Source organism: Pseudogymnoascus destructans (assembly GCF_001641265.1).
Source record: "Pseudogymnoascus destructans isolate 20631-21 unplaced genomic scaffold scaffold_11, whole genome shotgun sequence".
Classification (NCBI taxonomy): Eukaryota; Fungi; Ascomycota; class Leotiomycetes; order Thelebolales; family Thelebolaceae; genus Pseudogymnoascus; species Pseudogymnoascus destructans.
In genome coordinates this window covers 182,304-1,168,637 of record NW_020167530.1, presented here as the reverse complement: position 1 = coordinate 1,168,637, position 986,334 = coordinate 182,304, and the positions used below count along the sequence as shown (strand labels likewise).

The window sequence follows — 986,334 nt, the reverse complement described above, 5'->3', positions numbered from 1 at the left end:
TTTTTTCTAGTAAAATCCAGTCTCATCTATATTGTAAACATCACAAGGTAGGTATTTCGCTTTAACTGCTCAGATGTTGTCCATCTGCTGTGTTACTTCTGTTGTGATTTCCATAGAGCTTGCCTCTCCAACTTTTCTTTAGCGGTAGAGATTATGTCTTTTCTTAAACCTTCAAGCCATCCTTCACTCTATGTAGGGCAATCTTGTCTGTGGTATTCAGCACTCCTAATAGTCCAAACAGTCAGTCTGGAAACCTCAGACTGGACTGTTAGTCGGTCCGTCATGGTCAGACTGGACTAGTCGTCAGTCTGTCATGGGCAGACTGGACTGTTGGTCTGTTCATTATCGTCAGACCAGACGGACGGTCTGGTCCGTCTTTGCCAGACTGGACTGTTGGTCCGTCCGTCATCATCAGACCAGACTGCAGTCCAGACTGCAGTCTGGACTATTAGTCTAAATCACAACATATGACTTGTAGCCTTTGCTATCTATGATTCTACCTCCAAGCTCCCCTATGTCATCTCCACTGTGTCTGATCCCCCACCGCTCTCATCGTGCCCCAATGCATCAGAGTGGTTGAACCCAGCAGCTGCATCGACATAGCGACACTAGACTCTGCAATTAGCTGACGGTAGTCCTCATGAAGGAGAAAACTCACATCTGATGGGACTATCAAGGCGCTGCTGTCCCAGGAACGTAGACATTCTATGAGATTTAAAGTTTCAGCGTCCATAGCTCCTCGCTGATCGGTTACCGTAAGTTTTGATTTCGAGAAGAGTCGCTCTGTCCCAGAAGACATGGCTGCAATAGAAAGAATGTCAATGGCCATCAATGACAAGCTAGGGAATCGTTTTCGCTGGGCCACCTCCAGCCACCATTTCAGCGGGTCTGGCGTCATCACAACAGGCTCACGGCAGTACACTTCGTACTCGTCATCGTCTGTGTTGAAAATAGTCGCCTTCTGGTCATTCATCCACATTTTGTACCCATTTAGTCGCCTCGTAGTTGGCTCCTCTGCTAAGCCTGGTCGAAGAACCGGCAAGGAAGAAGTTGATTTGTATGATTGCCTCCACAGCTGCCCTACCTGAGATTTAGCTCTCTCAATCCATTCCGTCTTGTCTTCCCAAGTCTTCTCCATGTACGCCCACTTGAAAGAAGGGTTTATGGCTACTGAATAGACTGGAGAGTCTTCTGTCAATTCATAGTAGTCGGCCAGTTTGGCCCAAGCAGTCTCCATCATCGTAGCCAAGTGGGGGATGGTGGTGGCCTCCCTGGCAGCCTCGATGTGGTGTAGGAGATAATCCATGGTGGGAAGAACGTCAGCGATGGAATTTTGAACGCCCTCGTTGGCCATTGTCGCGTCGTGGAATGATTCCAGAAATTTGTGAATCTCAGCCAAAGTTACCCAATCAGACGGAGTTAGGGCATCCTCTTGTAGAGCAGGCTATTGTGCGCAAAATACGGTGATAGCTTGCCTGACTTTAGGCCTGAGAGCCCTTTCAACCATTTGGTACCATGAATTCCAACGAGTGTCATTGTCACACCATAGCCTGAGGCCGTCAGTGAGAACAGTAATGTTACGACGGAACAAGAAGGCTGGCCAACTACAGGACAGGAAGGAGGGAGGTCGCATGAGACCGGCCCTGGTACCTGGAGGGGCAGCGGGGAATAGTAGTTCCGAAGGTATCACGTGACGGACTCGCAGGATGATGAGAAGAGTCCTAAGAGTCCAGGACTCTGAGGACTCGAGTGAGTTCCCAGGAGTCCACTAGGCACGTGATGGACTCGCAGGATGATGAGAAGAGTCCTAAGAGTCCAGGACTCCGAGGACTCGAGTGAGTTCCCAAGAGTCCACTAGGCACGACGCCACTATATAAGTAGATAGTATTTCCTTAGATAGGAGCTTCGTGCTCAACTCAATACAGTATTTGTTATATACTAGTAACGTGTTACTTGAAGCCTTTGTGTCTGATCCCCTGCCTCCTCTGATAAGTAAACCTTTACGCAAGAGAACCTCTGTGTCTTCTATCGTTTAGAAGTCAGCGTTACACTTTGAGCACCACTTCTACGAGGTACCGGCTTACACACAAAGCAACATGTCTGTCGTCAGTTCGAAGGGGAAAACCCCCACCACGCCAACTTCGTCTCAGAGGTCTAAGCCTGAGAATGAAGAGATGCCCGATGCACCCACCGTCAATGAACTCAAGGAAACTCTACGCGTCAAGTTGCCCGACACTTACTCCGGCAACCGAAAGGAACTTGAGGTGTTTTTGCTACAGGTCGAACTGTACCAGCACTTCAATGATGAGAAGTTTCCCACCCAGGAGAGCTATGCCCTGTGGACTGCGTCCTACCTTAGGGGGGAAGCCCTGCGATGGATCGAACCATTCCTCAAGGACTATTTCAAATATGAAAGTACCAATGGAAGCATGACAACTACGCAGACTATGTTTGGCAGCTGGAATGGATTCTGTAAGGAAATCCGACGCATGTTCGGAGATATCGATGAGATTAAGACCGCAGAAGACCATCTGTTTGCACTTAAGCAGACTGGCAGCGCCCTCACATACTCCACAGAATTCCAGAGATACGGCAATCAGACAGGATGGGACGCCAGCGCACTCATCAGCCACTACCGACGTGGGCTGAAGAGCCATATACGTATGGAACTTGCCCGTTTGGAACAACAACCAACGGACATGGTAGCGCTAATCGAACATACGGTCCGAATCGACAATCGACTATACGAATTCCAGAAGGAACGTCGGACCTATGACAAGCCCAAGAAAAGTTACCCCTACCGGGGAAACGAGGGCAGACGACGGGATCAACACCCGCGAGACAACCGTTGGTCGGACCCAATGGAACTCGATGCCACGTTCAAACCTGGACGACCCCGTGACCCTAAGAAAGACAGACAATTCAAGGAACGACTCTGTTTTAACTGCGACAAGCCAGGCCACATGGCCTGAGACTGCAGACAGCCAAAGAAAGGGAACGGCGGACGCAAAGTCGGCAAACAACTCAATGCCACCTGGACAGGACAGTTGAACGCAACGTTTGTGAGCAAACAGGACTGGGGAATAAACGGCGAAAGCACCCCAGAAGACGAGAGCTCAGATGAAGGGTCGGAGGCGGAATCGTTCACCGTCTCGGAACAGGAGACCTTCAATGAACTCGCACCTACGGAACCAATGAGTCCACGGTGCAAGAGCGTAGTAAGACGCATGGCAAAACACGCCCACGCGAAGATTAGGGCCGAACGAGACAAGCCCAATGGCCAGAGGAGAATCCCCATGCTTAAAGACCTCTACGGGAACCTGTTACAGGAACTTCCGTTAAAGTGCAAGGTGGACGACTGCAAGGATGACCTCTGGAGATACTACGACCAACTAACGAATACCCGCAGGCTGCTTGGCACGTCCCAAGACGTAGCTAAGTTGGAAGCCCAAGAAGCGGAAGAACTGGAGAAGGATGTCGAGCATATGGCTAAACTGAAGTATATGAAAAGCGTCAAACTTTACTACCAGGACCGCAGGAGAGCCCTGAAGAAGTACGACGAGAAAGCCAGAGATATGCTCCGACGGGAAAACGCGAGACCCACTCCACGCATCGAAAGGAGAGCCATGGAGCAACTAGACACGTTCTCCACGCCTCCGAGGGAAGATAGTGCATGGGTGAGAGGACAGCAGGAACTATCAACGACAGACGCAACAGAGACTGATCATCCCTGGCACGCGTATGTCTACTGGGAGTATTGCAGCGAAGATGACTGCAAGCTCCACTGGAAAAAGAAACACCAGAATCAGTTGTTTCCCCGATCCTCGCCCAGGATACACTTCAGAGACGCAGAGCAAGTTCACGCCCTCAGGCGAAGCCAGTCTGAAGGGGACTTGCCTATCAAAAGCGAACAGGTATACAAGAAATACCCACATCTGCTAGACGAAGCAGAAGAGCGAGGGAAACGATCTCCCCAAGGACCACCATTGGAAACGGATGAATACTATCCTTCCTCGGACGAGTCAAAAAACTAGGAGTCCTCGACGGTAGGCCACCGGCGAGCGACACGAAGAGGCCTAGTACAGACCAGCTATGCGCCACGACGGGCAGCATGCAACTATATGTGGTCGCTAAGATACAACAGCGACACCTCCGAGCAATGATTGACTCAGGAGCGACGGGCAACTTTATGACAAAGAAAGTAGCAGACACGCAAGGTTTCAAGACGCAATTGAAAACCGAACCATACCCGTTAATGGTCGTAGATGGAGAACCCATCTCGACTAATGAAGGAATGGTGACCCACGAAACGGTCCCATTGGAAATGGTCATGCTACACGGGCACAAGGAAACGATTCAGTTTGACATCGTGCACATGGACAACCATGCGTGCATCCTTGGTGTGCCATGGCTCAAGAAACACAACCCCCAGATCGACTGGTGGAACGAGAAAGTTGTGATGAGCCAGTGCGCGTGTGAACAACGGACGGACACACGACAACGGGAGAAACCCTCCCAGGGCCGGAAGGAGTTATGTGCAACCTCCGAGCTTGATGACCTAGCCCAGGCATCCTCACCGACGAGTATACCGGTGGAGTACAAGGAATACGAGCAATTATTCCAGGAAGGCCCTAAGAACGAGGCGCTTCCTAAGCACCAACCATGGGATCACGAGATACCTTTGGAGAAAGACAAGAGTCCACCGTTCGGACCAATATATCAGCTATCGGAAAAGGAGCTGAAGGTACTTAAGGAGTACGTCGATGATAACCTAGCGAAAGGATTCATCAGACCATCCACATCACCAGCAGGAAGTCCGGTGCTTTTCGTACCAAAGAAAGACGGCTCCCTACGGTTATGTGTGGACTATCGAGCGTTGAACAACATCACAATCAAGGACAGGTATGCCCTGCCGTTAATCAACGAACTACACGATAGATTTCAAGGAGCAAAGATCTTCAGTAAGCTAGATCTGCGAGGAGCATACAACCTGATCCGAATCAAGGCTGGGGAAGAGTGGAAAACAGCATTCCGCACCCGCTATGGCCTATTCGAGTATCAAGTCATGCCCTTTGGGCTAACAAACGCACCCGCATCTATGCAACGACTGATGAATGATGCTTTGCACGAATACTTAGACATCTTTACCATTGTCTACTTAGACGATGTCCTGGTGTATTCAGCAACCAAGGAGGAGCATGTCAAGCATGTCAAACTCGTCCTGAAGAAACTAAAGGAGTACAGCTTACTCCTCAAACCAGAGAAGTGCGAGTTCCATAAAAACCAAGTCGAATTCTTGGGTTACATTATTGGAACGCACGGCATCAAGATGGACCAAGCAAAAGTAACGGCAGTGTTGGAATGGCCAACACCGACCACGGTCAAGGAAGTGCAAGCCTTCCTAGGCTTCGCCAACTTCTACCGAAGATTCATCTCGGGATATTCCAAGGTAGCTCAACCACTCACGGAGCTTACCAGAAAGGATCTCGAATTCAAATGGACGGACAAGGCAGAGGCTGCTTTCCAGGAACTTAAGACGAAGTTCACGGAAGCACCTATCCTTGCTACATTTGACTCTGCAAAGAAGATCATCCTCGAAACGGACTCTTCTGACTTCGCAATTGGAGCATGTCTGAATCAACCAGACGAGAACGGTAAGTTCAAACCAATCGCGTACTACTCTAGGAAACTGTCACCCGCGGAACTTAATTACGACATCCACGACAAAGAGCTACTGGCTATTGTCGTTGCCTTTGAGCAGTGGCGAGTATATCTTGAGGGATCCACCTACCCTGTGCAGGTATGGACGGATCACAAGAACCTCATATACTTCACCACGACCAAGGTTTTAAACCGCAGACAAGTCCGCTGGGCAGAAACCCTCGCAGCCTACAACTTCACGATAACCTATCGCAAGGGCTCCGAGAATGCAAGAGCAGACGCTCTCAGCAGACGGACCGACTACGCCAGCCCAAAGGAAGAAAGACCTAGAGCAATTCTGAAGAAAACAGATGCAGGAATACAGTACAACGAGTTACTAGCGACGATCTCAGTCATCGAAGATACAGAACTCGAGGAAAGACTCAAGAAAGCTTACGCAACAGACGAATGCGCCAAGCGAGTCTTGTCCAAAGTCGAAGGCGACTTCGCCATCGACGAACAAGGATTGATTCGATACAAAGGGTTAGTGTATGTCCCAAGTCAAATGAGACGCCCGCTGGTGCAAGAACAACACTCGTTACCAGCACACGGTCATCAGGGAGTAACGCGAACCTTCGAACGAATCACCCGACACTACTACTTCCCAGGTATGAGGAAGCAGGTAGAGACAGTGGTAAGAGAGTGCGACATTTGCAGCAAGTCAAAATCCAATAGGCATCTGCCATACGGACAACTCAAGTCGACACCAGTACCAAAAAGAGCGTGGAAATCAATAGCTTTGGACTTCATCGTCAAGCTTCCACCCTCCAAGGACCCGTTAACAGGAATAGAATACGACTCTATCCTCGTCATCACGGAAAGACTCACGAAATATGGGAAGTTTATACCATATCTAGAAGCTAGCGATGCCGAGGCGCTCGCATATACCTTCATTCGAGTCATATTAGCCGATCATGGGATGCCAGAAGAAATCATCTCAGATAGAGACAAGCTCTTCACTTCGAAATTCTGGAAATCATTGATGGCGCTACTGGGAACAAATCATAAGCTGTCAACAGCTTTTCATCCCCAGACAGACGGCCAAACAGAAAGATTAAATCAGACCCTTGAACAGTACCTGCGAAGCTATGTCAATCATCAACAGGATAACTGGGTTCAGATCTTACCCATCGCACAGTTTGCATATAACAGCGCGATGACAGAAGCAACGAAAGTCTCACCGTTCTTTGCCAATTATGGCTACCAGCCAGAAGCATATAGGCAACCAAGACCGGATGAATCACGAGCTGAACAAGCCCTGATCGTGGTGGAACAACTGAGATCGTTCCACGAACAACTTGCGACGGACATCCAATTCTTAAATGAACGATCCGCCGCATACGCAAACAAGAAGCGCAGTATGGAACCTGCCTTCAAGGAGGGGGATAAAGTATACCTACTCCGGAAACATATCAAAACGAAACGACCAAGCACAAAGTTGGACTTCAAGAAATTGGGACCATTCAAAATATTGAACAAAGTCAGCTCAGTTAATTACAGACTGCAGCTACCCAGGAAGTCTAGACTACACCCGGTATTTCATGTCTCGCTACTGGAACCAGCAAGAGGAAATACCCCAGTTGCGACCGACACCGAACTCCAACCCGAGAATGAGATAATCGAATATGAGGTCGAAGCGATCCTAGACAGAAGGTTAGTAGGACGTCGAGAAGAGTTTTTGATAAAATGGGAAAATTACAAACCTACGGATAATTCGTGGGAACCAACAAGGAACATCAGCAAGGAACTGCTGGAGGAATATCGACGCCGCCATCCGCCAGCCATTGATCCCAAGATGCAGGGGAGTAGGCCAGTGGATCGGAGGAAGCGGGGGTCCCGGTTACAGACGAGGAGGCAGCGCTAACTGCCTGTTCCTCGGCCTCAACAGCGTCACGCTTCTCAGCAGCCACACGTTCGGCCTCCTCTGCCGCATCAAGCTCGTCGAGGGTTTTCAAACCTCGCCGGAGCATATCTTTACCACGGGTTCGGATGAGGCGTTTCTGCTTCCGCAGACGAAGTAACTTCGAAAGGGTTTCTTCCTCTTCGCGATCCAGGCGATCCTCCTCCCGTTCGAGCTTCACCCAGTCGGGATGCTCAGGACCCATACAGTCACACTTTTCTTTCAAGTTGCGACGAACGCACTCGGCGCACCGCCGTGAATCATTTGGAGACGACACGCAAGTAATGTTTCGCCTCACGCAGTTCGAGCAAGAATCCATTTCGGGTAGTTCGTATCCGTGGTTCTTTATTCGACGGACAAGATCGTTGCGTTCCTGGAGTTTGCGGGCAGTGTCAGTAGGCATGTTGCATGTTGAAGGACTCGCTGAGGAGCAGCAGAGTCCCGGGGACATGGACGTACTTATAGGATTCGAGACGAATGCCCAGGGGAAGGGAGCGAGTGTTACGACGGAACAAGAAGGCTGGCCAACTACAGGACAGGAAGGAGGGAGGTCGCATGAGACCGGCCCTGGTACCTGGAGGGGCAGCGGGGAATAGTAGTTCCGAAGGTATCACGTGACGGACTCGCAGGATGATGAGAAGAGTCCTAAGAGTCCAGGACTCTGAGGACTCGAGTGAGTTCCCAGGAGTCCACTAGGCACGTGATGGACTCGCAGGATGATGAGAAGAGTCCTAAGAGTCCAGGACTCCGAGGACTCGAGTGAGTTCCCAAGAGTCCACTAGGCACGACGCCACTATATAAGTAGATAGTATTTCCTTAGATAGGAGCTTCGTGCTCAACTCAATACAGTATTTGTTATATACTAGTAACGTGTTACTTGAAGCCTTTGTGTCTGATCCCCTGCCTCCTCTGATAAGTAAACCTTTACGCAAGAGAACCTCTGTGTCTTCTATCGTTTAGAAGTCAGCGTTACAAGTAAATGTTTGAAGCCTCTGGGGGGTCCAAGTGATATAGACCACAATATTATGAAGCTTTCCTATCGCCCCTCGCTTTCTCCATTCCTCAATCTCCTCTTCGGACGGTCCACCATAGGAGCCTGTCGTCTGCGGCCGTTTTCCTATGAGAAATTCCATCACGGCCAGGTTTATGATGTGGCCGGTACAGTGAAGCCGGTGAGGAAGAGGGTCATAGAAAACATCAAACTCTCACTCTAGTTCATCCGAGACCTTGTCAACCCTTGTGTTCATGTTGCTAGCATTGTCCATCATGAAATATCCAACTTTTGTAGCGATTCCATATTCTCGTATGAACTCCATGATGGCTTCAGGCATGTTTTCTCCACTGTGTTCTCCTTCCAGCTCCTTAATCCTCACCACAAGCGATTGTAAACTGTGATCTTTGGTTACGAATTAAACTGTGAAACCAATGACCCCCAAACCATTCGGTGAAGTCCAATTGTCAGGAATAATATGGATCAAAGAAAGAGCATTTTGCAAAGCTCTCTTTACAAACTTCTTCTTGTTTTCATAGCCCCATTGTAAGTCGGTTTTAACTGTATCGCCAGACCTTGGAAGGAGATCATCGGCAGCTGGACGAAGATAGCGGATGAAGTTACGAAAGGCTGGGTGTTCGACCTGAGCAAAAGGGAGACTGCAAGCTACTGTGTAGCGGCAGTATAGTTCACACAGAGTGGCTTGGTCAAGCGCATCCTCCTCTACTGTCACCTTGCGTCTCTTGGTAGAGGTCAGGGTTTCTTTGCTCAAGAAGGAACTGATGTCTCCAAGGCAGCTTTCTGTAGCTTCCCGGTGGATGTCTTGCCTCTTAGAGAGCACAATTCCAAGCTGTTTACGCAGATGATCGATGATAGTGGACGATCCACCAGAGCAGTTGTACTTCTTGTCTGCTTTCTTCCTGTCAAAGCAGGGTTGGCAATACCACCATTTCCTCTGTTGGAATCAACCCAGGCAGCTGGTATATTCCTGCCCTCTTCTAGTCGACAATGTTGCCAGATAGGGGATGTCTTGTGGCGGGGGGCGCTAGGATTTGAAGATGAGGAAGCTGCCGAAGAAGAAGTGGCTAAGTTAAGGTCAGAATCGTCCAGACGGCTATTACAGCCAGAAGCACTACTTGAGAGATCGCCAATAGAAGACATGACTTGTGATAGGTTTTGCAGTAAATTGTGGCTGCACACATGTTCGATTCCATCACTGGCACCGTTACTGGGCCCAAAATATATACTGATGATGAAAAATAAACACTCATACCGTCACGTGGACAGACGTATTTACCTCTAGCTCTGTAGGTTGAAATTACTTGACCGAAAAGCTCTTGCACTCTCTCTCTGAGCCAATTGAAGTCTAACCACTGACAGGAATTGAGAATCGCTAAGCCCAACAGGGCTAGCATGGTTACGATGGCGTTAGGGGCCAGGCTTCAATTGGCTTGGAGGACGTGCAGGAAAATTGGGACTATTAGTCTGACAGTTGGTCTGAGATCATTGGACCAGACGGTTGGTCAGTCTGTTTCAGTCAGACCAGACCATCCGTCCAGTCTGACAAACATAGACTGGACCAACAGTCTGTCTGATGGACATAGACTGGACCATCAGTCTGGTCTGTAAAACGCAGACTGGACCGATAGTCTATGGACTATTAGTCTGGACTGCATCAATCGTAAAGCCATTCTCTAAGAGCTTTCTCTAACACTTCCCATTTTGGTTTCCTTGTCTTCTTGGTATTATCAATGCTTTTGTAGAAGTAGTAGTGTCAAGAGAGGTGTATTTTGAGGATAGTATTTCACTTGCAGTCGAAGAGCTCAAAGTATGTCCATATTGATCATTCTACCAAGTTGAAGCATCTGCTAATGTCTTCTTTGTGCTCTGAGTTGTAGGATCATAGTACCAAGCTCGTAAAGCTTGCTTTTGTGCATTCGTAATTGAGATTCGAGGCTTTTTGGGTGGTGGAGGTGCCATTTTCTATACCGGAAGTTAAGGATCTTGGCCGGAATTCAGGTATAAGGAGGTTTCTGGTATTGCCATACAAAATTCGCGTGATTGTGGGAAGGGGTTCGGTATTAGGAGGTTTCCGCTATAGCCGAGTCCGCTATAGGCAGTGATTACTGTACTACTCTTCATACTAGTAGTTGTCATTCCCTCCTTCCTTCCACTAATTCTTTGAGAATCCAACGGCAAGCTAGACTACTGTTCACTTCCCCTTCTCTCTTTCTCTCTTTCCTTTCTGCCTGCTTTCATTGCGTCCATCTCTGTGAGCGCTCGTACACAGGCCGTCAGATCGTTTTTTATTCCACTACTCAAAAGGTCCCCGTTCGATATTACTGCATTTCTACCTTTTATCTCCTATGTCGTCGGATAGGTCCCAACATAGGTATCTCCATATGTGAATTCGTCGGCTTTAACTCGACACCTTTTGTTGAAACGTCCACAGAGGCCCCCCTGTTACCAGATGCGGATTTGCAGAGGGCAGAAATGGACGAAACAACTTCAGCAGAGCAGCGGTCTGCGACCCAGAAGCTGCTCAATGAGTCTCGCCAGAATCAGCCTGGTTCGAAGCCAGGACATGAAGCCCATCGCCCATACAATCTCGCCATGCAAAATAAGGATCCCCTCCTCATTCCTTCCGGGCTGAATAGCATGCTGTGAATACTACCGAAACTGGTGACATTGGGATTTTTTCGATCAAGCCTTCCAGACTTCCTCGCCATCCTGCAATCACCAGGGCGGCAGGCAGAACAAGGAGCAACGGTAGCAACTACCGCCGTGCGGAATCTCAACTACCATACCATGGGCCCCGGGTATTCAGTTTGCCCTCCACCATTGATGACAGAAGTCGACTACCTTCATTCGGCAGAGATGCCACGTCAGAAGTTGCATCGTTATACGAAAACTCGAGTCAGAAATCCTCCGAAAGCTCAAAGATCTTGGAAGATCAAGACAGACGTTCATACTCGATGAACGTTTCTTTGTTCTCGGGATATAGGCTCACAAACCCTCACTCTTCTACTAGCCTCAGCAGTCAGATGGACCCAAATGATGCACAACGGCCACGATCTTCATTTCAGTACCCAGTCAGGCTGAGAAGGCCTGGCTTTCGGCCCAGTTCACCCGCACTTACTGACGGAGGGGCAGTCGATTACAATCGCCGAGTTGAGATTCAAAGAGAAACCGGCAGTCCGAACTGCCAGAGAACTGCCAGAATGTATCACTGCGCCCTTTATCACTTCGCTCAGATGTAAACAGATCCACACCTGCGGCCACTGGACAGAGTCTTTCGCCACACGGTTTCAAACGCATACCAGTGATCCAACGAGATGATGCACCCCGCGAATGTTCGAATCATATCGACACACCAGAATCGCCATCAAAGTCTAACCTGAGTGTGGCCTCCAGTAGCAATTCTCATTTACCCACTCGCACAGCAGCATCTGTCCCAATCCAAAATAAAGCTCGTAAACCTTCCCCTGTATATTATGATTATACGGAAGACTTTAATGAAGCCAGGGAGGTGTAATGCCGCAGAAGAATTGGAGGGCATTTCGCCGCCACCCTTGTTGAAAAAACGATCCACGAAGATCGGGAGCTAAGCTCAGACTGGTCATATCTGTCTATGACTGATTTAAAGGGGCGTGGTTTCCTCGCAAATGAACAACTTTTATTGCCACTTGAATATACAAAGAGTCTATCGAGCCAGCCTGCCGATATTTCATATGTTGGTGGGGGCAAGCTACTACTGCAAGATGACTCGGAGTCAGTGCCAGAAAATGCAAAACACCACAGGTCATTGCCGGGATCAACTAAATCGCCTGCCTTGAAACACAACGTAGGAATCACAAAGTCCAATCAAAGCCCATCACAAACATCGAAACAAGCACCAGTACGGAAAATTACAAGTTGAGAAACCTTGTTCATACCGAGCCAGAAAACCAACCCAGCGAAGCGGTCGATGAACCCACCTTGAGTTATAGTTCATCTTATGCCGTATCTCCACGTTTGCAGCAATTGTTTGGCCCTCCTGGCGGCCCCGTTCGCACTTATACCGAGTCCGGCTTGCCGATAAGCAGCCAAGGCGCTGCGATTCATGATGTTAAAAGGAAGCCTCTCAGTCGTGAGGTATAAGAAAAAGATAAGACAGACAGCGACGAGAGATTTATGAATAAGTTAGATCTGGTAGCGCCAACACAAGCTCCACAAGATCTCGAGACAAGGGCAACTACCCCTATTCTTCAACGCTCGATATCAGCACAGAACAAGCGCGACAAGTCAAGTCCGTATTTCCGAGCAAGGCCCAACTCGACATCTTCAACACAGCCGGACATTATACCAGAGGTTTCAATGTCTTCAACCCGGCCACGAGATTTCTCATTCGATGCACCGAGTCAAAATTATGCCGAGTCGTCAGATGCCAAGAGCAGCTCCATGCCTCTTCGGCGTTATAAACACTCCTCCAAGCACAACCAGATGGAATTCTCGGCCAGAAAGTACAGGAGCGATGGCAGCCTAGTGGTTCCAAGAAGTGAATTCATATTCACTCAAGCTTCTGGAAAAAGCAACCAACATAGGAATTCAGGGGTTTATTTGGGCCAGGCTGGACCTTTTGACAAAGTCCCGTCTTCCGGAGGCCGCGACAATTTTGGCACAGTCGATGTTGTGTCTCCGATTCCAATTCACCCACACCAGCAATGTTTGGCCCCTCTGACAATGGATGATTCCGAGCCGCAGGTAGGGCGAACAACACAACATTTCTTTTCGAAGTTTAGACTAAAGACGCGAGCTTCTACTGTTCGAGCGAAACCCTCTCCTCCAGTTACTCGGCGACGGGATTTAGATGAGAGCTATCCATTGGATGACCGCCGGCGGGATGTCCAACTCACTGCAAATTTCCCCAGACCTGACAATTTAGCACTAAGGCTCAAACTGAAGGTTGCAAGAGGTATCGTCTTTAGGAACGGTGAGGATCAACAGAGAGGCTGCAGTTCAGGCAGATTTGGGGGGTTCGGAAGTATTAAGCCCCGAGGATTTGTTTACACCGCCCGCAAGGCTCGCAAGCTTATTTCGTCAGGTCAGTCGCCATTTTCGACCGAAGGATGAGTATGAGGAGATCAAAGCGCCAGAGGCAACTGGCGTTGGAGAACTAGGTGAAACCGAGCTCCCGGTTATTTCGAGTAATCCAGAGCAAGCAACCGGTGCAGAGGCTATAATGGACGGCCCCTATCCCCAGATTCTTCCGAGGTCTGATGCGTTCGTTGGCTCTCCTTCATTGCCGTACCCTCTCGTATCTCGAGAGCCATCTCAAGATAGAATGAGTCCAATAAACTCTCAAAGAGCCCGACAACTCCCACATGGTGCAGCAGTCATGCCAGCTGATGTACAGCCGGGAGGAACCCAAAGCTGCTTCTGTGACTACGGTTCTCAGTTGGAGGAATCCAGCAATCTGCAAAATAATATACCAGGTCTATGGGCCGAACAGCCCATCCAACATCTCGGAACAGGAAGCAGACAAGCCTCCGTCGGCGCCCCGTGGAGGACAGGAGACGCATGGGATCAGTTCCAAGCCCCTGATTTTTCCGAGATGGATGATGAGTCTGACCTTGACCCTACTAGACCATCTCATAAATTGAAGACTACAGTTAATGGCTGGTTAGAAGACATCAAGGCAAAGATGTTTAGTTGTGGGAGGTCTCGTCGTTGAGTAGGCTTATTAGCACAAACAGGCCACTGCAAGAGCTGGTATTATGGCCCGGTGTTGACTTATCAATTGACTCTATAAGCACATATTTGCCTGTATTATTCTTTTGTAGTGTGCTCATCAGACCGGTTGATGGAAAGGGGCGTCTTGATAATGATCAATTCCGACGGTAATGCTTTCGTTTAACCAAGGTCTCTAATGTTATTACATTAATATTTCTCGCATCGATCAATTGCCTGAAATATAAGATATTACGATCAAGTTTATATGTGAATCCGTTATATATGTTCCGGCCCAACCGTGAACTGAGCTGGTTCATGAACTGGCCGGCCCAACCGTAAACTCATGGATGGCTATGAAGATTTGAGTCGCTACTCGAAACGATGATTAAGACAGCGATGTCCATTGTGGATGCAGGGCGGATTTGCAAGATTGGAAAGGGTTGAGAAGATATTTGGTGAACTAGGCCCGACTAGCTTCGCGTCTGAAGAGAGATAATAGGCAAACTGAGAATCAGATGACAGCGTGTCAAAGCAGCAAGAGGAGCAGGAGTGAGTCTGAGGTGGAAGTAAACGCGTATTTTTTACACTCAGCCATCCTCAACTTACTCAATCCGCCGTGTTGCGTCGCTCTGCAAGTCCTTGCTAATATTCCTGTGACTATTGCCTACCCTGTTCAGCTCCGGTGCCGGCGATCCCTTCAAAATGCCTCAACAACGGATTGCATTACAAGCTCCGGACTTGTATTCATCGCCCAGTCGGAATTTCAGGAACTGAAAGACGTTGCTCGTAGTCATGATATTGCTGGTCCATGCTGATGACTGTCATAGACCTCAGAACGCCCTCGTTGTCCGAGAGAGCCTGGATATAACACAGCGGGTATCCAGTGGGTCTTTACTTTAATTGGAACGTATATTGCGGAGAAGGTGTCAAGTGTTTTCAGAAGACCGTGTGGAATGTGATCCGTGCCGCCGATCAGGTATTCGTTGATGATCTTCTCACTGAGTACCCTACGTCAGGAACCAGAGTGCGTAAGTCTCGATGGTACTCGAGTAAATGATTATGGTCGGCGTAGATAACATTGTAAACCGGTGATGCGTTCTCTGGATTTAAGGCTTGGGCTCCAGAGACGTGTTTGTAGATTAGCATTCGTCGTATGTTGACCCATACTATTACTGGAAATGCTCGTTTGAAGAATATGAGTCTGTGTGCATTTTATCTAGACGCTCTGTCTCTTGCTCCGCGTTAACGAAGAGGTTCTGCAAGTCTACCTTAACCTCATCTGAGGCATAATATTCAGCGGATGTCTTCGTGGTGTGATTCAACAACTTCGTGTATCTCTCAGCTGTGACTTTACCAGCTATGGCGTTAGCCGTACCGCGGCGAAAGTTATATGGCCGAAGAACAGCTTTAAGGTCAAGACGCTGGCCCTCGACACTTGCGGTCTTCGTGGAGGGTCACAACAGTAGATCTACTCTGTGTTAATTATTGGCGTGGAACAAGGCGAACAGAGTACCAACCTCGCAAAGTTTCTCCGTCCCTTCGCAAGCCGGAGCCTTAATTTCATATATTAGAGATGTTCCTACCTTGTATTTTAAGGAGTCATTCGATTTAGCATAAGCCGAAAAGACTACTATAGTGCCTAGGCGAGCTCTAGTATATGCCATGATCTGTATCAAGAATACAATCTGAGATCGGTAACGAGGATGCTGGAAGTCATACGAATCGTGAGTCTACAAGTACTGCAGGAGTTGAAATAAATCAACTGAATCAACGAGGGTCTTTCTCTCTAAGGGCGTCTTCAACGCCGTGTGTGTTGGCAAGCTCCGTTTCGATGTACTAACAGGTTGTTAACATTGAAATATACATGGAATGCAAAGCTTACCCCACAGACACGCTCGTTGAGCACTTTCGGTATGTTTGTTCCTGTCTCTTGATAGATCATGGCGCCCAAGTCTCGCAACCGGTTTTCATCGAGACTTGTGTAGGCTTGCTTCTCAATGTGCCAATGCTAGTTTCAGCATACCAGGCTATGAAATTCTTTAGGCGCCCAGGAGTTGGACAAGGAGACCCCCTTGCGAGACATTTCTCCCCGTCTAGGTGTAACGGGGTGGTGATGACCGACCGTTACAGTATATATAGCGTGTTGCGCGCTAGGCCAATGTTCACATGGTACCTGTTGGGGTTAAACATGATACTTATCATGAACGGGTCTACTTACTAGCACCAGCGTTTCTCCAAGTGACGATAGGATTTAATTGAAGGCTGTGTAAGCTGTTTGCGGTGAGTTTGACTCTGGAGCCTCTGTTCCCTGGCTAGAAGTTGGTTGATTCCATCGAAGCCATGCTCCTGAGTGTTTTGCAACATTGTCTGAAATGTAAACACGATGACTTGGGCTGTTTTAGAAAAAATGGAATAAATTAAATCTCAGAATAAAGAGGTGTTGGAGGTGAGTGGTCAATGAACCAAAGGTCGGGAGGTTTTGGGCGAGTAATCGATCAATCTCGGGACAATCAACCTCTGGACAGCCGATTTACCGTTTCCGGGATTTGGAAAGCCGACTTCCAACATTGGAAAACAGAGGGCTTTGTCTGCCTTGCATCTTTCTATTTTGCGATGGCCGTGTACGTTTGGCCGTTTCGTGTGGTGGTGTTGTCAGATAAAAGCAGCATTGGCCTTGGAACCGTTCACGCGATACAGCAATTGGTTATCAAGTTTTCCATCAACAGAAATCTCAAAGTCGTTGCATTCAGCGACCATCTCCGGCAGAGATGCCCAATTCTCTTGAGTCTATGGTCGTATGTGACGTTATTCTCGTCGTAGAGTATATACAACTCCATACTGCATACAATAAGTTGGCTAAACCGGCGGCCGTCTAGGATTTCATGTCTCGAGGTTGTGGCATTACGGCTACAAGTTGAGTCACGGACAGTCATTTTCACAACATAGCTGGAACGTGATTTGTGTTTCGCAACTTCCAGATTCTGGTAGACTGCATTTGTGTGCACCTATCTATGCATTGCAACGGTCCAATAGCTCGCTACTGACCACCATATCCTGAAACACAGTATGTGATCTGTTACCTATTGAGAATATATCGAGTCTTTTTCTTTCATGGTTTTTTTGGGGGGGGGGTACAGCCTTTATCTGTGGCCTTGCCCTGGTAGATCGAAAGTATAGCAAATAGATATTGTTACTATCGATTCCAAGGGCGGTACCGGATGGAGACGATTCCGCAATCCGGTGCTGGCGGCGCCAAGTTGGCTTCTCCGGCGAAACTGTTGCCCTTTTGCACAGATCTGATTTGGGTTCAATAGAAGAGCCCTCCGTTTCATGTGTCCAGTACATCAACATCCAACTCCTCCATCATAGACAGGGCTACAGACAAGCTCTCCATGAAGCCATTGACGGCAACACGAAGCATTCTGTTCGTCGTAGCCTTGTATTCGGTGCGCAGCACAGTCTTGTCACAATTCGCATCCGACGTCGGCGCAACGAGAGTCAGCGTGCGGCATACGAGCGCAGATAGCTCCTTGTCAACCTGTAGGGCCTGCAACGCAAAGGAAGCAAGGCGCTCAGTCGGCAGCGGGATGTCAATGACGCTGTAAAGATGTCAGAGGATATTTTATTTAGTGTGGTTCAAGATCTGATCTGCCTTACAGCGAGCAAGGAAACTCTGGGTCCACGGCGACAGCCATAGTAACTCAAAGTATAGCTGAAACTCGGGGTCGTAGCCTGGGCGACTGGTGGTGTCGATAATGCAGGTTCGTGGCGGCTCAAAACCCCGCGGCACGGACCAGACAATTAGAGGCGTTGCTATGACAAGCGCACCCGCTTAGCAGCCCGGCCTATGATTGGTTGAATTGAGGGGTAAACAACAACATATGGCCAATTGGGGCAGCGTAGGCCTAAACAGTGCTTCTGGATTATTCGTATAATAATAGAGAGGCACAGTCCAGTCTTCAAAATACCAACAAGACGACTTCTACCAACGATCTCCTGTATTTACTCTCTCGCCCAGCTATATACTTCTTCCTTCGACATTGAGAAGGTTGACGAGTCTCATTCCTACTCCAGCGACGAGTTCAAGCTTCATATTCCTGCTCCATATCGAAGATAATGTTTGGTCAATAGCACGTTGCCACATCATCACGCCTGCCATTCCCTGGCAACTAGAAAAAGCCAATACTTCCTTCGCGCAACTACTATACACGAGTCGCTCCTGCTTCACTTGCTGTTTGAATCAAGCAACGAAACGTATAACACAGAGAGCCTGGCAGTCGCACTGCCTTGAATCTTGTTTACCAGCACAGCAATCTAATCTGCATCATGCCTTCTACCGTGCGCTCCCATTATGGGCAGATCATTGAGTATATACCAGGTAAGCATTCCAGAATCGCTCCTTCCCAACATGTGTCTCTGTGGAATGCCGTCGGCGCCATATTTCTCCCATGCCCTGGTTTGCTCTCCACCGTGTAGATACCATGGCACGGGAGCATGTTAGATATCGCCCCCCGTGCCATTTAGTATTGCAGGACCATCATTCACTATCCAAGTATTTGTTTGGTCTTAAATGGGTCCCTCAATATCCGACACCGAGACCCTCGTTGCTGGGCGCAAACAACAAGGGCCCGAATCATTGCTAACGTTTCTGCCAGACCGTTTATACCTAGCATCCTACACATCTACCCCAGGACCCGACACTTACTTCCCATATCACGACAAACAACCTTCGAGGCGATCCCCGTCAAAGCGCTCATGCAGGGCTATTGATGGCCCGGAACCAGTAGCAAAGGACCAGAACCCACCATGCTACTTCTCTGTTGACGATACCCTGCTTTACAATGCTTTCCACCACGACTTTGGACCATTGCACATCGGACACCTGTACCGCTTCGCCGTCCAATTCCATGATATCCTTGGAGCGCCCGAGAACAAGGCGAGGCCTGTGGTTTTCTACAGCAAAGCTGATCCCCGCAGTATGTCGAGTCTCCATGAATCGCATGGAATGTTGTTGACAATAACGTTCTAGGCCGCGCAAATGCCGCTTGCCTCCTCGCATGCTACATGGTGTTGATCCAGTCATGGGCTCCTCATCTTGCTCTTGCGCCGATCGCTCAAGCCGATCCACCTATGATGCCTTTCCGCGACGCTGGCTACAGCCAGGCTGATTACGGCATCACCGTTCAAGATGTTGTTTACGGCGTGTGGAGAGCGAAGGAGGAGGGATTCTGCGCCTTACCACAGTTTGATCTCGAGGAATATGAGAGGTACGAGCGTGTGGACCAAGGTGACTTCAACTGGCTCACTCCCGACTTCCTTGCCTTTGCTTCTCCCCAACATACACCTGTGGCGCCAATCGCCAAGTCATCACCTTTGTATGCTACCCTTCCCTCGACATTGGACGAGGTGGACGCCCACCCTACACTCCCCCAGCCATTCAAGAATGTGCTCACACATTTCGCCGAGCGCCAGATTGGCCTTGTCGTCAGGTTAAACTCGGAGTTGTACTCTCCCTCATATTTCACAGCTCTGGGTATCGAGCACCTCGACATGATATTCGATGACGGCACTTGCCCACCGTTGACAACTGTTCGCAAATTCATCACCCTGGCCCACGAGACCATCACTGTCAAGAAGAAGGGCATTGCAGTCCACTGCAAGGCCGGACTTGGACGTACTGGATGCCTCATTGGCGCATACCTCATCTACAGGTACGGCTTCAGTGCCAACGAGATTATTGCATTTATGCGCTTCATGCGCCCCGGGATGGTGGTCGGGCCCCAGCAGCATTGGCTTCACTTGAACCAAGGCACTTTCCGCAAGTGGTGGGAGCGAGAGCAGTTCGAGATCGATATGCGCGCTCAGATCGAGTCGGAGATCAAGGCCAAGTTGGCCGCCGCACCAAGCACCCCCACAAAGGCCACCCAAAAATTCCGCCTCAACAGCGCACAAGTTGCCACCCCTCCCAACGGCATCCAAAACAGACGCGCTCCTCTCGGCGAAGTCGACAACGAGCGCAACAGCCTCGGAGTCCAAGAAGACTGCCTCCCTGCTCCCACACCAGGCCAGCCACGAAAGGGCAGCCGCAGCGGTCACGACAGCCACCACCCCTACGGCCGCAACACGGGCAGCTACGGCAGCTCCGAGGAAGCCAACGACGTCAAGCGCGAGACGGAGATGATCTCGATCCACCGCCAATCCGTGCACGGCGAATCCGAAGACGAGGAGTGGAACGTGCGCGTCCGCACCACGTGCAAGTCGTCGCGCTCGCCCGCTCGCAGCGAGGCACGCTCCGTCAGCCAGACTACCACGACTATATACTCCGCCATCGACAACGATAGCAGCAACGATATTGAGAATATTGGCAGCGGCTGCCCCAAGACGCCCGGAAGCATGAAGTCGGGAAGCGGATCCCAGACCATCGGCATGAAGGTTCGCGGGAGCCCGAAGCGCGCTGACTCGCTCATGCGCGACAAGGCGCCCGCGGGTGTCCGCAAGGCCAGCAGTCGCGTCGGGAGCGTCAGTTTGACTGCTGCTACGCGCAAGGCGTCTGGCATCTAAGCCGTCTGTCCGGTTGTTAGGGAGGCATCATCTGCTCCCTGGAGTTTTTGTTCCGCATAGAAAGTCGACGGATTTGCACTGCATTGTTGTCTGTGTATACGAATTCCTGTACGTCGTTTCGTGAGCCGGTAGTTTGCATAAGAGAAGGGCGTTTCATAGGCATGGGCATAAGTCATCGTCTCCATAGCTAGGCGGGGGCGCCTAGTTTTTATTGCGTTTGGGCGCAGCATAGTGTGGTTTGGTTGTTTTGTTTTCAGCTTTTGGAGTTTGGGAACTGGGCCGGCGTTTTGATGTTATGGGGGTTGTGTTGTTTGGGTTTTAAGAAACCATTATTGGTGTTTGGGTTTGGTTTGGACTATTACTGGAGGATGAATGATGATGAGGTTGATGATAGAGATTACTAACCGAGAAGACATCAATGAAAGCACAAATTCATGAATTCTATTTACTATATTTGAAGTTGTGATTGTTTGTTTGTATGGGCCAGGAGTGAATTTTGAGTTATGATGAGACGCGAGAAGTGGCCAGTCACATGTTTGTATGCATGCCATACATGATATTATCGACGTACTCAAGGGTCAACAAACATATCACAATGGGCATAATTATTGCTACTCATTGACTGAACGTGCAAATGCTTTTTTTTATTCATAGTCTGTCTAAGTGAGATAGAGACGCCCACTCGGGTAGTAAGACCTCTATACCCCGCCGGAGATTAAAGAAATCAAGGAATCTTTGTCTTGTGTGTTTACGCTTGATCGATCGAGAGAAGAGAGAGCGACAAAAAAGGTTGGGTGGAAGACGCCATCGGCCAGTGCAGGGGCAAATTCTATTCTTGACAAACTAGACAAGGCCAAAAAAGGTAACAAAGATGGCCTTGAACGCATTAGGGGCCTCCATCACAAAAGTATAGCGCGCGCAAGATTTTCTGTGAATGAACCTCCAAAAAGCTCCGTCGTTTGTGTCGATAAATAGGTTATGCGAAAACGTGCTAAAAGCAACCCCTTTACTTCACAAGTAACCCGCATGACCGATCAGGAACGCCAGCTTTTGTCAATTTACTCGTCGGCCTTGGCCTCGGTAGGTGCTGGGGCGGCAGCGGCCTCAGTCTTCTCCTCGGCAGGAGCGGCCTCGGCGGCTGGCTCGGCCTCAGAAGAGGTCCAGAGGGTCTATATTTCGTTAGGGGCAGTTCACAAATGTAGGGATGGGTGTAAACAAACCAGGTTATCCCTTAAGAGTTGCATGATAAGAGTGGAGTCCTTGTAGCTCTCCTCGCTGAGGGTGTCCAACTCTGTTTCTTGTGTTAGTTACCGCCAAGAATACTGTGTGATACAAAAGCAAAACATACCAGCAATGGCGTCATCGAAGGCCTGCTTGGCGAGGTGGCAAGCCTGGTCTGGGGAGTTCAAGATCTCGTAGTAGAACACGGAGAAGTTCAGGGCAAGACCAAGACGGATTGGGTGTGTTGGTGCGAGGTCAGTCTGGGCAACCTCGGTAGCGTTCTTGTAGGCCTCGAGGGACTTGTCGGCGGACTCCTTGCGCTTGTCGCCAATGGCGAACTCAGCGAGGTAACGGTGGTAGTCGCCCTTCCTATAGTCGATCGCGTCAGCTGCTGTCAACGTATCTCCAGAGTGAATTCTCACATCTTGTGGTAGAAAACCTTGGACTCTCCGCTCTGGGCAGATGGGATCAAGTGCTTGTCAAGAACCTCAAGGATATCCTCGCAAATCTTGGCGAGCTCGGCCTCAATCTTTTGGCGGTACTCCTTGATGAGAGTAACCTGGCCGGCATTTCCCTTCGACTCCTCCTTTTGCTCAATCGAGGTGACAATTCTCCACGACGCGCGGCGGGCTCCGATAACGTTCTTGTAGGCAACGGACAGAAGGTTGCGCTCCTCAACCGTGAGCTCTTGATCTTCAGAAGCGACATTCTTCATGTTCTCGACCATCTCTGTAAACACCACAAGTCAGACGACGATAACGCGCCGGACCTCGTATAGAACGACTTACCTTCATAGCGCTCAGCCTGCTCTGCGAGCTTCGCAAGGTAGACAGAATCTTCGTAACCCATTTTTGCGGGGATTATGCTGTGATCAGAATACGTTAGTAAATGATGTACTGACGTTTGTTTGGAAGGCCAATATGGCCGATAAGCCTCGTGCGGGTTACGTGGTGTTAGGTGTCGCGCTAGATGCGTCTAGGGCAAGCTGGACGGCCAGAGGTGAACATGGACGATTGGTGTCTGGAGGATGGTCGAAAGGAATACTGGCATCCAGCTAGATATAGTCGGCTTTGTGCTTGTGGTATGCCGTGCAGCTGATGGTATGAGAGGACAAGGTGCCAGGTATGTGTGTTACCCCTCCATGGTTCCCGTGCCGAATGGGGTCGTCGGGCATCACAACAACGGAAGCGAGAGTCGCAAAGCCGCGCTGACAATGATAAAGCGATATGTCGATGAGGCGCTCCGGATGGCGCAAGATATAGGGCCCATTGAAGGGTAATGTTGTTGTCCGATGGAATTGGGTTAGGGGAGGGCTTGGGGGGTGAAATGGCGGATAACGATCGCCAAGCAACAACAACATAAGGAGAAAGTGCTTACCTGTCTTTTATAGAGGGGATGAGAGGTTCTAAACGAATAATGAGGGTGATCAGACAGAAGACGGATCAAGGCGAAGGTAAAGTGAGATTATAAAGCGTGTCAAGGGGAAATATTGTGTATTTTGAGGTTTGGGTGAGTTGAGGTTGAAGCAGGTGGGAAGCGGATGGAACAACCACCTCTCGCTGTTTTTGGAGCTAAACCTAATAAGGAAGGGGTAGTGTCGATCAAAGGAGTGAGGGGGGATGAGAGCGCGCACTGTGGTAGGAGCGCAATCAGGCGCTTCTCCAAAAATTAAAGGCATGGGCATATCAAATCGCTATATTTTATTGGAAATTGTAGGTATTTTAAATTATTTATTTCTATATTTATGTCTATATTTATGTCTATATTTATGTCTATATTTATGTCTATATTTATGTCTATATTTACGTCTATATTTATGTCTTGACGCGCTGTACATGGCCGTCGGGGAATATTCCCCGTACACTACAGTACGGGGTACAGCACAATACATAGGACGAAGGCCACACCGGTGTGTTACTGGGTGCTTGCTGGGTTCTTGCTGGGCGATACTGGATACACCTCCGCTGCAATTCTACACGCACACCCAATGACATACTCTACGTATCACCACCCGTCATCCAATCAGGTGACCCTAATATACCGCTCAGGGTTTCTACTCTACAGCATACATCAATCACGTGACTAATATACCGCTCAGGGTTTCTACTCTACAGCATACATTCACGTGACAAATATACCGCTCTCTACAGCATACATCAGTCACGTGACCAACATATCCGAGCTTGCCCGTTCCGTTGCCAAGGAACGAGCTCAAGCTTATGAAATCGGCTCCCAAGGAAACCTGCCTCCACCTCTACTACCTCATAACCATATCCCCAACAACAGCACACAATCACAAATATGTTCCGCCAGTCCATCGTCAAGGCCACGCGCCCCGCGACCCGCGCTTTCGCAACCACTGCCCGCGCCATGGGTGCCGGTGATACCGGTGCCGTCCGCCCAACTGGACAAACGTGCGTTGCATCATCACCTCCCTCAGATCGATGGAGCTCTTGACTAATAAGCTGCGGCACCTACAGTGATGCGTTCCAGAAGCGCGAGAAGGCCCAGGAGGATTACGCTATCCGCCAGCGCGAGAAGGAGAAGCTCCTGGAACTCAAGAAGAGACTTGAGAAATCGCAGGATCACATCAAGAAGCTCGAGCAGGATATGTGAGATTCCCCTTTGCAACCTTACGGATCCTATAATAGAGCGGAGTGCTGACGGAGTCTCTGTTGTAGTGATGAGTACACCAAGAGCCAGGGCGGCGAGCAAAAGTGAGTATGCCGCGACACCCCCACGGCACGCATTGGATACACTGGGCATAGCTGAGGCTTTCTCTCCGTTTAGCTGAATACCGATCTCCGTGGCGCCATGAGGAGTTGAGTTTGGAGGAGGAGGATTCACGCGTGGCTGTATTTAAATAGTTGGTAACGGACAGAGGTCCTATTGTGCGGTGCATTAACAGTGTACCATCACTGACAGCCCTCGGCCTGTGTAACTCTCTACTGGTCCCATATACAACTCTCACCTCCCCCCACGTGGTACCTGCGGCCGAATATCTTCCTGAATAATACAAATTCTTCCACTCGCAAATACATGAGCAAAAAATGTCTACTCCATACCCTCTTTTGGGAAAAAACTCCATATACCCTAATCCTGTCCCCGTCCTTCCTTCGTCCTTCCTTCGTGATGACCACCCATTTCATGACCACCACCCATTACCTCCTGCCCAAATACGAACGGAGCATCTCGTGGGATGCCTCGGACTCGTTGTCGCCGTGGATGCTGGCGCCGAGGCTGCGACCCTCTTTTTGAGCGGCTGCGACCTTGGCTTGCAATGCAGCGGCGTTCTGATCAATCCATTGGAGTTGAGACAGATGTCCGTTGAGGACCTTGACGATCTGTTGTAGCTGTATGGTGTTAGATTGTGCAGCCAAAAGTTCACATAAAATCCAAAACTTACCGGATCATCCGGCTTCCCAGCCTTGCTCAAGCTCGATGACGCCGTGTTGATTTCCTGGATCATGCTCGTGAGATCCTTGCCCATATCATCCAGACGTCCCGCCAGCTTCTCAGCCAGCTTGTACATGCGCTCACGCTCCTGATCCGGACCCTGCAGGTTATCGCTCGATCCCAGATTCCTGTTGAAGAGCTCATCAACGTCCTTCTCGTAGCGATCCAGCCAGCCCTCCAGCTCCCCCTGCATGTTCTCCACCGCAGTAAGCTGCTTCTCTACCTCGGATGTAGCCCTCTCCGCCTCGAACGTGCTGACATAGAGCTTCTGGATCTTATCACCGTTCTCAACCAAGAGTCTATCCCAGGATGCAACCTTTGTTGCCTGCTCCTGGAAGTCCTTCTGGTACTTGGAAAGGTCGCTCGCCCACCTGTTGATGATCTCGTCCATAGTCCTGTTCTTCAGACGGGACATCTGCGGCGCAGGCCCAGCGGTTGAGACATTTGGGTTGATTGCCACTGGAGCTGTAGCTGCAGCAGCTGCGGGCACCGTCGCTGGTGCGGCCGTAGAAGGGGTAGCTCCTGAGATGGCAGCAGGCTTAGCACCAAAGAGACCAGTAGCAGGCGCGGCACCAACTGCTGCAGTGGGCGGCGCGGCCGCTGATGTCGCTGCGGTGGCACCAAACAGAGAGCTGGCTGCTGGGGCAGCAGGTGCTGGTGCAGTGGTAGATGCAGGGGCAGCAGCAGCGGTGGTAGCAGCAGCACCACCAAAAAGGCCACCAGCCTTAGGAGGCGCAGCTGCACCTCCGCCAAAAAGCGAAGGGGTCGCGGTAGTTGCAGCTGCAGCTGCGGGGGCAGAGGAGGCTGGGGTGGTTCCCGTGGGTGCCGCAGCGGTGGTAGCCGGAGCAGCTGGGGGCTTCGCGGCCATGGCGCCCCCGAAGAGTCCCCCGGTTGCTGGTGCAGCAGGCTTCGCCGCGCCAAAGAGTCCTCCAGGAGCTGGTGCCGCGCTCGCAGGTGGAGCCGCAGCCGCAGCTGGCTTGGGGCCACCAAAAAGACCACCACCAGCAGGAGCAGCGGGTTTATTCAAACCACCGAACAGAGATGGCGCCGCTGCGTTGCCACCTGCTGGTGTACCAGCTGGGGTTGTAGATGAAGGGAAGCTGGACATGCTGCCAGCTGGTTTGTTTGGAGCTGGTGTAGTTGAGCCAAGAGTTGGAGCAGCAGCTGGTGCACCTGCGGATTTGCTTGCGGCGCCAAAGAGGTTGGCTGGTGCTGCAGGCGTCTCTGGCTTGCTCGGGGTAGGGAATGAGCTGGTGGTCGGTGTAGAGCTGGGTGGGTTCTGAGTTGCACTCTGGCCGAAGGAGAAGTTGCCAAAGGAGGAGGGCTGCTTATTGGCCTGGAAGCCACCACCGAAGAGTCCACCAGCTGGAGCCGCTGCCGGGGTCGCACCTGCAGTGGCGCCAGAAGTAGTTGCCCCGAATAAGCGGCCAGCAGGAGCAGTGGTTGTGGCTGCAGACCCAAACAAAGGCGCGGATGCGGCTGGCTTCGCAGCGCCTCCCCCGAACATATTCGACGGTCCTGTCGAAGCTGGCGTAGCGCCAAAAGAAAACCCACCTGGCTTTGTCGTAGCTGCAGCACCTCCACCCCCAAAGAGGCCACCTGAGGTCTGTTTGTTATCCGTGGCGCCTGCCGTAGGCTGGCCAAAAAGGCCCGTCGTGGGCGCGCCCGATGACGCTGGTGTGGTTGATTGTCCGAAAAGGTTGCCACCAGTTCCACCTGGGGCACCGAAGCTGAAAGACATATTGGGCGAGATTCGTCCGTTGAGCTCGTCGAGGATGGCAATTCAGCAAGAGCTATGTCGCCGAAGAGCTTATTGTCATGTATTTCGTTTGTTTCGAGGCAGAATTCTGCAGCGCACAGGATCCGGGGCGGACGCAGGTGGGCCAGGTGCGTGAATTCGTCCTCCTCTACAGATCTGGACGCGTGCGTGGGGTTGAGAGGAAAGCGTCGAGGGTATTAGACGTAAAACGTGATAAACCAAGTGGTAGCCCAGATAGCTTTTACCGTGAGGCGCGCAAAGCACCCATGGGTCGATCATTGGGGATTTAGCGAGCCTCATTATTTTTTGGCACCCAGACCACAGCCCAGACCCCCCTCGACCATACACTTACTTTTTATTCACCGATACATCTTGAGCGCTTCCATGGGCTAGAGTTCTATCTACATTAAAGCCTTCAGTGCCCCCAAGGACGATAGTTTGCGTCCTTCGACGCCGCTGAACCCACGATGGCCGAAGACGACACGCAAGCAACGCTGGCCCCCCCTTCCCCTCCAAGCCAGGCCATCGAAGACCCCGGCGCCCACGAGCTGGGTGAGCGATACCCCTCCCCCCACAACCAGTCCATACACATAACTAACACCCCCTCCAGAATCCTCCGACTCCGACGACCACTTCTCCGATGCCCGTAGCGACCGCGCGGCCTACTCCCGCACCGCATCCCCCATCCCCACGACCCGGGTGGAGCGAGTCGACCACGAAGCCAGCTACGGCGAAGTCCCCGGGACAGCAGCCTACGACCAGCGCTCTGAGGACGCCCGACCCGACGAAGTCGCCTTCGTCGAAAAGAAATCCTCCTCTGCCACCGACCCAGTCCCTCGTCTTCTGACGCCCATCCCACAGACGGTGCTCGAAGAGGCCCCCCCTTCCCCCATCCGGGGCCACGCCCACAAGCCCAGCACGCCCAAGGTCTACCCCGCCGACGCCCAGCCCGACCGCATCATCCACACCCCGGATTCTGGGGCTACTTCAGCAGAGGAGGAGGGAGGAGACGTCTCAGGTACGCGGCCGCGCTCTCCTACCTCCCCCTCTGCGCCCAAGTCCGAGACAAGGTCACGAACCTCTAGTGCCGCCAGACCGCCGTCTGTGAGCCACGCGCTACCCCCGCCGGGCGGCGACTACGACGCTGACGCCGACGGTGATGAGGATGACGAGGATGCGGGCTTCGGCGACGACTTTGACGATTTCGAGGAGGGGGACGAGGACGCGGAGTTTGGGGACTTCGACGACGGGTTCCAGGAGGCGGGTGCACAACCTGTACAGTCTTTACCGCAGATAGCTTCTTTATCCCTCGTAAGTGACACACACACATGCATGCACTGCGCAACCGTCCCATCCCATCCCCCAGCACCCCCCCAACTCCCATCTGCCACACCCCCCCAACCCACCAATCCTACTAACACACCACCACAGCCCCCCCTCTCCTTCGACACCCTCGACTCCCCCGCCGAAGTCCACGCCGCCACAACCCCCTACTTAGACACTCTCTTCCCCCCCTCTCCCCCCGCGGTCACCACCGCCCCACCAACCTCCCTCTTCCCCACCCCCCGCTCCGCTTCCCTCTGGGCCCAACTCAGCGCCCCTCCCCCTCTCAACCCACCAAACTGGCTACGCTCTCGCATCCGGCGTCTCTTCCTCGTTTCGCTAGGTGTGCCGATCGACTTGGATGAAATCCTCCCAGCGAGCAAGCAAGCGAAACTCATCCTCCCATCCACCGCCTCCCCACGCACCTCCTCCGACGCGCGACTCGGGTCAGTGGCCAGGTTACAGGGTGACAGCAACGGGAGTTCCGCCTCCGTCGACTCCTCTGGGAAATCGAAGAGGCGGCGCGGGCCGCCGCCAGCGCCGGCGCTGGATCTGGGGGCCGCGAGGAGGTTGTGTAGTACGACTGATGAAGCGCTAACGGGGCTGAGGGATGCGGAGCTGAAGGAGCATGTTGAGGTGTTGGAGGGGTTGAGGGGGGCGGCGGAGGGGGTGCTGGAGTATTGGACGAGGAGGACGGATGAGAAGTTGGGGGATAGGGAGGCGTTTGAGGGGGTGATTGAGAATTTGGTGCAGCATGCTAGGAAGGTTAGGAAATAGGGGGTGTGGTGTAGGTGCTGTAGGTTGTGAGGGTGGTGGGGTTAGCTGGGCTATCTCTGCGCTGGATGGGGTGGTGGGAAGGAGTTGTACGATGGAGGTGCATGGCGGGAGTTTTTGTTTTTCTTTATATCCTGTACATGAGAGCGGCGTTAGGGATACCAGAGGAGACAAGAGTTAATACAACACTCCCGATTGCAAATACAATTTTCTGGCTCTTAGATTGCTTGCTCTCGTGCCTTCTACGTGCTGTCATGCTGTCGTATCTTCTACGAGCTATGTCGTCTCGTACACCAGGATTCATGGAGTCTCTGAGTTGCAAATGATTATATATTTCTAACTCATACCATTGATTAACCCCCTGATATATGCCGTAGCTTCTACAAATCATCTATATCTACGTGTCATCCGTATCTTCTACAAATCGTCTATGCCTTCTACGAGCCACTCACGCCTCCTACGTGCCATCCACACTATATCCTCCATAAAGAACCATATCCCTACCCCATACCCGCACCCACCTCGGCGTCAACCATTTCTCATTCGAGATGCTACGAGGGGTATAGCAGAGTAAACTAGGGTAGAGTAGAGTAGAATAGAGTAATGCCCCAGCCTCTCTTATAGCGGAAGCCCATAGAACACGACGGCAACGATTTCTAATTCCAGACATTACTCACAGCAAAGTAGAGTAGACTAGCCCCGCCAGCCCCCCCCCTCCTCTGGCGGAAGTCCACAGAACACAGCGGCAACGCCGACTAAGCCGCCTTACCTGCCGCCCTCTCAACGAACATCTTCACCCCCCTCAACGAAAACAAAACAGCCACCTATCTATCATAGATCATAGAAAGTGTCGAGGACAAAACGTCGAGGACGACGGCACAATGGGCACAAAGAACTTCGAGGTCAATGGGCGAAAGGACAAAGGACGCGCCGATCTAACAATGACGACGACGAGGACGCCGAGAAGAGTTCACCTCGTGGCCGAGCTGAAGGTAACTCACCCCGTTCATGAACTTACCATCACCCCCATCAGCAACTTACCCTTCCTCATCTTCCTCACCCTCACTTAGATTACGCAACGCCGATCACGAAACAACAACATGATCGATCACAAGCACACAACAGAGCATTCACCAAACACACGAACCAGACGAACGATCACCAAGCCAAGCCAAGCCAACGTACGAACAAACGAACGCCAACAACAGCACGACACAACACAACAGCAGCACCAAAGCAAAAGGAAACAACCTTCATCAAATTTTCTCAATTGATCTGTTACCACTCTCCATTCTCAATTCATCCCGATCTACACCTTCACCATCCATCATCCCTCGAAAGAGCACAACTCAAAAGAAAAAAAAAGAGAAGAAGCCGCAAATAGGCCGTCCGTCGTATGTTAATCCCTGAGAGTCTAAAAACTTTTCTTGTGTGTGTGTTGATTCGTTTTGGCGTGAGTTTGGTACTGGAAAACGACGACGACTATGATAAAAAACGAGATTTCCGAAGAGAGAGAGAACGAAAACTAGTAGTAGGTAGGTAAGCTGCGCGAAATCCCGTCGAAAGGAAGAAGAGACACATATATTGACCGATCCATCAGATAATTATGTTTCTTCGACAAATGGCGATGCCACAAACTCGAAAATCACAGGTTGGAATGAAGGCCCAAAGAGCTCCGAAATCAAACCAGAACCGAACCTCAAGTTAGGCGACAAAGCGCCGCGAAGAAAACAGGATGGCGGCAAAAACAAAAACACCCCTCGACGGGACAAGCCAGCAAAAAGAAAAAAAAGCAAGCACAAAAAACCAAGCACGCAAAACATTTTGTTACTGATCCGAAGCACCCCCAGGTCGTCGTCGCGTGATAAAAAGAGCCCTCTAATGCACTTTTGTACATAGGCCGTCGTTAAGTTAATGCAGATCCCCGCCCATCATTTGACAAGGCAACGCTAAGAGTAATAAACGGTAGCTCCAGGCAAGTCGATGAGCAGAAGTGAAGCCAGATCAAACAGGCAAGCCAAGTGCAAGTACGCCGGTGAGTGCTGACTAACTAACTCCATTCGCGAGAGACACGGAAGAATCATTCATGCTTTTACTGGATCGGTGGTTAGCAAGACAACTTTCTGACATATTTCACAGGGGTTTTCAATCTTACCTTAAGAGGAGCAAAGTTTCCATAGGGGTGGGATGGTGGCATGCCCATGCCCTGGTACTGTGGTGGCGGTGGAGCCGGTCTGTAGGGGGTTCCAGCGGGACCAGAGTTGTTCTGGGAGCGTCCCCAAGACAGGCGAACGCGGGAGTTCCCGATGGGGTAACCCTGCATCTGGTTGATGGCCATCTCAGCGGCGTGGCGCTGGACGAACTGGACGAAGCCGCAGCCCTTTCCGGGTGGGATCTTGACGTAGGTGATCTCCCCGAAGCCCTGGAAGAAAGAGCGGAGCTCGTCCTCGGTGACGTAGCCAGAGAGGCCACCGACGAAGACGGTGGTGTTGTTGGGGTCAGTGAACTGGTTCATTGGCTGGGGGGCACCGTAGTAGCCGATCGGGGGAGCTCCCATGGAGTACATGCCAGGGGCCATGTTGCCTCCCATTGGGGCGCCAGGCATACCGCCCATGGCACCAGGTGGTCCACCACCGCCGGACTTGTTCTTGGGGGTTGCGGTGGAGATACGCATGGGGCGGTTGCCGCAGTAGACGCCTTGCATCTCAGTGAGAGCGCGCTGCTGGTCTCCCTCATCGGAGAAGCGAACGAAGCCGTAGCCACGCGACATGCCGGAGATCGGATCAGTCATGATCTTGGCAGACTTGCAAGATGGGAATCTGGACTGGAAAAGCGAGACCAGGACATATTCGTTGACCTCTGGGCCAAGGTCACCAACAAAGATAGAGAACTCGGGTCCTCGGTCATCACTACAATGATAGTCAGCAAAAGTCTCAAGCAAGGTGTTAAACACGGGGAATAAGGACCGAGATTCTGACCGTCTATCAGCGAGCCCGCCACCGGAAGCCCAGTTGAGCTTGAATGGGCGCGAAGTGTTGGGAATCATGGATCCGTTCAAGGAAAGAGCCTTGGCAGCAGCCTCAGGCGTGGTGAAGTCAATGAAGCAGTAGCCGGCGTTGCTAAAATGCTGTTAGATCGGAAACAAGGTCAGTTGGCAGGATTGGAGCTTACCCAGAGAATTTGTCACGGATCATTTTGACGTTGACCTGCTCGCCCATTCCGAACCAAACGCTGCGGACGAAGTTCTCATCGATCCATGGCTCCAGCTCTCCCATCCTATTGGAGGTTAGTATGCATGAAGGACAAAGGTCTACGCTAGGCGTGGGGTGAAGCAGATTCAGGGGAATAAAGAGCTATCAAGCTATTATTCTTGAATCTGTACCTTCACGCTGAACGAACCCAACCTTGCTACCCCTGGGTATCAAGGTCGTGTATGGCCCAAGATCTACACCAGGAGGGGGAGGAGGTTCAACTTACCAGAGAGTGGTCTTGGAGTCAGCAGCGCCAGTCGATCCACCTTGGCCTTGCTCCATAGCACCTTGTCCCTGGAAAGGGGCCTGGGCATCGGAGCCCTGGGGAGTTTGTTGCATGCCGGGCATGTTCTGCTGCATGTTTTGGATCGGTGGCTGACCCTGGGTGAGGCCAGTGTTTCCGTTCTCGGTGAACTGAGCAGGTTGTCCCTGCGAGGGATCGAAGCTTGGGAAAGACATGGCGTGCAAGCTTGATGGGTTGTTAGGTTTGTCAATGGCAATAAAGTGTTTGTGCAAGATTGGAAAAGGTGTTGTGAAGGTGAAGGGTGGTTGTGTGGAGGAAGGGAGGAAGCGTCGAAGGAAATATTCTGGGCAAAAAGGTAAGCCTGTGTGACGCGTTGTGGGGTTCACGGCAAGGCATCGACGACGACGGCGAGGCACCGACGGCAACCATTCTTGGGGGGATGGGGCTGGGAGTCACTCTACAGCAGCCCCACGACCTCACTTCGATCGCACTCTTCTCGGCGCATTGCGCACTGGCGGAATGGAGCCAGAATTATCACATAGATCTCTCCTACTTGGAGACAACATGTCATGGACAGCATGGGCAGCATTTATCGAGGACAATTGGGACTTCAATCGCACCGTACGATGACCTCACTCAAGGACAATGCAGCCGGGCAGGTCATAACTTTATGGGGGGAGAGCACAGGGTGGGACGCGCAAACAGCAACTACTGAGCACTCCTGTATATATTGGGGGGGGCATGATCGAGATGTATATGCGCACTTACCTCAAAGAAGCCCTTTAAAGCCGGTAATTCGTTGTCGTAGTCGGAAGGTTATCCAGGAGGAGAGCGAGTTTCGGCGGGATAAAATATGTGCAAGGTTTCGAGAGCTCAGTGGGGAAAGTTGTGGTCGAGAATATTAAAAACCGGCAAGATTTATACGTTTAGAAGGACCTGAATCGTGATCGTAAAGATTTGAAGAAAGGCGCAGATGCTAGTAGGTAGCTGGGACAAAGCCGAATGGAAAGTTCGTTTTTCTTTCGGATTGTTGGTTTTGGGGGAAAGCAGTTTTGGTAAAATCAGTCCGAACAAGCGCGACGCGCAACCCAGACACACGAAAAGCACACGAAGGAGCCGAGTGGGAACCTTTTTTTTTTTTTGGCTGGCTGGCTGGCGGCTTGGAGAATTTGTTTATCGGAAGGAGAGAAACAAATATAATAATAGAGCGCACGCGCGACACACAAAGATGTCAAAATAGGGAAGAGTGAGGAAAACGGGCGGGTGGGAGGCGATGGGGAGTGGAAAGAAGAGAAGGAAGAGGAGGAAAAGAAGGAAGAGAAGGAAGAGAAGAGAGGTAGTAAGGTGGGTGGTGGAGGAGGTGGGAGGTAAGAAGAGGATAGAAGGTGGAAGTAAAAGTTTCTGGGTGTGTGTTGTGTGGTTGTGGTGTGGTTGTGGTGTGGTTGTGGTGTGGTTGTGGTGTGGTTGTGGTGTGGTTGTGGTGTGGTTGTGGTGTGGTGGTGGGAGGGTAGTGGGTGGGTGGTGGGTGGTAGACAAGTATGTAGTGGGCTGGCTAGGGGGTGGTGCAAGTAAGGTAAGTAAGGTACTTTTAGTGTGGTCAGGTGTGGTTAGGTGTGGCAAGGTGTGGTAAGGTAGTGGGAAGGTAGTGGTTAGGTGTGGTTAGGTGTGGTTAGGTGTGGTTAGGTGTGGTAAGGTGTGGTAAGGTAGTGTAAGGTAGTGGTTAGGTGTGGTAATGGGTGGTAAGATGGTGGTAAGATGGTGCTAAGATGGTGCTAAGATGGTGCTAAGTTGTGTGGTAAGATGGTGGTAAAGATAGCTATTTTAGAGGAAGGGAGAAGGGAAAGGGAAAGAATTGGCTGTGAATTGACGGCAATTGAGGTGGGCACTTTTCATTGGTTTAGACGGGTTAGATGGGGTTAGTGATGTTAGTGATGTTAGTGATGTTAGTGATGTTAGTGATGTTAGTGATGTTAGTGATGATGGGTTTGGTGGCTTTAGATGGGATAGCTGGAGAGAAGGGAAGGAAGAGAGCTAGACGCCATGGTTCGTGGGCATACCTTGCGCAGGTTGTCGAGGTACTCTTCCATACGATAATATATGGACAAGTACACAATTGCCATGTTCGTGGTGTGTTCTCAGGCCGTGTCTGTTTGGTTTCAGCCGCCCAAGATACCGCACATCTACTTGCATCCCCCCCCAAACCTAAACAGGAGCTTTGACGTACTGTGAATTCCTGAATGAAACCAATCTCCTTTGCCCGCGCCCGCAAGCTCCATTCGTCGTCATGTTTCACCTTCCGGCCTCGGGTGCCTGAGAGAGGTGAGTAGGATATCTTACTCGCGCGCACATACATACCTGCTAAGTGCTTGCCAACGCTCGCGCTGTCTTGCATATATCGCTATTTATGTATGCTGCCCGACGCCCGTATGCGGGTCTTTTACGAGGTTATTGGTAACCAACTGTCCTGTACCTGCTCTGCGCCGGATCCATGCATGAAGGCACGATGCCTGTAGGAGAGGTACAGACCAGGAGTACAGGGAGTACAGGTACAGCCAGCCTGTCTCAACTGGTTGTACCTTGAAATTCTTGAAATTCTGGGAGACTGGGCCCCCGCCCATACCCCGAACCGAAGCAAGCTCCTAAACCTGCCCATAAGCCTGTCATAAACCGAGTAGAAAAAACAGAAAAGACACACAGTTCCAGCCGGTCATGGTTCACTGTTTCCCACTAGATGACATAGCACATACAGTAGTACGCCGTAGTCGAGTAGTCGACGACTCCGCGGCCAATGGCTACATCCCCTCCAGCGCTGGCTGATCAAATGGCTGATCAAATGGCTGATCAAATGGCTGATCAAATGGCTGATCAAATGGCTGATCAAATGGCTGATCAAATGGCTGATCAAATGGCTGATCAAATGGCTATCAAATGGCTGATCCGTAGCTTCATCAACAGCTTCGTTTAGGGCTTGGCTTCGCTCGGTCGGTGAGGTACCTGTCAATAGTCAGCTAACAGCTCAGTCGATAATAAATTGATAAATCGCATGGTCAACAACAACCCCATGCCACGCATCGCCCGCTACACACCGGTCAACCACCAAACAGGAACGCCGGAAAGATGATCTATCCCCCCTCTACTTGATGTCAAACCCATCGTCCACCGATCCCATCCCATCCCATACTGTACCGTCGCATCCCCCATCCCCCCATGCATCCCCCCATGCCCTCCCGCACCCCCTCCCCTCCATCCCATCGCACATCGCAGATTGGCACATCGCATCGCGATTTCATGCACGTCATCTTCGCACACAACGCGCACCAATCAGCTCCTCTGAGGGCCTGCCTTCCTGCATCGCAGATTATCTACCCGGAATAGAAATCTGCAGATAGCTGGCTAGCTAGCCGCTCCCGTAACGCGGGAGATTTTTGAAGACCATGCAACATAACTGTAAATTTAACTGTAAATTTAACTACGATCAACAACAATACATGACCCGCTGTCGCTCTCGGATCGTTCCCCCGCTTCTTCTTCAATATACTCGTCAATTTCATCATCCAAGGATGTGCGCTTATCCTTTGTTTTGTGCTTTTTCTTGCTTTTTCTTGCTTTTTCTTGCCTAGGTTTTGTGTTGTTTTTTACTACTGCATTACATAATTCTTGTGTAGAAACATAAAAGTAACCCTTTAGAATGACCTTTTTCCCTTTCGTACGTATAGCACGTCGCTTCACTACTAATCATAAGTTGTTAGCATTAAGTTGGTGGATAATACTACGTGCTTAGAGTTGCTCTAACGAAACTGAGTTTTTAGATATGTCTACACTAGTGTTAACAGCACCCTCCACCATTAATTGTAGTTGTAAGGAGCGCATTTGTAGTGCGTAAGGTCGTACCATCTAGGGGTAAACTATTAACAAAGACTTAATTAAAAATATCATACAAATTTGGTGTTTCTAGTTAGTTAACCTCAACTAATAGCTCATTATAGAGTAACAGATGTAGGGATTAAACGGGAACAAGCTAGCACTATAGTATGCTAACTTAATATTCCAATAGTTACATACATTAAGCCGTGCCTATATGTATGCCTCTATCCATTTATACTTTTGTATGCATGTAAGTTATGCTTAGTTAAGTAGGGAGAGCACTGCTATTAGACGCTTTTTTAGTAGGCTAAATATCACAACATCTAACAGTTGTAGCAAATGTAATGTATAAGGGGGAAGCATTAGTAATACAATGTAGTTCTATAAGTAATGTGTAATGAAACTTCTACTAATGTGTAAATCGTAGCTGTTACATATAATAAGCTAGTGTTAACCATCTGCTTTTACATGTAATGTTAGCTTAAAGATGCATTTTAACCACTCTAACCTATAGAGGTTGCTTATCCAACCTTTTGTATTTATAGAGATTAGTTAATGACTATAGGTAGAATCCACAATTAGAGAATTGTAACACTACTTACTATCTAATAGGATGCATAGAGGTCTCTTAGTTAAGGTTTAACTTAACAGAGGAGGCAGGCGATCAGACGGCCTTCTAAGTAACACACTACAGTATGTAAAGAATACTATATTGAGTTGAGCACAAAGCTCCTATCTAAGGAAATACTATCTACTTACATAGTAGCATCGTGCCTATAGATAGTTAGATAGTTAGGATAGTTAGAATTATCTAACTATCTAAACTATCCACTAGATGAGTCATGCTACTACAGCCTAGCCTCGTGACTAAGTCATGTTATGTAGAATTAAGTATAATTTGAGTAGATTCCATTATCCTAATTAAAAACCTAGATTCATCTATGTTAACATAATGCACAAGTGAGCTGATAATATAAGCACAAGTGAGCTGATAATATAAGCAAATTGATAATTCCACCTAGAAACCATCTATAACCTACATGTAGCCTACGACTCTAGTGATAATGCCTCTACGAAAGAGCTTTTAATTAGCTCAAAACAAAGGTCGAATTACCCTAGCTATTCAAGCTTACTAGAAAGGGCAATTTCAAAGCCTAAAAGCTGCTATAGATGCATATGATATTCATTATGCAACTACTCATAATCGTCTTCATAGACGCATTGCGCAACACGACTTACGGTCTACAAACCTCAAACTTACTTAGAACGAAGAGTCTATCCTAGTCTAATGGATAGTATCTATGGATAAACGTGGCCTATTACCTCAAGTTAATACTATGCGACAAATGGCTAATTTACTCCTCTAAAAATGCATTACTAATCAAGTTATAGATTCTACAGATCTTACACTTAGCTGTAATTAGGTCTGTAACTTTGTACAACGCCACAAAACCACCCTGAAATTGTGATTCAACTGTAAATACAATTACTAACAAGCTCTATGTGAAGATCCTATAATTATTCACAATTGGTTTTGACTTGTACATAATACTTAAGCAAAGTATGGTATTATAGATGTGGACATTTATAACTTTAGTAAGACAGGTTTCTAAATGGGAGTATTACAACTATAAAGATAATAACAAGGTCTAAAGGAGCTAGACGACCTGTTACTATACAGCTAGGAAATCGGGAGTAGGTTATAGTCATTAAGTGTATCGCATTATACACATCGAATATTCCTATAATGGTTATATTTAGAGGAAAAGAGCATTTATCAACCTAGTATTCTACAGACTTGCTACATAACTAGACAATTAGAGTTAGTGAGAAGGGCTAGACAAATGATATCCTTAGACTTACGTGGCTTATAGACGTATTTAAGAAGTATACAAAAGACCATATAACTAGAAAATACAGGCTCTTAATATTAGATGGCCATAGAAGCCATAATACACTAGAATTCCACTTATTCTATGTAGAACATTCGATTATTACACTCTATATGCTACCGCATTCCTCGCATCACTTACAGCCTCTAGATGTTGGTTGTTTTACAGCTGTAAAATGAGCTTATAGACAGCAGATTAAGGGCTATATACAAGCTGGCCTAAACCATATCAACAAGCCTAACTTTCTTACAGCATATAATGAAACCTAACAAGAGACTTTAATTCTAGATAACATCTAAAGTGTATTTGCAGCTACTAGCCTTATTCCACACAGTCCTAATCGTGTACTCGAAAAGCCCCACATTACTTTACAGATGCCAACCCCACCTATAAACCACCTAATAGCCTTAAGTCCTTGGAATCCTAAGACACCTCATAATATTCAAGAGTTAGAGCGTTAAACAAAGACAATTAAGGAGTATATTTAGTGTTATCATAGAGCCCACCAAGCCCTATAGTGTAAGGACACATGGCACCCAGCTCACAGTAATAGTGTTATGATATCAAGTGCGCCTTGCAGCTCAGTAAGGGTTCAGGGGTGTGGGGAGCTTTCCGGGGTTGGAGCGAAGTTTTCAGTTGTGGAGTGAATTCTCAGAACTGGTCTTGCTAAAGAGAATTCACTCCACAACAACATAGCTGTATATAGATCGAGCCACTGCTCGAGTGCTCCTCTTCTCTTTCCTTTCTTCTCTAGATTGAGTTTAATTCATAATACCCAACTGGCGCCCTATGCCTTGGTGAACCGTGACAATATTCTTCGACCAAATCAAGTTCTTCCTTTGACATATTCTAGAGTGGTGCATATCCCAACTTTGCATCACCTTCGAGTTCAATATGATGGTCTGAAGGTCGATGGGGAGGTAGCTTGTCTGCTGCCATTTTCGAAAAAACATCCAAAAATTCATGAAATTCCTTCGGAAGGATCAGTTGAGGGTCAATTTCTTCAGTTTTGGTCTTGTTCTTGTGCTGGATTATGTCCTTCATTGATATAGCAAAGACTTGAGCTCCTTTTTGCTTCATGAGCATTCGAAATGGTGCTGCACCAATCATTGCTATGGTGCAAGGTTTTGGTTTTTCCGCTTTCGGAGAGGTTCCGGAGAAAGCATTTCTTTGGCTTTCTTCTTTGGCCTTTGTCTTTTGCTTTTCGTAGGCTCTGTTTCAAGGGCTCGATCTCTCCAGTGAAGAGGACTTGATCATTGATCATATCAAGAACAACTCCATGTTGCTTCATCCAAGCTTTCCCGAGAATGATGGAATGTTTTCCCAGCGAAGTGATGAATAATGGACATAGGCTTTTCACATGCTCTCCCACTTGTAGTCGAGGATATATAGCATGTGTGATAGCAGGGGCAGCCTCTCCATTGAATCCTTCAACTTGTTTTGGCTTCACAAGTTCGACTGGGGCTATCCCTTCGATTTCACATATTCTTTCTGCATCAGCAGCATTAATGAAGTTCCCACCTGTGGCACCAGTATCGATCAATGCATGGACAATAGTTTTGTATTTTCCCATTCTACAAATAACTAAGAAAGGGGTGTCCGGATCAAAACTTGATCTTGAGGAAGAAGCTGCAATTCTGGCTGCACTACCTCTAGTGATGACTTGTCTAGAGGCTATTTTTTTCGAATCAATGATAGACTCAGCTGTAGATACCTCATTCACTTGAGCTTTGAGCTTCTGGGGACAGTCTCGAGCTCGATGTCCATTTTGTTGGCATATGAAGCATTTCCCAAGTTTCATGAGCATTTCTTTTGCTGGATCTTGATGCAGTGGTCAATACAGCTTCTGTGTCTTGTTTTGCATGTTCGAATCCATTGTAGGTTGGGGGGACTGAAGTTCGAAGTGCCTGGCCCTGATTTTGAGTTTGGCCCATGTTGTTCGAAAATGACTTTGGCTTCCTTTTGTCTTCTTGTTCCTTGATCCGCTGGATGTTCTGGTCGATGAGCATGCATTTCTTTGCAAACTCGTAAAGTGTAGTAGCTCCAACTTCAGCCACTAAGGCTTTCTGCATCTGTTGGTTGACTTTGAAGCGCAAGTCATCCAGCAAAGTTTCTTCAGAGTAATCAAGCTCTGTCGTGAGCCTTTGGAACTCGGCCCAGAACACTGCAAAGGTGTTGTTTCTCTGATACAGCTTCCGATACTCAGTTTGAGCTGTGTGCCTTCGATCGGGATCACTGAAGACTTTTTCCAAAAGTTCGAGAATTTCTTCTGCTGTCTGCAATTTGTTTGTAGAGTTTGGTCGAAGCCTTGGATTGACATGTCGAACTGCCAGTCCTCCCAGTCGACTCTGAATGTAGCTCATTTGTAAAGTCTGTGTTGGAAAATGATCAATGTTGGCTTCGAGCTTGAGGCGAATTTTCACAACCCAGTCTTCAAATGCTGGCTCTATCCCATCTGTGAGGATTGGAGGGTCTGGAATCCGAGCTGACAGTCGACTGTGAGAGTGGTGTCCTGGTTCATTCTTCAGAGCTTGTTGGGTTTGCTTTTCAAGATATTTCTGAATTGTTTGTTGCTCTGTGATTTGTTGCTCGTTGCTCTGGATCAGTTCCTGTAACTGGAGAATGGCATCATCCTTTTAAGCCAGTATCGAATTCGAGTCCTCTGCTAGGGCCAAATAGTCCTGAAGAATGTTCTTGTGCAAAGTCCATGCCATTTTCTGGTTGGTGACAGATAGTTTCTGGAATTCATCAAAGGTTTCAACATTCCATTCAGCCTTTTGATGTCGATTTGCAAGTATAGATTCATGTCTCTCTTGAGCTGTTTTGCCCAGAGTGTGAAGGAAGGTTTCGGATTTGAAATTAGGATCATGAAGTTCATTGGTTTGGTTTGCAGAGCTTGGAATTGATGCTCCTTCTGCCAGGGATTCCTGGTCTTGTTCTGGATCATTTCGAGCTGCCATTGCAGCTTTTTCTTCAGCTGTATAAGCCATAGCGAGTTGCTATTTCAATTTCGGTTTATATCGTCAAGTCAGACACATATTGCCAAAGGCCCTATTGTGCAGTTGTTGGCCGTAGGAGCCACTCGAGAGGAGCGCACTTCCCTCACAGTTATATCCTTGTCGAGGGAGCATTGTAAAAGGTCTGACTTGCGAAGGTGGTGTGTGTGTGTCGAGCTGACTGTCGAAAGCCAACTTTGAGGGGTTGCCTCGAGATCGTCCTGGAATCGACTTCAGGATAAGGTTTCTGGTTCTGGGGTTTTCAAAGAGTGGATTTCGATTTCGATTTCAGAAGAGGGTTAAGCTCAAAGAGCAGGAAAAGAGGTATAAGAGAGATTGAGTTTTATGTCACAGTTCACCAAGGCATAGGGCGCCAGTTGGGTATTATGAATTAAACTCAATCTAGAGAAGAAAGGAAAGAGAAGAGGAGCACTCGAGCAGTGGCTTGATCTATATACAGCTATGTTGTTGTGGAGTGAATTCTCTTTAGCAAGACCAGTTCTGAGAATTCACTCCACAACTGAAAACTTCGCTCCAACCCCGGAAAGCTCCCCACACCCCTGAACCCCCACTCGAGCTGCAAGGCGCACTTGATATCGTAACAAATATGTCTTCGAGTACTTGCCAAAGGGGTTCATTGAAGCAAGCAAAGCCCCATACTCTTCACCCATTATGTTTGTGAGAAAGCCAGGTGGTGGTCTTCAATTCTGTGTCGACTACAGGAAGCTAAATGCCATAACGAAAAAGGATCGATATCCCATACCACTCATTGATGAAACGCTGTGTAATGGTGGGTGCACCAGATGTGAGAATCTAGCCACCCAAGGAAGGGATGATTTTACTAATAAGACAACACACTGTCTTAGGAAAAAGAGCCAAAGGGTTCTAGCTTAAGAGAATCCCATAGAGCCATCTCTTGGGTTCCTAGCCTATAGGAAGTGAAAGGTCCAAGGTCAGAGTACCCCTATAACAAATTATGTCATAACTTAACCAATCTTGTGGGTAACTAAGGAGCGATGACGTGTAATGAATCATAGAGGGTTGTAGAAGCTTCTAGAGCTATCGTTCATGTTCCTAGGCCTCTAGTTGGTAGATATGCCATGTGGTAGTATTGGCCCACCCCCTTAAGGAAGAGATTTTTAATAACTTGTTCAATGAGTGTCCAAATGATATGCTGTGATGTATGTAGCATAAACAGATGTAGTAGAAGAGTTTGCAGCAATCGTTGAGTAGTATTGCTCTTGTTGTTGGTGTGATAAGCCAAGATATGTATGGTGACTTGTAGGTTTTAAGAGGAGATTTCTAAGTTTGCTCTTGAGTTTGATAGCAAACTGAGTGCAACGAATGTCAGTATGACAGTAAGGGCTAGTTTAGTTGGTTTATAATAATATATACAGGTTATAGGTGGTTTCTAGGTGGAATTATTAACTCGCTTGTATTATCAGCTCACTTGTGCATCATGTTATATGTGTTCTCTTACATAATCTAAACTATTAAACCACCTTAGTGTATATGTTAAACCATGCTATAAGCACTAGTTTCATCATGTGTCTATTTGTATAGCCTTAATCTGTTGCCTAATAGTGACTTATAGATAGGGATGCTATTATATAAAGCGTGGTACCTAGTTTACAACTAACGTGCATGTATAACGAAAGTGCCAAACAAGCGAAAGTGCCAAAATATCGCGACTACCCCATAAGAATTGTGATAAATCCACCATAACAATATAAAATAATTAAAACTACTCGGAGTCCTCTTCCTCAGACCTGTCTATTACAATCTACAAGTGCGCGCATTGTGTCCAGTCTCACCACACTTGCCACAGCGACGTGCATGGGTTTCTTCCCTTGGCTTCTGACCACTACTTGCCCTTATTTCTTGCTCTACTTGCTGCACAACGTCCCTCTCGTCCTGTAGCTCCTGTGCTACCTGTTGACTAAGTGATCCTCCTTGCTGTAGTCGTGTTTTTTTAGCTCTCCGGCGCTTGCTTAGCACTTCATTTGCCTGTCGCAGGTTTTGGTTCTCTGCTTTTAACAATGCTAATTGATGCATTATTTGCGATGCACCCTTTGTAAACTGGTCAACAGCTGCATAGATTGAGGTTGGAGAGCTATTTTGATGATGCGCAATTCGGTTTTTAATGAAAGTAGACTGTGATACAGCTTCAGTTGGGTTATTTGGTGTCTGAGAAACCCATGGTTGAGCGGTGTTTGGGCGAGAGGTTGGAGGTGTTGGCGTCTTAAACCTCGTCAAGTGTAGATATTACACTCTCAGGGCTAAATGGAAGAAGCCCAGCACCTCGGAACCCTCCCTGAATATTGCTTTCTGTCATTGCAATGTTAAATGCAGCGTGGAAGGCAGGAAAGAAGTCATCCTTAGTAATGTGAATAATATGAGCCCGCATCATATCTTCAATTTGCCGACCGTAAGCTCTCCTTAATGGGCCAAAACAGCCAACATCAAGTGGTTGGAGTATATGGGAAGAGTGAGCAGGCATACAAAGCGTAATAATGTTGTGTTCTTTGCAGTACTCCTCAAACTTGTCTGAGTGGTGGCTCTCATGACCATCAAGGACTAACAAGCGATAACCACCAACACTCCAGGGCTTTGTGTGCTTCTCAAAATGCTGAATCCAATCCATACCTCTCTCGTTTGTAGTCCAGCCATTTGCAGTAACAGCGATTACCCAATCTGCTGGAAATCCGCTATTCTCATACCAAGATGCAAGGTGGTTTTTACCTGCCACAATGACAAATGGCGGCACTGCCCAACCTTGAGAACTAACGCCTTGGATTACTGTAACCCATTCCCGATTGCCAGGCTGCACCTTTTTTGCCTTTGCCCGCCCATCTGAGCTCGTTACTACCGTTGCGTCGCTTGAGATGACGCCCATCATAAACCCAGTCTCATCAAAGTTGTAGATATCTGCATTGTTGATGCCATACTTTAGAATTGTGTTCCATACAAGCTCAAACCAGCCACGAATGACTTCTGGATCTTCGCACTTAGCCCTCTGGTAGTCGTATTTTCGCTGGAAGCGTGTCCGGAGCTCTACATGGCGCTTAACAAAGTTTGAAGCCCAACGTGACCCGACGCGTGGCGCGTCGCGTGTTGCAAGTAGTCGATTTGCCATATCTTCAACAATAGACAACTGAGGAGGGAACCCTTTAGCAGCTAAGTCAAGTATATACTGAACAAGAACTGATTCCTCTAGGTTACTTAATTTCCGTAAGTTGGCTTGGATATCGCGTCGTGAAGGTACGCCTTGTAAACGGTGACGTAGCTTGCGGTGGTCTACGGAATAGATCCTAGCTGCAACTCGAAGGCGCAAATTTGGGTCGCTTTGCATAGCTTGGATAGCTAGCACTAATTTGCTTTCATCATTTTTATGGCGCATGTTTTGTTGTGGAGGAATTTAACATTTAGTTGGGGGGGTTGGTCACCGCATGATTTTGGCACTTTCGCTTGTTTGGCACTTTCGTTATACATGCACGTTAAGGGTAAATCATAGTTAGGGTAGGAGCAAGTTTAGTATCACGTTGTTGAAATTAAGTAACTAATGCAACTAGAGTTCTTTAGCTGTTTCCTTCAACAACCGATACCCTAGGGAATAACTGCTAATTGTTAGGATTTTAATCCACTTAAGAAGTATCTTCTCTTCCATGCCTAATAAATTCTGCTGTTGCTAGCGGGCTTAGGAGCGTGTTAAATCTCTGTTAACACAACGTGTCATAGAACTCTTAGGCAACCCTAGCACTTTCTTAGCGTGATATGTGTTCTTATACTTCCTAGATTGGATGTCTAATACTGCCTAGGCTATTAAAGTTTCACGCTTAGCAATCTCAAGGCTTTTACGGTGAACCATTGTTAAGTTATTCAGGAGTCGGTAGGGTAAATCCCCCACGTTACACGATGACTTACGTTACGTATAGGGAGTTGGTGGTTTAGCTGTGGAGCTGTGGTGCGTGCTGTTGCTACTTTGCGGCGGGCCGAGATATACAGTACTAGACCACTGCTATTAACTGAATTCCAATTTGACACGTAAATCGCGCCACGTTGTTACGATTATAGCTTATGGTTGTTATGGTTGTTATGGTTGTTACGGTTGTTACGGGTGCAGCCTTAGCCACCAAGGCTACAACCGCTAAGCGGACAACTGTATATTACGAGGAATAGCCTCACCTTCCTTCCTTCTTCTTCTTCTTCTCTCTTTAGATTCAATCTAGCTTATTATTCTCCGGACTGGCTTCTTGACCTCCATGACCATCGTAACACACGTAACCCACCCCTCCTTGTACAACAACCATAATTATGCCACCAACTCGGAGGGCTTTGGCTCTAATTGATGGGAATCGACAGCCTGGTGGCCAATTAAGCCCATAACAACGTGGGCAGATTATTGGGAGGCAGTCAGAGGGTGCAACACCTACTAAGATTGCACACGACCTAAACCTTGACCGAAGCACCGTACAATATACAATTGCAGTTGACTCAATACGCACCGAAGGCAAGAGCCTACCCTATACACCACGGGGAAAGTCATATATAGAAGCAGAGCAACGCCTTATACTCTGCCACGTATGCCTAAACCCAAAGGATACATACCAAGAAGTAAAGGATGCTTGTAATGTTGCTTGCTCAACATCAACTATAAAGAGGATACTACAAGAAGCAGGCATAGGCAATTGGCGTGCAAAGTGTTGCCCTTTCCTACTGCCAATACATGCAGCGAAACGGCTTGCATGGTGTTTAGCACGGAGGAATTGGACAGCAGAGGATTGGGGTCAAGCTGTGTGGAGTAATGAGTGCTCTGTTGAGCGGGGGCAGGGTAACAGGATCGAGTGGTGTTTCCGCACACCTGCTCAGAAGTGGCAGCGGGAGATGATCCAAACCTACAGTACAAATAAGAACATGAAGATCATGGTTTGGGGGGCCTTTTGAGCAGAAGGCCAGAGCAATTTATACCTTATAGACCGTGACTTTGAGTCAAAGAAGTTTGGATATACTGCAAACTCATACCTTGAGGTTCTAGAAACAGAACTCCTCCCTGAGGCGTGCATTCAAGCAGACGGGTGGCATACAAAATACTAGAATGCTCATTTTTTATACTATATACTATAGGGGCTTATTTTGTAGAGCTTTCAATTCTAATTACAATGGATCGATTTTTACATCTATCGCTCTAAAATTGCATATGTTACGAGCAAATTAATTATCTACGTTCGGTGGCTTCGCGGGTGGTTTTGCGATTCGGTTAATAGCAGTGGTCGCTGACTGTCTCTCTCGAGCAGCTTCATCGACCGACGACAACCGCCATTTCTTACCGTGCTGAGTCAGAATTCTAAGCAATTGGCCGTGAGCACATGTTCTGGTACTGGTCGTATGTGCAAAATGATAGGGTATGGCACAGGTTATCGGCTTAACCAATGACATCTCAGCCGAGGTTCGAGATGCCACCTCAAGGGTCTGTCTTTCAGCCTCACTATAACTGCCCAAACCTCATAAACACACCCTATCCTCACTTCTCCCACCTCCGCCTCCCCCTCTTCATCCCCCCCAACCCTCCCTTCTCCGCCTGCGACCCAAACCCAAAATGACACTTCTCCACTGCCTCCGCGCCTCCCTCCCCGACCCCACCTCCCCAACCTCCACCCTCCCCCTCATCGCTCTCACCTCCCTAACAACGCTCTCCCTCCTCCACCTCACCCGCCTCGCCCTCTCCGCACCCCCGCTCACAACCCGCGGTCCCACCTCCACGCTGCTCCCGCGCCTCGACCAGGCGGCCCGCGATGCTCTTTCGTACCCGCCTGATATCTTGCCGGGGGGGAGGGATGTCGATACACCGGTATGCTTCCTGTCCAGCCTTCCCAAAACGATCCGATCTGATCTGATCCACTCTCCCGTTACTCCCTGAGATAGGCAGAAGGAAACTGATGAGTGTATAGTATGGCTCGATAAGAGTCCACGAATGGGGTCCAGAAGACGGCCCCAAAATCCTAATGGTGCACGGCATCACAACACCCTGCCTCGCGCTCGGCGGCCTCGCCCGCGGCCTCGTCGAGAAGGGGTACCGCGTTATGCTATTTGTACTCCCCCCCTTCCGCCCCATCTCCTCCCCCTCCCCCAATCCCCCCCCTTTTCCCCATCCCCCGCTAACACCCACCCCAGGACCTCTTCGGCCGCGGCTACAGCGATACCCCCACCTCCCTCCCCCACGACCTGCGGCTGTACACCACGCAACTCCTCCTCGTGCTCTCCTCCTCCCACCTCTCCTGGTGCGTCCCGGGTGGGTTCACCATCCTCGGCTATTCTTTGGGGGGCGGGATCGCGTCTGGTTTCGCGTCTTACTTCCCCCATCTCGTGAGTAAACTCGTGTTACTCGCGCCCGCGGGGTTGATAAGGCCGCAACATATGAGTTCGAGGAGCAAAGTCCTCTACTGCACCGGACTCATCCCCGAGAGCTGGCTTGTGTGGTTGTGTGAGAGACGGTTGTTGGCTGGGCCCATGTACGCGAAAGAGAATAAAGCACCTGCTGAAGTCCTCACCGCCGAGCTGCCAGGCCAGGAGGGGGTGCCGAACCCGGATTTTACGCCCCTCTCCCTAACCCGCCCCCACCTCACCGTCCCGGAGGCCGTGCAGTGGCAACTACGCAACCACCCCGGCTTCGTGCCCGCATTCCTATCTTGTATCCGCTATGCGCCCATAACTGGACAGCAGGAGATTTGGGAGAGGCTGCGCAGGGGGAGGGAGGATGAGGTGCTGCTTGTGGTGGGGACGGAGGATCCGATTGTGCTTCCTGGGGAGGTGAGGGAGGATGCGGAGAAGCTGCTGGGGGAGGGGAGGGTGAGGTATGTGGAGGTGGAGGCGGCGCATGATTTTGTGGTTACGGATGTTGGGGAGGTGGTTGGGGTTGTGGTGGAGTTTCTTGGGGGGGGAGGGGAGCAGGTTGAATGAGTAGACTTTTATTACTTTCGTTTTTATATAGAGGGTGGAGGATAGGGGTGCGTTTCATGTATGAGCGGAGGGAGCGGTTGCGTGTAATGGTTAGAGGGTGGAGGGGTGCGTTTCATGTATGAGCGGAGGGAGCGGTTGCGTGTAATGGTTAGAGGGATGTGTACGATGATAGAGGATAGACGTTGGATATATATTTATTTTATCTCTCTTCACCAACTGCTCCTCACAGCTATAAAGCACACCGATAATAACCCCCCCAGCCCTTCAACGCAGCAATGTATATCTCCCTCCCAAAACGCCATTCCCATACCCCCTCCCAGCCCAACCAGTCTAAGCACCATACCCCCCAAAACACACCTCCCTATGCACCCCCAAACACTCCAAAGCACAACACCTCGTCCCACAAGCCATACACCTCACCCGTCCCCAATACCCACAAACCTCACAGAACCTCCTTCCCTTCACCCTTCCTCCTCCTGTTGCCCCATCAAACCCCGCCTTAGCTTCCAAATACCCCCTAGGCCGCTCCGCTAACAAGGTCTCGACTTCTGATGACGTGGGCATACTGGGGATCCGTGAGCGCAGGAGGGGGTCGCTGTCGCCGGGGTGGGGGGTGAAGCGGGGGGCGATTGCTAGAAGGGTTCCTGTGTCTGCGTCGGGCATGTCTGTATCCTGTTGGGGTTGTGGTGTCTCGCTTTTGGTTGGGGAAGGGGTGGAAGTCGACCCAGCAGCGAGGGAGCGGCGCTTGTATTTGCGTTTCGAAGATGGTGCAGTGGGAGCTGGGGGTGGTGTGGCAGCAGCGGCGGCGGTTGTGGTTGTGGAGGGGACAGCGGCGGCGGCAGAGGAAGGAGGGGGGGCGAGAGTAGCGAGAGCTTCGGCGTCGGAGAGGTGGTTTGCGAATGTTTTTTGGGATTGGAGGATTTTGCGGACGGCGGGGGTTACCTTGCCGTGTGTTGCTTTTGTCATGTTAGCTTCTATCTCATCTCTCTTAGTTTTCCCATCAGCGCGCTTCCCCCCTACCCTCTCCTCCACTCCCAGCCTCGGGAATCACGGCAGGTAGCAAAGGCGCGCAACAAGTGTAAGAAGGATGAAGTAGTTAAAGGAAAGACAAAACTCACCCCTCCCCGCCCCATCCCTCCCCCTAACCACCACCGGAATCGGGATACTCACCTCCCTCCCCCCCCCCTCCCTCTCCAATGCCGCCAGGTCCCTTGCGATTTTCGCATCCTGCCTGGCGCTCTGATCGTGCGCGCTGGCGGTGTGGCGGGCGCGTTTGCGGGAGGCGGGGGCCGCGGCGCTGGAGAGGGTGTCGGGGATGTAGGCCCAGCCTGCGGAGGCGGATTTGGAGGTTGGGAGGTCATGGACGCCGAAGAGGTCCATTGTTGTGTCGTTTACGGGTGTGATTGTGGTGGTGGATGGAGAGGTAGAGGTGGAAGGGTGGTAATGGGGGATGAGGTGGGAGGCGAGGCTGTGGGAGGGAGTTTTGGTGACGAGGCTGAGTGGTGGGTAAAAGTTATATAGTAGGGGAAATTATTGGGATATAGCATAACATATCACAGCAAGGCAACGTAGAATATACACGTCAAGGTATCCATAGAGATCATATACAATCTCACGCTCAAATCCCCATTTCGCTACAGTCCCATCAAGCCGCTGAAAACATTCGCTATTTCCCTCCCCCCATCACCACCTTTCCCATCCCAATCCAGTCCAGCCCAGCCAGACCTCTCCATGACATGTATCTCCGCCATATACACTGTCCACTGGTTTACTTCCTCCTCTCAGTATTATCCAGCTTCTCCTCCAACGTCTCGACGTAGGCGTGCACGCGCTGCACCGCGGCTTGTAGGGACTAGAACACCATCGTGTTAGCTATAATCCCACACATCAAACTACCGCACTGCCTCTCTCTCTTCTCCCTCTCGCTGCGAAAAAGAACAGCCGTAGTTGGTGGGGCGAAGGGGGGGGGATGGGGCCAACATACGTATATATCCTCCGTCAACAGCTCATTCGCAACCCGATACTCCTCAAGGACGTAATAATACACCCCCGCGCCCGTCAAGGAGCTACCGAGGAAGAATCCGAATAACCTATATCCCTCATTAGCCTCTGCCCATCCACTATCTTTCCCCCTCTTCCCCTCCATCCACCACCCATTCCCCCTATCCTCCCAATCCGCGTCCACCGCATCATCTCCCTCGCCACACCGCCCAAGCGCAAGGGACAGGTAGCAAACGGGAGGAAAAGAGCGCAAAGAAAGAAGAAGACTCACCCCCCACGAAAAGCACCAACAGGCTTCCTAACAGGCAACGATCTCCCCTCCTCCGCCCTCCTCGCCGTCGTCTGAAACGCGCGGGCGCACCTCGGTGCAGCTGTTGTCGCGACGCGGCGGAGCGCAGCGGGTGTGAATGCGCGGGACGCCATCGTTCTCGTAAAGCTTTGATCGCGCGGGTATCGTGTTAATGAACTGAGCGGGTGAAATCGTGAGCTAGGTATTGAGGCTGTGAGTATGCTGCTGTATAAAAACCGATGCGGTATGTATTTACTGGGATTCGGCTTGTGCGCTAGTGATGGGCGAGGAGGGATGGATGGTACTTGGTGGTACTTGGGCGTGGGGGTCACCACACGCACGACCTACACTAATGACTGATGAAGGGAGGTGTAGGCGAGAATACAGGTGTAGGCGAGAATACGGAGGCGGAGCTGTTGGTATGGTGTGGTCTGGGTATTTCGTGTCATGTTGGTGAGGATGTGTGAATAGATATTCAATCTATCTGTTTTGCAATAAATCTTGATTCATCGAATCGCTATGTGCTAATCGCCTTCAACCCGCCAGGCTAGATAGTATTATAATACACGAACACATTTCCCATTAACCACCCCCCAAAAACGCCCGCAAAAAACACATCAAACTTTCCCCAAACCAAACCATTACCATAATAACCATTACCATAATAACCATCACCCATCAACCATCTCTCCATTTCCCAAGACCGCCCAACCTAAGTCTCCATCGCCCCCGCCCCCTGCTGCTCCGCCAACGCCTTCTCCGCCCTCTCCGCCCTCCTCGTCGCCTCCTCCACCTCCCCCCTCAGCGCCTTAATATACTCAATAGCATGCTCCACCGTGCTCGCCTTACTACTACTACTCTGCTGCTGATTCTTCCCCCCCCCCTTTTCTCCCTCTCCACCCTCCGCATCTCCACTCCCACTCCCCGCCGCCGCACTCCCCGGCAAAAGCGTCGCAATCTCCTGCAACGCGGAGTTAATCCTATTCCTCCTCCCCTGCTCCGCAATTTTATGACTCGTCCGCTTTGACGTCAAGTTGGTGCTCAACTCCGTCGGGTACGAGATACCGGGGAGATGGGTTCCCTCGAGGATATTCTGGTAATTCGACTTCGTCGCCAACAGCAGCGAGGCCGTATCATCGCTGATCGAGGGGCCCCGCGTCATCGGCTTCAGGCTGGGCGAGATGCGCGGGAGCAGCGCGGGGGAGGCGTGCACGGATGGTGGGCGCGGTGCTGAGCCGCGGGCGGCGAGTTTGGGAGTTTTGCGGGGGGGGGGTTGGATGTTGGGTTTGGCGTTGGGGGTTGAGGTTTTATTTGCGGGGAGGGCGTGGGGTTTTTGTTGGTGGTATTTGAGGTGGAAGTCGTATCGCGGTCGTTGAGGGGTTTGAAGGACGGCGTGCGGGAGAGGTCGGGGGTGGGGAGGGATGCGGCGGCACTGGCGTTGTTGTTATTTTCGAGTGTAGCGGCCATAGGGGGTTCGGCGTGCGGATTCGCGGCTTCGGGGAGGACGAAATCTTCCATTAGCTGGTCGTCGCCCTGCTCGGCGTGCACGCTGAGTGATGGTGAGGCCATGGTCTCCTTGTTGCGCGGGATGCGCATTAGGGATGCCGGGGTGGCGGGGGACATTGCTGCGGTGCCGGAGATGATTTGTTGCACGCGCGGATGGCTGTTTTGCGCCGTGAGGTAGGGGGATTTCCTGACGGAGTTGGAGGAGGGGAGGGGAGGGGGGGCCATGTCGGAGAGATGCTCGGGGGAGATGGAGTTATTCTCCGATGAGGAATCTCGTGGCTGAGGCTGCGATGGCGAGTTCGTCGACGCGCGCCTCGCTGCCAGCGCTGGCTCGACGAGCTCAGACAGCGTCTCGGCTGATATCGTGGTGCTTGTCATTTTCCTTCTCTGCGCCTTGACGACGGGGGACTGGCGGACTGCCCGCGTAGCACGCGGCTTGGCGGGTTTCCGGCCCCCCGCGATGGAGTGCTTGCGTCCTGGGCCGGTGGAGTTGGCGGGCGGGGGGAGGAGGTCGATGTTCATGTCTGAGGGGGAGGAGGCGGAGGCCTCGGCACGGGAGGTCGAGTACATGGAGCTGTACTCGGTGTGGGCGTGCAGGGCGGGGGAGCTGAGGGGGCTGAAGTAGGCGCCTGGGATGGTGTACTCTGGGAGGCTGAAGTGAGTTTCCAATGGGGTGACGGCGGGGGAAACGAGGGGTGTGAATGCGAGCTTTTATTTGAGTTAGTAAGATATTCGGAAGGGGTGTACTTCAAGTTCTCCATACCTCCTGCTCCCTCAGGCGCATCTGATAAGAATCAAACATCGCCTGCTGCTGCGAATCGTGCTGCTGATGATACAGCTGCCTCTCCCCACTGTGCATCTCAATGCTATTCGGGGTGGGCGGCACAACACGATTGTTGTGTGGGACATAGTAATTCTGATGCTGCTCCTGCACAATGCGCTGCTGCTGCTGCTGGCGCTGCAACTGGAGGTACTGGATCTGCGCATCGATCTCGACGAGGCTGTTGTCCGGCGCCGCTGCGTTCTGCGTGATCACCGGCGAGGGCTGGGTCATCGCTGACATGGTCGCGCTCGTCGTAATTGGCATGTGGTTCTGCATCATCCCGTGCTTCTGGAGATCCATCATCGCGGCCTCATTCCCCATTGTCGAGCCCATCGCATCAACGCCCCTCTGTCTCATAATCTGCGCATGCTGCTGCTGCTGTTGTTGCTGTTGCTGATTCTGCTGTTGCTGCGAGGCATAGTCCTGGAAATTAAACCCCACCTCGTCACCCATGCCATTGATCCCCAAATCGAGAAACTGAAAGTCATCCTGCGAAGGCGCCGACAGCGTCGGATCGCTGCTCTCCCACGGCGTCGTCGTGTCCATCATCGTCGTGGAGTCGGGTGTGGTGGTTTGGGTGGGTGCTCGGCGTGGGGGGTAGGTGGGGGGGGGGCGGTGGTGGTGGTGCCGTCGCAGCGCCGCGAGCGAAGACCCTTATCGAGCGGCGGTGCGGTTGTGGTGATGGGCGGCCTCTGCCTGTCGACTCGGCTGCGATTTTTCCTCGGGGACGGCGACGTAAGATGGATTGCGGCGGTGGGATGGCGACGGTATGTATTGGAGACGGGTGAGATGGAGATGCGGCAGAGCTTTTGACAGAGGGCTCTGATCGGAGGAGATGCGGCGGGCTAAGGGTGTCCACCCTGGAGACTATGGTTGAAAGTGGTAGAGTGGGAATAGTGGGAATAGCGAGAAGTGACATACTGGAGACGATATTGGGGCGGGTATCTGCAAGTCACTTTTGACTAACCCCCACATCTTTCAATTGCTACATTGCCACTAGCTAGCTAGGATGAGTAGTAGTGTAGTTCGAGGATTTAATTGTTCCGACGCAGGTTGTTTCCAGTGGCTTCAGATGAGTTGTAGATGTTTGATGGTTAGTGTTGGGGAATAGAGGGAATAGAGGGGATAGAGGGGATAGAGGGGATAGAGGGGATAGAGGAGATAGAGGGGATAGAGGAGAAGGATAAGTATAGAGGAGTATAGAGGAGTATAATATAGAGCGAATATTCCTTCCGAGTAACCCGTAACCCGTTATTCCCGTTTTTACCAGTCATGTCCATGTCCATGTATAGAGGAATATAGAGGAGTATAGCCATAATTCCCATATAACCATCCCAAAACCTGCAGTACAAAACCTGCAGTATCGGGTGCAGCAGCCGCGTCTATATAAGAGGAAATGCCCGTGGCCAGTCTAGGAAATGGCCAGTCTAGGAAATGGCCAGTCTAGGAATTTGGGGGTCACCGAACGGTAGTACTAACTGCTAACTAAAAACCTACAGCAATTCCCACCCACTCACCCACTCACCCACCACCCACTGTCCGAATCCCCCCGTCGGCTTCCCTCCCTCTACCATCCCACGTAAGTAACCCACCCCCCCCCCCAAAAAAAAACTCGATAATACGTCTATACTATAATACATTAACGTAAGTGACGGTGTAATGCGGGGGGGAACTGGGTAACGCGGTGGATTTACCCCACCAACTTCAGATAACTTAATTGTAAATAACTCAACAATGAATTGTCGCGAACACCTGGGTATTAGAGCAATTTAGCAACTGAATGAATTACTGTCGCACTTTTAGCGTGTGACAGTAACCAAGGCCCCTGCCCCTCTATTCCCAAATCAGCGCTAGGCTCTCTAGACCAAGAAATTGCCATATATGGCAATTTCTAGTCAAAGGCGCCTATACCCTGCCATCACCACTATGCCCGTCGACCCTGACGATCAGCAGGGCCGCCGCCCTTAATGAGGCACTCGCAAGCCCTCGTTGCGAGGCACTTAGAAAGCCTCATTGCGAGGCACTTAGAAGCCCTCATTGCAAGGCACTTAGAAGCCCTCGTCACGAGGCACTTATAAGCCCTCGTCGCGAGGCACTCAGAAGCCCTTGCTAAGACTGGCGCTAAGCGTTAGCACACAAGGAGGACGAGGGGCGGGATAAGGGGGAGGTGCTCCTGCTGTTGTTGCTCGTCGCAGCAACAGCCTAGGTACCAACGATGTATCGTCGCCGCCTAATTGAACAGCAGCAGTAGCGGTTGCTACGAGTGGTTTACCAGCTAGTGTTCATTTATGAACACTAGTCGTTCTGCCTAGGGGACCTGCCCCTAGGTAATCCGTAGCGCCTGTTCTGGTTCACAGAACAGGAACTACGCTAGCTGATTCCCCTGCTCTGTATCAAGGAGGTGACTTAGCAGAGACGTCTAGCACTGACTGTTACGATGGTCACGGAGGTCAAGAAGCCAGTCGGAGAATAATAAGCTAGATTGAATCTAAAGAGAGAAGAAGAAGAAGAAGGAAGGAAGGTGAGGCTATTCCTCGTAATATACAGTTGTCGGCTTAGCGGTTGTAGCCTTGGCGGCTAAGGCTGCACCCATAACAACCGTAACAACCGTAACAACCGTAACAACTGTAACAACCGTAACAACCGTAACAACCGTAACAACCGTAACAACCATAACAACCATAACAACCATAACAACCATAACAACCATAACAACCATAACAACCATAACAACTGTAACAACCGTAAGCTATAATCGTAACACTGACTATAGAGACTGCTCTCTGCGTTGTCTGTGCTAGACTGGCCTACCTAGGCTGCTAGGTCAGCCTCTGTCATGTCTTTAGACACTCTTCTAAGGCCTAGCTTAGCACTATGTTTAATGACATAGTGCTATTCCTCGCAGCCTAGTTTAGGCTGACTCTCTAGTGGCACTACTAGTTGACATACCATTAGCTAGCAGAGTTTACTACTAGGGTCGAGAGAGTCTATAGGGAGAGGGGGGTCTAGGGCTTTATAGATGGCACTTTCCATCTACATTACTAGCTACAAGGCAATGTGGCCTAGAGAGCTGTGTTCTCTAGGCACAAGCGCCTTCATGGCATTAACTAGCAAGCCATCTATACCCTAGATGGCTTAATTAGCTTGCTTGTAGGGCCATTTACTAGCCTAGTTAATGACTAGGCTATGTAGTGTAAGTCTAGCTACCACGTAGCTATCTATAAGGTAAGTCCCCCCTTCCCCCCTCTTGTAACTAGTGCTAACCTCTTAACAGATCATAGAGGGTGTTGAAGGAGGAGGTTGCTCAGACTGATTGGTTGGGCGTGTGGCTCGCCAACTGAATCGGGTTGCGGACCACCCACAAATAGTGTCATACTGACATTCGTTGCACTCAGTTTGCTATCAAACTCAAGAGCAAACTTGGAAATCTCCTCCTCAAACCTACAAGTCACTATACATATTTTGGCTTATCACACCAGCAACAAGAGCAATACTACTCAACGATTGCTACAACCATCTATGATTCATTACACGTCATCGCTCCTTAGTTACTGGGCTGATATTATCACATAGCATATCTCTACAACCCTCTATGATTCATTACATGACATCACTCCTTAGTTACTGGGCTAATACTACACATGACATATCTCTATCAACTAGAGGCCTAGGAACATAAACGATAGCTCCAAAAGCTTCTACAACCCTCTATGATTCATTACACGTCATCGCTCCTTAGTTACCCACAAGATTGGTTAAGTTATGACATAATTTGTCTATAGGGGTACTCTGACCTTGGACCTCCTTTTACTTCCTATAGGCTACGAACCTAAGAGATGGTTCTATGGGATTCTCTTACGTCGACTACAGTTACCAAGCCTGGTAAGTCATGGAAAGTCTTGGAAAATGAGAGAACTACATTCCTTTAGCATAAATAGGATTGCCCTTTCCTTAAGAAAGGGCAAGCAGACAATACAGTAAATCGACTATCACATACTTCCACATCTTTTCCAAGCTTCCAAGCATTCATCTTGTTACTCCTTGTTTCTGAAAAGTCAGTGAGGTGTTAACCTCTGACTTACCCCTGAGTTCCCAGAATCAACATTTGTTGCAACTTGTCTGAACCACTTCACTACATCACACACCTGATTGCTGCGTTGTGGAATAGTCTAAGCTACAACCCTTTGGCTCTGTTTCCTAAGACAGTGTGTTGTCTTAGTAAAATCATCCCTTCCTTGGGTGGCTAGATTCTCACATCTGGTGCACCCACCATTACAAATAGTTCTGTAGATAGCTTCACTCAGAATAACAACAATATTACACATATTCCAGTGAACTGTTGTTCAACTCAACTTGATGACTTATACTACCGCTGCAAGTGATATCATACACTTCAACAGAGGGTCACAAGACCCTCTATGTCTTTGGCAACCTAGCCTACTTAGCTGCCTTTAGCACTACATGCCCGTTTAAGCATTTGCTTAGGCATTTTAGCTTAACTAAGGAGTAGTAGCAATGGAACACTACTCTGTCCCCTGCTAGGATTGAGGTTAAGAGAGTCTTTGGCTCTGTCTAGCAAAGTGTAATGGTGGGTGCACCAGATGTGAGAATCTAGCCACCCAAGGAAGGGATGATTTTACTAAGACAACACACTGTCTTAGGAAACAGAGCCAAATTGTAGCTTAGACTATTCCACAACGCAGCAATCAGGTGTACAATGTAGTGAAGTGGTTTAGACAAGTTGTAACAAATGTTGAGTCTGAGAACTCAGGGGTAAGTCAGAGGTTAGCACCTCACTGACTTTTCAGAAACAAAGAATAACAAGATCAATGCTTAGAAGCTTGGAAAAGACGTAGAAGTATGTGCTAGTCGATTTACTGTATTGTCTGCTTGCCCTTTCTTAAGGAAAGGGCAATCCTATTTATGCTAAAGGAGTGTAGTTCTCTCATTTTCCAAGACTTTCCATGACTAACCAGGCTTGGTAACTGTAGTCGATGTAAGAGAATCCCATAGAACCATCTCCTAGGTTCCTAGCCTATAGGAAGTAAAAGGAGGTCCAAGGTCAGAGTACCCCTATAGACAAATTATGTCATAACTTAACCAATCTTGTGGGTAACTAAGGAGCGATGACGTGTAATGAATCATAGAGGGTTGTAGAAGCTTTTGGAGCTATCGTTTATGTTCCTAGGCCTCTAGTTGATAGAGATATGTCATGTGTAGTATTAGCCCAGTAACTAAGGAGTGATGTCATGTAATGAATCATAGAGGGTTGTAGAGATATGCTATGTGATAATATCAGCCCAGTAACTAAGGAGCGATGACGTGTAATGAATCATAGAGGGTTGTAGCAATCGTTGAGTAGTATTGCTCTTGTTGTTGGTGTGATAAGCCAAAATATGTATAGTGACTTGTAGGTTTGAGGAGGAGATTTCTAAGTTTGCTCTTGAGTTTGATAGCAAACTGAGTGCAACGAATGTCACCTTGCTGGTCCTTGACTTTCCCACCTCAAGTCTGGTCCTAAATACGTTAGTATTATAAGTAAAATCAACGTTAGAAAATGAAGCTATATATATATTATCAACTGTATAGTTATATATAATAATGAATAACGCTTTTACCAACCCCTATTTGCAATATCAAGTGCCTATAGCACAGCCCTAGCCTACCTAACTCTGCCTCATAAACTCTCAACTGATACTGCTAGCGAACATTAGCTTGAATTGCCCGAAACTAGTGATGAAACTAGTGATTCTACTATCTCAAAGGCTTTAGCTTAGAGTAGCTAGGCTAATGGCATTATAACATCGAAAGGGGGGGGGGGGAAGGGGCTTACAATAGACCAAAGACAACAATTCCTGTTACGTTGCTTATAGCCACTAGTGTTCTCTATAGCTAGCAGCCAGCCTCCCTAGTAGCAGCCACCCCTAACTCCCTATACTAACACCCCTAGCAGTAGGCCACTTTAGCATCATAATTCATTATTACAGATAGATCCATTTAGCAGCTTATAACTAAGGAGGCAGAACACTTACTAGGTTCAACCTATAGCTCTGTTAGAAGAGTTATTACCAGTCTTATTTAAGAGTGCTAGAGTGAAGTCTCACTATGGCTAGAAGGAAGAAGTGGTGAAGAAGATCCTCCTACAATGCAGTTGACTAGTGGATTAATATCGTTAATATACAGGCTAATAAGGAATCGATTCGGGACATAGTAAAAGGGATGAAGGAAGTAGAAACCCAAGCGTCTATTACATGGCGAACTGCTTAAACTACCTAGTTCTCACATCGAAATTTATTGAACTCAATAGAGTCTTCTATTCCGCCTTCTAAGTCAATCCTCTACGACTCTATCCTCTCTGATTCTTATATTTCCAAGTCCCCTACGCTGTTAACTTCAGCTTCTTAACTAAGACAAAAGCGGAAACAGCACACTAAAGACCCCCCTCTACCCTCTTATAAAGATGTGATCCTCGAAATAGCTTAGAGTATTGTAAGGACTACTAAGCTTTTAGCAAGCGCTAATGCTGCTAAGTGGTCAAACGCAAAAGCTATCGAGAGTGTTGAATCAAAACTCTAAGAACTACATGTAAGATGTGAGTCAAATACTACATCTATTACAACAGACACGTTAGAGTACAGATGGATAGAAAGGGATATAATATACGTGTATATAGTTTATAATGATAAATACTCTTCTATTAATAGTAGAAGCACTACAAACCGTAATCTAGATGCTAATGTGTAACAGAAGTGATGTCCTAAACGGAGCGCTGCTGAAGTGGCCTAGTGGCTAGATGTGAGTGGCAAGACCCCCGACAAGGCTATGTACGAGGCGGCCCAGTCCAGCATTCTCGAGGCTGCTTGGCGGGCGTTCACATGCACATCTAATATCGAACTAGGGTCATATCTCCCTCCCTCTAACTAGGTTGTCAGCTGGGTGGTCTGGGTGGGCTTCCATCCATTCTAGTAGGTTGAAAATGTCATCCCATCTCATTTCATCTGCATGTTATTTCCCTGCACGGCTGGGCCGGGCGGGGCGGGAGGTTTCGTAGTGAGCGGGAGGGAGGAGGCGATTGATAGTGGGGGAGATGGGAATGCAGGTACAGGTGAAGGTCTTCGGAGGTACAAGGAAGAAGGGGATAGGATAGGACAGACAAAGGGAAGTCACGATGAGGGAGGCACTTTGGTGTTGGGTTGGGTTGTTGGAAATATGTCTCTTCCCGCCTCCATTACGGATCCACCGTAGTAAGGAAGATATGTAAGTGTAGGCTACAGTAATCTCTTCCATCTACTATCCAGCGCCTACATCTCATCTCACACATCTTCTCTCTCTTCTCCCCCGACACTGTATTCGCCCCTCTCCCATCCTTCCTCATCCCTCTCCCATCCACAGATTCTGGTATGCCCTGGACCCAAGCATCTGGTATTCGCCCCCTCCGTATCTGCAAGCCCAAACAAACAAAAAAAGCGTAGCCAAGTAACAAGAAAAAAACAGAACAACACAGTTGTCAGATCAGCCAGTCAGGTAGTTGTTAAAAAAACTCCCTATGATACCCATACAAATCATATCCATCATAAACTCCATACACAAAACAAAAGGTGTAACTCCAAACTCCTCCCCCCCAAAAAAATCGAATAATTATCCCCTGTGATCCCGCATCCAGATTCCCGCTTTCTCAGATTTCGCTCGCTCGCTAGAGTGTGCAAAGGCAAGGACGGATGCGCCGAAAACTATGATATCGAAAACCTTGCGCGCGCCGCTTCGACATGCTACAAAAAAATGTGGGCGCTCAAAAAGTGTGTGTGTGTGTGCGTGAGGTAAAAGTGTCGGTCTAAAGTTGCTTTTTATTCCCCCTTGCCAAAAAAAACCCGTTTCGACAAGAGAGAGTGTGTGGGCGTGAGTGAGTGAGTGAGTGATTTATTTCGGCGGCAGCAGCGGTGAGGGCGGTAAGAGTGACAGTGACAGTGAAAGACATTCATCTGCCTGCCTCCTCAATGCCTGTTGTCCCCCAGATTCAACCAACTCATATCCGTGGACTGCTCATTCAGCCCCTGATGTCCACTCCTCCCCTCCACCATCGTCGCGCGCGGCGTCCCATACTGACTCTCCGTATACGAGCTACTCGCCACGCGCTCCCCCTGATTCCACCCCCTCTCTCCTCCCACCGGCGTCCACGTCTGATGCTCCTCATTAATACTCGACGCCACCCCCGGATATGCATCCCTCAGATCGCCATAGCTCGACACGCTACTAACAGCCGAGTGCGGACGCTCGATCTTACCCGACATCCCCTCCTCCAAGGGTAAATTCCTCTCCTGGTGCGCGATCGTCGGACTCCCCGAGGCGACCTGGCTGAGGCGTCCCTTCTGCGACCCTAAGTTCAGCGGAGGCACCATGGCGGATTGCTGGGTTCCCCGGGTAGAGTGCGCGGTCTCGGAGTACATGGAGCCCTGGTCGGACTGGGAGCCGTATGTGGCGCGTTTATTGCCGAAGCCGAGGACGTTAAGGGCGCTGCCGCCGGACCAGTAGCGGTTCCATCCTGAGCTGCGGCGGGTGCTTCCTTGGCGGTTTACGCCGCTTCCGCGGGGTCGGGGTGTTGGTCCCGCGTTTGAGCCGCCGACGACTGGTGGGCGTTCGGTTCGTGCGTAGGTTTCGGGTACTGCGCTACCCTGGGGGATGGGCTTGCTGATCGTGTTCTTGTAGTTCTTGTTGAAGTTGCTGCTAGCGGTGCTACTATTGCTGCCGCCTCTTCTGCCGAGAGCCGGTTGCTGTGTCGAACTAATCTTCCCCATCAAGATGGTCATTGATGAATATGAGGCTTGTGAGGTCTTGGGAGCATGTTCCTGGTAGCGTTTGGTAGGGTCGAAGCGCATTCCACGGTCTGCAAATTCCATCGGGTCTTTCTCATCGGGGATACCACTCGCTCTCCTTTGGTGGCCCGCTTCGGCGAACACGCGCTGCTTGCGCCTCCTCCTAATGCAGAAGAGTATGGCCAGCACTATCACAACAAATCCTCCCACAGAGCCAATGATAATTCCCAGAAGTCTGCGTCTGAGTTGCGAAGAAGCTTCTGCAGCTACTGCTGCACTTGAAGAAGCTGCTGGAGCTTCTTTGGAAACTGACGTGGGCGTGTTTTGAGTTCCGATCGGAACCTGTGCCTTGGATAGAAGCGCAGCCGCGTTTTCCCACGAATTCTCCCTTGCCTTGAATATGGACAAGACATCGTCCTTGTTACCCCCGGAGATGATAATGCGATCGTCCGCATCTTGTGCGATTGAGTATTTGGTGCGTGTGGTTTTCGGGGCAAGTGATACGTTATATGGTGGCCAATCCGTGGCTGTGAGGGTAGCTCTCTCAGCAATGTCGCGAACTTCGTTGGAACTCCGTGATTTGAGGGCTTTGGCATTGGTCATGGGTTTTCCATTCTGGTCAACCAATAGCATTCGGTTCACCGAATTAGGTGACACAGTCATATCGAACGTATATAGACTTTTGCTTTTATCATCGCCGTTGACAATGGCAGTCTTCACGGTCCCGTCACTCTTCAACGGGGCGTCCAGTGTGATTTTAGAGTCCTCCCATGCCAACATCGGGTCGGTGGTTTGCTTGAACAACATGACTTTCGTGTTGGCGTCGCTTCCTCCAAGCATGGCAGCTTGGCTATCGGACCAGGTAAGTAGCATGGGCTCAGTTCCTGGTGGGGCGATTGATGGGAAAGATCGGACTTCATACGGCGCTATGGTCGAGATGGTGAATGATTCCGAACTAAGCTGCTTCGTGCCATCTTGATTCCCAGCATATATGAATATCGAGGATGAAGCATTGAGGTAGATGGCGTTGTGGTATAGGCGGTTCTGCGTTACTGCCGATGAGAGCGAGATAGACTCCCAGGTGCTATCTTGGAAAATATATCTTTGGAGGCCTTGATAACTCGTCCCCGATGCATTTGCGCTTCCTCCGACGATGTAGAGGGCCGCTGGCGACGACGCATTATGTGAGGTGGCTTGCACGCAGACTGCTCCGGTCACAGAGACGCCTGCAGGTAATTGCTCCCATGAGGCTCCCTTATCTAATGGTAGTGCTTGGAATGCGTCGGCGGAATAGGTGTAGAGGGTATTGTTGTAGATAGTGGAGCAGCCGCTGAGCGGGACTGCTGGGACGGGAAGTGACATCGACATCGTATATCGACGAGAGGGTGTATAATCTCAGCTGAGATATTCCGCAAAGTAATAAAATCGGGGGTCGTGTATATCTATTGGAACATGGCTTTGGCAATTTGGCAACTTCGCAGGATAGTCAGTGTAAAATGTCGTCCTGTATCCGAGTAAGGGAGGTCGTTCAAGGTGGAGGGAGTTCAATGTTTGCTCCCGGAGATGAGAGTTCGAAAAATTGGATCCCCAGGTCGTCTATCAATGTGTACAATAAAGAGGCTGGCTTCGGAGTCGAGTGTTTGAAGCGGGAGTGAGGGCTTGTTTTCAGTTGATTCAGCGAAGCAGAACACACGGCCGAAACAATCGATGTCTTCACCTGCAGCACGACTCGGCGTTGTCTTCGAGCGAAACGTCGTTTAGAAACCGGAGGACGAGCTGATCCGTCAGAGGATCGGGAAGGGTTGTTCCAATTTACCCGACGTCGTGGAAACAGAGGGAGATGTCGATGGGCGAGGATGGAGGACCGACTGAGGAAGGTGATGCAGGTTCTGGAGATGGTCGTGGAAAGTTGTTTCGGCAGGAGCACTATTTCCCAGGATCTTGGGGATGGACTATTTCACAAAACAGGTGGGCCGCCTCCTCCGAAACAGCGGGCGCATGTGAGCGGGTACGAAGAGGAGTGGGAAACGTTGGGTTGGGTTTCTGTTTGTGATCCTCGCTAAGTCTCATGTCACGGAGTAAACGCTGGGAGTAGTTTCGAAGCCGAACAGTGCTATGAATATCGCCGGTAGCACGGTTTGATGGTATAACGGCGGACAGAAGTGACCTTTGTGAGTGAGGCCCTTTTCCCTTAACTTAGCTCAAGCGTGAGCTTTGAATTGATACCATAGATACCTGTAGCGCAGGCGGGAAGAGACCCTTTTCGAGCAGGTACCTCGGCGGTATACGAGGATAGCACTACGTGACTGGGTAACTCGTCCTCGTCGACTGGGCGGACTGTTGAGCACAAGACTCGTACTTCTCACCAATAACGCTGGTAGACTGGTACAAGGAAATCAGCCAGGAAACGCAGGAAACGCAGGAAACGAAGGAAACGCCACCAGAAATCACCAAAGCACGACAGGATTGGGAAAGAGAGGAGCATATCTGTAACGACACTAGCAGGGTACGGCCTGCTAGTCAGGGGCTGATGCTGGGAAAAGAGAGGTGGCATGGCTGGGAAGGGCTGGGATGGGCCGCTCGACATCACAAACTGTGGGAGCGTTGTGGGACCGGCGTGGGACAGCGGGACTCGTGGAGGCGGCCTGTGAGTGGATGGGAAAGAGGGGATGGTACATCCACTTGTATGTGTCCGCCTGCATGTGACAAAGTACCATCTCCACTCCACCTATCCCCAATCCTGGCAAAGTACCACTGTGATCACATCGCGGCAGCAACGCGACAGGAACCTGACAGGAACCTGACGGGAACTGACAGGAACCTGACAGGAACCTGACAGGAACACGAAAATGCAGTCGTGGAGACTGTGTGGTATAACGCTCCTCCTACCACACACAGACAGCACCACTCAACAACTCCCTCTTGGCCCTCCCATCAGCATCAGGGCTTCGTTTCCCCAGGTCCCTATCCAGTCTTCCCTGCGCTCCCATTCGCTGTGTCTTTGGCGCGGACCTTCTCTGGTCGCTCTCATCACCTTTGCTGACCGGCCGGTGCTGTGCTGCACGCACTCCTTGGGTTACACCTGCTGCACGACGGTGCATATGGAGCAGTCTCTTGTCTCTTGCCCCTCACAGCTTTCTCACTCAGCCACATCTACCTCGGATAGTTGAGGGAGAGAGGAAGAGGGAGATAGTGTGAGGCACCCCACGACCTTATTCCGCCGGATTATGATGACGACGTCCAACGAACGCATAAAGCATGACAAAGTCCAACAAACTCGCAGTGTCGTGTAGAGTGAAGTGGAGCGAGCGCCTATTCTCATCACCAGCAGGTCAGACATGCTAACATACTCTCGAGTATCGGGGGTTGCCTATACTATACCTGCATCCAGTGACCGGGCTATCTATCGGCCATGACGTGCGGCCACCTCATCATGAACAGCTCGCCAAGGCACCTACTTAATTGATCCTTCCGCTCTCTCAGGATCAGCCCCCATGGCAGCCGCCCATCCTTCTCGACTCCATCCAGCTGATCTAAATAAAGACAAGAGGTTTCGTTTTGCCGCTGACAATCTTATCGCTGGCGCGTATCATCGGTGGGCGCGCATCATTACTCTATCACTTGCTAGCTTCGTTTCGCGGCGCTTAAACGATATGGTCACGTGCTTTTCAAAGTTTGGCTCGGAGATCCTACAGTATGTACGAAACTACCCTAATCCATCCCAGGCAGAATCAGGCAACAACGTTTCAGGATGTTGTTGCCTGATTCTGCCTGGTTCTTGGGGCCAGAATCACAGCTCCAAGAAATAGGCGCCTATTGTTGACAAGGGCCTATCTTATTCCGGCGACAATCATTCGACACAATTGTCGTCATCGATTATGAAAGATGAAGAAAGCTAAACGTCACCCTATTTTTTTTTAGCTTCATACCAGCGTAAGAACAACTTCTCTCGTCCGACAGCTGCCTAGTCTACCTGTATCCGGCCCTGGATTGGCTCAAAAAGGCCAAACAGTTGTAAGGACAGTTGTCAGGCCATCCGAGGATCCCGAGCGAGTATTCACCTACTGTATCACATTTCCACTCCACCGTGATGGCCTCACGATATAGTCCCCCGACCCCTCCAAACACCCTCCCTGCAACGCCCACGATGCCAATGCTCAGTCCCATCCTCCTGAGCTGCCTTCTGGTAGCGGGTCTCTACGTGATGTTCACCTGGCACAGCGCCGAATCCGCGCTCTCCAACCCCTGGGTCCCGCCACCCGAGATCGACCTCTTCGTGCAATGCATCAAGGGCAATGATTCCGAACTCGTATCGTACGCAAGCGCGCTCATTACCGCGACGCCGCTCCGCACAAGCGGGCGGCACATCCTCGATGCGGATGATAAACCCATCAAGCTCGCGTCGGTGAATTGGTACGGTGGGAGTGATGAGCTCTTCGTGCCCTCGGGGCTGGATATACAGCACCGCTCTGCTATCGCGAGGACGATCCGGAAGTTGGGGTTTAATAGTGTGCGATTGCCTTATTCAGACGAAATGGTCGTTACCAACCCTCGCATCCCCCCGTCATTGCTCGCCGCGAACCCCGACCTCGTCAACCTCCGCGCCTTAGACATCTTCGAAGCTGTGATCAACGCCCTCACGGAGGAGGGTCTGGCGGTTGTGGTTAATAACCATATTACGCATGCGACGTGGTGCTGCGGCGCCAATCCGTGCGATGGGCTGTGGTACAACACGCACCTGCCGGCATCCGCATGTCGGATCCACCAGTCCGAGTCGGGATGGGTGGACAACTGGGTCACGGTTATGGAACCGCATGTGAACAATCCCCTGGTCATCGCTGCGGATTTGAGGAATGAGGTCAGGGCGCTTTGGGGGACGATGAGTTGGGAGAGGTGGGCGAGGGCGGCGGAGAGGGCGGGGAATAGGTTGTTGGGGATGAGGAGCGATTGGTTGATTGTGGTTGGAGGATTGGGCTCGCAGAATTTCCTGAATGAGGTGAGGGAGAGGCCAGTTAGGCTAGTGGTGCCGGGGAGGGTGGTGTATTCGTCGCATGTGTATAGTTGGTCGGGGTGGGGGAGTCGGGATGGCCGGTATGCGAAAAGGCCGTATGCGTCGTTTGTCAAGTCGATGAGGGAGAATTGGGGGTATCTGGTTGAGGGGGACATTGCGCCTGTGTGGGTTGGGGAGTTTGGAGCACCAGCGAAGCCGGGGGAGGGGGATGCGAGATACTGGCGCCACTTGATGAGGTATTTGAAGAAGATTGATGCGGATTTCGCGTATTGGGCTATCAATCCCAGGAAGCCAAGAGATGACGACGAGGAGACGTATTCGTTGGTGGAGGATGATTGGGAGACACCGGTGTTGGACTACAGGATGAAAGATATGCTGGAGTTGATGAAGAAAAAGCATTGAGGCTTGCTTTTGTGGCTCGCTCTTCCTTCTATGTGAGAGCTGAGGGAGTTACGGTTCTAAGGCATGGAAGGTTCGCATTTTGTACCACCGGACGACCTTACGATTTGTGCTGGCTGGTGGGGAGAGGTAAATGCACTTCTCCGTGATTTAAGGCGCTTATAGAGAACAAATTGTAACAGAGGTTAACTTAATCTTACAAGATTCTTCATTCTCCTCTTCGGTAGCAGGGAACCGGCCACGTCTGCATAAAATAGCCGGAGCTCAAGGCGGGTGCTGAGCTCAAAACGAGCCTTCCGAGTTAACCCCAGCACCCAGCCTGACCTACTACCAGACAAGAAATATGCCCGACTTATAAGGATAAAAATCCCAGCCCTGTTCAATTGAATCCTACAGCTACAGAAACCTCACACATAGTCCCCAGGCCAGAAGGATATATATGTTAGTCTGGAAATTATCTTTATATCAAGGCTTCACTGCAATTACAACCAAGATGTCCCACCAGGATCCGACGTCAATCAGCCTCGTCGCCAGCCTCGTCGCCAGCCTCGCCCTAGCATCACAAACGCGGAAACCAAACTGACGATTCACTCTACGACCCCAGATACACTTTCTACCAACAGCTTCTCACCAAAGCATGCATCTAGCTCGCTATGAGTCCGCGCAGCGGTTTCGAAGAAATCACCGTGAAGCCTCTGGGCCACCAGAGCGGACGTGATCGTGTAAGTTACTCCTCGTAATTTCTGCATGTAACCTTGGAGGTGCGATGCATGGACGACGCTGAACTGAGCTGATGAGTTGTGATAGTACCCGAGGAAATATGTGGATGATAATGATATAGAGATCCCACGATGTGCGACGTGGGGTATGAATCTTACTGCGCTTTCGCAGGTATATAATGTGAGCAAGCCCTCATCCGTCAAACTGTGGTCGAATCTGTGTTGGAGCCCCTCATCTTCTGGTCCAGTCTTGCCTCGACGCCTCAACAAGTCTCCCCTCCCACCCATGAATCCCCTCACTAACGCACCGTCAAAGATGTACATCGTAGCCTACGGCTCCAAAATCCACATCTACAAACCCACCGGCCCCCAACAATTCCTCGCCACCGAACCCCTTCTCATCCTCGACCTCCCCTCCACCCCCGAAGCCGACGCCCTCCGCGACAAAGACGCCTACAGCACACACAGCATCAACCATCTCATAGTCGGCAACCTCGGCACCCGTGAGATCATCCTCTGCGCCTGCGCCGACGGCGACGTCCTCGCATACTACACCACGCCCGTCTACCGGGCCACGCTCACCACTCCCTCCACGCCTCCGTCCACTCCACCCTCCAGTACCCCTCCACTCACATCGCCACAACCAGCCTCCTTCTTCCACGAAAACGTCAGCATCAGCGCCTGGGGCCTCGCAATCCACTCCCAATCGCGCCTCCTGGCCGTAAGCTCCAACAAGCATGAAGTCCAAGTTTTCGCCTTCGCGCTCTCCTCCGCCGCCCCCTCCCCTTCGCGCCCTCATTCGCCATCCCTCTGCCGCCCCTTATCCAACTTCCCCTTGATCTCGCCACTCCCCCCCTCCCCGCCATCTCGCTGCGACAATTTCCGGCTGTGCTTACGGTTGGGGACGCGGGGGGATAATATCCCTTCCATCGCGTTCACGTCGACGCCGGGGGGAGAGGCGGATAGTGTCGTCGCCTCGGATATTAGGGGGGCGCTGTGGTTTCTCTCGCTTTGGGATTGGGGCGTGCAGACAAGGATCCCTACGTCGCCGGGGGGTGTGAATTGGCGGCGCGAGCCCCAGGGATGGGGGGTGCTTGTGCTGGATGACAAGTTTGGGCGCGGCGCGAAGGAGGTGGAAGAGGCGTTTGGATGTACACCTGGGGACAGGGAGGGGGAATGGGATATCAGTCGCTCGATTGCGGTGGTCCGTGGTCAGAGAGTTGGGGCGAGGGAGAGTGTGGATGATTATCCAGGGGGGTTTTTTGCGTGGGGGTATGGGGCGGGAGGGGGGTTGGATGTGACGGATGTGGAGGGGGTGGATTTGGGGCTTTATTGGGGGGATTTGTTGGATGCGGATGAGATGGATGATGAGGATTTTGATGGGGATGAGGAGATGGATGGTGACGATGATGACGAGGAAGAAAGCGAAGATTCCGCAACCAACTCACCCACCTCACCTCTTCCCGTTCCAGTCCCACCGCATCATCTCATACTACATCTCAACAGACACGCATTAACACTGTATCCTCCGACGGGCAGAGCGACATTCTGTTCCCCTCTACTGCGCCAGGATTCTTCTCATGCGTCAGCCCCATTCGCCCACCCGATGGAGTTCTACAACCGCTTGAACATGGCGGTGCCAGTGCACGGGATTAGTTGCGTCGTGATCGGGTCGCAGGTCGGAAGGGTGGGTATTGTGAGGATAATGAAAGGGGGCGTTCGAGAAAGCAGAGGGGGTAAGGAGGGAAATGAAGGAAAGACCAGGAATGGAGAAAAGAACGGGAATGGAGGAAAGGACGAGAATGGGAGAAAGACCGGGAATGGAGGGAAGAAGGGCGAAAACGGAGGATCTATACCCGCAACAACAATGCGACTCGAAACCATCCTCCCCCTCGCCTCCCAAGAAGGCCGCAACCGCGAACGCCCTACCACAGGACTACACGGCGTGGCTGTCTCGCCAATGCCGGAGTGGTTACCTGGGTTGCAGGGCTCACTTGGTGAGGGGGGTAATGGGGGGATAGCGCGGAGGAGAAGGGGCGTGAAGAGGTGGCGAGTTATGATGCAGTATTGGGATTTGAGCGTACTGAGTTATGTGATTAGTGATGAGCGGGCGTTGGGGGCGGAGGGTTTATGAGAAGGTTGGAGGGGGAGTTTGGGCGCGAGTTTTGGGTTGGGGATTGAAAGGGGAATTGGGGATAGGGGCGGTATTTTGGGAGGGATATGTATAATGCTATATAATCCAAAAAATGTTCGTTTTAAGGTCACGGTTAGACATGGTAGAAGCATGCGTCTACCGTATCTATAAAGGTGGCTGGCGTATCTTTGCATGTATGAGTTACGGATTATCCCCCTCCAAATTACCCCCGCTGATCCACCATCTTCGCCCTAGAGCAAAGCATAGCACAGCACAGCAGGAAGTCACATAACCCTCAGAACAGATTTAGCGCCATGGATACAAACATGACTATAAACCATTCAGCGAAGGACACTCAAGGAGATTGTTTTCGATAAAAGCAACATCCACCTTCAAGCCAAAAACATCCCTGAAAGTACTGTCTGACGGCAAGTAAGGGGCAGAAATCGTGATGTCTTGCGCCTGTAGAAAGCGTGGTGTTGAAGAAGGTGATCTGCTGTTGATCACACTTCACGCCGCCGGCAAAGATGGGCTGGTTCGTTACATTGACATAGCTTGAATGGAGTTTAGCATAACACTTTAAAACAGGTTTGGGCATATGTACAATTCAAGTGGCCGCGGGCCAACCGATGGAAGAGCCTTGGATTTAGTTTTGACTACCGCGCTGTCGCTCTCGTTAGTGTATGCGTTTAAGAAGATCTCCTACCCCCTCCAGGAATGAGCGAAGGTGTAGGAATTATTTTCTCGTTTAAACGTTGCCATATGCCTCGGATCCTTCGATTGCAGCCGTATTCGTCCCTGTGAGGATGAGATATTTCCATAGACGAAGCTTGAGCAACCATCTCGAGCAGGTCTACAAATGGGTAGAATATGTGAACGGACTTCAGTCTGTGAGTTAGGGGCAGGTTTGGCAAGAGTATGGAGAAGAGGTAAACTCGCTTGGAAATCTGGTATAAGCTGAGTCCCGTTCAAACCAACGTCGTGATCGAGGATTGACCGGATGATTAGCTGATACGAGGGTTGTCAGTTACTCTATTTTCAATGCGCATTGTGGCACTCTTGTTTACAGGATACATAGGGAATCCCGGCAACGCGGATTTAATAGCCTTCTTCGGAATGCCATATTGGGATGGGATGATTTCCTGTGCGAGCGAATACGGAATTGGAACCACAGCGATCGTGCCGTTTATAGTTCCGGACAGAAGTTGGATAAAGAGTGCCGATTGGATTGGGCGCAGAATCAACAAGGTTTTGGGATGATGGTGAAGTCGTGGGAGCCGCGAGGGCAGTCGCACATAGCAGACACGCGACTTGGAAATTAGAGAGATGCATTTTGAGACAAAATACTTCGTAAGAACGTATGCACAAGCTTTGAAAAATAAGAATGGGCTTGAAGATGATGTTGTTGAATTTAAGACGCATATACTCTAGGCTTTTATTATAAATGGCTGGGGAAGTCGCTTCAGCTGAGCTATATTCACATCGTACAGCATATATCATGTAAGAACTAATACCAATTAGGCTAATTAAGGATCAAATCAGCTCCTTCAGCTAAAAATAATCAGCCTTATAATGGTTTTCTCTACTAATAATAAGCGGCTCTTTGCAGTAGAGGAGCCTTGCTCTCATAGGTATAAGGCTGTAGCCGTGTCAAGTGTTATCAAACGTCTTATATTTACAGAAGTCATAGCTGTTATTGATAAAGCCCTCTATCGATTTGCGACGTGACGCCAGAAACCCCTCATCATCCAGGTATCGAACTCTGTAATATGAGAGCTGCCCGCGAGCATGATGAAGTTTGTTTGACCAGTAGGTGTCCAGTCATAGAAGTCATCGAACCCCATTGTGTGACCCTGAATGGTAAGCACTCCAATTAGATAGCAAAAACTTACAAACTCATGTAGCCAAATGTGCGGATTGTCGAGAGCAGGCAAGAAATACTCGCGCCCAACACGTTGGCCCCAGTCACCACCAGCACCGCCATCCATTCCTGCTGTGAGCCAAAGAGACACGTCATAGTGGTGGTCAGCTCCTCCTGGATAGGAGACATAGTTGTTATCTTGGTGGAAAAAGCGACCACAGCGGGGGTCACACTCCGGTACACCGTCTTGATCTGTCATGGTATAGACGTCGATGCCAGAGGTAGAACCTTGGAGGAGGTTCGTGTTTCTAGCCGCCCACCCAACTACACCGACAGGAATGTTGTCGTAAGGCCAGCCCATGAACCCAGTGAGATTGTCGGTCCATTTCTTGACGTTTGTCTGGAGAGAGCTCGCAATGGCTGTGCGTTGAGCCTCGGTCACAGTGGCACTAGAGTCCCAACGGACATGGAAGTTGACAATTTCATAATAGATTTACTTGGTAGGAATAGCACACCTAGTAGGAGTAGTTGAAAAATGGGACAGAGGAATGTAATGCCTTTTAATAAATCCCCTCGTCGCATTAATTTCAATTAGGGAAGGGGAATCGCGAAACGGAAGAATTCCTCAAGTTTTCTTGCTTCAGTCGTGGGACATAATCTATAATTTTGATTTAAGTTCCACCGTAGATAAACCCTCATTAAGATGGAACTGTTGCCATGAGGTGAAGATGGATTCAAATTGCGGGGAAAAGAGATGGAGAGTCTGTCTGATTAGTGGAGCAAGTTATTTGTTTCAGATGCCCACTTTAGAAAGTTTAACTAAACGTCAGGGGTTGATTATTGCCTGTTCTCCTGCCTTGGCCAAAAGATTATCAAGAAGGGAAGCTCGGTATATATCTGCCGCGATGTAATATGTTAAGGTAAGAATGGAGCCTATGGAACCAGATGGCTACAAGGCATTGCAAATTAGCGGCAATAGGTAGAAAATTGAATAAACGGCAATTTACCTCTGCGAGATACTTCATAAAGGATCTTGTCATCGTAGAGTGGGAGGGGTTTATATCTAACCTGATTGCACCTGTGCCGATGGATGCCGCTGCAATGTCGGACTTAGCCTGGATAGTTTCATATGCTTCAGATTATCCTCTGCTCCCTAGTAGACTCCCCGATCCTATCAAACCTAAACACGATTCAACTCACGTTGAAAATCTTATAAATTCGCGTCGGAATTGGATACATCTGATGAGCGTCAAAGCCTCCCATATATGTCACCAAAACAACTGCATGGGTTGATGAAGGAGGAGTTACAATTGTGTCAGGGCAATGAACTGCTGTGGGGGGTGAGCTATGCGTGCGCGTCAAGAAAGGGGAAAGAGGGGGTCGATGGTGAGATAGAGACGACAGCAACAGCAAAGGCGCAACGACAGTAGAACCGACGGCAACAGCAAAGTCGGCAGCCCGCCCCCCCGTCTCCAAACCGGCATACCAACGTGCCATCACCACCACGATGCCAAACCCCGCGCCCGCACAGAACAACCATGGGCCAGGGGTCACCAGAGGAGGTAGATCCTTAGTCTCTGCATCGTGGAGTGGGAAGGGTTTATGTACAACCTGCGCACGCCGATTCCCCATAGATGCCGCCGTGGTAGCTGCATGTGTTGGTATAGATAGTTTCATATCGCCATAGATTCCTCAAAGTCAACCCCCATCCCATTGAACCAAACTCCAAGCACCATCACCAAACAAGGGCCGAGCAGCCTATAAATTTGTAGCCACCGCAGTTGTAGAATCACAAAAAAGAGATGAAAGATACCATCGTCTCAATCCATAGAGGTAGCGAGGCGATGCGTCTTTGATGAGATCGAGAGGCGGAAGAATGGCTCTGCGAATGCGTTGTGTATGGCGCCGACGGCAGTGATGAAGGAGTAACGGTGTGGATAGGGGTATTGACAAGAAAAGTGTAATGACAGCAAAGTGATAACGACGGCAGCAGCCAACAAAAATGATAGAAACAAGAAGAACGCCCTCAACCCGCTACCCAAGTATTCTCCAGATGGAAATGTAGGCGTTCTGCTCAGCCAAGCATGTATCGATGTGATTCTGCTGTCACGTTGTTATCCTCGGTTTGCGGCATCTGGATTTCCATTTATCCTTCTCGGACGCTAGAACCGCGGGGATACTGGGAGAGGGGATGGATGGGACTATAATGCATGGTGCCTTGAAGCGCCGTATGAAGGGGGTGGAGGAGATGTCAGGTTGAGAGGGTGATGAGGTCTGGGGAGACGGGGTATAGAGCGCCTATGGCTTTTGTTACCACGAGATATTATGTAGAGGGGAATGGATAGGTGCTATGGCCCCGAAGTTCGTCGTCCGGGTGATGTTTGCGAAAGGGATAGGGGTATGGGGAGGACGTGGATAACAGGTGATAGCAATAAGTGATGCACTATAACCTATGCCCCTGATCCCACCACAAGACAAGACATCAAAGACCCCAAAGATCACAAAGATCACAAAGATCACAAAGATCACATCTTATAGACAGTAAGGTACCAAACGGTGCAAATGTGCTCGTACAGCTGTGTCATGCGGTCCCTGCTAGCGAGTGAGAGGTAGTGTGAGAGGGGAGGGGGTGACAGCAGACTATCAACGACAGTAAGACCCGTATCGACAGTGAGGTATTAATGACAGTAGAACCAGCAACAACAACCCGTCATCCCCCATCCACAGCCCGCCCTCACTCAAAACCCCAACTCACCGTCCCAACCCACGACTCAGTGTCGTCAGCCACCCCACAGACACCAACTGGGTCCTAGGGGTCACTGTGGTTGACCTGCCTGTTGCGAGTGATGCTGGGGGGGGGTGAGGGGGGGGTTATACAAACCTGGATCGGATCGGCGGATGATGGAGAAGGGGGGAGGGGTAGAAGGGGTTGAAGAGGGGATGGATAGCTCGGTTTAATACGTGATTCCCACGATTGCTGCCGGGGGGTTACCTATATAGATATTAAATCCGAACCCCCCCTCTTCTTCTCTCCCTCCCCTCTTACACCGTTCCCACCGCAAACCCCCGTAAATCCCCAAGCATGAAAAGAACCCCCTCCCTCTCTCCCACTCCTCTCTTTCCACCATCTAACAAGAGGAATAATTCATAGACGGCGTATCTGTGGACGGCATGATAGCCACGACTACAAAACGTTAACGGCTGCGTCCTGCTCCTCCGCGAGAGAGGGGTTGTGCGAGAGGGCGGGATGGGGTGAGGTGAGGATGGAGTTGTGTTTGCGGCCGTGTCGGTGAGAAGGGGGTGACAGGAGGGTATCAACGACAGCAGAACCAGAAACGACAACAATAACCCAGTGATAGCAACACCCCCTCACCACCCTCCATCCACCACCCATCCATCCGCAATCCTACGCTTAACAACTCACGAATACTCCAACTGTCCCAGAGACCCCACCTAGGGTCTTCTGCCAGGTTGATGTGTGCCTTGTCTGTTTACGTGAGGCCCGGGGGGGGGGGGGGTGGTATTTATACAACCCAAAGCAGATCGGTTGTTGGTGGTGGGGGAGGGCCGGAGGAGGGGAATGGGGGATGTGGATGTGGGATGGTTCATACAATTCCTGCGTTCTCATATTATAACACGAATAACCACCCCCATCTTCCGCCCCCTTTCCCTTCTTTCTCCCTCTTCCCTCCTACAAAACCATCCACCACCCCCTCCACGCTTAAACCAAAACCTCGAGTATAAAAGCACCCCCCCCCCCCCCCAACTTCTCCTCCTTCCCAATTTTATTTCGCCAAACTACTACGACAAAGTTGAACAGAAACTGGGCAGAAGTACGGAAAAGGGGTGTCGGAATGGGTGTATATGTATGGCTGTCCTGTCCCTAAAAGCGGGGCGTGGGTGGTGATGGTGTGGCGGTGATGGGAAAAGGGGGTGACAGTAGGGAGGCAGTGACAGCAGGGTACTAACGACGACAGCATATATAACGACAGTACCCTGTCGAAAGCACCCCCTTCACACTCTCTCCACTACCTCCTCCTCACTCACAACTCACGACCCCGCCACCCCAACTGCCCCACATCCACCCCCACCTGGGTCTTCTATCGCGTTGATGTTTGACTTGTCTGTTGTACGTGGGGCCGGGGGAGGGGGTATTTATACAACCCGAACCAAACCGGCTGTTTGTGGGTGAGACGCGTAGGATGGGGTGAGAGGGGATGGATAGGTTGTTCGCATGATTCCTACATGGAGTGTGAGTGATGCCTCGATATAAAATTCAAATACCCTCCCCCCCTCTTCTCCCCCCTCTTCTCCCCCCTCTTCTCCCCCCTCTTCTCCCCCCTCTTCTCCCCCCTTTCCCCAAAACCCCAAGTATAAAAACAACCCCCCCCCCCAACTCAAACCTTCACCACAGAACAAAAGCGCAGTTAAGAATGCGCAATTAAGAAAACGTGGCTGGGATAGGGAAAGCGGTTTCGGAATGGGTATGCTGCTGTGTCCCCTCCCTCCGGGAGGCCGTGACAGCAGACTCAGAAACGACAGCAACACCCCACCACCGAACCATCCATCCACAGCCCCGCCTCCATCTCACACTCCACACCCCACAACCCCGCGCAGCCCAGCTTAGCACAACCAACCCCGCCCTCACACGGTCAACCCTGTATTCACCAGCCATACCCCTGTTCGACCTGTCTGTTTCGAGTGATACCAAGAAGGGAGGCGGGCCCGCCCTGCTGTGGCGCGTGAAGTGGGTGTGGGGGATAGATGTGTCACGGCACTGCGGGGGATGATTGGATTTTTGATATTAATTTGATTTGTGTTTATATTTCTAACTTCTCCCCTCCTGTTCCCTTCCTCTCCACGTCCAATTTCAACTTCCACTTCACCTCGCTCGTATGCACGAGAGCGACTGACTGTGCTTTTGGTATCTTGAACAAAACGAAACTCCCTTCTTCTCCTTTCCTTTCCCCTTCCCAGGATATATATTTGCAACCGGTTCCCCAAACATGCTCCCCAACCGATCCGATAATGAAAATGATAAAAAAATGCCAGGAAACTTTGCGTAGATGGCGATGATGATGGAGAAAAGATGGCGTATGATGATGATGATAAGAAAGAACACCCGCTGAAAAAGATCGAAGACGCCCGTCCGTACTCGCACAGAAAATGTACAACTCCCTCAAGGTCAGATAGTGGTATCACCATCTACCCACTCCTCCTCCCCTCCACCCCCCCTCTGCTCCCACTGCGGTCACTCTCACTCCCCATCTCAACCTTCTCATTCATCTCCCCACTCCCCACCGCAACACCCTCCTCCAACCCCCCCAGCCTTCCCCCAACAAGCGTCCCCTGCGTCCCAACCGCCGAGCTCGCGCTCCCCTTCGCCACCCCCCCTCCCTCACTCCCCCTCCTACTACTCGCATCCATACCCATCCCCGACGCGCCCGACAGTGACGCCATCTCGCCGTGTTCGGGGATACCGTGGCGGTCGGAGGGTTCGATGCGTTCCTCGACCTGGCTCATCCCCTCTTTTGCAGGGGTCCAGGCGAGGTAATCACGGCGGACTTCAACGTAGTCGTATGCGAATTCACCGAGTTGATCGTCGTCCATGCCCAACAACTCCGCCGCCTCATCGGCCCTGAGTTTCAAGCCCGGCACGAAATTAATGGTGTAGGCGAGTATAGCAGACATGAGGAAGGCGTAAGTTCCGCAGGCGAGGATGTACGCGACCTGGATATAGAGCTGGCGGTAGTTATGCACGAGCCAGCCGCCGGTGAGGACGCCGGTGTTGACGCCGTCGAGGCCGATGATGGTGGGGGTTGCGAAAAGGGCGTTGAAGAGGAGGCCCACGACGCCGGCGATGCCGTGCTCGGCGAAGACGTCCATGGAGTCGTCGATTTGGATCCAGAATTTGACTGAAAGGGCGATCCGTTAGCTTGTGTTGTTTTGAATGGGAGGATTGAAGGGGGGGAACTACATACTCTTCGTGGCGAAGTTAGCAACGACGCCCGTGACGACGCCGAGGAGGACGGAGGCCCAGAGTGGGATGAAACCCGAAGCAGGCGTGGCGGCGACGAGGCCAGAGATGCAGCCGGAACACCACCCGACCATAGACCACTTCCTTGCCAAGCGGAAATCGAGAAGACACCATGTGGCAGCCGCCACCATAGCAGTCAAGCACGAGTTCCAACATGCCATAACCGCTCTCAGATTCGCACCAAACGCACTCCCGCCATTAAACCCCAGCCATCCAAACCACAGCAACACCGTGCCCAACGTAATGAGCGACACGTTATGCGGGCGAAAGTTAAGCATCATTTTCTCCTGACGCTTTCCGAGGACCATACTGTAAGCCAACGCGGAGCAGCCGGAGGCGATCTCGACGGGGCCGCCGCCGGCGTAGTCGAGGACGCCGTATTTGAAGGCCCAGCCGTTGGAGTTCCAGATCCAGCAGGTGATGGGGCAGTAGACGAGGGTGGCCCAGCAGAAGGTGAAGACCATGGCGGGGATGAGGCGGCCGCGTTCGGCGACGGCGCCCATGACGATTGCGGCGGTTACGGCGCAGAACATCATCTGGGGGTTGTTAGTGCGGTGTTCCCATGTTCTCTCTCACTGTGAATAGTGGAAAGGGAAGAATGGGGGAGGGGAGTATACCTGGTAAAACGAGAACAACAACTCCGGAATCAACGGACTCCCCGGCGACGGCGCCCCGAGGGTCTTCATCAACCCGAAGTGCTTCAGATCACCAATAAACCCATTCGTCGCACTCTGGCTGAACGCTAACGAGTATCCCCAGAAATACCACTGAAACACAATCACCGAGAAACTGCCCATACAGGCCCAGATCATGGAAAGCGCGGACTTTCGACGCGCGAGCCCGGAGTAGAGGAACCCCAGCCCCGGGATCATGAGAAGGACCATGCAGCAGGCGACGAGAATGAAGGCTTGGTCGCCGGATTGGTACCATTGGTTTAGGTTGGTTGTTGCTGCGGGGGTGTGAGTTTTTGCTCGTGTTTTGAGGGGTACTTTGGGGGAGGGCGTACTGCTATCTCCTCCATCGCCTTCGGTGCCGTTGAAGGGCACGGGGGGTCCAATGCCGGTGTACGACATGTCTGCAGGCGGATGCCCTCAGAGAGGACGCGTGGGGTGTGAAGTGTTCGAGGTGGCGCTGGCAGGCTTTTGCGTTGGAGATTGAAGAGAGGATTCGTGAGGTGAGAGGAGGATCAAGTGGCGGGATGTGTGTCGGGTGGAGAATTGGGGGGATATATGTATATCGTGTGCGTTGTCGTCCTCGTACGGAAGAAGTTGCAGTCGTGGGGATATTTTTCTTCTTCTTCTCAGGGTAGTTTCAAGCAGCAAAGGCAAGTTTCAATATGGCACGCGAGGATTGGAAATGCAGCAGTGTGGGAGGAGGGAGGCGGGAGGAGGAGGGAGGAGGAAGGTATTTAGCCCAGACCCCGATACCCAACCCAGCCACGAATAGAACATTGGGGGCTGGCTGGGTCTAGGTTCCTCACCCTCGCCGTGGCATCTGTGGGGTTTTCCGGACCGCATATGATGCAGTGGGTTTCCTTTTCTTTTTCCTTTCCTTCCTTTCGTTCCATGTCCCGGTGTGCCCGGAATCGGTAGTCGACGGGATGGGGTGGGGGGAGGGGGGGGGACGGATGGGGGTTTTTTGTGGGTAGGGATGGGGGATGGGGATTGGGAGGGGATGGGGATGGGGATGGGGAGGGAAGAGGGAAGAGTAGAGAGGTAGAAAGGGCAGGGAGGGATGGCAGAGGACAGAGATAGAGATGGAAGGAGCTAGAGGGAGGAGGGAGGAGGGAGGAGGGAGGAGGGAGGAGGGAGGAGGGAGGAGGGAGGAGGGAGGAGGGAGGAGGGAGGAGGGAGGAGGGGAGGGAGGCGGTTAGTAGGGGGCGGTTAGTCGTCGTTGGGTGTGGAGAGTTGGAGAGTTGGAGAGTGGAGAGTTGGAGAGTGGAGGGGTCGGTCGCAGCCAATGGGCGGGCGTGTAGCGGCTGATTAGAGACGTGGATAAGGCTACGACACTCGTCCTGTCGAGAGATTAGCATTAGTGTAAGCTGAGGGTAAAAGTAGAGTAGTAGTCGTCTAGTAGTAGTCGTAGTAGTCGTCTAGTAGTAGTCGTCTAGTAGTAGTCGTCTAGTAGTAGTCGTAGTAGTCGTCTAGTAGTAGTCGTCTAGTAGTAGTCGTAGGCAAACAGTACATTACTTCCTCCTACAAAATATACCATCCAACAAAGTATCTTCTCGTTAGCCCCGTACTACTTTCGCTGTACGGAGTACGTAGAGAAAGGAAAAAAAAGACGATGCGGCTGGGGGGCGAGGACAGGGAAGCTTATCTCTCTCCACCCACACACAAATAAGCATTTCGACCACCCGGCGCCATCGATGCCCGCGTCGCTTCTAGAATGGGATGTCGTGTGTACTTGGGGTGTGGGTGTGATGTGGCTGTGATGAGGCTGTTTTTGTGTGGGTGGGAGGGGTACACCAGGGGTACAGTGTACTTTTTTCCTTTTTCCCTTTCCACCCGCAAATTACCCCATTGAAGATTGAACCGAAATATGACTGTGTCGAGAACTGTACTGGATACTCTCGCATCATACGCATCGCCCTCACAGAAGGGAGGTACACTGTACTCTATCCGGCACTCTCTCTTCCCACAACCACAGTGGACAAGGCGCCCCCCCCTTCCCGATCCTCCCCGTCCCCCCTCGCCACCAACACACCCGACCCCTCCCGAACCTCTATCTCCCCCCCTGTCGCCTCCGTAACTCAATGCTGTCATCACAGATAAGAAACCACGCCGCCCCTGATCCCCTATCCCCAATCAAGTATAGTTGGGGGTGCTAAAACGAGATGGCGCCCCAAGAGGGGGTTAGTCTTATCGCCGGCTTGGCGTTGGTGAGCAGGATTTGCGCGCGTGGGAAGAAGGCACGCATGCTACGAGCATGACGACGGATGGGATGTGTGCACGTGAGTGCTTACAGGGGTGGATGCTGTCACTGCACTCTGCTGAATCTAGCCACCCAAGGAAGGGATTTTACGAAGACAACAGTAGCTTAGACTATTCCACAACGCAGCAATCAGGTGTATGATGTAGTATTGCTCTTATTGTTGGCCAAGATATGTATGGTGACTTGTAGGTTTAAAAGTTTGCTCTTGAGTTTGATAGCAAACTGAGTGCAACAAATGTCAGTATGACATGCTGCTGGAGCGAGATCAATAGGCACTTCAGTATCGTAATTTGAGTGTAGCAGCGTAGCAGCTTTAGCCTAGATAGGAAATGATGTAACTGTAATCCTTGTGCCCCCCCTGTTGCTACTATTTCCTAATGTAGTCTAAAGCTAATTATCTTGCTGCTACACTATAACAGCTTAGGTCATTAATAAGTAAAACCTAACATCAGAAAATGAAGCTATAGATACATTATCAACTGTATAGTTATATATAATAATGAAAAACGCTTTTACCAAACCCTATTGCAATATCAAGTGCCTGTAGCACAGCCCTAGCCTACCTAACCGCTGCCTCACAAACTCTCTACTGATACTACTAGCAAACGTTAGCTTGAATTGCCCAAAACTAGTGATGAAACTAGTGATTCTACTATCCTCAAAGACTCTCTAGCAGCTACAGCTCAAAGTGCTTTAGCTTAGAGTAGCTAGGCTAATGGCGTTATAACATCTGAAAAGGGGGGGGGGAAGGGGATTACAATAGACTAAAAGACAATGATTCTCTGGCTTTATGTCTAAAAAAGTGATATATATAGCGTTATTACAGATAGATCATTTTAGCAGCTTATAACTAAGGAGGCAGAACACTTGCTAGGTTTAACCTATAACTCTCTTAGAAGAGTTATTACCAGTCTTATTCAAGATCGCTAGAGCGAAGTCTCATTATTGCTAGAAGGACAAAGTAGTGAAGAAGATCCTCCTTCTTCATATAATGATGCAGTTGACTAGTGGATTAATATTGTTAATATACAGGCTAATAAGGAATCAATTCAAGTCATAGTAAAAGGGATGAAGAAAGTAGAAACCAAAGCATCTATTACATGGCGAACTGCTTAAACTACCTAGTTCTCACATCAAAATCTATTGAACTTAATAGAGTCTTCTATTCCACCTTCTTGTCATACTGACATTCGTTGCACTCAGTTTGCTATCAAACTCAAGAGCAAACTTGGAAATCTCCTCCTCAAACCTACAAGTCACTATACATATTTTGGCTTATCACACCAACAACAAGAGCAATACTACTCAACGATTGCTACAACCATCTATGATTCATTACACATCATCGCTCCTTAGTTACTGGGCTGATATTACCACATAGCATATCTCTACAACCCTCTATGATTCATTACATGACATCACTCATACTACCACATGACATATCTCTACCAACTAGAGGCCTAGGAGCATGAACGATAGCTCTAAAAGCTCCTACGAACCTCTATGATTTATTACATGTCATCACTCTTTAGCTACCCACAAGATTGGTTAAGTTATGACATAATTTGTCTATGACATAATTTGTCTATGACATAATTTGTCTATGACATAATTTGTCTATGACATAATTTGTCTATAGGGGTACTCTGACCTTGGACCTCCTTTTACTTCCTATAGGCTACGAACCTAAGAGATGGTTCTATGGGATTCTCTTACGTCGACTACAGTTACCAAGCCTGGTAAGTCATGGAAAGTCTTGGAAAATGAGAGAACTACACTCCTTTAGCATAAATAGGATTGCCCTTTCCTTAAGAAAGGGCAAGCAGGCAATACAGTAAATCGACTATCACATACTTCCACGTCTTTTCCAAGCTTCCAAGCATTGATCTTGTTACTCCTTGTTTCTGAAAAGTCGGTGAGGTGCTAACCTCTGACGTATCCCTGAGTTCTCAGACTCAACATTTGTTACAACTTGTCTAAACCACTCCACTACATCACACACCTGATTGCTGCATTGTGGAATAGTCTAAGCTATGACCCTTTGGCTCTTTTTCCTAAGACAGTGTGTTGTCTTAGTAAAATCATCCCTTCCTTGGGTGGCTAGATTCTCACATCTGGTGCACCCACCATTACAAGTTACCAAGCCTAGTTAGTCATGGAAAGTCATGGAAAATGAGAGAACTACACTTCTTTCCTTTAGCATAAAGAGGATTGCCCTTTCCTTAAGAAGGGCAAGCAGGCAATACAGTAAATTGACTATCACATACTTCTACATCTTTTCCAAGCTTCCAAGCGTTGATCTTGTTATTCCTTGTTTCTGAAAAGTCAGTAAGGTGCTAACCTCTAACTTACCCCTAAGTTCTTAGACTTAACATTTGTTACAACTTGTCTAAACCACTTCACTACATCATACACCTGATTGCTGCATTGTAGAATAGTCTAAGCTACAACCCTTTGGCTCTATTTCCTAAGACAGTGTGTTGTCTTAGTAAAACCATCCCTTCCCTTAGGTGGCTAGATTCTCACATCTAGTGCACCTACCATTACATTTCTAAAGACGTTTTTAGAGTAATAGCTTGTTTAAAGAGTTGGGATTTTATAAAGGAACAAGAAGAGGATCTAGAAGAGGAATTTATAGCTAAATTAATACTTTAAGTAGTATTTAGATAGATTAATATATATTTGGTTAACGTGGTTTATCAGTATGTCGGACATATCAGTACCTCAGACACTTTTCATTGGCATTCTACTTTGAATATCAATAAATCAACCATAACATATTAAATTAACTATAACTAAGCGGAATCAGATGAACTAGACATATCTATAGCTTCTTGACAAGTTCGCGCATTATGACCAGCTTTTCCACAGATCCCACAGCATCGCCTAGACGGTTGCCCCTCCTTGCGACTACCCCCAACCGCACGTACGTCGCGTCGTACCTGCTCATCCACATCCTTCTGTGCGATAATAGCCTGTGCATCCTCTACTATAAGTGCACCTCCTTCACGGACACGAGCCTTTTTAGCCCTGCGGCGTTTGCTAAGGGCTTCGTTGGCTGCTCGAAGGGTACGTACCTCAACAGACAGAAGGGTGTTCTCATGTGCTAGTCGCTCCGTACCCTTTGCCAATGCAATAACTGTCCCGAAGAGTGGAGTTGGCGAGCTTCCTTGGTGACGGGCAATTCGATTTCGAACGAGGGTTGTTTGTGAAAGAGCTTCAGTTGGGTTGGAAGGGGTCTGGGAGACCCAAGGGTTGGTGTTGGCAGTAGAGGGTCTAGAGGGAGTTGGAGTCCGTAACCTCACGTCAAGCTTTGAAAGCACTGCTTGCGGGTCGAAAGGCACTAAGCCAGCTCCGCGGAACCTGGACTGGGCGTTTTGGGCTGTCATGGATTCCAGATATGCTGCTCTAAAGGCGAGAAAGAACTCGACCTTGGTAATGTGGTTGATATGAGCCCATGAAGGTCTCAATCTGCTGACCATATGCCCGCTTCAACACACTAAAGCACCCGACATCAAGTGGCTGAGTTAAATGAGACGAGTGGGGAGGTAGTCCAAGAGTTATAATGTTGTGTGCCTTGCAGTACTCTTGGAACTCGTCATGACTCTCGTGCCCGTCTAACACCAGCATTCGATATGGACCCCTTGCACGAACAGCAGTATGTTTGTCGAAGTGTTTCAACCATTCTAGACCCATCTCATTGTTTGTCCATCCATTGCTTGTCAGTTTAACAACCCAGTTGTGTGGAAGGCCGCCGTCTGTATACCAATTTGCAAGATGATTCTTGCCTTTAACTACCAAAAATGGAGGAATACTCCAGCCGTCACTGTTGATACAAGCAATCGCTGTAGCCCATTCCCGATTCTCTGGCTGAACTGCCTTACCTCTGCCAAGTCGATCTGCACGGGTAACAACCATTGCAGGGCAAATCACACCCATCATAAACCCAGTTTCGTCAAAGTTATAGAAGTCGCAGTCCAAAACACCATATTTTGCCCTCATATTTTCCACTAGTCGAAACCACGCGCCAATTAGTTCAGGATCTTTGCACAAGGCCCTTTGGAAGTCGTAAACGCGATTAAAACGCGTCTTTAATTCTGGACGTCGTTGTACAAATCAGTGGGCCCAGAGCTTCCCGACGCGCCTCCCTCCACGCGATTCGAGTATAAAATTTGCCATATCTTTTACACCAGCAAGCCGGGGTGCAAATCCTCTTGAATCCATATCAAGTATATTCCGAATAACCACCTCCTCTTCTAGTATAGTTAATTTCATCATTGCAGGCCGGCGTTCGTAGACAGTAGTTCGGCCGTTCATTCTGTCGCAGAGTGTAGAATGAGGTACTTCATAGAGCTTAGCAGCCTTCCGACGACTTAGATTTTTTGATGTTCGGATAGCCTCGATAGCTAGAATGATTTTTGCTTCTTGGGTAATCACTGACATAATAAAAGGTGGAAAAAACGCGTTGTGAAGTTAGAGGGTAGGAAATTCGGGAAAAGTGTCCGAGGTACTGATATGTCCGACGTACTGATAAACCACGTTAGATAATTACTTGGCCATGTGATTCTAACATCATGTGATAATCATGCTTATGTAATATTTGACTATTTGAATAACGTACTCCACAAGCGAGCGGCGCACACAAGTGAGTGGCGCACGCATCACGAATTCTATAACTCTAGAGGTTAATTTCACAACAATACAATTTATTAAACCCTATAGAACTACCCTAATTAGAAACCTCCCTTAATGGACACGTACGGGCAGTATGCGCGAGTGATTTACACATACTACACGTCCGTGGTGCACGAGTTTGTGGCTCTGTAGGTTGACCTGCAACCCTACCTACAATATCTATATCTGCTGTTTGTAGTCGATCTAGGCCCTCCTGGACTGTCAAAACACCTCCTTTAGCTACATACGACCTCCTTACTGCTCTCTTCTTCTTTTGTCTTTCATTTTCCGTCCGCAATTGCTTGTTTTCCTCCGTTAGAAGAGCCGCATTATGCATAGCCATTTGACAGCCTTTAACTAGCTGCTGGAACGCCTGATCTGTAGGACTTGATAAACCTGCTGTACGACGTTGAATGCGCCCCTTAATTGCTGTAGCCTGAAGCTCTAATTGACTAGCATTATGAGGCGTTTCGGGTACCCAACAGTCTTGTAGGGCAGGAAGAAGCAGAGGTGGAGTTGGCGTCCGTAACTGAGTATTAAGCTTTGACAGCACTCGTTCTGGGTCGTACGGGACTAGACCTGTAGCTGCAAACCCACTACGGAACACATTAAGGGCCATATGTAATGGTGGGTGCACCAGATATGAGAATCTAGCCACCCAAGGAAGGGATGAATTTACTAAGACAACACACTGTCTTAGGAAACAGAGCCAAAGGGTTGTAGCTTAGACTATTCCACAACGCAGCAATCAGGTGTATGATGTGGTGAAGTGGTTTAGACAAGTTGCAACAAATGTTGAGTCTGAGAACTCAGGGGTAAGTCAGAGGTTAGCACCTCACTGACTTTTCAAAAACAGAGAATAACAAGATCAATGCTTGGAAGCTTGGAAAAGACGTAGAAGTATGTGCTAGTCGATTTACTGTATTGCCTGCTTGCCCTTTCTTAAGGAAAGGGCAATCCTATTTATGCCAAAGGAGTGTAGTTCTCTCATTTTCCATGACTTTCCATGACTAACCAGGCTTGGTAAATGTATTAGAAATCAAGTGCGACCCACAACTAGCTTGCTAATCATGTAGTGAACGTAAGAGAATCCCATAGAACCATCTCTTGGGTTCCTAGCCTATAGGAAGTGAAAAGGAGGTCCAAGGTCAGAGTACCTATAGATAAATTATGTCATAACTTAACCAATCTTGTGGGTAACTAAGGAGCGATGACGTGTAATGAATCATAGAGGGTTGTAGAAGCTTCTAGAGCTATCGTTCATGTTCCTAGGCCTCTAGTTGGTAGATATATGCCATGTGGTAGTATTGGCCCACCCCCTTAAGGAGGAGATTTTCTTAATAACTTGTTCAATGAGTGTTCAAATGATATGCCGTGATGTATGTAGCATAAACAGATGTAGTAGAAGAGTTTGCAGCAATCGTTGAGTAGTATTGCTTCTGTTGTTGGTGTGATAAGCCAAGATATGTATGGTGACTTGTAGGTTTGAGGAGGAGATTTCTAAGTTTGCTCTTGAGTTTGATAGCAAACTGAGTGCAACGAATGTCAGTATGACACCATAGACTCTTTGCGGGCCGAAAGGTAGGCTGTAAGGAAATCCGGTTTGTCAATATGGTTTAGTCCAACCCGCATATATCTTTCAATTTGTTGTCCGTATGACCGTTTTAGAACCGCAAAACAGCTAACGTCTAATGGCTGTAAGAGATGTGATGAATGCGGCGGCATGCAAAGCGTAATAATTGAGTGCTCGGAACAGAATAGGTCAAACTCTGGAGTCGAATGGCTCCCGTGTCCGTCGAGAATAAGAAGCCGATAAACCCCCTTCGTACGGTCCTTTGTATGCTTCTGAAAGATGTCCGTAAGCCAAGCAAGGCCTAGAGAATCGTCCGTCCACCCGTTTTCACTAACTGCAATTGTCCAGTCTAAAGGCAAAGTGTCTGTGTACCAAGTCGATATATGAACCTTGCCCTCAAAAATAACCATTGCTGGCAAGCTCCATCCGTCTGAAGATATTGATTCAATAACAGTAACCCATTCGCGGTTCCCTGGCTGTACGCAAACTGGCTTGCCAGCCCGCTCAGAACCTGTAATTACCTTCGCGGTCGTGACTACTCCCATTTGAAACCCAGTCTCGTCAAAGTTGTAGATGTCCTCCTCTTGAATCCCATATTTAGCAATTGTATTCCATACAAGCCGAAACCAGTCCCGAATAATCGTAGGATCTTCGCATTTTGCCCGCTGATAGTCGTATTTACGGGTGTATTTTGATTGGAGGGAGTTGTGTCGTCGTACGAAATTATAAACCCAGTTCTGGCCAACTGTAGGAGTCTGATCCTGGTCTGCGTCAGTCCGTTTTTGAAGAAGTAGATTTGCCATTTGTCGAAAGGAATTAGCTCTAAGTGGTAGGCCTCGTTCCTCCATAGATAATATCCATTGGATAAGTGTTAACTCCTCAGTAGCTGTAAGTTTGAGGTTTGCGGACCGTAAATCGCGTCGCGCGGTCCGTCCTTTAACGCGCGCCCGCAGAGTGGACTCAGGAAGATCGTACGCGACCGCAGCACCTCTAACACTCGTAAAATGGCCGTTTTTATAGGCTTGGAGTGCAAGAGTCATTCGACCCTCTTTGTGGATTAATTGCAGGTCAATTGGTTGAGACATATTGATTTAAAGGATACTATACGCGTTAGAATTCGTGATGCGTGCGCCACTTACTTGTGTGCGCCGCTCGCTTGTGGAGTACGTTAGTCATGATTATTATGATTATTTGTGCTAACCCTGTTAGGACTGAATTCCTCTTGCACGATAGAGGTGGCGGGCAATCGCCTAATATTGGAGCTTCGAATGCCTCAAAGAGGTCCAGCAAGCTTGGCGGTTTTTTTTGGAGAAATTGTGAGTGTACTTCAACTTTTCGACTCTCTAGGCGATGGGTCCTGTTTTCCTGACACCACATGCCAGCTAAGATACCTTGCACTTCTTCTATATGAAGCTTGAATTGATAATTCTTGTACCATTCTGCATACAGCCCGTCACATCTGTCTGAAGCGGACTGTCTGTTTATTAGAGGCATCGAATTCTCAGATGGTAGCCAAGGGTGTCGACATGGCCACTGTGAAACCAGGGAGCCTCGACACAACTTGATCTGATTTGATAGATCTTGTCATAGGCTGAGCGCAAGTCACTCCTCCACTTGGTATCCTTTTTTGGAACCCCTAGCAAATTTCGATGGGTCTTTGACGAATTGTCGACAGCAACTCCTCAGTGCCTGTTCAAGCTTGGAATGTATTGGGCAATCGTCATTAAGATTGAACGTAGGATGTTGTGGTGCAGGCATCTCTTGAAATGCATTTGAAAAGGCAAACGCTCGAGTAGCTCGTAACAGGCAAGGCCCAGCTGACCCCCCTTTTCGGGTCAGCTGAGCCTACCCCTAATGGTCAGCTCACCTGTGAACTCTTTGTTTGTGGGGGGGGTCAGCCGAGGATTTGCCAGAAATGGGGTGCGTCACCTGAGGTTGGGGGGATGGTCGGGTCACCTACGTTCTGCTTTTGCGCGCCTGTAAGTTGGTTGAGGGGTGAGCGGATAGGGGGGGGTTTATACCAAGTCCAAACCTAAATTCACTGCGATAACTATCATAGCACGGCTATGCGGGGTTCCGATACATCCTCAAGGGTTGGAAACCTTTGTTTGTTTAATGCTGCATGATATAATGTTGGTCTACAGGTTCTAAGAAAACTACAGCTGTCCAGTACACAGCGAGTTTCTTGGAAATGTAGGTGTTGTGTGCGGATGGATGGTGTCGAGGCTATATTCTCCATGGGAATGAGCAGCAGATCGATAAGGCACTCTCCACCACGACTGCCGGCTATGATAAAAGTCTCGCGAAGAGCAGGAAGTTGCCCGCCACGGCAAGGAACAACTTGAGTCAGAGACGACTGAGCTAGAAGTGCGACTCCAAAATCCTCGCCTGATTATCCCTCCTCCCACAGTTGGCCCCTCCGTGAGTAGCGTACGTAGCTGGCTCGAAGATGGTGAGAGATGCGTTCCCATCGCTGTGTCATCACGGTAGATGCTGCTGTTAAGAGATTGTCGCTGTCGTTGCGCCCTGACACTACCGTTATGCTGTTGTCAATGTTGACAAATGATGGAAGAGCGGGAAGACGAGGATGACTGGAGCGATACTGACCCGTTGATTTCCTGGCGGGTGACCGACCAGTTAGTGGTTCTGGTCGACCAGCGGATGCCTTTATGGCTGCTCTAGTAGAGCTGTGATGATCTTGTCATGTTGGAGGATGGGGTTTTATATGCATGAAGGGGGGGAAAGGGGGGGGGGGGCATTACACGGCAAGACGAAGACAGAATGATAGACAATAAACATAAAATATAAATTCGATATACGCTCAAGGAAACTATTTTATACCCAATCCCCTTCTGCAACCGCGAAAAAGAGAGGGCCCAAATGCAGGTATCCACCCAACGCCAGCTAAACAAAAAAAACAAAAAACAACCAATATCTTTAACACATCCCATCCATCCTTCCTTCCACCCATCCGTCATCATCATCAAACTTTTTCCTCCTCCCCCATCACACTAAATTTCACTCCCCATCGCCGAACTAACCGGGATACTAACTCTGCTCACATTCCTCCCCCCCCTCATCCCAACACTCGACCCGGGCTCCCTCGGCCTGGCAACGAGCACCTGAGCGGGGCACACCACAATCTCCTCCTCTCCCACCCCCTCATCATCACCCTGCTTCACCACAAGCGGGAACAGCACAACCTGAACCACAGCGCCCTCCTCCTCTCTGTCCTCGCCGCTCACCTGCGGCGCCCCTCTCGAACCGCCCGCGCTGATCTTCTCGCTCATCAGCGCAGCATTGAAGGCGACCTCGCGCGCCAGGTCGCCGTTGGCGTCGTACTCTGGCTGAAGCGGTGGGAGCATCATGTACTGCGCGCGCTGAGTGCGCATCTCAATGGACAGATTGACAGCGACGCGGACGACGCGACGGAGCTGCACCTGGATCTGCTCCTCTAGGTTGGAGGGCGGCGGGAGGATTGTACTCAGGGTCTGGAAGATGGCCTGGACGACAGCCTCGGTGTCCTGGTCGCGCTGTGCGGCGAAGGCGGGACGGCGCGCGAGCAGGGAAAGCGTCGTTGCGCGCCATTGATGGACTGCGGCGGGCGGGCCGACTTCGAGGAGCATCTTCTCGAGGGACTTGAGCTTCTGGCGCTGCTCGCGGTCCATGCCGAATAGGTAGCGTGTGAAAATGTACTCCCATACCATGGTCATGGTCATGGACATGAAGATGTCTCGGCGGCGCACGCGGTCGGCGAGGTAGTCGTCGACATCGGAGCCGTCGAGCACGGCGTTGTCCAGCCGGTCGATAATCTTGTCGTTGCTGATCTCCGATGTCAGTCGGCAGGCGCGCATGTCGCTGAACTTGGAGAAGCGCAGGATCCACTGCGATACGTGCTCGCAGAGTCTCTGGCAGGCGTCGTCGAAGTAGTCCTCGTTGCGCACCACAAGGAAGGAAGCACCCTCGGACTTGGATTTCAGGATCTGGCGCTGCATCCCTTTGATCTGCTCGCGCGCTGAATCGAGCTCGTTGCGCAACTGCTCAAGCTCGCGGTCTTTGTCTTGTAGCTCTTCCTGAACCTTGCCTTGTATAATCACTGCCATGCCTTCGGATAGATTTCCGTGCGCGTGTCGCTCTTCTTCAAGCTCCCTAGTAGCCTGCGCATGCTGGCTCTCAAGTTGGGTATAGCGATTATCATGTTGCTGTCCGATCGTGACATTCGCGCTCGTAAGCCCCTCATTGATCTCCTTCAGTCGATCAACCTCTTTATGGAACCAGTCGAGCGTGCGCTTCAATGTATCGATTTCTGCGTCGCGGTCGGTGAGGTCGGAGGTCGCGCGCTGCGACTGGTGAAGGTTGGATTCTGCCTGTTCCTTGGCCTCGGCCAGCATGCGATTCTCTGCTGCTAATTGTTCGAGCCTTGCTTCGAGGTCGATGACTTGCATGCTCTGTCTCCGGCGCATACTGTGTGGTCGGGTGGGTGACCTTGGCGACCCAATGCGCCCTTCGCCGTAGCCATCCTGCAGATCATCAGTATTTATTTCATACATAGTACTATCATCATATAAACTTACGTAGACGTCAGCCATGTCCTTCAGTCGGACGCGGCCTTCGTTTGCGATGGGGTTGGTGATGTCGGAGGTGCTGGGCCCTACAGGGCTGTGTCTAGCTTCCCGAGCTGCCTCGTCAAGGTTCGGCTGGCTCCGTTGGCTCAGAGACCTTAGGTCCCCGCTAGTCTTGCGGTCGCTACGGCGCAGCGGAGGCGTGCCTGACGAAAATTTACTACTGGTCGCACTCACAGGTCGACTTCGCACCTGATCTGGCGTATGAAGACGATTGATATCTGGAGTTTTGCGTTCGCTCACGCTTCGTGGGGTTTCTATGCGATGCGGAGTTGTCATACGTTTGATCTCACCAGACGATCTGCGAAGTTCGGGGCTATCAGCGGACGACCTGCAAATGTCGGGACTACCAGCGCGAGACAGCTTGTCGTAGCCTCTTGCAGCAGCCAGACCTGCACCTGCGGCTCCAAGTCCAATAGCAGGAGGTGGGAAACTCAAAGGCGTAAGTCGTGATTGTTCCTGAAGCTTACGGGACTTTGGTCTGTGCAGGTCCACGGTCTCATCCGCATCATTCACAGGTGGCCATGAGAGACGTGCGAGTGCGTCGTCAGACACTGCTGCTGGGGTTCGTGGGGGAGACGCCCTCCTCTCAGGAGTATGGCTACGGCTCCGTCCTTCAATGTGAACACCGCTGTCTCTCGTATATTCGTGATCTGCTGCAAGCGACCGTGAAGTAGTTATTGGCGATTCGGCCACGTAGGCGCTGTCGCGATTGAAGTCATCCATACTACTGTCTCCAAGAGGTATGTGCTCCTGAGGTGCGGTGTCGGAAGACTTCTTATAGTCGGTGCTATCCTCCTCGAGCACGACAGGTAGCCGGGATGGAGTGTGCCATTGAGGTTCAGGACTCAGATAGTCAGATGTAACGTGCGACGGGCTACCAATCTCTCTATCCGCTATGACATGCTTTGGAAATGATGGGTGGGAAAGCTCTTCCAAAGCTTCTGGCTTTTCTTGCTGATGTATCGTGGCCATATGCTCGGGTTTCGATTCGAAATCTTGCAAGTCTCTTGATGCGACGACTTCTGGGAAATCTGCACCATCAATAGATCGAGATCCTTGCAGGTCGTGCAGCGCGTCGACTACCACTTGAGGAACTGTGGTATCTCCTGGATATTCCGGCATATCAAGAGATCTGGGATCTTGCGAGACTTCCCTTGGTACCTCAATAATGTCGTGGGAAGATTTGTCTTCTGGCGCCTCTGGAGCTTCGACTGCATGTTTGATTGCTGCGCCGACTCCAATAGCTCCAAGGGCTGCTGCTGCTCCAACCATAGCTTCGATTGTGGAGTTGTCTTCTGCTGCCTGTGGTACTTCAACCGACCTGACATCTTGAAAGTCTCGTGGCGCTTCGGCTGCCTCATAGATAGGTGAATTGTCGAGATCCTTAGGTTTGTCATGTTGAGAGTCTAGTGTCGCTGCTTCAGACTTGAAAGCCTGCGGCTCTTCGTCGTAAGTTTCGTAATTTGACTTTGGCGTTGCAGAAGAGCTGCGGTTTTTCTTGCCCTTCTTTGACTTCTTACTGCCTGATCCAAATTCAGCCTGTAACTGCTTCGCGAGAGACAGCTGGTCCTCATCGTAGCCAACCTGGAAGCCATCGATAGCTCTTGGTTGTGGATCACTCTCAAAGCTTTCGACTTCAACGGGTGTAGAGGGCGATGAAACTTCGCTTCCACGAGACTTCTTCCCCTTAGACTTCTTACTACCCGACCCATACTCAGCTTGCAATTGCTTTGCGAGAGATAGCTGGTCTTCCTCGTAGCCAACCTCAAGTCCGTCGAATGCTCTTGGCTGAGAAGCACACTCAGTGTTCTCAACCTCAGCAGTCTCAAGTTCGATAGGTGTAGATGGCATTGAGCCTTGGCTTCCGCGAGACTTCTTCCCCTTCTTAGACTTCTTGCTGCCTGATCCGAACTCGGCTTGCAGTTGTTTTGCGAGAGATAATTGGTCCTCCTCGTAGCCAACCTTAAGGCCGTCGATAGATCTTGGTTGCGGAGCGCTCTCGAAATACTCAACCTCAGCAGCCTCTACTTCGACAGGTGTAGAGGGTGCTGAGGGTTGGCTTCCGCCGCGAGACTTCTTCTTGGACTTCTTAGATTTCGCCGATCCTGATCCGAATTCCGCTTGTAATTGCCTTGCTAGAGCCAACTGATCTTCCTTATAGCCAGCCTCAAATCCGTCGACAGTCTTGGTTTGCGAAGTAGCTTCATCGTTGAGGTCTACAGGGGGAGTTGACACTTCGCTTTCGCGGGCTTTCTTCGCTTTCTTGTCTTTCTTCGAAGATTTCAGTGCAAACGTCTCCACAATAGGCTCCTCAAATTCTGTGGGCGCAGATTGTTCGTCGTGGGGAGAATAAGCAGGTATGTCGACGACCGTTGGAGCGTCTTCAGTTAAATCTTCGGATGGCTCAGGTGTGCCCTCAACCTCGAATGCTTTCTTGCCCCTTTTCGCCTTCTTGTCTTTCTTCGACGGCTTCGGCGCCCATTCTGGCTCAATTGGCGCTTCGGATTCGATAGGTGCATCAACGATTAGTGGAGCATCTTTCGTTAAGTCTTCGGATAACTCAGGTGTGTCGTCGACCTCGAATGCTTTCTTTCCCTTCTTCCCTTTCTTGTCCTTCTTTGGGGGTTTTGGCGCCCATGTTGATTCGATTTGCTCGTCGGGTTCCGCAGCGTCGATTGGAGGAATGTCTTTCGTTGAATCATCAGCAGTCTCCGCAACCTCACTGGCCCAACTTAAGGCTTGAACTTCCTGTGCTTTCTTCCCCTTCTTCCCCTTCTTGTCTTTCTTCGATGGCTTGAGGGCGAACTCCGGTTCGGCCTGCTCTTCGGATTCTGCAGACGCAATTGGTTTGCTGTCAGGAGCACTTGCTGGTGCGTCGACGATTAGGGGAGCGTCTTTCATTGAATCATCAGCTTTCATTGAATCATCAGCTGTCTCCGCGACCTCATCAGCCCAACTTAAGGCCTGGTCTTCCTGTAGTTTCTTCCCCTTCTTCCCGTTCTTGTCTTTTTTCGATGGCTTGAGGGCAAACTCCGGTTCGGCCTGCTCTTCGGATTCTGCAGGCGCAATTGGTTCGCTGTCAAGAGCACTTATAGGTGTGTCCACAATTAGGGAAGCGTCTCTAGTCAAATCTTCAGACTGCTCGCACGTGTCCTCAACCGGAGTTGAGGCCTGGTCTTCGAATGCTTTCTTTGCCTTCTTCCTCTTCTTGTCTTTCTTCGAGGGGTTGAGGGCAAACTCCGGTTCGGCCTGCTCTTCGGGCTCTACAGGCGCGATGGGTTCGACTTCAATAGTACTAACAGGCGCATCGACGATTGGTGACGAATCTTCAAAGTGTTGAGCTTCTGGGAGGGTGGACTGCTCGACGATAGTGTCTTCAATTGGCGCCGAAGTTTCGCCTCCACGAGCCGCCTTCTTCCCTTTCTTGTCTTTCTTGGAGGGTTTTAGCGACCACTGCGGTTCGATCTGTTCTTCGGGTTCTACCAAAGGCGCAATTGGCTCTTCGTCGAGAGCAGTGGTGGGCGCGTCAAGGACTGCGGGGGCGTCGTTTGCTGAAGCTTCAGATGGCTGTACTTCAGGAGCGCTGAGTGGCTCTACAGCAGTATCCTCAGTCGGAACACCGCGAGACTTCTTTCCCTTCTTGTCTTTCTTTGATGGCTTTAGCGCCCATGTTAGCTCGAATGACTCTTCGAGTTCTGTAGAGGGGACGGTCTCAACGGCGGTGGGCTCAACGATGGTAGGCTCAACGATGGTGGGCTCAACGGTGGTGGGCTCATCACTGAGAGTACCAAGAGAAGTTTCGATGGGAATATCTTTTGCCACGTCTTCCAAGGGCTCTCCCTGTGGTTCTGGAACAGTATCCTCTTCAAACAGGCCGCGGCTCTTCTTTGCCTTCTTCTTGTCTTTCTTTGAAGGCTTCAGCGCCCATGTTGGCTCTTCAGATTCCGCAGCGGGTGTAGGCTCGACAACGGTGGGCTCAACGGTGGTGGGCTCAACGGTGGTGGGCTCAACGGTGGTGGGCTCAACGGTGGTGGGCCCATCACTGAGAGTACCAAGAGAAGTTTCGATGGGAATATCTTTTGCCACGTCTTCCAAGGGCTCTCCCTGTGGTTCTGGAACAGTATCCTCTTCAAACAGGCCGCGGCTCTTCTTTGCCTTCTTCTTGTCTTTCTTTGAAGGCTTCAGCGCCCATGTTGGCTCTTCAGATTCCGCAGCGGGTGTAGGCTCGACAACGGTGGGCTCAACGGTGGTGGGCTCAACGGTGGTGGGCTCAACGGTGGTGGGCTCAACGGTGGTGGGCTCAACGGTGGTGGGCTCAACGGTGGTGGGCTCAACGGTGGTGGGCTCAACGGTGGTGGGCTCAACGGTGGTGGGCTCAACGGTGGTGGGCTCAACGGTGGTGGGCTCAACGGTGGTGGGCTCATCACTGAGAATACCAAGAGAAGTTTCGATGGGAATATCTTTTGCCACATCTTCCAAGGGCTCTCCCTGTGGTTCTGGAACAGTATCCTCTTCAAACAGGCCGCGGCTCTTCTTTGCCTTCTTCTTGTCTTTCTTTGACGGCTTCAGCGCCCATGTTGGCTCTTCAGATTCCGCAGCGGGTGTAGGCTCGACAGCGGCGGGCTCGACGGCGATGGGCTCAGCGGCAATGGGCTGTTCAATTGTGGGTTCATCGCCGAGAGTAGCAACACCGAGAGCAGCAGCACCAAGAGCAGCAAGAGGGATTTCGACGGGGATATCCTTTGCGACATTATCTAAAGGCTCTGAAGCAGTGTCCTCCTCAAATAGACCTTCGCGGTTTTTCTTCGCCTTCTTCTTGTCTTTCTTAGACGGCTTTAGTGCCCATGTCGGCCCAGATGGCTCTTCGCGTTCCGCCAAGGGCGTCGATTCATCAGCTGTGAGCTCGTCGCGAGAGGTTTCATCGTCGAGAGTAGCAGCGGGAATTTCGATTGGGGCCTCTTTCGCCATTTCTTCCAAAGGCTGCTCTTCCTGCTCTAGTGCAGTATCCTCAGCTGGACCTCCGCGACCCTTCTTAGCCTTCTTCTTGTCTTTATTTGATGGTTTGAGTGCCCATGTAGGCTCCGCTAGGTCTGATGGCTCTTCGGATTCCGGAGCGGCGGTAGGCTCAGCGGAGATGGACTCATCGGGGATGAGCTCCTCAAGAGTAGGCTCATCACCGCCGGGAGCTGCAATAGGAATGTCGAAGGGGGCATCCTTGGCCAAGCCTTCTAAAGGTTGTTCCACAGCAGTATCCTCAAATAGACCTCCACGAGCCTTCTTAGCCTTCTTCTTATCTTTCTTTGATGGCTTCAGGGCCCATGTTGGCTCAAATGGCTCTTCGGATTCTGCAGCGGGAACGGGCTCTTCAGCGGCTAGGTCATCAGAGGCGGGTTTGTCGAGAACAGGCTCATCAAAAGTTAGCTCGTCGCCGATAGCAGCAACAGGGATGTCGACAGGTTCTAGAGGTTGTAGCTGCTGTTCCGGAGTAGGCTCGGGAGCGTTTAATGTCTCTGAAGTGGTATCCTCATCAACGAGGTCTGCACGGCCCTTCTTTGCCTTCTTCTTGTCTTTTTTCGACGGCTTCAGCGCCCATGTTGGCTCTGATAGCTCTTCGGATTCTGCGGCGGGAGGGGGCTCGTCGAAGGCGGCGGTAGCAATGTCGACGGGAGCTTCTCTAGTTATGTCTTCTAGAGGCGGTTGTTCCACGGCAGATTCTAGGGAGTCTAGTGGCTCTACAGTAGTGTCCTCCTCGACTGGACCGCTGCGGCCCTTCTTCGCCTTCTTCTTGTCCTTCTTTGAAGGCTTTAGCGCCCACATTGGTTCCGATGGTTCTTCGGGTTCTGTGGCCGGGGCAGCCTCGTCAGTTGGACTAGCAATAGGAGCATCGGCGAGGACATCTACGGCAACATCTTCCATAGGCGGTTGCTCCGCAGCAGATTTGGGAGCAGAAGATTCGGGAGCAGCAGATTCGGGAGAGTCTAATATCTCTGCAGCAGTATCCTCGACAAGACCACCGCGACTCTTTTTCACCTTCTTTTTGTCTTTCTTTGAGGGCTTCAGCGCCCACGTTGGTTCAGTTAGCTCTTCGGATTCCGCAACAGGGGTATCATCGGTGGCCGCAATAGACATGTCGACGGGAGCATCTTTAACTCCGTCCTCTAAAGGTTGTAGCTGTTGTTCTATTGCAGTATCCTCCTCAACTGGAGCTCCGCGACCCTTCTTCGCCTTCTTCTTGTCTTTCTTCGAAGGTTTCAAGGCCCATGTTGGCTCTGCTGGCTCCTCAGATTCCACGACGGGGGTATCGGCAGCTGTAATAGGAATATCGGTATTGGCGTCTCTGGTTGCGTCTTCGTAAGGCTGTAGCTCTTGTTGCACGACAGGGGTTGGCTCGTCGTTGAGAGCTGTAACAGGAATGTCGGCAGGAGCATCTTCAGCTACGTTTTCTAAAGGCTGTAGCTGTCGCTCTGAAACGGACTTAGGCTCGTCACTGGGAGTGGTTGCGGGAACGTCGACAGGAACATCTTCAGCGACGATTTCGAAAGGCTTCGGCTGTTGTTCCGAAGCGGGGGCGGGCTCATCACCGAGATCAGTAACAGGAATGTCGACGGGGATTTCTTTAGCCGCCTCCTCATCTTCCAAAGTCTGAAGGTGTTCTGGTTCCGGAGCGGATTCGGGCGAGTTCGATGGCTCAGTAGCAGTATCGTCAACCAGACCTCCTCGACCCTTCTTTCCTTTCTTCTTGTCTTTCTTTGAAGGCTTCAGGGCCCATTCCGGCTCTGCGACTATATCTTCAGCAGGCTGTATTGGTTGTTCGCTATCGGCTTCAGGAAGAATAGTCTCGGCAACATTGTCCTCGACTGGGGTCTGGTCCCCGCTACCCTTCTTACCCTTCTTCTTGTCCTTCTTCGAAGGCTTCAGGGCCCATTCTGGCTCCGCGACGAAATCTTCGACAGGAAGTTCCTCTGGGGCAGGCTGAACCTCTTCGGCGCGCTGTATCTGTTGGTCGCTCTCAACTACGGGAAGAGTAGTCTCGGCAGTATTGTCCTCGGCCAGAGTTTGCTCCCCGCGACCCTTCTTGCCTTTCTTTTTATCCTTCTTCGAAGGCTTCAAAGCCCATTCTGGCTCCACGATAAAATCTTCAACGGGAAGCACCTCTTTGACAAGCTGGACCTCTTTAGCAGACTGAGCCTCATCAGCTGGTTGCACCGGTTGTTCGCTTTCGACCTCGCGAACAATAGTCTCTGCAGCATTGTCCTCCACCGGCGTTTGATCTCCACGGTTCTTCTTGCCCTTCTTCTTGTCCTTCTTCGAAGGCTTCAAGGCCCATTCCGGCTCGGTGGCGAAGTCTTCAGCAGGCTGTGCTTCGTCGGCAGGTTGTGCTTCTTCAGCACGCTGTAGTGGTTGTTCGCTCTCGGCCTCGGGAAGAATAGTCTCTGTAGTATTGTCCTCGGCCGGGATTGAAGCTTGCTCGCTGAAACCCTTGTTAGCCTTCTTCTTATCTTTCTTAGAAGGCTTCAAATCCCACTCTGGCTCGGCAACGAACTCTTCCGCAGGCTGTACCGGTTGTTCGACATCACCCCCAGGGAGGATAGTCTCTGCAGTAGTGTCTTCAGCCGGAGGCGTGGCTTCACCTCCGCGACTCTTTCTCCCCTTCTTCTTGTCCTTCTTAGATGGCTTCGCAGTCCATTCTGGCTCCACAGCAAAATCCTCAAGGGGCTCCGGCGGCTGTTCGATATCGGCCTCGGGGAGGATAGATTTTGCGGGAGTGTCGTCGGCTGGAGTTGAGACGGGGTCTCCGCGGGATTTCTTCGCCTTCTTCTTGTCTTTCTTAGATGGCTTCAATGCCCACTCTGGCTCTACCGGCTCCACAGGAATGCTTGGTTCGTCCGAGATGCTTAGGTCTCGAGAAGCGCTTGGCTCTTCATCAAAGGTAGCAATAGCAGCAGTCGCGGCGGCTGCAGCGGCTGCAGCCAGTGGCAGATCACGACTCAAATCTTCGGTCGGCTGCTGCGGTTGCTCCTCAAGCGTCTCAGGAAGGGCGGCCTGCTCTGGGGTTTTCTCAACGGGTGGAGTCTGATAACCTCCCTTCCTAGCCTTCTTTTCCTTCTTCTTGTCTTTTTTAGCCTTCTTTGATGGGGTAGCGCTCCATTCGTCGACAGGCTCAGCTTCTTCTTCCGCTGCGACCTCGCGCGCTGTGCTGTCAAATTGGGCCATAGGAACGTCCATTACGTTTATATCTCTAGTCACGTAGCTCTCGCCTTGTTCTTCTGTAGTACTGCGCTCCTGTACAGCCACGCCGTCTTGATCGCCCGACTCATCTTGAGTAGGATGCTCCAATATGATATCATCGATGCTAGAGTGCTTGATCGGAGTTGTCTGTGGCGTTGGCTGGAAGAGATGAGAGCTACGGTTGCATGTATCAGGCTCTATTGGAGTCGGCTGCGGTAAATCGTCTACCTCTCGAGATGTCTCATCTTGTTGGCCATCAGCGTGGGTGGTAGGATCGCCAGCTTCCTGAACAATAGCGTCCGAAACCTGAAGGTCTCTATCATCGATCGGTGTTGCTGGGCGGCTTTCGGGAAGCTCAGGAAACTCGTGTGGCTCTTCGAATTGATCCGGAGAATGAGGTCTTTCGATACCAAAGGCCTCCTTGACTTGATCAGCCTCGGGCTCCAGTGAAACCTCCTTGGATACTACATCACCATCCTTGGCAAGTGGCTGTTCAAGCGGATCCAAAACTGATGTTGGCTCCTCCACCGACGCCGGCAGCTCCTCAACTCTCTCCAGAGAAGCCTCGCGACTCTCCGGTAGAGCCGGCAAATCAGCAACATCATCCGATCTCGGTGAAACCACCGACGCCCTCGCGGAAGCAAGCGACGACCGGCGACTATACACAGCATAGTCGGGCTCTATCGACCGCGGCCGAGTTGGCCTCTCCTCATCCGATAACAGCGACTCCCGCCTCGCAGCATCGAGTAGGAATAATGGCTTGATCTCGCGCGAGTTGTCCCAAGAGGTCGGGCGCGCCTTTGTTCGGGAAAAGCCCGGTGAGTCCATGGCAGGACTCAGCGGTGACATGAGTGATGATGGGCGTGCAAGGCCTGGGGTTAGAGGGGACGCGAGGGGTGAGGGGCGCGGAAGTCCCGAGGACGAGGGTGTTGAGCGATTGACCAGCTTGAATGTTAGGGGTACTGCGCTAAGGCTAGCAGCTTTGCGGTTGGGCTTGCGCGACTCGGTTTTGCGCGGTGTGGAGGGGTTCTTGTCATGGGCGGCGAGGCTTCTGTCAATGGGAGCAAGATGTTCTGTGCCTGGCGGGGAGGGCGGGCGGCTGTCCGGTAGAGCAGGAAGGTCGGTGGAATGGTGCGGATCTGGGGTGCCAGGATCGCTTGGGGGCAGAGCGAGGAGGTCCATATACTCCGGGTCGATGGCTACACGGAATGGCCTCTCAACGATCTCCGGATCGACAAAGTCGTTCGGATACGGATCGCGAGGAGCGTCCGCTGCAATGTTCTGTGGCTGAGATGCAGCAGGAAGGGATCGAGCTGCCGGATCGTCCTTACTGTCACCATCATCGGCTTGGTGTTGTTGATGCAGAGCAGCGGCCACCGCTGCAGCACCGACAAGGCCGACACCCGCGCCAAGGGTGCCGGCATTAGCTAAAAAAGAATCCTGTTCAGAGGCCTCATCGTCGGCTATGCCATTCTTCTGTTTCTTCTTTTTCTTTTTAGACTTCGTGGTGCTAGCCCACTCGTCCTCCTCGTGTGCCTCGTGGCCATTCCCATTGGAAATGCCGTTAGAGCCCTCAATAGGAGAATGGCCATTGCTCAAGTCGTACGCCTCATCAGCGCCAACGAGCTTGACAGCCTTTTCGCTCTCGCTAACATCGGATTTGTTAGACGAGCCTCCGAAGAATCCAAAGAAGCCACTACCCCTAGACTTCTTCTTAGATTCCGACGTCACGGACCTGGTGTCATCCTCAACAGGCTCAGACACAACGCTTCGGATTTGGGATCGGTCGCTGTCCGCATTGCCCCTTGACTTGTCCTTCTTCGATCCCTTCCTCGAAATGGACTCCTGAGCATCTTCGAAGACTTCATCTCCGCGCCTTGACATCCTCTTCGACTTCTTTGGCGCGTCCCATTCGTCCACTAGGCCAGCAGTGGCATCGTCGTGGCGTAAATCATCAAATGCATCGATAGGAACGGAAATCTTCGTCGCTGGTACCTCTTCATCATCGTCAGGGTACCCAGCGCTCTTCCGGGACTTCTTGGATTTATTACTCTTCTTAGAGGTCGAGAACTCGGCAAATTCGTCAGCCTCTTTTGGAGTTTGGGTGCCAGGGACTTCGGTTTGCTCAAGCTCTAGCTCGCGATCTCTCGCCAGGTTCTCTGCTTCCTTGTCGAGTCGCTTCTGCTCCTTCTTGCTCAGCTTCTTCGTGAAGGCGAATTCGTCTGCCTCTTTATCATCCTCTCCCTGTGATTTCGAGGTTTCTGGCTCCTCAACGATGGCGTGGAGACCTTCCCCTGCCTCCTCAAGCTCGATCTCACGGTCGCGTGCTTGCTTCGCTTGTTCCTTCTCTAGCTTCTTCTGTTCTTTCTTACTTAGTTTCTTAGTAAAGACGAACCCCTCCTCCGCTTCTTTGAATTCGTCCTCTTGTGGCTCCTGAACCCAAGCCTTAGGTTCTTCCACCGCACGACTACTCGCAGCCTCGACTTCTTCGAACTCCTTATCTTGTGCCAGTTTCGCGGCCTCCTTGTCCAAGCGCTTCTGTTCTATCTTGCTCAGTTTCGGCGCTGACTCTTCCGCCCCCTTAAATTCGTCCTCTTGATGCTCTTGGTCCCAGGCCTCAGGCTCTTCGACGGCATGACTATTCGCAGCCTCAGCTTCTTCGAATTCCTTATCTTGAGCAAGTTTGGCAGCCTCTTTTTCTAGCTTCTTCTGCTCTTTCTTGCTCAGCTTCTTGGTGAACTCATCAGCCTCTTTGAATTCGTCGTCCTGCAGCTCTCGGCTCTGGACCTTGGGCTCTTCGACGGGATGGTTATTAGCAGCCTCGGCTTCTGCGAACTCCTTGTCTTGAGCTAGTTTCGCAGCCTCGGCCTCTGCCAACTCCTTCTCCTCGGCAAGTTTCGCGGCCGCGGCCTCCTTCTCCAACTTCTTCTGCTCCTTCTTGCTCAGCTTGGGCATGAATGCATCGAAGTCGTCAAACTCGTCCCGTATCTCCTCCTGCGGAGCCCCAGGCACCGCGATTCGTCCTCGGTCAAAGAACTCGGGCACTTCCCGAGCCTCTTCGCCCCAGACTTCCTCAGGCTCTTCGACGGCACGGCTATTTGCAGCCTCAGCCTTAGCGTCTTCGAATTCTTTGTCTTGGGCCAGTTTCGCGGCCTCCTTCTCAAGCTTCTTTTGCTCCTTCTTGGTCAGCTTCTTGCCGTAGGCGAACTCGTCAGCCTCATCTTGTGGCCCCACGACTTCATGCTCCACGACAATCTGCGCCATCATAGCTTCGTGCTCGCGCTCCCGGGCCGCATCCTCCTCCTCCTGTGCCAGTTTCGCGGCATCTCTCTCCAGCTTCTTCTGCTCCTTCTTGCTCAGTTTCTTCGTGAACGCGAAGTCATCAGCCTCATCGGTGCGCTCCCCGACAACCTCGTGGTCCGCAGCAGTAGCAGCAGCTTCGGCCTCGGCCGCTTCAAACTCGCGGTCCATTGCAAGCTTCGCAGCCTCCTTCTCCAGCTTTTTCTGCTCCTTCTTGCTCAGCTTCTTCGAGAATGAGAATTCATCGGTCTCGTCGGCGTGCTGCTCTGGCTCTGCAACCTCGCGCTCCCCGGCATAGTGATGCGCCACTCCCGCAACGGCAGCAGCTGCTACTGCAGCGACCGCGGCAGCCTCAGCGCCGTCGAACTCGTGATCCCTGGCACGCTTCGCCTCCTCCTTCTCCAGTTTCTTCTGCTCTTTCTTGCTCAGCTTCTTCGAGACAGGAAACTCCTCCTCGTCAATCTTGCGGCTCGCCTCCTCTAGCACAGGCCCATCGCTGGGTCCGCTAGGATGACGCTCATAAACGCCCAAGTCCGTGACCGTCTCCGAGAACGGCTTGTGGTACACCACCGTTTCGACATCCGATCCCGGCGGCGATGAGCGCCTCGCGAAGCTGGAGTCGTTAATCACGATATTCGGATCAAAACCCGAGTCCTGAAGTCCCGCCGCGAGAGTGGCAGCGAAGTCGATGTCATCATCAAAGGCGCCGGGCATGCCGCGGCTCTCTACAGCGGCGGTGGGCTTGGGGCCAACGGAGGGAGGGGGGCCGGGGTCGCGGTGGTCATCTCTGGGGAGATCGCGCTCGAGGCTAGCGTCACGGTCGTTGGCATGCTCGGGCTCCACGGTGATGCCGCGGTATTCGAAGGGTTCGGCTGGGGAAGCGGGGGCCTCGGCCGCGCGCGCCTTCTCTTCTGCGGCCTCCTCGGCCTTGATCTCCGCTGCGCGTGCGATGAAGGCACCGCGGATGTCTCCCCAACGAGAAGGCTTCTTCTTCACGGGTTCCGGCGCGGCAGCTTTGTGGATCGGATCGGCGGCCTCATCATGGGGCGTTACGGGTACGAAGCTCTTGACTTCATCTTCGCCCCACTTGACGCCCTTGGGTTCTGATGGAGAGACCGTGACAATATCGCGGTCTGAGATCTCGCGATCTTTTGTCTCAGGAGCCGCCTTGGCGCCACGGAGCTTCTGCGCCTCGGGTGTGGGGGTGGGATAGACGAGGTTTAGGAGCGGTCGGGAGAGGCCCATCGTGGCTGGGTCGAAGGGGCCTTCGATCTCGCAGCTCTGCGAGGCGGGATATGCGCGGAGCACAACGGGAGAGAAGGTCGGCATGTCCTCGGGGTGCATGACGTGGTCAAGCTCGAAGTCAGCGTTAGGGCTGTCGTAGGGACCCTTCTCCTTGTCCTCGTCGTTGTTTTCTGGCGTCACAGGACGCGGTGCCGGTTCCTTGGCAGCTGCCTTGTTCGCGGCGGTGGTCTCGCGGTACACGCGGTCGGCGTCTTCTTGGATGAGGTCGCGCTCTCGCTCGGTGCTGGCGGAGTAGGACTTGCGCTTGCCCTTCTTAAACTCCCTCTTAGTAGGGCTGGAGTATTCAGCGGCCGCAGCATCACTTGGTGCTGCGGACGGCTCGTCAGTTACTACACGAACGACCCGTATCTGCTCAGGGGATTTCTCCCTCGAACGGCCACGGGTCTCAGAGGGTCCGTCATCGCGGGCTGTTGATGCGGCCGGGACTTTCGAGGTGCGCGCTCCTCCGCGAGCAAAGCGAGGCACTCTCTCCACCGTCACGATATCAGGGGTGTGGCCTCTCTCAATCGTGGACCCGATATCAAGGTTATCCATAGGCAGCTCAGGCGCGCTCCCAAGGGCTCGTTCAGGAGCCTTCTCAAGAGCCCTGGCCGAAGGCCCATCGGCAGCTGCCTGACGCGATTTGTGGGGCCTGTCCGCGATCTCGAAAGCGTCGTCAGCAACCTGGTACTGGAATGGGTCGGGACGAGTGGCAGATACCAGCTGACGAGAGGTACGGGTCTCTTCGCGCTCCTCGCCACGGCGGCGCTCACGCCTCTCGTCTGGGCGGTAGTCGCGCTGCTCATCATCACGGCGGGAGTCTCGCAGTCTATCGCTCTTTTCGTATCTCTCCGACTCGCGACGGTTCTCGCGGCGCCTTTCACGATCGTCCTCAGGTTCGCGCACCTCCTTATTGCGTCGCTCGCGTCGCTTCGCTCTCTCATAATCGTCTTCATTTCTACGCTTTTCGAGTCGGTTGGCCGCCATCCCAGCAAGTGCAACCCCAGCAAGGCCCGCACCAGCGAAGGTCGCGTAACCCCCAGAGTCTCTCTTGCTCCCAGATTCCCTTTTACTCCCAGAGTCTCTTTTTCGAGGTGTAGAGTCCACATGAGCTGGGATAGAGGATTGTTCGTAGATAGTTTGCGAAACAGGTGTAAATGGCTTAGGTTGTCGTAGGGGTAGAGAGTCAGTGCGTGATACATTGTAGATTGGTCGGTCCTGGACGGACGCGACGGACCTGCGGCAGGCGTCAAAGTTAAGAGGGTCGTCCGTAGGCATTGGGAAGACGTGTTGTAGAGAGCCAGAGCTTTGGGCACTTCCCCTGCGGGCGGGTCCAGCAGTAGGAATATAGCCATCATCCTTTCCACGTAGACTCGGTGCTGGCGGTGGCTGCTGCGGCGACACATAGCCAGTGTCCCTCGCGGCAGAGGAAAATGGTTCCGGCATAAATCCTCCAGGAGCATTGATGTCGACCTCTCCGAAACCGACCGGCCTCGAGAGGACGCCATTCAGCGAGTTCTGCGGACCGAAGAGCTTCGGGTCCACAATGGTGCTCTTGCGCTTTACGGGCATTGGAGGACGCGGACGTCCCCAATTCCACGTGTTCTCGCCGCCATATGCAAGCCCCAAATCCACGCTGCTAGAGGAGCAGGACTCGTCGTCGCTCGCTGACTCCCAGCCGTCCTCATCCGCACCATGGCTAGGTTTCGACGACCCAAGTCCACGGCTAGACTCCACGCCCTTAACCCCAAGCCCATGTATCCCCGAGTCCTCCCTCTTAATATGCACAACTCCCTGTTTCCGCGCCTCAATCAGGTCCATGCGGTTCTGTTTCCTCGCCAGCGCAGCCAATCCCGCGCCGACCTCTAGTATTTCCGTCTCAACATCCTTCTCCTTGCGCTTCTTCCCCGGCGCCCGGCCCGCGGGCGCATATATGCCGCTAGTTTTGCGCTCCCTCCTAGAACCGTAGGGCGACACGTATCTCTCCTTCCGCTTCTTCAAGAAGCCGGTTCCGTACGCCAGGTTGCTGTCGACTGAGCTACTTGACGAGTTTCCCAGCTTCATGGACGCGCGGCTTCTTTGCTTCTTGACGCGGCGCCGTCTGTCTGGGGCTGCGAAGAAGGACCGGAAGAATCCCACGGCTGACCGGCGCTGAATGGGCGACCTGCGCGAGATGTCGATGTAGCTCGAGCTGGAAGACGAGACATCCCCGCTGCTGTAGCGGCGGGGACCGCGCAAGTTCAGGTCCTCTTCCGGCTCGGCGTATATAGGTGCAGCCCTGGTATTCGAGTAGATTGGCTGTGGTTGTGTTTGTGTTTGGAAGCTTTCGCTGCGAGCGGCGTCGCGGCGGTCCTGTTGTTTTGATGGCGAGTCTCGTTTCTTGCGGCGGGACCCTGAGGCCTCGCCGCGCGTACGAGCGTCGGCCATCGTGGTGGCTTAGTTGTGTAGTGGCGTGTGCATTAGCTGTCGGCGACGAGCTGAAGCGACACTGTGAGTAGATATTTGCGATTCTGTCGGTGAGGTGATGGTGAGCTCAAGTGTTTTGTGGTTATAGGTGATCCACTCGGAATGATGAGGCTGGGGGTCAAAGTCTTGGCGGCAACGGGAGGAGCTGAGGGATTGTTTCGGTTGGTGCCAAGCATGCTCACTATGAGTTGTCCTACATACTCCGTACTAAATTTGCACTCGACGCCTGAATCACATGATCTAGTAGGGGTATACAGCATGGGCGGCTAGAAGATCTGTTTACAGAGTACAGTACAGTATTCAGGCTGATATTGATGCGTTATCGGCCGTCCTTGATTGATATTTTGAAGGTAAACAAAGGCACCAAGCTATCCCCAGGGCCCCCGTTTGTGTACCATGGTTCTCACAGGGGCGGGACGACCCCTCTGTCCACCGAACAAATAATATCCGCTATGGTACACAAGTATCTTCAACAGCCAGGTACGAAAGTCGGATTATAAAAAAGTTTCATTTTTTATAGTAAAGGGGTCCAACCCAAGCGATCTGCTGGGACAAACAGGCTAAACTGAAAAAACCCCACGGTTACATCAAAGTGTCTTACATCGGGCATCAACTTGTCTGTAGCGTGGTAAAAACTCAAAACTCGGTCTACGCTACGTACGTGGCTGTAATTAATTCCATATTTTTCTCATTTTTCGACTCAACGTCGCGGCCCATGGCCCACCACAACGCAGCAAACTATTAGATCCAACTCATTGGGCGTAGACACCGGACTCAGTAAATGATCACATGAACTCCTCTATAATGGTGTATTTGGACCTGCAGCTCGAGTGATGTCAGGTCGCAGGCAATCGACAGAGACACCATAATGTCTGGTTGGGCGTGTAATTCATCGGCGCACTTGCGCTGACCTGCTACATAATTTCTTTGGATCACATGTATATGAGCCAACAGTCGATACCATCGACTAGTAAATTGGACAGATTTTATATTTGCTTGGAAGGCGTCGAAAATCGAAGGGGGATTAGGACATGAGTACCGTACAACTCGGCCGATACTAACGAATGGACGCTATCAACCTGGAGCAGCGCATATCGCTATGCGGGGTTCTCAAGATGAGGACCAGGAAAAAGAGGGCATCTTCGCCATGAACAAACATTCCCAGCAGATTATGGGCAGTTTGGTTGCGGACGTGTCTGTTGTTGAGGGCAATAGAAGATTTTCAGTAGAAGACGGTTGAGGCCGTGAAGGCCGAGTTCGACAAAGAGCTAAGAAAGCTTCGAAACCAGCTTTCCGCAGAAGTAAACCAGAGCACTGAGATTGCTAGACTTTGTAAATGGTGTATACTAGAAGCATATCAGATACCGGGAATCTAACGGCAGCGCAGAAGCCAGCGATGATTTAAGTGGCATGACAGCAGCACCGGAACGACAGCAAGATAGGAGCGACAGTATAATATCAACAACAGCAGCACCAAATAACGGTAGCAGAATAACCCTCTCCATCCGGCAATGCTCCGTTCCGTCGGCCGGCTTCCGCATACGCTCGACTTTCTTGTCTAGCTGCGGGAGAAAATCAGATACTCTCTTGATCGACAGCTCACTTGGGTGTAGTGGAGATGGATCCGAGTGAAGATGATGTGGAATGCAGAATTATAATGCTAGGAATTGTGATCATAGGTTGGCGGCGGTTGCCTGTTTATTGACGGTCTGTTTACAGCGGTCTATACCATCGCGCAATGCGTCGCACAAAAGCTGTATAGGTAGTAACAACGTAGTCTATGGGATATCACCGGCGATGTGCACCGTCGATTACAACCTAGGCTACTGTAAACCCTAACAACCCCAAGCAGAAATAGGTAAATTAGGCCTAGATAGGTGCATTTACTAAGTTTTCAGAATGAATACTGGGGAAGCTTAGTTATCAAAATGTCGCCTAGTCCATTGCCGAGGCAGCTCTGACCTGGCGCCTTGCTTATGACGTCGTTTCTGGCTTACAAGGCTGAAGGCGATAATTACTGATATTCAGCCGCTCAGATATTTTGCTGGGAATTGTGATATCACTTGGGAATCGCGAGTGAGATACCTGTGACGTGAAGCAGACTGAAGGTTTTTGGGGTTAAATTCAGTGGGAAGGGGCATACGACGCGTACCTTGCGGGAGCTTCGCTAACTTATAGCTCATTGATATCACCACAGAGACTCCTGGTGGCTTTTCCAGCGTAACGGAGTGAACCTACAAAAACATACTTACATCGCACGCCTCGGGCAAAAGGCAAGGTAGGATGACCACCTCCATCCTACCCTTTGATATCCCTCCATTATTCAGACTTCTAGCACACGAATTCAGCCGCTCACTGGCGTACCTCCTCCTTCCGCTCGCACTGCTCTATCTCTCGCTCTACTTCAGTTTTAAGGGATACAGGCGCGTCTATGGCGTGCTCACGCTCGGGGCCCTCGTGGGGTTCGCGACGGTGACATCAGTGGTGCCAATAAGCTGTCCGCCAGCAGCGTCACTGATGAATTTCGGAGGTGCATTCGCAGCGTCCCAGTCCCACTCCAGCCACCCATGGACTCTCCTCCCCTCCTACCAAACTTAACTCTAGCTAACACGCTCCCAAGTCGCAGTAGGCGTCCTCAAAACCCTCGACATCTTCGCCCGCCGGCACCACCCACGCACCTACGCCGGCTCCTCCCACCTCCCTCCCTCGCTCCTCGCACTCCTCCTAACCACTGAGCTCCGCTACGAAAGCTTCACCCCGAACCCCATCCGCGTCTCGACCTCCTCCTTCAGCGAACCCACAGACCTCGCCCTCCATATTGCCGCCTCCGCCGCGCTCCAGATGCTCCCGCAGGAGCACGCGATCATCCTCGCCTTACAGGTTCTCTTGACGATTTACATCCTCTGGACAACACTACAACTCATTTTGCGGTACCATGACAGCCCACCGCTCTTTGGTCCACTATACCAGGCCGATTCGCTCGGAGGGTTCTGGGCCAAAACCTGGCACAACGCGTTCGCATCACCGTGCACCTCCCTTGCGTACCACCCCGTGCGGCGGGCGCTATCGCGGGTTGGACTACCGATCGATGCGGCGCGGGCTGGAGGCCTGGTATCGGCATTTGCGCTTATGGGAGCGTTCCACGTCTACGCGCTTTCCCCTCTAATTGCGCGCGAGGGGCTGCGGAGGGTGTGGTGGTTCTTTGTTGGCAACGGGGTGGCGGTTGTGTTTGAGACGGGGCTTTGGGGGAAGGAGAGCTCGATGGGGAGAGGGAGGCGGAGGGGGAGAGCGGTGTTGGCTTGGGCGCTTGAGGTGGGTTTTGCGGCGTGGGTGGTTAGGGGGTGTGGGGTTCCGGAGGGGCTGGGGGGAATAAGATGGGGGGAGGTTTGTGACGTTAGGCAAGGGCCCGTCGGTATTGGATGGCCCGGGATGTGAGATTTGCTGTTTGGAGAGGGGGTTGTGGTGCTTGGATTGACTTGGGTTTAAAGCCTGGGTTGGAAAGCGTAGATTGGATTCATGGAATAAATAGTTTCATCGATGATTTCTCACGGAGGACGAAGCAAGGGCCAGACAAATGGCCGATGCGTCATAGCATTGGTTTGCCTACACAAAGGGGAGGCGAGAGACATTCATAGACACTAATAGAGTGATATTTGTTTCAACACTGCCATAAATTCAGACCGTTCATGAATGGTCGAGGCCGCCGTGAATTTAACCAGACATAATTATCACTCACAGCTAGCCTTACAAACAAATCTAACTACGTTTATAGAATATACAGCAACCCTTTAATTACGCATCTAATAAAATACTCCATTTAGCAATGTGGCGGCCTGGAGGTTGCAAAAGGCACCTTCCGTTGCTGTAACGTTCGCAATGGCGCGAGCACCATGGCGTAATGAGCAGCAAAAACCGAGTCTTCCAACTTCAAATCAATTATTAACTATAATACAACTGAGCGTACCAAATTCCGAGTCAGGCAAATCATTAACAAGTAGGTCCTCCTCAATTTCCTCGATAATACTGTCTTGTTCAACCCTTTATGCCCGACCTTTGCCCTTGTTGTTACGGGTCTCATTTTCAATCTGTAAAACTGCCGACTAGATTTCTTAAGTACTCGTTACAATAACTCCTTTCAACACTACTCTTTTGCCTCGCTTGTTAGCTCTCCGTACAGGCAGAACACTTTGCGTATCTTGTAGCTCCTTTAATAATAATGTGTTTTGCGTTCTTAAAGTTTCAGCAGTACCTGTAAGTCGTGAGATATATTTGTGTGTTAGAGAGTCGTGCACATTTTGAGCTTGCAACATCAAATTAAGAGCTGCGTTATGCGCAACTCCGTACTACTCGGCAGAGAGCTAAGGAGCAATGAGGGATGGTTTGGTGTTCGTGGAGGTGGTGTAGTGGCATTTGTTGAAGTTGTAGAAGAGCGGGTGTGTAAGGTTAGCAAGTGTTTATATGCATTTTGAGGAATGTTTAAATACCCGCTCCTAACCACGCACTGTGAATGTTGTATTGTGATATCGCTCGTAATCTTGCTTTGTAGTACATTTCTATCCATTCTACCTTTTGTATATGCCTTACTCCAACTCGTGAAAGTTTGTCTGTCTCATTTACAAGCGCAGTCTTATATATACAACGCACTGTAACGGTTGGCACCCCGTTACAGGCCCAAACACCGCAACATCTAGAGGTTGAAGGATATGTGAACAATGAGGCGGAAGTATAAGAAGATCGATGTTATGTTGCATGCAATGAGCAATAAAGTTTGTAGAAATGTGGCTGTCATGGCCATCTGCAATCAAAAGCCGCGGTTTGCCATCTGCAATTTCACGGGTTTCGGGCTCAAAGACTTGTTGTAACCATTGTAATCCATGGACGTTAACGTCCAACCCTTCGTACTAGCTGAGATTTGCCAATAGGAAACGTGCGGGTTCGTAGACCAAGTGCTGTCTATAGTTGTAGCTTTGAAAATCACAAGTGGCGGCAAGACGCGTTTATCTGCAGAGATGCACTTAATGACCGAGTTGATACGCAACTCGCTCGCCTAGTTTTCAATACTCCTACACCCCAATCTTAATCACAGCAAACACATCTGTGCCTTTGATTTTCAAACAGCTGTGCAGAGGGTAATAATAGAACCTGTGGAGCTCCGGGTATGCACGTAGTACTTTATTCCCATCTTATAACCGGTAATCCTAGCCTCCTGCATTCCAATCCTTTAAATCCGGTAACCCCCTGTTAGCTCAACGTGCCTGCATTTCATCGTAACAAACATCATTAAATATAAAAAGCTCAGCCGCCAAGAGGTAAATATAATCCAGATCAAATCACAACACCCAAATCCCACCCAATCGTCGCAGACATAGCAGAGACACTAGACACTCCCCCTTCCCACACCCCCGAGAAGCCGTCGCTGTCCTCGGCATGGACAGCAACAACCGCAACCTTTTCGAGTCAGCATGCTTGAAGAACGAAGACATGACTATAATCATTGGCCCTGCCACTATCTCAGGCTGGCCCACGATCAACGAGTTCTTTGACAAGGTCTTCGCACTGACTACTACGCACATCACGAGTAATATCCGCGTTGAGCTAGAGGATGGCGCGGATACGGCGAAGATGACTGCGCATGCGCTATCGTATCATGCGAGGACGGAGGATGCGGTTAAGATGGAGAATACGTCGTATACGGTGGGGAGCTTGTATGATATTGATCTTGTTAGGGATGGGGGGGATGGGTTGTGGAAGATTAAAAGATGGGAACTGAAGAGTCAGTGGACTACGGGTGATAAAGCTGTTCTCCATGGGTAAACTTCAGGACGTCACCATTTAAAATTATGAACATTACTCCTAATGTTAGTTGGAGGTCTATCATAAACGTACCAAGTAAGAATATATATATAGCTCATGTTGAGTTGTAAGGAATCATTTTATATTATATTCACGATGAGAGATCCACGGGAAAGCTGGAACATAGTTGTTTATTCTTTTTTTGAGATCTTTTCTACTACCTTTTCTATGATACATACTAGAGTATACTATTCTTCCCTGCCGGAGAGCAGCCTCCATAAACAGACTGGCCTGTGGGAATCTATCATTATTCGCGAAAACACCCCGCTTTCAACCAGCGGACGAAACCCGCGCTTATAATATCACACAACCGTTCGTAACAAAACATTATATATCATACATAACCTCTACCTCTCCCTTCTATTACGCTGCCGGTGCTCCTTCCCTCGTTTCGCACGGCTCTTCTCCTTGGGCAGTTCAAGCGGCGTATCCTTCACCAGCTCCATCATAAGCCCAAGCATATATTCATCAATCGACCCCACCGGGCGTCCCCACGCATCCAGCTCTTCCTCCGCCACCACCACGCCATTAACCATAATCTCCGGCGCGGGCGTCGCCCCCATCGCCGGTGTGCCGGTGTCATCCATCGGCGTGTCTGTTCCCGAGGCACGTGGCGTCGGCGCAGTAGTGACAGCCTTCTCAGCGAAATCCTCCACATCGGCCTGCGTCTCCTGCGCCGCGGCTTTCGCAGCAACGACATCCTCGGTGTCTTCTGCTGCCTCAAGCACGCGCTGCACATTAGTGCTGTTATCCGGGCCACCAAGGACGCGGTCCATAGCTGCGCTGGCGGCCGCGTCGGCGCCTAGGAGAGACGTGTCGGCAACAACTTCTTCGGCGGGCTTGGTGAAGTAGTCTGTTGTAAAGGCGCCCTCTTGGATGACGACGTCGTCGAGCATGCGCTTCTGGTTCGCTTTGCGCAGGATGTTGGCTTCGATGGTGTGCTCGCTCACGAGACGGTAGATGTGCACGTCGCGCGTCTGGCCGATACGATGAGCGCGGTCCTGACACTGCTTGTCCATCGCTGGGTTCCAGTCGAGGTCGTAGAAGATGACCGTATCGGCACCGGTGAGGTTGATACCTAGACCACCCGAGCGAGAAGACAGGATGAAGGCGAGGATGCGCGTGTCGTTGTTGAAGCGATCGGTAAGAATCTGACGCTGCTCGATCTTGGTAGCGCCGTCAAGGCGGAGATAACGATGGCCGTGGATGTTGAGGAATTGCTCAAGAATGTCGAGGACCTTGGTCATCTGTGTGAAGATAAGAGCGCGGTGACCGCCAGCCTGGAGCCGGCGTAGTAATTTGTCCAGGGCTTGTAGCTTTCCGCAATCGTACTGCAGAAGTCGCTTGTCGGGGAATTGGACGGAGAGTCGCATGCGTGCTTCGTGGAAAGGATCGGGCTTGTCGCGGTGAGGCGCAGTCTGGAAGTATTCCACACCACGGCGAGAGAGCAGCACTGGGAGTGCGTCGGGTGCAACGATGGGAGGTGTGATACATGCGAACTTTTGGATATAGGGTTCGAGTTCCTTGGAGCGTTGCTCTAGCGTTAGAACCATGTCCTTCAACACGCTCGACGACTTCCAGATCCACTCAAGCACTCGGTCTCGTCGGCTGGGCCGCTTTTCGAACAATCGAGGGTTAACCCCGAGATCAAAGCGTTTGACAAGGCCCTTGCCATACATCGGTTTTGCTTGTCGCCGTAGAGCATTCAGGTATACAATGTGCTGTAGCTCTTCAAACCGACTCCATCGCGATGCGCTTTCCAAGAATACAAGATTTGATTTGACAGTCGACGGGTCCATATTTGACATTCCATTTTGAGCACGGAGACGTTGAGCTTCACGCATGTCCATCAGAACACGCTGAGCCGTCAGCATATTGCTGCGCTCGTTAACCGCCAAGGATAAATGCTCGTTCCTCGTAGGCACCAGATTCAAGAAGCCCAAGCTCACAGTGCTCATCGGATCTTGCCATAGAAGTTTGCGACGGACTATGAGGTCTGTGACCTGAAAGCTAGCAACGGCCGACTTCTTCATAGGAAACGAGCTTAGGATAGGCCGTTCTAGAAAGAGATCCGGGTGGTTGCAAACTTTTCTGAGCTGCATAAGACAGTTGATAATCGACAGGTAGTTCCCCGAGGCGAGAGTTTCGCGGGTACCAGACCTGCTCAAAAACCCGTCGTATAGCTCCCTTTGCCGCCTAGATAGTCGGCAGTACTCGACATGTTCATACTTGGCTGGCATTTGCTTCTCTACGTCCGCTTTCATTCTCCTAAGAAGATACGGGCGAAGGACTTTGTGTAGCTTGGTGATGATAGCGCGAGCCTCATCATCCATTGTTTCACGCCCATTCTCAAGGATCTGCTCCTGCGGTTTCTTGAACCATTCCGAGAACTCTTTTAGGTCTGCGAACCCGCCGATACCTTGCTCCGTGCCGTCAGACGGCATCAGGAAGAAGAGCAACGACCAAAGCTCAGTGAGGTTGTTCTGGAGCGGAGTTCCGGTCAAGAGGAGCCGAGCCCGCGTGTTAAACGTCAGAAGGGTCTGCCACCTCTGGGAGCGGAAATTCTTGATGTTATGGGCTTCATCCAGAATCATGTAATGCCATTTCCGACGTTTGAAGACCTGTTGATCCTGTAGGACGAGCTGATACGACGTGATGCAAACATTCCATGTGTCCACATCATTCCAGCCCTGACGCTTCCGTTTCCTTTCCTCTTGAGTGCCGTAATATGCGAGAATTTTGAACCCAGGACACCACTTCTTAAACTCCATCTCCCAGTTGAGCATGACACTTGTCGGGACAATAACCAAGTGAGGGCCCCAGACATGATGCTCGCACGCCAAATGGGCCAGTAGTGCGATGGTTTGGATGGTCTTGCCGAGACCCATCTCATCTGCAAGAATTCCATTCGTATTATTTGCATACAGCCCCGCAAGCCAATCTAAACCATAGTGTTGATATTCTCTCAGGGTTCCCCTTAGTAAGAATGGCACTGGGGTTTTCAAGTTCGATGGTGTTTGGGGGGCTACGCTGGGTGTAACTGGACCGCTAGTCTGGTCTATGGACGAAGCTGACTCGGCATCTGATGGTTTCGTCACGGAAGTCCTTGGGGTGAGCTGAGTGCTGTGATCTGCGCTGGCAACTTCGCCTTCGGCCTCGGAGGTAGCATCGACGTTCATGACTTCGGATAGAGGGTGTTGTGGATTGTCATCTATCTCCGCTCTCGCCTTCTCTTCCTCATCGGTGGCAGGAGCAAGAGGTGATTGGGGATGAGACGCATTTGGGATTAACGACACCTCATCATCCTCGTCGAGGATACCTTCGTCTTCTGCCGCAGCTGATGGCGTGGATGGTGTTTTATCCACGCCCATCTCTGCTAGATCCGAAGGTGCAAGGAACCCCAAGAGACTGACATCTCCTTGATCGTCGCCGTCTTCCTCCCATGCATCCTCCTCTTCCTCATCGCTGTCTCGTTCATCATCACTTGACCCCATATCGTCATCCATATCGACTGATTCGTCCGTTTCATCTGCTTCGGTTTCACCGTTGATATTGCTGGCCGTGTCTAATAATACATATACGTCGGATCCTTCTTCGTTCTCTCCGTCCACTTCCATGCTCACAGGGGTTTCCGGAAGACTGGAGTACTTCTGTTTCAATTCTTCCAGCGTTAAGTGCTCATCACCCCCTTTATCTTCAACGTCGCGTTCTTCGTCAGCTTCGGACTCTGATGATGACATATTACTGTCACTTTCGCTGTGATTTTCACCGGCTTGATCTTCTGCCGATAGACCATGATCATCTTCGTCTTCTTCTTCTTCAGAACTGGGTACATCGGAGTCCTGGTGAGCACGCCGTGCCTCCAGCTTTTGTGTGGATAGGTCGACGGCTTCGTTAAGAGCCTTGCGCACTCTGACCTGCTCCTCTGCCTCCCATTGCTTGAGACGCCTCTTATTCACCTCGGCCTTGACATTGTCCCAGGTGATTTGCATTACCCTCACAACAGACCTATATCGTAATTCGACTGCTTTTTGCGCCTCTGCCTCCATTTCTTCGAGAGACTTAGGTTGCTTCCTATGCCACCCATCCCTGCAAGCTTCGGCAAGGCGCTTCGCATTGCGCTTGTGTTTCTTGTGCTCCTCAACCATTAGTATCCTGAATTCCGTCACAGCACGGACTAAGTGGTCTTGGTGAGAGTACTGTCTTGGTATGCGCTTGGTGCTTTCTTGCTCTTCTGGCCTGTATGCGGATGAAACTTCTTCACTTAGGACACCACCCGGCAAGGCCGCGTCTTCCATTCTAAGAATTAACCTGGCTTCTCTCAATGCCATCTCATCTGTATACCCCACATCATCTTCCGCAGAAAAGAGCCCCCCTTCCTCGATAGGTTGGTTGAAAGCATTTTGTACATATTCCTGAAAAGTTGGATATTGTTTCGGTCTTCGAAGAACTAAATCGGGGTGTACGTGTGGCAGAGTCGGCGGCTTAACCTTAAATCGGATACGGGGCGATTTCGTCTTGGACTCGGGGCCATAGCCTTCTGGTGCATCTTCGTCATTCGGTGTCTCCTTGGAACGGATATCCGACGCCCTCGCAGATCGGCGTATTGTCGTTGGCTTGCCCCCAGGTTGGGACATACGTTTCTTGTAGGCTCTCTTGACACGTACGGGAGGTGGCGACTGTTCATTTTCGCTGGCCTCCGGTTGCGACGCTCGTTTCTTATATGGTCTCTTGACACGAGCTGGTGACTGCTCATTCTCGCTGACCTCAGGCTGAGGCACTCGTTTGTTATACGCTCTCTTGACACGGACAGGAGGCGATCCTTCATTGTCGCTCAGGGCGCGTTGTGACCCCATTTTCGGTGGCGATTTATGCGCGTAGCCTTTCCCTAGCGAGCTTCCCAGCTTATTATTCGAGATATTTGTATCATGATTGCTATTCGCTGGCAACGATTGCCTCCCCTTACTGAGCTTGTCCGCGAAAGAAGTTGTCTGCGAGGCATGTCGAGTTTGGCGTTTGTCCGATGGAGGTTGTAAAGTGAGAGGTAACTGGTTTGTCCGACTGGATTTTCGTTTTCCATCTTGAGTGAACGATGAGGGGCCTTCTGCAACTATCTTTTTCCAAGGTGGCGAGTTGTCCTTTTTACGCGTTAAGCTTGATGGCGTGCCTTCACTGACTCTGCGCCTCTTGGTAGGTGGTTCGTTATTCGCAGCGCTTTCATCGTGTCCATTCGTATTCGGCGTCGTTTCATCATCGGGTGAAATATCTAATGTAGCCTGTTAAAATGTTTGTGCTTCGTGGTTATTATACCTTCGTTGATGTGGAAATGCATACCATGAATTGCTTGATGTTCCGTCGTCTCGGACGTGATCCCCGGCATTTCTACGTGGTGTGCGCTCGACACTACCGTGTACAGAGCGAACCATGCATTTGTAGCGCCAAAACTGGCATCAATAAATGCAGACGGCTTCAAATATTCTTCATGCGAAGTCTGAGTATGCACAGGGCAAAATGTCGGTTGTTGTTGCCTTCAAGGTGATTATTTGACGATTATGGACGCGAGAGAAATCTAAATGGGGATGAAGTAAGCCGCAGATCGGGATTTAGCGAATCTAAGCTAATCGCGGACGACGACATAACCACTACTCGTCGAACAGTCCAGAAAGGTGCAAATCGCAACAGCCTTCAGTCCCACAACAGTATGTCGACGCGCCATTGAATCCAGCTATCCATTGCTAACAGCTTGAATAGATGCTCTCACGACGTATTGGTCGCATCCAACGCCTTGGGGCTGTCGCCCAAATAGCTCACCCTGCGAGCGCGATCCAAAAGCGATGCCTCTCCCAGGCCGACGTTGAGGATCCGAACATGGTCAGTCCACTCGAAACGATGAGTTTTACGATATTGTTAGTATTGAGACTGATTTTTCACCTACAGAACGGAGGCTACTTGAACCCACCACCTATCAAGCGCCAGTTTCGCGACCCCAATGGAGATTGGTGGGATAAACAACAGCGTCGTAACTACGGCGAGCCAGTACATGAAGACGATGACATTCTCGGTCTGTTCTCTCCAGAGGAATATACGCACACCAAACCGGCTACTGCCTTCTTCCAGATCGGCTGCTTCATCACCGCAGTGTTTGGACTTTGCGGAGTAGTTTACGTTCTTTACCCGGACAAGCAATCATACCCGAAGGAGTATGAAGGAGGATTGGAGAAGGAGCTCGGTGGGCCAGGAGTTACTAGGGTAAGTCAAATGTGCAATGCGATGTTGAATACAAAAACTAACTTCAGTACAGGCACGAAAGGCAGGAGACCCATACCAGTGATTTAGGACCTGACTGGGACTGAATGTATATACACCAATGCAATTACCAATTACCAATATCACCAGGCTTTGTTACGTGCTTTGAAGAGAGAGATACGTAAAATATGAATGGCATTCCATGGCACCTTTGTATCAAATAGGCAGTTGGAGTTACTGTCATGAATGGAAACGGTAAGAGCCCCAATTTGCAAATCGCGATTCGAAGAGCGTTGTCCCATCAGAAATGTTTGCCAGCGCGGATGAACTGAACTAATATCTTCATTGAAGCCAAGCGCTTGTCAAAGAAGTCTTGGTTGTTTAATTGGGCTTGGTAAATTAGTGTGTTCATAGCGATTCTAATTTAAGTAAAGTCGTTCAATCACCGAGGGCTACAGTCAATAAGCTAGTTATTCACGAATGAAGCCAGGGAGGTAAATTTTCACGTTTGAATTTCGTATCACCGTGAGCTATACACATTCCCTCTTCATATCTTGGGGTTTTCCATCCTACCGAGCTACGCATATGCTGCTACGGCAAATGTCAGAGTGCTCCTTCCTCGCCTTACCTCCTGGCACGAAGGCGGAAGGAGCGAGGGGACGTTCGTCCTTCCCCTTAGTTATAATTCGTGACGCCTTCAACGATAACCTGGCTCATCTTGATCGACGATATCCTTTTCCATCTTCAGTTACATGAGCGTCTCCATTTATGTTACTTTTCCAGCCTTGATTTTACTTCTTTTTGTTTGACTAGACATCGCGGAAAGCTGCATTCATCATTCAGACCAGTGCCTCTATTGCTGGACACAGTACATCATGCGCTACCAGAACTGGGACGTCCTCCTGTTCTCGGACAAATCCAAGGTTCCGATTCAAGAGTTCAAGACTACGTGCCATGTTATCCAAGATTCAGGTAAGGCAGATGATGGCATAGCATCTTTACTCGTGGATGTTACATTCCCACCACAAAGGGGAGATATGGCTAACCGCCTCAACGCAGAATACCTCCCAACGCAGGGCACTCTGCCATTGCTTCCAACAGTCACTTCATTCCTGCCGGCTCTAGGACAAGGCCAGAATTTTCGACTATCGATTCACTCATGGGAGGCACCGGAGCCGAGTCGCTTTGCGCTCAACTTCACCAAGGAGCCAGGTCTCATCATGTTTGAAGCCCGGGTGTTTATTGACGGCCGACTGGCGGGGTGAGCTACATCGTTGCGAGTATAGGTCAATAGTACTGACATAGATGGCTACAGGTACAGATATTTGGGGCGAGACGGCCCATGGCCAACAATCATTGAAACGGGGATAAGTGAGTGCTTACCATCCATCCTCCCACAGAGATCCATTGCCTCACATTTGAAATGAACACACTGACCCTGCCAACTATCTAGACGTTAATAAGAACGGGGATCTCGAGCCCTTGAGGTTTCCTGAATTCCACCAAGAGCTTCTTTCCCAGAACTATTGGAATGCAGGTGACGACCTTGGGCGAATCAAGATCATTATTGCAGAAGGCTTACACCGCGAGTCGCCAGCAATGTCATTTGATCGTATCAAGAATATTGTGGCCTTTTCGTTCCAGCACGCTCCTTTGGGTACGTGATCATTCCCGCATGAGTGGCATGAGTGTCTCACAGAGTGACACTTTGTATCAACCATTTGGCTGACTTGATACCTTTCAAGAGGTTCTCGAATCTTCAAGCATTGCGTGGCCAAATGCAGAAATGTGGCGCCACATTTCATTTGTTGCAGGAATGTTACCAGGTGGTAACGTTCCAAGAAAGTCCAGTGAGGGCGCTGTTGAAGCTCACAGCCACTCTCCACGACGAAGGTCCATTTCCTTAGCTCGGCCACAGAGGCCTCCCCCGGCCATGGGCATGATGCTCCCTCCGGGGTTGCCGGTTTTCCCTCGCCCTGCCAATTTCGATCCGTTCACGGAGCGCCGAGCCACTCAGTGGCGGCAACCATCGTCGGCAGACGTGTCCATGCCGGATTATTCCAGTTCAGTCTCGCTGGCTAGTCATAGTCGTCAGTTCACGGACCCTATCTCCAGCAACAAACCAGAGCCGCAACGATTTCAGTCCTTGGAAAGTATCGGTGCTTTCGAAGGCCTCTGTGAAGCACTGAAGCCAAGCAATGTCACCAAAAAGAGCGTCTTAGGAGACTCAGATGACGTCAGAACTTCTCAAAATAAAGCATCTAAAGTGCCAGATGACCATCGGTCTAGTAAGTTGGATACTCTTTGTCTCGATATATTTGCTGAAGCAAAAATAGTCAGGACTATAGCTGGCCAGACCACGCCTGCCACAGTACCTGAATCTGGTATTTCCGGAAGTGTCAAGAGCAGGAAAGAGAATGCCCAAGATTCCCCGCTTCCAAGAGAAACTCTATCCGAGGGAAACAACTTCACTTTTGGCGCCTCGCAGCCATCGTCGGCGATTAGCGCGGCGGAGCACAAGAGGCAGCGCGTCGTCACGCCTGCATCGGTAAAGGCTATCGATCAGGAAGATGAACCGAAAAACTCGATAATGAGGAAGATCTCGCAAGGATCGGCAGGGCGACGTGCTCTTGGTGAGCTGCCGAATGTCCTGTGATTTCTTCAACGCTACTCGACTGGTAAAGGCAGCAATGCAGCCCACGGGTATTCGGCCTGGTTAGCGTAAAGTTCGATAAGGAAAACGATCAAAATTAGAGATGTGGGTTTTATTAAGGAAGAGGGGAGACGGTGTAGTCTCTCCTGGATTACAGTGGGGTGTTTTCGGAGGGCGGGTTGCACTACTTTGTGGTAGAATTCTTCGTTATTTGTATTTCTTATTGCCTCGCTCTATATCGCTCTGGGAGGTATCATAGGGATCCGATCCGTCGATCGGTCCGCGTCCACAAAAAAAAATCGTTTCTATTCTTACACAAACTTTCATTCATTCAGAACCGCGCGCAGTTTGACCCTCACACCCATTCACATCCACCACCACGTCGGGGCCTCCCACCTCCCTAGCCGCCCCTCACTGACGACCGCCTTTGCTGCTCTCTCCCTTTGCTCCTTGCTGCTTGCTGCCTGTCCGCTCCTTGCTCGTGATCATTGCTTAGAATGAGGGGTGGGGGCTTCTATCATCGCCGCCTTGAGGGATGGAAAATGGATGGTTTTGCGTAGTATAAAAAAAGGATTTGTGTGGGTGATTTGACACTCCCTTTTTTTGGGGGTTCTTCTTTCTTTCTCTTTGGATTTTGCTGTGGGGGCCTCTCTTCGCCCGCTCCCCCCACGCTCAAAAATACACACACGTGCGGTCTATAATCGTCGTGTTTCCCTTGCCTTTCGCCCTTTCCTTCTCCGTTCCTGCAATCCCTGCCTCCCATTTCCTCCCGCCATTGCTCACTATTCCTCCCTATCCCCCTCCCCTACGTAACAGAATCGAATGTTCGAAAGTAAAACCAGAAGTGTGTTAAAAGTTCACAAAAAAAACCCAAGAAAAAATATGGAAGCCGAAAAAAAGGAGGGGACCGGGAATATAAAAAAAAGAAACAAAATGTTCACAGGTAACGCCGCGCCCTTGAACAGGAAAAACATAAAATCAAAATGTGTTGATCCCTTCTCCCCCGTTCCTCCCATGATGCAAGAGAAGCCACAAAGGGGTGCTGTAAAAGGAAAAAATATATATGTTGTTTGTTCATGGTGGTTGCCCCATTTGGTATGGGCCGTTTGCAATGCTTTCGAATTCCTGACGTTTGGCGGAAGGGTTTGGTGGTGATAGTGGGTGTTATGAGTGTAGTAAGGATCGGTTTGATTTGTAGGGTATTGTTTGGATGTAGAATTGGAGTTGGGTTCGAGTTTATTGACTCGTTGTTCGGCCGTCACGTTCGTTTCGCCTCGTTCGTCTCGTTGTCTGACTTCTTGCCTGCCTGTACGCTTGTCCGTCTTCCTCGGCACCTGTCTGTTTGCTAACACGAAAATGGTTGGGCTTGCGTGTATGTATGTAAATATGTGGAGTTTTGATATCTTCGCGTGCCGGCGGGAAAAAAATGGGTGGTATCAGGGCATCATGGCAGGGAGGCGGCAGGTCAGGCCGGGCCAGGACAGGCTAAGGCTAGACAGGAGCGACAACGTCTACGCTTCCTACTTCTTCCTGTTTCCAGAGCCAGTAGCGGTGATCTTGGAGGTGGACATGAGGTCGCCAATGTACTTCTGGAGGAACTTATTGTTCGAGTCGAGCTTGTCGTGCTCTTCCTTGACCGCCTCTATGCGGTTGTAGATCTCGAGAAGCGATTCTTGGAGGAGCTTCGCGTGTCTAAATTAGGAACAAGGGGTTAGAGTGTAATTTTTAGGTTTTGGGGAGGAAAGGTGACAAAAATATAAATCCTGCAGCAGGGGAGAAGGGGCAGGGCAAGGACTGACTGTGAAAGCTGTGCTCTAGCCTCTTGGCTCATCTTCTCCAGATCCTCGCTGTTCCTCCTCGGGCTCATGGCCCTAGCATCGTCCTCATCGAACACCTCCTCGCCCTTCTTTAGCTCAACATTCGGTGCATCGCGCGGCACAATGATAGTCCCGCTGCTCTTTCTCGTGCCGATCTTGGGTCTTGTGGCTGTGGACGCGGAGGACGCGGCGTCGCTGTCTGTTGCGGGTGGGCCCCCTTGGGAGAGGCGCCGCGGCGAGGCGGGAGAGGAGGAGGCGGAGGAGGTAACTGCTGTGTCGGGGGGCTCACGGGCGGTCGTGCTGCTGGTGCTGTGTTGTGCTGTTGTCGTCATGCTGGTGCGGTGACGGATTTAGAGATGGGACGGAGAGAGTGCTTGCTGTGTTGCTGCACAGGGCGTTGGCGTCCGGTCTGTGATATGGGATCGGTGAGGGTTACTCATGTGTGAGTCTGGGGTGGTTTTGGTGGCCCGGGGGGGGGGGGGGGGGGGATTTCAGGATAGTGGGCCAGTTGGGAGGGTGTGTTTGAAGGCCAGTAATATTTGGGGTTGAAGAGGCGTGATATAAGTTGGAATGGAAGTTGGGCTCAATGTCGGGAGTCGCTTGTATATCTGGATGCTGGATGTCTCTGCGTGTTGTCGTGTATGTCGTATGGGTGTATGTCTCGGCGTAGAGAAGGTCGAGCTGGGATTGGGAGAAGATGTGGACGTGGGATACTGAAAAGAAGGTTGAAGGTTGGATTGTGGATGAAGGTAGAGAAGGATGGGAGAAGCAGTTGGGAAGAAAGCCGTGAGTGATGGTGGCTGCCTGCCTTCTGGCGCACTGTAGGTGTGTGAGTGGAGGGGATGGGGTAGGTTTCTAAGAAGTAGTGACGGGCAGTTGGGGTGGTGCCTGTAGGTGTGTCTGTTCTGGGTCTTGTCCCTGTGGAGGCGGGTTGCTGGTGGTAGTGTGGGCATTTAGTGGGAAGCCGGTGGGTGGGAGGGGAGGTTACAGACAGACGCGGGCATGATGGTTTTTGACGTACGACTCAACAACCCTTTTACCTTTACCGTGTTCAGACATAGCTACATACACTCATATATCTACACTCTACGCTACAGAATGGCTTCTACGCTGCTACACTATGTATGTACAAGACGGCTACTGACCACTACAGAACGACTACGAGTAGTGTCTCTATAGGTGACAACAGTCTCCCCTCCTCCATACTCGTACTCTCATACTGACGGGACTACAAGAACAGACGCTACAAAAAATACATACCACACATACCTAAACTACCGCTTCCACCGAAGTACCAGGGGTATGTAGGATGAGGAACAGCGTGTGGGCGCGCGCGCGTGAAGTGATGCTGAGTGTGGACTGTGTGGACCCTTGGACTTCGGGAGCGCCTTGGCTTGGGAGCGTCATTCGGTAAGGGGAAGCGGCAAAGAGGGAAAGAGGGAAAGAGGGAAAGAGGAAAAGAGGGAAAGAGGGAAAAGTTGGGGCGGTGGGGAAAAGGCCCTACTCGACTACACCATACGCCTTCCCTGCCGAACCTGCACCGTGCAGATCAAGTGATCCGCACGGTGCATCATGGGGTCAGTTCGGAAGTTCGGAAGAAGAAGCAAATGGGTGAGAAGAGTCGGTGGCACGGAGCGTGTTCGGCGTGTACTCAGTGCGTCCAGGATGCAATGCGGTGGTGGCCACAGTGGCGGCTTCCTTCGTTCGTTCGCCCTTGTTCATGACGACGCTGTTGAGGGATCCCAATACAGCTGATACGAATTATAGGGGTGGGGGGTGATGCGGCTATGGGCGGCGAAAGAAATACTTGCTGCAGTCTTGGATACGGATACAGTATGTGTACTACCTAACAACTACTATGGTAGGAAAGTTACCTGAGCCATACATATAGTATGGGTAACACAACGCCAACGCCAATGCCAACGCCCCAATGCCAACACCAGCATCACGTCCTGCCTGTGGTTGCCATTCTGAGTAAGGGATAGACACCGATCTGCAGAAGTACCCACAAGTCAAACTAGTCAAACTAGTCAAACTAGTCCCACAAGTCAAACTAGTCAAACTAGCATCGTCATCGCAGGTGTAGTTCGGTCAAAGAAGTTGAAAACAGAACAGGAGACGAGGCTCGTCACTCCACCCTGCCAACCAACAGCTTAAACGGCGTCTCCTCAGCAAATCCACCACCCCTCCTTGCTAACCCGAGTTAGACAATGGAGATATTTCTCTTCCTTCCATTGGCTCCGCGTGACAGGACAGGAATGGTCGGCGCCAAGCATGCAAGCGTCATATCATACCATACCAGACTTGCTTCATGCTTCATCGCTGCCTCCTGACACAAGCACTCTTGAACCCCATCGCCCGTCGCCGGCCATACACGATGCAGGGAGGCTCAAGCACCGCCAAAGGACGCCATGAAAGTCTTGCTCGGGGCGTCGGCGCAGGCAGAATCGCCAGCCTTGGCAGGCGCCTGACGATGCACGCAGCGCTGCTTCATCCCGCCAGCGCGGCCGCCGTGATCGCCTCTTCCGTCCAACCCGTGGGACCGAAACACGCAGAGGAACATCTGTGTACCTCGGACGTTGCGGGTTAAGACAAAGGCGGGCGGCCCAAAATAGGCACCTGAGCATGGACTACTACTGTACCGAGAGAGGAGATCTGAATCTTGACGGCCTTTCTCGCTAATGGTGGGTTAATTTCGGAGATTCAACTACGGAATCACTAAACGAGCCGGGCTGTGGGCTACGGCTAGTTGTTTTGGGCACCAGACCTGGTGGTGGTTTGGTTGTTGGATGGGGTACGGGCCGGCGAGTACGTACATAGAGTACGGGCCGGCGAGGATGTACATAGAGTACGGGCCGGCGAGGATGTACATAGAGTACGGGCCGGCGAGGATGTACATAGAGTACGGGCCAGGGCAGTTATAGGCCCGTCGAAGTGAATTGTGTGTGTTGGTGGTGGGTTGGCGGTGGGTTGGCGGTGGTTGGCGGTGGTTGGCGGTGGGTTGGCGGTGGGTTGGCGGTTCACTTTTTAATAATAATAAGGCAGGCACTTCACAGCAACGATGTACCTACCATCCATACTCTACTGTACGTAGTGCTGAAGTACTACTGTATTCCTTTAGCGCTTTAGCGGCAGAATAACCATCCCATCCCCCCTAGCCGTCCCCTTGCCCTTGAGGCTCGCACGAGCACGATTTACGCAGTGCAAGTGTGTGGGTGGTGTAGGTGGGTGCGATGGTTCGCTTACCGTACTCAGGATGGTGTGCGAGGGTGTCTCCACACCGGTGAGGAAGCGGCAGGGGGCTCGCAAGCCCGGGTTTGTGGGAAGGGAGGTGAGGTGGTGCAGGTGCAGGTTTGCAGGTGCAGGTTTAGGTTTGCAGGTGCAGGTGCAGTGCAGGTGCAGGTGCAGGTGTGGGCTTGGCAGTCGTCGACTTTACACAGATATAATCTCGGGACCGCCTGTTCGCTTCGCTCACAGTCAGAGGAAGCGAGTGTCCCCTCTCACGGCAAAATAAGTAGGTATCTTCACATAGAAAATTATATAGAAAGGTGTGTCTTCTCATTTATTCTGCAACGTGAAAACTACACTCTCCTCATCACTTTCATCAGAACCATTATCTCCTATTATATCTACTACCTCTATTTGCCCAACTACCCCTTCTGCTTCTGCTTCTGCTTGTGCTTGTGCCTTTGCTTGTGCCTCTGGATCAAGAATGGGAGTCGAGAGCTCAATTGCTATAAACTCTTTTACTCAAAGAAGCTGTGCAACCTCCTCCTTTCGCTCTCGCTCTCTCTTCTGTGCTTTAATCCCAGCTCGATGTAAAGCCTTCTTTGCTTGTGATGCTTCTGCCTCTGCTATTCTAGCAACTTGCTTCTCTTGCTTGTTAACCTCCTTTTGTGCCTTTTGATGAATCCTAGCATGTGCATAAGCTGCAGTTAAAGCACCCCTAAATTGAAGTGTACGATGGCTTCTGCTTTTGCGATTTTGACTCCCTTGAACTTGTCCTTGTAGCATAGAATAATCAAACTCTCATATTTAAGCATCTGCTAATACTCCCTCTATCCCTTGTAATCAAGTATGAAATTGCTGTTTTGACAGGCTACTTAACAATGGAGTAAACTTATCTTTCCATACTTGAAGTTGCTTCTCTAAATTCTTTAACGTAGGTAGCAAAGGTTGTGTTTCATTCTCTTGTAATGGCTTTGAGTTTTTCTAGATTTTCACAAGAGAAACTACACTATTCATAGGCCACATTCCTGCCTTTTGGAAAGCATGAATGATAGTTTGAGGTTTGAAAGTATCTGTTATGATGGTCACAGAGGTCAAGAAGCCAGTCTAGAGAATAATAAGCTAGATTGAATCTAAAGAGAGAAGAAGAAGAAAGGAAGGAAGTAAGGCTATCCCTCATTATATACAGCTGTACGCTTAGCGGTTCACTGTAACCTTAGTGGCTAATATAGGTACTTGTTACCCTAATTGCTAGTAGCCGTAAGCAGTGATCATAACACTACCCCCCCCCTTAGATGTCCCATTGCTAGTTAGTCATGGACTTCTTGTAGAAATTCTACCTAAACGCTTTCTAGTACCTATATTCGGTTTTGATAATATAGAAGCCCTTCTTTCGCCTCGTAGTAGGCTAGAGCTATGTCTGGACTATCCCATTCGTTGTTCTGTAGTCTTTAGAGTGTGTTGGTGCATAGTGGATCTTGTAGCTATACAGCTTGGATATTGTTGTAGATGCTTGATCTTGCTGTAGAATCGGTGCTAATTGAGCATCTTGTGTAAGGACACAGGGCACCCAGCTCACAGTAATAGCATATGAGAGTGCGAGTCGGAGGCTAAACGGATGCTATCCTATAGATCTACTACGAAGGATACAAAAAAGATGATGAGGAACCCCGTTGGGTCAATTTCCTTAAGTACCCGAAACGGGTCCGACTTGGCTAACCTGCCCTAACTCTCCCCACGTGACCGTAACCTGCCCGACTCCGATCCCTTCCATCACTGAGGGCGGAGGCATCCTTACATCTTGTGTCTGCTCTTGACTTCAGAGTTCTATCTACTATACTAGTTCTAGGTGTAGTTTTGTCATTAGTAGCATTGTTTAAAGCTGCTGCTTTTGTCAGTCGTCCTCCTCATTACCTTCTAGTTGATCCCCTAGCCTACAAGTAAGGGCATCTGCTTTCCCATTCTGTTTGCCAGGTTGGTATGCAATTTGAAAGTTGTAACGAGAGAGAAACTCTGCCTAACGAGCTTGTCGCCTAGTAAGCTTCTTAGTGCTCATAAAGTACTCAAGGCTCTTGTGGTCTGATAGGACTTGGACTGGCATTGCTCTGCCTTCAATCTCTAGTCTCCATGTTTCAAAACACTGAATAATTGCAAAGAGCTCCTTGTCATAGATCTTGTAGTTGCATTCTGCAGGTTCCATTTTCTTAGAGAAGAAGGCAACTAGATGTAGGATTCCCTTGTCATCTTTCTATGACAGTACCCTAGAGAAAATAAAATCTAAGGCATCAGCTTTAACATAGGCTGTCTTCTCTCTTGAGGTGGGAGCTTGTCTATAGCCTGTTTTAAGAACACATCGAGATATTTATGGAACTCCTTTAGGAGGATCAGTTTTGGGTCAATTTCCTTTTTTCCTCCTTTGCTTGTTTAGCAAGTATATCTTTAAATGATATTGCAAAAACCTTAGCTCCTTTCTGCTTCCGAAGCATATTAAATGGTACAGCTCTAATCATTACAAAGTGCATGTGTTTTTTGTCTTATAAGGAGGTTAGAGGGCTAGCTTGTAAGCTTTGCCATCTTCGATTTGCTTATCAACTTAGGGACATGTAGTTTCTAGTTTTTGAGTATTTGTTAGTGTAGTGTGCTAGCAATGACCTTTAGTAAACATGACTCGATCATTGACCATATTAAGCAGAACTCCATGTTGCTTCATCTAAGCTTTCCTAAGAATAATAGAATGTTTCCTAAGAGTGGTGATAAATAGAGGGCATAGACTTTTAACATGGTCTCTAATTTGTAGTCGAGGGTATATAGCATGTGTGACTATAGGTGTAGCAGCTCCATTAAATCCTTTAATGTTCTTTGGTTTTATAAGTTTAATAGGAGAGATGTTTTCAATTTCACAAATTCATTTTGCATCAACAGCATTCACAAAGCTTCCACCTGTTGCACTGATATCCATTAAGGCTTGTATGACAATTTGATTTCTTCCTATTCTGTAGGTAGGTAAGAACACTGTTACAATGATTAGAGCTGCACCATTTAATATGCTTCGGAAGCAGAAAGGAGCTAAGGTTTTTGCAATATCATTTAAAGATATACTTGCTAAACAAGCAAAGGAGGAAAAAAGGAAATTGACCCAAAACTGATCCTCCTAAAGGAGTTCCATAAATATCTCGATGTGTTCTTAAAACAGGCTATAGACAAGCTCCCACCTCAAGAGAGAAGACAGCCTATGTTAAAGCTGATGCCTTAGATTTTATTTTCTCTAGGGTACTGTCATAGAAAGATGACAAGGGAATCCTACATCTAGTTGCCTTCTTCTCTAAGAAAATGGAACCTGCAGAATGCAACTACAAGATCTATGACAAGGAGCTCTTTGCAATTATTCAGTGTTTTGAAACATGGAGACTAGAGATTGAAGGCAGAGCAATGCCAGTCCAAGTCCTATCAGACCACAAGAGCCTTGAGTACTTTATGAGCACTAAGAAGCTTACTAGGCGACAAGCTCGTTAGGCAGAGTTTCTCTCTCGTTACAACTTTCAAATTGCATACCAACCTGGCAAACAGAATGGGAAAGCAGATGCCCTTACTTGTAGGCTAGGGGATCAACTAGAAGGTAATGAGGAGGACGACTGACAAAAGCAGCAGCTTTAAACAATGCTACTAATGACAAAACTACACCTAGAACTAGTATAGTAGATAGAACTCTGAAGTCAAGAGCAGACACAAGATGTAAGGATGCCTCCGCCCTCAGTGATGGAAGGGATCGGAGTCGGGCAGGTTACGGTCACGTGGGGAGAGTTAGGGCAGGTTAGCCAAGTCGGACCCGTTTCGGGTACTTAAGGAAATTGACCCAACGGGGTTCCTCATCATCTTTTTTGTATCCTTCGTAGTAGATCTATAGGATAGCATCCGTTTAGCCTCCGACTCGCACTCTCATATGCTATTACTGTGAGCTGGGTGCCCTGTGTCCTTACACAAGATGCTCAATTAGCACCGATTCTACAGCAAGATCAAGCATCTACAACAATATCCGAGCTGTATAGCTACAAGATCCACTATGCACCAACACACTCTAAAGACTACAGAACAACGAATGGAATAGTCCAGACATAGCTCTAGCCGCCTACGAGGCGAAAGAAGGGCTTCTATATTATCAAAACCGAATATAGGTACTAGAAAGCGTTTAGGTAGAATTTCTATAAGAAGTCCATGACTAACTAGCAATGGGACATCTAGGGGTTAGGAAGATGATGCGAGTTGTTAAAAGGCAGTATTACTACTAGCCTCGAATGGACAAGACTATCATCTAATACATCAAAAACTGCCATATCTACAAAAGGTCAAAACCTATAAGAGACGCATATAATTGACTTCTATAACTAATTCCTGTTAGAAACCAACCATGGAAGGACATATATCACTTGATTTCATTATAGGATTACCATTATGTGAAGGAAACAATGCTATCATTGTTGTAGCTTGTCGATTAACAAAAGAACGTCACTTCATTCCGTGATTCCTAGGTCAAGAAGGCACTATAGCAGAAGCCACAGCATAGTTACTGCTCTAGCATATATGGAAACACCATGGCCTGCCAAATTCAATTATTTCAGACAGAGGCCCCTAGTTTGTGGCTACAGTATAGAAAGTCTTATGCAAAGTTTGGAAAATCATAACAAAACTATCTACAGCATCCCACCCTAAAACAGATGGCTAGACTAACAGGGTTAATATAGAGCTAGAACGATACTTACGATCTCATGTTAACTACCTACAAGACAACTAGGTTGGATACCTCTACATTGCAGAATTTGCAGCAAATGCTCTTCTATCAGACTTAACAAAAGTTAGCCCATTTTTTGCAAACAAGGGTTTTGAGCTAAGAATGAGCTTCGATATAGAGAATAGCGAGTTCCAAACTACCTTACAAGAACATAAGGACATAGCTTAAAGCATGAAAGATATTTGGGAATTTCTACAAGATCAAATTACACTCTCTCAATCTCAGATAGAGACTATAGTGAACCGGAACAGAAAACCTTCACTAAGATATCAAATTAGAGACAGAGTATGGCTATCTACTCGAAATATCAAAACCTAGAGGCCATCTAAAAAGCTTGATTATAAGTTGGTTGTAATGGTGGGTGCACCAGATGTGAGAATCTAGCCACCCAAGGAAGGGATGATTCTACTAAGACAACACACTGTCTTAGGAAACAGAGCCAAAGGGTTGTAGCTTAGACTATTCCACAACGCAGCAATCAGGTGTGTGATGTAGTGAAGTGGTTCAGACAAGTTACAACAAATGTTGAGTCTGGGAACTCAGGGGTAAGTCAGAGGTTAACACCTCACTGACTTTTCAGAAACAAGGAGTAACAAGATGAATGCTTGGAAGCTTGTAAAAGACGTGGAAGTATGTGATAGTCGATTTACTGTATTGCCTGCTTGCCCTTTCTTAAGGAAAGGGCAATCCTATTTATGCCAAAGGAGTGTAGTTCTCTCATTTTCCATGACTTTCCATGACTAACCAGGCTTGGTAAATGTATTAGAAATCAAGTGTGACCCACAACTAGCTTGCTAATCATGTAGCGAATGTAAGAGAATCCCATAGAACCATCTCTTGGGTTCCTAGCCTATAGGAAGTGAAAAGGAGGTCCAAGGTCAGAGTACCTATAGATAAATTATGTCATAACTTAACCAATCTTGTGGGTAACTAAGGAGCGATGACGTGTAATGAATCATAGAGGGTTGTAGAAGCTTCTAGAGCTATCGTTCATGTTCCTAGGCCTCTAGTTGGTAGATATATGCCATGTGGTAGTATTGGCCCACCCCCTTAAGGAGGAGATTTTCTTAATAACTTGTTCAATGAGTGTTCAAATGATATGCCGTGATGTATGTAGCATAAACAGATGTAGTAGAAGAGTTTGCAGCAATCGTTGAGTAGTATTGCTTCTGTTGTTGGTGTGATAAACCAAGATATGTATGGTGACTTGTAGGTTTGAGGAGGAGATTTCTAAGTTTGCTCTTGAGTTTGATAGCAAACTGAGTGCAACGAATGTCAGTATGACATTGGTCCATTTAAGATTCTAGAACAAATTAGACAAGTGGCATATCGGCTAGAACTACTAGCAAGTATGAAGATACATCCTGTTTTTCATAGCAACTTGTTAAGACTTGATTCAAATGATGCATTACGAGGCTAACACCATGAACCACCACCTCTAATTATCTCTTATTATCATAGAAGATGAACTTAAATGGGAAGTTGAAGAAATCCTTGATTCTAAACACCTACAGAAGAAGTTGTTCTATATAGCAGCATGGTGTAACGCTGACTTCTAAACGATAGAAGACACAGAGGTTTCTTGCGTAAGGTTGACTTGACAGAGGAGGCAGGGGATTAAACACAAAGGCTTTCCAAGTAACACGTTACAGTATTGTAAAGAATACTATATTGAGTTGAGCACAAAGCTCCTATCTAAGAAAATACTATCTACTTATATAGTGGCGTCGTGCCAAAGGGATATCTGTGGATAACATGGATAACATAATATCCATGATATCCAATGTTATCCATCACCTGATATTCCATGGATCCCCGTGGATAACATGGATAACATAATATCCAAGATATCCAATGTTATCCATCACATGACATTCTGTGGATCGCTGTGGATAACATGGATAACTTAATAGGGCAAAAGTTTTATATACCCGGTAAGTTCATAAATAAGTTTTATATACCATGGTGATTCTTACTAAGCAGGAAACCACTCAACGCGCTCGGCGCGTTGCCTCCCTCCCTCGCGTTGCCTCCCTCACGGTTGCTCCCCCTCGCCGTCGCCCTCCTTGCTGTCCCAGCTGACTCGCTAGCCGCTGCCCTCACTGAGGCACTCGACGACTCTTCGGAATCGCGAGGCATCGGAAGTCCTGAGCTCAGCTCAGGCCCACGAGGATGGCTTCTCTTGGCGAGCTGACCGTTCCTATGAACGGTCAGCTCTACCTCGACCTAGACGCCTGGTCGAGAGCCCTTAACGACTGGGCCGAATGAGGCCATCAAAAGGAGCGACAGCGAGGGGGCGACGGCGAGGGGGCTACGGGAGGCTACGGGGGGGGAATTGGGGGGTTTTTACTGGTCGCAGGGGGTTTCTGTCATACTGACATTCGTTGCACTCAGTTTGCTATCAAACTCAAGAGCAAACTTAGAAATCTCCTCCTCAAACCTACAAGTCACCATACATATCTTGGCTTATCACACCAACAACAGAAGCAATACTACTCAACGATTGCTGCAAACTCTTCTACTACATCTGTTTATGCTACATACATCACGGCATATCATTTGAACACTCATTGAACAAGTTATTAAGAAAATCTCATCCTTAAGGGGGTGGGCCAATACTACCACATGGCATATATCTACCAACTAGAGGCCTAGGAACATGAACGATAGCTCTAGAAGCTTCTACAACCCTCTATGATTCATTACACGTCATCGCTCCTTAGTTACCCACAAGATTGGTTAAGTTATGACATAATTTATCTATAGGTACTCTGACCTTGGACCTCCTTTTCACTTCCTATAGGCTAGGAACCCAAGAGATGGTTCTATGGGATTCTCTTACGTTCACTACATGATTAGCAAGCTAGTTGTGGGTCGCACTTGATTTCTAATACATTTACCAAGCCTGGTTAGTCATGGAAAGTCATGGAAAATGAGAGAACTACACTCCTTTGGCATAAATAGGATTGCCCTTTCCTTAAGAAAGGGCAAGCAGGCAATACAGTAAATCGACTAGCACATACTTCTACGTCTTTTCCAAGCTTCCAAGCATTGATCTTGTTATTCTCTGTTTTTGAAAAGTCAGTGAGGTGCTAACCTCTGACTTACCCCTGAGTTCTCAGACTCAACATTTGTTGCAACTTGTCTAAACCACTTCACCACATCATACACCTGATTGCTGCGTTGTGGAATAGTCTAAGCTACAACCCTTTGGCTCTGTTTCCTAAGACAGTGTGTTGTCTTAGTAAATTCATCCCTTCCTTGGGTGGCTAGATTCTCATATCTGGTGCACCCACCATTACAGTTTCATATTATGTAGGGTATATAAAACTTATCACGTCAAATGCAGGGTATATAAAACTTTTGCCCAACTTAATATGTTGTAATATACAGGGGCTACAGTAAGCGACCACACGTAGAACCACGAAAAACTCTGCCCTTGCGGCTTGGAGCCTCTTATTTAGTCAGTATCGAATACATCGAATTTACTCAACAGTTATGAGCCCGGAGTAACTCCAAGTCGCTAAATTGATCAATATATACAATCACAGAGCCTACGTACACCCTAGACACCATCATAATGGCAACAGTAAATAGGGTAGGGGTGGTCCTTACATCTCCCAAAGACTGGGATGAATGGATCGAGACAATAAAAACAACATCAATGAAAGCTGGAGTATGGAGGTATATTGACCCGAACAATATTAATCCTCCTATTCTAGAGCCACCTACTCGTCCTGCCCCTAGCTTTGTGCATGCCGCAGCACAGGCAGGCCAAGGGTTTGCAACATATTCATCTTCGCAGCAAGCACCCGCAGGTGTGGCAACAAGAGGACGATCCTCTGCACAGCAACCTCAGCAGTCTGTTGAAGACCAACAACAACTTTCCTCGCAACTGATGCCAATCACATATGCGAGTTTGACCAAAGATCAAAAAGAAGAACTTCAGAACCTAAAAGACGATTACCAACATGATTGTAAGATGTGAGAGAAACAAGAGGAAGCCATCCAAGGCATCTGCGCAAAAATACAAGAGTCAATCAAACGGGACTTCCTCCAATATACATATGGCTGTGATTCAGCACACGCGATGCTTGTGAATCTGAAAACACGCTTCGCACCTACCGACTGTGGTAGAATCGAAGAATGGAAGAGTGAGTGGAGAACATTGCAAAAGATACCAAAGAGGTCAACTGTCGATGATTGGCTTCTCCAGTGGGAAACAATTTTTGAAGTTGGTCGCAAGCTACAAGTTGCTGAAGTCATTGGACATACACCGATCTTTGACTTTTTAGGTGCAATCTCTTCCTCGTCACCACCATTTGTCTGTGATATGAGACTCATCGACGAGTCAATGACATATTCTCTCATGCAAGTAATCACTGAGTATAGAGCTTACTGTCGGCAAACACAATTCTGACAGAAACCTCGGGGGGAGCATGGAGTCTTCGCAACAATGGATAATAGTGGAGAAAGTAGTGACAGAGTCTTTGCAGCAACAGACAGCAATGACAATGAACCTGCAACACTACAAGGCCACACAAATAGAAATACTTCTGCTAGACGATGTCCATGTGGATCAAAACACAAATGGAGAGATTGTTATTACATTGTTGAATCAAAAAGACACAGTGGATGAAAACCTAAAAAAGAAACTGAGATGAAAGTGCGGAACTACATTGCAGAAAGACCATCTTTCCAGTCTATAATTTCCAACTACTTGAGCTAGAATGGATCAGGGGACAACAGTCTGCAAGACAGTACAACAAACCCCACGGCACTCACAGCCGTGTTCCCAGCATTTCAAGTGTCGCAAAAGCCATCATCAACTTATGAGCTTGCACGAAGTACAATCCTTGATTCTGGAGCCATGGTGCATGTCTGCAATGACCGTGCAAAATTCCACAAATTCAAAAAGTGTGATAGTGAACATATCTCCTCACAGGAGATCAACGGGTGATAATTGAAGGATTTGGTTCCGTGAACATTGATGTTCAAAATAGCAATGGTCAACCAATAACTATCGCTCTTGAGGAAACAGCCCTTGTCTCCACTTTCCATACATCAGTCACATCACTGCGCCGATTCATCAAGAAAGGCGTGCACTGGAACACGAAGACTGAATGCCTCACATACAGAGGCAAAATATTCTGCAAAACTCCGATGATACACAATCAATGGGTTTTAGAATACAAATAGGAACAAGACCAGGAATCCCTGGCAGAAGGAGCATCAATTCCAAGTTCTGCAAACCAAACCGATGAACCTCATGATCCTAATTTCAAATCTGAAACCTTCCTTCACACTCTGGGCAAAACAGCTCAAGAGAGACGTGAATCTATACTTGCAAATCGACATGAAAAGGCTGAATGGAATGTTGAAACCTTTGACGAACTCCAGAAACTATCTGTCACCAACCAGAAAATGGCATGGACTTTGCACAAGAACATTCTTCAGGACTATTTGGCCCTAGCAGAGGATTCGAATTCGATACTGGCTGAAAAGGATGATGCCATTCTCCAGTTACAGGAACTGATCCAGAGCAACGAGCAACAAATCTCTGAGCAACAAACAATTCAGAAATATCTTGAAAAGCAAACCCAACAAGCTCTGAAGAATGAACCAGGACACCACTCTTACAGTCAACTGTCAGCTCGGATTCCAGACCCTCCAATCCTCACAGATGGGATAGAGCCAGCATTTGAAGACTGGGTTGTGAAAATTTGCCTCAAGCTCGAAGCCAACATTGATCATTTTCCAACACAGACTTTACAAATGAGCTACATTCAGAGTCAACTGGGAGGACTGGCAGTTCGACATGTCAATCCAAGGCTTCGACCAAACTCTACAAACAAACTGCAGACAGCAGAAGAAATTCTCGAACTTTTGGAAAAAAGTCTTCAGTGATCCCGATCAAAGGCACACAGCTCAAACTGAGTATCGGAAGCTGTATCAGAGAAACAACACCTTTGCAGTGTTCTGGGCCGAGTTCCAAAGGCTCACGACAGAGCTTGATTACTCTGAAGAAACTTTGCCTTCAAAGTCAACCAACAGATGCAGAAAGCCTTAGTGGCTGAAGTTGGAGCTACTACACTTCACGAGTTTGCAAAGAAATGCATGCTCATCGACCAGAACATTCAGCGGATCAAGGAACAAGAAGAAAAAAGGAAGCCAAAGTCATTTTTGAACAACATGGGCCAAACTCAAAATCAGGGCCAGGCACTACTTCGAACTTCAGTCCCTCAACCTACAATGGATTTGAACATGCAAAACAAGACACAGAAGCTGTATCGACCACTGCATCAAGATCCAGCAAAAGAAATGCTCATGAAACTTGGGAAATGCTTTATATGCCAACAAAATGGACATCGAGCTCAAGACTGTCACCAGAAGCTCAAAGCTCAAGTGAATGAGGTATCTACAGCTGAGTCTATCATTGATTCGGAAAAAATAGCCTCTAGGCAAGTCATCACTAGAGGTAGTGCAGCCAGAATTGCAGCTTCTTCCTCAAGATCTAGTTTTGATCCGGACACCCCTTTCTTAGTTATTTGTAGAATGGGAAAATACAAAACTATTGTCCATGCATTGATCGATACTGGTGCCACAGGTGGGAACTTCATTAATGCTGCTGATGCAGAAAGAATATGTGAAATCGAAGGGATAGCCCCAGTCGAACTTGTGAAGCCAAAACAAGTTGAAGGATTTAATGGAGAGGCTGCCCCTGCTATCACACATGCTATATATCCTCGACTACAAGTGGGAGAGCATGAGGAAAGCCTATGTCCATTATTCATCACTTCGCTAGGAAAACATTCCATCATTCTCAGGAAAGCTTGGATGAAGCAACATGGAGTTGTTCTCGATATGATCAATGATCAAGTCCTCTTCACTGGAGATTATTGCAACCTCATTCTATACCAGATCGAGCCCTCAAAACAGAGCCTATATCGAAAAGCAAAAGACAAAGGCCAAAGAAGAAAGCCAAAGAAATGCCTCCCCAGAACCTGCTCTGAAAGTGGAAAAACCAAAACCTTGCACCATAGCAATGATTGGTGCAGCACCATTTCGAATGCTCATGAAGCAAAAAGGAGCTCAAGTCTTTGCTATATCAATGAAGGACATAATCGAGCACAAGAATAAGACCAAAACTGAAGAAATTGACCCTCGACTGATCCTTCCAAAGGAATTTCATGAATTTTTGGATGTTTTTTCGAAAATGGCAGCAGACAAGCTACCTCCCCATCGACCTTCAGACCATCATATTGAACTCAAAGGTGATGCAAAGCTGGGATATGCACCACTCTCGAATATGTCAAAGGAAGAACTTGATTTGGTTGAAGAATATGTCTTCGAGCACTTGCCAAAAGGGTTCATTGAAGCAAGCAAAGCCCCATACTCCTCACCCATTATGTTTGTGAGAAAGCCAGGTGGTGATCTTCGATTCTGTGTCAACTACAGGAAGCTAAATGCCATAACGAAAAAGGATCGATATCCCATACCACTCATTGATGAAACGCTGGCCCAAGTCATAGGAGCAAAATATCTCACCAAACTGGACATTCGACATGCCTTCAATCGAATTCGAATGCAGACAGAAGAAGATGAAGACCTCACTACATTCAGAACTCGATTTGGATCCTACAAATACAAGGTCATGCCCTTCGGACTCACAAATGGTCCAGCAACATTCCAGAGGTACATGAATGAAACCCTCATGGATTACCTCAACCAATTCGTCACCGCATACATGGATGACATTCTTATCTACAGTGCTACTCGAGCAGAGCATACAGAGCACATAAGGAAAGTCCTACAGAAGCTTCAAGAAGCTGGACTGCAAGCAGATATCTCAAAATGTGAGTTTTTTGTCCAAGAAACCAAATTCCTAGGACTCATCGTGGGAGTCAATGGCATTCGCATGGACCCTGCAAAGGTTTCTACTATATTGGAATGGCGAACTCCAAAATCGCTCAGGGATATGCAAGCTTTCATTGGATTCTGCAATTTCTATCGAAGGTTCATCCGAAATTACTCCAGCATCATGAGGCCATTGGTGAACCTTTGCTTGTTCGATCTGGTGATCAGCAAAGAGGTTGCATTGGCTTATTGCGAACTCAAAAACGTCATGCTAGAATATAAAATCGAGTTTGGGTGCCAGAAACCATTCAGGTGGACTTGTTGAGAGAAGTTCATGAACAACCTTCTATGGACATCCAGGAGCTGGAAAGATGCTGCGAGTCATGAAACAGCACTATTACTGGCCAAACATGGACAAAACAATAATTCGATATGTCAAAAATTGCTATAGTTATCGAAGATCGAAACCATATCGAGATGCCTACAATGGACTTCTACAACCAATCCCTATTGACAGTCGACCATGGATTGATATATCAATGGATTTCGTGACAGGATTACCACTCTGTGAAGGGAACAATGCTATCTTGGTTGTTGCATGCAGGTTGACGAAAGAAAGACATTTCATTCCGTGTTTTGCTGGGCAAGAAGGGACTACTGCAGAAGCTACAGCACAGCTCTTACTTCGACATGTATGGAAGCACCATGGTCTACCAAACTCGATAATATCAGACAGAGGTCCTCAGTTCATTGCAGAAGTCTGGAGTTTGCTCTGCAAAATTTGAAAAATTTTCGGCCAAACTTTCAACTGCCTTCCACCCAGAAACAGATGGACAGACTGAGTGATTCAATGCAGAGCTCAAACACTACTTGCGAGCTCATGTGAACTATCTTCAAGACAATTGGGTTTCATACTTGTGCATGGTGGAGTTTGCTGCCAACAGTTTGCCATCAGATGCAACCAAGACAAGTGCGTTTTTTGCGAACAAGGGCTATGAACCAAGAATGAGCTTCGATACAGAGCAGCAAGCATATCACGAAGCCAAACAAGAGCACAAGAACATAGCTCAGACGATGGCAAAGGTTTGGGAGTTTCTGCAGGATGAAATCACGCTCTCGCAAGCAAAAATGGAACATTTCGCAAACAAGAAAAGGAAACCTGCACCACGCTATCAAGTGGGAGACAGAGTATGGCTTTCAACTCGAAATATAAAGACACAGAGGCCATCAAAGAAGCTAGACCACAAGCAAGTGGGACCTTTTGAAATTCTAGAGCGAATTGGGCAAGTTGCATATCGGCTCAAACTTCCAAACAGCATGAAGATTCATCCAGTCTTTCATGCCAATCTATTAAGACTCGACTCGAATGATGCAATCAAAGGGCAGCAACAGGAACCAGAGCCTCCAGTCACCGTCAATGGCGAAGAGGAGTGGGAAGTGGACGAAATCCTCGACTCAAAAGTTATTCGAAAAAAGCTTTTCTACAAGGCAGCTTGGAAGAACTATCCACCGGACGAGACATGGTATACTGCAGAGAGCTTCAAAATTCTCCAGAAGTTACCCAAGCATATCACAGAAAATACCCTCAGAAACCAAAATGAGAGCTGGAGACAATTTTTTTGAAAATGGGATTTCTTGATCAGGAGATCAACTCTGGAGTAGGGGGGGTAGTGTTATGATATCAAGTGCGCCTTGCAGCTCGAGTGGGGTTTTAGGGATGTGGGGAGCTTTCTGGGGTTGGAGCGAAGCTTTCAGTTGTGGAGTGAATTCTCAGAACTGGTCTCACTAAAGAGAATTCACTCTACCACAACATAGCTGTATATAGATCGAGCCACTTCTCGAGTGTTCCTCTTCTCTTTCCTTTCTTCTCTAGATTGAGTTTAATTCATAATACCCAACTGGCGCCCTATGCCTTGGTGAACCGTGACAAGTTGAATCTTGGGTCGCAGATAGTAGCAATTGACGAGTGGCTTGAGCCTTGATTTGTCACAAGGTTATAATAAGTATCAAGCTTATTATATGACGCTTTATAAGCTGCGCTAATTGCTGCTGTTGTTGATGGAGCGTTTTCCATTGCCTTAAGCTTATTTAAAAGCCGTAGATAGTGTGGAATACAGACGTTCAACGTTGGATAATTATCTGCTTGAACTTGCTCTGCTGGTTTGACAAATATCTTAAAGAACGCCTTTAGTCCATGTAACACTTGCCATTCTATTGATGTAATGATAATATCAAAAATCCATCATTTGCGAAGCACATAAAGCATTGATTGGCTGCTCAAGCTTGAAAGCGTTCTCAAGCATATAATATGTTGAGTTCCATCGTACAGGCATTGAAACCACCTGAATACCCATAGCAGATGCTTGTACTTTCAATGCATCTTTCCATGCTCGATGGTTCCAGAAGACATAGATATAAGAACCGTTGCCACTTCTTCTTTATTAAGAACAAAGCCTTGAGTATGAGCTAAGCCTTGCTTAAGCCTATACAATTCCGTTTGTTCTGATGGTACAGCTTTTAACATAGTTAAAGCTGCTTGAACTGCAAGGTTTATAATGTGTGCCATGCATCGGACGTCACCTTCCTTTACTGTAAAGCTCCATCATTGCTGTATAGAAATGACGCTTGTGCATGCCCCTATTTCAAACTCTGCGAGCATTGCTGTATTGTTCGATGCTTCTAATAATTGTAAAGACTCCGCTCGTAATATCAAAGTCGTCTGTAACAGCTTGAAGCTGCTCTGCAAGATATTCACTGGAATGAATGGCTCCTTTAGATGTATGATATCAAGAACACAGTGCCGGTGAACCTATTCGTTATTTATCCAATGAACAGTTATCGCAGAGTGCTCTGCACCATTCATTGCAGACTATGAATCAGTCGTAAGTGATAACCGTCCGCCCTTTACTATATGAGCCTGGAGTTCTATCTGTAGCTTCATACGGTGGTTGCAGAATGTCTTGTGTAAATCGCACATTAAGGAGCTCATTGATATAGCTAATGTTGAAGGGCTAAGCTGGTGAATAAGCTGACAAAATGAAGGCCGATCAACCAGACTCATTGGTAAGTTATTAGATACAATAAATGCAAGTAATAACTCTCTATATCGAGAGGCAAGAACGGATCCTCCTACTCGAGGAGTAAAGAATTGTTGGGCATTTCAGGCTGTTCTCATATTTGTAATGGTGGGTGCACCAGATGTGAGAATCTAGCCACCCAAGGAAGGGATGATTTTACTAAGACAACACACTGTCTTAGGAAAAAGAGCCAAAGGGTCATAGCTTAGACTATTCCACAACGCAGCAATCAGGTGTATGATGTAGTGGAGTGGTTTAGACAAGTTGTAACAAATGTTGAGTCTGAGAACTCAGGGATAAGGGATAAGTCAGAGGTTAGCACCTCACTGACTTTTCAGAAACAAGGAGTAACAAGATCAATGCTTGGAAGCTTGGAAAAGACGTGGAAGTATGTGATAGTCGATTTACTGTATTGTCTGCTTGCCCTTTCTTAAGGAAAGGACAATCCTATTTATGCCAAAGGAGTGTAGTTCTCTCATTTTCCATGACTTTCCATGACTAACCAGGCTTGGTAACTGTAGTCGATGTAAGAGAATCCCATAGAACCATCTCCTAGGTCCTAGCCTATAGGAAGTGAAAGGAGGTCCAAGGTCAGAGTACCCCTATAGACAAATTATGTCATAACTTAACCAATCTTGTGGGTAACTAAGGAGCGATGACGTGTAATAAATCATAGATGGTTGTAGAAGTGTTTGGAGCTATCGTTCATGTTCCTAGGCCTCTAGTTGATAGAGATATGTCAGTGTAGTATTAGCCCAGTAACTAAGGAGTGATGTCATGTAATGAATCATAGAGGGTTGTAGAGATATGCTATGTGGTCATATCAGCCCAGTAACTAAGGAGCAATGACGTGTAATGAATCATAGAGGGTTGTAGCAATCGTTGAGTAGTGTTGCTCTTGTTGTTGGTGTGATAAGCCAAAATATGTATAGTGACTTGTAGGTTTGAGGAGGAGATTTCTAAGTTTTCTCTTGAGTTTGATAGCAAACTGAGTGAATGAATGTCAGTATGACAATATTCAGAGTGCCCTGCGAATCCTGCGAACTCTGACTCTGCAAACTCTGACTCTGCATACTCTGAGCACGCTGTAGCAATGGAGTTCCTGGTTTTATAGCTTCGTATAATGCAGGATGCATGCTTTCAACATGCCTCCACAAATTACTCGTGATATTCCATGATAAAAACTTCAGTTTTGGCTTATAATTACAGCCATCTTGCATACAGACAATCTTCATCGTTGCAGGGCTGGTGCTTAACAATGTCCTACTGAATACATTCTTTAAGAACAATGGTGACTGAGTATTTGGGAGTTGTGGCCGTATTTGTAGTAATGGTAGAGCTATCGACGGCGAAGACTCGAATGGAAAAGGGGGTGGTAGACGCTGAATTTCCTCATCTTCGTCACTTGGAATTGCTGATAGCTCAGAGTCGCTCATTCTGGTAGAAATATCAATTGGTATATTATCTATGGATCTATTTCTACAGATCTATCTATGAGGGTGGGGTAAAATCTTCATAGCTTGGCATCCTGGGCCGTGCTTGCCAAGGACTCGAATAGTATCTGAGTCTTTGGCAAATACTTGCCGAATACCCCAATTATAGCCCGAATATTGCTCATCGCCGAATACTATTCGAAAACCACAAATACTAATACTATTTTGGGGAACACTGCCTGCTGGTGACATCCCTCAGGTGGGTTTCCTAGTGATAAGACTGTAGTTAAAATGAAAAGGCAGGTGCCATAATTGGCTCTGGTTCATAAGTGGCTTTGCCTATGACTTTAGCTTTAACGATAAACAAATAAAAGCCTTGCCCCCAATGGTCACAACTAAAGTTGTCGTCTCTCTGTTTTTTTTAGTTATTACTTTGATAGATATGCGGTATTACAAGCATATGCAATGGCTTGGTTTAGCTATAAATGATGGGGACATTCTCCTACAGAAACCAGGTCAGAAGGCAGGAAGTGAGATCGTATTGCAAGACAGTAGGTCTAGGCTGGAGGCCTCCTTCTGAGGCTTCCAGCTCCTTATATCCTATATTTTTACATGCCCTAGTTTACCGAGCCCTAGTGGCTCCACTGCCAGGCAGCCCCTGAGTTCAGGGCGGCCTCACATGATGGGCCGCCTTACAATTGCCTCCCCTTCTGCGGGATTGTCCTCAATTCCGAGGCGGCAACGAGTATGGCCTTCTGCGTTTGTTTGGGCTGTTCGCCCTAATCCTTGGGGTGGTCGCTAGGCAGGGTGGTCCCGTGACCCCCCTTGGTGTCAGTTGGTTGCCGCTCCATAGGCGGTCGTGCCCTTCTTTCTTCTTACCTTTTTCCTACACCTCCCCGATCGTTTGACCTTTGCTTCTCACTCTCGCTCTCGCTCTTCGATCTTTAGTTGGTTGAGCTTCTATCCAGGATCTACACCTTCTTCAGTGAGTGTGTCCTTCCTCCTTTTCTTTCCTTCCTCAGAGGCTGTTCAGAAAATGGAGGCCTGAGTTAGCTTCGGTGCGCCACCAAGTCGATGTTTACACTGACCACCGTTCGCTAGAATATTTCATGTCTACCAAGGTTCTCACCGCAAAGCAGGTTTGGTGGATGAACTACTCTCCAACTTCAACTTCTGCATTACGTACACCACGGGCAAGAATAGCCAGAAGGCAGATATTCTGAGCCGAAGAGACCAAGACTTGGTAATGCAGCAGAAAGTCAAGCTTGATAGTAGGGCGAGGGTATTGTTAGGTCCAAGCCGCCTGCACCCCCGAATCAGCACCGAACTCGCTGAGAGCTACATAGCATCCATTAATTCGATGGACACCCCCAAGCCCCATGTAAGGATGCCTTCTCGTCTCTCACTCTAAGGATCAGACTCTGAGTAGCTGCGGATCACGTGTGATCATTTGGGCGGGCTAACCGAGTCAGATGGGTTTCGGGTACTTGAGGGAAATGACTCACGAGGTTCCCCCTGATCACGTGTGATCATTGGGGTGGGCTAACCGAGTCGGATGGGTTTCGGGTACTTAAGGGAATTGACTCACGGGGTTCCCCCTTCATCTTTTTTGTATCCTTCGTAGTAGACCTATAGGATAGCATCCGTTTAGCCTCCGACTCGCACTCTCATATGCTATTACTGTGAGCTGGGTGCCCTGTGTTCTTACACCCCAGATGCCTTTTGATTTAATAGAGGCTTTATGTGAGGACAACAGAGAGTCGTTTACAGAGACACATGTGAAACACCCCCTACCTGACAGGTTCGCGTTGAACGGCTGGCTTCTTCTATACAAAGGCCGGCTATGTGTGAACCATTACACTGAGCTATGTACGAAACTAATCTGAGAAGTGCACGACCAGGTGTTGGTGGCACATCCTAGCGGCCAGAAAACCTATCAATTGATTGCCCTGAAGTACCACTGGGTCGGGATGGAGGCGGATTGTTTGCACTGTGTGAGGAATTGTGTGACATGTCGGCTTTCTCATACCAATGTCACCAAGCAACAAGGATTCCTACACCTGCTGCCCATACCCGAATATCCTATGCAACACCTCACCATGGACTTCAAGGAGTTCCCAAGGGACAAGCATGGATATGACAGCATCTTAGTGTTTATGGACCGACTCGGAAAGAGTTCAGTGACCATACCTTGCTACAAAACCACAACTGCCCGGCAAATGGCACAATTGTTCATCGAATGGATATACCGATTCGGACACACTCCGGAGTCGATTGTAAGCGACTGCGGACCCCAATTCGTATCATCCTTTTGGCAGGAGTTCTGTCAAAATATCAGTGTTAAGGTTAAGCTGTCGACTGCCTATCATAAGCAGACCGATGGAAAGACAGAAATCATGAACCGATACATCGATCAGAGACTGAGGCCTTTCGTATCCCATTACCAGGATAACTGGAGCGAACTCATCCCCATAATGGACCGCGTGCAAATGACACTCCCCCATGCATCCATTGGCATGACCTCCTACCGACTCAAGTATGGAACCGATCCGCGTACGAGTTGGGATTGGAAAACCTCGAAAAGCACCAAACCGAGATGAAGCCAAGGCGGTTGCAGACTGAATGCATTCCGTATGGGTCCATGCAAAGGAAAACATGTCAAAGGCACAAGAAGAAATGTCTAAGCATGCAAATCGATGCCGAAGGGCCATCGACTGGGATGTAGGAGATAGAGTGTACCTATCGACCAAAAATTTGAAGAACTCTCGCCCTAGCTGCAAGTTGGGCCAACAATGGGTTGGACCATATATGGTGTTGGAACGGATTGGGCACGCGTTTCGATTGGAACTACCTACCAGTTCTCAAATACACGATGTGTTCTCACCAGACGTCCTCATGAAGGATCCGAATAACCCCCTACCTGGTCAGGATCCGCCTGAGCCTAGCAGCGAAGTGATAGATGGCGTAGAGGAATGGGAAGTGGAAAAGATCCTCACCATGAGGCTCTGACGGAAGCAACTACAATACCGGGTTAGTTGGGTAGGATACGATCCGGACCCGGAGTGGTACCCAGCATCAAACTTCATGAACTCTCCCCATAAACTCAGAGAGTTTCACATGGAATACCCAGATTTACCAGGACCACCTCAAGAACTACTCGGATGGGTAACAGCATGGGAGGCGGGCGAGGACAAAACTACGATCACGCTAGGGAAGACAAAGTGGAAGAAATAGAGTCGTTGCTATCTACGACTCTAAACTAAATACCCTCTGAGCCAGGGCGCACTCACCACCATAACCCTTGCGGGAGTCACCCTTCCCAAACGTCTCACCGGTGTCACAACAAGCGGCTACCACCATGAGAGACGAAGGATCGAAGTGACCCCATGCGAAGGGCCAGGACCGAGTCCCCTCCGACACAGGGTCTTCCTCCACCTAGGCCCCGTAGGCCGCCCCAACTTCTCTATCCTCCTCCCCCTCCTTCCTCCCATCACCCCGAGTCGTGGCGACCGCATGAGCGGCAGCGGTGGGCAGTTTGCCCACAGCAGCCACCAACTCCCCCAGGAGAGCCGGGATGCTCTCCTGTTCCATCCGCAGACGGCGCAGCGACGACCGAATTTGCTGCCCAGAGTCAGCACCGAAACAACACAAGGGAAAGGGGGTCTACTCACGGCAAGCCCCAACTCGAGGGCAGCCCGAGTGGTGCGTGCCTCCTTGTAGAGGCCACGCTCTGCCTCGGAGCGAAACTTTGGGATGCTCTGGGTGGCCAGGAGGGTCACCCGATTTGCCTCAGTGGCGGCGGCGGCGACATCAGCGGGAATAGGGGGGTGGCCTCTTTGGCAGCGTGGAGGGCCGCAAACTCTCCCCCAAGGAACCAGGGCAGCTATTCCCACCAAGATCAGCACCAGCCAACCAACCCCAACACCGAATCCCACAAGAAAACCTACCGGGATGCAAGCCGAGTGCTGCGCGGTGCAGTACCGGCACTTGGAGCTGGCCGCGGACCAGACGCAATCGTGAGATTGGATCCCACAGGCTTTTGCCTGAAGGCAGCGCAGACAGAGCACTCGGAACGCAGCCGAAAGGGCCCCAGAGGGTGTCGGAACCGGCATTGTTAAAGTTGGAATTCTGCGAATCCCGTCACCCAGCACACGTTGTCACCCATGCACCAACACGTTCCCATCACCTACTCGTTCATGTGGATTGGAAATATCTATCCAATTTATTAGTACACCGTCAAACAATCCACAAGAAGGGGTCACTTACCATCCTCAGAGGGGTGGTCGCTGGCGTTGTTGTTGGAGACAACAAGAAGAAGTGGATGCGGCTGCGTACTCATAGTCTGGCTTACAACAATGAACTCCGAATCAGGTTAGCGTGGCCACTTCTCCTTTTATACGTAGGACAGTTCAACCCGAACGCTTCGCAGATGCGATTCGGAGTCCACTCGGACCATCAGGAATGTACCCCAGAGTGAACAAAGCAAACTCTGGTTTCGCACACTAAACGGAGTCGATACGGCACAACTCTAGCATGACATACAACGCACCTTCCCGACACGGCACATAAACAGGGTTGTTACAGATGCAATTACAAACAGAATTCCTGCCAACATAGAACGCTCTTCTCACAGATACCATTCAGAGATGTTGCGGAAATGATTCTCACAGCGTGTTTCGCAGACAAAACACTCTCTTAAGAGGGGGGGTAGTGTAAGGATGCCTCCGCCCTCAGTGACGGAAGGGATCAGAGTCGGACAGGTTACGGTCATGTGGGGAGAGTTAGGGCAGGTTAGCTGAGTCGGACCCGTTTCAGGTACTTAAGGGGATTGACCCAACGGGGTTCCTCATTCTCTTTTTTGTATCCTTCGTAGTAGACCTATAGGATAGCATCTGTTTAGCCTCTGACTTGCACTCTCATATGCTATTACTGTGAGCTGGGTGCCCTGTGTCCTTACACTGTCTACCATTTCACTATCATTATAACTAGTATATCGCTATAACCAAAATAGAATATATTATGTAATCTATGTATCTAATGTCCCCTGAACTAATGATGCCTGCTAAATGCCCTTAACTGCTGATTCCAACTGCTCTAGTGTCTGTAAATAATCAGAAGAAAGAGATTCTTGGCTTTTAGCAAATCCAATCAATATATGAAGAGCTTGTTTAGCATCAGCCATTAAGTACATAGGCTGTAGAAACTGATCATCGTCTTCTTCATCACTTTAAGTAGTTGGTAAACCTAAATGCTCTTGTTGTTATGATGGTCACGGAGGTCAAGAAGCCAGTCTGGAGAATAATAAGCTAGATTGAATCTAAAGAGAGAAGAAGAGGAAGAAGGAAGGAAGGTGAGGCTATTCCTCGTAATATACAGTTGTCCGCTTAGCGGTTGTAGCCTTGGTGGCTAAGGCTGCACCTGTAACAAAATCGTAACAACTGTAATAACTATAACAACCATAACAACCATAACAACCTGTAAGCTATAATCGTAACACTTGTAGCACTTCTTGTAAAACCTCATCTTCTCCTACATTCTGCTCATCCTCTCCATCATCCATCTTCGTCAACAGGGTTAAGAAAATTTGCAACTAACATAGCGTCTTGTATATTTCCTGCTTCTATAACCTTTTGATATAGCTATGTAACTTCATGAGGCATAATTAGAGTAGGAAGTGAAATAGGCGAAGAGACAAGTGTTGATTGCGAAAGCAATTGTAGATTGTACTATTTGTAATTTTGTTATTCTAGCTTCGTAAGATCTAATGGATTGCAAGGTGTACATTCATTAACGATAGAGGATCTACATTTAAGTCGAAGGATTGTAAGATATATTATAGCCAATGTTGCTAGTAGTAAGCTTTGCAATTCTGAATAATCCCTTGATCAAGAGGCTAGTAGTGACTTGTACTATTAGCAGGTAGCTAACATATTCAAATATTTAATAGAGGAGGACAAAGCTTAATTGTGGTATAATAGGCAGAGAAGTTGTCCATTATAAAAAGAACTTGTCATGTTGTGCTAATATGCTAATAAAAAGCTTAAAGCCACTCTGTCATAATCATTATATTCATCTAAGCTTTCTTATTCCACTGCCATTACCGTCCTATTATATGAACTAATACAAATTGCAAAGCGCGTGGTGTTTTAGCTTTGCTAATGAACTAGACTAGAAATTGATCTGTCTAGTTGCATTAACACAAAAGACAAGAGAGACCCAAGACTTGTCTTTCTTTAAACCAGCTTGATGTTGTGATGAGAGGCCTCGAGAGAGCATCATCCTCTAATAAAGGCCACTCTCGTCTATGCTATAGATATCCTCCTCTTGATATTCCCCTGCCATAGTTTGTAAGGCTCTCACTTCCTCTTCTATAGAAGCTAGGATAGATAAGGCTTCTCCGTGTCGAACTTTTAATGATATCTTAAAGCGCTTCTTAAATCCCTCAAGCCATCTAATGCTGAACTCTAGGACTGGCTTGCTAGAGTGTTGTAGAAACTAGCGCTATATATCTCTTGCCTTTGTTTGCAGAAGCTCTCTAGTTGTAAATCCCCCTCTTGCTTTAATACGCTGCTGCCATGTAAACAGAACCTTCTCTAAGTCAGGCTAGAAGCCTTCTCGAAGTCGCATGCCTTGTGGTGTATTATCTCGTCGAGGTGGGAGAAGCGTAGACTTAAGGATTCGGAAACAGTTGACTGGCTACGTTTGTGATTGTATTCGTAGAGGAACCATTCGATGCATTGCTTCTGTGTAGGCTTTAGGTGCTGTCGATGTGCCTAGCGACGAAGGGCGCGCCTTTGTTCTAATTTAATACTGTGCCTCTGGCTCATGATCCTAAGAATACGTCAGACTGGATATAACAATAATAGGGTGGAACTGTAACGATTATCGTAGTATCGTAAGTTGTGTGGAAATAGAATTGGTTCCGAAAAATATATCGCTATATCAAAAATATCGTTGTATCCAGGATCGTTATAACTGGGGTTGACTGTACCTCCATTGTTGCTATTATTACCATTATCGCATTATCGCACATTTGCCCCTCTGACGTTTTGTTTGAGAGAAGTTTCATAACAGAACAGGAGCAGCCGCAGCCTCGCTAAACCCAATCTGACCCCTGGCCCTGCTCACCTTCGCAACCACCATATACCCGCCAAACCTACCCCCAGCCGCCGCTACGAGGCTGGACCTGACGCAAACGTAGCAAAGACGAGGAACCTCCCAAACGGGCACAGAAAAACCACCCAGCACAGCTCTGCTCGCGACGCGCGTGCCTTGCCTCAAACGTATATTTCCTTCTTCAACATCCCCGACCGGTAAACAGCAGGCACCAGCAACAAACAGACGCCCAACCTTCCCCGCGCCCACCCCCCACCATCCATCGGCGGACGACACACCACAGAGCCCCCCCCTTCCTCCCATTGCCGCGATGTCGACGTCCTCGTCGCGCTCGGCGCGGGGCTCCACGGCGCGCCGGCTGCCGCGCAACATGAATGGCTCACTGTCCGACCGCCTCTCGCGCACCGTCTCGCGCTTCATGCCAAAGGTGGTGACGTACAACGAGAGCTACACGTATGCGCTGCGCGCGGCCTTCCTGCATCACCTGCTGCAGCCGCGCGCCAAGCGGAAGCAGTACCTGGCGGCGGCGCCGAAGGCGATCAGCCACCGGGCGTCGACGATTGGGGATCTGGTCAAGGACTTCTCGTCTGGGGTTGGCTCGGCGAAGAGCGCCAAGCTGCCGCATGGCTTTATGGGGCCGCTGGAGAAGCGGATGACGGGCGTGCTGATGATGAAGGAGCGGTTGCCGGGGTATAATGATCCGGCGGTCAAGAGGAGCTTTGCGGAGGCGTATACGGCGTTCACGGAGGCGACGTTTAGGAGGCGCATGGAGCAGGAGAGGCGCGTGGAGGATTTGGTGCTGATTTTCTACTCGAATGCGGTTAAGTCGCTGCAGAAGGGGAAGTCGCCGGGGGATGACTCGTGGAAAAATCTGCTGGATCGACATGTGGCGTTGTTTCTGAGGTTGTTGAGCAATACGATGAAGGATCATGGGTATGATAAGGATAGGCCAGAGCTGATGAGTCGGCTGGCGACGCTTGAGAAGAAGCTTCTGACGGACGACCAAGACTTGTCGTCTGGTGCGGGGCCTAGCGATTCGTATATTGAGGTTGTTAACCCGATCAGCTACGATGTGAAGGATATGCCGATGGTGCAGGTTGTGGGACGCATATTTGGGATGCGGAACTCGCAGGTGCAGTCTGATATCGATGCGAATAAGAAGTTCTGGACGGAGGAGGTAGCCCTGACGGAGCTGAAATCGTACCAGCAGTGCATCAACTCGCAGTCGGCGCGCGCCCTCTCCTCTAATGACTTTGTTGTTGACGAGGGGTATCAGGCGTGGAAGAAGGCGGAGAGTCATGACCTGTCACAGATGATGCTGGGTATATTACACGTCAAGCCCGAATTGGCCAAATCATCCTCGGCGAGTACTAAGCCTGGCGCTCTACCGACGACTGGGCTCAACAAACCACTGCCTACTATTATACCCATGCAACCAGATGCCGGTTATTATAATACGATTTCGAGCCCGACAGAGCGCACGTCACGATCATCATTTAGCCAGACGCAGCCTGGAGATATGGGCGGCTTGTCATTGAGCGATGAACCGTCTAGCCGGCTGTATCTCGAAGAAGTCAGCTTCGTGTATATCCCTCCGGACCCACGGGCATACTACAGATCCATACTCATGCACGCTGCTACATACGATCAACTACATACAGAACACAATGCAGAGAGCGGCGCCCCCGCACCTCCGCTTAGCATGCAATCCCTCGAACTCCTCACCGAGCTCGCGATTAGATGGCGCGTCCCGCAGTTCTCTCGGCTGATCCTCTACCTCGACGTCTCTGTGCAGCGCTTCAAGGACCGGGAAATCGGGCTTGAGGAGCTCGATGCGGCGTTTGAGATGATTAAGAACCCACCCGCAGAGACCAAGAAGTCTAGCACGCTCGCACATGCGGGTGGACTGCAGTCCATCGACCGCTCGCACTGGACTATCAATGACCTTGCGCTGTATCGACATACGCTTGTCAGTGTCCACGATTCGCTATTGCGGGATTTGTATGATGTTCTACAACACTGCTATGACTCGAAGCCGCCGTCGGTGGGGCCGGTGATGGTGATTCTGGAGAGCCATATTTATAACGACGAGTGCTTCCAGCAGAGCCCGGAGCAGGTGCAGGGTTATAGCGAGCAGCTGGATAGGGGGTTGAGAGAGCAGGCAGCAGCGGTTTACCGAGGATACCTCGAGGCCGAGGTGCCTCAGAACCAGGAGGAATGGCAGTTCTACCACGTCGTGCAGCTAGGCAAGTCGGTGGTGAAGCTGTGCACTCGGATCCAGAAGCGATACAAGAAGAACCCGGAGTTCATGGGCGTCAACCCGCTGACGGTGCTGGTGGAGACGGTGTTCCCGAGCTTCGAGAACGACGCAGCGGACCTGATCCAGCGGATCCTGAACGTGGCGCACGCCAATAACTCCGAGGTCGACCTAGAGGACGGCTTCGCGCTGTATAAGGAGCTCGTGGAGATCCGGCGCATCCACCAGCAGGCGCTGCCAGACGTACCGTTCGCGTTTCACATCGAGGACGCGCTGGCAGACTTTGTGTGGCGCTGGATCAACGTGGCGGACGTTAAGATGGTGGATCTAGTCGATCAGGCGATCCTGCACGACAAGTTCGAGGTGCGCTCGGAGAACCCGACCGATAACGAGCGACACAGCGTGTCGGCCATCGACGTGTTCCGGCTGTTCAACGAGACGACGGACCAGATCTTCCAGCTCAACTGGGACGACGATGTGCATCACGCCAAGTTCATGACGGCGCTGTCGAAGTCGTTCGGGGTGGGCCTGGCGCGGTACTGTGAGGCGCTCGAAGAGCGGTTCACCAAGGAGATGAACCGGCTGACTCCCGAGCAGGAGGCGACGGCGAAACAGTCGAAGCAGGACCGGTGGATGCAGCTCGCCAAGGATGCGTGGAACAACAAGGAGAAGATGGAGCCGTTCCAGTTCAACCCGCAGTCGCTGGTAAAGCTGAACAACATCGAGTTCGCGGTGCAGCAGCTTGACAAGCTCGAGAGGATAATGAATGTCGACGCGTGCGCCGAGGTGCTGCAGCGAAATATCACACCCAAGGAGCAGCAGCAGATGCGCAGGCCGAATAAATACGTCTTCACCGTCAAGATTGTGGAGGGCGAGGACCTCAAGGCTTGCGACACCAACGGCCTCAGCGACCCGTACGTCATCCTCGGCGATGAGTTCAAGAAGCGCCTGATGAAGACGCGGGTCGTGCCTAAGAACCTGAATCCCCGCTGGGACGAGTCAATCGACATCATCGTGTCCGGCCCCGTCAACATCGTCGCTACGATCTGGGACTTTGACACCTTCGGCGATGACGACCTGATGGGTCGGACGTCGCTCAAGCTCGACCCGTCACATTTCTCGGACTACCTCCCTAAGGAGTGCTGGCTCAACCTCGATACGCAGGGGAAACTACTTCTCCGCATCAGTATGGAGGGTGAGCGCGACGACATCCAGTTCTACTTTGGCAAGGCCTTCCGGCTACTCAAGCGCACCGAGCGCGACATGATTCGGAAGATCACGGATAAGGTAAGCCCTCCCCCCCCCCAAAACCCATCCAGAGACCCCCCGCTAACCCCCACCCACAGCTCTCAACCTACATCAACCTCTCCCTCTCGCCCGACGCCCTTCGCAGCCTCCTCTCCCGCGGCATCTCCCTAACCAGCATGTGGAAAACCCGCCATTCCCTCCCCCCCCACCCCTCCCCCTCGACATCGAAAACGCCCTAAAACCACTCTTCACCTACTTCGACGACAACTTCGCCATCATGCAGCAGACGCTCACCACCGCCTCCATGATCGCCGTCATGACGCGGCTGTGGAAGGAAGTCCTCCTCGCCATCGAGGCGCTGCTCATCCCGCCCTTGAGCGATAGGCCGAGTCCGCAGAAGGCGCTGAGTAGGCAGGAGGCGGATACGGTGTTCTTGTGGTTGGAGCTGCTGAGGGCGTTTTTTAATGCCAGGGATGAGGAGACGGGGGAGGCGATGGGGGTCCGGGATGATGTGCTGAAGAATGCGAAGTATCATGAGCTGAAGCAGTTGGCGTTTTTCTACTTTGATCCCACGGACTCGCTTATTAAGACGTCGGAGCGGATGGCGTCTGCTACTGCTGCGAGGGCGCTGGCGCAACGCACATCCCTCTCTTTGCCGCCGGGGAGTTTGGGACCGTCTCTAGGCGCTGGTTTGGGGAGCGCGACCAGTTTGCGGAGGGGGAAGAGTATTATGCTCTCTAGGAATCTAGGCACGATGAGGCAGGCGAAGGAGGAGAAGAGGAGAGAGGCCCAGGCGGATCCGAGTGATGATGTTATCCTGAGGATTCTGCGGATGAGACATGAGGGCGTGGCGGTGGCGTATTTGAGGGATAGGAGTCGCCAGCGCGAGAGGCTGGCGGCGGCGGCGGCGGCGGAGTCGATTGTGAGACAGAGTTTGGGGGGGGAGGGAGGTTTGGGGGGAATAATTTGCCGAGGAGGTAGGGAGTGATAGGGGAAAGGGGAGGGGCGTTTGTTGGGTTGGAGGGATGGGTTCCCCGGGGGGGGGGTTTCATTGCATGCGGGTTGGATGGAGGCGTTGTGGCGATACCATTGTCTTTTGTGTTTCCTGATGGGTGGATGATAAGTTTTAGCCAACGTGTGTGAAGCGGAGTGTTTTATGTGTCGATTGCAGGCAGCGAGCCAGCGACTGAGGTTACAATTAGGTAGCGAATGAATGAATGGATGAGTGGAATCTATCATCAATAACGCGGTCTATATATCTATAGCCATCCCCACACCAACACCAACGGCCTGTCCCTACCCTACCGTCCCCAGTACCCTCCCTCCTCCACACACCCACCACCTCTTCCCCCTGGACCCCTGGACCCCTTCCCTCCAACGCACCAACGCACCAACCCTCATTAGGCAAGGCTAAGCCCCATCTTGTCCTAGCATGGCTGGGGTGGGTTTAGGCCTGAAAGGGCTTAGGCAGGCTTGAAAGGGCTTAGGCAGGCTCTGGTGGTGTGGGGAATTGACGTCATGGAGGTGGAGGGTTGGATGGGGAGATACTAGTGCGTGCGGGCCATGGCGGGTGGTGATGGACCCCCTGGGTTTTGGTGGTTTGGTGGTTTGGTGGTTTGGTGGTTTGGTGAGAGGGAGCTGGTGGTGAGATGGTGAGGGTTTTTCGGGTTGCGACAGTGCACCCCATCCCCCAAAGAAAACGGCCCCCCAAAGAAAACGGCCCCCCAAAGAAAAACCTTGCCCCTTGCCCCCCCCCCACTCCACCCTACCGCCCTACCGTACTTTGGCCTTCCGTAGTGGTTGATGATACTGTACTTTTTACTCCGGTTTAGCGCACTGTTAGCCTTCTGGGTCTACCCTAATTCACTGTACGCGGTCCTTTTTGACTCTACACTCGCTGTATGTACATGGCACCACAGCATTGGCGCCATCGCGAACAGAGACGACCCTTCAAGCTGATCGAGTAGACTTGAGGATATTCACAACACTGCCTCTACGCCAGCCTCAGAGGATCCCGTCTCTGTGCTGTGCTGTGCTGTCCTGTGCTGTGCTGTGCTGTGTTCCCGTTGTGTTGCCCTGCCTTGGCCTGGGGACTACTTGTTCCTTCAATTCCCACTCCTGCCTTCGCCAAAGAGGCCTGGTCTGCCGCCCATCCCCCCCACCGATTCGGAAAAGGGCATTTCCTCCCCCCGGCAGCCTCGCGTTCCCTCTGTACAATCCACCCTGCCACAACCGGTGCGCACGCCTGAACACCAGGTTTCCACGACGACGACCCACGAAGAAGACGAAGAAGAAGACGACCGACCGACACAGAGACGACGAACCGGCTGCTTTCTTCGCCTCTTGCCATCTACCCCCATCGACTGGGCTTAGGCTCGATCGAACTTGACGATACCACAACTCGAAGAGAGAGAGACACCGAGAGAGACCGTAGGGGCCCCTGCTTCCGTGAGGCGAGTGAGCCGGACACGGGTACTGACATTCGAGGTGCAGGGTAGAAAGACTTGGACCATCGATCTCCTACGAACAGAGCGGCAAAGGTCGGAAAGACGACGACTCGCCGAAAAGTACCATCGCGAAAACAACGAAACATCCCCCGCCCCCGACAGACAACCACATCACTGCAAATTTTGCATCATCGCCTAGCCTTTGTGGCAGGTCATCCATCGTTCGGACACCATGACCGACGATGCGGCACTTGCTGCTGCGACCGCCTACATCCAAAGCCTGGCGACTTCGTCCACAGGACTTTCAGCCTTGAAAGCATCCCGTAAAGATGCAGACACTAATGGCATTGAAGAGATCCACCTGCCCGGCTCGTCGACGACGGCCAAGCACGCCCTGGAGCGCGAGCTGACATCGCTCGCCAAGCGGGTGCGCTTGCTGGAGTCCAACGTCGCGGCGTCCAAGGACCACCTGCCCGACACCCCGAATGATAGCATCGACTCCTCCCCCGCCAATGACATTATCCCGACGGCCTCGACGAGCGCAGCGCGTGAGAAGATCGTGTCGACGCTGCTGGCGTCGCGGGAGAGCCCCGCGGGTCAGAGTACCGTCACCTACACCAAGCTGAGCAGCGAGCAGCTGGAGGCGCTGCGCGAGCACGTCGACCACCAGTCTGGGCAGCTCGAGAGCCAGAAGCTCGAGCTCGCGAGCGTCAACGCACAGCTGCTGAGGCAGAAGCAGCTGCAGGAGAAGGCGCTCAAGGCCGTCGAGGTCGAGCGCGTCAATGCCCTCGAGCGGGAGCTCAAGAAACATCAGCAGGCCAACGAGGCCTTCCAGAAGGCGCTGCGGGAGATTGGAGAGATTGTCACGGCTGTCGCGAGGGGTGACCTGAGCAAGAAGGTGCAGATTCACTCGGTGGAGATGGACCCTGAAATCACGACGTTCAAGCGCACAATCAATACTATGATGGACCAGCTGCAGGTCTTCTCCAGCGAGGTGTCCCGTGTGGCGAGGGAGGTCGGAACGGAGGGTATGCTCGGTGGACAGGCACAGATCAGCGGCGTGGACGGGACGTGGAAGGAGCTGACGAAGAATGTCAATGTTATGGCACAGAATCTTACGGATCAAGTGCGTGAGATTGCCGCGGTCACGACGGCTGTCGCGCATGGAGATCTCACACAGAAGATTGAGAGGCCCGCGCAGGGAGAGATCTTACAGTTACAACAGACTATCAATACCATGGTGGACCAACTCAGGACGTTCGCAGCAGAAGTTACTCGCGTCGCACGCGATGTCGGCACAGAGGGTATCCTCGGCGGGCAGGCAGAGATCGAGGGCGTCAAGGGCATGTGGAATACGCTGACGGTTAATGTGAACGCCATGGCGAACAATCTCACGACGCAGGTGCGCGACATAGCAATGGTTACGACGGCAGTCGCCAAGGGTGATCTCACGCAGAAGGTCCAGGCCGAGTGTAAGGGTGAGATTTTCGAGCTCAAGTCTACTATAAACTCCATGGTGGATCAGCTACAGCAGTTTGCGCGGGAAGTCACGAAGATTGCGAGAGAGGTCGGAACGGAGGGTAGGCTTGGTGGGCAGGCTACCGTGCATGATGTCGAGGGCACATGGAGGGACCTCACCGAAAACGTGAACGGAATGGCCATGAACCTGACGACGCAGGTGAGAGAGATTGCAAAGGTCACGACTGCCGTCGCCAAGGGCGACCTAACAAAGAAGATCACCGTTGAGGTCAGGGGAGAGATTCTAGATCTGAAGATTACTATAAATACCATGGTGGACAAGCTGAGTATATTCGCCTTCGAGGTGAGCAAGGTGGCGCGAGAGGTCGGCACGGATGGTACGCTGGGCGGCCAGGCCAAGGTCGAGAACGTGGAGGGCAAGTGGAAGGACCTCACCGAGAACGTCAACACCATGGCCTCGAATTTAACGTCGCAGGTGAGAGGTATATCGACCGTCACGCAGGCCATCGCGAATGGCGACATGAGCCAGAAGATTGAGGTCGAGGCCGCTGGAGAGATCTTGGTGCTCCGTGAGACGATAAATAACATGGTTGACCGTCTGTCGATCTTCAGTAACGAGATCCAGCGCGTGGCGAAGGATGTTGGCGTTGACGGAAAGATGGGCGGACAGGCAGATGTGGCGGGCATTGGCGGCAGGTGGAAGGAGATCACGACGGATGTCAACACCATGGCCATGAACTTGACGGCGCAGGTGAGAGCCTTTGGCGACATCACGAACGCGGCGACAGATGGCGACTTCACAAAGTTGATCACGGTCGAGGCGTCGGGTGAGATGGACGAGCTGAAGCGCAAGATCAACCAGATGGTGTTCAACCTGAGGGAATCGATTCAGAGGAACACGGCTGCCAGGGAGGCTGCCGAGATGGCCAACAGGACCAAGTCCGAGTTCCTTGCCAACATGTCCCACGAGATCCGAACGCCCATGAACGGTATCATCGGTATGACGCAGCTGACGCTCGATACGGACCTCACGCAGTACCAGCGTGAGATGCTGAATATTGTGCACAACCTTGCCAATAGTTTGCTCACAATTATTGATGACATCCTTGATCTGTCGAAGATCGAGGCGAACCGGATGGTGATGGAGGAGATCCCGTACTCGGTGCGAAGCATCGTGTTCAACGCTCTCAAGACGCTCGCCGTCAAGGCCAACGAGAAGTTCCTCGACCTAACGTACCGCGTCGACAGCTCGGTACCTGATCACGTCGTCGGAGACTCGTTCCGTCTGCGCCAGGTCATCCTGAACTTGGTCGGGAACGCTATCAAGTTCACCGAGAACGGCGAGGTCAGCCTGACGATCCGCAAGGCGGACCAGGATAACTGCGAGCACAACGAGTACGCCATCGAGTTCTCTGTGTCGGACACGGGTATCGGTATCCAGGCCGACAAGCTGGACCTGATCTTCGACACGTTCCAGCAGGCCGATGGATCGATGACGCGCAAGTTCGGTGGCACAGGTCTGGGACTTTCGATCTCGAAGCGCCTCGTTAACCTGATGCGTGGTGACGTGTGGGTCAAGAGCACGTACGGCAAGGGCAGTTCCTTCTTCTTCACGTGCACGGTGCGCCTCGCAACGTCGGACATCAGCTTCATCGAGAAGGCGCTCAAGCCGTATCAGGGCCACCAGGTGCTGTTCATCGACAAGGGCGAGACGGGCCACGGCAAGGAGATAATCTCCATGCTGTCGCAGATTGGTCTCGAGCCTGTGGTTGTGGAGTCGGATAGCCACACCGACCTCATGCAGGCGGGCCGCCCGGCCAACCACCCCTCCAACTACGACGTCGTCATCGTCGACTCCATCGAGACGGGTCGAAGGCTGCGCTCTATCGACGAGTTCAAGTACATCCCTATTGTGCTACTGGCGCCGGTCGTGCATGTTAGTCTCAAGTCGTCTTTGGATCTGGGTATCACGTCGTACATGACGACGCCATGCCAGACCATCGACTTGGGTAATGGTATGATTCCCGCGCTGGAGAACCGCGCGATGCCATCGCTGGCGGATAACACGAAGAGCTTCGATATTCTGCTGGCGGAAGACAATGTTGTCAACCAGAGGTTGGCGGTCAAGATCCTCGAGAAGTACCATCACGTCGTGACGGTGGTGGGTAATGGACTGGAGGCGCTCGAGGCGATCAAGCTGAAGAGATACGATTGCATCCTTATGGATGTGCAGATGCCTATTATGGTATGTCCCCTAGCCCCTTTTTCATCCCCCCCACCCCCAGAAAATTACAGCCCCCCCCCCCAGCCCACCACGAAAAACTAACCCTAACCTTCTCCCCAGGGCGGCTTCGAAGCCACCGCCAAGATCCGCGAATACGAATACAACATCGGCACGACACGCACCCCCATCATCGCCCTAACCGCTCACGCCATGCTCGGCGACCGGGAGAAGTGCATCCAAGCCCAGATGGACGAATACCTCTCCAAACCACTCAAGCAAAACCACCTCATCCAAACGATCCTCAAATGCGCCACTCTCGGCGGGCAGCTCCTCGAAAAGGGCCGCGAACCCCGCCAGTCGACGAAGGAAGAGAGACCTACCAAGATCGGACCGCCAGTGAAGGCGCCGCAGCCATTGAGCCCGCTCAGTCCGGCGGCGAAGAAGAGGGCGGAGCTCAAGTCGGGGGGGAAGGGGAATATTCCCGACGAAAACGGCAGCAAGACGGCGCGCCCGCAGGGCGCGAGTCCGAGCCCGGGACCGGGGAAGGGGGAGGCGGGGAGTCCCACCAAGGAACAGGATGATCCGCTAGCGAGGGTGAGTAGCGTTGCCGTCCGCCCCGCCGCCGCCGCAGCAGCCACGGATCGCCGCCGCCGGGAGACGGATGCTGCGGCTCCGTCGGAGGCTGCGTCGGCTGCGAAGAAGAGGAAGGTTGGCTAATCTCTTGGGGTTGCTTGTTGTAGTTGTTGATGCGCGCGCATGGTAGTTGAAGAAACTGGAAACTGAACCTCCCTTTGTTTGGAGGGGCGGAGGTTAAGTCTTTATCGAGCGATTATTACGAGCGAACGGAACGAGGCTGCTACTAGTTATGGGGGAGGAGGGGCATTTTTATTCGAGACGAGGACGCGGTGAGCGGGGAGGGGTGAAGGGTGGCAGGGCGTGCGTGCATGTCATCTATGGCGTTTTTACTGTCGAATTCTAGCGGGGAAGGCAGGGGTGCGTGTTTGGTTTTAACCCTTTCGAAACGGGAATATGGAACGTTATGGGGTGGGCGGGGACGGCTAAGGGTGGGGGTCTTTCTCGTTCTATTTTCCTGTGGCTATTTTGTTGGTGTTATTTGCTGTTGCTGTTTTGATCGATTTTTGCTGTTGTTGTTGAATGTTGTTCTGTGCTGCTCTTGCGTAGTTGTTTTATTGCTATTTTGGATGCTGAGGTAATCTAGAGGATGGAGGGGAGGGGATGGATTATATACCTGATATTAGCTGTGGTTGGTCGTCTGGGGGAGGATGGGATGGGGGGTGTGGCATCTGCTTTCGTAGCTTATGGGTTGAATGGGCTTTATGGCTCTGTGAGGAAGGGGGGGCAGACAGATTATTATTGTACGGATTATTATGGGTTATATGGGTATGGATGGATAGGGAATATGAAATCGTTCTGACTAATTCTGTCTCCCTCCCCCCTTTTCATCGCTGTGAAGCTCGTGTCTTTCCCGTATTGGTTATCTAGAAGAGGGTGGGTGTATAGCATCTCACCGTTTCCATATCTCCACCCCCCCCCCCAAACCCCGTCCGTCGACTCATATCCTATAGTGCTCGAATCTTCCAAACGCCATCTGTTCGCCCCACTCCCCGCATCCCCCACCAGAACGTGTCACTGCCTCCCCCAATCCACACACGGACAAACACGGACCTACTCTACCTAACACCGCAAGCTCGGAAAAACATTCTCAGGTAAGACCCTGAGAAAATCCCAACCAGATCTGCGCTATTACGGAGTCTAAAATTCGGACAGTGTTCGGCGGATCATATCCGGATTTAATCTATAGTTGTCACGGATAGGATCATGATCCGCTCAACATTTGACGGATAGGTTTATCAGACTGCCGATCAGAAGTATGGGGTGGGAATCCTTCAGGAATAAATTTACGGAGGAAACTCTCCCTAGCTTATATGACTGGGATCGAGGCTTGGGTGTGAGGGGAAGCTGTAGTTCATAATCACCAGACGTTATGTTAGGTCTCTTAATGGCAGCCATCCTATACTATGGGTATATCATCAGCAAAACTGGTTTTCCATACTGAGAAGAGGTATTAAACGGAAGACTTGTTGGCACATGCTTGCGCCTACCAGTCCCAGTTCTCGTGTCTTATTCGGTCCATATCTGTCATTTCATGCTGGACCGGCTCCAATTTCCCCAGGAAGCAAAAGGTTCAATTTGGAGTCGGTTGGTCTTGCTTGTGTGGGCACGATGCTACGTCGTATAAAGCATGGTTTTAAGTGCCAATATATTTGCAGCGTGGCTTCAACGGGGAATCATTAATGTCGCTTTTTGGTGGATCTGCTCTCAATTGGTTGCAACCACGACGATCAACTAACGGCCCGAAGCCGCGAACGATGGATCGTAGATTTAAACGGTGGTAACGTAACGATCACCAATCAGAATAATGTACATTTACGCAGATGGGATGCAAGTCAGACTTTCTAAACAAGCTTAGTATTTGGGGCCAATGTCGAATATGGTCCCATCAACATACAGAGGTATCCCCCGTACAGAGGCATGATGGGATTCACGAGGTTGCACATAATATTCCTTACTAAAGCATTTGGAAGCAGTTTAGAGTGTCTTTGACAGCCGCAGAAGGAAAGTGTTTGGGGATTTGTGTATACTCTTTAGTCTAACGTTACTCAAAGATCAAACACGAGATAAAAGTGGCTTCCGCAGTTTTAAATCCTTCCATTTCACGCCAACAAGCAAGTCCCTTTGAGCGTAGCAAGCATGTTTCACGAGTTGGATTCTTTATGTCCTGCCGATCGAGATCTTTTCCATCATTTTGGTCACGGACTTCGTGTTGAACCTAGATTCTCTTTGGTTCACCAAGCATTCGAGGATGTCGTTGACACCCGGCCGTCTCTAGTTGCTGCTGAACATGATGGCAACACTGTTACTTATCATGAACTCGAAAGGTTATCCAATGTCTTGGCTAACAACCTCATCCAAAGTGGCCTTGAGCCACGGCAGCGCGTTTGCCTCGTTCTTCAGCGTTCTATTGATATGGTAGTTGCAATTCTTGCCGTAATAAAATGCGGCTGTCAATACGTTCCTCTAGATGGCGGAGTAGTGCCCGACAATGTCATGTCCCACATCTTTGAAGACACACAAGCACAGTTTGTGCTCTGTCTTGCGAAATTCCATCACAAAGTCCAGCACTGTGCTGGCTCTACCACAACGATCGTCGTATTAGATGCTCCTAGAGAAGAGAAGCGCTGCCCCATCTCCACAGAAAGGCCAGCCGTGAGTCTTGATTCATCCGATGGACTATATATCATTTACACGTCAGGTAATGCTCGTAGCTTCTGAAGAGGCGAATTTTCTAACCTTTGAAAAGGAACCACAGGCAAACCAAAGGGCGTTGATGTCAGCCATCAGAATGTAGCCAACTTGATCTGCCTCCCTCCTGGGAATCTCGGTATTAGTAGGGGTACAAAAGTACCGCAACTACTATCGATCTCTTTTGACATGGGCAAGTTCCTCTCTCCCTTGCTATTTAGAACGACGTCTGATTTTATTTGACTTCAGCACAATGGGAAATCCTAGCAACACTCTTAAACGGAGGCACACTGGTTTTGCGTACTTCCAATTGGAATGATGTTTTAAAGCAGGTAGGTACCACGGGTTTATTCCAAAGTCTCTCTACTCACCTAGCTAGGCCAACACGATTATAGCAACGCCATCAGTTCTTCGAAAGCTGGTTAGAGCAGAATATCCTAACATTCAGGTGGTGGCTTTAGCTGGAGAGCCGTGTCCAAAATCGTAAGTTGTGATCAATACTAAAAATAGCCGCAAGCCAATTTGCTGACTTCCAAAAAGGCTGGCCGATGAATGGGCAACGGAGGCCACTCTCTATCACTGTTGCGGCCCAACGGAGGTTACGATCGTGAACACTATGCATGTTCATCAGCCAGGGCATGATTTGTCTATCGGTCAGCCTGTGCCAAACACTGATGTGTATATTCTTGATGAAAACGAAAAACCCCTTCCAATTGGTAGTATCGGTCTCATGTGGGCTGGTGGTCGCTGCGTATCACGAGGTTATCTGAATCTACCAGAAGAAACGTCAAAGAAGTTCAAACTTAATAAGTTTGTTAGTGATGGGTATGAAACCAATTCAAAATTATATTTGAAGTTGTATACTAACTGCTAGTAATAGGTCTTTTATGTTCAACACCGGTGATCTCGGGCGCTGGCGAGATGATGGCACCTTGGAAACCCTTGGGAGAATCGATGATCAAGTGAAGATTAAAGTGCGTTCATCCATCCTTTTGAGACACCGAGCTCCTTCCTAACTATCAACAGGGATTTAGAGTGGAGCTAAGTAGTGTGGCCACTGCAATAGAGGTAAGTCATATCCAGGGCCTGAGCAAAAGCAGCGTCATCTTACAAGGTTGAAAGCAAACACCCGGTATCAATCGAGCCTGTGCAATTCTAAATGACGAAGTCCTCTGGGGATTCTACTCTGGCCCATCTTATGTCGACGAGTTTGATGTAAAGGCTGTGGTTAGTAAATGTCAACCATATTATGCCATACCAAGTCAATGGGTGTATCGACTCGACCTACCCCTTACTCCAAATGGCAAAATTGACAAGCAAGCTCTTTTGGCTTCAATACCTGTCAACCAAGAAATGCAATTAATCGCCAACCCAACTCCAGCCATTCTGAACGATCCAGATAAATACCCCGCTGTCACGGCTATTGAGTCCTCCGACACAGGAGCGAATAAATCCGATTCGTCTACTTCAAGTATGCAGGAGAAGCATCCACTTCCACAAAAATTCGGAACCCACGGAGCAAGGGCGCTGCGTTACCGATTTTTCTCTCTATACCGACGGTTCTTTTCAGTTGTCTTCATAGGCAACATGGTAGCGGTGATTTACATGATCCATCGTTACGCCGTCCAAAGGCCCGGCCTACCAAGTTTAGGAACTGCAACGGCGGCGAATCTATGCACCGCGGTCTTAATGAGGCAGGACCACGTTGTCAACATTTTATTCACCCTCGCATGCTCTGTCCCCACCTCGGCTCCCCTTTTCATACGGCGCAACTGTGCCAAAGTATACCATATTGGGGGTTTGCACAGCGGTGCTGGCGTTGCAGCGACTGCCTGGCTCTTGGTTTTCACCATCGCAGCAACGATTGAGTTCGCCCACCCAGCTGTTCTCGCCGTTTCATACACACTCATAGCGCTGCTTGTGGGAATAGTTGCCTCAGCCCATCCTACATTCCGTGCTCGCTTCCATAACCGGTTCGAGCTGATCCATAGGTTTGCTGGATGGACAGCACTGGCACTGTTCTGGATACAGACCATCGTGTTGACCGACAGCTTGCGAGGCACCACCCCATTAGGGAAAGCCCTGACAAACAGTCCCCGTTTCTGGCTTCTCCTCATCGCCACCAGCAGCGTCGCTCTTCCCTGGCTGAATCTCCGCAAGGTGAACGTACGCCGAGATGTGCTCTCCGGCCACGCAGTCCGGCTCTATTTCGACTACGCAACCCCTGTTGTAGGCACCGCCGTTCGAATCTCCCAGCGGCCTCTGGTGGAGTGGCACGCATTCGCCACCATCGCAAAGCCCAACGAAAAGGGGTTCTCGCTCCTGGCCTCAAATGCGGGTGACTGGACATTAAACCAGATCCAAAATGGCCCTCCAAAGCTCTGGGTCAGAGGCGTCCCCGCATGCGGCGTTCTTCGAATCGCACCCCTCTTCAGGAGGATAGTGTTGGTAGCCACTGGATCTGGTATCGGGCCCTGTCTGCCTGTCATATACGCCAAGAGAGTGCCTGCACGTATATTCTGGTCGACACCCCATCCGGAGCAGAATTTTGGGCCTGAGATCATCAAGGCTGTATATGATGCGGATCCGGACGCGGTGATCCATAACACGAAAACGATGGGACGGCCGGATATGATTGCCATTTCGTATCGGCTTTTGCAGGAGAGCAATGCGGAGGCCGTGTGTGTCATTTCGAATAAGAAGTTGACGCAGATGATTGTGTACGGTATGGAGAGTAGGGGTATTCCTGCGTTTGGGGCGATCTTTGATTCTTGATCAGGATGGGAAACATGTGGACGTGTTCGATTCCGTTGGTTGGTCTTCTCTTAACCCGCAAGTGATGGTATCTTCAAAAGGGCGCATATCATAGCGAACCCACTCTACGTCTCCTTAGCACCTCCCCTCTCCTCACCCCCCTTCACATCTCTACAAGTACTCCAAAAAAACCATCACCCATCTTCAAAAGCCATTCATTAGATTACTCAATTACCAGCGCCGATTAACCGCGCTTTCTCCCCCAGCATCAACCCATCCATCCATGCACTCCGCCCCTCCAGCTATCAAACATCTCATCCCCCTTCTATGAATCTATCTAAGAACTCCCACATGCCACCCATCGCCTCTCCCGCGATACCATGCCCCCTATCCCTCATCACTTCCGTATTACAATGCCCACACAGGGACTGACATGCATCACCACCCCGCGAAACCCAAGACCATGCCTCCCCACGTCTATACAAAATCCGCTCCAGCGAGACAATGAAGTATCCATGCTCTATTACCCCCCCCCTCCCCCCAAAAAACCCTTCCTTCCCCTACTCAAAAAGAAAACACCAACCCCCCCCAACCCCCCACCGCACCAGCAAAACAAAAGCCCTCAAAAAAAAATTACAACCCCAAAAATACAGCTCACCTCTCAAAAACTCCCCCACTCCAGCATACAGAAAAAAGAGAAATTCACAGCAAAGCTCAGAAACCCTCACACGCTCAGAAACTCCTCCCCACTCACAGTCTTCGTCCGCACCCTCCCCACCACCTCCGGCTTGGCACTGACGGCATAAACCAGCTCCTGCGTCCAAAAGTGGCTAAACTGCGCTTGAAGCGCCGGCACGCACCCAAACAGCGGCGCCACCAGGGGCGAGACCGCGTAATCGACCAGGTTCCCGGGGAACTTGCGGAAGGAGAAGACCATGTGCTCCGCGAGCCCGACGGAAGTCATCTCGGCCAGGCGCAGGCCGGCGCCGGTGGCGTGGTAGCTCTCGTAGAGCATGAGGTAGACGGCTGTGCCGCCGAAGCTGATGATGCGGAGGTAGTTGGTCAGGGAGAAGGTCCAGGCGATGTGCAGGGTGTCGGGCCTGTCGGCGGTGATGCAGGTGTAGAGGGAGGAGGCGAGGACGAGGAGGATCATGTGGGTGGGGAGGAAGTGGGCCTCGAAGAGGCGGTGGAAGAGATAAAAGATGCGGATATAGTCGGGGGAGTTGACATCGCCGTGGGTCACGTCGGAGAAGATGCCGTTCTCGGCCTTGCGCTCTTCCATCTTCTCGTCGGGGGTGGGGAGGTAGTCGGTCTCTGCGTTAAGGGTCGTGTGGAGGGGTCTGTAGGAATGCACCGTCGTCTTCCTGTTCTTCCACAGCTTAACCATCTGTCTCATCGCATATCCACTGTCCAAAGCACCCCACATGTGGCGCATAGCTTGTGCATATCTCGCACGGATATCCATGACCAAGCCTCGGTGTCCCTTCTGCCCGCTGCACACACTGGTCTGGCTGACAGGCGACAGAACGGTCCTGCTCGTCAGGTTTCCGTTCAGGGCGAAGAAACACTTCAGGTACATGTGCAGATCTTCTCCGATAGCCTCGGGGTCTGAATCCCAGCCACCAACGCGGTCTACCAACTCCAGAGGTAGAGAATAGACAGAGGTAGGCGGTCTGATAGATGAACAGGCGTATAGGCCAGATAATCCAGCTGCGCACCACAGGATATCGGCAACACGGACGACGGTCGGGACAAGATGGGCATTTCTGTCGAATAAGATAGGTGCTGAGTACAGTGTAGTTTGTGCCAACTCCGGGTACTCGAGATGCATATTAGTAATTAAAGCGGTGTAGTTCGAAGAAAGGTGGCTATCGGCTGTTGAATCTCATTGTTAGCATATCTGCACCCCTTAACAATGGAGTAAAGGGACATACCATCTATTCCAGTAATGATGACATCTCTACGCTCCTCCATAGAATATCTCTCGCTGAGCTTCCGCGCCGCCCATGCGGCGTTGCTACCTTTTCCAGGCGCCTCGCCTGGAATATCACTCGGGTGCATCGTAAAGTAGATAAAACGAAACTTCTTCATATACTCAGACACCAGGCCCATAGCCTTTACTTCTGCGCCAGATTCGCGGGTCTCCATTGCAAGATATACCTAGTAAGACTGGTTAGAACCATTGCCAGTGATCCAACAGTGAGACTGAGAGGACGGGATACTCACATCATAACTCAATCGTGCCTGGGGATGAGAAGCAAGAACATCCAAGGTCTCGCGCAGCCCGTCCACATCCTCCTTGTAATTAGGGATTATTATAGCATGGATGACCTTTTCCTGGTCATACTCAACATCGGTAACGGAGTCGATCATGTCAGAGTCTCCGGCATCACTGGAAGACGAGGTCGAGGCAAGGGATGATGTGAGAGTCACATCACTGGCGAGAGACATGAATGAAAGCCTGCGCGTCGGGCCGTACTTGAAGCGCTGCAGACTCCTGTTGCGCGAAACGGCCTTCACACCGCGCGTGAGGCTGCCCACGGCCAAGCATGCTCGGACAGGGAACATGAGGACCATGGCATGAATGAGGACGGAGTAGTATGCGAAAGCGAGAGTCCAGTAGCCTCCATTTGTAACGGGTGGCGTTGTATTCGAGGCATGGCTCGGCGCTTTGAAATCACCTTGTGGCTTTTGGATATTTTGTTTGCGCGTCGACCACTCGAGGTATAGTGATATGGACAGTAGGGAGGCCAATGCGAGGACTGAGAGGCCTCCCACCCGTCGGGTGGCCCATAGAAATATAGACATTGAGGCGGAGATGAGGAGGTGAGGAGGTGAGGAGATGAGGAGGTGAGGAGGTGAGGAGGTGAGGAGGTGAGGAGGTGAGGAGGTGAGGAGGTGAGGAGGTGAGGACGGCGTGTACGCCGTGTGAAAAATCCGTGTTCAAGATAGGGTGAATAGTTGTCGTCTGGACAGATGTATAGGTGGGAAGGAAGACTCGAGGACAGTCTAGTCTGTGAGAGGTGAGAGATTAAGGTTGCCAGGTGTGTATTAAACAGGAGAGAAAGGTTTATTCGGGAAGCCGCGATTAAGTGAGAGTAAGCGTAGGAAATAAGGTAAGGGGGGGGAGAAAAGAGGTGGAATATTTTGGGTAGACGAGGTCGAGAGGAGGGAGACACGAGCGGGTAAGATAGGGAAGATAGGGAAGATAGGGAAGATGGGGAAGATGGGGAAGATGGAAGATAGGGCCAAGAAGATATTTGGGGGAGGAGGGGAGCTGTTCATAACCCAAGCTTTTCATAGCCCAATCTGGTATTGCTTATACGGGTGGCTTGGAGTCACACTTCTGCTGGGGTGATCCCCTTCCTCACGGTCCTCCCCCTCCCCCTCCCATCTCACGCCCCAGTCACGTCACCGCCGAATACTTCCAAAAGTAGTAAACGGGGGAGATGAGGGTTGGCCAGAAGCTAAGAAGAGTAAACGGGCGTGCTTGCAGGGAAATATGCCAGGTCTAGGGAGGATGAGTAGCACAGACAGTACGTAGCAAGACAGTACGGCGGCAAGCTGGAGTACTATCCCTTCGCTAGGTGGAGTATAGGTGGACTACTCGTATAGCTGGAGTATACCCATAGCCAGCCAACCAAGCACATCTCTGAAGCACGGGCCGTAGGGAGATGGTGAGGAAGGCGCAGCGGTCACGGTTGCCTTCTAAGGGAAAGGGAAAGGGAAAGGGAAAGGGAATGGGAAAGGAATGAGAAAGGGAATGGGAAAGGAATAGGAAAGGGAAAGGGAAAGGGAAAGGGAATGGGATGGTTGGTGAATGCATCTCTGCATTACTCCACGTCTCGTATGCAGTGGGGAAGCAGCAGAATGGAGCGACTCATCAGTGGGGAAGCAGCAGAATGGAGCGACTCATCAGTGGGGAAGCAGCAGAATGGAGCGACTCATCAGGTCCTGCAATCTCGGCCAAGGCAGCGGGGATGGGATGGATGGGATGGATGGGATGGGATGGATGGTGGATGGTGGATGGATGATGGATGATGGATGGGATGGCCCGTTCCCGTGTCTGGTCAGACAGAAGTCATGTCATCTGGTCAGAAGTCAGGTACAAGAAGGTCAGAGACGATATTGTGCACCCACCTCCACCAGCACCAGGCACCGATGTTTGCCCTTACCGAACCAACCTATGGCCATCGCCTTCAATAACTCCCCTTTTCCCCATTGCGTCGTCGATCTCATGCCCCACTACTTACTGTCGCCGAGGGACAAGTTTGACAATCAGCCGCCGCCACAAGTCTGCCAAGCTGTCTTATTACGATAGTCTGAACCTGAACCCACTGAACCCTCTGAACCCACTGAACCCTCTGAACCCACTGAACCCTCTGAACCCACTGAACCCTCTGAACCCTCTGAACCTTGAGGGCCATACTACTACTATATATACAATGCTTGGCATGGCGTATATGGCTATGTTTGACAGCTCTTTGTCAGCATTCGAAGCTGGTATGGGACAGCTCTTTGTCAGCATTCGAAGCTGGTATGTGTACGACATGCGGATCGGAATAACTCATTCTCGTCTCTCATTACAGTACAGTGCAATACAATGCTCTGTCTCTGTCCCCTCCCCTCCCCTCCCCTCCCCTCCCCTCCCCTCCCCTCCCCTCCCCTCCCCTCCCCTCCCCTCCCCTCCCCCTCCCCTCCCCATCCCCTCCCCATCCCCCCATCCCCATCCCCCCCATCCCCATCCCCATCCCCATCCCCATCCCCATCCCCATCCCCATCCCCATCCCCATCCACACACAAGCCTTCCCTAGCGCCTCAACCCCCCCACGTTCCCTCCCCCCTCCCCCCATTGGCCTCTCACGCACCGCCCCATACACCCAATCAAAAACCCACACCCCCCACCCCCCCTTCTCCTGTCAAAATTAAACTTTGCCTCTCCCATCAGATTCCCCCTACTAAAACCACTCTGTGCCCAGCTATTTCTCTTGGCGACACCTATACTAAGTTTCGCCAAGAGCGACAGCTGCCCACCTGCTCCCCTATCGACAAACGAAGGGGCCCATTTCTCAGCTATGACCAGCGCTGGGCGTGGGATGGCAGAGCAAGTTGTGTGGGTGTCGGGCGCAGACGGGCTGAAGGGGTGGGGAGGTGCGGGCTGGGGCGGGCTGGGGAGGCTGGAGAGGCTGGGAGGGGAGGGACGGTCGGCCGAGACCATCTGAGGATGGGGGGGGGTTCTACCACATGTGTCGTTTTCCATTTCCAAGGCGTGTTTGCATGTGGAGGCTGGAGGCTGGAGGCTGCCCGTGGTTATCTTCATCAAACCGCCGTGTATACGGGCGAATGGCTGGTTGGCGGTTTGGAATGGGGTTTCTATTGTAAGTAATAGGTAATAGAGTGGGGAGGGGGGAGGGGGGTTGAGGGCTGTGCTGTGCTGTGCTGTGCTGTGCTGTGCTGTGCTGTGCTGTGCTGTGCTGTGCTGTGCTGTGCTGTGCTGTGCTGTGCTGTGCTGGGCTGTGCTGGGCTGTGCTGTGCTGTGCTGTGCTGTGCTGTGCTGTGCTGTGCTGGGCTGGGCTGGGCTGGGCTGTGCTGTGCTGTGCTGGGCTGTGCTGTGCTGTCCTGCCCTGTCCTGCCCTGTCCTGCCCTGTCCTGTGCGGACAAGGAAGACACCATTGACATGCAGGTATCCTTGAGCTGCGAGGAGACCACTGAAATATATCCCGAACCTTGTAAAGCTTACTCCGTACTTTACTGCTTACTCAACCTGACAAGCTTTCAGAGCCGACGTTTCTCGGCTAAGGCGGCTTCAGGCTGTTCTTTAAGCTGTTACAGGCTGTAGAACAGCTTCAGGCTGTTCTTTAAGCTGTTCTACAGGCTGTAGAACAGCTTCGTATTCACCACAGGCCGGTAAAGGCTACTACACACCCTCTTTCCTTCTCTACGAGATGGCGGGACCGTTACGAGTACCATCCAGTCAGGTCGGGAAGTTCCATTTCACGGGTTTGGTTGGGGACACTTAACCCCACCCATCCTACCCCCAAACACCGCCCACCACCTCCTCATTTAGAAAAAAAAAAAAACAAGAAAAAAACGGCCCTCCTGATCGGCGCAACCCCGCATATCATCAGCCCATCCATCTCTCCGTGCGAAACAACCACTCCTCACACACAGCCCCAAACAGAACCTTACGAGTCCCCCCTGCCGCAGACGGACGGAGTAGGAGTGTGCCAATTTCCCAGCCGCCGGAGGCGTTGTCTTTTTGAGCCATGGTATGGCGCCATGTCGAGTGTGCTAATGGGGTTTGTAGACGAGATGTAAGTTGGAGCATCTTCAGGGTATATTATTCCAGCTACCTAACACCGCATCCACGCCTAACCTCTTATACACCCGCACATCCCATTGAAGCCGTAGCTTATCCATCTGCATCTTGACTTCGTCCGGGCACGGGACCGGGTTAGGCATTGGGAATTCCGTCTTCGAGTCCTCGTACTGCCGTGTAACCATGCCGAGATTACGAGTACACAGCTAGGTATCTTAGAGAGACAGGGGATACCCCGAGAAGGTAGATGGTATTTTGTTTTCGTGCTTACCGGGTCGGTCTTGGGATGAGCTCTTCCTGTCCTTGTCCTAGCAGCGGGGTTGGATTTCGTGCGGAGCATGTCGTGTACCGTGTCAGAGGTTGCTTTTTGGCGATGAATTGCTTGCTCCAGAAATTTGGTAGAGGTCCATGGCCAAGTGCTCCCTCTTGTGCTGTGTGTCCGACACCTCTCTTCTCATTCCTCATGCCCAACTGCACGGAGGCATATCAAGCCCTCATATCGCCATACGACCTCCATCATCCCAGCCATCACACACGCACAAAAGCCACTCTCTCATACCACCTTCCCCCCCTCCCTCCCCCACCCTCAAAAAGCCAAACCCCCTCAAACCTTCTCCAGCGTCTTCTGAATCGGCTTCGCCGCATCAATAAAATTCTCCAACTGCTTATCCAAACTCGCCAAATCCTCCTTCCTCCTCTTATTATCCGCAATCAACCCCTGCTTCATCTTCAACAGCCCCTGCCTCTGCTGCTCCAGCGCCTCCCGCTCCGCATGCTCATGCTCGATCCGCGCCGCCATCAACGCCTCCTCATCCTTCCCAACGTGCGCCGGGAAGAGGGCTAAGAACTCGGATTCGGGGATGAGGGGGAGCTCGAGGTATTTGTGTCTGCGTTGCTTTGCGTTAGTTTAACAAGTTCTCCAGCCACTGCGGAGGAGGGAGGGGGACAAACTCATAAGCCTCACAAGCGGCAATCTCGCCCTGCAAATGCCTCTGCTCGTAATACAGATTCTGCAACTGCAAGTGCAGCCTATCGACCTCCTGGCGCGCCTCAGCCGTCTGTGCCTTCGTATCGCGCGCGCCAAAGGTGGCTTGGCGCTGGAGACCGCGCAGCTGGGCGAGGTAGCCGTTGAGGAGTTTTTGCTGCTTCGAGATCTGGAGGGCGGCGGTGGAGGGGGGGAGGGGCGGGGAGGTTAGGGTGAGGAGGTCGATGGCTTGTTGGCGGGCTTCGCGGGAGGCGATGAGCACGGCCTTGAGGGAGGGGTCGGTGACCACGGTGTCGATTGCCATTTTTGGGGATTGGGGGGGAGGGTAGGCTTGTGTTTGTCTGTCGAGGTAGGTTCTGTAGAACGGTAGGTGGTTTTGTTTGCTGAGATCGTGGAGAGTTGAGGTCGAGGCTGAAGTCAGCCTTACTCTTGTCCGTCCGTCTCCCTTGCCAGAAACGACACATCACATGACAAATTTTCACGTGATGGTTTCTAAATCTTTTTTTTAATCTTTTTGAATTTCCTGGTGGTGGCAGCCAAGTTGGTTACACGTCACATGACTTAGTCGAGTTTTTCGTCCCTTCAAGTCCGAGCCAAACCGCTCCCACTTGCCTCCTTTTACGTGACTTATTGATCATAAGGGGTCTGGGTAAGTCTTGGCTGGTTATTCCGGTCAAAATTGCATGTGCCAACAGATCAACAGGAGGACATATCTGGGAACGGCTTTCCACCTTCCCACTCATTACAACTTAATTAAAGATTAAAAACGTATTCATATTCATTTATATTATATTCATACCAGTACATACATTAAATATCTTTGTCCACTCCACAGAGACCCCACACCCTGTTATCCCCCGACTAAAGATTTTAACCGCTCCCCACTACAAAACGTCCCTCGGGTTTCGAGCCTGCAGTTTATAGTGCTCCTTTTAACGACCACGGCCGATTGACGGACCTCCCCCTCTTCGGACTTCAATTTCCAATCCTTCACGCTGGCTACAAACAAACAATAGCATTCATTACAACGCCCTGGGTTCACATCCCGTGAGTCAGCGACTAGCTTTCGAAGTGGCCTACACAAACCCCTGAGCCAAACATGGCTTCGACTACCGCCCTAGCCGCCGGGGCGGAATGCTCTGTTGAGACCCCCAGCGCAACGACATCGGGCATTGGAGCCCCAACAGTGGCATACAAACGACGCAACTCGTCTTCTCGCAGTGGAAAACTGTCCGTCTCCAGCTTGGATTGGGAGGACGGGCTTCAGTTGAAGGTACATCCCAATTCGAACCCAACGGTCGTCCAGGGACATAGTTAACATTCTCTGTTTAGATTGACCTCTTCCTCGAAGAATTAGAACGACGATTAGACTTGATTGAGGAGTACGGCGACATCGACCTCGATGCCAGCATCCAACGGGCCTACGCGACTTTACAAGCGGTACGGGCACGATGCTCCCAGGTGTCGGAAGAAGTCCTCGACGCTGGCCGCAGGAGGGCCAAGGTCATGGTGGAGACTCTAGAGTCGAGATATCAAAACGCGCTGGTAGCGAAGGAGACGTTTGCTGAGAAGGCACAGACGGGGCTCATCCTATTAGAAGAGATGCTCTGTGAATACGAGGCGCGAGCGATGAAATTCCGGGACCAGGGCTTCTGCAATGCCGCAAACACGGTCATCGAGGGTGGCCGCAGAATGGTCGATGAGGGTATTGGCAGGGCCAAGGTCGCGGTTGATGACAGTATCGAGCGCGCCATGAAAGCGGCAGAAGCTCTGGACATCCGCATCGCCCACGCCGTCTCGCAAGCTAAGAAGAACGGCCTGATCAACTTCCAGGACCTCCCCGCCCCATGGCAAGTGAACCCTCACATCACGCGCGGCTACCGCTTCTCGGAGTCCAAAGTCCACATCCTCCGCTCAACACTCACCATCTCCAACGAACTCGTCAACATCTGGTCGCACGCCATCGGCCTCCTCATCGTCCTCTCGATCGCCTTCTACTTCTACCCCACCTCCGTGAACTTCTCCCTCTCCACCACAGCCGACAAAGTCATCGCCGCCGTCTTCTTCTTCGCCGCCTGCAAATGCCTCGTCTGCTCCTGCCTCTGGCACACCATGAACTGTGTCGCGAACCGCACGCTGCTCGAGCGCTTCGCCTGCGTAGACTACACCGGCATCTCGCTCCTCATCGCCGCCTCCATCATGACGACGGAGTACACGGCGTTCTACTGCGAACCCGTGGCCCGCTCCGTCTACCTAATCGCCACCGCAACCCTCGGCGTCGCCGGCGTCATCCTCCCCTGGCACCCGACTTTCAACGCGAAGAACATGGCCTGGGGCCGCGTCGCGTTCTACGTCACCCTCGCTGCGACGGGCTTCGTGCCTGTGTTCCAGCTAGTGAGGACGCGCGGTGGGGACTGGGCGTGGGACTTCTACGCGCCGATTACGAAGAGTATTGCGGTGTACTTTTGCGGCGCGATCGTGTATGCTAGTAAGGTGCCGGAGAAGTGGTATCCCGGTGCGTTTGACTACGTCGGGGGGAGCCATAACTTGTGGCATTTTGCGGTGCTGGGGGGGATCTTGTTTCACTACCGCGCTATGGAGCATCTCTTTGCGGCGGCTTTTGAGCGCGCGCAGTTGGGCTGCCCTACGTCTTGAATGAGTTGTGTTGATTGGTATGTCAGAGTCAAAAGTACAGTACATATATGATTTGGAGCCAGATATGTTGGAGTGGGGTACTGTATATCGAGGAGATGATACATTAAATGAGGTGAGATTCATTGCATATTCCCGTCTGGACGTGACGGGAACGAAACCTGGCATTCGGCCGCAATTTTTATTTTTATTTCATTTGGGAGTAAAGGCATGGCGACGGAGTCAACTTGTGTGTGGTTGTTGTTTCCTTTTTGGCAAAGCATTTGCATAATAAATAGGGCTGAGGAGGAGGTATAATAGCATAGAGGATTTGCATATCGCATATGAGCCTAGAGAGAGCGCGCCGTTGAGCGTTCCATAGACTATAATTTACAGTTTACATGACACTCATCATATATATGCGTGACATCAAAGCTTCATCTTGTCTAACCAAGCGGGTATATTGGTCTCTAGTAACTCTTCAATGTCATAAGGCAACAAACCCCCTCCTCACACTTCGCGCAGCGAAAGCACCTCTTCATACCCCCAACGACACTCACTCCCCCCTCCTCTTACTCTCCAACAACCACGCCCCTCCCTGCGGCCCACTCGCATCCAAACTAACCGTCGTCTTAAACGCATCACTAAATACCCTAACCAGCATCGCCACATTCCCATAATCGCACTCACTCGTCACCCTCACCCCCTCTTCCTTCTTCACCTCCCCCTTCTCCTTATCCGCTTTCATCTCCGCCCCAGCCCCAGCCCCCACGACCGGCACAGCCTTAACCTCCAAACTCGGGAACGGCAGATACCCCTCCCGCAACGGGATAAGCAGCACCGGGAACCGTAGCGTCGTTGGCGCTATCCCAGATGCGGGGATCTTGAACCCGCCTTTGCGGCGTCCGCCGAGGAGCCAGGTGTCGGAGGGGGCGCGGAGCTCGTAGGTGAATGCTAGCTCGGTGGCGCGGTGGGGTGAGTCGGGGCTGTCCCAGGCGCGGGTGTGTTTTAGTACCAAGGTGGCGGGGATGGGTTGGTTGGTGATGGCGACGAGGTCGTCGGTGGTAGTATCCGCGCCGTGGGGGGAGGGCGTGGTGAGTTGCAAGTCCGCGGTGTGGACGACTGTTATGGACGGTACAGCGACGGGTATAGTGATAGAGCGGCTCTGTGCTATAGTATTTGCTGTGGTGACAAAAGGCGGAAGCGGGATGAACGGGTGCGCAGCGTGAAAAGCGCGGATCCAGGTTGCGATCTGCGTCGGTACGTCGGTGGGTTGCTGGGATGAGGTATGCAGACCGCTGAAGTAGGGGGACCAGTTTGTGTCTAGCAGGGTGGAGGTGAGGAGTTCGCCGAGGAGGGCGGCGCGCTCGAGGTCGTAGGCGGAGAGGCGGGAGTGGAGGACGGAGAGGATGGCGGGGATGATGAGGCGGGTGTATTGGTGGAGGGGGGTCGGTTTTAGGGAGGTGGTTAGGGCGGAGGTGATGGCGTCGTCGATTTCTTCTTCGAGACAGATGTAGTGCAACTTCAGCTGTAGGGAGGATACTTGCTTTTTCTTGCCGCCGGCGGGGATGATTGGTGTCTTTCTGCGGTTGATCCGGTAGAGCAGTGACGCGGATTGCCTGGGGTAGATGACTACCGAGTCCATAAATTCGTCTCCGCTGCAAGCTTCGTAGATATCTGATTCCGAGAGACTCGAGCTGAGAAGTCGTAGAGGATTGGTTGTGGCAGATGAGATGGTAAACTTTGAAAAGAGCGCCTTCCGCTTGAATACATCCTGCACATTGACGCCAAGGGGTAACAGCACAGATATAGTCGGGCTGCAGGCGAGGAAGAATACTTCCTCGCCCACTGTGTACGACATTTCAACCTTAAGCGCAAGTGTGCTTGTCTCCTGCTCAAGGCTAAATGGTAAACTAAGCTTGACGGTTGAATTCGCAGGTAGAGCCCCAAAACGAATAACCCCCGGATTCGATTTCTTCATGATCTCGAGTTCACCATCGAGCACTTTCGTCTCTGCAGTCTGCAAACGGAGGCCTGCTGTCGCGGCGCGGACATGGATCTCGCCACTAGCGACATCATTCCAGCCGGATGAAAATGTAACCTCGAGAGCCCTCTGGCGGTCTAGGTGCAGGTTTTGCGAGGCGGCTAGCTTGGCGTCAAATGAATCCGCGCGTTGGTATAGACGAATGCGGTGACATTTAAAGAAGTCCATGCTTTGTGTCATGGCTGGCGGTGCGCTCTCGGTCTCGTAAGACATTACCATCTTCGACGAGTATAGTACGAGTTGTTTTACGACATAGGTCCCAGGAATAGTAACCTGCGCGGGTGTTAGTGGGTGTCATAGGGCATCCATGGGAATACTTACATTGCTCTGGAATTGTAGCCTATTAATCCCAGGCTTCAAATCCATAGGTTCCTGTAAATCAAGCCAGATATCTCGAGCCTGTCCCGCCGTAACTGGTACCAATCGAGCCTTTGCCTTGTCAATATGCAGGTCGTCAGGAAGAAGATACCGCAGCTTGAGCTGAATAGAGAAGCTATCACGGCCTTCATGATACCTCGCAGCTCCCTCAACCTCGATGCGGGCGAAGAAGTATTTCAATGAGACAGCGAAATCATTCTGAAGAGTGGGAACAATAGTCATCAGCTCCGTGAGATATCCATCAACGGATATATCTTCGAGGGCCTCCAGTGCGTCCTCGTGGCCAAGTTTAACTCCAGACTTTCGAAAATAGTCGCTCTTCGCGTAGCCAGCAGCTTTGGCCAGAAGGTTGATAGCCATCCTGACATACTCATCGTTCCGCTTAAGCTCTTTTAAGCATCTGGTATACATAACCAGCATAGACATCTGTATCTGCTCCCATCCCGATTCACCGTAGAATTGTGCTATGCGGTATAGATATGATGCCGCCCCAGCATAATCATCCAGGTGATATCTCAAAACCGCTAGGTCTGCCATGTTCGCCTGCACAGACTGAGTGTGGCCTGCGACTGAGAAGTGGCGCAGGGCTTTATCCGTTAATATCTCGTACAGTCTGTTGAAATCACCCTGGGTTTCCAACGCCGTTCGGAGAAGCTTATTGTCAATCCCTTGAAGGGACGGCATGCTTTTATCCGCCTTCTTCGGAGAATCTTTGGAGTCAGAGTTCAGGTCAACCTCTTCCATAGTACCAGTTCCACCATTTGAAGATTGAAGCTCCTCCCATCCTACAGACCACTCTCGTTTTTTACCAAGTCGTTCGAGGACAATTCGGCTGAGAAGGTAAATATGAGCTCTGCCAGCAGCCAAATCCTCAAGCCCTGCTTTTAAGAACGTGGAGCTGACACTGGCGTTACTCTCAACCGCCGCCGAGCTAACTCTCCGGCCCGGAAATACGCCAGGGCTTGTCGCCCTTGGTGGCGGATTCGTAATGAGCGACGACGATCTCGCGGGGTGCATCATGGTTTTAGGTTCTGGGATGGTAGCCTTCTCCTGGTCAGGGCCATCTGTTGCACTCATTGGTGCCAGGTTGGAGGCTGGAATAGGGAGAGCCTTCGTTGCTGTCTGAGCCAGTATTTGTTGGGTAACAGAAAACGTAAACGACGATACGACATTGTCAATAGCCTGCACCGTGGCTAGATCCTCGGCTGTACTCGACTTTGCGTCTAGGTTTTTCTCTTTTAATATATACAGAGCAGATGTAATGTCGTCGCGCATAATCCTGCTTATAGACGCGAGGAAGTTGATAGAGCGCCGGCAGATCTCACTCAGAAGAGCGAGATTCTCACCCTCTTCATGCGCTTGGGTCGGTGGATGCCGAGCAACGACTCCGAGAAGAGAAGTCTCACGTTGCTCTTTTAACTTAGCCAAAAGCTCCTCTCTAGATGACAGGGCATTTCCCATGCGTAGGAGTAGGGAGAGCTGTCGAGCAAACAGGTAGCATCGGAAGTCGAATATAGAAATGTTGTTTGCCAGGATAAGCTCACGGTACGGCTTTCGGTCTGCGCTCAGGAGGATCTCATCCTGATCGGCCTCTTGAGCACTATCAGAGCTCTGAAGGTCGGCAGTTCTTTCGGAATCTGATGGGTCCACAGCATCTCCGTTTGCAATTTTCTTCTTGGCCTGTTCAACTTGGCCGAATAAGTCATCCGTATAAGGCAGAAACGAGCCGCCATATTCAGCCCCCGTACCAGTCGCAGCCTGCTCTCTGAAAATCGCATCAAGCCTCACAGCAAGCTCATCATATCCGACCAGCGCATCCTCAACCAAGCCCACACTCTCAAACCCCCTCGCCAGCCCTTCCTTCAGCACAAAGAAAGTGCAAAAGTTCCATCCCGGCAACGCCCTCTGCGCGTCCTTCTCCTTAATATCATCCTCATACTGCGTGACCCGCATATCAAACGAGTCCAGAATCAGCTTCTTAAACTTGGCAATCAGATCCTGCCACGCCGCCTCATGCTCCTGCGCACTCTCCGCATACGACCCCGGTATCGCCGGCACGACTCTCGGCAGACGATCATACGGCACATCATTAACGCCAATCCTGATCTGCGCGACGCGATCCACCGGCGCCTTCGCCGTGCCATTAAAATCCGCCTTCAGCTTCTCGAAGATGGTATTCCCGCCCTTAGCACTAACCCGCGGTTGCGTCGCCGCCGCCGTGTTCGGCACAATGACGTGCAATATCAGGTACTCGAACGCATCGTGGTTCTCCTGCGCGCTAATCTTCGCCGTGCTCTGCGCCGGCGGTGTGTGCGCCTTCACCCACTCGCGGACTTGTTTGCGCGCTTGCACTTTGTAGGTGTCATTGTCGTCGCAGCGGAGGAGCAGGACTTTGAGGTACGGCGTCTGCCTCAGACCGGGGATTTGGTGGCGCCGCCCTTTGACGGGAGCTTGGAGAGGAGCAGGCTTCCCTTCTTCGCGGTCGCGGTCATTGCTTGATTTCCCAAGGGGTTGCGTGCGGAAGCCGTCGTCGTCACTGGTGGTGGAGTCGTTGGATTTGACGCGCGAGAGCTCGGGGCTGCTGGCGGAGGAAGGGGGGCGCGCGTCGGCGGCGGGGACGAGGTCGACGTGGAGGGAGCGGATTGATCTTAGTGGGCCGGCGTGGGATTCCCAGCGTAGTGTTCGGAGGGGGAGTCGAGCCAGGAGGCCAGGCGACAAGAGCTCGTAGACATTGTAGGGGTCAAAGTACTCAACTGTGTAGTAGAGTTAGTGGTGTAGTAGGCGCGGGGGGTTGTGTTTGCTTACCGGTGACCTTTGAGCTTGAAGATGGCTGTTCCATTGCAATCAGCTATTGGGAGCATCAGATCATCTTAGAGACAATCTGTATTCATGGAAGGGGGGTTGTCAATCGGGGTCCAGCCAGCCACAGTCGCGATACTGCCCTAGTAAATGCTCGGAGTGGCAAGGCGGTGAGAGCTCAAGCTCCCACTGCCAAGATAATATATCATTCAACTTCCTCTCCTACACTTCACTTTGAGAATGAGAGCCCCATATTGGTAATAGTTAAATGAATTTATGTCTGGTACGTTTCTAGGTTGCATAGTTACATACGGCATTTTTGTTGCATTTGAACGCTAGTTAATTTGTTCTCATTGATACTAATCCTACTAGACTTATAATAAACTCATACAATAATAATTTCTGGTCATGAGAGAATAAATAATCCTACCTTACAAACTACAATGAAAAGGCTAATGCACCAAGAATACAATAGTTCGTGAATATAAGAAAACTTGTCATCACATCTTTTCGCTAGAAACCATACCCTTCGTTCGTGATCTGTCGTTATACGTTGTCAGTCTATCCCAGTCGTCTCATCATATACTCAATAACAGTCTCTGGCTCCTGCTGTCACCTGTGCATCGTAACCACCTACCTCCCCACCTGAAACACTCTACTCATAGCCGGCAAATCATCCCCCGCATCCATCTCCCTCCTCTCCATCGTCTCCTTCATAATCATCCCCCCCACCTCCGCATTCTCCATCCAAAACAAATGCGTCTCCTCCCCATAATTCTTCCACAACCTCGCCAACATGAAGCCCACACGCGCAAACACCATTTTCAGCAACACATCATTGCTGCTCAGCCCCGCATGCAACTTCCGGCAACACTCCAGCAGAAGCGGCTGCGCAGCATCCATCCCGGCGGTCTCGAGGTAATCGATGATGCAAAGCCGTATGCATGCTTTGAAATTATCGAGACAGTACCGTTCGGCGCAGATATACACGTCGACGCTGAGTTCATACGCCATCAGCCAGGTCCGCATATCCTCCCCATCCATCCTCGGATCCGGCGCCGGATCCGCGATTCCCCTATCCCTCGAGAGCCGTGGCTGGTTCCCATCATGCGGCCGCGGCGGGCCACGACGATTCATTATCGCCCCGGGATGCGGAGGATGGACGCCCATAGGTGGAGGAGGGGGAGGCACACCCCAGACGCCTGGAGGGGCGACGTATCCCGCGTAGGCGCGGCGCAGGGGGGGGGGACGGTTGGATTGCACGCCGCAGTTCCAGCAGGGCGGGCGCTGGTTGTGGTTGAAGCACGTTGAGAGGCGGTCGAGGTTGCGCTGTTGGCGGCGGTGGCGGGCTTGGAGGCGGCGTTCGCTTGGCATTCTAAGGAGGGTTGTTAGTGATAGGGGTGGAGGTGGGGGGGTAGGGAGGTTGGCCTTACGAGTCGTCACTGCTGCTGTTGCCAATTTCGCTGCCGCTACCACTTTCTGATCCTTCGTTCTCTTCTTCGCCCTCTCTCCCTTTCCCCTTTGGGAGTTCCACAACTAGAATCCTTAATTAGCTTTGATAACCCCCTAGACCGTAGAAACTCACCCAATGCATCCGCCGCAGGTTTGATAGGTGAAAATTTCCCTTCATAAAGGTATGCCACCACAAAGCTGAACAAAGCCGGGCCCTCCTCCGGCAGGTCCACGGCCTGCTCACCCGCCTCCCTAAACCGCCCATCAAGCGCATTCCTGAAGAACTCCGATTTCGTGAGGATATCCTTATGTACGTAAAACGTCTCCGCCTCAGGCCCGCACCTGACCGGTATAATCGGCGATTGATGACGCCTAAGAGAGAACATAATGTTAAACCATTTCCACAAGACCCCTAAAAGCCCAACAATATTGCAACAAAACCCGACCCCAAAAAAACCACACCACCCAAACCCCTCCTCCCCCATCGACCCCTAACCCCCCGACCCCTCCATCCCCCTATTTACCCAAAGTAAAAACAACCAAACAAGCAAAGTAAAAAAACACCACTCACCCATCCACAGTCGAAAGCCACAAGTCCCTATTCGCACTAACAAACACCCGTCTCGGCACCTCCACATGCGCCTCATCCAGCACCACCACCGCCGGCACCGCCACGCTCGGCTCCCTCATCGCATCCGCCAACGTGCGCTCCTTGCCTCTCGTAGCGGTAGCCGATGACTCCGCGTGCGGTGTTGTGGTAGTCGACATTCTCTGCTCCCGTCCGGATCGTCGAGCTGGATTCCAGAAATAGGGAAACACTAGAATCTATCTATCTCCCCACCTCACTAAATTAGCCTTGATGATGGGACAAAGACAAAGTAGACCGATAAACCGATGATCCAAATGACAACCAGGCTGCGCTGACGAAGAAAGCTTGTCGTCCCCGCGCTCACCACGCAACCCAGGCGCGCACCCGACGAGGCTCCACGCTGCTGCGGCTCTACGGTGCAGCCAACCAAACCACTCAGCGTCAGCTCACCTAGCTGGTCCAAGCCGAGTGATGGGCGGGCCCGCTGGCTGCCGCGGGTCATGTGGTTCGGTCGTGGGAGCGGACGTTAGTGACGTATATGCTGGGGGTGGGATATCACTTCGGCGGAAGTTTCCGGTATATAGTACGAGAAGATAGTGTAGAAGGAGGAGCCGAGGAGCTGAGCAACCTGCGCCCTCGCTGGGGACAAGGCGGGTATCTGCCTCCTCGCCGCGCACAGGGAGGAGCGTGGCACCTCTCAAGAGCGTGGTGCCCGTAGTGTGATGGCCGTTTTGGGTGAGTGGTGGCTGCTGCGTGCTGCAGTGATTGACTGCATGATAGTGAGGCGCCAATGGGTGGATGGGTGGTGTGTGCAGGCCTTGTTCTGCAACTCTATCTCACAATCACTTTTGGCGGTGGAGCAGTTGATGGAATTGTGTCAGTGTCAGTGTCAGTGTCTGTGTCCGGTTTTTTATTTTATGCAGATGACCTTTTTTTGGGGACGTTGGGAGGGCGGGGGAAAATAAAATGATAGATGATGGATAGGAGGTGAGGGGTTTTTTTTGGAACCGGGGGTTTAGCGATTAGATACAGGATGACGAGTTTAATTTCGAGCTTAAAAAGAGGTCCACGTTGTTAGAAAGTTGTCTATAGTGGAGATAAAATTGATGGATTTTGGGATTGATTATTTCAGAAGCTGTATATTTTAAATTAACTCCTATGTGCCTTCATGGTACTCTGATCTTGGAGTTATAACGCAAGTGATGCTCTCCTCGACAGCGATAGCCAAGACTGGACCCCCCAATTCTCCTCTTCTCACCACCCGTTGATATGGCCAAGTAACCGCGCATTAATCCACCTCCCCTTTACGCCCCATCCCAATACCGGTACAACCACAGTGGACAAGCCAATCCCCAACACCCCGCGTCTGGTCCCCAGTCTGACAGCTGGACCAGCATCCACCATCCCTCCCTCAACATCATCTCAGCTCCACAGGGTTCACAAGTTATCATAGCGACCGGGAAAGCCATTTCCCGGATGATAGTTAGAGGGAGAGGAGTTGGGACGGAGGAATGCGGGGGGGTGGGGTGTTATACGTTTCAGCTGGTCCGGGTTCTGGGTATATTCTCAATGCAAATAGGGCGGACGACGCAACGCAAGGCATAAATGTTGTCTGTATGTGTGGATGACACTTGCGCAACGAGTCAAGAGTACTGTTGTAAGTATTCCATCGCACGCGCGCACCACTCGACGAAGAGATCTCACAAAAAAACAGCTAGGACAGAGTAGAGCAGAGCACAGGATTAGATAAAACAGGGACGAACCCCTCGCTGAAAGCAAGCAAGGAAGTACACGCGTACATTACACAGTATAACAAGATAAGATCCCAATCTCCCCAGCACATAACAAAATTTTCCGTAATATTTCGCTCCTCCCCCTCTTCTCCGCGCGCCAAGCGCTTCATCCCAATCCCTCTAGAATCGTCCCTCTCCCATCTCCACAGCGAATTGCTTAGAAAAGCGCAAACACCATGACCATAGCGCCGAGGAGGCCGCTGCCGCCAATGGCGCTGCGGGGCGCAGCGCCGGTGTGGGTAGCGGATGGCGGGGTGGTAGGCGCCTTGGTGGATGGGGCCTCAGTGGCGCTCGCCGCCTTGGTGGATGGGGTCTCAGTGGTGCTCGCCGCCTTGGTGGTGGACTCGGCAGTCGAGCTGGCCTTCTCGGAGGTGGTGGATGGCGCCGCCTTGGTCGAGGTGGACGCGGCCTTTGTGGAGGAGGTGGTGGGCGCGGTGGAGATCTGGGAGACGTTGATGGTGGTGGTTGACTTTCCTCCGGTGGGCTCGGCGGCGGAAATGCTGATGGCTCCCTTGGCGCCAGTCTCGCTAGTGGAACCGCCTGCACCACCGCTGATGGTGAATGGGTTGGAGTATTGGAATTGAGCATGGTTGGAGTCGAGCTGGAGCAGGATACCGTAGGCGGCGAAGGGGGCGGAGGCGGGGACGGCCCAGTCGAAGTGGCCGAGGGAGCTGTCGATGGAGCCTGTAGTGCCTGTTAGTTGAGCTGCGCCGCAGGATTGGGGGAGGGGAACTTACTGGCGATGGCTTTGTCAGCGATGTTGAGACTCTGAGCATCCTTGCCCTGTATCAGGAAGAGGGTGATAGGCGCGGGAGGGTTACTGGGAGTCCATCTGATGGTGAATGTCGAGCCGGCCGGGATGACCTCCTGGCTGGTTGGTGCGGTGAGGACATTGAAGCCGGGGATTTGAGCGAGGACGCTGGTGGTGGTGGCGAGTGCCAAAAGGCAGGCCTTTGCGAATGAGTACTGCATGTTGAAGAATTGAACGCGAGGTCGATCGGTGTAAAGAGTGACTGGTATCCGAGGATACTGAATGAGCGACAAAGGGCAGAAAGAAATAACAAAAATGGTCAGCGGCGCAGTAAAGAAAGTAAAAGGTTCAGAAAGCTGAAGGCGGAGATGACGACGCCAGTGCAGTATCAGCCCGCCCCCGCAGGGATCCTCTTACGTGAGGGCTTATTGGAAATTGGGTGTACAGCCAGCCCATCGAACGGCAGGTGGATGTTGAAGGGGTCGGACTGGGATGTCCCAAAATAAACGCGTCAAGCCTAGCCCAGGGCAGACAAGAGTGGGAGAAAGTCTCTCAACATTGCACTGCACCAAGCTAGCTTTCGCAGGTGGATGGGGCGAATCATCGAGTGATTCAAGCAACGGCAAATGTTCCACCGCTTACCTTGATTGTGGGCAATGGTGGGTAGAGCATGGATGGACTGAGGTGCATCGCTGACACATCGCTGACACATCGCTGAGACGATAAGGGTCCATCATCATGGTAGTACAGTAGAAGAGTACAGTAGAGCAGGTGCGGCCGGGGGGCGATAAAGGGGGATAAGGGGGGATAAGGGGGATAATGTATAATGGGGATAATGTATAATGGGGATAATGTATAATGGGGTATGCACGGCGAGGTGCATCGGCGGCGCAGCAGCGGCAACAACAGGAGAGTGAGTGGAAGTTAGTGGATGGTGGATATAGTGGACATAGTGGATATAGTGGACATGGTGGACATAGTGGATATAGTGGATATAGTGGACATGGTGGATGACAGTGGACATAGGATGATAGTGGACATTGGATGATAGTGGACCTGAGCCATGGTGCGGCACATTCCGACGCCGACGGGTCTTATTGGATGAGTGTGCCAATGAGGCAGCTGGGGGAATATTTACCCATGTTAACAACAGCGCCCAATTACAGCTATTGTGCCAATGAGGCAGCTGGGGGAATATTTACCCATGTTAGCGCAATTACAGCTAATCGTCTAGTCTCTTAGAGTAGGCCTTACATCTTACTGCTTTGAGGATATCTTACTGCTTTGGAGATATCTTACTGCTTTGAGGATATCTTACTGCTTTGGAGATATCTTACTGCTTTGAGGATATCTTACTGCTTTGGGGATATCTTACTGCTTTGAGGATATCTTACTGCTTTGGGGATATCTTACTGCTTTGGGGATACCTTACTGCTTTGGCGATAGCCCTGTCTAATGGGCCCATCACTGACACTAACGTCAGGAATGGAAGAACTAATTCTCCGCATTGCTTTACTGCCCTTATCTTGCTGATTGCTGACATCATTTCAGCGAAGTCTCATGTTTCCTTGAAGCATACCATCCACGAGTCACATGACACATACATCCTAACAACACACCTATCTGACCTGACTTATGCGATATGGCAATGCAAGGCAGATATATCCTGCATTATAAGACAATAACAAACTGCAAAACCAACTTCCTTAATAATCAAAGTCATGTGCTGGTTATTTCATTGGACGATTGGAAGGAGCGAGACACACCACATCATACAGTCGTAACCTTAGCACCGTTCCTGACCTGACAAGGAAAGCAATGAGGGCTAAGACACGATGCTCAACGGTTTATCTCACAGCTGTCTCAAACACATTCCATAGTCCTCTTCTGTCATTATTTAAATCTAAAAAAAAAAATGCCGTAATGTCTTCATGAGCGACGACTCTACCCCAGATTATTCCCCATCGCCTTCCCACTTGGTCTCTGCCCCGCACATCATCCCTGCTGTAGCTCGGTGGCTAACCAGCGAATCCTCACTCCACAGCACGAACTTGCCAGAGAACCTCCTCGAGACAACCACTTCTGCACTGAAAGACATAATCATGGGCGGACAACCTGCTCCGAAGGCAGGCGGCCAGTATCCTCAATTGTCCGCGAAACCGATCGGACAGCGGATCTCGCGGATTTATAAGGAGCGCATTGATTCCTTTACGGCGGGCGGCCAATATGAGAGCCAAAACCTACGATCGTGAGTTTCTTCAATGCCCGTGATTATAATACTAGAACTGCTACTGATTATGTATTTGATAGTATGCTGAACGAGGCTGTGGTGTCTGGAGAACCCCATATCAAACTATCAGTCTACAACGTGCCAGACCTTGCTCGGCCGCCCTTCAAAGATGCCGTTTCACACGACTTTAAGCCCACTAAAGTCGGCGAGTCTTTTGGCTCGTCATGGTCGACCCACTGGTTTAGAGTGGCCCTCACCATTCCCAAGGAGCTACTGAAAAAGGAGCTTCTTGAGTTACACTGGGATGGTAATAATGAGGCGCTCGTGTGGTCTGAGGATGGCCACCCGTTGCAGGGCCTAACAGGCGGAGGCGAAAGAGTAGAATGGGTTATTCCTGATTCCTTCAGAGATGAAAGAGAGCACATCGTATATGTGGAGATGGCTTGTAACGGCATGTTCGGCAACGCTCCTGGAGGAGACTCCATCCAACCACCTGATCCAAACAGGTATTTCAGATTGGGCAAGGCAGATATTGTCGCTGTTAACGTTCAGGCGAGGGCTTTACGCCTGGACTTCTGGGTTATTGGTGATGCTGCGAAGGAGTTCCCAGAAAACTCCTGGGAGCAGCACAAAGCCCTTCAAGTCGCAACGTCGATAATAGATACTTTCGAGGCTGGCAACCAGGACTCGATTATAAAAGGTAGGAAGATTGCCCAGGAATACTTGGGCGAGAACGTAGATTCTGAAAAGGTCTACGAAACTGGAACTGAACCCCTTGTATATGGAATTGGTAACTGCCACATCGATACATGCTGGCTCTGGCCATGGGCTGAGACCAAAAGAAAGGTCGCTAGAAGTTGGACAAGTCAATGCAACCTCCTTGATTATTATCCAGAGCATCGCTTTACGGTCTCTCAAGCACAGCAATTCAAATGGCTGAAGGAGTTCTATCCATCCCTTTTTGATAGAGTCAAGGCGCATATTAAGAAGGGTAACTTCCAGACTGTTGGAGGTAGCTGGGTGGAACACGACACAAATATGCCAAGTGGAGAATCGCTTGCTCGACAGTTCCTATACGGCCAACGCTTTTTTGAGAGCAACTTTGGGAAGCGATGCAAGACGTTCTGGCTTCCAGACACCTTTGGCTACTCTGCGCAACTCCCGCAACTGTGCAGGCAGTCAGGCATGAAGCGTTTCTTCACCCAGAAGCTGAGCTGGAACAATATCAACAAATTCCCGCACACCACATTCAATTGGGTGTCCCTTGATGGAAGCCAGGTCATCTGCCACATGTGTCCGTCCGAGACATATACTGCGGAAGCTAACTTTGGCGACCTTCGTAAGAGCGTAACCCAACATAAGTCGATGGATCAGGATGCGACCTCGCTTTTGGTCTTTGGGAAGGGTGACGGTGGTGGTGGTCCTACGTGGGAGCATTTGGAGAAGCTCAGACGTTGCAGAGGGTTGAGTGATAAAATAGGCGCATTACCTAGAGTTCACATGGGACAGTCCGTAGAGGACTTCTATGACCGACTCGAAGACCGAATTGGGAAGGGCTTGGATCTCGTCACTTGGTATGGTGAGCTGTACTTTGAGCTTCACCGTGGGACATACACCACCCAGGCGAACAACAAGCGCAATAATCGGAAGGTTGAGTTTCTGCTTCGCGATATTGAGCTTTTGGCTACTGCTGCGTCACTTAAGAATTCGAAATACAAGTATCCCAAGGAGGATATAGATGATATATGGGAGGCTACGTTACTGTGCCAGTTCCATGATTGTCTACCGGGCAGTTCGATAGAGATGTGCTACGACGACTCGGATGAAGTAAGGTCCACCTCCCCTACTACTTGTAACATTCTAATTGAACTCGCAGCTTTACGACAAGGCATTCACGACTGGGCACAGACTGTTAAAAGAAGCCCACAAGGCACTTGGTCTTGAGGACCCTGTAGTCACTGGGGTTAGTGGTGGACTTGTTGCTGTGAATACCCTTCCATGGTATCGTAAAGAGATTGTGAGCATCTCAGCGACCGCGGCCGGCATAGCCTGTGGAAGCGGAACTGCCATCACCGTCAAGCCATTCAAGATCGCCGAAAAGCCAGCTGTGACAGTCCGCGAAGTGATCGAGGACGTCTTCGTCCTCGAAAACGACCAGCTCAGAGTCCAGGTCGAAGGCGGGAACATCACGTCTCTCTACGACCACCGAGCCGGACGCGAAGTCGTCCCCAAAGGCAGCCGGGCCAACCAGCTCGTCATCTTCGACGACAAGCCGCTCTACTGGCAGGCCTGGGACGTCGAAGTCTACCACCTCGACTCGCGCAAGGAGCTCCACGCATCCAGCACCCGCGTCATCGAGAACACCCCCTACCGCGTCAGCGTGCAGAGCGAGACTCGCATCAGCGAGGATTCCTACATCCTAACAACCATCAGCCTCAGCGCCGCCTTCCCCAACCAGCCCTCCCTCGTCGAAATCACCGCCGACGTCGAGTGGAACGAAACCATGCGCTTCCTCAAAGTCGAATTCCCCATCGACATCCGCAACACCGAGGCCTCGTACGAAACGGCATTCGGCATCGTGCGCCGCCCCACGCACTACAACACCACCTGGGACATGGCCAAGTTCGAGGTCTGCTGCCACAAGTGGGCTGATCTGAGCGAGCACGGCTACGGCGTGTCGGTGCTGAACGAGTCGAAATACGGGTTCGCGACGTGCGGGAACGTGATGAGACTTAGTTTGCTGAGAGCCCCCAAGGCGCCCGACGCGCATGCGGATATGGGGAGGCATCATATTAAATGGGCGTTGCTCCCGCATCAGGGGGAGCTGGGGAGTGAGACTGTGAGGGCGGGATACGCGTTTAACAACCCCATGCGCGTGCTTCGCGCGCCGGCGACGGCGGTTGAGGCGCTGAATGTGCTTGATATCAGGGTCACCGGGGATGTGAGTCTGGTGCTTGATACGGTGAAGAGGGGGGAGGATGATGAGGATGTTAGTCGGGGGGAGCTGCCGAAGCGGAAGGGGAGGAGTGTGGTGGTGAGGATCTTTGATAGTTTGGGGGGGACGAGTAGGGGGGTTATTGAGACGGGGTTTAAGGTTAAGAAGGCGTGGAAGACGAATGTGCTTGAGGACGAGGGGGAGGAGGTGGAGGGGGGGGAGGGGGGGGTGAGGATTTGTTTGAGGCCGTTTGAGGTTGCGACGTATAGGTTGGAGGTTTAGACAGTTAGATTGGGATATTAACTAGGTAGGGTGTTGCAAACGGCTTCCTCCTACTAATAGCACTATATTAGCCCAACGTCATACATCTAGCTCACGCTACGACCTTTACCCAGGACGTGCGACGAACAGGCTTAGCTGCAGCTGGCTCAATCGCTGCAATAACTACAAGCCAACGATATGACATTCTTCAGCACTGCCCATACTGATTGCCATCACCCCCTCCCTGGATAAGGCGCACATTCGTCCCCTCCTTGTTAATTGCCCTCGGCAGTGCAACTACAAGAGACCATCCACTGATCTCATGAAGGCGCAGGACCTTTCCACCTCTGTAATACGTCCGGCTGTTAACTGACCAGGAGGGGTCGTATACAGTCATCTACCTACTGTTAGCACATGCTGCCTATAGGATAGGGGAGGGGAGGGGGAGGGGGAGGGGGCTTACGACGTTATTCTCCCACTTAACTACAATGATATGACCAGGCGTCTCATGCTCCTTCCACAACCTCCTCCTCTGCGCTGCACTAAGCGTGCCCTCAGTCCACCCCGCCTGGTCCGCTGCTGCAAAATTAGTCCACGGAGCTAGACCCATGATGACAACCAGGTTGTCTTTTCCCTTCCTCCGCCTAAAAGTATCATGCATGAATTCCCCTAGTTTCCCACGCTCTTGCACTTCGATGTCGAGCTCGGCGTTGGTGAATTGGACGGCTGTTGGGTCTTGGTTCTGTGCGGCTTGGACGCGCTGGACGTGGGTCTCGGCTTTTGTGGAGTTGAGGGATTGTAGTTCCTTGGGGGCACGTTGATGGTTTTGGCATTAGTATTAGGGGGTGGATTAGGGTCCTTGGAGTCAGCATTGGCTATGTCGGCGGCCCTCTTGATCTCGAGTAGGAATGCATCGATGACCTCGAGGCGTGCATCTGCTGCTGGTTACCGGCCCCGGAGGCCTTTGAGGATCTTAAGTGCCTTGTCCCTATTAGACTCGCTAGCTGGGTTGCTTGATGTAGTAGGCGACGTTGATGGGGAGGGTGATGTTGATGAGGTGGGCGTGGTTGTTGTACTGTCCTGCCGCCGCAGGACAAACGGGGGTGTAGGAGAGTGACCGGAAGCAAGCATGAATGTAACCGACATAGGTAGGCAATTTCCAAACATCTGTCGAATCAATATACCCTTTAGTGTAAATTAATATTTAATATGAATATGCACCCCCTTCTACAACTCTGTTTGCTTAATCATAGGTGGAAGCAAAGTGCGTTCGCAGTAATTTTAAAAGTGTGTATTCAGCTTTATCTAAGATTCTGGCGCCGTCAGCTTACAAAACTTGAAATAACGATGAAGCATGTCAATCATACCTCTTTGTTATGCAGTTTCTCACCGACAATGGGATCTGCCCCATGTACGAGCTCTGGAGAAGTCGCTTCAGCTAGTTCTTTGGGAGCTGACTCAGGGGTGAGCTCTGCAGTTGTCGCGTCAGCCGGCTCTTGGGGGTGTGCCTCAGTGACAAGGTCTGGAGCAATCGCTTTAGCTGATCGTTGACGTGATTCAAAGTCGGAATTGGTGCTGCCTTGAGAGGTCGCTTCCGCTGGTTCTTGGGGATCTGCCTCAGGGTCGAGATCTGGAGGAATCGCTTCAGCTGGTTCTTGACGTGGCTCGATGACAGCCGGCGGAACATCTTTCATCTCCACTTCACTAGGTGCAGGTTTTGAGAGATCGTCCAAACCGAGCCAGCCCACTGCATGCCAGTAACTGCCCCATGATGCGGCCCCATCTTGATCTATGCGCGTGAATTGCGAAAATAACTCGTCGAAATCTGAATCGGGGCTGCCCGGAGTAGAGCAATCCTCAGTATGCCAGTTAGGGCACCCCACATCTGACATGAGTTGGCTTTCGCTATCCTCTGATGTCGGAGTTGACGAGACCATGTTGATCTTGTGATGGACTTGAACGAAGGATGACGATGAAGGACGAAGAATGAAGATGAAGGAATTCTTGCTCTTCAGAAGTGGGAGGGCCACCTTCTTATAGAGCTCCTTCATGCAGGATGACTTGGATTTCCAATCACATCATCCGCGTCGATCCGTGTCAGTCTTCGGGGCAGTGCCCCTCCGCAAGGCTCAAGCTTCCAATGATATTTCAGGAGTGTGGTTCGTAGAAACCTACGGGGGCGATGAGAGACAGAACCCCCTTGGCCTTGTCATCCTCACCCATGTGAGTGGTAACAACTGAGATGAAGCGGTGTTTTCAGCTGATATCAGAGGTAACTATGGTCCCTCGAGAACGCTTGCTCTGCCATCTCTCAACAAGATGCGAGGCTCCTTCTACCTCGAACTCCTTTAATCATATTCCATAGTCCCCAGCATCTACGGTGCGAAGCTGCCTTTCGGGGCATCGTGTCTAACAGGGATGTATAGGACAAATGGTGTGGGGGCTAAAGCATCTTGCCACCTCGTTGAGACGTCTTCCGACGTGCAGCTCGAGATACCCGTGGTCCCATACGGTCTGGCGACAGTTGGCCTTCAGCTTCAGGAGGTCAGCGCGGGTTTTGGGGTTTCGGAGACGGCGTCGAAGACGTCGAATGTGTATGTGTTGGCGCCGCTGGCGACTAGCATGTATTTCGCGAATGTGCAGCGGGGGTGTAAGTGAATCAGGTTGTGGATGATCCAGACGATCATTTTGAAGCCTGCGTCATCAGCCCTGGATCGAGCGTGCGCAGGGCTACGTCCTCTATCCCGTCGAAGTACTCGTGGTTAGTCTGGAAGATAAGAGCTCGCCATCTCGAGAGTGTAGCATTTTTTTGTACGGTGAATATCTGGTCATCTCTGTGCCCTGGATGTATCCATACAAGGACACACGTCCTCTAACGCATTCTCCAGGGACGTTGTCTGGCCATTGACCTAGCTCATCTGATACCCAAAGAGCGTTCCTCATCGCGGCGGCGTATCCGTGGGCCAAGAGTGGCTTCTGGAGGGACCTATGGATTAGGGAATACATGGATTGGAACCTCTTCACTCTCTTGCGGGGAGTCGGATGAGATCGCTGCCGTCCCTTGACTTGAGATGCCAAAGGAATTGGTGATAGAAAACGAACCTTCTTTCACATTGTGTTAGAGCATTTAAGGTAGTTTATATATTTTTATTCTAAAAATTCAACTACACTTCTATCTTTTTATTACCTTAAGTTACGTTGCGTACAATTTACTATGTAAAGGTACCTATAATATTTAGTAGTCGCGAACGCATTTTGCTTCCACATCATCTCACGAACGCACTTTGCTTCCACCCATGATTAGTAGTTATGTAATAGTAACGCCACGAAACACCTCCTTAACAATCACGTGTCCCCATATATCTCTACCCCTAGGCATGAGGTGGGCGTAGAGTAGCTTGGGACAAACAGGAACTATCGGTGTGCTGTGATGAACTCGGCAGCGAGCATATGTGATAGTGATGATGCTACTCCAATTGTGATAACCACCACACGAACGCCATCCTGAAAGCTAACAATCACGTGTCCCGTGTATTGTCTGGGCTGGGACTTCCATCCCAGGTCCAACAACGTGACGGCCGAGCCTTCCTCGCTCCTCTACTCTGCTTCTGGCAATCCTGCACCGCAGTTACAGGATCCCGATACACCTCGAAACAACAGGAGCGATTGAAACACCAAAAATAACCCTCCATGAAACTCTAACCGCGTTTCACAGCGACTCCTAAAACTCACGCCCGCATCCCAAGCTAAAAATACCCACCCCTCACCATCCCTGTCCCCGGTCTGCTCCCCCCACACCATTAGCTTATTAAAAGAAACCAATCAGAACGCGCACACGGGATTCTAGCGCCGTGGGTGATCCTGTAGCCGCCGGGAGGGGGGTGCGGGTACGTACCGGCGTGGGACTGGGGGGTGGTGGTGCTGCTTTTAGGGGGTTTTGGCGGGGTGAGCTGGGTGGACTAGAGGGAGGGTGATGGGTGCACAGCTGGGCTGTAGGGACGAGGGTTTTTTTCTTGCGTTTTGTTTGTTAGTAACTATTGGTATGCACAGATGGTTGCTCATCAGGGCCTTGGCTTTGTTGGAGAGTGGAAAGAAGTAATACCAACCGCCTAAGTGTTGAGATATTCCTCCAGTAAATATTCTCTCGAGGGCGTCAAGTATGCCTAATTAAGATATTAAATACTGCATTCGCTCATGGGGGCCTTGGCTTTGTTAGTTATTGGAGAAAAGTAATTTTAACCGGCTAAGTGTTTGGATAATTCTTCAGCAAATATCCCTTCAGGAGCATCAAGTATGTCTATATAAGATAGTAAATGCTGCGTTTTATATCCTTTTGTTATAGCACGCCTCTCCAGAGCCTCATCTTACAACCAAAACGAACCACACTGTTATCATCATGCGGTTCACAACTACCACCCCGCTGGCTATGCTCTAGCTTCTCTTCGCCTTACCAACATTCAGCACGGCTTACCAAGTATGCAAGGCCAACGAAGTCGGTGTTGGCTACACCTATATGGTCAATGATCAAACCCCTCAAGGGGCGGGAGTTCTCTGGATCCAGCCTACAATCTTTGCTACCGACTGTGGAACCCTTGCCAGCAGCCACAAGAGTGGTTACTGTGATATGGGATGGAACAACCCTGCCGTTACTGTCGCCTGTGATAAAGACCGTAAAGCCACAGGCGTGGTCCACAGCGGTCGACACTATGGCAATTGTTATAACCCAGGGGGCAACCGCCTCTGGTAACCAACTATGGGGCTCGGCCCATGAGCTGTATCCGCGATGTGTAAGGACGAGTAAGTAGATGGGTGGTTGTGTTGTGTGTATGCACGATGCTGCGCGCTGAGGGCAAACGAGATGGCGATGTGGTGGCGGTCGCAGCGGGAGCTTGGGCACGTTGCTGGCTGCAGGTATGGTCGTGGGTTGGTTGGTCGAGGCCATGGCGACCGGCTGTTTAGGGAGGAATGGTCGCATATTGGGTTCTATTTACTTGTTTGTTTGGTTGTTAGAGGAGGGAAGAGACAAAACACGATGTGGACGACAGGTAGTTGCTTGATATACGAATCTTCATTTCTGGCGATGTACGGGCATCGAACCCCCCTACTCCACGCAATGACATAGCATGTATGCCTCCCGTTGACCCCCGTATATTCCCCCCCAAAACGAACTCCAAAAGCACACTCCCATAAAACGCCAGCTCCCGCCATCCCGTCCCAGCATACGTAGCATAGGCAGACGGGAGACAAAATACCCCCCTCCCACCCCAACCCCGCCCCCAGCTGCTCAGAGTGCTCCAGGCCTGAAGCCGAGCGTTCCTCGAGCGCATGCGTTGCGTGCGTGGCTCGTTAGAGTGAAAAACAATCCGTTTTCCTTCCGTGTCCGAGAGGTATATAGTTCGATGTGATGGATAAATAAGGTAGTAGATAGTGTGCGATGTGTCCAGCGCATCTTAAATTAATGTGTTGATTTCCGTATCCACGGCCCAAATCCGTGGTAATTGGGCAGTTGATGCAACTTCCCTGCCCGGTATCGATCTAGCGATCCAGTGAGGTTCCCCATAGTCATAGTCGTCTGTAACTCTCTACTCGATCTTCCTCCTCTTCCCCTTCGGCGCCGCGCTCATTCTCGGCGTATATGTGACGGTGCGCGTGACAATCTCACGTATTTGTTTTACGCCGCCACGGCTCGTCTTCGGGCTCCTGACATCGAACCAGCGTCCCTTGAGCGCGATATCCCAGTCGTGAGGACTGCGGGCGCTGAAGGGGGAGCGGATGCTGGTGGCGCTCATAGGGTGTGCGCTGTATGGGTTTGCGCTGAGCGGGGAGCGGGCGTCCTTTAGAGAGAAGGCGGGGGAGGGTGGTATGCGGAGGCGGATGCGAGAGGTGGAGGGGGCGGAAGTGGGGTAGACAAAGGGCGAGGGCGCGGGGGATTTGTGTGAGAGGGTGTGGTCATCGTCGGTGATGGGTGAGACTGAGGTGGTAGAGCCGCCGTCGGAGTGGGCGGCGGAGGAGGGAGTTGTTGAGCCAGACTTGGGCTTGTCAGCTACGACGGGTGAAGCCATGCTCTTGAGGAAGTCGAGGTAGGCGGATGGCGGGGTGATAGGGGTCTTGGAATTGCACTCGATCTTGATGTAGTCGGGAAAGGCGGAGAGAGGCGTGCGAGCAGACCGCGCGCTGAGTTCAGAGGGGAATGGAGAAGGAAACGACGCTGTCTGAGGCGTCTTCAGCTTTGGCAGCGTCGGGCGGGTGGTCGTTGAGGCGACCATTTTGAGTATTCGACTGTTGAAGCGAGTGTCCTTGGGCGTCGTGAATGACTCGGGATGGGAGATGAGGCAAGATGCGAGACGCAAGGCACCTTGGAGCGAAACCGTAGCAGTGGTCCGTAAAGATGAAGTGATCGTGACGGCTGGATAGTTATAGGGAAACAGAGGGGGCGGGTGGGCCTGGGTGAGATGAATGTTTCCCTGTGACAAGGGTGGACCAGGTCAACAAGCTGGCGCAGCAGTGTTTGGAGTATGAAGTAGCGGCCAGATATAGCAACAACGAGGGGCGCAAGGAGCAGTAACGCGGGCAAGTCAGGGCGAGTGAGCAGTGAATGATAGAGGGATCGTAGGTTTGCAGGACTGGTCGCAGTTGGACGCAGGTGGCAACTTTGTTCGTTCAGTTGGTCCCCCTGGTCAAGCGCTGGCAAGTGATGAGGGCGGCAATGGGGAAGGGTATGCGAGACAAGAGCCAATGAAAGGCGATAGTTGACAAGAAACGGTACTTTGCCTCTGCTGGGAAGTAAGCGACACGCCAATCAGTAGGTCGCGAATGGCGCCAGGGTGGGATTGCGGGTTTCTGTTTGTGGGTAGTGGGTCGCCCAGTCGTGTGGGTGCAATAGAGCGCCCGTTGGTTCTTGGCCGCGTTTTAGGTCGAGGGCGAAGGATCTATGATTGAGCTCGATATAGATCTGGGATCTGTTGTTGATTCGTACTGTTGACGCGTTGAAGAGAGCGCGCAAGAGAGGTCGTTGGATATGGCGATGAAGACGAAGACGAAGACGAAGACGAAGACGAAGACGGCAAAGATGAATGTGAAGGCGACGATAATCGGGGAGACGGTGGATGAGGAGAAGAGATCGTCAAAGTGTGAATGTGGAACTGTAGTGTCGAGCTTGAGCGTCGCCTGCAGATACCCGCGCGTGATTGGCCTGTGACTTCCGCGTTTTGCTTGTGATTGGACAGGTCGAGAATGCGTATGTGCGCCAGTACTATACTTGGCACTCAGTCCCCCGGCGGCTAACAACTCTTTGGTCTTTGGGCCAATGAGACAGAAGGTGGTCTGGACGGGGTCTCTGCACTATTTGGGCCAATAATCCAGCTATGTATCGAAGTACGGCCTTGCTGCTGCGCGATATTTTGTGGTTGGAGAGGAGCGTCACTTGTTGGCTGCGCTGCAGTTGGAATTGGGGAGTTGGACAGGTTGGCCGGCGGTACTATCCAGAGTAACTCGAGGGCGTCGTGGCTTCAATGTGGTAGAGGCGTGGCGGATGGAAAAGGGCAACTTTCGTTGGGAGGACGGGGAAGACGGGTGGCTTGAGTGAGGCGAGACAACCAACAGATCCAGCAAATAGACGCTGATCCCGAGTGTACAAGTTATGCCAGAACAGAGTGTCTAATGAGGTTCTTGCTTAGATGTCACAATACTGGGCATTTCCCTTGCTTATGTAGTGTCAAAGTGCCAACTGAGGGCGGCCGTCAAAGTAGGCCATGCAGATAAACAGAGTTATATTTTGGTCTGTGACGGGCGCGAATCAACGAGATCCAGTGTCGACGACCTCCTCGCCGTTAATAGCAGATTGGCGCCAGAAGACGAAGCAGAGCTTCACAGAGCGCGCGGTATCCGGTCTTCTATGGCCCGTGCTCCAACACCAGTTGCCGCCAGCCTCTGTTCAACTCAGAAGCGTGTGTTGGTGAAGATTCAAGACTGTCGTCTGACTGGCTCACGAACCTTCAGCAGAGTTTCCAATAGAAACGCCAACTAGGCTGGCCATTTCGATGGCCATTTCTCAGCGCGCGGCTGCACGCCATCATCTAGACGCCGAGCTTGTGGCTGACAACGAGCGCCATCAGAAGGATTCTTGGCGAATAGCAGAAAACCACGACGCAAGCGCGTAATATCTCGAAGTCTCTCTACTATCTTCCCCTCATTTCCTATAGCAAATCATGCCAAATCATCCAAAACACACGTTGGACAGCCGCCCATCGTCCACACCCACTTCATCGGGCTGCAGATTGAATGATCCATTTGTTGGCAGCTGCGAGTCAGTATCGCATTGTTGGGAATCATGTCGAACAGCGATACTGCCAGGGAGCATCATGGGCATGGTACCAAATTCAACAAGGCCGACTCGCATCATGCAAGTTATAATCCATGCCGTGTGAGTCCGCACGTGTCTTCCATGTTTTCCATTCCTTCAAAAGAATGTACGTTGGTCATGGGGCTTGTCCCCCCCCCCAAAAAAAAAATCCAAACAATTATAAGCAGAAGAGTAAGTAACCTGATCAAAGCCATTGATAAGCTCACCATGACTCCTTAGAAAATCCATGCATGGGCTCGCCGCCTCTCACTGGCCTGCAAATAGCGACCGCCTGCAGAGAAGTTATGGATGAGCTCGTCATCTCACTCTAACCTGATCAGCTTATCAACATCCATGAAATCTGCGTTGTGTAGCCGAGGGGCGCAAAATCGATTTTCAGCCCCCAGAACCCAGATAAACAGGATCTGTAGTGGTCAGAACGAATGGGAATAGAACCAATACTGTAAGAAACGAGCAACTCCTCCAACCTTTAGAGAACAGGATCTGTAGCAGTTTGAACTACTTGGAAAAAAACCAATGCTGTAAGAATCAAGCCGCTTCTCCGAGCCCAAAGCTTAGAAGTCTGAACAAATGCTGTAGGAATAAAACCAATCCTATATGGAGTGAGCCACTCCCCCGGAACCAAAGCTTCAGGGAACAGAATCCATAGTAGTCAGAACGAATACCGTAGGAGTGAAATCAGTATTGCAAGAAACGAGCCGACTCCGGGAGACTTCAGGGAACAGGATGGATGGCTGAACGAATAGGAAATGAACTGGAGGATCAGTAGCAACCTCAACGAATAGGGGGAAGAATCGGAGATAGCAGACCACAATCAACTACGAGATGCAGGCGCCATGTACGCATATACCCAGGTATGTGCTACGCAGACAGGCTTCGGCCAAGACAATTATATTTCTGGAACACGCCCCAGATTATCATCTAGTAGAGCACTACCGGGTATTCCCAGAAGCAACTGTAAGCCGACTTGGCGACTCAATATATCAGCTGCCATGCTTGCACTGTACATGCCACAGATCATCCGCGCGTAGCTCTCAGCTCTAGCTCGCTCTCTCACTCAGCTCTTTTGCCACCCCATCCTGCGTGCATGTGGCGTGACAGGTGGATCGTTCCTTTCCTCCAGGCGGTAATCCTCGTCTGGGGTTGCAGTTGCAGCTTTCTGCCTGAAGGGAAAGAGCGATGGAAGTGAATATTGGGGCGAAAATCATGTTGGGGGAAGAGTCCGCTTCAGTATTAGGTCACTGGGATGAGTCGTTAGCTGGATAATGGAACAGGGTTCGAGAAGGCCGGCTAAGTTGCTGGTGGGGTGAATACTTCATTCTGGGGATGCTTGGAGACTCTAGACCCATTGAGTGAAGACCCCACATCCAACCATCAGCCCTCGGTTTGTCGGATCAATGCACACGCTGCAGTATCCAAAGTACGAGAACACCATACGCATTGTCGTTGTTGAGGTGGTATTCAGTTCTGAGATTGTTAGATATGTTCCGAATGGGTTGACCCAACCACGAATATGCCTGTTCGCGAATGGGTTAGTCGCGAATAGTAGGAGTAAGAGTAGCAAGTAAGAGTAGAAATAGTATATTGATCTAAACTATGTTTCCTACTGTATCAGCTCTGGCCCGCTTCCTCCTAGGCCTATCAACCAGAGCTAATTTTGTTCGAATAGTTAGACCTGATAGGTGTAACGGGTGCCGCCGTTACAGTACATGTGGTATATAAAGCATGTTACGCGTATTCCGGGCGAGCCGGAATACTGTAGTCTTTTTGGCTCAGTGGGATGTAGCGCGAGCGTAACCGTACATCATTACAATAGGTTTCCGCAATCATGGTCATCCTTATGGCAGTGTACGCTACACTGCCTATCCTCTTTATAGCACCTACATCGCTTTGTATTACAAGCCCCTTTACATTGACATGATACTCCTACCTATGCACTTGTAGAAGCCTCTCTTGCAGCTAGCATAAGTGTGACTTCCTTTGTAGAATTAGGAATAATAATATCTAACCATAGAGCTTGCTCTATAGCCCCTAGCTCTTTAGTAGGAATAAGGTGTTTAATAATACTAGATAAAGTTACAACCTTATACCTATAAGAGTAAGGCTCATCTAATATACACATAAAGAGCTGCTTATTATTAGTTGATGTCCTATCTTCTCTTAGAACCTTTAAGGAGGCTATTGCCCTAATATCAAAGTGCTAGATATCATGCTTCTTAGAATACTTCTGCACCATTCATACCCTTGCTTTCTAGGTAGATTATATAACCCTAACCTTAATTCTAGGCTTAATTCTAGGCTAGGCTAAGCCTAGCTCTAGCTCCTATGCTCAAGCTTGCTCTAGGGCTCACTCTAGGGTTTGCTCTAGGGTTTGCTCTAGGGTTTGCTTGCTCTTAGTTTTGCTCTTAGGTTTGCTCTTAGGTTTGCTCTTAGGTTTGCTCTAGGATTTAGCCCTAGGCTTAATTCTAGGTTAAGCCAAGGCTCTATCTTAGGCTCATAGGCGTCAATGTCAAACTACTCATTAATTAGGGAGCTCTAAACTAGTGGTGTAATTTGTAGGTTAATTTCTAAGCTAGCGTCTAGGCTAATACACATTATAATTTAAGAGTTCCCTTAGCGAATTCTACTTATGGTGCTAAATAGAGAATCTAAGACTCTTAAATTTCTATATCTATATTAGTATTAGACTTATAGCATTTCTAATCATACCCTAGTTATAGCATTAGCCTATCTCTTAACCTTCAACTAGGCATTCTTAAGGCCTACCTTCCTAATTCCATTAGCCTTCTCATCTTCCCTCTACATTACTTCTTAAGTAACCTCATCTTCTTTCTCCTTAGTTTCCTAAGCCATGTTGTTATCAGTGTTGCCAATAGTGCGGCTTGGCAGTATATTGCTAGGAAATTCCCATATTTGTTACGACGGAACAAGAAGGCTGGCCAACTACAGGACAGGAAGGAGGGAGGTCGCATGAGACCGGCCCTGGTACCTGGAGGGGCAGCGGGGAATAGTAGTTCCGAAAGTATCACGTGACGGACTCGCAGGATGATGAGAAGAGTCCTAAGAGTCCAGGACTCCGAGGACTCGAGTGAGTTCCCAGGAGTCCACTAGGCACGTGATGGACTCGCAGGATGATGAGAAGAGTCCTAAGAGTTCAGGACTCCGAGGACTCGAGTGAGTTCCCAAGAGTCCACTAGGCACGACGCCACTATATAAGTAGATAGTATTTCCTTAGATAGGAGCTTCGTGCTCAACTCAATACAGTATTTGTTATATACTAGTAACGTGTTACTTGAAGCCTTTGTGTCTGATCCCCTGCCTCCTCTGATAAGTAAACCTTTACGCAAGAGAACCTCTGTGTCTTCTATCGTTTAGAAGTCAGCGTTACAATATTGTATTGCCACAATATGGCGCTAATAAAGCTTGGCAATACAGTATAATATAAACAATATAAACAATATGGACATCACGTGACAACAATAGTGTAGAATATCACGTGTTTAAGTTACCCCTATTGCTTTGATAGTACTACTTATTATAGTACTATTTTTTTGATAGTACTACTTATTGTAGTACTATCAACGCCTGTTATGATGTTAAGCTATAACCTCACTATTTTGCCCTTCCTTTCTTCTTTCTTCTTTCTTCTACATCGTTACTATATGCAAGATCAGTAAGTACGACAATAGTACTATCTATAATACTATTAATTACTATTTTATGTTATATACTAACTTGAAAATAGGCAAATATGGCACCGCCATCAAAGTTTCCTGCTGTAATGGCACAACCACGCATACTAGAAGGCCCTCCTGATATTTCTCTAGGCGACTTTCAACAATTCAAAGGCTCTAGAAAGAGTCAAGCTTTAGCTGAAATGGCTCATTCTCGCACTGTTGTCGCCCTTGCTGCTTGCTCCCACTGCATGAAAGGCACAGTAAAGCATGAGTTTGCTTGCTGCGCTATAAACACTACTGCCCACCCTGATGGCCGCTGCACCAACTGTGCCCACTTTACGGGTACAGGGTCGTGCTCTTTCCTTGGCGCTGCTGGTTCTGGTGTCGCTGCTGGTCGTCCTCCTCCTGCTGCACCCCGTCTTGTCGTCTCTGCGCCCCGCCTCATCGTTTCTGCGGCCCGCCTCGTCGTCTCTGTGCCCTGCCTTGTTGTCTCTGCGCCCCACCCTGTTGGTGCTGCCTCACCAGCATGGGGCCCAGCGAGTTTAGAAGCAAAAGATGGGGGAAATGAGGGAGATGAGGGGGATGAGGGGGATTGGGGGGAGAAGGAGGTAGAGATGGTTGGAGCTAGTGGTGAGAGACAGGCAGTTTTGGGTCTCACTTACCGTGAGGCTGAGGATGAGTGGCTTCGGGCTGGGCGTCGCTGCCTCTTTGCTCGGGAGATTGCCCTAATCCTTCGGATTAGGCGTGATATTCTTGGCACTGACGCTGGCTCATTAGATGCCTTGGCTGAGGCCCTTCGGAGTTATGAGAGAGAGTCCCGTGTTGGGGATCCTGACCTCCTCAAACCCATCCTTCCTAATGGGGATGATGATTTATTCATCATTCCTCAGAGGTCGGCTCCTCATGCTTGTCAGAGTGTAGAGGAGGTAGAGGAGGATCAGAGGTTGTTACGTAGAAGAAGTTTATAGTACTATAGTACTATTAAATGTCACAAACCTAGAGTGACGCTTGTGTAGTTGGTGCAGTTCGTGCAGTTCGTGTAGTTAGCATCACTTGACCTGGCAAATTGACTGTGATGCCTGTCTGCACCATAATACTGTAGACAGTAAGATATTATGCTATAGTATACTATATATAATAATTTAGAAACTAATAGCATTAATATAGAATGAAATAGTAATAGTACTACTCATCATCATCAATCCAAGAATTAGTCGAAAGATTTAGCCATGACTTTAAACACTCTAAATACTCAATAGTATCAACCCCTAGTCGGTTCCTTCAATCTGTAATTGTGATCTTTGCCCCTGAGAATAAACGTTCAGGCTCAGCACTCATTGCAGGTATTGATAAGATATCAAGAGCCATCTTTTGGAGGTTTGTGTAAGGACACAGGGCACCCAGCTCACAGTAATAGCATATGAGAGTGCGAGTCGGAGGCTAAACGAAAAAGTAGTCGCATACCAGACGGAGCTGATACGGTATTACTGCTCCAGGATTTTTTTTTTCCATCTCCCGGCACATCAGACCAATGCGGTTGTCACTAATGCGGCCACGCGCGCAAACCCTACGACAAAGAACGCCGAAGTCACTGACGCTACCCGGAGGGGTTCCAGACTATAGGCGGGCAGTGTGCTTTGCAGACAAAGCACTCTCTTACGACGGGGGGTAGTGTAAGGATGCCTCCATACCTAGATACTCGAAGAACCTGTCTCAGAACTGTTACGGTCACTACAATCATGGAATCCGACTCGGTGGGGTTTCGAACCAGTAGAGGAGCATATAGCGAGTTACACTATAGTGGGGGACGGTAAGTGTATAGGGTTCAGGGCCGATGCAGACCTGTTGCGGTGGAAGGTTCAGGGCTAGGGTTGGGATAACCGAGTCGGGCCCGTTTCGGGTACTTAAGGAAACAGACTCAACGGGGTTCCCCCTTCATCTTTTTTGTATCCTTCGTAGTAGACCTATAGGATAGCATCTTTTCTTTGTTCAATCTCTAGCTTAGTGGTGATGGTCCGAATGAGCACCGGGAGGTATCCGCTACAGGTACGCGTCGAAAGTTCCCCATCGCACAAGGAGGGTGGCTGCGCTAACCCGATTCAGGTGTCATTGTTGTAAGCCAAATCTGAGTTCAGAGCTTCGCCCACTTTCTCGTTTTTTATTCTTTGCTTCACAACAACAACGCCCACAAACTGACCTCCGAGACCAGTAAGTGGCCACTCCCCGTCCGTTTCTTGATCGTCTACTAACTGATTGTATAGGATATCCACAATCTGAACGAACGAGTAGGTGATGGGAGCGCGTTGGCGTGCTGGTGATAACTTGGGCTTGGCTAACGGAATCGCAGATTCAATTCAAAAAGAAAGAATCGAAGATGCCGGTTCCGACTGTAATGGTGGGTGCACCAGATGTGAGAATCTAGCCACCCAAGGAAGGGATGAATTTACTAAGACAACACACTGTCTTAGAAAACAGAGCCAAAGGGTTGTAGCTTAGACTATTCCACAACGCAGCAATCAGGTGTGTGATGTAGTGAAGTGGTTCAGACAAGTTGCAACAAATGTTGAGTCTGGGAACTCAGGGGTAAGTCAAGAGGTTAACACCTCACTGACTTTTCAGAAACAAGGAGTAACAAGATGAATGCTTGGAAGCTTGGAAAAGACGTGGAAGTATGTGATAGTCGATTTACTGTATTGTCTGCTTGCCCTTTCTTAAGGAAAGGGCAATCCTATTTATGCTAAAGGAATGTAGTTCTCTCATTTTCCAAGACTTTCCATGACTTACCAGGCTTGGTAACTGTAGTCGACGTAAGAGAATCCCATAGAACCATCTCTTAGGTTCGTAGCCTATAGGAAGTAAAAGGAGGTCCAAGGTCAGAGTACCCCTATAGACAAATTATGTCATAGACAAATTATGTCATAGACAAATTATGTCATAACATAACCAATCTTGTGGGTAACTAAAGAGCGATGACATGTAATGAATCATAGAGGTTCGTAGGAGCTTCTAGAGCTATCGTTCATGTTCCTAGGCCTCTAGTTGGTAGAGATATGCCATGTGGTAGTATTGGCCCACCCCCTTAAGGAGGAGAGTTTCTTAATAACTTGTTCAATGAGTGTCCAAATGATATGCCGTGATGTATGTAGCATAAACAGATGTAGTAGAAGAGTTTGCAGCAATTGTTGAGTAGTATTGCTTCTGTTGTTGGTGTGATAAGCCAAGATATGTATGGTGACTTGTAGGTTTGAGGAGGAGATTTCTAAGTTTGCTCTTGAGTTTGATAGCAAACTGAGTGCAACGAATGTCAGTATGACAAGATGGATCTTCGACTGAGATGACTGCAAAGCTTGCTGAATCTTGACCCTCTCTTGCTTGTATCTTCGAACTACCCATTCTCGTATAGTACTATGGCTTCGAGGTAAAGACTCTTCACTATTAACATTTAAGAAATGTATTAAGGGCGTTGGACAATTGTGAATGATAATGAGCATCTAGCAATAAGTCGGACAAGTAGCTGCTCAAAAGTTGGAGCATCAAAGTCGGTATCTCGTCGCCGTTTATATGGGTTACTTATTCCACTTGAGAAGGCGCTTGAAATACTCATCTGCATGTTCTTAACTCGTAACTCCTTTGAAGTATCTGTCACTTGGTGTAAATCTGTCAAGTGCTTTGCTGGAGCAGCTGTACCACCCGACCCTTTGTATTGTTTAGTACAATATAAGCATTGCCAAATGCACTTGTTAGCATCCTCTATTAATGAAGGGCTTTTATTGTGTTGCCAAACCCATGAGGTTTGTACTCGTTGGGTTGTTGATGAAATTGAAGGTACTATAGTACTATCAAGATCTAGTTGTGAGGACTGTAACTGGAACACATCGGCATTGTCTTGGAAGCTGCTACTATTAAGAGAAGATAAATTACTAGAATCTGCATTTGTTGAAGCCATAGTACTACTATATAATAGTAATAGTACTACGCGTGCAGAGTTTTCAACGGCACTTATCTACTAGCTTCATAGCTATATTTAACATCATTATCATCACGTGTATTATAATAAGCGATATTGTTTATATTGTTTATATTGGCAATATAATGTGGGGCATATCATATTGCCAAGGAATGAAGGAAGGCCATATCATATTGCCAAGCATATTGTTTATATTGCCAAGACTCGTATTGCGATATATATCGCAATATACTGCCAAGAACCAATATACTACTGGCAACACTGGTTGTTATCATCCTAAAGCACATATGCTATAATGATGTATGGTTATGCTCGTGCTACATCCTACTAAGCCAAAAAGACTACAGTATTCCAGCTTGCCTAGAATACGCATAACATGCTTTATATACCACATGTACTGTAACGTGTAACGCTGACTTCTAAACAATAGAAGACACAGAGGTTCTCTTGCGTAAAGGTTGACTTATCAGAGGAGGCAGGGGATCAGACACAAAGGCTTCAAGTAACACGTTACTAGTATATAACAAATACTGTATTGAGTTGAGCACGAAGCTCCTATCTAAGGAAATACTATCTACTTATATAGTGGCGTCGTGCCTCATGGGTAATCTGGATAGTTGGCGGATAGCTAGATATTCAGGATAGTTCGTGGATAGCTCAACTATCCAATATCCACTAGTTTCTGCAACTATCCATTAGCCCCATCACATGGCAGCCTACCCCACTTCCCACTGTGACTCACACGTCACGTTACTAGGCCCTGGCCCTGTAACCATGACATCATGTTACTATAGCCGTAACATAACGGCAGCAACCCCCTTTAGTCTGTGACGTCCTAGCACAGATGTAGAGGCTTCTAGCTTATCATCTTGTACTTACTTCTAGGCCTATTACTACTTAGGATGCTAAGGTGTGTATATAATAGCTTAAGCCCCTAAGGACGCCCCCTTGTTAGCTAGGTAAAGAATTACACTAATTGCTTGCTTAGCCCACCTAACTAGCAAGCTAATCAAACCCCATTAACTAGGGAGCCGGAATACTCTTGTAATGATGTACGATTACGCTCATGCTACATCCTACTAAGCCAAAAAGACTACAGTATTCCAGCTCGCCTAGAATACACATAACATGCTTTATATACCACATGTACTATAACGGCAGCACCCTGTTACATATGCCCTACTGCCTACTCTAATCCTATTTGCTTAACGATACTCACATGGACTCTATCTCTAACACTGTTTCTTAGTTACTATAATGATTACTATAAAGAAGGTGAAGAGTCTTACCATTTAAGTCTTACCTCGTCCTTCTTTGCCTAGACTCATTCGTCTTGTTTAGTAGGGGTGAGGTCCTTGAATTGCTATATTCCATAGAGCTTCTTTATAGCATAGGTGGTTATAGTAGTGTCTGCCCTCTTTACATTGTCGATCCTACGCTTAGGCTCACCTATGTCTTTGCACCTTTTCTCTATACATTATGTGAACTTATTAGTTGACTTCTTAGCATTAGCCATTAGCAACGTTGCTTTGAATTAAGATAGTTTGAGATTCTTAAGCAGAGGATACATTAATGTCATGTTCTTTTAGGTGACTTGTAATAATCTTCGTTCCTCTAGACTTAAGATACTCCTTAAGGTAATATCTACAATGCCATATTGAATTTCCCTAGTGGTTACGAATGATATTGTAGTTAATAGTTAATAGGTGTATGGTCCTAGACCTTTGAAAATTGTCTACTTGTAGTTGTTATTATAGAGACTAAGGGTGAGGATGGTGTACATTTTGTAAGGATGCCTGTCCCTCAGTGACGGAAAGGATCTGAGTCGGGCAGGTTACTATCACATGATAAGAGTAAAGGCAGGTTAGCCGAGTCGGACCCGTTTCGGGTACTTGAGGAGATTGACCCAACGGGGGTTCCTCTCTTCATCTTTTTTGTATCCTTCATAGTAGACCTATAGGATAGCATCCGTTTAGCCTCCGACTCGCACTCTCATATGCTATTACTGTGAGCTGGGTGCCCTGTGTCCTTACACATTTGAGTTAGGTGAACTTAAGGTCTTAAATTGCTTACTGTCAAATCGCTCACTGTCAAATCGCTCACTGTCAAATCGCTCACTGTCAAATCGCTTACTGTCATGCTATAACAGCGCATTAGATGGTCGTGAAGTCATTATAGTAATATATAGCATCTAATTAATCATTAATTAAGGTTATTTAAACCCCTTGTTTTACATTTTAAGCCTTAATACTAGCTGTATATGGCTAGTATTAAGTACTGAATACATACTGGATCTGTATTAGAATTGGCAATACACACTGACTTAATATTGCCGTATACGATACAGACTCATATACGGCTCGTACATAACCCGTATCGCTAATACTATTTAATACACTGCTTAAGCTGCTAAGGCGTCAAATCCAGAATATAACCGCGATTGCTTACAACATATAAAGAGTCACTAGTGCTACCTGCCATTAGGAACAATCATAGCCTAACCTCGCTTAGTTGTTATATCGCGACGGTCTTGGCTCTTCTTGGCTACGACGAACCCTAGCCCACTTCTCCTCAAAGTCTTTAGCATCTAGGTTGTGGAAATCCGATAAGATAGTCTGCCGCTCTGGTCCTGAGAGGTCATACTCATGCCCATTGACCCCGGCCGTATCTACTAGTACTCCGTTCCCACGCACTCCTTGCGCTGTTGTATTGCTGATAGTAGCTGCTCCCGTAGACCCACGTCTCTCAACGACTGGTGCCCCCGCAACGGCATCGGCGTTACTGCAAACCGATGATCTCGAGTTTTGGAGGTCATTATATTTGGCTTTTTATTTATGTTTTTTACTTCGAGTTCTTTGCTTTCTGATAGGTCTTCGACTGGCTCTTGAACTTGATCGGCGTGTTTCTCGACGCGTCGCTGCCAATGTTCGATTTTTGATTACTCTTCGGAAGGTCTTTCGAGTTTGAGGCTTTGGCAGAATATTTAACATGCTATGGGCCTATGAAAGAGGGGGTTTGGGAATATGTTACCGCACAGGCACAGCGGTTCCCACCGACTAAAATTCTGGAGTACATAAGAGAGCAAAGTTCAAGGTATGTTGACTTTGCGCACGCTAGTTGGCGCGTGATAACCGCTCGCCACAGACACAGTGCCTATGCGGCGGAAAACCTCGCCCCACTACTTTAGAGCCAGCAATCCCTCGACCTAACTCCCCAGCCTGGATCCTCATGATAATGCTGGTTGCCTGTGGGGATCGCAGACGGGCGGTGGCGGTGGAGTCACGAGTCATCCTGGATGTGGTGGTTTGCCCCGCATCGACCTTATTTAGAGTGCGGAGTACGGCGTCGATATTTAGTCTGATGCCATGGAAAACAGTCCATCCAATCGCTTTTCTCTACAGAACCAATGGCTGGCCGCTGTTGGCTTTCGGCGGCCCCAGTATAAAGTGACAGTGTCAACCCCAGCTCCATGTGTGATGGGACCCACCGCAGACTCCACCGACGCACTCCACCCGGCACCAGAACACGCTCGTGATTTTACTATGCTCCAGTGGGAAGAAAATCGCCCTCAGCGGTCTCTGTTGCTATGCGGTCCGCGTGGCCGTTGGTGGATTCCTTCCCCGCATGAATTGAAGGGGCGTTAGGGTGTACTCTAGATGCGATTGCTTTTGGGGTACCGGGGTTGTATTGGGAGGGGCAAGGGGAGGGAGATGCGCGCTCTCGGAGACAACCCCAAAATGCATATATAGTCATTGTCGCCCCTTCCCCTACACAGATAGGTATCCCCAAGATCGGCCATCAACCAGCGTCGCGAGCGTCTCAACCGCCGCCATGCCGTTCTACACTGTAAGCAAACCGACCTTTGAGGTCGCCGGACGCGAGTTCTCGCGCATTACCTGGTGGAATGAACCTGGCATGAGGTCGCTGTACATCTGCCTCGGCGTCGTTGTCTTGACGTCTGCTACAAGCGGTTACGATGGATCGCTCATGAACGGTCTCTAGGCTATGACTTCATGGAAAATGGTGAGCACCCTGCGCTGGCTTTGGCCTTAACCCCGAATACGTCCTAACATACCTCACCAAGTTCGCGTTCCCGATCCGATGAGGCCTCCCGTGGTCTCCTCAACGCCATCATGTCAGTCGGGTCTATCTGCGCGCTCCCAGTCGTCCCATATACCGCCGATATCCTCGGCAGACGTTGGGGTATCATTATTGGCTGCACGATTATGATTCTCGGTGTTGTTCCCCAATCTATTGGTATCAACTTGAAACTGCTCACTGCGTCCCGTTTTTTCGTCGGTTTCGGTGTGGCCATTGCTCATGGAGCTCCCCTCTTTCTTGTTGCGGTGCTTGTCCACCCCCACAACTGTACCTGGTATTTCGGTAGCATTGTTGCATCACGGACTGCATTCGGTACAAACAAGCTGGGACCGGATAATAACTGGGCATGGAGTATCCCCACCATCCTCCAGGCCCTGCCGTCCTGCCTCCAAATGATCTTTATCTGGTACGTTTACCGCAATTTCTCTGGGGCATATTTCCCCCTGCAGTATACATGCTGACAATATGAACAGGTTCGTGCCAGAGTCGCCACGTTTCCTTATCGCCAAGGGAAAGCATGAGCAAGCCTCAAAGTTCTGCTGACGTACACGCTCTCGGCAACCAAGACGATGAGTTGGTGCAGCTCGAGTACACTGAGATCACCGAGACCATCAAGCTGGAGCAGGAGTTCGAGGGTAACGGATAACAGCTGATTAGCACAAAGGGCAACCGCCATCGTCTTATCATACTCATCTCTCTCGGCTCCTTCTCCCAATGGTCTGGAAACGGACTCGTGTCTTACTACATGACCGACGTTTTGAAGCTGGCAGGCCTTGAAGACTCTAACAAGCAGCTTGAGATCAACGATTCCTGAATATTGTCAACTTCATCGTCGCCTTGTTCATGTGCTTCTGGATTGACAAGCTCGGCCGTCGCCCGCTCCCTTACTGCAACTGGAGGCATGCTCGGAGCCTTCATTATCTGGACCGCAACTGCATCAATTGTCGCCAGGACCGACAAGTAAAAACGCAATTCCAGCGCTGCAAATGCTGAGATCGCCTTCATCTTCGTCTTCTACTGCTTCTACAACATGGCCTGGTCTGGTCTGCTTGTCGGGTATGCCGTCGAGATTTTGCTACAGCATCCGTGCCAAGGTATGATACTCCATTAATATGCAAAGCTTGAAACGCCGAAACTAACTTCGCTCTAGGGTATTACCGTCATGTGGCTCGCGATCGATCTCTCGCTCTTCTTCAACGTGATTATGTTTTGAGTGACTTGCCTATTTTTCCAAATAACATTAATCAAGGAAAGGAGAAGGAGGATAAATTTGTTCGCCCTCTAGATTATATACCAGTGATTTAAGTGTAATCAAACAATAGTAGCAATAAAAACACCCCGACGCAAAAAAAGTGATTATCCCACATCACGACAAGCCACAATCACCCACCAAAAGTCATGCCCCCCAAAACCCCATACAAAACCTCCCCCAAAAAACCCCCCAGACCATCACCAACAACCTCCGCACAGAGTACCTTACCGGCGCGCCAAGTATTCGTGGAGGGGTCCGAGGACGGTCTGGGGATCACCAGCCATTTTGGCCGGTCATCCCACGGTCAGTTGGCCCGTGCACCGGTCCGAAGACCGTCCAAAATCCAGGATCAGGCTTCAACCCATACGGTTGAAGCTTTAGAACAGTAGATAGGAAATTGACAGTAGTATGACAGTAAAATTTGCTTACCGTTTGTGATCCTGGGGCCGTTGATGTGATATTGCCGTCGCCGGCCACACTATCATCATGAGTCCATGACGGCGACCGCCAATACTGACTGGAAGCACTCACTCCTCAGTCCTGACACTGTCGGCGTGGAGTGAGGACAGTACTATCACCGTCCTCAGGGTGAGACCAAGGGCGGGCGTTTATGGTTTCCTCGAATGGAACCCATCGTAGCCCTGGATGAGGCAATGGGCGGTCCTGGGACCAGGAGTTGGAGCGGCGGCAAGGAAGCCGCAAGAGTTGAAAGGCACGCCAGCCAAGCAAGAAAGGCAAAGAGGAACTGAAGAATGGCAGACGAAACAGCGAAGGAAATGACAGAGGCAAATGGTGATGGAAACGACAGAGGGAACGGTGGTAGAATCGGTGGTCGAAAACGGCAAGGAGACCGGCGAAGGAGACTGGATGAGGAGACCGGATGAGGAGACCGGATGAGGAGACCGGATGAGGAGACCGGATGAGGAGACCAGTGAAGGAGACTGGCAAAGGAAACGGCGAAGGAAAACGCTGAAGGAAAATGGTGAAGAAGACAGGGAGAGGAAAGCGAGCGAGGAAATTGAAAAATGAGGCCAAGATTCCAAGGGCTGATAGCTTGATAGACACACAGCTATCTGTCATTGGAATCTGTAGAGCTCTTGGGGCCCAGGAAGCCTTCCTTCAGCAGCAGGATAGATCGGCGACGGCGTGGGCTAGCCTCCCATCAATGATGCAACATCTCCCAGGCAATACCCCAGACGCGAAAACTTCCCCGTTCCTTTTCCTCAGTGGCAGAAAGAAGCCCACACCAACAGCAACAACAAGAAATGGATCCCTGCCACGATGAATGGATCTCTAACATCGCCAAATCCTCCCAGGTCAACAGCGGCCACAATGAATGGATCCCAGCTGTGGGCACACAGTTCGAAGTGCCACGAGCGACAGCGAGATCTTCTGGTACCTCTCCAGCCGTGGTTGGTGTCGCCTTCTCCCCTCCAACACTCGGCCTCCCACTGCACTTGCAATCCATGTAGAGGAGCTCCCTCAGTAGGTCATATCCACAGGACATCCTAGCGACAATCCTGGCCCAGGTATCCAGGACCATTCTCTTCGGATCCCAATTGGATTTGGGGGTCTCCCTAAAGCAGCTAAATGCACACCCTTGCTGGCGTTGTCTACTGCAGTAGTTGGCGACTCCTTCAGTTTTCGCGTTTATATGAGGTTTTGAGGGTTCAAAGTGGGGGCCTTTGGATTTTCGAAAAAACGGCTCTAGCATTTCTGAGGGGTGTTTTTAGCCCTGATTTTGGGCTTTTGCTGTGGTCGCCTTGTGGACCTGTTTTAGCAGCTGTCATAGCTCAGTCATAGCTGGCCCGTTGGATTTGATGCTATCACCGGTATGTTTTCCCTGTTTTGCGCAATTCTATTTGTTTACTTTTTAGTGCTTCGTTATTCTGAATTCAGTGTCCCTAGTCGTGGCCATCTACGGCAGATCAAACACACAGGTGAGTTGAAGCTATTGGCCAAGTATTACTCCTATTTTTCCTCTGTCTTATTTAACTGTTTCAAGCTTGCTTTTGTGCTGTCTTTTCTCGCTCTTGCCAACACTCTCTGTTTTCCTCATTTTCCTTTTGATGCGAATCAAACAGCCTTCGATCAAGTTCGCTGTAGCAGACTTGATAGCCCACGTTCAGGTAAGTCTGCTTTATCTTGTCTTTTCTCCTTTTCTTTACTTCCGTTGATCAACCAACAATGCTCAACAGAGCTGGCTTTTCGCAGCTCTGCACGGTTTGTCCCTTGCTCCTCCCCGCCCCTCTCTTGTTTACAACTGCTAACTATCTGGCGCCATGATTGCCCACAGGAATCTCAATGTTCTTACTGCCGGGCGGACCCTGAGCTTCTCGACGCTCTTACGAAGCTTTACACACTGAATATCTCGAACGAAACTTGGAATCCTCGACGCACAAAGGCCGGCGGAACACACCAAAGGATACACTAGATGATAAGACCTAGCGAAGGTCTTGAAAGAGCTTGGAATACAACTTGGCCTGGGGTAATTCGGGATGTGAAGGGGGCGGGGGGTCTGGAGTCGTCCGTTGCCGCTGGTCAAACGGGGAATTACGACATTGGCAAGGGGCGGGGGCAGAATGGGGGGTGAGGGGGTGGTAGATATCTGTATGTAGTAATAATAAGAGTCTCATCTTGATTGCCGGTCTTTTGCCTCGTGAGCTGTCTTCTTGGCGTCTTTTTCAACCCTCCATTCCGACCGTAGGAACGGTCTTTTTACCAATTGGTCTTACTTCGGCCGCCGTTCCAGGACCGCTCCTGGCTCCATCCACATTACGGGTGGTCCGAGCGCCTTTCAGAGTCCCCGGACCGTCCTGGGACCACTCCAAATTTATGTGGCGCGCCGGTAAGGTAATTATCTCCCCTCCCCAATCAACTCCTCTCCAAAACCCTAATCCTATACAGTACATACTGAACCCCCCCCCCCAAAAATAATCACCGCCCCTAATCGTCGGAACCTACTCTATTGTAAGGTCGGTTCCGACGATTAAGTTACGTCGCCCGCACCCATCCCGCCCGCCTGCCTAATCAGTTCCCGAACCGAGCCCAGCCGTAGCTTCCCCATCCAATCGCTCGCGACATTTCTGTTGCGGGCGGCCACGCGCGCAAGCAACATCAGCTCCAGTCCACCTCACGTCCCTCGCAATCTCGACACATCTCATCTCCGATTCTCAATCTCAGCGTATTTCAGTAAACTGCTGTCGCGCGGATTGAATAACGGAGTCGCTGGTTGATTGAGGCATTTAAGTTACGGGCTCGAAAGGAACGACACAGTTGCGGGATTATTGGGCATTGAATAAGAAAGAGCAAGGAAGATAGCAAGAGCAACCAGCAAGACGGCACGATGAGTTTCCTCGGCCTCAAAACGTTCGATGACCCCAATCGGGCGCCTAGCTCGGGGTCATTCGCGACATACATGATCGTTGCGCGTACGTCCTTCTCCTCCCTCCCCTCCCCCTCAAACGAAACCCACCCGCTAACTTCTCCCCCTCAACAGCAACATCCTTCTTTCTCGGGATGCTCTTCTCCTCCTTCCCCTACGACTACCCCCTCCTCTGGACCTCCTCCCCCATCCCCCCCACCTTCCTCTCCGACCTCGAAACCCATCTCCAATTCCTTCACGCCTCCCCGCCTTTGATCCCACGGATCCTGCATTTCCTCATCGCCATCGGATTCGCCGGGTTCCTCTTAAAGCTGTTCAAGCCGTCGGAGGCGAATTTGCTGTTCGATGGTGCCAGTTTGGTCTTATACGTCGTCGGGGTTATCGTTTACATCACGAATATTATTAAGGGGTTGAGGGTGGTGACGAGGGGGGAGTGGGATGAAGTCGTCCAAGTCGCGGATGGGGAGGAGGTGATTGGACGGGAGGATAGTTTGAAGGTGCTTGCGGCGAGTAATACGATCTTGGCGCTGGTGTTGGTGGGTGTGTTGGTGCTGCAGGCGGGGCAGTGGTATGCGGAGAGACGGGAGAGGGAGGAGAGGGCGCAGTTTGAGGCGATGGAGAAAAAAGAGGGGAAGGGGAAGGGAGGCCAGAAGAAGAAGCAGTAGTTGTTTGCGGAGAGTGTACGAGGGTGGGATGCTGGGGTTGTGTTTGTGTATGTGTATGGAGAAGGGGGAGGAGGATAGGGGTCCGGTGGTGCATGGCATGGGCGTGGTTTTGATAGATGTTTTGTTTATTGATCTAATTACCGCTTCTCTGAGCGCTGCTTCATGTGCCCAACGCTGCAATTTTGAGCGAGGTGTCTCTTTTCCTTCTCTGTGCCGTGTATTATGTATGTATGCCTATGTTAAAGCAATAATTAAAATTCCCAAAACGCCTCGTCCATATACTACCATTTTTCCCTGCCCGCTTTCAATGCTCAAATTTCGTAAGGTTTCGACTCTGTAAATGTCGTGTATCGTCGTCCTGTCTAGCACCCCATTCCGGGCATACTGCCCGCCCATGTATATTTCCGCCATGTCTGCCGTCTAGCCATGCGACGTAAATCCTTCATCGGGTCTGGTCTGTCGTATATCGATGCCGTATAAACCTCCATCTTGTCTAGTTCGTGGTCTAGGCATGCCGTATATAATCTCCTCAGATCTATCCAATCCGTGTAGGTCCGTCTACCACACACGGCCTTTCCGACCGTGCTCGTCTATAGTCAGTTTCTCATCCAAGTGTTCTCTCACAACCCCTACCATCACGACACCACCTTCACCTCCGGCGCCCCCCCCTTCGCCGCGGCGGCAGCAGCAACCCTCTCCGCAATCCGTTCCAGCACCTCCCTCTCCCCCTCACTCAACACAAACCCCTGCGGCAACACAACCACCCTCTCCCCCCTCCCCTCTTCCATCTCCTTTTCCACCTCCAACCCCGCCTCCTCCACCCCTCCCTTCCCCAACTCCATCTCCGTCCACCAAAACACCGGATACCTCCTCCCCCCGTGCACATTCCCCCACACAAGCGCCACAACCAACATCGCCGCACACCCCACCTCAATCAGTGCCAACAACCCCCATCCCAGCTCCACAATCTCGTCTGAGGTAACCGCCAACAACGCCGTCGCGCCAGCCGGGGGGTGCACCGTCTTCGTAATGGCCATCACCGCCGCCGCAACCGCCACAGCCAGGGCACCGGCTAGCCATCTCAACCTCTCAAACTCCTCCGGCCCGAGAGAGCGGAAGGCGAGCGCGATTAGGATACCGACTGTAGCTGATATCGTTTGCCCTAGCAACAACGGCCGCGGTTGAGCTAACGGGGAGGCGGGCGTGGAGTACAGCAAAATGGCTGTGGCGCCGAGGGAGGCGATGATGAGTGGGTTTGTGTCTGTCGCCGGGGAGAGGGAGGGAAGGTGGTGGAAGAGTAAAGTGGCGAGGGCGAGGCCGGTGAAGGTCCCTAGGAGGGCGAGGAGCGTTGTGAGGAGCGTTGGGGGGAGGGGATGCGGGTGCGGGCGGTGGCCGAGGAGGTGGGCGAGGGGGCCGGGGAGGAGGTGTAGGCGAGGGGGGGGGATGAAGGGGTTCAGGTGGTGGTCTATGTCGAAGGGTCTACGTGGGAGGGGTGCGGGTGTGGGTGCTGGTGATGGTGATGGTGAGAGCGAGGGTGTGGGTGGGGGGGGTTGGAGAGTGGTTTTTGAGGCCGTTGGGCTAGCGGCTGAGGCCGTGGACGGTGGGGGCGACATGCTCGAGGGGAGCATGGTGAGGGCTCTGATGACATCTGCGGCCTAGTATTTCTCAATCGCGACGGGTGACGGGTTTGTATAAAAAGAAAGAAAAGGAACGCGGAATAGAAGACCCAAGGAAGAAAAGAACGGACGGGTATGTCTGAATATAACAACCCCAGTAGTTGTCTTGGAACAGACAGAAATAGACAGAGTGACCTACCGTAAGTAAGTATGGCCCTCGGTGCTCACTCAGCCTGACAGAAACCGTGGATATAACATCTCCGCGGCACGCAGCCCGTTCTAGAGGGCGAAAAGGGCGAAAAGGGCGAAATGCTCACATCGGCTTGAGTCCGGGATTGGAGTGGTTTTGTGTGGGGTAGCGTGGACAGTGGCCGTTGTGCCGAAGAGGGGTTTTGCCGTGCTCCGGCACTAAAATGCTGGTTTTTTTTGGTAGTGGATGGCGAATGATTCCTTGCATGTTAATTGGCTCTCATCAACCTAATCACATGATCCAAAATATTGTAATCACGTGCGACCACCCCCAACCTACCATCCCATTGGCTCCCATCACCCCAGTCACCTGACCTTCCCTCCCTAACAACCATCTCGGTCCCATCCGCACGTGAAACTCCCCTCCCTCGCTTAGACCTCTTTCCCACTTTTATGCCCCCTTGTACCCGCCAGCCTCCAATTGCATCGGTCCTCAACAATTTTAAGGTTGGGGACGCTAGTGGACCAGCGCCCTCTTGGTGAGTCTGGTGGTGAGTGGTGGGGGTTGGGGGTTGGGGGTTGGGGGTTGGGGGTTGGGGTTGGGGGTTGGGGGAATGAACCGAGGTGGGTTTTTGATCACTCTTTCATATCACGAGAGTGATACGGCAGGTGCAATGGAGAGTAGATCGGGTCAGTTGTTAGCATAGTGCTAGTAGTGTTAGTAGTGTTAGTAGTGCTAGTAGTGCTAGTAGTGTTAGTAGTGTTAGTAGTGCTAGTAGTTAGTGATGCATAGCTCCTGTTGCACATGTCAATCAAAAACGGGCCACACAATTCCGTCTTCGATCCGCGAATCAGGCTGCCGCGTGGTTAGTACGGCGAGTACTCTATGTGAAAGTATCGGATGTATACTCCATATACAGTATCTGAAGGGATGTGTGCCACTTTGTCTGCACTTGTATTATTGCAGACGGTTCTTTTATTCGTCGGTGTGACGCGTCAGCTCTCTTCGACCCAGCCTTGCTGTTCATGCGAGCGATTCATGCATGCCATGTGCTGAGATCCCAGCCCGAAGCGGATGGGTTCGTGGACGAGGAAGTCTCGAAAGTTGAGAAGTAAGGTGGTCTCGGTGGGAGAGAGTTAGGAAGGAGATAGGCTGGTGTTACTTCTCAGCTGGTCCTGTGAGCCATTCCTCTCCTCTTCCAGCCCCAGTTTCGCCACCCTCACTCAGCCCTTTGCAACTGGGCAAATCAAAAATGGGTAGACACCGAGTTTATGTACCTAGAATGGCGTGCAGGAGGGGCCGTCAAGTTCGAAGCTGATGATATGCACTTGTGTACTAGATCGTCGTTAGGCAGCTTATTAGCCAGATTCCAGCTTTCTGGAAAGCTGAGACTATTGTAGACTCCTTGAAAGTCTGCTTCTGGATTTGGGTGAGATCTCCCATGAAGGATTGTAGGTCGTAGGTAATGTCCATGTCTCGTATGGCTGCGAGCACAGCTACTCTATGCCAGTGCTTATAAGGCTGGAGCACTCCCACGTCCAATGGCTGTAAAATATGTGTGAGATGGCTGGGAAAGGTGTATATAATGATGTTGTGTTCTTCTGCTCCAATGATGAAGTCATGGCTTGTATGGCTCACATGAGAGTCGAGTAATAGACCCTTAGGCTACCATTCTAAGAGGCTGTATGCTGTGCAAAGTGCTCTAGCTACCAAAGAGCAAGCTGGCTGTGTAAAAATCCCGAGTCAGAGAGTAGTACTAGCTCCGTGGTACCACGAATCCATATGTATTTTGCCCGGAATGACAAGTACTAGTGGTATGACTTTTCCTACTGCAGACACAGCCTCTACAGTAGGATAGTATAGGCGTCTGGTTTTCAGGACTTGGAGTATAGAGCTCCTTTGCTATTTGTGGTACCATAACTCTCGCACCTCCTAGAATTCCAATCCTAAAGCCTGCTTCATCCATATTCCAAATTGACTCTGGCTCTACATGGCGTTCAAGTACAAACTCAAGGTACTCTTTAAACCAACGTGTAATAGTAAGCTCATCTTGAGCTTTCGTACGCTATAGCAATAGGCTTCATAGTAATAAAGTGGTAGTCTTGAAGCCCATTCTTAATATATTTAGTAAGCCAGCTTGGTGATGGCGGAGGCTGTAGGTGTAGGCTCTAGAGCTGGCAGACTAGAGAAAATATCATATTTCTAGTAGCTCTAAGCCTAGGTAATACTGCTTAAGGATCCATTTCTTAAGGGCTTCTAACTGTGTAGTAGAGAGCACCTTATTCCTACCACCCTTAGGTGGTAGGTCCCGAGCACGCCGTTTAAGGCTCATCCGTAGCCTACAAGCCACTCACGGGCATTTGATATAGGAGTCCCCTCCATTAAATGAATTGTATAGGTTTACAATATAAATTACTATCTACATCTATGGAAAATGTTTTGTTACGGAGTAGCGGTGAACAGACGACTTTTTCTTGTTCGTTGCGTGGTGGAAATAGCGTGGGATGGATAAGTGTAGAGAAAAGATAGCGTGCTACGAGTCGAGTAACTCTACTTCCAGAAACTGTAACTGCAAGGTTGTGCCAAGCCAAAAAGGGAGGGGGGTATGGTGGTACACACATCAGCCAATAAATCTCCCCCACACCCAAACACCCGCCTGAGCTTTTTCTCATTTTGAAGAACGCACCTTCAACCCCATCTCCCCCCTGTCACAGAACCTCTCCTTCTTCTTCTTCACCGTCTGTGAACAGTTTTCTGGGTGAAATTGTAAGTTCGAACCTGCTTTGCCCCTGGCGAGTCAATTGATTCAATCTCGAGATTGGCCATTCGATTAGATCTACCGCTAACGACTCCCGCTAGCCAATCCACAGCCCCGGGTTCCTGAGTTAGAAGCCTCGGACCCAGAAGACCAGACGAGAATCGGACCAAAATTTCCCCAACAAACGCCTCCACGCCCTCCGACCCGCAGGGAGCACCCGACTTATAAAAACATCACCCGCAAGCCCCTTCACCTCCTCTCCAGCCTTTTCAAGCCACCCCGAGACTCACACATACTCCCTCACCATGGCCTCCTCAACAGCCATCCCCCGCCGCGACGGCCTCCGCCGCACCGCCGCCGCCGCCGCAGCAGCAGCCGACTCCTCCCCCTCCACCGCGGACGTGTCTCCCACCGACAGCCCGCGCGCCTCCCCCTCCTCCTCCTCCCTCTCCTCCATGTCGTCCGTCGACAACGATGTCGCCGCCAAGTCCTCAACAAAGCTGATCGACACCTACGGCAACGAGTTCCAGCTCCCCAACTACGCGATGGGCGATATCATCCGCGCGATTCCCAAGGAGTGCTTTAAGCGCAATACCGCCCTGGGATTATACTACGTCGCCCGCGACATCGCCTGTCTCGCCACGACATTCTACCTCTTCCACACTTTTGTGACGCCTGACAACGTCCCATTTACCCCTGCCCGTGCTGCGCTCTGGGCGGTCTACACTGCGATCCAAGGTCTCTTCGGGACGGGACTGTGGGTGCTGGCCCACGAATGCGGACACCAGGCTTTCTCGCCTTCGAAGGTCGTTAATGATACCGTAGGGTGGTTCTGCCACTCTGCACTCCTGGTCCCCTATTTCTCCTGGAAGATCTCGCACGGGAAGCACCACAAGGCTACCGGGAACATGGAGAAGGACATGGTGTTCGTCCCCAAGTCGCGTGAGGTGTACGCGAACCGCATTGCGAAGTTTGTGCATGAGCTTGATGAGTTGACTGAGGAGACTCCCATCGCCACTCTGTTGCACTTGGTTGGGCAGCAGTTGGCGGGGTGGTGGTTGTACCTCTTTGCTAACGTTACTGGACACGATCACCACGAGAACCAGAAGGAGGGACGCGGGAAGGGGAAGAAGAATGGGTATACGACTGGAGTCAACCATTTCAACCCCGCTAGCCCGCTCTACGAGGCTAAGGACGCGAAACTCATTGCCCTGAGCGATATTGGTGTTGGACTCACCATCGCTGCTCTTGCCTGGGTGTCGAAGACGTTTGGAGCGGCGAATATGTTTGTTTGGTACTTCATCCCGTATCTCTGGGTTAACCACTGGCTTGGTATGTCTTCCCCATGAACGAACCCTCCCAAAATACCAATTAAAAACTAACATTCTCGTCCAGTTGCCATCACCTACCTCCAACACACCGACCCCTCCCTCCCCCACTACCAACCCAGCTCCTGGAACTACGTCCGCGGCGCCGCCGCCACCATCGACCGCGACTTCGGCTTCATCGGGCGCCACCTCTTCCACGGCATCATCGAGACCCACGTCCTGCACCACTACGTCTGCACCATCCCCTTCTACAACGCCGACCTGGCCTCTGAAGCCATCAAGCCTGTTATGGGCCGACACTACCGCGCGGATGTGGAGGGTGGGAGCTTGGGGTTCTTGAAGAGCATTTGGAAGAGCGCGAGGTGGTGTCAGTGGGTTGAGCCGAATCAGGAGACGCTTGGGAAGGGGGGGGAGGCGGAGGGGGTGCTGTTTTTTAGGAATAGGAATGGGTTGGGGGTGCCGCCGGCGAAGGTTGCTAAGGCTTAAGGTTGCTAAGGCGAATTGGGGGTGGTGAGGGGAGGTTGAATAATGTGTGTGCGAGGTGGAGAATGAAGGCGAAGAGAAGAAAGGAAGAGGGAGGAGGGGACGCACGCAGTGATGATGAAGACGGGATCTGAGCTTTTTATATGGGGCTTATTTTCGCAGTTTTTTTTTTGTTATACAGACAAGACGGCTGATGATGAAAAGAAAGATTTCGGGAGTTTATGGGAGCATATCGCTTAATTACAGAAACTGCTAAAGAATCTTTCTGATTTTTCGACTGGTATTTTTTTGCCTTCTTCTAAATCGTTTTTTTGCTTGTTTGTCCCTGAGATTTGGATTGTTTCTTTTGGTCTTCTGCTTGTCAGTTTCTTTTCTGTGCAAACTTTTTTTGGACAGCGAGAGAAACACAAGATGTCTGATTTCTGTTTAATGCTCCTTTCTGCGAATGAGCGGTGCAAACGAGGGGTGGATGAGGAGATAGGAGAGATAGAGGGCTAAAGTTGAATAGGGGGAGGGGAACAGATCAGGACTTTCGCTCCGCTCCGTGCCGTGCCGTGCCGAAAGGGGCCGGGCAGGGCTGTGTGGTGTCTTGGGGAGACCGGGAAGAGGGAAGAGGTGGATATATGATAGATGATAGAACGAGAAATTGATCTTTATTTCCATCAGTTGTGAATTTGGCCACCCTACATGTGGCGAGAGTGCATTTTTGCATATGAATGAATGAGTGGGTGAGTGAGGGAGGGAGGGGGGTACTTCGGGGTGTAGAAAGGTGGGTTGGGTTTCTTGCGTCGCGGTGATGTTCTCACCACCCTTTCTTGTTACGATACCAGTTCATGCCGTCGCACTGCTCTCACCTCCCCATTCTCACCGCGTCCACACGGTGACGCACCTTTGCATATGAACGAGTGAGTGAGCCTTCTCGGGGTGTAGAAACACGATTTACTCTTTCGCCTAACGGGGGCCAAGCGTCTCAAACAACCGAGTCTCTGCGAGCTCTTCGAGTTTGTCACCTTCTGTTGCCGTTGAGACTGTCGCGTGCTGGTGGCGAGACAGCACCAAATCTCAACGACAATGCTGAGCCTGGATTACTAGATCCCAATGCCATCAAGGACGCCGGTATACCAACACATACAATATTGCTAGCCTTGAGCAGCAAGGAGCCGAGGGGCAAACTACAGCAGATGCTTGACATTCGTGCCCAAGGGACCTGAATCGCACAGTTTGTATTATTGTTGGATTGAAGAAGGGGTTTCATATTTCGTGCTGCTCAGCGAGGGGAAGGGGAGGGGGAGCTCAGAACAGCTGGTGAGCCTGGAATCAAGGTTTACTTACATATTTTGTCTTGGGGAAAAGTGGGAAGAGTGGAGAGGGGGGAAGAGGGGAGAGGAGAGGGGGGAAGAGGGGAGAGGGGGGAAGAGGGGAGAGGGGGGAAAGGGAATATGATGGACGATAGAATTAGAAGTTGTTCCTTCGTTTTCATTCACTCACTACTCCACCCTGGCATGTTCGCCCCATGGGATATCTGTCTCGATAAGGGTGGCGTGAGAATACACCTTTTCATATGATAAGACTTACAGAGATCGGCGGCAAAGCATTCATAGACTCGGCGGCTAGATTTTTCAACCCCGCGACCATGCAAGGCTCTCACGCCTTCATCAGGTTCTCGATATGGTGTATTTAGACCCGCGATGATGCTCTCGTTACGCCTTCTTCTCGTCGTCATGCTCCCTCTCACCTCTTCCACTTCTCACCGTTCAAAATTCTCTCCACCACCACCCTCCGTACCAACACCTTCATATCCTTACCCTTCCCATCTCGGCGCCCGTCCGAACTCCCCAGACTCCGCATGTTTGACAGACTTGTCGTGGTGCCCGAGGAACATACATACATCCCGCAATTTCTGTTGTTGTTAGACTGAAGCATTGCCTAGGTGTAGACTCGGAATTTTATATTTTCATGCTGCTTGGTGAGGGGAGGGGAGGGGTTGTGGGTGGTAGGTGCCGTTTAAGCGAGCCTTGGCAATTCATCTTGAGTTTATCCTAGCGTTCCCCCTGACCTGTATCCTCGTGAGTCTGCAATCCTGTTTTACTGTTCGGCGCTGGTGTTGTTGTCTCACCTCGGCAAAGGGATGGTGGGGGGTGGGAAACACGGGTCACGGTGGTGGTTTTGGGGTGAGACAGATATCTTGGACGCGTAATAACGCCAGATAGGGGGGGATATATAGTAACTTACCGTATCTTACGAGTACATACATATTGGATTTCAAGGGGGGTGATTGCTTCGATTGCTTTCCCGATGCTCCTCCCATCGCGAGTGGTGCATACCCCCGACCAGCCAATCAGCGTGTCGCAGGACCTGAAAACGCCGCCCTGATGGGTGCTGTGGTTCTCTGGCTGTGGGTCGCTTCAAATCTCGCTAACGCGTAGTACGTACTCCCCTATTCCTTATTCGAGACTAGCTTTCCGCTCGCTTGCCTCCCCTTCGGACCTTTTAGCACGCGCTCACTTACGGAGTACTAACTTACTAACTTCGCTAACTTACGGAGTACTAACTTACTAACTTCACTAACTTACGGGGTACTAACTTACTAACTTCACTAACTTACGGAGTACTAACCTACAGATTTGGACAGGGACAGACACCACCGTCTACCCGGAGCGTTAGCCGCACACCCCCTGATGGTAACGCCAATTTACACGTATTTACTCCCGCTTTTTCTCATTTTACGATTCACCCCCCCCCCCCGCCCCCAAACAACACTACCTCTCCCATAAACACCAGTCCCGGTCCTTTCCATAGTAAACAAGTACAAGTACTTTCTACTCCATCCACCCCCCTCCCCCTTCATCCTCCCCTCACGTTCCTTTTCTGTTCCCTCAATCTGCGGTCCCCCTCTTCTTCCTAACCAAGTCATTTCATTCTTGTCCTCTCCACAATCTCTACCAACTTCCTCACCTCACCATTCTATTTCCACCCAACTGAGAGTCTTGACTCTCTATCACACTCCTTTGGAAGGTCGCTGTCGGTGAATACACTCTATTACACCCTTTGATCAGGAAATTCTTTTCACCTTCAACCTTTCGTCGTCGTCAACTTCACCTTTGAATCCTGAGATCAACAACACCAGCCGCCTGTCAACAACCTGTCCGTTATCAATCCCATCAACCCAATGTGAGTAGACCTTCTCTCCTTTCCTTCTACAGATGAATATGATTCAACTCCATGCATCAATCGCGCTGGATTGTTTTCCAACGCGCAAACATTCTCAATTGCGAACAAAGCGCCTCCATACAACCAGAAACTGACAACTCCTTCTTCGCGTCCAGACCAAAGAACTACACGAACCCTTCACAATGAAGCTCATCACCATCGCCCTTGTTGGCGCCTCGGCCGTGGCCGCGGCTTCCCACCGCCACGTGCATCGCCATGCTCCCCACGCCCACGGCTCCGCTGTCGCCAAGCGCGCCGACAAGACCGTCATTGAGGACGCCGTCGTGACCAAGTACGAGATGAACGGCAAGGAGCTCAACGCCGCGAAGGTCGAGCAGGGTGTCAAGGACGGAATCTACATCCTCATCGACGACACGACCTCTGCTGCTCCTGTTGCAACCAAGGCCGCCGTCGCCGCTGCCGGTGAGTTCTTGGAGCAGAAGAAGCCCACCACCCCAGTGGCTCCATCAACCACCGCGACGCCACCGCCTCCCCCACCGACCACGAGCGCCGCCCCTCCCGTGTCGACCCCGGCTCCTTCTTCGGGAGGTGGTTCCGGTGCCACCGGTATTGATGCCGACTTCCCCAGCGGAACCATCGACTGCGGCCATTTCCCCTCCGAGTACGGCGCTATCGGGGCCAGCTGGCTCAAGCTCGGCGGCTGGATCGGTCTCCAGATGACCCCCAGCTTCACCCCCGGCGACGCCGCGATCCACCTGATCAACACCGGCATTGCTGGAGACAACTGCAGCAAGAACTCCTTCTGCTCGTACGCCTGCCCACCCGGCTACCAGAAGTCCCAGTGGCCCTCTTCCCAGGGCGGAACCGGCCAGTCCATCGGCGGTCTCTACTGTAACGCGCAGGGCAAGCTCGAGCTCACCAACCCCACTCTCGCGAAGACTCTCTGCATGAAGGGAACCGGCGAGGTCAAGGTCAAGAACACCATCGGCCGCAACGTGCCCATCTGCCGTACCGATTACCCCGGCACCGAGTCTGAGACCGTCCCACTTAACACTCTGCCGGGCCAGGAGTATGAGCTCACCTGCCCCGACGCCAACAAGTACTACAGATGGGGCAACGCCGCTACCTCCGCGCAGTACTACATCAACCCCGCTGGATCCCCAGTTGAGGATGCGTGCCGCTGGAACGAGGCGGGTTCTAACATGGGTAACTGGGCCCCGGTCAACCTTGGTGTCGGAAAGGGACCGACTGGTCAGACTTACATCTCCATCTTTGCCAACAAGCCTACCAACCCGGATGGAAAGCTCAACTTCAACTTGGAGATTGTGGGTGATGTTAGTGGGAAGTGCGCGTACATTGATGGCCAGTTCTATAACAATGGTGTGGTTGACCCAAGTGGTTGCACTGTAAGTCTTATTCCCCTTCTTCATATCACTCCACAAAATAGCCCCCTAACACAGCTCAGGTCCTCGTCACCGGCACTGCCATCTACAAGATCTACTAGATTCCTCTCTAGCTTCTTGTACCAACACTTCTACCATCGCGCTACCAGTTCGATTTCCAGTACAGCCATCCCAAGTCTGCTTATTTGTCGAGACATTCCTGAACACGCACGTACATAATAAGATGTCCCTGCAACACACAAACTAGTTTATAGCAGTTACATGAAATGATGATTCTTTCTAAAACACACTACACTGCAATTCGACTCTAATTTAATGCTTCTTGTTTTTTGCTGTTTGCTTTTTTGCTGTTGCGTGTTGCTGTTTGCTTGAACTGATGAGAAGTGTGATGTAGATCATCGACGTGGCATTGTCTGGCGTTTTAAAGATGCGTGGTGCGTTGAGGGGTGATGCGATGGCTGTGGTTTCTGCGTGCTCATAGACAACGTGCTGGGAGAAGTGATGTAGTTGAATAGTTACTGTGACTATTACTATATCTACTCCTCTTCTCCTCCCCTCCCTTCCCCTCCCTTCCCCTCCCCTCCCTTCCCCCCCCTTCCCCTCCCACCTCCATCCATGATAATCGCCCATCCATCCAGTCCTCCATACCCAACATCCCCCTCATCCCCTTACTACCCATACCCAAGCCCGCCGCCATTCCCTCAGTGCACAAATCTCCACATCCCCAGAACCAGATTTCTACTAACTCCTTGATGCGTACCCCCCCTTCCACGAGCGCTGATACTGACGACAAGGGGCACACAGTCTATAATCCTCGCCCGGACACCGACTTTCCATTTCCTGCGTCTCGATCGAAAAGCTGATAATTCATTTTTCATTAGCTGCTGGCTTCTGCGCTTAGTTGAGGTGGCTGTGATTTTTTCTAGGACGGCGGGAGGGGTGCGTGCTGTGCGAGTGGGGGAGGTTGTTGCTGTTGTGAGCTGTTGCTGTCGTTACTCCTGTTGCTGTCGGTCCTGTTGTTATCGTCGGTCCTGTTCTTGTTGCTCCTCTTCCTACCCCTCCTATCCACATCTCTCCTATTCCTACCCCTCGTCCCGTAGTCCCATCTCTCCCACGCCATCACCCCTTCCACCACCAACCCCCGAGCTAAGGTTGGTGTGTAGTAGATCAAGTGTCGGATGCGTAACCACTCTGACACGCGTTCAAATTCGTCTTTTTATCGCTCTTGCACAAGTTATTTCACACCCATCGAACCCATTCTGCGTGCACGGGGAGCTTATCTTGGGCTGAGTTGAATAAGAAACCCCCCCCGACGCCTGTCTTTCCTGTTCGTTCCTCGGCTCTCTCGCCATTTTTTATACCTCAGAGACGGCGTGGTTACATAACGGCGACTTCATTCTCTTGTTGGCTTTGCTAGCTGCACAGACCATTGATGGTGATTATGGGACGCGGGAATCGGGGGGTAGGGGGGGGGTTACGATTTAGGTTTGGATGGCGGGGGTGGGTGGTGCGGGATTGTTAATGGTGATCCTGTTGCTGTTTGTGCTCTTGCTGTCGCTCACTCCTGCTGCTGTCGTTACTACTATTGCTGTCGTCACTCTTGCTATCACCCCCTATTGCTGTCACCCATTTTACCATCCGTCTCCCCTCCCTCTCCCCCCATCCCTGCTCACTCACACACATCCACTAGCACCCCCTCGCTGCGGCTCACATAAAGCTTGATTGATCTGAGCTGGGTTATGACTTTGATGGCAGGGATGTGATATCTTCGCCAGCAAGTCGGCTATATACATGCATCTCGACTACGGATCTCTAACCTGCTGGCAGTGCGGGCGTTCTTCAACAGCAAACAAGATGACAGCACAACAACTGCTGGCTCTATAGTAACTTCAATTGTGGGATATAGGTATATTGGTATACTATAGTAAGGTAGTTTTCCCGCATACTCGTCGTCGTTTACTTCCTGAGGAAGGGGCGTGGGCGGGTAGGTGGGTTCATTATGAATCCACAAGGCTTTCTATTTACTACCACTGTCCATCATACCAGACTCGTACTATTCTCAAAATGAATTTGTGTGACGAACTTCGACGCCTACTCCGTATATGGACGGGGTGGTCATGATTCGTACTGGGATAGTGGGCTGGGGAGGGGTGAGGATGTTCTTGTCGCTGTTATTCTGCTGTTGTCGGTCCTGTTGCTGTCACCCATTCCCCTGTCGCCCCCTTTGTGCCGTCAAACCCACCCCGCCACTGCACCTGCATCCCACCAGCATAAATACAGGCAGAAAAAAGGAGAGAGGAACGTACGCTGCCCCGGTCGTGCACACACTGATTAAACCCGTGGTTGGCATCCCCAACTGCCTGGATATACCACGCGGTGGTGTTTTGAGGATGTGTGGCGAGGATGTGTGGCCAGAACATCGTACAGACGTGCGAGGTAAATAATTATGCCCCCCGCCTCTGTGAGATCCGGGTAGTAGATGGACTTAGTAATTGAGGCGATATTATGGGGAGGAGTTGTTATAACTACACTATCACTTATAATACCACAAACACAAAGGGCTGATAGGCATCGTGCTGGGAGAAGTAAAAGAGTTCTACGGTTACTACCCCTACTTCTATTTCCCCATCCCTCCTGCCACCCCCCACTAAAATAGAAGCTCTCCTCGCCCGCAACGCATAAACTTGATCTGTGGCGTTCTTTCATCTCTTGACATGCGTAAGCTCAATCCCACTCACGCACACACCGATGTCATCTACTGGTATCCCACACACGTACTTCCGCAACATCTAGAACAGCCAGTCCACTATGCGGGGGGGAGAGGCAAGCATATATGTCGCAAGAGTCCGAAGAAGGGTCCTGCAGATACAGGGTCAAGACTTTTACCAGGGCAGCGACAGGTGGAATTCCGCCGTTAGTTCGGAACCACCCTTTCGAAGGCACCAAAGACCCAGACTCGTTCTTCAGTTGGGGTGGTGGTGAAAAGGCGATGGTGGTGAGGGGCTATCGACAGCAAAAGGGGCATCGACAGTAAGAGGAGTGTCGACAGCAACAAGAGTAACAGTAACAAGAACACCAACTAACCTTTCCTTCACAGCTATAGCGTACATGATATATACCTGTTACCGAGCTTGTTGGTCTAGCTTATTCGCATGTATCGTTTCTGCGTGTCGTCGTAACCCTGGTCATGACTGGTAGTGGAAGGACGATTGGGTGGGCGGCAGCTTTATATGCCATGATGCATGGGATTCTGCCATATCGGTGTTTTTTGCACTCTGATTTTGGATCATCCCCTCTTGTGTGCGAAGTTGACGAGGAGGTTACGCCTTACCACAGCAGCTCGAGGTTTGCGTTGCAGATCTACTTATTAGATGCTGTAAATCTGCTCGTGTAGTTGATCAGCAAGTATGTAAGTTATAATTCCCGGAGAAAATCCGTATAGTACCACATACCACAGCAAAGAACTTTCTCGGCTTGCACGCCCATCCACAACACCAAACACGAAATACGTCACATCCAGCATAGCCACACACTCCCTCACAGACGCATAAGTTTTAACTGATTTAATTCTTCTTCCTTCACCCACCATAATCACCGGACCCCGTTATCGGGCCCTACTCGCAGCCGGTCCCTTCGGCGGCTCCCTAACCAGCATCCTCACCTTCCCATCCCCAATCTCATGCCCCTGCGCCAACAGATCCTCCGGTTTCTGCTGCACCTTCCGCACGTCCTTCTCCACATTCCCATTCGCATTCGCATTCTCCTTCCCAGCCGCTGCCTCCGCCCCACCACTCCCACCACTCCCCCCAACACCCCCAACACCCCCAACACCAGCAGCACCCTCCCTCCTCTCAAAACTCCTCGCATCAATCCCCAAAATCCCCCCAACATTATTCCGATCCCCCGGCACCGAAAACTCTCTATACGCATACCTCCACTCCCCCAGGAACCCCCTGATGGCCTTCCCAACCTTATCCTTCCCATTCTTGCTATGGTGTCCCGTCCCCGTAATCGCATACACGGGCCTCGCGCTCGCGGCGTGCTCAACGAGGACCTTCTCCAGGTAATCGACGGCTTCTTCGGGGTGCAGGCCGTGCAGATCGACGTAGACTTCTGCGGTGGAGGTGGAGGTGGCGGAGGGCTTGTTGCGGGATTCGTAGAGCTCGCGAGCTGCTTCGCGGTGCGCTTTGCGCATGAGGTCGTTTTCGGATTGGCCGCGCAGGCTGAGGGCTTTGGCGGCGCGGGCGTCGTTGCGGTTCCATGCTTGTGCGGCACTGTGGGGGGTGTTAGTAAAACTGCCTTCATTTCCTCACAGGATATTTTGTATTTTTGGGACAGGGGTGGGAGGGGGCTTACCTCTGCAAAAACTTATTCCTCAAGCCACCGTGCTTAATAGCATCCGACCTGGCCTTGAGGTACGCCTTATTCGCCTTCTCGCCCGTCTCGAGCCATGGAACGTGCTGCGGACTCGGGATCGCCTGGGCCGCGGCGGTGTTCTCGCCGTTGCGCATGCTGGAGGAGCTGCCGTTGCGGCCGAGCTTCTTGATTTCCTGGCGCAGGGCGCCGGGGCCGGGCGAGGGTGACATCTTGACGACTTCAGCGAGGGAGCTGGGGACGGGTGGCTCTTTGGCGTGGTTGCTGCGCTTGCCGTGGTGCTTTTTGCCTCCTCGTGTGGAGACTGCGCCGAGGGAGGGGAAGGCTTCGTTGTCGTCTAGAGCTGGTGCTGCGGGGGTGTCTCTGGCGCGGCTTGTTGGTCTCGATCTGTTGTTATTCGAGCCGTCGCTTGCGTAGCCCTGGAGGGCCTTGAAACCAGTGGGGGGCGTGAAGCCCATATTTGAGTAGTTAAAAAAAGCTGCGGTTTGATAAGAGTTTCCCCACTGATCTGGCGTTGGAGGCTGGAGCGATGGGAAGCTATTAGGGTCCTGAAATTGTATATTTGGCTGCGCATTTTGCAGCGGTGGCGTGCAGCTGCCGTCGAGGGCTAGGCGGTTCATGAAATGGGATGGGTCATGGGAAAATATGCATGTGTCGCCGGCGAGGCAATTGCCCATCACCCAGTATCTTCAGGGGTGTCAGTATTAAAACCAGGATGGTATAAGGGCTAACTTACTTGCAGATATGGTTGCTCAGGTCGTGACTAAACCGGCAATCCGCACGGAGGCACGACCCAGTCGAAAGCCAGAACCTACAAACGACACCGTTTCGCTGCTGTCCTGCAGGAGTGAGCGGTCTCGCGAGGTCTGGTGTCATAGATTTGCCAATCAATATGGCTTTAATTTCATTCGCATGGTTCTGCTGGTTCACGCTATCGGTAGGCTGCCCTTCCATAAGAGCGGCGATCGCTGCGCTGAGATCGTAGCCATGAATTGCTAACGCTACTTTGAGCTCTTCGTCTGACTTGGTTGGGCCAAGAACTGAGCGAAGCATATCCATAGGGCTCATATCTGTCTGCTGGGGCGGCTGTACAAACTCAGCAGCAGCAGCATTGAGTCCGCTATGGCCGCCACTTGCATTTGAGGATGCGGCAGCAGCAGCAGCATCGTCGTTGACAATCCAATCGACATTATCGCTCCCAAGGTCACCATATATATCTTGTGTCGGGCCCGTATCTGTTGGGAATTCGTATGCATTGAGGCTAGGACTATGAGGTATCGCAGGGCTGGAGAAGTTTAGCCTTGGCGATGGGCGAGGGGAGGTAAAGGGCGAGTTGATGCTCGATGGCTTGTTTCGGTACGACGAAGGCACGAATCCCGGGGGCACCAGGGGGCTGACCCCTAAACGGGGCGACGAGTTCGCGGAGGGTCCATTTGGCCGGGGTATTTGCCATGAGGCGGGTGATGCTCGTCTCAGGACTGTATGGCGCATTAAAGGAGGGGAGTTTGTATTTGTTGAGCTCTCGCGGTGGCGCCAAAGGATATCTAGGATCGCATTTTCTAGGCTGCTGCCAGTGAGGCTCGTCTCTTTCTTTAGAAGCTCCTCGAGCTTATCTGTCTTGTCTTCATCTTCGATGGTTGAGTCCCGGAGGATGGGGAGGCAGAGTTCGTAGGCCTCTTCGGACACCATGGTGCCGGGCCGGTCTTGAAGCTGGGTATTAAAACGAGGAGGCTGTGAGTATTAACAGGGCCGTCAACGGCCTCTGGGTGAGAGTCAAGTTGTGAGAAGAGGTGGTGCCAACCAAGGTAGGAGGTTCACGATGCCCAGGTGGGTAGCTGCGTGGAGGATGTTGGAAGTGATGACGATCGTTGCCCGGAGAAGGAGCCAAGTACAAAAGATAATAGGCCTGTGATGACTGCTCCGTGACGCGACGGCTTGCAGCAGTGACACTATAGTGAAGACGCCGGATATCTCGTCACATTGTCGACATGGACTGTTGGTAGGCGATATAGATAGATAGAAGGTCTGCGGGAAGTCGGAGGGGGTAGCGCGGACAATGCGCGGACAATGCTGGGGGGATGGCGGTGATCTCAGATGTGATGGGCTCAGCTCACCACAATTAGTACATCTCCGTAGGGCCATTTTAGCCGCAGACACCAGGTACTCTCTCACCATCTGTACCTGCACCCCAAAAACCCCACCTATGTGTTTGTTTACTGTGGTACGATGGACAGATGGGGATCAAGAGGACAATTAGAACAAACGAGTATAGTTTCAACAGAGGCATTATTAGTTGTTAGATGACAGCGGGTCTGGGGAAAGGCCTGGAATATGTGATACATGTCCTTTACGGCACAGTAGTAGAGGGACTCGACTCGTAATTGCCGAAGAGGGATACCATACTACAAATACTGTACGCAGGGCGCAGGGCGATAAGTGATATGAATAGAAAAAGAAGCACGCCGGCCGAGAGTCCCCACGAACGGAACACGGGATGTCGTCCTCCCCAAGCATTTGACATTTGACGCAAAGACATCCATGACGTCTCATGTCAGTCAGCCTCACGAGCCTCACGAGCCTCACCAGCCTCACCAGCCTCACCAGCCTCACCACCAATCCACTCCCTCCCTCCTCCATCAGCTCGAAAGTGGAAGTGAACACGATCACACAGGGAACGCCAATCAACCGACGCCTCTCTAAGACATGCATCCCTAATCAGGCCTTCATGGTCCCTCAGGAATCCCCTTTCTCTTAGCCGCCTACGCGCATCGACCTTTTTCGCTCTCGCCCCGTCCTCGTCGTTGTCCTCGACAATTGTCGAAAACCCAACCCCCACGTTATTTCCGAGCGCGACGAACGCTGGGAATCGCATCGAGACGAAAGGATATAAGCGCGACGGCTTCTTCAATGATCTTGTAATACCAGCGACAACACATACAAGGACACCCTCCACCACTCCACCACCAACCCGCCTTCCCCGGCCCATCCGGCGCGCACCTCAACCATGTCAACCCACGACACAACCGCCTCGCAACACCTCCTCCCCTCCCCCTCACCCCCTTATCCCCCTCTCCCCCGGCCTCTCCCCTCGTCTCCCCCCGCCCCTCCTTCTCCCGCCGCCTCCGCTCCAGCGCCTCCCACCGCCGGCGCCCCTCCCTCTCCACCCCCTCCACCTCCACCACCACCTCCTACCTCCTCAAAGCCAAGATCCTACAAGACAAAGCCCTGGCGCTCTGGGCCTCCGCAACCCTAACCCAACGCATCCTCTTCGTCGGCGCCTACATCTTCTTCACCACCATCGGCATCCTCTTCATCGTCTACTCCGAGTCCCTCTTCGCCGCCTTGGCCCCTGTCGCCGTGAAATGGCGCGCCCTCTCCGGCGGATGGCTCATCAGCTTCGCCCTCATCTTCATCACTGCTTTCCCGCCCGTCATCGGCTACACCACCGCCCTCACCATCGCCGGCTTCGTCTACGGCATGAAAGGGTGGTTTATCTGCGCCAGCGCCAACGTAATCGGATCCTACTGCTCCTTCCTCGCCAGCCGCACCATTCTCTCAAAATACGTGCACCGTCTCGTCGGGGAGGATAAGCGCTTCGAAGCCTTCGCATCCATCTTAAAGCACGACGGCATCAAAGTCCTCGTGATGATCCGCTTCTGCCCGCTCCCCTACAGCATCTCCAACGGCGCCATGTCCACGCTGCCCACTGTGCACCCGCTCGCTTTCACAGCCGCGACCGCGATGGCGACGCCGAAGCTGCTTATTCATGTTTTTGCGGGGAGTCGGCTGGCTGCTATTGCCGAGGCGGGGAGCGAGATGGATCGTACGACTAAGATTGTGAATTATGTCTCGATGGCTGTTTTTGGGATCCTGGGCGCGGTGCTGGGGTTTGTGATTTATAGACGGACGATGGCTAGGGCGCGGGAGCTGGAGGCGCAGGCGATTGGGGGGGGGGGGGCGTGGGAGGGGGATGAGGAGGAGAGGGTTGGTCTGGCGGATCCGGTGGGGTTCGATGAGGATGATATTAGTTTGTGGGATAATGATGATGCGGGGTATAGGGATGATTGGACGGATGAGGAGACGAGGGTTGAGACGGATGGGGGGAGGTGAGGGTGGGTTGTTGGGAGAAGGGCCGTGGGGAAGGGGTTGTAGAGATATGGGTGTAGATTGTGGCTTGAAGTGGTGTTTGGGGTTGGCGTTGGCGTTGGTTTGGATATCCCGAATCATCATTGAAAAAGATCGATAGAAGCGGGTTCTGGTTTGTACGGCATTATTATGACAGATGAAGAGATAAACGAAGAAGAATACATATTTCTGCTGTATAGCTACAAATAGACGGTTTAGATGAAAGGTTCTTAGAGAAGTGTACATTAAAGGCTAAGCTAAACAGCTAAATACGTGCGCCGGTCTTCTTCCCATGGAAGCCCCCGTAAGAATCAACGCTCAAACCCATGCTACAATCAAAATAGAATGCTAATCGCTATCAAAAAAAAATCTACGCAACGTCCGCCTCGTTGCTTCCATCATCTCGGTTGGTTGGCCCCAGCCTGCCACTGCTGCATCAATGCCATCGCCTGCTCAACAGGGTATCCGATGAACACAGGCCCTGTGAACAGCATCTGCGGTCCACCGTTATTACCCGTCGTCGTGGCAGCCTCGGGCTTCGCTATGAACGCTGGCTGCGATGTCGGTTCCGGCTGCGGCTGGCTCTCGTATGTTGCGCCGAACCCCGAGTCTTGCGGTGCTACGGCAGGGTGGTCTTTGGGAAGCGGTGCATTTGGGTCCATGTTCTGGCTGAATGGGCATTGCCCCGTTGGCTTCGCCTGAGGGATATCCTCTCGATCAGACGATGCAGGTTCCTCTGTCACTTCTTCCGCTTTTGCGCCGTGGCCGAACGGGCTCACCGGCGCCTGGCCGTCAAAGTCGCGGGTAATGGCGGGGGCGGATGGCGAGGCTTGTAAATCGTTCTCGGTGTAGTGAGGAGCAGGTGGGAAATCGTATGGCACTGAAATACCCCATGGGCGGCTCGGAGACTCGCCAACCCTGACCTCATTCAATGGCCTGTCGTATCGCCCCTCGCGCTCTTCTTCATGCTCGGTAGGGACGTTGACCGTTGCTTCGGCAGGGTCGACGCCTTCTTCACTGACAGCCTTCGCCCAGCTTTCGACCCGTCCGTTGGACCTCTTATCCACTTCGTATTCTTCAATTTCGTCTTGCACAGGTAGCATCGGCTGGTGCTTCTGTCCCAGTTGCTGCAGCATGCTCACCATGCTACCGTATTTTGCATCCAACTTCCTAGCGCCTTCCTCGTTCCTCGTATACCGCTTCACGCATACTTCATGGCTTCGTGGGATTTCATGCTTGTGGGTCTCAAAATATCTTGCGACCTCTTCGGGAGAATGCTGGTCTAGGAAACGTATGGGGCATTTGTTGGAGCCGGCGGCCGATGGAGGCGCGGAGACATGTGTTTCGGCATATAGTGCTGCGCATATGGGATCTGTTGAGTGATGGGGGGTGTTGTCTTCCGTATCGGGGACGGCAGTGGTTTCCTCAGCGGTCTCCATCGCCGATACTTGGCTTGATGAGTCCCGGTTCGGGGCGGGCTTATTGGATTTTTGAGAGAATGGGCACATCAGTTGGCTTTTTCTGCCCGGTACTGTGAAGTCTTGTTCATGGAATGTTGTGAAGGAGGTTCCACCGCGGGAGTTCCTATTGTTACTGCTCGTAGCTATTGAGGCACTGCGATTACCAACGGCAGATCTATTCCAGCCCTTAAGAGAAGCTATGAGCTGTGACGCCTTTCGCCCATCTCTTATAGCCTCAGCCGTCTGCTGCTTGGAGTTTCCGGACCGCCGGGGAGGTAGCGGCACCAGTGACGTTCGGTCCTCTGCATTCACTCGGATGTCCGCGGGAAGCTGCAGCTTGGCTAGAGTGCTCGAGATATCTGGATCATCAGACGGCGCGTACTTGAGGGCTAGAACTTGATACTATGAAGATGATAGTCAGCGGGCAGTCTTCGCAAATATATAAACGTATTCATGGTGATGAAAGAACGGTATTCAGGAAACATGATTGGTTTTTGTCGGTCGTTGTCACCAGAAGCGACTCCAGATCTAGAGCTAAAGTGTCTCATCACATCGTGTGGTTGGGGGGAAGAAGACAAAGGAATGATGGATTATGCATACCTGTTCGTGTGCAAAACGTAGCTTGTGTTCGAGAACGGTCTTCCTATCGCTCAACAGCTGAACTTCGTCAGCCAGAACATTGAAGTTCTCGGTCAGTCTTTTCATGAGCTGATCAAAATCGGTGTCTCTCATGTGGCTCATGATCTAGATAGAAAATAGGACCTGGTTCAGTCGTCCTATTCCCATGTAAATTCGTTGAAAAGAGAGAAGGGAAGGGAAGGAAAGGAAAAGGCGTGGAGAATCGGTTGACGACAATTTGTAGTCCAGTAACTTAGTCTTTGCTTGGCGCCTACGAGGGGTTGATCAAAGTTAGCTTTGCCACTAGAACAGCCCTAGCTTCATTGATAAGCATACCTTACCGGCGCGCCTCATAAATTTGGAGTGGTCCCAGGACGGTCCGGGGACTCTGAAAGGCGCTCGGACCACCCGTAATGTGGATGGAGCCAGGAGCGGTCCTGGAACGGCGGCCGAAGTAAGACCAATTGGTAAAAAGACCGTTCCTACGGTCGGAATAGAGCGATTCAGCAATGTTCGACAGTCGTCGGCTTGACACTGCCTAATCCGGTGATGCCAAGCAGTACTAGAGTACTACTAGATTATATTAGTATTAGAGCAATAGAATCCTTGTTTAGTACTTACCATACCTCCTAATTAGGCAATATCAAAAGTTTGGTGATATTGACTGTATTGAACACTGCTGAATCGCTCGGTGTAGAAAAGTTGGATTATGATCGGTCGTTAGATAATTCTCCCCTTCCGGCCATACCCCCTATGGCGTTCCCTTTGTAATCCCCTATGTGACTAGAGCCCTTTGTTCCCTCTGTAAAATACTGGCCTTTGATAAATTTTTCTACTTCAGTAAGTGCTTTGGAACTGGGCGGGTGGGGGGAGAGGTGGTGGCGTCCGAAAAAAGATACATTGCGGTACGTCTATTGCCATACAAATATATATGTAAATGGAAGTACCTATATGTACCCTTTTGCGACTGCCACCACTGCAAATTACCCCTATTCGACCACCACTTTCGTTATAAAATATCTTTGCGACGTAGCTACTATATTGTGTAAAAATAAAGGAGGTTATAGTAATATAACCTAATGTCGGATACTGAAGAGCTAGAGTTGATTGCTCTTACTGTTTGCGCAGCAGCCTTACTTGTTCGACGTCGTCGCCAGCGCTGATATTATCAGTGGCTTATACGGTCTTTATATATAACTCAACGCCCACAAGCCTGGATTACATACGAATATGAGAAGTTCAACTGGAATCTACGATCGTGGGGTAGTCAAACTCCAGGGCGGGTAGTTCACAAGTTCCGGTAAGTAATTGAATAGGGGTTGAGGTTTGGGGTATAGGTTCTTATACTATTAAGGTTTTCAATCGAGGAAATCGCCCGGCTTGTGCCACTCCTTCAGCTTTATAAAATTGAATGGAGAGACCGGGTAAAGCCAGACTTAGAGACTGCTCTTTGTGTAGTCCTAGCTCGCCTTGCGTATCCAGGATGTTGGTCAACCTGCGCTGATCTTTTTGGGCGGTCGCCAGCATGGCTCTCTACAGTTTTCAATGACGTAATGAGCCACTTAGTACATGAGTTTGAGGCTGTACTCGAGTGGCACCCATACCTTACATACAAGAAGCTGTTACAATTCAAAGAAGCGATTGAAGACAGTGGTGGGTGTGGTCAAATATGGGGGTTTGTCGACGGAACCTTCCAAGGCTTTTGTCGACCAGCAGGAGACTCCGAAGTCCAGCGGCAGTGGTATTATGGATATCAAAAGAAGCACGGAATGCACTTCCAAGCAATTGTAACCCCAGACGGGCTTGTATCGTCCTTAATTGGACCATATAACGGACCCGCAAATGACTGGCGAATATGGCAGGATTCTGGCTGCGTACAGCGGATCCGGCGTACTATAGGAGGAAGAAAGGATTTATATCTTTATGGGGACCCTGCCTACTGTTGTACAGAGGGTATTCTAGCCCCATATACTTGCCCTCGTGGTCATCGATATCTTCCGCAAAAGCAGAAGCAGTTTAATAAGGCGCTATCGTCTGTAAGAATTGCAGTAGAGAACGCCATTGGGTTAACACAACAGTTATGGACATATACAGCATTTGACAAGGGGTTACAGTCACAATCACAGCCTGTAGCTGCTCACTTTAAAGCTGCAATACTGCTGTCAAACTGTTATACCTGTATTCATGGCAATTTGATCAGGACAAGGTTTCTAGTACCACCACTAACAGTAGAGGAGTATCTTTGTTATAATAGCTAGCTACGATATATACTAATTACTTGACTCTATCCAACCCTCTACTTCGTTGATCCCATTGTGCTGTGAGCTCTTAACTGGGATGCTTCGCCAGATAGGCCCATGAAGCGCTTGCTTGTCATACTGACATTCGTTGCACTCAGTTTGCTATCAAACTCAAGAGCAAACTTAGAAATCTCCTCCTCAAACCTACAAGTCACCATACATATCTTGGCTTATCACACCAACAACAGAAGCAATACTACTCAACGATTGCTGCAAACTCTTCTACTACATCTGTTTATGCTACATACATCACGGCATATCATTTGGACACTCATTGAACAAGTTATTAAGAAAATCTCCTCCTTAAGGGGGTGGGCCAATACTACCACATGGCATATCTCTACCAACTAGAGGCCTAGGAACATGAACGATAGCTCTAGAAGCTTCTACAACCCTCTATGATTCATTACACGTCATCGCTCCTTAGTTACCCACAAGATTGGTTAAGTTATGACATAATTTGTCTATAGGTACTCTGACCTTGGACCTCCTTTTCACTTCCTATAGGCTAGGAACCCAAGAGATGGTTCTATGGGATTCTCTTACGTTCACTACATGATTAGCAAGCTAGTTGTGGGTCGCACTTGATTTCTAATACATTTACCAAGCCTGGTTAGTCATGGAAAGTCATGGAAAATAAGAGAACTACACTCCTTTGGCATAAATAGGATTGCCCTTTCCTTAAGAAAGGGCAAGCAGACAATACAGTAAATCGACTAGCACATACTTCTACGTCTTTTACAAGCTTCCAAGCATTCATCTTGTTACTCCTTGTTTCTGAAAAGTCAGTGAGGTGTTAACCTCTGACTTACCCCTGAGTTCCCAGACTCAACATTTGTTGCAACTTGTCTAACCCACTTCACCACATCATACACCTGATTGCTGCGTTGTGGAATAGTCTAAGCTACAACCCTTTGGCTCTGTTTCCTAAGACAGTGTGTTGTCTTAGTAAATTCATCCCTTCCTTGGGTGGCTAGATTCTCATATCTGGTGCACTCACCATTACACCTTGCCTGCTTCAAGCTTCAACTATTTCTATAGCAGCACTTCGATACTACAATGGAGGACGACCAAGCTCCTACAACTACTGCTGAACAGCAGATGCAACAACTGTTTGCCTTTATACAAACTATAGCAAACAAACTTGAGAATTTGGAAAACACCTTTCAAGCCAACACTTCAGCAACACAATCTTCAACTCAGACACATCATACAGAGCTTCCCACAGCTCCTCTGGCTATTTCGAGTACCCCAGGTGCACTTCCTAAAGTGCAAACACCAGATTTATACCATGGAGACAGGAGGAAGTTGAAGGGATTTCTTATGCAACTGGACATCTACTTCACCCTCAGGCCTCATCAGTTCACCTCAGACATTCAGAAGATCTATTTCGCTGCCAGCTACCTCCGTGGATCTGCATTCAACTTCTTTGAGCCATATCTTAGAAGACTTAGTGGCAACAACCAAAATACCACTACACCTTTGATTACCTCTTATGACCAGTTTCAAGAGGAACTTACCAGGACCTTTGGAGACATCAACGAAACTGCTACAGCAGAAAGAGAGCTACAGAAGCTATGTCAAAAGACCTCTGCTGCTCAGTATACAACAGAATTTAGGAGAATCACTTCTCACTTGACTTGGAATGAAGAAGCCTTAGTCTTCACTTACTACCAAGGGCTCAAGAGCTCTATTAAGGATGAACTCAGCAAAGAAGAACGCCCTACAACACTTCAAATGCTTATAGAGAAAGCTGTCAGACTTGATGATAGGCTTTTTGAAAGAAGAAAGGAGAAGAACCAAGACTGGCATCCAACAAGAAATTTCAACAATTACACCTCTACACCAACTGCTAAGGACTCAGCACCTGAACCTATGGACTTAGACGCCTCTATAAAGAGATCTACAGCAAATCCAGCACCTCAGCCTACAGGATACCCTCAAAAACTGAAAAGGGGTAAACTTACCCCTCAAGAAAGAAAACACAGAATGGACAACAACCTTTGTTTATACTGTGGCAAAGGGGGACACAGAATTCAGGAGTGCTATTCAGCACGGGGGAGTGCTGATTCAAAACATATAGCAGCCTCAGACACAGTCACAACTGCTATTCCTGAAAAACTTGAAAAATCCCTAGCAGGCACAACTTCAACTGAGACTATAACTTCTCCCCTAGACAACAAAGATGTGTCGATGGTGCTTTCTCAGAGTCTCACACACCTGTTAATCCCTATTCAACTCCATTTCAAACAACAGGTGTTGTCTACAAGGGCTATGATAGACTCAGGGGCAACAGGCAACTTTATATCTCAAGACCTCATCTTGACACACCAGTTACCTACAATTCCCAAACGCACTCCAGAGTTGCTCCGAGTCATTGATGGAACTCCTATCAGTTCAGGTTCCATTACCTGCAACACCCCAGTACTCAAACTTGAGATTCCCCTAGGAAAATCAACATTTTCAGACACCATCTCTTTAGATGTTATACCAATGAAGTACCCAGTCATCCTAGGTCTTCCATGGCTTCAAAGGCATGATCCAACTATCAATTGGAAGCATTTATCGCTTGGGTTTAGCTCAAATCCTGAGCTCAATACTGAAAAAACCCTTCAAGCCTCAGTTACCCCTATTCAGGTCCAAGACTCAAACTTGTCCCAGATCAAGGATTTTGACCAAACTATGGACGATATATCATCTCTGATATGGGTTAAACCTTTCCAACCTGTCCTGGAGATAGCAGCTACTTCAGATTTGGAGAAATCATCTCAGGAGGTCATTTTGCCTTTAGCATACCAAGACTACCAACATCTTTTTGACAAGGCAAAGGCATCAATTCTGCCAAAGCACCAGCCTTATGACCATGAGATACCACTCGCAGAAGGCTCAATGCCTCCCTACGGCCCTATCTACTCTCTATCTGAATTAGAGCTGAAAACTCTCAGAGAATACCTAGATGAGAACCTTAGTTCTGGCTTTATCAGACCTTCTTCCTCACCAGCAGGAGCTCCCATTCTCTTTGTCAAGAAGAAAGATGGCTCCTTGCGTCTCTGTGTTGATTATAGGGGCCTTAATGCAGTCACTGTTAAAAACAGATATGCTTTACCCCTTATCCCTGAGCTCATAGATAGGCTCTCTTCAGCAAGGATCTTTACCAAGTTAGATCTCAGGGGAGCTTATAACCTGATACGCATCAAGGAAGGTGATGAGTGGAAGACAGCATTCAGAACACGCTATGGTCATTTTGAATACCAGGTAATGCCTTTTGGGCTTGCCAATGCACCTGCTTCTTTCCAAGCTCTCATGAATGATATTCTAAGACCTTACTTGGATATCTTTGTTGTTGTCTACTTAGACGACATTCTTATATACTCTTTAGACACTCAAGAGCATGTTCTACATGTTAGACAAGTCTTAGAGAAGCTATCTCAAGCACAACTCTTTTGCAAACTTGAGAAATGTCTTTTCCATATGTCTCAAGTTGATTTCTTGGGACATAGAATTTCAACAGAAGGAATTCAGATGGACCCTGAAAAGACAAAAGCAGTACAAACGTGGCCTATTCCTTCCAGCATTAAAGAGGTTCAGTCTTTCCTTGGGTTTGCCAACTATTACAGGAGGTTTATACCAAGATATACATCCTTGGCTTTACCCCTTACTCAATTACTTCACAAGGACACTTTGTATCACTGGGATAAGACACAGCAAGATGCTTTCGATGCTCTTAAAGGAGAATTTAAAGAAGGGAAAATGTTACTACACTTTAACCCCTTGAAACCTGCCACTCTTGAGACAGATGCCTCAGATTTTGCCATTTCTGGAATCTTATACCAAGCTCCAAAAGACAAACAAGAAGAGCTACAGCCTGTGGCATTTTACTCAAGAAAGCTATCAGCAGCTGAACAAAACTATCCCATTACAGACAAGGAACTGCTTGCCATAGTATGTTCTCTAAAGCATTGGAGATGCTACCTTGAAGGGGCAAACTATCCTATCACTATTTACAGTGACCATTCAAACCTCTTGACCTTTACAACCACTAAACAGCTCAATAGACGACAAGCAAGGTGGTCTGAACAACTAGGAGGTTTTGACTTTGTTATAAAACATGTCTCAGGGGCCAAGAATCAAAGAGCAGATCTCCTCTCAAGAAGACATGACTACCAAGATTCTGCTAAAACTAGCAATACAAAGGCTCTGCTAGACTCAGCAAAGCTTATAGCAGCATCTTTAAGCAACCCTAGTACTACAGAGGACTTAGGGGTAAACTTATCCCCTCAAGACCAAGTTGCCCCCATTACCTCTTCTCAGGAACCAGAGACCTTTAAAGACTATACACCCTCAGCAACACTTCTTAAAGCATTCAAAGATGCTTACAACCATGATCCCTTTGCGAAAAGAACTTTGGAATACCTCCAGAAGAAAGGTTCCTCTCTTGAGAAAGTTGGACTACAGAATTTCTCAAAAAATCAGCATGGACTTCTCTTATTCAAGAACTATATCTATGTCCCAAGGGATAAACGATTACAGCTACACCTCCTACAGCAGTTCCATGATGCTCCAGCTGCAGGGCACTTTGGCTTTGCAAAAACTTATGAACTTCTAACAAGAAAGTTCTACTGGCCTAGTCTAAGGACTACTCTTCAAGACTATATATCTTCTTGCACTACTTGCAACTTGAACAAACCTACACGGCAAAAGCCCTATGGCCTCTTGCAGCCTCTACCTATACCAGAACGCCCATGGGACTCCATATCCATTGACTTTATAGTCAAGTTGCCTCCTTCTATCCCAAAAGGGGGTGCTACCCCTTATGACTCTATCCTTGTGGTGGTAGAAAGGCTCACAAAAATGGCACACTTTGAGCCTTGCAATGAGACTATCACAGCTTCTGAACTTGCGTGGCTATTCCTCAAGGTGGTCTTTAAATATCATGGAATTCCTGGACACTGGATCTCAGATAGGGGAGCAGTTTTCACTTCAAACTTTTTTAAGGAGTTCTCTAAACTCTTAAACATGGAACAACGCTTCTCTACAGCTTATCACCCTCAAACAGATGGCCAGACAGAGAGAGTCAACTCTGTACTTGAACAATATCTAAGAATTTATACAAACTATGCTCAAGACAACTGGGCAGATCTTCTCCATCTTGCAGAATTTGCTTACAACAACACAGTCTCTAACACCACAAAAGAGACACCTTTCTATGCAAACTATGGTTATCACCCTAGGTTTGAAGTGGCAGAACTGAATTGTCCTGAAAATTTCAAAAACCCTTCTGCTACTGAAAGAATCATCTACCTTAAGGGCCTCCAGGACTATCTCAAGGTTCAAATACAGCGTGCACAAGACGAGCAGGCTCAGGCCTTTAACAGGGGGGTGGTTGCACCACAATTCAAAGTTGGTGATCAAGTCTTTTTGTCTAGAAGACATATCACAACTACTAGACCTTCAGACAAACTTGATACTAAAAGACTTGGACCTTTTAAGATCACAAGGACTATTGGCAAGAATGCTTTCGAGCTTGCATTACCACCTACTTGGACTATCCATAATGTCTTCCATGCATCTCTCTTGTCTAAGGCACAAGAAAGTTCCTTAAGACCACTTCAGTCTCCTCCACCTCCTGTTCTGATCTTGGATCAACCAGAATATGAAGTAGAGTCTATCCTTGACAAAAAGACACTTAGAGGTCAGGACTACTTCCTCGTTAAGTGGAAAGGCTATCCTACAAGTGACAACACTTGGGAGCCTAAGAGAAATCTAAAAAATGCATCTAAGCTCATTCTAGAATTTCTTTCTAAGAAAGCCAACTGGCTAAAGGGCAAGCAGACAGCCAACAAACGTCCTTAAAAGGGGGATCATGTCATACTGACATTCGTTGCACTCAGTTTGCTATCAAACTCAAGAGCAAACTTAGAAATCTCCTCCTCAAACCTACAAGTCACCATACATATCTTGGCTTATCACACCAACAACAGAAGCAATACTACTCAACGATTGCTGCAAACTCTTCTACTACATCTGTTTATGCTACATACATCACGGCATATCATTTGGACACTCATTGAACAAGTTATTAAGAAAATCTCCTCCTTAAGGGGGTGGGCCAATACTACCACATGGCATATCTCTACCAACTAGAGGCCTAGGAACATGAACGATAGCTCTAGAAGCTTCTACAACCCTCTATGATTCATTACACGTCATCGCTCCTTAGTTACCCACAAGATTGGTTAAGTTATGACATAATTTGTCTATAGGTACTCTGACCTTGGACCTCCTTTTCACTTCCTATAGGCTAGGAACCCAAGAGATGGTTCTATGGGATTCTCTTACGTTCACTACATGATTAGCAAGCTAGTTGTGGGTCGCACTTGATTTCTAATACATTTACCAAGCCTGGTTAGTCATGGAAAGTCATGGAAAATAAGAGAACTACACTCCTTTGGCATAAATAGGATTGCCCTTTCCTTAAGAAAGGGCAAGCAGACAATACAGTAAATCGACTAGCACATACTTCTACGTCTTTTACAAGCTTCCAAGCATTCATCTTGTTACTCCTTGTTTCTGAAAAGTCAGTGAGGTGTTAACCTCTGACTTACCCCTGAGTTCCCAGACTCAACATTTGTTGCAACTTGTCTAACCCACTTCACCACATCATACACCTGATTGCTGCGTTGTGGAATAGTCTAAGCTACAACCCTTTGGCTCTGTTTCCTAAGACAGTGTGTTGTCTTAGTAAATTCATCCCTTCCTTGGGTGGCTAGATTCTCATATCTGGTGCACTCACCATTACATTGCTCAAGTAACGATATCATCGTTGACTGGCCTTTTTTGAGTTCTTCCTGGCCTTGCTGAAGCTCCCAGATCTGGTAATCAACTTGCTGAAATTGCAACTCAATACTACTCGTATTAAGTCCTCGTTTCTCACTTTCCTGCTGTCTATCCTGCTGGTCTATATTACCTTGAGTATATCGGGCTTTTAAAAGCTCAACTAATGACTCAATACTAGTCGACGTCCGGTCTTCACCCTGTATATTCAAATGCTCATCTAGGATCATTTGATTATAGGAAGGGGAAGATATTCGCAGGCGCTTCTTGCGGCTTCTTCCTTGACTGACTGACTGGCCACGAGCGGAAGAAGTGCGTTGATAAACTGGCGTTAAGGTTTCAAAAGGAGGCGAGTTGATAGAGCTGACGTCCTCACAGTTATCACTTTGTAGCTCTTCGTCGTCGTCTACGTCAAAGCCTGAGAGCTCCCGCTGTAATGGTGGGTGCACCAGATGTGAGAATCTAGCCACCCAAGGAAGGGATGATTTTACTAAGACAACACACTGTCTTAGGAAACAGAGCCAAAGGGTTGTAGCTTAGACTATTCCACAACGCAGCAATCAGGTGTGTGATGTAGTGAAGTGGTTCAGATCAAAGCCTGAGAGCTCCCGCTGTAATGGTGGGTGCACCAGATGTGAGAATCTAGCCACCCAAGGAAGGGATGATTTTACTAAGACAACACACTGTCTTAGGAAACAGAGCCAAAGGGTTGTAGCTTAGACTATTCCACAACGCAGCAATCAGGTGTGTGATGTAGTGAAGTGGTTCAGACAAGTTGCAACAAATGTTGAGTCTGGGAACTCAGGGGTAAGTCAGAGGTTAACACCTCACTGACTTTTCAGAAACAAGGAGTAACAAGATGAATGCTTGGAAGCTTGGAAAAGACGTGGAAGTATGTGATAGTCGATTTACTGTATTGTCTGCTTGCCCTTTCTTAAGGAAAGGGCAATCCTATTTATGCCAAAGGAGTGTAGTTCTCTCATTTTCCATGACTTTCCATGACTAACCAGGCTTGGTAAATGTATTAGAAATCAAGTGCGACCCACAACTAGCTTGCTAATCATGTAGTGAACGTAAGAGAATCCCATAGAACCATCTCTTGGGTTCCTAGCCTATAGGAAGTGAAAAGGAGGTCCAAGGTCAGAGTACCTATAGACAAATTATGTCATAACTTAACCAATCTTGTGGGTAACTAAGGAGCGATGACGTGTAATGAATCATAGAGGGTTGTAGAAGCTTCTAGAGCTATCGTTCATGTTCCTAGGCCTCTAGTTGGTAGAGATATGCCATGTGGTAGTATTGGCCCACCCCCTTAAGGAGGAGATTTTCTTAATAACTTGTTCAATGAGTGTCCAAATGATATGCCGTGATGTATGTAGCATAAACAGATGTAGTAGAAGAGTTTGCAGCAATCGTTGAGTAGTATTGCTTCTGTTGTTGGTGTGATAAGCCAAGATATGTATGGTGACTTGTAGGTTTGAGGAGGAGATTTCTAAGTTTGCTCTTGAGTTTGATAGCAAACTGAGTGCAACGAATGTCAGTATGACACCCGCGCTCTTTGGCAATAGACTTATCATGACTTTTTGGAGGATTCCTCTGGTATTTCCTCTTTGCTGCAATGGCTACAGAGAGTGAGTCTCGGATATCCTGCGCCCACTGTGACAAAGTTAGAACAGTATTTGCTGCCTCACTTCGCTCCTTATTAAGTCGCTCCTCCTCACCAACAACGTCAATCCAGTTATCAATCTGGACAGTCAATTCGCTCTCGCTGTCTGTCTGACCAGTCCTAAGACTGTCAAGGTATGCCCTCCTCCTTTCAGTTTCCCGGCGTAATACTCGGTGAAGGCTCTTATGCTGCTTGCCGGTTTCCTTCGCAAAGTCCTCTTGAAGATGGGACCAAAACCCAGTCTTGCTACCTGGTCGATACACTTCAGCATTTCGATTTGCAAGCTGGAATAGGACCAGCACTTCAGCCTTCATCAAAGGGGCCATCTTAGTCGGAGAGCCTTGAGGATTGCAGCTTTCTATATGCTGCTGGGTTGAGAGCTGCGATACTTCTGGTGTTTCAGCTTCAATTTGCCCCTCAATCGTAGGCTGGATAGGCAGAGCAGGGCTTGCTCTGCTCTGGATCCCAGCTGTGGGCACACAGTTTGAAGTGCCATGAGCGACAGCGAGATCTTCTGGTACCTCTCCAGCTGTGGTTGGTGTCACCTTCTCCCCTCCAACACTCGGCCTCCCACTGCACTTGCAATCCATGTAGAGGAGCTCCCTCAGTAGGTCATATCCACAGGACATCCTAGCGACAATCCTGGCCCAGGTATCCAGGACCATTCTCTTCAGATCCCAATTGGATTTGGGGGTCTCCCTAAAGCAGCTAAATGCACACCCTTGCTGGCGTTGTTGTAATGGTGGGTGCACCAGATGTGAGAATCTAGCCACCCCAAGGAAGGGATGAATTTACTAAGACAACACACTGCCTTAGAAAACAGAGCCAAAGGGTCGTAGCTTAGACTATTCCACAACGCAGCAATCAGGTGTGTGATGTAGTGAAGTGGTTCAGACAAGTTGCAACAAATGTTGAGTCTGGGAACTCAGGGGTAAGTCAGAGGTTAACACCTCACTGACTTTTCAGAAACAAGGAGTAACAAGATGAATGCTTGGAAGCTTGGAAAAGACGTGGAAGTATGTGATAGTCGATTTACTGTATTGTCTGCTTGCCCTTTCTTAAGGAAAGGGCAATCCTATTTATGCCAAAGGAGTGTAGTTCTCTCATTTTCCATGACTTTCCATGACTTACCAGGCTTGGTAACTGTAGTCGACGTAAGAGAATCCCATAGAACCATCTCTTTAGGTTCGTAGCCTATAGGAAGTAAAAGGAGGTCCAAGGTCAGAGTACCCCTATAGACAAATTATGTCATAGACAAATTATGTCATAGACAAATTATGTCATAGACAAATTATGTCATAACGTAACGTATGGGGTAGTCGGACATACGGGGTAGTCGGACAAAAATGCCCGACTACCAACTCAGAACCTTCATACCTTCCACCATGAACATCCCACAACCATACAGTCGTGCTCAGATTGAAGACAACATCCAAAAGGCTGTCATTGCGCTCCAATTGAAGGAATTCAAATCAATTAGACTTGCTGCAGACCACTTCAAAGTTCCTAAGTCAACTCTTGCTGATAGGATGTCTGGGAAGAAAACGCGTGCTGTAGCTCACGAAATTGAACAAGCTCTATCAAATGCAGAAGAAAATACACTAGCACGATGGATTACACGTCTCACTGCCACGGGTTTTCCTGCAACTCCTATGTTGATCAAGGAAATGGCTGAAGAAATTCGCGTACGACGCGTCCAAATCACGTCTTCTCAAACCACTCTTCGGACCAATCCTACCCCCATAGGCCATGAATGGATCTATAGATTCTTAAAACGACATCCAAACTTTAAAGGGGTCTACTCAAGACAACTAGAGTCTGCACGACATAAAGAAGCCACTCCTATAAAGATTTCAGCTTGGTTTCGTGTTTAAAGCACGAATTGAAGAGCGAAAGTACAAGCCATGCAACATCTATAATATGGATGAGACAGGTTTTGCAGTTGGAGAGACTCAATCCACGCGAATAATTGTTGATTCTACCTTGAAATCCAATTGGAAGGTCACAGCTGGGAAGCAGGAGTGGATAACTGTACTTGAATGCATTGATGCGGACGGTGGTGCTTTACCACCTATGATTATATTCAAGGCTAAGAATACCAATTCAAGTTGGATTCCAAAGGACACCCCTACAAACTGGCACTTCTCAACAAGTAATAGTGGCTGGACTTCAAACAGTCATGGATTTGAGTGGTTGCGGAAGGTATTTGAGCCTGAGTCACGCAAAAAGTCTGGAAATCACCCGCGAATGTTGATTATGGATGGCCATTCTAGTCACATTACTGGCGATATGATTGCACTGTGCATTGAGAATGACATCGACCTTCTTATTCTACCGCCTCATTGCTCTCATCTACTCCAACCACTTGATGTTGGGGTGTATGGACCTCTTAAGCGATTTCATGCTCAGGAAGTAGATCGGTATACTCGAGCAGGAATAAAGTGAATCCAGCGCTCCCACTGGGTTGAAATCTTCCGGTGTATTCGAGAGAAGGGTCTTATACCTCAAAACATTAGAAGTGGGTGGAGGGCAGCAGGTTTAATACCCTTTCTCCCAGAAAGAGTTCTGGCTAACCTTCCACTTCCACCAACCGAACCACCTCGCACTCCTCAAAACTCAACCAATATCACTACTCTGGATCTCTCAATACTCCGAAGTTCTCCTCCAGATGGAACTGAACTAAGGCATGCAAATTTAGTATTTAATTCAAGTATGGCAACTTGTGACTCTCCTGCTTCACCAACTCGACGCTATGCCAAGAGAATGACTAGGCTGGTTGAAAGTCAGAATGCTGAACTCAGCATCCTTCGGAAGGAGGTAAAAGAGTACAAAGAGATACTTGAGACACGAAAGAAAAGAACTACGGGCAAGAGAATTAAGTTGCAAGGCGAATTTGTATTCAGTACCGAGGAAGTGTTGAAAATTGTCCGGGAGGCAGAGTTGAAGTCAACCGAGAAAAGACCACGTGGAAGGCCACGCAAACGGCCAATTGAAGAAGTAGACGAGGAAGTTAAAGAGGAAGAGGTAGAGAACGATTCAAGCGACCCAGAATTGGAATTGGAGGAGTGTGTGGCACGTAGGACTCAGTCAACTAGAGTAGAATAAACTTTTTGTCCGACTACCCCATATGTCCGACTACCCCATACGTTACGTTAACTTAACCAATCTTGTGGGTAACTAAAGAGCGATGACATGTAATGAATCATAGAGGTTCGTAGGAGCTTTTAGAGCTATCGTTCATGCTCCTAGGCCTCTAGTTGGTAGAGATATGTCATGTGGTAGTATGAGTGATGTCATGTAATGAATCATAGAGGGTTGTAGAGATATGCTATGTGGTAATATCGGCCCAGTAACTAAGGAGCGATGACATGTAATGAATCATAGATGGTTGTAGCAATCGTTGAGTAGTATTGCTCTTGTTGTTGGTGTGATAAGCCAAAATATGTATAGTGACTTGTAGGTTTGAGGAGGAGATTTCCAAGTTTGCTCTTGAGTTTGATAGCAAACTGAGTGCAACGAATGTCAGTATGACAGTGAAGCTGGGGAGATTTCCTGATGGGGAATTGCTTTAGCTGGGCAAAGCTGGGGAAGATTTCCTATCGCCTGGGAGGATTTGCTTTGGCTGGGCAAAGCTGGGGAGACTTTGCTGTCGCTCAGCAAAGTTGGAGGGAGATTTTCTGGATGCTGGGCGGTATTGCAGATGATTTCCTGGATGTTGCGCAGAAGGTGGGAGGATTTGCTTTGGCAGGAGGAAGCCGGAGAGAATTTCCACTTTGATAATCTGCTCAGATGATCTGGATGCAAGCTGCATCAACATGTGCAGTTTCCGTTGCTTCAATTTTAGGTATATCGGGAAGCGTAGTAGGATATAGATTGAGGAATTGTTTCGGCAGACTCTCTTCATGGGCAGAAGAGGAGGTTGTGAGGGTCGTAAGGTCGAGTGCAAGGAGGCAGGAGGAGAGGAGACTTGACTTCTGACTCTGAGGAGGCAGCTTCAAGGTGTTTTTCTTGGTGTTGTCACCAGTTTGTGTTCATATTTAGGCAGTGTTGATGAAATGAGAACAGCGCCCGGCTCTATGCGGTATATTTATCTGAGGTGATGCAGTCTATAAAACAATTAGTATAATTCATACTCTTTATCTTTCCTTCAACTTACCTTTGATTCTTGTCGCTGCCTGTGGTGAGGTTAGTAGTGAGGTTGGTGATAGTGGTGATGTGCACACAAGCTGTTAGTCTAGGTCACGTGACTGGAATCTCTGAATAGCTTCAATTCATCACCAACCTTACCACCTCAGCATCTTCACCATATACTAGTTATCGGCAACGTTGCGGGCATAGGTTCCTTTTCACTTTTGTCTTCAGATTTACTGTCTCTAGTAGCAGTAGACGTTTCATGCTCCCATTCTTCCCATTAGTTCAAGTTTTATCGTGGTTACTTTTCTCTAGGTCATTTTAATGACAATGGGCTATGAGCCAGGCCGCCGCAATGGCAAGAAGTCACAGAATAAAATGAAGGCAAGCTACACTCTATATCTTTTGATTATCTCAGGTAATGACTATTTGCACAGCATCACAAGCAAAAGGAGCCATCCTGCCACCAAGACCTGCTCACAGATGATGAACTCCCCTCAACTCTGATGGCCAAACGACACCAGTGCATGATGAGCAAGGCCACAACTATCAAGAAGACACTCCTCCTACCAGCAGCCGCCTCACTGGAGATGAAGTCAACAACACTCTTTTTGTCACACCAGTGACAACTAGGCCAATGCTGAGAGAGGCTGCCGAAGCAAATACTGCCCTATCGAAGAAACGCCACCAGAGCCACACTGATGATCCTAGCAAGAACCCTGGCACAACCTACCCTGGCTATCATAACTGCCACATTGCTGCTGAGATGGAACAGTATGGGAATAGGATCTCAGCCCGCGAAGCAGAGGACAAGTGGACTGAGATATCTGAACAAATTGATCGGGAAGCGCACTTCCTTCTCCTCCTGCATATGAGGCATGACCTTCTTGATATAAAAGAAGATGTCCTGGAAAAGGTGCTCCCAGAGTATCAATCGAGTCAACAGTATATGGGAATGTCCGTGTTGTCCTTATGGAAAAGGTCAAACATTACCGGTATTCACTCATCGAGGATCTTATAGTAAGTAATACATCTCCTATCTCAAATGTAATTTCTAACATATTTACAGCTTCACGTCAAGACTGCAATGAATGTAACAGATGGATCTGGTATTCGTTTTGCACGACCTTAGATGGCCTTGGAGATATGTTTCGTACTCGGTATACGGCTGCAAATTTTTTTGAGGCATTTCGATTCATACACCATTATATCGACCTTGAGAAAAGCAGCAACCTCGCCCAGTACTATGTCAAGGAACTTTACGTCAACGCTTGTGCCCGGACGAAATTGATGATGGACTGGAAATCTGACCCTAATCGAAAGGCTGTTAGCCTACACTCCCGAGAAAGCTTTACGGATTTCCTCCAATGCTTCCCCTTGATTGCGGATTACGATCAGCTCGACAAAGATGAGTTCCACGAGACCTTTAAACGGCGCTCAAATACAAAGGCGCCAAAACCTATCTTGAAGAAACATGCCCTTATTCAAGGACAAGAATATATCTTGAGTAGGGCTTCTCCGCTGCTGCCAAAGTGCCGCAAAGAAACTCTAGTCCCTGGGCGTAGTGCTCGGGCGATAGAGTGAGATGTTTGCCGCTCTTCTTGCGGTTAATTTACACTTGCTTTGGGGGGCATTCTCTTGTGCGCTGCTGTTGGGCTTGTGGCCTGGGCTGGGAAGTTGGCATTATGTTGCTGACCTCCTCAATATGGAACATTTTTGGACTTTGCTGTTCTGGGCTGGGCATTCTAGCTGGATATCTTGGGTTGAGGCATGTTTGCTGTCGGAATAAGAGTGGCTACGGATCACAATGGCATTGTTTGAAGCTGGATCTGGCATGAATACTGGCTATATGATAGAAATAATACGCAATGAAGCTTGATTCCCATGCCTGATTTAACACCTGCTTTCCTGTGCCTGCCGCCTCTCTTCTGTGTTCCTCTGCAGCTTGTGTCGCTGCCGTGATCAAAATGATCATACTCTTGGTGCTCTAGCCCACGCCGTCGCCGATCTATCCTGCCGCTGAAGGAAGGCTTCCTGGGCCCCAAGAGCTCTACAGATTCCAATGACAGATAGCTGTGTGTCTATCAAGCTATCTGCCCTTGGAATCTTGGCCTCATTTTTCAATTTCCTCACTCGCTTTCCTCTCCCGGTCTTCTTCACCATTTTCCTTCACCATTTTCCTTCGCCGTTTCCTTTGCCAGTCTCCTTCGCTGGTCTCCTCATCCGGTCTCCTTCGCCGGTCTCCTTGCTGTTTTCGACCACCGATTCTACCACCGTTCCCTCTGTCGTTTCTACCACCGTTCCCTCTGTCGTTTCCATCACCATTCGCCTCTGTCATTTCCTTCGCTGTTTTGTCTGCCATTCTTCAGTTCCTCTTTGCCTTTCTTGCTTGTAGCGTGCCTTTCAACTCTTGCGGCTTCCTTGCCGCCGCTCCAACTCCTGGTCCCAGGACCGCCCATTGCCTCATCCACGGCCGCGATGGTCCATTCGAGGAAACCAGAAACGCCCGCCCTTGGTCTCGCCCTGAGGACGGTGATAGTACTGTCCTCACTCCACGCCGACAGTGTCAGGAATGAGGAGTGAGTGCTTCCAGTCAGTATTAGCAGTCGCCGTCATGTACTCATGACGATAGTGTGGCCGGCGATGGCAATATCACATCAACGGCCCCAGGATCACAAACGGTGAGCAAATTTTACTGTCATACTACTGTCAATTTCCTATCTACTGTTCTAAAGCTTCAACTGTATGGGTTGAAGCCTGATCCCGGATTTTGGACGGTCTTCGGACCGGTGCACGGGCCAACTGACCGTGGGATGACCGGCCAGACCGTCCTCGGACCCCTCCACGAATACGTGGCACGCCGGTAAGGTAATCACGTGATATGATAGCCAGCAGGGGGATTGTATAAATATAGTAATAAATTCAAGATGGACCCTGAAAGGTTGTGTTACTGTGCAAACTGTATTCCATAAACAAACAGGGAGCCCTGTACTACTAACGTGCTATATCCTGACTAAACCGAGCAATTTGGAAGCATTGGAGTCAGTTGAAATACGAGAAACCAGCAGGCTTGATTCGCCAACGTTGCATGGCCGGACCAATGCTGCAGCCAGGGGATATTACTGCTGTAGTTCTGTAGTCCGCTTTCCAGCAATTGAGATCTGACAACCAACGACGATCCCCGTGTTACTGTGAGTACAGGGCGCGACTATCCTGTGTGTGGTCTACACAGTTACGTACTCCTTGTTCCCCCACCACTTAGCCCAAACATCAAACGCGATACTAGTTGGCAGGGGGTTGAATCCTATCTTTTTGCGCCTACTCACGACTATTCCATGCCCGCGACAACTTCTAATGGCACAGCCGATCATGCACATTGTGGATGCGCCAATACAGCCGTTGTTATGAAGATGGACAATTCTACAACAGCGGCGTCGACGGACATGGCGGACCCCAAGGATGCCAAGCACGCAGCATGCGCTTTTGCGAGCCTCCCGGATGAGATCATAGAACTGTATGTCTGATACGCTTCCATTGTTATCTTACTGATGATATCCCAGCATCCTTTCGACATGCGACCCCAGCTCCTTCGCATCTCTTGTTCTGCTTAATCGCAACTGGCGCAGGGTATCGCAACAAGCTCAACTCTACGCCCAACAGCTGTCTCGATGCCGATCTTATGCGACAAGCCATCGAATTATCGCATTGCCAGTTGACGGCGACGAGCTTCCGAGACTCCGAAAAGCATTCGCACATGAGGTCAAGCGCAACCTCTATGAAGCATATTTACGCCCACAAGAAACGATAATCAAGCTAGTGTCGACGTCTATAAGCTCTTCGGCCGCGTTGCCCGGAGGCGAAGCGTTCCACTTCGCATTCTCTGCCAATGGACAATATGTTCTCGCATATAGCACATCGAGGATCCATGTTCTTCGTTTTGTGGGACTGGATGTCACAGTTGAACGCGAGCTGAAGATCCTGCGACGACCTGCATCAATAACAATACTCGACGATGGCACTATGCTGGCTGTATTATCGATGGATCACCAGGTTGATCTCTACGACCTAAGCAACGGGAAGCCAAAACACATTCGAGCAATTGCCCTGGATCACCATCCTCGTACAATTTCGCTGTCCCCCGGAGGTTCGGTGCTGGCGGCAGCGTATGATGGAGGCATCGAGGTGTACTCTCTGTCAACTACCGCCTTAGCCACAGATAAAAGGAGTGTCAAGTCTGACGCAGCTGATTCTTTGTCATTCTCCAGGGATGGTATGCAACTACTGGGCACCACTATACACTCCAAAAACCCCAACACTGTCATATTAACAGCGCCATACTTCAACCCCGGCGAGTATTCACCGGAGGACAGCATTGGCCAGCTTTGGGCAACGTCAATTCTTTTTCCTAACAGCAGTCGAGACTGTAGCCATGCGGTCCTTCTACCAAGCGCCGCGGACTGTGGCGCAAACTGGACATTTACTTATGACCGAGCCTTTGAAACTTTCCGAGCTGTCCGCATTGACGACCTTCGCAACGGAACGACCTATTTTACTGGACCTGTAGCAGATTCCCCATCGACTCAAAAACTACTTCCCAACACTCTACCCGCAACAACTGGCTCAGGGGATTTGGTTTCTGCCGGGTTTCAAGGGAAGGAAATATGGTGTTACGGTGTCCCTGAAAATCTTGATGCGCCTCCTGAACCAACAGCAGAAACTGACTCGGCTGACTTTGGAACGCCTCTCAGCCATAAAAGTAGCCTTTCCGGCACTGGGCAACGGGAGCCCACCACTGCGCCCAAAGATGCAAACGGCGATAAAGTACCCAAGTGGCAAGAGCTCTCTAACAGATCTCGAAATGCATTCATTGAAGGGCGGCATGTTAGCAGTCTCGACGGAATTATGGCTCTGAAGTGGGTAACCTCTTCACCAGGTACTTCGTGTGAGCGGCTTGTCGCAGCTGCCCCTGGGGGTGTAGGTTATGCCCAAGGCCATGCGTTCGACCTGAATGGCGACGGCATAGCACCAATGGATGGTGGAAGGCTGTTACTCTTGGATTTTGACTACTCTATTGTAAACGGTGAAACGCGAACAATCACGATAGAAGTGGGCGAGAAAGAGCCGGAAGTACTCGAGGAAGAGCAGCGAGATATGGAGACAGAGGTTGCAATAGTTCGCAGGCGAACTGTCGCTCAATCAAGAGGAAATCATCCGGCTGTCCTTCGTTCCACCACAATAGCAGCACGCCCGGAGAGAGGTCCTGTCTTTCCTCTGCCAAGAAGGTTGGATGGGCTGCCAATGTCGGCACTCCGAAGACCGTCTGCCACGAGGGAGGCACTATCGCCAACAGACGAGACTTCGGAAACAGCATCTATGACATCAATAGATGACCAAGAAGCACTTGATGCACCGTATGCACATGGCACTCCTCGCTCTGTGGCAACATTACGACGTGCTGCAACTGCTGCAGCTATAAATCGGGTGCTTCATCCACCTCGTTTTGGGGTAACACCAGGCCCCCAACGGATGCGGCCTGCAGATGGTCACAACGAAGTTCCCCATGAAAGTGATGCGGATAACTGGGTCCCCCCACCACCGCCATATAGCAAAGATGACATACCAACACTTCCAGAGCACCTACGAAATGCAATTCAAGTCGGAGTTACAGGATTGCCAAGCAGCCTTCACCGATCTAGCACTGAAAGGAGCAGCGCGTCGACGGAGTCAAACCCCCTATCCAGTTTACGAAGATCCAGAACTACATATGTTCCAATGAGTAGATCCTCGGCGTCACCAGTGTCATCTCATTTATCCCTCGCCTCACCTGTTTCACTTCCTTTAGCCGTCGCCATACCGCGACCTGCTAGCTCTTCATCTGCCATCAGTTCATCAAGCGATATAGACCGCGAGCCTCAGTCATTCCAGACTCCAGCAAACGCAGATGATTTTGACGACATGTATGATGTTTCTCCCCAGAGGACACCTGAGCCTCCTGCGGCAGTGCCAGTAGCGCCAGCACCAGCCAACACAATTCCTCGTCGACCTGTGCGCCAGCCGGTGGTGACTATACCGGAAAGCCCCGTCATGAGTACTCCTTCAGTTGAACCTATGTCTCCAATCCCACGTCGCGCTATACCAATTCCAACAGTCCAGGATATTAGCGTGACGCCGGATAACTGGGATGGCGATGCTGGTAATGCTAGCAACACCACACCCGCCAACGAAGAGGAAACGCGAACCCTCCCCGAACAAACGGCGTCAACTGGTGGGACACAAGTACGATACGTGAGTATTGAGGCACCCCAAGGCTCACAGTTTACGGGCCTACCAACGCTGTCACCGATAACCCCACTGGATCTGCATTTCCCTCCCAGCCAGGATCCAGCTCCAAAGACAGACATCTCTCCAGATGCCGGCTCGGGAGTACCAGCACCTGCAGAATTAACTCCTGCAGATGTCAACTTACCGAGCGCATCATTGCTGGAGAGACTGAACAGTCGCGCTCAGAGACCAAGTAGCCAGCAACTGGCTAACCACCCAAGAGCTGCCTCAGGATCCTTCCAGCAGCTACCCGTCATCCAGCCACCCGTCATGCATCCAGTCCACCAGAACATGTACCCCGAAGCGCCCAAGCAAATGAACACCGGACTGCCACAATTCGGCCAGACCAGCTTTACAGAATTCGGACCGCCGCCCAGGGCAGCTACCGGGGCGTACAACGCGCAAACGACTATGTCCCCAATCTACTCGCCTCCGTCCCACGACCAAGGCAACCTAGTCGGATACCCCAGCCCATATGGTGACCAACAGCAATTTTTCCCCGGTGGCCTACGTCCCCACATGACGCGCCTAGAGACGATCTACAGTATCAGCTCCAACGGTGACGGGCCGGCACACACGCCCACCTGGCCCATAGCAGCAGGCGTCTCGCGCCGTGCCAGCCGCGCAGGGCGCAGCGCGGCGATCAATATGCAGCAGGCAAAGCAGAGGGGCTGGCGCGGGACGATGAAGCGGAAGGGGAAGAAGAAGAAGGATTACGACGTGGCGAGTAGTGCGGGGTGGACGGATGTTACGACGGCTGGTTATGCGAGTAAGAAGGAGAAGAAGGGGAAGTGTGCCATTATGTGAGGGGATTTTTTTATGGGATAGGCGTTGGTGTGTCAACCTCTGTCCATAGTCGAATATTTCGGTATATGGGATTTAGATAGCTTAGGGGGGATTTGCTACGATGGGAGATACCCGGGATATTGCCGCGAGGCTTTATGGATGCGATATGTTGTGTTATATAGCGCCTCTAGTGAGGCTAGCTCGATATCGAGTATTTAATGAGAAGAATGAATTTTATTGGGGATGAATTTTAATATTCCCTATTAACTACGTTTTCCAAAGCTTTCTCATAATGCCTGACAAGGCTGACATCTTCTACGCTGTCGAATCTGTATGTCCAAATTCCACAACAGAACGATAACAATATCCAAGTACCATTTCCTTGGTAGCGACTGGTTCCTAGCCCTAATACTCCTTCGCTGCGGCACGCTGTTCAATTTCCAGCTCCATTGCCCATGGCAACTACTTCTTCTACTTCAGAAACCTCTGTTTGCAACAGCGCCTTCAGCAGCCGTATGTTCCTCGACGGTAGCTGGCTCTTCAGCAAAAGCACGTTTCTTCGTCGCCAGCGATGGGTTCGTCCACAGGGCAGCTTCGTACGCCTGGGTGGCAGCACTGAGTTCCTGGTGGGTTTTTGGTACCCGTATCTCGGGAAAATCAAAGTCAGATTGGGCCGCTTCTAGTTGCTTGATATGTGCCTCTACTTGCTTGATATGTGCCTCCATCCGGTTGACCTTTTGCTACAATAGCGCGGTCCTGTCCCTCTCAGCACTTCTCGACTTGTCAGTCCCCATCTGGTTGACCTTTTGCCCCAATAGCGTAATTTTGCCCTTCGTGGCCCTTCTCAGAATTGCCACATCCCTCCAGGACGACTCCGGGCTTTGTCCTGGGCGTCTAGGGCCCGGGGGTTTACATCTCGCTCTCCAAGAGGCGTCCGCGTCTGTCTAGCTGGCAGGTCGCTTTCCAGAGTGGCCTCAAGGCTATCTAGCTGCTCCCATGTCATAAGTTCGTCCGTCATGGCTCTTTGCGGCGGTTGCTTCCTTCAGCTTAGTCTCGTATACCACAGCAGGTTCTTTTGCGGCAACAAGGTCTCCTACCGCGACAGCTCTGTCAACCTTGAGGGCTCCCCGCCGACTCCATTGCTTCTATAGTAACTCCTCCTGTTGCAGAACGCCCAGATTAGGCGAGTCCAAATCCATATCGAGCCTCCCACACCCACTAACTCGGTTCCAGCGAAACATACATGAGTAAGCCTCCAATACAGGCTCATTGGAAGGTCTCCCGCATATCGGATCGGCTCTTGACTACCCGAGTGGATGCTACACTGTCCCTTACCGCCCACGGGAGGGTCCTCGACTGGCGGCTGTCTTCACTCAGTACTCTAAGCAGCATCAAGTTCCTTCCTCGCCCGCGACACCAAGTTCCTGATGACCACCATATCGATCCGTGCACGCACCAAGCGTTTTACTTCTAGCATCCTCTGACGCCGCTTCAACCCGCGTAAGGACACCACATAGTTTATCATAGACAGCCGCTCATAGATTAAGCCCCTGGCCAACAGCCGCTGGCGCTGGGTGCTAGTGATGGGCAGGAAAGAGATTTCAGTTGGTGCTGGGAGCGGCGCTCTAGCTGCTATGATGGCTTCGTAGGTGGCTAGCTCTCTTAATAGCGGCTAGCTTTGATGCAGTAGGTTATGTGGAGCTGTCGTCGGGACCGTTCCTCCATTCTCGTATGGTGATTCATGACCCCTCTGCGGCTGTTGCTTCCTCGCGCCAAATCTCCCGTATTATAGCAGGTTCCTCCACAGTAACAGCTTCTCCCATGGTGACAGCTCTATCAGGCTTGAGGGTTCCACGTCGACATAATTGCTTATATCGCTTCTACAGTACAGTACCATAGCTCTCGTCCCCCCTGCATACAAATTATTGGACAATTTCCGTAGGATCCGTAGCAGTAGGTAGAGGACATAAACCGTAAATACAGTCCCGAAGCAGTAGGGCCCGAAGTGATAATTTTGTAATGCATATTCCTATAATTGAAGCTATTCTGACTACTATATATACTGTTCCGGGCCCTATTCCTGTGCCAATTCGTGGCTCGGATCCTGAAACCCTCCTGGTTTCGGTCCGTCCCTAGAGCTTCAGAATCGAAACTTCAGAATCGGAAGATCTAGGATCCGGAGGATCACGAAGCTGACTGACACAGCTTCGGTATCAGGGCTCTGATCCCTGCTTCCGGGTTGAGGATTCAACAAATTAATCGAGTTCAGCCTCGCATCTACACCTTCCCAGGCCCGGTAGAGTAAATATTCCTCGGCGGCGATAACTGGTTCTTCAACCAGGTCTTCCACCTTGGGAACTTGTCTTGGAACGGGGCTTTTCTCTCATTTTCCCATCGCCCGCGGCAGGGTCGTTGACAGTGCAGCAGCCTCCACGCAGTCAGCAACACCAAGATCCCGTTGGGCCCGTAGTGCCTATTGATTGAGATTTGCAAAATCCCTTTCGGCGGAGTATCTTTGATTGGAAAGCAACAAGTTCTGGATCTGTTGCTCTAAAATCTTAAACTGTTTGTTAATGGCCAGCAGCGTCTCACATAGTCAGCTTCATAGCTTCCGTATACGTCGATTCGTTATAGCGGAACGACCGCAAGCTGCGTTTACGGGGATTGGGCTCGAGGCGCGCAAAAAAGGAGGCGGGGAGTGGACGTTCTGCCGCCATGGCGTCGTCATATATGGCCAGCCAGCTGCTCCCCCATTGTTATAGGCTCGTCCACCGTGGGCCTCGCCGCGTCCCGTTGTTGCCTTAGGCGTCTCACATAGTTCACATAGTCCAGTTTCATAGCTTCCGTACACGTCGTCCGTAATAGCGGAACGACCGCAAGCTGCGTTTACGGGCATTGGACCGGAGCGACGCAAAAAATGAGGCGGGGAGTGGATGCCCTGTCATAATGGCGTGGTCATATATGGCCAGCTGCTCTCGAGCAAAGCCCGGGTCCAGCAGCTCCTCCACCGTTGTAGGTTCTTCCGCCGTGGGCTTCTACTATACTGTAGCCGCTTTCTCAGGTTCGGCCTCGTCTACTATAGAAGCTTCTTTGCCGCAGAAAGCTCTCCCGTGTCGATAGCTCCGTCAACCTTAGGTGGCTCCACGCCAACTCTATCGATCTCATCGTCCCTTCCATACGCCAAAATTAAGCGAGTCCAGGCGCGCTCTATAGCTTCCCACCGCCGCCCACTAAACTCTCCCCAGTGAAATCCACCTTAGCAACCCTTTCACCAGCACGCTCATTGGAAGGCCCTCCCACTTATCGATCGAGTCTCGACTCCCCGAGTGGATGATGCTGTGATACTGGTAGGTGGTTCAAACCGCTACGAGTTTTTATGGGTTGTGGCATGGTGTGTGTACCCAATATTTGATCCGGGAGGCCCAGAACAGGACGATTTTTGTGGGCGGGTATCCATGCAAGATAAAAGTTGGTGTGATAAGGGTATAGATGGTTTGTTTATAGGTGGGTTATAATAGCACGGTGACTTATTGTTTTTTTGCGTTTGTGTTTGTTTTGGTTTTGGGAGTGCTGAAGATATATTTTTTGTGATTGGGATTCGAAGGCTTCATTCTTTTTCATCTTCGATATCCAAAGTCCAGTGCGCTCACTCATTTGTGCCTGGACATTTCGCTCTTTACAATTGAACTGTCACTTTAGGCTCGACTAGGAAACCAGCCTCAGCTTGCAGATACGCAGATCATTATAGCTACCCGTCGCTGGTGAAGCAAGTCACTCATTACTCTACTCGGAAAGGAAAGAGAGTCTACAGCCGTCTCTTCGAACGTCCACTTGAAATATTACCACCCATGTCTCGTCCCAAGATGTCCCGCGGACACCGTCCCTCCCCTCTCGCGCAAGAGGTTCACCTGCGCCCCGTCTCAGAACAACCCAACCTTTCCGTTGCCGACCCGATATTCTGGAAGCGCTTCTCAGCCGCAATACACGAGGCCCAGGGAGCCGCCGACATAGAGAATGGCAGAGCTAGGTCAACGAGTGCCAGCACGGGGAGGACTATGGACAAGCATGGGTTAGTTGCATACATACCCCAGATGGTGGGAGCGCGTCAGATGGGATGACAGGGCGGTGCGAGTAAGCTTGACTCAAATGCTGACTGTATTTGCTACAGGGACGATTGGCTGGTTAGACAGCGTCAGAAGAAGCGCCGGTGCCGAGTTATTTCGTGGAGTATTATGCTCTCGATCGCGTTGGTGATCGTAGCGGTGGCTGTTCTTGCATGGTACTTCACCGCCGGGCCTGGAAAGGTGGATGGTGGGAAGGGCAAAGCTTGAAAGAGACCTTTGGGATATATGGGATCATGGTGTTGTGTTCATTGCGTGCGTGCAGATATTGGGTCTTCTGGCACCGGAGTTTGATGGCGTGGAAATATACGAGAACTACGATATAATGATAATGTAAGATAGAGACAAGATCACGTTTTGGATCCAATGTGTGGAATTGGACCCGGTATTTTGCTCGATGAGCGGTCAGCAGGGGGGAGACTGAGATATGCGGCTGAAGTGTGACCTGGAGGATCAGAACGAGTGGATCACCACATCACACTCCTGTGTCACGAATCGAGACATTTTTGCAAATTGAGAAATCATCGTCAATTTGACGCCGTGTCTAAATATAGCCCCCTAAGATGCAGCCTTGTAGGATGGATGCTGACATCAGTTCGCTCACTCGCTGCACGTGTATCCAACTAGGGGATCCGGTGGTCTGACGGAACTCCCCTTTGATGAGATGAGGATGCCATAAATACGTAGATGTGGGATCCATCCTCATCTCGGACTCATCTCGGAGCACGGTCAGTTGGGCTGTGGCGTTAATATCGATGGGCACACCATGGCCCATGCTCGCGCGCTTTTTCTCTGCAGCGGTATCCCTTCCGTCTGTGCCTTCAGACTTTCCCCCTTCAGCCCTTCAGCCGGCTCAAAGGGCTGCATCCTATGACGTTGTTGAGAAGCTATTTCTTTCAAAATAATTTAGAAAGGCGAGAATCCCAATCGGTGCTTTCTGGAGGCAATAACTGCAGGGTGCAAATTAAACGCCACAAGATACTAGGCTTGGTGGGTGGCTGGATCGCTGTTTGACCATCTTCGACCACTTCGACCACGGGATGGCTGCCCAAAGATGTGACTTGGGCACGCCCCTTCCAAGAGTAACGAGTTTTGTTTGTTTGCTGGATCCAGGCAAGGCCTCTTCTTCCCATATGTGAAAATTGAGATAGAGTACCTCCGTGCAAAAATCAACAAAAGGGGTGGGGCAAAAAGGAGAGTAATAAGTAGAATAATAAGTAGAATAATAGAGCAATAGAGTAATAGAGCAATAGAGTAATAGGGTAATAGAGTAGTAATAGAGTAGACCATTCTAAACTCATTTGGCCACAATAGGAAAAGGACTAGTAGGATCTATGGAAATTATGGAAGTTACAGTTTGTTGTTCGTTCCATTTTGCCCCTTTACAGGTGGTATGGTCCCCTTACTACGTATCTTTCTCGGAATAATGATAATCCACCTCCAAATGTCCCTCATCCTGGTTTCTATCAAGGCCAAGCTGTCAAGGAAGCTCGAGTTTATAATAAATAACGCTCCTGTCACCGGTTGCATCTGACCCCCTCATTCCCATTCAACCTCTAAAACTTCAATTCACTCCTGTGTCGCTGATCCCAGCCTCATTATTTACGCTTCAAAATCCTTCGTGCGCTGTTGACATAGGTAAGCTGATCGCACAACACCGCTTTCCCAGCTAAAACTGTCCCCAAGGGGTAGTTATGTAGTTATTGACGTCAGAACCTTGAATTGCATCCGCTGACAACAAACCTTACATAGAGAGTGCGCCCACCAGCTCCAACAAGCAGATCACACCGAAGACAACGCTCCCGAAAATCAACTGTTGATACTCTGTACATTTTAAAAGATGGCATCATTCAAGAGCTCTCTCCCGACTCACCTGAAGCCTTCATCGGCGCTTGGGGGCGGGAGCGATGGCGGACCGGATAGCGTCCCAAGACACCATGGAAAGTCCCAATCACACGTCGTAAGTGTCACTTCCTGTGTATCCTGTTCACCTAGCAATATATCGAAGCCCCTATCTTGGTACCTCGCGAGGTTCAAGCATCCAGGGCAATCACGACATGGGTTGGCCATGCGGGTTGGCTGGGATACAGTGGCGAAGCGATTTGAGGTTTGGGGACTCATTTTGCAAGGCTCTGGGAATCAAGTGATAATTTCCTACGAAGCGATCCTACTTGGATTCGCTTCGCGAATCATCACAGTGGTTTGAATGTAGGGAGAGGAATTGTCAAGCGTCGCACCGGGTGCCCCAGTCGACAAACGTCTTCCCAACGCCCATTCCATAATCTCCAGGTCCCGATTCCACAAAGACGTACCAGAATCGTCATATCAAATCGGACATTCAATAGGACGTTCCTAGATTGGATTCATTCACCAGCCATTCCCTCACCCTGAATCTTCTTACTTGGTCCTTCCGGACGAAGCTTAGAGGTTTCCTTGTCAGAATTGGTCCTACTGCCAAAAATGGCGTTAACAAAAGATCCTGCTATCTACAATAAAGCAATATCCGAACTATCACTGACAGAATGTACAAAACAGGCCTTTGAGAACACATCCACATCAATTGCCGCGAGCCAAATGCGAAACCACCTTAACAAGCTCTCAGACACCGTTTCTGACGAGCAGGAGAAGAAGGTAAGGCCCAGACACACACGGTTTATGTTTCAGCTACTAATCTTGTGTAGCTTTTCGAGACTGAGATGGACAACTTCTTTGCCCTTTTCCGCAGGTATTTGAACGATAAGGCGAAGGGAAGCACTCTCGACTGGGACCGCATTGCGCCCCCTGCCGAGGGCCAGGTTGTCGACTACAACGACCTTGCAAACTCCGAGTCTGTCTCCTTCCTGAATAAGCTGGCAGTATTGAAGCTCAATGGCGGTCTCGGTACATCCATGGGATGTGTTGGACCCAAGTCGGTCATCGAGGTCCGCGATGGAATGTCGTTCCTCGATCTCTCCGTTCGCCAGATCGAATATCTCAACCGCACATACAAGGTCAACGTGCCATTTGTCCTGATGAACTCGTTCAACACCGACTCTGACACCGAGAACATCATCAAAAAGTACGAGGGCCATAGCATTGATATCATGACCTTCAACCAGTCGAGGTACCCAAGAGTCCTGAAGGATTCGCTGCTCCCAGTCCCCAAGTCATTCGACTCCTCCATCACCGATTGGTACCCACCCGGACACGGAGATGTCTTCGAGTCCCTTTACAACTCTGGCATCCTTGATAAGCTGATTGCCCGTGGTGTCGAGATTGTCTTCCTCTCCAACGTTGACAACCTGGGAGCTGTTGTCGATCTCCGCATCCTCCAGCACATGGTCGAGACCAAGTCCGAGTACATCATGGAGTTGACCGACAAGACCAAGGCCGATGTCAAGGGTGGAACCATCATCGACTACGACGGATCCGTCCGCCTCCTTGAGATCGCCCAGGTCCCCAAGGAGCACGTCAACGAATTCAAGTCCATCAAGAAGTTCAAGTACTTCAACACCAACAACATCTGGCTCAACCTCGAGGCCGTCAAGCGCGTCGTCATGAACAACGAGCTCGAGATGGAGATCATCCCCAACAACAAATCCATTCCCGCCGACAAGAAGGGCGAATCCGACGTCTCCATCGTCCAGCTCGAGACCGCCGTCGGCGCCGCCATTCGTCACTTCAAGAACGCGCACGGCGTCAACGTGCCCCGTCGCCGCTTCCTCCCCGTCAAGACCTGCTCCGACCTCCTCCTCGTCAAGTCGGACCTCTACTCCCTCAAGCACGGCCAGCTCCAGATCGACCCCACCCGCTTCGGCCCGGCGCCACTGATTAAGCTCGGCACCGACTTCAAGAAGGTCTCCGACTTCCAGAAGCACATCCCCAGCATCCCCAAGATCCTCGAGCTCGACCATCTTACCATCACCGGCGCCGTCAACCTCGGCCGCGGCGTCACGTTCAAGGGGACGGTCATCATCGTCGCTACGGAGGGAAGCACCATCGACATTCCGCCGGGATCCATCCTCGAGAACGTCGTCGTGCAGGGCTCCCTGAGACTGCTCGAGCATTAGAGAGGCATCGCAGTGCGATTATCTGCTTTTTTTACTCGTTTATAATTGCGGTGCCACCCGTCTCTGACTGCGTTTGTAAACCTGCGGCGGTGAATTAATTCTTTACGTTTTCTTGTTGGGAGCGGATTTCGCACAAAGGGGTGGGGTGATGGGGAGGAGGGAGGAGGGGAAGTAAATAAGGGTGAGGGCCTGCGTGGAGGCCGCGCTGGGGGTGATGCGGTGCTTTTTTGCTCGTTTTGCGCGATTAGGTAGATACTACTGGGCTACGTTGTAGCTATTCAATTTCATGGACTTCCGTACTCCTGCTGCCCAAAAATGTGTATAGAGACTGTGCGTCCTTGTGTCGCTTAACTGCGTATAACTCCTATAAATGGAAAAAGAGGAGCCAGTGATTTATGTTGGTGTTACTCTTTCTGGAAACTGTTGGAATCATTGTCGTCGACAGTGACTAAAGCGCAGTCCTTGTCCATAGCTTCTAGCGGCACGAGCAAGCTATTGCAGATTACGGGGTTTTGAATGCTTTGGAATATATAATTCCCACCCTTCACCCCCAATGCTTCGCTCGCTATGTAAGATATAGAGCTCAGCTCATACCAGCTATCTCAATCTCATCTACAACCCCCCACGCACACAAAGGGGAAACCCCATCCCCCATCCAACCGCACCAAGGTATCCGCATCCAAGCGCACACAAAAACCCCCAAAAAGCGCCCCCTTGGTAACAGCGAAAAAAGTCTACGCTCCCGCGCCAAACTACAGTATTCAACCCCCCCCCCTCTCCTCTCCTCTCCTCAAAAAACAATCGAATCCGTGAGTTCCCAGCACATGTGATATCCCACTCCCCTGAGTGGGTAGGCAGCGCATCTCAGATGTCTCAGCCGACCTCACTCCTATCTCACTCACGATTGCCAGGCTGTACTTTCTTTGCCTTCGTACGTCCATTAGAGCTTGTTACCACTATTGCAGTTTATTTCATACTCCCCCCCCACCCCGCTCACTCTCCGCGCCTCTTAGTGCTCCCGAAGCGGAACACGTGTTTTGTCTCGGAAGGGAGGGCTTTGGCGAAGCGGTCGCGCTCTGTGGTGTTGCGTTAGTGGGGGTGTGTCTCAGTCGGGAGCGGGTAGGATGTGCCGATTGGGGGGGGGGTAAATAGGGGGATACGTACCATCCTCGACATCGAAGGTGACGATGATATCATCGTGCTCGACGGGGTACTCTAGCTGGTCTAGACAAACGAATCCATTTTCTGCGCCCATGCCAGCTTCATCCTGAACCGGCAGGACGAATTTCGCATCCGCGAGCTTGACGCCGTAGTTCCCCCCCTTATTAAACGACTCGAAGGAATCTGTAGGCTTAAGCACGAAGTTCATGCTCTCCCCGTGACTGAACCCTTCAAAGAACGCAACGAGTTGCACAACCCCGTCGCTCTCGAGGAGCTGCACGCACGCTGCCTGCGTCTCCCATTTCTTGTGTATGGGCACGACCATGCGGCGGCGCGAGATGGCGAAGGTAGCAGCTGTGCCAGAGAAGAGGACCGAGAAGCCCGTGATGGCGCGCTGGAACTCGTGCATGTCGTCATGGGTAGCGAAGCTATAGTGGCGCGCTGTAGGCACCTTAGCGACAAGGACGAGGAGCTGTGCCAGTCTTTGCCGCACTTCTGCGGGTGTCTGCGACTCGGTGCAGGAGATGATCAGGTCGTGTTGCTCGGAGCGGAGGATGGTGAGGCGCGGGTGCAGGCCCTTGGTGCTGATGCGGATTTTGAGCTCGCCGGGGGCGAGGACGAGGCGGTCGGTGATGCGGTCTTTGTTTTGGGATTCGGCGATGATGCGGAGGTGGCCGGCGCTTTGGACGGCGGTGGAGTTGAAGTCAGAGCCTTTGTTGTGGATGATGACGTGGAGGGCGCTCCATTCGAAGCTGTCTAGGACCATGCGGGGGACGGCCGTGGACTGGCTTTCTGCGGATCGGGTCAAGGAGAAACCCTTTAGTGGTAGGACTGCGGCTGTCGACTCGTTTGGTCGCTGGCCGCCGATGATGGTGTTGTGGAATGCGAATCGGTCTTGGTTTGTTTCAAACGTTAGACCTATCGTCGCGGCAGGCCCGTCTCCAAAGTATAGATAGAGCGAGGCACCGTAGTCGACCCGCGTGTGCTCATACCGGATGGGCCTTTGGGTCGGGAGGTCGTGAGTAATGCCGCACAGCGACTTTGTATTTGGCCCTGTGGCCACAGCTAGACGGACCCCACGGTGCCGAGTATGGGGCCCGTTAATCGATTTCTCCACGACCACCTTCTCAAACACCCTTACTTTGCAATGTAACGCCGCATCCTTGGGGAAGATCTGGTCAGATGGCTCCTTTGTCGCATAGTGTGCTGATCGAACAGTTGTTTCCATAACAAAGACTTCGTCGCTGTGAGCGAGGAAGCTTGTCTGGACCTTGCTTGTGTATTCATACATATTCCACAATGTGGGGAAGTCCCAAGGTGCGAATAAAACACGCGCCCTGAAGAGCTTTCCGAGCTTGACGTCGATTAAGTCTCTCTTGGTGTCCCATGCTACGTCCTGCCAAGTGGGAGAGCTGCCGTTTCTAGGTTGGATGGCGATGGAGATAACTCCATCCTGACTGGAGATCACAGCGGTGATAAGTTTGTCGTTACGCTCACGCTGAACTGAAAGGATGCACGGTAACGGTTGCCGTATGGGTTCATGTCCGTCTCGGGTGAGGCAGACACCAACCTGTATCCGGCTGTATGTAAACATATTTTCGGTGTCTCCCAATGGCAGCGCCTCCGTTGACGAAATGCTGTCTGGCCCTTTCGGTGATAGTATTGAGGATAGGGGAATCCCGGAGAAAAGTGTCTGAATTGAGGGGTCTTGCCAGGGGTAGTCGACCCAAATTGCCGTATTGAGCCCTTGTGTGAGAATGGCGTCGTTACTATGCGGAGGCATGATATTGTTCTTCTTCATAGATCCAGTCAATTTTCGAAGATTTGAGAATAGTGCCTGATATCGTTCGAGGAGTCTGGCGACATCATCTTGCCCACTCGCTAGAGCCGTTCTTTCAAGGGCCGTGATCTCATCAGAGGATCGGTCTCCGATCTCAGGTCGGTGTGCCAAAATCTCGCTGAGTATCCACTGGCATTTTGCCAAGTCAGCATTGCCTTGCTGCTGTAGGATGTCAACTCTTTCCGAATTTGGTGCACGGCGTTTGGCAACTTGCTCTATAGTACTCCTGCCCCTCAAAAACCACCAAGAAGCGGCCCTTAGTAGATTTTCGAAAGATGATGCGGACAGGGATTCCTTAGACTCTGCTGATAACTCAAATAACTTATACAAGTAGCCGACCCGGCCGGCGAATTCATCCAGCGATTCGTTATTTACCACCGATGGCGCAGGTAGATTGGCTACCAGCCTTGCCATTGACCGAGGTTCTGCATTAATAGGCGAGATATTTTGCGTTGGACCACCATTTGACTTTGGGCTTCTGGCGGCACTCTCGCTATAGTATCCGGGCGGCGGCGAGTTTGAGCTAACATCCGTACCAGGCGATTTCGGTTGTCCATTGAAAGCGTCGGCGACTTGAGAGGAAAATGATTCTAACGGGGTGTTGCTGCCACGAGCTACAGGCCGTCTTTGGACAGAGGACCGAGGGTTTTGCTGATCGGCTATGAGAGCTTGTCCTTCAGAGATCTTCATCTCTTTCTGCATCCTTGCTACGAGAGCTCCATGGCCTGGGTCAGTGGCCGCACCGGTGGCAACCGCTGGTACGCCGTAGTTGCTAGGTACGTTGGCCCTTCTTTGCGAAGCACTTGGTTGTAATATTGGAGCGGCCGGTGTCCAAGGCTGGCCTGCCGGCGCTTGAGCTGCTGGTTGCGACCTTGGATCCTTCGGCGGTTGATTCGATCGTTCTTGGTCGTTCTGCTCATCGTTGCCTCCATTTGGTCGATATCTTGGAGGAGGCTGCCTAGCACTAGCCTGAGGATATGATTGTGCATGTTTCTGTGAAGCAGATATATGTGCCGTCGGGGCCTCCGCCTCGTCACCGCCTTCTCCGATAATTTCAGGATACTTGTCGGTGAAGCGAACCACGAGTCCCTTGTGGCTTGGTCTAGACGGCCTGGGTTCTGGGCGAGCTTGCGACGAGTCTCTCGATTGGATAACCTCAAAAGCCGTAGGCCAGCGCTGGGCGCCAAGGGTATCAAGCTTTGCGAGTTTCGGTGTCGCATTCTGGTTCGGATCGGCTCCATTCATGTGCAACGTGTCGGAAGAGGGACGCTGTAGGAATGAGGCTACATATTCGTCCTGGTTTCCCTTCCTCTCCTGTTTCTTGCCGAACAACCTTCCAACTAGGCGCGCTGCTGTGATCTGCTTTGAGCTGGGTTGTTCATCCATGACGAGACGTCGAGCCGAGCGAGCTACCCAGAGACATTGGTTAGCAAGAAGTGTGATGGAAGGGCGCGTGGAGGAGCGTGGATAGCTAGACAAGACAGATCTGTCGCTTGTTCGTGATATCCAGTGCTAGGGTCGGTGAATAAATAACACTTACTAGCTAGATCTCCATGAGGCAGCCCGTTTTGAATGGGATCGTGTGCCTCGCCCGCAGCAGCGGGGGTCGAGATAAAGGTCGCGTTTGTCAGATACGGAAGGCCCAGCGGGGTATGCGACCATCTCCACTGCTGCGGCCGCCTGTTCTTTTCGCAGCACCGACACCGACGGTAAAAATAATATAAAATAAGTTGGTCGCCCAGACTCGGGCTATGTTCACAACGATAAGCCAGTGCACCAGGAAAGGAAAGTCGTGCGTAGACTGTGACAGGTGATGAACTGACACAGTCTACGCACGCGGTCGTAGGGTATACCACAGTATATATCCATTGTGCCGAAGCCTAACAAATACCATCCATACAAACGTCTTTCTCTTTACTCCATCCTCCGTATAAATCCATTTTCCTTTTCCTCCTCCTCCTCCTTTTCTTTTTCCTTTTCTTTTTCCTTTTCTTTTTCCTTTTCCTTTCCGCCCTTCCCTACCCCTTCCCTCCCCCTTCCCCTTTGCTGTGTTGTCTGTATTCCCATCCCGGTTCATGTTCCGCGCCAAGCAGCTTACTTCAAATCGTGGCTTAGCTCGTTTATAGTGGCGCATTTCGATACAGAGAGAGACTCCACCACAGACACATACTATTGACTCTACTATTGACTCTCACGTCACTCCATCGACCCATTTCCTCCTTCCCAGGTCCCAGGTCAGCTAGGGGAAAATCTCGACCGTTGGGCTCACAACCACGGGTTCTCCATACATGACGTCGAATTGTCCTTGATCTGGCCTCGACAGAGCCTCGCCATTGCCTGCATGCTCAACCGGCCGTGCGCGACGCTGCTCGACTTCGTCCAACGAAACCCATGAGGGTGTTCCCCGAGCCAACTCGAAGCGCCAGCGAATTCTTCGGCCAGAGCGACAATGCGCCCGGAAATCAACGGCATATTGCTCGAGATGTCTGCAGATGTATCCAGCGCCCGCCACGAAGCCAGCCACTTCGAATCCACCGGCGGCTACGATCACAGGCCATCCCACCCAAGGAGATGCGGTATTGCTGACCGCAAGAAGGCCATACGTGCGGTTCGGAAGGCCCCAAGGCGTCGCCTCCTCCAGTATGGATTGGCCTTGATAGCTGCGAGCCTCTGCGTCACGCCTGTTCAAGCTGTTTTGGTCCCGTTTGAAAATTGTCTCCAGCAATCATACATCAACAGTGTCCCCAAGAAACTACAATTCACACCCACGTTCGTGGATGTTTCCTTCGATGCAGCAACTGACCCACACAATCTACGTTTCAAGGTCTATGGGAATGTATCCGGAGCATATACGAACGTCAATCTCCCAACGGGGAATGACCCTGCGTGGTCTGACCCGAAATTTACAGATGGGAAGATAGAAAACCTTCCGCAACCTATTTACAAATATACCACGCTATACAACAAAATAAATGTTCTGACATATCAACCGTGGAGCCAGTTTCTCAACTTCTGTGACCAGTTGGACAATGGAGTCTGCCCCCTTGGACCGGCATTCTCTGCAGATATGTAAGGATACCCATCCGTCTCCTACTATATTTGCATATACTAACATACGATTGTATAGAGATCACCCAGACAGCTTCCCCAATTTCGAAGTATGGAATAGTATGGATTCATCATATGCTTTCACGTCCCTGATTGCTACATTTTTGATCATAAATGGCGACTTAGACCCCGCGACAAATCTCGGCTGCATATCTACAGAAGTGACTCCGGACCTCGGCGGTAGCATCAGCGATATGCTGAGGCTCGTTCCATTTACCGTGCTTATACTGGTTGGAATTGCAACGGCCGTTGCGGGCATCCTGAGCCCCTGGGGCACCACAAATCTCTTCAAGTGGACGACAAACTATGGCAGAGATGCCGACCTGCTGAGATTGGTTACGCCTGGTTTTGGTGACTGCTTACAGTACATTCAATTCGCTGTCCTCACAGGCGGGCTTTCCCTAAGCTATCCCGGCTTCTATCAACCCGTCGTCAGCAAATTTGCTTGGTCAGCGCTCATGTTCGACAAGAGTTTCGTCACGAAAGGAGATGGCACAAAAGCCCTCGTTGATGGAATTTATGTCACCCATGGAACACATGGCCTTGATCATATAAGCCAGCTCGTTGGAATGACGGATGTGACTGATATATGGGCAGGCATGGCCGTGTGGCTATTGTCGATCATAGCAATCGTGATAGCTGTCATTCAAATCGGGTTCTTCCTTCAATGGGCTTTCCGTCGCTTCTCCAGGATCCAGGAGGAAGATTTACGGTCGAAGAACATGCCATTTACCGTCGGCAACGTCATACGCATGGTCTTCAGTTACTTTTTACTACCGATTACCACGTTCTCGATGTTCCAGCTTGTCATCGCTGGAAGCTCTCCCCCAGCCCCAGTAGCTCTAGCTGCCCTACTACTTGTTACCCTCGTCATATTCGCAGGCTGGCTGCTACACGTTGTTGCGTCGAGTAAGCCTCGCTCATTCCTCTTCGACGACCTCAGGACCGTTCTTCTATACGGGTCGCTCTATAATACATATTCGGACGATGCGGCTACTTTTGCCCTTGTCCCAGTGCTACTCACGTTTGTCCGCGGGATTGGTATTGGGGCTGTTCAGCCGTCTGGAATTGCACAGATTGTGCTGTTGGCAATCTGCGAAGTCATCAATATCGTGGCCTTGCACGCATTCCGACCATTCCATTCGCCAACTTCAATGAACGCATACCATACATTCTTCGCCGGTGTTAGGTTTACCTCAATTCTTCTTATGGTTGCATTTGCACCATCTCTCGATGTTTCGGATGGGGTAAAAGCGTGGATTGGTTACTCAATTTTAGTGCTACACGCCATCGTATTGATCTTCGGATTTCTACTCAATGCGTTCCAAACGATAGTCGAGGTTGTAGCTCGCCTGGCTGGCGTCGGAGTTGACGATGACAGTGGTTTCGCCAAAGTCTTTGGCTTGAGACAGCTATCTCGACGATTGCCGCGCGGAGCATACTCGAAGCAGAGCCAGGGCGCGCCGTTAGTCGACCGCAAATCACCACAGTTATCGAATGGTGGCTTAAGGACCCAGTCGGCAAGCAGTGGGCATATACTCTTGGATGGAGCTAGGGCCATTGACAGAAATAGCAGCGCCTCGATCCAGCCTACGAACATGGACGGCTGTAGTAGCTATACTCCAACGACGGCTCAGGATGGAAATGCGTTCCCATTCCTGCCATCCGCAGCAGTCCTAGCAGGACAAAAGGATAGAGGTGCTTTAACCCTCAACACTGTGGACACCTCAGATCCTTATTACCGACCACCTCGAGCCCGTCGACCCACGATAGACGCCTATAGTCCTGGAGCCAGAAGCAGGGGTTCTTGGGCAAGTGGCGATTGGGGAATGAGAAGGTCGAGCCAGCCTGGGTCATCAACTGCAGGCGACCCCTTTGAGGGGCCATCTGCCTCTGGTCGCGAAACCCCCGTCCCTTCATTCATGACCGCCCAGAACCAGCATGCCGACCGCCCGTCCCAAGAACACAGGAGGTCCAAAACGGATTACACGACTCGAGAAGTCGACTTCTACTACGGCGTCCGCGGACCCGCACTCAACGCCAATGTGCCGAACCGCCGACTCCGCACCGGCCCAGTCGACCCCACGAATCCGGTAACCGTTGCCAGCGGGTGGTTCAAGAATCTCCTGGGTGGAAAGACCAAGGAGAAGGGGAAAGGCTTCGAAGTCGTCCGAAGCTCGCGCATGCCTCCCGGCATGGTGGACCCTCGCAACGGACCATCCCCAGAATCTCCACCCGAGGGCATCCCCGTCGCCGCCACGGGCGCCATCCGGCGCGACTTGGACAACGACGAGCCTACGAATGTGGGGGAGGGGAATGAGACGATGGTGGGCGTGAAGTCGCCGTTGTTGCCGAAACACGATGATGATTCGGATGACGATGATTTGGATGAGGGGTTCGAGATGACCCATATCTCCGACGCGCCTCCTTTACTCCCCGAGCTAGATCGCGGGAAGGGGCTGGAGATCCCGAGTCGTTTTCCTAGCAAGGCGAGCTCAAGGATGCAACAGCCGCCGCTGGTGGATGAGGATATTCCGATTCCACGCAAGAGCTCTAAACGCGCGTCTCAGCAGGGCTTACAACCCCCTGATGCGTCGGGACAGTTGTCATTCGTGTCCTCATCCCCTGGTACTTCGGCTCGAGGGCAACACGACGATCAATCAGGCCCTTCACACTCCCGCAACGACTCAGTGGAACCGCCGCTTATAAGCCTCGACGACTCGCTCCTGGGTAATCTGAATGACCACACGCGCCACGATCGCCCGACGAGCATGGGCGTGGTGAGGAATCATAGTATCCGCGTCACGGATCAGGGGTCGGATGTGGATGAGGTGCGGAGTAGCGCGGCGGAGATTGTGAGTCTGAGTAGCCAGCGGTCGCGGGAGACGGGGCGGTCTGGCTGGGAGATGGGATAATAACTAACCAATACTCTACTAACTACTACTACTTGGGCGATTTCTTCTTTTTTCTTCTTCAATTTTGTACATGCGGGGGGATAGGGGGGGGGGGTAAGGGTTCACGAATCTCCTTTATTTTCGTCGGAGAGCGTGGCGGAAGGAAAAAAGTTCTCCTGGGCGCAAAAGCGGGAGGGGATGGGGGGGCAACTTGTATATAATGGTCGCCTTTTTATTTTTTGAGCAAAGCAAGCGGGAGGGAGGGGAGGGATAGCGATTTGCTGGGAAAGGGGGGAGTTATTTTTTTGCGCTGGTGCTTATGAAAGCGACGACGGGAGGTCGTTGTGTGATATAATGATAGGGAGGGGGACGATAGGAGGGATGGGCATGGCGATGGGGTATGGGGATAGAGGGGGCATATACAGTGGGTGCTGGGTGCTGGCACGCGGAATAGCTAGAACCGACGGACCTTTTGTGGTGGGGGAGAAGCAATATATGCATGTACTGTACGTAACGAGGGACAGGATGGGCGGGTTGCAGATTGAGTGATCTAGCCACAGTGTGTAAGTTACTCAATCAAGGACATAAACTTCACCGCCGTAGAGTGCGTTTGCGGCATCTCATCCCTAGGCTCACCTAGGAACTCCATCCGTGCCGCCCTCAACGCCTTACCTCATCCAAACCTAGGCCTAGCGCGGGAGTGCGGGGATTGATTATCCGACCCCAGCCCAGCTCAGCTCGGAAGGTGTTAGTAGTTGTTATGTTACATAGTACAGTAGTGCTAGGACCTTGCTAGGCTGACGGGTTCCACTTTAGGTCGATTAGCGGATGTTGCTGGGAGGGCCCCCCCCGACCTTCATCACGGAAAAACAACATCTGAGACATTCAATTCCAGCTGAAGCGCAATTTGCAACCTCAGCTGTCGCGACATCCCATCCCATCTCACTTCAAAACCCCCAGTTGCCCAGACACGCCCAATTGATCAACACCGCACACCTCGCCCACTCTCCAGCTGGCAAAAAAGCTAAGTAGGGCCTGGCCACATCGCCTGCCTCATTGACGCACCCTCCCCAAACCCCATCACCATAAAATCGGCAACCATGGCGACCGCTGCGCAGGAAGCAGAGATCAAGCAGCAGGGCGCCTTCGAGGCGTCGCGCGACCCCACAAGCCCGGTGTCGGCCGAGGATGCAGAGCTCAAGGCCATGATGGAGAGCAAGAAGGCGGGCGTGCAGGCGTTCTCGTTTGATCCGAACGCGACGGCCGAGGAGAAGGCCGCGCAAGCTGCATCCGTAAGGAGTCCCCGACGACCTGGCGCGCGAATTGACTACTAACGGTGGTATAGCATGTGCCGGAGGGATTCCACCACCAGCACAAGACGAAGGGGTATGCGATTGCGGCGGACATCGAGGATGGGAAGCCGGGCGCGTACGATCTGCCGCCGCCGACCACAGCGGGTGCGATTGAGCCGGTGAAGACTAAGGATGGGAATATAGTGCAGGGGCAGCAGGAGGGCGACAAGGAGAAGTGGGTTGATCGCACGGGATGGGCGCCGAGGTTTGGCAATGGCGAGGATCCTGGTGCCGCGGAGGGGGAGTCGTTCCTTGACCACCAGACGTGGGTGGAGGGGAAGCTCTCGGATAAGTTCTATGGAGGTAAATTTGGTCGATTCGCGGGTTTTATGAGGCTTTTACTTATTTGAGTGCGCAGACTGGTATCACAATACGGCGGTCATTATTTTTGCCTGTTTGGCTTCCTACTTTATTGCCGTCCTCGGCGGTGGATTGGCCTGGGTTTTCCTGATCATGACCTCGTGTGGCACGTACTATCGCACATCGCTCCGCCGTGTAAGGAGGAACGTCCGCGACGACATCAATCGCGAGATGGCTAAGGCTAAGTCCGAGTCTGACACTGAGAGCTTGGAGTGGATGAACAACTTCATGGACAAATTCTGGCCCATCTACGCCCCCGTCATCGCAGACACCATCATCAACTCCGTCGACCAGGTTCTCAGCACCGCGACCCCCGCATTCCTCGACAGCATGCGCATGCGCTTCTTCACGCTCGGCTCGAAGCCACCGCGCATGGAGCACGTACGCAGCTACCCCAAGGCGGCCGACGACACTGTTCTCATGGACTGGAGATTCAGCTTCACGCCTAACGATACCGCGGATATGACCGCCAAGCAGATCAAGAACAAGATCAACCCCAAGGTGATTCTCGAGATTCGCATCGGTAAGGCAATGGTTAGCAAGGCGATGGATATCATTGTCGAGGACTTCGCCTTCTCCGGCCTGATGCGCGTCAAGATCAAGCTCCAGATCCCGTTCCCCCACGTCGAGCGCATCGAGGTGTGCTTCCTCGACCCCCCGGTTATTGATTACGTCTGCAAGCCTGTGGGAGGCGAGTACCTTGGTTTCGATATCAACTTTATTCCGGGTCTTGAGACCTTCATCAAGGACCAGATTCACTCCAACATCGGCCCGATCATGTATGCGCCCAACTCCTTCCCTATCGAAGTCGCCAAGATGCTCTCTGGCTCCCCCGTTGACCAGGCCATTGGTGTTGTTGCGGTAACCCTCCATCGCGCCCAGGGTCTCAAGAACACTGATAAGTTTGCTGGTACTCCGGATCCATACGTCGCATGCTCCCTGAACTTGAGAGAGATTCTCGCCCAGACAAAGATTATCAAGCAGAACGCCAACCCGGTCTGGAACGAGACCAAGTACATCATTATCACTTCTCTTCAAGATTCTCTTACCCTGCAAACCTTCGACTACAACGAAATCAGAAAGGACAAGGAGCTTGGTGTTGCCACATTCCCGCTTGAAAAGCTTCGCGATGTTCCTGAATACGATAATGAGCAACTGGAGGTCCTGTCCAACGGCAAGCCTCGTGGTGTCATTGCTACCACCATTCGCTTCTTCCCTGTTATCGGCGGCGGCAAGACTAAGGATGGAAAGGACGAGCCTGTACCGGAATCGAACACTGGTATTGCCCGCTTCACCGTTTCTCAGGCTAAGGACTTGGATGGTACCAAGAGTTTGATCGGCCAGCTCAGCCCGTATGCCATCTTACTTCTCAACAACAAGGAGATCTTCACCTCCAAGAAGCTTAAGCGCACTAACAACCCTATCTGGGACGGCTGCCACAAGGAGATTCTCATCACGGATCGCAAGTCTGCAAAGCTCGGCTTGGTTATCAAGGATGACAGAGGACTACAGACTGATCCTATCCTGGGTACTTACCAGATCAAGCTGAACGACATGCTGAGGCTTATGGAGAAGGGCCAGGAATGGTACAATCTCGCTGGAGACAAGTCTGGCCGCGCTAAGATGACTCTGCAATGGAGGCCCGTTGCCCTTACCGGCGTTGGAGCAGGAACCGGCGGATACGTTACCCCTATTGGTGTCATGCGCATCCACTTCAAGAACGCACGCGAGATCCGCAATGTCGAGACCGTCGGCAAGTCTGATCCATACGCAAGGGTTTTGCTTTCGGGCATTGAGAAGGGTCGCACTGTGACCCACCTGAACGATCTCAACCCCAACTTTGACGAGGTCATCTATGTCCCCATGCACAACGAGCGCGAGAAGCTCATCCTCGAGCTGCTGGATCAGGAGAACCTTGGAAAGGACCGTACTTTGGGCCAGGTCGAAGTTTTGGCTAGTGACTACATCAAGCAGGGCGAGAACGGAGAGTATCTCGTCTCTGACGCGAAGACGCCGCAAGCGAAGGGTCTCCAGCTACACGGAGAGGGTACCTCCAAGGGCACGCTCAACTTCGATGTTTCCTTCTACCCATGCCTTAACATCGCCGATCCCGAAGATGAGGAGGAGAAGAAGCACACGCGCCCTGCTTCAGAAATATCCGCGACACCTGGTCGTAAATCTATCGAGAGCGTGGCCACGAACCTTACCAAGGATGCTGTTGCTCAGGAGAACGCGAAGGTGAATGGTGACGGCAATGTTAACAAGGACTTGGCCGGCGCTCTCGCACAGGGAGAGCAAGAACAGGAGGACCTGGACGAGGAGAAGATGGCGCCAAAGATCAAGCTCTCTCCCGAGGAACTCCTCAATCACGACAGCGGTCTCGTCATCTTCAAGCTCTTGGAGGCTGAACTGCAAGAGACCAATGTGCATGTGGAGGTCTTGGTTGACGACATGCTGTTCCCGTCGTACTCGTCTGCGGAGGTGAGGACGAAGCATCACACTTTTGACGAGATTGGAGATTGCTTTATCCGTGAGCTTGAGTTCTCGAGGCTTACGATCCAATTGAGCAAGAAGGCTAATGTTCGCGGGGACGACGACGATGATGACAGGGTTGTTGCTAAGCTCACCGGTAACACGATGGATACTGTGAAGCAATGCCTTGTGAGTTATGCGTATCTGGTTTATGTTTGCCCTACTAATTCGTGATAGAACAACCCTACTGTTTTGAAACTAAAAGGCGATAGAGGACAAGTCAGCACCATCAAGGTCAGCCTCAAGTACATTCCCATACAGATGCTCCTCGACCCCAGCGAGAGCTTGAACAACATGGGAACTCTGCGCGTTGATATTCTCGACGGTGTCGACATGCCCTCGGCCGACCGCAACGGATACAGTGATCCATTCTGCAAGTTCGAGCTCAACGGCGAGAACGTCTTCAAAACCCACGTCCAGAAGAAGACCCTGTCGCCAGTCTGGAACGAGTACTTCGAGACCGAGATCCCCTCGCGCGCAGCTGCCGACTTCAAGTGCAAAGTCTACGACTGGGACTTCGCCGGCGACGACGACCACCTAGGAGACGCCAGGATCGACCTCAGCAGCATCGAGCCATTCAGGCCCCAAGAGCTCAAGCTACCCCTCGACGGCAAATCCGGCACCATCCGCATCCGCCTCGTCTTCCGCCCGGCCTACATCACGCGCACCCGCCACGGAACATCGACCTTCTCCGACAACTTCGCCGTCCCCGGCAAGATCGTCACCGGCGTCGCCGGCGTCCCCATCAAGGGCGTCAGCATAGCGGCCTCTGGCATCGGCGCGGGAGTCGGCCGCGGCGCGTCGTTCCTCAAACAGGGGTTTAAGAGCAAGAAGGACAAGAATAACTCCGTCGCCAGCGTGATCGTCGAGGACACGGATGCTAACGGCGCCCACCCCACAGGCGTCGAGACGATCGTCACCGGCGGCGCCATCGCGGCCGCGCCTAGTAGCGACTCCCTCGCCCCGTCGCACACGCGCAATAAGAGCGTGACAGCCGGATCCATCTACAGCACCGCCGGCGGCGCGGCGCCGACGGGTAGCGCGACCATCACGATTGTGTCAGCGGACGGGTACCCGCCTTCCAGCAACATCATGGTGGTCATCCGCCAGCTGCCGAAGGAGAAGCAGGTCCACAAGACCAAGCACATCAAGTCCCCCAGCGGCTCCGTCAAGTTCGATGAGACCTTCTCGGCGGCGTGCAGCGCGGACACGCAGTTCCAGCTGCAGGTGAAAGATCATGCGACGTTTGGATCCGATGAGGTGCTCGGGCAGAGCGTGTTCTTTGTCGATGAGAGCGGGACGCAGCAGGAGAAGATTGTGGCGGCGGGGAGTGGACATGTAGTTGTGAAGAGCAACTTTGTTCAGAGGGAGGAGGTTGGGGGGAGAGCCCGGCGAGGGGGGGGTTGAGGAAGAGCTTCTTGGGGAAGAGGGAGAATGGGAGGGCTAGTAGGGAGGGGACGCCTGTTTAGGGGAGGGTACGATTAAGGGGGGTGTGAAGGGGTTGGGGGGGGAAGGGGGTCCTTTTTCGTGCGATTTTTTGCGAGGGAGAATGGAAAATGGATGAATGGGGTAGGGTCTGGGCAGTGGAATATCCATCGTGTAATTTTTCTGTTCTCAAATCTATAAATGAATTAGGTGAAGGGGTGTGACTATGCGGCACCGGGTGCGGGAGTGCCACCCGTCTGTCTACCGAGTTAGAGCTGTTTGCTGTGCTGTGGGTTTTTTTTGTTTTTTGGGACTACGAGTAAAACATATCCCTCGTTATATGATCTTGTGATTAAACCGAAAGCATAAAATTATTCTAAACATCGTATAGAGCTATAACTTGGAAGGGGTTACGAACGGACCCTACGGAAATCCGGACAGGTGGGTGCGTCATCCTCACGTCCCTCACTACTAGTACTACCACGCCTGGGCCCCGCCGCCAAAACCCCTCCTCTCTCAACAACACCACCCAAAAAAATAACACACAACGCCGCCCGTCTGTCCAGCCACGGCGAACAACACAGTGAAAGAGAAGAGAGACACACCGCATCTGCGGTCAGCAGCTCACCCTCACCGCCCCGCCAAACCATCGTTCCCCGTCATCATGATAGCGGAAATCGGGAAGAAGGTTCTGCTGCCCGGGCACGTCAGGTCGCGCGGCGAGTCGTCTGGTAGTACGTCCCCCCCTTCCCCCCCGTTTCCTCCCCCCGACCCCAAATACCCGCAAAGCTCTCTCTCGATGGCGTATAATATTATACATATTTTCTTTATGCCCGCCCCCGGCGCTGCCTGAGCCCGGCATGGCGCGTCATGGCGGGGTTGTTGGTAGCGTCCTCGGTGAGCTATATCCCCCACCGCCTTGGTTGGTAGTGCCAAGGCGGTGGGGGATATAGCTCACTGAGGACGCCGGGTCTAGGCGGTGGAGTGGAAATTAATTCCACTGACCGCGGTGCGGCGGATGAGTTTTACACATACACTGTTCCTTTTTTTGGTTTGTTTGTGTAGGAAGATATGCTAAAGCGAAGGTGGACTGTAGGTAATCGGAGTAGTGTCGATGAGGGGAGCGTTGGGGGAACGGAGGATGAGAGCACGCTGGTGGAGCCGGAACAGGGGAATGGTGAGTAGTTTTCTGTGCTCTTTTGGGGGAGAGGAGGAGGGAGGGCTAACCGGGGGGGTAGTTCTGTCGCATATTATTTCGCAGTTGAGGCCGGGGGCGGATTTGAGTCGGGTGGTGCTGCCGACGTTTATTTTGGAGCCGAGGAGCATGTTGGAGAGGATTACGAAGTAGGTTTGCCCTGGGATATCTCGGAAGGAGGGGGATAGGGGGGTGGAGCTGACGAGGAGTAGTTTTATGGCGCACCCGGAGACGCTGTTGCCGATGGCTGAGATTGAGGACCCGGAGGAGAGGTTTGTGTCGGTGGTGAAGTTTTATTTGAGTGGATGGCACATCAAACCACCGCAAGTCTCCCCATCTCCTATGCCTCATGGATGTGAATGCTAACTGTCGAGGTCTGCAGGGGCGTTAAGAAACCACTTAATCCGATTCTCGGCGAGACGTTTACCTGTGCCTGGGAATACCCTGACGACACGAAGGGCTACTACATCTCCGAGCAGACGTCCCACCACCCGCCGAAGTCGAGCTATTTCTTCATGGCGCCAGAGCATGGGATACACATCGATGGGTGCTTGAAGCCGCGAAGCAGGTTTTTGGGAAACTCGGCGGCGAGCTTGATGGAGGGCATTGCTATACTGCGGCTTACAAACCATGGGGGGCCAAAGGGGGAGAAATAGTACGTGGAGATTCTGGCGACCCGGACAATGGAGAGAATTTCTTTAGGGGGCTAAAATGCTAACATGTGCGGGAACAACAGCATCCTCACCCAGCCGAACATGTACGCAAGGGGCATCCTCTTCGGGAAGATGAAGTACGAGCTCGGCGACCACAGCTTCGTGCGCTGTCCCGAGCTCGGGCTCACAGCCGACATCGAGTTCAAGACGAAAGGCTACTTCACGGGCTCCTACAACGCGATCGGCGGGACGATCAAGAACGACAAGACCGGGGAAGTGCTGTACGAGCTGAGCGGGATGTGGACTGGCGAGATGGACATCAAGAACGTAGCGACGGGCAAGAAGGAGGTCCTCTTCGACGCTCTGAAGACGAAGCCAACCCCCCCGCTCGTGAGGCCGCTCGAGGAGCAAGGCGAGAGGGAGAGCCAGAAGCTGTGGCATCGCACTGCGCAGGCGGTGATCGCGAGGAACCATGAGGTCGCGACGGATGAGAAGACCGCGGTGGAGGATATGCAGCGGAGGGAGGCAGCGGCCAGGTTGGCGGATGGGGTGGAGTGGCGGCCGAGGTACTTTAGGGAGGTGCGCACTGGGCCGGGGGAGTCGGAGGAGGGCGAGGAGGGCTTGGATTGGATCTTGAATGCTGATATGTATGTTTTCCCCGCGTCTCTCTTATTGTGGCCATCTCGATTTTTTTCTAACGCGCACGAACAGTGACGGCGCCACTCCGGCGGAAAAGGCCAAGCAAATCTTGGCGGTTATCCCTATCCTGCCAGGACAGAATTTCGAGGAGCCCATGCCGATCCCGCCGTCGCGGATGTCGCGAGAATCGGCGCGCGGAGGCAGGCTGCAGGACTTGCAAGCGTTGGATGATCCGTTAGCTGTTGGTGTGTCGGAGTCGAGGGTTCCGGTCCCACCGCAAGTGGTGAATACCAACGCCCCGGGGGACGACCTCATAGACTTCGGACAGGATGGAACTCCTGCGCCGGTGCAGGCTCCTGTTCAAGGGGCTCCTGTCTATTCAAGGGCACCTGTACCCCCACCTGCTGCTGTTCATGGGGTTGTCCACCCAACGGCATATGCACCCGTACCTGTTACCGCTCAAGGTGCTCCTATCCACCCAGCGCCATATGCTCCCGTACCTGCTACCGCTCAAGGAGGTCCTGTCTATCCAACGCAACACGTACCACTACCTGCTGACTTGTTAGCAGCGCAGGTAGAGCAGGGCGGGCGGGCGCAGAGACAGATGGAGTCGACGCTTGTCGAGACAGCCACGGGTGACAGTGGGAAGCCAGGGTCTCAAAGCCCACTGCTTGATTTCCATAAAGACCTGAACCAGTCTCTCAGACGGATTGATTCGGACACGAGAGGCATTGATGAGTTTATCGATGCTGAGGGCTAGGTGGGAGGAAGAGGAAGGTAGGAGGTGGCTGGTGGATATAGTAGGGGTTTGCGGGGCTTGGACGGTAGCATGTTAGACTGTGCTGTCAGCACGGTAATAGGTAGGACAGCTAATCAGGGGGGATGGGACCATGGATATAATCGACATGCAGGCGTTTGTCGGGCTTTCGGCATTGCATGCAAATGCTCGAGGTTTATGAGCGGGTCAGCGAGGGGGCATAGAAGACCAAGTTTCGCTGACCGCTCGCAAAGAACACAGACAGGTTCGCTGCTTTATCACTGCATGTCACTTCAACGTGATGCCAGCCCTGTGAATGAGGGCCCAGGGGTTGAGTGACTGGGCCATGAAAATGTCGCATCATCTGTGCGGAAAAGTAATAGGGGCAGGGGGAGGGGAAAAGCCACAAGGCTCGCTGTTTAAACTTTGCAAATCGTAATTTTTTTTCCATATCCCTTTTGAGTTTTTTTTCTCTCTCCTCCGTTATTTGTCCTAAACCTCTGCTATCTGCTGCCCGTAATTGTATTTGTACAAAATCGTACATGCAATCCCATGCTCCGTAGATTCAACCCGGTCCTCTAAACGCCGAAACAAAACGCTGCCGTGTATCCGCTGAGCATCATGCGGCCCGAAAGCTCAGCAGGGCTCAAGCCATTGTCCCTTCCTTTCCTACACCCCCTCCCCAAATCCTAAATTCCCTCACCATCCCTCCTTCACACCATCCCCCCTTCACACCATCCCCCATTCACACCATCCCCCCTTCACACCATCCCCCCTTCACACCATCCCCCCTTCACACCAACCCCCTTCACACCATCCCCCCTTCACTCTAGTACCGCCTCCTCGTCGGCTCCGGGCTCGGACTCCTCGTCACGCTCCTCTCATCCCTCCCCCTCTCCCTCAACCACTTCCTCGTACTCATATCGAGCTCCCTCTCCAGCTCCGGGCTCGGATTCTTGCGATGGATGAAATTGCAGAAGCCGGCGCGCACGCACCCCTCCCCGGAGTTGAGGCGGCAGCACGCCTCGCGGAAGTCGGTCACGGGGCTCAGCTCGCAGTAGATGGGGCGCGCGGCGTACCAGCGCGAGTTGAGGGCGTCGCAGGCTTTTTGCGCTGAGTCTTCGTATTTGAAGCGCGCGTAGACGTTGCCGATCAGATCTGGGTGGGGTTAGCTTGTGTTGCCTCTATAGACTGGGGGGGAGGAAACTCACGGTCATTATTGTTGTCACAAATGACGACCTCCTCGAGCTCGCCATACTTGCACATCTCGCACCAGAAATCTTCGTAGAACGCATCGAAGTGCATCTGTAGCTGCTTGGCGTCTAGCTTCGCCTTGGGGTCGTAGGCGGGGTTCTGGTAGAGGTTGGGGAGCAGCACAGTTTGCGAGTAGGAGGGCTTGACGTGCTTGCGCGAGCAGCGGTCGCCGTGACGGCAGGCGCCGATCTTGTAGTAGAACGAGCAGTTGACCTTGTCTTGCTCGGTGCCGAAGATGGAGGCGAGGTAGTTGGCCATTGTGTCGGCGGCCGAGGGGTGCTACTTTGGATGTGTGGTCAAGATAGATGGCTTCTGGACAGTAGGCTCAGCGCTGTAGGTGGTATTAGATGGGATGAGCTGGTGTTGTTGCGATCATGGAGTGGGAGGTGGCGGCGCAGATGTGCATAAAGTTCGAGTTGAGCTTTTGAGACAATGTGATGTCGAATTGGGTTTAGCGTATCACGTACCAGTTGTGGTAGAGTAGGTGCATTACTAATATAACGGGCAGTTGTCAGAGTGTTCTAGAAGCGAAGGTCGCGTTTTATTGGCTGTATAGGTACTGCCAAAACCGACTGTATAATTATTTATTGGAGATATCAACCATCTTTTCGACATTGTCACGGATACACGACTAAATACTTATTTTCAGGGTTAGCAATTCGAATATAAACTTGAATACTAGGCTATATTCATATTCATGAATAAAAATTATACACGTATTCATATTCATGAATATATATTTATGAATATTCTTGAATATTTTGAATATAGATAGCTCTAACTAAATTAGGTAAGGTAATTACTATATTAGGAATCGTACATAGATAAGATAAGATAAGATAAGATAAGATAAGATAAGAAAAAAGTCGAAAAATACAGAATGTTGTAGAATATTCTATTAAGAAAGGCATTGCTAAATTAAGGAAGTATTATTCTCCTAAACATTATGAAGAAAAGAATACACCTTTATTTATAGCATTACTATTAGACCCTAGATTAAAGAAGATAGGGCTAGGTAAGTTATATTTACATGACAAGATGAAAAAAGCTATAGAAGCTTTAGAAGATATATTTCAAAGGTAAGTTTATATATTATCTATTTTATAATATATAGGCAACGTAGGTGTATAGCGAATGTCACAGACAAGCGAATGTCACACTCTGGCGTGCCACCGTGACTGTCCCATGAAGCATTACATTTCTCCACCACAAATTATGACTCAAAAACACGATGAAAGCAGGATCATTTTAGCCCTCCAGGCAATGCAAAATGACCCAAAGCTAAGTGCTCGAGCTGCGGGGAATATTTATTCCATTAGCCATGAGAATCTCAGTCGTCGTAGGCATGGCATGCAACCACGACGCGATATTATAGCCAATTCACGGAAATTGACAAACCTAGAGGCATCAGTCCTTGTTCAATACATACTCGACCTAGCTACTGAAGGATTTCCTCCTCAGTTGTCTATTGTTGAAGATATGGCAAATCGGCTACTTGCAACACGCGACGCGCCACGCGTCAGGTCATGTTGGGCTTCAAACTTTGTTAAGCGGCATGTAGATGTTATGGCTACGGTAACGTGACATCATGGTTACAGGACCAGGGCCTAGTTGTAACGCTGACTTCTAAACGATAGAAGACACAGAGGTTCTCTTGCATAAAGGTTTACTTATCAGAGGAGGCAGGGGATCAGACACAAAGGCTTCAAGTAACACGTTACTAGTATATAACAAATACTGTATTGAGTTGAGCACGAAGCTCCTATCTAAGGAAATACTATCTACTTATATAGTGGCGTCGTGCCTAGTGGACTCTTGGGAACTCACTCGAGTCCTCGGAGTCCTGGACTCTTAGGATTCTTCTCATCATCCTGCGAGTCCGTCACGTGCCTAGTGGACTCCTGGGAACTCACTCGAGTCCTCAGAGTCCTGGACTCTTAGGACTCTTCTCATCATCCTGCGAGTCCGTCACGTGATACTTTCGGAACTACTATTCCCCGCTGCCCCTCCAGGTACCAGGGCCGGTCTCATGCGACCTCCCTCCTTCCTGTCCTGTAGTTGGCCAGCCTTCTTGTTCCGTCGTAACACTAGTAACGTGACGTGTGAGTCACAGGGGGCAAGCGGGGTAGGCTGCCATGTGACGGGGCTAATGGATAGTTGCAGAAACTAGTGGATATTGGATAGTTGAGCTATCCATGAACTATCCTGAATATCTAGCTATCCGCCAACTATTATCCACCAACTATCCAGATTACCCATGAGGCACGATGCCACTATATAAGTAGATAGTATTTCCTTAGATAGGAGCTTTGTGCTCAACTCAATATAGTATTCTTTACAATACTGTAACGTGTTACTTGGAAAGCCTTTGTGTCTAATCCCCTGCCTCCTCTGTCAAGTCAACCTTGCACAAGAAACCTCTGTGTCTTCTATCATTTAGAAGTCAGCGTTACAGTAGAGCTCCGGACATGCTTTCAGCGCAAATACGACTACCAGAGGGCTAAGTGTGAGGACCCAGAAGTCATCTGTAGTTGGTTTAAGCTTGTACAGAACACAATTATGAAGTACAGAATCAACGATGCAGATATCTACGACTTTGATGAGACTGGGTTTATGATGGGTGTTATCTCAACTGCTATGGTTGTAACAAGCTCAGATGGCTGGGCAAAAGCAAAGAAGGTACAGCCTGGCAATCGGGAATGGGTTACAGTAATCCAAGGCATTAGTTCTCAAGGTTGGGCAGTGCCGCCATTTGTCATTGTTGCAGGCAAAAACCACCTTGCATCTTGGTATGAGAATAGTGGATTCCAAAACGATTGGGTCATTGCTGTTACGGAAAATGGCTGGACTACAAACGAGAGAGGAATGGATTGGATTCAGCATTTTGAGAAGCATACAAATGTCACGGTTCACCAAGGCATAGGGCACCAGTTGGGTATTATGAATTAAACTCAATCTAGAGAAGAAAGGAAAGAGAAGAGGAGCACTCGAGCAGTGGCTCGATCTATATACAGCTATGTTGTTGTGGAGTGAATTCTCTTTAGCGAGACCAGTTCTGAGAATTCACTCCACAACTGAAAACTTCACTCCAACTCCGGAAAGCTCCCCACACCCCTGAACCCTCACTTGAGCTGCAAGGCGCACTTGATATCGTAACAACAAAGACCCAGAGTGTTGGTGGTTATTGTCTCTTAGTCCTTGATGGTCATGAGAGCCACAACTCAGATGAGTTTGAGGAGTACTGCAAGGAACATAACATTATTACGCTTTATATGCCTGCTCATTCTTCTCATCTACTCCAGCCACTTGATGTTGGCTGTTTTAGCCCATTAAAAAGGGCTTACGGTCAGCAAATTGAAGATATGATGCGGGCTCACATTACCCATATTACTAAGGATGACTTCTTTCCTGCCTTCTATGCAGCATTTAAGATTGCAATAACAGAAAGCAACATTCAAGGAGGGTTCTGAGGTGCAGGACTTCTTCCATTTAATCCAGAGAGTGTGATATCTACGCTTGATCTTAGGTTAAAGACACCAACACCTCCAAGCTCCCGCCCGAGTACTGCACAACCTTGGGTTTCTCAAACACCAAATAACCCAACTGAAGCACCATCACAGTCAACTTTCATTAAACACCGAATTGTGCATCATCAAAATAGCTCTCCAACTTCAATCTATACAGCTGTTGACCAGTTTACAAAGGGTGCATTGCAAATAATGCATCAGTTTGCATTGTTAAAAGCAGAGAACCAGAACCTCTGACAGGCAAATGAGGTACTAAGCAAGCGGAGAAGGGCAAAAAAAACACATCTACAACAAGGAGGATCACTTAGTCAACAGGAAGCACAGGATCTACAGGACGAGAGAGATGTTGTACAGCAGGTAGAACAAGAAACAAAGGCAAGGAGTGGTCGGAAGCCAAGGGAAGAAACATGCCCATGGCACTGCGGCAACTGTGGAGAGACTAGACATAATATGCGCACTTGTGGAATCATAGAAGAGGTGCCTGAGGACGAGGATTCCGAGTAGTTTCACTTAATTTAAGGGGTTGTGGTAGAATTATCGTGAGATTTGGTGCATGCCTGCATTGGGGTGTGACGTTCGCTTGTCTGTGACATTCGCTATACACCTACGTTAGAATATAAGAAAGTATAATATAGATTGTGGTGTTTGACCTTCGGGTTTAGTGTCCCCCCTAATCGGGCAACGCGCATGCACGGGCCTGCTGCCGCTTTCAACTTCTATAAAGGAGCCACTCCCTCCCCCTCCAACTCTGTCCCTCTCCACCGTCGCTCCTTCCCTCCCAACATTCTCGCACCTGCTTTGCTCATTCGTGCGACGCTTGGCCCCCTCCCTCCCCTTCCACACCGCACCGCATGGCCCGCCCAACGGATCCCCCTGCTCAGCCTTGCTGCAGCTGAAAACCCGCAGTGGCACATGAACGCTTCCGCAGAGCCACAACCTCGATTTACGCCCTTTCCACCGAGCTCTCCACGATGGCAGCAAGCACTTTGAGCATCGACGTCTAGTCTTCAGATCGGTCAAGATGCGAGATTGAGCGTTCAAATTGCACCTCTTGCGCCCTTCTTCGTCGCTGCACACATGTGAAGCCTCTTGCGACTGTGCCTTGCGCAATCTGCCTCGAGAGTGCCTTGCGCAACGACCTAGCCAATTGCAAAAATGCCTCGCGGTGACGTGGCAGGCCCTTGCATAAACTGCCATGCTTCACCTTTTCTGACGTTGCGAGCTACAGACACTGTGGCTGATCTTCGAGAGAAGGGCCGATTTGAGACTGAAGCAGAAATTCCTCTTGAAGGCCTTCGCGACCGCGACATCCCTGTGTTGCAAATGGTTACCGTTCACCTTCACTTGGAGGTGCTCATTGGGGAATACTACCGGGATTGCGGACAAATGGATACAGAGAGTGGTCAATCATTGGAGTCAAGCGGGCGGGGTCGTCTGACCTCAGGTGCCGCTCCATCCGGCCTTTACATGATGGGTTGGAGCGATCGCCTTCACAACATGCACAGCCTGGATACAATTCCCCTTTCTGGCAGTAGAGGGGTCGACCGCAGCGCTAAACGTTCAGCTGAGAGTGAGACTACGCTCTTGAGACCCCTCAAGCTGCAGCAGCCCAATCGCCAGAGTGCCTCGAAATACGACATATCTTGCCTCTGTTTGACGCAAACATCTGGTTGGTGAAATCAGGGTCAAGCTTGGGGCAAAAAATTCACTGCCTGGCTGCAGAGCATGGAAAAGGAAGGGTGGTGATGCATGGAGCGTGAAGACCAGGGAATCAAAGGAACTCGCGGATTCTAGTGAGTCCAGAGAGCGGAGCGGCTGTCTGAATCTCTATATAAGCTCCTTCATTCCACTCGAGAGACTTGATTTAAAGACCATTATCCAAATCAGCGTCCTACTCTGGTCAGCATGGCTACCATGAACATGGACTGTGTTGAATTCTATAACCCCAATCCCGCATTGAAGGTCCCACATGCTCAGCTGACAAGGTCAGTGTTAAACAAGCACGAAACGAAAAGCTCGATGGGTTGCAAAGGGTTTCAGACAGCAGCAAGGCATAGATTTCGATCAGACATATGCAGGAGTATGCAAAACCACCACTTGGAAGCTTGCAATTGCACTTGCAGCATTTTTCAGACTTGAAATTGAGCAAGCGGATGTGGTTGGAGCCTTCCTCAATTCTGATATGGACACAGAAATCTTCATGGATGTTCCACCAGACTGGGAAGTAAATGGCAGCATACTGGAAAATGCGCCAAATTGGATGTGCCAACTGCAGAAGGCACTTTATGGATTGAAATAAGCGCCTCGACTTTGGCAAAGAGAGCTTGCAGCATGTGCAAGCGATTATAGCGTATATTGTAATCAAGAGACTGGAATCCTAATTGTCACATACATGGATGATATGCTCATCATTGGCAAACAAATCACAACAATCCAAAAGCTGAAGAAGGAGCTGATGCAAAAATTCGAAATTGAAGACCTTGGGCCAGCAGCATACTTTGTAGGGGTGAGGATCACACGCAACAGAGAGGCAGGAACAATTTCCCTCTGTCAAGATGCATACGTCACAAAGATTCTGCACTGCTATGGCATGGAGAATTGCAAGGCAGTGGACACACCTGTGGCTACAGGAGCTGTAGAAGTCATGATCCCATTTGAGGCAAGGCTTCACACGCAGAAATTGAACTCTATGGATCGACGATTGGATCGCTCATGTACCTCGCTGTCCAGACTCGACCAGATATCTCATATGGAGTCTCTGTTCTGTCCAGATTCCTCTACCAATCCTTCGCCAGCTCACATGAAAGCAGCAGATCGAATCCTTCACTACTTCCAAGGCACAAAGATGCTTGGAATTGAATATGGCATGCAAGGCGATACGCAGCTCCATGGATACTGTGACTCAGACTATGCAAGCGATAAAGCAAACCGTAAATCGGTCCTTGGAAATGCCTTCTTCTTTGCCAGAGGTGTGATTTCACACACTTCAAAGCGACAACAGACCGTGGCACAATCGACCACAGAAGCAGAGTACTACGCACTCGCAAAGGCAGTGTCAGAAGCACTATGGCTACAACAGATCATGAAGCAGATGATGTACACAGGAAATTACATTCAAGCTACGAAGATCTATGGAGACAACCAAGGCTCATTGAGCTTGGCCGAAAACCCCAAATTCCAGAGAACCAAGCATATCGATGTCAAGCACCACTTCATTCAGGAGCACATTGAAAACGGGTCAATTGACCTCTGGTATGTGGAAACAGCTGACATGGTAGCAGATGGATTGACTAAGCCGCTACCTGCCACACAACATGAGAAGTTCATACAGCAGCTTCAGATGAAGGTGATCATGGCCTAGGAAATGGGAATGGCCTCAATTCAGTCATGCAAAGGGGTGTGTTGGAGGAGGAGGTTGCTCAGACTGATTGGTTGGGTGTGTGGCTCGCCAACCGAATCGGGTTGTGGACCACCCACAAATAGTTCTGTAGATAGCTTCACTCAAAACAACAATACAACACATATTCTAGTGAACTGTTGTTCAACTCAACTTGATGACTTATACTACCACTGTAAGTGATATCATACACTTCAACACATAACAACCATAACAACCATAACAACCATAACAACCATAACAACCATAACAACCATAACAACCATAACAACCATAACAACCATAACAACCATAACAACCATAAAAACCATAACAACCATAACAACCATAACAATCATAACAACTGTAACAAGCTGTAAGCTATTATCGTAAACACAAACTGTACAGGAGCTGATCGGATGCCACTTTGGTTTATTAGAAAGGCGAAGAAACCTCGAGCACTCCAGTATATTAATGTTGAAGCAATGGGATGGGAGGTTATTGGCGATGGAACAAGAAGGCTTGGATGAATCAGTTTATTATGGCAGAATGGCTAAGAGCTTTCTATTTACATATAGGCTCTCATAGACAGATTCTGCTAACAATGGACAACTTTTCAGCACATATTTCTGCCGTTGAAACAACGCCTCTGCCCTCAAATATACAAATTATCTAGCTACCAGCAAATGCAACAAGTCAATTCCAGGCCCTTGATCAAGGCATTATTACCTCCCTTAAAGCTCATTATCGTCGACAATGGCTTGCGTTCATGCTAAACGCCTTCGACAACAATGAAGATCCTCCTAAAACTATTAACTTACACCTTGCCCTTCGCTGGATCATCCGATCGTGGTATCACGATGTCTCAAATATGACTATCTACAACTGCTTCTGCAAAAGCACAATCATCAAAAACCTGATCCAACTTCCTCTTGAGCACATTCCGCCTCTTACTGACCTTTACAACCAAGTACAACAGCACGGCCGAATTCATGATGCGATGGACCTTTCAAACTTTCTAAACCCAGCGGAGGAGACAATACAAGAGGGTATACAAGATAGCGAGGGGGATATAGTACTACAAGAGGTCATTGAACAATATATCCAGCCTCCTAATGAAGGTCAAGATGATGATGATGGGGAGGAGCTCAGACTGCCGGTGGTTCATTCTATGCAGGCAGTTCTACAAGCTCTCCAAGTTCTGATTGACTTTACGGAAACTGGGAATAGTGGCATAAGGGAGCTGGCAGTTACGCTCCGTTCTTTAGAGCATATAGAAAGGGAATTAGTGGTCAAAAGGGCAAATGAGGGCATTCAAGGCACATTGGACGTTTGGCTTATGTAATGGTTTGATTACTCGATATTCAGTATATCTCGATATTATCTAGAGGAATTATTATATCGACTTATCGCGTGAGAACTGTATTCAAGAATACATTGAATAATTTTGCTAACCCTGCTTATTTTCCTATATACATAAATATACCACCAGGATATGGAAATTAGCAAGGGTAGCAGAGGTATTATTGCTCCAAACTGTTGTACCAGATCACTTGGAAATTTTGGACCAAAGGATCTTTTTTTTTTGTCAAGTATTATTAGTTCAAGTTGTTTAACGTGGTTTACCACCAAACGGAACATCCCACCAAATGAAACACTTTCCGATAGCATCGCAACCTCAAACCCAATTACTCCACCCTAACACATTAAAATTAACTACACTCAATTGAATTCTCTTCTCCTAATATCTCTTCAACCTCTTGACAGGTTCGTACATTATGCCCAGTCTTGCCGCACCTCCCACAGCGCCGCGAAGTCGATGGACCAGCCTCTACAGCACCCTCCTCATTTGACCTTTTCTGTCGTTTCAACCCTTTATCCTCTTTTTCAGCGATCAGTTTTTGAGCATCTTCTATAGTAAGTGACCCTCCATCTTGGACACGTGTACGCTTGGCTTTCTGACGCTTTGAAAGTGCTGTGTTGGCCTTTCGAAGGGTACGGACCTCCTCTTGTATAAGGGTCATTTGGTGCGCAATGCGGTCTGTACCCTTCACCAGCTGCTTTACAGCTGAAAAAATCGTTGTTGGGGAGCTTCCTTGATGAATTCCAATTCTATTCTGTACAAACTTAGACTGCAAAATTGCATCAGCTGGGGTTTGTGGCGTTTGAGGGACCCAAGGGTCAGCCTCTAGTAGGGGGGATCCAGTTGGTGTTGGCGTCCGTAACTTGATATCAAGCTTTGAGAGAACTGCTTCTGGGTTGTACGGGACTAGGCCAGTACCTCGAAAGCCAGCTAGGATATTTTCAGTTGTCATTGTATGGTCGTGGGCAGCCTTGAATGCAATAAAGAACTCAATCTTAGTGATATGGGTAATAGAGGCCTTAATGAAGACCTCAAGTTCTCGACCATACATTCGCTTTAGTACACTAAAACACCCAACATCAAGAGGCTGGGTAAGATGTGAGGAGTGCGCAGGGAGACAGAGCGTAATAATGTTGTTCTCCTTGCAGTACATATCAAACTGGGCAGATAGGTGGCTCTCATGGCCATCTAGGACAATCATCCGCCAGACCCCTTGTGTTCGTACACGTGTATGCTGATTAAAGTGTTTTATCCAGTCTAGACCTGTATCATTGTCGGTCCAGCCATTTGGTGAGGTCTTGATGGCCCAAGTAGGTGGAAGGCCGCACTCTGTGTACCAAGGCGCAAGGTGATGCTTGCCTTGTACAATCAAGTATGCAGGCACTACAAAGCCGTCTGCACTCACACATTCAATCGCTGTTGCCCATTCCCGATTACCAGACTGAAGCTGCTTTGCTCGGCCTTTTCGATCTGAGCTCGTAACAACCATATTCCCACAGATAACACCCATCATAAAGCCCGTCTCATCAAAGTTGTAGAAGTCAGCATCCTGGATGCTGTACTTCGCCTGCATGTTCTTTACCAGCTCAAACCACTTTCTTATACAATCAGGATCTTCGCAGAGGGCTCGCTGGAGGTCGTACGCACGAGAGAGACGCGTCTTAAGCTTTGGTTCATTGTGTACAAAGCGGTAGGGCCAGTTTTTTCCAACTGGGGGTTCGCGACGCGTCGCACGGAGGAGATTCGCTATATCTCGTACATCCTCAATTCGAGGTGGAAATGCTCGCGAATCTAGGTCAAGTACGTATCGTATGAGCTCCTCTTCCTCAATTGGGGTCAATGGACGTTGTTTGTCGCGTCTACCAGCTCGTGGTTGGCTTCCGTGTATGCGACGGGTAAGTGTTACATGTGGGACCTCATATAGCTGCGCAGCACGTCGGATGGACAGTTTGTGGGGTGATTTGGTAGCTTGAATGGCTAGTAAAACTCGGCCTTCATTAGCTTTCTGAGGCATCTTTTTGTTGTGGTGTGGTGGAGTAATTGGGTTTGAGGTTGCGATGCTATCGGAAAGTGTTTCATTTGGTGGGATGTTCCGTTTGGTGGTAAACCACGTTAATCCACTTTTATAAAATATTTAGAACCCAGCAATCGATTAATATATGCCATGGAGATCCTACAGTATGGTATTATACTTCAATATGTCGACAACTCTGTGTACTACGACTTCTGCTCTGCAGCCAAAGCAGTAAAGGCCTGCAGCAAATCATCTCTTAAATCTTCCCATCCCTCAAGTCCAATGCTAACTCTCAGAAGTCGTCTATCAACTGTAGCATCCGTCATCGTGCGCCACTCAATCAGACTCTCTACACCCCCCAGACTAGTAGCATGGTGGAATAGCTTTAGCTTGCTGGGGAGCTTTCTTGCGAGCTCCTCCTTCTGCATGATGATGCTGAAGACAGGTCCAAACCCGTTCGGCATCTGTTTCAGCAACCATCCATCTTTGATGTCATCTGTCTGCAAGCTTGCATGCTCAATCTTAGCAAGAACTTCGCGAACAGCACTGCTGTTGCCGGAGCTCAGTGTGGCACTATCGCCGACACTGGACTCGGTCTCGGGGTGCAGGGCAGCATTCAGCCATGCAACGAGCTTCCCGGTATTGAGTGCCTGTCTCTCTACACGGATTTCCAGTGTGCGGAGGCTGCGAACTCCCAGCCAACCTTCCATATTCCCCATCACGCTGCCGATCAGTAATCTCTCATGCTTTAGATTGTCAACCCAGCCTTCCTTCACTCTGGCAGGGTTCACTGCCAACACTCCACAGAGCATATCAGAATGTCCACCAAAGTACTTGGTACCACTATGCATAACAATATCCGCACCCCATAAGAATGGATCCTGAAGTGGTGGTGGACCAAACGTAGCGTCCACCGTGAGATAAGCCCCCCTCGAGTGTGCCTTCTCGGCGTATTCCTTCAGGTTTGTAGCATTCCCAGTTGGGTTGAGTGGGGTCTCGATGTGCACGATGTCGCCAGCTTGAAGATCCTCGGCCGGGCAGTCGAGAGGTAGATTTGTTAGGCCCGTGAGTTTCTTATGGATGCTGATGACGCCATGGCAGCCGTGATAGCCCTCGCCAATGGAGATGCGCTTTGGGTTGAGATGGACGAGGATGGCATGGAATGCAGAGAGGCCAGAGGTATATGAGATAGCGGGGCCATTAAGTAAACTAGAGAGGATGGCCTCGAAGCGAGTTGTGTTTGGTGCAGTGTGTCTCGAATAGTTGTGACCCTCAGCCGCCGCTGTGTGCTACTGCCGTTAGATTGAGTATCAGAATGGATAGGGGCTACCTACATCGGCTTCAGTCCATGGAACTAGCTTTTCAGGATCGCTGGGGTATCGATATGTAGTGGAAACATGCAAGGGAGGAGCAACATCTTGATGCCCGCCATTGAGGGCATCGTCCGCATGTATGGCCACCGAAGAGACGGAGAGGCTGGATGTTGCCTCTGGCACAACTACGTTGCTTTCCTTGATGCCCGACATTGCTTAATATTAAGACGATTTAAATGAATCAGTAGGTTAAAAATGTGGTAGTGAATATAATAATACACATATCACCCACGGCTCAAATGTCGAGCTTCCCCGCTATGTTTACACATGGCGGGGCAAGTCCGTCATTGGCTCGTAATTTCGCCTTCTCCGATACAACGGCCTTATCTTTGTCGCCTTTTAAGAATTAATCACGAACCTGATTCCTGAACCTGTTCATCCATTGATTATTGATAATTGATTTATGAGCTATGTGATATAATTATTTGATTTCGAGGTGTAATATTTCCCATAATTTGCAGCCAAACGCTAAATGGGTATGGTACTGATTCCATGTTATAAAAACGGCTAAGCTTTGCCCAGCAAGCTCGAACTCCCAGCCAAAATCCTTCTCATATTTATTCCCCTGGAACAGCTACCCCTGCCATGGAAAGCAAGCTCAAATCTCAGTCCAAAATCATTCTCATACTTGGTTCCTTGCATAAGCTATAAATATTGCTAAGTCAAAGCCGATAGCCCATGCGACACGGTCATCAACTTGTTCAGTGATTTTTCTACTTCTCTGGCACCGGAGTCTGTCATTCTGAGACCCTCATATCGGATTCCGGACTTTGCATAATCGTCAATTGTCGTAAAAATATGCATTGCCCTGCTGACTGATGTAGTTTCAACCGTCATTCGGAGGATTAAATTTTGAGTGGCCAAGGTATCCGGAATCGATTCTAAAGGCAGCAACATCGTTTTGGCTCGATTTAACTCTGGCCCCTGATGCGCCGCCATGGATTTTTGGCGTCTCATTAGATATGCTCGTGGATCGCCATCTTGAAGCACAGTTTTGATTATATTCTCTTGCGCCGACATTCCCTGCATTGCCACATCGCCTGTTTCAGCCTCTAGACGAGCTACAGCAGCGGTTTCTTCTCGTAGCCTTCTGGTGCTTGTTGCTTTCCTTCTTTCAAAATCCATAGCAGCATTTACATCGTCATGAAATACTGATATGCTTGTTCTTGGCAGTCCTTGCGATGGTGAAGTGTCGCCAAGTGGAGTCAAATGGCTCGACTCGTATGCGTTCTCACGAACTCCAGGTACAACCTCCGTGCTTTTAGGAATGATGAAAGGCGTCTTAAATTTTCTCCGGAGCTTTTCCTTCGACCGAATTTGAGTGGGTGGTGGTGACCATGGAACTCCGACTGGAAGGTCTCGAGCGGTTACGAATCCATTTGAGTATGGTGGTTCATAATGAGGCCGAGATAGACCGCCCCCTGTTATGTGGTGGGATTGCTGCGGCTTGGGGCCATGCTGAAGTTCTGCCAAATCATCAGTCTCATATGCCTGTTGTTTGTTTATCCATGTCTCGACCGAACTCTGCGTAGGGCCTGGTCTTGGCTGTTTGCAGATCTGGCTTCCTGTTAATCGGTTGGACATGTCTTCGGTGAGAAACAGATCGTCAGACGAAGCTGGGGGCGTCTTATCAACAGGAGTAATGTATGACCTCAGCGACCTTGGTCTAAGCGTCCTGGAACCCTGAGGTCCACGCTCAGTTGCTGGAGTACTCGTATGCTTCGCGAGGATCCAAGGGTTCAGGGTATTATGGTCACTGTGCTCTAGAGTACTAGGTGGTGATTGTGGCCCACAAGAAGCATCTCTTAACACTTCCAACTCTCGACCCCATGCTTTATCAACAATGGCATCGGCAGTTATATGCCCCTGGATTTTGTTGTTTCTTGTCCCGTAATTGACTCCAGGAGTTTGAAAATCTGTCACGCCCACGCTCTTTGACACCTCCACGCGTTGCTGAATTATAGAATCATGACTCGCAGCAGACTGGGGAGCAGGTAGGCCACTGAAGGCGTCATCCACTGGGGTTGGGAGGGTATTGGAAGAGTATAGGGATTTGAAGAGTCTTTCTGCGGCGGAAAGAATGGCATCCTCATCTTCGAATAGGACATCATCCTTGGCAGGCTCGATATTGGGATCATAGCTGCCAATCGGACATGTAATTCTCAAATATATGAATGGATCCTTTGGAACTTCTTTGCCAGCATTTGAAGCAAATGCTCGGATATGTTGCTTGTAGGAAGACATGACCTTTTTCAGGGTGCCTCGTGTACAAGATACTGGTCTGGAGTCAACTGACGCATAGTGACCGCCTTTGAGTTTTGAGAAGTCCGAATCTGGACTTGGTAGGAAGGCCCGTATTCTAATAAATGAGTTCGCTGTCGTTGTTCCGATTTCGTCGATGGTATCAAAAATTGACGCATCATCTTCACATGGGCTCGCTATTTCGATGCATTGTTTAGCAACATCTTTCCCAGCGACTTGAATTGCGGCCTCCTTGATATAACCTTTGGGATGTGGTATGTATGACCAATTTCCTTTGCCTGTATTTGCCACCTTGAGGGTGAATCGAACTTGAAGCCTCGCCAGAGCGTATGACTGAAGGATGTTCTTGATTTTGGATATTGTTTTTGACGCATCGCTAATGGAAGTTTGCCTTCTGACAGGGAGAGCGGAAAGAAAATTGGATACGCAGACCGTGGTACCAATGGGATGAGAGATAGAAGACTTGCTTGATACGCCTCCAGTGGCCTTGAGTTTTACCACGAAGGCAACGGGTTCTCCTTCTGCTCGAGTTGTGATAGTCACGCTTCCAAGACTGACAGAGCTGGCCAGAGCTTCGCCCCGAAATCCGAGACAGGAACTGCCAACTTCCCTCAATTCCTCGAAATTCCTCAGCTTGCTGGTATGGCCATGGCGTCCAAGCGAGTCGAGGTCTTCTTGGGCTATCCCGTGCCCATTGTCATGAACTTCAACCTTATCAACAGTATTTGCCGATATTATCACGTCAATCGATGTTGCCTTTGCATCAATGGCATTGTCAATGAGCTCCTTGACCAGTGATGAAGGTGTTGTGAGGGCTTGACAGGAGCCCAGGATCCTTGTTGTTGAAGATGGCAGTGGCTGGATTGCCATACTGATGATTTTGGGGCTCAGAGATGCACCAGCATCACATTATATCATTTGGCATTCTACGCCATTAATCTGATAACAAATGAAGGCTTCTAAGAGACTCGATGGCGGTGATAATTATGTGACATTGAAGGCTATGCCCAGTAGAGGTTGACGTGGTTACCCATGGTTTCATGGGAACCTTATCGCATCTGATAAGCCATGTGTGGGATGTGGATGTTTGGTTGACTCGTGGAAAAAACCCGTCCCTTTTAGGTGCAGTACGCTCATTAACCCCGCAAAACCTCAAGACGCTCTTTTCAATACCGACACCACGTCGCGACTTATTACCAGAGCGCTCTGGCTGCGCCGAACGCCGTTTAAACCAAGCTCGCGCCTTTCAATAGCCAGAATGGCCACCAATTCCGGGGCAACCAAATCAAGTAGGATATACGATCATGTCTGGTTGAATGCGCACAAGCTTACCACATTACTACAGTCGGCGAGCAAGCGGGCCCAACTGGCCTCGCTGCGTCTGGAAACGATGCGGCCAGCAAGACTGGCGCGCCTGCAGCCGGTGCCGAGGGGATGAAAGTGAAGAGTGAAAAAGAACGTATGTGCTCCTCGGCATTGTCAAACTCTTCTGGATTTTGCATCTTTGGCACAGTGATATGACTAACTCGTTGCACTTTAGTCGAGAGAGAACGCAAGAAGGCCGAAAAACAAGCTAAATTCGATGCAAAGAAAAAGGGGTCCGCCTCTACTCCTGCTGCAGCACTTTCGAGCAAGAGCAAGGAAAAGAAGGCCAAGGCTGCCGAGAAGGCTGCGGAGGAGACTCTCCCCGAATATGTAGAGGATACACCGTTCGGAGAGAAGAAGAGTATGGCTGGCCTACTCAAGAAAGTGAAATCAGACTAACGGTGCGGCAGTCCTGAAGTCATTCGACGACCCTCAGTATAAAGCGTACAACCCAATAGCCGTCGAGTCCGCCTGGTATTCTTGGTGGGAGAAGGAAGGCTTCTTCAAGCCTGAATTTACCGCGGATGGCGAAATCAAACCGGAGGGAAAGTTTGTTATCGTGGAGCCGCCTCCAAACGTAACGGGCATGCTCCACATCGGCCACGCTCTCGCAAATGCCCTGCAGGATGTCATGATCAGGTGGAACCGTATGCAGGGCAAGACCACACTTTGGCTTCCAGGATGCGACCACGCTGGTATTTCTACACAAAGCGTTGTAGAGAAGACTCTTTACCGCAAAGAAGGCAAAACTCGCCATGATCTTGGGAGAGAAAAGTTCGTCGAAACGGTGTGGGAGTGGAAAGGAGAGTATCACGAGAAGATTAATGCCGTCTTGAGGAAGATGGGAGGATCATTCGACTGGACTCGCGAGGCTTTCACCATGGATGAGAACCTTTCAGCCGCTGTTACGGAAACATTCTGTACACTGCATGAAGAAGGCACCATTTATCGCGCTAACCGTCTTGTTAATTGGTGTACGCAGCTCAATACCGCTCTATCCAATTTAGAGGTGGAGAACAAGGAGCTCACTGGCCGTACTCTCCTTGACGTTCCAGGCTACGAGAAGAAAATCGAGTTTGGTGTTATTATTCACTTCAAGTACCCGATTGAGGGAACTGAAGAGACTATCGAAGTGGCTACTACCCGTATCGAGACTATGCTTGGTGATACCGGTATTGCTGTACACCCAGACGATGAGAGATATAAACACCTTGTCGGCAAGAAAGCTGTTCACCCCTTTATCACGGGCCGCCTCCTTCCAATTTTTGCAGATACATATGTTGAGAAGGATTTCGGAACTGGCGCTGTCAAGGTGACCCCTGCTCACGACCCCAACGATTTTACTCTGGGTAAGAACCACAACCTTGAATTCATCAACATCTTGAACGACAATGGAACTTTCAATGAGCATGGAGGCCCTTACCAAGGCCAGAAGCGATTTGACGTACGATATACGATTCAAGACGACCTGAAGGCTCTCGGCCTGTTCGTCGACAAGAAAGACAATGCTATGAAAGTACCCTTGTGCGAGAAGTCAAAGGACGTAATTGAGCCGCTGTTGAAACCGCAATGGTGGATGAAGATGAAGGACCTCGCCGCAGAGGCTATGGAGGTTGTCAAGAACGGAGAGATCAAAATTCTTCCAGAGTCGGCTGAGAAGAGCTATTATAGATGGATGGAAGACCCACAGGATTGGTGTTTGTCAAGACAGCTGTGGTGGGGCCACCAAATCCCGATATACTATGCTCAAGTCGACGGGGACACTTCTTATGATACTGATGAGAAGCTTTGGTTCGCTGGTCGCACGGAAGAGGAGGCGCTGGAGAAGGCACGCAAGGCACTATCTGGGAAGACTTTCACACTCAAGAGAGATGAGGATGTCTTGGATACATGGTTTTCGTCCGGTTTATGGCCATTTTCTACTCTAGGATGGCCGAATGCAACTCACGACCTCGAGAAGCTATACCCTACGTCGATGTTGGAGACCGGATGGGACATTCTGTTCTTCTGGGTTGCCCGCATGATCTTCCTTGGAAAGAAACTGACCGGAAAGGTTCCTTTCACGGAAGTGTACTGCCATTCATTGGTTCGTGACTCTGAGGGGCGCAAGATGTCCAAGTCGTTGGGTAACGTTATCGATCCCCAAGATATTATCCATGGTATTTCTCTGCAAGACTTGCACGCCAAGCTTCTGTCAGGTAACCTGAATCCAAATGAGGTTGAGAAGGCAACGAAATACCAGAAGACATCCTTCCCAGATGGAATCCCGCAGTGCGGCACTGACGCCCTGCGTTTTGCTTTGGTCTCCTACACTACAGGCGGTGGCGACATTGCCTTTGATATCAAGGTCATCTACGGTTACCGCAAGTTTTGCAACAAGATCTACCAGGCCACCAAGTATGTCCTTGGCAACCTGCCCGCCGATTTCGTTCCCCAGAAGAGCGCAAAGAAGACTGGCAAGGAGTCTTTGGCTGAGAAGTGGGTCCTGCACAAGTTCACGAACGCGTCCAAGGACATCAACAGGGCTTTGGAAGAGCGCGAGTTCATGCGTTCGACAAACATTGTCTACCATTACTGGTACCAGAGTCTATGCGATGTTTTCATTGAGAACTCGAAGGCCATCATCCAGAGCGGTACCGACGAGGAAAAGCTCTCCGCCCTGAACACCTTGTACACTGCCCTTGAGGGTGCTCTTACCATGATTCACCCCTACATGCCTTTCCTTACTGAGGAACTCTGGCAGCGTCTCCCACGCCGCCAGGAGGACAAGACCCCCTCCATTGTCAAGGCTGCGTACCCCGTGTACGATGCTGAGATGGATGACCCAGCCTCTGAGGAAGCCTACGAGCTTGTCCTGGGTGTCTCCAAGGGAATTAGGTCCTTGATGTCCGAGTATTCTCTGAAGGATGAAGCCGAAGGTAAGTCAAGAACTCTATATGCCAATGTAAGCGTTACTAATTATCTCTAGTCTACATCCAAGCCTTCGATTCGACGTCCCAATCTACCGTCACAGCCCAGACCCAGTCCATCAAGTCCCTCTGCGGCAAGAGTGTCTCCACCGTCCAGATCCTCGGCGCCTCCGACTCCCGCCCCGCTGGCTGCGTCCCCTTCTCCGTCTCCGCCGCAGCCGTCGTCTACGTCCGCGTCACCGGTCGCGTCGACATCGACAACGAGATCTCAAAGGCGAACAAGAAGCTCCAGAAGACGCACCAGGGTATTGACAAGCAACGCAAGATCCTCGATGACCCAGACTACAAGGCCAAGGTCAGCGAGGCGCTGCAGGAGGTTGAGCGTAAGCGGTTGGCGGATTTGGAGGCTGAGCAACGTGGGTTTGAGGAGACGATTAAACAGTTTGAGCAGCTTAAGCTGGAGTAGATCATCCTCGAAGGAACAGGAGATATGTTGATATCGTGTCAACTTTTGAAGACGCTACAGATGAGGATAGGTCATAAAATTAGATGCTTTGTGTGTTAATACAATAAAGATGTTAACCAGGAAGCGCGTTCATATCCTCAGTGACAAAACTTGGCCCCTTACACTCGTAGAATACCATATTCTTTGCCGGAGCCCTGATCTTTTAGATACACACAATAAGCTCACAGCGCGCATAAGCTGGCCCAGGTGAACGATTGAACATTAATATGCATCCATTTTCCGATATAAATATATCTATCGATTGCTGCTACTCTACGATGCGAATCCAGCACAGGCACAAGAGAGTGTGAATAACCATAATCCATATAACTTACGCTAATATCCATTTTTAAGGATGAGCTCGCTCCCCGCGATACCCATTAAAACCACACAAACCCCTCCCTGCTATCGAAACACGCAAAACGCCCTGTCAGACAAACCGCAGCATCCGCCGTACAAAAAACATAAAAAATAAACACAGTGAAGGAATGAACGCCCCAAAAAGACAAAATCTGGAGTTCCACCAGCAAACTATGCATCGACACAAATACCCCTCTCTCTCCTCCGCTCCATTACCACAATTAATTATTATTATCATAGTAGTCGTCCCTATAGCTGCTGATGTTGCTATGCGCATTCCACTGCCCGGCCTGTCTCTGTCTCCTCTCCTTCTCAAACTCGCCCCAGCGCTTCATGTTGATCTTGCTGCTGTCGAACTCGCCCTCGTACTCGATGCCGGCCTTCTTGGTCTTCTCGCCGGCCGTCTTGCGCGTGTCGCCCCACGAGAAGTCGTCGAACTTCCAGTAGGCGTAGACCGGGAGTACGAAGTTCCAGATGGGGAGGGAGATCAGGTAGATTAACATCCAGACGACGTAGGACCATCTGTGGGCGGTGAGGACGATCAGGACGGCTGGGAGACCGAGGATTAGGCCGAGGAGGACGAGGGGGATGACTTGAACGGGCTTTCTGACGATGGATATGACGACTGTTTCATAATTAGTACTTGATTTTTGGTGCTGTAGGAATTAGGGAATAACTTACCGACGTAGATAGTGAACGCAATAGCAGCGGGCAGGACAAGTGTTCCGATCAAATCGATGAACACCACGAACTGCATACTGAAGCAGAAAGTACCACATAGATCTCTGACGAGAACCAGTTCCATCAAGTTGTGGATGGTACTGTTAATCCATCTACGTCTCTGAGACAACAATACCGAGAATTGCTCAGGCACAGTAGTTTTGCATACGGCCTGTGGCACAAAGACCTGCTTGCGCTTCGGGAAAGTCCTGAGCATGAGTGTTGAGAGGTAACGATCTTCACCAAGCAACAACAAGTTCTTCTTGTGTAGTGTATCGACCACGTTCTCAGAGTAGTGCTCAACGACGTCAGGGTTGGCGAGGATAGGGACCCAGTAGTTTTGTCCACCCTTGGGTGCCTTGATTCGGTACACACTGAAACATCCAGGGAGACAAGTAACGCCACCAAAGACGGACTCGAAAGATTTGGAGAGATGATGGGAGATGAAGTATTCGAAGACTTGGATGGCTGTAACCCAGGAGACTCTCTTGTTTGCAATCTTCGTCTCACCACACAATCCCATGATCTCTGGGTCCTTGACCATGGCGGAAACCATGTGAGTTAAGCTGTCGGGGAAGACCTTGGTATCGGCATCAACCATCAACACAACCTCGAAGAAGTCTGGTGACATTCCAGTGATTTTCCATAAGCCGTTGAACATCTCGAACTCGAGCTCCGTCATCCGCTCGTCGAACATAACCTTTTGGAGGAAAGACATGAGGATAATTTGCGAGTCACGCTTTCCTCTGTTTCCAGGCTTGCTCTTCGATGCTTCATCGGGGGTTCCGCACTTAACAAGACACATCATGGGCACTCTCTGTTGGCGATCCAAAGGAATTGCCGAGTCGGCGCCATAATCGTAGAATCCAGAATATACCTTTGCCATGTTGTGTCGTTTCGATCCACTTGCAACGGCGACGTAGCTGAAGGCCGGAGCGTCCTCAGGCAGCACAGAGTGATCCTTCATCATGCCCAAGACAATTTCAGGGGTAGAATGTAGCTCGCCCTTTCCTTTGATCATACCATCACAGATAACGAGTATCATCTTGTGGCTGTTGGGGTAATCGGTTGTCGCTACAGAGTCGAGTGTGGTTCTAATACCCTGCTCACCTTCTGAGTAAGCGGTGACAAGGCAGATCGCGTGTGCAAGAGGATATCCAAATGGTTGCCACTCTGGAGGAGGCTGAGGCACGACAGCTTCATGGATGAAGCCAGCAGGGCCTGGCCCGTCGCCTGATACATCGCTCATAACACCGCCATCTAGGTTCGAATTAGGGAAGCTCATTCGGCTATCGTTTTGGCCTCTATACATCGGGTTTGGCGGGAATAGCTGAGCTGCTGAGTTCTGGCTCGCCATAGTCGTCGGTGCCGGCCGTGGTCCTGACTTCTCTCCATTTAGTGTATACGGGCTTGTGAAGCGAGACGTGGTTGGAAGGAACATGCTGCTGGCGCGTCTGCTATTTCTGTCCGAGGAACCAGCAGCAGTGCTGCCGGGGTCTCCCGCAATGCGAGGAGGGGCGCGATAGATGTCGTTTGTCCACTCCTCGATCTGCCTGTTACGTTTCTTTGGATCCGAAGATTGTGAGGTCTTACTGGCCGCATACCTGCGGCTCAAGAACCACTGGAAGTAGAGAGCGAGGACGAATTTTGCTCCAACAATAGAGATGATGAATGCGAGCGCTACGTAAAGCACCACTTGGGACGCGATACAGCCAATCGTTTCGGTATCGACGCTTCCAACCTTGATGATCTGTTCTAAACATTCGGCAAGTTCCTTGTCTCCAGAGGCTTGGAATTTATGTGTTATGTCTCTACCTCTGATTCCTTGGTTCAGGGTGGTAGCCTTGTTGCCGAGGTCGACAAAAATTCGAGGGACAGTAACCTGCGACCCATTAAACCATTTCAGAAGATCCAAGTCCAACACATTCCCAGAGTAGACAGCCAAATTCCTTGTACCATTGTTGATATCATCCCAGGTGTAGTAGACATCCCCCGCAGAGTGCATGCCATAGAATGCAGTTCGTCCAGGTGCGGTGGTATGGCATTGATGGCCAAGGTAGGGTCCGAAGCTCTTCTTTTTAGGATCACTGGAGCCGTCCTGGTTCAGAAGGTTGCATGGGAAGTACCAACCGAGGTTTCCCTGGTCATCACTTGGAACGTCGGATCCCTCTGACTTTGAGATCAAGCCTTTGCACTTTCCGTTGACGTTTTGGAAAAGAAAACTGCCGTCCATGCCTCCATGACTTTCAGGCACATACAAGATATTTGACTGTTCCGGAATACCCATGGCCGCAGGATGACGAACCCCCAATAAATTATACGCTTTGCCGTGGAAGATCATATATCCTTTGTCGACCTCATTTACGCGGAGTCGGGTTGGTGGGTTACCACACACAGTGGCAGTGAATCCAAACGTGAGAAAGCCGACGAAGGCCATGACCATGAGAATAATGCTGATAAGTCCCATCTTCTCCCTCCATGCTCTCTGTTGTTCTTTCGCTGGCTTCCCGAAGCACCTCAGAATAAAATCAGGGCACCAGAATGTGATAATCGAGCAATACACGTTCCACAAACTAGGCGGCTTGAGGACTTCTGCGTCCCTCTGGCGGCGTCTTTCTTCTCTTGTCTGCTTCCTCGACTTGTTTGTGTCACGAGTTAGCTTTGAGGATTTATGGTCCTTTTCGAAGTTGCCGGTGTCTGAACCTTGCATCGTTCCTTGGGATTCCAGAGGCGATGGAGACCCATAGGGACCATCCCGAGGACTGCGCTGATCCGGCTCGCCACTCCCGCCATTTATATCTCCTTGATCTTCTAGAATCGGGTCGTTTCCCGTAGTCGAAGGCAAAACTGTCATATTCGCCGCATGTTGGCGATAATAGTAGTTTGGATGGTCGCGGTCAATGCGGTTTCTCTCAGGGCGGATCAAGCTTCGCTTGCGTTGGAAATCCTGTGCAGCTGGAGTTGCGGGGGTGGGGGACTGAGGCGGGCGAGTATCAGCGGGAGACCCGGCTCGTTCTGTCCGATGTTGTCTTGTCCGTCTAGATGTTGGAGATTGCGAATCTTGCCCAGCATATCCAACTTCGGCGTCGTGTGACGGTTGAGGGCGCCCAGTGGAGCTTCTATACGTATTTCGCCGTTCTTGGGGGGGGAGGTCGCCGCCCCCAGGTCTCTGGGGTAGGGACATATTGCGGTTCTAGAACCTGTTAATGAAACCAGTCAGTAGAAGTCTTCCAGCAACAATCCCCCAGCGCTTGGTGTCAATTTCCAGCCCCCAAGACCCTCCGCACAAACCCCGGATGCTTGTATTTGTGACTGGAGTCGCAGCGTGGTATAGATGCGAGAATACCAAAAAGAACAAAACATATCACTTGAATCTGGGAGAGAACATACTTTAACTGCAAAATGCGTATGACGCTCTTGGAGCTGTTGTTTGTTATGATCCAGGGCGGTCTGGCAAAACCCTTCCTAATCCCGTCTTCAGGAGATGTGCAAGTCGACTCGTAAATCGGAGTTGGTGTCTTTTTGACGAATATTAAGTGCTGAAAGAGATCGTAAAGTTTCGATAGTACAGTGAGAAAGAAGAGCGATGCGCGTTTTACAACAGGCTATGGCGAAAAGGGATACGAGCAGCCGTAACAGCAGCCTCAAGAATGGCAGAACGAGGCCTTCAAACGAATGCAGAGGCCGTGAAGGCTCAATAAGAAATGGTAACGAAGTCGGGCATTGAAGTAATATGTGCGGGATAGCGAGCGACGGTGATGGTGGAAAGGTTGGCGAATTGGTCGTTGTCCAGTGGGATATGAGACGGTATAGTGTGGTGGCGGTACCTCAGCACATGAACACGCACTGCTCAGTGTATTATTATGGACCCACTACCCACACACAAGGGAAGGTACTTTAAACAGTACGGTAAAAGTACTGTAACAACCAGCGACGAGCGGAGTAAGTGCAGGTACCTTTTGTTTTTTTTGTATTGGGCAGAGTTATGGTGGGATGGCACGGCGCGTTCCCACGGGCTCTGGAAATAAAATCCAGTGTGGTATAGTGCGGTATGGGCCACTGTCTCACACTGTGTCTTGCCTCCAGGCCCTTAGAGTTTCTCTTAGACCCTGTGCAAGCCCTAGAACAAATGCTACTCAGGGCCACCATTCACTGTAACCTGAGGCCCGTTAACCCCCCGTCATACTCCGTACAGCATGGTGCTACTGTACAGTGCCCGGCCAACTGGCCCCCTTGTCGATCCAGCTGTGTACCAGACGGTACTGAAACCCACACTGACAGGATACAGTACGGAGCTTTCACAGGGACACACTAGCACCAATACGAGCCTATCATTAGCTAAATCCACCATTTAACCAGGGGGCCGGGTGCTACAGTACGGCGCCAAAGGTTTCCATACGTGTCTGTGCTTTTTCCCATACAAATGACTGTCATTTAGGCGATTCGTGCACAGACCCGTGCGGAAACTTATGGCGCCGTACTCCGTACTGTAGCTCCGTACTGTAGCTCCGTACTGTAGCTCCGTACTGTAGCTCCGTACTGTAGCTCCGTACTGTATTTACGGCCCTTTGTCCTCATTAGTCGATTAGTAGTGCCAAGTTTCCCGAGGCATTCCTTTCCCCCCCGTCCAACGGAGTTGAGCTAGTAACATCGTGATGACGATCAATGAAAGGTAACAGAAGATCGTGGCTGACATTTCACCTCAAGCCCAAGCCCATATATGTAATGCTTGACATCCATCACTCGGCCAGCGTGGCCCTGTTACAGTACACTTGTGTTGAGGCTCTTGTGCGATATGTCTGGGCAATTTCCAGCCTGATCGCTTTGATACCGGACGACCAACGACCTGGAGCTGAACCGTCCCACGGGCCCATCCTCATCGTAGCATTGCCCATCGAAGTCGTAATTTCGTCTCGGAAGATTATCGGCGTTCTCAGACACTTCGACTTTTGCCGTCCGGATATATACCACCAAAAGGCCCCAGCAGGATTGTACTGCCTTCGCCCTCTGTTGGCATTGTTACTATTCTGAGGCAAAACCCTCGATTGGGCCACCAGATGCACAGCGGCGTGCCTCCTTCCTTCGAGGGACAGGAGGATCTCGTATGGACTGGAGAACCTTGTGCGGCTACCCGATGGTCCGTTCCCTCCCCTAACTCCCTCTACTTGGCACGTCTCGGTTCGAATCGCATTATTTAAGATCCGTAGTTTGCGTTCTTTCTGGGTAGCCGAACCCTATGATGTGTCGCTGGAGAGGCAACATCATGACGCGGGATGGCGGAGCGGGGTGTGGGGTGGCCAAAAACACGGTGCCGCTTCACCGATGAAATTGATGTCTTTCCCGATGGTTTTGGTGGTTGCACCCCTAAAAAAAGTCTCAAATATTCGTCTCAATCAGGCCACATGAAACCCCCAAAACGAGAATATTCGGTCTTGGCACCTGGTCATCCGAATCTCCGTACCAGATCTTCTGTCCGCTTCATACCTATGAAGCGGACAGGGGAGTTCCTGTGCCACTGTGGGGGTCCGATGCTCCATCGATGCCTCCACAGGTGACGATTTAAAGGACGATCCCAGAAAAGACGATCTTCTTTTGCATACTGTGCTTTCTGAGACCTTCCCAAGCCCGTTAGAGAGTAAATTGTTTTAGCTCCGTGAGACTGAGAGGACTGAGAGGGCAAAACAGGTATGCGAATGCTAAGTTTCAAAGCCTATGGTATTGGCCGATGGGTCGAGATTAAAGCGGCACTTGGGATACAGTAGTTCGGCGTTTGTTGCCCCCGCTATTGTAGTTGTCTTGGAAGGAACTCCACCCCACCATGGGCCCTGTCTTTTCACGCTGGTCGTCCCCAGGGGTCTCTCCCCGTTCCCCCTCAAAAATCAACACCCTCATCGCCCTCCGCTCTTGCCAACAGAGTTAGCATGTCACCTTCAGTTTTCTCTCTTCTCTTTCTTTTCTCCAACTCCAATTCCCTGTCGCCATCTCTGACCGGACCGATGAACTGTGTAGGTTTTGCTCTGTGATGCAAGTCAGCAAAGTACCCCGTAAGGGGCGGGCGGATTAAGCAATGGATGAAAAGGGATACAGTACATAGAAGTATAAGTGGGACACAATCATACTTTTCTCTCCCTCGAGATGACTGTGGCTTTCGTAAGACGACGTGGAAAGCCTTACAGTAAGGCACCAGAGGCACCAGAAGCGCTGGAGACGCCGCTCAGCCAGTGAACCTGAGCCGCCTGTGGGCTATTATTGGAGTGGTTGAAGCCAAATTCCCACATTGTGAGGTCGCCAAGCCCTTATCCAGCCCGTTCGCGCGTTTTTGTGGCTTTTTTTTATGTTGGCGCCTTTATGTTGTCATACATATTGTCGTAGAGTTCTGTTCGGTATGCAAAGTAGTAGATCAATAGAAGCACAGAATCGAAAGCGTGGACAGCATTAGCACCTCGGCGGCCGTGACTTCGGCGGCCGTGACATAGATTCGCATTTTTTTGGGTAAAAAGTGTGCCTGCAGTGTTGATGATTGGTCAAAGACAACCTCTCTACCTTGTCGCCACTATGCTTAACTGTTATACTTCTGGGCATACGCCTGGTACGCCGCAGTACAAGTTTTCTTAGCCCTTGCAAGTATGAGAGAGACGAGGTGATGGTACGTACGGAGTACTGCTACAGACCATAACTCCCACTCCACTCCACTCCACTGTCTGCCTCCCTCTCAACCTCCAAACTCTCCATCTTGTTTGTCTCTCTCTCTCTCTCTCTGATCTCCTCCATTGTCAGCCTCTTCTATTCCTATCTTCACTCGCTCGCTCTTCCTAACCAGCTGTCCTTTTTCTCTCTCACTCTCGCTCCTCTGAAGACGCGCGACGACACGGGCACTTGGGCTGAATCTGAGAAACCTGGGATCCCTCCGATATTTCCACGAAACCCCCCTCGCCTACAATCGCACGGCACAAACATACAAACTTCGAAAGTGAGATGTTTTCGCTCTAACACCAAGCTTGAATTTGTAGAATTATTGTCGATTGCGAACCCTCAGTCCTCTCTTGGGATATATATAGCTTGTAGGTGATGCTCCACGCGGCGTCCTGGAATGCAGCTAACAAGCATCCGTCACCAGCAGCCCGAGACACTCGTTATTGGCGCCTGTAAACGTCTTCTTGCCGAACTATTTGGCTTTGTTGAGAAGTAGCACGGATCTCGGACATCGTTGACAAAACGACCCCAAGAAAGCCCCGCAACTGCCGCTCGAACCCCCAAGCAACAAATATCTGTGCGGTTTGGCAAAGGTCCGAGCTGCTCAGATCAGTCTGCAGATATAGGGCATAGTCTGCCTTCGCCAGGGTTTCTGAAGCCCATTAAGCAAGGGGTTTAAACGAAAGGAGGGGAACAACATGGCGTCAATACTAGCGGATGTCAATAATCCTTCCGAATATATACCACGGCAACAGCCATCCCCAGGAAAACTACGGATGATGGACTATGGATCGGCGGATAGCTCAAAAGAGAACAACGGGAACGAGAAACCACAAGCCGTTATACCCATGCAGTCCCAAGGCCGATTGCACGATGCTCCATTATCCCCAGTAACGATCAACTTTCAGTCAGAATGGGCAAGACCTTCCACAGCACAGATTGAAACCATGGGCACACAGTTACTAGAGAATAATGGCAGCAATCAAACATCGGAATCATCGAGGTATGAGAATACAGACTCAGAGGCAACCGTTCATGATGTTGCAAAACGGAGGCAATATGGCTCCCATATTGTGGGGAGCCGCCATGGATCACAGCATGGCATATTGTCCAATATTGAGAGCACGGCTTATGCGTCATCTTCCAGCGGCCCTGTGAAGGATGATAGGGAGCAGGCACAAAGTGCCCCAGTTTCTGATGCAAGCAGCACATCTTCTGGGAACAATGTCCAGGCAGCTCCTCCACTACAATATCACCATATGCAAAGGCGATCAGATGATTCCGGAAAGCTTGGCTTTGGCCAGGGGAATGAACTCTCTGTAGGAAATGGGGACAATGGAGCTAATATCAACCGCCACCTGACACCGTCGTCAAATTACGGACGGCGCTCTTATATTCAGCGTCCTGCCTCAGCTTACTCTGTTAATTCGGACTATGGCGCAAGGGGTCGTTCTCCTATCATGCTTTCTCAGTCGCCCAGTTGGTCAGGGCGTGCTCTATCCGCGCACTCTGGAACACCAGAAGGTAGTCGCCCGGCTTCGTATATCGACCTGTTAAATGCGCCGTACCCTCAACCCCCGCCAGTTCCTCATGCAATGTTTGACAACTCGGGGCTTCGGTCTGCCGTTGGCTCTAATGCTTCGCTTCTTAGTACTCAGAAGACACTCGAGATGTACCGACTGAATGTGAAAAAAACGAATGATGCTCAAACCCAATATGCATTTGCTCTCCTATTAATCGACGCGGCGCGAGAAATCGGCCTTACCGAACCCAACTCATCAACTGGGAAGCAAAGCCCAAAGCTTGGCAGGGACCTGGAAAGCCCCTATGTTGAAACGGCTGCTTCTTCGTCACAGGATCTGATCAGGGAAGCGCGTGCTATCCTTCAGAAGCTTGCTGACCGCAGCTACCCCTACGCTCAATACTATCTTGCAGATGGGTACGCCTCGGGTCTATTCAACAAGGGCAAGGAAGACTACGACCGTGCTTTCCCCCACTTCACCGCTGCAAGCAAGCATGGTCACGCAGAATCTGGATACAGGGCTGCATTATGCTACGAGTTCAGCTGGGGTTGCCGCAAGGACCTTCAAAAGGCAGTGCAATATTACAGACAGTCGGCCTCGAAAAACCACCCTGGTGCTATGACGCGACTTGGACGTGCCTGTCTCTCTGGCGATCTTGGCTTGAACAGGTATCGTGAAGGATTAAAATGGTTGAAGCGGGCCACAGACTCAGCAGATCCACAGTACAATGCTGCTCCTTACCACCTCGGTCTCTTGTACGAGACTGGCTATGGAGACGACGTATTCCAAGACGAGACGTATGCTGCTCAGCTTTTCACAAAGGCAGCAGGTTTGGGACATGCGGAAGCTTGCTACAAACTTGGAGATGCATATGAGCATGGAAAGCTATCCTGTCCTCGCGACCCTGCGCTAAGCGTCCATTTCTACACTGGTGCAGCACAGAAGGGACAAGCGTCCGCAATGATGGCTCTTTGCGCTTGGTACATGGTTGGAGCCGAGCCGATACTGGAGAAGGACGAGAATGAGGCGTATGAGTGGGCTCGTCGCGCTGCGGAATGCGGTAAGTACACCAGTCACTTGTATTTTGAAGGCCATTTACTAAACAATAACTCCTAGGCCTGACGAAAGCCGAATATGCAGTCGGCTATTTCACAGAGATGGGCATCGGCTGCCGACGTGACCCTCTCGAGGCAAACGTCTGGTATGTGCGCGCTGCCGAGGCAGGCGACGAGAGAGCACAATACAGGCTCGCAGCCATCAGAGCTGCGGCCAGCGGTGGGATTCCGATGGAAGTGGCCGAGCCAAAGACGAAGAAGGGGAAGAAGCTGCAGCAGCTACAACTTAGGACGAGCAGTTTGGGCGTTGCAAATGGGCCTGCGACGCCAGGTCCCCAGGACTCGACCCCGCGAGGTCTCGGCACGGAGAGCCCAAAAAAGGACGAGAGCCCAAAGAAGGACGACAAGGAGTGCGTGGTGATGTAGGGGAAGTGTAGCGAAAACAGTGCAGCTCCAAGGAGCAGACTTTTCCCGACTTCTGAGGCTCGATTAGGGCTTCGTTTGGGGTAATTCTTTCATGGCGGGTTGGGAGGGGCAAGTGTCATTGGCGCTAGGTGGGGGAGCTTTTTTGGGGTTTGCAAAGTGCAGGAAAGGTTTTTGTGCGAGATGGCATTCATCGGGGGCGCTTGCATGCGAATATGGCGCGACGCCGGGAAGAAAGACGGACAATTGTGCTTGAAAGGGGGAGAATGGGGGGGCGCGAAGCAAATAATAGACGAGGCGCCTCGTTGATTGAAGACATGATTGAACGGCTTTGGGGGCTACTTAATATAGGACAGAGAGGAAAAAACAATATGAATGGATGACGAGGTTAATAGCCTTGCCTTAATTATGCTCTATAGTCTTTGATAGCTATGAATACGGTTATTTCTAAAGCAAAGGGGCGGGTTTCTATTGTTCCATATATATTAGCCATATATTGTCTAGACACTCAACACTCTATCCTTAATACCAGAAACTAGGATGTAGATCGTGATTTTCGGGGCATGTACATCACTGTAATCAAGGGGTAAATTTCGCGCCGAATTTGTCAGAAGCTACTCCAGGAGCGAGGTAATTTAACAGTCCGGAAACCAAACACATAACAAGCTAAATGATATATCCCAGCCCACACGCTACGCTAAACGCCCCCTTAACCCCCAATTTCAAACTGTTATAACACCGCGCCAGGCGCTGCAACTCCACATATCTCAAAAAAATCAAACACCCACCCATCCTTCACAACCCCCACGCACAATGCCCATGCACCGGACACCTCCCCGGCTTCCCCTCCCACCAACTCCTAATACACTTCTCGTGGAAGCGGCACAGACACTCCAACCGCGCCATCTGCACTCCGACTTCGAACTCGTCGAGACAGATCGTGCACTCTGCGTCGTCTACGCAGTCTTTTTCCGTAGCTTTATACGGGAACATCCCCGTCCGCCGCGGCTCGGGTGAGAAGGAGGAAGATGGATGAGCGAAAGGCGAGTGGGATGACGAGCGCGTATGTCCAAGGACCACAGCCGCGTGCTGCGCTTCGCGGAACGCCGTTCGGCCTTCTGGGGTGTTGGGGAAAGATGATATATCAAGAGCAGGCGGCTGCAAGTTGATAGCCTGAGCGAGATTGAGATCGCCCTGAGACGACGCAGATGAGATAGCTGAGTTGGGAGAGTTCGAGCGGACCTCTGGAGGTGATGATATGCTTGAAACCATAGTCGTGTTTGATGGACGTTCATGTCTCGCTGGAACGCTCGCGGGGGACTGCTGGCGTGGACGGCCGCTGTGGATTGCGATTTGGTCCTCGATGCACTCAGTGACGTGGTTTGAGCGCAGGGACTCGAAGTCTAGGAGGGTGCGAGAGGGTAGTTCGCAGTGGCAGACGGGGCATTCGTCTTCTTCGCGGATGCGAGGTATTGGAGGTAATGGTCGGGATGTGTCGACTCCGGAGCTTGAGGGTTGGGGCTGCTGGGGGAAGAATGGGTCGAGTAGTGAGCGGTAGTGTGGCTGGGCGTTGCTGGGAGATCCTGTGGAAGACATTGATAGGCTTTGGTGGCTCTGATGGCGGGGCCCGGGGGGGAGATTTCGATTTGGATAGCGACGTTGATATGACGAGGGTCCTTGGTTCAAGTGGTGGGGCCCAGTATATGAAGATCCGCCGAGGTATGAAGTCTAAAAGGGAATTGAGTTAATACCGAGTTAATAGTGATGTTAACTATGGACTAAACTCACCTGGCTGCTAGATCTTGGTGGGTAGAGACTTTGTGATAGCTGGCGCTGGTGACGGTGAGTAGCGCCTGTTGAGCTGACGGCACGAGATCTTACAGAAGCTGCACTTGCTTGGCGTTCGAGATTTTCCATGTCCTGCTCACCAAATGAATACGGGCGGCTGTTGGAACTCAGGTAGTATGTTGGTGGTGCATCTCTCCACCGTTCATCAGCTGCGGTACGCTGAGGCTGTGGTGGCAATGTATTTGGATCCGGGACACAGGGGTTGCATAACCGGACTTTCGTGCCCCCAAACTGTGGGAGGTGATCTATATCACGACCCGCCAGTGGCGCTATAGGAAGTGTTGTTGCTGGTCCAGATACAGGTGGCTGGACTATAAATTGGTACGGGATCGTTATGCGATGAGGCGAACAATTAGCACAAACAACTCTTCCGCATTTCCTAGTCTGAATTAGTACGTCTTAACTTCTCCCCCAACCTGTTAGGAGTACTTGCCTGCAATGGTGCTTTCTGATAAAAAAGCTGAATTGTGTTCGACAAATAGGGCAGTATGTTACCTCCGCATCAGGCTGCCATCGTGGGGGACCGACAGTATTAGCTGTAGCTTCATCGCCATCCGTGTCTGCTGTGCTTGTTACTATATCATGTTCTGGTGTGCTTGCTACTACATCATGTTCATCTCGCTGACTAGTTAATGGCCTTCCTTGCTCCGAATCAGACTCGCTCCTTTGCACATCTCGAAGGTTCCTGGTGGAGCAAGTTGTTCCATCTGACTGGCCATTATCAATATTTTCAGCAGTGACCGAACCCCCTATGTCTTCCGTCTCTAGGGTCTCCGCTTCGGCGGATGTGGGCGGTTGTGCAGGAATGTCGCCGCCCTGATCCAGGGGTAATGATAAAATGCCGGGTTCCACCGGAGTCGCATGACTGCTTGGTACGCCATTCCCTGCATCATCGTCGGTCACAGTTTGGCCCTGTACCGCCTCCTGATTGCTTAACGACGGTGTTAATGATGGCACATTCGAAGTCGATGGCTGGCTTGCGGGGGGTGTTGGGTCGGCTTGGATGCCCAAGCTTTCATCTGCGAGGCTTAGCCTCTGCAAGGCGGGGCCATCATCGCTTTGTATATCTGATATATTGGCAGGTTCAATATCTGCTCTTATAGGTTCGGTATCTGCACTAGCAATCGCTGGGTCTTCCTCGTCCCTCCGTATAGGCTCAATGTCTGTATTGGCAGCCACTGGATCTTCCTCATTCGCCATCAGGCCCCTCGGCTCCTCCTCTCCCAAGATATTTGGTTCGGCAGTATCGATAATCGGTGCTTGGGGCGGGTCGGCTGAGCCTTCGTCGGCCTGTGTCGCCGACACCTGCAGTCCAATCTCCCTAAACCTGCTGGTTTGAAAGCGGGCTCGCAGCTCCGCTTCGCTAGTCATTAGGACCCAGGGAGCTCGCCTTCCCTATTGTCGTGTTTCTTTAGAAAAGCTTGTGATATGCAGTATTCTCGGCGGACCCTCAGCGCCACTGAGTAACACTATTAAGTACCGTTCGAGGTCGGCTTTAATGGAGTTCGGCTCCCTCGTAATGCTGTAGGCAGCCACAGTGTTAGCCGGCAGCTTCATAGGATAGATAGCAGTGGGAAGAAAGTACTTCAACAAAGCCTAAATAGCTGGATTACATAAATGAATCCCCATAGACCCCTAGTTGGTTTGAGATTCTGGCGATTGTGGTGTAATCCGAGGATTTAGACGCCCCACTACGAGCACGGTCTCTGGTCGTCTCCTGCAAGCCTTTCGACGGCTATCTCCTTATCGTTATAAGATTTAACGACAGATAATAGAATATTCATCAACATATCACAAGGCATTTACGAATATCTCGAACTATGGCGCCAAATATTGTAGGATGTCGTGTGGCTACCCGCCAAGGGAGCGAGGCTTCGGCTGACGTTTGGGCCTTATCGTAGCCTTATCAAACCTTATCAAACGCTAAGGTCTCGCTCACAAAGGTACGGCTACTGAAACTTTACAAGTTCCTGAATAATGCCAATGTCTTCACATCCGTCACGTGGACATGTTATTCTTCTGGCCAATAAAGATAGAACGTGTGAGACCTTTTGACTTTGAATAAAACGAAATGTCTTCTAGGCACTGACTCCTATGATTTTCCGTTTGGGCGGTGAATGTCTTGTACTGACGCTAAAGGTGCACACGGAAAGGCCCGAGTTTGTGGCGAAGTTTGATGACAGTGGAAACGGAACGTTACCTTGACATCCGTTGACATCCTGCCTTTCTTCCCATTTTTTTTGTCATCTTCTGAGCAACTCTCGTTTCTCGTATACAGTTACAGGTGTGTCGTTATTTTTAAGTTTCTGAGCACTTCTTTACATCTGATCCAACAGCCACGTTCATAACGATCTTCCATATCAAAAGCTTATATCCGCAAGACAAAGGGTTGGTGCTTATGTTATAAGGTGTGAGGACGGGGACAGTCAAAGGCACCCAATACTTCAGCTCATAACACTCTTTATTCTGGCCATAGAACCCTCGCTCTTGGGATTCTAGTTATCTCACGGTACTTCTATTCCGTCTATCCGACTCATATCGCCTTCAATGGGTAGCCTGGCTGAGGCATCTACCCTGCCCTTCTGGCAAGTCAATGTCCCTCCGGAGGAACGGGAGGAAGAATGCCCTCCATTCTTACTGAACGCGCGTGGCAAGGATCTAGAGATCCTTGGCACCTCGGAGTATCAACGCATGACTTGGCCTGAGCTACAAGGACATATATCCCAGAATCGTCTCGACGTCCTCCAACGCACGCCTATCGAGCTCCGGCGATACTTTGCTTTCAATTATGAGATTAAGATGAAGTACGGCAGCGTCATGAACTTTGTGCTGGGGGAGAAGCTGCATTGGACACACTCCATTGTGACAGATGGAAAGCCGTTCGAGAAGGACTCGGATCTGTCTATCAAGTGGAATGATTGGCCGTATGGCATCGATGAACGCATTTCTCATCTTGTTGTGTGGACGAAGTTTTCATTAGAAGAAGATCCCAAGATGGGGGGGGATCTGACGGATAGACAGAGGAAGCAAATCGATGATTACGTTGAGAAGACGTTTAGAGTTCATTGTGGAAACGATAATGTGAGTCATTCTCATGCACTCGTCGTTTGATGAAATAAATGAATTAGGGACTTGCTGTGGGATCAACTATTAGGTGATACTAACCTTCAGATAGGTTATATGGTTTAGAAACTGGGCTAGCCTTAAAAGCGTGCACTCCGTGGAGCATTTCCATGTCATGCTATTCAATGCAGACCAGATGTTCCTGGACAGGATCACAGACGGAGATGTGCCAATATCACAGACGGTCTAATGGCCTCGAAGAGAGCGATCGCGAAAGATAATGTGTTTAATCATAGATGATGTGCATAGATTGGCATTGGGATGGATGCCGAAAGAGCAATAGATTAGACTCCTTCGCTATGGATGATGGAAGCAACTTTTGACCATTCTGCTACTGTGGCCTAAAACTAAATAATATAGAAGCAGAATCCCACTCCAAATGCAAAAGTATGTAAGATCTCGCATAATAATACCATTCCCTGACCAGCCTTTGGACTTCCACGACTGTCCAACGTCAGCCTTCTAATATAATGCCGTATATGACCCACCGTTGCCCTAGTGGAAACCGGTCATCTGTTGTTTATGCTTCTTTGGCATCTCGCCTCCGTTTAATAGTAGTAATCTGTTACCAGCGAGACCGGTACTGTTATGTCCCAGCCTGCACATGATATGGATCTGGCTCTCCGCGAGTAGCATCTACTGCAGAATCATTTCGGCTCATCCCTGCATCTGATGGTCTCCCGGATGATCTCCGGCCTGGGCACCGCTGCTATCGCCCGGGAAGTTATCTAAAATCCAGCTATCAAGCCTGCCTTGATACGGAAAAGGGACCCTCGACTCAACGCCTGTGTTCCACGAGAGCCATTCCTCCCAAAGGGTCTTGGAAGTGGTGTCGATCGCAGGATTTGAACTTCGGCTGACGGTCACAATTGGAGCCTCTGCAAACGTTGTTGCGCTAGGTTTAACAAGTGAGACTCTGACATCGCTGAAAGGCTCTCGTGTTGTGTATGGGAAGATGAAGTGCTTGATAATCCGGTTGACGAGATGTGCTGCCAATGATTCAAGAGTCTCGAAAGCGGATTCCTCAATAGACTGGTAAACCGTTAGCATGAGAAATAACCATCAAAATCAAATTATATACCTTCACCACAATCTGTTCCAGTTCATTATAGTGATCTTGGCCCACAACAACATATGGGTCGATTTCAACAGTGGCAATGACCATTTGCTTGGCTAGTCGCTCGTTTGGATTTAAGCCGATCAAAGTGGGAATCTTGATATTCTCGAGCTTCAAAACTGCGGAGTATGGCGCAGACTGGTTAACTCGATTGCCAGGGAGATATCCCGCAGTGATGGTGAGGCTAACGCCTTCGCTCAGGAGAGTACCCTTTGGCAGTCGCAAGGTCATTTCCATTTCTTGTAGGGTGTCCATGCTCAAGAGGGGATGCTCATACAGGGGCCCATCCACAAGACACGGGCATCCTCCTCTGATATATGAGTGTGCGAGTGCTGCATCTGGGACGCTACCGTTGGCGCGTCGTCCGGTGAGATATACGAAAATCCAGTTTATAAGATCAGCTACATTCCAATCAATTTCCAACCCAGGCCAACCTGCGAGGGGTCCTGGATCGTCTCTGTTTGCCCCGCGACTTGACAAGACTTTCAATATTGTCTTACTCAGCGTGCTATAGTTGACAGTTCCGTCATCAAGTCTGTCGTTTTGCGCTGCATAATCGAATCTGTTGCGCAACGATATCTTCGCAGAGAGTAGCATTGGCTGAAACCTGTTGCATCGACCTTTTGGGTCCTTTCCGCCCCAGATATCTGTTCCAACAAGGGCGTTGCTGGCAAGATTTCGCACTTCAATTACAGAGTGGTTGCTTGAGTAGCCCGATGCGATCATTATCTCTCGGTATTTTGTAGCACTGAGAGGGCTAGTTAGGAGCTGCGCACGGCCAGGGCCATTTCGTCCCATCGCGCTATTGCCCTGCTGTCCTCTTCCAACGGGCCGTATTGGAGTTTGTTGTTCCCCGCCAGCTACAAGGGCTTTGGCGTCAGATCGCCGTTTCCTGGCGGGAGGGATGACCGTGCCATCTTCTGTCACTTGCGCGCGTTTGAGCGATGAGTAGATGTTGTATATATCGTGAGGCAATAGATCAGGATTAAGAGTTTGCCGTAAAATGGTTACAGCCTGGCGTGGATGAACACCTGCAAAACATAATTAGAATCTCTACTAGTGAGTCGCGACGCAATACACCATACCATTAACTTGAAGCTCGCGGACTTTTTGCATCGCCTCTTGGTTTAGCCGGCGATGTCCAGAATGCGCCGACGTTGAATCGCTCGGCGGGTGGTTATGTGTTCCATAGAACTCGGAGGGCCGATATCGAACCTCCCAGCCGGCATTGTCCTTCAATTGGACCCCCAAAAACGAGAATTGGCAGTCTGTTCGATGGCTCATGTCCTTGCGTTTCCTCTGGGGTGTGGATTCGTCTTGATTGGGTTGCGCTGGCTTGGGCTTTTTACACCTGTCGCATGCGTACGTGACAGTTTTACGGTCATTATGAGTGGTGCTTCTCAGCTTAACAAAGCACTGGCCAGTACTCCTGGCATGAGTTTGTATGGCATCAAAGAGCTCATCTTCCGAGTTATATATTATCGTGGCTGGCAGCGAGAGGAGAACCGGTGACATGTGGTTCCCGCCAAAGTTATTATTATTGTTCGTGGAGACCACAGGTGTCGCGGTTGAGGGAGATGGCGACGAGGATTGCGAATCAGACTCGGACATCGCTGCGGATGAGGTTCATCTATTGCAATACGATTCTTTTGGTGAAATGGTGGTGTACGGCAGAATCTCGTGAGCCGGAGTGATATAGTGATGAGGTTGGTTGGGATGGGGCTGTCGCGAAGCTCTAAGAATGGGTGATTTCTCCGTTCGACCTGGACAGGATAGGCAGGCGGTGTGTCGCGTGCGCTCAGCCTTGTCAGGTTCAGCCCACTTTCCCTCGTCCACAAGCAGATGATATGCGAGGAGGAACACAGTTACTCAGCAAGAGTTGCATCTTATTTGCGTAGGTCAACTGTGTCAAAGTCGGGCTCTTTGTCCCTACAAAAGTAGTTCTATTGTTTACTTGTAATACTCCTTTACCCACCCATTATCATGAGATTATCAGATAACCTAAAACGAACGCCAGGCTCCGTCCCTACCAAATATCCCTTCATACCATTATTTAGAACGCCGATGCCTACTTTTTATTGTTTTTTGTGCATACTGGACATATCCACGTCCCAACCGGCTCACTCTTTAAACCGACACACGGCCAATGGAACCATTCGAAAGGACATTCGTCGTTGTCGCATGCCACCATATCGCCAAAGCTAACCTTCTGGCAAAGACAGTACTTTTTGTCATCGCTGCCTTCATCTTCTTCACCTTCAAACATCTCCTCGTCGGCACCCTGGTGCTTCTTCACAGGAGGCGGTGTGGCAACGTCGTCCTCGTCTGCCAACGAACCTGTTTCGGCATCACTCAGCTCGCTATCATTTGTGGAAGACGGGGAGTTCTTATTGCCAGTGCGCTTAACGCGACTGAGCCCCGACTTTCCAGGTTTTGGTTTATGTGGTGCAATACCTTGCTTATGAGGGGCAACCTTTTTCCCAACCGTAGGTGCCTTCGGCCCTCCTCGAGGGCCAACACTACCAGCCCTTGTTGCCGATGGAGTCCCGGCCTTTGGCGTTCCAGGACCTGTCGACGCATGCCGAGCCAGCCCGCTTGAATTTGCTGGGAGAGTGCCTAACCCGCCTGTGGTTCGCTGGCGCTTGTTCGCAGCACCAGCTGACGACTCCCGTGACTGCCTCTGGAGAAGAAGAGCAGCTGCTGGAGTTGCAGGTGCAGAGGAAGATATGTGCGAAATCCCTTGCTGGGCCTGAATTTGCGCCGAGCCTACCCTTTGTGCGCCAAGTGGTTGGGTCGTCGGACGAGACGGTCCACTGTTGGCAGACGGCGGAGGCAGCTGGGCTTGAGCCAGCGAAGCTGTGTTCAGACTTGGATGATTCACAGGTGGCTCAGCGGGCGGGCGGAGAAGTGACGGCATATCAGAGTCCGCTGGAAACTCTCCTCTTTCCTGCAGCGACAAGATCTGCAAGTCAAAATTTCGGATGTGCCTATCAAGTGTCTGTTGTGTTTTTAATGCCAGCGCGCATTTCTCTTCCTGTAATATCTGGGCTTTATCGTAGTTTTCGAGTATCTGCTTTCGAAGGACAGCCTCTTTCGGATTTGGTGTAAGGCTTCCATTGGTTCTTATCCATTTCTGAATGCTCGCATCGCGACTATTGATTACATCCATGCACAGTTGAATCTGGCGATCCTTATCGGCTGTCTCCTCTTGCAAAAACTGAAGCTCGGCGGGAAGGTTGGACGCGCGGTTAACAAAGTCGTCGAGGACGGTCATCGGGTCATTTTGCTCTTGCCCAAGCCCTGGCGGCATGTTGTCGAAGTGGGCGTTGATCGAAAGATCGTCTCTAGGCATAATGTGTTAATACCGATAAGGCACTCAAGAGGTCTCTGTGAACAGTGGGAGTGGGGGGATACGTGGGGGGGCTTACCTTAAATCAAAGTCTTTAGGAGGAGTTTGTATAGATTCACTCCGGTCGCGACTGCCGGCGATGGGAGTTGATGGTGAAGAGAAGGAAGTGACGACCGTGAGTGGGACAACAAGTGAGGTACGCAAGGTAAGTTTTAGTTAATCGGACGATTTGCGGGATTCATCAGCCTTGCCGATGGCAAGGGCGGGGAAAACCGAGTGAACAGTCCTCAAAATTATGCAAGCCTATATTTCAAGGCTTCAATCTACCACTCCCACTCTTGCCGCCCATAACTCCGAAGAGGGACTTTGCACAGCTGAGAATTTATGTCTATAATAAAAGCTTGTAGAATTTCTTCCTTTAGTTGAAGTCTTCAGTAACTAGCTAAGTGGAACGTCCTAAGAATTGCCAGAGTCAAAAGGGGACAGTTCACTCGGCTCCTAAAGAAACAACGGGAGGGCTAATCGCGCTAAATAACTTAAGGTTTGGCGTTGACTAGCCGCTTATGGAACCACCCAAGCAGAGTTTCAAGAGATCGAAGGTCGAGTCGCAAGGCACGAAATACATACGACGTACATAATATATCAATATTGCCATCAAGAGAACTTCTTCATCTCGCATCTCCCTGCAGCTTAGTATTGCCGTACCATACACACACCTACACCTCTCAGCCACATCACATTAGACAGATCACAGGGAGTCCCGCCCGCCACAGAACGAATATCACGTGCGGCACATAGACCTGGCGGTGGCGGCGAAGATCGAGGAGGCCTCGCCCAGGAGAGAAGATGGTGATGCCAACGAACACTATTGTGCAGAATTACGGGCCACCGTTTGCAGTGCACGGTGATGTGGACAACCTGAAGTTCTCGCGCCAGATCAAGGAGGAAGCGATCAGGAATGGCATCAAGAAGCCTAAAGGATACACTGTGTCTTGGCACTTAAATCCCGAGATTGAGAGGCATCACTTTGGACGTTCGCATCCTATGAAGCCATGGCGGTTAACGTTGGCGAAGGGCCTCATCACATCATATGGCATGCACTATGCCATGGACTCGTACGTCTCAAGGAAGGCCACACCGGAGGAACTGGCGGAATTCCATACGCAGGACTACTTGGACTACTTGAAGACAGCCATGCCGTGTGAACCGGTTTCATACCCAAGTCATCCCCACAATCTCGGTGGCGACGATTGTCCTATATTCGAAGGCCTGTTTGATTACTGCTCGATGTATGCCGGAGCATCCATAGACGCTGCCAGAAAACTTTGCAACCATCAGTCAGATATTGCCATTAACTGGTCAGGTGGTCTACATCACGCAAAGAAATCAGAGGCTTCCGGTTTTTGCTACATGAACGATATCGTTCTTGCGATCCTGCAGTTGTTGCGCCACCACCCGCGTGTGCTGTATATTGATATTGATGTCCATCATGGTGATGGCGTCGAAGAGGCGTTCTCCTCGACCGATAGAGTGATGACCGTGTCATTCCACAAATACGACAAGGACAATTTCTTCCCTGGCACTGGTCCTCTCAACAGCACAGGCCCAGAAGATGAGCATAACCCTGGCGCCCACCACACAGTTAACGTCCCCCTCAACGACGGTATAGACGATGAGCAATACACTTCCCTCTTCAAAACCGTCATCCAGAGTTGTGTCGACCGGTTCCAGCCTTCAGCAATTGTCCTACAATGTGGTGCCGATTCCCTTGCCGGCGATCGTCTTGGGCCCTTTAACCTCCAAGTCCAAGGCCACGGCGCCTGCGTCGCCTTCTGCAAGTCTTTGCGCCTGCCCCTCCTACTCGTCGGTGGCGGCGGGTACACTCCTCGCAACGTCGCCCGCGCCTGGACCAACGAGACCAGCATCGCTATCGGCTGTGACGCGACGCTGAACCCAATTCTCCCGAATCACACGCCCTACCGCAACCACTTCCGGCAAACGACCCTCTTTCCCACCCCGGATGAGCTGCTCACGGAGAGCCGCTTGAACCGCAATACCCCAAAGCGCATCGCAGAGATCGTGGCGAGTATTAATGAGGAGCTTCGCTTTGTGAACCACGCGCCGAGCGTTCAGATGCAAGATATACCGCCAGATTTAACGGGGCTGAGGGATGAGGTCGAAGATGAAATAAGAGAGAATCGGGAAGACAAGGATGAGGACTACCGGAAAGAGAAAGAGGAGGCGGTTGGTGTAGATATGGAGTTGTGAGGGCCCGGCTAGGCTAGGTGGGATTTTCAGCTGGAGTTTGGGGTTACGGCCACCGCATAATACAGAGCGGGACATGGGGTTGGAGTTGCAACTGTCGTATTTTGTTAGGTCAATATCGTTCATCTAGACTCGAGTTTTTGACAACAGCGCCTCAAGCTATTGGACATTCTTGGCATCGAAGTAGCAAGTAACTGATTATCTTGCCATGACGAAACATAGTATTACTTACTGTAGAAAATTTATTAAAATTTATTGTCTTAATTTAAATATTTACTTGCAGTATTTAAGGTTGGTGGAGGCGACACTTCAAACTCCATTAATGGCTCAACTAGCCTGACATTTTTGGTATTTGCATACGCTTATATGTAACTCTATGCTGCAGCTCCTGCAGACGCTTCTACGTACGTTACAGCCTCCACAGCCTCTACTTTTAGGGCCTCTGTTTTCTGTGTTAAGGCACCTACATCCGCCTGGTTCGCAATGCGGCGTTTGATCTCCTCTACCAAGTTGCTGATCTCTACCACAACGCCGTCCTTATCTGGGTGGTCTTGGGGGAGATGGAGTCCCAACTCCTTAATCTTGACCTGGTTCTTCGCGAACTCATCCTCGCCAAAGATGACACCAAACGGCACACCATTATCCTCTGCCGCCTTGAATTGTTGTTGTAGCTTTGGCTTAACCTTGTACATGAATTCGGCCTTACCGTAGAGTTAGCAAAAGGGCCATTACACAGTGTGGACATCTAGCACGTACCTTAATGCCAGCCTTCCATAGCTGAGCGCAGATGGCCATACGTTCTTGTAAGAGGCCAGTGAAGCCCTTACCACCAACTGCCATTACGTAGACATCAACCTCGTTGTTTCGCACCTTAACATCATTCTTCTCCGCCTCCATCCTTGATTTTGTGATTGAGAAAATACGGTCGACGCCGAAAGATATTCCAACACATGGGATTTGATTCTTCCCGGAGAACATGCCGACAAGGTTGTCATATCTGCCACCAGCGGCAACACTACCGACGCCTACACTAGGATCATTTGATCGGTCCTCTTCGCCATCCGCGCCCTTTGACTTCGATGGCTTCTTGGACGGACTAGGAGGTGCTGCCGTAGCTGCAGATGTTGTAGCTAACGTGACTGGCGCGGAGCCAGGCGCAGAGCCTTCCGTAATAACCTCATATATGAGGCCGGTGTAGTAGTCTAGGCCTCTAGCCAAACTAAGGTCGAACAAAACATTGCTGAGCGCATCAAAAGACTTAAGATAACTGAATAGGAGATCCATGTCTGCCAATCCGGCCTTCATGGATTCGTTGGCCATTAGCTTCTCATCAGCCTTGAGCTTAGTTAATAAGTCGGTTTGTCCCTTTAGTACAACATATTCGCCAATCTTGTCTGCGATCTCTCCATCGAGACCTTTTTCTTCAGTCATCTCCTTGCGTACATCGGCCCAGGGCAGCTTATCAAGCTTGTCAACCGCAGACGAGATAGTACGGATTTTGTCTTCTGGAACACCGCACACCTGGAAAATACCGTCCAAAATTTTGCGGTGGTTCAACTTAATTGTGTAGCGGCCGTCCCATCCCAAGCCAGTGAAGATTTCAGTGGTGATTTTCACAATCTCCGCGTCGGGGAGCATGGCGTCGTATGTCCCAGCAATATCGAAATCGCATTGGTAGAATTCTCTCATCCTGCCCTTGGTCATGGCAGGTTGGTCACGTCTGTAGACCTTTGCTATGTGATAGCGCTTGATGCTCTGGACCTCTCTGTTCATGGCTAACCACCTAGCAAATGGTACCGTCAAATCGTATCGGAGCGAGCAGATTTCGCCACCTTGGTCGGCCAGGTCATAGATGAGCTTGCTATCTTCTCCATATTTGCCAGACAAGATTTCCTTCAGTTCAAATACTGGTGTATCTATAGTGACAGCTCCGTGGCGCTTAAAGACATCCGTAATGGTGGAGAAGATCTTGTCGCGAATGACCATATCAGTTCCCTGCCCTGTATGATATTAGTGACCGGACAAGGCCGCAGACCAAGGAACAGTTACATACAGTCTTTTGTCCCCTTTGGCGTCTTCAGCTCAAACTTGGGAGCTTTCGGAGCTTTGGGGGCTCTAGGAGCCTTGGGAGCCTCGGGAGCCTTGGGAGCCTCGGGAGCCTTGGGAGCCTCGGGAGCCTTAGGAGTTTCGGAAGCCATATCTAAAGACTCTTGAGAGAGTTCCGGTGTTGATGGCGAGTGTCGATAGTGCAGGTAGCTGGTCGTAACCGTAAAAGAAGCAGCTTGCTGTAAAATTCCGTGTCGTATGAAAGGCCGTAAAGATCGTGAGATGGGGTTCCGAAGGCACTTCATTCGAGAGTCATGTCCTTTAAAACGTTGTGGTATTTTGTGACTCGAGCGGTTACTGCAAGGCTGGGTCTACTTTTTTTGATGCGCGCCCAATGGATAAGGTTGTATGTAGCCTGAGGTTTGGGCCCCTAAAGGTCCGGTTACCGCGACTGTCAACGATTTCGCTTCCCGTGACGGAGGGTTCAGTGCCAAAGCTCCACGACGCGCCTAGTGTACATGAGAATATACGCAATCTAAGTTTCGCGGAGACACGCCACTTTACTCTACAACATTGTTTACAACACCTCCAATACATATACGATATCCGTCTCTATGCATTGCCTCTAATAAATATAACTCTATCACTACTCAACAGGCGGTACATCGTTCGCCATGAACGACACGACTCTTCCAAAACTCCCTTCTGCCACGGGACAAGATGCTCCACCAACAGCAGCATCTGAGCGCGTTTTGAGCGACAACGATGTTTTCCCGTTTCTTGTGCATTCCCAAGAGTCAGTGACAAACGGAGGGCCACCAGAAGTCGATAATGGCAAGCTGGCGCGCCAGAAGAGAAGGCGAACAAGGTATGTTTACGACTTAGACTACGCCTCCGGCACACTTTAGAGATGCCCTTTCTTTGAGGGATACGCATTAGAACACCTGCTAACGTGCTACCCTAAAGCCCAGAAGACCAAGCTACCTTGGAAGCAGAGTACAAGAGGAACCCAAAGCCCGACAAAACAGCGCGTCTGGAAATCGTGAAGAGTGTCGCTCTAGGCGAGAAAGAAGTACAGGTTAGTTGGAGGTCGACCTGATGTCCAAATCCGGCGGACACAATCTGAGACAACAACTAACAACATAATCAGATTTGGTTCCAAAATAGACGCCAAAACACAAGAAGAAAGTCGCGTCCACTTCTGCCACATGAGATTGCTGCATTTGGACTTGGTGGCATGGCGGCTCTATCATCCGACCCTATACTCGCCAGCACGTTTGGGAGCAGTTTTGGTAGTAGCCAAGGCTCTGACCAAGTACCAGCCAGCCCCGAGACGGAACAAAATGCCCTTCCCGTAACGCATACGGAGGGACCCGAGCAAGCCTTCCCTGGCACACCGTCCCCAGCGGCTACTTCTGATAATAACCTCCACGGCAGAGGTCCCACTATGGAGGCTTCCCAGCCAACTATTACTCCTCTTAAGGCGAATACTAGCTTCCAATCTTCGGAATCTTTTGATAGTTCCTTTTCCGCTTCCCAAGGGCTTCCTCAATCCTTACCCAGTACCCTCGGATACCTTTCCAATCGTTGGAATGCAGGAAGCTCTTTCGGCAACCCGCCAACCTCGCAAACACCTGATTTTATGACACCCTTAAGGTAACCATCGCTCCTAGGATGTTTAAGTAGCAACTAACTAACTTTTTCTTTAGCTTTGACCCGCAGCTCCCATCATCATGCCCAGAGCGTCTAAATGCTTCAACAATCTCGACGCCCTCATCAAATGTGCGTCTCTCGCTTTCTCTAGACGGCAAAGCTGAGCTTGTCTCAACCGAGCTCTCTTCATCCCCGCCGCGTCCTCAGCAATCTCGCCCATCTTCCGCACTGTCTAGTGCTCGTCGTCATAGTGGTGGCCTCCAACGCAGCCAAAGCACCGCCCTTCCGTTCACCTCCATCTCTCCCCGCGACGCCCCATCGACGCCCTTTGTTCCCCGCCTCCCTACTGGTCGCTCCCGTGACGCGCGCACCTGGGAGTTCTGCGCTGACGCCGAGGCACGCGACGAACTTACCACACAAGCCGAGAATGAGAGCAGTGGTAGTGCAGTAGCTGCCATTAGTCTGATCCGCTCAACTAGTTCTACGGCCCTTAAGTCTAACGCGAACAAGCGGAATGCCCCAAGCGGAAATAGCGAGAAGCAGCGCAATGGAAGTGGCAAGAAGCCTATGCTGGTTAAGGCAGTGAGTAGCCTGGCCGTAATGCAGACTGTAGGCGGTAAACCCCGCAAAAATGCCACGAAGCCAAAAGAGAAGGATGTTGTGGTGCTCGTTCAAAGCCCAGGTGGAGAGAGTGACAAGGAAAACTGGATTCCAGGTGAAGGCAACGAGGGCAGCCAGACTAGACGACCCCTGCCAAGCCACCGTCCAAAACTCATCCGTACAAAGGTACTTGGGAACGCGAAGTCGTTCACGGGAGGGAACAGCTCAAATGTGGGCAGAAGCAGGACTAAGACCACAAAGTCTGTGGAAGCTGAGATATTTGAAGATCCAGAGGATGAGGTTGTTGATGTGGAGGTAGAGAAATTTATGAGGGGCGAAGTTAGTCCGAGTAAAAAGGGGGACTTGGATTGTATCCAAGGACTCCTCAGTCTGAGCCAGGGGAACTGGAGGTAAAGCACTGAGTGCTAAGTGGTAACGAGACGATATGCTATTGTCTGGGTTCTGTTGGATGGAGGTTTGATGTTTGATTCCTGTGTATACTGGCGGTGGTGTTCTGGATAGGACGGTTAGGTAGCATGTTTTGAGTGTTCGGCTCGTCTTTGTTTAATGAGCTCTCGCTTGCGATATAGTCTGTTAGATTCCACGCCTGAATACATGGCAGTCACAAAATCTTAAGATACATATCCGATATAAAATCCCATCTGAAAGGTTACTATGCTATGAGATCCCCTCATCCCAGCGCACACGGGTATAAATAACCGTACATAATCAACGAAGATGCAAATCATGTACCATAATGAAACAAACCGCTCCCCCTTACCTTTCCAATACCGTTTCCTTCCAGTTTACCATTTCTCCCTCCCGAAGACGCCTACTTCCACTCTAAAAGCTCTTCTTCTTAGCATCCTGCTCGTTCGCCTCCGCCTCAATCGCCTTAGCCTGTTCGGCTTCCTTCGTCTCTCTTACTTTTGCCATAACCACCTCCCTGAATATCGACTGCTTCGCAATCGCACTCAGACTCCTCTTACCCTCTGGAGACGCAGGTGGCCAGGGATCCAGGCTCCCACTGGAAGACCCGGCAACAGGAGCAACCGCAGCCGCCTCAGAGTTTTTGGGTAAATCGGAATCTGCAGGTGCCTCGTCTTCGTCGTCATCCTGCATCTTAAGTGCCTCGATGCGGTTTGCGAGCTTGATAATCTCGATACCGCGGCGGAGACGTGCCTTCGCCATGTAGGCTTTGATCTCGGGCAACAAATTGTGGTCGGTGGCGTTCTTGCCGCTGAGCCATGGGTTACGGAGCGCTTCCTGTTACCGTGTCAGTAGTGTCAAACTTCGATACGTGGCGACAGATAGATGGGCATAAGACTTACGGCGCTTGTTGCTCTGGCATCGGGGTTCGCCTGGAGAAGGGAGTTGATGAAATTCTTGGCATCGTCGCTGACGTCCTTCCAGTATCGCTCGTGGAAGACGATCTTCGAACTCGAACACTCCTCAATTAAATCTTGCAGGTTCTCACTGCGGAATGGAGAGTAGCCACATAGAAGAGTATATGTGATGACCCCCAACGACCACATGTCCACGGGCTTGCCATGACCTTTCTTAAGCATGACTTCCGGAGCTGCATAGCCGAATGAGCCTGCCATGGTAGTTAAAACTTCATCCTTAGTGTCAAGCATCTTGGCGATGCCAAAGTCGGCAAGAACAAGGCCTGAGTTGGAATCCGAGGTGAGATAGAGTAGGTTTTCTGGCTTGAGATCTGTTTTTACGTCAGCTTCGTCACAAGTCCCAAGGTGTTCGGATTATTATACCCCTGTGGACGACGTTCTTCCCATGTAAATAGTCGACCGCTTCGATTACCTGGCGTATGGTCTGCGATGCATCCTTCTCGGTGAATCTCCCTTGCTCGCAAATACGGTCGAAGAGCTCACCCCCCGTCGCCAGTTGGGTTACAATGTAGTACTTGTCCTAATTGCCCGCCAAGTCAGCAATGCCTATCAATGATGGAAGTCTGAATGCGTACCCTTGACTCAAACCAATCGACAAATTTGACAATATGCGGGTGGTGCATCTCTCGGAGCATTCGCAGCTCGTCGATCACCATCTGCTCGTTTCCCTTGACATTCTTCTTGAGAATTATTTTAATCGCAACCTTCGTGCCATCATGGCATGTGGCCTCTCTAACGATTCCATAAGTCCCAGCACCAAGAGTCCTCCCAAATTTGTATTTGGACCTGTGTCTGTCGTCAGCGCCGGCCAATTATGAATCGTGGTAGGGCTACTTTTTATCGTACGTCTCAGGCTGACCCTGGATCTTGTTCAACATAGTCGAGACTGTGCCCATGATGGTTAGCAGAGATTCATTTATAAAACCTTTTTACAACGTGGATGGATATGGATACAGGCGGGCAAGTACGCTCGTCTGCGTCACAGGTTGAGTGAGGACAAGGAATGCGACTCACAACTCATTTTGACTTTAGGAGTAGTTGCGACAACGAATCAAACGTGCGAGATAAACTGCAAATGTTGGTGTGGTGTGTGTGTGTGTGCTGTAACTTTTCGTGAGGTGTTGGGCAGTGAGGCCTAAAAGGCGCGTGAAGTGACAAGAGGGTTTGGAGGAGGGGTCGAGATTGGATAAGCCAATGTCCCCAGAAACAGTATGATCCTAAGCGCGCAAACACAACGGTCTACAAGATGGGAAACTGAGATGGGAAATGTAGTTTATAGAGGCCACGTCCTTCTGAGCAAATCCAGAACAGAACTTCTTTTGGTCGTGTCTGCGGTTTATATATACAGTGGATAGGCAAGTGCTCAGCCCCAGCCGCCGCGGGGTTAGGATGTGGCTGTGATCGGGTCGCTCCCTCGATGCTCCAATGATTGCTGTGGACCAGCCCTGGTGGCCGATGAGGAACTCCACAAGGCGGAATTAACTGTGAGACAACGGAGATTCAATGGCCAACTTGCACTTTCTTTACAATTATCAATTTTAAGTGTATAAGTTATTGCATATACATTTGAGTTTATACAAGACATAAGTTTTCCACGCCCGTCATTTGTTTTAACATGAGAGCTGCCCAGCCAATAGGGAGGCTCCAAGCGCCTCAAAAAATGTATGCTTATGTCAGCCTCTGATGAGGAAGTCGGAGCGGTCCTTGGTTGTTACCTTGCGAGTTTATAATTCCAGCTCTCTTTTGCTCCATGGCCCTCTCCAGTATCCGCTGTTGAGTCGTTCTGACTCTACGAGAATTTCTGAATAAATCTGTTGTTTGCTCAGGATCTGATCTAGCACCAAGATATTTTTCGGGAGTCATATCTGAATCTGATTGCTTTGGCGTATAAAAGCTGCGCCTGGCTTGCGCCTCTTTCCTTCCGCTTCAACAACCTCAACTTCTCCCTTAAGTTAAGAAATACACGCAATACCCACAACTTCCTAAAGATGTTATCAGCTTCTAAGCGTCTGGGAAAGGAGCTTTCAAAGGTACGAACTGTTCTATGCACGAACCAGAAGAGACTAACCGACCCCTGCTCGTCGTTCAGATCCACTCGAACCTACCACCAGGAATAAGCTTAGTCGCTGCGGATGGCTTCGCAGAGTGGTTCATGGATATCCAAGTCCTCGATGCGAATCCGATCTATTTGAATCAAACTTTCCGCCTTAAATTCAAGTTTACTAACGCATATCCAATCGGTACACACGCCGCCACTACCCCCCACTTTGTAACAAATACTGACATATCCGTTGTAGAGGCCCCTGAGGTAACCTTTGTCAAAACTGCAGACCGTCCGATCCCAATACATCCCCACATCTACTCGAATGGCTTTATATGTTTAGATCTGCTGGGAAAGCAGGGATGGAGTCCGGTCCAGAACGTGCAAAGCATCTGCATGAGCATCCAGAGCATGCTAACCGGCAACACAAAGCCGGAACGGCCACCTGGAGACGAGGAATTTGTCAGGACAAATAGACAGACGGCGAGGGATGTCAGCTATATCTACCATGACAACCAAGTGTGATACATGTATATTATGGAAGAGGAGTTCAAGGAAGTTATTTACGCTTAGCGCTGAGCAGAAACGAAGCACAGTCGATGTTACTTGAAACCTCAGCATAAATGTATTGCGAGATATTAGGCGTCTATTATTAGACTTCACGAAATTATGATATGAGCCCATACAACCTGTGTGTGATACCTGAAAACCGTGACTTGAAGTTGAATTATATCCGCGGATAAAAGGCCCAGAGGGCTACTCCCAGCATACACGGCGTATACCCCATGGGGTGTGATATGATCCTTCGCTGAATAAAGTTTTGACTGCGAGCCATGATGGTGGTGACAGTGATTATCCTATTCCAACTACCTCGCAAGACCTCATGGAGCATATTACTACGTGAGATCCTCCATGTAAAGGGGGAAGACGGAGGATAGGGCCGAAAAGCCCCCATCTCCCGCCTGGAAATGCTCACTCACATTGAAGATCTCCATCTTGCCATGGCACCTCAGTAAATCACCGACGTGCTAAAGTCCGTTGGGATCCTGGTTCGAGTTTGGGATAGGAATAAGACGATGCGTTACCCTTCCTCCATCCGACACTACCCTATTTCACCCAGACTCGTGAATAACAGGATTCTAGCTCCCGTAAATATCTGTTTGCCGTCTTCTTTCTGTTACTTCTTCCATCCTACAACTATATCCGATACACTCAACTCGTTTCACCAACTTGCATTCACCATCATCAGTTACAATCACCACAAACAACAAGTTTCACAAGAACAGACTTAACCAAACATCATTCAAAAGAAAGTAACAGGTTCATTTATTGGAACATCTGTGGCCAACTGTGAACCAAAAGAAGACCAGAAGAGAAAACTGTGGGCAGTAGCCATCCAGCAGGATATAAGAACCGCGTCAACACTGAAAGGGTTCCAAATCTGACGTCCAAGTGTTATTTTTGGACGACTGAGCATCTGCTGTTGCTTTCTGGACCATCCCGAGAGAGGTTTGAAGTGGCAAAGAAAGAACCCAGATAAGAATACATGCTGACATAGTCTAGGACAATCTGAAAAGAATCTGGACTGAAGCCAAGCCCACTCATTCTCAGCGACAACGGCTTCTGTGCCACATAGTTCAGACCATATTCATATCCCATTCATTATTATCATTCGGTCCAAGTGCCAAATTCGCCATGTGCGTCAAAGAATTCATCGGCTTCAACTGTGGCCACTGTGCCCTCCCCACACTCCGTGGCTGCCCGATCGTTTCTCAATCACCACATTTCCCTTACTGCCGGTACCCTGCTGAGCGCCCTATCATAGTCACTGAGAATTGCCCCTCATGTGCAAGAGTGGTCTGGAACCAGCGCACGCTGGCTAACGAAGAGTCCCACCGGGAGATGCATTACAGACTTGGGAGGGAAGGGTGTGTATTTGAAGGTGAGAAAGGGGGGTGTGAGACGAGGTTTGATATTGATATTGAGAGAGAACTGGGTGGTGGTGGACGACAGATTCAGCATGCGGGATATGAGAGAATGCTGGCACCAGGACAAATGCAGATCATGGAGATGCCAAGTGGGAATGCAGAGAGAAGTGGAGGTGGGGCAGGAGCGACAACGATGGGACGGAAGGTATCGAAGAAAGACCGCAGAAAGAGCAGCAGAGAAATTGAAGAGGCGATCGCGAGGGTAGAAGCCAGGTTCGCCGCCATAAACATGGAATCAAGCAGACATGCAGCGATTGAAGACGCGCTTCGCAGCGCAGGGCATGCCTACGGGGCTGCTCCTGGCGGCCCAGACAATGACCCCGACCTTTATGCCCAGCAGACACTTTTGGACCGTGCCAGTAGCCTGGAAATGGAAACCGATCAGCAAATGAGCAACTACTACCACAACCCTAGGAACAGTTCTGGGCTTGGTAACGTGTATATCGGTCACCAATTTGGCAATGGGGCGGTTGGACATGAGGCATTGCCCGAGAACGACTCAGGTCCTCAGCTGCACGAAGCTCATCTGCCCGGTGAACGACAAGACTGGGTGCAGAATTATATCGGCACGACAAAATATTACCCAGGAGGAGAGCAGTTCAGAGGCGCATCTTGGGGTGAGATGATTGCTAATGTCAAGTATGACCCTGGCAGCGTGGTGCCCAGGGGCCCCAGAGCCAAACAGTAAGTGCAATCTATGGCATAATGCATTTGCAAAGTTTGTACGAAAGTACATACGAAAAACATTACTTACTGACTACTTACAGGGAAAGAAGCATTCGGTTTCGGGGTGCTGCTCAGCAGTTCAGTTCACAGATGTTGCCTTCAAACTTCAGCGACCCGGCTCTGGGCGCTCCAACTGTGGACGGTTTTCACGGTGGTCGGTCAATACTGTCTGAAGGAATAGGTGCAGCCGCACGGCAACCTGAGCCCTACGCACCCCCAGCGGACCCTCTCACAAGTGTTAACCATCCAGTATTTGATGGCCTAAATGAGTACTCTCCACCAAACCGACCATATCGAGGCCCAGCCATTGTTAACAGCGACATGGCCAGCACAGGATATACCTGAAGGGCACGAGTCTGAAATACATTGTAAGTGCACAAAAACAGTCTAGATGTGATGATTGAGTTGCTTGGCTGATGACCTAATAAACACAGATATATACAAATACTCGAACTGTTGCACCATTCTATTTCCCAGCTGTACAAACGCGGCCGGTTGACCTCCTCCACACATCACGCCTCTCTTAACGATCAACTACGATTTGTTAGTATATTTGTACCGCCATATGTGTGCGAAACTTACCCTCTCCGAACACCAAATCCATCGTTCCAATGATCGCAACCGCATCAGCCAGAAGATGGCCTCTTGAAACCTGGTCGAACCCTCCGAGATGGGCAAATCCTGGAGCGCGAATCTTGCACCTGTATGGCCTCTCGCTTCCATCACTGACAAGATAAACTCCCATCTCTCCCTTGGGTGCCTCAATGGCTGAGTAGGTCTCTCCTGGTGGCACGGTATAACCTTTTGTGAAGAGCAAGAAGTGGTGGATCAGGGCTTCCATGTTCTCCTTCATGGCAGCTCTGGGTGGTGGCGAGACCTTGTAGTCTTCCACTCTGATTGGTCCCGCTGGCATCTTGTTGAGGCATTGGTGAATGATGCGGAGGGACTGTCTGAATTCCTCCATGCGGCAGAGATATCTGTCGTAGCAGTCTCCGTTGACACCGACTGGAACATCAAACTCAACCTGGTCGTACGCGTCATATGGCTGGCTCTTGCGGATATCCCACGGTACGCCGGATCCGCGAAGCATAACACCGGTGAAAGACAAGTTCAAAGCATCGGCAGCAGACACAACTCCAACGCCCTTTGTGCGGCCAATCCAGATTCGGTTATCCGTCAAAAGCTCCTCCGTCTCATCAATGCGATCGGCGAACTGCGTTGCCCATTGGTAGATATCGTCGAGTAGGCCGATGGGGATATCTTGGTGGACACCTCCTGGACGGACGTAGGCAGCGTGGAGACGGGCGCCAGACACTCTTTCATAGAATTCCTAACTTGTATATTAGTGCCATTCATATGCAGCGATGACATTAGACATAGAACAAAAATAGACCAGTATCTTACCATGAGCTTCTCTCTCTCCTCGAACCCCCACAAGAAAGGCGTAAGGGCACCAACGTCCATGGCGTGAGACAACACAGACATCAAGTGGTTGAGAATACGCGTAATCTCTCCAAAGAGGGTTCTGATCCACTTGGCACGCTCTGGAATCTCAACATTGAGAAGCTTCTCGACTGCCAGGGAGAAACACTGCTCGTTGGTCATCATGGAGACGTAGTCCAAACGGTCGAAGTATGGCAGTGCCTGAAGGTATGTCTTGTACTCGATCAACTTTTCGGTTCCTCTGTGTAATAACCCGACGTGAGGATCCGATCGCACAATCTCCTCTCCATTGAGCTCGAGAATCAGTCGCAACACTCCGTGAGCAGCTGGATGTTGAGGTCCGAAGTTGACTGTGTAGTGTCTAATCTTCCTGTTCTCCACATTCTCTCCCTCCCGGTGAGTTTCCTCCGGGGTGATATTGGCAGCTATATCAGCATCCCGCGGTGCTGGCGAGGTGAAATTGTCCCCAACAGCTACCAGTCGTGTTGCTTGATATGGCTCCGCGTTCCTCCGCGGTGTCGTTGCGAAAGACCGTGTTGTTGCAGGTGCGGCAAGCTTGGACGAAGGGGATGCGCGCATACACAGGCGCTTTGCGCTCTGGCCGGCGAGCCTATATAAGGAGGATGTCATGGTGATCAATCCCACAGGTAGGCTCACTCCTCGTCGGCAAGATGGAATGGATAAGTCGAGGTGTGGTAATGTGAGCCTCCAATTGTATGCCGATGAAGTGTGGTCGATTGGGTCTAAATTCGACAGCTTCTCATTGGCCGGCAATTGGGACAGGGATGTTGGTCGGCTTATTGCGCGAGTACAAAACATTTTTATTTTTGATACTGATATCGCGATAGAAGCCCCGCCACAACTGTGAATATATCTCACAACTATGGCTCCATATACTCCATCACAAGAGGAACTCCAGCGCCGAAAGGTAAATTTCCCTTTCTAAAGAAGAGATTCAAGTGCTAAGTTGAAACAGGTTGTGGGCATCAACTTAGAGACCGTCGACGATGTCACATCCACCGACTTTCCAGGCCATTACGCTGGGGAAGATCATTCTTGGGACCTAGATCTTTTCAGGAAGAATCTGAAGATACAATTCCACCACAATACCCAATTCAATGCCTCATTTTCTATTTCTGGCATTGATGCGTCAGTTGCAAATGCCTTCCGTCGCATTCTCCTTGCCGAAATACCCACCCTCGCCATTGAATACGTTTTCATGAACAACAATACATCGGTCATTCAGGATGAAGTTCTTGCGCACAGGTTAGGACTAGTACCTCTCAAAGGAGGCAGAAAGGGGCTACTGGAGTTTATGAGGTGGTTCGGCAAGGCGAACGAGGAAGAAGGCACTGAGGCCGGGGAGGCATTCGATTACAACACGATAACACTGAAACTGCAAATCGCATGCACACGGAATCCTGACGCGGCTCCGGGAGAAACGGATTCGAATAAGTTATACATAAACTCTGCGGTTCATGCCAGCGATATCGTCTTCGAGCCTGTCGGGAGACAACCGGAGTTCTTTTCCGGTGACGACACCATCACAGTTACGAATCCAGATATACTTATTGCGAAACTACGTCCGGGCCAATGCATAGACCTTGACATGCACGCGATTAAGGGAATCGGAGCCGATCATGCCAAATTCAGTCCTGTTGCGACAGCCTCGTACCGATTATTGCCAACCATAACTATTTTGAAGCCAATACTTGGAAATGACGCCGAGAAGTTCGCAAAGTGCTTCCCCAAAGGTGTCATTGGGTTTGAGAAGGTCACAAAAGAGGAGGCAAGCACTCCGGGCAGCGGGTATGAAGGCCATGCAGGCGAGAAGAAAGCAGTTGTGAAGGATACGATGAAAGACACGGTCAGCAGAGAGTGCTTGCGACATGAAGAATTCCAAGGCAAAGTCAAGCTTGGCCGCATCAGGGATCACTTTATATTTTCGATCGAAAGCACTGGACAGTGGGACAGCGATGAGCTCTTTCTGGAGTCGATCAAGGCTCTGAAGCAAAAATGTGTAAGGTTTAAGCGGAACCTTTCATTAATGACCAAATAATACTCTCGGATGAGTTGGAAAGGCTGCTTTTACCCCAGGAGCATTTATCGGAGTTACGGGAGCTGGCGTTGGGCAGGTAGATTTTGTAAAACATGCAATCATTAGATTCACCGGAGCTATGATTTGAATCTTGCCATATGTTGGTTTTTTACATTATGCTCTGCCATGCTCATGACTTAAGTGAACCGGTTTTCTCTATGGCAATATCGAGACCACATATCGCTACTGTCTAGTCCCCTATGTGTACTTGATGCGAAATCTAAAACTGACGCGAGCGAAAGCAGGATCAGTAACTGCAATTTCATCGCCCTCGTTTACGAAGTCGCTGACTTTCTTATCGAGATTTGGTCTCGTGGCTTCTTCGAGACTCGCCGGGCTCCGCATATAAAGCGATTTCCCCTCTGCACGAATAGATGGCTTCTTTAACTGTGCGCCAGGAACAATTGCCAAAGCATCAATAAGCTCTTGCAATGTCCATACTTTATCGACCTCTAGGTCACGCGGAAGGTTACCACAAACAGGACAGTCGTCTTTCTTCTCGTGTTTGAATGTGAACGTGTAGATGCTGTCGTTGCCGCTGTACATCATATAATTCTCCTCCATGCCCAACGATGGGGCAGCCGAGGTTGCGAGCTTGAATGCCTCGTTGCAACAGCTTGCGGCGATAATTGCATTTGTGGAAGCAATCGCAGGAATGATGTTCTTCACCACGCCTTGGGTGAGAGAATATGTAACACCACTGATATTGAACTCTTGTGCTCTGGCGAGGGCTTTCCCATGGAGCCACGTGATATGTTTTGGATCATCATTGTCAAGTTTTGGGAATGGCTTTTCTTGCTCCCATGCGATAATATGAGCCCATTCGATACAGTGTTCTGGCTGTCTTGGGATCGTGGCCAACGTGCAGAGCGGCACTGCTGCGCGGGGGGCATGCATATCAAGTTGGCACTCTATACAAGAAGTCATAGTTGGTATTATAACTCTCGATTGGCCCTTGAAACCTAGAAGAGTTTAGAAACGAATGCTTTAATTGGTAATATGCTGAACCTACCTTCTGTCCCACCATCAATCAACGGTTTGAGGCTGTCTGGGTTCTCCTCGTCAAACAGTTCTACCAGCTGTGAATTAATCCACCGCCGTGCCTCAATGCTATCGAGCCCACAAACGACCATCCCAAACTGCATGTAGAAAGTATCATCTTTATCTTGAATCATGCAATTATGGGGCGTGATTCTGACACCCGTTACTCGTTTCATGACAAACTTCGCAGCGACCTCAGCTTTATATTTCCCAACATCGCTATGGCGGAACAAAAACTGGCGGTTCAAATTTGAGACATCTATTGTGTCTTTGGGGCAGATTTAGTCAACGTTTGCTCTGAACGGGATTAGCTGGGACTTACCCATATCAATGACATGAATGTCCTTAAACCCTGACAAGGCTAGGTTCTTTAATATCTCGCAACCCAAGCCTCCAGCCCCTCTTGGTGTTGTAAGCCAAACTGACCCAAACTTAGATATCACCCAACGTACATTACCCTAGAGAAAATGTCAGTACCAAACTGTAGTAGAACATGTCTCACGTGAGTCTTACAATATCTTCATCTGTTCTTGGATATCAATCCTACCACCGCTCGTACTATTGCCGTGTTCGTCGATCTCATAACTTTCATCGGTGAAACCGCCTTGGCCCTTCCTAATGTTGTCGAGGTACTTCCTAAAAAGCGGACAGTGTTAGCATTTCCAAACTGAGGTCGTCCAGAAGCCACGCTACAGAGGTGACCGACCATCGCCCTTCCGAGTGGCTGCTTGAAGGAAGCATAGAAGGTGGCATTTGAGATGCCATGGTCGTCGCCATATTGCCACTAATAGCTTGAGAAGTAGTAGTTGCAGCAAGAGAGGAGGCGGGGTTGTCGTTACTACGAGACAAGGCACCTAGCTACCAGATAAGAGCTCAATAAGCGTTATCGTACACACGCCTAACAAGTACTGCCAAGTTACACCGCTCCCTCCCCACGTAATACGCCGTTGTCCTTCGTCACGTCCTCATGCTTTCAGGGACGTTCTAGATCAACCTCGATAGAGCTGTGATGTAGAAAATGGAGGATTTGCTCACACCTATGAGTACAGCTTATAAGAATATTAAAGAGGATCAAGAAGATGCTTTGGTTGAAACCAAGGAGCGACGGGAAGCTCCTCAAAAGAATGAGTTTCAAGCAAGAAGCCCACGAGAAGCTCTGGAGATGCTCCAAAATGAACCTGACTTTTCGAATCTCATATCAATCCTGAAGTACTTGGACACAACCAACGGCATATCTCTCTCTTCTCCGAGCCCGTTAAGTTCTCAGCTGATTAATGTTCTGGTCTCTGATACTGTCCCAAATTACTGGGCAATCCTCTCAGAAAGGGGCAAGGGATCCAAGGCCTTCAAATACAAAAGAGAGAGAGATTTGCTCTTGAACTGTTTCCGGAATGTTACCGGACTGGGTGCTATATCAGCTCGACTAAACGTCCTGATTGATCAAAGCAAGATCACAACTAAGAAAGGCGATGGGCCGAATTTCGTCCAGTCATTAAGGGACTACCAAAGTGTCTTGGAAGACATTTTGCACGGTAATGCCGTGCTTCAAGGCCTTTGGAAAGTCCTCCAATCTGAGCCTATTTCCAAGCAAGCATCCTTGTGGCGCGAGGTTACTGTGTTGATTGGCGGCAGCAGGTTACTAAATTCCGCTGCCGAAGCCCATAGTATTATCAATGAGTCTAACAATACTGTTGAAGAGACTTCATGGCTTGCGGATGGAGTAAAATATAGCAGATGGATTGCATCAAACATTCAATACTGGGCAAAGCACATAGCATTGGAGTCCGTCAGCCCTTGGAAGCACCTCACAGAACTCCTTTCGAAAAGTTTGCGTCTCGGGTATCCCGGTAAGGAACCATCTCCCCACTAGGTCCCCATATTCTGGCTAAAATGTGAAAAGATGTCATATTGGAAGCTATACTGGATTTAGTTCTTGGAGCTGAAGACGACTTAAAGGTGCTTCAAAAACTTTTGGACGTGATTCCTACTTATGAGCAAAAATCTGTCCTGAACTGCGCTTTGCGTTTACTCGTTAAGCAGCATCTACCAAGCGATCCTAACTATGGCGATGTAGCCTGGTGGCAAGAAGATACCGCTCGAGTCTCTGCGGGAGCAGCTTATTTAAGTACGATTATCAATGGAAACGCGGCACGGAAGGACTTACTTTTGTCTTGGATGACTGGATTGCCTGGTGCTGGTATTGGAGAGCCAATAAGCATCCGACGTGCGGCAATAGCTGTCATTTCTCTCTCCAAGTACGACTTGGAGGCTATTCTGGAAAAGAGCATGCAACAGTTTGGTGACCAACTCTATATCAAGCATACTCCTTCCATGCAGCAAGACGGTGCGAAACACCCCTATCCCTATTGGTGCAATAATTAAGATGTTGTGCTAATGAATATACAGTTCATGCCCAAATTTTACTTCTTTGCGCTGGATATGTGCACCGAATTTCTCCAATGAAGCTAAAAATTCTTGCAAGATCTGGAGTTTATCTCAACGCGGTATCCAATCGCCTATCTGCCTCCTCAGAAAGAGCGCGATTCCTAGGAATGCTAGTCGGTGAAGCTATATCTGGTCTCGTGGATCCTACTGGGAATCAAATGGATTTCAAGATGGAAGAACTCAAATCTCCGGAAGCCCAATGGTACAAAGGCTTAGTAGGTGTCATAGACAGCCTTGGCTCAGTTGAGTCTCTTCGGAAACATATCGCGCCAGAAGCCAAGCAAACCAAACCAAGCCTTCCTCGTGAAGTAAACAAACCAATCCGACTATCTCAGGACTCGTCCAAAATTATTTCTATTGAAGAGGTTGACGACGATGGTTCAGAGGAGGAGGACGATCTGGTCCCGTACACAAAACCCGACTCTGACGGGGAAGATTCGGATGAAGATCCCACCCTTGTTGTGCGGAACAAGCCTACTGCGCCAGTATACATTCGGGACCTTATTTCATATTTTAGGGACACAGAAAATTACGACCGTCAACGATTGGCCCTGTCAACCGCAGCCTCGTTAATCAGACGGAAGTCCGGCTTTGGCACTGAGGTCAAAGACCATGCAGAGGAACTCGCTACCGTATTGATGGGTCTACAGGATAAGTATGACATTGATGATTTCAACGACGTGCGCCTGCAGAGCATGATTTCAGTTCTGCTCTGTGATCCGCAAAGAATGGCAAAGTGGTTCGCTAGGACATTTTTTGACGGCGACTACTCCATATCACAGAGAGCTTCCGTACTCTCAACTATAGCGATTTCCGCCAGAGAATTAGGGGGGCTCAAAGAGGAAGACAAATCACTTACGAAAACAGCTCTGGCTTCCCGCAACAACTTTCCATCAAGACAGCTTCCTCAAGGACTGCACAATATTTATGCAGCAGAAGAAAGCCCGGTTAACTCTCTATCTCACCAGCTTTCTAAAACCATGATACAGCCATTAGCTGCGTCGCTGGCAGATAAAGCTACCGGCCCCGATATTCTAAAAGTCAGAACTTTCTCTTCGCGCCTTGCCGTCGAATCCCGACGAGCTCCACCTACCGTCAACGCCCTCTCCTCCATGGTCGCAGAATCTTTCTTTTTCCCCCTGACCGGGCGGTTCTTTGCACACTTAAAGGCATACGGTGGCAAAAATGTGATTTTTGAGTCTTTTCTCTTGAGCAGTTATCTGAAAACTCTCAGTTTGATTATGCACGCGAGTGGGAGCAGCACTCTGCAGCTACCTCAGATGACGAGTGAATTCTGGGACTTGCTGCTGGCAGTGAGAAGCCACACAATAGGTGACAAGTCCGTGAGGGAGGCAGTCCTCTTCGGCTTCATGACTTTGTTAGAGGTTAATGGAGACAAGAGGCGGCTGTCAGAAAAGCACGGGAGAGAGTTATTGGAGACACAAAGATGGGTCGAGGCCATCTTTGGCTCTATTGGGGAAGGGGGTAAGGAAGAGGAGAGAGCAAGGACCTTAGCGGCTGGAGTGCTCTACAGAATCCGAGAGGTAGTAGAAAAGTACCAGGCGCTATTGATGGGAGATTTGGTGAATTTTTGAGTGTAGAGGAATAGTTGTAGTTACAACTTGTGCACCTCTGAGAAGAAATACAAGTTATGTTAAAAATAAATTTATCAGCGGCGATATCAACACATCTTTATATTTTCGGTTATTTATTTTAATTGCTTTGTTTACATGGAAAGAAATGTTGGCGCGTAAGGAATTTAATTTGGTTAGCAGTGCTGCCTCTTATGTCAAATTGGCCTTCCATCACAAAGAAGTGGCACAATGGATATAAAGTACAAAGAACAGTAACTGAGGTTGACATTTTTCTTCTTAAACCCATGTATTGCTCTAGCAGCGCGTTCTGCGCCGCTTGGTGTGCCAGCCTTTTGTTTTCAATAGTGATGGTGGCTGGTCTTGAAGTCTAAGACATCACAGTAGTCAAGGGCGGACACCTGATAATGGACACGCGGTGATAAACAGCAACACCAATTCGACGAAAACAGAACAACAATTCAAAAATATCAAACAACACCACACGACATCTGCTGGCAATCTCATATCTCTCTTTGTTCCTTGTTTTTGGACCAGCATATGGTCGCATGGCAAACGCATGTCCAGATCGACACTCCATAGCGAATGTGCTCCATTCCGCAGTGGCGTGTCCCTGCATCCTGGCCTCACGACAAAAGCTTCATTGCCGCGCAAATTAACAACTCTACTTGCATCTAGCCTCGAGTACAATGGGACTCATACCTTTGAAATTGGTTGCGGCCCTCAAGCCAGCTGACCTACATCAATCGATGCCCAAAACAACGCCCGTACCGTTAAGAGCTCCAGCCAAACCCGTCCTGCAAGGTCACAGTTCAACGCCGGCCACGTATTTTAGGTCACCAAGAAAGATATTACAAGTCAAGGCAACTAAGTCAAGTTTCCTCCCATATGGGAATGACGAATGGCGAAGCCTTCTAGACGATGTAAAAGAACTTTTCCGGAACGGCCGATATAAAGAGTGTTCAGACCGCTGTGCTGCATCTCTCGAGCAAGTGAGAGGACCTGTAAGTTGGCCCACGATTTTTGTCGACGCGTCTTGCATTGCCCTTCCCTTCAGCGAGATTGGAAATATTTACTATTGCCTATAATGGCCAGTTATCAGATACCTTGGATTATTTGGCCTAAAATCAATGTTATTACACGTAGAAAACGAGATTGACCAAGCTAATGATAATCCAGGTACACCCAGCACATCTCACATACATCTCATTTTACGCCGCGCTATGTATCGCCATCCAAGCACAGTACCTAGAATTACGAAATCCTCGGAAGCTAGTACTGTTGAAGATTTCGCTGTCATTCTATGAAAGATCTGAAGGATTCTTGATGCAGGCGAATACAGAGCAGAACATGTCCCACGATGGCCCTCCGAAACGTGAATATAAGCGCTGGGATTCCGATTCGTCGACTCGGAGCCGGAACCTTTCAGTTGGCTTACCAACATCAACAACGCATACCACAATCTCAGGCTTTCCTCTACCAGACAATGGCTCAGATGATGGATTTAAATCCCCATCTATAACTGGTCGTGCCAGAACCTTGTCAATGGACTCGACAACATCCGACTGTCCTGCCAAAAAGGACTACAAGAATCTGTTCAACAATACCATAAAGCACTACGCGGCAACGCCACCTACGCCGCCTCTCTCACCACTAGAGGATTCACTTCCTGCTAAACGGGAATTGAAACGATCTGGGTCGTCATCATCAGCGCATAGCAAAACCTCCTCAATCGATTCTATACTCGACGAATTTGATTTCTCACTTTCGTGGGATGCAAACTCGCGTCGCTCATCTGCATCATCATATACGAGTATAGCCAGCAAGACGACCACGGAATATATATCCCAGAAGCAAGCCCCCCAGGATACTGCACCTGAACTATATCTAAAACCCCCGCCTCCGCAGTTTCTAAAACCTTCAGCACCGCCACGGCCACGGAAGAGGTCTGGGTTTGCGCCATCGCTTCCCACCATAATATCCGATAGCTGCATCGCTGAGGTAGCTATGGACAGTTCTAGCATTTCCAGCACTGCTTCTCCTGAACGCTATTCTGCTCGGACTCACCCGTTACCTCCATTACCACTCATTACTGAGGACATACCAACCTGTTCCGAGATCCAGATACTTAGCGATAGGAAACCAAGAAGCACCTGGGGAAGCGATACTCAAACACTGAGCAGTCCCATCATTCCACCTCCCAGCAAGGCCCGTAGCCCGGCGCCCACAGCCGTCCCATTTCGCCGGCCTCTACCACCACTTTCACTAGCTGTTCATCAGCCAGTTTCAGGCTGCAGGCTCAATTTCTCCAAGCCTCGTCCAGTGGCTCCGCCTCAGCCTAGTCCAAGGACTTCACCAGAGACAGCTGTAGAAGCCATCTCTCTATTCCTTCTCTCCCAATCCCGTGCTCGCTACAACGCGCACATTCCAGAATTCTATTCGCGGATAAAGTACCACATGATGGAAGTGCGGAAGATGATCGCGGATGTGCAGTTTAAAAAGGCGGCGCTTGAGGCCGAGGGGCGTCCGGTAAAGACGCTTAGTATCAAGGAGCTGAAAGAGGGAACGGGGTGTGCGAAAGGGGTGCAGTGGAAAGTTGATAAAGAGGAAGTTGTGAAGAGAGTTAGGCGGGCGAGAGTCGAGGCTTTGAAGAGGAGGGGAGAGGAGCGGAAGCCTTGGGATGGAGGTAGGTATCAGGAGTTGTGTAAGCTGGCGTTGGAAGAGTTAAAAGAGAGATGAAGTTAATTTTGTATTATTATAGTTAGTATGTAGGGATAATAATTAGGTAGTTAGTATGTACGATTAATAATTGAAAGGAAGATTGGTTGTTTGAAGTCGGTCTGGCTTGGCGCATATTCACAGTCACAACGTATGAGAAGCTCACAGTAGATTCATCAGAATGCTATTTTGGTCTACCTACAGTATCTGCTTTGCAGCAATGTCGAAAACCTCCCATGGCCGAGATCCATCACGCTTTGCCTGGTCGTAGTTGGATATTCATTTCCTCACCGCCTCGACGTGCGTCCATCTCTGCCCGCGGATAACTTCAAGACGTAAACAAAGAAAAAGAAGAATCGTGATAAATCGGATCAGCCCTGAATCTAACAAGCTGACCAAACCCGGAGGGAAATAGATGCTTATATTCGCTGAAGGACGGCCTCTAATATTATGCTGAATGAACAACAGATGCGTTTCGTTAGGGCTGCAGCTGGGCGACCGGCGACATGTTCGGGCAAGCTATCTATAGGTCGGCATCGTCTTCGTCTGGGAGCGGCATCTGGGCAGCGTCGTGCATCTCCTGCTTGTACTGGGCAAGGAGAGCCTCGTCGACCTGGGCCTCGGGTGGGGCAAGAGCAGGGGCAGCGACAAATTCCTAATTCAGTTAGTGTGGGTGCCCAGAAAGCGAGAAAAATGGCGGGGTACGAACGAGAGTGGCGTTGCCAACAAGCTTGCGGGCCAACCACAAGAACGGCTTCTCGAAGTTATAGTTGGACTTGGCTGAGATATCGTAGTACTGGAGGTTCTTCTTGCGGTGGAAAGTGATGGTCTTGGCCTTGACCTTGCGCTCCTTAACATCGACCTTGTTACCGCAGAGAACGATGGGGATGTTCTCGCAAACGCGGATCAAGTCACCTATGGGATAGTCAGAATGGAACGCCTTCGGTTCTTGAGCTCGGGTGTTTGCTTACGATGCCAGTTGGGCACGTTCTTGTATGTGATGCGGGAGGTTACATCGAACATGATGATACCACACTGTCCGTTGATGTAGTATCCGTCACGGAGACCTCCAAACTTCTCCTGTCCAGCGGTATCCCAGACATCGAATTGGATTTGACCCAAGTTCTGTATTCCGTCAGTATCAGGCACAAAGGCTTGATGGCCTGATTCGAGGTCTGATGTGACTTACAGTGGTGAAGCCGAGAGGATGGACCTCTACACCTAATGTGGCGATGTACTTCTTCTCGAACTCGCCGGTCAAATGGCGCTTGACGAAGGTGGTCTGTTTGGAGATTCAGTTAGATTTCATTGTCCAGTTGAGATAAGAATGACCGGTCGGCGCTCCGAGAATGAGGGGTAAAGGCGCCAACGCAGTTCATCCCCCCAAAGCAAATTCAACTAACCTTTCCGGTTCCACCGTCACCGACAAGCACAAGCTTGAAGGTTGGTACAGATGGGGCTGCGTCTGCCATGTTGGCGGTTGAAATGGTAAGTGTGGGGTGATGTAAACAGAGGACGTTGGCGATCTATAGATCTGTGAAAGAAGTCAGTCCTGTGCGACCGGCGCTTTATTTATTGAAAAATCGCCACGAAGCCCTGGAAATGATGCGCTGGTGATATATACCTTGAGGTGGCAAGTTCACTGGTGGACGTGGTCTTGTATGATTTGGTTATCTATGTTTTGTTGCGATGAGCAGGCGGTGGAAAAGCTTAGCGAAGAGCGAAGAACTGATGTAATAATATCACGTGACTGGACGAAGCAAAGCAGCCTTGTCTGACGCAGACATCTAGTAGTACGGTACAAAGCAACCTCACCCATCCAGCTAATTTCTTATCAACGACGTTTCAACACAAGCCCTCCATACCGTGGTGGACCTCACACCATGGACGGCCCTTCTACTTATACGTCTTTCTCTCTGACGCATGTCAATTATGTAAACTGGCCTTATACATGACTTTGCGTGCGTCCGACTAATCTGCTCGTGTTTAGAATCCTCATGACCGTGTCTCGTACCTCTGTGCATGGCTTGCCATCGTTCCTCAGGGGCTCTGCGTTGCATACGCAACCTTGATCTATTCTACTCGTGAGATTGAGATTATTCTCATGTTTGCTGGGCAAATGGCATGTGAGGCAGTTAACTTTATCCTGAAGAGGATCATTAAGGAGGAAAGACCAAAGCGAATGCACGGCAAGGGGTATGGGATGCCATCGTCTCATGCCCAATTTGTGACTTTCTTTTCAGTGCATTTAGCTCTGTTCTTGCTGTTAAGACATACTCCGCCAAAGGCCACGAAAGCCTCGCACACACCAATACCGTTCGCCCAAAGAGTGGCGCTGTCTATAGCTGCACTGGTATGCGCAGGGCTAGTTGCAGGAAGCCGGATATATCTGAACTACCATACACCAAAGCAAGTTCTTGTTGGATGTGCAGCAGGGTTGGTAAGTGCTGTTGGCTGGTTCTGCATCACAACTATTTTCAGGAGGAGCGGGCTCCTGGAATATACCCTGGATACTCCTTTGGTACGGCTGTTTCGAGTAAGAGACTTAGTGGTGGAAGAAGACCTGTCACAATCTGGCTGGGAGAAGTGGGAAGAGAGGAGGGCGATGTCTCATACGCGCCGAAATACCCAAAAGACAAAGAAACGGTAGCCTAGTGAACAATGATGGAGTCAGGAATAGCACCTTCTCAACACAGCCTGGATAACATATGAATGCTGCGTATTGTAATGTCTCGGGCCCTGACTGGTGGTACATTTTTTGCAGAAGAATAACAACAACTCCAACCCTCACGATAGCACTACATGATACTCCAGAAGTCCATAACCCAAACCCCTTCGCTGCGCTACAGAATTGGAAACTTGGTATAACACGAAGAGCGGCAGCCTAAAGTGGAACGATATGGCACCCCAATAAACCCCTGCCCCCCCAGTCCTTTCGTGGAACCAAAGTCAAGTTCAATTCTTGCCTCTCGGCACCGAAACCTCTCGAAACCTTTACCAGAACGTTCCGCTGCACATATGTCAGTTAACTAATCAAACTGAAGAGTGTTTCGACCCAGTCTGTCCAAGAAAATAGGATGATAAAACTCACCCCCTCATTTCCTTGCACGCATTCTGCCACCCTCCTTAACCCATCATTGTTTTCACGATTCACGTATCCGAAATTGCGAATCAAGTCCCCTTCCTTCAACCCCGCTTCTTCAGCTGGACTACTCTCCACAACGCTGTTGACCCTTGCAAATGGGGTCTCCAACACTGGCTGGCACGACCGCGGCGCTTCAGTTGTGTGTACCCCATTGGTGGTTGCTTCTCTCTGTGCATCGGACTCTGGCAGAGGGTTCGCTTGGAGGAACTCGAAGTCGGCGTGGACTGCCTTCTCGATCACCTCCATGAGTGCTTTGTAGTCATTCTTCAGGTATATTATCCGCGAGCGGGTTGTTCGTACTAAATGTAAATATTAGAATGGTCCAAAGATGGTGGTAGGAATGTGCTCACTTTGCGCGACGTCGAGGTCTGCCCGCGGGAAACCATCTGGTGTCATGAGGTTTGTGTTCATATCAACGCCATGCTGGGCATCATTAGCTGTCTGGGAAGCTGCTTAACATAAGATATCTTCAGACTCACAGATTCGAGGACGCCTCCAAGAGCTCTAAGCTCAGCTTCCATAACCTCCTTCTTCAACTGAAGCTCCGACAGTGTGAGCCCCTCAGTCCGTATCCCACCTCCATTCGATGTCGTGGGACCGGACGGAATAGTAGGGGCGTGTAGGTTCTGCATATTTGGCAGTAGCTTCACTTCTGGATAAAATTTAAATGGTAAAGTGGTCGTGGCGTATGGAGGTATACGCCGTGCCACAGCCTGATGGCGGGGTATCGCTTATTGATAAGGAGTCTTGGCATGCTTTATCAAAGGACCCTCAATTGCGCAACCCCACGGGTGACCGAGGGAAGCGATGGGTTCGTCCCACCCACAGTAGTACGATTACATAGACTTTTACTTCTGCCTGACAACAAAAGTGATATATACTTCATACCCCACGACCACTTTACCGTCTAACTTTTACGTTGAGATCTTCCAAGAAAAAAAAAGCTAGAAATGGCGTCCAACCCTCCCGGCAAGTGCTGCACCGTCGGCGCGAAGCACCAGTATGTCCCGCCCTGTCAGCACCCCTCCCCAATCGCCAAAACATAAGCATCAGAACCCTCCCCTATTTTAACACCCCTTTCAGAGGCGAGCCAATCGGCACCCACGCCAGCATCGACAATGGCTCCCTCGATGTCTACATCGCCAAGCCCACGACCCCCAAGGCGGGCAAGGCCGTCCTCTTCGTCCCGGATGTGATGGGCATCTCTCAGAACGCCAACCTCATGGCCGACCAGCTCGCCGCCAATGGGTACTATACTCTGATCCCCGACCTGTTCAACAAGGATTCGCTCTCGAACCCATGGCGTCCGGAGAACTTCAACCTCATGAACTGGATCCAGCACGGCATGAAGGGTGATAACCCGCACACTGTCCCCGAGGTCGACGCTATTATGGTCAAGGCGCTGGACTACCTGAATGAGCAGGGCTACAAGGAGATCGCCGCTGTGGGTTACTGCTTTGGCGCAAAGTATGTAGTGCGTTTCATGTCTGAGGAGAAGGGAAAGCGCATTAAGGTTGGGTATTTGGCACACCCATCTTTTGTGGATGAGGCAGAGCTAGAGGCTGTTGAGGGGCCGGTATCGATCTCTGCGGCGGAGACGGATACGATTTTCCCGGTCGAGGAGAGGCATAAGTCGGAGGAGATCTTGGCCAAGATCAAGGTTCCCTACCAGATCAACCTGTTCTCAGGAGTCAGCCATGGCTTCGCCGTCCGTGGTGATCTGAACATCCCGCAGGAGAAGTGGTCGAAGGAGCAGGCGTTTGAGCAGGCTGTTCAGTGGTTCAACTTCCATTTGTAAGTGCTGGGATCCAAGTTTGGGAGAGACTTGTTGAGTTGGTATAGGGGCACTTTACCTGGCCATAAGGATTACAATGGAACGAAGGGGGTAAACAGCAAGTTCTAATACGATTGCTGAGGCTTGCACAATTTAAATATATATAACGATACAATATGCTTACTTATTAATTCTTGTCCGTGCGTCGTAGCTTCCATCATTCTCCTAATTGTTACCACCGCACTCATCCAGGTACGTTCAATTAAACACGAAAGCGAACATATTAAGAGAAGTCATTCATAATAGTCATAAATCATAAGTTCAATTGCAGTAGCCATAGTACTATATGCTGCTGTACTGTAAAGCGGGTATAAGGCAACTAGTATACAAGGAAACAAGACTCGACACGGTCCCTATATTCAACGCTCATATCTCGGAAGGCCGTCATGATGGCTGGTATATTGTCCGGCATATTCGTCCTCCTCATCCAAAAACGGTGCAGAGGGTTGTGGCGCACTGCTGCTCGCCCCTTCCCCTGCGGTGTCATCAAGGTCTGGAAAGTCCGAAGGCGAACTTGCTTCTGCTTGGAGGCGGCGCCGTTCTAGTTCACGCTTATCGTCGACAGTTGTTGCTGGGGCCTGTGGTTGTGGACCCTCGACCTGAGGAGTTGCCGGTGTAATTGTGTCAGACAAGTGGGCAATGCCATTGAGTGCAGTAGCGGGAGATCTTTGTTGTACTGAGTGGGCTACCGGCCGATAATCATCGTTGTATAGATCGTCATCAGGATCGGGAGGAGCCGTAGGAGTAGGCTGGGGAGGTGCTGAAGGGCCTGCTTCCTCCAGAGGCTGGCTTGGCAACAGGGTTTGTTCGGCAAGACGAACGCGGTCTTTTTCATTAAGGTTTTCGGAGGGCAAGACTTGCGGTGGTGGGACAGTACCCTGGCTATACTCGGGAACCTGGTTCTGGTCCGGTATGGGATGTTGTTCGTCATTATAAGTGTATGTTTGATCGTGTGAGCCTTGCGGCCATTGGGACCATTGTTGGCCGTATTCGTCGCAGTGGTATTCTGCTTCGTTTGGTACTGCATGTCCATTTTGCTGTCCCACTGAGTCGACCGGAGAAAGAGGAGTCGGGAGCGCCCTTTGTATCTCATCGGCAGGCCCCTTCTTAGTTATATTACCCCTTCCTCTCATGCGAGCGCTATCCGTTGTGCCAAGAATGATCTCGAACAAGCAAGCCACAACGCTTTTCTCGCGCCTAATACGATCTGTGTCGACAATATTGCCACCCCAAGCAGCCAGTGTCGGTGCTGTCGCAGTGTCCGTTCCAAGGACTGGGTCGTTGGGGTTGGTCATAGATGGCAAACTAACCATGCCCAAACGTGGGAGGTGTCGATCCTGGCCAGCCAGCTTTCCTCCCAAATCGACCACGACCTCAACGTAATATCTGAAGCTTATCATTTCGCCTGGCACCCCAGTAATTGTAGGGAAGACATCTTCTGGCACCCGTAATGATGTCGTTATCACAGTTGAGAGTGTGACTGGGTCTATCATTATCGGTGCAAGTGTCTGAGACAAATCTTTGCGGAAAACACTACTGGATCCCGCAGAGGTTAAAGATAGTCCGCCCAAGCCTGTTTTGGACTTTGGATAGTATTCTTCATGCTTCAGCCGTTCCAAGTCTTTGCCTTTAATATCCGTAAATAGTGATAATGGCGGCGCAGAGTCTATCCGGCCTTGCCGGTACAGGGTGATGATGATGCCATGCAAACTCTTGATTCGCTTTGTATGCTGGATGGATATTGTAATTGGTATGCTATCTCCTGGCAAACACCCAGCTTTCAAAAGCTCGATTTTGGCAGTGATGGTCTTATTGGGAGCGGGTTTATTCGAGGCCGTGTCAGCTCCGTTACTGACCGGTTTCGACGGTATTGAATGTCCGATAACGTAGCCAGTACTGCTACTGCTAACTACGCTACCCTCACTAACTTCGCTTTGCAAATCGCTATGCAACGGACTTGTGGGGGAGCTCGGAGGGTTGCTGGTAGATGCACGCTGGCTGGCAGATTCGGTAGGCTTCGGCTGCACAGAAGACTTTCCCGACTCTGCAGCCGCTTGCTCTGCCTTGGCGGCGGATCGAATATGCCTCCTTGAGCTCTTCGCTATTGGCTCCAGAGAAATGGTACGTGGTTTTGGAATACTCATGAGGCCAATATCGACTGTTTCGACTAAAGATATCTTACGCTCGCACGTCGACGTAGCAGCGATAGATGTTGGACGCGTAAGGGTAGAGCGAATCATATACGATATAGTTCCCCGTTCAAACTGTGACGCGATTAGTAGGTTGCCTTGTGGCACGCGCAGCATGTGTACTTACGTCGATACTTGACGGCAAGCCTTGGGATTGGAACTGGAGATTGAATTCAAACTCATAGATCCCCGGCTCGAGGCGCCCTTCGCCACAGAGTGTAATCTCATCATGGAACAACGACACATGGCCATTACCGGTGTATTGGGACCTTTTGTTGCTTGTAATATCGACGACGTGGTCGCTGGTAATAACCTCACCGGCTGCTGCAGGCTTTTTCAGGACGCGCACAAAGCCATGAAGAGCGACAGTGAGATGGGTAATCCGGATCGGCTTTACGACGGTGAGGACGACGATGCCCTTGACAATGTCTCCCGGTGAGTACTGGCGATGCGGCTCGTTGGCGCGGATGTGAAAATCGGTAGCATTCCTGGCCCGCGACCGCAAAGGCGAAGTCAACCTCGAAAGGATTGACCGACCGCTCGATGCTAGTCTCGAAGACGAAGTCGTGGGCGAGACATCCGAGTACATGCTATTGTTTTGTCGTTGATGCCAAGTCGAGATGGAAGGTAAGTTGCTTGCCAAGAGATTCTTGGATTCTTGGCTACCTGGATGGAGGAGTGGTGGAGGTCAAACGTGTTGGCCATGCGACACGACAGCAGTGGATTCGGCCCAAAGCCAACAACACGAGCAGGGGGAGGAAACTCTTTTGTCGGGCGCCTGAATGCCGCTGCCACACGACTCCTTGAGATGATCAGACGCTCAGAGAGAGATATATATACACAGGATTTGCGGCGAATGTAACCAAAGCTTATCGTTATTATTATAATCGCATGGTCAATGTGTTAGCAGGCCAAGTTGTCAAGGATGGCCTTGTGTGTGGTAGGAAAACACGTTGGCTGGAAGAGAGCAAGTTAGTGTGCAAGAAGTTTCGGGGGACGGGGTTTTCTAGGCGACGATCTAATACTATGTACTCCGTAGTCTTCTACACCGGTATTCCAAGAGTCGATATCGATACTCTACTGGATTATAGCGCTGTATACTCCGTATGCGCCATTACGCTGTAACAAAGCGCCAGACAGGACCCAGACAGAGGCAGATCCTGTAGCCATGGCAGACACCTAGGGACACAGCGGAGACTGCCCCTCCTCCCTTTCCTGCACCCACAACCAATTGTGGCGGAGTAAGCACCAACTGAGTACGGAGTATCTCCCGACAATACTTGGTTACCGCATGTAATATTGGCTGTTCGTTATTAATTACTGTATCCCACACCAATAGCCGCTTTCCCCTCGTAGCTACTCCTAACACGGCAAATATTAGGATCGGATTATCTCAAGGATCTCGGCCAGCCCCCGCCAACCCCGCCAACCCCTGTCCCATCATCACCGTGCTAGGTGAACTGTTCTCACTTGGGCTAACTTGGATCGCTCCCTCCCTCGCCAGCTGGACCCTTACAACCCTGGTAGGGTGGGTAACCCTGGTATAGTGAATCAGGAAGTCTCTCATGTGCGCGTCTGACTTTCCGACCTCCGGTATGGCAATTTGAGTGATTTTGGCCCCAATTCTGCAGCCTAATATTGAATTGCTCTCTCCCTACGGTTTGGTTACATTTGTGTGGGCACGTTCTTTGTATGGCCGAGAACTCGTGGCGAAACTAAAGCGAACAAGATGTTGAAATAAGATGGGGTCGGAGTTTGTCACGAAGCTTAATCGTCACTGGCCTGGGCTGTCACACACAGGATGGCCAAGTCGCGTTGCTCGCAAGGTATAATTAACGGCCATGGTCAAATCACCCCGCCAAGAATGCGTCCGATGTCCTCACAAGGATTCGATCCCAATTACAGCCATCACCAAATTGAGCCGTCGAAACGTTACTCATGCCATCCAAAGGTCTGAAATGGAGTGTGCACAACAACAGCGATTGCAGCAGCTGTAACTGAACCTTGGGCTGCAATCAAGAAGCCAGTTACTCATCAACAGAGGTAAGGAAACAAGTTCTATCAGCCTAAATAGTTGGTATCAATCCTCAACAAAAGCGATCCCTCATCGGACTTTGCGGCACGAGAACTGCTGATCGTTGCATTCAAGGAAGCTTGCACAAGATCTTAATATTAGCACAACAGCTATCACATGTAGTGCGGTTTGTTCCGTCACGTTTTCAGATCGTCACAGTCCTCCCCCTTTCCTCCGTCCCTGTTCAAAGTTCTTTGAGCCCTTCACCAGGGATATATTCATCTCCACACGTCGATTGCATCACCAGAGCCACCTGCTCTCTGTCATTGGTGAGGTCCAGGAGGTAGCTTCGGATACATTCGAGGTTGTCCGTGAACTGCTCTGCATCATCTTTCAAACTCTGGATCTCCTTTTCTTTGCGAAGCACTTCCGTAGGGTCGCTTCCGCTGTATCCGGCCAATTCCTTGTCCAGTGACGTCGTTTCTTTCAGGAGTCGCTCATGAGCTTCCAACAGTGCCTGCCTATCCATGCCGTTGTCCTCCAACATTTCATCATCTTCATCTCTTTGAGCAGTTTCCTCAGTAATGTGCCTCTTAATGTCGGCAATCAATGTCTTCAGCTTGGTCTCTTCTGTTTGGAGGTCGTGGAGGACTTTCTCCTTGCTTTGCTTCGCGTCAGAGACGAACGCCCAGTACCAATTTCCGCTTCCTATTTTCTCAACTTTGATCAATCCTTCGTCGCTGAGGGCTTGGAGGTAGTCCTTGACTACCATCCCACTGATCGAGGCAACAGCCGGAAGTGCTTTTTCGAGGTCCTTGAAGGAGTGGGCGCTGAGTGATTTGTGGAACCAGTCCAGTATGAGAGCTTGCTTTGCTGCAGGAGGGGCGGATTTGGGAGCCTATTATAAACGTGAGACGCGTTACATCCTTAGGGATGAGATAATTACCATCTTTCCGGGAGGTTCATGGGAGACTTGTGGCCGTGTAGATCGAATACAAATTCTCAAGTCTGGTCCAGGCTGGGTCACATAAAATTGTAACGGGAGGTTCAGGTTCTCAATGGCAGGGCGCAGTAATGGCAGGGCACAGTAATGGCAGTATTCGTGGAAAGTTCCGACCACAGAATATACAGGGCGGCGGTTCTCTACAAAATAGACAAACTAACGTCGTCAAAATGTAAGGTAGCAATATATATCATTTCTTCATATTTCATTGGCTATGAGAGCTTCGCTATACTTTAAAGGGCTTTGATCCTAGTCCTTATTTGATATATCGACTGCCTATCCTTCCCTACATTGCTTGCTGCTTGCCATCTTGTCTCCTACAAATCCTTTGGAGACAAAAGCTCCCCATATTGGACCAATTTGCCTTTGCTCACGCAAATTGACGACCAAGTATTTGACTCAGCCAAAAAAGCCAAACAAAAGGCAGGGTTGCTGGGAGCCGTGGCTTGAAATGAAACGTAGGGCATGGTAGCTATATTGCCATGTTCCAAGCAGTGCATTGGGGAGCCCGTCGCCAATAGTTGGGCGTGACGGTTATGTCGTGAGAATCGTTGAGGTCTTTCCTGTCACTTTCCATGCTTCAACCATTGCCATTCCCCGCCGCTCCTTGCTGAGCACTTTCTTCGACAACCCCAAACAAAACACGGAGCCATAAGCTGCAACCTCTGCATCCTACAGCAAGTTCTCCATCATCTTCTGCCTCTTCCAGATCCTTCTCGCGGATCAAAAATCCACGATCGTCTCCACACCTGCAGCTCCGGAACCAAAGCGACTCCTTCTCATCAAACTCCAGATCATCCAGATCAACAACCTCTACGCCTGTACGAAACCCGTTTTTCTGCTGGGCCCCAAACTCGCACGTCTGCTGGGACTCCAAGGCAAGCTCTCTGTCATACTCTTCACGGAACTTTGGCGTTGATATGATGGAGTAGGCTTTGGTTATTTGATCTACAGTATATGCACTACTAGGTTGTTTATTTGTAGCCTTTGTAGAATCATGGCCTGGCGAAGAAACTTGCTGGACTTTGTCTGGGTGGTGCTGGAGTAGTGATTTCCGGTATGCTGCCTTCAGAAGCTGTGGGGTGAGAAATCTTGCTGCGCCCCGTGAATTGGGGAGCCCCAGGATTTCATAGTATGTAACCATGAAGACAGCACTTTTGGCATTCTATCCCGTGATTTTGTTAACTTGGGATGGTGTTGTGATAAACGGCAGTCCTTGGAGTCAAAAATCGCTCTTTGTGGGTTGAGAGCCTGAGGCATTCATTTTTTGAACGAAAACATGTGGTTTGGTTTAAGATGGAGAGACCGAGGGGGCTTGAAAACAGTAATTTATGACAAGGCCACATGGTAGATTAAGACGGATTTCAAGAGAATGTTGCCATCATGAGCGTGGTGCGGTAACATGCATTATTCTATTTAGAATTTGATACAGATATGTACTACACATCCAACCATTGAAGCTCAGTTGACAAATATTGTGAACGCCATCCTCCTTGCTATGAGCACCCAAAAGGGTACAACAAACATATTGTACAATTTCCACTCCCTCAGATTGATATACACGTAGCTTATTTCGGCCACTTCTTCCATCCACGACCATGTCCTCTCTGCTTATTGTTAGCCCGATATCCTCAAAATTTGTGTCGGATATAATATAGCTCACCTCTTTCCAGGTTTGAATGAGTTGAGGCATCTCCAGCATTGCTTGTCTTCTCTTCTCCAATCTAAATGATATATGTCAGCGGCTTGTTCTCCTGTTCTTCCCATCACCCCAGAAAGTCAAGTCTAGAAGATGGTATTGGGGGTATAACATGCCGTCCCTTCATCTGCCTCTCGCTCTCTTTACCCTTGACACGCTCTCCAACACCGGTTCCCTTAACACGCAGCCCATTCTCCTCTCTTCTCCTCAATCTCTCGGCAGAGCTCTTCACGCTGAATGGCATCAAATCCTCAACCCCGTGGCGCTGTGCCAGCTTCACCAGATCGGCCTGTCTCCGTAACGAAAAGACCGGATCGTGCCATTTGCCCGTCGCCGGGTGCTTGTGAGCTTTGAAAGGGGATGGCGCCGCTTCTTGTGTGAATTCCCCAGTGATTGGAGCTTGTGACGACGATTCTCTCTGGGCGGGAAGAATGGCCGCTGGGGGGTAACGGGCGAAAAATCTGGTCAGCCTCGGAGGAAGCGCCTGCGCAAGTTGGATATGCTTTGCTGTTAATGCCATTGTGAATGTGCAGTGAGCACTGTCGCTAATTGGGGCGCTTTCTGTATGTTCGAGGTGATGTTCAAGATAAATTGAGGAAGGCCGAATACGCGCTAAGACGTTCTCGGCTCCGACGGCCGATCATTTATGAGGCGCATTTACAGCCTTGTCTAACCTTGCATGCCTTCAACATACAAGAACAAAAACACAATCACGAACCTTTTGCGCGTTGCTTCACGAAATTAAACACGGCGCCAGCTATACCACCTCGATCCATTAATTGCTTTGTACATCATTGCCACTGTTGCAGTTCGGCACCATGAGTACATCTCTTAATGGTAAGACGGAGTCCATAGCAAATGGCATAAACGGGCAGGGCGATCCGCCACCTCCACCACCCTCCGATTCTATACCTCCTCCGCCTCCAGAAAACTTCGCTCCACCTCCTCCCCAGGATCTGCCTCCGCCTCCTCCTTCCGAGTCGCACGCTCTTCCTCCTGCTCCACCACAAGAGCTGAAGAAAAAAGCTGGTTGGGGAGCACCGAAAGGCAGGCAGCCACTAAGTATAGAAGAGATACTACAGAAGAAGAAAGAGGCAGATCAAGCTGCAGCGAAGCCGAAATTTCTGTCGAGAGCACAAAGGGAGAAGCTGGCCTTGGAAAAACGAGAGAAGGAGGTCGAAGAACAACGACGGAAAACCGAAGCTGAGCGACAACCTATTGCGGCCGCCCCTAGGCAGGTACCGAATGGCTCTGGAGGATCCGATAGACGCAGAGATGATGATAGACGGGGCCCATCAAATGTGCCAACAGGCCCAAGGTCGATGCGACACGGGGATACAGCACCACCAACTGGCCTATCCGGAAGGAATGGAAATAACGGGAGACAACAAGGGAACATGGGCCCTCCAGATAAACAATCTGCAAATTCTGGAAAGGGGTCCTTAGCTGGAGAAAAGCGGCCCGCGAATGGCGAAAGCACAGAAGCTGCGCTCACTCGAGTGAGATACATGGGAGCGGAAGTAAATCAGTCTACATTTTCGGCCAACAAGAAGAGGAGGCGGACCACTGAGAAGAAGTTCAACTTCGAGTGGAATGCCGAAGAAGATACAAGCCCGGATTATAACCCCATCTATGCACAGCGGGCTGAAGTTAACTTCTTCGGAAGAGGCAGACTCGGCGGATTCGCAGAGGACCCCGAAAGCGGGGTTTTAAAATATGCGAAGGCGCTTGAAGAAAGAGATTCGGAAGCGGGCTCGGCACGCGCAAGGGAGCTTCTTGAGATGGAGCGTCGCAGAAGGGAGGATGCTGGGGGTAGAAACTCCCTCGACAAGCATTGGAGCGAGAAGAAACTCGAGCATATGCGAGAGCGCGATTGGCGTATTTTCAAGGAGGACTTCAACATCAGCACAAAAGGTGGAGCGATACCCAACCCTATGCGAAACTGGGGCGAATCTGGTTTGCCTAAACGGCTCATGGATGTTATTGCGATGGTTGGTTATGACGAGCCATCTGCGGTCCAACGAGCTGCCATACCAATAGCGTTACAAGCCCGAGATCTTATCGGTGTTGCCGTTACAGGTTCTGGTAAGACCGCAGCGTTTTTGCTGCCGCTGTTGGTATACATATCGGAATTGCCAGTGTTGAACGAGTTCACGAAGAACGATGGGCCTTATGCGATAATTCTAGCGCCAACTCGTGAATTGGCGCAGCAGATCGAAGCTGAGGCAAAGAAATTCGCAACACCACTCGGATTTACTTGCGTCAGTATTGTTGGTGGCCATTCTCTGGAAGAACAGGCTTACAATCTTAGAAACGGTGCAGAGATCATTATTGCAACCCCTGGTCGACTTGTCGACTGTATTGAGAGGCGCCTCCTTGTCCTCGGCCAGTGCTGTTACGTGATTATGGATGAAGCAGATCGCATGATCGATTTAGGCTTCGAAGAATCTGTCAACAAGATCTTGGACGCTCTGCCAGTAGGGAACGAAAAACCGGACACAGAAGAAGCAGAAGATCCACAAGCTATGACACAACATCTCGGAGGCAAGGATAGGTACCGACAGACGATGATGTACACAGCTACTATGCCTTCGGCAGTTGAGAAGATTGCCAAGAAGTATCTGAGGAGACCTGCAATTGTAACGATTGGAAATGTTGGTGAAGCTGTCGAAACCGTTGAACAGCGCGTCGAATTTGTCTCAGGCGAGGACAAAAGGAAGAAGCGCCTCAATGAGATCCTGGCCTCTGGAGAGTTCGCACCTCCCATCATTGTCTTTGTCAATATCAAGCGCAACTGCGACGCTGTTGCGAGAGATATCAAGCATATGGGATTCACATCAGTTACCCTCCATGGTAGCAAAACGCAAGAACAGCGTGAAGCTGCCTTGGCTTCGGTTCGCTCAGGACAAACAGATGTGCTGGTTGCAACAGATCTTGCTGGAAGAGGTATCGATGTCCCTGATGTCAGTTTGGTGGTCAACTTCAATATGGCGACGAATATTGAGAGTTACACCCATCGCGTTGGTCGTACTGGTCGTGCGGGCAAGAGTGGTGTGGCTATTACCTTCCTGGGTAATGAGGATGCGGACGTGATGTACGATTTGAAGCAGATGTTGATGAAGAGCTCCATCTCGAGGGTACCAGAAGAGCTGAGGAAACACGAGTCTGCACAACAGAAGTCCACAAGAGGTGGTGGGCAGAAGAAGATAGGAGAGAGCAGCGGTTTTGGAGGGAAGGGCGGGGGATGGTAATTATAAATCATGTGTAATATCTCAATAGATTTACGGGACAGCAACGGAGATCACTTGTATTCACTTGTATTTGGTCTGTCATAATATGTGCATTGGTGATGTAAATAAATTAATGTGCCTTGCTTCCTATACAGATTCAATCAACGCTCAAAAGAGCTATCGGTCTGTTCAAACCCGCGGCTTTATGAAATTAGTCTAGCAACGCCCAATCCTAAGATCAGAGAACGCCAGCATCTCGTCGAGTAGAAGCGTATGATGCTGGAAGATCTTATGTTGCAGCTTGGTTGGATCCCCAAGCCCAAGTTTGAGGGCCTACGGAACTCAAGACACCACCAAAATAAATAAAGCAAACCTTTCAGATATATTTATTGGCTTAGCCAACATAAATAAGGTTTCCGAGGAATCCGGAGTTGATTATTCGATTGCCATTCTCAAGAGGTGTCGTCGAAAAAAATATTTTTATTTTTATCGTCACTCTCGCTTATTTAAGTGGATCGTGGACTGCTTGGGACAACGACTAGCCTCATCTCAGAGGCATTATAAATTGCCGCCGGCAAGTAAACAAACAAATACGTCTATATGCAAATCTAATGATGACTTTATGGCGGTTGCCAAATGAATAATATATGACTGGCGCATCGAAGGTATGAGGCACTGGGCAAGATGGCGACTGCCTTGTTCGCATGTAATCATGTCAAGGACGCAATGCAGGCAGGTGCGACCTTGTCTATAACAATGATATATGCACAACAGAAGGCAGGTACATAGCCAATGTTTTACCAATGCTCTTTCCTTGCTTAAAGTGTTTTTGGGTTTTGTTATTTCGAGGCTACTGCCTCAGGATTGCAAGTTTGCTTTATTCTTTACATCATCTCATCTTCTACGTTTCCTGAGCATACTTCTCATTCATGGAACTGGTCTCGTTGGTAAACCAGATCTTTTTGATTATACATGCTTTTGGTATCTCTTCGTGCTAGTTTTCTTCATCAATGTCATAAAAATGCCGAGATATGGCATTCAGCACGTAGACAGTTCCACTTTATCACCGATTTCTCACCGACAATCGAATCCTATAAACACGTTAAAAGTTGATGATAGACTTCAATCTTCACCTCATGGCTCAACCAACCAAGCTAAAGGAGCCTTGGGTGCTGCCGATGGAATTAACGAAAAACATATCACGCCTCCGAGACGCAGCGATACACCTGATGATGCAGAGGGTTGGGACACTGTAGACAATATTACTGCCATTGGGCTAGCCTTTGGCTACAGCAATACACCCGAAAAAGCTTCGCCAACAAAAAAGAGGTTTGTATTGGAAGAGTTGGAACCGAGACATGAACCTCCCAGTATCCAGCCTACTCGGCCGCCATTTGAGAAGTGGGTGAAAAGCTTCAACAAAAAATCAACACGGAGACACAGGAGAGCGAATAGCATTGCCGGGACTGGAGTTTCTGACAGCGATTTTTATTCCTTGCAATCCAGAAATCGAACCCGACATCGCGTTCGAAAATCTGCATCTGGTTCATCGCTTGGGTTCGTGACGGCAGTGAAAAGTGCCAGTATCAGCCTTGCAAGCTTCAGTATCGCTACAAAATCCCGGAACCGTGGGCATTCCTCGAAGCATCAGAAGACCGACCGTAGCAGTAGGGCGTCTAATATTGGGCCCCGCACTTCTGAAGACAGTGCATGTGTTGCCAGGGGTATAGCCAATGATGTTGCAGTAACGAATCGTTCTATCCGGCGGCGTCGAGTGCTCGAAGAAATTATAAGCACTGAGGAGGGTTATTTTGGAGATGTGAAATTTCTAATGAATGTAAGTCTTGAGTTATCGTCGAAAATCCACGGGCTGATAGGTACCTCATAGGTGTATGTGACTTTTCTGGCTTCAGTTCCAATGCTACCAAGCCTCCGGGCTTCAATTAGTCGAAACTTGTCTGAGATTGTTGAGCTACATGACGAGCTTTTGGGAGACCTTCATCGAGTTGTCCCTCACTCGGAGTACACACAGCCAGATTATATATCTAGTCTCCCACCCGAGAAGAAGGGGCATCATCGCTGGAGGAGTCTTGATGCCGTTCCTGAGAATTCTGGTGACCTTTCGTGGGTGCAGAAAATCCCTGGGATGACAGCAGAAGCCCAAGTCGCTGCTGACGTGGCGAAAGTATTCGGCAAGAGGGTATGTTAAGGATTTCCCTTATCCTCGTTTTCCACAAATTCCCATACGCAAATACGGCCTGAAAACTGCTAACAAATTGCCCATAGATGCACCTCTTTTTTGCGTATGAGGAATACGGAGCGAAGTATGAGATGATGGTTAAGAATGTAGCATCGGCATACAAGACATTACCGCAGTGGGAGGAATATCAGAAAGGTCTGGAGGCCTTGGCGGCTTCTCTGGAGTCAACCAATATCCAAAACGGCCAACCTAACAAATCGTTAACTGTAGGTGATTTACTGGTGAAGGTAAGAAGCTGATCCACCGAAAGGCTGAGTATTAGCCGCAATTGCTAATACTGACTTAGCCTATACAACGTGTTTGCCGCTACCCACTCCTTTTTGTTGAGCTGCTTAGACAGACGCCCGTCTGTGATTGCCCAGAGTCGCACATGGAGATTGAAAAGGTTCTCGTGAGACTACGAGAAATGACATCGGAGATCAATAAAGCAACAGAGGACCCCCTCATGAAGGCAACAATGGAAAAGACATGGCTTCTCCAGGACAGACTTCTAATTCCTGATCAGGTAAGCCAATTCACACAGTTATTATTCACACAAGGTTGATGCTGAGATATCGGCAGGTTGATCCTCAATCCAAAACTTTGATTAGATCCCTGGGGCATGTACATCTATGTGGTGTTCTCCATGTTGCGTGGCAAACAAAAAATGGAGTAGATGGTCAACATATGATAACTTTATTATATCGAGATTGCCTGGTTCTTGCCACCGTTGAAAAATTGGAGGGCGTCTACAATGTGGGTGCAATTATATTTTTCAACGATATCCGAATCGAGGAAGCAGACAATGGGAAAGGTGTGTATTCTGAAGCGTATAACAATTTTACCACCGACATTGCAACTAACTATGCTAGGCATTCAATGCCATACAGCACCATATTCTTGGAAAATAGTGTTCGAGTGTGATCATCAGCTCTCTGAGATTATCTTTAGCGCGTGTTCGTCGAAAGAAGAACTAGAATGGAGGAATCGCCTCAACATTTGTACAAGCCGAGACCATACCGACAGTTGCGACCAGGCCTTTATGACCACAGTATCACTAGGAATCAAGTCGCTAGGGACTGTCTTTGGAAAACCAGGTTAGTATATACCTCAACTATTCACAAAGGGCGCAATCTAAAATGTTAAGGCACTGTTGCAAGGAGGCTTTCAATTCGAAGAGCCACGACAGTTGGACCGAAATCACCTCTGTGCCAAGTCATTATCAAGAATACAAGCGCTACAAAAGACACGGCGGCCCCGTCAACAAATGCAGCAGTCAATAGATCACAATCACTACTGGGGACAAGCCGCATCCCAGTTCTTGCCCCTTCAAGAGCTGAAAGGGTCAGATTGGAGCGTTTACTTTCAGACGTGTGGACAAAGCAAATTCTACCCTATCCGGGAATGTCTGGACGGGCCCGGAGTGAGCATGTTGTGCGCTCCTCGGCGAGCTCCATGATGAGAAAACTAAGCGTAGTAGGCATCACAAGTAATTTCGCCAAACTCTCAGGAAGCGCTGTTAGTCCACAGCATCCCCCTGGCTCACCCGGCGAGGACAATAGCGACAGCAAATTTGCTATTTCAGACAAATGCCCCGGCTCTCCTATCCGGTCTAACGTCTTAGAAACGGCAGCAAACAATATCCAACCGACGACTTCCATCCACGACTTGGACTTGCGCTTTGACTCTCTATTTGATAAAAAGATGGCCACCTTGGCGGCGCCCCCTGTTACTGAGAGTAGTCCCATCGGAACGATGAAGCGCTTGGCGGCGTTGAGAGTGAAGAACGTCCTACAGCCAGACAAAAATCGCTACGTTGCATCACCACCATCAACTCCTCGCAAAATCAGCCTGGGCCGGAAGATGATGAGAAGTGTTTCCGGAGGCAGTGTTGGTGGTCACTCTGGCTCTCCTTTGAGCCAGATTTCTCAAGAAAGTGAAAATCAAACACTGGTAAAGCCAGTCTGATGGATGCAGCTATGGGATCGCTGCTTAGGTATTTTAAAACGGTCTCTATTGTATACCGAGATCTTCGATTGGGGATGGGAGGTAGGAGGGTACATTCTTTGAACACAGCTATACCTCCCCTCGCCGTCCAAGAGTTCTCTACATTGTTCGGGGTTTCTGCAGACATTTATAGAACGTGGCTCAGTTATGCAAATACCCGTGTTATACTCCACCAATAGCAATTATCACACCAAAGACATCTCGAAGATGATAGAAAGTAGAGTAGTGGACCCTGAGGGGTATTGGCGTGTCCTGTCTGCCCCTCTCTCAATAATGACGTAGTGCGCCAAGTTAGGAACGTTCGGCTCACGGCGTCTGGGGCGTGCACGGTAACGATTCGATGACGAAACCATGAACCTCGCAGCTACAAAACCTCACTCAACCCCTCGTTTCCTTTTCTTTGATCTTACTATCATAAACACTTCACATTACATTGAAAACTCAATACTACACTCTCAATTTTAACTACTCCATACTCAACACAATACAAACCTCACCCCACCAACTCCAACTACATATCAAAATGGCTCGCGGAACCGGTGTCCAGTCAAAGGTCCACTACAAGGGCAGCACCGACGACTATGTCGTCTTCGTCGAGGACCCGGCTATGCTGAAGAAGTGGAGAGACGACAAGACCATCGCGCTGGTCGAGGTGGTCGACGCATTCAAGGTCTTCACGACCGGAAAGTAAGTCACCACCCCACTCCTCCTACCATTGCCAATGCGGGGATGAATGCTAATGACATGCAACAGGCACGGTGCACAGGGTGAGCTCAACACGGCCTCCAAGTCGCAGCTTGAGAACGAGTTCGGCACGTCGAAGGAAGACGAGGTTATCCAGAAGATCTTGCAGGATGGAACGCTCCAGGAGTCCGAGGTATGTGCTTCACTTACCCCGCTTACTTCCACCCCCATCACAACCCCAACGCAAGTATACTAACAGTTATGCTCCCAGGCAACCGCCAGGCAAGGCATCACCAACGAGACGATCGGTGTCCGTGGCCAGTTCTAGAGCGCTCGCTGCTGTGACGGATGAATGTACTGTTATGGATGACGTGAGGGGCCCGTCGGGGCTGGGGAGGATGAAGGGAACCATTGATGATCGGTGCATATGAGGCGTGACCGGAACGGCATCGGGAATAGGGACTTCTGTGATGGTAGCTTAGCTTAATTATGGCTATAGTACCTCTTGCAAGGAATAGGGAATCCTACAGTGATTTTCCAATGCTGACGACGTGGCCTTGGTGAAGTCACAGGAATACAATGTACGATGAGTTGGGGATGTGATGCGTTGTTATGCTGTGTTACTTCCATAATCGTTATCAGACACGAACAAGTAACACGGCAAAGATCATGGATGCTGTGCTCAGGGGCTTGGTGAGGTAATTCCTGTGTGTCATGCCCAGGAGGAAGGCTATTAAAGTACCAGCCAAGCCGAGTGTAACCTCTCATCACAGTTTCAAAAAACCTCTTGGTATTGAAGAAATAAACTGCTGCCCTCGCTCCATCTCCACCACGAGAAAGTTGGCGGCCAAAGCACCTCCTCCTTGCTCATTTGAATCTCCCAAGATCGTTCATGCTGAAGTTTTTAATTGGTATTATACTATCTATTCTAATTCCCCATCTGGCCCCTCAACGGCGTCGCAGGCTTTCTCGGTCTCAACATCATCAGTGTGTGACGTGAAGATATGTACCCATTCCCCGCGGGCAGCTAAAAAGACAGCGTAACGCCTCGCTCATGCCCACACAATACACATCCCACGCTCCCAAATATACGCCAAGCACCTCCGTATCCCCCTTTCATCTCGCTATACCTTGCCCGGTCTCCCGCGCTGCGGTAAGCTCCACGGTTTATCAACGACAATCTAGCATGTGTTAGCAACCGCCTCGAACATATGCGCGGAACAGGGAAGCTCACCTCGTTTTCGATGTATGCCCAGAAGTAGACCACGATGCCGATAGTGTAGTATATCGCAGGGTTGGTGGCCTGGTATAGTAGCGCTGCAGAGAGTACTGCGACGGGGTAGACGACCAGTCGCGCCTCGATGCTGCGGTGGAGGGCGGTCTTTGCGATTATGCCGAGCGGCCACTCCCAGGCTGTGATGACGAGCCCCATTATTAGGTTAATGGATTGCAGCACTGGTATGGGTTTTACAGCTCCGTCGAGGTTCTTGGTGAGGAAGTCCCAGAAGATCTTGGGCCAGAAGAAGCCTTCGATTGCGGCGGCTATTTGGTCTGGAGGTTCAGAGTTAGTAGGGTTCGTAAGGAGGCTGTGTGGTTCGCGGAAAACGTACATATAGAGGCAGAGAGGATGATGAGGCGCGCCCAGTGGTTCTTGATAAGCTTGCCCATGGTGTATTATATGTGTATTCCACTGCAGTCCCGAGCCTGCAACGCCTGATCTGCGCGAAGAGTTCAACTGGCGTAATTACAGTGGCTCCGACTCCAAATATAACAGTAGCAAGAATAAAGGCGAAAGTGCTGTAGGCGAAAGAAGTGACAGGTATCCGAACCAGCGGACCTGAGGAGAAAGTAGACTGTAGGAAAGAGAGGCTATGGACAACGACGGCGATGAGTGCGACAGCGTTGCTGGCGAGGAAGAGAGGCCTCTTGGCTCAACCGGCCATGCGCCCTACTATATCACTTCCGTTCGTGCCAGCGAGCGGGGCGTTGCGCGGGGGCGTCCGTGTTTCTGGTACTGTTGCAGGCGGAGGAGTGTGCGCTCGGCTTCGAGGGTTGTTCCGGTTCCAAGGCGCGCGATCGTTAGATGCGATGAAGGATGGTGGTATCGGTGGACTCGAGACGGGACGGGTGTTTGAGAGCGAGGGCTGGTGGTGAAGGCGGATATGAGTGAGTCCACAGTCTATGAATGGTGATACTCGGATGGTGAGAGGTGCTGAAGATGCCGGCGACCAGGAGCGGATGATGAGGAGAATGAAACCAGGGATGTAGGAGGGATGGGGTAAAGATCATACAGAAGAGAAAGAGAGACAGGGAAGGTCAAGTCAAACTTGGGGGACACCCTAAGTTACCTTGTACGTACTCGCACCATGCGCCTCCATTCCACGCACGTACTGTAGCAAACGCCGTGGCCACATGGCGTGGGACCATCGCCGGGCCGGGGGGGGGGAGGGCGGCTAGGCGGTCAATTGGAGTTTGAGAGCTATAATTGAACACACACCACAGAGCGGCCATAATTGATAGTATGGAAAAGCAAAAGAGGGAAGCAGATTACTGGTTTTGTGCATATAAGACGCCGATTGGGGCATTAGTCACTGGGAAGTATGTAGGTCTGTAGAGTGTAGAGGGTATTTTAACTGTGTGACCGTTGATACCGGGGATAAGTGAAGTGAAGAATGGCACGGCTGGAGGTGTCGAGGTGCAGTATGTGCAGGTTGGTGCCGGTCTTGCATCTGATTGGCCGATCGATATGTGCCAGGCGGTTAGGTGCCACAGTCATTGGGCAGTCCACACTCACCGTACCAGTATAGAGTAACTAACTAACTATCGCATCTTCGGAGGCGAGGTAAATAGTGCGCTTTCTTCGTCAATCACTAGATTGTTCCTATAATATGCCTCTGTTGAAGACAAATAATAAGATACTCCTATTGACCACCACATATGACGGAACCACCACCCCAACTCCTCCCGAGGTGCCGCACCAGCTTGGCCCACCCCTTGCCGCGACGTAGCAGAGTCTGGTCTGAGGCAGGTCACGTTTGGAGAGAGCACAGCCCGCAAACCCAGCATATCGAGCGAATCCAGCAAAGCCAACACCAACAGGTTACTATTTCTGTATTTAATCCTTCGGCTGCCTCAATATAACCATTCCTACTGCCACTGTTGGTCAAGGGGAGGCCTTGAACCGCCCTTGGTAAGGGTACCAAAGACTCATGCAGCAAGGAGACATCATCATCTTTTCCGAGGAGCGGGCGGGAGGTGACACTATTTTGGTGCCTCTACTTCAAGAAGGGGTCTCATTGGTCCCTCGCCTCACTCCACCACCCCTCCGCCTTGGCGTGTCTTACAGATGCGGAAGAGCTAGTCAACACAGTAGTATCGCCAGCCACGCCACTTCTTCAGTGGGATTCTGGAGGCGGTCGTCTGTGATGTGATCTGCCATGTGTTGATGGTGATCGTGTCGTTGTGTTGCCCAGTGAGGATGCCAATGGAGCAGAATTAAAAACTTTACTTTATTAAAAGTAGCGAGGGATCCTCGACTTCGGTATTCGCTTGCTGGTGAGAATGGATTGCACTTCCGTTCTCAACTCCCAAGATAGAAGCTGCAAATGGCCCGTGTGACAATGCCGTCGTCACTTCTCAAAAGGTAGTGGCTAATATCGATAATCCTTTGTGATTCCCCAAGTGATAGATACTTTATGTAGCTAGAAGCACATCATACCCCCTGCCATCGTAGTGCCTGAGCATCATCCTCTTCTAGCCATATCTGTTCGAGCACGCAAATATTCCCGTCTATCACATCAGAACCCTGCCAGACTTCACTCAACAACGTATTCACAAAGCCAAAATTCTATAGCTTGTTCCGCTTGTCCCTTGTCCGGCACGTATTCTTTGATAGCGTTTTGACCATCCGCTGCCGTTGCTGCCACGGCCAGCTCGGAGAAACCGTGGAACATATCGCTCAGCACATTCTTGGTGTGCTCCTGGAGCTGCCCTCGGGCGGAGCAGTGTGACAGTATAGTAACGGGCGAGACGGGCACTATTATTGGCTTTGATTGAAGAATCTGGCGCTGGCAGACGAAGATTGCCATGGATAAAGCGCGGAGGCTGTTGAGAGGTATGATGGACACTTCGAGTCTCAGGTCGAGCAAACTTTGCTTTGATTAGCTCATCTGGATGGTTATATAGGTATGAGTCCGTGGATTACCAACATTGTCTGAAGCTTTATGTATGCAGTGAAGCCATTCTTTCCGTCTTTCTCCTTCAATAGGAAAACAATGCCAACATATTGCCCTCCATTAAAGAGACTAAGTCTTTCTACCCTCTCCACAACTCCTTCTTGGGTGTCCAGGTCTGATGCGGATAAAAGCAGAAAGCGCATGGGATGCTGATGTTCTCCAGACCCGTATATCGGGACAGCTATGTCGTGAGTGTTGAGGGTTTTCTCTCCTCGGCGTCAGAATCTTTAACCTCTTTGTCAGAGGAGAGGCATTATCTTACCTTGCCATTTTGGAGCAGGTATGGACAGAAGATTGGACGGGACTGGCTCCCATTGAGGCCGTTTTCGTAAGCTGCTGCAGAACATGGTTTGATGGCACGATGGGAATTTATCCCCCAACGCAACAGGCAGAGTATTCAGATAGATTTTGATATTGAGATGTAAAAGGTCTACTTAATGTAAGGTTATGTGAATAATACGAATGAAATGCACGATAATAGCTTCTTGGAAATGGGTATATATAGTAGGGTTGTCTTATAGGAGCGATTTCCCCAGACAAGACACGAGAACATAATCTGATGTTCCCCAATCGCCGAACTACAAGAGCACCTTGCTAGGTACCCGAGCGGTCCCTTTGCCGGGTTGCCCCAACCATGGGAGAGTCTATGTAATATTATACAAACAAGTAGAGTATATACACCTACGCCTTCTTGCACTACTTATATAAATGTGCAAATAAAGCTGCGAACCTCGTTCTGTAAAGAGTCCATAGATCATGATACGAAATACTATTCGGGTAGCCAAGGTAAACCTTCCAGTTCTACGCCGTTTTTAGCTTCCCTGTAGCTCTTTCACTCTTCAGCAATTCCAAAGCTTGCTCAAGTACATCAACACGAAGTTGTTGCTTCTTCTCCACCTCTTCTAGTTCCGCTACCCTGCGCTCCTCGTCTTTCAGCAGCTCTGCTAATTCAGCAATCTTGACTGTATTTTGATCGGGCTTCGATTTGGATTTGACGTATTCGTATGTAATGAGGCCACCTGCAACGAGCAGGACAAACGCATCGCCCAGGACGTCGGCAAACAAATCGACAGCCTTCGCTTCTGGTATAGGCCTAAACTTGCGCGTCCATATGCTCCTGCTGGGGTCATAAGAAGAGACCTTTTCTTTGGTCCCTGTCGCCGCGGCCTTTGCAGCAGCAGCAGCCTTTGCGGCGGCCTTTTCTTCGTCGGCCTTCACCTGCTCCGCAGTCTTGACTGTCGGCGCCTCCGCCTTCTCTTTCGCTCGTTTCTCCGCCGCCACGTCGCGCATGGAGGCGACGGAGACTCGCATGGTTATTTGGTGTATCGTTTGTCCATATTTGGCTGCTATGCGCCGCAGTGACGGGTGTTCGTGGGCTTGGATCTTAATTCTATTCTATAGCTGGTGTCAGCAACTGCGGTGCATTGCGAGAGGGGGGGATGCACTTACTGCGCCATACTTGGAAATATGTCTAACAAATAAAGATGCAAGTTTGAACAATGGTAAAGGCACCATGATGGGATAAAGGCCTAATGGCGTCTAGATAATGGTAACTGCCAAGGTTTGCCTGGGCATGGATTTTAGACAGTCTCCAAACCGATGTGTTCTGTGAAATGTATGGGAAGCAATTTAACCCGCCCGCGACACAGGTAAAATAAGACAACTATTTCAACTCCATTGCAATATAGATATGGTAAAGAAAGGACCCTGGATAGTCTTGTCGGTAGTAATCTGCTCCAGTTCAATATGCTCCACAGTGGGTATCGCGGTCTGACGTTTGTTATCGGAGCTCGGCATATGTTATGACCGTCAGTTGCTCTGCCAACCACACCGTCCGAACTTGACTGATTTGAAGTGTATCTTTAATCAACAGCTGGTATTGGAATCGGTCTTCAGTAGTTTTTGGCTTCGACAACAAAAAACGACAGCCATCTCGAAGGCTCCAGATTTGCTCAGTTGCAATTGCTTAACGCTTCGCCTAGCTTATTATGCCAACGCTTCGAAAGACCTGAAAACCCAGCCAACCTTGTAAGTAACGCTCATTACCCGAACAGCACGCGATCATGGAGGGGGGATCCTGCATGCCACCGGTAGGATGGCTGTTATATGAGGATATGCGACTGCCACAGCGAATTATTGAGCATATCATCAGGAAGAAATGCGAGGTTGATCAACCATATTACTCTTCTAGCGACTCAGATAGCGAGATCGACTTTGAGCCTCCAAGAGACCCATGGTACCAGGAGATCGGGCCAGTGCACGATATACTCTATCAAGACGATGGGGAGGAGGCCCACTATCTAGCTGGGTCTATTTTTTGCCAGGCCCTGTCTATACCCAGGGACTGTGTCAGGCCTCTGCTTGAAGACGAATCTCACCAGTTGGTCTTTTTTACTAATCAACGAGTTATACAGATATACTGCGCTCACGATTCCAACGAGAAACAGTTGCTTGATAACCTTGCTCGCCTTGATTTTGAATATCACGACCGAGAAGAAGAGGATCAGCTTGAAGAAGACGAGACATACGAAGCTACCACAAAAGAGGCGTTTGCAACTGTAAATTCATATCTTGCTTGGGAGTGCCTGTATCCGGAAGGCATAGATATGGCCGCCTTATCGCCCCTGGATATTAATGCCAATCTCAGGCCTCGACAGGCTGCGCACAAGGAAAGAACCAAAGCCCCGCCAGCCAAAATTTCGTCGAGAGAGAAAGACCATCCCCCACCACCTCCCGCTGAGGTTTACGAGCCTCCGAGTTCTGATCGCCCAAATGGAGCAACATACACAACTGGAAAATTGCTGGGGAAGGGTGGCTTTGCGATTTGCCATGATGGTGTCCTGGCAGGCACAAGAGAGAAGTATGCTCTGAAGATAGTGAAGAGCATCATGCCACAAAAGAAGATGGAGCAAAAGGTAAGTTCCATAGGGGATCCGTTATTTTTAATGAAGCAACTAGCATTCTAACTTACTCGTAGTTTCAAACGGAACTGCAAATCCACTCCAAGATGAGACACGCCAATATCGTTCAATTCCACAGGGCTTTCACCTACCAAGAAAGTACATACATAGTACTTGAGCTATGCCCAAATGGCTCCTTAATGGACATGGTGAAGAAGCGAAGATTCGTTACCGAGCCAGAAGTCCGCTTTTATACAATTCAAATTGCTGGAGCTATCAAATATATGCACTCGAAGGGCATTATTCACCGAGATCTGAAGATGGGAAACATTTTCTTAGATAAAGATATGAACGTCAAGGTTGGAGACTTCGGCCTTGCTGCATTGCTCATGTCTGGGAAGGATATGACTGCGTGCCGAAGAACCACACTCTGTGGGACACCCAACTACATCGCTCCGGAGATCCTAGAAAAGGGAAAAGGGGGCCACGACCATGCAGTCGATATTTGGAGTTTGGGTATTATCATGTAAGTTCCCCCAATATGTCACAAATTCAAGATGCACGCTAACATTTATTTAGATTTGCCATGCTCACAGGCCGCCCACCGTTCCAATCCACTACGCAGGAAGAAATATACAGAAAGGCGAGAGAGCGCGAATACGACTGGCCTTCATTGGACAAAACTAATAACTATATCTCCCAAGAAGCTAAGGACCTGGTAGCACTCCTCCTCCAAAGCCCAGAAGAGCGTCCGGATTGCGATACCATCGTTCAGCATCCATTTTTCTCCAGTGGGTGGGTCCCACAGGAGGAAGAAATGACGCCTTCCCTCAGGGAAAATTCTCCTGACCCAAACCAATTTGCTACTCTCAGCCTTCGCGGAGGAAGGGCAAGCCTATATGCCAGGAATCTAAAGGCCCTTTGCGTAAAGAGTGATGTTGGGCCTTGGAGCACGACTCAAAAGGTGCATTCGAGCACTTATAGGGAGGTTGCAGCAGAAGAGAAGGCAGGCCTTACACCAGCGGTACCTCTGGCAGACAACGTTGTATACCGGCCATTTGACGAGGTAGTATGGGAGCATAAAGCGACTTTTGCACGGGAAGAATCTAGAGCGGAAACCAAGTCTAAGGCATACGACCAGAAACCGCTTACACATCGGCCAGTTACCCTGGCAGCCGCATATAAAACTGTACCACGGAGCTTCGCGGCTCAGCAACGCGCCCAGAACCAGCCGCCAACTATTTCGGCAACAGCTCGCCGGCCTAGAGCACAGGCCGAATCCGGGCCCAGCACACGACGAGCAACTCTTGACCAAGCGTCTGAGGAGGAGCAGACCTCCACCGAAACTAGGACTAGGACAAGAAGAGAGGGCAAAGGTAAAGGCGTTTCCGAGTCAGTCATGGCAACCGAAGCACGTCTAGGCGCAGACATGGTACAGCAGCTGGGGAAATCAAGATCGGAGACTACAGCGCCGGCTGTAAAGTCCTCGTCCCGTGATCCAGGCATTGCTTCCATATTCAGCCCTTCTGAGAATGCTGAATTTCTTCACCGCTCCAAGCCGAAACACGTCACTAAGAGCCTTCAAATTCTCTATACAGAGATCGAACGCACGCTGAACAGTAGATCAGTTGGGCCGGCACTGGAAGGGCCCGATTCCGAGCCAACTATAGTTGTGAAGTGGGTTGACTACACCAACAAGTTTGGATTGGGCTACATTCTGAATGACGGAGGTGTCGGATGCATCTTCAAGTCTCTACCTGTCTCTGGTGATCCGAATACCCAGGTTCCGCCTACTTGTGTCGTCGTTCGAAATGCCGAGAAGCACCTTCAAAACCGACGCAATCCCAACTATCCTGATAGAAACCAGCTTGTGCCGGTTTCAGGAGCGGACATTGAGTTCTTCGAAAACAATGGCGACGAAGGGATCTCCTGTGTTAAGGTTAACCCCCGTGCATTTGCAGCAAGCGAGGAATATGGCGTGGCAGGAAAATTAAGCCGAGGAAAGGACGAGTGGGAAGACAGAAAGCGTGAGAAGATCGTTCTTTGGAGGAAATTCGCAAACTATATGACAGTATTTGGCCGGGACCAAGATCACCCATACGATGACGCCCTCAACAGACTGTCGCTGGATGACGACTCGGACTCCTCGGACCTCAATAAAAGCAACGTGGTTACATTTTATCAGCGTTTTGGCGATGTTGGGTGCTGGGGATTCCTCAATGGTTCTTTCCAGGTAAGCTAAACCAGCCGCGAGTTGCTAAACCATCACTAACACGTCTTGCAGTTCAATTTCCCAGACCACACAAAAATACTTCTTTCGGCAGATGGAACTTGGTGCGACTTCTATCACCTTCCTCTTGAGGCAGCACGCGATTTAGCACTCACCGGCAACTTGCCCAGCGCTGCGCTAGATGATCGCCAACATCTCTCTTTCCCACTACAAGCTTTCTTGAACTTCATGACAAAGCCTTCCACACGCAATGGCATGACAAGTCGTCGCCGCGGCATCCAGGTTGACCCGATGATTCAGGGCATCCCGGCTGCAAATGACTTCCGTCGTAAGGTTGAGTTCATCAAGGCCATCGTTGAAGAGTGGATCACAAATGGTGGAATTGGCCGGAGCGCAATGGAGCCAGAAAGCCGATTGAGGTGGCTTGGAAACAGAGAGCTTGTTAATGTCAAGGTTCCGTTTAAGCACGTCTGGGTTACAGTCGGAGCGTACGGTGGAGATGACCGCCGAGTTGCGTGGTTTGACCCGAGGGAACCAAGCCAGGTTGTGCCAGATATTGAAGCTTGATCGACGTGCGACGACCTAATGTTAATGACATGACAGCAAAGGGCTGGGGTGTTTTTTTTTTTTTTTTTCGACTTTTTCCTTATCATGTGGAGAAGGCGCTGGTTGGCGGAGTATATGGATGCATGGAATTATGGTGTTTCGGAGGCGTTGGTCATTGTTAGGAGTACGAAAGCGCGCATTATTCCGCGAAATGGAACTTCATAGCCTTATATATAGGAATTGATTGTCTCTTAAATTATTACCATATGATATTGGTTATTGGCCTGGTCTCATCACATTGAGATTTGCCAAAAATCAGATCGGTAGATAGTAAATTAATTGAACAAAAATATATCAAAAATTCTCTAATAACGTAAATATCTCGAATAGAAACCTGCCAGGAGGCAGCAAGCTAAATCGCGACAGTCCAGCTATCAAGTTTGGTCTCCAACGTCAGTGTCGTCGAGGTCGCGTCTAAACTTCGGTATGGGCGCTTGGCGCCGCGCTTAAACGCCATCGTCCTAATCAACCTCGAGCAGCTAAATCAACCTCACACATCCCAAACCTCAGCATGAAGCAATTAGCGACCAGGACTACAACTCAGAGCTTTGGTAGATTTATCTGCCGTAGCTGCTCTCACCTAGCACCTCGACAGCGCCGAGGTTATGCAACGGAATCATCACCAGAACTATATGATGTGGTCTGCGTGGGGGGTGGACCAGCTGGTCTAAGTGTCCTGGCAGCATTGAGTATGACCAGCATCTTGAAATCCACTCTGTAACATCAATTGACTTCTTCCCAGGGGCAACTGCCGCCACTTCCGGCCTCAAAGTTGCTCTTATCGAAAGCCAGGATCTAAGCCGAACGCGATCATGGTCGCTCCCGTCAACACAATATTCGAACCGATGCAGCTCCCTCACACCCACTTCCGTGGAATTCCTTGATAAAATTGGCGCGTGGAAGAATGTCAAGCGCGACAGGGTGCAGCCGTACGAGGAGATGCAGGTGTGGGATGGAGTTACAGGGTCGAGGATAGAATTCGACTGGCCGCAAGGGTCGCAGGGCAAAACGATAGCATATATGAACGAGAACCTGAACCTCACATCAGGCCTTCTCAAACGGATTGACGAATTATCTGGAGTCTCGATTTTTGACAACACGAAAGTAGAGAATATTGAACTCGGCCAAGAAACTGAGACGGCAGACCTGCGGTCATGGCCTATTGTTCAGCTCTCGGGTGGCCGGCAAATTGCGGCACGGTTACTTATTGGAGCCGATGGCGCCAACAGCCCTGTCAGAGCATTCGCGGGTATCAACAGCTCGGGGTGGGATTATAACAGGCACGGGGTTGTGGCTACAGTCGAATTGGAGGGTGAGGGATGGGGCGGCGAAGACCGCAAGGTTGCATACCAGAGGTTCCTTCCCACCGGCCCAGCCGCCATGCTACCACTACCGGGACGTTTCTCAACCCTCGTCTGGTCAACGACACCGGGGCGAGCCGCGCTCCTGAAGACATTATCCACCGAAGACTTCACAGCCATGGTCAATGCTGCGTTCCGCCTGTCGCCCGTTGATCTCACATATATGCACACTCTTACTTCCGGCCAGGCCGATGAGTATAACTGGCGATCCCAGCATACTTCTTCTGATACCAATCGAATCCCTCAACGGGTTCTGTCAGTCCAGGAGGGAACAGTAGCCTCTTTCCCACTCAAAATGCGCCATGCAGATACTTATATCGGCGAGCGCGTAGCTCTGATTGGAGATGCTGCACACACCGTCCATCCTCTTGCCGGACAAGGTCTGAATCAAGGGCAAGGCGATGTCGAGAGCCTCGTGAAAACAATCGAGTATTCCGTGACTCATGGACTGGATATTGGTGTTTCCATGAGTTTGGAGAGCTATAATGCGGATAGATATGCCAAAAACCATGTGCTAATGGGCGTGGTGGATAAACTCCACAAGTTGTACGCATTTGAGAGTGGCCCCATAGTGCCTCTGCGAAGCATTGGCCTGAGCGCGGTGAATGCTTTGGGACCTCTCAAGCACTTCTTTATGGGGCAGGCCGCCGGAACTGGGGTGAAGATATTGTAAGAACAAGGGGTATATCAATTACTTACTGTACATCAAATTTGTATTTTTATTGGCAGCCCCGCCAACGGCCGCCTAGACCGGTTGCAACTATACCACAAGGTGTGAATGTATTGTTGGTGCTCAATTAAGGTGGATATGGGCGAGCAATTAAACACTATTCAGATTCCCAATACCAGCCAAGCTCGATAACTCTGGCAGTGATATCCTCTATGATTGCCTGGTTCTCTAGCATTCCTTCGACCTTTTATCAAATCAACATGGTGGTCTCCAGTCACCAGTACATTCAGAGCTTTCCAGTGATAGATATGAATGAAAACAGGCGTTAAAGGTGATAAATTGTTGCCTTCAGTTCACCACCACTCTTGTTTCGTCGTCCATATCCGCAATATTACCCACAGAATCCTCATAAGTCCTTCTAACTCTCGAACTATCGCTAATACCCATTACATCGCACATCATCCCCTTCGTGCCAACAAAAGCAAAATCTTGGAAAATGGACATCGTATTCGGTGGCAGAGGCGACGGTTGCGGGGACCCACGGTGCGAAGCCTGTTCGGGCGGCGGAATGGGTGGTTTCATGCCCCCATTTCCATTTCCCGGATTTGGAATGCCTCCTCCTTTTATGCCATGTGGCCATGGTTGCACTGGTGACTGCCAGAATCCCGGTGGTGGCTTTCCAGGACCAATGCCTGGTGGAATGAACTTCCCGGAGTTCCCACCACCATCAGGCCCGGGACCATCCAACTTTCCCGGCTCTGGGGGGCAGAATTTCCCCGGCCCTTATCCACAACCGACCGAATGGCCTGGCGTTGGTCCCGGCAACTTAGGAGGCCCTAGTGGTGGAGGTGGAGTTGCCGTCTCCGAATCCCCTTATGTATATCCTCTGGGAGCATCCGGCCAACGCATAAACTTGCTGATCGATACTGGGGCATCTCTGACATTAATTTCTACTGCTGCATACAACAAACATTTCCGAGGCATTCCTGTTCGCGCAGACAAAGGATAAACCTCGGAGGCATCGGTGCTGGACTGAGCCCTAGCTATCAAAGATTTAGGATGCCTCTAACATTTGATTTCGGCAATGGAAAAGCCACTGTTGAAGGAGAGGCATGGATTTGTGACAGTGGTTTTGATGTTGAGTGTCTCCTTGGTCTGACCAGATGAGTCTTGAATGGGGTAGCATCGGTGAACCCGATTCCATCATGGTTCAGGGGCACAAAATCCCCATTAATGTTGAATCCAAAGTGGTGCAATACCTAGTTGGCCACCGGAGTGGACGCAGCGCAAAGGGCGCCTGATTCGAGTTGGAGGAAAGCGAAAATAAGGAAGACTGGCAGTGAATGTGCAACTTGGAGGTGTGTCATATGAAATAATATTACAGGGTAACTGGGTTTGCTCACTATGGACGGCGAATAACAGCGATGATTTAAGTATATAAAGCTATACAATTCACTCTATCTGATATATCTTTATTACCTGTTTATCTTCCGTGTCTTGAACGCTTTGCTTTACCTCTACTACGCTCTGCTATTCCACATTCAACTATCCACCTCGATATTCCTTCGTGATTCATAAGAGAGAAGACGCCATGGGCGATATGGGATGGAGCCCAGGTGATGGGTGGGCTTCTGGACCAGGTTGCAACCCCAGACATGGTTCTCACAGACCCGAACCTGGCCACTATTATGGCCCCCCTCGTGGCACGTTTTCCCCAAGGCTTTCAATGGCCCCGCCACGGCGGCCCCCACCAGGTTTCATGCCCCACGGGTTTGGCCCTCCGCCTCAAATGCGGCCATTTCCAGACAGAGTCTTTGATGACTTCGGCGACGAAAACCGCTATGATAGAGAGTTCAGCAAGTTCCAGCGAGGACCTGCTCCTCGTCACAGTTCAGGCCATGGCCTAGGAGATTTTGCTGATATGTTTTGGGGCTTGAATCTCGATCACCAAGGGAGCAGTGGCGGTTCCAAAGGTGGTAATGGTAGCCATGGAATTGATCGTGACCGGTCGAGGGACTCTGAGACTCCGGTAACATTTCCTCTGTCGCTGTCTGGCAAAAAGATCCATTGCATAATTGACACTGGAGCCTCAATGACACTCATAAAGCGGTCTTCCCTGCGACGATATTTCCCAGGCATATCGGTGACACGTGGCGTGGGGATAACTATGTCAGGTATTAGCGGTAAGGGCGATTCAACGGATGAGCGAATAATGCTTCCCCTCACTTTTATTGGAGAAAGGGGGGAGCCGATTCGGGTTCAGGGTGAGGCATGGATTGTTGAGGGGAAGCATTTGGACACGGATATTTTGCTGGGCTTGCCATTCATGAGGGACAATGGAATGCATCTCCAGTGGGGTAGTGGAGCAGGTCGCCGTTCTGGAGGGGATCATGTTGCGTGTAGAGGATCAAGAATACCCATTAGTATTGATTCTTAAGCCTAAAGGAGAACGAGTATGCGAGCGAGACTTTAATGAAATAATACAAATGCCCAAACAATCGCAGTGACCCATGCATGATAATTTACACGGCAAGGGCGTCAGCCTAGGCATGACGTGAGGTGGTTCCAAATCCAAACGTTTCACACTTCACCGGGAAATGGTCAATAACTTAATAGACCCTGGCATATTCAGTACGAACTCAATTAACGTAAAATTTCAAGTTTCATTACACTCAGATGTGAACAATTCCGCTCGCTATCTATTGAACCGTTGACGTTTTCAAGTCAAGTCTTATGAGACATAAACCAAAGGCAAGCCTTATTCTATCAACAAAGATTATAGCCGCCTGAAACCCACTTGGTTCATGTATACTCTCATTATTGACTCAACGTACATAGGCGCCCGTTTCGTAGAAGTTTCCTTTAATGCCAACAAAAAAAACACAATTCATCATCCATGGTATCGGTTTGGTAATATCGTACTTGGATCTCTTTGAGTCTATATAAACAACCATACAGTGCATGTCTCACTCCATCCGAGTGGTTTTTTTCGCGCTGATTGGGTGCGTTTTGGCCTGCAGGGAGAGATTCGGCAACGTCCCGGTAAGCTTCCAGCTGTGTGGTCAGACCACCAAGAAGGCGTTGAAGCTCGCCTGCCATTTCTTCGCTTGTTGATGTGCCCGCCAACGCTCCCATAGAAGGCGGAATTGGCAGCGACGGAAATCGGTCCATGCCGTAGACTACGCCCTGGGGTGTATTCCAGGACGGGGCTGATTGGTGGTTGAACGGTTTTTCGATGATCGGAGGCTGCAAATAATCTGCGTCAAAGTAGTCGAACATCTGTTGGGCTCGCTGGCCATAGTATTGGCCATTTGGCGGGCCATATTGCTCGGCATCAGAGCCGGAGAAGTCAGATATATCTGCTACATCTTGCAGGTTGCTTCGGGCGCGGAAATGGCCTGCAAATCCTGAGTCCCCCGGAAGATAAAGAGAGGGTTCCCTTGGTGCATTGCGGAAACTAGTCGACGCATGGCGTTCCAAATCAAAAGGATTGCCTGAAACAAATTCGTTACTTGTTGTAGAATCAGCGGTAGATGGTCGAGAAGGTTCTGGGGCGTAGTCCGGAACGTATTCCGGTGCGGAATCTGGAAGGCCGAAATCAAGGTCTATCAGAGACTCTCGAATGGATTGTCTGGGGGAAGTGGGTGCAGACGCCATAAAGTTATTAAACCCAACGCCGAGCGGCTCTGTGGGGTGGTGCACTAGCGTTGGGCGACCACCGGATCCCAGCGTGACAGGAGGGCGGGCTGGAGCCGCTGTGTTTGGAAAACGGCTTGTTTCCACGTCTGAAGATGCTGCTGGAGCGGATGGGAATTTCCAGTCCCGGGTGCGACGGTTTGGGTTTTCAGCTGGATGCGATAACGGTTGTCTGCCAAAACCATGCATGGTGTTATCGTCGTAGCTGTATTCAATGTCATCGGTGTTATCAGTATCACTGGCGCGAATTTCTCGGTCAGGTCGGATGGTAAGATCTGGGAAACTTGATAGTCCAGTTTCAGTGTCATGCCCGCCCAAATCGATCATCGTGTCTCTGATAGATATCTGAGCCGTGTCGTCCCTTTCTCTCAGTGGAAGGTCAGAGACTGGCATTACAAAGTCTCGCCCATAATGTATCCTTGAGTTATCCTCGTAGTTGGAGATTGTATTAGGATCGAACAGTTTTTCAAGGGGAGCTTTAATTGGGTTCAATAGCTCTGGCGGAGGGCGGCGTCTGCCACGTTCTCTTGCCTGTTGTTGGCGGGAGGGCTTGGAAGTCTTTTCTGCTAACTCAGTGCTGAGATCAACGGAACTGCCATAAACATTTATGACGTCCTGTAGGTTGGTCGAATCACCAACGGCCTGATCAAACGCAGCAGTTGTGGAGAAATTCCAATTATCCTGATCTTCGCTAGATGGAAACGCATCAGATGGACCTTGTGCGCCTCCCAACATGAAAAGCGACTTTCGAGAACCGCCAGACCTCCCAGTGTTTGAAGGCCCTGACAAGTTCAACAAGAGAATATGCTGGATATGCATTGTTGGTGTTGTAAATATACGGATGCATCTGGACAGATTGATGTCCGGCCTGTCTGAAACACGCTCTTCGAGGCAATATGCCACGATATTCTTCAAGCCCTCACTATACTGGTTCCCCTCGAGCCGTGGGATGTGTTCTTTGAGATAGTCTCCCATTTCAGCGCCATCGGTAATTCCAGATCTTGCGTTTGGGGGCAGGCCTGTGGCCATTTCGTAAGCCATCGATCCAAAAGCCCATATATCAACCTCTTTGCCATAATGTGGGTTTGCGTTAAACAGCTCGGGCGCCATCCAGTTTATAGTGCCTATGAATGTGGATCTCTTATCGAGGGATGTCTCCATCATGCCAGCGACACCGAAATCACAAAGCTGAACGCATCTTCGGTAATGAGGACATTCGCACCTAGCATATGTTAACATGATGTTTAGGTCACAAGTTGGAGGAGAACTAACATTTCAAGTCTCGATGAATGATACCGGCTTGGTGGACCCAATAAACAGCTTCTGCAACCTCTCTCAAAATGGGAATAATGTACCGCTCGCGGAGGCCTTTTGGTGTTGGTCTCATCTGAGGGCTGTCAGCTTTGCGTTCGATACAAGCACAGATAATAACTTACCAATGTAGAAATACTGCCGCCGCCGCAGTACTCCGTTATCATCCACATTGCCTTGCCAACCGGAAGGGCTTCAATCACATGATTGATGTTCCGGGCCTTTGTTTCGCTGAGAAGCTTAAGTGCATTGACTTCTTTCATAAATTCCGAATAAGTATCGGCGAGGCGTGGGTTCAAAGTGTCACCCTCGTCAATATCGATAATCTTGACAGCGACAACCGCGGTAGAAGTCAAGTCTTTCCTAAACAGTAGATTCAAATTAAAACCAGGGCATTTGCGCGGGCGAATTGTAGAAAGACTTAAGCTTTGTAGACTCTCCCAAAACTTCCTTTCCCAATCAATTCCAGTAACATATAATTTGGAGGATCCCGAGAAGATTTCTTGCATTCCTCGATCACACTGACTTGCATTTGGCGTGCATCTTCCACCGCCTTGGTCTTGGTCGACTGGATATCATCCGACTTTGCGGACAGAAAGTCCATCTTCGCGATATTGGAACGAGGTGTGCGGTCACCACGCAACAGCCGAATAACAGTCTCGCTCCTACCGAAAGTAGAACTGCGATCTAAATTGCTCAGGCCAACTGAAGGCGTGGGTGGGGCCAGCCAACGAGATGCAATAGGGGCGGGTGAGGCAGCGCCTATTTGATCGATAACTGGAGGTAAAGCTGTCGTCCCCGTCGGTGTTAGCTGCCTGGTTCCCCGGGAAAATAATGGAGCAGGAATCAATTCTGGGTGTGGCGGAGTCCACCCCCCGGAGGGCATCTGCTGCTTGTCGGCCACTTTGGGGTTTTTACTTCCGCCCATGGTGGTGATAGCGTGTCTGCACAGATTTATGATAATACCGGTGGCAAGACAGTTAGTTGTTGCCTTGCAACAACACACTTCGTACTAGATGGCTGTGGTGGGGCTTCTGAAAGAGGAAGCAAATATGGTTCTTTGGATGAGCATCCACTAGGATGAGGATCAAGAGGGTTCGCAAGAAACTCTATGCTTGTAGAGAATGAAGCACTTGCAACAAGTGATTGATTTAGATGGTTGGTAGATGTAGAGGGGTGTTGTTGTGAAATCAGATAGAGAACAATGATAGTTGTCTTGAGAGTGGGGTTCCAAAGTGGTGAACTCTCTCGTATCATATATGGAAAGCCAAGTAGTATTGATGAAATGTGAGAAGTATGCAAATCAAAGTAGAGAGCAATATGTTTGAAGAAAGTTGGGGTCCGTGGCGTGGTGTAGACGTGGTTTTGTCGGGGTTGTAGATAGAAAGAAGGAATTAGACTCACGACGGAAACTCCAAAATATAAAAACGCTTGTTGCTAGGTAACTAGGCAGAGTTGGCTATTCTACGACAATAATTGGGACACCCGAGCGTCGGGGATGCCATTAGCACTGGCTCTCCAAGCCTTAGTAGTTTGGGCGGGTCATCGGGATACGGTTGCTCAAAACCGGACGGCCATTGTGCTTAAACTAAATCTTTTGCAGGTCAATATAGGCAAAACGATGCATCTACTAGTCGATTCCGGTTGTAAAAACTTAGGTTATGACGCTCACGATGCAGGGTGCTCATTGAGTAGTCGAGGACAACCTACGCGTTTAAATAAGCGTCGAACCCTGCGCAGCCCTAACGGGAAGTTTTACTTCTGCCGCTTCTACCGCCAATTAACGTAGCCACATTGTGTGGGGTTCTATTGTTTCTCCAGATTCGAGGCGGCAAGCGCTTAAATTTACGCTAGTGTACGCCACAGAAGTGTCACATAACAGAACTATATAGTAGGAACGCGGACCTCTACAGGAAGGTTAGTGATTAATCTTTTAATAGACTAATATATTATCTAAAATTACATATAATTTACCTGTTTGTTAAGACCCCACCTCTATACGATATCCTAAGGCCTATGAAAGCCACTCGCGTTGAATATAACAACTTGGTACCACGTTGTGGAATACATATATGCAATTTTCTACACTTAAAGAGAAGTGTGTGTTACATTGATGAAGTTTTTTAAAAGAAAACTAGGATGGAATGGTAGTTGCGTTGACTTTTAGTAACCATTATTTTGAAATTGTGAAAGTCGACATCACAAAGGAATCGAAAAAAATATATATTCAGCTCCCAAGCAGAGTCACAGCATATATCATCAAGGCCACAAAAGAAAGAAGTAGTTGCAAGCTTTGTATTCCTATATAGCCAATTCCCCAGAAAAGGCAATCATTTCCGGGTCTCTGATCATTATATCATGGATATGCCTAGATCTGCAAGTATTAATCAAGGTATAACTCGAACTCCACCAGCACATTCGCCTTCGCTTCAAAACGCCACACTTTTCCGTGTTTCCCATTCCTATACGCTATGCAGTAAAAGTAGATTGGCGTCAATTCGTATTATTTAGCGCCAGCCGTCGACGAGAATAAGTTTAGTTCTCCTCGTCATCCGTTGCTGTGTCGACCTCTACATCGTCGTCGTCATCCCCGCTATCATCTTCCCCAGAATCAGTGCTATCATCTTCTTCTTCTTCTTCATCTTGACGCAGTCCAGGTACGCCTCTCCAAGCCACGTAATCATTCTCGACCCATCTCCGACTCTTTGGTAGCTGATAAGGATCAAATGGGAAATATGCCACAAGCTGGTGCCAGCTCTCTTCTTCGCCATCCTCTGTGGCTACCCCTGTTGAAAAGCCGCTGTCTCTCAATAAGCCAGAAGATGCGTTCCCTGCACCTAATGCAAACTGCGAGAGCCTAATCCGCTTGTTTGTTGCCAGAAGCGGATAGACATACATGAAGCGTAGGTGGTGTGCAATCTTCGCAAACTCTTCCACGATTGATGGGGCACAAATTTTCAGCGGGTTGAGCTTAGAATAGATTGTGCGGTCTAGGAGTTCCTTTACTCCAGCGCGCCATTCCAGGTCCCGGCCAACAAAGTCCTCTTCGTCAATCTCACCCTCTTCGGCAGATGGAGAGACCACAAGGTCACGCCAGCGGAAACAAAATATGTACAGGAGGGCCTGGGTAGTCGCATAAAATGTGCTATAGCGTTGAAGGTCCGGTCCCCGACACGAAAGTTCATTCTCAGACCGGATGAGATCAAGATTAGTGCCGATATAGTCGAAAACATCACGCACAACATGTGGGAGTACATTGGCGCCACGAGAAACGAATGATGCGAGGTATGCTGCAGCGGATTGCTTTAATACAGCCGGGCGGCCAGACTTGAAGGCGAGGTCAACGCATTCTCCTGCAAAGGTGTCGATAAGGTGCTCCGAAGTCTGGGCGAAGTGAAACAAGAGGAATTGGGTATGGCGTGAACGGTATGTCGGTAAAATAATGTTACGAAAGTGAGACAGTAAGGTATCAAACGTAGATATTGCGCTGGAGCTAAGTGGATCCTCAAAGTGCGGGGTATAGAGTTCGAAGAGGGTATCCAGGATGGCATCCATCTTCTCAACGTTCTCGTGCATTGCCTTGACGCGGTTTTGCTCATCGTCCAGGGAGTCGTCGCTCGCATCGGAATCCGAATCGCTGTCGTCCGCCTCGGAATCATCCTCTCCGGTTAAGTCCGAACGATTCGACACTGACTGGACAACTGCTGCAGCCACATCGTCATCCAGGTCAATTTGCATTTGGACATCAATCTTGACAAGCCTTTCCGTGATTAGCGCAAAAATGTCCGACTTTAACTCTGGTGCGTAATCGATGATCTTTATTAAGTTGTTGATGTACGCCATGTGAGCTTTCTTCGACTCATCGGAGAAAGGGAATTTTGCCGCGAGGATGGGTGCGAGTGTCCCGGATGCTGAAGGGATCAGGCGCAATAGATATTTGAGAGCAGTGTGAACGCGAGCCGACAGCTGGGTGCGGTGAACGATGGGGCAGTCGTCCAACCTTCCATTTGAGATGCGCACTGCATTTTGTCAGTTATACTGTTAATCTCGTATGACGGGTCGCATATACATGTAGAGAATTTCTCAACCAGCATAGATAGAACGGTTCCGACATAAGCACCCTGTGCGCTGGCTAGGTTGCTCAGGAAGTTCACATACGCCCTGACGTACGGCTCATCTCTACCAACCCACTCCGACTCCAAGACAGCCCGGACGAGTCCTGACGAGTTCTTTCCCAGCAGCGAGACACAGTTAGTCAAAGCCAACAAATGCGCCCTCATAAGATCAGTCTCCGCTTTACCCTGCGGCCTGTTCTTCGTTGAAAAAACTTCCTTGAGGCCATCGTATCGACAATCGTCCCCTCCGGCTCTATTATGTTCATCTAGCGCTTTCCTCACAAGCCTTCTAACATCGTATAAGTCGGTTGGTGCCTCAGGCGATGAAGTAAAAAGTTGTTCTTGCACAAGTGGGTTGAAGGTCACCATCCTGGAGCGCTTTGCAGGGTTCATAGAGGCAGAGATGTCGTCACCGTCTAAATCAAGACCAGCATCGTCGAGTTTTCGTTTTCCAGCGAGTGCTGATTTTCGCAATAACGTCTTGGTTGGAGTAGGTTTCGAAGCCGACGAGCCTGACGGTTGAAAGTGTGTTGGTGAAGGGCGAACCATTGGCGCCATGGGAGCGCGACAGCCTATGAATAAGAGCCTGACAGCCCCTTACATGAAGCAGTTCAATATCATGAATGTGTATTGTGTAGAGTGTATGTGGCCGCGCCAGTCGGTATGGGGTCCACGGAAGGGTTGAAGTGAGTTTTGTGGTCGCGTGTTAGGCAGATTCGTCGTCAGAAAATGTTCCAAGAGTTTTGTGCGCTACTCTTATCGGGTGTGCACGTGCCTTCACAGTTGACGTGCTGGACTGCGTAATGCGAGGAAGTTTTTGTCGACTGCGTTTTTATTGTAATTTTTATCAATACCTTATTTACTGTATGGATATGTTGTGAATTATGCCGTATAATTTAACTTCGAAACTAGTTTCATTCTTGGTGCTAAATCCTTTTACAGGTACGTTGGGTTTATATTTTATATGTATTTATTGCATCATTGAAATACCAAGAAATTATAAGTATCATTTGAAACATTCCGTATAACCGCCACCTTACACTCTACTTATCCTTAGTAGACCGTGTACACCTAACCTCGAACATACAATCCTATGCTCCCCAAAAGAAAGCCCCGCATTCCTGGTGCTCATTAGGAGCGAAAAGTCTAAATATCGCCGCCACCCATACTTTTGGCCCGCGACTCCCTGTACAGCCAGAAGCGTCCAAATATAATAATTGACCCCTTTTAATCAGCAGCCAGAGACCAGCCAAAGGCTATCCGTACCACATAGAGTCGTTTTTGTAGTCATACACGCCAATGATAGGCAGCATCCTCAAGCGCATATCGGAGAACCGTAATGGCCAAAGTGAGTCGCATCATCTGGAAAAACAGCTTAGTATCCGTCTCCTCCAACAGATCCATTGTGTCCGCCTTGCATGCCGGTGCTGTACAAGCCTCCAAAGCCGCTCGGGTCATGTTCCCCAGATTCTGCCTGCTGGCCTCCAAGGATATTGTTTGACCCCTCGGTGCTGTTGAAGGTTCCTCCTGCTGCATTCACACCGGCTGATGACCCAACTGCAGCAGCTGACCCGAAGCCTTGGCTGTTGGGGCGATTTTGCTGGCTCTCACCTCTAGCCGACTGTGTCTACATCGAAGGATTAGATGAGGTCCTATGAAACAAACTGTATATATTATGACTGATAATAAACGGATCAGGATTATTAATGTGGACCTACTTCGCGGTATTTTGCCAAATAGATCTTCAGGGCCTCAGCGTAATTCTCGAAGCCCAATGAGGTCATGGCGAAAAGGATATCCTCTCCGTTAACAGTTTTTCTCTTTTCTTGGTGGCATTTCTCAGAAGCTATATTTAATTGTCAGCATGGCAGACTCTGATCAAATACAATATTCAGGACCTACCTTCGCTTGTGATGAAGCTAATGAATTCGCTGACGCATTCTTGCATGCATTCTTTAGCTTCCTTTGCAATCTTTGCATTTTCTGGTAGCGCCGTTTTCATGATTCGAGCAACTGGTGCAAAGTTACGAATGTCAGCGTCAGATCCACCATCATTTCTCTTAGACCTAGAAGAGCGGCGCGCCTGTTCAACTGGGGAAGAAGAGTCTTGGGACATTGCTGGGAACCTCGTCGCGGTAGCACATCTGAAGCTCAAGACTTTGCGCTTCAAGCTTGACGAGTGGCCAAATGGGGCCACATGCGCAAATACTGAAATATGACAAATGGAAGCGATGCCAGTAGGGGCGAGCTTAAACGTGCACGTATAGACACAATTGCTCCGCGCGAACAAATCAAAATTGGAGAAGGGGGTGACTAACCATTTGCTATTGGCAGCCATCGGTCCTGCTCTTTCACTTCGAACTCGTAGCCCAGTCCAGAGGCGTGTGGGTCTTGAGAATCCATAGGTCCTTCTCCGTTGCCAGGCGATTGTACTCCTTGTTCAACATCCGGTTCTTTTGGAGGGGATGCCGACATGATGTATATGGATACCTGCAGACTTCGGCTTCTGGCTTCCTTCGATTTCCTTGGTTGCCACGTTGGCTCTGAAGTGTTTGCTTACACGTTGGAATCAGGGCTTGCGCGACTCCTGCACGAAATAGTGGGCTGTGTTGATCGGCCACGAAGAGAAGAGCCGTGTATACCCTGTCATGCACGCTGACTGAGGTCGGCGTGAAGGTGCGGAGCGGGCGAAGTGGCGGTTTAGCTCGCACAGCGTTCAATTCCTATATGCGCGTATCCTGTGTGCGGGAGGAAATGTTACACCGTTGTTTAGAAAGTGGGCTAGAAGCTACTAGACTCGGGCTTGGATGCCCTTGGGATCGGAGGGCTGGGTGCGGTGGTCCTACTGCAAGGTCGCGTCAGGGTCTTGGGCACGAAGCGGTAAAAATAACAAAAGCCAGGGCAGCGGGCAGGCAGCCAGGATAGGGCTTTCCGTATACTACTCACCTGAGTTAAAGCATATAACGCGGCCTGGGTTTGCTTATTTTGATATTCAATCGTAGCGGGTGCAGTTGGGGTTGGCACAATTCTGGCACAATGTAAGTTAGGCTTCGATATTGCGTGCAGCGTAATACGGCGGAAGTGGAACGTGGGGTTGCGCGTTAGACCCGGACAAGAGCGAAGTATGTAGGTCAGATGCCAGCGACCTTTTAGAGCCAGGGAGAATCGGATGAATTGTAAAGTTTCGTTGGACGCCGCGAGGAGAGGTGCAGCACGGGTTTGATGACAATGGGGGGGTTGGCGAGTGTGGAGGTAGCAAGCATGTTCCACTAAGGTAAGGTAGGGAAGTACTCCGTAGTGTACGATGGATCTCTCGGGAATTGACGTCTGCGCCTGGGGAATTGGGGTCCAAGCTTTGGCTTGCGTATAGAGATGTATGCGCTGTGCAATGTTCACACATATTCATTCCAGCTACATATATTATATCCCTCCGTTGCCATGTTCCATGTTTACCACGCTTTTCGCGTCAAGTAGTTGTTATGGTACATACCATACCGAGTCCAAAAATGACGGTTATGTACACACAAACACCACAATGCATTGTTAGAGAGGTAAGTTACGCAGCCAATAGCACCAGTGACCTGCCTAGATGTACTGAGTACATGTTTTCCCAGCTGCACAATGGCGAGAAATGGCCTGTACCTAGTCTTCCCCTGAAGCCTGGAGATACTCCATGTGCGTGAGTGACGGTGAGGGAGGTACATCTGGAATCTAACATCCACCAAGCCGTCATCTCCGAGATTGTACGTAGGGGCTGGCAGTCGCCGACATCCATGGGATGGCTACCAGTCCTCTCGCCTGTTTTTTCGGGGCAATCCTGTCGTCGTCAAATCAACCTGCAAGAGCGGTGAATGGGCTGAAGGAGGCTAACGCACGGTGTGAGAAACAATCGATGCGAGGCTGTGACATATTCCCTGTGACTTAGGAATGAGGCTAATGCATTGTGAAAATGTGACGATTGCGACAACAACTAATTTTTGCTTTTGGAGCCCATGGCAGCCTTGTGATATGGTAGCAATGCATGGTCGGGGCTGTGGTTGGGCAGCGAGACGCTCTAGCCGCTTCAAGGCTGCACTGTGCCAACGCATCAATGCTGTTGGCTAGGCTTATTCTTGACGGGGAGGGCGACGGCCTGGGCCGGCTTGTTTGAAGGATTTGATATGACTGAGGAAATGTGTGAAATTCCGAAAAGTAGATTCCCTTCACAGATTTGAAGTCCGGCAGAAGTTAGTTTTATGATGGCCTTCACAAGCCTTCCAACACGGTGAAGCGTGAAGGGCATTCAGACTAAGCATTCGTCGTAGCTCGTAATGGTGCATGATATTTTTCTATCAACTCGGTCCTTAGTAGTATTGACTCCTGACGCCGTCGCTATGCCTCCACAGTGGCCGTTCTCAGCAGGTCACTGCCTTCGTTCGAAGCTCCGCCACCCTTCAATAGCCCTCGTATCTACTGCTGGACAACCTGGATATTGTTCTTCTTCTACTCAAGGTATTAATATTGGGCTCTTCGACCTGGGCGTGGGTATCAAGGACGACATACCTTCCACTTCTCCATCTCCTCCTGTTGTCTTTTATACGACTTAACCAGATCCTCCAGCACCTTGCCTAAACCCTCAGAGTTGGTCTTCAGCGCTGGCACTACATCCTCAACAGTTCTCTCGATCAGAACGCCGTTGATCATGCGGAAACATTTTCGGTCGCCTGGAAGAGGGGTCAAAGTTTCGAGCACGAGCCTGGATATGTTAGTGGGGTACTCCAAGCCGTCCAACGTCATTCTCAACGCGTAACCATGTCCTTTGACGCCTAATTGATAGGGGTATTCTCCATAATTCCGATATAACAAATAAAGAGACCTACTTGTGCTCCTCAGCTTCCTGTTCCACTTCCCCAATCTTCTGTGCGATCTGTTGGAGGCCGTTTTTGTAGGCGGAGTATTGGTTCTGCAGTTCTACCCCCCACCAGCGTTAGCAATGCTTGTTTAGCAAATTCTGACGTATATGCTGACCTTGCTGCTTTTTAGCAGTTATTTGTGATGCCATCTTTTGGTGTTGATGTTGCTTTACTTGTTGACAGGAAGCCCCAGAAGCTCAATAGCCTAGAGCGGAATTCGCCGCTTTCCCCAAACGACGCTTGGATTTCCGCCCTCAATTCATCGAACCTCGACAACTCTACCATTGACTGTGGCCCAGAACATCGCGTGTCTCACTTAACTCACTACCATAATATCTGCGTTACAAAACAGTCAATATGCATCCTCATCTCCATACAGAGGACAATAGGGGTATGTCCTCCAACTTTCTCCGCCGCGCACAGGGCTCAAGTTTCTAACGGACGATAGCCTGCGAAGATGTCATGAACATGCTCGACGAATGCCATTCTCGTGGATTTTTGTACAAGGCGGTTGGAATGTGCAATGGTGTTAAGAGGGACGTAACTCTTTGCCTGCGCGCTCAGCGTGTGGAGCGGACGGCGGCGAATCGAGAGAAGGCGAGGATAAAGCGAGAGCAGATCAAGGCCATATGGGCGAAGATTGACGAGGAGTCATAAGAACTACGGACGGGTCATTGGCATTGGTGGGAGGAATGGAGGGCGAGAAGGGAGACTATGATACGAATACATTGGGCGGAGTTTGGAAGTCTCATTAGGCGTTAAAGGAAACGTCCAAGCAGCGATGGGATTTGCCAGACTATTAGGATGCATGCAAAGAGCAGTCTCGACTCAGCGTGCGAGGCACTGTACAGTACAAAAGAATAACAACTCCTTCAATTGAATACACATGTTTCAACCTAGGTGCTTCTCCAGCTACAACCTATTCTTATACGCAGTGCCGTACGTAAACAGTCCGTACAGAGCAAGGAGACTCAAACCAATTGGAAGCCCCTTCTGAGTCTTAATAGCGCGAGGAATGGATGAGCCAGCAAGCACCAAGGAGGCAAGGAGGGCGAGCTCGAGCCCATATTGCTGGTTTGTGGCAATGCGGTAGCCGCCTAGGGCGTACTATGAACGGTTAATTTAATCTCATGCAGCATGGAATCATTCATACCAGAGCACCAACAGCAGTTCCAGCGATAACAGATGGCAACGATCCGGTGCGAATGTATCCGGTGATGCCGCCACCTGCTGTGAGAGCCGCAAGCACATAAGCGGGGACTTCGTTGACCTAGCATGGGTAAGTCAAGAGTATATAATTCACATAATTTTCCCTACCATTTTTGCTGCGTATATGTTTAGATACTATGTTTCAGAGCAATCGAAAAAGGTTTTCTAGACTTAATTGTTCGTCGTGGAGTTGATATATCCCAGGTGCCAAGCCAGTGACACCATCCTGGTAGATAAACGCGGCTGTCGCTTCGAAGGTCCCAATGGCGCGGCTACGATTGAGCTTCGTGTCCCCAAGGTACTCTACAGCGTCCCAGACCCCAATTCCAATCCACGCTCATTGAATCATCCCAACTTCCACAACTCTGCCCCTTCTGCTCTTACGATGGCCGCAAAACGCAACGCCCGTGACGTTACTCACTCCCCTCCCATCAACAAATCCGGCACATCAACTCCAACCACGCAAGCGCCCGCCGCCAAAAGTGCCACGTCGAAATCGAAAGATGCGAACCTAAGTGCACAGGAGGTTGCCGTGGCGATGTGGGATAACTACGTGAAGGCGACACCCCAGCGTACGAAGCTGATTGATGTGTTCATGGCATTCTTAGTGGTGGTGGGCGTTCTACAATTTGTGTATTGCGTTATCGTTGGGAACTATGTGAGTGCCGTTCAGTCCGTACGGATCAAGGGAAATTTTACTGATATTTCTTGTAGCCATTCAATGCGTTTCTCTCGGGGTTTTCAGCCACTGTCGGACAGTTCGTTTTAACTGGTATGTGAACCTACATTTCGGGCACAGGTTGTTGAATACATCTAACGTAGTGGATAGCTTCGTTAAGGATACAGACAAATGCAGAGAACAAGGCAGAGTTTGAGTCTATTTCACCAGAGAGGTAATGAAGCATTCCGTGGCGAACTAGAATTGTGATGAGACATGTCGCTGACTTCAGTACAGAGCATTCGCCGACTACGTTTTTGGTAGCCTGATCCTGCATTTCTTCTGTGTGAACTTCATCAACTAGCATAACGATACCACATAGCACACGTGTACGACACATGTATGATTAGCAAAAATTCAAAAAGGCGTTCAGAGATTGTTACAGTGAACCTATCACACGTTACTATTATCTGCTCTAGTGTTATTGATGTTATGCTCCAATCCAATTTATTACCCTTCAATGCTGTCTACCCGCCAAACACGAACGTACGATATCCCCGGGATTCGCAATCTCATACTCCGTCTTAACCAAAACCCGGTAAAGCGAGATGCTGTAGAATGCGGGGCGTTGCGGTTGGATATATAGTTTTAATAGGAGTCTTTGCCTGGTTGGTAGGTAATGTAGCTGCTGTTAGGGAGAATAATATTGGGACAGATTATTTGATTATTTTTGATTTGGGTGTCTTGGATTTATATTTTTATATTTTTTACAATATACATTTCATACGAAGTTCGTATATCATACTGGCAAATAAAACAATGGGTAGTATATAGCAAGCCCAAAATACAAACTTCGTAAAGTCATTACTTCCATTATCACCCATGTCGTCTCAAAACGTGGTCCATCTTTACATACCGCCTTTATTACTGAGATCTAGCGGACCGCTATTCCATTGAAAGTCGTCAAAGGAAATCGGCGGCAGCACCTCCATCATCACCCCGAAGAACGCATCGTCGCTGAAATATTGACCCAGTTGCCCCTCCGCAATCGTCATCCCTACGGCCTGCTCGAAGCCGTCCCCCCCAGATAGATCGTACTCCACGGGTTCATTTGCGCCCAGTACAGGATCGATATTATAACCCATATTGTTGTATCCCTGAGGAGCATGAGCCCCATTCGAGTCGGGGTAGTTTAGTGGCTGACTTGCTTGTTGTGCCCAGAGGCGTTGAGACATGGGTGGATATTGTGTGCGTGTATCGAGACGAGGTGTTTGTGCCGCACTGCTTCCAGTAGCCACTTCGCTGAGAAGCTGAAGCGGCGTGTTGGCCGGGCTAAATGTTTTCTGCTGTTGGTGCTCGGGAGTTTGATGATGATGTTTGGGAATGTTCGTTTTGCCTTGATCACCGGCTTCGGTTGGCATGTTGTTTGCCTTGCCGTTTGTTTGGCGATGAAACCAAGTCTTGAGCATGATCAGTACCATCAGGAATTTTGACCCCGCTCGCGACTTGTTGTCAGCAGCGGTGGCCTTAAACTTATCGAGCAGGCCGTCGAGGTACTGTTCAACCTTCATATTGTTCTTGTCAATCACTTTGCCAAGCTCAGAGCCGGGAGTTGCGGCGGCGAAATGCATCTTGATTAACACAACAACTGCGTATGCAATGCGAACGAAGTGCATAACAGGTAATGCTCTTATAGTATCAACATCAAGGGACATAAAAGCCTCGAAAATTCCATCAATTGAGGTTAGGCAAGTGGATAAAGCCGCAATATGAGTTGACGTAAGGGGCCGCGATGCTTGCTGGTCAGGGTTGTCGGGGCCTCGCAGCTTTTCCTCTGTAAACGGAGCATTAAAAGATTCAACATTATGATCGACATGCATGGCAACCTCATGCATATACAGATTTACAAGATGTTCCGTCATCTTCAACAGGGCTATTACACATGTTAGTATATTCGCTGGAGATATATCAAGCATCGTGGAAGAGGGAGGCGGGCTTACGGTTTTGTATGTCGTTCGGTATGTGGCTACTCCAGTGCTCCAAGTCTCTTTCAAATCCTTTCAAAGCATATTGAACCTTGGGATCCGTGATGCTAACTGACGCAAATGAATCGTCCATTGAGAACTGGGTTCCCACTTCCTCAGCAATATGTTGGCTCCTCACCCACTGACACAGAACTTTGTCCGAAGGCGCTGCGTCAGAGGAGGTTTCAAGAACTTCAACGCATTCGCCCATATATGATGTCCATCGGATAAGATTTGAGCGACGTAGCCCCATGGCAGCATTGCAGCATAAGAAATAACAGCTAACCCACGTCCGTTTCGCTTCCATAGAAGAGGCATCCGGAAATGCGGCTCGGCGCCACAAATGATCTTTCCACAGCGCAGCCATAGACTTTGGTGCCTGGCATGAGCTGTTTTTCTTGCTTAAATTGATTTCAATGGCCATAACTGCCGCAAGATGGATGAGCTGATAGAATTTCAGCTCTTCAAAATGTTCTGGCGGCCAGTACCATATTGTGCTAACAAGTAAGGCCTGGACCAATTCGAGAGTCTTTTCTCCACGACAAATAATCTTATCCGCGTATATCTGCATCACTTCCTTGGTAAACACCATTTGAACTTCTGGGTGATCAGTTGAAGCACCTGCACTCAGTATTGCCAAGAATAGAGTAGGTTTTGATTTGCGGATATCAGCTGCAGTTGTGCCTGGCGGAAATACGACTGCGGGCATGTGTGGAGACATGTCATTTACATATCTGTTGAACAATGCTGTTGCTGACTCCGCAGTTATGACACCCCTATCGATAACATCGGCATATTCATTGGGTGCGTTTGGCCGCGTAGTAAGTGGTGAATTAGTTCCTTCATCACGCCCTGAGATATAACTATTCATGCGATGTGGAAATTGGCTCGTGCTTTGGGTGTCAACTGCTGAACTCTGCCCGCTCGAGTCTCGACCCTCCTGATATTTCCTTTTCTGACCCGCAACGACAATCTGCGGTCTGGTAGCCGAGCCAGAATCCGCCTTATCTATGGATGGTCTGTGTATTCGTACGGGTGCCGCTCTATCGACATCTGGAATTCTGGGATACTGGCGGTCCGGTACTGTCCAGTCGTTTGGTTTTGAGTTTTGAGGCTGTTCACCACAAATTAGCTACAGTATGGAAGAGAAAGCGGGGTATTGTACTTCAGGGCGCGTCCCAAACTGAGGCCCATATCCGCCATTCGTAACTTGCTCATATGAATTTGAAGGGCGGCGCTTGAGTGACTCTGGAGTATCGGTAACATTGTGCGGGATGGTATTGGATCTCGTGGCATGGAGCACCGCTGTTAAGGCGTCTATTTTCTTCTCCAACTCTGCCACGCGGCTGTCGGTCTTCTTATGGCGTTTCCTACTCGGCTGAGTGACTACGCAGTTCCGGTGTGCCTTCGTACATCTTCGGCAGGGTCCCTCTTGGTTGTTAGGGTCAAATTCGCATTTAACTTTCAAGCCTCGACAGGCTTCGCAGGCCCGCGGCCTCTTTAGGTCGTTTGTGCCTTCTTCCGGCGTACCTCCTGCCTGCGCCATGTATTGGTTTGGATCGGAGGCTCCATCGTCGTTGTTGTTAATACCGAAATCACGCAATTGCGGGGTATCTTGTGAGTAATGGGGTTGTTGGGAAGCATCGTATCCAGCAGGGTGATAAAGTGGTGGAAAAGTTGTTGAAGGCGTAAGATCGGCTTGGTTCACAATGTTAGGGAGCGGTTCGGAGGATGCAGTTGGATTCTGGGGATACGAACTTTCCACCTTCTGACCGATGTCAGCGAGGCGGGGATCGATCTGAGGTATATGGTCCATAGCTGTGATGCCGGACTGTCGGCGTGTATGTTCGCCGTTCATGTCCGTTAAGGCGCTTTTGGGTGGTGCCCACGGCGCTAGCCGCATTCCGATGACACAATCCGGTGTAGTGTCGGCACGTGACCATGCCATGAATGAAGTCTTGGAAACTCGCAACTTGTCGTCGTCGGGGTGGCATTCAGTATTTACGAATAAATAGGGTATGTTTTATCCATTAATCCTGCTTAGCAGTGGCCTGAACTGCAAGAATAAACTCAAGTGCATTGGAGGGGTAATAAGGTGCTAATGAAAGGAAGTGTCACACACATCACGCTGCCTCACGAATTACATCAGGCATTCAAATAAATTTTCAAAATGCTATACAGTAGCTGATATTTGGAAAAGCTCAGCCGGAGCTTACAGGGGGTATAATTGCGACTTCATCGCCTGCTTTGATTGTGCCGTCTTCCTCCCCGGCCTCACTCTTCGGTACATCCACGTATTCTAGATTGATGGTGACGAGACAGCTGTCCAATATCTTAGACTTGATGCCCGGATACTTGGCTTCCACAAGATCGAAGAGCTTCGACAGGGAGACTGGAGCCTCAAATTCATCCGAGTCCTTGCCTGTGAACGAACTTGCCGAGGCGAAGTAAAGCAGGTTGAAGCTGCTACCAGCGGTCTTGCTAGACATATCTAACTCGAGATCAAGTAATCTGATGATACAGTAGTTAGCATAAGCTCTAATGAATGTTATCATGCAATTTGAATTGGGGTTGTTCTTGTCAGAGATCTTGTGTAGTAATCGTCTGGTAGCCAAATGGCCAGCATCATGTAATACATGCTATATTTCTTCCTCATACAAGTAAAGTAAGGATGTGGTTTATAGAAGTGGCTTACCTGTTAGCTGGACCCCTGCTTGAGCTGTTGACTTGCACTGAGACTACAGCTCATTGTTGTTGTGGGAAAGAGAAGACGAGTTCACCTGTCAAACGGAAAAAGTTCGGAGGATACCAATTGCATTTTAGCTCTGCACGTGATTGCGTGTCATGAACCGCGAAATGCCATTTCTTGCTATCCGAAAAAAGTTGAGCCCATGAAACACTCCGCCCGTGCTACCTCTCGATACTGAAGCTATACGCTTCCTTTCTTTGCGCCCGTCTCCAATGGGCCACAACAATGCTGTATAGTTATTAGAATGGACGTTTCTCGCAATGTAGCCAAGACCGTGGCCTCGCGGTCTGCGAACTGGACTGCCAGTATAATTAGGACGACTGCGACATCCCCCTCTACTTTTTCTCATTCAACACCACTTTTTAATAATAGGGGGATTGCCACTCTACCCAGTAATGTTCGATATGGCAGACACAATTTAATATATTCGAATACTTACATAGCCATAAACAAGACGTTTTGTCGCAGGGGGCTGCAGACTAAGTCGAGCTTCACAGCCACATCTCAGAGTACCCAAGTAAGCCACTGTGAGATATTGATCGTCTTTGACTACCGACTAATGCATTACAGTTGGCACAGGAAGGAGAAAACCTTGAAGCTTCAGCTGTCAGCGTAGATAATGCGTTGCCATTCCCGAAAGTCCCGCAACCTCCGAAACTACCAATCCGTGAGCGACTCCGCCGCTGGGAAGCTGAAAACGTTTCTGATGTCCCTGTCTTGACCGCGTCCTTTGACCAGGATCATGCCAAACATGGAGAAGTTACCAACCTATACACTCGCCCGGTCGAAGGGGATCAGATCCGAGAGGTTGATGATGGAAAACAACTTGAAGATCCACCTCTACCTTTGTTCGAGGGAGATGATCTGGTGGGATTTGGGAGCGAGCGATCGTTCTTGCTACGAGGAGACCTTGTAGAGCTACGGTTCGTAATAGACTTTGCCTACTGACGCGCCGAATGATGCTAACTACAATCATACAGAACAAGTGACGGCCTTCGAATTGAACTCGCGATCTTCGTCCGAGAATTGGGGATACAATCCCAGTTTTATACCATGTCAGGACGATGGGTTCACAAAGCATCTCGAAATGCTAGATTCTTTGTGCCAAACTTTGTCTCTCCTGAGGAAGTCGACCCTCTCATAGCCTACCTCCCTGATGCGGATGTCCCAGAGGCTATACAAGACAGATTACAGAGCTTTGAAAATGCTCTTCCCAGATCGATCGGAGCCCCACTGCTACAGAAGATGGCCGACTTTGGGCATGAGGCTGATGCTGTTTATCGTGAGAATTTGGATTCCCTTGATAATGCTTATAGCATTGTGGCATTGCCACAGCAAGTACGCCATGTGAGCTTGCCGAGACTCACCAAGGAGATTTTAAAGCTCCCACGAAATATGAACGGCGAAAATATTGCACCAGCAACACTATATGCAGTATACCGCACTATCATGAACGAAGGCATGGGCTTTTCTGTGCAAACAGCCGGGAATACGCGTTCCTGGGGCCGCTTTGAAATTGTACCAAGGAGGATAATCGACAGTATCAAGATGGTCACTAGAATCATAAGGAGTTGGCAAGTGCACACGGTCACTTCAGCTCGCGACGGTGAATCAGAAATTCGACCCCTAGGCCAATTCATGGCTGAATTCGAATCATTTCTCGGAACAGCTCGCCGTGCCATCGACGTGAGCCGAAAAAGCCGTGCCTCGACTATGAGCGGCCAGGTTGGCCCTGCCGGCGCGGTTGTTGATTCGGACGGCCCTGTTAAGTCCATCGAGCAACATTTCGACACGCTTGACCTGAAGTACATCCGGTTCATGAAGTGTTGGGTTGCCTGGGATACATTCTCTCATAGCTCTCCTATGAATGGCATCGGCTCGGCTATATTACGGGCTACGGGGCGATACGATGGACAGACTTTGGATCGGTCAACGGGATGGCAGTTTTTGCAAGAGATTGGCATCATCGCGCCGTGGGAAACGAAGGCATCTTTTGAATTGCGACTGCCAGGGTATGGGTACTATAAACATGCTGTGACCAAGAAAGAGGGCGGCAAAGAACCGGAAGACGCACTGGCAGGAATGCGAAAGGACTGGAAAGAACAGACGGTTTACTGTATTGACGATACAGGGGCTCATGAAATTGACGATGGCGTCTCAATCGAAGCTTCTGAAACTGAAGGTGAGCACTGGGTCCACATACATGTGGCTGACCCAGGCTCCGTAATCGGTCTTGACAGCTACCCAGCGCGAAGAGCAAAGGAAGCCATACAAACGGTTTACATGCCCAACCGAGTTATCCCAATGTTGCCGGATAGCATTGTTCAAGAGAAGCTCAGTTTGGCTCCGAATAGGCCAACGCTGACCTTCAGCGCAAAAATGAACGAGAAAGGGGTGATGATCGACCACAAGATTGCTGCGGGCACGATTCGAAAAGTTGTCTACCTCACGCCGGCTACGCTTGCAGAGCTACTTGGGAACAAGGTTACTGACCCAGAGGAGGTCCTAGCGGTGGGCGACAGCGAGACTATAACAAGCTTCAACGACGGCGTCATGCACCGTGACATGGCCTCCGTGGACAGCCTCTCTGCTTCAGACAAAGCGAACCTGAAGCTGCTTGTCTCACTCGGCGACGCACGACGCACATACGCCTTACTCCGGGGCGGCATCGACCTAAACAATGCCCGCGCCTCTGTTATTGTCAAGATTGACGAAGACATTGATGTGGACTGCTACAACTCCCCACGCAACTCAACCCACGTCCACAGTGACCCTTTCATCTCAATATCAATCCCACCCGCCAGCAATGATGGCCCATCTATCTACGGGCCGGTAACTAACTTGATGACACTCGGGGGTGAAATCGCCGCCGGCTGGTGTTCGGCACGCAACATCCCCATCGTCTATCGAGTCACACAGGCTCACCCCGACAAACCCGACCCAGGAGCCTTCTTCCGGGCAAACGTTCTCCCATACGTCCTCCGCGGCGAAAGCGTGCCCAAGGATGTACAGTCAGCGTACGTCTTGGCCCAAGGTCCCGTACTACCTAGCAGCGTGCCTGGGCCACACGTCGCGCTCGGCGTGGAAATGTACACGAAATGTACGAGTCCGCTGCGGCGGTACTCGGATCTTCTCGCGCACTGGCAGATTCAGGCTGCTCTATTAGAGGAGGCAAAAATAGGAGAGAGCCTAGTTGGGAGCTCACGTGAGGACTATCTCCCCTTTCCTAAAGCTAAAGTTGATGGCCTCATTCCAAAGATCGAGGGGAGGGAAAAAGCACTTGGAGCAGGGAGGCGCGGGGCAGAACGCTCATGGGCACTACAGGCTGTGCTGAGAGCGTGGAAATTTGGGCATAGCAAAGGGTGGAGGGATGAGTGGGAGTTTCGAGTATTGGGCATGATGGGGGGAATGGTGAACGGATTTGTTGATGGGCTGGGATTGATGGCTATGATGGATATGCCGGCAGGCATGGAACCCGACGACATAGGTGAAGGTGATGTGTTCACCGTGCGGATTAAAAAAGTGTCTCCGTACGAGAAGTCATTGTTGATGGAGCCAGTAACGCGAGTCAGCATAGCGGGGTCTGTGGAACAACGCGAGTAGCAAATCATGGGGGACACGGGAAGGAATCTTCAATCAATAAACTCTTCAAGTGACAAACCACCCACATACTATCTGTCAATAGAGCATACATATGATCCGATGTGTCAACTTTCCTTGGGAGCTTCCACTGGATGGATGCTATCTATCTATGACGATACCGGAAACATGTGAGAGGCCCCATCCTTGGAACGGTTTTGTTTACCGTTAGGAACCGATAAATCCTATTTTGTACCGGCGCACAATAGTTTGCATCTTCAGCCCGAAAATCACCTCATGACACGGCACACCATCAGGTCCCCCGCAGCGCGGGTAGAGTCTCGCATCCCATTACCACCGCCCGCATAAACAAGCCGCATAAACAAGCCGCATAAACAAGCCGAATAAACAAACCGCATAAACAAGCCGTATAGGAAGCCGCATAAACAAGCCGCGGATTGCCGATGCTGGAACGGCTGCTGCACGGCGGTGAAACATTCTCGAAGTCCGGCACCTGGTGTCGGCGGCAAGTGGAGCAGCGTACGGATGCAGCAAGAGGGCCTTCGGAGATGGGCGGCCCAATGAAGCTAGCAGGCGCCGAAGTTGTGGGGTTTAGCGCACCACCCCCAGCCCGTTCCCGAAAGCCCAGTCCCACCCAGCCACCACTCTTAGTCGCTGGTGGGTGGCGGGAGGCCTCAGGCCCGAGTTCGTGGCGGCGAATAGCTACACAAAAAAAAAAGATACAACGAGAAAAGCACCGTGTCTCCGCTTGTGTGGAAAACAATAACTCATTTTGAAGCAGAGCACGGGCTCGGGGACAACCAGATGGAGCGGAATGAAAGAGCATTGTGGCGAATATATTCATGAAATCCAATTTCTGTGGCCCCGTCCGAGAGAGTAATATGGGCATATCCACACGGCGGCGGGCCGCTCATGATGCGATCGATACAGCACATACCTTACGTTTCCGCTCCCATCTCTGACTCGAGATGAGATGTCCAGCGTGTCCGTGCTATCATCTCGTGAGAGGACTGGCGAAATCCAACATCACATGGCGATGGCCAGGTCTCCACTTTCTCGCGCAAGAGGCAAAGAAAGGCTCATCAAAACCCAGAAACGCTGTAAATCCAGGGTTTACCCCAAACCCAGAATCAACAGGCTAGTAGAACCCATAGTTTTGGGTGCTCCAGGAGGATTCACAGTGAAGTACTGTACGTACATCTTGCCCGCCCGATAAGCCTGTCGCGCCAGCAGCTTTCGCAAGACTAAGCCATTTGGGGTGCAGATCCATCGACAATGAGGCAGAAGTCGACTATTTGAGATTGTTGAGGCGTTGTTGCGTTGCATTAGGAAGAGCCCAAGTGTCGTGGAAATTTGGCCCGGAGTCCGCGGGCAGGGTCTAGGAGATTTGGGCCTGTAGGGTCACGACATTGCTTCCGGCCGCTCCGCTGATGTGAAATGTTTACGACGATGAGAAGTGAGACGCGGTGAAGGGTTTCGGGGCACGTCCGTCAAAGCATCCGCCACTGTGTTTTATTTCCGAAAAGATGGCGTGCAAGCTCTGTTGGAATGTAAGACTGCATTTTTTTTTTCTCAACATGCAGAGGTGTACCCATTTCCCATGGATCATAAAACACGGCTTGGGATTTCACAGTTCACAACAGGAAAGTTGCTGCAGGTACCATGCAGGCACGGAAGATCAGGTCGGTCAGAGAGGCGGCCCATTCACAGAGGCGGTAAACACCGCGTACCAACTAACGGCGAGCTACAGCTCTGGAATACACAACCAGCGCTGTGCGAGTACTACTCTGGTCGAGCCTCGACTCCAGACCTTCCAGACCGCCTCCAAAGGGACATGGCGCCATTCCCAACTGACGCACTCGCAATAGTTTTTGGCAGCGACCGACAGGACTACTTTAGTATTGCCCCTAACGCCATCGACGATTACGACTGATAGTGGTGGATCCGTATCGTGGCCAGAGAGCGCCCCGGTTTGGAAGTTATACTGTGGAGTCAAATTTCCAAATTTCGCGCTTGCATAAACTACGAAAGTGGTTGGCTGCACGCACACCCACCAACACCATAATTATCGCCGAGGTGGCCCGTGGGTAATGTATTCGTTAAAGCAGCAACGACGGACGTGACAACCATTTGGGGGACACGAAACAATTGGATGAATGGTGATGACGACGGCATATAACACGCTGGTAGGAATATTTTGGCCGCCTCGATAATGTTTCATCACGGACCCGTCGCTGTATCGGACACCCACTTTATCCTATCGTGAGACGATAAGTAAGGTGAATGGTGCGGACGTTAAGAGGGTTCAACTACCGAATAAGAACCTGTATCTGTCAACGTGGAGGTGTGACGAAAGCGACGATCGAAGTCCTGTGACGATAGGGACCAAACGGACCGACGATCGGAGACCCGTACGGGTTAGGTGAAGTGGGAAAGCACCACAATAATGGCACAATAATGGGGATACCCTGAGGGAGAACGTTGGCGAGTTGGCAAGTTGGCTCGCCCTATTCCATGGTTCTGAGGTGACATTGACCGATTGGAAAGTGAAGATCTGTCACAAAAATATCGCGATGAGCGCGGCACATGAAACCCCAACGTTGGAGCTGGGGGGGGGGAGGAACGGGTGTGCCTGGGTTCGGAGGCTTGACTGTTTCGGACCACAGCGCAAACCAGTTACGTGGAGAGAGCCGCTGGTGTCTCCGTGGTTGGTGCTGTCAACTTGACGGATCAGCCAGTCAGGCCGCCCATCACACGAGCGCGGGTCTTGGCTCCAGCAGCAAGGTGGGAAAAACCTCAAGTGTGTTTCTTTCAGTCCGCGCCCTCATGTGGTCAAAGCGGACGAAATGGCTCGAAAGCGACAGCCACTACTTTCGGGGGGGGTTTTTTTTTGGGGGGGGGGAGGGGGGGGGGGCGAGCCAGTTGCGCCCGTAGTTTGAAGCCATACAGGTAAGGAAAAGGAAAAGAAAAAGGAAAAGAAATATCGCCATCGCGCAGCAACAGTGTGCCGTTTTGTACCAAGATTTCCGACGGGATTGGCGTGTGTGTTTCGAATTTTCGTATACACCACACCAACGCAGGCACTTCGCCCACAGACGCGGGGGACGATGATACGGAGTCCGCAGCGACCGCAGCGAGAGTGAGAGAGTGGGCGAGTACTCCGTAGGACTCGTGGCCTTGCGCACCGCCATTGAAGTCAAGCAGTCGAGAGGTACACGGGCTGGAGTGGATGCATGGACTGGGCTCGAGCTACCACCACCGTACATGCATGGTTGGTACACACCAGACAGGGCAAATGGGGCTGTGATTGGGCGAACGGAGTGTCCCAAAGTCTCGCTGGTGTTGGTGTCGCTGGTGTCGCTGGCTATGTGGTGCATCCACTATGGACACACTTCCCGTACCCATAATTGCCGCGGGAAGAGGGGAACACCCCTGCTAAGGAAGGAGGTTGTTGATTGGATGGGTTGTTCTGAATTTAGAAAGCAGGCACGACACGACTGTCACAACCACAACGACTGACTGCCAGTAGCGACGGCCACACACATGCACAAACGACCAACCCACGGCCGCGACGACATATCCCCATATCCCTCCAAGTTGTCCAGGCACAGGATAAAAGACTCGTCCTGTGCAGGAAGCACAATGCACTACTAGTACTACTAGTAGTACTACTACTACCACTACTACTAGTACTACTACTAGTACTACTACTACCACTACTACTACCAGTACTACTACCAGATACTACTCCCACCGCCACACACACACACCCACTGACTGTACTGTACCTGCACCCTTACCCACTTTACATCTGTATCCACTCTATCACCGTCCATACCGATAACCCATAGCATAGCCAGAGCATAGCCATACCCATCCCATACCCATCCCATACCAATCCCATACCCATCCCATACCCTTCCCATACCCTTCCCATACCCTTCCCATACCCTTCCCATACCCTTCCCATACCCTTCCCATACCCATACCCTTCCCTTTACCCATCCTCCCAAAACCCCAATCCCAATCACTTCCTTGACCACTTCCTTGCCCACTTCCTTCCCACCCACACGCCCACCCACCCACCATCACCCCCCCCCACCCCCACCCCCCACCCCCCAGTCAATCCTGTCCCTCCTCTACATCTTTCTGAACACACGAACACCCTTCGTTCTTATCCTTCTTATACCGAGACACTGGTTCTTCTTTTGTAAAATCAATTCTTTTTTGGAATTCTTTCGAGTTGTGCTTATCCTATATAGCCCTGTCGGTCCCTTTCCTGTACCCTCTTTTGGTCCCTCATTCCGTTATCTATCGACAACTTCTCATACATCCCGACTCGCTCACTTCGACACTTCATCTTACCTACGACTTGTTTTCTTTCATCGACTGAGAGAGTGCATCATCGTCGGCCTCGAGTGTTCACGTACATGTATCATCACGACCCTTAACTACTACTACTATTAGACAGTCTCTGCCTCGTGCAAGCTGTTGTCCAGTCACTCCCTTTCACTTCAGTTCAGTTTGCAAATAGAGTCTCTCGGCCCTTCCGTGCCTTGAAACTGCTTCACGCCCTACGATATCTACGAGACCTACTATTCTCGACCTAATATAATCTTAACGACCAACCATACAAAAAATACAATATTGACGATAATAAAACAGGCTTCTCTGGTATGTTGGTCCCTCTGCTGCTCACTGGAATGCGGGCGCCATGAAGAATTCAAGAGACTGACAAACACGTAGCTACAAAATACCATGGATTCCACATATGTTCAACCCCCACCAGTGATGGGACAATCACCGTTCTTCTACTACAACCCGGACCCAAAGCCAGATAACAGACAGCACGGCCACTTCTCGCCTCACCCAAACATGCAGGTGCAGACTTACCAGCATGTGCTGCCTTCGACCCCGACTTACTCGAGGCCGACATCTTCCTGCTCACAGCCGCCGATGCCCATGCAGGTGTTCAATGCCTCCATGCAAGCCTCGATGACCCCAATGGCTTCCCCAAGGCCCATGTACCAGAAGCCCACCATCTTGATCCAGGAGCACAACTCGAGGCTCTATGACTCTGAGAGTCTGGATGCCGATACCTACTACTTCCCATCGACCCCTCCTCTTTCATCGCCAGGAAGTAGCGCCGCTAGCCCTTCAAGCTACGACATCCTGCCAACTCCGTTGGAGCACACTTCCTTCTTCGGAATTGAGAGCTTCGAGGGTGTGAAGGAGGGTTGCCAAGGTGAGGTTCAATCCGAGAACCTTGCTGGCCTCGACTGGGCCCGTTGTGGATCACCACCAATGACTCCAGGTACGTTATTTTTGCTGTGAAGTTGTAGATGCGATTTCCGTGGTGCCAAGTAGCGATACTGACGGTTCGGCTCACAGTGTTTATTCACCCACCTTCGCTTATGACCAACGCTAGCGAGCTCCTTTCTGCGACAGCCTGCCCCTCACTTTCACCTTCTCCCTCCCCCTATCCAAGATCCGCGATTTCAGAACAACAAGACTTCGACTTCTGCGACCCACGAAACCTCACTGTTGGTGCCAACGATTCGCTAAACCCGACTCTATCCATTGCCTTCCCTACTCTTCCAACGCTCTGCACTGGCGACGGGGAGGAGCAAAAGCTTATGTTAAGGGGTGGAATCGCACACAAGGCTGCCGAGAACAACTTCTTCGATTACACCGCACACGCTCACCACGGCCTGCCAATTTTTGAGGAGTTGTCCGATCTCGACTCGGAGGACGAGTTTGTCAACGGTCTCGTCAACTTCCCTGCGACGGACAACGTTCACTTCGTTGGTAGCAAGAGACAGCGCACCGAATCTACTCTTTCCGCCGACGATAGCTTCCTATGCGACAACGACTTTGAGGATTTCGACGAGTCTGAGCAATTTGCAGTTGCCTGCTTGCCCAGCCCACCCTCATCCGCCAGCGAGGAGAGCGACGCTCTCCCCGAGAAGCACAACAACAAGGCCAAGGCAGAGGATATCTACGACGATAGCACTGAGTTTGACGCTATGGTCCGAAGCCGCAAGTTCACTGTACCAATGGACGCTGCTGAAGGAGCACCTGCTCAAGAGGCCAGCGAGGGTCAACAACAAAACTCGACTGCCGCAAGCCAGAGTGGCTCCGAGAATGCGGGCAACAATGCCACTAGCCCAGGCTCTAATGAAGGCACTAGAGCTACCCAGCAGGCACCCGTCAACAGACGCGGCCGCAAGCAATCTCTGACCGAAGACCCGTCCAAGACCTTCGTTTGCGAGCTCTGCAACCGCCGCTTCCGCCGCCAAGAACACCTCAAGCGTCACTACAGATCTCTCCACACACAAGACAAGCCATTCGAGTGCCACGAGTGCGGCAAGAAGTTCTCCCGCAGCGACAACCTCTCTCAACACGCTCGCACGCACGGCAGCGGCGCCATTCTCATGGGCGTTCTCGAGGATGGCGAGCTCCCAAGTGATCACAGGTATGGGGAGTCGGACAGCGAACCAGAGATCCGCAACTACGGCAAGGTCCTGTACCAGGTCGCAGCCGCAGCTCCCGGCAGCGACGGCGATCCCTCCAGCTCGGATTCTGACAGCCAGTCGAGGAAGAAGAGGAAGCGCTCCGAGTAGATCAACTCCAAAATTTGGCGGGATAGGGTATGCATTTACAAACGCGAGCTACGAATCATGACTACTATCGATTCTTCATAATGGGTCGTCTTTTCCATCTTTGGGAATGTGCGATCGATAGGGCTTTTTCAAGTCTCCGGACTACGACGGTGCAGGTGGTGGGAGGTGAACAGTGCGCGCAGTTCCAACCAAAAAGTCGTTTATACCTTTTTTATTTTTCTTCTTCTTCACTGTATTATTTGGGCTTATTAGCTTCACACCTTTTTAGTTCTCTGCTGCGATTTTTGTTTTGCTGTTCTTTTATTTTTCTCGATACCTTTTCTGACGATTAGCGTGATGATGGCTGTTTTTAACGGGATTTGGCTTCGATTTTTTCAAAAGGCGCGAGAAGAGAAGAGAAAGAAAATATCCAGTTTCTACAAAGTTCGCTTTTAGTAGTGCTGGCGGTGGCCGCAGGTGGATTGTAAATGGTCTATATGGCCCTCAAGAGACGGACACTTCTCCTTCAATCCCTTCATTCGCTTTTCTAGTTTCCTTTTTTATTAGTTCCTACAGTCGTTTTAATCTGTGGAGGAGGGCGGGAAGCTGGACGGGAACCCTAGTTTCTGTTTCCATACACGCCCGTCCTCTTCCCACTTTGTGCGTTGATCGTTATTGCTTTTCAAGTTTCGGAATGTTTTTGAGAGAGGAGGTGATGGTTATGGTGGGTGGTGGTTGTAGCAAGAGTCATGTGCTGGTCACTAGATAAATAGCCTTCAGTTAATTACTGATGTGTATACATTTTACATTTAAAACCCTCCTATCTGTCATTGCTGTGAAGTGATTAATTACCTGAGTGAACCCCCGATTGTGTCCCAAACTGCGCTGATGATGGAAGCGGCCCGCTCAGGCACCACCCAGCACCACCTTATCGCCCACCCACAACCCCTCCAAAAATCTCTCCCCCTCCCTCGTCCACAAAAACCACCACCCACCCACGCCAACAATGACCCTGCCACCAAAACCCCTAAACGTCATCGCCCTCATCTCCGGCGGCAAAGACAGCATCTACAGCCTCCTCCACGTCCTCTCCCTCGGCCACCGCGTTCTGGCGTTAGGGAACTTGTATCCCCAAGCCGCCGCGCACGCGACGTCAACTCCCTCCACCAGCACCAGCACAGCCACCTCCTCCACCACAGCGAGCAATGCCGGCCCCACCGCTGATGATGATGCGCCAGATCCAGATTCGCACATGTACCAAACGGCCGGCCATGTGCTGATTCCTGCTATTGCAAAGGCGCTGGGCTTACCCCTTTTCCGGGCGCCAATCGTGGGAGGGGCGGTAGTTGGGGGGAGTACATACGCGCCTCTATCTGGGGGAGAAGGGGGGGATGAGACAGAGAGTCTGCTCCCGTTGCTGCGGGCGATCAAGAAGGCGCACCCTACAGCCGATGCGGTGAGTGCTGGGGCGATATTGAGTACATACCAACGCACACGGATTGAGAGTGTAGCGGCGCGGATGGGCTTGGTGCCGCTGGCGTTTCTGTGGCAGTACCCCAGTTTATCCAAGGAGGATGGAGAAGCGGGGTTATTAGCGCATATGGAGGAAGTAGGCATGGAAGCGCGGATTGTGAAAGTCGCGAGTGGAGGGCTGGGAGAGGGGGAGTTGTGGGTTGATGTTGTGAGTCGACCGGGGAGAGAGAGGGTGGGGAGGAAGGTGGGGAGATTTGGGGGCGTGGGGGGGGTGATTGGGGAGGGGGGGGAGTATGAGACTGTTGTTGTTAGTGGGGGGAGGGGGTGGTGGCATAGGAAGGTTGGGGAGGGGGAGAGGAGGGTGGTGAGTGGGGAGGGGGGGACGGCGTGGGTGGAGTTTGAGAAGGGGGGGGTTGTGACTGAGGAGCGGGAGGGGGGTGGGGAGGGGGGAGAGGTGAAGGTTAGGAAACCGGCATTGCTTGAGAAGTCGTTTGTGGAGACTTTGAAAGCTGTGTTGGCTGCTATGGAGCCAGCATCCAAAGATCTGGGTGCCGGTATCGACGACACAACTACCCCATTCTCTGCGAGCGCAACCTGGAAAACAACAGCCCACCCCGACAGCAACACCTGGACCATTGTCCCTTCATCCACATCCTCGACCCCGCCCACAGCAGCCGAAGCCATGGCCTCAATCAGCACCCAGCTCTCCGCCTTACTCACCACCCACAACCTCTCCATCAAAGACATCGTTTCCACCACCCTCCTCCTGTCCGACATGTCCACCTTCGCCTCCACAAACACCGTTTACGCCTCCCTCTTCTCCGCGCCCAACCCCCCCTCCCGCGCTTGCGTATCCGTCGGCGCCCTCCTCCCGGATTCCGCACCGGTGGTGATGCATATCTCCCTCTCCTCCGCGCCGGCAAGACGCGCTTTACATGTTCAATCGCGATCCTACTGGGCACCTGCGAATATCGGACCGTATTCGCAGGCGCAGTGCGCGCCGCTGTTGCCTGGGAAGGGGGGTGAGGGGGTGTATATTGCGGGGCAGATTCCGCTTGTGGCGGCGACCATGGAGGTTGTTGGTGCGGCGGATCATACGCTCGCGAAGGAGAAGGAGGGGGGTGAGGTGGGGTTGCAGATTGTGTTGGCGTTGCAGCATTTGTGGCGTGTGCGGTTGGCGATGGATGTTAGTTTTTTTGCGTCGGGGACGGCGGTTATGGCGAGGTGTGGGCTGGATGTTGCGAGGAGGAGGGCGATGTTGGCGGGTGTGGCGTGGGGCCAGAGGCATAAGAGGCCTGTCGAGGGCGAGGAAGATGGAGAGGATGAGGACGTGGATTTGTGGGAATTGACGAATAGACGCGGGGAGGAGATGATGGGGGGGGGAAGCAGAAGAAGATGCCATTAGAGTGGGAGAACGTAGAGGGGGAGGAGACGGGGTTGGGAGTGAGTCCGTTTTGGGCGGCGGAGGTGGAAGAGTTGCCGAGGGGCGTGGGTGTCGAGTGGCTTGCTGGAGCTGGGGTTGTGGGGGAGAACGTGAAGGTGCGGTCGGTGGCTTCGGGGGGTGGGAGCGGGGTGCATGAGTGTGTGGTTGGGGGGGAGGTGGTGATTACGACGGTGTTTGTGGGGTATGAGGATGCGAAGGGTAAGGAGTCGGTGAGGGCATTGCTGGGAGGGGTGTCTGGGAAGGAGGGTTTGACGGGAGCGGAGATGGTGTATCTTGATGCTGGGATTGAGGGGTTGTGGGGGGAGGTGGGGGGGAATGTGGTTCCATGCCGCAGTCTTTGGGATAAGGAAGGCACGAGGTTGGGAGCGGTTGTGGTGTTTAAGTCGGAGGTGTTATAAGTGGCAGGTGCCATGGGGCGTAGCTGCCATATCTGAGTCGCATCTACCATAAGTTGGAAATGGAATAAGTGGCAGGAGCCATAAGTCGTTCCTACCGTGTGTCACTAGTCGGTCTTTCCATATGTCGTAAGTCGTGCTTGCCATATACTATAAGTCAAAGCTTCCTAAGTCGTGATTACCATAAAACAGCCTCCTCAGATCGTGCTTGCCTTGAGTAGCTGCCACGAGTCGTACCTGCCATATGTCTCAGGTCGTACCTGCCTCAAGTCGTAGTTGCGCAGTTAGTCAAATGAAACCCGCACTTCAAATCTACGGATTTACACAGCAGATGAGGTTTCTCGTCGCAAGTATCTTCCCATCACCATCATCGCCTCCTCCTCGACCCCCAGGCTCCGTAGATCCAACTCCACATGACGCAGCCCTCTCATCCCTCCCTCCCGTCCCTTTCTCCTCCTATACCAAGCTATAGCATTGTATATAAGTACTCTCCGACCTCTCCGACCTCTCCATCCATAAGGCTCCCACCCATCTCGTTCATCCCCCAGCACAGTAGCGAAATAGAGTTTCGTATCAGCATATCTCCGCGGCTGTATAAGCCGGCTACACATGCCGGGATTCTGCTTACTGAGCCGCTTAAATGTCGTTATTTCCCTCGATTTTGGTGATTAGATAGCAGATGGTATTGATTAACAATGTATGATTCTAGCCCTTTGCCACCAAAACAACGTGCTCATTGCTGCTCACTGACCTAGATACGAATACGGAGCAGATAGAGATAAGAGTACGTACCCACTCAAAAAGCCCAGTAGAAAATAAAGAAGGTCCCACACGAAAATGGGCCACTTTAGCATCGTAATTTGAGTATAGCAGCGTAGCAGCTTTAGCCTAGATAGGAAATGATGTAACTATAATCCTTGCGCCCCCCTATTGCCACTATTTTCTAATGTAGTCTAAAGCTGATACAGTGTAGCAGCTCGGGTCTTGGCAGTCTGGTCCTAAATAGGTTAGTATTATAAGTAAAATCCAATGTTAGAAAATGAAGCTGTACATATATTAACTGTATAGTTATATATAATAATGAACAACACTTTTACTAACCCCTATTTGCAATACCAAGTGCCTATAGTGCAGCCCTAGCCTACCTAACCTACCTAACTGCCACCTTACAAACTCTCAACTAATACTACTAGTGAATGTTAGCTTAACTGCCTGAAACTGGCAATTCTACTATCCTTAAAGACTCTCTAGCAGCTACAGCTCAAGGTGCTTTAGCTTAGAGTAGCTAGGCTAATAGCATTGTAACATTGAAAAGGGGGGGGGAGAAGGGGCTTACAATAGACTAAAAGACAATGATTCTCTAGCTTTGCATCTAAAAAAGCGATATATATAGCATTATTACAGATAGATCCTTTTAGCAGCTTATAACTAAGGAGGCAGAACACTTGCTAGGTTTAACCTATAACTCTCTTAGAAGAGTTATTACTAGTTTTATTCAAGGGCGCTAGAGCAAAGTCTCATTATAACTAGAAGGACGAAGTAGTAAAGAAGATCCCCCTTCTTTATATAACTATAATGCTGCTTCCTAAACAATAGGATGTATAGAGGTTTTGTGTATAAGGTTAACTTAACAAAGGAGGCAGGGGATCTAACATAAAGGCTTTTGTAAAACTAGCATATAACAAATACTATACTAAGTTAAGCACAAAGCTCCTATCTAAGAAATAAATGTCTACTTATATAGTAGCGTTATACCTAGTAGACTCTAAGGAACTCACTTAAGTCCTAGAGTCCTAGAATGTCATACTGACATTCGTTGCACTCAGTTTGCTATCAAACTCAAGAGCAAACTTGGAAATCTCCTCCTCAAACCTACAAGTCACTATACATATTTTGGCTTATCACACCAACAACAAGAGCAATATGTAATGGTGGGTGCACCAGATGTGAGAATCTAGCCACCCAAGGAAGGGATGAATTTACTAAGACAACACACTGTCTTAGAAAACAGAGCCAAAGGGTCGTAGCTTAGACTATTCCACAACGCAGCAATCAGGTGTGTGATGTAGTGAAGTGGTTCAGACAAGTTGCAACAAATGTTGAGTCTGGGAACTCAGGGGTAAGTCAGAGGTTAACACCTCACTGACTTTTCAGAAACAAGGAGTAACAAGATGAATGCTTGGAAGCTTGGAAAAGACGTGGAAGTATGTGATAGTCGATTTACTGTATTGTCTGCTTGCCCTTTCTTAAGGAAAGGGCAATCCTATTTATGCTAAAGGAGTGTAGTTCTCTCATTTTCCAAGACTTTCCATGATTACCAGGCTTGGTAACTGTAGTCGACGTAAGAGAATCCCATAGAACCATCTCTTAGGTTCGTAGCCTATAGGAAGTAAAAGGAGGTCCAAGGTCAGAGTACCCCTATAGACAAATTATGTCATAGACAAATTATGTCATAACTTAACCAATCTTGTGGGTAACTAAAGAGCGATGACATGTAATGAATCATAGAGGTTCGTAGGAGCTTTTAGAGCTATCGTTCATGCTCCTAGGCCTCTAGTTGGTAGAGATATGTCATGTGGTAGTATGAGTGATGTCATGTAATGAATCATAGAGGGTTGTAGAGATATGCTATGTGGTAATATCGGCCCAGTAACTAAGGAGCGATGACGTGTAATGAATCATAGATGGTTGTAGCAATCGTTGAGTAGTATTGCTCTTGTTGTTGGTGTGATAAGCCAAAATATGTATAGTGACTTGTAGGTTTGAGGAGGAGATTTCCAAGTTTGCTCTTGAGTTTGATAGCAACTGAGTGCAACGAATGTCAGTATGACATCTAGCTGTACTCTACCGCTCTATGGCCCGTTATAGAGCTGAAAGAGTATAGTAAGTTGCTAGATCTCACTCATCAAGAACCTATTTATATATAATACAGGCAGAATCACAGGCGGATCACCATATGTACCTATATACGACGACATCTCGGGCTTCAAATTATCATATATTATGCTATATACGGCAGCTAACTACTCTAGGCTAAAGCTACACCACATCGCAGCTGCTACACTCGCGAGTGTAGCAGCTGCTGAAGTGGCCTAATGCCGAGGTAAACGCGAAAGAAAACCCAAGACCACGTCGAAGCCCTTGGCACGGATTGTGTAATTTCGCAGCTTCTGATTCGTCCCCGGGGAGCAGCGTGGGTTTTACACAAGCCAGCTAAGCCGTTCGTTCGCGTTCCATCGCGGACCTTTGTAAGGCGCGCCACGTAATTGGGTGGGTTTGGGGGGGACTCCCAGCTGTGTTTCGGCGGGCGCGGAGAGAGCCGGACTGCGTAAGCCGGAACTTCGTTTCGCTGGCTTTTCCAAACCTTCATCTACAACTTTTGTACATCTGTCAGATCGTGACATCTTTTCTTTCACTCTGTGTGGTCTCTGTGTGTTTTCTTGATATAGTTGATTGAAGGGATTGATACTCTTCTTCTTCTTCTACTTTACTTCACCTTACTCTATTTGAGCTCTCGTCGAGAAAAAAGTTTACCGCCAAAATGGCCTCAACAACCACCCGCACCTTCGCCCGCGCTGCCCTCCGCTCAACCCCAGCTCGCAGCGCCGTCTACGCCCTCCCCCGCCAGGCATTCCGCCAGCAGTCCCGCCGCGGCTACTCGTCCGAGGGCAGCTCCGCGCCCAAGGCCTCAGGTGGCTCTGCGCTCTACTGGCTCGGTGGTCTCCTCGGTGCCGCCGGCGCCGGGTACTACGTCTACGGCCAGCAGAACGGCTTCTCTGCCGCGGCCAAGGGCCCGTTCCAGCCTACCTTTGAGGACTACCAGAAGGTCTACAATGAGATCGCGGCGAGGTTGGAGGAGAAGGATGATTATGATGATGGGTCGTATGGACCTGTGCTCCTGAGACTGGCGTGGCATGCGTCGGGAACTTACGATGCTGAGACGAAGACGGGAGGAAGCAATGGAGCGACAATGAGGTTCCAGCCTGAGGGAGACCATGGTGCGAATGCGGGATTGAAGGCTGCGAGAGATTTCTTGGAGCCCGTTAAGGGTATGTCTAGTTCCCCTATGCTTCCCCTTCCCTCCCTCTATAAAACAGCATTCCTACTTTTGGAAGGGAACATACCTTCATTGGAACACCACGCATTGGCAACGAACCTTTGAACACAGCTAACACCCCCCCAGAGAAGTTCCCCTGGATCACCTACTCCGACCTCTGGATCCTCGCCGGCGTAACCGCCATCCAAGAAATGCAAGGCCCCACCATCCCCTACCGCCCCGGCCGCACCGACAAAGACGTCGCCGCCTGCACCCCCGACGGCCGCCTCCCCGACGCCACCCAAGGCGGCAAGCACCTCCGCAACATCTTCGGCCGCATGGGCTTCAACGACCAAGAAATCGTCGCCCTCTCCGGCGCCCACGCCCTGGGCCGCTGCCACACCGACCGGTCCGGCTTTGAGGGACCCTGGACCTTCAGCCCGACGGTGCTGACGAACGACTTCTACACGCTGCTGCTGGAGCAGACGTGGCAGTGGAAGAAGTGGAAGGGACCGGCGCAGTATGAAGATAAGGCGACGAAGACGCTGATGATGCTGCCGACGGATTATGTGTTGATTAAGGATAAGGGGTTCAGGCCGTGGGTGGAGAAGTATGCGAAGGATAATGATTTGTTCTTCAAGGATTTCGCGGCGGTCGTGACGAGGCTGTTTGAGTTGGGTGTGCCGTTTAAGGAGGATACGCCGAAGTATGAGTTCAAGCCCACGGCTTAGGTTGCTTTGGTGCGTTTGGGGGGGGAGGGATAGAGCGGTGGGGGAATGTTGTAATGGCAGTTGGGTGGTGGTCGAGATCACGCCAGGAAAGGAGCCAGGCAAAGAAATTGTCCAACTCCAGTGTCTCGTCGCCAGCGACTCTCCCTTTGGCACGGCACAGCACGGCACTCCACAGTCGAGTGCGGTACCGAAGCGGGATTCGCGGCCTTGATAGATTGTACTCTGTATCGATTGTGTTTGTTTACCTACTACTATTTAAGATTATCCCCGAACCTGCCTTGCCTCCTATCAGTGCCTGTCTACTTTCCGTGCTACCTACGGAAGGCATCCGGATTAGGACGAAGGGGAGAGTAGGATTGGGAGATGGCAGAGGGGGATCGGCAGAGGACGATTTTGTTTTGGGAGTGGCAGTTTATTGGCACGGGCTTTTGAGCAATAGAGTATGTGAGAGGTGTGATGATGGGAGATGATGGGAGATGATGGGAGATGATGGGAGATGATGGGAGATGATGGGAGATGATGGGAGATGATGGGAGATGATGGGAGATGGCAGGCAGGCTATAACAAGTAAAGCAAGAGCAAGCAAGGCACATGTCTATTCAGTCTTTGTTGGTGGTCATACCCCTGTTGTTGTTGTTTGTACAGTACATCCCCTTTGTCCTTTGTACCCCATTCGTCCTTTACCCCCTCGTACCAACCAACCCACACCCACCCACCTGAACACATACGGGTCCTGCAAGGTACAGCACATGTACGGAGGTATGTACGGAGTACATCCACCATCGCGAGACAAGGCCAAACTCACACAGAGACGGACAAGACACAGTCGCGTACACCTTGCAGCTCACACAGAGACACACCAGAACATGGCACTGCACAGGGCACAGGGTGCATGGCACAGGGCACAGGCACACTGCACCCTGCGTCCGAATATAAACCCCTCCCCCGTCCCATCTTCCAAATCCCACGACCGTACGACCGAAGCCCATACGGACGCGCGCGAACACTACCACCACCACCACCACCACCACCACCACCACCATCCCCCTCCCCCTCCCCCTCCCATGCATCCCCATCCCTCCCATGCCAATCCCCATTGGTCCCCCTCCCCTCCCATGCCAGTCCCAATTGGTCCCCCTCCCCCCCATGCCAGTCCCCATTGGTCCCCCTCCCCTCCCCATCGTGATCATCTAATCTCCCACATCCCCAATCCAACATAGCGCGCTGTCACCCCTGGCATGGCCCGTAGCGCTAGGGCGGCTAGTCAGGAACACGGACAGGGATGGGGATTAGCAGGGTACTGGGCAGAGACACGGTACTGAGCAGAGACAGGGTACTGAGCAGAGACACGGTACTGAGCAGAGACAGGGTACTGAGCAGAGACAGGGTGCTGAACAGGACGCACCCAGCAGGGTTGATGGTGACTTGGGCATACTCGAGTACTTGGGGGTGCTGCTACCTCTCTCTACCTGTACGGAGTACTGATGCATCACACCCAGTTGGATTGCACCCAACACCCCACGAGATTATGGGCCAGGGGGTGACTTGAGCGGTTGCAGGGGGGGCTTGAGCGGTTGCAGGGGGAACTGGCTTGAGCGGTTGTTAGATCTGGGCTGATGCTGGAAAGAAGATGACTGGCCCTACAATCTACGGAGGTAAGTTACTCCATGTCTCCACGTCTCCATGTCTCTCATCCCCCCTGTCCATACCCCCCCCCCTTCCCTCCCATTCTTGGCGAGCCATTTCAATCAAAATCCTTTCCTTCCCACCACCACACACACATCCCTTCCTCTTCCTCTTCCTCTTTCTCTTCCCTCTCTCTCCATCCTCAATCTTCAAATAACCACCGCTTCACTCTTTCAGCGGGCATTCCTTTCTTTCGGCGTACAGTGTAACGACAATATCCCCTACGAATATTACCTTCACTCTTATCGTATTACGAATCCTCTTCAACATGAAGGGAAGCTTCTTCGCTGTTGCCGCAGCTTTCGCTGTCGGCGCCAGCGCGGCCAACCACCACGCCCACGGTGCCTTCCACAAGAGAGGAATGGCCCCATCCGGCGTTGCCGGCGTTGCCGTCGGCACCGCAGGTGCTGTTGAGTCGTGCGGCTGCACCACCCGCTGGGAGACCGTCACCGGCGAGCCAACCCGTATGTCAACACCTCGTCCTGATCTGCTTCCAGATAGATCCATCCTAACTCCTCATTCCTAGTCCACAACCCGCCGCCAACCTCCACCAAGGTGACCAGCAGCAGCAGCGTCGTCCCCGTCCCCACCAGCACTGAGGCGCCCGTCGTCCCCGTTGTGACCGTCCCAGTTATTCCGCTCCCAACCCCATCCCCCACCACCCTGCAGCCAGGAACCCACACCATCCCCGCCACGACCATCACTGTGACTGACGAGACCACTGTCTGCGCCGCCACCTCCACCAAGGTCCCAGCGGGCACCCACACCTACGGCGGTGTCACCACCGTTGTCGTGACTGCCACCACCGTCACCTGCCCGGTCGCCACCGTCAGCACCTCCAACGGCGTCACCACCTCCATCATCGTCGAGACCACCTACGTCTGCCCATCCGCCGGCACGTACACGATCGCCCCCTCGACCACCACCGTGACCGACTCCACCATCTTCGTCTACCCAACCCCCACCACCGTGGTCCCAGGTACCTACACCCACCCAGCCATCACCACCACCATCACCGAGACCGACTACGTCGTCTACTGCCCATACACCTCGTCGGCTGCCGAGCTCCCAGTCCCAACCTCCACCTCGCCCGCCCCAGTCCAGACCACCGCGGCGGCCGTGCCTTCCAAGCCCGTCGTTAACAAGGGCGGTCTCGGCACCGACGGTGACCAGTGGGCCATCACCTACACTCCTTACGACCAGGCCGGTGCTTGCAAGGGCGCCTCCGCTGTCCTCGCGGACCTTAAGGACATCGCATCCAAGGGCTTCACCGCTGTCCGCCTCTACTCCGCCGACAAGACTGACTGCAACGGTCTCGAGAACGTCTCTGTCGGATGCGCCGCCCATGGCCTCCAGCTGATCGTTGGTGTCTACATCAAGGAGACCGGAATCGAGGGCGCCAAGCCGCAAATCACCTCCCTCTCCACCTTCACCCGCTGGGACCTTGTCGTCCTCGTCGTCATCGGTAACGAGTCCATCTTCAACGGTGTCTGCTCTGCCGAGGAGCTCGCTGCCTTCATCATCTCCTCCAAGCAGGTCTTCCGGAACGCCGGCTACACCGGTCCCGTCACCACCACCGAGACCCTGAACGTGCTCCAGCAGCACAAGGGTGCTCTCTGCCAGGCCATGGACGTTGTCGGTGCCAACATCCACCCCTTCTTCAACTCTGCCACCGCCGCCGAGGATGCCGGTATCTTTGTCAAGAGCCAGCTCGACATCGTTGACCAGCTCTGCCCAGGCAAGACCGGTATTAACCTCGAGACCGGATGGCCTTCCGCCGGTATCTGCAACGGTGCCGCCTGCCCCGGCCCATTCAAGCAGGCTGCTGCTATCAAGTCCATCCGCAAGGCTGTTGGTGGAAAGTCCGTCGTCTTCTCTTACCACAACGATGACTGGAAGAACCTTGGCCAGTTCGACTGCGAGCGCAGCTGGGGTATCTCCTCCCTCTTCGACATCGTCGGCGCTGTCGTCGATGGTGTTGTCGATGTCGCTGACTCCGTTGTTTAATAGCGCTTAAGTGATTGAGTGTGTTTTTTCAGTTGGATGGGGTAAGTAAGGTATAGTTGAGATTATGGCTTGTGGGGAGGGTTTTGTAGATGATATTGGATAAGGGAGGATCAGCGGGAGAGTACATATGATGAGAAACATGCGTGGCTACGTTCGGCATGGCATGGAGAAAACCCCTGGGTCTTTAATTAATTCTTCGAGAGAGGGCTCTATATTGTATTGTATTTCTTCGTCGTAATTCTGGGGGTTTGTTGGATATTTTGTTACGCTTCAAAAAACTTGTGGTCCGATGTGATTGTGAGTGAACGGGCAGGTGGTGTGATTGTCTTAATTGTTCCATCGTAAAGAAAGGAGTGATGTTGAGATGTCTGCGTCTAATTTGCGTTGTTACTCTCCCTTAACAAATCGATGGGGAAAGAGCGAAGCATCGTCGCCTTCTGCTCTTTCCTCCTCTGCTCTTTCCTCCTCTGCTCTTTCCTCCTCTGCTCTTTCCTCCCCTGCTCTTTCCTCCCCTGCTCTTTCCTCCCCTGCTCTTTCCTCCCCTGCTCTTTCCTCCTCTGCACCTTCCCCTCCATTATATATACCAAAGCACATGAGATTCTTTCATCCTCAAGAAGTGGACAGCATCCCCACCACTCACTCGACACCAACAGCCGCGTCATCACCACTTAGTCGGTGCGCCTACTTATAGAAAATAAAGGAACGAAGGTATAAACAATACGATGGATGTGTGACGGTTTGATAAGCAACTAATCAAAACCCGGGGGGACGGCTCTTGGCGCTTTTTGCAAGACTGCTTGTTATGTTATGATATTGGGATTCTTCAAAGGAAAATTTCTTCAAAGGAGAATCAGGATATCGGACTATACCTACTGTGTTTCAAACGATCTGAGGCGGATCATACACCTCAGTCGACAATTTACTCCGGGCACCGAATTTCTCTTGCACGATCTAAATGGAGATAACTTGCAGATATGTCTCCCAAAGCGTATAAAGGGATATATGCAGCATTAGGGAGACATTCATGTAGCTAAAATGCTCTCTGTGCAAATGATCTCCGAGTCGCAGAGATGATCAAAAGACTGAGTCGAGGCTCAAGCACGAGGTTACCGCCAAGGATCAGGCAAACCTACAAGTGGGTGTTATGTACTGTGTGGTGAGGGGATAAGATTAAGCATGTGGTTGGTAGTGAGAAATCGCAGCGACAGGAATAAGCAGCGACAGGAATAAGCATGTGGCAGTGAGAAAAACCCCTCCGCAACAAGAATAGCTGCTCGACAGCAAGAAAACTACCTCGAGAAAAGGCACAATCCGAATAACGAGCTTAGAGGGAGGGCGTAGTTGGCGAGTTGGAAAACACTCGGAGAATGATGAGAGTGCGGAAACAAGGACTTCCGGAATCGTAGCAAGAGATGTTTGCGGCGGTTGGGGGGGGGGATGAAAGAGAGAGTTGCAAATGCAGTTCTGTACTGAAATAGGGCGGGCCGTATGCAACAGACGAGCATGGAAGAAAATAATCAACAAACCCAAAGTTTTTCGACTCACCTACCTCCTAACAGTCATCGCACAAGAACATAACAACCACAGCACCTTCAAAGCACAGCAATGTAAAAGACATCAAGTCCATTAAAATCGGCTCCTCAACCCCTAACCCAACATGTCCGATCCCCCCATCCACTCCCCCTATTCCCTCCATCAATCCTCCCAAATCGTCTCCAAATCAATATCCCCCCTCCTCTCCGCCCCACACACACTCCAGCGTTTACTCTTATCCCTCCCAAACCCGGGACTCAGTTTCCTCCCCCTCCCCACCACGGCATCCGATCCCCTCCCCCCATCCTCCTCCCCCTCCACCGCATCCGCCGCCGCCTTGAGCTGCGCGATCCGCTCCGCCTCCAGCGCCGCCTCCTCCGCGTCGGGGGTGTCGGGGATGGTTTCCAGACTCGAGATGCTGGGGCTGCGGGAACGGAGGGAGGAGGGCGTGGTGGGGACGGAGGAGGTGGAGGTGGAGGTGGGGTAGGGGTAGCTGTTGAAGGAGTCGTAGCGCCCGTCGTATCTGCTCGTTGGGTATAAAGGTGATGAAGTGATGGAGGATGGTGATGTAGGGGTTGTGGCGCCGCTGGTGGGGTAGTGTATTGATAAGTTCCTCGAGGGTGATGACGACCGTCTGAGGTGTGGGTTTGAGGTAGATGGTATCAGCCCCGGTGAGCTACCCCTCTCGTACCCCCTCGGCGTCTCCTCCTCCTCTTCCTCCTCCACTTCTTCGGGAATAGCAACACGGTCACTAGTATCGATCATAAGCCCACGATTCGGCAGCGGCGGCGCCACGGGAAACACCTCATCAACCGGCTTTCTCAAAGAGCGATTCCGGTTCGGCGACCCCGCTGGGCTGGACGGCCGCGCAGGTGACCCGATATTGAACCCGACTCTGCTGACGCCCGGCATGGACTTCGCACGCGACATAGGCGGTGTCGGTGTGCTAGCTGCAGAGTGCGAGCGTACATGGCTGCGGGAGTAGGGAGAGATGTTGCGAGGGCGGTAGGCGACGGTAGTTGGGCCCCAGCCGAGGGGGGAGGAGGGCGTGGGGTCGGTGGCGCGGCGGGTGCTGGGGGGTTTTTTGGTCCATGATGGGTTGTTGGAGAAGGGGAGAGTGGGTTGAAAGGTCGGGGCTTCGTGGATGCGGAGGGTTGGGACGGGGGAGGAGCGGAATTCCGACATGCGTTCTGTCTCCGGGACAGGCTCCATGGTGATGTGGTTTATGGGGTTGCTAGCTAGCTGGGGATGGGGTGTTGTCCCGAGAGAGCTGGTGAAAGCATCAGAGAGTGTGTGTCTCAGTCAGTGAGGTCTCTGTGAGGAGTTTGGTGGTGTTTGACGATGGGGATGGATCGAAATGAAGTGGGAGGAGTTGTGTTGAGTAGCCGCGAGGGTTACAACAGCTCGCTCGGGGTAAGAGAGGCTGAGGCTGAACTTCGGTCGCAACGTCGGTCGCAACGTCGGTCGCAACTTCCTTCCCAGTTGTTATGGCGGATTATTAGCGCCTCGCGGTGCAGGAGTTGTCCTTGGCCGCGGTTCTTCGATCTCCGTTGATATGCTCTCTCTTTGTTTGTCTATAGCCGCCGGGCTACGGAAGGGTTTCGGGGATAGTACAATAGGACCCTGGGCCTATTGAATGCATGGCTGAATGAAAAGATGCCACGATGAGGGGAGTTATAGACACGCCGTCTTGCTGTTTCTACAGCATAGTAGTTATATTCATGCGAGGAAGAAATGAAGTTTTTGTCGCATCCGAGGAAGAAGGATCTGACTCGTTGGTTGAGCATCGCCAGCGACCAGTAAGTTAGCCAGTTGGTGGAAGTGAGATGAGGAGGTACTGGCAGCTGAAGTACCGCATCAGCCAATGAGGGTAAGTATATACATGTATTATATGTTGGTACGAAGGTACTCCAGCATCTTAGCGTGTGGGGGTGTAAACGACTAGAGTATCCGTTCCCGTATACCGTATTAATGTCTAATTATATCACGTGATATTCCACCTTAAAGTCCTTATCGCTACCCGTACAAATCTCGGGACAGGACAGACACTTAATGAATTGAATACTTTTGTGCAATCTATATCCCGCTCTCTTATTCCCCCCCCCCCCTTGTTATACAGATTCTTATATCGGATATATTTTATCCTGCATCTCTCATAAACAATTATATTGTCCTGGCTGTGCTTGTGGTGTGGTGACAACCCCCCTGGCTGGGGACGTCTGGTATGTACTACTCGTACTCGTCCGCTGGCGTCTGGCTTCAATCTTCCTCCCCGAATCCCCCAAAAGGCCATTTTGCGCTCAGCTCAATCCACCATCACTGAGTACTCTCGGGCTGACACATGTTCAATGAATTGCAGATGACTAGACGGCTGACGTAGGACACACCACGTTCACGACGCCATGCGCTCTCTTCGTTTTCGACGCGTCAGTCCGCTGCCGACTCTGTTAGGGGCCGTTTTTTTAATAGGCATCATCGTTTTCCTCCTATCTCCCTCCGCCCACGATTCCGCATCATATAACCTCCGAAAAGCAAGCGCTGCGTCGAACCCCCTCTCACCGCCCACCTCGCCCTTCCGCAAGTCGGCCGGCAGCAAGAATGGAAAACGTATCCCTCCGCCCGTCATTCGTTACCAGCTCAACAATGTCACGACGACGAGCACCCCGATAGAGAACCGCGAGACTATCCTCATCCTCACCCCGCTGGCCCGCTTCTACCAGGGCTACTGGGACAACCTGCTCAAGCTGAGCTACCCACACGAGCTCATCACCCTCGGATTCATCATCCCAAAGAACCATGATGGCAACGCTGCCACGGCTGCGTTACAAGAACAGATCACAAAGACGCAGACCGTCGGGCCAGAATCGAAGCGCTTTGCATCAATCATCATTGAGCGCCAAGACTTCCCACCACCATTGGCATCGCAAGATGAATCTGAGCGGCACAAGATGGAGAATCAGAAGGTCCGCCGGGCAGCTATGAGCAGGGCGAGAAACTCTCTCCTCTTCACCACCCTTGGCCCGTCCACCTCATGGGTCCTCTGGCTGGATGCAGATATCATTGAGACACCACCATCTCTGATCCAAGACCTTGCGTTACACGACAAGCCGATCATCGTACCCAACTGCTTCCAGCGCTTCATCAACCCCGACACCAAGAAGCTCGATGAGCGCCCCTACGACTACAACTCTTGGCAAGACAGCGAAACTGCGCAGAAGCTTGCCGCACAAATGGGCCCAGACGATATTCTACTTGAGGGGTACGCTGAGATGCCAACATACAGAACGTTGATGGCCCGTCTATACGAACAGGGGGGGGATATTAAGACGGAGATGGAACTTGACGGAGTAGGAGGCACGGCGTTGTTAGTGAAGGCGGACGTGCATAGAGATGGTGCTATGTTCCCGCCATTCGCATTTTACCACTTGATTGAGACGGAGGGGTTTGCGAAGATGGCCAGGCGATTGGGCTGGTTGTCTTATGGATTGCCAAATTATAAGGTTCGTTCCCCCACGCCGTTCCTCCCCAATTCTTCCGATTTGTGTCTAACAGAGCCCCCTAGATTTATCACTACAACGAGTAAGGCAGTCGGGGACGCCTACGACCCTATTGATAGAGAAAAGAGAAGAAGGCGCTGAAGCCACGGGGTAATTGCGTTGGATTTTCTCCCCGCGTTTCTGTGTGCATGACATGGCATCCTCTGGGAGGCATACATATATGGCTTACGGAGGCAGCCAACGATGACGGAGCTTGCATTTGTATTGTACATCATAGACTGGGATTGCATCTCAGGGGCTGCATGTGGGGGGTGGCACGCTCTACATGTACAAAAAATGAATTGAATTTACTGTTTAGATTTTCCACGTGTCAAGATCTACTATTGCTAATATACATGCATTATGGCGCAACTTCACGTTTTATATTGTGTTTATATCAGCATCATCAGTATTTTCGATTCCCTATTTTTGAAAGAAGCTGCAAATGGGTATCTAGCACTTTCCATTGTACCCTACACTCCCCCCAGCAAGCAAGCAAGCCATCTTCCCAAACCACCCCGCTTCAACCCACCCCGCTTCAACCCACCCCGCTTCAACCCACCCCGCTTCAACCATCCAACTCCTTAACCCTCTTCTCCAACTCCCTCACCCACCCCTCCACCGTCTTCACATTCTCCCCCCCCACCCTCTCCCCCTCCCTCACCGCCTCCTCCACCCTCTCCAAGCCCACCCTCCACTTCTCAATCTCCCTCCCCATCTCTTCCTGCCTCATAAGCGCCTCCACCATCTCCGAATGCGCCCCCGCAGCATCAGCATGCACCTTCCTCAGACTCCTCATCCTCTCCAACAGCCCCGGCAACAACGGCGCCAGCCCCTCAATCGTCGCCAGCGTCCCAAACAAGGCATTTATCTTCGCCGCCTGCTCGTCATCCTCGTCTTTCTCCCCATCAGCAGCACCACCGGGTGTAGCCGCCCGAGCTGCCTCTTTCACAGCAGTCATTTTTTCGGTCTCGGCAGTGAGGGCGCGCACGCGCCGAGAGAGGGCGTCGATGCTGGAGGGGGTGGCGGAGCCGATTACGGATAGCTTTTGGGAGAGGGTTGTTAGGGCGGGGAGGACGGGGTGGAGGGCGGTGGAACCGGCGGGGGGGAGACCCAGAGCGGATTCGAGAGAGGCGAGGCGGGTGTCGAAGGTTGTGATGCGTGCGAGGGTGTGTGTGGGGTCGTAGGACGGCGCGTAGGTCACTGTGTACGTCGCCGGCCCAGCAGCATCAGAAGGCTGCGCTTCTGCAGGTTGTGGTGTCGAAGCCGCCGCTTCAGCTGGTGGTAGAGGCTTGCTCAGCGCTTTTGAAAGTCGCGACGCCGAGCCCTCTTGTCCAGCGACCGGTCTCGCTAACTCCTCTAACAACCGACTCAACCCCACCGCCTCATTCTCCACCTCCCCTCCCTCCTCCTCCCCATTCCCCTCCCTCCCCCTCCTCCGCTGCTCAGCCTCAATCCTCACCTCCTCCACCTCCCTCCTCAACCTCGCCATCTTCCTCTCCAACCCCTCCCCATCCTCCTCGTCGCTCAGATCCCCCATCTCCCTCGTCCCATCAGCCAGCACCCTCACACGCCGGCTGCTGGCCCGGTAACTCTTCTTCTTCCCGCTGATGCGGTCGCTGAAATCGACACCTTTGGCGTCGACGAGGGAGGGCTCGAAGCGCGAGCGTGCGGTATCGGGGTGGAGGCGGGCGCGAGAGATTTGGGGGGAGTGCGAGGGCGTGCCGGGGGGGGAGTCGAAGTCGGTGTAGTGGGAGGAGGCGGAGCCAGAGCGTGCGGCGCCATCCTGGGGGGGGTTAGCTGGGTCTGGTGGTAGGGAGAGGGGGGACGTACGGGGGCGGTGGAGTTGTCGTCTGTTAAGGAGGGGGTGGTTTCGTAGATGTCTGGCGCGGAGTCCTAAGTTGTTGTTAGGGTTGCTGCTAGGTCAATGGGGAGGTAGAGGAGGGTAGTTACCAGATCGGGGAGAGCGGCATATTTCCTATTGAGATTCATGGTGGGCTTGGTTTGGTTTGGAAGAGCTTGGAGGGCGAGGTCTTTGAAAGAGCTTGGGGTTTGGGGTTGGGGAGCCACGATGGGGTTTAGCGACAACCGCGTTTATGCGGGTACCCCTGGAGTACAGGGACTGACTGGCGTGTCCTGAGCAATATGGCAGTTAATAAGGTCAAAACCAACTTAAATATAACAAACCTTCGCATAGTATCATAACTTACCTAAACTAGATATATCCGGGGTTGGGTGTCTTATACAAAGCTTTTTATTTAATTTTTTTTATCCACAATTTAATTTAATTTATAGTCATACTTCAAAAATTAAGTTAATAAAATTGCATTGCGCTGTCATGAGGAATACAGAACCTAAGGCTCATTCCCACAGCTGCATGATTCTCAATGTCAAGCCCGGTATTCTTGCACCGAAAGCACGTATATATTGGTACAAACCCACCAGCAAGTCAGAAGCTCCCAACCACCATCCCCATCCCATATATACGCCCCAAACCCACTCAATCTACAACCCCCTCTCCCCATCACTCGGCTCCGACTCCGCATACCCACTAACCCTCTTGGCCCTCCTATCCCTCTTCCCGTGACTCGACATCCTGATCTCCTCCTCTTCCTCCTTACTCGGCACACTCGGATGCTCCTTCTCATACGCCTTCCGGAACGCAATCGAATCATCATCCCACACCCTACAGAGCTCCTTATAATTCGCCAGCGCCGCCAGGTAAACCACCTTACCCTCGTTCGCGCGCTGCTTGTACGGGACCTTCTCCTCCTCCGACGCATCCTTCCACATCTTCCCCAGCATCGTCCGCACCTCGTTTGACACCGGCCGCCCCTTCCCGGGACGACGATTCGCCTCGCATCGCTGGCGCGCGAGCTCGGCGTTGGCCTTGCTGAAGAGGACGTAGGGGTTTATGGTCAGCTTTTGGGGGGAGAGCGGGTATTGTCCGAATTTGGCGTAGATTGCAGTCCAGACCTCGTTTTCGTAAGCTTGAAGTCGGGCTTGTCTGAGGTCTTTGGGTTGGTTCTCTAGCTCGGCAGCTTTGCGCTTCAGGGTTGAAAGAGAGTCTTTGGGTAGGACGAGGGGCTCGGGGACGTCGATGGGGCCGATCATGGACTCTAGGACTTCTGAGGCCACGCGGAGACCAGAGAGATATGCACCATGGACTGTGGCGGGATGGGTGCCGCAGGTGTGTTCTCCAGCGAAGAACAGGTTCCCAATGGGTTTTGCCATGACCTCGTAATCATCGAGTTGGAAATTCGGGCCCGTGTATGAGTAGCTCCCGCGAGCAAACTTATCGGAACCCCATCGTGTAATGATGGCTTCCACAGGTTCTGGGACGGTCTCGCCAAAAATGCTCCGCAAGACCTGAGTAGCTTCGGCTACCAGAGATTGGTTGTCCTCCTTCTCAGTTTGGAACGCTGCATCACCAGCCATCAGGGCGATGAGAGTAGGAACACCACTGGTTTTTGTACAATTAAACCATTGGAAGAAACGGCCTCGCTTGGTGGAATAGTCTGCCTGGTTCAAACTTGCGCGGTAGATGGGATCGCGAAGAACGCCAAATATGTCTCTTGTAGTATCCCAGAACGGCTCTTTATAAACAAGGGCCACCTTGTTGAGGACCCCAAAGCCAAGTCGTTCGATTGCGCCAGTCTTCCACTCGGGAAGCGCAGGCTCGAAATTGATACTCGAGTCTTTGAGAACTCCCAGAGGGATTGTGGAGACAACGATATCGGCCTTGACCGTCGAGCCATCCTCACAGTCAATAGTGGCAGCGCCAGACTGATCTGGCGAGTACGCAATCCGCTTAACAGCGCTTCGCTTCCTGACATTGAGAGGATATGGGCAATGCAGCAAGCCACGTGGCACCTGCTGATAGCCGCCCACAATCTGCGTATGTTTGCCTTCCCACTCATTCCCAGCATCCACATCCCATCCTCTCAGACTGAGCTCTTTAAGGTTGATAGCGTTGCTGTACTCCAGATTGGCAATGTGCCAGTTCATAAGGCGCAGGTCGAGTGGTAAGAGGTGAACCACGCTGCCAAACTGCTTGATTGCTGCGTCCACTACGGAACCTAATGTTGATCCCTCACGATCAGCAACCTCATCGAGGTCTAAATCTTTGCTATCCTCAACCTCATCTTGTAGCGTCCAGCCAATGAGGCGTGCTTTATACGCTGCTTTATGCACTGCTGGTCCTCCGGGTTCTTTGTGCGGCCTTCCAGTTATGCGGTCTGTCGATACTGGGACCACATCAACCGGAGACTTAGATAAGTGGCCGTTTTGCTCCGTTCCGCTTTCATCTGATAATACGTGTGATTTTGAAGCCTCTTCGTCTTCAGCCACAGCGATTGTCTTGCCAATATCTCCATGTCCATCGCGGTATGCGTCGACAAGATCATGGTCGCCTTCTATGTTAACTACTTTAGGCAGCTTGAATTTATAATCATAGAGTCGATCCAATATATCGTTGTAAAGCTTTTCCGCTAGATGGTCTCGCGTTGGGTCGACAGGCTGTCCATTGAAATCGTACAACGTGGTTGTTGGACGCAGCGCATGATAATCAAGTGCCAGCTGCCCTCTGACCAGAATGTTCAAGGGATTACCGCGCTCAAAGCCCGTGATGATCATGCCGCCCATTTCCGCTGTGCAGCGGTATCCCTCTTCTAGCGTTGAGGCGGAGGTATCAGTCTTAAAACCACGTGAGTAGACGCGTCCTCCCACTCTGTCTCTCCCTTCTAAGATAACGACATTTGGGACCTCTTCGCCCTTCTTGAGAAAGCGGCTTTCGAAGTGTGCGAATAGGCCTTCTAGTTGTCTAGCACAACCCAACCCGGACATCCCAGCTCCAATCACGGCAATTGTCTTGCGTGGACGCTTTCCAGGACGTTGTTTCGATGCTGGTCCGCGGGGTTCCATATTGTCTAGACACCCATAGTTGATGTAGCCTTGTCGAACAAGCCACTCGTAGCAGACGTTTGCTAGGTCAAACCAGCGTGCATCTCTTGCACAACCAATTGCCTCATCCTGCAGGACGCGGACTAAGGGATTCCTTATCCACAATCGGAGAATTGCATTTCGGATATTTAGGTAGGTTGTCACCTGGGTATGGATGAGATGTGTTCTTAGAAGTTCATACTCGTCGGTATGTAAGGCATATGGATTGAGCCGTGATGATTCTGCCGCAGCAATACACTGACGAGCATATTCTGATATGTGAATGTTTATAGGTATGGAAGATTTCGGGCGGACATCGTATTTGGCTCGTTTCCTTGTCGGCTCTTGTGATAATTCATTCTTCTGCAGGCCATCATGGTCAGACAATGCAGTTTGACTTGATATCGATGAAAGAGAAGATGATCCATCTGATGTCTCTGTTGCCATAGATGATGCCATTGAGGAGCGCGACTCATTCGGCTTGGCATCTCCATCACCACCTGACAAGGCTTGCAAATGTTTCGATGGCCTTGGCAAGAATCAATGTTAATATTTCAATGCTCCAAATCTAAAGAAGACGCGTAATAAAAGGGTTAATACTTACATTGAGTTGCCATTGGCTTTGAGACTCCATGCTCCGGTACTAGAAGGTAGTACTGCATTCTCACTCTTCGGGAAGGTTCTCGAGATATTGCTCTCATCCATATGAGCCATTGCCTTGGCATCACCAACGCTAAGTGGAATATCCATTGTTATATCTGATGCCGTAGCAGCCAAGACCTCGGTAGACAGGTCTGCTGATTCTTCGAATATAGCCAGCTGAGAATCCAGCTCTTGTAGTCCCATTAAGGTATCTTGGCCAAAATCGTCGGTGAGCTGCACCTGAGCATCGATTGTGAGTGACATTCTTGACTGTTGGCGTTCTTAGCCCTTGGTTAATGATGGGGCGCAAGGGCCGCTTTTTGACGACGTCGTCTTCGTTCGGGATATGTGGATTTTGCCGTACTACAGGACACTCCTCCCATTTATAACCTCACATGAAATATCGCCTAGGCTGACATCGGATATATTGCCAAGTTAATTACCCGTTGACTTCCTGTATATTTGTTAGCAAACGGCCTAGGTCAGTCTAATATCACGATATATATACCAATTCATTGGGTGGCCTGGTTGTCGCAAGTTCGTATATGTCTCCTTAACCCCAGAACCAAGGTCGGTATTCTCGGTTGCGGCAATCAGAAAGTACTGGGTTCGTATCATACCATTGCATATTATAAAGAGAGATAATGCTAGGGCTGCGTCGGCTGACTTGGACACGCGGCGTTCTTGATATTCATACGGAGATGAGGAGAATTATGGCTCTTACGGGAACTGGTTTCCCATGCACGTGATCACTAGTACCCTTGCCGAGACCTCAATTCAACGTCGGGTCATCCATGAGGCAGCGAAATTATCATTTACTCGGCCAATATAGTTTATTTGTGGTATTGGATATCGTATACGCTAATGTGCACAATAATGGGATTCTGCCTTCATTCTAAATACGACCAGTTTCAAGACTGGCTAGCAGCGTTCGCAAAATCTCCCTTCTCAATCGCAGTATCCATCATCTTGTTTCCGTTTATGATCGATGTTGTACAAATGATTATATTCTTCCGTTCTATGCGCTGTTAGCCAGTGTAACCTGATGCTAAAGCACTTCTCCTTACCTTCTTCCTTCTTGGCAATGAACCTCAGCGCCGCGATCTCCGTGTATGTTATGCCACCCAAGAAGACAATAATAACAGTCTTTTTCTCGCCACTGTTCGTCAATAGTGATCTTGCTTTCACAGCCGTATCTTCTCCCTTTTGTATCTCATCAAATGTTGCGCCTCTTGCATGCTTCACAGCCTCATCAAAGCCCCTCCAGCCCTGCCCACCACCGCCGCCAGCGTTGGCGTTGGCATTGCCGGGGGCCGCGGAACCGCGAGTGAATGACAACAGGTATTGCTTTTGGAGTATGCATTGAACAAGTCGGACAGATAGCGGTGCATAGCCACTGTAAACATACGCGATATCGTTTGGATCCTGTTCGTTGACCTCGTCGACGATGAGACGCAGTTGCTTCCGTAGAAATGTGTAGTTTGTTTTGGTTCCCGTGCCGACACCGGTTCCAGGCATCGGGATCATTAGGGCTGTAGGGGAAGAGCGTGACAACAGTAGGTGGAGTTTCCCCAGCGCGTCCAACGTCAGGATATGCTGGTACCCGTACGCGTGGAGTATGAGGCGCTTGAAGTTCTCTAGCTCCTTCGGTTTTATCCCGCCAGAAATACAAGACTCGAGGCAAAGGAGTCGAAGAATCTCGGTAAGAGGGGCATCCCGGGAGATCAAGTCCTCCATCGCCTCGTGTTGTGATGACGGATCTGCACCGGCTGCCAGATTTTGTTGGATTTCCAGCAATTGACTAAACTGAGTTGTCCGGGTATGTTTCATTATCTCTTCGGCAAGACCGGTGTGGATCTTCAGGCTTTGCTGTTCAGCTTGGTAGCCTTTGAGATTGTTTACAAACTCTCGCAGTTCTGCTGTGGTCTTGTTCCCATGCCTGCTCTCGTAGTCTGTTTTTAATCGTCGAGCCACTTTATTCAGTAAACCACCAACTACTGCAAAATTTGTATCTCTTAATGGAACGTAGAGCTTGTCGGATGAATCGAGCTGGATCTTCCGCATTTTCCCTTGTGGTACTGACGTGCCGATACTCTTTGCCGACCCTTGCTGAGCGGGTTGAGGAGCTGCACCAACGATCGAGGAATCTATTTCGGCCTGGTTGTTCTGTATCCCAACTACTTCGTCTATCAAGCCTTCATATGTAAGCTGGGTGAGCAATGGCGTTGCGTAGTCTACCTCCCGATCGATGACAATTAAACTTTCGATTGTAGTGCTTGGGCTCATTGTAAATTTATTGTCGTTGCCCTCCTCTCCGGCAATAGCTTCCTGCCGCATTCGAGTTAAGAGGTCCGCTAGCCGCTTCGCATTATCGCCTTTGCCAGTGATTCTTGGGAAAAGGCCATGATTCTGTTGTATCAGCATGAGCGCCTTGGCCATGAGAAACGTTGGCGTCGGATCTTTTCTGAGATACAAGTCTCCAAAGGAGTCGTTGAGTTCTAGAGACAGAAGGTCCTTCTCGAGGGATACGAAATATAGCGGCAGTTCGAAAATGTTCACATCCCCCAAAACGCCGGCATCCTCTAGGATCTTATCGGATACCAGTGTTCGGCGAGGGACCCAGAATATAGAAAACTCGTGACCTGTCTGCGTTTCACGCTGGATGCGTTTGATGTGATCTAGAAAGGTTTAATATCACGGGAGTCTGGCATGGACAGTACCATAACGTACATACCCGCAATCACCATGGTGTTCCTCGCGCTTTCTCCCCTGGCAATGAATACCACATTCTGCTGGCTCGCATCTGCATTTCCGTTCTCCAAGAAGAAAACCTTGCCGACTCCATAGTCTTGTAAAGTTGAGAACTTCACAAACAAGCCAATGGGCCCGGCGAGGTCTCGCTCTAAGACAAGGTTCTTCTTGCCTCGTACCTGTCGAGGGATTAGCACGGCCAGCATCGTGATCTTGCTGGGTTTACTTACACCCTCAAGCAGAGCCAACAAGTCCCGCCGAGACTTGTCGGCGATCGCATCAACAGAGAACCCAGCATGGAGAGCCATGGTGAGCTCTACATACGGATTATCGGATACGGTGTGTTTGAGGGCCAGACGCAGCCTCGTGCAGCTACTCGAGTAGGACGTAACCTACGCGACGTGAAAGGCGGGGTTGGATTAACGATGTTCCGCGCCCTTAGACACACAAGTCTTGGCACTCGGGATGTTCAACCAGGCTACCAATCTAATCAAATTCTCCATGTGAGATCTCCTCCACAGTCCCAAAGAAGGCTGAGTTTTGCCCAGCTGAGCCCAAGTACGGAGTACGTGGTGGTAATTTCGTCATATGTACCGCATTCTTCAAAATCGGTGTACTTGCCATCGCTCCACTCGCTCTCCACTGTCGCTTCATCTGCCCCGCAGATCTGGACCATCTTTATCTCGGGCGAATGTGAGAGGGAAAACTGTACGGTACGTGCGGCGTTGCCTTATTTCAATGGGGAAAACTGATCCGGTGTTAGCGGGTGTTCATAGTGTTATTAAAGTAGCGCTGGATTGGTGTTAGCGGGTGTTCACGGTGTTATTAAAGTAGATGCCCACCTTCCGTATCTGACCTTTTTTTCGAAATCTAAATCTTTTTTGCGCTGGAACTGGAATGAGACACGTATAGGCGACACGTATAGGCGACTTTCTGTGGAAGGAAATGACGGCTAAGCATCCGCGGAAGAAGTTTAGCGTCAGCCACTCGACGGTGCTAACTGCACCACAAGTTCGAACTTCCAATTACTCCGCCTGCCAAGTTTCCTACTTTGCCTGATATGGGCTAGTGGATTAGGGCATAGCCAATCTAATATCGTTTCCACCCCTCGGCAGGGCCTTTTCAGGTACATGAAAGTTGTAGATGCTGTTCCGTAGATACGAGCTGATCCTGCAAGAGTACGGAGGTAGAAGCAGTAGTGGAGTCTTCTAAATGTACCTCCGCCTTGCGTGGCGTCGGTATGCATTTGGATGTACTTTTAGTGTTCCCTTCTAACGCGGTTACAGTCTGATGAGCAACTACTCGCAACATACGAGTTATCCTGATCCTTATTGCCTCGACTTTCTCCCTATAGTACCACCGACCTTGCTCCCCGAAGAGTCTATTAAACAGGTAAACAGGTAAAAGGTCAAGTAAAAGGTCAAGTAAAAGGTCAAGTAAAAGGTCAAGTAAAAGGTCAAGTAAAAGGTCAAGTAAAAGGTCAAGTAAAAGGTCAAGTAAAAGGTCAAGTAAAAGGTCAAGTAAAAAGGTAAACAGGTAAAAGGTAAACAGGTAAAAGGTAAACAGGTAAAAGGTAAACAGGTAAAAGGTAAACAGGTAAAAGGTAAACAGGTAAAAGGTAAACAGGTAAAAGGTAAACAGGTAAAAGCTAAACAGGTAAAAGGTACCACCGACCTTGCTCCCCAGAGAGTCTATTAAACAGGTAAACGTAAACTGGTAAACAGACAAGTTCGGCTCTGCAACGGATCATATTATAGTAGTGTTGTCGATTATTGTGTGTGTGGATGTACGGAGTACTGTAGTAGTAATACGACCAAGTTATTCTTGCGTGCTGAGGTTATCCGGCCCACCTTCATCCCGCATCTCATCCCTCCTCTCCTCACTCATCCCTCATCTCAGCCCGTCTCAAACATCGAACTAACTCCTGCCTGTGTTCGGACATGCCATGTGAGATACGCCCGCTTTCCTCAATTAGATATTGTACCGTACCTATCTTACTCCGCCACCGCTTGTAATACTCGTAATATAGAAGTACGTAGCACCATACTTTACGCCCTCCTCCCCACCCTACTAGTTACTCTTAACTTGCCCGTTCGATCGTCGTAGATGTAGCGTGGGTGTGTGGTGCGGTGCTCTTCAACAACACAATCTTACCTCATCTCGAGATCCGAAACCTCCAAACTTCACCTCACTCCTACAAACTCCGACTTCATTCCATCAACAACTCCCCTCTATCACGACGCTCTTCTCTGGTCCAACGGGACCGTCCGCTCCTTTACATCTCTCCGTTTGTTCGCACAGCGAACCCACCAAATTCAACGGCATTCCACCTTCGCACCAAAGAGGACCTTCGCATCAACGATTCGCGCTCTTGAGACACCGGCATTGACGACATCTCTACGGAGCCTTACAAAGCTTCAGGTAAGAACTCGAATCTTATGCATACCGACCGTCCAATGCCCACCTGTTATTATAAGCTTGAAAAGCAATCTATGTTCCGGCACTGACAGTTGTTTAGTTTGTCTCTGGCTATTCGGTCCCTGCTCAACTTCCAACACCAACGATCAAGGATATCGAACTGCACTTCCAGCGACAACACACCCGCAGAATATCTTAGTTACGACTCTATTCAACATTCTCGGGAACCTAATGACATCATCTTAGCTGTAGTGCATACTTTGGCCGCCGTGCGGCTGTGAGAAGCATGGCGACCATCACCTCCAGCAACCATGGATCACACCCCAGCATACCCTTCAGCAACGAAGACGGGCAAACATCTTACAGCATGTACGCCGAACCCTCCGACTCTCCTCGGTCGCCAGTCTTCCCTCTGGATGACCACCCGAGCACCGACGGACCTCTTCCGAACCCTCCCTTCGTCTTCCCCGCTCGTCCAGCATTTACACCATCACCCTTCTCTCGAGCTGGACGTAGGCCCCAATCCGCATACGACCTCCCCAAGCAGTCAGGACTCAACCAGGACTTTCAGCTTGGTGGAGGCCGATCTGCACCCCCGCCTCTCCCAAGCTTCTCGTTCAACCCAACGGCTGCTGCAACACTGGACTCGGGCATCTACAGTCCCCCACTGTCACCCATGTCAGCTACGGGTGGCAGACCAATACCTTCAAGGCCAGCTGGGCACAGAAGAGGAGGCAGTGAGTTCATCGGGGGAGACGGCAAGACCGGAGCGGGCAGTCTTCTCAGCACCAGCCCAACAAAAACAGAGGGGCACCTCTCCCCACCTAACCCAAGCGTGCCTTCTGGCCCTCCTGGTGGCAGACGAGGCCATGCTCACAGACGATCTGCAGCCATTTCATGCCACGATCTGTCCGCAATCATGAAACCGCAAATGCCGGCAGCTGCTCCTCTCGGTGGTAGCGCTCCAACCAGCCCTTCAGAGGCACAATCGGATGTAGCATTGGCGACCTCCCTGGACAACGCTATACAATCCGGATTGGAAAATGCGAAAGCATCCGATACGGTTACAACACCGCCAATCCTAGCGGCTGCTACAGCACGTCTCCCAAAGACAACCAGAGTGGGCTTTTCTGATAACGTCGAGTTTATACCCCGCCCTCTGTCCCTAGTCTCAAGCGATGCTTCGAGCACTATGACAGTGCGTCAAGGCCATTCGGCCACTGGCAGTCTCTCTTCGGTCATCTCCCTCGCAGCCGCGAGCCCGCCATCAAAGGAGCAACAGCGGGGTCTCCCAAATCCAGCTACAAGCCGCAAACCGGACGAGCATCGTCCGAGTACAGCCGGACCAGTTCTTGGTGCATCAAGCCAAGGCCACTTCTTGGAAGAGACCGGGTCAGTTAGGAGAAGGAACTCCGACCCTTCTATGTCGGAGGAAGCAAACGGCGAGGACTTGCCTCTTACGCCCCGAACTGCCGCAAAACGGTATTTCTTCTTCAACCAGCATGACTACCCCCTTAGTGATGTGCCTCCAAATCAATCCCGCCCAGTCAGTGTCTCGTCATCTAACATGACACGAGAGAAGTTCAGCGGCCCTGCCCCTTCACCAAAGAAGCTTCAGTCTGCACATGAGGACGCAGACCCCACTGAGGGAATGCCCAAAGTCACTCGCAAAACTTCTATGACCAGGAAGCCCAGCAAGAAACAGAAGAAAGTCAAATCTTGGGCCGGTTCTATTCTATCGCGCAAAGGGAAGCCCCGAAGCTCCAAGCACAAGGGGCTTAGTAGAAAATCTCCTACGCCTCCTCTGCGAAATTATGAGCCTGCTACCTACGATACAACGGAGTATGCCCTTCCATCCCAGGCTGAGATGCCAGAACAGACAACGGAGGAAGTTACTCCTCAACAAACCGCTCCAAGTACTCGAACCGACTTCGCCAATTGGAGACCAAGACATGTCGCTCCACAAGATGATGAGACTATGAGCCCAATCATAGATCTCGATGCTGCTCTTGGCCCTTTCAATACTCCAACTAGCCATGACCTGGAATGGGAGTCATCACAAAAGTCTTTTGGCCAAACCAAGAGAAGAATGCACAGCGCTGCAGGCATGACCGGGTTCAAGGGGCCAGGCCTGCACTACCACAGACGCACTGAAAGTGCTCCTGAGATGGTTGCATCTGAGAACCCACGCTTTGGCCTTCACCATATCGGGAGTAGCTCTACCATGGAGGATGTGTTCGAGGAAGATGAAGAGGATGAAGACTGGGAAGAGGTCAAAACTGTGTCACACAAGGGCTCCACAATCAGGGCCGAGGATGAAGAATCCTCTGGTCTTGGAATTGAGATTAAGGTCGTTGATGCAGAGAGCGGCCATGATAACGTCATGGACTGGACTCTGGACCAAGGCAGTAATTCGCAGCGAGGCCTGAAGAGAAAGACCAGCGCTTTGAGCGAGGGTGAAGGCTTCCAATTGCAAACTGCATCGAGCATGAATTCTGCCCGATCAGTGAGCCCATTGAGAGAGACCTTTATAATGGAGGACCTCAACCCATCTCCAAGGATTGGAGATGATACTATCATCACAAGACCGATTTCGAGCTCAAAATCGTCCAGCACCTCCACGCCACCATTCCGAGCGGTTGCGTCCAAAGATCTCGCGCCAATGGATATGCAACCATACTCTATCCAACCACCGTATCTCACACCAACCACACCCAATTCGACCTTCCAATCGCCTTTTCCATCTCCGCGTTCGCCCGTTTCCTACGACGCCCGCAGAATGTCGACCGCCCCGTCTTCGATTCTCGATGAGCCGGGCTTCAACCCTCTCTGGCTCGGCGAGCCGGGCCCTGAGATTCGCATGTCCGTGGACGAGGTCCCATCCTTGACTAGCAGCAACCCCACCATGATTCGAGAGAGCATGATGAACCCTGGCCTCGGAAACCCTCAATTCCGAAACGGACAGCGACCGGCCTCGCTTTCCAACCCGACTGTGAACCGCAAGCGGTCTAGCATTGCTAGTCTCTCGCGCCTCCTCAGCTCGCACGGAGAGAAGAGCAAGCTCTACATTGAAGAGAGCGCTGATGACTTCCCCGAGTCGAAGAAGGAGAGCAAGGGGAAGCGTCTTAGCCGCATGATGCAGTTTTGGAAACCGAGCAAGTCGGAATCCTCAGAGGCACGAGAAGCATGAGCATTGAGTGGAGGAAGAGAGAGAGAGAGTGGGGGATTCGTTTTTTGCTCCCTAATTATGCGAAGACCCTCACCACCTACATATTTGCAACACAACACGAGCGAGCAAAGCAAGCGTGCGTGCGACTTTGAAGCATCAACAACACTGAAAAAATCGACACTTTTCTCGATTTTTAAACAAACAATTCCAACTTTGGGAATATGGATATAAAACGACTTTCATAACGAACTCCTGCGGATTGTGTTTTTGTTCCTGTTTCCCTGGTTCCCGGTATCCTGGCGTTCTTCCTTTTTTAAATCATTAGATTTTTTGTGCATTACTGAGAGTGGGCGGCGAAAGGGCTATAAATAAGATGCTCTCTTCATGTTATATCTGTAGAGCGAGTGTGCATAACAATGATACTTTACATGTGTAAATCAATCGTGCAGATCAGTGACCAAAATATGCCATGAATAGTGATACATCCCATCCATCCTCTACTCCCGTACACATGCCCCGGCACCAACCGTCACCCTACCGTCAGCAGCTCGGTAAGCTCCGCCCCCCCAACTGACGCACCTCACATGAAAACCCCCCAAATCACCACCATCACCACCATCACCACCACCAATTCCCCAATCCACCTCCACCAAACACACCACCTCAAATTCCCATGCCGCCCTCCTCCAAAGCACCAAGCAACACCTCCTTCCACACCGCCCGCACCACTATGCCCCCCCCCGCCCGCTCCCCCCTCAAGCGTCTCCACGCCGAGCTCTCCGCCTTGCAATCCCTCGGCCCCCGCCCCAGCAGCGATGGAAGCGCGATAGAGCGGCTCGAACCGGTTGATACGGATGATTTGTTTAAGTGGGAGGCGGTTGTTAAGGGGAGGGGGTTGGGGGGGGGGTATGAGGAGGGGAGATGGCTGTTGGAGATTGAGGTGCCTGAGGCGTATCCGAATGCGCCGCCGAAGGTGAGGTTTAGGACGAGGGTTGTGGGGAGCAATGTTGATTTCGAGGTATGTACATTTTTGGTCGCGGAACTGCGGATGGGGGATATGGTGGCTAATTGAAAAACAGACGGGCGAAGTCTGCCTCGACCTCCTAAAGGATAACTGGTCCCCAGCCTACACCCTCGAGAAGACCGTCGAGGCTGTAGCGCTCATGCTTGCGAACCCCGGGGTGGACAGCCCGCTGAATGTGGATATCGCGGCGCTGTTGAGGAGTGGTGATGCCGTGGGGGCCGAGAGTCTTGTTCGGTGGGCGGCGGCGGAGACTTGGGGGCGGTATGAGGGGAAATAAGCTTGTGGAATTAGTGGAGGGGAAAGGGCGGGATATATATATACTTCGTGGGGAGCGATGGCGTTTTGCTTTCGATACATGAATGGTCAAGAGATTGAGCTTTTGGATGTATTGAGAGAGGGAAGAAATTGTATACACCCGTAGATACGTGCGTGGAGTTTGTAGGACAAAGAAGCAAATTTCATTCTTATAGGATCTCTCGCTGATCCAGGAAACACAACATCGTCACTGGTTTATACTGTGGAGAGAGAATATGGTCGATAGCCATATAGGCTCTATTCTTCTATTATCTGTATCTATGCAGGAGCGCTTGAATCTATATCTATATCTATAGCCATTCACACGATAAAGCCAGTAGACATAACCGTCTCACGAGCATGAGTGCACCAACCAACCCATTTTGCTTTTGATGCCCTTTAACCCACCCCAAAATATACCAATCCCCCTTCTCTTCATAACACCCCGACCGCAGTCTAAGCTTCAGCATTACTAGTAGGCGTAACCTGACCATCCTCCTGCAACAGCATCCTCGCCACCATCTGCTCGCCCTTAATCTCCATATCCTCCTCCCCGGACACCTTATTATCCAGCTCCAACTTGCTCTGCCCAAGCGCATATATCTGCTCCTCAATCGTGCCCTTAGTAACTAACCTCACCACCTCAACCTCCCTCGTCTGGCCCACGCGATGCGCGCGATTCTCGGCCTGGATATCATCCTGAGGATTGAAGGAGCTGTCAAAGATGATGACTTTGTTGGCATACATCAGGTTAACGCCTGTTCCGCCTGCACCAGTGCTGAGGAGGAACGCAGTGATAGTTTCATCGTCGCGGAAGTCGTCGATGAGAGTCTGTCTCTCGTTGACCTTTGTAGCGCCGTCGAAGCGGGTGTGCTGGATGAGTTCGGTCTGGAAGACTGCCTCGATGATGTCAAGCACCAGCGTGAACTGCGAGAAGACGAGGACACGGTCGCCGTTCGCTTTGTACTGCTTGACGAGGCGGACGAGGGCGTCGACTTTGCCGCTGTTCATCCAGGTGAGGTTGGGGGTGTCGAATTTCTTGATGCAAGGGTATCGGAGACACCACGTGTGGAGGTAGTAATCCTGCAGAAGCTTCATCTCCATCAGGATCTTGTCTCGTGGTTGGGAGAACTCATCCGGCGCCTGTCTCCTCAGGAGATCCACCATCTTCTCGAGTTTGTCGTCGGTGAAGTGGCGGCGGAAGAGCATGGGGTGGATGGCCGCTTTGCGCAGCTGCATGAGAGGGTTGTTCTCCCCATCATTGGGGGCCTTGCCGCCTGAGAGTCGGAGCTGGGCGCGCTCACGCGCTCGGCCGCGGAGTCCGTTGTAGATTTCGGCTTGGGAGGGGTGCATATCGCAGTATTCCACCTTGCAAATCTTGGCGGGCATATGCTTTAGCACTTGAGCCTTCTTGCGCCGGAGGACGAAGGGCGTAAGCATCGATTTCGCGCGGGCGATTCGCTGGGCTGAGAGAAGTGCCGCGTGGTCGGCGTCGCGGGTGGATGCTTTGTGCTTGAAAATGAACTCTAGATCTTCTTGACGCTCGCGGAAAATATCTGGTAGGATAAAGCCGAGCAAAGCTGCAAGTTCCATTAGGTTGTTCTGCAGCGGCGTGCCGGTGAGCAGGAGCCTGAACTGGGCTGGAATCTTAATTAATCCCTGATACTTCAGAGACTTTGGATTCTTCAAAACGTGGCCCTCGTCGTAAACGCATGCATTCGGCTTCAACCTTCGCATGAACCTGTTGTCCTCTTTTTTGGCAGCAAATTCATATGTGGAGACGACGACATTGACTTCATCGCGCGCATCAAGGATGCGTTCTGCGATATCCTGGCGCTCTTTTTGGTTGCCATAATAAGGCTCGACAACTAACTCTGGTGCAAAGTTTGCAAATTCTCGCAGCCAGTTCTCCAACGTCGACGGTGGGACGATGACCAAATGAGGGCCGGTCTCTCCGGTCTCGGCAAGATGTGACAGAAAGGCAATGACCTGGCAGGTTTTCCCTATTCACTGTTAGCAGAGAACGAGTAGAGGATATCAGAATAGCTTACCGAGCCCCATATCGTCAGCTAAAATACAGCTCAACTTGTATTTATACAGAAGCGCCAACCAATTCAACCCAACAAGCTGGTAGTCCTTCAAGACAAGAGTACTAGCCATCTTCTCCGGTTTCTTCAGGAACTTATTCTTCCCCTTCTTCGACACGGCCCTGACATCATCATCATCAACTTCCGACGTCGACTTGCTGCTCTGTGTCCCCAGACCTGAGTCATGGAGATCCTCCTCCAGCGAGACCATTTCCAGTTCACCTCCCTTCGCAGCACCATTGACATCAAATCCCCATCTAGTCATCTCTTCAGTAAGCGGCTTGCCCAGCTCCGAGCACGTAGCAACAAGCGCATCGACAGCCTCGTATCCCGACATCATGCTCATTGAGGTATCGACAATTCTATCCCCAATAGGACCTCTGGCGCTCTGCCTTCCAGTCTTCGTTTCCTTTGCATTGGAAACTTCCCTGGCACTATCCAAGTTCCCAAACGGACGCTTTGATAGGAAGAATTCCGCGACGTCGGGCTTGATATTTGCCAAATCGATGAGGTCGCCCTTGCTACACTTATTAAGGAAGCTCAGGACGCGACCCTCCAGTTCAGGGTTATCCTCCTCCTCAGAAGCAGCATCAGAATCGTAATCTTCAGCATCGGACAGAATAATCTCTTCAACCTCTTGTATTTTCTCTGGGATCTGCTTCTTCGGCGAAGGATCCGGGTTTCGGCGCCCCTGCATCAACTTCCTCTTCGGCTTCGGGGGCGTCACAGCCACCGGTGAAGTTGGTACAAGCGGGACCATCTTCTGGTACTGCGTTGACGAATACCTCTCCTGGATAGATGCAATAGGCTGTTTAAGCTGACGTCTCATCTGCGGCTCCGCCACTTCCACTGGCTGGGCCTTTGGCTTCGCAACACCCTTCTTGCTATCGTCGTCGGAGTTGATTTCAATGACCTCAAGAATATCAAAGACCATCTCGGTGGCGTCGTCAACCCTGCCATGGCACTTGATAATGCAATCCACGATCTGGTAGATCTTAGCCTGAGGAGCAACCTTCACGACCCGCTCGACTTTGCGTCGTAGCACAAGATCGTGAATATCTTCGATCCCATAATCAGTCCCAGTCGGCAGAGCCCTCGCCGGTCCATTCTGCATTGGAGTCTTCCGCTTAACCCCATTCAGCGAACCCTCCCTCTCAAACATCGCCGTCGTCGACGCCTGTGGCTTGAACGTCGATATGAGATCCCTAAAGCTAGGACCACCAGAACCCAACGGGCTACCAAAAGTAATCTTGCTCCTCGCCTTGAAGATAGAGGGCTTGATATCCGCCGCCGAATCCTGGATCTCGTCATCCGAACTCCCGCCTTGGTAAGTCGGTCCGTCGTTCTCGTCGAGGTCAATGACCTTCGTCTTCGTAGGCTCCTTCTGCACACCATTCGGCACCTTAAACGCAGTTCCCGCGGGCGCCATCAACGACGCAATGCGCCCCGGTGCATTCTGCTGTGGCGGGCTACTCCTCGAGTTCCCAGCAAACGGCGACGATGCAGGCACAAGGACTTCTTCTCTGGTGCCGCCTAGATTGAACCCCGGCGCCGAGGCATCGATAATCTGCGTCGGCTGCGTGAAGTGCTTCGATTCCGGCACGATCCCCTCGAAGAGGTCATCGCCACTATCGTCAGCGGAATTATAGCCGTTTCCTTGGTATCCCCCTACCGTCTTCTGACGCTTCGCTGCTGGAGAGTCTGGGACGGATGGTGGGTCACTGGAGGTGACGTTGGGGAACGCCATGGTCTCCGGCTGGTGTGGTGGTGGTCGAGAGGGTTGGATTCGATCGGGGCTGTGCTTCACGTAGTTAGTTAATGTGCTCTGTCGCGTGTGGTTATCCGTGGCTCGAGCCATGGTTGCGGCGGTGAATGTGGCAGGTAGAATAACCAGAGAAGAGAATTAACGTTAAGGGGCGCAAGATCAGCTATCCCAGCGAAACAAAGTCTCAAAAAGAAAACTCCTCTCGCAGCCCCCCACAAACCCCTTCAATCCAGTCTCAAATGCAGCTCAAACAAATCCCCCTTTAGCTGCCTTTCCTCTCTTTAATCAAAAATCGTGCTCAGTCCGCAGCAAAAAATGTGTATTTCTTATCCCAAAAACCAAAAACGACTGTGAACCGCCCTTCCCACTATGGCGATAATTCGCCTCTGCCAGAAAACCCGCGCTAAGTAAAACCGGCCCGTTCGTCTGTTCTAACGCGCTCCGTCCACTCTACGCGACTGCGACGCGCAGTCAGCGGACTAAGTTAGGGCCGCAAAGCCACGCGAGTGAGTTTAGCAGCCTCGCAGCCTTATCACCAACGTCTCTCTCCTCTCTCTCTTCACCACCAATTCCAATTATCAGGATCCCTTGGTTTGATAGATATAATGGCGACACGACGCTCTAACGCAGTCCCGGCAACTGGGGAAAAGACCGGCGGTGCTGAAGATTTCAAGCAGCCGCTGGGACAGCCGTCTATTACTGCTCCTGCTGTGCCAATGTGGGTCCCCCCCTCTTCCACCCCATCCTAGTATCGCATAATACACAGTGGCAGTAACTAACCAAGCACCAGGCATGTTATCGTCAAGCTCCTCGCCTTCACCTTTGCTATGGTCGTCGTGCCAATTGGCTCCTACTTCCTGACGCTGGATTTGGTGTTCTCTGGTACGCCCCTCCCCTTCTCACGTTTTAGGCTCCCCGCAAGGGTCCTATTATTGTTCTCTTTATAGTATGTAGTGTGTGAAAGAGTTTGGGCTAACAGTATTAGGCAACTCGACATTCGCAGGCGCCACAGCTGCGATCATGGCTAACGTGGTGCTGGTGGGCTACATCATCGTAGCCATGCGAGAAGACCAAAGCGAGGCCATCGAGGCCGCAGAGCGGGAGAAGAAAGGGCGCTGAGTGGTGCTTTCAGCAGCTTTGGATTTCTTCTCTACGACAATATGTGCATAGTTTAGGCGTTGCAAGGTAGAAAACTGAAAAGGGAATTTTTGTGTATTATTATGAAAACAAGCAAAACTTTATCAATCTGAGCCTCGCTGTTTGCTTGTTATGTTTCATAAAGAGCAAAACATATCAGAAGTTATAATCGAATCTTGATGCTAGACAAGAGTGTTTTCCCTGTTATATATCCCATTCCCGCTTGCAAATTTCCCGCTGTTGCCTGTGGAAGAAGACTGAATTACCTATGGTAGTAGTAAGTAGTAGCCGTGGTTCGTGTTATCACTTTTGGCAGCAAGTCGCTGCCCCCCCAGCGAAAAACCTCCCTATATTCCAATACAAAGAATCTCTTCCCGAAACGCCGCTGTGTCAACAAATGACGAATCAAAGTTGCAGAAAAATAAATAAAAAATATAGCTTCTAGCCCAGCCATAAAGTCCCAATCTTCATGTGCAAACCCCGTATCTTTCACATAAAGACATTACCATAAGAAAAAAACTCCCATCCTAAAGCATGTCAAGATCGGATCCTCTAGGATTTGCTAAATCGCTTCGAGAACCAGCTCTTGGGCTTGTCCGGCGCGGCCTTGGGGGGATCGTATTGCTGCGTCGGTGCCCCTGGGGCGGATTTACCCAGTTTGATTGGGACGCGCGGGGGTTCTCTGTCCTTGACCGGCGGCAGGGGGCCGTTTTTCTGAGATGGGTATCCGGCTGCCTGATGGCCCTGCTGGACGCCTCCTACGGGGTATTGCTGCTGGTTGCTTTGATAACCATACTGTCCGTTTGACGGAGAGTTGTTACCGTAGTCAGCCTTTGAGATCGGGGCGACTCTGTCAAATGAGCTGTTGTCACTGCTTGGATCGGTGCTGTATCCAAGGGGCTCCGCAGAACTGCCGCTTCCGGCAGCTGTGGTTACCGTCTCATATGATTGCGCGTTGCCATTTGGCGGGTAGACACCAGCCATGGTGTTCAGGGCCGGCTCCAAGTCATTGCGAGGGTAACGTGAGCGATTTGGGAAATAACCATTCTTACTGTTATTGTTGTCGTAGTAATAGCTGTCGGGCCTGGACCCATTGCCATTTGCATACCCATCGTTCCGGTAAGACTGGCCTCGTCCGCCATAACCATTGCCTTGATGGTTCCTGGGTCCCATAGTGGATCCTATAGAAAATCGCCTGTTAGCCGCCTATCTGAACCGCCTTCACGATAAATAAAACAAGAGTGCGATCACCCAACTAGCAACGGCATAAATATTTCCGCGGTATATATTTCCACGCTGTGGAAATATATACCGCGGTTGACAGCGAGTGGGCCAATGCACAAACCCTACTCTCTTGCTCGTGATTTACAGTGATGGCATGAGCCACACCATAAATAGCATCATTTGCAGGAATACGAGACAACGCGCCCAAAGAAAGGCCGCTTATTGACATACCTCCGTAGTAACTTGAGCGGCGAGATTCTATCGCCCCATCTGCATTCGAAGTCAGTAAAAGAACTGAAAAAATTGAGTTCACGAAATTTAATGGGGGCTTACCATAACGTCCTGATTTCCGGGCATAATTGCCATCTATAGCTGCCTCAAAGGATCTAATTGTATCGAGCGGCCTCTCCCACCTGCTTCGTGTAGGATTTGAGCGATCTGGGTCGGCTATTTTATTGACAATTAGCCCATGCAGTCCTCGTTGCATTGAGTATTGGGGTGGACTAACCGATCGGAAGGCCATATGTATCTCTATGTTGAATCGCACGCAGTGACGCCAAACGTGTCGAATGGTCATTGGCAATATCAGCTGTTACCGCACATCAGTAAATGCTCCTTTGCGACTAGTTGCGCCTCGCTATCTCGTAACTTACATGGCTGGGCCTCGGACATGGCCAAACGAGGGTCTGCCTTCGTACTCAACCTGCGCGCAGCCTTCTCGCGCGGCGTCTCCTGTATCTCAACCTTTGGCGTACTTCCATAGCTGTCCTGCGACTTGTGACTCCGGAAGCTGAAGCCAGACCTCGATCTGGGTCTTAGGGACGGCCTCTGTTGCGCCTGGGGGCGCTGCTCCTGGGTCGGTTGCGGCGCAATCGGCGGAAGCTGCTGCGCGGGTTGCTCCGGTTGGGTCATGTTTGTGACTTATCGTGAATTTGTCGTGGGAAGTGTGGAATCGTCTTTGGAGACGTAGACGTAGACGCCGGTGTCGTTCTGTTTGTGGAATATGGCGGTGGTGTGAGTGGAACGAGCGTGAATGGCAGTAAACTATCAGATCAACAACAAATCGATAGCCTGTGAATAAATTGGTCGTCGATAGCAGTCAACCCTTCACTATATCGTTGATGTGTTGAAGGATGTCACTTTTCTTCTGACCCGGGATTCCGAGGAATAACAGGTGTGAGTGTCGGAGGAGGAGGCTTGGATATTCGATGAGGTTGGGGCGACAACGTGGATTGGTGCTGACGTAGTGAGAAACGGCGCAGGCTAGCTAATTGATCAAACGCAACAATTGCATGAGGTTGACGAACTAGGATCAGATGGAAAACACACAACGATCGAATGAGGACAGTAACGGTGTGTCGATGGATAGATCTGAAACGAAGGAATCGTACTCCGTATTCTTGAGGTTGATGTTTGGAGGAAGTGTTGAGAGATGTAAAGGCGGGTAAGTTGCTATGCTGGCGTATTATGGTATTATGGTATTATGGGCGCATTGGGGATGGGGATGGGGATGGGGAAGCTAAGAGTAACCTGCTGTCTGGCTGGGGCTGTGAGGTGATGTGTGGTGATGTGTGGTGGTGTGTGGTGGTGTGTGGTGGGGGAGGAAGGGAAATGATAGGCATGACACGACGGGGGATGGAGGGTGGAGGGCCTCGTCCCTCGTATCGGGAAAGTTTCGGCGGCGCATGTCAAGGGATGGGTGTGGTGTGTTTGGTGTGTGTGGTGTAGTGTATGGGCTGGACTTGAGTTTCGCTCCAAACGCGGAGATTTAATGTTAATGTCACAATATGCATAGTATGGACAGTTGGGATACAGTATAATCTTTGTGCCATCTGGACACCGGGGGGAATAAGATTCCCCCCGATGTCGAGTAGTTGTGGCTCTGGTGCTACGAAACCACATTTCCATGCCATCAGAGGGCTGCACGCATGCGTCTTGTGTGGAGCAGGTACTGAGCCAGCAAGGTACACACACTCCCATAAGTGCCATACACGTTGCCATACATACCGCTCAAATACAGTACGTACAGCTCCAACTACAGTACAACAGCTCAGCTAACAGCGTACCTGACGACACTGACAACCAACTACACGTCACCGTACTCTGGCACCAGCCATGCGGATTGGGCCGACGCTCGAAACGGCCGAGGTGTCCAATGGGGCGATTGGGATTTTTTGGCATGTCGGTTCCAAGGTTTTAAACAGGAAGAGAAAACAAAAGAAATTTAATTAAAATGGCTTGTGCACATCATATACTCACCGCATCGGAAACGAAACTCTCACCGTTCAACCGCATGGGAACTCACTTCCTTTCCAAAACATGGGTTCCTAGCTCCGGAAGGGCATTGCCCGGCCTCGCTCTTTTTTTGCCTCCTTTTCTTTTGCTTCTCTATTTCTTGGTTTTTTTGGCAGTCTATTTCTTCGAGCGCTGTAACAGGGCGCTGCTTGTCGTCTCTCACTGTGTGTGTGTGGTAGCCGCCTGTGCACGGGATGCGGTGCACCGGTATACAGAACCCCCCTTTGTGCGAGGATGGGCAGCGAGACGGCCGGAGGTGACTCGGTTATTGGTAAACAAGCATCTTTATCTCCTAGGAGCGAGATAGGTGTTGTGGAGTGAGTGATGAGGAGCGTCGGGGTGGCGTTTATAAGATGGCTGTCTGTTACTTATATGTTGATGGGCCGTGAGACTTAAACGGGGAGCACAGAAAGCGCCATGGGGTAGATTTTGCTGTCGATCAACAGCCATGGGAATGTTGACGACGTTCGTTATCATTTTGAAGATGAGGGGGAGAGGGGGTTATATGCGAGATGAGGGTGGGAATGGGGAGATGAAGGAAGCATCATCGCAACTGATTAATATGCCTTGCTTTGCTATCACCCTGGCGCCAAATATGGGCTTATATATGTAACTGAGATGCAGGATGAGGAGACTAGGGAGGAGACGAATCACCATGGCAGCTGATTTAATATGTCTTGTCACCCCCCCAGCATGAACGACAAGCATATATATGCATCCGCAAGGCAGTCCCTAGAAAGGGAAAGTCAATTGGCCGTGGGTTGTTCATCGAGGAGAGTCTTTACTATCCCTTGGAACGGTAGATGAGATGTCGGCAGCTGTAAAGTGAGACGGGGAAGCGAGCAGATAAATCACCTAGGCCACCAATTAAGGGGCCCCGCCAACCTGCCAACTGGGGGGGAGGTTAACGGAGCAGACAGATCACCGTAGGCCACCAAGGGGCCTCGCCATCCTGTCAAGTGGGATGTCAGGTCTGGCAGGTCTGGCAGGTTGCAGGGAGATTCTTGGAATAGGCCAGAGAAGGGGTATGAGTCGATGATTAGCTGCTGATATTCCATGAACCCATAACGCCCCAGAAAGCTTATTAGTTTCACACATCCACACATCCACGAAAACACTCGCAACACGCAGCAGTCATGAAATCTTTCCCGTCAGGCGGAACCTCATGGTTGGTATTCTTTCGATTGTAGGCTACCAGCAAAAAGCTACGCGTCGAATTCCTGCCCTATTTTGCAGTGACCGAATCCCCAGCATACCATAACAACCACAAACCACCGTCCATGATGCTACCAACTCCCGATCCCAGAAATTCTTTCTTTATATCGAGGAAGGGTACAACATGACTCTGACGGACGCACCGAACGACTTTGGTGGGAGGTTGCGTCTGAACTGTGCGCGTACTACACCGGAGTTTCCGTGTGGGCGGGTGATCTTGCCCCAGATAACTCTAATCTTTGATCCTCTAACCTCGCGCTGGGCACGGTACACGAAAGCGACCTTCTTTCCGAGGTAGAAGCTGGGTAGAGGGTCAGTATTGCGTCTTCTTCCTTCCTTCTTTCTGGCAGAGGGATACATACTTTGCGCCCTCAGTGTTCTCAACACCCTCAATCTTGATGAGCGAGGTGCCTGGGGTAGTGATGCGCTTGCCACGTTGGTAGCTCAGGTGGCGACCCCTGGGAATAGAGCGTCAGTAACTGTCACATAATTTTTCCAGCAAGCCATTGTCGGTCTTCATCTCCCCCTCCGTGCGTCGTCTGAACTCCCTCCATCTCTTGCTGCGATGTGCCATCGTCGTCCCACTTCCACTTCCACTTCCTCCCAAGTCTCGTCATTCGGAATGGTAATAACTCACTTGACGTATACTAGAAACGAGACACGTTAGCAAAGACTCTCAAAGGTATAACTCCTGTAACCCTCAGTCCATAAAAACCCCACGCACCTCCCGCGCACCCGGCGGGACAAAGTCATCGCGACGGCTTCCTGGACTTGCAACGGGTCACAAAAAGTGGGATATAAAGCGGTTGGCACTCACGGCGGTGACCTGCTTCAGTTGGCATCTTGACGAAGGGACTTCTCGACAGTCGGTGAAATCGAGGAGTTTTGATGTTATTGAAGATCGACTCGTCTTCGGAATTGTCGATTTGTCGGGGGGTCGTCGATTGGGGCTGGTTGGGGCTGTTCCTATTCGGCCGTACAGGCGAAAACATCGGGATGAGGGCTACGAAACCCTTTTCGCTTAGCGAGTCGATTCGATTTCTGAATTTCCTGAACAAAGTGGGATTAGGTAAGCGGGTTGGGGCTCGGTCACGGGTTTTCGGTACGATAAGAGATTAGCTACGGTGAGGTGTCTTATCGCTTATCGTAACTCCGTGGAGATACTCCTGCCCATGGTTTTACAAATTATGCTTTAACGCTGCCCAAAAGTCTCCGTAGGGTTCGTGCACCACGGCCAATTAGAACGTATTCACTATGTACCCAGGTACTTAGAATATGAGAATCAACGAAGCAGCACCTACCACTCGAGTATAGCAGACTCGAATACAGTCAAACACCGTTAAGACGGTGGATTCTAGCCACCATTTCCATATCGTCTTAAAGCATATATCGTTTTATACACACTTATGTAAGCCAATTATCTAGCGTCCTTTGCATGCGCCCATTCCGATCCAAAGCCTCCAGATCTTGGTTGTCATACTGACATTCGTTGCACTCAGTTTGCTATCAAACTCAAGAGCAAACTTAGAAATCTCCTCCTCAAACCTACAAGTCACTATACATATTTTGGCTTGTCACACCAACAACAAGAGCAATACTACTCAACGATTGCTACAACCCTCTATGATTCATTACATGTCATTGATCCTTAGTTACTTGTAATGGTGGGTGCACCAGATGTGAGAATCTAGCCACCCAAGGAAGGGGATGATTTTACTAAGACAACACACTGTCTTAGGAAACAGAGCCAAAGGGTTGTAGCTTAGACTATTCCACAACGCAGCAATCAAGTGTATGATGTTGTGGAGTGGTTTAGACAAGTTGTAACTGTTACGATATCAAGTGCGCCTTGCAGCTCGAGTGGGGGTTCAGGGTGTGGGGAGCTTTCCGGGGTTGGAGCGAAGTTTTCAGTTGTGGAGTGAATTCTCAGAACTGGTCTCGCTAAAGAGAATTCACTCCACAATAGCTGTATATAGATCGAGCCACTGCTCGAGTGCTCCTCTTCTCTTTCCTTTCTTCTCTAGATTGAGTTTAATTCATAATACCCAACTGGCGCCCTATGCCTTGGTGAACCGTGACATAAAACTCAATCTCTCTTATACCTCTTTTCCTGCTCTTTGAGCTGAACCCTCTTCTGAAATCGAAATCGAAATCCACTCTTTGAAAACCCCAGAACCAGAAACCTTATCCTGAAGTCAATTCCAGGACGATCTCCAGGCAACCCCTCAAAGTTGGCTTTCGACAGTCAGCTCGACACACACACACCACCTTCGCAAGTCAGACCTTTTACAATGCTCCCTCGACAAGGATATAACTGTGAGGGAAGTGCACTCCTCTCGAGTGGCTCCTACAGCCAACAACTGCACAATAGGGTCTTTGGCAATATGTGTCTGACTTGACGATATAAACCGAAATTGAAATAGCAACTCGCTATGGCTTATACAGCTGAAGAAAAAGCTGCAATGGCAGCTCGAAATGATCCAGAACAAGACCAGGAATCCCTGGCAGAAGGAGCATCAATTCCAAGCTCTGCAAACCAAACCAATGAACTTCATGATCCTAATTTCAAATCTGAAACCTTCCTTCACACTCTGGGCAAAACAGCTCAAGAGAGACATGAATCTATACTTGCAAATCGACATGAAAAGGCTGAATGGAATGTTGAAACCTTTGACGAATTCCAGAAACTATCTGTCGCCAACCAGAAAATGAGAACATTCTTCGGGACTATTTGGCCCTAGCAGAGGACTCAAATTTGATACTGGCTGAAAAGGATGATGCCATTCTCCAGTTACAGGAACTGATCCAGAGCAACGAGCAACAAATCACAGAGCAACAAACAATTCAGAAATATCTTGAAAAGCAAACCCAACAAGCTCTGAAGAATGAACCAGGACACCACTCTCACAGTCGACTGTCAGCTCGGATTCCAGACCCTCCAATCCTCACAGATGGGATAGAGCCAGCATTTGAAGACTGGGTTGTGAAAATTTGCCTCAAGCTCGAAGCCAACATTGATCATTTTCCAACACAGACTTTACAAATGAGCTACATTCAGAGTCGACTGGGAGGACTGGCAGTTTGACATGTCAATCCAAGGCTTCGACCAAAGTCTACAAACAAATTGCAGACAGCAGAAGAAATTCTCGAACCTTTGGAAAAAGTCTTCAGTGATCCCGATCGAAGGCACACAGCTCAAACTGAGTATCGAAAGCTGTATCAGAGAAACAACACCTTTGCAGTGTTCTGGGCTGAGTTCCAAAGGCTCACGACAGAGCTTGATTACTCTGAAGAAACTTTGCTGGATGACTTGCGCTTCAAAGTCAACCAACAGATGCAGAAAGCCTTAGTGGCTGAAGTTGGAGCTACTACACTTCACGAGTTTGCAAAGAAATGCATGCTCATCGACCAGAACATTCAGCGGATCAAGGAACAAGAAGACAAAAGGAAGCCAAAGTCATTTTCGAACAACATGGGCCAAACTCAAAATCAGGGCCAGGCACTTCTGTCATACTGACATTCGTTGCACTCAGTTTGCTATCAAACTCAAGAGCAAACTTAGAAATCTCCTCCTCAAACCTACAAGTCACCATACATATATTGGCTTATCACACCAACAACAGAAGCAATACTACTCAACGATTGCTGCAAACTCTTCTACTACATCTGTTTATGCTACATACATCACGGCATATCATTTGGACACTCATTGAACAAGTTATTAAGAAAATCTCCTCCTTAAGGGGGTGGGCCAATACTACCACATGGCATATCTCTACCAACTAGAGGCCTAGGAACATGAACGATAGCTCTAGAAGCTTCTACAACCCTCTATGATTCATTACACGTCATCGCTCCTTAGTTACCCACAAGATTGGTTAAGTTATGACATAATTTATCTATAGGTACTCTGACCTTGGACCTCCTTTTCACTTCCTATAGGCTAGGAACCCAAGAGATGGTTCTATGGGATTCTCTTACATTCGCTACATGATTAGCAAGCTAGTTGTGGGTCGCACTTGATTTCTAATACATTTACCAAGCCTGGTTAGTCATGGAAAGTCATGGAAAATGAGAGAACTACACTCCTTTGGCATAAATAGGATTGCCCTTTCCTTAAGAAAGGGCAAGCAGGCAATACAGTAAATCGACTATCACATACTTCCACGTCTTTTACAAGCTTCCAAGCATTCATCTTGTTACTCCTTGTTTCTGAAAAGTCAGTGAGGTGTTAACCTCTGACTTACCCCTGAGTTCCCAGACTCAACATTTGTTGCAACTTGTCTGAACCACTTCACTACATCACACACCTGATTGCTGCGTTGTGGAATAGTCTAAGCTACAACCCTTTGGCTCTGTTTCCTAAGACAGTGTGTTGTCTTAGTAAAATCATCCCTTTCTTGGGTGGCTAGATTCTCACATCTGGTGCACCCACCATTACAACTTCGAACTTCAATCCCTCAACCTACAATGGATTCGAACATGCAAAACAAGACGCAGAAGCTGTATCGACCACCGCATCAAGATCCAGCAAAAGAAATGCTCATGAAACTTGGGAAATGCTTCATATGCCGACAAAATGGACATCGAGCTCGAGACTGTCCCCAGAAGCTCAAAGCTCAAGTAAATGAGGTATCTACAGCTGAGTCTATCATCGATTCGAAAAATGAATAGCCTCTAGACAAGTCATCACTAGAGGCAGTGCAGCCAGAATTGCAGCTTCTTCCTCGAGATCCAGTTTTGATCCGGACACCCCTTTCTTAGCTACTTGTAGAATAGGAAAATACAAAGCTATTGTCCATGCATTGATCGATACTGGTGCCACAGGTGGAAACTTCATTAATGCTGCTGATGCAGAAAGAATATGTGAAATCGAAGGGATAGCCCCAGTCGAACTTGTGAAGCCAAAACAAGTTGAAGGATTCAATGGAGAGGCTGCCCCTGCTATCACACATGCTATATATCCTCGACTACAAGTGGGAGAGCATGTGGAAAGCCTATGTCCATTATTCATTACTTCGCTGGGAAAACATTCCATCATTCTCGGGAAAGCTTGGATGAAGCAACATGGAGTTGTTCTCGATATGATCAATGATCAAGTCCTCTTCACTGGAGATTATTGCAACCATTCTATACCAGATCGAGCCCTCGAAACAGAGCCTATATCTAAAAGCGAAAGACAAAGGCCAAAGAAGAAAGCCAAAGAAATGCCTCCTAAAACCAAAACCTTGCACCATAGCAATGATTGGCGCAGCACCATTTCGAATGCTCATGAAGCAAAGAGAAGCTCAAGTCTTTGCTATATCAATGAAGGACATAATCGAGCACAAGAACAAGACCAAAACTGAAGAAATTGACTCTCGACTGATCCTTCCGAAGGAATTTCATGAATTTTTGGATGTTTTTTCAAAAATGGCAGCAGACAAGCTACCTCCCCATCGACCTTCAGACCATCATATTGAACTCGAAGGTGATGCAAAGCTGGGATATGCACCACTCTGGAATATGTCAAAGGAAGAACTTGATTTGGTTGAAGAATATGTCTTCGAGCACTTGCCAAAAGGGTTCATTGAAGCAAGCAAAGCCCCATACTCTTCACCCATTATGTTTGTGAGAAAGCCAGGTGGTGGTCTTCGATTCTGTGTTGACTACAGGAAGCTAAATGCCATAACGAAAAAGGATCAATATCCCATACCACTCATTGATGAAACGCTGGCCCAAGTCATAGGAGCAAAATATCTCACCAAACTGGACATTCGACATGCCTTCAATCGAATTCGAATGCAGACAGAAGAAGATGAAGACCTCACTACATTCAGAACTCGATTTGGATCCTACAAATACAAGGTCATGCCCTTCGGACTCACAAATGGTCCAGCAACATTCCAGAGGTACATGAATGAAACCCTCATGGATTACCTCAACCAATTCGTCACTGCATACATGGATGACATTCTTATCTACAGTGCTACTCGAGCGGAGCATACAGAGCACATAAGGAAAGTCCTACAGAAGCTTCGAGAAGCTGGACTGCAAGCAGATATCTCAAAATGTGAGTTTTTCGTCCAAGAAACCAAATTCCTAGGACTCATCGTGGGAGTCAATGGCATTCGCATGGACCCTGCAAAGGTTTCTACTATATTGGAATGGCGAACTCCAAAATCGCTCAGGGATATGCAAGCTTTCATTGGATTCTGCAATTTCTATCGAAGGTTCATCCGAAATTACTCCAGCATCATGAGGCCATTGGTGAACCTTACCAGAAAGGATCAGATATTCGAATGGACTCATGCATGCCAAACTGCATTTGAGCTGTTGAAACAAACAGTCACAGAAGCTCCTGTCTTGAGGCATTTTGATAGAAACAAGACAGCCTATGTCGAAGCAGATTCCTCAGACTTCATCTCATCAGGAGTCTTGTCACAAAAAGATGATCAAGGGGTTCTACATCCAGTGGCATACTTCTCGAAAAAGCTAGCACCTGCAGAATGCAATTACGAGATATATGACAAGGAATTGCTTGCAATCATCAGATGTTTCGAAGCATGGAGACCAGAACTTGAAGGGACAGATTTTCCAGTCCAAGTCTTGTCTGATCACAAAAGCTTGTAATACTTCATGTCCACCAAGAAGCTGACAAGAAGACAAGCTCGATGGGCTGAATTCCTCTCTCGATACAACTTCCAGATCATCTATAGGCCTGGGAAGCAAAATGGAAAAGCAGATGCTTTGACTCGAAGGCCTGGTGACAGACCAGAAGGCAATGATGAGGATGATCGACAAAAGCAACAGCTTCAGGTGTTGCTACCACCTTCGAGGCTACATCCAGACATTCAGAAACTCAAAGAACAAGGCCAAACAGCTCAGCTAGCTCCAGTGGAAACTCATATCAGAGAAATGACAATTCTTGAGAAAATCCAAAAGTCTCAACTGGAAGACAAATTCTGCAAGGCTACACTACAGAAGCTTGAGAATGGTGATCGAACAAGCAAAGAGGTTGCATTGGCTTATTGCGAACTCAAAAACGGCATGCTAGAATATCAAAATCGAGTTTGGGTGCCAGAAACCATTCAGGTGGACTTGTTGAGAGAAGTTCATGAACAACCTTCTATGGGACATCCAGGAGCTGGAAAGATGCTGCGAGTCATGAAACAGCACTATTACTGGCCAAACATGGACAAAACAATAATTCGATATATCAAAAACTGCCATAGTTGTCGAAGATCGAAACCATCTCGAGATTCCTACAATGGACTTCTACAACCAATCCCTATTGACAGTCGACCATGGATGGATATATCAATGGATTTCGTGACAGGATTACTACTCTGTGAAGGGAACAATGCTATCTTGGTTGTTGCATGCAGGTTGACGAAAGAAAGACATTTCATTCCGTGTTTCGCTGGGCAAGAAGGGACTACTGCAGAAGCTACAGCACAGCTCTTACTTCAACATGTATGGAAGCACCATGGTCTACCAAACTCGATAATATCAGACAGAGGTCCTCAGTTCATTGCAGAAGTCTGGAGTTTGCTCTGCAAAATTTGGAAAATTTCGGCCAAACTTTCAACTGCCTTCCACCCAGAAACAGATGGACAGACTGAGCGATTCAATGCAGAGCTCGAACGCTACTTGCGAGCTCATGTGAACTATCTTCAAGACAATTGGGTTTCATACTTGTGCATGGCGGAGTTTGCTGCCAACAGTTTGCCATCAGATGCAACCAAGACAAGTGCGTTTTTTGCGAACAAGGGCTATGAACCAAGAATGAGCTTCGATACAGAGCAGCAAGCATATCACGAAGCCAAACAAGAGCACAAGAACATAGCTCAGACCATGGCAAAGGTTTGGGAGTTTCTGCAGGATGAAATCACGCTCTCGCAAGCAAAAATGGAACATTTCGCAAACAAGAAAAGGAAACCTGCACCACGCTATCAAGTGGGAGACAGAGTATGGCTTTCAACTCGAAATATAAAGACACAGAGGCCATCAAAGAAGCTAGACCACAAGCAAGTGGGACCTTTTGAAATTCTAGAGCGAATTGGGCAAGTTGCATATCGGCTCAAACTTCCAAACAGCATGAAGATTCATCCAGTATTTCATGCCAATCTATTAAGACTTGACTCGAATGATGCAATCGAAGGGCAGCAACAGGAGCCAGAGCCTCCAGTCATTGTCAATGGCGAAGAGGAGTGGGAAGTGGACGAAATCCTCGACTCAAAAGTTATTCGAAAGAAGCTTTTCTACAAGGCAGCTTGGAAGAACTATCCACCAGATGAGACATGGTATACTGCAGAGAGCTTTGAAAATTCTCCAGAAGTTACCCAAGCATATCACAGAAAATACCCTCAGAAACCAAAATGAGAGCTGGAGACAATTGTTTTTTTTTAAAAATGGGATTTCTTGATCAGGAGATCAACTCTGGAGTAGGGGGGGGGTAGTGTTACGATATCAAGTGCGCCTTGCAGCTCGAGTGGGGGTTCAGGGGTGTGGGGAGCTTTCCGGGGTTGGAGCGAAGTTTTCAGTTGTGGAGTGAATTCTCAGAACTGGTCTCGCTAAAGAGAATTCACTCCACAATAGCTGTATATAGATCGAGCCACTGCTCGAGTGCTCCTCTTCTCTTTCCTTTCTTCTCTAGATTGAGTTTAATTCATAATACCCAACTGGCGCCCTATGCCTTGGTGAACCGTGACAGTAACAAATGTTGAGACTGAGAACTCAGGGATAAGTCAGAGGTTAGCACCTCACTGACTTTTCAGAAACAAGGAGTAACAAGATCAATGCTTGGAAGCTTGGAAAAGACGTGGAAGTATGTGATAAGTCAATTTACTGTATTGTCTGCTTGCCCTTTCTTAAGGAAAGGGCAATCCTATTTATGCCAAAGGAGTGTAGTTCTCTCATTTTCCAAGACTTTCCATGACTTACCAGGCTTGGTAACTGTAGTCGACGTAAGAGAATCCCATAGAACCAGCTTTTAGGTTCGTAGCCTATAGGAAGTAAAAGGAGGTCCAAGGTCAGAGTACCCCTATAGACAAATTATGTCATAGACAAATTATGTCATAGACAAATTATGTCATAACTTAACCAATCTTGTGGGTAACTAAAGAGCGATGACATGTAATGAATCATAGAGGTTCGTAGGAGCTTTTAGAGCTATCGTTCATGCTCCTAGGCCTCTAGTTGGTAGAGATATGTCATGTGGTAGTATGAGTGATGTCATGTAATGAATCATAGAGGGTTGTAGAGATATGCTATGTGGTAATATCGGCCCAGTAACTAAGGAGCGATGATGTGTAATGAATCATAGATGGTTGTAGCAATCGTTGAGTAGTATTGCTCTTGTTGTTGGTGTGATAAGCCAAAATATGTATAGTGACTTGTAGGTTTGAGGAGGAGATTTCCAAGTTTGCTCTTGAGTTTGATAGCAAACTGAGTGCAACGAATGTCAGTATGACATATTGTTGAATTCAGATGGGAAATCAGAGAAGGTGAGGGGGATAGGGGGCACTAGTAGCATGCTTTCTAGGTTAGATAGCTGTGGCTGCTGCTATCTAAGGCTATTTGGAAAGCCAGATGGAGGAATAGGGGGGCTATAGGGTATATTCAGTAGATTCAAAGGCTAGATAGGAGGCATATTAGCTTTGAACGTTAACTAGAACGTTAAATAGGGGGATTCATACTGCAATTATCATATATAGATCAAGGAATTATCACCAACTTTATCTTTATACGTTAGAACACAGTTTTACAGCTAACCAATTCAATTTAACTAACTACTTATGGATAGTAACCCTAGCTGCTACACTATAGCAGCGGAAGCCTACTAGGGTTTATATTTCCTACTACGGCTAGTTTTATGGGGCTGCTACAAAATGGAGCAGCGTTACAGCAAATCTAAATTGCTCTATTGAACTTGAAGGCGGTAGTAACGAGTATAAGGAGGGGCGCGCAGATTGAATAACATGGTATAAATTGAATTATGAATCGTGGCGTCATTAGTGTAGGACAGAACTTTTGAAAGCCCCATACATCCATGCTTTATCATCCTCACCAGCAAAGCGCACCGTTATAGAGCACCTATCCTCTGTACGGAGGCGGCAAAATGCACGTCTAGTCTAGTATGTAACGTGGGAAGGCGGCATGATCGTGTGGTAACACTGCTCACGACCGCACCTCATCGGTCTCAAGAATGGATGCGGACATTCCACTCTGTATATACTTGAAAGGGAAGATGGAATGGACATTCGGTGTGGGTTTGCCCAGAAACGGCCGCTTCGTCGCTATTTATATCACCACCATGCCGAGCAAAAATTAAAAATCAAAGAAAGTGTTGATGGACCGATCCGTTTCCATTTCCATTTACCCAGCCATACATACTCGGCTAAAGGGGACCGAAGTGCATATGCGGCGCCCCATGGGACTTTCTCGTAATAGTAAAGGTGGTTTGGAATTTCTGGGCCGTTTCTGCCTCTTTACTGGCCTATTTGTGCAGGCGCCGGATAATCAATAGATAAGTTACTGTAATGATGCAGTATATGCAAGTTGGTATGTAAAGTTCTTTCTTACTGTACGGTGGTGTAAAAAGTACATTCCAGCTTAGTAGCAATTGATTGGGCAATGGAGGTCCGGCAGCCGGAGAAAATGGTGAATTAAACCCCACGGCAGAACCGTGGTGAGGGGGGAGGGGGGGGGGTGGTGAGGGGGGAGGGGGGTGATGGGGGTGACTGACGGTGACCGGGGTGACGGGGTGACGGGCCTGTTTCACTCAACCATTATACCACCCAACCCTCTAGTCCCATAGTCCCCACCACCCTCTTCTGTGAGCTCCCTTCCATAGCACTCACCTCCCCTCTTCAGAGCTACAAAATACAAAACTTCCAACACCAACCTCACATAACACTACCCTATTTCTCTCTATTATATTCTACTTTCGTTTGAATCCTGTACGGCGTTCTGTCGCTCGTGAGCAATGGCTGATACTGTCATCAAGAAAGAGGAGCCACAAGGTGCTGGGTGAGTTGGTATTTCCTGCCGATCTACGTCACAGCTATCGCTGGAAAGCACAACGCAAAAATGTCGCTGCCGCCCCATCGTTGTCGCCCATGGCCACAATGATTGGAATGGTTTTCAATCAAGGTTATTGAATTCGCGGTCGCGGTCAATCTGATGTTTTTGCCATTCTTTTCTCTTTTCCACCCGTGCCATGGCGGGGTATCTATCTGTACTGACGTACTTGTCCCAACAGCAACATCGAGTTAAAGAACAACACGGTCATCGTTGTTCTGGGCGCCTCTGGTGATCTGGCCAAGAAGAAGACTGTAGGTTTCAGCGATATTGTCATCCCAATTGTAAATACTGACCCTCTTCTGCAGTTTCCAGCTCTCTTTGGATTGGTAAGATACCCCGACTACTCATAACTCCGGAAGTTACGGGATCATGTACTCATACCATCTAGTACCGAAACCAATTCCTCCCCAAAGACATCAGAATCGTCGGATATGCCAGGACGAAGATGGACAATGAGGAGTACCTCAAGCGTGTCAAGTCATACATCAAGACCCCAACAAAGGATATTGAGCAGCAATTGCAGGAGTTCACCAAAATCTGCACATATATCTCGGGGCAATATGATGAGGACGAGTCGTTTGTCAACTTAAGGAAACATCTCGAGGAGCTGGAGAAGGGCCGGAAAGAGCAGAACCGCGTGTTCTACATGGCCCTCCCCCCAAGTGTCTTCACCACCGTCTCGCAGCACTTGAAGAAAAACTGCTACCCCCAGAGCGGCATTGCCAGAATCATTGTAAGAAAGCTAACCACTGCGTGCTATTTGCTGGTCGCTAATATCAGACCGACAGGTCGAGAAGCCATTCGGAAAGGATCTTGGCAGCTCCAGGGAGCTCCAAAAGGCATTGGAGCCGAACTGGAAGGAGGAGGAGATCTTCCGTATTGATCATTACCTCGGAAAGGAAATGGTCAAGAACATCTTGATCTTGCGATTTGGCAACGAGTTCTTTGGCGCAACCTGGAACCGGAACCACATCGATAATGTGCAGATCTCCTTCAAGGAGCCGTTCGGCACCGAGGGACGTGGCGGCTACTTCGACGAGTTTGGCATCATCCGCGATGTCATGCAGAACCACTTGCTTCAAGTTCTCACCTTACTGGCTATGGAGAGGCCAATCTCGTTCTCAGCTGAGGACATCAGAGATGAGAAGGTCCGCGTATTAAGAGGAATCCCAGCCATCGAGCCGAAGAACGTTATCATCGGCCAGTACGGCAAGTCCCTGGACGGAAACAAGCCCTCCTACAAGGAAGATGACACAGTCCCCAAGGACTCCAGGTGTCCAACCTTCTGCGCCATGGTGGCATACATCAAGAACGAGCGATGGGACGGCGTACCCTTCATCCTCAAGGCTGGAAAGGCCCTGAACGAGCAGAAGACGGAGATCAGAATCCAGTTCAAGGACGTCACATCCGGCATCTTCAAGGACATCCCCCGCAACGAGCTCGTCATGCGCATCCAGCCCAACGAGAGCGTGTACATCAAGATGAACTCCAAGCTCCCTGGTCTGAGCATGCAGACGGTCGTGACAGAGCTGGATCTCACCTACCGTCGCCGATTCTCTGACCTGAAGATCCCAGAGGCCTACGAGTCGCTGATCCTCGATTCCATGAAGGGCGATCACTCTAACTTTGTTCGTGACGATGAGCTCGATGCCAGCTGGAGGGTCTTCACCCCGCTCCTCCACTATCTCGATGATAACAAGGAGATCATCCCCATGGAATACCCATATGGTGAGAGTTTTTGAATTGCTGTTGTAAAAATGTACCAACTAACGGTTTGCCCAGGCTCCCGCGGCCCCGCCGTCCTCGACGACTTCACCTCCTCCTACGGCTACAAGTTCAGCGATGCCGCAGGCTACCAATGGCCCACCACCTCCACCCAGCCAAACAAGCTATAAACCCCTCCTAAACCCACGAACAAACCGCAGGCAGCGACACAAATGGTGGCGGGACAAAGGCAGACGGGCGCATGAACCTGCTCAGCGAGCTGCTCGAGCCACAGTAACCAGCGAAACCTCACCTCCTTCTCGCCACCAGCCAGCCAATCTTTACATGCGTTTCTTATCGGTCGGAGTCGGTACTGTTTGGTGCGGGTGCGGGGCACCCCCCCTTCTCCAGGTCCCTGCGGCGGGTAGATGCGCTGGCGGGGCTGCAATTGCGTAGAAAGGAATGGGGTTGGTTGATAGAAGAAGCGCGGAGGGGAATCGGTAGCAGATTACTCGGACGGCGGAGGACGGGCTGGGGCCGGAGGGGGGTGCTGACGCGGTGTTATTTATACATTCAATGATACATGTTTTCCATGGCCCATCTATTCTAGGTTGTCTTGTCTCCTCCTTAACTACTCCTCGTCGACCACAGGTACTACCCGTGCCATAATATGGATCTTATGCTCCATCCTCGGCCCAACCCACCACCCCCTCGTAACAAACCTCCTTACCACCTCCTTAAAACCCCCCCTCCCCATCATCTCCATCACAACACCCCATCCCACATCCTCACTCCGCCACGACTCCCAAGGCCCCTTCACCACAAGATTCCACACATCCTTATCCGACTCATGCCACATCTCCTCCCCGGGCCTCAACACCTCCACCCCCCCGGCAAACCCCCACACCACCCCCATCAACCGCCAATTCCCCAGCGCCTTCCGCCGGTCCTCCATAAGCGCATAGTCAAACTGGTCCCAGAACCGCACATCGCGCAGCGCAGCCTTATCCTCCGTCTTATCATACGCCCACTCCACCTCCCAATCCCTCCTGCCCCCCTTCCCAGGGTGCACCCCAGAATCCCCCCAGGCAGGCAGTAGATCAGCACGCCAGACCGGCTTACTCGGCGCCGCTTCCTGGAACCTCGTTATACCAGTCATGCAACTGAGAACATCCATATGCACCCTCACCACCTCCCCCTCCCTCACCATCCCTATCTGCCTATCCATACCCACCCGCTGATGCAGTTCCCACAGCGCTTCACCCCCCGGATAATTCAGCGCCGACACAAAAAGCATCCCCATCGCCGCCACGAAACTAACTCCCACACCCCCAACCAGCGCCAGCGCCCCGATCCGGTAACCGACAGTGCGCGCGCGCCGCGTCCAAATATACGACGCCCCCAACGCCGCCGCCGCCGTCAGCGGCGGAATGGTGTATATAACAAACCGCGCCTCCTTATGCGGCTGCGCGCTGTACAGCGCCACGAATGCCAACTGCGGGATCACTAGTCCCCTCGCCGCGCGCGATGTGGCGGGGAAGTACAGCGCTGCTGCTAGCATTGGGATAGCGAGGGGGTTTAACAGGAGTTTCGGGAGGGAAGAGGTGAAATAGGTGTGCCAGGGCGAAACACCCCATTCCGACGACGCACCGTGGTAGGCGTTGAAGATGAAGGATGCGAGTTCGGGCCAGACGGGGCGGAGCCAGAACGCTGAGTCTACGATAACAGAGGCTGTGATGGAGAGGGCTGCGGCGGGGAGCCCTGCAAAGATGACGGTGCGGAGTGTTGTGCGTCGTGTCCAAAGGAGGAATCCCACCTGCGTAGCGAGTAGCAGTGCGATTTCCGCCCTGAAAACCACACCCGCCGCAACCAGTAGGTATATCCCCCGCCGCACCTGACTCCGCTGGTTCGCAGCATTATTCCCCGGTACCGGGAGGAACGAGCGCGCGGCCTCGGTGGTGAGGAGGAGCGCGAAGGTGTTGGGCAGGGTGCGCGAGGCGTAGAAGGGGATGTGAAACTGCGTCGCCTGAAGCAAGATATACCACCCACCCACCCCCTTCCCAAACGCCCTTGAAAGCGCGCGCGCGTACCGCAGCAACGCAGCAGCAGTTAGCGAACCGAGGATGAACCGTGCGGTTTGCTGAGCGGAGCCGTTGACGAGGGAGTGGAAGAGGAGTTGTGAGTGTACGAAGTGCAGCGGGGTGCCTAGGAAGGCATTGGCGAAGGTGCGGATGTATGCGAAGGAGGTGGCGTGTAGGAAAGCCCGGGTTAGCTGCGCGAGGAGCAGAGAGCCGATGAAGGTGCGTGGGACGGCGCCGGGGAAGGAGATGTGGTCGTAGGTTGTGCGGATGTGGGGGGCGAAGGTTGAGGGGGAGAGGGGGGGAGGGTGAACGAGGATGTCGTGCGTGGCTTGGAGGTTGAAGGATTCTTCGACTTTGGTGTAGGGGGCGGCGAGGAGGTGGAGGAGGATTAGGGCGGGGAGGAGGAGGGGGAGGGTTGTCTCTGGGGGGGGTTGTTAGCTCTCTGTCTGCCATTTGTTATAATATAGCAAGGAGAGACGTACGTAGTGCTCTCATCTTCTATTTCCGCGATGCCATTGTCGTAATAGTAGTAGTAGTAATGTACGATATACAATATCTATCCTCAACCCCCCCTTCGTACTTCCTTATATACCAACTGTAAATATAGTTGATGCCTCGCTGGCCCCTCGTCGCGCCTACAAGCTCGGTCGGGACTGCCTCAAACAGCGAGCTCCCACATCTAAAATGTGGGGACGGAAGTTCCCGCACCAGAATTCTGGCTTCAAGCTCCCACGTAGGCAACCCATCGACCAACGCCCTCCCCGCCGCCCGCAAACAAACATCCACCCCCCATCCGAGCCCGCATCTTTCTCCGGGGAAAAGCTTCGAACCGACAAGATGATGTTCTTTGGCCTCGGCGGCGTTTTCTATTGTACGTCCCCCCTTTCCAGTCCCCCACCGTCCCTGTCCCTGTTACCTTGGCCCCCGTCCCCCCTCGAAGCGGTCGCAAGAAAACTAACAAACACAAGTCTTGGTCCTCGTCACAAACGCCATCGCCATCCTCTCCGAAGACCGCTTCCTGGCGCGCATAGGCTGGTCCGCTTCCTCGGCAGCCGAGCCCGCGTTCGGTGCTGGGCCAGGGGGCGACGCGAGCGTGAAGAGCAAGATTGTGAATTTAATTGCCAGTGTGCGGACGTTGATGAGGAGTATGTCACCCTTTTCTTTTCCCTTATCATTTAGTGTATATGGCGCAGAGGCGGTGGGCGCGGGAGGGATGGGGGAAGGGATGGGCGGAGGGAGGGAAGGAGAGGGAGGGACAGGCAGCCGTATGATGGATGGATAGCTAACACCCAACGCAGTTCCTCTAATCGGCATCAACCTCCTCGTCATAGTCTACGAGCTGATCCTCGGATAAAACCCCCCACGGGGCTCTGGGCTGAGACGTCCCTATCCACGATATCAAGCCGCAGGAGGGTGAGCGCATGGAACGCGAGTGCGGGTATCATAATACGAAAACACAAATGGTTGGAAAACTGTACTATAAACAAATTACGGGAACACAGCGAAGGCATTCATAAACGGCGTTTACCAAACAGGGTTGGTTGGCGGAGGGTAGGGGCCTTTACAATAGCAGAACGAATGATCACGAAATGAAACCTCTTTTCAAATTCACAAAAAAACGAGTCAATATAAGATATAAAGAATCGAGCACGCCGGAAGGAAGGGCAAGGTGATGCGGTGGTAACCAGACAATATTTCCATATCCAATATAGTCTCTACTACCCAAACCAATCCTATCCAATATATCTCCCCCACTTCCCCCTTCAAACCCAAAAACAGACACCCTGACACCCTCAGTGCCTCCCTATCCCGTCCGCTGGGAGTGGTTATCCACGCATCCCCCCCCCAACGGCGTCCTGTGTGCTACATAATACTGTCTAATATTAAGTCCCTCCCCTCCCTACCCCCTCCCTCCACTCTCCCTCCATCCAGAATAAAATGCTGTACACTCAAAAGTATGTCCAACGACGCCTCGACCATGAAATGCGCGGCAATGTTTGACAGCGCGGACAGAACAGACAAGGCAGACAGACACCCCTCCCTCCCGTACTTTTTGGCGGTCTCATGCTCACAATATATGTACTTCCCCATTCCACCTCCAGACCCATCTGCATACACCCCCCCGTCCCCTACTATCCGATCCAATCCGCCCTCCATCACTATGGCGGCGTAAGATTACTCTTCTTCCTCCCCAAACTAAAGCTAAACCTCTCCTTCGCCGGCTTCGCCAACCGATCCGGGATAGGCGGTATAGCCTGATCGCCATCCACCGCCACCTCTCCCTTCGCGGAGTCATGCTTGAGCCATCCCAGCGACCGGCGACTCATGCTCTTCGCGCCGGGCCTGTTGCGGTTGACGGTCAGACCACTGATGAAGCCATTCTCCTTCTTGTCGTTGTTGTTGCTGCTGCTGCTATCGGACGGTCCATTCGCCGGCGACCCCACCGACGACGACGACGCAGCCTCGCGCCGGCGCTTCTCCTCATCCTCAGCCGCCGAGATCTTACTCGCGTTCATCGCATTCTTCAAGGCCTCAGCTTGCGTCCTCTGCGCCTCCCTGCGTTTGTGTTCGACTTCCTTCCTCTGTCTCTCGTCCGCCTTGGCCTTCTCCTTATCAGCAGCAGCTCTCTCCTTCTCAGCGTGCTTCCTCGCCTTCTCAGCATCCTTGCTGTCCTTCTTCGCGGCTGCGCGGTCGGCCTTCTTCGGCGCCTCGAATTGCGATGGTAGGGACTGTGCTATTGTGTCTGGCACCTCTGGGTGCATTTCAGGGGAAGTCGATAGTGTGGGGTTCGTTTGTGCCTGGGCTAGGGGTGGTAGTAGTTCGTCCTTGGTCGGTGTCGGAGGCAGTGCCATCTGCCTCGAGATAAGGCCTGCGTTTGCCCCGGGCGTCTGCGGTTGCGTGGTGGGAATGCCCGCTTCTTCTGTAGCGATTGCAACCTCCGCGACGCCTTCGGCCTCTTGTTCCTTGCGAACAGCTTCTAACGTCGTTTCCTGGTAGAACAGGACGTATGCACATGCCATTCCCGGTTTATCGCCAAAGAAGTTGCGCACGTAATGTTTATCAACGGGCTCGACCATCTCATCGTCGAATAATAACCAGCCTCTGTCTTGTGTCTTGATAATTGATATGTAATGACCGTGGTATGCATTTCCTCCAATATGCACAACAACGGCGTAGAGCTCGTACAGCCTGTCCGGATCCTCTGCGTCGTCTGTCGTGTTGAACATACGTAAATGGTATGGGTATACGACTCTGTGGAACAGCTTCTGCAGACGCGTCATATCCTCGGTATACTTAAATCTCTTCAAGTGTAGCGTCAGGATCTTCGGCAGCCGCTTGATCTTCATGCGTTTCTCAGCTTCTTGCAGCCCACCACAGTTATCGCAATGAAACTTGTTTCTCTCGCACAGCATTTCCTCCGCAGAAAATTTGCGGAGGCAGGACGTGACCGACGAGTGCTGTTCTAAGTCGATTGACAGATCAATGAACGTCTCGTCTCGCTGGGACGCAGCTTCGCAAGTAAGGCATTTAGTCTCAGACGTCAAAACGCCCTCAAAGATATCATGAACCCATCCGGTCCCAGGGGACTGAGCACCAGTTGACAGGCCCATCACCGACGCAGAATTGGCAAAAGCCGACATCATTCCATCGCCCATAACTTCTTCATACTTGGGCGGCTCTAGTTCTTTTAGTCTTCTTGCATTTTCTTCCACATTTGTAATCACAGCATTGAGCAAGATTCCATAAAATTCGTGTGCATCTTGGTGCATAGTAGTGCGGAACATCTCATTGTCCCGCTTGAAGATCTCCAAAAACCTCTGTGGGCTGAGTATACCCATCCTCGTTTGTGACTGTATGAGCGTCGTGAAAATGTCCTTCAAGGCCGTGAAGGTGGACTCCTCCATGCCGTATTGACGGGCATTCTCGTATGTCAAATCAACGATAGGCCCTGCCAGCATGGCCTGCTTCTTTTTATACTCTGGCGAGTCTGGCTTATCTTCTGGTCTAATCTGACCTGGAGGCGCCTGCGGAGGTGGCGTTGCCACTACGGCCGCTCGCCGCTTCGCTGCTTCTGCTGCCGATAATCCTTTTGCGGTTTGTGGGTGAACTGCTCCTCCGTTCATGGAGCTCGATATGACAGGTTTTGGGTTTGCGTTCGGGGTGTCGTGAGGCGAATGAGGGGGGTATCGTAGTACATGTTCTCGGAATGGTATGGAGTAGTATAGAGCTTGAACGATTGAATTGCAGTAACTGTATATTGTCAGAAAGGCGATCGCGCCTGGGGAAGTATAATCACAAACCAGGTATTCCCAAACTATTTCGCAAAGTCAGTAACTGCGCAACCTGTGTGGAATGGAAGGATCTCGTACATTTTCCATCCCAAAGAACTTGTCACTCCCGTCTGGTCGGATAGGCCCAGCATTGAGCAACATCTTCTCCAGCGGCGTCAAATCCACCACAGGCTCCTGCTGCTTCTTCGACGCATTCGCATTCTGACCCGGACTCGACGGTCCCTACCACACAGTCAGCACAAAGCTACCAAAAAAAACCCCGAAACCGCACCGCAAAGCCAACAGCTCGGGCCCAAAAAGAACCCGCCCTCGCCGCAGCCCCGCCATTGGTCATCGGCGCATACGACAAACGGGAAAAGAGAGACTCACGGTGCCTGTCTTGAACTTGCTGAACAGGCCCGTCATGGCGACGACTGTCGTGGCGTTGCGCTGCGGTGCGGGGGGGTGCGTGATCGAGTTGGTTGAGGGGCGGGCGACGGCCACTGTGGGACGTCGCACACAGTTTCGCCAGAGGCAGGTGGGATGGAACTTAGGCTGTGCTCATCTCAATTCGCGACCAGTGGTGGAGGGTCGATGGGGAAGGAGTTATTCTCGCCCTTTGCCAGTTTCCGGGGAAGGAGAATTGGGCTCGGGGGAGAGGTTGTCAAAGCGGGGAGAAGGGTGGGAGCGCTTTCTTTTGCGGGTTCAGCTTTGGGTATGGGGTCGGTCAATGGGGGAGAGGCTGGTGCTACTTGGTGGAAGATAATTGCTGTTGATGGAGAATAAGGATGGATGAGCGAGTTGACATGGACTTGGACATGAGATGGGAGCAAACGAGCGCAAAGAGGGCGGAGGGCTGGTTGTTGGTTTTGGTTTCGGTGGTTGTGGTGGGGGTGTCTGGGGAAGGAGTGGATTAAAAGGTGGACCCTTTGTAACTGGGATGGAAGCATGGAGCAAGGGAGGAGGAAGAAGGAAGCAGCGGGGGGAGATGGAGAAGTGGAGGAGGGAGTGTGCGTGGAGAGCGTTGGTGCATGAAAGGTGGAAGGTGGAAGGTGGAAGGTGGAAGGTGGAAGGTGGAAGGTGGAAGGTGGAAGGTGGAAGGTGGAAGGTGGAGGTGGAGGTGGAAGTGGAAGGTATGGGGTGAGCAGCAAGCCTATGTACCTCGTTTAGCACAGTAGGAGGGCTCACAGTACTACAGAGAGAGAGAGTAGAGTACAGAATCAGGTAAGCCACGTCTATTTAGGCAGGCGAAAGGCTGGTTTGATGGAGGGCTGTTATGGGGTGGTTATTGGGGCTACTAGAGGCTAAGTGGTATGATTAATGGGGTTTGTTGTTTGTTGGGACAGAGAGAGCTGGAGGGCTGGAGGGGAGGGGCTGGAGGGGAGGGGCTGGAGGGGAGGGGCTGGAGGGGAGGGGCTGGAGGGGAGGGGCTGGAGGGGAGGGGCTGGAGGGGCTGGAGGCTGGAGGGTGTAGGAGTTAGTAGTAGGAGTTAGTAGGAGTTACTAGTAGGAGTTAGTAGGAGTTAGTAGGAGTTAGTAGGAGTTAGTAGGAGTTAGTAGGAGTTAGTAGGAGTTAGTAGGAGTTAGTAGGAGTTAGTAGGAGTTAGTAGGAGTTAGTAGGAGTTAGTAGGAGTTAGTAGTAGGAGTTAGTAGTAGGAGTTAGTAGTAGGAGTTAGTAGTAGGAGTTAGTAGTAGGAGTTAGTAGTAGAAGTTGCAGAGTAGTAAGGGTTAGTAGTAAGAGTTAGTAGTGCTGTAGAAGTTGCAGAGTAGTAGGGGTTAGTAGTAAGAGTTAGTAGTAGAAGTTAGTAGTAGGAGTTGCTAGGTACATACAGTCTCTCCCACCAATCCGCTTCCACACCGCCATCCCAAACATCCCTGAACTGCCATGTGCTCAGTTGTTGATAGACGTAGTGGAGCAGCACTAGGGCGTTCTGAGGCGTTCTGAGGGCGTTCTGAGGGCGTTCTGAGAAACCAGCTGCCTCCTCTCCTGTCTAAGCATGTATGTAGTATAGACAGCTCCTACCCAAGAAGCCCTGGTCAGACACCGGTAATGGTGGTAGGCCATCACAGGTAGAGCAACCATGTCTCCACTCAGAGCTCTACAAAGGGAAGTTAGAAGCAAGGCATCATGGTACCGCCAGCTGCCCAGCACACAATCACAAGCCATATCCTCAACAAGCAGACCAAAACATGCATCATATACACATTGTATTCCTAGCAACATCGCGCCGCTACAAGTGGTATCCCTCCAAACGCCCCAGCCATGACCGTATCGCATCATACTATACAAAAAAAAAGGCTCCCTCGCAGCAAACAAACTTACAAAGCAACCTACAATCGCTGCCCGCTCCCCAAAGCACACCTATCGTACCCAAGGCATACCCAAAATCCCCCTCCCTCCCATTACAAATACCTCAACCTCCTCGTCGCATACGCCGCCCCCAACGTACTCAACGCCCCAATAAACAAACAAACCGCAATCCCATTAACCCTCTCCTTCTTGACTTCTCCCCCCTCCCCTCCCGCCAACTCCGGGCTCTTCCCCGGCTCCAACACCGAAAACACAATGAGCGAGATAAACGTCCCCACAAACTGCGGCAACGTCGTATAGATATTCAGAATCCCAAAGTAAATCCCCGACAGCTCCCCCGTCGACGCGATATCCTCGTCGCCGCTGCGGTGCAGGAGAGAGGCCGAGGAGGGGCGCAAGAGCTCGAACGAGTCGGAGCGTCGGGCGTTGGAGAGGCGGCGGTAGGAGGTGGGTTGAGCGCCGCTACTGAGGCGGTTTACTTCGATGCCGAGGAAGGCGAAGGGGGCCCAGGAGCCGAGGACCCAGGGGCTGGCGGGGGGTTAGTTGTGTTTTATTGGGGGATAGGGGAGGGGAAGGGGGGTGGACTTACAGTCCGCAGAATGCGACGAGGGCGGTGGCGAAGCGGAAGGATGAGGCGAGAGGTGCGAGGATCATGGCGCCGGCGAACATGAAGTGTCCTATGAACCAAGCTGTGAGAAGGTCAGGCTTGTGCTTAGTGACAAGCTTGACGAGCTTAGCGATACTGCTTGGTGGGCGCGGCGTAAAGTTATCTTCCTCCGGCGAGCGCACGAAGAACGGCAGAAGGAAGGCCCCTGCGAATGTGACCATGGAGAACACAACCAGCGCCATGCTGCCCATGCGCCCGACGTCTCCGAGCGCGTCTTCTGACTGCTTCACGTCGACCGGCGCGTCGTAGCGGAAGTACGTCTCACCCACCCAGGTGCTGCCGTAGAAGAGGAATGGGAACCAGCCGATCCAGGCCCAGAACTGCGCCCAGCAGATGGCCTGGATGCGGGGGGGGAGGTGCATGATGGTTTTTATGATCTTGCGCACGACCTTGACGCCGCTCGTTGTCGCGTCAGATGTCTTGCCAGAGATGAGGACGCGCTCCGTTACGGCCCAGGAGGAGACGCCGACGGTGAACATCAGGATGAAGCAGGCGATGAGGACTAGCTTCTTCAGCTGGGTATCCCCCATTCCCTTCCCAAAGATAGAGACGAGGTCGATTGTCCCCGCTGCGTACCCAACCAGGTGGCCCACTGCGACCATCCTGCTCGCCCACGCCGATCCGAGTTGCTGCTTAGGGATAGGCAGGGTGTCCACGATCAAGCTGCGGCCACAGGATTGTATCGCATTTATTGCAAAATCCACGGCGTAGATGCTAAACACAGCCACCACGATTGTCCACGTTTTGGCCTTCTCCTCGTCCGACACGAACGCCCCCACGAGCTCCTTCGCCCATGCCATAGCGATCAGCGAGATCGTAACGATTATCGATGCGATGACCATGAAGGGCCTCCTCCGGCCGAATTTCGACTTTGATTGGTCCGCGATCACGCCGACGATGGGCTGCATTATGAGTCCGGAGAGGGGCCCGGCGATCCAGACGAGGGAGGTTCGAGTTTTCGTGAGTCCGAGTGCGAGGAGGTATGGTGTACAGTCTGTGATAGTGTGTTAGCATTCCATAGTCAATAAACAAAAGCGATTGGGGTGCTTACAAGTCATCTCAACTCCCCATGTGAACCTAGAAAGCTATGAGCATAATTATCCCCCCGAATCTGAGCAGCTGAGCTTACTGAATCCCAATGAGGGATATGGTCAATAAAGCCATCCGCATGGACTCCGTAGAGCCCTTTATGGACGGCTGCCCTGCCCACGAGGCCATATCTTTGCCGTCTCCCAATCTATCCTCCCTCAAGTCCTCGTGCTCCTCCGGTCGCCGCCAACCGCCCGTCGGATACCTAGGCACAGAGTAGCCGTTGGCATCATCACTCGAATTGTCTTTGAGCACTATCATAGCTGCTCTGCATATTTACTTGCGTACACCCTAGTCGTGGTCGTTTCGTCAACAGATTGGAAACGTTTTTGAGGGCTGGGTGACCTAAGAGGTTGACTTTGGGGATATTTTGGGAACGACAGGGGTGCCCTCAAGCGGCGGGTGAATTGGCTCGCGTTTTGGGACATGGGGGTTCGCCAGGGGCAGGGTTATCGCAGGTCCCGATCGCTGGTCCTGACCCCTCCTCATCAAAAATGGTTGCGTGTAAACCACTCTAAAACGCATTAATTCTAGACGGGATAAGTAATCTAGACCACCTTTTGCTATGTCGATGATCCCCTTAGCAAAAAAGCAAAAAATATAGTGTTCTTAATCGAGGTGATCCTCGACTCGCAGATTGCGGCTTCTGTGGATCGAACACAGTGCCTCCAGATATCGGAGCTGAAGTTGTCTTCAGTCTGGCGCTCTCCCAAGTGAGCTAAAGCCGCCTTGGTGTTAGACTGCGGTATTATAGGTGTACATAACATGATCATTGTCGACTTGAATGAATAGAAAATACATTTGATCTACGAGTATTTTACATGAGAATTTCCATATATATGGAAGGTACAACTGTGAGTAGTTGCCATATCTGTCCAGTCACAACCACAGCTACAACCTAGGAAATCCCTTGTATAGCCACTGTGAAAGCTGAGCTGTAGGAAATCAAAACTACGATTGGATGGTAACATATCACTCAGCACACAGGGCAACTGGGGAGTTATAAACGCAAAGGTGTACGTGTTGGCGTTAAATCGGGATTTTGGCTTCCTGTGTAACATACAGAGATGATAAGCCAAGGGAGGATACGGAGTAATCGTCGGTGTTCGCACCGACCACCTTACAGGTGGTCGGCGAAAGCGAAGTGCATCCGGAAAGCGAAATTGCATCCCGCCAGCCAGATATCATTAGTATGTAGAATCTAATATAACCACTATCTAAACAACTAAGTTATACAACCAATTAAGTGATTAAATTATTAAATAAAATTGACGCTATTCTTACTTTAAAACAACCCTGAATCCAAATTCTCTTCTGTCCTGTCTGTAAATATGTCCTCATCCAAACCACTAAATCTTATAAATCCAGTCTCATCGTCGTCGTCTACCTGTGATCCCGACCACCCTATTGTTGAAATCAATTGAATATTGGCTTCTTCTTGAATCTCTGACTCCTGTGCAATTTTTTCGGGATCAGGAATTGGATTAAGTAAATCAGGAGGCACCTCCTGCTTTGCTTTTAACAACTGGGTAACCTGCCGCTTTCTTAAAAGCTCGGCTTTGCGGGCCTCAACACCACGAATACGAAGCTCCTTTTTGACCTTATTCAAGGCTATTCGTGCTCTGAATTTTGACTTCCGCTCTTGAGTTTCCTTCTCCTTTTTAGCCTTGTCAGCTATTTTTTTCCAAGAATCTTTAGCTGTTAATGGACCACACGTTGCTTGAACAACATTGCGGCTTTTGACCTTTGCCTTTTGCTGGTTCGCAACCTTTGTAGATAGTAAATCATATTGTAGAACAGCTAACTCTCCTTGAGCAAGGACGTTTTCAGTACCGCGTGCCCAAGAATCCCATTCTCGTGCCGATGGACTTGAAAAAAGGTATGGTATCTTTGCCTGCCAATGCTGTAATTTGAGCTCTGAATGTACAAATTTTGTTGGAGTCTGTGGAATTTGCGGTAGGTCTAGAGCCTTTTCAGACAGTGTATATACCTTCATTTTTTTCAAGGCTTCTTTAGGGTTTATTGGCCACATTCCAGCTTCACGAAATGCTCCTATAATTGTGCCTTTCTTGAATGTTTCCTGGCGGATTTTGCCTAAGTCTCGAAAAAATGAAGCAATATTGTAATCAATATCAAGATTTCGCATTGCATATTGAATTGCCTTCTTATGCTAGTGTTTGTAAGGCTGAAAAACACCAACATCAAGCGGCTGCATAGTATGTGTAAGATGTGACGGGAGCGGATATGGATGAATATTCATCGCTGTTGCTCGTATGACAAACTCGGGTATTGTATGACTGATATGGCTATCCATAAAAAGGACTTTTAATGGTTTATTAGGCCCAGCATCAGAATGTTTAATGAAATGCTCTAAATAAAGCATTGCCAGTTCGCCATTTGTATATCCAGAATCAGAGAGCAATATAAGCTCGTCGCCGCTTAGCTTTTCATGATACCAGGACTCCATATGTTGTCGTCCTTGTATAATAATCACTGGTGGAATCACTTGTCCAATTGCACAGATTGACCCGATTATAGTAATAGACCTGCGATTTTCGGCCATTGGAACATACATCTTAGTAGGGTCAGTTCAATTATATTTCAATGACGATAACTAATTATACATACATCTGTAATATATATAGGAAGTATTACTTCCTCCCCTGGTGCTACTCCAACACGAAAGCCAGTTTCGTCAAAGTTATAGACGTTTTGCGGCTGGATATCATGTTGGATACACCATGACAAATATACTGAAAACCAGCCCTCTACCGCCGAAATATCATGAGTTGTAACTTGAACTCGAGAAATCGCTTTCGTTTTAACGACTCGAAAAAGGTTAGAATGGCTTTTTATAAAGCCCTGAAACCAGCGCCATGAAGGCGCTGGTTTCGGTGGTATTTCTGCTGCCCGCAAGTGGCCAATTGCTGCAAAAACCATTGCTCTTGATGCCCCGTAACCTGCATGATACGAATCTTCGACATATTTGTATATCGCCTTAATTTGTACCTCCGAGAGTATCTTATTTTGTCCTCCGCGTTTAGAAATAGGAGGCGATATTGGGGCTTCGGCGGCTTTCAACTTCGCTCGTCGAGTATAGGAATTAAGCGTCTTCGTATTAACATTATAAATTCGAGCGGCGGTGATTGGCTTTTCGGAAGGGTTCTTGCGGAGGAATTCGAGGGCTTGGTCCATTATACAGAGCAAATTTATCGCAGGTGCATAGTTGAGAGTGGGAAACGTATATATTTGGGTGTAAATCTCTGACTCGGCTATGACGGGATGCAATTTCGCTTTCCGGATGCACTTCGCTTTCGCCGTTCACCTGTAAGGTGGTCGGTGCGAACACCGACGATTATAGAGTATGTTGTCCCATCGGGCCGGATGCTCGATATATTTGGTCCAGGCTGTGCCATGTGCCATCCTTACCGAGTGTGATCCCATCAGCTGCATGACGCCTGTTTCCGCATAAGCTCTCCGGCATATTACCCTGGCCGCGCAAGATTAGGTCTTCATCTGTCAGATCGCTGGGTCTCTCAGAAGGGTATTTGATGGTAAGGGGGGCTGCGACGTGATACAGTGAAGTATAGTTGCCAGTTGCCGATACGGAAACTGCGCTATGCACAGCATGTCCAGTGCGAGATGTATGTGAGACAAAAGGCTGGATGTTGGATATCAAGAGTACTCTAGTATCGGCGAGCTGGAATAAGGGCAGTACTGTGCATCCTCACCCCCACGTCGCCCAGCAAAGGAAAGCGCAATGCTGCCTCTCCTAGCCGCCGATTACAGGTATTGTCGCCACCGCTGAGGGCTGAGAGAGTCTATGTGTCTGGCTATCCCCACAATTTCCCAGAGCCAGTAGACGTCCCCCGCCACATCACAGGCACCCGCTACTGGCCAGCGTTGCCCTACAGTCAGTGACATGTCCCCAGTGACCTCGCGACAACTCATATTCTATGTCTATTGCAGATTCACCAACTGATCTTCACGTCATCCACGCCTTTGGTTCGTACTCACATTTAGTCGCGGTGGTGGAGGCCGCGGTGGTTTGCGACAGCCCCAACTGATCTGCGTCTCACTTCGACTCCCCGCCCGCGGCCACTCAAGCCGGTTCCGACGGTCACTACATTGACGTCGCACCACTCACTCGAACGTCGGTTCACGATAAACACACTCTCGTCGTGTCCCCCCGGCGATGAGGGAAACGATCGTCATGTCCGGCAGTCTATCGGGGAGCCCTCTGGACGGGGAGCTCAGCCCAACCTTCGACGACGACAACCATAATGGTGTCAGCATCTTCGCTGGACCACCTCATATGCTCGAAAGCGGGGAAACTCAGCCTGCGGGGCTTGAAATACAAGAACCGCCATCCACCCCAGACGAATCTGCGCCATATCCCATGAGTGACGACGAGGGGGGAATGCTGTCAGATGGCGGGGTTCAGCTGGATATCAGTCAAGCTCATACCGAGTCCGTTGATCCCGACACAGATATGGCTCTGCCCGCCGAGGAAAACTCCAATTTACTTTCAATTCCACAAATGCATGTCATCTCGGAGCATGGCACCACCAATATTGCCGTCGGATTAGAGTCGGACACCATGCAACCCTCGTGGCCACAGGAACACGGCCCTGGTGTGGCTTATCAGATTTTGAACCTATTAGATGAGATATCAGGCTTAACACAACAAATACAGCATACTCAGGACGAGCATCCAGAACTGCAACATATCGAGCAACAAATACATGACCTGCAACAACTTCAAACCTTGCAACACATCCAAGGCGTACAAGAGCAAGGCGAGCAGCCAACGATACCACACGGGGTGGCTTATGATCAAGGTAATCCACTTCATTTTTATAACCCTGTACTTTTTGCTCCTTCATCGAGTACCGGAAGCCAACTTGTCCATGCAGGTTCGATGCCTACCGTATCCATGCCTCTCAATGCGGAAGACTCGGGTGCCGTTCCATCACTCTTGGAACCTGGTGGCCAGGCTTTAACTCATGTTTTGCACATTCCTCCACCAGTGAATACTTCAACACAGTCTGGTATTGCTGGCATCTTTGAGGTCATGAATGGCGTTGATATACCTTTCAATGCTCCTCCAGCTAATACCGTACAAGTCGACGATGCACATGACAACATGACGCTATCTGACTTCCTGTTCCGCTGGAGCCTCACTATCAGATCCGAATCGAGGAAGGCAAACAGAGGCCCTCGATTAGAGCGTTTGCGCGAGTTCGGAACATCCATGCCAACCGAAATCCGAAGGACGGATTTGCGAGGCGAAAGGTGTGATATCCAGGGGATAAACTGGAAAAAACTGGAGGTCAAGCGACGAGACGCGAGGAGGATGCGGATCGCGAGTTATAAGAATTATCACAACTTAACTCCACCACCCTGGCTGTCGCATGTTCTCAGCGACTCGTATATCCAGGACGACAGCAAAGATTTTTTCAAGTTTCGCCGGATGAATTTTAAGCACAAGATGGACCTCCCTCACTTTCAATTGCGGAACCTTGTTGCCTGCACCTCTAGGAATAACGTTTTCCTGGCCGGATCATATCGCGTGATCCAGACAAATCCTAATTACGGACAGCGTTGCATTGCAATGAACCTTTCCGAGCCAGAAGTTCAGCCTACGCACGGGCCGCCCTGGGGTGGCGTTCAAATATCGACTCTTGCTGCCAACCATGGTGTTCTCATTGCCGGCGGCTTTCATGGCGAATATGGCATGAAGGCATTGAATCAACCAGACTCCAAGCACATCGAGGGGCTTGTTGTAGACCATCCGAACTGCATAACAAATCACATCCAAATCAACCTCAGTCGTCAGAGCGGAGTTCCCGAAGCCGTCATTGTTTCAAATGATAACGGAATCCGCACACTGGACTGCACCACCAATAAGTTCACAAGGTACCACCACTATGAACATGCCATCAATTGCTCAGCCCAGAGCCCAGACCACCGACTCCGAGTGCTTGTCGGAGACACTTGTGATGTTATGATCTGCAATGCCGAAACAGGAGAAATTCTTCAGAGGCTCGAAGGGCATTGTGATTACGGATTTGCCTGCGACTGGGCAGATAACGGATGGCACGTCGCAACCGGAAACCAGGACAAACTAGTCAAAATCTGGGATGCCAGGATGTGGAAAACAAGCCACGGAGAGGCTAACCCATTGGCAACAATTTCCTCGACAATGGCCGGCGTGCGGAGCTTAAAATACTCCCCGTTAGGGAGTGGCAAGAGGGTACTGTTAGCATCGGAACCTGCAGACATCATATCAGTCATTGATGCTGAGACATATGAGTCAAAGCAGACGCTCGATCTGTTTGGAGAAATTGCTGGCACCGACTTCTCCCCAGATGGGCAAAGCATTTTTGTCGGCGTACACGATAACTCTAGAGGTGGGCTCATGGAGTTTGAGAAGTGCGGATTTGGTCGGTCATACGAACATGAAAACATTTTCCGGAAACGAGATCGCGAGGTTGACATGTATGATAGTGAGGAGGTCGATGAGGACATGAAAGATATGGCGGCCGGGCTAGACTGGAAGAGATCAATGTCGGATGTGGTTGCTAATCCAAAATCTAAACGCACTGCAATGCATCGACGGAGACGAGCAGCTAAACTAGGGGATCTAGAGGCTTACTGAACTGGAGTTATACATAAGGGAGACGATGCAAGGGAGAAGGTGCCGATTGTTACTATCAACAACGGTTTGGACGATACGATGCTATGACACAATCATTTTTCGCGATATCACAATCATTTTAATCAAGGGGCGCTTCAAGGAGATGATACTAGGGAAAGGCATGGACATATACAGGGTGGTGGTTGGTGAGGCTTAGCATTTTGCGGCGTTTTCAACAACTGGAGCACAATGGCTCGAGGAGCCCTAAAACATGGGCAGCTACTATTGTTCTCTACATGGGTATTTTGATTCGACGGGGATAAAATAACACTTAAAATAATATCAATTTATGACGAGTAACTTTGCTACTATTCTGCTCTTCACATAGAAATTCAACGTCTTGCCTGATATGTTAGGCGTGAATATCGGCTAGGATCACAAAAAGTATGCACCCGCATCGTTACCAAAGTCGCGCCCACACTCCTTTTAGTGATTGTTCTTTCTTATTCATAGTCAATGCGTGCCTCTGCTCTTTCACTGGTCAATTTGACTGTTCGCAATTCGCTATATATACGGCCAGCCCTTCGCAGGTTCCCTATTCAGCGGCGCGGCTTCACCGATAGCAACCTGCCCTATCGAGCTCTTTCCAAGACAACGTACGTAGACAGAAGCTAGCCCTGCTACTGCCTGATACCCCACGCCCCCTCAACTAACAGAAGACAGGACAACATTATCTTCCAACCGGCCACAACTTTCAATTGCCAGCAATATAATCAAAGCTACCTCGGCCAGACACTGCTCCTACCGACGTCACGAAATGTGCAAACTACACGGAGAAAGCGCTGTGGGAAGTGTTGTGGACGTTACACAGGGAAGAGAGATCTTGCCCGCGAATGTTATCCCAAGACACTACCATTTGACACTCGAGCCAAACTTCAAGGACTTCACCTATGAGGGGCATGTCATTATCGACTTGGACGTCGCGGAGGACACCACCTCTGTTTCGCTCAACACCTTGGAGCTGAATATCAAGAGCACCAAGGTGATCTCTGGGGACCAGACGATTACGTGAGGCCCCGCATTCCCTGTTTACTCTCCTTTGCACTGTAACTGACCATTCTGTTCTCTAGGTCATCCCCCGAACTATCATACAATGAATCGACACAGACGACCAAGGTTGCGTTCAAAGAGGTGATCCCAGCTGGTAGCAAGGCACAGCTCGAGATGACCTTCACGGGCGAGCTTAACGACAAGATGGCTGGTTTCTACAGATCATCATACAAGAACAAGGATGGATCGACTGGCATACTCGCAACGTCTCAAATGGAGCCCACGGACGCCCGGAGGGCCTTCCCATGTTTCGACGAGCCAGCGCTGAAGGCTGCCTTCACCATTACGCTTATGGCGGACAAGAACCTTACCTGCCTGAGCAACATGGATGTTGCCTCGGAGAAAGAGGTAACGTCGGAGATTACGAAGACTACCAAGAAGGCTGTCACCTTCAACAAGTCGCCATTAATGTCCACATACCTATTGGCGTTCATCGTTGGAGAGCTGAACTATATCGAGACCGACAAGTTCAGACTGCCAGTTCGTGTCTACGCTCCCCCTAACCAGGATATCGAGCACGGCCGCTTCTCCTTGGAGCTTGCTGCCCGCACTCTGGAGTTCTACGAGAAGACATTCGACAGCGAATTCCCACTGCCAAAGATGGATATGGTTGCCATTCCAGATTTCGCTGCTGGTGCTATGGAGAACTGGGGTCTCATCACCTACCGTGTCGTCGATGTGATGTTTGACGAGAAGACCAGCGGTGCTGCCACCAAGGAGCGTGTTGCGGAGGTTGTCCAGCACGAGCTTGCCCACCAGTGGTTCGGAAACCTGGTTACCATGGACTTCTGGGACGGACTATGGCTTAACGAGGGATTTGCTACCTGGATGTCGTGGTACTCGTGCAACATCTTCTTCCCAGAGTGGAAGGTGTGGCAAGGATATGTTACCGACAACCTTCAAAGCGCCCTTGGTCTCGATTCTCTGCGTAGCAGTCATCCTATCGAGGTCCCTGTCAAGCGCGCTGATGAGGTTAACCAGATCTTCGATGCTATTTCGTACTCGAAGGGTTCTTGCGTTCTGCGCATGATTTCTACTTACCTTGGTGAGGACGTATTCATGGCGGGCATCAGACTTTACCTCAAAGAGCACGCCTATGGCAACACTCAAACTGGTGACTTGTGGGCTGCGTTGAGCACTGCCAGCGGCAAGGATGTCCGGAAGGTCATGGACATTTGGACCAAGAATGTTGGATACCCTGTTATCACCGTGACCGAGAATGACGACAAGAGCATTCACGTCAAGCAGAACCGCTTCCTTCGCACAGCTGATGTGAAGCCAGAGGAGGACCAGATCCTCTACCCTGTCTTCCTCAGCCTTCGCACCAAGAATGGCATTGATGAGACTCTGACCCTCACTGAGCGCGAGAAGTCTTTCCCCCTTGCTAGCAACGATTTCTTCAAGCTTAACGCCGACCACACCAACATTTACCGCACATCTTACACGCCAGAGCGCCTTAAGAAGCTCGGTGAGGCTGCCAAGGGTGGTCTCCTGACCGTCGAGGACCGTGCTGGCATGATCGCAGATGCTGGTGCACTTGCGACATCCGGATACCAGAAGACTTCGGGTGTCCTGAACTTGCTTAAGGGCTTTAACAGCGAAACCGAGTTTGTTGTATGGAATGAAATCATCACCAGACTTGCTGCTATCCAAGGCGCATGGGTCTTTGAAGACCCGAAGGTCAAGGAGTCGATCGAAGCCTTCACCAGAGAGCTCGTGAGCGAGAAGGCCCACAAGGCCGGCTGGGAATTCAAGGAGTCTGATGGCCACATTGAGCAGCAGTTCAAGGCCATGCTCTTTGGTAGTGCTGGTCTTGCCGGCGACAAGGTTATCATTGACGCCGCAAAGGACATGTTTGCCAAGTTCTCCAAGGGTGACCACTCTGCCATCCACCCCAACATTCGTGGTAGTGTCTTCGCCATGGCCCTGAAATACGGCGGTGCCGAGGAGGTAAGCTTTCTAACCAACATTCCAATCTAGTCCTTTAGCTGACCCAAATAGTACGACACCATCCTCGGCGTCTACCGCAACTCGGTCAACACTGACGAGCGCAACACCGCCCTCCGCTCTCTCGGCCGCGCCAAGAACCCCGAGCTCATCCAGCGCTCCCTCGCGCTATCCATCAGCGACGAGGTCAAGGAGCAGGATATATACATGCCCATCAGCGCGCTCCGCACCCACCCCGACGGCATCAACGCGCTGTTCGAATGGATGACTGTGAACTGGGACGAGCTGGCCCGCCGCCTCCCGGCAGGCCTCTCCATGCTCGGCTCCATGGTCTCGATCTGCACATCCAGCTTCACGAGCCTGGAGCAGATGACGAAGGTTGAGGCGTTCTTCGCGGAGAGGAGCACCAAGGGCTTTGCTATGGGATTGGCGCAGAGCTTGGACTCTATCCATGCTAAGAGCAGCTGGTTGGAGAGGGATCGCGAGGATGTCGCGAAGTGGGTTAAGGAGAATGGGTATACCGCTCCTATTGTGAAGAGCGAGCTTTAAATTCGGGTAGATCTTTGGGATGCTCTATATGGGAGAGGAGTCTGGGAAGCGGCGTCAGGGTGAACTACTATAAGGAAGGTCATGTTTGGCATAGATGCGGTGGATTTACCCAAGCCGTTTTAGCTGGTATTTATTATAATGGGAATCTTCTCTCTGGTGATCGGGTGGATTAAAATATATCGTTTGATTGGGATTGAGATTGATAGCTGATAATGCTCGGACCTCGGCAGGACTGAGAAGACTACTGCTAGATCATTATGCCCATCGCTTTGTTTAACCTTTTAACCCATTAACCCTCAACGAATCAAATCCCAACAGAAATCATCGTCATGGACTTAGCCATGACTCTTTCCCTTCCTTGCTCAATAAACACCGTGTAAACACCCATGACGATGAATATCCAAGGAGCAACAGTTAGTCCAGACGCGTTATCTTCATGATATCGTGCCTGTGAAAGAAGCTCCTGTTTCGCTTCCCGAAGATGTCTAGAGGAGAGGGGAAGAGGGTTAGCTTTGAACTCGGCGCTGTACATCTGATGGAGGGGGTGGGGAGGGGAGCTTACACATCGGGACGCTGAGCAGACAGACGAGGACTTGAACAGTCGAGATGACCATGAAAACATATCGCGTGTCGTTGGTGCTCACCCACTTGAAGGCCACGAAGGTGAGGCCAAAGCTGAAGAAGTTCTTGAAGATGAGGAGGCAGGTGAATGCCTCGATGGCGATGTTGCCTAGGGCGGTCAGTTAGCAAGCTCGTCGCCAGCAGCGAGCTGAAGGGAATGCGGCGAAAACAGCGTGGGATAGTAAAAGGCCTAAAAAAGGGGTACCTACGATGCGCATCAATGATATAAAGCGAGCTCGCCACCGCTCCCACCACCATCCCCATAACCTCCAAACAATAAAAGAACACCGCCCACGCCCAATGAAACCTAACCAGATCCGTCGCCACGATCCCGAACCCATATAGACCCGCACACCCAAACACAAGCTGCGGAATCACCAGCACGATACGGAACTCCGGCTCATAAATCCCCCCATTTCGGCGCGTCATAAACTTTGCGCTCCAGTCCGCCAGCGCGCCTGCGATCAAGAAGCCGATTAAAGCGCCGATGAAGGGGCCCGTATACGCGTACCCGCTCTCGACTTCGCCCCAGTAGTTGGGCGAGCCGAGGAAGATGGAGGCGACGAGGATGCCGATGAAGATGGTCCAGCCGATTAGCGTGCCTTGGATGAGGCAGGCCCAGAGAATGGCGGGGTGGAAGAAGAGGGGGAAGGGGCGGAGGAGGATCTTGAAGAAGTTCTCGTCTGTGTAGGTCCCGCTGAAGGGCTTGAGGGATTGGATGTAGGTGCGTTTGGGGGTGTCGGCGCCGGGGTAGCGGTGCAGTGGTATGGCTGCCTCTGTTGAGGGGGGGGAGTCGTCGGATTTCTCGTTTTCGTTGCCGTTGGTGCAGGCGCCGTTGCCGTTGGTTTGGGTAGCTTCTAGGCCGGAGTTGAGGGTTACATCTTGGGTGCTTTCACTGGCTGCTAGCATGTCTGTGTTTAGGCGCGGGTCGCGTCGGTATGCCGTCTCTGGGACGAAGAAGATTACTGCCGGGAGACACAATGCGCAAAATATGGCCACGAAATTGAAAATCCACGGCACGCCCATATTGTTTGAGATCTTGCCGGCGAGGATGGGGGTGAAGAATGCACCGCCGAAGAGGGCAAAATTCATTAGTGCCATGCGCTTGCCGCGTTCCTATTACCGTTGTCAGCTGAAGACACTCACCGGTTAGGGGAGTTGAGGTTCATACATGAACGAAATATAGATCTCCCACGATGGCGTTGATGAGAGCCTCGAAGGGCGCATTGGCAACGCCCTGAAAGATCCTGGCCCATAGCATACTCGTATAATTCAGCTCGGCGGCGCCGGCCCAGGCGCTCGACGCAACCAACAGTATAGTTCCGAAGATTAGCAAGTGCCTCTTGCCCCATTTCCTCGCCGAGGGCACGAAGAAGGTTCCAGCGAACCCTACCCCAAACAGGAAGTATCCTGTCAGGAGAGCCCCATCTGTGACTGTTCTTCCATATTTTTCCGAGATCGACAAGGTATTCGCTGCTAAGATGGGACCTAGTGCCGTTGCGAAGATTGCTGTTAGGGACAATACGAACATTATCACATCGCGTTTCCACAGCGGCCAATTCTGCGCATATCATTAGCCTTCAAAGCTACCCCCCGGATTGTCCAAGCCATACCAGAGGATCATTCGGGTCATCGCTGGGCTGCGGGACGAGGATAATCGGATCCGCTCCACTTGTATCGCACTTGAGATGGGAGACATCTTCTCTACCAGCTTCTTGCAGATGTGGCTTATCGAAATATCTAGTGGTGCCTTTGCCGCATCGTCAGTTCTAGGGATCAGTAGCTGGGTGTGAATGCGCATACCTGGAACATGGTCCATCACCTTATCTTCCAGAATCCAAAGACCCATCTTGCCGCGTCTGCACAAAAGCTTTCCGTCCTCGAGTTTCTGTCGAAGCGCTGGTCGGGTATGGTGATCAGGGTGGTATACGGAGCATATGAGAAAGTAGGCAGAGAGCAGCGCCGACCGCCTGCGCACTGCGTCTCCTTTTGAAGCTGTGCGAAAGGGGTGTGATGAGATTGATCATCTGTCGGCCATTCAATCAAGGGCGGCGGAGACGGCTGTATCACCGTCGAGGCATGACGACTAACCGCTTCTGGACCGTGCTCACCTAAATGTCTGTGAAGTATTAGATCGATTGGCCCTTAACTCCAATGGAATCCCTTACCTCAGCCGATTTAGAAATAAGAGCGTCCATCGATATTTCTCGATGTCTCGATTGTTTACCTTACATCGACCTTGCATTAGTGCTTTGTTGGCTTTATAAGTTTCTCACCAGCGACCGTTACTACCCCAGATTCCCCAGAGTTGCTAAAAGGTAGCGGCCGAGCCTTGTTGTCACATGTCACTGTAAGTAGTTTAGCGGCCATCCTGTCAACATTCAAGGGAAAATCACGTCGCACGTTGCTTTATAAGAATCAAATCCCCCTTGAAATTATATTGTAACCATATTCCCAACCATGCAGATCTGCCATTTCTCAGTGATTCACCGTGTATCACAGCGGTAAACGGCAGGCCAAGATGTAAGACTTCGCGGGACTGAGACGACCGGATTTTGGGAGGGGATGTCACACCTTACTGTACCGAGTAGACCCTGAACCCCTCTGTTTAGCCGTTCCTGCATGGTCCCTCAATATCCGAACTGACCCCATCTCTTCAATTGAACGTCGACCGCTTCATCTCATCATCGTCTTGCCATCGCAATCTTTACCACTACAACCCATACAGCTCACCCGCTACCTTCCAACATGCGCGCCTCCGCCGCCATCGCCCTCGCCATACTCATCAGCGTCAGCTCCGCCGCAGGCGGCGTTCCCGACTGTGCCGTAAGCCCCCCTTGCGTCAGCAGACAGACAAGTACATTCTAACCTGTGCTCCTTCCCAGAAACCTTGCGTCGACCAGTTCACATCCGGCTCCAGCATCGCCGGCTGCAACAACCTCAACACGAACTGCATCTGCAGCAACAAAGACTTCCTCAGCAACATCGCCTGCTGCCTCGTCAACAAGTGCGACGAGGCCGGCCGCAACGGCGCCATCGCCTATGCGAAGGCCATCTGCGGCACCGCCGACCCGCCAGTCCAGGTCCCGGATCAGGTCGTCTGCAACTCCTCCTCCTCCTCCTCCTCCTCCTCCAGCAAGGGGATGGCGGCCGCAACAACGGGCGGCTCTACGACTGGCGGAACTACGCAAGCTCCTACTACGGAGACTACCTCAACGTCGGCGGCCCAGACTTCGAGCAGCTCGGGCGCGGCGATGGTGAACTTGGGCAGCAGAGGGATGGGGTTGGCTGCTGGCTTTGCGGCGGCTTTGGTGCTCCTGTAAACAGTGCTTCTGTAAATATGGAGGGGTGGTAATGCGGTGCACTCGGTCAAGTTCCTGTAGGACGCCGTGTGACATTCTGATGCGGGGTATGAGCGATTGTTATGTTGGCGGCTGCGATGTGAAATTGTTTGTTTTTGTGGCCTACCACTTGGGGCATTTAATAATAGTCCATGTGTGGTTAATATTCAACTCAATAGCTTAGGCCGTCTCTAGTATTTATTCGAATAGCATGTTTCATCATCTGCGCTCGAAGACTGAAAAACCTGCTTGCTTCCACTAAGACTTTAGTAAATGAAGACATGCATCGAGGAATCCCATGGTCGATGTTTCGAAACCACTAAGGCAGCATATGATACTTTCCAATCCGAACGCTGCCAAAAACGCCTCATAGGATGCCACAGACGATGCTTGAACCTAGAAAAGGCAGCATGTGATACTTTCCAATTCAGACATTCTGGAAACGCATCACGGTCGTTTGATGCTTCGAAACCACGCAAATAACATGATACTTTCTAATCCGAACGTCCACAGAAACGTGTTAGCTTCCTGGGCAACGCGTAGAAGGCACTCGGCGGTATATGATAAAAGCTCTCAACACAAACGCCACCAATAGGACCACCAATGATGATCTAGGTCGTGTCGTAGACTCAAGAAACCACTCTGATAGCAAATAATCTCCTCCCAACCCAAATGCGGAGATGCGTCAGTGATAACCTGGTGTCACTATCGTGTAACGCGTGATCCTCGAGCCCGTCACACCATTGGAACAGCACAGAAGCTAGGCTCTCACACACCAGCGTCAGCGCCGAGGCCCCCTTCGCTTCAAGACGTGCACAGCATTCCGATCAGCTCGCACAACTTCCTGTAGTCCTCGAGCCCCGTCTCACACCGCCCGCCCTTATTGCGCAGCCCCGATGTAGTGCCTCGCAAGGCCAGCCGCAAACAACTGCTATTTTAGCCATGCCGCGGCCGGTCACGCATCGGCGACAGCTTGTCATGCTTCGGTAAGCGCTATCGTCGCTGGCAATATAGCCTTCCTGGCCCGTCATGCAGCGGTGGTGGGGCACTGGGGCTCCTCTGCAATATAGAGGGGGCAGGGAGGCGGTTATATGCCAGCGGTCTTATCGGCCTGATGCTTTCTGGGGGCGGGAGGGGGACAGAGCTGGACCGGCTTTTGGGTAATTCGATGAGACCCTGCGAAGCATCATCCTGGGTAGTAAATTGTAACACATAGTCACTGGAGGTCATTGGAAGTGTTGGTGGTAGACAAGTTGTTGATTAGTTGAAGTATATAGGTTACAACTACTGAGAACTAGGCTGCGCACTGGGTACTCACGAGTCGAGTAGTAGAATTTTTACTCACCCAGCTGAGTTACTCGCTCATGTCCCGAGTATTGTTGAATGAGGATTACTCACTTGCTGAGTACCTAGTATGGGTCTTGGCAACTCAGTTATATCACGTGTTTGATTAGCCATTACTTATGTTAAAAACGGGGTGCGACTTCATTGATCAAGACGCCATAACTCCAACTCCATTCCCATATTGTTGATGTCCTATTCCACACTATAACCTTTGGCCTTTAGGTACCAGGTTACCAGATGGTTGCCAGAACTCATCTGACCTTCATTCCTGGGTGAGAGACATTTCCATCGATTAAGCCCACAGCTTAAACATCATATCCTGCAAACGCCGAACCAATATCATACCCTTTGCCTGAATTGTCACTCTCTTCGCATGAATAGCGAGGAGATTTGTCACTATAACTGTTAGTATGTCCCTGTCACTATGTTTAAACATCATACTCTCAAATTCTCGAATGAGGAAGCATTCAGCAGCTTCCTAAAGAGCTAGGATAGCAGATTGCTGGAAGCGAAGATTGGACTTGAAGTCTTCTGTGATTTCCCTAACAAGACGCTGGAATGGGAGCTAGTATCAAGTTGCTGTCTTCTGATATCGCGGAGAGCCTTGGTGCCTATATGTTTATTAGAGAGTTCTGGTAATCCTCTGGTAATCCTCTGGTAATCCTCTGGTAATCCTCTTACTAGACTTTGTGCAGCGCGTGGCCTTCTGAGCATGATTGTTGCTAGCTTGAGATGAGCAAACTGGAGCTTTTCTTGCTGTGCCCACAGCCTTTTCCTGTCCCTTTCCGCCAAGCCCAGAGCCAGCCCGTAATCCAAGTGGCATCCTTGGTGCTATGCCGCCAGTTGATCTCCTAGCAGTTTGCTTGGTACGAGTCATTTGCTAATATCAAGGTGAGTTAGTAAAGTAAACACAAGATAAAGAAGTAGATCAAAAGATATGTGTACTTACAGTGAGTTTGTAGAAAGAATATTGCAGAAGAAGAGTATAGTAAAGAGGTAGAGGTTGAAAGGTATGTGTTTTATATGAAGGTGCGCATTGTGGTGTTGTTTTTGGAACAGTAATTCTTTGTAGGTGAATATTCCTTCACAAATATTTTTGTTTGCAACTTTAAAATAACCACGACCTTAGAACCACCTTCCTTGGTTACTCTCCGATCTACACATTCTTCTTCCCTTTTGAGCCTTTACCTCTTTACTAGGACTTCAACTAAGTTTATTATCTTGATTCTATAGCCAGAACTTCTGGAGATCTCTGCTAATCACGTGTTTAGTTAGTATGGCGAAACTCAAGGCACATGAAGAACTCTCCACTAATGCGAATACTATCAAAGCTCGCAACTGCGTCTCCAACCTTACTGAAGATGAGAAGGCTGTTCACTTAGCACTCAAGGCTGACCATGCTGATCTGAGCTACTACTTAAAGAAGTTATATAAGTCTGCAAAGTGTAAGGATGCCTCCTTACCTAGATACTCGAAGAACCCGCCTCAGAGCTGTTACGGTCACCACAAGCATGAAATCCGACTCGGTGTGGTTTCGGACCAGTAGAGGAGGACATAGCGAGTTACACTATAGTGGGGGACAGTAAGGGTGTAGGGTTCAGGGTCGATGCGGACCTGTTGCGGTGGAAGGTTCAGGGCTAGGGTTGGGATAACCGAGTCGGGCCCGTTTCGGGTACTTAAGGAAACAAACTTAACGGGGTTCCCCCTTCATCTTTTTTGTATCCTTCGTAGTAGACCTATAGGATAGCATCCTTTTAGCCTCCAACTCGCACTCTCATATGCTATTACTGTGAGCTGGGTGCCCTGTGTCATTACACAAAGTATATCGCTGCCTCTACTGAAGACAAGACACGTCTACAGAATGAATTGAAGGTTGAGCGTATTTGTGTTCGGTAAGTTCCTTCTGGTAATCTCTGGTAGCCTCAATCTAACTATAAACAGGACTGAGAAGGGTACCCATGCATCTTGCATTGCGAATCAGAAAGTCAAGAATATTAGCGCCTCTTCTTCTCCACAAGCCCCACCATCTACTCCGCCCAAACAACTTCTGTCTGAGCTTGCTGCATTTGAGGGTATCTCAAGTATTCCAATCGATGACAATCATAACAGCGAATGGGAGGATACTGAGGTTGAAGACGATTTGGAGTTGGAGCTTATGTTACAGCGCGAGATATTTTAAATGACGAGGCTGTTCTACCAGATGAGCTTTCCGATGAAGAGATCACTAGCACCCAGGCTCTCTTAACTCAAGCGCACATTGATGTATGCTACCTCATAATCTGGTAATCTTCTGGTGATACTAATAGTTGATAGGCCCATGAAGAGTCCAATTTCCGCAAGTGGCAACATTTCTGGGATAGCTGTATCCACTCATATACGAGAAAGGCTGGAAAGCTGAGAAAGAAGCCTGAGCGTCTCTTTGAGTATATGCCGTGGATTGATGTAGAGGAAGGGTACGTCTCTGATCATCCTAGCAATCTTCTGGCAATACTAATTGTTTATTATAGCACTTTTCACGAGGTTATCCCACCACATAAATATTTCTGTTTGTACGAGCAGGCAGTTTGGAAAGTGGGCCTAATTACCAGGACCTGTGCAGTGGTACCCAAAGTCTTACAATCTTGTCGACAATGGATGGTTGCAAATATCCACTCATAGTTCTAGCTTCAAAGAGGCGTTCTTACTTGTCTACTCTAAGAAGTTTGATAAGGAAAAGTGGGCTAAGGTATCAGCTGCACAGGATATGTTGTTCCTGGAGCTAGAGTAGAGGAGAACTTGAGTTGCTAAAGTTATAGCGCTGGAGTACCTTTCGCGTTGGAAAACCAGGTATTTAAGTACTTCATCGTAGCCAGACTTCTGGTAACCTTCTGATAATCGAGCAATTTGCCAAATGCCATCTCAATACTCAGAGTTGTTTGATTCTGACAGTATTCTCAGACTCTTTTCCGTCTTCTCAACGACTATCCTCATTAAATCAAGTCTGTAAGGACACAGGGCACCCAGCTCACAGTAATAGCATATGAGAGTGCGAGTCAGAGGCTAAACGGATGCTATCCTATAGGTCTACTACGAAGGATACAAAAAAGATGAAGAGAGGAACCCCCGTTGGGTCAATCTCCTTAAGTACCCGAAACGGGTCCGACTCAGCTAACCTGCCTTAACTCTTATCATGTGACCGTAACCTGCCCGACTCAGATCCTTTCCATCACTGAGGGACAGGCATCCTTACAAAGTCCCTGCAGGCCTTGAATATATTGGCAAGTTAAACCAATTCGTCAAATGGACTAAGGATACACACGATATATTCATTGAGTGGTGGAAGCTATCACGATGGTATGAACAACACTCAGATCATACTACAAAACTTCTTATGAAGATTGCATGGGATTCAACCAACTGGAGTTCTCAATACTGGAGAAGTTATCACCAAGGAGCAGACCGGCTTTCTGGAGAACCATGTGTTATTTGTACTTATTGTTCGAAGGCCCTTACGCATCCTGCAATCAAGTCTGCTGGCCCAAAGTCTATGGCAACACATCTTGCACAGACATTTGCAAAAAGAAGTCACAGATGGGAAGGATAGTCTCTATCAAATGCGAATCAATCAAATGCAACCTCAACAAGTAAGGATTACCAGATTATTACCAGAATTATGTAGGTTAATACCTATAATAAGATCATATTCTCACACAAAAGACATTTTATGAACAAGTTCTATACACAGTTATCTTGACTCATAGCTCGTTCCGCTCAGTCGAGGATCCTCATCAAGACCCTATAAATACTTTAGGTATTAGTAGGTCTGGCCGGCCTCATCAAGCAAGGTGGAGGGATGTTCTTAAGCATATATAATAGATAATAGCGTTCTAATAATCTTCTGATAATCATGGTACTTAGATAGAGGAATATACATGATTCGTTCTCACAGCTTACTAGAGATGGCGAGAGTGATGCTAATAGATGTAATACTTTAACTTAACCATAAAACAGTATTAATCGTATGAGGGACTGTTCACATGATGCATAAATCTTACACGTGATAGCCGAGTACTCACCGGGTTTTTACAGAGTAACTGAGTATTGACCTCACTCACCGAGTCGAGTAAAAGGTTCAGCTACTCACCCAGCTGAGTAACCCACTGAGCGAGTGAGCCGAGTATTGAGCGAGTAGTGCGCAGCCTACTGAGAACTATATATGTGGGTGGGTGCCACGCCAGTGGCTCCCGTGGCTCTGAACCCCGATTCCTGCAACACACCCCTCTGGTGATATTGTAGAAAACATATCAACAGTTAGTAGCACCCCTAGTTCTTCATCCGTAACCTATAATCAGTCCATCTTTGGAAGCTGTTTAAGCTTGATCAGCTCAATGAATCTCTGATGCCATCTCCTTCGTATACACATAATATAGATCAACAAGGTTTTCCTTCACTTGATTTCGGATGTAGTGGTATTTGACGTCGATGTGCTTCGTTCGCTGATGAAACTCTGGATTCTCTGCAAGTGCAAGAGCTCCTTGGTTGTCGCTGATGATTTCCGTTGTGAGTGCATCCTTCTTCTTATATCCAAGCTCCTTGATGTCGAAGCCATGCTCCTTCCTGTGCAGCCTTAAACATAGCCACGTATTCAGCTTCAGTAGTCGCAACTGCAACGGTTGGCTGTCTCTTCGAAATGCTCACAATGACGCCTCCACAGAAAAGGTAGACGCATCCTGTGTGAGACTTGCGCTCGCTTCTGTCGCCTGCGAAGTCTGCATTGACGTATCCTCTTAATGCCATAGCCTCATCATCCTTCCAATCGCCTCCATAACAGATGCACAGATGAATAGAGCCTGCGAGATACTGCAGACAGCGACGAGCAGCTGCGATATGCTGTGGCGAGGGGTTTGCGAGAAAACGAGATAGAACGGACGTGCAATAGTTGATATCCGGTCGAGTGTTTGTGGCTAGATACATTAGAGATCCAACCATAGACTGATACAGCTTGATTTCGTGAGCTGTAGCTTTGTCTTTGTACGGAGTCATGAGAATTTCCCATCCTTGGGCACAAGGCGTCTTCACCGTGTGGCAATTCGTCATTCCAAAACGGCTAGGATCTTTTGAGTATATGCATCCTGTCCAAGGTAGATCTCTCGCTTCTTTCTATCTCGATGAATGCGGACTCCAAGGAAGTATTGTGCAGGACCGAGTTCTTCAATTGTGAACTTTGTCTGCAACTCATATTTCAACTTACTTAAGTCCTCGTTATCTTTGCCAATAATGAGGCAGTCATCAACATAAGTGACAATGATGATCTTTGTGTCCTTGTTGATAAAGATGCATTGGTCTGTTTCGAGTGGTTCAAATCCAAGAGATTGGAGTGCTTTGCGAAGCTTTTTCTGCCAGAGACGTGGTGACTGCTTGAGACCGTAAAGCGTGCGTGATAGCTTGCACACATCCTCCTTTGAAAGCTTGACACCATTCTCACACCATCCAGGAGGCAATTCAACATATACCTCTGCATCGATATCATTTTCAAGGAATGCAGTGTCAACATCCATCTGTTCAATCTCAAGATCGAAACGTGCAGCGAGGGCAACGGCGATTTTCCATGTGGCTGATTTGCAAACTCCTGCAAAGGTCTGCTCATAATCCTTTCCATATCTCTGCTCATAGCCCTTTACAACCCATCGAGCCTTGCGGCGAAGGATTTTGCCATCTCGATCTCTTTTAGTGCGCAAAACAAGGCGTCCACCAAGGACCTTTTTCCCTTTTGGAACTTTGCTTTTATGCATGACTTTCCACACTTTCTTACGAGTAATGGATCGATATTCAGAGGCAATGGCCTCATGCCAGAGATCTGCATCAGATCGAGCGAGTGCTTCTTCCATGGTTTGCGGATCTGAGTTGTATTCTGTGCCTGTGAAAAATGTATTTTGGAAATCTTCGTCTTGATATTCCTGTTCTTCCTCTGCATACATGGCATTTCGAGATGAAGCAGCATCCTTTGCTTGGCTTCTCGTGACTCAATTGTGCAGCAATAGGAACCCAGACTTTGCGAGTTTGGGTCTTCTTTGGAGGTTTGCGCTCCTCATGCTCGATTTCTGCATCTGGCTGATCTTGAGGAGTTTCTTTTGCATCCTCCTGATTGTGAATTAGGTCTAGAGTCTGTCCTTCATAGTCTTTATTCATTGAGACAGAAGGTGGAGGGTATCGCAGTTCATCCATTTCTTCCACTGCGTTGTTGTGGGCTGCTTGGACATTTTCGTCACTGATTTGGTCAAATGTTGGCTCTGTAATGAAACCACTGCCTTCATCAAATTGAGCATGCGAAGTTCTTATAATCTTCTCTCCAGCTCGAGAGGGGACGTAAACTCGAAAAATGTTATGACCCTCATATCCAACGAGAATGCCGACTTCTGCCCTTGAGGCAAGCTTCTGGCTTTGCACTCTGCATTCCTTTTGGACAATAACATATGTCTTGCATCCTAGAACTCGCAAGTGGGCGATGTTAGGTGTGTGATTCACCCCTGGTTCAATTTCGTCCCAAAATGCTTCAAATGGTGTCTTCCCATCAATGGTTGAAGTGGCCACTCTGTTTGAGATGTAAATGGCAGCTTGAAACAGCTCTGGCCATAGGAATTCAGGAATTCGCTGATCGATTGCAGCAGATCGAACACGTTCAAAAATGGTGCGAAAGCTCGTTCGGCTGTGCCGTCTTGATATGCGCAAAATGGAGTGGACAGCTCAATTGTAATGGTGGGTGCAGCAGATGTGAGAATCTAGCCACCCAAGGAAGGGGTGATTTTACTAAGACAACACACTGTCTTAGGAAACAGAGCCAAAGGGTTGTAGCTTAGACTATTCCACAACGCAGCAATCAGGTGTGTGATGTAGTGAAGTGGTTCAGACAAGTTGCAACAAATGTTGAGTCTGGGAACTCAGGAGTAAGTCAGAGGTTAACACCTCACTGACTTTTCAGAAACAAGGAGTAACAAGATGAATGCTTGGAAGCTTGGAAAAGACGTGGAAGTATGTGATAGTCAATTTACTGTATTGTCTGCTTGCCCTTTCTTAAGGAAAGGGCAATCCTATTTATGCCAAAGGAGTGTAGTTCTCTCATTTTCCATGACTTTCCATGACTAACCAGGCTTGGTAAATGTATTAGAAATCAAGTGCGACCCACAACTAGCTTGCTAATCATGTAGTGAACGTAAGAGAATCCCATAGAACCATCTCTTGGGTTCCTAGCCTATAAGAAGTGAAAAGGAGGTCCAAGGTCAGAGTACCTATAGACAAATTATGTCATAACTTAACCAATCTTGTGGGTAACTAAGGAGCGATGACGTGTAATGAATCATAGAGGGTTGTAGAAGCTTCTAGAGCTATCGTTCATGTTCCTAGGCCTCTAGTTGGTAGAGATATGCCATGTGGTAGTATTGGCCCACCCCCTTAAGGAGGAGATTTTCTTAATAACTTGTTCAATGAGTGTCCAAATGATATGCCGTGATGTATGTAGCATAAACAGATGTAGTAGAAGAGTTTGCAGCAATCGTTGAGTAGTATTGCTTTTGTTGTTGGTGTGATAAGCCAAGATATGTATGGTGACTTGTAGGTTTGAGGAGGAGATTTCTAAGTTTGCTCTTGAGTTTGATAGCAAACTGAGTGCAACGAATGTCAGTATGACATCAATGATGGTTCCGAGATCTGCTGTAAGCTCATCGATCTGGGTAGGAGCATATTCCTTTCCTCCATCCATTCTGAATCTCTTAATTGTGATGTTGTATTGTGTCTTTGCAAGTCGAATCATCCAGACAATGCATTTGTACACGTCACCCTTATTCTTAAAGGTCCATCCATAGCGGACACTGTACTTTCCACAAGTAAACAGTATGCCATACTTCTCTCCGTGGAGTCCGTGAGGTGTGATAGTAACAACATCACAATGAACTTCTTCAAGAGCTGTTTTCGGTCTTAGTCGAGCTGAAATTTTGTTCACTCGACGGATTGGCTTTGCCTCTTCACATGGCTGGCACAACCTCGTCGCAATGGCAGTGGCTATATGAGATCCCATTTACCATGTCTTTGGTCTTGCGGACGTTATCGAGTCCAAGATGACAGAGGCGTCGATGCCAAAGTTCAATGTCTGTGTTCTTATGCTCAATCGCAGCAGGTAAAATCAAGAGCAGGATAAGTGATTCCTTTGCTTCCATTTTGAATTCGTAAAGGAACAGATCTGAGTCAACTGTGCCCATCTCATTGCCATGCTTATCGAGAAGCTGGCCATTCTGTAGATGACCTCCGCTGCTATAAAGCTTCTTTCCGCTAAACAGGCAAACTGGCGAGGAAGGCATATAGATGACATGATGGAGGGTAATTTGGGTCTTCTCTCTGTTTCCCTTTACTCCAAAAAGTCGAACTGAGCCACAGCCTTGAGGACGAACAAGTCCATTTGCTGTATTCATGAATGGTAAATCCATGCGCTCTTCGTAAGTGTCAAACTTCGCAAGACTGTTTGCAATGTGCTCATCTGCTCCTGTATCGAATAACCACCTATCTCTGCTTATAGTGTTCGATTTGGCAGGCATTGAGAAAGCTACAAGGTCGAAATAGTTCTTAGAGTCATTGCCCTCATCTTTGGTTTCATTTTTCTTTTTCTCAATATGCTTCCGATATGGGGTCCATTTCTTCCCATTCTTCCGCTCCCACTCATCACGCTTCTCCTTGTTATTTTCGAGGCAGTCTTGAGGTGAGTGTCGAGGTTTCGGCATTGTGCAATGTGGGCAAGATGGTCGATCTCCATTCTTCTTGTCCTTGCTTGGGTTTTTGCCCTTACCCGTTCCTTGAGATTTGTTTCCGTACAAGGCATTCGAGCCTGTAGGAGTCGATTTCGATCTCGCCTCATCTGTGAGGTCATTGATAAGAGAGTCGAGAGTGATGCAGTGATCTGGAGACCGAAGGAGTGATCTTTGGCGTTCTGCCCAAGTTGGCCACTTGTTCGCACAAGAAGCTATAAACATAACAGGAAGCCAATCATTATGAGGAGGGCATTGTAGACTCTCAAGTTTGTCGATAGCTTCACGGACAGCGATAATAAATGTGTCAAGCGAAGAGAAATTCTCGTACTTGAGGTGAACATAATCCTGAATTGCATTGTATCCACGGGGATCCACAGAATATCAGGTGATGGATAACATTGGATATCATGGATATTATGTTATCCATGTTATCCACGGATATCCCTTTGGCACGACACCACTATATAAGTAGATAGTATTCCTTAGATAGGAGCTTCGTGCTCAACTCAATATAGTATTCTTTACAATACTGTAACGTGTTACTTGGAAAGCCTTTGTGTTTAATCCCATGCCTCCTCTGTCAAGTCAACCTTATGCAAGAAACCTCTGTGTCTTCTATCATTTAGAAGTCAGCATTACAGAGGATTGCAAGGGAATTTGGAGAAGTCCATAAGTCAACTGTAAAGTGTATATTTGTAAGGGCAGCTTGAACAGCCTGTCGAGTGATAACCTTCTCTTCTGTATATTTACGAAGGACCCAATCGTGAATTGTTGTCGAGCTATGAGGCAGCCATTCATTGATGGCTGGATTTAAATAGTGAAGCATGGTATATATATATTAATAAAAGCCTTAAATCATGAAAGGTAGTACTACTTACGTGCGGAACTCAGGGATTGAAACCATTCGGAATGGAATTCCACATGCTACTATCCAGTGCACATAGAGATCTTCCTTTTTCTGTAGGAGTAGTCAATGTATTCGTATTATTATAGTCTGCAAGAGCTTCATCATTTGAGTGGAATAGAAATGCTTGAGCTGCCAAGTTGATAATATGACCATTGTAGCGAAGGCGGTGATGTTCTACATTGTAGACAATTTGATACTGATCAAATAAGACTATTTATAAACAAGTTAGCATAAAACTATAGACTTGTTTTTATAACCTATTGATTACTTATACATACGTGTAGACAATGCTTCTATCATGTATCATTATTGCTTGCATTATCTGTTGAACTAAGTGGATTATCTCAGTACAGCGGTAGAAGTAAAAGTAATAATGGTGAACAGCAGAGCACTGGTGTATGTGATTGTTTTGTTGTTATTAGAGTGAAGCAATCTACGGAATCTATATACTCCGAGTGAGGTGCGCTACCTCGGTAGGTAGCCACCGCACGTCTCAGGATTCAGGTCAGAGCAACCACCCCTTATTTTGACATAATGAAACCACACTGGAGTTATGGCTAGGCGATTGAGGCCCACGTTTGCAAAACTAGTGATCTCCTCGCAATGCGGCAAAGCCAGCCCGGCTGACATTTTTTTCGCTCCAACAGGGCCTCAGTTAATTCCCAGTTGCGACTTCGAATATCTATGGTGGCCGCATTCCAGTCCGCAAACAGTATCCTCTTTGTGGTATTTGTGGACCGATGAATGTGTCTATCGCTTCTGCCTCTTGTCGATGACCTGTCTCTTTCAGCGCAGACGGAAGGACTTGGGACCAGGGTTAGAGCAGACAACAAAGCGGATATGGCTCAGAATTTGGTTCGCGCGAGGGGCGCGGCTCATGACTGAATTTAACCTCGGAGGTTCCACATGATGGTTGGTTGATCCCCAAATAGGGGCCTTGTGTTAAGTCGTGTGCATTTTCCATGGTAGGGCGCTGTTCGCAAAATTCTCATTTTTGGTCGGGTGTAATTGTGAGTCGGCAAAATTATCCAACTCAACCATATCTTCCAACTCAACTATTGCAACCCTGCTATTCCCCGTCTTCTGAAGTTGTGCCCCATGGAAGATATGGACAAAAAGAAGCCTGCAATTCCTACTGCAATACCACAAGTGAAGAGGAGGCCTGGCAGACGCGTGGTGTCTAGGGAACTACACGGCGAAGCACCCTGACTTCTTTATAGGGGGTTAGGGGTGTGATACGGGGTCTTCGGGTGCGACGGCGCTGGGAAGAACCAGCGGCTGGGGTGGATTAGTGATGCTTAGTCTTGTGATCTGCGGTTATGTTGTAGGAGCATTGGCGGGGATAACCAAGGATGTGCAGTTCGCCGCATTGCAGTACTGGATGGCCGAGAATTAATAATGAAGTGGAGACACAACAACTACTGAGATAAACATGCGCAAGCTCGCCATATACTTGCAGATTTAGTATCAGGGGTAGGTGGAAAGGAGAAGAGGCAACCATCAACAGGAAATATTTACGGCTACAGATATAGTGCGAAGAGAACCAAAGTTATGATTGATGGAAGTAATCCGTGACTAAATAAATATATGATGTAGCCGCCCAAATAGCATTTATCGTCCGTAGACGGGATATCCTCCGTAATGCCCCAAACTCCAAACCCAACCCACCCATGACCAACCAGCACTCTACCGCCACGTCCCAGGCAACTCAGCCCTCTCCCTACCCCTCCTCTTCAACCCCACCTCCCCTCCCCCAACGAGACTACTCCACCTCCTCCCCACACTCCGCCTATCCCTCCCAACCATCTTCGCGCAGTCCATCCACTCCCGTCGACTCAGCCTCAGTTTCTGCAACACAAGTTCAACAAGCACCCTATCCTCCTCATTCGTCCACTCCCCCTCATCGCCCTCACCCTCCTCCACCACCTCAGACGTCTCCCCCACTGGGCCTCCTACTATTCCCAGCGCATCCGCCTTCACCCCCTCACTCCGATACTGATGCGCATCATGTAACCTCTCAAAGTCCCCCCTCACAAGCCCCAACGGCATCATCTCCGGCACACCCCTACTCCTCTTCGGCGTCCTCGGCCCTTCCTCCTCCTCCTCCTCCTCCTCCTCCTCCACCACTCCCCTCCGCCTCTTCCCCGCCCCCCTCGGCGGCGCACGCTTCACTATCCTCTTCCTCGGTATCGGCTTCACCGGCAGCGGCGCCTCAGCAACAACCGCAGCGCTGGCATCACTCGACGACGGCCGCGACGTCGACGACCGCAGACGCAGCTTCATCGGCGACGGCAGCGGGACGTGTCGCATTGGCGGGGTGGGAAGCTGCGTCTGCGGCTGCGGCTGCGGCGAGGCGAGCATGCTCTGCAGGGCGTGACATGTGGCGAGGAGGGCGGAGTGTGAGGATGTGGCCTGTTGTGAGGGAGAAGCGGGCGGGGAGGCGAAGAGGGAGGGAGGAAGGGGGGCGCGGCGAGGGGGCGGGCAGAGCGCAGGGAGGAGCATCGTTGACGTTGTTGAGGTTATGACTGTGAAGGTGGTGGTTTGTGCGCCGGCTCCGGCCGGGCGGTAACGGTCGCGGATTGCGCGGGCGGGCCGGGTCGAGGTGAAGGCCTGTGTGTCGCGGGTATGTATAGGAGATATGATATGAATGGCTTATAGCTGCGCGGAGTATGTGCGACAGCGAGCTGTGCTGCTCCTCGTGGGGCTGAGGGGCAGTTATGGATCGATATGCGCCGTGAAGTGTCCAGTGTTATGCAGTGCGATGCGATATGATGCGCAGGAACAATGGTAACAGCGGATGTGGGTGGACGAGGGAAGGGGTCTGGCGGGACGGCCAACACAGGCCTTAATATGGGCAGCCTGAGGGTAGCCTGGTGTCCCCGCTCCGAGACCACGATGCCGTGTGATTGGCTGAGAGAGGGGTGCTTCGGACGGCGCGTGATGGGTTCAAGGGGTGAAAGCTAACTGGAAAGAGTTTAGTGGAAACTGGTGGGACCCAGGTCTTCCGCCCTTGTGAAGGCCCTGCGCTATTCCCGCTTAGTAGTAGCGCTGTTTGAGAGACGCATCTTGCGCGTTTTGACGCGTCGAGAGGGTCGCGCCCTTACGCGTAAGTGCCTGCATTGGCCAATCAACAGTCAGGTTTGAGTTCATGAAACAGGCCAGGCGGAAGCGGGCAGCGGGTGGGTAGTGTTGTTCACAGACGGTATGGAGATCAAGGAAGGCATATCAGACGGCATGGAGATCAAGGCAGGCATGTCGAGTTTAGATCAAGGCGGGCATGTCGAACAGTTTAGAGATCAAGGCGGGCATGTCGAACAATTTAGAGATCAAGGCGGGCATGTCGAACAATTTAGAGATCAAGGCGGGCATGTCGACAGTTTAGAGATCAAGGCGGGCATGTCAATGCACCCATCCATATCGAGGTGTGGAGATCAAATGGGCGGGCACATCAAAGATGTCAAAGAGGATGAACAAACCAGCTACTCACGTACAGTAGAATAACTAACATTATACTCACAGTGCTTCTCGTCTTGTATGTACAGTACATATATATACTCGCTTTTTCATCCCATCTCCATAAACCATCCCACCCTCCTACCATTCTACCACCCCTCCACCTTCCTCATCTTCATCCACAGCCCATTCTCCGGCTTGCTCGTAGCCCCCCTCTTAATCGGAATCGTCCTCTCATCCTCCATCCTCGGATCCGCCAACTCAAACTCAAACCTCCCCACAAAAGCAGCCACCAAGCACGCAAACTCCCCTCTCGCAAACTTCTCCCCAATACAGCTGCGTGGCCCATGTATGAACGTCAGGAACGCATAGTTCGACTCCGCACCCCCACTCGCGTCCCGCAGCCAGCGCTCCGGCTCGAACTCATCCACATCCGGGCCCCAGAGCTTCGGGTCGCGGTTCGTCGCGCACGGCACCAGATACAGCATCGTGCCCTTGGGGATGGGCACCCCCTGGATCGAGGTGTTGACGTTGGCCTCCCGCAGCGTCATCGGCACGGGGGAGTGGTGCCGGAGGACCTCTGCGCACACGGCGTTCAGGTAGGGCAGCCGCTCGATGTCGGCCGCTGTGATGGAGTCGCCAGAGTCGGGGCTTGGGAGACCGGCGCGCACTTCGGAGCGCAGACGCGTCTGCATGGCTGGGTGTATGCTGAGTAGGTAGATGGCCCAAATCATAGCTGTAGCAGTTGTTTCATGACCGGCAGCGAGGAAGGTCATGAGCTGGTCGACGAGTTGGTCGTCGGTGAAGGCGCCGGACTCGAGAGCCACGCTGAGGATGTCCTTGTCTGCTGCTAGGCCTTTCGCGAGGCGTTCCTTCTTCTTGGTGATGAGGTCCCGGGAGATGTCGCGAATTATTTTGGCGGATTTATTCACTTCCCTGTTGTACTTGAAGGGCAAGTGCCTAATGATGACGTGGGGGATAAATAAGGACAAGATTTGCAGAGCGAAAGCCTGGCGAGAGGGCCGGAACGTCCTGACGTATGCTTGATACAAGTCGCCTGTTGGGTCAGCGATGGCATTGAAGTCCTGCCCCATTCCGGCGACCCCAATGATGTCTAGGGTCGCGCGGTTAAACCACTGGCTGACGGATACGATTGCTTGGTCGCTGTCTAGCTTGACGTCTCGGCTGACGCCGGCCTCAATAGCATCTTCTGGAGGTGGGGCGCCGGCAGTGTTTTTGATCTCGTCGTCTATGGCGAACACAACCTCGAGCGATTTAGACCAGAACGTCGGGAAGAGGCTCTTAACATGGCGGAAGGCGAACGCGGGCATCAGGTTCTTGCGTTGAAACTTGTGCTCGTCACCCTCGGCCAGGAGCACGCCGATGCCGAGTAGACGCCCGATGCCTACGGAGACCTCGTGAGGCTTTACGAAATCATAGGACTTAGTAGTGAGAACCTCAGAGAGGGCCTTGGGAGAGGTGATTAAGAGGCGCTCCTTGTTGAAGATGCCCAGGAAACGAATAATGCCATCGTTCGGGATTGTTCTAGCCCTGAGGAGGTTAGAATAGAGGAAACATATACGAAGCAATGTGGCTCGATGTGACTTACCATTTTCGCTGCGGACCACCCAGATTTTCTGCAGCCATGTTGTCCCATTGTCCCATGAATAAACCGTTATCCTAACGGCGCATATTTTAGCTCAGTGGCCACTGTAGGGAGTCTCTATCAAAGGTTCACAAACCTTGGGGCCGGGTAGGTGTCTCAATGGGCTAAGCCTATGCTTCAACAATACGTTGTAGAAGACCCAGACTGCAAACTGCAACAGGAACCCTTCAATAAAGATTCCTATATATCCAAATGTAAGATACCATGGCGGGATTATGACACGGTTCCCAACCAAATATGATGCTACAGCTGCTACCGCCGCAAATATCGTATATTTGGAAACCATGTTGAGGCCTTCCAATTGATGCACCTTCTGTGTGAATGGGTGATGTTGGTAGTTTTGATAATAATGAGAAGCGTGAAACTTAAACCTTACGCTTTATAGGAATAGTAAGAGAGAGGGGCAGGTTTCTCGCGCGAGTGGGTACGGAAAAGAGAAACCGAAAATCTACATCCGAGTCAAAAAGTCTTGTACAAGTAGTACGAAGAAGGAACGGCTCCCAAGGCCACCCGACACCACAACACACCGTAATATCGCGGGGTAGAAGCGATATCACGCAGCGACGCAGAAGACAGATCGCGAGGCCGAAGCCCTCTCAAAGCAAGGAGGTGCGCATGGCCATCACCTTGGATATCAGAGACTTGTCAGCACGCTATAGTGGCGCTATTCATTGGACAGGCCAATCGGTCACTGGGTACCGCGGGCCAAGTGGATCGCCGTGCCGAGGTTGTATTACGACGACCATGGGATGTGATAACACGAGGGATGGATCGTTGACATTGATGGCAGTGGGTGGAGCTTCCGGGTGTGGGGGAGGTGGGACCCAGCGACACTTCTCGACTCAAACCGATGAAAATGCCCTCGTAGAATTCCATCATATCTATTGTACATGCTTATCTTATATATATGTATATATTACACTATGTTTACACGCTCAATTAATACACCAGAAGATTGAGCTCTCAGCTCTCAGCCTCTGTCTGCCCTCTGATAACCCCACCAGGAATATCGACTCTGGTGAAATGAGCTGGCATATGGGTCTGCTCTGCGTCTTCCCTGCGTAAATACAGACCATTCTCAGAGAGTATGCTTAGTTGATTATAAGCCACCGCGAGCTCCCTCCGTGCTTCGTCCCCAGACGTCTCTAAGGGCGGCAATGGAATATCATCGATGGTGGATGGGATACAGCCGAGCACAATCGACGGGGTAGTGCAGTCGACTTCACGGGGCTCCAATTTCTCGGGCTTGTTTAAGGGTAGAATTGCACCAGCAAGTTGATCTAGTTGCTGATGCGCAATTAAGAACTGGATATAAGACCCTGGTTTTGCGATTTGGCCAAGAGCCTGCGTCTGCTCGGCGTCGCTGTCCAGAGCGGATCCCGGCTGGGAGAAGTCATATCGAGCTTCACCTGAGCCGAACTGTGTTTCAGGGTCGAGAGAAAGGAGGCCTGCCTTGATTCCCCAGCCGCCGCCACCAGATACTATGACCCGTTAGTTGGACACGAATAGGGGTATATGCGGAACACATTGGAATATATAAACATACCGACACGGTGTAGGCTAGCTCCATGTCGTATCGCATCCCAGACACGAATAGGGTAGTCTTTGGCCCATTTACCAAGGTCGGATTCATAGACTTCACCAGGAAAAACCAAGGCCCATACGCCAACTGTTTGCTCCGGCAATCCTCGCGATGACAGATACGAGACCACACTCGCTTCAAGCTCACTAGATGCGGGCATTTCTTTCCCGCTAGCATCTGTGAGCGTCCGCACTATGTTCCCGAGTCCGCTTGCGACATGTCTGGTCTCAGTAATAGGTTCCAGGGGGACGCTGGTGGAGCTTTCGAATAGCTTCCCAGAGAACATATCAGAGATGGTCAAAGACTCTAGCTCACTACTTCTCGTTTGCTCAAATTGGCTCCCTGGAGAGCTTCGTTCCCAACGCACTTCAAAAAGTGTGGATGTGCGTCCATTACGGAAAGTCGTGTTGGCGAGAGGCATGGTGATATCTGAATACTTCTGAACGGCCTTTGTAGGCTCAACAGCCGTTGGATCATGAACCCTAACGGTGATGCTTGAGCTATCAGTGGGATTTGATCTAGAGTCCATGGAGCTTTGCTTAAGCCTCCGTTCTTGTTGATATTCCCCTGGCTTACTTAGAATGATGGAAATACCGAACCCCTCCGTCGGTGTGATCCCATCACTATCTAGGTCGGAGATATTGGGTGGGGCCAAGCCATCAACCACCCCCAGGATAGTCTCTACCTCGGTTCCATCCGGCGTAGCTGGAAATATTGTTTGAAGAAGATTTGGGATAAACGGGCCATTTTCAAGCCACGTTGAAAACGAAGGAGTTGACAGTATAACAACAGTTTTTTCCGTATTAGCGAGTAAATCAGTGTATTGTTCTGAATCAAACGAACTCTGAACCTCTTTGATTTTGCTTAGGATGTCATTGGGTTTCTGTAGGCATGTAAGTATATATTTATACCAGCTTCCACAATAGTATAAATTTAGGATTTAACTTACTAGCGAAGCTGGCGATCCCGTCGTTATACTAAATTGTTTCCGCCAAGATTTTTCTGATCTGACCAGACGTGACGGCCTTTCGGCACTGCCATAATATTGTTTGGAAATAAGTGTTATGCGGGGAATACTCTGCAAATATTTAGGCCTTAGCAAAGTTACCAATTGCTTACAGATCCCCTTCATAGCCAAGAAAGTCGCATAAAAGTTGGCCAGGGATTGTACTGAACGCCTCCCTCAAATGCAACACTGTCAAGTCAAAGTGCTACGAGTATGCAATTGCTCGCCACTTCCAGGTGTCTTATTTGCAACCGAGGTTACTTTCGCGCTGGATACTTGTATTAGATGGGTCAGTTTTGCATCCACACAGCTGGCGATGTCTTCATTACTGGGGCGATACTGGCGCTTAGCGCTTAAATCGTAACCAGCAAGGTAAACAGAAAAGTTTAGCGAAAGCTGGACGACATCAATCCAGGTCCACCTGCAAAACTCGGAACGTGTTTCACTTCTATACATACAATCATTCATACTGCAACCCTCTCTACGCGCACAGCCCATTTTCTCCTATTCTACTACCTGCGCAATGGATCGCAGCTTAGATGACATTGTTTCTGAGCGCCATGTATGTTTGTGTTGAACTCAGCCTTTCAGCCTTGCCCCTCTCGTGCATTGGCGCTGACTGTCCCGGATAGCAGAACAAAGACTCTCGAGGACCAAGACGCGGTGGCCGTCGCAACGATAGAACTGAATATCCTCGAGATGGCATAAGAAAGGTTGCTCAACATCCACCACGACATGCGCCGGGTGACCCAGATTTGCTAATGCTGTACTCGCAGGTTTATACAGCTCCTTCCTCCTCCAAAACCTCTTTCGCGTCTCCTCGGCGGCAATCGCAGCCGGATCCAATTGGAGCGACATTTTGAATAGTTGCCTGAAGCACAAATGTATACGAGGACCAGCTAACGCAGGACTTCCCTTGGACACAGTCGATACGAGACGAACCTAGAGATCTTGATTCGTGGGTTAAGATGTTTCCAAGTCAGTAATGGCCAGACGCTGATGTTCAGCAGTGAATGGGTACACGACAAATACAACGATAATAGTATGTTCGAATCACGCGGATCCCGAAAAATGCATCATACTGATTGACGGATAGCATCGAGCAATGCCGGACGCCCAAGACGATACTCCCCAGACCGCGAGAGAGCATAGTATGCTGTTCCGTACCTCCTAAACAATTACAGATGTTGACTGCCCTATTCAGCGCACCAGCAAGCTCGAAATTACGTGTCGACAACGTGCACTACGACCTGACGGAAAGCGATCTCGATGTAGGCAGACCCAGGATCCCGATACTTGGAGCTTTGCTGACAGCTCTAGGGCCTTTTCAATCGCATTGGCCCGGTTGCGAAATTGGAGCTCGTTTACGATCGTGCAGGCCGATCCGAGGGCATTGCTTACGTGACCTATGAGTCCGCTCGTGATGCTAGCGCCGCAGTTCGAGAGTATGATGGCGCAAATGCGAATGGTAAAGCTCCGTACTCTTTCTATTCCTTCGGTTTATTAACATCTCACAGGTCAACCCATCCGTCTGGTAGCAGTGCCATCTGGACCTGGTGGTGGCGGCAGACGTAACCCGTTCGACAGCGCCGTACTCCCTCCTCGTTCGTTGGCAGACCGTATCACCAGAGCGGCAGGCTCGCGCGATCGCTCTTATTCGCCAGTCCGCCACTCTGATGTCAGCGGCCCTCCTCCACCAAATGTCGACAGATATGTCCCTGGACGAGACCGTTCGTCTCGCAGCCCGATGACACGCCGTCGTGATGGCCGCCCACCCGGAGCCAGAAGGGAAAGGGGGGACCGTTCTGACAGAGGAGACAGCCGCCGTGAGGCCGGTGGGAGGTCAGCACGTCGTCCTAAGAAGACCCAGGAGGAGCTCGATGCTGAGATGGAAGACTACTGGGGAGGCGGAGCGAAGGAGAATGGTGCTGACAAGCCATCTGGGGCTGCTGCGCCGGCTGCTTCTGCCAACACCACGGGAGATATTGAAATGGCAGAATAGATGCTTGGTAGCTGTGAATCCTGGTCGGTGTGTTGGTTGTTATCACTCCAGGTTATGCTGAGTTCGTTTCTACTCGGGGGTTTGTCCGGTAGTCATAGGTAGCTCGTGGGTTTGAATTAGGTTGCAAATAAGTGTAGTGTAGAATGGCATTAAAGTTGTTAATCAAGATAACCTGATATTGTGGCATTTTGCTGTGACTATAATGTAATGTAGTGTAATTCGAATAACAATGAATGTATATGGTTCAAAGAAAATAAGCTGCCAGCATTACTTGCTAGTACATCTTGTATTTGATGATTCCAACGGACATCAGGGCAATGTAGAGCATACAAAATGATTCAATATTATAAAGTTAGCTTCAAGGGGTTATTGTATGGGATTCGATTCACTATATATTAATCGCCTCATTCCATCTTTGTACTAGGCCTCTTTATATTATATGCCGCCGATACAATCTTGACAGCAGCAGCCCCTGAAGGGTTTAAATCTATAAGTTAATAACTTGCTATAATATTCTACCGTAAAGCATTGCCTGTGTAATGGGTTGATAAAAGCTACTGCCGGATAAAAGCTACTGCCGGAAGCAATTGGGCGCGGTTTCAAGCAAGAGAAGAAGAACTATTTGGCATTATGATAAACGGTTCCAATTCTCGCTCATAATACAATGAGCCATCGCCATGGGATTAACGTCTAATTCAATTCAGGCGTCTACTTACTCACTTAAAACACTATGAATTCTCGCCGTAGGAGTAAACGCTGAATCAGGCATTTGCTTACCTATCCAAGGATAAATAGAAAGAAAACGTGAGGAGCTTCCCTCTCCGTTTTCTCACATAACATCAACAGAAGACATCTTCCACACATCAACATTCTGTGGGCAATCAAAGCTGAGAGATTCGAAACGAAACGTTCCACGAGGTATGTTTACCTTTTCTTTGACGAGACGCTCTATTGATAATAGGTAGCAAAGCCGCCCTGAATAAGGAGAAAACCCATCGGCGTAGCAACTATCATATCAGTGAACGTCCACAACTACACACTTGGAAGCTAACAACAAACTCGATTCCGAGAGTGTCAACCTCAACAACTTCCCACTTGGAAGCTATATCAACTTGCTTCTTCGAGTGTGAACATCAACGCTCCACACTTGGAAGCCAGCTTGCTTTCGAGGGTGTGGACGACCACAACTGCACACCTCGAAGCTACAACAACTTGCTTCTGAGGTTGTAAAAGTCTGTGACTACACACTTCGAAGCTACACTTGCTTCTGACAGTGTGAACATCAACGTCTGCACACTTGGAAGCTTCGCCAACTTGCTTCTGAGGTTGTGATCGTCTGCAGCTTCAGACTTCGAAGCTCCGACAGCTTGCTTCTAAGATTGGATAAGGTCTTTCTTCCTATAATACACCAGGACTCACGTCAATATCCCACATCCCTTAAAGACGAGCAAGGTTCGCCTTTCCATACAGCAAGAATAACAACACTTGCTCACCTCATTTTTGCAAGATGGCAGGAAAGAAACGTACAGCGGCGCCTTTGCCGCCAAACTCAGGCTTCAAAGCCTCTGCTTCTTTTTTGATGGCTCGAGTAATTGGGCCTTCACAAGCTACCCGTGCCAAACCGGTTGCCATGAACGAAGAGGCACACACGGAGTTTGTACCTGTGTATATACACACAGCCAAGTGTGATATCTGTGAAAAACGAAACGATTCGGTTCTCCAGCGCTGCGTGACATGCACGTCTCAGTTTTGTTATCGGTGCATGCTGGGTGGAGATGGAATCCACGTCAAGAGCTATAATATGGACTGGACAGACTATGGTGCCCAGGCAAACTCCACCTTTAAGGCGCAGAAGAAAGCGCAAGAACACCTCGCCAACCACGTCGCCAACCACAAGCCTGGCAGTGCTCTTCAACAAAGATACACTTCAGCCTCGGAGATCCCATCCTGCAGGACCAACCACAGAGAACTCAAGGATGCCCACAAGGGAACAATGGAGGCCTTTGTTGCGGATGAGATTCCGGCCAAGGCAGGACCCGCGCACAAGGGGCAAAAGACTACCGCCACATATCAACAACCAAACCAGGGGAGGCCAGCACCTGCGGCCAAGAAAAACACCAGAGCCGAAAATGTCACAAGGAATCGCACGGAGGCACAGTTCCCCTTAATCATCCCCGGTCACAAGGACGATGGCCCGAAGTTCCAGAGATTTATTTCCAACCTTCAAGAGACGAATGGCAACGACGAAACGGAGGGGGAATGGACCTCTAGTGACAATGAGGACCACGATCCTAGGAGGATCTCGGACTTTTTCTCTGGCCCCATCGGGGTAATTGGCAGGAAGCGTAACTCTCTGAGACCAGCCCAAAACCCCTGGACCAAAGAGATCAAAGAGAACAAAAAGGACATCAGAGCGGAGTTATCTCTTATTGACCGCCACTTGGACCTTCTCAATGACAAGAAAAAGCTGGCTCTGGTGAGAAAGATGCACATTGACGATGCCCTGGATGCTGCCTGTATCTTGATGAGCATGCGAACCGATGCAAGGGGCTTCCCGGATGAAAAGGAAACCTCGGCCCCTCCAAGCGAATCGCTGGCAAAAAAACTCAAAAGTGGCGAAGCTCTGAACAATGCCCATATCTTCACAGGCATGCGGACCAGTGCGAGGGGCATTCCTGTTGATACAGAGTATGCTTCCAAAGGCACTCAGGCAAACACGAGGCTCCCTTTCAGGGACGGCCTGGGAAGAGTATTCGAAGGTGATGAGGCCGTAGGCGCTTCTACCTCGACGGGCATGCAAACTGACGCCGGGTTCTATCTCGCTGAGAGGACAACTCAGCTCACCGAAACTCAGAGGTCTGCCCTGGAAAAAGAACGCAAGATTGATGCAGTCGTGGAAGCTGCTTATTATTCCTTCATGCGTGAGGGGCGGTCCTCCAGATAAGACACAAAGGAACCAGAAAATGAGAGAACCTCCAGACAGTGATTTTGCGGGGTGGAATGTTAGGGAATGCATGCTGTCTGTATGAGATAAGTGGTGTCTGCATGTAATGACAATGGAGTTCTTTAAAAATCACTGCTTGCCCCTTTGCTTAGTGCCGATGTTCCTGACTGTTGACAGAACAGACTTTCAATCTCCATGATAATCCAGTATATCCCTAACATTGTCACAGCTATTTGGACCTGATATAACTGTATAGTATACGGCTAAGATTCCCCGTTGTCTTTGTCTTGCTCCTGAGCACAAGGGCCAGTAACCTGCTTCCATGTTATCAATAGGAGGGCAGTTCGTCACATTGAAGAACCCAGCTTGACGCTCCAGACTCATATCTAGACGATTAAGCCGAAGAAACCCCATAGTTTATCCAGATATACTCCATGCATGTTGAACTGTACCTATCGCACGTCGCCGCCACGTGACATTATATTCGCCATTGGCGTCCTCCGAGTATCGCTTTGTAATGGGGGGTAACAACAGGTCGTATCTCAGCTTGGAGCTCGCGGGTCGGACATTTTAAATATATGAAGTGCCCCGACTCGAATGCTTAGATAGCGAATTATATTTGGTCGGTTTTATTTACTATATGAACCTAGCTATTCCTCTGGCCAGTCCTGCTCCCCACAGAGTCGAGTCGCAATATTCTACCTTTCCTCTACGTTTGTCCTGCCCTAAAGCCTTTCTAATAATGGCCACTTCAACACTTGCAACGGTGGGCGTTTTGTCAATCGGTGAGATGGGCCTGGGGGTTGCCAAGTTGTTAATAGCCCACAACTACCGTGTTGTTCCCGGCATCACAGGGCGAAGGTATGACCCATAATGAGATTTCAATACAAGAAGCATGCATCATTGACTGATATTATTTCTAGCAAATACACCCAGGAGAGGGCAAAATAGAGACCTTGGCAACCGATGAAGACGTTGTCCGAGAGGCCGACTACATATTGTCCATAATACCTCCCACGAGATGCTCTGGCAACGGCTCGGCGGGTTGCCGATGTTCTACAGTTCCATAAAGGCATACGTTCAACGCCATTGTACTACCTAGGCCTCAATGCGGTGTCTCCCCGGAGCGCAAGAACCATCTTAAATCTGTTCCGAGATCCTGAGGTCGCTATCCCTGTTGACGATGGCATTTTTGGTGGACCTCCGTCCCTCAAAGACGCACCCACTGATGGCTCCGGAAATCCAAGTTAGTATAAACCAAAGATCCCGACGTCCGGGCCTTATAAGGTAGCCGAATCGCCAAAGTCAGGCCAGCACCTTGCCGAAACCTTGAATATTAGACACATCTCCGATGAAATTGGCCAGGCCTCGGGCCTGAAGATGTGCTTTGCAAGCACAATGAAAGGATTCTCTGGGATACTCACTCAATCCTTTACTACCGCTCAGCAACTTAGCATGCTTGACGAGCTCAAGACATTGTTAGGAGAGATATCTCCTGCAACTCTCCATGCTGCCGAAAACTCTGTTCCTAGAGTGCCTCCAAAGGCGTATTGTTTGGTTGCAGAAATGGAAGAGATTACGAGGAAGCTGGCTTCGAAAAGGACTTGTTCTTGGGTGTAGCCAGGGTTTACAAGACAATGTCGAACGACACTGTGCTAGGCCAAGAAAAGACAGGTTATAGAAAGAGAGGAAGGACTGTGGAGGATGTTGCGTCAGCAATGAATGAAGGGCTACAGGCAAAGAAGAAGAAGAGTGAGTAGAAGAGTAACTCAATATGCTGGACTAGAGAAGAATACCATGTTTTATTTTCTTATATAAAGTTGTGACTTTCCGATTCGCCTATGAAACACCTGTCCACCGTTTGATTTCTATCATAATATCATCATTACCAACGGCCTCTTCACCAGGCACCATCGCCCCACAAGCCAATCAAGCTCACCACAAATCCTGCACCGGAAAGGTAGAACCTAAGAGCCTGTAGCGACTTGAAGCCCAGCATTTCAGCCCTCACATCCTCGCCATTCACATCTTCCTCGCTGCCTCCATCGCTGATTCCTGCGTCGCTGTTGCTGTCGCCAAGTAATTCATAGCTGGCATCCAGCTTGACCTTTCCCTTGTCCTTCATGACTCGTTCCTTAAGCGCCGGAGACGAGGGTGCGCGAGCGGGCTGGAGAAATAGGTCGACGGAGCCGCTTGCTGCAACAATGAGTGTGCTCCAGAGGAGATATGGGTGGCGGAAGCCGCGAGGGGACAGGGCGTATGCAGAGAGAAAGCAAACAGTTGATAGCCCAGTGAAAACGCGGAGGGTTTGGACGGCGCGAGTATTAAGGAGGGCGAAGGCGGTCGATGCGGTCGCGGAGGATGGTAGTGTCAGGAGCGCCGGTACAGCTATAGCATTCAAGGTATATGAGACCCCCTATATATCAAATCTATCAACAATGGCCAATACTTTCACGGAAGCTTCTTGATAAAGAGAAGGCGATGGTGGGATAGACGCGGGGAGGAAGTCACCCACGGTCAGCAGGCCCAAGGAAATGGACCCTATGAGCTTGAACGGCGGTACACCAGGACGAGTGTACATTTTGGAGATTGTGGACAAAAGCCAGCCGTGATTTCCGAAGTTGATATGCATGGAAAGCTTGAGTTCCAAATGGCGGCTCAGTACTCCGTATTGGTGTGGTTGTGGAGACTGTCTCGACCTTTGACGTCGCTGACTCCCCAGGGTTGCATGATTGGCTCATTCCTTGACGCCTTGATTACAAGGCAACACCGAGGTATATGACGATGTCTTTGATTACTTTTGGTGTCTGGCCCAGCTCCGAACCCCACACACACTTATGATCTACGCGGAGTAGAATATAAAGTTTGGGCTGCTCCATGTATATTTAATTCCTCGTGGCGACTTTCCATAATTTGAATCTTTTCCCCATATTCAACCGTTGTAGTCGCATCTCCCATAATCAACCCAGCGTCATAATGCCTTTACCGAAGAGCGAGTATGTCTCGAACGTCTGGAGAGATGGCATTTTCGGTAAGGCAGAATCCGGGGGTTTCTAGATAATAGCTGACCCATAACAGCCGGAAAGGTTGTCTTCTGCACCGGCGGCGCAGGCACGATCTGCTCTGCTCAAGTGAGAGCCCTCGTCCACCTCGGAGCCAACGCCGCCATCATCGGTCGCAATGTCGAGAAGACCGCGGCAATGGCAAAGGACATCGAGACGGCGCGTAAGGGATCGAAGGTCATCGGCCTTGGAGGAGTGGATGTTCGCAGCTTTGAGAGCCTGACAAAGGCGGCCGAGCAGACCGTCAAGGAGCTCGGCGGTATTGATTATGTCATGTAAGAATAGTCTCACCCGCGACAACTCCACTTGACGACGCTGACGTTTTATCATACAGTGCCGGCGCAGCAGGCAATTTCCTGGCCCCCATCACTGGCCTTTCCACCAATGCTTTCAGGACAGTCATGGAAATCGACGTCGTCGGCTCCTTCAACACTTTAAAGGCCACCCTCCCATACCTCCTCGAGTCCGCCGCAGAGAATAAGAACGATGGCAAGAACCCCAACACTGGTGGTCGCATAATATTCGTCTCGGCGACTCTACATTACTCCGGAACACCATTCCAAACCCACGTCGCAGCTGCCAAGGCGGCGATCGATGCTCTTTCGGCGAATGCCGCCATTGAATTCGGACCAAGAGGTATCACCAGTAACATCATCGCCCCAGGGCCTATCGGTGGTACTGAGGGAATGGAAAGGCTGGTTGGCACAGAAGGCATGGAGGCTTCCAAAGCTAGTGTCCCTCTGGGACGCTATGGCCTGGTGAAGGAAGTTGCCGATGCCACCGTGTATTTGTTTAGTGATGCTGGAAACTTTGTCAATGGCGACCTGCTGGTTGTTGATGGAGGGAGCTGGAGGACGTCCATGAACGGGCTCGGCGGCGACATGTCCTACCCTCGCAATGTGTTGACAGGTGAGGTTCCCAAGGGAGTGAAATCAGGCAGAAAGACGAAATTATAGAAGACATCTGGTGTATAATATTTGGGCATTTGTAGTATAATCTTCGTGCAAGATGGTGATACTGTAGATTCCGGAAAGAAGCAAGTATATAGATTTATAGCCAAAAGCTTCAAGGAGTGTGTCTGAACTATATACAATAATCAAGTATGTTCTTATAGCTTTGCGCTGACCCACAATCCCACCTTCTCCAGCCCAGCGTGACCATCATAAATATCCCGTTCCACGGCTCTTGAGTTGATATACTTCGGTCCAAGGTCGCTCACCTTGTCCACACCGAGCAGTTTCATGCAAGTCTCAATCTCTCCCTTCAGAATCTCAAATGTTCGCTCCACACCCTCCTTACCCCCAGCACCAAGTCCAAACAGCGCCGCTCGCCCAACACCAACGGCTTTCGCGCCAAGGCACAACGCTTTTACCACGTCTGTCCCGCGCTTGATGCCGCCATCCACCCAGACTTCGATGCGGCTGAGCACCTCAGGGCAGTATTTGCGTATCTCAAGGAGCGTATGCACGGCTGGAGGTGCTGTATCTAGAGCTCGTCCTCCGTGGTTTGACAAGATAATAGCCTTCAGCTGTGGTGCAAACTGCATCGCCAGGTATGCATCTTCGTGAGTCTGAACACCCTTCAGCACGATGGGAAGATCGGTGTGCTCCTTAAGCCAACCAAGAGTAGTTTTCCAGGTCAGGTCCATGGCGGTGCCAAAAAACAGGGTCTTTCCAACGCCTCCTTTCGATTCCCGCTTCTCGCCTGTGCCATCGGATATCGCATCGAGACCCTTACCAAGCGAGCCGACTCTCTCGTCGTGCTCGCGCTTCCCAGGAACTGGGGTATCGAGGGTCAGAACAATGAATTTGATATTCGGCAACGCATTGATGCGCTTTAGCATAGCGATGCTCTTTTTCCGGTCGTTCTGTATGTATATTTGCCATCCAAAAATCTGTCCTGGTGCACTGTTGGCGACAATCTCTTCTGGCTTTTGGGAGGCATTATTGGAGATAATTTGTAGCGCTCCAAAGGAAGATATTCCTTGCGCAATGCCGTATTCACCATCTGGGTGGGCCAGTCTAGCCATTGCCGCCGGGGCGACAAAAAGGGGCAAGCCAACCTTGTGGCCCAGGATTGTGGTAGATATGTCGCAGTTTGTGCAATCGACAAAGACTCGCGGTCTGAGTAGGATTTGTCTGTATACTTGATTATTGAAAGATTTGGAGAAAAGGTCATCAGAAGCGGAGTAGTAGTATGCCCATGCCTTCTGTGAAATCTTTTTCGTTGCAACCTCTTCGAACTCGTCGAGGTTGAGTAGAGTTTGGACGTCTATAGGCCCTTCTTGGTCCCTCTTCGCACTTGCCTCTTCCACTGCTGGTGCAACGAGTGTTGCAAGGTCGACTCGGCCCAGTTTGCACGACGGGTCGAGGTTTTCGGCCAAGGTACCGGAAGGGTGGATTGGATCGAACTTCTCAGTCGCATCTCGGCCTGCAAGCTTCAGAACGACTTTTGATCCGCCAGGATGTTCCGGAATAAATCCCGTCACATCATAGACGTCGCCATATAGAATTACCCAGCAGCTTTCTGAGGTGTTATGCTTCGCAACTGGGGTAAGAAATATATTAGTCTCGACTCCTATCACACAACGTTCTGAGATAGGACTGACCTTCTGCGGCGTCGAACACCTTTGCCATCTTCTTTTTGGGTAAGTAAGAGAAAGATTAGGAGAGAAATGAGCCTATACGTATATATATTTTGAGCTTGAAATATATCTTGCAATAGAAGCAATGGCAGAAACCCCAGCTGTCGAGATGCGGGCCAGAGCTTAGCCGCATTACCATTCGCCGAACTCGCACTGGACGACTGCCAGGTCAACAGAGACCGATAATGATAACCGTCGTGTGGGGAAGTGGGCCTGCATCTCATTTACCCCACGTGATCTATATATATTACCTGTTTCTGTTGGAACTGCGTTCCTGGTAGTACGCTGCACATGCGTAGCCTGTATATCAACTGTGTATATATAGGGCTTCGCCCCCCGTAGTTTCTCAATCAAGTCGTCAAACTCCAATTATGTGTTCAACAGTTTCCAACCACCATGAACAGATCTTGCGACGCGTTTGATCAATCCGTCTCATATCACTTTCTAGAGCTGAGGCATTGATTCGTCTCTCTGAGCTAGCACAAATATACCTGACAAGTGCAGGGGGTGAGTACCTTTTCATCACTAGTTATCACACTCCTCCAATCTCTTATTGCGGCGGTTTCCTGTCACGTCCAGCCACACGGACTGTCATGCAGTTGGTTTATTGCTGTGGATTTCATCACCACGCCATTTCATTCATCCAGTTGCCGGGCCCAATGCGCCAACCAGTTGCCTCTGCGCACCGGTTGCTGTTTCCGCTACTTGCTATGGTAGTTCCTATAGTTTTCAACTGCCGTGTCCGTTTCTCATGCATCATAACTCGTGGTGTCGCCGATCAAACTTACCCCAAAAACTGCTACTGCGGAGGTGTGGAGAATGAAAGGAAGGGATCCAGTTGGTGCCTTCTGTATCAATGCGCGTTTTAAAGAGCGTATCTCATTGCATTCTGGGGCCAGTTACTCGGAGCTGTGTTTCCGGCCAATGCCACCGAGTTAGGCTAGGACACAGACGGTTGTTATCAGGAACATTGAACCGTTAGTGGTCTCAGCAATGACCCCATTCAAGAGATCCCGCAACACCTATGACCACGCCTAGTGGAGGTGGCACCCGGAAGGATCGTGCAGTCTGAAGTCTGGGACAGCACCGACCTCACGGCGCGTGAAGCGGCAGGATGTCAGCTGCTCTCGTAAGAGGCACGGATCAGTATATCACCTGGCATGTACTTGTTGGGCGAGCTTATCCCGGCTTATTACCCTTCTATTTGTGGCCCAACAGTCGTGGCGCCATGAGATAGGTGGTGCCAACTGGTATGGCCCCTGCCGGGCTTTATCCGTAAATACGTCACCATATGAGCTCTTCCTGGCGGGATGCATTCGAAGCAACCAGCAAGGTAGCATATTCTGCAGCCCGTAGCTCAGCTGGAATCATCTATTCGCAGTGAGTGCTTCAAGATTAGTTGCGTGGCAACATGGCAGAGAACAAGAAGTGCTCCAAAGCCAGCACTGAGCTAATGCTGGGCCCAGCGGGCCCCAAATATCCCTTTCCAGCGACCTTCAGTATGATCGATTCCCGCTTGCAGCAAGGTGCAGTGACCGGGACGGACTCCCACGTCGTGAGGGTTGCTTAGCTGCAACTGGTATTTGCAACTGGCTAGTACGCCGGTGGCTCCGACTATATTGCTCATCCTATAGGTCACAAACGCCGATGCCATGTGTTGGATGCGTTGCATTGACCGACTGTAGGTACGCGCACAGCATGGTATCATACAACGGCGAGCTTCCGGGCGGGACCACGCACAAGGCCCGCCGGCTGGGGCTATAAACGCCAGGAAAGCAGAGTGCTCCTTCGTCGTCAATGGCGGGGTTCCAATGCAAAACTTGTTTTTTGGTCACAGTACGGTCGTTGAGCTACTGCAGCATTCTTAACAGTCAATGGATATTCGTATGTCTGTTCGAGCCTAAGGGCTAATGCCTCAGCTGGCTAAGTTGAAAGCGGCGTATATCCGCACAAGCTCCCTGGCGCCGGTGCTTCCCGTATGCACCTGAGCAAAGTGAAAAATCAAGTCCTCTATGCCATGAAAAATATGTATGTCCCTAGCTATAATGGTATATTCACTCCTTCCGGCTCCGCATCGTACTACGCCCGGAACATGTATAAAAGATCACCCCAGTCATTCTGTTCCCGTCCGCTTACTCTAAAAATAAAATAAAACCTAGAACGGGCCGCGGGGCGGGCTGTTGTATTGAGGGTGGATATACCCCACTTGGGTACAGTATATGTATACTGATATACTTGGCGTGGCATCATCGCCCGCAGATCGTCGAAAAGGACCAAGCGCAACGAAAACCATGAAACTCCCTCCCGAAAGCAACCGTTCTGTAAAATATTATGATACCACGACTCAGCTGAGATGCATCAGATTCTCAATTTGCCCATGTTGTGTTTCTCGTTATCATGCCATTAGCCCGCCTCTCTCTGTAGTGAAAAATGTATATATAGCTTCGTTTTGATATCATGGAAGCGGGGCCGAGTCATGAGCAGAGCGGGCAGTGGCCCGGAACGACAATGTATCGTTCGTGGGGCCCGAGAGGGCAGGCTTGCGTCTTCTTGCCATCGACCGAGGTGCCGAAGAAGTGTGCGCCTGGGTCCTGACAGGACGTATAGATATAGTAGTTTTTTGTGTATTCGCACATCGTGTGAGAGTTGCGAATTGTATTTGAGCCGGCAGCGGAAGAATAGAGTCGAGGGGAGGTGGAGATTGTGATATAGATGCAGCTTCGCAGTTATCGATGGAGACGGCGACGGGTTGTGACAAGCATTCCTTTATATCAAGAGCAAAGACCCTCCAGTGAACCGCAGCGAAATAGTCCGCAGCACATAAGCATCTATAGGAGCAGTCTTTATATAGCAAGCCACAGCCCAGTCGGTTATGAGATCACCTCTGTTCGCCCAGGGAGGGGCGTGCGTATCTCTCGGCCTCGTGGCAAGGTGGGATGCTTAACGCGGTGGGGGCAGCTATAGGCACTGTGGGCAGATGTGCATGCTCGACCTTGACAGGGCAGGATGTATTGTCAGGGGACCTGGGGTGCTCATGGATGACGACGATGGGCAGCAGGTATTATGGCGGGATGAGAAGAAGATGATCTCTCTCTCCGTCTCTGCTGCGAGGTGTGCGGGCCGAGATGAGATGCTCGTTTTTATTTTTCCCAATCACCAGGCTCGGGGCGAGGGAGCAGATGCAAGATGAGGTGTGCAGAAAGGGCCCTGTGTGCAGCTGCTTTTGGCGATGCTGGAGGTGGGTGGCGGATACAGTTACTGCACATCAGCGGGATAGGATAGGGATCCCCACCAGCGTAGTACAACACGAGGGAGGAGGAACCCTGGAACTTATGCGAAGAAATCATTTTGTATTATACGCAGGGGGTTAAGGGAAGAAGCGGTGTCGTCGTCAGTGTGCGTGCGAGGATTGTGTGGTGGGGTTGATGGACCAGGCGGACGTTGGAGGTGGGCTGTGGAGGAGAGCACGTTTTTTTGGTGGTCGGTGAACGTCAAAGCACCTATCTGTGCGATGTGGTTGGTGGGGGGCAAAGGTGGGAGAACAGGGTTAGCAAAGTTACTCGACGTGTTCTTGAATATTTAAGAAAATCACATGACTATTATATGATATTCTTAAATATCTACAGTGACTTCTTATTTAAGTTATAATCTCAGTCGCGCGCGAGGTATGCCGCCGCGCGGGGTTTGACGCCCGCCCGATCGGGGAACGCGCGCGCACGGGCCTGCTGCCGCTTTCGAGTTCTATAAAAGGGCACCTCTCCCCCCATCGCTCGACATCCCTCTCCTCTGTCCAGTTCCAACACACCTCTTTCGCCTTGAAATCCGCTCCACCTGGGCCCCGCTTCAGAGACAGCGAACCCCCGCCCCCAAGCCGGCCTTGCGGCAGCTGAAGGCATTCTCTCTGGTGCCACGGAGACCCCTCCAGCTTAGTCTCGCTCATGCTTGACCTCTCGCAACTCGCGACATACACTTCACGACAATCCTCGCCCGTGAACTTCGATATGGGAGGGCTCGAGGGCTCGCTCTGCCTTGAGTGCCTTGCGATATTGCCTAGCCAATTGGAAAAATGCCTCACGGCGATGTGGCCCGGGTCCTCCAGCCCTTGAGTCAAGGCACTTGAGCTAAATGAAGGCATGGGCTTGATCTGCCAGAGAAGGGCCGAGATCTGCGTAACAATCACGGATTGGATTGCTGGTGCCTTGGCTGAGCATCCTGCAGACCGAGAATGAGCTGCGCCTCATCGAAATTTGTCACACGACCACGGCCATTCACGCATGGGGGAATTCTGGACAGATGGATAGGCAGATGCGGGCAATTGTGTGTGGGCCATCTGGCCTCGGGTACTGCTACAACCGGCCATTGCATGGATTGGGGGCTGTTGGTCACCTTCATGGCACGCATGTGACAGCATAGGAGTTTTTTTTTGGCCGCGAAGAGGCCGCCCGGCGCAGCGCTAAAGGTTCAGCTGGGAAGGGGGCTCCACTGCTAATATCAACTCAATGTTGCAACAGACCAATCATCAAAAGGCCTCATAGCGACTGCGTCGTGCCTGCCTCTCTTGGTCTCACGGTGGGAGGCCATCTGCTGTCACCAGACCGGGCTGAAGGATACGAGAAGTTTCAGAGCCTGGACAGGCTCGTCGATTTTCCTTGAGACACTAGGCTCCCGTGGCATTGACAGCGGAATTTTAAGGAAGGGGAAGTAGGGCGGAGCTGCCCTCAGAATCTCTACATAAGCTCCACCGTTCCGTTCCAAAATTTCTCCTTCTCAGAACAAAATTATCCATTGTCTCAGTCAGGTCAGAGCAATTTGGAGAAGGCCATCGAATCTGAAAAGGGAATGTCGAGTCCAGCTCTGCGAAAGATGAGCGTTGTTGTCTATCCTTGGAGAAACAATCGGCACTGGCGTATTCCGAGTCTCGAGGAGTGGACGGGCCAAATAGGCTGCTCAGGGTCGAGGCAGTATCTTACGAGGCCAGGCCACTCGCTCGCGTCTTGGTCCTCAATGCTGGCAAGGAGATTTCTCGAGGCAACTCCAGTTTCAGCTTCGTTGTCACTTTCATCGTCACTATCATATTCGATAATTAGGGGCTCTCCTGCGTGGAATTAGTAAGGTGTATGCGCATACAAAAGCGAGCTAAGAAACCTACTTTGAGTATTGCCTGGCACATAGGCCAAGTTCGAGGTTGTGGGATTGGTTGGCAGGCGGTCCTCGTCTAACAGCTCGTGCTTCTGCGGTGGAGGGAATCATGGTTTTGAGACAGTATTTGGGGGATGTACTTGTTTTGGTAGGGCCGGAACAACTCATCGAATAATGGAAGAGAGTCATCTGACGAGTCGTTATTTCGATCATCCCGCAATGCTGAAGGTTGCTGTCGGTGGTTGTTCAACTCTGAAGCTGCCAGCTTTTTGAGCGGCAGCTTTGGTGCGGCATTGGGGGTGTAGAAATTGAAATTGCTCATGTTCACAGTAGCCATATTGAAGCAGAATCAGAGGATAATGAGTGGGCACAATCAAATTCACCAGGGTGTCAAGAAGGCCATAGTCAACTAAATGAGGCCTTCTCATTATAACCCACTGCACGAGATGGCTGGTGGATCGTGCAACCATGGCAGCATCTGCGATATTGAGGATGAACCACAACAATCTTAAGAAGAAGCAGAAGGATCGCTGCCTTCAAGCGCAGCTCACTCCCAATGCAATCTGACGAACCAGGATAGTCAAAACAACACGGAAACATGGCGCAGCCTGAGTGAAGAACGACCGTGAGAAAAGACAATAAAACAGCAGCAGTGCCAGCAAATAGAGCAAGAAAATGAAGACGAGGACAACATAGAGGCGATCAGCGGCGAGAATAAGGGCCCAATTAGCTACTGCCAGCAAATAAAGGATAGCCTTCAGAACCAACGCGTGGAAGACGGGACCATGCTGACGCTGTGTTCGCAGTCTCACAAGACTGCAAACACAGTGTCAGACCATATAGAACAGACCCGATGTTCTACAGTTTCTCAGAGTTCACCAGCCGATGCGGAGTCAATTCTAGGCGCAGACTACCAAGAATATCCTTTTCAGGGCGTTTTCAAGCGTGTGAGGATCGGACAAGAGATGACCTACAATCTATAGTTCAGCCTGCTAGATCTTCTAGATTCTTTCAGACCATCAATCAATCTCCAGATATCAAATTCTAACCCTAGCAGGGAATCAGTTGGGGAATCAGCTCATCCACGGCTTTGCGCATCTCATGCAAAGAGGTCACGGCCAGCTCTGCATAAGCAGAGAAGCGTATATATTACACACATCTCGAAAGAAGATTTCTTCCCTGCCTTTCATATAGCATTTCGTATGACAATGATTAAATCAAACATTCGAGTAGGATTTCGTGCTATAGGGCTTGTTCCGTACGATCTGAACTATGTGATTTCAAAGCTTGACATTCGACTTCGTACGCCAACACCTATGCAACTCTACCTGTGATCTAGGAACTGTTACGATTACAGCTCACAGCTTGTCACAGCTTGTTACAGTTGTTACAGTTGTTACGGTTGTTACGGTTGTTACGGTTGTTACGGTTGTTACGGTTGTTATGGGGATTATGGGTGTAGCCTTAGCCACCAAGGTTACAACTGCTAAGCAGACAACTGTATGTTATGAGGAATAGCCTCAGCTTCCTTCCTTCCTTCTTCTTCTTCTTCTCTCTTTAGATTCAATCTAGATTACTTTTCCTGGACTGGCATCATGACCTCTATGACTATCGTAACAGGAACCTAAAACTCCATGCAATATACTTAAGACACAATCTCAATCAACATACCTTAAGGACCGGATTGTACGACATCAGAATAGTTCGCTAACTTCACTTTTACAAAGCATTGATTAGGTTGCAATAGGTGCAGTAAGTGCAATATACGAATTGTCGTTATTATACAATAAAGCCACTTCTCGGGGTCAGAGCTGCTAGATTTGGCAGGGTGCGGTTGCTGCTTTACGCACCCTTTACCTCCACACTAAACCCAAGTGCACGTGATCGCACATCGAATCACAGCCCCCATGTTGGTTACCCTTCAAACGGTTCCTGGTTCCTGGTCCCTGTGGTCTGCTTTCTGCTTTCCGTTTCTCTCTTTTCAGGTACCACCCACTGCCCATCATGATCATGAGGGCCACAACACGATGGACCACCCGGTGGCTCGGACTGGCCACTTGTTTAAATACCTTGATATCCCGTGGCCTACTCCGAGCACCATCAGGCCCTTATTCGTCTCGTGAAGGCAGTCCCCCATGACTCAGCATTTGGGGCTTTGCGTTCATCTCATCATCCCAGGTCTATCGCTGAGTCGCCCATCATGTCCACCAAAGTAATGGGCAACCGGGAACTGCCTACTCCGAAGCAGAACATGATAAACTTCGTCATCAAACAGACGAGACAAGCTCAACAGCCAAAGAAGCCTAAGCGTACCACTGAGGACTACCGGGTTATGGGACAAGAGCTCAGCACCAAATCTCAGAAACCCAAGGATGCCGAAGCCACGAAAGAGAATGTCCGAGGCATCTGGCGCAAGTGGTCCAGGTAAGTCAACAACTTCCCCCTCAAGGCTCCCATCACTTACTCGAGATAAGGTTCTGCGCTTTTCAGGGTGTGGAAGACGTGCGAGGAGCTATTCAACAATGTGATAAACAGATGACTATGTTGTTCCTATGCTTCATCTGCGAGAATTATAAGGTTAAGGCATTTAACTCTGTCCATCAGTATCTGCTGCAGTTCAAACAACTCTATAATCGGATCAATGGGCGTCATATGGATACAAACGATGCAAAAGAGGTGTTTAAGGTATGCTTTATAGTTAATGTTACTTATGGAAGACATGGCACTGACCCGTTCTTGTAGTATCTAGATACAACCTTGGCCGACGAATTCAAACTCAGACGGACGATGAAGGCCAAACCAGTGTTGGGAGCAGACGATATCCTTCTCCTCCTCACTCACCTCTGGGCTCGGGATACTTCTATATTTCCGACTGAGGACCAACGGTTAACGTACGCAACTATAATGCTCCTGTCTATCTATACAGGCTGTCGACCTGTTGAGCTGGTTGACGCCTCAAAGGGTGCAGGGGGAAAGACTACCTCTCGCAAACATCCACATACAGAAGTCTGGGATGCCGATAATGACTTGGATGAAGATGGGTGTGTAGATGAGGGAGACTGTTACGACGGAACAAGAAGGCTGGCCAACTACAGGACAGGAAGGAGGGAGGTCGCATGAGACCGGCCCTGGTACCTGGAGGGGCAGCGGGGAATAGTAGTTCCGAAAGTATCACGTGACGGACTCGCAGGATGATGAGAAGAGTCCTAAGAGTCCAGGACTCCGAGGACTCGAGTGAGTTCCCAGGAGTCCACTAGGCACGTGATGGACTCGCAGGATGATGAGAAGAGTCCTAAGAGTCCAGGACTCCGAGGACTCGAGTGAGTTCCCAAGAGTCCACTAGGCACGACGCCACTATATAAGTAGATAGTATTTCCTTAGATAGGAGCTTCGTGCTCAACTCAATACAGTATTTGTTATATACTAGTAACGTGTTACTTGAAGCCTTTGTGTCTGATCCCCTGCCTCCTCTGATAAGTAAACCTTTACGCAAGAGAACCTCTGTGTCTTCTATCGTTTAGAAGTCAGCGTTACAGTAGATGAGGGAGACGGATTAGATGAGCCGAATTATCAAGGGCGAGAGCCATGGGAAAATAAAAACGATACTGAGTATGACGATGATTACTTTGACCCAGACACCGTGGAACGGGAATATAAGAGTTTATGCTACAAGGATATACGTCTCTGGATTGTTCGGAACCTGACACCGGGAAAACGAGACCTCCTAGGAATGGAGATCACATTCTCCCATCACAAAGGTGCTGATAGGAAACTGAAACCATATGTCCCTCCACAATGCGCCTCCCTTGTCCCAACTAACTTCACAACTTTAGCACGACTTTCCTCTTTCATGAAGAAGCTCTTCCCATACTATGCCCTATCAGCCATGTCTTGGCTATCGAAATAAAGGATGGTACAATGGAGGTTGAAGGCTCGTCGCATGCAGAGCCTTTATTTACAAGTAATCTGCAGCACCCTACGAAAGCCGTATTGATTCACTGGAAGCCAGAGATGCTTAAAAGGCCTATATTTCGTCAGGCGGTGCGCTCGTGCGATTTGTTCCGTACGTCGGAGTGGAAGGCTCTACGCTACTCGACCTACGCTTACTACCTTGATCGTCTCGGCTGGGCGACTGGTTTTGAGCAGAAGTTGATGAGCTACTGTTTTTGCAGAGGCACAGGAAATGCTGTTAACGGTAAACTTCTCATTGACCATAGCTTGCTTTAACTGACGATTGCATAGGGGCTGCGACGACAGCAGTTCGCGACCAGATACTAAGGCACAATCCCCAGACTGGCGTATTCTCTGGATCATACATCAATGAGAAAGTCAGATTCATCGTTCAAGATGCAGTGCTAGACCAGCCTACTGACTCTGGCTTTCTCTGGGCCTTCACACACATGAGTCTCACTTGTGATCCCCGCGCGACGATGTTCGCGATGACCTCCCGCCCAATCCAGAGCTGGTGCAGCTAAAGCTTGAGCAGCAAGAGCTTCGCTTGGAGCTGAAGCGTTTGTATGGACACGCATTTGTTCAGGGTTCAATTGGCACAGAAGCTGGTGAAGAATATCGTCAATTAAATTGACAGATTGCTACAGTAACCAAGACGTTTGAGTGAGAGCTCAAGAGGGAGTACTGCTGAGACTACTTCTACCGTATCCATAACGAAGAACTTGAGAAGATCATTAAGAAGGTCAAAAGTCGTGACACCGACTTATGTTGAGCCTGTCATCAAGCACCAGCTGCCAGAACGGGCCCAGCTTCAAGAAATCATATGCGACCTTTCTAAGGATCTGAATGCATGTGATATCGTCATATGATGGATTCATGCCATTGACACAATGGTCGCACTATCTCGTCGCCAAGAAGTCCAGTGTCATAAGTCACGGCTGAGCAAATCGTCCTCAGGGTCTCCTCTTGGAGGGTCCCCCGAGGTGAAGGAAGAATCACCTGTTCCTGAAACATTTCCTGTGAAGTGCAAGGAAACTCAGTGTATATTTTGTATTGGTGACAATCGTCAGAGTTATGACAGGCGCATACGCACATTTTCGAAACCTGACAAGATGAAGGACCACGTTGAGAGGCATTTAGAAAAGAGGACACCAGGAAAGTATGAATGCTGCCATCCAGTTTGCAAGACCGAAGGGCTACTTCTTGACAACATTATCCTTTTTAAGAATCATGTGGAGACGGTCCACAGAATTAGACTTAGAGAGGAAAAAGATGTATCTTGAATAACTATTGTGGACCACCAGCCTTATTTCACAGTCCTTTTGCTCACCCAGGCTCATGCAGTTGCTGGGACGTACACTGTAATCGAGTTTAAATCCATAGTACACATATTTAATTCCGTAAGCAGATTAGTACTTCGTGTAATGGTGGGTGCACCAGATGTGAGAATCTAGCCGCCCAAGGAAGGGATGAATTTACTAAGACAACACACTGTCTTAGGAAACAGAGCCAAAGGGTCGTAGCTTAGACTATTCCACAACGCAGCAATCAGGTGTGTGATGTAGTGAAGTGGTTCAGACAAGTTGCAACAAATGTTGAGTCTGGGAACTCAGGGGTAAGTCAGAGGTTAACACCTCACTGACTTTTCAGAAACAAGGAGTAACAAGATGAATGCTTGAAAGCTTGGAAAAGACGTGGAAGTATGTGATAGTCGATTTACTGTATTGTCTGCTTGCCCTTTCTTAAGGAAAGGGCAATCCTATTTATGCTAAAGGAATGTAGTTCTCTCATTTTCCAAGACTTTCCATGACTTACCAGGCTTGGTAACTGTAGTCGACGTAAGAGAATCCCATAGAACCATCTCTTAGGTTCGTAGCCTATAGGAAGTAAAAGGAGGTCCAAGGTCAGAGTACCCCTATAGACAAATTATGTCATAGACAAATTATGTCATAACTTAACCAATCTTGTGGGTAACTAAAGAGCGATGACATGTAATGAATCATAGAGGTTCGTAGGAGCTTTTAGAGCTATCGTTCATGCTCCTAGGCCTCTAGTTGGTAGAGATATGTCATGTGGTAGTATGAGTGATGTCATGTAATGAATCATAGAGGGTTGTAGAGATATGCTATGTGGTAATATCGGCCCAGTAACTAAGGAGCGATGATGTGTAATGAATCATAGATGGTTGTAGCAATCGTTGAGTAGTATTGCTCTTGTTGTTGGTGTGATAAGCCAAAATATGTATAGTGACTTGTAGGTTTGAGGAGGAGATTTCCAAGTTTGCTCTTGAGTTTGATAGCAAACTGGGTGCAACGAATGTCAGTATGACACTTCGGTTTTGTAGATCATCTCCTCAGCCTGATGACTGAGCAGGGAATTTTCGTGATATACAGTCAATGCTATAATGAATTACTTAAAAGTATTAGTAGAAAGATAATTGTACATACAAAGTCCTTAGATGTAGTAGTAGAAGGACGTAAACAAAAGCGTCTTGAAGAACAGGAAAGGAGTGAGTGGGAGAATCAACGCCATATAAGAAGGCATAGACATGGAGGTAAACTGTAAGGATGCCTCCGTACCTAGATACTCAAAGAACCTGTCTCAGAACTGTTACGGTCACTACAAGCATGAAATCCGATTTGGTGTGGTTTCGAAGCAGTAGAGGAGCACATAGTGAGTTACACTATAGTGGGGGATGGTAAGGGTGTAGGGTTCAGGGTCGATGCTGACCTGTTGCGGTGGATGGATCAGGGCTAGGGTTGCGATAACCGAGTCGGGCCCATTTCGGGTGTCATACTGACATTCGTTGCACTCAGTTTGCTATCAAACTCAAGAGCAAACTTGGAAATCTCCTCCTCAAACCTACAAGTCACCATACATATCTTGGCTTATCACACCAACAACAGAAGCAATACTACTGAACGATTGCTGCAAACTCTTCTACTACATCTGTTTATGCTACATACATCACAGCATATCATTTGGACACTCATTGAACAAGTTATTAAGAAAATCTCCTCCTTAAGGGGGTGGGCCAATACTACCACATGGCATATCTCTACCAACTAGAGGCCTAGGAACATGAACGATAGCTCTAGAAGCTTCTACAACCCTCTATGATTCATTACACGTCATCGCTCCTTAGTTACCCACAAGATTGGTTAAGTTATGACATAATTTATCTATAGGTACTCTGACCTTGGACCTCCTTTTCACTTCCTATAGGCTAGGAACCCAAGAGATGGTTCTATGGGATTCTCTTACGTTCACTACATGATTAGCAAGCTAGTTGTGGGTCGCACTTGATTTCTAATACATTTACCAAGCCTGGTTAGAGTCATGGAAAGTCATGGAAAATGAGAGAACTACACTCCTTTGGCATAAATAGGATTGCCCTTTCCTTAAGAAAGGGCAAGCAGGCAATACAGTAAATTGACTATCACATACTTCCACGTCTTTTACAAGCTTCCAAGCATTCATCTTGTTACTCCTTGTTTCTGAAAAGTCAGTGAGGTGTTAACCTCTGACTTACCCCTGAGTTCCCAGACTCAACATTTGTTGCAACTTGTCTGAACCACTCCACTATATCATACACCTGATTGCTGCGTTGTGGAATAGTCTAAGCTACGACCCTTTGGCTCTTTTTCCTAAGACAGTGTGTTGTCTTGGTAAAATCATCCCTTCCTTGGGTGGCTAGATTCTCACATCTGGTGCACCCACCATTACAAGAATGCTTTTGATTATCTGAAAGATTGAGTTGATGAATATATACCTTTAAATGGAGGTAAGCTTGAGAAAGCTCATGCAAGGGTATTTCTTGAGGAAGAATGGGGGAGGAAAACTGCTCAACTATGTGCGTCGTTCAGGGATAAGTTAGAGCGGTGTATTGCAGTAAATGGAGGTAACAATTTTCGTGGGTAGATTATGTACATTTCTATGTATTTATTTTTCGAAAGTACTTACAATGACCCACCTCCCGTGCACAGACCCTGTACAGACTTTTGGGCCGCACGAGTAGTGCAACTATGACAATAATTCAGTCCGTAATACCGACCAGTCCGTATTATTAGTGGATCCAGTCCGTAGGGACTACCCTCAGTCCGTATTACTAGTAGTTAGGTCAGTCCGTAGGGACCGGAACACTGCTCACCTAGCTCACCCTCGCTCACCCCTCGCCTCACCCTTCAGGCAGCAAGGGGCCTCGATTCCGCGCTATGCCTGGTGGCACGATTGAGACTATTATCCAGAGGGTACGCAAGCTTGTGTATGGCAGAGCGGACGGGATGCCCAATTCTCTCGAGTCTATGGTCGGATGTGATGTGATGTAGACTCCTGAGCCCTATATATCGATAATGGGGGTGGTTACCCCTTGCCCCTTTTAAAATTCGAAGCGAGCATATTCACAACACACACACAATTATCATCGTGAACAGTAGTACTGATCAGAAAAACTGACAGTGGAGACCAGCTCGCTCCAGCCTCGCTCGAGACTGGCGCCGTTTCCGGTCCTAGCCATCATATACATTCATATCGAATCATCTAACCAGCGAGATCTGTCCCCGCGGCGATATAAACGGCAATAAGTCCCCATAGACCCGCCAAAACGCCCAACAATGTCCTAACGAGCGTGCCCGAGGACCCCTCTAGATTTCTAACATCGTCCCATCCAATCCCATACCCGTCATTCCCTCACATCCCCAACAAGCTCATCTGCCTCCTCAACGGGCTCGCCGTGCTGCTATCCCCCTCACTACCATAGAACCCCGAATCGGTATCGATATCCCATCCCTGCTCCTCCTCACCCTCCTTCCCCTCCTCGCCGCTCCACCCCTTCTGCATCGCGCCGCGGGTGTTCCACCGCAGCGTGCGAGACACGCTGTCGAACCACTCGGCGCCTGTGCGCGTCACGGTCGGGAAGGGGTACTGCGAGGCGGCGATGGTGACGTGATCGCCCTGCGTGAGCTCGACGCGGCCCTTGCCGTCGAAGGAGCAGTAGGCTGTTGCGCGCGAGTTCTTGGGGATGGAGACGCGGAGGAGGAGGCTGTCGGAGAGGACCATGGGGCGGAAGGAGAGCGTATGTGGGCAGATGGGGGTGAGAAGGATGGCGGGGATGTCGGGGTGGACTAGAGAGCCGCCAGCGGAGAGGGAGTAGGCCGTTGATCCTGGATGTATGTTAGCTTTGGGGGTCTTTGCAGGGGGTGAGGAGTGGGACTAACCAGTAGGAGTAGAGAAGATGCAGCCGTCAGCTTGGACAACAGTGAGGAGCTCGTTGTCGCCATACAGCTCGAGGTTCGATACATATGGCGATGGTCCGCGGTCGATGACCAGTTCGTTGAGGACCTCGAACTGCTCGCCCTCCTCCATATCCTGACCATTCGCGCCGTCGCGGTACACCGTGCACGTGAAGCGCATGCGCAGGTTAACGCGCATGCCCTCGTCACCCATCACCCTGTTGAGGTGAGACTTGTACCGGTCGAACTCAAAGTTGGTCAGGAAGCCGAGGCTACCGAGGCTGAAGGACAAAATAGGGGGAACAATGCGCTGAAAGAGCCATGAGGTGAATAGCACGGTGCCATCGCCGCCAAGCGTCAGTACTAAGTCGAACTTCTCCGGTTGGCTCCAGCAGAGATCTGGTGACCAGTATTTAAGCATGTGCTGGAAACGCGACTCTCCTACGATCAGTCCCGCGCCGTTGAAGCGCTTAGAGTCGCGCAGTTTCGCGTCGACGTACACGTTCACGCCGAGATCTGATCCGTAGCGTGGTGTGCTGAGGAGCCACTCCGCCAGGTTCCTGGTCAGGGTGACGAGCTGGTTATCCCTTGCTTTCGTCACAATCATGACGTTGCGGACAGCACGTTTGATTGGGCGTCGTTGTAGCTGTTTTGAGACCTCGCGCACACCCGTGGCTGTCTGCATCAGGCGCGAGTGTGTCATGTACTCGTCACCGCTGATCTCCTCGAGAACCCTGTCGATGTTCACGGCATCGTCGAAGCGCTGGTGGTAGAAGCACGGTGACTGCAATGCGGGAAACCGGGCGGTTGCCGGTGTACTACCACACTTCGCAGCGTTTGAAGCGAGCTCGGATAGTGCTGCCGAGAGCTTCTGTGACGAGGATGTGCCAGGCCTGCTGTCCCTCGCGTTCTGTGCTGCGAGTATGCCCGATAGGGAAGATACCATCGGGGCATCTGGGTTTGTGCTTCGAGCAGAGGAGGCTAGTGCCTTCATGATTGTCTGTTTGGGTATGGAGTCCACGGATAGTGCGGTATTGCGGTGGTTCTTGAACGACTTTGGGGCTTGGAGAAACGGTGCCAAATTCCCGTCGGTGGCAGTCGGCTCGACCGGTGGAGCTTTTTCTTCTAAGGCAGTTGCAGGAGGCGTAAGTTCTTCATTGTGGTTTTGTGGAGGATTCTTTGTTGTGTTCAAGGGCAGCAGCGGTTTCGAGGGCCCGTGGAACACGGATTCACCAGCGAAGGCGGAATCACTAAATGGCGCAGAGCCCTTCACCGCTTGGGGTTCTGGCAAGGATGTGGCTAAATTTTCAGCTGGGGTATATTCATTTCTGTGAGGTGGAATGTTGTCCGATTGCGTGAGAGTTGGATGAAGGGAGGAAGGTGTGAGATTTGATTCGGACATCGCGACGGGGGGTATCGCTAGTAGGAGGCGGATTGGGGGTCGAGCGCTCAGTGTTGACGGGCGTGGGATCTGTTCGGAGTTAATATAGGGTTACACAGCTGCGGGCTCAGATGACAAGATCGGCGGGGAGATTGTGGAGGCAGGCGTATGTCCGTCCGGAGTTGGAGGATTCGAAAAGGTGAGGTTGGGGAAAGTCAAATAATAATTATTGGCGAATAAGAGTATGTCGAGAAGGGAATAAATATCAATATATATATAAAACTGAATGTGAGAACTATACGTATACGGAGAAATTCGCGGGATTATTGACTCGAGATGGCGGGGGATAAGTTCCAACGGAGCGGGATTGCGGGGCGGGAACGGGATTTGCTAGATCTAATCTTTGGAGAGAGATGCCATCGTTAGCCATGCGCCCACTGACCATTATCACACACCAAGTCACATCTGCTAAAGCTTCAAGCACCCGATAGTGAGAGGTCGCCATGATTGATGGTCTTGGCTGCTCGATGGCGGTAGAGATGTGTCGAATAGTATGACTTACAGATGCGCTTCCACCAAATCGATAGTTTGACGGCGTCTTGATGCTGCAGGATCGCACGTAATTGTACCGCGAGGACCGATGTGGACTGTGGACTGTGGACTGTGGACTGTGGACTGTGGACTGTGGACTGTGGACTGTGGACTGTGGACTGTGGACTGTTGTGGAAATGAAATGGGCTGTATCGGGACAGGAACAAAAGCCACAGGTGATTGCTGCCGGGGCTCGTGCAGAAGGCCTGCTTGACGCTTATGCGCGATTTCGTAGAGATGCGTGATTGTCGTCTGTGGAGACGGCGAATTAGAGACGGCAGGTCCTCGATGATGCGTATGTCGGCCGGCGGCTCGAGGTTGGAACAAGAGGCTTCTTTCAGGTCTTGTCTATCGTAATGGAGACTTCTATTATAGGGTATAGGATGGAACAATGAAATCTATTGAAAGCGGCAGACGCGGTAATGGCAGTAAAGATATGCAGAGAAGTTCGAATTAAGGTGTATAGTGTAAGGTATAGTTTGTTCGATGCTCCCAGCGCAACTCGATGATAGTCCAGGTAATAAAGACGGTAGCAGGGGCCAGCACAGCGACGTACCGAAAGAATAGGACGCCAAAAGCGAGGCCTTTCACCTCTTATACTCCGTGGCCTCGCGTCTTCAGAATAAAAAGTTAGTCCCTCCGGCGAGGCGGCGACGGGAGCGAGGAGGCGGCTCGTGATTTTGAGACGAGGCTAGCATCTCGGGATACGGAGGGACTTGCTCTCGACTCAACAGGCGAGCGAATGCGCCGCGAGTGTTTCGAGCGCTGCACTGCAGTATACGTGCGCGTTACGACGGTGTATAGCGGAGGAGCATTACGAATGGGAGAGGCCGATGGGGAACGTGCCATCCCTCATTTTACATAACTTGGCCTGGAGGGAGACATGTCCTTGAAGGTGATCCCACAGCTGCGACGGCGCCTCAATCCATCAACTCCACAGCATATAGGAGTGGCCGGCTAAGCTGTCCAATATAGCACCTGTCCCAACTGGACCTCAACATCCAACACTAGAGGCTGCCACAGCTGGACAACGTGCTTCACACCCTCGTCACAGGCGGTAGTTCGCACACGTATCAATGCAATTATTGCACATACTGACAGGTGACAAGTCATACGCCAAGGGGTTGCTATGGCACGACTCGCATCGACCTCTTCCTCCGCGGCTTGGAGGTCGAGGCCGAAGTTGTCTCGTCTCGCCGCAAGACTCCACTTGTCTGTAACAAGCCTCCTGGGTAGGCGCTGGGATTCCGCAGGTTGGAGCTCCATCAATGGGGCAGGTGTGTCGGCTTCTCCACGGCGGAATTCCTATGTAGCGACTTCATAGGGGCAAGCTGCCTCAGCCCATTACCGCTTCATAAACCGTGATATAGGTTATTCTCCGACTCACCCCATATACCCTGATAATAATGGCATAATGCCGTCCCTTCTTGTTCACTTGGCTATCGGCCTGTCACCCGAACGCAGACGATCTGAAACTACACAAACCCCCGAAACACTCCCACCAGTGTCACGTTTGGAGGAGCCCCATACTGGGAACTGACAGCTTGTCCGTGGGGAATATGCAAGCCGCCTCCTCTGTTTCGGTAGTGGCGGATGCACCTCAGCTTGGGAGCTGGGCGCTGGAATTGACAGCTGGTTCCCACGAATAAGGACAGGGAGGGCAGGGAGCGCGAAGAGGCTCTTACGGTAGGATTGTTTTACCTTTTGAGGATGGGACGTAATAGCAAGATTCACAGCAACGTAGCAGCAATGCATGAACGTGGAGGTCTGGGAGTGGCACGAGGCGACGGTGCCACCGATGGAGCAAAACAATTCAGGGAGGTTTGTCATATCTTGGCATTCGCTCGTAGCATAATGCTCCATCCTTCTCAAGACCACACGTCAAGTATATCCTGTTGATTGTCTGCCGCGTCAGCCCCCTTTCCTGCGGGATACCTCTGTCTTAAACCGTCCTTATTGACAACCGTAACGCGACGACTCGAGAGTTGAGCTGAGAATGCTATTTGAGCCACAACAGGCTCCAGCTTCCCATTCTTGGACCTGAAGAACATTTCGGCTCCTTTGCCTGCCCTTTGCTTCACTTGGAGCAGGGCCGTATCTGTGGTTCCTCGCCGTGAACTATATTGTGAGACGAAGGTTCTCAGGATCATCACGTCCTCCATGCCATATCTTTGTCGACCTTCTCTTCGACAACAGTCTGAACAAATTGCATCATTCCACCTTTCTCGCCTTCGTCAACCATGGCATCTGGGTCGGTCGAGCCACAGCAAATCTTCTCTGCCTGGATGCAGACTTCGTCCCACTGAGCTGGCGTAAAGGAACCTTGGCTCTCGATGACAAGAGGTTCGGCATTCGAGGTAAAAGCTAATACGTGTATAGACTGTGCGGTTTGGGTTTCGAGAAGACTGGGGTTCTGAAGAATCTTTCCTTTTTCAGAGATGGCGAGGAAGGTTGCTGTCAAAGAGGTGGAAAGTGGGATGGCGGCGGAGAGGAGAGCCAGGATGGCCGTTTGGAGCAATGCGGGTAAGATAGGTAGAGTCTGTAGAGCAATGTTAGACTAGGTAATCATAACAGTTGGGTGAGAGAGAAATACCGAAGAAGTCTGGATTGATTTGGAAGTCGCCGTCTCGTCTGGAGGTATGCTCGTTACTTGGAGAGTAACTTGAATCAGCGTCCGAGGAAAGTTGCTGATTAATACCATTTGCCGCAACGTCCGTTCGATGATTGACTCTAGATGCCGCTCACGAGTGCTTCCAACTCCCGCTGCTGGCCGTACGATGACATCGATGGCAGCCTCTTCAGGAAGCTCGTCGCGGCGTTGAACTTCGATTGGGCCGTTGACAGCGCCTATGATCGTATATCCGTTCTGTGAAAATGTCGCAGAACCATCTGTGCTATGGAGATGCGACAAGATTGCGCTGGGTTCTTGAGAAGACGACATGGTGTCTACGTTGCGCGGTGTAGTAGAAGACTGGGGCTTGAAGAAGTTGATTGTTTCGTCTTGGTGACTTTTTGATACGGCTGCCGAAAAGTGACGCTAAAATGCGGGACACCCGGCGTCTTAGCTCCAGCTCCTCAGCCTTGCAGGGTATATCGTGTGTGAGGGTAATACAGCTCTCGCTGTCAATACAACCACCAACTTACAAACCTTTTCACATTGGTCAACATGCCTGCAACCACTGATACACCAAAAGAGGCGCAGGCTGCGAGTATTCCAAATCTTAGAGATCGTATCCCAAAGCTACAGTCTAAACGTCGGCAAGCGCCAGCCGCGAATCCCCTCCCAGTCCCAGAAACGCCACCGCTCCCTCCACCGACCGATACATCAGCATTAGAATTTACAAAGCCCAGCCGCCGTATATTGTCTAAGAAAGACCACGACTTATTCCTGGCCTCGCCTACCCATGACCTTCTGGTCGCCTTCGTCTTCGGCCTTGCATGTGCCGTAGTCGACATGCCAATCTCCGCCGTCTCCAAAAAGACGTCCAGCCCTGTCGTCCAGAGCATACTTGACATACTCGATAATGTCGAAAATGTAATATTACGCAGCCCAGCTGACGAACAAGGTGACTCTCGCTTTGGCAATAGGGGCTTCCGGGACTTCGTCGACCTGACAGCGAAGGAACACACTGCGTGGCACAAGAAACTGGGCATCTCCGACGAGAAGGCGATAACAGAAGTCTCGACATATTTCCTCCAGTCGTTCGGCAACCGCACACGCATTGACTACGGGTCAGGCCACGAGTTGAACTTCATGGTTTGGCTCCTCTGTCTGTACCAGCTATCCATAATCACACGCGACGACTTCCAACACTTGGTGCTGAAGGTGTTCACTAAATACTTAACGCTTATGCGCCATATCCAGTCTACATATTATCTCGAGCCGGCTGGTTCTCATGGAGTCTGGGGTCTTGACGACTACCAATTCCTGCCCTTCCTCTTCGGCGCAAGTCAGCTGCTCCACCATCCCTACATCCGTCCACTTTCCATCCACCAAAACATCACCCTCGAGGAGTATGGCGCGGATTATCTATACCTGAACCAGGTAGCTTTTGTCAATAGTGTCAAGAATGTTGAGGGTCTGCGATGGCACTCGCCGATGTTGGACGACATATCGGCTGCTAAATCGTGGGAGAAGGTGTTGGATGGTATGAAGCGGATGTTTGTCGCCGAAGTCCTAAAGAAGTTGCCTGTGATGCAGCACTTCATGTTTGGATCGCTCGTGCCAGCGGTGGAGGAGATGAACCGTGAAGAGGATCTTGGCCTGCCTGAGGAAGGCGAGGATGCCGAAGGTGGAGAGGTTGTAGTCATGGTTGATGGCATGAAGCACGTGCATCAGATGAACAGCTGGGGCGATTGCTGCGGAATCAAGGTGCCGAGTAGTGTAGCTGCGGCGCAGGAGATGAAGAGAAGAGGCGGCGGTGAGGGATTGAGAAGGATTCCGTTTGACTGATGGATACAGATAGCAAACCAAAATCTACTTTTGATGCATTGAGTATTGAAACGGCAATGCACTGAGTCAACCAAAGGTTGGCGGCTATATATTTCTACTGTACGGGTATAATCCAATACCGTGTTTCTATCCATAAACCTCCCATGAAATGCACGTCAGGCTAGCCAAAGCTCATTAGAGCTTCGCTGTTGGTTTGTCGAACCGCACTGTATTTGAGACAGTTCCAACGTTCTCTAGGGAGACATCAACATCAGCATCCTTTAGCCAGCACTGAAGGCTCATTCCCATTCCAACACCGGAGGGTCTATCTGTCGTAAGCAAAGGCCGCTTTATATGCATCAAGCAGGAAAGGCAGTACTTATCGTCTCCGGGAAGTAAAGTGGTGCCTATGCTTAGGAATGCGATCGACTTCGCAATTCCAAAAATCATATCATCCTGGACGGTCTTACCATTCACCTTCGTACTTACCCGCAGGGATTGAGGGTTTCCAATGACCTTGTTGCTCACGATCCCCGGCCCGAAAGGTCCCCATCCATCAAAGCCTTTGCCGATTCCCCATTGTCCATCTCCATACTTGAGCTGCCAGTCGCGGTGAGAAACATCGTTCCCAACTGCATAACCAAGGATATAGTCCAAGGCCTCTGACTCAGAGACATCGGAGCAAGGTTTCCCTATGACAACGATCTCCCTCATAATCTAGGCCTTCTCCCACTTGGGCCTGGGGATGGACCGGAATGGGATCCAAGGGACCAGTAAGGGAGGTTACTGGTTTGTAAAACAAGACGGGGTAATCTGGGAGTGGAAGGTTTGACTCCCTGGCGTGCTTTTCATAGTTGAGTCCCGAGCAGCGGACGGTTCGGACATCCTCGAGTGCCAGGGGTGTCAGGAGTCGTTTGATGTCGACGATCTTGTTGGTTATCTTATAATTCCCAAAGATCGAGCCTTCAATAATTCTGGCTTGCTTGGTCTTAGCAAGATCCGTCACGCCCGTGGGTAGAATGGCATCTCCATAATAAGTCCGGCCATCTGTGGCCAGAAATCGGACAAGGCGCTGGAGAGAGTGTTAGCATCCAGAAGCTAAATGTGAGAACGCATCTCCCAAGGTGACCGCTGACGTACGGTAAAGGATGATGACATCGCGGGTTTTCGGTGCTCTTGCTTCCGAAGTTTAAACCATGAGAAGTCTACCATTTCGCTGGAGTCAGTCTCTTTAAGTATTTCCGACCCCCATTTGATATATCCCCCACGGTTGTCCCGCAGTTTACCCCAACGGCAGATCTCCAACGCGACATTCCCACAAAATCGGTACCCCTGCCCCATCGGCTGCGGATCTGCGGAATCACACGGCCTCTGGCTTTCCACGAATGAAGAAATATCCCGAAACTTTAACATTGAATCGACAGCTGTCCGAAAGTTTTGAAGAACATACGATCCGTCGAATCAACTCGCATCTCGGATATTCTTGAGATCCTGCCAAATGAGGCTCTCAGGGTTACAGAGAGAGGCCTTGGCACTCTATAGAAAATGCCTAAGAGAAAGCAGGAAGAAACCGGCTGTTTGTTTACCTCGGCCTGGTCGTGTGAGCTCAATTTGCTGACGAAGTTCCAAGGAGACAAAGATGCACTTCGAGAAATTTGCCAGGTATGACAAAGCTATACAATATGTCTTGGGTAGCAATTGGCGCTAACCGACCGATGTAGACACGAGTTCGAGAAGAACATTGGCCTCAACAAGAAGGATTTCGGCGCGATTGAATACCTTTTAAGAAAAGGGAATCGACAATTGGAGATATACGCTTCACCCGGTATAAAAGACATTCGATAGGTCGAAAATGGATGGTCTGGCTCCTCGATAAGATGGGACCTCGACGCGTATTGGGTTGGCAAAGGGAATAATGGAGGCAAGAGCGACCGGGACTGCCGTGATTCACGATGACTGGCATATATTCCTATTCGGAGCTGGATCGAGTCTTGAAGGCAACATGATCGATACCGCAGACAGTGCTACATGATGTTGCCACCAAACGCCCACTTGAAAGGCTTCCATCGTTTCGGCCTCACCCGCCTGCGATCGATGTCCAGCCATGGAACCGAGTGCACGCCTTCGCATGGAATTATACAGAAAGCACCATTCCACTCAAAAATACCGATTCCAACTGGATCTATAAGGCAGACGGGTGCCCGCAGGCGATACATTTCTCAAGGCCGCGTCTCGTTCCCAGGCTTGGCAGTACTCCGGGAACCTCACCACGCGTTGGGGTGCACAGTCACGCGCCTTGGAGGGTCTATTTGCTACAGGGAGGGAGCACACAAGTCTTTGTTAAGAAACCAGATTCCACGTGGAAAAGTCGGGAAGCATGACGTGCGGCCAACAACCAATATTAGCAGCCCTTCTGTTCAATATCAGCGTCCGCAATCCGAGCCGATGAGCCGTGCAACACAGGTGACAGTTACGCACCGAGTCTCCCCGGCTGTGCTTGGGCATACTCAAAGAATAGAGAAGAGTTTGGAAGGGTCATCGTCTGAGCTAGCGGGGGCGCCATTCCTATTTCCGTCGCTGAGAAAGCCGTCTATATATGCCAATGGCACAGACAAGCCCCTTGCTGGTCTACCGGTTGCTCACATTTTTGAACACCCAAGACTTCTTGAATCCGGGGCGAAAATCGGCGATCCTGTCAAACGCGACCCTACCCCTAATCATCGACCTACCAACCCATCAGCCGCAAGTCCAACACCCCCGCCATCCCTCGCTGTGCCGGCCCTACCACCAACCTCAGCACTTTCCGTGATAGATGCCCAGGAAGTTACGTATCAAGATATTCTAGACGGACTGCAACTCGGACTATCAGCTATCCTAGACAGCGACGTGGATTTCTGGGTCAAGGAGGTCGTGGGTACAAGTGTCCGTCGCTTTCTGGCTGATATAGCTGCGCTGGGTGAGCTGAAGGGGTAGTGAATGAGCGAGGTGCTTGACCTCGAGGCGGGTGTTTTATTGTAGAAGCTAGCTCTCGGCTTTGGAAGGCAGATGGGAAGGTGAAAAGGAGATGGAGCAGCGGGACAGTTGTTCTATTGATAGAGACTAGCTATCGGTCTCGGAAGGCAAATGGGAAGGTGGGGGAGGATGGAGCTGGGAACGGTTAGGTGTATCATTATACCCCTAACAAACAGAACAGAACAGACAATCAATCACCAAACACAAGCACAAACCCATTATCCCAACCTCCCCCACCTTCCAAGCCCCGATCCTCCTCCATTCCCCCCACCCCCTTCTCACGAGAAGCCCGTGTCTCGACACCGTAAATAGACTTGTGTATGCCAGCAGTATGGGACCACGCTGGTTTGACTGACGCGCTGGAAGCTGGAATGGAATACGGAGTAACTCTACCCGTCCTGGCTGCGAGACACCCAACCACCCTGCGTGCGTGTTTCAGAACTGGCGTCATAGAACGGACGCGGGAGGGGGAGCCGGTGGTGAGTGTGATTCGGGGAGGTGGGATTGGAATTGGGATGGATTGTGTGAAGGTCTGGTATGGCAGTCTGGCTGGCTGGTGCATTTGGGCTTTGTGGTTCTTGAATACCTATCCAGGCCCCCTGGCCTAGAGGAAGTAGACGCAGCTGGATAACACGGGCCGCATACAATGATTTTGGAGGAGCCGCTACTAAAGTCGTCAAGAAGGGGGGCGTCATGTGATATTTGGGAGGTTGTTTCGGACCTCTCCATTCCGCAGAGGAGACATCAAATCATCCCCACGGAAGCAGGGGGATCCGCGCAAGGAGGCCAGCAGACACCTTGGTTTCCTCGCAGACATCCACGCAGCTAACTTCTCATCGATGAGAGCGGGGGTTTTTTGGATTTGCCAGGCATCAGAGGAGGTGGGCAGCAAGTCGAAACAACACACAACGGGTCGTTACAGGTATAAACGGCTATGGGATGTCGAGAGTGCTCTAGATGGAGTCTCAGAGACTCCGACCCCCCGTCACGTTTGTCCCGCCCAGGTGCGTAGCCGCTGGACGCGATCGAACAGGTACGTGCACGGTGCAGGCTGAGCGGGTTTGGGGGGTGGAGAGTCAAGGGGGATGGGGGTTGGGGGTTGGTGGGTTGGTGGGTCGGTGGCTATCCGTGTAATTTTGGTTATTTTTATTTTCCTGTGCTCCTGGACAGGTCTGGGCTGGGCCTGGAGCTTGGGGGGTGAGCTTGCTGGCGCTGGTGCTGGACTTCGGATGACCGGCGATGCTGTATGGTGTACAGATTGTAAAGTGCTGCACCTCGGTCGAACTCCGACTTGGGATGTGCGAGGAGGCGATGAGACGGCGGTAGATGGGGATGGGTGAATTGTTAATTGCTAATTAAGCACTGGTCTTTGTTTCAACGACCACCGGGTCATTTAGCCGTCAATCCCCAGCGTCAATGGGAGATTAGCTATGGGAATTCTAGACGAGGTGGGCGTTCATTTCATTTCACTACCACACCGCTCTTCCGGGAAGATGAGGCCTTGATCTGATACCGTATCATCAGATTGTTTCGTAGCTGGGACTTCGGGTGACTATTTGCTGATGCGTGAAACTCCCTCCACCCCCTCGTCGAAATCATCCGCTCTTCAGAGGCAGCTTGCTTCTCTTACCGCTCTCCAGCCTGCGCGTGTACCATACTCGCGTTGAAGAAACGCCGCAAGCCCACACGCACGCACTTACCATCAGTCTCAGCTCAGCCCGGCGCAAGACGAGTGTGGCAGCCATGTCAGCGCCACTAACGAACAGCACGTCAGTGAATTATCTAGTATCTCAGCCGTCGGCAGTGGTGTATAAGTAGTGCAGCATTAACTGTGCCTAGCGATGGAAAACGTGCTCTAGTACAGTCCTCTCAGCTGAGTGGCGTATAAGCCACGCATAACCAGGGCTGGGATCAGGGGCTGGGCTAGGGTGGCCACTCTGCCGGATTTGTCCAACACTGCATCCCTTTTTGTCATGTGCTGTGCTGTCCATGTCGGTACGCGGTGTGAATACCGACCCAGTTACCATTTGCGGGGTGCCAGAGGGCAAAAGGGGAACGAGGCGATGACGTGCAGATGGCGATTAGTAGCGGGCATATAGGGGCAAGCCACAACAGGACGCAAGGGGGCGTGAGACGGGATCTTTATTCGCTTCGTAACATTCAAGCATGTAGAGTATTGATCGAGATGTGCCTACTTGTAAATAGAAGGCGAAGATTATCTAGAATCAGCTACCACAATGTAGACTACCTATGCTAGAATTTAGCTATAGATGGATCGTAAAGTTTCGACAACGGCATAATATATTATATCGAACTCTACACGGCAAAGCTGGATCTATTAGTGTCACTGCAGAAGAACAAATGAAGGCTATACAAACTATTGTAGGAGAGTTTTTAGAGGACAATATTTACAACATGGATGAGATTAGGCTTTACTAGAGGATGAGCCCTTTAAAGGGCTTTATAACACAATCAATTCTAGGACAGAAGAAGGACAAAGCATGCATATTAGAGGGAATACAAGAGGTGGAGGGGGCTTAGATGAGGACAGAATTCTATAGGAGGCGATGGCTCCATATATACAGGTTTCCGATGCTCAAGATGATGACGATGAGGAGCCCTAGCATCCTGTGCTCACTACACAGAACGCTGTACAAGCCCTCTAAGTTCTAATTGAGTTTCTGCGCTCTTTAGAGGCGTAGAGGGGCAATTAGTGGCCAAACAGGCTAATGACTTGGTTCAAGGGGGATGGATGGTTTAGCTAAGGGGCTACTTCGGGTCTACTTCGGATCACTTTCTAACTCGAAATTACTCCGTACTATAACTCGATATATTTATGCATGATCAATTACATCGACTTAACGAGATAATACTGTACTGTCACGCGCTAAAAATGGAACTGTTTCTCGCAACTAAAGTGGTCTACTTGGCCATCAGGTGGTCAACCAGCGACATTCCTCGACGATTTGGGGAAAGGTCTGGGGAGGCCCCTATGTCGCATGATTGGGTGGATAGTGACGGGGATCATGGCAGCCCTCACAGTGTTGGCGCCAATCGCTGGAGCGAACTCTTGGAGATCCATACTCAGTTGAGAAGTCGACGAACCAGTTCATTCTTGTGGGCCAGGGCGGCGGCGAGAGGGTTTCCCCAGGCTTGTCCAATGGGCGGCTTTCCTTTTGCTATTTTCTTGAAAGTCAGCCACACTTGTTACCGGCACTGTTCCAAACTTCATCTTCGGGCTCGATGGGCTTCAGCGGCTCGTGTACGTACAATATAAGAAACGAGAACAGGAGTAGCAATATATTAGAAGTGTTTCAAAGAGAGGTGTCCTTCGCATATATCTGTACTCCGGATAGTATACGCATGTACTGTACCCATCTATCCATCCACAATCACGATTACTCCTACCATCTCCCATGAAACTATAGCTACATTTCGCCCATTACTCCATTACTCCTGTGCAAGTACGATCATCGCTATACCATAATAAATAGTAATATTTGTTCTATGCGACTCCTGCCCAGCCTACCCAGCCTCTTCCGCCAAGACTCGGTATACTCGGTGCTACCCCTGCATTACGGCGGCACCTCCATAATACCGGCTTGTATACGGAGTATGCCCCAATTGCTTGTTCATCTTAATCCCCAAACTCAGCATCGACTGCCAATATAATCATTCTCTGCGACCGTTTGATTTCTGCCCCGATCTACCCACCTCTATTGCTCGTTGTCGCCGCCTGCCTGAAATAGCAGTGGCCTCTGCTGCTGGATGTGCGACAATTCTCAGGGTTACCTCTGAACATCTCGGAACCTCTAACCCTCATCGCATTGACATCAGCTGCTACGATCTCTCTCGGCTGGTCTAAACTGCCGAGCTTTGGCCAGAGCCGCTGACCCATTGGTGGTTTTGCCTTGTTCGTCCGTCCGCATAGCGCAATCCAGGTCCTATTCGCTGGGCGATGTCGCAGCATTTGCAATCCAGAGATGGACCCTCTGATACCTACAACTTTCCAGTCCAGGACAGCCCCACAGTAGGACGAGCACTACCTCAGTCTTCAGCAGGCAATCCTCAAGGGAGTCCCTCGTCGTTATCGGATACTGGTTATAGGTACGCTGTGGCCGGCGTCGACGATCCCCCCCCTCTTACTGACGACGCATTTGGACAGGACGCATCACAAGACGACCCCGAGTCCGTTACAGACGAGCACGTCTGCAAACCCGAACCACGCAACTACGATGCCTACGAAGTCTGCCTTCTCGAGACCGTCAGTTGAAGACCAGTCGCGCACGGTAGAAACGGTGCGGTATATGTCTCGGAGAGGAGACGAGCCTCGATCCCCCAAAGAACGTCTAGACGACCTACTGGCCTCTGAAAAGAGTTTCTACGACTCCGAAGACGCGCCAACAAGTCATACACAAGCAGGAGGAAGACCTAGGTATGCCATTTTGCCTGTTGCTCCTGTGCTGGCAGCCGCTAACTGTTTGCTAGACCTGTGCACTCTCCGACTTCATCGAATGCTTCCTCGAGAAGTGTCTCCGACTCAACCTCCACGGCGAAGCTAGGTGGACGCTCAACTGCTGCGACACCCCCTCACATGGCTGCCGTTCCCGAGCATCGAGCAACAATGGCGCGCGGAGTCCCCCGAACGTCGTCAATCGACTCTGCGATCTCCTCCATATCAGGGGCGCATTCACACAAGGCGTCGCAAGATGCGCAGGCTCGCGGAGAGTCGCCGGATATCGCGAACTTAATACAAACGGCCGGATCTCCCGAGGCAGTCATTCAGTATCTCCTCAAGGAGAAGCAGTCTCAGACGGCGCAAAATACACAGCTATGGCGGCTAGTTGACAAGCAAAGGGCGATGATACTGGGCCTGAACAAGGATCTGGAGCGTGCGCTGAGGGACAAGGAGCGCTACCGCAAGGAGATGAAGGAAAGCCTGCAGGCAGTCAGAGCAGGCAAGCCCAGCAAGGGTTCCGTTGCCGAGAGCTCTGCCGGCAAGTCTTCTCCAAGCCCACGAAGCCCGGAGGGACCGAAGGGCGGAAATGTAGGAGCATTTGTTTCTGCGGGGCTGAGGGAGTCTCACGAGGGTCACGACGAGCCAGAGCATTCGCCAATTGACGTTGCTTTGGCGCCGTACCCCGTTACACCACCAGCAAACCTGCCAAGCGCACAGAACCCGACTCTACCTAACATGGTAGATGCCGAGCACAAGATGCCAGACCCTTCGTCACATGCCCTGAATAATTACAATGCCGATGCGCAACCCCAGGGCTTCGGGTCGGGTCAGCAGCAACGCAAGAGCCCCGAGATGGGTCGCGAGATGCCATATAACGCTTCAGTGCCACCTTCAAGAAGCCTCCCAGCCAGGCCACCTCCGAAGACAGACACCAAGGCCGGACCTAGTTCAATGCAAGCCCCAACGCTCAATGTAGTAAGCGCCTCTCCAGTGAAAGACCAAGGGCGAGCAAACATGCCGCCTCCACGGAAACCCCCGCCAGCACCGCTGAATCTTGGCAAGCAGCCAAATACCAGCTCGCATTTGCACCAGGCAGATTCGGGGGATGAGCTCGATTCCGACTACGACGATTTGCTGGAGGTTGACGAAATCCCCACTTTCAATGACAGAGGGCGCCGGAAGACGAGGGAGGAAGACGATAGAGAGAGGGAAATAGCTGCTATGAAAGACGCGGAAGCGAGAAGCCTGTCTAAGAAGAGCAAGTCGAGACCTTCTACATCTACGAACAAAGAGCCGCCCCAGGATCCTTTGCCAGCTATCCGACAGGCCGTACAGATCAGCCCACCAGACATGCGTGAAAGGCACTTGTCTCCACCAGACTCGAATGCAGGCTCTCTAGCCGGCATCTTAAACTCGTCAAGCAGTTCTGAAATGCAGCCGGAGACCATAACTCGAACTTTCATCTCTCCGCCACCGATGAGCCCAGGGCTTCCTTCAAGCCCGAGGCCGATGGGAGGTCTGTATATGGCACTGCCACGGAACCCACGTGATGGAGACTCGCAGTCTTCTTTCAATATGGCGTCTCCACCGTTATCACCAAGAGGAATTGGAGCGTTCCCGTCGATGCCCCTATCTCCTCGAGCACCTCGACAGCCGATCCCTCTTCCACCAAACACGCCAATGTCGATGGCATCGCCAGACATATTGTCAAAGTTTGGCCAGATGGAACTGGTGTCACCAAAGCCGTTGCAAATCACGAAACTTGCGGTGGAAGAACAGGATCCACCGTTGAATGAGAACCGATACAACAGCCTCTCGGAATCCTCAGACTCTGTTGAAATTTTCCGAGGATTTGTCACGGATGAATATCCGGATCTCCTCTTACCTCCCAACGCACTTCCTTCCATCGACGTTCGAGTCGCATCTTCTCGATTGAAGCCATCTCGGGTGAGCATGATGTTCCCAAGTAAGGGGGACGAAGACCCGGTTTTCACGCTTGCTGTATTTGGCAGATCTAACGGGCAAGAGCTGTGGAGAGTGGAGAAAGACTCGACATCCCTACACCAGCTTGACCAGGAGCTCAAGAAGTCGAACGCCTTCAGCAGCGTTAGACTTCCCGAGAAATCTTTGTTCAATGGGCACGCCCCCGCTAAGATTGATGCTCGGAGAACTGCTCTCGACAAGTATGTTGATGACATTTTGAACACACCCATGGACACGGCGCGGGCGCTGCATATTTGCCAGTACCTGTCGACTAATACACTGGAACCAAACTCGGATTCATTGGCCCATACTGACGCCAAGAGCGAGAGCCCAACTAAGATGGGACCAGGCGGTAGGCCCGTTAAGAATGGATACCTCACGAAGAGAGGCAAGAACTTCGGTGGCTGGAAAGCACGATTCTTCGTCCTGGATGGATCTATTCTTAAATATTACGAGGCTCCTGGTGGCGCCCATCTCGGCGCGATCAAGCTGCAGGCCTCCAAAATTGGCAAGCAGCAGCAACATCAGCAAGACAGTCAGACAGACGATGCCGATAACCAGTATCGACATGCTTTCCTGATCCTCGAACGGAAACGAAAAGACTCTTCGAGCCTAGTCAGGCATGTTCTCTGCGCGGAAAGTGACCAGGAGCGTGATGAGTGGGTAGAGGCCCTCGTACAATATGTCGAGTATCAAGATTCTGAAGATGAGGGGCCTGAAACGGTTCACCACGCTCGCAATGACTCTGGGACTTCCAGTCACACTACCGGCTCAACTTCTAAGAAGAAGCATGTTCAAGCAAAGGGGCAAACCATAGCTGAAGCAGATGATGAACTTCTGCGCGCTATGCCTTACGAAGCCACTGTGGCTGGTCAGGTTCCTCGTGGCGTGCATCCGAGACGCAAAACCAACGAGACCCCACCGCCAGCATATGACGACAAGGATGACCCAAGGTACAAGAGCAACGATACTCCATCGCCGCCTTTCCAAGGCCACGGGAAGGACTTCTCCGGCCATTTGCCTCATCCCCAGTCGTCCGTGTCTATCTCAGCCCCCAAGAACCTTACCGTCATCCAAGACGCTAGCCACTGGGGCAACAAGCAGACAACTCTCGCGCCGGTCGATGACAGGAAGACTCAAAGGAAGCGCAGTTTCTTCGGGTTTGGCAGCAAGCCAAGACCTTCGTCGGAATCACAAGACCACATCGAGACGTCCAACTTGTCACAGTTATCTTACGAACAGCATGGCCCTATCCGCGCGGTCTTCGGAGCACCATTGGCAGAAGCTGTTAAATACAGTCACCCTGCCGACGTGAGTGTTGAGCTTCCCGCTGTTGTCTACCGCTGCGTCGAGTACCTCGACAACAAGAACGCGTCTACGGAAGAGGGTATCTTCAGGCTGAGTGGATCCAATGTTGTGATTAAGGTGCTTCGCGAACGCTTCAATACCGAGGGCGATGTCAACTTGATCACAGATGAGCAGTATTACGACATCCATGCTGTTGCATCTTTGTTGAAGCTGTACCTCCGTGAGCTGCCAACAACGATACTCACAAGAGAACTCCATCTGGATTTCCTGTCTGTCACGGAGATCCCCGATGTCAATGACAAGGTGTCAGCTTTGAATGGACTCGTCCACAAGCTCCCCAAGGCCAATAATACGCTTCTGCGCTATCTGTCCGCCTTCCTCATCAGCATCATCAACAACTCCGATGTCAACAAGATGACAGTCCGCAACGTGGGGATCGTATTCTCTCCTACGCTGAATATCCCAGCCCCAGTGTTGGCTCTCTTCCTTCAGAAATACGACGGCATCTTCGAGTCCGAACCTCAGCAATTCGACCAGAACCAAGTTGAGGTCACCTTAAGGGCGCCGCCATTGACTCCGGAAGACATCCGCTCTCCGAGAAAGCAACACTTCCAGGACCTTCCAACCCCATCCTATAATCAGGCAGCGTTCCCCCGCGGGCCGCCTCCATCCTTCCCTCTCCCCGCCCAGCCCAACAAAACGGCTTACGACACCGGCTTCACTCCTCTCCAGCCGTCATACGAAAGTCAGTACTCTCAGCCTACGCTAGGAGGTCCCGAATATGGGTCTACAGGGCAGACAGTCAGAGGGCCAGCATACGACCAATACAGCAATGGGAATGCGGCATATAGCAGGCAATACGGCAACGAGAGCAACCTCAACCCCAACGGCCAATCCTCGAAGCAGAAGCGGAGAGAGAGCTCGCTGCTCGGCATGAACATGGGCCAGAAGAAGCCCAACGAGGACAGACTTCGCAACAACCGTGAGTAGCCCACCACACAGCAACTATCCTCTTTAGCCAAGCACGCACTGACGGTCACCTCCTCAAGGCTTGGTAGACGAAGAATCATTCTTCGATTAATCCACCACTACTACCACGACACAGAAATCGTCATCGGTTGACTAGCTGGCTATGGCGCCACGGACTGGTTCCGTGGGCCCAGCTGGCATACCGCCGCCTCTTTCTAATGAATGACCAACACGAGATCGGAAAACACGCACGCGTTATAATCTATTAATAATAGCGGGAAACGTTCTATATACGAAAGTCGGACACACAAACACACATGTACATTAATCTGGCCCCCCCACCTATCCCGTCGCCAAAACCGCGGCGCGCCCGCGAGCGCCGCTTGGTTGGCCGGATTTTTTTACCTTTTATGAGCTTATACCCTGTTATGCCATTTGTTTATTTATTTGTTTTGGGATTTTTTTTTTTGCCAGTTATGAGATTTATGGATGAGCAGATTGAAGGAGGTAGGGAGTGAATTAGGGGTTTTTGCGTGCGGGTTTGATAGTTGTTTTCTATGATGAACGGATTGTGATGATGAATGAGAATGGAATAGGGTGTTTGTAAATTAGTTGTTGGGGTTGATGAATAAATGGACATTTAAAGATTGAAACCTGCACTCACCACCATATCGAGTCCCTTATCAAAAAGAAATAAGAAGCCCAAACAAGCCTTCCAGCGCCAAATTAGTTGCTATTTCCGTCTAGGGGTCCTATCCCAGGGACGCAGTACCCCATGCACAATCCGGTTGCGGAAAATCCCGCAACCGCACCCCGAGCTTGGTACCCATGCACCAAATTTCTCAATCCCCAAACCTCACCTCCCCCTTCCCTCAAACCACCTTTGCAAATCCCACAGTCCCTACCTACCTCCTCCTCCATCACCACCATGCCCCGCCCAATGTGCCGCCCCTTCACCCAGCGCCTCGGCGCCTCCGCCCGCCTCACCCCTACACCGCGCACCCTCTTCCGCAGCCCAGCGGCGCGCCGCTTCGCGTCGGGGGAGTCGGGACCGAATCCCAACCCGGGACAGAGCCCGTTTAAGGTGTGGCCGTTTGTGGCGATTACGTTGTTGGGGACGGGGTCGTATATGTTGATGGCTAGGAGTAGGGATGGTTCTTGTATGTTTCCCCTCCGTTGACGGAGCTGCGTGGGAGCTGGAAAGGAGGAAAGGAGGGAGGTAGTGAGGTAGGGAGTAAGCGATGGGTGGTACAAGAGGAGTGGCTGCATGACGTTGCAGCTGCCAGCTTGTATAGTCCTGTTGCTACTTACCTGCTTCTCCCCCCCCCCAGCTTCAGCGCATGGAACGATGCACCTGCCAGTCCACTATCACCTCTACACAAAAAGCATCAACTAACTCCTCTCTCCACAGACATGACCCCCGACATCACCAACCCCCAAACCCCCCGCCTGCCCGCCCCCAAGCAAGACCATCCCCGCTTCTCCCCCTCCAACGTAACCGTCGTCTTCGTCCTCGGCGGCCCCGGCGCCGGCAAAGGCACCCAATGCGCCAAGCTAGTCGACGAATACCACTTCACCCATCTCTCCGCCGGCGACCTCCTGCGCGCGGAGCAAGAGCGCCCCGGCTCCGAATTCGGCGAGCTGATCAAAGAGTACATCCGCGACGGCAAGATCGTGCCCATGGAAGTAACCGTGCAGCTCCTCGAGAACGCCATGGCGGAGGTAGTCGAAAGGGCTGGGGGGAAGGGGAAGTTCCTAATCGACGGGTTCCCGAGGAAGATGGACCAGGCGGAGAAGTTTGAGGAGAGCGTGGTGAAGGCGGCGTTTGTGCTGTTCTTTGATGCGCCAGAGGGTGTGATGATGGAGCGGTTGGTGAAGAGGGGGGAGACGAGCGGGAGGGCGGATGATAATGTCGAGAGTATTAGGAAGAGGTTTAGGGTTTTCGTGGAGACGAGTATGCCGGTTGTGGACAGGTTTGAGAAGGAGGGACGCGTGGTGAGGGTTAAGGCTACGCAGAAGCCGGAGAAGGTTTATGAGGATGTTAAGAAGGGGATTCAGCCGTGGATTGCGGGGAAGAATTAGTAGTGGCCGGGGGATCGTGGCTTGAAAGTTGGAGGGGGTGGGATGGACGGCGGCATTGTGCGATTAGGATTGAAGACGGGAAAGGTGAAGGCAGGCGGCTGTAAAATATACATACACAAGACGAATAGGCTCGTCCGTCACAAGCATTTCATATCTGTAACTCAAAAAAACAAACAATACATTTCGTTCAGAGCGAGGCCACGGCGGGGTCCAGAAGATCCGGCAAGGTCCGCTACCAGCTTTCAGAAAGAATTCTTTTTTCCAGGTCATGCTCCACCGGACGCGAAACTATCCTGCGTAGTCTCCATAAGACACACCTCTCTCTCGCGCCCGACATCCCATGCAAAAGTAGACATCATTACTGTTTTTGCGTCCAAATTCATCCCTGTTTCCAGCCATGCATCGCATCTAAAACATCCAACGCCAGCCCGCAGTCCACTACCCCTTCCGCGGCCCTTCCTACCCCATCCCCCCCCCCCCCTTTTCCAATTCCCCATCTAATCCGTGCCCATCTCGATCATATCACGGCCTCCGACGCGCCTGCCAGCACCCATCCCGCTCGCGCCCTGGGCCTTCCGCTCCACGTCATGCAGCTCGCGCTCCTTCTGCGCCTCAGCAGCCTGGCGCTCGCGCCTGACGACCTCGAGGACATTGCGCAGCGAGTCCTTCCAGGTGTCGAGACGCGTGGCGACCTCGCGCCACTGCTTCTCGCCGAATACGCGGTACGTGGTGCGGTGGACGAGGAAGACCTGTTTCTCCTGCGACAGCTTGCCCTCGACGAGCCCGGCGCGGATCACGTCGATGACCCACATCTCGACGTCCTCGGCGGGGATCTGCAGCGTCTTGGCGATGCGCTTGTACTCGAGCTCGCGGCTGCTGGTGGAGGCGGCGAGGGAGGCGAGGGTGAGGAGACGCATCTTGCGGTGCAGGATGTCGGCGTCGAGGGCGTTGTCGTCCACGAAGGTGTCGTGCTCGTCGCAGAAGTCGGTGTAGTCCTCCAGCTCCTTCTCGGACACGATCTCGAGCAGCTCGGACCACACGGGGTGCGTGTCGGCGAGGGCTTGGATGGTGGGCAGCGCGGACAGGTCGTGGAAGTCGAAGTGTGTGCTGGAGAGGAGGGCGGATTTGAGCGCGCGAAGGGTGAGGTCTGTCGCCTCGGGGGTGCTGAGGGAGGCGGTGTCCTTGGCGTCGAAGGTGCGCAGGGCGCGGAGGAGGTATTGGAAGGATTGCCTTGGGGGGAAGTGTCAGTATATTTTTCATGGCGGGGTAAATATCCTGAAAGGGAAAGTGGGCTGTCTTACTCGGTCTCGCCAACATCCGCGGCGACGTCTGCGACCAGCACGAAGAGCTTGCGCTGGTCCTCCTCATCGATATCCCACTCCTCGATCCAGGTATCCAACTTCTTGAGTTGCGGGCGGAGCATCTCGTAGAGGCCGCTCTTCTTGACGAGCTGGAGGATGGCCTGGAAGACGTTGAAGCGGACCTCATTCTCTGGGTCGAGTAGGTTGAAGACCGTGGTGAGGACCGACAGCGCGAGTCCCGAGCTGTTGAGTGGGGACGACACGATGGGCCTCGACAGGTTCTCGCACACCTTTGGCAGGAACATGTTGACGTTGGGCGACTGGACGACCAGGTAGACTAGGAGGTTGTATGCGGCGGTGAACTCCTTCTCGGGCGCGCCGTTGAGGGCTGGAGCCGCGGTAACCAGCTTCTTCAGCACGTCGTCCTTCTTGTTGGCAGCCAGGAGCGGCTTGATCTCGGCGCGGACGCCCTCTGCCTCGTTGACCTTCTTGACATTGTCGATGTAGCCCGCGAGCTCGTCGGCAAGGTCCTCGAAGGTACCGTCGATGAAGACCTGTTGGGTAGCCGCCATATTGTTCGAGTTCGTAGTAGTTGACCGTGTGAGGAACTCGAGGGTCTGGTGGTGGTGAGGTGGGAGCGGAGGAGGTGGGGTCAGAGGTTTCGATGTTCTCGCCGTCGTGGTGGTTAGTCGGCGTGATAAAATCGTGAGATGTGGGCGCCAAGATTTCCGATGCCGCGACGCTAAACTGTTTTGGGAATTGCGTTAAAGTTCGACCATCACCAATATTTGGTGGGAGGGAAGACTGGGAAAATCAACACTCAAATCATGGATTATTCGCCCACAAAGACATTTCAGTTCTTTTGTTTCTCGTTGATGTATTAAATATATATGGTTTTCTCTGAAAATAACAATTTAATGCATTTCTAGCCTGTTCATCGAAATTTACCGTCTCGCACACCAATTTTCCCTTCCGCACAAAGTAAACTCAAGCACCAGAGCCAGCACAGAGTATTTAATTGTTTAACAGCACAATGTATTCATATCATCCTATTATATAAACCCCTTCTGGATATCCCATGGCTACCCACTTCGAACGACAAAAAAAAAAGGTATAAAAAAGAAAAGCGACTGATCAGTCTTGAGTCCCAACTCCCTAGATACAAAAAAATCATTTATCCCGTCCCAATCCCAACCCAATGTCATAAAACCCCCCTAACCCGAGTCGAGTACACTCAAGAAAATCGCGGAACCTGCCGGGGCAACCTCGGACTACTCGGCGGGCTCTCAATCCTATGCTCACTCGTAACGGCCTGCCCCGGCGCCCCCTCCGCGAACCCAAACGTCGCCTGACCCGGCCCCGGGCTCGCCGGCTGATACGCCCCCGGAATAGGAACAGAAGCGTACTGCTGCTCCCCCGGGGCAACAGGGGCATGACCCGCGTTCGTCTCCGCGAGCGGAGCGGGCGGGGTAAAGGCGCGGATGGGCGGCGTCTTGGGGGACGCGGCGTGGATCTTGATCGGGGGTGCTTGGAGGGCGAAAGGCTTTGCGGGGGCGGCGGAGCCGGGGTGCGAGGCGTCGACGAAGCGGGTTCCTGGTGCGGCGGTGGAGCCTTGGCCTTCTTCGGCGTCGGAGGCGGTGGCGGCGAAGGAGGAGGGGAAGCGGGGGGATTTCATGTGCGTGCTGTAGGAGGGGGAGAGGGGACCGAAGCCGGGGGTGTTGGGGGCGGATTGGGTGCGCAGCTGGGCCAGGTAGAGGTCGGAGCGGGCTTTGTCGCGGTTGTCCATTGTCTTGCGGAGTTGGCGCTTGGAGTAGTAGCGGTAGAAGATTACGCCGTAGATGGCGATGGTGATGGTCTCGACGACGACTTCGATGACGCAGCAGATGACGGCCCAGGACTGGGGGTTTGTTAGTTGGCTGGCTGTGGAGGGGAGTGGGAGAGAAGCTTACTTGGATGCGGCAGACTAGCTGGTAGTCGATTTCGTCGTTGAAGGCTTGCCGGCGCTTATTATCGACGCATGACCAGCCCCATATATCTTTTCCGCTGCCATTATTCCGTGTGCCTTGTAGGATGCCAGCTGCGATAGCCCACATGACGATACTAAACAAGAAGAAGCCGACTGCGAATATAGTGTAATAGACAGCTGTCTTTTCGGCTCGCCGATGGCCGCCGCGGAAGTATGCCCAGAAGACCAGAACACAGAAGAAGAGAGAGACACAGGCAGTAGCGAGGACGACATATTGGGGCCAGGTTTGCGTTCCACTAGCCCAGGGCGGGAGATCGCTGCGTGCTGGGAGATGCTTTGTAGCCATGAAGACGTGGATAGTGGTACCGACGAGAGCGAGGACGATGAGACTGCAGCCAAAGTTTACACCACGGAGGAGCAGCTTGACTGCACGCACGCGGACCTTTACTTTCTGTATTTTCATTAGTACGAGTCCGCATCAACGACTCTATCAGCCATAAACGTACCAAGTCCTTCGCCTGCTGCTTATCAGTAACCTCTTCCTGCTTCTCCAGGAACTGCTCCTCTCTGAACGTCGGGCTCAGTGGATTTTCGAGCTTGCGCGCCGGGGTGCCGGGGACCTTCATGGCGCTCTTGAGGCCGGGAGAGGCTGGGCCGACTTGGACCTCGACATGGCGCGTGACCGTGTTATCTGCGATATAGCCGAAGCCGATATCAGAGGGTTTGGCTTCAGACATGCTGGCTTCTGGGGGGTCGTCGAATGGCGATGGACCTTTGCCGTCGATTGGGGAGTTGACTGCGGTCGCTTCTGCGAATCGCGGTGTCCTTGGGACTTGGAGGGCGGATTGTGAGGAGCTCGCTGAGGACTCGGATGCCGTGCGTCCTCTTAGTTGAAGTGGGGTGGGTTTGCTGGCTATGGGGTCTGTATTAGTATTGTGCGCCGCTGAGTAACGTGGCTTTAAGAATCTTACAAGAGCCCATCGCAGTAGGTTTGATATATAAAAAATGAAAGAAGAAGTGCCTTAAGGCAATACTTTTGACAAAGACACACCACCAGTGGGGGGGGGCAGTGCAGGTTGAAGTAAGATCGCAACGAGAAGAGACTTTGGAAGGATCGAGCGATGATGGGTAGAAGAAGGTAGATTTAGAAACGGAGAGGCCAGCTATCGAGGAGGAGAAGAAGAGGAGTCTGAGGAGGTGGGACGGAGAGGGTTTTGACGGGAGTGGAGATGGTGCATTCGCATGAGTGCGGGAGCGCAGGGCAGGGCGGGAGAAGGGTGAGAAGGGCCGCGAAGTGGGTGTGGGACTCTCTTACTCACGCTATGGGAGAATGGAAATAGAAACAAGGGAGCCCAGATCAGCGAGTGCAGGCCTGGCTGGGAATGGCGAGACCTGTGATAGGGCCAACGGACCGCCGTGAAGATACTGGCCACGAGCTAGAGTAGACGCCGGGATGTGAGCGGTTCTCGTTCGCTGGCTGAATGTGTGGACGCAGTTTGAGGCCAACCGCCGGGCACAGGACTCGTCCTTTGGTGCTTTGGAGTGGTCGGACAATGCGCGAGTTCAACGTTCGTATAGGCGTAGCCAGCAACAAGACAGAGAGAGGGGGAACGTGAAGTCAAAAGCCTGTGATCAGCACACAGCGCAACGGACAAAGACAAAAGGTGTCGACAGATGGCGTTGGATATCATCCCTGTGGGAGTTTGAGTTCCCTGTGGGAGTTCGAGTTCCTGTTCGAGTTCCTGTTCGAGTTCCCTGTTCGAGTTCGAGTTCCCTGTTCGAGTTCGAGTTCCTGTTCGAGTTCCCTGTTCGAGTTCGAGTTCCCTGTTCGAGTTCCCTGTGCGAGTCCCTGTGCGAGTTCCTGTGCGAGTCCCTGTGCGAGTTCCTATGCGAGTTCCTGTGCGAGTACCCTGTGCGAATCAACTTTCACATCGCACCTGCCAGTCCGTCCCTAGTATCTCCTCGCATGTCGCATCGGCGGGGAAGAAGCTGATGGGGAACTGTGATTGGATGAGTGCTTGGGCAGGGCGGCGGCGATGGCTGGTGAGGGCCGGGGAGGGCTGTGTGCCTGTGCAGCGCGTCCTTGGTCTGGCGCTTCCAGGGCAGGGTAGGGGCGGGTGTGATTGGTGTGATTGGTGTGATTTGGTGTGATCGGTGCGTGGGGTTGGGGCGGCAGGGAACCTGGGCGGTTAGGTGTCAAGTAATGTTATGCCGCTTTACCACAGTATATACTACTCCGTATTATTTCTCGCAACTTTTTTTTAAAACAGCGTCGACGTGGAACTACGTACATGGGTCCCCTGTTAACAATTATTGACTCAAAGTACGAGTACAATAGAGCGCCATCCAATCCATCACTTCATGACTTCCCAACGGCCCAACAGATGACAGAACACTCCCTTTACATCCCCACCCCCCCCTCTCGTCGGCGATACTGCCACGCCGAATTGATGCCGTTGCCCAGACTTACAGTAGAATGCTGATGATGCATACCCCGAATGCCAGAACCCGACATTTTCCTGGCTATGTCGGAGGGCTGTCTCACACGGTTATATGAGTATACTTCAGCTGGGCTGAGGGGGTTGATTACTATCATGACGTGGCTGGCTGACAAGACCTGAGGAATGGCGTGTGTAGGACAGTGATTGAGAGGTTGAGAGTACTCGTAAGTTGGCGTACAGGCACTGTTTTTAGTCAGCTGATTTTATAGAAACTAGAAATGAATCGGGGTTCTTGATCACGATGCGATTGTTCTTGCGCAGATTGGCGCTAAATGGTTCAAGAGTGCGCGGATTCTCGAAAATGAAGTCTACAAGCTCCATGCAGGCGGAGTAGGTGCCAGTTTATGATTTCTAGGCAGAATCAAGTCGATTACTTCAAAATCGTGCAAATTCCGAAAAATGAAGCTCATGATATTCAAGAATTGGGTGGTAATCTATCTAGAAGCTCGATGCAGGTGCCAATTTCTGATTTTGCGCAAAATCGTGTAGAGTAGTTCAAAAGTGCGCAAGTTCAGAAAAGTGAGGCCTAAGATGGGCTAGTGATAGATCTACAAGCTCGGTACGGGTAGAGAGAGGGGTGCCAATTTTAGTACCAATTTCTAGTTTCTACCGCAAAATCGAGTAGAGTAATTCGAATGTGATAAAAATGAAGCTCAAGATATTCAAGAATCGGGTGGTAAAGTATCTAGAAGCTCGATGCAGGTGCCATTTTCTGGCTTTGCGCAAATTGGCGCTAGTTGTGCTAGAAGTGCGCAATTTTAGAAATGGGTGGTGATATATATGTCTGGAAGCTCGATGCAGGCAGAGTGGCTGCTAATTTTTGATTGCTAGCCAAAATAGAGTTGATCAGTTCAAAGGTGCGTCGATGCAGAAAATGAAGCTCAAGATATTCGAAAATTAGGTGGTGGGCTATCCAAACCCTCGATGCGCGCTAATTATTCCAAAAGTGCCCGAATTCCCAAAGATGATCCCAAAAATGAAGTGATGGGTGCGGATAGTGATTATTGTGGGAGGATTCTGAGTCGGGAATAGATTTCTGCGCAGAAATGGAGAAATGGGGAATGTGCGCACAAAGCGCTATTGGCGAAAGTGAAGCTGGAGACTGAGAAGAGTGGTGATGTTTACAGTGACTGACTGTGCTCGATGACTGGCACCAGAGTCACTAAGATCACATGTCTATCCCATCGTCACAAACTACCACATGCGCAACCCACAATAGATGTTGAACCATTTCCATTCATGCTACACTTAATTTTCGAAGTCCAGCAAGGTATCTATCTCTGCGCTTTTACGCCCCCCCTCTTTTCATCCCTAGACTAACTACCTACCCCTTTTAGGTATCCATTCCACATCTAATGGTGGAACAGGCGGATGCTCTGCTCGACAAACGTAATGCCCAGCTTCTCCGCCGTCTCCATGACGGCGCTGTCGTTCTGGCTACCGGTTGGCGCGGCGATGTACGAGACTCCCGAGCGGCTGGCGCGGAAGACGTTGTCGATGAATGGGAACTACCCATCATAATTAGCAAACCACTCTTAAATCCATCGTGCAGGGTACTTACAAATGCATCACTCGAGCACGCAACGCCCTTCAGCTTGCCCAACCACTCCCTCCTCTCCTCATCCGTGAACTCCTTCGGCACCTCCTCAAACATCGCCTCGTAGAGCTCCCTCTCCGCGCCCTCCTTGGGCAGCTCCCCGCTCACGAGCAGGTCAATAGCATTGCTCTTATCAGCGCGCTTGGAGCCCTTCTTCCACTGGATCTCCAGCACACGGGGGCTGAAGCGCAACCACCAGTTGTCGGCCTTGTCACCAGCGAGACGCGTGCAGTGGATGCGGCTCTGCTGGCCGGCACCGAGACCGACGACCTGGCCGTTAAGCGCGTAGCACACGGAGTTGGACTGCGTGTACTTGAGCGCGATGGTAGCGACGGTCAAGTCACGGAGCGCGGAGTCCGACAGGGCGGCGCCCTCCTTGGGGGTAATGATGGAGGAGAAGGAAGCGGGGGAGATGACCACGTCGTTGCGGTGTTGGGCCATGGTGATGCCGTAGACGGTGCGGGTCTCCTGGGGGTTAGGCACGTACTCCGGGTCGATCTGGAGGACGAGGTAGCGGCCGCCCTTCTTCTTCTTGAGGATCTCGAGGGCGGCGTCCTCGTAGCCGGGCGCGATCACACCGTCGGAGACTTCGCGCGAGATGATCTTGGCGGTGGGCACGTCGACGGTGTCGCTCAGTGCGATCATGTCGCCGAAGGAGGACATGCGGTCGGCGCCGCGGGCGCGGGCGTAGGCTTGGGCGAGGGGAGAGGTCTCGAGACCTTCAATGTCGTCGACGAAGTAGACCTTGCGCTCTTCGGCGGTGAGGGGAACGGCGATGGCGGCTCCGGCGGGGGAGACGTGCTTGAAGCTTGCGGCGGCGGGGTGGCCAAGGGCCTCCTTGAGCTCCTTGACGAGAGGCCAGGCGTTCAGGGCATCGAGGAGGTTGATGTACCCTGGGGCTCCGCAGAGGACCTTGAATGGGAGCTCACCCGACTTGACGTATGCGGCGGCGGGCTTCTGGTGGGGGTTGGCGCCGTAGCGGAGGGCGAGCTGCTGGACGCCGTTGGAGGCGTATTGCTTGCGGAAGAAGTCCGATATCGCAGCGTCGTAGTCGGCAGTGTGGCCGAATGCCTTGAGGGCGTACATCTGTCTGCTCTGCTCCTTGATCTCGCCCTTCTCAAGCTCCTCGAGGAAGGATGGGTAGTCAGATGGGTCGCTGAGGATGGTGACGCGGGTGTGGTTCTTGGCGGCTGCGCGGATGAGCGTCACGCCTCCGATATCGATCTCCTCAACGGCCTCGGGGACGGTGACGTTGATCTTGGCGACAGTGTCCTTGAAGGGGTAGAGGTTGCAGATGACATAGTCGACCTTGTTGATGTTCTGGTCGGCAAGGTCCTTCTCGTCGGAGGCAAGGTCGCGAGCTAGGATACCGGCGTGGACAGCTGGATGCAGCGTCTTGACGCGGCCAGCGAGCATCTCGGGTGCATGAGTAATGGCCGACACATCTCTATACCATTTGGTCAGCTTGAGTTATCTCATAGACGGCGGGGGAAGAGCTCTTACTCAACTGCAAAGCCTGACTCTCTGATCATCTTGGCCGTTCCGCCAGACGCCAGAAGGCGAACATTCTGCTTGATCAATCCCTTGGCCAAGTCAAGAAGGCCCGTCTTGTCGTAGACGGAGATAATCGCTATGTCTCTACGTCAGTATTATAGAGCAACAGCAATATATAACTTTCGATCGACTTTACCTGTCTTTGCCATTTTGAGATGATAGATCCACCACTGTCAACTAAATGGCGTAGTAGAATTTATATTGGTAAATGGCAACCTTGATTACTGGATTGTCATTCACAAACGGTATCTGCTCATGGAAAAATCGACGGAGGGGTACAATCATCGGCATGGCATGGTGGGGTGTAACATTTTTTGTGGGGGCCGTTTCCCGCCTACGGCTCTGTTTGCTGTCTGTTTTTCGGCCTGACAATTAGGGATTCAGATAGGGAATCCTGTAAGGCATCACACAAACATCACAAACACAGAGAGGAAGCACGTGCACTCTTCGGTAGCGGCATCGCACCTTGCCGAGCGAGCAAGCGGGAGGCAGTATAAAACTTTTTTTCTCGCGCGATTCTTGTTCCCTTTTCTTTTCTTTCCATAATAAAACAACGCAAAACCAACTTTCTCATTAAAAGCGTTCCTGTGAGAAGCCCGCTGTCCTCGTGGCAGTGTGTGGCTCTATGAAACATGGAAATCGTCAAGTAGAAAGGAGAATTGACATCGTTCGCGGTCGGTCCTGGGTGAGGCGCTTCGCTGAAGCATCTTCGGATGTTGTGCGGAGGGTCTCAAAGACTGGCTGTACATACTTCTTATACATGCACTGTGTAGCAGATTGGGGGCAAAATTCATAGCTAGCAAGCATACTACTGTAGCTGGGCATCCTGGCATAGCTGGCAGGGTGTTTTCTGTAGACCGAATTGTGTGCATGTACGCATGCGTGATGTGACCTACAACTGGCCTGCAACTGGAAGGATAAGTTGACGCTGTGTTAAGCGCTGTGGCGATCAATTTGTAATTTTCAAGGAGCACCACATGTTGTGCATTGATTATTGCCACGGAAGGAAGCATGCCGCAAGTCGTGACCACTTGGCGCCGATCGGTCTGGCTCGACGCATCTATCGCAATTTCAATCACTTCCAAGCATATGATTCGACATGCCTGGTCGGTGAGATAAACAGCTCTACCCCTGATTAACCCCCAAAGGACGTGCGGTGATTGGGCAATCTACGCAAATGTGTGGCTAAATGGCGATATACAAGCACCAGATGGCGATGTTTAGATAGGCTGATTCTGTTTCGGAATAATATCCAGCTTTGGACGGGTGCTCTCCGGTCCTGTGGTGAAACCGTTGTCCGTTGATCGTCTACTAGCTTGGTGGATAAGAGATTATGACCTTCACCGTCCTAGTCGTGATAGGGCCAAACAGTAAATCTAATAGTCTAAAGACTAGAAAGGGGAACAGCGGGATGGTTCATAATAGGGACCTCTTTGGAGGGCCCTTGGAGACATTTGCCGTTAATTGTGATGTGGAACTGCGATAAGTGGAATACAACGATCCCAATCGTCAGTTTGGCGACTTGAACTGGGATGGACAGCAACTTAATTTCCCAAGTGGGCCATAGTAGGAATATCTATGGGGTTTGCAGGTCAATCCTCTCTTGTTCTGCGATAGCGGGTCATGATGTTTAGGACGGGATTGTGTCGCTGCTGAGCACCACTGTGGTATATATGAGTATCCAAGGTTCCAGTTTCGTTCTTTTCTCTCCATCCACGATCAACTTACACTCTTTTGTAACCAGCTATCTATCGATTCACTCACTTCAACTTCCACCTTTTTCAAACTATATCAAACTCTTTCACCTACACCAACCCACACAAACCAAAACCGTCAACATGCAATTCTCCGCTGCCGCCATCTTCGCCGTCCTGGCTTCCGTCGCTGTCGCCCAGCAGGTGTAAGTAGCCAGGGCAACCGCAACAATCATGAAGAAAACGAGATTCTAATTTGAACTCTTAGCACCGTCACCGTCTACGAGTGCAAGACCTCCGCTGCCCCAGTTGTCCCAGTCCCAACTGCCCCGACCTACGTCAGCCAGCTTCCTCCTTCCCCAACTGCCCCAGTCGCCTCGGGCGTTGGCTCCACTGGTGTTTCCACCGGCCCGAAGCCAACTGGTTCCCCCATCTACGAGGGTGCCGCCAGCATCAACGGTGCTTCCGCTCTGGGCATGATCATTGCCGGAGGTGTTGCTCTCGTAAGTTCCGCCGCATCGATATGAAAAGAAGAGCAGCGGTGGCTAACAGAATCCCCAGCTTATCTAAATGTCTCATTTGGATATCTCAACCCTTCGTCCATAGACTTCCCGGATTCAGCGTGGCGTTATAATACATAATAAGACTCACGACATTAACTTCTTGACCATATTGATACCCTTCGTGGCGCTTGCCAAGTGCAGTGGTTGTAGTGCTTGCTGGTTTAACAGATTTTAGAGAGGGGGTCTTGTGAACACTTGCCCCTGGTATGTATTTTCGATAAATACAGACAATGGAATGATTAAGCTGTAAAACACTGAAGAAACAATGACGTGAAGAAAGTGAAATTGTCTTAACTGGAAACTCTGGGGTATCAGAGTGAATCTGTCTTATGGTTCGTGGGGTAAAGGTGAATTTGTCGTCATACTTTATGATGTCGAGCGAATTGTAAAGGACCTATACCTATGCTTGCCTACTACAGATGGAGAATATAATAGACGCAGACTCATTGAGCATGATGTGACGCAAAACGTGGTAGTCAGAGGAGGCTGTCTATTTCTGTGCAATCGCCATGCTGTTGACACATTGTTGTGGTTCTGTTTACGTAGCAACGCGGCAGGTCGACAATGTTTGCCTGATATGCAGGGCAACATGCAATTTACCATATCAAGTCACGTGCACCCAATTATAAGGAGTTACCCAATTATAAGGAGTTACCCAATACGTAGCCAAGTAGCCAAGTACGTTTCTTGGGAAGCTTGCCTGAAATCAATCTCCATCACAACGCGTTACTCCTACCAAACTTTCTGTATCTCCTTCCTTCCTTCTTTACTCTTCTTACGAATCGCGAAGTCGAAACTTCGCCACGAACATTCCCTCTTTATACGGCTTTAATACTGCTCTGAGAGCTGTACCAACACAAACACCCTATTACGTGTCAGCAACCTGACGCCCTTATTCCGGAGTTGAGGACAGGCCTTGCCAACTGCGCGCCATCAGCGCAAGCCCATAATAAAGATGGCAGCTCTTCCCATCAAGTTCACTGAGCTTCTTCAGGTTCGTGCTGATGACGGGACCCTGGATTCACCTTTATATCGCAAGCTAACCACTATCTACAGTTGACCAGTGTTGGAGTTGAAGTAAGCCCTTACTGCCCAATATGCAACCTGACCTCTCAATGAGGTCGTCTACCATCTGAATACTGACCATTATGCTTCTAGCCTGCCTCAATTGGATTCACCACCTGTGTAAGTTGTTCCGGTGCTCCCCGGCCTTGGCCTGGAGCAATCACTAACAAAGCCATCAGACACTCGAGTCCGACTCCTTTATCTGCGTCCGTGAGAAGAAGAACGAAGCTGCATCACCGGAAGTTGTTATCATAGACCTCAAACAAAATAACAATGTGACGAGGCGACCAATCAAGGCCGATAGTGCCATCATGCACTGGACCAAGCAGATTATTGCGCTCAAGGCTCAGTCGAGAACACTTCAGATATTCGATCTAGAGCAGAAGGCGAAGCTGAAGTCGGCGACAATGAACGAGGACGTTGTATTCTGGAAATGGTTCAGCGAGACGACTTTGGGACTTGTCACAGATTCGGCAGTTTATCACTGGGATGTCTTTGATCAGAACCAAGCACAGCCAGTTGAGGTCTTTAAACGCCATGAGAACCTCCAGGTAAACCTGAATTACGATTTAATGCCTGGCAGTTGCTGATATCACTATACAGGGTTCGCAGATAATAAACTACCGCGTCAGCGCGGACGGAAAGTGGATGGTCGTAATCGGCATCTCCCAACAGCAGGGCAGAGTCGTTGGAGCCATGCAATTATACTCGAAAGACCGCGGTATCAGCCAGGCTCTCGAGGGCCACGCAGCAGCATTTGGCACCCTGCGCTTAGAGGGCGCAGCAGCCGCTACGAAGGTTTTCGCATTCGCTGTGCGTACCGCCACCGGCGCGAAGTTACACGTTGTGGAGGTCGACCATCAAGCATCAAACCCCGCTTTCCCAAAGAAGGCGGTGGATGTATATTTCCCAGCAGAGGCAGTCAACGATTTCCCAGTCGCCATGCAGGTTTCGGAGAAGTACAGCATCATCTACTTGGTGACAAAGTACGGCTTCATTCACCTGTACGACTTGGAGACCGGCACCTGTATTTTCATGAACCGCATTTCGAGCGAAACGATCTTTATTACAGCATCTGATTCCCAATCTGAGGGTCTTGTCGGTGTCAACAGGAAGGGCCAAGTGCTCTCCGTGGCTGTGGACGAGGCAACCGTGATTCCATATTTGCTTCAGAACCCAGCAAACTCCGGTCTGGCCGTCAAGCTTGCGTCTAGAGCAGGTTTACCTGGCGCAGACAACCTTTACGCACAACAGTTCGATCAGCTTATCAATGCGGGCAACTACGCTGAAGCTGCCAAGATTGCTGCAAACTCCCCCAGAGGTTTCCTCCGCACACCCCAGACTATCGAACGCTTCAAGAACATCCCGGCCCAGCCAGGGCAGCTCTCCATCATCCTTCAATACTTTGGTTCGCTTTTGGACAAGGGTGATCTTAACAAGCACGAGACTCTTGAGCTTGTCAAGCCAGTTCTCGCCCAGAACCGCAAGCATCTTATCGAGAAGTGGATGAAGGAGAGCAAGTTGGACTGCTCAGAAGAGCTTGGAGATCTTGTCCGCCCACACGATTTGGCTCTTGCTCTGAGCATCTATCTTCGCGCAAACATCCCTCAGAAGGTGGTTGCAGCATTTGCTGAGCTTGGCCAGTTCGATAAGATTGTGCCTTATTCGAGCCAGGTAGGCTACCAGCCGGATTACATCGTCCTGCTCCAGCATATTGTTCGTGTCAACCCAGAGAAGGGAACCGAATTCGCCACCCAGCTCGCCAACAATGAGGGTGGTTCACTCGTGGATGTCGAGCGCGTCGTCGACATTTTCCAATCGCAGAATATGGTCCAAGCTGCCACTGCTTTCCTCCTCGATGCCTTGAAGGACAACAAGCCTGAGCAGGGCCACCTCCAGACACGCCTGCTTGAGATGAACCTCATCAATGCTCCCCAAGTCGCCGATGCTATTCTCGGCAACGAGATGTTTTCGCACTACGATAAGGCTCGCATTGCACAGCTGTGCGAGCAAGCAGGACTTTCCCAGCGTGCATTGGAGCACTACGAGGATCCAGCAGCAATCAAGCGTGTTATCGTCAACATCGTTGCCACGCCTAATTTCAACCAAGACTGGCTCACCAACTTCTTCGGCCGCTTCTCTGTTGAGCAGTCGCTGGATTGCTTGGATGCCATGATGAAGTCCAACATCCGCCAGAACCTACAAGCTGTTGTGCACATTGCTACGAAGTACTCCGACCTACTTGGGGCTACCAAGTTGATCGATCTCTTCGAGAAGTACAAGACTGCCGAGGGTCTGTTCTACTACCTCGGCAGCATTGTCAACGTCAGCGAGGACCAAGATGTCAACTTCAAGTACATTGAGGCGGCGACGAAGATGCAACAGTTCAGCGAGGTTGAGCGTATTTGCCGTGATAGCAACCACTACAACCCCGAGAAGGTGAAGAACTTCCTGAAGGAGGCGAGATTGACCGAGCAACTTCCTCTCATCATTGTTTGCGATCGTTTCAACTTTATCCACGATCTTGTTCTATACCTATACCAAAACCAGCATTTCAAGTCGATCGAGGTGTACGTTCAGCGTGTTAACCCAGCGAGAACCCCGGCTGTCATTGGTGGCTTACTTGATGTCGATTGCGACGAGAGCATTATCAAGAACCTCTTGCAGACTGTCAACCCAACGTCAATCCCTATCGATGAGCTTGTTCAGGAGGTCGAGACACGCAATCGTCTGAAGATCCTCTTGCCGTTCCTCGAGGCTACTCTTGCGTCTGGCAACGAGCAGCAGGCAGTCTACAATGCGCTGGCCAAGATCTACATCGATAGCAACAACAACCCAGAGAAGTTCCTCAAGGACAACAACCAGTACGACACTCTCGTTGTCGGAAAGTACTGCGAGAAGCGTGACCCCAATCTTGCATTCATTGCATACAGCAAGGGCCAGAATGATTTGGAGCTTGTGAACATCACCAACGAGAACTCCATGTTCAAGGCACAGGCTCGCTACCTTCTTGAGCGTGCTGATGAGGAGCTCTGGAACTTCGTTCTCAGCGGCAACAACAACCACCGCAGATCGCTCGTTGACCAGGTCATCTCAACGGCTGTTCCCGAGTCCAAGGAGCCAGAGAAGGTTTCCGTTGCTGTTTCTTCTTTCTTGAAGAATGATCTCCCTGTGGAGCTCATTGAGTTGCTGGAGAAGATCGTTCTTGAGCCTTCGCCATTCAGCGACAATGGCAGCCTCCAGAACCTCCTTATCTTCACAGCCACCAAGGCTGATAAGAGCAAGGTCATGGATTACATCCACCAGCTCAACGAGTATACCACGACTGAGGTGGCTGATATCTGTATTGAGGTTGGTCTCTACGAGGAGGCCTTTGAAGTCTACAAGAAGATCGACGACCACCCCAAGGCGGTCAACGTTCTCGTTGAGCACATTGTTAGCATCGATCGTGCCCAGGAGTATGGTGAGCGCGTCGAGCTCCCAGAGGTCTGGAGCCGCGTTGCCAAGGCTCAATTGGATGGTCTTAGAATCAGCGATGCCGTGGAGTCCTATATCCGCGCGCAAGACCCCAGCAACTACAAGGAGGTTATCGAATACGCAGTTCCCGCCGGAAAGGATGAGGATCTCATCAAGTACCTCAAGATGTCGCGCAAGACTCTCCGCGAGCCAGAGATCGACACTGCGTTGGCGTTTGCATATGCCCGCACCGACCAGCTCTCTGAGTTGGAGGACTTCCTCAAGGGTACAAACGTTGCAGATATCGAGGAGTCTGGTGACAAGGCTTACGCGGAGGGTTACCACCAAGCCGCCAAGATCTTCTTCAGCAGCATTTCCAACTGGGCCAAGCTCGCTACCACGCTTGTCCACCTCAGCGATTACCAAGCCGCTGTTGAGTGTGCTCGCAAGGCCAACAACATCAAGGTCTGGAAGCAGGTCAACGCTGCCTGTGTGGAGAAGAAGGAGTTCCGTCTTGCTCAGATCTGTGGTCTCAACCTGATTGTTGATGCCGAGGAGCTTCAAGATCTTGTTAAGCAATACGAGCGCAATGGTTACTTTGATGAGCTCATTGCTGTGCTTGAGCAAGGCCTTGGTCTTGAGCGTGCTCACATGGGCATGTTCACTGAGCTTGGCATTGCCTTGTCCAAGTATCACCCTGAGCGTGTGATGGAGCACCTGAAGCTGTTCTGGAGCCGTATCAACATCCCCAAGATGATCCGTGCTTGCGAGGAGGCTAACCTGTGGCCTGAGCTGGTCTTCCTGTACTGCCACTACGACGAGTGGGACAACGCTGCTCTTGCCATGATGGAGCGTGCTGCCGACGCTTGGGAGCACCACTCCTTCAAGGACATTGTTGTCAAGGTTGCCAACTTGGAGATCTACTACCGTGCTTTGAACTTCTACCTTCAGGAGCAGCCGTCTCTCATCACCGATCTTCTCCAGGCATTGACTCCGAGAATCGATGTCAACAGAGTGGTCAAGATGTTTGAGAAGTCGGACAACATCCCACTGATCAAGCCATTCCTGCTTAACGTCCAGACACAGAACAAGAAGGCTGTCAACAACGCCATCAACGACTTGTTGATTGAGGAGGAGGATTACAAGACTCTTCGCGACTCTGTCGAGAACTACGACAACTACGACCCAGTCGAGTTGGCGCAGCGCCTCGAGCGCCACGACCTGGTCTTCTTCCGCCAGATCGCTTCCAACATCTATCGCAAGAACAAGCGTTGGGAGAAGTCTATCGCTCTGTCCAAGCAGGACAAGCTTTACAAGGATGCTATTGAGACGGCGGCGATCTCGGGCAAGTCGGAAGTCGTGGAGGAATTGCTCCGCTATGTAAGTTACCCTTTTAAGGCTGACATTGAGACTCTACTAATTAATTGCAGTTCGTCGACATTGGCAGCAAGGAGTGTTACGTTGGAATGCTCTACTCGTGTTACGGCCTCATCCCACTCCACGTCGTCATGGAGCTCTCATGGCGCCACGGCCTCACCGATTTCACGATGCCTTTCATGATCAACTTCCTGGCCCAACAATCGGCGACAATCGAGACCCTCAAGAAGGACAACGACGAGCGCAACGCGCGCGAGCAGTCACAGGTCAAGGAGGAGAACAACACCCCGATCCTCGGCGGCTCCCGCCTGATGCTCACGCAAGGCCCAGCCGGACAACCAACCTCGCCAGCTCCCTACGGCCAGGCCAACGGCTTCGCGCCGCAACCAACGGGCTTCGGCGGGTTTTAGAAGATGACAACAAATACATGAGATTGCTGATAATTAATGGGAAAAAGTGCGTGGATATGTGAGGTGTTCTCTTTCGATGTATTCCTTCGAGCGAGACGGTCTTTTGGCTGTGGATTATTTTCGCGCCAAGGCCAATCCCATTTCAGGTTCCGTTTTTTTCTTCATGATGATTTGTATTTATATGGAGGGATGGTTTGGGCATTCTGTGCTTCGGTGATGGGGGATGGGAGATGCACAAAGGCAGGCGGATGATGTTGGGTGCGCTTCTTTATGATATGGAGGGTGGCCATACAGATAACTTTTGAGTTGCTGCTTGGCTTTGTAGGTAGCTAGAGAGTGATTCCATGAGATCTACTTTGACAACCAAAAAAACGGCGTTCCCCAGATTAGAGATGCCATGAAGATGTATGCACCTTGACAACCCCAAAAATCCGCGTCCCCCCCCCCCCCAAGATTGATTGAACGGCCCACAAAATGGGAGATATCATGTGAAACCAATGATTCAGCCAAGTATGATAAAACGGCTAGGGCGGTATGTGTCATGGCCGAAATAACCCTTTTTGGCGATTCTACGAAGTAACTTACAATTGTGTCCATCCATCCATCCCACGGAGTTTATCCCACGTCATAGAGTTCATCCCACGAACTTTCTTTCCCTGGAGCCGGAGGACCAGCCAGCCAGCCAGCCTCTCTGATTTTTCCTTAGCCCAACTTGGTTGAAACCCCACATCCCTCCCGTCAACTAGAGACGGCCGCTGTTTCCCATGCTTGATTCTGCCTGTCAGCTGGGCAGGCAGTTTATCTGGCTAGGTGATTTAAACTTTTTTGTTCTTGCGAGGGGGAAGCTAACTCTCGGAGATGTCCCCTACCTTCGTACGTCTCGGACCACCAAAATAGGTATTATCTCGCTCATGCGCGGCCGAACCGGCCGCAGCATATATCACATGGTGGGAAGGGGATTTCGGAGGCTTTTTCCTGTGCCAGCTTTCGCCCTGACACGCAACGACGCAACAATGTCAGTGCGTAGGAATCGTTTGTTGACTTCTCCGTCCCTGATCGGCCTGGACCTTTGTACCTGCGTCCCCCAACTCGGCTATTCTCGCAACCAGGGCCATGTGAAGGCTATGTGACTCGGGCGGGCGCCTTGATTACTGAATATCTTTGTGGAACGACCTCTTCCTTCTCTTCGAGCGAGTTCAATGCTGGCTAGCTCCCGTCTTTCCTACTTTCCCCGGACAGCTCCGGGCAATGATCGTTGGCGAACCCTCCGGGTTATGATCGTTCCATTGGGGATGGCGAGGTCCCTCGGCACAAGAGGTATAAGCGCTCTAGTTACCGTGGGCAGGTGTGGGTTCTTCTCGGGAGAAGTACTCGCGAAGTGGCAGATGGGTATCAAAGTCGAGGTACCGTAGGTGCTGTAGGACCTCCTCCTCTCTCCATCTCCTTCTCCATCTCGAGCAGTTGCTGCTGTAATCGCTGCTGTGAGTCGTGATGTTTTGCCAATATCGTCTTGGCTCTTAGTTTTTTTTTTGTTGAGACTCGCCGGCGGTCCATTCGGCGGCAAGGAAGCAAAGCCGTAGTGTTAGAGTCAGTTGCTGTGGGTGGTACATATGTACTGTACACACATTCTTGGGGGTACTTGTGAACTTGTACACACATTCTTGGGGGTACTTGTGAACTTGTGCACATATGTACAAACAGCACCGTGGACCAGCCGCCCCAGCCTCCTTTTACGCTGTTTTACGTGGGACAGGTACCAACATGCACCGTACCCCGCCTCCTGTTGGCATAGCTAAAAGTACTTTGCTACATTACTATTGCTCATCAACCAAATAAAATACCGCGTAACATTGCTGACCTCGCCATACATACCTATTAACCCTTATCCCCCCTCAACAACTGCCCTTCTACCTTACTTCCCCCTCTTTGAAATATATATCTGGGATTCATCCATCCTTTCATATATATATCCTCTTTTTTACCCCCTCTCCCACCCAAAATAATCCTTTCACGAGGGAAGAATCTTTCCCCAGCGCCGTTATCGCAAACGAAGCTCGGTTGATCCTTGGCGCAAGCCCCCTCCGACTCACCCCACCCATTCACCTCTCCACGCTCGCAGGATACCAGCTCCAAAACAGAGCCATTGACCCAAGGCAATTCGAATCCGCTTCACTATGTCGGCTGGGGATCCCAATGGCGCCGCGAACGAGGTGTTCGAGGAGAGCGGCGATGAGAGGCAGTCCCAGTCCATCCAGCACATCCGCGCCAACTCGAGCATCATGCAGCTGAAGAAGATCCTGGGTAAGCTTTTCTGAGTTGCGGCGCCGACGAGGCGTGCGCTGGTGGAAAATTAGATTTACTGACTTGGATTCTCACTTCTAGTTGCCAACCGTGGAGAAATTCGTAAGTTGCCTGCCCCCGATTCACATGTGCAATGGGACCGATTAGCTGACATTTGATAGCCATTCGTGTATGAATCACTCCACATCCTGCTAAAATCTAATGGTATATATACTTACAAGCGATTCTTTGTACAGATTTTCAGAACTGTGAGTCAGCCCTCCAAAATACGATGTTCCGGCGGTGTGGAAAGGATTTTTGCTGACACTTCCCCGCCCCGCAGGCTCACGAGCTTTCCCTACAAACAGTCGCCGTCTTCAGTTATGAGGACAGACTCAGCATGCACAGGCAGAAGGCCGATGAGGCCTATGTCATCGGCAAGCGTGGCCAGTACACGCCTGTCGGCGCATACCTGGCTGGAGATGAGATTATCAAGATCGCCTTGCAACACGGCGTCAACATGATCCATCCAGGCTACGGTTTCCTTTCCGAGAATGCCGAGTTTGCTCGCAATGTTGAGAAGGCTGGCCTTGTCGTAAGGAGTTCTGTCCTTTTTAGCAGCTCCCCAGTCGCTGACGTGTGAAATTAGTTCGTCGGCCCATCCCCCGAGGTCATCGACGCCCTCGGAGACAAGGTCTCTGCCAGGACCCTTGCCATCAAGGCCGGCGTCCCGGTCGTCCCGGGTACCGAGGGCGCCGTCGAGAAGTTCGAGGACGTCAAGAAGTTCACCGACGAATACGGCTTCCCCATCATCATCAAGGCCGCCTACGGTGGCGGTGGCCGCGGCATGCGTGTCGTCCGCGAGCAGGCGTCGCTGAAGGAGTCCTTTGACCGCGCCACCTCCGAGGCCAAGTCCGCCTTCGGCAACGGCACCGTCTTCGTCGAGCGCTTCCTCGATAGGCCTAAGCACATTGAGGTCCAGCTACTCGGTGACAACCACGGTAACATCGTGCACTTGTACGAGCGCGACTGCTCCGTGCAGCGCAGACATCAGAAGGTCGTCGAGCTGGCCCCCGCCAAGGATCTCCCCCAGAGCGTCCGCGAGGCCCTCCTCAACGACGCCGTCAAGCTCGCCAAGTCGGTCAACTACCGCAACGCCGGTACCGCCGAGTTCTTGGTCGATCAGCAGAACAGATACTACTTCATCGAAATCAACCCCAGAATCCAGGTCGAGCATACCATCACTGAGGAGATTACGGGTATCGATATCATTGCCGCCCAGATCCAGATTGCTGCCGGTGCTACGCTGCCACAGCTTGGTTTGACTCAGGATCGCATCTCGACTAGGGGATTCGCGATTCAGTGCAGAATCACTACCGAGGACCCCTCGAAACAGTTCTCGCCGGATACGGGGAAGATTGAGGTTTACCGTTCAGCTGGTGGTAATGGTGTCCGCCTTGATGGCGGTAATGGCTTCGCCGGCGCGGTTATTACTCGTATGTATTCTATTTTCTTTTCCCTAATCCCTCTTCCCCAGTCTCTCTTGCCCGGTCTCACTTCCCCGGTCTCCCTTCATCGACCCGCTTCCCCAATCTCCCTTCCTCAGTCTCCCTTCCCCAGTCCCCCTACCCCGGTTCCTATGCCTTCCTACACTGCAGTGCAGCATCCTTGGGATACACGGGCTGCACCTTTCTCCTGAGCATTCACTATGGTTACGTTTTTATCACGTGATCTGGATTTTTCTCTCTCGCGGACTCATTCTTTTTCATTCATCTATACTATATACTATATACTAACGTCTTAAACCTCTAGCTTGTATGTATTGTTTTTCTTCTCCCCCGTGACTTCCTTTATGTAATGTTTGTTTCTTCCTATAATGCTCCTTCACTCGAATACCTGGACTGCACCTTCCTCTGAACCTCTGACCGCACCTTCCCCAAGATGTCAGGACACAGCAACGATATGAATCTCTTCCTGTCCTCCATCTTTCTCTCTCTTTCACCATCGACACGTTCTCCAAAAGAGTACGAAATCAGGTAAGTCGACTCTTAATCTGCTTCAATTCAAGTACTGATACCATAGCAAGTGATTCGAGTCTGTCCTTTCGCTTTGCCGTCGTCTCTCTTGTGGTGTTTCTGCTGCTCTCTGCTTCGATTCTTCCGGTGGCTGTCTTCTGCCGCTGCTCTGGTAAGTCAAAAGGTGCCTTTCAATCGACCCTAGTCAATTCTAACGAGTTGATAGATTCGACACAGTTGAATCCCTCCCGTCTGCCGCTAGCTGTTCTGTCTGGTAAGTCTAAAGGTGCCTTGTTCCAACTGTGCCAATGCTAACAACTGGGAATAGGCTCGAGTTATTGAGAGAACATTCTTTGTTACCACGGCAGTCTCCGACTCAATCGCCTCGGGACATTGCAAGCAGCTATCCCTTTTGGACTCCGAGTCGACATTGTCGACTCGTTGGGAGTATCCCTTCGTTATCACGGACATCGGCAGAGCATCCCTTCGTTGCTTAACTTCTCTTTCGGACTCTAAATCGGCGCTGTTGCTGTGTCTGGCAAGTTGACTTTTGTCAGCTTGTCATCCCTTGTGGACTCCAAATCGGCAGTGCCGATTTGTCGAGAGATATACTATTAGGCAGAGGCAGAGGAGGGAAGGAGAGTATTCGTTGTTTCTAAAGGAAGGAGCAGTTATTTTTTACTTTCCGCTACTCTTCTATTGTCTGCGCTCTTCTTATGGATGGTATATTTGCTAACCACGTGATAAAAAAGACTACGATTCTATGCTTGTTAAGTGCACATGCCACGGCTCTACCTACGAGATTGTCCGCCGCAAGATGTTGAGAGCTCTGGTTGAGTTCCGCATTCGCGGCGTCAAGACCAACATCCCCTTCCTCGCCTCGCTCCTCACCCACCCCACCTTCATCGACGGCAACTGCTGGACGACCTTCATCGACGATACCCCCGAGCTCTTCGACCTTGTCGGCTCGCAGAACCGCGCCCAGAAGCTGCTCGCCTACCTCGGCGACATCGCCGTCAACGGCTCCAGCATCAAGGGCCAAGTCGGCGAGCCCAAGTTCAAGGGCGAGATCATCATGCCCGAGCTCTTCGACGACGAGGGCACCAAGATCGACGTCACCGAGCCCAGCACCCAGGGCTGGCGCCAGATCCTCATCGAGCAGGGCCCCGAGGCCTTCGCCAAGTCCGTTCGCGCAAACAAGGGGTGTCTCCTCATGGACACCACCTGGCGTGACGCCCACCAGTCTCTCCTCGCCACCCGTGTCCGCACTGTTGACCTGCTCAACATCGCCAAGGAGACCAGCCACGCATATGCTAACCTGTACTCGCTTGAGTGCTGGGGTGGCGCGACCTTTGATGTCGCTATGCGCTTCCTCTATGAGGATCCTTGGGACAGACTCCGCAAGATGAGGAAGCTCATCCCCAACATCCCCTTCCAGATGTTGCTGCGTGGCGCTAACGGTGTGGCGTACTCGTCGCTGCCGGATAATGCTATTTACCACTTTGTGGAGCAGGCGAAGAAGAATGGTGTTGATATCTTCCGTGTTTTCGATGCGTTGAACGATATTGATCAGCTTGAGCTTGGTATTAAGGCTGTTCACAAGGCGGGAGGTGTTGTTGAGGGAACCGTGTGCTACTCGGGAGACAGTGAGTACCCCTCCTCCAATCCGTATCTATAGCTACTCTTCTCGGGTTGCTGTTTTTGAGTGGCTCTTGTGGAGTCGCTTTTCGGGGCTTCTCTTCTTCGGCATCTCTGTTATAATTACTAAGCTAACTTATTTCAGTGTTAAACCCAAAGAAGAAGTACAACCTCGAGTACTACCTCGACGTTGTGGCGAAGCTCGTCGCCCTAAACATCCACGTCCTTGGTATCAAGGACATGGCTGGTGTCCTCAAGCCCAAGGCTGCCACTCTCCTGATTGGCGCCATCCGCGAGAAGTACCCCGACCTCCCCATCCACGTCCACACCCACGACTCCGCCGGTACTGGTGTCGCCTCCATGGCCGCTTGCGCTGCTGCCGGAGCCGATGTTGTCGACACTGCCACTGACAGCTTGTCGGGAATGACCTCCCAACCAAGTGTTGGCGCCGTGCTCTCGTCTCTGGAGGGCAGCGACTTTGAGACCGGCCTTAACGTCCACCACATCCGTGCCATTGACACGTACTGGGCGCAACTCCGTCTCCTCTACTCGCCATTCGAGGCTCACCTCACTGGCCCAGATCCAGAGGTTTACGAGCACGAGATCCCAGGTGGCCAGCTCACCAACATGATGTTTCAGGCCCAACAGCTTGGCCTTGGAGCCCAGTGGGCACAGACCAAGAAGGCTTACGAGCAGGCCAACGACGTCCTCGGTGACGTGATCAAGGTCACCCCAGTATCCAAGACCGTCGGTGATCTTGCCCAGTTCATGGTCTCCAACAAGCTCACCCCAGAGGCCCTCATCGCGAAGGCATCCGAGCTGGACTTCCCCGGCTCCGTCCTCGACTTCTTCGAGGGACTCATGGGCCAGCCCTACGGCGGCTTCCCCGAGCCGCTGCGCAGTCACGCGCTCCGCGACCGCCGCAAGCTCGACAAGCGCCCCGGCCTCTTCCTCCCCCCTATCGACTTCGCCAAGGTCAAAAAGGAGATCCGCCAGAAGTGGGGCAGCGTGACCGAGTGCGACATTGCCTCCTCCGTCATGTACCCGGCCGTGTTCAACGACTACAAGAAGTTCACGGAGAAGTACGGCGACCTCAGCGTGCTGCCCACCAAGTACTTCCTCTCCAAGCCTGAGATCGGCGAGGAGTTCAGCGTCGAGCTCGAGAAGGGTAAGGTCCTCATACTCAAGCTCCTCGCTATCGGCCCATTGTCCGATATCACCGGTCAGCGTGACGTCTTCTACGAGATGAACGGTGAGGTCCGCTCCATCACCGTCGATGATAAGCTCGCGGCTGTCGAGAACGTCTCGAGGCCCAAGGCCGACCCCGGAGATTCGTCGCAGTGCGGCAGCCCGATGGCTGGTGTGGTTGTCGAGATCAGGGTTAAGGAGGGCTCTGAGGTAAAGAAGGGCGATGTCATTGCTGTCATCAGCGCCATGGTACGTTTTCCCGTCTTTCCCCCTCGCTGTTAACTGTTCATTTTACTAACTTCGGTCACAGAAAATGGAGATGGTTGTTACGGCTGCGCATAACGGTGTTATTGCCCAGCTCGTTGTCAAGGAGGGCGATTCGCTGTCGGGACAGGATCTCATCTGCAGGGTTGTGAAGCCATAGGTTATGTTTGGGTAGTTTTGTGTTTTTGTCAAATCTAAGATTCCTATTTTAAATAGATGTTGCTCTGTGCTGTGTCTGCTGGTGTGGTGAAGCTGGTAACTTGCGGGGCTATGGTGGCACTTCATGGTCTTCGCATGGGGGATGGATCTGTCTGCCATCTTGTGTTCGCGGGAATCACTGATATAAGAATATGTATGCTAAATGAGACAGCTTGATTATGAAATGCTAACTATTTTGTAAGAGACAATAAAATGTCGAAATAAATTCATAAATAAATCCCATCGAGTTATCTAATATATCTCCGCAAATTGGGTTGCCTTCTATTAATATTATTCGTTCCGGAGACCATATTATTTTGAATCGAAGGAGCCAAACTATTATTTAACCCAGCACACTACACATATAACCCTCCATCCTATTAAAACGTTGTGGGATGTCTTTCCGATAAAAGCACAACTAGCGGGAAACTTAATCGAGACATCAACTCTCTGATCACGAGACACTATCCCCAAACTAGCGTAGCAAGGTATCAACTACATATGAGACCTCTCAACCCTTCAAGGACGTCATACAAAAGTATTCATTGCCTCCAGCTCCAATAAACAAAAAGTAAGTAAAGTGTGTAAGTCCATTCGCGCCCAGGTTCCTTTATCTCATCTCAATCCCCGTGGAGATCACAAGATGGCGGGCACGAAGCACGAGCAGTCCCCATGGCTACACCCCATCCAGCAAAGGTTCGGTGAAACGGCGAAGAGATCCCAGATGTAGTGCATCATCGCATCTCAAATCCTAGTGGCCCAAATAGCGGTGCATATATCCATTTCGTTGGTCAGCATCCCGCTTCCCAGGTTCCCCAGACAGAGTGTGATGTAATATCACCACGGTGCGGGGTCAAGGACTCGTAGTACTATAAACGCCACCCATCCATTCACCTCTGGTCCTCCCCTCTCATTCAGAGCTCATAATCCCTCGAGCTATAACTCTTCTTTCATATATACCATCATACCATCATATTTCAAGTTTTAAGACAAGAAGAATCATCTACAGAAATACACCAACTATGCCTTCCCCCCTCGACGACGCAACATTCTCCCACACCCTCCCCAACGTCCCCCGCCGCGAATCTGACGCCAGCGAAGGCGGACGCCGCCGCTCCTCCGCCAGCAGCGGGGGTCGCTTCTCCTCACTAAACTACCAGAAGCGCCAGGGATCCGGGGACCCCGCCGCCATTGCCAGGAGGGAATCATACAACGACCAGCGTCGCGAGAGTGGCTGGTTCGGAGGGCTATGGAATAAGTATGTCATATTTCCCTGACACGATCCCAGAGACGGGAATGTGGATGGGATGTTGGAATAGGGTCAGAGGCGCTAACTGGTGTAGTTGGATGCGTGGCCCGAGCCAGACTGTTGCAGAGCGCCGCCAGTCGGAGAGTGCGCAGCCTGCTGCGGGGGAGGCGAAAGCGGCGGGCATGACGGAGCAGGTGGGGGAGCAGGCAAGGAAGCAGTCTTGGGGGTCGAAGCATATTCATGGGACTGGGGCTGGGGCGGCGGCGTGGCGTGCGCAGTATCCGAGGAGTGGGAGTGGGAGTCATTCTTGAGTAGGTTTGAGTATGTTGACTGGCCGAGTGAGGGATTCAGCTGAAGGATTCCATGGGCCAGTGAATGGACGCCTGAGACGCTTCTGGATTGGAGATTCGTTTTAATATCGTCCTGTTAGTTTAGGTGAATGCAAGTACTTTATGTTAATACAGCAATGCGTCCCTGGTTAAGTAGGAAGACGAGGCTGGTGACCATTAAGGTGACTTAAGGCAAGAGACATGAGGCAATATCTCGCATAGTTGTGATGCCGGGTATAGTTATCATATCACACGACTTGAGGAGACAAACATGATAGAACAAATACGTTATCTGTTTATTCTTGATAAGTTGTATAACAAACGCCGACACCGTCATTATTCCTATAATCCAGGAATTTAATTTTCAAAAGCCCATAGCAAGCATCAATGGTGAATACATAAGCACGAAGAACAATTTCAGATTCAACAATGGTTGAGCCGGCACGAAGCCGGTCGGGCTTAACGCCGCAGCAAGACTCTCTCGAGCACAAGCCGAACAGTCCTATGACTGCCAAATGTATCGCAAAGTACATCCTAACCCCATTTTGCTATCCCATCACACCCATTGTCTCAAAAAAACGCCCATCGATCGTGTAACTGCAGGCAATTTACCTGACAATTCCCTCGAACCTCTGCTTGTACCATTTGACGATCTCGTCCTTGCGGATCTTGTGGGAAGCACCGACGGCGGTGCGGGCACGGCGGCGCTTGGCGACGCGCTCACCACGGCGGCTCATGCAGACGTAGAAGTCCATTCCGTAGATACCGATTCCGGGATCGTACTTGATGCCGAGATCGATGTGCTCGCTGATACCGAAGCCGAAGTTACCGGTCTCGGAGAAGTTGCGCTTGCGGAGCTCGTACTCCTTGACCTTGAGGCCACGTTCGAGGATCTCCTCGGCCTTGGGGCCACGGATGGTGACGTGAACGGAGATCTTCTCGTTACGACGGATACCGAAGGTACGGACGGTGTAGCGGGCCTTGCCTGTTGCGAATTTGTTAGTGAAGTTCAAGAATTGGTGGATTGGATCCCTTGAAATCGGAATTTCAAGGAAAGAGGGTAGAACGTACTGTAAACCGGGGTTTGACCAGAAAGTTGCTCGAGCACCTTTGCGGCACGAGTAAGTCTGTCACCAGACTCTCCCACGGAGATGTTGAGGACGAGCTTCTGGATACGAAGATCCTTCATGGGGTTCTCGGTCTTTTCGGCCTGTCATATTGAATCAGTATGCGATAATTAGACATAGATATATCAATCATACCATCTTGAATATCGTTGGCGGGTGATTCCTGGGTTGTCGTTGGCGTTGAATGAGGAAATTCGAAATTGAGAAGTTCGCGGAGGGTAAATCGCTTCGCAAACCCTAAAGATTTTAGTCCGCGATGACGCTAGTGACTAACGCGGATAGCGTAAAATGGGGATTTGAGCTGGTAGCTAGCAGAGCCGCAGCGGGCCAAGGCGTCTGTCTGTATCAACCATCAAATTCGCGATTAGAGGCTTGTAACAGAGCTCTAGACGTGATATTGAAGTTATTACTACTTCAATACACAATCTTTGAAACAATAAGAGAAGGTGCTTCACGCGCTACTCATACAAAATGGCGAACAAGCAGGGAAAGATGGTGAGTTGCCTCCTACGACGTTCGATTGTGTTATTGACAGGATAGGCTAACTTATATCCCATTATAGGCCGGTCTCGTAAGTAGATACCCATGGACGCGCCTGGAGCATACCGAATATGGGAGATAACAGAAGGAAGAGAAACTGACCCCATATAGATCAACTACCGGATGAGGGTGACCATGAACGACGGTCGCCAGATGATTGGGCAGATGTTGGCTTTCGATAAGGTCCGTTTTCGCAGCTGGGATGAATTAGGAACGGAATACTGACAGCATTGCAGCACATGAACCTCGTCCTTGCCGATACCGAAGAGTTCAGACGTGTCAAGCGCAAGGCAACCAAGCCCAGCGCCGCCCCCGGCGCGGCAGGCTCCTCTGCACCACTCGTCGAGAACGAAGAGAAGCGCACCCTCGGCCTCACGATCGTGAGAGGTGCCCACATCATTTCCCTCTCTGTTGAGTCCCCGCCACCGGCCGACCCCTCGGCAAGACTCGGAACAAGCGCGCCAGGGGGAGCCTCTGCGGCAATGGCTGCTGGCCCCGGTATTGCTAGACCAGCGGGCCGTGGTCTCCCAGTTGGACTCACTGTAAGCTTAATTGATACGCCGTATACGATTGCTGCTAATTACTTTACAGGGTCCGGCTGCTGGTGTTGGAGGAGCGCCTCCTGGACTTGGAGGGTTTGGCGGAGCGCCACCATTTGCTGGAAGAGGTATGCACTGGATTTCACGAGACCAACGATAGTAACTAATCAATTTGTTTTAGGCGCGCCTCCTGGATTCCCAGGCGGATTCCCCCCACCACAAGGCTTCGGAGGGGCACCTCCGGCAGGTTTCCAGCCCCCTCCAGGATTTGCTCCACCAGGAGCACCGCCAGGATTTGGTCGTGGAAGGTAGATACCCAGGGGCAATTAAAGAGAGATTGCATCACGATATCAGGCTTTGTGACTTGGTGTGGAGGGATGATAGTAGTTCAAGTGATATAAGGCGTCAAAAGGGGCGGCGTACCGGCTTCGCATACCAATGGAAAAGTTATAGCATAGAGAGCGACAATTCCATACGTTATATGACCATATTTCCTTCAAGCAGTGATTATAATGACCTATTGTGCTAATCGATTGACTTCTTCGGGGTAAATGTATGTGGCACGTGACCCGGTGTAACCTGGCGGCTCCAACCGATTTCCCAACCTTGTCTGAAATGTCCTGAAAACAGTTGCACATCACTCACCCAACAATCCTCAAGATGGCCGCCTTTGTCAAAGCGATCAACGCCAAAATAAGGGCACACCCCATGCTCAACTATGTGTGTTCGACACGTAAGTGGCCTCAATTCGGTCTCCATGGAGCCCAATCCGCGATTCCGATATGCGTAGGCAGTTGTGATTCACCATGAAAACTGACATGATATCTCCGCTACAGATTTCTGGGGCCCAGTGTCCAACTTCGGTATCCCCATCGCGGCCGTGATGGACACACAGAAGTCGCCCGAGCTGTACGTTTCCCCTTGCACGACCCCGTTTCCTTTCAATCCCCTCTTGACTACTCGCCGACTCTTGTCGTCCCGCCGATCCTAGCCTGACCCCCAACAAGTATCTCGGGCCAGATGACCGCTGCTCTTTGCGTCTACTCTGCGACATTCATGCGCTACTCCCTCGCCGTCTCGCCGGCTAACTACCTCCTCTTCGCGTGCCACTTCATCAACGAGGGGTCGCAGTTAACACAAGGATACCGCTACCTTAACTACCACCACTGGGGCGGGAAGGAGGAGATGGCCAAGAAGGGCGAGCTGCCAAAGACTGATGCCCCGGCTGAGAGCAAGAAGTTGGGCGAGTTGGTCGAGAAGGCCAAGACTGAGTTGAAGAAGTAAAGGGATAGTTGGGTTCGGGTATACTCATATGGTGCACAGAGGATGTCCTGGGGAAGGATAGATCTACCAGGGAGACTCGAGAGGGTTATATAAATCTACGGTGATCAGAGTGAAGTGGCGACTTCGGACTGGAAGGAAGCCTGGAAAGAAGCATGTAAACAACAATAGACTTCAGTGCTTTGTGCTATAATGAATTTAAATATGTTGATTGCTTTCCAAACGGTATAGGGTATACATTATTTAAGCCATAAACTCAGCATCATTGAAATTATAGAGCCTGGTGATTGAAAACTAATTTCATCATTTGCAGTCAACAGACAATACGATGAAATAGATATAAACCGACATTTAGAGCCGATATGCCCATAGATTATATAATGTGGCTGGGTATCTAACACAAACGCCATCATGCATGTAATCCGCCGCCTACTAACCAACCGATCACAACGATGTATGATCCCCCCAAACCCCCGTTATTTCTACAACTAGATTAGCAACTGTGCTAACCGCCCACAGTGTAATCAATCCATATCCAATCTTCCTAGTCATCATCCATTTGTTGAGCGGTACGAGGATCAGTAATGCTACGAGAGTAATGAGCAGCGAGACAGCCGAAATTAGAAGCGTAGGACTGATATCGATCTCGTAGGGCTTGTACTTCATCGGCCGCCCTGGATGCTTTTCATGTTTGTTGTTGGCCTCCGTGAGCGTCATGTAAAGTCCACTGCCACCAACTCCCAATAGAATGTTGAGCATCGGGCCGCCAAAACACGCGGAGAGCGCCATGACGGGATATCCAAGACGCGCAACAGTGATATCTGCAACAAGGTCGCCCAAGGAATTTCCAACGGCGAATATCGTGAGTCCAAGAATGGCATCGGAGATACCAACGATGACGCCGAAGGCTTTCAGCACCCCTACGACTTCGTTGGCTATCGTGGAGATCCAGGCAATGCTGACAATGAATCCAAGAAAGCAGAACAAGTGCCTGTATTTTGGCATCCTATCATGTCTTGTTGTGACAGTGAGGATAGCAAGGGTAACCAGAGACCCTATCAAGCCATATAAGATCATCATGAAAAGGGGTTTCGGTTGCAGATCGTCATGGTACAAGTTCCCCCATATAACAAGGGAGACAAACACAGGCGCGGTGAATATCTGAACCGCAACAAGCCACCTATTCCAGTCGGCGGGTGTTGTTAGAGCTAGAGCTGACTCGGCCCGCGCAGCAAAGTAATCTTGGGCTGGATTGATGTTCTTTGGCTGTAACGGCTCAGAGTGAGGGTTGCCGTGATGGATGTCCTCAGTTGAGATGGCTATGCTAGCTGAGGTTCCGTGTCCGGCAAGTCCACGAACGTGTGGCTCTGCTCCAGGAGTAAGCAGGACAGAATTGCGGATAGAACTGCGGCGATAGTTAGCCCATTCTGGTTCGACTTCATTGTCTGTATAAGGAGCCTCCTCGGCAAGCCCCTGGCTCGTGGCACTTCGAGACCTTGATTGGCGTTCTCGAGCATTCTCCAGTTCAAGCTCTTCATCATCCTCTTTTAGTTCGCTCTCTACGACCGGCAGTGTCACAGCCAGTAAGAAGATACTTGGTGCAGAGACCACGCTCAAAAGCTTATCCCAGATATTCTTACCTTCCCAGTTTTCAAACGTAGGAAACAAAGAAGAGCGAATAGCTTGTGGAGCAGGAAGGTAGCGATATGGCCACCACCTGACAAGTCTTCCGGGGACCTGACCATAGAATGATCGTGCACCAGGCGTCCCAGGAGAACTTAGACCTCCGGATTCGAGCCTTGCTTGTGGGGGAGAAATGGGCTGCGGAGAAGAAAGTGGCCGCGGTGAGTCCGTATACGCAGGGAATGCATATACCGGTGACAACGAGCGTGTCCTGGAGCTATCTCCTGAATCGGGAACACGAATCGTTGGCCGGCTAGTTCGGGGAGAATAAACCGGCGAGGGGTTTACGGTCGATGCTGTTTGAAAGAAGTCGGGTTTCAACTGGTGACCGGCAAAAAAATCTGGTGCGGGTGGTGCTAGGCCATGCTCATAATTTTGTTGCCCCGCCTGAAGCGGTGGGCTGGTGTCTTGGGGCTCTCGAGAAATCGGCGGAGACGATACTGAAATCACCGGCGAGGGCGGGATGGCGTCACCAGTTTTGATTGGAAACTGCTGGCTTCTGCCAGGTTCTGCGGCGGTGTTTATTGGGTCCAGATATCTAGGGTCGCTAGGCACTGCAGGCTCAATGCCGCTATTTGGAACTTCCGCCGCAAAATAATGACCAAGATTACTCGGGTTCTTATTGACATCATCCGCGGAGGATGGTACCATTGGAGAATTAGGTTCGATTAAATCTGTTGAACCTGACGGGTGGTCTGCATTAGTGACAACAGTACCTTGCTCAGATTGATTGGACCGAACAGTTCCTCGGTCGAAAGATGGGTTGGAGGATGGCACCCGCTCATCTGAATACCGCCGGAGTCGTATTTGGTGGTCGGAGCAACCTCTAGCTTTTTGGAGCGAAGACAAGACCGAACGAAACTCCATTGCTCCGATAAGACTGGGTCTGATAGGAGTCATCGTGCTCCTTCTGCTACCTCTCGGACGCAGAACTCGCATGCTGTTGCTCACTTCTGTGGCCAGCATCCTGCCCCTCTCCCCTTCGCCATCGCTATCATCATCAGAGTCTCGTTCGATATTGGGCGTTCGGTCGTGGAAGCTTCTTTCCAAGTCTTCAAAGTCTTCACTTGACCGTCCAAGCCGGCTCCCATCTTCTACACCATCTTCGTCTTCGTGATCTTCCACCAACACTTCTATTTCCGCAAAAGATGGCCCCTGATAATGGCCCCGTGAAAGGGCAATGCGCTCCCTCTTCCTTCGTTGCCGCTGGAGATACCAATGCCATGTCACAACAACCGCCACATAAAATACGTAGAAACCGATCATAGCACAGCATTCCCACAAGTGCAGGATGCCATCGGCTAACATCACCATGCTGAAACTTGCAGCCACAATGAAGAAGCCGACATCGCGAACGAAGCTCTTCTTTCCAACTTTGAACTCTCTGACCAAGGCCATTGACCCCGCAACAACCCCGGAGATGAACCCGGCCGCTCCAATCAGTTCTCCTACCGCCATACTCCCACTGTGAGTGCTCATTGCCGCAAATGTCGAGAACACATCCGGGCTGCCGTTTCCAAAAGCCAAGAAAGTAACACCAGCCATACTTTGGCTCATACCCAAAATCGTGGCAATCGTGCTAAGATTTATACAGAAGAAGTCGCTTGCGGCAATGCCGATTGTCGTGAACAATAGCCCAATCCATAGAACGAGTATTGTGAACGCGACGGGTTGCGCATTTGGAAGAGTGCAGTAGTAGAGGGATAGATAAGACAGGAGGCCTGCTTCTTCGTCCAGACAGTTTGCTTTTATGAAGGCGCATTTATCGTCTGCAAAATGGACGAGCCGGCACTGCGAAGCCCATGTTAGCAATCACCATTGAAGGCTTATCAACATGACTGACCTCTTCATCTCTCTTGAGCAACCTGTTGGCGTCGAGTTCCGCAACGGCGCGTCGCTGGACAATCCCATACTGGTCGCCATTCTTGTATCGGGCAACCTGGGTCGCAACCAGACTAACCAAGGCAAAGGCGCACAGCAATAGAGTCGATATGTAAAACGAGCGGAAAGAGAACTTGGACCTGGCCCTTCGATGTTGCGTCGATGTCGCCATTAACCCGAGACTAAGCATTGTATTCTAGAGCATTGCATTGCTTGCAACTCGATTTATAGCAATGCGACTGTGCAAGTGGCAAATATTGATAAAGTATAACAAATAGCAGTGAGCTATAGAATCAATGTATTGCTATGAGTGTCGCGACTTCAAGATGCACAGCCCAAATGCCCAGAGATTTGGGGATGCAGCTTAGATGACGACGTTAGTGCCTTCAATCGGCCCCCCCGGATGCTGTTCCCTTATGGGGACCTGTACCTCAAAAGTTGGGACCTAACCGATAAAGGGAACAGGACCCGCGAGGGGCAATGCAGCCCAAATAGTCACGTGACATACCAAGCTTCGCGTGTTTATTGTTTACTCAGATTGTAGGGATTGCGGCAGGAGCTACCAGCGACAACGAAATTCGACACAGATACGACATATATTGTGCGCATACTGCGGGCTATAACTCAACATGCCTCGAGTAGCTCAGCAGCCCAGAACTGCTGGTAGCAGAAATGTATCAAGCGGGGCACCAGCAACCCCGTTCAAATCGCAGGTCAAGTAGGGATTACCATACCAATAGATCAAATAAATCGCATGCTAACCTGGCGATTTATTAGAATCCCTCTAAATGATGATGTACAGGAAAAAGCGAAGAGATTGCAGTCGAGACATGCGCTCCATGATATTCAAATGAACCAGATCAAAGCCGCAGCATCACCAATGCGGAAACTTAGCAGCTACGAGCGCGCAAATAGCGCATCGCCCTCTTCGAATCCAAGGACGCCCGCCCGGCGGACAGCGAATCGTGGTAAGGAAAACGATATGGATGAAGATATGATCAATGTTGGTGGAACAGCAGTTACGCCCATGAAGAGGGTGCCTATCCTTGCGAACTTTGAGGAATGGATGAAGATGGCCACAGACAACAAAATCAATGCGACCAACTCCTGGAACTTTGCTCTCATCGATTACTTCCACGATATGACGCTGCTAAAGGAAGGTAATGGGGTAAATTTCCAGAAGGCCAGTTGCACGCTGGATGGCTGCGTCAAGATCTACACAAGCAGAGTCGACAGTGTAGCTACGGAAACGGGAAAGCTATTAAGTGGTCTTGCTGATAGCGGTAATAACAAGAAAAAGCGGGCTGGAGCAGAAGGAGAAGAAGGGGAAGTGAGCGAGGAAGAGGTCGAAGATGAAGATGGGACAGTGAGGAGGAAGCCAAAGAAGAAGGCCCAGAGGTCCTCGGAAGCCACATTAGCTCCGTCGTTTGCTCCACTACAACTGAAGAAGTTCGAGCTCGAGTTTTCTGTCGATCCGCTGTTTAAAAAGGCGTCAGCCGACTTTGATGAGGGAGGTGCCAAAGGGTTACTCCTCAACCACTTGTCTATCGACTCCCAGGGCCGAATTGTTTTTGACAGCAGCGATGACGCAGGTGATGCATCCGCCGAGGGTAGAGGAAGGCAAAGGAAAGGCGACACTATCGAGGAAGAAGAGGAGGAGGAGACACCGGAACCAAGCTCGTTGCTAGAAGACACCGCCAAGCTAGAGGACGACGAGGAAGACGCTGAGATTGACATCGCTTCCTTGGGCGCCAAATTCTTCCCAGACCTTGATCGCCTTGAGGAGCAAGATATTTGCCCCTCTCTGAAGAACTTCGATCTCGGCGACCCTTCTGGATCGATGGACATTCCATTCCTGAAAGCACCTGATGATTGGCGTCAAGATCGTGAAAAGACAGCCCAAGCAGGCGAAATTGGCGATACTTCCGGCGTCTTCCTCGACGATGACAACCCAGCTGGGTTTGATGATGACGATGACGGACTGCTTGGCAACTTTAATATGCCCGATGCAGGTTTCGGTGAAGGTGGCGAGGCATGGGCTAGAGATGCTGCCATAGAACCCCAACTTCGAGTCCATGATAATGGTGAAGGGATGGAAGGGGCAGAGGGCGAAGATGGAGCAGGAACTTTTGATCCGGAAAGTGGAGAATTCATTGTGTCTCTCAACCGCTCGAAAGGCGCCATGGAAGGCGGCCACGAAGACATCCTGAGCTATTTCGACCAGGCACTTCAAAAGAACTGGGCTGGCCCGGAGCATTGGCGTATACGAAAAATCAAGGACTCCACCAAGGCAGTTACTGCCCCCAAGGCTCGCAAGGAGAAGGAGCCATTCGAAATTGACTTTATGTCGACACTCGACCAAAGCCTTGCTGAATCGATATACACACCTGCGAGCTCCAACACCGTCATTTCTATGCCCAAGAAAGATTGGAAATCCAAGACCCGGAATCTCCTCCCTGACGACAAGCACTTCTCCTCAAAGCAACTTTTACGCCTCTTCCTGAAGCCCAAAGCACAAATGGGCTCCCGTCGACCCGGGCTTGGTAACAAGCTCGGCAGCTTTGGACAAGCTATTAAGAAGGAAGAGGAAGTGCCTGAAGGCGAGATGGATGAAGCTTTCTGGGCACAGAAAGAAGACCCTATTATTGCTGGGGCTGACGAGGAGGCTCCCAAGGGCAATTATGACGCGAATTTCTTCCAGGACGATGGAATGCCAATGGGTGGTATGGACGATGACGATGAATTTGCTGATGCAAGAGACCATTTCTCACCAGGCCCAGATGGTAATGGCAACGAGGGAGGAATGGCTGGCATCAATAATCTCCTTGGCGGTGGTATGATGGGTAGCCAAGGCACTGAAGGAGAAGGTGCATTTGGGACCCAGCTTGTAACCCAGAGTCGAAGATTGCGGCCAGAATATGTGCAGTATGCCCGTGTTGCTAAGAAGGTGGATGTCAGGCGGCTGAAGGAGGAGCTGTGGAAGGGTATGGGTGTCAAAGGTCTTCATTCGGTATGTCCAATACCTTCCCCTCGCATTTCAGAAACTAACCAGAAAACAGGAGGAACCACCGGACGCGTCAGGTCGACTGCCTACACCAGTATCCGAGACTGAAGAGAAATCAGATGAGGTTCTGCAGTTCACCAATGTCATGCAAAACCTGCAAACAGTATACCCGAAGCAGGCCATGAGCGACATCTCGACAAGCTACTGTTTCATTTGTCTGCTACATTTGGCGAATGAAAAGGGGCTTGTCATCGAGAAGCAAGAGGGTCTGGCAGAGCTGACGATTCGGAGGGATCATACGGCTGAGATCACGGTTGGTGGGGGTTGAGTAGGCTCAAGGCTGGCGCCACATGCCGTTTATGTTGCAATGAATTTAATATGTAAATGGTTGCTTTGGGTTGGAGTTTGGGGGGGGGTACTATGGTTGTACAAAGGGTTGAGGTCGCAAGGATTGACTGGTAGGAGGGGGGCATTTTGGTTTTAATGAAGCATGAGACATCTGTATTAAGGTTTAACTGATCCAATCACGTTGTGTGTGGTAGACTTGAAATTGTTCTCAGGTGAGAAAATATAAACATAATATCGCCACGTGACAGGCTTATAGAGTTTTTGCAGCCAATGTAATGTAATTGCAAAAGAAATAGACATGTCAAATTATTGATAAAGAGGCCAGTAGGGTAGAAGGAAAGAAAATCTCTCACTTATGACGTTCCCGTCCCAATATTGTGAGGTAACACCAAGAGCTAAGCCACGTGCTTCTTCATCATAGCAGCTTCCCGTAGATCTTCAACATTCGACTCCCCCCCCAAAAATAATGCCCCGACCTCACCCAGTACCCAGTGATCCCTCGCCCAAGTCCGCCAACCTGGACCCAATTGGCGGGCATCCACCGCAAGAAAGAAACAGTCGGATTAAATCGAGTACCTCATTTTTTCATGGGAGCAAACAGAAATAATGACACCTCGGTTCCGCTGAGACCTCTCTTCCCGAATTTGATCAAGCCACTGAGGCAAGGAGGGAAAAAGAGCCACGGACACAAAAGGTACCCCGACAAACGAAATTTAATCGTGTCCTGGGAGGGATTCACTTGGGGGTTTTTAAACTTGTTCATCATCGGGTCTACAGTCATTTATTCATCGTTCAAGGCGGCGGTTCTGTTATCACCTCAATTTCCAGAGACTCGACTTTGATTTACTTTTTCAATGACTTTGTCTCCGCAGAACTAGGACGCCGAAGCTACAACTGCGGGGGCTTTGGTGAATTGGATAGCTCAGCAATACTCTGGCTGAAGGAGGCCAACATTACCAAGTCAACCCCTCGCCTTCACCGCTACATCAACTGTTGTTCTCACATGATCAACCTGCCACCGGCGCCGACATATATACACCAACACCCTCTCACACCTCACCTCCCCAAGCCACCTCTCGCCGCAAGAAAGACAACCAAACGCCAACCCAAACATCACCATTACCACCACCACGAGGCCCATCATCACCGAGCCCACCAAAATGGCAAACTCCCCAGCACCCACCCCAGACCCCCCTTTCTCAACCAACCGCCCACCATGCCTTTTAACCCCGTCAATACCACCCTCCACCCCTGCCTCAACGCGCCGCATCCTAATCTGGCGCCACGAAGTCCTCTCCGCCACCGCTCTGCACCCCACCCCCCCCCGGCCCGCCCAGCAAGGCACATGGCGCCGTCTCGAGAGGCGGATTCGTGGGAAGATCTGGACGGGGAAGGCGAGTGGTGGGGAACTGGGGAATGGGATTGGGAATGGGAATTGGGGGGTGATGGAGGAGGAGAGGGAGGAGACGAGGATGTATGAGTTGACTGAGAAGGAGAGGGGGGTGGGGCGGATGGTGGTGGAGGAGTGCAGTTGGGAGGTTGAGAGGGAGGAGACAGAGGGGAGTGCTGGGAGGGAGAAGAGGAGGGGCGATGAGAAGGAGGAGAGGTTGGAGAGGGCGGCGGAGTTGTTGGGGAGGCAGGGGAAGGTGGGGGTTGAGGTTAGTGACGAGGTGGAGGATGAAGTTGTGGAGGAGAGGAGGGTGGCTGTGTGAGTGTACTCTGAGCATGGGGTGTATTGAGTTGGTATGGTGTTTGCTCTTTTATGGGCGAGGAGTTCGGTCAGGTTAGGGTTGTAATAGCTGGGATTGGATGGATTGGATGGTGGGTTAATAGAGGGGGAGTTCGCTGTACTTTAATACCATAATGAGAACTAGATTGTACTGGCATGAGGAATCAAGTCACACTGCAATCACAATCACGAGCACGAACAAGATGAGCAATGCATGTGGTATATGTTTTGTGTATTTCATTGCCCACCCCACACCCACTCCTCCAGACGGGCTCCGATAAACACAAGGTAAAAGTAACAGTTTGACAGACTACCCGCTATGGCAAACGCAACAAAGGTTGATTCAGGATAGTTCTAACGGGATTGAAGTATCTAAGATACCGTTCCCGCCAGGCACCACCGTTCATCAAAGCAATCCCCTGGGCGGATTATAATTATCCATTTGTGTGAGTTACCGCATCCGAAATCTCATCAGAGGACGCCGAAAGAGTTTCCGGAAGTAGCAATCAGCCGTCGCCTTTTCCATCGACAAAAAACCGCGTTCGTGTGAGAGAAACCGTAAACAGGGCAAAATAAAAAGAGACATTTCGCAAAGGGGCAGGTGGGGCATTTGGGGATTCGGGAGGAAAAAGGAGAAAAACCATGATATCAAGGATCGCAGGATGGTGTATTCGCAAATCGCATGCCCCCGCCTCAGACCCGTGGCATCGAATGCTCTCGCTGACTAGTTAAGACACTGATGACGAATGTGTGCAGGGGAGTTGCGGAACGGGGCCTCGTGAGACGACAAGATTTAAGACTCAGCAGCTGGGGCAGTCTCGGTGGCGACTGGCTCAGCCTCCTTGGGGGCCTCGGCCTCAGGTGCCTTCTCGGCCTCCTTTGCGTCGGCGGCCGGTGCGGCCTCGGCCTCGCCGCTGTCGGATGAGGTCCACAGCGTCAGGTTGTCGCGGAGGAGCTGCATGATCAGGGTGCTGTCGCGGTAGGACTCCTCGGAGAGCGAGTCGAGCTCGGCGATGGCGTCGTCGAAGGCCTGCTTGGCCAGGTGGCACGCGCGGTCGGGCGAGTTCAGGATCTCGTAGTAGAAGACCGAGAAGTTGAGGGCGAGGCCCAGGCGGATGGGGTGGGTGGGGGTGAGCTCGGTCTGGGCAACGTCGGTGGCGTTCTATGGTAATGTTAGTTCCCGATCGTGTCTGTAAGAGTATGGGCATTGTACCTTGTAAGCCTCGTGTGCAGCAGTGGCAGCACCCTTGCGCTTCTCTCCCGAGGCGAACTCGGCCAGGTAGCGGTGGTAATCACCCTTCCTATAGAACAAAACAAGTCAGAATCGTATAATGTGGGGTGTATATAGCAAAATATTGGCGCCAACGTACATCTTGTGGTAGAAGACCTTGGACTCTCCGGACTCGGCCTTGGGGATCAAGGACTCATCGAGGACATCAAGGACATCCTGGCAGACCTTCTCAAGCTCGGTCTCGATCTTCTGGCGGTAATCGCGGATGGTGGAAACGTGCTTCTCGGTTCCCTTGGACTCCTCCTTCTGCTCGATCGAGGAGATGATGCGCCACGAGGCACGTCTGGTACCCACGACGTTCTTGTAGGCAACGGACAGAAGGTTGCGCTCGTCGACGCTGAGCTCTCCACCAAGCTATCGCACAACATGTCAGCCGATGCTCAGATCCAACCCGGGCCAACCCCAAAACACCCGCAGACTGAGCCTCATACCTTGGCGACCTCCTTCATGTATGTAACCATCTCATCGTATCTCTCAGCCTGCTCGCACAGCCTCGCGAGGAATGTCTTGCTAAAGGTCGCACAGAGATGTTAGCGGACTGATCTGTGCACAGTAATACCACGCCCATCCATCCGGTCCGGTGTCGTTATTTGTGTTTGCATGTCCAAACAAGTTCACTTTCGGGCGCATGTTTGGGTGTAGTTTCATTACCTTTCACGCTGGTACGGAAAGCACAGGTCAGCATTCTGATCTAGAGGATGATAACGAGGAGGCAGGAGAGGGGTCGACGCGGTACATGAGGCTGTCTATTGTGCTGAGACACCGGCCTTGACCTGACGTGATGACGTGTAGTGGGTGAGAGGAAGAACTTACTTCGGTGGCCATGGTTGGGAGTGAAGGTGTGTATGTGATGTAAGGTTGGTAGATGTGAAGAGGAAGTATTGGAATTGCGGAATGCGCGTGATTCAGGATGGTAGTAAGTAATGGACGTTTGATGTAGAAGTTGTAAGAAGTTGGCGGGCTGAGATTGAATGAGGTTCTGGGGGCAGCGATGGTGCGAGGTGGTCCTAAGCGAATAAGTGAGAAGAGCCAGATTGCTGGTGATGCGAGAGGGTGTGTGGTGGGAACTTTTGACAGTGGGAAGTGTTGGTGGTTGGGGGAATCATAAACAACGACTCGGCCAGCCTTGATTAGACTATTGAGGACTATTGGAGAGTATTATTGAAGGGGCAGTAGTCTACATTGGGGAGTTAGTGAGTTGGTGAGTTAATGAGGCGAATAAACTGGGCGTGGCGACGCCCTATTAGATGGATGACGAGTGACTTTGTTTTGTTATAGTAGAGTACTCTAGTAGTCTAGTAACTGGTGTATCCACGTCTCTTATGTCATTATAGTGTACCAACTCAGTGAAGCCCACCACAGTTCTCTACGGCCGGTATACATATCTGCAGACTACTTTGTTGTTGTTGTTGTTGTTGTTGTTGTTGTCGTTGTTGTCGTTGTTGTCGTTGTTGTCGTTGTTGTCGTTGTCGTCGTCGTCGTCGTCGTCGTTGTCTGGTGGGCGTCTTATCTAATATATTTAAAGTTACACTGTACTCCGTAGACGGGGACGTGAAAACCACAAGGCAGATAAGAAAAAAGAGTTAAGCAACAGCGAGGATGGCACCAAGGCTTGTTTTACAAACATGCACTTCACATGCATGTTTCCACAGTTACAGATCATGTAATAGGCAGGCGGAGGCTACGAGGCATATATATATATAAAGCGTAAATATCTCACTGTAGACACCCTTCGGCGTCGGCGTCAGTCCCTTGTTCGTTTGTGAGAGACGGCCGCCTGAGATGTGGGATAGTGTGGGATAGTATGGGTAGTTGATGTTGGTTCCCTATCCAGTTATCAAGCCCTTTTCTCAATATTCCATGGGTTTCGGGTGGCCAAAGGTGGCGGGGGCGGCGGCTACCTTGTGATACTCTAGTACGGTAGGGAATCCCCTCACGATGCCAGCCGCACATAAAAATGAGGCGCACGCACTCGAAAGGCCCAACACACATGCTGATTTGTCGCATTTTCTCAAATAGGCTCAGTCCTTGGGCTGAAGATGGATTGGAGTGCATAACTTACACTGCAGAGTACGGAGAAGATGCCTCTTTCGTCATTGAATTGTTCGTGCTGGTTGTCGATGGGAAAAAGGAAGGGCCTTGGGATGGTCCCAGCTGAGGACTAGCCAAGTTGCTGGTGGATCGATCTACTCCATCTACGGAGTACAACTTTATTATACTTTAATAAATTACCATAAGGCTGTCCTCCCTGTTTATATCATACCAAACAGCAACTATGGTTAAAAAACCCCAAGCCTGCATTTCCCAAGTACTACATACCAAACACTACTTAGTCACATGACCAACTTCTCCCCCAAAAATAAAAAAAAGCGAAGCCAAAATAAAACTTGGCCCGTCCAAACCGCCGGCGCTGCTAGTGATCCCGGTTCGCGTGTCGAGGAAGATTGAACTACCGCAGAACCGCAACGTGTTGTTATCGAGAAACATTTTCCTGAGCGAGCCCCGCTATTGTAAGCAGCTCCATCACGTCCCACGTCCCACGTCCCTGTAAATCTGGCCATTCCTTCCCGTTCTTGATTCCTACAGAAATTCCACCGTCAACAACTGTAAAACTCTCATCGACACGTCTACGCTTTCGTACATGATTGCTTTGATTTAATTCAACGTCCCTGACGTTGCTGCTGCTGCTGCTGCTGCTGCTACTGCTGCTGCCCCGGCTCGATAAGAATTTCATCCACCAGACGTTTTGACAACCGCGACCCCCACGCCATGGAGAACGCATTCGCCCAGTCTACGGGACAGGTTCTCAAGCATTTTTCGGTGCAGGAGCATAAGGGACTCGATGATGCACAGGTAATTGCATCCAGAGCGAAATACGGGAGCAATGGTAGGTTTTCCCTGTCCTGGGAATAATGGTCCAGACCAGTTATTGACGTTGCACATAGCTATCCCCCAGGAACCCCCGACCCCGGTTTGGGAGCTTATTCTAGAGCAATTTAAAGACCAGCTCGTCATTATTCTTCTCGGCTCCGCTGCTGTATCATTTATTCTCGCCCTTTTGGAAGATGGAGGTGGCTGGACAGCTTTTGTGGACCCTGCAGTCGTTAGTATATTATTTCAATGGCTGCTTAACAATGCTAACATCTTCGAAGATACTTACTATCCTTATCCTAAACGCCGTCGTCGGTGTCTCCCAAGAGAGCAGCGCTGAAAAAGCCATTGCTGCACTACAGGAATACTCTGCCAACGAAGCCAAGGTTGTCCGAAATGGCCATGTTGCTCGCGTCAAGGCGGACGAGCTTGTCCCGGGAGACATCATCACAATTGCCGTTGGAGATAGGATACCTGCAGACTGCAGAGTCATCGCCATCCAGAGCAACAGCTTTTCCGTCGACCAAGCTATCCTGACTGGAGAAAGTGAGAGCGTGGGCAAGGACGTTACGGTTGTCAAGGTGGATAATGCTGTCAAGCAGGATCAAATCAACATGCTCTTCTCTGGAACAACTGTTGTCACCGGTCACGCTACCGCAGTTGTTGTTTTGACCGGCCTGTCAACCGCCATTGGGGACATCCACGAGAGCATCACCGCACAGATTTCCGCGCCTACACCATTGAAGGAGAAGCTCAATGATTTTGGAGATTCGCTGGCAAAGGTTATCACCGTTATCTGCATCCTTGTCTGGGCCATCAACATCCGCCACTTCAACGACCCCTCGCATGGTGGCTGGACCAAGGGTGCCATCTATTACTTGAAGATTGCCGTCTCTCTGGGAGTTGCAGCAATTCCCGAGGGTCTCGCCGTTGTCATTACCACCTGTTTGGCCCTTGGAACCCGGAAAATGGCTGCCAAGAATGCTGTTGTCCGCAGTCTCCCATCCGTTGAGACGCTCGGTAGCTGCAGCGTCATCTGCTCCGACAAGACCGGTACTCTGACCACCAACCAGATGAGCGTCAACAAATTGGTCTATCTCAATGAATCCGGTAGCGACCTCGAGGAGTTCGACGTTGAAGGCACGACATTCTCTCCAGAGGGTAAAGTCCGTTTCCAGGGAACTCACGTTCCAGACCTTGCTGCCACATCCTACACTGTGGAGCAAATCGCTGAAATATCTGCCTTGTGTAACGATGCCCAACTGGCACTGGATGCAAAGACTGGTGTGTACTCTAGCGTCGGTGAGCCCACCGAGGGCGCCCTTCGTGTTCTGGTCGAGAAGATTGGCACTCCAGAGTCCTCGAAGAAGGCCCAAAACGGAAACTCCGCACTCGCAGACCCCCTCAGCAAGTCCAGCTCCTGGTACGAACGTAGGGCCCCTCGTTTGGCGACCTATGAATTCTCGAGAGATCGCAAGAGTATGTCTGTCCTTGTGGGAGATAAGAACTCTCAGCGTCTGTTGGTTAAGGGAGCCCCTGAGGCTATCATCGAGCGTTGCACCCATGCCACTCTTGGCGCCAATGGCAAGAAGATCAAGTTGACCAAGAAACTGTCTGAGCTACTCCTGAAAGAAGTTGTTGACTACGGTAACCGTGGACTTCGCGTCATTGCTCTCGCAAGCGTTGAATATGTCGAATCGAACCCGCTTCTCAAAAAGGCCAAGACTACCGATGATTATCTCAAGCTCGAGCAAAACCTGACCCTCGTCGGCCTTGTTGGCATGTTGGACCCCCCACGACCAGAGGTTGCTGGCTCGATCAAGAAATGCAAGGAAGCTGGCATCAGAGTCATTGTTATCACTGGTGATAACCGCAACACTGCTGAGACCATCTGCCGTCAAATTGGTGTCTTTGGCCCTCACGAGGACCTGACCGGAAAGAGCTATTCTGGACACGAATTTGAGAGCTTGAGCGGAAGCGAACAACTGGAGGCTGTGAACCGGGCTTCATTGTTCTCTCGCGTTGAGCCAACCCACAAGCTGAAGCTCGTCGAGCTCCTCCAGGCTCATGGCGAGGTTGTAGCAATGACTGGCGATGGTGTCAATGATGCGCCAGCTCTCAAGAAATCTGATATCGGTGTCGCCATGGGATCCGGAACTGACGTCGCCAAATTGGCATCCGACATGGTCTTGGCTGACGATAACTTTGCAACTATCGAGATTGCTATCGAGGAGGGCCGTTCGATCTATAACAACACCCAGCAATTCATCCGCTATCTCATCTCGTCGAACATCGGCGAGGTTGTGTCCATCTTCTTGACGGCTGCTATTGGCATGCCCGAGGCCTTGATTCCAGTTCAGTTACTCTGGGTTAACCTCGTCACCGACGGTCTCCCAGCCACCGCACTATCCTTCAACCCACCCGACCACGACATCATGAAGCGCAAGCCCAGACGCCGCAACGAGCCCCTTATCAGCGGCTGGCTCTTCTTCCGCTACATGGTGATCGGCATCTACGTCGGCCTCGCCACCGTCGCCGGCTACGCGTGGTGGTTCATGTACAACTCCGAGGGCCCACAGATCAGCTTCTACCAACTCACGCACTTCCACCAGTGCTCGGAGAAGTTCGCTGATGTTGGCTGCCAGATGTTCTCAAACGACATGGCCAAGTCCGCCTCGACTGTGTCGCTGTCCATCCTGGTTGTCATTGAGATGCTCAACGCTATGAACGCGCTGTCGTCGAGCGAGTCGCTGCTTACCCTCCCGCTGTGGGAGAATATGATGCTCGTTTATGCCATTGCCTTGTCTATGGCTCTTCATTTTGCTCTGCTGTATACGCCGTTCTTGCAGACGCTGTTCTCAATTCTTCCGTTGAACCTCAATGAGTGGTATGCTGTCTTGGCTATCAGCGCCCCTGTTGTGTGAGTTATAATATCCCTTGACTGAGTAGAGCATTACTGACTTTAATATAGCTTGATTGATGAGGTGTTGAAGTTCGCTGAGAGGCAGATTTACATTGAGACGAGCTACGCCGAGCCCAAGCCGAAGAAGGAGTAAAATAATATATAGAGGACAATGTGTACATTGTATCATCTCATCATCATTTTGAATAGTAGACATAGATTTAAATGCACAATTATCAAGCAAAGTTCATATAGTTCCAATGCACAACGTATCAAGCAAAAGTTCATGTGGCCCCAAGAAAAGCAATTGATGTAAAGTCTCCTTCGTTTCCACCTGACGCCGATCTGCCATGTATTGACCAGAAACGCTGTTATCTATCTAATTGTACACTCAAAATGAGCACTTCCAGAATATCCATGCTCCGTACTTCTTCTTCTCCTGTCCCCCATCCGCATCCAACCCGTCTAATCTTGTCTACCCTTCAGTAACCTCTTCGTCACCTTGTCCTTCTCGATGATGTATACGTGTGCTCCCCATCCAGACAACGCATCTCTATCCACCGCATTCAACAACGCCTGCGAAATCGTCTCGAACAGGTCCTCTGGCTCCTACACCACTCATTAGCACACATCCCTCCCTCCCCCTTCCCGTCTCCGCAAACATACCAAATCCGGCTCCCACAGCCCCTCACAAGTTCCAAACAGCTGATCGCTCGCCGTGCCCGCCACAATAAAATCCTTCGCAAAATCAATACACCCAATACTATCAAATCCGCAGATAAACGGTATCCCCGTCTTGGGATCCAACCCCGCCACCACGGGGCTCACGAAGAAGGGCCCAAAGCGCTTCTCGTACAGCGACGAGCTGACGAGGTTCGCGAACGTCGAGGGCGCGATGTTGCGCTCCTCGCGCAGACGGTACATGTTCACCTTGTACCGGAACAGATCAGACACCGTGGCGACGTCGGTGGCGAGACCGGTGAGCCCGAGGTAGACGTCGCCATAGTTGAAGACTTTGGGGAAGTTGTTGGAGACGGTTAGGGATTGGAGACCCAGGCGCAGGTCGCACGCGATCGCGACGCAGTCTTTGCCGACCATGGCGACGCAGGCTCCGCCATCTGGGGGAGGTTAGAGGAGGGGATGGGAAGGGGTGGTTGATGGGGGAGGACGCACTGATGGAGAATGGGGAGCTCTGGGGATGGGGTTAGTAAGTGGTTGCAAGGTGGTTGGTTGGGGAGGTGGTTTGGTTTGGCTTACCATGACTTTGATGTGTTGGCTTCACAGTGTCTGGGGTGTTTTTATATCGGTGTATGAGATGAGGGTCCTTGGAATCGTTCGTCGTGATGCTTTTTTCTATGTGTGGTGGTTTGGCTGGGCTTATGGACGGATTCGCAAGGTAGACACGGCTACGCGTAGGTGGAGCTGCGGTGGACGCTTGAGCTTGAGACGGCGAGCCTCACCCCAAATACGCTCGGACCAATTAGGTGGATGGTTACGTTTACTGTAGGTGCTGCAATGGCCTAGAGGCAACATTCCTTTGTACAGATCTGAAATTCCCTTTTCTACTTTGGTAAACTACGAGTTCACTTTTGTTACCTTCCCAGTCTCGTTATTTCATTGCCTATTGCGCTCGAATTACCGACGTCAACTACGAGTTCCGTGGTGATTCGCAGTTTGAAGGGTTCATTGAATCACCCCGCGATGATTGCTTGATAATAAGAATATCAGCGAATCCTACGGAAATCACCCACCACAAGACCCCACGAAGCTCCCTCCCCTCTCACGCATTTGTATATATGAAGTCTGCTTGATTCTACAGCATCTACACTTGCGCCAGCCCTTAAAAAGGCCCCAAATAGCCTACCCATTCCATAGGACCTATACTACAAGGTCCGAGAGACAGCTTCGCAGCCATGGTAGCCCATGTTGTGGTGACGGATACTGGGCTTCAACGGTATCAGATCAAGGTGGTCCCTGAGACACCCATGAGCGATGTCCGAAACCAGGCTTGTACAAGGTCCAAGTTCGACCCCAGCAACTACGGGTTGAAGTAAGTTGGACCCCATTTCACATGATGGCTACAGGTTGCTAACTGTATTCAAGGCATAATAACAAGCCAGTTGACCTCTCACGAACATTCCGACAATCAGGCCTCTCCTCCGGTGCAAAACTCGAGCTCGTCGTTGCCTCAAAGTCCCCATCGGCCGTGGCAGTAGCATTACAACTCCCCGATGGGACTCGCCACACGGATCGATTCCCAAGTAACACCACCCTATGGCTTATATTGAGGAAATTCGAGGCGAGCGATACCAAAAACCTCAACTTCACGGCCAGGAGCATAGCCGATACGGCGGCGCGCTCGAGCGGCAAGATCCTCTATGAGATGCCAGTTCTGAATGTTATGAATAGGGAGTTTGGTACCTTTGTGGACTTGCAGAAGACTCTGTCACAGATAGGGATTAGCAGCGGATCGATTTTATTACGTTTAAGCTACCGACAGACGGAGACGCCGTTGGAGGTAGCTACGGCAGAGATAGGCCAGTACTTTAAGGAAGTCGAGGAAGCTGCCCAGAATACTGGGGCGACACCTTCAACGGAAACAGCTACTCCTGCTGAGGATGGTACAATAACCGATCAAATCGCCAAAGTGCAAGAACCTGGCCCGCAAACACCGTCATCGCAGACGTCGAGTTCGGTGTCAGGCGTGGCAAAACCAGCGGAGACCTCAGTGCCTGATGAGGGTGTTGCTGGGCCAGGACAGCGTATGATTTCGGTCTTCTCCGCTCCTACGTCAACCGTCCCCCGAGCAGCTCAACAGGAGTTCAACGACTCCGACTACGAGCCCAGCGTTGCTGATGCCAAGTTGCACCAGTCTCGCCTCTTGAATAGGACACAGAACAAAAGGCTACTATCGGATGCAGAGCAGGAAGCTCTACAACGAGAGAAGGAGGCAAAGAAGTCTTCGGTTGTGGAAACAAGGGTTAAAGTCCGATTCCCTGATCAAACAACTGTCCAGTTCCCCGTCAATGCTACGGAAACGGGGGCAACGATGCTCGAGTTTGTTAGGGGTCTCATCGTGGCAGGGGACCAGCCATTCTCGTTGATATACAAGGACTCGAAAGGCCAGATCCATAGTGTGCCTGATAGCAGCACAGTGCGTCTGATCAAGGACCTGGGGTTTGAGGGGCCGACACTGGTTACATTTACTTGGAAGGATGAGGCGGGCGAGGTTGCGAGGAAGTGGCCGATACTCCAGCAGAAGTATGCTACGCAAGCAAAGCCTGTGCAAGTACCAGAAATCCCGAAGGCACAGGGGGGTGGAGGCGGCGCTGCTCCAAAGCCGAAGGAGAAGAAGGCCGGTAGTGGGAAGTCTACGGAAGAGAAGCTCAAGGGCTTCCTCAAGGGGTTGAGCAAGAAGTAAGCTGTCAGTCTGTCGATGCTGGCATGATACACGGCGCTTTGAGGGAATTGCATTGGTATTAGTCAAGAGGCTCATAGCGAGGCGTTTCAGAGGTATATAATTTTAGTATGAGTTTAAATGTCACAAATTCACTTGAAGCGTCAGGCCATAATAAGTCTTGCAAGTTGGTATCAAGTTGTGATTCATTGCCCGAAACCTCGGTCGAGTTGCCAGCTATATATTGGTCCGGCTTTTTACTCTCGCAGAGATTTTCATCCAGCCATGCATTGGCGCCCATTGTACACCATCACACCCTGTCCCAAACTTCCCAAACGCACCATGATGCATTTAGTGGGCGGCACGGCGGGACTCGGCGATGACACCCTGGAGCTCATCGACCTTGGCCTTAGCACGGCCGAACGTACCGAGACGCTTCTTTGCCAGCTTACGGGCACGCTTGTCCTTGCTGTTGCGGAGGAGTTCGATAACGCGGCGCTCGTATGGGGCGAGGCTAGAAGAAACATGTTAGGAAAACTGCTTCGGATATTCAATGGAACGGCGGCGGTGGTCGCATACCCAGAAACCTCCTTGACGATCTCGCGGACGAAAGCGGTGCGCTTGCTCAAGTGACCCTTGGTCTTAGATGGCTTCGCGCGGACAGCACGACGCTCGGTTTTCTAATTCGCAGAATGATATGTTAGCCAGGTCGGTCCATCGCCTTCCTGTTCAGAAAGGGATCCTCCAAGAGGTGAGACGTACGTGGCCCTTGTTAGGTCCGACGGCAATGCCGCTGCGTGGGGTCTCTCTGGCCATCTTGACGGAAGGTATGTCGAGATGCTGTGTCGATGTTGTCGTGGATGGTCGTGAGGCTTCGCGAAAAGTTCGAGAAAGCGAATTTCGACTGTGTGCGCTCGCTTGGGCAAATGTGGGTCACGTGTTCACTTGGCTGTGGCCTGTGCAATTGGACCAATTAGCGGGCTTTGCTGGTGCAGGAAGCCACGATGGGGCAGAAAAGTTTAAATGTGGCTCACCGCCTACCATGGAGGGGTACCTTGACAGCGACATCAGGGTCTCCGTTTCCTTTTTCGAGGGAAGCATACTCGGAATCTATCTGTTTCTGGTCCACGTCTCAGTCCATTTCCAAGTCGTTGGGTTGGCTTTAATTATTATCCAAATTGTCCGTTTATTGTGTCTCAAAAAGCCACAATGTCTGCACTTCAGGCTATCAAGTACACGCGGGGCAAGTTGGAGGTGCTCGACCAGCTGCGATTGCCACATGAGTCTGTCTATGATGACGTCTCGACATGTGAACAGGCTTTTGATTGTATCAAGTCTATGCGTGTTAGAGGTATATTTGATGAATCTAGAATTGGAAATACTCAAACTGATTGCATTAGGTGCACCAGCAATTGCAATTGTAGCCGCTTTGGCTTTGGCAGTTGAGTTGGAGAACGCCGACCTCAGTAGCTCTCTTAGCTCCGTCTATATTTACATACTTACCTCTTCCAGGTCAATCGTCCGTCGATGGGCAGCTGAAATATGTTCACGACAGGCTGGACTACCTTATGGGTAGTAGGCCAACCGCTGTTGACCTCTCAAACGCCATCAGGCTCTTGAAGATGACGGTCAACGCAGCGGCGATTGCGGAAGCAGATCGCACTTCGAACAAGACTGCACAGCCAGATGCTGCCGTGATCAGGCAAGCATACATCAAAGCCGCGGAGAAGATTCTTGAGGATGACCTTCAAACGAATCTGGCCATCGGCAGGTACGGTGCTGAGTATCTCAGACGCCAGCAGCTGCCCGTTCTATCGCCAGAAAACGACGTCGACGACATTCGCTACTTCACCACCAGCCCCCCCGGAACACAAGGAGCCCCCGACAGAACCTACAGAAAACTCAGCGTCCTAACCCACTGTAACACCGGCTCGCTCGCCACCTCCGGCCACGGCACAGCCCTCGGCATAATCCGCAGCCTCCACAAGATGAACTACCTCGACCACGCCTACTGCACCGAGACCCGGCCCTACAACCAAGGCGCGCGCCTCACCGCCTTCGAGTTCGTCTACGAAAAGATCCCCTCCACCCTCATCACGGACTCCATGGCCGGCGCCCTCTTCGCGCGCCTCAAGGCCGAGAAGAACATCTCCGCCGTCATCGTCGGCGCCGACCGCGTCGCCCGCAATGGCGACACCGCCAACAAGATTGGCACCTACTCGCTTGCCGTCCTCGCCAAGTTCCACGGTATAAAATTCATCGTCGCGGCTCCCACGACCAGCATCGATCTCGAGACCGTCACGGGAGCCGATATTGTCATCGAGAATCGCCCCCAGAAGGAGCTCACCCAGATCAGCGGCGCGGTGGTCGATAAGGAGGGGAATGTGGATGTTAATGACACGCGCCGCGTCGCTGTCGCGCATCAGGGGATTGGTGTCTGGAATCCGTCGTTTGATGTCACACCGCATGCGCTGATCGATGCGATTATCACGGAGAAAGGGGAGGTGGTGAGGTCGGCGAATGGAACGTTTAGCTTTCAGCATATTATGCCGGCGAGGTGGAAGCAGCAGGTTGAGAAGACGGAGCCGGTTGAGGTGGCAGCGTTGTCGGGGAAGGCGTCTATGGCGGACTCGGAAGAGGGGACGCAGTTTAAGTTGGAGCTTGTGTGAGGGGTGGGGTGGCTGGAGAAGGGGGTGGGATCAGCTATGTGGTGTTTTGGGGTTGGGGCGGGAAGTCAGGACTTCAACATTCATGACTGATGAGGTAGAATTAGGATTAAACGGTATGTATATGGTTTAGGTGGTAGACAGATAGACTACTTAATTTCAGAGATATTCCATGTCGTGCGAGGATATAGACAAACAAGTTTATTGATTAATACCCAACAGCAATATCTAGCAAAGCTGAAGAGCTTTCTACCCCCGCGCTCATCCGGGAGCTTTGTACACAAATACTAATTAACACCCCTACTCAAACACGCCCTGAATTACAATCCAACAGTAAAATTCCGAGTATTCCACTCCAACCGGAGGATCCAGACGCCATGCCACGCTATGCAGAAAAAAAAATGCAACACTCAATCACACCACGCCAAACTCTCCCCACTAAGAATGCTCTTCAAGATCACCGCGCCCACCCCCCCCTCAACCGCCCTCTCAATCTCCTGCTCGCCCACACAACTCCCCACCCTCTTCTCATCACCGCTCCCAACCCCGCCACCAAACCCAACCTTCCTCCCCCGCTTCGTCGGGGTATTCGCCATCACGAAACTGCCTGTCCGTCCATCCACTCCACTAACCAGCGAGAGCGTCTCCAAGCTGCCCACCACGTCGCGGAACTCGGTCGAGGTGAGGGGCTGCAGCACCGAGTCCGCGCAGCAGAGGTGGCAGTATGTGTCGTAGAGCTGCTTGATGGTTGGCGCTGCGTTGGCTAGTTTGGAGGGCGTGGCCATGATGTTTGCAGCTGCAGCGCGCTTGCGGCGCTCGAGGGCGACGAGGGCGCAGAGTGCGGCTTTCTGTTGCAGGTTGAGCGTCTTGAGGCGCGTGGAGACGCCGTTGGAGAAGGCGGCTGCGGTGACTTTGTTGAGGTGCGCGATGCTTGCTCGTGGGGCCGTCTCGACGGTCAGCTTGGCGAGGGAGTCGGCTATTAAGCTCGATAGGTGGCGGGGGCTTTTCGCTGGAGAAGGCATGGCGACGAGTGAGGAGAGGTTTGGGTTCTCGGCAAGGATTTTCTTGGATGGTGAGTCGGGGACTGGGGCGAGAGAGGCTTGGTGCTTGGCTTTGGTTTCGGTCTCGATAAGGTCTACGGCGCGGCGGCAGATATCAAATGCTTTTCGGAGGTCGCCGGTTTGGGCGGAGACTTTGCGGGAGCATAGCTCGATAGCTGCTGGGTGTAGGAAAGGGATGAAGTCGGATGTTGCGCTGCCAGCAGGGATGAGGCTCTTTAGGCGTGTGGTAATGATAGATTTGATTTGAGCAGCGGTGTAGGGAAGAAAAGGGAGGAGGTTGGGCTTGAGGTTGCGGGCCTTGAGGCGTGGGAGGAAGCGATCGGTAAGATCCAGCGCGTTGGCAATGCCGACCAGGATGAGGTGGGATGAAGGCTGGAGGGCCCACTCGAAGAGCTTGTACATGCACTCCAGGTCGAGCGTGACGACATGGTCAATCTCGTCGAGCGTGATAAGATACATGGCGTTTGTCGGCTTGCGAGGTGCAAACATGCCTTGGAGAGTTTGCAATTCCTCGCCTTCGATGACTTCGATTGGGCCACACAGTGACTCCAGAAGGACGCAATATAGGTCCTTGGAAGATTTCATCGACATGCAGTTGACGTATGCTTTCTTGAGCACTTCGTTCGCTGGTATCTCGGCAACCACCTCGTTCACCATGGCGCTCTTGCCGGTACCGGGAGGTCCACTGACGTATGTGCAGCCACCGGTTGTTGTGCTGATGGAGGTATTGATGAAGCTGGACAGCTCAAGGCGCTCCTCTTGGCGTCCAATAAGACGGCCAGCATCGCTGCTACGCGTGAAAAGTTGACGTGCGACATTGTAGATAGTCGAGGACGATCCGGATGGAGTAGATGGTGTTCGAGGAGTGCGAGGAGTTGCTGCTGTGCCCGTAACCGTGACACGGTGCCTTGGTGTAGTGGGTACCTGCTTCGAAAGTGCATCCCGATGCCGAGGGGTTTGCGGCGTATTAACCTGGATGACCTTTGTGTTTTCGTCTGCTTCGAAAGACTTGACAGTGTTGAAGTGCTTTTTTATTTGCGTTGGCTGTAGCACGGCTCGCGTTGCTGCTCCATTGTGCTTGCCTGGCGAGGATTTTAAGGATACATCCGAGCTGATACTGCGCGCCTTGGCCCGGGTCTGTCGCGGGGCAAATAGGTCGTCGTTCTCATCAGAGTATATCACGGTTGCTGCTTGCCTTTTCGGACGAGGAAGTGCCGCAGGAAGAGCTATGAAGCCAGGTCAGTATGTTCATTGGGGGTGGTTGACGGCGGGTCGTTCTTACCAGCCTCAACAGAGCTTCTCGTGCGCTTGCCCAATACTGATGAAACCATGACTGTGGATTGACGGCAGGTGAGAGGAAAAAATTATAGAGGTGGCGGATCGGATGTTGAGGAAGTTATGACTGAGGTGTGAAGGAAGTTCGAAGATGAAGGTGGAGGACATAAGCTCCTTCTCTGCATGCACGCGAAATACTGAGGTACTTGGTCCAAGCCGCGACGCGACTTTACGCGCCGGGACGCGTAAAGTGGCGTTTTAGCGCGGAACGGCAGTCGCAGTCACCACACCGCGCACCACAACGGGCGTTCAGATCACGTGATCAACACTCGGTACCATCGCGATGTTTTACTTTACTCTTCTTCTTAGGTCATTCCTCTCCTACATATATTTACAGCTTACAGTATTTTCTGTTTATATATTGCCTGTGCGCATACATACTATGTCTGCCCAGTGCTTTCACTTCTTATCTCTACATTAACGACCCTCGTCGCCTCCACCTCCATGAGTACTCGACCTCCGCCGCCGATAAAGTGACGAGATGCATCATCCTTGCACGCACATCAACTCCGTATCCGATAACCGCCGACACAGCCTCGTCGATGCCCAGGCGATTATGCTCGCAGGTGTTTCGATGTTGTATGCAGGGAGTCAGCCATCGCCACCCCCATGGAGCCAGTTACGCTGCCAGGTTATGGTGGACACTGCGACCCCAGGTCTTGAATTGCCTGGTGAACAATGAACAACCCCTCAGTGTCGTCAGCAGCCAGCGTCGTAAGCCTTTCATACACTTCTCTAACTGATAATACTGAACTCCTCCTTGCGCTCGCACTTGCACCTTGGATGTGCGGCAATTCAACCGCTCACCATCAAGCATTTTGCCATTCTGCACATCTTCATTTAATATCAAGTCACCTAGCATTTATAGCGCTTCGATAGCGGCAAAGCGATTCCAAACTACTTCAAACCTTTTGGCTCAGTATTCCCCATGTGCTCCTATATTTTGCATTTACGCGCTGACTTTCATGGGTGTGGCTATGTAGCTTCAACCCCACTGGCTGTGCTGTAGCCGCCCAACCACATCTCCAATCACCACCAGGAACTGACCCCTCCAGCCCTCAACCCCCAACTCCATGTAATGGCTGTTCGCCCCCAAATCTGAACATATTTGAAAAAAGTCTATTCTGTTTCATCTCGTGCAATCTACAAACAGTGCCCGCCTGTCATCGCTGAGCTTGCTGCCCATCTTACCTTGTCGCGGGCCTCAACTTCGGTCGCAGAACGATTACTATTTCTCCATACTCGGTATTCCCGCATTGCTCAGATACCTCTCTGTCTGTTTTAGAATCGCGCTGCCGCAACCCAGTCTTTGCTTAATCGTGCGCCGTGCGTCTCTAGTGGTGCCGCTGTGAGAGCCGCAGCTCCCCGCCTTTCAGTAACAATGGCCGCTCGTCGGGGACACGGAGATGACGAGCTTTACCTTGAAAGTCCAAATGGTGGCGGAGATAGTCCAACTATTGAGCCATTGAGAATCAGCAAACCGCCATCTACAAGCCCGCCTCGAGCTGGCTCGGCCGGTCCGAGTCACTACAATTACCCACTACCGCAGCCCTCGAAGCACTCTTTTCCCCTACCACCGGGAGCTTCCAGTTCTGCCGCACCTCTACCATATCCGGATGATGAAGGGACGTTTCAATATCCCCGACCAGCGGAACAAAAAGTCTATCGTGCTCCATACCCAGATGACGGCCGACAGAGCCAAGGCTCCCTGCATCAATCAACCACATCCCCGCCACCAAGAACAAATTCCAACGATCTATACGATACAACTCTGAGATTAGGGGCTAGTCCTACAGGCAAGAGAGGGCCTCGTTTGGCAGAGAGGCGAGGGACAGCCCCGAAACCACTCCCAGAGTCGCCGGGCCCCGACGCCCCAGACAAAGAGGGGCTCTTCGCACGAGCACCACAAAGGCCACCCAACACAATGGCAGCACAGGGGCAATCGTACCCACAGAATGAGGGGCTCATTGCACCCCAGCCTACAAAGCTCGATCGCTTCGACTCGACCGCCTCTACATCTACAACGAGAGCTTCAAGAGGGTCTCCTGCCCCGCCAGAGACACCAATTGTAGGCCCAGGAGAGGCCGGTGGGAGTATTGAGGAGCGCTACGCAGCTGCAGGAATTTCTGGCACTGCTACTTTAAGCAGCCTCCAGGCTCAGAACGCCGCCGCGGCACAGCGTCGAAACCAATATGCGCCTCCACCAGTTCCCCAGATGCCCATGTCTCCAGCATTTTCTCCAGCTCCGCAGCAGCCACAGCAGCCTCAGCCACCCATGTCACCAGCGTTCTCTCCGGCTCCGCAGCAAAATCAGGCTCCGGCGCGTCCTTGGACACCGACGGAGTTACCGGCAGACCAATCTCACGGTGCGCCAACGGTTTACCAGGGCGCAAACCAAGTCTCGTCGCTGCCTCATCCAGAGCAAGCTCGACAGGACTCGGGTGGCCGTGCATCTAAACCACCAAATGCGCTGGAGCAAGATTTCCAGCGAATGCATATGTCGGCTTCGCCACCCCCGGCTTACTCCAGTGTCAGTCACGGAGGGCCATCAAATGGTACTACAGCTCAAGGATATCCCAATGAAAAGGCTGGTGCAGCTGGTGCAGCTGGTGCGGGGGCTGTTGCGGGGGCTGTTGCAGTAGCTGCCGCAGCCGCAACGGTGGCAGCAGCAGCACCGAAAAAGACTGACTATGCTCAGCCATTGGCATCTCCTGCTTTGCAGCACCCAGGACACCCGGCATTCGCAAATGACCCGAGGCAAGAACAAAATACTCCAGTTCAGCAATTTGCGAACCCTGCTCCATTCACGGGCACTATAGGCCCAGCCTCACCGCCCCCGATGCCCGAGGGATGGATCGCTCATCTAGACCAGAATTCTGGCCAGTACTACTATATCCACCTCGCAACTCAAGCCACGCAATGGGAGTTCCCCAAGGGACCAACTCCACTGAATCATGATGTTGCACCTCTATCTCCAACAGCCTCAACATATGGAAACCAGCTAATGTCACCGGGGCTCATGTCACCAGGCCTTAGCCAATTTGGAAAACAGCCGTTGGGATCGCCTGGTCTGTTCCCGCCGCAGACACCAGGGTATGCGGAGAGCATAATGAGCAGCATGTCTCAAGCAACGACCGCAGGGGGATTCAGCGGCCCACCTCCAAGTGCTGGTGTTGATATGTATAAGATTGCGCCGACGAATGGTGTATATTTTGGTCCTTACCTGAAATACATCAACATGGATATCGAAAGGGGGATATGGCTCGGATCTATCATGCTTGTTACCGACGGCCCACAACCACCAACCATCCATATTCACCAAAGTACTGATTTGTCTTCCAATCCCAGACAGCTAAAGGCAAATTCGATATATACGCATCAGCGATGGGTCTTTTATCGGTATGATATTGATCTCCAGATGGGTGACGGACCTGGCGACAAATGGACATATGCGATCACGTCCCATCTAGGATGCACACGCTATGAATTCCTGGTCGCTGGCCGCTACGAAACCAACTGGCGTTTCATTGCTCATTCTGGTAACGATTTTACCATGAGCACCAATGCAAACGAGCGAAGTCGCCTTGGAGGAATCGGGTTCATGTGGAAGGATATTTTACAGAAGAATGTCGAAACCGGCGGATTCCATGTACAGCTTGGTCTCGGTGATCAGATATACGGCGACAGAATATGGAAGGAAGTTCCGTTACTGAAGCAGTGGCTTGGTCTGCCTGGAAAGGAGGCTCGCAAGAGCACTCCATGGACAGCAAAGCACGAAGAGGATGTCTCACATTCCTATTTCCATTATTACACTAGCCACTTTGACCAGCCATACCTGCGAGAAGCATTCGCCCAGATCCCGCATGTCCTAAGCATTGATGATCATGACATGTAAGTTTCTAGTCCCTCTTGCTTATTACGCACCTAACATTCCTAGTTTCGATGGCTTTGGCTCCTACCCCGAGTACATGCAGGGCTCGCATATGTTTAGGAACATCGGCCGCATTGGCATTGAGATGTACCTCCTCTTCCAGCACCACACAACCCTCGAGCTCCTACGTAATGTCAATGACGATATTGACCTATTTACCATTACTGGCACCGGTTGGCACTTTGTCAAATACCTTGGCCCAGCCGTCGTCGTCATTGGGCCTGACGGCCGATCAGAGCGTACCCAGCAGCAGGTGATGGCTGGACCAACATACCAAGGGATCTTCCCCAAAGTCGCCACACTTCCTCCATCAGTCCAGCATTGCATCTGGATGGTCCCAGTTCCGATAGTGTACCCACGCCTCGAAACAATGGAATCTCTTGCCAACACAGTCGCAACAGGAAAGAAAGCTGTGAACACCACCTACAACCTGTTGGGTAAGGTGACGAGCAGCGTTGCAGGTGTCGTGGGTGGCAAGGAAATCGTTTCCAGCGGCTTCTCACAAGTCAAGAAGGCCGTAGGAAAGTCCGGCCTTATGGGTGGTGTGCTCAACAGCTTTGGCGATATGGACATCATCGAGGAGCTGCGTGACATGTGGACACACGATTCCAAGGACCTGGAGCGCACCTACCTGATCCGCACGCTACAAGGCATCGCACAACAGAAAGGCATCCGGATGACCTTTCTCTCTGGCGGTATGATATCTCTTCCCCCATCAATAACTCCACACTAACTCACTCAGACGTCAACTGCTGCGGCGCCGGTCTCCTCCACGACCCCAGCCACCCCAACGACCACAAAACAATGTACCAAGTAATCTCCTCCTCCATCGTCGCCGCCCCCCCACCCAACTACGTCCTCAAGATGCTCCACAACACCAAAGCCCTCTACATCCCCGCCAACGGCCGCCGCTCCAACCACGCCGCCAGCGACACCAAGGAGGACATGATGGAGATCTTCCAATCCGAGGTGAGCGGCGCGCCGCGCGAGCTCAAGCGCCTCATGGGCCGGCGCAACTACGTCGCGTTCGTGGCGTATGACCCGCATGATCTGAATATGGGCATGAGTCAGGCGGGTAGTGTGCACTCGGATGGGCAGGGACTGAGTAAGTTGAGCTTGGCGGTGGATTATGTGGTGCAGGGGGATGGGGCGTTTAATGCGCCGACGAAGTATGGGCCGGTTATTATTCCGAGCTTGGAGTTTGGACGCTGAGGGGGTATGGGATAGATGGAGGGGGGAAAGGAGTGGGTTGATGATTGTGATGTGCGGCATTTGCGGTGTTTGTCATTTAGCGTTGATAGCCTTTTCTATATCTCTGGCATATTATTTATACCTATCTATCTACCATTTTTAAGACAACTCTCATGATTCTTTTTGTCCTCACAACTCCTCCTTGAGCTACGCTCATCTCGGGAGTTCTCCAATTATTATTGTCCCGTCCTCGCCCCGTGTTCCTTTTTTCACCCCTCGGGCATATTAAGCTAAAGCATACTCCCCCGCTGCAGTCACAAATCAAACAGCGCCTTGACCTGCTTGAAGCAGTCATCGGGGTCAGTCACGCTGTGGCCGATCGTGCGTGGGTCCTCGTAGATCTCGTAGTCGTTGCCGCCCTTGTACGTCTTGTCGCCAAAGAAGTGGATGGTGGTGTACTCGACGCCATCGGGCTTCTTGGCGTCAGCCTCGAGGTGCCCAAGGCAGTAGGTCTTGTCCCAGCCGGTGGGGAAGACGTCGAAGGAGATTTGGCCACCGATAGAGTAGCTGTTTTGCAGTTGTTAGAGCTAGGTCGTGTGAAAACGCTGGATTGGATGGGGAGTCTTACGTCAAGTCAATATCCGCAAACTTCTCGCGCAGAGCGTTCACAAACGTCTCGCGAATCTTATTCTCCAGATCATACTTCTGATACTCATTCCTCTCCTCCGTACTCGCATTACGCCCAATGGGGCTAACATTGATCATCCCATTCCTGAACTCGACAAACGTGCCCCTCTTAATCGGAATATCCAGATCCGCGATATAATGCAAGATGAACTTGACCAGCTCCTTATACCTGTCCTCGCCAATCCAATTGATGAAGCTCTGGCTCGGCAGCAACGATCCCAGCTTGTACGCCGTCAACCCGTTCTCGGGGAAGCAGAAGTCAAAACGTGTTGTGACGCTCAGAGACGCCGTGCCCAGCTGCTCTTGCTGCTTCACGAAGTCGGAGCCGCCGACGTAGCCGATGGCGACTTTTTGGCGCAGGTCGGCGAGCATTTGGATCATATCGGGGGTGCCGACCTTGGAGGGGGGTTAGTTGGGAGGGGTTGGCGGTGGGGGGGGGGCTTACTGCGCGCGCGGGGGTGAGGGTGTTGTCGACATCGAAGAGGACGATTGTGTTCTTGATGGGGCGCTGGTTGAGCGGGGGGTAGGTGACTGGTTCGGCCATTTTGATGGTTTGGAGGGGGTATGGAAGGTAGGAGGGAAGTAATTGTTTGGGGGGAGGGAATGGGCGATTGGGAGAGTATAAACGTGGAGGTGTTCCCCTTCCAAGAAGGCGGTATAGGTGGGGGGAACTATTTCGGGAGCTAAGTGGTCGTCGCCAGTCTATCCGCCCAGCTTAAGCGAGCGTGGATGAGGGGTAATTTGGGAGACAAATACAACTGCAAACGTCAGGGGCTGGGATTTATTTTCTTGGGGAAGAGGTACGTGTTTCTGGGTTATCCAAATATAAGAATTAAGAAGGTTATCGTGATAATATATGTATTTTTTAGTCTCGTCAAAACGGTGATGTATTATCAATTTTTTTCATTTCTTTAATAACATCATCTAGCCCTGATTGTGGCCAAATCGCAAGGACAAACTCCTCTTTTTATATGCTATGCACGCATATCCATAAATCCCTATGACACCCATAGAAAAATCATGGAAGATCACGTCTTCAGCACCATCACAGTCATCACGTCCGTAATCGTCGTCGTCGTCTAAGAGGATGCGCTTGGCTCAAGAGTTACACCGCTACGTCATTGTCAGTACATGCAGTTATGGTTGGGGAATTATATGACTTACGCAGCAATGGTGGCCCATCCGATCAGACGCCAATGCTTCTCAATACGTCTCGACAGGGCAACCTTCTCTCCGGTGTTTGTGCATGCTGGGCTGGTAAGGACCAACTTTGCGGCATCCTGGCGAACAGCGACAACCTTGGCACCAGTGGCGGTGGATCCAATGTTGACCATGAGAACCTCGTTCTTTGCCAACTTGGCGACCTTGGCCTGCTTGCCATCTGCGGTCTTGACACCGAGGAGACGGCGGAGTAAGTAGTAGTTGACCTCGATCTCGGTGTAAATATCCGGAAGTCTGCCCTTGAGACCCAGCACGAAACCGACCAGACGATCGGCACGGCACAGGGTAGGGTCGATGCGAGTACCGACACCAATAAGTCCACCAGGAACGGCGTACTTGAGCTCGTTGTTTTCGGAGTTCAGGGTGACGATCCTGCTGAAGATAGGAGTGCACTGGATAGCTCCCTTATCATCTCTTGTGACGATTCCAGGACGGATCTCAATCTCGTCACCGAGCTTGATAACACCGTGAAGAATAGATCCACCAGCAACACCACCCTTAAGCTCGTCAATCTCGGCGCCAGGCTTGTTGACATCGAAGGATCGAATGATGATCATTTGAGGATCCTGGGAGAAATCACGAGGTGGGACTGGGATTGTGGAGACAATCGCCTCGTTAATCGCATCGATGTTGAACTTAAGTTGGGCGGAGATGGGGATAATTGGCGAACGGTCAGCCACGGTTCCACGGATGAACTTCAGGATTGACTGGTAATGTTGCAGGGCGCCGTCCTCTCTCATTAAGTCAACCTTATTTTGGAGGATAATAATCTTGTCAAGCTTCATAATCTCGATGGCAGCCAAATGCTCAGACGTTTGTGGTTGAGGGCAGGTTTCGTTTCCTGCGATAAGAAGGAGAGCTGCGTCCATGACAGCGGCTCCTGACAACATAGTGCTCATGAGAATATCGTGACCAGGGCAATCGACGAAACTACATTTGTTAGCTATTTTTTTCCGCCTTAAGAGTATGCGTCGCAAACTTACGAGACGTGTCTGAGCAACCTGTATGTGCCTGGGCATCCTTCCCTCTCGCAAGGGGGATCCACCTCCTTCTCACTCTTGTAACTCCTGAAGCATCCTGGTCTCGGGCAGTCCTCAAAGTCGCACTTGTAGATCTTAGCATTCGCGTAACCGAGCTTGATGGTAATGTTGCGCTCCAGCTCGTTCTTGAAGCGGACAGTCTGGACACCAGAAATAGCCTTCACGACCGTGGACTTTCCGTGAGCGACGTGGCCAATGGTTCCAATATTAATCGTTGCCTGGCGGGCAATAATCTCTGGGGTCAGAGGGGTGAGGGACTTGACATCTAGGTCTTTTGGCTCGGTCTGCGGTGGGAGGGTCGGGCGCACAACTACTGGTGGGTGGTCCTTTACTGTTGTGGGCTTCTTGAGGCTCGACTTTAACGGCATATCGGGGATGTTGTCATTGTCTTCCACATCATTCGTAGCCCCTAGGTTCGGGGAACCCTGCTCGGAGCCCGAGTCGGACTCCATGTCATTTCCAAACTTGTCACCTTGGGTCGCCATGATTGCGCTCCGCTAAAGGTTTCGCGGTTTCTTCGATGAGGTACAGTGACTGGTGTTGGAGACGCGTTTGTAGGTGATCTTATGGTGTATGTTCAATATCCTTCGTCGATATATGAACAAGGTAGTTGGTAGTTGTTTCGTGACGTTAGATGGGGATTCAATTTGGGAATTCAATTTAGCAACGAGCCTCAGAGAATTGTATAAAGTTTCCCACCACGGTGACTCTTCTTGGTGGGGTGAACTAGCCGAATGTATCTCGTAATGGGCACGTGACTGGGTAACGTCGCTGATGGCCCTCCGAAAGCTCAATTCAACGATATACATCCCACCTTCTTTTATTTTCTTTTATTCAAGCTTGATTTAAATATGGCGCAAAAGTCGATTACTGGCGCCCGGGTTCTGCCCCGTTTTCTGCTGCCACAGCTCAGCTGGCAGGGAAGGGCAGCCACAGTACAGCTTCCAGTTCGCAGCACGTCACTCTTTGTGGCATATTCGACAGATTCGTACGGCCAGAACCGCCGTAGCACGCCCATAACTGCGCGAAGATCTATGTTCCAAACGAAAGATGGTGCAGCTATTACTCAGAGGTTGCCAATGCGCCGGGATTTCAGCTCGTCACCAATGCGCCAGAGAGATTACCACTTTGACACCCTCAAGTTCGTCAAGCGTTTGAGGGATGAGGGGTTTACTGAGACGCAATCTGTTGCTATGATGAAAGTCCTAAGTGACGTTATAGAGGAAAGGTAGGAGCCCAGCGCAGCCAGGTGCAAGAGTATCTCTGACATATGACAGCATTCAAAATCTCACGCGAACCATGGTCATCCGCGAAGACCAAGCGAAAGCAACCTACACCCAGAAAGTCGACTTTGCAAAGCTACGGTCAGAGTTGCTGTCTGCGGATTCGACAGAAGAGTCGGCTACGAAAGCAGCGCATGAGCGGCTGACGAACGACCTTGCAAAGTTCAATAACAAATTGCGAGATGAGATAAGCAGGACGCAAGCGTCAGTTCGACTGGATCTGAACTTGGAGAAGGGCAGGATAAGGGAGGAATCAAATGCCCAGGGGCTCAAGATTAAGGAGACGGAGACAAAAATTGAGCAAGAGGTTGCTGGACTGAGAGAAAAGCTTGAGGGCGTCAAGTTCCAGACCCTACAATGGTTGATGGGAGTGGTTACTGGTTTCTCTGCTTTGGTTCTTGGTGTGTGGAGATTGTTGATGTAATATTACGGTTTATAGCCTCAAAAATATACCCGATTCCCAAAAACTTTACGTAACCATGCAAAGTTGCGAGACTAGCCAGTGGCTTTTTCTGGAGAGAGGTGCAGACATATCTGCGAAGACCCGCGAAGGGCGCTCACCGATCTTTATAGCTATCAACTCGACCAACAACTGCCTCTAGAGAAAGGCGACCATGCGAGCATCCCCCGTCCTTCCCGCGCAGTCAAGCGCCTTGCCGTTAACCCCAAATCCGTTTTAGCAGTCACGTCACTCCCATGGCTAATGAGCAGCTTGCTCATCTCGTGTAGATTATATATCGCAGCTCTGTGCAACGGTGCCAACCCACCGTCCGCTCGACCCATGGGATTGCAGCCGTTGCGAAGTAGAAACTCGACCAGCTCCAAAGCATTGCATCGAGCAGCACGTTTTACGCGACCGGATGCGCTGAAGTTGCTGATTGACGCTGGTTACGATGTCAATCTGAAGAGTCTCGATTGCGGATACACGCCGCTATACGAAGGTTAAGCAGGAGGCGCTTAGATGCCATGAAAGTCCCGCTCGACGGAGGTGCGGATGCGAATGCTAAGCTGGACAATGGAACCACCCTACTTCATGCCGTCGCCGCCGCCAAGGAGGTATTTGTTGATATGGTGCGGCTCCTCGTTGAAAAGGGTGCTAATACGGCAGCACGGGATGGCCGTGGCAGGAGTCAGTTGGATGTGGCCATGGCAGCGGGAAATTATGATGTTAAGGAGTTGCTTTCAGGAAAATTGGCCTGTTGGCTTACATGTAAACTCTAAAAATAACAGGCGCCTTAATGAGCACCTAGAAAGGCTGATAGGTGCAGGGAGGGGCTAGAGGCTGGTAAATGAGAATGATCGAAGTGAGCTCTGCACCCATATATATATACCCCGCACCTTTTTTTAAAAAATAACGGAGACTTATTTTGCTTCAGTCCCATCTGTGCGGTTAAAAAGGGGGATGATATGCGATGTATTTTGAGTAGTGAGGGCATAGTTGACTTAAATCGCTTTGACACTATGAGAAAGGACAGGAGAAACGGAAATGCCAAATCCACGCCAAGGCAGAGCATTCAAAAATAGCCCCCCCCCCAACCCGAACACGTCGACGCCCCGGGTCGTCAGAAATTGATAAATGGAGATGAATAACACTAGAGTGCTCCCTGTAGGGTTGCTTTGTTGCTATCTCGACACATCAATCATAATAGTGATGTATATTTGCAAAGGCTGAAGGGGAGGGTTTATACATCGACTAAGTATTCCACATTTACGACGTGTGATTTGAATGGTGAGCGAAGATAATTTAAGCTTAGCGACGAGAATTGAAGGGATTCATAGGTCGTATATCGAACAGCTGGAGGATCGAAGGATCGATCACGGCCCAAATGCAAGCACAGCAATGAAATCCCTTAAATAACGTAGAATATCCCTTCTCATTTCAATCATCACCTCCCCCCGCCCGATTCTTCCCAAAACTCCAACTTCAGACTCCCGTTACGAAAATGGTTAAAATGGCTCCTCTTAGAATATTCCAGTGTTCGGCACGGATCGTGTATGACCTGAGCTGATCCGGATACTGATCCGGATATATCCTATCCGCCATAATTATGATCTATCCGTACGATCTGAGGATATATCCGGATCTTACGGATAATGCCAAGAATAGCCAAGAGTAGCCAAGGCCACATAATAGACGTAGAATTGATTCTGTAATACTGGTTCAAATACCATCGTAATGTGACGATTACAGTAAAAATGAGCGACTTGAAATTATCAGATTTGCCGTCAGATCATGAGAGCTATTCTCAAATAGAAGAGCTATCGTTACCACATCTTCCACCTCAACCTACCCCTATTCAGCCTTCAGTTGAAGCAGTTGACGTATCGATTAATATACCTCAACATCCAAGGGTAGTACTACCACCGACATCGTCGATTCACAAAGGGCTTATATCGTCAGGAATTACTTGATACTCGGCCTCCAACCATAAAAATGATATGCCTACAACCAGGCTGTGGATATTCACTACCGCCACAAGGATTAAAGCAATCGTCGACCGGTAATCTATGGAGGCATTATTCCTTAAAGCATCTAACAGTATCATACACCCTTAAAAATGAGAAGAGACAGCCGTCTAGTGCGTCAAGCAGTACATCATCGTTCTTCAACCCACGCCCATCAGCTCTACTAAAGCAACCTGGTAATCCTTCAAAGTATAAGGAGTTATTACTACAGTTCATTGTGTTGAATAATCTATTGATACGCCTTGTTGAAAGCTATTCATTCTGTGAATTAGTTCAATTCTTAAGCCCAACAACTATGGCAATATCAGCTCGTACGCTACACCGAGAACTACAGCGTCAGTTCTCATATCACCGAGGCCAGCTACAACTTGAGCTCCATTCTCATATTAAGAGAGGAGGCCGGATATCAATAACGACAGATGCATGGTCTGCACAGAATTATACAGACTATGCTGCGATTACTGCATACTGGATTAACGATAAATGGCAACAGAAATCTAAAGTACTTGACGTTGTACATCTTCAAGAGCCTATCCATAGCGGCGAATATCTAGCTCAACAATTAGCAATTGTAACGGGCGATATGGGTATTACAGGAGCTGTCTTTACCTGTACAAGGGATAACGCCTCAGCTAATACTGTTATGCTTGCGGAATATGAAAAAATAGTCAGAGACCAGGAAGTTACAACACAACAACCCTGGACGTTTAGAGTCAAGGAAGGAGATGTACGATGCATAGCCCGATTATTATTATGGCTGTTCAAGATGCTCTTAAGACTTTAAAAGCAACCCCTGCTGAGCAGGTTGAGAGTTATCAGTTGAGCAGGGAGCTGCGCGGATTCCAGTAAGCTTCGATAGTAATATTGAAGTTAAGAATACTCTTGGTAAGCTACGAAGACATATCTATGTATTCAGAAATTGAAGGCAATGGAAAGATGCTCTTCAAAAGCAGACTATAGCAGCTGGTCTTAAGAAGCTACAACTATCACTCGATATGCCAGTCTGGTGGAACTCAACGTATGAAATGGTTTCAACAGCTATTAAGCTACAGACGCCAATGTCATACTGACATTCGTTGCACTCAGTTTGCTATCAAACTCAAGAGCAAACTTAGAAATCTCCTCCTCAAACCTACAAGTCACCATACATATCTTGGCTTATCACACCAACAACAGAAGCAATACTACTCAACAATTGCTGCAAACTCTTCTACTACATCTGTTTATGCTACATACATCACAGCATATCATTTGGACACTCATTGAACAAGTTATTAAGAAAATCTCCTCCTTAAGGGGGTGGGCCAATACTACCACATGGCATATCTCTACCAACTAGAGGCCTAGGAACATGAACGATAGCTCTAGAAGCTTCTACAACCCTCTATGATTCATTACACGTCATCGCTCCTTAGTTACCCACAAGATTGGTTAAGTTATGACATAATTTGTCTATAGGTACTCTGACCTTGGACCTCCTTTTCACTTCCTATAGGCTAGGAACCCAAGAGATGGTTCTATGGGATTCTCTTACGTTCACTACATGATTAGCAAGCTAGTTGTGGGTCGCACTTGATTTCTAATACATTTACCAAGCCTGGTTAGTCATGGAAAGTCATGGAAAATGAGAGAACTACACTCCTTTGGCATAAATAGGATTGCCCTTTCCTTAAGAAAGGGCAAGCAGACAATACAGAAAATCGACTAGCACATACTTCTACGTCTTTTCCAAGCTTCCAAGCATTGATCTTGTTATTCTCTGTTTTTGAAAAGTCAGTGAGGTGCTAACCTCTGACTTACCCCTGAGTTCTCAGACTCAACATTTGTTGCAACTTGTCTAAACCACTTCACCACATCATACACCTGATTGCTGCGTTGTGGAATAGTCTAAGCTACAACCCTTTGGCTCTGTTTCCTAAGACAGTGTGTTGTCTTAGTAAATTCATCCCTTCCTTGGGTGGCTAGATTCTCATATCTGGTGCACCCACCATTACAAAACCGAAGTGATACACAGAGCTGAAACCTCAGCTCAGTACTCTGAACGACTGGGGAACTAGACAGTCCCATGGAGAAAAGTGCCATTTTGGGCGCAAAAGACTACCGTATTCCCATGGGATTGTCCGTTTCCCCCAACACCGTTGGGGGACCGCACCAATATTTCCAGACCAGACCGCGGTCCGGTCTGGAAATGTTCCGAACCGACGGTTCCGAACCGACGGTCCCCCGTGGCGCACACTAGCCATCAGTCTTTCAGACGTTCTAAACTATGTTTCGAACTACGCCTGTCCTCGCCTTTCCACTCAAGGCCATTAGGTGGTTCGCAGAGAATCTACAAAAAGAATCCTGAGGCACGGCTAGAAGCTGAGAGAGCTATCAAGGTCTTCTACGATGAAAACAAGGACAACCTTGAGCGTCATGGCGTCACTGATGCTTTGGTCAAGTAAGCCAATAAATCTTATTCACTGATCTTTACAGGAGGCTTACATAGTGACAGGGCCGCCAAGCACAATGATCCTCGCAACCCCGATCCGAAAGGAGATCACTGGACGGTGGAGCTATCAAAAGAGACTGGAGAGTTCGTTACAAAGAGACATGTCTACCCTGTGAAATAAGGGCTTTATTTACGGTCTCATCTGCCACTCTAGTTCAAAGGGCAGTTGGCTCTGGGGGTTAAAAGTAAGGAGATCAGAAGTTCCATGGAATTTAGAAAGGCATTCACAGTTTGTGATCATTGCGTAATAAAACCCATACAGTTAACAAATTATTGTATTCGTCTCTGTTCTTTAACTCGTTGCAATATGTACTTGAAGCGATCCAATGCTCCTGCCTCCATGGGAAAGCACTGTTAAAAGCGAGATTTATCTCTTTCCACGGCAAGCCTTTGTTCTTGAGGCATATGAGCTTATTGTCTTCTTGCTCCGTATATCCGAGGCGCCCACGCTTTCTCTGCTTCTGGAGAGCTGGCCGTGACCTCTTTGCATGAGATGCGCAAAGCCGTGGATGAGCTGATCTGCCAACTGATGCCCCGCTAGTCGTGGGATTTGAGAAGTCCAGGAGCCGGGTTGATCTATGAACGCTAGAAGAAATCAGTATTCTACTGGGCAACATGAGACATGACCTTACCAATTTTCCAGAAGGTTTACAAAATGGTCCTGTACTAAGCGCAAATCCAATATCCTCAGGTTGTTGGATCTCCTCTTTGAATTGGCCATCATCCATCAACCTCAACAGCCCTTGGGCAAAGGCAGGATGCACATTCCTCGGCCAGATATGCACCTGAGTATGCCCAATCTATAAGCCAAACGTTCCCCCGACCGTCGAAAATCATGTTCTGGGCATGCAGATCGAAGTGGCAAATAACAAGCTCTTGGAATTGACTCATTTTTGTTGGAGAGTAGGCCGTGGGCGCTGGGATACGGTGGTATTTGGCCCTATAATCCACTACGGCATCCCAGGATCTCCGACCGGTGCTGGAAACCACCACAGTCTCAACTGGGGTTTCAGCTCTGAAGCCACCAGAATAGGGGGCTTTTGGGGGGTCGAAGCAGAACCTCCGAAAGGCCTACAAATAGCCACGTAGGCCCATTAGATAGTGTAGTTAATCAATCGATCTTATTTTGCTATAGTAAGCTATATACTGTGTGAGAACTCCTGCCCCGTTGCGCCCGTGCGAAGTCCCGACCACTGGAGAAACCACACGATTTGTGTGTGATCCCGTACCACGGTACTTCCCGTTCCAACAATTTTCATCACCTGTTTTAATCACATGATATAATTTGAGTTGGACTGTAATTTTTGCCTTAAGAATTAGGCCACTACGTCCTGAAACTGATGTTGTCACGGGGTAGGTTCGTATGTAAAAGGCAGTAGCCCCATAGAATTCAACAAGTTGGTTCGCGCTCAGGAAATCACAGGATTCGTGCCAAACACTCATTCATCAACCTGTTTTGATCACATGATATATAATTGTCCTGCCGAGGTCATGGAGGTTGGGTTTCCTCAACGACACCAGAAATAACTACTCACTCGGACAGTGCCTACAACTGGCCATTTGCATTTCAGACTCCGAGATCACATTTTCTGTCCGCAATTGTCAATTGAGGAGACATCCACCAGTCTCGTTCATTATACTGCGAGTATGGGAGACCAACGATCTAGATACTGTCCCCCTCGACCTCCAATTCACCAGCTCCGTATTGGTCGAGCGTTTAATGGCCTGTCACAACAGGAGAAGCTCTATGCGCATCACATGTCGCGGTATATAATTTCGTCGTTACTTCTTCCCCTATTTGTTGGCGAGAGGCTGCTCCCCAGGTTTAGTGACAGGAAACTAGCTAATCCGCCTGATTTCCACCAGGGCCGCATGGCACGGGACGAAAATAATACTCCGACAGGTATCTCCAGAATCAATTGCGATATTTGATTTTATAATGGAGTTGTATGCATCCTGTGGTGGGGACTGGAAGAGCCTCGTTGGTGAAGGCGGCATTACTTCGCAAGATTGTGCCGCATTTCTTAGATACGCAGCGACGTTTTTGTCGAACATCGGAAACTATTATGTACGTACTCTTAAGTTATTAACTGCAGTGTCCGTAATTTTGCTAAATAATGTCAGGGCTCAGGAGATCAGAAGTTTATACCAGATTTCAGTAGTCCAGAACCTTTAAAAACGCTTGCTTCGAGATCTCCAAGGCTTCAGGAACTGTACGACGAATTTGTCTATGATATACTCTCTACGCCCCCTTTCAGTCTAGGTTATCCCAGCGGCACGGCACAAAGCGCTTACTATCCTGGGCCTTGTGATATTACTCATGAAGAGGTTGAAGCTGTATCACGCGTTCTGCAAGAACGCTCGATATTCCCGGAGAATACACGCATTAGGAAGAGCATATCGGGGCGGGTTCCCATTTTCGACATACTTCAGGCTTCCACTACGGAAGGCATGTTGAGTCAGGAATTATTTTCAATGGGTATTGCTCAACTCATATCAGGTGACTACAGCGACGAGCTTAGACAAATTTGTGCCTCACTTGCTGAAGCATCGAAGTATGCAGCGAATGACACCCAAAAGCTATACATATCCCAGTATATCGAGAGCTTCAAGACCGGCAGTTTACATAAATACCGTGATTCGCAGCGCACTTGGATCAAAGATAAAGGGCCAGTCATTGAAAACATGATCGGCTTCATAGAGCCTTACCGCGACCCACATGGTACCAGAGCGGAATTTGAAGGCTTGGTTGCTATTTCAGACTCTGAGGAGACAAAGCTTCTTAAAAATCTTGTGGATAATTCTGCCAAGTTCATTCGGCGACTCCCATGGTCCGATTCTCATTCTTTAGAGAATGATGGTAAGGGGCCCTTTGAAAAGGAGCTTTTTGAATCACCAGATTTTGCTAGTATTCACGGTATGTTTGTGCAAGGTGGATCATGAAAGTTACTAATGGGAATACAAGCACTGGCATATTGCTCTACCATCATTTTTCCTGGCATTAATCTTCCAAACGTAGGTTTTCGCCAGTCATCGGCCCAATGGAAATCTGCTAATTGGAGCATAGTACAACGATATTCGCCAGGAGTGCGGTTTTAAGAACGTAATAGTTGCTAACCGAATGACCGCGGAGAGCAATAAATCAGAGCCCTGCCCATATATCAGGGAGTCAGAGGCCGAGACCTTCCAGAAACATAAGTTCTCTGCCTACTACTTGTGGGTTGTCCTTCACGAACTCTTAGGTCATGGCACTGGCAAGATGATGGTGCAAGAAAGCGAAGATACGTACAATTTCGACCAAATTAATAAGCCTATTGACCCTCTCACTGGAAACCCTATCACCTCTTGGTACAAACCGGGGCAAACTTGGACAAGCCAATTCGGAGAATTGGCAACCACTGTTGATGAATGCAGGGCCGAGCTCGTTGGCGCATATCTAATGGACGATCCCGAATTACTCTCCCTGTTTGGTTTCACGAAGGATTCTAAAATTACAAACGAAGACCGTGAGTCCTTCAGTCTAATATATGCTATACTATTCTAATATGCAAGCAGTCACATACAATCTGTATCTCCAACTCGGTGTTGATGGGCTTAGAGGACTACGGAATTTCAACACGGACAACAGTGTAAAGTCTCCTTGTACACTTTGTTTTCGAAACTGGTTGCTAATGTTGCGTGAATATAGAAATGGGGACAAGCACATAGCAGGGTATGCCCTCTCCATTTATTAACCAACTAACGGAAACTAAACTACTATTACAGGCCCATTTCGCGATGTTGAAATGTCTTTTAACTGATGGGGGCGGGTTCATGGCCATTGAATGTGATCCAGCGCAGCAAAGGCTCATTGTCCAAGTCGACCGTTCTAAAATCCTTACTCATGGCAAACGAGCCCTTGGAAGAATGCTCTTGAGGCTTCATATGTATCGTTGTACAGCTGACGTCCAGACATGCCTTTCTTATTATGAGAATCTTTCAGAGGTTGACGGCGAATACCTCGAATGGCGGGATATAGTCATTGCGAAGAAAGAACCGAACTGGGTGTTCGTACAGGCGAACACATTCCTTAACGGAGATCAGGTGAGTATCAAGGAGTACGATGCGACGGAGGAAGGCGTCATACAAAGCTGGGTGGAGCGGAAGGTATAATGTACCGCGATAGGACTTTCGTGAAGTCTCAATGTTGAGTAACTTGAACGATTTGCAATATCGTCTGAAGTAGTGCCAAAATAAGGCCCAATCCACCAATGACAGCTACAGCCCAAAAAGTGAGCCATGAAGCAGAGTCGCGCTTGTCTTCCCATAATTCCTTCCATGTTCGTGGTTTCTTAGTCGATAGATGGCACAAAAGTGCCACTAACCTACTCCGGAGGATGGGGAAGTCTCGGGGAAGATCGTAAGACTCTCGCTCAAGGCCATTTGAATCCGTTGGGTAGCATTTCTTACCACAGAGTTGTTTGAGGAATAAATCTCTTCCACCCTCTGGAATATTCTCAAACGGCTTGAGATTTTGAAACAGTTGGCGGCTTGCCTTATTCTGTCCAAACAGTAGACGATATGATAGGATTGTTTCTTGTAGCATTTGGGTAACGTCGCCTGTTGTTGCCCACTGCCCAGTGCTCTCCCAAGAAGCAGCGCAGGAATATATGGCACTTTTTGGAGAGTGTTTAGACTCAGAAGGAATATTTGCCAGACAAAATGAAGGATAGCGAAAGAGAAAGAGTTTGTTCAAGTATGAGTCGAACTCCATATGACATGATAGACTGTCTACCCACTCGATAGTCACATCTCCAATAGAAGACAAGATATAAGCATTAAAAGAAGCTGGTGCCACAGACTTATACTCTGCGAATGCTTTCTTCTCCTCCGGCGACCCTAGGCCATCAAAGTTTTGAGGGGGGAGCAGTAATCCATATCCGAGTAGAAATTCGTGCAATTTTCTCCCGCAAGCTGAGTGACTCTGCTTTAAGCACATATGGGCCTGACCAGTATGAGCACCCATTTCGTTTTGAATTGCGAGCTGATCTGGGGGACATGAGTGCATGTCTGCTTGGTACAACATCGTCTGCCATCCTATGACAGCGAAGATGAGATTTTTAGCAGCGATAAGGGCATTTGGGTCGCTTTCTAGTCCCAGGATATCGGATTCTTGGAGATGGGCCACGACGTCGTCGATTTTGACCGAAGTAGCAGCTATCATGTATTGAGATATCTCTTGCCACATGAATAAGAATGAGTCCATCCAGCCATCGTCTTTTTTTGAGTCGTAACCTTGCAAGGTTGAGAATAGCTGTCGTGGCTGCCTTTGAATCTGATCGTGAATCCACCAGTGGTACCACTGTACTTTATCATGAGAACAAGGGAAGATGGAAACAAGTTTGTGAAGTGTAGGACTATTTGCCGTAGCTTAACAGGTATTAGCTTGCAGTCTACTTTTAATAATGACTTTAATTAATTCAAGGGCAAGATTACTTACTTGAAGTAGTAATGGTCACCCTTTTGTTCGGCATTGCTAGGGGATGCTATAAATCTCAGGTGAGGTCTTGTGATGTTGCAAACACGATTTCTATCGAAGGTAATATAAGGTGGAGCATGGCGAGCGTCTTATAGATAATTTAATCATGCCATGTTACTAAAAATACCACCATACGCATTTGTCTATTCTTCATAATTTTGGCTCAAATTCAACGGCGCGTACAGAAACATGTTGGTGTTTTATCTGTACCTTATTGCTGGCCCCCAGGTACAGCCTGATTGGCTAACGAAGGCGGCTTGAAAAATAGTTCGGGCACTCAACTCGCATTTAGTGTGGGCCAAGTGCCCGGGCTATTTTTAAAACCGCCTTCGTAAGCACCCCAACGCGCCAAAATATACTCATGTGCTATACTATACAGGTAAACAAGCACGACCGAAAGGAAGATAGCTAGTCATATCACGTATATTTTAATCGAAGTAATCCTTAAATATTCTCCGCTCAATAAAATACAAAAGTTACACATAAGATTCCATAGGCGTAGACTCTTCAGATTGAACTGAACGCTAACCCTCCTCTGAGAGGTACTTTACATCAGAAAGCGGGGTAAGACCTTGGGTTGAGTGCCCGACTAATTGTTTACGTTTTCACGTGAAAGTCCCGTGACATTCATGCACGCGGAAAATCAGGAACGTTGCGAATAACGATCCCGTAGGTCTGCGCTTCAGCACCGAGAACTGAGGGGTTAAACTGCCTATCTTCATTAACACTGCTTTCAAGACAAGTTCCTATTCTCGATAATCGAGACTACCAAGATGACTAAGGGTCGCGCAAGGTAGGCGGATTTCTTAGCCATGAGTATCGCGAAAACACGTTGTTTTAATTATCGTGCTATGCTAATTACTGTGCTGGGGATAAAGCACGGAGGAGAGCCTTCTATGGCACAAAGCTGTTGAGCGCTATCGAGAGGAACTTGAGGAGAATGATGAGTACGAGAATATAATAGGAGTCGGGTCACTTGAAGACCTACTTAGTGATACTAAGTATATTGAGTCACTTTTGCCAAAGGAACGAACTTCTCTCTCCTCGCTCAAACGCCTCGGGCCCAAACTGAAATTTGTAGACGATTTCTCAGCCGTCATAGCACTCTATTTTGGTGCCAATGCAACACTCACAGCCCTTGTATGGGGCAGCATTCGGCTTATGCTAACCCACGCATCCTCGGCGACAGAGTCGCTCCAAGATGTCTTGGATATGCTCGAGGAGCTCAGCCTTACGCTTCCAAGACTCAAGGCCTACGAGAAGACTCTTCCGATGGATAGAGCTCTTGAAACTGCTTTACTAGATGTCTACACTGAAGTAATTTGCTTCTATGCTCGGTCGATACACTTCTTTCGGACGCATCCGCACGCCTTGCTGCGGCGCGGTGCTTGGGAGAAATTTCAGTTGGATTTTGGTAGGACAATTCGACGCATAAAAACGATGTCCTCTACAGTCGAGAGCGAAGCTGATATAGCGCGAATGAGACTTGAAGACGTCAAATATAAAGAAGTCCTAGAGCTGATGGACGACTTGAAGAAGAGCAAAATCCACGATGAGGATGCCATTCGATGCCATCATTTACCTTCCGAGCTTAACCCAAGATTCTGGGGTCGTGAATCAGCTTTACAGGCCATTGAGGCCGCCTTGAATCCTGATAATGGAACGAAATCCCTCCAGTCATTCGCTCTCTATGGAATGGGTGGTGTTGGCAAAACTCAAATTGCACTACAGTACGCAAATAGAAATCGTGAACGGTTCAACGTGATCTTGTGGGTTGCTGCAGATAGCACTATTAGTATTGGGCAGAGTTTCCTTGATATTGCAAGGCACTTAGGACTCGTCACGACTGATGAAGATATACCAGATTCTGTCACTGCGATCCTAAAGGTTAAAAGCTGGCTGGCCAAATCTCGTAAGTCGATGTTCTATATATTAGTCTTGCATTTCAGTATCTATTTCCTCCATAGACAACTACAGTTACTGGGCACGGAAAGATGCTGATACTTGTAGATCTTCCCTGGCTTGTTATATTTGACAATACTGACGATCTTGAAACTTTACGTCGAGCATGGCCCGGAAATATCCATGGCTCTGTTCTGCTCACGTCTCGCGATTTCAATTCTGCTCATAGTCTCGCTGAAACAGGATTCCACGTTCAGCCATTTGACGACATTACTGGTTCCAATGTACTCCTCCGCTTAGTTGGACTCGATTCCAACCTATCTTCAAATCAAGAAAAGGCCAGAGAAATTACGCAAGCTTTAGGTGGTCTACCTTTAGCACTTAATCAAATTGGGGGGTTTATAACTCAACGGAAATGTCCATTACAAGAGTTCCTTGCTCTTTACGAGCGCAATGCGGCAAAGATTGATTCTAGAAAAACAGGATTTAACGAGTATGAACACACGTTGAGTACAGTCTGGGAGATGTCGTTCAGCAAGCTGTCAGGTGACTCCTGTACGCTGCTCAATGTGTTGGCGTTCCTGGAACCAGATGCAATCGATGAAGCGATACTTGTTGAAGGGTCAAAGCTTCCAAATTGGGACGAGGAATTTGATTTTCTTTCGGATGAAATGGAGTGAGAATTTTACTTCCCAAGAAAACCGTACTTTGCAGCGAGCTAATAGAAGTAGTCTTGGTGATGCGGAAGCAGCACTTTTGCAAGCCGCCCTGATTGATAAGAGCACTGATGATGCGGTCCTGTCAATTCATCGATTGGTGCAAGCTGCTGTTACTCGAAGGCTCACTAAAGGCGACCAGAGTAAGTATTTTGACGCTGCTGTTCGCATTGTTACGTGCGGATTCCCGAACACCTGGCGTGAAGACGTTGGCCATCAATTCAAAACTTGGGCAAAATGCGAGAAATACCTCCCACATGTCAATCAGTTGGTAAATCAAGCAAAAAGATACAATATATATTCTTTAACTGCACAACTCTATGGAGAGCTGCTTCTACAATGTAGCTGGTAAGTTTACTTCGCATTCCCACCATGACCCAGTCCTCGATTGCTTACCGTGATAGGTATCTCTACGAACGAGAATGGTACAATGTGGCCCGAGACTTTATTAGTACAGCACTTGAAACTTTTGAGGATAAGACAACTCTGGCCTTTGCGAGTGCGGTTGACTTGTCTGGACTGATTGACCTCGACATGAACAACCCATCCAGCGCCCTTATCCCATTCAACACTGCACTCGAGATTCGACAGAAGCTAGTAGGATCTGAAGACCCGCTCATTGCATCTAGTTTGAACAATATTGCAATTTCATACACAGAGATGGGTGACCTAGAAAAAGCATATTCTACACATGAAAAGGCCCTAACAATTCGTCTCCGCGCGGATACCAGAATTGACAACACCTATAGCAATATGTCAAGTTTGCTTCTACGAATGGGGAAGCCTGATGAGGCTGAGGATATCATGAGAAAGTGCCCAGCCCTAAAGGATTTTACAGATGAGAGTTTTATAAATACTGGAAATCCTCGTTATGTTGGCAACATGGTCTTGCTTTCTCGCATACGCCTAGCTCAGGGCTCGCTCGACGACGCAATGCGGCTTGCCTCGAAAGCTCTTACGTTCCGACAGAAACTACACGGAAATAGACTGAAGACTTGTGATTCGTTGTATGATGTAGCAGATATGCTTGTCCGTCAGGGGTGTGTATCTTCTGCAATGTAAGTTTTTAGATTTCTCCCAGCTTCTTGGTATATGCAGGCTTACACTAAATAGCGAGCTTCTCAAGCAACTAGTAGCCATATCTGAAACCTTAACTGAGGCCGAAGGACAGCTCGCAAGAGCTAGTTACAAGCTGAGTGTTCTATATGACGAGAACGACAGGCCAACAGATAGTCAAGCTTGTAAATCTCGCGCGATTGCTCTGAAGGATAAATTGAGACCCGAATTGAAGGACGGCCTATTTGAAGAAAGCGAGTTCATGAAACTATGTCCCTTTATGTTGTGGTGAAGAGGAAATAAATACTTTCATATTATATAGACTGTTAGCGCCCTTGATAACAACGAAGTGTGCTTGGAGCTGTGGTGTCCTGTACTGCTGACAGAATTCCACGCGCTTTTGTGCTGTGACAGAGACTCTGGCTCTAGGAAGCTAGTAGGGTCTCCTAAGCTCGCTCATCTGCCATTGGGCTTTTTACGCAACAAGAGAGAGTTGGTAGCAGTTGACAGAAACCCAAGTCTGTTGCTCTGGTGAGAGTCCCTAAAGTGAGAGGTGGACGTTTCAACCTCCGAAGCGATCTGTTGGAATGCGTAAATAGATCACTCGATATGGGAATTTCACCAGAAGCAGGATGTTGTGAGTTACGGGGATCAGATAGAACAATATTAAAAACGGAAAATGTCTGAAGTGTGCGTGGTGCCGAAGTAGCTGGATGTGAGGACGAGGATCTCGAAGACGAGGTATTCTAGCCTCCTCGAAGGGTGGACCTTCAACTCCATACTCCCCACCATCCAAAGCTGGAACAAGTATCGCCACATTCTCCTGCTTCCCACTATTCTTTGCTTTTCACATTCCACTCCTACGATCGGAACATGCGCGGTTGAAAGCCTCGTGTATCTTTTCCCACCACAAGCGCTCCCTCTCGAGGCCGATCAGCAAATTGTCTTCTTCCATATAATGGCACTTTCTCCTGCAAAGCTGGTCTGTGACCTCTCACATGAGACGCATCAGAACTGGTTCCAGGTTAGGCGTCTTTGGGTGGCAGCTCCTCCACCTCTCCTGATACTACTACATTTTTGAGTTTCGTCGAATAGTGCACCTGGATTGCCCCTTCAGTCCTGCCGGGGAGTTCGGCATAGCTGTCACGAACGATGCCTTCCACCAATTCGAAATGCAACGAGCCTGAACGCAGCTTGTCGGCAACATATGCTGGAGGAGCTGGGGAATGTCCGAGATACTTTCGGATCCTGCAATGCCGTACAATCAACCAACATTCCATTCCTACTTGTTATCAGATTTGGAGTCTCTGTTCTTTAACTTCGTGCAGTAGCGCACTTGCAGCGCTTCAATGCTCCTCTCCCCCCTCGGGAAAGTAAGGCCGAAAGCGCGATGTATCCCTTTCCACGGCAAACCCTCCTTCTTGAGGCACATTAGCTTATTGTCTTCTTGCTCCGTATATTCGAGGCGCCCACGCTTTCTCGCGAGCTCCGAAATGCCCTCTTTCCAATCAGGGACGGGGCAATCTTTACAGGAACATTCCGCGACAACGATATAATGTACGACGGGATGATCAAGGCGTTCAACAGTGCAATTAGGTCTCTAGGAGAGGAGGAACATGCAAATGCATAGGAGAGGGCGAGAATATGGGCATTAGCATTTTGAGGCGTATTGTTTCCTGCGTGGCACTTGAGAAAGCTGTATGGTACCGTGATAGTATGAAATGTGAAGAGTTCCGATTTCAACCTCTCCATTTCCTTTCCTGAAACCCATGCCTGTTCGATGTGCTTCTCCATCTACTACCTGGAGAATTTCCCAGGGTTACAAGCGTGATGGGAGCGATACATCCCCCGTTTCCAGGAAGCCGCTGTCGTGATCGAATACACAGGATGCAGCCTTTTGAGAGGCCCGAGGCAGATATTAGACCGTCTCGCGTTTCCACGAAGTTGCGGTCGTGATTGCAGATACTAGGATGCGGCCTTTCAAGAGGCCCGAGGCGGATTTCGGAAATCGACCAACCGTTTCGCGTTTCCACAAAGCCGCGGTCGTAATCGCAGACACAGGATGCAGCCTTTCGAGAGGCCCCAGGCAGATTTCGGAATCGACCAACCGTTTCGCGTTTTTAAGCGCTCTTAGGTCCTTTAAATGGTCGCCACAAGTGGAGAAGTGTGGGCCTTGAGGCAGCGGAGGTAAAAGCAGCGATGGCCTAAGACCGGGAACAGGTGTCACGAACCGAATCACGTGCGGGCAATACTCACGTGCCCTTCAGTGCCAAGACGGAGGCATGTCGGTCCGGACAGGACACGTAGAACTATATAGTAGGAACGCGGACCTTCGGAGGAAGGTCAGCGTTCAGTCTTCGTATCAATAGACCAGGATTCTACGTATATTCCTTCCCGTGACTTCCCACTGCCCTACTCGCCAAGAAGTCCTTTACAACAGGGAAGCGGAAGGCTGACAACGGGGGACGGTTTTGGTGGTGGTCTTGGCGCGGGAGCGATGGCAGCTCAAGGAGAACTGGGCATCCCGTCCGCTCTGCCATACATAACCTTGAGATCGGTGGATTAGTAGTTGGGTGGGTGACCACCAGCGAATACCCACTGTTGTATGTTTTTTTGGCCTTTTTATACAATGGATTTTTAACTTCTCCTTGGTGGCGTGGCAGATTGATCTAGTGTGTAAGATAATATACGGCCCGTATACTGCTAAGGAATGCACATGCTAGAATAAAGCACGTATGTGATAGTTGCTCTACTAACATGATAATAACCTTAGTAACACAATGTTTATTTATCTCAAAATTTCCTATTTAGGACCTGCTTAGACTCTATGATGTCAGGAAAAGTGCTTGGTAGTATACGGGTTCATAGCATGAGGAGGAGTAAGAGGCGCCGCTTGTAGACTACATTAAAATGTCATATTAGATTAGACTTACGCTTGGCAAAATCTTAAGTTGAGAAACGTATATACTTAGAGCTGTGACTAAAGGACGTCGCCATTCATATCAAATAGATTGTGCAGTGGCTTCAGTAGGTGAGCGACTAGGTAATAGCTCTAGTAGTTGAGAGACTGTGAAGTGGCTTTGGTAGTTGAGCGACTGCATAATAACTTTGGTAGTTGAGAGACTGCCACAACCTTTCTTTGCCAAATGCACGATCCTTGCACGTGGGAATATTGGTCGAGCAATCTGGAAATACTGAGAAAATGTATGATAAATGACCCCTGCCAACGCCAACACGCCCCCAGCTAACACAGCACCATCTAGAATGTAATATGTCTCTTTCTCCCCGTATACTTGCTGGACGCCTTGACGACCTTGCCCTTCCGCTCCATTTGCTCCTTTTTGTTGAGAATCCATGCTTTTGAGCCCTTCTTTGCCTCTTTCCTCTTATGTGCCTGGTGCTGCCTTCGTGCGTCCACAACGTCAACACCTTCCATTCCCTTGACCACACCAGTAATATCGCCGCCAGCACCCTCTGTCGCAGCACCACCAACGGTAAGAACAAGATATAACTTGGCATTCTTGGTTCCGGGGTCATCTTCAAGGATACCCGCGCCAAACCCAGCCTTGATCGCGGCTCCGCTGATCATGGTTCGCTGCTGATCGTTCTTGGGGTAAAACTGGCACACCGCTCTCCCTCCTCGTTTTAAGCTAGCATATAACCCGTTGAAAAACCTCGATAGTCGGCCCGTTGGTGAAACGTCGCTACTTTCGGCATTACAGAGCCACTGGATAGCGGAAATCGATATCGCCGCATCGAACGTTCCAGCGCGGAATGGGACGCCCTGGCCAATATCCGCGAGCATCAGGTCGCCTTCGACATCGCGCTGGAGGGCGACATCCAGCATAGAAGCCGAGATGTCCATGCCAACCCATATGTGTTGGCCGCCATACTCCTCCTCCACTGAGCTGACAATCTCGCCGGAGAGTCCAGAGCCGCAGCCGATATCGAGGATCATGGCGGGGGTGTCGAGGTCGAGGAGTTCCAGGGCGCGGTTGGTCATGGAGGCCTGGATGTTCTGGATACGGGAGGAGGTGGTGTATTTGCGTGCCTCCACATCGTTGTAGTGGAGGTCGGGGGGGCTGGGGGAGTTTGGTCAGTCACAGTCGGAGGGGGGAGTGGCGGGTCGGCGTCTTACAGGATATCTTCCGGGCGAGACATGGTGGCGGACAGAACTCTGCCACGGCAGGAATGCGTTTAAGATCTACCACATACGCTACCCGTCAGGCTGCAGGGAATTTTATTTTTTGTTGTCGTTCTGAATCTGTAGTCCCAAAATTTGTAGTACAGATAGGGCGTCATAAATCTCGAAATAAATATATTTTGACTTATCAGTGCGCCAACGGCGATTGCCGAAATCTGGGGTAAACGACACGGCGACATCTTTAGATGACCAGCCTCCCGACATGAAGCTTCTCTTGTAGTCAAGTAGCAGTGCCAGGTTTCTTCAAGAAATGGCGCACTTCTGGATTCTACCGCTTGTCGGATACTTGGGCATGGCCCTGGGCTTTGGCTTCCTTACTTTAGCCATTGGTAGGTGATCCCGTCATCCGCCCCTCGGACCTCCGCTAATAAATTCACAGCTTCGGGACTGTACTATCTGTCTGAGCTCGTCGAAGAACACACAGTCATAGCAAAGCGACTATTGACGCGCATTATATACGCCGTTATCGCCATCCAAACCCTCCTTGTCCTCGTCGATGGCTTCCCAAAGTTCCTCTCCCTCATCGGCATCGTGTCGCACGTCGTCTACCTTGGGAATATGCGACGCTTCCCAGTCGTGAAGCTGTCTGATCCATTATTCCTCTCATCTTGTGGTATGTTATCCAGTCACGGTATGACGGGACAGGCCTAACCATTCATAGTTCTTGTCCTCATCAACCACTATTACTGCTTCGCCCACTTCTCCAGCCTTCCAAGAGCCCCCACACACTCCATTTACGATGCGCCCACGGTACCCACCTTCACAGAGATTGCATCCTACTTCGGGATATGCGTGTGGCTCGTTCCATTTGCCTTGTTCGTAAGCTTATCGGCGAGCGACAACGTGCTTCCAACGATGGGAAGCGAGGCACCCAGCGGGAGTGTGGGACCTGGTGACCGTCAAAAGAGACAGGGGCTGGTGAAGGTTGTGGTTGATGGATTCATCGAGTGGGTGGGCAATGCAGGAAACGTCTTGGGCTGGTGGAAAACAGACCGACGATCGAGTATTTTATGAGCTGGGAAGGTGCGTGTATGATAAATGATGTTCTGTAATTGCTGGGCAGCCACGCATATAAGGGAGTTTGAGCAGTCGCAAAAGATTAACGATTAAATTAGATGTCTGTACTTTAAAAGTTGAAATGAAACCCCATTCGATACGAGCCAGATGTGATTCAGTTCGCAGCGGCATAACAAGAATCGCAGTAAATTTGCAATATACAAAAGCTAGTACAAATGCTGCTGGGTATGACAATGCTATATATCAAAAAATAAACTTCCCCATGTGTCGCTCCCGTCCATTCCTCATGGGCTTAAACTCTTTGTCTTGTAAAACTCTTTCCGCCTCCCATCCTCTTCAACAAGCACTCTCTCTCGGTCCTCCAGTCTACCCGCCGACATTCTCGGATTAGCACCATACGTAATACTCCGTGCGCGTGGCCTTACGTCTTCAACATTCATCGTATCTCTCGAAGCCTCCAGCCCACGCTGCACCTTATCCACCTCCAAAGGCGACAGCGGCGTGGTGAGGTTGCTCCTCCGCTCCCGACTCGGCTCTCTGCTCGGATCCCTCGACTCCCCCCCCACACTAACATGTCTCACCGCGTAGCTATCCGCCCTCCCCCTTGTCTCAACGGCAGGGCTGCGACTGCGCTCGCGCACGGGCGGGTTGACGATGAATATCTCCCCGCTATTATTCCGGCTGTGTCGCCGACCATCCTGTCGCGAGCGCTGGCTCCTCTGGCTCCTCAGGCTCCCCTGCCGCACGCTCTGTCGGCTCGTCACGCTCGTGCGGCTGTTGCGCGGGCTGCCTTCATACACCACAACGTGTGTATGGCTTGTGCGCGGGCTGTTCCTCGGACTGCGATTGGGCGTCGGCGCCTGCACTATCATTGGGAAGTTTCCCGGGTCCGGGTTGGGGCCCGGGTACCCTTCGACGTATTCTACAGGGCGTGGCGCACGCTCGACTGAGGTAATGCGCGTGATCGACTGGCGGGATGTGGTGGTTGGCTGGATGATGACCTGAGAGGTGCGCCTCGAATGGGAGACCGATTCGCGACGACGGACGTATATCCGGGGTGGCTCAACGGGGTCGTCCTCCTTGTAAACTAGAGTTGAGGATGTTAGCTGGCGCTGCTTTGCTGTCTGTCTCTGGTGGATCGAAGCGGGGAGTGGAGTGGCTGCGGGGTTGAGGTACGAACCTCTGACGAGACACATTGCTGGCAGCCTCTAGGGCACTGGACGTCTCAGAGGCGCTTTTGGGATATGCGCTAGAAAGTTGACAAAGAATGTAGTGAAGCCTTGTCTGAGCGCAATGCGCAACTGGAGATCTTGGCGATAGATAAGATGGTTGGAGTGCGCAAAGTAGTCCGAAATGCGCTTGGTTATATGCAATACTTTCTCAGATGTCTCGGCATGAAGGGGAATGGGGTAGGTATATATATACTCCCGGGTGCCACGCGTGCGCAGGACTGAGAAGGGAAGAGCTGGTGGTCCCCTCACCTGATAGTGTCTGCTTCCTCCGATGTCTATTAACAGCCCGATCACGACGACAAAAGCAGGCCCTCCCTCCAATTATAGAACGTGGCTCGTGAGGCCCTCGTCCGTGTGGCTGGTGACACTAAGATGCGGGACAGGGTCGAGCCGGTGTGGTCCAGCCAAATTTAGGGGAGCCAAGGAAGGTTAAGGCCGAGAATAGTAAGATGTTTATAAACATTTAAGCGCCACTAAGCGCCGGCCACTATGGGGTGCACCGAGTGTGTTGAGTATGCTAGGTAGGCGGATGATGGCATTAAATATTAATATTAAATAAAAAACAGTTATAAAGCCAGGGTTAGCACAAATACTCATGAGTATGATTGCATAATTATACTCACAAGTATGAGTACTAGGTCATGTGTAAACCACGTGACTTTTAATTTAAAGAGCTTTAACATTATAAAAGGCCAAGACCGATTGATTGGCTATCATTTGTCGAAATTCAGGATTGGTGTAATGGTGGGTGCACCAGATGTGAGAATCTAGCCACCTAAGGAAGGGATGATTTTACTAAGACAACACACTGTCTTAGCCAAAGGGTCGTAGCTTAGACTATTCCACAATGCAGCAATCAGGTGTATGATGTAGTGGAGTGGTTTAGACAAGTTGTAACAAATGTTGAGTCTGAGAACTCAGGGATAAGTCAGAGGTTAGCACCTCACTGACTTTTCAGAAACAAGGAGTAACAAGATCAATGCTTGGAAGCTGTAAGGACACAGGGCACCCAGCTCACGGTAATAGCATATGAGAGTGCGAGTCAGAGGCTAAACGGATGCTATCCTATAGGTCTACTATGAAGGATACAAAAAAGATGAAGAGAGAAACCCCCGTTGGGTCAATCTCCTTAAGTACCCGAAACGGGTCTGACTCGGCTAACCTGCCCTAACTCTCCCCACATGACCGTAACCTGCCTGACTCCGATGCTTTCCATCACTGAGGGCGGAGGCATCCTTACACTACCCCCCCTCTTAAGAGAGTGTTTTGTCCGCGAAACACGCTGTGAGAATCATTTCCGCAACATCTCTGAATGGTATCCATGAGAAGAGCGTTCTATGTTGGCAGGAATTCTGTTTGTAATTGCATCTGTAACAACCCTGTTTATGTGCTGTGTCGGGAAGGTGCGTTGTATGTCATGCTAGAGCTGTGCCGTATCGACTCCGTTTCGTGTGCGAAACCAGAGTTTGCTTTGTTCGCTCTGGGGTACATTCGTGGTGGTCCGAGTGGACTCCGAATCGCATCCGCGAAGCATCCGGGTTAGACTTTGCTTTGTTCGCTCTGGGGTGCATTCCTGGTGGTCCGAGTGGACTCTGAATCGCATCTCGAAGCGTTCAGGTTAGACTGTCCTATGTATGAAAGGAGAAGTGTTCGCGCTAACCCGATTCGGAGTTTATTGTTGTAAGCCAGACTATGAGTGCGCAGCTGCGTCCACTTCTTCTTTTTGTCTCCAACAACAATGCCAGCGACCACCCCTCCGAGAACTGTAAGTGACCCCTTCCTGTGGATTGTCTGACGGTGCACTAATAAATTGGATAGGATATTTCCAATCCACAAGAACGAGTAGGTGATGGGAGCGCGTTGGCGCAGGGTGTCATACTGACATTCGTTGCACTCAGTTTGCTATCAAACTCAAGAGCAAACTTGGAAATCTCCTCCTCAAACCTACAAGTCACTATACATATTTTGGCTTATCACACCAACAACAAGAGCAATACTACTCAACGATTGCTACAACCATCTATGATTCATTACATGTCATCGCTCCTTAGTTACTGGGCCGATATTACCACATAGCATATCTCTACAACCCTCTATGATTCATTACATGACATCAGTCATACTACCACATGACATATCTCTACCAACTAGAGGCCTAGGAGCATGAACGATAACTCTAAAAGCTCCTACGAACCTCTATGATTCATTACACGTCATCGCTCTTTAGTTACCCACAAGATTGGTTAAGTTATGACATAATTTGTCTATGACATAATTTGTCTATAGGGGTACTCTGACCTTGGACCTCCTTTTACTTCCTATAGGCTACGAACCTAAGAGATGGTTCTATGGGATTCTCTTACAATATGCTAACTTGACGCCAAAGTGGCTGAACAGCGCATCTGAGTCATTCCGTACATCAAAGAAAGAGCAAGCAGACAATACAGTAAATCGACTATCACATACTTCCATGTCTTTTCCAAGCTTCCAAGCATTGATCTTGTTACTCCTTATTTCTGAAAAGTCAGTGAGGTGTTAACCTCTGACTTACCCCTGAGTTCCCAGACTCAACATTTGTTGCAACTTGTCTGAACCACTTCACTACATCACACACCTGATTGCTGCGTTGTGGAATAGTCTAAGCTACAACCCTTTGGCTCTGTTTCCTAAGACAGTGTGTTGTCTTAGTAAATTCATCCCTTCCTTGGGTGGCTAGATTCTCACATCTGGTGCACCCACCATTACACAGGGGTGATAATGTGTGCTGGGCTGATGGGATTCTGCGCAGAATTCCAACTTTTTGCGATGCCGATTCTGACTCCCGCGGGAGCTTTGTCGGGTGCGTTCCATGTCCTCTGCCTGCGCTGCCTTCGGGCCAAAGCTCGTGGCATCAAGGACCACGATTGTGTCTGGTCCCCCGCCTCCTCCAAGTGCGAGTACTGCACGGCGCAGCACTCCACCTGCGTTCTGGTGAGTTCCCTTGTGCTGTTCTGTCTCTGTTGGCTTTTGCTAACAATTTGCATAGCTTCCCTGGTTCCTCGATGAGGAATACCGTGTCCTTGCTGCTGCTGAAGCAGCACATCCTTGGGACCCTGTCGCTGTTGAAGCTGCTGCTGCAGAGGCAAACCGGGTGGCCCTTGTGGCTGCCCAAAGTGTCCCGAAATTCCGCTCGGCCGCCGAGCGCGACTCCCGCAACGTGCGCTGCCCTCGAGGCGGGTCTGGCTGTGAGTATCCCCCTGTCCTGTGTGGTTTCGGTGCTGATTCAGGGCACCCAGCTCACAGTAATAGCATATGAGAGTGCGAGTCGGAGGCTAAACGGATGCTATCCTATAGGTCTACTACGAAGGATACAAAAAAGATGAAGGGGGAACCCCGTTGAGTCTGTTTCCTTAAGTACCCGAAACGGGCCTGACTCAGTTATTCCAACCCTAGCCCTGAACCTTCCACCGTAACAGGTCTGCATTGACCCTGAACCCTACACCCTTACCGTCCCCCACTATAGTGTAACTCGCTATGTGCTCCTCTGCTGGTTCGAAACCACACCGAGTCAGATTTCATGCTTGTAGTGACCGTAATGTAATGGTGGGTGCACCAGATGTGAGAATCTAGCCACCCAAGGAAGGGATGAATTTACTAAGACAACACACTGTCTTAGAAAACAGAGCCAAAGGGTCGTAGCTTAGACTATTCCACAACGCAGCAATCAGGTGTGTGATGTAGTGAAGTGGTTCAGACAAGTTGCAACAAATGTTGAGTCTGGGAACTCAGGGGTAAGTCAGAGGTTAACACCTCACTGACTTTTCAGAAACAAGGAGTAACAAGATGAATGCTTGGAAGCTTGGAAAAGACGTGGAAGTATGTGATAGTCAATTTACTGTATTGTCTGCTTGCCCTTTCTTAAGGAAAGGGCAATCCTATTTATGCTAAAGGAGTGTAGTTCTCTCATTTTCCAAGACTTTCCATGATTACCAGGCTTGGTAACTGTAGTCGACGTAAGAGAATCCCATAGAACCATCTCTTAGGTTCATAGCCTATAGGAAGTAAAAGGAGGTCCAAGGTCAGAGTACCCCTATAGACAAATTATGTCATAGACAAATTATGTCATAGACAAATTATGTCATAGACAAATTATGTCATAGACAAATTATGTCATAACTTAACCAATCTTGTGGGTAACTAAAGAGCGATGACATGTAATGAATCATAGAGGGTTGTAGAGATATGCTATGTGGTAATATCGGCCCAGTAACTAAGGAGCGATGACGTGTAATGAATCATAGATGGTTGTAGCAATCGTTGAGTAGTATTGCTCTTGTTGTTGGTGTGATAAGCCAAAATATGTATAGTGACTTGTAGGTTTGAGGAGGAGATTTCCAAGTTTGCTCTTGAGTTTGATAGCAAACTGAGTGCAACGAATGTCAGTATGACATGATACCCCTCTTAAGGACGTTTGTTAGCTGTGTGCTTGCCCTTTAGCCAGGTGGCTTTCTTAGAAAAAAATTCTAGAATCAGCTTGGATGCATTTTTTAGATTTCTCTTAGGTTCCCAAGTGTTGTCACTTGTAGGATAGCCTTTCCACTTAACGAGGAAGTAGTCCTGACCTCTAAGTGTCTTTTTGTCAAGGATAGACTCTACTTCATATTCTGGTTGATCCAAAATCAGAACAGGAGGAGGAGGAGACTGAAGTGGTCTTAAGGAACTTTCTTGTGCCTTAGACAAGAGAGATGCATGGAAGACATTATGGATAGTCCAAGTAGGTGGTAATGCAAGCTCGAAAGCATTCTTGCCAATAGTCCTTGTGATCTTAAAGGGTCCAAGTCTTTTAGTATCAAGTTTGTCTGATGGTCTAGTAGTTGTGATATGTCTTCTAGACAAAAAGTCTTGATCACCAACTTTGAATTGTGGTGCAACCACCCCCCTGTTAAAGGCCTGAGCCTGCTCGTCTTGTGCACGCTGTATTTGGACCTTGAGATAGTCCTGGAGGCCCTTAAGGTAGATGATTCCTTCAGTAGCAGAAGGGTTTTTGAGATTTTCAGGACAATTAAGTTCTGCCACTTCAAACCTAGGGTGATAACCATAGTTTGCATAGAAAGGTGTCTCTTTTGTGGTGTTAGAGACCGTGTTGTTGTAAGCAAATTCTGCAAGATGGAGAAGATCTGCCCAGTTGTCTTGAGCATAGTTTGTATAAATTCTTAGATATTGTTCAAGTACAGAGTTGACTCTCTCTGTCTGGCCATCTGTTTGAGGGTGATAAGCTGTAGAAAAGCGTTGTTCCATGTTTAAGAGTTTAGAGAACTCCTTAAAAAAGTTTGAAGTGAAAACTGCTCCCCTATCTGAGATCCAGTGTCCAGGAATTCCATGATATTTAAAGACCACCTTGAGGAATAGCCACGCAAGTTCAGAAGCTGTGATAGTCTCATTGCAAGGCTCAAAGTGTGCCATTTTTGTGAGCCTTTCTACCACCACAAGGATAGAGTCATAAGGGGTAGCACCCCCTTTTGGGATAGAAGGAGGCAACTTGACTATAAAGTCAATGGATATGGAGTCCCATGGGCGTTCTGGTATAGGTAGAGGCTGCAAGAGGCCATAGGGCTTTTGCCGTGTAGGTTTGTTCAAGTTGCAAGTTGTGCAAGAAGATATATAGTCTTGAAGAGTAGTCCTTAGACTAGGCCAGTAGAACTTTCTTGTTAGAAGTTCATAAGTTTTTGCAAAGCCAAAGTGCCCTGCAGCTGGAGCATCATGGAACTGCTGTAGGAGGTGTAGCTGTAATCGTTTATCCCTTGGGACATAGATATAGCTCTTGAATAAGAGAAGTCCTTGCTGATTTTTTGAGAAATTTTGTAGTCCAACTTTCTCAAGAGAGGAGCCTTTCTTCTGGAGGTATTCCAAAGTTCTTTTGGCAAAGGGATCGTGGTTGTAAGCATCTTTGAATGCTTTAAGAAGTGTTGCTGAGGGTGTATAGTCTTTAAAGGTCTCTGGTTTCTGAGAAGAGGTAATGGGGGCAACTTGGTTTTGAGGGGATAAGTTTCCCTCTAAGTCCTCTGTAGTGCGAGGGTTGCTTAAAGATGCTGCTATAAGCTTTGTAGAGTCTAGCAGGGCCTTTGTATTGCTTGTTTTAGCAGAATCTTGGTAGTCATGTCTTCTTGAGAGGAGATCTGCTCTTTGATTCTTGGCCCCTGAGACATGTTTTATAACAAAGTCAAAACCTCCTAGTTGTTCAGACCACCTTGCTTGTCGTCGATTGAGCTGTTTAGTGGTTGTAAAGGTCAAGAGATTTGAATGGTCACTGTAAATAGTGATAGGATAGTTTGCCCCTTCAAGGTAGCATCTCCAATGCTTTAGAGAACATACTATGGCAAGCAGTTCCTTGTCTGTAATGGGATAGTTTTGTTCGGCTGCTGATAGCTTTCTTGAGTAAAATGCCACAGGCTGTAGCTCTTCTTGTTTGTCTTTTGGAGCTTGGTATAAGATTCCAGAAATGGCAAAATCTGAGGCATCTGTCTCAAGAGTGGCAGGTTTCAAGGGGTTAAAGTGTAGTAACATTTTCCCTTCTTTGAATTCTCCTTTAAGAGCATCGAAAGCATCTTGCTGTGTCTTATCCCAGTGATACAAAGTGTCCTTGTGAAGTAATTGAGTAAGGGGTAAAGCCAAGGATGTATATCTTGGTATAAACCTCCTGTAATAGTTGGCAAACCCAAGGAAAGACTGAACCTCTTTAATGCTGGAAGGAATAGGCCACGTTTGTACTGCTTTTGTCTTTTCAGGATCCATCTGAATGCCTTCTGTTGAAATTCTATGTCCCAAGAAATCAACTTGAGACATATGGAAAAGACATTTCTCAAGTTTGCAAAAGAGTTGTGCTTGAGATAGCTTCTCTAAGACTTGTCTAACATGTAGAACATGCTCTTGAGTGTCTAAAGAGTATATAAGAATGTCGTCTAAGTAGACAACAACAAAGATATCCAAGTAAGGTCTTAGAATATCATTCATGAGAGCTTGGAAAGAAGCAGGTGCATTGGCAAGCCCAAAAGGCATTACCTGGTATTCAAAATGACCATAGCGTGTTCTGAATGCTGTCTTCCACTCATCATCTTCCTTGATGCGTATCAGGTTATAAGCTCCCCTGAGATCTAACTTGGTAAAGATCTTTGCTGAAGAGAGCCTATCCATGAGCTCAGGGATAAGGGGTAAAGCATATCTGTTTTTAACAGTGACTGCATTAAGGCCCCTATAATCAACACAGAGACGCAAGGAGCCATCTTTCTTCTTGACAAAGAGAATAGGAGCTCCTGCTGGTGAGGAAGAAGGTCTGATAAAGCCAGAACTAAGGTTCTCATCTAGGTATTCTCTGAGAGTTTTCAGCTCTAATTCAGATAGAGAGTAGATAGGGCCGTAGGGAGGCATTGAGCCTTCTGCGAGTGGTATCTCATGGTCATAAGGCTGGTGCTTTGGCAGAATTGATGCCTTTGCCTTGTCAAAAAGATGTTGGTAGTCTTGGTATGCTAAAGGCAAAATGACCTCCTGAGATGATTTCTCCAAATCTGAAGTAGCTGCTATCTCCAGGACAGGTTGGAAAGGTTTAACCCATATCAGAGATGATATATCGTCCATAGTTTGGTCAAAATCCTTGATCTGGGACAAGTCTGAGTCTTGGACCTGAATAGGGGTAACTGAGGCTTGAAGGGTTTTTTCAGTATTGAGCTCCGGATTTGAGCTAAACCCAAGCGATAAATGCTTCCAATTGATAGTTGGATCATGCCTTTGAAGCCATGGAAGACCTAGGATGACTGAGTACTTCATTGGTATAACATCTAAAGAGATGGTGTCTGAAAATGTTGATTTTCCTAGGGGAATCTCAAGTTTGAGTACTGGGGTGTTGCAGGTAATGGAACCTGAACTGATAGGAGTTCCATCAATGACTCGGAGCAACTCTGGAGTGCGTTTGGGAATTGTAGGTAACTGGTGTGTCAAGATGAGGTCTTGAGATATAAAGTTGCCTGTTGCCCCTGAGTCTATCATAGCCCTTGTAGATAACACCTGTTGTTTGAAATGGAGTTGAATAGGGATTAACAGGTGTGTGAAACTCTGAGAAAGCACCATCGACACATCTTTGTTGTCTAGGGGAGAAGTTGTAGTCTCAGTTGAAGTTGTGCCTGGTGGGGATTTTTCAAGTTTTTCAGGAATAGCAGCTGTGACTGTGTCTGAGGCTGCTATATGTTTTGATTCAGCACTCCCCCGTGCTGAATAGCACTCCTGAATTCTGTGCCCCCCTTTGCCACAGTATAAACAAAGGTTGTTGTCCATTCTGTGTTTTCTTTCTTGAGGAGTAAGTTTACCCCTTTTCAGTTTTTGAGGGCTTCTTGTAGGCTGAGGTGCTGGATTTGCTGTAGATCTCTTTATAGAGGCGTCTAAGTCCATAGGTTCAGGTGCTGAGTCCTTAGCAGTTGGTGTAGAGGTGTAATTGTTGAAATTTCTTGTTGGATGCCAGTCTTGGTTCTTCTCCTTTCTTCTTTCAAAAAGCCTATCATCAAGTCTGACAGCTTTCTCTATAAGCGTTTGAAGTGTTGTAGGGCGTTCTTCTTTGCTGAGTTCATCCTTAATAGAGCTCTTGAGCCCTTGGTAGTAAGTGAAGACTAAGGCTTCTTCATTCCAAGTCAAGTGAGAAGTGATTCTCCTAAATTCTGTTGTATACTGAGCAGCAGAGGTCTTTTGACATAGCTTCTGTAGCTCTCTTTCTGCTGTAGCAGTTTCGTTGATGTCTCCAAAGGTCCTGGTAAGTTCCTCTTGAAACTGGTCATAAGAGGTAATCAAAGGTGTAGTGGTATTTTGGTTGTTGCCACTAAGTCTTCTAAGATATGGCTCAAAGAAGTTGAATGCAGATCCACGGAGGTAGCTGGCAGCGAAATACATATTCTGAATATCTGAGGTGAACTGATGAGGCCTGAGGGTGAAGTAGATGTCCAGTTGCATAAGAAATCCCTTCAACTTCCTCCTGTCTCCATGGTATAAATCTGGTGTTTGCACTTTAGGAAGTGCACCTGGGGTACCCGACATAGCCAGAGGAGCTGTGGGAAGCTCTGTATGATGTGTCTGAGTTGAGGATTGTGTTGCTGAAGTGTTGGCTTGAAAGGTGTTTTCCAAATTCTCAAGTTTGTTTGCTATATTTTGTATAAAGGCAAACAGTTGTTGCATCTGCTGTTCAGCAGTAGTTGTAGGAGCTTGGTCGTCCTCCATTGTAGTATCGAAGTGCTGCTATAGAAATAGTTGAAGCTTGAAGCAGACAAGGTGTAATGGTGGGTGCACCAGATGTGAGAATCTAGCCACCCAAGGAAGGGATGAATTTACTAAGACAACACACTGTCTTAGAAAACAGAGCCAAAGGGTCGTAGCTTAGACTATTCCACAACGCAGCAATCAGGTGTGTGATGTAGTGAAGTGGTTCAGACAAGTTGCAACAAATGTTGAGTCTGGGAACTCAGGGGTAAGTCAGAGGTTAACACCTCACTGACTTTTCAGAAACAAGGAGTAACAAGATGAATGCTTGGAAGCTTGGAAAAGACGTGGAAGTATGTGATAGTCAATTTACTGTATTGTCTGCTTGCCCTTTCTTAAGGAAAGGGCAATCCTATTTATGCTAAAGGAGTGTAGTTCTCTCATTTTCCAAGACTTTCCATGATTACCAGGCTTGGTAACTGTAGTCGACGTAAGAGAATCCCATAGAACCATCTCTTAGGTTCGTAGCCTATAGGAAGTAAAAGGAGGTCCAAGGTCAGAGTACCCCTATAGACAAATTATGTCATAGACAAATTATGTCATAGACAAATTATGTCATAGACAAATTATGTCATAACTTAACCAATCTTGTGGGTAACTAAAGAGCGATGACATGTAATGAATCATAGAGGGTTGTAGAGATATGCTATGTGGTAATATCGGCCCAGTAACTAAGGAGCGATGACGTGTAATGAATCATAGATGGTTGTAGCAATCGTTGAGTAGTATTGCTCTTGTTGTTGGTGTGATAAGCCAAAATATGTATAGTGACTTGTAGGTTTGAGGAGGAGATTTCCAAGTTTGCTCTTGAGTTTGATAGCAAACTGAGTGCAACGAATGTCAGTATGACACGTAACAGCTCTGAGGCAGGTTCTTCGAGTATCTAGGTAAGGAGGCATCCTTACAAAAGGGGTAGCCAGAACGTGATGCTGCCTACCCTTCAGAATACCCTCCGCAAGGCCATGAAGGCTGTAGGAAGCCCGCAGGTAAGTGGGGTGACAACGAGCCCACAGGGTCCGTGTCATACTGACATTCGTTGCACTCAGTTTGCTATCAAACTCAAGAGCAAACTTAGAAATCTGATCCTCAAACCTACAAGTCACCATACATATCTTGGCTTATCACACCAACAACAAGAGCAATACTACTCAGCGATTGCTGCAAACTCTTCTACTACATCTGTGTCATACTGACATTCGTTGCACTCAGTTTGCTATCAAACTCAAGAGCAAACTTAGAAATCTCCTCCTCAAACCTACAAGTCACCATACATATCTTGGCTTATCACACCAACAACAGAAGCAATACTACTCAAAGATTGCTGCAAACTCTTCTACTACATCTGTTTATGCTACATACATCACGGCATATCATTTGGACACTCATTGAACAAGTTATTAAGAAAATCTCCTCCTTAAGGGGGTGGGCCAATACTACCACATGGCATATCTCTACCAACTAGAGGCCTAGGAACATGAACAATAGCTCTAGAAGCTTCTACAACCCTCTATGATTCATTACACGTCATCGCTCCTTAGTTACCCACAAGATTGGTTAAGTTATGACATAATTTGTCTATAGGTACTCTGACCTTGTACCTCCTTTTCACTTCCTATAGGCTAGGAACCCAAGAGATGGTTCTATGGGATTCTCTTACGTTCACTACATGATTAGCAAGCTAGTTGTGGGTCGCACTTGATTTCTAATACATTTACCAAGCCTGGTTAGTCATGGAAAGTCATGGAAAATGAGAGAACTACACTCCTTTGGCATAAATAGGATTGCCCTTTCCTTAAGAAAGGGCAAGCAGGTAATACAGTAAATCGACTAGCACATACTTCTACGTCTTTTCCAAGCTTCCAAGCATTCATCTTGTTACTCCTTGTTTCTGAAAAGTCAGTGAGGTGTTAACCTCTGACTTACCCCTGAGTTCCCAGACTCAACATTTGTTGCAACTTGTCTGAACCACTTCACTACATCACACACCTGATTGCTGCGTTGTGGAATAGTCTAAGCTACAACCCTTTGGCTCTGTTTCCTAAGACAGTGTGTTGTCTTAGTAAAATCTTCCCCTCCCCTGGGTGGCTAGATTCTCACATCTGGTGCACCCACCATTACAGTCCTCAAGAAGAGGATATCGACCCACAGAGTATGGGCGAAAGCGCCAGCGGTATGAGTACGAGGATTTACTGTACTCAATGAGTATGAGTACGTGCTAATACTCATGAGTATACTCGGGTTTCTAACCTTATAATAAAGCTCCCTCTACTATATATTATATACATTTTATTACGTGCTTACTAAGCTAACTTTGACATAAAAGCATAATCTACCCTCTTCTCTTGCTTTTCTCCTTTAACCCCCATTTTTCTATAGCTCAAAGGCACTTCACATATTGTTGCACCCGACAAGACAAACTTCACGTGCAGTTCGTGCGAAATTCTTTGAGGGTCCGTGCTGAACCACGTTACTTTAGTCGCGTCTCCCATAACTCCAATTCACAACATTCACATTGACCACATTAGAGTGGTTTCTAGCTGGCTGATACCTGCGGCTAAGTCTGCCTGGGTATGGGTCGACAGGTAGATCCGCGCCAATGACCACAGCCTCCTTCTGGATTGAAATAATCCCCAAACCCATCTATGTCAGCGGCACTGGCCCTCCAATGGCGCCAATCACCCTGCTGCCGGAGCACGACGAGGAGAGCTGGGTCATCGCAGAGGTAATTGAGTACAAGAAGGTGCCTCACTATGTCGTTCACCCGAAGGGCAAGCCGGTGGTGCGCAAGATCATCGCGAAAAATGAGGCTCTCGACTGGGTTTCACCATTGGTTTACGAAGAGTTTGAGATGGCGGAGGGATTGAGACGGGATGCTCGAGAGGAGGAATTGAAGCAGGAAAAAGAGCGGAGTAAACTCACCAAGAATGGGAAGAAAAGAGGCCGCCAATTCAGGAACGCTCAAACGGAAGCATCCGCGTCTCTTGTTGATTCCATCGAGACGGAGACCGACACACCAGACGACGGTGCTCACCTATCCAGCTCATACCTTCCACAACCTTCCAACCTACAACCCTCCCTCTCCAAACCCTCACTATCACAATCAAACATCAGAATGGACTCAGCCTTCGACACCGAAAACACCGAAGACGAGGGAGTGATATCAAGAACCATGGACCCCCCCCCGAGCAAACGCTCCCGCACATCCACGAGCGAGGGACTCTCCAGTAAGACCCCAAGAAACCTTTCAGAACCCCTCTTAAGCCCTCAGACGGTGCAGAAGAATAATCCCGCACCCACCTCCAAAACACACCCACGGTCGAAATCTATGGCTGAGCCTTCAACTCCACGCCACACGCCATCGCCTTCAAAGATACGCACTTCGGAGACGCACTCGCTGAGAGATCGGTCCGCGCAGCCGTTTTACGGACGCCAGCGCCAGAGGTCACAAAAGGTTTTCCCCCATCAAAGCGCATCACCAGCCAAGTCACGGAGATCGACAACTGCGCCGAGACAACCCACACGATCCAGCTCGCGCTCGAGAAACGCGACTCCCAGCGGAGGGGTACAGAAAGGCTGGAAATCCGCCCCCCCCAAACCAAACACCTCAACCCCCCAAAAGCGATCCAAGAGCACCACCTCTACCCCCTCGAAGCCCAAACCTGCCCCGCCCACTGCGGAATCCGCCGATGACGCCAACGGGAACAAGAATGACACGACAGAAAGCAAGCAGTGGAAGGTAACCCGCCTCCTGGACGATAAATGGGAAATGAAAACGCGGCGCCGATGCCATTACTACCTCACGCAGTGGGCGGGCGGCTATGAACCCACCTGGGAGCGGTCCACGAATATCACGAGTGATTTGAAGGCCGAGTATGAGACCTGGATGAAGACTCCTGAGGGGAAGGCGCATAAGGAGAGAAAGGAGGCTGTTGAGAAGAGCGCCAGGGCTGAGATTGACAGGGACGTCGTGATGGCACCGGGAATCCAGGACCAGAGTCAGAACTCAAGCAGAATCACCTCGGTGGATGATCAGGTACAAGTTTCTAAGAGACTAGGCGCCCATACCGGCGACATCTTTGCCCCAGACGACAATACCAACGGCGTCGACTCCCCTGACCCCCTCGCAGCCGGTATGCCCACTACAGTGAAGCGCGAGCAGTCCGAAGAAAGCATGGACGAGCTGCGACCTGCGCGAAGCCCCTTCTCACCCCCCCTTTCCCAAGCCGCTGCTAATGCTGTGGAGTCGGATGCGGAGTAAACCTGCGTCGTCGGGGCCGGAAATGCGGGTTGTCCATTCACTGGGTCTGCCGATGTCGTGGGCGCGGGGAGATCGGGATCATGATGCTTTTTTGCTGGAGTTTCCTTACTGGGACGAATGGAGTTTTGGGGGGGGCGGAGGGATGGTGTATGTTGCTCGGTATGGTTTTGCTTGGGTTTCGTTGGGGGGGGGGAGGCGTCATAGACGGCTTTTCCTGGAGCTTTGCACGCATGGTATGGGATGGACTGTATTTGGAAGGGGAGGGATATTTCAAGATGAGGTATTTGGTCGGAGGCTTATTTCTACTATTACGAACGAAAAGCACGGATGCGGCTCTGGAGGGATTTACATCAGATGATGAACAATACCAAGCAAGCAGTCTACTCTACATAGCAGAGCTGCACATCACGCACAACAAAATCTGAATGATGGATTTCGATAACATTATCTTAAAACTACCACTCCTCCTATTCGTGACATAACAATACCCCCCCTCCCTTCCCCCAGCCCAATTTTACCTATCCCATCCCACCCTACCGCCTACTCGGCTCCAAAACCCCCCACCCCTCCATCTCCTTCCCCCCCCCCCCCAATAAATCAACCCCCCCGGCCCCCGGCCCAGGTCTAGGCGGCATCCTCGGTTTCTCATCCGCCTCACTCCCATCCATACCCCCCACCGCGACACCTCTCCTTGGTGGTGGAGGTAGGGGCGATCTCCCCTGACTCTCCAACCCCGTCGCCCGCCGTGGCGGTGCCTCAAACTCCGTCTTCACACCCCCCATCGACTGCGTCCGGCTTAGCGGCGGACTACGAGTGCTCCCTGGGCTCCCTAAAGCGAGATGAGCGGGTTTCTTAGCGACAGGCGGCGCGGCGCGGCGCGAGGAGGCGCTACTCCCCCGTCTCTGCACCAGTGTCTCGGCCTGTGGACGCGCGGGCGTAGGCGGCGGTCGAGTTTCAGTCGCGGGGTACGGTGGCGGAAGGGGTTTCCTCAGGGTAGCTTGTGAGCGGACAGAGGGTGCTCGTGTAGACGGCGCAGGCTGGCGCTCAACATATACCCACTCCTCCTCCTCACTCTGCTGCCAGGGATTACTCGGTCTAGCGGGGTTAGGTAGCATCCCCCTCTCCGGCGGTTCAAGGGCACTGCGAGCAGGGTGTCCGGAGTCGATCCACCATTTCCTGCGATCCGAGCTCGCGGCGGGTAGGCCTGGTTCGACTGGGTCGTAGGGCGGGTCTTCGTCTGAACTCTCGTTTTCCATGCGCGCGCCGCCGACGACGGAAAGAGGGCGAGGTGTCGAATCAGCAGCGCGACGACGCGCGAAAGTCTGGCGCGATAGGGCGGCGCGGCGGGATTCGTCGATGATGGTTACTGTACATTCGAATGTCGCGAACACAGGGCGATGATCCGAATACCTCAGATCCGCAGAATGATACGCCGTCTGCCTGATATTCCCGCCCTTACGCAGTATGCGATCCGTCCAAGCCGGAATACGCGCCTTCTCACTAGTATCGTAGACATTAGTTCCGACGTCGAATTTGTAGGTTGGCATGAAGGTGATCATGGACTCTGAGTAGTGGGGAAAGGCCAGCCCGGCGATCATCTGGATGTTGAGCTGGTCATTGTCGTAGAGGGAGGAGAGGTCTTGGGATTTGATGAGGGTGGTGACGCGGTCGTGCGACATGCCGATGCGGTAGTTGAAGTCGCCCAGCCAGATGACGGTGTCGTGGTCGTCGATGACGCGGTTGCGTTGGAATTTGAGGCCTTGGTGGATGGTCTGGGTTTGTTAGCTTGGATGAGGGGTAGTGTGGAAGGGAAGCTGCTTGCGTGGAAGTCCTTGTTCCTTTCGTCATAATTGGCAAACCCAGCTGCTAAATGCGCAGTGACGAAGCATATTGAGGTATTGGCGTATTCCATCCGAATAGCCACCGCCCCTTTATTGCCCGCCATCCCTGACAACCCTGTCTTCTTCGTTGACCCCTCAACGTGCTTCACGAGATGTAGCACGGAAGATTTCACGTATATGCACAGCGCAGCACCAACCAACTGGCCACTCCTGAGTCGAACATATCTATCCTCGATGCCAGCAGCATCCATATGATCGTTCAAGTGCTTCTTCACAGCCGCTTCCCACCCCTTCTTTCTAGTCGGATCGCTATTCATGATCTGCTGGGGGCTCAACTCGACAATTTCTTGGAAACCAACAACGACCATCTCCGGTTGCTGTCCAGGGTTGCCGTCAGGGAATAACCAAGCGCTCAGGTCTTCATTGATGCCATCGCTCCGGCCGTTGGCGTTGTACGTTCCAACCCAGATATTGACAATCTGAGTAGAGGAATACTCTGGGAGCCGTCTGGCCAATTCCGAGTTCACATATTCGTTAATGGGGTCATATAAGTATACTGGTCGCTGTCCCACCAGCCTCCCTAGGAGCACATCGATAGTGTTCTGGCGGCCTTTATCCGCAAAATTGTTGATATAAAGACGAGTGGCACTCTTCCGAGCATCGGCAATGGCTCCCGCCAGGGACATCTTTCCGTGTCTCGTAAAGGAAGTTTTCAGGGCTCCTGTCCCTGCATAAATCTTCGACAAGGCATCTCCGTTATCAGCCCACAGACTCGAATGGCGCATCCAAAAGTCCGACGTAGCTCGTTCTCTGCGCTGGCCGAGGAAAGATTCTACCGCCATCTTGCTGATGATGGTTTGGATAAGATTCGTTCTATCGAGGCAGTCGAGGCAATTTGTGCGGAAGACGCCCTCTTGTTGCAGCACCACAATCGATCGCCGTTGCGGCTTCTCTCCGCTTGGATCGGAGTCGAGAGCATCCTCGAGGTCCTCTGATAAGTAGTACGCGAAAGCATCGGCGTCTTTCTTAATTAGGTGACTGATGATGCTCGCTGCCTCAAAGCCACCTGGGCCTTTGGTTTCCGCATGAAAGTCAAATTCAGTCTCTTTGAGCAACTGGTGACATGCCGCCCGGTTGTTGACCGAGCAGTGCCGGACACCATATTTATATCGTTGTGTCAGGTCAGCCTCTCCTGGTTTGCTTTCGCTGAGGAGATTTATAACATGAACAGAGCTATACGAATTCTCCAAACCTTCAAAATGCCTGTCGAACGCTGGCTGGGTGCCTTCCTTGCTGCGGGTGAGTGTGATGTTCTGCTTCCCTGGAAGCAGACCTGGCTGTTGCTCCCAGAAGATCGGGACCGAGCCTCTGATTTGAGCATACGAGAAGCATACTCCGGCTGGGCTCCAGTATATCGTCTCTGTCTCTACAAAGTTGGCCACGTTCCCGTCATCGTCGATGCCACGACTATTGAACCTGGTTCCAGCTCTTTTGCACGACAGCCGAGAGATTAATGTCAGCAATGAAGGAAGCCCGCTATTTGGTGTTCTAATCGGCGCCGAAGAATTTGGTAGGGTCACTGTAAGCACGAATCCTCGGATGGCAGAAGTTAGAATCCGTGAAGCATCCAGCTCCGCTCTTTCATGTTCCAGCAGCTCCGAGCGGAATTTGACCAACGGCCCAATCATGTATGAATTCCACAAGAACGATTCGTCGAGGTTGTCAATATCGAATGCGGTAGACTCGGCGGAGCTGGACATGAATTAGCATCCATAACTCTCAAAACTGTTACACCCATGCATACCGATCTTGAAGCCTATTCGTCAGGTCAAAATCCGTACTGTAGTAAAAGCTCCCATTGCTGAGCATCTTGGTCAAATCAACGCATGGGTGCTCGATAGGTGTATCCCGTTGGCTCAGGTTATGCCCGTACGAATAATCGTCTTCCTCATGCCGGTCATAGCCGTTGAGCTTTGTGCCATCGCTGACCACATCGTCGTATTTGGTGCTGCTCAAGCAGTAGAACTGGACTGCATATATCCTCTCGACAGTCTCATTCGGCCTCACATTAGCCACCTTGGCGGCGCCCGTGACTATGCATATGAACACATCGTTCTCGACTGTTATAAGTCCCAGGGTGCCATAGACAGGTCGTGGGCTCAATGTTCGATAATCGGCAAGGTCGACTAGGCCTAGACGTGAGAATTCGGCCATGCATCGCGGCGCACTCTGGGTGTCAACCGATGGTCTCGAGCCAAGGGAGGTATGGCTGCCATTGTTGACGGCGTCAGTTGTGCTGGTGGTATAGCGGAAAATGAGGGCGTGGGATTCGGTGACGAGAGCGATGGCTCTGTTGGGATAGTCGCGGACGAGGACACGGATGGACATGTTCTAACCATGGGAGGCAGTCTATTCTACACAAGAATCGGATATAGGAATTCGCATGTTGCTGAGAGGACGGTCGCATAGGGTGGGGGGGGTGAGCAGGATGGGATTCAGTAGTGGGACGTTGGAAGGCGCGTCAGCCTTGTGATAGCGCTCCAGTGCCATATACTTGTAACCCACAGCCACAGCCAGCTCACGCAGCGTCATGGGGAAGCCTGGCAGAATTGGGCGGTGAGGCCCAGAGCGGACAGGCGAGGACCAAGGAACGAGCGTCACGTGGATGGGTCATGGTGGAGGGTATTATTATAATCGTTTGACGTGATCTTTTATATGATGGAGCATTCTGGAGCAATAAATGACACCTCTGGGGTAGTCGACGTCGACAGATGATAGTAGTCATGTGACCGGATAACTGCTGTATTACTGGGACTGCTGTATTACTGGACTGCTGTATTACTGGACTGCTGTATTACTGGGACTGCTGTATTACTGGACTGCTGTATTACTGGACTGCTGTATTACTGGACTGCTGTATTACTGGACTGCTGTATTACTGGACTGCTGTATTACTGGACTGCTGTATTACTGGACTGCTGTATTACTGGACTGCTGTATTACTGGACTGCTGTATTACTGGACTGCTGTATTACTGGACTGGAGCATATACATACATTAAGTATGGCGCAAACAGGGTTTTGCGACTATCGGACCGGGAGATACCTATCCAGGTAGAGTGAGCAAGTACAAGTCGTATGTAGGTGTTCGGTGTGTGCTGACAACTCAGGTATAGTTACAAGGTGGATAGCAAGTGTATAGCACGATAGAGCACTATATATCACTATATATCACACTAATTTAACTAGCTACAAGTACTCATACATCTGTGAAGAAACACACACACTTTGTTGTTTGCACTAGGAAAATGGGAGATCAAAAGCTTGGCTTGTCAGGTCTAGACCCGTTGATCCATGCTAATATAGGGTTAAGGCAGGGCTGCAACAGGGGTGTGACAGGGGTGCGACAGGGGTTACGACGGGGTTACGGACAAGGATATAGCAGAGCTATAATGGCTTTAGTGGCGGCTCTAGTACAAATTAACACATTTTACAATACACTAGTACCGAATAGTACTAACCATTACACACTATTCCCAAAGTACTCTTCCTCTTGCTCGAGCTTGACGCGCATATAACCTCACTGGCTCACTGGCTCACAGGCTAAACTAACGGCTAACTAACTAAACTAAAATCTGCTCGAGTACACACACAAAATACCCTACTACGCTACGGCTACTACACCTACTACGGCTACTACAGTACACCTACTACGGCTACTACTGTACACCTACTACGGCTACTACTGTACACCCACTACGGCTACTACGGTTACTACACCTACTACGGCTACTACGGTTACTACGGAGTACACCTACTACGCCTACCACACCTACTACACCTACTACGTACGCCTACTACACCTACTGCACCTACTACGTCTACTACACCTACTGCTCTACACCTACTACGTCTACTGCGCCTACTACCTACGTCTACTACCTACTACACCTACTACACCTACTACACCTACTACACCTACTACACCTACTACACCTACTACACCACCTACTACACCTACTACTACTACGTCTACTACACCTACGCCTACTACACCTACTGCACCTACTACACCTACTACCTACTACACCTACTACACCTACTGCACCTACTACGTCTACTACGCCTACTACTCTACACCTACTACTCTACGCCTACTACCTACTACACCTACTACCTACTACACCTACTACCTACTACACCTACTACCTACTACACCTACTACGTCTACTACACCTACTGCGTCTACTACACCTACTACACCTACTACTGTACTCTGCTGTGCTGATCTGTAGATCAATCACATCAACCTCCGACGTCCTGATCCTCTAATACTCCACCCACGGAGAACTTCCCCCTCACATGCCTGGTAATATGAGCCACAAAGCCTCCACACAAACAACACATCCACGCACTATTGAAATCTGCAACTTGCTGTCGCCAGCCGTGCCATCCGATACTTGGATGGACCTTCCCATCTGAAGCCAACCCGCCCTGTATCCGACTGCAAGAAATCTTTGACCGACATACATCTGCTATCCCATAGACTTCACACCTCTCGGCCTCGTGATTACCATTTGCGCCGTCGACCATCCGAACCACGCTTGATGCATACGATACGCCACAGGAGCCTGCTCGACAGCCCTGGGCAGCCCTGGGGAACAGAGGCCGTCCTCGGCCCGACAATCACCCGCCTGCCAACTCTAAATACAATAACCCTATGCCAAGGTCGCTCTATTCGCGCCTGTCGATGGTGGTGGGTAACGAAGGCGAGGCCGGAGACGCCATGGCGGGGGAGCCCATCGAGCGCGCCAGTCTGTGCCTGCCCGATATAACACGAGGGGTCGTGAGCCACCAGGGAGAACATGGGTTTGGCGGCATTCTCAAGCAGTATTATAATACCCCCGAAAACGATGCGCTGGAGAGGCTCGTCCTGCTCAAGAAAAGACTGAGAGACGCCAACAACCATGATTTCTGGACGGCGCTGTTGAGGGAGGTGTGCGATATTGGACATGCACAGTGTGGCTTCGTTGCAAAGCCCGCCGACCCGGACCCTCCGAACGCAGCTGTGGCAATACCGCTTCTGGGCGACCCGGGGTCGGATATCCTAGGGGTGGGGTTCTACCTCAATAGCGGGGGTGACGTGGACCAGATGCACCACAACTACCGATACCACGTACAGGGCACGTCGTGTATCCATATGCAAAACGACAAGGTGTTCCTCATCCCAGAACGACTCACCGACTTCGTCAAGGATGGCTGGGACAAGATGCCATGGGAGAACTCGGAGGCTTATCTGGGCCTACCTATTTCTCATGGAGGGAACCCGGTCGCCCACTTTGCTATGGTATGGACGGCCGAAGGCGCGACAAAACGGAAATTGAGCTGGGCTTTTCTCGAAATGTTCATGCACGGACTCGAAGACATGATTCTCGAGCGCCTGCTCGAGGACAAAGGGGCTGTAGAAGAGGCAAAGCGCAAATTACAAGTCTCTACCCGTATTGTGCCTATCGATGCCATTACCGCTTCGCAGACCCTGAAACCGTATGCTCGTAGTCTCTCGCATGAGCTGAGAAGCCCGATGCAAGGCGTAGTGGGGATGTTGGATATGATGTACTCTACAGTGGTAGATGCCATTGCGAGCCAGATGTATCCAAAGGCCGCGTCTGTATTTGAGGAGTTGAAGGCTAATATGGAGACTGCCCAAGGTAAGACCTTCCCGCTATGCCCCATGACCATAAAGCGATATCATGGAGCTAATAATGCCACAGATAGCTCCAAACGCGCAGTTGAAGCTGTTGACAATGTAGTTCACGCATACGATCTCAACATGCAAATGCCAGAGACTCCACTGGAAAACAATGACTCGGCTGAACTCGCCAACGCTCCAATATTAGCCCCTCTGGCTGACCCTTTTCGACCTGATATAGTTATTGAGGGTTCTGGGATACCACTAGCTACAAATAAACGACAGAGAGACGATGAAGTGGGCTTCCACCCTGGCCCTCCGATGAAGAGATTACCATCTATAACGGAAGGAGGTCTGCGAAAAGTATACGACGACTGTAGCTCGCCGACAACGTCTGTTGTCGCAGAAGCCGACGAAACATCAACAATAGATTTAGACACCACGGAGAGGCACCACTTCTCTCAATCACCATCACCCAGCTTTCCACTCGCTAGCCCTGACGGGGTAATGCGTACTCCACCACCCCTCTTCAACAAGAATCTAAGCTCCGACCGCCGTCAAATTTCCACTCGACCGTTCATACGGAACCTGGTTGATCAGGCCGTCAGGTGCATCCGTCCAGTAGACAAAGTCCGTGTTCCACATAACCTGGGCGAGCTGATTTACGTCAAGACCGAAGGACCTCGAGGCGATATCGACGAGTTGACAATTAATGTCGTAGTCAGCCCCGAAATGCCAGATCGCATCATAACAAAGGAGCTACACCTCACATTCGCCGTGATGAAGGTAGTAGACAACGCCATTAAATTCACCCCAAACGGCGAAATCACAATCAGGATGAAACTATCGGGAAACCGCCAACTGGTCGAAATAAGCGTCCTCGACACCGGCTGCGGCATCTCCGAAGAATCCAAAGAACACCTCTTCAAGCCGCACTTCCAAGAAGACGCCACCATAAGCCGCTCCCGCGACGGCCTCGGCCTAAGCCTCTTCAACGCCAAAGCACACGTCCGCCGCAGCCTCAGCGGCGAAATGACACTCGAGCGCTCCTCCATCTCCGGACCCAGCAAGGGCTCTGAATTCCTGATCCGCTTCCCCCTCGAAGTCTACCGCGACCGCGCCTCCTCCCTCCCCCCCAAACCCCCCGCCCAACTCATCGCCAGCCCCTCCATCTCCCCCCGCGCCTCCCCACTACTCCAATCCCACTCCACGAATGGGTACGCCAGCTACCCCTCCCCCGGTCTGCCCGCGCGGCCCTTCGCACCGATCCCACTACCGGCGCTGATTAGCCGGCCGGCGACCAAGAAATCGAGCTTCGATCGCGACCTCGCGAGTTGCATCCCGCTCACCTTCCTCGTGGCGGAGGATAACGCTGTGAATCGCGGTATCCTGGTCGGATACCTCAAGAAGCTGGGGTACGCTGCTACGTCCATCTCGATTGCGTTCGATGGCGCCGAGGCGGTGGAGCAGTATACGGCGTCTCTTGAGGTGGGGGGGACGCCGATCGATGCGGTGTTGATGGATTTGTGGATGCCGAATGTGGATGGGTATGAAGCGACGGAGCGGATTCTGGAGATGGCTGCTGTGGCGAGGGGGGAGGAGGGCGAGGGCGAAGAGGGGCCGGTGGTGTTTGCGGTCTCGGCGGATATTACGAGTGATAGTTTGGCGAGGGCGAAGGGGGCGGGGATGAGGGGGTTCGTGAGTAAGCCGTATCGGCTGATGGATATTCAGAAGTTGATCGTGGAGCATTTTGGTGATCGGGAGGGGCAGTGAGCCGGGGGGTTGGTGTTTTTTGCTTAGGGTCAAATTGTTATTTGGGCGTATATGGGTCTTTGGAGTTTGGGAGGGAGGGATTGGGAGGGGGGGGGAAGGGGGTATATGATGGGGGGGGATTCAAGGGTAATAGATGAGACGGTCCTGCATTGATGTGGCGTTATGAGACGAAGCATGAGGAGTGATGACGGCAGAACGGGAGTTTTTCTCTAGCGACCGGGCAGCGAATCTCATCAAACCATTTTTTGGAAGCTCTACGATGGGCTTACCACTGCATTTTCGCTCAGGGGGAGCTAGCTTACTTGCTATAGAATCAAGAACGTCTATTTATTCAATCCCCAACTTACTTACTTACTATATACTCTACTGTATAATGTACATACATACTGTTTAATATACACCGACCCCGCATCCCCAACCCATAGTCCCCAACCCTCCCCCCTTCTCGGCCACAACACGCCTCCTTACTACCCCTCCCACCCCGCACCCCACCTCTTTCTTCCCCAGCTTCCCGCCCCACGGCCGCGCTAAGATACACGATAAGCCCGTGCGTCACGGTGCAATACGATTAACAACACCTTCGCCACCTACAACTCCTCACCTCACTCTACCTCTACACTTAATAGAAACTCACCATGTAACCCCTCACTACCACCGCCAAAATGCACATCCCGACAGCAGCAGCACTCCCCCTCCTTCTTCTGCTCTCCACCACCTGCGCAACCGTCGCAGGAGGTGAAGGTGATAGGACGGTATCTGAAGCGCTCTTCGCGGATCTAGAGGAGGCGGCACGGTTAGCTGATATAGCGTACTGCGTCGGCATATCGGGGATCTGGAAGCCCTTCGGATGTCTGAGCCGGTGTAGCGATTTTGAGGACTTTGAATTGGTTGATGTATGTCACTCCCCCCAACCCCCTTCCCTCTCCCCAGCCCACGACCCAACCCAACACGATCGAGAGAGACGACGCGCCATGAATAGAAAATAGGCTAACCAACGGTACCTGCACGTAGACATGGAACACCGGACCCCTGCGCTCAGACTCATGCGGTTACATCGCCCTCGACCACGCGAAAAAACGGATTGTGGTTGCGTTTCGGGGGACGTATAGTCTTGCGAGTGTGCTGGCTGATTTGGCCACTACGCCACAAGTCTACGTCCCATACCCCGAACCCCCCCCTCCCCCTCCTCCTCCTCCTCCTTCGAAATCCAAGCCGCGACGGAGAGGGGGGTGGTTTGGATGGATCCCCAGGTTCGGCGAGCGCACACAACAGGACATCCTAGCGACTGCCGTGGGGGATGGAGATGGAGATAAACACGGAGATGAGAGGCCGGTCTGCACAAACTGTACCGTCCACGCCGGCTTCCTCAAATCCTGGTCACACACCCGTCCCTTCCTCCTTTCCCACCTAACGCGTCTCGCGCGCGTCGTCCCGGACTACGAAATCCACCTCATAGGCCACAGTCTCGGCGGCGCGCTTGCGGCGCTGGCGGGGTTAGAGTTGAGGGCGGGGGGGGTGGAGGTGGTGGTTACCACGTTTGGGGAGCCGAGGATTGGGAATAAGGGGTTGGTGGGGTATTTGGATTCGGTTTTTGAGCTTGCTGGGGAGGATGGAGAAGGGGGGGAGGGGGGTATGGAGGGAGGAAGGTTCAGAAGGGTTACGCATGTAGGTGACCCCGTCCCGCTCCTGCCGCCAGAGGAATGGGGGTATGCGATGCATGGGGGGGAGATTTATATTTTGCGCCCTGGATTACCGGTTGGGCTGGGGGATGTGGAGAGGTGTGTTGGGGATGCGGATGGGAGGTGTATCGCTGGCTCTGACGGCGGTGTCCTGGATGGGGAAGCTGTGGCTGTGGCTGTGGCTGGAGCGGCGGCGGAGGAGGGGGAGGGGGAAGGGGAGGACGCGACGGTGGTGCTGGTGGATGAGACGGTTGTGGATGGGAAGGGATGGGGAGTGCCGGCGAGGTTTCGCGTGGGACAGATTCTGTTTGCGCATCGGGATTATTTCTGGAGGGTTGGGGTTTGTGTTCCGGGTGGGGATCCGGCGGGGTGGGGGAGGGGGTGGTATAGGGGTGATGGGGGTGATGGTGGTGGTATGAGTGGGAAGGCGGCTGGCGATGAGTTGTAGGGGGATGGTTGGCGGGTTGCTTATCATACTAGTCTTCTGTGTATAGATGGGACTATACCTGGGGCGTTGTTGGGATTGGGCAACGCAGCTGACGACGACTCATACTGGCTGGGCGTGGAGGGGGGGGGACAGGGCTGGGTGTTTTGGATGGAGAGGGACGGAGATACTAATACAATACCACTTACTCGACAGTACGACGATTTGACATACAGTGAGTGGCATTCCACACCGGATCCGCGTATATTCTTTATATACGCGTTGTGTGTATATATATATACATAAAACCCGCATATGCACACCCTCCCGTCGCCGGTCTGCTCCTTCCGGTCCCATGATGGCCCACGATTAGACATACCTCGACCAAAGCTGACACTCACCGGCTTTTTCTTTGTGGTCACCGTCTCTACTCATTCGTACTATACTCCTACAGTACGTGGGGATCTTTTCCAACTTCTCTTGACCCTATTTACTGTATTACTATACACATATACATATTCGTCCAAGAGAGCGGGGTTGATCAGGCAGCGACAGCCGCACCCGTGCATCTCTTGCCATACAAGGACAGACAGATAAACAACATTCTCCCAACTGCATACAAAGTCACAACAGCCCTCTCACGGCTTCCTTTTTATTTTTGCCCCCCCTCCCATATATAATAATATAATTCACACCGCTTTGCTCGAGAGCTTCAAAAATCATTTATCTAGCAGAGTATGACCTCTTCTTCTCCTTCTTCTTCCTCTTGAACTTTCAGGCTTGCATCATCCCCGCCCGACACCCACTCTCTTTTCTGGCGCTTTCCATGGCCCGTGACCCCATGAGAGCTGACGATCAAACCATGATTACTAGCTCGTCTGCAGTCAAGGGATAGAACAAAATTCCTTCACAGGAGGAGGCACTGCTCCACAAACAAACAAACCCCTCCTCGAGTATACCCACGAGCGAGCGACCGACCAGGAAGCTGCATCGCCTTTTGTGCGATCTACAATCCACGACGACCCTTTGTCCCCACCCCTCACCACCCAAAGTCCTGCCCAACCTGCAGCCCTACGAGACACCCCAAACACCCGCACGACCCCAACCCACGCACCGCCGCCGCCGGCGCTGCATAAAGCCATGAGCGACCGCCGCCTGCCGCGGCCTCACTCGCCCGCCATGTACAACCCAGCGCGGGCCTCCGCCCCCAGCATTAATTACGGCAAATACAACGACTTACACGACCTCTCCGCGCCGATGCCACGTCCCGCCGACCGCGGCGCCCCGCCGCCCGTCGTCACGCACTACAAGGCCGTGCCGCCTGAGATCCCACGGTCCGATCCGCGCGAGGGCGGCCACAGTCGCCGCGCCACCCTAGACTCGAATCCGCGCCCCATCATCGTCACGGCCGACGCGCTATACCCGGCAGCTCAGGGCGGCGGCGGACCCGCGAGTCCGGTGCGCGATAACTACCGCTCGAGCCAGGAGAACGACGTGTATACGATTCCGTCGTCATCGACGAGGCGGGGGGACTACCGACGAGGGCAGTACAACGTGTCGGTGGACAATGCGGATATAAGCGACAGCCTGGACAGGGAGAGTGGAAAGGAACGACTCATGCGTGTTGGCAGCGGGAGGGAGGGAGCGATATACCCCCGCTCCCGCCCGATTCACTCAGACACCTTGGTGCGCGTCCCGAACAACGTGGCGGATTACGGCGACAACGGTTACGGCTACACGAACCCCAGAGATCTGGTCCAGTACGACCTGGACCTCGACCGAGCCCCGCGGCGCCGCCCACGCCGCGAAAGCTACGAGGCTTCGCGCTCGAGTCGCCCCTCTAGCATCTCGAGCTACGGTGATATCACACGCTCCTACGAGCCCCGAGAGCGCGAGCGCGGTCCCCCGCCCTCCACGCGCGGCTTCGATAAGATTCCCCCACCTCGCGGCCCCATCTACGATGCCGGGGGGGTGCACATGCCGATGCCTCACGAGCACCTCTCGTCCTTCGGCGCCCCCTACGCGTCTGACTCCCAGGAGCGACGGGGCTCGACTCGCCGCCCTGTTTCTGTGCACAACGAGGAGCCGGAGAGGAGGAAGTACGCCGCGGACGCGTATGAGATGTCTGAAGGTGAGATGAGGGATCGGCGCCCGAGACGCACGGATGAGGGGATTGAGATGAGGGGGTTTGGGATTCGGGCTGAGGTGCCGCCTGTGCCGCCGGCGCCGGCGCCGGTGCCGGAGCAGGTGGAACGGAGTGAGAAACATGAGTATGAGAAGGGCGAGAGAAGGGGACGACGGGAGAAGGATGAGGAGCCGGTCGATTTGGGCGGCCGTGATCATGGCGAGCGCAGGAGGGAGAGGGATAGTGACGAGGAGCGCCGACGACGCCGCGAGAAGGAGGATGAGCCGGTAGACTTACCCAGCCGTGACCATGGGGATCGTAGAAGAGAGAGGGACAGTGACGAGGAGCGCCGACGTCGCCGCGAGGTGAAGGAGGAGGACCCCGTCGTCGACCTAACTGGCCGCGACCCCGTCGAGCGACTACCTCCCCGACCCGAAAAGGTCCCTCGCGACGACTCTGACGTAGAGTCTCGCAGGCGTCGAGAGAAGGAGAAACCTCACCGCGAGGATACCGATAAAGACTACCGCCGCCGCGACGAAAAAGAGTCCACCTCCGACGACCAACCCCCCCCAATCGTCGATATCAACGGCCGCAACCCCGTCGAAAAGCCCGTCTACAAAGAAGACCTTACTCACCGCGAACCCGTCATCGAAGTCCCCGAGCGACGCAAACTCCACCACCACTCCCCCTCCCCCCCCAGCTCGCGCCACGACTCCCGCGCCTCACCCCCTTCCATCGACACCTTCACGCCGCGCTCCCGCAAGGACAGGATCCGCACTGACGACTCCAATGTCTCCTCCCCTACAACTTTCAACGCTAAAGACGCGATGGATCTGCGGGCGTTGCGCGAGGCTCTGAATAGCAAAGACCAAGACCCCTCCCCACCACCCATCCCGCCCAAAGAACCCCTTCGCGACAACGACCGCGAGCGTGACCGCCCATCCCGCGAATCCACCGACCCCCCCCCCCGCGACAGCGCCCGGACCAGAGACAGCGCCACCTCGTCCCGTGAATCCACCGATCTGCCCCCCCGCGACCCTCCCCGCCCCCAAACAAGCGAACGCTTCGACCCCCGCGACCCCCGCGACCTGGCCAGCATCCGGGCAGAACTAAGCCACGCCCCCGCCCCCTCCGCACTGCGCGAACGCCGCACCAGCTCCTCGCACAGCACGGAGCGCCGCACCCCCCCCCGCCTCGTGTCACCCCCGCGCGCATCATCTGGGAAAGCCGAGGACGCGCGGCCGGTGAAAGGGATTCTCAAGCCCGGGCGGCCGAAGTGGCCTGAGGACCCGACGCCGATACGGGAGGGCGTCGCGCCGCTGAAGGATGCGAAGCGCGATGCGGGGGTGCCGGCGGATGCGAGGTGGACGAAGATTAGTCGGAAGCTTGTGAATCCGGAGGCGTTGGAGAGGGGGAGGGAGAGGTATGAGGCGAGGGAGGAGTTTGTGATTGTGCTGAGGGTGTTGAGTAAGGAGGAGGTGCAGAGATATGCGACGGAGACGCAGAGTATTAGGGGTTAGTACTTCCCCTCCCCCGGCTCACCACATCAACTCTGTCGTGCGCATATACTGATGTGGAACAGCTGCCCGCGAAGCCGAAGACGAAGATCGCAATGCGCGCCGTCGGCGCAGGAAAGAGCGCCATGAACGGCATAGACGCGAACGCTATCACCGCGAGGACCGCGATAAGGGGGAAGACTATGATTATGAGCGCCGTAGACATAGGAGGGAGAGGGAGAGGGAGCATGAGAGTCATTCGGAGAGCGATACTAGTGAGGATGAGAGGGTTAGTAGGAGGAGGGATTGAGGGGGGGGATACGTTATGCGTTGTGATTCGTGACGCGTGATATGTTCTGATTGATTTGTTTATTTGGGTGGGTTTTGTTACGTTGGGGGTGGCGGGCAGTTTGCTTGTTTGCGTGGATGAAAGCGAAACTGGAGCGATGAATGCGATAGAAGGGGGTGGGGGTTGAAAGCATGTTTGGAGCTGGATATAGGATATAGGAATAGGATACAGGATATACGTTACACCACACCTGCTCTCTGTGTGCATATATTCCTCGTGCCATCGACTTCAATCTTTGAGACTTTACACATCCAGCATTGATACTCATGCTGCGCGAGCGTTTACAGTTTAACAGGGTAATCCGCATTCCATTCATATAAATTGATAGTTACGCCGCCACCGCTGAGCAAAAAACAAAGACTTAAGCCCGTTCCCCGTTCCCTTCCCCCCCTGCCTCCCTTTCACCCCCCACACCACACACACCCATCTAACCGCACACCAATCCTGCAGATGGTTCAAAGCTATATTAAACGAAAATACACCTTCCCACCTCTCTCCTCGCTCACCCCTTCACCCGTCACCTCGCTCGCTCGCTTCGGCCCCCGACACCAACATGTCGCGAGGAATGGGGGAGCGATTGAATGAATTAATACCCCTCCACCCTAATCGCGCAGCAGCCGCCTACAGAGTGCAGGCGGCTTATTATACAGTCACCACCACCACCATCTGACAAGTAATTAATCGTCCTAGTCTCGCATCTCATCTCGTCCCGTCTCCGCGCAGCGAGAACCAGTATACTCCTCGTCCGCCGGGAAACTGCGTAGCCGCGACCCTGGCCGCCGGCGTCACCCCTCGCGCACCACAAGAGGCCCCTACTGCCTAACATGCGAGTGCCGCGACGACCCCCCCTCAATCTGCAGCGCGGGTAGTTGCGGGGCCGTGGACGGCGCGGGCGGCATGATGGACATGCGTGCGTCGGGTCGCTGGCCGGCGGGCCAGAAGTCAATGGATGCGACGATGTCTTCGCCGCGCTCGTCTTCGAAGGCGTAGAGGATCTGCGGGGGGGGTGTTAGTAAGTGCTTTGACCACGCGACATTTTGGTGGGGATAGAAAGGGGGGGGGGTTGTACCTCGCGCGTGCTTGTATGAAGCATGCGTGTATTCTTCGCCGGGATGATATGAACCGCCTGCGTCTCAATATTCCTAATCTCCACGAAATTCGGCTCGAACGCCAAGATCCAGGGATACGACAAGGCGAAACTCTGCGGCAGGCCCTCCCACTCGATGCGCCAGTCCGGACGCGCGCGCCAGCCGTTGCGGTTAACGAAGAACGAGAACTCGCTGTAGTTGAGCAGGAACTCGCCGTTGAGGCGCTCGATGTGGATCGGGCGGACATTCTCCTTGCGCGCGACGAAGTCGAGCGAGGTGTCGGCCTGGTCGAGGAGGGATTGCGTCTCGAGCGTCTCGAGGGAGACGACCTCGAAGCCGCGGGCGCAGGCGACGCAGAGCTTGGACTTGAGGAAGTGGATGGAGGAGGATTCGGTGGGGATGTAGAATTCTTTGAAGGCTTTTAGCTCGTCTTGGCCGCTGTTGAACATCTTGAAGCCCTTTTGCTTCTTGCCCTTGGACATGGCGTCGTTGGGCTCGAAGACCTTGATGGTGGTGGAGAGGGCGGATGACTTGACGCAGCAGACTAGGTGGCGGCCGAGACAGATGCCGGTCTTGAAGAAATTACAATGGCTTTGTATCTTCTTGGATCGCTTGCCGAGGGTGGGCTCGTTCGGATCGAGAGCTGAAAGCGGGAACGACAATAGCGATCTCGCTGATAGTACGAGGAGGAGCTGATACTCCTCCAGGACATCAACTTGGGTGACGTTTTGTACGTCTATTACACGTTTCGGCTTGGCCCCTGCCTCCTTTGATCTTCGATCTGACACGTATATGCCAGTATCAGTACCATAAATAAGTTTTCGTCCGCCATCTGCTAGTGTTAGCTTCTGTCAACCAGCCTCAGTATAAGCGACTTACCAAACGGTGCGGCGCAATTAACACGGTTCATCGCCGTGAAGAAGCCGGCAGATAGCGTGGTCTTGTTATAGAAGTCTCCGCGTGCACGTAGCTTCTCCTGCTGTTCATCAATATACTCGAGCCACTTCTTCCGGGACCCGACAGTGGACGCGAAAAGAGTTAACTCGTAGCCCCCCTTTCGTCCCAGGTGGCGGAAACTGACTGGGAAACCCTTCGTAGTATCCGCGGTGTTGCTCTTGTTCCCGGGCAGTAAACTTGAGGTGGGCCTCTTGACGACGCCCAATCTAGGCACTACATCGTCCATTTCTTTTATTGCCAGCAGTTCTAACGGTATTGGCTAGAGTAGTATTAGTATAAAAATCTTATCCAAAATAGAACCTGGGAACCTACCCGTCGATAAACCTTCACTTCTTCCTTCTTGCCCACCATCTTCACACGCACCAAAAGCATGGCATGGTCAAAGAGGTAAGCCTGAATCTCACTTGGGTCTGTTGGAGACTTCTTCAAAGCTCCTTTGTAGATCAACTCTCGGCCCTCATCCGTAAGCTTCAAGTCAACCCGTTCATTCGGTCTAAATCGGAGCTGTTCGTGGAGTTGCCTCAAATTAAAGCGGTTCTCAGCCTTCCCAGACTCTGCGTTAACACGAGTCAGGAGGTCTCGAATCAATTTAATAGCCTTAGGGATATCCGTGATATCTTGGCTTGCCGGATCCGTATATTTGAGCACATTGTCCAACAGCAGTGGATAACGAGCCAATCTCGTCGTAGGCTTAGTGAGATAACCGTTGAGTTCCAGCTTCCTAGACTCCTTCCGGCGCTCCGTCTCATCCACGAACTTGGAGAAGAACGGATTCAGGGACCTCTCCTTTTCAAATTCGAACTTGGCATTCAGCTGGTTTGATCCGTAGGTGATAAATGGCTCGAACTGGGGCACGAATTCTAAGAAAATATCGCCAACGGCCGAAACGACTGGGTGTTTCCTTTGCCGTTCTGTGAGGGCCTCTGCGAACTTGGAACTGACGCCGTGGATACTCGGGGGGTCGACAATATTAGAGAAAATGGTCCGGACGATCCGCTCTCGTCTTGATTCCGGGATAGGAGGGGGTACATCCCTGACAAGTCCTCGCAAGGGAAAGATCCAGAAGTCTCTCAAATACTCAAGATCCTTGACGAAATCTCTCTCAGTGTACATGATCTCGGAGATGACCTCCTGCCTCTTCTTCTCGCGGTCTCCGACGCTATCAGCAATCTCCTTGGATACAGTGTTGATCCACAATTTCTGTTCATCGGGCTCGTTGTCATGGAGATTAGCCTGCGAGTCCTCACGTCTCAGACCTGGTTGAGGCTTGAGATTGAGTCGCGACTGCTGTTCCAATCTCCTTGGACACGCGATAGAGTAACACAGGTGGTCAGGGGTACAAGTAGGAGAATAGCACTCCGTCAGCAGAACAAATACACCGTTGACCTCCGGGGTGTCGGAAGGATCATCCATCATAGTCTCTCGGAATTGATACATCTCAGTCGGCGCATCTCGTAATCGGTGATCGTAGGTAACATCGTGAAAGAACTTTTGGGCGTCCAGAGCTCTACCCAGGAGCAGAGCAAGATTTCTATCGGTAGTCTTGATGATATAGCTGATGACATCCACCGCTTCCGCACCGCTAAATGCGTGCTTATATGCGAGGTCGTTCTTCGTCCGGTCCCCCGTTTGAATCCTATCCCTGAAGCATTCTCCGACACGAGACAGCAGAGCTGGATATACGAGGGGAGCCTTGGTAGCCACCCTCCGTCCTGTCCCGCTGCCATTCGACTTAACAGATGTCCTATTATTGACACTTTCCGGGGGGACCACCGTCGATGCCATAGACATAGACCGGCCCGAGCCTTCAGTGGCCTGTGTTGACGCCATGCTGGTCGTACGGGTCATAGATCCGGCAGCACCTGGGGTCTCAATCTGATATCCATTTGTCCTCTCCTGCGGCTCTTCCGCGCGTCTAGTGGGTATAACACGACCACTCATTGTCTGGTGGTCTCGCCCTTGCGGATAACTCGCCATGGACATCGTGCGCTCATCGTGCGTTCTTTCGGGAACCGGGCGGCCCTGCGCCGTGATCTTAGACGACATCTGTTGGTTGTTCTGATATGGTGCGTGTCGGAACGCATTTGCGGGTGCTTGCTGAAAGTTGCTCGGTGGGGCCTGGTAGATCTGCGGCCGTGAAATCGATGCCATTGACTGTGAGCGATACGGATCAGAGTTCATGGCCGGTGCTGGACCGCCGTATGCTCGCTGCGGGGGCTGTCGTTGCTGTTGCGCAAATTGCTGCTGCTGGGAAATATTAGGTTGTTGTCTCAGGTCCACCCTCTGGGGTCCTGGATATGGCCTTCTCTGGTCTAGCCGAGGAGGAGGGGGAGGTAGCTGCTGATCGCGAACTTGAGGGCCGCTGTTGGAAGCTAGCCTCTGTGGGCCTTGGTAGTAACCATTGGGGCCGGCTTGGCCGTTGGGTGCGTATGAGGGGGATTGTGGAGGATATCCCCCTGGCTGCCGCGGCGGAGGCTGTCGGGGAGGAGGCATCCGCGGCGGAGACTCGCGGCCCATGGGAGACCGTCCATCATACTGCGAGCCCATTGTCTGTGTTCTTCCAGGCCGTGGCATCATGTTGGGAGACGGGTTGGACGAGGTCATGGTCTGGGAGCGACCTGGTGGCGGCGCAGCACCAAAGATGTTGGAGAAGGCGGCATCCCGCTGATTGTTTGATGACGGCGGCTGGCCATAGTCGCTCTGCCTGCCTCCGTTTGGCCTAGGTCCTTGATAATTTGCCATGGCGGAATCGATCTGTGGAGACCAGAGGCAATCCTTATTATGGCCGGGTCCGTCGGGGGAATAAGGATGTGCTAGGAGGCAGCGCACAGTCTCAAGCCTTGAGAGGGGGGCAAGGCGTATGACATTGAAGTTGTTGTGGTCACAGCCAGTTCGTGGGAAGGTATGAAATATGCAGGTGGTGTTCAGTGGTTTGTGGTGTGGAGTTGGGTTTTGGCGTCGTCGACTGTTGGCTGACGAGGCCGTTTGGTTGTTCTTGGACGGGAAAAGGTACGGGATAACGCACAGAGTATAGTATGGGTAGTGGAGTACCAGACCAGACAGAGGACGAGTGGGCTAGAGTGGGCTAAAGTGTGCTAAAGTGTGCTAAAGAGCGCTAATGGCGAGGCACGTACAGGGCATTTACGGGGAAGTTACGGGGAAGTTACAGCGTGCACGACAGGCAAGTCCAGCAAGTTTTAGTTGGGGTTGGCCTGGGTTGGCCTGATATATTGATGTGATGGATTATGAGATTTGTGTGAATATTCTAGTATATGTGCTATATATTGTTATATATCCGGGATGGGGAGTATGCAGACGGTGTTTCAGCAGCGGTCAGTCCATCGCAGTACAGCTATTGTGAGAGTATCCATGAACAGCACTCCCGACTGGAGTTCTCTTCCACGGACACGCCGACTCCCTCATCGTCATTCTCCCATTCTCCCCTATATCCATCGACTCCATCGTGGCTAGTGAGAGGCACAGTGCATTCCCTTGCCGGCTCCATAACTTACTACAGTATGATAAGGGGCTGTGGCTGTGGTGTCCTAGAAGCGGGTCAACTGAGGCTGTGTCTACTCTATTTCACTGAATCCTGGGCATCGTCATTGGAGATCCCAAGAAACAATTCACACGGCCTCTCTCCCACCATCAAGTCATGCCATATCGAGGCATACAAAAAGAAACACAGACTGATTCATTCTCACGATCCCCTCGTCGTATGCCATCTAATCATGTCCCACTCACCCATGACTACGCGATTCATTCCCTGCGATTTATTCCCTGCGATTCATTCGTTTTCTCAACAAAGTCACGTGACACGAACCTCCATACGCGCTAGCGCCATTCGCGGATAGCTTCGACCTCTGGCTGACTCGCGGTACAGCATCGACGACCCTCCAACGCATCTGCTTCCATCGCAGCAGCACCAGCCCACCAGCACATCAACACTCTGCGCCTGCCTTCACAATGGCAGACTCGGAATCCGCCCCCAAGTTTGCGCCGTTCATTGGAATGGTATGGCACCCCCCGCCCACCCCCTTACGACGGGATTGAGTACCGTGGAGAGAGAGGGAGCTGACAGCTTTGACAGGCCGGAATTGCGTTTGCGATGATCTTTGGCAGTAGGTCTCCTATACGATGGACGGGAGAGACTGTGAGAGGGGATGGCTAACAAGGTATAGCTATTGGCGCCGCATACGGCACGGCGAAATCGGGCATTGGAATCTCGGGCGTGGGAACGTTTAGACCAGACCTCATCATGAAGGTAATAATACCTCCCCCCCTCCCTCCCCCCACACCCCAAACCCCCATCCACAACCCGCGCTAACCGCCCCTCCCCCATCTAGTCCCTCATCCCCGTCGTCATGTCCGGCATCATCGCCGTCTACTCCCTCGTCATCGCCGTCCTAATCGCCGGCGACATGGCCCCACCCCCGGGGCAGCACTACGCGCTCTTCACGGGCTTCCTGCACCTCGCCGCGGGCCTGTCTGTCGGGCTCACGGGCCTAGCGGCGGGGTATGCGATTGGGATTGTGGGGGATATGGGGGTGAGGAGTTATATGCAGCAGTCTAGGATTTTTGTGGGGATGGTGCTGATTCTGATTTTTGGGGAGGTGTTGGGGTTGTATGGGTTGATTGTGGCGTTGATTTTGAATACGAAGAGTAGGGGATGAGTGAGGGGGGGTAGGGTATTGAAGGGGATGTTGGTGGTGAAGGGGGGGAGGGGGGGTGTAGGTCTAGATAGACCACTGGTTGCTGAGGGCCAGTGCTGCATTACGTGGAGTTTGGTGTTTACTGTTCACATGTTCAATTTAAGCATGCGTCGTCAATATTATCAGTGCAGTACAATATAACATCTGTCTTGCTCTATAAGTATTGCATACGATCGTCTACCACACCAAACACCAATACACCTTACCAACAAAAACAATACCCACCCCTTACGTCCGGAAATGCTGCACAATCCCATGCAAGCGATCAATAACCACCGGAAAGATCGCCCCCACACTATCCTCAATAATGCGTTCAAACCCCCTAATCGCCTCCTCCTCACTCATCTCCAACATAAACCGCTCCATCACCTTCTCCACCACCCTCTCCGGCTCCGCGCGGATATCCGGAATATTCGCATCCACCATCAGCCCAAACAGATTCAGCACCAGCCCGCTCTGCTTCCTCAGCGCCGCATACGCCGTGAACGCGTACTCCTTGAAGCGTGCCCAATTCTCGTCCTGCTGCCCTCCCATCCCATCCGCCATCTCCGAGCCTAGCTTCATCAGCGGCGCGAACGGCTTCGGGTCGCGGCCGAGGATGTACCCGAAGTCGGCGTGGAAGAAGTGCCCTGAGGGCGCGAGGAGGAGGTTGTCGAGGTGCCGGTCGCCGACGCCGAGTAGGTAGGTGATGACGCAGTATCCCGCGCACGACTTGACGTAGGTGTCCATTGCTTCCTTGCGGACGCCCAGGGGCGCGGTGGCGTCGGGGTTGTGGGTGCGCAGGTAGGTGAGGATGGGGGGTTGGCCGCTGCTGCGGTGTTTAGTGGAGATGGCGGCGAGGGAGGAGGAGGGGACAAATTGGACGGCGCCGGCGGTGACGCCGGTGGCGAGGATCTTGTAGGGGGAGAGCTTGAGGTCGAGGTTCTCTTTGCGGAGGAGCTGGTCCATTAGGGTGATGATTTGGATGACGAGTTGGTCTTGGCGGAGGTCGTCGCCTGTTTTGAAGATGATGGGGTAGCGGCGGCCGGATGAGGTGCGGAAGGTCATTTTTAATGGGGAGAGAGAGGATTTGAAGACCGATGTCTCTTCGGGGTAGACGCCGCTTATTAGGACGGATGGATCGAGCGGTAGAGGTAGAGGTGGGTCAATATTGATCAACTCGTTCTTCGAATCCACGAGAAATTGTTTGGCCCGCTCCGCCTTTTTGGCTATGGTTGGACCTCCTTTGGCGCTTGTCTCGAGCGAGATCTTGGATATGACGGCGACGAACTCGGCTTGCCGGAGGAGTAACTTTCGAGTTTCCTTGCCGGTAGGTGTCTTCTCTAGTTCTATCATAAAGTCATACTCGACCTTTGCAAAGAGCTTGCGGTATTGTGGCGGCTGTCCGGCGCTCTTATCATCGCATTCGACCATAAGATACCAATGGAAGTAGTTGCCGAGCATGAAGCTCTTCGCAGCTCGTGCAATGAGGAACTGGGCCAGGGAAGAGTCTGCTTTGGGCTCATCTGACGAATTTGGTGTTTTGTGTTCAAATTTAAGGGCCTGGACTAGTTGGAGCAGATAGAGCAATAGTTCATCGTCGTCGGATTTCCGTAAACGGTCAACTGCGTATGCCCTGACATCTGAATTATCGAAGCTTGGTCCCAAGAGCTCAAGTGCATCGTCGACGTCGATTTCAGTCCATTTTGAGAGGAGCTGAACGGCTTGCCTAGCCTCGCTATTGTCTTGCCAGTTGACTGATTTAACAAACTTGGTCAATGCCCTCTTATCTTTCGTAAGATGATGCCTGAACTTCCAAATTAAATCCTTCTCATCTGGCGACAGCGCATGGGTCGGAGGTGATCCAACGATCTGGTTCAACTCATCACGGAATCTTGCGTTCGGTCTTAGGTCGCGGTCCATTGCCCCTGTTCTATGGCCACGTACAAGTCGACGATGCTTGGTTTCTGCGGGGTTGTCTCGGGAGCCTACCTCAGGGTCGTATATACGGACAAGGCGTCCTCCAAACGACCCACCATCACCTTCCCCATCAACGCCTGGTCCAAAGTAAACCACTGGTGGTGGCTTAAGAATGTTGTTTTGCGACGAGGACAAGTGCTGCATCGAAGATATCGGTGGAGGCGGGTACTCGTGGTCAGAAAAGACTACTGGGAAATCGAAACGTGGTAGCTCAATATGCAGCGTGAACACCTCGTTCTCGATATCTGCTTCAACTTCTCCGTCGAGCGTGGTAATATCGCCGTCGGGTTTCGAACGTCTGTTCTGTAGCGACTTGGCCGACGGACTTGACGAGAGGATGTTTTGTTTTTCGATGTTACGGAAAACCAGTTGATCAAGCCATTCCACCCGAGGAATTTCTCCCATCTCATGCTTCTTCAGCAACTTCTCTAGTCTCTCAGCCTCTTCCTGCTCCTTATCCACCAGTCCGTTCTCCGACTCTCCATTCTTTTCGCTCCTTCGCGTCGGCAATGACGCTGGAGTTGATGTTCCCGCTAACCCGTCCGCGGCTTTGTGTCGGTGCAAGTGGCATAGCTGTCGACCTTTCTGCAACGTATTTTCCTTATCGAAAAGAGGAAATGTGGTTCCGCCGAAGGGTATCGAGTGTCCTTGAGCTCCATCCCCGCCGGCGGGAGAAACGTCCCAGACAGTAATCGCGAGTTGCGCCGTCAAGGGAAGCGTATTAAACGTAACAGGCAGTGTCAACCAGTTCCCCCATTTCCTCTCATTCTTAAACGGCTTGTATGGAGTTCGCACTGGGACTGTAAGAGGCTTCGAGTCAGCCCATAGCTGCACAGTCAAGTAGAGATCCGAGTGAGGGCTATGGATGGAGCTGTTAGCATGGCACTTGATTGGAACGGGGTTGCCTGTCACTACCTGATATTTGACCCGATATGTCGCAGGTCGGGCCTCTTTATTAGAGTCGAAAATGGGATCTGGGTCTGTTCTCCTTCGAGGCGCACACTGCTCAATGTTAGGAAGCCCTCAAGGTAACAGACTGGGTGGACGTGGGGAAAGACTTGCATCTTCACATTAAGAGGTAGCTCCAAGGCCTCAGAGCATGCAAAAGAAAAAGGATCCATGATACATTCTCCTCAGGAATATATCAAAAGAATATTGAAGTATTATACAAGCATTAACAGCGTCTGTTGCTGCGGATAACGATAACCTTCAAGGCGTCTGGTCGCACCACCAGACTAAGTTACTCGAGTTACTGGCGAGGCTCTAATTGCGACACAGGTACGGAGTACTCCGTAACCACTTAAAACAAAATGGTCCGTGCCAGCCAGCCTAACAGCACTAGCCACAGATCGGATGTCGACAAACGAAAGATGCCTCAATGAGGGCGCGTTTCCAACTTTCACTTGAACAAATCCACTTATCATCAAACGACTACTTCGATTCCTTCGATTCTACACTCTGTTTGTGGTGTCTCCCAATACTGCGATCGCCAATAATAACCTATATTTCTATTCTACGACATCGGAAACTGACGCGCAAACTTGTTTGTTTGGAGTTTGGCGCTAGCTAAAGTGAAGCAAGGGAGGGAATCGCGCATTTCTTCCCCAACACTCCCGAAAGTTCCACATCAGACGATTATACATGTCACGACTCATGCCATCAAAATCCCGAACTCCGACATACAGTGAGGATGTATGGGACGCCTCACCGAAGCCTACCCTGCGTCGATCACTGAACAGCGCGCCCCGAGACACCTCGCCATCATCATCCCCACATTCCGCCGCGTCACATTCGTCGGACAAAGAGAATAAGGCAGCACGCTCTCGTGTCGACAAGGGAAAGGGACCCGAAGGCATGGCCGCGCCGCCGGTGAGCCGTGGACTAGCGGAAATCAGCAATGGACGGAGTGTCAAGCGCAAGGCTGTGGAGGTTCGCGACGCTGGTGACGGTGACAGGAGCCGATCCGTCAGACGCAGGACCAGGGAACCCGAGAACGGGTCGCCGGTTAGCCAAAACGGAGACGAGGAAGGCAGCGATAACTACGACCCCGATCAGGACCTGCAAGAGCGCAGGGAACTCCGCGCGCGGTTCCGCAATCTCGAGAAGGATCTCAATAACAACCGCGCCGAATTTCTCCACGCCGACAATGAAGGACTCAAACAAACCCTGCTCGAAGCGGATGATATCCTCAACGGCGTCAAGCAGACAGGCGACGCGACAGTCGACTCCCGGCTCATCGCCAACGCAGCCGACCTCTCCCTGAAGAAAATCGAGAAGCTCACGCTCGGCGACACAGACCGCCGCGTCGACATCGACCACTTCGTCGCCAAATGCATGACCTTCATGCGTAACGGACAAGGCTCCGCCCCCAGCCCCTCCTCCCGCGCGCCCGCCTCCACACAAACCCGCCGCCGGTCCATCCAGAACGGCGACAACCCCGACGACGACGACCCCGAAGCGGGCGACATGCTCGACTGGTCCCACCTCGGCGCCTTCGCCTGCCAACAGCACAACACCCGCCCTCCCATCCCCGGCTTCCTGCTTGGCCCCCTCTCACTTGAGAAGCGCGCCCGCCGGGCCATCCAACGACGCGCCCCGAACGCGAACCGCGATCTCGTGGAGACGCAGCCTGAGATCCTGCGCCCGGAGGACATTGAGCGCAGCGAGAACTCGAGCTTGACGTTCTTGTGTGCGCGGATCATGGAGAGGCTGCGGTACGCTTCGGCGGCGGGGATGGATGCTTGTGAGGCGGAGGCGTGGGAGGGTATTACGGATGAGGAGGTCAAGGTGCTGATGCGTAGACATGGGCTTAATGCTGACGGTGGGATGGACTTGTTTCGATTCGTGATTAACCCGCGCTCGTTCGGGCAGACGGTCGAGAATATGTTCTATGTCAGCTTCTTGATTCGCGATGGCAAGGCGGCTATCACGGTTGATGAGGACGGGTTGCCGTTTCTTGGTAAGTTGCACTTGTGCCTGATTCCCTTTGAGGATACGTGGAGAATGACAAGCTAACGTGCGCGATTAGGTGAGGCTGAACCGCCCAGGCGCGTAGAGGCCGTCAAGAAGGACGTCTCGAAGCACCAGGCCATCTTCGCGATCGACATGGCTACGTGGGAGGAGCTGATCGAGGTGTTCGAGATCCGCGAGCCGATTATCGAGCATAGGGAAGAGGTGGTGCAGCGGGCCGTCGGCGCGAGGGGGTGGTACAGCTAGACGTGTCTCCCGAGCCACTCGACTCCGTCTTGAATTCACATCCGCCCCGGAACTACCTTTCGCAGTGGAAGAGCTTGGGTATACAGGGAGCCTATCGCACATGGGGAGAAGAAGGAGTTTGATTTTTACTAATTTTTATTCACGAATGATGCCGAGTTTGCTGGCGCGGTCACCATCATCAAGACTACACGAGACATACACCATACACATACACAGATTTTGCTCAGAGAGAAAAGCTTGGGAGACGGGCGTTAGGCGGTGGAGCGGGGGTTGGCGTTTGTTTTTGCGGCATATTGATACCACTAGGTGGTTGCTTGACAAGTCTTTTATGGCGTTTGGCTGGATACGATGAGGGGGATTTGACTCTAGCTAATGATGGAGGAGGATAGGACGAGACGGATTTGCTTTGAAAAGTTGCTCGATTTGACGCACGGCCTGGAGGCTAGAGGCGGTAGACTCATCATCAGACAATTTCACAGGTGCTCTGGCGGTCTTTGTGTCTCTGTACTCATTTGCACGTCCCGTGGCTGGAACTCTGTACAGTACCATGCCCGCTGTAGAATCATTGTATTCCGTAACCTCTTCCCAGTAGCCATCGACCATGACGGGCCCCCCTGCCTCTCCCAGCGGCGTAATGGGGCGGTAGCTGTGCTGTCATTATCCACCGCCCTCCATCAACTACCCTCACACGATGTGACGAGCACACGAGTCAAGATCGGAAGTACGGAGATATCCATCCATAGTACGTAACACCGCCCGTCTCCCGCTCCCACTCCCACTCCCACTCCCACTCCCCCGCATTCTCCTCCCTACCCGTTGTTTAGTAAGGATAGACGGCACACGTGGTTCGCCAGCCGGGAGGGAGGACGGGGTGGCAATACGTCTGGGCTGGAGCTTGAGCTCGACTCCTCCCAGCCAGGGCGATCCGTGGTTGTCGTGGTTGTCGTGGTTGTCCTGGTTGTCCTGGTTGTCCTGGTTGTCCTGGTTGTCCTGGTTGTGGTTCACAGTGACATTCTCGTACGGTACACGGCCACAGCACCACGGCGACGGCGACGAGAAACAAGATAAGTGCTACCACGTCACGCATCACAAGACTGCGAACCAAACGATGCGGAGAGCTCGGGGTACATGGCGGGGGATGAGTAGGAGTACACGGTGTGTACTGTCATCCGCGTGCGTTTGCTTGATATCGCGACGACGAGTACTGTTCCGCGAGTGTCCTGGTAGCTGGTACACAGCTCCGTGTCTGTTTGCGAGCTGTATACTCACCTCGCACGCCGTTAATAGCAGACACGCGTTAAAGCGGCATGAGGTATACAGAGATACTATATTGCACTGTATCGATCGTGCTGTAGAGTGCTATATCGACAGTACTATACCGTATCTGTACAGTACAATGCGGGCAGGGATGTAACTGGCCAAGTGCCGGGTGGAGGGCGTTGTCTGCTGGATTGGAAGCGGGCGCTGATTGGAGCTGATTGGCGCTGATTGGCGCTGATTGGCGACGAGGAAACTTTTTTTGGATGTCGTTGACGTGGATGGCGGGTGGGAGTCAACAGAGAAGAGGAAAGAAAGAAAATCACACTACACCACCAGTACATAATGATACTGAACGGTGAGTACGATGCGGGATCATGGGGGTACTCTGCGGTAAGACGACGGAGGAGAGAGACAAACATGGGCGAGGAGATCTTCAGTGGGATATCAGGTGAGATATGTGATATTTGGCCGTAGAATTACTGTACTCCGTACTTGGGAAAGGAAGGAACAGTCAGTGTCCCCGTCACCTACCTGCTCTGCGACACTCGAGTCTCCCCGCCATACTACGCCGGAAGTGGCAGACCACGTCGTTCATTCTATGACGCCGGATACCTTGGTGATGCACCACGGGTCGATGAGGGATTACTTACCACTACCACTCTAGTTCCCACTCTCCTTGCCCGCGAGCGTTGATGTCTTGCCTACTCCTTGTTACCCAGACCTCAAAACAAGTCCCCGCGGATTCACGTCGTGCACCCCATCCAATAATGCTCGCACAACCAACCCCCCTTGACCCTGCTTACCCCTCCCTGGTCCCTTCCTACCCTCCGCTTCCATGCCCCTCCCCCCCGCGACTTTCCTATGTGGTGCTCTGCTGCTTGTATAAATAGTGATTTCCCCGCCCGCCCCCCAGCTAAGCAATGGGCTCTGTCATACATCCTGCGTATTCTCTCAGTTGACTTCTCACTTCTTCCCAATTGCAACTATAAATCCTCCTGTTCTGGAAAATACAGTAAATCGCCATGGGTCTCGCTCTGAAGAAGCCGAAAGACGTGCCCGGCCGCTCCTGGCCGGCCATTGTCATTGGTTTCTTCGTTGCCTTTGGTGGTATTCTCTTCGGGTGAGTGACCTCAATAATCTAAGCCCAGCGAGAGAGAGAGAGAGAGAGAGAGAGAGAGAGAGAGTGTGTGTGTGTGTGTGTGTGTGTGAGAGAGAGAGAGAGAGAGAGAGAAGAGAGGAGGAGGAGATGTGCCAGTCCTAACATCCTCCAGATATGATACCGGCACAATTTCCGGCATCATTGCCATGGACTACTGGAAGGCGCTCTTCACCGACGGTACGCGCGATGCGAATGGCGGACCCGACATCTCCGCCTCGAACACCGCAGCTATCGTCTCCATCCTGTCTGCCGGTACCTTCTTTGGCTCGCTCTCCGCAGCACCCTTCGCCGACTTCCTCGGTCGTCGATTCGCGCTCGTAGGCTCTGCTATAGTTTTCTCTTTTGGAGTTATCCTGCAGACTGCCGCGACGGCGATTCCACTCTTCTTGGCCGGACGCTTCTTTGCTGGTTTTGGTGTTGGGCTGGTTTCTGCTTTGAGTATGATGGCCATGAGCCTGGTTGGGGGTTTAGCTGACGCGCTGCAGTTCCATTATATCAGTCTGAGACGGCGCCGAAATGGATTCGTGGTGTTATTGTGGGAGCATATCAACTGGCCATCACCATTGGGCTTCTCCTAGCTGCCGTCGTGGACAATGCCACGTCGAAGCGCAATGACACGGGCTCATACAGGTCAGTCCACTCTTATCGCTGCCTAGCACATTACTAACCCGCACCAGAATCCCCATCGCCGTTCAGTTCGCCTATGCAATCATCCTCGGGGGCGGCATGATCTTCCTCCCCGAATCCCCGCGTTACCTCGTCAAACGCACCCGGCATGACAAGGCTGCGCGTTCCCTCGCCCGCCTCAGACGCCTCGGAGTTGACCACCCAGCCATCATTCAGGAGCTAAACGAGATCGAGGCAAACCACAACTACGAGCTACATTTGGGAAAGGCGAGCTACCTCGACTGCTTCCGCGGCAACATCGGGAAGCGGCTTTTGACTGGCTGCTTGCTTCAAGCGCTACAGCAGCTTACTGGTGTCAATTTCATTTTCTAGTAAGTTACACGCAGATGTTATCACTGGCATATAGTTGCGAGGCATAATCTGCCTTCCCTGACCGTCATGCCGCTCTCGGGATATCTCCACTAACCTCTCCTAGTTACGGAACTCAATACTTTAAAAACTCGGGAATCACCAACCCCTTCGTCATCCAAATGATCACCAGCGCCGTCAACGTCGCCTCCACCTTCCCCGGTCTCTACGCCATCGACAAGATCGGCCGCCGCCCGCTCCTGCTCTGGGGCGCCGTCGGCATGGCCGTCAGCCAGCTCCTCGTCGCCGTCCTAGGTACAACCACCACCTCCCAAGATGTCGCGGGCAATATTATTGTTCATAATGTCGCAGCGCAGAAGGCGGGGATTGCATTCGTCTGTATTTTCATATTCTTCTTTGCAGCTACCTGGGGTCCAATTGCATGGGTGGTTACAGGAGAGATTTTCCCGCTCAAGGTCCGCGCAAAGTGTCTGAGTATGACTACGGCTACGAATTGTACGTGTCCTCCTTTCCCTCTCTAGTCTCAATCGACTACTTCCCCGCCTGTAACAGGTTAACCTCCCATAGGGCTCTTCAACTGGGCTATCGCCTACTCAACCCCTTACCTCGTGAAATGGGGACCCGGCAACGCAAACCTCCAGTCCAAAATCTTCTTCATCTGGTTCGGCTGCTGCTTCCTCTGCATCGCCTTCGTGTACTTCTTCATCTACGAAACTAAGGGTCTCACGCTCGAGCAAATCGACGAGCTGTATGATGAGGTTAGTGTTGCGAGAAACTCGGTGGGATGGGTGCCGACTAAACGTTTCGCGGATAAATCGCGGAAGGTGGGGGCTGAGGAGGTGGAAGGGGGGGTGTTGGGGACGGGGGATGCGGTTAGTGGGGATGCGGGGATGGTGGGGAAGAAGTCGTAGGGGGGAGGGATGGGGGGGAGGTGTACTGTACTGTTTTGTACTGTACATGAAATCTGTGGTTTAGTGCTGGAAATTAATTAATATTTATAGTTCTTCTATTTCTATTTCAGTCTATATCCAGCTCTCAAACGCTGCTAGCCCAATGAGATCATCTCCATATCCATCTCCAGATTGCTGCTCAACTTTTCCGCACAACCCTTCCAGCAGCCCTTTCTCCTGCGCACTTACTTGTCCCTCGGCGCATAAGTTAAGTTATACAACATATATTAGTATTACGTAATCTACCTCACTGCGAGTTGTAATATGCATGTCAGTTACTGTGTAGAAGATACTATTTTATAGACGCTTAAGAGAGAGAAATCTGTGTGAGAGCAACTCTCCAAGATACCTCTATGGATAGTACCCAGCCGCAAAATTATTTCCGGTAGACCCCATCGATTTAGAATCCAAGCAGAGATTCTGGCAACGAACACGACCACAAAGACGATATACTTTGCGCGATAAAAGTTGAGAGGTTGGTATGTCTGGAGTCGCACGGCCGTGCTCGCATTTAGATCCAACAAACGACACATAGATTGGTTATTTTACGACTATACACGAATGGATTCTAGTTGCTATTGGCCTGTCAAGTTTTGAGACGGTAGTAGATGGTAGGTTTACCTCTTGTTCATTTATCTGTATGTATAGACGACGACGACGACGTACCCATTGACTACCCCAGATGAAGTGATAAAGACCCGTCCACTGATGGTGGGCTGGGTTCAACTTGAGGGTATACAAGTACGGCCCAGTATTTAGAGATTGGATTACCCTGTAATGGCCCACTATTATGGGGGATAAGCCGCGAGTCTAAGACATTATGACATGCTTCCTTACTGTATTGTTTGCTTCTCATGGCAGCCAACCCCAGGCGCCGTGGCTGCAAGCTCCGGCTAATGTGACAATATTAGTGGTTAACCATGGCTCGGAGGGGGTGGCCGGCTTGGACGTAGCCACGCTTGAACCTGTGCATTTTCAATGCATATGTCGCAAGGTTATCTCTTTTCTCCTCGCGGAATAATTTGCCAGAGATGCTTGCACCATTCTCTCCGCCCCTGACGGTAGTAGGCACAGAGCGCTGGCCACCAGGGATGCCGCATGCTCTGTGACACCATTCGGTGTCAGTCAGCGGCGAGAATGACAGGCGCGTAGTACGGGAGATGTCTGATTGAGGAAGGTTGGTAACTACACCGGTGTAGAGGTTAGCAGTGCTGCTTCGGGGTAATATCCTAGTTTTGTATGGCCTGTAGTGTATGTGACTACTGTAGATCCCCCAACCTGGCGCTTCACTGCAGGACGACGTACATATACAAAACACCAGAGGATCCAGCCCCCGGTACGTCGGAAATAACCAACATAGAAGCCTTTCCTTCTTATGTCTGTTGTTCTGCTGTCTTCTTATTCAGTTGTTGGCACACCTACATGTATTCGCGACCAGCTCACCCATAAATCTTCAGCCAATCTTAAGGAATGACTCGAGGCTACAGCCCCTCACCGCTCTTCTGTTTTCTGAATTGTGGTCGAATAAGAGTACACCTTTGACCCCCGGGACCACCAGCCCCCCGCAGCCTTGTTAAACACACGGGGCGAGCGAGTTTGCCCAACGTAGCAATACTTGCTAGAGCTAGAGACGTGAATCAAAAGCCGCAATGAAAGAGCCGCAATGAAAGAGCCGCAAGAAAGAGCCGCAATGAAAGAGCCGCATCCACTGGGTGCCAGACAAGATGCTATCGCAGTATCGAGAATAGTACCTGAGTCTTGGCCTAGCCCCTGACAAATATTTCGCTCACTGAGCCTGTGCTTGATTCTCTGCATTCAGCAACAGCAGGGTTATTGCCGGCCCAATAGCTGGGGCCCAAGGTCATGACATCTCCAGGCAGTCATTAACCCCAGTCGCGTATGACTGGATGCCGACCATCGGATGGAGGCTCCAAGATTTAACAGGCCACGCACGAAATTAAGAGCCTCCTGCAAAACCAGGATCGTCCATCACCAGCCTAGTGGTCATGCGCCGCTGCTCGATAGACCGAATGCTTCCGCAGAGCCTCCTCTCCCATGGAATGCATTTGGGGATTCCCAGAAACAAGGTTGATTTAGGGCCGCTCGGCAATACCGAGAAGCGCCAATGGGGACATCAGGATGACCTAATAATCGCAGTCGCTATTGCTGAGGGAAACTTGGGATGCTCTGTCTCAGACTGGTTGCTGCCTGCGAGAATCGCGACGATGTCTAACCATAACGACGACTTTCTGGAGCCGTAAATTGTTGGTCAGCCCATGACGCGCCCCTGAAATGAGCGTCCAAACAAGCTGCGATCATATATTAAGGGGAGGGTGACGATATCCAGTCGTTGAAAGGACATGGCCAGTCAGTGTCAGTAGCAGGGTACTGGTCAGAGCCTGTTCAAATCGCTAACGTCTCATATAAGAGCTTGTGACCTGCCACAATAGCAACAGCGGATTTCGTTTGGTGGATCGTTTTTTTAACTGGCAGCATGAAAGGGACAATATTGCGAACTCTTGCAATTTTAAGTCGCGTCGTTGCCTCACAGGAATTCCAGACGTTAACAGGTAGCAGACTGAGTGGTCGGTGCCATTGTATTACCGACCAGCGAACGAGACTTAACGCTTCCAGAACAAACGCCAATGACGTCCGGGCCCCTGAAAGAGTTCTTTATCACACCGCTTCTCGGGAGCCCCTGAACCGTCGTCAGCTTTTATCTTCCAGTAAGATCAGGATGTTATCCATGAGAGATTTGTGTATGTCTTGGCTTGGCGCGCCCCTTTAACTCGAGACTCAAACACATAAGAGTCGTATCAAGACACCTCAGCAAGACTCAACGATGCACAACATTTAACTTTGGCATATCGTCTTTCTGGGTCAATTATCCCTTCGAGTGATCCAACTTGTAAGTTTGGCCCCTTCAGTCTTGGTCGAGCCCCTTATGCGTTCAGTAACTGATAAAGGGGCAAACTAGAAGACACATCTCGCACTCACTAGGAGATATATCTAGATTGACAAAGAGGATTCCCATATATCAGCGCATCAATCCCCGACACGGATAAAACCAGTGTCCTTAATCGACAACCCACTCTCAATATCCCGTCGCCCTCTACCAACACCTACACTGACGCCTGCCCACTGACGCCTGCCAAGGATGGACGCGGCAAACGCAAACCCTGTGCTGCTATCAACGATGTACAAATGCTGCTGTGGCAGTCATGTTGTCAAAAGCGGACCGCCTGATATATGTATCTGTGGCCACAAGAAGTGCGGGTCTTGTCAAGACCCGCATCCACGACCAGAGATAAACGAACCCTTGGTCAAGACCTACGGATGAAGCCATCAATGAAAGTCGTTTTGTGGAGACCGCAAGACTGGAAACATCATTGAGAAATCACGATATTATGGCGATGTGTGGCTAAAAATTCGCACACTATCCTCGAGATCGATGGCGTCCCTGGAAGTGGAAAGCGTTCCAGTGTTTTGATAGGGGTGTTACCCTTCTGTAACGTCGCCATACACAATGATATTTGCACTGTTCTATGGCTGGGCTTCGGGTTATTTGTGTTGATATTGGGGTTTGACTTGGATGTTTGTTGTGCTGTCAAGTGGAATTTGCTTCATCTCAGCTGAGATTTGCTATCCAGCCATGCCAAAGGCACCCTTGTAGGGCTTTCAAAATACTGTGCAGAGTTTTTGAGATCTTGATGACGGTTTAAAACAGCGGTGTCGGTTGTTCCTATGCTGTCGTTATTCCCTGACCGCTTCATTTTTTTTTCTGCCACACCGTTACATGGTATCATTTGTCAAGGGTAGTTACTCTGTTCAAGGAAAAGAGGTTGCTGGTCGACCTCTAGCTTTCGGAATCCATCAATCATTGTGCTCATATCCTTGGCCACTTCATTTCGTGAGCAGTGCTTTATCTGGCGATCGACCCACGTGACACACTGACTGGCCTGAGGGATCCAGGCTTTCCGTTCCATTGCTCAGAAGTTTTATTAGCCTTGCGTCTGACCAGACGTCCAGCGTCATTTCTCCGTGTTTTATATAGATTTGGGGTGGTGCAATGTCAGGTCATTGGGCGGCCGTCATCCAGAGTTCAACCACTCGGCGGCGTCGCTTGCCAGAGAGGGGGTTCTCGACGCCCTGCTTCTGCCCATGGAGATATCGGTAGGCCTAGGAGCTTTCGGACTCTGTCTCGCCAATCGGGTGTTATTGAGAAAGTGGGTGCTTACTTGAGGTGTGGGGTTTGCAGGTAGTTTTTGTATGAAGACTTGGCTTGGTTCATTAACGCGAGATTGACTCCAGAAGCTCATGGCGCTTTCTGACCCTTCAACGGTTCGGCATAATGCGGACATAAAGAAGGCAGCCGCATCCCATGCGCTCTTTGCAACATATATCCTCAACCCTCAAAGTGTCGAAAAGCCTAGATTTTCCTATCTTAGGCCAAAGTACATTTATCACATTGCAGCGCAAGTCAAGTCGAGTCGCAACTTCCACCCTCTGTGATAACATTATGATGATAATATATATAACAATTTAATCCCTCACTCTACGACATACAGTTTTGTACGCGCCTGGTGCGTCAGCACTCGCGTCACATGCCTACTTTCTTACAACACACAAGTTCCACACTCGCATAACCTATCATAACGCATAAACATTTGGAGCAAGCCGTCACTCAATAACTACTATTATTGAAAATGGTAAACCAGTGTTATGTCAGGCAGCCAATGCTCTATTCAGTCAGGTATTTATCTTTGGTAGGGACGGTGTTGTGTTGCTATGAGCGAGCCAATCGCAAGATGCAGAAACGCAACCTATGAATTCGGAGCCGAAACTCAAACAAGTAAAACAGAGCTGTGACGGCCAAACACAAAACGCCCTTGAAAGCAATGCACGTTAATGTGACCATTCACATATAGCATGTTGTCATCAAATACTTATGGGCTCTTCTCGCGTTCAGTCCATTCTATAGGGTGGTGCTCACGGTCCTTGGGACAATGCCGATATCCACAACAGCATTGCCCCAATGCAATCCCCTGCCAAACTCCATGCTTAACAACCCCCACCAAAGACGCCAGACTAAGTAACCTATTAATCGTAATGCAAAAAGTCCTCCTCCATTAATGTGTGTTTCTCGGTATGCACTCAGCCGTCATCGCCGGCGTCACCCCACTCTTCTCCATAATATCCGGTTTCGGGCCCTTCAACTTCCTCCCCCTGAACGGGAGTGGTTTCCGCATGTCCTGTTCTGACATGAAGCCCACCTCGACGAGCAGCTCTTCCACCCAACGACCAGTTTCGAACTGGGATTCGTGGCTCTCGTGATTGCGACATGGAGACTGCTTAATTGGTAGCACCCAGTCCAGGAAATTGTTCCCCATTACCGATTTCCAGTTCCCAGCTGCTCCAAGGTCCCATGGGTTTCGCCCAACGGCGAGCTGGAGAATGGCGAACGTTCTAGTTGCCCTTGCGTCTCGTTCTAATAAAGTCTCAGGCTCGCTTATGGCCCCGTTGTGTGGTGGAGAAGCTGGTGATGATGGCGTCGAAGGTGATGATTTCTCACTCGCCGGGAGAGGCAGTGGGTAGGTAATATGCGGATAATTACCCTGTTGGGGAAAAGTGAATGTTGGCGGGATCAGTACAGCAAGTAGCCATGCGCGACTTTTTTTGCTCAGGTTTTCGATTGTCGTGAGGTTTGCGAAAACGAACTGTAGTGAACTGCATGTCATCCCAAATGTGAAAAGGCCAAAGAATCCGGAGCTGGTAGACAGTTAGAGTGAGTTTTTGGTTAAGGCGGGCTAACCTACACAGCGACAAGAGCCACAAAGTGGCCGTTCAACTCCGACTGGAGAAAGGTCAGCAAAAGCACTGAAGTAAAATATGAGTGTCGGAGGTGGTATTGTAAACGCACCGTATTTGACAAATCCTCACTGAGATATATTGCCGTGACAACCACCACGAAGAGGCAGTAGAAGAAAGCATACGTCACAAATTGGACGAAAAATTTAAAGCTATTCTCTCCGACAACCCCACCAACCCTGTTACAAGTTAGTTTTGGGGCAACAGGACGAGTCGGCGAGACTGCTATGTAACTTGCCATGGGCAGTAATGATCCATTTTGTAAACACATCTTCCAACATCGCTGCAATGATGCGTTCGATCTGGCTTCCAGTTGGCGCATTCACTACACCACTTGGGGCGTCCATCTTGGGAACAGACAAAGACATCCTTCGTATAGAACAGCTCCAGCCCAGGAGAGTCTGCATCATCGTCTCTGGTTATTGCAGTTTCTGAAGACGGATATGCAGGCCCCAAGGCGTCGTTAGCTCTGCCGGTCACCCCGTTATCCTGTTGCGAAAGGTTCTTGTCGGCCTTGCTATATCTCTTTGCCGCGGGCCCCAACGGCAGATACCCTGGATCAACAGTGGCGATATAAACGAGCCTCCCATAGGTGATTGTCATGAAAAGAAATAAAACGAAGTATATCGCGAGTAGGGCAGCGGATATGCCAGGGCGCGGCCTATGGCCTCTGAGAAGGAAGTTAACTTGTCTCGTTAGCATGCTTCGTTCAATTGCTCTTCAACAAATTCAAACCCACCACAGAGTTGCGCAACAAATACATATGTTGCATATGTTACTGTGCCAGCAAGAAAAGTTGGGACAATGCGCCCAGCCCATTCGTTGACGGCCTGGGGGTTAATGGGCGCCATATCGGTTTCCAGTAGGTCAACTTGTTGTTTGGTATGAATGATAGGTATAGATGCTAAAGCTCCATGTGACCCCAAACTTTGGAGGGTTCGCTTTTAAATGCGACCTCATCTCATCAACAACAATAGTGTCGCGGACGTTGGCGGTTCAGAAACATATTCGTATCCGTCGCCGCTTCCACAAACCTTGGACAGGCCTGGCCACTAACCAAGAACATACCGGAACCGGATAAACCTCTATCCGTGACTCACCTTGGTATCGACGCGTCGTCGCTTCGACTTCTCAACAACCTCATCTCATCTCATCTCATCTCTTGAGATGAATGAAGAGCATCATCTGCACAACTCACTTATGTGCCCAGTAGATGAACAGGGGAGACTCTTCACTTGGCACAGGCGAAATATGAAAGCTATGCCAATGAATATATCAAAATATCAACATGGCTCCGGCCAAGGCTGACAAGGATATATCCCCTCCTCCCGATGTAGTTTCTCACCGAGACGTTATGCTGAGAGGAGTCTCTTACTGAGACATTCTGTGGAGCAGTTCACTCATGGCAGCATAGCAACATATTTCAACAAAGCCTTGTGTTTGCTAGAAGAGATTTATACTGAGCACGACAAGGCTGAGATGTCGACTACCTCGACTACCTACCAATTGAACAACGGCGGTATGTTTTCGCACAAAGGCTCCTCAAACCCTCTTTATTTGATTGAAAAATATATACTCTTAAGATAAGTCTTCGTTTCATACGTACACACTGTGCAAATATCATCGGCGCAATGCGACTCCAACATGTGACCGCATTGCGACCCAAGAGCGTTCTATCTACAGTACAGGGCGTACTACGGCTACTCAGCCATCCCGCGAGCGGGAATGTTCCGGGAAGCTTTTTCTGCTCCCATCTATCTCCATTGTTTCGTTAGGGCTAAGAATTGCCCTGAAACCGTATGAGCAGAAGGAGCAAATGTGGAATCCAAGGCTGGGGTCTTACCGGCTCGCTCGCTCGACTCATACATAGCCGTGCGCTGCCACATATCGGTGAATTAGTTCCAAACTCCCCGGAACAGAGTTTAAAGCCTCAGCAGCCGTGTTATTCTATGCCACAAAAGTGAGGCCATGGCGCTTGAGGTGCCTAGTAGGCCCATGTCACGCGTTTGCCAGCACTGCCATCGCAGTTAATGAGCCTACTACGCCCGATCACCACTACCATCGAAGCCCACGATTGTTCCTCGATGGATGACTTGTCATGTTTGCGGTCATAGCTCCGATGATTCCGCACTGGCGCCCTGAACCATGACACTGCCCATTTACCTTGAACTGGTGAATCGGACCTTCCGAGCCGAAATCCAGAGGTGCTCATTTCATTCCATTGGACCTCAGTGTGTCCTGCTCGGTGTACTAGTGCATCACATTTCTTGTCACCGCTTCCACTTCATTATTGCCATTTTCAGACCGCTACTTGTCGGTGCTTCCGGCCTCGATCGATTGGAAAAGACATATGGTCACTTCGCCCTGTTTTCAAATACGTGTTCTCTTGTCCATGTAAACCCCGTAACGCCCTCAGGTGCCAGGGCACTCATTGGGCTATCTAGGAGAACGGTGGGTTTGGTTGCTTCTGACTATGGGTCTCTGGTTTGTGGTGATGGGCTCGGTGTCACGCCTCACTTCCCATACGAAAGGGGTCGAGAGCAGTCACTCTCAAGATATATAGCTATGTACTCACTGAGGGAAAAGGCATTATATTCTCCACCACACACAATCCTCTCAAGAAACACATTCTCATTCCCACAGCGAATTCAATCCAAAACATCTTTGTTCCACTGCACCAATAAAATCTGGCTTACTCTGTCCATCTCGAATCAGAATGGCTTGGAGATGCAAAGGCTGCAGTACCGTCAACGGGTCTACTGTCAATAAATGCGCCGGGTGTAGATACCACAAAACCCAGAGATGGGTCAAGATGATCTTCTGTGGCCATTGCGGGGATGGACCATATCTGGCTGACAACCAAGTTGGCTGCATGAACGATAGGTGTTACAAGTTGTTCGATGGGAACTCTCCGACCGAGTGGCAACCCAAAAATTAGGCTTATGGCGGAGGGATGGCGGAGGGATGACGGGAGGGGGAGGGGTTGGGTGTGGGTTGGGGCGTGGAAGGGCGAGGTCTGTGTATTGAGGTATATTAGATGATGATGGGTTTTTAAAAATGGGCTGGCGTTGGAATGGCACACTGGTTTGTTGCTCTCTGTCTTTGGTTCGCCCTTGCATACTAATTACCTCACAGGCCAGTGACGGCACACTACAGAACTGTCTCGAGACAACACAATACAGTACAGGGGGATACAACAAGTCATGGAAGGTGATGGGCGTATGGGCGTTTCTGGGGCTTAGAATTGGTAGGGAGGTTGAATTAAAGAGTGACTGAGGCAAGGGCGTTTGAGTGGCGAAATAGTTTATCGATCGTTTTGTTAAAGAATTGAAATTAAGTCCAGCTTAACATGTCCACATCTCATATCCAACCATTCACACAGCCTGTCTCTCAATGCTCCCTGGTCCAAAACATAAATTTAAGGCCAGACAATTCCCGTCGCATCGGTAATGGGGAAACAGGCACACCTATTGCGGCACAGCTTGACCAAGGGGTGCAGGATTCGGAGCTTTTTCGATCGTCAAAACCGCATTTCAACGCTCCACAGCCATGGATGCCTTTGTTGCACTGCCCCAGCCTATTGCCCTCTATTGTCATACAAAAAGGCCGATATATTCCTCACGTGATATCCGATTTCGAGAGACGGGATCCATCCGCCAGGCACCAGCAGAGTGAAAAAAAAAGGCACTGTTCCCGTTCCGCTCAGCGTTTGAGCCTTACACTAAAAGATAACATGCGCCTCTTTATAATGGGCGGACGTCGCCGTCGTCCCATCGCAACCCAGTTCGCAATCGTATTAGTTGGTGGTAAGGCTCAAAGGGTTGATCTGGGATCTGGACTTAAAGAGAGCCCACGCTCTGCCTTGTAGTACGACACGGGCACGAGTGGTAAACAGAGACGACACGTTCATTCTGCATGACTTTGCTGCGCGCCTCACAAGGGATGGTACTGATCTGTAGCACCACAATACTAATTCTGGTATTCTTGGTTGCCGCCGTCTCACACCGCTTTTAGAAGGAGAAGACGAGGCTGAGGCTGAGCGGCCGAGGCTGTATATTACGTATCCCGCCCTGAACTCGACACTTTGATTTGTTTTAGCAACGCCCAATCATACCTGGATGACTGGGTGATCAGTTAGAGGAGCCTCAACCCGAACACAGCATAATCCCTCACGAGTTGAGTGACAATGGTCGGCGGTCAACTACTCTGGCTATTGTTGCAACTGATCCAAACAAGGGAAAGGGAATATAATGAATAACCCGACCGAAATTTACACTCTACGTGTCCCGTGGAGGTCCGATAACCTGTCACCTGCTCCCACTGGGTCTTTACTCACCGAGGCCGCCCTTCTCCATTCGGGATGCACGCTTAACCCGTTATTGTGAGGCTTTTTTTCGGCGCAGTACCGTGGGAGCTGTAGTCTGCCTGGTTATAGTGTAGGAACAGGCCTATCGATGGACTCTTTCAGTAGTAATCACTTGGCTTGGCCAAAGTTACCTTCTTTCCGGGCACCGCAACAGTGGCATATATGGTTAGATGCCGCCCGTTGTACCCCCCCGTGGGCCCCATACAATCCCAAGGGCCGCCTCGACTGGTTCAAGAGCTATTTGTTCGGGCGCCGTAGGTGAGATGGCAGGCTTATTTCGGTGAGTAGATCGGATTTTCTTCTCATATAACGGTTCCTGATGGCATCCCATTGCTATATATACGATCATGGAAGCCGACGAGAATCAAAAGACCAGACCAAACACTCTCATCGCTATTGACATTGACTCTCACATCCTATTTCTATCTATCAATCGTGCCACCAATATATGTCCCCGAGCAATACCACACCTACACCAGCACCAACCAGCTTACTCCCTACCGGACGCCAAAGCTACAGCTCTGATACATCTATGAACAGTGTGGCTCAAACCTCAAGATCCATTTCAATTGCAAATATGGCAGCTCCTCAACTCGCACATGGACTTTCCCTCGCCAACTCGAGCAATTCTATGACAGCCTGCGGCGCTGGTCATACACATTCGTTGAGCGATTGTATAAAGCATTGTTCCGATAGTTCCACCAACGACGCGGCCTTTGGAATGGGCTCGGACTCAGGGATCCAGTCCCGCGGCGCCATACAGCTTTGTTGCGAATGTAACGGAGCAGGGCAGACGGTTCGCATACAGGCTTGTTCCTGTTGTAGCCACTATCGATGCGAATACTGCAATGTCTTTGTACCACACAAATAACGCCTCTGCACCACCACCATCACTTACGACAACAACTGGTGGCTATTCTTTTGGCTTTACGAAGGAACTGGGGTGCATTTTTCAGCTATTATGGACTGAGTGTTTGGCATCATTTGGAATCAGCATGGAACGTTGCAAGGCGCTACGGGAATGTTTCAACTTCATGGCAGAGCGGGATAGAGAGACGAAGGGGGCAGGTTTTTGACATTTTGGCATTTTGATATTTCGATATTATTTCCTTTGTCTTCGTATTTCTTTTTGGGGGGGATTCAGAATTGGCGCAACAGCATCCGTGTTTGGCATTTGGTGTTTTCTGCATTGGTTGGGCTGGGTTTCGTGTACGAACAGCTTACTAGAACAGATCGAACAGACTTGGATAACGGAACGAACGCATTTAGATTTAGACTCATCTCGCACACGGCCTCTGCTTTTTTTGTTTGATCTTGTTATTATTTAATACAGTCTTGCTTAAGTTGTTGACTTGTTCGTTGCTGATATTGAAATCAATACCCAGAGTGAAACATGAGCAATCCCAGGCCCCATAAAAACCACAAGAAGTTATCCCATTTACAAACAAGGAAACAATTCGAGTCAAACAGTCTCTACTTGTTCTCTCCAACAGGTCCTCTAACAACTACTCCAACTCAGCATCTCACCTCATTTTGGGCTCCACATCATGATACCACCCTCGCTTTCGTCGTTCTCATCAATCTTCATAATAAACCTGTCCAGCAGGTCAAACCCAATACTGCGATAGAGACGCTCCCCCATCATGCTCGCCTCCAGTGAAACTACCACGCCCTCTTTCTGCGCCTGTTCCAGTACCCACGCCATCAGCTTCTTCCCCACGCCCCTTCCTCGCCATTGCTCCGCCACAACAACACTCTGCACATACCACCGGTTCTTCCTATCCTCTCTGTCCTTCCAGTGCTTCTCGTTCTCCAACACCCCGGTCTTAATAAATTCCGCCATCCCTTCAGCGCTCTCACTCCGATCCGGAAACGCCCATGCCGCACACTTCATATAAATGCCATATCCCCACTCCACTAACCCCGACCACCACTTCTTCTTCTCCTTCGCCACCTGCAACGCCCCCTCATCATCCCCGAGCCGAACACATTGCATATACCCGACTGTCTCGCCATCTCCTACGGCAACAAACCCCCTATTCCGGGGGCTCACCATGCGGTTCTTGATCCGTCTTTCAAACCACAGCGCATTATCCGCTGGGTATGGCACTCGGTGCGGCGTAATCAAATCTGAAAGCGGCGCGTCCCAATACGCGACTTGCGCGAGCTCTGCCGTACGCTTCGCATCTGACCATATCATGGGGCGGATTTCCACAGAAGACGACGGACTTGCAGGCGGGGGCACCGGGCGGGTTGGGGGCAGTGGAAGAGGCATTTTAGGGAGGTTTTGATGCCGTGGACGTGCTGGTTTTTTTATTTGCTAGAGAAGTTGACTGGAGTTTGACGAGTTGGAAAGAGAGCGGGAGGGGTTTGCTATTGTTATAAATTATTTTTCTATTGTGATAAGTTGAAATTGTCACGTGAGCGGGGTTTTTCATTTTGCCATGAGAGTCAGGCGGGGAATTTGGCCCGTTCTGGGTGGGTTTGTTAAGTCGGACCTGCCACTTTAGGAACTCCATAAAACGCCTTTGGTGCTCAGGGCGCACAATTATGCGGTGTAGGTGGGCGATTTTACCTGCATCGGCACTTATATGGCCTAGACTGCGTTGTAATGGAATGTGTGGCTTACTTGGTGCGTAACGTAAGGTGATATGCTTACGATACGAGCGACTTTACGTGATCTGGAGATATAATAACCCTGAGGTTCCCTGGTGTATTTGTGGATAGGTTTTCAGATCCGGTCTAACATTCTTAAAAGTTGCGGTTGTTATGAATTAGCGCTATTTTTGGAATTCAGTGACCTTTTTGCTAATTTGCGCGAGAGAAAACGAGACAAGTAATAATATTATACCCCATAGCTATTACTTATTTGGGTATTCTAGCACAGCCAAGATATTTGGTTGCAAGGGAGCAAACGCCGTGGCTTAGGCGAGGGTCGCGGATTTGTCTCACAAGAAGAGTTTCAGTGTGCCGATATGCCAGCTGTCAGGCGAGTAATATAACCGTTTCATGATTGCGTGGCCATCCCTCCGTTTCCTATCATCTAAGCCTTAAACCCACCTGGTGGATCATCACGCACAGCTTCAATCACTGCCTCTCGCATAGTTCTCCTTGGAGCGCGTCGACCGGTCATAAGCTCGAACTGGGCAATACCCTGCTCGGGCAGGACGTCCAAGAAGTCGACAATAACCCATGCTTGCCCAGTACGGACGCGAAGGTCGCGGATTTGTCTCACAAGAAGAGTTTCAGTGTGCCGATATGCCAGCTGTCAGGCGAGTAATGTCAGCCAGTAACTTACAATGCCCAAAGAGAGCTAGGTGGGGTATTGGGGGGGGAGACGGTTTACATACCTCCATGATAACACCGCCTGTTGGACTCTGTAACCACTGTTCGGGCATCTCAAAGGAAGGGACGGGTTGGTTTTCGACGCTGTGCACGGGGAGGCACGATACGATAAGAGTAGGTGGACGTAGACCTGCGGGCCATGGCTCATCCCTTGATCGCAGCACGCTGACGACTGGAAGGTCGAACCTGAGTTGTCCAGCCCAGGTATTGAAGTGGTCAGCAACTGCGATAGCATTGGCGACCGTGCGATTGAAAATGAAGATTTTACGGCAGCCAAGGCGAATAAGTGCATAGATGGCGGAACGGGCCATGCCTCCTGCGCCAATGATGAGACCAGTAGTCTTAGATGGCTGGACGGCATTCCGTGGCGACCCATTGCGGCGAATTGATGTCATAATGCCGATCCAATCTGTATTGTCACCGTAAAGGGCGACACAAGGACCGGAACGCTTGGGTTCCGTGGCTTGTTGGGCGAGAGACTGTCCCGAAGATGAGGGCAGTGTGCGCAGCGGGACGACGGTGTTAACAGACCCAATGGCGTGGGCATGGTAGCTGACAGCGGAGAGGTGGGGTACTATGTCCATGCGGAGTGGTTGGATGGTTGCAGAACCACCGAAATTGGGTTCGTTCGCAAGGCGAAGGAAGGCCTCGACAGAAGAGGTCTGGTTAATCGTATAATCGTGCGGCATACCGCAAACTTTATAAGCAGCACCGTGCATTGCGGGGGAGAGACTGTAGGAGACCATAGCTCCACTGATGTAGAAGTGGAGGTGCTGAAAAATGGACTTGTCGAATAGCTTTCGAAGCGCCTCTTCCGATGTGAGGCGACTGGTGGTTGATGTCCTAGTTCGGGTGAGGACAGAATGAGTGACGGGCGAGAAAATCTTGTTCAGCGCCAGAGTTTCAATTCCGATGCTCCCTGAATTATATGCTATAAGGGGTAGGTGCGGTGCAGGGAATGCTGCTGTTTTCTCCCAGAATATCTTGATGTCGTCATTATCTTTCAAAGTCTTCGCTGTTTGGACAAGCCTGACCATATCAAAACTGAAAAACTGGGCTCGACTATAAAGCGCGAGTCGATCTGGTTGCAGCCATCCAGAAGTAGGAGGCCTGCCATCATAGTAATGGGCAATGACCTTTGTCATGCCCTTCTCACTGAGAGGTCGCCTGATGTTGCGATCTTCAAAATTTAAATCCATAGCGATGTAGTCGACACCAAGGCGCAGGCCTTGCTCAAGTAAAATGACAGCGATTTCCTGAGTGAATGGAATGCGAGCCTCTTGACCTACACCTGGCTGGTCTGGTTTTGTATGGTTCTCAACATCCACCACACTGAGTATGATGGGAACACCTATTTGCCTGCGAATCACGGCAACCAGCCTTGATATCACAGATAGCATACTTGCTGTCCACGTATCGATTTTCAGCTCCACGACATCACCGCCACCTGATTCTAACTCAGACAAGTCGATCTTTGAAGCGATTAAGTCTGAAAGGGATAAGGACAAGGCAAAGGTGTATTGCCTTTTCTCAGGCGGCACAGCTCCAATCGAGAGTGGGTTTTCGAGTGCGGCTAACCCATGTCCATTGTTAGTGATGAAATCAAGAAACCCCGAAAAGTCCTTTCTGGCATCTTTTAATCCAAAAGAATAATTTGGATTTGCTCGGTCCAGAGGGCTGTCGGTGCCATTGGCCTCGCAGCTTGGGTCATGTAAATTATAGTACTCGAAATTTGAACAAGATCGATGCACCGAGTAAGCGTGCTCAAGCCGGCGCGCTTCATCCTCAGATAGGTTGAGAAGGTAACGAATGCGGTTGAAGTTCCGAACAATGTGGACCACGGGATGTGATAGAGAGTATCCCTTCAGCGTTTTCTGGGCTTCCCTGGCCAAGCTTCCCATTCCACATTCAATAATGCAATTGGAGGTGTTCTCCTTTAATATTTTCTGGAGGGCATATATGTTCTTCCTCTTAAACTCTTGCTGCCCATGCTCGGACAAAAATGACTTCCTAGATAGTCCCGTAACTTCTTCGAAATATTGATCTTCTGTAATGAGCCGGCGACCAAGGTGGATAGCTCCGATGAAACCTAGCGACCGTTTGCCCGATCCACGGCACCCAACGAGGACAATAGTAGCATTAGGGGCGAATTCTCGCGGGCTTTGAGGGGATTTCACGCGATAAAGCTCGCCGATTTCAGCCAAAACTGCGTTCCTATCCTGAAGCGCCTCCATATCAGAAGTGGGAGAAGCCGCCATGATCGGAGGATTCATTTTCTCGTGAGTCTAACAATGCAAGACTTTCCAGGGCGGTGGTCTTGAACAAACTTTCGCCCCAACATATCTAGACGCATAATAGGGCCTCATAAACTTATAGATGTTTTATTTCTCCAGAATTGTTGTTTTGCAAATTATGTCGTGCGACGTCAACTCCGATCCTTTGGTTAGTCAGCAACGCACAACCGGGTAAAGTATCTTCCTGTGGTATCCCGATCTAAGATCCCCAGATTGATCGGCCATGAGTGCCGGCACAGTAAGGGTTACATCACAACAATATATAATCTTACCTTAATCACCAATTATCTCTGACTTGAGTCACGGTAGAGGCCGTGGCATATGAAGCTCCAGTTTAAAGGCTTATAAGGTTAATATCAGACACCGGATCTTGTCCACCCAACGCCGCAATTCCTATTCGCTGGGAACTGCTCTATATATGGCCCAAGTCTTCCTTGGAGCATTCAATTTGGAGGACGAATCTATCCTTGGCGACCAGAATTCTGGGACGATTAAGAATGGGCCGCTCGAGAATAAGTTTGACAGAGAGAGCATACCCTCTTGGGCACAACACCAATGGTGACGGTTTCGAAAAGGGCATTCTGTTGTAGAAGGTGCTGCCCGCGCACCTCGCAAACTAGACGATGAGTCCGCCCGCAGTGCAGCGTAAACGCGTGGCTCAGGCCTGCGACCGATGCCGGAGCAGGAAAGATAAATGTGACGGCGCGAAGCCCGCCTGTTCAGCCTGTGCAGTACGAGGGCATCCGTGCTCTTATGACCCAGCCGTAAAGAAAAGAGGGCTTCCCGAAGGGTATGTACGAGGACTGGAGAACCTTTGGGGCTTTACAATACGGGAGGCACCAGAAATCGAAACAAATGTGATTTCCTTGATGGAGCGGAGGCACGGAACAGACACTCTACCACGAGGCTGGAACAGCAAAGATGGCGAGGCATTGTCGGATACATGGAGGAAAAGCCGTTTATCTCGAGAATTAGACTCGCTCCTTCCGCTTCTTGATATAACTGATGACAGGCCGGCGAAGAGGAGACGCCAAGATAGCTCCTTTACCCCACCGACCGAGGCTTCCGCATTCGATCTCGCATTTGTACCTCCTCGCGAAACATATCCGGTGAAAGGGGGGCAGCAAAGCTCATCTGCCACATTTCCTGTGCCGATTTTCAATAGCGGCGCGTCTTCAGAGACAATGAAGCTCACAGATTCCCAACAAGTTCAACTTCCCCACAATGCTTGGGAGCTTCTTGATGTATATTTCTCTTATACTCATTGCTGGTTACCAATTGTTGAGAAACATAACTCTCTGCGGGCATCTTATCTATATCCTACAACAATCTCCCCGTCAATGACAGGTTCTGGAGACCATGCAGCTTTATGGGCGATATTGGCCTACGCAGAATGTCATCAGGCTATTATACGGAGAAGTATGGCACATGTTCTTCAGCAAAAAGACCCTTGGATAGCAAGCGATACGTATAAAACTGCCAGAAGCCTTATTCCAGATGAAGACGGCGTGTTTGAGCTTGGACATATTCAAAGTCTACTTATTCTCACCCTTCTAAGTATGGGCATGAATCGATGGAAGCAAGCATGGTCACTCATTGGTCAGGCAGTTCGCATGGCACTTGAGCTTGGTCTTCAAAAGAGTCCAGATGGTGCCAAGTCCAGGAATAGACATGCGTTCTGTGGTTGCTTTGTATTGGAAACTCTTGTGGCAGCTCGATTAAACAGAAGCCCTCATCTCCGAGCGCAAGATGCGTTGAACTGCGGCCTGTTGCTTGAGGATGGCTCGGATGAGTGGAGCCCATGGGTAGACAGCATCGGGATTCGTCGAAACAGTGAAAGCTCTTCTCGGGGTCCCGGTTCGACCCTGAGTACATTTAATCGGTTGGTTCAAATATCTGCAGTGTTAAATGCCATTGTCTGCGGATATTATATTGGCGCCGAGGACTATGGGAAGTTTGACCTACTGCTCCATAAATTCGGCTGGGACTCAAAAGCTCAGGACAGACCTGGCCTCGCACTTCTTCCTCATCATTACCATCTCAGCTGCCTTTATAGCGCCACGCGCGCTACACTGCATGCAAACCAACGCGGACAGGCAAGCCGGACAGAGGAGTCCCTTCCCGACCTACTTGATGGCCTTCGGAAAAATTATGGACTCGCCGCTATTCCTCCTACCTTTGATTGTCTAGCCCATGTTTATATCCGGCAGTATGCTTCCCATGGAAGAACTGTGGCTTCTGAGGGGGCTTTAAATAGCCTGGAGGAGCTTTTAACTGAAATGGCGCAGACATGGCCTTCGTTCCAAGACACCCTCTTGGAGCTGGGTAAGTTTCGGTCTTCAATGTCTGGGGCGAATATTCCGCTCTCACGATTCAGTAACCTCCCGAATACCAACCCAACCACTAAAGTTGTGAAGGATATTAATTTAAGGGAAAGTCGACCCCAGAGACATCCGTCACTTGATGAGCCTATGAACACACCGAGTTCATCAGAATACACTTCGTCTGGACAAGCAATTCTTGAAGCTGCGATACAGTTCGACCTCTCGTTGCTATTGATGGACGATGAAATAAAGCCAATAAGCACTCCTTGGACCTTGCCAGTTGCAAATCTTACCTTAGCAGCCAACCCTCCCAATATACCTCAGCCTGGCAGAGTCCCGGCGCCGCTACCATACTACCCGATATTTGACTCCCAGACCGATGATGACGCTCTCTTTAACGAGTTTGCAACCTTGGATGCCATGAAATGGCAAGTTCTCACATTTTACCTTCCACTTTCAACCCGCTAACTAACAACGCAGGACCAACAACTGGGACCAGAGCCTCCAGAACCTCGGTTTCACAGATCTGGATAATATGAAGCAGGACTTTCACTCTTTCTTCCAAGAGCCAAATCTTCGGCCCTCCAATGAGCATGATATGGGCGATCATTTGATGTCTGGCTTCGCGGCCCTAACGGAGTACCCAAGCCCGCATATGGAAGCGAGTCAGATTCTGCAGGCACTGTCTGCGTCCGAGATTCCAGTGCTGCCAAATCGTCAAGATGGTGACTGACTCGTAAGTCGATGCGATGGCATCTCAACAATTTATACTTGGTAGAGGGCTTTATTATGGCCCTGTACTCCACCGTGCGCCATAATCGACTATCTGGTTGCTGTTGGGCAGCAAGGAGGCCGTGCTGTGGTTTGCGCGGGATCACATAGCGTGAGGATGGCAACGGTGCATTCTCGGTGTGCTGTAGAGCATAGACTAACGTCGAAACATTACCTGTTTTCCCCACATGGGACAAAGGAGAAAGGGACGTCGTGGAGCTCAAGGGGCGGCTGGAGGAGGTTTAACTTCGTTAGGCACTCGTGGCGTAATAACGTCTAAACCTCGAAGCCTAGGAGATGTAGGATAGAGATGAGGAGGGACTAAGTATGGTATTATATGTGTTGTGACACTATATATCTCACCATATTGAGGAACTCTGGAGGTTCTGGGTATTGAGCCCGCACGACGTGGTTGAGTGAACTCGACTAGCGAGCACCTCCACACGTAGAGATTCCGTAGAGCAGCTCTCTTGCCTCAATCAATTAATCAACATCACATACATCAATGCACTGTCACATATATAGCGACCTGCTAGTTGTATAATAGTTGAGTAGCTGGAATGTGATAAAGTTGTATAGAGGATCCTCTCCTGAAGAGGTATTTATCGTCGGAGCTTCGCAAATAAAATTGAAACTGAAGCCTAAAAGAATAGATTAGGAGTAGTCTCCCTCCAGTATTCTTAAATTTGTTGTCTTCAATTTGCAATCTCACTTCGCGGACGTTGGCGTGGCGAGCGAGCCTCAATCAACACCTCTACCAATAAGTTTGTCGAGCTACCACAACCTTCTCGAGGCCAAGGCCAAACCTTAATATTGACTGAACCACATAACTCTGGGCCAGCCAACATCACATCATCGCATTGATACCCTCAGACACCGCGCAATCCGACGCAATAACCTCAATCATTACCTCTGTGCGCCAATCCAGTACAAACCACCACCCCCTACGCGCGTCCAACCACACCCCCGCAATCCCGCACCCTCCACGCAACAATGCCCTCGTCCTGCAAAGACATCCGTACGTCCCCCCACCCCTTCCCTCCTCTCACCCACACTAACCCAGCCCAGGCGAAGCCCTCGCGCAATGCCTCCAGCAATCCGACTGCATAATGATCCAACGGAACACCCCAGCCGACTGTCTCCGCCCGCCGCTCATCGACACCCTGCCGACGCAGTGCCAGCAGCTTAAGAGGGGATACGGCGAGTGCAAGCGCGGGATGGTCGATATGCGCAAGCGCTTCCGCGGAAACCAGCCTATTGCGATGGGGAAGCTGGGAGAACCGGCTGAGAAGAAGGGTGGGCAGCTTTATGCTGGGAAGGCGGCGTTTGGGGGAGTCAAGGAGACGAGTGGCGATGAGCCGGAGCCGAGGGATTGGAGGGAGGTGGAGAATGAGAAGTTTAGGGAGGGGAAGGCATAGGCTTTGACTTGGGGCTTGGAAGATGGGTGTGCGAAAGAGGGGGATAGGGTATGGCATGGGCGGCGTTCTGAAGGAAAATATCACCTACAGGCCGCTTTGCATTGCTGGCGTTCATACATCTTGGATATACTGTACTATACATACTCACAACCGTGTACAATCAACAAGCGCGCAAGGCAATACGAGCGATTTATTCGGAATCAGACATGCCATGTGTTCCTGCCTACTATATCATCTATACACGATTTTGGTATTCATACAGTCCCGTTTACGTCTCAAATGCAACATCTAGCTCTTCTCATCGCGACTTCTTTCCCTTCACTGTCGGTGGGGCACTGTACAACCACAATCCCACGAATATAATCCATCCAACAACAGTGACCGCAACGCCAGAGATCCATGGCCACGCGGCGCTGATGACCCAACTGCGTGGCCATTCATCGTGTGCAAAGTGGCGTACGGTGACCGTTTTCTTGTCCTCGATGTTCGAGAGGAAGGGGCGGCGGAACTCGACCAGGAAGTTGAAGATTCCATGCTGATCTGGAAGCTTGAATGTGGTGCTGAAGACGCTAGATGAAGGATTCGTCTGAGTGCGCTCCAGATTCAGTCGGTGGAAGGGCGAGAGCATAGAGAACTCAAGCTGCACATCATCACCGGTGGCGGGTACGAAGGGTACATACTCCTTCCACGACCATTCAGATAGCTCAATCGAGTAAGTCTAGACATAGTTAGCATATGATTCTCACATTTGGCACAGAAAATCCACTTACAACAGTGTTCTTGACACGGTAGATCTTGGGGTTCGTCAATGAAGCATTGGGTGTTTTCAACCCCTCTTCGTTGAGGAAATGCGTAACAGACTTCACCTTCAGGACTCCAGCCTCATTGAAAGTCCATCCGGAGATCTCCTTCGCAAACGCCTCATTCGCAGCCGCAGCAACCTTGCCGCCAGCAACTTGGACCTTCCCCTTGAACCACTTATCCTCAAGCATTTCCGCTGCGCCCAAGACAGTGAACCTCGCTGAGTTGCGAGCCTGCATGGCGGTCACGAGGGACAGTTGCTGGCCAACCGCGAACGGGTCCTCCACAGCCTCGGCCTCCTCCTTGGGGTTGTATGAGTACGCCGTGCCGGGGGCGCGAAGGACCGGTGTCAAGTACGGGCTATCGTTGCCTAGAGTCTGGCCCACGCCGTGGGGGAACGCGATAACCTCGTTCTTGAGGATGCCGCCGAAGAAGTTGCGAACACCGGGGCGCACAGCGCTTGGGCGGGGAACAAGAACGACATCGTGGGATTCGGGGGCCGAGAGGCTGTCGTAGTTGAAGTGGTCGACCACTATCGAGTTGCGGTCGGTGGGGAGATGGATGTCAAGCTCAAGCAGAACTGATACGAGAGCTGATGGTATCGGGTTGGATGAAGATAGGGTGAGCAGGATGTTGCCCTCGGTATTGATGAACTTCAATAAGGTTTGGGGCGTGAGGTTTGGTCCCAGGCCTATTATATTAGCACACGACAGTCCAATGTCGTTCAATGGATGCTGACCTTTCGACTTAGATGGGAGGATGAGAAGGTGATCATAAGCTCTCTCGCCAAGCTCGAACAGCGCCAAACTATCACTCTTTGGAGATTCAAATGTGATATCAAAGCCCCGACCTACAATCCTCAAAAAGTTAGCTAGAATCCCGTTGTCCCTGCCAGTTCTATCTCCCAGCCGTGCGCTTGCCTTTCAGATCCCCAAAGAACTTGGAGTACTTGTCCTTCTCCGCAAGCTCCTCCAGTACCACCAGTAATCTGTTTCCACTGGTGCTGAGGGCACTGGCAATGCCTAGCAGCCCTATAATGAGAAAAGACAGTAGCACCCTCATTGTCGTCGTTGTCTGGTTGCGCAATCAGAGCACCGTCAATCAGTGAGCTTGGGGAAACGTATGCGACTCCCCATGCCAAGGCCCAGTACCAACAGGGGTGGCAGAGCTAAAATTATCATCACGTGATATCACCAAGTGCCCGAGCTTGGACATTCTTGCGGCTCCGTCCAACGTCGTTCGAATAGTCAGGTTGTATCACGACGGCGTTCCTCTCCATTGATCCTCTCCAATTAGTCTGCGAACCTCTCAATCCAGGTATGTATTTTCCAGCTATATCTGCACCTCCTTTTCTGCGTCTCAATTGCTGACCAGACTCGACGCAGACACGATGTCGACGCCGCGCTTCTTTTCGCAGCCCCTCAAGTACCTGCACTGGGCTGCCATTCAGAAACCCGCCATCTTCTACTCCATCATCGTTGGCGGCATAGGTCCCGTTCTTGTGCTCACGGTGCCGAAGATCAGACATCGCTTGGGCGATGGGCCGAGACCCCCGATTCCCTCTACATATCCTAGTACGTTCTTTCACCCTTCAATACGCGCACACGTGTGACAATGAACGCCGAGCGATTGGTGGTTGCAGCCTTGTTGAAATTGGAAGAATTGTGTGCTAATTGACTTGCTACAGTTCCCGCGGGTCCAAGGAAACAACTGAGCGGCTACGATGATTAGAGGCTTGGGGTTGTAGATATGGTGTTGGGGAATCCAAAGAATGGTTGACACGGGAGCTGTTGTTTTGTACATAAGGTTGGGAAAGCATACTTGGTGTGGAATTGAACTATTTCAGTTACGTTATACTCCTTCAGAATTGTCGTTGTCGAAATGGCGTCTAATGTTTTTGGGGTGAAGTGACAGGGCGCTCCACGGAACAGTCCACTCGTGGCTATTTCAACAATCACAATGGCTACAAATCAGCTATGGCCACTCCCCCTGTAACTCAATATGAAGTCACGGAGCTATTTGTTCGATTGTTCATATCGACCTTAGTATTTCTATCCACTCTTAAAATGTCAAGTATATGACTAAACAGGCACGTATCTCTTAACTCTTCTCTCAATATTTCAGGGTATCATTGGTATGGTGTGTGTGCTAGTAGCTATATGGCCCCTATCTATATAACTTCCACTCGCCCCGCTATCTGGCCGCCTCAATTGCGCACACTCGCTCGGGTAGGATATATGGAGCCTGAGCTATCAATGTGTGTCAAAGGCTCTGTATGTGGATTGTCGAAACCAATGACCCATCAGTTGAAGCCATTGGCGGCACCCCAAGCTCGCGTTTCTCGCTCGAGGTAGCCATATACCTCAAGGCGCCACATCCGGGGCCATCATGAACCCATTCTTCACCACAAGCGCGTATTTGCCAGAAAATCCTCACTGCTGACGATTTTTGACGGTGAGAAGCTTATTTCTAGGCGGTTCCATGCCTCTGTGGCCAATTCACAGGCCCAATAATTTAGATCTTATGCAGTCTCAGGGCCATTCAATCCAACGCTAAGTTTTTGCTACAGTACCAGATGGTATCCGAGAAATCGTCTTTGGACTGGGGCAAAGGAAAGAGGCTCTTAAGGCTTTCATAACAAGTCAGAATATCCGGAAATCCCTCCCTGAAATCGCTATTCAGTGTGTTAGTGGCGGCAGATACGAATGTTTTCTCGGGAACTTACATCGGTCCATCAGTTAGGCGTGTCAGGTCGTTCCCAATAAGAACAGCTGGCGGGCCCTTCTTTCCAACTTGGTCATAGACGATCGGATAGCAGTGGATGGCGTAAACCAACGAGCCTGTGTTGACAAGGTCGAATCCTTCTGGACTCTCGAGCACTTCGAAGCCAAGTGACTGTAAGAATTCTTTGTCGACAGGAGAAAAGGCTGGATCCTGTGCTATCACGGGAATGTCCCATATCGCTGTCATCCGTCAGTATTATTCTCCTTCACCACTATCACGAAGAACCCACCTAAGGTTTTCCTAATAGTAGCTAACGCAGCCAGCTGCGTAAAAGTAGTCTGGGAGAAGTCCCCCATCTGCGTTTGAAACGACCCCAGTCCCATAACCACCACATTGTTGACCTGGCTCTTCCCCTCATATGGCTGAACGAGCTTTATAAGCTCCTTGCAGGCGTCGCTCTCTTCCCATTTATCCTTTAAGCTCTCATATTTTGCCGTTACTTCTTCGAGGGTATAAGTCACGACATCAAAGCCCCATTTCTTGATTTTTGCCTTGCTCGCGTCGGGCTTGATCGTTCGGCCGCCAACGACATGGGCCCAGCCGTCTTCGTCTTCGATTATCGCTCGTTTCGTCCTGACGGCCCTGTTGGCGCGCTTGTTTTTCTTCGTCTTTGTATTCGTCATCTTGTTATGCGTATATTTGGTGAAGGAGAAGATGGCCTAGGGGATGTAGTAGACTTCTCACTCCGTCCTCAGAACACTTATTAAAATATTGATTCTCAGTCTACCGTCGTAGCCGCCAAGGGTAATTTTTTGGCTGGCAGAAATGGGGGGGTCACCGCTCCACCGCCTTCAAATCCCACGTGATAAATTGCCAATCGCGGGGGGATGTATTCCCAGGTTCAATATTGACGTTACAGTGTCTGAGCAGCTTCATGATAGAGATGGATTCTTTACTTTGTGTCAAATTGATCAAGTAGGTCAGCCTTGTATACAAGGCTTAAGAGGCTGCTCCCACGAGCCCCCCGACGCACCCCTGCACGTGCCCTGGTGCCTTTTGCTCTGGCTATCGTGGCTTAGTCATCTCCTGTATCTAGACCGCCGGCTGGCAACATCACAAGGCTGAGAGAGGATGTCAAACTGCCCGCCTTCTAGTCCCCACTGATCACAAGGTGCATGTTCCAAGCTTCGCCACCGCACTCTCCTAGCTCGAGAGATAAATGTCCTTGGACCCTGCCATGATATCGAAACAGTCCCTTCTTTGCTTATATACTTATACCCAGCTCCCTCCGCCCGCTCGTCTTCGTCACCGCCCAAAACGGTTGCCCCGCGATGTCTCAACGAGCGCTAGACCTGTTCGTCCTCACCTACAACTGCGCCCATAATGCCATCGATGTGCCCAGCTTGTCATCCAACCTCTTTAATGCCGTCGACCATGTGCCCGACCTCCTCATCATCTCCCTCCAGGAGATGAGCCCGCTCTCACACGGCCTAATCGGCGGCTCGCTGCTCTCCCCGTTCTTCAGTCTCATATCCGAAGCCGTCGAGATCGCAGCGCGCAAGCTCTCCGGCGACTCCCCTGCTGCAGGCAACAGCGCCAACTCGGAGCCCCGCATCTTTACGAATGTCGCGATCCGAAACATTGGGATGACGGGGATCATGGCGTTCTCCCGCGACGCGACCGCGATACAAAATCTCCAGACGGGGGAGGTGGGGTTGGGCATCAGCTCTATTGGGAATAAAGGTGGTGTCGGGCTTCGCTTTACATATGCGGATGCGAAGAGTGGGGGCGAGACGGAGCTTACGTTTGTTGCGGCGCATTTGGCAGCTATGGAGTGGGATTGGGAGCGGAGGAACGGGGATTGGAAGAATATCGTTAGACGGCTAGTCTTCACCCCAGCGGATGGGGATGAGGGGGGTAAAGCGGCAAAGGCAAGAGTAGGTAGTGAAGAGGCGCCGCTGCTTGTGGAGAGCGAGAGCGCCAATGGGATATATAAGCCAACGAGCCACTTGTTCGTCGCGGGAGATCTGAATTATCGCACAAGCGACACGAAGCCCGGACCTGACGACTACGAAGTTTCGTTTCCGCAACCGCATGACTCCGTGGAGAGCCCGCGGCACTACTCCTACCTGTTCAAGCATGACCAGCTCACTCGGGAGCGACTGGCTGGAAGGACTTTCCACGGTCTTAGCGAGGCGCCTGTCACCTTTCCTCCAACGTACAAGTTTGACGAAGGCCCATACTTGACGGCAGACGAGGATACGAAAGCGTGGGCGTGGGCATCGCACCGTTGGCCCAGCTGGACAGATCGAGTTCTCTTCCTCGAGGCGCCGAAATGGATGGAGCGGAAAGATGGCAATGCAAAGATCGAAGTGAATAAATACGAGCCGCTGCCACTGTTTAAAACTAGCGACCATCGCGCTGTGCTTCTGAGCGTCAAGGTGCCATTGGTGGGTATTCCGGAGCCGGATGAGGATGAAGACGCAGCTAGCTCGGATCCGCGCATCAACCCGCCGTTTGAGATCGATCCGGACTGGAGCACGGCTCGGGCGATTGCAAGGAAGGAGGAACTTGTTGTAGGCATCACCGGCTACCTTACTGGAACGTGGGAGGGCCGGTGTATCATTGGCGGGACGATTGCTGCATTGGTGGGGGGTTATTTCTTACTTCTTGCTGCGTTTGGAAATTAATCATCTTATAACGTAGACGTGAAGATTCACGAGGAGGATGCCAAGAAGATTGTTAACGGTGGTCGCTGGCATATTCTAGAAGGGGTATACCACTCAGTTTTTTGCCAATGGCGAAAGTACATATAGGGGCTCAGTGGCATTGGCCATTGCAGTCCGTTGATATTATACAGTACCTATTATATTACGAGAATACGAATGTTGTTGATACAGCCTTTCGAACCTTTCTAGTGACTGATATCGATAACGTCCGTCCCCACGTAGGGAGAAGCCCGCTGTGCCGAGAAAAATGACAGGTACTTTGACTTTAAGCATCGCAAAACCTATGCACGCATTAATATCTCCCATATCTTAGCATAAGTCGTGTTCCGTAGCCACTCCTAAACACTCTGAGCGCCTCTCACTAGAAAATTAGGTTCGCCTCATCTCCCTCATGCCTGATTTGCAGAGAGTCTCCTTTTACAGCGCAACAAGTTCCTCCATCATAGCTCTACCGTCGACCTGTTACTATCCCTTATATATATAAAGGTGTCTTAGCTGAGCTCTCAGGGCCTTACCATCTGTGGGAGATCGTCATTAGCCTTGTGGCTGCTCTGGTTCGTAAATTCATGCGTGGTCACCACGAAAATCAGTAATCTTACCTTGAATCAAAGCAACTAACAGATTTTGAGTTGGCGTATAATGGACCCCACCTACGTCCTACAGAGGTAACATTATGCTGCAAGGCGAGACTTGCGAAAAACTTGCGCGCACATCCCCGTCACCCTTTGAGAAGAAGAAGCTGGCTCCGAGACGCTTCTGCTCATTATATCTGCGGGCGACGGTGCGGGAGATTGTTGACTTTCCCGTTCCAGCCAGGCCGTTCAGCCAGAAGATGCATCGCTCATCTTTTCCATCAGCCCAGTCATATATCTCTTGTAGAAGGTCGACGTGTGTTGCAAACGGGAGGAGGCGGAGGGGATCTTCTAGAGTGGGGGGGCGCGCCCGTCAGCTTGGACCCCTCTGCAACTCACCCGGAGCGACATGGTGATGAAAATCAGTATGGACCGAACCGTTGATGATCCCGGCCTGCAAGCCGGAGTTGGCGTCACCAAATGATATCGGGGATTCTATCACATTAGAGAGGTGTTGCGACGAAGTATTGGCAACAGTTGGGATCTGGTTTTGGACACGATTAAGGCCCAACCGTAAGGTTAGAATCATGGATAGGTAGTTTTCAATACTCCTGTGAAGGTTCACAGGAGTATTGATTTGCGTTCCAGAATTGCGCGCCAGACCAGCCATAGGGCTTGTGACGATCTCCCGCATGGTACTGTAGCATGACTTGGGGCTTGGATAAAACCTCCATCTACAGTACAAAAGTGTCAGGGTTAAAAAAAGCTTTGTGGAGCTGTAGTGGAGAAACTCTGTCGCGCTATAAGAGCACACACTCTCTGCACATCAAGTGTGAAAGCGACAATGTAGGCGCAATTTTCTAGTTGGAGGGGTTCAGGGTGTTCAGGAGTAGCCACAGAACACGACTGATGCAAAACTATAGAAGATATCGTTGTGTGTACAGATTTTGACATGCTTAAAGCCAGAGTACCTATCATTTTTCTCAGCACACGATATCGCCCCTGATTTTGCGGCTTTACAACGCCCAAGACAAACTCACGACGCATCGTTGCTGCATGCTCATTCGTAAATACCCTCTATTTATTTTTAACCGTGTCTTATACCACGTTATTCTTACAATTCTCCCCCACCCTATGAACTCAGCCACCTCAAATCAATCTGCTTCCTCCTCACCATCGGCGCCACAAACCCCACCCCAACCGCCAACCCCACAACCGTACTCACAAGCGCCACCTTATTAAACCCCGCCCCCAACACATCAAACGACAAACTCGGCATAATCCTCGTCCCAAACACATCAACCCCATACGCAAACACAACGCTCGTACTCTCCAACAACGCCGGCGCAACAATCACACCCCGCACCCCAACCACCTCGCGCTGATGCGTCAGCACGCCGCGCGGATCAAAGTCAAGCTGCGGAATATACACCATCAGGCCCTCTTCGGCTGCGGCGGCCGCGGCGGCCTTGCTGCTAACATCGAGGGGGCGGCGCGCGTCGAGAAGGTTGCGGGGGAGCCCGATGATGGAGTTGGAGCGCGGAAGCGTGGCCAGGATCTGGCGCGACGTGATGCCCTGGCGCGTCTGGGTGACGGTCATATGCGTGATAGGCTCCGGGATGATGTACGCCTGGGAGATGACGTGGGGGAGGGTGAATCCCTCTGGCGACTCGGCGGGGTGCAGGCTGGAGAAGTTGGCGGCGGAGCCGAGAGGGCCGCGGTCATTGGCGAGTTCCGATTCGTACAGCTCGGCGATGAGGAGCTGGTAGCCTTGTGCTTCGGGGAGGGCGGACTCGGCGGTGGGTGCGCTTGGGGAGGCGAAGAAGGAGTAGGCGAACCAGTTCTCGCTCAGGGTGGCGGTGATGGGCTGTGCGGTGTCCACGTTGGAGTGTGTGGTGGAGTAGAGGAGCGCGCCGGATATCGAGTCGAGGAGGTAGAATGATGCGGTCGATTTCGCCTCTGCCACGGTGCTGATCAGGATGATGTTTGGGTTCAAGTACTTGTACAGCACGCTGCGGTCTGCGAGAGCACGCCCGATGGAGGCGACAGGATCGTGCGCGGGCCTGGCATTGACAGAGATGATTTTTTCGCCCGCGACAGGCTTGAAGGTCCAAGTCACGGTCGAGATTGCGTTGTCTCCTTTGAGGGTGAATCGAACTCCATTGACCTCACCATTTGCGCCGCGGACAACAAGAGAGTCCTTTGGTGCATAATCCTTGGGAATTGGTGGAGAGCGGCCCCCAGGTCCAATTGGAAGAAGCCACTTGCCCGAGGGGCTGTCTACCACAGCGGTGCTTTGGATGTGTGATTGCTCGATAGGCGGCAATATCTCAACGGTAGCTCCGCTGGTGGTTTTGATAATGATATACTCGCCCCTGCTTCCCATAATCTTTGCAACGCCCTTCTGGTTATCAACATAGATGCCCTTCACATCCCATTTCTCTCCAGCGGGTATCTCAAACGCCTGGTGCGACCAGGCGATGGCTCCCTTGGCCGCAGTATCAAGGGAATACACGCGTCCGCGCTCAGTTGCGACAATGACCAGTTTGCGGAATCCGAAGCCGTCTCTCGCCAACAAGCTTGTGGATACAGGGTTAGCATCTCCCGGAAGGAGACTGGTGAGTACTCGCTTCGGCAGCTGTTGCAAATGTCCAGGAAGATACTGAAGCTCGGTGACATGGCGAGCGAGTCTGTGGCAATAGGCCTGGAGCGGATTGCTATGCGCCTCAACATCCAACGCCTCGGCCAAGCTTTCCTCCTCTGGAATCTCCGCAAAGGCAGCGGCGACAGATCCGGAAAGCCCTTCAGCGCGCGCCCAGTCCGGCACTCCGTTGCGGATCATAATCCAGTTTTGGTTGGTGGTCAGGACGGCCGAGCGGACAGCGTAAGTATCGGCAGTCTTGCTGACAACCTCAGCGACACCGTAGGAAGCTCTGCCAGCGCCTGGCTCGGATGCCAGCGGGAACTTTTGGAGCACTCCATGGGAGTTCGAGGACAAGATGGTAACCTCGTCATCAGTGATCCGAGTGAAGAAGACATTCGCGTCTCTGGAGCTTGTAGCAAACGAACCAGGTCCAGCAAGCTTGGGAAGATGGTACCCCTCGTTCACAGTTGCAGCCGCGATGTCCACATGGTACACATCAGCCCAATGGCTCGTCGCCGTCTGGCTGTGAACCAAGAAATGGGGCTTAGACTGGATCAAATGCGGCGCGTGAACGATGACCTTTGTCAGCTCCTCCGGAGTTTTGCTCAACGAGAGACTGTGCACCGCCTGCGTGCCAAGGATGTTGACCTTGAGGGTCTTCAGGCCACGATCAGCCCATGCCACAATCGGCGCTGCAACGTTCCCACCCACAAAGAGCACATCCTCCCGCGTATGCACATCCACCTTGCTCGCCAAAGTATGCTCCTTAACCTTCTTTCCCGTAACCGGATCCAAGCTGGTGACCTTGATGTTGTACCCACCCCAAGCACCATGCAGACTGACCACAAACACACTCTTCGTATCCGTGCTAACCTGCACAGGCACCGCCCCCTTCTCCCCCTCAACCTCCCACTTCACCGCCCCCGTATCCCCATCCAGCCGTCTCACCACACTTCCCTTCTCCCCCTCAAACAGCACAAGCGCATCCTTCTCCTCTCCCTCCGTGCCCAGGACCTCAACATCCCTCGCCTCGCCCTCAAACTCATTACCCCACACCTCCCTCCCCGTAACCGCATCCCAGGAATTCACATTCCCCCCCAGCGCACTAAGCACCCTCTTCTCGCCCTCCACGCCGCGGAGGTATCCCTCAACACTCCCACCCGCCTCGGACTCAATCGTACGGTTCGCCTGCGCAGCGAGGAACTGGCGCCACACCAGCGCGCCGGTGCCGGGGTTGACGGCGCCCAGCACGCCTAGGTCGCTGAGGGTGTAGAGAAGGGACGCGGCCTTGGGATCGGCGTGCGGGCGGTGGAAGAAGGTCGTGCTGGGGAGGGGGAGGCCCAGGAGTGCATATTGGAAGTCGGTGGTGTAGGCTTCGTCGGCGAAGACGGCGGTGGTTGGGGGGAGGAGGGAGAGCGCGAGGGACAGGAGTCCCACTGGTAATGAGGCGCGCATTTGGGTGCTGCCTCTGCTTGGTTAAGGAGCTTGGGGAGCTTGGGGAGCTTTGGAGTTAGCAGGTGATGTCGTGTGGGTACGGTGGCCGGGAAGGGACGATGGTGCTGTGACAGGGGTGACGTACGTTTATAGGAGAGTAAAAAGTAAAAAGTAAGTAAGGAGATTAGGAGAAGTGGCTGCAACAACGTGTAAATAAATAAATACTATTTAAATGGTAGATTTATGCTATGTCGTGGTAGACAAGCCTATCTTAATCGTCTTCAATTTTTAGGGAAATAAGAAATTGAATTGGGTTCATAATTTCTATTGTATCTGCCACACAATATATTATAAATTTAGAAATAATCTCCAACCATAACCATGTAAATAAAAGACTTATATGAAGAATAATCCATCATCCACTTCCTATCTAATCACCAGATATTAAGTCGCCTCCCCCCTCATCTGCATCAGTAAGGTAACCAAAAGCCTCTATAGTCAAAAAATTACCTGCCTCCCCACCCAATCAGTAAAAACATGAACTAAAACGCCGTGGTATCTACATATACGAATTCCTCATGACATGATATCTGCATAGAACGCGTCCCTTTCTCATCATCGCATGCTGCCCCGCATCGCGACTATTTGTTGCATCCCTCATCCTCTTGATATTTCGAAGACGACACGCATTACTCCCTCTGCCCATCATTAAGCACCAGCTCCACAACCAGCTGGCAGTTCGCCATCTCCGGATGCGCCATCGCCACCTTCAGCGACCTCTTCGCCATCGTGCCCGCGCCCTGCACCCCGTAATCCAGACACCTGACATCCTTGCCCGCGATGATCTGTCTCTGGCGGCCGTTCTCCGCGTTCCGCACCTCGATGAAGTCGGTGTCGAAGAGGATCAGGTACGCGCCGTACATGGCGGCCGACTTGGCCTTGCCGACGAACTCGAGGACCACGCTGCGCGACACCTCGCCGTGCTTGTCGATGTAGACGCCACAGTCCTGGTAGCAGAGGAGGAACTCGGCGTCGGAGAGACGGAACATGCCCAGTGGCTTCTGGTCTTTGAGTCGGTCGGATATGGACGCGATGTTGGGCTGATTGGGATCGGGGATGCTCATCGTAATCTTCTTGTCTAGCGTGAGGAGCTCGAACCCCTTGATTGTGCAGACAGCGATGTAGGAGTGGAAGAGATTAATGCCGAAGCATTCCACGGGGATATAGAACTCGTCGAACTCGCGGAAGAACTCAGTTGTGCCGCCACCCGTCTTGGACCGCCCGAAGAGTTTCGATTTCTTCTCAGAAGATTTCTGAAAGACAGGCTCCAGCACCTTGAACGTGGATGAGGACGAGGTTGCGATGTTTCCGCGCCCTTTGTAGAAGACGAGTGTGCGATCTTTCATCCGCGCTGTGGCGAAGAAGGAGACTTCGCGGGAGCCCGAGATCTTTTGCGGAGCGCGTCGCGCCGAGTCGTGCTGCGGTGCTGGGAAGTTGGAGACGGGGACGACGGAATCGAGGTGATAGGCAATGAGAGATTTATCGGATAAGACGAGGCAGATAGAGAAATCCTCGAGGACTGCTATTTGAGTAATACGGCTCGACTGTATGGACTGTGGAAGTAATTAGTATGCTATTCCGACCGCATATGGCTGGGGATCAACTTACTCTTGTCCACCCTCGGGGGTTGTTGAGCTCTGATATGTAGACTCCGTTATCCGTACCAATAGCAACCATTGATTTGCCGCACATGACAAATGCTGTTGCGCAATTGACTTGTGTTCGGCAAACCGGGGACTGTCTTGCATGGCCATATTCCCGCTCGATATCTTTAATTGCCCTGTCCAACGGTGTTCCAACGACTGGAATTCCAGCAAGGCCCCTTCCACCAGCCTGTATTGGATCGATCACGAATGCAGTGTCGGCCAGAACCTTTAACCGGAAAGGCTCCGCATTTTGAGAAAAGAGCGATGCCGCATGGCGTTCCTTGGCCCACATAATCTTCTCACACCATTCCTGCCGATTCTGGGCGCTGGGTGCATACAATGTATGAACTTCCTGAGACCCGAGATGCTTGATTCGGAATGGAAACATGGATCGTGCATCACCTTCAGCAGTTGTGTTAGAAGAAACTTTCGACATCGAACTCAATGAGTTGCTAGTCGAGGCGTGGTCTAACGCAGGGCGATCCGATGCCGTAGATGCCCGGGTCATCCTTGAGTCTGACGTTGAAGGAGCCGATCTCGTAACCGTCGTAACACTACCCAAGCCCTTAGACTTCACGACCGCTTCATCGTTTGTGCTTTCTAGCACGAGAAGTTGCATCGGAATAGGCTACTAGAGTGTTAGAATTGAATAATGTGAGGGAGGGATGATGGTTTTCTTACCTGTTTCGAAATATCGAAGACCTCTTTGTTTTTCAGGCCAGCACTGTCGCGTTGAACAACAGCCTTGGCTAGCACGAGGTAATGATCAAACAGAATGGCACGGGTTTCCAGCCAGTTGAAGCGACTACTACCAGGCCGTTGCAGGTCTCCTTGTAGGATGAGTTGCCGGCCAAGATGATCCAAGTGAAGATCAACACGCCTAAACCCGGGGCGCATGAATAGCTTTGTCTGCAACTCTTGCATCTCGATCTTCTTATTCTCTTCATTGACCTTTTCATCACAGTCTTTGGTCATTTCATCTACTTCCTTGATGGCGATCATGAGGTTGGTTTTCTCCTCGCTGTCAACATATGTATGCTTGAGAACTTCTTTTAGCAGTAAAGTATACTGCTGCAGTCGCTTCAATGGCGCGAAGAGATAGGTATCCCACCCCAGACGGTCAGATACTTTGTTGCTCTGTGCTTGGTCGAGGAACTGGCGGAAAAGCACATTCTTTTCCATCTCCCTCCGGACTAAATAAGTGGCATTTGGATAGCTCGCAGCATAATCCAAATATACCTGGCTCGCTCGTCGTTTCCACTCACGGAAGATACTACTAAAGCCTGTAACCCATGGGCCTTCTTCTTGCTGGCGGTACTTGAGCTGTGCTAGCAAATGGTTCATGTTGACATTCTTGACAGCCTCTGCCCTACCAAAGACCTGTTGGATGAACCGAGGAAGTTTGGCTTGGCCAATAATTGGTGGTTGCCAGGCTTGAAGTTCATCTCTGTAAATCGTCCGCAAGACATCCAATTGCACCATGAATTTATCCTCGGACATGATAATCTCATGGAGATTGTTCTGCCTGAGCACCTCCTTGCTATCTGCCGCGTCAATTTGCGCCTTGGTGAGCTTAAAGAACTCATGCCAGGGTTCGGCTCGTTTCGCAGGGGCCATTTTTTGCGCATGCAGGTTTATCTTCTTCAAAGTCCGATGGCAATGGTGAGAGTAGCAGCGGCCGTGAATCTCATTCTCGTGAACCTTTGGAGAGTAACAGCCAGAGCCGCTCATCTGCCAGAGAACTCCGGATATTTCCCCAGGGCCAAACTTGACCCATTCCTCGTCTTCTACCAACACGCTGCCCTGCAGCATGTCGTTCACGACGACGGCGCTTATCACTTCTGCATCTGCAGTATTCATCGTAGGTACTTTGTGCGTGAATAGGGCAACGAGCAAGTCTTGAATGGACTTCACACGCAGGTCAGCTTCTCCGTCCCCTGACTCTCCGTAATACATTTCCCGAATCCAATCGGCAATGCTGCTCAACGCCCAAGGCTCTCTGCACTTTTTGTAATCGGATGACCTGAGATTTCCGGGCGTGGCCTTCTTTCGTCGACCCGGTGGGAGTGCTGGTAGGTCAAGGGGTACGGTCGATTGCGGCGTTCCGGCATCGAATCCATCGACGCCGTGGCCTCTCAGAGGGCGCTGCCTGGCTTGGCGCTCCTCGGCATCTGTCCTTGAGCGAATAGGAGGGACCACGAGAGGGGTGCTACTATGGCTTGTCAACGATGCTGATCTGGGTACGAACTGTCCTCCTGGGTTGAGAAGATCCTGGGTTGCATACGATTCGGGGCCATCCGGAAGGTACATCTGTGATGTCCTCTGTGGGTCCTGTTGTTGATGCGGTGGGTTACGGTATGATCCAGCAGGAAGCAATTGCGGCGTCCTGTTTTCACTTAAAGAAGGAACTGCTTGCAAGGGTCGATTGTGGGCAGATGCTGCTGAAATACCGGGATGGTAGGGGATATCCGGAAACTCCTCCCTCGACGAACTGTCGCTTCCTGACCTTCCACTGAGACGTGACTCGGTCGTCAGACGGGACCCAAGCGATGATCTCTCATCACCCTCGTCAAAACTACGCCGGTGCTGTTGTAGGTTTGGATTTTCTGCCCCTGGGTCGTGAGTAGGGGGGAATGGATGGTGTATGTCATCGCTAGGTATATGATGGTAAGTCAAGCCTCCAAGCACAGATGCTGTCGCAGGGGCGTACGATTCCCGTCCGCGCATGTCTGGCAAAGGGCGGCTTTCGTCTTGCATCTCATCCCGAACTGCAACATCATTTCCGTACGACATCGGTACATTAAGACCCCCACCAAGCATGGTGAGATCCATCCCCACCGCATAATTATCGCTGTCGCTACTGGCATCCTGAGATGTCTCCTGAGGCAGTTGTTGGGAATAAAGCCCAAAAGATCCTATGCTACCTCTGTTGGCCTGATTGGCCTCTTCCTCTTCGGCTAACTTTAATGCCAAAACCCCGGAAGCAGCTTCCGCCTCATCACTGTCTTCGAATTCGTACATCTGCTCGGAATTCTGGCCAGCTGTTGGTGTTCGCGCTTCAGAACCTAAACCATTGGGGTGGTCTCCGAATTCATTATCGAGTAGGTCTCCACTCATTGGAGCGTGTGGCTGGCTTATTTGAAGCCTGTTAACAGTATTTGCCCCAATAGCAGCCTCAATCTCTTGGAATATCAGCTCTTGTGCCCTGGCTTCGGTAGATAGTCTATCCTGATCGTCATCAAATGGGTCTGTGTCCTCGATGGCAGGGGCAGTTGGGAGTGCGCGACCAGTTGGATGGCGTCGAAACTGACTTATGTGTTGCACGTCATTCTCCACTGGGACTGGTTGGGGCGGGTTGCTGTTGCTTGAGGGGCGGCTGGGCCTGCCTCCATACGCATCGGAACCGAAGTCGTCATATGCAGCAGAGTATGATGGGCCCATAGATATGTGCGTAACTGCTGGGTATGGGGATGGGTTGCTCTGCGCTCTATAATCATTAGTAGACCCGTATGTAGTCCCATTGGCAGGGTACCTCGGCGCCGCGGGCGGAGCTGAGTACTGGGCCGGTTTGGGAGGGAGAGGTGCAGGTAGCGACGGGGTATATGAAGGCTCATAGGAGGGTTCATAGGAGGGCTCATATGCGGGTTGAGTAGGTACTTGGTTGGGGAATTGTGGCGCAGCTCCATAAGACTGAGGAATCTGAGGGGACCAATATGGACTGGCTTGAAGAGGCGGGCTGTTGAATGTTTGGCTCTGTTGTGGCATAGGAGACGTTCCATAACTCGGTCCTTGTAGCATATAAGGGGATTGCGCAGGTGGCCGCAGCGGCACCGGGGGTTGTTGTGTCTGGTACGCGGCTGGGACATAAGGGTGGTGGTGCGAGGAAACGCTTTGGCTGCTGTATAATTGAGGATTATAATTAGGCATCTGAACATGCGCTTGACTCTGCGACTGCGGCCGTGGAAAGTGCTGTGGATTGTATGCTGACGGTGTACTCGGGGTTTGCGGCACTCCACCGCCCTGGCCCGCGTACATCTGGTTTGTATACTGAGAAGGCTGTGGACTATATTGTTGTCGCTCTGGGGATCGATGGCCCCTGCCGGATCCGTCTAGATATAGTCCATCTTGTCCTCCTCCATGTGATCTCAGGCTTCCATAATGGTTTTGTTGCGCATACGCATTTGGCTGCGTCGGCGGCCGTGTGCCATTCGTGTTGTCGAAGAACTGGACATCATCGCCGTTGTCGAAACTTGACTGTCGCTGCAAGCCAAGGCCTACATTCTGAGCTGGCTGCTGGCCTCCATATTGTTGCGGAGGGACGTGGCCATATCTATGCTGTCCGTTTTGGCGGAAAGACATCTTTGTAGGGCTTAGTTTCGAGGTATGCGGGGTTTCGTGACCATCGACGCTGCCGGTCTCTCCATCGGCTTGCTGCACAATGAGCAGTTACTTCAAACAATTGCCGTGAAAGCGTCCATTAATGTTCTAGTAGTCGTTGGGATATCCGCGGGCGCACGATGGCGACAAAGGGTCTATTCCGAGGTGTCGCGCGACGTCGTTGAGCCTCAGCTATGCGACAGCGGGAGCACTCGCACTGAAAGCACGACAACGAACAAGGTGCTGAGTTTCTCGCAAATGTGCAAATGGCCTGCTGCAAACGAGAGAACAATTCAAGCCACCGTGTATTGCTCCAACAAGCCTGGAGCACCTTTGAAGAGACGTTGTGATTCTCCAACGACTCCCTTCACACAATTGAACTTGATCTGCGAAGCTGATGTTCCAGGTGACTGGGGGTGATAACGTGGCCAATGGCCTCCAACCACGAAAAGATGTGTGGCGGTGCGCGAGGCTTCCGTCCCCCACTATTCCTTCCTAGAAGTGCTACGGAGTAAACACAACCACAAATGTCGAACACGGCAACAATGAAGTACAGAATGTACCTCAAGTCAATACGTTTTTGTCTTCTGTCTCTGGAAATTAATAAGGGGCAAAAGAACGTGGAAATATTAACTCGTCGACATCTTGGCATCCTTTGGCCGTTTGATGCTCGCGCATGGCACCTCAAGAGCTTATTCTTGTACAGTATTGACATCGTTCAAACGCCAACATCACCACAGGTTATTCCAGACTTCCAGTCCTCGCATTGAACATCTCATTCCCCATAAACGCCAGTTCCAAACACTTTCCACAGTCTCAAGGATCGCAGAAGTAGGTAACCTCGTCGTCACTAGTAACCACCTGCGCCTGGCTACTCGCCGAAGAGCCGAAGCTCGTCACCGTCGCCTTATCCTGCGCCGATATGCAGGTTTCTCGCTGTTTATCGCAGTCACTCACTGCCAGGCCGTTACTATTGCCCCCTCGTTGGCGATCTTTGCACATGCGTTTTTCTGGTTATCGCAGGTGCGGCTGGCAGCTGACTTGAAGTCGGTCTGTAGTCGTTGTTAGGAGAAGTGAGGACCGGATGGATTGGTTGGGATTCATACTAATGTATCACCGCCAACTTCAAAGGGCCGGTTTTGGTCATTAGTGCTCGTTATGGGTTCGGCAGCAGCGCCTCCCAGTGCACTGTTGGCCCGACTGCTTTTCTCAGCCCTATCTGCGATGGGCCCCTCCATTATAGTGACAATAGTAGAGATGCATACCTGTAAGTTTGTAGTCTGCCGCGACATCAACACATGCCCAAATTCATGTCTTAAATCCATGTCCACATGGCTCCAGGCCGTTGCTTCCACAGCAAGGACAAATAGGGCGATATACTGCACGTGTTGGGGACGCAACAAAATAGAGATTTGAGCGAATGGAAAGCAAGACGCAAAGACGTCAAAGAATGGATTATCTCAAGATACTCAACTTACAATAAGACCACTGCCTTGGTGGCGGCGTGGAATCGAGTTGATGGAATGCAGCGTCTGAAACTTGAATGACACGCCAAGACATGACCTCGAAGACTCATCGACGCTGTGGCGCTTCCCTTGAAGACATCGTCATTGGACTCTGGCTATGTTCTGGAACCATCTTATGCCACAATGAGAGAGGCGGCTGGCGAATCAGCAGGACGAGGCTACACCAGGACGGCGAGGGAGGTAGCAGTCAGGTGAGTGTTGTACAATTATCACTTTCGAAGAGCTGGCGGTAAGCGTCACGTGGTGGCTTATTAATCACAACAGGGTAAGTTACGTATAATTTTCATTTAGAGTACCGCCGATATTTTTATTTTTATTAGTGATTGGTCCCGAGAAGCCTTTCCCGCCCGCCGCTTTCCCGAAAACGGCATAAATTCTGCCGGATCTTTTCACCCAAGACCCCTTGGCCCAATTTTGCCAATTTTGCCAATTTTGCCCTGATTAAGAAATAATCCGTGCCTGTGGGTGCCTGAGAGTGACTGTGAGTGCCTAACACATCAGGCTGCTAAAGGTTTGCTTTCTCGGTCTCCACTCACGACCCATGCTGTTTGGAATACGAAGTCAATTCACTCAGCCTCCCGAATCTTTCACGTCCCCTAAGTTAACGTACTGTAAGCCCTGAACGTTGTAGCATCAACAAAACACCTTCACTTGTCAACTATTTTCTTCTTTTCTTTCATTATCTACAGGCTTCACTAGCCATTAAAGTGACTTCGAATCTTTATTTCCTCCTTCTTTTCAACCGCGGACGAGAAATTCGACCTATCCACACAAACTTCAGTGGCTCGGGATATTCATTCGTTGCCTTCTGTGCACTCGACCCCCCTCAACGACGGAGATAGAACTCCAGCCATCGACACAGCCGCACACAAGAATTCCCTTCACATAGAACATCATGTTCTCCTCTCTACAGCCCGCGAGGTTATCGCTCCTCACCCTGTTGGTCGCATCTTTCGTTTTGTCAGGCGACGGACATCGCATCTCTTCGGTCCAAAAGGCTGGGGGACCAGAGGTAGCCGCCAGGAACAATGTGGTGGATGTATTACATATACGACAAGCTTCCTCGGGCATCCTGGACGGCCTGATCCCAACTTCAGGAACTACCGACCCCGGCCCAACTTCACCCGATTCTACCCCGACATCTTCAAGCGATTCCCAGTCAAAGTCATCGACGAACCCTCCAGCCACAACCACATTGGACGAACCGACGACTACTCCCTCTGATACAGGGGCGTTGACGACCCCTTCAAAAACCTCTGATTCTCCATCGCCGAAGACGACATCTTACTCCACCGAGTTAACCGACTCGTCCGACACTACTACATCGGGGCTCACCACCACCGCCCCTCCCCGCAGCACTATCACGTCGAAGCGCACGACTGTGGCTGAAGTGACAAGCAATGGCAAAACCTACCAGACCACCTACGTCACTACGTCCCTAATCCCAACCAGCACAGCCTCACCAGTCGACGACACCCCAGAGACAGAGTCTGGCATGAGCACAAAGACACGCAACACAGTCATTGGTGTCGTGGTCGGCGTCGGCGGTGCCATCTTCCTGGGCCTCATCTTCATGGTTTTCTGGAAGTTTTGGGGCCGCAGACGATCCTCGCGCAGGGCCCAGGAGGACGACGCTCTGATGATGACATCTCCAGGCGAGAAGCCGGATACTGCCTCGACCTCGAACCCCTTCCAGAGCACGCTCGAGAGCTACCACGCGCCGCAGCGCCCTGTCAATGCTTCATCGAACTTTTAGACGCGCGGCGGAGAGATCGGAGGGATGTTTGCATGGCGCTGGTGTTTTAGATGGGATTGATTACTTTCCTTTTGATTGGACTTCATTTTGTTTTCTTTACAACTCATGGCAGCTTTGCACGAAAAGCGGGGATTGGACACGGGCTACAACAGTCAATGGCGGTTTGTACAACCAGGCAAGCGAGGATATATGGCGCGTCGGGGACGATTTCTGCGTCTGAGAGAGAGCGAGATAGAGGGATATAGGTAGTCGCTGCTTGCTCGGATTCTCTGCGGGCTTGCTAGTTAGTAATATCAGAGACATGGCTACTTTATTTTACCATTTTCCGCTTGTATGTTGTATAGTTGAATTTGGGATCCCGTCCCGTATTACTCCGTATGGTCTGGAAGCCTCCAACATGCTGCACCTGTGGATCATCGACCCGCCTGCCAGTGAATCTCAATCTCTTCATGCCTCCCAAATCTCCACCATTGCAATTTAACAGTCACGTGTTTCTATGTGCGAAAGAGTATAACCCTGGCAACTCTGACAACGGGGGGGCTAGTAGCAACCCCCCCATCCGTTTCGGGACTAGCTGCGGTACTTGTTTGTGACTCTCCTTATCGTCTGAGTCCCTACTAAAAGGTAGAGACATTGAACATTGAAACTGTACTCCGTAGGTCACGATATTTTCAAAATCGCCTTCAGCAGTTTACTCGGATAGGTACAACAACAATCCCTATAAAGTTAACTCAACCAATCTCTATAATCATATATTAAATAATAATCGTCCAGAAACCCGCGAATAAGAAGAAATACTTGGGACACTCCTGAGCCGCTTTAACATGGGCTGATCGCTAAGAAAAAGCTCGCCATTCCACAGAAATTTCGCCAATTTCTCTGTACATTCGCAATGTAGAAAAGTACTGTAACGTTAATGTGGCACATGTGGTACATGTGCAGTAGTACATCGTCGTTGTACTAGTTCTAATCGCAACCTCCGAACAAGATTATCCCAAAAATAAGCATAACTAGCATAACTATGTACTGTAGTTGTGGCCACCCACACCCACCATCACCTCGATCAATCTTTCTTCACCTCGTTCCCTTACCTCTGCTACTATATCGTATCGTCGTCACGGATCCCGATTCGGAAGTTATTCTTCACTTTTGTTCCAAACGCCTGCTTTCTCTCGCAGAAGGCATCCCACACTCGTTTGACCCGAGCCGCCAGAGATCAGTCAACAATACTGTGCGCCCTGCTCTCTCCTGATAGATCCCCTATGTCGCCGTGATACGCCACAACTAGACTGTGACACCGCCTCCCGAACCACCGATTGCACTTGATGGCGATGGCTTCTAGGCGCTTTGGACTCTTCACTGGGCTCGTCGCGCTCCTTACCATCTGGGTGCTAGTCGTTGGACTCCGAGCTACCGTATGCTCTTCCCCACCGCCTCCCCTTGCGTCTCCGGTCGTCCCTGAAGACTTTACTTCATCCCCAGCGATCCGGGACCGTGCGACGACGGTAATTTGAGCGCTACTAACTCCTCTCCCAGGGCCATTTCCCAAATGTCGTCTCGCAATGGAACCACGATGACCACTACCCACCCCCCACAACAGCCTCGGCCAGTGCAGCCGACGACCTAGCCTCGCAGCTCGCCGCCGTGGCCGCCGAAAAAGATGCGCTCAAGGCGCGGGAAACCAAGCTCGCCGAGCAGGAAAAGAAACTCAAGAAGGAGCAGAACGCATTGATGGAGGACAAGGCCAAGCTCCGCGCCGACCGACCAAAGTCCCTCATCTCATACGTCTACACCGAGTCGCCGACCAACCGCCGCAACCTCGAGTTCTTCATCAAGCACGGACTGTACGCCGGCGCCGACTTCGTCTTCAGCTTCAACGGCGATACGGACGCCGAGACCATCCTCCCCGTCTACGAGACCTCGCCGTGGTACGATCCCAAGATCACGAACATCGAGGTCCTGAAGCGCGATAACAAGTGCTTCGATATGGGCGCGCATGGTGAGGCGCTGCTGCGTGAGTGGAACGATTTGGGCACCAAGCTTAGCCCCATGGGTGGGCGTGACCGCGGTGGACGCAAGTTCTGGGAGGGATATGAGAGGTTCATGCTCATGAATGCGAGTGTTCGTGGTCCGTTCATGCCGATCTGGAGTAAAGACTGCTGGAGCGAGGCGTTCTGGGGCATGCTCACGAATAAGAAGAAGGTATGTGTCACACCCCATGGACTTTAACCACTCCGCTATAGTCATGATATGGTTGCTAACACGATACAGTTGGCGGGAATGAGCTACAACTGCCACGGCGGCAAGGGCCACGTCCAATCCATGGTCTGGGCACTTGACCGCGTCGGCATCGAGATCCTGATGAAGCCCGAAGCCGAAGGCGGCATCGGGTACTGGTGCCCCTACGACATGGTCAACGCAATCGGGGGCGAGATCCGCTCCACGCCCTCGATCATCAATGCCGGCTACGAGGTCGAGGCGCTGAACCTGGTGTACCACTCGCACGACGGCGAGGACCACAACAAGGACGGCAAGAAGGATAACAGCCCCAAGGGCTACATTGAGGGCTGCACCGATGACGACTTCTTCCATGATAACTACTACTACGGGTTCAATATCCATCCTTACGAGACGATCTTCATGAAGGCCGCGAGGAATATGCAGGATGTCCTCATTGGCAATTTCACCGAGTGGACTGACGGCAGCGGATACAGCTCCTACGAGGCCTGCGCTCTGTAATTAAAAAAAGAACAGAAATTTTTACGCAGTGTGAAGGGGAACTGGGAGAATGAACGAATGACCAAGATATTTGAAAAGAAGAAGAATGTTAAAAGAATAACAAGAATCTGCTACCGGCGGGCTGGGGACGGCGGGATATGTGGGAGTTGTTCTAATATGTTTCCATGCTTACATGCCGCATCAAGGACGTTTACAAGGCGTTGAACCATAAAGGGAAGGGGGAAATTTTGGAAAGCTGTTTTTTATCTTCTTCTTTCCCAGTAGTTTTGATAGCGAAGCGGAAGGAAGGGCGGGAGGGGAGAGGGGGGAGAGGGGGAGATCTAGGCAGCCCAATGCCAGATACTTGTGCTATTTTGTTCTATGCGTTTTTGGTTGGATCGCTGTATTTATATTACGCCGATTTTCCAGTTGGTTGTGGAGGGGTAGACAATATACGAAAAGACTTATTAATCCACTCAACCATGTGTGTGCGGGGTTCTGGCTCGTGTTACTGTAGAACTTGCTCTGGGAACGCGTTGGGAGTATACGACAACTCGTGACGACGGATGATGATGATCAGAGACTGGGATCGATGGAAGGGGCAAGTGCGGTTTCTTCGGCTGCGGGATAGTTTAGTTTCGTGGATCGAGATGGGCGTGGTGAGAGTACGGAAGTGTCCTCCCCCGCTGTTCGCCACCGTTGGGGGAGCAAATAGAAATAGAGCAACGATCGATTGAGCGAGGGATATCTCATACTACCCTCGCTCCCATGCAGTCACTGAGGAGGTAGCTGGGATTCAGGGTCAAGCTTCAGGGTCAAGCTTCGATCAATCTTCAACTCCGTGCGAGTTTGTCTCACTTTTTGGGGGGTTGTTTCGATTGTACTTTGTTTCGGACGTGGGTTGGCTGTTGTGCTGCTTAGAGAAGGCTGTTGTGCCGTTCTTAATGCTGCGTGCTATTTATTTCAAGTTATCATTCCCTGTAGGTTTCGCACAGCCTTGTTGGACATATGCGTTCTGTCTGCTTTGGTAGAAGAAAAGCTTCTGTTTTGCTTTCTCATAATTTATGTATTTGATCTGCACCTTTCTATCTGAATGAGCTCCCAATGCCGTTTACTCATTGGTACTGTCACCTCTCACGAACTTGAAACGAATCAACTCGTTTCTGTCCTCGATGGGGCATGAGTTTCGTCCCTGATTCAGCGTGGCAGTTCCAACGTCACAAACTTATCGATGTGTCTTTGTAACATCTCATATTAGCCTCGTGGCCACCGCCAACCGGTGAATACAGCTTAAGACTCAATCATTATACCTACCATCGGTGCGCCGGCAAAGCGCTTTTGGCCTTATTACTCGGAGAGCCGCATCTACAACTCTCTTGCCGGTACGGCACCGCCAAATCATGGGGCGATGAAACTGCCTCATCCCCAGCTTGGCTGTGTCACGACGATTGCTTCAGAATGGCTGAGTGTGGTGCTTCGGATCGTTGGACGTGCTTCCGTGGCAGGAATCAGGAAATGTGTTCCCCACGACAAATCACGTACGACGTTGAGGGGTATGAACTGGAACGAATGTGGTATTGCTCGAAGTACTAATGCGGAAACACAAAACGCTTTGAGAACCACCTAAGGGTTGCATAGGTTCATAAGGCCATTCCTCCACGGCTGCTAATAATATGGCTGATGAAAAGGGGCAGTATCCCAAAACGTCAATCTCTTGTCATCAACCATGAGCTTGCCACGCCCATATATTCAAGGCTCACTATTATGTTGTGAAACAGACCCTATACCATGTGTCATTGCTGGCCTCGCCTGGGGCTTCTGCACAACTGACCTGTTGCTTAGCCGCATTCTGTGCCACAGTTTCCGCAGACCTTGCCGCGGATAACCCAAACTTCAACTCCATTTGCAAAACAGGTAGGACATTTTACGCCGGAGATCTTTGGGTTGTCAGTTTGGCTTTGGCTCGTATCTCATCATGGAGCTACCTACGGGCATCTGTATGATGCCAGGCACTGGGGCCTGAGAGAACTGTGCATCTTGGGAGGTCACATGATCCTCTTGATGGAGGACATTGATTGATATGTGAGGAAGCATGGTGCTTGAAGCGCTTTGCTGTGGGGACTTGCAAAGGGTTTGATAAAGTTGCGTTGAAATTTAATATCCAGGTCTGTGTGTTGCTGTTGATATCTCGATTTCAAGGGGAATTCGCCTGGCTTTATAAATTGGAACGGGAAGTGAGAAAAGGGCTTCTCAGAGAAACGACTGTCCCTTGGGGGCCTGCAACTGGTTGACTAGGAGAGGAGATTCCCAGCGAAAAGATTGTCCCGTTAGGGTCTGCAGATGCTCGACTGAGGCTTTTCGATTCAACCGGCGGTGCCTAACTAGGGATTGCCATCTCTACGCCTTCGGCTCAACATCTCCTTGAAGTCTCGGAGCTACGATGGGCCTGACGCGGGCTGAGGCCCCCATAATACCGCTCAGCCGTCCGTATAGACGAGTCTGATGTAGCTACTGGACTATCGCGGAGGAGGCTTCCGATCTTGCATGCCAACAATCCCATTAGTGCACCATCTTGCGCATGCACATTGGCTTTTGACACCCTCCCCCCCCCCACTTCCTGCATTTGTGAGAAGACTCCGCCCCGAACCGCTCCCTTGTGCTACCTGACGCATTGTAAGACATCCCACGGAGCATCGCATCGGAATACTACTGTATGATAGAATACATCGCTCCTCCTCCCGCTGCCGATCCATCACATATATGACAAGTCAGAACGATGGGATGAGTGTCGGCGGTTAGCTTCACACACCCTCCTGTTTTCCCTTGTCTGTACTTCATGTCGCCAGAGATTGGCACCCTCCTCGGTTAGCCGTCTACAGTAACTCGGGCCTGGCATTAAGTTCTAGGGGCTTCGAGTGGAATGGCTTGATGGAGCCACAACCCTTCGGTAGGCACCCTGTCATCATGGATGGCAATGCTACGCTGTAGAAGTCAGCGACATGCACTGGAGATCTGCAGCTGCTGGTTCGCTGAAACGCGCACTTAGTGCGAGAACGGGGTCGTATGAAGGGCTCTGCCGCAGAGAGGGCTTCGCACTTGTGCGTTGTAATAAAATCGGTCGAAATTTGACGGAAAGGTATGGTACCCAGATTATGCTACATCACTATGGCGGTACGCCCTTCAGATCCATTCGCCAGCTCTTCCTTGTGTCCGAAGCCCCTTTCCTCCTGGCCTTTATCCTCAGCGCTCCACCTTCTCCACGCCAATAAACAGGAGTCCATCCGTCGCCGCCCCCTTCGCATCCCGCAGCTTCAAAAACCGGTACCCATTCTGGAGTCGATCAAGCCGCACACAAGCCCACGCTGCCAGCGTATCCGTGAAGCCGTCATCCTCAATACGGAACCTGCATCACCATTAGCATCCTGCTGCAACCCCACAAGTCTCCACCCCCACCAACAAAAAGTGGTGATGCCCAAAGACACACACCCAAGGAAAAGATCCACCCCCGGAAGTGCCCACTAACCTGACAAAACTCAGCTCCTCCACCACTCCCGGCCCCGCCCCGAGGAAATCAAGCTGCTCCCCCTCCCAATCCACGCTCGCGCCCCGCTTCGTCTCCGTATGCCTCTTCCACTCCTCGCCCGCCTTCTCCCCCGCCTTCTCCCCCGCCCTCTCCGCATGTACCTCGACCTTGACGCGCGCGCGCAGCTCCTCCTCCCCCAGGATCCGCTGCGCCGCAAAAACCCGGATCCGCAGGTCCATGAGCTTCCCCTCCACCGCATCGAGCTCTGCGACCTCGGCGCCCTCCCGCATCCCAGGCGGCTTCAGCACCCACCCGTCCGAGTCGGCGAACATGGCTTCGTTGAGCATGGTGCCATGGTCCCAGACTTGCCAGTTTAAGGCGGCCATCTGGATGCCTTTGCGCCAGAAGACGGAGGGGTCGGGGTTGGAGGAGTCGATGCGGTGGCCGGCGGGGTAGGCGCGCATCATGTAGCGCCGGTTATGGGCTAGGAGGGCGTTGGGCGAGGCGGCGAAGAGCTCGAGGATGTCACCTTCGGAGAGAGAGTAGATGTGTGATGGGATCGAGGCGGAGGAGGCGGTGAGGGATGAGAAGTGAGAGCTGTGTGTGTAGATTCCCAGCGCGGAGAGGGAGGGGTGGATCCGCGCCTTGTTCTTTGGGGCGGGGGAGCGGGAAGGAGAGCGGGAGAGGGATGGGGAGCGGGAACGTGAGGATACCGATAGGGCGTCGAGCGCGTCATGGGAGGTCGTCGGTGTTAGGGGTGTAGAGATAGTGGCGGTGGGGGTGAGTGTCGAGGGGCGCGAAGAGAGCGTCGTGCTTGCAGTCGTGCTTGTTGTCAAAGGCGTGATGGGGTTGCTGCTAGCAGTCATGCTAACATCGGAGCTCGGAGGCTCGGCTGGTGGGACCTCGGCGCTTCTCTTGACCTTGATGAGGATCTTATTCAGTAGTTCGTCAAGATGCGGCAGGCGTTCCTCTGGGTGACAGGTCGGGTGCGCGGCGTCGACAAGAACGCCCGCCCACTCCTCTTTCATGATCTGCACCATAACCTCCTGCTGATCCACATCGCAACCTACTTGCAAGCTGACAATGAGTGGCAGGTTCGTTGTCTGAAACGCACTCTCGCGCACGGCGCGGCACACTTCGCGGAAGCCGACGGCGCGCGTTAACGTCCAGGCATGCAGCACGACCGGCTCCCCCTTTAAGACCGAACTCGAGCGACCTCTCGCGCCCTTCTCTCCAGACCCATCTTCCAAATCGTCGTCGCTACTGCTGCTGCTGCTGTCGGAGTCGCTCGTCTTCTCGCGACTGATACTCGGCACATTGTTCGCCGTCTGCTTGTGGCCAAACATATGTTCCGATCCCAACTTCTCATCCGCGGCCGCGTGCTCTTTTTTGTCGTCACTCCGACCCCAGGGAATCTTGCCCTTCAAGGAACCGAGCTTCGCTTTGTACTCAGCTTTATACATGCGCTTATACTTTCTCTTCGCCTGTATGGCAGACACAGCAAGATCAGACGGGGTGGTGCCGGTGATATGAGGAAGGCGGGAGGAAACGGACACAGGCTCGCCGTTATGCACATCGATTTCAATGCATCGGCAGCCGCGGATGAGGACCTATATATCCATTAGCACAAATATACTTTACCCCCCTTCCCATCCCACCAAGTCCTCGAGCCGATCGGGGACTCACATTCTTATAAGCGTCCGTCGTACTCTTGCTCATAAGCTGGTTCCCGCTCAGATACGTATTATGGCTGCTGCTGATATAATAACTGCTGATCGGCTTCCCCAAGTCCGTATTCCGCGCCAGCGCGCCCACGCTCTCAAACCCACCCCTCATCCACAACAGCGCCAGCCAGTCCGCAAACGTATACTCCGCGACATCCTCACTCAGCGGAATATCCTGACTCTGCACATCCTTCAGGAAAGCCGCGAGCGCCTCGCGCGAAACGAACTGCGACCCCCCGCACAGCGAGGTGTAGATCTTCCTCAAGTGCGCTTGCACGGGGTGCGAGAGGTAAGGGAGAGTAGGCGGCGAGGGCGCCGTGTGGTGGTGCGTCGGAGCCATGAGGGTTGTCATTGAGACGAGGGAGTGGAAGGAGAGGTGGTGTTTGTGCGCGACGCCGTGGGGTTGGGGGAGGGGTGCCATGTGTTTGCTGGGTGCGGGTCAGATTTAGGCGATGGGGATGCGGGCGGGATGGTGCTTACGGTGAGACGACGTGGCGATGGCTACATGAGCTCTCTCGCTGTTACCAGGGCGAGCGGAGGGGAGATACTGGCGGCGAGGGGGGGTTGTTTTCGAGGTTGATGTCGTTTATCGTTTGTATGTGTTGTCTCCACTGTGTCTCCACCGTGGTTCCTGGATTAGGCCTTGGTGAGCCCTGTCAGAAGTTATCGCAGTTGTCGCAGCAATATCGTCAATCTCTCACAAAAGTACACTAGATGAACAGAGAATATTCGGAGAAAACTCGTATCATATATATAGTCTGTACAGCCCAAAATTGCAGCCTACCCGAGGAGATAAATCCCTGCGGACAACTCAGCCTCAGTCTCTCAGCCTCGAGCTGAAAGAATTGCGGGGATGGTCTCGACCCTTTCTACGTCATTGATAGGTACAGGGGCCCGCAAATGAGAGCCAGCCAGCCTTGTGTCTGCCGAGCGGCACAGAGTAAAGGGCTGACTTACCATCGCCACTATTGTCGAGGCGGAGATGTTTCAGAGAGGCCAGCTGGAATGATGGGGTGAGACGGCGTCGTAAGCTTTGCTGTGTCTCTTATCGCTGTGCTGCGCCAATGTAGGCGGCCGAGTGGTCGGCCAAGAGGCGGCGCCTAGGGACGGCCCGCCCTAAGGTCACAACATCGTCCTCGGCGTGGAAATGGATTGGTGCTGATTGATTTATGTAGGAATTGAGTTTAAGCATTGCAGAGTGGCTAACGGTAAGGCATTTCAACTCCACCGTTGCGACTTTCGTCTTCAGGAAGGTCTCGCTGCATTTACTCATCGCCGAATGACACATCCATCAACCATCAACACCACCACTTTAAAAAAAACCACAGCCGTGTATTCCATTCCAAAAAAACCCAATCTACTCTCTCCTCGCCATCAAAAACAATGTCTCCCACGCTCCCATCCTCCTCTGTCCTCAAGGACTTCTCCCTCATCACCGCCCCCACCCCCCTTGCCGGCGGCCAAGGACAATCCTTCCTCTGCGGCACCACAGTCCTCAAACACATCCCCCCCACCCCCACCGAAGAAGCAGAATGGACATCCCACACCCTCTCCCTCCTTCCCCCTTCCGCTTACTTTACCATCCCCACTCCCATCCTTGCCTCAACCGGCTCTTACGTCTATGAGAACTGGACCGCGACACAGTTCTGTCCCGGCACAGACCACCCTGTCGGACATTGGGAAGTGCTGTTTTCAGCAGCGCGGCACTTCCATGCCTCTCTCGCGGGGATCCCAGAGCCTGAGTTTCTTAAACGCACGCATCCCTGGGCAAGGGCTGATCGTATCGCATGGGGCGAGGAGTCCGTCGCTGTGGTCCCTGCTCTGGCGCCGTTGTATGAGCAACTCTTGTCTTTACGCAAGGAAGTGGGCGTAGTGATAGCGCAGCTCGTGCATGGGGATTTAAGTGGGAATATACTGCTTTCGGATTCCCAGCCACCCGTGATTATTGATTTCTCCCCCTTCTTCCGCTGCGTGGATTACGCCGTCGCGATCGCTGTTGTGGACGGGATTGCGGATTTTGGCGAGGGAGATGAGGTGCTGAGGGCCTCTGGACTGGTCTGGTATGGGGATAGATTGGGAAGACATGCGGTCCAAATGTTGGTTAGGGCCTTGCTGTTTAGGGTCGTGGCAGGAGTGAGCTTGTGGGTGCTATGTGAGAGATGGTGCAGGTGGAGAGGCGGCGAGCCCAGGAGGGGATGGCGGAGTTGAGGGCGGGGATGTCGGCGGTGGAGCCGATGCCGAGGGGGATCACGAGTCCGACCTGGGGTTGTGTTTATTTGGGGAAGGGGAGGGGGGAATTCGTTGCGGTGGTGGAATTGGGAGGGGGCTCTCGCCATGATCTTCATATTCGATTGCTCGCGCGCATCAGCTGCACCATCTTAGTGTAGGAGGCCATGATGACAGTACTTGATTTCCCCTGAGAAACATCGTTGGTGCCGAGCATGAACATAACCACATCCGGCTTCGCGGATGCGAGCCAGCCTTGGAGATTGGTGTTGGCGATGTTGATGGCGAGGTAGCCGGAGTGACCCTCATGGATGGTGCATGTCCCAGCCCGAATTGCCCTCGCAGTTCTGCGCGTTGTTGGTCATGGAGCCGACGAACTCGAAGGAGTTGGTCACACCGTCGGCTTGCAGGTCGTCCCAGAGACAGGTGCGCCAGCAGGTGATTTCTGTGATGCTGTCTCCGAGGGGCACTGTCGGTTGTGTTAGGGTGTCTCTCTCTGTATCATCACCTGGGGGATGGCTTACCGATCTTGATTTTGGACTTAGCCGCTGCCAAACCGACCAGGGCGGCGGCGGCGAGTAACGGGCAGATACTAGAGGCGTTCATTCTGAAGATTCCAAATGGTATGAGACGGAGAAGGTTGAACCCAAGAAAGTGAGAGACTGCCGCTGGGGAACCCCGCCATTTAAACAAACCCCACCACGTCAAACCCTCGCAACGATTTGGCTATTCAGATAAGCTTATATTACATCCCAACCTTCATCCCACCCGCCGCTGTTTTTCACCACTCGCCATCGGCGTCGGCTGATACCACATCACCCAAGTTCCGCGTCGAGACACCGAAAACCTCAAATCTCGATACCAAACACCGAAGCATCCCCATCCCATCTCATCTCCACGCAGCCGCCACCCCCATTTACAGATCTGGCATTTGCGAGGTTGGCTCTGAGAGCGGATAATGTTACTATAAAAGAGATATGCAAGGGCTAGGTGGGTTGGGATATATGAGGATGTAGATGCCTATGGGAGGTGGGAGGTGGTGAGGGAGGTGGTGGTGGGTACTTTATATGGCTCTAAACCGTCCAGAGTGCTTCCCTGTGAGGTTGAGAAGAGAGGATAGAGCAATTGCTGTATGTTTGATACAAGGTAAAAACCCTCCTTCCACCAGCGCGGTAAAAGTCTATTTCGTTTCTAACCAAGCAACCTTGCTGAAGCCAGTTGCGTTGTAACACCTCTAAACCAGTTATCATATCCACCTCCCTCCAAGCATCATGCAACACAACAGCAAATCCAGCACTCCCTCTAGCACAGCCCTACAACAACAACCCCTCTCGCCACCACCAGCACCGCCAACAATCCATCCTCATCAGCGGCCTCCCACCAACCTCTACGATCGGGGTGTGCACCAAGAAACATCTCCACCCTGCCTATTGAACCAGCGGCGCAGGAACAGGTCTCGCATATGAGATGAAGATATGATAACTATGGTGTGTTGAGTTTTCAAGAGAGGGAAGGGAGTTCTCATATCCTCTCTTCGGTCCTGCTGGTGTGTACTGTGATGTCGTGTAGATTGGGGTTAGCATCTAAAGGGGTGTAATGGAGATGCTGTAAAATAACTACGACCGTCGACCTACCTTAATTCAGCAGAGGTGCCCAGGTCGATCACAGCTGCTCTACTCCACAATCTCTAAGAACAATTCCCTAACTCGACGAAACAGCCCACAGCCCTCTCCAACATCACCTCTCCTCTCCCACCCAACCTCACCACCACAACCACACCAACGAAACCGGCCGCATACTCAACCTCGTCTCTCATCCAGCGATACTCCCCCCTCCTCTCCTCACCCAGCCCCTCCCCTCCTCACCTCCTCACCTCACTCTCTTAACCTTCTCACACCCAGCCCCTCCCCTCCTCACCTGTTCCCATTCCGGCAGCAGCGGCCGCGAGGTCCTCGCACACCCCATCCCACCTCACCCAACCCCAGCCCAGCTCATCACAGCAGAGTACAGCAGAGTGCAGTGGGTGAGACACCAACGGCGTCGCACCCCGTTCCGTCGTCCTACCGCACCAGGACAGCCAGCACTAAATCGTCTCCATCCCGGTTGCAGTAAGCTTTTATACTTCCCGGGACGGACATACTCTAAGGTAGCTGCTGTGCTGTGCTGTATGCTGTGTGGTGTGGTGTAGCGCAGAGGCGGGGTATCTCGAGACAACGAGGCGGAGGAGTAGAGAGATGCTTGCTAAACCGGGTGATGGGTGGTTAGGTTACTGTGAACCTCCTGCTGTGTCTGGTGAAGGCGGGGTAGCAGTGAGACAACAACGGTGAGGCGGCGGCAGGATACAGGGCGGGAACGGTGGGTGAGTGGTTCCCGTTGCTGCTAACATACGCTGTGGGGATGTCTTGCTGCCGTGCCTACATACGAACACTGGTGTCCGAATACTAAGCGAACGACATCGAGGACACCCCTGATTTGTAAGCGGTTACGTAAGCAAACCCCAGCAAACCGCTCTAGCAACCCCACAATCATGAAACGGGCCAAATTGATAAAGTGATTCATAGTAGAGTAAGATTCATAATAGTAGAAATGAATCACTTAATAAGAAGTGATTCATAGTAAGAATACCCCTATTTCTACTTGCCTTATTCCTCTTCATGCCTTTCCTTTCTTCTTATAATATCAACTTCTTCAACTCTTACTTTAACTATTACTAATTACAATGTCTTCCTACCTTACTCTAACTGCCCCTCTCCCTAAAGTCAGCCTGGTCTTGGCTGAGTTTAACATCCCTAGATGTCATGTCCACCCCTAGGTAGTTGAATTCAATGACAAGGCAGATGAGACCAAGAAGATGGCTACCTGTTACGATGGTCATGGAGGTCAAGAAGCCAGTCCGGAAGCTAGATTGAATCTAAAGAGAGAAGAAGTAGAAAGGAAGGAAGTAAGGCTATCCCTCATTATATACAGCTGTACGCTTAGCAGTTTCCTGTAACCTTAGTGGCTACTATGGGTACTTGTTGCCCTAATCGCTAGCAGTCGTAAGTAGCGATCGTAACACCATCAGCTTGAGTAGCTTCAGCTAATATTGTATCACTACCTACACTAACAAAATGAAGGCAGCTAACTATGACCAACAGACCATTCAAATGTTAGTAACATGACCAACAGACCATTCAAATGTTAGTAACTAACTAACATTTGAATGGTCTGTTGGTCATAGTTAGCTGCCTTCATTTTGTTAGTGTAGGTAGTGTTAAAGGAGTGAAGGGGATAAGGCAGAAGGGTGCTGTTGTTTTATTAAGTGGTAATTAGGAGAGGAATGTTAGGAACTTGGCTTCTCCTAATGAGAAGAGGCTCTATGTCCAGCTTCTCTTCTTAAAAGAGAGAAAAGTAAATCATTTATCTTAGCTTCTTTATAATACTAATATAAAATAGGTTTACATCTACGGCCATAATTAGGAAGTCTCACTACTAAGAGAAATCACTAAGGATATAAAGAAGAAGATAGAGGCAGAGAACTAGAAAACCTTAGATCCCCATCCCTACTTAACAGAACTTGGCAGTGGGGCAAGGATTAGACTGTTTGTGGATGGCCTAAGGAAGAATGGGTTCTAGATCTAGGAGTACTAGACTAGTGGTGGTGGAAATGATGGTTTCTAGTACTTGGCTATGTGCTAACAACTTCTCTAGCACATTGAAAAGGGGGGGAACAGACTTAGCTTAGGCTGAAGAAGAGTTGAGACTTTAGATGCATTACTATTAATCCTTGCTTCTAATATCATTGATGGTTTACTCTCTTACTTATCTTAAACCTCTTGTATATGAGATATAATCCTAACTTTTAAGTCTATTATAAGAATTCTAACTAATTAAGCTTAGTGCACCTTAGACCCTTTACTTTCTAGAAATGGAAACAGATAGGATTAATTTACTATAAAAGTACTCGTAAAATCAGTTTTGGTTGTAAGAATTAGACTACGTCCTAGAGCTCTAATGTAGTTCACAAGCGACCTGTCATATTTTTCTTGGCATTGTACAAAATTATAAAATATTTAGACAAGTTCATACGTTATGACTAGTTTGTCTACAACATCTACAACAATGTTTTTGCAGCTTAGTTTGCTTTGTACAACCCCTACTTTTTCGCAAATCAGCTTGTAATTGTATATGAGCCTCTCTTTAAGCCTCTAAGTCTTAGACAGCTTTGACAGTAATTGCTCCTCCTTCTTGTAATTGATGTTTCTTTGTATAACGACATCGACTAAGCAAGTCATTTGCTTTGCGACGTGTAGCATTTTCTTCTTGCAATAACGTCAATTTGTGTATTGCACTTGCTACACCTTTTGCAACCTAATTAATGCTTTGTAAAAGTGAAGTTGGCGAACTATTCTAATGTTGTACAATCCGGTCCTTAAGGTATGTTGATTAAGATTGTGTCTTAAGTACATTATGTAGAGTTTTAGGTTCCTAGATCATAGGTAGAGTTGGCATAGGCGTTAGCATACAAAGTCGAACGTCAAGCTTTGAAATCACATAGTTCGGATCGTACAGAACAAGCCCTATAGTGCAAAATCCTACTTGAATGTTTGATTTAATCATTATCGTACAAACCGCTATATAAAAGGTAGGGAAGAAATCTTCTTTTAAGATGTGTGTAATATATGCGCACATTAACTTCTCAATATTAATTCTGTAAAAACGCTTTAATGATTAAAAACAACTAACGTCAAGTAGCTAAAGGTTATGAGACGAATATAGTAGCATATAAAGGATAACGAATGCTAAATGAAAGAGCAGACCTCGTACGACACAGCAAGGTAATAGGGAATGGATTATAGTAATTCAAGGCATTAGATCATATAGATATGCGCTACTGTCATTTATTATTGTTATAGGGAAAAACCACCTTTCGTCTTGGTACAAAAACACTTCTTTGCTACTAGATTGGATTATTGCTGTTATGTTAAATGGCTAGACAACAAATGAGCAAGGGTTAGATTAGATTAAACTTTTCGATCAACATATAAAGAGTCGTACAAAAGGTGTATATCGACTTTTGATTCTTAACAGGCACGAAAGCCATCATTTAGCTGATTTTATTATTTATTACAAGGATCAAAATTATCGAGTTGAAACCATACATTATACATGTTAGGATCTTCGCATTACTCTTGCTAATAGTTGATCTTTTGATTAAAACGTGTATAGAGTTGTAATTGTGGGCTAATAGTTGATACTTTGATTAAAACACATATAGAGTTGTAATTGTGGATTTGTTTAAAGCACTTAAGGTGCAAGAATCATATTTCTTTCTTCGTACCAATGTGTCATGTTTAAAAAAGTTATTTAGATATAAAGTCAAATGTACGATACTAAGAAAAATATAATGAGTCACTTAGGATGACAGGTCACTTATGAACTACGTTACTGCTGTTTGATGCTACTTCCTATCTAATAGGATGTATAGAGGTTTACGTAAGGTTGACTTGACAGAGGAGGCAGGGGATTAAACACAAAAACTATATTCAGTTGAGCACAAAGCTCCTATCTAAGGGAATACCATCTACTTATATAGTAGTGTCATGCCTTATAGATATTTGGGATAGTAGGGAGAGTTAGGATAGTTTGGATAGTTAGGCTTTTTCCAACTATCCAACTATCCACTAGCTAAGTCACGCTACAGCCTAGCCCTGCTAGCATTGTATATTAGAATAAAGTAGATGGGAGGAAATGACAACAATTCTTAATAGCTATTATGCAAAACGGGTTTACCTGTAAAACTAACAACATAATCATGTTGTAAGAGTCTAATACTTATTACAGGTAAAATTTGGTGGTCATTGAGCTCGCTTGAGAGACCTATTATAGTGCTGCATTATGGACTTCTTTAGCGACCTATTCTGCTGTCCACATCGGCCCCATAAAACATTTGCTCGGCACCCTATGGGGGTCTGGGAGGGTGATCGATGGGGAGAAGGGGAGATTTGGGAGATTTGGGAGGGTGATCGATGGGGAGATGGGGAGATATGGGAGATTTGGGGGGTTTGGGGGTGATCGATGGGGAGATTTGGGAGATTTGGGGGGTTTGGGAGGGTGATCGATGGGGAGATGGGGAGATAAGGAGATGGGGAGATTTGGGAGATTTGGGAGGGTGTTGCTCTGGTGAGTCTGGTGAGTCTGGTGAGTCTGGTGAGTCTGGTGAGTATGAGGAAACAGACGTGTGGTGAGTCTGGTGAGGGATATGAGGTATGCTGAAGGATATGAGGTATGCTGAAGGATATGCTGAGGGATGCAGAAACACAGCTGGGATGCAATGACGGTTACTTACGTACGAATACTGAAACCTTTTGTTTGTCGCCCTGTTTGCGTCGTCGACGGCAGTGAAACATTGATTCATTGGAATCTCCACACTCACCTGGCCCAGTGCTGGCTGGGAGACGGAACGACAACGACAACAACCCCACAACCCCATAACCCCACAACTGTGCATCACAGCTGTGCATGCTGTGCATACGGAGTTGTAGAGGGGTCTCTTCTCTCTCCGTACCTAGAGAGAAGACACCGTCGATCCGTCAGCGGTTACCTAACCGCTGACGGATCGACGCCGACGAAACGACGCCGACGACGACGCGTCCAGATGGGCATTGATCTGCATCGATCAAGGGTCCTTCCAGCCACCAGCGACGGAACTGGTCGCTATCGATGTCGATGCCATCGACACTGACATCGACATCGACAGCGACAGCGACAGCGACCTGCTTCCTTCCTTTACGCTTCCAAGAGTATAAAGGATAACGCAAGGTACGATACCCTCCATCCCGCCATACTTCATCCCGCCATACTTCATCCCGCCATCCTTCATCCCGCCATCCTTCATCCCGCCGCCATCCTTCATCCGCCACCCCGCCATCCTTCATCCGCCATCCCGCCATCCCGCCATCCCGCCACCCCTCCAAATTATCGTCGTTTCAGAACCTCGCCCATCATCCCCTTGTCCAATCCCCAGTCACCTCTCACCTTTTCTTCTCACTTCCACCCCACAAACATTCCCTGCTGGTTTCCGCTTCTCCACTGGCAAACGCCCGCATACACCCAAACTCCCAATCTCCCCAATCTCCCAATCTCCCTCCCGTGCGTCACGCACCCCCCCAAAACACCCACCTACCACCACCGCACACCACAAAAACAACCACTCTTCCTCTTAACTTCCTCTTCTCCTCGCCTCTTCCCTCTTTCACCACCATCTCTTGACTCGTTGGGTTACTCAACGTCCACTCCTTGTTCTACAACTTCCTGCTTCGGTCAAGAAGATTCACTCTCCTTTTCTATAACACTCCTTTGCATTACCCGCGTCGCCGGACTTTCTCAGATCTCCACGATCAATCACCCGCTCGGATCGACTCCAGCAGCACCACAACACTCAAAAAATTCTCGATCGCGACTCTTCCCCCCCACGACAAGATAACAATCACTTGCACTGCCAGTTCAGTCAACCGGAAAATCGCAAGTCGATCGAAAATTCACAAAAACTGCTCGCTCAATAGCTTATCACCAACAAGAACACATTGCTTTCATAGCTTTAGCAAGCGCTGATCTGGGATCAAGCACACACGTCAACACTTTACGCATACCCACGATACTTCACCAAGAATCAACATGCGCTCTTCAGCTATCGTCCTCGCCGGGTTGTCCGCCCTCGCCCTTGCCGCTCCCGTCCAGAAGCGCGCATGTGTCACCGACGTCGTTATCGACTACGTGACCGTCTTCGTTACTGAAGGCCTCGCTACCGTAAGTGCTCCTTCACATCCCCCATCTCAATATTTGGCATTCGGGGGTGATCAGTTGTGCCTTTGACTCGCGATTTGGCCGCCAATCGGCGATCCTCATCTTGAACGATCGGCACGCTTACACCCCGATTAGACCAAGACCAGATCCAGCGTCGTCCCACCCGCAACCTCGACCCCGCCTATTGTGACCCCAACTATCGCCGCCCACGTCGCACCGGTGGTCACCCATGGCGTGTTCGTCGAGAGCACCACCCCGGAGCCAATCCCAATCCCAGCCCCGACTCCCCAGCCAATCTTCGAGACCCCGACTCCAGAGCCAATCGTCGAGACACCGACTCCAGAGCCAATCGTCGAGACACCGACTCCAGAGCCAATCGTCGAGACACCGACTCCCCAGCCAGCCGCCGTCGTTGACACGACCCCCGCCGTGACCACCCCAGCCCAGGCGGCACCCCCCGCCGGCAGCGACTACAAGAGCGCCGTCCTCTTCCACCACAACGTCCACCGCACCAACCACTCCGCCCCCGCCCTGACCTACGACGACACCCTCGCTGGCTACGCCGCCGATGTCGCCAGGACGTGCGTCTTCAAGCACGACATCCGCAAGGGCGGCGGCGGCTACGGGCAGAATATCGCCAAGTCCGGCAGCACGGGCAACGAGAAGGCCCGCGACCCCGCCGCCATCTCGGGTGTCGCCATCTCCAACCAGTGGTACAACAGCGAGCTCCCGCTCTTCGACCCCTCCATGTACGGCCGGAACGTCCCGGACATGTCCAACTTCTCCGGCTGGGGCCACTTCAGCCAGATCATCTGGAAGAGCACCGCGAGCGTCGGGTGCGCGACGCAGTTCTGCGAGAAGGGCAGCGCGATGTTCTCCCCGGCGTTCTCGGGATGGTACACCGTCTGCAACTATGGCAGCCCTGGTACGTCCCCCTTTTTTAACCCTCCCTAACAAGTGAACCACTTTACTAACTACCCTCAAGGAAACGTCGATGGCCAGTACGCAGCCAACGTCCTCAAGCCCCTCGGCCAATCCGCGGTCGTCGCCAACTAAACGCCCCCTTTTGCGCACACTTCCCCTTCTTTTCCCCGAGAGACGCAGTACGCACAGAGTCTCGTCGGATATAAACACATTTTTACACCCCCCTTTTTCGCTCTTCGCTGCTTCAGCATGCCCCGCGAGCGTGCTACGCAACTTGATTCTTCATTGTTTTCACCGGGTCGGCAGTGCGCCGGGGGTTGATCGGGTATCGATCCCAGCTTCATTGCCGCGCCCCAGCATTTGGAAAGAAATCTTGCATAGGTGTGGCTTGGTGGTTTGGAGTGACAACGCCCAGGGCGGCGCGTCTTAAAGCCTTTTTTTTGAGACTTTTTGTATCTTCAATTCTGGACCATTCTTTTCGGCCATTGACGGCCTGTACCACCCATGACAAATTCTGGTACAGGGACGGCCTGAGCGCCTGGCATAGAAACCCTTTTTATCATTCGCTTCTTGTACAGTAACTTGTTTTTTTACTGCGTGTTTGTCCGACGATGGCTTTGGGTGAGGGCTGTGGTCCTGGGCTTAAGTTTTTCCATCTATAATCGACTCTTGTTCTTTTGGGACTGGGGGTCGATGATGAGATGGGGATGGGTTAGGGATGAGGGAATGAATATGTAAAAGTCTGCTTGCTACCTTTTTTGACTGTGGGTTTCTGGGGTGTTGTGATTGATGGTGATTGAACATATTCTATGACACTAGAGAAGCTGTAGCATGGTGGTGTGAGGTTGTCTTGATCCGGAACGCAGGCCTTTCTCCACGATCCATCGCGGTTGCTAACAAAACGCGAGGCCGATGCTGATGCTAGTATTCTTTAACCAATCATCGCAATCGCTAGCGTGAATGAGACTCTATTGTGAGCATCAATTATCTTCACCATTAGCTAACCACGATGACTACTAACTAAGTAGACTTATTTAGCATTGGCGTTGATTTCTCGATTGCCCTTACACTTCCAATGTGATGACTTCCACGATTCCCATTACATAATCACCGCGCCGCACCTGCGTAATGACGCCATGCCAAATCGAGTCCGCAACCCCTCCTCCGCCCGCACGGACGGCGGGGAACGACGAGCGAGCGAGCGAAGGTGGCGCTGCGACCGAAGAGCTACCCCGGTTCGATCCATTAAAGCGCGGACACGCATAGAAAAACCACCGCCCGCCCTTCCCGCAGTACATAAAAACAAGACCGCTGCGGTACCCTCAACGACGAACTACTACCCTTATCGCTCTGGACCAGAGCTTGCTACGTGTTAGAGAAGCGAAGAGACGTCTAGCCTCCAGTTGTCGTTGTCGTCATGGTCGGCGCGGAGGGGAAGTCGATGCTAGGGGAGGCAGCGGAGAAGCTGGGGTTCAAGGCCAGGGAGGAGAGGGGCGTGGGAGCGCAGCAGGCTGCTGATGCTGGGGCGGCGAAGGAGGAGGATGTCCCGGCTGTTGCGGCGCTGAGGAATAGGGCCGCGGAGAGTAGGAGTCCTTATGTGAGTTGTGCTGTGGAGGTGGAGGATGGGGGCGGGACTGCTGCTGACTGACTGGTGGATAGGTGCGTGGGCATATGAATAATCCCGTCGCGTGGCAGCTTTTTGGGGATGAGGCGATTAAGTTGGCGAAGAGGGAGAATAAATTGCTGTTTATTAGTATTGGGTATAGCGCTTGCCATTGTACGTTCCCTGACCCCCCCCCCCTTTTCAACCCCAGCCTCTCCATCCCCCGTCGCCATCCGACAGAGACCCAGCTAACACAACCCAGGGTGCCACGTAATGGAGAAAGAATCCTTCGAGAACGACGAGGTCGCCGCCATCCTCAACAAGGACTTCATCCCCATCAAGATCGACCGCGAGGAGCGCCCGGACATCGACCGCATCTACATGAACTTTGTGCAGGCCACCACCGGGTCCGGCGGCTGGCCGCTCAACGTCTTCGTGACGCCGACTCTCGAGCCGGTGTTTGGAGGCACGTACTGGCACGGCCCGCACTCCAACACCCCGCAGCTCGAGCTCGAGGACCACGTTGATTTCCTCCGTATCCTCGGCAAGCTGTCCCAGGCGTGGCGCGAGCAGGAGTCGAGATGCCGTCTTGATTCCGCGCAGATCCTGCAGCAGCTCAAAGTCTTCGCCGCAGAAGGCACGCTCGGCGGCGCTCCCAAAACGGGTGCCGAGCCACCAGCGGGGGGATTAGATCTCGATATCATCGACGAGGCCTACCAGCACCTCGTCTCAACCTTCGACACCACCAACTCCGGCTTCAGCGCCGCCCCCAAGTTTCCCACCCCCAGCAAACTCGCCTTCCTCCTCCGCCTCCCCCACTTCCCGCAACCGGTCCTCGATGTCGTGGGCGCCGAGGAAGTCAAATCCGCACAATTCATGGCCCTCTCCACCCTGCGCGCCATGGCGCGGGGCGGGATCCACGACCACATCGGCCACGGCTTCTCGCGCTACAGCGTCACAGCCGACTGGTCGCTTCCGCACTTTGAGAAGATGCTCTACGACAACGCGCAGCTCCTCAGCCTGTACCTCGACGCCTTTCTCGGGCTACCGAAACCAGATCCGGAGCTGCTGGGCGTCGTATACGACCTCGCGGCCTACCTCCTTTCCCCCCCCATCGCGGCACCGGGGGGTGGTTTCTACTCCTCCCAGGACGCGGATTCGTTTTATCGCAAGGGTGACAAGGAGACGCGCGAGGGGGCGTACTACGTCTGGACCGCGCGGGAGCTGGAAACCCTCCTCCCCGCCGGCGCATACGACATCGTCGCGGCCTTCTTCGGCGTCAACCCCGACGGCAACGTCGCGCCGTCCCACGACGTCCACGACGAGTTCATCAACCAGAACGTCCTCCGCATCGCCTCTACCCCCTCCCAACTCGCGTCGCAATTCGGGATCGCCGAGTCCGAGGTCGTCGAGACTATCAAATCCGCTAAACGCACCCTCCTCGCCCACCGCGAAGCCGAGCGCGTCGTCCCGAACCTCGATGATAAGATTGTCTGCGCCTGGAACGGGATAGCGATTGGAGCGCTGGCGCGCACGGGTGCGTCGCTGAGGGAGGTGGATGCGCAGATGTCGGAGAGGTGTCTGGATGCTGCGATTAGGGCGGCCAGGTTCATGAGGAGGGAGATGTATGATGAGGACGCCAAGACACTGAGGAGGGTGTGGCGTGGGGGCCCGGGGGAGACGGCGGGGTTTGCGGATGATTATGCGTTTTTGGTGGAGGGGCTGCTGGAGCTCTACGAGGCGACGTTTGCGGATGAGTGGGTGAGGTGGGCTGATGAGCTGCAGGGTGGGTGATATTTCTTCTTTTTCCCTTTTTGTCTCTTTTCTCGCTTTCTCCCCCCCATTCTGCCCATTCTCCCCATTCTCCCCATTCTCCCCCTTCTCGTCGCCGTTTGAACCCAAGCTAACTCCCCCCCCCAGCAACCCAAAACTCACACTTCCTCGACCCCACCGCCTCGGGCTTCTTCGCCACCGCCGCTGCGGCTCCACACACCATCCTCCGCCTCAAAGACGGCATGGACGCCTCCGAGCCCTCCACCAACGGTGTCTCAGCCTCCAACCTGTTCCGGCTCGCCAGCCTGCTGGGGGACGATAAGTACGAGGCCCTCGCTAAGGAGACGGTGGGGGCCTTCGAGGCGGAGATCATGCAGTATCCGTGGTTGTTTGGCAGTTTTATGCCTAGTGTTGTGGCGGGGCTGACGGGGGTTAGGGGGGTTGTGAGGGTGGGTGCTAAGGAGCCGCTTGTGGAGGGTGTGAGGGTACCGGGTGATGGTGCTGCTGCTGCTGCGACTGCGGACGAGGCGGCTGTGACTGCGGTGGATGGTACGGGGGTTGATGTTCCTGCGGTTGGTACCGGGGTTCCTGTTCCTGAGGCGGTTGGTGCTGAGACAGCTACTATTCCCGCTGCCGTCGTCGCTGGTGCGGATGCTTCCACGACCGGTGTCACGACCGGTGTCACGACCGCTGTAGCGGATGCTGTGATGGACGCCTCCACGAACGCTTCCGCGACCACAGCTCCCACAGCCTCTCCCCTCCGCACGACCATCCCACCAACAGACAAACAACCCTTCCACCCCATCGCCCTCGACACCACCCCTAGCGGCGGCCTCGTCGAAGCCGGCGAGACGCCACACCCGTCCTCTAAAACTGGGACGAAACTGCCGCCGTGGCCGCGGCCAAGGGCGAAGGGCGGGATTGAAACGGTGAGCTTTGTTGGGGGGGGTATGGGGGGTGGATTGGGGTGAGGAATGGGGGGGTTGGGGAGTTGGCCACGGGGGCGGGGGAGAGGGTGTTGGTTTGTGAGGAGGGGGGTGTAGGGAGGTCGAGGTTGATGGGGTTAAGGGGGTGTGGTGATGGGATGGTAATGGGATAATGAGGGGGATAGATTTAGGGGGTTAAGGGGGTGTGGTAATGGGATGGTAATGGGATAATGAGGGGGATAGATTTAGGGGGTGTAGATTTATGGGGGTAGATTTTGGGGGGGAGATTTAGGGGGGGAGATTTAGGGGGGTAGAATAAGGGTTTAGGTGTAATTTTGGACTTTTGGGGTTTATATATGACGTTTTTATTTATTCGCATCTGTTTGTCGGTGAATGTGTGGATATGTGGTGCCTGACCTCGACCCTAACAATTTAAACTCCCTACATAGAGAGAGAAAACCGGCATAGCAGTACCTAATACCCATTTCTTTCTCATCGCCGAATCTCCCTCCTCCACTCATACCATGCCCTCCGCATTCTCCCTCCGTATCTGCCACAGAGACGCCGACTCAACTACTCGACATGGTAGGTCTAGGTAATGTATAGCATCCCCATGCGACCCGATCTCCTCGTGGACCTGCTGTTTCTCTACCCGCAGTTGCACCGAGTGCAGTTCCGATGCCACAGACCGCCATGCCTCTATCACCTCAGGGCTAATCTCCAAACTCCATGTCCCGCGCCATGTAATACTCGCACAGTCTCTACGGAGGCGGTAGATGAATGCAGCGGCGAATTCGGCGTTGAAATCTTCAAACACGGATAGGCTCTTGGGAGGGTTGTGGGCTTTAGAGAGGAGTAGTTGGGCTAAGAAGAGGGTGTCTATAACCGATTGTGTTAGTGGCTCGAACGAATGAGAGATAGGATGGGAATCATTGGGGTCGGAAATTACGATATAGGCACTCACCGTCGTCGGATACAGCTTGCCTGCTTTTCCATGGTGATCGCAATGGCTCATATACCAGGCGTTCTAATCGCCAAAGGCTGCTCAATATAAGCCACACGTCTAGGGGGTGAAGCCAACGACGAAATTGTCGAGGTATGATAAGGCATGTGACTGCGTTAACTTCAGGAAGTGTTTCTTGGAAGCCTAAGGGCCTCGTTTGAAAGAGCCGGAATATGGTCAGCCATGGAGGGCTCTTAACCCGCCGGCCATTAACCCAGCCGAGCTAGTCTCGCCACCATAGCCATCTTGCCTTGAACTTGCGGCTCCGGCGCCATCGTCATTAGGGGCGAAACCATGGTTTTTGAACCAGTGTTTAGAGTCGCTAGGAGAATGTGCTTTAAGCTCCAACGTCAGGTCACTCGCTGGATCCCAAGTGCCTAGAATCGAGAACAGCGTCCGGATTGCATCTCTGATGATGGAGCATTTGCGAGATTCCCATAAATGCGTCTCCGCCTTCTCACAGCTTTGGTATGAGTACTCTGGCAGCTTGATATCAAGCTGGATATGGTGAACTAGATCTCTCTGGCGAATGACCATGCGGTTGAATTCATCAAGGCAGGACCCTTGTAGCTTCAGCCGATGAAAGTTTCTTTTCTCTATAAAGAACTGCCATTCCTTGCAAACGGCTGCACAGGAAGCCCATCCAGGACTCTTTTGACGTGTGAAAATGTCTAAAATCATAAGCCGAACCTCCGCCGGCAGAGACAACCAGTATACGCGTTCTGCTTTTGTCGAACGAGGAATCATTTTATGGCGCCTGCGATCGCTGCGCCTGTCCGCCATGGTGAGAAATTGTTGGTTTTTGGTAGTAAAGGAGGTTTTGAGATGGTGGGAAAATATAGGCAAACGCTGCAGCGGGGTGGTAAAAAACACCCCTTTGATGACGGGGGTTGCCCTGTCTGAAATAGATATCATGAGAGACTAAGTCATTAGCCTTCGTGAATATTACTCATAGTTATAGTATTTATAGTTTATCTTAGTGTCTACCGAAAGTTAAAAGGGGGGCTATGTGCAATAGCTAGTGTTTATAGAAATTGTAACTAAAATAGTGGCGCTCAATTACCCAAAGGTTTTAGTTATCATATTAACTATCCACACACCATAAACTCGTTTAGGCAAACTCGGCTTTTCAGGTCACTGACACTTTAAAATCTTTGATAGTTAGTATATAAATAATACACAAGAGCAGGGTTAGAAAATCAATTATATCATGATTATTTAGTCGTAATCATAATCATGATTATTTATAAAGCGTATAAGTTAATATCGAAGTCAAGTCACGTGGTATCAGTCACGTGAAGCGTAGCGAGATCGTAGCGTAGATCCTAGATATAGAGATTCGAGAGAACGCCCTTATGGCTTCTCTCATCAACAAGATCATCGATCATCAGAATATCAAGGATTACGATTACTCCCTACAGCCCATCGTAGTACTAAGCTTCCTACACCTCCACAGGTTATGAGCCCGGAGCAACTACCACATCAACTGTAAGATTGTTCTCATCGTTCGTTCCAATCCTCGGAGATCTCAGAGTTGAGTCTCGCGAGCCCCATCAGTGCCTTCGACGCGTCGCTCTAGTCGAGCAGTTCGAAGAGTTCACTATTCTCAAGGTCCCTGATATCGAAGCTTCAAAGTTGAGCTCGATAGCTCACCTATGTGGTCACGAAATCCATACGCAGACTTCAGATCAATCCTCAGATCGACTCTCTCAGACCCAGCCCGAACCAAGGGTACTGCAAGGCAGTTCAAGGTCATCATCGTCATCAGCTTCGCTGCCCCAGTGAGCGCGAACATCATTATCATGGCCGACTCAACTAGTCTTCAATCAGGCCGAATTCCAAAAGACAAGCACCTGAAGGGTGCAGAGAACTATACCGCTTGGAAGATAGCCGTCTATAGTCTTCTCTTCTCCAAAGCACTCGATGAGAAGGCCAACGATCCAGATTTTCTACGCCGACTGCTCCATTGTCCTGCGTGTACTTCTGCATTAATTCCATCGTGATGATTCCGAGCGCTCTGACATCCCGAGGCTCCCGATTTCTCTGTGTTTTCTCTCAGCATTGTTGGTTTGCTATGAGTTCGCATTAGCAGAGAACCCCCTCCGATTATCCACAACTAACCAATTTTAACATCGCCCTTGGTGCTGAGGAGGATGTTCCGGCAATTGATAGATCCATGTTCGAGCCCCTCGATTTCGAGATAGATTAAGCCGTCGAGGACCTTCCATGCTCCTTGTCAGCGTGTGACCGACGCGGCTGGTGGATGTGACATACCTGCCTGAGGATAGCTGCTAGTTCCGATTCCGTAGGATATTTAGCACTCTCTACGATCTGGTAGAGGGAGATGGGCATGTACTCGAGGACAATGTAGAACGATGTCTCGGTAGTGAATGCTTCAAGAGCCTCGACAATGTTGGAATGTCGTACCTGACCATGCATATAAAGCGCCTTCTCGGCACCTGCAACCGTAAATGTCCTCACGGCTACGAGTCCCGCCTTCCCTTGTGCCACAGTAACAGGGCCGTTAAGGTCGAGATCGAAATGTTTCTTGTAGATTACCCACGGTGATTCGTTTCTTGCGTTCGTAAATGAGCTGGGTTTAGATTCACTTATGCTTGGCAGCTTAGATATCTTGACCCTGCTCGTATGATCTGTATCGTCCATCGGAGAGCGAGGTCTTTTCGAGATCAGTTTTTTACTGGCGCTCTCAGGCGTGTCCCACTAGGGAACTTGAAGTGCAGGTAGAACAGCGGAAGCTTCAGATTCTGAGTTAGATATTGATTACAATATAACCTCTTCTTCCGCGATTTATCAGAGATTCGCAAGAACACATTTAAAAAGGGAACCATTATAGGAGCCTTTCGCGACTCTGGAATGTGGCCAATCAACTCCCAAGAAGCTTTGAAGAAAATGAGGGTATATGCTCCTCTTGAGCATCAAGAAGACTGTCAAGAAATTCCAAGAACACCAACGAAATTTATACATTCAGAGCTAAAACTTCAACACTGGCAAGCTAGAATACCAGATCTACTGTCTAGTCCATCAGCTCTAGCGTGGAATTCCTGGGCACGCGGTACTGAAAACATGCTTGCATACGGAGAGCTTGCAGTCCTACAGCATGATTTACTATCTATAAAGGTTGCAAATCAACAGAAGGCTAAGATCCGAAGTCGCTCTGTTCTTCAGACAACTAGTGGTCCGTTAACAGCAAGAGACGCACAGAAAAAGAAAGAAGACAAGGCTAAAAAACATAAGGAATCACAGGAGCGGACTGCAAATTATAGGTTACGGATTGCACTGAGCAAAGTCAAGAAGGCACTCCACAAGCGTGGAGTAGAAGCACGCAAAGCTGAGCAGGCAAGAAAGCGTCAAGTTAGTATTCTGTTAAAGGCAAATAAGGAGGTTCCTCTTGATTTACTTGAGCCAATTCAAGACCCAGAGAAATTAGCTCAAGAATCAGAGCTCCAAGAAGAAGCTACCTCCCAGCTAATTTCAACAATGGGCTATTCACACTCGCAAGTAGACGAAGATGAGGATACTGGTTTTATTAGATTCAGTGGGTTAGATGTGGAGGAGAGCGATAGCTTTTTTGTAGACCATGAGCTTGATCTTGAGGACAATTTAGATTCTGGTTTATTTTGACGTTAGGAATAGCTTATCATTTACAGTCAAAAGTCATGGTACATTTATTACGATGGTGGTTGTATTGGAATCTATATACCAATACTATCTGGCGGTGTGCAACTTGCTTCCGTGTGCAACTTGCTTTCGCCTTTCACCTGCAGGGTGGTCGGTGCGAACACCGACGATTACTTATCAAGTACGTTAACTTAACTAATCATAATCATGCTTACGTAATATTTGACTATGCGAATAGTCATGATTATTATGATTATCGAATTTGTGGCGTGAAGATAATTCCATCAATGATTAATTTATTTTCTCATTTTAGCGTTTTTTTAAAAAACGCTCGTATAATATTTTAATTCGTTTCGTGAACGGTGGATACGTGACCTTTAGAGTTTATTTCCTGCAATAAAGATAGATTCATTGCTTTGAACGGCTAGTACCAAGTCCTACTGTGGACAATCCCTCGTCTGACTTTCAAGTGGCATGACTACTCGAGTACTACGAGTGCCTGTTTTATAAAGAGGTCGTGATTGATACTCTATACTACCCCGTTTTAGGAATAGTCGACTTTCAAAACTTTATACCCCTCTCGACAGGGCCAATTTCACGTGACTGCCACGGATTTTTCGAACCACTTACCGCCTCTGCCTGGGGCTAGCACTGATTGGCAGATTCCTGCACCACACAAAAAGTGAACTTCCTCCCACCACGAATCTCGCTCTCGAGTCTCGCAAAACCCACCACGCCGCGCCCCCCCCCCCTTTGTCGGCCACGCACTGGATCAGCGAGCAACATGGACGTAGGCCTAGTCAGAAGTCGTATTATCGCGACGCTCGATGCGGACGCCGACGCGCGCCGCCGCGCTGAGCTAGATCTCAAGGCTGTCCGTACCATATCACCCCTCTTTCTCCCCACATCTCGCTGACACTTTTTGCACCAGGCCGAGGAACACGCCGGCTTCACAGATGCTCTACTCGATATTCTACAAGGCGAGCAGGAGGCCTCCGTCAGACTGTCGAGTACGTCTTTCTCCCCTTACGCCGCCATACACCAGTTTCATATCCGCGACAAAACTGCTGCAACAACCCGCTAACTCACATTAGCGGCCGTATACCTCAAAAACCGTGTGTCGCGTGCCTGGGCCGTTAGCGACGATGCGGCTGCCACTCATAAACCCATCCGCGATGAAGAGAAGGCCCGCTTCCGGGAACGCCTCCTGCCCGTGCTGTCGACATCGTCGGCCGCCGTGCGCGCACAGCTCGTGCCCGTCCTGCAGAAGATCCTGCACTGTGATTTCCCCGCGCGCTGGCCGGGGTTCATGGACGTGACGCTGCGGCTGCTGAATACAAATGAGGCGGCGAGCATCTTCGCGGGCCTGCAGTGCCTGTTGGCCATCTGCCGCGTGTTCAGGTTCAAGTCGGGCGAGAGCAGGGCTGATTTCGATAAGATTGTTGAGGCGACATTCCCGAGACTGCTGGTTATTGGGACAGGGCTGGTGAATGAGACAAGCGAGGAGGCCGGGGAGATGTTGCATTTGGCGCTGAAGGCCTATAAACATGCTACCTTTGTAGGTCTTTGTTATGTGGGGGGCTTGGCGGTGAGAAATGGCTAACACGGTGTAGTTCGACCTGGCTGCTTCCCTGAGGCAGGAGCAGACTACGATCGGCTGGTGTTCATTATTCATCCAGACCATCGGAAAGGAAGTCCCACAAAGCGCTCTATCGGAAGATCTCACCGAGCGTGAAGCGAACCACTGGTGGAAGGCAAAGAAGTGGGCATACTTCAACCTGAACAGACTATTTGTCCGGTATGTTTTGTGCGAGCCTACGACCTAACTTGTTCTAACTTCTATAGCTATGGAAACCCAGGTTCTCTCGTCTCTGGAAACGGGGATGATTACGTTGAGTTTGCGAAGCACTTCATCGCCACTATCGCACCTGAGATTCTCAAGGCCTACCTCGCGCAGATCGAGAAGTGGGTTGCCAAAACCACTTGGCTTAGCAGACGCTGCCTATCATATACCCTTGCTTTCCTCGACGAGTGTGTTAAGCCAAAGCAGATGTGGGCTCACCTGAAGCCGCATCTCGATACTTTGGTCACTCACTTCCTCTTCCCTGTGCTCTGCTTGTCGGAAGACGACATTGAGAAGTTCGACACTGACCCAGAGGACTACCTCCACCACAAGCTCAACTTTTACGAGGAGGTCTCCGCGCCTGATGTTGCCGCTACCAATTTCCTAGTTACCCTTACCAAGGTTCGCAGGAAGCAGACCTATACCATCCTGACCTTTGTCAACACCATCGTCAACGAGTACGAGGCTACAGAGGACAGCAAGAAGAACCACGTCGCCAAGGAGGGAGCCCTTCGCATGATCGGCACCCTATCCAGCGTCATCTTGGCTAAGAAAAGCCCTATCGCGACGCAAGTCGAATACTTCCTCGTCCGCTACGTCTTCCCAGATTTCAACAGCCCGCAAGGATACCTGCGCGCACGCGCGTGCGACACGGTTGAGAAGTTTGAGCAGCTCGACTTCAAGGATACGAACAACCTGCTCGTTATCTACCGCAAGATCCTCGAGTGCATGGGCGACCCAGAGCTGCCCGTGCGTGTCGAGGCCGCCCTGGCCCTGCAGCCGCTTATCAGACACGACATCATCCGCACCAGCATGCAGCAGAACATCCCGCAGATCATGCAGCAGCTCCTGAAGCTGGCCAACGAGGTCGATGTCGACGCCCTGTCGAACGTGATGGAGGACTTTGTCGAGGTGTTCGCCGCTGAGCTTACGCCGTTTGCAGTTGCCCTCAGCGAGCAGCTGCGCGACACATACCTGCGCATCGTCAACGGATTGCTGGACAAGAACGAGAGCCGCGGCGACGACGACTCGTACGGCGACTACCTGGACGACAAGTCCATCACGGCGCTGGGTGTCCTACAGACAATCGGCACTCTGATCCTTACTCTCGAGAGCACACCCGAGGTGCTGCTGCACATGGAGTCGATCCTGATGCCCGTCATCAGCATCACGCTTGAGAACAAGCTGTACGACCTGTATAACGAGGTCTTCGAGATCATCGACAGCTGCACCTTCGCCGCCAAGAGCATCTCGCCAACGATGTGGCAAGCCTTTGAGCTGATCCACCAGACGTTCAAGGCAGGCGCAGAGCTATACCTCGAGGACATGCTCCCCGCGCTCGACAACCTCGTGCAGTACGGCGCGGCACACCTGGTGCAGACGCCCGCATACCTCGACGCCATGTTCGGCATGGTACAGGACATGTTCCACGACGACAAGGTCGGCGGCGTCGACCGCATCTGCGCCTGCAAGCTGGCCGAGAGCATGATGCTCTCCCTCCGCGGCAGCATCGACCAATACGTCCTCGCCTTCGTGGAGATGGCCATGGCCACGCTGACCAATGCCGACGTCAAGGTCAAGTCCTACAAGATCCACCTCATGGAGATGGTTATCAACGCCATATACTACAACCCCGTGCTGGCGCTGCACGTCCTCGAAGCCAAGGGCTGGACCAACAAGTTCTTCAGCCTGTGGTTCGGCAGCATCGACGCCTTCAGCCGCGTCCACGACAAGATCCTCGCCATCGCCGCCATCGTCGCCCTGCTGACCCTCAACCCGGACCAGGTCCCCGCCAGCGTGCAACAGGGCTGGCCGCGCCTGCTGCAGGGTATCGTGCGCCTGTTCCAGACGCTGCCTGCGGCTGCGAAGAACCGCGAGGAGGCGCTCAAGGACGATTATCCACTTGCGGATGGTGTGTATAGCGATGATGAGGAGGAGGAGGGCGTTGAGTGGGGTGGTGAGGATACGGCGTGGGCTGAGGAGGCCGAGGAGGAGGAGGATGCCGAGGGGAAGGATGAGAGTAGTGCATACCTTGACTTTTTGAACGAGGAGGTGAGTTTGCGTCCCGTGTGCTGCGGTGTGTGGAGTGAGGTCTAACGGATATACAGGCGCAGAAATTCGGCAACCTGGATGATGGGTCCGACGACGAGCTCGGCGAGGAGAGTCTTCTCGAGACGCCGCTGGATAAGGTGGAGCCGTACGGATTGTTCCGCGATGCTCTCATGAGTATGTTCCCCCCGCCCCCAACAGAAACAAAACACGAACTAACCACGCCCACAGAACTCCAAACCGAACAACCCCAACTCTACACCTCCCTCACCAACTCCCTCTCCCCCGAGGAACGCACTGTCGTCGAGTCCGCCGTCGCGCAGGCCGACGTCATCGCCCGCAAGACGGCTGAGGAGGCTGCTGCGGCTGGCGCGAGCGCATAGAGATGCCATACCCCCCAATATAATGGGAGCAGACGAGATGAAGGGATGATTGGGTGAGGGTGAGACAGGGGACAGGAACGGGGATATTTTGGCGTTGAAAGAGGAGGAGGGCTTTTGTGGGCTGATTGACTGATTGATTGATGATGGGGATTGGATAGTGGGGTCGCCGCTACTGGAGATGGGATGGGGATTGGATAGGGGGGTCGCCGCTACTGGAGATGGGATGGGGATTGGATAGGGGGGTCGCCGCTACTGGAGATGGGATGGGGATTGGATAGGGGGGTCGCCGCTACTGGAGATGGGATGGGGATTATGGGGGCGGTTGGGGGGTGACACATGCGACACGAGGGATATGGATGGATACGGGCTCGGAGGAAGAGTGGTTTGAGTTCTGTATCGTTGTCGTAGAGGAGGTCAGCGATGGATTTATGCATGCACATACAAGACTTTTCTGGATGGGTTCTGTAGGGCTGATCTAGTCGCTGTCGTCGCCCCGTCCCGTCAAACTACGCTCCCTACGTATCTACCTACCCTACCTCGCATCGCCGAGCCTATCTCCCCCAATTTCCCAATTTCCCAATTTCCCCACGACTGATGAGTCAACCCTCAAACTCGCACTATAGGCAGGTCGATGGGCGGCATCGCCGCATTGGCATCCCATTAGGCAGTGCTGCGCTGTCTCGTGTCTGGATGCTGGATGACTCTTTTCCCTCTCCCGAAGGCTGTGGAAGCGTGGGCAGGTGCATGTAAGTGTGTGCAAGCTTCCTTTAGATCCTCTAGATGACCTCACACTGTGGCATGATGAAGTACCTCTAAGTATTATTAGCCAACTCTGACACCCCACCCCGCCCTGCAATCTCTCTAAAAATACATCCCACTACTTCCTCTAGTTGCAATTGACAGTGGCTTAGAGTACTCGAGTATCTCCTCCCTGCCTCGCCGATTCCTCTTTCGTCTTGCCGTAGCCCACGAATCAAACAGTCCAAACCTTGCTCTGCCCACCTCCCGCCCCAAACACATCGCGACCTCATAATGTGAGAGTTTCCCGCTGTCTGCCTGGTGGCCTCTTTTTTCTCTTTTCATCTTTTGCCACATTATACGACAATCGACGACTACGAGGGATATTCATCTACTCCAGCGACAACGTAAGCTCGATTACAGCTACGGTCTGCTTTCAGTTTTACAAGACCTCGTCTACGTACTATATTTTTACAACGTACCGTTAGACCTCAGGCAAACCAGCAACTACTTTCCAATTGCATGCTCCCCGCATTCCCCCCCCCACGCACAACGCTATTCTCTTCCCAATAAAACTCGAGAAATCACTTCCAATGCAACACCAGGCCCCCCTCCAAATCTTCACCATCACGCAGCTTGAGCTTGGCTCGCCGCTGATCTGGGAGCCCGCCGTCGGCACCGCCGAGCACGACCGCCTCGTGGACGCCTACATCCCAGGCCCCGCGAACCTCCAGCAGAAGCGCGCGACCATCGCCCTTGACTTCTTCGACACGGCCGCTGCCTCCACCATGCCCGCGCCCTTCTGCCGCACCTACCTCGTCGCGACCAGCACGCCCGAGTTCGCGGCAAAGCCATACTCCCCCGCATTCGCGCCTACCACCTCCTTCTCTCCATCCGCCTACACTACTTCCACGCTATCCTCATCCTTCTCCGCCTCCGCGTCTACCTCGTCCTTCTCCGCCTCCGCGTCTACCTCCTCCCATTCCTCCAAATCGAGCAAGCGCTCCATCTCCTCGCTCTCCTCCGCCGCCTCCGCTAGCCCAGCAAAGCGCCTCCCCGGCTTCTCCATCATGACCGCCGACGGCGTCGACATTACCAACAACCAGTCGCGCGGCCCCAAGACCAAGGCACAGCGTGAGCAGGCCGCCAAGATGCGCAAGCTCGGCGCCTGCCCAGCATGCAAGCGCAGCAAGCAAAAGTGTGAGCCCTCGCACCACCGCCCGGCGCCGAAGTCCGCCTCGTCGTCGCAGAACGCTAGCTCCGTCAGCTCGCCGTGGCAGAGCAGCGGATCCGCATCGACGTCCCCGCGATCGCGCGCGAGTATCTCCCCGCAGACCAGCTTCGGGCAGTCGTTCAGCCCGGCGTCGCAGGCTCCGATAGCCGCAGACAATTTGGCATGGAACTTCGCTGCTCCGGCGGGCGACTTGGTGCCTGGCGATTGGGGATTCACATCTGACCAGCTGCTGGCAGAGAACAGCAATGTCCCGCGACTCTTTCCGTCGGACCTTCTCGATTTCGATGCACTGGACGAGGACTTCTTCGCGTCTGCGCCGGCGTCAGCTGACAACTTCTTCCCACATGTTCAAGACAGGCCGAATGTTCAACCCCGTGTCTTCGAAGGCGGGGCGTGGTACGATAACTTCGTGCTGTCGTCGTACTTCAACGGCGGGGAAGCAGATGCGTCTCTGTCGTCCGCCCCGGCGTCGGTGGGCGAGTCGTCTGCCCGGACCCAGGCGTCGTCGTCATCGACGTCGCCATCTGGGCAGTCTGACTCCTCGCACGTCCCTAGCGGGCTGGAACGCGTTCGCGATCTAAGTCCGACATCATCTAGTGAGATAGGTGGTAGTAGTGAGAGTCCCGAGCTGGATCTCTTTAGGGATCGCAGCGTCCATGCCAGCGACCTCGTTATCGACGGTACGTTATGGGACAACTTACAATCCGACCCCGCTACCCCGACGCTCCAGCGCCAGAGTAGTGATGGCATAGTCGACGACCCATCCGGTATATATCTAGTTCCATGGGCCGAACCACCGAACACGACGTCCACGACGCCACGCCGCCGCCAGACACGCGTAACATCGAAACAGATCCGCGCGCCGACATCACGAGGCCATCCGATTGCGAACGCAGTTCCGTATACTAGAGACCTGCGCGCCTCCGATGAAGGTGACATGCCCCCGTCTCACGCCATGGCCACGGCCGTGGCTGCTAACCAACACCAACGTTTGGAGTACATCAAGGTGCTCCGGGACTCACGCAGGGACTTAGTTACGAGTAGTCACAGGCTTCCGTCTGCGTCCGCATCCTCGGTCCCATTGGAACGAAACACCCGACTTCACGCCGCCGTTGCGAACTACCTCGTCTCTTCCTCACCGACTGCGTCCGCATCGTCGGTCCCGTTGGAACGAAACACCCAGCTCCACGCCGCGGTTGCGCCCTACATCGCCTCCTCCTCACTCTCAACACCATATTCTCCTCACGCTGCCGCGTCTGGACTCAGAGAATCTAGGGATAGGCACAAGGCGCTCCGGAGGCCAGTGGCGCTGTGCTCATGCACCGTCCGTACAGCTGTACCTGCGACAGCGCTCTGTGCGTGCTCCACCCCAACAACAACCATACCCGCGAACCTGGTGGCATCACGGTCGCGACACAGTACAGGCGTGCTGGCTGGTATGTTAGATGGTATACGAAAGCGTGTGCTATCATTCTTTGGGGCGGGGGACGCTGGGGTTGAGGGGTTGGTACGGGGGATGGGGAGACTCGGGGTGGTATAGGTAGTGGGAATGCAAAGAGGGCTATTTTGTCGTCGTAGAGGACGGGATGGCAGTGTGCGCTGTGCCGCGGTGGGACTGTAGATACTATTACTCGTACCGAGAATGGACAGCCGTGAGCACGTTAGTTTTTTTACGCCGTGGCTTTTGTGAAAGCGGAAACTTCTTGTCAATCCATTTGGAGAATGTGTTGGGCATTTTGTTGAACTCTTTGAAACCCAAACTATGTTGTCGACGGGGTAAACATCGAGATGGGATGTTGGAATTGACGTTGCATGATAAGACGAGACAGGATTGGTCTCCCATTCGCACATCCCTTTTCCCCTTCCAACACACTCGCAACGATAAAGTTCTTTTATACTAACGTCACAACAACATCGCGACCACAACCACAAACCACCAAGACTGTTGCCCTTCCTGTCATACCCATCAAGCCTTTTCATCCCACCCTAACTTACCCTTTTCACGCCCTCAAACTCCCACGAAATGGTCCCCGCCCCGCCCATAGCCGCCCCGCTATAATGGGTGGAGTGTGCAGCGTCATGGTATCAGCGTCCCCACTATCCCCGGGGTAGTGGGGAGATATGGATTGGTGGGTGGGAGGAACGATGGAGTCGCTGGTGGAAGTGGAAGTGGATGGATCGGGGTCCTGTGGTGCCAGACACACGACACCGTTAAAAACGGGGTCTCTCTTGCTGTCGTAGCTGGCCGATCACCACGCCGCGTGCTCGAAGGGGGAAGACGGGGGCTTGGCTATGCTTGCGCTGGGGCGGCGGTGATGGTGGGGGGGGGGGAAGGGAGGGATTTGGGTTGATGAAGGGGGTATAAGGGGAGGTGGTTGCTAAGTATGTTTTGACTTCTCCGGTCGACATATTAGGCTTCTACGCGCACTGGCTTGGATCAGATATTGAAGCTTTGACGCACACTGGCTTGGACGACATATTGAAGCTTCGACGTGCGCCTGGCCTGCCACTTGGATCTTGGATTTGTGAACGGCAAGACGGCACATCCGGGAGAAGGAAGAAGGAAGGAAGCTACTGAGGCGGTTTCGTATCCGTCCACACGACACAAAGAGGGCCACCATCTCCCTTTCTCTAACAATAGCACACCGCAACGTAGGCCAAGCCCTTGTATCGCCCGGGAATATCCATTCTTCACCTCAATCTCCACCTCACAACACGCGAAGATCAAAACTGCAAGGAGAAAGGATTCTCAAAAACACCCTCGCTCGCACCACACACCACCAACAAACACCAGCAATTATCCAGCAAATTACCCAGCCATACCACCCCCTCCGACTCTCCCACGGCGCCGCGCACCTTCAGCGCCCTCCTCGCATCAAACGCATATATACCATGACACCCCGCCCTCGCATGCCCTCGCTCTCCCTACGCCCCAGTCTCCGTTCCCGCGCCTCCTCACATTCCAACATGCTTCACGCGCGCTCGCCCGCCTCCCGCCCTCCCTCTCCCGGCGGTATGGAGCGCTCATCATATTTCATGACCTCCGCGTCCGCATCATTGTCATCCGCGGAGATGGCGTGTTATGGGGCCTGTACCAGCAACCCATGGATGAATAGTGAGTCCCTTCCCTCCCTTTCTCCCCTTCAACAACCCAGCTTCGGTGGTTGGTGGCTCGCTTCCTCAATGGCGCTCTACGGCGCTGGCACGGGCCACGCGACGCGCGCGTTGGACCACTCCCTGGGCCCTGACCTCGCGGGCGTGTGCGCGTGCATGGTGGCTGACGACGTGATTGCGCAGGTCCCGGAAGCGGGTATTCACCGACATCTCAGTTACCACCAAAGGACCAGCACCAGCAGTCCACAGAGCAGCAACAGGGACAGACACAGAGCGACCCGCCCAACCGATCCCACCGCCCCGGCAGCCGCACGCCCACGCCGCTGTCTGCGCGCGGCGGCGCCGATATTGGGTACGTGCCTGTCTCTCCTGTGCTCTCTTGTAATCTCTACCTGCGTCACCCCCCCCCCCCCCTTTTCCCATCCTAGAATTTGTTTCGTGGGTACCCGATTGAGTCACACGACAACCACTGACATCAGTGAACTCCAGAAGCTACTTCTCCCCCTGGAGCTCCGAGTGCTCGCACACGCCGCCGCTCGGCTCTTGCGGAGCGGACGGCGAGGTTAAGACTCTCGAGCAGGACGGATTTTTCGCTCAGGGAACTACACATACTTCCTCCACTTCTACTTCTACCTCCACCGCCTCCACAGCAGCATCATCAGCGGTGCCGCAGATACACCTCCGACACCGACACACACACGCCCAGAACCAGACACGTCCGCACCTCCGCCCACCGCCACCGCAAAGCACAGTAACTTTCCCACTCACCATGGCTGTGGCGCAGGGGAAATACCACCCTTCTAACTACCGCCGCAACCCCTCGCCACCGTCTACTTCCTCCGAGCACCCCTCATCCACCGCCACAAGCTCACCCATCATCACCAGGTTGTCCCCACCCTCCGCATCCCCCCCAACGACAACACAATCCCCACTGTCCCCCCCAACACAAGCACCAGATACCCGCCGCCTCCTCCTCCAGTACCAGCGCGATATGGTAGAGGCGGCGGCGCGGGCGGCGCACTTGAGTATTTCGCGCTCGCCGGCGAGTCCGAGGCTGGGGCCGCTGGGGAGTCCGGGGCCGGTGACGCCGTTGGAGTTGGGGGAGGGGAGTTGGGGGGGGTGGTTGGAGCGGAGTTGCTCTGGAGACACTACGAGTCCTGCGGGAAGAGGTGGGAAGGGGGGGGAGGAAGAGAAGGGGGAGGCGTGAGTGGGGATGGGAATGCCTTGATGGGCCTTGAAGTATTGGGACTCAGACACGGAATGGCTCGGCTTGCCTGACTCAAGTCGTGGCTACGGCTATGACGCGGTGAGACGCGGTGATGACGGGTGATACGCGGTCGCGAGTCGCGCTCCACGGCACTGCACGGCGCATGTCCGCTCATCATGCATATCCGATGACGATACACTATGGAGGTAATGTTCAAAAGTTTTGTGAGTGGATCGAACCATCATCATATCATGTATCCATCACATATAAAATATGAGGCGAAATACACTATCGCGCTACAACTAGCCCTGCTAGTGGCTTTTTTAGGCCCCCCCACTCACAAAACTTATGAACATTACCTCCGTACACCGACGATCCATTACCCCCCATTTCTCGACCCGCGCGAACCGGGGGGAAGTTCGTTCGTTTCCTGGTTTGCTAGATGCGATGCGATGGGATAAGATGGGATGGGGTGGGGAAGCAACACCGCACTGCGCAAGGGATATCTACATCCAAGAGATAGTGGGCGAGATTTTGGTGTAAATACCTTGGCTTTTTTTTGCTGGTGTATTTTCTGGGCTGGGTATTGGATGGATGGGATATGATGCAGAATGATAGGGCACATCAGGACAGGACGGATGGACGGATGGGACAGAATAGATAGATAGATGGATGGACGTAGGTGATCATGCTGGGTTCTCTTCTTGATGACGGGTGTGGAATAGTAGTTAGTAGTTAGTTCTCCACCTCCTTACTCGCTCTCTCCGTCACTTCCTCACAATGACTCTCACCCACTCGCCGACCCCCATAACCTCACCCACCCATCACATCACCCACTCACCCCCACCCCACCCCACCCCACTCACTTCCAACCCCCCCACCCCCACCGTTGTCATAGCAAACCCCCCTCCCCCCACTACACGGCGTCTAAGACCTCTAACCCGAGATCTAAGACCTTTCCCATCCCATTCCACCTTCGTATGGACAACAGCGATCCCGAGATCGGAGATCTTAGTCCGATGAATGGGGCTGGCTGGGGTGAGACGCCGCCTTCCTTGGAGACTAGACTGAGGATACGTAGGGCTGAGCTGAGTGAGGGATGGGATGGGATGGGATGTGGAGATGCCGGCGCCGCGGACAACGAAAGGGCGGGGCTGGGTAGGTTGTGTGTGTGGATGGGAAAGGGGGGGGGTTCATGTGGGATACATGTCCCAACAAAGGATCAAATCACGTTACATCACAGCACAGCACATCACAAAACAGATACACGCTCAAGGTAAGGTAGAAATTGCTCTCGCATTTTTATTCCTTTCATCCTCATTATCATTCCTCAGAATGGTGCTACTACAGTACACATACCGATACGAGTACATCCTCTCCCCATCCACATCCACCCCCCCGTTAAGAAAATCCCAATAATCAAAGAAGGATGGCCTATCCGGCCATCCCCAACGCTCCATGACGCACCGTAATCCCGTCCCAATCCCACCCAAAAAAACCCTTTAGGAAACTCGTAATCGTTCTTTTATTTCACTCACACCCCTTGCTTGATAAAAAGAGGGCACGCCTATAACGCAACCCGACTCGACCCGCCCACACACGACTCAACATCACGTACCGACGACCTCCGCCTGCGCGGTCTAACCTTCCCGCCATCCCGCGCAGAACAGCGCGTGGCCCACAACAACCCCGCCAGCGCCTCCATCGACGGGCCCTCTTCAACTACACCATCAGTACTAACCTGGGGAGCCAGACGACGCTCAGACAGTGACCGCATTGCGCCCATCGTCGCATCCATCAGTGGACGCGCCAAATGGGGGCTGCAGGCCAGCAGTCGTCGCAGGTGCGCACTCCTCAGGGAAGAGCGAGGGCGAGTTGTCGAAGGCGTCGTGGTGGGCGACGAGGAAGTCGTCGAGGTGGAAGTCGGGGAAGATGTCGGCGTTGCCGTTGTTGTTGTTGATGTTGGCGAGCGAGGGGTGGGCGTGAGAAGGGTCGAGATGAGCGAGGTCCAGAGCGAAGCTGTCGGCGACGGGGAGGATGTCGTCGAAGAGCGAGGACTGCGAGGGCGAGGAGGGAGCATAAGAGTAGTAGTGAGAGAGATCAGGGTTGGTAAGAGCGCGAGGGGCGTCCAGGGCCGATGCGCCGCCGACGGACACTGCAGGTCCCACAACACCGCGGCAGAGTGTTGTGTCACGTCGGGGGCGCGGGCGTTAGACGACTCGGCTCCTGTGGAGGAGACGGGGCGGATGGAAGGCGAGAGGGAGGCGGGGTTGACGGTCTGGGGTCGTTGGTTGGTGAATGGCGCGGAGTCGCCGGAGGGGAAGAGTGGTTGCGAGAATGTGACCTGGGGTGGTGACGACACATCCACGGATTTTTGGGAGGGAGAAGAGAGGTAATGTGATGTCGAGGAGAGACGGAGGAGTTGCTGCTCAAGCGCCAGGTTCCGCGCCTCGGCTTCCGCTAGGCGGAGCTCGAGGTCGCGGTTTCGGCGCTCGATGGCCACCTTCTCCGACTCGAGAGCCTCGACTTCTTGACGCTTGCGCTCGCGTGATGATTGTGCGGCACGGCGGTTACGGAGGACGCGCTCGACGCGGCGTTGCTCCTTTTCGTCTTCTGTCTTGGCACGTTTCCTGGGGTTGTTAGATGAGTAGTTGGGGGTGGGAGTGGTGAGTGGTAGTACCTTGGAGGGAGGTTCGTCTTTGGCTCTGGGAGTTGTTGGCCCCACGACTTGCGCTTCTTGACGACCTTCTTCTCTGGCTGTGTCTGGTCGCCCCCGTTGGCGGCAGCTGTGACGCTGTCGTTGTCGGTCTGGGTCTCGAAGCGCTCATAGTCGGCGTAGTCGTACTCTGAGCCGTCAATCTCGGATGGGTTCATGCCATCGAAGAGGGAGGGGTAGGATTCATTCGGGGAGGAACCCTCGAACTGCTCCATCAGCGACTCCGCGGGGGAGAGCTCGAACTTGATGCTGGGAGACATGGTGGACTTTGGATGTAGGCCCGGCAGTATGTTATTGCAGCAGTCTCTTGATATGAAAGCGTGATGGTTTGGTAGTGTCGATATCTTCTATTGGGATGTCGATCAATTGTCGATGGTGATGATGATTTGATGATGTAGGAAGATGGTTCAATAGAAGTCAGCGCGCATTAACATACTGCCTGCCAGGCTCCCAACAAGTGTGTAATATCAGGTTCGTGAGTCAGTTCCGAGTTATTAGTGGATCGCCCAGAGGCAAGAGATGAATGATAGGGTGAGAGAGCACGAAGAGGGTTTGTTGTGTGTGAATTGTGATGGATTGGCAAGAGAGGACGACGACTTTTGGAGGGGAAACGGTGTCCTTTATGGACTTGAGGACAGATGTTGCAAAGTTGGTTTTTCGTCGAGTTGGGGTGGGAGGAGTAGGAATGAGTACGTACCTCGTGTCCGTACAGTAAGAAGCAAAAGGCCAAGGGGGCGGGTGTGGCTAGGTGGAGCCTAAGCGAGACTTGACAAGCCAATGAGAGGGCAAGATAGAATGAGGTGGTGGGGTAATGGTGGGGTGGTGGTGGTGGAGGTGTAGCCTAGTGTAGCCTGAGTGAGTGAAGCCCGTCTCGGCTTGCTTACCGTGCAGTTTCAGCGTATTCCCGCTAATTCATCAGTATACGACACCCCCCACTGACCAGCACCACTGACCACCACTGACCACCACTGACCTGTACCACCACCCACCACCACTGTGCAAGGTCTAGAGGGGCAATAGTGCGTGGGCAATCAATAATCCCCCACCACCTCTGGCTGGTCCGTCAATGGAGGGATGGCGGACTTCCATCCCCTCGTCCAGCAATATACAATACAGTAATCATCCCTCACAAACAGCGGGGGCGGGATGATCCCTCCTAATCTCCCCGATCGCCAGCCATGTGCGCGAGCCGCTTGGTGTGTGGTGGTGGAGAGGAAAGGGGGGCGTTATCCGGCGAAGGAATTATAGGGGCCTTGCATGGCGTGGATATGGATGCAGGGGAATGGGGGCCGTACATACCTCCCCTCTATGCTGAATCCTGTAGTTGCCGCCCCTTATAACCGTATAACCCGCCCACCCCAATAATGATATATCACGTGATACTGTAAATGACAATCCACGTGATATCGCCTAAAACCTCCCCCCGCCGCATTACCCCGCTGCGTCATCACGCGTATAAGCCACTACCAACCAACCACGAAACCCCGATACGCTGTGCTAGGCGCCAACCTCGACGTTTGATTCAGTTCAGCCTCATCGCATCTTCATCCCTTGTCTTTCTCTACTAGAACTGTTTCCTTATAACGAGATTATATCAGAAGAATCGCAACGCAACCTACCGGCCTTGCTACGGAAACGAACGGAAGAGAGAAAGAGAAATAGAGAGAGAAGGGGGCAAAGAAGACATCAAGAGATAAAGAGATAAACGGAGACAAAGATGTCAAAAGCAGCAGAGGCGGGGTTGATGAACGCGGAGATGGTGTTGAGGGTACGTCTGCCAAAGCGCCCGCCGAAGACGGATTCAACAATCCGACTCGACACACCCAGCTAACTTACTCGCCCCTCCAGTTCCGCGAAGGCGATCTCAAGAAGGCGATTGAGAAATTGACAAAAGAGCAAGCTAAAGAGACAAAGGAGCTGCTGAAGGTACCCATTCCCCCCTCCCCCTCCCCCTCCCCCCTCTCCCCACCCACCTCTCCCCACCCACCTCTCCCCACCCACCTCAAGAAACCCGCTAACCCACCAGCTCATGAAAACCGGCGACGAAGACCTCATCAACGGCCAAGCCTCCCTCGTCGCCTCCCTCCAAGGCACCATCCGCGACCTAACCCGCTCCAAACAACGCCTCCACATCTTCGCCGCCAAGATAAAATCCGCGCGCCTCAACCAATCCATCGGCACCTCCATGGTCGCCGTATCCCGCGCCTTGGGCCGCGTGACCAAGAACATCGAGCTCGAGCGCGTCGAGGCCGTCATGGCGGACCTGGGCAGGCAGTATGAGGATATCGATGTCATGACGCAGGTGCTGGATAGTGCGACGGCGACGGGGAGCGCGAGTACGGCCAGCCCGGAGGATGTGGAGAAGGTGAAGAGGCAGGTGGCGGATGCGGCGGGGGTGGAGATGGGGAGGGAGTTGGAGGGGGGGAGGGTGCCGACTACGAAGGTTGGACCGACGGCGGAGGAGGAGGAGGCGAGTAGCGAGAGGTTGAAGTCTTTGAGGCAGGGTGCGTAGATGGAGGTGGGGGGAGATAGAGGGCGTTCAGGGGTTTAGGTTTGGGAGCGACGATGCTTGCTTTAAGGTTGCTAGGGGGAGTGAAATGTATCCTATTCAACTCGTGAATCCCCTTCTCCATCTATCTACCGTACGAGTACCACCCCCCCTACATATACAAACTCGCCACGGCCGTAATATCCCTCTTAATCATCTCCTGACACTTCTGCATCTTCAAAAACAGCTCCGGATCCCCCACAATCCTCGCCGCATTCTTGACCTCCCGACACGTCTCATCCAGCCGCGTAATCACCCTCACGATCGTCCCCTCAAGCACATCAGTCAGGTCCGTGATATTCCTAAAGCTCATCCCGCGCGCCCACTCATACACGACCTCGACCAGCCCAAACCGTGGGCGCGACACGAAATCATTCGAGTCCTCCGTCGACAAAATCACCTGATGCAGCGTCTGCACCGCATTAACCTTCTCCGAGATCTCGATGATGGTGGCCATCCCGGCCTTGAGATTGGGGGTGAGCGTCGGCACAGTGTCGGTTTTCTCCTGGAAGACGAAGGCGGACAGCAGGGCGACGATCTCGGCGGGTTCGTAGGCCGCGAGGACGTTGTCGAGGATTAGCTCCGTCAGGACCAGTTCGTCGGCCGAGTGGATCTCGCAGGCTACTTTGCCCTTGAGCTCGACGCGGGAGGTGTCGTCGATGAAGGAGAGGTCGCGGAGGACTTGGATGCGCTGCTCGTAGTCGGGGAGGAGCTGGAGGTTTTGGTCGGACATGAGTTGGCGGAGTTGGTGGATGTTTTCTTTGATGACCCATTCGTCTTGTCGCATTGCGAACTGGAGTTTGTTAGCCATTGGTGTATTTCCTACGGGAAGGGGGGGTGTCTTACATGTTTGAGGAACTCGGGACACGAGATACAAACTCCCTGCTGTGCGGCCTCTGCAACCTGCCTTCGCTTCTCGAGCAGCTCGCGTGTGGTCATGTCCTTAATCTTGCTCCAGTCCAGCTCATCCCATTCAGGGAGCGTCCAGGACTGGCAGAGGCGCGACAGCTCCGCTACAGCGGCGAGGTATCCGTCACCGCCCTGGAAGATCTCAGGGACGATGCCCTTGAGCGTCGTTTTTGTGACACAGATGAGATCCGCGACAGGAACCCATAAGTTCTTGGTCGAGATGTGCTTCTTCGCTTGTGGGAGCTTGGTCATCATCTCCCTGTACTCAGGCAGGAAGGGTAGCAGATCCGTCGAATCTCGCACGTCTCTTCGCGTGCGGATCTCAAGGACGTGGATAGTCGGGTTAGGACCGCTCGTCGCACCCTCGCGCAGGAGGATACCAGGCGTTCTAACACCGTCTTTCATATACACAACCAGTTTCCTCGGCGCGAACATCCTGCGACCCACCGGCGTCCCAAGAACACCGAGATGCAAATCGAGGGTGAGTTGCATGTACTCCTGCCCTGCCTGGTGACAAGCCTCGAGATCCACATCGCAGACCTCACACGGCTCGCGCTTAATCTTGGCCAAGTCCGCCTCGGAGATCTTGACCTGTTTCTCGTGCTCAGGCAGCAGCTGCTGCGTCGCGTGCTCACTGAAACTTCGCTTGATCATCTCTTCAATCTTGAGCGCCTCCACGCGGAGTAAGTTCAGGATCATGTTATATGTGAGACGGAACTGGGAGCGCAGCTTCGACGGCTCGCCGAGGATCATCTGCCGTAGCTCGGTGACGGGCGGTGCCTCATCGCCGCCGGGGGCGACAATTATCACAGTCCCGATTGTGTCGAGACCGCGGCGGCCGGCGCGCCCAGCCATCTGGGTGTATTCTCCCGGAAGGAGGTTGCGGAAGGAATGTCCGTCATGCTTGCGGTATCCCGAGAACACGACTGTGCGAGTCGGCAGATTCAGACCCATGGCGAACGTCTCAGTGGCAAAGAGAACCTTGACGAGAGTCTGAGCAAACAGCATCTCCACGACCTCCTTGACAATAGGAAGCAGTCCACCATGATGCACCGCAATACCTCTTCCAAGCAAGTCGCGCAGCCGCACAATCTGTGGCAGCACACGGTCCTCCGGCTTAAGTCTCGCAATTGACTTCTCGATAGTCATATGGATGGCGCTCTTCTCAATCGCTGTACAGAAGTCCTGGTTGCTCAGCGCATCCGCATTCTCCTCGCAACGCTTCTTCGAGAAGACGAATATACATGCAGGAAGCAGAGACTCCTTCTTCAAGAATTGCACGAGGTGCACCCAGAGCGTCTTATCCTGCGCTGCTGACGTCCTTCCGCCGGGTCGTCCACCTCGCCCCATGTGTCCGGGGTTGTGGCTGGCGCGGGGAGGACCTCCTCTTCCTCGTTGCTGGGCACCTCCTCTTTGGGCACCACCGCGCTGGTTTCCGCCTCGGCCGCCCCTGTCGCCTCTACCTCCTCTCTGGTCGCCTCTGCCCCGACCTGACGTCTCAGCAGGAGGTAGCGCCTTAATCTTATCGCGTCCCGACATAGCATCGTTGGCCGCCTTCCAGCCCTTCTCTATAAACTTCTTATCCGAATCTACAATCTTGTGGATGTCTTTGTTCGCCCATAGATAATGCTCTAGTGGAATAGGTCGTTTTGCTGTTGAAATGACGTAGATGTCCTTCTTCTTCGTCCTCCCCACCCACGAGGCAAATTCGTAGGTGTTGGGGACTGTGGCGGACAACAAGATAAGAGTAACATGCTCCGGCAACATAATGATAACCTCCTCCCATACAACACCTCTCTCTAGATCGTTAACATAATGAACTTCGTCGAAAATGACAAACTCGACGTCGCGGATCAAGTCGGCTCCTCTGTACAGCATACTCCTGAGAATCTCAGTCGTCATGATGAGACAGCTAGCCTCTGGCGCAATCTGAACATCACCAGTGAGAATACCAACCTCGTCAAAGATCTGCCTGAAGTCGCGGAACTTCTGGTTACTCAGTGCTTTGATCGGTGATGTGTAGATAGCCTTCGTCATATGCTTTGCCGCGAGAGCAATAGCGTATTCGGCAACCACAGTCTTCCCCGCAGAGGTGTGCGCAGCAACGAAGACGGAATCTCCGCTCTCCAAATGGTAAACGGCCTCCTTCTGGAAAGTGTCGAGTTCGAACGGCCATTCCCTCGCCATATCAGGCACAAGCTCTCTGAAATTGGTGATCCCACGTTTGATATCCACCATATGTGCCCATTCCCTAGCTCCCCTCTTCGCCGCCGACGTAGCTAGAGCACTACGGGGCTCAAAAGCCGCAAACTCAACCGGCAATATCGAATCAATATCCTCCTCTTCCTCCTCCTCCTCCTCCTCATCCTCCTCCTCCTCTTCCAAAGCCTCCCTAGGGCTCTCCCCCTGTCCCCTCTCCAGACCCTCATCATCCACCGGCTCCTGATCAAGCACCTCCTCCACCTCCTCCGCCTCCACCTCCTCCCCCCTCCCCTTCTTCGGCTTAAAATTCACCCCCCTCGCAAACCCCGGCGCAATCTGCAACAGCCCATCCCCAGCCCCAAAATTAATGACCCTCTCCAGCTTCGCCGCCCCCGGCACTCCCTTCCCCTCAACCCGCATCATCTGCTCCTCCAGCGCCGCCGCCTGCTCAACCCCCTCCAGCCCGCCCGGCGCAAACGGGAAGAAGCCCGCGGCGCCGCGCACAAACTCGGCGCGGTTCCCCGGCTTGCGGAGCAGGGAGGTCGAGTTCTTGGCTGTTGCGCTGTTGGCGGGGACGGTCACTTCTTTGTAGCCTGTGACGCGGCCTTCAAGCCCTTCGCGCGTGAAGCGGGTTATGGTTCGTGTCTGTGTTGGCGCGATCTTGAAGAGGTCGGTGTAATCCGTGGGGCAGTCCCAGCGTCTGCTCCGTCAGTATTTGCCTGGGTGTGAGGGGAGTGGGGAAAGGCGGGCTTACTGCTGCAGCTTGTTCAGCCATTCTGTTGAGAAGGATGTAGATGGCGTCAGGAACTTGCGGGCCAGCTCCTTCTTCAGATCGTCGGGGTGCTGCTTGACCCGTTTGCGGGGTCCTTGTTGGTCGAGGATGCTGTCAATCCAGGCATCGTCTCTGGAGAGGTCGGTGCTGCCTATGTGCACTTTCTGCAGCGATTCGGCGAGGGCCTCCGCCATTGTGTTGAGTATGCGCGGTGAGCTTGGCCAAGGTGGTTGTGTTTGGGGGGTAGCTATGGCGGTGGGGGTTTTGGCGATGTCGTTGGGCGTCATCAAGGTGGGTAGGCAATGATACCCCACAATTTTTATTTACAGCCAAATTTTATAAAATGTTGGTTTTCCATGGCATATTTACAGTAGGTTATTTAATGGAGTAAATTATTCGTAGTTCTATATTCAAATCTGTTTTGGAATATTACCTTGACTGCGCAAACTGTAGCATATCCAATCGAAGAATATTTGAGTGCTAGGATATGAAATTCTAAGCGTAGTCATACTGTCTAAGCCTCCATAGCCTCCATTTCCAACATATCACCTGCATTTGCCCCTCAGAGAGAAGGTGGGAGGTAGGATCCTATCATTCCAACCTCCCAAGAAACATCACCAACACATTCAATAGCGAGCAAAATCATCGAATACAAGTCCATTCTACCCCCCACAATTTATATACACACATCTAACACTCCCCTCTCCACCCACTCCATCTCAACCCGCCTAATTCTGCGAGTAAATCTGTCGTTCCCTCAAATGCACCGGCACCTCCCCCTTCGGCGTATCCGGGATAACCTTCTCCAATTTCTGCCTCCCGTTAGCCAATGTCCATCACTCCCTCCCACGACACGCCTATCTAACATAGGAGGTAAATAAAAGATATAAGGAAACTCACCAGGGTCTCGAAGACACACTTGTTCAGCACGCGCTCAGCGGGGCGGCACTGCCACAGCTGCTGGTTGTTGGTATCGAGGCAGGACCAGTGGCGACGGAACTCCTTGAGGCAGTTCTTGTTGATATCGTCAATACTGCGTCTATTAGCCTTCACTCCCTACTTCCGCAGCCCATCCACCCCTTCCCTTCCCCCCCCCAATCACCACCCCAATCCCCCCCCAACCACCCCCAAGACCCAAAAGTAGCAGAGAACACTCACACACTAGCCGCACACCTCGTGACCCTCCTCCCCTCCTTCAAGCAATCCATCTCAGCCGTGCCATTACTCTCCGTCTTACACTGCATAAAATCATCATTATACTTCCCGCACCTCGCGCCGATAAAAAAACTCGCGCTCAGCAACGGCGCCGAGCTCGCCCCGACCTCCTGCACCGCCGGGATCGAGTCGGGGAGGGGGGTCGTATCGATGAGCGTCGATTGGGAGAATCTGCCAAGAAAGCTGTCAGCGGTCGGCTCCTGGGCGATGTTTCAATTGCGGCGTCCAATTGGCCGCGGCAGGTTGGGGGGAAGGGGAGGACAGACCTGGCCTGGCGTGCGGACATGGCGACGGTTTGTTGAGCGCGTCGGTGGTGGGATGGGGGGATGAGCTGGTGGGGTGTCTTTCGTCGTCGTGGTCTTCGAATCGTGCAAGCTGCGTTGCCGAATCTGCGCTAGTGGACTGGCGGAAAGGCGCGCGCACGGACCAGGCGTAAGGTGAAGAGCCGCCCCGGACGCGTCTCCCGCTTCTGAGAGTTACGCGTGAGGAGGAGCAAGCAACGTTGAAATTCAATTATTACGACGATTAGAACTGGAGAGATAGTCACGACGAGCGTTATCTGAGCTGGGAATGACTCGGATTTTTTCCGCTCGTGTTCGCGACTGAATCACACTCAAGTAGCCGCCGACTCGACACCTACCACCCACCATGCCACCCAACCCACCCCCCGCCGAAGCAGACGACCTCGAGGCCCTCTTCAACGACTACACCTCCGTCTTCGCCAAATCGCTCTCCCCCCCCCTTTACGCGCCTCCTCCCCCCCCCCTCCAGAAACTCCAAAACCAACAACGCCCTCGGCCTCGACGCCCCCCTCACCCTCCCCACCCGCGCCCCCCGCCCCAAGCTCGACGAAACCCGCCTCCTCTCCGCGCGCGGCATCCCGCGCCTGCGCGAGCGCGCCCGCACCCTGCGCCTCAAGGGAAAGGGTCACGAATACGGCGATGCGGAGCGGCTGCTGGGGTTGTACCAGATGTGGCTCGATGATTTGTACCCCAAGGCTAAGTTTGGGGATGCGCTGAGGATGGTGGAGGGGGTGGGGCATAAGAAGACTGTTGCGGTTGCGCGGAGGGGGTGGATTGAGGAGGGGAGGCCGGGACAAGGGGGGCAGGGAGAGGGGGATGGAGAGGGGGTGGGGAGACCGCAGGGGGAGATGCAGAGGCAGGGGACGGAGCGGATAGCGCCTATTTTCACGGACCTCGCGTCTCGTGCGGCGGAGCGGGGGGAGACGCCTGGCGCTGATGTACCGGATGATGACCCGGATGCAATAGCGGAGTTGTATGGCGCGTCGCCGCGGCGTGCAGCTGCTGTCGCTAAACCCGTCGCGCGGGGACAAGGGCAGACGAGTATTTTCGGACCGGGCGCAGTTGTTCCCCTCCCCGGCGCGGCGGCGGAGGAAGAGGAGGGGGATGACCTCGCTGCGCTGCTAGCGGAGGAGGGGGGGGTGGATGTCGATACGGTTACCAGCACAGCGGCCCTGGCGAACAAAACGACGCCGCTAGAGGAGGACGAGTTTGATGACGATATGGACGCTATGGCTGAGATGGGGTGGTGAGGAATGGTACCGTGTCATACACGATCTCCGCAGAGCACCGCTCCGAATCACATACTCGCGCACACATACATAAACCAAGCGGAAGATGAAGCCCCAAGTCAGAACTTTACCCAGCGACCATCCTCAGATCCGCGACCCGCAACCCCGTCTTCATCACAAACCACAATCCCACGCCCACCCATCCCTTCCCGACTCCATCCTCGCGTCTAGGGCAGAGCAGGGCCAGAGCGCCATGGCATGCGCGATGGAAGGAAGGAACGAGCGATGTAGCGAGAGAGGATGGGGAAGGAGCGATATGGGATGGGGAAAGGGGGAGGTTAAGAAGGAGCGAGGGAGACGAGCGAGTATGGGGACGAAGGATGGAGCGAGGGAAAGAGCTATGTAAAGAAGGAGCGATGGGTATGGGAGAGAGGGAAGGAGCGAGGGTAGGGAGGCGGCCCGAGGGGAAAAAAGAGAGGGAGGGAGCGGGAGTGACCCAGTCGAGCAATGGGGCGAAGGAAGGAGCGAGGGAAGGAGCGAGGGAAGGAGCGAGGGAAGGAGCGAGGGAAGGAGCGAGGGAAGGAGCGAGGGAAGGAGCGAGGGAAGGAGCGAGGGAAGGAGCGAGGGAAGGAGCGAGGGAAGGAGCGAGGGAAGGAGCGAGGGAAGGAGCGACTTGTATTGAAAAGAGGACGCGGAAGGAGCGAGGGAAGGAGCGACTTGTATTGAAAAGAGGACGCGGAAGGAGCGATGGGGACAAGAGATGGTATGATGGCAGGATAGATAGACGTACCTTCCATGGGAGTGCGGTCTTTTAACATCATTTCTCCTCGTTTCTCACACGGTTCATTGTGATAGTGCTTGTGATAGTACTTGTGCATCTGATTTGTATACGTATGCTACGTACGACGCTTGCGCCCGCAAGTACCTGCTGTGCTATACTGTGCGAGTAAACAAAACAAACGCATCGCTCGCGCTGGTGCCTGTATCTACCTCCACACCCCTCCATACCCATCACAATCTCCACACCATTCAGCGTATGTATGTACCCCGCTCAGCACCCTTGATGGGAAACTCTCTGCCCCTCGAGCGCGCGCTGTTCCCTTGATGAGAAACTGCTCCCCGCGCCGTATCTGTGTTCCCATGATGGCAACTATGCAAAAGACAATCTAATCGCCAAACCCCAAGCCAGTCCGACAACCCTCGTGCGACGTTGAGTGGCACCCGGCACCCCCCTTCCCCCCCTCCATCGGGGGGTGTAAAAAAGATAAAGAAAACTCCTCAATGCAAAACGACCACCCACAAAAAGCAACTGAATCAAGAAAGAAGTCCCAGAAGCTAGAGCCAAAAGCAAAAAGCAAAAAGGGCAAAAGCTCGTAGCGAACGGAATGATATGCCAGATGGCGAGGCAACGATAAAGTGTCCGAATTCAAAAAAATATATATATATAAAAAAAAAAGATAAAAATGCAGCTGCAAAAACAAGACCAGCCAACCAACCCCCATCCGGAGCTCGGTATTGTTCCCCCCCAGAGCTCGATCCAATGTATGCCTGCCTGCTCCGTCCAGCCAGTGTGATGGCTAAGGTATCTCCGTATCCCATCCCGTACTAATATGCAACCCCCGCCGTCATTCCCGGCGATAAAAAAGAAAACCAAAGACTAGAGTAGATGGATGAAAGACATCGAACAGGAGAAGATTGACAAATGAGAAATCTGAAGAGGGGTGTCGTGAGGTGATTGGAGTAGAGCTGTGTCGAGGGGAGATGGAGAAGGTTGTTGAGTAGTGAGTAGAGTTTGTGTGAAGTGTGTGAGTAGAGAGTCCATCTCATCAGCCGTCGCTGATTCTCCTCGATGACGAGCTCCGGGTATATGTGTTATCGTGGACATCAGTCATAGTCGTTAATGTATCGTGTATTGAGTGGTGTGTATGGTAGGTGTGTAATGTGTGGTACGGCGTGTACGTTTGTGGCGATATGGCATGTGTGTCGTGGCGAATATGTATATCGGCGTCGACCACCTCGTCAGCAACTATGTTGCGCGACAGCGACGTCGTCGCGATAATTCCGTCGCCGTCGCCGTCGTCGCCAACGAAATCGCTATCTTATCGCACCTCCACTACGTCATTCCCCCGCGTCCCCTGCCCCCCCATCATCCACCCGGGTACTCCCCCCGCCTCCCTAGACACACCACTTCTCATCCAGCCACCCCACCTTCTCAAACGCCATCCACAGCTTACTCGCCTTATTAACATCAATCTTGCAAGCCTGCTGCGCATCCGTCTTTCTAAACTCTTTCTTCCCCTTCCCTCCCCACGTACCGGCCCAACACTCGCGACGGGCGACGAAAATGCGTCTCTTACTCGTCAAGTACGTCGCGCAATCGAGCCTCAGATTAGCAGCCAGAAAAACCTCCTCCGGATCCAGCAGCGCCCGGTGCGGATCCGCAGACAAATCCAGCGGCGCGCCCTTCCATTCGACCTTCAAAGCATTAGGTCGCAAGCGCGACCCAATCACCGGGCACAGATCGGGGAGGAGATGAAACTCCTTATCCTCCCTCGTGCACGTCCCCGTATTGCGGCTCCGACTCGGCGCATCCGGCGTCGCCGTCCTATCTCTCCTCGGCTTCGCGCGGGGCTTCGGCGGCGCCCGCGGTCGCGAGGCCAATACGCCGGCGGGGCTGGGTGCGAGGGCCGGGTAGGCCCTGTTGTTGTTGTTGTTGCTGCGGGGTGAGGATTTGGCGGGCGACCGGGAGGAGGTGGCGGCAGCGCGGATGCGCGAGGCGTCGATGAGGTACTTGCGCTCGCGGGCGAGGTAGGCGTCCGGGTCACGGATGTAGTTGCGCATGACCTGGGAGCGGAACTCGATGGCGAGGATGTAGTCGGAGCGGTCGGGGGGCGAGGTGGCGCGGAAGAGGTGTTTGCGGTGGGCGTGGGAGATGTGTTGGTCCACGAGGCGGTTGGTGGGGGAGTCGTGGGTGTGCGTCGGGGTTTGGGGTTGCGGCGAGGGGGCGAAGAGGGGAGGTTGGGGGATGTGGTCGCTCTCTGTTGCGGTGGGGGGGTAGAGGATTGGGTCGCGGATTCGCGAGTCGAAGGTTGCGGGGGAGGAGGAGGGACCCGCTGTCGTGGGTGTGTCGGGCGACACGGGTGGCGAGAGGAATTGCAACTTCGCTCCGATTGACGATTTCTTGCGGGAGTCGCCCGCTGAGGGTGAGGAGGAGAGGAGTTCTGCGGTCGGGAAGCGGTCGTAGGGCGTCGCTTCAGGTGGCGACATGAGGGCGCTCATGGCGAGCTGCTTGTGGGGGTTGTTGGTCGCCATTGCGATGTGGCGATTGTGCGTTTGTAGGATTGTAGAAGGTTTTCGATGTGATTGATGGACTGGATTGATCGAAGAGAGATGACGACGATGTTAAGAGCGAAGGATTACTTCCTAAGCCCGTCCCGAGAAGGCAATGGAAGGCAGCCGTTGGGGTTTGTCATCCGCCGCGCCACGCAAGTGAGGTGGGCGGAGATGTGACCTTCAATCCAATCCGACAGCGGAAAGAAAATGGTCAGCCTGGAATCGTAGTCCTTGTCGCGTAAATGCAGGAGGACAAAATGTGCGATGATGATGTTGGAGCGAGGTTGTTGTGGCGGGTTCTGGGGGTTTATGGAAGCGGAGGGATGCGTTTGGGGTTTCTTTGTTCTGTTGGCGGGTCGGTGGGCAGTCTTGGGTGGCCGTAGTGGAGGTAGCAGCGGGATGCGTGGGTGCGTGGAAAGTGGCAAAGGTGGGATAGGCAGGCCGACGTCGTTAAGTAAGGAGGCAAGGCGGGCGGTCGTTTGAATTTTTGAGTTTTTGAATGGTCGAGTAATAAGTAGGTAGTGGGGGAGCGGAGGAGAAGGGGAAGGGGAAGGGGAAGGGTTGGAGGGAGAGGGAGGAGGCGGTGTCTTATAGTGGTGGTGGTGGTGTAAGATATTGTGGAATGGACTGGATGGATAGATGGTGGGTGGATGGATAGATGGATAGATGGATAGATGGATGGGTGGATGGGCCAGTTGAGTGGGCTGGCGATAGTTGGGTTGTGTGTGAATGTGGTCGTCTGGTCGGCGTGGGCGTGAGCAGCGTATTTGATTCTAGGCGGATGTGATTCATATGCTCGGCGGCGGTGGGTGAGTGGATTGGGAAGTGAGTAAACTTGGAGTGGCGGCCGTGTTGGGGCAAAGGAAGCCTAAAGCCTGGCGGATGTCAAGAAAGAGTCAATTACCATCCACTACCATATAGTAAGCCATACTCTGTCAGCAACAGCCAACAGACTGCTAGATACAGACTCTAGATACAGACTCTAGATACAGACTCTAGATACAGACTCTAGATACAGACTCTAGATACAGACTCTAGATACAGACTTAGATACAGACTCTACATACAGACTCTAGATACAGACTCTAGATACAGACTCTAGATACAGACTCTAGATACAGACTCTAGATACAGACTGATACATACAGACTGCCACATACAGACTGCTACATACAGACTGCCATGTCAATGGAACAGCGTTGATACATCATGCATACCATCCCTCTACTCCAATCCACCTCTATCCATCTCCATCCACCTCCAATCCACTCCCATCCACTCCAATCCAATCCACCCCAATCCAATCCAATCCACCCCAATCCACCCCAATCCACCTCAATCCACCCCAATCCACCCCCATCCACCTCCAACCCACCTCCCATCCACCTCCCAGCCCATCACTGGTTGGCTATGGGGATGTGGGGGTGGGGGTGGGGGTGGGTAAGTGGCATGTAGCATACATGTAGCATCTACCTTCCCTCCCCTGATGTTCGCCGAGAGACTTGAGCCCTCTACCCAGCAACTAGAGAGACATGCGCCGCGCGGACGGATCACCAGGCAGCCTTTTCGTTGGGAAGGCGAAGGTCTCCTGATGTGCAATAGGGGGTGAGATGGGATGGTGAGATGGGATGGTGAGATGGTGAGGTGAGATGGTGCTAAACTGTACCCTAAAATGTGACGCATCGCACCCGTATCCACTCAGCTGTGTGCCTCCCCAGCGATAAGCGCCTAGACGGCAATCACTGCAAGGTTATTGTTGGGTACTGACTTCCCCTCTCCATCATCGCCAGCCCCAGAGCGGGGAGTTGGGCACACACGTCGCCTTCACCACCGCCATTGCCGTCCGTCCTCAGGCCCCAACCCAACTCTCACTGCCTACCGAACTATAGTCGTATCTGGCGTCTGTCTCTCATGTACGGGATCAACAGGATCAACAGGATCAACAGGAAGGATCATGACGGGATCATGTACACGCCTCTGTACGGGATCAACAGGATCATGACGGGATCATGTACACGCCTCTGTACGGGATCAACAGGATCATGACGGGATCATGTACACGCCTCTAATGCCGGGCTACGGACGCGTTAGGCAGCAGGGCATGCATGGGGGATGGGTGTGGGTGATGGGTGTGTGTGGGGGGGGGGGTGTGGGTGGGGGGGGGATGGGTGTGGGTGATGGGTGTGGGTGGGGGATGGGTGTCGGTGATGGGTGTGGGTGATGGCTTGTTGGGTTGCTGGGATTGGCGAATCAGAGGGGGGGAGTGCCTGTGTCATTCGTCAATCGCTCAGCACTGTCTCCATCCGCTGATCCGCTTTCCAGGCAACCACCAACGGCGCCCGCCCTCACCGCCCGCGTCATGTGGTGGCTCCAATGGGATGGCCGCGTGGGGAGTGGGGTTGCATGTGTATGTGTATAGATGGAGGGGAGGAGGGAGGAGGAAGGTATGGGATAGTATCTCACTGTAGAGCCCTACAGTGATACTATCCCATACCTTCAGAGGGAGGGGATTCGGAGAATGGCATAGCTATGGGTGGTGTAGACTGTAGGAACAGCATACCATGCATTGGTGGTATAGTAGTAGTGAGGTGAGAACAATACCATCCCAACCATACCATACCTACCATACCTACCATACCTACCATACCTACCATACCTACCATCCCATCCCATAACTACCATCCCTACCATCCCTACCAACCATACCTACCATACCATACCTACCATACCTACCATACCTACCATACCTACCATACCTACCATACCTACCATACCTACCATACCTACCATTACCTACCATACCTACCATCCCTATCATCCCTACCATACCTACCATACCTACCATCCCTATCATCCCTACCATACCTACCATACCTACCATCCCTATCATCCCTACCATACCTACCATACCTACCATCCCTATCATCCCTACCATACCTACCATACCTACCATCCCTATCATCCCTACCATACCTACCATACCTACCATCCCTATCATCCCTACCATACCTACCATACCTACCATCCCTATCATCCCTACCATACCTACCATACCTACCATCCCTATCATCCCTACCATACCTACCATACCTACCCCACAACCCCTCCTCACTCCCCCAAAGACACCACAGGAGTACATACACCTCCCCCTCCTCTACAGCATCTCTCCTGCAATCACCCAATACACAATATACCCATACACAGTGGTACTTACTCTATCTATCTATCTATCTACAAACTATCCCTATACAATTTACTTCCATCTGCCCAGCCACCACCCACCACCACCCACCACCACCCACCACCACCCACCACCACCCCTCCATCTACCCCTCCATCTACCCCTCCATCACCACAACCACACACACACACTCACAACACCCACACGACGTCACCCCGCATCCCCCCCTCATCATCTTCACAGGGTCCTCCGGTCCTCCTCTCCCTCTCCCTCTCCCTCTCCTTCTCCCGTCCAAAGCCCAGTCCATCCATCCACCTACCAAGTCCTCTACCCACCACACCCACCCTGTCCGAGCCATCTCACATGCTAACCCTACCCGCCCACAACCCCCCCCTCAAAAAACAGACCGAAACCAAGGCAAGGCAAGCAGAACAGCGGGAGGGAGACTATAATCGCGCTACCCGCCCTTCCTCACCCTCCCCCCTCCATCCTCAGATGGATCACGAGACTGCAGAACTATACACACACACACACACACACTCTCTCTCTCTCTCTCTCTCTCTCTCGCGGCGGTACAGCCGGAGGCAAGGGGGCGGCTCGGCGGCGGTGTGCGCGTGCGCGCGCGATGACGCGGGTTGTCTCACCGCGTCGACCCTCGCGAGGACCTCGAGGCCGGGAGGACGGGACGGGGGGTGTGCCACGTGCCGTTCCCGAACGGCGGTCTGAGCTGGGCTGAGCTGGGACGAGACGAGACGAGATGGGGTCTGCGGGGACGACGTGGGAAGGGGGGGTAGATGGTAGGAGAGGGTGGTTGGGTGCGTAAGGGGGGAGGAGCGTAGGGGATTTGTAGGTAGTGGGAAAGGGGGTATGCCCTTATGGCCTTCTCTAAATAACTCCAAGCAGCGGCTTAACAAACTGTTTCCCAAAGGTATACATACCAAAACACATCTAAATCACAACAGCCGCATCTAAGCCCATCACCACACACACTCACTCCCCCTCCCCTAACACCCCCCCTCCCCATCCCCCTTCCCCCACACCCGCGCCACCCAGTCAACCAACATACTCGTAAACCCCCTCCCACCCATCCACTCCTCCACCTCCCCCTTCTCGTACCCCCTCCCCGCAAACCGCAGCGCAAGCAGCACCCACGGCTCCACGAAATCAACAAACACCACATCCACCGTCTCCGGCTCCGGCACGCTCACGTCCGTCGAGAACCCCATCCGCGCCTCCACCACGTTCGGGACGCGGTAGAACGACAGCGGCGCGTGCACTGTGTCGTCCCCGTCTTTCCCGCCGTCGTCGGTGGTCGTGTAGCCTGGGATTAGCGGCATCTCATCCTCCCTTCCGCTTCCGCCTCCTAACGGCATCTGCGCCCCGCCGCGCGACCAGTGCGACGCGCCTTCCTCGGCCACGATGTCAGCATGAACTCCCATCTGCTGAGGCGGCGCGAGTCTCCACTCCTCGAGCGACCCGGAGTCAGCAGCGAATACCTGCCCCCCCGCGTTGATGAGGGGGAGCACCTTCTTCGCCGCGTCCCAGGGCACGTCGCGGATGACGCGGAAGGAGTTGTCGAAGGGGGAGATGAGGTAGGTGGTGTCCTTCGCAAAGGTGCCTCTGAAGATATCAAAACGGAGACCGCCGGTGTTGAAGATGGCTATGCGGGGTTTCGCGGGGGAGTCGGCGGGGGTGAGGATCGAGGGCAGGATCGAGTCGACGAGGAGGCTGAAGATGCTGGTTGGGCTGGGGTAGGGCGCGCGGTTTACCCAGAAGTCCTCTGGTGCGCATCCGAAAACTTTATCTAATTTCATAGACTTCCGCGCTGAGGCGATGGCGAGGGAGGCGTTCATGCCGCGCTCGGTGGGGAAGGTGGACGCGTTCAGTCCGCTGTGGTGGTGGTATCCGAAGAGGTTATTATCGATATACCGTCTCTGGAACTTCATCCCCCTCTCCGCATCCACCTCCTTCCCCCCAATCTTAATCCCATCCACCGACATCCACCCCACCGTCTCCATATACCGCCCGCTCTGCAGCGCATACGCCTTATCACCCAGCTTCGCAAAATCACGCACATGGCTGTGCCCGCTGAAGAACTGAATCGGCGTGTCCCAATTCTGGCTCCGGATAGTGGAGAAGACGGCCTGGTACTCCGGGGAGTGAGGGGGGACGTGGCCGATCACCACAAAGATGTCGACGTGCTCGCGGATCGCCTGCTGGAACCAGTCTTCCTTCACCGTGTCCTCGACGCGCTGCACGAAGGTGTTGTGCGCGTTGCCGGTGAAGTCGAAGAGGAACCCGAAGGCGAGGACGTGGATCCCTTGGTTCTTGGTCTTGAATTGCCGGTACCGCCGGGAGAGGGGGACGCGCTGGCCGGTCGTGGGGTGCAGGATGTCGATGTTGGAGGCGATGTACTGCTCGGGGAAGTTGGCGACGGTCTGGTTGTACTCCCTCTCTGAGGTAGGCACTTTGTAGAGCTCGTGGTTGCCGGAGCAGAGGATGTCAATGTCTTGCTGTTGAAGTATGTCGTTTATATATAACCCCTTCGGGGCTGATCCGTCGTACAGCCCGTTGCCTTCTACTCTGTCGCCTGTGTCGACGACTAGTAAATCAACGCCCCGTCTGTCGGCATCTGCCCGCATGTGCTCAGTGAAAGATATGTAGTCTCCCCAGTCGGCCGAGTATTGGGATCTGGTAACCGGTTAGTCAAAGACCGTGAAAATCAACCAAGAGTCATACTCTTGTAAATGGCCTCCCAGCCACCCATGGGTATCCGTCGTAGCTAGGAAGTTCAGTTGTCCCCAGGGGAGCTCCCTCATGGGTGCCGCAACTGGCTTTGGCGCAGAAGGTTGTGAACCTTCTACCCCCAGGGCCAGAAGCCCTGCTATTAATATTAATGGTTGCATGGTCATCAGTGTGGAAGTTGTTTGTGACTGTTGGACGTCGGGAGCCCGAGGTCCTTATCGGATACCCACACCGGTTACAGTGATCGGCGTTCGGAGAATTGTTCGGGCGTGGCTTCACGACTGAGTCTTTCGCCCATGGCTGAAGCTCCAAGTAGGCTGTACCTTCTCGACAACCACCTCGTATGGGGTCACGGATATCCGAAAAGGTTGTGGCGGTGGCCAAAGCTGGATTGAAGAGAGGGCCCCGCAACTCCCCTTCCAATGCCTTCATCCGCCGCGAGAAATCCTTTCGGAAATGGAAGCTATGTAAGAGCCCCCCCCCAACACACATTCTCCGTCACTAACCAGCCCAGATCGCCCTACAATACTCCCCAATAGATTCAAGATACTTGCCGTGAAGGACAATATCTCCACAACATCCTTTGAAACTACCTGCGCCTCCAACTTTCTCAAAGACTATGAGCCCCCGTTCGATGCCGATGTCATCAAAAGTTTGTACCAGCGGGGCGGCGCCGTGGTCGCCAGCAAAACGAACATGGACGAATTCGGCATGGGGTCTCACTCAGTTAACTCTCACTACGGCGCCGTCACAAACTCTCCGCCATTCGAGGCGTATTCTGCCGGCGGCAGCTCCGGCGGTAGCGCACAAGCCGTAGCAAGCGGCTCCGTGCAGGCCGCTCTAGGAACAGACACCGGTGGCTCCGTCCGACTCCCCGCCGCATACAGCGGCGTTACCGGCCTCAAGCCCTCATACGGCCGCATCTCTCGTCACGGCGTAGTCCCTTACGCCCACAGCCTCGACACCGTAGGCCTCTTCTGCAAAAACCCAGAGGATATGACCGTATTCCTGCTGGCCGGGCAGGATCTACGATCCCGCGACCCCACAACCCCAATGGAGCCCGCCATCAAGCGCATGTCCGATGCCATCCGCCGTGAAGAAGCACGCCTCGGCCGCTGGCCCGTAACAGACACCAAGCCCCTCCGCATCGGCGTGCCTGCCGAATACAACATCGCCGAGCTCTCCCCCGCCGTCCGCCACACCTGGCAACGCACCCTCGACACCCTCCGCTCCCACGGCCACGCCATCGTCCCCGTCTCCCTACCCTCCACCAAGCATGCCCTGAGCGCCTACTACATCATCGCCGCCGCCGAGGCCTCCTCCAACCTCGCCAAGTTCGACGGCGTCCGCTACGGCTCCCGCGAAGACGCCTCCGACAACCCCACTGGCGTCCTCTACGCGTCCACCCGCGGCGCAGGCTTCGGCGACGAAGTCCGCCGCCGCATCCTCCTCGGCACTTACTCCCTCAGCGCCTCCGCCATGGACAACTTCTTCGTGCAAGCCCAGCGCGTCCGCCGCCTCGTCCAGCGCGACTTCGACCGCGTCTTCGCTGTGGCAAATCCCCTGCACCCAGAAAAGCAATTCGATCTCGCCGACATGCCCGAGATGACGGAAATGGACAGCAAGCTCGGCCCCGCGCAGGTCGACGTGCTAGTCGTCCCGACGGCGCCGACGCTGCCGCCGTTAATAAAAGACGTGAGGTCCCAGGGCTCGCTCGCGGGCTACACCAACGATGTGTTCACAGTCCCCGCGTCGCTGGCGGGCCTGCCGGCGATATCGGTGCCGGTGCCGATCGCGGAGGAGGCGAGGGAGAAGGGCAACGTGGGGTTCGTGGGCATGCAGGTTATTGGGCAATATTATGACGATTTTCATGTTATTAATGTGGGGTCCATGGTCGCGGCGGGGGTGGAGTGGCCGTCGAAGCTGGAAAAGCTGGAAGAGAGGTGGGCGAAAATGAGGGGAAATGCAGTGAGGAGGTATGGGTTTAAGAGACCAATAGGGTTTGGTGACAAGTAGGGAGGTACGGGCTGAGGATCTAAGGCGTGAAGATATTTGGAGTCTAGGTAGAAAGTCTAAGACCGGAGAAGGCGGAATATTTGTAAATAGATGTAAGACTAAGCAAAGCGGATAGACGAAAGATACCCACCCGTTCGCCTTTAACCAACCGTACGAGGGTCATCCACCGGGCTCTAATATAGACAAAAATATATAACTGAAGAGGCTCTATTGTTAGGAAATGTATACAGAAACATCCATCTACACAATCTAATCTAAAGTCATCCCCTCATCTGATATCGTATCATCTTCACAACGTGACCATTGTTTTATCCAGTAACTTCCGGCATTCGCTAAGCCAGTAAAACCAGTGCAAGCAGCAGCAGTGCAAGTACCAGAGCATTATGACCTCTAAGCAAGAGTCTTGGCCTCTCCATCCTTGAGCTTGCCAGCTGCAACGAGCCTCTTAACCTCCTCAGACCAGACGCTCTTGATCTCGTCAGCGACCTTAAGGCCGTTGAGCTTGCCAGCAAGAGCCGCAATCTCATCAGCATCGATCTTGCCCTGGATGAGGTCAACGTCGTTGAGCACACCGTCAATAGCAGAGGCCGGAGCATCGCCAGAGACGAAGTAGTTGGCATCCTTGACCGAGCCCTTGAGGACACGCTTGTTCTTCTTAACAGCGTTCTTCGCGGCCTCCTTAGCCTTCTTGCCCTGCTCGCGCTCGGCCTTGGCAGCCTCCTCAGCCTTCAGTGAAGCCGCGGCCTCAGCTTCCTTCTGTGCCTTGGCCTCCTCAGCGGCCTTCTTCTCGGCAGCCTCGCGCTCGATCTTCTTCTTGTTCTTGGTGGCGTTGGCCTCGTTGCGGAACTTCTTGATGCGCTCGTCCATCGCAGATGCCTCATCTAGCAGCTTGCGCAGGCGTGCGTTATCCTCGACCTTCTTCTTCTTGCGAGCGTTGTTGTTCTTGCGCTCCATGTGGCGCTTCTGGTCGCGGTTCTCGTTGTCATCAGGCACATCCTCGTCTTGGTACTCGAACGAGCGCCACGAGTCGAAGCTGTACCAGAAGTTGTAGAAGGTCTCGACCTCCTCCTTGGTGGAGTTCTCGTCGCCGAGCCTTGGGACGGGCTGGGTCTTGGAGAAGCGGCCCTCGGCCTTGAAGACGGGGCTCCAGAGCTTGTAGAAGTTGCCGGCTTGGGACTTCTTCTTGCTCGGGGGCTCGACATCGGCGCGCTCATCGACGGAGTCGAACTGGCGGCGCTTGGTGGGGTCGAGGAGGACCTCGGTGGCCTTCTGGATGCACTTGAAGAAGCTGTCATCCTCGGTGGAGCCAGCGGCAGCCTTCTTATCTGGGTGATGGCGGAGAACCTTCTTGCGGTGGGCGCGCTTGATCTGGTCCTCAGAAGCCTTGTAGCGGTACTTGGAAAGACCAAGAACAGCGTAGTGATCTTGTTGCTAGGTGGTTGTTAGCACGGCGATCAATGCAAGTTAGACACAAAGCTTACCTTCCAGTCCTTGGCATCACGGAGGAGCATGGATGGGTCCTCAGGCTCACTGATCTCACCAGCATCATCATCCTCAACCTTCTTCACAATGTTCTGGGCCTGGATGCGATCATCCTCAGAGAAGGTGCGCTTGTGACGGGCACGACGGGCGTGGGCCAGAAAGTGTGGGCCGACAGGCTCAATGCTGCGGTCGACAGCACGGGAGACAGTGCCGACAGCCTTGAAGTCCTTGTCCGCAGCCCATCCGGATGGAAGGATTGGGAGGGGGAGGGAAACTTGTGCAACACTCATTTTGATGTCGATTACTTGTTTTCTCAGATCGTTGCGTTTGATAGATAAAAATCTCCGGGGTTGGAGTAGCCCACCAGAAATAATTCGATTGTGGAGCCGGGTCGGAAAATCAGTAACGCCATGCGACCGACCCCTGTCATGGGGTGCCGCAACGTCGAAAGTCTAGGTCGATGGGCCCAACTCGAACTTCCTGGCTATAATCAAATTTACGGGGCAACTAAAGTATGGCGCTTCAAGCTTATAGGCATTTATTACGTTCGGCGCGGCTGGCATTTGAGGGTATGTAATCCTCTTCACCAGCTACTTACAATGTTTGCTTACAATTGACACAGGGGACACCCATCTAATCCACGCCGCCCAAGCTCAGGCACGCGGTGCATTCCGGGAGAACGCATCACTTGCTCCAGAAGATCCTCTTGCGGCAAAGGCTATTACACATGCAAAAGAGGTATCTGCGATCTTGAGAGAGAATATTGTGCAGGGAAAGAACGTTGGCGATAACAAGTACAGTAGGTGTCTCTGTCCATATACATCTGCGCCAATTATTGCGTCCCAGGCCTTCTTGAAAGCGTATCTCTACGGATTACAGAAGCTAACTATAGTCGCAGAGTTACGGATACACGCTGAGACGGAGAGGGGCGATAACGATTCGATAAAAATGCCAAACGGGCAGAAGGTCAAGATTGAGGGCAAGAAGTGCTGCTCATAACAGATGCGTCTGACTGTATGAATATGTATTATAGAAGGGAAAATATACTTCGGGAAGAAACTCAAATTTGTGCCTATCGACCGCCCTTATAGCTTTGCTGTGACCGGATTGTGCTCGCGGGTTATAATACCAGCGCTTCCTCGCGCCACGGCTTTGCCGTATCATTCGCACTTTTGTTCAAATTCTCTTCGGAGTCATTCGCGCAAACCTCGCCATGGAATCCCTCGCCAGGTTGTGTCCTGACATTACGCTTGTGCCTGGTTGCGATCTTGTTCCAAGACGCAGACCAGGTGCAAAACCTGCCGCATGGCCTATCTAATGAGTATCTCAGCCCATATCCCCCAGGCTTTTCGAGAGCTTTTAATGCACATCTCCGGCGTAGGTAGAACAGATGGACAAACATGAAATATAAGAAACTAAACGGGATTGAAGTGTAGAAATAATCAGGGTCAAAGAGACGTGTATCAAATGAAATGCTTCTATCTTCCATATTTTAAGTTCCTATGTGCACAAGATAAATTGCCAGGGCTATAAACAGGGTTAGAAAATCAATTAAATCATGATTATTTAGTCGTAATCATAATCATGATTATTGATAAAGCGTATAACGTACTTCATAAGCAAGTTGCGCATATATGCAAGTTGCGCACGCCCCCTCATTTTTTACGTGTCTACATTACTTTAATTCCACTTATCTCAACTAATGGACGCTCAATCGACCTACAAAGAGGGGTGAATTGCTCTTGCACTTCAGGCACACAAAGATGGCTATTTTACAAGTTTACGGGCGGCCGCAGACGCGTACGATATTCCAGCTTCAACCCTTCGATATCGCGTCAAGGGAGGACGCGCGCGGAGAGGTTTACGAGCTGCAAATACCAAACTTTCATCCACAGAGGAGGAAACTCTTATTAAGTGGATATTGTCTATGGATGAACGAGGCTTACCTGTTAGAAGTAGCTCTATCCAGCAAATGGCGAATCTTCTCCTTAAAAAACGATCGAATACGGACCGCGATAGTCTCCTTACGGTTGGCAAGTGCTGGGTTCATAACTTCGTACAGCGCCATGACTCCCTCCAATCAAAGTACAACCGTAAATACGATTACCAACAGGCTAAATGCGAAGATCCTACAATTATTCGAGACTGGTTTCGGCTTGTACAAAATACGGTTGCAAAATACGGGATCCAAGACGAGGATATCTATAACTTCGACAAGACAGGTTTCCAAATGGGCGTAATTTCGACCGCAAAGGTTATTACAGGTTCTGAAAGAGCTAGCCGTCCAGTATCTATTCAACCAGGGAACCGCGAATGGGTTACGGTTATTGAATCTGTGTCGTCGTCTGGCTGGAGCCTACCGCCAATGGTCATCTTTGAAGGAAAGGTTCATATCTCAACTTGGTACACAGATCTACTCCCACAAGATTGGACAATTGCGCTAAGTGATAAGGGGTGGACGGACGACTCTTTAGCTCTCGCGTGGCTTACAGACGTCTTCGAGAAACATACAAAGGACCGTACGAAGGGTGTTGTAATGGTGGGTGCACCAGATGTGAGAATCTAGCCACCCAAGGAATGGATGATTTTACTAAGACAACACACTGTCTTAGGAAGAAGAGCCAAAGGGTCGTAGCTTAGACTATTCCACAACGCAGCAATCAGGTGTATGATGTAGTGGAGTGGTTTAGACAAGTTGTAACAAAATGTTGAGTCTGAGAACTCAGGGATAAGTCAGAGGTCACTGACTTTTCAGAAACAAGGAGTAACAAGATCAATGCTTGGAAGCTTGGAAAAGACGTGGAAGTATGTGATAGTCGATTTACTGTATTGTCTGCTTGCCCTTAATTAAGGAAAGGGCAATCCTATTTATGCTAAAGGAGTATAGTTCTCTTATTTTCCAAGACTTTCCATGACTAACCAGGCTTGGTAGCTGTAGTCGACGTAAGAGAATCCCATAGAACCATCTCCTAGGTTCCTAGCCTATAGGAAGTGAAAGGAGGTCCAAGGTCAGAGTACCCCTATAGACAGATTATGTCATAACTTAACCAATCTTGTGGGTAACTAAGGAGTGATGACGTGTAATGAATCATAGATGGTTGTAGAAGCTTTTGGAGCTATCGTTCATGTTCCTAGGCCTCTAGTTGATAGAGATATGTCATGTGTAGTATTAGCCCAGTAACTAAGGAGTGATGTGTCATACTGACATTCGTTGCACTCAGTTTGCTATCAAACTCAAGAGCAAACTTGGAAATCTCCTCCTCAAACCTACAAGTCACTATACATATTTTGGCTTATCACACCAACAACAAGAGCAATACTACTCAACGATTGCTACAACCATCTATGATTCATTACACGTCATCGCTCCTTAGTTACTGGGCCGATATTACCACATAGCATATCTCTACAACCCTCTATGATTCATTACATGACATCACTCATACTACCACATGACATATCTCTACCAACTAGATGCCTAGGAGCATGAACGATAGCTCTAAAAGCTCCTACGAACCTCTATGATTCATTACATGTCATCGCTCTTTAGTTACCCACAAGATTGGTTAAGTTATGACATAATTTGTCTATGACATAATTTGTCTATGACATAATTTGTCTATGACATAATTTGTCTATGACATAATTTGTCTATGACATAATTTGTCTATGACATAATTTGTCTATGACATAATTTGTCTATAGGGGTACTCTGACCTTGGACCTCCTTTTACTTCCTATAGGCTATGAACCTAAGAGATGGTTCTATGGGATTCTCTTACGTCGACTACAGTTACCAAGCCTGGTAAGTCATGGAAAGTCTTGGAAAATGATAGAACTACACTCCTTTAGCATAAATAGGATTGCCCTTTCCTTAAGAAAGGGCAAGCAGACAATACAGTAAATCGACTATCACATACTTCCACGTCTTTTCCAAGCTTCCAAGCATTCATCTTGTTACTCCTTGTTTCTGAAAAGTCAGTGAGGTGTTGACCTCTGACTTACCCCTGAGTTCCCAGACTCAACATTTGTTGCAACTTGTCTGAACCACTTCACTACATCACACACCTGATTGCTGCGTTGTGGAATAGTCTAAGCTACGACCCTTTGGCTCTTTTTTCTAAGACAGTGTGTTGTCTTAGTAAAATCATCCCTTCCTTGGGTGGCTAGATTCTCACATCTGGTGCACCCACCATTACATGATGTCATGTAATGAATCATAGAGGGTTGTAGAGATATGCTATGTGGTCATATCGGCCCAGTAACTAAGGAGCAATGACGTGTAATGAATCCTAGAGGGTTATAGCAATTGTTGAGTAGTATTGGTGTGACAAGCCAAAATATGTATAGTGACTTGTGTCATACCGACATTCGTTGTACTCAGTTTGCTATCAAACTCAAGAGCAAACTTAGAAATCTCCCCCTCAAACCTACAAGTCACTATACATATTTTGGCTTGTCACACCAACAACAAGAGCAATACTACTCAACGATTGCTACAACCCTCTATGATTCATTACATGACATCACTCCTTAATTACTGGGCTAATCTACACATGACATATCTCTATCAACTAGAGGCCTAGGAACATGAACGATAGCTCCAAAAGCTTCTACAACCATCTATGATTCATTACACATCATCACTCCTTAGTTACCCACAAGATTGGTTAAGTTATGACATAATCTGTCTATAGGGGTACTCTGACTAGGAGATAGTTCTATGGGATTCTCTTACGTCGACTACAGTTACCAAGCCTGGTTAGTTATGGAAAGTCTTGGAAAATGAGAGAACTACACTCCTTTAGCATAAATAGGATTGCCCTTTCCTTAAGAAAGGGCAAGCAGACAATACAGTAAATCAACTATCACATACTTCCACGTCTTTTCCAAGCTTCCAAGCATTGATCTTGTTACTCCTTGTTTCTGAAAAGTCAGTGAGGTGCTAACCTCTGACTTATCCCTGAGTTCTCAGACTCAACATTTGTTACAACTTGTCTAAACCACTCCACTACATCATACACCTGATTGCTGCGTTGTGGAATAGTCTAAGCTACGACCCTTTGGCTCTATTCCCTAAGACAGTGTGTTGTCTTAGTAAAATTATCCCTTCCTTGGGTGGCTAGATTCTCACATCTGGTGCACCCACCATTACATTCAAGTCTGCCACTATTGACAGCTTAATTGAGCCATATCCATCGGGCTTGCCTTTCGAAGGCAAATATCTCTGGCTTCTCGCTCTTCGACACAATGGCCACCCTGGCTGGCATGCTCACCAAGCTGCCTGCAAACTCAAATATCTCTGACCTCCTCCTCGCCATCGAAACCCCTCCCCCCAAACATGAGCATGATACTCCGCCTGGCGCGGCCACTCCCAGGATATTTAAAGTCGGCCATGAATGGCTCCCAGCCATCACCTTGTATTGCCGAACGGTCCCCAATTGTCATAGGCATTATCCAAAGCTCCCCCACCCTCATCGCAATCCACCAACCAGCTCGACCATAGAGCGCTCCTCTTCGACATTGCTGGTCCCAGGTAAGTCCTCTATCCTCTCACCGAATTCCCTAAATTCTACTGACCCAAAACACAAAACTCTAGTCACCTTTCGACGCCGGGCATGAGCGCTCCCTGGGCGTTTTTGCTCTCGCCGTATGGGGTTTTCAGAGTCCAAAGGGGGGTTCTTTGGATTTTTGAAAAAACAAAACGTGCATTTCCCCAGCCTGATTTTGGCCCTGTTTTGGGCACTTTGCTATGAGCACTTCGTGGAGTGTCTTCGGGCGACTATCATAGGTGGCACATACTTATGTATCGCATTACCAGTAAGTTTGACTATGTTTCTATTCTACAAGCTTCAGTGTCCCTGGTCATGGCCACTTGTGGCCGACTACATACATCAGTAGGTTGAAACTTCATGTTTGGAATGCCTCAATTCTTTTCCTTTTTATTTCCTTTTTATTATTCGTTTAGTGGATTGATATGTTTAGAGTTATGTTGAAGCTGATTTCCTCCAGCTTGGGCATGCATTTCTACATGTCGATACTCAGTTAAGTCAGGTAAGTGTTTCAATTTTTATTTTCTCCATGTCCTTTCGGTTTTGGGTATATTCTAGCCCGGTAAGTGTCTATTTTCTCTATCTCTGTTCGTTTTTGGGTATATTACAGCCAGTAAGTATTTTTATTTCTCTCTGTCCTTTCACTTTACCTCTCTTCTTTCCTTTCCTTTTCTTTCGTTGATACTGTCTGGACAACCGCCGACTGAGCTAGCTCCAGCGAGCCAGTTTTTAAATCGACCAAGTCCAGCTCCTTTCTCTTTCTTTTTGCTTTGCTCAGTTCAACCGTTAAAGCGGATCTGCCCGCTCCAACCTGCACCAAACTGTGAGTCTCCCAACCCCCCCTCATCTATTACATGACTACCAGCTATCTAATTTGATATAGATACTCAAGAACCACATGTCGAAGTGGCAGAGCGCTACCACAAAGCCCGACATCGATCTACGAACTCGACACTTGGTAGCTGGCTACCCATTTCGACATATAAACGACACTTGGCGGCTGGCCGATGCACGGAAGGAAGGATAGGAAAGGATAAGACCTGGCGATGGTCTGAACGAACTTGAAATAAACAGCCTGGGGTAGGTGCGGGGTCTGGGGGTTGGTGCGCGAGAGCTATGATGCGAGCTTTCGGTGGCCGCTTGATGCCACAGCTCAAATGTGGCATCAGAACTTGGGTAAGGAGTGGCAGAAGGGTGGAGGATACTGGCTAGATATATCTATGTAGTAAATATAATGTTTCTGTGCTTATTAACTGTTTCCTGGCCGGTGAACAGTGATCTTGCTGTCGCCGATACCACCCAACTACCATTATGCCACCGCTATGGCCGGTTTTGCCGTACCTGGGCCAAATTAAGGTGGTGATACTGGCGAATCCTCATTCATGGCCATATATATCTACAGTAAATCACCAGTTTCACCAAATCCATATATTTACTGTATATGACTACGTAACCGCTATTATAACGTATCCGTACAAGGCGCATAAACCGTTCACTTTAAATACGGTTGGCTCTGGGCACCCGTAGCTCACCGATCGCCCACCCCTACTTTCGCCGTAACTGTTAAGTCCAAAAAGCGATGGGAAAACCGTTCTGCTACCCTTATTTAATTACGTGGATCCCCGGTAAGGTAGTTAGTGCTCTTCATAGTTAAATATTTCTCCACAGTCGTACGTCGCAGATCTCATGAGCGTCAAGAATATGAAACGTCTCGGGTTATTGCCCTCCATCGAGCTGGTATTCTTAATGTGTACTGTACAGTATAGTATAACCCTTATACTTTTGCTCTCAACGCCAGCAAGACGCCGCCCTTGTAATCCTCATTCCCATAGCTTGCATTCCCGCTCAGTTTCCTGCCAGACTAGCATAATTCACATCGTCAGCTCCCGGCGGCGCAGCCACGGCAGCCATGTTAGCCAAATCATCATTCTGCCGCCGCACTGCCTGCGCCTCCTGGCTCTGTTCCACAGCTTGCCGACCTGCGTTTACAAACACGCTCCTCCCCTCTCTCCTCGTAGCCGATCGTTCATCTCTATCCATCGTCCCAATCGGCCTCGGTCGTCCCCATTGAACACGTAACGGGCATCCTGCGATGACAGCTTTCCCCTGTAGCGCCAGGGCAGCTGCTTCTGCTCCCTGCCTTTCGGCGTAGTTGACAAACGCGCAGTGGCTCATGTGCGAGCATACTAAACTCCGTAGCTTTCCATAGGCAGTAAAAAAGTCCCGGATCTTGTGTTCTGGGAGGTCGTCTTCGATGCCCGTCACGAAGAGGGAGGTGATAGTGGTGTCGGAAGGCGGCGCGATATCGGCTTGTGTTGGAGGTAGTACCGCTGCAGAAGGAAAACGGCCGCCCCTCCCACCTCCTCTTCCTCCACGTACACCTCCACGAGCAGCAGCTCCCCCACGTTGTGTGCGTATCGGCCCAGGGCCAGAGCGTTGACTCTGTTCTCCCGCACCGCCACCAGAACCAGACGCCGCAGCGCTGCCCTCTCCTTCAACAGGTGCGATTCGTCTTTGCTTCTTGAAATACGGCTCGCTATTCGCCAGCCTCCTCAGTAGCTCCCTCGCCTTATCATCCGTCTTCTCGTATTCCTCCAGCGCCTCGCCCCTCCCCTCCTCAATATCCCTCTCGTGGTTCTGCGCGAAGAACTCTCTGTTGACGGCACTCTGTGGGCCGGGTGCAATCATCTTGAGCGCCGCATCGCGAACAACGATCGGTAGGCCGAAGGACAGATCGAGCATGCAGCACTGGCAGCAGTTCTTCAGTCGGGCGCATGTAAGGCAGATACCGGTGGACTTTGAGCGCGAGGTTCGATCGGTTTTCCAGGTGAAGACGGTGAATGGACGGGTGCATAGTTTGCATTCGGCTGAGTAGTCTTGTTTGAGCATCTGGACAAAAGGGTTATCTGGAAGACACTGTGGTGGCACTGTTAGCTTGTGGTTTCTTTCGCGGGCCGATATAGGGTATGGCATACATTTTCGCAAACTGACGGGAAGTCAGTTGTCTCCCATCCAGAGCGGTTCAGATCTTGTTTGATTTGGGGAGGCATCGTTATGTTTGTGGACTGTTCGTAGCGATGTTAAGGAGAGAGGTGGCAATGTTGGCACAATACTGGAAATCTATGTAAGGCCTCAGCCTCGAGCTACAACGATTTATGTCATTATAAATCTAATCACGTGATATCGCGTTTCTATCACATTTTTGATTGAAAATGGTGATAAATGAAATGGTATTTATTGGAGTAATACGCTTTCTAATAAATTAACTCACTTGGTATTCACCGATTTGCAACTCCTGTAATTTGCAGAGCTCAATTTATAACCAAGCCTACCTTAGTTTAGTATTATGATGACTTCAAAATAATTTTAAGGCACTTATAACGTGCATGTATAACGAAAGTGCCAAACAAGCGAAAGTGCCAAAATATCGCGACTACCCCATAAGAATTGCGATAAATCCACCACAACAATATAAATTAATTAAAACTACTCGGAGTCCTCTTCCTCAGACCTGTCTATTACAATCTGACAAGTGCGCGCATTGTGTCCAGTCTCACCACACTTGCCACAGCGATGTGCATGGGTTTCTTCCCTTGGCTTCCGACCACTACTTGCCCTTATTTCTTGCTCTACTTGCTGCACAACATCCCTCTCGTCCTGTAGCTCCTGTGCTACCTGTTGACTAAGTGATCCTCCTTGCTGTAGTCGTGTTTTTTTAGCTCTCCGGCGCTTGCTTAGCACTTCATTTGCCTGTCGCAGGTTTTGGTTCTCTGCTTTTAACAATGCTAATTGATGCATTATTTGCGATGCACCCTTTGTAAACTGGTCAACAGCTGCATAGATTGAGGTTGGAGAGCTATTTTGATGATGCGCAATTCAGTTTTTAATGAAAGTAGACTGTGATACAGCTTCAGTTGGGTTATTTGGTGTCTAAGAAACCCATGGTTGAGCGGTGTTTGGGTGAGAGGTTGGAGGTGTTGGCGTCTTAAACCTAAGGTCAAGTGTAGATATTACACTCTCAGGGCTAAATGGAAGAAGCCCAGCACCTCGGAACCCTCCCTGAATATTGCTTTCTGTCATTGCAATGTTAAATGCAGCGTGGAAGGCAGGAAAGAAGTCATCCTTAGTAATGTGAATAATATGAGCCCGCATCATATCTTCAATTTGCCGACCGTAAGCTCTCTTTAATGGGCCAAAACAGCCAACATCAAGTGGTTGAAGTATATGGGAAGAGTGAGCAGGCATACAAAGCGTAATAATGTTGTGTTCTTTGCAGTACTCCTTATGGATTGGATTTCATACCTCTCTCGTTTGTAGTCCAGCCATTTGCAGTAACAGCAATTACCCAATCTGCTGGAAATCCGCTATTCTCATACCAAGATGCAAGGTGGTTTTTACCTGCCACAATGACAAATGGCGGCACTGCCCAACCTTGAGAACTAACGCCTTGGATTACTGTAACCCATTCCCGATTGCCAGGCTGCACCTTTTTTGCCTTTGCCCGCCCATCTGAGCTCGTTACTACCGTTGCGCTTGAGATGACGCCCATCATAAACCCAGTCTCATCAAAGTTGTAGATATCTGCATTGTTGATGCCATACTTTAGAATTGTGTTCCATACAAGCTCAAACCAGCCACGAATGACTTCTGGATCTTCGCACTTAGCCCTCTGGTAGTCGTATTTTCGCTGGAAGCGTGTCCGGAGCTCTACATGGCGCTTAACAAAGTTTGAAGCCCAACGTGACCCGACGTGTGGCGCGTCGCGTGTTGCAAGTAGTCGATTTGCCATATCTTCAACAATAGACAACTGAGGAGGGAACCCTTTAGCAGCTAAGTCAAGTATATACTGAACAAGAACTGATTCCTCTAGGTTACTTAATTTCCGTAAGTTGGCTTGGATATCGCGTCGTGAAGGTATGCCTTGTAAACGGTGACATAGCTTGCGGTGGTCTACGGAATAGATCCTAGCTGCAACTCGAAGGCGCAAATTTGGGTCGCTTTGCATAGCTTGGATAGCTAGCACTAATTCGCTTTCATCATTTTTATGGCGCATGTTTTGTTGTGGAGGAATTTAACATTTAGTTGGGGGGGTTGGTCACCGCATGATTTTGGCACTTTCGCTTGTTTGGCACTTTCGTTATACATGCACGTTATTACTAAATTCGAAATAAATTCATAGAAATAGTTTATAGCTAGGGTTATTGTCATGATGTACAGTTACGCTTGCGCTACATCCCACTGAGCCAAAAAGACTACAGTATTCCGGCTCGCCCGGAATACGCTGTCATACTGACATTCGTTGCACTCAGTTTGCTATCTGTAATGGTGGGTGCACCAGATGTGAGAATCTAGCCACCCAAGGAAGGGATGATTTTACTAAGACAACACACTGTCTTAGGAAACAGAGCCAAAGGGTTGTAGCTTAGACTATTCCACAACGCAGCAATCAGGTGTGTCATATAGTGAAGTGGTTCAGACAAGTTGCAACAAATGTTGAGTCTGGGAACTCAGGGGTAAGTCAGAGGTTAACACCTCACTGACTTTTCAGAAACAAGGAGTAACAAGATGAATGCTTGGAAGCTTGGAAAAGACGTGGAAGTATGTGATAGTTGATTTTCTGTATTGTCTGCTTGCCCTTTCTTAAGGAAAGGGCAATCAAAGGAGTGTAGTTCTCTCATTTTCCATGACTTTCCATGACTAACCAGGCTTGGTAAATGTATTAGAAATCAAGTGCGACCCACAACTAGCTTGCTAATCATGTAGTGAACGTAAGAGAATCCCATAGAACCATCTCTTGGGTTCCTAGCCTATAGGAAGTGAAAAGGAGGTCCAAGGTCAGAGTACCTATAGACAAATTATGTCATAACTTAACCAATCTTGTGGGTAACTAAGGAGCGATGACGTGTAATGAATCATAGAGGGTTGTAGAAGCTTCTAGAGCTATCGTTCATGTTCCTAGGCCTCTAGTTGATAGAGACATGTCATGTGTAGTATTAGCCCAGTAACTAAGGAGTGATGTGTCATACTGACATTCGTTGCACTCAGTTTGCTATCAAACTCAAGAGCAAACTTGGAAATCTCCTCCTCAAACCTACAAGTCACTATACATATTTTGGCTTATCACACCAACAACAAGAGCAATACTACTCAACGATTGCTACAACCATCTATGATTCATTACACGTCATCGCTCCTTAGTTACTGGGCCGATATTACCACATAGCATATCTCTACAACCCTCTATGATTCATTACATGACATCACTCATACTACCACATGACATATCTCTACCAACTAGATGCCTAGGAGCATGAACGATAGCTCTAAAAGCTCCTACGAACCTCTATGATTCATTACATGTCATCGCTCTTTAGTTACCCACAAGATTGGTTAAGTTATGACATAATTTGTCTATGACATAATTTGTCTATGACATAATTTGTCTATGACATAATTTGTCTATAGGGGTACTCTGACCTTGGACCTCCTTTTACTTCCTATAGGCTATGAACCTAAGAGATGGTTCTATGGGATTCTCTTACGTCGACTACAGTTACCAAGCCTGGTAAGTCATGGAAAGTCTTGGAAAATGATAGAACTACACTCCTTTAGCATAAATAGGATTGCCCTTTCCTTAAGAAAGGGCAAGCAGACAATACAGTAAATCGACTATCACATACTTCCACGTCTTTTCCAAGCTTCCAAGCATTCATCTTGTTACTCCTTGTTTCTGAAAAGTCAGTGAGGTGTTGACCTCTGACTTACCCCTGAGTTCCCAGACTCAACATTTGTTGCAACTTGTCTGAACCACTTCACTACATCACACACCTGATTGCTGCGTTGTGGAATAGTCTAAGCTACGACCCTTTGGCTCTTTTTTCTAAGACAGTGTGTTGTCTTAGTAAAATCATCCCTTCCTTGGGTGGCTAGATTCTCACATCTGGTGCACCCACCATTACATGATGTCATGTAATGAATCATAGAGGGTTGTAGAGATATGCTATGTGGTCATATCGGCCCAGTAACTAAGGAGCAATGACGTGTAATGAATCCTAGAGGGTTATAGCAATTGTTGAGTAGTATTGGTGTGACAAGCCAAAATATGTATAGTGACTTGTGTCATACCGACATTCGTTGTACTCAGTTTGCTATCAAACTCAAGAGCAAACTTAGAAATCTCCCCCTCAAACCTACAAGTCACTATACATATTTTGGCTTGTCACACCAACAACAAGAGCAATACTACTCAACGATTGCTACAACCCTCTATGATTCATTACATGACATCACTCCTTAATTACTGGGCTAATACTACACATGACATATCTCTATCAACTAGAGGCCTAGGAACATGAACGATAGCTCCAAAAGCTTCTACAACCATCTATGATTCATTACACATCATCACTCCTTAGTTACCCACAAGATTGGTTAAGTTATGACATAATCTGTCTATAGGGGTACTCTGACTAGGAGATAGTTCTATGGGATTCTCTTACGTCAACTACAGTTACCAAGCCTGGTTAGTTATGGAAAGTCTTGGAAAATGATAGAACTACACTCCTTTAGCATAAATAGGATTGCCCTTTCCTTAAGAAAGGGCAAGCAGACAATACAGTAAATCAACTATCACATACTTCCACGTCTTTTCCAAGCTTCCAAGCATTGATCTTGTTACTCCTTGTTTCTGAAAAGTCAGTGAGGTGCTAACCTCTGACTTATCCCTGAGTTCTCAGACTCAACATTTGTTACAACTTGTCTAAACCACTCCACTACATCATACACCTGATTGCTGCGTTGTGGAATAGTCTAAGCTATGGCCATTTGGATCTTTTTCCTAAGACAGTGTGTTGTCTTAGTAAAATCATCCCTTCCTTGGGTGGCTACACATCTGGTGCACCCACCATTACAGGAAGGCACGTATCACCTATTTTCATAAAGCCGTATTCAAAGCATCGAAATCGACATCACATAGAGCAATATGAATATGTAGATAGATATAGAAATTGAGTTCATGTATTATATCTACGGCTTCACTTCTAACTTGTAAAAGCACTGCCATCCTCCCAGTTTCCCTTATGTTACTAGGAGGTCTCGAATGAACGCCGCTTGAGCCGGAGTGAAACTCGAAGTATGGATGGGGTATTTTAGGCAGCGGCACTTTGCTGCATGGATACTGGCTTGGCTTGGGAGTATGGGCTTACCTTGGTGCACATCTCCGCTGGACTTGGTGCAAATCTCAGCTGGACTTGGTGCTTTCGGCGTGTGGGCTTGGGCATTGCTGGACTTGCTGGTTTCGGAGTGATGGAATGGCTGGAATGTCATGGGCTGCTTGTCATGTCGCCGTTGGGCTGGGCGGAATAGATGATCACATTGAGGCAATTCGGGCTGGGATTTGCATGGATGATGGCTATATTATTGAAGTTATATAGAATATAAGATTGTTCCTGATGCCTCTTTTCCTTTGCTTCCCTGTGTCCATGCTCCTTCGCCGTAATCATCTTGGTGCCGCTAGCTGCCATATGTTCCACCTCTCCATCGTCACGATCAAAATCCACTGAAGTCGCCTTTGCCTCGGTGATAGCACCATTTTCGAGGCCGTAAACGGTGATGGCGCCATCTTCAAGGTATTACCGATGCCAGAAGTCAGCAGTATACTCGGAATGAACCATCGCCGGCGTGGCCAGCAGTTGAAAAAAGTGAGAATCGCACCCAAAAAGCAAAGCGCGGTGATAAAAGCAGTGCGGTGATAGGAAAACCATACGGCAGCAAGAAAAGCATACGGTAATAAGAAAAAACCTTATTCTAACGTAGCTTCAAAAGGCCGAACAGAAAACAAGTGAGGGAAGCAGAAAGTGAGACCTACCACGGCAGCCCGTATGCTGCAGTCGACAGGAAGTGTCAGTTCGTTCTAGTTGACAGGGTAAACAGACAAGCGGGCCTCAATATATACCCAAAAATCTGGGAAGAGGCTTTGGGAGTAGGGAAGCCGGGGCAAAAGCCGCCGTGATCAATATATCCTGGTTTTACGGGCAATTACAGCCCAATCCGGGCCACCGAAGAAGGATCGAAAACGGTGAGTCAATTTTACTATTCTACTACGGCTTCTTTTCTATTTACTGGTGCTTGGCGTCGACCGTTTGGGAGGAATCACCGTTGGCATGAGAAACGGGTGGTGCCACCGGAGCACGCACCAAAAACCGTGGGAACACCAGCCCATTTTGGTGACGGTCCCCGTTACCGTCGTGCTACCCTTATTCAATTACGTGAAATCCCGGTAAGGTTGTTGGATGCGAAGACGAACAAGAACATCGACATGGCGCATATCATGCCGAATACGAAGCCCTAATCCAGATAAACAAGATCTGGGAGATCTTAAAAAGGTACAACCACGTGACTAGTGAACCTGTGAGTCTTATTGGTGGGTGTTGGATTACAGGGATCAATCCGAAAACGAGCATGGCGGGAAACCCCCTATGATTTTCAATTTCGCCTGGCTCCCGCTATCAGATGTTAAAATATCCCCTTAAGAAGCGTCGCCCATCTCCCTGAAATTATTTTGACAACCGCTAATTTACGTCCTTCTTTTCACACGATACCCGACCGTTACCTTTCAATCGATCACTTATCTATCTTCTTCAATTGTCTAATACATTTTCGCTACAATGCCGTCCGCACTTGAGACCGAGAACCATGTTCGCGACCAGGAGTTCGCGAAGGCCATGCACGGCAAGTCTGCTGCTGAGCAGAACCACTTCATGGCGTGGATGAAGAAGGATAAGGGTGCCCAGAAGGAGGCTGTGGATGAATACTTCAAGCACTGGGACAACAAGGCTGCTAAGGACGAGACTGAGGAAGTCCGTGAGGTAGGTTGCTCTGTCGATCGGGGGAAGTGAGCAATACTGACAACGTCCATGAAGGCCAGAAGAGCAGAATACGCGACGTTGACCAAGCAGTAAGCACCTCTATCAGACGAAATTTGAACGAAGCCTAACATAATATAGCTACTACAACCTTGCTACCGACTTGTACGAGAACGGATGGGGACAGTCTTTCCACTTCTGCCGCTTCGCATACGGCGAGCCATTCAACCAAGCTATCGCTCGCCACGAGCACTACCTTGCGCACAGCATTGGTATCAAGCAGGGCATGAACGTCCTTGATGTTGGCTGTGGTGTTGGTGGACCAGCCAGGGAGATTGCCAAGTTCACCGGCGCCCACATCACCGGATTAAATAACAACGACTACCAGATTGAGCGCGCAACTGCATACGCAAAGAAGGAGGGCCTTTCGGACCAGTTGAAGTTTGTCAAGGGTGATTTCATGGTATGTACTTAACGAGCGTCTTAAAAGATCCGTACTAAGGTAAATTAGCAAATGGGTTTTCCAGAGGAGACTTTCGATGCCGTCTACGCTATCGAGGCTACCGTCCACGCACAATCGCTCGAGGGTGTATACCACGAGATCTTCAAGACCCTGAAGCCCGGCGGAGTCTTCGGTGTTTACGAGTGGCTCATGACCGATAACTATGATGCAACCAACGTCAAGCACCGTGAGATCCGTCTCGGTATTGAGCAAGGAAACGGCATCTCGAACATGGTCAAGATATCTGAGGGTCTCCGTGCTATCGAGGCTGCCGGATTTGTTCTGGAGATGCACGAGGATCTTGCAAAGCGCGACGACCCTTCCCCATGGTACTACCCCATTGCCGGTGACTTCAAGTACATGGGCAGCATCTGGGATTTCCCAACTATTGCACGTATGACAAAGCTTGGTCGTGGACTTGTCCACAAGTTCGTCTGGGGTCTCGAGTGCCTCAGGATCGCACCACCAGGAACCAACAAGTCCGCTGACAACCTCGCTTTGGCCGCAGACATGTTGGTCGAGGGTGCCAAGTTGGACCTGTTCACCCCGATGTACCTGATGGTCGCCAGGAAGCCATTGAACTAAAGAGGAGCTGTGAAGAATAGGAGTTTGGGTTTCAATTTAGCTGGGGGCATAGAATATTCATGTACAAAAATCAACTGCGGGGCCATTTCGGCATACACTGGCCGCCTGCTTGCACCTGCATGGTAGTAGTTAGTTTTCACTGTTTCGGGGATGATTTTCGGCGATGCTTTTCGCGGATCGATTGCCATGAGTTGAGTGCAGCGGCGCCAGATATTACAGTTAAAGTAGCATAAATACGCAATAATAATATATAATACGTGTCAATCCTAGAGACTAAAGTTTCTGATTACTACCTGCTTTGAAACGATAATGTTCATATACTCCTCGTTGCCCATTACTACATTTTTACTGTCGAGAAGTTGCTTTTTGTATCTCGGGCCTATTACTCCGTTACCCCAATTTAATCCTCGACAATATTCCTAATTTGGACTAGCGTTCTCCTCTTGTCCCAGCAATCTTTCCCAAAAATTTGGCCCGTATCGCCATTCAATCGCTCAACGACTCCAAATTGCGTGGGGAGGCAGATCTCGCAATTGCATTTCGACCCCACAACGATTAGTCCACCATCCTTGAGCTTTTCATCCCAAGCTTAAGGCCTCACATATATACAAGATGTCTCGACTGCTAAGGCCCGTTTCATCGCTGCTGTCGAGCAGGACAGCTCCAGTCGCGCGACGGGCATTCCGCCGCTCCGACCTGCCGCGTGTTGTGGCCGCACAATGGAGAGGCTATGCCAGCGGCGTCAAGGAGATGACGGTTAGAGAGGCGCTCAACGAGGCACTGGCGGAAGAATTGGAGCAGAACCCAAAGGTCTTCGTCCTTGGTGAGGAGGTTGCACAGTACAATGGCGCATACAAGGTCACCAAGGGCTTGTTGGACCGATTCGGAGACCAGAGAATTATCGACTCTCCTATTACTGAGTCGGGTTTCACTGGATTGACTGTTGGCGCTGCTCTTGCTGGACTGCACCCAGTTGTGAGTTCCCCCTGATCCCTGATGCCTCCTGTTTTATTCTGCTGTTTTGTTGGAGACGGATGCTGACGGAGTAATTGTAGTGCGAGTTCATGACCTTCAACTTCGCTATGCAAGCCATCGATCAAATCATCAACTCTGCTGCCAAGACGCACTACATGTCCGGCGGTATCCAGCCCTGCAACATCACCTTCCGTGGCCCCAACGGCTTCGCCGCTGGTGTTGCCGCACAGCACTCCCAGGATTACTCCGCTTGGTACGGCTCCATCCCCGGCCTCAAGGTCGTCACGCCATGGTCCGCCGAAGATGCCAAGGGACTTCTCAAGGCTGCCATCCGCGACCCCAACCCAGTCGTTGTCCTCGAGAACGAGCTCCTTTACGGACAATCCTTCCCGATGTCCGAGGAGGCTCAGAGGAGCGACTTCGTCATCCCATTCGGCAAGGCCAAGGTCGAGCGCCAAGGAAAGGACCTCACCATCATTACACTTTCCCGCTGCGTTGGCCAGTCTCTCGTCGCCGCCGAGAACCTGAAGAAGAAGTACGGCGTGGAGGTTGAGGTTGTCAACCTGCGCTCCATCAAGCCTCTCGACGTTGAGGCCATTGTCAAGTCTGTGAAGAAGACTGGCCGCCTCCTGGCTGTCGAGTCTGGCTTTCCCTCGTTTGGTGTTGGCTCTGAGATCCTCGCCCTGACGATGGAGTATGCATTCGACTACCTAGAGGCTCCAGCCCAGAGAATCACTGGTGCTGAGGTCCCAACACCTTATGCTAAAGAGTTGGAGGATATGAGCTTCCCTAACGAGGATTTGATTGAGGCGTTTGCCAAGAAGATGTTGAAGCTATAGAGGCGAGGAGATGAAAGGCGAAAAGAAGGAGCGATAGATATGTATTTGTAAAGGTAGCGTGGACAGGAACTGGGCTAATTAAATATGATTCATCGCAGTGCTCGTTTTAATGTCTTTAGTTTTTTGATTCTGTGTATATGATGTTGTGGACCTGGTTTGCTTTTCGTGACAGATAAATTGACCACATATCAGTGCTTGACTTGCTCCTTCATAATGCGAACCGAGAATGGGCTGCTACGAATCAGGGATCAATCATCTTTCCAACCACAGTGTGTTGCAACATCATCATAGAGCGGCCTCAAGCGGCCCTTATTTTTGATTCTCGTGCATAATTGTATTACACAGTTACTGTGACAGGGTTAGAAAATCAATTATAATCATGATTATTTAGTCGTAATCATAACGTGCATGTATAACGAAAGTGCCAAACAAGCGAAAGTGCCAAAATCATGCGGTGACCAACCCCCCCAACTAAATGTTAAATTCCTCCACAACAAAACATGCGCCATAAAAATGATGAAAGCGAATTAGTGCTAGCTATCCAAGCTATGCAAAGCGACCCAAATTTGTGCCTTCGAGTTGCAGCTAGGATCTATTCCGTAGACCACCGCAAGCTATGTCACCGTTTACAAGGCGTACCTTCACGACGCGATATCCAAGCCAACTTACGGAAATTAAGTAACCTAGAGGAATCAGTTCTTGTTCAGTATATACTTGACTTAGCTGCTAAAGGGTTCCCTCCTCAGTTGTCTATTGTTGAAGATATGGCAAATCGACTACTTGCAACACGCGACGCGCCACACGTCGGGTCACGTTGGGCTTCAAACTTTGTTAAGCGCCATGTAGAGCTCCGGACACGCTTCCAGCGAAAATACGACTACCAGAGGGCTAAGTGCGAAGATCCAGAAGTCATTCGTGGCTGGTTTGAGCTTGTATGGAACACAATTCTAAAGTATGGCATCAACAATGCAGATATCTACAACTTTGATGAGACTGGGTTTATGATGGGCGTCATCTCAAGCGCAACGGTAGTAACGAGCTCAGATGGGCGGGCAAAGGCAAAAAAGGTGCAGCCTGGCAATCGGGAATGGGTTACAGTAATCCAAGGCGTTAGTTCTCAAGGTTGGGCAGTGCCGCCATTTGTCATTGTGGCAGGTAAAAACCACCTTGCATCTTGGTATGAGAATAGCGGATTTCCAGCAGATTGGGTAATTGCTGTTACTGCAAATGGCTGGACTACAAACGAGAGAGGTATGAAATCCAATCCATAAGGAGTACTGCAAAGAACACAACATTATTACGCTTTGTATGCCTGCTCACTCTTCCCATATACTTCAACCACTTGATGTTGGCTGTTTTGGCCCATTAAAGAGAGCTTACGGTCGGCAAATTGAAGATATGATGCGGGCTCATATTATTCACATTACTAAGGATGACTTCTTTCCTGCCTTCCACGCTGCATTTAACATTGCAATGACAGAAAGCAATATTCAGGGAGGGTTCCGAGGTGCTGGGCTTCTTCCATTTAGCCCTGAGAGTGTAATATCTACACTTGACCTTAGGTTTAAGACGCCAACACCTCCAACCTCTCACCCAAACACCGCTCAACCATGGGTTTCTTAGACACCAAATAACCCAACTGAAGCTGTATCACAGTCTACTTTCATTAAAAACTGAATTGCGCATCATCAAAATAGCTCTCCAACCTCAATCTATGCAGCTGTTGACCAGTTTACAAAGGGTGCATCGCAAATAATGCATCAATTAGCATTGTTAAAAGCAGAGAACCAAAACCTGCGACAGGCAAATGAAGTGCTAAGCAAGCGCCGGAGAGCTAAAAAAACACGACTACAGCAAGGAGGATCACTTAGTCAACAGGTAGCACAAGAGCTACAGGACGAGAGGGATGTTGTGCAGCAAGTAGAGCAAGAAATAAGGGCAAGTAGTGGTCGGAAGCCAAGGGAAGAAACCCATGCACATCGCTGTGGCAAGTGTGGTGAGACTGGACACAATGCGCGCACTTGTCAGATTGTAATAGACAGGTCTGAGGAAGAGGACTCCGAGTAGTTTTAATTAATTTATATTGTTGTGGTGGATTTATTGCAATTCTTATGGGGTAGTCGCGATATTTTGGCACTTTCGCTTGTTTGGCACTTTCGTTATACATGCACGTTAATCATGATTATTTATAAAGCGTACGGAGTACAACGTACATGTATAACGAGTCGGCCACCCAAGCGAGTCGGCCACTTTCCACCGACCACCTATATATTATATAAATCAATTCAACTACAACGCCTTAAATCAATTCAACTACAACGCCTTAAATCAATTAAAACTACTCAGAATCTCCATCTTCAGACGTCTCCCAAACTACCTAACAAGTTCGCGAATTATGACCAGTTTGGCTGCAGTTGCCACAATGCCGAGTACGTAGCTGAGCCCGCTCTGTAGAACTACCCTCCCTACGTGTATTTTCTCTCCTAGCATCAACTATACCCTTTTCTAGCCATATCGCATTAGCTTCAGGTGCTGAAAGCGAACCTCCAAGCTGTAGGCGGCTCTTTTTAGCCCTCTGGCATTTGCTTAGTAGCTCATTTGCTGTACAAAGCTCCTGGTTCTCAGCTTTAAGAAGGACTAGTCTATGTGCTAGCATTAAGATACCTTTAGCCTAGGCATCAACTACGTTATATAAATGGGTTGGAAAGCTACCATGATGCTTAGCAATCCTAGATTTCAAGGTAGTAGAGCTTTGTACAGCCTCAATTGCTATAGTTAGCGTTTTTAGACCCTAGGAGGTAGCGGTTCCTAGCCTGTAAGGATGCCTTCTCGTCTCTCATTCTAAGGAGTAGACTCTGGGTAGCTGCGGGGTCACGTGTGATCATTTGGGTGGGCTAACCGAGTCGGAACCAAGTCGGATGGTTTTCGGGTACTTGAGGGAATCTACTCATGGGGTTCCCCCTTCATCTTTTTTGTATCCTTCGTAGTAGACCTATAGGATAGCATCTGTTTAGCCTCCGACTCACACTCTCATATGCTATTACTGTGAGCTGGGTGCCCTGTGTCCTTACATTATACAAAAAATATCACGCCTGCCGGGGACGGCCGTACTTCAATAATATCTCACACCGGAATGACTCAGGAGAACTACCATTACGACATCGACCGCGACTCGGTGACGTTTCGGAGGAGAGACCTGACGACTTCAAATAGCCGTGATTCCAGAGATCTCACGGACAGCCAGTGGATCAGGGTTTGATTCTTCAGAACAAGCTGACATCTTTTCCAAGCGTCCAAGCATTGATCTTGTTACTCCTTGTTTCTGAAAAGTCAGTGAGTATAATGGTGGGTGCACCAGATGTGAGAATCTAGCCATCCAAGGAAGGGATGAATTTACTAAGACAACACACTGTCTTAGGAAAAAGAGCCAAAGGGTTGTAGCTTAGACTATTCCACAATGTGGCAATCAAGTGTATGATGTAGTGGAGTGGTTTAGACAAGTTGAAATGTTGAGTCTGAGAACTCAGGGATAAGTCAGAGGTTAGCACCTCACTGACTTTTCAGAAACAAGGAGTAACAAGATCAATGCTTGGAAGCTTGGAAAAGACGTGGAAGTATGTGATAGTCGATTTACTGTATTGTCTGCTTGCCCTTTCTTAAGGAAAGGGCAATCCTATTTATGCTAAAGGAGTGTAGTTCTCTCATTTTCCAAGACTTTCCATGACTTACCAGGCTTGGTAACTGTAGTCGACATAAGAGAATCCCATAGAACCATCTCTTAGGTTCGTAGCCTATAGGAAGTAAAAGGAGGTCCAAGGTCAGAGTACCCCTATAGACAAATTATGTCATAGACAAATTATGTCATAACATAACCAATCTTGTGGGTAACTAAAGAGCGATGACATGTAATAAATCATAGAGGTTCGTAGGAACTTTTAGAGCTATCGTTCATGCTCCTAGGCATCTAGTTGGTAGAGATATGTCATGTGGTAGTATGAGTGATGTCATGTAATGAATCATAGAGGGTTGTAGAGATATGCTATGTGGTAATATCGGCCCAGTAACTAAGGAGCGATGATGTGTAATGAATCATAGATGGTTGTAGCAATCGTTGAGTAGTATTGCTCTTGTTGTTGGTGTGATAAGCCAAAATATGTATAGTGACTTGTAGGTTTGAGGAGGAGATTTCCAAGTTTGCTCTTGAGTTTGATAGCAAACTGAGTGCAACGAATGTCAGTATGACACAACGCTAGCCCTGATCCTTCCACCACAACAGGTCAGCATCGACCCTGAACCCTACACCCTTACCGTCCCCCACTATAGTGTAACTTGCTATGTGCTCCTCTACTGGTTCGAAACCACACCGAGTCAGATTTCATGCTTGTAGTGACCGTAACAGTTCTGAGACAGGTTCTTCGAGTATCTAGGTAAGGAGGCATCCTTACACCCACCATCTTCGTAAGTCGCACTGAAGTCACTTATCAGGAAGCAGATCTTAACGAGACATAAGAGCCGAATCGATTCTACCATATAACATAAGTCGTGTCGTAACTGGGAATAGGTACCTTTACATACAAATTTATATGTAAAGATACTTCCACTTCCAAAACTAAAACTCTAAATAGCTCTGTCAATAAAAATCGTATAGCTTAAATATTTGATATTAAAGTTCTATATATAGACCTTTATAATGTATGAAAAGGCTAGCATCGCTAGTTTTGTAGTTGCTGTTCTATTAATAGGATGAAATCACCCATACAAATATTTGTATGAGGAAAACTTTAATGTTAAATTAATCAGGTAAAACGACGCTAGGAGTGTTAGCATTTCTAAGTTAAGTAAAGGTCTATATATAGAACCCTAATATGGATCAGCTAAGCAGTACAATTTTTATTAATAGAGCTATTTAGGTTTTTAGTTTTGGAAGTGGAAGTATCTTTACATATAAATTTGTATGTAAAGGTACCTATTCCCGGTTACGCCATGTTCCCGGTTACGCCACGACTTACGTTAACTTGTCTTGAACACATCCTCAATCCCCAGAGCCTCCTCGACCTAAGCATATCGTTATGAAGGGAGGGACAACTATATGCAACACGCAGGGACCGCTGGTCTCAAGGTCGACTCGCTTCCATCCGATGGTTGAAGACTGGTTCACCTATAGTGGCTGCATCTTTGACATCAAAGAGTATAGCCATTGGAAAAAGGCATATGCGGCTTGGGAGCGGGAATACTCCAATCGAGAATTGAAACACCAGCTGAGCTGCAGGGATCGAGAATGCACCTGTGAACCTAGGACAGAAAGACCACACAGGAAGCCAACTATTTCTCACCAGAGCGTACGTCGCATTTGTTGAGCGAGGTGCTTGCGGCCGTAACCGGGGTGCACCAAATCGATCTGTTACCGGAATCTTTCCTGTCTACGGTCAGGGAGCAGACATCGAGGGAGCGCGAGCTCGGAGCCAATTAGCCATGTGGAATGATATTGCGGGTCACTTTTAGCTGCTGCACGGAGATAGATGAGGAAACTACTGCAAGGGCGTAGAGGTTACCAAAGCTGAGATTGTGAGCATACGTCGTGATCTGGACATGCTTCAAGTGATGACGTCTGATAATACTTTATCCTTCAATAAAGTGAACGACTCCTCTGACTTTCGGAGCTTTAAAGGTGACCAATGTACCGTTTCCAAACTTCCAAGCTGTAAAGTTTGTCCAAACTGCCACAGAAACAATTATAAATCTATTCGACATGCATTACTTGTACTTCATCCGACCAGTTCTTTTAAAGGATTGTGATGATAAGGCGGTCGGTCATTCTGACCTAACACTTGCATTCAGCCGGAGTACGGCGCCATAAGTATGCATACAGGTCTGTGCTTCTCCCATACAAAAAGACAGTCGTTTACTGCAATTTAAGCACAGACCTGTATTCATACTTATGGCGCCGTACTGTACTACCTTCATCTCTCATCCCACATATCATCACATTCCACCTCCCATCCCAGCCTCATCCCATCCCCCATCCCGTCCCCAACGACGCCCCGAACCCCCGCCAAGCTAAACCCCCATAGCGCTGATAGGGCGGTGAAAGTCGCTCGTACAGCGCCGACTCCTCACTGGCTAGCGTCAACCCGCAGTTGGAGGACCGCCGTAGCTATCAGGCTATGGTTACTTTGCCATGTGCTGGTTAGTGTTGGTGTAGTGTTGGTGCGCTACTACGGTGATTATGTACATACACTACCGTAGTGAATGGGGGTGGCATATGCGTACCCCGCGTGCTAACCACGCCTGAGCCTGATCGGCGGCGAGAAGTCCTTATCTTAGTGTGGCGAGGCCGGGATGGGGTGGTAGGGTGGAAGGATGAGGGTTGGGTTGGTATAAGTCCCTCAACCTTTCCTGTGCAGAGCAAAGATAGTAAATACTGTCAAGGCAGCGTTGAGGTGGTTCGCTGTGATTATTTCGCCGGCTTGAATTGATTCCTCTTTGTGCGGAACGACAGGCTTATCGGGTGCTGGTTTTATGGCCGGCTAGCCACCAAGGGAAATCCGGCGACAGACGACATACAGACGAGCAGAGGAGAGGCAGTGAGACGATATCAAGGCAGCAGACAGGCAACAGAGAGGCTGCAGAGAGGTAGCTAGAGATATACACAGCAAGTGCCAAAGCCATCCAGCTTGAGAAACAGATATACGACAACCACCCAGACAACCACCCAGACAACCACCCAGACAACCACCCAGACAACCACCCAGACAACCACCCAGACAACCACCCAGACAACCACCCAGACAACCACCCACTACAACACTCGCACCATGTCAAACACCATCTCCTCCGCCGTCTCGAAGACGGCGGCTGGGGCGGCGGCTGCCACCACGGGGCTACGTGCAACGCCGCAGGGCGGTATCCTCGAGGGCGCAAACCCGGCGACGTATGACCCGAAGAATCCGATTATTTTGTTCATTATACAGGTTAGTTGGTTTTACTACTGGCGAGGCGTGGGACGGGATGGGTTGAGTGGATGAGGAGGAGGGATACTCGAGAGGTCTTGGAAGATGTGTTTGCTATGAGGGGGTGTGGATTTCATCTCTGAGGAGGCCGTGGGCAAGGGACATTACGTTGTCGATTCTGCGTGCCATTCATTTCCTGCCATCAAGAAAAATGGCGGATTGCTCTATCCCATGCGGACTGCTAATACCCATCAGGTAATTATTATCATCATCTTCTGCCGCCTCCTCCACTACCCCCTCTCCCTCATCCGTCAACCCCGCGTCATCGCCGAAGTCATCGGCGGCATCATCCTAGGCCCCTCCGTCATGGCGCACATCCCCGGCTTCAAAGCGGCCATCTTCCCCGACGCGAGTCTACCCATCCTCAACCTCGTCGCCAACCTCGGCCTCATCCTCTTCCTCTTCCTCGTCGCCCTCGAGACAGACCTCCACATGTTCATGAGGAACTGGCGGGTCGCCCTCTCCGTCGGCCTCGCAGGCATGATTCTCCCCTTCGGCCTCGGGTGCGGTATTGCGTATGGACTATATCATCAGTTCCGTACCGACGAGGGCATCGTCCCCATCTCGTTCCCCGTGTACATGCTCTTCATCGGCACGGCGCTCAGCATCACCGCGTTCCCGGTCCTGTGCCGTATCCTCACCGAGCTGAATCTCCTCGGTACGCCAGTCGGTGTTACGGTTCTCGCGGCAGGCGTAGGAAACGATGTCGTGGGCTGGGTGCTCCTCGCTCTGTGCGTTGCGCTCGTGAATAACGGGTCTGGCATCACAGCGCTGTACGTCGTTCTCTGCACAGTCGGGTGGATCTTATTCCTCTTCTATGCCGTCCGGCCGTGTCTTGTCTGGCTGCTGCGACGGACGGGGAGCATCAAGAACGGGCCGACGCAGGGGATGATTACGCTGGTTTTGCTTCTGACGCTGTTTTCAGCGTGGTTCACGGGCGTCATTGGCGTGCATCCTATTTTCGGCGGCTTCTTGGTCGGGCTGATCTGTCCGCACGATGAAGGCTTTACGGTGAAGCTGACAGAGAAGATTGAAGATCTGGTGACTGTCTTGTTTCTCCCGCTCTACTTTGCGCTGTCGGGACTGAACACGAATCTGGGACTGCTGAACGATGGGACGGCGTGGGCGTATGTTGTTGGTATTATTGCGGTTGCTCTTATAGGGAAGATCGTGGGTGGAACGCTGGCGGCGAGATCTTGCAAGCTGGTGTGGAGGGAAAGTCTCACCATTGGTGTTCTGATGAGTTGTAAGGGATTGGTAGAACTGATTGTGCTGGTAAGTCTGATGGTCATTCAACCGCACCGACAACTACTAACAGCCACAGAACATCGGCCTCCAAGCCAAGATCCTCTCCACGCGAACCTTCACCATGTTCGTCATCATGGCTCTCGTCACAACCGTCATCACCTCCCCCGCAACCAGCGCCCTCTACCCACCCTGGTACCAGAAGAAGCTTGAAGCCTGGAAGCGCGGCGACATCGACTGGGAGGGCAACGAGCTCCGCGCCTCCGCCGACTCTCTCGGGAAGCTCGAGTCCACACAAATCCACAAACTCCTCGTCTACCTCCGCCTCGAATCCCTTCCCGCGCTATTCACATTCATCGACCTCCTCGGCGGCGAAAAGCCCGCCCCCATCACGCGGGTACACAAATCGCGCCTCCCCTCCGTCCCCGAAGACCCCTCCTCCGAAACCACCACCCCAGAACACGCGCTCGAAGTCCATGGCGCGCGTCTCCTCCCACTCACCGAGCGTACCTCGTCCGTAATGAAAGTCTCGGCGACAGAGGACTCCTCCTCCGATGCGATCCTCAATACCTTCCGCACCTTTGCGCGTCTCAACGCCCTACCTGTCTCTGGCACAATCAGCACCGTTCCCCTCACCTCCTTCGCCACTCAGCTGCTCTCCAAAACGTCTTCTCTTTCTCCCGACCTCCTTCTCGTCCCTTGGCCATCCTCCCTCCCAGCCGATAGTGAAGCCGACGCCCCGCCCCGCAGACCCGCGCCGTTCACGCCAGGGGCTCAATCGGCGTTCATATCTGAGCTCCTATCCGAAGCGCCATGCAACGCAGCGATCCTCATTGATCGCAGCTTCGGGGCCCCGGTCCCATCAGCCGACAGGGGACACCACATTTTCTTCCCCTTCATCGGCGGACCAGACGACCGCGTAGCTCTCCGTTTCGTCCTCCAGCTCGCGAAGAACCGACACGTCACCGCGACCGTGCTTCAGGTTATCCACACCGCCGCACCCGAGGTTAAGCCTCCCCGCCCAACCGCGCCAGGGATCGGCGCGGAGGCATTCGCGCCGCGGCTGGGGATGGGGAGTCGACGCGGGAGCCGGGCGAGTGTGGTTGCTGCGGCGGAGGAGGCGGTGAGGGGGATGGTGGAGAGGAGGGAGGCGGATGCGGCGTTTTTGTGTGCGTTGAGGGATTCGTTGCCGGCGGGGTTGGGGGAGCGGGTTGTATTTTTGGAGGGGGAGGGGGGAAGGCGGTGGTGGATGTTGCGAGGGTGGAGGTTGGGGGGGTGGGGGATTTGGTAGTTGTGGGGAGGGGGGTTGGGGGGAGGGAGAGGTGGGGAGGGTGTTGGGGGGGTTGGCGGCGGAGATGGTGGAGGGGGGGTGGGTGGGAGCTTGGTGGTTGTTAAGGCTGGGGGGAGGGGGTTGGAGATGTAAAGGGGGGGGTTGGAGTTGGTATCCGATGTTTATATGGCGCATGGCTGGCTGTTAGTGTTACATGCTGCATTCCATATCCCATGATTTACCAGTAGCATTCACGGAGATGAGCATTTGCAGTTGTGTTCAGGTGTGTGTGTGAACAGCCCAGATGTAATAAGTTATTAAGTCCAAAATAAAAACATTATACCCTTCACCCCTTAATATAGGTCTACAACCCACCTCATTCCTCTCCCTAAAACTCCATTTTCGATCAAAACTTCGCGGAAGTCAAATAACCCCCCATCATATTCCCCGCCTTCAGGATGCTATCATTGTCGTTGTCGATTCGTCCGTCTTCTCCTTAGTCTTTGGGATCGTCCTCCACTCCATCCCCAAGCTCGCGACAAAGCAAACACCAGCAGAAGCCACAGCAACAAGAAACGCCGACGTAATCGCAACATTATACGCATCCCTCACCCCTCCCAACAGAGGAGCCGGGACAACATCAACCATGCCAACTCCCCCCGCACCACACGCGTTCCACATCAATGCCCGGCATCTTATTAATATTCCCAACCAGCGAGCTCTGAAACACATTCTGCGCGATAGCCAGCCGCGCCAAGCGAGCCACCGAGGGACTGACAGAACCGCGCTGGCAACAGGAATATCAGCAGCGTCGAGGACTTGGATGGCGAAGAATGGAATCTGCACGCCGATTTCGAAGCCGATCCCGCTGATGAAGTGACTTGTAGGTTTGAGGAGGAGATTTCTAAGTTTGCTCCTCAAACCTACAAGTCACCATACATATCTTGGCTTATCACACCAACAACAAGAGCAATACTACTCAACGATTGCTACAACCCTCTATGATTCATTACACGTCATCGCTCCTTAGTTACTGGGCCAATACTACCACATAGCATATCTCTACAGCCCTCTATGATTCATTACACGTCATCACTCCTTAGTTACTGGGTTAATACTACCACATGACATATCTCTACCAACTAGAGGCCTAGGAACATGAACAATAGCTCCAAAAACTTCTACAACCCTCTATGATTCATTACATGTCATCGCTCCTTAGTTACCCACAAGATTGGTTAAGTTATGACATAATTTGTCTATAGGGGTACTCTGACCTTGGACCTCCTTTCACTTCCTATAGGCTAGGAACTAAGAGATGGTTCTATGGGATTCTCTTACGTTCACTACATGAATAGCAAGCTAGTTGTGGGTCGCACTTGATTTCTAATACAGTTACCAAGCCTATTCCTTCTCTTTATTCCCTGCTTGCTCTGGTCCTTCTGGATTGCGTTTCCATTGATATTTCGCATCAACATCATGTGGCAACATATTTATAGGAATTGGAAATGTACTCATCTTTTCACTATTCAGTAACATTCCATTAAAGTCAGGAGTGAACCTACGATTTCTAGCTTGGATGGTGGAAAATATGGGTTACCAGGAGATACATAAGTGTCACGAGGAGACCACCACGTGACCGAGCAGTGGTCCCTCATTTCGCTTCACTCGAGCTTACAAGCTCGCTTAGGAAAGCTCTTCTCTATAAAGAGGAGCTTTCCTACATTACGTAGAGACCAGAGTATTCAATTCATTACACATTCACGTGATCGCGAGCACAGTTATATGTGACAGTTATGAGCCCGGTATATCCGAAGAATTTTCAAAACCTACAAGCAGTTAAGCATCATTTATCTGCTCACCGATCATACAAATCAAACGAGTACTCTCCTTCAGAATCAGAAGTAGAGCCCAACAATGGAGTCGCTAAGCGCCACGTCACTCTATCGAGTTATCCTCAAAGATCGAAGCTCTTGGAACCTTTGGATAGGCAAGCTCCAAGATCAAGCCCAAGCCCAGGGTATCTGGTACCTTGTTGACCCCGACGCTCCAGACACAGCAAATCCTATGTCCGAAGCTCCTCGAGCACCGCCATCAGAGCTTCAGCTGCTCCAGCACGAAAACAACTCTCGGCAAGAACACTACAGCCAGAGTATACTGGCGTACGAGGCAGCCCCTGTGGATGCAAGACCACCTAAGCCGTACTACGCTCCTGCAAGCACAAAAGATATCATTGACGAGCTCGACAAGAGCTACAAGACGTATGCTGTGCAGCTCACTGTCTGGCAAACAGTATCGAAACCCTCCTCAGTGATCAATCAATGGATCATTGCGACAGTCGATACAAAGCTCCTCGATCCTCTTATGACCCGTCTTCATGCTGAACAGAGCTCCACTATCCAACAAATTGTCTGAGAGCTTCGTACGCTCCTTGCACCGAGCAAGTCAACCAACTTCCTACAAGCCCATCGGCAATACAAAGCTCTTATAGAGCAAGCTAGGAATGGTAGAGTCAACCCAGACAAGTGGTATAATGACTGGCTTCAAGCTTATAGCCAGGGTATCGAGTATAACATTGGCGAGATCATAGAACCGTCAGCAACGCTCGACTTCCTTGAAGCGATCTCAGCACGCATGGCTCCAGACTGGGGAAAGCAAACCTTAAACGAAGCGACGATCGCCTACGAGCTTAACAAACCAGTTGACTCGCTCTTTGAGATTGCTCGCACATTTTCAGTGATCTCGCGAGCCTCCGCCAACCCGTCGCCTGCTTCTTTCGCTGTCATCGATCCTCAGAAACCAGATGAAGCAGTAGTCTGTCCATGCAAGCGCAGCAAACACCCGTGGGAGACGATCGAATGCTACCAGCTGCTCGAAGCGATCACTGGAAAGACCAACAAGGGCTGCTATCCAATGATTCCCGAGCATCGGAATCGCATTCTCACTGAGGTTCACAAACCAGAGTTCAAGGAGCTTCGCAGGCTCTTAAGCTCAAAGGGCATGACACCACCTCAACCTAAGAAGAGCCAGAACCAAAGCTCTGAGCCCGCGCGTGGCAACAACGACTACCGTGCTACCTACAACGCCGCGATCATTGCACCGTGGCTCGATCAGAGCTTAGGGGTGTACACAGTGATCGGTCAGAAACACCTGCTCTCTGAGAGCACGCTCCTAGACAATTGTGGAGCAGTGCACATCGTCAATTGCAAAGATCTACTCGAGCCTGGCTCAATGATTTACCCGAGCACTCCAGAGTTTGTTGAATCTGGAACGACGAGTTTCGCGATCGTTGCACGAGGAACGCGCATTATACGCAAGATCTTACATGGACCGAGTGGCCCACAAACTGCAGACCTGATCCTCAACAACGTTCAGGTGATTGAAGGATTCCATGTGAACATTGTATCACAAGCCCTCTTGCACAACTCGGGTATATGGGTTGATGGGTATGATAATACGCTGTGGACAGGAGAGCGCAGAGCTCCTATGCTCTTAGGAAAGCTCGAAGTTAGATACAACCTGCTTATGCTCCAATACAAAGCTCTTCTATCTTGCTCTCTTGTTCCATCAAGCTTTGCCATCATACATTCTAGTGATCGCCATGGTAGACCTCCAGTGACTATGTATTACAGGTTATGAGCCCGGAAGCCTATTGTTAAGGTATTTACAAGATCAGAATTATCATTGAGTGTTGATTTGTGCAGTCCAATTCACCAATCCGTCAACAGACTCGCTGAAGTCAGTGTTTTCGTTACAGCACCACAACCTCAACCTCAAACAGTTTTGAAGTACGGTGAAGAGGATTGTGGCTCTCTTTCTTTGAGTTATATCCACACTGTTTATTTCACTTTATGTCCTCTGCGCTCGAGCCAGAAGGACTTTCCAAGATCTTTGAAGACACGACAGATCAACTTGCAACTTCATCTCAAACTGAATTTCGAACACGACTGCGACTACACCAATAGCCAATATGTCTTCTACAACTATGGTGAGTCTGAATACGACTTCGCTGCATCTTCCAGATCATTTGAAGCTCAAGGGTGAAGAGAATTACACCAACTGGAAGGAACTTATCGTCAACATCGCCCGAGGCACGGACTGGCGAAATACATCAACGATAGATGCAAGAGGCCAGAATACATCGATGAATTCCATGAGGACTACGATGAGGCCAAAGATGGAGACAAGCTCAGGAAGTATGAAGCTTGGGAGAAGGGCGACGCTCAGATGCAGCTCGCGATCCAATATAACTGCAAGACGATTCCAGGAAAAGTGGCATCTGCAAAGGACACAGCGCTTGAGATGTGGAGAGCCCTACAACAGCAATACGAAGGCTCAGGTTCAGTCCTGAAGTACAATGCAATTCAGGATTATGTTCACCTCAAGTACGAGAATTTTTCTTCACTTGACACGTTTATTATCGCTGTCCGTGAAGCTATCGACAAACTTGAGAGTCTACAATGCCCTCCTTATAATGATTAGCTTCCTGTTATGTTTATAGCTTCTTGTGCGAACAAGTGGCCAACTTGGGCAGAACGCCAAAGATCACTCCTTCAGTCTCCAGATCACCCCATCACTCTCGACTCTCTTATCGATGACCTCACAGATGAGGCGAGATCGAAATCGACTCCTACAGGCTCGAATGCCTTGTACGGAAACAAATCTCAAGGAACGGGTAAGGGCAAAAACCCAAGCAAGGACAAGAAGAATGGAGATCGACCATCTTGCCCACATTGCACAATGCCGAAACCTCGACACTCACCTCAAGACTGCCTCGAAAATAACAAGGAGAAGCGTGATGAGTGGGAGCGGAAGAATGGGAAGAAATGGACCCCATATCGGAAGCATATTGAGAAAAAGAAAAATGAAACCAAAGATGAGGGCAATGACTCTAAGAACTATTTCGACCTCGTAGCTTTCTCAATGCCTGCCAAATCAAACACTATAAGCAGAGATAGGTGGTTATTCGATACAGGAGCAGATGAGCACATTGCAAACAGTCTTGAGAAGTTTGACACTTACGAAGAGCGCATGGATTTACCATTCATGAATACAGCAAATGGACTTGTTCGTCCTCAAGGCTGTGGCTCAGTTCGACTTTTTGGAGTAAAGGGAAACAGAGAGAAGACCCAAATTACCCTCCATCATGTCATCTATATGCCTTCCTCGCCAGTTTGCCTGTTTAGCGGAAAGAAGCTTTATAGCAGCGGAGGTCATCTACAGAATGGCCAGCTTCTCGATAAGCATGGCAATGAGATGGGCATAGTTAACTCAGATCTGTTCCTTTACGAATTCAAAATGGAAGCAAAGGAATCACTTATCCCGCCCTTGATTTTACCTGCTGCGATTGAGCAGAAGAACACAGACATTGAACTTTGGCATCGACGCCTCTGTCATCTTGGACTCGATAACGTCCGCAAGACCAAAGACATGGTAAATGGGATCTCATATAGCAAAGAAGGCACTGCCATTGCGACGAGGTTGTGCCAGCCATGCAAAGAGGCAAAGCCAATCCGTCGAGTGAACAAAATTTCAGCTCGACTAAGACCGAAAACAGCTCCTGAAGAAGTTCATTGTGATGTTGTTACTAGACATTCTTGTGGTAATCCCTGCAGTAGGTTTGTGTAGATTCCTCTAAGCGTAGGGATCCTCCTCCGGCTGTTAGGTTCGTTTCTCGCGTTCCTAATCTTCTCATCGGCGTGTCTGGCCATGCGTTTTACTACATCCTTGCACCGAGGACTCATTGGACCTGTGGGTGCAAGTTCGTCGAAGGTCTCCTGTTCCGAGACGGTGAACGATTCCGCCTCCGACCCTTCGTCTGAGCTCTCATCTTCTGGGGTGCTTTCGCTGTTTATTCCCCAGTCCTGTTTGCTCACAAACGTTGCGTTCAACTGTCCTGTCCAGGTGGCGTTAAGTTGCTTGACGGAGAGAAGTATGGCATACTGTTTACTTGTGGAAAGTACAGTGTCCGCTATGGATGGACCTTTAAGAATAAGGGTGACGCGTACAAATGCATTGTCTGGATGATTCGACTTGCAAAGACGCAATACAACATCACAATTAAGAGATTAAGAATGGATGGAGGAAAGGAATATGCTCCTACCCAGATCGATGAGCTTACAGCAGATCTCGGAACCATCATTGAGCTGTCCACTCCATTTTGCGTATATCAAGACGGCACAGCCGAACGAAGCTTTCGCACCATTTTTGAACGTGTTTGATCTGCTGCAATCGATCAGCGAATTCCTGAATTCCTATGGCCAGAGCTGTTTCAAGCTGCCGTTTACATCTCAAACAGAGTGGCCACTTCAACCATTGATGGGAAGACACCATTTGAAGCATTTTGGGACGAAATTGAACCAGGGGTGAATCACACACCTAACATCGCCCACTTGCGAGTTCTAGGATGCAAGATGTATGTTATTATCCAAAAGGAACGCAGAGTGCAAAGCCAGAAGCTTGCCTCAAGGGCAGAAGTCAGCATTCTCGTTGGATATGAGGGTCTCGAGCTGGAGAGAAGATTATAAGAACTTTGCATGCTCAATTTGATGAAGGCAGTGGTTTCATTACAGAGCCAACATTTGACCAAATCAGTGACGAAAATGTCCAAGCAGCCCACTGTAATGGTGGGTGCACCAGATGTGAGAATCTAGCCACCCAAGAAAGGGATGAATTTACTAAGACAACACACTATCTTAGGAAACAGAGCCAAAGGGTTGTAGCTTAGACTATTCCACAATGCAGCAATCAGGTGTGTGATGTAGTGAAGTGGTTCAGACAAGTTGCAACAAATGTTGAGTCTGGGAACTCAGGGGTAAGTCAGAGGTTAACACATCACTGACTTTTCAGAAACAAGGAGTAACAAGATCAATGCTTGGAAGCTTTGAAAAGATGTGGAAGTATGTGATAGTCGATTTACTGTATTGTCTGCTTGCCCTTTCTTAAGGAAAGGGCAATCCTATTTATGCTAAAGGAGTGTAGTTCTATCATTTTCCAAGACTTTCCATGACTTACCAGGCTTGGTAACTGTAGTCGACGTAAGAGAATCCCATAGAACCATCTCTTAGGTTCGTAGCCTATAGGAAGTAAAAGGAGGTCCAAGGTCAGAGTACCCCTATAGACAAATTATGTCATAGACAAATTATGTCATAACTTAACCAATCTTGTGGGTAACTAAAGAGCGATGACATGTAATGAATCATAGAGGTTCGTAGGAATTTTTAGAGCTATCGTTCATGCTCCTAGGCCTCTAGTTGGTAGAGATATGTCATGTGGTAGTATGAGTGATGTCATGTAATGAATCATAGAGGGTTGTAGAGATATGCTATGTGGTAATATCGGCCCAGTAACTAAGGAGCGATGACGTGTAATGAATCATAGATGGTTGTAGCAATCGTTGAGTAGTATTGCTCTTGTTGTTGGTGTGATAAGCCAAAATATGTATAGTGACTTGTAGGTTTGAGGAGGAGATTTCCAAGTTTGCTCTTGAGTTTGATAGCAAACTAAGTGCAACGAATGTCAGTATGACACCCACAACAACGCAGTGGAAGAAATGGATGAACTGCGATACCCTCCACCTTCCATCTCAATGAATAAAGACTATGAAGGACAGACTCTAGACCTAATTCACAATCAGGATGATGCGGAAGAAACTTCTCAAGATCAGCCAGATGCAGAAATCGAGCATGAGGAGCGCGAACCTCCAAAGAAGACCCAAACTCGCAAAGTCTGGGTTTCTATTGCTGAACACAATCGAGTCACGAGAAGCCAAGCAAAGGATGCTGCTTCATCTCGAAATGCCATGTATGCAGAGGAAGAACAGGAATATCAAGACGAAGATTTCCAAAATGCATTTTTCACAGGTACAGAATACAACTCAGATCCGCAAACCATGGAAGAAGCACTCGCTCGATCTGATGCAGATCTCTGGCGTGAGGCCATTGCCTCTGAATATCCATCCATTACTTGTAAGAAAGTGTGGAAAGTCATGCATAAAAGCAAAGTTCCAAAAGGGAAAAAGGTCCTTGGTGGACGCCTTGTTTTGCGCACTAAAAGAGATCAAGATGGCAAAATCCTTCGCCACAAGGCTCGATGGGTTGTAAAGGGCTATGAGCAGAGATATGGAAAGGATTATGAGCAGACCTTTGCAGGAGTTTGCAAATCAGCCACATGGAAAATCGCTGTTGCCCTCGCTGCACGTTTCGATCTTGAGATTGAACAGATGGATGTTGACACTGCATTCCTTGAAAATGATATCGATGCAGAGGTATATGTAGAATTGGCTCCTGGATGGTGTGAGAATGGTGTCAAGCTTTCAAAGGAGGATGTGTGCAAGCTATCACGCGCGCTTTACGGTCTCAAGCAGTCACCACGTCTCTGGCAGAAAAAGCTTCGCAAAGCACTCCAATCTCTTGGAGTTGAACCACTCGAAACAGACCAATGCATCTTCATCAACAAGGACACAAAGATCATCATTGTCACTTATGTTGATGACTGCCTCATTATTGGCAAAGATAACGAGGACTTAAGTAAGTTGAAATATGAGTTGCAGACAAAGTTCACAATTGAAGAACTCAGTCCTGCACAATACTTCCTTGGAGTCCGCATTCATCGAGATAGAAAGAAGTGAGAGATCTACCTTGGACAGGATGCATATACTCAAAAGATCCTCAGCCGTTTTGGAATGACAAATTGCCACACGCTGAAGACGCCTTGTGCCCAAGGATGGGAAATTCTCATGACTCCGTACAAAGACAAAGCTACAGCTCACGAAATCAAGCTGTATCAGTCTATGGTTGGATCTCTAATGTATCTAGCCATGAACACTCGACCGGATATCAACTATTGCATGTCTGTTCTATCTCGTTTTCTCGCAAACCCCTCGCCACAGCATATCGCAGCTGCTCGTCGCTGTCTGCAGTATCTCGCAGGCTCTATTCATCTGTGCATCTGTTATGGAGGCGATTGGAAGGATGATGAGGCTATGGCATTAAGAGGATACGTCGATGCAGACTTCGCAGGCGACAGAAGCGAGCGCAAGTCTCACACAGGATGCGTCTACCTTTTCTGTGGAGGCGTCATTGTGAGAATTTCTAAGAGACAGCCAACCGTTGCAGTTGCGACTACTGAAGCTGAATACGTGGCTATGTTTAAGGCTGCACAGGAAGGAGCATGGCTTCGACAGGTATTCAAGGAGCTTGGATATAAGAAGAAGGATGCACTCACAACGGAAATCATCGGCGACAACCAAGGAGCTCTTGCACTTGCAGAGAATCCAGAGTTTCATCAGCGAACGAAGCACATCGACATCAAATACCACTACATCCGAAATCAAGTGAAGGAAAACCTTGTTGATCTATATTATGTGTATACGAAGGAGATGGCTGCAGATGGACTGACGAAGCCACTATCAACGATGGATCATCAGAGATTCATTGAGCTGATCAAGCTTAAACAGCTTCCAAAGATGGACTGATTATAGGTTACGGATGAAGAACTAGGGGTGCTACTAACTGTTGATATGTTTTCTACAATATCACCAGAGGGGTGCGTTGCAGGAATCGGGGTTCAGAGCCACGGGAGCCACTGGCGTGGCACCCACCCACATATATAGTTCTCAGTAGTTGTAACCTATATACTTCAACTAATCAACAACTTGTCTACCACCAACACTTCCAATGACCTCCAGTGACTATGTGTTACACATAACTGTAGTGATAACCGTTTCAAATGGCCACTATCGCACCTGCAAAACTCTCATTGATAAAGGAGCGCTAGTCAACGCCCAATGGGGGATGTCTAGCAGTGCCTTACATGAGGCTAGTTTTAATGGCCGAACTCGTGTAGTTGAGTTACTACTTGAACGAGGAGCCAAAGTTAATCTCCGAGGAGGCAATCGTGGCGGCAATGCTCTTATCGCTGCTTGTTATACTGGCCATGAGCAAGTCGCGAGGCTATTGCTCATACATGGCGCGAATGTCAGTGGTCATGTGGGTTTCGACGATGACACACCACTGCAGATAGCCGCACTTGAGGGGTTCCCCAAAGTTGTATCTCTACTCATAGAGTACGGAGCAGATTCTAACGAGCAAAGTGGCTTCTATGGAAGCGCTCTGCAAGGTGCTGCGTTTAGGGGCCAGGAGAGAGTTGTTGAGACTCTACTTAGTCTTGGTGCAGATATCAACCGTGAATGTGGGTATTACGGCAGTGCTCTACATGCTGCGTGTCTGAATGGGTCTATAATCGTTGTTAAGATGCTCCTAAACCGTGGAGCTGATCCCAATCTCCTGTCTGGCATTCATGGAAACCCCCTTCAATTCGCTGCAAGTTGTAACAATGCGGAAATAGTACAGTTATTGCTTGAGAGGGGAGCTAAAGTAAACACGGTGGGGGGAAAGTATCATAGCGCATTACATGCTGCGGCGTATCAAGGGTACGAGAATATTGTGGAGATGTTGCTTATGGCAGGGGCAGACGTGGGGATCATCGGGGGGCAGTATGGCAGTGCGTTAGATGCGGGACTTTATACGGGCACGTAAATGTGGCGGAGAGGCTAAGGCAGGCAGAGAGGGAAAGGGAGGCGGTTATACCAAAATTGGTGCCCACAGATATTTAATGTTCAAGCTACAGTAATGGTGCTAACAAATTGTAGTTCGAGGGGGAGAATTTGAATATAAATATCCTTTAAGTCAAGAAGCATTATGTGGATGCTGACTATTGTATAATCTACAATGATCATTATCGTACATGTATAACGAGTCGGCCACCCAAGCGAGTCGGCCACTTTCCACTGACCACCTATATATTATATAAATCAATTCAACTACAACGCCTTAAATCAATTAAAACTACTCAGAATCGCCATCTTCAGACGTCTCCCAAACTACCTGACAAGTTCGCGAATTATGACCAGTTTGGCTGCAGTTGCCACAACGCCGAGTACGTAGCTGAGCCCGCTCTGTAGAACTACCCTCCCTACGTGTATTTTCTCTCCTAGCATCAACTATACCCTTTTCTAGCTGTATCGCATTAGCTTCAGGTGCTGAAAGCGAACCTCCAAGCTGTAGGCGGCTCTTTTTAGCCCTCCGGCGTTTGCTTAGTAACTCATTTGCTGTACAAAGCTCCTGGTTCTCAGCTTCAAGAAGGACTAGTCTGTGTGCTAGCATTGAGATACCTTTAGCCTGGGCGTCAACTACGTTATATAAATGGGTTGGAGAGCTACCCTGATGCCTAGCAATCCTAGATTTCAAGGTAGTAGAGCTTTGAACAGCCTCAATTGCTGTAGTTGGCGTTTTTAGACCCCAGGAGGTAGCGGTTCCTGGCCGAGAGTTTGACGGTGTAGGCGTTCTAGGCTTAAAATCCAGCCGAGAAATTACTGTTTCAGGGTCGTATGGAACAAGGCCAGTTGCTCGGAAGCCAGCTCGTACATTCTCTTCTCCCATTGAAGCAAAAAAGGCCTGCTGGAAGGCAGGAAAGAAGTCATCTTTAGTAATGTGAGTTATATGCCTCCGCATCATCTGCTCAATTGCCTTGCTATACGAAGCTTTTAAAGGGCTAAAACAGCCTACATCGAGAGGCTGGAGGATATGCGATGAATGGGGAGGCATGCAAAGCGGTATAATATTGTTAAGCTTGCAGAAATCGTCGAATTCAGTAGCCCGGTGGCTGTTGTGGCCGTCGAGGATTAGAAGTCTATATCCACCAGTTGTACGAGGCTTAGTACATCCCTCAAAGTGATTCAACCAATCTAGGCCTATAGCGTTTGTAGTCCAGCCATTTTCGCTCAGATGGATCCGCCAGGTTGGTGGGAATTGGCCATTGGTATACCAGGAGAGGAGGTGATATTTGCCCTTAACAATGATATATGGCGGCATTGCCCAGCCATCTGCACATACACTCTGGATTACAGAAACCCATTCCCGATTGCCAGGCTGCTTTGTACGAGGTCTGTCCTGTCAATCAGAGGTTGTTACAACCTTAGCATGCGAGAGCATTCCCATCAAAAACCCAGTCTCATCAAAGTTGTAGATGTCTGAGTTGACAATACCGTATTTTGCAATTGTATTCTGTACAAGTGCAAACCAAGCTTGTATAATCTTAGGATCTTCAGCTAGGGCCCTCTGGTAGTCAATTCGACGTCGAAAATGCATATTAAGGGCTGGTTGGCGTCGTACGAAGTTCCCTGCCCATCATGAGCCAACACGCGTTGCGTCGCGTACCCCAAGGAGGCGATTGGCCATATCTTGTATATCTTCGAGCCGGGGCGGAAATCCTCGCTCAATTAGATCAATAATATGATCAAGAAGCACACTCTCTTCAGTATTGGTCAACTTCCTCCCATTTGCAGTTATATCGCGTCTTGATAGTTTTCCAGTGCGTCGGTCGGCCAAAGTCGCCCGGGGAACCTTATAGACACCTGCTGCAGCTCGTTCGGTAAGTTTAGGGTCGTTTTTAAGAGCTTCAATTGCTAGGATTATACGGCTTTCATTTGAAGTAGATTCCATTTTTGTACGTAGAGGGAAATAGTTGCAAAGTAAAAGGTGGTGGAAATGGTGGAAAGTGGCCGACTCGCTTGGGTGGCCGACTCGTTATACATGTACGTTAGTTAAACTTATCTTATTTTCAACTTCGGTTTATTGTGTTTAATTTCATCTTTCATCATATGAGAAAACATCACGAAATTAGTAATATTACTCTTTCAACCCGCAATTTAAATCAACACAATTGGTAAATTTATTTTAAAATTTACTACAACTGTGCAATAACCCATCCTTTAATATATTCTTTCAGATCTAACCAGCCAGTTAGTATAGACATCTACGACATGTTCCTCTGACGTCGAAATTCCAAGGCACGTGACAATTGAGAACCGCCAAGAAGTCACTGGACCACGCCAAACTCAAAGAGGCTATAACTAAACCTGATCTAGACGACCCCACCGAAACTTTGTTTACAACGGCCCCATAGTTGTCCTGGATACGGAAATCGAGAGAATGATGCCCTCACAGCATCATCCATTGTTTCCTACCCAAAGCACAAAAACTTCGCACACCCACCCGCTATGGACAGATGCACTCATGAAGTCCCCATGGACTTTGAATGGCAGACCAGCGGCCCCGCCGACGTCACCTCGCCCTTCTACCAATTAACCCAGAAGCAACAGGGACTGAAGCGTAAGCAATCCCCCTCCGTCACTGGCGATGCAGCCATGGACCCTCACTCCCCAACCGCTATGCTAACGTCCACTCCTCCACAGGCAGCTTCGAATCGCCCTCCAAACCCCCACCCCCCTCCTCACAATCCGCCTTCTTCTCCGCCGCACCCTCCAACATCGCCACCCCCTTCCGCAACCCATCCTTCACCACCCCCCGCAAACCCTTCGACGTCGACCTCTTCTCCGAAGCCTCCGGCGCCGAATCCTCCCCCGCCGACAACGCCGACACAGAAGACACCCCCGACCACCCCAGGCCCCCCGCACGCCCATCGCCATGCCCGCATTCTCCTTCACCAAGCTCGACAAAAAACCCATCTTCGGCCGCTACGGCCTCTCCGCCTTCGGCTCTCCCGGCCGCGACACCTCCCGCCGCGGCAAGCTCTCCGATGCTGTCGCCCAGAAAGCGCGGAAGCGGCGCCGCCACGACCGCGACCCCGTCATCCACTCCCGCCGCGGCAGCATCGACAGCGGCTGCTCCTCCGAATCCGCCTCGCGCCGGCACAGCCCACACCACCGCCCCTCCAGCAGCAACGGGCAAAACTGGTTCTCCTCCCTCCTCACCGGCATCGAGTCCCGCCCCAACCTCCCCCACCTCCTCTCCTACTACGCGCAGCTCATCCTCAACTCCTTCCTCGTCGCCGTCGCAATGTACCTCATCTACTCCTCCATCCGCACCATCCAATCCGACGTCTCCAAGGAAGAAGCCCGCGCCATCGACGAAGCCCACCACGAAATTGCAGTCTGCACCTCCCACTGGACAACGAACAACTGCGCCCCGCACCTCCGCGTCCCCGCCGTTGCCGCTGCGTGTCGCGAGTGGGAGGTCTGCATGCAAGCCGACCCTACGCAGGTTGGTCGCGCCAAGATATCCGCTCACACATTCGCGCGCATCGTGAACGAGTTCATCGAGCCGATTAGTTTGAAGACTATGCTCTTCGTCGTCGCCACGTTTCTGGTGTTTGGATACGTCAATAATACGGCGTTCGCGGCGTATAGAAGTAAAATCGATAATCAGCCTCAGCAGCAGCAGCAGCAATTCTTTCATCAGCCGCCGCCGCCGTCACCGTGGCCCAGTCAGCAGGCGGGAGATTATGGGTGGGGTGCTATTGCGCCGCCGACGCCGAGACATGCGTCCGGAGGGTATGGGGATGGGAATGGAGGCCCCATGTTCGCGGCGTTGATGCCACCGCAGACGCCGCAGCGGAGCCCGAGGAAGGGGGGACGGTGAGGGGACGGGGTGGGTTACTGCTAGGCAGAGCTTGTTGTTGGCTGTATTACTTAGGAGTTGGGAAAAGGGATACGTGGGTTTGGTTTTTGGGGGATTGGAATGGGGGCCGGGGTGGGGGGGGGGGGGGGGGGGGGGCAAATGTAGCAACATTCATAGGAAATAAGTCAGGTTCTCCGATCAAGTGCCCCCGTTTCTCGCACTCGTAGTGGGATATCATATCATGGGATTGGTGCACGTAGGAAATAGATAGGGACGGGAGGCACACCTGTCTGCGCCTCTCATTTACGCACACATGGCATCTCAAACAGATTTATTTATATCTACGAACGCCCCGTCGCGCCGACCCCGTCGTGCATCACAAGCTTGTATACCCTTCCCCCTCTACCACCACCGCCCCCCGTAGCCCCCCGCCCATCGGATACTATGTGCTTTTCCTAGATAACACCCCCCGCCCCAACCCCTCCACGTAGCCCCAGGCCCACGCGCACGCTCACCTCGTCTTCTTCACCTCCTGCGCCCACCCCTCAATCCCCTCCCCCCTCGACCCCACCTCGAGCCCCTCAATCCCCACCCCCTCCATGCCCACCGCATCCCCAACCCACTTCCCCCCCGCCATCCCCCCCGCATTCGCCCTCTTCTCCGGCGTCAGCTCCAGCATCGGTGTCAAAAACTCCGCCACCCCCTTCGCCTCCGCCTCCTTGAAATGGTACTTCTCCCTCAGCACGTCCGGGAGCGCCCAGTGCCGCAGCCGGTGGATGTTGCGGAGTTCGCCTTTGCGGTTGAAGATCTCCTGCGACCATTTCCCCGAGAGACAGAGCGAGCGCGGGAAGGGGCCCAGGAGCTCGACGATCTGCGCGATGTGGTCGTCGTCTTTGCCGTACTTGGTGCCGGATTGGGGGTCGAAGAGGTAGTCGCCTGTGATGAGCTCGAAGACCTGGGAGGGAGGTTAGTGGTACGTTAGTGGGAGGGGGGGGAGGAGGAGGCGGAAGAAGAAGGAATAGGAGAATAGGACGTACCATAGCAGCCATACTCCACACATCCGTACTGGCGCCCCATTTCGCGCCGAGGATGACCTCGGGCGACCGGTACTGCCGCGTCTGGATGTCGTTGGTGAAATGGTGGTTGACCCAGCAGGCGTTCCCTAGATCTGCAATCTTGACGCTGATCTTCTCGAATGCCGGGTCTGAGGGCTTGGGTTTGTCGGCCGTCGACGAGCTCTTGTCTAATGTAATGCCGGATACTTCTCTACTTAAGATGTCTCTGCGGGGGGAGGTTAGCGTGGGTTCTTTCTGCTGTAGGGTGGGGTTGGGTTGGGGGTGTAGAGTATGAGAAGTAGGGACATACGCTGATTTCTCTCTCTGGCTCTGGTCCTTGTCTGTCGTGGGTGTCGTGCTCGGGGATCCTGTGATGGCACCACTCATTACGACGCCGCCCAACGAAGAAGCACTCTCTCCTCGGATGGGGGTCTCATTACCTTCACTCATCATCCCGTTGAGGCTCGACATGGAGCTGCCCTGGTTGCGGAACAGCTCCGCATGGTTGAAGCTCGCGTTCAGCGGGCTCGGCAGCGGCTGGCTGCCCGTGATGAGGGTCCTGCGTCGCCGGCGCCCGTTGGGGTTATCCTTCTTCTCCTCCTTCTTGACCTCGTCCTGGTTGACGAAGGTCTTGACGATGTGCTCCACGTCGCCAATCTCGATCAGCACGTTCTCGGGCTTCAGGTCCGTGTGGATGATGCCGCACTCGCGGTGCAGGTAGTCGAGCCCGAGCAGCACCTGCTTCGTGATCTGCTTGACCAGCGGCATCGGGATGCCGCGGTGGTTCCAGCGCTTGATCAGCCCCAGCAGGTTCTCCCCGAGCACCTCAAACACCATGCACACATGCGTGCCGTTGGGGCCCTTGTGCTCGAACGAGTCGAGCAGGCTGACGACGTGCTTGCGCCCCGGGTGCTCCGGGTTGGCGGCCACGATCTTGTTGAGCAGCTTGATCTCGTCGATGGCCGTCTCCGTGTAGTGTGCCGCCGACCGCACGACCTTGAGCGCGACGTGCTTGCCCGTCACGCCGTCCTTGGACAGCCACACCGTCGAGAAGTGGCCCCACCCTAGCTTGCGAACCACCGTGTACTTGCCGTCCTTGAACTTCTCGCCCACCTGCACCGGGTGGTAGCCGCCCTTGCAGTAGTCCTCCGAGTCCTCTTCGTCGGCCGTCGTCTCGGCCTCGTCGCGCGACGATGTCGACGGTGATCGGTTGTTCATTGCGCCCTTATGCGAAAGCGGAGAGTTGGTCGAGCCGCTGCTCCTAAACGCACGCAACCGTGTTAGTTTCCGTTGGGGTCTTGGAAGTGGCGGGAAGGAGAACGAGACGGATTGATCGCGCCATGCAGCTGCGTGGTATGCGCTGGGAGTCGACCCCATCCTGCCAAAAAAATCCGAAACATGCGCTGAAAGAAGCGCACAGCGCACAGCGGCGGGCGGGGGCGGCGAGAAGGGGCGGGCGGGGATGGGGGATGGGGAAGTTTCACTTACTTTCCAGCGGTAGAATTGGAAGCCATGGTTGTTGGGGGGGTATCCGCATTCTTCGGCGTCTCATTTGTGATGATGGGTTTCAGCTGATTGTTTCCTCTGCGCTTCTTGCTCGCGCTCCCATTGCTCCCGTTGATGGTGGCTGAGCTGACGGCGCTCTTTGCCTTTGCGATGGCAGCGGCCTTGATCTGTTGGCCGGTAGAGGTCATCGTCGCGGGATCGTGGTGGTGGAGGAGGTGGGCTGTTTCCGTGGGGGACATTCGAGTTGGCGCTCGTACACTACTCGGACAACCGTACTGGGGGTTTGATGTGTGTGTGGGTGGTGGTGGTGGTGGTGGTGGTGGGTGGAAGCGGATTCTGGGCAAAGTTGGGGGGCTTTTTCAGTGACGGAACGGTGTATCTGTGTATAGTTTTTTTGGTTTATATAAGACGCAGCAACAGTCGTATAGCAGCAGTACAAAATGGAATAAATGAAGCTTCCGCTGAAGAATAGGAAGATGGCGGAGATGGCGTATGAGAAGCTGGCTTGATCCAGCTGGGAGGAGGGGGGGGGGAGGTGGGGGGGGGGAAGGGGTTGGTTGATGTTGATAGATGGGATAGGATATAATGAAGATATTTGGTAAGAGAGGGAATGGAATAGCAGACAGAGTAGTTTGTTGTTGTTGTGGAGAGCAATTGACTGGATTTGGTATTAGTGGTGTGTACAGCAAGAGTACTGGAGTACAGATACAGCAACTTTCCTACTCTCTCCACAGTTTTTTGGGCTGGTATCCTGCTAAGATCTGGTAATGCTGGTAATGCTGGTAATGCTGGTTGGTAATGCTGCTAATGCTGCTAATGCTGCTAATGCTTAGCAATGAGGGAGGAGGAGGAAGGGAATGGGGAGAGAGGTGTGGTTTAAGAGTGACATCAGCGGTACAGAGGGGTTAGAGGAGATTCAGGTATATTTTATTACTACACAAAGTCTAAAAGCGCAGTCTAAAACCCGTACCTCGGTTGTACTTCTTCATCGTGACCTGTGGCTGGTTTTTTGTGTGGGTTTATGGTGGGTTCAGCTGTGGGATTGGGCTGGATTTGTGCTTGTGGTCTGTCTAGCTGGGTGTGATATGAGCGCTTAAGGGGGGGGGGGTGCGCGCTTAGCGAGGTGTGAGAGAGGTGTGAGAGAGGTGTGAGAGAGGTGTGAGAGAGGTGTGAGAGAGGTGTGAGAGAGGTGTGAGAGAGGTGTGGGCGGATGTTAGAGGAGTGGGAGTGTGAGTGGGAGTAAGTAAGCAGGGGGGTGGAAGTAGACATTAGTAGTGGGAAGAGCAGGAGGAGTGGGAGTGGATATAGTGAGAGTAGACATAGGAGGACTGGGGAGACCCTGTACGACCAAAACGTGCGTTGTGTCGTCACTTTAGTCTTAATCAAGATAACTAATACAGACCTCTGTTTAATGTCGTGACTAAATTTTAGCTTCGCTTAGGGTTGGAGGAAGCGATCCGCGCGGTTTCAAAATGAGCGGAAGCGATGTGCGCGGTTTCGCAATATGTAGGCTATAAGTACCACTGCATAGTAATTTGTATGTAAAGGTACATAAACCAATCATTATAAGAAATTATCACTTCATCACTCCCACGCTCACTCCCACACTCACTCCTACGCTTACTCCTACTCTTACTCCTATGCTCACTCCTGCTCTCGCTCTTACACTCACTCTTAGCAGCTTCTAGGTCCTAAATTAGGTCCTAATCCTCTAGAGGAATTAGGTTACTAGCTTGAATAAGAGCTTTTACCCTCTTTTTCTAGAGGCGCTCTACCCTCTAGGCCTTAACCCTAGCTCTTTTAAGCTGGTTATTAGCGCAGTTTCTAGCCTAGTAGGTTACCTAGGCTTCTTTAGCTACAAGATTCTAGGCTTAAAGCTTAGCTTTCTAGGCCTGAAGCTTATGTGTAATGCTGCTTCCTATCTAATAGAATGTATAGAGGTTTCTTACATAAGGTTGACTTAATAGAGGAGGTAGGGGATTAAACACAAAGGCTTTCTAAGTAACACATTAACGTGCATGTATAACGAAAGTGCCAAACAAGCGAAAGTGCCAAAATCATGCGGTGACCAACCCCCCCAACTAAATGTTAAATTCCTCCACAACAAAACATGCGCCATAAAAATGATGAAAGCAAATTAGTGCTAGCTATCCAAGCTATGCAAAGCGACCCAAATTTGCGCCTTCGAGTTGCAGCTAGGATCTATTCCGTAGACCACCGCAAGCTACGTCACCATTTACAAGGCATACCTTCACGACGCGATATCCAAGCCAACTTACGGAAATTAAGTAACCTAGAGGAATCAGTTCTTGTTCAGTATATACTTGACTTAGCTGCTAAAGGGTTCCCTCCTCAGTTGTCTATTGTTGAAGATATGGCAAATCGACTACTTGCAACACGCGACGCGCCACACGTCGGGTCACGTTGGGCTTCAAACTTTGTTAAGCGCCATGTAGAGCTCCGGACACGCTTCCAGCGAAAATACGACTACCAGAGGGCTAAGTGCGAAGATCCAGAAGTCATTCGTGGCTGGTTTGAGCTTGTATGGAACACAATTCTAAAGTATGGCATCAACAATGCAGATATCTACAACTTTGATGAGACTGGGTTTATGATGGGCGTCATCTCAAGCGCAATGGTAGTAACGAGCTCAGATGGGCGGGCAAAGGCAAAAAAGGTGCAGCCTGGCAATCGGGAATGGGTTACAGTAATCCAAGGCGTTAGTTCTCAAGGTTGGGCAGTGCCGCCATTTGTCATTGTGGCAGGTAAAAACCACCTTGCATCTTGGTATGAGAATAGCGGATTTCCAGCAGATTGGGTAATCACTGTTACTGCAAATGGCTGGACTACAAACGAGAGAGGTATGGATTGGATTCAGCATTTTGAGAAGCACACAAAGCCCCGGAGTGTTGGTGGTTATCGCTTGTTAGTCCTTGATGGTCATGAGAGCCACCATTCAGACAAGTTTGAGGAGTACTGCAAAGAACACAACATTATTACGCTTTGTATGCCTGCTCACTCTTCCCATATACTCCAACCACTTGATGTTGGCTGTTTTGGCCCATTAAAGAGAGCTTACGGTCGGCAAATTGAAGATATGATGCGGGCTCATATTATTCACATTACTAAGGATGACTTCTTTCCTGCCTTCCACGCTGCATTTAACATTGCAATGACAGAAAGCAATATTCAGGGAGGGTTCCGAGGTGCTGGGCTTCTTCCATTTAGCCCTGAGAGTGTAATATCTACACTTGACCTTAGGTTTAAGACGCCAACACCTCCAACCTCTCACCCAAACACCGCTCAACCATGGGTTTCTCAGACACCAAATAACCCAACTGAAGCTGTATCACAGTCTACTTTCATTAAAAACCGAATTGCGCATCATCAAAATAGCTCTCCAACCTCAATCTATGCAGCTGTTGACCAGTTTACAAAGGGTGCATCGCAAATAATGCATCAATTAGCATTGTTAAAAGCAGAGAACCAAAACCTGCGACAGGCAAATGAAGTGCTAAGCAAGCGCCGGAGAGCTAAAAAAACACGACTACAGCAAGGAGGATCACTTAGTCAACAGGTAGCACAGGAGCTACAGGACGAGAGGGACGTTTTGCAGCAAGTAGAGCAAGAAATAAGGGCAAGTAGTGGTCGGAAGCCAAGGGAAGAAACCCATGCACGTCGCTGTGGCAAGTGTGGTGAGACTGGACACAATGCGCGCACTTGTCAGATTGTAATAGACAGGTCTGAGGAAGAGGACTCCGAGTAGTTTTAATTAATTTATATTGTTGTGGTGGATTTATTGCAATTCTTATGGGATAGTCGCGATATTTTGGCACTTTCGCTTGTTTGGCACTTTCGTTATACATGCACGTTATAGTATTATAAAGAATACTATATTAAGTTGAGCACAAAGCTCCTATCTAAGGTTAGGATAGTTGGGATAGTTAGGATAGTTAGGATAGTTAGGATAGTTGTGCTTTTCCTAAATATCCAACTATCTACTAGTTTCCCAACTATCCACTAGCTAGGTCATGTTATAGCCTAGCCCTACTAGCCTTGTGACTTATGAGTCATGTTACTAGAGCCTAGCAGTAACATCATGATGTTACGGCTAAGTGCTAGTGCTATGGATAGCGCTTACGGCTGCAACCTCACGTGATGGATAACATTGGATATCTTGGATATTATGTTATCCATGTTATCCACGGGTATCCACAGAATATCAGGTGATGGATAACATTGGATATCATGGATATTATGTTATCCATGTTATCCACAGATATCCCTTTGGCATGACGCCACTATATAAGTAGATAGTATTTCTTAGATAGGAGCTTCGTGCTCAACTCAATATAGTATTCTTTACAATACTGTAACGTGTTACTTGGAAAGCCTTTGTGTCTAATCCCCTGCCTCCTCTGTCAAGTCAACCTTACGCAAGAAACCTCTGTGTCTTCTATCGTTTAGAAGTCAGCGTTACATGTAAACAGCTGATTTGAGGCATCTTGGCCTATGTAATGTCAGTATAAGACGATATCTAGTCAAATCAGTTTGATATCGAGTGTATCGTGGTTTTGGTGGGGAAATAAAGAATCCTACGAAAAATATTGAGTTGGTGTGAATATCGCCTAATCGAGTATTGACTTATCGCATGAGAGCTATACCACCTACTATCCCCCCTGAATAATTGTCACTTAACACAATTTAGCAATCAACTCACTGTTGCAAAGCTATTGCCTAGCCTGACCTTAAAGCAGTCCTCTTTAAATGGCAGCAGCTTATTAAAAGGAGGAGTTACAAGCACCAATATACTACAACTATGCGCTAAAACGATTTAGGAGCAACTTCCACAATACCACAACCAGCCTAAGACTCAATTCTCTTAAGGCTAGGATTTGAATTTTAAAAGACAACATAAGATTAAGAGTTATACTTAACATAGCGAAGCAAGCTTAATTCCTACACAAGCAGAGGAAGAAATGAAGGGGATATAGACAATAGCAGGGGAATATCAAGAGGAGGATATTTATAACATGGATGAAACTAGGCTCTTTTGAAAGCTAACTACTTCAAACGGACTTTTAACAATATCATAGCTAGGATTTAAGAAGGACAAGGCGCAAATATCAGTTATTTATTATACAAACTGTATAGGAGCTGATTAGATGCCACTTTGGTTTATTATTAGAAAGGCGAAGAAACCTCAAGCACTCTAGTATATTAATGTTAAGAAGGCTTAACGTGCGTGCATAACGAATGATACAACATAATGAATGATACACTACCTTGAATCCACACAACTCCTCTAGTAAACAGTAAATCCCTTCACAACAAAAGATGCCGCAGAAAAACGATGAACGCCAAGTTATATTAGCTCTTCAGGCGATGCAAAATGACCCTAAGCTAAGTGCTCGAGCTGCTGGAAAGCTCTATTCTGTCGATCATCAGAAGCTTAGTCGTCGTAAGCATGGTATGCATTCACGACGCGATATTTCTGCCAATTTGCGGAAAATGACCGACTTAGAGGAATCAATTCTTGTCCAGTATATTCTCGACCTAGCTGCTAAAGGATTTCCTCCCCGATTGTCTGTTGTGGGAGATATTGCAAATCGACTTCTCGCGACATGCGACGCGTTACCTGTCAAGACGCGCTGGGCTTCCAACTTTGTTAAACGTCGCATAGAACTCAAAACAAGGTTCCAGCGCAAATACGACTATCAGAGGGCTAAATGCGATGACCCAGTAATTATTTGTAGCTGGTTTGAGCTTGTGCGAAACACAATTGTGAAGTACGGCATCCACGATGCGGATATTTACCTGTCAGATGGTAATAGAGGTATCTGAGGATGAGTATTCTACATAGCTTTAATTGATTTATAGCGTTGTAGTGGAATTATCATAGTATTTGTTAAGTGAGCACATTGGACTGTATTGTCATACTGACATTCGTTGCACTCAGTTTGCTATCAAACTCAAGTGCAAACTTGGAAATCTCCTCCTCAAACCTACAAGTCACTATACATATTTTGGCTTATCACACCAACAACAAGAGCAATACTACTCAACGATTGCTACAACCATCTATGATTCATTACACGTCATCGCTCCTTAGTTACTGGGCCGATATTACCACATAGCATATCTCTACAACCCTCTATGATTCATTACATGACATCACTCATACTACCACATGACATATCTCTACCAACTAGAGGCCTAGGAGCATGAACGATAGCTCTAAAAGCTCCTACGAACCTCTATGATTCATTACATGTCATCGCTCTTTAGTTACCCACAAGATTGGTTAAGTTATGACATAATTTGTCTGTGACATAATTTGTCTATGACATAATTTGTCTATAGGGGTACTCTGACCTTGGACCTCCTTTTGGTAAGTCATGGAAAGTCTTGGAAAATGAGAGAACTACATTCCTTTAGCATAAATAGGATTGCCCTTTCCTTAAGAAAGGGCAAGCAGACAATACAGTAAATCGACTATCACATACTTCCACGTCTTTTCCAAGCTTCCAAGCATTCATCTTATTACTCCTTGTTTCTGAAAAGTCAGTGAGGTGTTAACCTCTGACTTACCCCTGAGTTCCCAGACTCAACATTTGTTGCAACTTGTCTAAACCACTTCACTACATCATACACCTGATTGCTGCGTTGTGGAATAGTCTAAGCTACAACCCTTTGGCTCTTTTTCCTAAGACAGTGAGTTGTTTCCTTGGGTGGCTAGATTCTCACATCTGGTGCACCCACCATTACATGTATCATTCGTTATGTTGTATCATTCGTTATGCACGCACGTTAGATAAATCAGTTTATTATAGCAGAATGGCTAATAGCTTTCTATTTACATATAGGCTCTCATAGACAGATTCTGCTAACAATGCACAACTTTTTAGCACATATTGCTGCCGTCGAAACAACACCTCCACCCTCAAATATATGAATTATCTAGCTACTAGCAAATGTAACAAGTCGATTCTAGGCCCTAAATCAAGGCATTATTGCCTCCTTGAAGCTCATTATCGTCGACAATGGCTTGCATTCATGCTAAACGCCTTCGACAACAATGAAGATCCTCTTAAAACTATTAACTTACACCTTGCCCTTCGCTAGATCATCTAATTGTGGTATCACAATGTCTCAAATACGACTATCTACAACTGCTTCTGCAAAAGTACAATCATCAAAAACCTGATCCAACTTCCTCTCAAGCACATTCCGCCTCTTACTGACCTTTACAACTAAGTACAACAGGACAGCTGAATTCACGATGTGATGGACCTTTCAAACTTTCTGAACCTAGCGGAGGAGACAATACAAGAGGGTATATAAGATAGCGAGGGGGATATAGTACTACAAGAGGTCATTGAACAATATATCCAGCCTCCTAATGAAAGTCAAGATGATGATGATGGGGAGGAACTTAGACTGCCAGTGGTTCATTCTACGTAGGCAGTTCTACAAGCCCTCCAAGTTCTGGTTGACTTTACGGAAACTAGTAATAGTGGCATAAGGGAGCCGGCCGCTACGTTCTTTAGAGCGTATAGAAAGGGAATTAGTGGTCAAAAGGGCAAATGAGGGCATTTAGGGCACATTGGACGTTTGACTTACATAATGGTTTGATTACTCGATATTCAGTATATCTCGATATTATCTAGAGGAATTCTTATATTGACTTATCGCGTGAGAACTGTAGGCTCTAAGGATGCCGTTTAAGGCTCATCTATAGTGTTGATTTAGGGACTTTGAAAATGCGACAGGCAGCAATTATAAACTTAGAAGGGTTTTCTACAAGCCACTCATAGGCATTTGATATAGGAGTCCCCTCCATTAAATGAATTGTATAGGATTACAATATAAATTACTATCTACATCTACGGAAAATGTTTTGTTGAGGAGTAGCGGTGAACGGACGCACGTCGCGAAACCGTGCACATCGCTTCCGCTCATTTTGAAACCGCGCGGATCGCTTCCTCCAACCTTAATCGTTGGTTTCCAAACCACCGCCTGGAGGCGGTTGGCGAAAGCGATCCTTGCTGCGAAAGCGATCCTTGCTCTCTCGGCAAACGCGAGCGCGTCCAATGCGACATCAGGACAACGCGACTATCTGGACAACAATTGACACGTAAAGTTACAATCATGTCAATTGATATAGCTAGAAACGAAGCTATTCAAAAAGCAATTGATTTCCTAAATCAGAACCCAACGGAGACTATCGCCGCAGCAGCTAGAATCTACCATGTACTCCCAACCACACTCCGTATGCGACGCATGGCGCAACGCCAACCACCAAAGCCTCGCGGAGGTAACAACAGAATACTTTCAGATATACAAGTTATAGCTATACAAAGATACATTCAACGGTCATATGAAAATGGGTACGGTGCAACGAAGCCAATGGTGTTTAATGCTATCTGCCAACTACTACCAGCTGAAATCCTGACACATCCACCACCGTCTCAACGGTGGTTCCAGACTTGGATTAAGACTCAACATGAGACTTTCCACACCATTAAAACCCGGCCAATTGAAGCAGCACGTGTTGCTTCTCATGATGTATCAGCTATCAAAGAATGGTTTCATGGATTCAAAGATGTGTGTAATCAATTAGATGTTACTGCAGCTAACATCTACAACTTTGATGAAGTTGGGTTCCGAGTGGGAATGAGCACCGGTGAACATGTGTTAGTGCCAACAGCAGTAAAGGAGGTACGTTATATGTACTCATCTTACATTATATTATTCTAATTTGTATAGCTTTATATACAAGCTCCAGAGAATCGTCAAAGTCTCACAGTAATAGAGACAATTTCAGCTGCTGGCATTGTACTTCCACCGTTCCTAATAATTCAAGGAAAGCTTCATATGGAAAGTTGGTACCATGATAATCTACACGGTGATGAGAGAGTTGCAGTATCAGATTCAGGATATACAAACTCTGAGCTCGCAATGGAATATCTACAGCATTTTATTCAACATTCTGCACCCTCTACAAAGACGAAGTTGCTTATAATGGACTCTCACATTTCTCATGAAGTTCCAGAATTTATAATACTTGCACATCAAAACAACATACATTTACATGTATTCCCTTCTCACCTTACACATATACTACAACCTCTTGACGTTACAGTATTTGCACAGTATAAGCATTGGCACCGCCGTGCTATTCAACAAGCAATTCAGAATTTTGATGTTGACTATAATGTTATTTCATTCTTCCGAGACTTACCTACAATCCGAACACAAACGTTTACAAAGGGAAACTGTATGAAAGCGTTTAGAGACTCTGGTATTTGGCCACCAAACTACGAGAAGATAGAAAAGAAAGTGGCAATATACGCAAAACCAGCACTTTTAGAAACACCAAGGCAAGCAATCCAAGCAAGTCAAGATCTTTCAAATTGGAGTCAAAGATTTGAAGAGATTCTTAGTTCACCATCACGGCAAAAGTGGACATCTTCTTATACAGAGATTCAAGTACAGTTAACAGAAAGTACTTTGGTTACCTCAGAGCTTATGCAAATTACTACTATTATGTCTGAGCAAAGACAACGGAAAGTTAGAAGCAGAAAATCTATTCAAAAGGGTGGAGCTGTTACAGTTGAACAAGCACGGAAGAAGATTCATACGAAGATAGTAAAGGAGCAAGAGAGAGAAGAAGCAAGAGAGAGAAGAAGCAAGAGAGAGAAGAGAGAGAAAGCGCATGGTTAACCTTGAGTATAAGCTGCAGCTCCGTGCTGGCATTGATGCACGGAGAGCGGAACGGGTACGGAAAAGGGAATTACTTGAATTCCAAAGGAGTAACCCAGACACCGAGCTACCAAGGGAGTTACTCGAAGTAATCATAGACCCTGATATTGAGCGTAGGAGACAGGAGGAAGAGGAGGAGAAGGAGGAGCAGTTGCACTGGCAATTGGCCGCTGAAGAAAGTGGTTTTGTTGACTTTGCAGACCTTGACTACGACATGATCCACAGTGCAAGTGACAGTGTAAGTGATAATCAATCACTGCCCGACAATATAGATCCTAACCTATTTAATTAATCAATTATATCTACGTTCATTGCTGTTTGTTGTCCAGATAGTCGCGTTGTCCTGATGTCGCATTGGACGCGCTCGCGTTTGCCGAGAGAGCAAGGATCGCTTTCGCAGCAAGGATCGCTTTCGCCAACCGCCTCCAGGCGGTGGTTTGGAAACCAACGATTAAGCGAAGCGAAATCTTGGTCACGACGATTAGCGTCAGAGGGCAAGCTACGGGTACGGAGTACGGACAGAAAAGGTACGAGTACCTAGCACAGGGCGGTCAGGACGAAAACAGAACTTACTTAGGGTTAGTTACTCGTTACTACTACCAGAACATCTGCGTAGGACTGGTGAGCTAGAGGGAAAGTACATCGGGCTTAGTGGATGTGGTACCTGCGTCGTGCCGCAATGGTTTGCGGCGGGATGATGTACTCCTGTTTGTAGCTTTCACTTACATCAACGCCTTCTTCCAACCATAGTTTTATTGTAGAAAGTTAGAGGAACCCAGCTACGAGTACTACTGTATGCAAGTATTCACTGACGCCGAGTAGTAAGTGGTGCTTTGGTATAGTGTCTGAAGCTTAAACAAACCCCGATTCAGTTCAGTAATTGTCATACGTGCTATATAATCCCACGCCCAACCCCAATGCAGTGATGATGCTTTGGTACAAGTATCAGAATACATACCTGTGATGCCTCGCTGTGATACAGAGACCCTCGAGCTCACTTCCCACCACGCACACCCCAATATTCAAACGACGTCCATTTATGTACCCTTACAGCCCCCCTTTTTTTGTATATTCCTATTCCCCATTAACATTCCTATCCCAGAACAAGGACGAAGCCAACGCTGATGCTCATACTCATGCTCATGCTCACGCTGTAACCCCCATCCACCCCCATCCACCAACTATCTACACAGACAGCACACACACATATAGTACACTAAATCACACCCCGTCCTCCCCCATCCCCGCCTACTTCGCAGCAATAGCCGCATTCCACTTCCTCTCATCATTCCTACAAACCACGTTAGTAAACCCATCTCAACCACCACCCCCCAGGACACAAAAGGACTCACCCATCAAACCTCAACAACTTCCCCAACACCGGCACCAGCTGCTGCTGCAACTTGCGATCCCTCTGCTCAAAAAACTGCAACAGCACCGTCTTCAAATACTGCACATCGCTCACCCCCTGTCCCACCGGCGACGCCCCCCTACTCCCTCCCCCCCCCAAATCCCCCGACACCCTTCTTCCCGCCCCCGTCAGCTCCGCCAACCTCGTCTCCCGCGCCTTAAGCGTCTTAGCCAACTTCTCATACCTCGCCCCCGCCTCCTCCAACAACCTCCTCAGGTCAACCTTCCCCTTCTCCGCCTCCCTCGCCTGCCTCTCACTCCCGTCCAACGCCGTCCTCAGCTCCTCCATCGCAGCTCTTACCTCTTGCACCTCACCCGCCGCCCTCGCACTAACGCCCTCCATCTCGTCCCTCCGTCTCTTAACCTCCTTCGCCTCGCGGTCGAGCGCCTCCCGATCCTCCAACGCGCGCTTCAGTTCCCGCTCCATCTCCCTCACCCGTCCCTTCAACTCATCCGCCTCCCTCGCCCTTCTCCGTCCCCCCGTCGCAGCCTCCTCCTCCGCGCGATCCCGCTCCTCAACCGCCGCCTCCATCCTCTCCCTCATCTCCCTCACCTTCGCCTCCGCCCTCTCATCAATATCGGACAACAACCTCCTCATCGTCTCCCCCTCCCTCGTCCGCTCCGTCAACAGCCTCTGCACCTCCCCCAGCTCCTCCTCCAGACTCTCAGCCGCCTCCTTCGCCTCCTTGAGCTGCATAGCCATCTCCGCCGTCTGGTCGCGCATACTCCCCACCAGACTCTGCGCACTGCTGTACTGGCTGACTTTCAACTCCATCTCCCCCCTGACCTCGCGATTCTCCGCACCCACCCTCCCCATCTCCGCCTCCAGCTCCCTCACCCTCGTCCGCAGCTTAAGCACCTCCTCCCTCACCGCCCCTAGCTCCCGACTAGCCTTCTCCCCCGTAGCAGAGAGCTCAATCTTCTCCGCCTCCACGCGCCGTAGGTCCCTCCCCGCAACCCTCGCCGCATCCTCAGCCCTGACGCGCCCATTCGTCTCGCTCGTCAACTGGGCCTGCAGCGCCTTAACCTCCGCTTCCCGCTCCTCAGCCTGCTTCTTAAAACTCCCCACATCGCCCCTGAGCTCCCTCTCCCTTGCCTCCAGCTTGCGCAACTCCCCCGTCCGCGCGGCCAGCTCGTCCTTGGTGGTCTTCAGGGCCGCGTTTTCGCTGCGCAGCGATTTGAGCTCGGGCTGGGCCTTCTGCAGAACGTCGCGCAGGTCGGTGAGTTCCTTGTACCGCGTCGATGCGAGTTTCTCCGCGGCGCCGAGGTCGCTTTGGAGGGTTGACAGCTTCGTCTTCAGCTCGTCGTGGTCGCTGGTCATGGACTTGAGATTCGCCTCCGCTTGTCCCGCCTTCTCTCGATGCTCGATCTGCGAGGAGATGGAAGATTCGAGGGCGTCGACTTTTTGCTGGAGGACCTTCTTCTCGGCTTCTAGCTCCTTGATCTTCTGCTTGGCTTCGACATGCTCGTGGCCAACTTGCAGGTAGTTCTCCTCCAGCTCATCGATCTTCTCGCGCATGGTCTCGACATTCTTCTGCTGCTTTTGGAGTTTCTCGATTTGTACATCTCGTGAGGCGACTTCGGCCTTTAGCTTCTCAACTTCGGCTTCCAGGTCGTTGGTGGGAGCATCGGGAGTCGCGCTTTCGGTCGGTTTTTGAGGTGCTTCTGTGGCAGCGGCAGGGGTGTCCTTGCCAGCATTGGCGCCCTTCTTCTTTTTCTTGTTGTTCTTCTTCTTGGCTCCAGCTGGAGCGGCACTCTCGGCTGCGGCGGGTGTGGTCGTGGGTGCTGCAGCATTTTCGGGCTCAGCTTTGGCAGGAGCAACTTCGGCATCCTCACCGTTCTTCTTTAGAGTAGCGACGATACCCTCGAGGACCTTGATTTTCTTCTTGTCACCATCCTGTAGCGTCTGCAGATCTTTCAATTCCTTCTTTAGTTGGTCGATAGTAGCTTGAGACTTCTCTAGCTCGGCGGCTTTGGACGAGGCAGCATCGGTTCCCTCTTTCTCCTTCTCCGTAATCTTCGCCTGGAGCTCCGAGATGGACTTTGTGGAGGCATCGAGCTTGCCTTGAAGCTCCTTCAGCTCTTCCTGGCGCGCAGAATTGGATGCTGACTTTTCTGAAGATTCACTGACTTGTCGCTCTAATAACCGCACCGTCGTGGAAAGGCCCTTGTTTTTCTCTTTGAAGGCATCCAAATCTTTCTGGAGTACCACCACCTCGGATTTCAAAGTCTCGACCTCAGTGGTCTTAGCTTGGAGCTCGGATTGTAATTGCGGGATCTCCTCGTCGTAGGAGAAGAAGTCCTCAGACGCACCCTCGGGCTCGGTAGGCTTTTGCTTCGGGGAGAAGATCTTGAGCACCGATGAGACTGGCGACTTGACATCTGCCGGAGCTTTCGAATCGGTAGGTTTCGCTGCTTGGTCTTCAGGTTGTGGCTCCTCGGAAGGCTTAACCCCCTCGCTCGATTTCAAAGCCTCAAGCTCGGCCTGTGCATCAGTAGCTTCCCTCTCTGCCTCCTCAAACTTCTTCTTGTAGAGGTCGCGGTCCGACGTCACCCGCTTCAGCTCATCCATGACCATATCTCCCCTTAAGCTCAGCTGGTTTAGGTATTCCACCAACGCCTCCGGCTCGCTGATTGAAACTAACGGTGTATTCTCCTTCAGTGTCTTCTCAAACGGCTCGATTGACACGGCCCGCGCATGAGCGATGCGGTATGATCGGAGCAACTCTTGGTATCGTGACTCTAGTTTGTCAAGTTTTCGTAGTTTCTGCAGCACCTCCACCGGTAGCTCAGTCGCTGCTGCTGTCGTGGCTGGTGAAGGCGTAGTCGGCTTGGGCACAGCCTCCGACTTCTCATTCACCCCCTCGCCATTGGCCACAGCCGCAGGTGCAGGACTGCTCTTTCCCGTCATTGTAGTTCCCTTGGTGTCTGTGATCAGCGGTGTCGCACTGGGTGTAGATTCCGGCGTGCCCTCGTCGTCGTCAATCACAAAGGCTGATTCGAATTCCGACGGGTCCGGGCCCCTTGCACCGTCACCGACGACCTTAGTCTTTTGCTTCGTCCGCTTCGTAGGGTCGGCCCTTGCAGAGTTCGACCTTGATACTGTTCCTGAGCCCACAGTAGGTGTTCCTGCTGCTTTTGCCTTTGCTTGCTCCTCCGCTATTCTCGAATCAATGGCGCCTTTAAGCCGCTGCGTGGCAGTTAGTATCGCATGGCTGTATAGCCAGGTGTCCCAGGGCAACGCACTTGGAACATTCCGACCTCTGTGAAAGCCAGTTCGCCAGTCCAACTCAACAACAGCGCATTCTTCAGAGCCGCGCAAACATCAAAGGCGAATATTTCAGATGTGAACAAAACATCAATATGAAGACGCGCGCGTGTTGCCAGAGGCTCCTTTAACAAGTGTAACTGCTTGGCTCCAGGCAACGAGGGGCACTTGGACCAGGGAGCTGCTACGGGTCAGCTTTTAGGCCTATGATGCAACCTTGAAAGTACCTAAAGTTACGTACAGCAGAGCAACTTGACAATGGTCTGTCTTCTATCGTATCCACGCCAAAAAAGCAATTGAACAACAACAAACTTCTGCGCTCTGTCATGCCGACGATGAAGCAGAGAAGCTGCTCGAATCTTGCCGGCTCATTCTCATAATGGTCTCACTATGGCCTTGGAAGGTACGGCCACTGCTCCCACCATGTGTCCTCCGTACTAACCTTTCAACAGGGCGAAGATGCCTCCCCAGCCTCGTTCGAGAAGACCTTGTCCGCGTTGTCCGAGAAGATCACAAAGGCACAATTGCAGCTGGACACCCTAAACCAGCACTCTCGCAGACGCATAGCACTATGGACTCTATATACCTCCTTCGCATACATCCTCTGCGTCATAATCCTCGCCCTCGTCGTCGGATGGCGCAACTGGGGCGCCGCTGAGTACACCAGCGTCGCAGGCAGCCCTCTCATGTGCGCCCCCCTCACCCCCAATCCCCAATCCCACCCCCTAACAAACCCTCCAGCATGTACCTCGTCCGCGCCGCCATCTCCTCCTACTACACCTACCGCATCTCCACCGCCACCCGCCGCCTCGAAGAATACCAACTCGACCGCACCAAGACAATCGACAAGCTCAAGACCGCCACAAAATACAACTCCACCCAACAGCTCCTCGAGAAGTACGGCGGCGCCACCCCAGCCCCAAAGCCGAAGCTAAAACCCTCCACCGGCCCCGGCTCCTTCACACACGCCCAGCAGCACCGGTCCACCCGCAAACCAGCACGCACCAGCATCCCCCCGCCCGCAACGGCGAATATCCAGCGCCCTGCCCCCCAACCCTCGACGCCACAGCAGCTGCCGCCACCGCGGCCACAGGCGGAGATGTCACCACTCGCGCAGGCACTGCAGAAGCAGGTTCGCCAATCCGCGCCCTCCACGCCATTACAACAGCAACACATCCCCTCGCAACCACGCGCGGAATTCGCACCCAACGCCTTCAGTTCCCGTCCTGGCTTCGACAATAGCAGCGGTGGCGGAGGAGGGGAAGGGCAATGGTACGACCGCATCCTAGACGTGCTGCTGGGAGAGGACGAGACGCATCCCAAGAACCGGGTCGTGCTGCTGTGTGCGCACTGTAGACTTGTGAATGGGCAGGCGCCGCCGGGGGTGAAGAGGGTGGAGGAGGTGGGGGAGTGGAGGTGTTTTAATTGTGGGGGTGTGAATGGGAAGGATGAGGGGAAGAGGATGGCGGAGGAGATTATGCGTGGGGAGGAGGGGGGGAGTGATAAGGGGGCCGAGAGCGAGAAGGGGGAGGGAGAGGAAGAGGAGCAAAGGAGAAGAGAAAAGGAGGCGTGTGAGGAGGTGGAGGTGGAGGAGCAGATTAAGGCTGGTTTGAAAGAGGGGGGAGAGAAGTGATATATCGATCTTTACAAATTTCTTTTTTTTCCCACATCACAGCTCGTCTGGCTTCTATGCACCGCATCGATTTGAGTGACATCTCAGCCGTGATTCGTCTAAAGGCCATCCGTTCACCCCTGACGCATCCTCCAAACTCCTCCTACACTTCCCATCTTACCGCTTTTATAAACACACATCATCACGTCACCTCCCAATCACAAACAACCAAACCGGCATATTTTACATCCCAATTCTCAAGTCTATCTCAATATACCTTATTACCCACCCCTTCTCTTCCTCCCACCTCCCATCCCGATCGTTACCTCCACCCACATCACGCCCACAACCCCAACCTCGCAATTTATACAAACCATCCCCCCCAGAACACCAACCCACAACCCCCCCATCCAAATCCCGCACACGCACAGCAAACGAGACCTTCCCAGACCAGACTAGACGAGACACACAAAATATAAAAAAACCCCCTCCCAAACACCGCCCAATGCCACAGAAAATAGCATGCAAAAAACGCACACACACGAACCGACGTAGGTAGGTAGACCAGCCAAAAACAAGAACGCAACAGAACAAAACAAACCAAAAACATAAGGAATACCCATTTTTTGGTTTCCCGGCCGCCCCGTATCTTGAAAAAGTCCCCACCAGCTTCCGCGCGCATGGGCGATGGACTTATTTCATTTCCTCAAAAAAAAAAAAAAAAAAAAAAAAAGAGGCGCGTGCTCGGCTCCCCCCTTCGTCCTGTAATACCTCTCCCCTCTCCCCTCTCCCCTGTTCTGTTCTGATCTCTGGTTTCTGACGGGCTTTTTTGGGGGTGCGAATTCATTTCCTGTTTTTCTCTCATATGCTGTACTAAAAAAACCGAGGGGTTTCGCTGCATCGGAGGCGCCGCTACCGAAAACCTCCCCCCCCTCCGCCCCTATTTCCCTATAACGCGCCCGTTTATCTTTTCCCAATTCTAATTCTAGTACAAAGGTGGGGGTGTTTCCCATTTCCCATTCCCACTACCACCACCCAACCGCGCAGCTCGTGGGCGCGGGCGGGCGGGGGCCCGATTTTCCTACTCACACAAAGCGACGCGGGGGTCTCGCATAGTCCCACACCCTATTCCTTCCGCATCTGGAAAACCCTCAGCAGGCAGTCCGGGTCCGTCCCATGATATCCAGAGAAGCCCATATACATCGCATTCCAACAAACAGCACGTCTATAAAACTACCCCCCTTTCCTATCGGCCTCGAATCTCGGCGGCTCCTCCGCCTCTGCATTGCCGCCCCTTCCCGTCCCGTCCTGCCCTCTCCGCTTCCCCTTCTGTATCTGCTGCCACATGCCCACCCCGTCGCCCTCGCTCTTCGCACCGCGCGTATGGCCATTTGGCATCCCAACCCCTTTATTACCATTTGCGAGGGGCGACGGGTTGCGCCCCGCACTCCTCAACACCGCGCTCTCGCGCAGTGTTGACGGCGGCGGCGCAAACGCAGAAGAATCGGCTTTGCGGCTCGCGGTCGGCGAGGGAGAGCGCTTCTCGAAAACGGGCGAGAGATGCGGGACGTCACGCAGAGCGTCCTGCGGGCCTAAATCCAGTGGCGACATTCCCGTGCCTTGGGGCCGGGATGGTCGGTTGCGGACATTCGGCGAGGAGGTTTGAGCAGGTGTTGACGTGCCCGGGGATAGAGCACCGGTCTGGGTTGCGTGGCTGTAGCTTTGGGCTGAAGATGGCGCAAAGTTAGAAGTCGACGGTGGCCCGAGATATGTCTCCACGGCAGGTCTTTGCCTCTGCCAAGAAGGCGGCGATGGATCTCTCTCGGACCTATTTCTAGGTGGCAGCGACACTCCGAGTCCCGAATTCTGCGAGGGCTGTAGATTCCTACCATCTGCGTCTTGAGGTGTCAGATAAAACGAATCTACAGAAGCACCTACTGCATCATGATATTGATCCTCCGAAGAGCTTCCACTGGCAGATGACGGTGCCCCCGATGCGCGGGAGTGAGGTATCGAGAAGGATCCATTCACGACTAGAGGTGATAGCTCATTCAGACTCCGGACATTGGTATTCGATATGGCATGGGGAACCCCTCCCCCTCCATACACGGCAGGTATGGGTCTCGCCCCCGTAGTGTAACCGCGATCCCGCCCAAGTGGAGATGGTGACCTTGAAGTACGGCGCAAGCGCTCGAGGATAGCTTGCGGGAACTGCTCTGTGGAGAGCCTGCGGTGGCCCGGTGACGCGGAAATTGTGGACTGGAAATTGGACTCTATGGGGTTCTGGTAAATTATCGACCCGTTCAATCCATAGCCCCTGTAGTCCTTTTCAAATCCAACAGCTGGCAGCGAATCCGCTCGGCTAACCACCGAGTCGGTGTCGAACCCGGGTCTGCCGTTCTCATTCGCATTGGGGGGATGAGATGTTATGTCACCAGGATGCAACGGTGAATACGATTGCTGTCCTTCCATCTCATACTGCGTGAGCATGGGTGACAACGTTGTGCGAGCAGCAGGCGTAGAGTGAGACCTGGCTGAGCTATTCGACACCGAACCACCGGGGCCCGATCCGCTGGTCACACTTGACCTGTGCAGACTGCGTCGCAATTCTGGCACAGCAGATGGGATTGCGGGGGATAAGGGGTATGTTGGGCCTGGCTGTGGTCCAAACCCGGCGGGGTACTGGAACGAGACAGAGGGATAGTAGTACAGTGGTACAGCTAACGGGGGGTTGTCGAACGACATCCCCCGATTCCTGTCGGCGGCTTGCTGCGATGTAACCGGAGCGTTCGGCTGTAACCTATGCGTTTGAGCAAACGCCTCCATGCGCTGTTGTCCCTGCGCATAGTTTTGTTCTTGGCTGTACAGCTGGAGCCTGAGAAGGTTGTCCTTTTGTGCCTCCAAAGTCATGTATAACTCATGAAGCTGCAGCTGGGCTTGTTGATTCTGAATCCATGTTTCGCTGGGCGACATTCCTTGGGGTGTGGCTAACAGAGGATAGCCGTTGTTACCATCATACGTAGCACTTGAAGCCCGACGGCCCCCTTGGTTATTCCTGTTGTGGTTGGTGTTTCGACCACGTCCGCCATTACCCCCGCCACGGCCACCACCTCTGGACTGAGACACACTCCGCACAACAACTGGGCGAGAAGCAGTCGGCTTCTCCCATACTTTCTCTTCCTCCTTGGGGAACACGTATTGCTCACAGCACTCATTCAGTTTCGTCTCCGCAATCAGATCGAAGGCTCGTCGTAACTCCAAATGTAGGCCTCGGAATGTGAAGTCATCAGCCGTGTTCCCCAGATTGCGCCCGACGTTGAACGGCTCCTCGACACATAACCTGTTGTTATTTGCCAAGTTCCAGCCCTTCTCTTGTTTTGATATTAGCTTCCCATTTCTGACGGAAAGAACGTGCTTGTCGTAGTCAAGCTCGTGAGCATAGAATCGAAAAAACCGGAACAGGAGCTCCCCTAGGCTTTGCTTGCTGGATTTGCCGCATTCTTGCAATGCCTCCACGTCGTCGGCAAATGCGCTTTCGTGCCCATCGGCCTGGGGCAATCGCTGGTGCTGTCGTTCATGAAGAACAGGAAGGACAGGCGGATCTTGTAGTTGGAGGAAGTTGATGATCATGCATATCCATGTATACGAGCTGAGGGTACCACCATAGGCTAGTTATTGTCAGCAAATATAATCACCCACGATGACCAGCCAGCAGCTCTTACCCGCATCATTAAGTATCCTCCTCTTCGTCCAGTGTTTTATAATCATCGCAAGAGGCCGCACCCGAGGGTCTACCTGTACGTAGGTCTTGATCATTCGCGTATTTTCCAACGCCAATGTGTTGTTTACGTTCATGTCGCATGCGAGGCCGAGTTCCGGGTCCCAGATCTTCACGATTGGCACCTTTGCTGTCGAGACGCAGTTGACTTTCGTCATTCCATCTGGGAAGATCAGCGGTGTCCCGCTACAAGGGTTAGGCGCAACTTACTTCGGTACAGTAAATCAGCGAGCATGCAGACTCGTTCGAGCTCCTTCCACTCGGTTGTAATGCAGATGTCAACTGTTCGTGTTAGCCTTGAAAATGAGCCGTGGATTGGCGAGTCGTAGACATACCGTCAGATTCATCGGTGCAAAGAAGATTGCCCGATGACCCAAAGACATGAACTTTTATATCGTGGCCCGGCCACTCGGTATTCAGCAGATGTTCCAATTTTTGTACAAATCGTTGCCTCTTCGCCTCACTCTCGTCCGTGGGCAGCAGCTCGGCATACAGCTTCTCCATGTCCGCCGTAAGCTTCTTATCTTCATCTGGTGACAGTTTCGCCTTTATACTCGACTGCTTCGGCTGATCCAACCCCTCGCTACCAAGGCTGTAGGGCATTCGCCTCCTCGAGTGTGCCATCCCCGTCTCGTGCGTGCATCGAACCCATTTCGAGGGCAGCGATCGGTATGTCGGGAATGCAGAACTCGTCTCCGAGTAAGCAGATCGTGGGGAGTGGCTCGGTGCTGGGATCGGAGAGGGTTCTCTCGAGGCTGTCGAGAATTTCCGGGCGCGCTGGTGCGGCGTCGTAGGCACAGAGCTCGACTGCTGCGTGAGTGTCGAGTGCCGGTGTTGGGGCTGCGATCTCGACAGGTGCTGCTTCAGGGCGTCTGCTTTCTTGGGACCCATGGTGGCGAGGGTTTGTTCTGCTATGAGCGGGCGGTCGCCGTTTCCAGTAGTACTTGGTTTCTTATTCGCATGACCGAGTCTCGAGGTGCTTCGTCTTCGTTGCCTGTTTTCGTAGCCAGACGTGCCGGAACGCGGCACGGCCTGGATGTGCTGTGTGGACAGCAGTGGGGGCAGAGGTGAGGATTGCACCCTCGTGGCACGGCCAGACGTGATGAGCTTGTTGTATTGTGCAAGCTGTGCCTGGTACGACGACGTCTGTTGTGGGAGAAGGTCGGGGAAAGTTTCGATTGTTGTCGAGAGTTGTGGAGACGGCTGGATCAGAGTCGCAGGAGAGATGGGTGGTGGTGGAGCGGAGATTGCCAGAGTGTTTCGCCGGACAAGCCTTGACCACTGGGAAGAATGATATTGATGTTGAGATTGGCCCTTGTTGGACTGACCCTCCATCAAATTGGAGTTTCCCCCTGGGCAGACAGAGTATGGGGGTGCCTGTGGAGGAGAAAGGAGGTCGTTGGCAGAGTTGTGAATTATTCGAGGACCAGGATCGAGATTGAGGATCGAGATTGAGGATCGAGATTGAGGATCGGGAGGGATTGGGGTGGAGTGGAGTGGAGATGGAGTGGAGGGAGGGAGGGAGGGAAGGAGGGAGGTAGGGACGACAGAAAAGGGTAGGCGACCAGCGACAGAAAGGGCGTATAAAGGGTGAAGAGGATGTGAGGTGCAGTCAAGCCAGGTTCGTGAAATATCGGCGGAGCTAATTGTCGATGCGGGCGTATGGTTTGTTTGGAGTTGGAGTAGTTGGGAGTAGTCGAGGGTAGTCGAGGGTAGTCGAGGGTAGTTGGGGTAGTCGAGGGTAGTCGAGGTAGTCGAGAGTAGAGTGGTCTGGCGTGGATTGGATTGCAGGAGCTGGGGGGGGGCTGAATACGGGACGATCAACAAAGTGGCCCTTCTAGGAAAGAGAGAGGCACAAAAAAAAGGGTCGGGTGGTATAGGTAGGAGGTGGTAGGTAGGTAAGTTACATACAGTAGTAGTAGTAGGAACTCTTGCCCGATGTCTGCTGTCCTGTCCGCTGTCCGTTGTCCGCTGTCCGTTGTTCGTTGTTCGTTGTTCGTTGTTCGTTGTTCTGAGGTGAGGCACGCTTTGGGTGGATCGGCGAAAGGAAATATTATTGTTTTATTGTTTTTTGGGGGAGAGAAGGGGGGGAGGGGGGGAGGGGGAAGGGGGGGAGAGGGGGGGTGGCAGATAGGAGGGGGGGAATAATTTGGGGATGGGAGGGTAGTAGATAGTAGAGAGAACAGTGAGGAATCAATCAATTGAGTATTATCCTGTGGAATTGTTCTTTGTTCGACGCGATGATCGGCCTGTGTGTGGAATTGTTCTTTGTTCGAGTCGCGATGATAGCCCTGAGCTGTGTGTGGAATTAGTAGTGGTGGTGGTATGTTCTCTAAAAAGGTACAGGTAGATACAATAGAGTTTAGTATGGGGGTGGAAGTCACTTTGCTAGAGTGGGGACTGGGAAGAACTCTACCACTAGACCACTAGGCCACTGCCATCACTATCACCCTACCACCACTAGAAGACTACCACTGCCATCACTATCACCCTACCACCACTAGAAGACTACCACTATCACCACTACCAACTACCACCACTAGAAGTCTACCACTAGACCACTACCACCACTGCCATTACTATCACCACTACCAACTACCACCACTAGACCACTACCACCGCCACTCTACCACCACTAGACCACCACTAGACCACCACCACCGCTACTCTACCACCACTACCACCACTACCAACTACCACCACTAGACCACTACCACCGCTACTCTACCACCACTACCACCACTACCAAACTACTCTACCACCACTACCACCACTACCACCACTACCACCACTACCACCACTACCACCACTACCACCACTACCACCACTACTCTACCACCACTACTCTACTCTAACTTACTCTACTCTACTCTACTCTACCACCACTACTACGCATCCAGCACTTTCCACTTCACTCCTGCTTCACTCTTCACTGCCGCTTCACTCCTTCACTGCCGCTTCACTCCTTCACTGCCGCTTCACTCCTTCACTGCCGCTTCACTCCTTAACTGCCGCTTCACTCCTCCTATGCTACTCTAATGCGTGTGGTAGTAGAGGTACTTCGGGGTCCAGCATCGATCGATCCCCTCGCATTCTCTGCCCAGATTGTTGGTGGACCCCTTCCTTTCCCCTTCCCTGTCTTCCCTGGACTAACCCTTATCCACCCTGCCGCCCCTGCCGCCCCTTCCGCCCCTTCCACCCTTCCACCCCTTCCGCCCCTTCCCCTTCCACCCCTTCCACCCCTTCAACCCCTTCATTCGTTCCACCTCATTCGTTCCACGCCACACCACACCACACCACCACCACAATATACCACAACCATACCAAAATATACTATACCAACCAAATTACTTCGAAATTGTCTATATTAACACATCAATTCCCCTCAACTCTTTATTCACCCCTGATTATCTCTATTCTTGTCAACACCACCCCTCATGACCATCTGCTTCTCCGCCCACACATACACACATACATATACATACATCTATCCCTTCTGCACCCCTTTTCCTGATCTGCCTGAACGGAGAAAACCGAGGTGTCAACTTATGCGCCGCGAAATATCACATATCAATCAGCCTGGACCTCTCCCCACACACCCGCATTCCTGCCGCGCCGCACGACGGACGGGGCGAATGGAAAAGGCAGGATATGCTCCACAGGCTGCTTTGCGCTTCCAACTTCCTAGACAGCATGGACAGCATGTCTTGATGTATGTTGGCGTGAGAGGAATGCCCCTGCTCCCTGGCTGGCGAGTCACTACCAAGCCGCCTTGAAATGCTCCTCAACCCACCAGGTCTCAATGGACAGAGACCGGATGTCAGACATGGGAAAGCCGAGTGAGCTGACGGGGCTGATACAGACCTCTCCTCCGCAGCAGCAGCAAAGTCGGACATTCAATCCATCCATATTGCCGCATCGCATCGCATCGACGCTGTACTCTACTCTCCTCTATCCTATATCCCTCCCCCCTTTCCTTGGCGTATGTACAGCACCACCCCACCCCGGTCCGTCCTCTTCCCGCTGTCTCTCCGCAACCAGCTGGCACGAACCATCCCTTTACCTCATCCGTCCGACAGATCCCCTTCGTCCTCGCAGGTTATAGCGCACAGCATCCCCCATACTCATCCTGTGCCTCATCGACCCCAGACTCACCCACGCTTCACACCTCTCATCACAAGTCCCACCCATCCCTCAGACTAAACATCGCAGAACCTCTCACAGCGTAAGCACAATCACTCACAATAAAGCACCCCACGCCAGGCCAGCCACCATCTCATCGCCATCGCATCGCACGGTCCCGACACGGCCACCACCACCATCACGCCGAACCCTAGCTCATCCCCGCCTGACGGCAGTGGCGTCGTGGTAGGCTATAATCACGTGACCATCCATGGTTTTTATTTGTCTTGGTACTCCGTACACATTTTTTTACAATAAAACAGATATATGGCACGTCACATAACCCACCCCAAACAGTCCACGTGATCTGCAACCTGGCTTGGCGGCACGACGTGCACCCGGCGATCCCGGCCGATAAAGCCCGATGCGTGCGATGGATGGATGCATGCTTGGCGGCTTGATGTTATGTGCACTGGTGTTGTTGCTGCTGTCTGTTGGGTGATTGATGTACACGGCGGCGCGCGCCGCCGTGGCGCACATCGCTGCATGTTGTATGTATGCCACTAGCTGGTAGGTCTCCGGATGCGCGGGAGTCGAGAGGCAGTCGAGAGGGGCGGTGGGGGGGGATGCATGAGCTGTATGGACGCGCTGGCTGGATGGGCGCGGGCTGGATGGAGGGGATGCAGGAGAGGGGATGCAAGAGAGGACGCAGGAAAGGGGACGGAGGAGAGTACGGAAGTTTGCCGGACGGGCACGCACCGGATGCGTGGTTGGCTGGTTGCTGTCGGTGGCGGCGTGTCGGGATGTATGTTTATGGAGGATAGGTGAGGTGAGGGATTGGTCATCTGGGTGGTTGGTGGATGATTCACACGGTGAAGCCGGTTAGTGTTCGCCGTAGCACTCTACTTACAGCTCCTCATAGCTCATCGATCGAGAAGATACACAGCCCTAAGTCCTATCTATGCTCATAGGGCTGTGTACTCTTCTCGATCGATCCACCTACCACTACGTACTGTACCACCGACGACGACGGCGGCACTTACGGAAACGAGACGCACGCATAAACTGGGAGCGGATACGAGATACGCGACGCGACGATCGAGGTACTGTACTGTTTTAGCCCCATCGCTTAATCCATCCGGAGATCCCGGCAGCGCGGTTCGCACGGTGGGTGATGTACGTAACTTACTGTGTGTGCCGCCCTCGCTCCCTCCGCCTGTCGGATCCCCGGTTCCTCTCTCCCTCTCTCTCTCAAGCTACAACTTACCTACCTACCTAAAGCAGTTGGCTCTTATCAGCGGCGGTCGATCTCAGATCCAGGTCCGCGACGAAAACGGTCTCAAAGACTCACTCCCCCCCTGCTACGTCACCGACGACGCACCCCAACCACGCCGTGAAGAGCAAGGTCTGCCCGTCCGTGGCTGGCGGGTGTCTCACCCGCGCCAACCACCCCGCGCGAAAGCTTATAACGAGGTGTGCGTCCCCCGCCGGCGAGCGCTGGGCGAGGTCACAAGAGCTTCATATCTCTCTTTTTTTCCCCAATTCGAATCGTCGTGCTGTTGAACGGCTGCTGCATTGTTGGAAGTGAGAGTGGTGATATTTCAAGATTGAAGCGGGTGCGAGAGTTGGATTCGGCATGACCTTTGACGATACGACGAACCAACTACGATACCCAACCTCAATAGAGGGACGCAAGAATACCATGGCCTCACGAGACCCATCACCATCACCATCGCCATGGCGCTGGCCTTCACTTTCGAAAGATCGGTTCGTCCACCTCCTCTCCGAAACTATCCTCCCTCCCCATCCACACACTCACGTGACCCCCCTCTCAAGATAAAAACACAACTAACACCCCTCTCCAGCCTCATCACCCTCCTCGCCGCCGACCTCCTCCTCCTAACCAGCGTCCTCACCACCCTGCTCCTCCCGCACATCCCCTCACCGCTACTATACCCAGTATGGGGTCTCGCGAAGGCCTACGCGATCTACCTCCAACTTCTGGTCCTGCCGTGCCTACTCGGGATCTGGGGTGCCGTGAAGGTGTGTACTCATTCCCTCCACTCCCACACCCCCTCCATCTCCCCTTCCCACCACGCCCTCCCGCCAGTCGCAGATAAAGTGCACACAGCTAACCCCCCCACCAGGAATCACCCCTCCCAACAACCATCCTATCCACAACCCTCCTCATCGACGCCCTCCTCTCCCTCCCCCCCCGCCTCCTCCTCATCGCCTCCCTCGCGCGAGCACCAGCCCGCTGCGGCGCCCCCGGTACGCCGGCACAGGGCATAATCTGGACGGGCTGCGCGGACGCGGCGATAGGACCGATTGTTGTTGTTGTCGTTGTGGTGGTGGCCAGTGGGCTGGAGGCGTGGGGGGGGTGGTGGGTTAGGGGGTGGGGGGGGCGGTTGGGGGTTGAGCAGAGGAAGGAGCGAGAGGAGGAGGGGGAGGGGGGGAAGGAGAGGTTTTGTGATGAGGTTTAGGGGGTGTGCATGAGGATGGCGGTGGTGGTGGATGAGGGGAGGTTAAAAATTACATCGACTTGGGAATTTGGCGTGAGGTTTGAACTTTGGCGTGGGATTTGGGGGATGAGGTTGAGGCGTGGGATAGGACTGGAGAGGGATAGGACACGAGGGATAGGATGGGGTGGCGTTATTTTGCTGAGATATGCTTGCTGCTTGCTGCTGGCTGCTGGCTGCTGGCTGCTGGCTGCTGGCTGCTGGCTGCTGGCTGCTGGCTGCTTATGAATGATACCCTTCTCCGTTGCATGTCATTCGCGGGTTGTCTGTTTGGTGGGGGTGCATATGGCGCATGCTCATGCCTATATTCACACCGTGAAGTATGTGGACCGTCGACGGTATCACATCGCAGCGTACCCCATGGCATCACTCACCTCACTCTCACCCACTCTCAATGCCCCCATTCCATTCCCCAGCATCCCTCCCTCGCACTATCCCCCATTCAGTCCCATCCCTCCCGGCGGCGCTACTGTACTCGACTAGCGCGCCGCCAGTTCTGTTCTGGTGTCTGGTGGTGGTGTGTGCGCCGAGGTAAGATTGGGGAGGATTTCCTGAAGACGGACGTACCTGTACATCTTCAGCAATCTGTTTCAGTGTAGAAACTGGTGGGCGGGGTGGGGGAAGCGAGGTAGAGTGACTTCCAAGACGGTCCTTTTTTTCCGTCGAGGACGCTGGGGCTTGGCGGGGTGTGGCCGATGACGAGACACGAGGGGTGAATTTGGAATTTGGGGGGGTGGCAGACAAAGACGACAAAGACGACAAAGACGACAAAGACGACAAAGACGACAAAGACGACAAAGACAACAAACACGACAAAGACGACAAAGACGAGATGTGTGGGAGGTCATCAATCAGTCATGAATTACTCCGTAATTCACACATTCACCAGTATATGAATAATCCCAATATTCCCATTGGCTACATCATCCTTAAATGCCTCTCTCATCTCCCCCTTACTCTCTCTCTACATTCACCCCCCACTCCCTACCACTCCCTACCACTCCCTACCACTCCCTACCACTCCCTACCACTTGCTGCCTTTATTTCCCTCTTTATTTCCCTCTTTATTTCCCTCTTTATTTCCTCTCTATTTCATCTATACACACCCCCTCCACCCACCACTCTACCCTCCTCAAATTACACCCACTTTCACTCTCCTCACTCTCCCATTCACACCCCATCACACCCTTCCTTCTACAACCCTACTTCTCACTACATTCACCCCCCATCCATCACACCCCATCACCCTTTCCTTCTACAACCTTACTTCTCACTACATTCACCCCACATCCTCCATCTCTCCATCCCCCACCCCCCCTATCCTTCCTATTTTTCGTTTCTTCTTCCTTCCACCCCCCCCCCCCCGGCCCGTCCAATTCAATCTCGGTAAGTCCAAAAACCTGCAACGTTCATAACCACTGTGCACCGAAAAAAGTGTGTCCACCGCACTTATCCGTTCTGGCTCCATTCTCGCTCTCCGCAATTCAAACCACCAGCACCCAAACATTTTTCTTCTATTTCCGTTCCCCCCCCTCCGAACATTATAACCACCAACCAACGAAAACGTCACCTACTCTCCCCGTCGTTACCCTCCGACTACTCCTCTATCGAATCTACTCTCTTCCTCTCTCTCTCTCTCCCTCTTCTACCTCTCCGTCGCCCTCCTTCGACTCTCCCACTTCGACCTCCCGTCACCTCCCACCAACCTCAACCTCATCTCCCGTGCGCGCGCTTCCGTCTCCGTCCCTCCCGCTCGGCTATGTCTTACTACGATAACCAGCAGTGGCCAGCCACCGCCGCCGGTCAGGCCACCTGGGAACACCAGACCCCCCCCGCGAGATCAGGTAAGGAGGACCACCCTGCCGCCCCTCCAGTTCGCCGGAACGGATGATGGATGATGTCGCTGACTTATGCTCTCCACAGGTGCCAGCTCCGTCGCGCCGCGCGAGGACTCAACCGCCTTCGGCTCCCAGTTAGAGGGTACGTTCGCAACACCCCAAGACCCCTATACAACACAATATACCTCGTGGAAAAAATATGACCGAGACGGTTACGGCGCAGCAGATGGTCGGATGCTGTATACGCGGCGTACCGGCTGTTGCGCTACGCCATGGGATCACCACTTCGAAATAAAGTTCAGGGGCTAATACTATACCAGAGGTCGACCGTGCGGTCGAGAATCTCTTCAAGAGCGGGAAGGCCTTCAGCGCTCCAGCCCGCCGGGACTCCGCGCCCCTCGGCGCACCCGCACGCTCGTTCCCCGATCAATACTGTGCGTCCCCCTTGCGTCCCCCTTCCTTCCTCTCCCTGCCTACTACGGAACCAGCCACTAACCCCTCCTCTAGCCGGTCCACCTCGCCACAACTCCGTAAGCGTAGGCGCCGGCGGTAACGACTTCAGCGGCGACGCGCGCTCCTTCTCGGCGTCGAACCTGCAGTCCTTCTACGCGACGCAGCGGCACCAGCCGGCCCGCGGCGCCAGCGAGGCCGAGCAGGTGCTCCAGGCCAAGAGGCGCATGGCGGCGCAGCGCGAGCGCGAGCTCCGCAACTACCACCAGGAGCAGCAGTATAACCGCAGTAGGCCTCCCTCTTCTCTCGAGTAATCGGAATGGCATTTTTTCCCTCTCCCTCCTCTTCTTCACAGATGGTGGCTGGCTTTGGCTTTCTTTGGCGGTTTCCTTACGGTTTCCTTTGTGGCGAATGTGCACGCATGTCTTCTCTTACCTCCACTGTTTCCTAGGCGTGTTCCTAGGCATGTTCCTAGGCATGTTCCTAGGGGCCACTGCCTCCCATTTCCTTTTCTTCCAATCCCCCATTTCTCCCCGCCGCCAGCCCCAATAACCGCTCCCTGTCTCCCTCATCCGCCTCCCCTTTCTCTCCACACGCCACTTCACCCCACCACAAAAGAACACAAACGCTGACATCCCCGCAGCCGCCCTCGCCGAACTCTCCGCCTTCGGCACCAAGCCCGACCGAGCCCTCTCCCCCTCCACGATGTCCAACGACTCGCGCCGCGATCTGATTGCCCGCCAGCGGTCCGCCCTCTACGGCGACTCCACCTTCTCCGAGGGCTCCTTCGTCGATGAGAACGGCGTCACCCGCCAATCCACCCCCGCCCAGCCCGGCCGTGGCCACTCCCCTCTTGCCTTTGAGGCACCCGCCCACAAGGACGCCGCTGCTGGCGCAGTAGGCACCCCCGCCGAGGAGCGCTCGAGCCCATTCGAGAACCGCGGCTCGAGCGGATCCCCGGCTGCTAACTCGCCGCCGAACGCAAAGGGACAGTCTGGCAGCGTGGCGCCAATCGGCACCCGCCCAGCGGCAACTACTGCCAACTCTAGCAACTCCACCGCTACCACCGGCACCACTACCCCCACCACCTCCACCGCGGCGCCTAACCAAGCAACCGCCCAAAAGGGCCGCACTACCCCCCTCCCCTCTCCGCTGAGCTACGGCTTCGGCGCCCCAGCGGCACAGGAGAAGAGCGAGGATGCCAGGGATGGCGCTGCGAACGCGCAGGCCGGTAATGGAAACGGTAACGGAAACGGCGGCATGGGATGGGGCAAGGGCGCTGGTGGCGGCGTATGGGGCAAGGGCTCCCTCGCCGTGCAGGCCAGCGTCTGGGGCTAGATGCTGCGTGTAAGAGAACTTGATTCTATCGGTGTCTGGGTTTTCTCACTGCGTACCTGGATGGTATGGGGGTATACGGGAGTCGACTTGTTTTGTTTGTTTGGGCCTGGATATGGCGGGGTGTAGGTCTCTTGTCGTCTGGTTTGTTTTTGGCTGCGATTGCCGGACGGATGGGGTGTCTGTCTGACTCGGTCTCTTCCGAGACTACCTTTTTAATACGGGATGGTGACTGCTGGTGGGGTGGATTTTTTATCTTCTTTATCCGGGCGCGTCGGTGTGCGTGGTGGAGGGGTGCTGTCATTGTCACGGGGAGTCGGTGAGAAAGAAGCAAGCAGCATGGGCGGAAAATGGGGAGGTGGAAAGGAGACAACGTATAGTAGAAACGGAGGGGCATGGAAATCTGGGTTATAGGGATAGGGATTTGCACAGCGGGAATGGGATTTCATTTTGTTTTTTATCGGGTTGTTTTGGGAATTTGGGGATCTTTGGGCTGGGCTTTGTTTTTTGGGGGGGATTGTTGGGGATACTAAGGCGGGGGGTACATATTACGTCGTCCAAGGTGGACCTTTTTTAAGAAACAACAAAAAAATAAGGATATTTTCGGGATTTCTGGGGTTCTCTTTTCTCTTGGTCAAGATGGGAGTTTGGAGGTGAACATGGGAGTGCTGGCGGTGATCTGATGGGTTGTCTTGGTCAGGGTTTTTAGGTATGAGAGACTATTTCTGGTGCATGTGAGGCCTGGGAAGGGCGATCGAGGGTCTGCAGTGTGTATTGTAGAGTAGATGATACTCATTCTGTAAGCATCTGGTACTCATTATCTGCAATCCACTCTGCTGCTCTCCGGTTGATATCCGGGACATCCTAGGAAATATATTTGGCCTTCTCGGAATAAAGCTTTTCCGCCTCTGCTCTCCGAACAATTTCGTTGGACTCTTATTTTCTCTTGGCTTAGTCATACTAATCCCTTGGCTTAGTCATAAAACACATCATCGGGCTCTGACGCACACTCCGGCGTGTGGCTAGATTTCTTGGGACCCCGCCAAAGCTTATCTACTATCGGCAACAGGGAAAAACGAAATGCTTCGACTTTCCATTTTGTGCTTGATAATCAGCGAATCCTGACCAAACTTCCTCTCTCTTTAACCCTTCCACCGTTTGTCTCCTCTTGAATTTCAAAAAGTGCACTTCAAAAGGGCACATATCCTCTGTTGACATCCATCACTCTGCAAAGACTGTTCATACTTTTCTCAAAACAACCCCGCCACCATCGCAAATATGTCAGCCGCCAACCCCTACAATGAGAACCTCTCCGACTCCGAGCCCGCCATGCTCGACGAAGATGAGGCCCTCGAGGAAATCGCCGGCGAAGATGACACAGCCATGGACTCCGGCGACGACGCCGGTGAGGACGCAGACGGCGACCAAGCAATGGAAGAATTCACGCTCCACAACGACAGCGTCGGTCACTTCGACAACTTCCGCGACTCCATCTTCTGCATCGCAGCCCATCCCACCGTCCCCTCCCTCATTGCCACCGGCGGCTCCGACGGCGACGACGCAGGCGGAATCGGCTACCTCTTCGACTCCACCCCCGCCGACTCCCCTGTCCTCCCCGAAAGCTACCAGACCCAACCCGCTGAGCGCACCGAGCGCAAGGGCATCGACGCCATCTCCACCCTAGACGGACACACCGACTCCATCAACGCGCTCGCCTTCACGCTCCCCGCCGGCGCGGCCCTCCTCTCCGGCGGTCTCGACGGCGCTCTCCGCGTCTGGGTCCCGTCATCCCCTGCTAAACCCCTCTCCCCCTGGACCCTCCTCACCTCCGCCACCGAAGTCGACGAAATCAACTGGCTCTCCGCATCCCCCTCCCCAGACCACCCCAACACCTTCGCCCTCGGCGCCGCCGACGGTTCCGTCTGGGTATACACCGTTGACACCTCCGCACCCGCCGCCGACGCCCTAACAATCATCCAAACCTACTTCGCGCACACCACGCCCTGCACCGCCGGCGCCTGGTCCGCCGACGGCAGCGTCCTCGCCACCGTCTCCGAGGAAGGCAGCCTCTACGTCTGGGCCCCCTTCAGCAACACCAGCTCCCAAGCCATCGTCTCCCTCACCGCAGCCGACGCGCGCTTCGCCGTCGAAGGCGGCCTATTCAGCGTCGCCATCGCCCCATCCGGATCCTACGTCGCCGTCGGCGGCGCCGGCGGCGCCATCAAGATCGTTGGCCTCCCCAAGCCCGGCGCCGCGCCAGCAAAGGGCAAGAAGACCGGTGGACCCGGCGGCGCGACGCAGGCGGGTGTTATTCTCGCCGATTTGCGCGCGCAGTCGGATAGTGTGGAGAGTCTGACGTTTGCGCCGCCGCCGTCGACGGTCATGGCGGCGGGGAGCGTGGATGGGAGTATTGTGCTGTTTGACGCGGCGAGGAGGTTTGCGGTGAAGAGACATATTCGCGAGGCGCATGCGGAGGATAGTGTGGTCCAGGTGGCATTTATGGCGAGGGACCCGAAGGTGCTGGTTAGTAGTGGGATGGATGGGGTGGTGAGGAGGTGGGATACTGGTGGTGCGGGTGTGGGACAGAGTGGGTTGGTTGGGGAGTGGAGGGGGCAGGGGGGTGGGGTGCTCGCGTTTGTGGGGAGTGGAGGACGGGTGGTGACGGCGGGGGATGATGGGGTTGCATTGGTTTTTGAGGAGAGGTAGTAGGGTGTGAGGGGGGATTGGTGGAGTTTAGTTTTTTTATATAAGAGAATGGATAGATGGATGACTACTTTTTTCATGACAATCTTTAACATCAGACCCGTTTACCACACTTACTTTCGGCCTTCGAAATCAGGCTGTATTCAGAATAGTGGCCGTAGCAAAAGTCCTCGAGGTAAACCTGATAAGATTAAGACAATAAGCATACCATGCCACATACAAAGAAGACAGGGAGCTAATGAGACGAGGTCAAGGGAGATGTATCAAGCTGCTTTTAAAGAGGCCAGGAAGTTAGTCTAGGCGTCAAGATGCCGAAGAACACGGATACAGCGTGCTCAGCCACTGATTGAGGCTATGGAGAAGTGCCTCTACGACTCGAACCCCGATAACGACGAGGGGGTGGGCTATGAGATTGGCTACGTTGTCGTCATTCACAATGCCACCTAAAACCCCTGTCGCCGTTGCTCTCCTACCACCGGTGCCTTGTCACTGTCACTGTTCTGCCGTCGTTGACCACCTGTCACCTTCATCCCTCTTACAGCAGACCACTCCATAAAGTAAAAACGAAAAGATATATGTTGAAGCAAACTCAGTCCCGCAGACGCCTACATATCTATCCGGAATGTGCCTTCTATCACCTCAGCATTCCCCGCTGTGAGGGTAATGGCTACTCTGCTGGGATGCTGAGCGATGGACCTACGGTGAGTTTGTTGAGGTCGAAGTCGTCATGAGAAATGGCATCATTAAGTTTAAAGTATGCCACCGATCTCATGGCATGCAAGGGTGTACATATCAAAAATATCTTCTTTCCGCTCGTTGAGTATCGGGTTGTTCTTTGCATAAGTTAATGAACCGAAGAATACGGCTTTGCAGTGTTTAGAGGGGCGACAGTTACGGGAGGGCGACGGTGACAGGAGGACAAACGGCGACGAGGACTGTAGTGGCGACTGCCAACGATGTAATTGATGTATATCCCGGGTTTGCCGTCTCATTTCCTCGTTCTTTCCCATACACTCACTCCTCGAGGCAAGTACAGCTACTATATATTCATTTATAAATCCAGTCATCTCTCATTTCTTTTGAATAAATCAACCCCACCCCTACAACCTCCCCCCCGCCTTCCTCCTATCCTCCTTCTCCTTATCCCTCAACAACCTCCTCAAAATCTTCCCACTCGGACTCTTGGGAATCACATCAATAAACTCAACTCCCCCCGCCAACCACTTATACCGACTCTTATTCGCTTCCACATACTTCGCAATATCACGTTTAACAATCTTATCATTATCCTCAATCGACACCCTCGACGACTTAACCACATACGCGCGAGGAACCTCGCCAGCACGATCATTCGGCACAGGAATCACAGCTGCATCCGCAACAGACGGATGCGAGAGGAGAAGAGCCTCCAGCTCAGCTGGTGCGACTTGGTGTCCCTGGTCTCGTTAGACGGGGATATATGGGGATTACGTCAGTAAGTAGTGGGGACTTACATTGACCTTGATGAGCTCCTTAATCCGCTCCGTAATAGTGATATGCTCATTCCCACTCGGCGCGACAGAAACGATCGCCACGTCCCCCGTGCGAATCCAGCGCCCCTTTCCATCCGTGTCGGGGAGGAAAGTCTCCGCGTTCGCGGCGGGGTTGTTGAGGTATCCCAGCACGACGGAGTGGGATTGCACGAGTAGCTCTCCCTCCTCGTCGTGGGCTGTGACTTCGGAGCCGTCGGGGCGCACGATCTTGACTGTGAAGCCCGGGAGCAGGTGGCCTGCGGAGCCGAACCAGACGTCCTCTTCTGTCGTGAGGCACACGCCTGTGCACGTCTCGGTCATTCCGTAGCCTTGGCGGATAAGCCAGGTCGGGTGCAGTTTCGCGAGGTCGCGAGCCGTGGACTCGCCGAGGGGGGCGGCGCCGGTGAAGATTGATTCTACGGAGGTGAGGTCGTAGCGGGAGGAGATTTGGTGGGCGTTGATGAGACCGATGACGATGGGAGGAACGATGAAGAGGACGCTGATCTTGTATCTAGGTTGGGTAAGCCGCTATGTTCTGTTGCAGGGTGGATGGGGTGGTGCGCACTCTTGGATGGCTTGGAGTAAGGTCGCCAGCTCGAACTTGGGGAGCACGATGGTCTCGTCGCCGCGGAATGCGCCGGTCAAGCAAATGATTACGAGGCCGTAAATGTGGGAGAATGGGAGAAGGCCCAGGGCTACATCTCGGCGTGGCCCTCCTTTAGGCCCCTTTCCGGCGCGAGCGAATTGTTCGTGAAGGGTTATCTGGATGATGTTCGTGATGCAGTTCCGGTGGGAGATCATGACTCCTTTCTGCGGTTTTATTAGCTATGGGTAATAGAAAATTGAGGGCAACGACGGCTTACTGGTAATCCGGATGTGCCACTTGAGAAGCATAGGAACGCGGTTTGTCTCTCACCTTGGCCCTGGGTCCATTTCGAGGACTCAATAGCTGGCAAATGCTTACCCTGCTCGATGAGCTCTCCTACAGTCTTGAATGGTACCTTCTTGCCACCTGTGAACGCATCTGGCATTTCCATTATGTAGACATGCTTTTCTGGGATTCCAACAATTTTTGCCGCCTGCAGAGCATTTTCGAGGAGAGGGATGCAGGTCTGAGTCTTGGGTTAGCCAAGGCTCCAATTGGGGTGAGACGTGGGGTAACTCACAAAAATGGCTTTCGCGCCTGCGAATTTTAACTGGTATCCAAGCTCGGCAGCTGAGTACGCTGCATTGGCGGGTGAGGCAATTCCATTAAGGTAATGAACCGCGAATGATACTGTCAGAGTATCGACCTAGAGGTTGATATGGTTAGTTATCGCTCCTCGAGAGTTTTGCAAACTGCATATCGAGTACGTCCAGCCAGAATCGGTGTATAGCGCACAGTATTCAAAGTATAAATGCCAATGATTTTCTCCCACTCTGTCCCCTGGTTGACCTCGAATCCCAGCTCCTGGCGAAGAGCTCTGGCAAGCCAGCCGATCCTGTCTTTCCACTCCAATGACGTATATGTCGTCCCTGACAAGCCGCACGTGAATGGATTCCTCGCCTGTTCATGGGGCACCGATCGGTATTTGTTGTCCAGTACGAAATCCGGCAGCGAAACGGTGTCAGGAACGTCTATCATTCCTTGGGTTAGCCATTGGTCCAAGCTGGGTAGATAAGTCTTCGGGGGCATACCAAGCATTGCTGGGGAGCTTGCTGGCGGTATGAAGACCATCTTGGGTAGAGATCTTCGGAGCAAGTAGAAACCGGTGAAAACAGATAGACAGATGGCGTAGAAAGACGAAGAGAACGAAGCTGAAATATACAAGTGGCCATAGAAGGATAGGACATATATTTGGAGGATCTCCACAGCATTCTGAGCTACCCGTCAGGTTGACGCAGCCATTTGATTGAGTATCCGTGCCGAGGCGCTGAGGAGACAAGATCCAACTAATCTAATCTATACTGTCGTATGGCCAACCCCTGCCGCATCGTTGGATCTTACGTGCTATAATTGATTGGCTATTAAATGTCAAAATTTGTGATTGGCTGCATTAGTCTGCGACCCACTTATCGGGGTCTAATGTGTTCGGGGCCTAATAGAGCTGTAACAGTAACATATTTGGTAAGGCGTACCTAATGCCAAGGTGCCCACTCCGGCCCCACGTGCCCAAATAAGAAAGGGGACTGTCACAGTGTGACAGAACTCTGTCGCACTGTAACAGAGCCATTTCTAGCCTAGTAAATTGTAATGGTGGGTGCACCAGATATGAGAATCTAGCCACCCAAGGAAGGGATGATTTTACTAAGACAACACACTGTCTTAGAAAACAGAGCCAAAGGGTCGTAGCTTAGACTATTCCACAACGCAGCAATCAGGTGTGTGATGTAGTGAAGTGGTTCAGACAAGTTGCAACAAATGTTGAGTCTGGGAACTCAGGGGTAAGTCAGAGGTTAACACCTCACTGACTTTTCAGAAACAAGGAGTAACAAGATGAATGCTTGGAAGCTTGGAAAAGACGTGGAAGTATGTGATAGTCGATTTACTGTATTGTCTGCTTGCCCTTTCTTAAGGAAAGGGCAATCCTATTTATGCTAAAGGAGTGTAGTTCTCTCATTTTCCAAGACTTTCCATGACTAACCAGGCTTGGTAACTGTAGTCGACATAAGAGAATCCCATAGAACCATCTCTTAGGTTCGTAGCCTATAGGAAGTAAAAGGAGGTCCAAGGTCAGAGTACCCCTATAGACAAATTATGTCATAGACAAATTATGTCATAACTTAACCAATCTTGTGGGTAACTAAAGAGCGATGACATGTAATGAATTATAGAGGTCCGTAGGAGCTTTTAGAGCTATCGTTCATGCTCCTAGGCCTTTAGTTGGTAGAGATATGTCATGTGGTAGTATGAGTGATGTCATGTAATGAATCATAGAGGGTGTGCTATGTGGTAATATCGGCCCAGTAACTAAGGAGCGATGACGTGTAATGAATTATAGATGGTTGTAGCAATCGTTGAGTAGTATTGCTCTTGTTGTTGGTGTGATAAGCCAAAATATGTATAGTGACTTGTAGGTTTGAGGAGGAGATTTCCAAGTTTGCTCTTGAGTTTGATAGCAAACTGAGTGCAACGAATGTCAGTATGACAGCTTGCCACACTTGAAACAGTTTCCTGAGGGCCAGGCCCGAGTCCCCTCCGACACAGGGTCTTCCCCCACCTAGGCCCCGTAGGCCGCCCCAACTTCCCCGTCCTCCCCCTCCCTCCTTCCATCACCCTGAGTCGGAGCGACCGCGGGAGCGGCAGCGGTGGGCAGTTTGCCCACAGCAGCCACCAACTCCCCCAAGAGAGCAGGGACGCTCTCCTGTTCCATCCGGAGACAGCGCAGCGACGACCGAATTTGCTGCCCAGAGTCAGCATCGAAACCACACCGAGTCCCAAGGGGAAGGGGGTCTACTCACGGCCAGCCCCAACTCGAGGGCAGCCTGAGTGGAGCGTGCCTCCTCGTAGAGGTCATGCTCCGCACACTCCTTTAGCATAAAAGGATTGCCCTTTCCTTAAGAAAGGGCAAGCAGACATGTCATACTGACATTCGTTGCACTCAGTTTGCTATCAAACTCAAGAGCAAACTTAGAAATCTCCTCCTCAAACCTACAAGTCACCATACATATCTTGGCTTATCACACCAACAACAGAAGCAATACTACTCAACGATTGCTGCAAACTCTTCTACTACATCTGTTTATGCTACATACATCACGGCATATCATTTGGACACTCATTGAACAAGTTATTAAGAAAATCTCCTCCTTAAGGGGGTGGGCCAATACTACCACATGGCATATCTCTACCAACTAGAGGCCTAGGAACATGAACGATAGCTCTAGAAGCTTCTACAACCCTCTATGATTCATTACACGTCATCGCTCCTTAGTTACCCACAAGATTGGTTAAGTTATGACATAATTTATCTATAGGTACTCTGACCTTGGACCTCCTTTTCACTTCCTATAGGCTAGGAACCCAAGAGATGGTTCTATGGGATTCTCTTACGTTCACTACATGATTAGCAAGCTAGTTGTGGGTCGCACTTGATTTCTAATACATTTACCAAGCCTGGTTAGTCATGGAAAGTCATGGAAAATGAGAGAACTACACTCCTTTGGCATAAATAGGATTGCCCTTTCCTTAAGAAAGGGCAAGCAGACAATACAGTAAATCGACTATCACATACTTCCACGTCTTTTCCAAGCTTCCAAGCATTCATCTTGTTACTCCTTGTTTCTGAAAAGTCAGTGAGGTGTTAACCTCTGACTTACCCCTGAGTTCCCAGACTCAACATTTGTTGCAACTTGTCTAAACCACTTCACCACATCATACACCTGATTGCTGCGTTGTGGAATAGTCTAAGCTACAACCCTTTGGCTCTGTTTCCTAAGACAGTGTGTTGTCTTAGTAAATTCATCCCTTCCTTGGGTGGCTAGATTCTCATATCTGGTGCACCCACCATTACAAGACAATACAGTAAATCGACTATCACATACTTCCATGTCTTTTCCAAGCTTCCAAGCTCAGACTCAACATTTGTACAACTTGTCTAAACCACTCCACTACATCACACACCTGATTGCTGCGTTGTGGAATAGTCTAAGCTACGACCCTTTGGCTCTGTTTTCTAAGACAGTGTGTTGTCTTAGTAAATTCATCCCTTCCCTTGGGTGGCTAGATTCTCACATCTGGTGCACCCACCATTACACGTAGCAAGGAAGCCTAGAGGGGCGCTAGCATTTAGGGTGCTAGGGATGGTAGGGAAGGCCTTTGTAATGGTGGGTGCACCAGATATGAGAATCTAGCCACCCAAGGAAGGGATGAATTTACTAAGACAACACACTGTCTTAGGAAACAGAGCCAAAGGGTTGTAGCTTAGACTATTCCACAACGCAGCAATCAGGTGTATGATGTAGTGGAGTGGTTTAGACAAGTTGTACAAATGTTGAGTCTGAGCTTGGAAGCTTGGAAAAGACATGGAAGTATGTGATAGTCGATTTACTGTATTGTCTGCTTGCCCTTTCTTAAGGAAAGGGAAATCCTATTTATGCCAAAGGAGTGTAGTTCTCTTATTTTCCATGACTTTCCATGACTAACCAGGCTTGGTAAATGTATTAGAAATCAAGTGCGACCCACAACTAGCTTGCTAATCATGTAGTGAACGTAAGAGAATCCCATAGAACCATCTCTTGGGTTCCTAGCCTATAGGAAGTGAAAAGGAGGTCCAAGGTCAGAGTACCTATAGACAAATTATGTCATAACTTAACCAATCTTGTGGGTAACTAAGGAGCGATGACGTGTAATGAATCATAGAGGGTTGTAGAAGCTTCTAGAGCTATCGTTCATGTTCCTAGGCCTCTAGTTGGTAGAGATATGCCATGTGGTAGTATTGGCCCACCCCCTTAAGGAGGAGATTTTCTTAATAACTTGTTCAATGAGTGTCCAAATGATATGCCGTGATGTATGTAGCATAAACAGATGTAGTAGAAGAGTTTGCAGCAATCGTTGAGTAGTATTGCTTCTGTTGTTGGTGTGATAAGCCAAGATATGTATGGTGACTTGTAGGTTTGAGGAGGAGATTTCTAAGTTTGCTCTTGAGTTTGATAGCAAACTGAGTGCAACGAATGTCAGTATGACATCTAGTTGATCCTAATAGGGCTCTCGCCTGATTTAGAGAGTAGAAGGTCTGCCGTTTCTTATATAGCTTGTAGCTAGGGTAGAAATCGACATGAATCTAGGTTAAGAATTGTACTAAACAAGAGCTGACTCTTCGTACGAAGTTAAGTTCTTTGACTTAGGGGTAGAGTTATGTTAGGAAGTTATTCTATTCATTCTGTTACTTAGGGTCTTACGGTAGCACGTCAAATGTCAATGTAGCAGCTTAGACACTCTTAAATTAATGTTCCTTTAGTGCCTAGATAGCTAGAAGTAGTCTACCCTCTTAAATATAGGATTGCGCTTATGTTAGTTATAGCATGTTGTCTATAGTTAAGTTGACGCGTTTTGGTGTTTCAGTATGCAACTCACTTGTGTAGGCAACTCGCTAATGAAATATGTTATTACATTTATACACTAATACTATAAAGGGGCTCAAATTGTAATGATGATGATGATGATGATATTTATTTACATCTAGTATGACGCAGGTGTAACCTGCGGCCCTAAGACCTCCTAAAGGGTATAGAGACGTGCTAAGCTATAGGTTTATATATAGAGTATGACCTTAGAGAGCAGTTCTTATTTGTTTGCTAAGCGCCTTCCCTGCTAGTTGGGATGGTGTTAGGTTTGCTAGTAGATGGTAGTGCCTCGGAGGTTCTCCCGAAAGGGGGTGTATACGGGACTAGTTAGTCTGATGTTATAAGTCACATGAGTGTGGTATGTAGTGTGCCCTGCGGCCTTGCTGCGGAGTAGGGGCTCAAATTGTTAGGAGGTAGTTGGCTTATTTAGCCGGCTCTTCTTAACCTTGCTACATCACCAACTTCAGCACTCTTCAAGCTGTTGCCTAGGCTTCATCAGACAGGAAATCAACAGGATCAGAAACTCCGCGCGTCGTCGGATATGTCAGATGAGATAGATCGACGAATATTATGTGGTTGGTTTGTAACTGATCGGATGCTGCAACAGGCTTTCCAAGCTTCATGCGTTGTGCCAAGCTACCAAACAGAGAGAACGCCTAGGAAAACCACAACATATGACGGAATATGGGGGCCATCGGGAGCTTATCGTGGGAATAAAACACGAGCGATTTGGACGATTAGCTTAATGTGCTGCCCGGTTGGAGCCTTCCTAGCTACTTAGCGCCGTGTGCTTGCTAATGCTCCAGTTCTCGGGATGCGATCATGGTGTCTCAAGGGTGCAGGGGGTGGCTAGTCCCGGTCGCCGACACTCCTCAGTCGCACTCTGGTCTAAAAACCTTGAACTTCATGAGCTGAGCCATCCTCCATCCCTCTATCAATATTTGCGCCATATAGATCGTGGGCTTGCGTTTGTAATGCATCCGACAGCCGGTGACTCCGAAGAGTCATGCGGTCACAGGCTTTATCCTCAGCCAAAGGCTCTTTCAGTTTATTGGGAATCCCGAGCGGCCAGCGGCACAACTCACAGTTGCAATCCTTTCAATCCGTTGGTAATCTAGGGTCGTAGTGCTGATAGTCCTCGTCATCCGTATCACTTTCCTCCGTTACGTCCCTCACGGTCTTGACTTCCTTCGTGACCACCTCCTCCCTCTGCACAGCCTCAGCTTCGTTCTTCTGCTCCTCTGGTTCAGCAGGTGTAAACGCGCTCTTAAACCCTGACTTCTTGAATCCCCCCTTCTTAGGCGCACCAGCTGCATTATCCCCGCCTAGCTTTATACTGATAAGGCCACTGCCTGCATTCGCTTTCGCCTCTGCCTTTCTAGCTTTCGTAGACGCCATGGGGTCGCGCGTTAGCTGCTTCATGTCTCGTAGGCGCTGCTTATGGGCATGGTCGTAGGAGGATAGATGGGCTTCATAGTCGGGCATGCGCGAGTAGCCTTTAGTGCAGAGCTCACAGTAGAACGATATCGCCGCTTCCCGCGCGGATTCGGTTTTGGGAGCTGGGTTTTGAAAGCCGCGCTGGTTCTTATGTTAGCAGAAACTATTGCAGATATTGTAATTGGGGGTCAACATACTGGAGGCATGATTGCGTGTTTATAGCGTCCAATTTTTGAATTGGGGAAAGAGTGAATCTCCAAACGCGATTTAATGGCGGGGCCTTGCCGCCAGGACCGAGCTTAGCACGGCTAGCACCAAACAGGCACAAGTGCAACCTTAACTACACCCCGGATTTTGAGCTTATCCGCAGTGCCGGACATCAATTCCATCCCACCAGTTGCGACGGCTGTATTACTATTCACATAGTTTACAACCTACACAGTGCAAGATGGAGCGGCAAAACTCCGCCGTAGAGGCGTCCCAAGAAACTCTCATATCATTACAACAACTCGAACCGTCGCCTGTCGAGTCGCCTCTAAACCTCGACAAACAACTTCCCGATCTTCCTAATGAAGTCCTAACCCCCCACCACGGAGTTGGGACTCTTGGTCTGAGCGGCTTCAATAATGGCTATGGCACTGTATATTACTGTAAGCTCCTCCCTCTTTCCTCCGCCCCTCGAGATCCAGACTAACAACTCCCACAGTAACCCGCCTACAAAAATACTCCACCTACGCCTTCTCTCTCTTCGCCGCCATGCACATAACCAATACCTCTCTCCTCCCGCTCGTCACCCGCTCCCTCCCTGATGCCGACAAATACCTCCTCCTAACGCGCCCTTTCTACCAATCTTTCCCCATGGAAGCCGCCCTCATCATCGCGCCGCTTCTCACACACGTCCTCTCTGGATTCGCGCTGCGTGTGCACCGCCGAAACGCGACCCTCAAGCGCTACGGCGCCTCGAACCTCTCCGTCGCGAACAGGTTGCAGCAGCGCCTGCGCATCTGGCCGGGCTTCAGCTGGCAGCAGCTGGGGGGTTATGCGCTTGTTGGGCTGGTGGGGGGGCATGCGTATGTCAACCGCGTCGTGCCGCTGATCCATGAGGGGAGCAGTGCGGGGGTGGGACTACAGTACGTGGCGCATGGGTTTGCGAGGCACCCATTTCTGGCGTGGTCGGCGCAGGTGGCGCTGGTGGGGGTTACGGCTGGGCATGTGGTGTGGGGGTGGGCGAGGTGGATGGGGCGGGCTGGGGCGGTGGATCAGAAGACGGCAAGAAGGAGGTTTTGGACTATCAATGGTGTTGTGGCTGCGGTTGCAGGTATTTGGGCTGCTGGTGGATTTGGTGTCGTTGCTAGAGGTGGGTTGACTACAGGGTGGGTGGGAAAGGGATTTGATGAGCTGTACAAGACGATTCTGGGTTTGGGTTTGTATATGTAAAGATTTGGATATTATGGATGAAGATATATTGGGTTACGAGAAAAGGGAGTCTGGAAGCCTGATATATTATAGAAATAAGATGAGAAGATTTTTACGATCCAATCTCCCACAAGCCATGTATTCTAATGTAGAGAATTCTCATATAGTTCTAGTACGGCCAATTTTTTTTTCCAAACCTGATAAGAGACCGGACTAGAAGTTAAGAAGCGCTTTGCACTGTCATCTGGTTAGATGTACTCCATAGATTGGAAACACATACACAACAACTCGGCTCGGTTCACCTTCCCCTCTCCCTACCCCCAAGCACCTCCCCCCATCTTCATAAACTCTCGTAAGAAAAGTTTAGTCTACCTTTCGAAGCAACCGAGTACACTTGTTCTCTATTGTGACAAAAAAAGCTAAAATGGTAGTCAGACCCCATGGTGCTTTTGGGAACAAATCACAAGCTATCAACAGCTTTTCATCCCCAAACAGACAGTCAAACAGAAAGACTGAACCAAACCCTTGAACAATACCTACAGAGTTATGTCAATCACCAACAGGACAATTGGGTTCAGATATTACCTATCACACAGTTCGCATATAACAGCGCAATGACTGAAGCAACAAAAGTCTCACTGTTAATTATGGCTATCAGCCGGAGGCATATAGACAACCACAACCGGATGAATCAAGAGCAGAACAAGCTATGATTGCTGTGGAACAACTGAAATCGTTCCATGAACAACTCGTGACAGATATACAATTCTTAAATGAACGATCTGCCGCATATGCAAACAAGAAGCGCAGTATGGAACCTGCCTTCAAGGAGAGGGATAAAGTATATCTACTCCGGAGACATATCAAAACGAAACGACCAAGTACGAAGTTGGACTTTAAGAAATTGGGACCATTCAAAATATTGAACAAAGTCAGCTCAGTTAATTACAGACTGCAGCTACCCAAGAAGTCTAGACTACACCTAGTATTTCATGTCTTACTACTAGAACCAGCAAGAGGAAACACCCTTATTGCGACTGACACGGAACTCTAACCAGAAAACGAGATCGTTGAATATGAAGTCGAAGCGATTCCAGACAGAAGGTTAGTAGGGCGCAAAGAAGAGTTTTTGATAAAATGAAAAGGTTATGAACCTACGGACAATTCATGGGAAACGGTAGAAAACCTTAGCTGTCCAGAGCTGCTAGAGGCATTTCACCATCGCCATCCCAGCAGTCGAAGAATCCAGAAGGCAAAGATGGGAAGAGATTACACTTCGAAGCATCGCCCTCGGAGGTAGCCTCAGAGGCAGTTAGGAGAAGGGAACGAGCCTCAGCTTCATGCCGCTCGCGCTCCTCCAGCTCCTCCAACTCGTCTAAGGATTTCAGACCATGACGCAGCATCTCAACACCGCGGGTTTTGAGAGCTTTCTGCTGTTTGGGAAGACGCATGTGACAGGCATATGCTTCTTGAGTGCAGAGGTGAGCCTCACGCTCTTGAGATGCCGCTGCTTCCTCTTCGGCCTCAAGACGCCCTTCTTCTTTATGAAGCTTCTCCCAATCAGTAGGAAAAGGGGTGCAAGCGTTGCATTTGGAATTGCGACGAGTACATTCACTACAATGACAATTACCAGCAACAAAGATACAAGGTCGTTTGTTATGAAGACAGCTGGACCATGGCGACATCAGGTTGCCATTCTTTTAAATATGGTGAAGAAGATGACGTTCTTTGATTTTTGTGTGTCTACCAGAAGACATGATAAACAGTGCAACTGCTTGGCAATTAAGTGGGAATCACTGTCATACTGACATTCGTTACACTTGTAATGGTGGGTGCACCAGATGTGAGAATCTAGCCACCCAAGGGAAGGGATGATTTTACTAAGACAACACAGTGTCTTAGGAAACAGACCCAAAGGGTCGTAGCTTAGACTATTCCACAACGCAGCAATCAGGTGTATGATGTAGTGGAGTGGTTTAGACAAGTTGTAACAAATGTTGAGTCTGAGAACTCAGGGATAAGTCAAAGGTTAGCACCTCACTGACTTTTCAGAACAAGGAGTAACAAGATCAATGCTTGGAAGCTTGGAAAAGACGTGGAAGTATGTGCTAGTCGATTTACTGTATTGTCTGCTTGCCCTTTCTTAAGGAAAGGGCAATCCTATTTATGCCAAAGGAGTGTAGTTCTCTCATTTTCCAAGTCTTTCCATGACTAACCTGGTTGAGCCAGGGCTGCATCATGTCCAGGGTTGCATCATCTCGCCTTCTTAGCACCGTGGCAGTTGCCTTACCCACCTAGAGGGGCCACAGAATTCGTGGTCCCTCATAAGTTGAGGGGCCATGTGTCCACTGATCCGCCCCATATAGTGCCACCTGCACCAGGTGTCCTAATCATCTCTCACCCGACGGTATCGATGATTCCTGCCGAATTTATTGTCAAGAAAGGTTTTTCGCCTGTAACAGTCACGTGGAAAATTATGGCTCTTAGGGTTAGGGTTACATGCCAGTACGAATGCAAGGAAAACTGTAAACGGAGTATGACGTAGAAATGTACTACTAAGCTGCGTGCCAGTACGAATGCAAGGAAACTGTAAACGGAGTACGACGTAGAAATGTACTACTAAGTTGCGTGCCAGAAGTGTGCAGCGAATCGTGACTCGGCATGATTCGCCCCGAATCAGACTCGATTCATGATCTGATTCGGGCTATTTCTTAATGATTCGAATCATGATTCGGCCAGTATTCGAATGATTCGAATACTTGCCAAGATATATAATATGTCCAAGCGTCTAGCGGTGAAGGCTTGTTGTCATCCTCAATATATAGCATTTTAGATTAAAAGCGTATCTCAGAAAAGGTGCAAGCAGATGGGTATCCAACACTTAACTACTGTGTTCCATATTATCTACGACTAATGGATAAAATTAAGAAGATGAAGAAGACTGTAAAGCATATATCTATCAATGAAGCTTGTACTGCTGCATTTAACAAATTAGACAACTATTTCTCACTTGCAACAAGCCAACAGTCAAGCCATTTAACAGTTGCAACAATATGCGATACTCGGTTTAATTTTAGTATATTTGACCTCTATTTACCAGAAAGCTTTTATAACACAAGCAAAGAGCGAGCAAGAGCACAGTTTGCAGCTTGTTATAACAAGTATAAAGCATGGGACAATGACATTCAAGCAGAGGAAATGGATGCTAGACTTGATAACGGGAGTGAGGATATACCTCGAGAAGTAGACTCTGAGGATGAGATGTTTTAGCATCGAAAGCCTATACTCCAAGAGGTTGAATGGAGACGGTGGCTTAATGAACCAGGAGTTGATAAGCCTGATACTAATGTTCTCAAATATTGGCAAGAAAAGCAGTATCAGTATCCAACAATTGCACAAATAGCTCGAGACTATTTAGCAATTCTAGCAACATCAGCAGCGTCAGAATGAGTCTTTAGCCAAGGAGCCGACATCGTTACGAAGAAAAGGAATAGACTATTACCTTCAACAATCAGATACTTACTATGTCTATGGGATTGGGGGTAATTGTTGATGATGAGGATATTGAAGATATAAGTGGAGATATGGGTTAGGCATAGTTAGATTTTTTTCGTAGTTTTCAATATTCCATACACTCTATTTCAGCCTCAAAGATTCGAATCATGACTCGAATCAGATTTGAGTCATGATTCGGCGAATACTTCAAAAATATGAATGATTCGGCGGATCGCCAAATAGTATTTGGGGGGTGATTCGCCGCACACTGCGTGCCAGTACGAATGCAAGGAAAACTGTAAACGGCTATAAGTTTTCCAGCAGTACAATCGTAGTGTCCAATCTGTGGTGTCCTCCAATCTGTGGTGTCCTCCCCCATATTCTGTTTCCTGTTTTCCAGCCCATATCCAGCCCATATTCTGTTTCTTGTCTTCCAGTAGTATAAACGTAGTGTCTGTTTCTTGCTTTCCAGCCCATATCTAGCCCATATTCTGTTTCTTGTCTTTGTGTGAATATTTTGATTTGTCGCTGCCGTATGCATTCATATCATTATCGAGGCATTCACACGAGGACAGAGGGGTCTTTCAGCTGTTTTATGAAATACTAATGACCACAATCAAACAGTACAGTCCACTACTCGATTCAACTAAGATAAGCTACGCAGCCTCGTTCGATTAATTGACAGATCAGGCATAGGAGAACATGTTTGCCATCTCTCCTGATCCTCTGAAATCATTTTCAAACTCCTTGCCAACCTCGAGGACGGTCTATAAGTGAGAATAGCATAGATGTGTTCCATCACTGCTTGCTATGGCATGTGCCGAACGCACTGCATTCTTAATCTGTGCGACAGTGTTAGCAAAGGAACCCCATTCGACGGTACCTAGGGACACTTGCCTGTCTACCGTTGAGGCTTTGCTTGGCCAGGACGTTCAACTGCTTGTCACTGTACACTGCATTCCCTGTCTCTGTTTTTGCCTTCTCAAGAAAGCTCCTCCAGATCGCTTTTCTCGTATCAACGCCTAAGGGGCTGTACTTAATACCAACGTGTATTCTGCTCTGTACTGCTTCATCAAAGTCTCTGACCCAGTTCATGGTAAGTAACATGATGCCCTTATAATACTCGAGCTTCCGTAAAAAGACTGAGACAAGAGAGTTGTGATTAGAGTCATAGGACCGCTTGCACAGAAAGTCATCAGCTTCATTGAGGAGAAGTAAAGTATTACGGCTACGGTAACGTGACATCATGGTTATAGGACCAGGGCCTAGTAACGTGACATGTGAGTCACAGGGGGCAAGCGGGGTAGGCTGCCATGTGACGGGGCTAATGGATAGTTGCAGAAACTAGTGGATATTGGATAGTTGAGCTATCCACGAACTATCCTGAATATCTACCTATCCGCCAACTATCCAGATTACCCATGAGGCACGATGCCACTATATATGTAGATAGTATTTCCTTAGATAGGAGCTTCGTGCTCAACTCAATATAGTATTCTTTACAATACTGTAATGTGTTACTTGGAAAGCCTTTGTGTCTAATGCCCTGCCTCCTCTGTCAAGTCAACCTTATGCAAGAAACCTCTGTGTCTTCTATCGTTTAGAAGTCAGCGTTACATAAAGCCTTCCACTTTTCGGCAACTTCAAACATCTCACACAATTGCGCCTCGAGAAGTTTCGCATCTTTGCTGAAGTTTCCCACAGAGACCTCCCTAAGTTAGCACAAATGGGCACTAGATTGAATATGGAGGTTCTTACTGTGTACAGAGGCCTTTCGAGGTGTTCCGACAGTCCTTCTGCAGTCATTGTCTTTCCAACACCTGGCGGCCCACTATCGAGCGTGTCAGTCTTGTATATATCGATTGTCATTGCCGTGGACATACTAGAGAAGCATAATCAAGCCACGGCGTTTTCCCTCCACAAAAGCACATCAAGCAGTGTTGCCCAAGTACTACTCGAGGAATTACTCGAGTAATACCCGACTCGAAGAAATCTGAACTACTCGAGTAGTTGCCAAGACAGCCAAGAGAGCAGGGTAAGGATGTAGACAGAATTATAGCATAGGCAAAGTGAAGCTTTCAATGACTTGAATATTACTGTGATACTTACAATCGTCAAGATGATGCAGACAACGAGTAATCTTTGGAAGCATTTAAAGACACAACATCCAGCAATACATGCACAATATCAGAAAAAGCATGTTCAAGACGAAGATACACAGCCTTCTTCTTCAACTACAGCTACATTCTTCCAGCCTCGCAAAGTACCTAGCCATGCACCAAATTCGTCAAAATTTAGAGAGCTTCTACTCTCATTTATTGTGTCTAATAACCTACCATTGCGTACATCTGAGAGTCTATCCTTCTGGCAGCTTGTTAGCCATTTAAATCCAACAACACTTGTAATTGGACGGACGACAATTGCAAGAGACTTGCAATGGCTATTTTGCATTCATAAAGCAAGGTTACAACTTGAATTACAGCAGCATACTGCACAAGGTGGACAGATATCTTTAACAACTGATACTTGGTCTGCACGCAACTATTCTGAATACGCTGCAGTAACAGCACATTGGATCTCTGATAAGTGGCAGTTACGATGTACAGTCTTAGATGTTATTGAGCTACAAGAGCCAATCCATTCTGGTGAATATCTTGCAGGGCAGTTAATAGCTGTTACAGACGACTATGGTATTATTCCTGCAGTTTTTACTATCACTCGTGATAACGCTTCTGCAAACAACAAAATAAGGCGATGTCAGATGTACTTGTGCAGCCCAAAAGTTCCCACAGGGTCTATGCGTAATAAGCTTTGATCATCTATCAGAAGGGGCGTTATTACACTTATTGTCACATATAACTGTGCTCATGATCACGTGAATGTGTAATGAATTGAATACTCTGGTCTCTACGTAATGTAGGAAAGCTCCTCTTTATAGAGAAGAGCTTTCCTAAGCGAGCTTGTAAGCTCGAGTGAAGCGAAATGAGGGACCACTGCTCGGTCACGTGGTGGTCTCCTCGTGACACACCCCCTAGATCATATGATCTAAAGAGCGTTGATGCTGCTTACTAAGCGGCCTAATGTTCTACCTATTGTGTGAGTAGAGCTTGTTAAGCAAGAAAAGTGGGGCACAATAGGAAGCTAGTCCTATTGTAAGAAAATATCGAGCTATCAGTGTAGAGTAAGAGCTGGACTTCTTTCTTCCTTTTTTCTTCTTTTCCTTCGTCTTCCTTTGATATACAACATCAATTGGCTCCGGCCTCCACCCCTTCTCTCTCTCTCTATTTTTTTTTTTTTTTTTTTCGAAGAAAAATGCCGGCGCTACGCTTCGGGGCACAGCTGCGTGCCGGTGCCTGCTGCGGTTGCGCCGAGCTGTAATGGTGGGTGCACCAGATGTGAGAATCTAGCCACCCAAGGAAGGGATGAATTTACTAAGACAACACACTGTCTTAGAAAACAGAGCCAAAGGGTCGTAGCTTAGACTATTCCACAACGCAGCAATCAGGTGTGTGATGTAGTGAAGTGGTTCAGACAAGTTGCAACAAATGTTGAGTCTGGGAACTCAGGGGTAAGTCAGAGGTTAACACCTCACTGACTTTTCAGAAACAAGGAGTAACAAGATGAATGCTTGGAAGCTTGGAAAAGACGTGGAAGTATGTGATAGTCGATTTACTGTATTGTCTGCTTGCCCTTTCTTAAGGAAAGGGCAATCCTATTTATGCTAAAGGAGTGTAGTTCTCTCATTTTCCAAGGCTTTCCATGATTACCAGGCTTGGTAACTGTAGTCGATGTAAGAGAATCCCATAGAACCATCTCTTAGGTTCGTAGCCTATAGGAAGTAAAAGGAGGTCCAAGGTCAGAGTACCCCTATAGACAAATTATGTCATAGACAAATTATGTCATAGACAAATTATGTCATAACTTAACCAATCTTGTGGGTAACTAAAGAGCGATGACATGTAATGAATCATAGAGGTTCGTAGGAGCTTTTAGAGCTATCGTTCATGCTCCTAGGCCTTTAGTTGGTAGAGATATGTCATGTGGTAGTATGAGTGATGTCATGTAATGAATCATAGAGGGTTGTAGAGATATGCTATGTGGTCATATTGGCCCAGTAACTAAGGAGCGATGACGTGTAATGAATCATAGATGGTTGTAGCAATCGTTGAGTAGTATTGCTCTTGTTGTTGGTGTGATAAGCCAAAATATGTATAGTGACTTGTAGGTTTGAGGAGGAGATTTCCAAGTTTGCTCTTGAGTTTGATAGCAAACTGAGTGCAACGAATGTCAGTATGACATGATACCCCTCTTAAGGACGTTTGTTAGCTGTGTGCTTGCCCTTTAGCCAGGTGGCTTTCTTAGAAAGAAATTCTAGAATCAGCCTGGATGCATTTTTTAGATTTCTCTTAGGTTCCCAAGTGTTGTCACTTGTAGGATAGCCTTTCCACTTAACGAGGAAGTAGTCCTGACCTCTAAGTGTCTTTTTGTCAAGGATAGACTCTACTTCATATTCTGGTTGATCCAAAATCAGAACAGGAGGTGGAGGAGACTGAAGTGGTCTTAAGGAACTTTCTTGTGCCTTAGACAAGAGAGATGCATGGAAGACATTATGGATAGTCCAAGTAGGTGGTAATGCAAGCTCGAAAGCATTCTTGCCAATAGTCCTTGTGATCTTAAAGGGTCCAAGTCTTTTAGTATTAAGTTTGTCTGATGGTCTAGTAGTTGTGATATGTCTTCTAGACAAAAAGACTTGATCACCAACTTTGAATTGTGGTGCAACCACCCCCCTGTTAAAGGCCTGAGCCTGCTCGTCTTGTGCACGCTGTATTTGGACCTTGAGATAGTCCTGGAGGCCCTTAAGGTAGATGATTCTTTCAGTAGCAGAAGGGTTTTTGAGATTTTCAGGACAATTAAGTTCTGCCACTTCAAACCTAGGGTGATAACCATAGTTTGCATAGAAAGGTGTCTCTTTTGTGGTGTTAGAGACCGTGTTGTTGTAAGCAAATTCTGCAAGATGGAGAAGATCTGCCCAGTTGTCTTGAGCATAGTTTGTATAAATTCTTAGATATTGTTCAAGTACAGAGTTGACTCTCTCTGTCTGGCCATCTGTTTGAGGGTGATAAGCTGTAGAAAAGCGTTGTTCCATGTTTAAGAGTTTAGAGAACTCCTTAAAAAAGTTTGAAGTGAAAACTGCTCCCCTATCTGAGATCCAGTGTCCAGGAATTCCATGATATTTAAAGACCACCTTGAGGAATAGCCACGCAAGTTCAGAAGCTGTGATAGTCTCATTGCAAGGCTCAAAGTGTGCCATTTTTGTGAGCCTTTCTACCACCACAAGGATAGAGTCATAAGGGGTAGCACCCCCTTTTGGGATAGAAGGAGGCAACTTGACTATAAAGTCAATGGATATGGAGTCCCATGGGCGTTCTGGTATAGGTAGAGGCTGCAAGAGGCCATAGGGCTTTTGCCGTGTAGGTTTGTTCAAGTTGCAAGTAGTGCAAGAAGATATATAGTCTTGAAGAGTAGTCCTTAGACTAGGCCAGTAGAACTTTCTTGTTAGAAGTTCATAAGTTTTTGCAAAGCCAAAGTGCCCTGCAGCTGGAGCATCATGGAACTGCTGTAGGAGGTGTAGCTGTAATTGTTTATCCCTTGGGACATAGATATAGCTCTTGAATAAGAGAAGTCCTTGCTGATTTTTTGAGAAATTTTGTAGTCCAACTTTCTCAAGAGAGGAGCCTTTCTTCTGGAGGTATTCCAAAGTTCTTTTGGCAAAGGGATCGTGGTTGTAAGCATCTTTGAATGCTTTAAGAAGTGTTGCTGAGGGTGTATAGTCTTTAAAGGTCTCTGGTTTCTGAGAAGAGGTAATGGGGGCAACTTGGTTTTGAGGGGATAAGTTTCCCTCTAAGTCCTCTGTAGTGCGAGGGTTGCTTAAAGATGCTGCTATAAGCTTTGTAGAGTCTAGCAGGGCCTTTGTATTGCTTGTTTTAGCAGAATCTTGGTAGTCATGTCTTCTTGAGAGGAGATCTGCTCTTTGATTCTTGGCCCCTGAGACATGTTTTATAACAAAGTCAAAACCTCCTAGTTGTTCAGACCACCTTGCTTGTCGTCGATTGAGCTGTTTAGTGGTTGTAAAGGTCAAGAGATTTGAATGGTCACTGTAAATAGTGATAGGATAGTTTGCCCCTTCAAGGTAGCATCTCCAATGCTTTAGAGAACATACTATGGCAAGCAGTTCCTTGTCTGTAATGGGATAGTTTTGTTCGGCTGCTGATAGCTTTCTTGAGTAAAATGCCACAGGCTGTAGCTCTTCTTGTTTGTCTTTTGGAGCTTGGTATAAGATTCCAGAAATGGCAAAATCTGAGGCATCTGTCTCAAGAGTGGCAGGTTTCAAGGGGTTAAAGTGTAGTAACATTTTCCCTTCTTTGAATTCTCCTTTAAGAGCATCGAAAGCATCTTGCTGTGTCTTATCCCAGTGATACAAAGTGTCCTTGTGAAGTAATTGAGTTAGGGGTAAAGCCAAGGATGTATATCTTGGTATAAACCTCCTGTAATAGTTGGCAAACCCAAGGAAAGACTGAACCTCTTTAATGCTGGAAGGAATAGGCCACGTTTGTACTGCTTTTGTCTTTTCAGGATCCATCTGAATGCCTTCTGTTGAAATTCTATGTCCCAAGAAATCAACTTGAGACATATGGAAAAGACATTTCTCAAGTTTGCAAAAGAGTTGTGCTTGAGATAGCTTCTCTAAGACTTGTCTAACATGTAGAACATGCTCTTGAGTGTCTAAAGAGTATATAAGAATGTCGTCTAAGTAGACAACAACAAAGATATCCAAGTAAGGTCTTAGAATATCATTCATGAGAGCTTGGAAAGAAGCAGGTGCATTGGCAAGCCCAAAAGGCATTACCTGGTATTCAAAATGACCATAGCGTGTTCTGAATGCTGTCTTCCACTCATCATCTTCCTTGATGCGTATCAGGTTATAAGCTCACCTGAGATCTAACTTGGTAAAGATCTTTGCTGAAGAGAGCCTATCCATGAGCTCAGGGATAAGGGGTAAAGCATATCTGTTTTTAACAGTGACTGCATTAAGGCCCCTATAATCAACACAGAGATGCAAGGAGCCATCTTTCTTCTTGACAAAGAGAATAGGAGCTCCTGCTGGTGAGGAAGAAGGTCTGATAAAGCCAGAACTAAGGTTCTCATCTAGGTATTCTCTGAGAGTTTTCAGCTCTAATTCAGATAGAGAGTAGATAGGGCCGTAGGGAGGCATTGAGCCTTCTGCGAGTGGTATCTCATGGTCATAAGGCTGGTGCTTTGGCAGAATTGATGCCTTTGCCTTGTCAAAAAGATGTTGGTAGTCTTGGTATGCTAAAGGCAAAATGACCTCCTGAGATGATTTCTCCAAATCTGAAGTAGCTGCTATCTCCAGGACAGGTTGGAAAGGTTTAACCCATATCAGAGATGATATATCGTCCATAGTTTGGTCAAAATCCTTGATCTGGGACAAGTCTGAGTCTTGGACCTGAATAGGGGTAACTGAGGCTTGAAGGGTTTTTTCAGTATTGAGCTCCGGATTTGAGCTAAACCCAAGCGATAAATGCTTCCAATTGATAGTTGGATCATGCCTTTGAAGCCATGGAAGACCTAGGATGACTGAGTACTTCATTGGTATAACATCTAAAGAGATGGTGTCTGAAAATGTTGATTTTCCTAGGGGAATCTCAAGTTTGAGTACTGGGGTGTTGCAGGTAATGGAACCTGAACTGATAGGAGTTCCATCAATGACTCGGAGCAACTCTGGAGTGCGTTTGGGAATTGTAGGTAACTGGTGTGTCAAGATGAGGTCTTGAGATATAAAGTTGCCTGTTGCCCCTGAGTCTATCATAGCCCTTGTAGATAACACCTGTTGTTTGAAATGGAGTTGAATAGGGATTAACAGGTGTGTGAAACTCTGAGAAAGCACCATCGACACATCTTTGTTGTCTAGGGGAGAAGTTGTAGTCTCAGTTGAAGTTGTGCCTGGTGGGGATTTTTCAAGTTTTTCAGGAATAGCAGCTGTGACTGTGTCTGAGGCTGCTATATGTTTTGATTCAGCACTCCCCCGTGCTGAATAGCACTCCTGAATTCTGTGCCCCCCTTTGCCACAGTATAAACAAAGGTTGTTGTCCATTCTGTGTTTTCTTTCTTGAGGAGTAAGTTTACCCCTTTTCAGTTTTTGAGGGCTTCTTGTAGGCTGAGGTGCTGGATTTGCTGTAGATCTCTTTATAGAGGCGTCTAAGTCCATAGGTTCAGGTGCTGAGTCCTTAGCAGTTGGTGTAGAGGTGTAATTGTTGAAATTTCTTGTTGGATGCCAGTCTTGGTTCTTCTCCTTTCTTCTTTCAAAAAGCCTATCATCAAGTCTGACAGCTTTCTCTATAAGCGTTTGAAGTGTTGTAGGGCGTTCTTCTTTGCTGAGTTCATCCTTAATAGAGCTCTTGAGCCCTTGGTAGTAAGTGAAGACTAAGGCTTCTTCATTCCAAGTCAAGTGAGAAGTGATTCTCCTAAATTCTGTTGTATACTGAGCAGCAGAGGTCTTTTGACATAGCTTCTGTAGCTCTCTTTCTGCTGTAGCAGTTTCGTTGATGTCTCCAAAGGTCCTGGTAAGTTCCTCTTGAAACTGGTCATAAGAGGTAATCAAAGGTGTAGTGGTATTTTGGTTGTTGCCACTAAGTCTTCTAAGATATGGCTCAAAGAAGTTGAATGCAGATCCACGGAGGTAGCTGGCAGCGAAATATATCTTCTGAATATCTGAGGTGAACTGATGAGGCCTGAGGGTGAAGTAGATGTCCAGTTGCATAAGAAATCCCTTCAACTTCCTCCTGTCTCCATGGTATAAATCTGGTGTTTGCACTTTAGGAAGTGCACCTGGGGTACCCGACATAGCCAGAGGAGCTGTGGGAAGCTCTGTATGATGTGTCTGAGTTGAGGATTGTGTTGCTGAAGTGTTGGCTTGAAAGGTGTTTTCCAAATTCTCAAGTTTGTTTGCTATATTTTGTATAAAGGCAAACAGTTGTTGCATCTGCTGTTCAGCAGTAGTTGTAGGAGCTTGGTCGTCCTCCATTGTAGTATCGAAGTGCTGCTATAGAAATAGTTGAAGCTTGAAGCAGACAAGGTGTAATGGTGGGTGCACCAGATGTGAGAATCTAGCCACCCAAGGAAGGGATGAATTTACTAAGACAACACACTGTCTTAGAAAACAGAGCCAAAGGGTCGTAGCTTAGACTATTCCACAACGCAGCAATCAGGTGTGTGATGTAGTGAAGTGGTTCAGACAAGTTGCAACAAATGTTGAGTCTGGGAACTCAGGGGTAAGTCAGAGGTTAACACCTCACTGACTTTTCAGAAACAAGGAGTAACAAGATGAATGCTTGGAAGCTTGGAAAAGACGTGGAAGTATGTGATAGTCGATTTACTGTATTGTCTGCTTGCCCTTTCTTAAGGAAAGGGCAATCCTATTTATGCTAAAGGAGTGTAGTTCTCTCATTTTCCAAGACTTTCCATGACTTACCAGGCTTGGTAACTGTAGTCGACATAAGAGAATCCCATAGAACCATCTCTTAGGTTCGTAGCCTATAGGAAGTAAAAGGAGGTCCAAGGTCAGAGTACCCCTATAGACAAATTATGTCATAGACAAATTATGTCATAACATAACCAATCTTGTGGGTAACTAAAGAGCGATGACATGTAATAAATCATAGAGGTTCGTAGGAACTTTTAGAGCTATCGTTCATGCTCCTAGGCATCTAGTTGGTAGAGATATGTCATGTGGTAGTATGAGTGATGTCATGTAATGAATCATAGAGGGTTGTAGAGATATGCTATGTGGTAATATCGGCCCAGTAACTAAGGAGCGATGATGTGTAATGAATCATAGATGGTTGTAGCAATCGTTGAGTAGTATTGCTCTTGTTGTTGGTGTGATAAGCCAAAATATGTATAGTGACTTGTAGGTTTGAGGAGGAGATTTCCAAGTTTGCTCTTGAGTTTGATAGCAAACTGAGTGCAACGAATGTCAGTATGACACGAGCGCCGTGGCGCTACTTGCTGGGCTCATGGCCGATCCTGCTCTGTCTGTGGTGGTACGTCTTCCTGCTCCTCCCCTTGTTTGAATGTGCTAACGATCATTGTAGAAGAGGAACCGCCTGCGCGGTTACGTCCGCGACGCTCTCGCAGTTGCCGACAAGAAGCCTGGTGGCTTGTCGTCTGCTCCCGCACCCGCCAACGCCCTCGCCGCCGCTCCTGGCTTTGGAGCTCCTGTGCCTCTTTCTGGTTTCGGCGCTCCTGCACCTCTCTCTGCTGTCACCTTCAGGCAATTTGGCTGCTCCCTCGCCCTTTGGGTCTCACATCCTTGGGAGCTTTGCCGCTCCTCCTCCTCCCGCCCAGGGAGCACAGCTCGGTGCACTCCTGGCGCAACTTGGTGGCCTGCTCGCGCCCTCTCCTGGCGGTCCGTCGGTGCTCGCGTGCCGCGCGATGATTATGGCAATTCTTGGCCAGGTGGTGGATTCGGTGCTGGAGTGATCGTCGGTGGAATTTTCTGGGGGAGTTTGGGGGTGGGATTGGTAGATATGGGGGGGGGTTAGGGTGAGAGCTTGGGAACGTCGCCCACTGATATGAAACTGTTCTCCGCGCTCTGCCTTGTTCCTTGCCGTGCTCGTAGACTAACGTACAGCCCCTTCCCGAGCTCTGGCCATTATTTTGGCTCTATCTGTATTTAGTGTGAGCACAAGAGAAGGGCGATGAATGATCGCGCTCGCGTCCTTTTAAAGGGGTTGCTCTGAGGAACTCTGCACTGCCTGTTTGTAGGCGTTTGCAAGGGTGTTTGCGATTGCAAACATGGGATTGTTAGATTACAAATGGAATTGTACAAATGAAAGATGCTCGATAGAGCGTATAAATGTGTGTACAAGCTTACAAACGGCCATTCTCAAGCTCGCATGTGTCCTTAAGGTTAAGGAGAGCACGGAAATGCTCGAACTTATGCCTTGGAAGGTTCTTTGTAAGCCCGTCAGCTGGCATATCAGCTGTTGGGAGATAGGCGATCTCGAAACTGCCAGCCTGGTGCTCCTGACGGAGCCACATATTTTGAATATCTACGTGCTGGAGCTTTGTAGCTATTCTCGTATTCTCCCCTACTACTAACCAGATCATTTGCTGGTTATCGCAAAAGATCGTCCATGTATTGCCGAGCTCTAAACGGATTTCTGAAAGAAGCCTTTTAAGAGCAATAGTCTCTTTTCCTGCTTCTGTTAAGCCGCGGAGCTCGGCTTCTGTTGTAGACGTCGTAACTGCTGTGGATCTGTTCGCTTTCCAGGCTACGACTCCTCCGAATAAGGAGATCATATAGCCTTCTGAAGAGCTCTGCGTTTCAGGATCGTCGCCAAAGGAAGCGTCAGATGCTATAATCACCTGCGTGCCATGGAGCTTACCATCGTACTGTACTGAGAGCGTCCGCGTACCATAGAGGTATTTGATCGACCAATCAATAACAGTGATGTGCTCCGAGCTTGGGTTTGCTAGGTAGCGTGAGTAATTAAGCAGCAAAAGCTACGTCTGGCCGGATCATGATCACTGTGTAGAGCACTGAACTGACCTTCTCCTGATATTCCTTGATCTGGCGAGCAGACGCCTTGTTCTTGTTTGGTAGGAATTCCAGAGTAGGAAGTGGTGTGGCTGGGCTTGTTCCTTCGATCAGACCAAACTTGTTTGCGATCTTCTCAATGTACGTCGTATGCGTCAAATAGATCTTGTGAGCTTTACGATCACGTATCACTCGGATGTAACGCTGACTTCTAAACGATAGAAGACACAGAGGTTCTCTTGCGTAAAGGTTTACTTATCAGAGGAGGCAGGGGATCAGACACAAAGGCTTCAAGTAACACGTTACTAGTATATAACAAATACTGTATTGAGTTGAGCACGAAGCTCCTATCTAAGGAAATACTATCTACTTATATAGTGGCGTCGTGCCTCATGGGTAATCTGGATAGTTGGCGGATAGCTAGATATTCAGGATAGTTCGTGGATAGCTCAACTATCCAATATCCACTAGTTTCTGCAACTATCCATTAGCCCCGTCACATGGCAGCCTAACCCGCTTCCCACTGTGACTCACACGTCACGTTATGTGACTCACACGTCACGTTACTAGGCCCTGGCCCTGTAACCATGACATCATGTTACTATAGCCGTAACATCGGATTCCTAGGAACCACTCAACGTCCCCTAGCTCGCGGACTTCATACTTCGTAGTAAAGCTTTTAATAAGCTTCCGAGCGTACAAGTAGTCTTTCTGATGATAGAGGAACAGGCAATCGTCGATGAAGATCATGACAAATAACTTTTGGTGCTCGTCGTAAAACAAGCACCGGTCCTCAGTAGATTGGATGAGGTCAAAGAGTGAGAGCGTATTCGTAAGCTCTTTGAACCAGAGAGCTGGCGAGTCTCTTAATCCGTAGAGCACGCGATCCACATACACCACTTTGCCTGCCTGCTTAAATCCATCTGGTAGGTAGCATACTACTGGCGAGCTTCGTGTATCTCGTTTGGCGTTCATTGATCTCAAGATCATTTTTAGCTGCAACAGCCATCATTATGCGAAATACTTGGGCCGCAAGCATTGCAGCATAGGTCGAGAAGATCGATTCTTCATCCTGAAGATCGCCTCAAGCTACGATGCGCGATTTGCAGCGTATGAGCGTACCATGAAGGTCCACCTTATAAGTGAATACCCATTTCAGTGGTATTGGCTTTGTTCCAGTCGGTATTTCGTGTTCAGGAATAATTCTCCAGCAGTCCTTTGACTCGAGTTTCTTAAGCTCGAGCTCAGCGTCATCCTTGAATTGAGCGCCATAAAGGTGCTTCTCTAGATTGCGCCATGCTTTAGGCGCTTTTGGAAGATCTTTTTCGTTCGTAGGTGGGATTAGTGTTGTCTGCCGCAATGCTCGCCCCTGTAGGATAGAGGCTGCAATCACAGCATGCGTTGTGTTAAGGTCGTCGATCCATGGTTTTTGCGTAGGTGGATCAGGCATATGCGATTCCAAGAATTCGGCGAACTTAGGATCAGTTTCTTCGAGCTTAGAATAGAGGGTGCTGTATAAACCCGTTCTTCCTCTCGATCGAAGCCTTTCACTGAAGCGTACAGGCAGGGTTTCCTGCTCTGTAGAGCTTTCTGTGACTTCTTGTGAGAGCGTTTCTTCCGCTTCTACTTCTTCTACAGGACTACGAGCTTCGGTCGTAGGCTGCACTTCATGAGCATTCGCTGGGTGGTGAGTAGCGATCTCACCATCTAATGTTGCGTGCTCAGAGGTCGTACGGTTAGGAGGAGATGTGCTTTCCTCTAACTCATCCAAACTACTCGACCCCTGATTAGCTTGGGTTGGCGCTTCTAGAGCTCCTTGTGGAGGTTCTAGAGTGCGATCTCTAAAAGCGGTTGGTGCTGGCGTTGTCTCAGGTGTGAGGAGGCCAAGGAGGTATTCAGCTTCTCCCTTTTCTTCTTGGTGGATCACCCCCGAGATCACCGCCTCCATGGTTTCTTGATCATGCTCTGAGGACGTTTCTTTTTGAGCTTTGTCCACCTCAGGCAGTTGATCGACCACGCTCGCCTTAATTGTTTCGAGCTCGCCGTTACCCACCCCTAAGATCTCGAGGCCATCTGCTATAGATGACAGTGTGGTGAGATCTCCTGGTGCGAGTTCTGGTTGGGGAGTGTACTTCGTACGCTCGTCGAACATAACGTTCCTAGTTACAATCACCCGATCGAGCTCAGGAATCCATACTCGATATATGTTTTGAGACATGTAACCTACTAGGTATCCTATTGCTGCGCGCGGAGCTGTTTTGAAAGCTCGCACATTGCGCCCAGCTTCGCGATCTTTGATCAATGGGTAGGCCCGTGATCCGTAGGCATAAATGCCAGACCAGTTGGGCTGAAGATCAGCTGTTAAGCTCTCCACATATTTTGGCTCATACCATCGAAAGTATTGCTGGAACCACGAGCTTAGGACATCATGTGGCGTGCGCCAATGGTGCTTTTGGCTCGGGCTTATGTTGTGGAGAAAGATCGCTGTCATGGTGCTCTCAGGCCAGAGCTTCTCAGGAAGGTTTGCGCCAGCGAGCATTGCGATAGAGCGGGGGATTATAGTGCCGCCTGCTCTTTCGATTCCTCCATTTGGCTCGTGTGTATAGGACGGCGTAAGCTCGAGGATTATACCCCGCTCTTTCGTCCAGCGTTGGTAGCCAGTTGTTCCTTGTTGGTTGATCGGGATCACCGATTTATCATTGTTGTGCTTGAGGAAACATATAGAGAGACCGTAATGTCTTGTTACGTGAGCATCAAACGCCTGAATGGTGTCTGATACGCTCGTGTGAGATTTGTTCTTGAGAAGGAATCCAAAGAGCGTACCACTGTATTCGTCTTTAACTAGTAGTAGCCAATTGGATCCGTCGTACCCGGTGTGAAAGTCGAAGAGGTCCCATAGAACTCTCCAGAACGGACGTCTAGAGCTCCTTTCTGATGGGACCTTCGAGATTATCTGTTTGGCGTGTGCTTTAGAGCAGTGCTCGCAATCGATGCGCGCTGTGCCTTTGATTTCGACGTTCCGGGCGTGTTTTACTAGAGCACGCAGGGCGGCTTGGCCTAAGTGCCCTGATCGTACGTGCCATAGTTCTTCAGAATCGGATCGCGGTAGAGCTTTGTCCCTTGATTTACGATGGTCATTGGAAGTGTTGGTGGTAGACAAGTTGTTGATTAGTTGAAGTATATAGGTTACAACTACTGAGAACTATATATGTGGGTGGGTGCCACGCCAGTGGCTCCCGCGACTCTGAACCCCGATTCCTGCAACATTATGTTACATGATATACGTTTGTAACCTAATGGTGATACTTCAACTTATTTTTGGGCCTTAGGCACTACGAAATAGATGCCTATGTTCGTTGCTGAATTCGTCTGGTTCATACGGACAAGCTTCTTTCACGTTTCTTGGTCTGCTTGCTTTCAAATAGTTTGGTTACATCACCGTTACTATACTAACATAACTTCGGGTCTAAAATGTCTTGCAATAATTTCCACGCTGAAGCGATACAGCCATGTGCCAGCGAAGAAGATATCGAAGCACTTCGAAGACAAGTTCTCGCGAGAAACCTGCAGGGCGTCCGAAATACATTCTCTAACTGGCTAGAAGAGGATCCAAAAAATTCCTTGAAGATAGGAAGCCTCCGTGGCAGATACCCTCGCATATCTTCTATCGCAAGGCGTCTCTTATGGCTTGCACCAAGTGAAAACTGCCATCTACTCTAAAGACCAACATAGCCTTGAAGTTTTCCTTGCCTAAGGGTGGAACATTAACGAGCCCGAAGCCTACTGCAACCCTCCACTATTGAGGTATGTTACGAACCGTCACCGTGGTATCCCAAACTTACATGTCGCAGCCTTGCCATAGAGGACGAAAACTTGACTTTATGGTTTGTAGACCACGGCGCCGATCCAAATGCCGAATGCGACTTCGATTATACCCCACTCTCCGTAGCGATGGTCAACGCATCGTTTGCCACTATCAAGTTGTTATTCGATCGCGGAGGCTCAGCCGAACATGGCCAGCTACTCCATCATGCTGCCAGACGTAGCAAGCCTGACCAAATTGAAGTGCTTGATTTCATCCTTTCCAAGGGAGCACGAGGGATGAACAGACTATTACACCAGCATCGACCTGGTAACTTTTTATTCCTCGAAACAGGTCTTTCAACTCCGCGAAACATCTCTTTACTGCATTACTTCTAATGCTTTTTGGGGAATTCTGTTTCGAGGCTTTTGGATGCGCTGGTCTGCATATATGTGAACTTGTGGCAAATTATTAGCTACGGGGTTCATGCTCAGGCTTCGAACATGAGATCAGATGAGCATTTAAGACTGCGCCCAGAATATTAGCTGGCGGTGGAAGGTGCGGGGAATATACCATATACTGTTAGGAACGCCCAATAATTTTCAGAAATTGAAGCTGCCGTGGTGTGATAAGAGTCGATGCAGCAAGTCCGGCCAGGTATATTCCAGCTCACAGAACCGCCAGGCTCAAATCCCAGAACTGGAGCAGCACACAAATACATATATATATGTCACTCTCCCCAATTAGTAATTCTCTGCGGGTGCGTTTATCCGTTGAATGTTGAATGGGCTCGGGGTTCCTTTCCGTCGGCGTTGTTGTGCGTTCCCATGTGGCATTCTCGGCGTTCCACCCCATTTCAACCAATACACAAATAGCACTTCGTGATATGCCGGATTTTTGTCAACATAGCGAGACATAAAATATGCATTACCATCTCAGCTACTCCATCTTTCCCCGGATTGCGACGCACATGAAAAAAAAAAAAAAAAAAAAAAGAAGAGCGCTGGAGCCTTGCGGGCGAGGCTGACACTTGGAGGGTAGCGCCAAGCCGCTAAGAAAATTCCCCGTCATCGATAACGGGGGATGAAGACCGACGGCTGGTGCCGAGATAAGAATATCAAGTTCCCGATGCCCGTAGGATTTTAACCCGACTTTCCTTTTAAGCCCACCAACCCCTTCTCCTACTATATTTTGACAATATAGGGTGCTCTTCCCTCATATATTCACTATTTGCAAGATCTGAGCCCGCTATCGTCCTCTCTCACAACACAGATCCTCGTGGATCTTGGGGCGTACGAGGTACCTCGGCGGCATAGCTGATTAAAACTTTTGGGAGACGCTACCACAGCTTCATTTTCACCACCCCCGAAGAATTTCTAACCCGGTAGGGGATCTATCTTCAAGATGGCAGCTATCCGAGGTGCCATGCGCACGAATTTGCGCCAATTGACCTCGAGCTCTCGGCCCAGAGCTCCCTTATCCAGAGGATCACGGGCGTGGGCTAGTAACCAGTGCCCACTCTCTGTGACAACCACAGCCTCTGCTGGTCTCCGAACCTACTACAAAAGCTCACCTGAGGACCCAGCATACCGGGCAGTATCACCAAAGGAGGAACGTGATGTCTTTGCACCACTTGACTCTTTTGCCAGGAGGCATATCGGACCTACCCCGTCGGCGACTGAGGCGATGCTCAAGGTTCTGAACCCACCCGTAAAGAGCCTTGATGAGTTCGTAGAGTCAGTGGTACCGTCGTCTATCCTTACTGCGAAGGAACTGAAGATCGATGGCCCAAGCAAGGGCGTCATGGTGGATAACCTTCCTATCAATGAGGAAGGGTACTCCGAGTCGCAACTCACCACACGCCTTAAATCAATCGCCTCGAAGAACAAGATCCTTCGCAGCTACATCGGCTGCGGATATGCTGGAACGAGGACTCCAGAAGTTATCAAGCGTAATGTCTTGGAAAGCCCAGGGTGGTATACTAGCTACACGCCATACCAGCCCGAGATCAGCCAAGGCCGTCTCGAGTCGCTTCTCAACTTCCAGACCATGGTATCTGACCTCACCGCGTTGCCTATTGCGAACGCTTCATTGTTGGATGAGCCAACTGCCGCAGCTGAGGCCATGACATTGTCCATGAACATGCTTCCAGCCTCGAAGCAGAAGAGAGCAAACAAGACCTTCTTCGTTAGTCACCTTGTGAACCCACAGACCGTCTCCGTTCTGCAGAGCAGAGCCGATGGTTTCGGTATCAAAATCGAGACCGGAGACGTGCTGAAAGATGGCAGCGCGCGTGTCAACGAGCTTGGAGATGACCTCGTTGGTGTTCTGGTTCAATATCCTGATACTGAAGGTGGAGTTGAGGACTTCAAAGCCTTGGCAGACATCGTCCACGGACACGGATCCACACTCAGTGTAGCAACGGACTTGCTCGCCCTTACTGTTCTCACCCCGCCCGGAGAGTTTGGCGCAGACATCGCTTTCGGAAATGCGCAACGCTTTGGTGTCCCATTCGGATATGGTGGACCTCACGCGGCATTCTTCTCCGTCTCTGAGAAGTACAAGCGCAAGATCCCCGGCCGCCTCATTGGCGTGTCGAAGGACAGACTCGGCGACCGCGCACTGAGATTGGCTCTCCAGACTCGTGAGCAGCACATCAGACGTGAGAAGGCCACGAGCAATGTCTGCACAGCTCAGGCCCTCTTGGCCAACATGAGTGCCTTCTACGCCGTTTACCACGGTCCAAAGGGCCTCAAGGCTATCGCTGAGAGGACCATTGCTTGCACTAGAATCCTCGAGGAGGGCATCAAGAGACTTGGCTTCGAGACGGGGTCAAGAGGCAAGGATGACGAGGGCAGGGCGCTGTTCGACACTATTACTGTCAATGTTGGCAACGGAAAGGCTCAAGAGGTACTCTCATGGGCAGTCAAGGAGCGTGGGATTAACTTGAGAATGTTCGATGAGAGCCGTATTGGAATCACCCTGGATGAGACTATCGAGGGGCACGATCTCGAAGACCTCCTCTCCATCTTCACCCAGTTTGCGCCAAAGAAGGCAGATATCCAGCTTTCCCAAATCGGCAAGGAGCTCAACGGCACGACTGCTAAGACCTCAAAGCCGCTCATCCGCACATCGGAGTATCTCACCCACCCAGTCTTCAATTCTCACCACTCTGAGACCGAGCTTCTGCGCTACATCAACCACCTCCAGTCGAAGGATCTCTCGCTGACCCACTCTATGATTCCCCTCGGCTCTTGCACCATGAAGCTTAACTCCACCACGGAGATGATCCCCGTCACCTGGCCCGAATTCTCATCCATCCACCCATTCGCCCCCGTCGACCAAGCCACGGGGTACAAGACTCTTATCGATGAGCTCGAGTCGGACCTCGCCACCATCACCGGTTTCGACGCCGTCTCTCTTCAGCCCAACTCCGGAGCACAGGGCGAGTTCGCCGGTCTCCGTGTCATCCGCAAGTTCCACGAGCAGCAGGGCGGCGCCAAGCGCGATATCTGCCTCATCCCCGTCTCCGCGCACGGCACCAACCCCGCCTCGGCTGCGATGGCAGGCATGCGCGTTGTGACGATCAAGTGTGATACCAAGACCGGTAACCTGGACATGGCCGACTTGAAGGCTAAGTGCGAGAAGCACAGCGCCCAGCTCGGGGCTATCATGATCACATACCCTAGCACCTTCGGTGTCTTCGAGCCCGAGGTCAAGGCGGCATGTGAGCTGGTCCACCAGCACGGCGGACAGGTCTACATGGATGGCGCCAACATGAACGCCCAGATCGGTCTTTGCTCTCCCGGGGAGATCGGCGCTGACGTCTGCCATCTTAACCTGCACAAGACTTTCTGTATTCCCCACGGCGGTGGTGGACCGGGTGTCGGCCCCATCGGTGTGAAGTCGCACCTCGCACCCTTCCTGCCCGGCCACCCTCTCATTGCCACCGGCGGTGAGCACGCCATCGCGCCCGTCAGCGGCGCCCCCTGGGGTAGCGCAAGCATCCTGCCCATCTCCTGGTCTTACGTCAAGATGATGGGCGGCCGCGGTCTGACGCACGCCACCAAGATCACTCTCCTGAACGCCAACTACCTGATGTCGCGTCTGCGTGATCACTACCCGATCCTGTACACCAACGACGCAGGACGCTGCGCTCACGAGTTCATCCTTGACGTTCGCGGCTTCAAGGAGACGGCTGGAATTGAGGCTATCGACATTGCCAAGCGTCTGCAGGACTTTGGGTTCCACGCGCCGACGATGAGCTGGCCCGTGGCGAACACTCTCATGATTGAGCCGACGGAGTCGGAGAGCCAGGAGGAGCTGGACCGCTTTGCGGTCGCGCTCATTGCGATTCGCGGGGAGATTAAGGATGTGGAGGAGGGCCGTGTGGCCAAGGGGGAGAATGTCCTGACGATGTCGCCGCATACGCAGAGGGATTTGCTTGTGGGCGAGTGGAACAGGAGTTACACACGCGAGCAGGCTGCGTACCCAGCAGAGTGGTTGAAGGAGAAGAAGTTCTGGCCTACTGTGACGAGGTTGGATGATTGTGAGTCTACATCCCCCCCCTTTTTACATGTTGCATTTCTAACATACAAACTAGCATACGGAGACTTGAACCTTTTCTGCACTTGCAGCCCCGTCGACTCTATTGAGTAAGGCGTGCGCCTCTTCTTTTAGCACGACGTAATGTACTCAACACGAGCATTAGACGGGCGTTTTTCGGATTTACTGAGCCAGCGTTTTAACCACGCACGCGGCGTCTTTGGGTAGGGAGAATAATTCCAGGATAGGAAAAAGGAGTAGGGCTTCAACCGCCATTTTACTATGTTTGTTTATGGGGGGAAATAGATAGTGGTAGCTCGATCCAATAAACTGTTAGACTTTATTCACTGCTTGTCTGATGCTCGACTTTGCGTGATTCTCACTATGCATGGTTGACGGGGAGGAGTTGTCGGATGGCCATTGCGGGCCTGGAACTCCATGCCCGCAGGGCACGGAAGTCAATACATTTCATCCCCCTTTTCTACTCTACAAGACCTAGGCAACGAAGTCCGTAGTGTGTCCTTTATACCTGCTGATATCGGGGCCAAGCATCCTTTTTCCATACAAATATTTTGTACGGTAGCTCTCCCGATAATTGGAACATAACTCGTTCTCAATGAGTTAGCCGAGCCTAGATAACTTCAAGAACTAGTCTGATGGCCTCGCACTCTGGTGGAACCGCCACTTCCATGGCGCTGATACACCGCAAAGTTAGCCGCATACTTCCCTTGGGCCCCGGGGGTGGGGGGGGGGGGGGCGGTTGGGCATGGATGTGGGGGAGGAGTAGCTTTGAATTTCCTCTTTGGGTAATTACGTCAAAACGTATCCGAGATGAGTGCGCGCCGGCCCGTAGCTTTCTTCTTACATGAACTTGCCCCACGGCATCACACACACATATCACGCACCCAACCCAAAACCAACACTTAAAAATAGCTGCAAATAAAATAAACCTAAATCACACCCGCGCCTCCCACCCGCCAATCCCATACCCCCAATCACACCCCCTCCCCACCCCCACCCATGTTACCCAACATCTCCAACCGCGTCCCCCGCCTCCAGCCCACCAGAAGTATTCCCAGCATCGCGCATATCTAAAAAAGACAGGCTCCCCTCATCGCCCTGCTCGCTCACTAGTCGATCATCAACGTCCATCGTCAGCGTCTCGCTCTCGCTCCTCGCCTTGCTGCCTTGGTCGCTATCGATCTCGTCGCCGTACTCGCTGCCACTGCCGCTTCCACTCTCGCCCTCCTCATCACCCCCCACATACTCCTTGGCCTTCTCCCCAACGGAAAACGTATACCCATCCACGCTACTATATCCCATCCACTCCGGCGCTAGTCTCGCAATCTGCACGCCGAGCCAGAGTACGCGTTCGGGGCGGTGCTGGGAGCGCATGCTCTCTGCCTCGAGGTAATGCGTTTCTGGCTCGACATTCTCGTTCGCGAACCAGTTTTCCGGGAAGTACCCCGCCGTGAACCCAAGGCCCTGCATAGCGAACTCCTCGGGGAAGGGGCGGAAGATGTCCTTCGCAGGCGCGACGGCGTCGTGGGCGCCTGCAATGTCGAGCTGCGACGGGTCAAGCGGTGCGGTGGGAGGAGGAGGTGTGTGCGGTGTGGTTTCTTGGCGGGCGGGTGAGGGACCAGAGTCCGGGATGGGGATTGTGGGGGATTCGATGGCGGCGCGTGTGGGTGGGTAGAGGACGGTGAGGGCGTTGAGGGCGCGGACGAGGTTCGTCCATGGGAAGTGGGGGTAGATGAGGGAAGCGGCGGCGGGGTGGCGGGAGAGGTGGCGGATGAAGACGAGGGTGACGTGGAGGAAGGAGAGGGTATTAATGTCGCCTATGCGGTCGAGGTGGATTTTGGCGACTTGGGTGAAGAGGCGGAGGGAGGCGGTGAAGGTGGCGGAGAGGGCGGGGGTGGGGGTGGAGTCGGCGTTGGCGTCGGTCATGAGGGTGTTGGCGGAGGTGGGTTGGGGCTTCAGCAGGAGGGCGAGGGGGTTGTCGTCTGCGCCGTAGCCGAGGAGGGCGATGCAGTTGCTGATGGCGATGTAGTACCCCTGTTCGAGGTATTTCTTGGTGATGCGCCCAATGTGCCCGTCGAGATTGCCCTTGATCTCCCCGAGGGTCTCTTCAAACGTATCTAGGGACTTGCCTGTGAAGATGGTGGCGTGGGAGCGCACGATTGCGGTGATGACTGCGGAGAAGCGGGGCTTGCCGGCTACTGGGTTCAGTGTTGGCTCGAACAGCGTCATGATGGACTCGCGGGCTGCAGTGAAGGGGATGGGGACTGCGAGGGACTTTCCGTAGTAGAGGAGTTGCGGGAGCGCGTCGGGACGGGCTAGGATTGCGAGATGGTGGTATAGACGTCCGGTGATGGGGGAGCGGTTGGCGGACTTCAGATACCACTGTCGGGCGACCTGGGCCCAAACCTCCCTGTCCCTGACGTTGTCGTCTTCTATCGCCATTCTGTACCTACCCAAATCGCCGAGACATTCAATCCACGTATCCTCGAATGCTGGGACAGTCTCTAGAAGAAGCGTCATCATAGAATAAGCTAGATATATGAAGGCGAGCATATAATCGAGAGACGCGGGAAGTCTGTTGCGGAGAAGCTCGAGGAAGCTATGGATGGCATGGCGCCAAAGTCTCGCTGGCATAGCATACTTAAGTGGCAGGCGTCGAACAGCAGGCGTAGCGGAAGGGTGCTGAGATGCAAGGAAAAAGTCGTGGTGTTCGTGAAGTAAAGTCCTATGCAAGGCGATTAAGGCCTGATACTGCTCATTATTCAGTTTGGGTTGGGTGCCACGTGGTGCTTCTTTTGCGAGCTGAGCTTGCTTTAAATCTACTTGGATGCACTTGCCCTCGACCATTACTAGTCCGACATATATTCCTTTAACCTCAGCTACTAGTTGTTCCTGAGATATGGGGCGTGTTTCTGGTTGGCTAACCATCCGAGTGTGGTCAAAGGTAGGTGAGGACAGCTGGGCACCCTGAGGACCTTGGGGGTTTCCAGACATCAGGATGTCTCCGGGCAGGGTTCCCCGGGCGAAGGACGGCGCCGGTTTCTCCGTGGCCGTGGCAGCCACATGTTGTGGGTTTGACAGACGCTTGCGGATCTGATGAGCAGGTCGCGCTTGAGCGCTTCCGCCCGGTGAACTTACATTCTGGGCTTGAGGCGAACTCGGCTCGGACGGATTAAACAGACGCTTTCCCGAAGTGGTAGGTCCACGCGACAAAAATTCCATAGAGTCTCGGGCCTTGCCTTGCGTGGGAGAAGATGCGGCTCTGCGAGAGGCTGGCAAGGCTTGCGAGCGCGGCGGGTTAGAACCCTGTGAGTGAGACGACGACGGGCACTTGCCCAGGCCGATTGCTTGCTTTTTATAATCTTGCTCGTCTGCCAAAAACGTATTACTCATCACAGGCTGCCGCTTCGCCGCATTGCTGCTTGCTAGCTCCGCCTTCTGCAGGTCTTCCAATTTGCTTGCGGTCAGCTGTCCATCGGTGGGTAACCTTGGGGGTTCTGGTGAAGTGGCTTCTTTCCTGTTCATTAGATCAGCGCCGCGTTCCACATAATCACTAATAATAGCCCATTAGATATCCCCGAGGTCGAGATTTCCCCCCATAGAATTTTGTTCCCACGTACTTTGAGAGAGCCCTAGATCTCGCCAAGACCTCATCCCGGAAACGCTTTACGCGCGACTCATCCCTAGGAATGTGAACGGCATGGGTCTTCTTCACATGATGCCACAGATCATTTTCCTCCGTAAATGTCGGCGGGTCATGGCAATACGGGCATTTCAATAATGGCGCTGACGAGCCACGTCTCGTGCGCAACAACTTAATCCAGTTGTTCTGAAAGGTGGCGTTTGCGTCGATCGCGTTCCTTGTTGACATTTGCGAGGGGAGATAGCGCGAGTGCTCATTAAGCTGCTGCTTATGAACGTGGAGAGCGGGGGAGGCGAGGTGCATAGCAGTATACGCCAGGTACTCGTAGAGTGGGATGATCAATGCTCAACCTCAACAATTAAGAAGGCCCGAAGACATGAGAATAAAACAATAACAATATAGCGACAGATAGAGGTCGGAAACAGCAATACTGAAGTATGGGAATGAGGTCTTTTAGGTAAAATGACGAGGAGTAACTTTTAGCAGGTAGTTCGCAAAACCCAGCAGCCAAGCCAATAGGAGCGAAATAGACAATGTGACTTTACTATTGGTTGAACAGGGCCTGCATAGGCTGGGGCTGGGGCATAGCGTGGGCGGCCAAACAGCCATAGGATCCATAACATCCCGCCCTAACAAGGATGGTCAGCATGGTCAGCCTAATGGAACATCTCGGTGAGCGTTTTCGACCAACATGTCCAAGCACGGCCGCCGGCATCACCTGCACCATCCCGACCCATCCTATCCGCCGCCATCACACAGCGCCACAATGCATAATGTCGGAAGCGAATGAAGCGGTTCTTAGGGCTGCTCAGTCGCTAACACTTCCAACCTTAAGCGCTGTGGGTGGCCAGCCTCGTCTCCATAAAATAAGCCTCCGCCATAAAAATACCAGTGCATAATCTCAGATGTGATAGCGAGCTTTTGCCAACCAGAAATACTGTACACAACTAAAACATCCAACGCCAATCCTTCCAATCTCGCCGAATCCTTCTGGAGCTCCAATCCCTCCCAACTCCAACCAACGGCCCCCGAATCGGAAACGGCCCTCGAATCAGAAACGGCCCCCAAAATGAATGGTTAATAACACCTGATACGCGCAAGCGTAGTGGAGCTTATTCCGATAACCGCGCCTGCGGATTATCAGCTCAAGACACCAACAGTAGCTACCAGCAACAATCATTCCCCATCGCGTCAGCTCCAAGTTCTAGGCGCCAGTCCATAGGGCTGGGAAGGAGGCCGTCTATCTCGAGGCCATAAGATGCGCGTGCTCCCCCATCAAACGGTTCACCTGCCAACACCGCGCTATACGCAATACCTCCAACGCGTTCAGCTGCGCCGCAGGCGTCTAGGCAACTGATGAGCTGGAGGGGAGTCACACGTTCCTTTCTTCATCTCTCTCTCACCGAGGGCGGCTGACGGTGTCAAGAGTTTGTCATGATTACCGTAAGCATCACGATCAGGCCGACTCGCTGGGTTGGTTGGGAGAGGTGGTGGTGTACTCTATACGGCGTAGCTGACTACCATCTCATCCACACCCTAACCGAAGAACGCTAAGTTACGAAACGGCTGAGCAGGTAGTCGTCCCCATAGCCACCCCCAAACCTCCAAAGGCTTCCATCCCACGAGCCTTCTGCGGGGTGCATGACTGCGCGCGCGAACCGGTGCGCGGGGTGGGGGGGGGTTGCGGCTGATAATTCGGAGTGCCCCATCCGTATCTGGCGGAATTTGGAAACGAAACCGGCGAAACAAACGAGGCTGCGGAAGCGGCTGGGGGGAGAAGGTAGGCATGCACTCTACTGTAGAAATGGCGGAGTGCCGTGCCTTACTGCGGATTTTCGAATCCCGTCTCTCGCCAGTTCTCGGGCCGGTTATAGGCCGTGGTGTTTGTTGTCTGCCTAGGCGTTAATTTGGTTTGGATGCCTCAAACTATAAAAGGTGCACTGGAGTGGCTGTGGGGGCTGTGGGGGCTGTGGGGGGGGTTCTACGAGATTAAGGTTGTAGCGTGGTTGTATTGTGCCTGGATTTTGCGGGCGAAACCCCTGTTGATCTGTCGCAAATGATTTTTGTAACTCGTCACATATAGGAAGGTGGTGCGAGATTTGATTTCTCAACTATGTCGCGCGGTGAGTGGATGGGCTGTTACATGTGAGAAGAACGTTTTCTACGATGAGAACCATTGGATATTATCGGGGCATGCGCATAAAAAGACTCATAGAAGCAGTCACCGGGTGCAGATACCATATACTTTCCTCACTCTATCTCGGATCCAAGGGCGTGACTCTACGGCGTACTCTCTGGAACAAGAAACTCATCCTACTACGCTATCCTCAAAATCCCGCGAACGCAGCAAGGAAAAAATCAGCAGCTGCGTAATATAAAAACCCCGCAACCGTTGAATACACCAAACAACTCCCACGGCGGAACGTTCCACCGCACATCTTCCGCGCATACAGCCGCCGTGCCAGGGTGCCCCGGCGACGGTCGTGTGCGAAACGCTTCCATTGGTTCTGGGAGCCTTGGTGCAGCCAGTAAACTGCAATCTGAGACTCCAGCCACGATCTGATAGCTGTGGTGGCTCGACTTGGTTTATGCACAGAGTCGGAGATAAGTGGCTTAGTCAGTGGCGGTATGTGTGTATGGGGAAAATTTGCCACCATGTGGATACCATACACAGTTCGCTGCGAGGCTGAAATATTGCTTTTTGCTTATTCTAACAACTCGAGATACGGGTTACGTTACGGGCACTGTCTGTGAGTTCTACAATTGCGAGATAGTGAATCAGGGCGAATAAGGGGAGGGTCGTGACAGGAGAGGCAGACATATATTTTGTTTTACAAGAATGGGTTTCTTTATTCTGTCTCAAATTGTTGTCGTTGTGGACATGAGATTTTGTGTGAATAAGGAGAAAGCATATACAGTAAAGCCTAAGTGTGACCACAAATCAAATCGGATCTAGGGGCTCGATTGAGATATGTATCACATTTACTAACTGTTTTTAGTAAATGTGATACATATCTCAGTCATCCCATGCCGGCACCCACGGAAGCATTTTAGTAATCTCCGCGCGTCTCTACTAATCAAGTCAGGGGCGACATGCATCATCGATCGTATGCATCCTCTCAGTGGCGATATATCCAAGCTACAAGTTCCAAGTCCCAGATACTTACTGCACAGGAGAAGATATTACCACCAGAGCTGCCAACCCCTATTTCTTTGGCATTAAATAGCACGCCCAGCTTTACCCGACTCACGCTAATTTCGCCACCTCCTCTCAACATCGACACATGCCTCAATATCTCATTATGCTGTGGCGCCGCGTCAAACCCGGAGCCTCCCGTTAAATTATGGGGCTCCGGCCCAAATATTGAGAAACGTCCTCACTATTCGGTGTGTCTGACCAAGTGGTCATCTCCCCCACCCTGAACAAGGAATTCTGGTTGCCTCACGGATTCTCGTGTCGAACGAAATGCCTCGACCCTTTCTCTCCGCCCCAATTCGTCGTATTAAGCCGCGTAAGGGGCCGACAAAAGCTCGCACAACCCATGTTTCGGGTGAGACTTCCTCCAGGTCGCTTCCACCAGTTCGCCAAGCATTCCGGCATTGCCACCCAGTTGCAGATAGAGGCCCGGATTGCGAAGGGCGCTGAACCTATAGCTAATTCGCGTCTAGCCAATCGACAGAGTCGCTAGCTGGCGCCTAGTCGAACTAGTCCGGGGAACGGTGGGATGAAGCGCTATAGAGACGCTAGCGGGGCGAACCCATTAGTGGGTCTCTCACGAGACATTTGGGGATTATGAACTATGCCAGATTTGACCAACTGCTGTCGACCATCCGCGCTCCGCCCCCACAACCGTGGCGTCGTACCGGAAAGTCTGACATACCTCACGATGCGTCTTTTGCGATTCGTTGTCGACGGCGGTGTGACAGCGCCTCGGCGGGAGAACTCTGGTTGCCTCGCCACGACATCGTGAAGTGTCAGCGTCCAGAAACCCGAAGCAAGGGGTGACTCCTAAATCCCGGCGTCGGAGCTTTGGAGTTGGCGGTCTGTCACCACCAATCCTATGGACGACCCACTATAGGGTTCAGAAGTCACGCGTTTAGAATAGGCCAGCAAGGCGTTCGGGTCTTGGAGTCCCAATGCCAGATTCTGGAATGAGGCAGTTCTTAATGGCAGACGGGCCTTCAATCTGCGAAGCTGGGTTGGGGGTTTTGATGCTTTGGAGTCTGATTGCTCAGTATCTTCGAGAATGCGTATGCCGAGTCAGCGCCTGGTCATGCGCTGGTGTCCCGCGAATAGATCTGCCAGCATATCTTGGGCAGCTTCACCGAGCCCTTGAGGAGCACACTTTGAAGGGCAGTGAGAAATGCTTCGGGAAACCCAGTCCTATAGTAAGGCTGATTCTTCTGCGTTTTTCTGCAGCCTTAGCCCAATTACCCAACCTTCAGGCTCACTCGAGTCTTTCGTTGCCTCGAAATCAATGCACAGGAGTCCGAAGGCAGCCTCGCGATTACTGAAAGATTGGAAAGGAATTGGGTTCTTGGGGGTTTAATGTGCGAGCGTAATAATAAAAAGTGATATATGACAGCGCCCGAGTCGTGAGGGGTCGCCTCGCTTTTGACACCTAGGCGAGGCCATATGAGAGGCCGCCACCGCAGTACAGTAAATAGAGTATCCGAACACAAACCAAAAACAGGATACTGTCGTGTGCCCGCAATTTCACAGCACGTATTGAGGTATGGATACCTATATATGGATGTGTCGCTAGATTGCTGGATACTACTCTCCTTCTTATAGCCCCCGCATTATACTATACCTCTGTTTCTTCCTGTTAACCTGAGAAGCGAGTCCGAGAAAACGGGCCAATAGGTGAAAAGGGAGGGTGGCCAAACATATGCGGCCATAGGAAATTGAACATGCCTCGCAGAAAATGAAACAGAAGAAATTAAAATAAGGACGACTTTCTTGTTGTTGCTCGGGAAACCCGAGATAGACTCTGACTTACCATTATTTTATGGGCAAAAACTCCATATACCCAGTAAATGGGTAATAAAACTCCATCTACCCAGTCGCCCGCCAACCCCCTTTTGGAAAGGTTAACGAGCCAATGAGAGCACGTACTCTCAAGTGAGAGTACGTGCTCTCATACAGCCTTTTTGAAGCAACGACGAGCTTCCATTGCTCGTCGTTGGGGCTGGCCCGGACACGCCAGGCGCAGCCCTCCTCGGGACAAACGGCGGTTGCCCCGTCATCATGGAGGACTTCTGCCGCTTGGGGCAGTCGTTGCCGCCGTGCCGGACTTAGTCCGTACACGCTGCGGCACCTGCGGTGAGCCTGGGCACAATGCCAGGACTTGCCGCAGGCCTCATAATTGACCTGTTCTCATTTGAGAACAGGAGGGGTTTACGGGGGGTTTACGGGGGGGTTACGGGGGGGTTTACCGCCTGTTCTCATATGAGAACAGGGGGGTTTCTGGATTGGGTTTTGGGGGGGGGTCACGTGGGATGGAACTGGGTATATAGAATTTATTTATTGTTTTACTGGGTATAACGTACATGTATAGCGAAAGCGCCAAACAAGCGAAAGCGCCAAAATTATCTACCCTCACGACAAACATTGCGATAAATCTACCACAACATTAGAAATCAATTGAAACTACTCGGAGTCCTCTTCCTCAGAGGTGTCTATTACAATCTGACACGTGCGCGCATTGTGCCCAGTCTCACCACACTTGCCACAGCGACGGGCACGGGTTTCTTCCCTTGGCTTCCGACCACGGCTTGCCCTTATTTCCTGCTCTACCTGCTGCACAACATCCCTCTCATCCTGTAGCTCTTGCGCCCCCTCCCTTTAGCAGTGCTAATTGATGCATTATTTGCGATGCACCCTTTGTAAACTGGTCAACAGCTGCATAGATTGAGGTTGGAGAGCTATTTTGATGGCGTGAAATCCGAGTTTTAATAAATGTAGACTGTGACATAGCTTCAATTGGGTTGTTTGGTGTCTGAGAAACCCAAGGTTGAGCAGTACCTGGGCGGGAGCTTGGAGGCGTTGGTGTCCTTAACTTAAGATCAAGTGTAGATATCACTCTCTCAGGGTCTGTAAGGACGCAGGGCACCGTATCACGAGAAGTGGCATATGGGAGTGCGAGTCGGATATGAGTCGGTGCAATCCTATAGGTCTACTACGAAGGATACAAAAAAGATGAAAGGGGAGCTTATAGCTTCCTACCCCTTATGTACCTAAATGGGGTCCGACTCGGCTAGGCCTTAGCGTACCGGTAGATCCACTCCCGTCTGCCGCCCGAATCGACCCCGACCCTAGAACATCTATGCTGCTATACTACTATGTCGCCTATTCCGCGTTGTCTTACGGGTCCGAGGGTACCCCGTGTAAGGAGGCATCCTTACATTACCCCCCCCCTTGAGAGAGTGCTTTGTCCTCAAAGCGCGTGGCTCCGTGTGCCGACCGAATGGTAGCCGAGTGTCGGTATGGTCTAGGTAGTCTTTGTTCGAAGATCGTGGTGCTGAATGCGTCCGTGGGATGGATCGCGGAGCGTGCTTTGTTCCTAATAAAAGCGGGTTGTTGAGGTCCGAGTTGGCACCGTATAGTATCCAGTTGTGGTGTTGCGCGTCGCGAGTTTCTTAGTTACTGTGCGCGCGCTACTACTCCTCAGAAATTCATTGTTCTAAGCGGTTGTTATGGAGCAACCGATTCCACCCAGGATTCGAAGGCTTCTTTTTACAACAACACCGCCTACGAACCCACCTCCCGAATCCAGTAAGTAGCCCCTCTTGTTCGTATACTGTATACTAATCTGATTGTTTCATAGGAAACAAAACAAACCAGACGACCGAGTAGGTGATGATTGCGCGCCGACGCGTAGGTGATAACTTCTGGGCTTGGGGCTGACGGTTTTGTAGGAAACCTTTTCGCGAAGATGCCCGTCCTGCTGCCCCCCGGGGCCCTCCCGGCTGCGTACCGCGTCCTCTGTATGAGATGCGTGCGCCGTATTGGGACACCCGACGATGCTCCCATGGAGCACGAGTGCGTTTGGAGCGAGAAAAGCTCCAAGTGCGCCTACTGCGTGAAGCAGAAGGCACCATGTGTGCCGGTGAGTTCTCGGGTGCTGTTCGGTCTGGTGGTTGGTTTCCTGTGCTGACTTTCTGGGGATAGATTCTCTGGTTCCTCGAGGAGGAATATGCCGCCATCGTCGCCGCCGAAGCGGCCACCCCTCCCGTCCCGGCCACCACCCTCAAGACCTACAAGGAGGTCGCGCGCGTGGCCGACCTCTCCAGCGCCGCCATGCCGGCCCTGCGCTCCCCCTTTGAGGGGGCGCAGTACATTCAGGGGCTGGCCACCCTCGCTGCCATCAAGGTAAGTTTTCCCCTTTCTGTTGTTCTTGTTCTGGGTCTGACTCCTAGGTAGGACCTCACCGCCGCGGTGGAGGGGTTGAAGGAGGATACGGGGAAGCTCCTCGCGGGGCAGGCCCGCGCCGTCTCCTTGCTGGGGACGGTGGATAAAACCACCGACAAGGTGGGGAAGGAGGTGAGCTTCGTGGCGACTGCGGTCGCGAAGGTGGAGAAGGCGGTGGGGAAGTTGGCCGGGGCTGTTGCGGTGGCTCCCCGCAATGGCGGGAAGAGGAAGAGGGGGGAGGAGGAGGAGGGGAATGGGGAGAACCCGATTGGGTGAACGGGCCCTGTGCCGGAGGGAACTCGGGCGTGGTCTTTCGCGTGGGGTCACTTCGACCCTTCGTCTCTCATGGTGGTAGCCGCTTGTTGCGACGCCGGTGAGACGTTTGGGAAGGGTGGCTTCCGCAAGGGCTACGGCTCTGAGGGTGCCCTGGCTTAGAGGGTGTTTAGTTTAGTGTCGTAGGTAGCAACGACGCTGTTTTCCTCTGCTTTGCCGTGCCTCTCGTGATCGTAGCTTGGTTTGCCTGTCTCCCATTCCGTGATCCAGCCGGGTAGGTCCTGCGGTGGTCCTGGCAGGTTTGGGTACTCCGCGTGGAACTCCCGGATTTTGTAGGGGGAGTTCTTAAAGTTTGAGGCGGGGTACCATTCCGGGTCCGGATCGTATCCGACCCAGGATACCTGGTATTGAAGTTGTTTTCGCCGGATCCTTACGGCGAGGATCTTTTCGACCTCCCACTCCTCTAGGCCGTCTACGACTTTGCTGCTTGGCTCAGGCGCTGCTTGACCGGGCAGCGGGTTATTCGGAGCCTTGATGAGTACGTCTGGAGAGAAGACATCGTGTATTTGGGAACCCTTCGGTAGGTCTAGTCGGAAGGCGTGTCCGATTTGTTCCAGTACCGTATAGGGTCCGACCCATTGTTGCCCCAGCTTACGGCTAGGGTGGTGATTTTTCAGATTCTTGGTCGATAGGTAAACCTTGTCTCCTACGTCCCAGTCAATGGCTCGTCGGCGTCGATTCGCGTATTTAGACATATCCTCTTGTGCTTTGGCCATGTTCTCCTTTGCGTAAATCCATGCGGAGTGCATGCGGTTTGCTACTGCTTTGGCTTCCTTCTGGTTCATGACTTCCCTAGGGGTCGTGGCTTTCAGGGTTTCCCAGTCCCAACTGGTGCGCGGATCAGTTCCGTACTTGAGTCGGTAGGGGGTCATTCCGATCGAGGCATGGGGAAGGGTCATTTGCACCCGATCCATGATGGGAATGAGCTCGCTCCAGTTGTCCTGGTAATGTGATACGAAGGGCCTCAGTCTCTGATCGATATACCGATTCATGATTTCCGTCTGCCCGTCGGTCTGCTTGTGATAGGCTGTCGACAGCTTGATCTTGACGCCGATGATCCGGCAGAACTCGTGCCAGAAGGATGACACGAATTGGGGTCCGCGGTCACTGACGATCGATACCGGGGTGTGCCCGAATCGATATATCCATTCGATGAACAGCTGCGCCATTTGTCGTGCATCTGTAGTCTTATAACACGGTATGGTCACCGAACTCTTCCCGAGGCGGTCCATAAACACTAGGATGCTGTCGTACCCGTGCTTGTCCCTTGGGAACTCCTTGAAGTCCATCGTAAGGTGTTGCATAGGGTAGTCGGGTACCGGTAGGGGGTGTAGAAAGCCCTGTTGCTTTGTGACATTGGTGTGCGAAAGGCGGCATGTCGCGCAGTTACGCACATACCGTATGCAGTCCGCTTCCATACCGACCCAGCGATACTTCTGGGCAAGCAACTGGTAGGTCCTCCGGCCGCTGGGGTGCGCCGTCGACACCTGGTCATGCGCCTCTCGGATGAGTTTCGTACACAGCTCGGTGTGGCGGTTCACACATAGGCGGTCTTTGTACAGGAGGAGTTGGTCGGCTAGGGCGTACCCATCCGGTAAGGGTTGTTTCGCGCGTGTCTCGGCGAACGACTTCCGGTTGTCTACGCATAGTGCCTCGATCAGATCGAAGGGCATCTGCGCCTTTGGGGGGTCGATGGCATTGATCGATGCTACATAACTGTCGGCCAACTCGGCACTGATACGGGGGTGTAGGCGGGCAGGGCCAAGCAACACCCTCGCACGACTATCCAACTTGACTTTCTGTTGCATTACGAGGTCTTGGTCTCTTCGGCTCAGAATATCAGCCTTCAGGTTATTCTTACCTGCCGTATACGTAATGTGGAAGTTGAAGTCGGATAGTAGTTCCATCCATCGCACCTGCTTCGCGGTGAGAACCTTCGTCGTCATGAAGTATTCGAGCGAGCGGTGGTCCGTATACACCTCGACTCGCTGCGTAACAGAGGCCAACTCAGGTCTCCATTTCGCGAACGCTTTCACGATGGCGAAGAGTTCCTTGTCATGGATTTCCCAGTTGATCTCATGGCCGGTAAGGACGTGGCTGTAGAAGCTCACTGGGTACCAGAGCTGGTCCGGGTGCTCTTGTGATAGCACGCCGGCGACGACTCCGTCTGAAGAGTCGGTCTCTAGCTTCGTAGGCAATTCGGGGTTGAAGTGGTGTAGTGCCTGCACCGCTAGTAGCTGCCGCCGTAATTCTTCAAAGGCGTTCTCACATTCCTCAGTCCATAGGAACGGCTCCGAGGGGCTCGTGATGGTAGTCAGGGGCTTCGCGATCTTCCCGAAATTGCGTATGAACTGGCGGTAGAACCCACAGAAGCCTAGATAGGATTTCACACCGGTAACGGTGGTCGGTCGAATCCAGTTTCGAAGGGGTTCGATCTTGTCGGGGTCCGCCTCGACACCGGAAGTGGTCAGTATGTAACCCAGGTACTTAGTTCGGGTAACATTGAACTCGCACTTCTTGAGGTCGGCTTGTAGCCCTGCCTCACGAAGGCGCTGTAGGACTTTGTGTACGTGCTCTATATGTTCCGTAGGGTCCTCGGAGTATATGAGAATGTCGTCGAGGTAAGCCGTACAGAAGTCGTCCAAGTATTGCATGAGGACGTCGTTCATGTAGCGCTGGTACGTTGCGGGGCCGTTGGTCAGTCCGAACGGCAGCACCTTGCACTTATAAGATCCATATCGAGTCCGAAAGGTAGTATACTCTTCGGAGTCAGGGTGCATTCGTATGCGATGGAAGGCTTGTCGGATATCTAGTTTCGTGAAAATCTTGGCTTTCGACACCCGTCCAAGTAGTTCGTCGATGCGCGGTATAGGGTACGGATCGTTGCGGGTGAGTCCGTTCAGCTTGCGGTAATCAATGCAGAACCTCAGTTTGCCATCCGCTTTCTTAACGAAGAGTATAGGGGACGCAAAGGGGCTATTGCTATTGACGATGAAGCCTTTCTCCAGGTTCTCCAGCAGGTATTGCTTGGTAGCCTTAAGCTCTTTGGTGCCTTGCCGGTAGAGCGGGGAGAAAGCGTTTGGTAACGGCGCCTCTAGCTGTATCTTATGATCGTATACCCGGTGTGGTGGTAATTTATCAGATTCCGATTTTGAGAAGACGTCGGTGTACTTTCGGTGCACAGGCGGGAGTTTCTCCTGGATGAGTGATATCGTCTCGTCATCCTCTTCGGATTCTTTTTCCCGAATGATCTGATCGATCTCGTAAAGGCTGGTCTGGAAGAACTCGGCATCGCTTCGCATCATCTCGTGGTGGAAGGCGTTTGCACCGATCTCGCAGATGTGCACCGGCGTGAAGCTTTGTACAGGCTTCACCGGTGGCAAGAAAGGTACCCCTGGGATCTGAGGTGTACTCGGGGCAGTGTCGGTGGTCATTCCGGAGTCCGAAATTATCACTTTCATTTCCATCGAGCGTCCGCCTGCGCGGCGTCTGTCTTCGTGGTGGATTGCGGCATCCCTACGATTCGCATCCGACTGGTGAGAAGGATGTCGAATGGACGTTTCGCGCGAGTGGTAGGGCAAGCCTTGCTCCAGCTAGGAGTAGGCGGGTACTCCTTTGGCCATACTAGCCGGCTCTTTGCAGAGTCGAGTAGTATCCGGAAGCGGCTGAAAAGCTTCCTCCCAATTATCACATCTTGCGCTCCGAGGTCCAGGAGCACAAAGGGGCAGTTATATATTCGGCGTCCTTCGACTGTTAAGTGCAACCGAATATACTCCGATACGTGACTTTGGATTTTTCGCTGAAAACCACGTATGGGTACAGAGTAGGGCAGTTTCCGTATGGGGCTCTGAAGCGCCTTCGACAGTCGTAGCGCGAAGGGCTTGTTGATGACGAGGTATCCGTTTGCTCCTGTGTCTGCGAGAGCCTTCGTTTGCACACCGAGTCCGTTCAGACTCAGCGTCGTGTCAACTAAGAACTGGGTTCCGCCCAAGAGTTCTTGTAGGTCGAGATCTCGCAGATCACATTTGCGTAGACCTAGGAAGGAGCCTTTCCCTAGGCCTCGTCGTTTTCCTCCAGGGACGCATCCGATTGGAGTTCGACTGCCTCCTCCCACTGCTCTTCGGGTTCAGGGGCTTCGCGGTCAATCTCTTTGACTGTGGGGTTGAGCGGGCACCTGTCCTGGAAATGACCGGGCTTCCCGCATTTGAAACAGTTTCCAGACGCAGCCGGCACGGCGGTCCGCACGCGACCTGTTATGTCCGGCTTGGGGGCGGTGGGTATGAAAGGAGTCCTCTGGAAGGAACCCAACGGACTTCTTGTCGTCTTCGGTGGTTGGGTCTTGGCGGCCTCCACAGGCGGGAACCTGGATGAGCCGAGGCGGGCCCGTCCTGGGAAGCTCGACTCGCCGCTCTTGGACTGGGAGCTCAACTCGCCGTTCCTGCGTCGCTCTTGGTCGAAGGCGGTTAAGGCTCGGACCATGGTGAGGTAATCGCCTTTCCATTGGTCCTTCACGACCGCCACGCGGCTGCGGAATTGCGGTGTGAGCTTGTTCCACATATACCGAAACCACTCCGATTGTGATACTTGTCCCGTAATCGCCGCACTTTGGAAGCGGGCTTTGAACTCGGGGAAGGTTTCGTGTAAGTGACCCTTTTCGCCCATCTGCATATCGTCGAATTCGTTCCGGGCCTGTTCGGTCTCATTACCCGTAAGGTAATATGATCCTAATAGGTCCATCATTTCGTCTGCGCTCTGGAAGCCATGCGTATCCGATAGGTATTGGGGTTCCAGATATTTCTTTGCCAGGCCGGTCGTAGTTCCCCATATCAACGCTCTTCTCGAGACGTCGGTAGGGTAGTGGTCCTCATTGACTACAAGTCGGTCCCGAATGGACGCGCTCCATTGCATAAAGGTATGTTCTATCCCATCGCTGAGCGGCGTAATCTTCTCAGAGATGGTGGATTTCTTGTAACGGTTCGGAGGGTCCACGGTGTACTGTCGGGGTAGACCCGGGATTGAAGGAGAGCGCGCATTGTCGACAGGTGGCAGTCGAACGGTGCCGGGCGTGTTTCGCATTGTCGGTGCAGGCTGTTCGTCTTCGTCGGCCTCAATGGTGCGCACTGGGGCGTCGGCAGCCGGTGGTGGCGTAGACGGTATTCGGGTCTGGCTAGCTACGAGGCTGGCTACCATCGCCTTGAGCTCCCGCATCTCGTTCTCGAGGTTCGCTATGCGATCCGGGGGGCTTTCGGATGGCCCTGCGGTCGTGCCCGCTGTGGCGGTTTGCCTAGTTGTCATTCGTAGCGGTTGACCGTCATTGTCGGGTGGTGGGTTTTGTGTCGTCTTGCGCGACATCTTGATTCGGGGGTGTATCGAGTCGCAGTCGATACGGAAGAGTTTGACTTCCGGTAGCTCGTAGCTATCAACACTCTTGTTCACAATTGCCTCTGTGCTTGAGGGAGTTCTTTAGGATCTCGTATCCTATTCGGCGCCAACGCGTCGGCGACTTTACCAGCTTGCTCTGCAGGATCAAACCCTGATCCACTGGCTGTCCGTGAGTTCTCTGGGGTCACGGCTATTTGGAGTCATCAGGTCTCTACTTCGAAATGTCACCGAGTCGCGGTCGGTGGTGTTTCGACAGTTCTCCTGAGTCGTTCCGGTTGTGGGATATTCTTTGAGTACGGCCGTCCCCGGCAGGCGTGATCTTTTTTGTATAATGTAAGGACGCAGGGCACCGTATCACGAGAAGTGGCATATGGGAGTGCGAGTCGGATATGAGTCGGTGCAATCCTATAGGTCTACTACGAAGGATACAAAAAAGATGAAAGGGGAGCTTATAGCTTCCTACCCCTTATGTACCTAAATGGGGTCCGACTCGGCTAGGCCTTAGCGTACCGGTAGATCCACTCCCGTCTGCCGCCCGAATCGACCCCGACCCTAGAACATCTATGCTGCTATACTACTATGTCGCCTATTCCGCGTTGTCTTACGGGTCCGAGGGTACCCCGTGTAAGGAGGCATCCTTACAGGGTCAAATGGAAGAAGCCCTGCCCCTCGGAACCCGCCTCGAATGTTACTTTCTGTCATTGTAGTGTTAAATGCAGCGTGAAAGGCAGGAAAGAAGTCATCCTTTGTAATATGAGAAATATGAGCCTGCATCATATCTTCAATTTGCCGACCATAGGCCTGCTTTAACGGGCCGAAACAGCCAACATCAAGTGGCTGGAGTAGATGAGAAGAGTGAGCAGGCATACAAAGCGTAATAATGTTGTGTTCCTTGCAGTACTCCTCAAACTCATCTGAGTGGTGGCTCTCATGACCATCAAGGACTAACAAGCGATAACCACCAACACTCTGGGCCTTTGTATGCTTCTCAAAGTGCTGAATCCAATCCATGCCTCTCTCGTTTGTAGTCCAGCCATTTTCAGTAACAGAAATCACCCAATCGCTTGAAAATCCACTATTCTCATACCAAGATGTAAGGTGGTTTTTGCCTGCAACAATGATAAATGGTGGTACTGCCCAACCTTGAGAACTAACGCCTTGGATTACTGTAACCCATTCCCGATTACCAGGCTGTACCTTCTTTGCTTTTGCCCGCCCGTCTGAGCTTGTTACAACCATAGCAGTTGAGATAACGCCCATCATAAACCCAGTCTCATCAAAGTTGTAGATATCTGCTTCATCGATACCATATTTTGCAATTGTGTTACGCACAAGCTCAAACCAGCCATTAATAACTTCTGGATCTTCGCACTTAGCCCTCTGGTAGTCGTATTTGCGCTGAAAGCGTGTCTGGAGCTCTACATGCCGCTTAACAAAGTTTGAAGCCCAACGCGACCCAACGCGTGACGCGTCGCATGTTGCAAGTAGTCGACTTGCCATATCTTCAACAACAGACAGCCGAGGAGGAAACCCTTTGGCAGCTAGGTCGAGTATATACTGAACAAGGACGGACTCCTCTAGGTTAGTTAATTTCCATGAGTTGGCTTGGATATCGCGTCGTGAAGGTACACCTTCTAGACGACGACCTAGCTTGCGGTGGTCCACAGAATAGATCCTAGCAGCAACTCGAAGGCGTAACTTTGGGTCGCTTTGCATAGCCTGTATAGCTAGCACTAATTGGCTTTCATCGTTTTTATGGGGCATGTTTTGTTGTTGAGGAATTTAACATTTAGTTGGGGGGTTTGGTCACCGCATCATTTTGGCGCTTTCGCTTGTTTGGCGCTTTCGCTATACATGTACGTTATGGAGTTTTTGCCCTTATTTTATAGAGTATGTTTCAAGATTGACATGTTGTTGAAGGGGCAAATATAGGAAGGAAGAAATTGGGAAATTGGGGGCGATGGTTCCTTCCATTTAGACCCCTAGTTGGAAAAATCCAGCGAATCATTCTATGCGAATCGAATCATTGTAGGCGCATTGTAGGCGCTTGCTTATTCGCGGTGACAGAGTAAATTGTTTGTTTGCTTGGGACGAACCAGCGAATTCTCTCATTGAATGCTCTTTCCTCACCCTGTCTCAAATCTAGACACGCTGTACGGTTATTGCAAATTCTCGCAAAGATAGTATGAAAGACACCTCGACACCTAAATATCTTGCCGCCACCATTGCCATTGTATGTGCAATCCCAGAGATGCATGAGAGCTTCGTATATGCAGTCCTTGGCGTCTCATATCGTGGAAATGACGATCGTGATTGACACATTAATGCATGAAATCTGAAGCGAAGAGTGTAGTTCAGAAATGGCTACAGGAAGAAGTGAGGGAAGGTTCGTCGAGCTCGCAAAGGTAAGGGACCCCGGGGCCTGTTTTGATGTGGTTTATGTGATATCCCGCATCGACATGCACACACGTATCACGCCACGGTGCAGCAACCTTCGTCCAAACTTGATTCGCGAACTCCATTTATAAAACACGAAGGATTCCCTGCGCTGTTCGAAGAGTAGCTGAAAAGACTTGGGGATGCTGAAGGGACATTACTCGTACTTTGGGTTAATAATTGTTAACAGGGGACCCTGTACGTAGTTCCACCTCAACGCTGTTTTAAAAAGTTGCGAGAAATAATTTAAAGTATTTTACAGGCGAAGCGATCACCCGGGCGAAGCGATCACTGAACTTCCCACCTAAAATTGAGAAATTTACAAGATAATAACTTAACAACAACAACTTCATAATATATATTAAAAATGTATTTCTAGCCTTTCCTAATTAGTTAGTTAGGCTGAATGCATTTCTTGGATTAACAAGACCAAGTCTAATGACCTAGCCTAGGCATCCTTACTAAAGCAAATACTAGTGGAGTATAAGGAATACAAGCAGTTATTCTAGGAAGTCCCTAAGGAAGAGGCACTTCCTAAGTACCAACCATAAGATCATGTGATACCTATTATGGAAGGAAAGAGTCTACCATTCGGACTAATATATTAGATGTTAGCAGCAGAGTGTAACACTGACTTCTAAATGATAGAAGACATAGAGGTTTCTTATGTAAGGTTGACTTAATAGAGGAGGTAGGGGATTAGACACAAAGGCTTTCTAAGCAACACGTTATAGTATCGTAAAGAATACTATATTAAGTTGAGCACAAAGCTCCTATCTAAGGGAATACTATCTACTTATATAGTAGTGTCATGCCTTATGGATAGTCTAGATAGTTGATGGATAGCTAGATATCTAGATAGTTGATAGATAGCTTAACTATCTAATATCCACTAGTTTCTGCAAATATCCACTAGCCTAGTCATGGTTCAGCCTAGCCATGCTAGCCTCGTGACTTCTTAGATCACATTACTAGAGCCTAGCCCTACTAGCCCTGTAACCAATGTCACGTTACCATAGCTGTAACAGTTATGAACCTATAGACAATTCATAGGAAACGGTAGGAAACCTCAGCTGTATAGAGCTGCTAGAGGCATTTTACCATTAGCACCCTAGCAGTGGAAGTGTAACACTAACTTCTAAACGATAGAAAACATAGAGGTTTCTTATGTAAGGTTGACCTGACAGAGGAGGTAGGGGATTTAGACACAAAGGCTTTCTAAGTAACACGTTACAGTATTGTAGAGAATACTATATTAAGTTGGGCACGAAGCTCCTATCTAAGGGAATACTATCTACTTATATAGTGGCGTCATTCCAAAGGGACTATTGTAACACTGACTTCTAAACGATAGAAGACACAGAGGTTTCTTGCATAAGGTTGACTTAACAGAGGAGACAAGGCATTAAACACAAAGACTTTCTAAGTAACATGTTACAGTATTGTAAAGAATACTATATTAAGTTGAGCACGAAGTGTAATGCTGACTTCTAAATGATGTTTCTTGCGTAAGGTTGACTTGACAGAGGAGGCAGGGGATTAGACACAAAGGCTTCCCAAGTAACACGTTACAGTATTGTAAAGAATACTATATTGAGTTGAGCACGAAGCTCCTATCTAAGGAAATACTATTTATTATATAGTGGTGTCGTGCCTCATGGGTAATCTGGATAGTTGGCGGATAGCTAGATATTCAGGATAGTTCATGAATAGCTCAACTATCCAATATCCACTAGTTTCTGCAACTATCCATTAGCCCCGTCACATGGCAGCCTACCCCGCTTGCCCCCTGTGACTCACACGTCACGTTACTAGGCCCTGGTCCTGTAACCATGATGTCACATTACCATAGCTGTAACACTAGGTCCTCCTCCAAAAGGCCTAGTCCCTTAGGTCTTGCTGATTAAGGAATCGCTTACTTAAGTAGGGTGATGCCCACTTAATTGCCGAGCAGGTTGCGCTGCTTACCATGTCTTCTAGTAGACACATAAAAATCAAAGAACGTCATCTTCTTGCAGACCGTATTGAAAAGAATGGCAACCTAATGTCGCCATGTTCCAGCTGTCTTCACAACAATTGATTCTGTATCGTTGTTGCTGGTAGTCATCGTTGTAGTGAATGTACTCGTCGCAATTCCAAATGCAACGCTTGTGCCCCTTCTCCAACTGATTGGGAGAAGCTTCGAAAAGAAGAAGAGCATCTTGAGGTAGAAGAGGAAGCGACGGCATCTCAGGAGCGAGAGGCTCACCTCTGCGCTCAAGAAGCATATACCCATCACATGCGTCTTCGCAAACAGCAGAAGGCTCTCAAAACCCGCGGTGTTGAGATGCTGCGTCGTGGTCTGAAATCTTTGGACGAATTGGATGAAGCAGAGGAGAAGGAGTGTAGGGAGGCAGAGGTCAAAGGAACTCTCTTGCACATCCCTTCTACTGCCGTTTCTGAGGGTGCTGCCCCCGACCAGGACCTTTTCGCGGCCCTGTCTCCTGGCTTCTTTGATCACTTGGGTGTTGATGGCGAAGTAGCTCTGGATAGCTAAGGTTTCTGACCGTTTCCCATGAATTGTCCGTAGGTTCATAACCTTTCCATTTTATGAAAAACTCTTCTTTGCGTCTACTAACCTTCTGTCTAGGATCGCTTCGACTTCGTATTCAACAATCTCATACTCTGGTTGAAGTTTTGTATCAGTCGCAATTGGGGTATTTCCTCTTGCTGGTTCCAGTAGTGAGACATGAAAAACTGAGTGTAGTCTGGACTTTTTGGGTAGCTGCAATTTGTAATTTTAACTGAGCTGACTTTGTTCAATATTTTGAATGGTCCCAATTTCTTGAAGTCCAACTTTGTGCTTGGTCGTTTCATTTTGATATGTTTCCGGAGTAGGTATACTTTATCCCCCTCCTTGAAGGCAGGTTCCATACTGCGCTTCTTGTTTGCATACGCGGCAGATCGTTCATTTAAGAATTAGATGTCTGTCGTGAGTTGTTCATGGAACGATTTGAGTTGTTCCACGGCGATCATAGCTTGTTCTGCTCTTGATTCATCCAGTCGTGGTTGTCTATATGCCTCTGGCTGATAGCCGTAATTGGCAAAGAATGGTGAGACTTTTGTTGCTTCGGTCATCGCGCTGTTATATGCGAACTGTGCGATGGGTAATATCTGAACCCAATTGTCTTGTTGGTGGTTGACATAACTCCATAGGTATTGTTCAAGGGTTTGATTCAGTCTTTCTGTTTGACCATCTGTTTGGGGATGGAAAGCTGTTGATAGCTTATGATTTGTTCCCAGAAGTGCCATTAAAGATTTCCAAAATTTCGAAGTAAAAAGCTTGTCTCTGTCTGAGATGATTTCTTCCGGTAATCCGTGATCAGCTAATATGACTCGAAGGAAGGTGTATGCAAGTGCTTCAGCATCGCTAGCTTCTAAATATGGCACAAATATTCCATATTTGTGAGTCTTTCCGTAATAACCAGGATAGCGTCAAATACTACTCCTGTTAACGGGTCCTGAGAGGGTGGTAGCTTGACGAGAAGTCCAAAGCTATAGATTTCCATGCTCCCTTTGGTACTGGTGTCGACTTGAGCTGTCCATATGGCAAGTGCCTATTGGATTTTGATTTGCTGCAAATGTCGCACTCTCTTATTACCGTTTCCACCTGCTTCCTAATACCTGGGAAGTAGTAGTGTCAGGTGATTCGTTCGAAGGTGTGTGTTACTCCCTGATTGCCGTGTGCTGGTAGCGAGTGTTGTTCTTGCACTAGCGGGCATCTCATTTTGTTTGGGACATACACTAATCCTCTGAATCGGATCAATCCTTGTTCATCGATGGAGAAGTCTTTCGGTTTTTATTAAGACTCGCTTTGCACATTCGTCTGTTGAATAAGCTTTCTTGAGTCTTTCTTCCAACTCCGAGTTCTCCACAGTGGCAATTGTGGCTAGCAACTCGTTGTATTGCATTCCTGCATCAGTCTTCTTCAATATGGCTATAGGTCTTTCCTCTTTAGGGCCGATGTAGTCAGTCCTTCTGCTAAGGGCATTGGCTCTTGCATTCTCAGAGCCCCTGCGATATGTAATCGTGAAGTTGTAGGCTGCGAGTGTCTCTGCCCATCGGACTTGTCTGCGGTTTAAAACCTTGGTTGTGGTGAAGTATATGAGATTCTTATGATCCGTCCATACCTGTACTGGGTAGGTTGATCCTTCAAGATATACTCGCCATTGCTCAAAAGCAACGACAATAGCTATCAGCTCCTTGTCATGGATGTCATAGTTGAGCTCCGCGGGTGACAGTTTTCTAGAGTAATATGCAACTGGCTTAAGTTTCTCGTCCTTATCTGGCTGACTTAGACAGGCTCCAATTGCGAAGTCAGAGGAGTCTGTTTCGAGGACAAACCTCTTTGCAGGGTCGAATGTGACTAGGATAGGTGCTTCTGTGAACTTCGTCTTAAGTTCCTGAAAAGCAGCCTCTGCCTTGCTTGTCCATTCGAATGTAAGGTCTTTCCTTGTAAGCTCTGTAAGTGGTTGAGCTACCTTGGAATATCCCATAATAAACCTCCGGTAGAAGTTGGCAAAGCCTAAGAAGGCTTGTACTTCTTTGACCGTGGTTGGTGTTGGCCATTCCAACACTGCTGTGACCTTGGCTTGGTCCATTTTGATGCCATGCATTCCGACAATGTAGCCTAAGAATTCTACTTGATCCTTGTGGAATTCGCATTTTTCTGGCTTGAGTAGTAACTGATGCTCCTTTAACTTCTGTAATACATTCCGAACATGACCAATGTGTTCCGTTGGGTCTCCTGAGTAGACTAAGATATCGTCTAGGTAGACAATAACAAACACATCGAAGTATTCATGGAGAGCTGCATTCATAGCCTCTGCATGGATGCTGGTGCATTTGTTAGACCAAAGGGCATAACCAAATATTTGAACAAGCCATAGCGGGTGCGGAATGCTGTTTTCCACTCATCCCCTTTCTTGATTCGAATCAGGTTATAGGCGCCTCTGAGGTCCAGCTTGGTAAATATCTTGGCTCCCTGGAACTGGTCGTGTAGTTCGTTTATCAAAGGTAAAGCATATCTATCTTTGATAGTGACATTATTCGTTCCTCGATAGTCCATGCAGAGTCTTAGCTTCTTGTCCTTCTTTGGCACAAATAGTATTGGACTTCGTGCTGGTGATGTCGATGGTCGAATGAACCGTTTCGCGAGGTTTTCGTCAATGTATTCCTTCAGTACGTCCAGCTCTGCTGCTGACATCTGATATATTGGTCCGAACGGTGGACTCTTTCCTTCCATGATAGGTATCTCATGATCCCATGGTTGGTGCTTAGGAAGCGCCTCTTCGTTAGGGCCTTCCTGGAATAACTGCTCATATTCCTTATACTCCACTGGTATTTGCTTCAATGAGAGCCTGGGCTACGTCATCAGACTCGGTGGTCGCACATAACTCCTTCCGGTCTTTGGAGGTTTTTTCCTTCTACAGCATGTCCGTTCGCTGTTCACACACGCACTGGCTCATCACAACTTTCTCACTCCGCCAGTCAATCTGGGGGTTGTGTTTCTTGAGCCACGGTACACCAAGTATGCATGCATGATTGTCCATGTGCACGATATCAAACTGTATCGTTTCCTTGTGTCCGCGTAGCATGACCATTTCTAATGGGACCGTCTCGTGGGTCACCATTCGGTTGTTAGTTGAGATGGGCTCTCCATCTACAACCATTAATGGGTATGGATCGGTCTTCAGTTGCGTCCTGAACCTGTGTGTGTCTGCTACTTTCTTTGTCATAAAGTTGCCCGTTGCTCCTGAGTCTATCATAGCTTGGAGGTGTTGCTGTTGTATCTTAGCAACCACATATAGCTGCATGCTGCCCGTTGTGGCGCATAGCTGGTTTGTACTAAGCCTCTTTGTGTCGCTCGCCAGTGGCCTACTGCCGAGGACTCCTAGTTTTTTGAATTGTCTGAGGAATAACCGTCTGAGGAAAATCCATCATGTTCACCATATTCTAATGGTCATAGAACTGGTACCCTTTCTCTTCTTCATTCGTTCATGTGCTTCTAACACTCGTGTCCCCTTTCTTCTCTTGGGATGCTTTCCTGCTGGTGAGGGTATTCTGGTCGGCTACTCACTGTGCAAACTGCAACCTCCCAGTATTGTGTAGTGTCCTGCCAGCTCATTGGTGGCTTGGGCACAGGATTTCTTTGATCGACCGTCTCCTGAAGCATGGCTTCCTTGAAGTTTTTACTGCTCCTGGCAGTTGTTCCTTGAAGAGAGTCTTACTTGCTGTCTTCTCAAATGCTTGTAACCAGTGCTTTTGAGAACTAGTGAGCTCCTTGTAGTCGTTCTTGTCTTCTCTGTTTGACAAGTGGAATTCCTCGAGATCCTGAGTAGTAATACTCCAGTTCTCTTTTCCCTTCAACGTGGCACATAGCTGTCCTCGTGGGGCCTTGCACCCGCCTTGACCTTGCCAAGTAGCGTTAAGCTGTTTGCAATACTTTCGTCCTCCATTCCCTTTCTTTGACTGTCTGCAGTTTCGCGCTATGTGTCCAGGCTTATTGCAGTTGAAGCAGAGCCGTTCTTGGAACTGTCACTCCTTGTTGGGATTGTGGGGTTTGCCATTAGGCTTGAAAGTAGCGTCGAGTTCCATAGGTTGGGGCCAATGACTCTTTGTTTGTCTTCTCTTCTGAGTCCAGTGTTGACTAGGTGGTCCCCCTTTCTTCTCGAGTTGCCGTTCGTAGTGACGATTGTCGATCTTCTAAGCCAATTCAATCATCTCTCTAAGGTCATCTAGTTTGTCAGACCTTGAGATTTCGTCCTTCACATGGTCTTTCAGACCTGCGTAGAATTGGTCACAGATAGCCTCGTCTCCGCAGTTGGTGAGTGTTGCATGCTGTTGAAACTCAGCGGTGTATGCAACTGCTGATCCTCTCTGTTTGAGAGCCTGGAGTGCCCTGACTGCATTCTGTCATTCATCGATGTCTCTGAAGTTTGCCTTGAGCGTTTTGAGGAATCTGTTCCAGGATACAAAAATTTCCTTCGTTCCTTGACTAGCTAAGGTGTTGCATTTTTCGTCGGGTGTTCGATGGTTCATGTAGTCGGCGAGGTAGTTAGAGATCCATTCTGAGGCTGGTCCTCGAAAGAGTGCCACAGCCCATAGGACCTGTTTGTAATGGTGGGTGCACCAGATGTGAGAATCTAGCCACCCAAGGAAGGGATGAATTTACTAAGACAACACACTGTCTTAGGAAAAAGAGCCAAAGGGTCGTAGCTTAGACTATTCCACAACGCAGCAATCAGGTGTGTGATGTAGTGAAGTGGTTCAGACAAGTTGCAACAAATGTTGAGTCTGGGAACTCAGGGGTAAGTCAGAGGTTAACACCTCACTGACTTTTCAGAAACAAGGAGTAACAAGATGAATGCTTGGAAGCTTGGAAAAGACGTGGAAGTATGTGATAGTCGATTTACTGTATTGCCTGCTTGCCCTTTCTTAAGGAAAGGGCAATCCTATTTATGCCAAAGGAGTGTAGTTCTCTCATTTTCCAAGACTTTCCATGATTACCAGGCTTGGTAACTGTAGTCGACGTAAGAGAATCCCATAGAACCATCTCTTAGGTTCGTAGCCTATAGGAAGTAAAAGGAGGTCCAAGGTCAGAGTACCCCTATAGACAAATTATGTCATAGACAAATTATGTCATAGACAAATTATGTCATAACTTAACCAATCTTGTGGGTAACTAAAGAGCGATGACATGTAATGAATCATAGAGTTTCGTAGGAGCTTTTAGAGCTATCGTTCATGCTCCTAGGCCTCTAGTTGGTAGAGATATGTCATGTGGTAGTATGAGTGATGTCATGTAATGAATCATAGAGGGTTGTAGAGATATGCTATGTGGTAATATCGGCCCAGTAACTAAGGAGCGATGACGTGTAATGAATCATAGATGGTTGTAGCAATCGTTGAGTAGTATTGCTCTTGTTGTTGGTGTGATAAGCCAAAATATGTATAGTGACTTGTAGGTTTGAGGAGGAGATTTCCAAGTTTGCTCTTGAGTTTGATAGCAAACTGAGTGCAACGAATGTCAGTATGACACTGTTCCACTTCTTTGTTGAAGTGTTTGGCGTTAAACGCCATCCATAGCTCTGTCTGGATGATGAAACTCTTGAGCTTCTTGCGATCCCCATGAAAGGTGTCTGGGAATGCAATCTTCAACTTGTCCGAAGGGTGAGCCTGTGGGGCTTCGATGGTAGGTTCAGTAGCAACCTTCCCCTTCGATCCAACGATTGATCCAGTATTGTCTCCAGCCATGTTGCTTTGTGTGTAAGCTGGTACCTCGTATAAGTGGTGCTCAAAGTGTAACGCTGACTTGTAAACGATAGAAGACACAGAGGTTTCTTGCGTAAGGTTGACTTGACAGAGGAGGCAGGGGATTAGACACAAAGGCTTTCCAAGTAACACGTTACAGTATTGTAAAGAATACTATATTGAGTTGAGCACGAAGCTTCTATCTAAGGAAATACTATCTACTTATATAGTGGCGTCGTGCCTCATGGGTAATCTGGATAGTTGGCGGATAGCTAGATATTCAGGATAGTTCGTGAATAGCTCAACTATCCAATATCCACTAGTTTCTGCAACTATCCATTAGCCCCGTCACATGGCAGCCTACCCCGCTTGCCCCCTTGTGACTCACACGTCACGTTACTAGGCCCTGTTCCTGTAACCATGATGTCACATTACCGTAGCCGTAACACGAAACTCCTAACTAAGAAAATACTATCTACTTATATAGTGGTGTCGTGCCTTACTGATCCTGTCTAGTCTATAGACTATGTAGTATCAGTTGTGTCCTGTGACCTCCTCGTAACTCACAGATCCTGTCTGATCTATAGACTATGTAGGATCAGTCATGTGGTCCTAGTCTCATGACTGTTTCATGACTCATACATGACCCATGACCGTAGCCTTTCCTAACTCACATATTCCTTGACTTAGCACTGAAGTTAGGGTGAGCTGTAACAACTGTGAGGAACTGTAGGAACTGTGTGAGTTCTAACAGTTCCTATAGGTCCACCCTAAGGAACTGTAGGAACTGTACAACTTCCAACAGTTCTCACAGTTCCATTCTAAGGATCACGTGGGGTCCTGTGGTGTGACTCACTTGGCTAGTAGTTCTCCTAAGAGCCTTCCTGCCCCTAGAGGTAGCCTTAGAGGCAGTTAGGAGAAGGGAAATTTTATGCCGCTTAGGTTCCTGAACCTCCTCTAACTTGTCTAAGGATTTTAGACCATGACATAGCATCTTAACACTTTGGGTTTCAAGAGCTTTGTGCTGTTTGCGAAGATGCATGTAACAGGCATATACTTCTTAAGCGCAGAGGTGAGCCTCATGTTCCTAAGATGCTGCCGCTTCCTCTTTGGCCTTAAGACACTCTTCCTCTTTACAAAGCTTCTCCTAATCAGTAGGAGAAGGGGCGTAAGCATTGCATTTGGAATTGCAACAAGTAGATTTGCTATAATGATGATTACTAGCAACAATGATACAAGATCATTTGTTCTGAAGACAGCTAGAACATAGCGACATTAGGTTGCTGTTCTTTTCGAGCAATTAAGTAGGAATTACCCTACTTAAGTAACTAGTGATTTCCTTAATGCAAGACCTAAGAGTCCTTTAGGAGGGGGACCTAGTGTTACGGCTACTATAATGTGACATTAGTTATAGGGCTATTAGGGCTAGGCTCTAATAATGTGACTTATAAGTCACAAGGCTAGCGGGGCTAGGCTGTAGCATGACTAGGCTAGTGGATAGTTGCAGAAACTAGTGGATATTTAATAGTTAAGCTATCTATCAACTATCTAGACTATCTATAAGGCATGACACCACTATATAAGTAGATAGTATTCCCTTAGATAGGAGCTTCATGCTCAACTTAATATAGTATTCTTTACAATACTATAATGTGTTACTTAGAAAGCCTTTGTGTTTAATCCCCTGCCTCCTCTGTCAAGTCAACCTTACGTAAGAAACCTCTATGTCTTCTATCATTTAGAAGTTAGCGTTATACAACAGGTAAGTTATTAGAGACGAAATCAATAGAAGATTATCAACAGCTTTGTGATGAAATCATTAGTAAGTTTTGTATATAACGTGCATGTATAACGAAAGTGCCAAACAAGCGAAAGTGCCAAAATATCGCGACTACCCCATAAGAATTGCAATAAATCCACCACAACAATATAAATTAATTAAAACTACTCGGAGTCCTCTTCCTCAGAGGTGTCTATTACAATCTGACACGTGCGCGCATTGTGCCCAGTCTCACCACACTTGACACAGCGACGTGCATGGGTTTCTTCCCTTGGCTTCCGACCACTACTTGCCCTTATTTCTTGCTCTACTTGCTGCACAACGTCCCTCTCGTCCTGTAGCTCCTGTGCTACCTGTTGACTAAGTGATCCTCCTTGCTGTAGTCATGTTTTTTTAGCTCTCCGGCGCTTGCTTAGCACTTCATTTGCCTGTCGCAGGTTTTGGTTCTCTGCTTTTAACAATGCTAATTGATGCATTATTTGCGATGCACCCTTTGTAAACTGGTCAACAGCTGCATAGATTGAGGTTGGAGAGCTATTTTGATGATGCGCAATTCGGTTTTTAATGAAAGTAGACTGTGATACAGCTTCAGTTGGGTTATTTGGTGTCTGAGAAACCCATGGTTGAGCGGTGTTTGGGTGAGAGGTTGGAGGTGTTGGCGTCTTAAACCTAAGGTCAAGTGTAGATATTACACTCTCAGGGCTAAATGGAAGAAGCCCAGCACCTCGGAACCCTCCCTGAATATTGCTTTCTGTCATTGCAATGTTAAATGCAGCGTGGAAGGTAGGAAAGAAGTCATCCTTAGTAATGTGAATAATATGAGCCCGCATCATATCTTCAATTTGCCGACCGTAAGCTCTCTTTAATGGGCCAAAACAGCCAACATCAAGTGGTTGGAGTATATGGGAAGAGTGAGCAGGCATACAAAGCGTAATAATATTGTGTTCTTTGCAGTACTCCTCAAACTTGTCTGAGTGGTGGCTCTCATGACCATCAAGGACTAACAAGTGATAACCACCAACACTCCGGTGCTTTGTGTGCTTCTCAAAATGCTGAATCCAATCCATACCTCTCTCGTTTGTAGTCCAGCCATTTGCAGTAACAGCGATTACCCAATCTGCTGGAAATCCGCTATTCTCATACCAAGATGCAAGGTGGTTTTTACCTGCCACAATGACAAATGGCGGCACTGCCCAACCTTGAGAACTAACGCCTTGGATTACTGTAACCCATTCCCGATTGCCAGGCTGCACCTTTTTTGCCTTTGCCCGCCCATATGAGCTCATTACTACCGTTGCGCTTGAGATGACGCCCATCATAAACCCAGTCTCATCAAAGTTGTAGATATCTGCATTGTTGATGCCATACTTTAGAATTGTGTTCCATACAAGCTCAAACCAGCCACGAATGACTTCTGGATCTTCGCACTTAGCCCTCTGGTAGTCGTATTTTCGCTGGAAGCGTGTCCGGAGCTCTACATGGCGCTTAACAAAGTTTGAAGCCCAACGTGACCCGACGCGTGGCGCGTCGCGTGTTGCAAGTAGTCGATTTGCCATATCTTCAACAATAGACAACTGAGGAGGGAACCCTTTAGCAGCTAAGTCAAGTATATACTGAACAAGAACTGATTCCTCTAGGTTACTTAATTTCTGTAAGTTGGCTTGGATATCGCGTCGTGAAGGTACGGCTTGTAAATGGTGACGTAGCTTGCGGTGGTCTACGGAATAGATCCTAGCTGCAACTTGAAGGCGCAAATTTGGGTCGCTTTGCATAGCTTGGATAGCTAGCACTAATTTGCTTTCATAATTTTTATGGCGCATGTTTTGTTGTGGAGGAATTTAACATTTAGTTGGGGGGGTTGGTCACCGCATGATTTTGGCACTTTCGCTTGTTTGGCACTTTCGTTATACATGCACGTTATTTATAATGCATTACTAATGTATTAGCATCTCTAAATGCAACTCTAGCTATTCCATAATTGGCAACTCATAAAAAAAACTCCCTATTATTGCAGCTGGATTAAATTGCTACTGTTCTAAGATAGATCTAGCTCTTTTTGAGCGTACTTAACATACAAATGCAGTTGAACAAACTCATTTTAAAACAGGGTCCTTTGGTAAAAGCTTACATTATTAAAGGCAGTTAAGATGTAAGTTTATAATATATTCGTAATGTATTACTAATGTATTATAGGGGTGAAATTGTTGATAAATGAGATATTAATCAATACCTAGCTAAGGTCTAACATGGAGTTCATACTTCATGGCATGCAGGGGCTTTGTCAGCATGCTTTAGGCTTGGTGATAAGTAAGTTAGGAAGTTAACGTACATGTATAGCGAAAGCGCCAAACAAGCGAAAGCGCCAAAATGATGCGGTGACCAAACCCCCCAACTAAATGTTAAATTCCTCAACAACAAAACATGCCCCATAAAAACGATGAAAGCCAATTAGTGCTAGCTATACAGGCTATGCAAAGCGACCCAAAGTTACGCCTTCGAGTTGCTGCTAGGATCTATTCTGTGGACCACCGCAAGCTAGGTCATCGTCTAGAAGGTGTACCTTCACGACGCGATATCCAAGCCAACTCATGGAAATTAACTAACCTAGAGGAGTCCGTCCTTGTTCAGTATATACTCGACCTAGCTGCCAAAGGGTTTCCTCCTCGGCTGTCTGTTGTTGAAGATATGGCAAGTCGACTACTTGCAACACGCGACGCGTCACGCGTTGGGTCGCGTTGGGCTTCAAACTTTGTTAAGCGGCATGTAGAGCTCCAGACACGCTTTCAGCGCAAATACGACTACCAGAGGGCTAAGTGCGAAGATCCAGAAGTTATTAATGGCTGGTTTGAGCTTGTGCGTAACACAATTGCAAAATATGGTATCGATGAAGCAGATATCTACAACTTTGATGAGACTGGGTTTATGATGGGCGTTATCTCAACTGCTATGGTTGTAACAAGCTCAGACGGGCGGGCAAAAGCAAAGAAGGTACAGCCTGGTAATCGGGAATGGGTTACAGTAATCCAAGGCGTTAGTTCTCAAGGTTGGGCAGTACCACCATTTATCATTGTTGCAGGCAAAAACCACCTTACATCTTGGTATGAGAATAGTGGATTTTCAAGCGATTGGGTGATTTCTGTTACTGAAAATGGCTGGACTACAAACGAGAGAGGCATGGATTGGATTCAGCACTTTGAGAAGCATACAAAGGCCCAGAGTGTTGGTGGTTATCGCTTGTTAGTCCTTGATGGTCATGAGAGCCACCACTCAGATGAGTTTGAGGAGTACTGCAAGGAACACAACATTATTACGCTTTGTATGCCTGCTCACTCTTCTCATCTACTCCAGCCACTTGATGTTGGCTGTTTCGGCCCGTTAAAGCAGGCCTATGGTCGGCAAATTGAAGATATGATGCAGGCTCATATTTCTCATATTACAAAGGATGACTTCTTTCCTGCCTTCCACGCTGCATTTAACACTACAATGACGGAAAGTAACATTCGAGGCGGGTTTCGAGGGGCAGGGCTTCTTCCATTTGACCCTGAGAGAGTGATATCTACACTTGATCTTAAGTTAAGGACACCAACGCCTCCAAGCTCCCGCCCAGGTACTGCTCAACCTTGGGTTTCTCAGACACCAAACAACCCAATTGAAGCTATGTCACAGTCTACATTTATTAAAACTCGGATTTCACGCCATCAAAATAGCTCTCCAACCTCAATCTATGCAGCTGTTAACCAGTTTACAAAGGGTGCATCGCAAATAATGCATCAATTAGCACTGCTAAAGGGAGAGAACCAAAACCTACGACAGGCAAATGAAGTACTAAGCAAGCGCCGGAGAGCTAGGAAAACACGACTACAGCAAGGAGGATCACTTAGTCAACAAGGGGCGCAAGAGCACAGGATGAGAGGGATGTTGTGCAGCAGGTAGAGCAGGAAATAAGGGCAAGCCGTGGTCGGAAGCCAAGGGAAGAAACCCGTGCCCGTCGCTGTGGCAAGTGTGGTGAGACTGGGCACAATGCGCGCACGTGTCAGATTGTAATAGACACCTCTGAGGAAGAGGACTCCGAGTAGTTTCAATTGATTTCTAATGTTGTGGTAGATTTATCGCAATGTTTGTCGTGAGGGTAGATAATTTTGGCGCTTTCGCTTGTTTGGCGCTTTCGCTATACATGTACGTTATATTAACTTTGAAATATGTTAATAATATATTAGGATCCCGAAAGCATCAGAGGACATCTACTTGAGGTGAAGACTTAGGTCTAAGTCTTACTTAACAAGACGAATTAGAGGTTCTATCACAAGCATCATCTTCTAGCTATTCTAGACCCTCGGCGTTCTAGTTCATGCCAAAGTAGGTGCCGTTTAAGCGAGCCTTGGCAATTCATCTTGAGTTTATCCTAGGGTTCCCCCTGACCTGTATCCTGCTCACGGTGGCTCGGTTAGTATAAAAGTAGGGTGATCGGTGATTCTGACCTAACCCTTGCATTCAGCCCGACCTACTACCTGCTAATAGCTTCGCCGATCACCCCACTTTTACACTAACTGAGCCTTGGCAATTTACCTTGAGTATATCCTAGGCGTAGAACCAAGCTTAGGGGCAGGATGGGCATGGGGTTGGGCAATTCCAGGGGCAAACGGAGTGCCCACCTTGGCCTACAAATAGATGGCGTAGGCCCGGTAGATAGCTCTTCAATCCAGTCTATTCCTACTGCCTATTACTGCCTACTGTAGTATACTATAATTACTCCTATTCCGGTGAAGCGTTACTGTACGCATCAAAAAGTTAGAACTCAGCTCGGCCAAGATCACGAGTTCCTTAATAGGCGCACGGCCGCATTTGCAATGATGCTTTTCAGAGCACTCCTGATGCTCTCCCTCCTGGTTCTTGGGGTGCTTGGGCTGAGGGTTCCTAGGTCGCCTGATAAGAGTAAGTTCTGTTAAATTCGTCAACAGGATTGATATCTAAATGATTCCAGAAGTGAATGATACGTTTCCTGATCTTTTGGATGCTGGTACCGATGATCTGATGAAAGGGCTGAAGCAGAAGCATTTCACCAGTGTTGATCTTGTCAAGGTACTAAATGATCCCCTGGTTCTTGGCAATATCTCTTGACTAACAACTCCAGGCTTACCTTAAACGCATCCAGGAAGTTCAGCCGCAACTCCATGCAGTCACGGAGATAAATCCAGATGCCATTTCTATTGCGCAGACTCTCGATGCTGAGAGGGCCCAGGGTAAACTTCGAAGCGCCCTTCATGGCCTCCCAATGCTAGTCAAGGACAACATCGCCACCAATGACAAGATGAACAACTCAGCCGGTTCCTTCGCCCTCCTTGGTGCAAAGGTTCCGCGGGATTCAACCGTGGTTGCTAAACTCAAAGCCGCTGGCGTCATCATCCTCGGCAAATCCAGCATGTCCGAGTGGGCCAACTTCCGTTCTGGCTCTGGGAATGCCTGCAACGGCTGGAGCGCCTATGGTGGGCAGGTGCTTGGTGCGTATGCTACGGGCCAAGACCCGAGCGGGAGCTCGAGTGGAAGCGCTGTCGGGGCGTCCCTTGGACTGGCCTTTGCGACGCTCGGGACCGAAACAGGCGGCAGCATCATCTCCCCCGGCAGCGTCAACAACGCCGTCGGAATCAAGCCGACTGTAGGCCTCACATCGCGCTCCCTTGTCATCCCCATCAGCGAGCGTCAGGACACCATCGGGCCCCTCGCTCGCACAGTCACCGACGCAGCCCATGTTCTCAACATCATCGCTGGTAAAGACCCTAGCGACTCGTACACCAACGCGCAGCCGTTCTCCCAACCCCCCAACTACACCAAATCCCTGAAAAAGAACAGCCTGAAGGGAAAGCGTATCGGCATCCCGCGTAACGCCTTTCTGCCCACCGGGGATTCCAACTTCGACGCACCCATCATGGCTGCCTTCGAGGCCGCCATCATGGAACTTAAAGCTGCTGGCGCAACCATCATCGACAACGCCAACTTCTCGCAGTGGGAGGAGTACTACAACTCCTCCGTCACCTCCTACGGCGCCGTCAAAACTGTCGTCGCCGTCGACTTCATCACCAACCTCCCGCAGTACTTCACCCAACTGACCACGAACCCAAACAACATCACCTCCCTCAGGGCGCTGCGCGACTTCACGCAGCACGACCCGCGCGAGAACTTCCCCACTCGCAACACTGATATCTTTGACGCAGCGCTAACTATAACCGGAGATAATACAGCGCCAGGCTTCCAGGCTTTGGCGAACCAGACACACGCGTGGGGGACGTCTGGCGGGGTGACGGGGGCGCTGGACACGTACCGGCTGGACGCGCTGGTGATGCCGAGCATGTACGCCCCATGGGTGCCGGCGCTGGCGGGCCTGCCGATAGTGACGGTCCCTATGGGAAAGTATCCCGCTGGGACGCAGGTGCAGCGGCTAGGAGCGTGTGGGTTGGTGGCGGTGGCTCCGAATGTGCCGATTGGGCTGTCTTTTTTGGGGGCGGCGTGGAGTGAGGAGGCGCTTATCGGGTGTGCATTTGCATATGAGCAACGCACGTTGGTGAGGGAGAAGGTGAGGCCGATTGTGGTGCCGAGGACGCAATTGGAGGATGTGGTGGATCAATAGCGGCATGGATGAGATGAGGACTTGGCTGGTAGCACAAAACCACACCTGCATTACATAGCTTGGTGTAGGAGATATAAAAGCGCAACATCCCCCACGCATATTCAAGGCTGCGTCTCTCGTCACCTTTCCCCGTCTGCAGCCACAAAAACTTAGGCACCTCTCCGGCTTGTTGCCAACACCACGTGCGATCAACCCCTTCGGTGCTGTGATGAAAGACTGATAAAAGATGTGCATTTATTGCACAGTTTGCGCTGTCGATCACAGTTCGCTGGACATCATGTTGTCACTCGGTCGGTGGCGGTCGGATTGGGGAAGCCGTGGATGGTGGGGGGATGGTCCGGGGGTCATAGAATGCAGGGATTCTCGGATTCTCTACCCACACGCTGCTCCCTGGCAACTTGGGCACAGACCCCAAGTCTGTGCGAATAGTGTCGCCGGTACAGCTGGTTAGCGGGGTAAGGCTGACACTTGTTGGAACTGCGTTCCGTATACCAATTGTGGATATATAGGGGCTTCGCCTCCCGTAGTTTCCCAATCAAGTCGTCAAACTCCAAATATGTGCTCAACAACACTGATAGGTGTTCTGGAGTAATGTCGCGCTGCAGCCAATTTCACGGCTGAGAAAGGCGGACTGTGTTTCTCTCTGTGATTCTGTGATTCTGTGCTTCTGTGCTTCTGTGCTTCTGTGCTTCTGTGCTTCTGTGCTTCTCTGTGAGAGTGTAAGAAGGCTTGTGGAATGGCCCCGTCTTAACAGATATCTGGCGAGGGTGTGGTGCAGAGATAGTAGGAGGTGATACTCTATCATGGCGCCATATTGAGATTCCCAAACCAGACCTATCGACGACGATGAGCGGGAAGCTAGTTGTCGCGGGGCTGTACAAGGCGCATGAATTTGCGCACAACCTTAGCCTCATCTAGGTATATGGGCGACGAGGCAACCACATCGCTTCAGTTCGACGGGCTCGGCGGGTTACACTGGTGCACGTCTGGAGTGTCGCCGCTCTTGTTGAAAACAGCCCTAGGCGCTTGGCACTAGAATCGCCGGCTTCACCGGCGATCACTAAACCGCTCCCCCGACATCGGTGCAAGGATATCAGAACCCTGTATCATATTAGTAAGATCTCTGTATTATATTAGGTTTAGTGGTTAGCATCAATGAAGCACGTGTCAGATTGCAACAGACATATCCAAGGAAGAGTACTCTGAGTAGTTTCAATTGATTTCTATTGTTGTGGTGGATTTATTGGAAATAAAGGAAAGATTTATTTCAAGTATACTATGTGACGGCAAGCGGGGCGCGGTTTTCAGTGTTCTGGCTCGCCTCAGTTTAGCGCCTCTACTGTCATACTGACATTCGTTGCACTCAGTTTGCTATCAAACTCAAGAGCAAACTTAGAAATCTCCTCCTCAACTACAAGTCACTATACATATTTTGGCATACTACTCAACGATTGCTACAACCCTCTATGATTCATTACACGTCATTGCTCCTTAGTTACTGGGCTGATATGACCACATAGCATATCTCTACAACCCTCTATGATTCATTACATGACATCACTCCTTAGTTACTGGGCTAATACTACACATGACATATCTCTATCAACTAGAGGCCTAGGAACATGAACGATAGCTCCAAAAGCTTCTACAACCATCTATGATTCATTACACGTCATCGCTCCTTAGTTACCTACAAGATTGGTTAAGTTATGACATAATCTGTCTATAGGGGTACTCTGACCTTGGACCTCCTTTCACTTCCTATAGGCTAGGAACCTAGGAGATGGTTCTATGGGATTCTCTTATATCGACTACAGTTACCAAGCCTGGTTAGTTATGGAAAGTCTTGGAAAATGAGAGAACTACACTCCTTTAGCATAAATAGGATTGCTATTTCCTTAAGAAAGGGCAAGCAGACAATACAGTAAATCGACTATCACATACTTCCATGTCTTTTCCAAGCTTCCAAGCATTGATCTTGTTACTCCTTGTTTCTGAAAAGTCAGTGAGGTGCTAACCTCTGACTTATCCCTGAGTTCTCAGACTTAACATTTGTTACAACTTGTCTAAACCACTCCACTACATCATACACTTGATTGCTGCATTGTGGAATAGTCTAAGCTACGACCCTTTGGCTCTGTTTCCTAAGACAGTGTGTTGTCTTAGTAAAATTAATCCCCTTCCTTGGGTGGCTAGATTCTCACATCTGGTGCACCCACCATTACACCTTGTCTGCTTCAAGCTTCAACTATTTCTATAGCAGCACTTCGATACTACAATGGATGACCAAGCTCCTACAACTACTGCTGAACAGCAGATGCAACAACTGTTTGCCTTTATACAAACTATAGCAAACAAACTTGAGAATTTGGAAAACACCTTTCAAGCCAACACTTCAGGAACACAATCTTCAACTCAGACACATCATACAGAGCTTCCCACAGCTCCTCTGGCTATGTCAGGTACCCCAGGTGCAATTCCTAAAGTGCAAACACCAGATTTATACCATGGAGACAGGAGGAAGTTGAAGGGATTTCTTATGCAACTGGACATCTACTTCACCCTCCGGCCTCATCAGTTCACCTCAGACATTCAGAAGATCTATTTTGCTGCCAGCTACCTCCATGGATCTGCATTCAACTTCTTTGAGCCATATCTTAGAAGACTTAGTAGCAATAACCAAAATACGACTTCACCTTTGATTACCTCTTATGACCAGTTTCAAGAGGAACTTACCAGGACCTTTGGAGACATCAACGAAACTGCTACAGCAGATAGAGAGCTACAGAAGCTACGTCAAAAGACCTCTGCTGCTCAGTATACAACAGAATTTAGGAGAATCATTTCTCACTTGACTTGGAATGAAGAAGCCTTAGTCTTCACTTACTACCAAGGGCTCAAGAGCTCTATTAAGGATAAACTCAGCAAAAAAGAACGCCCTACAACACTTCAAACACTTATAGAGAAAGCTGTCAGACTTGATGATAGGCTTTTTGAAAGAAGAAAGGAGAAGAACCAAGACTGGCATCCAACAAAAAATTTCAACAATTACACCTCTACACCAACTGCTAAGGACTCGGCACCTGAATCTGTGGACTTATACGCCTCTATAAAGAGATCTACAAAAAATCCAGCACCTCAGCCTACAAGAAACCCTCAAAAACTGAAAAGGGGTAAACTTACTCCTCATTAGCCCAGTAACTAAGGAGTGATGTCATGTAATGAATCATAGAGGGTTGTAGAGATGTGCTATGTGGTAATATCGGCCCAGTAACTAAGGAACGATGACATGTAATAAATTATAGAGGGTTGTAGCAATCGTTGAGTAGTATGTCGACATCCTCCAAGCCTCCAACATGTAATGGTGGGTGCACCAGATGTGAGAATCTAGTCTACCAGATTATTACCAGAATCATGTAGGTTAATATCTATAATAGGATCATATTCTCACACAAGAGACATTTTATGAACAAGTTCTATACACAGTTATCTCGACTCATAGCTCGTTCTGCTTAGTCGAGGATACTAAATGGAAAAGGCTTGCTATCTTACAGAATCCTCACTATCCACTACCCTCAGCAACAACTATTCGAAACCTCTTAACAACAAAGCTCACACAAATTGAAGAAGAGATGCCAGAAGATGTTGTTCCTGGTTCAAAGATTGCATTATCGCTCGACTGTTGGTTAAGTGTTACTCGACTTTCGTTTATGGGTGTTATTGCACCGTTTATCGACCGTCATTGGAAAATGCAAGAGGTCTTGATTGGCTTTGAACCTATATATACAGAGCATACTGGTGCTGAGTTATGTGGAATACTTGAAAAAGTTATCACAAGGCAGCATTTAGAAGGACGAATTATATCCATTACGACTGATAATGCGTCAAATAACACTTCGGTGATGAGAGATGTGGAAATAATGCTCAATAGTATTGCGGACAATGAGCATTTTATTGGAGGAAAGTTACAACACATACCCTGCCTAGCTCACGTATTCAACTTGCCCTTAGTGCTCTCCTTGGCCGAATCCGGATTACACCAACAAATCAAGAGATCTTAATGAACTGGGAAGAAGAGAACCAGATGGAGGGCCTTGCAAAGTTACAAAAAGACAAGGATATCGGATTTACACTTGGAAAGGTATATATTCTCTTGTTAGTTCTGGTAATCTTCTGGTAGCTTTTTCTAATATCTCATAGCTCCGGAAGCTCTTGTTAATTCAAGTCATACTCAAAGGAACAGGTTTATGACTTTGCAAAAGGCAAACATGAACTGGGTCAACCATCTCAGAGACTTCTTCGACTTATTCAAGATGTATCAACTCGATGGGATTGTTACTCCTTGTTTCTGAAAAGTCAGTGAGGTGCTAACCTCTAACTTATCCCTGAGTTCTCAGACTCAACATTTGTTACAACTTGTCTACACCACTCCACTACATCATACACCTGATTGCTGCATTGTGGAATAATCTAAGCTATGACCCTTTGGCTCTTTTTCCTAAGACAGTGTGTTGTCTTAGTAAAATCATCCCTTCCTTGGATGGCTAGATTCTCACATCTGGTGCACCCACCATTACAGTATCCTCACCAGTTAACACGTTGATTAGTGGATGACTGAAGACCCTCAAAGCTCCATTTCCGCCATCAAATCTGATAAGTACCACAGCGACTGAATAAATAGATATACAATTAAGCCAGTTTCTGTTTAATAATTAGTCTGTCTTAACTTTTAACTAGGCTTGTATTTTAACATAATACTATGTAATAAACAAGATAGACTTGCTTAAATGTATTTCATATACAAAATTTTGTATATTCAATAAATTTCTGTACTATACCAAAAACTTTAGCTTTAACACTTTGCAAATTACCCCTATTCAACCACCACTTTCGTTATAAAATATCTTTGCGACGTAGCTACTATATTGTGTAAAAATAAAGGAGGTTATAGTAATATAACCTAATGTCGGATACCGAAGAGCTAGAGTTGATTGCTCTTACTGTTTGCACAGCAGCCTTACTTGTTCGACGTCATCGCCGGCGCCGATATTATCGGTGGCTTATATGGTCTTTACATATAACTCAACGCCCACAAGCCCGGATTACATACGAATATGAGAAGTTCAACTGGAATCTACAATCGTGGGGTAGTCAAACTCCAGGGCGGGTAGTTCACAAGTTCTGGTAAGTAATTGAATAGGGGTTGAGGTTTGGGGTATAGGTTCTTATACTATTAAGGTTTTCAATCGAGGAAATCGCCCGCTTGTGCCACTTCTTCAGCTTTATAAAATTGAATAGAGAGACCGGGTAAAGCCAGACTTAGAGACTGCTCTTTGTGTAGTCCTAACTTGCCTTGCGTATCCAGGACGTTGGTCAACCTGCGCTGATCTTTTTGGGCGATCGCCAGCATGGCTCTCTACAGTTTTCAATGATGTAATGAGCCACTTAGTACATGAGTTTGAGGCTGTACTCGAGTGGCACCCATACCTTACATACAAGAAGCTGTTACAATTTGAAGAAGCGATTGAAGACAGTGGTGGGTGTGGTCAAATATGGGGGTTCGTGGACGGAACCTTCCAAGGCTTTTGTCGACCAGCAGGAGACTCCGAAGTCCAGCGGCAGTGATTTTCTGGATATCAAAAGAAGCACGGAATGCACTTCCAAGCAATTGTAACCCCAGACGGGCTTGTATCATCCTTAATTGGACCATATAACGGACCTGCAAACGACTGGCGAATATGGCAGGATTCTGGCTGCGTACAGCGGATCCGGTATACTATAGGAGAAAGAAAGGATTAATATCTTTATGGGGACCCTGCCTACCATTGTACAGAGGGTAATGGTCATCGATATCTTCCGCAAAAGCAGAAGCAGTTTAATAAGGCGCTATCGTCTGTAAGAATTGCAGTTAGAGAACGCCTTTGGGTTAACACAACAATTATGGACGTATACAGCATTTGACAAGGGGTTACAGTCACAATCGCAGCCTGTAGCTGCTCACTTTAAAGCTGGAATACTGCTGTGAAACTGTTATACCTGTATTCGTGACAATTTGATCGGGACAAGGTTTCTAGTACCACCACCAACAGTAGAGGAGTATCTTTGTTATACTAGCTAGCTACGATATATACTAATTACTTGACTCTATCCAACCCTCTACTTCGTTGATCCCATTGTGCTGTGAGCTCTCAGCTGGGATGCTTTGCCAGATAGGCCCATGAAGCGCTTGCTCAAGTAACGATAACGTAACGTATGGGGTAGTCGGACATATGGGGTAGTCAGACAAAAAGTTTATTCTACTCTAGTTGACCAAGTCCTACGTGCCACACACTCCTCCAATTCCAATTCTGGGTCGCTTGAATCGTTCTCTACCTCTTTCTCTTCAACTTCCTCGTCTACTTCTTTAATTGGCCGTTTGCATGGCCTTCCACGTGGTCTTTTCTCAGTTGACTTCAACTCTGCCTCCCGGACAATTTTCAACACTTCCTCGGTACTGAATACAAATTCGCCTTGCAACTTAATTCTCTTGCCGGTAGTTCTTTTCTTTCGTGTCTCAAGTATCTCTTTGTACTCTTTTACCTCCTTCCAAAGGATGCTGAGTTCAGCATTCTGACTTTCAACCAGCCTAGTCATTCTCTTGGCATAGCGTCGAGTTGGTGAAGCAGGAGAGTCACAAGTTGCCATACTTGAATTAAATACTAAATTTGCATGCCTTAGTTCAGTTCCATCTGGAGGAGAACTTCAGAGTATTGAGAGATCCAGAGTAGTGATATTGGTTGAGTTTTGAGGAGTGCGAGGTGGTTCGGTTGGTGGAAGTGGAAGGTTAGCCAGAACTCTTTCTGGGAGAAAGGGTATTAAACCTGCTGCCCTCCACCCACTTCTAATGTTTTGAGGTATAAGACCCTTCTCTCGAATACACCAGAAGATTTCAACCCAGTGGGAGCGCTGGATTCGCTTTATTCCTGCTCGAGTATACCGATCTACTTCCTGAGCATGAAATCGCTTAAGAGGTCCATACACCCCAACATCAAGTGGTTGGAGTAGATGAGAGCAATGAGGTGGTAGAATAAGAAGGTCGATGTCATTCTCAATGCACAGTGCAATCATATCGCCAGTAATGTGACTAGAATGGCCATCCATAATCAACATTCGCGGGTGATTTCCAGACTTTTTGCGTGACTCAGGCTCAAATACCTTCCGCAACCACTCAAATCCATGACTGTTTGAAGTCCAGCCACTATTACTTGTTGAGAAGTGCCAGTTTGTAGGGGTGTCCTTTGGAATCCAACTTGAATTGGTATTCTTAGCCTTGAATATAATCATAGGTGGTAAAGCACCACCGTCTGCATCAATGCATTCAAGTACAGTTATCCACTCCTGCTTCCCAGCTGTGACCTTCCAATTGGATTTCAAGGTAGAATCAACAATTATTCGTGTGGATTAAGTCTCTCCAACTGCAAAACCTGTCTCCTCCATATTATAGATGTTGCATGGCTTGTACTTTCGCTCTTCAATTCGTGCTTTAAACGCGTCAAACCAAGCTGAAATCTTTATAGGAGTGGCTTCTTTATGTCGTGCAGACTCTAGTTGTCTTGAGTAGACCCCTTTAAAGTTTGGATGTCGTTTTAAGAATCTATAGATCCATTCATGGCCTATGGGGGTAGGATTGGTCCGAAGAGTGGTTTGAGAAGACACGATTTGGACGCGTCGTACGCGAATTTCTTCAGCCATTTCCTTGATCAACATAGGAGTTGCAGGAAAACCCGTGACAGTGAGACGTGTAATCCATCGTGCTAGTGTATTTTCTTCTGCATTTGAGAGAGCTTGTTCAATTTCGTGAGCTACAGCATGCGTTTTCTTCCCAGACATCCTATCAGCAAGAGTTGACTTAGGAACTTCGAAGTGGTCTGCAGCAAGTCTAATTGATTTGAATTCCTTCAATTGGAGCGCAATGACAGCCTTTTGGATGTTGTCTTCAATCTGAGCACGACTGTATGGTTGTGGGATGTTCATGGTGGAAGGTATGAAGGTTCTGAGTTGGTAGTCGGGCATTTTTGTCCGACTACCCCGTATGTCCGACTACCCCATACGTTACGTTACATCATATCATTTCAAAAATGTAATAATTATAGTAATAATTACTAACTTTTACTAGCACCCTCCCACCAACCACCATTATTATGGTGGAAAGATAACGAGCGATTATTCCCTGGGCTTGCTGCTATGGCCCGGGATATACTTTGTATTCCTGCATCTGAAGCCCTCGTTGAGCGGGTCTTTAGTACTGCCCATGCTGTCTGCAATTATAGGCGCAACCAGATGGCCCTTGAGACAATAAGGGGTATTATGCTTGTCTTCTACCGACAGAAAATCGAACGGGAACAGCTCTTTGAATACTAGTCAGTTACGGATATTATTGATTCAACCTATATGAATGATGAGGAAATATCATTTGAGTAAGAGAGCAAGGTACCGCTCAATCTCTCCTCCCTGGTCAGTGGCCTGACTTAAGAAGTTATAGCTTCACTTCCAATTTAACATTAAAGCCATTGGGTCCTTGTCTAGTTCTGTATACTGTGACTGGTGCTGCTTTAACCTTTCTTGGTTGGTGTAATGTTGAGTATATAGTGCCCGGAATTGCTTCTCAAAATGCCTCTGCCAGTTTGTTTCAGGATTTAACCAACAATAGTCAGGGTTAAACACTTCCATCTTTAACCAGGGAGATAGAATAGCTCCAAAGGCATAGAAGCTTCCAGTACCTGTACAAGATCTTGTATAATACTTGTCAAGCTTTTGAATAGCTTTATCAATAGCTATAAGAAGCTTTTTGATCCATGGGTCTTGTAGTGGCTTTAGCCGACGGGTACACTCCTCAAGCCCTTCAAATAGCTCGTCATATGCTGGTAAAACAAAGCCTAGTCGAGCACCACTTGCTATACCCATGTTTGAGGTCCAGAAGCTAAACTGGCAAGTAACATCAATAAGGTAGGTGATGTGTTTCCACTCTGGGGGACTAATATAAAATATATTAGCTGCAGTAAACTCAGTTGTAAACTTATTCACTGCTTCTTGGAGTAAGACTGCTCGTAGCATCATATGTAGGGTTGAGTCCCATCGCGTTAACACATCTTGGATAAGTCGTAAGACCTTTGCTCCATCTTTAATACACTGTCTTTGGATTCCCATAAATCTCTCTCTTCGCTGTGAACTTGAATTCACAAAGACAGCTAGCTTCCGAAGCTAGTTTTATATTAGTGGCAATTACTATAAAAATTACTATGAACATACCTTGGCAAGGGTCCATGTAAGGCCCCTCTCTCTACTTAGATCTCTAATCTCGTTGGCTGAATTTTCATCCCAGTCAGTTTGTAGCTCTGAGTTTGTTGGGTTTTATCGGATTGACCCAAGGAGAGCCTTTTGTACAAGCTGGACAATATGTGCGAAGCATGGTATATGGTGAATGACTCCATCATGGTATCTTGTTGGCTCTGATGATAGCTCTTTTACCATGTCGTTAATAACCCCCATCATTGAAGTATTATTACTTGCATTATCAGTTGTAATACAATGAACTCTACCATCGAGGTGATATTGGGATATAACACGCTGGACAATGGTTGCAAGATCTTTCCCTGTATGGGCTCCATCAAGATACTCAAACCCAATTAAAGCCTCACAGTATTCCCATTTATCAGTAATGAATGTTGCCATAATACCCATAAAGGAGTGCCTTGTTCCAGGGCTAGACCAATTGTCAAGAGATAATGCACACCTTGCCCCAGGTATAAGACCATGAAGGGCAATCTGCTGTGCATTACTAACCATAACATCAAGGCACCGCCGTAAGGTTGTTGGTGAAGGAAGTGGATATTTCTCATTCTGCCATAATGCCATCTCTCTCCAAATAGGATTCTCAACAGATCGGAATGATATGTTAAGAGATACTACAGTCTCAAGAACGTAACTGTAGAATGCTTCCTTTGGGTCGTCTTCTGGTTGTAGCCGCATACTCTAAATAATAGTTAGGTAACGTGCATGTATAACGAAAGTGCCAAACAAGCGAAAGTGCCAAAATATCGCGACTACCCCATAAGAATTGCAATAAATCCACCACAACAATATAAATTAATTAAAACTACTCGGAGTCCTCTTCCTCAGACCTGTCTATTACAATCTGACAAGTGCGCGCATTGTGTCCAGTCTCACCACACTTGCCACAGCGACGTGCATGGGTTTCTTCCCTTGGCTTCCGACCACTACTTGCCCTTATTTCTTGCTCTACTTGCTGCACAATGTCCCTCTCGTCCTGTAGCTCCTGTGCTACCTGTTGACTAAGTGATCCCCCTTGCTGTAGTCGTGTTTTTTTAGCTCTCCGGCGCTTGCTTAGCACTTCATTTGCCTGTCGCAGGTTTTGGTTCTCTGCTTTTAACAATGCTAATTGATGCATTATTTGCAATGCACCCTTTGTAAACTGGTTAACAGCTGCATAGATTGAGGTTGGAGAGCTATTTTAATGATGCGCAATTCGGTTTTTAATGAAAGTAGACTGTGATACAGCTTCAGTTGGGTTATTTGGTGTCTGAGAAACCCATGGTTGAGCGGTGTTTGGGTGAGAGGTTGGAGGTGTTGGCATCTTAAACCTAAGGTCAAGTGTAGATATTACACTCTCAGGGCTAAATGGAATAAGCCCAGCACCTCGAAACCCTCCCTGAATATTGCTTTCTGTCATTGCAATGTTAAATGCAGCGTGGAAGGCAGAAAAGAAGTCATCCTTAGTAATGTGAATAATATGAGCCTGCATCATATCTTCAATTTGCTGACTGTAAGCTCTCTTTAATAGACTGGCCGGCCCGGACCGTAAAGACCGGACTGTGGTTCAGTCCTCCTTTTTTTCAAAGCCCAGACTGAACTTCGGTCCAGTCTCTAGGGTTAAGACCGGACCGTGGTTCGGTCCTCCTTTTTTTCAAAGCCCGGACTGAACTTCGGTCCAGTCTCTAGGGTTAAGACCAGACCGTGGTTCGGTCTAGGCTTTTTTACCATCCGAGCTTTTTTTTAAAAAGCCCGAACTGAAGTTTAGTATATTTAGCTTGTAGATCACGATGTTAGTCCTGTGACCAAGAGTAACGGTATATAGTAACGGTATATTGATAGAAATTAGGATAAATTTATCATATAGATAATAAATTATGGTAATTACATTAGAGTTATAAGTGCCGTATGTCTCAGAATGCATCAGCTTACAGTGGCTTCCCTACCATCACCACCACCGCCATCGCACACAGGTTTGTGTCGACTTTGGGAGGCCAGCCTTCCTACCACCTAGCGCAAAGGTTGGTATCTATCGCAGTAGTTAACATAATATATTGTTCAAGCTGGTTCCAAATGCTATATAAGGCTAATTAGTGATATATTCCGTTACTGTGAGCCGTTACTCTAACCCACATCTGAATAGTACCCTCCTCTACCTTCTAAGTCGTTGCGAATGTCGAGGAGTATCAATGGAGGCTTCATCATTCTGAAGGTCCTTATTTAGAACCCCAAAATTTCGCTTCCTCTGAGTTTCCAATCTTCCATTGCGACCTTGTGTAGCTCTATGTGGCGTTGATGGGTCTGGTAGGTCTTGTTCAGCATCCTCCTCGTCAGATGATATTACCATCGTCATAGCAACTTGTCGATCAGAGTCCTCAATTATAGAGTCTGGGTCAGGAGCGCCAAATACATGGTCTATATTATCCCAATGATTATCAAGTTCCCACTTATACCTATGATAGTGTTTAACAATCATCGACTCTCGAACTGTAGCCGTACTCATTTGTGCCCTGTGGTATTCATGGATATCGCGGGCAATATTAAATATGCGCTCAACTCCAGTACCAGTAGCTGTTTAAAGCGATTTGTAAGATATTTGCGTTACTCTTAACCGTTACTGTAGGAGCTTACCTGGTACTGCAAGGATATCCCTTGCCATCTTCGCAACTGAAGGGTAAGAGAGCTCTAAGGTCTTCCACACTAGGAGCACTGGAGTATCTGCATCAGCACTAACCACTGGCGCATTTAAATAACGCTCAGCTTCATTATAGCTGGTACTTGATGGGCTCTGCCACCCTTTATGTAGCTGCCGGTTTATCCGAAATACCGCATTAAGACTTGTTGGTGTATAGGGGCAAGGCGGTACTGCCTCATGCTGGTCCCTCGAATCTTTTTGATAGTAAGCCTTCCAGTAATCTAAGAATATTTGGCGGTACTTCTTTGAGTGGGAACGGTCCCATTCAGGAGCGTTAAAAATGTCCAGTTTCTGAGATGGATCAAGAATTGCAGCAAGAGCATACGTCTGTTCAACAGGACCACCAGTTTCAGTATAATAGTGCCTTAACTTTGCAACACCTGCAGTAATAGCAGCAGTAAACTCGTCTACCCAAGGTTAGATGCTGTATCCTTGTTATATAGCTTTTGATTAATATCATCAAGATGGTCAAATAATGTATTGTATAGATTCCATGTATGGTTGATTGTAGTGTCTTTCGTGTTTCCAATAAGATGAGTAAATTCTGCAAAGGGCCGCAGAAGAGCGACTAAGTATTTTAGTTTTTTCCAGTCGGTTGGTGATAATGCGAATTGATCAAGATGAGGCTCCTTAATAATCTGTTCCTCAAGCCAACTTTTAATTGGGATGCGTAGTCTTATCGCTCGGACTATCATGTCATATGTAGAATTCCAGCATATATCAATATCCCGTTTTAGCCGCAGTAGTCTCTTTGCTTCTATATCAGATTGCTTCTGGAGCAATAATTCAGTTTTCTTTGCAGACCTGCTCACAAGATTGCTAAGAGTGCGTATCTGTGTATTTGACGTCAGTTAGCGTTACTATCAAGCGTTACTATCATGGACTAACCTTTCTAATAGCTGATGTGACTGTCGTATCATCAGTAATTGAAACACCAGTAACATCTATAACTTCTTCAGCCATGTCGACATTGAAGGCCTTTAGCATAGCTTTTACAACTAGCTGTATAACATGCGCCATGCATGGTATTTTTGTTGCATCACTACTCCACTCTACTTCTTGTGTAGTACTTCTCATGTAGCTCTCAAGTTCCTTGCGCATTGTTCCATTGTTTGATGCATTATCAGTTGTCATGCAAAAAAGTCGTCCCGTAATATTGAATTGTTCCAGTACATTGTGTACAACAGCTGCCATATTTTGTCCTGAATGGACTCCAGTCATTGGCTCGAAACCAATAAGACACTATAAGATGTATGTTAGTAAGTTAATATATTATTATATAAGTTATAATCTGCTCACCTCTCTCCATTGCCAATCATCAGTGATATAATACACAGTAATTGCTAAGAACGCTAATTTGAACGGACTTTGCCATCCATCAAGGGCAATTGAAACCTTTGCCATAGGCGGTAAATCCAATAGTAGCTTCTCCATGACGTTGTTAAATTGCATTGTTAATTCTTTGCGTATAACTGTCCGGTGTGGAATTTCCAGGTCGGGTTTCAACATGTTTAGAACCTTTCGCACCTCCTTGTTCTCCACTATTCGAAAAGGGAGGCTTGATGAAATTATGGCTATAATCAACTGCTCTCGCCATGCTGTATGTGTGAAAGGCTGTATGGTATTCCTTTCCAAATGCGCACGCGGCAGCTAAAGAAGGTCATTAGCGTTACTCTAGAACGTTACTCTAGACCACTGGATAGATAACTTACTAAGTGTAAATGAGTTTGCGATCCATCCTTTCTACTACAAGCGCCAGATTTGGTGTGTCGGGTTAAAGTAGATGTGCTACTCCCACCTTGTCGAAGCTTAGGGTGTGCAAAAGCCCTCCAACACAACTGACATAGTACCTTAGGATTGCCAGTTCGGACCTCAGCTCCTTGGTAGAATTGAGTCCATATTAAGGACCTCTTCGACCTTGTCCAAACCATATGTCGGAATATCTCTCGATTGATGTTGTTTGAAATCTTCGCAGTCCACCATTGATGCCATTCGTTAGCGGTATCCTCCTTCCATATAACATATCGATTATTAGGAGACTTGGGTAGTTTTTCAAGAAGTTCATCAAGAGGAGCTTCAATTCCACTCAGTACATCATCTTGGGAGAAGATAAGTGCTGGCTCGAAAGGTGAGTTGATATCCTCAGTGTCAGAGGTAAGCGGATGCTCAAATTGTGACTGATTCATCATTGTAAATGGGCTTGGGCTCGACATGTTGTTAAGAGGATAGAGAAAATGTACTGTAGTAGGAGTGTAGGTCAATCAGACGAATGATGAATGTTAAGTGAGGCCTTTTGGAAGGACGGCCATTTCTTCATAGTCTTTTGCAACAGAACAAATGGTAGTACAGAATACAAGAATGCCACATTGCAATAGGGTAATATTTGAACTCTTTGTCGTTACTCTTTGCCGTTACTCTTTGCCGTTACGCATTGCCATTATGCATTGCCGTTACTCATTGCCGTTACTCTTTGCTATTCCTATTTTGTGTTAGTTGAACATAGTATTATGGAGTTAAACAATTTTGTCTAGCTCTAATTAGGTTTACCATAACGCTAGAGAGTAACGCTTACGAGTTTTAAATTACAAAATCAGCAATTTGGTTTCATTGGCTTAACAATTTGCTACATTAGCCCTATCTTATTTCAAAGTCCGAAGCTATATCTAGTACTATTAGCTGTTGCTACAGCATATAACAAGATAATGAGCAGTGTGTATAACCCTAAGTAGATACAGATCGATTATATTTCCTATGTAGCATAATATAAAGTTAAACTGTATAACCGACATTTGATTGTTAATTGGCCGGGCTGTATTCCTTGGCTCAGCCGAGGAGTAGAAGCATGCTGGCTTTTTGCTTTTGGGCTCTCTTCCGTTACTGGTGGCCGTTACTGTAGCCTACGTGTAACCGAGATGATGAGTAGTAGCCCTTATTTTTATTGGATGCAGAGTCTGTATATCCTAGCTAGTGTAATATGAATTGGAATTGCAAAATAGGCGTTTGACTGTTAATTGGTCGGACTGTGTTCCTTGGCTCAGCCGAGGAGTAGAAGCATGCTGACTTTTTGCTTTTGGGCTCTCTTCCGTTACTGCTGGCCGTTACTATGAGTACAGTAGTCACTATTCGGAGTACTGACAAATAGTTTTATTAGATAGTAACGGCAGATAGTAACGGCAGAAGATCTCAAAATGGAATTCAGTAACCACAAAAATTCCATTGGTTAAGTATACTATAGTACAGTATACGACGTGAATTTACTCCTCCTCCTCCTCCTCCTTCTCCTCCTCCTCCTCTTCTTCCTCCTCCTCCTCCTCCACCTCCTCCTCCTCCTCTACACGAACCCCGACAATGAAGCCGTTGAGGCTATCCTCGTCCTCATCATCGTCCTCCTCATCCTCTGATATAACCACCTCCACTTCTTCACCATCATCATCAAAATCTACCAGCCCATCTTCAACATCAGCATTGCTGTTATTCTCCCACTGCTTCACGAACTCTTTGATATTATCAGGGTTGCTAACCCCCCCAGCAAACTCTTCGATCTCCTTCCTTGAGAGTTCGGGCATAAGGATGTTGCCAGCAAGGGCAATATTGCGCTCCCAGCGCTCAATGACTGGGACCATGTTGCTGGCCCAGATATCCTTTAAGGTATTTTCTTCACCGCTGTCGCTAGTCGATGTCTTGCCAGTCTAACCATTATGTTAGATAGTATCGTCATGTTTTAGCTATTACTTACAGCTTTGCCTTTGCCCTTTGGTAGGGCCTTCAACTTCTCCTCCAGCTCCTCTGCATTAATGGCCGCAATAGCCGCACTCTCATCATTAATAGCTGCTGTGAGGCGGGAATTGGTGTCAATACCACGAGCGGTGCGCCTGTCCATGATATCCTGCTGCGTTGTAGCTAACACGGCAGCTTGTTCATTGGCCGTAAGGCCCTCCCAGTCATCTTTACCCTGGCGGGTACGGCGTGCACGGCTCATAGCCTAGCTTTGCTATCAGCTCTAGAACAATTGATATCAGGATGGTAGGATTGTTATACCTGTCGGTCCGCATTCTGAGCGAGCTCAATGGTGTGGGCAGTAGCTGCAATGACTTCCGCGCGTCTCTCCTCATATGACTTCACAGTGGCTGGAGACGACATGGTAAAGTTGCGTTAGAGGCGATTTGGAGCTGATGAGCGTTACTATAGGGCGTTACTGTTAGCACTGGCTTTGATTATACTGTTGTGAGAGTACTTCAATGTGCTAACAAGGCGGACGTCTTTTGAAAGTAGGGGCGCAACTACTTACTGGTCGGGGTCGGTATAGTCAATAAATTTGGAAATCTAAAAGGAAGTTAATAATCAGAGGTAATCAAATGTAAGGGTGGTTTCTTTGCTAACTTACTCGTACTATTCTTTGTTATTGACACGTCCGGATTTGGAACAAGAAACGGAGTTTTTTTTGTTTGCAACAACACTTAAGCGCCCTTACTTCGAATTCGATCCTAACTTCTACAACAATTCTGAGATAACGCGTCTAGCAACATTGGTAAGTTCAATCTTCTTTACATTTGATTTAACCCTACAGTAACGCTGTAGAGTAACGGTATTGTGTTTATTTTACTAATATACAAGTTCTAGCAATTTTTCCTTCTGTCACCAACCTTTGTAAGTTCACCCCTTTTGTTCTTTGGGCGTTACAACTACAGTAACGCCCAGCAGTAACGCCAAATTGCTACAATATGGCAAATTAACATGTTTTAGATATCGCTCTCGCTCACATCTGTACCATGGCTCGCACCAAGCAAAAGCCTGAGCGCCACGGTAAGTATTCCACCCTACCCTACAAGCAATACAAGGTTACTAACTCAACAAACAGTCGATATTCACAAGACTGCGCGCCGAGCCCGCCAAGAAAAGATCTGGAGCTACAATGCCCAGAAAAGGAACTGGGAGCGGGATCACCCTGGCTCCAACTTCCCACAACAAGCCCCTCGCCCTGTCCCTCCTTTGAGCAAGGCTTCTGTCAACAGTATGCTATTCTTTTCTAATAGAATATTGTTCACACTACTAACTTATATGAAAGAACGGATCGTCGCCGAGATCCGACACTACCAGAAGTCGGCCGCCCTCATCCTCCCCAAACTCCCATTCCAGCGTCTTGTTCGTGAAGTCGCGCAAAGCTTCATGTCAGACCTCCGCTTCCAGTCTACTGCCATCTGTGCCCTCCAAGAGGCCGCTGAGGCCCACCTTGTGTCATACTTCGAAGGTAAGCTGTCTCTATGAACACCTACAAAAACTATACTAATAGTGCGAAGGGGCCAACATGTGCGCCATCCACGCCAAGCATATCACCATCCAGAACAAGGATATGCAGCTTGTGTCCTGGTTCGCCAATTCTCGCAGCATTAGATAAATTAGTGTGTTCTTGTATAAATAGTCAATTGATGATTTCACAACCTGTCTTTAGTATTTCAGTCGTGACAGTAACGGTATACAGTAACGCTTAATTACATAATTTATGATGAAACTGAAGTTCATTATACTATAACTTAAGTTACATATCATTATCTATTTCAAATATCAAAAGCGTCATTTTTGTATACGGAATTGAGGCTCAACTACCTGCTAAAGTATCTGTAAATACCTACCTTACCTGAGCAAAGTCGCTCAGATACTTACCTTACCTGGCGAGGACCCAGATACTACCTGGGTAGTATCTGCCGAACACTGTCGACTCGTGAGTACCCAGTGCGCAGCCTAGCTGTGAGTCAGCGAGGAATATATATCGCTAGTGAACAATATCGACAATATTTACAGAGGGCAATAAATACCAGCTGTCAATTACATACGAACAAATTTTCACTTGTTTTTTCAATCTAGAATGTCGGCAAGCAAGACAGAATGGTACAAGGACCAATTCCTAATCTCCACATCCCAGGATTTGCTCCAGATCGATGTTATAACTAAGGCGTTCAATGCGGACTACATGTACTGGACCAATGGCATGCCCGAAGACAGAATGAAGAAGATGCTGTCCAAGTCTCTTTGTTTCGGCGTCTATATGCTACCCGAATCCTCCTCCGATATCGCGGGTAAGTAGAATAATATTACTCTTCCAACTTATTATACCTCACAACTCGGTTCTCATTCTGACCGCCTCTAGGCCGTGGTTCCCTTACCCAGATTGGCCTCGGCCGTCTCGTGACGGACGAATCCAGCTTTGCCTACCTCACGGACGTCTTCATCATCCCCGAACATCAGGCGAGTGGCCTAGGCCGATGGCTGATGGAATGTATCAACGAAACCCTAGATTCGTGGCCCGATCTCCGCCGCGCAATGCTGTTTACGAAGGGTGAACCTCGCATAAAGTTTTACAAAAAGACGATGGAGATGGCGGTATTTGAACCCACCGCTAATGGATTGGTTATTATGCATAAGGATGGCCGTGGGAGTCCATATAAAGAAGTCTGATGTAAACAGAAGCGATTTCGCAAGTGGAATAGAAAATGATGCAGCTTTCCTTGATTTATATTGCTCTATAAATGATATACTGTGCGAGAGAGATTCTCATAGTCATGCGGCCCCGAAACCCTCCCTCCCGCGCTCGATCTCAGCAAGAAAACTCCATGCCGCGCGCCAGGGCCTCAAGACCTCCTCCGTTTTCCAGAGTTCCGACGATCTCGCGCGCGTCGACCAGGACCAGCTCTGGCTCACTGTGACCAAACAGAAGGTACGCCAGACACTATGACCCGAGCCCGATGAATGAGTGGCGGGATAAAGTAAAGGGTATAAAAACATTGAACTCAGAAATAGCACGTGTATGATAGGTCCCAGTAACCTGTGGTCTGAAATAGTGTGTCCCTTATCTTCATTTGGACCCTCGGCCAAGGCGGCCTAGGCACCAGCGGGAGATGATTGGAGGTGTCATATTTTCGGTGGCGTCTAGAACTCAAATATTCAATAGTGGAACCCATGTGTATTATATATAAAGCCCCGCTATCAAACCTTCAAATTCTAGAGAATTTTCAAGTGCACAAGTCTGGATTTTGAGGAATTGTGAATCCAGTCGGTCTTGCACCCACCCCCCGAGGTCTATCCACACTGTGGGATGCGAATATTAATTTAGTACTAACGATGCTGACCTCTATCCCTTATCCCGTATATATCCCCCTTCTGCCCCCTTCACCACTATCAGGCATATCCATTGTAAATTTCCGGTTATATATATATATATAGGCCACAATAGCTGTTCAATTGAGAAGACTAGCCCGCAACTCCAACGTATGAACGGTGTAGATCAAGAGCTGTAGCATGAATACCCCGTATTTAACCGCCTGGTTCCATCCAGAGGGCATGGATCAATACGGCGTAGTTGCTAACAAGGGTAGCCTTATTTCAATTAGGGCTGGATTACGACTTTTCTGGCTCAGACTTCTCTGGCATGCATTCCATGCCGTAGCCGCCATACTAAATGTGATGCAATTTCTCCGGCGTTCACACAGTGTATCGGAAGTGACAAAACCTCATCTACGCCGAGTCGAGGCGAGGGCGCGGCAAACTGGCTATCTTGGAGCAACGCCAGATCTTATCGAATGGAGAGATGCCGATGGAGAGGAGGAGACGCAGTCTAGATCCACGAGTGATACAAACCCGACAACGCATTGATTCCACGAGCAGCAGCTTCGATTTGAGAACGAGTCCGATCGATCTCTTCTCCTGTTGGTACTGCCAATGAAACCACAGCAGGGCCGATATCAGAGCTAGAAAACTCATCTAAATTCTTGAACTTGTATTACGCTTTCTTCCACGATGCTCGGCCCTATGTCCTCCCTCGAAAGTTTTTGAATCAGTACTGGAATTCGGATCGCTCTTCGCCTAGGGCTCCGATAAGAGCTTTACCTTACCGGCGCGCAACATAAATTTGGAGTGGTCCCAGCACGGTCCGGAGACCCCGAAAGGCGCTCGGACCACCCGTAATGTGGATGGAGCCAGGAGCGGTCCTGGCGCGGCCGAAGTAAGACCAATTGGTAAAAAGACCGTTCCTACGGTCGGAATGGAGGGTTGAAAAAGACGGGTTTGTGTCTGTAGATTGTAAATTGAGGCTATCCGTAAACGTTGAAATTGACTGTTCTGATGCATGGCCGGTGAGTGTTGATGAGACCAGGCCACCACTGTAATTTAGCCCTTGGACTGTTCGGCCAGCCATAACTGGCTCATGACGGTGCGCAGAAGGTCCAGAGTAAACAGTCATGCCGAGTGGACGGCTCACGAGGCAAAGACAGGTAATCAAGGTAAGACTCTTCTTATTACTACATACAGATATCTACCCCTCACCCCCCCTTCTGCCCTCACCTATCCATGTCATGATGCCCCGTTTGACCGGCGACAACAGACAACCGCCAGAGCTCCCGGCCACTCCTCTAAACCCCCCCCCCCCGAATTACCCCAGGTTTCCTTGTGTTTGTAATCCAAGCTCTTTCAAGACCTTCGCTAAGTCTTATCATCCGGTGTATCCTTCGGTGTGGCTCGCCAGCCTTTGTGCCTCAAGGATTCCAAGTTTTGTTCGAGATATTCGGTGTGTAAAATTGTGTAAGAGCGTCGGGAAGCTCAGGGTTCGCCTAGCAACAAGAACATAAGAATCCTGTGGGTAATCATAGCGCCAGATAGTCAGCAGTGGTAAATAAGAGGGGGGTAGGAGGGAGGGGCGGAAGGGGGAAGGGACAAACCGTACAGAGCTGCAAAAAGCCAGCTCTGATGAGCGATATTGATTGATTGACGGAAGGAAAAAAAAAAGAAGAGTCAATGAAAAGCAGGCTTACCTGAACGAGTGCGATCAAGCTTGCCATAGCAAACTTGATCAAAAGCTGTTTGATTCGCATCGAACAGAAGACAGGGAGAAAGAGAAGAGAGCATCAACAAAAGAGACTGCACACAGCACAGAAGGTAGCACAATTTGAAATAGAAAATTTGAAACAATACTTGGCCCTACAGCTTCAACTTACCTGTGTGTTTGATCGGCCGTTAATGGCCATGACTAGGGACAAAGCCAGAACAATGAAGAACTAAAAAGTAAACAAATAGAATTGCGCAAAACAGGGAAAACATACCGGCGATAGCATCAATTGTAACGGGCCAGCTATGACTGAGCTATGATAGCTGCCCTAAAACAGCTCCACAACGCGACCATAGCAAAAGTCGAAAATCAGGGCCAAAAACAGCCCTCAGAAGTGCCAGAGCCGTTTTTTCGAAAATCCAAAGGCCCCCCCTTTGGACCCCCAAAACCCCATACAAATGCAAAAACTGAGGGAGTCACCAACTACTGCAGCAGACAACGCCAGCGAGGGTGCGCATTTTTCTGCTTCGGGGAGACCCCTAAATCCAATTGGGATCCGAGGAGAATAGCCCAGATATCCAGGGCTAGGATTGTCGTGGTGGTGTCCTGTGGGTGTGACCTACCGAGGGAGCTCTTCTACGCGAATTGTAAGAGTAGTGGGAGGCCAAGTGTTGGGCGAGGAGAGGACGACACCAACCACGGCTAGAGGGGAGCCAGAAGGGCTCGCTGTCACTAGTGGCACTTGGAACTGTGTGCCCACAGCCGGGATCCATTCGTTATGGCCGCTGTCGGTGTGGGAAGGTTTGGTGATGCCGGTATCCAGGCTGGGATCCATTTGTCGGGGCTGCCACTGCCTAGGGATGTTTGGTGATGCTGGTATCCAGGCTGGGATCCATTCATCGGGGCTGCCGCTGTCCGGGGAAGTTTGTGTATTTGGGTGCGTCTTGGGCTTCGTTTGGCCACTGAGGAAATGAACGGGAGAGTTTTTGCATCTGTGGTAACAACAGGGAGCTTTTGCATGAAGATAAAATGGTTCTTGGCAGAGGCATAGGTTCCTGCGGTTCAAGTTAGCCAAGTTCTCAATTTCGGGGGAGCTTGATGAGAAATGGAGGAGGAGAGACTCATCTGCTAGGTGGCTGAGGAGGCAGCGAGGAGGCAGCGAGGAGTTTAGAGAGATGCTGATGATGAGCTTGAGTCAAGCTTGATGACAGCGGCCATAAATATGGCTGTTTTGGTGAGCTTGTGAGGAGCTTGGGTATATTTGCCCAGAAGAAGAAAATGTAAAGACTTACCGTTCTATACTGGTTATACGACCTCACTTGAGGTTGTAGAAGCTGTCAAATACAATAAAAACAAACCTTTGCCCTCATTTTGATGCCTGGGGTATGGTATGGAAGGTTGAGTTTGGGTTGGAAGTGAAGTTGAAGGTATGACCCAAGAATGGAAGTGCCGCTAGCACAGAAATCACCACTTTTTGGCAACGCTTTTTGGATAATATCATCACGGCTCAACTTCATATCAATAGTGTTGCAGGATTACCAACGCTCTAGGATACGTTGGAACTATCACTTTAAATAGGATGCAGGTGGTGCACTCAGAACACTGCAGTATATAGACCATAGAATAGAATTGAATTAATTTAACATATCTACGGGGCCTACGTACTATTTGTAGACCGGCTCTCAATGCCAGTCAGGCCCAGAGCTTGATTTATGAAGCCTGGCACCAGTGCAGAGCGGGGTAAATCGCCCGACTATGCTGAGGTGAAGCCTGGCACCAGTGCAGAGCGGGGTAAATCGCCCGACTATGCTGAGGCTGGCGATGATCCAAACGCCCGGCTTCTATGCAGTCATGAAGCCTGACGCCCGGCTTTACCTACAGCCAGGAATCCTAACGCCCAGCCTAGTCCTCTATGCAGTGCCGCTGACATAGTATCTTACGTCCCGTGCCAAAGGGGGCCGGTTACAACAAATAGGCACATAGTAAAGATAGTTAGGAGTAATAGAATCCATTTTTACTATCTACAGCTTCACTTCTGACCTATAATACCGCATGTCCCATTCCTATCCCACTCCTGTCCTATTTTACATGAGGCCAATCTCCCACCAACAGTATATTGCCCGCCTAGGATCAATATCCACAACATATAACGCCTTGCTGCCAATAGCTGGCAGACCAACGATCATTTGGCGTGGGGTCTTGCCCTCACAAGAGAAAGCATGACCATGGGATCCTCCTTGTTGCACTCCTCTATCACACACAGGTGCGAAGAGGTGCTTCTCGCCGCGGATCCTCTCATGCACAAATCCAATGTCGAAGCGGGCTATGGTCTGGCCCCGGACAAAAAATGAATTCCTAGCCTCAAATGACACTCGGCGCTGAATGGTCCTGTTCTCAACTTGATTAGCCAGTGTGAGAAAGATATCAGGGGGGGCAGGCAAATAGAAACTAAAACATACGGATCTGTAAAGCTGAAGCAGGAAAACTATTGGATGGGGTGGTTCCCCAGATTGGTGATGTATGGATTATTATAATCCACTAAATATGCATGTCGCAGCTGCTGTGTAAAGAGATGGCCCTCAGGCACATCTCACAACTGGAGGGGGAGATTGAGGGTATTCTTTACGAAAGACCGGGCAACACAGCGAGTTGCTCTTGGATAGATATGCGAGGTATCTGGCTCAATATCTATAGCATCATCCTCAGTTGTATCTGCTGGATCGACGGGAAGATATGTTCTGCGAGGGTTGGGCATTGGTGGTAAAGTTTCTTTACCTGGGTTGAGATAGCTGGATCGGTTTCATCAAATGCACCTTGCAATATCAGGCGCAGAGTAAGGTTTACGTTCTCTCGATGGATCAGCGCTTTCTCAACCCCTTGCCCATTGAGATACTGCCCATTTCTTAAAGGCCCTGTTATATTATTAGTAGTTGGCAAAGTAGATAACGTGCATGTATAACGAAAGTGCCAAACAAGCGAAAGTGCCAAAATCATGCGGTGACCAACCCCCCCAACTAAATGTTAAATTCCTCCACAACAAAACATGCGCCATAAAAATGATGAAAGCGAATTAGTGCTAGCTATCCAAGCTATGCAAAGCGACCCAAATTTGCGCCTTCGAGTTGCAGCTAGGATCTATTCCGTAGACCACCGCAAGCTACGTCACCATTTACAAGGCATACCTTCACGACGCGATATCCAAGCCAACTTACGGAAATTAAGTAACCTAGAGGAATCAGTTCTTGTTCAGTATATACTTGACTTAGCTGCTAAAGGGTTCCCTCCTCAGTTGTCTATTGTTGAAGATATGGCAAATCGACTACTTGCAACACGCGACGCGCCACACGTCGGGTCACGTTGGGCTTCAAACTTTGTTAAGCGGCATGTAGAGCTCCGGACACGCTTCCAGCGAAAATACGACTACCAGAGGGCTAAGTGCGAAGATCCAGAAGTCATTCGTGGCTGGTTTGAGCTTGTATGGAACACAATTCTAAAGTATGGCATCAACAATGCAGATATCTACAACTTTGATGAGACTGGGTTTATGATGGGCGTCATCTCAAGCGCAACGGTAGTAATGAGCTCAGATGGGTGGGCAAAGGCAAAAAAGGTGCAGCCTGGCAATCGGGAATGGGTTACAGTAATCCAAGGCGTTAGTTCTCAAGGTTGGGCAGTGCCGCCATTTGTCATTGTGGCAGGTAAAAACCACCTTGCATCTTGGTATGAGAATAGCGGATTTCCAGCAGATTGGGTAATCGCTGTTACTGCAAATGGCTGGACTACAAACGAGAGAGGTATGGATTGGATTCAGCATTTTGAGAAGCACACAAAGCCCCGGAGTGTTGGTGGTTATCGCTTGTTAGTCCTTGATGGTCATGAGAGCCACCACTCAGACAAGTTTGAGGAGTACTGCAAAGAACACAACATTATTACGCTTTGTATGCCTGCTCACTCTTCCCATATACTCCAACCACTTGATGTTGGCTGTTTTGGCCCATTAAAGAGTAGACTGGCCACGGTCCGGTCCGGTCCGGTCTTTTAATGTTGAGTGAGGACTGTTTTACGGTCCAGTCGTTTTTTTTAGGACTGGACCGTGAGACAAAAAGACCAGACTGATAACATTCTAGTCTTTTTTTTAGAGTGTAGACTGTTTGCTAAAGTTGAGGTCCCTTTAAAAGACCGGACTGATAATAGTCCAGTCTTTTTTTAGAGTGTGGACTGTTTGCGAAAATTGAGGACTGTTTAAAAGACTAGACCGTTCGGTCTTTCCTAAGAACAGTCCGGTCCAGTCCAGTCTTTTACATTATAAGTGGGGGCCACCACATGTCATCACATGATATGTTATTAGGAATAGCTTTAAGTGCAATCGAATATTAATAACGTTACTATTAAGTGTTACTGTACATGCATTTTGAGGTATAAGTTGAAAATAGTATAACTATAATAGTTCCATTTACACACTGTTAAATAATTACACGTGATTATATTTACACGTGATTATATTTACACGTGATATTATATTTACAAGTGATATCATATTATTCAATCAAAATCGATCATAGAGTAGTCAATTAGTTATGACTTATATTTGATATGAGTTTAATTAAGCATTAATAGCAGCTACTAACGTTACTATTAATTATTACTATAGTTTGATAAATATTATATGGTTAACGTACATGTATAGCGAAAGCGCCAAACAAGCGAAAGCGCCAAAATTATCTACCCTCACGACAAACATTGCGATAAATCTACCACAACATTAGAAATCAATTGAAACTACTCGGAGTCCTCTTCCTCAGAGGTGTCTATTACAATCTGACACGTGCGCGCATTGTGCCCAGTCTCACCACACTTGCCACAGCGACGGGCACGGGTTTCTTCCCTTGGCTTCCGACCACGGCTTGCCCTTATTTCCTGCTCTACCTGCTGCACAACATCCCTCTCATCCTGTAGCTCTTGCGCCCCTTGTTGACTAAGTGATCCTCCTTGCTGTAGTCGTGTTTTCCTAGCTCTCCGGCGCTTGCTTAGTACTTCATTTGCCTGTCGTAGGTTTTGGTTCTCTCCCTTTAGCAGTGCTAATTGATGCATTATTTGCGATGCACCCTTTGTAAACTGGTCAACAGCTGCATAGATTGAGGTTGGAGAGCTATTTTGATGGCGTGAAATCCGAGTTTTAATAAATGTAGACTGTGACATAGCTTCAATTGGGTTGTTTGGTGTCTGAGAAACCCAAGGTTGAGCAGTACCTGGGCGGGAGCTTGGAGGCGTTGGTGTCCTTAACTTAAGATCAAGTGTAGATATCACTCTCTCAGGGTCAAATGGAAGAAGCCCTGCCCCTCGAAACCCGCCTCGAATGTTACTTTCCGTCATTGTAGTGTTAAATGCAGCGTGGAAGGCAGGAAAGAAGTCATCCTTTGTAATATGAGAAATATGAGCCTGCATCATATCTTCAATTTGCCGACCATAGGCCTGCTTTAACGGGCCGAAACAGCCAACATCAAGTGGCTGGAGTAGATGAGAAGAGTGAGCAGGCATACAAAGCGTAATAATGTTGTGTTCCTTGCAGTACTCCTCAAACTCATCTGAGTGGTGGCTCTCATGACCATCAAGGACTAACAAGCGACAACCACCAACACTCTGGGCCTTTGTATGCTTCTCAAAGTGCTGAATCCAATCCATGCCTCTCTCGTTTGTAGTCCAGCCATTTTCAGTAACAGAAATCACCCAATCGCTTGAAAATCCACTATTCTCATACCAAGATGTAAGGTGGTTTTTGCCTGCAACAATGATAAATGGTGGTACTGCCCAACCTTGAGAACTAACGCCTTGGATTACTGTAACCCATTCCCGATTACCAGGCTGTACCTTCTTTGCTTTTGCCCGCCCGTCTGAGCTTGTTACAACCATAGCAGTTGAGATAACGCCCATCATAAACCCAGTCTCATCAAAGTTGTAGATATCTGCTTCATCGATACCATATTTCGCAATTGTGTTACGCACAAGCTCAAACCAGCCATTAATAACTTCTGGATCTTCGCACTTAGCCCTCTGGTAGTCGTATTTGCGCTGAAAGCATGTCTGGAGCTCTACACGCCGCTTAACAAAGTTTGAAGCCCAACGCGACCCAACGCGTGACGCGTCGCGTGTTGCAAGTAGTTTGAGAATGACATCGACCTTCTTATTCTACCACCTCATTGCTCTCATCTACTCCAACCACTTGATGTTGGGGTGTATGGACCTCTTAAGCGATTTCATGCTCAGGAAGTAGATCGGTATACTCGAGCAGGAATAAAGCGAATCCAGCGCTCCCACTGGGTTGAAATCTTCTGGTGTATTCGAGAGAAGGGTCTTATACCTCAAAACATTAGAAGTGGGTGGAGGGCAGCAGGTTTAATACCCTTTCTCCCAGAAAGAGTTCTGGCTAACCTTCCACTTCCACCAACCGAACCACCTCGCACTCCTCAAAACTCAACCAATATCACTACTCTGGATCTCTCAATACTCCGAAGTTCTCCTCCAGATGGAACTGAACTAAGGCATGCAAATTTAGTATTTAATTCAAGTATGGCAACTTGTGACTCTCCTGCTTCACCAACTCGACGCTATGCCAAGAGAATGACTAGGCTGGTTGAAAGTCAGAATGCTGAACTCAGCATCCTTTGGAAGGAGGTAAAAGAGTACAAAGAGATACTTGAGACACGAAAGAAAAGAACTACGGGCAAGAGAATTAAGTTGCAAGGCGAATTTGTATTCAGTACCGAGGAAGTGTTGAAAATTGTCCGGGAGGCAGAGTTGAAGTCAACTGAGAAAAGACCACGTGGAAGGCCATGCAAACGGCCAATTGAAGAAGTAGACGAGGAAGTTGAAGAGGAAGAGGTAGAGAAAGATTCAAGCGACCCAGAATTGGAATTGGAGGAGTGTGTGGCACGTAGGACTCAGTCAACTAGAGTAGAATAAACTTTTTGTCCGACTACCCCATATGTCCGACTACCCCATACGTTACGTTATAAGATTCAAGACTGGGGATTTCTCGTCTGGTAGAGGATGGTTGAATCTATGTATCACAGCTCGTTAGTAGGAAACACAGCTTGAGACTGCAGCGGTAACTACTTGGGACGGTAGGCTGTGCCAGCCTTTCTACATGTTTTGGTATATTTAGAGCTTGTCCAGGAGTAGGAGGGCGGGGCATCCCCGGCGGAGGAGCAAGAGGGAACCCCGAAGTAGCAGAGGGAGAGTGTCATACTGACATTCGTTGCACTCAGTTTGCTATCAAACTCAAGAGCAAACTTAGAAATCTCCTCCTCAAACCTACAAGTCACCATACATATCTTGGCTTATCACACCAACAACAGAAGCAATACTACTCAACGATTGCTGCAAACTCTTCTACTACATCTGTTTATGCTACATACATCACGGCATATCATTTGAACACTCATTGAACAAGTTATTAAGAAAATCTCCTCCTTAAGGGGGTGGGCCAATACTACCACATGGCATATCTCTACCAACTAGAGGCCTAGGAACATGAACGATAGCTCTAGAAGCTTCTACAACCCTCTATGATTCATTACACGTCATCGCTCCTTAGTTACCCACAAGATTGGTTAAGTTATGACATAATTTATCTATAGGTACTCTGACCTTGGACCTCCTTTTCACTTCCTATAGGCTAGGAACCCAAGAGATGGTTCTATGGGATTCTCTTACGTTCACTACATGATTAGCAAGCTAGTTGTGGGTCGCACTTGATTTCTAATACATTTACCAAGCCTGGTGTAATGTTGGGTGCACCAGATGTGAGAATCTAGCCACCCAAGGAAGGGATGATTTTACTAAGACAACACACTGTCTTAGGAAACAGAGCCAAAGGGTTGTAGCTGAGACTATTCCACAACGCAGCAATCAGGTGTGTGATGTAGTGAAGTGGTTCAGACAAGTTGCAACAAATGTTGAGTCTGGGAACTCAGGGGTAAGTCAGAGGTTAACACCTCACTGACTTTTCAGAAACAAGGAGTAACAAGATGAATGCTTGGAAGCTTGGAAAAGACGTGGAAGTATGTGATAGTCGATTTACTGTATTGTCTGCTTGCCCTTTCTTAAGGAAAGGGCAATCCTATTTATGCCAAAGGAGTGTAGTTCTCTCATTTTCCATGACTTTCCATGACTAACCAGGCTTGGTAAATGTATTAGAAATCAAGTGCGACCCACAACTAGCTTGCTAATCATGTAGTGAACGTAAGAGAATCCCATAGAACCATCTCTTGGGTTCCTAGCCTATAGGAAGTGAAAAGGAGGTCCAAGGTCAGAGTACCTATAGATAAATTATGTCATAACTTAACCAATCTTGTGGGTAACTAAGGAGCGATGACGTGTAATGAATCATAGAGGGTTGTAGAAGCTTCTAGAGCTATCGTTCATGTTCCTAGGCCTCTAGTTGGTAGAGATATGCCATGTGGTAGTATTGGCCCACCCCCTTAAGGAGGAGATTTTCTTAATAACTTGTTCAATGAGTGTCCAAATGATATGCCGTAATGTATGTAGCATAAACAGATGTAGTAGAAGAGTTTGCAGCAATCGTTGAGTAGTATTGCTTCTGTTGTTGGTGTGATAAGCCAAGATATGTATGGTGACTTGTAGGTTTGAGGAGGAGATTTCTAAGTTTGCTCTTGAGTTTGATAGCAAACTGAGTGCAACGAATGTCAGTATGACACCTGGTTAGTCATAGAAAGTCTTGGAAAATGAGAGAACTACACTCCTTTGTGTCATACTGACATTCGTTGCACTCAGTTTGCTATCAAACTCAAGAGCAAACTTGGAAATCTCCTCCTCAAACCTACAAGTCACTATACATATTTTGGCTTATCACACCAACAACAAGAGCAATACTACTCAACGATTGCTACAACCATCTATGATTCATTACACGTCATCGCTCCTTAGTTACTGGGCCGATATGACCACATAGCATATCTCTACAACCCTCTATGATTCATTACATGACATCACTCATACTACCACATGACATATCTCTACCAACTAAAGGCCTAGGAGCATGAACGATAGCTCTAAAAGCTCCTACGAACCTCTATGATTCATTACATGTCATCGCTCTTTAGTTACCCACAAGATTGGTTAAGTTATGACATAATTTGTCTATGACATAATTTGTCTATGACATAATTTGTCTATGACATAATTTGTCTATAGGGGTACTCTGACCTTGGACCTCCTTTTACTTCCTATAGGCTACGAACCTAAGAGATGGTTCTATGGGATTCTCTTACGTCGACTACAGTTACCAAGCCTGGTAAGTCATGGAAAGTCTTGGAAAATGAGAGAACTACACTCCTTTAGAATAAATAGGATTGCCCTTTCCTTAAGAAAGGGCAAGCAGACAATACAGTAAATCGACTATCACATACTTCCACGTCTTTTCCAAGCTTCCAAGCATTCATCTTGTTACTCCTTGTTTCTGAAAAGTCAGTGAGGTGTTAACCTCTGACTTACCCCTGAGTTCCCAGACTCAACATTTGTTGCAACTTGTCTGAACCACTTCACTACATCACACACCTGATTGCTGCGTTGTGGAATAGTCTAAGCTACGACCCTTTGGCTCTGTTTTCTAAGACAGTGTGTTGTCTTAGTAAATTCATCCCTTCCTTGGGTGGCTAGATTCTCACATCTGGTGCACCCACTGTAACGCTGACTTCTAAACGATAGAAGACACAGAGGTTCTCTTGCGTAAAGGTTTACTTATCAGAGGAGGCAGGGGATCAGACACAAAGGCTTCAAGTAACACGTTACTAGTATATAACAAATACTGTATTGAGTTGAGCACGAAGCTCCTATCTAAGGAACTACTATCTACTTATATAGTGGCGTCGTGCCTAGTGGACTCTTGGGAACTCACTCGAGTCCTCGGAGTCCTGGACTCTTAGGACTCTTCTCATCATCCTGCGAGTCCGTCACGTGCCTAGTGGACTCCTGGGAACTCACTCGAGTCCTCGGAGTCCTGGACTCTTAGGACTCTTCTCATCATCCTGTGAGTCCGTCACGTGATACTTTCGGAACTACTATTCCCCGCTGCCCCTCCAGGTACCAGGGCCGGTCTCATGCGACCTCCCTCCTTCCTGTCCTGTAGTTGGCCAGCCTTCTTGTTCCGTCGTAACACCCACCATTACAGAGAGGTTCCCATTGTGGGACAAAATTGTGACTCAGTTGATAGTTTAAATGAAGGTAAAGTATTAGATCGATAACTAAAAAAGAGAGAAAAGGAAAATGAAAGCAGGTTTGATGAAGAGGATGTCTACGATGAAAGGGTTCCAGTTAAGCGCCCATATATTCCAACATGTTGGAAGAAGTCCACGTGATATCAGAATCTCGCCAGTGACGACGGGGCCGGGGTCAACAATTAGTCTCATAAGCTAAACCATTTAAATCACTAGCGCGTAATGGTAGGCACACCGCCCTGGACATTGGCTAGCCCCATCCGATAATGCGCCGCGTGCGCGCCGATAAGAAAAATATCCAACGGCACTGGACTGAAGCTAAGACTCATCGACTTCAGAGCCCAACCACAGTGAAGCCGACTCTTAATCCTACAAGCTGCGAACATTGCGGCATACCGCCGATTAATTCCAGCCCTAGATTTCTTCTCTCCGACTTTACGATGCTGTCAACTCCTTCGGTGGGCGTGCTTGGTGGGGGGCAACTGGGACGGATGATGATGGAAGCTGCAAACCGATTGAACATCCAACTCAACGTGCTGGATGCGCCCAATTCCCCGGCGAAACTTATCAGCGCTCACGATGGCCATTTCAACGGATCATTCACCGACCCTCCATCGATGCGGAGGCTTGCAGAGACTTGCGACGTCCTGACGACAGAGATTGAGCACGTCGATACCTACGCCCTCGAGGAAGTCTCCTCGAAGGTCAAGGTTGAGCCGAGCTGGCAGACAATTCGTACGATCCAGAACAAGTTTAATCAGAAGGAGCATTTGTCGAAATTCGACATCGCAATGGCCGACTACCGTGAGCTGAGCAACAACACCGCCGAAGAGCTGGCCGCGATCGGAGAGGAACTTGGCTTCCCCATGATGCTCAAGTCGAAAACACAAGCATATGATGGAAGAGGTAAGAGGCCCACGAATATATATTGGCGCTTGTAACTAACCTGGTATCCCACCACAGGAAATTACTCCGTCAAAACCAAAGCAGATATCCCCGCAGCCCTCAAAGCTCTCGAGAACCGCCCACTATACGCTGAGAAATGGGCAAACTTCACAATGGAAGTAGCCGTTATCGTCGTCAAAACCAAAGACGGCGTCCTCTCCTATCCAACCGTCGAAACCGTCCAAGAAGACTCCATCTGCAAGCTCGTCTACGCCCCCGCCCGCAACATCTCCGACGAAATCAACCAGCAAGCCCAAGCCCTCGCCCGCAAAACCGTCGCCGCCTTCGACGGCCTCGGGGTCTTCGGCGTCGAAATGTTCCTCCTCCCCGATAAATCGCTCCTCCTCTGCGAGCTAGCGTGCCGCATCCACAACTCAGGCCACTACACCATCGAAGCCTGTTCCATCTCGCAATTCGAGGCCCACCTCCGCGCCATCCTTGACCTTCCCATCCCCGCACAGAGCCTCGAGATCCGCGACCCAGCCATCATGCTGAATATACTCGGCGGCGCAACACCAGAGGCCCATCTGCAGGTCGCCGAGCGCGCCCTCTCAATCCCGAACGCGAGTGTACACCTCTACGGCAAAGGTGCAGGGCGTCCAGGCCGAAAGATGGGTCATGTCACCGTGACGGCCCGCACGATGAAAGAGGCGGAGCGCACAATTGCGCCACTGCTTGAATTCGTTGGCGGAGCCGCCACAGAATCAAACATCCTCTACACGCAGCCCCTTCCGCGTCTCAACGTCCACCCTACAGTGGGCGTAATAATGGGTTCCGACAGCGATCTCAAGACGCTGATTCCCGGGCTCAGGTTGCTGCGCGATTACTTCGGTATCGCACCCGAGGTGGAGATTACCTCTGCTCACAGGACGCCCGAGTACATGGCTACGTACAGCTCGACAGCTGCCGGGCGGGGTATCAAGGTTATCATTGCGGCTGCGGGTGGTGCAGCACATTTGCCGGGGATGGCGGCTGCGTATACGGCACTGCCAGTTATTGGCGTGCCGGTGAAGGGGAGCGCGTTGGATGGGGTGGATAGTTTGTATAGCATTGTGCAGATGCCGCGAGGTGCGTATTTGACCCGATGATGAGTGAGAGCCTTTGCTAACAGTGAATAATAGGTGTCCCGGTTGCGACAGTGGGGATTAATAATAGTATTAATGCGGCGTTGTTGGCGGCGAGGATTTTGGGGGCGTTTGATGCGGGTGTGCAGGCAAAGGTGGAGGCGTATGCGAAGGCGGCGAAGGAGGAGAATCTCGACCTCAAGGGCGTGAAGATGAAGCAGCTGGGGTGGGATGCATATCATCAGCAGATGTAGAAGATACGATTGCGTAGATAGACGGGAATAATACTTCCAATTGGTTCACTGTCATGTTTTATAATCTTCCACTGCCTGGCACACCAGCATGAGTTTAGTGGTATGGGGTGAAAATTCGACCCTTAATGTTGGAGGAATATAGCATGGTCATTTAGGATACAATCACTGATACATGATGGTGCCTGACGGATTGGATCTTGTATTCACAACATGAGCATCAAAATAAATGTCACTATACCAGTCACATTTAGTGCACACTTTCAGAAGCCATAACGTCAAATTCTTCGCTGAAATATTTAGCAACTCCCTCGGCAACTGATCGAAGCACACCGCAACGCACCCACTCCAAGATTCATCCATCCATTCCCTGCCCCATTTTCGATAAAACATATTGTAAGCAACCGCGCAGATATAAAGGAGCCCTGGCCAATGAGAATTATAAAGCGACTTGCCATGCCCTCCCTTCCTTTCTCCCAAAATCTCAAAATATAAGCATAGGTGTCCATCCCCTCCCTGTCATCGCAAAACCCCTCAAAGCTGAAAATATGGTCGTAAACGCGCTTGTAATATATGCTAATGTATAATCAGGATCAATCCAGCCCGTGATATCCCGCCGGAAATTGAATTGCAGTCTTTGATGGCAATGCCCAGAACCCCCCGAGAAAATATATCGAGCTGAAAAATGCGCCGAGAGCATAATCGACCTTCGCAAACGTGAGCAAATTGAATATAAAATAATGAAGTAATAAATAGTCCTTGCACCAAGGCATGCTTGCCCAAACGGCCCGTAAAGCGGTTAGGTGGCACCGGGCATTGGCACATCGACTTCCTCCCCGCTCTCCTTTGAGCACATCCGCTCGACAACCAACCTACGGGCGAGGGTTCCATTTTCAAATTGACCCATAATGTCTTGCATCTGACAACGCTCATCATCGTCGCCTTGAGACTCGATAGCCTTGCGTATTGCCGCAGCATCGTTTACTGAGCGCATCAACGCATTTAGCCTCGCATCCTTCTCGGCCTTCTTCACTTCTTCTGGTGAGAAGATAGCGTTCTCGTCTCCATCATACTTGTACTGCTCATGACCTTTAGGTAACGCGCCCTTGATCCTAGCTTCCTCTCTGACGGTATCGCTTTCAAGTTCTGCAGGTTGGATATAACGGCTGGTTAACGCAAACCGAAGAGTCCCATGTGGTACAACCTCATGCTCGTAGTACTGCTGAACTCCAGACCCGTGCATTATGACCATGTCACCATGCTCAAGAGTCACGCGAATAACAGGAGCTTTAGTACCCTTGGCATTCTTTGAAGTAATTCCCACCGCTGCTTTTGCTTTGGGGCGAAGAGACATGGTGGCTGAGGCACCGAGTGAGAGTGTGGCTACTGTTGGGCCTAGTGTCGACTCGCCATCATCGTGGTATCCAATGCTGCAGTCTTGAAAATACCCAATCGAAAGGAGCTCATTGAATGGGTGGAAGGGCTCTCCAACGTCAGTAAGAGTCTGTTCACCAGCCCACGTCAATCTTTTCAAAGCCTTGATAATTACTGTTGGGGCTTCACTGAATCCTCTGGATGACTGTGCGACGATAAATTTATACGGTGCGCCCCAGTTGGTTGCGAAGTGATTGGTGAGAACCTCTCCACTTGAATTCGGTTGCCGTACAGGCCGCCTCTGGAGATCGAACTCACTCTCTTGCATCAATCGGAAGAGGTCGTTGGGGCCGTCAGGATTGAGATTAATGGCATCGTTCGACTTGAAAAGCCGGAGAACGCCTACGGGTTTCCCTTCTGGACCTGGAACACCGTACTCAAAGACGTTATATGCGCCCAGTGTCTTTGCCTCAAACTTAATTCCAAATTTGGGTTCGTAGTTCTGTTGCCGGTGATTCCGTGCAATATCCGACATTGTGTCGTGAACACTCATTATTTGGAAAGGCAACGAGTGAGTAAAGCCACAACCCACCGTCTCACAATTCCATTTTGACCATTGCTTCCGACGGCTGCAGCCGTTACACAGCGGGCATACGATACCTTGTTTGAAGGCGAATTCGGTCCCACGTTTCCCAGTGATGATCATATCGGCTTCGGTCATGAGAGGAGGCGCCAATAGCCCTGGTGTATTCCCAGTATAAGCGGTACGCTCCTTCAGAAACGTCTCTGTATAGATGAGTTTCCGATCGTCAATAGGCGAATCGAAAATAAAGAACTTGTCACACGATGCCTTCAAGCAAGTCCATCCTTGTTCAAATATAACCTTGCTGATGTCTTTACAATAACAGCATTTCCCCGAAGCTGCTTTGATGGAATCCAGGTCGCAGTATGGACTCGGTAGAGCACTGCCAGCCTTGGCCCACCAAGACTTCTCGTCGAGGCGAATTTTCTCGATTCTCACGCACCATGTCTTGAATCCCTCTACCTTCTCCACCCATACGTCAGTAACATGGAACCAATCGAGGATATTGTAATAGTGTGGAAGCTTCGAGGGACTTCTGGAGTTTCCCTGACCTAAATAATGGTTAGTCAATCTTCATACCAGTTACTACGAGGAGTCTGGGACTTGCCAGCAATGACTACGACAGGACTACGCATATCCCTAGCCCGTTCGAACCCAAGACCATACGCACTTCTCTCCTGGTCTGTTGTTTGAACCATCTTGTTAGTTGCCTCATCCAGCTTACGTCCTCCACCACTATATAAATCAGTTTCTTGGTATCAAATAAGAATTGCAATAGACAACTTACCATCGAGTTATGACAACTTCTTCATCGAAAACATCGCGTTCTCTGACTTCCTTGTCAATTAAAATTGCACGGACGAGGCCATCGTGCAGATATCCCCCGGACATATATGCTCTGTAATATGGCAAAGTTTCACAGAGTTGTTGTCGCTTCGATGCCCACACGGGCGGCTGGCCATATGGGGCGGGTAAGTTCTCCTGTTTTGATTGATGGTAAGGGATGTATTTGCCAGACGCCTTTGGGCCTTTTTTAGAACGAACCAGGGCTTGTCCAGGCTTGGCGGGATCTTCAACGTATTTCTCTTCGCTACTGGAATATCCCGATTCAGGTGATCTGTGTTGCTTCTTAGCCGACACATTACCAGAAGCGCCAGCATATTTGCGCTTTTGTTTCCAAGAGTTGCTTGTAGGACCCGCCTGCTCCGTTAAATTCCATGTTGCATCGCCGTCCTGAACAATGTGGGGTGCCTTAAAGTGCTGGGGGATTTCACCGGAACGGCCCGTCCCATTGCTCAATCGTTTGTCACGAGTTGTAGTAACTGCACGTCGGCCCTTGCTCTTTGCAGTGTCCTTACTTGCATCTCCCCTCTTTCGTTTCTGGGGGCGAATCGTAGGAGACGCCTGTTTCACTGAATTCCAAGTTTCATCGCCGCTTTGAGAAACTATGGGTGCATTTAAATGCAGCGGGGTTATATCCCCATTATATTCCGGATTTTTGTTGCACGCCGTTCTCATCATCACGGTTCTTAGATTGCAATGTCTGCCCTTCTTGGTGCAAGATGAGCAGGGAAATGCTCTATCGCAATTATCGCGTTTAACAGCCCGGCAGCTATATAACGTCAGAAAACGGGTATAAGAGAGGCGCAGGAGACATACCTATCACACATATCCGGAGCCATCCATATTCCGTCTACAAATCGGGCGACTTCAGGATTCCATCTTTTTGCAATATGACCGTTAGACCATGCCTTCCGGGCCAGTTCAAGCAGTTCAGGGCCAATTGGAGGGTAAGTCCTGGCGTCTGCATCCTTTACGGTAATATTGGTAACAAAGTAACCGTGAGCTTTTCTCTCTCTCATGAAAGCGACCTAAAATAAAAATAAATATTAAATGTCACAGAAATAAACAAGCTAGAATATATAGAGCCTCAAGTGGAGTCAAGGATGATATATATACTAACCTCAGGAGAAGAAGGTTCGACGATGTCCTCCTTGGCGTCTTCTTCGGTCGAAGACGGTGATACGACAGAAGATTCTTGTGGTGAATCAGACGACGAGCTTGAGGGAGGGGTGAAGTCGCTCAGAACTTGTTCGTCATCTGTAGAAGCAACCTCACTGAATCCAGAGTCATGCGGTGAGGGTTTTGGTTCGGCGTACTTGGAGCTGCTTGGAGGGGGTTTCTTTGACACTCCTGGGGTACGAGGTGTTGATGGAGTAGCCTTCTTTCGCGAAGGAGCCCGAACGTTGGATGGGGTTGCGGAAGCCCTTGTAGCTGTGCGTCTCGGGTTATTATTCATCTCTTTTTGTAGCTGCCGTGCAAACTCCTCGTCGTCCTCAAAGTAAGACATCATTGAAGGATCTTACACCAACGCAGAACCGAGAGATGAGGAAATAGAGATGACAGATCATGAAAAATTAATAAGAATAGGCAAACGCCAGATATTTGAGGAGGTGCAAGGAAAGTCAAGGTTCAAAGATATTTGTCAAGACCAGTACGATTTTAGATTGGTTATGACCTCCAATGCAAGATGCCAACCACCATATGGCAAAAGAGTTGGAGAGGTTCAAATGGGAGAAGGTGAATGGGCATTACATGTATACAGTGGTACAGACATGAACCACAATCTATGAAAGATAGGAGGGAATGGGAAGGGGAGGATGGAATGTGTTCAAACTGGTGAAAAAGCAGGAAGATATGAAGATATGGAGGAAGAAGAGAAGAAGGAAAAAGAGAGATGGCGAACAAAATTGTGGTGGGAAGGTGGGATGCACGAGAAATGGACGAGAAGGTGGGGGTGTGATACGCTCCGTCCGTGTGTGAGGCTCTGGGATAAAGGCAGGTATGGGGTACACCGCATCCCGCTTGGGCAGTCCGCTTGCCGTTCTGCCGGTTTATCAACCCGTTGAGGCGGCCCGTGCCACCCTGCAGGTTACTCGAATTGGACAATACGACACCCCAATCTAGTCCTAAAAGTAACCAAGTTCTTGAGGCATATGAGACTTTTACCCAAGTGGCATCGAGAGTAGAACTTCGCACTTGCTTCATTCTTATCCCGATGCCACTCAATACAGGCAGCATCTGGGCGCAATGTAGATGCAAGCCTGTACATATACCAACTTGATGCAAGACGTAACTAACTGCGAGAACAAGGACCGACTCGGTTTATAACGATGAGAAATCGCAAAAATAAGGGGAAGACAACGTACCACGAGTTTTCCCAGACTTCTTCGTAGAGACAACCATTTTCAATCCAGTCCTGGCACCTGGTCTTTGCATCAAGTCCGTAGTTGCATCAACCCGGTCCTCATACGTAACTGGTGCCTTGAGCTTCGACCTGTCTCGAAGGCCCTATTTCCCGTATCAGCCAGAGCCTGGTGTCCCGGGCGTCTAATTGTTACTTACCACTCCCGACTCCGATATAGCGGATCCAAAGTCCTTTTCTGGCTGGAAATCATCTTTCTCATCATCTTCGTCTACTTTTTTCTTCCTTCCAGATGCTCGACTGGCCCCCTTTGGTGGCCTGGGTTTCGCGGGTGGCTTTTTTGTGACAGCTTTCGCATGGGCCGCCGCTTTTTGCAATTCATTCTTCTCTTTCGGAGGTCTTCCACAAGGCCTCTTTGGCGTTTGCTTCTTCTGGCGTGCCGGCCGAGACTTGGCTGGTTGGGTATTTGGCTCCTGCTCTGCAGCCAGTTCTGGCTGATGTGAATTCAAAAGCAAGGCGGCTTCTTCTTCAGTGAAGTCGATCGAGTCGAGATCTGAGAGCACCGAACTATTGTCACTATCCAGCTCTACGGCGCTGCTTTGCCGAGTACCAGCTTCGGCCATATATTCGGTGTCTGTGATCAACAGGTTGTGAGTTCGTTGATCTTGTTGAATAGTTGTAGATGTGTTGACTTGGGAGGTTGCAATAGACTTATAGTCAGATAGATGGGATGTGTTATGTGATGAATCGAGTGGGGTGGTGCTGCTGAAAGCAGGCGTTGATAGAAGAGTTGCGGAGGAGTCTTGCGCCTGGAGTATACTAGACTTGTCTTTCAATCTATCTGTAAACTGACCAAAGGAAGATTGAAGCTGACGTTGAGGAATTGTTTGATGAAAGGAGGATCGAAGCCGCCGCTGTAGAGTTTGATCTAAAAGAAGTGAAGTGGATTGTGAATCATCAAGACTGCTTTTGCCATGGAAGCCGGTAGAGGGTGATGTCCGTCCAGGCCTTTGTAGTATAGACGCTGTCGAATTGTTCTGGGTGAGTTCTTCATTGAAAGTCTTCGTGGATATGCCTGAATACGCAGCAGTAGTACTCGACGCACCGTTGACCACGGCGACACACCCAGAACCCTCCTGGGGCCGGGCACTGAAGGCGTCGGAGGTGTTTATAAGGCCGTCAGTTACAGTTCCTGTAGGAGACTGGTGGCAAGAAGCCTTATTTGGCCGCCGAGTTGAACTCCGAGTAGATCTGAGGTTTGCTTGTTTGAAGCCGGGAGAAGGGGTGTCGGCAAAACTGACATCTTCTACAGGGGCCTCCCTTCCCGTTACAACGTGGCCATTAGACCTTTCAGGTTCGATGACTCCAGGGGCATTAAAACCAAGTTCCATGGCTAGATTCTCTGCTTCATTGGATCTGCTCTTTGTTTTGGCCCGCTTTGGTGTTCTTTCAACCACAATCACCGATTCGACCTCTTGCAGCCGCTCGCTGTCAGAAACCCCCTCTATCATTGGCGTGCCTGGGTGGAAATCAGAACTGTTATTTCCCATGGAGCGTGCGTCCCTTAGGCTCTCTGCCGTGGTACTTTCAATACCAGCCTGGGGGCCATTCTTTCCCTTCACAAGCTGCTCAAGACGTCTCCGGCCACGCTCAGGTCGATTGGGCTCGCTCTTTTGAACCAGTGTATCAGCGGAGATCCCGCCCGGTGGCTTCCTTATCCTCGGGGATTCGAGGATATTCTCTGTGGATATCTCATTTTCCGGTGTATCTTCCACTAGCCCATAGTACCATCTGTTCGACGCCATTTTTGGTACTAGGCCGCTCTCCCAGTCTATATCTGGGGAGCTGATCCTGGTACCTTCTCCAACATACAGTCAGTATAAAACATCCCAGGCTGGAAGAAGCTAACAAACCCGACAAAACAGAGACCCGATATTTGGCAATGGGCCAAAAGCTGAATACAATTTGAAGTCTGCTAATATCAATTGCTCTTGAAGAGAGGACTGTAACGGCAGAAGGGCTGTCGCCGGCCGTCTCTTGAAATCTGGTGCCTCGATGTCCTACCTTTATAATTGACAGGTACACCAGGAACCGCCTTGAGTCATCCCCAAGGTGGCACCACTACTGTGAAATTGAGATTTGGCACATGCAAGCACACAGGGAAATATAAAAGAGAGTATATAGGGAAAAGGAAGGTGGAAGGAACAAAGCCGGACCTTGGGAGAAAGAAGGGTAAATATTCTCTAAAGGGAAAAGTCTCTCACTGCTCTTGGATACTGTACTATACTATGGATATTGGGCCTTAATCGTGGTTTTCGATTCTAAGCAGCGCCGTAGGCGCCGGTTTGTAATAAGCCTGCCGTGAAGCCACGTAAGCATGTGATTGGGCGTTAGTCACGTGACCACGACCCGTAAACCCAGTACCTCCAAACCCACCCTTCCTTCTTCAACAACGCGACAATGACCACCGCCAACCCTGCTACCACCGAGGCTTCTGGCCTCAAAGCCACCGGTAAGTTCAATTCCTTTCCTTTCCTTTTGTTTTGTTTGATTGGTTAGTGTATACTAATCGTCGTAACCAACTTTTCGCTTCGCTCAAGGTTGGAGGAAGCGATCCGCGCGCACGAGAAATGGAGGGGAAGCGAAGTACGCGCACGAGAAACGTGCGTCTGATCACCGCTACTCTTCAACAAAACCATTTCCATAGCTGTACATAGTAATTTATATTGTAACCTGATGTAATTCATTTAATGGAAGGGACTCCTATATCAAATGCCCGTGAGTGGCTCGCAGAAAATCCTTCTGAGTCGAGGCGTGTTGCTAGTCGTATTTTCAAGGTCCCAGAATCAACTCTACGAGGAAGCATCAAGCGCCGTATTCAGAACCCACAGCAACGTAAAGGGGAGCAGAATAGGGTACTCTCTACTGCTCAGGCAGAGGCCCTTAAGAAATGGATCCTTGAGCAATATTACCTAGGGCTTGGAGCCAATAGGAATATGCTATTTACTGCAGTCTGCCAGCTCCGGAGCCCATTACCTCCACCGTCACAGAGCTGGCTTACTAAATATATTCAGAATCAGCTTCCGGAATTCCATTTTATCACTACAAAGCCTATTGCACAGCAGCGTACGAAAGCCCAAGACGAATCTAAGATTATTGAATGGTTTGAAAAATACTTCCAATTTATATGGGATCACAATATATTACCTGAGTCAATTTGGAATATGGATGAAACGGGATTTAGGATTGGAATTCCTGGAGGTGAGAGAGTTATGGTACCACAGGCAGTAAAAGAACTCTATACTCCAAGCCCTGAGAATCGTACGTCTATTACAGTTATGGAGACAGTATCTGCAACAGGAAGAGTAATTCCACCTGTACTTATTGTACCGGGTAAAATCCATATGGATTCTTGGTACCCAGAAAATCTTAAAGGCAAAGAACTGATATTACTCTCTGATACTGGCTATTTGAATAGCCAGCTTGCCTTACGGTGGCTAGAGCACTTTGCAGTGCATACAGCTCCATATGCAAATGGGAATCCCAGGGTTCTACTCCTTGATTCTCATATAAGCCATACGAGTGATGATTTCATCATTACAGCAGACAAATATAACATCATCGTTTTCGCCTTTCCCTCACACCTTACACACATTTTACAGCCATTAGATGTGGGAATATTCCAGCCATATAAGCACTGGCACCGAGAGGCTGTGCTCTATGCCATATGGAATATGGACGTTACATACAACCTACCCTCATTTATGAGAGATCTCACCAAAATCCGGGAACAGACTTTTAAGGAGTCTACAATACTCTCAGCTTTCCGGAAAGCTGGAATCTGGCCAATAAGCTGTAATACAGCCCTCACGAAGCTACGTACATACTCGCAGCCTACTACCCAGCCTACAGAAGAGCCTACGCCTACCTTACCAATATGGCCTATTACCCCTAAACCCTCCACTTTTCGTACCTTTATGTACCTTTACATACAATTTAGTATAGGGAGGTACTTAGTGTCATACTGACATTCGTTGCACTCAGTTTGCTATCAAACTCAAGAGCAAACTTGGAAATCTCCTCAAACCTACAAGTCACTATACATATTTTGGCTTATCACACCAACAACAAGAGCAATACTACCCAACGATTGCTACAACCATCTATGATTCATTACACGTCATCGCTCCTTAGTTACTGGGCCGATATTACCACATAGCATATCTCTACAACCCTCTATGATTCATTACATGACATCACTCATACTACCACATGACATATCTCTACCAACTAGAGGCCTAGGAGCATGAACGATAGCTCTAAAAGCTCCTACGAACCTCTATGATTCATTACATGTCATCGCTCTTTAGTTACCCACAAGATTGGTTAAGTTATGACATAATTTGTCTATGACATAATTTGTCTATGACATAATTTGTCTATAGGGGTACTCTGACCTTGGACCTCCTTTTACTTCCTATAGGCTACGAACCTAAGAGATGGTTCTATGGGATTCTCTTACGTCGACTACAGTTACCAAGCCTGGTAAGTCATGGAAAGTCTTGGAAAATGAGAGAACTACACTCCTTTAGCATAAATAGGATTGCCCTTTCCTTAAGAAAGGGCAAGCAGACAATACAGTAAATCGACTATCACATACTTCCACGTCTTTTCCAAGCTTCCAAGCATTCATCTTGTTACTCCTTGTTTCTGAAAAGTCAGTGAGGTGTTAACCTCTGACTTACCCCCGAGTTCCCAGACTCAACATTTGTTGCAACTTGTCTGAACCACTTCACTACATCACACACCTGATTGCTGCGTTGTGGAATAGTCTAAGCTACAACCATTTGGCTCTGTTTTCTAAGACAGTGTGTTGTCTTAGTAAATTCATCCCTTCCTTGGGTGGCTAGATTCTCACATCTGGTGCACCCACCATTACACTTAGGACTACAATTTTTCTCATGCGCGCACTTCGCTTCCCCTCCATTTCTCGTGCGCGCGGATCCTCCTCCAACCTTGAGCGAAGCGAAAAGTTGGTTACGACGATTAACCTTTGAATAGAAGAACTAGCTGCACCCCTACTAACACCCTTACCACCTCTAAAGCCACTACCATAGCCACTACAACACCAACCGATCCTAGCGCTACTCTAATGTAACGCTGACTTCTAAACGATAGAAGACACAGAGGTTTCTTGCGTAAGGTTGACTTGACAGAGGAGGCAGGGGATTAGACACAAAGGCTTTCCAAGTAACACGTTACAGTATTGTAAAGAATACTATATTGAGTTGAGCACAAAGCTCCTATCTAAGGAAATACTATCTACTTATATAGTGGCGTCATGCCTCATGGGTAATCTGGATAGTTGGCGGATAGCTAGATATTCAGGATAGTTCGTGGATAGCTCAACTATCCAATATCCACTAGTTTCTGCAACTATCCATTAGCCCCATCACATGGCAGCCTACCCCGCTTCCCACTGTGACTCACATGTCACGTTACTAGGCCCTGGCCCTGTAACCATGACATCATGTTACTATAGCCGTAACACTAGGTCCTCCTCCAAAAGGCCTAGTCCCTTAGGTCTTGCTGATTAAGGAATTGCTTACTTAAGTAGGGTGATGCCCACTTAATTGTCGAGCAGGTTGCGCTGCTTACCATGTCTTCTAGTAGACACATAAAAATCAAAGAACGTCATCTTCTTGCAGACAGTATTGAAAAGAATGGCAACCTAATGTCGCCATGTTCCAGCTGTCTTCACAACAATCGATTCTGTATTGTTGTTGCTGGTAGTCATCGTTGTAGTGAATGTACTCGTCGCAATTCCAAATGCAACGCTTGCACCCCTTCTCCAACTGATTGGGAGAAGCTTCGAAAAGAAGAAGAGCGTCTTGAGGTAGAAGAGGAAGCGGCGGCATCTCAGGAGCGAGAGGCTCACCTCTGCGCTCAAGAAGCATATGCCCGTCGCATGCGTCTTCGCAAACAGCAGAAGGCTCTCAAAACCCGCGGTGTTGAGATGCTGCGTCGTGGTCTGAAATCTTTGGACGAATTGGATGAAGCAGAGGAGAAGGAGTGTAGGGAGGCAGAGGTCAAAGGGACTCTCTTGCACAGCCCTTCTACTGCCGTTTCCGAGGGTGCTGCCCCTGACCAGGACCTTTTTGTGGCCCTGTCTCCTGGCTTCTTTGATCGCTTGGGTGTCGACGGCGAAACGCCTCCAGTAGCTCTGGACAGCTAAGGTTTCTGACCGTTTCCCATGAATTGTTGTAGGTTCATAACCCTTCCATTTTATCAAAAACTCTTCTTTGCGTCCTACTAACCTTCTGTCTAGGATCGCTTCGACTTCGTATTCAACAATCTCATTCTCTGGTTGAAGTTCCGTATCGGTCGCAATTGGGGTATTTCCTCTTGCTGGTTCCAGTAGTGAGACATGAAATACCGGGTGTAGTCTAGACTTCTTGGGTAGCTGCAGTCTGTAATTAACTGAGCTGACTTTGTTCAATATTTTGAATGGTCCCAATTTCTTGAAGTCCAACTTTGTACTTGGTCGTCTCGTTTTGATATGTTTCTGGAGTAGGTATACTTTATCCCCCTCCTTGAAGGCAGGTTCCATACTGCGCTTCTTGTTTGCATATGCAGCAGATCGTTCATTTAAGAATTGGATGTCTGTCGCGAGTTGTTCATGGAACGATTTGAGTTGTTCCACGGCGATCATAGCTTGTTCTGCTCTTGATTCATCCAGTCGTGGTTGTCTATATGCCTCTGGCTGATAGCCGTAATTGGCAAAGAACGGTGAGACTTTTGTTGCTTCGGTCATCGCGCTGTTATATGCGAACTGTGCGATGGGTAATATCTGAACCCAATTGTCTTGTTGGTGGTTGACATAACTCCGTAGATATTGTTCAAGGATTCAGTCTTTCTGTTTGACCATCTGTTTGGGGATGGAAAGCTGTTGATAGCTTATGATTTGTTCCCAAAAGCGCCATTAAAGATTTCCAAAATTTCGAAGTAAAAAGCTTGTCTCTGTCTGAGATGATTTCTTCCGGTAATCCGTGATCGGCTAATATGACTCGAAGGAAGGTGTATGAGAGTGCTTCAGCATCGCTAGCTTCTAAATATGGCACAAATATTCCATATTTTGTGAGTCTTTCCGTAATAACCAGGATAGCGTCAAATACTACTCCTGTTAACGGGTCCCGAGAGGGTGGTAGCTTGACAATGAAGTCCAAAGCTATAGATTTCCACGCTCCTGTTGGTACTGGAGTCAATTTCAGCTGTCCATATGGCAAGTGCCTATTGGTTTTGGATTTGTTGCAAATGTCGCACTCTCTTACTACCGTTTCCACCTGCTTCCTCATACCTGGGAAGTAGTAGTGTCGGGTGATTCGTTCGAAGGTGCATGTTACTCTTAAAAAATCAAATAGAGTACTTTAAATGCTTATAGAAGGCTAAGTACATATTTTTATAACTTATTATTAAAGGGTTGTTGAGATAACGTACATGTATAGCGAAAGCGCCAAACAAGCGAAAGCGCCAAAATTATCTACCCTCACGACAAACATTGCGATAAATCTACCACAACATTAGAAATCAATTGAAACTACTCGGAGTCCTCTTCCTCAGAGGTGTCTATTACAATCTGACACGTGCGCGCATTGTGCCCAGTCTCACCACACTTGCCACAGCGACGGGCACGGGTTTCTTCCCTTGGCTTCCGACCACGGCTTGCCCTTATTTCCTGCTCTACCTGCTGCACAACATCCCTCTCATCCTGTAGCTCTTGCGCCCCTTGTTGACTAAGTGATCCTCCTTGCTGTAGTCGTGTTTTCCTAGCTCTCCGGCGCTTGCTTAGTACTTCATTTGCCTGTCGTAGGTTTTGGTTCTCTCCCTTTAGCAGTGCTAATTGATGCATTATTTGCGATGCACCCTTTGTAAACTGGTCAACAGCTGCATAGATTGAGGTTGGAGAGCTATTTTGATGGCGTGAAATCCGAGTTTTAATAAATGTAGACTGTGACATAGCTTCAATTGGGTTGTTTGGTGTCTGAGAAACCCAAGGTTGAGCAGTACCTGGGCGGGAGCTTGGAGGCATTGGTGTCCTTAACTTAAGATCAAGTGTAGATATCACTCTCTCAGGGTCAAATGGAAGAAGCCCTGCCCCTCGGAACCCGCCTCGAATGTTACTTTCCGTCATTGTAGTGTTAAATGCAGCGTGGAAGGCAGGAAAGAAGTCATCCTTTGTAATATGAGAAATATGAGCCTGCATCATATCTTCAATTTGCCGACCATAGGCCTGCTTTAACGGGCCGAAACAGCCAACATCAAGTGGCTGGAGTAGATGAGAAGAGTGAGCAGGCATACAAAGCGTAATAATGTTGTGTTCCTTGCAGTACTCCTCAAACTCATCTGAGTGGTGGCTCTCATGACCATCAAGGACTAACAAGCGATAACCACCAACACTCTGGGCCTTTGTATGCTTCTCAAAGTGCTGAATCCAATCCATGCCTCTCTCGTTTGTAGTCCAGCCATTTTCAGTAACAGAAATCACCCAATCGCTTGAAAATCCACTATTCTCATACCAAGATGTAAGGTGGTTTTTGCCTGCAACAATGATAAATGGTGGTACTGCCCAACCTTGAGAACTAACGCCTTGGATTACTGTAACCCATTCCCGATTACCAGGCTGTACCTTCTTTGCTTTTGCCCGCCCGTCTGAGCTTGTTACAACCATAGCAGTTGAGATAACGCCCATCATAAACCCAGTCTCATCAAAGTTGTAGATATCTGCTTCATCGATACCATATTTTGCAATTGTGTTACGCACAAGCTCAAACCAGCCATTAATAACTTCTGGATCTTCGCACTTAGCCCTCTGGTAGTCGTATTTGCGCTGAAAGCGTGTCCGGAGCTCTACACGCCGCTTAACAAAGTTTGAAGCCCAACGCGACCCAACGCGTGACGCGTCACGTGTTGCAAGTAGTCGACTTGCCATATCTTCAACAACAGACAGCCGAGGAGGAAACCCTTTGGCAGCTAGGTCGAGTATATACTGAACAAGGACGGACTCCTCTAGGTTAGTTAATTTCTGTGAGTTGGCTTGGATATCGCGTCGTGAAGGTACACCTTCTAGACGACGACCTAGCTTGCGGTGGTCCACAGAATAGATCCTAGCAGCAACTCGAAGGCGTAACTTTGGGTCGCTTTGCATAGCCTGGATAGCTAGCACTAATTGGCTTTCATCGTTTTTATGGGGCATGTTTTGTTGTTGAGGAATTTAACATTTAGTTGGGGGGTTTGGTCACCGCATCATTTTGGCACTTTCGCTTGTTTGGCGCTTTCGCTATACATGTACGTTATCTTCACTTGCATCTTCGATATCCTCATCGTCGACAATTATCCCCCTAGATACTGATACTGCTTTGCTTGCTAATATTTAAGGATATTAGTCTTAGGCTTATCAACTCCCAGCTCATTAACCCACCGTCACCATTCAACCTCTTGAAGTATAGGTTTTCAATGCTTAAACATCTCATCCTTAGAGTCCACTTTTTAAGGTATATCCTCATCCTAAGCATAGCATCCATTTCCTCTGCTTAAATATCATTGTCCTATGCTTTATACTTGTTATAACAAGCTGCAAACTGTGCTCTTGCCAGGGTTAGCACAAATAATCATAATAATCATGACTAACGTGCATGTATAACGAAAGTGACAAACAAGCGAA

The 986,334-nt window shown here is 50.4% G+C and overlaps 271 protein-coding genes across 271 annotated transcripts; 140 read left to right on the top strand and 131 right to left on the bottom strand.

Annotated features, from left to right (window-relative positions):
• Positions 1-13,812: 13,812 nt before the first annotated feature.
• Positions 13,813-14,304, top strand: VC83_05175 (uncharacterized protein; the record flags this gene model as incomplete). Its single annotated transcript, XM_024468800.1, has 1 exon — positions 13,813-14,304. The coding sequence occupies one exon, from the start codon at positions 13,813-13,815 to the stop codon at positions 14,302-14,304; it is 492 nt and encodes a 163-aa protein (XP_024323823.1).
• A 3,327-nt stretch (positions 14,305-17,631) lies between these two features.
• VC83_05174 (uncharacterized protein) lies at positions 17,632-17,998 on the bottom strand (the record flags this gene model as incomplete). Its single annotated transcript, XM_024468799.1, has 2 exons — positions 17,632-17,902; positions 17,961-17,998. The coding sequence occupies 2 exons, from the start codon at positions 17,996-17,998 to the stop codon at positions 17,632-17,634; spliced, it is 309 nt and encodes a 102-aa protein (XP_024323822.1).
• Positions 17,999-18,260: 262 nt separating this feature from the next.
• On the top strand, positions 18,261-21,303 carry CDC14 (cell division control protein 14). The gene is made up of 3 exons (XM_024468798.1): positions 18,261-18,681; positions 18,959-19,279; positions 19,333-21,303. Exons 1-3 carry the CDS (start codon positions 18,630-18,632, stop codon positions 20,862-20,864), a joined length of 1,905 nt encoding a protein of 634 aa, XP_024323819.1. The 5' UTR covers positions 18,261-18,629; the 3' UTR covers positions 20,865-21,303.
• A 179-nt stretch (positions 21,304-21,482) lies between these two features.
• Positions 21,483-23,656, bottom strand: BMH1_2 (14-3-3 protein). The gene is made up of 6 exons (XM_024468797.1): positions 23,463-23,656; positions 22,874-22,950; positions 22,508-22,814; positions 22,213-22,454; positions 22,085-22,155; positions 21,483-22,033 (listed from the first exon to the last, which is right to left on the bottom strand). Exons 2-6 carry the CDS (start codon positions 22,932-22,934, stop codon positions 21,923-21,925), a joined length of 792 nt encoding a protein of 263 aa, XP_024323818.1. The 5' UTR covers positions 22,935-22,950; positions 23,463-23,656; the 3' UTR covers positions 21,483-21,922.
• Positions 23,657-24,386: 730 nt separating this feature from the next.
• On the top strand, positions 24,387-24,911 carry VC83_05171 (uncharacterized protein; the record flags this gene model as incomplete). Its single annotated transcript, XM_024468796.1, has 4 exons — positions 24,387-24,499; positions 24,566-24,697; positions 24,767-24,802; positions 24,905-24,911. The coding sequence occupies 4 exons, from the start codon at positions 24,387-24,389 to the stop codon at positions 24,909-24,911; spliced, it is 288 nt and encodes a 95-aa protein (XP_024323821.1).
• A 335-nt stretch (positions 24,912-25,246) lies between these two features.
• On the bottom strand, positions 25,247-27,282 carry NSP1 (FG-nucleoporin nsp1; the record flags this gene model as incomplete). Its single annotated transcript, XM_024468795.1, has 2 exons — positions 25,247-25,438; positions 25,492-27,282. The coding sequence occupies 2 exons, from the start codon at positions 27,280-27,282 to the stop codon at positions 25,247-25,249; spliced, it is 1,983 nt and encodes a 660-aa protein (XP_024323820.1).
• Positions 27,283-27,588: 306 nt separating this feature from the next.
• On the top strand, positions 27,589-30,122 carry VC83_05169 (uncharacterized protein). Its single transcript, XM_024468794.1, has 3 exons — positions 27,589-27,852; positions 27,911-28,611; positions 28,732-30,122. Exons 1-3 carry the CDS (start codon positions 27,768-27,770, stop codon positions 29,398-29,400), a joined length of 1,455 nt encoding a protein of 484 aa, XP_024323967.1. The 5' UTR covers positions 27,589-27,767; the 3' UTR covers positions 29,401-30,122.
• Positions 30,123-30,278: 156 nt separating this feature from the next.
• VC83_05168 (uncharacterized protein) lies at positions 30,279-30,671 on the top strand (the record flags this gene model as incomplete). The annotated part of the gene is made up of 2 exons (XM_024468793.1): positions 30,279-30,389; positions 30,468-30,671. The coding sequence occupies 2 exons, from the start codon at positions 30,279-30,281 to the stop codon at positions 30,669-30,671; spliced, it is 315 nt and encodes a 104-aa protein (XP_024323968.1).
• Positions 30,672-31,489: 818 nt separating this feature from the next.
• On the bottom strand, positions 31,490-33,107 carry VC83_05167 (uncharacterized protein; the record flags this gene model as incomplete). The annotated part of the gene is made up of 5 exons (XM_024468792.1): positions 31,490-31,492; positions 31,553-32,306; positions 32,376-32,516; positions 32,569-32,673; positions 32,875-33,107. The coding sequence occupies 5 exons, from the start codon at positions 33,105-33,107 to the stop codon at positions 31,490-31,492; spliced, it is 1,236 nt and encodes a 411-aa protein (XP_024323975.1).
• Positions 33,108-46,837: 13,730 nt separating this feature from the next.
• VC83_05166 (uncharacterized protein) lies at positions 46,838-48,788 on the top strand. Its single transcript, XM_024468791.1, has 3 exons — positions 46,838-47,492; positions 47,593-47,733; positions 47,816-48,788. The coding sequence occupies exons 1-3, from the start codon at positions 47,241-47,243 to the stop codon at positions 48,599-48,601; spliced, it is 1,179 nt and encodes a 392-aa protein (XP_024323976.1). The 5' UTR covers positions 46,838-47,240; the 3' UTR covers positions 48,602-48,788.
• Positions 48,789-48,931: 143 nt separating this feature from the next.
• VC83_05165 (uncharacterized protein) lies at positions 48,932-50,101 on the bottom strand (the record flags this gene model as incomplete). Its single annotated transcript, XM_024468790.1, has 2 exons — positions 49,720-50,101; positions 48,932-49,557 (listed from the first exon to the last, which is right to left on the bottom strand). Exons 1-2 carry the CDS (start codon positions 49,979-49,981, stop codon positions 48,932-48,934), a joined length of 888 nt encoding a protein of 295 aa, XP_024323973.1. The 5' UTR covers positions 49,982-50,101.
• A 2-nt stretch (positions 50,102-50,103) lies between these two features.
• On the bottom strand, positions 50,104-51,381 carry VC83_05164 (uncharacterized protein). Its single transcript, XM_024468789.1, has 4 exons — positions 51,197-51,381; positions 50,874-51,068; positions 50,586-50,691; positions 50,104-50,453 (listed from the first exon to the last, which is right to left on the bottom strand). Exons 2-4 carry the CDS (start codon positions 51,023-51,025, stop codon positions 50,370-50,372), a joined length of 342 nt encoding a protein of 113 aa, XP_024323974.1. The 5' UTR covers positions 51,026-51,068; positions 51,197-51,381; the 3' UTR covers positions 50,104-50,369.
• A 222-nt stretch (positions 51,382-51,603) lies between these two features.
• NUC1_1 (nuclease) lies at positions 51,604-52,053 on the bottom strand (the record flags this gene model as incomplete). The annotated part of the gene is made up of 1 exon (XM_024468788.1): positions 51,604-52,053. One exon carries the CDS (start codon positions 52,051-52,053, stop codon positions 51,604-51,606), a length of 450 nt encoding a protein of 149 aa, XP_024323971.1.
• A 5-nt stretch (positions 52,054-52,058) lies between these two features.
• On the bottom strand, positions 52,059-53,769 carry VC83_05162 (uncharacterized protein; the record flags this gene model as incomplete). Its single annotated transcript, XM_024468787.1, has 2 exons — positions 52,059-53,105; positions 53,161-53,769. The coding sequence occupies 2 exons, from the start codon at positions 53,767-53,769 to the stop codon at positions 52,059-52,061; spliced, it is 1,656 nt and encodes a 551-aa protein (XP_024323972.1).
• A 6,488-nt stretch (positions 53,770-60,257) lies between these two features.
• Positions 60,258-64,351, bottom strand: VC83_05161 (uncharacterized protein). The gene has a single exon (XM_024468786.1). The coding sequence runs from the start codon at positions 63,396-63,398 to the stop codon at positions 61,212-61,214; it is 2,187 nt and encodes a 728-aa protein (XP_024323969.1). The 5' UTR covers positions 63,399-64,351; the 3' UTR covers positions 60,258-61,211.
• Positions 64,352-65,841: 1,490 nt separating this feature from the next.
• On the top strand, positions 65,842-67,569 carry VC83_05160 (uncharacterized protein). The gene has a single exon (XM_024468785.1). It carries the CDS (start codon positions 66,121-66,123, stop codon positions 67,441-67,443), a length of 1,323 nt encoding a protein of 440 aa, XP_024323970.1. The 5' UTR covers positions 65,842-66,120; the 3' UTR covers positions 67,444-67,569.
• A 280-nt stretch (positions 67,570-67,849) lies between these two features.
• Positions 67,850-70,320, top strand: VC83_05159 (uncharacterized protein). The gene is made up of 3 exons (XM_024468784.1): positions 67,850-68,162; positions 68,248-68,340; positions 68,476-70,320. Exons 1-3 carry the CDS (start codon positions 68,094-68,096, stop codon positions 70,291-70,293), a joined length of 1,980 nt encoding a protein of 659 aa, XP_024323835.1. The 5' UTR covers positions 67,850-68,093; the 3' UTR covers positions 70,294-70,320.
• Positions 70,321-72,002: 1,682 nt separating this feature from the next.
• On the bottom strand, positions 72,003-74,080 carry VC83_05158 (uncharacterized protein; the record flags this gene model as incomplete). Its single annotated transcript, XM_024468783.1, has 3 exons — positions 73,588-74,080; positions 72,186-72,574; positions 72,003-72,146 (listed from the first exon to the last, which is right to left on the bottom strand). The coding sequence occupies exons 1-3, from the start codon at positions 73,829-73,831 to the stop codon at positions 72,003-72,005; spliced, it is 777 nt and encodes a 258-aa protein (XP_024323834.1). The 5' UTR covers positions 73,832-74,080.
• Positions 74,081-76,963: 2,883 nt separating this feature from the next.
• On the bottom strand, positions 76,964-79,793 carry VC83_05157 (uncharacterized protein). The gene is made up of 4 exons (XM_024468782.1): positions 79,198-79,793; positions 78,809-79,140; positions 78,136-78,727; positions 76,964-78,069 (listed from the first exon to the last, which is right to left on the bottom strand). The coding sequence occupies exons 1-4, from the start codon at positions 79,262-79,264 to the stop codon at positions 77,360-77,362; spliced, it is 1,701 nt and encodes a 566-aa protein (XP_024323839.1). The 5' UTR covers positions 79,265-79,793; the 3' UTR covers positions 76,964-77,359.
• Positions 79,794-90,159: 10,366 nt separating this feature from the next.
• VC83_05156 (uncharacterized protein) lies at positions 90,160-107,237 on the bottom strand (the record flags this gene model as incomplete). Its single annotated transcript, XM_024468781.1, has 5 exons — positions 90,160-91,892; positions 91,947-94,814; positions 95,247-96,152; positions 97,554-105,473; positions 105,531-107,237. 5 exons carry the CDS (start codon positions 107,235-107,237, stop codon positions 90,384-90,386), a joined length of 14,910 nt encoding a protein of 4,969 aa, XP_024323838.1. The 3' UTR covers positions 90,160-90,383.
• Positions 107,238-109,261: 2,024 nt separating this feature from the next.
• Positions 109,262-111,037, top strand: VC83_05155 (uncharacterized protein). Its single transcript, XM_024468780.1, has 2 exons — positions 109,262-109,554; positions 109,612-111,037. The coding sequence occupies exon 2, from the start codon at positions 110,118-110,120 to the stop codon at positions 110,709-110,711; it is 594 nt and encodes a 197-aa protein (XP_024323837.1). The 5' UTR covers positions 109,262-109,554; positions 109,612-110,117; the 3' UTR covers positions 110,712-111,037.
• Positions 111,038-112,512: 1,475 nt separating this feature from the next.
• Positions 112,513-113,090, top strand: VC83_05154 (uncharacterized protein; the record flags this gene model as incomplete). Its single annotated transcript, XM_024468779.1, has 1 exon — positions 112,513-113,090. Exon 1 carries the CDS (start codon positions 112,704-112,706, stop codon positions 113,088-113,090), a length of 387 nt encoding a protein of 128 aa, XP_024323836.1. The 5' UTR covers positions 112,513-112,703.
• A 155-nt stretch (positions 113,091-113,245) lies between these two features.
• Positions 113,246-118,782, bottom strand: SWR1 (swr1 complex component). Its single transcript, XM_024468778.1, has 2 exons — positions 118,464-118,782; positions 113,246-118,395 (listed from the first exon to the last, which is right to left on the bottom strand). Exons 1-2 carry the CDS (start codon positions 118,507-118,509, stop codon positions 113,477-113,479), a joined length of 4,965 nt encoding a protein of 1,654 aa, XP_024323843.1. The 5' UTR covers positions 118,510-118,782; the 3' UTR covers positions 113,246-113,476.
• VC83_05152 (uncharacterized protein) lies at positions 118,641-119,463 on the top strand (the record flags this gene model as incomplete). The annotated part of the gene is made up of 5 exons (XM_024468777.1): positions 118,641-118,664; positions 118,787-118,828; positions 118,881-119,000; positions 119,067-119,378; positions 119,431-119,463. 5 exons carry the CDS (start codon positions 118,641-118,643, stop codon positions 119,458-119,460), a joined length of 528 nt encoding a protein of 175 aa, XP_024323842.1. The 3' UTR covers positions 119,461-119,463.
• Positions 119,464-120,250: 787 nt separating this feature from the next.
• VC83_05151 (uncharacterized protein) lies at positions 120,251-124,082 on the top strand (the record flags this gene model as incomplete). Its single annotated transcript, XM_024468776.1, has 5 exons — positions 120,251-120,636; positions 120,691-120,746; positions 120,829-121,032; positions 121,121-121,663; positions 121,712-124,082. The coding sequence occupies 5 exons, from the start codon at positions 120,251-120,253 to the stop codon at positions 122,029-122,031; spliced, it is 1,509 nt and encodes a 502-aa protein (XP_024323841.1). The 3' UTR covers positions 122,032-124,082.
• Positions 123,549-124,177, bottom strand: VC83_05150 (uncharacterized protein; the record flags this gene model as incomplete). Its single annotated transcript, XM_024468775.1, has 2 exons — positions 123,549-123,720; positions 123,828-124,177. 2 exons carry the CDS (start codon positions 124,175-124,177, stop codon positions 123,549-123,551), a joined length of 522 nt encoding a protein of 173 aa, XP_024323840.1.
• A 1,635-nt stretch (positions 124,178-125,812) lies between these two features.
• Positions 125,813-126,744, bottom strand: VC83_05149 (uncharacterized protein; the record flags this gene model as incomplete). The annotated part of the gene is made up of 2 exons (XM_024468774.1): positions 125,813-126,523; positions 126,662-126,744. The coding sequence occupies 2 exons, from the start codon at positions 126,742-126,744 to the stop codon at positions 126,235-126,237; spliced, it is 372 nt and encodes a 123-aa protein (XP_024324005.1). The 3' UTR covers positions 125,813-126,234.
• Positions 126,745-135,439: 8,695 nt separating this feature from the next.
• VC83_05148 (uncharacterized protein) lies at positions 135,440-137,766 on the top strand (the record flags this gene model as incomplete). Its single annotated transcript, XM_024468773.1, has 2 exons — positions 135,440-135,836; positions 137,066-137,766. The coding sequence occupies 2 exons, from the start codon at positions 135,440-135,442 to the stop codon at positions 137,764-137,766; spliced, it is 1,098 nt and encodes a 365-aa protein (XP_024324006.1).
• Positions 137,767-150,275: 12,509 nt separating this feature from the next.
• On the top strand, positions 150,276-155,086 carry VC83_05147 (uncharacterized protein; the record flags this gene model as incomplete). Its single annotated transcript, XM_024468772.1, has 2 exons — positions 150,276-154,886; positions 154,946-155,086. The coding sequence occupies exons 1-2, from the start codon at positions 151,653-151,655 to the stop codon at positions 155,084-155,086; spliced, it is 3,375 nt and encodes a 1,124-aa protein (XP_024324001.1). The 5' UTR covers positions 150,276-151,652.
• A 38-nt stretch (positions 155,087-155,124) lies between these two features.
• Positions 155,125-156,076, top strand: VC83_05146 (uncharacterized protein; the record flags this gene model as incomplete). Its single annotated transcript, XM_024468771.1, has 1 exon — positions 155,125-156,076. One exon carries the CDS (start codon positions 155,125-155,127, stop codon positions 155,833-155,835), a length of 711 nt encoding a protein of 236 aa, XP_024324002.1. The 3' UTR covers positions 155,836-156,076.
• A 592-nt stretch (positions 156,077-156,668) lies between these two features.
• On the top strand, positions 156,669-162,507 carry NIK1 (histidine kinase osmosensor). Its single transcript, XM_024468770.1, has 4 exons — positions 156,669-157,277; positions 157,341-161,018; positions 161,118-161,591; positions 161,738-162,507. The coding sequence occupies exons 2-4, from the start codon at positions 157,527-157,529 to the stop codon at positions 161,762-161,764; spliced, it is 3,993 nt and encodes a 1,330-aa protein (XP_024324003.1). The 5' UTR covers positions 156,669-157,277; positions 157,341-157,526; the 3' UTR covers positions 161,765-162,507.
• Positions 162,508-163,769: 1,262 nt separating this feature from the next.
• On the top strand, positions 163,770-167,096 carry VC83_05144 (uncharacterized protein; the record flags this gene model as incomplete). Its single annotated transcript, XM_024468769.1, has 6 exons — positions 163,770-164,285; positions 164,701-164,804; positions 164,862-165,146; positions 165,202-165,295; positions 165,348-165,389; positions 165,444-167,096. The coding sequence occupies 6 exons, from the start codon at positions 163,770-163,772 to the stop codon at positions 167,094-167,096; spliced, it is 2,694 nt and encodes an 897-aa protein (XP_024324004.1).
• A 581-nt stretch (positions 167,097-167,677) lies between these two features.
• VC83_05143 (uncharacterized protein) lies at positions 167,678-170,814 on the bottom strand. Its single transcript, XM_024468768.1, has 3 exons — positions 169,302-170,814; positions 169,010-169,235; positions 167,678-168,950 (listed from the first exon to the last, which is right to left on the bottom strand). The coding sequence occupies exons 1-3, from the start codon at positions 169,881-169,883 to the stop codon at positions 167,800-167,802; spliced, it is 1,959 nt and encodes a 652-aa protein (XP_024323997.1). The 5' UTR covers positions 169,884-170,814; the 3' UTR covers positions 167,678-167,799.
• A 2,591-nt stretch (positions 170,815-173,405) lies between these two features.
• On the bottom strand, positions 173,406-173,734 carry VC83_05142 (uncharacterized protein; the record flags this gene model as incomplete). Its single annotated transcript, XM_024468767.1, has 2 exons — positions 173,406-173,600; positions 173,666-173,734. The coding sequence occupies 2 exons, from the start codon at positions 173,732-173,734 to the stop codon at positions 173,406-173,408; spliced, it is 264 nt and encodes an 87-aa protein (XP_024323998.1).
• Positions 173,735-173,993: 259 nt separating this feature from the next.
• VC83_05141 (uncharacterized protein) lies at positions 173,994-174,985 on the bottom strand. Its single transcript, XM_024468766.1, has 2 exons — positions 174,346-174,985; positions 173,994-174,281 (listed from the first exon to the last, which is right to left on the bottom strand). The coding sequence occupies exons 1-2, from the start codon at positions 174,681-174,683 to the stop codon at positions 173,999-174,001; spliced, it is 621 nt and encodes a 206-aa protein (XP_024323999.1). The 5' UTR covers positions 174,684-174,985; the 3' UTR covers positions 173,994-173,998.
• Positions 174,986-177,414, top strand: VC83_05140 (uncharacterized protein). Its single transcript, XM_024468765.1, has 2 exons — positions 174,986-175,652; positions 175,712-177,414. Exons 1-2 carry the CDS (start codon positions 175,479-175,481, stop codon positions 177,032-177,034), a joined length of 1,497 nt encoding a protein of 498 aa, XP_024324000.1. The 5' UTR covers positions 174,986-175,478; the 3' UTR covers positions 177,035-177,414.
• A 99-nt stretch (positions 177,415-177,513) lies between these two features.
• On the bottom strand, positions 177,514-182,346 carry VC83_05139 (uncharacterized protein). The gene is made up of 3 exons (XM_024468764.1): positions 182,238-182,346; positions 179,376-182,185; positions 177,514-179,327 (listed from the first exon to the last, which is right to left on the bottom strand). The coding sequence occupies exons 1-3, from the start codon at positions 182,269-182,271 to the stop codon at positions 177,567-177,569; spliced, it is 4,605 nt and encodes a 1,534-aa protein (XP_024323872.1). The 5' UTR covers positions 182,272-182,346; the 3' UTR covers positions 177,514-177,566.
• Positions 182,347-182,577: 231 nt separating this feature from the next.
• VC83_05138 (uncharacterized protein) lies at positions 182,578-185,402 on the bottom strand. The gene is made up of 4 exons (XM_024468763.1): positions 184,255-185,402; positions 183,817-184,055; positions 183,665-183,767; positions 182,578-183,606 (listed from the first exon to the last, which is right to left on the bottom strand). The coding sequence occupies exons 1-4, from the start codon at positions 184,449-184,451 to the stop codon at positions 182,865-182,867; spliced, it is 1,281 nt and encodes a 426-aa protein (XP_024323871.1). The 5' UTR covers positions 184,452-185,402; the 3' UTR covers positions 182,578-182,864.
• Positions 185,403-186,222: 820 nt separating this feature from the next.
• Positions 186,223-187,037, bottom strand: VC83_05137 (uncharacterized protein; the record flags this gene model as incomplete). Its single annotated transcript, XM_024468762.1, has 2 exons — positions 186,223-186,749; positions 186,803-187,037. 2 exons carry the CDS (start codon positions 187,035-187,037, stop codon positions 186,223-186,225), a joined length of 762 nt encoding a protein of 253 aa, XP_024323864.1.
• A 1,710-nt stretch (positions 187,038-188,747) lies between these two features.
• Positions 188,748-192,263, top strand: AMS1 (Glycoside hydrolase, 38 vacuolar alpha mannosidase; the record flags this gene model as incomplete). Its single annotated transcript, XM_024468761.1, has 3 exons — positions 188,748-189,064; positions 189,127-190,873; positions 190,923-192,263. 3 exons carry the CDS (start codon positions 188,748-188,750, stop codon positions 192,261-192,263), a joined length of 3,405 nt encoding a protein of 1,134 aa, XP_024323863.1.
• Positions 192,264-192,450: 187 nt separating this feature from the next.
• Positions 192,451-194,179, bottom strand: VC83_05135 (uncharacterized protein; the record flags this gene model as incomplete). The annotated part of the gene is made up of 3 exons (XM_024468760.1): positions 192,451-192,639; positions 192,706-193,047; positions 193,610-194,179. 3 exons carry the CDS (start codon positions 194,177-194,179, stop codon positions 192,451-192,453), a joined length of 1,101 nt encoding a protein of 366 aa, XP_024323866.1.
• Positions 194,180-194,291: 112 nt separating this feature from the next.
• VC83_05134 (uncharacterized protein) lies at positions 194,292-194,518 on the top strand (the record flags this gene model as incomplete). The annotated part of the gene is made up of 2 exons (XM_024468759.1): positions 194,292-194,465; positions 194,513-194,518. The coding sequence occupies 2 exons, from the start codon at positions 194,292-194,294 to the stop codon at positions 194,516-194,518; spliced, it is 180 nt and encodes a 59-aa protein (XP_024323865.1).
• A 142-nt stretch (positions 194,519-194,660) lies between these two features.
• On the top strand, positions 194,661-195,288 carry VC83_05133 (uncharacterized protein; the record flags this gene model as incomplete). The annotated part of the gene is made up of 2 exons (XM_024468758.1): positions 194,661-194,892; positions 195,176-195,288. The coding sequence occupies 2 exons, from the start codon at positions 194,661-194,663 to the stop codon at positions 195,286-195,288; spliced, it is 345 nt and encodes a 114-aa protein (XP_024323868.1).
• A 987-nt stretch (positions 195,289-196,275) lies between these two features.
• On the bottom strand, positions 196,276-197,485 carry VC83_05132 (uncharacterized protein). The gene has a single exon (XM_024468757.1). It carries the CDS (start codon positions 197,215-197,217, stop codon positions 196,690-196,692), a length of 528 nt encoding a protein of 175 aa, XP_024323867.1. The 5' UTR covers positions 197,218-197,485; the 3' UTR covers positions 196,276-196,689.
• Positions 197,486-197,824: 339 nt separating this feature from the next.
• Positions 197,825-198,508, bottom strand: VC83_05131 (uncharacterized protein; the record flags this gene model as incomplete). Its single annotated transcript, XM_024468756.1, has 1 exon — positions 197,825-198,508. The coding sequence occupies one exon, from the start codon at positions 198,506-198,508 to the stop codon at positions 197,825-197,827; it is 684 nt and encodes a 227-aa protein (XP_024323870.1).
• Positions 198,509-199,041: 533 nt separating this feature from the next.
• VC83_05130 (uncharacterized protein) lies at positions 199,042-200,289 on the bottom strand (the record flags this gene model as incomplete). The annotated part of the gene is made up of 4 exons (XM_024468755.1): positions 199,042-199,171; positions 199,219-199,576; positions 200,043-200,171; positions 200,235-200,289. 4 exons carry the CDS (start codon positions 200,287-200,289, stop codon positions 199,042-199,044), a joined length of 672 nt encoding a protein of 223 aa, XP_024323869.1.
• A 4,066-nt stretch (positions 200,290-204,355) lies between these two features.
• VC83_05129 (uncharacterized protein) lies at positions 204,356-205,249 on the top strand (the record flags this gene model as incomplete). The annotated part of the gene is made up of 1 exon (XM_024468754.1): positions 204,356-205,249. The coding sequence occupies one exon, from the start codon at positions 204,356-204,358 to the stop codon at positions 205,247-205,249; it is 894 nt and encodes a 297-aa protein (XP_024324023.1).
• Positions 205,250-212,381: 7,132 nt separating this feature from the next.
• Positions 212,382-212,892, top strand: VC83_05128 (uncharacterized protein; the record flags this gene model as incomplete). Its single annotated transcript, XM_024468753.1, has 2 exons — positions 212,382-212,755; positions 212,823-212,892. The coding sequence occupies 2 exons, from the start codon at positions 212,382-212,384 to the stop codon at positions 212,890-212,892; spliced, it is 444 nt and encodes a 147-aa protein (XP_024324024.1).
• A 4,055-nt stretch (positions 212,893-216,947) lies between these two features.
• VC83_05127 (uncharacterized protein) lies at positions 216,948-217,651 on the top strand (the record flags this gene model as incomplete). The annotated part of the gene is made up of 2 exons (XM_024468752.1): positions 216,948-217,032; positions 217,101-217,651. 2 exons carry the CDS (start codon positions 216,948-216,950, stop codon positions 217,649-217,651), a joined length of 636 nt encoding a protein of 211 aa, XP_024324017.1.
• A 635-nt stretch (positions 217,652-218,286) lies between these two features.
• On the bottom strand, positions 218,287-219,351 carry VC83_05126 (uncharacterized protein; the record flags this gene model as incomplete). Its single annotated transcript, XM_024468751.1, has 1 exon — positions 218,287-219,351. The coding sequence occupies exon 1, from the start codon at positions 219,277-219,279 to the stop codon at positions 218,287-218,289; it is 993 nt and encodes a 330-aa protein (XP_024324018.1). The 5' UTR covers positions 219,280-219,351.
• A 2,737-nt stretch (positions 219,352-222,088) lies between these two features.
• On the top strand, positions 222,089-224,751 carry VC83_05125 (uncharacterized protein). The gene is made up of 3 exons (XM_024468750.1): positions 222,089-222,223; positions 222,317-223,547; positions 223,611-224,751. Exons 2-3 carry the CDS (start codon positions 222,521-222,523, stop codon positions 224,027-224,029), a joined length of 1,446 nt encoding a protein of 481 aa, XP_024324015.1. The 5' UTR covers positions 222,089-222,223; positions 222,317-222,520; the 3' UTR covers positions 224,030-224,751.
• A 2,140-nt stretch (positions 224,752-226,891) lies between these two features.
• On the top strand, positions 226,892-228,889 carry VC83_05124 (uncharacterized protein). Its single transcript, XM_024468749.1, has 3 exons — positions 226,892-227,197; positions 227,353-228,603; positions 228,663-228,889. Exons 2-3 carry the CDS (start codon positions 227,380-227,382, stop codon positions 228,699-228,701), a joined length of 1,263 nt encoding a protein of 420 aa, XP_024324016.1. The 5' UTR covers positions 226,892-227,197; positions 227,353-227,379; the 3' UTR covers positions 228,702-228,889.
• Positions 228,890-232,141: 3,252 nt separating this feature from the next.
• Positions 232,142-235,260, bottom strand: VC83_05123 (uncharacterized protein). The gene is made up of 4 exons (XM_024468748.1): positions 235,147-235,260; positions 233,711-235,083; positions 232,957-233,661; positions 232,142-232,874 (listed from the first exon to the last, which is right to left on the bottom strand). Exons 2-4 carry the CDS (start codon positions 234,661-234,663, stop codon positions 232,205-232,207), a joined length of 2,328 nt encoding a protein of 775 aa, XP_024324021.1. The 5' UTR covers positions 234,664-235,083; positions 235,147-235,260; the 3' UTR covers positions 232,142-232,204.
• On the bottom strand, positions 235,255-236,052 carry VC83_05122 (uncharacterized protein). Its single transcript, XM_024468747.1, has one exon. It carries the CDS (start codon positions 235,958-235,960, stop codon positions 235,526-235,528), a length of 435 nt encoding a protein of 144 aa, XP_024324022.1. The 5' UTR covers positions 235,961-236,052; the 3' UTR covers positions 235,255-235,525.
• Positions 236,053-237,337: 1,285 nt separating this feature from the next.
• Positions 237,338-239,375, bottom strand: VC83_05121 (uncharacterized protein). The gene is made up of 2 exons (XM_024468746.1): positions 239,160-239,375; positions 237,338-238,961 (listed from the first exon to the last, which is right to left on the bottom strand). The coding sequence occupies exons 1-2, from the start codon at positions 239,298-239,300 to the stop codon at positions 237,498-237,500; spliced, it is 1,605 nt and encodes a 534-aa protein (XP_024324019.1). The 5' UTR covers positions 239,301-239,375; the 3' UTR covers positions 237,338-237,497.
• A 10,277-nt stretch (positions 239,376-249,652) lies between these two features.
• On the bottom strand, positions 249,653-250,606 carry VC83_05120 (uncharacterized protein; the record flags this gene model as incomplete). The annotated part of the gene is made up of 1 exon (XM_024468745.1): positions 249,653-250,606. The coding sequence occupies one exon, from the start codon at positions 250,604-250,606 to the stop codon at positions 249,653-249,655; it is 954 nt and encodes a 317-aa protein (XP_024324020.1).
• Positions 250,607-253,545: 2,939 nt separating this feature from the next.
• Positions 253,546-253,881, bottom strand: VC83_05119 (uncharacterized protein; the record flags this gene model as incomplete). The annotated part of the gene is made up of 1 exon (XM_024468744.1): positions 253,546-253,881. One exon carries the CDS (start codon positions 253,879-253,881, stop codon positions 253,546-253,548), a length of 336 nt encoding a protein of 111 aa, XP_024323874.1.
• Positions 253,882-254,438: 557 nt separating this feature from the next.
• VC83_05118 (uncharacterized protein) lies at positions 254,439-255,692 on the top strand (the record flags this gene model as incomplete). The annotated part of the gene is made up of 3 exons (XM_024468743.1): positions 254,439-254,526; positions 254,633-255,103; positions 255,178-255,692. The coding sequence occupies 3 exons, from the start codon at positions 254,439-254,441 to the stop codon at positions 255,690-255,692; spliced, it is 1,074 nt and encodes a 357-aa protein (XP_024323873.1).
• Positions 255,693-256,586: 894 nt separating this feature from the next.
• VC83_05117 (uncharacterized protein) lies at positions 256,587-256,975 on the top strand (the record flags this gene model as incomplete). The annotated part of the gene is made up of 3 exons (XM_024468742.1): positions 256,587-256,687; positions 256,741-256,789; positions 256,844-256,975. 3 exons carry the CDS (start codon positions 256,587-256,589, stop codon positions 256,973-256,975), a joined length of 282 nt encoding a protein of 93 aa, XP_024323882.1.
• Positions 256,976-257,081: 106 nt separating this feature from the next.
• On the top strand, positions 257,082-261,460 carry VC83_05116 (uncharacterized protein). Its single transcript, XM_024468741.1, has 2 exons — positions 257,082-257,622; positions 257,669-261,460. Exons 1-2 carry the CDS (start codon positions 257,444-257,446, stop codon positions 261,234-261,236), a joined length of 3,747 nt encoding a protein of 1,248 aa, XP_024323881.1. The 5' UTR covers positions 257,082-257,443; the 3' UTR covers positions 261,237-261,460.
• Positions 261,461-261,620: 160 nt separating this feature from the next.
• On the bottom strand, positions 261,621-261,940 carry VC83_05115 (uncharacterized protein; the record flags this gene model as incomplete). Its single annotated transcript, XM_024468740.1, has 2 exons — positions 261,621-261,644; positions 261,713-261,940. 2 exons carry the CDS (start codon positions 261,938-261,940, stop codon positions 261,621-261,623), a joined length of 252 nt encoding a protein of 83 aa, XP_024323880.1.
• Positions 261,941-265,063: 3,123 nt separating this feature from the next.
• On the top strand, positions 265,064-265,546 carry VC83_05114 (uncharacterized protein; the record flags this gene model as incomplete). Its single annotated transcript, XM_024468739.1, has 2 exons — positions 265,064-265,284; positions 265,384-265,546. 2 exons carry the CDS (start codon positions 265,064-265,066, stop codon positions 265,544-265,546), a joined length of 384 nt encoding a protein of 127 aa, XP_024323879.1.
• Positions 265,547-266,696: 1,150 nt separating this feature from the next.
• Positions 266,697-269,655, top strand: UGP1 (UTP-glucose-1-phosphate uridylyltransferase). The gene is made up of 4 exons (XM_024468738.1): positions 266,697-266,974; positions 267,089-267,296; positions 267,872-267,967; positions 268,018-269,655. Exons 2-4 carry the CDS (start codon positions 267,177-267,179, stop codon positions 269,383-269,385), a joined length of 1,584 nt encoding a protein of 527 aa, XP_024323878.1. The 5' UTR covers positions 266,697-266,974; positions 267,089-267,176; the 3' UTR covers positions 269,386-269,655.
• Positions 269,656-269,899: 244 nt separating this feature from the next.
• Positions 269,900-274,370, bottom strand: VC83_05112 (uncharacterized protein). The gene is made up of 3 exons (XM_024468737.1): positions 273,927-274,370; positions 270,550-273,795; positions 269,900-270,461 (listed from the first exon to the last, which is right to left on the bottom strand). The coding sequence occupies exons 2-3, from the start codon at positions 273,770-273,772 to the stop codon at positions 270,379-270,381; spliced, it is 3,306 nt and encodes a 1,101-aa protein (XP_024323877.1). The 5' UTR covers positions 273,773-273,795; positions 273,927-274,370; the 3' UTR covers positions 269,900-270,378.
• On the top strand, positions 274,367-278,570 carry VC83_05111 (uncharacterized protein). Its single transcript, XM_024468736.1, has 2 exons — positions 274,367-275,455; positions 275,514-278,570. Exons 1-2 carry the CDS (start codon positions 274,836-274,838, stop codon positions 278,407-278,409), a joined length of 3,516 nt encoding a protein of 1,171 aa, XP_024323876.1. The 5' UTR covers positions 274,367-274,835; the 3' UTR covers positions 278,410-278,570.
• A 918-nt stretch (positions 278,571-279,488) lies between these two features.
• VC83_05110 (uncharacterized protein) lies at positions 279,489-284,039 on the top strand (the record flags this gene model as incomplete). Its single annotated transcript, XM_024468735.1, has 4 exons — positions 279,489-279,680; positions 279,734-280,043; positions 280,099-282,761; positions 282,810-284,039. The coding sequence occupies 4 exons, from the start codon at positions 279,489-279,491 to the stop codon at positions 284,037-284,039; spliced, it is 4,395 nt and encodes a 1,464-aa protein (XP_024323875.1).
• Positions 284,040-284,586: 547 nt separating this feature from the next.
• VC83_05109 (uncharacterized protein) lies at positions 284,587-287,975 on the top strand. The gene is made up of 7 exons (XM_024468734.1): positions 284,587-284,791; positions 285,154-285,234; positions 285,296-285,401; positions 285,465-285,575; positions 285,635-285,907; positions 285,989-286,552; positions 286,617-287,975. Exons 1-7 carry the CDS (start codon positions 284,722-284,724, stop codon positions 287,302-287,304), a joined length of 1,893 nt encoding a protein of 630 aa, XP_024324025.1. The 5' UTR covers positions 284,587-284,721; the 3' UTR covers positions 287,305-287,975.
• A 129-nt stretch (positions 287,976-288,104) lies between these two features.
• Positions 288,105-288,813, bottom strand: VC83_05108 (uncharacterized protein; the record flags this gene model as incomplete). Its single annotated transcript, XM_024468733.1, has 2 exons — positions 288,105-288,459; positions 288,513-288,813. 2 exons carry the CDS (start codon positions 288,811-288,813, stop codon positions 288,131-288,133), a joined length of 630 nt encoding a protein of 209 aa, XP_024324026.1. The 3' UTR covers positions 288,105-288,130.
• A 10,040-nt stretch (positions 288,814-298,853) lies between these two features.
• Positions 298,854-300,429, bottom strand: VC83_05107 (uncharacterized protein). Its single transcript, XM_024468732.1, has 2 exons — positions 300,170-300,429; positions 298,854-300,124 (listed from the first exon to the last, which is right to left on the bottom strand). The coding sequence occupies exons 1-2, from the start codon at positions 300,359-300,361 to the stop codon at positions 299,039-299,041; spliced, it is 1,278 nt and encodes a 425-aa protein (XP_024324027.1). The 5' UTR covers positions 300,362-300,429; the 3' UTR covers positions 298,854-299,038.
• Positions 300,430-300,613: 184 nt separating this feature from the next.
• VC83_05106 (uncharacterized protein) lies at positions 300,614-303,506 on the bottom strand. Its single transcript, XM_024468731.1, has one exon. The coding sequence runs from the start codon at positions 303,338-303,340 to the stop codon at positions 300,866-300,868; it is 2,475 nt and encodes an 824-aa protein (XP_024324028.1). The 5' UTR covers positions 303,341-303,506; the 3' UTR covers positions 300,614-300,865.
• A 67-nt stretch (positions 303,507-303,573) lies between these two features.
• CYT20 (Valine--tRNA ligase, mitochondrial) lies at positions 303,574-307,331 on the top strand. The gene is made up of 5 exons (XM_024468730.1): positions 303,574-303,759; positions 303,816-303,929; positions 304,011-304,196; positions 304,246-306,753; positions 306,804-307,331. The coding sequence occupies exons 1-5, from the start codon at positions 303,729-303,731 to the stop codon at positions 307,208-307,210; spliced, it is 3,246 nt and encodes a 1,081-aa protein (XP_024324029.1). The 5' UTR covers positions 303,574-303,728; the 3' UTR covers positions 307,211-307,331.
• A 148-nt stretch (positions 307,332-307,479) lies between these two features.
• On the bottom strand, positions 307,480-312,249 carry CHS3 (chitin synthase, class). Its single transcript, XM_024468729.1, has 3 exons — positions 311,720-312,249; positions 308,291-311,529; positions 307,480-308,234 (listed from the first exon to the last, which is right to left on the bottom strand). Exons 2-3 carry the CDS (start codon positions 311,511-311,513, stop codon positions 307,831-307,833), a joined length of 3,627 nt encoding a protein of 1,208 aa, XP_024324014.1. The 5' UTR covers positions 311,514-311,529; positions 311,720-312,249; the 3' UTR covers positions 307,480-307,830.
• A 1,952-nt stretch (positions 312,250-314,201) lies between these two features.
• VC83_05103 (uncharacterized protein) lies at positions 314,202-314,607 on the bottom strand (the record flags this gene model as incomplete). Its single annotated transcript, XM_024468728.1, has 2 exons — positions 314,202-314,346; positions 314,504-314,607. The coding sequence occupies 2 exons, from the start codon at positions 314,605-314,607 to the stop codon at positions 314,202-314,204; spliced, it is 249 nt and encodes an 82-aa protein (XP_024324033.1).
• A 349-nt stretch (positions 314,608-314,956) lies between these two features.
• Positions 314,957-318,734, top strand: VC83_05102 (uncharacterized protein). Its single transcript, XM_024468727.1, has 3 exons — positions 314,957-315,390; positions 315,447-317,605; positions 317,662-318,734. Exons 2-3 carry the CDS (start codon positions 315,721-315,723, stop codon positions 318,024-318,026), a joined length of 2,250 nt encoding a protein of 749 aa, XP_024324030.1. The 5' UTR covers positions 314,957-315,390; positions 315,447-315,720; the 3' UTR covers positions 318,027-318,734.
• On the bottom strand, positions 318,735-321,857 carry VC83_05101 (uncharacterized protein). The gene is made up of 4 exons (XM_024468726.1): positions 321,457-321,857; positions 320,305-321,393; positions 319,812-320,250; positions 318,735-319,751 (listed from the first exon to the last, which is right to left on the bottom strand). Exons 2-4 carry the CDS (start codon positions 321,240-321,242, stop codon positions 318,819-318,821), a joined length of 2,310 nt encoding a protein of 769 aa, XP_024324031.1. The 5' UTR covers positions 321,243-321,393; positions 321,457-321,857; the 3' UTR covers positions 318,735-318,818.
• On the top strand, positions 321,858-323,314 carry VC83_05100 (uncharacterized protein). The gene is made up of 2 exons (XM_024468725.1): positions 321,858-322,952; positions 323,047-323,314. Exons 1-2 carry the CDS (start codon positions 322,419-322,421, stop codon positions 323,182-323,184), a joined length of 672 nt encoding a protein of 223 aa, XP_024324032.1. The 5' UTR covers positions 321,858-322,418; the 3' UTR covers positions 323,185-323,314.
• On the bottom strand, positions 323,315-325,810 carry VC83_09639 (uncharacterized protein). Its single transcript, XM_024473052.1, has 3 exons — positions 325,197-325,810; positions 324,076-325,142; positions 323,315-324,026 (listed from the first exon to the last, which is right to left on the bottom strand). Exons 1-3 carry the CDS (start codon positions 325,720-325,722, stop codon positions 323,652-323,654), a joined length of 1,968 nt encoding a protein of 655 aa, XP_024328820.1. The 5' UTR covers positions 325,723-325,810; the 3' UTR covers positions 323,315-323,651.
• Positions 325,811-328,306: 2,496 nt separating this feature from the next.
• HOS2 (histone deacetylase) lies at positions 328,307-329,728 on the top strand (the record flags this gene model as incomplete). The annotated part of the gene is made up of 1 exon (XM_024468724.1): positions 328,307-329,728. The coding sequence occupies one exon, from the start codon at positions 328,307-328,309 to the stop codon at positions 329,726-329,728; it is 1,422 nt and encodes a 473-aa protein (XP_024323844.1).
• Positions 329,729-329,963: 235 nt separating this feature from the next.
• Positions 329,964-332,196, bottom strand: HTS1 (Cytoplasmic and mitochondrial histidine tRNA synthetase). The gene is made up of 3 exons (XM_024468723.1): positions 331,779-332,196; positions 330,482-331,725; positions 329,964-330,426 (listed from the first exon to the last, which is right to left on the bottom strand). The coding sequence occupies exons 1-3, from the start codon at positions 332,074-332,076 to the stop codon at positions 330,100-330,102; spliced, it is 1,869 nt and encodes a 622-aa protein (XP_024323845.1). The 5' UTR covers positions 332,077-332,196; the 3' UTR covers positions 329,964-330,099.
• A 70-nt stretch (positions 332,197-332,266) lies between these two features.
• On the top strand, positions 332,267-335,448 carry VC83_05097 (uncharacterized protein). The gene is made up of 4 exons (XM_024468722.1): positions 332,267-332,639; positions 332,738-332,849; positions 332,922-333,427; positions 333,481-335,448. The coding sequence occupies exons 1-4, from the start codon at positions 332,446-332,448 to the stop codon at positions 334,436-334,438; spliced, it is 1,770 nt and encodes a 589-aa protein (XP_024323848.1). The 5' UTR covers positions 332,267-332,445; the 3' UTR covers positions 334,439-335,448.
• Positions 334,868-336,960, bottom strand: VC83_05096 (uncharacterized protein; the record flags this gene model as incomplete). The annotated part of the gene is made up of 5 exons (XM_024468721.1): positions 336,265-336,960; positions 336,006-336,216; positions 335,794-335,950; positions 335,356-335,741; positions 334,868-335,290 (listed from the first exon to the last, which is right to left on the bottom strand). The coding sequence occupies exons 1-5, from the start codon at positions 336,324-336,326 to the stop codon at positions 334,868-334,870; spliced, it is 1,239 nt and encodes a 412-aa protein (XP_024323849.1). The 5' UTR covers positions 336,327-336,960.
• On the top strand, positions 336,961-338,155 carry VC83_05095 (uncharacterized protein). The gene is made up of 3 exons (XM_024468720.1): positions 336,961-337,460; positions 337,520-337,670; positions 337,728-338,155. Exons 1-3 carry the CDS (start codon positions 337,419-337,421, stop codon positions 337,994-337,996), a joined length of 462 nt encoding a protein of 153 aa, XP_024323846.1. The 5' UTR covers positions 336,961-337,418; the 3' UTR covers positions 337,997-338,155.
• A 323-nt stretch (positions 338,156-338,478) lies between these two features.
• VC83_05094 (uncharacterized protein) lies at positions 338,479-340,530 on the top strand (the record flags this gene model as incomplete). The annotated part of the gene is made up of 3 exons (XM_024468719.1): positions 338,479-338,980; positions 339,035-340,143; positions 340,227-340,530. The coding sequence occupies exons 2-3, from the start codon at positions 339,167-339,169 to the stop codon at positions 340,528-340,530; spliced, it is 1,281 nt and encodes a 426-aa protein (XP_024323847.1). The 5' UTR covers positions 338,479-338,980; positions 339,035-339,166.
• Positions 340,531-340,577: 47 nt separating this feature from the next.
• NUO49 (NADH:ubiquinone oxidoreductase 49kD subunit) lies at positions 340,578-342,394 on the bottom strand. Its single transcript, XM_024468718.1, has 3 exons — positions 341,590-342,394; positions 340,768-341,515; positions 340,578-340,719 (listed from the first exon to the last, which is right to left on the bottom strand). Exons 1-3 carry the CDS (start codon positions 342,256-342,258, stop codon positions 340,709-340,711), a joined length of 1,428 nt encoding a protein of 475 aa, XP_024323852.1. The 5' UTR covers positions 342,259-342,394; the 3' UTR covers positions 340,578-340,708.
• Positions 342,395-342,477: 83 nt separating this feature from the next.
• RPC40 (DNA-directed RNA polymerase core subunit rpc40) lies at positions 342,478-343,803 on the top strand. Its single transcript, XM_024468717.1, has 2 exons — positions 342,478-342,556; positions 342,605-343,803. The coding sequence occupies exons 1-2, from the start codon at positions 342,512-342,514 to the stop codon at positions 343,685-343,687; spliced, it is 1,128 nt and encodes a 375-aa protein (XP_024323853.1). The 5' UTR covers positions 342,478-342,511; the 3' UTR covers positions 343,688-343,803.
• A 16-nt stretch (positions 343,804-343,819) lies between these two features.
• VC83_05091 (uncharacterized protein) lies at positions 343,820-345,602 on the bottom strand. The gene is made up of 6 exons (XM_024468716.1): positions 345,474-345,602; positions 345,281-345,403; positions 345,220-345,225; positions 345,090-345,169; positions 344,739-345,035; positions 343,820-344,688 (listed from the first exon to the last, which is right to left on the bottom strand). The coding sequence occupies exons 1-6, from the start codon at positions 345,542-345,544 to the stop codon at positions 343,925-343,927; spliced, it is 1,341 nt and encodes a 446-aa protein (XP_024323850.1). The 5' UTR covers positions 345,545-345,602; the 3' UTR covers positions 343,820-343,924.
• Positions 345,603-345,662: 60 nt separating this feature from the next.
• On the top strand, positions 345,663-349,608 carry TEL2 (telomere binding protein). Its single transcript, XM_024468715.1, has 3 exons — positions 345,663-346,614; positions 346,668-347,111; positions 347,174-349,608. Exons 1-3 carry the CDS (start codon positions 345,786-345,788, stop codon positions 348,805-348,807), a joined length of 2,907 nt encoding a protein of 968 aa, XP_024323851.1. The 5' UTR covers positions 345,663-345,785; the 3' UTR covers positions 348,808-349,608.
• VC83_05089 (uncharacterized protein) lies at positions 349,494-351,543 on the top strand (the record flags this gene model as incomplete). The annotated part of the gene is made up of 2 exons (XM_024468714.1): positions 349,494-349,808; positions 349,984-351,543. 2 exons carry the CDS (start codon positions 349,494-349,496, stop codon positions 351,541-351,543), a joined length of 1,875 nt encoding a protein of 624 aa, XP_024323988.1.
• Positions 351,544-351,705: 162 nt separating this feature from the next.
• Positions 351,706-353,199, bottom strand: GSP1 (GTP-binding nuclear protein gsp1/Ran). The gene is made up of 6 exons (XM_024468713.1): positions 353,147-353,199; positions 352,926-353,056; positions 352,712-352,804; positions 352,494-352,647; positions 352,232-352,437; positions 351,706-352,177 (listed from the first exon to the last, which is right to left on the bottom strand). The coding sequence occupies exons 2-6, from the start codon at positions 352,992-352,994 to the stop codon at positions 352,046-352,048; spliced, it is 654 nt and encodes a 217-aa protein (XP_024323987.1). The 5' UTR covers positions 352,995-353,056; positions 353,147-353,199; the 3' UTR covers positions 351,706-352,045.
• Positions 353,200-353,271: 72 nt separating this feature from the next.
• On the top strand, positions 353,272-354,228 carry VC83_09638 (uncharacterized protein). The gene is made up of 2 exons (XM_024473051.1): positions 353,272-353,456; positions 353,513-354,228. Exons 1-2 carry the CDS (start codon positions 353,406-353,408, stop codon positions 354,170-354,172), a joined length of 711 nt encoding a protein of 236 aa, XP_024328819.1. The 5' UTR covers positions 353,272-353,405; the 3' UTR covers positions 354,173-354,228.
• On the bottom strand, positions 354,229-355,362 carry NAS2 (putative 26S proteasome regulatory subunit). The gene is made up of 4 exons (XM_024468712.1): positions 355,147-355,362; positions 355,018-355,090; positions 354,614-354,966; positions 354,229-354,532 (listed from the first exon to the last, which is right to left on the bottom strand). Exons 1-4 carry the CDS (start codon positions 355,297-355,299, stop codon positions 354,407-354,409), a joined length of 705 nt encoding a protein of 234 aa, XP_024323990.1. The 5' UTR covers positions 355,300-355,362; the 3' UTR covers positions 354,229-354,406.
• Positions 355,363-355,478: 116 nt separating this feature from the next.
• On the top strand, positions 355,479-356,632 carry VC83_05086 (uncharacterized protein). Its single transcript, XM_024468711.1, has 2 exons — positions 355,479-355,667; positions 355,751-356,632. Exons 1-2 carry the CDS (start codon positions 355,618-355,620, stop codon positions 356,463-356,465), a joined length of 765 nt encoding a protein of 254 aa, XP_024323989.1. The 5' UTR covers positions 355,479-355,617; the 3' UTR covers positions 356,466-356,632.
• Positions 356,633-356,748: 116 nt separating this feature from the next.
• Positions 356,749-359,850, bottom strand: RIM8 (ph-response sensor protein). Its single transcript, XM_024468710.1, has 2 exons — positions 358,818-359,850; positions 356,749-358,765 (listed from the first exon to the last, which is right to left on the bottom strand). Exons 1-2 carry the CDS (start codon positions 359,277-359,279, stop codon positions 356,861-356,863), a joined length of 2,367 nt encoding a protein of 788 aa, XP_024323992.1. The 5' UTR covers positions 359,280-359,850; the 3' UTR covers positions 356,749-356,860.
• Positions 359,851-360,815: 965 nt separating this feature from the next.
• VC83_05084 (uncharacterized protein) lies at positions 360,816-361,888 on the bottom strand. The gene has a single exon (XM_024468709.1). The coding sequence runs from the start codon at positions 361,474-361,476 to the stop codon at positions 360,949-360,951; it is 528 nt and encodes a 175-aa protein (XP_024323991.1). The 5' UTR covers positions 361,477-361,888; the 3' UTR covers positions 360,816-360,948.
• Positions 361,889-361,905: 17 nt separating this feature from the next.
• Positions 361,906-363,084, bottom strand: VC83_05083 (uncharacterized protein). The gene has a single exon (XM_024468708.1). It carries the CDS (start codon positions 362,849-362,851, stop codon positions 362,288-362,290), a length of 564 nt encoding a protein of 187 aa, XP_024323994.1. The 5' UTR covers positions 362,852-363,084; the 3' UTR covers positions 361,906-362,287.
• On the bottom strand, positions 363,085-364,000 carry VC83_09637 (uncharacterized protein). Its single transcript, XM_024473050.1, has 3 exons — positions 363,523-364,000; positions 363,371-363,431; positions 363,085-363,314 (listed from the first exon to the last, which is right to left on the bottom strand). The coding sequence occupies exons 1-3, from the start codon at positions 363,924-363,926 to the stop codon at positions 363,276-363,278; spliced, it is 504 nt and encodes a 167-aa protein (XP_024328818.1). The 5' UTR covers positions 363,927-364,000; the 3' UTR covers positions 363,085-363,275.
• A 224-nt stretch (positions 364,001-364,224) lies between these two features.
• PRP28 (mRNA splicing protein prp28) lies at positions 364,225-366,657 on the top strand (the record flags this gene model as incomplete). Its single annotated transcript, XM_024468707.1, has 1 exon — positions 364,225-366,657. One exon carries the CDS (start codon positions 364,225-364,227, stop codon positions 366,655-366,657), a length of 2,433 nt encoding a protein of 810 aa, XP_024323993.1.
• A 1,810-nt stretch (positions 366,658-368,467) lies between these two features.
• VC83_05081 (uncharacterized protein) lies at positions 368,468-371,104 on the top strand (the record flags this gene model as incomplete). Its single annotated transcript, XM_024468706.1, has 7 exons — positions 368,468-368,473; positions 368,525-368,836; positions 368,923-369,123; positions 369,183-369,401; positions 369,458-369,689; positions 369,748-369,972; positions 370,023-371,104. The coding sequence occupies 7 exons, from the start codon at positions 368,468-368,470 to the stop codon at positions 370,841-370,843; spliced, it is 2,016 nt and encodes a 671-aa protein (XP_024323996.1). The 3' UTR covers positions 370,844-371,104.
• A 169-nt stretch (positions 371,105-371,273) lies between these two features.
• VC83_05080 (uncharacterized protein) lies at positions 371,274-371,924 on the top strand. The gene is made up of 2 exons (XM_024468705.1): positions 371,274-371,569; positions 371,636-371,924. Exons 1-2 carry the CDS (start codon positions 371,406-371,408, stop codon positions 371,820-371,822), a joined length of 351 nt encoding a protein of 116 aa, XP_024323995.1. The 5' UTR covers positions 371,274-371,405; the 3' UTR covers positions 371,823-371,924.
• Positions 371,925-372,690: 766 nt separating this feature from the next.
• Positions 372,691-373,234, bottom strand: VC83_05079 (uncharacterized protein; the record flags this gene model as incomplete). Its single annotated transcript, XM_024468704.1, has 3 exons — positions 372,691-372,747; positions 372,801-373,117; positions 373,177-373,234. 3 exons carry the CDS (start codon positions 373,232-373,234, stop codon positions 372,691-372,693), a joined length of 432 nt encoding a protein of 143 aa, XP_024323778.1.
• Positions 373,235-375,381: 2,147 nt separating this feature from the next.
• On the bottom strand, positions 375,382-376,148 carry VC83_05078 (uncharacterized protein; the record flags this gene model as incomplete). The annotated part of the gene is made up of 3 exons (XM_024468703.1): positions 375,382-375,715; positions 375,775-376,009; positions 376,064-376,148. 3 exons carry the CDS (start codon positions 376,146-376,148, stop codon positions 375,382-375,384), a joined length of 654 nt encoding a protein of 217 aa, XP_024323779.1.
• A 144-nt stretch (positions 376,149-376,292) lies between these two features.
• Positions 376,293-377,537, bottom strand: VC83_05077 (uncharacterized protein). Its single transcript, XM_024468702.1, has 2 exons — positions 377,251-377,537; positions 376,293-377,196 (listed from the first exon to the last, which is right to left on the bottom strand). The coding sequence occupies exons 1-2, from the start codon at positions 377,314-377,316 to the stop codon at positions 376,603-376,605; spliced, it is 660 nt and encodes a 219-aa protein (XP_024323774.1). The 5' UTR covers positions 377,317-377,537; the 3' UTR covers positions 376,293-376,602.
• A 143-nt stretch (positions 377,538-377,680) lies between these two features.
• Positions 377,681-381,780, top strand: CDC5 (polo kinase). The gene is made up of 5 exons (XM_024468701.1): positions 377,681-377,829; positions 378,216-378,716; positions 378,779-379,227; positions 379,281-380,934; positions 380,986-381,780. Exons 2-5 carry the CDS (start codon positions 378,408-378,410, stop codon positions 381,496-381,498), a joined length of 2,925 nt encoding a protein of 974 aa, XP_024323775.1. The 5' UTR covers positions 377,681-377,829; positions 378,216-378,407; the 3' UTR covers positions 381,499-381,780.
• A 268-nt stretch (positions 381,781-382,048) lies between these two features.
• Positions 382,049-383,571, top strand: COQ6 (Putative ubiquinone biosynthesis monooxygenase; the record flags this gene model as incomplete). The annotated part of the gene is made up of 2 exons (XM_024468700.1): positions 382,049-382,226; positions 382,280-383,571. The coding sequence occupies 2 exons, from the start codon at positions 382,049-382,051 to the stop codon at positions 383,569-383,571; spliced, it is 1,470 nt and encodes a 489-aa protein (XP_024323776.1).
• A 493-nt stretch (positions 383,572-384,064) lies between these two features.
• Positions 384,065-386,023, top strand: VC83_05074 (uncharacterized protein; the record flags this gene model as incomplete). The annotated part of the gene is made up of 2 exons (XM_024468699.1): positions 384,065-384,556; positions 385,185-386,023. 2 exons carry the CDS (start codon positions 384,065-384,067, stop codon positions 385,473-385,475), a joined length of 783 nt encoding a protein of 260 aa, XP_024323777.1. The 3' UTR covers positions 385,476-386,023.
• Positions 386,024-386,096: 73 nt separating this feature from the next.
• VC83_05073 (uncharacterized protein) lies at positions 386,097-390,255 on the bottom strand. Its single transcript, XM_024468698.1, has 4 exons — positions 389,980-390,255; positions 388,701-389,364; positions 388,537-388,651; positions 386,097-388,486 (listed from the first exon to the last, which is right to left on the bottom strand). Coding segments are annotated over exons 3-4 (2,058 nt in total). The 5' UTR covers positions 388,539-388,651; positions 388,701-389,364; positions 389,980-390,255; the 3' UTR covers positions 386,097-386,430.
• Positions 390,256-390,857: 602 nt separating this feature from the next.
• On the bottom strand, positions 390,858-393,507 carry VC83_05072 (uncharacterized protein). Its single transcript, XM_024468697.1, has 2 exons — positions 392,645-393,507; positions 390,858-392,594 (listed from the first exon to the last, which is right to left on the bottom strand). The coding sequence occupies exons 1-2, from the start codon at positions 393,246-393,248 to the stop codon at positions 391,111-391,113; spliced, it is 2,088 nt and encodes a 695-aa protein (XP_024323771.1). The 5' UTR covers positions 393,249-393,507; the 3' UTR covers positions 390,858-391,110.
• A 558-nt stretch (positions 393,508-394,065) lies between these two features.
• VC83_05071 (uncharacterized protein) lies at positions 394,066-395,165 on the bottom strand (the record flags this gene model as incomplete). The annotated part of the gene is made up of 4 exons (XM_024468696.1): positions 394,066-394,317; positions 394,409-394,536; positions 394,593-394,703; positions 395,009-395,165. 4 exons carry the CDS (start codon positions 395,163-395,165, stop codon positions 394,066-394,068), a joined length of 648 nt encoding a protein of 215 aa, XP_024323772.1.
• A 920-nt stretch (positions 395,166-396,085) lies between these two features.
• On the bottom strand, positions 396,086-397,774 carry VC83_05070 (uncharacterized protein). The gene is made up of 4 exons (XM_024468695.1): positions 397,698-397,774; positions 397,550-397,640; positions 397,233-397,425; positions 396,086-397,172 (listed from the first exon to the last, which is right to left on the bottom strand). Exons 1-4 carry the CDS (start codon positions 397,729-397,731, stop codon positions 397,140-397,142), a joined length of 351 nt encoding a protein of 116 aa, XP_024323773.1. The 5' UTR covers positions 397,732-397,774; the 3' UTR covers positions 396,086-397,139.
• On the top strand, positions 397,775-398,976 carry VC83_05069 (uncharacterized protein). The gene is made up of 2 exons (XM_024468694.1): positions 397,775-397,973; positions 398,031-398,976. The coding sequence occupies exons 1-2, from the start codon at positions 397,940-397,942 to the stop codon at positions 398,237-398,239; spliced, it is 243 nt and encodes an 80-aa protein (XP_024323917.1). The 5' UTR covers positions 397,775-397,939; the 3' UTR covers positions 398,240-398,976.
• Positions 398,495-398,902, bottom strand: VC83_05068 (uncharacterized protein; the record flags this gene model as incomplete). Its single annotated transcript, XM_024468693.1, has 3 exons — positions 398,495-398,689; positions 398,736-398,852; positions 398,900-398,902. 3 exons carry the CDS (start codon positions 398,900-398,902, stop codon positions 398,495-398,497), a joined length of 315 nt encoding a protein of 104 aa, XP_024323916.1.
• OST2 (oligosaccharyltransferase complex subunit epsilon) lies at positions 398,962-399,945 on the top strand. Its single transcript, XM_024468692.1, has 4 exons — positions 398,962-399,449; positions 399,506-399,563; positions 399,621-399,684; positions 399,747-399,945. Exons 1-4 carry the CDS (start codon positions 399,177-399,179, stop codon positions 399,811-399,813), a joined length of 462 nt encoding a protein of 153 aa, XP_024323921.1. The 5' UTR covers positions 398,962-399,176; the 3' UTR covers positions 399,814-399,945.
• Positions 399,946-400,187: 242 nt separating this feature from the next.
• On the bottom strand, positions 400,188-403,962 carry VC83_05066 (uncharacterized protein; the record flags this gene model as incomplete). Its single annotated transcript, XM_024468691.1, has 5 exons — positions 400,188-401,382; positions 401,450-402,587; positions 402,639-403,171; positions 403,232-403,304; positions 403,690-403,962. The coding sequence occupies 5 exons, from the start codon at positions 403,960-403,962 to the stop codon at positions 400,358-400,360; spliced, it is 3,042 nt and encodes a 1,013-aa protein (XP_024323920.1). The 3' UTR covers positions 400,188-400,357.
• Positions 403,963-404,329: 367 nt separating this feature from the next.
• On the top strand, positions 404,330-407,889 carry VC83_05065 (uncharacterized protein). The gene is made up of 3 exons (XM_024468690.1): positions 404,330-404,739; positions 404,793-405,145; positions 405,203-407,889. The coding sequence occupies exons 1-3, from the start codon at positions 404,467-404,469 to the stop codon at positions 407,823-407,825; spliced, it is 3,249 nt and encodes a 1,082-aa protein (XP_024323919.1). The 5' UTR covers positions 404,330-404,466; the 3' UTR covers positions 407,826-407,889.
• A 376-nt stretch (positions 407,890-408,265) lies between these two features.
• Positions 408,266-409,755, top strand: VC83_05064 (uncharacterized protein; the record flags this gene model as incomplete). The annotated part of the gene is made up of 2 exons (XM_024468689.1): positions 408,266-408,406; positions 409,573-409,755. The coding sequence occupies 2 exons, from the start codon at positions 408,266-408,268 to the stop codon at positions 409,753-409,755; spliced, it is 324 nt and encodes a 107-aa protein (XP_024323918.1).
• A 2,169-nt stretch (positions 409,756-411,924) lies between these two features.
• VC83_05063 (uncharacterized protein) lies at positions 411,925-415,242 on the top strand. The gene is made up of 3 exons (XM_024468688.1): positions 411,925-412,496; positions 412,569-413,136; positions 413,214-415,242. The coding sequence occupies exons 2-3, from the start codon at positions 412,581-412,583 to the stop codon at positions 414,443-414,445; spliced, it is 1,788 nt and encodes a 595-aa protein (XP_024323925.1). The 5' UTR covers positions 411,925-412,496; positions 412,569-412,580; the 3' UTR covers positions 414,446-415,242.
• Positions 415,243-417,292: 2,050 nt separating this feature from the next.
• On the top strand, positions 417,293-418,155 carry VC83_05062 (uncharacterized protein; the record flags this gene model as incomplete). Its single annotated transcript, XM_024468687.1, has 1 exon — positions 417,293-418,155. One exon carries the CDS (start codon positions 417,293-417,295, stop codon positions 417,737-417,739), a length of 447 nt encoding a protein of 148 aa, XP_024323924.1. The 3' UTR covers positions 417,740-418,155.
• A 2,861-nt stretch (positions 418,156-421,016) lies between these two features.
• Positions 421,017-422,503, top strand: CCP1 (heme peroxidase; the record flags this gene model as incomplete). The annotated part of the gene is made up of 2 exons (XM_024468686.1): positions 421,017-421,785; positions 421,920-422,503. Exons 1-2 carry the CDS (start codon positions 421,278-421,280, stop codon positions 422,501-422,503), a joined length of 1,092 nt encoding a protein of 363 aa, XP_024323923.1. The 5' UTR covers positions 421,017-421,277.
• A 1,778-nt stretch (positions 422,504-424,281) lies between these two features.
• On the top strand, positions 424,282-426,518 carry VC83_05060 (uncharacterized protein). Its single transcript, XM_024468685.1, has 2 exons — positions 424,282-424,653; positions 424,716-426,518. Exons 1-2 carry the CDS (start codon positions 424,458-424,460, stop codon positions 426,194-426,196), a joined length of 1,677 nt encoding a protein of 558 aa, XP_024323922.1. The 5' UTR covers positions 424,282-424,457; the 3' UTR covers positions 426,197-426,518.
• A 1,373-nt stretch (positions 426,519-427,891) lies between these two features.
• Positions 427,892-429,563, bottom strand: VC83_05059 (uncharacterized protein; the record flags this gene model as incomplete). Its single annotated transcript, XM_024468684.1, has 1 exon — positions 427,892-429,563. Exon 1 carries the CDS (start codon positions 428,939-428,941, stop codon positions 427,892-427,894), a length of 1,050 nt encoding a protein of 349 aa, XP_024323752.1. The 5' UTR covers positions 428,942-429,563.
• A 222-nt stretch (positions 429,564-429,785) lies between these two features.
• Positions 429,786-431,635, top strand: MNN9 (Golgi mannosyltransferase complex subunit). The gene is made up of 3 exons (XM_024468683.1): positions 429,786-429,951; positions 430,089-431,229; positions 431,292-431,635. Exons 2-3 carry the CDS (start codon positions 430,132-430,134, stop codon positions 431,310-431,312), a joined length of 1,119 nt encoding a protein of 372 aa, XP_024323753.1. The 5' UTR covers positions 429,786-429,951; positions 430,089-430,131; the 3' UTR covers positions 431,313-431,635.
• A 198-nt stretch (positions 431,636-431,833) lies between these two features.
• On the bottom strand, positions 431,834-433,386 carry VC83_05057 (uncharacterized protein; the record flags this gene model as incomplete). The annotated part of the gene is made up of 3 exons (XM_024468682.1): positions 433,219-433,386; positions 433,099-433,161; positions 431,834-433,051 (listed from the first exon to the last, which is right to left on the bottom strand). Exons 1-3 carry the CDS (start codon positions 433,255-433,257, stop codon positions 431,834-431,836), a joined length of 1,320 nt encoding a protein of 439 aa, XP_024323760.1. The 5' UTR covers positions 433,258-433,386.
• Positions 433,387-433,576: 190 nt separating this feature from the next.
• On the bottom strand, positions 433,577-437,537 carry VC83_05056 (uncharacterized protein). Its single transcript, XM_024468681.1, has 3 exons — positions 437,357-437,537; positions 436,811-437,302; positions 433,577-436,735 (listed from the first exon to the last, which is right to left on the bottom strand). Exons 2-3 carry the CDS (start codon positions 437,110-437,112, stop codon positions 433,771-433,773), a joined length of 3,267 nt encoding a protein of 1,088 aa, XP_024323761.1. The 5' UTR covers positions 437,113-437,302; positions 437,357-437,537; the 3' UTR covers positions 433,577-433,770.
• A 128-nt stretch (positions 437,538-437,665) lies between these two features.
• Positions 437,666-439,948, bottom strand: VC83_05055 (uncharacterized protein). Its single transcript, XM_024468680.1, has 4 exons — positions 439,830-439,948; positions 439,583-439,778; positions 437,916-439,526; positions 437,666-437,866 (listed from the first exon to the last, which is right to left on the bottom strand). The coding sequence occupies exons 1-4, from the start codon at positions 439,905-439,907 to the stop codon at positions 437,760-437,762; spliced, it is 1,992 nt and encodes a 663-aa protein (XP_024323758.1). The 5' UTR covers positions 439,908-439,948; the 3' UTR covers positions 437,666-437,759.
• A 1,692-nt stretch (positions 439,949-441,640) lies between these two features.
• Positions 441,641-445,619, top strand: VC83_05054 (uncharacterized protein). The gene is made up of 2 exons (XM_024468679.1): positions 441,641-442,020; positions 442,118-445,619. Exon 2 carries the CDS (start codon positions 442,304-442,306, stop codon positions 445,205-445,207), a length of 2,904 nt encoding a protein of 967 aa, XP_024323759.1. The 5' UTR covers positions 441,641-442,020; positions 442,118-442,303; the 3' UTR covers positions 445,208-445,619.
• Positions 445,620-445,798: 179 nt separating this feature from the next.
• VC83_05053 (uncharacterized protein) lies at positions 445,799-446,758 on the top strand. The gene is made up of 2 exons (XM_024468678.1): positions 445,799-446,204; positions 446,266-446,758. Exons 1-2 carry the CDS (start codon positions 445,860-445,862, stop codon positions 446,485-446,487), a joined length of 567 nt encoding a protein of 188 aa, XP_024323756.1. The 5' UTR covers positions 445,799-445,859; the 3' UTR covers positions 446,488-446,758.
• VC83_05052 (uncharacterized protein) lies at positions 446,759-450,770 on the bottom strand. The gene is made up of 2 exons (XM_024468677.1): positions 448,556-450,770; positions 446,759-448,507 (listed from the first exon to the last, which is right to left on the bottom strand). The coding sequence occupies exons 1-2, from the start codon at positions 450,447-450,449 to the stop codon at positions 446,961-446,963; spliced, it is 3,441 nt and encodes a 1,146-aa protein (XP_024323757.1). The 5' UTR covers positions 450,450-450,770; the 3' UTR covers positions 446,759-446,960.
• Positions 450,771-450,961: 191 nt separating this feature from the next.
• On the top strand, positions 450,962-451,475 carry VMA21 (vacuolar ATPase assembly integral membrane protein vma21; the record flags this gene model as incomplete). The annotated part of the gene is made up of 3 exons (XM_024468676.1): positions 450,962-451,074; positions 451,147-451,238; positions 451,342-451,475. The coding sequence occupies 3 exons, from the start codon at positions 450,962-450,964 to the stop codon at positions 451,473-451,475; spliced, it is 339 nt and encodes a 112-aa protein (XP_024323754.1).
• A 570-nt stretch (positions 451,476-452,045) lies between these two features.
• VC83_05050 (uncharacterized protein) lies at positions 452,046-453,629 on the bottom strand (the record flags this gene model as incomplete). The annotated part of the gene is made up of 6 exons (XM_024468675.1): positions 452,046-452,492; positions 452,546-452,655; positions 452,949-452,987; positions 453,051-453,164; positions 453,226-453,306; positions 453,371-453,629. The coding sequence occupies 6 exons, from the start codon at positions 453,627-453,629 to the stop codon at positions 452,046-452,048; spliced, it is 1,050 nt and encodes a 349-aa protein (XP_024323755.1).
• A 2,528-nt stretch (positions 453,630-456,157) lies between these two features.
• VC83_05049 (uncharacterized protein) lies at positions 456,158-457,372 on the bottom strand. Its single transcript, XM_024468674.1, has 4 exons — positions 457,045-457,372; positions 456,865-456,874; positions 456,590-456,685; positions 456,158-456,528 (listed from the first exon to the last, which is right to left on the bottom strand). Exons 1-4 carry the CDS (start codon positions 457,217-457,219, stop codon positions 456,330-456,332), a joined length of 480 nt encoding a protein of 159 aa, XP_024323899.1. The 5' UTR covers positions 457,220-457,372; the 3' UTR covers positions 456,158-456,329.
• A 9,824-nt stretch (positions 457,373-467,196) lies between these two features.
• On the top strand, positions 467,197-469,597 carry ZWF1 (Glucose-6-phosphate 1-dehydrogenase; the record flags this gene model as incomplete). The annotated part of the gene is made up of 6 exons (XM_024468673.1): positions 467,197-467,240; positions 467,473-467,545; positions 467,600-467,620; positions 467,683-468,027; positions 468,083-469,022; positions 469,077-469,597. 6 exons carry the CDS (start codon positions 467,197-467,199, stop codon positions 469,187-469,189), a joined length of 1,536 nt encoding a protein of 511 aa, XP_024323898.1. The 3' UTR covers positions 469,190-469,597.
• Positions 469,598-469,629: 32 nt separating this feature from the next.
• On the bottom strand, positions 469,630-471,708 carry ALG12 (dolichyl-P-Man:Man(7)GlcNAc(2)-PP-dolichol alpha-1,6-mannosyltransferase; the record flags this gene model as incomplete). Its single annotated transcript, XM_024468672.1, has 2 exons — positions 471,562-471,708; positions 469,630-471,500 (listed from the first exon to the last, which is right to left on the bottom strand). The coding sequence occupies exons 1-2, from the start codon at positions 471,572-471,574 to the stop codon at positions 469,630-469,632; spliced, it is 1,884 nt and encodes a 627-aa protein (XP_024323904.1). The 5' UTR covers positions 471,575-471,708.
• Positions 471,686-472,955, top strand: VC83_05046 (uncharacterized protein). The gene is made up of 3 exons (XM_024468671.1): positions 471,686-471,950; positions 472,048-472,224; positions 472,378-472,955. The coding sequence occupies exons 1-3, from the start codon at positions 471,764-471,766 to the stop codon at positions 472,431-472,433; spliced, it is 420 nt and encodes a 139-aa protein (XP_024323903.1). The 5' UTR covers positions 471,686-471,763; the 3' UTR covers positions 472,434-472,955.
• A 40-nt stretch (positions 472,956-472,995) lies between these two features.
• Positions 472,996-476,409, bottom strand: VC83_05045 (uncharacterized protein). Its single transcript, XM_024468670.1, has 4 exons — positions 475,741-476,409; positions 475,450-475,593; positions 475,381-475,394; positions 472,996-475,330 (listed from the first exon to the last, which is right to left on the bottom strand). Exons 1-4 carry the CDS (start codon positions 475,774-475,776, stop codon positions 473,239-473,241), a joined length of 2,286 nt encoding a protein of 761 aa, XP_024323906.1. The 5' UTR covers positions 475,777-476,409; the 3' UTR covers positions 472,996-473,238.
• A 1,003-nt stretch (positions 476,410-477,412) lies between these two features.
• On the bottom strand, positions 477,413-480,135 carry VC83_05044 (uncharacterized protein). The gene is made up of 4 exons (XM_024468669.1): positions 479,457-480,135; positions 479,379-479,404; positions 478,250-479,321; positions 477,413-478,188 (listed from the first exon to the last, which is right to left on the bottom strand). Exons 1-4 carry the CDS (start codon positions 479,675-479,677, stop codon positions 477,753-477,755), a joined length of 1,755 nt encoding a protein of 584 aa, XP_024323905.1. The 5' UTR covers positions 479,678-480,135; the 3' UTR covers positions 477,413-477,752.
• A 3,220-nt stretch (positions 480,136-483,355) lies between these two features.
• On the top strand, positions 483,356-486,413 carry VC83_05042 (uncharacterized protein). Its single transcript, XM_024468668.1, has 2 exons — positions 483,356-484,257; positions 484,333-486,413. Exons 1-2 carry the CDS (start codon positions 483,612-483,614, stop codon positions 486,075-486,077), a joined length of 2,391 nt encoding a protein of 796 aa, XP_024323900.1. The 5' UTR covers positions 483,356-483,611; the 3' UTR covers positions 486,078-486,413.
• Positions 486,414-486,530: 117 nt separating this feature from the next.
• Positions 486,531-489,830, top strand: APE2 (Aminopeptidase 2 mitochondrial). Its single transcript, XM_024468667.1, has 4 exons — positions 486,531-486,712; positions 486,780-487,124; positions 487,187-489,116; positions 489,168-489,830. The coding sequence occupies exons 1-4, from the start codon at positions 486,573-486,575 to the stop codon at positions 489,660-489,662; spliced, it is 2,910 nt and encodes a 969-aa protein (XP_024323902.1). The 5' UTR covers positions 486,531-486,572; the 3' UTR covers positions 489,663-489,830.
• On the bottom strand, positions 489,831-492,519 carry VC83_05040 (uncharacterized protein). Its single transcript, XM_024468666.1, has 6 exons — positions 492,087-492,519; positions 491,897-492,033; positions 491,455-491,844; positions 490,493-491,399; positions 490,225-490,392; positions 489,831-490,147 (listed from the first exon to the last, which is right to left on the bottom strand). The coding sequence occupies exons 1-6, from the start codon at positions 492,130-492,132 to the stop codon at positions 490,077-490,079; spliced, it is 1,719 nt and encodes a 572-aa protein (XP_024323901.1). The 5' UTR covers positions 492,133-492,519; the 3' UTR covers positions 489,831-490,076.
• A 211-nt stretch (positions 492,520-492,730) lies between these two features.
• Positions 492,731-493,968, top strand: VC83_05039 (uncharacterized protein). The gene is made up of 2 exons (XM_024468665.1): positions 492,731-493,109; positions 493,169-493,968. Exons 1-2 carry the CDS (start codon positions 493,032-493,034, stop codon positions 493,604-493,606), a joined length of 516 nt encoding a protein of 171 aa, XP_024323800.1. The 5' UTR covers positions 492,731-493,031; the 3' UTR covers positions 493,607-493,968.
• Positions 493,969-496,244: 2,276 nt separating this feature from the next.
• Positions 496,245-497,735, top strand: VC83_05038 (uncharacterized protein; the record flags this gene model as incomplete). The annotated part of the gene is made up of 6 exons (XM_024468664.1): positions 496,245-496,413; positions 496,812-496,860; positions 496,910-497,049; positions 497,133-497,230; positions 497,282-497,421; positions 497,633-497,735. The coding sequence occupies 6 exons, from the start codon at positions 496,245-496,247 to the stop codon at positions 497,733-497,735; spliced, it is 699 nt and encodes a 232-aa protein (XP_024323801.1).
• An 8,446-nt stretch (positions 497,736-506,181) lies between these two features.
• VC83_05037 (uncharacterized protein) lies at positions 506,182-507,151 on the bottom strand (the record flags this gene model as incomplete). The annotated part of the gene is made up of 1 exon (XM_024468663.1): positions 506,182-507,151. The coding sequence occupies one exon, from the start codon at positions 507,149-507,151 to the stop codon at positions 506,336-506,338; it is 816 nt and encodes a 271-aa protein (XP_024323802.1). The 3' UTR covers positions 506,182-506,335.
• A 282-nt stretch (positions 507,152-507,433) lies between these two features.
• On the top strand, positions 507,434-508,150 carry VC83_05036 (uncharacterized protein; the record flags this gene model as incomplete). The annotated part of the gene is made up of 3 exons (XM_024468662.1): positions 507,434-507,514; positions 507,629-507,755; positions 507,807-508,150. 3 exons carry the CDS (start codon positions 507,434-507,436, stop codon positions 508,148-508,150), a joined length of 552 nt encoding a protein of 183 aa, XP_024323803.1.
• A 17-nt stretch (positions 508,151-508,167) lies between these two features.
• VC83_05035 (uncharacterized protein) lies at positions 508,168-510,415 on the bottom strand. Its single transcript, XM_024468661.1, has 3 exons — positions 509,845-510,415; positions 509,712-509,782; positions 508,168-509,653 (listed from the first exon to the last, which is right to left on the bottom strand). The coding sequence occupies exons 1-3, from the start codon at positions 510,052-510,054 to the stop codon at positions 508,252-508,254; spliced, it is 1,683 nt and encodes a 560-aa protein (XP_024323804.1). The 5' UTR covers positions 510,055-510,415; the 3' UTR covers positions 508,168-508,251.
• A 150-nt stretch (positions 510,416-510,565) lies between these two features.
• On the bottom strand, positions 510,566-512,643 carry VC83_05034 (uncharacterized protein). Its single transcript, XM_024468660.1, has 3 exons — positions 512,300-512,643; positions 511,315-512,233; positions 510,566-511,249 (listed from the first exon to the last, which is right to left on the bottom strand). Exons 1-3 carry the CDS (start codon positions 512,480-512,482, stop codon positions 510,732-510,734), a joined length of 1,620 nt encoding a protein of 539 aa, XP_024323805.1. The 5' UTR covers positions 512,483-512,643; the 3' UTR covers positions 510,566-510,731.
• Positions 512,644-512,782: 139 nt separating this feature from the next.
• VC83_05033 (uncharacterized protein) lies at positions 512,783-514,527 on the top strand. The gene is made up of 8 exons (XM_024468659.1): positions 512,783-512,918; positions 512,989-513,069; positions 513,283-513,314; positions 513,367-513,398; positions 513,453-513,507; positions 513,561-513,627; positions 513,677-513,824; positions 513,874-514,527. The coding sequence occupies exons 1-8, from the start codon at positions 512,880-512,882 to the stop codon at positions 514,356-514,358; spliced, it is 939 nt and encodes a 312-aa protein (XP_024323806.1). The 5' UTR covers positions 512,783-512,879; the 3' UTR covers positions 514,359-514,527.
• Positions 514,528-515,094: 567 nt separating this feature from the next.
• On the top strand, positions 515,095-517,743 carry VC83_05032 (uncharacterized protein). Its single transcript, XM_024468658.1, has one exon. The coding sequence runs from the start codon at positions 515,866-515,868 to the stop codon at positions 517,300-517,302; it is 1,437 nt and encodes a 478-aa protein (XP_024323966.1). The 5' UTR covers positions 515,095-515,865; the 3' UTR covers positions 517,303-517,743.
• Positions 517,744-519,084: 1,341 nt separating this feature from the next.
• Positions 519,085-519,982, bottom strand: VC83_05031 (uncharacterized protein). Its single transcript, XM_024468657.1, has 2 exons — positions 519,818-519,982; positions 519,085-519,718 (listed from the first exon to the last, which is right to left on the bottom strand). The coding sequence occupies exons 1-2, from the start codon at positions 519,932-519,934 to the stop codon at positions 519,203-519,205; spliced, it is 633 nt and encodes a 210-aa protein (XP_024323807.1). The 5' UTR covers positions 519,935-519,982; the 3' UTR covers positions 519,085-519,202.
• Positions 519,983-520,126: 144 nt separating this feature from the next.
• Positions 520,127-521,438, top strand: VC83_05030 (uncharacterized protein). Its single transcript, XM_024468656.1, has 3 exons — positions 520,127-520,333; positions 520,381-520,639; positions 520,699-521,438. The coding sequence occupies exons 1-3, from the start codon at positions 520,279-520,281 to the stop codon at positions 521,318-521,320; spliced, it is 936 nt and encodes a 311-aa protein (XP_024323808.1). The 5' UTR covers positions 520,127-520,278; the 3' UTR covers positions 521,321-521,438.
• A 34-nt stretch (positions 521,439-521,472) lies between these two features.
• Positions 521,473-523,000, bottom strand: VC83_05029 (uncharacterized protein; the record flags this gene model as incomplete). The annotated part of the gene is made up of 2 exons (XM_024468655.1): positions 521,473-522,911; positions 522,973-523,000. The coding sequence occupies 2 exons, from the start codon at positions 522,998-523,000 to the stop codon at positions 521,473-521,475; spliced, it is 1,467 nt and encodes a 488-aa protein (XP_024323937.1).
• A 3,658-nt stretch (positions 523,001-526,658) lies between these two features.
• VC83_05028 (uncharacterized protein) lies at positions 526,659-528,484 on the bottom strand (the record flags this gene model as incomplete). Its single annotated transcript, XM_024468654.1, has 5 exons — positions 526,659-526,733; positions 526,784-527,173; positions 527,979-528,103; positions 528,158-528,169; positions 528,229-528,484. 5 exons carry the CDS (start codon positions 528,482-528,484, stop codon positions 526,659-526,661), a joined length of 858 nt encoding a protein of 285 aa, XP_024323936.1.
• Positions 528,485-530,347: 1,863 nt separating this feature from the next.
• Positions 530,348-532,622, top strand: VC83_05027 (uncharacterized protein; the record flags this gene model as incomplete). Its single annotated transcript, XM_024468653.1, has 6 exons — positions 530,348-530,571; positions 530,622-530,832; positions 530,890-531,188; positions 531,366-531,467; positions 531,981-532,342; positions 532,390-532,622. The coding sequence occupies 6 exons, from the start codon at positions 530,348-530,350 to the stop codon at positions 532,620-532,622; spliced, it is 1,431 nt and encodes a 476-aa protein (XP_024323945.1).
• Positions 532,623-535,518: 2,896 nt separating this feature from the next.
• On the bottom strand, positions 535,519-538,731 carry UTR1 (NAD(+) kinase; the record flags this gene model as incomplete). The annotated part of the gene is made up of 2 exons (XM_024468652.1): positions 535,519-537,260; positions 537,315-538,731. The coding sequence occupies 2 exons, from the start codon at positions 538,729-538,731 to the stop codon at positions 536,788-536,790; spliced, it is 1,890 nt and encodes a 629-aa protein (XP_024323944.1). The 3' UTR covers positions 535,519-536,787.
• Positions 538,732-540,258: 1,527 nt separating this feature from the next.
• VC83_05025 (uncharacterized protein) lies at positions 540,259-540,567 on the bottom strand (the record flags this gene model as incomplete). The annotated part of the gene is made up of 1 exon (XM_024468651.1): positions 540,259-540,567. One exon carries the CDS (start codon positions 540,565-540,567, stop codon positions 540,259-540,261), a length of 309 nt encoding a protein of 102 aa, XP_024323943.1.
• Positions 540,568-541,450: 883 nt separating this feature from the next.
• On the bottom strand, positions 541,451-542,242 carry RRP46 (exosome non-catalytic core subunit rrp46; the record flags this gene model as incomplete). Its single annotated transcript, XM_024468650.1, has 2 exons — positions 541,451-541,840; positions 541,895-542,242. 2 exons carry the CDS (start codon positions 542,240-542,242, stop codon positions 541,451-541,453), a joined length of 738 nt encoding a protein of 245 aa, XP_024323942.1.
• Positions 542,243-542,467: 225 nt separating this feature from the next.
• Positions 542,468-543,754, top strand: RRD2 (Peptidyl-prolyl cis/trans-isomerase; the record flags this gene model as incomplete). The annotated part of the gene is made up of 1 exon (XM_024468649.1): positions 542,468-543,754. One exon carries the CDS (start codon positions 542,468-542,470, stop codon positions 543,752-543,754), a length of 1,287 nt encoding a protein of 428 aa, XP_024323941.1.
• Positions 543,755-543,928: 174 nt separating this feature from the next.
• VC83_05022 (uncharacterized protein) lies at positions 543,929-544,447 on the bottom strand (the record flags this gene model as incomplete). Its single annotated transcript, XM_024468648.1, has 1 exon — positions 543,929-544,447. One exon carries the CDS (start codon positions 544,445-544,447, stop codon positions 543,929-543,931), a length of 519 nt encoding a protein of 172 aa, XP_024323940.1.
• Positions 544,448-545,764: 1,317 nt separating this feature from the next.
• On the top strand, positions 545,765-546,709 carry VC83_05021 (uncharacterized protein; the record flags this gene model as incomplete). The annotated part of the gene is made up of 2 exons (XM_024468647.1): positions 545,765-546,655; positions 546,707-546,709. The coding sequence occupies 2 exons, from the start codon at positions 545,765-545,767 to the stop codon at positions 546,707-546,709; spliced, it is 894 nt and encodes a 297-aa protein (XP_024323939.1).
• A 3,659-nt stretch (positions 546,710-550,368) lies between these two features.
• VC83_05020 (uncharacterized protein) lies at positions 550,369-556,212 on the top strand. Its single transcript, XM_024468646.1, has 4 exons — positions 550,369-550,852; positions 550,911-551,180; positions 551,234-555,477; positions 555,545-556,212. Exons 1-4 carry the CDS (start codon positions 550,704-550,706, stop codon positions 555,574-555,576), a joined length of 4,695 nt encoding a protein of 1,564 aa, XP_024323938.1. The 5' UTR covers positions 550,369-550,703; the 3' UTR covers positions 555,577-556,212.
• Positions 556,213-556,239: 27 nt separating this feature from the next.
• Positions 556,240-557,547, top strand: VC83_05019 (uncharacterized protein; the record flags this gene model as incomplete). Its single annotated transcript, XM_024468645.1, has 2 exons — positions 556,240-556,624; positions 556,876-557,547. 2 exons carry the CDS (start codon positions 556,240-556,242, stop codon positions 557,544-557,546), a joined length of 1,056 nt encoding a protein of 351 aa, XP_024323788.1. The 3' UTR covers position 557,547.
• A 496-nt stretch (positions 557,548-558,043) lies between these two features.
• On the bottom strand, positions 558,044-559,520 carry VC83_05018 (uncharacterized protein; the record flags this gene model as incomplete). Its single annotated transcript, XM_024468644.1, has 2 exons — positions 558,848-559,520; positions 558,044-558,776 (listed from the first exon to the last, which is right to left on the bottom strand). The coding sequence occupies exons 1-2, from the start codon at positions 559,417-559,419 to the stop codon at positions 558,044-558,046; spliced, it is 1,305 nt and encodes a 434-aa protein (XP_024323789.1). The 5' UTR covers positions 559,420-559,520.
• Positions 559,521-559,715: 195 nt separating this feature from the next.
• Positions 559,716-562,672, bottom strand: VC83_05017 (uncharacterized protein). The gene is made up of 4 exons (XM_024468643.1): positions 561,785-562,672; positions 561,320-561,726; positions 560,797-561,264; positions 559,716-560,744 (listed from the first exon to the last, which is right to left on the bottom strand). The coding sequence occupies exons 1-4, from the start codon at positions 561,792-561,794 to the stop codon at positions 560,082-560,084; spliced, it is 1,548 nt and encodes a 515-aa protein (XP_024323782.1). The 5' UTR covers positions 561,795-562,672; the 3' UTR covers positions 559,716-560,081.
• A 1,589-nt stretch (positions 562,673-564,261) lies between these two features.
• On the bottom strand, positions 564,262-566,994 carry ADE17 (bifunctional phosphoribosylaminoimidazolecarboxamide formyltransferase/IMP cyclohydrolase). Its single transcript, XM_024468642.1, has 4 exons — positions 566,602-566,994; positions 566,415-566,541; positions 564,876-566,358; positions 564,262-564,822 (listed from the first exon to the last, which is right to left on the bottom strand). The coding sequence occupies exons 1-4, from the start codon at positions 566,612-566,614 to the stop codon at positions 564,667-564,669; spliced, it is 1,779 nt and encodes a 592-aa protein (XP_024323783.1). The 5' UTR covers positions 566,615-566,994; the 3' UTR covers positions 564,262-564,666.
• A 1,144-nt stretch (positions 566,995-568,138) lies between these two features.
• On the top strand, positions 568,139-568,974 carry VC83_05015 (uncharacterized protein; the record flags this gene model as incomplete). The annotated part of the gene is made up of 3 exons (XM_024468641.1): positions 568,139-568,365; positions 568,428-568,662; positions 568,721-568,974. 3 exons carry the CDS (start codon positions 568,139-568,141, stop codon positions 568,727-568,729), a joined length of 471 nt encoding a protein of 156 aa, XP_024323780.1. The 3' UTR covers positions 568,730-568,974.
• A 448-nt stretch (positions 568,975-569,422) lies between these two features.
• On the top strand, positions 569,423-575,517 carry VC83_05014 (uncharacterized protein). Its single transcript, XM_024468640.1, has 6 exons — positions 569,423-569,716; positions 569,779-569,799; positions 569,881-569,907; positions 569,967-570,338; positions 570,391-574,623; positions 574,674-575,517. Exons 1-6 carry the CDS (start codon positions 569,678-569,680, stop codon positions 575,028-575,030), a joined length of 5,049 nt encoding a protein of 1,682 aa, XP_024323781.1. The 5' UTR covers positions 569,423-569,677; the 3' UTR covers positions 575,031-575,517.
• Positions 575,518-576,919: 1,402 nt separating this feature from the next.
• Positions 576,920-582,821, top strand: PYC1 (pyruvate carboxylase). Its single transcript, XM_024468639.1, has 10 exons — positions 576,920-577,331; positions 577,413-577,433; positions 577,493-577,500; positions 577,568-577,579; positions 577,654-577,905; positions 577,960-578,806; positions 579,883-579,885; positions 580,078-580,971; positions 581,109-582,400; positions 582,462-582,821. Exons 1-10 carry the CDS (start codon positions 577,205-577,207, stop codon positions 582,573-582,575), a joined length of 3,570 nt encoding a protein of 1,189 aa, XP_024323786.1. The 5' UTR covers positions 576,920-577,204; the 3' UTR covers positions 582,576-582,821.
• Positions 582,822-583,635: 814 nt separating this feature from the next.
• Positions 583,636-584,173, top strand: VC83_05012 (uncharacterized protein; the record flags this gene model as incomplete). The annotated part of the gene is made up of 2 exons (XM_024468638.1): positions 583,636-583,871; positions 583,957-584,173. 2 exons carry the CDS (start codon positions 583,636-583,638, stop codon positions 584,171-584,173), a joined length of 453 nt encoding a protein of 150 aa, XP_024323787.1.
• A 303-nt stretch (positions 584,174-584,476) lies between these two features.
• On the bottom strand, positions 584,477-585,585 carry RPL11 (60S ribosomal protein L11). The gene is made up of 3 exons (XM_024468637.1): positions 585,454-585,585; positions 585,263-585,401; positions 584,477-585,176 (listed from the first exon to the last, which is right to left on the bottom strand). The coding sequence occupies exons 1-3, from the start codon at positions 585,454-585,456 to the stop codon at positions 584,800-584,802; spliced, it is 519 nt and encodes a 172-aa protein (XP_024323784.1). The 5' UTR covers positions 585,457-585,585; the 3' UTR covers positions 584,477-584,799.
• Positions 585,586-585,649: 64 nt separating this feature from the next.
• Positions 585,650-586,885, top strand: VC83_05010 (uncharacterized protein). The gene is made up of 6 exons (XM_024468636.1): positions 585,650-585,813; positions 585,881-585,889; positions 585,970-586,041; positions 586,095-586,400; positions 586,450-586,525; positions 586,579-586,885. The coding sequence occupies exons 1-6, from the start codon at positions 585,790-585,792 to the stop codon at positions 586,707-586,709; spliced, it is 618 nt and encodes a 205-aa protein (XP_024323785.1). The 5' UTR covers positions 585,650-585,789; the 3' UTR covers positions 586,710-586,885.
• A 62-nt stretch (positions 586,886-586,947) lies between these two features.
• On the top strand, positions 586,948-587,901 carry MPC1 (pyruvate transporter mpc1). The gene is made up of 3 exons (XM_024468635.1): positions 586,948-587,130; positions 587,234-587,306; positions 587,405-587,901. Exons 1-3 carry the CDS (start codon positions 587,058-587,060, stop codon positions 587,679-587,681), a joined length of 423 nt encoding a protein of 140 aa, XP_024323935.1. The 5' UTR covers positions 586,948-587,057; the 3' UTR covers positions 587,682-587,901.
• A 7-nt stretch (positions 587,902-587,908) lies between these two features.
• Positions 587,909-591,636, bottom strand: VC83_05008 (uncharacterized protein). The gene is made up of 2 exons (XM_024468634.1): positions 591,205-591,636; positions 587,909-591,152 (listed from the first exon to the last, which is right to left on the bottom strand). The coding sequence occupies exons 1-2, from the start codon at positions 591,430-591,432 to the stop codon at positions 588,123-588,125; spliced, it is 3,258 nt and encodes a 1,085-aa protein (XP_024323934.1). The 5' UTR covers positions 591,433-591,636; the 3' UTR covers positions 587,909-588,122.
• A 161-nt stretch (positions 591,637-591,797) lies between these two features.
• Positions 591,798-594,832, top strand: VC83_05007 (uncharacterized protein). The gene is made up of 3 exons (XM_024468633.1): positions 591,798-591,960; positions 592,020-594,252; positions 594,302-594,832. Exons 1-3 carry the CDS (start codon positions 591,872-591,874, stop codon positions 594,572-594,574), a joined length of 2,595 nt encoding a protein of 864 aa, XP_024323927.1. The 5' UTR covers positions 591,798-591,871; the 3' UTR covers positions 594,575-594,832.
• Positions 594,833-596,544: 1,712 nt separating this feature from the next.
• On the bottom strand, positions 596,545-599,046 carry BMH1_1 (14-3-3 protein). Its single transcript, XM_024468632.1, has 6 exons — positions 598,428-599,046; positions 598,266-598,273; positions 598,046-598,124; positions 597,694-597,968; positions 597,537-597,624; positions 596,545-597,485 (listed from the first exon to the last, which is right to left on the bottom strand). Exons 1-6 carry the CDS (start codon positions 598,437-598,439, stop codon positions 597,117-597,119), a joined length of 831 nt encoding a protein of 276 aa, XP_024323926.1. The 5' UTR covers positions 598,440-599,046; the 3' UTR covers positions 596,545-597,116.
• A 289-nt stretch (positions 599,047-599,335) lies between these two features.
• VC83_05005 (uncharacterized protein) lies at positions 599,336-603,633 on the top strand. Its single transcript, XM_024468631.1, has 4 exons — positions 599,336-600,501; positions 600,560-600,717; positions 600,767-603,405; positions 603,457-603,633. The coding sequence occupies exons 1-4, from the start codon at positions 600,384-600,386 to the stop codon at positions 603,539-603,541; spliced, it is 3,000 nt and encodes a 999-aa protein (XP_024323929.1). The 5' UTR covers positions 599,336-600,383; the 3' UTR covers positions 603,542-603,633.
• Positions 603,634-603,679: 46 nt separating this feature from the next.
• On the bottom strand, positions 603,680-604,861 carry PUP3 (proteasome core particle subunit beta 3). The gene is made up of 4 exons (XM_024468630.1): positions 604,645-604,861; positions 604,561-604,579; positions 604,054-604,505; positions 603,680-603,996 (listed from the first exon to the last, which is right to left on the bottom strand). Exons 1-4 carry the CDS (start codon positions 604,645-604,647, stop codon positions 603,853-603,855), a joined length of 618 nt encoding a protein of 205 aa, XP_024323928.1. The 5' UTR covers positions 604,648-604,861; the 3' UTR covers positions 603,680-603,852.
• A 53-nt stretch (positions 604,862-604,914) lies between these two features.
• On the top strand, positions 604,915-606,952 carry VC83_05003 (uncharacterized protein). The gene is made up of 2 exons (XM_024468629.1): positions 604,915-605,437; positions 605,491-606,952. The coding sequence occupies exons 1-2, from the start codon at positions 605,301-605,303 to the stop codon at positions 606,806-606,808; spliced, it is 1,455 nt and encodes a 484-aa protein (XP_024323931.1). The 5' UTR covers positions 604,915-605,300; the 3' UTR covers positions 606,809-606,952.
• Positions 606,953-606,968: 16 nt separating this feature from the next.
• On the bottom strand, positions 606,969-607,641 carry RPL36 (60S ribosomal protein L36). Its single transcript, XM_024468628.1, has 3 exons — positions 607,547-607,641; positions 607,364-607,464; positions 606,969-607,298 (listed from the first exon to the last, which is right to left on the bottom strand). The coding sequence occupies exons 1-3, from the start codon at positions 607,598-607,600 to the stop codon at positions 607,136-607,138; spliced, it is 318 nt and encodes a 105-aa protein (XP_024323930.1). The 5' UTR covers positions 607,601-607,641; the 3' UTR covers positions 606,969-607,135.
• Positions 607,642-607,853: 212 nt separating this feature from the next.
• On the top strand, positions 607,854-609,456 carry MRI1 (methylthioribose-1-phosphate isomerase). Its single transcript, XM_024468627.1, has 3 exons — positions 607,854-608,135; positions 608,185-608,250; positions 608,297-609,456. Exons 1-3 carry the CDS (start codon positions 607,994-607,996, stop codon positions 609,451-609,453), a joined length of 1,365 nt encoding a protein of 454 aa, XP_024323933.1. The 5' UTR covers positions 607,854-607,993; the 3' UTR covers positions 609,454-609,456.
• A 145-nt stretch (positions 609,457-609,601) lies between these two features.
• CDC6 (AAA ATPase) lies at positions 609,602-611,931 on the bottom strand. Its single transcript, XM_024468626.1, has 2 exons — positions 611,794-611,931; positions 609,602-611,737 (listed from the first exon to the last, which is right to left on the bottom strand). Exons 1-2 carry the CDS (start codon positions 611,840-611,842, stop codon positions 609,861-609,863), a joined length of 1,926 nt encoding a protein of 641 aa, XP_024323932.1. The 5' UTR covers positions 611,843-611,931; the 3' UTR covers positions 609,602-609,860.
• Positions 611,932-613,227: 1,296 nt separating this feature from the next.
• On the top strand, positions 613,228-616,989 carry VC83_04999 (uncharacterized protein; the record flags this gene model as incomplete). The annotated part of the gene is made up of 3 exons (XM_024468625.1): positions 613,228-615,737; positions 615,784-616,472; positions 616,520-616,989. The coding sequence occupies 3 exons, from the start codon at positions 613,228-613,230 to the stop codon at positions 616,987-616,989; spliced, it is 3,669 nt and encodes a 1,222-aa protein (XP_024323729.1).
• A 148-nt stretch (positions 616,990-617,137) lies between these two features.
• On the bottom strand, positions 617,138-618,320 carry SEC53 (Phosphomannomutase). Its single transcript, XM_024468624.1, has 3 exons — positions 618,101-618,320; positions 617,597-618,051; positions 617,138-617,535 (listed from the first exon to the last, which is right to left on the bottom strand). Exons 1-3 carry the CDS (start codon positions 618,197-618,199, stop codon positions 617,283-617,285), a joined length of 807 nt encoding a protein of 268 aa, XP_024323730.1. The 5' UTR covers positions 618,200-618,320; the 3' UTR covers positions 617,138-617,282.
• Positions 618,321-618,496: 176 nt separating this feature from the next.
• Positions 618,497-620,600, bottom strand: GCD11 (eukaryotic translation initiation factor 2 subunit gamma). The gene is made up of 3 exons (XM_024468623.1): positions 619,860-620,600; positions 618,820-619,806; positions 618,497-618,768 (listed from the first exon to the last, which is right to left on the bottom strand). Exons 1-3 carry the CDS (start codon positions 620,399-620,401, stop codon positions 618,735-618,737), a joined length of 1,563 nt encoding a protein of 520 aa, XP_024323735.1. The 5' UTR covers positions 620,402-620,600; the 3' UTR covers positions 618,497-618,734.
• Positions 620,601-620,726: 126 nt separating this feature from the next.
• VC83_04996 (uncharacterized protein) lies at positions 620,727-621,632 on the top strand. Its single transcript, XM_024468622.1, has 2 exons — positions 620,727-621,144; positions 621,194-621,632. Exons 1-2 carry the CDS (start codon positions 620,768-620,770, stop codon positions 621,621-621,623), a joined length of 807 nt encoding a protein of 268 aa, XP_024323736.1. The 5' UTR covers positions 620,727-620,767; the 3' UTR covers positions 621,624-621,632.
• Positions 621,633-622,165: 533 nt separating this feature from the next.
• On the top strand, positions 622,166-622,458 carry VC83_04995 (uncharacterized protein; the record flags this gene model as incomplete). Its single annotated transcript, XM_024468621.1, has 2 exons — positions 622,166-622,397; positions 622,454-622,458. 2 exons carry the CDS (start codon positions 622,166-622,168, stop codon positions 622,456-622,458), a joined length of 237 nt encoding a protein of 78 aa, XP_024323737.1.
• Positions 622,459-624,418: 1,960 nt separating this feature from the next.
• VC83_04994 (uncharacterized protein) lies at positions 624,419-626,277 on the top strand (the record flags this gene model as incomplete). Its single annotated transcript, XM_024468620.1, has 3 exons — positions 624,419-624,510; positions 625,830-626,105; positions 626,160-626,277. The coding sequence occupies 3 exons, from the start codon at positions 624,419-624,421 to the stop codon at positions 626,275-626,277; spliced, it is 486 nt and encodes a 161-aa protein (XP_024323738.1).
• Positions 626,278-626,523: 246 nt separating this feature from the next.
• VC83_04993 (uncharacterized protein) lies at positions 626,524-627,047 on the bottom strand (the record flags this gene model as incomplete). Its single annotated transcript, XM_024468619.1, has 3 exons — positions 626,524-626,741; positions 626,809-626,941; positions 626,970-627,047. The coding sequence occupies 3 exons, from the start codon at positions 627,045-627,047 to the stop codon at positions 626,524-626,526; spliced, it is 429 nt and encodes a 142-aa protein (XP_024323731.1).
• A 1,048-nt stretch (positions 627,048-628,095) lies between these two features.
• VC83_04992 (uncharacterized protein) lies at positions 628,096-630,308 on the top strand (the record flags this gene model as incomplete). Its single annotated transcript, XM_024468618.1, has 7 exons — positions 628,096-628,224; positions 628,281-629,073; positions 629,122-629,171; positions 629,224-629,662; positions 629,712-629,785; positions 629,845-629,868; positions 629,922-630,308. The coding sequence occupies 7 exons, from the start codon at positions 628,096-628,098 to the stop codon at positions 630,306-630,308; spliced, it is 1,896 nt and encodes a 631-aa protein (XP_024323732.1).
• A 2,028-nt stretch (positions 630,309-632,336) lies between these two features.
• On the top strand, positions 632,337-637,477 carry VC83_04991 (uncharacterized protein). Its single transcript, XM_024468617.1, has 6 exons — positions 632,337-632,467; positions 632,553-633,586; positions 633,685-634,252; positions 634,308-634,640; positions 634,697-635,350; positions 635,406-637,477. Exons 1-6 carry the CDS (start codon positions 632,448-632,450, stop codon positions 635,638-635,640), a joined length of 2,844 nt encoding a protein of 947 aa, XP_024323733.1. The 5' UTR covers positions 632,337-632,447; the 3' UTR covers positions 635,641-637,477.
• On the bottom strand, positions 636,631-637,142 carry VC83_04990 (uncharacterized protein; the record flags this gene model as incomplete). Its single annotated transcript, XM_024468616.1, has 2 exons — positions 636,631-636,768; positions 636,822-637,142. The coding sequence occupies 2 exons, from the start codon at positions 637,140-637,142 to the stop codon at positions 636,631-636,633; spliced, it is 459 nt and encodes a 152-aa protein (XP_024323734.1).
• An 838-nt stretch (positions 637,478-638,315) lies between the features above and the next one.
• VC83_04989 (uncharacterized protein) lies at positions 638,316-639,669 on the bottom strand. Its single transcript, XM_024468615.1, has 2 exons — positions 639,487-639,669; positions 638,316-639,430 (listed from the first exon to the last, which is right to left on the bottom strand). The coding sequence occupies exons 1-2, from the start codon at positions 639,507-639,509 to the stop codon at positions 638,608-638,610; spliced, it is 846 nt and encodes a 281-aa protein (XP_024323892.1). The 5' UTR covers positions 639,510-639,669; the 3' UTR covers positions 638,316-638,607.
• On the top strand, positions 639,670-640,776 carry SVP26 (erv26 super). Its single transcript, XM_024468614.1, has 3 exons — positions 639,670-639,881; positions 639,932-640,165; positions 640,214-640,776. The coding sequence occupies exons 1-3, from the start codon at positions 639,803-639,805 to the stop codon at positions 640,564-640,566; spliced, it is 666 nt and encodes a 221-aa protein (XP_024323891.1). The 5' UTR covers positions 639,670-639,802; the 3' UTR covers positions 640,567-640,776.
• On the bottom strand, positions 640,777-642,241 carry VC83_04987 (uncharacterized protein). Its single transcript, XM_024468613.1, has 3 exons — positions 641,750-642,241; positions 640,995-641,656; positions 640,777-640,935 (listed from the first exon to the last, which is right to left on the bottom strand). The coding sequence occupies exons 1-3, from the start codon at positions 641,763-641,765 to the stop codon at positions 640,906-640,908; spliced, it is 708 nt and encodes a 235-aa protein (XP_024323886.1). The 5' UTR covers positions 641,766-642,241; the 3' UTR covers positions 640,777-640,905.
• A 2,317-nt stretch (positions 642,242-644,558) lies between these two features.
• Positions 644,559-645,194, top strand: VC83_04986 (uncharacterized protein; the record flags this gene model as incomplete). The annotated part of the gene is made up of 3 exons (XM_024468612.1): positions 644,559-644,771; positions 644,827-644,997; positions 645,135-645,194. The coding sequence occupies 3 exons, from the start codon at positions 644,559-644,561 to the stop codon at positions 645,192-645,194; spliced, it is 444 nt and encodes a 147-aa protein (XP_024323885.1).
• An 8,476-nt stretch (positions 645,195-653,670) lies between these two features.
• Positions 653,671-655,332, top strand: VC83_04985 (uncharacterized protein; the record flags this gene model as incomplete). Its single annotated transcript, XM_024468611.1, has 1 exon — positions 653,671-655,332. One exon carries the CDS (start codon positions 653,671-653,673, stop codon positions 655,330-655,332), a length of 1,662 nt encoding a protein of 553 aa, XP_024323884.1.
• Positions 655,333-656,222: 890 nt separating this feature from the next.
• On the bottom strand, positions 656,223-659,707 carry INP52 (inositol polyphosphate 5-phosphatase). The gene has a single exon (XM_024468610.1). It carries the CDS (start codon positions 658,931-658,933, stop codon positions 656,927-656,929), a length of 2,007 nt encoding a protein of 668 aa, XP_024323883.1. The 5' UTR covers positions 658,934-659,707; the 3' UTR covers positions 656,223-656,926.
• A 1,445-nt stretch (positions 659,708-661,152) lies between these two features.
• Positions 661,153-664,634, top strand: VC83_04983 (uncharacterized protein; the record flags this gene model as incomplete). The annotated part of the gene is made up of 2 exons (XM_024468609.1): positions 661,153-662,880; positions 662,944-664,634. The coding sequence occupies exons 1-2, from the start codon at positions 661,893-661,895 to the stop codon at positions 664,632-664,634; spliced, it is 2,679 nt and encodes an 892-aa protein (XP_024323890.1). The 5' UTR covers positions 661,153-661,892.
• Positions 664,635-665,135: 501 nt separating this feature from the next.
• VC83_04982 (uncharacterized protein) lies at positions 665,136-666,918 on the top strand. The gene is made up of 2 exons (XM_024468608.1): positions 665,136-665,527; positions 665,646-666,918. The coding sequence occupies exons 1-2, from the start codon at positions 665,297-665,299 to the stop codon at positions 666,759-666,761; spliced, it is 1,347 nt and encodes a 448-aa protein (XP_024323889.1). The 5' UTR covers positions 665,136-665,296; the 3' UTR covers positions 666,762-666,918.
• On the top strand, positions 666,919-670,892 carry VC83_04981 (uncharacterized protein). The gene is made up of 3 exons (XM_024468607.1): positions 666,919-667,472; positions 667,611-670,377; positions 670,445-670,892. Exons 2-3 carry the CDS (start codon positions 667,878-667,880, stop codon positions 670,666-670,668), a joined length of 2,724 nt encoding a protein of 907 aa, XP_024323888.1. The 5' UTR covers positions 666,919-667,472; positions 667,611-667,877; the 3' UTR covers positions 670,669-670,892.
• A 222-nt stretch (positions 670,893-671,114) lies between these two features.
• Positions 671,115-675,757, bottom strand: ROM2 (RHO1 GDP-GTP exchange protein 2). The gene is made up of 4 exons (XM_024468606.1): positions 673,065-675,757; positions 672,675-673,011; positions 671,777-672,627; positions 671,115-671,702 (listed from the first exon to the last, which is right to left on the bottom strand). Exons 1-4 carry the CDS (start codon positions 675,492-675,494, stop codon positions 671,520-671,522), a joined length of 3,801 nt encoding a protein of 1,266 aa, XP_024323887.1. The 5' UTR covers positions 675,495-675,757; the 3' UTR covers positions 671,115-671,519.
• Positions 675,758-676,008: 251 nt separating this feature from the next.
• VMA11 (v-type proton ATPase 16 kDa proteolipid subunit 2) lies at positions 676,009-677,425 on the top strand (the record flags this gene model as incomplete). Its single annotated transcript, XM_024468605.1, has 5 exons — positions 676,009-676,559; positions 676,636-676,766; positions 676,843-676,873; positions 676,934-677,016; positions 677,099-677,425. The coding sequence occupies exons 1-5, from the start codon at positions 676,025-676,027 to the stop codon at positions 677,423-677,425; spliced, it is 1,107 nt and encodes a 368-aa protein (XP_024323985.1). The 5' UTR covers positions 676,009-676,024.
• Positions 677,426-677,512: 87 nt separating this feature from the next.
• On the bottom strand, positions 677,513-680,789 carry VPS34 (Phosphatidylinositol (PI) 3-kinase). Its single transcript, XM_024468604.1, has 3 exons — positions 680,486-680,789; positions 680,339-680,425; positions 677,513-680,282 (listed from the first exon to the last, which is right to left on the bottom strand). The coding sequence occupies exons 1-3, from the start codon at positions 680,542-680,544 to the stop codon at positions 677,693-677,695; spliced, it is 2,736 nt and encodes a 911-aa protein (XP_024323986.1). The 5' UTR covers positions 680,545-680,789; the 3' UTR covers positions 677,513-677,692.
• On the top strand, positions 680,790-683,637 carry NSE4 (nuclear protein). Its single transcript, XM_024468603.1, has 2 exons — positions 680,790-682,382; positions 682,452-683,637. Exons 1-2 carry the CDS (start codon positions 681,065-681,067, stop codon positions 682,637-682,639), a joined length of 1,506 nt encoding a protein of 501 aa, XP_024323979.1. The 5' UTR covers positions 680,790-681,064; the 3' UTR covers positions 682,640-683,637.
• A 1,187-nt stretch (positions 683,638-684,824) lies between these two features.
• SNF3 (Plasma membrane low glucose sensor) lies at positions 684,825-686,896 on the top strand. Its single transcript, XM_024468602.1, has 5 exons — positions 684,825-685,019; positions 685,171-685,496; positions 685,544-685,688; positions 685,736-686,056; positions 686,161-686,896. The coding sequence occupies exons 1-5, from the start codon at positions 684,922-684,924 to the stop codon at positions 686,573-686,575; spliced, it is 1,305 nt and encodes a 434-aa protein (XP_024323980.1). The 5' UTR covers positions 684,825-684,921; the 3' UTR covers positions 686,576-686,896.
• Positions 686,897-687,911: 1,015 nt separating this feature from the next.
• VC83_04975 (uncharacterized protein) lies at positions 687,912-691,505 on the bottom strand (the record flags this gene model as incomplete). The annotated part of the gene is made up of 4 exons (XM_024468601.1): positions 691,243-691,505; positions 690,828-690,992; positions 688,310-690,746; positions 687,912-688,248 (listed from the first exon to the last, which is right to left on the bottom strand). The coding sequence occupies exons 3-4, from the start codon at positions 688,360-688,362 to the stop codon at positions 687,912-687,914; spliced, it is 390 nt and encodes a 129-aa protein (XP_024323977.1). The 5' UTR covers positions 688,363-690,746; positions 690,828-690,992; positions 691,243-691,505.
• A 213-nt stretch (positions 691,506-691,718) lies between these two features.
• Positions 691,719-693,887, bottom strand: PFA5 (palmitoyltransferase pfa5). Its single transcript, XM_024468600.1, has 5 exons — positions 693,612-693,887; positions 693,111-693,558; positions 692,925-693,051; positions 692,821-692,858; positions 691,719-692,773 (listed from the first exon to the last, which is right to left on the bottom strand). Exons 1-5 carry the CDS (start codon positions 693,721-693,723, stop codon positions 692,134-692,136), a joined length of 1,365 nt encoding a protein of 454 aa, XP_024323978.1. The 5' UTR covers positions 693,724-693,887; the 3' UTR covers positions 691,719-692,133.
• A 4,684-nt stretch (positions 693,888-698,571) lies between these two features.
• VC83_04973 (uncharacterized protein) lies at positions 698,572-699,624 on the bottom strand. The gene has a single exon (XM_024468599.1). The coding sequence runs from the start codon at positions 699,511-699,513 to the stop codon at positions 698,767-698,769; it is 747 nt and encodes a 248-aa protein (XP_024323983.1). The 5' UTR covers positions 699,514-699,624; the 3' UTR covers positions 698,572-698,766.
• A 575-nt stretch (positions 699,625-700,199) lies between these two features.
• On the bottom strand, positions 700,200-702,970 carry VC83_04972 (uncharacterized protein). The gene is made up of 2 exons (XM_024468598.1): positions 700,589-702,970; positions 700,200-700,503 (listed from the first exon to the last, which is right to left on the bottom strand). The coding sequence occupies exons 1-2, from the start codon at positions 702,854-702,856 to the stop codon at positions 700,282-700,284; spliced, it is 2,490 nt and encodes an 829-aa protein (XP_024323984.1). The 5' UTR covers positions 702,857-702,970; the 3' UTR covers positions 700,200-700,281.
• A 128-nt stretch (positions 702,971-703,098) lies between these two features.
• VC83_04971 (uncharacterized protein) lies at positions 703,099-706,769 on the top strand. The gene is made up of 2 exons (XM_024468597.1): positions 703,099-705,629; positions 705,682-706,769. The coding sequence occupies exons 1-2, from the start codon at positions 703,501-703,503 to the stop codon at positions 705,932-705,934; spliced, it is 2,382 nt and encodes a 793-aa protein (XP_024323981.1). The 5' UTR covers positions 703,099-703,500; the 3' UTR covers positions 705,935-706,769.
• VC83_04970 (uncharacterized protein) lies at positions 706,770-707,596 on the top strand. Its single transcript, XM_024468596.1, has 2 exons — positions 706,770-706,990; positions 707,041-707,596. Exons 1-2 carry the CDS (start codon positions 706,966-706,968, stop codon positions 707,388-707,390), a joined length of 375 nt encoding a protein of 124 aa, XP_024323982.1. The 5' UTR covers positions 706,770-706,965; the 3' UTR covers positions 707,391-707,596.
• Positions 707,597-709,290, bottom strand: WBP1 (oligosaccharyl transferase glycoprotein complex, beta subunit). Its single transcript, XM_024468595.1, has 4 exons — positions 709,112-709,290; positions 708,931-709,041; positions 708,161-708,882; positions 707,597-708,108 (listed from the first exon to the last, which is right to left on the bottom strand). Exons 1-4 carry the CDS (start codon positions 709,251-709,253, stop codon positions 707,689-707,691), a joined length of 1,395 nt encoding a protein of 464 aa, XP_024323833.1. The 5' UTR covers positions 709,254-709,290; the 3' UTR covers positions 707,597-707,688.
• Positions 709,291-709,432: 142 nt separating this feature from the next.
• VC83_04968 (uncharacterized protein) lies at positions 709,433-710,937 on the top strand. Its single transcript, XM_024468594.1, has 4 exons — positions 709,433-709,508; positions 709,577-709,765; positions 709,879-710,036; positions 710,100-710,937. Exons 2-3 carry the CDS (start codon positions 709,582-709,584, stop codon positions 709,920-709,922), a joined length of 228 nt encoding a protein of 75 aa, XP_024323832.1. The 5' UTR covers positions 709,433-709,508; positions 709,577-709,581; the 3' UTR covers positions 709,923-710,036; positions 710,100-710,937.
• VC83_04967 (uncharacterized protein) lies at positions 710,913-711,598 on the bottom strand (the record flags this gene model as incomplete). Its single annotated transcript, XM_024468593.1, has 2 exons — positions 710,913-711,154; positions 711,205-711,598. The coding sequence occupies 2 exons, from the start codon at positions 711,596-711,598 to the stop codon at positions 710,913-710,915; spliced, it is 636 nt and encodes a 211-aa protein (XP_024323825.1).
• Positions 711,599-712,246: 648 nt separating this feature from the next.
• Positions 712,247-713,605, top strand: VC83_04966 (uncharacterized protein; the record flags this gene model as incomplete). The annotated part of the gene is made up of 1 exon (XM_024468592.1): positions 712,247-713,605. The coding sequence occupies one exon, from the start codon at positions 712,247-712,249 to the stop codon at positions 713,603-713,605; it is 1,359 nt and encodes a 452-aa protein (XP_024323824.1).
• A 696-nt stretch (positions 713,606-714,301) lies between these two features.
• On the bottom strand, positions 714,302-714,910 carry VC83_04965 (uncharacterized protein; the record flags this gene model as incomplete). Its single annotated transcript, XM_024468591.1, has 2 exons — positions 714,302-714,567; positions 714,616-714,910. 2 exons carry the CDS (start codon positions 714,908-714,910, stop codon positions 714,302-714,304), a joined length of 561 nt encoding a protein of 186 aa, XP_024323827.1.
• Positions 714,911-716,863: 1,953 nt separating this feature from the next.
• VC83_04964 (uncharacterized protein) lies at positions 716,864-718,608 on the top strand (the record flags this gene model as incomplete). Its single annotated transcript, XM_024468590.1, has 1 exon — positions 716,864-718,608. One exon carries the CDS (start codon positions 716,864-716,866, stop codon positions 718,115-718,117), a length of 1,254 nt encoding a protein of 417 aa, XP_024323826.1. The 3' UTR covers positions 718,118-718,608.
• A 375-nt stretch (positions 718,609-718,983) lies between these two features.
• VC83_04963 (uncharacterized protein) lies at positions 718,984-724,359 on the bottom strand (the record flags this gene model as incomplete). The annotated part of the gene is made up of 3 exons (XM_024468589.1): positions 718,984-719,907; positions 719,963-720,628; positions 720,682-724,359. 3 exons carry the CDS (start codon positions 724,357-724,359, stop codon positions 718,984-718,986), a joined length of 5,268 nt encoding a protein of 1,755 aa, XP_024323829.1.
• A 971-nt stretch (positions 724,360-725,330) lies between these two features.
• Positions 725,331-725,702, bottom strand: VC83_04962 (uncharacterized protein; the record flags this gene model as incomplete). The annotated part of the gene is made up of 2 exons (XM_024468588.1): positions 725,331-725,429; positions 725,484-725,702. 2 exons carry the CDS (start codon positions 725,700-725,702, stop codon positions 725,331-725,333), a joined length of 318 nt encoding a protein of 105 aa, XP_024323828.1.
• Positions 725,703-726,798: 1,096 nt separating this feature from the next.
• On the top strand, positions 726,799-727,659 carry VC83_04961 (uncharacterized protein; the record flags this gene model as incomplete). The annotated part of the gene is made up of 1 exon (XM_024468587.1): positions 726,799-727,659. One exon carries the CDS (start codon positions 726,799-726,801, stop codon positions 727,657-727,659), a length of 861 nt encoding a protein of 286 aa, XP_024323831.1.
• A 1,068-nt stretch (positions 727,660-728,727) lies between these two features.
• VC83_04960 (uncharacterized protein) lies at positions 728,728-730,679 on the top strand. The gene is made up of 3 exons (XM_024468586.1): positions 728,728-729,074; positions 729,196-729,861; positions 729,931-730,679. Exons 1-3 carry the CDS (start codon positions 728,985-728,987, stop codon positions 730,396-730,398), a joined length of 1,224 nt encoding a protein of 407 aa, XP_024323830.1. The 5' UTR covers positions 728,728-728,984; the 3' UTR covers positions 730,399-730,679.
• A 2,305-nt stretch (positions 730,680-732,984) lies between these two features.
• Positions 732,985-736,585, bottom strand: VC83_04959 (uncharacterized protein). Its single transcript, XM_024468585.1, has 4 exons — positions 736,105-736,585; positions 735,587-736,052; positions 733,901-735,510; positions 732,985-733,780 (listed from the first exon to the last, which is right to left on the bottom strand). The coding sequence occupies exons 2-4, from the start codon at positions 736,043-736,045 to the stop codon at positions 733,618-733,620; spliced, it is 2,232 nt and encodes a 743-aa protein (XP_024324007.1). The 5' UTR covers positions 736,046-736,052; positions 736,105-736,585; the 3' UTR covers positions 732,985-733,617.
• VC83_04958 (uncharacterized protein) lies at positions 736,586-737,905 on the top strand. Its single transcript, XM_024468584.1, has 2 exons — positions 736,586-736,650; positions 736,800-737,905. The coding sequence occupies exon 2, from the start codon at positions 737,008-737,010 to the stop codon at positions 737,830-737,832; it is 825 nt and encodes a 274-aa protein (XP_024324008.1). The 5' UTR covers positions 736,586-736,650; positions 736,800-737,007; the 3' UTR covers positions 737,833-737,905.
• Positions 737,906-737,965: 60 nt separating this feature from the next.
• VC83_04957 (uncharacterized protein) lies at positions 737,966-738,456 on the bottom strand (the record flags this gene model as incomplete). Its single annotated transcript, XM_024468583.1, has 3 exons — positions 737,966-738,197; positions 738,229-738,319; positions 738,375-738,456. The coding sequence occupies 3 exons, from the start codon at positions 738,454-738,456 to the stop codon at positions 737,966-737,968; spliced, it is 405 nt and encodes a 134-aa protein (XP_024324009.1).
• A 5,966-nt stretch (positions 738,457-744,422) lies between these two features.
• On the bottom strand, positions 744,423-744,760 carry VC83_04956 (uncharacterized protein; the record flags this gene model as incomplete). The annotated part of the gene is made up of 2 exons (XM_024468582.1): positions 744,423-744,605; positions 744,656-744,760. The coding sequence occupies 2 exons, from the start codon at positions 744,758-744,760 to the stop codon at positions 744,423-744,425; spliced, it is 288 nt and encodes a 95-aa protein (XP_024324010.1).
• VC83_04955 (uncharacterized protein) lies at positions 744,681-747,595 on the top strand. The gene is made up of 3 exons (XM_024468581.1): positions 744,681-745,638; positions 745,771-746,560; positions 746,621-747,595. The coding sequence occupies exons 1-3, from the start codon at positions 745,507-745,509 to the stop codon at positions 746,689-746,691; spliced, it is 993 nt and encodes a 330-aa protein (XP_024324011.1). The 5' UTR covers positions 744,681-745,506; the 3' UTR covers positions 746,692-747,595.
• A 204-nt stretch (positions 747,596-747,799) lies between these two features.
• Positions 747,800-750,906, top strand: VC83_04954 (uncharacterized protein; the record flags this gene model as incomplete). Its single annotated transcript, XM_024468580.1, has 4 exons — positions 747,800-748,156; positions 748,219-748,336; positions 748,425-749,948; positions 750,083-750,906. Exons 1-4 carry the CDS (start codon positions 747,977-747,979, stop codon positions 750,904-750,906), a joined length of 2,646 nt encoding a protein of 881 aa, XP_024323895.1. The 5' UTR covers positions 747,800-747,976.
• Positions 750,907-751,378: 472 nt separating this feature from the next.
• VC83_04953 (uncharacterized protein) lies at positions 751,379-752,662 on the bottom strand (the record flags this gene model as incomplete). Its single annotated transcript, XM_024468579.1, has 2 exons — positions 752,101-752,662; positions 751,379-751,740 (listed from the first exon to the last, which is right to left on the bottom strand). The coding sequence occupies exons 1-2, from the start codon at positions 752,645-752,647 to the stop codon at positions 751,379-751,381; spliced, it is 909 nt and encodes a 302-aa protein (XP_024324012.1). The 5' UTR covers positions 752,648-752,662.
• Positions 752,663-753,519: 857 nt separating this feature from the next.
• Positions 753,520-753,867, top strand: VC83_04952 (uncharacterized protein; the record flags this gene model as incomplete). Its single annotated transcript, XM_024468578.1, has 1 exon — positions 753,520-753,867. One exon carries the CDS (start codon positions 753,520-753,522, stop codon positions 753,865-753,867), a length of 348 nt encoding a protein of 115 aa, XP_024323896.1.
• A 52-nt stretch (positions 753,868-753,919) lies between these two features.
• VC83_04951 (uncharacterized protein) lies at positions 753,920-754,528 on the bottom strand (the record flags this gene model as incomplete). Its single annotated transcript, XM_024468577.1, has 3 exons — positions 753,920-753,936; positions 753,986-754,085; positions 754,139-754,528. 3 exons carry the CDS (start codon positions 754,526-754,528, stop codon positions 753,920-753,922), a joined length of 507 nt encoding a protein of 168 aa, XP_024324013.1.
• A 1,672-nt stretch (positions 754,529-756,200) lies between these two features.
• Positions 756,201-760,037, top strand: VC83_04950 (uncharacterized protein). The gene is made up of 7 exons (XM_024468576.1): positions 756,201-756,377; positions 756,435-756,513; positions 756,598-757,061; positions 757,117-757,301; positions 757,349-759,398; positions 759,455-759,572; positions 759,627-760,037. The coding sequence occupies exons 1-7, from the start codon at positions 756,288-756,290 to the stop codon at positions 759,776-759,778; spliced, it is 3,138 nt and encodes a 1,045-aa protein (XP_024323749.1). The 5' UTR covers positions 756,201-756,287; the 3' UTR covers positions 759,779-760,037.
• A 733-nt stretch (positions 760,038-760,770) lies between these two features.
• On the top strand, positions 760,771-764,061 carry VC83_04949 (uncharacterized protein). The gene has a single exon (XM_024468575.1). The coding sequence runs from the start codon at positions 761,110-761,112 to the stop codon at positions 763,288-763,290; it is 2,181 nt and encodes a 726-aa protein (XP_024323855.1). The 5' UTR covers positions 760,771-761,109; the 3' UTR covers positions 763,291-764,061.
• Positions 764,062-764,111: 50 nt separating this feature from the next.
• On the top strand, positions 764,112-766,818 carry VC83_04948 (uncharacterized protein). The gene is made up of 3 exons (XM_024468574.1): positions 764,112-764,865; positions 765,048-765,216; positions 765,354-766,818. The coding sequence occupies exons 1-3, from the start codon at positions 764,643-764,645 to the stop codon at positions 766,069-766,071; spliced, it is 1,110 nt and encodes a 369-aa protein (XP_024323854.1). The 5' UTR covers positions 764,112-764,642; the 3' UTR covers positions 766,072-766,818.
• Positions 766,819-767,362: 544 nt separating this feature from the next.
• On the bottom strand, positions 767,363-769,437 carry VC83_04947 (uncharacterized protein). The gene is made up of 2 exons (XM_024468573.1): positions 768,752-769,437; positions 767,363-768,701 (listed from the first exon to the last, which is right to left on the bottom strand). Exons 1-2 carry the CDS (start codon positions 769,045-769,047, stop codon positions 767,639-767,641), a joined length of 1,359 nt encoding a protein of 452 aa, XP_024323862.1. The 5' UTR covers positions 769,048-769,437; the 3' UTR covers positions 767,363-767,638.
• A 683-nt stretch (positions 769,438-770,120) lies between these two features.
• DID2 (Inherit from dotNOG: Snf7) lies at positions 770,121-771,299 on the top strand (the record flags this gene model as incomplete). The annotated part of the gene is made up of 3 exons (XM_024468572.1): positions 770,121-770,555; positions 770,636-770,713; positions 770,814-771,299. Exons 1-3 carry the CDS (start codon positions 770,505-770,507, stop codon positions 771,297-771,299), a joined length of 615 nt encoding a protein of 204 aa, XP_024323861.1. The 5' UTR covers positions 770,121-770,504.
• On the bottom strand, positions 771,191-775,505 carry VC83_04945 (uncharacterized protein; the record flags this gene model as incomplete). The annotated part of the gene is made up of 3 exons (XM_024468571.1): positions 771,191-772,128; positions 772,182-775,146; positions 775,201-775,505. 3 exons carry the CDS (start codon positions 775,503-775,505, stop codon positions 771,448-771,450), a joined length of 3,951 nt encoding a protein of 1,316 aa, XP_024323860.1. The 3' UTR covers positions 771,191-771,447.
• Positions 775,506-775,616: 111 nt separating this feature from the next.
• Positions 775,617-776,821, bottom strand: VC83_04944 (uncharacterized protein). Its single transcript, XM_024468570.1, has 4 exons — positions 776,700-776,821; positions 776,377-776,604; positions 776,119-776,251; positions 775,617-776,030 (listed from the first exon to the last, which is right to left on the bottom strand). Exons 1-4 carry the CDS (start codon positions 776,717-776,719, stop codon positions 775,947-775,949), a joined length of 465 nt encoding a protein of 154 aa, XP_024323859.1. The 5' UTR covers positions 776,720-776,821; the 3' UTR covers positions 775,617-775,946.
• A 260-nt stretch (positions 776,822-777,081) lies between these two features.
• Positions 777,082-777,985, top strand: CSM3 (chromosome segregation in meiosis- protein; the record flags this gene model as incomplete). The annotated part of the gene is made up of 2 exons (XM_024468569.1): positions 777,082-777,147; positions 777,278-777,985. The coding sequence occupies 2 exons, from the start codon at positions 777,082-777,084 to the stop codon at positions 777,983-777,985; spliced, it is 774 nt and encodes a 257-aa protein (XP_024323858.1).
• An 85-nt stretch (positions 777,986-778,070) lies between these two features.
• On the top strand, positions 778,071-778,370 carry VC83_04942 (uncharacterized protein; the record flags this gene model as incomplete). Its single annotated transcript, XM_024468568.1, has 1 exon — positions 778,071-778,370. One exon carries the CDS (start codon positions 778,071-778,073, stop codon positions 778,368-778,370), a length of 300 nt encoding a protein of 99 aa, XP_024323893.1.
• A 1,765-nt stretch (positions 778,371-780,135) lies between these two features.
• VC83_04941 (uncharacterized protein) lies at positions 780,136-782,277 on the bottom strand. The gene has a single exon (XM_024468567.1). It carries the CDS (start codon positions 781,274-781,276, stop codon positions 780,140-780,142), a length of 1,137 nt encoding a protein of 378 aa, XP_024323857.1. The 5' UTR covers positions 781,277-782,277; the 3' UTR covers positions 780,136-780,139.
• Positions 782,278-785,482: 3,205 nt separating this feature from the next.
• On the bottom strand, positions 785,483-787,403 carry VC83_04940 (uncharacterized protein; the record flags this gene model as incomplete). The annotated part of the gene is made up of 2 exons (XM_024468566.1): positions 787,218-787,403; positions 785,483-787,169 (listed from the first exon to the last, which is right to left on the bottom strand). The coding sequence occupies exons 1-2, from the start codon at positions 787,388-787,390 to the stop codon at positions 785,483-785,485; spliced, it is 1,860 nt and encodes a 619-aa protein (XP_024323856.1). The 5' UTR covers positions 787,391-787,403.
• Positions 787,404-789,239, top strand: HER2 (Trimeric GatFAB AmidoTransferase(AdT) complex subunit; the record flags this gene model as incomplete). The annotated part of the gene is made up of 2 exons (XM_024468565.1): positions 787,404-787,690; positions 787,738-789,239. The coding sequence occupies exons 1-2, from the start codon at positions 787,567-787,569 to the stop codon at positions 789,237-789,239; spliced, it is 1,626 nt and encodes a 541-aa protein (XP_024323946.1). The 5' UTR covers positions 787,404-787,566.
• On the bottom strand, positions 788,634-791,047 carry VC83_04938 (uncharacterized protein). Its single transcript, XM_024468564.1, has 2 exons — positions 790,721-791,047; positions 788,634-790,670 (listed from the first exon to the last, which is right to left on the bottom strand). Exons 1-2 carry the CDS (start codon positions 791,009-791,011, stop codon positions 789,630-789,632), a joined length of 1,332 nt encoding a protein of 443 aa, XP_024323947.1. The 5' UTR covers positions 791,012-791,047; the 3' UTR covers positions 788,634-789,629.
• Positions 791,048-791,175: 128 nt separating this feature from the next.
• On the top strand, positions 791,176-791,792 carry MZM1 (uncharacterized protein). The gene is made up of 3 exons (XM_024468563.1): positions 791,176-791,290; positions 791,344-791,520; positions 791,620-791,792. Exons 1-3 carry the CDS (start codon positions 791,236-791,238, stop codon positions 791,718-791,720), a joined length of 333 nt encoding a protein of 110 aa, XP_024323954.1. The 5' UTR covers positions 791,176-791,235; the 3' UTR covers positions 791,721-791,792.
• A 618-nt stretch (positions 791,793-792,410) lies between these two features.
• Positions 792,411-793,406, top strand: VC83_09636 (uncharacterized protein). The gene is made up of 2 exons (XM_024473049.1): positions 792,411-793,124; positions 793,174-793,406. Exons 1-2 carry the CDS (start codon positions 792,649-792,651, stop codon positions 793,193-793,195), a joined length of 498 nt encoding a protein of 165 aa, XP_024328817.1. The 5' UTR covers positions 792,411-792,648; the 3' UTR covers positions 793,196-793,406.
• Positions 793,407-795,971: 2,565 nt separating this feature from the next.
• VC83_04936 (uncharacterized protein) lies at positions 795,972-797,697 on the top strand (the record flags this gene model as incomplete). Its single annotated transcript, XM_024468562.1, has 3 exons — positions 795,972-796,257; positions 796,321-797,096; positions 797,157-797,697. The coding sequence occupies 2 exons, from the start codon at positions 795,972-795,974 to the stop codon at positions 796,341-796,343; spliced, it is 309 nt and encodes a 102-aa protein (XP_024323955.1). The 3' UTR covers positions 796,344-797,096; positions 797,157-797,697.
• A 163-nt stretch (positions 797,698-797,860) lies between these two features.
• SLT11 (Pre-mRNA-splicing factor slt11) lies at positions 797,861-799,396 on the bottom strand. Its single transcript, XM_024468561.1, has one exon. The coding sequence runs from the start codon at positions 799,244-799,246 to the stop codon at positions 798,119-798,121; it is 1,128 nt and encodes a 375-aa protein (XP_024323952.1). The 5' UTR covers positions 799,247-799,396; the 3' UTR covers positions 797,861-798,118.
• Positions 799,397-804,594: 5,198 nt separating this feature from the next.
• Positions 804,595-805,591, bottom strand: VC83_04934 (uncharacterized protein; the record flags this gene model as incomplete). Its single annotated transcript, XM_024468560.1, has 2 exons — positions 804,595-804,893; positions 805,540-805,591. The coding sequence occupies 2 exons, from the start codon at positions 805,589-805,591 to the stop codon at positions 804,595-804,597; spliced, it is 351 nt and encodes a 116-aa protein (XP_024323953.1).
• Positions 805,592-805,793: 202 nt separating this feature from the next.
• ERG6 (Delta(24)-sterol C-methyltransferase) lies at positions 805,794-807,484 on the top strand. The gene is made up of 4 exons (XM_024468559.1): positions 805,794-806,139; positions 806,194-806,228; positions 806,278-806,599; positions 806,648-807,484. The coding sequence occupies exons 1-4, from the start codon at positions 805,939-805,941 to the stop codon at positions 807,221-807,223; spliced, it is 1,134 nt and encodes a 377-aa protein (XP_024323950.1). The 5' UTR covers positions 805,794-805,938; the 3' UTR covers positions 807,224-807,484.
• Positions 807,485-807,499: 15 nt separating this feature from the next.
• Positions 807,500-809,171, top strand: PDB1 (pyruvate dehydrogenase E1, beta subunit). Its single transcript, XM_024468558.1, has 2 exons — positions 807,500-808,198; positions 808,279-809,171. Exons 1-2 carry the CDS (start codon positions 807,836-807,838, stop codon positions 809,035-809,037), a joined length of 1,122 nt encoding a protein of 373 aa, XP_024323951.1. The 5' UTR covers positions 807,500-807,835; the 3' UTR covers positions 809,038-809,171.
• A 6,235-nt stretch (positions 809,172-815,406) lies between these two features.
• On the top strand, positions 815,407-819,442 carry KHA1 (K(+)/H(+) antiporter; the record flags this gene model as incomplete). The annotated part of the gene is made up of 4 exons (XM_024468557.1): positions 815,407-816,008; positions 816,243-817,322; positions 817,372-818,461; positions 818,925-819,442. Exons 1-4 carry the CDS (start codon positions 815,853-815,855, stop codon positions 819,440-819,442), a joined length of 2,844 nt encoding a protein of 947 aa, XP_024323948.1. The 5' UTR covers positions 815,407-815,852.
• Positions 819,443-831,564: 12,122 nt separating this feature from the next.
• Positions 831,565-833,093, top strand: VC83_04930 (uncharacterized protein). The gene is made up of 2 exons (XM_024468556.1): positions 831,565-831,734; positions 831,818-833,093. The coding sequence occupies exons 1-2, from the start codon at positions 831,661-831,663 to the stop codon at positions 833,001-833,003; spliced, it is 1,260 nt and encodes a 419-aa protein (XP_024323949.1). The 5' UTR covers positions 831,565-831,660; the 3' UTR covers positions 833,004-833,093.
• A 400-nt stretch (positions 833,094-833,493) lies between these two features.
• DSK1 (serine/threonine protein kinase, CMGC group) lies at positions 833,494-836,076 on the bottom strand (the record flags this gene model as incomplete). Its single annotated transcript, XM_024468555.1, has 4 exons — positions 835,526-836,076; positions 834,348-835,298; positions 834,020-834,263; positions 833,494-833,937 (listed from the first exon to the last, which is right to left on the bottom strand). The coding sequence occupies exons 1-4, from the start codon at positions 835,780-835,782 to the stop codon at positions 833,494-833,496; spliced, it is 1,896 nt and encodes a 631-aa protein (XP_024323791.1). The 5' UTR covers positions 835,783-836,076.
• A 10,093-nt stretch (positions 836,077-846,169) lies between these two features.
• Positions 846,170-850,255, bottom strand: VC83_04928 (uncharacterized protein). The gene is made up of 4 exons (XM_024468554.1): positions 850,228-850,255; positions 849,965-850,167; positions 846,661-849,908; positions 846,170-846,599 (listed from the first exon to the last, which is right to left on the bottom strand). The coding sequence occupies exons 2-4, from the start codon at positions 849,971-849,973 to the stop codon at positions 846,557-846,559; spliced, it is 3,300 nt and encodes a 1,099-aa protein (XP_024323790.1). The 5' UTR covers positions 849,974-850,167; positions 850,228-850,255; the 3' UTR covers positions 846,170-846,556.
• VC83_04927 (uncharacterized protein) lies at positions 847,535-851,870 on the top strand. The gene is made up of 3 exons (XM_024468553.1): positions 847,535-850,389; positions 850,439-850,674; positions 850,728-851,870. Exons 1-3 carry the CDS (start codon positions 850,366-850,368, stop codon positions 851,617-851,619), a joined length of 1,152 nt encoding a protein of 383 aa, XP_024323797.1. The 5' UTR covers positions 847,535-850,365; the 3' UTR covers positions 851,620-851,870.
• A 487-nt stretch (positions 851,871-852,357) lies between these two features.
• VC83_04926 (uncharacterized protein) lies at positions 852,358-857,388 on the bottom strand. Its single transcript, XM_024468552.1, has 5 exons — positions 857,288-857,388; positions 855,712-857,181; positions 855,587-855,658; positions 855,321-855,539; positions 852,358-855,266 (listed from the first exon to the last, which is right to left on the bottom strand). Exons 2-5 carry the CDS (start codon positions 856,709-856,711, stop codon positions 852,832-852,834), a joined length of 3,726 nt encoding a protein of 1,241 aa, XP_024323796.1. The 5' UTR covers positions 856,712-857,181; positions 857,288-857,388; the 3' UTR covers positions 852,358-852,831.
• A 3,606-nt stretch (positions 857,389-860,994) lies between these two features.
• Positions 860,995-862,202, top strand: VC83_04925 (uncharacterized protein). Its single transcript, XM_024468551.1, has 3 exons — positions 860,995-861,265; positions 861,364-861,541; positions 861,646-862,202. The coding sequence occupies exons 1-3, from the start codon at positions 861,135-861,137 to the stop codon at positions 861,979-861,981; spliced, it is 645 nt and encodes a 214-aa protein (XP_024323799.1). The 5' UTR covers positions 860,995-861,134; the 3' UTR covers positions 861,982-862,202.
• A 1,182-nt stretch (positions 862,203-863,384) lies between these two features.
• On the top strand, positions 863,385-866,465 carry VC83_04924 (uncharacterized protein). The gene is made up of 5 exons (XM_024468550.1): positions 863,385-863,861; positions 863,941-863,997; positions 864,176-864,289; positions 864,363-864,593; positions 864,949-866,465. Exons 1-5 carry the CDS (start codon positions 863,777-863,779, stop codon positions 865,641-865,643), a joined length of 1,182 nt encoding a protein of 393 aa, XP_024323798.1. The 5' UTR covers positions 863,385-863,776; the 3' UTR covers positions 865,644-866,465.
• VC83_04923 (uncharacterized protein) lies at positions 866,466-868,623 on the top strand. The gene is made up of 2 exons (XM_024468549.1): positions 866,466-868,518; positions 868,598-868,623. Exon 1 carries the CDS (start codon positions 866,919-866,921, stop codon positions 868,344-868,346), a length of 1,428 nt encoding a protein of 475 aa, XP_024323793.1. The 5' UTR covers positions 866,466-866,918; the 3' UTR covers positions 868,347-868,518; positions 868,598-868,623.
• Positions 868,624-869,464: 841 nt separating this feature from the next.
• VC83_04922 (uncharacterized protein) lies at positions 869,465-871,759 on the bottom strand. Its single transcript, XM_024468548.1, has 6 exons — positions 871,532-871,759; positions 871,236-871,471; positions 871,021-871,146; positions 870,718-870,966; positions 870,420-870,664; positions 869,465-870,365 (listed from the first exon to the last, which is right to left on the bottom strand). The coding sequence occupies exons 1-6, from the start codon at positions 871,569-871,571 to the stop codon at positions 869,810-869,812; spliced, it is 1,452 nt and encodes a 483-aa protein (XP_024323792.1). The 5' UTR covers positions 871,572-871,759; the 3' UTR covers positions 869,465-869,809.
• A 4,448-nt stretch (positions 871,760-876,207) lies between these two features.
• Positions 876,208-877,566, bottom strand: VC83_04921 (uncharacterized protein). The gene is made up of 2 exons (XM_024468547.1): positions 877,534-877,566; positions 876,208-877,477 (listed from the first exon to the last, which is right to left on the bottom strand). Exons 1-2 carry the CDS (start codon positions 877,540-877,542, stop codon positions 876,998-877,000), a joined length of 489 nt encoding a protein of 162 aa, XP_024323795.1. The 5' UTR covers positions 877,543-877,566; the 3' UTR covers positions 876,208-876,997.
• Positions 877,567-877,711: 145 nt separating this feature from the next.
• On the top strand, positions 877,712-878,945 carry VC83_04920 (uncharacterized protein). The gene is made up of 2 exons (XM_024468546.1): positions 877,712-877,986; positions 878,043-878,945. Exons 1-2 carry the CDS (start codon positions 877,785-877,787, stop codon positions 878,771-878,773), a joined length of 933 nt encoding a protein of 310 aa, XP_024323794.1. The 5' UTR covers positions 877,712-877,784; the 3' UTR covers positions 878,774-878,945.
• A 994-nt stretch (positions 878,946-879,939) lies between these two features.
• Positions 879,940-883,342, bottom strand: VC83_04919 (uncharacterized protein; the record flags this gene model as incomplete). Its single annotated transcript, XM_024468545.1, has 3 exons — positions 879,940-880,302; positions 883,078-883,089; positions 883,139-883,342. 3 exons carry the CDS (start codon positions 883,340-883,342, stop codon positions 879,940-879,942), a joined length of 579 nt encoding a protein of 192 aa, XP_024323964.1.
• Positions 883,343-883,847: 505 nt separating this feature from the next.
• VC83_04918 (uncharacterized protein) lies at positions 883,848-884,128 on the bottom strand (the record flags this gene model as incomplete). Its single annotated transcript, XM_024468544.1, has 2 exons — positions 883,848-883,955; positions 884,006-884,128. 2 exons carry the CDS (start codon positions 884,126-884,128, stop codon positions 883,848-883,850), a joined length of 231 nt encoding a protein of 76 aa, XP_024323965.1.
• An 8,213-nt stretch (positions 884,129-892,341) lies between these two features.
• Positions 892,342-892,869, top strand: VC83_04917 (uncharacterized protein; the record flags this gene model as incomplete). The annotated part of the gene is made up of 2 exons (XM_024468543.1): positions 892,342-892,368; positions 892,420-892,869. The coding sequence occupies 2 exons, from the start codon at positions 892,342-892,344 to the stop codon at positions 892,867-892,869; spliced, it is 477 nt and encodes a 158-aa protein (XP_024323960.1).
• A 5,969-nt stretch (positions 892,870-898,838) lies between these two features.
• On the top strand, positions 898,839-902,553 carry GCV2 (glycine decarboxylase subunit P). The gene is made up of 2 exons (XM_024468542.1): positions 898,839-902,218; positions 902,273-902,553. The coding sequence occupies exons 1-2, from the start codon at positions 899,074-899,076 to the stop codon at positions 902,326-902,328; spliced, it is 3,201 nt and encodes a 1,066-aa protein (XP_024323961.1). The 5' UTR covers positions 898,839-899,073; the 3' UTR covers positions 902,329-902,553.
• A 678-nt stretch (positions 902,554-903,231) lies between these two features.
• On the bottom strand, positions 903,232-907,819 carry VC83_04915 (uncharacterized protein). Its single transcript, XM_024468541.1, has 2 exons — positions 905,856-907,819; positions 903,232-905,752 (listed from the first exon to the last, which is right to left on the bottom strand). Exons 1-2 carry the CDS (start codon positions 906,179-906,181, stop codon positions 903,238-903,240), a joined length of 2,841 nt encoding a protein of 946 aa, XP_024323962.1. The 5' UTR covers positions 906,182-907,819; the 3' UTR covers positions 903,232-903,237.
• A 4,529-nt stretch (positions 907,820-912,348) lies between these two features.
• VC83_04914 (uncharacterized protein) lies at positions 912,349-913,568 on the top strand (the record flags this gene model as incomplete). The annotated part of the gene is made up of 6 exons (XM_024468540.1): positions 912,349-912,365; positions 912,525-912,656; positions 912,709-912,758; positions 912,800-912,990; positions 913,053-913,253; positions 913,305-913,568. The coding sequence occupies 6 exons, from the start codon at positions 912,349-912,351 to the stop codon at positions 913,566-913,568; spliced, it is 855 nt and encodes a 284-aa protein (XP_024323963.1).
• Positions 913,569-929,342: 15,774 nt separating this feature from the next.
• VC83_04913 (uncharacterized protein) lies at positions 929,343-929,738 on the bottom strand (the record flags this gene model as incomplete). Its single annotated transcript, XM_024468539.1, has 1 exon — positions 929,343-929,738. The coding sequence occupies one exon, from the start codon at positions 929,736-929,738 to the stop codon at positions 929,343-929,345; it is 396 nt and encodes a 131-aa protein (XP_024323956.1).
• Positions 929,739-936,202: 6,464 nt separating this feature from the next.
• Positions 936,203-938,494, top strand: VC83_04912 (uncharacterized protein). Its single transcript, XM_024468538.1, has 3 exons — positions 936,203-936,447; positions 936,497-936,594; positions 936,647-938,494. Exons 1-3 carry the CDS (start codon positions 936,363-936,365, stop codon positions 938,135-938,137), a joined length of 1,674 nt encoding a protein of 557 aa, XP_024323957.1. The 5' UTR covers positions 936,203-936,362; the 3' UTR covers positions 938,138-938,494.
• A 17,452-nt stretch (positions 938,495-955,946) lies between these two features.
• Positions 955,947-956,634, top strand: VC83_04911 (uncharacterized protein). The gene is made up of 2 exons (XM_024468537.1): positions 955,947-956,215; positions 956,287-956,634. The coding sequence occupies exons 1-2, from the start codon at positions 956,005-956,007 to the stop codon at positions 956,592-956,594; spliced, it is 519 nt and encodes a 172-aa protein (XP_024323958.1). The 5' UTR covers positions 955,947-956,004; the 3' UTR covers positions 956,595-956,634.
• A 12,509-nt stretch (positions 956,635-969,143) lies between these two features.
• Positions 969,144-971,540, top strand: ADE2 (phosphoribosylaminoimidazole carboxylase ade2). Its single transcript, XM_024468536.1, has 3 exons — positions 969,144-970,097; positions 970,155-971,204; positions 971,258-971,540. The coding sequence occupies exons 1-3, from the start codon at positions 969,458-969,460 to the stop codon at positions 971,452-971,454; spliced, it is 1,887 nt and encodes a 628-aa protein (XP_024323959.1). The 5' UTR covers positions 969,144-969,457; the 3' UTR covers positions 971,455-971,540.
• Positions 971,541-971,736: 196 nt separating this feature from the next.
• Positions 971,737-976,197, bottom strand: VC83_04909 (uncharacterized protein). The gene is made up of 5 exons (XM_024468535.1): positions 975,372-976,197; positions 975,068-975,279; positions 974,196-975,020; positions 974,016-974,143; positions 971,737-973,959 (listed from the first exon to the last, which is right to left on the bottom strand). The coding sequence occupies exons 1-5, from the start codon at positions 975,759-975,761 to the stop codon at positions 972,251-972,253; spliced, it is 3,264 nt and encodes a 1,087-aa protein (XP_024323810.1). The 5' UTR covers positions 975,762-976,197; the 3' UTR covers positions 971,737-972,250.
• A 183-nt stretch (positions 976,198-976,380) lies between these two features.
• Positions 976,381-978,418, bottom strand: VC83_04908 (uncharacterized protein; the record flags this gene model as incomplete). The annotated part of the gene is made up of 2 exons (XM_024468534.1): positions 976,381-976,759; positions 976,814-978,418. The coding sequence occupies 2 exons, from the start codon at positions 978,416-978,418 to the stop codon at positions 976,574-976,576; spliced, it is 1,791 nt and encodes a 596-aa protein (XP_024323809.1). The 3' UTR covers positions 976,381-976,573.
• Between the last annotated feature and the right edge of the window lie 7,916 nt (positions 978,419-986,334).

Coding starts and splice junctions, on each gene's coding strand:
- CDC14 (XM_024468798.1), top strand. CDS start 18,630: ATGCCTTCTACCGTGCGCTCCCATTATGGGCAGATCATTGAGTATATA. Junction 18,682..18,958: donor GATCATTGAGTATATACCAG/GTAAGCATTCCA, acceptor CGTTTCTGCCAG/ACCGTTTATACCTAGCATCC. Junction 19,280..19,332: donor CAGCAAAGCTGATCCCCGCA/GTATGTCGAGTC, acceptor ATAACGTTCTAG/GCCGCGCAAATGCCGCTTGC.
- BMH1_2 (XM_024468797.1), bottom strand. CDS start 22,934: ATGGGTTACGAAGATTCTGTCTACCTTGCGAAGCTCGCAGAGCAGGCT. Junction 22,455..22,507: donor AAGGTTTTCTACCACAAGAT/GTGAGAATTCAC, acceptor GATCGACTATAG/GAAGGGCGACTACCACCGTT. Junction 22,156..22,212: donor CTTCGATGACGCCATTGCTG/GTATGTTTTGCT, acceptor CACAAGAAACAG/AGTTGGACACCCTCAGCGAG.
- VC83_05169 (XM_024468794.1), top strand. CDS start 27,768: ATGGCCGAAGACGACACGCAAGCAACGCTGGCCCCCCCTTCCCCTCCA. Junction 27,853..27,910: donor CCCCGGCGCCCACGAGCTGG/GTGAGCGATACC, acceptor CACCCCCTCCAG/AATCCTCCGACTCCGACGAC. Junction 28,612..28,731: donor AGATAGCTTCTTTATCCCTC/GTAAGTGACACA, acceptor ACACCACCACAG/CCCCCCCTCTCCTTCGACAC.
- VC83_05166 (XM_024468791.1), top strand. CDS start 47,241: ATGACACTTCTCCACTGCCTCCGCGCCTCCCTCCCCGACCCCACCTCC. Junction 47,493..47,592: donor GGAGGGATGTCGATACACCG/GTATGCTTCCTG, acceptor ATGAGTGTATAG/TATGGCTCGATAAGAGTCCA. Junction 47,734..47,815: donor GGTACCGCGTTATGCTATTT/GTACTCCCCCCC, acceptor CACCCACCCCAG/GACCTCTTCGGCCGCGGCTA.
- VC83_05164 (XM_024468789.1), bottom strand. CDS start 51,025: ATGGCGTCCCGCGCATTCACACCCGCTGCGCTCCGCCGCGTCGCGACA. Junction 50,692..50,873: donor GTTGGTGCTTTTCGTGGGGG/GTGAGTCTTCTT, acceptor TGAGGGATATAG/GTTATTCGGATTCTTCCTCG. Junction 50,454..50,585: donor TGTTGACGGAGGATATATAC/GTATGTTGGCCC, acceptor ATGGTGTTCTAG/TCCCTACAAGCCGCGGTGCA.
- VC83_05161 (XM_024468786.1), bottom strand. CDS start 63,398: ATGTCGATGTCACTTCCCGTCCCAGCAGTCCCGCTCAGCGGCTGCTCC.
- VC83_05160 (XM_024468785.1), top strand. CDS start 66,121: ATGGCCTCACGATATAGTCCCCCGACCCCTCCAAACACCCTCCCTGCA.
- VC83_05159 (XM_024468784.1), top strand. CDS start 68,094: ATGAGTCCGCGCAGCGGTTTCGAAGAAATCACCGTGAAGCCTCTGGGC. Junction 68,163..68,247: donor ACCAGAGCGGACGTGATCGT/GTAAGTTACTCC, acceptor GAGTTGTGATAG/TACCCGAGGAAATATGTGGA. Junction 68,341..68,475: donor CGCTTTCGCAGGTATATAAT/GTGAGCAAGCCC, acceptor GCACCGTCAAAG/ATGTACATCGTAGCCTACGG.
- VC83_05157 (XM_024468782.1), bottom strand. CDS start 79,264: ATGTCGTACACCGGCATTGGACCCCCCGTGCCCTTCAACGGCACCGAA. Junction 79,141..79,197: donor AGGCGATGGAGGAGATAGCA/GTACGCCCTCCC, acceptor ACACCCCCGCAG/CAACAACCAACCTAAACCAA. Junction 78,728..78,808: donor TGTTGTTCTCGTTTTACCAG/GTATACTCCCCT, acceptor AACAACCCCCAG/ATGATGTTCTGCGCCGTAAC.
- VC83_05155 (XM_024468780.1), top strand. CDS start 110,118: ATGCTCCCGCAGGAGCACGCGATCATCCTCGCCTTACAGGTTCTCTTG.
- SWR1 (XM_024468778.1), bottom strand. CDS start 118,509: ATGCCGGGGATCACGTCCGAGACGACGGAACATCAAGCAATTCATG. Junction 118,396..118,463: donor GGAACATCAAGCAATTCATG/GTATGCATTTCC, acceptor AGGCTACATTAG/ATATTTCACCCGATGATGAA.
- NIK1 (XM_024468770.1), top strand. CDS start 157,527: ATGACCGACGATGCGGCACTTGCTGCTGCGACCGCCTACATCCAAAGC. Junction 161,019..161,117: donor ATGTGCAGATGCCTATTATG/GTATGTCCCCTA, acceptor CCTTCTCCCCAG/GGCGGCTTCGAAGCCACCGC. Junction 161,592..161,737: donor AGGATGATCCGCTAGCGAGG/GTGAGTAGCGTT, acceptor TGCTTGTTGTAG/TTGTTGATGCGCGCGCATGG.
- VC83_05143 (XM_024468768.1), bottom strand. CDS start 169,883: ATGTCTATATTTCTATGGGCCACCCGACGGGTGGGAGGCCTCTCAGTC. Junction 169,236..169,301: donor AGGCACGATTGAGTTATGAT/GTGAGTATCCCG, acceptor CAGTCTTACTAG/GTATATCTTGCAATGGAGAC. Junction 168,951..169,009: donor CATCATTACTGGAATAGATG/GTATGTCCCTTT, acceptor GAGATTCAACAG/CCGATAGCCACCTTTCTTCG.
- VC83_05141 (XM_024468766.1), bottom strand. CDS start 174,683: ATGGCAATCGACACCGTGGTCACCGACCCCTCCCTCAAGGCCGTGCTC. Junction 174,282..174,345: donor GCCGCTTGTGAGGCTTATGA/GTTTGTCCCCCT, acceptor AAAGCAACGCAG/ACACAAATACCTCGAGCTCC.
- VC83_05140 (XM_024468765.1), top strand. CDS start 175,479: ATGGCTTCGACTACCGCCCTAGCCGCCGGGGCGGAATGCTCTGTTGAG. Junction 175,653..175,711: donor AGGACGGGCTTCAGTTGAAG/GTACATCCCAAT, acceptor TTCTCTGTTTAG/ATTGACCTCTTCCTCGAAGA.
- VC83_05139 (XM_024468764.1), bottom strand. CDS start 182,271: ATGGAACAGCCATCTTCAAGCTCAAAGGTCACCG. Junction 182,186..182,237: donor TTCAAGCTCAAAGGTCACCG/GTAAGCAAACAC, acceptor TCTACTACACAG/TTGAGTACTTTGACCCCTAC. Junction 179,328..179,375: donor GGCTACAATTCCAGAGCAAT/GTAAGTATTCCC, acceptor ACACCCGCGCAG/GTTACTATTCCTGGGACCTA.
- VC83_05138 (XM_024468763.1), bottom strand. CDS start 184,451: ATGTCGACTACCACAACACCGCACGCGGAGTCATCGGCTACCGCTACG. Junction 184,056..184,254: donor TGGCTTTCGACTGTGGATGG/GTGAGTGGTGTT, acceptor GTTCTCTCTTAG/GCGTCATCAATCGCCGATTA. Junction 183,768..183,816: donor ACCTGCGGCGGATGCATTGG/GTGAGTTTCTAC, acceptor TAAGGATTCTAG/TTGTGGAACTCCCAAAGGGG.
- VC83_05132 (XM_024468757.1), bottom strand. CDS start 197,217: ATGCGACCATTCCTCCCTAAACAGCCGGTCGCCATGGCCTCGACCAAC.
- VC83_05125 (XM_024468750.1), top strand. CDS start 222,521: ATGGCCTCCTCAACAGCCATCCCCCGCCGCGACGGCCTCCGCCGCACC. Junction 223,548..223,610: donor CTGGGTTAACCACTGGCTTG/GTATGTCTTCCC, acceptor ATTCTCGTCCAG/TTGCCATCACCTACCTCCAA.
- VC83_05124 (XM_024468749.1), top strand. CDS start 227,380: ATGAAGCTCATCACCATCGCCCTTGTTGGCGCCTCGGCCGTGGCCGCG. Junction 228,604..228,662: donor TTGACCCAAGTGGTTGCACT/GTAAGTCTTATT, acceptor AACACAGCTCAG/GTCCTCGTCACCGGCACTGC.
- VC83_05123 (XM_024468748.1), bottom strand. CDS start 234,663: ATGGTGTCCGAAGAGGCCTACGAACTCTGCCTCCCCATCCTCCGGGAC. Junction 233,662..233,710: donor CTGAGCAACCATATCTGCAA/GTAAGTTAGCCC, acceptor ACACCCCTGAAG/ATACTGGGTGATGGGCAATT. Junction 232,875..232,956: donor AGGAATAAGTTTTTGCAGAG/GTAAGCCCCCTC, acceptor CACCCCCCACAG/TGCCGCACAAGCATGGAACC.
- VC83_05122 (XM_024468747.1), bottom strand. CDS start 235,960: ATGGGCCGGGGAAGGCGGGTTGGTGGTGGAGTGGTGGAGGGTGTCCTT.
- VC83_05121 (XM_024468746.1), bottom strand. CDS start 239,300: ATGAGCCACATGAGAGACACCGATTTTGATCAGCTCATGAAAAGACTG. Junction 238,962..239,159: donor TACGTTTTGCACACGAACAG/GTATGCATAATC, acceptor TCATCTTCATAG/TATCAAGTTCTAGCCCTCAA.
- VC83_05116 (XM_024468741.1), top strand. CDS start 257,444: ATGCCCGCGACAACTTCTAATGGCACAGCCGATCATGCACATTGTGGA. Junction 257,623..257,668: donor CCGGATGAGATCATAGAACT/GTATGTCTGATA, acceptor ATGATATCCCAG/CATCCTTTCGACATGCGACC.
- UGP1 (XM_024468738.1), top strand. CDS start 267,177: ATGGCATCATTCAAGAGCTCTCTCCCGACTCACCTGAAGCCTTCATCG. Junction 267,297..267,871: donor GAAAGTCCCAATCACACGTC/GTAAGTGTCACT, acceptor TGTACAAAACAG/GCCTTTGAGAACACATCCAC. Junction 267,968..268,017: donor CTGACGAGCAGGAGAAGAAG/GTAAGGCCCAGA, acceptor AATCTTGTGTAG/CTTTTCGAGACTGAGATGGA.
- VC83_05112 (XM_024468737.1), bottom strand. CDS start 273,772: ATGGATGAACAACCCAGCTCAAAGCAGATCACAGCAGCGCGCCTAGTT. Junction 270,462..270,549: donor CACCTTCGATGTCGAGGATG/GTACGTATCCCC, acceptor GCAACACCACAG/AGCGCGACCGCTTCGCCAAA.
- VC83_05111 (XM_024468736.1), top strand. CDS start 274,836: ATGCGCCCGGAAATCAACGGCATATTGCTCGAGATGTCTGCAGATGTA. Junction 275,456..275,513: donor CCGGCATTCTCTGCAGATAT/GTAAGGATACCC, acceptor ACGATTGTATAG/AGATCACCCAGACAGCTTCC.
- VC83_05109 (XM_024468734.1), top strand. CDS start 284,722: ATGATAGCGGAAATCGGGAAGAAGGTTCTGCTGCCCGGGCACGTCAGG. Junction 285,235..285,295: donor GGAGCCGGAACAGGGGAATG/GTGAGTAGTTTT, acceptor CCGGGGGGGTAG/TTCTGTCGCATATTATTTCG. Junction 286,553..286,616: donor TGGATCTTGAATGCTGATAT/GTATGTTTTCCC, acceptor GCGCACGAACAG/TGACGGCGCCACTCCGGCGG.
- VC83_05107 (XM_024468732.1), bottom strand. CDS start 300,361: ATGTCGGGCATCAAGGAAAGCAACGTAGTTGTGCCAGAGGCAACATCC. Junction 300,125..300,169: donor TTCCATGGACTGAAGCCGAT/GTAGGTAGCCCC, acceptor TAACGGCAGTAG/CACACAGCGGCGGCTGAGGG.
- VC83_05106 (XM_024468731.1), bottom strand. CDS start 303,340: ATGGCAATCCAGCCACTGCCATCTTCAACAACAAGGATCCTGGGCTCC.
- CYT20 (XM_024468730.1), top strand. CDS start 303,729: ATGGCCACCAATTCCGGGGCAACCAAATCAA. Junction 303,930..304,010: donor AGTGAAGAGTGAAAAAGAAC/GTATGTGCTCCT, acceptor GTTGCACTTTAG/TCGAGAGAGAACGCAAGAAG. Junction 304,197..304,245: donor ACCGTTCGGAGAGAAGAAGA/GTATGGCTGGCC, acceptor ACGGTGCGGCAG/TCCTGAAGTCATTCGACGAC.
- CHS3 (XM_024468729.1), bottom strand. CDS start 311,513: ATGTCCCTACCCCAGAGACCTGGGGGCGGCGACCTCCCCCCCCAAGAA. Junction 308,235..308,290: donor TGCGTTCACTATCTACGTCG/GTAAGTTATTCC, acceptor ATTATGAAACAG/TCGTCATATCCATCGTCAGA.
- VC83_05102 (XM_024468727.1), top strand. CDS start 315,721: ATGGCGTCAATACTAGCGGATGTCAATAATCCTTCCGAATATATACCA. Junction 317,606..317,661: donor TCGTCGCGCTGCGGAATGCG/GTAAGTACACCA, acceptor AATAACTCCTAG/GCCTGACGAAAGCCGAATAT.
- VC83_05101 (XM_024468726.1), bottom strand. CDS start 321,242: ATGACTAGCGAAGCGGAGCTGCGAGCCCGCTTTCAAACCAGCAGGTTT. Junction 320,251..320,304: donor ATCAGAAAGCACCATTGCAG/GCAAGTACTCCT, acceptor AATTCAGACTAG/GAAATGCGGAAGAGTTGTTT. Junction 319,752..319,811: donor CACCAAGATCTAGCAGCCAG/GTGAGTTTAGTC, acceptor ATTCCCTTTTAG/ACTTCATACCTCGGCGGATC.
- VC83_05100 (XM_024468725.1), top strand. CDS start 322,419: ATGGGTAGCCTGGCTGAGGCATCTACCCTGCCCTTCTGGCAAGTCAAT. Junction 322,953..323,046: donor TTCATTGTGGAAACGATAAT/GTGAGTCATTCT, acceptor ACCTTCAGATAG/GTTATATGGTTTAGAAACTG.
- VC83_09639 (XM_024473052.1), bottom strand. CDS start 325,722: ATGTCCGAGTCTGATTCGCAATCCTCGTCGCCATCTCCCTCAACCGCG. Junction 325,143..325,196: donor CCGCGAGCTTCAAGTTAATG/GTATGGTGTATT, acceptor TATGTTTTGCAG/GTGTTCATCCACGCCAGGCT. Junction 324,027..324,075: donor TGGAACAGATTGTGGTGAAG/GTATATAATTTG, acceptor ACGGTTTACCAG/TCTATTGAGGAATCCGCTTT.
- HTS1 (XM_024468723.1), bottom strand. CDS start 332,076: ATGAAGTGCCTTCGGAACCCCATCTCACGATCTTTACGGCCTTTCATA. Junction 331,726..331,778: donor GCCAAAGGGGACAAAAGACT/GTATGTAACTGT, acceptor AATATCATACAG/GGCAGGGAACTGATATGGTC. Junction 330,427..330,481: donor TATGGAAGGCTGGCATTAAG/GTACGTGCTAGA, acceptor CTCTACGGTAAG/GCCGAATTCATGTACAAGGT.
- VC83_05097 (XM_024468722.1), top strand. CDS start 332,446: ATGAACGACACGACTCTTCCAAAACTCCCTTCTGCCACGGGACAAGAT. Junction 332,640..332,737: donor CAGAAGAGAAGGCGAACAAG/GTATGTTTACGA, acceptor GCTACCCTAAAG/CCCAGAAGACCAAGCTACCT. Junction 333,428..333,480: donor GATTTTATGACACCCTTAAG/GTAACCATCGCT, acceptor CTTTTTCTTTAG/CTTTGACCCGCAGCTCCCAT.
- VC83_05095 (XM_024468720.1), top strand. CDS start 337,419: ATGTTATCAGCTTCTAAGCGTCTGGGAAAGGAGCTTTCAAAG. Junction 337,461..337,519: donor TGGGAAAGGAGCTTTCAAAG/GTACGAACTGTT, acceptor CTCGTCGTTCAG/ATCCACTCGAACCTACCACC. Junction 337,671..337,727: donor TACTAACGCATATCCAATCG/GTACACACGCCG, acceptor TATCCGTTGTAG/AGGCCCCTGAGGTAACCTTT.
- NUO49 (XM_024468718.1), bottom strand. CDS start 342,258: ATGACATCCTCCTTATATAGGCTCGCCGGCCAGAGCGCAAAGCGCCTG. Junction 341,516..341,589: donor AGGAGAGAGAGAAGCTCATG/GTAAGATACTGG, acceptor TATACAAGTTAG/GAATTCTATGAAAGAGTGTC.
- RPC40 (XM_024468717.1), top strand. CDS start 342,512: ATGGCTCCATATACTCCATCACAAGAGGAACTCCAGCGCCGAAAG. Junction 342,557..342,604: donor AGGAACTCCAGCGCCGAAAG/GTAAATTTCCCT, acceptor AAGTTGAAACAG/GTTGTGGGCATCAACTTAGA.
- VC83_05091 (XM_024468716.1), bottom strand. CDS start 345,544: ATGGCGACGACCATGGCATCTCAAATGCCACCTTCTATGCTTCCTTCA. Junction 345,036..345,089: donor CATTCATGTCATTGATATGG/GTAAGTCCCAGC, acceptor TCTGCCCCAAAG/ACACAATAGATGTCTCAAAT. Junction 344,689..344,738: donor GATTGATGGTGGGACAGAAG/GTAGGTTCAGCA, acceptor AAACTCTTCTAG/GTTTCAAGGGCCAATCGAGA.
- TEL2 (XM_024468715.1), top strand. CDS start 345,786: ATGGAGGATTTGCTCACACCTATGAGTACAGCTTATAAGAATATTAAA. Junction 346,615..346,667: donor TTTGCGTCTCGGGTATCCCG/GTAAGGAACCAT, acceptor AAATGTGAAAAG/ATGTCATATTGGAAGCTATA. Junction 347,112..347,173: donor TCCTTCCATGCAGCAAGACG/GTGCGAAACACC, acceptor ATGAATATACAG/TTCATGCCCAAATTTTACTT.
- GSP1 (XM_024468713.1), bottom strand. CDS start 352,994: ATGGCAGACGCAGCCCCATCTGTACCAACCTTCAAGCTTGTGCTTGTC. Junction 352,805..352,925: donor GTGACGGTGGAACCGGAAAG/GTTAGTTGAATT, acceptor ATCTCCAAACAG/ACCACCTTCGTCAAGCGCCA. Junction 352,648..352,711: donor ATCCTCTCGGCTTCACCACT/GTAAGTCACATC, acceptor GACGGAATACAG/AACTTGGGTCAAATCCAATT.
- VC83_09638 (XM_024473051.1), top strand. CDS start 353,406: ATGGACGGCCCTTCTACTTATACGTCTTTCTCTCTGACGCATGTCAAT. Junction 353,457..353,512: donor CTCTGACGCATGTCAATTAT/GTAAACTGGCCT, acceptor GCTCGTGTTTAG/AATCCTCATGACCGTGTCTC.
- NAS2 (XM_024468712.1), bottom strand. CDS start 355,299: ATGCAGAACCTACACGCCCCTACTATTCCGTCCGGTCCCACGACATCG. Junction 355,091..355,146: donor TTGGAGGCGTCCTCGAATCT/GTGAGTCTGAAG, acceptor AATGATGCCCAG/CATGGCGTTGATATGAACAC. Junction 354,533..354,613: donor GCGTGCAAGGAAATGAGGGG/GTGAGTTTTATC, acceptor ACATATGTGCAG/CGGAACGTTCTGGTAAAGGT.
- VC83_05086 (XM_024468711.1), top strand. CDS start 355,618: ATGGCGTCCAACCCTCCCGGCAAGTGCTGCACCGTCGGCGCGAAGCAC. Junction 355,668..355,750: donor ACCGTCGGCGCGAAGCACCA/GTATGTCCCGCC, acceptor CACCCCTTTCAG/AGGCGAGCCAATCGGCACCC.
- RIM8 (XM_024468710.1), bottom strand. CDS start 359,279: ATGTACTCGGATGTCTCGCCCACGACTTCGTCTTCGAGACTAGCATCG. Junction 358,766..358,817: donor GCTTGCCGTCAAGTATCGAC/GTAAGTACACAT, acceptor ATCGCGTCACAG/TTTGAACGGGGAACTATATC.
- VC83_05084 (XM_024468709.1), bottom strand. CDS start 361,476: ATGGTAGTCAAGGACTACCTCCAAGCCCTCAGCGACGAAGGATTGATC.
- VC83_05083 (XM_024468708.1), bottom strand. CDS start 362,851: ATGGTTACATACTATGAAATCCTGGGGCTCCCCAATTCACGGGGCGCA.
- VC83_09637 (XM_024473050.1), bottom strand. CDS start 363,926: ATGGCATTAACAGCAAAGCATATCCAACTTGCGCAGGCGCTTCCTCCG. Junction 363,432..363,522: donor GAGAGGCAGATGAAGGGACG/GCATGTTATACC, acceptor TATATCATTTAG/ATTGGAGAAGAGAAGACAAG. Junction 363,315..363,370: donor TCATTCAAACCTGGAAAGAG/GTGAGCTATATT, acceptor AACAATAAGCAG/AGAGGACATGGTCGTGGATG.
- VC83_05080 (XM_024468705.1), top strand. CDS start 371,406: ATGGCTCGCGGAACCGGTGTCCAGTCAAAGGTCCACTACAAGGGCAGC. Junction 371,570..371,635: donor AAGGTCTTCACGACCGGAAA/GTAAGTCACCAC, acceptor GACATGCAACAG/GCACGGTGCACAGGGTGAGC.
- VC83_05077 (XM_024468702.1), bottom strand. CDS start 377,316: ATGGTGCCTTTACCATTGTTCAAACTTGCATCTTTATTTGTTAGACAT. Junction 377,197..377,250: donor ATATTTCCAAGTATGGCGCA/GTAAGTGCATCC, acceptor CACCAGCTATAG/AATAGAATTAAGATCCAAGC.
- CDC5 (XM_024468701.1), top strand. CDS start 378,408: ATGGCCGCCTTATCGCCCCTGGATATTAATGCCAATCTCAGGCCTCGA. Junction 379,228..379,280: donor TGGAGTTTGGGTATTATCAT/GTAAGTTCCCCC, acceptor ACATTTATTTAG/ATTTGCCATGCTCACAGGCC. Junction 380,935..380,985: donor TCCTCAATGGTTCTTTCCAG/GTAAGCTAAACC, acceptor CACGTCTTGCAG/TTCAATTTCCCAGACCACAC.
- VC83_05072 (XM_024468697.1), bottom strand. CDS start 393,248: ATGGCGCCAATGGTTCGCCCTTCACCAACACACTTTCAACCGTCAGGC. Junction 392,595..392,644: donor GGTTGAGAAATTCTCTACAT/GTATATGCGACC, acceptor GACAAAATGCAG/TGCGCATCTCAAATGGAAGG.
- VC83_05070 (XM_024468695.1), bottom strand. CDS start 397,731: ATGGCATCACAAATAACTGCTAAAAAGCAGCAAG. Junction 397,641..397,697: donor AACTGCTAAAAAGCAGCAAG/GTCAGCATATAC, acceptor GGTGGGGGGTAG/AACTGCAGAACCAATACTCC. Junction 397,173..397,232: donor AGGAGATGGAGAAGTGGAAG/GTATGTCGTCCT, acceptor TACCTTGAGTAG/AAGAAGAACAATATCCAGGT.
- VC83_05069 (XM_024468694.1), top strand. CDS start 397,940: ATGCATCCTCATCTCCATACAGAGGACAATAGGG. Junction 397,974..398,030: donor CCATACAGAGGACAATAGGG/GTATGTCCTCCA, acceptor AACGGACGATAG/CCTGCGAAGATGTCATGAAC.
- OST2 (XM_024468692.1), top strand. CDS start 399,177: ATGGCCGCAAAACGCAACGCCCGTGACGTTACTCACTCCCCTCCCATC. Junction 399,450..399,505: donor GCGTTATCGTTGGGAACTAT/GTGAGTGCCGTT, acceptor TATTTCTTGTAG/CCATTCAATGCGTTTCTCTC. Junction 399,685..399,746: donor GAGTCTATTTCACCAGAGAG/GTAATGAAGCAT, acceptor ACTTCAGTACAG/AGCATTCGCCGACTACGTTT.
- VC83_05065 (XM_024468690.1), top strand. CDS start 404,467: ATGGACGTTTCTCGCAATGTAGCCAAGACCGTGGCCTCGCGGTCTGCG. Junction 404,740..404,792: donor CCACATCTCAGAGTACCCAA/GTAAGCCACTGT, acceptor AATGCATTACAG/TTGGCACAGGAAGGAGAAAA. Junction 405,146..405,202: donor GGAGACCTTGTAGAGCTACG/GTTCGTAATAGA, acceptor ACAATCATACAG/AACAAGTGACGGCCTTCGAA.
- VC83_05063 (XM_024468688.1), top strand. CDS start 412,581: ATGGATTCCACATATGTTCAACCCCCACCAGTGATGGGACAATCACCG. Junction 413,137..413,213: donor ATCACCACCAATGACTCCAG/GTACGTTATTTT, acceptor TTCGGCTCACAG/TGTTTATTCACCCACCTTCG.
- VC83_05060 (XM_024468685.1), top strand. CDS start 424,458: ATGAAGGGAAGCTTCTTCGCTGTTGCCGCAGCTTTCGCTGTCGGCGCC. Junction 424,654..424,715: donor CGTCACCGGCGAGCCAACCC/GTATGTCAACAC, acceptor CCTCATTCCTAG/TCCACAACCCGCCGCCAACC.
- MNN9 (XM_024468683.1), top strand. CDS start 430,132: ATGCGCTCTCTTCGTTTTCGACGCGTCAGTCCGCTGCCGACTCTGTTA. Junction 431,230..431,291: donor ATGGATTGCCAAATTATAAG/GTTCGTTCCCCC, acceptor AGAGCCCCCTAG/ATTTATCACTACAACGAGTA.
- VC83_05056 (XM_024468681.1), bottom strand. CDS start 437,112: ATGTCACTCACAATCGATGCTCAGGTGCAGCTCACCGACGATTTTGGC. Junction 436,736..436,810: donor AAAGCCAATGGCAACTCAAT/GTAAGTATTAAC, acceptor ATTCTTGCCAAG/GCCATCGAAACATTTGCAAG.
- VC83_05055 (XM_024468680.1), bottom strand. CDS start 439,907: ATGGCTCTCCATGCTGGGTTCTCTGTTGATGCGATCGCCGACAAGTCT. Junction 439,779..439,829: donor TGTTGGCTCTGCTTGAGGGT/GTAAGTAAACCC, acceptor ATCCCTCGACAG/GTACGAGGCAAGAAGAACCT. Junction 437,867..437,915: donor CATTGCCAAGAAGGAAGAAG/GTAAGGAGAAGT, acceptor AACAGCGCATAG/AACGGAAGAATATAATCATT.
- VC83_05054 (XM_024468679.1), top strand. CDS start 442,304: ATGGCGACCATCACCTCCAGCAACCATGGATCACACCCCAGCATACCC.
- VC83_05053 (XM_024468678.1), top strand. CDS start 445,860: ATGCCGCCCTCCTCCAAAGCACCAAGCAACACCTCCTTCCACACCGCC. Junction 446,205..446,265: donor GGAGCAATGTTGATTTCGAG/GTATGTACATTT, acceptor ATTGAAAAACAG/ACGGGCGAAGTCTGCCTCGA.
- VC83_05052 (XM_024468677.1), bottom strand. CDS start 450,449: ATGGCTCGAGCCACGGATAACCACACGCGACAGAGCACATTAACTAAC. Junction 448,508..448,555: donor AGCTGACGATATGGGGCTCG/GTAAGCTATTCT, acceptor AACAGTGAATAG/GGAAAACCTGCCAGGTCATT.
- VC83_05049 (XM_024468674.1), bottom strand. CDS start 457,219: ATGTTTTCGCCTGTACGGCCGAATAGGAACAGCCCCAACCAGCCCCAA. Junction 456,529..456,589: donor GAGAACACTGAGGGCGCAAA/GTATGTATCCCT, acceptor CCCTCTACCCAG/CTTCTACCTCGGAAAGAAGG.
- VC83_05046 (XM_024468671.1), top strand. CDS start 471,764: ATGTGGGGACGGAAGTTCCCGCACCAGAATTCTGGCTTCAAGCTCCCA. Junction 471,951..472,047: donor CCTCGGCGGCGTTTTCTATT/GTACGTCCCCCC, acceptor AACAAACACAAG/TCTTGGTCCTCGTCACAAAC. Junction 472,225..472,377: donor TGTGCGGACGTTGATGAGGA/GTATGTCACCCT, acceptor CACCCAACGCAG/TTCCTCTAATCGGCATCAAC.
- VC83_05045 (XM_024468670.1), bottom strand. CDS start 475,776: ATGACGGGCCTGTTCAGCAAGTTCAAGACAGGCACC. Junction 475,594..475,740: donor GCAAGTTCAAGACAGGCACC/GTGAGTCTCTCT, acceptor ACTGTGTGGTAG/GGACCGTCGAGTCCGGGTCA.
- VC83_05044 (XM_024468669.1), bottom strand. CDS start 479,677: ATGATAGTGCTCAAAGACAATTCGAGTGATGATGCCAACGGCTACTCT. Junction 479,405..479,456: donor ATATCCCTCATTGGGATTCA/GTAAGCTCAGCT, acceptor ATAGCTTTCTAG/GTTCACATGGGGAGTTGAGA. Junction 478,189..478,249: donor CTCGTCGCATTCTGCGGACT/GTAAGTCCACCC, acceptor ACCCCCCGCCAG/CCCCTGGGTCCTCGGCTCCT.
- VC83_05042 (XM_024468668.1), top strand. CDS start 483,612: ATGAGGGAAACGATCGTCATGTCCGGCAGTCTATCGGGGAGCCCTCTG. Junction 484,258..484,332: donor CGGGGTGGCTTATGATCAAG/GTAATCCACTTC, acceptor TTGTCCATGCAG/GTTCGATGCCTACCGTATCC.
- APE2 (XM_024468667.1), top strand. CDS start 486,573: ATGCGTGCCTCTGCTCTTTCACTGGTCAATTTGACTGTTCGCAATTCG. Junction 486,713..486,779: donor CGAGCTCTTTCCAAGACAAC/GTACGTAGACAG, acceptor AACAGAAGACAG/GACAACATTATCTTCCAACC. Junction 489,117..489,167: donor AATACGGCGGTGCCGAGGAG/GTAAGCTTTCTA, acceptor TGACCCAAATAG/TACGACACCATCCTCGGCGT.
- VC83_05040 (XM_024468666.1), bottom strand. CDS start 492,132: ATGGGTCTTTGGATTCTGGAAGATAAGGTGATGGACCATGTTCCAG. Junction 491,400..491,454: donor GAGATCTATATTTCGTTCAT/GTATGAACCTCA, acceptor CAACGGTAATAG/GAACGCGGCAAGCGCATGGC. Junction 490,393..490,492: donor TTATATCATTGATGCGCATC/GTAGGTACCCCT, acceptor TGACCGCCCTAG/GCAACATCGCCATCGAGGCA.
- VC83_05039 (XM_024468665.1), top strand. CDS start 493,032: ATGCGCGCCTCCGCCGCCATCGCCCTCGCCATACTCATCAGCGTCAGC. Junction 493,110..493,168: donor GCGGCGTTCCCGACTGTGCC/GTAAGCCCCCCT, acceptor GCTCCTTCCCAG/AAACCTTGCGTCGACCAGTT.
- VC83_05035 (XM_024468661.1), bottom strand. CDS start 510,054: ATGGTTTCCAAATATACGATATTTGCGGCGGTAGCAGCTGTAGCATCA. Junction 509,783..509,844: donor GACACCTACCCGGCCCCAAG/GTTTGTGAACCT, acceptor ATGCGCCGTTAG/GATAACGGTTTATTCATGGG. Junction 509,654..509,711: donor GGTGGTCCGCAGCGAAAATG/GTAAGTCACATC, acceptor TAACCTCCTCAG/GGCTAGAACAATCCCGAACG.
- VC83_05034 (XM_024468660.1), bottom strand. CDS start 512,482: ATGAAGGGGATCTGTAAGCAATTGGTAACTTTGCTAAGGCCTAAATAT. Junction 512,234..512,299: donor CGGGATCGCCAGCTTCGCTA/GTAAGTTAAATC, acceptor ACATGCCTACAG/AAACCCAATGACATCCTAAG. Junction 511,250..511,314: donor AGCTAGCCTACACCGTGTCG/GTATGTTTATAT, acceptor AACGGGTCATAG/TATCTGGTGGCGGCGGCTGG.
- VC83_05033 (XM_024468659.1), top strand. CDS start 512,880: ATGGATCGCAGCTTAGATGACATTGTTTCTGAGCGCCAT. Junction 513,315..513,366: donor GAACCTAGAGATCTTGATTC/GTGGGTTAAGAT, acceptor GATGTTCAGCAG/TGAATGGGTACACGACAAAT. Junction 513,399..513,452: donor CGACAAATACAACGATAATA/GTATGTTCGAAT, acceptor ATTGACGGATAG/CATCGAGCAATGCCGGACGC.
- VC83_05032 (XM_024468658.1), top strand. CDS start 515,866: ATGGCAGGAAAGAAACGTACAGCGGCGCCTTTGCCGCCAAACTCAGGC.
- VC83_05031 (XM_024468657.1), bottom strand. CDS start 519,934: ATGCATATCAACTTCGGAAATCACGGCTGGCTTTTGTCCACAATCTCC. Junction 519,719..519,817: donor TTTCCTTGGGCCTGCTGACC/GTGGGTGACTTC, acceptor TTTGATATATAG/GGGGTCTCATATACCTTGAA.
- VC83_05030 (XM_024468656.1), top strand. CDS start 520,279: ATGCCTTTACCGAAGAGCGAGTATGTCTCGAACGTCTGGAGAGATGGC. Junction 520,334..520,380: donor CTGGAGAGATGGCATTTTCG/GTAAGGCAGAAT, acceptor GACCCATAACAG/CCGGAAAGGTTGTCTTCTGC. Junction 520,640..520,698: donor GGCGGTATTGATTATGTCAT/GTAAGAATAGTC, acceptor TTTATCATACAG/TGCCGGCGCAGCAGGCAATT.
- VC83_05020 (XM_024468646.1), top strand. CDS start 550,704: ATGTCGCAGCATTTGCAATCCAGAGATGGACCCTCTGATACCTACAAC. Junction 550,853..550,910: donor TTATCGGATACTGGTTATAG/GTACGCTGTGGC, acceptor GCATTTGGACAG/GACGCATCACAAGACGACCC. Junction 555,478..555,544: donor GGACAGACTTCGCAACAACC/GTGAGTAGCCCA, acceptor CACCTCCTCAAG/GCTTGGTAGACGAAGAATCA.
- VC83_05017 (XM_024468643.1), bottom strand. Junction 561,265..561,319: donor AGCAGCAGGCGAAGGACTTG/GTACGTTTATGG, acceptor ATGAAAATACAG/AAAGTAAAGGTCCGCGTGCG. Junction 560,745..560,796: donor AGCTAGTCTGCCGCATCCAA/GTAAGCTTCTCT, acceptor ACAAACCCCCAG/TCCTGGGCCGTCATCTGCTG.
- ADE17 (XM_024468642.1), bottom strand. Junction 566,359..566,414: donor GAGTCAGGCTTTGCAGTTGA/GTAAGAGCTCTT, acceptor CAAATGGTATAG/AGATGTGTCGGCCATTACTC. Junction 564,823..564,875: donor CGTGCTCGAGTGATGCATTT/GTAAGTACCCTG, acceptor TATGATGGGTAG/TTCCCATTCATCGACAACGT.
- VC83_05014 (XM_024468640.1), top strand. CDS start 569,678: ATGGCAGCTCTTCCCATCAAGTTCACTGAGCTTCTTCAG. Junction 569,717..569,778: donor AGTTCACTGAGCTTCTTCAG/GTTCGTGCTGAT, acceptor CACTATCTACAG/TTGACCAGTGTTGGAGTTGA. Junction 569,908..569,966: donor CAATTGGATTCACCACCTGT/GTAAGTTGTTCC, acceptor CAAAGCCATCAG/ACACTCGAGTCCGACTCCTT.
- PYC1 (XM_024468639.1), top strand. CDS start 577,205: ATGTCGGCTGGGGATCCCAATGGCGCCGCGAACGAGGTGTTCGAGGAG. Junction 577,332..577,412: donor GCAGCTGAAGAAGATCCTGG/GTAAGCTTTTCT, acceptor TCTCACTTCTAG/TTGCCAACCGTGGAGAAATT. Junction 582,401..582,461: donor TTGCTGTCATCAGCGCCATG/GTACGTTTTCCC, acceptor CTTCGGTCACAG/AAAATGGAGATGGTTGTTAC.
- RPL11 (XM_024468637.1), bottom strand. Junction 585,177..585,262: donor TGGTCAAACCCCGGTTTACA/GTACGTTCTACC, acceptor AATTCGCAACAG/GCAAGGCCCGCTACACCGTC.
- VC83_05010 (XM_024468636.1), top strand. CDS start 585,790: ATGGCGAACAAGCAGGGAAAGATG. Junction 586,042..586,094: donor AGATGTTGGCTTTCGATAAG/GTCCGTTTTCGC, acceptor ACAGCATTGCAG/CACATGAACCTCGTCCTTGC. Junction 586,401..586,449: donor GTCTCCCAGTTGGACTCACT/GTAAGCTTAATT, acceptor ATTACTTTACAG/GGTCCGGCTGCTGGTGTTGG.
- MPC1 (XM_024468635.1), top strand. CDS start 587,058: ATGGCCGCCTTTGTCAAAGCGATCAACGCCAAAATAAGGGCACACCCC. Junction 587,131..587,233: donor CAACTATGTGTGTTCGACAC/GTAAGTGGCCTC, acceptor TCTCCGCTACAG/ATTTCTGGGGCCCAGTGTCC. Junction 587,307..587,404: donor ACACAGAAGTCGCCCGAGCT/GTACGTTTCCCC, acceptor ACCCCCAACAAG/TATCTCGGGCCAGATGACCG.
- VC83_05008 (XM_024468634.1), bottom strand. CDS start 591,432: ATGCTTAGTCTCGGGTTAATGGCGACATCGACGCAACATCGAAGGGCC. Junction 591,153..591,204: donor TGCTCAAGAGAGATGAAGAG/GTCAGTCATGTT, acceptor TGGGCTTCGCAG/TGCCGGCTCGTCCATTTTGC.
- VC83_05007 (XM_024468633.1), top strand. CDS start 591,872: ATGCCTCGAGTAGCTCAGCAGCCCAGAACTGCTGGTAGCAGAAATGTA. Junction 591,961..592,019: donor CCGTTCAAATCGCAGGTCAA/GTAGGGATTACC, acceptor GCGATTTATTAG/AATCCCTCTAAATGATGATG. Junction 594,253..594,301: donor GTGTCAAAGGTCTTCATTCG/GTATGTCCAATA, acceptor ACCAGAAAACAG/GAGGAACCACCGGACGCGTC.
- BMH1_1 (XM_024468632.1), bottom strand. Junction 597,625..597,693: donor AAGGTCTTCTACCACAAGAT/GTACGTTGGCGC, acceptor TTTGTTCTATAG/GAAGGGTGATTACCACCGCT. Junction 597,486..597,536: donor CTGCACACGAGGCTTACAAG/GTACAATGCCCA, acceptor ACATTACCATAG/AACGCCACCGACGTTGCCCA.
- VC83_05005 (XM_024468631.1), top strand. CDS start 600,384: ATGGAGAACGCATTCGCCCAGTCTACGGGACAGGTTCTCAAGCATTTT. Junction 600,502..600,559: donor AGCGAAATACGGGAGCAATG/GTAGGTTTTCCC, acceptor CGTTGCACATAG/CTATCCCCCAGGAACCCCCG. Junction 600,718..600,766: donor CTTTTGTGGACCCTGCAGTC/GTTAGTATATTA, acceptor ACATCTTCGAAG/ATACTTACTATCCTTATCCT.
- PUP3 (XM_024468630.1), bottom strand. Junction 603,997..604,053: donor GGCTGTGGGAGCCGGATTTG/GTATGTTTGCGG, acceptor TGAGTGGTGTAG/GAGCCAGAGGACCTGTTCGA.
- VC83_05003 (XM_024468629.1), top strand. CDS start 605,301: ATGGTAGCCCATGTTGTGGTGACGGATACTGGGCTTCAACGGTATCAG. Junction 605,438..605,490: donor CCCAGCAACTACGGGTTGAA/GTAAGTTGGACC, acceptor ACTGTATTCAAG/GCATAATAACAAGCCAGTTG.
- RPL36 (XM_024468628.1), bottom strand. CDS start 607,600: ATGGCCAGAGAGACCCCACGCAGCGGCATTGCCGTCGGACCTAACAAG. Junction 607,465..607,546: donor TCGGACCTAACAAGGGCCAC/GTACGTCTCACC, acceptor TCTGCGAATTAG/AAAACCGAGCGTCGTGCTGT. Junction 607,299..607,363: donor ATCGTCAAGGAGGTTTCTGG/GTATGCGACCAC, acceptor TGTTTCTTCTAG/CCTCGCCCCATACGAGCGCC.
- MRI1 (XM_024468627.1), top strand. CDS start 607,994: ATGTCTGCACTTCAGGCTATCAAGTACACGCGGGGCAAGTTGGAGGTG. Junction 608,136..608,184: donor CAAGTCTATGCGTGTTAGAG/GTATATTTGATG, acceptor TGATTGCATTAG/GTGCACCAGCAATTGCAATT. Junction 608,251..608,296: donor GTTGGAGAACGCCGACCTCA/GTAGCTCTCTTA, acceptor TACCTCTTCCAG/GTCAATCGTCCGTCGATGGG.
- CDC6 (XM_024468626.1), bottom strand. CDS start 611,842: ATGGTTTCATCAGTATTGGGCAAGCGCACGAGAAGCTCTGTTGAGGCT. Junction 611,738..611,793: donor GAGAAGCTCTGTTGAGGCTG/GTAAGAACGACC, acceptor CTGGCTTCATAG/CTCTTCCTGCGGCACTTCCT.
- SEC53 (XM_024468624.1), bottom strand. CDS start 618,199: ATGGCCGAACCAGTCACCTACCCCCCGCTCAACCAGCGCCCCATCAAG. Junction 618,052..618,100: donor CCCTCACCCCCGCGCGCGCA/GTAAGCCCCCCC, acceptor CCCCCCTCCAAG/GTCGGCACCCCCGATATGAT. Junction 617,536..617,596: donor TTTGCGGATATTGACTTGAC/GTAAGACTCCCC, acceptor ACTGCAAAACAG/CTACTCTATCGGTGGCCAAA.
- GCD11 (XM_024468623.1), bottom strand. CDS start 620,401: ATGGCGACCCAAGGTGACAAGTTTGGAAATGACATGGAGTCCGACTCG. Junction 619,807..619,859: donor AGGTTGCTCAGACACGTCTC/GTAAGTTTGCGA, acceptor TAACAAATGTAG/TTTCGTCGATTGCCCTGGTC. Junction 618,769..618,819: donor GGATGGGCCACCATTGCTGC/GTAAGTCATATA, acceptor ACAATGACGTAG/CGGTGTAACTCTTGAGCCAA.
- VC83_04996 (XM_024468622.1), top strand. CDS start 620,768: ATGGCGCAAAAGTCGATTACTGGCGCCCGGGTTCTGCCCCGTTTTCTG. Junction 621,145..621,193: donor AGTGACGTTATAGAGGAAAG/GTAGGAGCCCAG, acceptor GACATATGACAG/CATTCAAAATCTCACGCGAA.
- VC83_04991 (XM_024468617.1), top strand. CDS start 632,448: ATGACTAAGGGTCGCGCAAG. Junction 633,587..633,684: donor AAGCTGGCTGGCCAAATCTC/GTAAGTCGATGT, acceptor TGATACTTGTAG/ATCTTCCCTGGCTTGTTATA. Junction 635,351..635,405: donor GGGTGTGTATCTTCTGCAAT/GTAAGTTTTTAG, acceptor TACACTAAATAG/CGAGCTTCTCAAGCAACTAG.
- VC83_04989 (XM_024468615.1), bottom strand. CDS start 639,509: ATGTCTCGCCCGGAAGATATCCT. Junction 639,431..639,486: donor TCTCGCCCGGAAGATATCCT/GTAAGACGCCGA, acceptor AAACTCCCCCAG/CCCCCCCGACCTCCACTACA.
- SVP26 (XM_024468614.1), top strand. CDS start 639,803: ATGGCGCACTTCTGGATTCTACCGCTTGTCGGATACTTGGGCATGGCC. Junction 639,882..639,931: donor CTTCCTTACTTTAGCCATTG/GTAGGTGATCCC, acceptor ATAAATTCACAG/CTTCGGGACTGTACTATCTG. Junction 640,166..640,213: donor ATTATTCCTCTCATCTTGTG/GTATGTTATCCA, acceptor AACCATTCATAG/TTCTTGTCCTCATCAACCAC.
- VC83_04987 (XM_024468613.1), bottom strand. Junction 640,936..640,994: donor ATACGATGAATGTTGAAGAC/GTAAGGCCACGC, acceptor GTCGGCGGGTAG/ACTGGAGGACCGAGAGAGAG.
- INP52 (XM_024468610.1), bottom strand. CDS start 658,933: ATGTCCAGCTCCGCCGAGTCTACCGCATTCGATATTGACAACCTCGAC.
- VC83_04982 (XM_024468608.1), top strand. CDS start 665,297: ATGCACATCCCGACAGCAGCAGCACTCCCCCTCCTTCTTCTGCTCTCC. Junction 665,528..665,645: donor AGGACTTTGAATTGGTTGAT/GTATGTCACTCC, acceptor ACCTGCACGTAG/ACATGGAACACCGGACCCCT.
- VC83_04981 (XM_024468607.1), top strand. CDS start 667,878: ATGAGCGACCGCCGCCTGCCGCGGCCTCACTCGCCCGCCATGTACAAC. Junction 670,378..670,444: donor GGAGACGCAGAGTATTAGGG/GTTAGTACTTCC, acceptor GATGTGGAACAG/CTGCCCGCGAAGCCGAAGAC.
- ROM2 (XM_024468606.1), bottom strand. CDS start 675,494: ATGGCAAATTATCAAGGACCTAGGCCAAACGGAGGCAGGCAGAGCGAC. Junction 672,628..672,674: donor TAATTGCGCCGCACCGTTTG/GTAAGTCGCTTA, acceptor TAACACTAGCAG/ATGGCGGACGAAAACTTATT. Junction 671,703..671,776: donor TTCATACAAGCACGCGCGAG/GTACAACCCCCC, acceptor CCCCCCCCGCAG/ATCCTCTACGCCTTCGAAGA.
- VPS34 (XM_024468604.1), bottom strand. CDS start 680,544: ATGGATCCTTTTTCTTTTGCATGCTCTGAGGCCTTGGAGCTACCTCTT. Junction 680,426..680,485: donor CTACCTCTTAATGTGAAGAT/GCAAGTCTTTCC, acceptor AACATTGAGCAG/TGTGCGCCTCGAAGGAGAAC. Junction 680,283..680,338: donor CATATCGGGTCAAATATCAG/GTAGTGACAGGC, acceptor CTCCATCCATAG/CCCTCACTCGGATCTCTACT.
- NSE4 (XM_024468603.1), top strand. CDS start 681,065: ATGTCACGACTCATGCCATCAAAATCCCGAACTCCGACATACAGTGAG. Junction 682,383..682,451: donor GGACGGGTTGCCGTTTCTTG/GTAAGTTGCACT, acceptor GTGCGCGATTAG/GTGAGGCTGAACCGCCCAGG.
- SNF3 (XM_024468602.1), top strand. CDS start 684,922: ATGGGTCTCGCTCTGAAGAAGCCGAAAGACGTGCCCGGCCGCTCCTGG. Junction 685,689..685,735: donor AATGACACGGGCTCATACAG/GTCAGTCCACTC, acceptor AACCCGCACCAG/AATCCCCATCGCCGTTCAGT. Junction 686,057..686,160: donor GGTGTCAATTTCATTTTCTA/GTAAGTTACACG, acceptor AACCTCTCCTAG/TTACGGAACTCAATACTTTA.
- PFA5 (XM_024468600.1), bottom strand. CDS start 693,723: ATGGCGCCCATTAACCCCCAGGCCGTCAACGAATGGGCTGGGCGCATT. Junction 692,859..692,924: donor GTGAGGATTTGTCAAATACG/GTGCGTTTACAA, acceptor ACCTTTCTCCAG/TCGGAGTTGAACGGCCACTT. Junction 692,774..692,820: donor TTTGTGGCTCTTGTCGCTGT/GTAGGTTAGCCC, acceptor ACTGTCTACCAG/CTCCGGATTCTTTGGCCTTT.
- VC83_04973 (XM_024468599.1), bottom strand. CDS start 699,513: ATGCCTCTTCCACTGCCCCCAACCCGCCCGGTGCCCCCGCCTGCAAGT.
- VC83_04972 (XM_024468598.1), bottom strand. CDS start 702,856: ATGAATCCTCCGATCATGGCGGCTTCTCCCACTTCTGATATGGAGGCG. Junction 700,504..700,588: donor CAGGCGGTGTTATCATGGAG/GTATGTAAACCG, acceptor CTCGCCTGACAG/CTGGCATATCGGCACACTGA.
- VC83_04971 (XM_024468597.1), top strand. CDS start 703,501: ATGAGTCCGCCCGCAGTGCAGCGTAAACGCGTGGCTCAGGCCTGCGAC. Junction 705,630..705,681: donor ACCTTGGATGCCATGAAATG/GCAAGTTCTCAC, acceptor CTAACAACGCAG/GACCAACAACTGGGACCAGA.
- VC83_04970 (XM_024468596.1), top strand. CDS start 706,966: ATGCCCTCGTCCTGCAAAGACATCC. Junction 706,991..707,040: donor CTCGTCCTGCAAAGACATCC/GTACGTCCCCCC, acceptor AACCCAGCCCAG/GCGAAGCCCTCGCGCAATGC.
- WBP1 (XM_024468595.1), bottom strand. CDS start 709,253: ATGAGGGTGCTACTGTCTTTTCTCATTATAGGGCTGCTAGGCATTGCC. Junction 709,042..709,111: donor GTTCTTTGGGGATCTGAAAG/GCAAGCGCACGG, acceptor TGAGGATTGTAG/GTCGGGGCTTTGATATCACA. Junction 708,883..708,930: donor CCTCCCATCTAAGTCGAAAG/GTCAGCATCCAT, acceptor CTAATATAATAG/GCCTGGGACCAAACCTCACG.
- VC83_04968 (XM_024468594.1), top strand. CDS start 709,582: ATGTCGACGCCGCGCTTCTTTTCGCAGCCCCTCAAGTACCTGCACTGG. Junction 709,766..709,878: donor GATTCCCTCTACATATCCTA/GTACGTTCTTTC, acceptor GACTTGCTACAG/TTCCCGCGGGTCCAAGGAAA.
- VC83_04960 (XM_024468586.1), top strand. CDS start 728,985: ATGGCGATGGCTTCTAGGCGCTTTGGACTCTTCACTGGGCTCGTCGCG. Junction 729,075..729,195: donor TCGTTGGACTCCGAGCTACC/GTATGCTCTTCC, acceptor CTCCTCTCCCAG/GGCCATTTCCCAAATGTCGT. Junction 729,862..729,930: donor TGCTCACGAATAAGAAGAAG/GTATGTGTCACA, acceptor AACACGATACAG/TTGGCGGGAATGAGCTACAA.
- VC83_04959 (XM_024468585.1), bottom strand. CDS start 736,045: ATGGCACCCCTCCCCCAACCCCACGGCGTCGCGCACAAACACCACCTC. Junction 735,511..735,586: donor CGACGGACGCTTATAAGAAT/GTGAGTCCCCGA, acceptor ATGGATATATAG/GTCCTCATCCGCGGCTGCCG. Junction 733,781..733,900: donor GAGGAGCTGAGTTTTGTCAG/GTTAGTGGGCAC, acceptor ATGGTGATGCAG/GTTCCGTATTGAGGATGACG.
- VC83_04958 (XM_024468584.1), top strand. CDS start 737,008: ATGTCTCCCACGCTCCCATCCTCCTCTGTCCTCAAGGACTTCTCCCTC.
- VC83_04955 (XM_024468581.1), top strand. CDS start 745,507: ATGCGCTCTTCAGCTATCGTCCTCGCCGGGTTGTCCGCCCTCGCCCTT. Junction 745,639..745,770: donor TTACTGAAGGCCTCGCTACC/GTAAGTGCTCCT, acceptor CACCCCGATTAG/ACCAAGACCAGATCCAGCGT. Junction 746,561..746,620: donor CTGCAACTATGGCAGCCCTG/GTACGTCCCCCT, acceptor ACTACCCTCAAG/GAAACGTCGATGGCCAGTAC.
- VC83_04950 (XM_024468576.1), top strand. CDS start 756,288: ATGGACGTAGGCCTAGTCAGAAGTCGTATTATCGCGACGCTCGATGCG. Junction 756,514..756,597: donor GGCCTCCGTCAGACTGTCGA/GTACGTCTTTCT, acceptor AACTCACATTAG/CGGCCGTATACCTCAAAAAC. Junction 757,302..757,348: donor CTGAACAGACTATTTGTCCG/GTATGTTTTGTG, acceptor TAACTTCTATAG/CTATGGAAACCCAGGTTCTC.
- VC83_04949 (XM_024468575.1), top strand. CDS start 761,110: ATGCAACACCAGGCCCCCCTCCAAATCTTCACCATCACGCAGCTTGAG.
- VC83_04948 (XM_024468574.1), top strand. CDS start 764,643: ATGACACCCCGCCCTCGCATGCCCTCGCTCTCCCTACGCCCCAGTCTC. Junction 764,866..765,047: donor CAGCAACCCATGGATGAATA/GTGAGTCCCTTC, acceptor GTGATTGCGCAG/GTCCCGGAAGCGGGTATTCA. Junction 765,217..765,353: donor CGCGGCGGCGCCGATATTGG/GTACGTGCCTGT, acceptor AGTGAACTCCAG/AAGCTACTTCTCCCCCTGGA.
- VC83_04947 (XM_024468573.1), bottom strand. CDS start 769,047: ATGTCTCCCAGCATCAAGTTCGAGCTCTCCCCCGCGGAGTCGCTGATG. Junction 768,702..768,751: donor AAGACGAACCTCCCTCCAAG/GTACTACCACTC, acceptor TAACAACCCCAG/GAAACGTGCCAAGACAGAAG.
- VC83_04944 (XM_024468570.1), bottom strand. CDS start 776,719: ATGTCCGCACGCCAGGCCAG. Junction 776,605..776,699: donor ATGTCCGCACGCCAGGCCAG/GTCTGTCCTCCC, acceptor CTTTCTTGGCAG/ATTCTCCCAATCGACGCTCA. Junction 776,252..776,376: donor ACGAGGTGTGCGGCTAGTGT/GTGAGTGTTCTC, acceptor TAATAGACGCAG/TATTGACGATATCAACAAGA.
- VC83_04941 (XM_024468567.1), bottom strand. CDS start 781,276: ATGGCGACCAACAACCCCCACAAGCAGCTCGCCATGAGCGCCCTCATG.
- VC83_04938 (XM_024468564.1), bottom strand. CDS start 791,011: ATGAGTGTTGCACAAGTTTCCCTCCCCCTCCCAATCCTTCCATCCGGA. Junction 790,671..790,720: donor GTGATGCCAAGGACTGGAAG/GTAAGCTTTGTG, acceptor ACAACCACCTAG/CAACAAGATCACTACGCTGT.
- MZM1 (XM_024468563.1), top strand. CDS start 791,236: ATGGCGCTTCAAGCTTATAGGCATTTATTACGTTCGGCGCGGCTGGCA. Junction 791,291..791,343: donor GGCGCGGCTGGCATTTGAGG/GTATGTAATCCT, acceptor CAATTGACACAG/GGGACACCCATCTAATCCAC. Junction 791,521..791,619: donor CGTTGGCGATAACAAGTACA/GTAGGTGTCTCT, acceptor CTATAGTCGCAG/AGTTACGGATACACGCTGAG.
- VC83_09636 (XM_024473049.1), top strand. CDS start 792,649: ATGGATGAACGAGGCTTACCTGTTAGAAGTAGCTCTATCCAGCAAATG. Junction 793,125..793,173: donor AAGGTTCATATCTCAACTTG/GTACACAGATCT, acceptor CTAAGTGATAAG/GGGTGGACGGACGACTCTTT.
- SLT11 (XM_024468561.1), bottom strand. CDS start 799,246: ATGCCATACCCTATATCGGCCCGCGAAAGAAACCACAAGCTAACAGTG.
- ERG6 (XM_024468559.1), top strand. CDS start 805,939: ATGCCGTCCGCACTTGAGACCGAGAACCATGTTCGCGACCAGGAGTTC. Junction 806,140..806,193: donor AGACTGAGGAAGTCCGTGAG/GTAGGTTGCTCT, acceptor ACGTCCATGAAG/GCCAGAAGAGCAGAATACGC. Junction 806,600..806,647: donor TTGTCAAGGGTGATTTCATG/GTATGTACTTAA, acceptor AAGGTAAATTAG/CAAATGGGTTTTCCAGAGGA.
- PDB1 (XM_024468558.1), top strand. CDS start 807,836: ATGTCTCGACTGCTAAGGCCCGTTTCATCGCTGCTGTCGAGCAGGACA. Junction 808,199..808,278: donor TTGCTGGACTGCACCCAGTT/GTGAGTTCCCCC, acceptor GAGTAATTGTAG/TGCGAGTTCATGACCTTCAA.
- VC83_04930 (XM_024468556.1), top strand. CDS start 831,661: ATGGCAGACCAGCGGCCCCGCCGACGTCACCTCGCCCTTCTACCAATT. Junction 831,735..831,817: donor GAAGCAACAGGGACTGAAGC/GTAAGCAATCCC, acceptor ACTCCTCCACAG/GCAGCTTCGAATCGCCCTCC.
- VC83_04928 (XM_024468554.1), bottom strand. Junction 846,600..846,660: donor AAGTTGTTGAGGTTTGATGG/GTGAGTCCTTTT, acceptor CGTGGTTTGTAG/GAATGATGAGAGGAAGTGGA.
- VC83_04927 (XM_024468553.1), top strand. CDS start 850,366: ATGGTCTCACTATGGCCTTGGAAG. Junction 850,390..850,438: donor TCTCACTATGGCCTTGGAAG/GTACGGCCACTG, acceptor ACCTTTCAACAG/GGCGAAGATGCCTCCCCAGC. Junction 850,675..850,727: donor GTCGCAGGCAGCCCTCTCAT/GTGCGCCCCCCT, acceptor CAAACCCTCCAG/CATGTACCTCGTCCGCGCCG.
- VC83_04926 (XM_024468552.1), bottom strand. CDS start 856,711: ATGGAGGGTCAGTCCAACAAGGGCCAATCTCAACATCAATATCATTCT. Junction 855,540..855,586: donor CGCTGATTTACTGTACCGAA/GTAAGTTGCGCC, acceptor TGATCTTCCCAG/ATGGAATGACGAAAGTCAAC. Junction 855,267..855,320: donor GAGGATACTTAATGATGCGG/GTAAGAGCTGCT, acceptor GACAATAACTAG/CCTATGGTGGTACCCTCAGC.
- VC83_04925 (XM_024468551.1), top strand. CDS start 861,135: ATGACCTTTGACGATACGACGAACCAACTACGATACCCAACCTCAATA. Junction 861,266..861,363: donor CCTTCACTTTCGAAAGATCG/GTTCGTCCACCT, acceptor ACCCCTCTCCAG/CCTCATCACCCTCCTCGCCG. Junction 861,542..861,645: donor GGATCTGGGGTGCCGTGAAG/GTGTGTACTCAT, acceptor CCCCCCCACCAG/GAATCACCCCTCCCAACAAC.
- VC83_04924 (XM_024468550.1), top strand. CDS start 863,777: ATGTCTTACTACGATAACCAGCAGTGGCCAGCCACCGCCGCCGGTCAG. Junction 863,998..864,175: donor CTTCGGCTCCCAGTTAGAGG/GTACGTTCGCAA, acceptor ATACTATACCAG/AGGTCGACCGTGCGGTCGAG. Junction 864,594..864,948: donor GGAGCAGCAGTATAACCGCA/GTAGGCCTCCCT, acceptor ACATCCCCGCAG/CCGCCCTCGCCGAACTCTCC.
- VC83_04923 (XM_024468549.1), top strand. CDS start 866,919: ATGTCAGCCGCCAACCCCTACAATGAGAACCTCTCCGACTCCGAGCCC.
- VC83_04922 (XM_024468548.1), bottom strand. CDS start 871,571: ATGGTCTTCATACCGCCAGCAAGCTCCCCAGCAATGCTTG. Junction 871,147..871,235: donor GCATTTATACTTTGAATACT/GTGCGCTATACA, acceptor ATCAACCTCTAG/GTCGATACTCTGACAGTATC. Junction 870,665..870,717: donor GTGGCACATCCGGATTACCA/GTAAGCCGTCGT, acceptor ATAAAACCGCAG/AAAGGAGTCATGATCTCCCA.
- VC83_04920 (XM_024468546.1), top strand. CDS start 877,785: ATGGAGCGGCAAAACTCCGCCGTAGAGGCGTCCCAAGAAACTCTCATA. Junction 877,987..878,042: donor CTATGGCACTGTATATTACT/GTAAGCTCCTCC, acceptor CAACTCCCACAG/TAACCCGCCTACAAAAATAC.
- GCV2 (XM_024468542.1), top strand. CDS start 899,074: ATGGCAGCTATCCGAGGTGCCATGCGCACGAATTTGCGCCAATTGACC. Junction 902,219..902,272: donor TGTGACGAGGTTGGATGATT/GTGAGTCTACAT, acceptor CATACAAACTAG/CATACGGAGACTTGAACCTT.
- VC83_04915 (XM_024468541.1), bottom strand. CDS start 906,181: ATGCACCTCGCCTCCCCCGCTCTCCACGTTCATAAGCAGCAGCTTAAT. Junction 905,753..905,855: donor AGATCTAGGGCTCTCTCAAA/GTACGTGGGAAC, acceptor TCTAATGAACAG/GAAAGAAGCCACTTCACCAG.
- VC83_04912 (XM_024468538.1), top strand. CDS start 936,363: ATGATGCTTTTCAGAGCACTCCTGATGCTCTCCCTCCTGGTTCTTGGG. Junction 936,448..936,496: donor TCCTAGGTCGCCTGATAAGA/GTAAGTTCTGTT, acceptor AAATGATTCCAG/AAGTGAATGATACGTTTCCT. Junction 936,595..936,646: donor CCAGTGTTGATCTTGTCAAG/GTACTAAATGAT, acceptor TAACAACTCCAG/GCTTACCTTAAACGCATCCA.
- VC83_04911 (XM_024468537.1), top strand. CDS start 956,005: ATGTCGGCAAGCAAGACAGAATGGTACAAGGACCAATTCCTAATCTCC. Junction 956,216..956,286: donor ATCCTCCTCCGATATCGCGG/GTAAGTAGAATA, acceptor GACCGCCTCTAG/GCCGTGGTTCCCTTACCCAG.
- ADE2 (XM_024468536.1), top strand. CDS start 969,458: ATGCGCCGCGTGCGCGCCGATAAGAAAAATATCCAACGGCACTGGACT. Junction 970,098..970,154: donor ACAAGCATATGATGGAAGAG/GTAAGAGGCCCA, acceptor ATCCCACCACAG/GAAATTACTCCGTCAAAACC. Junction 971,205..971,257: donor CATTGTGCAGATGCCGCGAG/GTGCGTATTTGA, acceptor AGTGAATAATAG/GTGTCCCGGTTGCGACAGTG.
- VC83_04909 (XM_024468535.1), bottom strand. CDS start 975,761: ATGATGTCTTACTTTGAGGACGACGAGGAGTTTGCACGGCAGCTACAA. Junction 974,144..974,195: donor GAAGTTGTCATAACTCGATG/GTAAGTTGTCTA, acceptor TGATTTATATAG/TGGTGGAGGACGTAAGCTGG. Junction 973,960..974,015: donor TCCTGTCGTAGTCATTGCTG/GCAAGTCCCAGA, acceptor ACCATTATTTAG/GTCAGGGAAACTCCAGAAGT.